Source organism: Anolis carolinensis, chromosome 5 (genome assembly GCF_035594765.1).
Source record: "Anolis carolinensis isolate JA03-04 chromosome 5, rAnoCar3.1.pri, whole genome shotgun sequence".
Lineage (NCBI taxonomy): Eukaryota > Metazoa > Chordata > Lepidosauria > Squamata > Dactyloidae > Anolis > Anolis carolinensis.
The window spans coordinates 59,210,591-60,364,023 of NC_085845.1; the positions used below are offsets into that span (position 1 = coordinate 59,210,591).

General features: G+C 40.2%; 4 protein-coding genes and 3 long non-coding RNA genes across 11 annotated transcripts; 4 read left to right on the forward strand and 3 right to left on the reverse strand.

Annotated features, from left to right (window-relative positions):
- Positions 1–19,182: 19,182 nt before the first annotated feature.
- LOC134299742 (uncharacterized) lies at positions 19,183–20,242 on the forward strand. The gene is made up of 2 exons (XR_010006985.1): positions 19,183–19,659; positions 19,743–20,242. It is a non-coding gene; the product is annotated as an uncharacterized LOC134299742 (long non-coding RNA).
- A 118,227-nt stretch (positions 20,243–138,469) lies between these two features.
- Positions 138,470–892,129, forward strand: galntl6 (polypeptide N-acetylgalactosaminyltransferase like 6). Of its 4 annotated transcripts, XR_010006391.1 has the most exons (14): positions 138,470–138,607; positions 194,915–194,974; positions 390,185–390,293; positions 426,103–426,241; positions 456,659–456,825; positions 709,547–709,732; positions 715,305–715,488; positions 784,481–784,598; positions 796,699–796,806; positions 809,590–809,811; positions 833,114–833,230; positions 857,272–857,421; positions 878,267–891,055; positions 891,103–892,129. XR_010006391.1 is itself a non-coding variant. In XM_016995302.2 (13 exons), the coding sequence occupies exons 1-13, from the start codon at positions 138,470–138,472 to the stop codon at positions 878,435–878,437; spliced, it is 1,869 nt and encodes a 622-aa protein (XP_016850791.1). In that variant the 3' UTR covers positions 878,438–892,129. The 4 variants fall into 4 exon arrangements, 3 of the variants coding, with proteins under 3 accessions (XP_016850791.1, XP_016850793.1, XP_016850792.1); XM_016995302.2 differs by having other exon boundaries at positions 878,267–892,129; XM_016995304.2 differs by lacking the exon at positions 809,590–809,811 and having other exon boundaries at positions 878,267–892,129.
- Positions 892,130–960,822: 68,693 nt separating this feature from the next.
- On the forward strand, positions 960,823–1,040,351 carry galnt7 (polypeptide N-acetylgalactosaminyltransferase 7). Of its 2 annotated transcripts, none has more exons than XM_008107581.3 (12): positions 960,823–961,132; positions 1,007,089–1,007,552; positions 1,017,885–1,018,051; positions 1,020,988–1,021,118; positions 1,021,363–1,021,442; positions 1,023,711–1,023,893; positions 1,026,847–1,026,964; positions 1,028,624–1,028,746; positions 1,030,462–1,030,680; positions 1,035,293–1,035,391; positions 1,037,044–1,037,172; positions 1,037,827–1,040,351. In XM_008107581.3, the coding sequence occupies exons 1-12, from the start codon at positions 961,019–961,021 to the stop codon at positions 1,037,962–1,037,964; spliced, it is 1,965 nt and encodes a 654-aa protein (XP_008105788.1). In that variant the 5' UTR covers positions 960,823–961,018; the 3' UTR covers positions 1,037,965–1,040,351. The 2 variants fall into 2 exon arrangements, with proteins under 2 accessions (XP_008105788.1, XP_003219099.1); XM_003219051.4 differs by lacking the exon at positions 1,023,711–1,023,893 and adding an exon at positions 1,024,045–1,024,227.
- A 4,003-nt stretch (positions 1,040,352–1,044,354) lies between these two features.
- On the reverse strand, positions 1,044,355–1,049,534 carry hmgb2 (high mobility group box 2). Its single transcript, XM_003219050.4, has 5 exons — positions 1,049,367–1,049,534; positions 1,048,982–1,049,164; positions 1,045,911–1,046,050; positions 1,045,575–1,045,749; positions 1,044,355–1,044,865 (listed from the first exon to the last, which is right to left on the reverse strand). The coding sequence occupies exons 2-5, from the start codon at positions 1,049,129–1,049,131 to the stop codon at positions 1,044,701–1,044,703; spliced, it is 630 nt and encodes a 209-aa protein (XP_003219098.1). The 5' UTR covers positions 1,049,132–1,049,164; positions 1,049,367–1,049,534; the 3' UTR covers positions 1,044,355–1,044,700.
- Positions 1,049,535–1,051,919: 2,385 nt separating this feature from the next.
- On the reverse strand, positions 1,051,920–1,066,203 carry LOC134299225 (uncharacterized). Its single transcript, XR_010006392.1, has 3 exons — positions 1,065,078–1,066,203; positions 1,055,570–1,055,679; positions 1,051,920–1,052,739 (listed from the first exon to the last, which is right to left on the reverse strand). It is a non-coding gene; the product is annotated as an uncharacterized LOC134299225 (long non-coding RNA).
- A 131-nt stretch (positions 1,066,204–1,066,334) lies between these two features.
- Positions 1,066,335–1,075,239, forward strand: sap30 (Sin3A associated protein 30). The gene is made up of 4 exons (XM_016992490.2): positions 1,066,335–1,066,901; positions 1,071,000–1,071,122; positions 1,073,331–1,073,429; positions 1,074,956–1,075,239. Exons 1-4 carry the CDS (start codon positions 1,066,500–1,066,502, stop codon positions 1,075,076–1,075,078), a joined length of 747 nt encoding a protein of 248 aa, XP_016847979.1. The 5' UTR covers positions 1,066,335–1,066,499; the 3' UTR covers positions 1,075,079–1,075,239.
- Positions 1,075,240–1,081,302: 6,063 nt separating this feature from the next.
- On the reverse strand, positions 1,081,303–1,087,675 carry scrg1 (stimulator of chondrogenesis 1). Its single transcript, XR_118736.4, has 3 exons — positions 1,087,404–1,087,675; positions 1,083,160–1,083,428; positions 1,081,303–1,081,985 (listed from the first exon to the last, which is right to left on the reverse strand). It is a non-coding gene; the product is annotated as a stimulator of chondrogenesis 1 (long non-coding RNA).
- Between the last annotated feature and the right edge of the window lie 65,758 nt (positions 1,087,676–1,153,433).

Sequence of the window (1,153,433 nt, forward strand, 5' to 3'; positions counted from 1 at the left end):
ATCTCTAAAAACCTCTGTTCATCTTTGGAAAGCGCTGTAGTTTCATCCCTTTCGGAGACTTCAAAGATGGAAGAATACTCTGGTGTTATCCCCTGACAATAGACCGAGATATGACTCAAACAGCTATGCATTAGTGTGGGGCGACTGCCTTGAAGCACGTGCGCTTGACGAGTGCCCACCGACGATGGAGGGTGCATCCTATTTATGCACACTGGGCCTGTAACTGTCCAGCCTAGTGGTAGCAGCTGAGCAATGGGCGCCCCTGGAGGTCCCTTAACTTGGTCGTTCACATAGAACAAGTTCGGACAGTCCGCACCAAGCAGAAGGGCAATGTCCACATCTGGACGGAAAGCAGATAAGGCGTTCTTCAGCCTTCGCAAGTGAGGATGGGCTTCCACGACTTCTCTGGTGACAATCTGCCTTTTGTTCCGGGGAATAGAGGAACACTCAATGAGGTCTGGTAACTCGAACAGTCTCTTCTGGTCACAAGAGGAGACAACAAAGCCGGATGCTATGCGACCCTGCAACTTCTTCTTCCCTACACAGGTGGACATGGTGTAGTCGACCGTCTGGGTTTTTATGTCAAACAGTTGGAAAAACTCTGGAGTCGCCAGGGAGGCGTCACTTTGTGAATCCAAAGCCACGTAAAGTCTCTTTTTAAGCCAAGGTCTTCTGGCTGGATATACATCTGCTAGGCAGATGGGATGGCAGACTCTGAGCTGGTGCGCGTCAGAGCATAGTTTAGTGCAGGCGACCGATGGAGCATCCTCCTGCATCCGTGACGCGGCCTGCGTGTTGGTGGCTTCAGTAGATGACCCTTTTTTGGAAAACGTGTCCCCTTTGGCGTGGGAGACAGCGTCAGAGTTGTGCAATGCTTAAGGCTGTTACACCTTGCGCATTTGACGTCCTCTATGCAATTGGATGCAAAGTGAAGAGTTGCTCCACAGCACCTAAAACATATGCCCAGCTTCTGAACAATCTGTTGTCTTTCTTTATAAGGCTTCTTGCCAAATTCCCGGCAGTTGGCCAAACTGTGAGGCTTTTGGTGAATGGGGCAGAGCACCTCCTTCACCTCTGACTTGGATTCGTTGGCCCTGTGCTGAGTTTCAACAGCCTTAACACTAACCGGTCTTTTGGCCTCTCTGGATGGTTTTTTCTCCACTTTAGGTGCCTTCTCTGGCTGGGTCCCTTGGTATAAGGTGGGGAGGCCCGTCTGCGGATCATTCCTTTCTCTGGCCGCCCTGGTGATGAACTGGACCAAATGAGAAAATGGAGGGTATGCCTGGGAGTGGGCCTCCTTGTAGTTGAAGACCTCCTGTCCCCAGCGTTCTTGCAAAGTGAAGGGCAGCTTGGTCAAGATCTGCCTCTGGGACAGGTGCTGATCGAGGCACCTCAAACCGGGCAGTTCTGGATTCTCCTTGGCCGACTCTAATTCCGTAAGGAGATCGCTGAGGTCCCACAAGAGTTTGAAGTCTTTGAGTTTTAAAGCTGGGAACCTTTGGAGCTTGTCCATAAGAGATGCTTCAATCTCTGTGCTGGCCCCATACCTCTGCTGCAACCTGGCCCAGGCCTTTTCCAGGGCTTTGTCGGGATCGGCTACATGGGCTGCGTAGATCTTCTTAACTTGTGAGGATGAGGCTGGGCCCAACCATGCAGCCAGAAGAGTCAGTTCTTCCTCAGGCAATAACTTTAAGTCTCTGATTGCTCTCTGGAAGGTGGCCTTCCAGAGAAGAAATTCCTCAGGCTTGTCCGAAAACCTTTCGACACCCTTGTCCTTAAGATCTCTTCTGGGGCTTCTGATGATGGAGACAAGCTGGGACTCTGGCATCGAAGGGAACAATTGAGGAGTTTGCTGTTGTGGAGTGGACTCCCACCGTGCACCTTGCGTCAACCTTTGGCCTCTTGGAGGGATGACATCGACCACTGACGAATCGATGGCTCCCTGTGCAGCTGTCTGTAGGGGCCAACTAGCACTCGGCCTTGAGGCCCTGATTGACTGACCTAGGGTTTTAGCAGGAGGCACAGGTAGCTCGAGCAAGGGTGAGCTCCCCGCTATGACGCTCTGCTCTGCAGGAAACTCAAAAGTGACTTTGGGGCCCTGCTCTGGGTAAGGAGAGAAGTCTTCCTGTTCCTCATCCGAAAACTGGCTGTTCATGCTGCCAAGGTGCGCAAACACTTTGGCAGAAGGATCCTGTATTGGTAACTGGCTTACATTTTCTTCTGTGAGTGGCTCAATTAGGGCTTTGGCCAAAGTCTCAGCCCTTACCCTTTTGGCTGCGGCATCCATCTTTATTCTAAGCATCTCTATACGAGCCTGTTCTATTTGCATTTCGCTTTGTCTATGGGCCTGTTCTATTTGCATTTCGCTTTGTCTATGGGCCTGTTCTATTTGCAGTCGTTGCTCTTCTTCTTTAAAGGGAAGGGTGAGATCAGCTGCCTTAGCATCAGCCTCCGCCCCCGCCACTTTACTCTGCAGCTCCAGACGTGCAGCCTCCTTAATGTGCAAGGCAGCTAGGGAAGAGATGGCACTCCCAGCAGCAGAAGACTTGCTAGAGTGGCTGTGTTTAGACGATGCACGCTCCCTTAGATTAGATACCTGGCTAGAGCGGTTGGACTTAAGACTAAGTGCCACAGCAGGTGATTTTAAAAGATTGGTCTCATGGCTGCATAAGGAAGCTAGGATTGCCCTCACCCTATTTTCTTTCTCATTAGTGTCAGCTAAAACACTCACTGTTTCTAACTCTGAATCCTTGGCGTTAATGCGCTCGAGGACCTGGACTATCTTAGACACCAAACCCCTCCAAAGACCGAAGGTCTCTTCAAGGTCTGTCTGTAATATGGATGGCACCCTTGTAATACCCAAGCTCTCTATTCTGCCCATTAATGTTACAATGCGCTCCCATGCCGAACCTAACCTCACATGGAGGAGCTCTTTTTCATCTATTAGATGGGCTAGCATCTTGGCTGAAGGGTGCTTTATCCTTTGGGGCCTTTCATTCCTAATTTCAGCCTCAGAAGGAGATATACCATTTGTATCATCTTGAAATTGCATAGACATTATATATTCTTAATAGCAAGTAAATTTACAACAAAGGCAAATGCAATATACCTGCAAGTAAATTTACAATAAAAGCAAATGCAATATATAATACAATGCACAGCACTTAACCATAGCAATATATATCACTAAGTAACTATACTTTACAAAGATTGTGACCTTTGGCGCCAGACTTTGGTGGGCAAGCTGCAAAATGCCAACTGACAGCAACTTGCCACTTGATACCTCCCTTGCCCGAGTGACGTAAACTGCCAAAATGGCGACTTCGCCAAATTTTCAAGCACCTTGTGCTCTGCGGCTCGAGGCCTGCCGCCGAAGGAGCACCGAGGCTGGCTTTGGAAAGGAGGAGAGAAGAGACGCCTCCTCCCCGCTGTGAAGGGAGGTCACCACCGCAGGACGATGAGACAGGTCACCGCCGCAGGTCGATGAAACAGGTCACCACCGCAGGTCGATGAAACGGGTCACCACCGCAGGACGATGAGGCAGGTCACCACCGCAGGATGATGAGGCAGGTCACCACTGCTGGACGATGAGGCAGGTCACCACCGCCAGGCGACTGTCCCGGCCGAGATCCTAGCCACTGTGAAGACTCAGCCAGAACTTTCTTTCAGAGTTGCCAGGCTTATCTGGGTCCCGGCCTGGTGCTTCTGGACTCACCACCTCCGTGTGAGCCCAAGAACTACTGCTGGAGCTCCGCGGCTCGATGCCTGCCGCCGAAGGAGCTCAGGGTAGATTGCTGGGTTTTGCACAGCTGTGCAATTGCAGAAGCAGCCGCGGGGCTACTCGCACACACGCGAGCTGAAGAGCAGGATACTGCAGAGGCTGAAGGAATGGAGCCCCACTCTCTCACTTGCCTATCGGCCTGGCAGCAAGCTTCACTGCAACAGACCAACAAAAGCAAAGTCTCTATGGCCGTGCAGGCTAGCTCAAGCGGAAAAACCGCTGATCGTCCTCAAAACTGTGCCGTCCGCCAGACAATAAAAAAAACTATAAAGCTGAAACGTGCCGTCCTTTATCTGGGCGAACTGCAAATCCCTATAAGCTGTCCTAAAAATATTGAACGACTGAGTCTGGAAGACTTCAAAAAAAAAAGGATGTTTATTCATACAAGGTTGTAAACCTGGCACAGATCTTAAAGTTACAGAAAATGAAACAAATTTCTATAGGTTTTAGTTACAGAGTTATCCCTGGTTCCAGAAGGCAAAAGTGATTATAAAACCACAATACCCTAATCACGCTGTCTATATTAGAAGGAGAAACTCTTTCCTTCCCTATCTTTACAGCAAAGATTAGTTCTAGAAGTGACGGAATAACCCTGCTCCTCTAACTAGATTTTCTATTCCAGATCAATATAATTCAATACTTATCTAATTTGGATAGGCTTAGATTGGCCTGGTTTTGAGGATGATTTGTCCCAGTTAGCTTTGCACAGCTGCAGCACGTTGAAAGACTATAGCCAAAATGAGGCTCCAAAATGGAGACTAGACCCTGGTAAAAAAGGGCGGTCCTAAGATGTTGTACTCTTTGACCAATCATTGCAAAGAAAACTGCAGCCAGCTCTTGCAGACTCCAAGCCACTTTTCCTGGGCTTTTGCAGCCAGAGGCTGAAACAAAATGTAAGGCAAACCATCGTCCTGGGGGACGGAACAATATTAATAACAAGGAGACTAAAATAAACAACATTTTATATGACCAGATGACACTGTAAACTGGGACTTTGTAACTGCCATGAGGAATCCAAACCATTCAAGGAGTAGACCTGTTCTCCAAATTCAAAAATGAGCTGGTGGGAGATACAAAATAAGACATTGTCTCAGCTCCATTAATGGTTTCAAGCTTTCTCTTCCTCTTACATTAGTTCTTGGTATCCCAGAACATATTGTTAAATGAAAGAGGGGGGTAGGGGGGTGTCCTCTCTGTATTCAACATACTGATGAATATTTAAGACTAGTAATGTCTTATAGCACAACAGTGAGTTAGTTCAAACTAGTTGTCCATGGTGAAGAAAAGAAAGATTAAACTGGGAAAGCGAATTGGACCAAACTCCAAATATTCCAGGTTGTTCCCAACAGGAAACCTGAATTCCACACACTCGATAACACTGTAGTTCTTTATTAAGGAAGACATCTTCTCAAAATGTGGTGCTGTTGGTTATCTGCTGTTAACTGCTTCTCTTGATATGAATAGTTATTTTATTTAATTTTTACTTTTGTTGTAATATTATCTTAGTTACTTAGTTCTGCACTGTTTTGGAAGTGTTTGCTGAAAAGCAGATACATGTATGAGGATTGCAGTATTAGATTTCAGCTGTCTTATACAATGTAAACTTTTGTCATTGCTTTTATAAATTGTTTGAGAATGCCATTCTATCTTCAAGCTTGTTGCATCAATCACAGCATGGAAAAATTACTTTTTTGAATGTCATCTCCAAGAATCCCATAGCAGGCATGGTCAGTGAATAAACTGATTAGGGATTCCAGGGACAGGTGGGTACTAAACATTATTTTTCCATGCTCTGATCTTTATACAGAATGTCATTGTACTTGCCCCTAAATGTCTTTAAATGTATATTTATTTAGCCCAAGTGGAAGTTATTGTTAGCAGATATTACCTATTGGAAATATTCTTACGAGAATTTTTATCAGAATTGGCTGTTATTCTATGTTGAATAGTGTTGCATTTATAGGGTCCAAAGTTTTTTGTTTGGATTGTTATTAGCTAATCACATAATTTCAATGATAACTTGCAGTAGTAACTACCTTTCTACTATTGGATTCCAAATGAAATATAAAAGCTTTTTGTTGCTTTTAGCTGCTGGCAAGTTGACTGAAACATATCAGCCATAATGCGGGTTGAGTATCTTTTATTCAGATTTCTAAAATCTGAAATACTCCAAAATCCAACATTGTCCATATTGGTGGCTGAAAGAGTGACACATTCACTTTCTGATTGTGCAGAAAGCTGGAAGGCATCATTAGATCTAAAATAGATTGAGGATCTTACTGAGTTTTTAGGATGGGACAAGACAAACTGAGGAGATACTTTAAAGTTTTGTTTTCCAAAGTTAAGAATTGCTAACATGTCTCTGCAGATTGGCATTATATTGTTTGTCTAAAAGGGGGATACTTACTCTACTTTTCCTCTCCCTGCCACTGAGCTGATTGAATTTTAACTGCTCTTTCATTTTGAAATCTTTTTGCAGCATCTGAAGTAAGCTGGGGACAAAGGGGGGGAAATGAGAGGCAACACAAAAAATTGGGACATTTTTAAAGCAGCTGAAAAATAGGATGGTAGAGCATTACCTGAGACTGCCAAATAGGGACAGTTAGATGTTCTGATTTTATATATGTGTGTGTGTGTGTGTGTGTGTGTGTGTATATATAGTGAAAAGAGCAAGTTACATTTTTCCCACTCCTCACCTAAACCAAGTACCCACTTCTAGATTTTCAAAAGATTAAGGCTCCAAGTAAATTTCCTTTAGTATTTCTTGATGTATTCTGCATTTATTTGTGATCTGTGTGGAAAAGCAGAAATATTTCAGCATGAATCATGCCTTAATGTACAACCAGCATTACTATCTAATAATATGTCAATCAATGTGGTTAAATCCCCCTCCTCCAAATAGCAGGTTTGATATGAATAAAATAGTGATTCATAGTCCTGAATTGTGGTACAGCACATGCCTCGTCCTACACTAGTGAGTTTGGGAAATATTTGTTAGCTCTAGAGTTTACTATTTATACAGCCAGAGTATCTTCTTTCAACATGGTATTGTAAGAACACGAAGAAGAGAATAATTGCTGCTAAGCTACAACATTTCTCAGCCAGTTACAAAAAACAAGAGTCTGCTTTGGCACAACTAGCATCAGGTTCTTTTAGCAATTCTTCTTAGCCATTCACTGCCTTTTTCCATTGAAAAGTAGAAATGAACAAAGCAAAAGAAAGGAAAGCATACAGGCAAACAATACAGGTAGATTAAATTTCTTCACATTTCCATACATTGCCTAAGTTTTTTTTACACAGAAGAATTTTAATTTTGCACTTTCTGTTGCTTCATCATTATTATTTCTGCTGATTCTAATAACCTAAAGATGTCATGATGAAATCATTTCTTCATCATGGAGCCCAAGCTCTACTCCAATGATGGGAGAGGGATAAGAAGCCCTTGATGTGCCACATTTCAAATTCTCTGAATGTGAATTGTCTGTCTAATAATAATAGCTGAGGCATCAGTTAGAAAAGTAATGCCCCCTCTTCTCTCCTACAACTCAAGTAATGAATATTGTATGAGTGAATGTGGTATGAAATACCCAGATGGAAGAAAGCAGTGCAGGGCTATCAACTAATCTATCAAGCAGCTACAGAGACATACAGAATAATAATAATAATAATAATAATAATAATAATAATAATAATAATAATAATAATTTTATTTCTTACTCGCCTCTCCTTGTAGCTCAGCATAGTCAAAACACACAAATATTGAAAAATTTCTATAAACGCACATGTTAAAATGTAGTTCTATAAAAGATATGTAATAAATGTATTTTTACAAAATACATATTACATACACAGGATAGAGATTAAAATACACAAATTTAAAATTCATGCTTAAAACTGACTGGGTAGGCCTGCTGGAAGAGATAGGTCTTTAGATGGGTTTTAAATTCTGACAGTTCATTTATCTGTCGGAGCTCTTCCGGCACTTCTTTCCACAGTCTTGGGGCAGCCAATGAAAAGGTCTTCTAGGTGACAGTGGCCAGTCAGATTCTGGCAGGCTGGAGCAGATGCCCCTCAGAGGACCTAAGTGTGTGGGGTGGATTGTACGGTAGAAGGCGATCCTGTAGGTAACCTCGACCCAAACCATGTAGGGCTTTAAAGGTCAAAACCAACACTTTGTACTTTGCCCGGAAACTAATTGGCAGCCAGTTGAGTGACTTTAGGATAAGTGTAATATGCTCAAATGAAGCCGATAAACTGCAATTATACTAGGATAAAGGTGAATTCAGTTAAGACATACTGCATGGCGCGGTGTCTGTTCTGTAGTTACATTGCATTTGTACCATGCTTGGATTGTCTACTTTCATGGTTGAGAAAAACCCATCAATGAATCCAATATCACCTTTGTTCAGCCACTGTTTCTTCTGCAATAGGTTCCTTCCACTGCAGTCTTGATATTTCAGAGTGGAGGAAGGTCTCATGAGCACTCTGCAATTGTGCAATTCCATGCATGCACTGGGTAAGGAGAACAAAGGCAAGAAGTGAGGCTGTGTGAAAAACTGATTTTGAGAATTCACACCTCCAAAGCATCAGCATAATACTGTTGCAGTGAGGTGTGAAAGTGATAATTTCTATAATGGCATGTCTCCATTTGTTTAAACAATGCATTTTTCCATGAGACTACAGGTTGGTGTGATACAGTCAGAGATGCTTCATCTCAAGCATGGTAAAACAATCACTGAACAACTATCAAAATAGAATGAGGCCATCAGTATTCAGACACTGGGTTCAAGGAATTCATGTGCCAATACTGAAACTATACCCAACATACTGTTTTGTGGAGTTAGAAATATGGCAAGGCTGAGCAACATGACTTGGTCAACTGATCAGAAGGGGATGCAATGATTAACATAACACAATCAAGCAAATGAATTATATTTAGACAACTAATTTACCTTGCAGAGGTGGAGAAGGAACCAATAGAGACTAGCTGTAATCCTCCTGTGTGGACGAGGGTGCTCACAGAACAAAGCTGAAAGGAATTGCATTCTTATAAAGTTTTGCTCGGGGTTGCTTCTCAGAAACTTTGAAACCTCAACACACAGGTAGTCTTGAGAGGCATTGCTCAGGTAGATTTGGGGGGGGGGGGGCAAATCAGCTGTGCTATGAGCTTGAGAAGCACAGTTCAATAAGCAAAATGCATTTTGCACATTTCCATGCCACACTAAGAAGTAGAACAGGGAGCAGAAGATGGAAAATTAGGTGTACACAAGTACACAAAAAGTAAATGGAAAGAATTACTATTCTATACTAATACTAATAGTATGGATAGATATTTCAGGCAAAACTACAGTCCAGGGGTAGGCTAAATTATTTATTTATTTACAGTGTTTATATTCCACCCTTCTCACCCTGAAGGGGACTTAAAATGAATCACAGAATATACAAGTGTGACAAACATTCAGTGTTGTTTATACATAGACAGACAGACAATTGTATATAGGCTTTCCCATCTTGGCATCTTGGAGGCTTGTGCTCGGTTCCAGCCATGGGGGAGGGGTGCTGTTGTTCCATCTTCCTGCCAAAGAGCTTTGTTCGTAAACTTCCCCCCTTTTGAATCACCAGCATTTTTTTCTGGGTGCCTTAAAATACCTCCCCGCTTTTAAGCAGTACGTATTAATCTAGTCACATTTTGCTTTTGACCCGCTAGGTAGCAGGAAGCTGGGCTAAAGGCTAGGGGCTCACCCTGACCTGGGCTTCAATCTCTAAAATATTGGACCACAACTTTTGTCATTCATGGCCACTGCCTGTGCTGCCTAAGGACCTCATTAGACAGAGGTCCATAAATGGGGACAATGGTGGAATCTTTGAGGCAGGGGAAACTCTCGGGCAGCACCCTGCATTGCCCCTTACCATCCCATGACATTTCTCCCTGGCCCCCACCTTCATCCCGCATTGTCCCCAGTTTAGAATATGAGTAGTCACCAGTTTTCTCAGGGCAGCCACTGAACACACTGAAACGATGGAGCTGGGATGGATCCCCACCAAAAGTAACTCTACATTGTGTGATGGGCTCCATCCTGGCTGCATCTCAGCAGCATCCTAGGACAAGGAAAAAGTATCATCTGATGAAGTCCAAGGATTCATGAAAGTTAAGGCAAAGGTTGCCCCCACCTATTGTAGTCTATGGGTCTCTTTTTTTTTGCACTACAGATGTTCCATTCTTACTGCCGATTCAGAACAGTATTTTTGTCTATGACTCCTATTTACTCCCACTATTTCTGATATTTTGTCATTGATGTTTTATATCTTCAAGTTGACTTGGACTTGTGAGTTTCCTTGTCAAGAACTATTCCAAGTAGGTTTGTTGCTGTCTTCCTTTAAGGCTAAAAGAGTGTGATTTACCAATGCTACTGAGTGAGTATGCATGACTGCATGATGATTAAATCCCTGGTCTCCAAGAATCTTAGTCTAATGCTCAGACAACTATATCACATAGGCAGTCTGATTTTTACCTTCTGAAAAATCCACTTCCAGTGTGAATACAGGGGCTCAATAATATTCCTTTCTGCTCTTCTTAACAAGGTAGAACAGCACACCAAACTTTCCTGGGTACCACTGAGAAGCCACAAACAATTAATGTCTATAGCATGTCCCTATGAAAGAATTATAAATGTTATTGCCACTTTGTTAGCCTTATGCTACAGCTTTTATTTTATGGTTTGGAAGTGGTGTACAAAAAAATTGGAATAAGACCCATGAAACATCTTTTTTTCCAGCATTCTAAAATGTCTTTACTAAAACTGGTTGCTAGTAAATCCATACGGGCACATCGCAAATCATGGATTCTAAATTACTCATGTACGTACATTTCTGTTAACAGTTATTATTTACAGTAACTTTGAATTATGTCTTCTGTGTTCTTTTCCATGCACAATTTGGTTTCTGCGTGATATTCAACACTAATATTGCAGAGTTTGTTTTGCTTTTAATACAGAGAAAATGTCTGGCATGACTTCAGTGTAAGAAATGTATAAATCTCACTAAATAAATTATGTATTTTGAATTAGATAAAACCGTAGAAAATGCAATTATCTACATCGATCACACAATTGCTTGCATTTTAAAAATCCATTAGATAGTTTATTGCAGAAGGGAACATTGCCAAAAAAGCTTATCCCATCTTTTCTTTTACAAGGTAAGTATAGAAATCCACTCATATTTTGCATCTGAAATAGCAGAATTGTGCTCAGCTGTTGTTGCTTTGTTTTTCTGAGAATAACAAAATAATGCTTAAGAAGCCAAGAGTGTGGAAGTCCTTTTCTCTAGAAAACAATGTGTAGTGCCTTCAAGCAAGTTTAAGTATTGCCTTAGACTTATATCTAATGCTAAAGGCTCAGGGGCAGGTTCCCTTTCTCCTCTCTTCCCTTGCTGCCCTGGCATCCCGGCCAACATGACTGAATATGGCCTGTGTCATGGCTGGAAAAGGCAGAGGGTGAGGGGGGAGGACAGAGAAAGGAGCAGTAGCTGAGAATAACAGATTGTAATGCTGTCCAAAAGACTGGGGACTTCTCTATATTAACTTACCTGTCTTTGCTGCTTATGTATCAGCATTGGTCAATTGGCTCCATTTCTAATACGTTGGGTCATGGATAAATAAATAACTAACCTGAATCATATTTGTAGTTCTGACTACATGTTTCATTTGGCCTGAGGAATCAATGGAAACAAAATACAATATAAAACATTGGAATGTGTATAAATGTTGATACATTATTCAATAACTGATGCTATGGATCTACTCTATCTGGAGCTACAATTCAGATTGTTGACGTTCTCAGACACCAGCCATCACACACATTCATACATGGTCCTGGTCTTTTGTCTGGTCTTCCTGGACCATATGGTGCTTATGGTGTATGTCAAAGCTTCTTTTTTTTTTTACTGAGTTTGAGGCTGCAAACCAAAGAAAAACTGCAGGAAGGACTCATTCTTATCAGGTAAGAAATACAACTTCTTTGTTTTTTAATATTTTTATTCTGCTAGAAGAGGCAGCAATAGAAGCTATGTTAGCAGCCTAACCAACATTTGAATCTGAATTTCAGAAGTTATAATTTCTCAATCTTAAAGCTGAAGGATAGGAAACCTCTATCTCAAAGCATTCCTTCACCTTATACTTCTCTGATCTAAAATATCTCTTTAAATGATTAGCAATGAAGTGCCTACATCTGGTAGTTATGTCAGTAGAAAAGCAGATTCTAGATATCATCACTCTGATGATATATATTGCCAGTTAGGATATGCTCGTGGATGTCAGCTATCGCCATATCTTTCTTTCTTTGTAATATTTATATCCTTCTCTTCATCAACTGAACCCAAGACAGGGCGTCTCCACCTAATCCTTTTAAACTCCCTGTGAGGTTGAAGAAAAAGTGGAGAACACAGTGCCATGCAATGAGATTTATGGCGGAGTAGCTCTTCCAGGTTCTCCTATTCAAATCTCTTAACATTACACCATACTGGGTTTCTCTGTATGTAGACACATCTAAAATGACAGTATCAGTACAGAAATGACAAAACAGTCGGTGGCGTACTACATCTGTACTCTATAGATGGATTGGCCATGCCAAAAAATAGAAGTCAATGGAGCTTTTTTTTGACATAGCAGCAAGAAGTTTCATAAGATTCAAGAGATGCTGAGCAAGCTTTCCTGTGGCTTTGGTAGAGCAGAATAAAAAAGAAACAAGCAGAAGTGAATTTGGAAATAAAAAACAAAATAAAATAGGAAGCTATTTTATACCAGGTCAGGTTACTATTGCAGCTAGCTAATGGATTTGTAATGGCTCTCCATCAGCAATATTCCTTCGGATCTACCTGGAGACTCCAGGAATTACTTGCCAAACATGTGTTGCACTACTAAACTTCATCCTTCTTTTACTCACAGTTGTACTTTTTTTGGAGTTTTCAAGTGTAACAGAGCAACAGAATCCAAACAACCTTTTGCCTATCACTTTTTGCATTTTAATTAAAAATGCATAAATGTTTAAAGGACACAACTTACAATTTAAAAATGCATGTTACACCTATCAGAGTTAACCCCAGTTAAATATGCTGACTGGTCTCAGACCATGCTGTAGAGTAATTTTGAATTAAATACATGTTAATAAAATGACTCCTTTATTACTCAAAGTAATCAATGCACTAAATAGAACATTGCTTTTAATGAGAATGTACACACAGGAATACTTAAGTTCAGAACTAATTTGAGAGGCTTCCAAAGGAATATTAAACTAAATTGGGGTCATTCTCCAGATAAAGACATAAACACTGGGCAAGAGATATTGCTTTAAATCTGCTGAATCAACCAGGTTAAAAAAAACCAACTAAATTAGCTCAAGGGACTATGACATGGTATTCAACCTTGCCAGGAAGTTGTTAGCTAGTCTCTCCCAATTTAGTTCAAAGAATGAAGTCAAATCACTTGCATTATCTCTTTAAAAGGCATCCTTTTTCAAGATGTGTATGTGTAAGAGAATATGAAATTATGGGTTCACACAATAATAAATAAAATAACATAACATAAAATGATGTCATCATAAAACCGAAGCAAGGTATGCAAAGAACTGAAAAAAGGTAAGAGTTGTAATTAAGAATAACAGCCCTAGTCCCCAAAATAGGTATTTATTTATTTACATCATTTTTACCCCGCCTTTCTCCCCGGGGGGACTCGATAGGTAGTGGCCTATTTTATACAATTCGTAATAACTGTGGTAATAACTATATGTATGCCTATTCAATACAATAAAAGGTTTGACTTGAAAAATGGAGGATTACATTCAACCAAATTAGCAAGAGGTGCCTGTGCAAAGCATAGTTGCTGTTGACAAGTGAACCATGGCGCCTGTCTTTTATTGAGTTTTGTTCAGTTCAATAATGTATGAAAATGACAACAAGAAATGTATTATACTTATACATATGGATGGGATAGTCATGCATGAACATCCTGGACATGAAAAACTACTTAATCATTTTACCCAGACAATGCCATTGTACATTGTTCTCAAAACAGCTCTAAACACCAGCAGTCGATGCGACTATGGCACTGGGATCCAATGCCACTGGTATCTTCAGAAATGTCATGAATATGCATTTAGGTCCCTACAGCCACCGGACTAATTATCAGCAATTGTCAGAGGTTATGTAGCATGACCATAGTACTTTCTAATCAATTCATAGCAACATCCCGAAGGTTGGGTTAAAAACTATATTGCTGCCTTGTTATTGTTACAATGAAAATATAGTTTCATTTAATCAGAGAATAATCATGACAAATATTTTAGGTTTTATTATCTCTTCCTTTCGCTCTCAGTTGTCTCTGTGTGTTTTGCAGATAGAACAACTAACAGACAACAAAAAGTGCTTGCAGAAAACGATCACAATTCAAGGAAATTCAAGAAAAATCTTTGCACCTATTGCTTTTACTAGGCTTTCACATTTCTACAGCGTTATGCTCCCTGACCTGGAAGGAAGTCCCATTGAATGAAGTTGGAATTGTTTCTGCATAAATATGCAAAGGATTGTTCTGCACATCTCTATTGGATTGAGGCCATATGTTTTAGCAAGCTTGTTGAGCAATTGAGATGTCATTTTAAATCCTCTGCTGCTGTGAATGAAAGAAAATGTAAACACGTCATGGACTAGTCTTCAGAGAGGGATTCTAACCAACTCAATAAGATCATCATTTGCTATGTGGCTCCATAGGGAAATTCTATTGGTTCCATTTTCAAATTCAAAAAATTGTACTAAGTTACATTTTGTATAAATCCAAATGAATATTAAATACCACATTTACCTTTGTAAAAAACAGACCCTGATACTGAAACAATAAGTAATTGCTACTGCCATTATCTTTTGTTATCTTCAGTGTTAAGTCCACATATGTTCTTGTCTGCTGACCAGTTTTTTAATATATTTTTCATAAGATTGTAAGCATTTTCTTTAATTTTATTAATGAAGTTGCATAGTAGAACATACTGTAGAAATCGATTATTTTAATGTAGGGAATTGTTCACTGCACCAAAATCACTTTTCTTGCACTCCTAAAGTTCCTGAAATTGTGTTATACTCACCAGTTTTGACCTATGATTTTCTCCCACTATTCCTTGGATCCTCAGTATTTACATAAACATTTTCCATGTAATAAAATATTGTTTATTTATTTATTTATTTACAGCATTTATATTCCACCCTTCTCAGCCCGAAGGGGACTCAGGGCGGATCACATTACACATATAGGCAAACATTCAATGCCTTTTAACATAGAACAAAGACAAGACAAACATAGGCTCCGTGCGGGCCTCGAACTCATGACCTCCTGGTCAGAGTGATTCATTGCAGCTGGTTGCAACATGACAACACCCACCAAGAAGGTATTTCAGGTGGGAGAGGAGCATAAGGATATATTAGAGCCATTATAACATACTTCTTACTTTGTTGGTTTTGTTATTTTGTTGGGGTTTAAATAAAAGACATCTGACATCTAGATAGTACAGATTGTCATCCACATTTGCAATCAAATAGCAGTTCCTAACTACATGAGATTAGAATAAGCTTGAACAGTTGGGCATTGAAACCACCAGACACTATCATGGTAATAAAGTGACCTTTGTCTTCTCTGTATGTGTTGTTAGGTGAAATGAAACACCTGCCTATGTATCAATGATTTAGAGGGCATCTACACCATGGCTCAATGCTGTGAAATCCTGGGTATTGTAGTTTCATGAGGCACCAGCAACATTTGTCAGAAAATACTAAAGACCTTGTAAAATTACAACTCACATGACTCCATAGCATTGACATGATTTATTTATTTATTTATCTTATTTCTATACTGCTCTTCTCCCCCAGGAGAAGCCAGAGCGGTCTTACACAATGGCAAAATTAAATGCCACATATAATATAAAAAGGAAATAAAACCAAACAATCGTAAAACACAATTAAAAGCTGATATCCAAATCCAAGTAAAACAATAAAAGCTGTGTGACCATTACAACAGGGGCAGTACAATTGAGCCAAAAGTCAGAGCCAGTCCATGTTCAACTTCATATTAATCCAAAGAAACCATCAGACCCTATTAACCTATATCCTAGGATGGGCCAAAAGCTTGGGCCCATATCCAGGTCTTCAGTTGCTTCCTAAAAGACATGAGTGAGGGGGCTTCCCTAATCTCCCTTGACAAGGAGTTCCACAGCTGCAGAGCCACCACTGAAAAAAGCCCTGTCTCTCGTCCCCGTCAACTGCACCTGTGTCAGCGGCAGGACTGAGAGCAGGGCCTCACTCAAACATCTTAATCTGTGGGAAGGTTCATTTTTTATGACGTCTACTTTGGTGCCTAAACTATGTTTAACTATACTATGATCACCATTTTAACTTTTACTATTTTAATGTGTATAATTTTGTACTTTTATCTTGGTGTGTTTTATTCTGTTTATTGTAATTTATTGGGCTTGGCCCCATGTAAGCCGCCCTGAATCCCCTTGGGGAGATGGAGACAGGGTACAAAAATAAAGATATTATTATTATTATTATTATTATTATTATTATTATTATTATTATTATTATTATTGAGCCTTGCCAATTAAAGCAGTGTCAAACTGCATTACTTCTATAGCATACACATGCTCTTATTCTGTCTATAGACCTCATGATCCTGATGATGCTCATGGGGACTCGGGGAAAACTACAGACACAGGATTTGACTCTGGATTTGATTTGTATCCTTCCCGCAACCACTACACATCTACCATCGAGCCTGAGGAAGACTTCTGGAAAACAAAAAACTTGCACACTTTTGTGGCATTTTGTTTAATCCCAGTAAATGGATCATGGGACCATTGAGGCTAAAATGTTTTAAAATTGGATCACATGTGTATTTTTAAATATAAATGGTTTGGAGATTTTCTTATTTCAAGTGGTATTTTAGTTCCATAACTATTTTTAAAAAACAATTTGCTGCTGGTTAGCATGGGGTCATGATGCTTGCTAAGTAGTCAGCAGGGAAGAAATACTGCCTGGAGAAGTTATTTGGATTTTTTTCCAAAAAAGAAAAATGGTACAGAACAGACAAAACAATGGGTTTGGGGAAAATGACAACAGAAAAGATGAAAAAAATGTAAATAAGTTACAACCAGTAGGGGTTTGTCAGTTAAAGCTTTCTAATAGCATCTTGCCCTTTCCTTTTCTTTTTATACCATTTCCCAGTCTTATACATATCACTGCTGGATTCTTGAGTTCTTGCCTAATGACTCTTGTCACCCTGTTGTCTTCATATCTGAGCAGTTTGCTCATTCCAGTTGTGCTGTCCCTTGCCTGATTCACATCCTGTATCGGTTGCGACAACTGGGATTTTAACAGAGGTCCAGAAGAATGACAAAGGACAAAAATGGTAGAATGAAAAATATTATTCATTTATTATATGGTGGTTGATTAAAACTAAGTGTCTCCTCTCTGAAACCCTGAAGAGCACCCTGGGCATAGCTGTCACAATATCTGCCAAGCTCCAGTGATATTACATGCCATAGTAGATAGTAATTTAAAAAATTTCCACAACAAATTGTACAGCTATATGGAATGAATTCCCTTCTCCCTTCATCCCTGGATGCTGCCAAATCATTCTTGCTTGTAATAACTTACCCAGCATACTCCTCAGCTTTTCTTTGAAGAACTAACTTTTGGCTCTGAAGGAACCATACAGGACCTCTCCTTAAATCATCCAAGTGTTTTGGATATGTAATTAAAGAAAAAGAGACGGAGAAAAGAGACTAAATTTGATGAAGTCACTTTATTTTGCATCCTGTTTTCATCTTGCTTTAGAAAGAATCCATAATTCTCTGCAGTAGATGCTTTTTGTAAAGAGGAGAAGACTAGTGGGCAGTAATCAACAACGGCCAGCAGTCCCCATATGCATGTTTTGGATTTGACACCAGGAGGGAAAGGCTAAAGATTGCTTTCGGGCAAAAAAGTTGAACTGGGACAAAACTATTGCTAGTTTTGGGCTGAAAGACAGAATACATTTGCAAGTCTAAGTAAGTCCCATTGAAAACTGCAGGACTTACTTTAACTTATGTTTGCAAAGGATTATACTGTGAGAAAGAGTTCATTGTCTGTGCTTGATAATTTTTTTGCTCATTTAATTGGGATCACAATATATTTTCACTGCACTTTTTAAAGTGCAGTTATTAACCTTTGAAAATAATCTGATATTTCCTTCATAGACTTTACATAGTGGCATTTTAATAGCTTCCTGCTCTGATACATTTGTATAACCATCTGCTGAGTATCATGTCAGTTGTAAACTATAGCAATATATGTTTTCAAATAGCTATACTAATCTTTATACAGAAAACTTGTTCAATCTATCAGCTTCTATATATTTAATTGCTATCTTTTTTCCCTAGCTTAAATGCTTATCTGATAAATACATTGATAAAAAAGTGAAAAATATGAAAACAACATGAGCATTAAAACTCCACTAAGCAGTATTACCAAAAATGGGACTATTTCATAGTTGTGACCCATATTCACATCTGGCTTCTTTCTACTGTTAACTTGCAATTATTTTATTCACTGACTATATCAATCTATACGGTAATTAAGAGGATTTTTTAAAATTCTTGTACAGTCTACAAATCCATATTTCTGTTCAAAGAGCAGGGACACTTCTGGAATTTGTAATAGTATCTCTAACAATCTTCTTATTCATGAGATTGTCTTTTAGACTAGAGCATAAACAGAGCTATGAACCTAGGGTGCAGATATGCAAAACAAGCCAACTATCCATGTTGTCAAATAATGACAACTTGAGGACAAATAAGGGAAGCAGAATATCTCAAAACAGCATTTTTTCCAGGGAAGCATTTGGTGAAGGAGCATCTTGCACTCTCTCCCCTTCTTTCCCTCCCTCTTTTTCTCTGCCTATATACACCAAAGAAATTATCACATTGAATGGGGTCCCAATGAGGGGTGTGGAGAACCCGTTGCCCCATGTTCTGCATCATCCGACTTCTTACCGCTGGCCTCATCCCATGGAGGGAAGCATATGCCACCCAACTTCTCCCCATGGTTGCAAAGGCAACATAGGAAGTCACCTTTGTTAATGCAGTGGAGGTGTACACCGCTTGCTCTCCCCTTTTGCCATGGAGAATCACTGGAAGTATATGTATATCATGTAATGGGCTCCATGGCAAAAGGGGAGAGCAAGCAGTGTACAACGGGCAAATTAGTTCTTATGATGAGGTCACAAGACCCTTAAATCTGTGGGGGATGTATTTCCAGATGGACTGCATGTTATGATTGAGCCTCGTGGCTCTGCTACTGGGAGACGTGGGCGTAAGACTTCTCGAGAGTCAGATACTCTCGAGGAGCGAGAAAGAAAGCGGCTGCGAGATATCTTTGCAGAACCATCTGACGAGGATTCTTTTGAAGGGTTTACTGAGAGAATGGAGGAAGAGATGGTTAGCTCGGAAGAGGATGACATGGAATGGACTCGTGTAAGGGAGGATTTGGGTGCCACTGGCAATGATAGTATGGGAGGCGATTGGGGACCTTCAGGATTAGACCCATGGGCAGGCTGGAGGGATGGGACGGGATCCACAGCTGGGGATGCTGTGGGGCGTAGTCAGAGGTGTTCCAGCTCTGATGAGGAAAGTGATGAGGAAACGCCCGGGCTAAGGAGGGCAGCTGATAGTGATGAGGACTTGTAACTGGCATAAAATGGGGTTTGGGAGCAATAGCAAATTGCGTTGGGCAAGGTAATCTGGACGAACGCTTGGGATCTGTGTGGGAAGTTTCCTGAAGACGGGTGTGATTCGTTTGCTGACTACGTAAGTTATCCTGGACGTTGGGCTCAGACGGCGGGAGGAATTGTGTGGGGTTTGTTTGTGCAACCTCTGCTTAATCTTAATAGCTTTGACCTTCCGTCGTCTTCTTGACGGACGCCATCTGCTTGTACTGGACATACGGACTTCTTGACTACGGCCTCGGATTCTCCTACCTGTGTTAGACCTGGTGAACTACAAACGTCTGCATCTACCTTACGACCTTCGGAACGGATTGGGACCTCGCTGACTGCTTAAGCCCTCGCCTGCTGTGTTGTATCGGGAATCTGCCTGCTGTGTGGAGGAGTAACCTTTAAAGTTACTCAAACATAGCTTTTGGCAGCAGAGAAGTATCTGCTGCCAATTAGTTGCATTCCTTTGAACTCTTTGTTCACCAGCTTCTGTTTTGTTTATTCCCAGGCTGAAGCAAGCTGTTTTGGTTTTGCCCGGATTAAACTCCGGTTTAATCCGGTTTATCTTTTGAACGTTTTTCTGTTCTCTTTTTACTTTTAAGGCCAGTGTTTGCCTAGCCCTTGTCTTTTACGGGCATTTTGAGTTCTGTAATTCCAATAAACTCTGTTATCTTTGACCTTGTGGCGTTCTGTCTTTGACACTGCAGTTACTGAAAACTACTGATAGTTTGGAGTATCATGTATTTATTTATTTATTTATTTATTTGCTTAATTTATACTCTGCCTTTGTCACACCATGGGGGACTCAAGGCGGCTTACTGCTCCGGCAAGATTCAATGCCATTTAAAACATAATAATAAAACATATCCCATCAATTAAAATGATTAAAACAGTTAAACAATAAAGCACGTACAACAGTAAACAGATTAAAAACATAAAGTGTATGTCTTTCAATCCCAGCATACCATAGTGTTATACTGGAGGACCTAGAGTTTCCCAGAAATATGTACTCTCTGGGCATTTGCTAGATCCTTAACTGTGGCTCTGTAATAACTTCTGGAGGGAAGCAAATGCCTTGAGGTGCAGGAAAGTGAAACCATGGATATGTGTTATCAGTGCAGTTGCACATACAAGTGAAACCATGGATATGGTTACTGTATTTGCCAAAAGCTGATAAGAAGCACAAAATGCAATCTTGGTTCCTGAGATCTCAAAAAAAAAAAAAAAAACCTCAAAACAACTTTCATCTCATTCTAAGTTGTAAAATATTTCATGAAGGACATGTAAGTTAATAGAAGTAGTCTTGACGGAAACCTGTTCAGCACGGATCAGCATCTGGCCCTGTTACTTTTATTAGTAGTGGGAATTGCAGATGTATGTCTTAGGGCAAGAAAATGATGCCTGAATGGAGGTATGACTGTTCAAAATGTTGTAAGCCCAAGGCTTCAAATAAAAACAGAGTAAAGCAATAGCAAAGGAGTCCTCTGAGCTTCATAAATGGGCCAAAGGAAGGAATGAGCTACTTTCTTTTCTTTTGTTGACAGCACATGAATTATGCACTGTAGCATAGGGTCACACCTCTAATGACATTGAGCTTTTATAGCCAGGTTGGGTTTTCTTTTTTTTTAAAGAGTGTTTCAGTTAGCTGCATTTCATTTATGTTTGGAGATATATTTTTTATTACCTTCTCTCTTATATATTTAAATTCCTAGGAAGTATTTCTTTTAGATCTGAATCATTCAGTGGTATTTTCTTCCTCTTTAAAACATATCAGATACTGTACACAATACATTTTTTACAGATATATGATGTAAGAAATCTAACTACTAGAGAAAAATCAAGCTTAATATTAATGTTAGCCTTCCAATACATTGAACTACAGTTGTGCGAGCAGGGTGGAGTTGTGCAGGTCAAAGATATGCACTACATAGTGAGGATAACAAGTGTATTTTACATAGCAAAGCAAGTAATACCTCCAGCAAGCAGCATCATTAACAGCTGGATACCGTTAGTAAGTAACACAAAACATTCAATTGATGAAGCTACATGATGATGAAGAAAATTATCAATGGAAAAATATCAGGCCACAACCTTTATTCGTTACAGCTGCAAATGTAGTTCAGAGCCGGTCTTAGGTATTTTTCAAGTGTAGGCGAACAGAATTTTGGCACCCCCCTCCCCAAACCAATCACTGAAAAATAAAAGCGTTGGATAAGCAAAAATGTTGGATAATAAGGAGGGATTAAGGAAAAGCCTATTAAACATCAAATTACATTAAGATTTTACAAATTAAGCACCAAAACATCATGTTTTACAACAAATCAACAGAAAAAGCAGTCTCAACTGCGCCCCTATATGTTTTGCACCTGAAGCGACCGCTTAATTCGCCTCATTGTTGGCTCTGATGTAGTTGGTGCCACATATGGGCCTGAATTCATGAATGAACTAACTTGCTTGTTGGCCAGTTAGCTCTCTGATCCAGCCTGCTCCCTGATCTATATGGAATGCTGGGATGGCAACATGTAGGCATTCCACCGATTGGGCCACTTGTCCCCCACCCCAACACCATGGGGTGACCTAGGAGTGTTTCTCCAAGTATCCGATTCAAGACACCTCTATCACTGCACCACCAGAACTGAATAAATCCCTGTAAGACATATGAAATGCCTGATGGGCATGAATTCTGATTCCTGGATCCAAGACTCATGTCACTGGCTCCTCAAAAGATGTGAACAGATGACTGGAGCTATAAAATTAATAGTGCAACCAGAGCCTGAACATGAAGGTTGTTTGTTTGGGATGACAGATGAAGAGTAATTGACCTCTGCAGCCAGGCTGACCTCTAATATACAGGGGAGGGAACAACCTGAGTGACAACACTCCTTAGGTGTTTCCACTAATGTCATCTACCCCAACACCCAATGGGGAGGGGAGTCTCCAAGAGCCAATTGGCTGTCATTCTTAGTTCACCCGCAAGGGCTGCTGGGAAGGAGCAACATGAGCCACTGCTAGTGCAGCCATCTGCTCAACTGGTAATGTCCATTTTAGTTAAGCTTACTCCTTAATAAATATGTCAGACAATTCAGGCCAAAGCTATCAGAGAAGGGATGTTCTTTCCCCATGTCCATGCCCACCACAAAGCTTCTGCTCTTGGTACATTAACAGTACAATTGCAGTCCTACATGCATCTTCTCAGAAATAGGAACAATTGACTTAAATTGATCATACTGCTGGATAATTTGGAAAAACAGTGTAAACCAAAGTCTACAAGCCTAGAATATTTATTTATTGAGCAATTCTAGTTGTTCAATTTAGATTGTAGTAATTATTTCCAAATATGCATCTATACATATGATTTAATACACATAATATACCTTCCTGCTTTTCTTGCTGATGCATTTATTTATTTATTTCCAACATTTATATCCTGCCCTTCTCACCTGAGGGGACTCAGGGCAGCTTACAACAATGGCAGTAATTCGATGCCTACACAAAATCAAAATTACACAGTACATAAAATCAATTAAAACTCTTAATATACAATTTTTAAAACATATAGTCAGATCCATTGCTTCTTTGTAAAAGTTGCATTACCTGGAACCATACAGGTAAGTAAAAATCTAGAGTAAAGTGAGACTTTGGGCTGTTTGATTAAATCTCATTGCTTTCAGAGTGATTTGAACTCTATAAATTTGTAAAGAGGTAAGGATACCCTGCCTGATTTATTTTGTCATTAGCTTCTGTAGGCAATGCTCCACTTTGGTTGCATGAAGGTGGTGTTAGTTATAAAGCAAATTAACAGGCACCCCCTCATTCCTGAAGATTTAGCACTTTATAAGATTCTGCAGTCTGTTTTCAATCCTGGCCGCCAGCCAAGGAGCTTTACAGTAATATAAAACAGATTACATTTCTATCACCTCTGATAGACTAGGTTGCATACCAGACTGGTGTCTGTGTGAAGATGGCTGGTGATGAATACAACTCCCAGGATGATGTGTGCTGTACCATATGTAAAATGTTCCAAAGATTGTACATGTGCAATGGACTCTTGGTATCTGCTAGGGTTTGGTTCCAGGACCTCCATGGATGCCCAAGTCACATAATATATGATGGTGTAATAAAATGGTGTCCTATATAAAATCAAGGTTTGCTTTTAGGATTTTTTGTTTGTTGGGTGGAGAATATTCTCAAGCCTTGGATGGTGAGATCTGTGGATATAGAATCCATGAATACAAAATGCCAACTGTAAATACAATCATATATTCCTTTGTGGGGTCACCCTTATTATATGATACAATTCCTTTAGTGGCTTGATCACATGTGGGCATACTTAGAAGGACGTATGTACTAGGATGCAGCACATCATGCCCTAACCTGACTGTTAGTCACAATTACAGTAGATTGGTGGATTGATTCAGTCAAGCAAGCACACTCCTGTACTTGCAAGACCTAAGCAAGACACTTGATGACATGGGTTCTTGGAGGCCTCTCATTCATAGAGTCACTATAAGCCAACATCAGTTTGATGGCAAATCAGAACAAAACAACAGACTATTGAATTAATACAATTTATATTGGATTTGACAAACAATTTCCTATTGATTAAACTGATCTACTTTAGTTGAAATTAACGACCAAATTTTGGCTTGTGAACTGTATATATTAGGCTGGTGTGAAAACATCCTTAAGTACCCACAACTGCCATTGCTACCACTACTTTCTCTTGCTCCTCTTTACATTTATTTATCCGGCCTCATTCCCAAAATTGAGACTTCAATACATCTTACAATTTAAAAGAACAATACAGTTAAAACATATAAAAAGTGAATGTTTTCATAGAAGTAAAGTATTCACACTATTAACACAATTCAATCTCCAGTTAAGAGAATAAAATTCCATTAAAAAGATAAAAGGCATCTAATATGGTGGTAGCCAAGCTGATGCCTTCTAGATGTTTTGGATTATAGAACTTTTACTGGCCTTACTCTATAGAAGTTATAATCTCAGAGTTCTTGAAGGTTCCAAGGTTGTTCTTGCCCTAATAGCTAGCCAGGATTAGGAACAAATATTTCACGATACATTCTATGTCAACCCCTGCTTTGAAAATCGACCATAGCTTTGATTCTAAATATAGAGTACATTTCTGTAATGAATGAATGATGTGGAATAACCACAAAAATGAGTTGTTTTTTTTTTAGCTTGCAGCATCTATTTTCCATGGCGCTATTATTTAGGATCCATTATCCAACTTGTTACAGAAAAGAAGAGAATTTTTTATTATTTTTTCAAAAGGAATTGACACATAGACCTGTAAAAGTTAAGGACATGATCTTTCTTTGATAAATAATTTCTGATCACTTTTTATATATTCAAATATAAAAAGGCAAGTGTGGAATTTTTTCTTCATCAGCGCAAATTTATATCAGCTTTAGGACACAAAATGTTATTGCCCTAAAGGTTCTCAACCTGTGGGTCCCAGGTGTTTTGGCCTAGAACTCCTAGAAATCTCACCCAGTTTACCAGCTCTTGGGATTTCTGGGAGGTGAAGGCCAAAACAACTGGGGACTCACAGGCTGAGATCCACTGCCCTAAAGAATGACCACTGTCCAAATTTTATTTTGGAGTCAGAAAGAGGTACTTTCTCAAGCTTACCATTTAATCCATTAAAATTTACATCTGTAAGGAACGTGCTTCCAGGGCCGGTTGTTACTAGGCGGCCGCGGACGCGGCCGCCTCGGGCGCTGGCTGCTAGGGGCGCTGTCGAGGCGTCGACAGCGACCCGTAGCGCCACCGACGCCTCCGGTGTTGGCGCGGGCCCGCGGGGCTTCAATCCCCGCGCCCACGCCAAACCGCGACAAGGACCTAGGCCATTTTGCCCTTAGTAACAAACTAAGGGCAAAAATGGCCTATCTGTGCTGTGCGCATGCGCACAGCCAGCTAAGCCATTTTTGCCCTTAGTTTGTTACTAAGGGCAAAATGGCCTAGGTGTGCTGTGCGCACGCGCACAGCACACCTAGGCCATTCGGGCCTTACTTCCTGGTCGCGGCCGGCGATCACCCGGGCGATCGCCGGCCGCGACCAGGAAGTAAGGCCCGAATGGGCTATCTGCGCTGTGCGCACGGGCACAGCGCAGATAGCCCATTCGGGCCTTACTTCCTGGTCGCGGCCAGCGATCGCCCGGGCGATCGCCGGCCGCGACCAGGAAGTAAGGCCCGAATGGCCTAGGTGTGCTGTGCGCGTGCGCACAGCTCACCTAGGCCATTTTGCCCTTAGTAACAAACTAAGGGCAAAAATGGCCTATCTGTGCTGTGCGCATGCGCACAGCCAGCTAAGCCATTTTTGCCCTTAGTTTGTTACTAAGGGCAAAATGGCCTAGGTGTGCTGTGCGCACGCGCACAGCACACCTAGGCCATTCGGGCCTTACTTCCTGGTCGCGGCCGGCGATCGCCCGGGCGATCGCCGGCCGCGACCAGGAAGTAAGGCCCGAATGGGCTATCTGCGCTGTGCCCGTGCGCACAGCGCAGATAGCCCATTCGGGCCTTACTTCCTGGTCGCGGCCGGCGATCGCCCGGGCGATCGCCGGCCGCGACCAGGAAGTAAGGCCCGAATGGCCTAGGTGTGCTGTGCGCGTGCGCACAGCACACCTAGGCCATTTTGCCCTTAGTAACAAACTAAGGGCAAAAATGGCTTAGCTGGCTGTGCGCATGCGCACAGCACAGATAGGCCATTTTTGCCCTTAGTTTGCGCATGCGCACAGCCAGATAAGCCATTTTTGCCCTTAGTTTGTTACTAAGGGCAAAATGGCCTAGGTGTGCTGTGCGCACTCGCACAGCACACCTAGGCCATTCGGGCCTTACTTCCTGGTCGCGGCCAGGGCACGCTGGGCGGGGGGCGGGGCCAACTCTGGCCCCGCCCCCCGCACTATTCGCCCTGGCCCCGCCTCCCACACAGCGTGGGAGGCGGGGCCAGGGCACGCTGGGCGGGGCCAGGGCGTGGGAGGCGGGGCCGGTGGCGGGGGCGCTTTTTAGCACCCCCGCTTAACATTTAAAAATATCTCCGGCCGGCCCTGCGTGCTTCCTCCTCTAGAAAAAAGCTATAGATATAAAATAGAAACATGAAAGAACAATTTTTCAAGCTTATCTGTTTAGTCCTGATATATCTTTTGATAAGCAAAGAGTGATATTATATGTCCAATATCACAAAGTTAAAGATTTTTCTACAACACCTAAGTATCTTTGAATTTGGATATGTATGGTTTGAGCAGAAATAATATTTTTGACAATATGGTATATTTAACACATCAGCAGAATATAAAGCAACTTACAGGGTACTATTTATAATTATATATTATGCTATTCAAGTTCAGGAACACCATTGCTAGAAGCAGTCAGGGCATTTTTAACATATACTTAAGAAGCATCCATTTGAAATATTCCATCACTCTTTGAGTTACAGCCTAGCCAAGCAGTTCTCCATTGGTGCTGACCTGCCACAGGGTCAGTCACAAGAATAACTAAGAAATATTTGGATATATCCTTTACATCTCCAGACTCAAATGGGTGTGTATCATCAAAATGCAAATATATTCAATTGTATATCTGAATAATAATAATAATAATAATAATAATAATAATAATAATAATAATAATAATATCACTTTATTCTTATATCCCACCCCATCTCCCCAAAGGGACTTGGGGTGGCTCACATGGGGACCAAACCTGTCAATACCCAATAACATATAACCACATAAATACATTTAAATACATATAGACATAAAACCATAGAATAGTACCATGGGATCAAGTTCCTCCTGTCCTTCTATTAGGCTTTCCATTATGGTGAAAAAAGAAGGCTTAATTGAGAGTCATGTAATGGAACAGAAGTAAAACTTTGATATACAAGCAGATTTGCCTTCTCATGTCCTGACATTCTAGCTGCTTGTACTCCAAAATTTGTATTGACAATTTTTTTACATGCATAAAAAAATAAAAAGACAAGAGACTTCTTATACCTCGAGGAACATCATTCTTTGAATATTGAATTTCTCAACCCCTGATAAACCGGGGGTAGCAATCTCAAGCCTGGGTCTCCCCCAGCTAGGCTTCCATTAACTCCCCTCTCCAAATTGCTATGGTATCTTCATGTATTTGCTACCTACAGGTATACTGCATTATATGGCAGTGTGAATCCATATTTGCCATTTCTCAGCACCACAGAGCTAAGGGAAGGCTTATGCCTTAGGAAGGAGCTTTTTTTTAACCTTTTGGGGGCTAAATGAGGGATAGGAAGGGGACTTGGAGTCAATCCAATTCATGCTAAGATTGAATCAGAATGATTAGGTATATGGCAGGGCCATAGCCAGAAAAAAAATGGGGGGGGGGGGTTGAAACTTGTTTTTAGCAAATCATGAAGAGTAGTACCATAGCGCAAAATAATTAGAAATCAGGCTCAAATGATAAACTTTAGAGAACATTCATGGGTATTTGATTAATTGTTTAAAATTCATGAGTAAACTAGTTTTAAAAAAACCTGAAAATTTCAGTGTGTGTGTGTGTGTGGGGGGGAGAGTTGAACCCCTAACCCCCTCATTGGCTATAGCCCTGGTATATGGCCACCCTCCAGCCAAAAAGGTGATGTTTCCCCCACACATGTGGTCACAAAATGTGTCATGAAGCAGCATTTTAGATACCAGTTCATGTCACATTTTGACTTGTGTAGAAGAGTCCATGGTCAGTGTGGATGCATAAAATGGAGTTTAACTGAGTCTACACTGACTACAAACTACACTGACTACACTACAAACTGCATTATATGGCAGTGTAGATGGGGATAGAGATGGGGGGAGGGATTGGTCTCTTAACTCTGTTTACCCAGTTCCAGCCCTGCATTCATGTGGTAGGACTTGGCTTAACTGCTTATGGCAAAGCAAAAAGTACATGTATCCTGTTGTATGCCCAGAGTTCTTTTTCCGATTATACAGGTACACAAGGGATTACATTTTCTCTATTTCTCAGTACTATTTCCATGTACATGTATAAGAAATTTGAAAAGTCATCACAAATGATTGCACATCACTCTGTTTCTTAAATACATAAGCCCGAAACATCTAGTCTGGAGGAAATGGAAGATGGATGGGGTCATATACCCATTTGGGGAGTTAGGGGTGGGAAAAAAACATAAAAGTGAAATTATGCTAGGGATCCTTTTCCAAAAAAAAAAAAGTCATCAACCTACATAGCTTTCCCACAGAAAGAAAACTTATAAAATTGATGTTAGAATTATTTACACAAAATGGGACAAATCCAATTGTTAGTCTTAACTAGAGCTGATTTACTGAACCAGTAACTGAATAATTATGTAGATTTCACTGGTGCAGTAGAGCTACCCTAGCTTGGCCAACTAACTGGATTCAGGCCATGGTTTTCAATGCTAATGATCCAGAATCCATATATAGGCCAGAAAATAGTTTCCAGCATTCCCTAGCTGAATTTATATACTTACAATGGTTCTTATCAAATAATCTTGGTATCAGTCTCACCATAGTTCATTGTGTAAAGCCTCAGTGCCAGGGTGACAGTGCATATCCATTTGAATTAGTAATATAAATATGTGATATAATGGCAGTTTTGGAAATCTGGGTAATCTGTCATGATTAGTATGCAACCTTTTATGATCACCTTCCTGCATGCCTCTCTTGAATCACCCAGGGGGGGATAAGAAGAATAATGTATTAATTATACTGTACAGTGAAGGAATTTAACTGAGTTTGTTGTAAGGTAAAGGATGCAATATGCCTTGTGATAAATTCTCCCACAGTGGAGGTATTATATCAGGTAAAGAGATTAATTCTGTGAAGATTAATGAATCCAAGGGATCCAGAGGTGCTCAGGAATCAATATGGTTATTAGGAGTGTAAGGTATTGCTTTTCATAAAAAATGGAACATTATTCACTAGTACACTGTAGTTACATGCAGACTAGACTCTTGGAATAACAAAAAGACTTTAAGTTGACACGCTAATCAAAGTTGATTTTAAACATTGACACACAAATCATAACAAATAACTTTAAGTGATGGAGCCTTCTAATTTAACTGGCCAATTAAATCAACTAGATAACTATTATCAACATAATATCTAGATCTATATATGTTATGTGGACCAAAGTAATAATAGGTATACAGGGGCTGTGGCGCAGACGGTAGAGCAAGCCATTGCAATTAACTGCAATGGATCACTGACCAGGAAGTCATAAGTTCGAGGCCCGCTCGGAGCTATGCTGTTGTTTGTCTTTGTTAAAAGGCATTGAATGTTTGCCTAATATGTGTAATGTGATCCGCCCTGAGTCCCCTTCGGGGTGAGAAGGGCGGAATATAAATGCTGTAAATAAATAAATAAATAAATACCTAGCAAACAAATTCCTTGTCCCTTATGGGTCACTCTTTCAATGAAGATATATTTCATAGTAGGACATGAAGCTATGAAATAATGGTAGGATCAGAAGCCACCATATATATACATACATATATGCATACTTTTTACTTATTGAGTTCTTTATAAACATGCATAGCTGTTCACAAGATATTTTGTTGTCTATTACTACATCTACATGAGGAAGAAAGCTGAAACCACGAGCTTTTCTACACTGTAGCATGATATGCAGTTTAACACCAAAGCAACTGCTGTGGCTCAATATTATGGACTTCTGGGATTACACTCTTTGGCAGTAAATGCTAAAGACCTTGCAAAACTACAGCTCTCACAATTCCATAGCACTGAGCTATAGCAGTTAAAGTGGTGTCAAACTGATTTTCTGGACCCATCTCAGTCTGGTTTCAGGCCTGAGCACAGTACTGAGATGGCTTTGGTCACCTTGGAAACTGGACAGGGGGAGTGTGACCCTGTTAGTTCTCTTGGATATCTCAGTGGCTTTCGATACAATTGACCATGGTATCCTCCTGGGACGGCTCTTGGGGATGGGCCTTGGGGGCACAGTGCTCCTGTGGCTTCAGTCCTTCCTAGAGGGCCATTTTCAGCTGGTGAAACTGGAAGACACCTGCTCGGACCCCTGGCCATTGACCTGTGGGGTCCCACAAGGTTCCAATCCCGACCAGACAGAAGTCCTCCAGGTCAGTTGTAGGTCTGATTGATTGGGGTATTGGGTGGCAAACTGTCCTTGACAGGGTCGCACTCCCCCTAAAGACACAGGTCTGCAGTTTGGGGGTCCTCCTGGACTCAACGCTGACATTTGATGCCCAAGTGTCAGCAGTGGCTGGGAGAGCCTTCACACAATTAAAACTTGTGCGACAACTGCGACCATATCTCATGAAGTCTGATCTGGACACGGTGGTCCACACCCTAGTTACCTCTATATTGGATTATTGCATTGCACTCTATGTGGGGCTGCCCTTGAAGATGGCCCGGAAATTCCAATTAGTTCAATGTTCAGCAGCCAGACTACTCACTGGAGCAACTTACAGGGAGCGGTCAACCCCCTGTTTAAGAAGCTCCACTGGCTGCTGTACATTTTCCGGGCCCAATTATAAAGCCCTAAATGGTTCAGGACCTGCCTACCTTAGTGACCGTATCTCCTCCTATAAGCCTGCACGATCTCTATGTTCATTAGGGGAGGCCCTCCTCTCGCTTCCACCCCATCACAAGCACAACTGGTGGGGACGAGGGAGAGGGCTTTCTCTGTGTTGGCCTACCGGCTCTGGAACTCGCTCCCCAGGGAGATTAGGCAAGCCCCCACCCTGGTAGCATTTAGGAAGACCCTAAAAACTTGGCTCTTTCAACAGGCTTTTGGAGAATGAACTCCTCAATCCCCATGATAGATCTTATATTTGCAGCCATTTTCTCATTTACTGCACTTTATCTTGTCCTATCAGTTTGTTTATAGTCACAGAGTCCACCCCTCCCAAGTTGCTTTCTCATTGATAGTTGTATTCAATCAACTACCTCGTGTTATAATATTCAGTCATTGCACTTTGCCCAGTTTGTTTTTTACCTCTTTACTTGGGTGCCAAACCCATGTTTTATTATGTTTTAATATGATTATTATTTTATTCTTTTGTTATGTTTTGTTATGTTTAGAGAGTTTAATTTTAATAGCTATGTCTGTATTTTTTTATTTTTTATTTGATTGGCTGTTTTTATTCGGGCTTGGCACCATGTAAGCCGCTCCGAGTCCCTTCAGGGAGATGGAGGCGGGGTATAAAAATAAAGTATTATTTATTTATTTATTTGCAGTATTTATAGCCCGTCCTCCTCACCCTGAAGGGGACTCATAGGCGGCTTACATAACACACATATGGCAAGCATTCAATGCTGTTATACACTTAACAAGGACAGACAACACACAAACAGAAGTAAAGGCATTTCCCAGCTTATTTCTGGCATCTCGGAGGCTGCGCTCGACTCCGGCCATGTGTGTGTGTGGTGGGGGGGGGGGGGTGCTGTCACTCCATCTTCCATGCAGAGGAGATTTTTTGTCATCCTTAGATGTCCTCCTGATCGATGTACTTAAGGACAACTTTTTATTACCTCCCCTCTAAAAGCGGTACCTATTCACATTTCTGCTTTCGATCTTTTAGGTAGGCAGGTGAGCTGGGGTTGACGGTGGGTGCTCACTCCAACCTGGGCTTGAACTTCTGACCTTCTGATTGGCAGGATTTTTTGCAGTTTAGCCTGCTGTGCTAAGCCCAGCTGTTGGGCAGTTGCTTTTTCTTTGCCTTTCAAGTAGAAAGTCTTGCCAGTTGCCAAACTCCACACAAAACTTTGGCGAGGTCCAAGTTTGATTCTGTTAGTCTCAGAGGGAGTTATCCATCAGGAGACTACAATAAATGCAAAGCATCTTAATTCAACTCAAGCATCATCAAAATTCAATGCATATCCCTAGATTATGTATCAAATACCAGAGGTGAATGTAATAATATTCTTGAATGAGATTCTGCTCGTGTGCATGCTTCAATATAACAGACTAAAAGAGAACTTTAGAATCAGCTGGCTCCTCTTCAGGAATACTTGTGAATACCCAGCCTATAATAAACACAGATGGGAAAGTTTGCCTGTCATCAACTTTGTTTTCCATGTCTTCCCTTTTCCATTTGAATTCCCTTCTGGATGTGTGTGCATTTTCAAAGTTTAACTTGAAAAAATATTAAAGGACAGAACAATCAAAGACAGAAAAGTAAATGACAAATGGGATGTAATGCAGTAAGTTCACACAGGATAGAGCATGCAAGATTAATCAGATGACTTTGAAGATAACAGGTTTTGTGACCAGGGGAATTGAAGTTCTCCAACTGCAGTGGGATTTCTGTCATACAGTAATGTACACAACATATACAAAATGATTCCTTCAATCCAAATAGGGAGGTGCAGTATTTATAAAAATAAGGAGGACACACATAGGATTAGGTTGAAAGGCAAATCTTTGCATTAAAAATGAGTAACAAGGTAAAGATACAAGAATGAGTCATGGCATATGTGTTGTTTGATAGTATCTTACTGATGGGTGAGATGGCATTAGAAGGCAGGAACATGTACACCGAAAACATAGGACTGTTAAATATCAGAACTAGAGGACTTTAATCTCATGCAAAATATGTAGAGCAAAAAGAAGATATCATACTTCTTTAAGATACAAAGAGAAAAAGCTGAATGTCAGAACTCAAGACTCAACTTTGCAAACACAAAGAAAAACAAACAACACGTCCTCCCCAACAAAACCTGTTTGGGTTCATGTTTGGTCTGTTGCACAGGGGAGTTAAATTATTTGGCTGCAGGTTCTGTCTCTTATTGTTGTATTTTTAATTTGTGTACTTTCAATTTTGTTTCTTAATTGTTTGATATGATATTGTGAGCTGCCTTGAGCATATTTTTGGAGGAGGAAAGGGGGATTAAATTTACACAGTAGTACGAAACAACAATAAGCAAAACCTTTCTGAATTGAGTAGAGATGGCATGTCTTGTAAAGTATCTTCAAAGGCTAGTCCATAACACATTCCCAAAACTACCATCTGCAAATCTATCCAACTTAGAATGCAGAGGAACAACTGAACAAGGCTGGTGGACAGTTCTCTGTTCAGGGGGGCACAAAGATGGTCAAAATGTCCCTCAAAAGAAACATAACAAAATCAAAATTGGTCAGAAGTCTGGTTAGCAAGAACTGATTTTTATTAATATTAAATAGACAATGGGATGTCATCATCATAGGCAATCAGTCTTGGCTGAGTATATTTGTCGTGGCCATGGATCTGTAAGTCACACTGAGGATCTGGCAAGGGAAATAGGGGCGTACTACCTACTTAAAAGCCTAACAACCACTCCTGGATGTTTCAAGAACATACAATGCAATTCTTTCTTTTTTTGTCCATAAAAATATAGTCTGGAAGGGCAAATGGTTACACATGCAGTTGGAGGGGGAGGCAGCATGCGGTCCAGAGCTATGTTTTTCCCATCCTTAAATAAGAGGAGAAGAATAATGAAAGGAAGCACAAATCAAAACTGCATCTAATGCCCAATGTATATACATAGACATTCAAAGGACTGGATTGTTTTTTCAAAAGTGAAAAAGAAATAGTTCACAATGGGCACCAAATTTTGAGCACATCTCAAATTTATCCATTGTATGAAGTAGAGATCATGATGGTGGCAATGATGATGGTACACACAAACCCTCTCTTTGTAAGCATGTCCTCCTGTTTTAACTCCATGTTAGCAGGAAAAAGTGATTTATGTGGTCAAAATGAAGCAGTACACAAATACACTTATTTAAAACATACTACCCTTGAGATGTTGCTATAGGGAACAGTACTTCACAATGTGCTACAACCCACACAATTTTGTGTCCCTTGTATTATATTATTATTTTACTCCATAGTGATTCCATGGGTGAGTTTGTTTCACTTTTTATATTTTATTTTACTGCAGTCCAGGCTGGCTTTGACATATAGAATGCGATTCCTTTGTATCTGTTCAAAGCAGCTCTGATTTTTGTTATTCTCATATATCTATGGGGAACCAAAATGTTCCTTTCTATTCTTTTCTAGACACAGCTCATCACTCACTTCTCTTTTTCAAATGGCCACACTTTAGCTTTTCCTTATCAAATCTGGGGTCTGAATAATATCCCAAACAATTAAGCACTTAAGAAGCAAAAGCCATACATGTTTACCATAATGGAAAGGTAACACAAGTAATCCTTTGGGGGCTTTTAAACCATTCTGGGAATCAGAATAATTGCCTGCACTTCAAAGAGAGAAGAGAAAAAACACATCAAACAAAAATGGTTAGCTTAATAGAAAACAATATTGTACATTAAAAATACATCTAGAAAAAAATCCAAGTATACTCTTAACGTCATCATTTATTTATTTAATGGATTTAATGTCACCATTCTAATGGCTTAAGACTGCAGTTTCAAACACAGTTCTTAGGGAATAAAGCCCATTGAACATAGTGGGATGCTTACAAGTTGGGATGTACTGCAAAGCAGAATGTGCAAAACAGTTCTCTGGAAAATAAATATTGTGTAAGAGAAAACGATTATTAAATTAGCATAAAATTAATTTTAAAATAAATTTAAGAAATCAAATTTATTATTACAGAGGACTAGTATAGTGAATTGGATTGGATTATGACTCTGGAGACCAGGATTCAAGTCTCATGGGTGACCTGGGCAAGTCGCACTCTCTCAACCTCAGAGGAAGGTTGAACAAATTTTGCCAAGAAACCCCTTTGGTACATTTGCCTTAGGGTCACTGTAAATGGGAAAAGACTTGAAGGCAGGGCCGTAGCCAGAAAAAAAATTCAGGACGGGTTTTGAAAATTTGGGGGGGGGGGGGGTTGAACCCCTAACACCCCCCCCCCCCCCCCGGCTACAGACCTGTCAATATCTGCTTGAGATAGTGCCTGGAGGGACTCTTAATTTTTTTGCATCTCATAGACTTAGCATGGGGTCATGTCTGACTCTGGGAGTTGGTGCTCATCTCCATTTCTAAACCGAGGAGCCGGCGTTTTCCGTAGACACCTCCAAGGTCATGTGGCTGGCATGACTACATGGAGCATCGTTACCTTCTCGCCGGAGTGGTACCTATTGATCTACTCACATTGGCATGTTTTCGAACTGCTAGGTTGGCAGAAGATGGAGCTAACAGCGGGCGCTCACTCCGCTCCCTGGATTTGAACCTGGGACCTTTTGGTCTGCAAGTTCAGCAGCTCAGTGCTTTAACACACTTCGCCACCGGGGCTCCCAACCCATTATGAATAAAGTAAATAAAACTTCCATGAAAGAGGAATCGCAGCCCATTATAAAAAGAAATGAATGAGGTCTTATAAGAAAAGCACCCAAAGTTTAGTAGCAAAAAGGGCAAATTTGTTCCTTTTGCTCCCCCCATATAATTAATTTTGAAAACTCAATTTTGTTCTGTTTCTTTTATGATAATTTTGCAACATTTGCTGAATTTTTATTTTTAAAAGAAAGAATGAATTTAGCAGCCATCTCACTTCAAAGGTAAGCCCTATTGTGTTTGATGGGATTACTTGAAGATTAGTGGCTTTAGGTTGATATTATTACTAATTAAATGAAGAGTGAAATTAAATATATACTTGAAATAGCACACACGGTCTCTTTTAACTCTATCTTCAGGCTTCAAAAATGTCCTGTACTGTCTCCATTTATTCTTCCCCTCTACCTAGGAAACATGATGTGTTAATTGTATAAGTAACACTTCTCCCACATAATTAACCAGTCTTTTATGCCATTTCCATCTTATCCATGCCACAAAGAGGGGTGTGTGTGAATCAATTTACCCTGGCAAGTCTAGCAGCTGATTATAAATGTATAGATATTCTGGAAGAAAAAGTACCTTCAATAGACCTCAACAGAAAAAAGAGGCATTAGAATAATCTTTTGATGCAGAAAATTTAGGTATTCATTCCCATTTCCAGTTCAAAAAAAGAAGGCGTTGATAAAGAAGAAGTTGATAAACAGCAATTGGAAATATGTAATTATAGCTAGTAGAGTAAATTAAAAGTTTATATGTATAATAGTTTTTTAAAATCATTTTTGGAAAAAAAAATACCAATAAGTTAGAGTTTGGAACTTGCATTTATTTTATGTCTCAGAGTAAGGAAAATATATACCATATCTCAAATTAAGAAAAAAAATGAACTATGATTAAAAGGCATTCTATCTGAAGGGAGAATGGATAGGAATGACTTGTTTTCTCTAGAAATAAAATTGCCACATTTTGTTGTTTTGCAGTTTTTTATTTGTAAAAGAAAAGAGGGTGTTATACCCTTCTTGCTTGAACACTGCTAAATCAAGAGAGAAACAAAATGTGTCCATAAGTCAGAATGAGTTTTCAGTTCTATGCAGTACCAAATTAAGTTCTTCAGTCAGAGAGCTATCAAGATACTCCAAAAGGCCCATCACATATGCATGATAAATGGAAGTGGTTATCAAGTGCTAGAGTTGGGTTATTTATTGTTTCTAATACTTATAGCCTGCCATTTGCTCAGAAAACACTCAGTACACCTTAGCAACAAAAATAATAAATATGCAATGAATAGACAAGAAAAATGTCGGCAGTTCTATGACCTGACATTAAGCCCATATTTTAATCACCCTGCATCTAAGGTGAAGAGAGACTCCAATGGTTCTAAATTTGATTACACATTTTGGGGAAAGAATGGTACTAGTACAACCCTTAGGGCAACTTAATTGCCCTGCCTTACCAAATGGTTCTCCATCTACATCATAGGGTGCTTCCAGACAGGCCAAAAATGTGTGCGAAAGTGGGTTTTTAAAACTTGCTTTGGCATGCATTTCTCTCCCCACAAGCCCCCCCAAAACCCGAGCTTTCCTGGGGAGGGTGGCTACATGCCTTCTCGATTACTGTCACGACCCCGGCTACAGAGCACCAATAACCATACGCAGAGGCCAGATTCTAACTAATATCTTTATTAAGGAAATATATAAGGTTAATAAAAACAAATGTAAAAGTTAGTTCAGAAGCGGACCTTTCAGGAAAGGTCAAAATTAGTCCAAAAAAGCAATGTCCAATAAGAAATATTATGGTCCAAAGTTGTAATCCAATAACCGAAACACTCACTTTGCCAGGCAAAGTGAGGGGAGATGACAAGGTCCTTTAGTCCATAAACTTGAGCAAGGCTAGGAAATAACTTGATACTTGAAACAAGGCTTAAAACGTGGAACAAGGTAACTAGGAACAAGAACAAGGTCCGTGGAATAACTTGGTAAAATCCGTGGAACAAGGCAAGGATTGGTCCTGGGAAACAAGGCAAAGTCCGTAGATAAACAAAGGCTGGGAAGCAAGGCGAAGGCTGGATAGCAAGGCAAGGCTTGAGCAGGAGCGAGGCTTGAATCGGAGCGCGCTGTCCAGACACAACTCGCTCCGTAGGCTGACGAATTGACTCCGCGAAGTTACTACGCGGGTAAAACACCTATATAGAGTCTAACTTTCCCACCGAAGCAGTTCTCTGGGAATCAGAAACGAAAGCTAAACTCTGAGACCAGATGTTAAACTCCTTAAAGATTCTCACGAGAAGCAGTCTTAATTGGCTACATTCTTAGCTGCAATCCTCGCACTCCTGCGCGAAGCTGATTCCAAACTTCTCTGTTGTTTACAAAACTCCCGGCGCAAGAACACGGGAGAAGTAGGCTCTGGGCTTGTTTGACATACTTCTGGGAGACAACTTTCTTGCAGGTGCAAGGTTCCCAGATCTGCCTGGGAAAGATCTGGCTGAGAGGAATCCAGTTCAGACTGGGAAGGTAAAAAACCCAAGTTTTCATCTTCATCAGGAATTACAATGTCCTGAGCAGGACTACAAGGCCCATGGGTCATCACACTATCCCCCTCCTCAAGGCCCCTCCCAAACTGGGGCCCTCTCCCCGAGGCGCGAGGTCGCGGCTTGGCGGGATAGGTCTGATGAAAGCGACGGGTTAGCTCAGGAGCATGGACTGTGGAGGCGTCTTCCCAAGAGCGTTCCTCAGGGCCAAAACCCACCCAGTCAATGAGATATTGTAGGCGGCGGCGGTGAAAGCGAGAATCCAAAATGTCCTCAACCTCGAACTCCTCCTCCCCATTCATCAAAACAGGAGGGGGGGCCGGTTGGTCTGTATCAGGACGCACACCATCCGCCGGAAGGAGCAGGGAACGGTGAAACACTGGGTGAATGCGCATTGAACGCGGAAGTTGGAGTTTGAAAGTCACGGGGTTTAATTGCGCCACCACTGGATAGGGGCCAATGAAACGGGCATCTAACTTCCGGCAAGGGCGGTGGGAGGGCAGAAAGCGAGTGGACAGAAAAACCCGATCTCCTACCTTGATTTCGGGGCCCGGCTGGCGGTGTTTGTCAGCGTGGTGTTTGTAGTCCTCCTTGGCTTGGTCCAGTTGCTGGAGCAAAAGTTGTTGCACCGCTGTGAGTTCCTGCAGCCAATCCTCTGCTGCGGGAACTTCTGAAGTTTCAATGACAGGAGGAAAGAAACGTGGATGGAAGCCGTAGTTTGCAAAGAACGGCGTTTCTTTTGTAGAAGCTTGAACTCCATTGTTGTAGGCAAACTCAGACAGTGGTAACAGAGAAGCCCAATTGTCCTGTTGGTAGTTTACATAACAGCGAAGATACTGCTCCAAAGTGGCATTGGTGCGCTCCGTTTGCCCATCTGTTTGGGGATGATGAGCTGAAGATAAGCGAGAGTCTATGCCCAATAGTTTTTGTAGCGCCTTCCAAAAACGAGAGGTGAATTGAGATCCACGGTCTGTGACTAAACTCTTGGGCAATCCATGTAGTCTGAAAACATGTTGAAGGAATAGATCCGCAGTCTCTTTGGCCGTGGGGAGGCCTTCGCAGGGAATGAAATGGGCTAACTTGGTGAAAAGGTCCACCACCACTAAGATCGTGGTGAATCCACAGGAAGGTGGTAGGTCAGTGATGAAATCCGCAGAAATTATTTCCCATGGGCGAGATGGGGTAGGAAGGGGGTGTAAAAGCCCTGAGGGCTTCTCCCTTCTTATCTTGGAGCGCTGGCATACTGGGCAGGTGTTGACATATTTTTCCACATCCTTGCGGATCTTGGGCCACCAAAAATCCCTTAGGATCAGATGCATGGTTTTAAATAGTCCGAAGTGTCCTGCTGGTTTGCAATCATGACACAGACGAAGCGCTTTTTCCCTGCCCGGTCCGGGTGGGATATAAACATGATTTCTATAGCAAAGCAGCCCATCCTTAAGCGAAAAGGGAAAATGCAGACCTTGGCGAAGTTGGTCCTGCGCCCAGGCATCTGCTTGCTGACTAGCCCTGATTTCTTGAGCACAGAGGGGTCCTGGAGTAGAGGAAGTTGAACCAATGGGAATGGATTTGGTGTTCCCCACTGTGAGCGTGGCAAAGTTCCCGGGTTGTAATAGTTGGGATTCAAAGGTCTCCTTGCGTCCTGCAGCGTATTCCGGTTTACGTGACAGGGCGTCTGCTTGCTTGGTCTGGGCTGGGGTCACATAATGAATCTGGAAGTCGAAACGTTCGAAGAATAAAGCCCAACGTTGCTGCCTCTGATTTAGTTTGCGGGCAGTTCTTAGATGTTCTAGATTACGATGATCAGTGTGGACTTCAATGGGAAATTTGGCCCCTTCTAGCCAATGTCTCCAAGTTTCAAAGGCTGCCTTTATGGCCAGTAGTTCTTTTTCCCAAATGGTGTAATTCCTCTCTGGTGTGGTTAGTTGACGAGAGTAAAAGGCACAGGGATGGAGGTGATCTCCCACCGGTTGTAAGAGTACAGCCCCAATTGCCACATCAGAGGCGTCCGCTTGCACAACAAAAGGGGTTCCAGGATTTGGGTGCTGTAGAATTGGCTGGGAGGTGAATAGTTTCTTTAGTTGCTGGAACCCTTTCTCTGCTTGATCAGTCCAGCGGAAAGGCTGCTTTCCACGGATGCAGCTAGTGATGGGGTCGGACCAGCGGGCAAAATCTGGAATGAACTTGCGGTAATAGTTCGCGAACCCCAAGAAACGCTGCACCTCTTTCTTGTTAGTTGGCGCCCGCCATTCCAATACTGCTGAAACCTTGGCTGGATCCATGGAAAGCCCTAGAGGCGAGATGCGGTAACCAAGGAAATCTACCTCTTGTAGATCAAAGGCGCATTTTTCCAGCTTGGCATAAAGTCCATGATCCCGCAGTCGTTGTAACACCATTTTGACGTGGTTCTCATGTTCTGATTGTGATCTAGAAAACACCAAAAAATCGTCCAGGTAGATTATCAAGAACCTGTCTAGATAGTCCTGAAAAATGTCATTGACAAAATGCTGGAACGTTGCGGGAGCTCCGCATAAACCGAAATTCATAACTCGGGACTCGAATAATCCGAATTTGGTCTGGAAGGCGGTCTTCCACTCGTCCCCTTCCCTGATGCGAACTAAGTTGTAAGCCCCCCGAAGATCCAGCTTGGTGTAAACCTTGGCTCCTCGAAGCCGATCCAGTAGATCCGAGATTAAGGGCAGGGGATAGCTGTTCCGCTTGGTGATATTGTTCAATGCTCTGTAGTCCACCACCAAGCGTAGTTCCCCTGACTTCTTCTTCACAAACATCACTGGGGAGGCGGCTGGGGATTGAGAGGGTCTGATGAATCCCTTGCGAAGGTTTGTCTCTATGAATTCCCTGAGAGCTTCTTGCTCTGGTTCAGTCAGGGAGTAGAGATGCCCTCGCGGGATCGGGGCCCCCTCCACCAAGTCAATGGCACAGTCATAAGGTCTATGTGGGGGTAATTTTTCGGCTTCTTTCTCATTGAATACATCCCAATACTCGGAGTACTTCTTTGGCAAGGTGATGATGGGCTCGGTGTCTGTGGCATGGCAGACCTTGGCTACGAGGCAATGGTTTTGGCAGTACGGTGAAGCAAACTGCAGTTCTCTGTTGGACCAGGAGATGTTAGGGTCGTGGAGAGTCAGCCATGGAATTCCCAAAATCACAGGGAAATGGGGAACCTCGGTAACAAAGAAGGAAATCTCTTCCATATGTTCCCTTATCCACATCCTGGTGGGTTCCGACCACTGACTTACGGGGCCCGTCTTGAGGGGGCGGCCGTCTATGGCTTGCACCACACGGGCATTCTTGAAATCATGATATTGTAATCCCAGAGAGTCGGCATACTCTCTATCAATGAAATTGTTGGTAGCTCCAGAGTCTATCATGGCGTGGATCATGACGGGTCCCCTTTTTGCTGACCATAATGTGACCACGAGAAGGAACAGGACCCCGGTTGGCGGCTCTTGAATGGATTTTTTGACCGGGTTGGCGAGCCTCTCTACACCCGGTCGTTGGCTTCCCCCGCCGGCTGTGTGCCAGTCGGCTCAGACGCCTTCGTCTCCGTGGAGGACGCCGCCGCAAGACGGGCGGCAGGCTTCCCTTTGGCTGGGCACTCTCTGGCGACGTGGCCCCCGTTCCCGCAGTACCAACAGAGGTTTAAGCGTTGACGACGGGCCTTCTCGGCGGCATCTAGTCTGGGACGCACATTGCCCAACTGCATCGGCACCTCCTCGCCTCCTCTGGGGTATGGGGTTGGCGGTGGGGGTCTCCACACTGGACGTGGCTGAACGCTGGCGGGAGCGGGGGGTTTTGCCCCGGCTCTACTGCCCTGGCCTCGAACCCACTGTTTCCTGTTGGCAATCATGACTTCAGCCCGTAAACATTGATCAATGAGTGCCTCGAGGGTCTGGGGAGGATCCACCTTGGAGATTTCTTCCAGCATTTCAATGTTGAGACCCTCCCGGAATTGTCCTCTGAGGGCTACATCGTTCCAGCCGGTGTTGTGGGCCAGCACTCGGAACTCGGCTATATACTGAGACATAGGTCTGTCTCCTTGGAAAAGGCGACGGAGTTTGTGACCGGCTGCCTCCAAATTGTCCTCGATTCCCCAAGTCTCCTTGAGGTGGTCCAAGAAGTGTTGCGCTGATCTTAGGTGTGGAGAGGCTTGGTCGAACAGTGCCGTCGCCCAATTGGCCGCTGGCCCGTCTAGAAGACTGTAAACCCACGCCACTTTGATGTCTTCTTGGGGAAACTCGGCATCACGGGCCTCTAGATAAGCTTGACATTGGCGACGGAAAACATGAACCTTAGAAGCTTCTCCAGTAAACTTGGTAGGCAACGCCATGGCCGGGAGGCGGATTCCGCGCTCCCGCAAGCCCTTTATTTCTCCATCCTGGGCGTTGAGTCTGTCGCGGATGCGATCCACTTCGTCCTTGCTGATGGTGTAGCTCAGTGGCTGCCCACCGGGCACGGTTCCGGTAGACATTCTGGCCGAGGTTAATTGGTGCTTAGGGTGGCGGAGTCAAACTGTCACGACCCCGGCTACAGAGCACCAATAACCATACGCAGAGGCCAGATTCTAACTAATATCTTTATTAAGGAAATATATAAGGTTAATAAAAACAAATGTAAAAGTTAGTTCAGAAGCGGACCTTTCAGGAAAGGTCAAAATTAGTCCAAAAAAGCAATGTCCAATAAGAAATATTATGGTCCAAAGTTGTAATCCAATAACCGAAACACTCACTTTGCCAGGCAAAGTGAGGGGAGATGACAAGGTCCTTTAGTCCATAAACTTGAGCAAGGCTAGGAAATAACTTGATACTTGAAACAAGGCTTAAAACGTGGAACAAGGTAACTAGGAACAAGAACAAGGTCCGTGGAATAACTTGGTAAAATCCGTGGAACAAGGCAAGGATTGGTCCTGGGAAACAAGGCAAAGTCCGTAGATAAACAAAGGCTGGGAAGCAAGGCGAAGGCTGGATAGCAAGGCAAGGCTTGAGCAGGAGCGAGGCTTGAATCGGAGCGCGCTGTCCAGACACAACTCGCTCCGTAGGCTGACGAATTGACTCCGCGAAGTTACTACGCTGGTAAAACACCTATATAGAGTCTAACTTTCCCACCGAAGCAGTTCTCTGGGAATCAGAAACGAAAGCTAAACTCTGAGACCAGATGTTAAACTCCTTAAAGATTCTCACGAGAAGCAGTCTTAATTGGCTACATTCTTAGCTGCAATCCTCGCACTCCTGCGCGAAGCTGATTCCAAACTTCTCTGTTGTTTACAAAACTCCCGGCGCAAGAACACGGGAGAAGTAGGCTCTGGGCTTGTTTGACATACTTCTGGGAGACAACTTTCTTGCAGGTGCAAGGTTCCCAGATCTGCCTGGGAAAGATCTGGCTGAGAGGAATCCAGTTCAGACTGGGAAGGTAAAAAACCCAAGTTTTCATCTTCATCAGGAATTACAATGTCCTGAGCAGGACTACAAGGCCCATGGGTCATCACAATTACTACCGGGATGGCATGCGGCCATCCCGAAGCCCCCCAAAAGAACCCCTAAAAAGTAAATGAAACTTCCCCAGCTGCCATTATGGTCCTCCTTGCATTCTCCTGGAATGAGGAAATGACGTGCCAGGAAAAGGGGGAGGAGCCTTCTTGGCCCCCTGTCTCCTGGCACATCATTTATTCATGCCAGGAGGATGTGAGGAGGACCATAATGGGTATGTTTTATTTATTTTTAAGGAAGAAATGGGGGGTTGAGGAAAAGGGTGGGTGCCATCCCGATCCTAGGTTCGGAATGGCAATTGGGGACTCTCAGCTGGGTAGTCTTGGGACTACCCTGGAAGTGAGTCTCTACAGGCCCAATACCCCATTAGACTAGGGCATCTCAGGAAGGCCTGGATTTAATGAGGTATTTAATTAATTAGGAATAATGGAGGTTTTATTCTTACTGGGGGCGTTGCTTGGCTGCCCCCGGTAAAAACCCAAACAGGTCCTGCATTTTGAGTTTGTCTGGATGGGCCCATAGCAAGCTACGTTTTAGTCAATGTGGTAGACTTGAGATATATCTGATATATCTTTGTCTCCAAAGTGTCAATTTCTCTACAGATATAAATCTAAAAGAAGAAAGTGTGTTTTCTGATAAGAAATGTTATAGCTAAATGTTTCTCCTGTCCCATTTAGCATCATTTAGGACACCAGCAGTTTGCTGGATTCATGTATTAATGAATGAAATTCCCACTTTACAAACAGTCCATCAGAGTTGTATCCTTATTCAGTTTTTTAAAACTTTTACATTAATATTTTGATAGATGGTTCCTTGATACCAACAAAATTGAACAGCTGGATTACTTTATGTACCTTGGGCTAGTCTTCTCATCTACATGTTCCCTATCATTGTAGATAAAAAGAAATTAGTCTTTGGAATTTGGAATTACATTTGCTCAGGTTCTCTACTACTAATACTTGATGTGTATAAGCAAAAGTATTTTTCTGAGTCGAAGAATGAAAAAGAGACCAAAATCACATTTTGCATAATATCTTAGGAGTGTTTTCAAATTGTCCAGCCTATGCACTTAGATCTGAATTTGATTATGGCAGTATCAGGGCAAATTCAACTAAGCTGTATAACTACTGGTTAAAGCTGGCATCTGTGAGTGTAAATAAGTTTAAAAAATGTTTACAAGTGCAATTGTTTAACAAGATTGAATTGTCCTTGTCATATAAATTTACAAAGATGTTGTCGAACTATGGCTTCAGTCTGTTGGTTAAGAAATAGTGACATCAGAGTCTGATTTGATATTGCTGCTTTGTTCTTTTATTGGGCTTTAAAGTGGTTAACTAGAGTCAAGTCTCAACTGAGAAGAAAAATCTGTTCTTTGAGATGAGAAGAAATTAATTTGTTGCTTTTACTTGCCTCTAGTTTAAAATGTTGAGCACAAGGATCCACCAATATTTTGGGTTATCTATTCACAGATAGGTACATATGGTGCCAAAGAAACAGAGGATATGACACATCTACTCAACTCCAGTGTACATTCAAACTGTTGGGGGAACTATTTGGTAGGCTTGTGCATTTTGGCTGAACCTCAATCTGGCCTGTTGGTGGTAATAGAGGAACGACTTCACAGGCTCACCTTCCCATCATTTTTAGGGCTATCCAGATGAAAATGGCCACACTTGGAGGACACATCTACCAGAGCTGGCCCGCCAGGTTTCATAAAGTTTGTGTCCCCTGATTTTTAGGAATTTCTTTTCTTTCTAGAAATAAAATCTCCTTTTAAAATTCCCAATGTGCGGATGGAGGTTGGAGTTAGAGAGAGATGATGGGTTCTGTTGACTTTATGGCAAAGCTTCCACAGAAGACCAATTCTTTTATTATTATTAGGTAGCAACAGCCAAATTATTATTATTAAATGAAATTAAGATGGTCATAGAGGAATAAAGAAAAACAGAGAGAACTTGTGCTGAAATTGCAAAGGAAAGAAATTATTAGGTATTGGTGGTAAGTTTAGATACATAATAATACTTTTTTATATACCATTCTATCTCCCCAAAGGTAAATAGGTGGTTAGTTTTTCGGAGAATGAGGCTTTCTTGTTTGCTGGAATTCCTATAATTATTAATAACAATATTTTTAAAGGTACTACGTTCTGAAAGAGAGGATGGATGAGAGATAAGATAAGAAACTAAAAGCTTTAGTAGAGACTTAAAGGTGACTCAAAGTTCAGAGCAACCCTAAAAGAAAAGCACACCCACCCACAAGTCTCCAAACGCCATGCACTCACCCACCCACACTTTCCAACTCTCAGTTCCACTAAATAAAAAATCAAGCAAATAAAGAAAATCAAAAAGATTCAATGCTAGAGACTGAATAGGACTGAAGCACATCTCTCTAGAGCCAGGATACAACTGAGCAACGGAGACACTCATCCCACTAAATAAACACAGCTTATATAAGAAACGTCATGGCTTTCTTCTATTCCGATTTGTCCAACAGGCAGGGCTCACACAGAGAAATCCCATGTGAGCACATGGCAGCTTCTCTGTGCACTGCATGCTCCCAAATAGAACAGAAAGAGCAGCAACTAGCAGTCACGTGGTACAGCTCAGTTGAAGAAAATATGGTGGCAGAGCCTTTGCCATTATGGGCATCTGAAAAAGCTATAGAAGTTGAAGGTAAACGTCCAAAACGAAACCGTGCATAAGTCCACTATCTAAACCCCTTTTAGATGCACATAACAAACTGGCATGTAAAGAAGAAATTCACATTCTTTCTTAGTGGTTCTAACCATTGCATATACCAGAGAGTTGCCCTACTTGCTGCCAAATTAAGGAAAGCAGAAGTGGAAAGAGAGGAAATATTCATTTTACTGGATGGCATATTTCATTTTGGCTCAATGTAATCTTAACATAATGTGACATGGCAATGCTTTTATTGTAAATGTATTGTAATATGTATAATTGTATTGCCTGATCATTTGAAATTGTTTGAAAAGTTCAGCAGACTAATTCAGGTGTGTGCATGGTTTTATATTGCTTTGTTTTTGTTCAGTTTTGTGGCTTTATGGATTAATAATGGCATAGTATGTTTTCATTCCTATGAATTCAGAATTCTTTAAAGGTCACTTGTTTAAAATGCAATAGAATTTATTCCAGAGAGGTTGGGGCTGTCATGTTTTGGCCTTATCATGAGAAGACATGGCTCACCATTAAAAACAATCATGCAATAGGACAAAAGCAAGATTGCATTCCAGAAGGATAAACTCCATCAAGAAAGCCACAGCTCTGATTTTGCATGATCTGAGCAGGACTGTTGATGGTAGAGTGACTTGGAGGTCTCTCATTCATGGGGCCGCCATAAGTCAAAGTTGACTTGAAAACAGTTAACAATTTCACTGCATTTTGCAGTAATCAGATTTCATTTGAGTAATAACAATAAAACATGAATATCAAGGATTCTGAATATCAAAGCCAAACAATGACTCAAAAAGAAGATACATTGTTAGTGAGTGCCAGTTCTGTGGGAATTATTTCCAGGTAAAAGGCATACAGTATTGTAGTCTTAGGACCTCATAACATTAAGCAGTTTAACTGGGGAAAGCAGAGGCATGCATGGGACAGCAGGGCAAATCCGATGGGCAGCAGGGGAAACCATCACCCTGCACCCCATATCTCTCAAATCTCTCGCATTGCCTGCATCACCCCCTTCCACATCCCACTGGAGAAAGTGTCGCTGACCACCAGGTTCCCCCTTACTTTCCCTGGCTTTTCTTATGAGAACATGGGAAGCCTCCTGTGTTCTCAGGGCTCCAAGGATGGAGCAAAGATGGAGCCCCACTGGATGTAGCTCTACATCATCTGATGGGCTCCATCATGGTTCCATCCTGGCTCCATCCTGGAATGGAGCTGAAGATCAATGTGATAAGGTCCTATAGTTCATAGTTGTGGGTGACATTCATATCTGAAGTTTATTTTATCTCTCTCTCTAAACTGCACAGTAAGACAAATTTACTTTATACCATGCACACAAATAGAACAAAACCTGACAATATGTATTCAGATAAATGATGCATGCTAATTATATTGTATGTGGCAATTAATTAAAGAGTACCGTGCATTGACTCGCACAATTTCAGAGTCATTCATTTCCCTGCATCTTCAGACAGTGCCTAGCTGCTCTTGGCATTCAGTGTTTAAGCAATTTATTCAAGCTTTCAATATAGTCTGAAAATGTCGAAGTTAATGAAAGTTCTTGAATAAGTTCCAAACAGCCAGTGCATATAAACAGCAGAATAGCAAAAACAACCCTGCATATATTTGCATGTTTGATTCACAGCATTCATACATAAAAATAGACCTGCAAATGGACAATACAGACTCCAAATAATCTGAATAATAATATTTAGTATTTTAACAGGCTGTCTGGAATAGCATGCCATGTTTTGCAGATCAATCTACTGATGATTGTATAATTTTCTAGGTAGGCATTCTATTTATGTTCCCTTTATGCATTCTGGGTTTTTTTTAATTCCATGATTGAATCATAATGTTTAATCAAAGCAATGGAAAATTTCATTTGTGAAAGATGCGATGGACAATACAAATTAAAACAAGTCATGCTGATAGCATGAGGAACATTTTGCTTTATAATGATATATTCAAAGAAGGAGAGTCAAATACCTTTCACCTTTCTCATATATTCATAGGAGTGCACACAAAGCCTTTCCATTATTCTTCCATTGTTTATACAGGAAATAATGTATGGACGTAGCAGCAGTAGCAGACCAAACTTATAGCAAACAAGTGACTGAAGTCAATGCAGATTCCAAAGCTCAAGTGAAATGGACATCACCAAGGACAATACCTGTCTGCTATAAACATCCTCAAAACTGGAATAAATTAAATAATTAAATACCTGGATGTTCCATTGTGCTTTTGAATTGACAGTTATTTGATAGTCAGCTCCAAATGGGATTAATAACCTTTTCTGCACTTTATTCTGCCCTTACCTTTTGTCACTTGATCATGCACTTTAGTTATCATCCTATTCTGTACTGCTGCTTTAGTCTACCCTCCCATGAAGACGACAGAAACTGTGTCTGTTTGCCAGTTGATATTATCAATTATTGTTATAATATTGCTGTTTTATCCTATTTTGCTGTTCTATCCTATTTTTATACTGTGAATTGTGTTTATGTATTTTTTAATGTTTATTTTTATCTTAATTGTGTTGTTGGGCCTTGCCCCATATAAGCCGCCCTGAGTCCCTGCAGGGAGATGGTGGAGGGATATAAAAATAAAATTATTATCATTCAGTTTAATGTGTACCTGACTAATCTTTTTATCCTTTGACCTAAATTCAGTTACAAGTTCCAACTAGAATAGTCACACTAAATCAATTGATCTTATCAGATTCATATAGGTATAAATCGTACCAATAGTTTTACCTATTAATTGTATTTATTCAAATGTTCACTGTTGGTTCATTAATTTATTGACTGACATTGGATCAGACAAGACTATCAATAGGACTCCAGTCATAGCCCACATAAATGTATCTATAAATCTTTTCTTTATATGAAAAGGGCAGAAATTGTGGCCCTCCATTTGTTGCTGGTAACTCTTGATATTCTTGACTAGCAAACATGAAGAATACTTGGAACTGCTGTCCAAATAACCATAGGGTTGCACATTTGCTATCACTAAAACTTTTATTTTCTTTTAAAGGGCAAAGGTAAAAGTTTCCCCCTGACATTAAGTTTAGTCATGTCTGACTCTGGGAATTGGTGCTCATTTCCATTTCTAAGCCAAAGAACCAATGTTGTCCATAGACACCTCCAAGGTCATGTGGTCAGCATGACTTCATGGAGCACTGTTACCTTCCGACCAGAGTGGTATCTATTGATCTACTCACATTTTTTTTTGTTTTCAAGCTGCTAAATTGGCAGAAGTAGGGGCTAACAGCGGAAGTTTACCCCGCTCCCCGGATTCAAACTGCCAATCTTTCAGTCAGCAAGTTCAGCAGCTCAGAGGTTTAACCCGCTGCACCACTGGGGGCTCCCTTTTCTTTTAAAAGTGATTATAATTATATGTTTATGCCCCACTCTCCCATTGTGTTGATAGTTGTGTACATGGATACATGGAGGTGACAAGAGTGATGGAGGGGGAGGCATGCACGCAGGTTCTGTCCCCTGTCACCCCATCTACCAGCCTCTCCTTTCTTGTTTTTACCTTACAGTTTTGAGCACTTCTTTCTGGTTTGATCCATTCCTTTGGAAAAAGTTATACATTTTCATTTCTATACTCTCATCAGGGGAGCCACCCCACTGAGTTCCAATGATATCTATTAATCATAGTTGCCTTCCTGTGTTAAGAGTTCAAACTCATATTTTTTGCCATCCTTTGAGAATTAGACTATAGATGCCTGAGGTCATTCTCTCCAGCTGCTTTCTTATTTTTCCCAATGAGTTGGTTGGTGTAATATCTCCTGAGTTCCCCCTGTACTGTTGAGGTCATTTTCACCACTATTTGATGTCCTCTCTCCCTCTTGAATACGGTCTTTCCTCGTTTAAATCTCACATTGCTTCTTAGCAACTGCCATATCCACCCATTCTATGACTGCTCTCTGCCATTGGTTTATTGGCATAGAAGGCAAATAATCTGAATCATTGAACCTTTCATAATTGTTGAGGTTCTCTGAGAAATTCTGAAGTCTGATTTTCCAAGAGTATAGCCCATAAAGAATACCTCTTTTTTCAGAATCATTGTTTTATTTGTGAACAAACTGACAGCAGAAGTGGTAGTGTTAATGTACTCACCACATTACATATTTATGTACAGTGCTGGATTGAAGACAAATGAGGGCCTGTGCTAGTTATGTCATGAGGCCCCTTACTTGGGCCTTGAAGGAGGTAGATTCGGTAAGCCTACTCTTCCTGCTGTATGGCACACTACCACAGACTATCAACAATATCATTATGTCTGGAATCGCTCTAAAAGAGAACACCTTCAAATTTAGAAATGCACCACATAAGCAAAATCTGTCATAAAATAATTATTTTTGGCAGGAAGATGGGCCCCTCTGGCCAACAGGGTCCTGAGCTTAAGCACACCTAAGCACAATGGTAAATTATAGCTTATGTAGAATATGTAACTATGGTTTATGTGTCAGCATGATTGCTGGAACTCATTATTATTTGTGCAAAGGGTCCTAACACATTTTCCTCCAATCAGGCATGCTCCTGCATTATACTTTCATTATATGCATTTGTGTAAGGATGATGTGCCATTGAGTTACACCACATTGTCAGTTGTCGCTGCATATTCTTAAAATCAACTTTGTATGGAGCAGACTGAGGATATTTTGAATGACTATGACAATGTAGTTTGCATAAGTCAATATTTATGCAGGCCTGTTCCAATTTAACATCAGTACAACAGTCTGTGTAAAGATTCAAATATGCATTTCTTTGGCCTTGATTGTAAAAACCATTCACAATCAATTCTATATACAAATAGGAACTTCTGTATGCAGCTATAGCATTATGCTTCATTCCTTCATATTAAAATTATTTTATCTCATTTTCCCCATTCTTCAAAATGTGTAAACATTATTTTAATATGAATGCATGCAATAATGAAAGAGAAGATGCATTGCTTTACTGTTTATTCTTCCTTTCCCTACTTATTATTATTATTCAAAAATTATTCAGACTGTTTTGGTGTGGAAAGAAGCATTAAATAACAGTACAAATAGCTTATTTCAATCTATCTCTTTAAAGTTATAGTTGGAGTAACAACTTGAATCTTGTAATGCCATTATAAAGCATAAGCTTCTAAAAAAGGAAAAGGAAAAACAGCAGCTATTTTCATACACAAGATATAACTCAGAATCCTCTTAGCGATTTATACTAGACTAACTCCTGGTATTTTCTTGGGCATTCAATGCAATTCCTGTATTCAAAAGAGATACATTCTAATGATACTTGAAACCATGGATAACAGTGAACCCTATATTTTAGTTATATGCGGGCTGGAAGCATTCCATAGAATAGCACTGGAGGATCTAGAGAGGACCATAAGCATTTATGTGGAAATATTTTTTGTAGTGTAACTGTGGAGATCAAAACTGTGAATAATGGGGTCATATGTATGTCTTTCTCTGGATATTGCAACAGTAAATGAACAATCCAGCATGCTATATGGTGTTCTTTTTCTTTGAAACAGAAGTGCTATAGATGGGTCTGACATTTGCATTCAGTTACTTCATTTGTGAATTCCATCTCTCTTGTCTTTCTATGCCTTTTCAAGAATAATTATAGGATTTGAAGCTCCCCTCCTCTTATTCTGAAATATATCATTAATGGATAAAGGACTACTTTATCTTCTTTTTAATCAAAAACTACATTGCTAGCTGTCAAGGTCGTCATTACCAATTATCCACATGCTACTCTGCTCCCCCGCCCTTTGTAAAACAAATATTTAAAATGTCCAAGCTAATTCTATCCATAGAAATATTAGTAAGGTTCTGCTGACAAGCACATTTCAGAAGAAATGCATTCATAGTAATGAAAGCACAGCTTGCTGGCATTTCAATTAATTTCCTTTAACCATTAAAAAGTCAAGTGAGAGCTACTGGAGTAATAATTAAGAGAAGGTGTTCTGATCTGGAAATTTCTAGTTCTCAAACTGCACTTCAGTCATGATTTTTCTTAGTCTTTTTTCAGCATCAGCATATCAACCTCTCCTTTATGCCTTCTGTGATTGTAGCACTTGGGTATGTTAGATTTAGACTGGGGAAAATGGTTAGATAACTGATTTCATGGTTCCAAACTTATTTCATGAGTTATGTTACTTTTCCAGGTGACAACCTGCAGAGTTCCCCTATCAACATAGGCATCATTTTCATCTTCATATGTATAGCCAGCATTTCAACAGTAAAGGTTTTCAAACTTACTTATGATAAGATAGGTTCAGCACTTACAAATAGTTGATAACTAGGGTTCAACTAGTACAGTGGTTCTCAACCTGTGGGTCCCCAGATGTTTTGGCCTTTAACTCCCAGAAATCCTACTACCTGGTAAATTGGCTGGGATTTCTGAAAGTTGTAGACCAAAACTCTTGGGGATCCACAGGTTGAGAACCTCTGAACTGAAATAAAAGAACTATTGAATTGTGATCTGTTCTTTTACCAAGAAAATAAAATAAAACAAAATAAAACTGCATTACACTGCAGTTGTAACATAATAATGGATTATGTTGTTTTGTTCTAACTTTTAACCTGACATTTGTATTTACAAGGATGAAGGAGGATAAACATCACATGATTCAGCTGCTGATGTGCTGGGCATCTGAAAAACAATCAGATGTCATTTTTTTGTAACCAAAATTAGCTATTTTTGAAAAACAGGAAAGTAAAAAAAACCCTTAAAAATAAATATAGCTAATTTTTTCAGGTGAAGACTCCTGAAAATGTAAGTAATTCCAAGCTTTGGAGTGTACATCTTGGAAGACTAGAATTTTTTGCTGCAGATATACAGTAAACATCAAATCGGTTGCAATCTACAAATATAGGAGCAGAATTGTAACAGGTCAAAATGACCAAAAAGTGCTTGAGCCAATATTAGGCTACCTGAAGCCTATGGAACTTGAAAATTTCTTGGAACCTTTCTGCCTAACTATCCTGAAAACACAAGATCTTGGACATCCCTGGTTAGTACTTGATGAGATGCCAATGAAGCATAGGTTGGACAAAAAACCTGGAAAAGCCACATCTAAATATTCCTCACCTAAGAAAACCCTATGAAATGCTCACCATAAATTAATGGAGCCCCCAGTGGCGCAATGGGTTAAATTCTTGTGCTGGCAGGACTGCTGACCAAAAGGTTGCCGGTTCAAATCCGGGGAGAGCAGGTGAGCTCTGGTCTGGCAGCTCTAGATCCCCACGTGGGGACATGAGAGAAGCCTCCCACAGGATGGTAAAACATCAAAACATCCAGGCATCCCTTGGGCAATGTCCTTGCAGACGAACAATTCTCTCACACCAGAAGTGACTTGCAGTTTCTCAAGTCACTCCTAAATGAAGAAAAAACCCATAAATTAATAGACAATTACAAGGTATACACATACAGACACATCCCACCCTTAGCCTAACCTTGTCCTTGGTCCTTGGGTTGGACAAAGTTTAGATTCGGAGCAAATCAGCTCCTCTCACACTCCATTATTTCTTTGACCATTTTTGCAGTCTTTAAGATCTGACAGCAGAAGATCTTAATCCTATACAGCCAGGGCATTTTTTATTTTTTTTATTTTATAGTGTATATAAAAAATAAAACAGACAGTAAAAAAAAAGAAAAATAAAACATAAAAAATAAAATAAAAAATACAACAGAATACAACAGGGCATTTTTGAATTAGGGCCTTTCTGTTCATCTCAGAGTGCTGTTTCATCATGTTATAAAAAATCAGTTAAGACTTATGTTTTGTATGATGGTCATCATTCCTAATGTTCACCAAGATTCCAGCTAAGTACACCATTTCTATTTATGTTTGGACCTGAAAGTTAAATGCTTGCAGCTCTAGCTAAGAGGATATTTGTTTAAAAATTTGTCACAAAATTGCATGTGTAACTAGGAGCTCATTTATAATAAATGAAACAGAGCCAAATGAAATTACATATAAATAAGGTCCAGTCTCCTGAGCGTTTATGAAACAGGAACTTTTCTTTGCCATACTGTGTAATTGGCATTCAGGACATATTGTGCCTTTCATCCATTGCTGTAAATGTGCTTCAGGGCTAGAGAGGCATTCCTGTAATATAACCATATTACTGGAGGTTATAGTCAGTAGTCAGTACAATGCAGGGATTCAGCACAATATTAAATAGGACTGCATTAAAAAAAAACATGGCAGTGATGTGGATCGGGCTTTTAAGAAACTGTTTGTTTGAAGTATTCATATACTATTTTGTATAATAAATTCTCTCTACTAACTTTAAAATACATATACATTACAATATATGAAGTAATATAAAATGATTTTTTGAAAATTATTTCAAATGCCAAATACTTTAAAATATTCACACAATATGCAAACACATAGTGGGCATAACTGTTACTAATTAGAAAAAGGCCTATGTGAACATATGTAGAATCATAGAATCATAGAGTTGCCCCTGCCAAGAAGCAGGAAATCGTATTCAAAATATCCAAAAATCCCCTGGGCAACGTCCTGGCAGACAGACAATTCTCTCACACCAGAAGCGACTTGCAGTTTCTCAAGTCACTTATGTGTTTGATGTAGAATGAATGCATTTTGATACCACTAACTGCAGTGGTTCAGTGCTATGGAATAATGAGATAGGTTCTTCTGCTTTCTCTGTCAAAGAGTGCTGGTGCCTCTCCTAATAACAAATGTGGGGATTCCAAGCTGTTGAGCCATGGCACTTATAGTGTCAAACTGCATTAATTTTACTGTTTAGATGCACCCTTTGCCAGGTGCTATTAAAATTCTCCAATTTCTCTTCAGGTTCTATTTCTCCCCTTTGTGCTTACTTTTTTTCAGTGATTCAAATTAACTGAAAAGTGCAAAAGTAGTTTGTGCTTGATTAACTCAGAAGAAGGAGAGGAGGAAAAAAGAGGATCTTGTCCTTCCCAGTAGTCTTAGACAAAAACAAACTGCTGCAGTCTCTTCTAAGTTACAACTGTGCAGTAGAAACAATACAGTTTGACACCACTTTCATTGCCATGGCTCAATACTATGGAATCATGACAGTTGAAGTTTCCCGTGACTGCACAGCATTGAGCCATAGTAATTATTTAGTGTTAAAATGCATTAATTAATTCTACAATATAGGCACACCCCTAGGCTCTATGTTCTTCCTCATTGATTTTGACCATGTCTTGATGTTGCTTGGTTGCATGTTCTTTGGTTTTCTTTTCTGAAATGTTGGACCGTATGATTTCTGGACAAGATGATATTCTCTTCCTGTAGTAGACAATCTGACTGGATCAGATCTTCTGCAATACTTAAGATAGTAGGTTACTTTAGCAAGCCCAAATGGCTTATATGCATGACTATACATACCTAAGTTTTTTAACACATGACTACGACTGAGAGAATTGTTCCACTGTTTTCTGGCAGCTGTACCTTGGATTGATTGCCTAACTCTCTCACCCACTTTATGGCATGTCCAATTCTACTTGAGTGTGTGGTCACAGCACAAATGTCAATTGTGTTGTTTACATTGAAACAGTCTATGTTCAATCCAGACATCTCCAGGTAGATCCAGAAAAGAGTCTGGTCCGAAACATGAGAGTCAGCCTGAGAATGAAATACTCAACTAGAAAAACTAATAGAACAATGCAACTTCCTACAATTAGGAATAAAAATATCAAATAATTTCAAAGACATTTGACCTTATCACATAGGGAGCCCCCATTCTGTTTCACCAGCAGGTGTGGCAAAACAGCAGGTGAGGGACTATGTTGCCTCACACAGCAATGCTTTCCCCATCATACAAGGGAAACATCGCTCAACTAGGGCAGAAGCGTGCCTGCTCCATTGGAGCCATCACAATATGAGAAGCATCCTGTGTTGAGGGAAAAGCATCCAGCAACACCTCAGTTGGGGGGCAGAGCCACAGCCAGAAATCACACAAGGCCGTGTGATAGCTGCTATGAGGCTCATCCTTGAAGAAGGCTCTAAGCATCCTAGAACACTTATTTTCATCAACGTGACGACGTCCATTATTTGACTGTATTATTTTACTATGTAAAATTCAGTTCTGTATTCAGTTCCACTTGAATTTGTGTTTGTTTGTGTTTTCATCTTTTTAAAAAGAAAGTAATTACATATTTTTGAACAATTTAGAAACCATACAGATAGCTTGAGCATTTCCCACTTTTGACAAAAATATGAATAAAAGGTGCATTGCACCATTTGAAATGTATGCAGGCGTATATTAATGTGTGAATAATGGCAATTACATAGAAGGAAGCTATTGTAAGTCTTCCATCATTGCTTTTTCTTTTTGAAAAAGCCCATTCACATATGGATAAATAACACATTTTTGGACTGGGCAGGGCAAAATAAGGGTTTACCTGCTTTCTCCTGAATTGATTTGCTTTTACCTGAGGTGTCATTTGGCTGCCTCAGGTAAAAGCCCACTAGGCCCTGCATTTTGGGGCCTGTCTGGATGAGTCCACTGTCAAAATTTCTTCATCACAGTAACTTAAATTGACATTTGAAAATTTAGAATTACAGCTTGGGCCCCCACAGAAAAGGGAAAGGCAAGATAGCCAAAGGAATGCAGACCCAGAAAATAGAAGAGTTTTAAGTGTAATAATTTTCAATGTTTAACTCTCTGTATTGCTAGAAAGTTAGGGATGGAAGGAAAATTTCATTGGTGACAGAATTGTTATTTGGAGGCAATGCATTTTGCTCCCCTACACTATGATGTAGATTAATAACACAGAATGAGGAATGTGTGTTTGAATACTAGCAGGGGAAAAATATGAATAAAAGCTTCTTCATTGTCTTTGTGTATTATTTTGTGGTTAAACAATAAACAATGGTTTCAAGGAATACCAGGGTATGAGGTCTCAGGTATCACAACTGTGTAGGATAACAGCTTTATTTTTCAATTTATTTGTAAAACGCATAATTTTAGCTATGAATAAACTAATGACAGAAGTGTTGCTAAACCTCTTCGCTTTTTGTTTATGTTGCAAATGTTCTAACCGCAATTAAGAAATCTTCTGGGTCTCATTCTGTCTGCTTATCATGCAAAATCATATAGGGAACATAAATAACCCAATTATCAGCATGTTTGTGTGATTAACTATAGACTGTGTGCATTAAAGTGTGAAGAAAAGGATGGGGAGGGTGCAGAGGGATTCAAGTTAATTGTGATTTTAGGATTTTCAAGATAATTAAATAAATGCATTCTACCATTTTACAACTAATATTAGCAATTATATTTTATATTTATAATATCTACAGTGCTTAACTAATTACAGCTTTACCACTAAAGATTCCTGAAAGTGCAGAAAAATCAAAAGGCATATCTAAGAGCCAAAAGGAATGGGATGGTACCTCCACCCTCTCCTCCCAGACCCCCCATTTCCCCCAAAACTGACCTGAGGGGCCTGGCTGCATGCTCAGGCCCCATGGCAAAAGCTCCTGATGTGTCAAAATGATATGTGAGGTTTGGAGCAGGGCTGGGGAATGGTTGGAAGCCCTCCCAGGTTAACCTCTTGATCCAGGAGGGCATGTAGCCACCACCCCAACAAAAGCACAGGGTTTGGGACTGGTGTGAATCCTGTAAGGATTTAGGATTAAATATCTCAGTTCTTCCCAGGATTTGGATCTGTCTGGAAGGGCCCTCAGACCACCACACTACATTGGCTTACTTATGTTCATGCAAGTCTGATGGCATCCAATGTTCAATTAACCTGGTTTTATCCCACATTAGAAAAAATGGGGAATGCTCCAGAGTTTTGGCCAAACTTTGGAGCAGCCCTGCACTCCGGTGTTAGTGTGTCCAGCTGGACCAGCTCTAAATCCTGTGTCCACATTGCTGGCAGCACCACTTTTCTCCAGTGTTCCATGGTGCAAAGAGCTCCTGGCCATTGGCAGGCCCCTTTATGTTGAAATACTCTTTCTTGTCAAGGATGAAAAAAAAAGATGGAAATATTGTGTATATACCAGTTTCTGGCCCAACAAACACTTCTAAACAATTGCATCAGCAGCAGCAATGACAACAACTGTATTTCTTTTCCACCTCTTTCCATGAAATATACATATTACATGTATATGGATCTTTTTGTAAGCTATCACAGCCACTTTGGGATATCAGTAGATGTAGGAAGAAACCTGGAAATTGACTAGACAACACTTTTAAACATTTACTACTACTGCAACAACAACAATTCTTATCCACGTCTTCCCCTGAATCCACCTATTACATTTCATATAGACAGGCAGACAGACAGACAGACAGATGATAGATAGATAGATAGATAGATAGATAGATAGATAGATAGATAGATAGATAGATAGATAGGCTATGTTAGCCATCAGAGCCATTTTTGGATATCAGTAGATATAGGAAGACATCTATAAATTGATAAACTAACAACAAGCAACAACAACAACAACAACAAAAAATGAATAATAAAGACTTTATCCACAGAGCCCTTGATGGCACAGCATGTTAAAGCACTGAGCTGCTGAACTTGCGGAACAAAAGGTCACAAGTTCGAATCCGGGGAGCGGAGTGAGCACTTGCTTTTAGCCCCAGCTTCTGCCAACCTAGCAGTTTGAAAACATGCAAATGTGAGTAGATCAATAAGTACTGCTCCAGAGGGAAGGTACGGCGCTCCATACAGCCATGCCGGCCACATGACCTTGGAGGTATCTGTGGACAATGCCGGCTCTTCAGCTTAGAAATGGAGATGAGCACCAACCCCCAGAATCAGACATGACTGGACATAATGTCAGGAGAAAACCTTTACCTAACTATCAATTTTTTAAAGATCTCTCAGCTAGAAAAACAATAACTGTTATAAGCAGAACTAAATTATTGTACACTCAGCCATGATTATTAACACAATTGTGAGGTTTGGGAAGCTCTGACCCATGCTAAAGTAATAATCCATGTGTAATCCAGGGAAGTCTCCACATCAATGTTTGTTATAGACCTAGTGGTATCATTATGTTCTGTAGTGTTGTTACACAGAGCGTAAGATAAGATTTGTTTAAAGTTAATAATGCAGTGGCATCCACAGCAGAACTGAGCACACCATGTTAATCAGCAAAGATGGATAAAGCATGAGGTAGAGATAATACATACAATTTATAAGCAAGGGGCATGAATCTGCAAGACTAAATCTCACTAAGCAAAGATAATTGGCTGTACCACCTGGGAGTTCGAAAATACATTGCATGATATGCTTCAACTAATTTAAAGTCTTTGAACAACAGGCACATCTGTTTACCTGAACTATATTTTGCTTTGTTTTATGTATTTATAATACAAAATAAGAATTTTCTTTGCCTATCTTGAAACAAAGGAGACAAGAAGAAAAAAATCCCAGGTATTTATGACATTTGGAAAATAGGAGATGGAAGCAGGTAAAAGTAGTCTAAAGAGAAACTGGAGCATTGGTAGTTTACTTAAAAAGTAATGGGGCTTGTAATGTCTCACATGGCATTAAGCCACAGCTAATCACCAGATTCAAAGCAGCATGTTGCTACTTCTAACCAAGAGCTGACCAGAAATTATTATTTTTAATTATTGTGGAAACAGGTGAAATTGCACATCTCGTTCAACATAGAACATTTTAAACCATGGCAGGCCTAGAGGGCAAGAAAGTCAGATATTTCCCAAGACTTACCAATAATGACAATGGAGTTGTCATTATTGGTAAGTCTTGGGAAATATCTGTGCCCATGGTGTATCCAGGTATTAGTATGACAAATATGAACTGCATGTTATTTCAAAAGAACGATGCTAAGATGAGGAATGAAATTTAAAAAGGTATAAAGAAATAGGAGAAACTAAGTTTATCTTCATTGGGAGGAATTTCAGTGATAAAAATGAATATTTTATCCTAAATTATGTTTTTGTGTATTTCAGACAATGCTGGCTTTGACAGATGAATTAGTATGTAAACAATAGTAAAAGGACTCATTCAAGTTTTTCAGTAAAGGAAAAAACAAACAAAAGTGCAATTTAAAGCATTGCACGATATGAAGTCACAAAGAAGGCTGGGATTACCACATTTGAAAATATATTTTGTCTGCTTATTTAGTTAAAAATGAATGGTGCTGAAAAATTAAAAAAAATAATTGGAATCAAAAGAACATGAACTGGGGTTTGGATGTCACAAAATACCATTTTGAGAATTTGGAACAGATAAAATCCAGATGGTGCCAGAAAATGCTCCCATGGATCTCAGTAAAAGAAGCAATAGTCAAAGAGAAATGTATAAAATATCATGAAAATTGGAAAATAGCCAAGGAGAATATATAATTAAAGCAAATCAGTGGTTATTTGCTTTGAATGGTTTTCTTATCTGTAATTATTTGAAAAGTTTAAATTGAATAAAAAAGGATTACTGTTTTGAACAAAATAAAATGGAAACTGAATTGCAACTATATATAAATGTTGAGCATGTGATTGGTATGAGTTATAAATTACTCAAGTATTATTGAAATCTGACATTAAAGAACAAGTGAAAGGTTGTATGATAAAATAGGACAAGAATTTTGGATAAAATAGACAACTGGGACAATAGGGAAAGATGTTGTCAAAAGGGCTGAAATGTATGTTCGGATCTTAAAGATAATTTATATAAAATGTTGTTATATGACACCCAAAATTGTCCAGAATGTATACGGGAATTTCAAAAGTATGTTGAAAAAGTGAACAAGAACAGACTTTCTGTTATTGTGAAAAGACCAAAACGTTCTGGGTGCAAATACATACTTCGATTAGTATATAGTTAAAACTACAACACTTCTTCTGGATCTGATGAATAATTGGAAGAGAACTATAAAAGATTACTTTGGTATATATGAATATGGCAGCAAGAAAACATAGAAAAGTCCAAATTTACCTAATAATGAAGAATGGCTGATATAAGTGAATGAACAAGCAGAAATTGATAAATTATTTGCTTTGATTGGAAAAAAGTTATTAATATTTTTAAAAGACTGGAAGCTCCTGCTAGACTTGTTGAGATATAATGAAAATGAGTCAATAGGTTGCTGTGAGTTTCACCGGTTCTATGGCCATGTTCCTGATGTTTCACCCACATCTATGGAAGGCATCCTCAGAGGTTGCGAGGTCTGTTGGGAACTTGGCAAGTGGGGTTTATATATCTGTGGAATGTTGAGGGTGGGAGAAATAACTCTTGTCTGAGGCAAGTGATTGTGGGTTCTGAACATTAGTAGAAGCTGATTAGCAGATTGGAAGATCTAGTTTAGAGAAGGAGATGTAAGATTATATCACACACATACATATTTATACACAGGTTTTTCTTCTTTCTCTTTTCTCTTTTTCTGCATCTATCCCTTTTCTTTTTTTCTTTTTCTGTTTTTTTAATGTTAATATATATAGAACATATTAATAAAAACCACATTTACTGTGTTCATTTTGGCACTTGCTGTAGTAAAGGGAAGAACGGAAACTTTGTGTCATTTTAGTAATCATTATAGAATTCCAGATGTATCCTGAAAGATTTCCTTCCCCAGGTTCCTTTTTCTGAACCTTTAATTAAAACCTTTTGTCAAGTTGTCAGGCTGTAAGTTGCAATGCTGCATAGCCTTACTTGAAAACAAGTTCCATTTGAATGCATTTCTTGCTAAACAGGCGTAAGGGTAGGTAGCAAAACCATAATTATCACCCAGTTTACTTGGAAATAAAGTATCCTTTAAAAAATGCCACAGTATGCTTGGATGGAGCCAAGTGGCATATGAATAATGTTCAAACATTTAATACTTTAATTTGCACATTTTGTGTAGCAGGAGCAGGGCAACATTTTCATCTGCCTCTTTTCCCAGGGATATTAATTGTATTTTTCCTATCAGCCAGGAAATCTTAACCTGAGGCTGAGATCCTACTGAGAGCCAGAAGAGTGGAAAGTTATACTAGAGGTACTTTCCCAGTCTCCTGGTGTCATTCCCAGTCAGTTGCACCAAGTAGCTGTAATGGTAATGGAAGGGGAGGAATTGTGTCCAAACACCACTGGATTTGCATAAATGTTTTTTATTGTGTCATCAGCAAATTGGAAATCTATTGCAAGTCGCTTCTGGTGCAAGAGAATAAGCCGTTTACAGAGACGTGCCCGGGGGATGCCCACATGTGTTACCATCCGGTGGGAAGCTTCTCTCACATCCTCATTTGCATAATGATATATTAGATAGTTAGTTACATATTCAGGCAAGCTTATAGAAATACAGCTTCTTCCACAACTAGAAGTGTCATCATTATTGTATTGCAATAGGATCCTGGCCTGCATAGCCAGATTGTTAGGCAATGCATTAGGCTTTTGTGCAACAAGAAATGGAAGAAAAACCTGATTTATTAAAAGCAACAATGAGTGCATTTAACTGTAGATTTAATGCAGTTTGATGCCACTTCAATAGTCATGATCCAATGCAATGGAATCTTAGGATTTGTAGTTTGGTGAGGCACCAGCACCCTTTGACAGAGAAAACGGAAGGCCTGGCAAAATTACAAAATTCCCATGATTCCATAGCATTGAAGTATGTCAATTTAATTAAAATTATGTTAAATATTAATTCTACAGTATAGATACACCAAATAATACAATAACACTATGTAACACGATTTTTGTTCCTGGGTTATAAATGTCATTTTCTAATTGGTTCTATCATAAAAAATATGGAAAAGGTTTATTCAGCTGTAAAAACTGTGTTTTTGCAAGACACCCTGCAGCACATTTTACTATAGTTTTTGAATGAATATCTCATAGAATCTCAACCAATTCAACATAGTTTGTGGCAGCCACAAAAACAAAATTTCTGGAGTATTACAACTCCTTTCAAATTAATTACCGCAAATTAAACAGGAATAACGCTTTCAAACCAGGAGCAGAAAATGTGTTACATAGTGTAATATTTAATGCTATTGATTTCTTCAAGCTATGAATCACATTAATTATTGTTTATTTGTTAAATTTGTTTGTTTGTTTAGCAATGCCTATGTGTGGCTAATTCCCCACCCCCATATGTCAATGAACCTTCAGAAGACAACCAATATTGTCTGGAGAGTGATCATTGATTTGTCTGCCACTAGTTGAATACTAGTGTTGGGGAGGAAGTAAAGTAGGATTTGCTCCATTAACTGAGCACCTAAATTAAACTGTAGCATCTTCTGATAGCTTTTGAATCCTAAAGATACAAGAGTGTGCCAACAGGTAAAACCTAATTATATTAATACAGTCATGTTAACATTGTTAACATCATCACAATGTAAAAAGGAGGGATTGTATAGGGAGGGTCTATCAAAATAAATTTCCAAACTGCAATTGAAAATGTTTAATGCAAATGGTTACACTGGCTTTTGATACGAACTCTCCATTTGCCTTTTCTTTGCAAAGAGTATATTGGTTCAGCCCCTGAACCAGTAAGTCGATGATTTACTAAAAGAAAAGGAAATTCAATTTGCAAAAATTTTAATAGATTAATTACACTAATCTATCAGTTAAAACTTGCAACCTCTACAAGGATTAGGCTGTGATCCTTTATAAATTTCCTAGGTAGTAGGATTTGATTAATACACTGAAACTTATTTCTGAGTACACACTATCAAAGCCATTGCTTGAGTTTTGTAGTCTTTTCTATCACTTTGAATATACCATTTTGTTAGCATTTGAGGAACATTGGGTGGCTCATTTGACATTTAATCCTGCAATATTTACTCCTACACTGTGTCAAAGTTGATTTACCTTGATGCTTAGGAAAATACCTGAATATTACTTGCTAAAATTGACCTTTTCCTACGCAATGTGACATTTAGACTTGATACTATGGTAAAACAGACCATGGTTTCAAATATATTACTCATCCTGACCTTTGCTTGTACTCAAATATTGTATTTAGTTTGGCTAAACAACAATGGGGCCTACTGTGCACCTGCACAGCTCTCATCCATTCCAATGGGCCATAAACAAGAGAACTTCCCTGCATACCTTGAATAAGTATTTTGCATTAGTAGGATGACTTGCAATGAAATATCAAAACATTCTAGGGCATTGGTGGTCACATAAAAACACTTTCAAAGGTAATGGTAACTAATCTACACAAATCCACCTTCATTAAATTAAAGGCGATTGCATACCAGCAAATCTGAAACAGATCATGTTTCATCATAGGAAAGATAAGGAGACCTTCCATCTATCTGTGCCACCTACTCAAAACTCCGCTCCCGGCTCAACACTGTAACTGATTTGGATTGTATCAGATAACTTGGATTTTTCAGAAAAGTGTGGAGTAAAAGTTTGACCTTTTAAACTTGGATTTAAATCCCCTAGGTGAAAAAGAACTGTATGAGATTATCACCTTCAAAAACATTATGTGTTATGTCAGCACCAGGTATGAGATGAGTATGATAAGGGCTGGATCTACACTGTCAAACAATGGAGTTTGAATTGTATAATATAGTCAGGATAGACCCATATAATGCTGTTCAATACAGTTTAAATGGCATTATATGGGCATATGCTTTTTTTTTTTTGCACTATAGATCCAGCCATAGACAACCTGGATAGTTTCAAATCCCTGTTCCATATCTACTACTAGTGTGGGAACAACAATCTATACCAGTGGCAGAACCTTCAGAATCTCAGGCATTCTGCTTGTTTACAAAAAGGGAAAGATGGCAACCCAGTATCTAGTGGGAGAGTGAGAAAGAATGCTTTCCTGTCAGTTTCAGCCTTTGGAAAGGGTTTATAATGATTCATGGGAGATTAGTGTCTCAGTCAAGTCAACGTCTTTAATTCATGCTGGTTTCGTTTTCAAGTGCTCCATGCTCCATTTTATCAAGCTGTTACCAAGTTTAAGTTTCTTGCCTGAGAGTTCCTGATGTTTTAGTATCTTGTTTTCATGTGCTTTGCTTCATGGATTTATATGTACTAATGGACCTGGTTTTCTTCTCGAGTTTAAGGATTATCTTGGATGTTGGACTTTTTTTTTTTTACTATTTTATTGCTTTACCTACAAAATTCTACAATAAACTATTTGCTGATTTTACCAAGCTGGTGTAGTGTTATCAAGTCAGAAGTGTTCCTGCTCTGGAGTGTGACAATAGGTGACATGAAGGTACACACACAAATTGACTTTACTGCCAAAGTTTCATGCAAAGCAAAGAAAATGGGAGTGAGAGATAGCCAGCTCAAATGAAAACAAGGGCATTGGCATGTAACTTGTTCTTTTTGTCCGCCTTCAAATTGTTACTGACTTCAGTGACCTTAAGCAGAGACTATCACTTAATTTTCTTAGAATCTAACTTACTGCTTAATAATGTCTGCCTCCACCCTCTTGCAACTGAAAAGATAGTTTAACTGCTCTATAAACTTTTAAAGACTTGAAACAAAGAAACCTCTGCAGTAAAATTAAATGAGATTTTAAAAGAAGAATGCTGAATATTTGTGTCAGTTGATTACTCTATTTTTGTTTTTGTTGGAGTGGAAAATAGGGTCAATATCATTAGAATTACATTGGCCAAAATAAAGTGGAGGCAGCATTTTGTTAAATTTACAACTACACAAATGCCACAGAACATAAATAAGGGATTGAGAAGTTGCAGTATATCAAATTATTCATTCAGCTCTATACAAAGATAACCTAAACATTTTGTATTGGAATTCTGCTGGATCCACTTGTTCTAAAATTGTAGAGCTTCGGGGATGTTATTAAATTCAGAACTCAGTTTACTAGTTTTGCAATGGCATACCTTTTGCAAGGTATATTACATTGGGGGAAATTGGAATCCATCCTACAGTTGGTAGATGTTAAAAAAATGATTTTGCGATTCAAATGATCCACTTTGATTATGCATGAGCAATTTGTGACCTTCCAAATGTTGACAGACTGCAAGCGCCATCATGTCTCACCATTGGACATGTTTGGCTAATAAAGGAATTAAAATCCAACAATGTTTTGGAGTCACATGTTTTCTTCTAGATCATATGATGAATGGAAGTGTCCTCCTGTGTGCTTTTGGCCCAAGTATAGACAAAATATAAGGCTTTTTATTATTCACTGTTGTCAAATATCCATAGGAGAAGCATTTCCCCACAGATATAGGAGTCCTGCTGTACTAGGACCAACTATATTATATCAGTTGAATGTTCCTTTCCAGGGATGTTTCTTTGAATATAGTTTCTGAAGCCTGTGAGTCTGGCTGGTAAAGCAATAATTACTCCACACTTAACCAATAGAAAGAAAACAAATTTGTTAAATTTTACTGTGGACAATTGTTAATAGAATAAGTGGCCTCACCTGAAGTGCTGGTTTTGGACATCACATCTGAAAAATGTATTGACAAAGTAGAATGTGTCTAGACGTTGGTAACCAGAAGATTGGAAAACCAAGTTCCATGGCAAATGGCTTCAGAAGCTAGATGCACTTAGCTTGGAGTTAAAAAGACAGAAGTGATATAATAGTCATATTTATTTTCAAACCAAAATCATGCAGCCTTGAGTGCTGAAGGAAAGGGGGTAACTTTGATGGAATTCTCTGAATAGAGGCCAGTAAAAAATTGGCTTGCCAGCATTGGGCATAAGTAGAGGGTGAAGCCAGAGGCTATTTAAATCTTGGCTGCTCTTGCATGACCTCCTTTGGATTTTGAACAAGGCTAGTATTTATACTGCTCCAAAGGCCACTCAACTGCATCATATGATTCTAAGTGTGGCCTCAACAACACTGTCAGATAAATGCAGTGTAGCTGTCACATTAGTCTTGGGTATCCAAATGACACAGGCTAATGCAATTTAACCCGGGGTGATGTCTTTAATCTGTTTTAGAATTGTGTTAATAAACCTACAAAGATTTGGATCTCTAAGGAAATCTGGATCTTTTTTTTCCTCTGTCAGTGGAGGCTGCATCTAGGATCGCCATGTGCTCAGACAGCCCGATGGGGTGGAATGGCTGTGTCTCCCAAGCCTCCTTTCACCTCATCTCCCCCCACCCCCAAATACAGAGAAAGCCTCCTTACCATTGATGAAGGTTGCTCTCTTCCTGGATTAGGGAAGGGGGTGAGAGGAGGCTTGGGACACTGTGCCCATGCCCGGGGTATAGCAGCCCTGTGGGGTCAACATGTGGCACCAAACTGGTATTTTTAATGCCAATTCACCCTGTATTTTGCAATGGTGTAGTAGTGCCCTGTGTTGGCTTGCATTATATGAGTCTGCACTAACCATACAATGTAGTTTCAAACTAGATTATATGGTGGTGAAGATGGGGGTAATGGGCTCTCCTACATGGAAAGTCGGTTTGAGTGACCATTTTTCAGAATCACTTGATTTGTGGATTTCTACATGGCAGAGGATTGAACTAGGTGACCCTTATAGTCCCTTCAAACTCTATGATTCTTTCAGTCTATGAATCTAGAATGTGAAATGTAATTTTTCAGCAGAAATATTATTTAAAGGAGGGAGGTGAGTGTCTGGCAGGATGGGGTTGACTATTAGCTAACTGCTTATAGGATGATGAGCCTGTTTTTTTTTTTGTTTTTTTTTTATCAGCATGTGAACACAAGCATCTCTGCATGTTTTAGCAGTAGTACTATTCTTACTTCTTTTACCAGTGTTAAGAGGCAGGCTAATTCATATTGACTTACTCATGACCGTTTGCTTTTAACATCAAAGCCAATACATTAAACATAAGCCCTTTAGACACAAATAAAGTGAAAGTGATCTAAATTGAAATGAATGCACTCACAATAGTACTACCCTGAACTATTCTTCTTGAGTGATTAATTAAATAGTCCACTATATTAGAAATATATTTCAACCAAGGAGTCACCTGCCTGTTGAATTAATCAATGTTTAGGTCTTAATTTGGCAAAAACATTTCTAAAATGCTACCTTGCTCTTCTGGTAATGCAGTGTATATGCATCTTTTCCATGTTATTTTCTATACTAGCTATTAAACAAATGCCAATCAGATACTGGCAATAAAGGGAATTTCTGTCTGTTTTTCAATGTTGGAAGATTTCATGGGGCAGTCACAACCTTATAATGTCTTTTCCATTGTGAATTAATGCCTTCTGATTTCACAGAGTTAAAATGAACCTGACAACTATTTTTTTGCTCTCAGCTGCAGCTCAGTCATATATACAATTCAGCTTTCAGAATCTGTTTCTTTTCTTTCTTTCTTTTTGTTACACTTGAGTGTAACCAGGAGATACAGCTCAAAATATTGTGGAACTATCACAATTCTGGACACCCCCAAAAGCTATGCTGAATATAAAAGCATACATGTAAATAATAAGGTGCATGCTTTACAATCGGGAGGCTTCAGAGGCACAAAATTGGAGTCCAGTGACTGTACATAGGCTGTAAGCTTCATTATGCTGACCCCCTGCTTTATACTGAGCACATCGCTGTAGATGATGATTTTCCTTTTGGACTGGAGAGCAATGGTACAGTCCCTATAATGCAGAGATCTGAGTGTAGGATTAGTCTCCAGGAGACAGGGTTTGAATTCCCACACAGCCATAAAGCCCACTGGGTGATCTTGGCAAGTTACACTTTTTCCTAAGTTAGAGGTAGGCAAGGGCAAACCTCTGAATAAATTCTGCCAAGAAAATCCATGGATAGGTTTACCAAAAATCAGAATTGACTTGAAGGCACATAACACCAAGAAAATTGGTAGATTTTAGTTTAACACCTTCTTGGCTTTCAAACAGCACAAGGAAGGCTGTACTGAAGCAGAAGAGTGCGGAAAATCATATACAGGTAGTCCCCAAGTTGCAAACATCCGATTTACAAATGACTCATAGTAAGGTACAGGTGTGACAACAGGAAGTAAGAGAAATCTACCAGTAGGAAGGGAAATTCACTCCTGGAAGAGTTATCATGGCGAAAATGTGTCTTCAGTGAAACATTATCACCGATCCTCATTTCTACAACAACCCAAAATCTCAGCAGTGCTTATTTCTGCAATAGGGTTCAGTGTGAGAAAATGGATAGTATCATTATGCCCTGTTGAAATGTTGGAAGAGTTTACACCCACACCTTTACCAAATTGGATTAGCAACATCATTACAGAAAAGCAGGGAGGGGGTTTCCACTAGCTTTCCCTATTGAAGCACAAATAAAAGTTGTTTGTGTTGTCTTCCAGAAAAGTTGTGACCTTCAACATAATATTTAGGAAAATATGCAGTACTGGATATCCTGTAGGTTGCATAATGGAGTGTGAAGTAAGGATGTCACTACAGGAGGTCATCAATATTCAACAAAGTGGGAAGATAAAGAATATGTGTGAAAAAATCTATCAGAGTTTCAATTTCAGTGGCAGGAAGGAAAAAGAGGGGTTTGACAATACAATTATTTTCTTGGAAGCAGGCAAACAGACACTACAGCATCGCCATATTTTTTGTGGCATAAGTTTTAACATTAGTTTCAAACAAAAGGCGTTCTGCATATCTAAATGACTTATTATTTATTTAAACATCCAGAACTGCCTTATTTTATTTCATCATAGATAAGTCATTAGTAAAACAGCCAAATACATTTTACTCCAGGATAGTGAGTAGATTAAACAATAACAATCACAACAGGAATCTCCACAGGAGAAAAGTAAGGCTTTAAGAAGGGAGAGGTTGAACATATCTAATATATCTCCAAATGATAGATCTCACTACATTTTTCCTTCTAATTTCTGTTTGTAATATATATATATATATATATATATATATATATATATATATATATATATACACATACACACACACACACAGTAGAGTTTCACTTATCCAACTTCCGCTTATCCAACAATCTGGATTATCCAACTCAGTCTGCCTTTAAATAGTCAATGTTTTTGTAGTCAATGTTTTCATTTCATTACAATATTTTGGGGCTAAGCTACATAATGTTACCATGTATAGAATTGCTTTTTGTGTTGATTTGTTGTAAAACATAATGTTTTGGTACTTAATTTGTAAAATCATAACATAATTTGACGTTTGATAGGCTTTTCCTTAATCCCTCCTTATTATCCAATGTTTTTACTTAACCAACATTTTGCTGGCCCGTTTATGTTGGATAAGTGAGATTCTTATATACAGATATATACTCTGTGTGTGTGTGTGTGTGTATGCTCAAAGCTGGACTTCTTAAACCTTTTTCACTTGCAACCCCTTTTCAATTGAGAATGTTTTACATGATCCCAGAAACATAGGAATATAAAACATGTTTAAAAATCAAAGATTTACTGAAATTAATCAGCATTTGCAAGAGTTACTAAACAGGCTGATTTTCCTTTTCGTGGAGTGCATCTGAAGCTTTTTCTACAGAGTCCTCTGTAAACGGTAGGCTTGAGCAGTTAGACTGAATCACAATCTGTTTCTGCTATCCGAATTTCAGTGGACTTGCGAATTTATTTTCACATACTTCCCAAAAATGAGTGGGCCCCTAAAAAGGTGTGTTCGGTCTACAACCAAAAAATGCGTGATATTTTAGGGCTATTGGGATGAAAATGGCCACACTTGGAGGACACATCTATTACTGTTAGTCCACCAAGGTTGGAGTTAAGAGTAGAGACAACGGGTTCTGTTGGCTCAAAGCCACCCTAAAAGAAAAGCACACATAATTATTATTTATTATTCACAGTATTTATATTCCATACTTCTCACCCCGAAGGGGACTCAGGGTGAATTACAATGCACATATACATGGCAAACATTCAATGCCATTATTAAATATACAACATACAGACAGACAATAAAGGCAATTTAACAGCTTCCAGCTTCATGAGGGTATGCTCAATTCTGGCCACAGGGGGAGCTGTCACTTCATCATCCACTATGATACTGAGTCCTTTTTTATGGTAGCACTTCCTCATTGCTCTTCGCACGTAGCTGGCAGTTTTTTTTATGGTGTTGTAAATTAAGTTACAAAAGTTACTTAATTAAGTTAAGCGGTACCTAGATTCTTTACTCACAGATGCAACTGTTTTTGGGTTGCTTAGGTGGGCAGCAAGCTAGGCTATTAACGGTCGGGAGCTTAATCCTGACCTGGGCTTTGAACCAACGACCTCTCAGTCAGTAGTGATTTATTGCTGCTGGCGAGTAACCAGCTGTGCCACTCACTCACCCACCCACCCACCTACCCGTACTTTCCAACTCCCAGTCTCTAAATAAAAAAAATAAAAACATAAATTTAGATTCAATGCACCAAGCCAAAAGCTAAAGCTGTGAATGAGCAGCAAGGTAATCAGACGGAAGCACCTCTCTCTGGAACCAGGATGCAACTGAGCAATGGAGGCATTCGCCCCATTAAATAGACACAGCTTTCATAATACACATCACAGATGTCTTCTATTTTGATTGGCCCAACAGTCAGGGTTCACAGATAAACCCTGTGCGAGCACACAGCAACCTTTCTGTGCACCACATGATCTCGAATTGAGCACAGGTAGCCATGACTGGCAGCCATGTGGTACGTTTCAGTCAGAAAAAACATGGTGGCAGAGCCTTTGTGAGGACAGTCTTAAAAAAGGCCTCTTTGGATTCGACCAACATAAGTAATTACAGACCAATCTCTAACCTTCCTTTTTTGGCCAAGGTCTTGGAGAGGGTGGTCGCTTCTCACCTCCAGGGATTCTTGGAAGATGCTGATCTTCTGGACCATTTGCAGTCTGGTTTCAGACCTGGTTACAGTACCAAGACGGCTTTGGTCGTCTCCAGGGAGCTGGACAGGGGGAGTGTGACCCTGCTGGTTCTCCTGGACATCTCAGCAACTTTCGATACCATCGACCATGGTATCCTTCTGGGGCGGCTCTCCGGGATGGGCCTTGGTGGTACTGCTCTGCAGTGGCTCTAGTCCTTCCTGGAGGGTCGCTCTCAGTTGGTGAAGCTGGGGGACACCTGCTCGGACCCCTGGCCATTGACCTGTGGGGTCCCGCAAGGTTCTATTTTGTCCCCCGTGCTTTTTAAAATCTACATGAAACCGTTGGGTGAGGTCATCCAGAGTTTTGGAGTTCGGTGCCATCTCTACGCGGATGACACCCAACTCTACTACACTTTTCCACCTAAATCCAAGGAAGCCCCTGGGATACTGAACCAGTGTCTGGCCGCTGTGTTGGTCTGGATGAGGGCGAACAAGCTGAGACTTAATCCTGACAAGACAGAGGTCCTCCAGGTCAGTCGTATGTCTGATCGGGGCATAGGGTGGCAACCTGTGCTTGACGGGGTCGCACTCCCCTGAAGGTGCAGGTCCGCAGCTTGGGGGTCCTCCTGGACTTGGCGCTGACACTTGAGGCTCAGGTGTCGGCCCTGGCTGGGAGGGCCTTTGCACAATTAAAACTTGTGCACCAGCTGCGAACGTACTTCGAGAAGACTGATCTGACCAGGGTGGTCCATGCCTTAGTTACCTCTAGACTGGATTATTGCAACACACTCTACGTGGGGCTGCCTTTGATGATGGCCCGGAAATTGCAACTAGTACAACACTCGGCAGCCAGGTTCTTAACTGGAGCAAATTACAGGGTGCGTTCTACTCCCCTGTTCAAGGAGCTCCATTGGCTGTTGTTTATTTTCCAAGCCCAATTCAAGGTGCAGGTCATTACCTACAAAGCCCTAAACGGTTTGGGACCCACCTACCTTCGTGACCGCATTTCCCCCTATGAACCTGCATGATCTCTTTGCTCGTCGGGGAGGCCCTCCTCTCGCTTTCACCACCCTCGCAGTTGCGGTTGGTGGGGACGAGGGAGAGGGCCTTCTCCATCATGGCCCCCCGGCTCTGGAACTAGCTCCCCGGGGAGATCAGGCAGGCCCCTACCCTCCTCTCCTTTCGGAAGAGCCTGAAAACATGGCTTTTCCAGCAGGCCTTTGACAACTGACCTAGCAAGATCGACCTGTTGCCTTTCCAATAATAGTCCCATATTTAAGCCTCTTCCAGCACTTGGAAGGCGATGACAATTTGGATAATCCACCCCTTCCTGATGATTTTGACATAACTAGCACTTTTGGCCCAGGTTTTTCCAGATTTTATTCAAGATTTTATCTTTTGTCCTTGTATGTGATTTTTTATGACTTGTTTTTATTGTTGTTTTGATCTGTTTTATTGCTTTGCTTTTATTGCTGTTGACTGGGCTGGCCCCATGTAAGCTGCCCCGAGTCCCTTTGGGGAGACGAGGCGGGGTATAAAAATAAAATTATTATTATTATTATTATTATTATTATTATTATTATTATTATTATTATTATTATTTGTCATTAAGGGCATCCAAATAAGCCAAACAAGTCAAAGGCAAATGTCCAAAAAAATCTGTGCACAGGCCTAGTAAACAGTGCACATTGTTGCTAACAAATTTCTGTAAATGGGTGATGTTCAGAAACCTTTTCCTATTGCCAAATTTTTCATGACCCAACATTCAACTAAGGAGACCCCATTTGCAGTCAGGACTAACAGCTTAAGAAGTAGCACTCTAGAGCCAATGTTTTCCTCCATATCTAAAGGCTTTGTTGATTGATTGGTTGCTCATTTTTAAATCAAAGAATTATAGCATTGGAAGTGATTTAAAAAGTAATCTAATCCAATCTCCTGGCACAATCCAGAGGTAAAGAATGCCTGAAAAGTGGCCACTCAATCCCTGCTTAGAAAACATCAACAAAGGAGAGCCCCCCATCCAAGATAGTCTTCTGATTCATCCTTTATGCATAACACAAGCAGATGAGGAATGTAGCTTACAGACACAAGCCTTTTAGCCATCGTCGTCGTCGTCATCATCATCATCATCATCATCATCATCATCATCATCGTTATGTGGTGGTGATGTAGACATAGTGGTAGTCTGGTCATACAATACAAGAGTAAACTCAAAAAATAATTTTTAAAAAACCCAAACACTTTTGATGTCAGGCATTTTGGGTAAGGGATATTTAACCTGTATCTTAATAGGCATATAGGAAAAGGGATTGCTGCAAAAGTCTGAATGTTATAGAAGCTTTAGACGAGTTGTCAAAAAAATTCAAACCTAAGTGTGCCTTTCTTTCTCTTCCCCACCCCATTGACATAATCTTTTTTTTTTGGTTTTAGTTAGGAAATGTGAGACTTCAATTATGCCATATGTATGTATTTGTTTCAAATCTACCACCATACAATTTCAGTGGATCTTCCTGCATTCTAAGATTATAAGAGGTGCATGGTTTTATATATCAATACCATGTCTCCACTTAGTTTAGCCTTAGCCTTTTTGCTAAACTAAACTGTTCCAAACATTGCAAGCTCTGAGTTTTAGCTGTCCCTCTTTCATTTCCATTATATCTTTTCTAAGTGCTGTGATCACAACTACATATAGTATATCAAACGTGGTCAGAATATGGAGGTCTATAAGGGCTATGATTTGGGCAGTTTTGTTTCTAATCCCTTTTCTAATTATTTTTATCGTGTCAGAGCGAATTGAGAATACAGTTATAATGTATTTAAAAACCACAAAGTTAAAAACTTGACATTATACTAAAAAATTTTTGACCAGAAGCTGGCCACTTCGAGTGCCTGTGGTGTTGTGGTGGTCCTCCATTGTGCATGTAGTGGGGCTCAGACTGCATTGTAGTAAGTGATCTGTGGTTTGCTCCTCTCCACACTCACATGACATGGGCTTCACTTTATAGCCCCATTTCTTAAGATTAGCTCTGCATCTCGTAGTACCAGATCACAGTCTATTCAGTGCCTTCCAAGTGCCCAGGAGGGAGTTTCTCATCCAATATAAGCCACTATTTGAGGTTCCGTGTTTTACCCTGCAACTTTTGGATTTTCACTTGCTGAGGTGTTCCTGCGAGTATCTTTGTAGATCTTAGAAAGCTACTTCTTGATTTAAGAAGTTGGCACAATAAACATATAACATTAGCCAATCAAGCAACCAAAAACAGTAAATGATTAAAATAATTAAAATCATCATTGAAATCAAAAGCAATCTCAAAACCAAAATCAGGACTATAGTGAGCATATTGAGACTAAAGAGGTTGGGGCTGGGCATGGGCTTGTGCAAAAATAGATTGTAGGGCCAGGGCTGGGGTAAAGTGCTGAGTTCAATCTGGCAGTTAATAGGATCTGGCAGTCATAGATAGGGTCTAATCATATGGAAATGCACATTGGACTAGCCATGTTTTTAGTTCTGTACTTGTAGCAAAGTGCAAGGATAGATGTCTTCACTGTATCTGGCTGTGATCCCCAGGTTGTGCCAGTCAACTTTTGTATGATATTTCTGGAATCCACGTTTTGATTAATAATTAAGAACTGGGCTGGTACATATCTGCTTCACCCCTAAAATGGATCTTGCCCAATTCCTCCACTACCTCACCAAGATATTTATTTATGTGATGACTCATGGGCCTTGTAGTCCTGCTCATGACATTGTGATGCCTGATGAAGAAGAAAACTTGGGTTTTTTACCTTCCCAGTCAGAACTAGATTCTTCCCAGCCAGATCTGGGAACCTTGCACCTGCAAGAGAGTTGTGTTCCTGAAGTATGTCAAACAAACCCTGAACCTACATCCCCTGTGTTTTCTCGCCATGAGTTTTGTAAACAACAGAGAGGTTTGGAAGCGGCCTCGCGCAGGAGTGCTAGAATAGCTGCTAAGAATTTAGCCAATTAAGCCTGCTTTCCATGAGAATCTTTAAGGAGTCAAACATCTGGTCTCAGAGATTAGCTTTCGTTTCTGGTTCCCAGAGAACTGCTCTCGGCGGGAAAGTTAGACTCTATATAGGTGTTTTACCCGCGAAGTAACTTCGCGGAGTCAATTCGTCAGCCTCCGGAGCGAGTTGTGTCTGGACAGCGCGCTCCGTTTCAAGCCTCGTTCCCGTTCAAGCCTTGTCCTTGTTCTCAAGCCTTCGCTCCTGCTTCCCAGCCTTGTTTACCTTCGGATCTTGCCTCGCCTTCCAGGACTAAACCTTGCCTTGTTTCACGGATTTTACCAAGTAATTCCACGGGCCTTGTTCTTGTTCCACGTTACCTTGTATCACGATTCAAGCCTTGTTTTCAAGTATCAAGTTAATTCCTAGCCTTGCTCAAGTTCATGGACTAAAGGACCTTGTCATCTCCCCTCACTTTGCCTGGCAAAGTGAGTGTTTCGGTTATTGGATTACAACTTTGGACCTTAATATCTCATATTGGACATTGTTTTCTTGGACTAATTTTGACCTTTCCTGAAAGGTCTACTCCTGGACTATTTCATACACCTGTTTTTATTAACTTTATATATTCCTTCAATAAAGATATTAGATAGATTCTGGCCTCTGTGTATGGTTATTGGTGCCTTGCAGCCTGGGTCCTGACAATTTATCATGTCAGAAGCAAACTGAAGATACAGTTATCGTGTATTTAAAAACAGAAACTAATTTTTAAAACTTGGCATTATACTGAATGTCTTTTGCCCAGTAGCTGGCCACTTGGAGTGCCTCTAGTGTTGCTATACAAAGGTGTTGCATGTGGCAGACTTCATTGTAATAGTTGATCTGTGGTTTGCTCTTCTCCACACTCCACTTTGTGGCCCCATTTCTTAAAGTTGGCTCTGCATCTCGTGGTGCTAGTCTGTTCAGCGCTTTCCAAGTTGCCCAGTCTTCTGTGTGCCCAGAAGGGAGTCTCTCATTCAGTATCAGCTATGATCTGAGGTTCTGGGTTTTAGCCTGCCACATTTGGACTCTAGCTTGTTGAGGTATTCCTGAGAGTATCTCTGTAGATCTTAGAAAACTATTTCTTGATTTAAGACATTGGTGTGCTGACTGATATCCGAACAGGGGATGGGCTGGAAATGTCAATGCCTTGGTCCTTTCATTATTGACTGCTACTTCCTGGCGGATGACATGTGATTTAATACTGGCCAAACAATATACATTCTCCAGTGGTGCAGGATATAGGCATTCTGTGATAATGTGGCATATCTCATTAAGAGCCACATCCACTCTTTTAATGTGGTGAGATATTTTCCACACTGGGTATGTGTATTCAGCAGCAGAGAAGCAAAGTGAAGCGACTTGCAGCATTCAACCTCGCCAAGCTAAAGACTGCAAATGAAAATGGGTAAGTGAAGCAATGATAATATACAAAACAAAACAAAATTGCACTTGGATCACATGATGTCAATGGTTTTAATTGTGTTTTATTGTAATTTAATGTGTATTTTAAATGACTTTTTTGTAATTCTTTGTAATTGTTTTAAACAGCATTGAATTATTGCCATGTTGTTAAGCTGCCCTGAATCCCCTCCGGGATGAGAAGGGCGGGGTAAAAGTATAGTAAATAAAATAAAATAAAATAAAATAAAATAAAGGACCCCAATTACTTTAAAAAAATCTCTCACCTGGACAGTGAAGACAAAAATAAAAGACCCCCAAAAAGAGAGTGGCTTCTGAAACACCCCTAGCAATGGTTTTATGCCCTGCTAGTACCATTGGCTATACTATTAAATGACCAAAATCTTCTTATCTATTATTCCATGTGTTGGCACAAAGAGCTTAGGAACTCCATTTTGAACAAAAACCGAATAAGTATTCTAATTAGAATATATAGTTAGAAAGGCTAAGCTGTAGTATGATGTCTTCCAAGAATTATATGTCCTTCCACTGGATTGAAACACCCTCATTTCATTTTCTGCTTGTCTACTGTACAAGACTTTAGAAGTAACACCCCCAGCCTGAGAAGTTCAAGGATTTAATTTTGAAAGGAAGGTGGTGGCTACCCAAACACTTGAAGGTGGGAAGATTGTGGAAGCCTCATTAAAATAAATGCCACAGTGCCCTGGCACCTGAGTACCTAGCATAAACATATGTCAATGAAAATTGTTCTCAGGGGTAGGACTTTACAAGATGAGCCCAAGTATATTTCTGAATGTCAGTGTTGTTATTCTATAATCCACATCAGAGAAACGTGTTTTCTCTGCTCCTGTTATTTTAATGCAACTGCATAATGAGACACAATCAAGAGCATAAAACTACATGGCTAGGATCCAGATACACTCATCAAATACAGTGTTTTGAAGGCTCAATGAGCTTCACAGAATGTATAATTCTTATGTCTGTTAGATTCATGCCCTTAGGCGCTCTTTTTTTCTGGCAGTTGCATCTTGTTAGCAAAAAAAAGCTAACCCGCAGCAACAAGAAAGAACTCAGGCACTGCTGCCTAACTGTCCATGAAGTGCAGTTTCCTTCGAATTCTGCCTAACAAGATACATGATTACTAATTTGATTTGTAGAAGAGTAAGACTCTGGCAAATTAAAAGCAGCAAACACTCCCAGCTGATTTACAGCAAGACAGAACAAATTAATTGTTTGTTTTAATGTATGATGTTCAACTCATCCAACATTGCTATGAGCATCTTTTTCATTAGGCTTTCAAAGCATGCCCTGTTAAAAATGCCAGAGGCACGGCAGTGAGCATGCATACATTTTATTACTAAAGACCAAGGTTCAAATCGTAACCACTAAAGAACTTGCTGATGTTCTAAAGACATCACCCAGTGACTTTGAAGTCCACTGATTGCGACTCATTTAGAGGGCTTTTCATTCCACTTCAACTTCTAATGTGCATTTATACCTGGAGAGTTTCTTCCATATAAAGTCTATATTTGGCATTCAAAATGTTCATAATCTAGAAGAATTTGAATTTTATCTTGCTTTAAATGTGTCCTGACAACATTCAGAATTATTATTGGAATTCCCAAATGCTGGGCTGTAAGAAGGCATTACCTTGTTTCAATCATTACTCAGAATGAGGACTGCAGTCAAAAACCAGAAGACTAGAACTTAGAAAGACAGCCATGGAGGAACTAAACAAAATCCTGAAGTGAAAAGATATGTATATTACTTAATATTTAAAAAGAGAAGGCATCAGGAATATAGGAAGACCACATTCCAGAAGGATAGATTTTTTAAAAAGGAAACCACAGCTCTATATCTGGCAGAGCTGAACAGGGCAGTTAAGGATAGGGTGACTTGGAGGCCCTAATTTGTGAAGACACCATAAGTTAAAGTCAATTGGTTGACAGTTAACAACAACACCTAATATGTACTCTCAGCCCTGTCAGAAACTGAGGAGTATTAAGGCCATGCTCATTATTCATGGTCCTGCTTTCTTTCTCTTCTGAAGAACTAGTTAGATTATTGTTTACACCAAAAGAAGCTTTATACACCTTTGTTTTCTGCAAATTATCAATTGATTACATTTCGAAAAAGGCAACACCACTTTCATCATCATCCACAGTCCAAGGCTGCAAATGAACAAAAGGGAATCTATGTGTGTGTGTATAGGCATGTGCGATCCATAAAAATGGTTCTAAATTACTTACAAAACTAGAAGGTGCTAGTGCTTCATTTCTAAAGTGTTTCTAAAGTTTCATAACTAATGGCTAACAAAATTTCATTATTATTTTGTTAATAGCAATTGTGCATACACATTAATACAATAATCACCATGGGCTCCTATCTCCCTCATTTTAAAGCTATTAGGGTGAAACTTGCTACAATAGTAGATCACATTTACCACTGTTAACCTACCAAATTTCAGAATGTTTCACTTGTCCATAGATTTTTGGGGAATGTTCAAAGTTTTTATAAAATCTGTTCTTCATTTGAAAATGTTATTTTCTGTTTCATTGTGTGGTCTTTACTTTGAAAGTAGTGGTTCTACTCCAAAAATGTGCTATAGAGTGATATCCCTTGCACAAAGACAAAGTTTAGACAGTGTAATAATTTTTTGCCATGTTTTTATGACAGAACCAATTAGGAATTGCCATTTATAACCCAGGAATAGAAATCTATCAGACACCATCAAGGGACATCTAATTGAACTCTTCTGGGCAGAAAGACACCATCCAAACTCTCCTGACATCCAAATAATATGCTTCCCCTATTGAGTTGGAGGGGATCCCCCAAGATCCATCCATGTAGGTAATTATTTTTTTCCAGCCCAGCACAAAGATTAGCTTACTTATTAGAGAGAAATCAGTCACAGTCCTCCCTCATTTTTAAAACTATTGGGGTGAAACTTGCTACAATGTTAGAACACATTTACCACTCTTTGCCCATCAAGTTTCATAAAGTTTCACTTATAAATAGATTTTTGGGGAATTTTCAAAATGTTTAAAAATATACAAATTTTAAAAAACTACAATTTTCTATCTAATGACACAAGATAACAGGGGATAATCCACCAACTTTCAGAAATGTTCATACATCTGCTGATTTTAGGGGATTTTTAAAAAAAGTTTGATCTTTCTCCTCTCCTGATTGATCCTTCCTCATTCTGATGCATATTGGGAAATGTAGTTTAGGGAGAACCTTTTGATTTCTTTGGCATATGATAGGGGTCCTTCTGTTCCCAAATTTCAAGGCAACTTGGTGGCCGTTCCACCTCCCCCTCCCTCCTCCATCTGCCCTGATAGTCTGAGAGACATGCTAACAGGTTTTGCTTTGCCTCTCAGCAGGGCTTGAGTGCCCTGTGAATTTTAACTGCCTCACAGGTACTTCCAAAGCAATCAAAACTTAAGAATTGAAGCCATCAAAAGATTCAATTTCTTAATGTTTTCTGTGCACTGCACAGGTGCATCATCATAAGTACGAAACATACAAAATAGATCCTAGTTACAAGATCTGATTTATTTGCACACCTCTAATACACACACACACACACACACACACACAAAACAAACAAATAAAAATTAAGTCTTGATCTTATAACCTTGCTCCAATATTGGGGATATTAAAGGATGCGTAACTTCTCCCTTCATAGATTAACACAAGATCTGAAACATTATCCTGTTGTCTGCACAATTTGTGATTCTTGAATGTAGATCTTAATTCAAAAATGCATATTTTAAGAAGAAGTATATAGAATTCAAATGCAAATTCTGTATCTGCACTGAATTCAGAAATATTCTAAACCACAAAGTTCCTTGTTTTCTGATCTTCTTTTGGAGTGCCCTGGATTGCTTTTGGCATGTCTTGATTAAGTTCCAAGTTTTTGGCCCTAACCCAATCAGCAGATCCAACCGTTGCAGAACATCCCTTGTTTTTCTGCTAAACATGTTAAGCTGGAAGCTAAATATGTTGTTGTTGTGAGTCTTCAAGTCATTTCCAGCTTATGGTGACCCTAAAATGAACTTATCATGAGGTATTGTTGACAATAGTTTATGCAAAGGAAGTTGCCCATGTCTTCCTTTAAGACTTACAAACTTATCAGGTGGGCCAAATTTGATGGCGTAAGCTGGTTCCTCTTCACTTTGGCCACAGAGCCCGCCATCTCCCATCCCACAACGTACATGTATTTCCAGCTGGGCTCCATGGCAAATGTGAAGAGGAACCAGCGTACACTGCCACAGCAGTAACAAAAAAGGCTTCCCATGTTGCATTGGCAACAACGGGGAACACTGGGCGGCTGACACTTCCCACAATGGGATGGGGTAAGAGGTAAGCTAAGCAATGTGCAGCATGGGGTGACAGATTCACCATGCCCCTCAGCAGACCCCAATGGATTCACCACAATCTGTGGAAAATCTGGTGGGTAATGTGATAAGGTCCTGAGAAAGTGTGACTTGCCCAGTATGGCCAAGTGGGGAGCCAAGTGGGGATTTGTGTATGATTTCCCAATTCTCAAACATTATACTCCACTGGTTCTGATAAGTATATGTTACAACCACATTTTTGATGTTACACTTCTTTCTGAATCTACCCTATAGTAATTTTTTCCTGGATACCAGTCTTGCCTTATCAATCTGGGTTTTAAAATTGCCATGTAGTTTAAGAAATGCCTGGTATAAATCCTTATGTTGTAAATCTGTCAAATGAATCTGAACAGATACAATTTTATCATAGGACACAGATGTAGAGAACAGATTATTTGTGGAAATAAATTAAGTAACTGCTAGCAGTCAGTAGAATTCAAGCTAGTCTTTAGATGCCAATATGTTGCTGTTCTACAATATGAGGAAAAATATTGTGTGGACTGATCTAAGGTCAAATTGATGATGGGTAATGAATAATGGAAGTCTTGGAGGAACATCTTAAGCAACACCTTTGTATTTGTCAGTATAACGAAGATGACATCACTATTAGGTAGGAAAAAGGCTTTGGAAGACAAGAGGTGAGGCAGCATTGCTCTATATCAGCTATGAATAACCCTTCTCCTGATCTGATCTGAATATATATGTTCATTCGTGGTGAAGAACATTTGGGTGGCACAATTTGGTGGCTAGTTGTGCTATACTCTTTACTGTTTTATTGCCCAGTTCTATGAAAAATGTTGGTATAAAGGCCCTTAGGAGCCATGTCAACTGTCAGGGTATTGTCTGGGACATTTCCAATGGCTTGTAGATTCCTCAGGAATTTTGTATCTCAGAATATTCGTGCTATATGACCAGACAATGATATCCATATAGCTAGATATACCAACTCTGACAGTTCTGTTGACTGAGATTATGTAATTTTGTGTATTGTATAACTACATAGCCTTCTGCATAACACATATATGGGGGAAAAAACATTGTCTTAAATGTGTAGACAAAATGCTTAATTCCCCCGAGGAAAACAACTTAAGCAATTGCAAAGATCTTGGTGATTTTAAATATGTATTACCCTGCATACAAACCATTCAATTATTGGTTCTGTTGTATGTAATTATTCCTTACAAGCAAGTATATCAGTGATTGGGTTTTCTTTCCTTTTTTCTTTCTTATTAATCACCATGCCTACATGAACAAGAGTCAGGTGGCAAGTGATTATGTAGGATGTGGGAAAAAAAACACCTACACAGAGGTTTACTGAATGCCTGAAAAGAGCTAGAAGACATTTTTCTGTCTTCTTTTACTTTTCTGTGAATGTTGTTTGACCTAACTATGGAAGGCATAAGAGTGCAATCCTATACACATCTACTGTCACTTGTAATTATGTTAGTTATTGCCTTCTAGTCAGAAGCTCTATAACCTATTACTTTTGATGGCAGACAGATTTGTAACATTAAATGTGGGTTTGCTTTTGATTGGTGTGTCTAGACTCTTGACGTCACACTGGCTGAGTCCACACGCCATCCACTACTGAGATAGTTTAATCGAATCACCACATATCACAAACAGAGTTATTTCCCTGGGTGGTCTAACCTTGTCTTAGTGTTATTTGATCACATGCCCTCTGGCAAGACAATGCTTCACACGAATGAGGCTCTTCTAGCACTAGAAACACAGAAAGAGCAGTTCCTTTATGACTAATTTGCTGTTTATATGTTGAAGCATGGCACTTATTTGCTTTGCAATCAATGTGTTTGCAATGACAAATGAAACAACACACTTGCTTTTTGAGTTCAGATCTTGAATACACATTCTACACAGACTAAAAAAACCAATTCATGCTTGTGAAGGTGCAACCTCTTCAATACTGTTTCACCTATATTTTAAGCAATGCATATTTTTAATTCTTTTGAGAAACACAAAAGACTCAAACAGCAATCTTAAGGAAATCTACCTGGGTGTGACTCCAGTCAACTAACTGAAATCTACTCCTCAGAATGGAAGAGATGCATACCTTACAACTGTCTTAATTAGGGATGGGGAATATCAATTTATTCTCATTGGTCCCAGTTTTTAAACTGCTTTTAAAATCTTCCAGTTTTTCTGTCTTCTCTCACTTTCCACCATTGTCATCAACTTACTTTAATTATCCTAAACCATGTTCAAATGGCAAAAGTAGACTACACTCAAATAAGTAAGCAGGAGGGGTTAAGAAGAGAGCTGAGCAAATCTTTGTACTTTTTCATGTATTAAGAAGAGGGCTGAGCAAATCTTTTATCTTTCTGTTTTGACCAAACTGATGTTACTTGGCCAAATGTGTCTAGATTTTCATCAATGAATGTTGGAGAACATGGAAGTGGTTAGGTTTGTACTTCTAGAGACATTTCCCAAAGTCAGCCTTGAAATACAGATAATAATGTTCCAATCAGATAAATGAGAAGATATTTTTCTGACAAGCTGAATATAGAAAGCCTTTGAAATTTCACTTGTGACAAAATAGAAAATACAGAACAGTCTTTCATTACTTTGTAGTTCAACTTTTCTTTTTCTGGATAAGTATAATTTTAACCCATATCCTTGTCATTCCACAAATCTCTATGGACTTTACCCTATTATAATATCTAAATATCTGTTGCTTGGGGGCCCAGTAATTTGATTTGGCTTTTTCTTCTTTCTTGGGGGAATTCCATATATTCTCAATCTATGACATAGGAATACTGAGGCGGGAGGTTAAAGAACCCCAGGAAATACCATATATGGGCAGAGATGGCGACAGCTAGCGACCCGGGTGCATAAACTCACAGAAACATGTGACTTCTGGGAAGTCATGTGTTTCTGAAGAAATGAAAGCTAAAGATAAACAAACAGCGCATGCGTACGCAGGCGCTCTGAATGATTGTGAGCACGGCACAGAAAAAGTGCGGCCGGCCCGCTGGTCAGCACTGATTGGGTCCAAGTCAGGCAGCGTCACAACTCTAAGCCAATGAATTTGCTTGTGGGCGGGCATAACCCGAACCCTGTAGTGTGTATAAATATTTACTCAGCCCGCCACTGGGGGTTCTCCCTGGAAAAGCACTTATTTTGTGCGAGGGGGAACCCCAGTGGCCATTAGCGGAATAAAACTGCTTTCTTGGAATTCCTTCAGTTGTTCGTCTCCAATTCCTCCACTGCGCTCAACAAGGACCGTAGCACAAAGGTTCCGCTACATTTTAACATAGAAAAGAGGAGACATGACAGCAAAGTGGGCTGAGCTAATAAATCTGTTCATGTGCATTGATTTAACCATTTAATTTCTTATTTTTATTGGATAGTGTAAATTATTTTTGCTGCTTACTTAAATTGCTTAAATTCACTTTATTGCACGTTACCCTTAGATTTGTTGATACAGGTTTGGGTATAAATCATTTTGTAAAATAAATAAAAATTATGCAGAGCTGATAGTGTGTGAATTATGCCAGGGATTCCTCCAATCCTTGCCTCTAAAAACAAATGATATTCCTAATCCCAATGTCATTGCTGCTGTATTACACCAGCAACCTTCCAGAAAATTTAGAATTACGTATTTTTTGGAAGAAATACATTTTGATATCAGCTCACCTGTTGTGTTTGGATGTGAGAAGGGCAGAGTCAGTTCCTTGTGTGTTGAAGTTATTAAGAGATTGTTTCAATCTGGAAGATTTTCAGGGAGTTCTTATTAAGAATAAAATGCAACTCAGGCCCTATCATTAGCCAGAGCCTCAGGCAACAGATTTTGGATGTTATAAAAGACCAGCAAATGGGTAATTATTACCATTTTATGTTTATTGTCTGGAAGTGGAAAAGGCATTTAAGAAATATTTGCTTTAGGTAACAGAATAATTTGCTTGGCCAATGACACTTCTACGCTCATTGACTTTGGGATTGGCTGCCTTCCTCAGTCAACAAAATGACTGGATGCAACCCTGATAAAGTGAGATAACTGTAGACATACTTTTGTGGGAAACTTACAAAAAAGGCATAATTCATCTATCTGTAACTCTTCATAGCAAAATTGTATTTTCCGTTATTTAAGAAATTGGGGCAATTTCCCAAACAGCCACAGGCTGCTTCAAATTCTTTATTATTTTTAAAAGACTTTAAAAAGAAAACCAGTCTCAACATGGATAAAATGGAAATCTTCTAATTTTAAGAGCAAGTGTATTAAAGAAATATAAGCTTGCTTTGTAATGGGGTTCAGCCTGCTCTTCATACAATTTTACTTGCTGTTACACATCAGCAAACATTCTTTAATCCTAGAATTCATGCAAAAAGCTAATGTAAATTGCTCTCTGCCAGAGCAAGAGAAAAGTTCTTAAGGTACCATTTTAATGGAAATGACTTCTATCACTGAGAGGGTCTACATTTTTCTCCAAAGCTGCAAGAGTTATATTTCAGATACCCTATAGAGCACATTAATGTAGTGCCACACTGGACCTGTGACTAGAGTACAAAATGTAGATTGTCAATGCAGCCCTAAACTCCTTTTATTCAAGAGCAAACTGAGATTACTTCATACAGTGAGATTAAATTAGAAAGTATAATTGAAAGTTCTCTTTCTTTAAAAAAAAAAGTGATGTGAATTAAGGTTTTTCTTCCTTTGTTTGAATGGATTACAGAGTCAATGAATCACAGAATTCTTGCGCTAGAAGGACCACAAGGGCTATCTAGTCCAACCACATGCTATCCAGGAATAGGTAAAGGTAAAGGTGTTTCCCTGGCGTTAAGTCCAGTCATGACCGACTCTGGGGGTTGGTGCTCATCTCCATTTCTAAGCCGAAGAGCCGGCGCTGTCCGTAGACACCTCCAAGGTCATGTGGCCAGCATGACTGCATGGAGCGCCGTTACCTTCCCGCTGGAGCGGTACCTATTTATATACTCATATTTGCATGTTTTCGAATTGCTAAGTTGGCAGGAGCTGGGGCTAACAGTGGGCGCTCATTCCACTCCCGGGAATTGAACCTGGGACCTTTCGGTCTGCAAGTTCAGCAGCTCAGCACTTTAACACACTGTGCCACCACCAGGGTGGTGTGTTAGTCCATGAATACATAACTACAAAACTCCCAAATAATGCCTATCCAATCCTTGTTTGTAGACCTCCAAAGAAGGGGTGTCCGCTATCCTTCAAACCACATCATCCAGTAAAGAAGTGCTTTGTAATATTTAAGTAGAACCCACTTTCTTCTAATTTTAATCTAACAGTTCATGTGCTAGTCTATGGGGCAGCAGGAAATGAAGTTGTTCCATCTTCTTTATGGCATTTTTCAATCCTCTGTTCTAAATGACACCAATCAAAATATGTAGAACTCAAAAGTATTCCAAACCAACAAATACCAAAACTGTCCACCACAATTGGAAAAATAAAAGCAGAATTTCTTTAAAGCCCATCCTGCCCCCCATATGGTTAATGGCTATTTTGTTTGTTATAGGAAATACTTCATTCAAGAACAGAAGTGTTTACCATTGCAGCCAGTGATACTTTCTTGTTAGGATTTGGTGCATAAAGGCATAGGTAAAATACAATTTATCCCTGGAGTATAATCAACGGATCTTGTGCCAATATCTTTAACAGATGAGAAAGCACAACTAAATTCAAATTTGGAAGCTCATCTTCTGCATATGAATGACTTTTTCTTATGTAAGTATACCTGTTCTGCTTTTCAAGGCAATCAGCTTCATAAAGCAACTTAAAATAGACACAAATTGAAATATTATTTAAGATTATATCATACTGTACCATTAAAAATTAAGATATAAAATGTAAGAAGTATGTTAAGCATTCCCAATAGGGGTCAGTAAAGATAAAACAGAGCTAAGGTTGAAAGAGAAATCAATTCTACCTGCTGACCATAGGATCCTCCCTGGAAGCACATAGTTGCAAACTAATTGTATCAATAGTGCATTCCTAAAAGATAAATCTGCAGAAAAAAATATAGCAGTTAAGGAAATAACAGTGTGCAGTTTTGTTTATGAAGTCTGAAACAGTTATCAGTTGAACCTAGTGTTGCGAACATTTGGTTTGCATTAAACCTATACATTACATTAGGTAGGCATTACCCAGATACAGTGATGTCCATGTTCAATTGCTATGCTGTACAAAGTAAACACCTAGACCAACAAGCTGTAAAATGGCTCAGGCTCAATCAGCTCAGGTTATTAAATAATCCATCCTAAATATCCATAACAAGAAAGGGTTTTACTGTCTGTTAAAATATTCAGTTAAAATGAAAAGAACATTTTCTAGATCTATAAGAAAAGGCTGTCTTTCAGATATCACTAGAAGAACATTAATTACCTTGTTTGACTCAGAATAATAATGAACAACAAAGATATTTCTACAAGCCTGATTACATAGTGATGTTCTGGGACATTTCCCCCTATAGTTCAGAAAACATTCAGTTTACTGTCCAAGTTTATTCTGATGGAAAAGAAAACTTGATTGCCTGTGCAGCTATTCCATCTTATTCTCCCTCAACAGAGTTTCCATGTTAACAATAAAGTTGGCAGAACCAGGTTAAATAAGGCACTATGCAGTTATTCCATCTTTTTCTCTGTCAACAGATTTCCCATACTAAGAATAAAGACAGCAGAAACAGGTTAGGAAAGAACTAAGGATTAGAAGTACAGGGTGGTGACATCTTATGCCCCTTTAAAACCTAGTCAATGGGTCAGATCAGTGGCATTATAAAAGCCTAGTTTGGAACTACTTAAAGAGGTCTTCTGAATTTTTCCAGATCTCAGTGTGTGTGGAATTGTGATTCTGACCTTAGAATGCTGCTTTATTTATGGAGAGTAAGAAGTTTAACGCACACTTCAAGAGCCCAATAACATGAAGCTAAACTGGATTGATATCACTATCAAAACTAAATAGACAAATCCATTGGCTTCCTCATAACACAGTTAATGAATTTCATGGGCTACAATATCACAGTGCATAGATAATACTTGTTACAAACTAAATACTATGTTTGTACTGTTTTAAATAAGACAAAGACTTGTCCCCAGATTGTCTTCAGCCCTATTTGTGCAATTAGTGGAAAAAAATGTTTCAAAACTCAAACAGTGTTACGTTTCTAAAGCATTTCTATAGTATTATTAATTAAAATTTGTTACTATTAAAAGAGGAATGAAATTTTGTTACTTTTTCGCTATAGTAATTGCACAAGTGGAGAAGCTTCAGGGGCTCCTTTCTCCCCCATAGAGAGGAAGATATTGGGGTGAAACTTGTTACAATGGTAGAACACATTTACCACTGTTAGTCCATCATATTTCAGAAAGTTTCACTTATCCATGGAGTATTGGGAACTTTTCAATTTTTTAAAAAAACAACTTTAAAAAAACTACAAGAGCTATCTCCTTGAATTTTCTATATAATGACAGAAGATAACTGTTTCTGCCGAAGTTTCAGAACTTCTACTAATCTAATCTAATTCTACATCTACTAATTTTTGGGATTTTGTAAAGTCTTGACAAAAACTTTTTTAAAAAGCCACAACAGCTATTTCATTGAATGTCTCTCATATGAATCAATAAAACTTCAATTTAGGGATTTCTCCCCAGCCCAGAACAGAGATTTACTTACTAGAAGTATTAGTCAGTCCTCCTCTTTGAAGATTCAACAATTTATTGGATCTCTGGCTGACTGGCTGCTGCTACAGAGTGACAAATCTCTCCCCTATCCTGATTGGGGCTTTCTGATGCTGAACAGAATTCTGGGAAATGTAGTTTAGGTCAGAGCCTTTTTTAATTCTCTAGCTTAGGGCTCTTCACCAACCCAAACTACATTTCCCAGAATTCTGTGCTTTCTCAGTCTCTTTCCCATGGAACTCTGCTTTCTCCCTGCTGCTTCCCCCTCCTAATGGTGAGAGGCCATTAATTCAAAGAGGAATGGCAGCCTTTTTGGCTTTGCTTTGCTTGCTTGCACTGAAAATTAAACTGATTTTGGGAGGCTTCCGAAGTTTACAGAAATCAAACAAAGAAGTATTGGGTAAGTTTTGATTCTTAAGTTTTTGGTGCGGGCCCAGTCCACGTGTCAGATATTGCATCACAAGTACGAATTTAACTAATTTGATCCAACTTATGAGGACTAACATCTATTGTGCACAGTCCTAGTACAGATGTCATCATAGAATGGAAAGAACTTGAAGGATTGTTTTAATCATCATCATCACCACGATATGGGAGAATTCAAAACTGACAGAGTCGTTTATCAGGACCCAGAGGTTTGAGCTCTTTAGATTCTAGTTTTGAATCACCTAAATATTGGGTTAATGTTCCCACATCTTTTTTCCCAGAGAGACTGTTCACCTTCAGTACACAAAGACTAGCATTATATTACTAACATTTACTTGTGCAAGTCATGCACAAGGGGTGAATTATTGTCCCAGACAAAAAAAGATAATTTTAATGATAATGCTGAAAGTGGATTTATATCTCTAGCAGTGCTGTGCATTATGGTACCATTATATGGCGTGCATGGGTGCAAACCACACTAGGTGACACCATCAGAGTGGGTGACACCAAAATGACTGTCTCTATATATATATATTTGGCATTGTTTCAGTGACACATATAATTTTTTTTATTTTAAAAAGATCCCTGTGGTTAGATCTACATATCAGTAAAAAGTACAAGGTGAAAGCTCTATGCTAATTTAATTCTAATGTTCATATGCTCTGATCAGAGCTTTCATTACAATGACACTTTGAATCATGTAGTTTTGTCTCTTTGTGTTACAAGCATGTACTGTTTTTTGGTTGTTACTGGTTTTTACAGTCACTGATTTTGTAAAATTTTCTGGTACTTTCAGCTACAATATGATCCATAGACTTACCAGATTACCAACAGTACATTATGGTTGTGGGTCATGGTTCCACATGGCACATAGCATTTTTATATTTAATATTCTGGTTGTGCTTATACAGAACCCACTAATTGGCATGTATTGCTATTCAGCATAAGAGTTACACAGTGCCAGAATAATGTTTTTCTGTGTACGGGATATTTATGTTAAACTGACGAGTTGATGGGATGAAGACATAGTCAGGTTAAACAAAAGGATCTTCTTTAAGCTAAAAATATCTGTACCAATTGACTTTGCCCAGTGTATATGGGTACAGATGTCCTTTCAATTCTATTATGAGGAACTATCAAAATTAGCAAATCACATAATTTGAGACAGAAATCAGTGACGTTTTAAACTATGTGCAAGATCATTGTTTTCCCACCACTTCTACTTTCCCCCCATAAATATCCGAACAATGCTTTTTTATTGTTGACACTAAGATCTTGAACACCCAGCATGGAAGGATCACTTGAGGGCGTTCTCTTGGTTCCTCTGGAACACTGTTCTTCTGAAACTAGCACAGACAGTGACAACAGATGATGAAAACACTCATAGGTTTAGCATCCATGAAGAAAGTTAGGCAGCTGACAGATTTTATCTTTCTTAATGCATCACCACTGTGAGATTCTGAAAAAAGTGAAGCAGCTAGTATTGTACATAATAATTCTAGTCAAATAAATGAAAGCATTTGGTAAAATGCACACCAAAACACATTTAAAATTTATATGCAGGAAAAACATGTGTACATATTTACATTTTGTTTTTGAAAGCATTTCCGATTCTGTCTATGTTTGAGCTTCTAGAAAGGGGTTAAACATGACAAACTTGAGGACAATAAATTGTGATGAGATTCTGAACTACCCAAACAGTGCAAAACTTAGCAAGGTTTCATAAATAAACTTTTATGGAACTTTTCTCATTTAAAGTGGGAAATCAAATCTTTCTGTGCTGGTGTTCATTGAGATATAAATAGAAAATGGACCAAAAGAAACTAGAAAGTATTGCTTAAAGGACTTTTCTGGGGTGGGGGTATTCTCTAGGGAACAGTCAGAGAGGTGTGGAAAAAAAGAGGAAAAGATTGAGACTTTCACTATCCTGCGACATATACTCCCCAAATACATGATATTTAAGAGGACAGCAATGAAACCACAGACTTATAAAATATTAAACAAAAATATCTGCTTTTGAGACAGAACAGGAAAAAATTGGGATGCATAGAAAGTATACAGGAGGCTTAAAAGGAAACTGAATTCAGGGACTCTGAGAACATTCAATAAATAAAATCCTCTAAGGAAACTGAATTCAAAAAGAGCAAGTCAAAGCTGAACTACTGCATATTCCTCAGAAAGTCACCTCATCTAGCTGTCAGAATAGGAGCAAGGGATCAAAATGGGATTAGACATCTTGAAGGGCCAAACTAGACATTGCAAAGGAAACAAATTACAGTCATGTATTCTGTTATGACATGAACACAGTTCTAAAGAAAGCTGATACATTGATTATATACGAGAGAAGAGAAATTAACCTTTTACCTATTCACCCATTTTTTGAAGTTGCAATGCTTAAAAATGTGTTTCCTTATGTCCTCAAAGCTGTATCTCGAAGACATTTTCTGCAAAAAAAAAAAAATCTGCTGGTACAGGCAGATTAGTTATTTCCTCTCCTATCATTCCTTTCATATGAAAATCCACAGATGCAAGGGGGGGGGGGGGGGGAGAGAGATTGAGATTCCATCATCATTTTCAAATGAAGGCCATATAATTCCTGAAATCAAGTTTAGTTTAGTCCCTTGCCTTGCCTAATATTATATAAAAAACAAATAACACAATGATTTCTGACTTATTTGTCCTTTAGTTTCAAAAGGATGATCCTCTGCATAGCAACGTAATCATTTCATAAGGCTAGGATTCAAGGATATAACCCCATTAGAAATTCAATATGCAAAGGGATTTAAGACCTCATCACCTGGCCTTTAAGTCCCATCCTAGGACGCAGCTGAACAAAAGTGCAATTTTAAAAACATCCATGGCTAAGTCTCTTTTTTAAATTAAATAATCTTTATTACAGTTTTCCATTTAAAACAGAGTATAAAGTAAATCTAAAATCAAGAAGAACATATAAAATCATAGAATGTTTGGAGAGAGAAAAATAAAGTAGCAAGAAGAGAAAGTAGTCGGTGGGAGGGGGGAAGAGGTTGACAGTATGAAAAAAGGGGAAAAAAAAGGGGGGGAGGAAGTTGTGTCCAAGAAGTGTCAAGATAAAAGTGATAGGGAAAAGTGATTGACTTCCGGTAGCGGCACCATGGCGGACGCACACAGGCATTGAGTGCTCTCAATGAACCTCTCGTGTTTCAACCTGAGAAGCTTGAGAGAAAGCTTCCCACCTCGATGGACGTAGGTCGTGGTGGTGCCAAACCCATAGGGACTTAAGCTGGGATAGTCTGAGGTGCCTCTCTTAAGAGGGACACCAAAGCTATCAGCTAACCCGCAGGGTGCAAGGTGAAGCATAGGGCACCCGATGCAAGTCGGGCTTAGAACGCCGGCCGCTATTTTACACTACAAGAAGGAGAGGATATAACAAACAAGAAGCTCTAAGAAGCTCTAAGAACAAAGAGACTTTGGAATGGTCAAACTACTAAGTAAGGAGAATTGAGGAATAAAACAAAGACCCAGGGGGAAAAAAAAAGGTGAAGCCACAGTTATCAACTTACCAAAGCTTAAGGTGGCCACATAAGAGTTGAGTATTCAGAGCATACAGAGTTCGAGGCTGGGTCTGAGTACTGGAGTGCGGAGGGTTAAAACTTCAAGGATACAAAGGGAGAAGGACGGGCTGCAGAGGAGGCGTGGGGACACGGAGGAGGCGAAGCCTGGCAAATTGGAAGGAAACCGAAAGAGAAAGGACAGGAAAGTCGCAAAAGTCAAGGTCGTAAGGCAAGCAGTAAAGCAGGGAGAGAGAAGACAAGGACAACGCAACAGTAAGGGCAACTGAAAGAGCGGAAGACTAGGAGGAGTGCATTCTCCACTCTCTCCCGCTGAAGGAAATTGGAGCTGGAAAGCTAAAAAGATTTATTGAAACTGACCTTGGCCTACAGAAAGGTAATTGGAGAGGGGAAACTTCATCATTAAATCACGGGCACCCGGATTGCAGGACTAAGGAGTGAGTAAATGGATTGTATGGACTTAAAGCAAGAGAGCCTGCTGCAGTGACATAGTGCCCTGAGATTGACTCAGCCTGCGGAGATAGGGAATATTTTGAGATACACATAGAAAGAGATAAAGGTACAAGGAAACGGCTGGGAGACTGCAAATGGGTTTTGGACTAGTGAACTCTCACAACTGTTGTAACGAGGGTGGGATACAAGAGCTGGTTGAGACAAGTGATTTTTTTAAAAAATCTACCTGCTATAAGATATAAGACACAAGGTACATGATATAAGTTTTATGTACGGAACGATTCAACTGTGATAGTTATAATATTCTCTAGGTTACATGTTACATGGACTATTTAAGAGTTGTATAGCCTAAACTGGTATATTACTTATATTACATATTATTTGCTACTCCCTCAAGACATATGAAAATTTGTGTTGTGTAAGATAGTCACTTCATTGTATTGAGTTTCAACAACTTTAGCTATTTAGATTTTCAACAACCCTAAGGATTTAATCTCTTTTAGAGTTATCTGCACCAGGGAAAAGGTCCAGCAGGGGCTGACATGACTAGTGTAAAAATATTCTAGCTTCTGAGGGGACTTAAGTGAATGAAGTGATTACACATCAACTTTGGGGAAGGAGAGGAGACAAAATAAGATAGAGTGATAGAGGCCAAGATGATGGCAACACCAAAAATTAAAATGGACAGAGATAAGGATAAGAAAGCACAAGGAACTCAAGGGAGGAAGGACTCAATAACGGAGGAATTTAGCACGAAAGATATTATGAGGGAGATTTTAAAAATTCAAATAGAGATGCAAAAAATGCAAGAGAAGCAGGACATACAATATAACATAATCAGAAATGAAATGGATGAAATGAAGAGAGATTTAAAGAAGGAGTTGCAGTTGACTATAAAAGAGGAACTTAAATCTGTCTACAATGACATAGAAACAATAAAACAAGGAAACAAGGATTGTGTTAAGGAAAATACGATTTTACAGAAAAAACAAATGGATATGGAAAGAACAATAAACACAATGGAAAAAACAATAGAGACATTAAAACAACAACAAGAAACACTAGAAGCTAAGGAGAAAGAATACCAGCTGAGATTTAGGAATATAGTGGAAGAAGAAAAGGAAAATATCAGAAACATAATTATGGGAATAATATCACAAATAACTAAAAAGATGGAAGAGGAGTTAGAGGGTAACATCGACAGGATATATAGAGTACAAACCAATTATGCTAGAAGACATAATACTCCAAGGGATGTATTGGTATATTTTGATAGAAAAAATCTTAGGGATGAAATTCTAAAAGGAAATGCGAAATCACCAACTTATCATAAGGGTAATAAAATAGCAATACTAAAAGAATACCCTCTGTCAATAATAGAAAGGAGATGTAAGTACTTTTTTCTCACAGACGAATTAAAGAAAAGAAATGTAAGATTTAAATGGGAGAAAAGAGAGGGATTGATGGTTACCTGGGAGGGAATAAGATACTGGTTAACATCAGAATACAAAGCAAAAGCATTTTATGATAAATATATTAAACTGGAAGGAGAAGACCAAGATAAATATGGTAAACATCAGGATACTACAAAAGGCATCGGTACAATGGGAGAGGAAAATTTTGACAAATCTTGGGGTAGACAGATTAAAAGGCTGAGAGAGATATCTCCCAAGGACTATGTAAAGCAAACGGATATAAGTAAGACAAATACGATTGTCGAGAGGGCGATAGAAGTTGAAGAGGAAAATGTCACAGAAAATTAAAATATATTCAAACAATGTTAATGGGCTAAATAGCCCAAATAAAAGAAAAAGATTATGGCACCATTTGCAAAAGGGCCATTATGATATTATTTCTCTGCAGGAAACACATATCATTTATAAACACGTCATACACTTGGAACAGAAAAAATTGGGAAAACTTTATTATGCCTCAGGCTCAGAGAAAAAAAGAGGAGTTGCTTCATATATCAGTGAGAAAATCCCCTCAAAACTGGCATTTAGAGACCAGGAGGGTAGAATGATAGGTATACTTATAGAGTGGGGTGACAAGAAGATCCTACTGTGTAATATATACGCCCCAAACGGGGCAAAAACAAAATTTGTAACGCAACTTAATAGGGAAATTGGACAACAAGACTATGATGACTTAATAATAATGGGTGATTATAATGGGGTTTTAGAGACATCTATGGACAGAACTAAAACAGTAAAAAAGTAAAGACACTATCAGCGAGCGATTTACCAAAAAACTTTAAGATACTAAAGGAGGAACATGGTCTTATTGATATCTGGAGACACTACCACCCAAAAGTCAAAGATTATACCTTTTTTTCTGACCGCCATCAATCATGGTCGAGAATTGATATGGTTTGGGGCACAAGAGATTGTCACGACCCAGGCTGCAGAGCACCAATAACCATACACAGAGGCCCGAATCTATCTAATATCTTTATTGTAGGAATATATAAAGTTAATAAAAACAAGTGTAGAAAATAGTCCAGAATTAGACCTTCCAGGAAAGGTCAAAATTAGTCCAAAAAAGCAATGTCCAATAAGAAATATTAAGGTCCAAAGTTGTAATCCAATAACCGAAACACTCACTTTGCCAAGCAAAGTGAGGGGAGATGACAAGGTCCTTTAGTCCATGAAACTTGAGCGAGGCTAGGAAATAACTTGATACTTGAAACAAGGCTTGAACGTGGAACAAGGTAACTAAGAACAAGAACAAGGTCCGTGGAATAACTTGATAAATCCGTGGAACAAGGCAAGGATTGATCCTGGGAAACAAGGCAAAGTCCGTAGATAAACAAAGGCTGGGAAGCAAGGCGAAGGCTGGATAGCAAGGCAAGGCTTGAGCAGGAGCGAGGCTTGAACCGGAGCGCGCTGTCCAGACACAACTCGCTCCGTAGGCTGACGAATTGACTCCGCGAAGTTACTACGCGGGTAAAACACCTAAATAGAGTCTAGCTTCCCGCCGAAGCAGTTCTCTGGGAATCAGAACCGAAAGCTAACTCTGAGACCAGATGTGAGACTCCCCAAAGATTCTCACGAGAAGCAGTCTTAATTGGCCACATTCTTAGCTGCAATCCTTGCACTCCTGCGCGAAGCTGAATCCAAACTTCTCTGTTGTTTACAAAACTCCCGGCGCAAGAATACGGGAGAAGTAGGCTCTGGGCTTGTTTGACATACTTCTGGGAGACAACTTTCTTGCAGGTGCAAGGTTCCCAGATCTGCCTGGGAAAGATCTGGCAGAGAGGAATCCAGTTCAGACTGGGAAGGTAAAAAACCCAAGTTTTCATCTTCATCAGGAATTACAATGTCCTGAGCAGGACTACAAGGCCCATGGGTCATCACACTATCCCCCTCCTCAAGGCCCCTCCCAAACTGGGGCCCTCTCCCCGAGGCGCGAGGTCGCGGTTTGGTGGGATAGGTCTGATGAAAGCGACGGGTTAGATCAGGAGCATGGACTGTGGAGGCGTCTTCCCAGGAGCGTTCCTCAGGGCCAAAACCCACCCAGTCAATGAGATATTGTAGGCGGCGGCGGTGAAAGCGAGAATCCAAAATGTCCTCAACCTCGAACTCCTCCTCCCCATTCATCAAAACAGGAGGGGGGGCCGGTTGGTCTGTATCAGGACGCACACCATCCGCCGGAAGGAGCAGGGAACGGTGAAACACTGGGTGAATGCGCATTGAACGCGGAAGTTGGAGTTTGAAAGTCACGGGGTTTAATTGCGCCACCACTGGATAGGGGCCAATGAAACGGGCATCTAACTTCCGGCAAGGGCGGTGGGAGGGCAGAAAGCGAGTGGACAGGAAAACCCGATCTCCTACCTTGATTTCGGGGCCCGGCTGGCGATGTTTGTCAGCGTGGCGTTTATAGTCCTCCTTGGCTTGGTCCAGTTGCTGGAGCAAAAGTTGTTGCACCGCTGTGAGTTCCTGCAGCCAATCCTCTGCTGCGGGAACCTCTGAAGTTTCAATGACAGGGGGAAAGAAACGTGGATGGAAGCCGTAGTTTGCAAAGAACGGCGTTTCTTTTGTAGAAGCTTGAACTCCATTGTTGTAGGCAAACTCAGACAGTGGTAACAGAGAAGCCCAATTGTCCTGTTGATAGTTTACATAACAGCGAAGATACTGCTCCAAAGTGGCATTGGTGCGCTCCGTTTGCCCATCTGTTTGGGGATGATGAGCTGAAGATAAGCGAGAGTCTATGCCCAATAGTTTTTGTAGTGCCTTCCAAAAACGAGAGGTGAATTGAGATCCACGGTCTGTGACTAAACTCTTGGGCAATCCATGTAGTCTGAAGACATGTTGAAGAAATAGATCCGCAGTTTCCTTGGCCGTGGGGAGGCCTTCGCAGGGAATGAAATGGGCTAACTTGGTGAATAGGTCCACCACCACTAAGATTGTGGTGAATCCACAGGAAGGTGGTAGGTCAGTGATGAAATCCGCGGAAATTATTTCCCATGGGCGAGATGGGGTAGGAAGGGGGTGTAAAAGCCCTGAGGGCTTCTCCCTTCGTATCTTGGAGCGCTGGCATACTGGGCAGGTGTTGACATATTTTTCCACATCCCTGCGGATCTTGGGCCACCAAAAATCCCTTAGGATCAAATGCATAGTTTTAAATAGTCCGAAGTGTCCTGCTGGTTTGCAGTCATGACACAGACGAAGCGCTTTTTCCCTGCCCGGTCCGGGTGGGATATAGACATGATTTCTATAGCAGAGCAGCCCATCTTTAAGCGAAAAGGGGAAATGCAGACCTTGGCGAAGTTGGTCCTGCGCCCAGGCATCTGCTTGCTGACTAGCCCTGATTTCTTGAGCACAGATGGGTCCTGGAGTAGGGGAAGTTGAACCAATGGGAATGGATTTGGTGTTCCCCACCGTGAGCGTGGCAAAGTTCTCAGGTTGTAGCAGTTGGGATTCAAAGGTCTCCTTGCGTCCTGCAGCGTATTCCGGTTTACGTGACAGGGCGTCTGCTTGCTTGGTTTGGGCTGGGGTCACATAATGGATCTGGAAGTTGAAACGTTCAAAGAATAAAGCCCAACGTTGCTGCCTCTGATTTAGTTTGCGGGCAGTTCTTAGATGTTCTAGATTACGATGATCAGTGTGGACTTCAATGGGAAATTTGGCCCCTTCTAGCCAATGTCTCCAAGTTTCAAAGGCTGCCTTTATGGCCAGTAGTTCTTTTTCCCAAATGGTGTAATTCCTCTCTGGTGTGGTTAGTTGACGAGAATAAAAGGCACAGGGGTGGAGGTGATCTCCCACCGGTTGTAAAAGTACAGCCCCAATTGCCACATCAGAGGCGTCCGCTTGCACCACAAAAGGGGTTCCAGGATTTGGGTGCTGTAGAATTGGCTGGGAGGTGAATAGTTTCTTTAGTTGCTGGAACCCTTTCTCTGCGTGATCAGTCCAGCGGAAAGGCTGCTTTCCACGGATGCAGCTAGTGATGGGGTCGGACCAGCGGGCAAAATCTGGAATGAACTTGCGGTAGTAGTTCGCGAACCCCAAGAAACGCTGCACCTCTTTCTTGTTAGTTGGCGTCCGCCATTCCAATACTGCTGAAACTTTGGCTGGATCCATGGAAAGCCCTAGAGGCGAGATGCGGTAACCAAGGAAATCTACCTCTTGTAGATCAAAAGCGCATTTTTCCAGCTTGGCATAAAGTCCATGATCCCGCAATCGTTGTAACACCATTTTGACGTGGTTCTCATGTTCTGATTGTGATCTGGAAAACACCAAAAAATCGTCCAGGTAGATTATCAAGAACCTGTCTAGATAGTCCTGAAAAATGTCATTGACAAAATGCTGGAACGTTGCGGGGGCTCCGCATAAACCGAAATTCATAACTCGGGACTCAAATAATCCGAATTTGGTCTGGAAGGCGGTCTTCCACTCGTCCCCTTCCCTGATGCGAACTAAGTTGTAAGCCCCCCGAAGATCCAGCTTGGTGTAAACCTTGGCTCCTCGAAGCCGATCCAGTAGATCCGAGATTAAAGGCAGGGGATAGCTGTTCCGCTTGGTGATATTGTTCAATGCTCTGTAGTCCACCACCAAGCGTAGTTCCCCTGACTTCTTCTTCACAAACATCACTGGGGAGGCGGCTGGGGATTGAGAGGGTCTGATGAATCCCTTGCGAAGGTTTGTCTCTAGGAATTCCCTGAGAGCTTCTTGCTCTGGTTCAGTCAGGGAGTAGAGATGCCCTCGCGGGATCGGGGCCCCCTCCACCAAGTCAATGGCACAGTCATAAGGTCTATGTGGGGGTAATTTTTCGGCTTCTTTCTCATTGAATACATCCCAATACTCGGAGTACTTCTTTGGCAAGGTGATGATGGGCTCGGTGTCTGTGGCATGGCATACCTTGGCTACGAGGCAATGGTTTTGGCAGTACGGTGAAGCAAACTGCAGTTCTCTGTTGGACCAGGAGATGTTAGGGTCGTGGAGAGTCAGCCATGGAATTCCCAAAATCACAGGGAAATGGGGGACCTCGGTAACAAAGAAGGAAATCTCTTCCATATGTTCCCTTATCCACATCCTGGTGGGTTCCGACCACTGACTTACGGGGCCCGTCTTGAGGGGACGGCCGTCTATGGCTTGCACCACACGGGCATTCTTGAAATCATGATATTGTAATCCCAGAGAGTCGGCATACTCTCTATCGATGAAATTGTTGGTAGCTCCAGAGTCTATCATGGCGTGGATCATGACGGGTCCCCTTTTTGCTGACCATAATGTGACCACGAGAAGGAACAGGACCCCGGTTGGCGGCTCTTGGATGGATTTTTTGACCGGGTTGGCGAGCCCCTCTACACCCGGTCGTTGGCTTCCCCCGCCGGCTGTGTGCCAGTCGGCTCAGACGCCTTCGTCTCCGTGGAGGACGCCGCCGCAAGACGGGCGGCAGGCTTTCCTTTGGCTGGGCACTCTCTGGCGAAGTGGCCCCCGTTCCCGCAGTACCAGCAGAGGTTTAAGCGTTGACGACGGGCCTTCTCGGCGGCATCTAGTCTGGGACGCACATTGCCCAACTGCATCGGCACCTCCTCGCCTCCTCTGGGGTATGGGGTTGGCGGTGGGGGTCTCCACACCGGACGTGGCTGAACGCTGGCGGGAGCGGGGGGTTTTGCCCCGGCTCTACTGCCCTGGCCTCGAACCCACTGTTTCCTGTTGGCAATCATGACTTCAGCCCGTAAACATTGATCAATGAGTGCCTCGAGGGTCTGGGGAGGATCTACCTTGGAGATTTCTTCCAGCATTTCAATGTTGAGACCCTCCCGGAATTGTCCCCTGAGGGCTACATCGTTCCAGCCGGTGTTGTGGGCCAGCACTCGGAACTCGGCTATATACTGAGACATAGGTCTGTCTCCTTGGAAAAGGCGACGGAGTTTGTGACCGGCTGCCTCCAAATTGTCCTCGATTCCCCAAGTCTCCTTGAGGTGGTCCAAGAAGTGTTGCGCTGATCTTAGGTGTGGAGAGGCTTGGTCGAACAGTGCCGTCGCCCAGCTGGCCGCTGGCCCGTCTAGAAGACTGTAAACCCATGCCACTTTGATGTCTTCTTGGGGAAACTCGGCAGCACGGGCCTCCAGATAAGCTTGACATTGGCGACGGAAGACATGAACCTTAGAAGCTTCTCCAGTAAACTTGGTTGGCAACGCCATGGCCGGAAGACGAACTCCGCGTTCCTTCAAACCCCTTATTTCTCCATCCTGTGCATTGAGCTTATCACGGATTCGGTCCACCTCTTCCTTGTCGATGGTGTAGGTAATCGGCTGGCCGCTCGGCCCAGGTACGGTTCCGGTAGACATTCTGGCCGAGGTTAATTGGTGCTTAGGGTGGCGGAGTCAAACTGTCACGACCCAGGCTGCAGAGCACCAATAACCATACACAGAGGCCCGAATCTATCTAATATCTTTATTGTAGGAATATATAAAGTTAATAAAAACAAGTGTAGAAAATAGTCCAGAATTAGACCTTCCAGGAAAGGTCAAAATTAGTCCAAAAAAGCAATGTCCAATAAGAAATATTAAGGTCCAAAGTTGTAATCCAATAACCGAAACACTCACTTTGCCAAGCAAAGTGAGGGGAGATGACAAGGTCCTTTAGTCCATGAAACTTGAGCGAGGCTAGGAAATAACTTGATACTTGAAACAAGGCTTGAACGTGGAACAAGGTAACTAAGAACAAGAACAAGGTCCGTGGAATAACTTGATAAATCCGTGGAACAAGGCAAGGATTGATCCTGGGAAACAAGGCAAAGTCCGTAGATAAACAAAGGCTGGGAAGCAAGGCGAAGGCTGGATAGCAAGGCAAGGCTTGAGCAGGAGCGAGGCTTGAACCGGAGCGCGCTGTCCAGACACAACTCGCTCCGTAGGCTGACGAATTGACTCCGCGAAGTTACTACGCGGGTAAAACACCTAAATAGAGTCTAGCTTCCCGCCGAAGCAGTTCTCTGGGAATCAGAACCGAAAGCTAACTCTGAGACCAGATGTGAGACTCCCCAAAGATTCTCACGAGAAGCAGTCTTAATTGGCCACATTCTTAGCTGCAATCCTTGCACTCCTGCGCGAAGCTGAATCCAAACTTCTCTGTTGTTTACAAAACTCCCGGCGCAAGAATACGGGAGAAGTAGGCTCTGGGCTTGTTTGACATACTTCTGGGAGACAACTTTCTTGCAGGTGCAAGGTTCCCAGATCTGCCTGGGAAAGATCTGGCAGAGAGGAATCCAGTTCAGACTGGGAAGGTAAAAAACCCAAGTTTTCATCTTCATCAGGAATTACAATGTCCTGAGCAGGACTACAAGGCCCATGGGTCATCACAGAGATATAGTAACAAAGGCGATAAAATCAAAAATACTTCCTAGATTAATTTCAGATCATGCCCCCCTGGAAATAATATTAGAAAATAGGGGTTACAGATCCACAACATTTAGATGGAGACTCAATGATCAACTTATAAAAGGAGAAATTGACCAAAATAAATACAAAAATATTTTGAGGGAATACTTTACTTTAAATTCAGTAGGAGAGCCATCGGTGGACATAATATGGGATGCCAGTAAGGCCTATATGAGAGGTCTTTTTATACAGCACAAATCTATTAAAGATAAGGAAAGGAAAAGTGCAATAAAAAAAATAGAAGAAGGAATAGCAGAACTAGAGGTAAAATTAAAGAAGGATTCTAAGAATAAAAAAGCAGAACTACACTTAAACGTACTCAAAAAACAACTTGACACAACACAGCTGGAGGAAATAGAAAACAAACTTAAATTTATAAAGCAACACCATTTTGAGAATGCTAATAAAATAGGCAGATGGTTAGCTTGGAAGGTGACGAAAAAGAAACAACAACAATATATAAGTAGGATTGAGGAAGAGGGGAAAACATATTCTAAACAAAGTGAGATAGAAAAACAGTTTAACAATTATTATCATCAGCTATACGCTGACGAAAAGATCCCAGAAGAGAAGATAACACATTATTTAGGAAAGCAGAAAATTGAGAAAATTACTGAAGAACAAAGGGAAAGACTGAATAAAAAAAATCACAGGAGAAAAAATATGAGGAGCCATCAAGAATTTATCCCTAGGAAAGGCACCAGGACCTGATGGATTCACGTCCTTATACTATAAAACATTTCTGGAGGAAATAATAGAGCCCCTGACAAATGTAATGAATAGGGCATTGGAAGAGAAGCAAATACCATATTCATGGAAATCAGCAAATATAACAGTAATACCAAAAGAAGGAGCTGATAAAACAAAGGTGAAGAATTATAGACCGATCTCCCTGCTTAATACCGATTATAAGATTTTTACTAACATCTTAGCATCAAGGTTGAAAGAAATTCTTAATGAAAAAATAGGCCAAGAACAAACAGGCTTCCTACCAGGAAGACATATTAAAGACAACATCAGAACAATCCTGAACATAATTGAATATTATGATAAAAATATTCAAAAGGAAGTAGGTCTTTTATTTATAGATGCTGAAAAGGCCTTCGATAGGGTCAACTGGAACTTCATAATTGAAGTCCTAAAGGAAATGGATGTTGGTTACTACTTTTTAAATGCTATCCAAGCAATCTATTCGCACCAATTTGCGAGTATTATAATCAATGGTAATAAAACGGAAGAGTTCAGCATATCTAAAGGGACGAGACAGGGGTGTCCCCTCTCCCCGCTAATCTTTATTTTAGTTCTGGAGATTCTGTTAACAAGAATCAGAAAGAATAATGAATTAAAAGAACTGAAAATTAAAAATTATAGCTACAAACTCTGTGCTTTTGCAGACGATGTGGCATGTATTATAGAAGATCCGGCTAATCATTGGACTAGATGGTGGAAAGAATTAATAACATTTGGGGAGGTAGCAGGACTTAAAATCAATAAAGAAAAAACAAAAATGATAACTAAAAATATTTCAGGGAAGCACAAAGATGAACTAGAAAAACTTACCGGTATAAAAATAGTTAGAAAGATCAAATACCTCGGAATAGAGATTACTGCAAGTAACGCTCAACTACTTAAAAATAACTATGAAAAGAAATGGACAGAGATAAAAGAGAAGATGAAAAGATGGAGTAACTTAAAATTATCTCTTCTAGGTAGAATTGCGGTAGTGAAGATGAATATTCTCCCAGAAGTCCCATATATATTCCAAACAATACCAATATTAAGATCTAGAATGATATTTACAAAATGGGATAAAGATATTAAGAAATTTATTTGGGAAAATAAAAAAGCTCGAATAAAAATTTCAAGCTTAAAAGATGACAGAAAAAGAGGGGGACTGGGATTCCCAGACCTAGAACTATATTATGAGGCGGCAGCATTGACCTGGGTGAGAGACTGGGTCACATTAGAAAAGAAAAGAATCCTAGCATTGGAGGGTGTAGAGTTGAGAAGGGGATGGCATAGTTATTTATGTAAAGACAAGATCAAAATAGAAAAAAACTTCAAAAATCACTTCATAAGGGCCGCGCTAATTAGAATATGGGATAAATATAAATTCCACACCAAAACTCCAATGTGGTTCTCACCTATAGAAGCTAATCACAGAAGAGAATCCTCAACTGATCAATGGCTTACATATAAACAATTATTAACACTCAATAATCAAGAGATAAAGCTAAAAACACATGAAGAGATAAGAAAAGTAGACCCAAATAGTAGCTGGCTTCACTATTGGCAGATTAGGGAAGAATATAAAGAAGATAAGGAGAAAGGATTTGAAACGACAGAAAAATTTTGGGATAAAATTTTGAAAATAAATACTAAATTATTAAGAATACTCTATAAACAACTACTTATTTGGGCTCTCGAGGAAGAACAAATAAAAGAAGTGATGATAAAATGGGCTAGAGCGGTAGGTCATACAATTCATCTTAGCCAATGGGAAGAAATTTGGGGGGGAAAACTGAGGTGGGCATACGCCACAGAAATTAAAGAAAATTGGTACAAGATGTTCCATATGTGGTATTTAACACCAAATAAGCTAGCCAGATACAGTAAAGGGAATATTAATGGAAATTGCTGGAAGTGTGGGAAACACTCAGGCACTTTCCTCCACATGTGGTGGGAGTGCAAGAAAATCAAGAAATTCTGGTATGAAATTTATTAAAAAAATGATAAAAATTGTACAAAAAAAGTTTGAATTCAAGCCAGAATGTTTTTTACTAGGGATTACTGACCCAAAGATAGATAGAAATACAGATAGACTAATATTTTTTCTAACCACAGCAGCAAGAATAACTCTAGCACAGGTCTGGAAAACAAAGGAAGTGCCTAGTATGGAGAATTGGATTAATAAAGTAATGGATGTGATGAATATGGACCTATTGACACAGAGGTTAGCACAAAACAGAAATCCCAAAAACAGCACGGATTGGAGACCCATGAAAGAGTACTTAATAAAAGAAAAAATAAACATTCACATAGAATTGATCTAAGGAAACTTCCTGGGGAAATATTAGGAATAAAAACAACATCAATAACAAATGCTGTTAAACCGTTTCTCTTAAATATAAAAGTAAACTATATGATTATGGCGAAATATAAAGAGGACCAATTCCAGAGCTCTGGAAGTCACAGAGACTTATAGCAACTGAGAAATGATATGTATATATCTACTATTAATTTTTCCTTTTTTTCTTTTTTTTTCTTTTCTTTTCTTCTCCCCTTATCTTCTCTTCTTCTTCTTTGGTTTTTCATACACGTTATGTTGGTATTTGGGTTGTGGTATCTAAAAGATACTTTTTTTATTCTAAAGGGGAAAAAGACTACTGGCTGTATTAAGAAAGATACAAGTTGCTTGTAAAATGCACAATAAAAACAATGTTAAAAAAAAAGATAAAAGTGATAGAAAATAAGAAAGATCTAGATTTTCTTTGGTGATGACTTCCAGGGACTCTTCTAGGAGAGTTTTAGTCCTTTTCCTTGATCCACTGTGAATTCTTGATTTTTTCTTCTCCTGTCTTCTTCTATGTTTCTGGTTCTTTGGTTCACATCTTCATGTTTTTGCTCCTTATTTGGTTTTTAATATATTTCTTACTTTTCTTAACCTATTTTATTCATATTTTTCCTTTGTTTATTTTATATTTTATATTTTTATATCAGTATCTTATAAGTTTTGGAAAATGCATCTTCACATGAACACAAAGTTGAATAATAATAAGTTATTAACATCTGCCATCTGTGGTCCAAAGTTGGAAAAGAAAACCTAAAAGCTTAGATAAACTAAAGCAGTGTTGCATCTCCCTTTATGAAAGATGTACATGTCTGTTTTTTAATTTAGCAAATCACCATTCAAGAATTACAACAACATGCAGGCAAATGTAACATACTGTAATGACATTCTACCAGGGGATAAATATGCACTGATAGAATATTGAATGACAACAGTATAGAAAATAATGTACAATTCTATCTCCATTCTTTATTGGAAGAATGGATGGTGGCCATCATATACTAAAAGGAATGGGGAGCTTTTTATACCCATACAAATAAATGTTCATAATCTGGCTCACAATATGATAGTTGGTGAAATATGTAATTGGAATTTATATTTATATTAAAACATTTCAATTTAAAGAATATTTAGGAAGAGTGTACACTGCTACCATATATACTTTTGCTGGACCAACGGTTTTTTGTTTGAGATTTTGTTTGATATTAGGTAGGGTAGGCACAGGGAGAAAAGTTACCTCCTCTGCCCATACGTTTCTCTCTACAAATGGGGAAGATTGGATAAGATAAAATAATTATAAACAGTCCTTAAGAGCAATACTGCCTCAAATATGGACTGCCTGCAAGAGACTAAGATCGAATAAAAGCATCCTCTGGACCAATGTGATATAATTGTTTGAACCCTGGACTAAGATTCTGTGATACAAGGGTTCAAATTTCTGCTTGACCATGGAAAGCCATTAGATGATCTTGGGCAAATCACATTCCCTTAGCTTCATAGGAAAGCAATAGAAAACCTCCTCTGAGCAAGACCTGGCAAAAAGACACCATGATATTTTAGAGTAGATGTAAATCTAAAATTATTTGAAAGCACACAACAACAACAACAACAACAACAACAACAACAACAACAACAAGCATGATCATCTGCTGGCAGAAATGCTCTTCTGTAGAATGTTTTTTTCTCCTGGATGACTTTAGTGATCTCTCAATAAAATGATCTGTCAAGAGATCTGTTCTGCTGCCTAGGATATACCAACTGAGGGGCAAAAAAGTAGAGAGAGAGGAACTACGTAATGCCAGATCCTAATTCCTCTACCCCAGTGTCACAGCTACGGTATAAACCAAACATTCGGCCAAGGAGTGGGTAGGCCTCGTGAACTTCTTGTACCTTTTGGGCAGGAGGAACTCAGATTCAGTATAGCTTTAACTGCCCTTGTGTCAGCTGGCCTTGTAGTTGTTTTGAATTTTGACCCATTAGATTGGGCTCTAAGAAAGCATTTGGAGGGAGCCTTATAAAAGGCAGTCCCCAAGTTACAAACAAAATAAGTTCTTAAGTCAAATTTGTATGTAAGTCAGAACAGGTACATTTTTAGTGTAGCATATATATATGCTTTAGATAGCATAGGGTAGGGTTAACACCCTTGTGATGTTGTTTTGCTGTGCCCCTGTTCAGAAGACTTCACCTCACATTATGTCCTTGTGATAATTAGATTTTGAAAAAAAATGGCTTGTAGTGGAAACAAGGATTGGTGAAAAAGCTTCAGTGGAGACACCTTTTCCCCATGATAACTCTTTTAGGAGTGAATTTCCCTTCCTAGGGGTAGATTTATCTCACTTGCTGTTTTCCCACTCCTGTTCTTAACTAAGGGTTGTTGTAAGTCTGATGTTTGTAACTCATTTTTCAATTTTCAAAGAAACAATAACACTATGTAACAACATTTGATTGTTTTTTCTGTTTCTGGTTTGAAAGTGTTATTCCTGTTTAATTGTTCAGTATTTACTTTTAAAGTCAACGTTATACTCCAGAAACTTAATTTTTGTGGCTGTCACAGATTATGCAGAATTGGTTGAGACTCAATGAGATTGAAAAATTATAGCAAAATGTACTGCAGGATGTCCCGCAAAAATCAAGTATTGGCAGTTTAATAAACTATCCATGTTTTTATGGCTGAACCAAATAGGAAATGACATTTGTAACCCAGAAACAAAAATCATGTTACATGGTGTAAGTACATCACCAGCTTCTTTGATAACTGGTCAGGGTAAATTGTGGCTTCTATGCCAGTTGGATGGTGAATCTGCTCAGAATTTCAATCTTAATGTTAAATAGATTCTACACCCTGGATTGCACCTTTAAAGTTCAGACTAAAATTGAAACCATATTAATTGCCTCACTTACATGGAAGCCACCAGTTGTTTGGAATATGAATAGTGATGATGTTCATACCTAAGTTATATTTGCACAATAGAAAAAGTGATACATTCTCATTTCCTGTTAATGTTTTTAATATTTGTCCTGCTCATTGACATGGAAGTGCAAAAATGTTAAAAGGAAAAAAATGGACATGCTTTACCATTAATGAGTGAGTGAGACAACTTCTTTTGGTGATTGATGATGAGGAACCTCAGTGTAGACAGCCAACATTTTCTTTTGACCCCTATGGCCTTTTTTTAAATGAAAGAACTGTATCACACAAATCCTCCTACTCACTAAACTTGCTACTGATTCCACATATAGGAGCCAATTTTATCCCACTGCCTGCCTTGAAACATCTGTTGCCAGTGAAATAAAAGACCATACCAGCAGATTTAACTAGCTAGCTACAGAATTGATGGAGCCTGTGAACACAAATGTTTAAATCACTGCTTGTCTGATATCACCTTTAAAGACTTTTAATTATGCATTATGACTTTTAATTTTTTTAAAATCCTGTTGTCTATATTCATTGAATATCTCTTGGCTGTTGGAAGAATTTTTTGGTTAGTTTATGCTTAGATGTATTTTTAAAAATAAAATATCAATTTGATTTATTAATTATTAACTATCTATTTTGGTGTAGAGTTTCATACAAGATTTGTTAAATACTGGTATTCAAGGGGTGTGGACTTCAATTCTTCTTAGCCATTCATCAGGTATTCTGGAAGATGAAGTTCAAAATTGCTGTAGACCAAAGTTGAGAACCACTGACCTAATGGTTGACTATCTAACATTTTGTATTAATTTACTTATGAGTTGTTGTACAATTTGAGCATCCCTTATTCAAAACGCTTGGAACTAGAAGTATTTAGGATTTTGGATCTTTTTTATTTTAGAAAATCTGCATTTACACATATGTATATATGGATGTATTTTGGAGATGGGACTGAAGTCTAAACATGAAATTCATTAGGACCATATACACTTTGTACACATAGCCTAAAATATTTTTTCCACAATATTTTGACTTTTATTTTGCATGAAAATTGGGTAGATATAACTACTCGAATGCAAATATGTCTTTAATTTAGCTACCCATGTGGACGATTTTGGAGTATTTTTTTATTTCGGAAATCTAGGTAAGGGATTCTCAACTTGTGTTATATTACAGAGATGTTACAGATTAATTATTTCATAATGCTGTAAATGTAAACCACCCTGACCATAAAGTATGGTGAAGTAATATTTAAATTGACTGAGATCTTGTCAAGAGTCAGACGCCAGTTAACAAACAAAACAGAGTTTATTCAAAAGATAAGCCAGAAATAACATAAACTCAGAAGGTATCCTTGAAACACTTCACTTATCAGTGTTTCAAGAGTAGTTTGGACAAAAATAACTCAAAAACAAGCCACGCTATTTTCCCACGCTGGCATTCAGTAAAAACTAAAAGATGCTTCAATTCAGCTTTGACTGCTAGAAAATATGCAAAATAAACGAAGGTTTATTTCCAGAAGCTGCAAAGTATAACTGAAAGTGCAAAAGCCTCTTTTCGCTTCAAACCGTTTCTGAAAACAGACAGCCGGCTCTGCGGATTTAAAGGGACAGTTCCCAAAAGAAAAACAGCAAACTGGCTTGAAAACAAACAAACTAGAAGAGCAGAAAACTGCTTCCACGGTGCAGATAAAGCCGAGAGCTTCAAAGGGATGATGAATAGCCATCGTCAGGAGAATCCAAGGTCAGGTCAGGAGGCAGCAGCAAATTCCGAAAGGCAAACCAGTAGTCAGAAGCCGGGAGTAGTCGTCAGTCAGAGGGCGTAGACAGAAGCCAGGTCAAATTCAATCCAAAGTCCAAAGAGGGTGCAGTCATCCAAACCAGGTCCACGATAAGACACAGCGAGAGCCAAGCCAGATGGTATCAGCAGCTAGAAATAGTAATCAGAATGCAGTCCAGGGAAACCCACACAGTCCCATCCCTCTGCTGCAGAGCAGTCCCAGATAACTTATATCCGAATCACAGTCCAAGTCCAGTCTTCATGGAAACACAGAGATCCCAATGGCGCCTCAGCAACACCTTGCCACACGCAAAGTGCAGTGGCCAAACATTCCCATTTGATTCCCCTTCCTCCTGGGTGACCAAACACTCACACCCAAACACCAGGTGTCCCAAATCTACTCAGAGTCTGAACTCCACACAGCTAGAGCTCGTGGATCCGGAGTACCTAGCAATTCGTTGGAGTCCCAATCATCCTGCCCACACTTAGCCCCATGAACACTTAAAGAACCATCCTCCCTTTTCCAAGCATCCCGAGTGGGATCAGCTCCTGCAGAAACCCCAGGTTCAGTAGTATCCATAGGCCCCAAATCCTCAGACATCTCCGGTGGCTGTGCCCATTCAGTGCCCGCTTCCCCAGCCACCACCTGTTCCTCAGCATCCATTTCCCCAAACTCCCCATCTGAATCTCCCTCAGAAGATCCCCCATATAGCTCTCTAAGTCGCTTCCTGTGCAACTCTTCCAGTGAACCCTCATCACGAGGGTTTTTTCTTCCTCTTCAAATCCCATCACCATCAACCATAATCCCCGAAGGCGCAGTCACAACAGATCTTACATTGGGATTGTGTAGTATATATCTACATGTCGAGTTAGATATTGATCATGCTGCATTAACCTTTTGATGAAAAAATGTGGAACCCAGTGCACCAGTGTAGTGTCAGCTCACTACAGCCGCTCCTGAATGAACACACGAGACTCTCTGTGATATCACCAGAAACTTTACTGCAGGAAACATAAACATCAGAAAAGCCAAGAATGGGAGTCTCCGGCCAACCATCCTTTATATACCCTCCCCCTCATTTGAAAAGTCTCTTCCCGCTCAGCAAAACCCCACGCAGATTCCCCGCCAAGTCCAGCAGCCGTTTCTTCTCCGAGTCCTGAGACGCAGGTGTCTTATCAATGTCAGTGACCCTGAAACTCAGAGCCACATCCAGGCTCTAGTAGCAGGGTTCTGACATGGCATCCTCCTCCCCTTCGTCCTGGAAGGAAAAGATTTAACGCAACTATTGTTCTCCGCTGTCCAGAGTTCCTTTATACTTTTTTAACAGGCTGCAATGGAATACCGGGTGTACCTTTCCTAGGTCCTTGGGTAGCCTCAGCTGATAGGTCACTTCGTTTATTCTTTTCGCCACCCTGAATGGCCCTATATAGCGTGGAGCCAATTTCTTAGATGGGAACCCCAATTTCAGGTTTTTTGTGCTCAGCCAAACCAGATCTCCTTCGCCCAATTTGTCCCCCTCTCGGCGCCTACGATCTGCAAAGAGCTTGTACTTCTTTTGTGTTTCCCGCAATGCCTCCACCACGTTCTGCCACCCTTGCTTAATTTTAGCCGGCCATTCCTTGTCGGTCTGGCCCTCTCCTTCCTTCCACTCGGGTAGCCTGGGGAAAGGTGCCACCTCCTGTCCGTATACTATTTCGAATGGGGCACGACCTGTGGCCGAATGTACGGCCCCGTTAAAAGCCATCTCAGCAAACGGTAGAAGGTCCGCCCAATCGTCCTGTCTATAATTGGTGTACATCCTCAAGAATTGGCACAGTGTCTGTTGGGTACGTTCGACCCCCCCGTTGGTCGCGGGATGAAAGGCCGAGCTCAGGTTCCTTTCTGCTCCTAACAGCTGTAAGAATTTTCCCCAAAATTTTGCAGTGAATTGGACTCCCCGGTCGCTAATTATTTTGTCGGGGCACCCATGTAGGCGATATACATGCTTTACATACAAATCCGCGAGCTTTTCAGCCGAGGGGAGTTTTGGCAGGGCCACAAAGTGTGCCTGTTTTGAGAATAGGTCCAATATTGTCCAAATGTATCTGTGGCCTCTGCTGGGGGGTAGTTCGCCTACAAAATCCATTGCCACGCATTCCCATGGCCTCATGGGCTCCACCACCTTCTGCAATAGCCCCTGGGGCTTCCCAGGTGGTGTTTTTCCCTCTGCACATAATTCACACTGCGTGACGTACCCCCTGGCGTCTTTCCTCATTCCGGGCCACCAGCATTGTTTGGCCAACAGTTTAATAGTCCTGGTAGGGCCTAGATGACCTGCACCCTTGTTATCGTGGCATTTCCTTAACATTTCTTGTCTCAAACATTCAGGAATATACAATTTCTTATTAACAAACACCAAATCCCCACACAGTTCTCCCTGTTCTTTGTTCGTTTGTAACCATTCGTCCATTCCATATGCTCGCTTCAACTCTTCCTCCCATATTTCTCCTCCCCCCGTGGAAATGGCAGTACGTTTGTTTTCTTTGGACGCTTGTGCTCGAGTCAGTACTGCCAGGCCCCATTGCTTATCTAGGAAAAGGCTCCCCTCAGATTCCTGAATTCCTCCCCCGTGCTGAGGCATCCGAGAGAGAGCGTCAGCGAGTATGTTGTGTTTCCCCTGGAAGAACTTGAGTCTGAAATCAAAACGGCTGAAATATTGGGCCCATCTAATCTGCTTCGCTGACAGTTTGCGAGGGGATCTCAGATATTGTAAATTTTTATGATCAGACCACACCTCAAACGGTGTTCCACTCTCTTCCAGAAAGTGTCTCCAGCACTCTAGTGCTTTCAGAATCGCTAAGGCTTCCCTCTCCCAAATCGGCCAGTTTTTTTCTGTATCGCTAAACTTTTTCGACAGATAGCCACATGGCTTCAGGTTCCCCCCCCCCTCGTCTTTCTGCAGCAGGACTGCCCCCATATGCCCGGTCTGACGCATCGCAATGTATTACAAAGGTCTTAGACATATCAGGGTGCTGTAGGACAGGCTCCTCAGTAAAACGCTTTTTTAGGGCTTCGAAAGCTTCCTGGCATTCTATTGTCCAGGTCAGTTTGGCCCCAGGGGCCTTCACTTTGGCCGTTTCTCCCCTGCCTTTAGTCTTTAACAAATCCGTTAATGGCAAAGTGAGGCGCACAAAGTCCTTGATAAATGTTCTATAGAAGTTTGCGAACCCCAGGAAGGATTGCAGCTGCTTCCGTGTTCTGGGGGCTTCCCACCCCCTTACGTCTTCCACCTTCGCAGGGTCCATCGCCACTCCCTGGGAGGAAATCCTATACCCCAGAAAGTCTATCTGGTCTTTATTGAACTCGCACTTGGCAAGTTTCGCATACAGCTTCGCTTCCCTCAACTTTTGTAGGACTTCCCTGACTAGTTCTACGTGTTGCTCCTTGGTCCGAGACATTATCAATATATCATCTAAAAAAATAAAAACTCCCTTGTACAATAATGGATGCAACACTTCGTTGATTAATTGCATGAACGCGGCCCCTCCCCCGCATAAACCGAATGGGAGCACACAATAATTGAATAATCCGAAGGCGCAGGAGAAGGCCGTCTTCCACCTGTCCTCTGGGTTGATCTGCAATTTATGGTAAGCCTCAATTAAATCCAATTTAGTGAATATCTGTCCCTCCGATAACTGGGCGATCAAGTCCTTCACTAAGGGTAGAGGGTATTTATTTACAGTACTGATTGCATTCAGGCCTCTGTAGTCAATGCAGAGCCTCAGCGTTTGGTCCTTTTTCTGCCTAAACAACACAGGTGCCCCTAAAGGGGAATTCGAAGGTTCTATGAAACCCCTCGCTAGGTTTTTATCAATGTACTTTCTCAGTTCCTCCTTTTCCCTAGCCGACATCGGGTATATCTTTGCCTTGGGAAGCTCTGCTCCTGGGACTAGCTCTATTTTCACTTCAACTCTCCGCTTCGGTGGGAAATTGTCTGCTTCCTTCTCGTCAAACACGTCCACAAAATCCCGATACTCTGGGGGTAATTTATCTGCCAGTTCTGCTATTCTGATAGAGTCTTCCTCCCCCCTTTTTCCCGGCTCCCTCTCGACTTCCTGGCTCTCTTCTTCCAAACTCATCCCGAAAATCATGCTCTTATCCTCCCAGTTGATTTGCGGGTTGGCCTGCCCCAGCCACGGCATGCCTAGTATAACATTATAGTTGGCTATTTGTGATATCACAAATGACACCTTTCCTTCCCAACTCCCTATCTTACACTTTACATCTTCGGCACTGTGCCTAGCTAACGATCCTGATGCTGTGGATCCGTCCAACTGCGAAAATGCTATTGGGGATTCTAGGCTCGTTCTTTCGCATCCTAATCCCCCGGCTAATTCAGGGGAAATGATGTTCCTGGAACATCCACAATCCACAAACGCTTTGCAGGTTGCTTGTTTGCTGCCATTTTCAAGCTGAATGGGGACCACTATCATAGCTTTGTCCTGACTTACCAACCCCCCCGAATGGTGCCTCTTCGGTGGTTCTTCCTCGGCGCGTTTTCCTGCCACGGCTCTTGGTTTGGGCGGGCCTCCGCCTTCCCCTTTTCTCTGCCAGCACTCGGCAGCCCTGTGGCCCAACCGGCCGCACACGAAGCAGCCACTCCTGCTGGCGCTCACGTTCCCTGTCGGCTCCGCTCTCCTCCCAGCTGGGGCTGATCCCTCCTTCCGTCTCCCCTCTTTCATCTGCGGCCGTTGCTGTAGCCCTCCTCGGTGCCTCCTCGCCTGGGCCAGCGATGTCTCGACGCGCCCCGCCAGCTGAATCCATCCGCGCAGTGTGTCAGGCTCATCACAGTGCACAGCCCAGGAGAGGATCTCCCGCCTGAGCCCCTCTTTGAAGAGTTCCATCTTTGTCACTGCAGACCATTCCGGCACCTTTTCGGCGAGGCATTGGAATTCCTCCGCATACTCAGATACCGACCTCTGCCCCTGGGAGACGGTCTTCAACTTCTCCCTCGCCCGGATCTGCTCCAATGGATCTCGGAAACGGGTCTCCAGGGCCCCCATAAAGCGTCGGACTGACCCCAGACATGGGTCGCACCGCGCGTGCAGCTGAACGTACCAGCTAGCCGCTCCCCTCTTCAACACTGCACCAATGGCCCGGATCCGGCTGGATTCCGTTCTAAAAGTGTGAGCATTGTCCTCCATATAGCCCCTCACCGTGGTAAGGAAAAAATCCAGTTCAGAGGACTCTCCCCCAAACTCGATCCTTAGTTCCTCTCGTCTCGGTAGGGGTCCCTGTGGCGGCAATCCCCAATCCTCCGCCCGTCGCAAGCCCCCTTGCGGACCAGTGGCCCCCGCTGCTGTTTCTCTTGGCCCTGTGCCACGCCCGGCATTCGCCAGGGGCACTAGGGTCTCAGCTGGGAGCGTAGCCGGGATTCTCGGAGGCTTTTCCCCTTCGTCGTCACTCTCCTCCACCCGCGTCAGGCTTGTTTGGGTCTTGGGCCGGGCGCCGGGCTCCTTTCGCATTTCCCTTCCCTTCGGTGCTGGGAGGTCTGCAAAGCCCTGGCTGCTTCCCACGCTCATGTCCCACATTGAGCCAGCCCGAAGTTCCCTTCCTCTCTCTGGCTCCGCCAAAAACGCCAGGCGCTCCATCGCCCTCGACATTACTGCCAGGGTGGTCTCCATCGCCGACATCCTCTCCTCCAGAAACACCATCCTTTGTGGGGCTGGGGAAGGTAAATCTTCCTCTCCTCCGGTGCTGTCTCCCTGCACCACTCCACGCCTCTGGGTTACCCCATTCGGCTGGGCATAAGCGGTGGATGACGCCAGGGCCGCCAGCTGGTGGAACTCAGCGTCCGGCTCGGGAGTGCCCTTCCCGACCTTCCTCCTCCCGCGCTCAAGAGCTCTTCATCCTCCACTTGCATGTTGCACCTCACCGCTACAGCGGGATGGTGTCCGTATTCTTGGCTTAGTGTCAGCTCACTACAGCCGCTCCTGAATGAACACACGAGACTCTCTGTGATATCACCAGAAACTTTACTGCAGGAAACATAAACATCAGAAAAGCCAAGAATGGGAGTCTCCGGCCAACCATCCTTTATATACCCTCCCCCTCATTTGAAAAGTCTCTTCCCGCTCAGCAAAACCCCGCGCAGATTCCCCGCCAAGTCCAGCAGCCGTTTCTTCTCCGAGTCCTGAGACGCAGGTGTCTTATCAATGTCAGTGACCCTGAAACTCAGAGCCACATCCAGGCTCTAGTAGCAGGGTTCTGACACCACCAAACACACAATCAAAGGTGCAACTGAAGGAATACTACTGCCCACCCTGGCAGGGGCAGACATCAACAAAGAATGTACACATTTGGGAGCAGTGACACTGCAGTCACCCTTTTGCAACCATGACCAGAATGTAGACCATACACACCAGAGAAAAATGTGCATGTGTTTCTATGGGGGGACGTATGCATGTGTGAGACGGCAACAAGATTTGTAAAATTTTGAGACATGCATTAGGTGTTTGACGCCTAATACAGTCTTACTTGTGCACCTTGACATGCACACACTGCTCACTACCATAGGAGTTGCTTGTGTACTTGCTTTAGTGAGTGATGGCATCTCCAGATACTAATAATTAGTCCGCTGATGAAGTACAGTACACTCTGCTTTGACCAATGCCCTACCTGTGTTTTTGAAGTACCACTGTGAACTATGGAAATACTTTTTAAACAAACAATATATTTATTTTCCCCTTTACACATAGGGCCTACATAGGCAATAATGAACATGATTTTTTAGCCAGTGCTACCCATGTGCTAGCTACACATAGTTAAAAACATGTTTTTTTTTTAAATAGCTAATAATGGAAAATAAAGAACTGCTGTCTAAAATGTCATGTGTTTCAGGATAATTCCTTTACCTTTAATTAGCTGCAATTTTAAAATTAAGCACCTCTCAACAAGTGCAAGACATGATCAATATCTATATAAAATGTTTAAACAAAACATTTTTTTACTTTTTCTTATTTAAACACTAGATATGCCCTTTGCAAATATAGATCTATATGCAACAGCGCAGGAATTTCATTAAATAGAATTCTCTATTGTTGCTATTGTTGTTGTTTTTTATTTTGAAAAAAAAATCAATTTTAATTAATTATTGTAATATTATTTCAGCTGTAAAATAAATCTGTTTTGGGAATCCAAACATCTTGTGTAATGAAGCTAGAAATTTCACCTGTATATTCTCCTGAAAGAATGACTGCACATTATCAAAAGATTGTTCAGTTCTGTTTTTGAGAAATAAATCTTAAGGAGACACCTTTGGCTCCACCATGAAGTTGGCTTGTGTAACTGCAGCTGAATTTTTCCTCAAATAGTAGGAATCATATTAAGAGTACTGGGAGATTTATCACCCCTGCCATGGATTTTTCCTCCTCCTACATCACTTGTAAAAGTGAGAACTGTGATAGCCACTCAGATATATTCCATTTATGAAAGAGTTATATAGATAAACAGACACTAGAATTAGGAAAAAAATATTAATGTTATTTGAAAGTAAATGTGTTTTTTGGTTTTTAAATACAAAACACCAAATCAGATGCAAACTTTATGAAAACACAATCTTTTGCTGATCCTAATTGAAAACCTAGGTGATATTGTGAAATAAAAATTAACTTTCCAATTGTCATTTGCCCTTTGGCCTTCTCTGATTTTTTTTTTGTTCATTTGTGTGATAATTTGGTTTTTATTGGAGCATATTCTAGATTTCACTAATCACGCCATACTTACCGTTGCAAGTGTTTTTGTAAATATTTAACCAAGGATAATATTCCTTAGTAGATATTCTGTGTTCCAGCAAAAAGTCTTCCTGTGTACTTTCAGTAGACTTGTTTCCTGCATTGATAGTAATTTGTCACAAACATTTATCCTCAATGCATTTCACACTTGGCATCTCTCATCCTGTTTTCTAACAAGACAGATGTAGCTTCACATGTGACATATTCAACTGAATCCCACAACACATTCTAGCATTACATACCTCCCCCTCAGTTTGTGAGAATTCAATATTTTTACTATTTTATATAAAATGCGGAGATGTTATGAAGGTAGAGAAGCTCCTAGACATACTGGATACTTCTACAGGATCACAGAGAGGGGAGGCTAGTTTAACGAAACAGATGGCTTGCTATCAGCACATCAGTGCCCCAACATACATCAATAATTGCTGCTCTTCCATGGAACAGCAAGATTTATTCTCTTATGTCAGACAAAGTAAAATGATGTGGGGTAGGATTTGGTTCCATGGCAGTGCATCTACTTTAGGGAACTTGGAGCAGTTTCAACAATGTGGTGATGCAGATGCCACCAGTAGCCACTAAAGCTAAGAATATTATTGCTGCACAGGTTAAGCTTAGTTCTTCTCCAGTGGGAATGAAACTTTGCTTATTTCACACTAATATCAAGAGTTCTCCCTGCTGGGTAAAAGTCTACAGTAATGACCAAATGGGATACAAAGCTGCTTGTGATATTATATGATCCCCATTTCATGAAGGATTGGTTCCTGAACTTACCATGGAAACAGGAAACCATGGATAATATTGAATCCTGTTAAAATGAATTACAGTGGAGTCTCGCTTATCCAACATAAACGGGCTGGCAGAACATTGGATAAGCAAAAATGTTGGATAATAAGGATGGATAAAGGAAAAGCCTGTTAAATGTCAAATTACATTATGATTTTACGAATTAAGCACCATGTTTTACAACAAATTGACACAAAAAGCAGTTCAATACATGGTAATGTTTTGTAGTACAGTAAAACCCCGCTCGTCTGAGCCCCGCTTGTCCGAGCCTTCGTACAATCTGCTCACTGGCTGGCTAGGTGTGCGTGTTGCTAGGTAGATAGCAAGCTACCTAGCAACACGCACAGGGCACTGGTCCCTTGGGAGGTGCCCCCTGCGTGTTGCTAGGTAGATAGCAAGCTACCTAGCAACACGCACAGGGCACTGGTCCCTTGGGAGGTGCCCCCTGCGTGTTGCTAGGTAGATAGCAAGCTACTTAGCAACACGCAGGGGGCACCTCCCAAGGGGCGAGCGCCCCTTGCATGTTGCTAGGTAGCTTGCTATCCACCTAGCAACATGCACGGCTGGAAACCTCTCCATTTGGCGGGGGCTAGGACCCAGGGGAGCGACACGCTTCCCTGGATCCAAGCTCCCTCTGAACGGAGAGGAGACCTCTCCGTTTGGAGGGTGCTTGGACGCAGGGGAGCAGCACGCTTCCCTGGGTCCAAGCACCCGCCAAACGGAGAGGAAACCTGGCAATCCGAGTGATCCGGGTTGACCGAGCTGAGGTCTGCCCGTTTAACTCAGACTACCGGGGTTCTACTGTAATTACTGTATTTATGAATTTAGCACCAAAGCATCCCAATGTATTGAAAACATTGACTACTAAAAATTGACTACAAATAAAGTAACAACATTGTCAGAAGTTAAATCCATAAAAAGTCAGTCCTTGCTGCCTAGAGAAACAGCTGTGGATACGGGCTGGAGGCAGACTGTGCTGGATAATCCAGAACATTGGATACGCAAAGGTTGGATAAGCGAGACTCTACTTACGTTCACCAGAAGTTACCACAGAATTGTGTTTGAAAATTTTGAACATTACCAAATGGGTATCCATTGTAGGAATTTGCCAGCATGACACCAAAGTCACTTCTAGCAGAAGCATACCATAAAATCACTTGGAGGACCTAAATTCCTATAGAGGACATATTTTGTTGTATGCAGATAGGTGAACCCGCAGGTATGGAAGTTGTAATGTAAGTGAACACAAAATCTGAAACAATAAGTGCCTTAAAAATCCTTTAAAAGTATTAAGTAAAAATCCAATTAAACCATTGCTTTTAAGATATTTGTTTAAAACACATGAAACATATTGCATCCTAAAAGATCAGTGCACTAAGTGAAGATCTTTCTAACCTAACCAGTTAAAGGTTGAAATTCGGTTGAAATATGAAGAAGGCCCACGCCACTCTCAGTCCGAGAGATAGCTTGCATCTATGACCTCACCAGATGATCATAGGAGGGTAATAAGACGAACAAGGTCATATAGGGAGATAAAGACTTTCAGAAACATTCTTTATTTTTCTTTCCAATCTGACTGGGAAACGAAGGCTCTGCACTTCAATCTCACAGGGCACTAGAGCATGGAAGCTCTAGGAATTCTTGGTTGAGACCGATTATCTGGATTCGTCACAGTCTGGCTTCAGGCCTGGTCATGGGACTGAAACGGCTTTGGTCGCCTTGGTGGATGACCTCCGCAGAGAACTAGACAGGGGGAGTAAATCCCTTCTGGTTCTCCTGGACATCTCAGCGGCTTTCGATACCATCGACCATGGTATCCTTCTGGGGCGGTTCTCGGGAATGGGTCTTGGGGGCATTGCTTTGCAGTGGCTCTGCTCCTTCCTGGAGGGTCGTTCCCAGATGGTGAAGCTGGGGGACACCTGCTCGGACCCCTGGCCTTTGACCTGTGGGGTCCCGCAAGGTTCCATTCTCTCCCCCATGCTTTTCAACATCTACATGAAACCGCTGGGAGAGGTCATCCGGGGTTTTGGAGTTCGGTGCCATCTCTACGCAGATGACACTCAACTCTACTACTCTTTTCCACCAAACTCCAAGGAAGCCGCTCAGACCCTAAACCGGTGCCTGGCAGCTGTGTCGAACTGGATGAGGGCTAACAAGTTGAAGCTTAATCCAGACAAGACAGAGGCCCTCCTGGTCAGTCGTGGGACCAATCGGGGTATTGGGTGGCAACCTGTGCTCGACGGGGTTGCACTCTCCCTGAAGGCGCAGGTCCGCAGTCTGGGGGTCCTCCTGGATTCATCTCTGGCGCTTGATGCCCAGGTGTCGGCGGTGGCTGGGAGGGCCTTTGCACATTTAAAACTTGTGCGCCAGCTGCGACCATACCTCGAGAAGTCTGATTTGGCCACGGTGGTCCATGCCTTAGTTACATCCAGACTGGATTACTGCAATGCTCTCTACGTGGGGCTGCCCCTGAAGACGGCCCGGAAACTCCAACTGGTTCAAAGATCGGCAGCCAGATTTCTAACGGGAGCCGGCTATAGGGAGCACACAATGCCCCTATTAAAGCAGCTCCACTGGCTGCCGATAAACTGCCGGGCCCAATTCAAGGTGCAGGTTTTGACCTATAAAGCCCTACACGGCTTGGGCCCTACCTATCTCCGTGATCGCATCTCCTCCTATGAGCCAGTGCGGACCTTGAGATCTTCCGGGGAGGCTCTTCTCGTGCTCCCACCACCGTCTCAAGTGCGGCTGGTGGGGACGAGGGAACGAGCCTTCTCGGCAGTGGCCCCCCGACTCTGGAATGCATTGCCAAAAGAGATCAGGCAATCCCCTACATTATCCAATTTCCGTAAGGAACTGAAGACCTGGTGGTGTCGGCAGGTTTTTGAGTAATTATATTGGACTACCGCCGACTTTGAGCCTGAATATATTGCATTAGATTTCCCTTTATGGTTCCCGTCCCCTTGATCGGGTCATGTAAGTGTGATTTATTGTTATAATTGTATTATTTTACTTTGTTTAATAATGTGTATTATGTTGTTATGTAATGTTTGTGTTGCTTTTATGACTGTAAACCGCCCTGAGTCCCATCCGGGAGATAGGGCGGTATATAAATAAAGTTTTATTATTATTTTATTAAGGAGGCTCTAGTACGCTTCTGCATCAGCAAGAGCTGCTCCAGTTATCACCAAATTGGTGTGGCAGTTACAGAAGCTATCAAGTCAGCAGCAATTACAGATTTGTGGCAGTGAGACCTCCAAAGGACCCTAGTTTTGCCAATCCTATAATGTTGTCCCTGATACAGAGGACAATGTGAACAGGAATTACTCAAATTTTTAGCAAGTTCTTATAGATCAGGGGCCACTGCAATGCAGCAAGTTAAACTGCTAGGCTGCAGAATTTGCTGTTGAAGTTCTGACTGGAAGGTCGGCAGTTTGAATCCACAATATGTGGTGAGCTCCCATTGCTAGCCCCAGCTTCTGCCAACCAAGCAGTTCGAAAACATGCAAATGTTTAAATTTTTATAATTGTGCATGTTTTTTGTCTATTGTTGTGTTTTATATTGCTATTGTTTTTATTGGACTTGGCCCCATGTAAGCCGCCCTGAGTCCCCTTTGGAGAGATAGAGGTGGGGTGTAAAATAAAGTTATTATTATTATTATTATTATTATTATTATTATTATTATTATTATGTGAGTAGATCAATAGGTACCACTTTGTACGGTGCTCCATGCAGTCATGCCGGCCACATGACCTAGGAGGCAGCTACAGCTCTTCAGCTTAGAAATGGAGATGAGTACCACTCCCCAGAGTTAGACTCAAATAGATTTAATATCAAGGGGAAACCTTTACCTTTATAGATCAAACGATTCAAAAAAGGATTCTGCTTCATAGACACTTCTAGGAGACCCACAAGCAATTTTTCTAACCCTCCTTTAAACCCAAAGGCCACCATTGTATTTTATTGCAATGAATGCCCTAACTTATTAGACATTGTGTTCTTCAGCAAGAGATCTGGCAAAATCAGCTTCACGCATGCCCTTATTCTTATATAGGAAGTCCAAAATTCAGTCCTAGTCATAGTATCCAGGAGAGGGAAGTAACTGAACATAAACCAGAATTTTGATTTCCTTCTTTCTCCCACGGTTCTGTTTTTATGAGTATATAGTTATGAATGAGATAAGTGTGTGTGCTTTCAAGCTGTCTATCAGTTTATGGTGAGTCATGCATTTCATAGAGTTTTCTTAGGCAAGGAGTACTCGGAGATGGTTATGCCAATTTGTTCCTCTGAAATATAACCTACAGTACCTGATCTTCATCAGTTATCTCCCATCCAAGTATTAAACAAAGCTGACTCTGTTGTAAAAAAATCTGTGAGCAATCTAAGGAGTGCATATCAAGGATTGTGGGCACATGACTACAAGCAGCTGTCTTTATAATTTTGTAATGATCAATGAATGCTCCATGACAATTTTGAGAGTAAGAAGCTTGTTGAAGTGGAACAAAGTTGATTCAAGAATTCTGGTTTGGGTTCATTGCTTTTCCAAAAGATACCCTCTATAAGTTGCAAGCAATTTAGAAACAGATCAGTTAATGTCATATTTAATTTTAGAATAAGAAACTGTGGCTTCATGTTCTAAAATATAAATTCAGATTAGCCATTAGACAATGATTATATAGCTCCAGTAGTTCTTAATGTTTGTTTTGTCTTATTTAACTATTAAAAGAACTTACATCGCTTTTTTGAAAAAGTCCGTTTTCCAGCATTGTACAATAAAATCACAACATAAAAACAATGCAGAAACTTTTAAGGAAATTTTTCTCTAGATCATTGAAGTTTCCTTGTATGGTGGAACAGAATGAGTTTTTTTGTGGTTTCAGCAAGGGGGAACTTCTTTATACAACATAGTTATATTTCATTGAAAAAGAATCATTCATTATACTTTCATTAATTCAAATGTAGCAGTATAGTCCATTGCTGAGAAGCTCTTACCATCAGGACATTTTTCCTAATGTTTTGGTGGAATATATTTTCCCGTTTTGAATCTATTGCTCCATCTTCAATATGATATCCTATCAATTGTTTAAACATCCTATCATCACATCTCTTACACTTCTTTTCTCTTCTCTTCTCTGAGGTAAACATATCCAACTCCCTAAGCCTCTCTACACAGGGCATGGCTTCCAGACCTTTTACCATCTTGGTTACCCTTCTCTGGATACTTTCCAGCTTGTCAATGTCCTTCTTGAATTGTAGTGCTCAGGACTGCAGTGGACACATCATTACAGGTCAGCTCTGACTAGCACAGAATAGAATTGTACTATTACTTCCCTTGATCTAAGCCTAGAATTGCTTTGATTTTTTAAGCTGCCACCTTTGAAATATTAATTATAGCATACATTCCTTATGGTGAACAGTGCATTGCTATGTTCATTTATTCAGAAGTTAGCTTTACCACAGGTCCTGTAAGCTATCATGCAAGCATCATATCTTCATTGCTAAAATACATCAAGCAGATACCAGGACTTGGACAGAAGAGGTTCTGAATCTGGTTGTCAAAGAATTAGTGTTTTTGAAAATATATTATCTAATTCTTAAGTATATTATCAAGTTTCCATTCAACTAATGGGTCTACAGTGCTTGGAACCAGCAACTAGATTTATCCAGACTGTGGTTTTGAAAGAAAAAACATAGTGGTGGAACAGAATTAAGTATTTTCTTTGCCTTCACTCTAATTAAAGGACATCTACTCACTCACTCACTCATTTAGACATAGGTGCAAAATTGGTTGTACATCTTTATTACACAATTTTATACACGATCTCATCAGATGGGGTAACTTTCAAAGGCATATGCCAGATCCTCTACAGTTTTGCGACGGAGTCTACTGGCTCCCATCCCACGACGTAGAACTACTTCCGGCGGGGCTCGGTTGCAAAACTATAGAGAATCCAGTGTGGCAGCAACATGGAAGGCTTCCTGTGTTCAGTTGGAATCAATTGGGGGGGGGGACCAGGTGGCGGATGATTCCCCTCTCTCGTGGGATGAGGTAGGGGAGAAGCTGCGAGAGGTGGGCCATGGGGTGATGGTTTCCCCCCCATCACCACCACCACCACCACCACAATGTGTAGTGATTCCAGCAGCCCATATGATGAGGTTGAAAGTCTATCTTTGTTTTTAGTTAGACACAATTCTACATTTGCCTTTCCAAACAATACAAACCAAATATTGCAATCTGTATTTATAAATGTAATACTTGACTTGATTTGTGTCTGTGTGTGTGTGTGTGTGTGTGTGCCCATGAATTACCACTTTGAGGAATGAATCCAAAACCTAATCAAAGGCAAATACTCAGTTCCTACTTTTTTGTCATAACCGATAATAACAGATTAAAATTGTTAACATCATTTAAAACTGAATGTGGTCATACTCTTGCTTTGAAATTCTATCAGTCTCACCTTAGGAATGGTTTCTTGCTAAGCATTTTGTTATGTAGCCCAGATGTATAGGAATATCATTTGCAATATCAATGCCCAATGAGATTACCTATTCGGGCAACAGATTTTGGGTGTTGTGAAAGGCAGGAGATTCTTAGGCTTTTTACTTTATTATGCTTATATTTTTACTGGTAAGAAAAGTATTTATGTGAATTTTTGCCTTTGGTCTCTAAATAACTGGTGTAAGATGCAGTGCTTTGGGGGTGACTTCAGCAGTGGAGATTCATTTGCTGCTATGCATCAGACAGCAAAAATTTCTTGTCTAGCCCTGAGTTTCATCCTGTACTATATTGCAGAGGATAAATGAGGCTCAAGAAAATTATTGGAGAGCCTAATAGGATATAGTCAAATGCATAGGTTGTTCTATGAAATCAGGCAGTGGATAATAAAAAAGTAAATCCACAGGGAAGGGTATTTTCTCTGGCATTAATGGACAGGAGGAGAGAGGAATTTGACAATATTCCACATCTCTAGAAAAGCTTCACTTAATTTCAATAAACTGTCGCTGGAGGAGGAGGAATCACTATAGCATGGAGTGATGGCTATTTCCACCAAGTAGCCCATTCAATCGATTTAAAATTTCTTTAAATATGCTAGAGTCTGGATAATGTCCCCTACCCCATGTACTCTGTGGCCAAATGAAATTCCTTGAGAAATGTGTGAGATTTTGTTTGCCTTGCTTTGAATAAAATAAATAGCAGGCATGATGTGATGAGTGTCTAAGACTGCAGCTCAAAGGAAATGGGAATGTATACCTTTCTTCCCCTGTATCAGTGAAGACTGTCCCTGCCACTAGTAATTTTCTTTACACCTCCCCTGCTTTGATTGTGACAGATGGGCTATCATTTTGCCTTGTGCCAAATTTTTGAATAGTTCTAAGTGCTGCTCTAGAGTCAGTAGAGTCACTCTCTACTTTTGCAGATTTTATTATTTGTAGACTTGAATACAATGGAGGGTGTGTGTGGGAGTTTTAAAGGTTATTTTAAGTGTATTTATTATATTTTAATATGTTTTTACCACATTGTACTATTTAATTGTTTTTTAAACTTTGTATTGCACTTTTAAACTTGATTGAAACGTGGGATTGTTAGCTGCCTTGAGTTCCCATGGGAGAAAGGTGTGGTGTAAATAGAATTAATAATAATATTAATAATAGTGTTATCTCCTGGAATCAGTAGTTCCCTCAGTAAAATTCTATGGGCAGCAAAATGGCAGAAATCCGTTCTGTTTTCATTCTGTTTCATTTGAAATTTTGGGTCCCCCCCCCCAGTTCTGTTTTTGAAAAGATTCTTCTCTAAATTAAAATGGAACTCTGGGTTCTGAATCACAAATCTGAATGGCCCCCTCCTAATCTCCCGGAATCTTCCCAAAAACAAAATCCGGGGGGGGGGGGGGGGACCCAAAATCTGAAACGAAAACAGAATGAATTTCTGCCATTTTGCACACCCCTATTTTACAGAGATTGAAAGTCATCAGGAGAATGACTTTCAATCTCTGTAGAAAGTCAATTTACAGGAAGCACCAGGATGTTGTGATATATAAAAAGCAGAGGGGGAAGTTCAATTGACAGTTCAATCATGCAATCTGCAGCTAGAAATTCCCCAGTACTGTCAAGTCCCAATATTTATAGAAAAAAATTATGTCAGGTCATTGGAGTTATATAGTCTTTATATACCACCTTTCTTGTTATTTGTTAAATTTCCTATTTATGAGACTGTGAAATTAAGAATATAACAATTTTCCTCACACCATATCCCAAATCCCCACAATTGATTTTTGTCATCCCGTTCAGAATTCTGAGTCACTGCAGAAAAAGGACACCACTGTGAGTTAGGGGCGGATTCCAGGACTGCTATCTGTCTTCACTGTTGGCAGCAAATGAGCAAGGCTTGAATGCCATATTATTATTGTACTACAGCAACAAGCAGTTGTCTTCTGGAAAGAGATAGAACAGTCACACCACAGCCAGGCATGGGGGCAAGATCTAGATCTATCTGAAAGAAATAAATGGTGGTGGCAGCTCTCTGTTTCTCCTCTCTGTCAAGAGATTTAGGCAAGCAGCTTATGATGATGCATGCTAGGGAAATTTTGGGTTACAAAAAAAAACTAGTTTCCAATATTAGGTCAGTTCATCAAACATCACAAATGGGAGCAGGGAAATTTGTGAGGTCAATTTTCAACAGCAGGGTAAAGCATCCTTTCATCCTACTTTCACCCTACTTCCTTATGCTGCATAACTAAATCTCACTAGTTTTAAAGGTGGAATAAAGCAAAATCACCCTTTCTTCAGGCAAACAATAATTTGGGTGGCTGATGCTTTAAAGCAGGGGTTGATAAAGTACAGTGTAGAAGATAAAGTGCACACCGTCCCTCAAGCATCCAAGTGCCATAGTAAAAGTAGAGTGCCAAAACGGAACAATTGACATTGGCGAGTGGGGGATGGGGAGAGCAACATTTACAGCTGTCTATTACAAACCCCTTGAGTTACATGTCTAAAATTTATCTGGATTAATCTCTTTGTTACAGAGTACTATACAGTATCTTCAAATGATAAGAATTATAGCTTTTCTTCCACTGAAAAACACTGAAAAAAGAAACTTCTAATCTGGACTCCTGAATCTCAGTTCAGAGCATGCTTTAACATTCATAGTGTATAGCTTTTCAGCTATATCAAAGGGAATGAAATTTTATAAGTTTGTTGAAATAATTTAGAAACGTTTAGAAGTGCCTTTACAGGTCTTTTGCACACAAAAAACCCCCCCAAACAAACAAACAAAAAAACAAATCCTGGATGAGACAGTTATTTGGTGTGATCCATGAATTATTCCTATTAAAACATAGCATGTGATAATTATACATTGTATTACTTTGATAGATATATCAGAGTTTTTAAACAATTTCTCAAAAGTTACTGTAAACTGACAGACAACTCATTCAATGTCATTTTGTTTTGGCAACCATTTTCAACAGCAACTATCCATCATCTTGTTTGCTCATCAAAATGATTAAGAAGAGCCTTGTAAAATAACATATAATGATAACCTATATAGAGTTTTCTAAGCTATCTTGCATAGAATAGCAAAATAAGGTTCTTTTGTTGTTGTTGTTGTATTTCATTGGCTTCTGGGAAAGAAAAACAACAAAATATTTTTCATACCTGTCAAATACCCTTTAATTTATAAACATAACTGTATTTGATATCGCATCTGTATTCTAGACCCGTGGCTGAATCTGAAATATGGTAATGCAGCATTTTACTACATACCCATAATGTCTCCAATAATAAATTGATCCTGCATTTTCTTCTTAATGACTTAACAAATACACCAGGATTTGTGAGGAATGTTTCCCTTCACTTGAAAGATGTTATAGACCAACATTGATCAAAATGACTTGCAGTTACTAAACATGCATGCACAGTACTGATTAACAGAATCAAAGGCTCCCTGCATATTGTCTCAGGACCTTAGCATATGCTTAGGTTTTTCCATCTTCACAGGAAAGCTGTCAACATCAGATTTTGCCATGTAGGAGACATGAGGCTATGTTGAAAGGAAGACCATTTCACGTCAATAGCAAAGGACTTTAAAAAAGAAGATATTAATAGAAGTTACTTTTTATTTATATTGAGTATTTTACCTAAGATAATGAAGGTATTGCATTGCCTTTATGTCTAGTAGCCACTGATAGCCTTATCCTCCATGAATTCGGCTAATCCCCTTTTAAGGTATTTGAAGGCTGCATATACATTATAGAATTAATGTCATTGCTAAATACCATAGAATTTGTAGTGTGGAGAAGCACCAGGACTCATTGACAGAAAAGACCGTGTAAAACTACAACTCCCAAGATTTCATAGCATTGAGCCATGACAATTAACACAATATCAAATTGCCTTAAGTCTACCTAGTGGATGAAGAATATGGAAGGGCAGCCTGTGGAAAGTCCCCCATATTGGGCTGGATAGGGTGCTTTCTTAACCTCGTTGTTGAGTCTCCCTTGAAAGGAAGAATGGAAAGGCTCCCAGGGGAAAGAGGAGCCTTGTAAGTTCCCCATTGCCGCCACTGTGCCAAAAAGAACCATTTTTTCCCATTAAGCAGCACACCCTTTTTTGGGAGGCGCTGAAAACGGATATTGGGGACTTCCTGTATCTGGCAAGCAGAAATGGATAGTGATTCACCCAAATGCACAAGCCTAGTACCAACCTAGTTTACTTGAGAAAAGAATTCCACAATTTATACATGTCTAAATTGTAGAATTCTTTATTCTAGCAAACTAAGAATTCCAAAATTGGCTTGTTTACTTGTTCCCATCAGCGGTGCTATACCATAATAGAAACACAAAAAACAGTATCTTCTTCAATTCTAGATCAATCGGCTCCCAAGTGTTGATGGACTATAATTCCATTCATTTCTCAGCACTATCTATGCAAGCTAGAGGTGATGGGAAATGCAGTCCAACAATGTGACTCCTCCTCATACTCTAAGCATTCTGAACCATTTGTATTTTCTGAAGACTGATGCATTATAATATTCAGTTAAGGCACAGCTAAGGCATGTCTAGACTGGCCACGTCTTCCCATTTCAGTAATGGATGCAATTGGTGTCCCAGCCAAATTTAGCCAAAGGCACTTCCGGCTATAACTGTTGAGCAGCTACAGCTAGATGCAATGCCCAGTGAAGAAGCAGTCTCAAAATTGAACTGGATTGTAAACAGTTTGTTTTGTTACTGGTCATTCTGCTATCTTTATACTAAAACTGTGAGAAAAGTAAATGGCAATGAAATATTTTTATTTTTCTGGGAAATATGCTATCTCAACAGCTCGGATTTGTTTCCAGAACCCTTGCAGGATACCAAAATACAGTGGTGCGCAAGTCCCATTATATACAATGGTGCAATAAAATAACACCCTTATATAAAATGGCAAAATCAAGGTTTTAGTTTTGGTTTTTTTTCTTATTTTTTGTATAATATTTTCAAGCCATGGGCAATTAAAGATGTCTACATGAAAAAAATGGAATTCACAAAATTACCTATGCATGGAATCTATTCAAGTGTTCTGCAAGTTAACAGATGAGGAGAGGAGTGTGGTGGTTCCACCCCTGTCAATCATACTTCTCATATGCTCAAGAACCCTGGGAGATTAATGTTCTTAATCTCAGGCACAGCATCCCCACATCTCAGAGACACTTTTCTCCATGAAGAGTGATGATGGAAGTGAATAAGGATAGCTCACTAGCCTCCTCATGCATTTATTTAATTACTTTGCTGAAAAGACTCAGTTCAAAAGGACATCTGCAACCATCACAGAAAATTTTATGGTTCCAAGGAAATCTCATATTTTCAGCAGAATTCAAACAGATCATTTGCATTAAATCATTCCGTTGCTATTTAGTAATAGGAGCTGGAATGTGGAGGAACATGCATGAGTGAGGGGGTTTCTTTCCTACAAACTAACAAGGAGCCTCTACACTGACCTTAACATTTCCAGTATGTGAATAAGGGCAGCCAAAACTTCATTTTTCCTGCATTTACATTTCTGTGAATATTGGTAAGTCTTGGTCATGAATGGAAATAAAATTCCTACCCAACCCTTATTTTGAGGTTTTGCCTTATTTTATCCATGTTCATCTTAGAATAGGAAACTTTAGTTGTGGTCCCAGTTATACCAAAGAGCCTTCATAGAAGGGCAGACCCAAGATAGTAGGTTGCCTGAGGAAAATGTCCTTAGGCAATTTGACACTCAGCACAATAAATACCCTCCCATAATAACAATAATAAGCAATAAAACTAAAAATAAAAATAAATAATTATCTACTCCTTGCCTATGGGCAGGATGCAAGAATAAAGTTGTTGTTGTTGTTGTTGTTGTTGTTGTTGTTGTTGTTGTTGTTGTTGTTGTTGTTGTTGTTGTTGTTGTCTGACACTTCAGATCAGCTGCCTGGGGCAGCCAGCACTGAATTGTAAGGCTAACCTTGTATGAAAGTTTCACAATAATATCCCAAGTTCTCAGACTTTCATGAATCTTTTCTTTCTTACTCAATCAGTCTCTGAAATCCCTCATGTTTCCCACAGACTGATCATTTTTTAAGATGAACTTCAACATAATCCTGAACAAATGAATTTGTCTTTCTCGGGATTTAGCAACACAATACAAGTCTCCCAAATGATGTAGTGATCCAATTACTACCAATAGTAATTGATGTCAAGCATGATACCAGTAGTTAAGGGAAACACCTGGAAAATTCACCAATACAAGGGAGCTCAGGAAAAGCTCATAAGTAATCTTTATTGAGGCAAAGATCTCTTATATGGGTTGTGTTATATGGGATATTTTCAAGAGTCAAAAGCCTAAAGCCATTGTTGTGATAGCTACCAACTCACTGGTGCGATAAGACATCCCCCCCCCCAATCCGTATAGCCTTCTATGCCCCCCATTTGTATAGAGAAGAGGGGATTTTCCCCTCTCACACAGATCTGCTGATAAAAACAGTTGCATCTAGAAAATGGTCTTATTAGACATTGGTTAAAAAAATCTTGAGATTCATGTTGCAATATCCATGCTCATACAAGTTTTAAATTGTTATGCAATTGTCAATGTCCCATGCATTCATAGTGGAGTATTTCCTCCCAGATCTTCTCTGTATGGAAGTGGCATCTATATTATGGTGATCATTATTTCACATTTGGAATATTGTCAAACTATAAAGAGATAGTATGGAGCCCCGGTGGCAAAGTGTGTTAAAGCTGCTGAACTTGCAGACCAAAAGGTCCCAGGTTCAAATCCCGGGAGCAGAGTGAGCGGCCGCTGTTGCTCCAGCTTCTGCCAACCTAGCAGTTCGAAAACATGCCAATGTGAGTAGATCAATAGGTACCGTTCTGGTGGGAAGGTAATGGTGCTCCATGCAGTCATGCCGGCCACATGACCTTCGAGGTGTCTCTTCGGCTTAGAAATGGAGATGAGCACCAACCCTCAGAGTCAGACATGACTGGACTTAACATCACGGGAAACCTTTACCTTACCTATACAGAGATAGTAACATTTGTGGAGCCTCTTTTGTGGAAAGAACAACCAATCCTCGTACTAAGGTCTACAGGACTCCACACAATCTTGGGATCAACATTTGTGATAACCATGATAGAGAAGCATGGACATTTGTGATAAGCAGGACAGAGAAGCATGTACATTTGTGACAACTAAGATAAAGAAGCAGGAACAGCTCTCATGATAGTGAGATGGCCAATCTATTCTGAAAAGCAAAGGTGCTGAAACCATTCAGCTATAGGGTTAATCTGGTCTGATTCAGGCTAAAATAGAGAGTACATACATTGTCTTACTAACATGTCCACTGAGCATGGTTTTTTTTGCCATGATAGGAATGACTTTAGTCTTGGAAAACTTGGAAATATTTTTGCCTGTATCTTACAAATATTATTACAGACACTACCAAAGAGTGTTCATGCTCACCATGGGAACTCCGTTTTCATTAGACTGCCTATGGTGGGTTTAAGAAGATTTCACAGTCTTTCTGGGCAGATGGTTTGGCAGATGTTCTGCTATGACAAAAAGGGGTTTTCCATACAGGAGAATTTTACCCTTTACAAGTAAAAGTAAAACAAGAGTCCTGCCCAATCTGTCCTCTCTGCCATACAGATATAGAAATCTTTGTTAATTTTCTTCTACAAGTAATTTCAGCTGTTTTCTTCCTGTTACAAGAAAGTCTTTGAAAACAGTGCATCATGAAGGCTATCGGTACTAGTTGGGGAGTTATTGTCTACAAACGTTTATACGGGTGCTTCTGCTCCCAGAAGACATAGCTGGTTTGGGGTGAAACTATGATATAAAATGTGTTCAATTTAACATGAACTACCATGGTTCAGTGCTACGGAATTCAGGAAGCTGTAGTTCGACAAGGTCTTTAGCCTTCTCTGTCAAACAGTGCTGGTGCATCCCAAAATGACAATCCCCGGGGCTGCACAACATTAAGCCAGGGCACTTAAAGTGGTATCAAACTGCATCCATTCCACAAGGTAGATGCAACAATGAAGAATTCTGGAAGCTAACATCTACACCACCTGGAGGACCAGAATAATGGAGACACTGCTCCGAAGAGCTCCACACTCAGGGCAAGGTCTCCCCACTTAATTATCTGACACCGCCTAACTTTCCTTTCCCTTCTCTGAAGCTTGCTGTGGGAGAGAAGGGAGGGAGGGAGGGAGGGGTTGTCTTCTAGTTTGTCTCCATTTCACATGGAATCATGGGAGCTGCAGTTTTACATGGTCTTTAGCTTTCTCTCTCCATGAGTACTGGTGCCTCCCCAAAGGACAACTCACAGGATCCTATAGCCTTGAGTCCTGGCCACAGTGCCTGATGACAAGTGCCCCCCCCCCCCTTAAACATGAGACAATATGTATAAAATGTTAATGACCATATAGTAGTTTGAAAACGTAATTGATGTCCCAGTATTGTTACTGTGTGAAACTGAAAATTAAATTGCATTACTATTTTAATATTTTCAAAAAATCATTCTAATTGTGGGTAGGCTCCCTTTGTCTCCTGGTAAACCATGTTTGAGACCCCGTCCTCCACAGTTAAAGTGGAGTCGGATGGTATTACTTACAACAGACATGGGCAAACTTTCTAACTTCGGAGATACATGGCGGGCCAAAGTAGGGTGGGCGGGCCAGGAGGCAGTTCTCCCCAAGTCCCCATGGAAGAAAGCGCAATCAAAGCACTCCCCATAGACAACCTCTGTGGGAAAGTCTCCAGAGAAGGAGACTCCACCACACTATGAGGAAGCCTATGCCACTCTCCAATAGCTCTTACTTTCAGGAAGTTCTTCAGTCGAATCTTTTCAATCAAATATCTTTTCCTGCCATTTGAACCCATTGCTTCCTTGTACCCTGGTTTTTAGAGCAGCAGAAAGTCAGCCCCCCCCCCCCCCAGGGAGGGAGGAAGAGAAGGATGGAAGGGAGGATAGAAGGGAAGGGGACAGAGGGAGGGAAAAGACAAAAGGGAAGGAAGGAAGGAAGGAAGGAAGGAAGGAAGGAAGGAAGGAAGGAAGGAAGGGAGAGGGAAGGGGGAGAAAAGAGGGATGGAAGAACAAAAGGATAGACGGGAAGAAAGGAGGAAGGGAAAAGAGAGGTAAGGAAGGAAAGGAGGATGGGAAGGAGAAAAGAAAGAAAGAAGGAAGGAGGGATAGGATGGTGTGAGAGAGGAGGGCCTAAGAAAGGAGCCCAAGAGGCCACATCCAGCCCTGGGTTTGCCCATACAGGCATGGGCAAACTTTGGCCCGCCAGGTAGTTTGGTCTTCAACTCCCACAGCTGGTAAACTGGCTGGGATTTCTGGGAGTTGCAGTCCAAAACACCTGGAGGGCTGATGTTTGCCCATGGCTGGTATAGATGCCATTGTTGGGGAACCACTGCTCTGAAAAACTCGAGACTCAGGGCACTTGACTCTCCAGTAACTTTCCCCTCCCTCTTCAGAAATAATAATAATAAACAACTTTATTCCTATTTTTGTAAACAGTTTATTATGATACACAACAGAACAACAGATCATAGCAGATATAATCAAGTAACAATAATTTTGATATATACATGCATATCTACATTAGTCAATCAATCAGTTATTTCTGACATTGAATGCATATTAATCTTAGTAACTTAACATAAATCATTTAGTCTTGCTATTTCTACATGTTATCCACTATTTTCAGTCTATACTTGTTTGAATGTTGTGGTGAACTCTTATATTTTAAAAAAACTTAAATAAGAAGAAAGCATATTGTTGTTATTTATTTGTTCAGTTGCTTCCAACTCTTTGTGACTTCATGGACCAGCCCATGCCAGAGCTCCTTGTTGGCCGTCACCACCTCCAGCTCCTTCAAGGTCAAGCCAGTCACGTCAAGGATACCATCCATCCATCTTGCCCTTGGTTGGCCCTTCTTTCTTTTTCCTTCCATTTTCCCCAGCAGCATTCTCTTCTCCAAGCTTTCCTGTTTTCTCATTTATACTGACCACTTAATGCAGTTTGGAAGCTGCTTCTGCTCCTTCTATTTCTATCAGTTTTATACTAATTTATGCAATGCTTTTGATACGAAATAAATAAACAAATCTGCATATCTAAGATGGTTAATGTTTATTCTGGCAATTTTAACTCTGGCCTTGGATTCACCAAGCCCCGCAGGTCACATGATGTGTTCTTCATACAAGTTGAATAGGTCGATGAGATAGAATAAACTTTGGGTTGCTGTGAGATTTTCGGGCTGTATAGCCATGTTCCAGAAGCTTTCTCTCCTGACGTTTCGCCCACATCTGTGGCAGGGATTCTCAGAGGTGCGAGCTATGTTGAAAACTAGGCAAGGGAGGTTTATATATCTGTGAAAGGTCCAGAGTGGGAGAAAGAACTCTTGTCTGTTGGAGGCAGGTGCGGATGTTGTAATTAACCAACTTGATTAGCCTGCCACAGATGTGGCCGAAACATCAGGAGAGAAAGCTTCTGGAACATGGCCATACAGCCCAAAACACTCACAGCAACTCAGTGATTCAGGCAAAGAAAGCCATGGACAATACTGAATAAACTTTATTTCCAGACCACCCTCTCTCCCCAAAGAGACTCAGGTTTATAGACACAATACAAAAAGGTAAACATCCAGTGCCGCATATGAGTACAAACAGGGCTGTAGCCAAGAAAGGGGGGGGGAGGTTAGGGGTTCAACTCTAACCACCCCCCCCCCCGAAATTTTTCAGGTTTTTTAAAACCTCGTTTATTCATGAATTTTAACTGATTAACCAAATCCTCATAAGTGTCCACTGAATTTTATCTCTCTTGAGTGTCCACTGAATCATAGAATCATAGAGTTGGAAGAGATCTCAGGGGCCATCCAGTCCAACCCCCTACCAAGAAGCAGGAAATCGCATTCAAAGCACCCCGACAGATGGCCATCCAGCATCTGCTTAAAAGCCTCCAAAGAAGGAGCCTCCACCACAGTCCGGGGCAGAGAGTTCCACTGCTGAACAGCTCTCATATTTAGGAAGTTCTTCCTAATGTTCAGGTGGAAACTCCTTTCCTGCAGTTTAAAGCCATTGTATCCATGGAGGCTGATTTCGACATTATTTTGCATTATGAAACTATTCTTTATGATTCGCTAAAAAAAAAAAGTTTCAACCCCACCCCCCGAATTATTATTATTATTATTATTATTGTTATTATTATTATTGGCTATGGCCCTGAGTACAAACACATCAAAATAACGGAGCTGGGTGCCTTCATCAAAAGAATGGGCGTCTTCCTGGCAGTCGGGACGCATGGCCCAGGAGCCCAGCATTTCGCGGCGGCCAGCCGGCCGGCCTTGCAGCTCCCAGGTTCGCCTGAAGGCCGCCGAGAGCCGGGCGGGAGGGGCGCCGGGGCGGTTTCTGCCTCGGATCGAAGGAGAGGCTCGGCGGCGGGCGCAGAGGCTTCCCCGTTCCTCCTCTTCTTCCTCCTCCTCCCGTCCATCCATCCCTCCATCCCTCCCTCGCTCCTCCCCGCCCGCCTTGCCCAGCGCCTTGTGGAAGGAGCCAGCTCGAGGCTGCCGCCGCTGCGTTGCCCGCCTGCCATCCGCCTGATCATGAAGGCACCGGAGGCGAGGGAGGTCGGCCGCCCAGGAGCCGCCTGCTCCCGCCCGCCTTCCTGTCCTGCTCTGCTAGACTGGGGCGTCAGGTGAGAAGCCTGGGGAGCGGACCTCGCCTCTCCTTCCCATTGCACCCTAGGCGGGCCAGGGGGGGTGGTAGTGGTGGGGCTGCCACGCTTCCCAGACCCTCCAAAAGGGCGCCTCAAGGTGGGGACTGTGGCGGCGGGCTTTCCTTCTCGGCACCTTCTGCCTCTTTCCGAGGGGCTGGCGGGGTTTTTGGCTCTCATTGGGGAGGGAGACGGACCAACTGTAGCCTCTGGGAGCTCTTCGAGGAAGAGGGATGCCTGGCGGAGGCGAATGAATGACTGACTGCCACTTAAGAGAGAAGGAAGCAGCAGCGGGGCGCGTTTGCTCCCTGGGCTCCCCTCGGGAGGCATTTCCGAGAGGAGGAGAGACAAAAGGCAGGCTCTGCGCGCTGCTCTTCCTTCCCAAACGGCTCCCTTCCCCAAACCAGCTGCTGAGGGATCTGCCGTTTGGCGCGAGCAGACCCCTCCCCTTTCCATTGACGCTCTCTCTCTCTCGCTCTCCATCTCGAGCTTAACTTCTGGTCTTCGCTCTGCAGCCAATCATATCGATCCCGCTGCCTCTCTCTCTCTCTGTCTCTCTCTTTCTCTCGGCTCCTGTCAATGGGGGTGGGCTATCGACCGGGAGGCTCCGAGGCTCCAACTCTCGGCGGCGGCGGGCAGGTGCGTGGCGCCCCTTTGTGAAACATGCCTGTGCCTTGCTTCGGACCCTGACAGGTTACAAACTCCCCCCGTCAAAGGGTGACCAAGCTGGCGGCGCCGCGGAAGTTTCTCTCCTCGACCTGAAGCGGGAGGGAGGCCGGCACAGGCAGCGCTTCCTGCCCGGAGGAGAAGGAAGAGATCCTGCGAGGAGACAGAGCACCCCTGGGCGCTTCCCGGGCGACCCCTGCCCTTGGCCATGAAGAGGAAACAGAAGCGCTTTCTGCAGATGACGTTGTTGTTCGTGGTGACCCTGGTTTTCCTGCCCAACGTCGGACTCTGGTCTCTGTACAGGGAGAAACACCTGGTGAAGTCCACCATGCTGGGAGAGCAGCAGGTAAGCGGGCTAAAGAGAGCCAGCGCAAGAGCCTCCCCGGGTTTACTATTGTGTCTCCGGAGTTGCCCAAGGAACCTGGCTTGAGAACTTGTGGCTTCCAGCCTCTTTCTGTGTGGATGCTGAACTTGCACAAAGGAGGAGGATTGAGGAATTGGTACATGGAGTTGATTAAGGCAGGGAGAAAGTTGCCAGAGGCTAAGCTCTCTTTGAGTCACTATCAGGGTTATAGGAGAGGGCGGTTAAGGGTTCTCCCCTCCCTACATTTTTCAGGTATTTAAAAAACCTGGTTTACTCACGAATTTTAACCAGAGTGTCCACTGAAGCTTATCGATGGAGCCTGATTTCTGTATTATTCTGTGTTATGGGACTACTCTTCATGATTCTCTAAAAAAAGTTTCAACACTCCTGAATTTTTTTTTTTCTGGCTATGGCTCAGGTCACTATCATGGGTTTGAGGCTGGTTTCTCTTTCTTGATCTTGTTGTCTGGAATTCGATTTCCAAAGTTTGGGCATGGGTGTGTCTACGATCTAGGGCAGTAGTTCCCAATCTGTGGTCTGTGGACCACCAGTGGTCCGCAAGAACTGAAATATGGTTGGTGGCCTCACCATTACTACTACGGATAATAACACAACACAACCAAAAAAAAATTTCTTGGTGTCTTCATTTTTTGGTCTGTTCCTGGGGTCATTTGGGGTGTTGATTCAGAAAATTGGATTGGATAGACCACATCAGCTCTAGATTATTAAATATGGTTTTCTATGGGTGAGAAAATGGCAACTTCTGGATAGAATATGTTCCATATCAGAAACTAGAGCTGATGTGGTCTCTTCAATGCACTCAAAATAACCAAACAAAATCTGAAGTTGACCAAAAACTGATTCGTAACCTTTTTGGTACTAATGTTGGAGAGTGGTCCCTGGTCAAAGTGGTCCCTGGTCAAAAAAGGTTAGGAACCACTGGTCTAGGGTATGGCCATGTACCAGAAGTTTTACACATACTCAACTATCATTTGAAAGGAGTAGTGCTGAACAGTTGCATTGAATCACTTCGGTGTGGTATAAATAATATAATCACATGGTGTGTGTACCAAAATAACCACGCTATATTTTTCAGCAAATAAGGATCCAGGCTGGTTTCTAGAGCGCGTTGCGTTGTACACATTGTCTTGTTTCTCAATCTGCCTTAGCCTCAAACCAACCCGAGAAAGTTGCTTGCAATCTGAGAGAGGAATCCTCTGGACGTCCAAAAACACCCACTTCCAAAATTCTCAGATGAATAAGAATTTGATTCTTGGTGCCTTGTAGAAAAACCCAGTACAAACCTCTTTACTTAAACTGCTAGATCTTGTTTTTGTCTCCCTTCAAACTCCCTCTATGTGATATGTACAAGTGTCCGGTTTCTCTTTTTCCTTATTGCAGTGAGCATACCCTATACAGAAAGGCATTTGCATTCATATTATCTGTCTGACTGTTCTATCTGCTTGATGCCATAATGTGCTGTTAAGTATCTCTAGTTTATGGCCTTCTTCGTCATCTGAGATTAACAGCAGTTAATATAACCTATATTTTTTGTCATAATTTTCAACTCGTTAAGTTTATGTATGGCTCGTAAACCAAAATAAGACTTGCATTAAATTAAGTGCCTTTTAGAGAGTTGCTTTAATGCAAAACTTTAAATCATTGCTGCTAATAAATTAGGAAAGGCTGCATTTCCTTTGCAAGTGTTGCTGTGATCCGATGCACAATGGTTCATATAGACTTTAAATGTGCCACACGCACACATAAGGGTGAGGGATATCAAATTATAGAAATATTTTATCTTGCAGCTTGTTTATCACTTGTATCAGTATGTACTAGGCAGCGACATATATCAACTGCTATATTAATATCCTTAATTTCATGGACCATCACTCAAGTATATTATAAGTCTTCCACATATTGAATGTTTGTAAATTAGTTTGGTCAGTAGAAGGCACATTAGCGCATGTCAGATTATTGATTGATATTTTGCCGTTGATGTTCACTGTACACATTTTAATGTGCTAAGGAAAGTTATGAAGTAATCTGAATGTTTTAAAGAGCTTTGGATGTATAAGATGCCATTCTTTTTAAAAGAAGGTGACGGCTTCTTAACTTTGTTCAAAATCTTAAAGGTTTCTACAGCACATTCCCATGCATGCTTACTTGGAAATAAGTTTCAGTATGTTCACTTCAACATAGCTTCTTTATAACTATGCACAGGACTACAGTCCTGCAGTATCATATATAATCATTCTGATAAAGTAGTCAATGTCTTTTGTTGTCTTATAGTATGAAGAACTTCTTAGCAGTCCCAATTTCTGTCTTAAGGGACTTTTGCATGAGAAATGCACTTCTGAATGAATCCACAATGTTTGTTGTCTAGTTCAATGTCTGCCCAGTCTTATGTATGTTTATTCAGAAATGAGGTTTATTGTTATCCATGGGACTTACTTATAGTTAAGTGTATGCAAGATTACAGTCTTAGAGGCATTATTTTAAGTAGAAGAAAGACTGGTGTTACAACCCTATGCAGTTATCTGAAGTAAAATCTCATTAACAACTTGGTGGGGTTTACTACCAAGTAAGTATAAATCCAATGATAGTCTCAGGTGCAGAGCAACTGACACGTGCACCCTAAAAATTCCCTTTTCAAACTCAATGTATGAACAATGAAGGAATAATCTCTAAAGTTCTCAGAGATCACTTGCTGGAACATGTAAGGTGAAATTAGTGCTAATAAGATCTTTAGAACTCACAGTGCTTGGATAACTTTATTCTTGGCTGTGCTTGAGAAGCAATATGACTTAGCCATCAATGAAACAAGACCTTTCACAAAAAATTGGAACTGGGTGTAATACCAGAGTATTGTGTGTTCAGAAAACTAACTTTATTTTCCAATACGTATATAAATGAATTTATTTATTGTGACAAATGGAAGCTGTATGTCTAGGTAATCCTTAGACATGTGCAATGCCGCTTTAAGATATGTATTTTCCCAAGGCAGGTTACTGGTTTTACAGCCAATGACACAAATGAAGGTGCAAAAGCTGGAATTCAACTGATGTGGATTCTTAGACCATTGATATTTATGTGACATCTTTTATATATCTTTTAATTTAAAGAATGTATGCTTTGAAAAGAGGAGCCCTCAGTGGTGCAGTGGGTTAAACTGCTGAGATGCTGAACTTGCCTACCAAAAGGTTGGTGGTTTGAATCTGAGGACCGGGGTGAGTTCCTGCTGTTAGGCCCAGCTTCTGCCAACCTAGCAGTTCGAAAACATGCACATGTGAGTAGATCAATAGGTACCGCTCTCGCAGGAAGGTAACGATGCTCCATGGGCCACATAACTTTGGAGACATCTACGGACAATGCCAGCTCTTTGGCTTAGAAATTGAGATGAGCGCCACCCCCCAGAATTGAACACAACTAGACTTAATGTCAGAGGGAAACCTTTACCTTTACCTTATGCTTTGAAAAGGGCTATCAATATTTTCTGAATCATTTTCCATTTCATATTTTACTTAGTAGTGAAAAGAATTTCAACAGACTCAAATCTGAATGGCCCTAAATATAAGATCTCCTTTTCTCATCCTGATTAAAACTATACTGTAATGCAGAACTCAGGTTTGTAATTCTATGGAAAAACACAGAATGGGGTCTAAAGAAATGGGTTACATTCCAACATTGACTGAACGAAGGATGGATTGTTCCAATAGCCTAAACTGCCCATCATTTCACTATTGGCATTTTTGTACTACTGTCGAAGAACCAGTATTCATTTCTTGCATTATACTTTGGGAGGTTTTATTTACAAGTTACCCAAAACTGACTTTTTTCTAGTTTGTAATGCATCTTAGTAGATGGATGTTTTAAAACTTGACTGCACAAGAAGATGTAGATGTATCAGAGAACTTTAATGATGCAAACTTGCACTTGCATAATTATTCATAGCACTTCTTGCAGCCAGGGGGACTTACGTCTGTGTATACACATATTGGGTTGTGCAATAAAAATTATGAAACGTAAGTGAAGCTTGGTTGTTACATTGTACAGTTGACTTACCTTTTGCATATACATGTTCAGGTTGTTTGTGAGAAGTTCAATACTTTTATTCAGTTATGATGTGTACCAAGTTATAAGAATCCTTTCGAATCAAATGTACAATGGTACCTGGGTAGACTGAACATGGGCATGTCTATGTGAGTTGATCAATACAAGGTTCATTGTGTAGGTTGTATCATCCAGGTAGATTCATGTACTGCTCCCATCTGAAAGAAACTGTAATGGGATCCTATCAAGTTTTCCACCATGTTTAGGTTTACTTATAATGCTTGGTATTTTTTGCTGCATAAAATATATATGAGTAGTGAAAATATAGTGTGTTTCAAAATGATGGACCCAATTTCAAATGGGAACATGTTAATATTACACCAAAAGTTACAAACGGTTTAATGAGTTATCAAGCTGTCAAGTTTTCCTAACCATCTTGAGCTTGAAGCAACAACAAAAAAATATCTGCAGATGGAGAAAATCTCATTATGCCTTATGTTGTGGGGTTGTCATCTTGCTAATGACTGAGGCTAGGGGCTGTTTGTGCACTGAGAGGCATCTAGACACAATCATTTGAAACTCTGTGCCCCACCCTTTCAAATGACAAGGGTTTCATTCTTGGGTGGTTCACAGTTGCAGGGATACAACGATTTCAATTCGGGTCCATCTTTTTGAAACATCATGCAAAATAAATGAAGCATTGACAAGCAAAGGTAACAACAGGTCATGTCAAGATCTATCACAGTTACTGAAAGGTCTATTTTTGAAAGATAATTGGATACAGGAAGCCAACCTTGTAAAGACTTGTTAGGTAGCAATGGTGTGAAGAAATTATTGAAAAAGAATAGTGAAACTAGAAAGAAATTGAATGAATTCTTTGCATCACAGTCTTCACTGTGCAAATTGTTTAGCAGTGTCTTATATCTGAACCAGGTTCAGGAGAACTAAAGCATATAGAAGATATGAACTTGGAAGGCAGCCACCTTAACTCTTAAAAAATGTCAGATACCAGAGACTGCCAAGAAATTACAGACCTAGTTCAATTTCTATCTGGGGTAATTTTGTGGAAATCTGGAAAATAAGCTTCAATGAAGAGGAAATGAATGTGTTTTCTGCAGAAGGAAATTCTGTCACACCAGACTTCCAGAGTTCTTTGGGAACAGAGTTGCTATGTGAAATAAGGGACAGTGCTTCTATCCCTTTAATAGTTGTGCAGAAGAGTGAACATGAGCAGGTGTTGCTTATCATGCAAACAGCACCTGCTGAAATTCTTTCTATTAAAAAAACTATTGAAAAGTCCCCTGTTTCACCTGGAAACTCTATTGGGGAGTATCAACTAACATGAAGATAAGTGTGAATTGCCAAAATGTAGCATTCAGAAAAACTTTGGCAAAATGCCTGATGAAATGGTCCTAAGATATTTTATAGATATTGATAAGACCAGTAGGTAGTTAAGTAAGATATAGACCCTGATTGATTATAGAACAGGGAGCAGAGTATAGAAATACAGTAGAGTCTCACTTATCCAAGCTAAACAGACCGGCAGAAGTTTAGATAAGCGAATAACTTGGATAATAAGGAGGGATTAAGGAAAAGCCTATTAAACATCAAATTAAGTTATGATTTTACAAATTAAGCACCAAAACTTCATGTTATACAACAAATTTGACAGAAAAAGTAGTTCAATACACAATAATGTTATGTTGTAATTACTGTATTTACGAATTTAGCACCAAAATATCACAATATATTGAAAACATTGACTACTAAAATGGCTTGGATTATCGTGAGGCTTGGATTAGTGAGACTCTACTGTAAATGGATAGATCCTGTAGCTGTAAGGAGTAAACAATGATGTCTCACACATGCATGTGTTAGAACTAGAACTTTCTTGAAAAGCTAATGGAATCAGGGGAGATAACTAAGTTTGTAGATAACATCAATACCATCAGGTACTGAAAGTCCAACCAAAACTGCAGTTTACTCGGTAAACAGGCAATAAAAGTGCAAATGAAGTTCAATGTAAGTAAATGTAATGTTGTACACTAGGCAGAACTTCTTAATTTCAGATATATTATTATAGATGTGAGAGTGAATAATGAGCAAAGAGACCTTGGAGCTGTAGTGGATATGCCAACATACTGCAAATGCCAATGCACTGTACAGCAGCCATGAAAAGGCAAATTCCATGTGATTAGAAAAGGGATTAAAGATAACATGGTCAGCATAGTAATGCCCTTATATAAAGCTACAGCACACCTGCATTCAAAATAGTATAAATCAGTATTGTCACCCTATCTTGAAAAGGTGATCATACAGCTGGGAGAAGAGTGACCAAAATGATAATAATGAGCACTTTCCTTGGGAGGAAAGACATAAGCATTTGGGACCTTTGGATTGTAAAAATAGGCAAAAGTGAAGGCAGGTTTTTTTAGGGTTTATAGAGGAGAAGGGGAAATCATTTTTTTCTCTCTCATAACATTGGTATTTAGTATAATCCAGTGAAAAAAGATCTGAACTGGATCAGAGCTAAGACTGATATCCTGTTGTTTGGCATAATTATGCTGTCACTGGCATAGCAGCAGGAACTGAAGTTTTTTGAAAAAGAAAAATGTCATAGATACACATGTGGTTGGGGTAGAGATAGAAAGAGATGAGGCTTTTTTAAATGTCAGGGAACTCTGACAAGAAGGAGCCTGGACGGACAAGCATCTTGCAGCTCAGGACTGATTCTGCACAAAATTGGTACGTGCCAATTGGTTTATCATTTGCATACAAAACAGCATTTCTGTACAAAAATTCCACATGTCAATTTTGCACAGAATAACTCCTGAACTGCAAGTAATCTTTGGAGGCAAAAGAAAATTGCTAAAATGAATCACTGCATCCTCTTAGAATGGACTTAATACAGAATAGCATCTCTAAGCAGGGAAAAGGCAGAGAAAGGGATCTCCATTTGAAGAGAAAGATGCTGATTCTTGTGCAGTCTATTTTTGGAATACAGAGTGCCTGGTTGGGACTTTGAAACTCAAGGTGCTCTGGGGAGACTTCTGGAAAATCCCTCTATCCAGCACAGTTATTGTCTAAGGCAGAATTCTCAGAATGCCTCTAGGTTTGAGTCCATTTTTGAAAACCAGAAGAAAAAAAGCTGCTTCAGATTTGATAGCTTTCTTTTCAGATGGTGATGGAAATGACTCTCCACTGACTGCTTCTATGTCCTGAAAAGGGGAACAATGTTGATGGAACGCACCCTTATATCTATGCAATTCACTAAGAGAATTACATTTATATAATTACACAATGTAGTGCCATGGCATGGGACTTAGATCATTTTAAGCAGGAAACTTAGTGCACCTTTCCCCAAGCTGGTCTTTTGCAGATATGTTTCTGAGAAGATCATTGGGCTGGAAAGGGTTTAAAAATCAATGTGGAAGGACAGGAAAGGAATGGAAAGAAGAGAAGTGGGGTGAGCAGATCGATGGATTGGAAATGGGTTTAATATCTTGCTGGCATTTTTAGAAGGACAGCAGATAGAGAGGGGAAATTGGGAGCAAGAGGAGTGGGAAAGGAGATAATGGACTAGAAAGAGGTTTAGAATGTCACTGGTGTTTTGGAAAGACAGGAGATTATGAAGAGCAGGGCAAAGAAGTCAAGCTATTTAAGCAAAAGCTACAAACCTATTTGATAAAAAGTTGCAGAGAAACCTGAAAATATGAAGGTCTAATTGTTCAACTGTATTGCTGGACTCCTGGCAAAAGACCTACCTTATGGACTTGGCTCTTATCACTGGAAATCCTGTTCTTGCTTGTTAAAAGAAAGAAAGTCAATCAGTCAGACAGAAAGACTACTATTGGGGTAAGCAACATTTAGTGTGTTCATAATTTTTCCATATGTCATATAATCATAAACCTGGAATGGGCCCTATGAGTCATCAGGTACATGCCCCTGCCCATTAGAGGATTTTCAGCTAGAGCATCTCCAGCAAGTAGTTGTCTAGTCTCTTTCTGGAGACAAATAGAGGATGAGACTCCATCACCCTGGTAATTTGTTCCATCAAGACATTGTTTCTAATGTTCCTTCAATAACACCTGAGTTTAAGGCATCAGATGTAAGAAACCACCTTTTCTGGCATTGTTTCTCCTCAACACCCTTTCAATGAAGCTGAGTTAAGGCACACTTTTAAAATACTTATTTCATTGAGTGCCACGCCACCTGAAGAAGAATTAGCCATACTTTAAAAAAAGATAAAAATTACCTCCTCATTTTATCACAGCTTTAGAAATGGCAAGATACCTCTACCCCACATTTGAAGCTTGCTTCATGTGAAGCGCACCATCGGTAGCAGTTTCTTAAGTGTGTAAATGTAAACACTTATTTAAAAAAAGCAAGGCAAGCGATGCAGAGCTGCGATTGGCATTGGGAATTTAGATACCAGTGGATTGGAGCATGACCTGTCTCTCTCAGAAGCCTGCTCACAGCAGAAAAATGGAGGCCCATCTTTGCTAAAAGATACGTCATGGCTTTCATCAGTTATGATTGGCTCAACAGGCAGGGCTCATAGGGCAACCCCGTGTGGGTGCACAGCTGCCTCTTCACACTCCACATGTAGCCAAATGAAATGGAAAATATCTGTGATCAGCAGCCATGTGGTCTGTTGCAGCCAAAAAAAAAAAATGGTGGCAGTGCCTGTGCTAGTTTGGCTGGTTGAAAGACCTGAACCAGCTAGAGCCTGTTTTGAAAAACAGACCTGTGCACAACCCTAGTTAGGATGTGATATTAAACAACAAGTTCAGAGGCAAAATATCTGAAGATGAGAATTTTTCCAGAACTCATAACAAGACTTAAAAATCCTAACAACTCTGAGCTCATTAAAAATGTTGTTTAGCAATAAAGTGGCAATCCAAACTGCAGGATATAATGTTGCAGACTACAAATGAACTTGACTCCTTTTCTCTATAAATCAGTCATTCTTGTTGTGTCATGAAAACACATAAAGAACTTAACTGAGTAAGGTTTAACATCTTTTTTTTTACAACCTTGTAAATTCCAATTGGTGCATTAACATTTTTTTAGTTTACTTTGTCTTATTCCCTCTCACAGTGTTTGTTATTGCAAAAAAAGAGTAAATGTGTTAGCAGAACTTTGCCTGGCAAATTCCCAAGACAGGGATTTTGGGTGTTGAAGAATGCTATTATGAAAAATACTTTATCTTCTCTTGTTTTACAACTTTTTGTGTGTGTGCCTAATCTGGCATTCACTCTTAATAATGGCTAGGTAACCTTGAAAATATTCTTTCCATGCATCACTAATGAGTTTTTACTATATTTATTCCATCTAGCACCTCTGTAGCATACAAAAGATATTTCTCATCATATAAGAGAATATAATTTCACCTGCGGTGCCTTTTATATGCTAACTGTCCCATAGGCAAATGGGTAGTGAGCTGTTTTTATAATTGAGTTTATTGGCTAGAAATGAAACGAAGAAGAAGAGCACGAGTAATGCACAGTTCAGTGTGTGTGTCTACTTAGAGCTTATCTTTTTGGTAGCTTAAATATTATTTTGCTGATCTAGTCATGACTTCACTTTTATTGACTTTATTGCAGATCATTGATTCATACTATTTTCCTTCCTTTTGGTGCTAAAATAGATGTGATGCTAAGCGCATCTTTGACAATCCTGGCTTGGATCCAGGTGAACCTCCTGCAGGTGAGGAAGTTAGATGTGAACTCTTGATCATTTAAACTTTCCCGCTGGTTGAATGGGTCAAATTTTGTGGTATGCCACATGAAAATCCAATCTGGAGGATTGTGAAGATTTCTAAAAATATTTACAAGGTAATGCTAAAGTCTATAGAAGAAAGGGAAATTGGTAAAAATCATGCTTCTCACATTTTCATCGGTGAACAGTAAACCTTTTCTGAATAACTCTATAGCTAGAAGAAACTGGTTTTGGCCCACTGTCCATTTAAAAAAGAAACATCAGTAGTGGGCTCCCCATCCTCCCATAACACATAAAAGGGTATGTTTGTGTTTTCATTCACTCAGTCATCTCCGACTCTTCGTGACCTCATGGACCAGTCCATGCCAGAGCTCCCTGTCGGCCGTCGCCGCCCTCAGTTCCTTCAAGGTCAAGCCAGGCACTTCAAGGATACTATCCATCTCGCCCTTTGTTGGCCTCTCTTCCTTTTTCCTTCAGTGTTCCCCAGCATCATGATCTTTTCCAAGCTTTCCTGTCTTCCCATGATGTGGCCAATATCCTTCCCTCCAGTGAGCAGCCGGGCATTATTTCCTGGAGTATGGACTGGTTGGATCTTCTTGCGGTCCAAGGCACCCTCAGGATTTTCCTCCAGCACCAAAGTTCAAAAACATCTATCTTCCTTCACTCAGCCTTCCTTATGGTCCATAAGGACCTTAAGGAAGGATATGTTTAAAACATTTAAAATGGGGAGCAGTGGGCTGGATTAGGCATGGGGAGCTGAGCCCCTTCCAGTTATTTTCTACAATTGGACCTGAGTCTCCCTGGGAATTATCAAAGGTGTACTAGATGATCAAGTGCAAAGAAATAATGCAATTGCTATTGTGCTAAACTCTCCCAGTAATAATAACAGCTGTATGCAATCCATCCTATACACACTTGTTTGGGAATATGCTGCACTGAAAAAAATGGAGATCATTTTTAATTACACGTTATGGTTATTATTTTTTTAACATCCTTAAATATGAAGACTTTAATGTTTAAAAAATAAGTTGCTTTAAAGTACCTTCAAGGGGCATAGTTAGTAACAGATATCCTCCCATTGTTGGGTCCCTTCGCATTTTAAAAGCAGTTCAAAAGTATTTATGTCATTTCATATTCCTGATAAAATATCACTTTTGGATCATCTGACAGGTGTAGAAAGGAACTCTTGGGTGGTACTGTCCAAATAATTCCTTTCTATCACGTTTTAGAGTGAGTTATTTCCTTGTGAAGAGTTAAAATTCCCCAGTTTGTAAGATACAGTGCTGATGAAAATAAGGTTTTCTTGTTGCTATAATTTAGAAACATATATTTAGTGTTATATGAGTTTGACTCTGTTTCTTTCTTGAGATCTAATCATCTTGCTGACTGTCTTTTCAGGCAAGCCATATTCAGTCACACACACACACACACACACACACGTGTGTGTGTAGGTATGTAGAATGCAAGAATGTGTGCACTCCAATCATGCTCTCTCCATTAGAAACATTTTGTTTCATCTACTGTGATATTGCATAGAGATCTGTAACCACATTCATTTGAATGGCTGCAGTTCTTTTGCAGATTTCAGCTGCTAACACAAGGAGATTGGGAATAGCAGAAGCATATATCCTGGCTCCTTCTATATGCTTACAAAACCATATCATTGGAATGTGGGATTCTGTTCCCCTGCCCACATCCCAATGGTATGGGATGCCTGACTTACACAGCAGCATAGGTCATGATCCCCCAGTTATTTCTTTTGACTCTGGGTACTTTGCTTTGGTGTCATTGGAGTACTGCCAATGATCTTGAATCTGCATGGTTTTCACTAGCTGGTAGCTTCCCCTACCTTGGCCAGAGAGACCTGGATGTTTAACCCTCATTCTAGTTGGATGGTAGAAAGGTATTTATAGGTGCTGCACTGGCCAGGAAGCCAGCTCTCTCCAAGCTTTGTCCTACCCTCCATCCCTATTTCTGGGCTGATTTGTGTTACTATTTATCGCACCTTTGTGGAGGTGGTTAGCATGGTTCATGGATTCAGAAATTGCTGAATGCTGGCTATGTGGCATTGAAATTGTATGACAATTCCACCCAGGGGAATTCAGGGGTGTGTGTCAGGGAGCTGGTCATGCTTGGCCAAAGGTGGGCACATTGGCCACGCTCCCTGGTGCAATGTGATCATACTGGGTCTGCCTAGATGGCACTTCATGGGCCATCCCATGAGATCCGGCATCAAGCTGGATTTGTGAGTTCATAGATCAACATGAGGGCTGGTTGATGCCTGGATCTAGACTAGGCTTGGCCAACCTGTGGCACTCCATGTGTTTTGGAGTTCAGCTTCCACAATTCCTGGTAAGCTGGCTGGGATTTCTGGGCGTTGGAGGCCTAAATACCTGGGGAGCCACAGTTGGCTAGGCTTGATCTAGACCCATGTAGGTGTCAACTCTGTTCACAGCTGTAACCAAATAAAATTGTGGCCTATTTAAGTTCAGTTATGATGTCTGTCTGGACTGTGGCTTATCATATTTGAGGATCTCATGAGTAAACTACATCTTCAAATTTTCTTTCACTTGAAATCTCATTATCTGCTTATCTATGATAAGCTCCCCACCCCCCAAATTCTGTATGTATATGAAGAATTCCTTAGAAATGATAAAAATAATAGTGCTTGCCAAAATAATCCTTAATGTTTAGCTCTCTCAAAGCACCTCCAGGCAACGCTGAAAACCGCATTTTAAAAGTGGGTTTAAAAATCCTGGGACCTAACAGCAGGTTAACACACAGATGAGTCAGTCCTGGGATATGTTCTCCTGCCTTCCTCACAGTCTTCTTTTGAAGCGTATTAAGATGGAGGGTGGACAGGAAACATCCGTTGGAAGTTTTTTTTTTGTTTTTTTTAAATGACTCTGTTATGCACTGGACCATATATGTGCACATGCAAATATCTGAATATAAACACAAGCAGATTTGTATGTGCGCATATGAGATCCAGCACATAATAGAGGGAATTAAAAAAACTTCCATCGGATCTCCCCCTCCCCCCAATTCTCAATTCAACCTCTGTTTAAGATTATAAAGTGTAAAATAAAAAAATTCAAAGAGTACTAATTGCTTTTTACTTGTGCTGATCAACCGTTTTGGGGTTTTAAAAAGTGCACGTGAACTGGAGCAATCTACACGGGGAAGGGAAGGAAACATGTGTTTGTATGACTGCAGGGATAAACAGTGCAAAGGTGCACTTTTTCCAGTTGAATCGGGTTATATGGGCACCTTTTTAACACGTGCTTTTCAGCTGTTAACGCAGTTCCTCCGGATCCCTCCCACACTTCAGCTAAACACCCTGCCCCTTTTTAACCTGGTTACCTACAGGTTTTGCAGCATATGTACAAGGGCCCCCAGTCTTCCTTAAGAACAGTGTTGATGTCAATGTCATGTGCTCTGTTCTAACATCAATACTACACGATATCACTATTTTCTCTTGCAGTGTATAAATAGGATTTGAATAGCTGGGTTTGTATCTTATTAGCTTTGAACTGATTGATTGAAATAGTTGAGAAGGGTTTTGCAACTTTTCCACAATATATGTCATATTCAAGCTACTATAACTATAACCCTGTACATGTGTGTGGATAACTGTATGAAGTGGAACCCCATAACGCTCTGATCTCCCAGTGGAGCACCCTTCTAACAGTGTGTGAAAACACTTATTTTGTCTTTATCCCAGCTAAAGTGGCAATTGGAAGTGGCTTTCCAGGAGTTTTAAAAAAAGGTATATGGAGGTGAGATAGGGGTCTGGATGGTGTGGGACAGGGTTTTGGTGCAGTTTCAGGTGAAAAGTTCTTGAAAATCAAGATGTGGGGCAGGTGAGGAGAGGATTTGTTAGAATACCAGAAAATTTCATAGATTACACTTTCTCCATCCCTGCTAGTCATGCTTGTGTTGTTTTCCCATGTTGTAGATGGACTGGGGCATCAAGAGCATAACAAGTCAATTTCACAAGCTGCTCTCACATATCTGCTATACCAACAATCATGTTACCTTTATAGATTCCTCACTTGATCAGGTTCTAGAACACAACACACTTCATCGTTATGTAACTATATTTGTTTTATTTGCCTCCTTCCTCTTTGCAGTTATTTTCAAAATAGCCATATTGCACAGCTGTTCTAACTCCTACAGGTTTTTAATCCTAGAAAAGCAAAGATAGCACACCCTGTGGGCTCTTTGCTCACATTTTGGAATCAAGATATACCTCAGTGTGAATGAAAGTGGCAAGTTAAATTGTATTTGGATTGTTCTACATCTATACTTAGCAAATACTTAGCAAGATGGAAGGGTCTTCAATTATATCCCCCCAACATTATTTTTTTAAAGCCTATATAAGAGGTAGAAAGATTTTAGCTTAATATAGTAGGATTTTTTAAAGTAATTAACTTTTTAATGAGAAAGGGGAAACTGCTCATTATTTCACCACCACTCCTGTACTCCTTCCAGTTAAGACTCAGCTTGACTACCTCAAGTGCTATTTCTAAGAAGTAGGTGTAGAACTTAGACTTACATGTGTGCAAGCCTCCACAAAGTGTGCATATAAAATGCATGCTCTTCTTTGACTGCATGATATGGAAAATAAACTTTTGGGAAATAAAAACTTGAACACAAATTAGTTTTATTTACTAACAAGAAATTTCTGATGTGTTCGGTTTTGCTAGAGGGAGCCCTCCTGTGGCTAATTTAATATTTTGCTAAATCACAGGGATGTTATCAAACAGAACATCATTTGGAGCATAAAAATGACTGTTGTGCTTTGGTCCTCTTTGTATTTTATTTTTTAACTGGCAGTACTGTGATTCTGCATAATAACTCACCATGTGTGCAATTAAGGGCTAGGAATTCCTACACTCTACTTTCTCCACACCTTACCCTTCATCTGAAAATACAGATGGCCCTTTAGTAAGAAAAGGTGGCAGTGGTGACTCTTGATAGACAAATGTATGACCCATGTTGTAATCCATTAAATGATTCCAATTAAATAGCAAATGGAAGATCAATAAAAAATATTTGTTTCATGTGTTTTAGCCTAAATTAAGCTGCTAGTGTCAGCACTTAGTCTGGATTTGTGTTAATTCCACTGTTTCAGTGGGTTACTCTGGCTGGAAGGAACAGAATTTTCATCTTTGACATATTCTCAGATGTATATATTGTATACACTAACAGACAAGTTCAAATTAAAATGAGACTGTGGACTTTTCATCCATGGCTGCCTTAGAACAAATATGAACACTCCCTTCACATCTAACATTGATAATTTTCTTTTGCGTCTTGGCTTAAATTACATCTAAAAAAAATGCATGCCCAGCAATCAAGTAGCTGCATTTAAGTATACAATATCATTAATATTTCAGTGTAATTACTATAAAACTTTAAAGAATAAGTCCTTGAGAAAAATCTCATGATTCTTTCCACAGCACTGGTGTCTTCTACAACCCCCTTGAATATTTTCTGTATTATATATTTAAAAGCTTTTAACCAGTTTTGTTCCTCTTGGGAGCACCCATAACTTTTTGCTAAAAGACTTGTTGTTAGGCTCTTTAGAAGGGAAACAGTCAATTCTGCTGTAACTGAAGAGAGAAGAGCAAGGAGCAATATACTCTCTACTGGGAACACACAGGCACTATTTTTCAGGATAGAGCAAGACACCCATATCCACAGGGAATATATTCTAAGACACCTCATTTGCCCCAATGGATGCCTGAAACCATGGATAATATTTTCAGACTGTGGTTGACTATTTGAATTTATCTCACTCACTTGCTGCCCCACAAAGGATGGGGAAACTGATCTACTATCAACTTCCGTTTTCTCAGCAGTCACATGTACAGCAAGTGGAGGGCGAAAATCAGCTTCCAGTCAAAGCATAGCGTAATGCAGGGGTCCTCAAACTTTTTAAGCCGAGGGCCTGTCCACAATCCTTCAGACTGTTGAGGGGCCGGATTATCATTTGAAAAAAAAAATACAAACAAATTCCGATGCACACTGCACATGTCTTATTTGTAGTGCAAAAACAACAACAACAACAACAACAATGAAAGAACAATACAATATTTAAAAATAAAAACAATTTTAACCAACATACATTTATCAGGATTTCAATGGGAAGTGTGGTCTTGCTTCTGGCCAATGAGATAGTCAAGTCAATTAGGGTTGTTGTTGTTGTTGTTGTTGTTTGCCTTCAAGTCATTTCAGACTTTGGGCGAGCCTAAGTCTAAAATTTATTTATTATTTATTTATTTACTGCATTTATTTACTACATTTATTTCCCGCCCTTCTCACCCCAAAGGTGGCTCAGAGTGGCTTACAAATTATATGTACATACAATATATTATATTATTAGCATAGCACACTATTAGCATTATATATTACTATATTGAACTATACCACTATACTGTAATATTATTAGTAATATTATATGTAATATAGAATATATAATTAATATTATTATATGGTATTATTAGTGTTATATTGTATTACATTATAATATTATTATCAATATTATATGTATATACAATATATTATATTATAAAACTGAGGGTGGGGGCCAGGTAAATGACCTCGGAGGGCCGCATCCGGCCCCCGGGTCTTAGTTTGGGGACCCCTGGCATAATGCTTCTGTTTTCTTGATAGTGGTGACTGCAAGTAATGGAAACAGTGGAAAGTAAATATGTGAATAAACCCCATGATGTCCTTACCATGCTCTTTAAACCTCTCCAATCTGATTTCTTAAAGAATATTCAAGCAAACTTAATTCATACATGGGAGGAGTAATGTCAACACTATTTCGTCATGCTCCCAATCTGTCCATTTCCTCCCCAATTTAGTGAGCTACGCTGACAATCATTCTGATAATGAGTTATATGTTTTCAGAGTCCCCCATGGAAAGGAAAATACTTGGCCAGTCAGGATTCCTCTCTCTATAAACAACGCTGTATATGCACACCTGCTTTTGGGGAGGGGTGGGGGGCGTGATTAGCCATCAGCCAATTGATGTGATCAGGGTTTGGCCAACTGATATGGAGTGGAACTGATGAGTATAATTTAATGATTTTCTCACATTTTAAGATTAATAGTTGAGAGAGGTTGGTGTACTTTTCTCTTGTAGTATTAACATGAGGAGATAACATTCAGGCACTGTTCTACAAATAGCATGTTCAGTGCCTAGAAATGAAGGGAAAAAGCAAGAGCTCCTGCACTTCTGGGATGTGTGGAGGAAAGCAGGGTACAAATGCTGAAAATTTAAGAAGTAAAGCTGTTTTATACTCACTTGTTAAATTCTGTAAAGTTTAAGAGGCAATATAAATACGATATTTCTAGAAATCATTGCTAGATAAGGACCAAAACTGACCAAATCATTGGCAGCTCTATACATTTGCAGCTTGATGATTTACTGTAGGGACCTGACACAACAATGTCAGAAAGGATACTATTGCATCTTAACACATGGCAAATAATTACAATACTCTTAACTTAGAAATGAATATGTAGGTAACCTTTGACCCTGCAGATGTTATGAACTTCCATAGTCCTCTTGTTGGCCATTCTGGATGGGGCTGGTTGGAAATGTTTTAAATCCTCTGGAGGCCTTATGTGGAAAGCTTTTACAAATTCTAATAAAGATTTCATTAGATTTTTCTCAGACTATACATACATGTTCCTGCACTGTAATTTAGGGAAATAAAGAGATTTGTGCAGTTTCTCGTTTTAATCAAATGTCTTATCATTACAGATGAGCTCAGGTAATCTTCACTGAAAATCTCCTGAACTTTCTTTTATTTAAATTGCCCACCTTTTAATTAAACATTCCTTGAAGTAGGATTTCATTTTTTCTAAAAATTGGACAATTCAAACATAGTCTTGATTTGTTCATAAATTGACAAAATACTGGTATTTTATATATTTCTTATATTTCATGCTTGCTTGTCTCATGATCATTTAGCAAACAAATCAAAATATTGTTTTGAAGTAAGCAGCTATGGTTCCTTTCCCTTTGTTGTCCTTCTATGTGAATATTGCCTCATTATGTCAACTAGGGGTGAGTTATTGTGAAAATGCCACAGGGTTAGAAGAAGATTATACTTTCTGTGAAAGTGACCTTTGGTTAAGAAAGGAGGAGTGGATTTTGTTTAATACTCTTAAGATTTTGTCTGCATCAGCGGTTGCCACATTTGAAATTGTTGTAATGTGTATTAGAAATTCATCAATTAATGTATGGCTGTATTGAATTAAAAATTGTACAAAATGGGTGGATGTCTATGTGAAATAGAAATATGAAGTGTAATCCTGGGTATCTAATGCCTATTGAATTCATTTGAGAATATTAGTTGTTGTACTATTAGTAGGTAAAGGTAAAGTTTCCCCTGACGTTAATTCCAGCCGTGACCTACTCTGGGGGTTGGGGCTCATCTCCATTTCTAAGCCGAAGAGCCGGCGTTGTCCGTAGACACCTCCAAGGTCATGTGGCCGGCATGACTGCATGGAGCGCGGTTACCTTCTTGCCAGAATGGTACCTATTGATCTACTCACATTGGCATGTTTTCGAACTGCTAGGTTGGAAGAAGCTGGAGCTGACAGAGGGCGCTCACTCCGCTCCCCGGATTTGAACCTGGGACCTTTTGGTCTGCAAGTTCAGCAGCTCAGCACTTTAACACACCGAGCCATCAGAGGCTCCACAGTACTATAAGTATTTTTAGTTATTTAATTCACACGTGTGCAATATTTTGAGAATTTTTAAAGGTTTATCTTAAACTACACACACACACCTACAGTTAAAGCAACAATGCTGACTTAAGTATTACTATATCGACACAAAACAAATGCATTTTAGCTGTGAAATTAGAAGGAGCAGATACTACAAGATAGATGTAGTGTAAGCTGTGCAAATTCTTACTTACTGTAATTTAAAGACAGCCAAAGATGTTTTGGTGAGTATGGCTAAAAATCCATATGTTACTATCAGTATTAGACAAATATGATATACACTAAATATGAACAATGTTTTATCTCTAAATCTGTTGCCTTAGCTAAGCTGCTTTGCATGCCTTTTGCTCTGGCTCTGCTATGAACAACATCAGAGCACTTCAGAGGACTCCGTGGAAGTCCTCTGTCTTTGTCAGTGTCTTTTCAGGACTCTCTATTAATCATTATGCTAATGTTCCATTATAGGGCAAATGTCCACTTTTTGAGATAGGGAGCTCTAATTAACTGCTGGTTCTTCACAATAAAAACCACGTTTTGTCACTTTGTTGCTGCCCCCCCCTCCCCACATGTTTATTCATTTTGCCTTGTCTTGGTTGTCTACTTCTATAGGTTTGTATCATATAGCACATTCATTCTGTGATCCCACTCAGATAATATGTTTTCTTTGACTTTTGCTTCCAGATTGATAGATTTAGTTGTATTTCCTTTGCTTTTTGAGATTCTGAGGCAGGTGAATGAAGTCTGGGGTAGTTATGTACTCTATTTTTCCATCCTCTGCTTTAAGACATCTTCTGTTTGAAGACATGTCCAGTCCATAAGTGCGCTTAACCATGGAAAGGACCAACTCTTACCAGAGTGATATGGAGGGGCAAAACACACAAGTGACAGTCTTCCCCTTGCAGGGATGTGGGTTGTAATCACTGTCCTCCTTCCTCCTCAAATCTAAGTTTTCTTCTCCTGAACATGGGAGTCACTATTGCTTTGCTTCAGAACAGCATCTCTATTTGTCTCTTGGCATTGTCCATAAGACATTAACAGTTTGACAATAGACTGAGAACATGCTGTTTCCTTCATATTACACAGTAATAAATAATAAATAGTAAATACTTTATAGACCACCCTCTCTGCCCAAGGGGACTCGGAGTGGTTTACATACAAAAAATACAAACATTCAATGCCATAATAAATTCACATAATTCAAAATGATACAAAATAACATCAGTATATTTATAACTAAAGAGAAAATAGAATTAAAATTGGGATAGTATTATGATTCCACTTTTAACTGCCTTGTCAGAAAGTTATGGTTTCTTGGGTTTTCTGGTTTGATGATGCATTGGAAAAAATTCTTAAGTAATCCCCTCATAGAAAGGGGAAATGTGCATTGAGGCCATGGTGGCCTATGCATTACTTCCAGTACAGTGAAGACCAAAAGAGATGCTGACATCAGTAGATGTCGCTATGATAGTTAAAGCACTCTATAGCTTTTGGCTACAGTCTTCTTCACTATGATAAGATGTACTGTATTTTGGTTTGAATCATAGTAGTCAATTTTAAATTTGCACCTGTGCCCATGACAGCATGTGCATATTTTGTACCAAGATTGTCCTCTTTTTGTATACATTTTGGTGGCAAGTAGGGTAGTTTATGGTTATCTTATTAACTGGGTTTATATTGACTCCAAGAAAGATTTAAAAAACACATGATATGATGCTCTTCAGAAATATGAAAATTGATTCTGTGAGATGCCTAAACAGGAAACCACCTGGGAACCAAATGTAAGCAGTTCTGGGTTGTTCAAAGGAAGAGTGTATAAAAGAGGAAGGATGTGAGTCCAAGACTTTATGTATATTTAAAGTCCAATATGTTAAATCATATTGATGGAGATCTTCCAATGGAATGCAGAAAGGAACTCTAAATGGGCATCAATAAACATAATATTGACACTGACTGATTTTTGTGCTCTGAGGTTATCTTAATCTATATAGTTCCACATTCTCCAAATCATAAATGAAATATCTCATTGATAGGCATAACTTTCCTGACTCCATTTACAGTTTTAAGAAGAGAATATAGAAGCCTCATGTGCAGCACACTGTTGTTGTTGTTGTTGTTGTTGTTTTGGTCTTCATACCACACTCTTCTATTTTATTGCAGCTAGCAAATATTTATTTCATATTTATAATTGATGACTTTTCCATTCTAATAATCATGATTTTAAAATCTCTCTCTCTCTCTTTAAACCATACATGAGTCAATTTAATAGGGAATGTAATAAGAACATTAGGAAGCAGCTAACATGAATTAAGTATTCTTAAATGATCTCCTATATTTACCCTATGCTTGCCTTCTTGCTTTTTCTTAGAGACACATGGTTTACCAATTTCCCTACCAAAGTATTTCTGTTTAAGGTATCATTCATTATTTAGCATACCACAATTTCAGAAAAGGAAACCACCCCATTTTATTAATTGTTGATTGGGTAGCCATTTGCCTGCAGACAATTATAATAGCATTACTTTTGTTTTCAACTCCCAACTTTTTAGATTGCATTTTACAAAGAGTGATGAATACTCATTATCATGGAAGGTGCATGAAGAATCCACATTAATTCCACAATGGAAAGAGTATATTGCTATTTTCCACTTTCTGATAAATGACTGCAATTTAAGTTGGCTTTGATATGTACACAAAATGAATGACAAGCTTGAATGGGTGTTAGTTTGCAGAATGCTTGCAAACCCACTAAAGTGACAATCAAACTGCTCATGAAAGTTTAATATTCTAGCAAACTTGAAACTTAGAAAACCATTAAATAAAATAAAGAATGCACTCTATACAAATAAAAAAGCTGCAAAGTGCACAGAAAAAAATAAAAAAGAGTGAGACTTAGTTAACCAATGCATCTAAAATCTGATATGAAAACCATCATAGTAAGGTATGATCAAAGTTTCATTAACTCATACAGCATATGAAATAAGTTTGTACTGCATAAAAAGTAGAAGTTATTGATAGTGTAAAGGCAGCTCAGAATAAATTCTCACACTTACTGATCTATGAGGATTACATTATCTGAATATGGCTACTGTTCTAGTTTACAGAGGCTAAGGAATTCTGGTTTGCTGCTTCAGTGATCTTTCTACTCTTGAATCCACACATGAACTCAGGCTTACACAAGTAGACCTACACAAGCCCAATGAAACATTTTCATTTCTGTTTTATGAATACAGTATATAAACCTCATTCTTTGTGCTGATTTTAGAAGCAACTTGGAAAAACCATAGTTTCTCATCCAGAATGTTCCTCATCTAGAAATGTGAGAACTCATTGGTTTCATATGTCTTGATTACTCCTCTCAACACTGTGAAGCTCCTTCAACACAGCTGTATAAAATTCACTTTGAATTGGATTATATGGCAGTGTGGACTCAGATAATCCAGTTCAAAGTAGATATTGTGGATTATCGGCCTTGATATTCTGGATTATATGGCTGTGTGGAAGGGGCCTTAGTGTTATAAAACTAGTCTACTTGAGCCTTTTTAGTTAACAAATATGTCTCTTGTAACCAATGTTTTCTGAATAATTTCACGAAAAATCTTTCATCATTTAGGTTTCACATGATGAGCTAAGTAGTTCCCAGTTCCATTTTCATTGTTCCACTTAGCCCCCTTCCACATTGCCCTTATATCTCAGGATCTGATCCCAGATTATCTGTTTATCCCAAACTATCAGGCAATGTAGACTCATATAATCCAGTTCAAAGTGGATAATCTGGTATCAGTTCCTGGGATATAGGGCAGTGTAGATCCAGCCTGAGGCCACTTCCACACAACTGTATAAAATCCCACATTATCTGCTTTGAATTGGATTATATGGCAGTGTGGACATGACCCAAAACGTGTGAGCTCGCGTGCTTTTACTGGAGGTTATTTAAGATTCAATTTAGGGTGAATTTGAGTTTTCTTGTCCATGTAAACTTGCCCCTAGTATACATAATCTAAAACATTGTTATCATTTGATGAAAAGTTTACTTCCACCACATTTCCCTTTTATAGCTGCATGACATCTAGTGATGTAAAACTTGAATTATTTCATATTTAGATAAAGGAATGAATAGTGTAAAAAGTTTTCTCCCTATTGGTTTTCAATCATTTCCCACATTTTGGGACTTTTAAAGTGAAATAATGGTGCAAAAATTTTGTGTGTGTCCCATTTTTGTGTGTGCAGAATATAGTGCTTTATTTTTAAAATGGTGGTTTTTGTTTTCCAAAAAATCATTTTGCACAACTTTTTGTGAACTTTTAAATGAAAGAGTTAGAAAAAATGGGAAAAAATTGTCTGCACCTGAAGTGTAATTGTGTGTCAATACCCTTTCTTGTGAAGGACAAGACATTTTTAGTATTACTTTTATCCTTAATTTTATCTTGCTTCAAGGCCTATGACAGAGTGGCTGTACTAGCAAGGAAGAAGTAGAAATTAATTGTTCTTAATGTCATTGTTCTTTTTTTAAAAAGTAGACTATACTATATATAATTTGCAGATCATAATGAGTCATAATTAAAAACAAGCAATCTCCATTTCACCTTTGGATTTCTATTGTGATTTAACATCATATGCTAATAAATCTTTATGTGAAACCTAGTAGTGGTCATGATGGGAGATTCTGGGAGCTGTAATTTGAAAATAACTTTTCCAGACCTTTTGTTAAACTATATCTTACAATAGATGACACATAGTCATCCAAACAGTTTCAACAAGGTTTCGATGATATCTGTTATAATTGCAAAATAATACCACAAGAGATAGAAGCATTAAATAAACTTCCCTGGATTCTATATTTTTTTAAATTATTATTATTTTATTGAGTTTTATTTTTGATGTATCTGTTCTCAAAATGGCTACTGTCCTATTTTTCAGTCAAGGTAGCCCAAGACATTCTGTTGCCCGTAGTAAAGGACAAATGGCACCTCTTTCTAATTCATTTCTAGAAGCTGATTGGGTTTACTGGAAAGTTTTTTGTGTGTGTCAGGAGTGACTTGAGAAACTGCAAGTCGCTTCTGATGTGAGAGAATTGCCTATCATCAAGGAAGTTGCCCAGGGGATGCCTGGATGTTTTTGATGCTCTATCCATATCTAAACACTAATAACTGAATGGTAGTAGTGGTGATCTGTGTGTGTTTGTGTGTGTGTGCTGGGAGCATAGGGCAAGTTGAATAGCATACATTACACAGGTCTATTCTCTAATCATGAGCATTGACACAGAGTACATAAAGAACAGATGTGCATCTGTCACTCACAGTGTTTACCTTACTCTTCGAAATGGTAAACTGGCCCTGATTTCATTTCTGCATAGGTGTGCCCATAATGACTTTTTCTATGTACCATTTGTGGTTATATTTGGTTCCTACTAATCTTTCAGTTTATATAGAACTTCCCTAACTAAATACTGGAGAGCATTCAAAAGGTACAAATGTTAACATCCACCATATTATCTCGTGGTGAGAGGTTGAAACCTTTGCTTGCACTAAAGATTCAAAGAGCAAGCTGTCCAGAGAGATGAACTCTATTTTTAGAATGTGTGCTTGCTATCGCGGAACCAGTTCTGTCAGCTGAACAAGCCTGTCTGAGCTGCTCTTCTGAATGAAAGGTCACAGTCTATTGGGGTACAGATGATCCTCTGGCCAGTTGTGCAATGCTGCACACTCTCCTCCACCCCCACCCCCCACAGATCTATGACTATGATGGCTTGCATGATATCCAAAAATGAAATGAAAAAGCTGTAATATGATACTGGCTATACAGGTAGTCCCCAAGATACGAACAAGATAAGTTATGTAGGTTTGTTCTTAAGTTGCATTTGTATGTAAGTCAGAACAGGCACATTTTAAGTGTAACTCCAGCTGAATATATGGCTTTGAATAGCATAGGGAAGGGATAACACCCTATGGAGTTTGTTTTGTTGTCTGTGCCTCTGTTCAGAAGACTTTCAGTCCCTATGATAATTGAATTTTGAAAAAAAAAGTGTGGCGGAGGCTCCTTCTTTGGAGGCTTTGGAGGCTGGACGACCATCTGTTGGGGGTGCCTTGAATGTAATTTTCCTACTTCTTGGCAGGGGGTTGGACTAGATGGCCCATGAGGTCTCTTCCAACTCCAAGATTTTATTATTCTAGGAGTGGATTTCCCTTCCTAGGGATAGATTTCTCTCACTTCTTGTTGTCTCATGCCATTCTTAACTATGAGTCATTTGTAAGTTGGATATTTGTAACTTGGGGACTGCCTGTACATGGTTATAGTTAACTGCAGCCCTGAGGCAAAGCACATGCTTGATGTTGATCCTCTTGTTAAATGCAGGACTATTCACTACACAAAATATATCAGCTGCCAAACACAAGCCTGAACATGACATATTGTGAAAAATCATAGATTAACGGATCAGGTCCCTACAGGAATTGGGTCTTCCGTGTACTGTTCAGAGGAAGAAGAGAATGAAAAACGACCAAAAGATTAGTGTTTTTCCTCTTCTGCAAATCTATTAATCCTTTCCAGATGTGATTATAGATCACAATATAGTCTGATTAAGCAAATCAACAAATGAAGCCCTACTTATGTTTGCTTAAAGAAATGTCAGGACATTTAAAGCTATTTTACATTCAGGAGTGTTCGCACAGCTTTTATTTTATTTTCTATAGTAAAGTTTATTGGTTTAGGCACTTATATCCTCCTTCTGGAGATCCATCATACATTGCGAGACATTTTGTTATGTTTCAAAATAACATACCATTATAAGGTACTTTGAAGCACATCCCACTGTTTCAATTCTATTGTAGTATCCCCCATGTGTTATGGAAAACATTACAATATAACAGACAATGTTTCCTGTCTGCCTTAGCTCTTAGTCAGCATGTTTACCCTTTTTACCCTTTCTTTCTGTGACAGCGATCAATATAATTAGTCAGAGAAGCACTCCACGTGGAGGCATGGAGTTCACTTCATAGTGTTACATTCTTGAAAGTTCCTAAACCAGAATACCATATCACTTATTTGTGATTCAATAAGTACCTTTCTGATACACTGGGAGTTTTAGCTCTACCCTGTTCTAACCTGTTCCTTGTTTCTGTGCTATTGCTTGATTGTATTCTAGAAGGTATCAAATTAGTATCGCTGGTAACAGGTTATTTGGATGGCAGCTCATTCTTTTAGCACAGCAGGCAGATATGGTATGTATCTGTTGGTGTACTGTCTAGAAGTGGGCCGTTTCTATCTGTATTATAGACCTTGTTACTCTTTCTAATCTCTATTTTCCTGTGAATTCTGTCCAGGCATTTGTTGTGGAGCATCTTTCTGCTATAAATAAAAACAGATCATAGGACTACGAAGACTTCATCAATGGTGCATTGTAATTTTCATGAGTCAACCTGTTGTTGTTTGCCTTCAAGTTGTTACCTTATCAGGGGTGTTTCTGAGGATGAATTATTTGGAGGGGATTTGACATTGCTGTCATCAATATATATGACACCTATTGAATATGAAACCCAAATTGCAAATTTAGAAAATTGTACCTCTAGAGGACTCCAGGGGATGTAGTTTCTTTTGAATTGCAATTATCTCCTATACCTTAAAAAGACTCTAAGCACAGCAGTAAATCTAAGAAATTGGGAATGATTGGAAAGTCAATTCTCATTTTGTGAAAACAATTTGGTGTGGCCTGTTGGGGTCTGTAAATGAGGTGGTTATGGCTCCTGGATCATCCATGACTGCCCATCTCAGTGTAGTTATTCTTTTTCTTTCCCGTAACACCCTGGGAAAAGCACAGATACTTGCACAACAGACCATCACACGTACCAATAAGATACTGGCATTGATAACAGAATCACAAGAGCATTTTCCTCATTTTGAGGATAGGCTGTACCATTCTCCCACAATTTTTTCAAATCTAATAATGACACATCACCTTAAAAGGATCTGAAGTACAGTAGAGTCTCACTTATCCAACACTCGCTTATCCAACATTCTGGATTATCCAACATTGTAGTCAATGTTTTCAATACATTGTGATAGTTTGGTGCTAAATTCATAAATACAGTAATTACTACATAGCATTACTGCATATTGAACTACTTTTTCTTTCAAATTTGTTGTATAACATAATGTTTTGGTACTTAATTTGTAAAATCATAACCTAATTTGATGTTTAATAGGCTTTTCCTTAATCTCTCCTTATTATCCAACATATTCGCTTATCCAACGTTCTGCCGGCCCATTTACATTGGATAAGTGAGATTCTACTGTATATAGAAATCTGAGTTCTGAACTTGTTGATATGCGGGAAACTAGTAGGGATTTAATCGTTTTTAGGAATCTATTTGGATGAATAGAGATGATTATATAAATGCATTGATGTAATCCTCATGTGCTACTAAAGCTATTAAAGGTTGCTGTCTTGTTTCTCACTCATTCCCTTTAGATCCTCAGTTATTACAATATTTATATTTTTAGAAAACTAGGCTATATGGCCTTATCCATAGCAAACTGGGCACACAGAACACTATAGCAGTGGTTCCCAACCAGTGGTCTGTGGAACACCAGTGGTCCCCATGAACTAAAATATGGTCCGCAGCCTCACCATTAGTACACCATTGCAACAAGAGCAACTGGTCTTGCAAAATGCTTTTATAGTGTTGAGGCAATGGGAATGTTGGGAGGGGAGAAGCTGACAACCCACGAAAGGTGTGACAACAAGCCTCCTGACTGCTGCTTCTCCTCCTCCTCCCTCCACTTGAGCGGAGCAATTCCATGTGGTGCCTGGAAGTGGGGGTGCCTTGGTGTCTTCATTTTTAGGCTGGTTCCTGGGGTTTTGGGGTGCTGATTCAGAAAATTGCATTGGAAAGACCACATCAACTCTAGATTATTAAATATGGTTTTCTGTGGGTGAGCAGATGGTGACTACTGGATGGCATATGTTCTGTATCAGAAACTAGAGCTGATGTGGTATATCCAATGCACTTTTCTGAATCAGCACCCCAAATAACCAAAGCGAATCTAAATTTGACCAAAAACTGATTTGTAGCCTTTTTGGTACTAATGGTGGAGACTGGTCCCTGGTCAAAGTGGTTCCTGGTCAAATGGTCCCTAGTTGGGAACCACTGCACTATAGGAAAGGTTGGCATTTAGTTGAGATAGTGGCAAGATTTGAGTGACTTTGTATTTTAGTCAGCCTAGCCCTTGACTATCAAATATTTAAAAGTATCCATGTTTCTATCTATCTGCAGTACTGTGTTCATATGTGGGGAAGAGAGTAGACTGCACCTGTGAACTGATAAAGCCAGCTATTATTTCTGCTAACTGATTTGTTGCCCCAGTATTTGTTTGACATCACAGATGAAATTGAGTTTCAGTGAACACAATCTAGCAATAGATGCCTATGTAACTAAAGTGGGCAGGAATACAAGAAAACACCCCATTGCCTCTAAATTGAGGTTACTTTTTGGAAGGTCTGCTCATTAGCATGCTGTCTGATATGCTACTCAGAGGTATGCGAGGTGATTACCAGAATACTACTTAGAAGTTCCTGACGGTAACTTGTTGAGATAAAAGCTTATATTTTGTCAGGGAGCTGTACTATATGTAGTTACCAATGCTGAAACAGGCCATTGTATTTTTAAGGTGTTGAAGCTGTTTTTTCAACTTTTTCTGGAAATTAATTTCAGGTGTTAATTACTCAAGTTTCACTTCAGCATTAGAGCCAAGTCTGTTTTTAGCATGCTAGACCTTGATAGTTTATAGGTACAAAAGAATGAGTGAGAAAGGAAATTTAAGGGAAGAAATTCATGTTTTTTTAGTTTTAATCCAAGCAATTATAAAACGTTCTCTGGATTGATTGCCAACACAAAAAAAATTAAATAATACAAAATAATGAAGTGAGATGCATCAATAAAAAGTATTGGATAACATATGGAAACAGCTATAAAATATAAAATTTATTCAAGAAAAAAATGTTGCTGGTGCCAAAAAACGATAACAAGTGCTAAGGTGCCTCGTGCCATAATTGGCACATTACAACAGAGGTCCTTTTTCTGGTAGCAACCCACTTACTGACTTTCAGCTGAGGCACCTGGAAGTGGGCCTCCAATGATGATCTAAGCATCCAGGCCAGGAAAAGATGTTTCTTTTGATCCTATGGCCCCAAGTCACTCAGGGTTTAAACAATGGTAATGACAATTGTAGTAAAAACTAAGTATTGATCATATAGCAATAGTCCTTGTGAAGCTGTAGAAAACTTGGTGATTGAATGGAAACTTTCTCAAAGGTGGTGAAAGATCAGATATATCAATAAATGAGGAAATCATAGTATGGTTCATTATCAACATAGGCATTAATAAGAGTAGAAGCACCAGGGTTATGCTGAATGCTTTGCCATTTGATGTTGAGTTTTTCCCTGGTACCTGGTTAGTGGTTACAGTATGAACGACTGCAGAAATGTATCTTTGTATAAATGTGTGCAATTTTTTCTGATACAGTTAGGATTTCAGTCCAATGTAAGCTTTGAGTTGTACATATAAAAACCACTTTCCTGCAGTGGTTTGCTCTCTGTCCTAAATCCAATTGTTACTTCCAATTAAGGTAGACCTATGAAATCAATAGAACTTATGTAAGTATTGATTTACCAAGTTCTCATTAGTTCAGTGGGATTAACAAATGGATTTAGGACATATTGTGTTAAAACCAGTGGGAAATATGTTTAATGTGCAAGCTATCAGAGACAGAATTACTTGCTATGCTTCAATTTGTATGTCAAAATTACTTCAGTGAAAAGACAGTGCCTAAACAGAGCTACCGAAGAGGTTACACCAAAACAAAAACAAAATAATATTAGTTTCTCGGTCTCAATTCACTTGTCAATGAACGTTTATGTTCTAATAAAGGAGTGTTTTAAATGCTAACTCTTAAGCAGCAGGGGAATTTCTTTTTTAAAAATCATAGATCTGATTAAGATTAAGAATGCTTTCCTGTGCAAAAGAAGGCTACATCTGACACTAGATTCTGATTTTACAGAGCTTGCAAAGTAGGCAATAAAGGAAATTGGCAGCTCTCAACTGGCCCTCGGTTAATATATCCTTCAAAGCTTTTTCTGCTCCAAGCCTTCCAATTTTTCATGGATAAATACCAGGACATATGTGGCCATGCAACAGAAGAGCTGAATCAACACAGCAAAAGTTAATAATGAGGAAGAACAGAAAAACTAAGAGCGACTGCAGCAGTTGCTTTTACCTGAGCCTAAGCCTCTGGTGGCTCAGTGTGTTAAAGCGCTGACCTGCTGAACTTGCAGACTGAAAGGTCCCAGGTTCAAACTTGGGGAAGTGGAGTGAGCGCCCGCTGTTAGCTCCAGCTTCTGCCAACCTAGCAGTTCGAAAACAAGCAAATGTGAGTAGATCAATAAGTACCGTTCCGGTGGGAAGGTAACGGCACTCCATGCAGTCATGCCAGCCACATGACCTTGGAGGTTTCTACGGACAACGCCGGCTCTTCGGCTTAGAAATGGAGATGAGCACCAACCCCCAGAGTCGGACACGACTGGACTTAATGTCAGGGGAAACCTTTACCTTTACCTAACCTCTACTGAGGGCCCTTCCAGGCATGCCTAAATCCTGTGATAGCTCCAGATTAATCTTAGGCATCTGAACGACACCCCAGGTTAATCCAGATCAGCCTAGAGTAAACCTCAATTTCCAGGTTTTCCACAGGTTAAAAAAACACATGAAAAGATCTGGACCTTTCAATAAGGTCTGGATCTTTGCATGTGTTGAGCCTGTGGAGATTGACTCTCAGGACAACCTTCTGAGAGTCAATTCCCACTGCCATCCCAGTTTTTTTTGGGCTTCAGGAGCCCAAAGAACTGGTGTGGCACTGCCACCCTCTCCTGCCAGCCCCCCATTTACCCCCTAAGTGTCTGCAGGCCTTGTGGACTAAGCTTCAGTCATGTTAATGACAATCAGGAGCTTGTAAAGGGGAGGGAGAAATCCCTGCTCCCATCTCGGAAGTGCCTTTCTGGTAAGCTTAGGGATAAAATGGGGGTGGTCGGGGGGTGGGTAAACAGCCTACCTGGTCAAACACTCATAGACTTGGGAGGGCATCTAGCCACCTCCCCTCCCCCCTCCAAAATGTAGGAACCAGAATTCTCAGAATGGTCCTTTCCTGCTTACAGATGTTGTGCAAAGCATAAAGGCAAATGACCTATAATGCTTATGTTATAAAGACTCCTATGATACTTGCAAAACATCTGTTTTTTCCTTCTTGCTTTGGAAGTCTGGAGGTTCCCTCTTGCTTATTTACCCTTCAATGTGCATACATACATAGGGTCATAGAGTTGGAAGAGACCGCATGGGCCATCTAGTTCAACCCCCTGCCATGCAGGAAAAGCACAATCAAAGTTCTCTCAAAAGATGGCCATCCAGTCTCTGTTTAAAAGCCTCCAAAGAAAGAGATTCCACCACATTTCAAGGCAGGGAATTCCACTGTTCAACAGCTCTTACAGTCAGGAAGTTCTTCCTAATGTTCAGGTGGAATCTCCTGAACAAACGCATTTCTAGATGAAAGAACTATGAGAAAAGGCTTCAACAAGATAAAGATGAGTGTGCAACCATTAAAATTTAATACATACAAAATGCTGAGAATATATTTAATTTATCCAAATGTATTTCAAATACAAATATAACAAATTTTCTATATAAGAGCCTGAAGCAGCATGTGGGGGGAGATGTGTTCCCTCTTTCATCTGTGTTATGTTGCTCTCTTATTTGCATTTGTTCATCTTGAAATTACAAGAATTACAGTGATTTGTAATCAGTATTTTACAAAAACAGCATAACTATGTTGCAAAGTTACATTTCAAAAGCAAGACAAGAGTGGATTATAATATAGGGTGTGATAATACTAACTTATAATTGCTTTCTAAGGGTGGTTTTAAAGACTGTTTTTAGCCATTTTAGAAGCCATTTGGCAGGATTTTCTTCTGGTTTCTTGCCATTCTTTTCATAGAATAATAGAATAATAGAGTCCAACTCCTTGTCATGCAGGAAAAGCACAATCCAAGTTCCCCAAAAAAGATGGCCACCTAGCCTCTGTTTAAAAGCTTCCAAGGAGGGAGTTTCCACCACACTCCAAGGCAAAGAGTTCTACTGCTGAACAGCGCTTACAGTCAGGAAGCTCCTCTTAATGTTCAGGTGAAATCTCAATTTCTGTAATTTGAACCCATTGTTCAAAGTCCTAGTTTCCAGGGAAGCAGAAAACAAGCCTACTCCCACCTCATTTTGACATCCTTTCACATATTTATACATGGCTCTCATGTATTCTCTCAAATTTCTCCTCTGCAGACTAAACATACCCAGCTCTTTAAGAAGCTTCTCATAGGGCATGGTCTCCAGACCTTTGATCATTTTTGTCTTCCTCTTCTGGACACTAGACTTGTGCACGGATCCGTTTTACTTTGACCAAACTGGCTTCTTTGGGTCTACCAGGTAGCCATAACAGCAAGGGCCCAGCCGTCACGGTTTCCCATCCATAACGGGACCATGTGGCAGCCAATTGCGTCTTCTCCTCTATCCGGCATCACAGTTACATTCTGACTTCAGTGTATTTTTTGGCTTGTCTTCTGGTTTGGCCTCTTTCTTGAATCTTCTTTTATTTTCCTTTATTTTATTGATTATTTTAATGTAATGGGAATTACAGGGAGTTGAGAACATGTGGGATGGGTGGGTGGTTTGCACGAGCATTTGGGGGCTTGGGAGAGTCACCCTTTTAGCTTCTTTTTCTCCTCCCCTCCTCTCTTTGAAAAAGTAACAAACTACCATTACACACAATATTGTTGAAGATTTTAATTCCTTTCCATTATGCCAGTTTCTCAAACTGTGCTCTGCCAGTTGTCTTGGACTTCAGCTCCCAGAAATCTCAGCCAGTAACCGGCTGTTAGGAATTGTGGGAGTTGAAGTCCAAAACATCTGGAGAAGCACAGTTTGAGAAACTGGCATAATGGAAAGGAATTAAAATCTTCAACACTACCGTGTGTAATGGTAGTTTGTTATTTTTAAAAAGTTACACTTTTGACCTCTAAACACACACTGAATATGCATTTAAAAGGAAAGACACTAGGTTAAGCTGAAGTATTTAACCTCTCAAGTATATTGAAGTAAATTCAATTTTTATTGTACTAATTTGCAGCCTTCATAGTTGTCTGTGGCAAAATGTTACATTGTCTGTTTTTATGTAAGCAATCATTCCTTCCAACTCAAAACAGATGAAGTTGATTATTTTACCCTACTTCTAGCGCTATTATTCCAAGGTAACCTTGTGCATATGACTGAACCATTGAGACACTATTGTGCCATGCAGTAATTATGACTCTTTTGTAAGGATTTAGTACTCCACAAAATAAAGCCAATAGTGTACGTAAGAAACATTTTAAACAAATGATGATTTTATGTTTTAAAAATCTCAAGTTCTCAGGGTTGCAGAAAACTGATGCCTCTTGCTGTTTTCTGATGTAGTTTCTGCAAAAAAAATCACAGAGACCTCTCTGTTTTAGTAAACAAGCAGATAACTAGCTCACGGCCACATAAGTTAACTAGCTTCCCTGTCCCCAGATGAGCATCCGTGAGCATGTATGACACTCACAATTTTGAACAGTTACTTCTGTAGACTATTTTTTTCCATAACTCCATCTTCTTCTTTGGCTGAGGGATTCTGAAAGTTGTCGTCTTGACAAGCTTCCAGTGATGGCACTGTGTTGTCACAATCTCTGATTGGGTGTAGGAGGAAGTATGTATTTGTATATTTCTATAGGCTTGGAGAAGTCTGTATAGGCTTTGAAGGCTATATGTGCAAGAAAACCTTAAATCACCCTGAATTGACTCCTGACTGTCCTCACAATGTTCAAGTATTTCTGATTAGCATTACAGGTTTCCTTGGGTTATTTATTTATTTCGTGTCAAACACATTGTACAACAAATACATTTCAAATAATGGAAATAAAAAGAAGGAAAAAAAAGAAATCACAAGCAACTAAATAGTTTTGGATCAAAAGTGGGCAACAGCAATCGCATTGTCTGTAGCTTTAAACAACTCCTCCTCCATACATGAGGCAGGGCATTGTGGGCAAGCATACATGTGCTGAGTTGTTTGTTCAGCTCCACAGTCACACAAGGTGGAGGATTCCTCCAGGTAGTGCCACCTTGCCAAGTTGTCTTTTGATCTGCCCACTCCACTTCTGAGTCTGTTCAGGGACTTCCAAGTTGCCCATTCTTGGTTTGCCCCTGGAGGAAGACCCTCTTGGGGGGCCATCCAGTTAGAATTGCCAGGTTTAGCTGCCCAGAGAGACACCCTTGCTGCTGCTGGAGGAACATCAAGAGGAGTGGTGGTTCTCATGAAGCCCTTCCTTGATTTGAGTCTGGTGGGAGGAGGGTGATAGTCATGCAGTGGGTGGCTTTCACAATGTTCAATCTTTTTTCTCTCACCGTTAGCAGCAACTTCCCATCGCACGTCAGGAGGGGCAATGCCAGCTAACTTGTAGAGTTTATCAACAGGTGTAGGTTTAAGGCATCCCGTGATGATTCTGCATGTTTCATTCAGTGCTATGTCCACCTGCTTTGCATGGGCAGACTTGTGCCAAACAGGACAGGCATACTCTGCAGTTGAGAAAGACAAGGCCAGGGCTGATGTTCTTATTACTTGTGGGTCTGCACCCCATGCGCTGCCAGTCAGTTTCCGCAGGATGTTATTGCGTGCAGCTACTTTGTGCTTGGTGTTCATGCAGTGTTTCCTATATGTTAGTGTTCGATCTAAGGTGACACCAAGGTATTTAGGATGGAAACAGTGTTCGAGCTCTTGGCCTTCCCAAGTAACTTTCAGTTTTCTGTTGGCTTCGCGGTTACGTAGGTGGAAAGCACATACTTGTGTCTTGGCAGGGTTAGGCTTCAGGTGGTTCTCTTTGTAGTAGCTGGAGAGATCTTTCAAGGCATTGGTGAGTTGCTTTTCAACTGTTTCAAAATCTTTTGCTTGTGTTGTGAGGCCAAGGTCATCAGCATATATAAAGCTCTTTGTGAGTGGTGGTTGTGGCTGATCGTTCGTGAAGATATTAAATAAGGTTGGTGCAAGAACGCTGCCTTGGGGTAAACCATTCTTTTGCCTCCTCCATCTGCTTTTCTGGCCCTGAAACTCCACATAGAAGCTGCGGTTTTCTAAGAGGGTCTGGACAGTTTTTGTAAAGTCAAAGTCCCGGGTGATATGGTAGACTTTATGCAGCATTTTTCTATGTTGCACCGTGTCATAGGCTGCCGTAAGGTCCACAAAGACTGTTCCCGTAATGCATCCTTTCTCATAGCCTTCCTCGATATGTTCAGTCAGATGAAGAATTTGACCTGTACAGTTTTTCCCTGGTCTGAAACCTGCTTGTTGTGCAATAAGCTTGGGTTCGATAACAGGTCCTAGTCGATAACAGGTCCAAAGCTGGGTGAAACCAGCTTTGCTCCTATTCAGGTAAAGTTGGAAAATACTCAAAAGTTTGCTAGAAATTCTAGAGCAGGGGTCCCCAAACTAAGGCCCGGGGGCCGGATGCGGCCCATCGAAGCCATTTATCCGGCCCCCACAGCACAAGGGCAGAAGGGGGTTGGGCTAAATGACCCAAGGGGTCTCTTCTTCTCTTACAACCATCATCATCATCATCATCATCGTCATCATTAACATTGAGGCTGGGTGGCCATCTGTCAGGGGCTTTTGGTGCACAAAGGCAGGAGGGGATTGGACTCAATGGCCCAAATGGTCTCTTCCAGCCCTCTTTTTATTATTATTATTATTATTATTATTATTATTATTATTATTATTATTATTATTATTATTATAATTACTACTATTAACATTGAGGCTGGGTGGCCATCTGTCAGGGGTGCTTTGAATGTGCTTTCGTTGCACAAAGGCAGAAGGGGATTGGATTCAATGGCCCAAAGGGTCTCTTCCAACACTCTTTTTGTTGTTGTTGTTGTTATTATTATTATTGTTTGGTGGCCAACTATAGTCCGGCCCTCCAACGGGCCGAAGGATCGTGAACTGGCCCCCTGTTTAAGAAGATTGGGGACCCCTGCTCTAGAGTATCCTGTGGCTTTTGAGTCATCTGGACTGATGGATTTGGTCTGATTCAGATTGGTACACTGCTCATCCAGGACGCCACCAGCATCATCATCCTTTCACTGTCTTTATCAGTGCAGAGAAAGGGATGGGGGATGGGTAATGCCTGTGTTACCAACACCATTCCAAGCTAGCCACAGAGCTTCATGTGAGTTCCTGCTCATTGTGGATGCCCCATTTTGATATCAACACAGGTATCTATGCAACCAGGAAGAAGGGGAATGTGTGTGTGAGTGTGTGTGTGTGTGTGGGGGGGGAGTTGGCCCTCTTCTTCTTTCTAGCCTTGTGGATGCCTCTGCTGATATCAAAATGGGACACCTACAATAGCCAGGAGCTAGATCAGCTGTCGGAGTATAAAAACCATGTAAAGGCCTATCTTTTCTGCCAGGCCTACCCAGCTAGTCTTTAAGCATGAATTTTAAATGCATGTCTTGTGTTTAATCTCTGTTTTGTGCATTTTAATATGTACAGTATTTTATAAAGATATGCTTTAATATGTAGCTTTTATAGAAATACATTTTAATACGGGGATCTGTAGTATTTTTACAATGTTTATGTGTTTCAATAATTTTGTAACTAGCCTCAAGCCATGAAGAGAAGGGGGTAAGAAATAAATAATTGTTATTGTTGTTGCTGTTGTTGTTATTATTACACTGAGCTCTGTAGTTAGCTGGGAGTGTCAGTGATCACACAGATGAGATGATGGTCTAGTGTGGCTGATGAGTTTTCAGCCATTAGACACCAATGGGTTTGGCAGGGTGGAAGTGGCTGACTTATTTCTGTTTTGTACTGGCTGCAGATTTATCAGCCAATGTAGACTCACCTCCAGAGCATACTTCCTCATTAGTTCTTAGTAGCTATAATTCAAAGATGTAAGGAAGTGGTGTGAGATTCCAGTAGAGAGTGGTGCTAATCTCCAAAGATGTGATAACCTATCAAAAACATGCAGAGGACTTTCTATGGAAACCCTCATATCACCAATAAACTGGGGACTCACATGCACTTAATACAGTTCAAAGCTAGCTTCAAACTTGGTGTCTAGACAATGAACCCACAAAGGTGTGTGAAAGAAATTGCTTAATCCGCATCAGCACTCTGTGGTTTATATAGTAGTAGTAGTCGTCGTCGTTGTCGTCATCGTTGTCGTCGTTATCATCATCATCATCATTTTATTTCTAATCTGCCTCTACTCACAACTTGTGGTTATCCAGGCCTCAGACTGGTTCCAGGATTTCCTATGCAATTATCTGCACAACAAAAATACTTTCTTCAATAAAGGTTAAAAACTGACATAAGTAGATATGTCTTGGGTCTCTTTAGACCATACTAGTATTTCCTAGATTAAAACACGGAGTCATTTGTGAAAATGTCCTGAGACTTGAAATCAGTGGGAATTATTTACAAGTCAATGCATTTATGGTTTGGGTATATTTAACTTTGGAAACTGCAGTTGAGATGGCTTTAGGGGCATGTTACATAGCTGATTTTAAGCTGCACCATTTCACCTTTCCCTTCTTCTGCTAAAATAATGTCTGCCAGCAAACCTAAGGGGAAATTCGTCTTGCGTGCTATTGGCAAAGCAAGACATTTTCAATTTTAAAATAATTTCCCTCCTGCTTAGCAAAAAAGGAAAAAAGAAAGGTGTCCTCAGCATCAGTTGACAGAAAATTGGCATTTTTCATTGGCATTTGTGTGGAAGGAAAAATATTTTTTGCTACCTACAGCTTTTGTAAATCGAAGAGATTATTCACAGTCTTCACTGGAACTTTGAGAAGGCAGTCCAAATGCCCCACTGTCAGTTTGATATCCCACCCACTGACTTCTGTGGACGTATGATCACAGCTGGTGTAAACAGACAGAATCTGTCCACCTTTTTATGTCAGCTTTCAGCAACATCACTATGGCTCTGCTGTTCAGTTACTTATTTTTCCTAATAATGTGTGACAAGCCTTTTAGCCCTCACTCTCATCTTCTCTCTTGCTTATTTTCTCTCTTCTTTTCTCACACTCAGACATACAAAGGTGCATATGTTCTGCAATACCATCCAACCTTTTGCTCAGCATTTCCATTTTGGTCTATAAAATATGCAGCTAAAACAATCCTTTTATCTGTGGCCTGTGCATTGATACCCAACTACTGGGCATCTCTGAGGCCACTCCTTGAACAGATTATCTCCAATTAGGCAAGTATGAGAATTACAGTTTGGTTTATTTCTGATCAGAATCTACTTAAACTCACAAACTCTGATTATGCTAGGCAGCAAAATAGACAGATTTCTCTTTCTCAGATAAGGATTTAATTTTAATTTATTTTATTTTAAATAAAAAGTTATAAAAATGGTGTTCCAGACACATATGTTTTTCCACAGGTACTCCCAAGGGTCAGTCCTCACAGTCCTCTTGGTTTTTCAGACTCCATGGGCCCAAAGAACAGAGAAGGCACCCACTCCCTTCCCCAACCTCCCCAACCAGCTTTAAAAGTTATAAAACATACTGGGCCACCATTTAGCTTCTCCTGCAGGCCTCCTGCCGCATAGAAATGATACGCCAGGAATTGGGGGGGGGGGGGTGAGGAGGAAAATCAGTCTTGGCCCTCCCTCCTCTTGGTGAATCATTTCTATGTGCCAGGAGGCCTCCCAGAGGAGGTTCATGGCAGCCCGGTAAGTTTTTTAAACCTTTAAAGCTAGTTTGGTGGCGTTTTCTGGATATCTGGGTGCCCTCCTGGTAGGTACCGGAAGGGCATCTAGTCACCCCGCAGAGAAAGCCCGGATTTTGGAGCAGGTGTCTAGACCCAAATCTACACCAAAGCAGGTTTTTTTAAAAACTCACTTTGGAGTGGATTTGGGCCCTCTCTGAAAGCGCCCATAGTTTCCAAGCCTGTAACACAAAGGTGATTTCTACTAGTCTTTTATAGTTTACCATTCTTCCCAGTTTTGTGGAGGCAGGAGAAACATTTATATTACTTTGATCTTCTTAGAAAAAGACATGATACAAATTTAATAAGTTATCACAAAGTTTTTCAAACCACTGATAATTTATCTAATTTGTCTAGGAATTGAATACATCTGATCTGGTCATCTAAATGTTGCTGCCTATAGGCACTGTTGCTGTATTTTAGCTTGGTTTTTTTTTTAAATAGTTGTGCTTATTCAGAGAGAGTATTTGAAAACTATGCATATTCAGGCACGTAATCGTTGCTGTTGTTTGACATTGTTCCAGTTTTGAATGTGCATCCTGTAACTTCCTCACATTTTCTCCCCTTCTCGGCACTGCCGGCACACTGCTGACATGGAATCACCTGAAACCCATTAAATGATAAAGGGCTACTTCTGACAGGATGCCATTGGCCTCCATGCCAGCAGTGTGCCAGCAGCACCGAGAAGTAGAGAAAAACATCTATGTGAACAATGTCAAACAACAGCAACAATTACATGACTGAACATACATAGTTTTCAAATACTCTCTCTGAATAAGCTGGGGAGGAAGTGGAAGAAAGCCTTGGGTAGTATGGAACTATCATGGGATGAGATACCCATGACCACCAATGGTAAGGGGACAAAAATTTACGCTGTTCCAAAGTTTCCCCCACTGTCTGCTGGCTGCTTGTCTTCCATGTCGTGAGGTTCCTGGTCTGGCTATAAAGTTAATCCTCCACATTTGAAGATGTAACTTTTGTGGATTTGATTATTTACATATTTGATTAATACATTCTGTGTTTCTCCAGGGTGACTCTTTGATCAGTTTCTGAGAGAACTTGACCATATAATCATTCTGGAGGATATAGCAATTTCTGGAGATAACTTCTCCAGGAATCTTGAGCTCCTTCAGCCATGATTCTATGACAGAAGTGTATTCTTAGGAAAAAAAGAAATAGTGATATTTTATTTGCAATTATTCCACTTCCATGGAGGCCATGTGCACTCAATCACTGTGAAAATCTAGAATCTACTGTATAACTATCTGAAGCAGAAGATGGTGGAAAGCAGTGTTTTGAAACATAGATCTGTGTGAACTGCAGCTTAAACTGCATCCTCCAAATTTGCCTGTAGCCGCCAGGTCTGGTGAAAAGTGCTCTCTCATTGTCAATGCTGAGGAAAGATTCAACCTCCAGTCACATCAGCTTTTTTACATTAGAGGAGGGGGCAATTTTGTTCTTAGCTGGAAGCAAAATGTCTTGGGTCAGCCTTCATGCATATATAACATGAGACATATGCGTCAGGACTGAAATTACGCCTTGATAACTTTAAACAAGATGGTGAGGTGACCATACTGTGAAAGGCAGAACTTTTCTTCATTGAATACATTTCAGATCTGAATCTCAGAAATCTAACAGATAGCTGCCCTTTTGCTAAGGTTTGGGCATAGTGGCTACTCAGAGCCCATTAGAATGCGTGCTTTCAAAATATTACATTGATAGACCGTCTGATGTTCAAAGGTGTCTTTGGAATAACTTCTTGTCACTTCTGAGTTCATAGAAAGCGCACAACTCACTCTGATGGCATTTCAGTAATTGATCTGCGAATTCCAAAAAAAAGAAAAAGAATATAGAGCCTAGCTCTAAAGTAAAACTCAGCCATATGTCAATAGCAGCATTTGTGAATTGAGCCATTACAATTAGGAAGATATAATCCTATTTCTACTGGCTCATGCATGTGTATGTAGAAAACCTTTGGTTCTTCTAAATCAGCCTTTACCACCTGAACTTTCTGCCTGAGACTATTAACTGCCACCATCCCTGAGTGTTCACTATGATTGATGGAAGTTGAAGTCCTAAATAGCTGGAGCTCACCATGTTGGAATAAATGGTCTAATGCAGGCATAGAAGGACCTTCCTATGCTGGCTTCAATGAATGGAATTCCACTCTCCTCATAGCATGTTTCCTCTTCTTCATTTCGAGGAGCACATCTTAATCTTACCCCACTTTAGCAGGATTCTTTGACTCTTTGAATGGCATTTTTGAGGAGTTGTAGGGGATTGGGTCTGACTGTTATGTCTGATTCTGGATACAATCTTAGATGTTGTTTAGGTTTTAGTTTAGAGCAGCAATGTGTTTTAAACCAAGGATCTTCCATCTATTCGCTTACTAGCTGAAACAGTGTCCAACTCCAGTTTGGGGTTGGGTCAGGAATGTTGTGGCCCAGTTGTGTCAGAACAGATCCTCCAGTATCCCCAAATTGGTATGTTGCCAAGAGCTGTTTTCAAGCTACCCATTCGGATGTCTGTTTCAATGAGTTTGAAATAAACACCAAGGTGCAAGGATGGAGCAGTTCTTCTGCATTTGCTTCATCTTTGTTGTAAACACAACTTTTCTTTCTAACTGTAGATAAGCTCAAATTCTGCATGCCTTGAAGGCCCCATGTCACAATTTATTTGCCAGACAAATGTCTGCTTACTTTTATAAATAATTTTATGTAACAAGCTGAGATGGATTCCTGCTACATTTGGACACTTGTCCTTATATGACAACAGTTAGCTGGACTGAAAGATATAACACAGAAAAAAGAGGCTGGGCAGTAAACAAATGTACATATCCCTACTCTACTTTATAAGATGGAAGGATGAACCATTTGTAGCTTTTAGCATCTGGAATAATTATGAGTATTTTAATAACACATAGGAAGCCAACTTACTCAATATTCCTATGTGCCAGCCAACTCTAAAGCAATGATTTGAATACAGTTAAGCTTAACTATTGTTGTGGTATTCCAGTGTATATATGAATTAATGAAAAAGGTGAATTTTGAATCCTGAAATTAGCCTTTCCATCTTCTTCTGATTGCAGATGATTTTCTGTGTTATCACAGCTTCTTCTTATTCTACTGTTTCTAATAGATGTGCTAACTCAAAGAAGTCAAATCTAATTGGGTGTAAGGGAATACAAGAAATGTGACTATTTTACATATGAAATTGAGAACCCAATTGAAAGGCAAAATGACATTAGGTGGAAAAAATGGTTTCTATAAATGGTAGAAATGTAGTCTGGAAAACATACTCAGGCATTCTTGCATTGCTACTTTTGGTATTTTTACTTTTGGTACTTTTTAGCAATTTTAAAATCTGTATTGTTAGAATTCAGACTTTAAACTGGAAGAAACCTCAAAGATCATCCAGTCAAACCCTGTTCTGCCATGCAGGAACATAAGTCAAAGCACTCTTAACAGATGGTCATCCAGGTTTTGTTTAAAAACCTCTAGAGAAGGAGATTCCACCACACTCTGAGACAGCTTATTTCATTGTGGAATGATGCTTACTGTGGGGAATTTTTCGTAATTTTTGGGTGAAATCTCTTTTCCTGCAGTTTGAATCCATTGTTCCATTTTCTCCATGTCATTTATTTATCTATTTACTTTTATCTAGCAGGTATGTGTCTACTTACAACCTGCCTGTATCCTATGAGTTATTCCATACATATCAACTGCAAAGTGTTGGACTCTAAGTCCCAACAGCCCTAGCCAGTGCAACCAGGGGTGAGGAAGAATTCTGTAAATTGGCAGTCTGTTTAGGAGGGTTACTTGATTCTCACCTTGTCTCACCCTGGTTTAAACAACGTCAGAGATGACAATGACCAACCATCCATTAATTGTACTAAAAAAGCTAGATTGAAATAACTGCATAAGTTTTTTGATAACTTTTTACATCAGCTTGCTATTATGCTACAGTCATATTATGGTAGAAAATTGATACATACTGGGTGGAATACCTTCAACATTGCACCTCTCTTCAGTTGCACAATTATGCCAATTGATGATGATGATGCACAATTGCACATGATGCACATTATTTCATTGCCCAGCAATGGGGTCTTTTGTCACTGTCATGTCATTATTTCTTCAAAGTCCATAAAATCAGATTCAAGGTGGTAATTCTAAGGGCCAGATTGCAAATCTAAGTTTTAATAATTTATTTACTGACTGAAGCACCAAGTAATGTCTTGCATATGTGAATGAGCAATTACAGATGGAACAACCAGCAGAGATTTTCATAGGGCATGCTTTGCATGCAGAAACTGATAGTTTCAATCCTTGGCATCTCTTTATTTTTTAAAAAAGCTCCAGTAAGAGCTGATATGAAAGGCTTTAGTCGGAAGCCCTGGAAAACTACTTTCAGTCAGAAAAGACAATACTAGAATAGAGAGGAAAACTGTCTGCTCTGATACAAGGAAGCTTCCAGTGGACAGATTTGTGAAGATTACTGCACAAGCTTCTAAAAGCATATTCTGCCTCTTGGCATATAGGACCCCCTTGATCAACAAAAAATAGTGGAGGTGTTTGGGGGACTAAACCATTAGGATGGGAGTTGTAATTCACTCTGTATCCAGAGTTCTTCGAACCCCACTGATGACTAATCTGGTCCACACTTGGCACACAAAACCCCAATGACCAATGGAAAATAGTGGGAGTTTGATGCGGATTAGCCTGGTATGATGTGAGTTGTAGTCCACCCACATCCTTATACATTTTCTTAATGGGACCATTTGTAAAATCCCCAAACAATGACTTTTTCTGTTAAATAGTGTTGCAAATTACAATATACCTAAACTAGGCATCAGTAGGTACCTAAGCTAATAACTAAATAAATGTGAAATGTTTTGAATGCCCTCTGACATTGGAAAGATATTATTATATCTCTATAAAGTACCTGGCAAAGCTCAGAATATGAAACCAGACAGAAAACTTTGCGTAATGAGTTTTTAGCATGACAGAAGGATCAGAAGTTTATGGGAAAATGGAGGACCAATGGTAACCCCCATCTGAAAATACTGCATATGGGATGTAATTAACCTTTAAAAGCTCGGTGGAAGAGTCTTACCATGAAAAGCAGCATATAATTTTATAAATATGAATATTGTTATTCCTTATATTGCAGAGGATGAGAGGACAAGAGAATGGTTGATCTAAGACTCAGAGCTACTAGTTGCAATGACCAGTTAGTTGGAATGAATTCCTTTTTTCCAGTAAGACTGCTGTGCCTTACAGTTGTATTGTAACAAGTGATAATATCACTTCTTTAGTGATATAATGGTGACTTTTAGTTACTTTCTTATCTATAAGGTTGTGCCACCATTATTGGTTGGAGGATGAAGCTCACATGGTTCAAGGGCCTCATGCTTCTATCTTGTAGTCTTTTTGAGGCTTGAGGTGGACAGAAGAGTGCATTTTGTACAATATTCCAGCAATATTTCTATTTACTTTTGAGGAGTATAACAGTAAAAAGTGTGTGTGTGTGTGTGTGTGTATAAAGTAATTAAAGCAATTTTAGGGACTTGAAAATAACTTTCCAAGCCCTGTTAAATCTATCAAGTGATAGCAGGAAATGAACAAGACCTACAGCACTTCCAGACAGCGCCAAAATGCGGGTTTTAAAACTGGGGTAAAAAATCCTGGTACATAACAATAGGTCCACACACAGACCTGTCACTTATGTGAAATGGTCCCTTGTCATCCTCACATCTTCCTTTGAAGTGCATCAAGACTAAGGGCAGATGAGGGACATCTGGCAGAAGTTTTTTTAAAAAACCAACTCTTTTATGCACTGGACCTCATATGCGCACATGCAAATATCTTAATGTAAACACAAGGAGATTTCTTATCTCTCTTTATCTCAGTTGTTAATTCAAGCTCTATTTAATATTATAAAGTTTAGAAGAAAGAGTTTATGGGCCCTTCTACACTATACTAAAATCCAAAAGTGGGTTAAAATAACCTTCTTCTTCCTAGATTAGAGTCCCTACCCCCTCCCATAATCCTGCCATTTCCCTCTGCAGCTGGCTAGATGCCATCCCAGATCAACCAAAGGTTAATCCAAAATGGCATCCCACCCCCTCCATCCCCCAATTGGGTCCCAAAACATACTGGAGAAACTTGCTGGCAGCACAGGCCTCCTCCTGCATAACATGGCATGTCAGGAGGTATGTGTGTGTGTGGGGGGGGGGGGGGGGAAGGATTTCCTGTGCTGCCAGCAAGACTCTCCTGTAAATGTTGGTGCTTTTCAGAGCCTGAAGAAGTGATATGTCTGTAGGGACTGACCCCTGGGACTGCAGAAGTCTCCACAGCCCAGCATCTAACAACAAACCCGGGCATTTGAGTAAGAGCCAGATTCATTGAGATGTTCATTTGATATGGAGTAAACTGGAAAAATCCAGTTTCCTTCATGTTAATTTGCTTTTACCGGAGGCATCATTTGGAGATATTTAATTTCCACTAGGGCTTCCCTTGAGCTACATGTGTGTACATGGCTCCATGTTTTGAAAGCCCGATCAACTGATTAGCTGTTTTGGGCTTTTAAAAAGTCCACATGTGCTGGAGCAGTCCACATGGGGGAAAGGGAAGGAAAGCATGTGTTTTGCATGACTGCAGGGATATATAGTCATGCAAAGGTGGTCATTTTTCAGGTGGAATCAGGTTTTAAGCACACCTTTTAAATATGTGCTATTGACCCGATACCACCCACACCTTGGCTAAATGTCATTTAGCCAACCATTCCCTTTTAACCTGGTTACTTCCTGGTTTTTAGCCATGTGTAGAAGGGCCCTTAATCTAGGAACTTCCTAATTTGTAGAGTGGTCTCTTAGCTACAATGCTGCAGAATTTTGCAACTAAATAGTGAATTCTATAAAATACTTGATTCAGGAATTTTTTAAAATGAATTTCCTCAACTGACTGACAGATGTGTGGTCCAAAGTCCAAAGCATTATGCTCCTTATATTGTCTGAACAAGCTCATGCAGACAGTTGTATTTTAGTTGGCAGCAAATGTTCTTATTACTGGCTTCCAAGTTGCAAGGGGATTTTTTTTTTTTACTCTTATTGTTCAACACTTTGGCAGAAACAGCCAAGAGGGCTTCATTGTAAGAGAAAGTTGTGACCAATTGCTTTAAAAATAAATGATGCTTACACTGAATCAAGAGAGAAGAAGGTTCATTAAAATGCTCACTGAAGAACCCTCATCATTCTTTTCCCATTGTGTTTGACATTGTCTGAGAGGCGGTTATATATTATGTTTATTTTTAGAGCCTATTGTTCTTTTTAAATCAAGTCTGCGACATGAAAAAAGTATTATTTAGAGATAGAGCTTAATTTAAGAGAGTGAGATACTCCACATTAATCTCCTTTTTAGAAATGTGGCGCTTTTAAAAATCAGAGAGAGAATTTTGGTTTTTTGGATGAGGAACACCTTCGCAAGAATTCCTGTCTAAATTGGGGGGCCCTAGACTAAAAAAAAAAATGCCCCTTCTGCAGCTTTTTATTAAGTGTTTAATGACATTTATGAACCAGAACTAGAGTGTCACTTGCTCTGGTTTTTAATCATAAGCTTTGAAGTACTTAAAAGGGAAAGCACTTTAATTTAATTTCGGGGAGAAGATATTTAATCAGATTGACCTACTCTGCTGTTCCACTTCCTGCACAAAGTTCTGAGAAATCTGACGACTTCTCTTGGAATGTGCTTGAAATAAAAGAACAACATACACCTTTTCAAAGCAACATTCATTAATTAGCATCTTTGAACCTTAACACAAGTAATAGAGAAAAGAACATTCCACATGCTAATTCCTTCTGTAATCTGAGGCAATGTACAAATGCTTTTTTTAATAATCGTGTTTCAAGTTTCACAGATGTAGATGTGTTTCCCTTCTTTTCACAGAAAAATGAGCAGAGGAACTTTGTGTGTATGGGGCAAAAGCCCACCAGCTGTTTAAAGGCATTGCTGTAGAGCAGTACCTTGGGAACATCTAAGCAGATGTTATCTGGAGTATAAAATTGAAGAGTGCTGCACTGAGATGCTCCAATTAGATTCAGAAAGTGACATCTGTTATATCTGTTTGGCTGAATTGTCAGCTTCTATGTGGCAGCTCTCAAGGACTTTTTGTTTTCTTTCTGTGGTGTGCTTCTTATTCACATCCTTCTGAGTTATCTTTTTTCGGTGCATTTTGTGAACAAACAAACATAAGTACTACTGAGACAGCCTGAATCTAAGGAGTTTTGCTGTCTTGAAGATTCCTATAAATAATAATAGTGAGAAATCCAAACAACATATATGCATGTTTTAGAAGATGCTGTTATGTCAAAGAGAATTGGCTGCGATGCTTGGGAAAGAAGCATTGCATGCTAACTCACATTTCATTCAGCACTCTGGCGCTCAATATGCACATGGATTTTCTGCTTTGGTCACTAGCTGTTCTTGGGGATTCTAAAAATGCCGCCCTCTCCCACCATCCAGGAAATTACATTGCTCTCCTTAGCGTCAGTATTTGCTAAGAATTATGACTCTGTGGATCTCTGAGGTCTCCTCAACCCCCACCTGGCCAGGATGCCATATCTATGATAATAAGAGTTGTTTGGTTACTAGGCAACAATCCCCAACCACTTTTGAGCTATATTTCTGGAAATAACAGTAGTGCTGGCAGATTGGATATAGAGACAGAGCATGCCACTTGCAGACGAAGAACAGATGAGATTATACTGGGTAAAAATAGGGAAGTAAAAGTCATGGTTATCCCCAAATATCAAAGGTCATTTGAGTAAGCTTTGCAGCTGGTAGCATTTTGAAGGGCTGCAATCTGACAAGAGATTGCTTATATTCTTCTAGTTTCATATGCGAGAAGGCCCAGCTACTGTGTTATGGGAATCAGTTGCTTTGTGTGAGTATTTGAAGGAATGCAACCTAGCTCTGTTTCTAAAATTCCCCATAAATTCCAAACATCATTTGGAATAAAATTATCTGAAGGTGCCTTCTGGTACCAGCTGCTCCTTACTTGTTGGCACATCTTTAAATACTCTTATCCAGTCTTCCATAACATGGTGCTCCACCAGTTGTATTGGGTTTAAACCTCCCTTCTTTAAACAATGAGTGATGGAACTGTGTTCCAAAACATTTATAATCTTGAGGAAAGCTGCTTCTGTCCAAAAAGCATACCTGTGCTATATGTTTATAACAACCATGGAATCAGAGCCGGCCCTAGGTATTTTTCAAGTGTAGGCGAACAGAATTTTGCCCCCCCCCCCCCAAAACCAATCACTGAAAAATAAAAGCGTTGGATAAGTGAAAATGTTGGATAATAAGAAGGGATTAAGGAAAAGCCTATTAAACATCAAATTACATTAAGATTTTACAAATTAAGCACCAAAACATCATGTTTTACATCAAATCAGCAGAAAAAGTAGTCTCGACTGCGCCCCCATATGTTTTATGCCCCAAGTGACCGCTTAATTCGCCTCATTGTTGGACCAGCTCTGCATGGAACCATCGTAATACACCCTTGGAAGTGTAGACTGATAAGATACTTAAGGTGCATAGAATTATGTGGTTTGACACTACTCGACTGCCATAGCCCTGTGCTATGGTGGCATGAATGATTTCTCACTGCCATAGCATGTTGTGGGTTTACTAAATAGTTTTAAAGCTTTCAGGTATTGTCAACACAATTTTCTTCATTTTGTGGAGGTTTATGAACTCAGTTAGTACTTCCAAACAAGGACAAGATAGAAGGTGGTTGAATCACATTTTATCACAAATGTGTTAACTGATCATGAGTAGCTGCAGCAGATTGCCACCATGTCAAAGTCTTCAAAGTATCTGAAATCCTATTTGGCTTCCCATGGTAAGGACAGTAATATGGGAAAAGCAATGTTTTCAATCTATAGTAGTTCTGATGCATTTGCTGTTCTTTAAAACACTATTCAAAAACTGCAGCTAGTGCAAACTGTGGTGGCACACAGTTGCACACTGCCTTGGACTTGCGTCCATGATAACATGCGTCACCAGTCATGCATTCCCATGTGAAAGTCAAGTTTGTCCTGTGACCTAATGCAAGATGTCGTTTTTTACATTCCTATCCTAACTGGCATGGTTCAGACTGAAAGACTGCTTCTCTCATCAGAGATCCCATTGCATACCTCATATCTGGCTGTTGTGGCCATATATTGCAAAAGTTTATCATAGTCATTTGTATCAGTCAGACCAAGTAGAAAAGTCTCAGGTTTTAACTGAATATTTTCTGCCAAAACTTTCTGGATAACCTTAAGTATTTCTTGGCATGTTTGCTTGTACATCACATATGGTAGAAAGATCCCACTTGCTGTTGACATTTCCAGCAAGTGTTGGAAACTCTTTTACATCTTACAATTTCATCAGATGGGCTTAGTTTTGGTGGCATGCACCAGATCTTCTATAATTTTAAGACGGAGCATGCCGGCTCCCATCAGATGACAACGTTGAACTGTTTCTGGTGGGGCTCCATCATAAAACTATAGAAGATCAGGCTCATACTGCCATGGTGGTGACACAGAAGTGTTACCTTTGAGACAATGGGGGAAAGCTGGGTGGCCAATGCTTCCCCTGTGGGATGTGATGACTGTCGAGTTGTGGGATGTGGGCTGATGAATTCCCCATGCCTCTCACCAGGCACCGCTAGATTTGCCATGCTGCAAGGCAATTCTGGTGGCCCATGCGAAGATGTCCCTAGAAAGCATTCAGGAGTCATATACCATCAATACAACATTTTATTGAAATTTCAAATTATAATATAACAGTTTTTAACCCTTTGGTCCACATTTTCTCTCATTGGTTTTACATGATATTGTGCACAACATTTTGTGCCCACTTTGTCATGCATTTTAACTTGCTTGCCTGCCATTTTCCATTTCAATAACATTGTATACATTTTAGCAATTAAATGTTCATCATTAACACATAATTGTAACTAAATTTGTGATATTTTTTTCAAAACCAAGTAATTGCTTTTCTTGCCTGAATCTTTCCATTAACCGTAAATAAGAAAACCACTGACACCCCTCTGTAATCAATTGTTCTCTTTAATCCTATATTCTTGTACATTTTCTAGAAGATTTTGTTAAGTTAACTATTTCATCTTGCCTTGTGTCTCTTTTCTATAAAATTATTCTTGCACAGATACCCACATTGGCATCTTCCTCTTGTTTTATAAACCTGCTTTGTTTTCCTACCTGTGTGATTTGACTATATTATGTTATTGTTTTAAATAGTATATTGCTTTGAGGTCCCTGCTAGGCAGAAAAGTTATGTATAAATACCTTTAATAAATAAACCATCATGAATACAGTGTTGCCCAAACTTTTTACACAGCCGCAACTTGTCAAGTCAATCAGGTGGCTGCTGACTTTCCAATGAAATCATCCTGTGGCTCTTTCCATGTCAACTGCCATGTCAGATTTGTTGTCTGAGCCAACTATTTTGCTGACTTCAGCTGAGTGAGTTGGTCCTGAGCAAACATTAAGACAAGGCTGTCTTGAATTGCAAGAACCAAATTTTATGAACCCCCCCCCCCCACGTTATCTTGGATACACTCCAAATAATTGTCAGTCTGTGCCTGTTAAACAGTTGTCTCTAAACAGCCAAACTTCAGATATGTTGGACTATACCTCCCATCATTCTGTGCCAAGACATATCTGAAATATTCTAGGTTGGAGAAGGCTGCTATAAAATGTGCTTGGTGGAAAAACTTCTCCCATCCCAACAACTTGCGACTGTCTAGGTTCCTTATGACAACTCTCAGTTCTTTGTTATTATATTGTATTTTGTCAGATTTCTTAGTCTAATCCATTAAGAAAATGTGCTTGTCAAAGCTTCTCATCATAGCTTCAGAAAGAGAGAGAAAGCAGCAAAGAACACAAGCAATAATTATTGTTTCTATAAGAAGAGCTAGCATTTTCTGGATTTGTCTCCTATATTCTGTCAGTAGTACATATCCATAATAGGACAAATTAGGTCCTCATGGAATCTGTGTAATCCTGCTGAAGTAACAGGACTGTACTATTGTAATTCTCTAGAGGAGGATTTGACACACTATAAATAAAAAGTAGCTTAATGGCCTAGCGCAGTTGCGTAAAAAAAAAAAGGCCAACACAAAAACCTTAGCAAAATCAGCAATAAAAATGAGAAATGCTGTTGCCATAAATGGATTATGACGCATAAATGGGCTGCTGTGTCAGGACACCTAATTTACTCAGTGGAATCTAAAGGTTATCCAATAGCCACAAAGAACTGTCCCAAATGTGTTCTCAAGGTTCTCAGATCACTCTGTTGTCCCATAGAATCTCATGCTCTAAAAAGCAGACAAACAAAAATGCCTGAAAGTATGTCTTGCATTCCTGAACTGTATTTAGTGCTAGAAAGGTAAATTTTACAATCTACTATTTCAATGAAACCCTTAGGTTTTGCCTGTTCCCAGCCACCATTTCTAGTTATGACTTCTTAAAGGTCTTTAAGACTGTTATCTCTAAGGACCTCATCAGAGGGGGGAATTTAGCATCTTAGGATGCTTTCACTCTGACTTCTGGGTGGAGCTCCAGGCCAATGTCGTGGGACTTCTGGAAGATGCTTCACCCCAACTGGGGTGAAAGCGTCACCGGACACTTTTCCCACAACATGGGAGGCATCCCTTCTTGTGCTGGTTCAAATTGAGTCAGCATGGGTCCTCTCTGGGAGAGAGGGAGGGCGACACTTCCCCCATGTGATGGGGAAAGCGTCACCGAGAGGAAGGTGTGCGTGGAGTGATAGATTCACCCCGTTGCCCCTCTCCTTTTGCTGCAATGCAATGCTTCACTTGTAATTGTTAATTATATAATTGTTAGAGTGCTGACTTTCAGGTTCTATTCATCACTGAGTGGTCTTAGACCAGACATTTAGTAATTCAGACATTCAATCTTAATCTGACCAATCTGTCATGGGGATGACAAAGAAAAGTAAAACATGTACACTGCTTTGAGATCATTGAGAGAAAAGTGGAATGTAAGCATATCTTCAAGTACTGCCATGGATTTAGACTGACTAACTTAGAACAACGTACACCCAGAAACATCTCCTCTATCTGAGGAACAGTGGTGATATCTTCTTAATTTGGACTCATGAAAAGGACTTACTTAAAACATTCCATCAGAATTTCAGCAACTTCCACCCTACCCTCAAGCAGTCTGGGACTATCAACAAAACAAGCCAACTTTTTGGACACCACCATATAACTATGCAATTGACATCAGAACATCATACTATGTTGCGAATCTACTAAGTGTTACATGTGTTTTCGTGTCTCCAGCTTTCACTCTGAGCACACTACTTCCAAGCCTTTTGATATAATCACATCTGCTCAGACTCACAAGACAGGGATGCCAAATACATGATATAACAATAAGCATTCCTCAAGCTGCAGTAACCGCTATAGGAAGTACAAAATAAAGCCAAAAGGATTTGTATCAATTCATTATTGGTTGGCCTTTGACCCAATTATTTAACAGACTGAAGATAGAAAATTGCAAAATCCCACTAGTGGTCACATACAGATCCCAACTGACACCATTTAGACATATCATCCTCAAAGTACAATTTAGTCTGAACAATAATACTGCCCTCTCAAAGGCTGTTGGTGATAGACCTTTACTTTCCCACAGACAACCTCCTAATCTCAAACACTTGCCTAGTTACACAACATAGATAGGGAGATGGTACAAGATCTTGCCACAAATCAAATGGTAACTCTTCACATGTCCACTTGAGAACTGGACTTAATCACAACATCACAGGACTTAATCATATCATCACCCTCCTTCTCCCGTGAGCCTCTGCTCATGTCTTAATGGGGCACCTGCAATGGTCAGGAGCTTTTCCATGGCTCTGCAGCCAACTGGCTGCAGCAATAGTAACAGGGAGGATAAGGAGACAGTCTAGCCCAGGCATGGGCAAACTTTGGCCCTCCAGGTTTTGGACTCCCAGAAATCCCAGCTAGTTCATTGACTGTTTGGAATTGTGAAAGTTGAAATCTAAAACACCTGAAGGGCCAAAGTTGGACCATGCCTGGTCTAGTCAGCCTGAATTAGCTTCATCCCAGCTGGATCGTGTAAATTCCATCCCCTTGATGCTGTGGGTTGGTCATGGACTGGGTCCAAAACAACTGGCTGGTGTTGTAAAGCCCTCAGTCTACCAAAGTTTATGTTAGTAACTTCTTTTCCCCAGTCTCCAAGATGCTATAAGATCCTTTTTCTTTTCTTTTTTTTACTGATATTCCAGACTAACATGGCTATGTTTTTGGATTCTTTTTCTCAGTTAATATCTGAGCTGCTACACAATCCCTTTGCCTCCTTAAAATGTTTCTTTTTTATGAGTTTTTTCATGCTGCACACAATGTATTGCTGGTTGATAAGGAAACTCTATGCAATTTGCTGAAGCATATTGCTTTGTTTGTTTATTCAAATGGGAATTTCTAAGTCTGTTGTCGTCATGCAATGTTCATCACACAGTCTGGTTTACATCAATTGAAATCCTACAAACCATAGTAGCAACTTTAGATAAAAGTATTATTTTCCTGCCAGGGGAAAGGTTGCTAGAATTTATTTATTTGGATTGCTGTGAGTTTTTCTGGGCTGTATGGCCATGTTCTAAAAGCATTCTCTCCTGACGTTTCACCCACATCTATGACAGGCATCTTCAGAGGTTGAGGGATCTGTTGGAAACTAGTCAAGAGAGGTTTGCAACATTCACACCCACCTCAAGCAGGCAAGAGTTCTTTCTCCCACTCTGGACATTCCACAGATATATAAACCTCACTTGCCTAGTTTCCAACAGATCCCTCAATCTCTGAGGATGCCTGCCATAGACGTGAGTGAAACGTCAAGAGAGAATGCTTCTGTAACTTGGCCATACAGCCTGAGAAACTCACAGCAACCCAAAGATTCCAGCCATGAAAGCCTTCAACAACACATTTATTTATTTATTTGAAATCTTTGTTGACCAGTGGGAAATAATGATTAAAAAAGGAGACATCCAATTGCACATCTTGGGCACAGCCACTGAGAAAATTGCTAGTGCCCACCCTTCAAAGGTATCCAACTTCAGACTGTGGGCTATGGTATTGGAGGAAATGGAAATTTAGATATCCTGACCTTGGGATTCAAATTATGTTTCTTTGATTCTTTCAGCAATCAGTAGGAATGAATGACGACCAGAGAAATACGTAGGTGTCATGGCTGCATGTAGACTGTCACCCATGTTTTGCTTATCCCTTTGTTATGAATGGCTTCATATAAACATAAGGATTGAGTGGGATATATCTACCTGAAATTTGGGAGGGCCTTTTCTAGTCTGACATGGTACTGGGATCAATGGACAAATAACCCAATCTGGTACAAAAATGTTTCATAGGATCCTTACTCTGTCTGTAGTCACAGTGCCTTTCCTTGAAACTAGATAGATAAAGGAGGATGTCTCTCCTCATAACCTACAGAAAAGACTGCAAAGATGACACTCAATAGTAAGGTAACTTGTACCAGTATCTCAAAGACTAGGGAAAAATTTCCAGTTACAAAGACGTACTACACATTTTTGCTCCCCTTTGATTAGACAGTTTAGTAAAATTGCTAAACCATAGTTATAAGTCTATCTCTAGCAAACAGAGAAATCATAGTTATAACATCTTTACAGGGAGGAAATTTATGAATGCACTTCCAAAGATTATTGTACTAATTTAGGGGCAGAAGAACATTTTTCTGGAAAATGTGTTTAGAGAGTGATATAATAATGTGGCATTGAAGGTATTTTTAAAGATACATATTTCTAGGGATCTTTATATATTGGGCAGCTTGAAAAATCTTGTTGATCAGTTCCTTGTCAAGCCATAATACTCACTGTGTGTTTTGTTTAAAAGACATCATAAGGAATATTATCTAAAATTATGAGAAGTATTAAACAAGTGCTTTGAGATGCAGGTTTCCCAAATAATGTCATATGCTAGATCATAAAAATGGTTGTGTGTTACAAACATAGTAAAGTGGTGATCTGTGATGTAAAAGTCATTTTAAAAACAATTTATAGTAAGAAAGTAAAATAGGATTTCTACCTTTTCACTGCTATTTCAATAGTATAAGAGGCAAAGCCCTTCTTTCCCCTAAAATTCATGGGGAACATCTATATGGAAGAGACATAACCTGCAGTTTTTCTTGCTAGAAGAATTGACAATGAAAATTGATGATAGTATTATTAAGGTTCTAAAGTTTCTTTTGCAATGTTATAAGTTTATTACACAAGGAAGACGAGAGGATAAAATGGAATGACTAGAGCTAGTACAGATGCAGAAGTTGTCAATACTATTACTAATACACTTTTTGTGTTTCTTCAAATTGTTTCCAAATTATGGTGATCTTAAGGTGAGCCTATGATAGAATGTTCTTGACAAAAAATTCAGAGTGGGTTTGCCTTTCCCTTCCTCTGAGACAAGAGAAAGTGACTTGCCCCCGGTCATCCAATGGGTTTCCATGGCTGAGAAGGGATTCAAATGCTAGCTTCCAGAGTTGTGTTCCAATATTCAAACCACTATACCACAGTGACTCCTAAAGAAAAACATGAAACTAAATCGGGATATTTTTGGTAGTTTTGGATTTTTGGTAGTTTTGCCACGGAGCCCAACAGTTCCCATCACACCCTGTAGAAGTACTTCCAGAGCGGCTCCATGGCTTAACTGGAAAACAAACAAACACCTGAACCCACTAAAAAATAGCCAGTGGCAAAATATGGGAGGCATCCTGTCTTTCAATACAAATCAACGAGGACAATCAGCTTCTTCACCCCCCCCCCCCCAATGTGATGAAGTAGTGGGGAAACCAGGACAGTGCAGGGCATGGGGCAACAGGTCCCCATGCCCCTGGGGTGGGCTCTACCAGAATTACCGCAATTCTGGCAGCTTGTGTGAGGAGGTCCCAGGAGTGATATATGTGTGTGGTTGTTAATGTTTAGCATCAATATAGCTGATTATCTAGTTTTGCCATTTTCCCTAAAATGATCTACTGCAATCATTAATAATAATATAACAACAACAACAACTTTATTTCTAGACCACCCTCTCTCCCCAAAGGGACTCAAGGCGGTTTACAGACAAAACAAAAATGCAAACATTCAATGCTTCAAATGAGTTCAAACAAATCAAAATAATACAAGATAAAGCACAGTAACAATAGTAAAATCATTCCTTGACCTTGAGTAAATTTTACTTTAAGAAAATTATTTTTATAGACAGACTTAAGCACCTTTTAATAGTTTTATGGATGAAGCAGGTTGAGCATATACAAATAAGGAGCACCCCACATGACGTATCTCTGGAACAGGAATTTTGTAGTAAACCAAACTAATTTCAAAATCATTCTCACATAGGTGACTAGGAAAGCGTAAGCTTATGACAAAATCTGTTCATTTTCCCCCCATAGAAGTACACATAAGCATCTAGGAATAAGCTTTCCATAAATCAGCTCCACACTGTAGTTTTCTTCCTGCCCACCTTACCTGCCACTCCATGAACATCTATAATGGCTAAAACATTATCAGGATCCCACTTTTTTAAAAAATATATATTATTCACACAAGGCAAATTGTTGTGAGAATATGTTCACAATATTATTTTGCAAAAAAAATTCACAAATGAGGTCCAAGCCATTAGGAATTTCTTTTGAAAAGTTCCAGCAAAATGAATGGAAGTGTCACAAGAACAAAAGATATTTTTTCCAGCAGTTTTGACTCATTTGACTCATTTTGACTTTTCAAATGGATTTTACCCACCAGTTTTTGTCTTTCTTTGTAGCATTCCTTCCTTGGTTGTCACAATGGGACTGATATTATAGAAAAACAGCATGTGTTTCAGGTACTTTCTTTCCAGTTATTTCCAACTTTTTCATTTTATGTCTGCCTTGCAAATCATAATTTTCCTTTCTGTTTCATTGTGAATTCTAAGCCCTTCCTTTCACTTTGGCATACATTTTTGCCCTTGTTGTGCACATTTATCTATTTTAATGTACCCTGCATTTTGCTGACCTACTGCAAAGCTTGCTGTGCCAGCTCCCATTGGGCTGCTATGATGGTTAAATGCCATTGTATTGACTTTGATTCATTGTTTATGTCTGGGTCTTATCACCCTTTCCCTCCAAGCAAATATGAGTCAGCAAGCCAGTCCTTTCATTTACCTGTGCCTGTTTCTCTTTGTCTATTTTTCAGTTTCAATGCAAAGGTAATCCACTGTTTCTCTCAGGCTCTTAAGAGCTTGGTGAGGCTGAAGACTGTGTTAATTTCATTTATTCTCTTCTCACACCACATTGCTACAAATCACTACTTGATCTTCCATTCATTTGCTAAAGTATGAGCAAAAAGGAAACAAATTACATTCATATAAATTTAGAGGTTAGAAGCAGAAGAAGGCTAATAATACTTTTGTGTATATTATTTATTATTTTATTCATTTATGAAGAAAATTCTATAGCTATTTCCCTTCAAATTAGCCCCACCAACTTCAGTTCACACAATTTGACAGATATTTGGCAGGCTTTATCTTTCCACAAGTGGGAAGTATGGATCTAAATTTTAACCTATTCCTTGAATGTCAAAAATAAATTATTGTTTTTTATGCTTTTTCAGATGAGCTCTGACTTATAGCAACCCTATCATTGGGGTTGCAAGGGAGATTTATTCAGAGGAAGTTTGCTATTGCTTTCCTCTAAATATGAAGGAGTGTAATGCATGCAAAACTACATCCATTCAGTTCCATGACTGAGCAGGAATTTGATTCCTGATAACTAGTCTAACATGCATAGCACTACACCACATTACAGTACCTTCAAAGAAATTGCTCGCCTAATGTTCGCTATTGCCCAGTTGCCCAAAATACAATAAAAACACAAACAAAATGAGGGTTCAACTTTCATTGGATTAAACTAAAGTGGTGAAGTGAAAGAATCTGCGCAGTCTGGGGGTGATCCTAGACTCATTGTTGAGCCTGGAACCCCAGGTCTCAGTGGTGACTAGGGGAGCCTTTGCACAATTAAAACTTGTGCGCCAGCTGTGCCCATACCTTGAGAAGCCTGACTTGGCCACGGTGATCCACGTTCTTGTTACATCCCATCTAGATTACTGCAATGCATTCTACGTGGGGCTGCCTTTGAAGACGGCTCAGAAGCTTAAATTAGTCCAATGGGAGGCAGCCAGGTTGATAACTGGAGCAACATACAGGGAGCGTACTACTCCTCTGCTATGTCAGCTCCACTGGCTGCCGATCAGCTACCAAGCACAATTCAAAGTGCTGGCTTTAGCCTATAAAGTGCTAAACGGTTCCGCCCCAGCTTACCTGTCCGAACGTGTCTCCCGCTATGACCCATCATGGAATCTAAGATCTTCCTGGGAGGCCCTGCTCTTGGTCCCGCCAGCCTCACAGGTACGGCTGGCTGGGATGAGGGACAGGGCCTTTTCAGTGGTGGCCCCCACCTATGGAACACCCTCCCAAATGAAATTAGACAGGCTCCCTCCCTCCTGTCATTCATTTAGAACTTCTTGGAACAACATCAGCAAGAAATATGTTATATAAAATACAGTTTACTATTCCAAAATTGTGGCAGACAGGAGGAGTCTGGTCTACCCATCATATACTCCAAGGGATGAGAGAGATGGTGCATTTGCAGAATGGCAGATTTGCAGAGAACGCAGTCTGGCCCAGGTGCAGATCTCTTTTCCAGGAGAAGGAAGAAAAGATGGTGATGTATGATGATGAGTAAATGTTTGTATGTGTGTGAATGCTGAGTAAAATGCAAAATTCCTTTTGTTTGTGTACTCAATGTAGCTATAGAATCTGTGTGTGTCTACCTTCTTTCTCTGTATTGTGCTGTGATATACTCTGTCTCAATGTGAATGAAATAATAACCATTTAATGCTTTTTAAATATTTATGACACAGGGCTGCAGACTAATAACTTCTAGAGGACAGTGTGATTCCTACTCCTGAGTTGGAGTATTGAATTAGGGCTGGTGATAGAAAGACAGAAAAGTTGCATAAAGTACTGCAAACATTAAAAAAAAATAGCGGGGACATTCAGGTGTGTGTCCTCATTGAGAAAAATGCTTGACATATTTGGACCTCTACACAAACAAGAATATCAGTGTAGAGGTCCTCACTTTCAACCATACAATCCTGTCAAGTAGTTAGTCCTAGCGAGGTTTGTCAAGAGACTTTGAGATGATTTGTGGAAAAGCTTTGTATGGAATAAAACCTTTTGAGTAAGTTGCTTTACCTCATATGTGTAGCAAGGCAGTCCTTTTTTATTAATAAAGCCACTAGAACACTTAATAGGGCAAAAAGATTGTCAGTAAGCTTCTATTTTAGAAAGACCTTTAATCTGGTTTTGTGCCATTCACATTTCAGTTTGAGAGTGACCTTAAAGTGAATTACTAGTTTTGTGAGCTTGCAAGACTTTGAATTAAGCTGCATTCAAGTGATAACACACTGTTAGCCTATACAATGATATATTGTTGCAAATGATTCTTTTGGTGGTATGTGTCATACATACAGATGTAATTGATTCTCTCTTTGACACCAAGGTTTCTAAAGGAAATAAGTCTTTCTCAGCAGCTTTTCTAGCACTGAGTTACAAACAACAACAGCAACAACAAATGTGCACACTTGTTGCTTCCTTGATAACATGAACAGGAATCTATTTCTAAGACACATGTTCTGGCTGCCAGAACAATAGCAATGTATACAGAATTACCTTGGGTCTTTTTAATCTTTCATTGTAAAGAAAGATCTGGTGCTTTTTGCTTCTTTCTAAGAATCATTTTTCATGTCGATGGAGATGTCTTGATGCTTTCACAGTCAATTCTATAAATCACTTTACTTTTGAGTGAAGTAGAATTGTACCTGCTGCAGTAGATTCCAAATAATTTCAGATGTTTACTTGGCTTCTGAGGGTCTGCTAACATGGTCAAAAATTTGGATCAGGCTAGAGAGATTAGAACAATGTTTAAAATATGAATGCATTGCTATTAGTTGTTACTTCCTTAAATGTATGAAGCCTTAGCATTACTGATAGTTATTATTTTACTTGTAAAATGTTTCAAACACATTATTTCTCATTTTTTACCTCTCTACCACAATAAAATTATTATTATTATAATATTTATTTATATCTCACTTTATTTCTCCTAAAAGGGACTCAAAGCAGCGTAACATAAAAGCATTAGAACACACTTTAAAATTTACAAATATGCGAACGTTAAAATAGAATTAAATATACATGGTATTTAAAAGCCACAGTTAAAAACAATAAAAACATATTCAAAGCATATTCAAAGTTAAAAAACCACAGCACCCCCTGAATTGATCTTAAACACCTTCGTGTTTAAAAGCCTGTCTGAATAAAAAGGTTTTAGCCTGCTGCTGGAAGGACAACAGGGAGGGGGGCATTCTGACTTCCCTGGACAGGGAGTTCCAGAGTCAAGGAGCAGCAACTGAGAAGGCCTGCTCTCTCATTCCCTCCAACTGAGCTGGAGATGGAGGTGGGACTGAGAGATGGGCCTCTTCTGAAGATCTCAGGGCTCTGGTTTGTACAAGGGGTGCGGTCAGCCAAATAGCCTGAACCAGAACCATCTAGGGCTTTAAAGGTCATAACCAGCACTTTGAATTGTGCCTGGAAACAGACTGACAGCCAATGCAGCTGCTGCAACAGGGAGGTTATCTGTTCTCTGTAGCCAACCCAAGTTAGCAACCTGGCTGCAGCTCTTTAAACCAGCTGAGGTTTCTGAGCACTTCAGAGGCAGCCCTAGGTAAAGTGCATTACAGTAATCAAGACGGGATGTAACTAAGGCATGTACCACTATGGTCAGATCTGGCTTCCAAAGGAATGGCCGCAATTGGCACACAAGTTGTAATTGTGCAAAAGGTTTCCTGGCCACTACAGATACCTAGGCCTCCCGGTTCAGTGCCAAGTCCAGGAGACCCCCAAAACGGTGGACCTGTGTATTCAGGGCGATTGTAAGCAATCCAGCACAGGCCTTCTGACTGACCAGGAGTACCTCTGTCTTGTCTGGATTAAGTTTCAATTTGTTTGCTGTCATCCAGTCTATTACTGATAACAGACACTAGTTTAGGATCAGAATGGCTTCCTTGCCATTAGGTGGAAAGGAGTAGTAGAGTTAGGTGTCATCTACATAAAGATGGCACCGTACTCCAAAACTCCAAATGACCTCTCCCAGTGGTTTGAGTGGAGTGGGGGAGGGGGAATTGAGTTTTTTCTTCCTTTAATTGATATAGGGAGCTGCCTCATGCTTGAAAAAACTAGTTGGGTACATTAGTATTATCTACTCTTGCCTAGAAGCAATCAGGGTAGATAATTTACCCTATCACCTGCTGCCTGCACCTTTCCATTGGAATGTTATCTGAAACTTGGGACATCCTTTTTGCAAACAGTTGCTGTTCCCTCTCATCAGAAATCATTTCTGGCACTGAGTTTCAAACAATAAATAAAAAGTCATTGAATTTTGGCATTCATCATTTTAGAAGTTGAGCCAGAGGCTTGACTACACTAACAAACAAAAAAACCATTTCAATTCACCTCAAGCCCATTGCTGGCTGTCTTTGTGATGCATGAAAACTTCCAATGAATATCCTGGGTTTTCTGATCTAAGCTGATTTTGCTCCTCTTTAGGCAAAGTTGGGGGAATACTTTGAAGTTAGCAGAAATTCTGCAGTATCCATGGGCAACTGAATCAGGTTTGCTTTGACCTAATCCACTGTCCCAATGGACACTTTGCCATCAACATTTCTTTGCACTGATCAGCATACGGAAAAGAAATGACCCATCCCTATGTCACTACTTCTGCTTCCTGCCAGCCAAGGAGCTTGCTGTGAGTACCTGGCCATCAGCTGTTATGTCTCCTGTTATGTCAGATAAGGACACTTATGCACTCAGCAAGAAAGGAAGTCAATCTATCACATCTTTGCTGGTTGTGAAGATACCCCATTCTGATATCAGGAGATACAGCTGTGACGGACCTGCACTTGCAGCAAATGCCATGGCCAGCAAGGAATGGTGACCAGTGCTGACACAGAGATAGCCAGATGTCCAGGTAGACCCTTAGACACTGGTGCTGGATTCAGTAAAACCATACTAGCCTCAGGGCTGCTGGGGAGCAGATATACAGTATAGTATATCTTAGTAGCCTGACTAGTGTAGATGTGGCCCAAGGCAGTTCATATTTAAATGCATAACTTTGATGTGGTGCCTAGAAAGACAATTAAAGGTATGCTGAATCAAGGCATATCTCAGTTCTTCCCATTGTAGACTTTCAGTGCCACTTTTTATAGTCTTTTCAAAATGTTCTTAAGAGTAAACCTATTCAAGATTGAAAATTCACCTGAATTCTAGTTGGAAATGGTTCAAGTAAAAGGTTGTTCCTTTACTGAGAAAGATCAAGGAAGGACAACAGGGCAAATCTATCAGAGAAGAGACATAATAGGAAATTTCTGCCCAGAGCAATCATAGGAACTAGATTTTAGAACTATGTCTAAAAAGCGACATGAGTTTTCATGTAAGAGAGCCTTAAACTGAAGTGCTAAACAGTGACAGTGCTTTAATAAGTGACCTGGGATCAGAGTTCTACACTGTAACCTAACATGAAAGTCACCCCAGGTACTGTATGTATTCAAAAGAAAATATTAATGTCAGTGAGTGCAATTGGATGATGACTTTTTATATAATACTGAATTCAACATATGGATGTCAGAAGGCAGTGACTCACACTACACTGGCCAGGACTTTCTCTGCTCTGGTTATGCTTTGTATTGGTAACAATAATGCATTGTACATGGGCAGTCATTGATTCCCATTCTGAAATTTCAGAAGGACCAAACATAACAGACTAGGACAGGATGAACAAAACACAGTACAACAATATTAAAGTAAAGGTTATCTGAGCATAATTCAAGGTGCCTGAAGAGCCAGTGTAGAGGTGGATGGTCATGACCAGAAATAGGACTTTATTGTAATGATGCACTGGCGTTTGAGACAGTCTTAAGATGCAACAGTTGGCCTAAATCCTATCTTAACCCTGAGTAGAGTAGATTAATCAAATCAATGGGATTTACCTTTGTGTTGAATTACCACTCAACAATTGATTTAATGTGCGTAGTCTAGTTGGGACTAACCAATAGCATTGCAGCCAGTGTCTTTTGGTGCCATATGAAAATCTTATCTGTTGTTTCTTGGTCTTAATTCCATTTTATTTCATTATGGCTATGGCTATAATTAAGTTGCTTACATGTCTAAGTGTTTCATTTATCAGGACTGATTTGAATTTACTGTTATTTTGTACAACTCACACACATTGGAACCAGACTGATCTTACAGTTGAACATGTAGTATTGTTGTTCACCTCTTTTTGAATCCATTGTGGGATTCAATCAATCAATCAATCAAGCAAGCAATTTATATTTAAAATCTTGATTGAATTTATAACATCAATGAAAACATGGATATGATGCTGGACTGTAACTCCATCACCCCTAAGCCTGATTCTCAAGTCGATTCTCAAGTCGAGACCGCTCTGGGTCCCCCTGGGGGAGAAGGGCAGTGTATAAAACAAATAAATAAATAGAATCAAGGCAATTTACTTACACATTGATTCTCTGCTCAATCGTTGATTAACTTTGGATCCTACATAAGGGAAAAGGTGAAATACATTCAAACAAACAAATAAATAAATTGGCCAACCAATTGGATTCATGCCCTAATCAGCAAAACCAATGCTGAGGAATTCTTGGAGATAATAGTTGACCAATATTTGGATTGCAACAATTTTGTTCATTCCTAGCCTACACTGTATATACCTGCATGAGAAATAAAATGGATACTGGAGATTTTGTATTTTGCTGCAGTGGTGAAAGATGAGACTTTTCTCATTCTTTGCAATAGTTCTGCACATCTGGAATATCTCTTGAGGAAAACATCTAAAACCTTGGTTGCTTTTTAAAAATCTGTACCCCATTTCTGGGCACAACAATTCAAGAAGGATATTGAAAAGCTGGAACATATCCAGAGAAATGTGACCATAATTGTCAAAGGAAGCCCAGCCATATGAGGAGCAACTTAGGGAGCTGGGTATGTTCAGCTTGGAGAAGAGATGGTTAAGAGAGAACATAATATCCATGTTTAGATATTTGAAAGGATGTCACATTGTGAAGGGGGCAAGCTTGTTTTCTGATGCTCTAGCGACCAGGACACATAGCAATGTATTCAAACTGCAGGGAAAAAGATTCCTTCTAAACTTTGGGAAGAACTTCCTGACTGTAAAAGCTGCCTGACAGTGGAATATGCTGCCTTGGAGTGTGGTGAAATCTCCTTCCCTAGAGGTGGTAAAAATAGAAACTGGATGGCCATCTGTCAGGAGTACTTTGGCTGTATGTTCCTCCTGCACAACAGAGGGTTGGACTGGATGGCCCTTGGGGTCTTTTCCAACTTTATGATTCTATGATTTTTAAAAGGTTTCATAAAACATTTCACTTTGAGTTTAGAGAATGTTATACATATATGTTTTATCAAACATTCACCTGCTGCTGTTATTTTTAACATCACAAGTGTATGCCACATTGTGAGGATAGCTAGCTTAAAAATAATACTACAATTATTATTTATAAATCTGCTTAATAATAGAAAACAAATATAGCCTCATGTTGGTACAAAATGGTTTACTGAAATAAATAAAGCTCAATATGGCCTGATGAAATGTATGCTAAGATTATCTTTTGCTTAAATCATGCCTGATATCAGTAGGATGCTAATGGTTGAAATAGGAGAAAAGGTTATGTGATATTGTCATCCTTCAGTACCTATCCAAACAGAACAAATGAAAAAAGTAAGTTCACTTTCCTGTCCCTATGACATAATGCCAAACTGTTCAGAATTCTTTCATTTTTTTTCCACAGGAAATCATGGAAAGGTTAGTTTAACCCTTATTTTAAAAGAACTCATAATGCTTGGAAGGCTAATGCATTGCACCTCAGAATGGTCTGCTGAGACCCTATAGCTCAGTCTCAGTAGTAAAACTTTGAGCAATCTAATTCACCTTTGTAGTTTCACTTGGTAGACTTTGTGCAGCAATGATTTTCGAGTAAGATAAGAAAAGTGAACTGGATATTAAATGTCTGCGAGGAAAAATATCTGCTGAGAATAGCAGAGCTCTGAGATTCAAGAAATGCTTTTTGTTTAAGGTGGATGTTGACATTCAACATTAGTTGTATTGGACCTATTCTGGCTAAAGAAAAATGAATAATCAGGGGGAAAATGCACCATAAAGGCCTAGCAACAGGCTTAAAAGGTAGATTGAGAAGAGAATTTGAACATCATATGCCATCAAAAAGTAGAAGTCTCACAATCTAGGGTGAACAGAATTCCGCTCCCATTAAAAGCTGGATAAAGCAGCCAAAAGTCCTATTTGCTTCCTGGGAGCTATGGAAGAGAGAAAACTCAGCATTGCTTCTCTCAACACGTACTTTTTAAAATAATTCCATTCCTAATTTGATGTCAATAATGTTGTTCCATCTCATCCCCTCCCCACAGGAAAGATATTCCAACATAGTTTTAAAGCTGCCATGAGGAATGGTTAGTGCATAATTTATAGTTACAATTAAAAAGCATTTTTAACAAAATGTCACAACACAATGACAAGTAAATTAGACTGTGATTTACAGTAAGAGTGCATTGCAACCTGATTTAGTATCACAGTGGAAAAACTGACAAACAGCCTCTGCAGAGGAAGACTGTGGCTTCAGAAAATGATGAATTCATTTCCAAAGCACATACAGAGTATGAAAGGAAACTTTGTATGTGCTGATGGAATGATTATTAATAATTTGGTTTGATAGAGCACCAGGTGAAAGAAATATGCCACATAAAGAAAACAAAGAACTTTAGAAATGTTTGGAGAAGATCAAGCGTGGTTGGTCATGAAGCCACATGTATCTGTTACATCCCGTTTGGATTACCATACACACTGTACACAGAGCTGCTTTTGAACAGTATCTTGTAACTTTACTTGCTAGAGATAGCTGCAGGCAGAATTTTTAATGGAATGTTTACAGGGAACATATAATTTCCTTGATACTATAGCCTCAAAGCTACTGGTATGTCCCCTGAACACCATTCAAACTGCTGTGTATGATGATATATAAAGCTCAATATGTCTTGGGTTGAGGCTGTCTGGCAGACTCTTATCTTTCTATATAGGTCTGTCCAGATCTTGAGAATTTTTCAAACTGAAAGTTTTTCAAGGGAGGGCTTTTAATAGGGTGCTACACTGCACTAAAATGTATTGTTTTTAATCTGCTTTTTATTCTGTTTAATTGTACTTCAAAAATGGTTCTTAATGAAAGTGGTAGTTTTACATTTTAACAGTAATGTTTCACATTTGTATAGTATTTGTCTTAATTTGCAAGTCAGCACAAGTCCCAGTTTTGGGAAGTTGTTTTCTTTACTTATGATCTGTCTCCCCTCTGCCAAGAAGATGAAGAAGACTCAAGTGACAACAACAATTATTAGTCATACTTTTCCTATCAGAAAAAAGTAGCTTGCTTTCCAGTACTGAAAGGTGCCTTTTGTGTGAAACAAAGAAGGTCACATTGATCTTACTGTCCCTTATGTCCAAAAGCTATGATTATGGAGCTGAAAAGGTCAAAATATGAAAAGTGAGAAGTATCAGAGGAAAAGTTGCTAAAACAGATTTGCCAGAAGTATAGAAAATGAAGTGACATTATCTGGAGATCAGGGGCAATATAACTTTTGAAGTTCCAGCAGCGGTATACTAACAAGAAGGAATGAAATATTTTTCTGTGTCAGTTTTACAAAGCATCATCTTCCTTTGCCCTTTTTAAAGAGCTATAAACATATAGCTCACACTGAAAAACTTTGTATCTGTATGGGGCATGTGTATGTGTGTAAGGAAGTGTGCAGCTGGGAATCCATATCTTAAAATAGTCTGCTGTTCATCCCTTTATTTCTTTTTTCTTCCCCTTATGAGTCCTCATGAGATCAGCTATATTAGATTTCTGGCTATTTTTCACACATGTGTCCAAAGCAGATGAAAGAAAGAAACTGAAAACAGTGCTAGGATTGCATTAGAATTGTATCCCTGCCAGTATTAGGAAGTAACTGAGACTCACTTCACAAGGTTAAACCCTTGTTCCTGCAAGACTGCTGACCGACAGTTCAGCAGTTTGAATCTGGAAATCGCGGTTAAGCTCCCTCTGTCACCTCCAGCTCCCCATGTGGGAACATGAGAGAAGCTTCCCACAAGGATAGTAAAACAGCAAACATCCGGGCATCCACTGGGCAACATCCTTTCAGATGGCCAATTCTCTCACACTAGCAACAACTTGCAGTTTTCCAAGTCGCTCCTAATATGAAAGAAAAAAAAAACTTCAAAAGATGTAAAGGTAGGAAACCTTATGCCTTTTCTTCTTCTTCTTCTTCTTCTTCTTCTTCTTCTTCTTCTTCTTCTTCTTCGAAAGAATTTCTCCCTCTGTGACACAATTGTGTGTATATCTCGCCTAAGTAAATTCTATTAAATGCAGTGACAGTTCCTCCTAACTGAGAATCAAGTGACAAACAGTATGACCTCTGTATCATCAAGACTGGTATCTGTGATTTCATTTATTCATTTCTGACAAAATATGACCTCTCTAGGCATTTACTAGGTCCTTCCTTGGGCCAGGCATCCTCCATTTCAATAAGGTTTGCTTTTACAGTAGAGTCTCCCTTATCCAAATTTCGCTCATCCAATATTCTGTACAGTATTATTCAATGCAGTCTGCCTCCTGCCCGGATCCACAGTTATTTCTCTAGGCAAGCAAGGATCATCACAGGTTATTCAAAAATCTTCACAGGACTGAAATTTTTACAGATTTAACTTCCAACAATGTTGTTAGTGTAAGTTGTTTTATGCAATTCTTTCTTTATTTGTAGTCAATTTCTTAGTAGTCAGTGTTGTTGTAGTCTACGTTTTCAATACATTGCGATGTTTTGGTGCTAAATTCATAAATACAGTATTTACTACATAACATTACTGTGTACTGAACTGCTTTTTCTGTTGATTTGTTGTAAAACATTATGTTTTGGTGCTTAATTTGTTAAACAGTTACATAATTTGACGTTTAATAGACTTTTCCTTAATCCCTCCTTGTTATTCAACATTGTTGCTTATCCAATGTTCTGCTGGCCCATTTATGTTGGATAAGCAAGACTCTACTGTATCTGCAATTTTGCATATCCATGCAAAGTCCACGAATGTATCCTCTGCAAATATGGGCCATACTGTATGCTATTGAGAACTACATCTGTCTCTTTCCCCCATTTTTTTTAAAAAAAATTACAAGTATGTATGTTGGGTGGAAAGGGGGGAAATTTTCACATGAGGCTAAGATATTTAAACTTTTTTTTCCATCAAAAATCCCATGTAAAACTCTTTTGAGCACTATATTTCACCTTCCCAAAGCTAATTGTTCTGGGAAGAAGAGATTTCTGTTAGAATCTCAACTGGAAAGAGAGGTTTAATCCTCCTCTCCCTGTGTACAGTGGTCCTAATGCAATTCATTCTCTTTGCTGGAAAAACTTAACAACACCAGGCATCATTCCTAACAATGCAGTAAATAATTTGGGACTCCTTGCATACAAATTTGCTTCCATAGCTTTATGTTTTCATCCTAGAGCACTTGTATGTTTCAGTCCCATCTCCATGCAAATACAGATATTTCAAAATTTTAAAAATCCAAAATATTTCTGGTCCCACATATTTTGGATAAGGGAAACTCAACATGCAGAAAAATTAATTAGAATAGAAACTGTAGTCAAGAAATCAGAAGACTAGGACATGAAAGGGCATCTATGAGAGTGCTAGAAAAGATCCTGAAGTGTCAAGATATTGTTTATTGTACCTTATTTCCATTTTCTATATATGGTTGTGACAGCTAGACAGTAGAAAAATCAATTTCTTTGAAATGTGATTCTGGGGAAGACTTCTGTAGATACTGAGGATTGTTAAAATACAAATAAATGCATATTTAAATATACCAAGCCTGAACTCTCCCCAGAAGCTAGGATTGCTATACTGGGAGTGTCATACTATGGGCATATTGTGGAAAAACATGACTCACTTTAAAAGACAGTAATGCTTGACATGTTATAAGGCAATGGAAAAAGTCATGATTAAGCCTGTTGATGACAGGGTGACTTGGAGGCCTCTTGCTCATAGGGTTGCCATAAGTCGAAGTTGGCTTGATGGCAGTTAACAAGAGAATTTGAAAACTGTAGTTTTTCAAAATGTCCTTGTACCAGGGACTTTTTTTCTTTCCTGCAAGAATCAAATTAACAAAGACTTATATTCCTACTCCAGAGACACAGAAACCACCACGGGCCTCATCCTCTAGTAATCTTCACTGAGATTGCTTTTTGCCTATTTCTGCTACAGAGGGATAAATGACAAGGACAAAAGCCAGACAAGATTGCTGCCCTACAAGCCAAATTGATGAGGTAGGCTACAGAGAAAAGTGGGTGCAGTTCTGCTTGACTTTAGGGGCTAAATGTGAACAGCAGAGACATACATTTAGGCTGGGCATTCTGTACTTCTCTTCTAATGTGTTCGGGTTACACATGGAATGGTGCTTAAGGAAAGCATGCTCTTGATGCAGGGTGAAAATGAAAGTCAAGGGATTAATTCTTCCCTCTTGATCCCCTTCCACATGTTGGTGGTGGATAACTGCTGTGTCCATGTGCATGGTGACTTTTGTATTCATGTCTCTGTTTGATGTAATGCTTTCATTTTCCAGTCTCTCTGAACACAATGGAGTGTAATATAGTAGTTTGAGCATTGGATGATGACTCTGAAGATCAGAGTTCAAATTCCCCATTTGCCATGAAAACCAACTAAATGACTTTGGGCAAGTCACTCTCTCTCTCAACCGCAGAAGAAAGCAAAAGCAACCCTCCTGTGAACAACCCCCCCCCCCATATTAGGATCACAATGAATCAGAAATGACTTGAAGGCATACAATGATAACAAACACAATTATCTCTCTTCTTGAAATGGTCACTCAACACATTGAGGATGAAGAGCATAGCAGTGGAAGAAATTTATGGGCTCTCTACCCTCTTATGTTCATATGTTCTGCACAACATTTTATGTATTTTAATATAAATGAATTTAACTCGCCATTTTGACTTTTTCTGGAGTCAAGAATTGTTTTGTAATACTGCAAGAAATCCAGAAACTAGAGGGCAACAGTTTTACAAACTATGGGATTAGTCCAGGAGATGGGAAGCAACTTTGTTCCCTAAAAAATGGGAAGCAAACAAAGTCCATAAGGGTTCCACTTATAATTCATGTTGTAGGATTTTCTTTTTTTTTTAATTCTCATTATTGACCATATACTCACATATGCACACTATTTCGTATTTTAAAGATACACAGCTATGTATAACCCTGCTTATGTGTAAAGCACACACAATATGAGTTTGTGTATATTTTCTTGGACACAATTATGAATGTATCCTGTGGAACATAACTCACTGTGTGTTTAAGGCTGAAATGGGATTCTGGCTCCCCCTCCCCCTAATTTACAAAGAAGTCACTATTCCTTTTATCCTGCCACCAGACTTTACTCTGAAAACACTTACAGAGTTTGTGCCATTAATCTTCTCTCCCCTCCCATCCCTTGTGAGGAAAATTGGAAAAGCCTCTAAAATCTTTGTGCTTCTCTTCTCCTCAAGGATTCTGATATAATTAACTTGTTATTGCTGCTTCAGCATGAGCTTTGAAATATCAAAACAACACTTTCTTCATGGAATGGCATTTTGGGATTGCTGTCAGTTAAAACACTGGTCCAGGGTAGTGGAGAGCTCCCCCAACTGAGGCATGACACAATTTATTTTCTTGAACATGCCTGAGCTTTGCTAACAGTATGAAGGCCTATTAAGGTAGAGTTGGATAATATCTTTTATTAGGATCACTGGAATGTCATCACAAAGTGGTGGCAGCTTTCAAGTTGTTCAGAAATCTTTCATTAGGCACTCTGGCACAAAAACTGGATAGGAAAAGGAAAAAGCAAACAAACAAGAAGCCACATCATGCCAGGTCAGTTTTTTGACCTTTTAAAAAAAAACTCCAAGCATTTCTGTGCCTCTCTTGCACACCTTTTTGGGGGTAACCTTTTAGTGGTCATAATAGGAAATCTGACTCATTGCTTTTACTCATAGACTACATGGCTACTTTTGAAATGTCTGTTAATGTGGACTATCCAGACTGGGCAAAAAATCCAATTTTCAGTATTCAGTCTGGAACTTTCATTTGTGGTTTGGTTAAGTGAACGAACCCAAAGGGTGCTCACCAATTGGACACAGTCTCCCAGGTGTGGTCTGACCAAGGTGGAGTAGAGGGGTAACATGACTTCCTTGGATGTAGACGCTATACTTCTGTTTATGCAGGCCAAAATCCCATTGGTATTTTTAGCCACTGTATCACATTGTTGGCTCATATTTAGCTTGTTGTCCATGACAACTCCAAGCTCTTTTTCACATGTACTGCTATTGAGCCAGGCATCCCCCATTCTGTATCTTTGAATTTTCTGCCTATGTGGAGTATCTTGCATTTGTCCCTGTTGAACTTCATTTTGTTAGTTTCGGCCCATCTCTCTAATCTGTTAAGATCATTTTGAATTCTGCTCCTGTCTTCTGGAGTATTAGTTATCCTTCCCAGTTTGGTGTTGTCTGCAAACCTGATGATCATGCCTTCTAACCCTTCATCTAAGTCATTAATGAAGATGTTGAACAGAACTGGGCCCAGGATGGAACCCTGTGGCACTCCACTTGTCACTTCTTTCCAGGAAGAAGGTGAGCACCCTTTGGGTTTGTTCACTTAGCCAATTACAGATCCACCTAACTGTAGTTTTGTCTAGCCCACATTTGACTAGTTTGTTTGCCAAAAGGTCATGGGGGACCTTGTCAAAGATCTTACTGAAATCTAGTTACTAGGCTTGCTCAAATAATTCGATTTTCCCGTTACCCGTTATTAATTCGTTATTTTCGTTTGTTTTGAAGCAATATAGAACCTTGGTTGTCCACACGTCTGGATATCGCGGTTTCGAATCGCGAGAGGCCGTTTTTTCTTATTTCTTCGTTTTTTTCGTTAAGAAAAAAAAGCTTTTGCAAATCACCCAAACTCCTTTCCTTTTGCCCCTCAGCCAATGGGAGGCTCAGCCAATGGGAGGGGGCGAGGGGGAAGGAGGCCGAGGAGGAGGAGGAAGACGGAGGGGGGAAATGGCCGCCGCCGCCGCCTTGCCTCAGCTCAGGGCTGGAGAGACCGAGAGGGGCCCGGCGGTGAGGAGGAAGAGGCCCGGGATGCGAGGGGGTGTGGGCCAGGCCCGTCCTCGGCTGCTCCCAGGGGCCCAGATTCGCACCCTCCCTCCCCCCAATACAGGTCTCCAGTCCATACCACGCTACATGAACTTGAATGGATACTGTGGTTGTGTTGTCGAAAGCTTTCATGGCCGGGATCACACTGTTGTGGTATGTATTCCGGGCTCTATGGCCATGTGCCAGAAGCATTCTCTCCTGACGTTTCACCCACATCTGTGGCAGACATAGAGGTTTTGACGTCTGTGCGAAGCTAGGCAAGTGGGGTTTATATATCTGTGGAAGGTCCAGGGTGGGAGAAAGAACTCTTGTCTGTGGGAGGCAAGTGTGAATGTTGCAATTGGTCACCTTGATTAGCATTGAATAGCCTTGCAGCTTCAAAGCCTGGCTGCTTCCTACCTGGGGGAATCCTTTGTTGGGAGGTATTAGCTGGCCCTGATTGTTTCCTGTCTGGAATTCCCATTTTCTGGGTGTTTCTGGGAAGGTAATGGCACTCCATGTAGTCATGCCGGCCACATGACCTTGGAGGTGTCTATGGACAACACTGGCTCTTGGGCTTAGAAATGGAGATGAGCACCAACCCCCAGAGTCAGACATGACTGAACTTAACGTCAAGGGATACCTTTACCTTTACCTACACACACACACACACACACACACACACACACAAGCAGGGACTATATATACACACAATATATATCACACACACACCAATTTAACAAAGTTTCAGCCACAAAAACAAAGTTTCTGAAGTAGAACAATGATTTTCACAGTAAAGACAACCCAATTTAACAGGAAATAAGACTTTCAAACCAGGAACAGATTTCTGCAATTATTAAAAAATGGTTTATTATAAAAGCTATGAAAATTTGCCAAAAATCAGAGGATAAGGGAAACGTTCCACATTTTGGTGAGCTATCAGTGTTAAATGTGTTCTACCACTGTACCAAGTTTGAAGAAGATCACTCAAAAAATGAGGGCGGGAGAGCCCCCTAAGTCCCCCCCCCTTCGGGCTGTTTTTGGGCCACCGCGGATGCGCGTCCGCCATTAACGAATTAATTTAGAAAATAACGAATTTTCGTTAATTTCGAAAAATTTTGGGGGCCAAATTCGTTATTAGCAACAAAAACGAAAAACTGCCCCTTCTAGTTTTGAAACGAGTTTAGAATCAAATTTTTCATGGATCGATCAAGCCTACTAGTTATACTACATCCACAGCGATCCCTGTTTCTACCCAGTTTAGAACTTTATCAAAAAAAGAGATTTGTCTGTTATGACTTGTTTTTGATAAATCTGTGTTGACTATTAGCAATGACTGCATTTGTTTTTAAGTGTTTGCAGACCACATCCTTAATGATTTTTCCAGAATCTTGCCTGGTATCGACGTGAGGCTGACCGGACGGTAATTTTCCCCTTCTTGAAGATAGGGACCACATTTGCCGTCCTCCAGTCTGTGGGACTTCTCCCATTCTCCAAGAACTTTCAAAGATGATTGCCAGTGGTTCTGAAATAATTTAAGGGGGATGTTGACAATCTGGAATGTATCCAGAGGAGGGTGACTAAAATGATCAAGGGTCTAGAGAACAAGCCCTATGAGTAACAGCTTAAAGAGCTGGACATGTTTAGTCTGCAGAAAAGAAGGCTGTAAGGAGACATGATGGCCATGTATAATTATGTAAGGGGAGGTCAGAAGGAGGAGGGAGAAAGCTTATTTTCTGCTGCCCTGGAGACTAGGACGCGGAACAACGGCTTCATATTACAGGAAAGGAGATTCCACCTGAACATTAGGAAGAACTCTCTGCCCCGGAGTGTGGTGGAGACTCCTTCTTTGGAGGCTTTTAAACAGGCTGGATCTGTCGAGGGTGCTTTGAATATGATTTTCCTGCTTCTTGACAGGGCGTTGGACTGGATGGCCCATGAGGTCTCTTCTAACTTTATGATTCTGTTATACTATGATTCACATTCTGTTTGCAGATCTACGGTAGTGAAGCCATTGTTTATTTGCTGGCAATGTACCATGTCAATGGGCATGGATTTATTTTGATTATGGTATTTGTACTTGAAATATTCTTGGGTCAATGGCTTTTAATTTAAAGAACAAGATTGAGAGATGAAAACCTATTTATTGACAATCCCTGAAATTATGCTTAATTACTTTCCTCTTTGACATCTAGATTAATTTCATTTGCCATACAACGTTTACTCAGTTGGCAGGAGGAATATAATCAATCAAAGAAAAGGCCATAGATTAACAATAATTGGATACCACCTGGTTAACATTAAATTCTATTGTGTATGGTTAAAAGTAGTAATGCTTTGCTTTAATTCAGATGCAGACTGTGTTTCGTGATCTTGTTTTAAGTAATGTTTTTATCAATGGAGCCAAGTTCTGTCTCATTAAAAATATCTCTTGTTGCCATTCTTGAAAATCAACACAACAGATTTTGTTTTGAAAATATTTACTACACAAACACAGCAGGAAATTTTCTTATAGCAAATTAGGCAGAGATTTGATTTATAGCTAAGGGGAGGAAGTAAATCAACAGCTCTGCAACTGTCTTGGCAGCAATTTATAGCAAGGAGACATGTATCTACAATTTTAAATTTCAAACTAAGAGGTGAGACTTCAGCAGTTAACACATGTCCCCCAAAGTGTTACATGATTTCAGTGTAAAAAGCAGGATGAGGGCTAACAAACTGAAGCTTAATCCTGACAAGACAGAGATCCTCCTGGTCAGCAGTGCGACTGAACGGGGTATTGGGTGGCAACCTGTGCTTGATGGGGTCGCAGTCCCCCTGAGGACACAGGTCCGCAGTCTGGGCGTCCTCTTGGATTCAGCACTGACACTTGAAGCTCAGGTGTCGGTGGTGGCCAGGAGGGCCTTTGCACAATTAAAACTTGTGTGCCAGCTGCGACCATACCTCGAGAAGCCTGACTTGGCTGCGGTGGTCCATGCCTTGGTTACCTCCAGACTGGTTTACTGCAATGCACTCTACAGGGGGCTGCCTTGAAGACGGCTCGGAAACTTCAAATGGTACAATGTTCAGCGGCCAGACTATTAACTGGAGCCAATTATAGGGAGCAGACAACTCCCCTATTGTAAGAGCTCCACTGGCAGCCAATCAGTTTCTGGTCCCAATTCATGGTGCAGGTGACTACCTATAAAGTCCTAAATGGCTCAGGACCTGCCTATCTTCGTGAACGCATCTTCCCCTATGAACCCACATGGGCTCTAAGATCTACTGGGGAGGCCCTCCTCTCGATCCCACCTCCATCTCAAGCGTGGTTGGTGGGAACAAGAGAGAGGGCCTTCTCGATGGTGGCCCCCAGGCTCTGGATCTCCTCCCAAAGGAGATTAGATTAGCTCCCACCTTGGATTCCTTCCGGAAGAATCTGAAAACATGGATGTTCACAGGTGCCTTGTCATAACTGATAATTGTCCATGCGCTTTACCAAGGCCTTGGCCATTCCATGCACTTTGTTACTGTTAGTCGCTCCCATCCCTAGTCACTGAAGGTTTCCATTTCCCCTTAAAATGGCCCTGGTCCTATGGTGTTAGAATACTGATTGGGATTACTATCTATGTTTTAAGTTATTTTAATTTTTATAATATGTGTTATTATACTGTGATTTTATTGTGCTACTGTTTTTATTGATGTAATACTGTTTTGGACTTGTCCCAGTGCAAGCCGTTCCGGGTCCTTCAGGAGATGGAGCGGGGTATAAAGAAAGTTTTATTATATTATTATTATTATTATTATTATTATTATTATTATTATTATTATTATTATTATTATCCTCTGCCACGTTGGCCCCATGCGTGTTCAGAAAAACCACACTATTTGAAATCAGAAGGGATTTCATAAACCATTAAGTCCAGCTCCCTGCTCAATGTAGGATCTCTAGTTATAGCATCCCAGCAGATAACTGTCCAGTGTATCTTTGAAGATGTCTAGAGAAGGAGATCCTACCAGCCCTCTAAACCAGTGGTTCTCAACCTGTGGATCCCCAGATGTTTTGTCTTTCAACTCCCAGAAATCCTAACAGCTGGTAAACTGGTTGGAATTTCTGGGAGTTGTAGGCCAAACACCTGGGGACCCACAGGTTAAGAACCACTTCTCTAGACTATTAGTTCAATTGTCAAACCACTTTCACTGGCAAAAATTTTCTTCTAATGTTCAGTCAAATCATTAGACTTCATTGTACTCCCTGGGGAGCAGAGAGCAGGTCTGCTTCCATTATTCTGTTGTAGCACTTAAAGTATTTTAAGAATGAAATTATGTCACTCTTCAGTCTTCCCCTCACCAAGCTGAATATGGTCAGTTCCTTCAATCTCCTTCAAGATTTCCTCATATATTTTGCTTTCATACTTTTATTAGCCTTTCTGCCATTCTCTGAACCTGGTCATTGTCCTATATCCTTCTTAAAATGAGTACCAAAATCATTTTCTGGTTCTGAATCCACGTGTTGTCCAAACAATTATGTCCAAACACAAGAGAGATATCAGCAAATGCAGAATTACTCCAAAGATTTTGAAAGGGAGAAAAAAATCCTTAAAGGACAAATCAGAGTATCCAATTATGGACTAGAATCTTACTGGACAGGGAACATGTAATGGGAAACTGGAGAGAGGGATGTGGAATGGGGTACCTAGAAGAAGGCAGGGGTGGTATAATGATTTGTTGGACTAGGACTTGAAGACATAAATGTTCAAATGCCCACTCAGGCATAAACACCCACTGGATGACCTTGAGCAAGTCACAATCTCTCTGAACCTCAGTGGGAGGCAATGGCAACCCTCCCTGAATAAATCCTGCCAAGAAAACCATTTAATAGGTTTGCTTTTGGGTCACTATAAGTAAAAAATGACTTGAAGGCACATGACTACAAAAAGATGTCATCATATTTAGCTGTCTAGATATCTAAAAAAAAGGAACATTCAGGACTATAGCATTATGTTGTTAGTGTCATCAGCATTTTTTATATTAGAAGGTGTCCAAAAAGGTATTTTTAGCCATTGAACTCTATGATTTTATGGAAAGTCTGATTCTTAATTTGAGAATGATTTGGATAACAGTTGAACCAATTGTATGTTTTTATTACCATGTCTATAGCATTTTGTAATACAGTAGAGTCTCACTTATCCAACACTCACTTATCCAACGTTCTGGATTATCCAACACATTTTTATAATTACAACATAACATTACTGAGTATTGAACTACTTTTTCTGTCAAATTTGTTTTATAACATGATGTTTTGGTGCTTAATTTGTAAAATCATAACCTGATTTGATGTTTAATAGGCTTTTCCGTAATCCCTCCTTATTATCCAACATATTCTCTTATCTAATGTTCTGCTGGCCCGTTTATGTTGGATAAGTGAGACTCTACTGTATATGAAATCACATTTGTTTTCTCAGGGTGGAAAAAGATATTGATGAAAGGGATTATCCATTAAAATCAGATCTAATTGCCATTACATTTATGAGTAATACAACATTTTGCCAAATGTCTCTCTGCCTTTGCCAATTGTTTAATAGCCCTTGCATCAGGAATAGGAGAGAAATAACAATATATCAATATCTTATCTTGGTAGAACTGTGCGGAAAATGGTGTGGTATTCTGCTTCCTCTAGAAATATTAGACTAAACATTTTTCTAAAAAGCAAGTTCCATTAATCGGAATGGGCTATGCTTCTTACTTGACATACTTAGAATTGTTCCATAATGCTTGATCTAAAATGCTCCAGTTGTATGTTTATTTGTGAATATGTGTGTGCTTTCTGCCTTACTTGTAAACTACACAATTTATCAAACCCTTCTGGCTCAGCAGAACTTACTTAATGTGACTAGACAAAAACAAACAATCCTCTTGGGGACAAAAATCATAAGCTTTTGTGCAAAGGTTTTTAAAAATAGTAGTCTTAAAACATAAGACATTTTCAAGCAGTACAGTGAAATCCTGAAAACCTACTAAGGATAGGAAAGCTTTTGAAATATTTTCTTTTTTCATGTGAGAATGAAATAAGCAAATATCTGTATCTCTGGTTGAGATAGCTGGGAATCTTAGTGCTAGCTATTCAGCACTATATTCCAGGTATTACTGCAAAACAGAATCCAGGAACACTTCAATTAAGGATCCTGGCTGGGTGTCAGTTTTCTAACTATAAATAGTATTGACTAAACAGTTGAAGATTTTCTAAACTGTGGGAAAGTTTCCATTATTTTTCTCTGATGTTGTCCATTTAGTGTTGGTGGGTTTTTTTTTCTATTTCTGACTATCTTGTTTCATGTTGCCATGAACTCATGCTGGGTATGTATAAAATCTATGACTGCATGTGTTATTTTTTTCAACACCTAGTCTTTTTCAACGCCTTGTCTTTTTGCACCCCTAGTCTTTCTTTCTTAAACAGGAAGGGTCAAAATAATTAGGACAAATAATTAACAATTGTAACAAAATCAGAGTAATTGGGATAAGCAAGAAATGGACAGATGATGTAATAGGAAGAAAAGTTCCTATATATAATAACATAAGGCATATCTACACTGACCACTTACTAAATGTTGGACAGGGAGCTGATCCAGATTTAACCTGCAGGGAAAGGCATTTAACACACCCCTCTCACTCCTCCAAGCAGACCAAGTGGGATCTACTTCTGAAGACACCCAAGCTTCCCCAGCATCAGCAATATCCATGGGCCCCGATTCATCCCCAAGCATCGCCGGTGCCCGTGCCCAGTCCGTGCCCAATTTCTCCGTTAACACCTGTTCCCCAGCATCCATTTCCACCTCAGGATCCCCACATGAATCCTCCTCAGAAGACTCCCCATCAGTCTCCCTTACCCTTTTCCTAAACAAATCCTCCAACGAGCCCTCCTCGCGAGGATTTTTCCTTCCTCTCCTGATCCCACCACTATCATCCACAGTCTCTGAAGGCGCATTCACAACAACCCCACTTTATCTCTACCGAAGAGACTCAAAGCAGCTTAACATAAAGTATTAACATACGATTTAAATATCCAAATATGCAAACATTAAAACAGAATTAAATATAAACAGTATTTAAATATTCACAATTAAAAACAATTAAAACATATCCAAACTTAAAAACCACAACACCCCCTGACCTTCAGTTTTAAAAGCCTGACTGAATAAAAAGGTTTTAACCTGCTGCTGGAAGTACAGCCAGGAAGGGGCCATTCTGGCTTTCCTGGGAATGGAGCTCTGGAGTCGATGGGCTGCCACCAAAAAGGCCTGCTCTCTTGTTCCCACCAACCAAGCTTGAGATGGAGGTGGGACCGAGAGAAGGACCTCTCCTGAAAATCTCAAGGCCCAGGCAAGTTCATACAAGGGGATGCGGTCAACCAACTAGCCTGGACCTGAACTGACTAAGGCTTTAAAGGTCATGACTAGGACTTTGATTTGTGTTCAGAAACTGACTGCAATTAATGCTTGGACTTTGGAGATAATAACTGAAGAATATTGTTTTGCATAGCATATAATAGTCTGGTCAAAATTTTGGAAATTATATCTTCTTGTAGTTTAATATGAGCATCCATTTCTTTTCTGGATCTTTCTAAGTATCTCTTGCCACAATGTGATTTCCACAACTCACAGCACTGTATGGAAATGTAATTTTCTTTTTTATCAGTTCTTCATTTCCCCTGTTTTTCCTCCCCTGGTGGCATGAGGAGTGGGTCTCCTATCTGTCTTCTCTGCACCATTCATTATTTGATATAGTTTTGATCACATTCTCATCTCTCTTCTAAAATAAACAACTACAATCTTTTCAATCTCTCTTTAGGGGCAAATCTGTACTGCTTTTTACTTACACAGAGTGCATCTTAGGGAAATGAAAAGGATTTAAAAAAAAAAAAGAAACTCCATCACATTCATAAAAAGGACTTCAGGCTTTGATTGCTGTATAATTGCTTATTTACAGATTTTCTCACATCAAAGAAGCAGAGATTCAACTCCTTGTCAAATTGTTTTTGGAAAGCAGTAGCACAAAATTAGAAAACTAATAAAAGAAGGTAGGTGTCAGCATTGGGTGGTATTATCTAGAAACCCAGGAAATCCTATTTTTTACACATTCAGGGAAACAACACAGCCAAGATAAACAAGATAGAATCCAGTGGTTTTACAAACCATTTTCTAGAGACTTACATGTTACTTATAAATATTCATTTTCTGCTGGAAAATACTGCATTGGGTTTTACAATACATTTATTAAATGCTTTTTATAAAAATAGTAATAGAAAAGAAAGACAAAATGTAAATGTCAGCAAAAATGTGGAAAATATTGATTATATATGATTTTCAATCTGAAGATCAAAACAGTTCGTTATTTCAAAGATATTCGGGCACACTTATACTCAGAAGTGTATTGAGGAATCCATTGAATTCAGGCAAGCCCCCACTCTTTTAGCCTTTAGGAAAGATTTAAAAACATGGCTCTTCCGGTGTACTTTCGGAGAGTAACTGTTACACACTTTTTTGTTACTCCCCCCATCATCTATCCTCTAGACTGTTTGCTATCTTATGTCTCTGTTCCCCGTGGTTTTATTCTTATCTTTTTCTCACCCCAAGTTTTAACTGAGTGTTCATGCGGCCCGCCCTGTTATATTGCTTTTTTGATTTTGTGTTGTACTGTACATGATTATTTATTGTATTGTTGTAATTGTATTATGATATGCTGTTTTTATATTTGCTATATTGTATTGTCCTGGGCATGGCCCCATGTAAGCCGCCCCGAGTCCCCGTTGGGGAGATGGTGGCGGGGTATAAATAAAGTATTATTATTATTATTATTATTATTATTATTATTATTATTATTATTATTATTGTGCCCATATAAGTTGATATAGGGTTGTACCCAAACGTATTTTCATATTAGACTTCTATGAATGCAGTTGTGGTTGTGCAGCCATACAAGCCTATTCATACAATATTTTGTGTGAAATTTGGCAGAGAAGAAACTTTAATATTGAAGGAAGATAAAATAGGTTTATGATGAGCTTTGAGTTTGCTGTGATGCAATCTTATGCTGATATTTGTTTCAGAAGACATAAACCACAATGAATAGACAACTTACCGCATATGTATATCATGCTTAAATACTTCTAAGAGTTAGGTAAACAGTTGGCCCTTTGTATCCATGGATTCTGCATCCACAAATTCAGCCACCTACTGCTTGGAAATATATTTTTTAATCCCATAAGTAACCTTGATTTTGCCATTTTATATAAAGAGAGGCATTTTATTATGTCAGTGTACATAATGGGATTTGAGCCTTCATGGATTTTGGTATCCACTAAGGGTTCTGGCAAGAACCCCCCCCCCCCCCATGAATACCAACAACCCACTGCATATACAGTTTATGTATATTGTAACAAAATCTTCTCACATTTGCTCTGTTTCCCAAGTTGCCAACCAGTAATGTGTAAATCAGGATTGAAGAACTTTAATGGACTAATTATTGTGTTCTGTAGCCCAGTATAAACAGGATCCCAACAGGGGTCAGTCCACACTTGCTCCTTTCACACCCATCATCAAATGTGGCAAAAAGGCAGAGTGGTTTGCTGTGTGTTTTTCAGGCTGTATGGATATTGTCCTAGTAGCATTCTCTCCTGACATTTTGCCTGCATCTAGTTCTGTTGGAAATGAGTCAGGTGGCATGCATATATCTATATCTATGTCTATGTCTATATCCATATCTATCTGGAATGTGCAAAGTGGGGTCTTCTATGGTTTCTGGGCCGTATGGCTGTATTTTCTTCTGAAATTTCACCTGAATCTGTGGCTGGCATATTCAGAGGATCCAGATCCATACAACTACACAACACCCCAAAAATCAGACCAGTCACCAGTGAAATTATAGAAATATTCTAATCAACACTCTGGTCATAACACTTTGGACCACATGACATTTCTAACTGATGGTAAACTCACAATGAACATGTTACAACAATCCAAACAGGATGTAACTGAGCCAGGAATCATTATAGCTAAATCAGGTACCTCCTAGCCTATTTACCATAATTTAGCACTACCTACAAATAAAGCTTGTGTAATGGAAGTCTAAAGGTAGTATGTACAATGTTGAGAAAATACAAATCATTACTTACATTCTTGCATGCTCCTTATTGTGTCTGCTGTTGTTAGTGATGACATCACTTCAGAGATTTGTCTTCCTGTGGAGTAAAACAAACATTACATAGGGGATACTTGACATGGATTCATGTAGCTTCAGCAAAGTTTTATTACAATGTGGATAAGGAGGATTGTATCTTGCTGTATAAACTGATGGCAAACAGTGACAGTTTAGAGAAACACAGCCTTCCGGTACTAGTAATTTTATCATGACTCTTATGCTAGAGGTTTCATGAAGTCTTGACCTATTGTGAGACTTGCAATAAAACAAACCCCTGTGAATCTTTCTTTAGTGTTTGAGAAAAATCTATTTTCAATATACCTGAATGTTAAGAATCACACTTCTCCTCCAAGAAAACAAACATACAATGGAATTTCATAATGTAATATTTAAATATCAGTCATAAAGTTTAGCATATTCTTGGATTATTCCTCAATGATTTCCTCACTTGTATGTGACATAAAGGCAGAGAAAATAATCAAAACTGCTGGATGTGCAGAATTCATTTTGATGTTCTCATTGTAAGGTGGATAGATGTAATATGAACTTGAAATTTGATTAAAGAGATTGACTACTACCAGAATGTAATATATATATATATATATATATATATATATATATATATATATATATAGAGAGAGAGAGAGAGAGAGAGAGAGAGAGAGAGAGAGATATTTAAAGTGCAGATATAGATTGTCAGAAACTTCTGAATTATGAACAAGTGGCAATGTTAGAAGGTTCTTCCTGTATAATCATGAGTTTTAGTATGACACTGATAATTTAAAACAAGATGGCTAACAGGGCTTTTGGAAGATACAGAACCTGTTATATCCCAGCTACCTTTGGCCCCTGTACCTGACCCTGGGTTTGGCTTTGACCAGGATGAAGAATATGTTGGTATTTCTCCGAGTCAGCAAGACCCAATGAATTTGCAGCTGCCACTTGTTGACGATACACAGCCGGCTCTAATTGAAAGGGAGAGTGTTGTGGATAACTCTACTCCCTTGCCAGATGTCTCTAGCTCACCGGAATCAGTGTCCTTCAACTGGAGAGAGTATTTAAACAAGCAGAGATCTGAGAAACAATCGCTGAGGAGAAGTGCCCGCTTGGCTGAGCGTGGAGACTCTTTCTAGAAGCCTTTCCCTTGGGAAAGATTTAAGTCTACTTTCCTGTTATTTCGCGAACCAAGATTTATTTCCATGATCTCAAGTTCCTGCCTTGCTTCTAAGAACTAGTCTTGAACATTTGGACCCCGTTCGTCTGCCTAGCTTGTTGGTTTGATTCCCCACTCAAAGGCTATCATTAGTTTTGAGTGTGTTTCAGTTTCTGGACTTTGGCCTCTACTACTGGACATATTCCTTGACATTTCTGGACTATCTTATACCTTTTCTTAAAGGGCTATTGCTTGCTCAACTTTCCCACCATTTCATTTTTGGATTACTATTTGCTTTAATAAAGATATTAAAAGATTATTGGTCTCTGTGTTGGATTTCAGTGCTCTCGCTGTCTGGATTGCCACAGAACCACTCAACACTTTCTTTGCCTTGGTCTTCTCTGGAAAAAAAACAGTTCTCAACCTGGAGAAAATGGACCAAATAATGCAATAGGGGGAAGGCAACACAAAATAGAAAAAAGTGCTGCAGGCTATCTAAATGAATTCAAATTTCCAGGAACAGATGACCTTGACCAAGGGGTATTAAAGGGCTAGAAGTAATTTCAGCAATGTGAAGAATGGCCTTGAATATGAGAGGAACATGCCAGATCTGAGGCTGCTCCATGGCATATTATACTCAATTAAACTGCTCGGTGTAGAGAAGGAATGGATTCAAACTACAGGAAAAGAGATACCACCTAAACATTAGGAAGACCTTCACAATGGCTGGGGATATTTGTCAGTGGAATCCACTACCTTCGAGTCTCCTTCTTTAAAAATAAGTTGTTGTGATTATATATTTGTTGTTGTGATTATATATTTCCTACATGACAGAGTTGCACTGTATGCACCTTAGTCTCTTCCAACTCTACTACTACTACTACTACTACTAATAATAATAATAATAATAATAACCCTCACATCATCCGAAAATACATCACACAGTCCTAGACACTTGGGAAGTGTTCGACTTGTGATTTTATGATACAAAATCCAGCATATCTATCTTGTTTGTTGTGTCATAGTAAAATAATAATAATAATAATAATAATAATAAACAACTTTATTTGTAACCTGCCCTATCTCCTCAGGAGGGACTCAGGGCAGTTTCCAGAACAAAAAATGGCAAACATTCAATGCCATATTGCACAAACAAAACAAATCAAACAAAATAAATGACAATAATGCAAGGACGTTGCTCAGGGAATGTCAGACCCCTGGCAGCAGGGCACCAAGAACCATACACGGAGGCCAATCTCTATCTAATATCTTTATTAAGGAAATGTATAAAAGTAATAAAAACAAGTGAAGAATATAGTTCAGAAGCAGACCTTTCAAATGAGGTCAAAAATAGTCCAAAAATGCAATGTCCAATAAATGATATTAGAGTTCAAAGTTTAAACCCAATACCGAAACACACACTATTGCCAAGCAATAGTGTGGGGAAATGCCAGAGTCTTAGAAGTCCAAGGAAGCTTGACAACAAGGCTGGAAATAGTCTTGGTTCTTTAACAAGGTCCGTGACTAGAAACAAGGCAAACAGTGAATCTTGGAACAAGGTCCGTGACTAGAAACAAGGCAAACAGTGAATCTTGGAACAAGGTCCGAGGTTAACAGCAAGGCAAGGCAGTACTTGAATTCTTGATCCGGGAAGCAAGGAACTGGGGTTACGAAGTCCACACACGATCTCACTCCTGAAGCAGCTCTGTTAACTCCGCAAAGATTCTCCCGCGTCAGGCACCTATATTGGGTCTCGCTTTCCCGCCAACAACCTCTTTCCCTAGAGAACGGGAAGCGAAACCCAACTTTGTCCAGATGCAAGACTCCTTAGAATTTCCCAAGGGAAGCAGGTCTAATCAGCCTGCTGTTTGGCTGCAATCCGTAAACTCCTGCGATTCTGTTCCCTGACTCCTCTGTCAGCACAATAGGATTCTCTCCTAGGGAACAGAGGCGAGGGATGTCCAAGGTCTGTTTTACTGAATTCTTGGGTACAAACATCAACATCCGGCAGGTGAAAAGACTCCGGCTCTTGTTGAACCGGCGAAAACCCCATGTTTTCGTCTTCATCAGCCTCGATGGCATTAGGAACAGGACTACAAGGCCCATGAGGCATCACAGGGAATGCCCAATTTTTTATGTTTTTACCATTCTTTTTTTTTTTAATAGTTTTTATTGTTTCCAAATAAAATTTACAGTGAGAATGTGAAAACGCATAAGAACTTTAGAAACAGAAGTGCAATGAGTAGATAGAAAGAAAAAAGAGAGAAAAAGCGGAAGAAAAAAAAACCCCGAAATAATGATAGTAAAAATAAAAAATAAAGAATAAAAAGTAAAACTTGTCACTTCCATCTCTTACACAGATACATTAAATAGATACAATCTTTGATCCATTTGTTTGTTTCTCTGTTCATACTTTCTGATTCTGATTCAGTGTCAGCCTCTACTTTACCTTCAATCATTATTAACAAACTTTCTTTAAGAGTTAAATTAGCACCTTCATTTGCCTCTCAACCAATTTTTTTTATCAAGTCCCAGTTTGTTTGCTTTTTTGGAATTCCATAATTATTTTTTAGTAAGTACGTCAATTTGTCCATATTCATTATTTCCAAAACCTTATTTAGCCAGCAACTCAATTCCGGAATTTCTTTCTTTTTCCAATATCTGGCATATATTATTCTTGCCGCCGTTGTGAGATAATTAAAGAGAATTTCTTTATTTTTATCACTTTTGATATTAAGCATCCCCAGAAGAAAGTGTTTGGGATCCAGTTCTATATTAATTTGCAACATCTTTTGTATTGCTTGGTGAATTTTCTTCCAATAATTTTTCGCCTTTTTGCACGTCCACCAACAGTGGTAAAAAGTTCCCACTTGGTCATTGCATTTCCAGCATTTATTTGAAGTTTTATTATTAAAATTTGATAATTTTTGGGGGGTCAGATACCAGCGGTAAAACATTTTGATCCAATTCTCTTTCAATTCTATTGCATAGGTGAGTTTTAATCTGGAGTTCCAGGCCTTTTCCCATTCCACTAAATATATTGTTTTACCCAGGTTTTGGGCCCATTTAACCATGCTTTCTTTTACTGGGACCGTTTCCGTCTCCCATTCAATTAATTTTGTGTAAATTATGGATATTTGTTTCTTTTCCAATTTCATTACCTTGTCCCAAAAGCTCTCTTTTTCTTCGAATCCTAATATTCTGTCTTTATTATAATATTCTTTTAGTTGCATATATTGGAACCATCCCACATTGCGGAATTTGTTGTTGATCTCTTCTTGGCTTTTTATAATATATATCCCCTTTTCCTTAGTTAAGATATCTTTATATCTGGGCCAAATTTCTCCTCCTATCTCTCTCCTCTGGCATGCTTCTAAAGGGGAGATCCATCTTGGAGTTTTCTGGTATAGTTTACTTTTATACTTTTCCCAAATTTTTAGAAGCGAGGACCGAATGAAGTGGTTACCAAAAAAATTTTCTGTCATTTTTTTCCCATACCACAAATATGCATGCCATCCTGCCCTTAAGTCTGTTCCCTCTAAAGTTGTAATTCTAGTATTTCCCAGTGTGGACCAATCTTTCACCCATACAAGGCCACAAGCGTCATGGTAAAGTCCCAGATGTTTTTACCATTCTTGTGAGAAGTTTCTCACATGTCAGGAGGTTAAAATGTCTCCCTTCCTTCTATGCTTCTATCAAGGAGTAAAACAAATTATATTCTGACAGAACTTACAGGAGTTGTCTGCAAGGACTTCTAAAAGTGCATTTTTTTTGCTTAATTTAATCTTTTGCCTTCAAATGTGTTCATTTTAATTGGTTCAATTCTGTGGATAATTTAATCGTATCTTAACAAGATTTTTATGTTTTGCTTATGCCTTTGCAACTCATTTTAACTGCATAGAATTGTAATTATTGTGAGCTCCCTTGGATTTCAGCATACGAAAATGCATGGGTATAAATGAAATAACAATAACACTTGCCAGTTTTAGATATCAAACCAAAGGCTATTGGAGGACAAACATGAAGCTAAGACAATCCTAGAACAATAATGAAAAGGGATATGAGGGGTATTTGGTCATCTTTGAATAGTATGGCTCTTTGTATCAAGATATAAATTATAACTAGAGTTATAAAGGCATGGTGATTCTACTGAGGGCCACTAGTTGTTTGCAGTGGCATAAAGAGCTCTGCTTTCATTTTTCTGCCAGCATCACTTTAATGAAATTTGAAGTAATTATAAACAAAGTTTGATCCTGTCCATCATATGTTAACTGAAACAAAGCTAGAAACATGCCAAGGCAATTTATTGAAAAAGCTATTTGATTAGATGGACAAAATAGATGAAAGCAGAACTGGCAGTCAGATGCTCCTGAGCATTGTTCATGTTTCTGGCACTGGCTCTTGATGTGGTTATAGAATTAGATTTTTAAATTTCCTTAACTGGCCATACTAAGTGGTGGATTCTAGGGGACATAGTGGGGGAAAATTTCCCACATTCAGTTTCTCCAGAACTACAGTGTGCTGATTATCTAGATAGACTCTCCTTGGCATCAGCTGGAGTTTGGTTCCAGGATCTGCTATACATATCAAAGTTTTTGGATCCTCAATTCCCATTATGTGCAGTAGCATATAAAATTATGTTCTTTATATAAAATGGAAAACAAGGCTTTCTTTTTTGGATTTTTCAAACTATAGTTGCTTGAATCTGGATCTGAATCAAAACAGGTGATGTGTGAATATATATTGCATTTCAAACTGTCTCTCTTTGCTAAACTTTCTTGACACAATAAACAAATGGGGAAGGGATGGGAGGGACATGACTGATTTTTTCACAGTTTGATATTTATGCAGACAAAGTAAATTAAGACATGTGGTACTCTAAATCCTGCTCTGGCTCTAACCATGTATCTAAAGATACATGATGGATAACGGGAAATGGCAAAGACCTTCTTTCAGAAGATTTATTAAATACTCTGAGAGATTGAAAGCCACGCCTGTTGCTATCGAACTTTTTTTGTTTATTTTTTAAAAAAACAAGTCAGTTAAATATTAACATCTTTAGGCTTAATTTTAAAGACTACTTGTTTTGTTTCTGTCTTTTTTGTGTTCATCTTCATACTTCAAGTGGTACTCAAACTGCCTCTGGGTGTGTGTGTTCTTTATCAGAACATAAAATTATTAGAAAGTTAGACTTCTTCATACACTATGCAGATTATGTGGATGATAATTCTAAATAATAATAATAATAATTTTATTCTTATATCCCGCCCCATCTCCCCGGAGGGACTTGGGGCGGCTTACATGGGGCCATGCCCAGACACGACAGCACAAATCAGATAAAACATTAAACCGAGCAGTAAAACTTCAACATGATTAAAAACAGTCATAAAAGTCAATATACACAATAATATTAAAATCCCGATTTGGAATTCCCATTCTAAACAGCAGATCTTCAGATTCTGTTGAATGTAACAAATAAAGATAGATTTTCATAAAATGAACTTACAGTAACATTGTTGGAAGTTAAATCTGTGAAGATTTTTTAAAAAAATCTGTGATCCTTGCTTGCCTAGAGAAACAGCTGTGGATCCAGGTGGGAGGCAGACTGCATTGGATAATACTGAGCATTGGATGAGCAAAGGTTGGATAAGCAAGACTCTACTGTATTTCGTTAAAGTAATTGTGCACATAGAAGTACTTCCAGGGCTGCTTTCTCCATCATTTTCAGAAATCTTGGGGTGAAACTTTCTTCAGTGGTAGAACACATTTAACACTGTTATCCCCCCCCCTTCAAGTTTCAGAATGTTTCACCCATCTATTGATTTTTAAGGAATTGTTTTGGTTTTAATAAAAAAAGGTTTAAAAAACAAACTATAAGAGCTATGTCCTAGAATTTCTCTAAAATTACACAACAAAATGAAGGCATAATTCCCTCCAAGCTTCAGATAGATTAGCACATCTGTTGTTTTGGGGATTTTTAAAAGTTTTTGTCAAGAAAGAAATCTTTTTTAGTTGCTATGGCTGGATGGAGTGGGGCGGGGTGGTGTGATGTGCGGTTGTGGACACTATTGGAGGACATGACACATTTACCACTGCAAGCAAGCCCATCAAGTTTCAGAACATTTGTCAAACTAAATTAGTCTCTGAATGGAACCCAGCTCTTGCCCTTGCCCCCTTCTACTCTGTGTCCTCCTCTGGCATGTTGTGCTTCATTTTAAAGGTTATACCAACTTTGCCTCACTTTGGATCAAGTTGAAGGATACACCTGAGCTTTTTGGAAACTTTAGGTAGTCTGGATAGCAGAATTCAGTTCAGTTGGACCAACCCATTGTCAGGATTGGATACCAGCACTTTCACCCTTTCCCTATGTTAATCGGTGAAGGGATCTAAAGGCAGTGATGGTGGCACAGACACCATCACTGCCCTTAGCTGGTCACAGAGTTGCATCTGAACTCCTGGCCACCATGGGCACCCTGTTCTGATATCGAGTCATCATGTGAAAAGCAAGATATTACACCTCATCCTTCTTGTTGTTTACCGGTCCTTCTGCTGATGACAGAACAGGGTGTCTGTGATGGCCAGAAACTTGGATAGAGCTCTATGGCCAACTGCAAGTTGTGGCAGAGACACAGAGGGTGAGGTGACAGTCTAGCAGGCTGATATGTTCTCAACCTGGATGTATCATGTGGACACCAATGCAGCACTGCAGCAGGTTCAGCCAGGTGCACCTGGCCCTGAATTGAATAGCCCATGTAAATTCACCCTAGGTTAAGCTGATATAAAGTCAGTGAGAACTAGAGTGATACAATGGTTGGAGTCTTCAGAATATGACTGGAGAGAGTGAGGTGTAAAAATTTGCACATGGTGACAAAACTCACAGGTTCACCCTAGATCAATCTACTTCCCTCACAGTAAAGGTGAAAAATATAACTAAAAATTTTCCTCTTCCCATCCAGTGTCATCTTTATATGTCTGTTTCCTCTTATGTTACTAAACTTCCTTGAATGAAATACTGTTTAGTTGGTTGGTTGTTTTTTTGTTTTGTTTTTACATAAATACAGTTACCAACTGAGGACTTATGCAATCATATTCCAAATGACAACAACAGAGTATCTGTCTTACACTTTCGAAAAAAGAGATTGAGAAAGAGGAATCCAATAATGAGAAATTTCTGTATGGATAAGGAATCTGACCAGTAAAATAGACATTATGCAGGTAGCATAAGCACATGAGTGAGAGCCACATAGAGAAGGAACTTCACCTGTTAGGAATGTATTGTTCTCAAAGCCGAATTGAGAAAAGGCAAAAAGCTGTTAGTGCTCTCACAGCATTGTTTGAAATATGCCCTTGTGTCTAAAGAAGTCACAACGAGTCATTTGAAACTAAAGTCAAAATTCTTGGAGGCAAGTTGATAAAGGAGATTGCAAGCAAATTAAGATGTTAAACTTCTGAACAAAATGGAAAACAGTGAAAAGATCATAATAACTGTATAAAAGAATAATCTAAAGACATAATGACAACTGCGGTATCTTTGAGATTTTGGAATATATCATGGATAACATAGAACAAAAATACAGAATAACTGTTGTGACTTAAAATAGTTATACTTTTTGTAATATAGCACAGAGAGCCAATATGATGTGATGTTTTGAGCATTGGACTCCAATATTGGAGACCAAGGTTTGAATACCTGCTATGTGAACCTTGGCAAGTCATACTCTCTCAGCCTCAGTGAGAGACAAGGCCTTCTGAATAAATCTTGCCAAGAAAACCTGTGACAGGTTCATTTAGAGTGGACATACGTTGGAAGAAACCTGGATGCACACAGCAACAACTACATTGCAGAAGATGAATTATTAGGAAAGCTAATGCAATCCACATTATCTTTACTGAGTAGGGGGAGAAATGATTTCTGAAATAAAATTTAAACTTTTCAGAATGGCAGTTTTCTTTTTTTAACTATTTAGAAATCAATGAAAATACACATATGATGGTCAGTACAATCTGCAATCTTGCTTCAGGATATATTGAGAAGAAGCAAACTTAGCAATAAGTCCTGCAGAATTGACAAAAATAAGACTATCTATTAACTAACAGCCCTAAAATATCTGGGAAAGCTATAGTTGCAGATTTTTTTCATGTGTGTGTCAGTGAGGGCTATAGGAGAAGGGCTTGAAAATCTCAATGCTAACATTTTATCACATTTCGCTGTAGCACTAGCCATAGATCCATGCAGTTTCATTTCAATGGCAACATTTCTTTGGGGTTTAGGCAGGACAATGTCATTGCTCAAGGGCTGAACCAGGGACTTTTTGCAAGCAAATGATATGCTCTGTAACTGAGCTATCTTGGTGATGAAGCTCAATGTATCTGGATGAACTGAGTTGCCTTGAGGCTTAGCATAAAGGCCAGTGACCTGCTTGTTTGAAGACATTAATGCTTTTTAAGTGTAGTGGTTTGAATTAATTTTCTGAAAGGCAAATGCCTTGAAAGAGATTGAATGTAGTTCAAGGTTTTCCACATTTCCCCCCCAGAAAATGTTTATGTATTTATGGCAAGTAACAATGATGCCAAGTATGTACTGGGTGTGTATTGTGAGGAGGTAGCCATGACAAGCTAGCCAACAAGAATCCCTAAGCCACAGGTTTAACTATCTGATCATTAACATCTTTCCAGAAATGATTAAAAAAGTGAAACATCTATCCAACTTGTTGTTCTGTTTTTTTAGGGGGGTTAAATTGAGGGTTAGGGGCGACTGCAGTGTAATTTGTGGCCAAAACCATCCAAACAAATCTTGTTACAAGGATGTCAAAATGTTTCTTACATAATGAAAAGAAATTCAATGCCATGAGGTTTTGCCAGGGTTAATGCATAGAAATCAGACTATATGTGCCCCTTCTCTCCATCCTCTGTAACATTTCTGTATGAATTACATAAAACCTGTTCTTTGTCACTTTGAAATTGAATGAAAGAAGGTGGTCCTTGAAATTAGTGAAAGATAAATTATAACCAATGCATTGGTTAAAATTATCTTCAGCTTTTTAATACTGTACCCTTAGGGCCATTGGTAATAAATGGTGTTGGGTCACAATGAGTAATTTTTATTTTAATGTCTACTGTTTTATAGGTATTGAGAAAGAATGAGCTGAAAGATAATAGCACTGTGGTTTTAATAACATTAGCAATATAACCTTCAGGTTTTGAGGAGAGGGGGGGATCCTGAATATTTCAATCTGTATTCATCCCTTCCAAGTAAATGGGTTTTGCATGCAACATCTGTATTAGCTCTTTCACTTCAGTGCAGTATCATTATCAGAAATCTCTGAGCGTAATAAAAATTCATTCCACATTTTGCCTTATCTAATTTTGTTAATTAAATACCACATGTTATATTGAAAAAGGTATGCATTCTCTGCATTGAAAGACTAATGATGCGTCACATTGCATATCTTGTAATCATCAGCAATTTTTCCTTGACCAAATTGTAATGGAGACTATAATTCAGTCCTGAATAATTTAAAGACAGGATTAAAAAAAATATGAGCTGTAACCTGCAGTGCTTCAAATGCCGCCAGAAATGTGTGAGGGTGAGGAGCTGTGCTTTGTCATCAGAAAGATTTTAATATGACACTGAATATTTGAGGGGGGAAAATGTTGATTAGCCATCATTAGATCTGGACCTATTTTATTACATCAAGCGCAAGCATCCTAAGACCAGTGGGACTTATGTGAAAATATTGAGTCCATGGAAATCCTGTATAGGAGTGGCTCTAATTCTAGGCTACATGTTTTCGGTTGCATCTGCTCACCTTAGAGATTCCAGCCTTTATATAGAGATGTTATTAAGCATGTTAAACCAGCTTGGATGGACCTTGCTACAACAAATATGGTTGTGGCATAAGTTATTTATGCACTAAGATGGGGTTTTATAAAGTGCAGTCTGCAGGCCATAGGTTGTTGGGGTTTTCTTTGCAACCTGTGGACTGTCTTCAGCACTGAAATATCTCTAACAATGAAGAGAATAGGGTGAAGAATTATGGCCTACTATGCTAAGAAGTGCTTAGGGTGGCTAGATTTGGTTTTGCAGAGGTATAACCCCAAGATCAAAATAGTGTTATCACACTATCAAACCAGGCAGAAATGACAATTTTGGTTTGTTTACTCGGACTCCTCCATCTCTGATTATACCTATGAGAATTGTTGAACTCGGTTGGATAGTTGGACCTCCACATTTGTAGGTTTGACATTTGAGGATTTTATTATTTGTGGATTTGATTAAAACGTTACAGTACAGTCTCACTTATCCAACATAAATGGGCTGGCAGAATGTTGGATAAGCGAAAATGTTGGATAATAAGGAGGGATTAAGGAAAAGCCTATTAAACGTCAAATTACATTATGATTTTACAAATTAAGTACCAAAATATCATGTTTTACAACAAATCGACAGAAAAAGCAGTTTAATACACAGTAACATTATGTAGTAACCAGGCCTGTAGCGAGGGGGGGGGGGGGTTAGGGGTTCAACCCCCCCCCCCCCCCGAAATTTTTCAAGTTATAAAAAAATTCTCGTTTACTCATGAATTTTAACTGGTTAACCAAATCCCCATGCTAAGTCTATGAGATGCAAAACATTAAGAGTCCCTCCAGGCACTATCTCAAGCAGATATTGACAGGTTTGTAGCAAGGAGGGGTATGTGCTAGGGGTTCAACCCCCCCCCCCCCCCGAAATTTTCAAAACCCCTCCCGAAATTTTTTTCTGGCTACGGCCCTGGTAGTAACTACTGTATTTATGAATTTTGCACCAAAATATCGCAATGTATTGAAAACATTGTCTACAAAAACACTGACTACTAAAAGTCAGACTGCGTTGGATAATCCAGAATGTTGGATAAGAGAAGGTTGGATAAGCAAGACTCTACTGTATTTCTGTTAATCTCTATGTTCTCCTGTACAGAAGTTAACTATAGAATCATGGTGGAGGACCTATAGATTCCCCGAAATTTGTTCTGTTTCTTTGTGCTTCTTCCACTTTTGTAGTGTTTTGTGTCCCTAGCCCCAGTGAATGTAGAGCAGGCAAGGACAAACTTTGGCCCTCCAGGTGTTGTGACTTCAACTTGCATAAATCCCAGCCAGATTACTGACTGTTAGGAATTGTGTTGTCCAAAACTCCTGAAGGGCTGAAGTTTGCTCATTCCCGATGTAGAGGACTAAATAAAATATTACGATTCATGTCTCAAGAAAGAACTAGCTTTTCTGGGTTGTTGTATGTTTTCCGGGTTGTATGGCCATGTTCCAGAAGTATTATCTCCTGATGTTTCACCCACATCTATGGCAGGCATCCTCAGAGGTTATGAACTAGCTTTTCTTTTTATTTAATACCTTTACCATTAATTGAGGGAAACAGTTGAAACCAACTTTCTCTTCTGGCACTTTCCTTATTGCTTATGTTAATAACAAAATTACTGTTGTATAAACGTATGATTGATGCTTCCTTTCATCAATTCTGAATTTTAATTAGAAAGAATTAGTAAATTAGGGAAGTAAGAAAATTTAATAATAATAACGTTGAGTGGGTTGTGTGGGGAGCTCTTTTTCTTAGATTATTGTAACTTGTTTTATTCCCTTTAGCAACTTTTTGACTGTGATTTGGCAATATGAAATTATAAATAACACATCTTAGGTTCACAAAATGTACAAGAAAAGGTATTAGTTTATCTTCAAAATTATCATCATACAGGTTAATGAAACAAGCTCAAGATATCACCTTATAAATACTATTTAAAAGAAAGCCGCAGTAATTTGCAGCCTGAACAACCTCAAGCTATGAATTTCATCAGTTGATTGCCAATTATTGCTCAAATGATTCTTTATTGCCAATTATTCCTTATGATTCTAATTTTCTCAGATTGATGGGCTCTCACAATAAATTTCAGAGGAGTTCTAAAGACTGCTTGGAGCAGATGTTCTCTTTCCAGGATACCGTATTTGTTCCTTCTAAATAATGCTTCCTTTTCTTTCAAGTCTGATTATGGCCTATTTTTAGGGGAAAGGTATTGTAATCTCAAGAGTTTTTCCACTGAGAGTTTTCCAAACATCAACATTTGCTAAGAAACCAGTGATTAAACATTTTCTGATTGATTTCTTGGTTAATAGCCTGTATTCCTGTCTCACACATACTTTGATCTCTTTCAATTAATTGTGCATTTGGTTTGATTTTTGTTACTTTCAACTTGTTCCTGGGAAAGGGCTGAGGATAAACAGGTTTTGTAATCTGATGGAAAAAAAATTCCACTATTGTAATTCTTAGCAACACTTTGATGGCACCAAAACTCTCATTAAATGTCCATTATTCTCACATCATACATGTATAAATGGTGGAAATCCAGTTGGGAATTAAGGTACATTGGCAAGACTAGTATGCCGTTTTTATCCAGTATTCCTGAAATGTTTCATGAAATTATTCTGCACACATGTTTTTGGGAGAGGGGTATGGAATCTGAGTGCTTTTGTACAGAAAATCCATTCTAGATCATGATTTTGGTGCCTGATTGCTCTTTTCTTTGCAAAAACCCCCAACTATCTTACACAAAAAGAACTTTATACAGAAATATGTTGCACATAAAATAGCAATCTTGTATGGTGTCACTTTTTATGTGTGCAAATTTTCATTTTTTTGTTTTTTGTGTGTAATATTCTTGTACGTGTTTTTGTTGCACACAATTATTGGGTTTTTAAAAATAGAAAACGGCAATTTCACACAAAATGGAAGTTGCTTTTTGAAACAAGTTTGTTTTCATTCCACTCCCACCAAACTCCAGAATGCAAAATGATTTGTGAAACACTTCCGGGTGTGTGAACATTAGGCTAGAACTGAATAGTAGAGTAATATTAATTTTCTCTGCAACAAAGAAAAATATGAAAATTACTTATCCTCATTTGTAAGGATGATATAATCAAATATTGGCATATGTGGAGATCTCTGATTATGTGTTCTTTCAATTAAAAATGGTAAGGTTTCTGGACCCACTCTAATAAAATATTGTTAGCTCCTAGTTTTAAAAAACCTACTAAAATCTTACCAATGTACTCTAGAATCTGGTTGCTATCACTGTGTGATCTACTAGGGTCAGCAAATATCCAGAGTTACCATAAAATGGGGTTAAGATTGCCAGTTTGGTGTTGTAGTGGAGCAGTGGTTCTCAACCTGTGGGTCCCCAGATGTTTTGGCTTTCAACTCCCAGAAATTCTAACAACTGGTAAACTGGCTGGGATTTCTGAGAAATGTAGGCCAAAACACCTGGGGATGCACAGGTTGAGAACCACTCTAGTAGAGTGTTCTCTGAAACAGAGCACTCGAGGGTAACACAGAAATAGCAACATCTCTTTATATAGGATTCTTGTAGAACACATGTGTCAAACACAAGTCCTGTGTACCAAAGTCAGCCCACCATGTCAGTTTATGTGACTCCTCCCAGCTGTATTCAAACAAAGCCAAAGATACTTCATTTAAGTTTTTTTTTTAAAAAAGATCAGCATAGAAGAGACTGGGGAGGGAATAAGAAAGAAAGACAGAGCAAGGGAGAAGAAGGGAGGGAAGAGGAACCCACCAGATATGCCCAACATCAACCTTGTCCATTCTAACTGGACAAACAACTGTGATGCCTGAAGAGTCTTAAAATCAATAAGATGATTGCAATATTTCCCTCCTCTTTCAAAAAATGTCTATTAACAATGTTATTTCTGCCCAAAATCAATACAAAGAGGGAAACACTAACCAGAATGCAATGAGGATAGTGTGAGATAAGGTGTCTCAGATTATTGAACAATACATTAATGAGTAGTTATATTTAGTCTTACAATTACAACCATCCCTTTGGAGGCAACCATAATGCTGATGGGGCCCTCAGCAAAATTGAGTTTGACTGCTGTAGAATGTCTTTAAGCTGTGTTCCGGATTATCCACAATATCCATGTTCCAATATGTTGGGCTGTATTGCATGGGGCAAGTGACACCTCAATCCCATTTTGGTGACACCCCCCACCCATAAAGTTGAATAGATTAGATTCTACCACTGCAATTGCTCACCCCAGTCCTAATCCATTTGCTAGATCTTGGGGTTTTTTTTCTCCATTGTTGGTATTGTAGGAGGAAATCTATATATATTAATCAAAATGATTGCCTTGTTCTGAAGGCATCCACTTGGAAGGTCTGATCAATATAAATGTCCCAAATGAGTAGATGTACAAGATAGCAGGAAACTTCTGGTGTCTTGTTTATTCAACGTATTGCCTATTCTCTCCCTATAGGGGAGCCAAGACAGCTCCCCATTTAATAAAGTTAATAAAGAGATGCATCTTTTAAAGGCCTGATTTTACCCCATTGACTTCATAGTGTCAGATTAAAATTTTGCTGGGTTTGCTCAACTGGCAATCTTGTGTTATAATCATAACAAAGAGCATGTGTTGTTGGATGTGAAGGACATAATAAGACTATAGAGAACATATATTGAATAGGTGGGAATGTAGGAATTCAAGCTACTTTGTCATATTCCAACTCAGCTCACTGATTCATGTGACTTCAGGCAAGTCTATGTTCTTCACTTTGTCCTTTTCTGTAATGAGCACTGTAAGACATGTGAAGAAATTTGAATAATTATAAATCAAGGGAATCTCTGATGAAAGGCATTTTACAGAAGTATGATATTCTTGCTTGGCTTCATACTTCAGAAATGAAACAGAGCTCTTTACAGCTTTTGAGTCCCTGTACTCTCATTAAGTCACAGCCGAATACTACTCTTGGGTTTCAGCAATTACTTAAGGAGTTAACATCTCTGATGTGGCAGTAGGCTTGATGCTGCTCATTGTGATCTAGGCAGATTCATTTTCAGTGAGATACCAACTAAAGATGACTTATGTGATAGAATAACATATTTGTTCATGAAGTTTTTTTTAAACCTTGACTTAAGTAAAAGTTTTGTTGAAAACAAAACTAGAAAGCAAATTTTAACTAAAAAGCAGGGCCGGTCCAACAATGAGGCGAATTAAGCGGTCGCTTCGAGCGCAAAACATACGGGGGCGCAGTCGAGATTGCTTTTTCTGTTGATTTCTTGTAAAACATGATGTTTTGGTGCTTAATTTGTAAAATCTTAATGTAATTTGATGTTTAATAGGCTTTTCCTTAATCCCTTCTTATTATCCAACATTTTTGTTTATCCAACGCTTTTATTTTTCAGTGATTGGTTAGGGGGGCGCCAAAATTCTGTTCGCCTATACTTGAAACATACCTAGGGCCAGCTCTGCTAAAAAGCAAAAGCTTTTGGAAATGAAATGTTGTAGAGTTCTATGCTTTGGCAGAAATGATTTCACTATGCATGTGTTTTCAAGTTGCCTATTGACTTCTGATGACCTCATTAATTTCATAGAGTTTTCTTGTGCAAGGAATATTCAGAAGTGGGTTTTGCCATTCTTTCCTCTGAAATATAGCCTACAACACCCGAGATTTGTTGGTGGCCTCCTATCCAAGTTCTAAACAGAGGTGTTCTCACTTGGCTTCCAAGATGTGATGGGATCTGGTGCTACAAAAGCAGCCATAGTAGCTTTTATGACTCTGTCCTATGAAATTGTAAGATTTTTAGTTTTGCGATATATTCTGAATTCATTGCTAGTTAGCTCTACTCTATGCCTCTGAGGCTAGATTTACACTGCCATATAATCCAATTTCTGAATCCAGATTTTGAACTGGATTATATGAGATTACACTACCATATAATCCAGTTCAAAGCAGAAAATCTGGATTCAGAAACTGGATTATATGGCAGCGTAGATGGGGCCTGAGTTATAGTACTGGAGAATTGTGAAAAAAATTATGAGAAAGTGGAAAAGATTACTTTCAGCAGTGCAGGCCATATATGGGTAGTAGGGTCCTTGACAGCATGGCAATAGATTGGCAAATTTGAAAGTTGCTTGACGTGACTGGTAGGGTTGTACATTCGGGGTAAACCCTGACCCGTTTCATGTCCCAGCTTTCAATGGGGCCCCCAATCTGTTTTATGGGAATCTCCTGAAATTGGGAGGGAAGATATCTGTTTTCACTCTATGGTGCTGAAAGATCTATTTTCTATCAGCCCATTATGGGGGCGGGGCTTCCCACCCAGGCTCTTTTTCCTGGCGCATGCTTTAAGGAGGCTTCCTTTTACCTGCTCTTTCTATTCTAGAGTAAGAGGCGCTCAGCTAGCTGCAGGCCCTGGCAAGCACGGGTACTCCTGCATGTCATACGCGCAGTCTCCTTGGAAAGAAAGTGCATGTGTGGCCCAAAGTGCTCGTGTATGCCAGGGCCTGGAGCTGAGCACCTCTTACTCTAAAGTAAGAGGCACTTGGCTGGCTGCAGGCCCTGGCAGGCAGAGGCACTCCTGAATGCTTTTGTGTTGAGCTGATTTCCGAAGCGGAAGGGGCTCTCCTGTTTTATGCTCCCAAAGAAACGAAACACACAAAAGAAACAAATGAAATGGGAGAAATGAATTCTATGCACATGACTAATGGCTGGTGCATGAAAAATTTTCCATGTGCACATTGCTGGCCCAAAAAATTGGGGGAGAGCTCCTACATGGCCAGTAGCATTACAAACCACCATAAGGTTGCTACTGGATGTTCTGCTATTCTACCATGTTTGGTAGCATTTACGTTCCCTCAGGAAAGCCAACATACAGTTGTAGTAGTTTGAGTGTTGGACTAAGGCTCTAAAGAACAGGGCTCAGATCTTCATTTGGTCATGCAAACCTACTGGGTAATCTTGGGCAAATCACATTTTCTGAGCCACGGGGAAGGTAAAGACAACCTGTTTTCAACTAATCTTATCATAGGTTGGCCTTAGGGTCATCATAAATTGGAAATCACTTGAAAGCATACAACAGCCTTCCTCAATTTTGTCTATTTTAAATGGATTGCAGTTCCTGTCATTCTAATTTGCATGGCCATGGGAGGCTGAGGATGATGGCAGCTATAGTCCAAGACATATGACAAACACCAGATGATAAAGTGCTGCAGTGACTGTTCTGTACAAAATTAATATTTACAAAAATATCCACAGAAGCTGCAGTAGTTTATGGACAGAAATACTATTTTGGAAAAGCAAGTCCTGCTGATACATCTGGGGGTAATCCAATACAGAACATATCTATCAATCAAAGACTGCTACTTTAAAGATTTCTTGCTAACTTTTACCAAGCACAGGAAGTTCTGCTTTCATCCAGCCTCTTGTGGGTTTTTTTTTTTGGTAAATATCATTCAAAATAGACTGTACTGAGATGATTTGGAAACGATGCCCTAAACAGATGGAACAGATTTAATAGGGAAGCTTGGGATAGCTATTCAATCTGCATATCACTTTCATAAGTTCTTTTATACATTTTGTTTTGCATGCAAGTTTGTCAATGAGAGCTCACTCAGGAAATATATTCATTTTGAGTTATCATGCCAGTGAATTCCCTTATGCCTCTTCAAGATTTCTTCCTTCAATTTCTAGGAGTCTTTTGATGAGTCTTGTCTATTCTTTTCTTTTTAAATATCTTTTTTAAAAAAAATCTATTTAAGAAATCTTGAAAAACTTATGTGCTGAAAGAAATAATAATGCCTCTCATAAGCACTTTCAATCCTAGCATCTGTTGACAGTTAAATTAATGTGGATTCAAAATTAAGACAGTATAAATCCCCTTAACTTTAATTATTGACTGAGAATTGTAAGAAAAGATCAATTGTAAAAAGTCAGATAAAGGACAATAGGATTTGATTGTGATTGTGCATTTATTATTATTATTATTATTATTATTATTATTATTATTATTATTATCATTTATTAATATTTTTGTGTTCCTGCCCCTCTTTGGTATATGGTGGGATATAGACAATGAAAATAAATAAATCAAAAAAAGCACATGCATATTTAAACAATTCAAAATCCACAATTGGAATTCTGTGCACATGTATGGGAAATAAGCCTAGTTGAATACAGTAAAGATTACTTCCAAAATTCAATATTATTTGTACCATCATTTTTCTCCATATTGTATTTCAATACAATTAAAAATCTAAAAATATACAAACATTAAAACAGAATTAAATATTCACAGTTAAAATCCATAAAAGCATAATCAAAGCTAAAAACCCAGAACCCCGATGTGATATGCATAATATTGCATTGTAACTTTATTAACATCCTAATAATTTCTCTTAAGACTTCCAAAAATCAGTACTGTACGCTGCCCTGAGTCCCTTCGGGTGAGAAGGGCGGGATATAAATGTTGGAAATAAATAAATAAATAAACAAATACTTCCTACTCCATGGGTTATATCTGGCAGCAGGCATGTAGCCGGGGGGGGGGGGCTTGAGGGGCTTCAGCCCCCCCCTCAAAATTCTCAGGGTGGTCCGCGAGAAGGCCTTACATTTATTATTTAAACTGTTATGTTTATTCATATCATGATCTGATCCCCATGCTCAATATATCCCATATGCATGGGGGTATTGGGATAACGATACGAAAGGTTTGCTAGGCTAGACCCTCTCCTGCTCAGACTCAGCCCTCTCCGAACCAAAATCCCAGCCCTCCTGAAACAAAATCCTGGCTATGGGCCTCTCTGGCAGCATCCATGGTTTGGATATATATGTTTATCTGGATAAATCGATGAATATTAGCTATGTGTGGCTCCCCAAAACCTCCCCAAAATTCCATGGATAAGTGAATTGTTCAGAAACTTGATGGGCTAACAGTGATAAATGGGTTCTACCGTTATAGCAAGTTTCACCCCAATAGCTGTAAAAACTTGAGCAATTACTATAACAAAAAAGTAACAAAATTTTCACAACTTTAGAAACACTTTGGAAACAAAATGCCAGCACCCCCTTGTAAAGGACTAAGAACGACTAAGGCTCTTTCAGGTAGGGGGGAATCTTTTTTATCTCACCACTGCCACCAATTTGTAAAGAATTTATAACGACTGCCACCAATTTGCAATGATGCAACCACCAAAGACGCAGGGAGGAGATCTTTTACTTTTTCTTCTTCTTCTTCTTCACTTTAGATGGTAGCGTAACTTGGTTTAGAATATATACGACAGAGGCTTGGATGTTGAAAGAACAATAACAAGTTTATTCAGGCACAGAGCTTAGTGGTTTCAATGTAGTTTCTCACTTAGAGGTACACTTTCTTCAACAGTTGCAACAATAACATATGATGAATCCATTTTCAAAAGACTTTCTCCTTTCCTTGAGCAGTTTAAACCTTTTCCTCTTCCTTCAACTGATGCTATTAGAACACTTGTTATCTAACTGGAATTTCTTCCTTTTTCCACTCAGATTCTACCCAAAACCCAAACAAGTCACTTGACTTGCTTAATATGACACAACTAGATATCTGAACTTCCCTGGTTTCCCTAACCTGGAACCAGTCTCTTCCCTGTGACTCTCAGATCACAGACTGAGTTACTTTTCGAATTCTGTTCTATCTTCTGCTAAACGGCAGTTGGCTATGCCTACTTCTCCATGGCAACCAGCTTCAGAATGCTGAGATGGCTACCCCCTTCATGCAATAACTATAATACTTACCCTTGCAAAACAAATACACACAATTTAACATATCACATGTAAATAAAAATCCATACTTCAGTACACCCCCTAATTTTGTAATGAGTTGTGAAATATTTTTTTTCATTGATCACACAGTCCTACTATTAAGCATGAGTGAGCAGCCATTGAGGCTTGGGCTTTTCCAAATCCAGCAGGGCTGACAGCTTTTTACCACTGTTACCACCAATCTGCTGCCACTGAGAACCTGCTGGTGAAAATTCTGCTGAGGAACAGCTCCCAAAAAGAGTGGCAACAGAAACACTAGGGGACGTGTGATGTAACAGAAGCCTCACAAATTATAGGGGTACACATTGCCCCTGCTGTTGAAAATCGTGACATCCACAAAAGACTGTTAACAACATATTATAATTTTCCATTTAAGTGAAAGTGGCCTTTAGGAGCTGCCACCTGCCCAACTTGTTGGCTGGAAGTGGTGGCCAGTGTCATGTATCTCTCAAAGGGAGAAACTTGTGCCATAAAACTCCCATGTTGTTATTGCTGAGACCCTGTGAACTTGAAGCAAGAAGGGCGTTAATCAACAGAATTGGCAAGGGTTTGCATGTTCTCTTTCTTTTTTTTGGAGGATGAAAGGTTGATGGACCTATTGTAATGGAGGGTGCGATACATAGTCTTCCACACTTGAAGGTCTTTTTGAAGGGTAAAGCAGGAGACTTTCTTTTGTAACTATGAAACTATGAAACATCCCCACATGTATAGGAAAGCTTGGCACAACCATTACTAATCTTCTATATTTACATGTGAATGTTAACTCCTGTACATTATTGGTATATTTCACATTCATCTTTATTTTTCTTTTTTACTCTCTGCATGCTTGTCATGTCATAATACACTTTCAGTGTTTTCGTAGAGCTAAAAATAATTGTCCATGTTCTCCTACTCCAGAATAGAGTTCATTTTGATATCTCAATAGGTTAGCCAGACATGACTAACAATGAAAGTAGCTGTTTTATCCAATCACAATTATGTTTTTCCTCTCAAATGAATATGAAATACAGTTCTCACTTATCATTCATCTCACAGTGGAAAAAATAATTGAGCCTAAAATAATTTTTCTTCTCTGAATGCAGCTGAAATATTTAATGTGATTGGGTTGTATTTCTTTCAAAAAATCAATCATATATTATTATTTCACCATCTCTACTTGCTTCTAAATAACCCATTGTGCAGCAGAATAATTTACAGTTCCAGTGGATAAGCATTTAGTATTATCATTAAAGACAACATTGATCGCTTTCAGCAGCTGAAGGTAGAATAGGATTTGCATAAGCTCTATTGTTGCGTATTGCAAAGTATGTGTTGTTCATATGAGTGAAAGAGATAATGTTATTGGTTTTTACTACCACAGTTCTCTTCCTTTGCTCACTTTCTCATGCCCAGTTCCGATGTGTGGAGAAACCACCCATTACTCAATATAGTTAATGAGGAGTTTGCAGTAAACCTAAACAGGCTGAAAATTACAGCTCTGGTAATTTTCAAGAATATAATCATACAAGCCACATATTAAGGAAGATCATTAAAAAAAAATATTTCCCACAAGTGCTTCTTCATTGTTTAAAAGTGCTGAACTGCCCCCTGTCCAAAACACCATATATCTGGAAGTATAGGAAATATCAAGTGAACGTAACATAACGTCAGTATTCATTGGCAGTAGACAACGGAAGAGAATTTTAATCTGAATAAACATTTATTGTTTTTCCCTGACTATACATTTCCCTCTTTGATGCATGTCTTTTAGATGGTCAATCCAAGATATTTTGCAATCTGGGGTAAAGGAACAAATACCACTTCTACCAACCCAACCCAAGGTGTTTTTTGTTTTGTTTTGTTTTGTTTTGTTTTTTGCTGTTATGTGACTTCAGGTTATTTCTGATTTATGTTGACTCTAAAGTATTGAGAACAGGCCTCATCTTTTTCATTAGAAGAAGCAGACATCTCAGTTTGAATAGACTTCCTGTATAAAGAGTAGCCATATTTCAATGTATTTCTCTCACACTGTTTTCTTTGTCCATATCATCCCAAAGTTGTTGTGCATTTCTAAAGTTGCAAATTGCAGTTTCAGGTACAACTAGAAATTGTACAGAGTGATTTTGGGGTAAAGGAAAAAACTATGGGAATGAAAGGGGTTAAAACTCCATGCTAGATTCCTAATAGCAGGGTCTAACTGCTGTTTTTCCTATAAAGAAAAGACACAGTCAGTTCAACAATTGCCATTAGCAAAGCACTTGCAGAGATAATATTTATTTATTTAACATCTCAATTTTCACCCAGTATCAAGCCCAAAACAGATTACAAAAATTTAAAACAAAGTTCAGCTAAAATCCTTCTTTTACCAACATTTTAAAACAATTGAACAAGCAATCCTATTTATTAAAAGATACATACTTAAAACAATTTGGCACATATTTTTAACATAATTAAAAGATAAAAGCACAGCATACCACACTGCAAACAGTCTTCTACTACCAGATTTAAGACTCAAAGCCCTGTCTAAATGAAAAGGTATTTGCCTGGCAGAGGAAAGAGAGAAGAGAGGGCAGCCAACAAAAGAGAGAAGGGCTTTCACAGCCTTTGGGGCAGCTACTGAGAAGGCTCTCATGTGTGCCCTCACTAAATAGGAATGTGATTATGAAATACTTTCCTTGAAGGTCTTAACATTTGGTTGGGCTCATGTAATGCAGCTTTGAAGCAGAAATGTGTAGCTTTTCAGTTCATATCAGTTGCAGCCAAGCTGCCCACTGCAGAACATTCTACAATAGCTAAAAAGAGAGCTTCAAGGTCTTATGAACATCTGAAGAGAATAACAGGTTATTTTGTCATTATCATAATCATCACTGGTGTCATCTTTATTGTCACCTGTGCTGTCCTCAAGATTGATTAAATGATTAAAATATACAATATGATCCTCATGTCCTCTCTAGGAATCTGCTCTCTTACAAAGTGACTTGCTTTGTTGATAATATGACTCCTGTCAAAAATCAGTAATTAATCTCTGAAATTTTGTAAGCTGTCTCAAGTTTTCAAAGAAAGAATATAAATTAAATTGGTGATCAATAACATAAACATAACAGCAAGTATGGATTAGGAAGGGAACAGCAAAGGGCAAAGTTGTATCCATAGTTGCATACCACTGTGGTATCCATAGTTGCATACCACCCCCTAGGTTGTTTTTGTTTTCCTTGACTCCTTCAGATTCTCTTGACTGCTGTTGCTCCATTACCTCATAATACTTGACATTACCTGTTTACCAAAATTATAAGCATTTTTGGCTACTCCCGGGGTTTGGGGTGCATGCATAAGTGATATTCCTTATGAGCACTAGAACATCTCAGGGCAGAAAATTGCCTCCTGGGCCAATTACAGCTGCCCACCCCTATTTGAATAGCAAAAGCCGGATATATTCCACTTTTCTCCAAATCCTTCTGATGTTTATCATTTTGTATTATGTCCCAAAAAGCCATTGCTTTTCAAAGAAGAAAATAAGCACTTCAGGAAGTGACTTTTGGAAAATAATGTTTTAATGATGTCTTGCTGATGACATGATCAATACATAGCTCTCTTTTCGGGTAGCATACAGTATCCATCTGTTTTATGAATCCATTGACTTTTCTTGTGCAGTTTTGCTTCCAGAAGACACATGAATCATCTTCTCAAAAGCTTGTTTAATACCACACATCAAGGGCTCTGTAAAGGAGACTTTCAGCCTCACTATTTGAAATATCTCTGAGGAAAGCATAGTTGTGAAATTAGGATAAGGAACAAATGGGTACAATAGATTATATGTAAGCTAGGAAGATTTCAGATTACCAGTAGATACACATCCTTTGTTTCATGCACAACATTATTAAAAATATTGTTTATGTAATTTACTTCAGGTTATGTGTATAAAGTGTATATGAAACATAAATGACTTTTGTGTTTAGACATGGGTCCCTTTTGAAGATAAAGATACGCCAATATGCAAGAATTCTAAAATCCAAACAAAAAAAACTCTAAAACATTGAACATTTCTGCTGCAAGCATTTTGGATAGGGATGATCAACCTGTACATGGAAATAGCTTTCTGCTTTAGAAACAAGCAAGGGAAAAAGTATTTTGAGCTTCTGAAGTCCTGATGGATAAAATGCAGACTTTGTTAGAAGAAACCGCCATCATTCCTCCTCATTGGCTATGTTGGCTTGAGTCGATGGCAGTTGTAGTTTACCTCCCACCCACCCCCATTCCAAAGGAACAAACGTTATCTTGTCATAGTTACTCACTACCTAAAGGGAAATGTATTATGCAAATCTGTGTAGAAAGTATAGCACCTAATAACCTTCAGTTGAATTGCTGAAAACTGGTTCAATACGTATCTGCTATTCCAGCAGTCATGCAAGTAATGCTTATATTTTCTCCTGGGAATGAGGAACTGCTCCAGGAAATGTCTCTCCTAATTTCCTTCAGTTGAAGTAAACCAAATGTCATGCAATTGATTGCAATTTCCCTTTAAGAAGAAAAAGCATTTTGTTTGTTTCATTTGTACTTTTTTAGTCTGTAAATCTGTACATCTTCGTATAAAAGAGGAAGTTGATAAACTACACACATATATACATACATTTATCCTTTGCTTTGGAAATCATGATTCCACAAATACCACTTCTAAGTACTTGTCCATATGGGAAAATAATAATATGAGAAATGTTCAATGGGGGGAACAAAAAGCTTGGAGATCAAATTTGACTTAAGAAGATCTGTTTTTTTTTTTAAAGTTTAGATCCTGCCTATCCAGTGAAAATAATGCTCAAGAGAGTTAGAATGAATATAAATAAAGGTAAAGGTTTCCCCTGATGTTAAGTCCAGTCATGTCTGACTCTAAGGGTTGATGCTCATCTCCATTTCTAAGCCGAAGAGCTGGCGTTGTCCGTGGACACCTCCAAGGTCATGTGGCCGGCATGGCTGCATGGAGCGCTGTTAATATAATATAATATAATATAATATAATAAAATATAATATAATATGCAATCAAAATACAGGATAATAATATTTGAAAAATAAACATACATTGGAAAAATAAACAAATAGCATGCACTTTTTAGCATCTGTTTTAGTCACAAGTCAATTAAAAATCCAAATAGTTTGATGATTAATTTTAAACTTCTACTTTGTGTTTAATTTTTGTTTTGTGTATTTTAATATGTATTTTATGGAAATATGTTTTAATATGTGGATTTTATGTAGTGTTCTTAAATGATTATGTGTTTTGATTATGCATTTTAGCAATGTTGTAACTCACTGCTAGCCATGAGGAGAAGTGGATAAGAAATAAAATTACTATTTATTATTATTATTATTATTATTATTATTATTATTATTATTATTACTAAATGGGAGCACAAATGAAAAACAATTGCAGTGATAATGCTCTGCAAGCATTCATTTGTTCTGATCTTTATGAAATAAAGATCTTGAATTTACAGTAGGGTGAGAAAAGATAATAAGAAATCTGCTTGTGTGTACATTTGGATAATGATATCTGTATCTGCACATATGAGGTTCAGCATATTTTAGAGAGACTTTTTTTTTTTAAAAAAAGTAAACTTCCACTGAATTTCCCCCGTCCGTTTGCTGCCACCAATTAATATTAAATATTTCTTTGCTGCCACCAAAATATCATATATGCCACCGCTCACCAGACCCAGCACACAGAGGGACCCAAAAATGGAGGGAAACTCTGTCTTATGGAGCAATGGTTAATAAGCAGACAGGCCACCTCTTTATTATGATGATCAGGAAAACACACAAAGACTTGGGGTGAAATAAAACAGAAATTGTGATGTTTATTTGCACTTGAATAAAAAGGTTGTGTAATGGTTACAATAAAACAACAGGCTTTGCTTTAACAGAGAATGGTTGTTTAATTTGAGTTCCTTAAAAATATGTTCCCTCAGAAAGGAATATAAACAGGCTTTTTAAACCTTTGAGTCCTCTCTTCCAGAGGCTCTTAACACAAGCACTCTAACCCTTAGAGGATCACTACAATTCTTAGCACTTCTCCCTCAAGGCTAATTTAACTTTTCCCTCAAAGAGGTTTCTCATTAACAGTTCCTAAATACTTCCTTCCTTCCACTTAAAACTCCACTCCCTCACTCTTCAAAACTCCAATTCCTAACTGACTAACTCTCTGGCTGAATAGCTCTTACTCCCTCTCTGGCTTCGCCTATCTCCTGTTGCTAAGTAACTCACTCCAATTCCATCAACCAATCAGACTGCACTCCCATAAGTGGAGCTGCTTGCTCTCTTCCCCTTGCCTGGCTTAGCTTTTCCAAGCAAGGCCTTGTTCTGCCTTTACGCACCAACCCTGCAAGGTAGGCCAATCCGTTACAGTCATCGTTAAAACTGAACCATATCCAGATGTTTTGTACTTCTATTGCCATTCACATATATAACCAACTCATTCATGGCTATAGAGGTCTTTTCTAATGCCCTTTAGTCCATGCATCTGACCAAGTAGACGTAAGTCTGCAAAAGCTCATGCTACCAACTTCTTTCTCTCGATTAGTCTCAAAGAAACTAAGATCTCATTGCATCCTGATTTTCCAGAATAATACTGTTTATGACTTGGAATTCTTAGCAGAAGTTATTAAGTAGCAACAGGATAGCTATCGTCATTTCAAATATTTGAAAATGTATCATAATGGAACAAAATTACTCATAGCCTCAGAGAACCCTATGATAGGGTCACTGTAGGGCCAGTATAACAACTTGAAGGCAAAAAATAAAAACAAACTCTAGTGAAGCGATGAACAAGGTGTGGCTTGTAAGCTGCATGACCCACACCTTCCCAGACCTAATAGCTGGGAAGAGATCCAGAAGAGACTGGACTTTCTGCATAAGGGATAGTAGGGTTAGGTTAAAAGAAAATACTGGTAAAATGCCATTTGGTAATTTAGAGTTCTTGCTGTAGTTATATTGTTGTTGTTATTATTATTAAATTTCTATTCAGCTTTGTTTCTCTAAAAAAGAGATCAAAAGCAACTAACACTAAAATAATACAATATATAATTTAAAATCTAAAAATATACAAACAGTAAAATAGGATTGAACACTGAAACTATAATTTCAATGCTTTCAATAAGCAATTAAAACCATTAAAACCATTAAAATATATTCACATACCTATTCTGCACCACCAGTCTCAATTTTGGAATCAGAGCCAATCACTCTGTCTCATAGGGTTGTTAGGAGGGTAAGTAGAGAGAAGAACCACATACGCTGCCTTGCAGTCATTAAAAGAATGGTAGAATACAAATAAATTAAAAATTGTAAAGAAATTGTACCTCTACTTTAGTAGTATAGAAAAGTTAGAAGTATCCTTTTTATTTTCCTATCTATCTGTTAAAAGAAGAAATACCTTGCTCCAATTAGATACTGTGAACTGGACCAATACCACATATTCCTATTTGTGGAGTTTGTTTCCAAAAGGTACATATCTAAAAAAATTGAAAAATGAGTTTTAAGTGGCTGGCTAGGAATATATATATATATATATATATATATATATATATATATATATATATAATGTACAGATCAAAACTATCAAAATGTATCAAATCATATTGGTACAGGCCTTGGAGAATTGCATTTTATAGCAAAATAACATATCCTCAGCACTTTTTTTATTCCTATTAAATTTGTTCAGGAGGATTTGGTACCTTTTGGAAACAAGCACCACATTTAGAGAGAAACAAATGCTTGCAGCAATTGAAACAAGTAGTTTTAAAACTATAACTCTCCAAATCCCTCCCGAGAATGGCCAGTGAATATTGATGGAGAATTCTGAAAGTTGCAGAGAGGCAATTTCCATCTTTCTTTCTTTTTTTGCTCTCTGGTTTATTTAACAATTCAGTGAAGAATGGGGAGAAGTTTTCGAAGGCTTTCATGACTGGAATCACAGGGTTGTTGTGCATTTTCTGGGCTGTATGGCTATGTACCAGAAGCATTCTCTCCTGACATTTGACTCACATCTGTGGCAGGCATCCTCAGAGGTTGTGAGATACCTCACAACCTCTGAGGATGCCTGCCACAGATCATAGAATCATAGAATAGTAGAGTTGGAAGAGACCTCATGGGGCATCTAGTCCAACCCCCTGCTAAGAAGCAGGAAATCGCATGTGGGTGAAAGGTCAGGAGAGAATGCTTCTGGAACATGGCCATACAGCCTGGAAAATGCCCAACAACCCAATGGGGAGAAGAACATTTGAGGAAACATCCAAACTGTGTAAAGGAGATTGGAGATTCTGCAGATCTCTTCCAAGGACACAACTGTCTGGTTTTTTTTTTATCATGTCAGAAGTGACTTGAAAGTCACTTCTGGTGTGAGAAAAGTAGCCGTCTACAGAGATGTTGCCCAGGGGACATCCAGATGTGTTGCCCTCCTGGAAGGTTTCTCTCATGACCCTGCAAGCTAGAGCTGACAGACAGGAGCTAACCCCATCTCGCAGATTCGAAGTGGTAACCTTCAAGTCAGCAACCTAACCTTCAGGTCAGTAGTCCTGCCAGTAAAAGGGTTTAACTCATTGTGCCACCATGGCTCCTTACCTGTCTGGTGACTGATGAGTAAGAGGAGGAGGCAGATTTGATAGAAAAAGTGCTGGTGATGTCAAATAGAAATACGTTTTGAGTTAATAGTTGAGAGTCTGTTCAAAAGGGGTGGATAAGCCTCTTCAGGTGAATAGTTTCTGTGATGTTCTTTGACGGTTACAAAGAAGCAAGTGATTTGCACTTGCTCTGATCTCATTTCAGGCATCAGGTGAGGAACAAGAACATGTCAAGGTAACCTGCTTAATTGCAAGATGTGGAGACACTTCACACATCTTACACTTGAATTCGTCGCTTCCGTACATCACCATTGTGGGTCATTTGGATGCCTCTTTTCCATGGTAAGCCATGCAGTTCAGAGCAGTTCACAATATCAGAAGAGTTAGCATAATAAAATATGGCATCTGAAGGCAATTCCTGAACAATTATAATACAGCAACATTTTCAATAATCACCCAAGTTATACATCACACTGCAAGGAGAGTGAAAGGAATCATAGAATCATAGAATCATAGAATAGTAGAGTTGGAAGAGACCTCATGGGCCATCCAGTCCAACCCCCTGCCAAGAAGCAGGAAATCGCATTCAAAGCACCCCCGACAGATGGCCATCCAGCCTCTGCTTAAAAGCCTCCAAGGAAGGAGCCTCCACCACAGCCCGGGGGAGAGAGTTCCACTGTCGAACAGCCCTCACAGTGAGGAAGTTCTTCCTGATGTTCAGGTGGAATCTCCTTTCCTGTAGTTTGAAGCCATTGTTCCGTGTCCTAGTCTGCAGGGCAGCAGAAAACAAGCCTGCTCCCTCCTCCCTATGACTTCCCTTCACGTATTTGTACATGGCTATCATGTCTCCTCTCAGCCTTCTCTTCTGCAGGCTAAACATGCCCAGCTCTTTAAGCCGCTCCTCATAGGGCTTGTTCTCCAGACCCTTAATCATTTTAGTCGCCCTCCTCTGGACGCTTTCCAGCTTGTCAACATCTCCCTTCAACTGTGGTGCCCAAAATTGGACACAGTATTCGAGTTGTGGTCTGACCAAGGCAGAATAGAGGGGGAGCAGGACTTCCCTGGATCTAGACGCTATTCCCCTATTGATGCAGGCCAGAATCCCGTTGGCTTTTTTAGCTGCTGCATCACATTGTTGGCTCATGTTTAACTTGTTGTCCACGAGGACTCCAAGGTCTTTTTCGCACACACTGCTGTCAAGCCAGGCGTCCCCCATTCTGTATCTTTGATTTCCATTTTTTCTGCCGAAATGAAGTATCTTGCATTTGTCCCTGTTGAACTTCATTTTGTTAGTTTCGGCCCATCTCTCTAGTTTGTCAAGATCATTTTGAATTCTGCTCCTGTCTTCTGGAGTGTTAGCTATCCCTCCCAGTTTTGTGTCGTCTGCAAACTTGATGATCGTGCCTTCTAACCCTTCGTCTAAGTCGTTAATAAAGATGTTGAACAGAACCGGGCCCAGGACGGAGCCCTGCGGCACTCCACTTGTCACTTCTTTCCATGATGAAGATGACGCATTGGTGAGCACCCTTTGGGTTCGTTCGCTTAGCCAATTGCAGATCCACCTAACCGTAGTTTTGTCTAGCCCACATTTTACTAGTTTATTTGCCAGAAGGTTGTGGGGGACTTTGTCGAAGGCCTTACTGAAATCCAGGTAGGCTACATCCACAGCATTCCCTGTATCGACCCAACTCGTAACTCTATCGAAAAAAGAGATCAGATTAGTCTGGCATGACTTGTTTTTGGTAAATCCGTGTTGACTATTAGCAATGACCGCATTTGTTTCTAAGTGTTCGCAGACCACTTCCTTGATGATCTTTTCCAGAATCTTGCCTGGTATCGATGTGAGGCTGACCGGACGGTAATTGTTTGGGTCGTTCTTTTTTCCCTTCTTGAAGATAGGGACCACATTCGCCCTCCTCCAATCTGCTGGGACTTCTCCCGTTCTCCAAGAACTCTCGAAGATAATTGCTAGTGGTTCTGAAATAACTTCCGCTAATTCCTTCAATACTCTTGGATGTAGCTGATCTGGCCCTGGGGACTTGAATTCGTTTAGAGAGGCCAGGTGTTCCTGGACAACTTGTTTCCCTATTTGGGGTTGGAGTTCCCCCAATCCTTCGCCCATTCCATGTTGCTGAGGTTGAAGATGGCTTTCTTTTTGTGAGAAGACCGAGGCAAAGAAGGCATTGAGCAGTTCTGCCTTTTCCCTGTCCCCTGTCGCCATCACCCCATCTTCTCCTTGCAGAGGCCCTATCGCCTCCTTTTTCTTCCTTTTTCTACCAACGTAAGCAAAAAAGCCTTTTTTGTTGTTTTTTATGTCCCTGGCAAGCCTGAGCTCATTTTGTGCTTTAGCCTTGCGAACCTTTTCCCTACAGGTGTTGGCTATACGTTTGAATTCTTCTTTGGTGATTTCTCCCCTTTTCCACTTCTTGTGCATGTCACTTTTGAGCTTTAGCTCAGTTAGAAGTTCTTTGGACATCCATTCTGGCTTCTTTGCACTTGTCTTATTTTTCTTCTTTGTTGGCACTGTTTGCATTTGCGCCTTGAGTATTTCACTTTTGAAAAACTCCCATCCATCCTTAACTCCCTTGTTTTTTAATATCGGCGTCCATGGAATGCCGCTCAGTAATTCCTTCATTTTTTGGAAGTCAGCTCTCTTAAAGTCGAGAATGCGTGTTTGACTTGTCTTAGTTTCAGCATTCCTTTGTATTGCAAACTCCAGGAGCACATGGTCACTTGCCCCTAAGGATCCAACCACTTCAACTGTATTGATCAGGTCTTCAACATTTGTTAAGATTAGATCAAGAGTTGCTGATCCTCTTGTTGCCTCTTCTACCTTCTGGACCATAAAGTTGTCTGCAAGGCAAGTGAGGAATTTGTTGGACTTTGTACTCTTGGATGAGTTTGTTTTCCAGCAGATATCGGAATAATTGAAATCGCCCATGACTACTATATCTCTTCTTTGTGCCTGTTTGGTCAGCTGTTGACAGAAGGCTTCATCAAGTCCTTCATCCTGACTCGGAGGTCTGTAGTAGACACCCACAACAAGATCTTTTTGAGTCCCGGTTCCCTTGATTCTTATCCAGATGCTTTCTAGCTGGTTTCCCAGATTACAGTCTTGCATTTCTTCTGCAACGTAACTGTTTTTGACATATAAAGCTACTCCCCCTCCTCTCCTTTTTGTTCTATTTCTGTGAAAGAGGTTATAGCCCTCAATGGCTACATTCCAGTGATGGGAGTCATCCCACCAGGTTTCAGTGATGCCTATGACATCGTATGTGTGGTGCTGTGCTAAGAGTTGGAGTTCGTCTTGCTTATTTCCCATGCTCTGAGCGTTGGTGTAAAGACATGTAAGCCCCTGTGACCTCCCCTTGAGCTGTTTATTTGGGATTATTGTGCTCTCCGTACTTGGTCCTTGCTGTGTTTGTGCAACCCTCCGTTTAGCCTTTTGGCGGTTCCCTGTGGTTGTGGGTAATACAGTGTTCGCCAGGCTGTTGTTCCCCTCCCCCAGTGGATCTAGTTTAAAGTGCGCCTGATGAGGTTTGTGAGTCTGTGTGCAAAAAGATGTTTTCCTGCTTGTGTGAGATGCACCCCATCACTTGCCAATAGGCCATCCTCCTGGAAGAGTAGACCATGGTCAAGGAAGCCAAAATGCTCCTCTTGGCACCATTTTCTGAGCCAGTTATTGACCTGTACTATTTTTCCGGCCCTTGTAGAGCCGTGTCCTACAACGGGGAGGAGGGATGAAAAGATCACATGTACATTATACAGTTTTAGCTTTGTTCCCAGAGCTCGAAAATCATTTGTGATCTTTTGAAAAGTATGCCTAGCGGTGTCATTGGTACCTACATGAATCAACATAAGGTGGGGAGGGTGATGGGGCTTTAGGAGCCTGCTGAGCCTCTGAGTGATATGGTGTATTTTTGCCCCCGGGAGGCAGCATGTTTCTCGAGCCATCCCATCCGGTCTGGAAATGATGGCTTCCGTTCCTCTAAGGAGGGAGTCACCTACTACCAAGACCTGTTTCCTTTGAGGATTGACCGGGTCCCTTTTGTGCAAGACAGTGTGTATGTCCCCTGAAGAGTGTTCCTGTTGAAGTGAATCATGCAGGTGTAAAGTGTTGTCCTCCTCCTCAACATCCCCAGTGCATTCATCAATGACAATCCATTGAGATACATCCGAGAGCCCATTACTCTCCCAAGGATGTTCCTGTTGCTCCTGGTCTACGATTGGGGATGGAGCATTTGCATGATTACATAAGTGTGAATGTGGTGATGCACTGTCCCCGTCCGGGCTATCCCCTGCGCATTGATCAAGGGTGGCCCACTGAGTGGTATCTAAGAAACTGTGGTCCTCCACAAGATGTGTTTCCTGATTGTATGTTAATGGTGTTAGAATTTCAAATCTGTTGTGTAAATGCAGCTGAGCAGAGGAGTTCTGCGGAGGCTGCCTGGTCCTGTGTCTCCTTCTATGGGTGACCTCCTTCCAAGCCTGAGGGTTGTCTACCTGTGAGTTGATCTCCCCATAAGGTTCCTGATCATGTTCATGGTGGTGTTGGTGTGATGCAGGCTGCAGATCTACAGCAGTGTGTTGTGCAGTGTCCAAGAAGAGCTCGAGTGCCTGAATGTCCTTAAGGGTCTTAATACGGTGCTCGAGCTGTTGGATCCTCTGCTCCATCAGAGTCATCTGTTTGCATTTGGAGCAGATGTAGTTGACTAGTTTTTGTGTGAAAAAGCAGAACATGCCACAGCTGGTGCATGTGGTGGCAAGTATTTGGCAACACAATTTACATACATATCTTCATTTTTAAGTGTCAGGTCACCCTTTCTTTGGTTAGGGAATTGTTTGACTGTACAACTGAGTTTATTTTAATTGGATTATTGTTATCTGTTCTATACTATTGAGATGTCTTTCTGCCTAAGCTATATCTTTACAGGATGTAACATTTGCATCTTTGTTTTGAAGGACATATGCAGATTAAATATAAGGTACAAATCCCTTTTTTAAAACAAAAATGATAGTGGCTAGAGGACCTCACATTTTTATTTTCCCTTAAACTAGTTGAAACATAAAGAAAGAAAGAAAATATGTTCCAAGTCTACAGTTCAGGCAGAAGTACTCTGTGTAACCTCTGTCACAAGGGCTTTTAGAGAGGTTTGATCAACTCCGACACTGCAGGAGCCTTCAATTTTAACCTGTAATGAAGAACATATATAGTAATTTCTTAGTGCCGGTTGCTGCGCTACTGAAAATAAATTTGTAATGCAAGTTTAAAAACATGCTGTAGTGTGTTCAACAGTAGCTAAGCTCTGAAAGAAACACCTTCAGTGTGCTTTTTGATTGGATAGATGCAGTTAAGTATGATGTCCCTATAGACTGCATGATAGGCATGTTTTGCAAAATTCCAGTCCACACGGATTTTTAACCAAAATCCTGACATCCTTTGCAATCAGTTCTATAAGGTGTTGAATTATATCCACAAGGATTTCTTCCTCCTGTAGAAGAACTCCTACTGTTGAAGCAAGTGATTTTTTCCAATGTATTGTATGTTGTCTCTATATATGCACATTATATGTCTTCAAAATGTTGCAAAACACCATTTGAGATAGATATCAGGGTAGGGTGAAAGGAAAGATGAGAAGGGTGGCTAGATTTTGCACATGGATTTTTTAAATTATAAATACAACATTTATTTTATTTATTTACTTTGTTTTATACCCTCTCCTCTCTCCTTCATTCACTTTAATGTTATGGCAAATTTATTCTCTAAGGACACTTTCAAACAATTATACCTCCATGATTCTACTCTAACTGCCATAGCAACATATTATGGAATCCTAGAATATGCAGTTTAGGGGAGATTATATAGGATTTCTAGACAGATTGCTGCCATTCCTCCCTTAAGCACAAAGCCAAGGATACCACAGAAGGTGTGGTGATATTGGTGTTGTCTTCAATGGGATTGTTGATTAGTAAAATTTTAAGGAAAAAGGGGGATTGGTAATTTTACTAAATTTTATATCATTTACTAAATACTTTTGAAATGTGTCCTTTTCACATAGAACAAAGTACTGTATAGACTCAGTTTTGGGACCTAAATTATGGATTCCAGTATCACCTGTAGATGAGGATCATTCTGCAGAGAAGGAAAAGCACCACCTCAGCATACCAACTGCCCCTCGTTGCTGTCGCCATTTCTTCCCTTGGGCAGATAAATTATAGGGGAACTCTTCTAGGTTCTCCAAGACAAAGTAAGATGTTGCCTTGCACAATTACTCACAGCAGGGGATAGTTCCTTTTTTGGTAAGAGTTAAGGTACAGTTTAGGAGTCAGTTGTGTTCTTTACCTATCACTACATCCATATTACACCAAAAGTTTGATATACTTTTCGAACACATGGCAGAAATATAAAAATCTTAATTTCTCCAAGTATATGGGATAAGTAATAGCAGTTACTATTAAAAAGGTTAACCTGAACGTATCTTTGCTTATTGATATTTTTCTCCTCTTTTTCTCCACCTTCTAGAAACTAGAAATTGAAATATATTTCTTTGGCACAATGTATTCACTTAAACTTTGTGTGCTGTTTGATCTGATATTGTTGGGGGTCATCACCACTGTTGGCCCACATGAATTGATTTTGTTTTCATCCCCATGAAAGCTTTCTGAAGTAGGGAAAATACTCAAGGAAGAACTACATACTGAGGTTTTTCAAAGACAATGAAAGCTCTTAAAAGAAAAAAGACAATAAAATAGTTTCTTGGTGGATAATTGTGTTAGTTTATTGCAGCAGGAAAATAAAATGACCATGGTATCCTTCTAGGGCAACTCTTGGGAATGGGTCTTGAGGGCATTGCGTTGCAGTGGCTCTGCTCCTTTCAGATGGTGAAGCTGGGGTATACTTGCTTGGACCCCTGGCCTTTGACCTGTGGGGCCCCACAAGGTTCCATCTTATCCCCCATGCTTTTTAATATCTACATGAAACTGCTGGGCAAGGTTACGCAGATGACACCCAACTCTACTACTCTTTTCCACCTAATTCCAAGGAAGCTGCCCAGACCCTAAAGCAGTGACTGGCAGTGACTGGCAGCTGTGATGGACTGGACGAGGGCTAACAAGTTGAAGCTTACAAATTTCCGCTACCTTGGCAGCCACCTCTCCACAAAAGTCAATATTGACACTGAAATATAACACCGCTTGAGCTCTGTGAGTGCAGCATTTTTCCGAATGAAGCAGAGAGTGTTTGATGATCGGGACATCCATAGAGATACCAAGGTGCTTTTTTATAAAGCCATTGTCCTCCCAACCCTGCTATATGCCTGCAAAACGTGGACCGTCTACAGACGTCACATTCAACTCCTAGAGCGTTTCCATCAGCGTTGCCTCAGAAAAATCCTGCAAATCTCTTGGGAAGATAGGTGGATAAATGTCAGCGTGCTTGAGGAAGCAAAGACTACCAGCATTGAGTCTCCTACGCCATCAACTCCACCGGACTGGCCACGTTGTCCAAATGCCTGATCACTATCTCCCAAAGCAGATACTCTACTCCAAACTCAAGAACGGGAAATGGAATGTTGGAAAAGAGATTTAAAGGACGTCCTTATTCATTCTGACAATAGAGGTCCTTCTGAACGCGATAAGGAATAACAAAGAACTAAAAGGCCTCCAAACAAAGAAATATAGTTACAAAACGCGGGCATACGCAGACGACTTGGTATGTCTAATCGAAGACCCAATTGACAAATTCGAAAAATGGTGGAAGGTAATTCAGAACTTCGGAGAAGTAGCAGGACTGAAAATAAACAGAGGGAAAACTAAAATATTAACAAAGAACATGTCACACACAAAAAAAGACAAACTGCAAAGGGTCACAGGCATAGAAGTTGTCAAGAAAATCAAATACCTAGGGATAGAACTAACCGGAAGCAACGCTCAACTATATAAAAACAACTATGAGAGGAAGTGGAGGGAGATAAAAGAAAAAATGAAGAAATGGAGATTCCTCCAGCTCTCACTTCTTGGGAAGATAGCAATAGTGAAGATGAAGATACTACCTGATGTAAACTTTCTATTCCAAAATTTACCAATTCTAAGAACAAAAAAGACTATAGCAGAATGGCATAGGGACATACAGAAATTTATTTGGGAGGGCAAAAAAGCCAGAATAGGGTTTAAACAGCTAAAGGATCATGTGAAGAGAGGGGGGATGGGCTTACCTGACCTTCAACTATATTATGACGCAGCTGCCTTGACCTGGGTTAAAGACTGGACCACCCTAACTAAAAGGAAAACACTAGCATTAGAAGGTCAGGATTTAAGGAAAGGGTGGCACAGCTATCTGTGCAGAGAGAAATCCAGCAAAGAAAGAAATTTCAGAAACCATTTTTTAAGAGCAGCACTCATAGGAACCTGGGACAAGTACAAAAGAAGATTCTATAAAAAGATACCAATGTGGTGCTCCCCTCTCGAAGCAGAACATATGAGAGAAATGCCAAGGGAGACATGGTTGACATATAGGCAAATATTAAAAGTAGAGAATCAGGATGTTTGTCTTAAGTCATATGAAGAGATTAAGGGAATGGACCCCACAATGACTTGGCTAAACTATTGGCAAATAAAGGGAATCTTCCAAGAGGATAAGAGATTAGGTTTCGAACTAAAGGAAACATGTTGGGATAGACTACAAAAAATAGAAATTAAAACAACAAAAATATTATACCAACAATTATTAGCTTGGGACACAGAAGATGTGCAGGTAAAAACGGTAATGACTAAATGGGCTAGAGAGATAGGACGTACGATTATGTTTTCAGAGTGGGAGGAGATATGGAGGAAGAATCAAAAACTTATATATGCAACTGAACTGAGGGAGAATTGGTTCAAGGTTTTTTACAGATGGTACCTTACCCCGGAGAGGCTCGCGAAGTTCAGTAAAGGTAAAGGAGATGGGAAATGTTGGAAATGTCAGAAACATAACGGAGACTTTATGCATATGTGGTGGGGATGCAGAAAAATAAAAAAGTATTGGCAGGAAATAAAAAGAGAAATGGAGAAAATACTGCAAATCAAATTACATACAAAACCAGAATATTTCTTACTGGGTATGGTGGATTTTCAAATGAACTCCAATATGGAAAAACTTTTTGTATATATGGTAACAGCCGCCAGGATATGTATTGCCAAAGTATGGAAAACGCAAGAAATACCCTCAACAGAACAGTGGTTGCTGAAGTTAATTGACATCAAAAATATGGACTTATTGACACAAAAAGTATCACAGAACATTTCGCCAAAACACCGGACCGACTGGAGCAAACTTAGACAATACCTAGCAAGAAGCAACGTAGAACTTCTGTGACTTTTGTTTTCAGGAATTCCTAGACTTCTGTGATAAACGGTAGCTTGCTGCAATATATTCAACATCCATAGGAGGATGCATCAAGCAATGTAGAGGAGCTGGAAGTGGACAGGGTATTGGGTCTGTTTTTGTTTCCGTTTCTTTGTTTTTGTTTCGGTTTTTTTCTATTTCTGTGATCATCTGTTTTCTTTTTTTTTTCAATTTTGTGTACATGTTAAACTCATAAATAAAATATTTAAAAAAAAAGAAAAGAAAAGAGATTTAAAGATGGGCTTAAAGCCAACCTTAAAAACTGTGACATAGACACTGAGAACTGGGAAGCCCTGGCCCTTGAGCGCTCTAATTGGAGGTCAGCTGTGAACAGCAGTGCTATGGAGTTTGAAGAGGCACAAATGGAGGGCTTAAAGGAGAAACGTGCCAAGAGGAAGGAGCTTCAAGCCAACCCTGACCGGGACTGCCTTCCACCTGGAAACCGATGTCCTCACTGCAGGAGAACATGCAGATCAAGAATAGGTCTCTTCAGCCATCTAAGAACCCACCCTCAAGACCCCACGACTGGAAGACCATCATCCTCGAACTATGTAAGTAAAGAACTAAGTAAGTAAAGTAAGGTAGAAAGAGGGAGAAAATAGGAAAACCAGAGGAAAATAGCATACCGTGATGATAGGTATCATTAAACAATGACCATTCACAGGACAGATATGATAGTTACCCAGATACCCTGATGCTAAGTGAATAATACCCCTATAAGCCAGATTTCTGGTAGGGGCATCTGCATACATAATGTCTGGATTCCATTTTTCTAGCACTGTGAAGCTTAGTATTCCTTTCCTCCCTCTGAAGCACAGACAACCTACACCCTATAATAAAGCCAAAATGCATGACTATTCAGCACTTTGCAGAAACAGGCAGACTTGGGAGAAGTACAGATGCTCAAAAAGTACTGCCAGAAGTCTTAACACTGCTGTGATCAATTTGTGTCTGTCTATAGGGGTGTAGCAGACACTCCTCCAAGCCTGTCTACTTTTTGCGAAGCATAAAATGGCCATGCAGAGCACCTTTAGCAGTTTTTCAGCAAGTCAGAGGGAACATAGTGTCGGTCTGCATGTGGCTATTTACACTACAATGGGGGATGTAGGACTGAGGCCAATCTTTTATTAAAGCACCTCTAGCAAAAGCTGTAGTAGGTGGAATCAAAACACTTGATTTAAAAAAAATTAGATATTTTAAAAAATTATTTCCCCATGAATGCACTGGACAGCTTGGCAATTCATTTTCATATTGTGCAATATCCCTATGAAATACCTTTGCTCAAGACAGCCACTTTAGGGACCTCTTCATACTGGCTGCCAGAATCACCTCATATTGTGGCGTGACCGTCTAGCTTCCCCTCCCATCCATTGCTCCAGGCAAAACAGGAAATATCCTGTGTTGTTGCCACAGTAGAATTCTCCACTTCACCACACTTTTAAGTGTGGAGCCTCACCGAAAGTAATAGTACATTGTCTAATGGAAGTCAGTGGGCTCTGTGCTTAAAGGGGTGGCAAAATGGAGCATGTTGCTGATTCTTCCCCCGTCTGATGAGGTCATAGGGTCAGCTACTGTTTTCTTTGATACTGAAATGTTATACCACCATTTTTGAATGTTGCTACTTCTGATCTAAGATATATGCCAATATATTATTTTTAGAGAACAGGAAGGAATAACTGTGGTCCACTAGATATTGTTGGATCTCAAGCCCCATTAATCTTATTAGGAACTGTGATAGTACAGCCATGGAAGATGCAGGGACAAAGTTTTCATCTGGATGTGTTGTCAGAACTAATCCTTGTTTCATACCTCAGTTAATTTGGTGGACTGTCCTTAAACTGTTACAGGCCTAATACCCAAGAAAGGGAAGAGTTATTATTTCAGCTGGGTTTGTTATATGTTTGAGCATTTTGGCTGGGAAATACTGTTATTAGTGATCTCTGTCTGTCCCATTTCAAACCACTCTGGGTGTGTTGATTTGACTTTGTACATACATAAAAAGCAAAGCAAAACAGTAACAAACCTCCTGGAATAGAGTCCACTGTGCAAACAATGCTAGACAACCAAAATTACTAGTTTGGAATAACAAAACTGTAAACGATCAATTGTTTTAAGTTGCATATCAATGAAATGTCCAAAAGAAACACTGTATAGACACACACTGGGTTGCTTTCATCATTGCACATGACTACAGAACTGCCTCAGACTACGATTTTTGGATGGCATGATTTTAATATTGTCTGTAATGTTTTAAAATTTTAATATGTATTAATTTTTAATTCAATCTATTTTAAGCTTAATTTTGTATGTCTTAAGGCATTGAATAATTGCCACATGTAAGCTATCTTGAGTCCCCGTCGGGGTAGAGAAAGGCGGGGTATAGAGTAAATAATAATCAAATAATAATAATCATAGTGTTTTCTGTTGATAGGAATGTAAGAAAAAAATTGCTTAACCCTCTCTTAGCCCAAAACTGGATAATCACAAGCTCACAAATAAAAGATGGCTGTTACATATCTTGTGTCTTAGTCATTTACTATGTGACCTGTACTGTTTCTCGTATGAAAGTATCTTTTTGATATCATGCTCAGCAGTTGTTGGTCTTCTTTTAGAGATGACTAAAACTTTTTCATTCTCTATGCACCTTACTTTTTTCTATTATATTTCTTCATCACAGTTCCATGTAAAAATGCATGTAAAAATGCACCAAGTATAATTTGCATGCATTTTCTTAGTATACAGATTTTCTAAACAACTATTCTGAATTTTAAAATTTTATGTTTTCCCCAATATACACTTTTTGTATGTAGATATTTTTTAAATATTCATATTCAGTGGGCACTTTGAAAAAGTATAGAACTGAACAGCAACATTTTTCTTGATAGAAACCTGAAAGATGATCAATTCAGGATTGTAGGTTTAATTAAAAGGTGTAGGTTAAATGTATATTTAAAATGAAATATTTTTTTTACTTTCTCTACCATATCATTAGCTTCTCTGTTCTCTCTGTCTCTCTTTGCCTGTCCTTCTGTTTAAAACTTAAGGCTTCACTATTGTCATACTTCTGCCCTGATTTAGGAGAGTCTTACATTGAGCTGACCTAAAGTAACTGCCAATCGCTTTTGTTTAATGTCTCCAACATTTCATTATAGGATCTTGCTCTAAAAGGTCCTTTGAGCACAAAAATATTTTTCTTTGCTTTGCAAAGAACGTGCTGTTAGAAAGGTTATTGGGCAATATTTTTCTGTGCTGTATGCATGGAATTTTTGAAGAATATTCACATTGCCCACACTATTCAGGAAGCAACTATAAATCAGACTCATTATTAGTAGGTCCTGTCAAGTAGGCCCTAGTGCAGAAAGTGCCTTAAGGAAGGGATTGTCAGCCTGACTGGAGTGATCTACAACCTCCACACTTGTTTTGCTGATGAAATTATAGTCAGAACGATTGAGTAAAATCATTGCTATGGCAGGACTGCATTCCTGTTTCAGATTGCTGACAATTGGAATGTATTCACCCACTGCATTTTCACTGGATTTTGTGTAGTTGTCAAACTGAAACTGGTAATGGATTGGCTTAATGAAATCAATTTTTCACATTTCCCTCTATTAATGGATGGCAGGAGGGTAGTGGGAGGGAGAATACCAGAAAATGTAAAGCAATTACTTAAGAGTTCATCAGTTCTCCAGCAATATCATTGGTTATCCACAGTTTCAATTTTTTTTAATTTGACTAAGTTATTTCAAAGATATATATTACAACGTGTAACCACAATTTTTAGTGTGTCTGTATGGAAAGAACACACAAAATATTGGAAAACTGATCAAACCCATTCCTTCTTTTGATATTGTGAAATCATGACAAGAGGAATTCTTGATTAAAATTAATCTTCATAGTTTCCGTTTTGTTTTGTTTTTTGTTTTTTTTACAAAATCTGCATGTGATTGTTTTGCACAGAAAATAGATTTTTCTGCATAATGAGTAATATTTTTGAATGGTAATATATTCTGCACATAAAATACTGCAATTGGGGACATTCAATTCAAACTTCACACTGCATTCAGTTGCAGAGGGGGGGAACTTGTTTCTTGTGCAGAAAAAAAGCTGTTTTTCTGTGCAAAATGACCACATGCAATTTTTGCAGAGAATAACTCCCAAATTTCAGAAGGAAGAAAATTGCTTCCCACAAAAAGAAGAATTACATCTCTTGTATGGCTGTTGTACTGTTACATGGGAGTACTCGCCATTGTAACAGGTGAGGTGTGCTTGTGAAATGACTGGGATCCAGTGCTATTAGTGCCAACAAATAAACTTCAATGAAATAACCCATTGCACATATGGAAAAGTATTAATTTTTATATTGAAATTACATGTTTAGCATTATATTAGCTGTTTCTGTCAGGACTGTTATATGCTCTTCCGTGGTTGCCATATTGGAAGAAAGAATATCATATACATAAATTCATAGATCCTTTCCAAATGGTTTGGTATTTATAGGTAGGGATAACTGACTAACAGTACACCCTAAAGCCAGTATGGCAGAATGTTTGAAGTTTTGGATTAGGGAAAAGAGGATATACATTAGGAAGAACTTCCTGATAGTAAGAGCTATTTGGCAGAGGAATATACTGCTTTGGAGCATGGTGGAATCTCCTTCTCTGGAAGTTTTTAAGCAGAGGTTGGATGGCTATCTGTCTGCACTGCTTTGATTGTGTGTTCCTGGATAGCAGGCAGTTAGAATGGATTGTCCTTGTGGTCTCTTCCAACTCTATGATTCTATGAATCTTAAGTTCTAGTTCGTACTAATATATAACACTAGTAACCTTGGATGAGTCGTTCTTTCTTAACCTGACCTATTTCACAGGATTAGATGGTTGAAACTGCCTTGAGGTCCTTTTGAGAAAGACAGGATGTAAATAAAATGTTTTGCATAATACACAAATATAACCCATTTCTGTACAAATATATGTCCCTTTTGAGCACAGATTATTTTCCACATTTACTTAGGTATAGGATCGCCAACTTCCCCCTAAAAAGGTTAGGAATTACTACTAGAATTGTCTACTGAATCAGTTTTGAATAGTTAAGCAAAACCATTTATTCAGTGAGTTAGGACTATCAATAAGATTTGGGGTTCAGATTCCTATCATCTTGATAGAAAGCAAAACACTTCTGTCTCTTACTCCCTATTTGGAATGGGTCTCCTCTGGATCAATGATTGCCATGGCAGATCAGTATACTAGAAAATGTCTACAGAAATATAACAATGGCAATTAGAAAAATTGTTCAAAAGAATGAGCAACATGAAGAGAATGAGGAAAAGAAGATGAATGTGTGTGATAGGGTTAGGTTGCATTTTTGTGGCAGCAGAAATAGTACTAGATAAAACTGAAAACAAATCACTTGCTGGCTATAATACTGAACTCCAAGTGAAAGGGAATAAAAAGATCTAAAGGCATATAACTACTATCTTTGTCAAATGTGCTGGTTTTGTCAGTGTATAATGGAAGTAGGAGAAGGAAGAATTATCTCCCCAAAAAAATCCTCTAAGTCACTTGAAATAGGAAGACATATTTACAGTAATAACCAGGCAGCATAAAAAAGAGGAAACAGATGCTACATTCATAATCTGCTTCAGGGAGGCTAAAAAGCTCTAGAGTATGAGTAGTAATCCATTGGTAGTTCTTAAAAAGGCTCTAAATGTATTACTACAGCCCATCTCTCCATAACTGTTTACATTTCCACTTGTGCTATCAAGCTTTGCTAGAATTTACCTGGGTGATCCTGTGAGATGCATTTCACTTTGATAAATGGCAGCAAGCTTATCTAAAATTCTCCTGAATACCTGAGCGGAATGCCAACAGGTGCATCACTTTCATGGTCTGATGTTCCAATATGGATATTCTGGATCACAGCTTCTACAAAAGAGAGAGTTGCTTCACTGCTCTCTTCTAGCCTCTTCCACTTAACAAAAGAATACCTGTCTCCAAAGAGGAAAGAGTGGTTTTTATTTTTATTTTTGGTGATACAGTGCAAAAACATTTCAAATATAAAGAGCTCAGTATCTTTGATTTACCTTTCTAAGAGAAGCCAAGTGTATACAATTCAGATGCACATGTTCATTTTTAAAAGAAATATGGATTGTAACAGACTTATTAAACACTAGGAAACATTAGGAATAATCCATCTATCCCTAGAAATAACACATGGATACAAAAGAAAACAAGTTGACTAATACAACTGCTATGCTATCATGCAATGGCCGGGATATTATTGGCTATGTCAATAATACAACTATGCCAATAGAGACAATGGTCTGGAAAAGAAAAGCAGTAAAGTATGACAGGAAGGTGAAGGAGAGGGGAAGGTTCTGTGCTGTCTGTTGCTTGGATTCCTTGGCTTTCAGAAAGCCCACATAGTTAAGGTTGTATATAGAAGTGGTGGTTCCTTGTCCTGTAATGGCTTGGATCAGCACAAGTGGTGGCCTAAGACAGTCTGTCCATACTGGAACTCTCTTAGTTCCAGGTATCTCCCTATCCATCAAGAAGATAGATATTTGAGAAGCAGCATGGAAGTGACAGGATTTTTTTCATCACCTCCACCACTGTCTCCTCCCTGTGCTAGCTTAAAGTTGTATAACAAATCCTGTCCCCAAAAATAGATTTGAAAAGGGGGAGGAATTAAGATCCAACAGAAGAAGGAGCATCTTTCAGCTGGATTTGCAGGGTATGTAACCTTCAGAACCTGTAGAATTGCTGGTGGCATTAAGAGAATGAGAGCATGAAATTTCAAAATTGGACTCAGGTTTTTTTTGGGTTTTTTTTACAAAAGCCATTTATGAAACCCAGGTTGCAAATCCAATTGAAGGGAGTTTTTCTATTCATATTAATTTTAATTTCTTGAATTTCTAAAAAACAAAAAACAAAACCTAACTTTTCATTAGGATAAACTGAAGTGAAGTGATTATGAGGGCTGGACATGAGGAAAAAAGCAATGAAGGCCATTCAGCTAAATAGTTGAAAGCAGAATGTGAAATGGAATGAAATATACATCCTAGTAATTGAATTAATTGCCAGCAGATGTCCTGTGTCATATAGTCTGACAGCTTTCAAAAATTGTTATAAGTGTTATGACTTGCGGGGGGACGTTTTTGTTAAAAAATGATTCATGAAATTCAAATGATCTAATCAAGTATTAGATTACTTTGCTGACACTCATCAATGTATTTTGCATGCAATTTACTCTTAATATCTGTTTCTAGGTTCTAAAAGCCGAAGTGTCTTATGACACATTGCCTATGGACAGATCTATTGTGGTGTGAGAGTTTACTAAGATAGCAGTCAGCTTCATCTGATAATTTGTCACTTAACATAAAATGCACAGATGGCCAGTCCATGACCTATTGTTTGTGTCCCTGGCATCATCAGCATTTTCTTGGTTTTCTGTTTCATCCTTATTATCCTTTTTGCTGCACCACCAGTTAGAACTTACTTTGTAAACTCATAGTTTGAAGAGACCACAAGAAACATCCACTCTAGCCCTCTGCCATGAAGGAACACACGAAGTACTAATGGCAGGTGGCAATTCAACCTGTGTTTAAATACCTCCAGAGAAGGGGATTCCACCAAGAGACCATATTCTATTGTCAAACAGCTTCCTAGAATAAGTGGTCGGCAATCATGATAGAAAAAGCAGTCTTGCTTGGAATCACCTGCTATTAGCCATGTGTGCTTCCTATTGCAGCTTTCTTTGATCCTGCATTCTCCAGTTCACCTTTTCTTCAGTCATGCCATCCCTAACTGAAGGAGTCCTTCTTGAGACTTTCAACTTTATGAGGGTAGTGGGTAGGGCGCAGGAAGGGAGAGAAAACAAACAGTGTTCCATAAATGTGATTCATGCTTATAATAGTAGTATCTGAGTGAGAGACAAAAGAGAGAGAAAGATTGTGATGATGTATCAAGAGAAAGAGAGATGGAGAGAAGCAGGTTAGATAACAGACGTTTCCACCTGCTTTCGGTACTAATCCCATCCATTTTTGTTCTTCCACATCCACTTTTGGCTTTGGCTGTACCCAATATCAACTTGCCCCCCCCCCCATTGTTAATGTTGTCAAAGTCCAGATTGTCCCAAGCAAATGTACCTTTGAAAATCAAAAAGCTTGGTCATCCCTTAAGTTCTTCCAGTTTCCACTTCTGCTTGTTGCAAAGGAAACATTGATTTAACTGCTCTGTAGAAGACAATGTACTAAAGTATCCAGGACTTGTCAAAATGGCATTTCATGTTATGTTCCCATGTCCTTTTGAGCTATAATGAAGAGATATACCTGATACATGCAGTTCCTGAGATATGCGCCTGTTGCCAAAACCCCAGTGAGTCCTGACATCTGCCAAGGCAGAGCAGCAGAAATGACTGTTGAATCTTTTTATCCATCATTTCTTTGAAGACAATCAAGGCACAAAGAAACATGAAGAAAAGCCTAGCACTTTTAAAAGAAAATAGTGTGGCTTTTCTATTCTATCATAATTCAAAATGGGTTGTTACTGATTTATTAATAGCTGTTGGCAACATGGTTGGTCATCTTCATTGATCTCACAATGTTTTAGGTGTACAGGACTAACAGTTTCAGGCAATCTCTTAGGCATTATAGCAGGTGATCATTTATGGCAGTTTTCCTTCCATGTGAATATGTTTTGAAAGAATAGAATAGCTTTATTGTCATTGTGCTATTCCACAATGAAATTAAATACCTTCTCCAGCACACAGCACAAAACAACACACCCACCCCTCCATACTCCAACCACCACCACACAGCCCCCAATGCTACATCAATGCGAAACCATGGAGTTCAGCATAGCCACAACTCTCTGATAAAAGCTATCTCCTTAACAGTTACACCCAGGAACTTAAAACTGACCACCTGCTCCACTTGGTCTCCATTTATGACCAAAGGCTGAATTTCTGATCTGTTCTTTCTTTCTGATCTGTTCCTTGGTCCTCTTGATGTTAAGTAGTTCCCATATAATGTATCATCACAGTTTTCTTTTAAAGTTGTCATTAAAGTTACTATCCTTGAAAGCAATAATGTATATATTCTATTTACCTTTACCTAAAAAGAACCCATTTTTAAAAAAATGCTGCCAGAGGTCAGCATATTCTCATGTAGCAGAAGTTGATCCAAGAGTATCTGTTGATCTTAGACAGGTGATGAACATCATTATGCAAGACACACAGAACTGCATTTGACTAGACATTTGACAGCCTGATCCCATCTTCAGAATGTTTCTTTGGTTGCCACAAAGAGAGGCCAAGGCTTATTCAGGAAGGCAGTTTATCTGTTTAATGAAGGATAAATTGTATGTATTGTTTTGAACACATTTTCTCCGGATTGGGTTTGCACTGTTTTTTTAATCCTTATATTCTTCTTTGCTGTGTCCAGATGCAAATGGAGACACTGGCTGTCAGATCAGCAAAATATTTAAGGCATTGAAAGCTACAAAGATGGCAGTAGGGGGCTGCATGTGCAAACCCCAACTGTAGGACAGAGCTTCAGATCCATTACCATAAAAACTAAATAAAATACAGTTTACGAACCAAAATTATGAGGACCGTAAAATGATCATAGAGACTGCATGTGACCCATGGCTGCTTTTTAGTTAATTCCAGTTCAATGTTCAGAATGTCTTTACATACCTCCATGAAGACCTTTGTATATTCAGTAATTCCAGAGTTCCCAACCACAAGGAGGCTTCTGAGAGTATTCAGGCAATTATGTTATTGAACGTCCCTTCTGACATTTGAGCTGAGTTGGTTGAGGTTAAGTTTCCAGGGTGTGTCTGTGTGTCAAAGATGAGGCTATGTAGTACTATTCCATCTCCCACACATATTTATTTTATAACTCCAAAGGGAATTTCATGTTTGCATTCTCATATTTTAAATTAATTGTGCATGTTCAAACAAATCTGGCTTGCCGCCCACACCCTACTTAAATTCAGATGCCTTTTAGACTCTCTGTCATATGAGGAGAATCTCATTAGTATTAGAAATAATTTATTCTGAAAGGGTAATAAAGAGAATTGAAAAGCAAATGTACTGTATAAGCCCTTGCAAAGGATGACACAACAATATTGGCAAAATCCGTAAATCTGTAAATGGATCTGATTTATATGCTGTAGTAAAGTCAATCCCACTTTCTGTTAAACACGTAGGGGTGATTTTAAAGTGGGATGAGAAGTAGGGAAGACAACTATCACAGGTTGGGTATTGTGTTGACCTGCTTGGAAATGTTTACATTGCAGATCATAATTTTAGCTTTGGGCTAAAACTCAAACTCAATAGATAAAAGCAATAGAACATGGGAGAATCCAGTAATCCTACAATTCCAACTGAGACCATCAGATGTTGCTAAACTGCAGCTGTCTTCATGTACCACTGCTGGCTATTGTATACCATTGGCTTGAACTATAGTGACTGATTATTTTCATCCTAGTGAGAAAGGGAATCTGTTATGGGTTTTTCTTCAAACTTATCCAAAGTGCTGTACTGATTTTGCACTACAAACTGGATGAGGTTCTCTACCCACCTTATTTGGAAGCCATCAACCGTTAACAAGTAGGGATGTGATTCTTCGCTAATTCCATTCTTAAGAAAGCAGTCAATCATTTTAACAGTGTTTTCTTATTGCAAGAAACCATTTGCATTTCAGAATTTATTCTGCACAAAATTTGTGCTTTTTTGTGCAGAATGTGCAGGGTACATTTTACGTGCACCCCACCCCCTTAAAATAGTGAAATTAAAAGTAATAATATTCAGTTTCTGCATTTTCTGTGCAGAAAATGTTCTACTCTGACATATTCTGTACAGAAAATGCTATTTTTTTCACAACTTCCACCCCTATATTTTCATAAAATAATCCCAAACAATAAAAGATTCTCGTCAGTCATGACTTCTCCTTGTCAAGGTTTTCTGATACTTGAAAAACATGTTTTGTTTTTTGTTTTTAAAAACACACACTTTTTTATTATTATCCTTACCATTGGGTTATGCATATGGAGAACCAACAATTGCTCCATCTGGGTTCTACCCCATGGAGTGCTGGGTATTTTAAGAGTGATTTTTAAAAACTGTAATCTGAGACTATTTTTGTAAACAGGGATATAAAATTAGGTTGAATAAGCTGAAAATATAATCAGTGGTGAAATTAATACATTGTCTCTCCATGGTGGCAAGTCTAGTAAACTTATAATGACAGAACCATTTTGCAGTGGCATGTATTAATAAGGTGGAACCTTTGCAAAATCTTGGAAATTAAACAAAGAGGAAAGCCATTTTATACAGTAATTGCCTTATAATGAGGCATTACAATAATTCCCTAAATATAAAGACATCAGTGTTTTTCTATCAATGCTTCATTGGTCCTGGAGCTTCTGTTCTTGCCAGAACAAAAGTCCTGCTCTCTGTTTCTCTTCCCAGTTTCCATTTTTCTAAAATAAAATATGTTTGCTTTATATTCTGTAGCTACTGGTGTCCATAAACTTGAGTTCAGGATATGGTGCCAAAAGCTCTCTCAACCAGAGGGTTGTTGAATGTGTGCCATACACAGCTATTAGTGATTGCTAGCCTGCCAGCACAGCTAAAACAGTACATTCATCTCCCTACACCTCATTTGTGTCTCTTATTAATGCTGACATCTGTTCAAGTCTTAATTACCACATTACCAAAACGAGTCCCTTGTCAAATCTAACCAAATATAGGATATCTGAACAACAAAGGTGCCAAAGGCTCTATAAAGTAATACAATGATAACAGATTAACAGAATAAATGTGCTGAGGGAAGTAGGGAAGAAGTTCCTAGGTTCAAAACGTATATGTATACTGCCTACTGTCTGGGCATTCGATTATCCATTCATTTTATTGTATTATAATGAAACTTTCTGGTGGTAGCATTGGATACTGACATGTGAGATCAATCATTTAAATCAGACGCAGTGATTCTCACACTTTGGTTCTTCGTATTTTTGGACTTCAGCCCTCACAAACCCAGCCAATATGGCCCAGGGTAAGAAAATCCTATGATCTCAATCCAAAACTCCTCTAGAGCAATACTTCTCAAGCGGTGAGGGCTGGTGGTCCATCCCCCCACCCTCACATGCCAGGGATTGGTGCCATGTTTATGTTCATTAGCTGCAATTGTTTCTTTCCTGGGTACTCACCACCAGCTGCTAGTGGTTTGTGGATTAACACTGGGACACTGATCAACACTTCAAGACCACCTTTCCCACTCTCGGTGCTGTCCAAATGTGTTGGAATTGATGACAGCTGTACTCAAAAGCAGCCAGAGGACATAAAGTTGGGCAAGGATGTTCTAGAGGAGGGCTTCTGAAACTTTTCCACACAAGATCATTTTATGCCTGAAGAATGTTTATGTAACCTCATGCATATAAGTATATAAGATAGGTATAAAAAATCAAACATTTACTTATCAACCAGAATTTCCAAGGCTTGCTAAACAGCCTGATTTTCTTTTCATCTTCTTCAGAGTCCCCTGTAAACACTGCATGATAGATTCATGTAAATGTCTAAAACAGTCATTAGGTGACTTTCAAAACAAAATTGGGGTTGGGACCCACAGTTTAAGAAGCAATGTTCTATAGAATAAAACCAGGGTTGCTCTTCTAGGCAAGGTGAGGTACTTTCTTTAGGTGATGCAAGAATAGCAATGAATTAGTTGTTGGCTGGGTTGTTGCCTTTTTTGTTCCTCCTGAAATCTAAGGTTGGCTTCAGAGAATCGTAGACTCATAGTGCTGGAAAAAGACCACAAGAGTCCAGTCCAGCACCCTGCCATGCAGGAATAGACAATCAAAGCACTTCTAACAGATGGCCATCCAGCCTTTGCATAAAAAGCCAACTCCAAGGCAGTGACACAATTTGGATTTTCCACTTCAGGCACTAATCTTGGCAGGACATATTCACCGTTGTTATAGTTATTATTTTTTAATATGTTTATTGAATTTTTCTTTTGTACAGATAAAATCACTATAACTCTAAAGGATAAACAGGTGCATGGGAAGAAAAAGAAAAGAAGGGGGTATCACATAAGAAAGTATAGAGATGGGGTAAAGTAGAAAAAAGTTAACTGAAATGCTTAGGATAAGTGGGGGAAGGGGAGGGGCAAGAGTGGGGACAGGAAGGGAGGGTCTACTAAGGGATCTATATTGAAGCTTCCAATCTTCTTCCTTGTGTCTGTATTTATTTTACAGTTGTTGTTATTAATTAATTAATTAATTTCTATCCTGCTTTTCTCCCAGAGTGGGATTCAAAGCATACAACATAACAAAAGACGGATTACATAACATAAAATACAGTCATAAACCCCAACATATGTGAAATTAGTAATTTGTCACATTAAAAAGTGTACATCCATGGCTCCCATAATACAAACAACATAAAAAGCATAATTTAACGTTCTAATTATAATAGATAACCAGTACATGACTTATTTCCTGTGGGTTTTTTTTAAATACATCTTTAGGATATACCCTTTATCAATAGTCAAACAATTAGTTTCATATTCATTAAGTGGTTCCCTGAATAATTTTAATCCGAAATCATACACATTTGTATTTGAACTCCCACTATGAAAGAGACTAGTATACTCATTGAGTGAATGGGATTTACATGAGTGTAGATAATAATAATAATAATAATAATAATAATAATAATAATAATAATAATAATAAAACTTTATTTCTAGACCGTCCTCTCTCCCCAGAGGGACTCAGGATGGTTAACATACATATAAATAGCAAACATTCAATGCCACAACTACATCACTTAATATCAAAAGTATAAAAAAGACGACAACATACTCATTATAATAAAAATTCCAAATTAGAAAAAACAATAAATTTAAACATGATACTCAGTAAAAACATATAGTTTTAGTGTTCATCAATTGATTTAGGACCAATTTAGTAATTGGTTGCTTCTGATCTAACAGAGTTTAGGGTGAATATAACCCTCTCACAAGCAAAGTATTCTTTATTTCATTTATATCCTACTGTAATCCTATACAGCATCAGAAACAAGGGTACTTGGGAGTATGTGTTCCTATTCTCCCCATTGACCATTAGCTGGGGCATCTCCTGAATCGGGCCAGTGTGTTTGTTCAAAATGGTATCATAAATCATGCAAACTTGTATTAATTTCTTGTTTTCAGCATATATTTAGCTTTCAACCCTGTGAGAATATTCAGTCCAGCGAAGCTTTTTATTAAGATCACATCGTTATTTCACCACCAAAGCTTTTTCTCACCTCCATGGGACATCACAACATGTCTATTATTAAAACCAGGCTGTGCTATCCACCTTGTTTCTTATGAAATGGTAATGTAAGTCAGCAGTACTACAGATAGCTGAAGGCTTGTGCACGTAACACAAAGGAGTTTTTGGGCCATGATTTACGATGAGTTATTACCAAGCACTTTGGCCAGTGGGTTACTAGCTTTGAATCTGCTCATCTCCTACTCTTTTTACATTTCAGCACTTTGTCAAAAGTTGAGGTTCTATTTTTGTTTTTACAATGTGTGGATGACACTCAGCAATTTTAGGTGCTTTCAGAGAGATATCTGAAAATGTAGCACTCACTTTCCTTTCGCAAATCCCAATGTCAGCATGTACTTTGGTCTTCAATGCTTCCTTTACTGCATATGAAACTATTTGGGGGGTTTTGCTTCCAGAATGGCAATTGTGCACTGACAGACAATGTAAAAAAAAATATGCAGCCTAAATTATCCTATTCTTTTTGTGAGTTATTCCTTTGGATTTACCTGAGTTCAGCTTTTAACATGAGATGTTAATTAATGTGTAACTAGTGTCACTAATGGCCTTGGCCATTTAGATCAAGGGAGGGCAATTTCTAGACATCCAGATACCACAAGTGCCCTTTTGCTCTTATACCTTCTGCAACACACACACACACACATTCTAATTTTCTTTTTTGAACTATCAATCTTGGCTTGAAACAATCCTGCAGAAAGCTTGAAACATGCAAAATTATCAATGAACTCTGGCTCCACTGCTGGCAAATTATAGTGGACCCTGGTATCCATGGGCATTTGGTTCCATACCAAAATCAATGGATGCTCAAGTCCCACTATATACAATGGCATAGTAAAATGGCATCTCATATATAAAGTGGCAAAAATCAAAGTTTGCATTTGGGATTAAAAAAAAAAGTCTTCAAAACCACCACTCCAATTCATGGGTGGTGGTTAAATCTATGGATATGAAGAAACGATGAATACATTTATATTTTAAAAAGATGATTGCAAGAAGGCTATTGCCTTAAAGCAGGATAAAATCTCTAAAAATTAAAACACCAATGTGATCTTGTGGTCCATAAAATAAAACACTGAATTGAGTAATGCCTTTTATTAAAATCACTGTACAACAATGTAATTTTTGTAACATTTTAGTAGTCTTAATAAAAAATAATTTGTTTTCACCAGAAGAGATGGAAATGTCCTGAACTTCATCCTAGAGCATATATCAAAGAATGCCCATTTTGCTATCCTCATTGATATATTTAGCAGATGTTGCATGGTATATAGATGGGGTGGGAATGCATAAAATCATAATGGCATCATTAAAATGCAATGTTCCATAGGAGAGGAAGATATAGACAAGGCATGAGCTACTGTGGAAGGCTAAAGGGCTGCATTAGCACTGTAAGAGGTTTTAGAGGTGGGCAGGTGAATTGTCCCAAAGTGCTTTAATGAGTTCATTTTCTAAACAGTGTCAATTCTGAGCCTAATTTGGCCCAGGAGTGTCACATTAAGAAATGCAAGGGGCACTCATGGAAAAAAGAAAAACATAAGAAGTGAAATACTCACCTATGATTTTTTGTTGAAGTTCAGTAAACCTTGTGAGTCTCCCAAAGATTTCCCCCTAACATTAAGTCTTGTAGTGTCCATCTCTGGGAATTGGTGCTCATCTACATTTCTAAGCCGAAGAGCCAGTGTTATCCGTAGACACCTCCTAGGTCATGTGGCCAGCATGACTGCATGTCTTTACCTTCTTGCAGAAGTGGTATCTATTTATCTACTCACATTTGCATGTTTTCAAACTGCTAGGTTGGCAGAAGCTGAGGCTAATAGCGGGAGCTCACTCCACTCCCCGTATTCAAGCCACCAACCTTTCATTCAGCAAGTTCAGCAGCTCAGAGATTTAATCTACTGCACCACCGGGGGCTTCTAAATCTCCCAAAGTCAGCTTCATTTTCAGCATAAGTAAAGTGCACCAGTGAAGCCAAAAAGACAATTTCTCTTTAAATTAAGGAGAGCCAGGTTGCCTGTCACCATTGTGGGGGAGGGGGCAGTGAGCTGGGAGGGAGACTGAGAAAGATGCATTAAGGCTTGAAAGCTGGCAGCCCCTTTCTTCTGATGTGAACAGAATTCTGTAAAGAGGATTGATAGTAATTCTGTGCTGGACTGGAAGAAAAAATACCTAAGTTGATTTCCTATGTTATGTTATGTGTCATATAGAGACATTCAAGGGGACAGCTGTTGTGGCTTTTCAAAGTTATTGTCAAAACTTTAAAAAAAAATCCCCAAAACCAGTAGATGTGCTAATCTTTCTGAAGCTTGGGGGGAATGATGCCCTGGTTATATTGTGTCATTGTAGACAAAATCAAGGAGATGGTTCTTGTAGTTTGTAAAAATAATGTTGTTTGTAAAAAAAAAAATCTTTTACATTTCCCCAAAATCATTGGATGAGTGAAATATTCAGAAACTTGAGGGGTGACATTCGTAAATGTGTTCTACAACTATAGCAAGTTTCATCCCAATAGCTCTAGCAGTGAGGGAGAAAGGAGCCCCTGAATTTTCCCCATTAGCAAAATTAATTAATGAAAAAGTAATGAAAATTTTGTTACTTCATTATACAGTAGAATCTCACTTATCCAAGCTAAATGGGCCGGCAGAAGCTTGGATAAGCGAATATCTTGGATAATAAGGAGGGATTAAGGAAAAGCCTATCAAACATCAAATTAGGTTATGATTTTACAAATTAAGCACCAAAACATCATGTTTTACAACAAATTTGACAGAAAAAAACAGTTCAATACGCAGTAATGTTATGTTGTAATTATTTATTTATGAATTTAGCACCAAAATATCATGATATATTGAAAACATTGACTACAGAAATGGCTTGGATAATCCAGAAACTTGGATAAGCAAGGCTTAGATAAGTGAGACTCTACTGTAGTTACGATATGGACCTCTTACAATATTTTAGAAACACTTCAGAAATTATTTCCTGGTGCCCCTAATTTAGTCATTAGTACTGAAACATTTTTTTCATTGATCGTATAGGCCTAACTCCTAATGAATCATGTTGATGTCTCAGGTTTTGGCCTTAATAAGCTAGGGCCTGGGGGTCCTTCTACATCAATGGTTCTCAACCTGTGGGTTCCTAGATGTTTTGGTCTTCAACTCCCAGAAATCCTAACAGCTGGTAAACTGGCTGGGATTTCTGGGAGTTGTAGGCCAAAACACTTGGGGACCCACAGGTTGAGAACCACTGTTCTACATGGATGCTGGATTCAGCCCACATGGCATCTCTGCAGGGACTGCCTCAGCCACCTTGGAGACAGAAGGGAATACCTACTGCCCAGTCACATCTAATATCATTCCATGGCACTGGGCAGCCACTTGAATACCCTCCCCTGGTTGCCATGTAGCAGCAGTTCCCAGACATGGCATCTCCCATCTTCCACCACTCTGCCTGCCATCAGAGAGAAAGCTAGTATGCAGAGGGAGAGAGGAATGCTGGGAAGAAGATAAGTACCATGTTGCAATTGGGGTCCAATGCAACATAGGGAGGAGAGACGTACAGGAAACTTCCATCCTGTGTCCCCAGGCTGCCTAAACTCAGGAAATGCAAGATGGTAGTCAGGACATTTGTGGCCAATTCTAGTTGGGAATCAGCTCCACTATCCGGACTGCCCCTAAGTCAGGAGAAATCCCAAATCCAGGGGCATAATTCATACTTGTCCTAAATTAGATTAACCCAGGACAAAGCCATGGTAAAGTGGCCTTGCCCTGAGTTAATCCAGATCAGCCCTGTGCAGTGTTTATTCATTTATATACTGGCCTTAGTGGTTCTTGTAGAAATACTCGTGATCAGAGATACTCCTGATCTGGCTGACTTACAAATGAGCTATTTCACCAGAGAAACTACTATAAGTTGAATATCTCTTATCCTAAAGGTTTGAGATCAGAAGTATTTGTCAGCGGGGTTGATGGGTAGCAGAGTGAAATCCCAAAAATTCACCATCCCGGTCTGCCTCCTTCTCTCCAGACTGTTTCCCCGTGTGGAAAAACAGCACTGGACAAACTCACTCCAGCAGACGAAGTCCAACTGTTGATTAAACTTTATTTACATGATCTATATACAAATAGAGCAAATCAGTCCTTTCCTCCATGAGTGCTTGCCGAAAGCACCCATGCACACACACGCTGCTCATTGCTCATCGCTGTTCTCCGCTCGACACAGGAAACTCCTCTGCATTCCACAGGAACCAAGATAGTACGTCCCGGTCAAAACACACTTGACCCCATTGGTCCTGTGATACATCAATCATAGCAGACTCTCATTAACTCCATAATTGCTGAATCCAGATTGATTTTAACATTTCACAATACACAATACCCTGACAGTATTTTGATTTCAGATTTTGGAACACTTGTATTTGCATCTATGTAAATAATGAGTTATCTTGGAGATAGAATCCAAGACTAAACACAAAATTCACTTTTGCTTCATAAACAACAAATACACTTTCCTAAAGGCGATTTTGTACACTATTTTAAATAATTTTGTGCATGAAACAAAGTTTGTGTACATTGTACCATCAGAAAGCAAAAAAAAAGTCACTATCTCAGCCAGCCATGTAGATTTGGGAATTCTGGGTGTTCAACTTATAGTGCTTTGCTTAACTGTGCTCACAGAGGGTCTAAAGCTGCCCCCACCCCACCACAGGAGTTGTCAAATAGACTAAAAATCCATGAGGTCATTTAGATGATTTGCCCAACTTCAGTTATGAATGAAGTATCTTCTATGACTTCAACAAAATGAAAAGACTCCATTAAATGAAGTTCGTTTTCCCAAAGCATCCAGCATACTTATTTTGATAAATGAAGGCATTTGTAATAAATGTGATATGTTTGTGGATAATTCTGAAGAGAAACAGAGTGATAAATGTGACAGATAAATTGCATGTGATGAATAATTTGGCTAGCTGGAATAATAAATTGAATACAGATTCATAAAAGTGAGGTAATAATGGATTCAGCACGGTTGTAACTATAAGGGACTTATGCTAAATTCAGTTTCTAAAAGGAAATCCTTTGTGATTTAATTGTACTGATGTATTCCCTCTCCCTAATCAAATGGGAAGCATATTAAAAGAATAAAGCTGCAAAACAGATTCTCTCAAATCTATGACAGATATCTACTACTACATCTTTTTCATCTGAAAGCAACTTTAGGAGAATTACAATTAGGCAAAATGTGCATGATGTGCAGAGCTATAAGGCTCATGTAATATCCATGTACAGTGATACCTTGAGTTAACAATTTAATTTGTTCTGTGACTGAGCCCTTAACTCAAATCACTCTTATCTCAAATTGAATTTTCCCATTGATATACATTGAAATGCTGTTAATCCTTTCCATCCCCCATTTTTGTTATATGTTTTAAAATAAGAAAATGTACTTTATAAATAATAAATAATGTATAAATGCATATTCACATGGAACAATAAAAATCAACCTCAAAATGCCAGAAGCATAAAGTTGTGTTAAGGAAGCACATTTGAAGCAAACAACATGTGTGTTAGTCAGTGTAATAGCAAAGCGAAACCTGCAGATGGAAAAATAAAAAAGAAAGATCAACTTTAAAATGAGGGAAGCACAATGTTGTTGCAAGGAAACACAAAGCACAAAGTGAAGAGGCAGAGGCATCATTTTCTTCATATTGTACTCATTCCGGCCTCCCACCCTCCCTTGTTTTCTCTCCCTCTCCCTCTTCATGAAGCCAAACATACCAGGGATTTAAAAAAAAAAACCCACAAAATCAACTAACCCAAAGTTGGGTTGCTGTGAGTTTTCTGGGCTGTATGACCATGCTCCGAAAGCATTATCTCCAAATGTTCCTCAAAGCGTACAAGAGCAAAAAAGATAATCTCTCAAAGTAGACAAGAGCATAAGGCAAGGGGTTTGAAGGCTTGGAGGCATGAAGCACGAAACATGGAGGCTGCTCCCTTGAAGCTCTAAAGCCCTGCACTCTCATGCTAGTGCTCCTGCTGGCACTAGCTCTTAACTTAAAACATTGTTTGTATGTCAAAGTGAATCTCAGGCTGAGCAACATCTCTTAACTCAAAATGTGTTTAAGTTGAGATGCTCTTAAGTCAAGGTTTCACTGTATATCCACTCTTTCCCAATCCATACCTGCTCGCATTAATGAAACAAGCTCTGTCCTGGTGTGGACTGAGATAAGCCTGTTCAGCCGTAGACTTAATTTGAACTCCTTGCATATCCTTAGCAGCAAATTTGGGTTGTTATGACAGGAAAGTTAATTATTATCAATTTAATTAATTCTGAATTATATTGTTACTGCCAGAGCATAACAGAGACATATTTAAGATATTTTTTAAAAACTTCATATGGTAAAGCAGCTTAGCTTGCTGTAGGTACCATGTAGAATCCTTGAGACATATGAGGGACATTTGTTACTGTGTTGGAAACAGCAGAATATTTTCATTCAGCTGTAGAAAGTTTATGAAGTTAAAAAGATAAAAGGGAAACTTCACTCCGCTACTCTCAGGGCTCCTCTTTATTGCTTCTGGTACCAATGGACGGGGTATGCTTTGGGGGCAATACAAATGGGTGGAGATATTAATGACCATGAGAACATTTGTCTTGGAAGATCAACTTTTGAGTTTTTCCCTCTTGTAGTTGTGTGCCTTCAAGTCATTTCTAATTTCTGGTGGCCCTAAGGTGATTCTATCGTGAAGCTTTCTTGGCAAGGTTTGCTTTTGCCTTCTCTGAGGCTGGTCTCCAAAACCATTGTCCAGCACTAAATGAAACAATTATTAGTCACATCTCACACCATGTATTTATCTTCCACATAGAAATACTATATGTGGGTGTGGGTGTCAATTTAGATATAGTGTTTGGGGGGGCGGGGCTCATTTCCAGAGATTGGGGATGTTACTTTTGGGATTATAAAACCCATAACACACCAGAATGTCCAGGCCCATTGTGGCTGGAATATTCTGAAAGTTATAAAAAGTAACTGCCTAAGGCTTTTCTAATTTCTCCAAATTAGATAGTCTACAAATAAGATTGGCATCTGAAGGAAGAGTATTTTTTTTAAGAATGAAGACATTAAGAAAAATAGTAATGCTCCTTTTCAAAGCCTGATTGCCCATGTATTTAAAAACATTTTGTTTTCACTGCCCTATTAAATATCAGCTAGATTTCAGATGCAGAGTATTGTTTTGAGAAAAAATGTTTCTTCAAAATATTCTTAGAAGTCTAAGAGCTAGACACAGAGAGACCATATTGTAGCTGCAGAGGAAGGCAGACAGCAAAAAGCAAGTACTTTTGTTTCTTTTCGATAAATAACTGCAACACTTTTATTGGTTCAAACTGTCAACAGAACCGTTAAATTGTCTTGGGTGCAACAGGGAGCTTCAGCTCGATTTTTGTGAAGCTGTGACTAATCAGGAATTATGAGAAAATATTTATCTCCTTTAAACAAGACGTTGTGGTTGCAACTTTAGCTTTTCTGGTTAGAGCTATTTAGATAAGATGCTACTAGCTGGAAAAGCAATTCTCATTACAATTCATATAGCAGATGACTATCTAATGGAAAGCTATGAAAGAACTGGCAATTAAGTTTCTGCTGCTTCAATTTCGCATGCTGGATATGGGAATAATCCCTAAGTACTAACTTCAGCTATGCTTTATAAAAGAACCAACTTTCAAATAGTAGCCTTTTCCTTGCCTGAGCACTTTTTGGCTTTATTTTCAGCCTGTAATAGAATACACCTTTGGATTATTTATGTTTAAAACTTTAGAGAGATGATGTGTTTATTCAAATGAACAGAAGAACCTCCAGCTGGCACTGCTGAGATTCATTTACCCATCTTGTGCCCTCCAGATGTTTTGAACTGGAGCTTGCACAGCCCCTTGCTATTGGCCACATTGGCTGAAGCTGATGAGAGTATAGTTGTATGTAGTAGCCACCTAGAACTTGGCACTCAAGAGTGCTTTTTCTCATCACCATAATCAGCAGCAATGTAATTAATTTCACTTGAAACACACTGTGAATATCTACATTTCTCTCCACATTGATTCACAAGGTGGAATACTTTTCCATTCAAAATTAATAGATAGCACAAAAAAGTGTTTGGGCTAGGCTTACATATGCAAGGAATGCTTCAATAGAGATGGACCCAGTTATTGAGTCTTCCACCCACAACCTCAAGTGGGTAAGTAGGAATAGTTTTGTTACCTTATCTGTCTTTTCAGCCAATTAGAGGCAGGTCTACTTCAAACATTGAACAACATGTGACAGAGGGTACATCTATACTGCAGAATTCATGCAGCTTGATACCATTTAACTTCCATGGCTCAATGCTATGATATCCTGGGAGTTTTACATAATCTTTAGCCTTTTCTGTCAAAGAGTTCTCACCAAACTACCAATCCCAGGATTCCATAACAAGAAGCCATGACAGCTAAGTGGTGTCAAACTGCATTAATTATACAGTGTGTAGATATACACCAAGTCATTTTATGTCCATAAATATTTGCACACTGTAGAAAAAAGAATTAAATCCACTCATAATTATAGTAACAGATTTTATAGCCCTGATATGCCCAAGGGATCTATTTAAAAAACAATCTTTTGATAAGTGTACAGCTAATGTGTGATCTTCTTTAAAGGCTTCCTCTAGATTGTGAGGCAAAGATGGTTCAAAATAGGAAGAACTATTTCACACTTTTCAGAACCAGTGTGGTACAGTGATTTAGGTGTAAACACCTACTTTACCATGAAAAACCATTTTGGGCAAGTCATACTCTCTCAGACTCAGAGGAAGACATACCTCTAAAGCAAAGGTAAAAAGGTAAAGGTTTCCCCTGACGTTAAGTCCAGTTGTGACCGACTCTGGGGGTTGGTGCTCATCTCCATTTCTAAGCCGAAGAACCGGTGTTGTCCATAGACATCTCCAGAGTCATCTGGCCGCCGGAGCGGTACCTATTGATCTACTCACATTGGCATGTTTTCGAATTGCTAGGTTGGCAGGACCTGGAGCTAACAGCGGCCGCTCACGCCACTCCCGGGGTTTGAACCTGGGACGTTTCGGTCTCCATGAGCCGGAGACTAAAAGGTCCCAGGTTCAAACTGCGGGAGCAGCGGGAGCGGCCGCTGTTAGCTTTAACACACTTCGCCACCGGGGCAAACCTCTTCTGAATAAATCTTATCAAGAAAACCCCATGATAGGTTTACCTTAGAGTCACTACGAGTTGAAAACACTCAACACAAGCATTACACATTTATGTTTCCAATGGCATTAAGCCAGTACATCTAATTACCTCTCTGTCTCAGCTATTTAAAGGTCCCTCTCTAAACTACAAACTACAAAATTCTGCAGGAGGCAGCAACCAGATTTAAAGTGGATAGATGCTCTAGTGCAGATATGGGCAAACTGTGGCCTGACAGCAAGGCAAAGCAGGCAGGGAAGGCAGGCAGCAGAGTGACTGATGGAAGGGAAGGGAAAGGGGTGTGGAAGAGCAGTCCATGAAGGGAGTAAGCACTGCCACCACTACAAAACATGCCTTTGCTCTCCTCCCCCTCCCTCCCCTCCTGCCTTCTGCCTCCTGCCTCACGCTCTCTCACCACCACACATCTACAACTCCCAAGATTCCATAGCCTTGAGCCAGGGCAGTTAAAGTGGAGGTCAAACACATGAATTATGCCCCCCCAACCCCCCCCCCCCCCCACAGAACATAACAGCCACCCAGCCCATACCCTCCTCCCTCCCGGCCTGGTCAGTATGTCAAATTTTAAAATGCAATGCAACCCCAATGTGAAAAAGTTTTCCCATGCCTGCCCTAGTGTGATGAGCCCCCAAATTAGTAGTTAAGTAACAAGAAAATATGTCAGATACTAGCAAAGAAACGGAGGTACTTTTTCAATCTTTGAAGCTGAAGCAGCAAATCAGAGGAACAGTAAAATTTTATTGTTCTGTTCATGTGTGTGTGTGTGTGTGTGTGTGTGTGAGCGAGAGAGAGAAAGGGGATTTAATATATGATTTCTTTCCTGCAATAAAACCAGAATAGGGCAAATTATATCCTTGCAATAGAAACAAACATGTTTTCAAATGCATATGAGATTTAATAGCATATTAATATTTTCTTTTATCATTGTGGTAGGATATTGCTTTACTGACAATTGTAAACTGCTTTGGAAGGGTAATTTTTCCTGCAAGATGATTGTAAACTCCATTAAACGAGCAAAGGAGGATCTTAGGAGTTTTCATGGGATCTCCAATTAAGAAATGCAACCTCTTATGTGCAAGATTTCTTTTTTAAAAAACCTCAAATGTTTCCTAATCCTTCATATGCTTAAACAAAGTCAACACTTTAATTTGTCATTATTAGTTTGATAACTGTTGGAAGGAAATTGGTGAATCCTGTAATTGTTTCTATACTGTTTTCGTTCTATTTTAAAATAGTGGCATATGATCAAACACTGGTTGTGGCACTGTCTGTAGATGTTTGCCAACAGCTGGCAGCAGCATCCTTTCATTCTGCACCACTGACTTCTCTAGACATAAGAATTCCATTTCCTTTATGGAGTTCCCTAGGGAACATTATTTCTAAAGCAGACTTTAGAAGAGAATACACACACAGGATGCTTTCATTTGAGGCTAAAGTAATTGTCTATCAACCACAGTGTTGCATATGTTTAAGCTCTCTTGTACTCTTTTTCTGATTCCATTGACTGGGGCAAAGGTTAGCAATGTGGATATTTTTAAAAAACGAGAAAATACATTATAAAATAATGACTGTAGAATATATTACCATATATACTTATGTACAGGTTGGCCTTGGAAATAAGTCAATGGCAGATTTGGAGGCTGAAATTATGGATATTTATACGACCCATGGATAAGTCAAGGGAAGGGGAAAGCACCAATGCCGCCTCAAGGGACAGCCAACCCTGCCTACCAACCACCACTATTTCCCTGTCCAGGCATTCAGAAAGGCCAGAAGTGGTGCCATGAGGGAGAAATGCTTCTTTTAGACCAGCTATGCTCTTGCCTTGTGCTTCTATATACAGAGAAAAAGATGAGTTTTTAATAAGGTACAGTACTCACATTTACCCATGGATAAATTGAGTCACTTATGGATTTATTTTTAATTAGAATTTCTAGACTTTTATATGAGCATATAACGTATATTAGTGTGATGGGAACATGGACAGAAGAAAGCATGTAAATTAAGAACAAGCTGACCATCTCAACACCTCTGGCTGTTGCTGGCGAACCAAAAATGGAATGTCAGTGGACAACCAAATAAATTTAAATATGGGCTTAAAGCTAACCTATAAATGTAGAATAAACTCTGAAAACTAGGATTCTCTGACACTCGAGTGTTCTAATTGGAAATCAGCTACTACCAACAATGTCATGCATTTTGAGAAGGCACAGAGAGTGTGACAGGGAGAAATGTATTTTAAAGCTGTTTTGCTCTATTCATAATCTTTCATTTTTATTATTACTGTTCAGTTTGCTTATATTGTGAACCATCATGGAAATATTTCAAAGGCAGAGTGTAGTCAAATAATAGAAATAATATGAACAATAAATAAATTATTTACCAAAGATGGCCTCGATTTTATGGTTTTGTCTCATTTATGTTTTGTTGCATGAGTCAAAAAGGGAAGGCAGACATGGTTACTTGCAATATTTTTGTTTTATGTGCATACCTGCATAGCAAACCACTTAATCACCATTTATTTGATACAGTAGAAAAGAAATCAGCAGGCATTGAAGAGGAAACTTATAATGTAATTTTTAAGGCCCTTGATGGTGTTTCAGAATTTCTTTGACACTTATTATATGTTCAGAGATGATATTGTTGAGACAGTATATAGTTGCCTTTTAAGAATAATTCATGTGTCAGGTTAATGCACACTTTACACCTCAACAAAAAGCAAAACAAAAAAACCACCAAAATGTCAAATCATACTCCCAGGAGCTTTGGGTATCAGCAGAATATGCTATATAAGGAAGAGTTGCTTGCCTGTAACCATGTTTCTTCGAGTGGTCATCTATGAAATTCACACATATGCCTGCACAGTAGCTCAGAATCTTCTAGAAAGCTTTTAAAGTTCTGGCTATATCCCTGCCCACCTTGCACAGGAGGCATATAGGTTGTTGGAGGGGCTGTAGCCTCAGTTCTTTTGCTGCCAAGCAGCAGCCAAAGAACTGAGGAATGACAATAGTGGGGAGGATGGGTGGGGATGTGCGAATTTCACAGATGACTACTTGAAGAAACATGGTTATAAGCAAGCAACCCTTTCTTCTTCTTCGTGGTCTCTGAGAAATCACACCATATGATAGACTAGCTAGCTACTTACCACAGTAGGCAGGTTTCATGCCATTGAGGAAAAAAGAATTTCTTTGCCAAACATTGTATCCTTCTGTGAAGTTGTGTCAACCTTGTAGTAAGTGACAAAAGTTAGTGGAGTCGACCATATGACCGCCTGGCAGACATCCTGCAATGGGACACCACTCATGAAAGCAGTTGAGATAGCCACAGCCCTGGTGGAATGGACTTTGATTTGCTGAGGCAGAAACAATACAAGAGGATAGTCATTGCAGAGAAACAGAAAGGTCACTAGTGTCCTACCTATATTTCAGGAAGAGTCTAGGTTGCCTGAGTTTCACCATCCTATGAACATAAAAGTTAAGAGCCTGCCTCACATCTAAGAGATGGAGAGAGCATTCCAGATGTGTGGTGGGATTTTGAAAAAAGGCTGATAGTGTTATATCTGAGAATATGAAACTGAGACACCACTTTGGGCAGGGAAGCAATATCAGTACACAGTACTACTTTGTCTTTATGGAACTGAAGGTATGGTGTGTCTGCTTGTAGAGCATACAACTCACTGACCCTTCTAGCTGAAGTAATTTCCACCAAAAAAGGCTGTCTTCCAAGACATGTAGGACATATCCACTGATGCCATTGAAGGGGCATGGGAGAAGCCCTTTGTTGCTGTGGCAATGGCAGTAGCTGTGCCAGGGGTGGAGCTGTGTCAGCCTGCCCTTTAGAGGCGGCATTTTCCTTGTCCGCTTCCCTTGCTTTAAGTTCTTTGTGCACCCAGCAAGGGAAGCCTGGGAAGATTTTGCTCTTTTGGGCTTTAGGGATCATGTCCCAGCCCTTTAGTTCTCTGGAGACGGGCAAGCTGCTGGAGGTAAGGCCCCCACTGAAGTGGTTACCAGGGACAGTGGCTCTGACACCATGCATTTCCTCAGGGGAGGGAGGTGGGAGCAGGGCTTCTTCACAGAGCAATGCTTTTAAGTGTTGCTCACTATTCAGGATGTAGCAAATAGGGCAGTAGAAGAAGCAACAGTCCAGGGTTTGTTCACAAGAGAGCAATATCCAAGTTATAGGGATAAGCCAAAAGAGTAGTCAAAAACAATCCACTTTCAAATACTTTTAAGCTAGTTAGTTGTAAAATAGATTCCTTAGCTGCTGTTATGGCAGCTGTTGAAAAGAACTGAGGCTACAGCCCCTCCCATGGCCTATATGCTTCCTGTGGAGGGTGGGTGGGGCTATAGCCAGGACTTAAAAGTTTTTCTAAAATATTCTGAGCTACTGCGCAAGTCCAGGTAGTACCATATGTGTGATTTCACAGAAACCTTGAAGAAGAAATATAATTTTGTTCCCCAATCCTCTTGTTTTGGCCAAAGGAAAAAAAATCTTTAAAAACAGGAAATATCCAGGGTAAGGGGTATTGGCAGGGTCATAATGGTTCATGAGAAATGTAAGGCTGCCTTCGGGGTCAAACATAGCCCCTGGAACCATTTTTGCCCTATTTTCCAAAAGCCAGTAAACAACAATTGAAGTTTTGCTTTTTGTTGTTATGTGACTTTGCTTTTTGTTCTTCCTATTTTATTAACTGTGGTGGGTTTTTTGAGAATGAAAGTGAGATCATCATAAATATGAAATAAAATGAAATCTTTTAGGAACAAACTGAAATCCCACTCCTGTAGCAGTACAATTCTAAATGCATCTACTCAGGGCACTACCAGACAGCTTCAAAATGCACATTTTAAAACTGAGGGGGAAAATTCTGGAACCAGACAGCAGGTCTACACACAGACCTGTCAGTCCCGGGAAATGCTCCCCTTACATCCTCACTTCTTCCTTTGAAGTGGATCAAAATGGAGGGTGGACATGGGAAATCTGGCAGAAGTTTTTTTAAAAAAATCTCCATAATGCACTGGACCTCATATGCGCCTATGCAAATATCTTAATGTACACAGAAGCAGACTTCAGATATCTCTCTTTACCAAATCGTTAATTCAAGCTCTGTTTAATATGATCAAAATAAAGGAATGGTTGCAGAGACTTCTAATGACTCTCACATTCTGCTTCCCTTTAATCACCTGTGTGTCCATGACTCCATTTTTTGAAAGCCTGATCAGCTGTTTTGAACTTTTAAAGCATGCACATGCACTGGAGCAGTCCACACAGGGAGAAGGCAAGAAAAACATGTGTTTTGCAAGACTGCAGGGATACACAAACCTTTTGGGGGTGGAATTGGGTTTTAAGCACATCTTTTAAACATGTGGTTTTCAGCTGTTAACCCAATTCCACCTACACTTTACTAAAACCCTTTATTCCAATTACTTCCAGGTTTTTAGCCATGTGTAAAAGAGCCCTCTGACATTACCTTCATTGACATCTCCCAAGTAATTTGGGAGAGAATTCCAATTTAAAGCCTCTTTAACTATGCATCAAGCATCTTCCAAGTTTTTCAAATGTACGACTATTCTGTGATAATCAAAACACTGACATCAAGTTTCCCTAGCCATGGTTTTCTGTTTTCTTTTTCCGCTTTCTTCTCTCTCACTCTCTCTCTCTGTCTCTCTCTCTCTGTCTCTCTCTCTCTCCCTGTGTAGTATGTATGATGTTAGCAAAACAAACACAAGCAGAAAAAAACACACACACCAAACAACAACATACAAGCACTCTCATCCACAGTAATTGGGATCCAAGGGGAAATAGCAACTTGTTTAAGTTGCCCTAGTCAATGTGCGCATCACTAAATTCCTCCCACTAAGGAATTTGTGTTGACAGATTTCTTTCCTTAGATTTAAATCTTGCCACCCTTCTGGTTCAAAGTTATTTATTGCTGTATGTCTGCTCATAGATCTTGTACCTAATTATAGCTAGCTATTAAGATTAATGGTCTCCAAGAGCTGGCAGTGTTTGCCAAGTTTACCTTTTTGTTTTGCTTGCCTGATATGTTTGCAGAAACTAGACAGTAGTTTACAGGATTTCTCCTCTCTATAAACAAGAATGATTGATCAGCAGTAAGGATAACAACACAGCTTCACTTTGGATTAACCTCAGGGTAAAAGTGCATCAAATTGATACAGGTGCAAGAACCTGAAAATGTATTAGTCAATGACAGCCACTTTTCTATAGGGATTTTTGTTAACCTTTCAACACCCTGATTTAATAAGTGTTCTGCATTTCTCTGGAGAGTCATGCTTCCTCTTCAGATCAGGAACTGTGGTGTCCCGTTTTCTTACACTAGTGTATTTCCATTCCATAATCCTTTTAATTTGTAACATAAATTAAATACAATAAATGATTACACTAAGTGTAATGCAAGGAGACAGACAGAAGCCATTAGGCAGGGACAAGGAAACATTGTTGACGGCATCAAACAGTAGCTGTAATGCCTACTGATGGTGCTGGTGGTGCTCAGTAAAAACCGAGTGTAGACATCATTTTTCTGTTCCCCATCTAGAATTTCCCTAAAGCCTTCCTTAACCTGGAACTGAAAGAGAAGATCCAAATTACTCTTACCAAATATAAGGACTGAACATTTGCTGAAGATACCCTCTTTCCATCATGCATTGATTTGAAATTTTCTCTTCCTCTACTTGATCCTTGCCAGAAATCTATTTGCTTCATTCCTTCAGTAGCTGCTTCTGTTTTGGTCCCTTCTCTTCTCCCATTCTTCCTTGTTGTAGGAATGTAGCACAAGGGTTCTGCATGGGCCTCAAACCTTGGAAGACGCTCGACCTCATCACACAGAGTAATTTTCACATCCTAGCATGCTGTCAGAATGCTTCCTCCATGGAGCCCACTGGACACCATCAGAAGACCTAAGGAAACTTCTGGCAGGGCTCCACAGAGGAAGCATCCTGGCAGGATTCTAGGATGCTTCCATGATAATATGGGAGGCTTGCTGTGTACCATAGGGAAGAATGGGGGGAAGTTGGGTGGCAACATTTCCCCCTGTAGGATGGGGTAAGGGGTGCAGTGGGAAATGTGGGGCACAACAGTCCCCCTACACACACACACACTACCCCATGGATCCAGACCTCAATGTGATGAGGTTCTTAAGGTGCATCTACATGCTATATCAGTTGTGCTATGGAATTCTGGGAGTTGTAGTTTGCTGAGATACCAGCACTCTTTGGCAGCATTGAGCCATGGCAGTTACAGTGGCATTGATTGTCCTAATTCTACAATGTGAAATTAGTCTCAGTCCCAATCCATCCTCTGAAACTAGGCTTTTATGGTCAATGAAAAAAAGCTTTCTATCTAGAGCAGAGGTTCTCAACCTGTGGGTCCCAGATGTTTTGGCCTTCAATTCCCAGTAATCCTAACAGCTGGTATACTGGCTGGGATTTCTGGGAGTTGGACAAGTGCTTGTAAAGGTAATATGCTACATCACTAATTGAAGACTTTTTCTTATAGTAAGTATAACACAGATCTTTTTCATATATTATGTGTTGAATAACAAACAGTTGCATCTGTAGTAAAAAATATTTCAGTGGTAATAGTAGGAAAGAACCCTTCACTATTGTGCTGGACTAGCCGAGAGTTTTAGTAGCATTCATCCTTAATTTGATCTTCTCTAAAAGTCTACCAACATACCTGAAAGCATAATCTATATACTAAACTCTGAGAGATAGCACTATCTCTTGCTATCTCTCCATCATTATCTATCAAAATTGTCCAATCTAGGATGGATCAGACCATATTTCTGTGTTCTGTTCACTAGTAGCTAACTCCGCTATAGTAGTTTGTAGATGCCTATAGAAATCATACAAACAGCACCAACCTTCCACAAGCACTAGTGTCTTTCATCTTTTGTTCCCAGGAACAGAGTGCTCTTGGAGCAGAACCACAGGTTGAGTACCCTTTATCTGAAATTCCAAAATCCAAAACCTAAAACCTTTGGAGCCACAACAGGCTTGTATCTGTACTGTATATGTGAGACTGCAGAAAGACATGGCTGGAGAAAGATGGGCTGGATCTGTGAAATGATGTGAATCTTTGCCACTGAACACCACCTAATGCTTTGAAGGTGGAAACCATCAGCTGGCAATCCTGCCCCCAACACCCACCCCACTGCTTCTGACAAATACTAGGATAGGAAAGACAGTGACTGGGATCCAGCAGTGGAGAGAGGAGAAGGGACTGTTTTCTGACATAGCCAAGGCTGGGGATTATTGCCAGCAGCCACCAGTGCTACATTCTCTTCTAGTCTTCACTTTACTTGGGAGGTGGTAGTGGAGACTGCAGCCATCACTTGTGCAAAGTGTGGTGAACAGTTCTTATCCCAATCCCTTCAGATAAGGGATGCTCAACTTGTATGTTATGTTATGTTTGAAATGTGTATTTTTAATTCATAATGTATTTTAATAGTTTTAACTGTTTTATGTGCTGTTTTATATTGGTTTGTATGGGCACCTAATTGTTGCCACTGTTGTAAGCCACCCTGAGTCCCTTCGGGTGAGAAGGGCAGGATATAAATGTGATAAATAAATAAATAAATATGTAGCCATTGTGACTATTAGCCATGTGAGAAATTTGAATCTGAGCTATGATATAGTATGAGGATTCTGTTAAGCAGTTCTTTCTGTACACTGATGGAAAATACTACCCACCTTGCATCAGTGTTAGAGAAAGACTTATCTACATTGGCCACTTTTTTGTGGTCATTAATACTCTGAACTGACTCCACTCTTTGCCCAACGCATATTGAGGCAAAGTCCACGAGGTCTAGCTGGGGCAAAACTGATTTGGCTACTCTGGACTGTCACCTTCCCTTCCCTGTTGTTGTCACTGCTGCTGGGTGGCTGCAGAACTTCAGATGATTTCCTGGCTATTGCAGGCAGGGCACTTCATGTTGGCATCAGCAGAGGTGCCCATCTGACCAAGAAGAAGGAGGGGTGCTTCCCTCCTTCTTCCTAGGTATACAAACACAGCTATTGTGTTAATTCCTTCACAATAACATCCTCAATCAAAATATCTTTTTTAGGAAACCGGAAAAAAAATCTGTAGAACTAATCACACAACTCCAGCATCACATATGGCTTAGACTTTAGTTACCCTCTAAAGAGAAAAAGGTATCAGGGGTTTGCCCTACCTTTACTGGACAAAAGGAACAGTGAATGTAATGAGCTTGATTCAAAACCCAGCAATTTAAAATGTAGTGCTGTCCTCATTAGACTGCTACACAGAGCTTTTCCTATGCCTATGACATATGTAAGAGTTTTGCGTAGAAAGCTAATGAAAGTTAAGGACCTGAATTTTGAAGTATTGCATTTCAGGAATGAAGTAATCCTTGCTAAATGGATAGATTTAATTTATCTCACTGAACCCAGATTTCAAACAATCAGATAGCATTCTTTTCTGTGAAGTTGGAATCCTTCCGTTTTAGTGAATGTGAGATATAAGCTTTCTGAAGACTAAATGGCAAGATCAAGACAGAAGCCTGAAACCCAAGGATTCTGCCTTGATATTCCATGAGCATGCTTTCATGATGTTGATTACTTTCAGGGGCACTTTGTGTTTGTAAAGTGTTTTGACATTTAGGTTTTACAACAATGCTGTTAAAGAAAATTACTTTGTTTCCATACATTGGCCATTCTTGAATAGATGTGTGGTGTATACTTTATGTGTAATCATTGTTAGTGAAATGTGATTGTCCTGGGGGAAAAGATGTGAGAAGAACCACTTGTGCTGCTGATTCTTTCATGTTAAAAACTGTAGAGGATACAGACTCTCGGTGGTGGTGATTTGAATGGCACACCAGAGATAGTTACTTTAGGAAAACTGAGAATAAAGGTTTCACCATCAAAAGTGATCCTGCTTTTATTTAAACTGTTTGAAAAGCAATTGTAGCATTCTCTGAAACAGCTCCCAATCCTTCAGCGATTGATTTTTATTAGCATCTCAGTTTCTGCTTCCAACTGAAGTTTAATGCATCCTCTAGCCTTTGAAGCTTATATTTGCTTTTGAGGTTACCTTTTCAACCGATGCCTTGGTTTATGTCTAGGAGAAATATGCCTTGCAGGGTCCTCCCCTCCCCCATTTTAAGATTTCTATCGTGGTGTTTCTTTTTGTTAACTCTAAAGTACCTTGCATGATTTATTTGAATTGCAGTTCCTATATACCACCCCCCCCCCATGAACCTGGAAATGTAGTATGGGTATTTAATGAGATGAACATCCAAAAATAACACATGACCTTGAAACTTCCCTGTGCTCTATGAATAGTATACCTGACAGACCACTGTTTGTGACATTTGTTATAACGTTGTGTCTGAGCTCCTGCTGACTTTTCAAAATGAATTATTAAAATATACTGATCTGTGATACCAATCACTTTACTATGTTAGGTCAGAAATCACTTCATTCATACGTAGTTATAGGGTTACTTTTCGAAATTGGTATTTGTCAGAAATCTGTAATAGTATGTGTACCTTTCTGTCACGTGCTGGGAAAAATACAATATTCTGTCAAAATAATCTAGTTGCTAAATATTAAAATTAGAAAATGTTGGCAGTTGCCTCAGCTGAGCTATGTAATGTTATAAAATATTTCATTGGATTTACTTTATATACCCAGAACCACCATTATAGGCATAGATGAGGATTACAATCTCAAAAAGATTATCTATTAATAAAGAAACAAATACTGTACCTAGTTGCCTCTTTATCCTAATTAGATCCTTACTGCTTAAAGAATTTGACACTCCACCAGAAAACCATAATTAAAGCATTAATGTTGTACTTACACACATGACTGCATGGAAGTAAGCTCCGCTGAAGACAGCAAGACTTACTTGTAAGGAAGCATGCATAGAATTGTGTTGCATAGAGTATTTTGGTCTAAAACATAGCAACTGTGGCAAATGGCTTTTTAAAAACTCCTGATCTTTTTCAGGAGGGAAATGGATTCTTGCACAAAACAAGCAGTTGCTATATAACATACTATTAGGATAATTATTATAATAATATTTCTTATAACATAGTGAAAACACATAATTGTACACATTCTATAAAATACACATATTAAAACATATTTTGATAAAATACACATTAAAATGCAAGTTTAAAATTCATAAATAAAACTGACTGGGTACGCCTGCTGGAAGAGATAAGTCCTCAGATGAGTTGAAAATTCTGACAATTCTCAAGTGATGTCATGGAGTAGACCAGGACGAAACTTCCTGCTGGGACAGTATTTTGGGGGTGGGAGAAACACAAATGCTTTGACTTTAAATGTATGTTTTAACATTAGAATCAAGTCTCCATGACACATATCTAGGTGTGTCGGATTTTTTTATAATGAAATAAAGGAAAATGAGCAAGGGATAAATAATCCAGAATGGTCATAAGAGGAATGGTATTACATGATGGCATCTATGGATACATCTACACTACCACATAATGCAGTGTAGAGGCACATTAGCTTGTGTGTATCCACACAATGCACACAGATTAATGTGATTTAATTCAGTATAAACTGCTTAATATAACTACACCCTAGGTTAAGAAACACCAGGGAAGGTCCAAATCCTTCTCCAGTATTCAGCTCTGCCCCCATTTTGGGACAGTGGGGACAGACATCCCGGATCCTGATGCAGGGCTCCTTGGGCTCAGGAAGCCAGGGAGCAAGCCATAGCTGAGCTCAGGGTGGTGAGGTGGCAGTCCCTTTCTTCAGTGAGTAAAGCAGCTTGGGAGAAGGAGGTGTAGCTTACTCCTCCCAAGCAGCTTTGCTTGCTTAATGATGACAAAATCAAATGCCTTTTCTGAGCTTCTCAGACTCTTTTTGCTAATGGGTGCAGATTGGTCTTTGGTCTTTTTACAGACATTACAATCCAGAAATTGCTGACAATCTTTTAAATTTATACCTTCAGCAAATTCCTGCATTTTATATAATACTTGAAAACTTGGGTGTCTCAAAGCTCTATGTAACTCGTGTATACACCCTTGATGAATAGGTGTGTTTTTGCTAATCATATTAATCTCACTTTATTAATAATAATATTATTTATTAATCTCCAGTCTAAGCTTGCATGAGGTTCCAACAAACAAGACAAACTGGCTCCCTCTTATGCATCAGCCAGCTGTCCTGGGTAATTTCCCACCAGGTGCCTCTGATAAACCTAGGCTAAGCTGAATTCTTGCCTTAAGACCAGAGATCAGCCTGATAACATCCTTCAGGCTCTCTCTGGCCTTGCTCCAGTAAAGATTTATAGTAATAGGATTCAACCAAAACATTCCAACACCATATCACCTCAAGCACATCGGAAGTGGCAGGGCTAGATAATGTCAATGACCTCTCTACTTTACCTGAGTGGGATGCAGTCTCTAGTGGAGAGGTAAAGTCTTTAATTGCATCCTTGAAACCTAAGAAAGCACCTGGAGAAGATATGCTGCCTCCAGAACTTTTCAAGGAAAACCCTGAATGGTGGAGCCCCTTCCTTGCAAGCCTGTTTACCAGCATAAACAGCTCAGGACAAATGCCAGGTGGGTGGAAAATGAGCATTATAGTTCCAATCTACAAGAAAGGTGGTAGAAACGACCCACAAAACTACCGCCCAATCAACTTACTTAATATCACCTCAAAGCTATACGCGCAACATTTGCTACAGAAACTGACAGAATGGCTACAAGAAAGACAAATTGGACATGAAGAACAGGCTGGTTTCCGTAATGGATACAGCACTATAGACCAATGCTTTACTCTAAACCATATCATAAGGAAATACACAAAGCAAAACAACAGCCATGTATTTGCTGCTTTCATTGACCTGTCTGCTGCTTTCGACTCCATTAACAGAAACAGATTATGGGGAAAGTTACAAAACTCTGATATAGATCGCAGACTGCTGAGACTGATCCAGGAACTATACACCAACACAGAAATGAGAGTCAGGGTTGGCAGAAATGGGTCGCTGACAGAAGCCTTCTCTACAACAAGCGGAGTAAAACAGGGATGTTTATTGGCTCCCACCCTTTTCAACATCTATGTGAACGATTTAGTGCCATGTTTAGCCAAAATTGACTCACCCTCACCAACAATCAGGAACAGAAAGATTTTTGTCCTGATGTATGCAGATGATGTAGTGCTCTTATCCCTTTCTCGCCTGGGTCTCAAAAATCTTCTAAAGGCTTTTAGTAAATACTGCCAAGAAGAATATCTATCGATAAACTACTCCAAGACCAAGGTGATGGTTTTTGGAAGACACTGTCCCAGGTACAAATGGACTTTAGGCCAACATGACATAGAGCAAACCCACTTATTTAAATATTTGGGAATTGTTTTCAGTGAATCCCTCTCCTGGAAACACCACAGGGACGCAGTGAAGCTGAAAGCCGAGAAAACAATAGGAGCCCTAATGAAATTCTTCTATACACAAGGCGGCCAGCTAATTGAACCCGCCCAAAAAATTTTCAGCAATCAAGTGCTGGCACAAATTCTCTATGGTGCAGAAATTTGGGGCTTAGATACCAACATTTGTAAAACCCTGGAGATTTTGCAGAACAAGTTCTTACGTAAACTTTATTCTCTTCCATCTGGAACGCCTGCAGCTCTGCTGTGCACTGAATCTGGTTGGCCAACAGTAAAAGCAAAAGTAGATTGTGCCCAGTTAAGATACCTCAAGCGAATTGCTACTCTCCATAACGACCGTCTCCCAGCATTGTGCTTTGAGGAAATGAGGATTTGGCAACACAAGAAATTTGGCCTAGAAAACCTCCTACTCAACTACAATCTTCCTGAATTGAATTCTGCCCTGAACATGAATAAGAGGCAACTAAGAGACTGGCTATTTTGGATTGATTCAAGAAGGACTTTGCAATCAACCAGGAATTCAAAATTCTCCCCGTGGTTCCCTTTTTTAAAAACTGAACATTTCAGAGCCAGATATCTGATTAAGCTCAAGCCACCATCCTTAAGAATTGCCTTTACTGAGCTGCGATTCCAAGTAATGCCTACTGCAGTGTTAGATGGTCGCTATCATAATGTGCCATGGGAAAATAGACTATGTATCTGTGGCCAAAGTCAGGTAGAAGACATTGTGCATTACATGTTAGTTTGTCCATTGTATAGTGCCCCAAGAGAAAGACACCTGGAACCCCTGCTGACTCATGGTAAAGGGAATTGCTTAGCAGAAACTATGCATTTTCTGCTGAGTGACACAAACAACTATGTAACTCACAAAGTAGCCCTGTTTGCTCTATCTGCAAAAAAGATCTGAAAGATAGAATTAGATAAAATTGCCATCAACTGCCGAGGAGTCTCAAAGGATTAAGTGGACTCACAATATGCATCTATACTCTTTCGCAATTTTTTTTAAAAAATTTACTGTTAAATGGCATTGTTTTAACTCCTTACAGGAGCACGATTATGGCTTCTGCTCAGTATCATTGGGAGTCTATTGCTCCGAGGGTACTATTGTGTGCATGCGTTGCTTTTTGTCATGGCCTTGGGCCCTTACAATTTTGATTGACCTCAATACACAAAAGTCTTCCATGAAAATGTTTCCTCTACAATACCCTTTCCTTGAAACTTAGGCTGGTTCTACACTGCCATATAATGCATTTCAATGCAGTTAAAACTGTATTATATAACAGTGTAGATACAGACTCAGAATGACTAGAGTTCCTGTGGAAAACTATGTCTACCTTTGCAGCAAAAGCATGTCTTGTGAATACTAGTTTCCATAAGTCACTATCAGGTGGGTTGACTGATGCAAATTTGTCTGGCATAATAATCTGTTTGGCTGATGTTTGTTGGGATAGATATCTCGACTCTGCATGCATGCCAGTTGATGTTCATAGTCATATTACAAGAGCACGCTTTCCTTCAAGAGTAAGTATCTTACCCTGGTAGAAGTTGAGATATAAGTAAAAATGTGGAATTCATATTCTGCTTTTGTCTTATGAGCCTTTAGCCTAGTCTTGCATTGTTTCAGTGTTCTTAGTCAATGAATTAAAATGTAACAATGTCTAGGGTACCTTCTGTGAAAAAAATAAATTCCTGATTTCATTTAAAGGTCTGGATCAGGTCATCAAAGATGGGAAGCAAACCATGTATTTTTGTTTGTTTTTTGAGGATGTGGTTAGTTGTGAGTCAGTCTACTTTAAATGAAAAGTATTATAAGGAAGGAAATGAGGAGACTTTCGTTCACCTATGGATAGCAAGGAGGCAAATAATCATATGGAAAGATGCAATAGCAGGAATAGGCAAACTTGGGCCCTCCAAGTGTTTTGGACTTCAACTCCCACAATTCCTAACACCCTGTTAGGAACTGTGGGAGTTGAAGTCCAAAATACCTGGAAGGCTGAAGTTTGCCCATGCCTGTACTATAGGGAATCCTGGTCAGGCGCGTGTCTACTCTCTAGAATTAGGGCAGTTTGACACCACTTTAACTGCCATGGCTCAATGTTATGGAATCATAGGAGTAAGACACCAAGGACCTTATCATATTGGGATATACTATAAAATATAGTGTTCAGATACATATAACTCAAAATTCAGTTTTCTAAATTTGTTTTCAAAAATGTAATTAAGTTAAATTACGTTTCTCCTCTAACAAGAGAGATTCTACTTTCCTTTTTAGTTACTTTTATGGTTATAGAAACATGATCTCACCAAATGGAGGTGAATAATATACACTTTTGAAGAGTGAACTGGCTTCTGTAATGTGTAACACATAATCACTCTAACAGCAGCCAAGAGAGGAAGGACAAGTGCTTGTAAAAGTAATATGCTACATCACTAATTGAAGACATTTTTTCTTATAGAATTAGTATTACATTTCTGGGTGGGAGAAGTAAGTAGCAAGTAACTGTATTACTTGTTAAGAACATATTACAGTAGTTACTCTTGGAAGGGAATAGAAAAGATGGTTACTTCTTGCTTTACAGACAAGATGACGAGATAGTTGTTTTTTTTTGTTTCTAAGGTCACAGTTAATCTATTAGGGTTTAAATATGGGTCTTGTGCTATAGATCAAGGCAGGGTTCTGCTGTTTATTTCCATTTGTAACCACAGTCAGAGTGAAATGAAGTGCAATTAGCTGTCAGTCACACTTCCAGGAGAAGCCTAGGGCAACATGTTGCTTAGCCCCTCTGGGAAGAACCTCTGTGACACCCTAAATAAATTGAGACTGGAATTTATAACAAGTAAAACGAATTTGGGTGGTGCATGGAGTAAAGCAATCATTACTGTTTTTATATAAGAGGGATGAGAACTGAAAAGCAATCTGATGCTAAAAATAATATACTCTCTCTTGCTATCTGTTGATAGTTTTAATTTTATTTTATTTGTTTAGGTAAAACACTTTGACTCTAAGTTCTAGCTACCTGTTATTGGTTAATAGAAAAAAGTTAATCTTGTTTGGGAAATTGCATTGATTTGTATTAAGAGACATTTAACATACTGGTTGTTAACACTAGCCAATGCCATAAGCTCTTTTTATTAGAAATGCAAATGTAGAACAATACAGTTGAGCACTCTCAAAAGATGAAGATGTGAATTTGTCCATAGAAACAAATCTTAATAGAAACATTTACTACAAGGCGACAAGGAGCACTCCTTTCATTTTTTATGAGTTCTCTTTTCCTGCTTTCAGGACACTTACATTTGCCACAGAACAGTGTTTGGATATTCATGTGTTCTCAAGATTTCCTTGACAGTTGTCAACTAGAGAAATAACCATCAGAGTGAAACTAGACCTACATTTCCAGCATATAGTCATCCATATACAGAAGCACTGTGACAATACTGCCTTCATCTGCCTGTTTTGGCTTTCATGACATTCATTTTAATACTCTTTTGGCTCTATTGGACTCTTAGTGTTCTCTGTGTGTTCCATCACATGCCATGTTAATGTTTTACAAATACAGTAGTTCTTGCTCATTATAGCAGAGGCATTCCACAACTGTGCATAGGGAGAAAAAGGTTTTTGTTTGTTTTTTACAAACTGCAGGCAGCAGCATTTAACGATTTGATTTTGTCCTTCCCCTCACTCCACTAATTTTCTAATAAAAAATCCATTAACTGAACGTTCAGACACAATTTCAGGTAAGCTGGTAAATTGACGAGTTTTGAACATGCCCATTTTAAGGGATATAACTTTTATTTCTTTGTGATCAGATGAAACTCCCATCGGATTACTAATAATATATTTTAAATATATGGAAAAAACATTCTAAATACTAATATTAATCTTATTTACCAAGTTACAGACCTTATGTAGGACACTAAACTACTCTGGAGCCATTTTTCACTTTCATGTAGCCTTAGTGGGCTCTACCATACTACCCAAATGAAACCATAATAATAAGATATCATGTCATTATTTGGAGGTATTTATTTTTGTATGTTTTGGATTGTGAAGGAGGTAGTGAGAGCAAAAGTGTAGTTATATGGAGATTTTTAGTGGCTTTGAAAATTATGGAGTGTAAAAATCATGTTGTTTCTCAAATATGGGTGTTTGGGATGTCTGGGAGCTTAATGAGACCTGTTCCTGGCTTCTGCTATTTTCAGCAGTCTATGCTAGTCCTGAAAAATTAAAAATTGGACATTAAAATTTCTTTTTAAATTGTCCCATGTTGCTGGAGGTATTGGCCATACCCCCCAATTTTACTCGGTTCTGTCCTGTGACTAGTTGGTGGGAATGTATGTTGCTGGCAAATACATTTCACCAAAATATTTGGAAGAAGGTCTAGATGGTAAGAGTAATTCAACCATGAAATACACTGCCTTGGGCTAGCAAACACATCTTGGGAGTCTTTAAACAGAAGTTGCTTTAGACATCTAAAGCTATATATGAGCTATGTATGATCCAAACCTGAATAAAAAATTTGAGGGCCAAACTGCCCATGTATTAAAGTCATTATCAAATTATCTCCTCTAGATGATTCCATTATCCAAGGAAAAGAAAAGGTTGACCAAGGAAGGAGACTTCTTACTGCTGGCACCCTCTTCATGCTAGTTTTCCAGGAGTTATTTATTTATTTCCAACCAGGGCCGGCCCCACTCATGCGGCAGCTGACGCCGCCGCCTCGGGCGCAGGCCCGGGGGGGCGCCGTCAGGCTGGGCGGGAGGCGGGGCACCGCCCTGACGGTGCCCCGCCTCCCGCCCAGTGCGCCCTGGCCCGTCTGGCCTGCTAGAAAAGGCCAGACGGGCGAGCGGGAGTAGCGTGGGAGGCGGGGCCAGCTCTGACGCCGCTCCCCCCCCGCCCAGCGTGCCTTGGCCCTGCCTCCCACGTTGCGTGGGAGGCAGGGCCAAGGCACGCTGGGCGGGGGGGGAGCGGCGTCAGAGCTGGCCCCGCCTCCCACGTTACCCCCGCTCGCCCGTCTGGCCTTGTGTAGCAGGCCAGACTCAGCGGAGGTTCCTCCAGGCCGCAATCGCGGCCTGGAGAAACCTCCGCTGAGTCTGGCCTGCTACACAAGGCCAGACGGGCGAGCGGGGGTAACGTGGGAGGCGGGGCCAGCTCTGACGCCGCCCCCCCCGCCCAGCGTGCCCTGGCCCCGCCTCCCACGTTGCGTGGGAGGCAGGGCCAAGGCACGCTGGGCGGGGGGGGGGAGCGGCGTCAGAGCTGGCCCCGCCTCCCACGTTACCCCCGCTCGCCCGTCTGGCCTTTTGTAGCAGGCCAGACTCAGCGGAGGTTCCTCCAGGCCGCAATCGCGGCCTGGAGAAACCTCCGCTGAGTCTGGCCTGCTACAAAAGGCCAGACGGGCGAGCGGGGGTAGCGTGGGAGGCGGGGCCAACTCTGGCCCCGCCCCCCCGCCCAGCGTGCCCTGGCCCCGCCTCCCACGTTGCGTGGGAGGCAGGGCCAAGGCACGCTGGGCGGGGGGGGGAGCGGCGTCAGAGCTGGCCCCGCCTCCCACGTTACCCCCGCTCGCCCGTCTGGCCTTTTGTAGCAGGCCAGACTCAGCGGAGGTTCCTCCAGGCCGCAATCGCGGCCTGGAGAAACCTCCGCTGAGTCTGGCCTGCTACAAAAGGCCAGACGGGCGAGCGGGGGTAGCGTGGGAGGCGGGGCCAACTCTGGCCCCGCCCCCCCGCCCAGCGTGCCCTGGCCCCGCCTCCCACGCTGCGTGGGAGGCGGGGCCAGGGCACGGGGGGCGGGGCCAACTCTGGCCCCGCCCCCTCACTATTCGCCCTGGCCCCGCCTCCCACGCAGCGTGGGAGGCGGGGCCAGGGCACGCTGGGCGGGGCCAGGGCGCCGGTGGCGGGGGCGCTTTTCAGCACCCCCGCTTTACATCAAAAAATATCTCCGGCCGGCCCTGTTTCCAACATTTATATCCCGCCCTTCTCACCCAAAGGGACTCAAAGCGGCTTACACAAATGGCAAAAATTTGATGCCGACACATGGTTAAAATCATAACAGTATATAAAATCCATTAAAAAACAATACAATATAAAAATATAATGCATATGGTTAAATCTGTTCATCCACGATCCTCATGCTTTAGCCATAAATCAGTCCAGGTCGTCTTTGTCGTTTATTTGTTAAAGACCTGAGCACATAGCCATGTTTTTAGGGCTCTTCTAAAGCTCAAAAGGGTTGGGGCTTATCGTATATCTCTGTAGAGGGTATATCTCAGGGAAAAATGTGTTCTTGCATGCTGTTAACATTTATTAAACTATATCTTAGTTTTATAAACTAATCTAAAAGTATCATTGGAGAGAGAAATATAAATCTTGGTAACAAATAACTAATTATCATAAGCAGAGATAAATGCTAGAAATAAGCTTTAAGTCTTTATACTATAAGCACAATATAAATTCCATTCCATGCTATTTGAGAAATCCATAATCTGGGTAAACATTTAAAATTAGCACATGGGTTGTAGTTCTTCTGCACCTTCAAGATAATTTTGACTAATGGGTACATGATCATAGGCTTTTTAGCAAGATTTTTTCAGAGAAGATTTGTCCTTGCCGTCCTATCACACTGATAAAATGTACCTTGCCCAAGGCTACCCAGTATGTTTCCAGGGCTGAGCAGGGATTTCAGCACTTGTCTCCAGAGCCCTACACTGAAAAACCACATTGCACTGGCCTTTAAAATGTTGGCAAGTGCAAAAAAAACTTCCATAACACAGAAAAACTCTTTTTTACATGAGATATCTCCAAAGATTTTGCCATAATTTTCCCAAGGACGAAACCCATTTCATTCTAGCTGTGCAGACTGTTTGAACATACTCCCAGTTCTAACATTAAAAATACAATTGCTTTGTAAACCATTCTTTTCTGAATTTTTGTTTAAGTTTCTGAAAGGTTCACCTCTCCAATGAACTTTCCAAAGACCTTTCAAATAGGCTGTCAGGGTATGTTTAAACAACGATCTATCGTGGAATTTTACTCTTTCATTCTCACATTTCTTTCATTGGCATCTTGCCCTTTATAGCTATTCCTTTTTGTTAGAATATTGTTCCTGGACCTCACCTTGTCTTTCCTGCTGATCTTCCATTTTAACTTGTTCAGACTATCTCACTTCTTAAAAAATTCTACTTACATCTCACTTTGCACCTGCACTTGCCCTTCTGAGTTAGGTTTGCTAAAAATCCATCAAAGGAGCCAATGAAGGTTTACCTCTGAAGACCCAAACTTTGAGTACTACTCATAACCTGCTTTCTGAGAGTACAGCAAAGGAATGTAGTGCATTGCTAAGACCCAAAGGACAGCACTCATTATTTTTCTAACAAGAGAGCCCTTTGAGACTGACATTCAGCATGTTATCTGTTGGTACTGCAGTAGTTCTAATATTCTCTGTTGCAATACTGCTATTGCAACTTATTGAGATGCATCACACTCCTTTTCAGTCAGGAGGGAGAAAGTAAAAGGTGGATAGGTAACACACTTAACATCAATACAGGCACCCTGAGTAAGAAGGAAAACACAAATCCACTGAATCAATGAAAATTTGGTAGGCCAACTACATTGCAGTATCTGCTGATGCAGAGATTCTAAGGTAGTTGTTAGTGAGAATGTCCACTGATTCAGTAGTTCTGCAGCATATAACCTTATATTTCTGCCCTGTGTAGTTCATCAGATGGCAACTAGAAATTGCTGTTTCATGTCTTTTTAGGGTTGCTTGGTTGGATATTGGACAAGTTTTTTGCAAACTGATTGAGAAGCAGGATGATTTACATAACATTCCATTAAGCTAGGTAAAAGTATCTGTCTTCATTTTCAACACAGTTAGTGTCTCCAACACAGCTCTTGCTTGCCCGACAGAGAGTGGAAGAAGGTGGGTTAGATCAGAGCTTGGCACTTTTCTGTTACCTTACCAGCCAGAGTCTATGCCATCTCCATGTTTACACAGAAGAAAACTCCATTGAACCCTTTTTAATCTTGTTATCGCAGATTCTAATGCTGTAGTCTGAGGGGAGGAGGCATGGGGGTGGTGGACTCAAATTTCTAAAAGCAAAATGTGCTTCTAGAATCATTGTGACAATCTCCATGCTGTTCCCTATAAATCACAGTCAGTTTGGGAACTAATGTTTCCAATATATAATTCAGGGGGTTATCATACAAGGTAGCTAAATCAGAATAATAGTGCCTTTGTTTTGAGTTTATCAGATGGCATTGTCCCTATTCTATTATTCTCCAGTGGGAATCTGTTCAGAAAGCATTTATTTTTATTAATCAAAACAGTTGTTAGTGACTTCCTTTTCTCACTTCTGTTGTACTACAATTTCCTGTTCAAAAATTCAGTTGTGCTTTCTTGCCAATTTTGGGTGGCCAATGGTTCTGGGTGTGGAAATATCAGTCACCCTTAATATGGTGACAATGCAATTTCCTTTCAACTGGCAAAGTAATAGTGATACACGTTTCAGGTTTTTATTATTATTGCTCTTCCCAAACTGGGGCCTGTCAAACAAGCCAAAACTTTGCTAACTGCTCCCTCGCCCCATACACTTACCTACTTTTCCAGCTCTGTTCTGGAATCTCTTGATGTAGTGTTATAATGCCATGGCAATGTCTGTCTGTCTGTCTGTCTGTCTCTCTTTCTCACACACACACACACAGCTGGAAATGTAATAGGAAAAGCCAAGAGTCTTATAGTTTAAAAATAATTTATTTCATTAACACTCTGTCACTTTTTTACTGTCTCTTCCTTCAGATATACCAAGCACTGGCATGGGGATAGAACAAGCACATAGATCAGTAGCTGCTGACTTTACTTTGCAACCAATTAATTATGTCAGAGAAAGCTGATCTACCTCAACCAGGAAGCTCCCACCTCACAAAGTAAAAAAAATCTCCCTTTAGAGCTAATATGTATATTGTGGGGGATCTGTGTATGTGCCAAACTAGAAATAAGGATAAGGATGATTCGTAAACAAGATAGTAGGTGAGCAGTTCCAAATGCTGTGTGCAATAAGCTTTTCATGCAAATTAATCCCAGAATGGCTCCTTGGTGTGTAAAGGAAAGAGAGCAATCCCAATTGAATAGTGTTTTTGGAAACACTACTTTTGTAGCTGAAAATCAGCCTTGTGCAATAAAGCCAGCAATGAAATAATTTCAGTTAGTAATGAATTATTCATAGAATCATAGAATCATAGAATAGTAGAGTTCGAAGAGACCTCATGGGCCATCCAGTCCAACCCCCCGCTAAGAAGCAAGAAATCGCATTCAAAGCACCCCCGACAGATGGCCATCCAGCCTCTGCTTAAAAGCCTCCAAAGAAGGAGCCTCCACCACAGTCCGGGGCAGAGAGTTCCACTGTCGAACAGCCCTCACAGTGAGGAAGTTCTTCCTGATGTTCAGGTGGAATCTCCTTTCCTGTAGTTTGAAGCCATTGTTCCTCGTTCTAGTCTCCAGGGCAGCAGAAAACAAGCTTGCTCCCTCCTCCCTATGACTTCACCTCACATATTTGTACATGGCTATCATGTCTCCTCTCAGCCTTCTCTTTTGCAGGCTAAACATGCCCAGCTCTTTAAGCCGCTCCTCATAGGGCTTGTTCTCCAGACCCTTAATCATTTTAGTCGCCCTCCTCTGGACGCTTTCCAGCTTGTCAACATCTCCCTTCAACTGTGGTGCCCAAAATTGGACACAGTATTCCAGGTGTGGTCTGGCCAAGGCAGAATAGAGGGGGAGCATGACTTCCCTGGATCTAAATGTTATACCCCTATTGATGCAGGCCAGGATCCCGTTGGCTTTTTTAGCTGCTGCATCACATTGTTGGCTCATGTTTAACTTGTTGTCCACGAGGACTCCAACTCTTTTTCGCACACACTGCTGTCAAGCCAGGGGTCCCCCATTTTGTATCTTTGCATTCCATTTTTTCTGCCAAAGTGAAGTATCTTGCATTTGTCCCTGTTGAATTTCATTTTGTTAGTTTCGGCCCATCTCTCTAGTCTGTCAAGATCGTTTTGAATTCTGCTCCTGTCTTCTGGAGTGTTAGCTATCCCTCCCAGTTTGGTGTCGTCTGCAATTTGAAATAGTTAATTTTACTGAATTAATTTTCAGACCTAATGTTCCAAACTCTTTCTCTCAAGATTCTTGTTTAAGGGTCAAAATCTGGAGAAGACACGATTAATTTTCAACTCTGCTTATATGTTAGCTCAAAAATACATGTTTCATCTGATGTTTATTATTTCTTATGCATAAGCTTGTTTTTATTATTAAGATTTATTACACTGTACTCTGTTTTTGATGTCTCCTTTTACTTTAATTTTTAAGAACCTTAAACACATCATTGTAGCACTAATTACTATTTCTTGTTCAGTGAACTTGTATTCAAGCAAATGTGTGTTTCTGAACAAAGTTGCTATCTGGATGATTTTTTCAGTTGAAATTCCAATTCACGTGTTTTGGGGAGAATGTTCTCATTAGATGGGCAATGATCAGCTAGGTACTTAGAGAACCTTCATCAAACTTAACAGGTGGGTTCCAAGTTATATTTTTTTATACAGAATTTTGTTTAAAAATAAATTCAAATGAACAGATTCAGACTAAATAATGAGAAAGGGGGTGGTACAATAAGATAAATTCATCCAAATGACTTTTTTCTTATGAAAAATAAATGAAGGTCCCCCATGTCATTAGCTTGCATATTGGCAATCAATAAATCATTTATCATAGTAACAGATGTATGAGGTGTTTAGCGTTGTGTGTTATAAGTTATCAAGCTGAGTTCCTTTTTTGCCAATGGCAGTTTCTGACCTTTTTTTATGAAGTCTTATTACTGCTGAGATTGTTAATGTCATATGGATACAAGAATACAAATTGGGAGATGAGGCAATTTCATTGTGCGTGTTGTAATTGTCCATATAGATCATGGAGACAGTGGGGGGGGGGTTAAAAAATCTGAAAGGTTAAAAGGCCTAAGGGCAGTCAAAACTGTAGGGCAAAATATACAAATTATTTTGAGTATGAATTCAAAAGATCTGCTTCCTGGCTTAAATGTTGAATTTAACAGAAGCAGTATGACATATTATTAGAAGTTGTGATGGCTGATCTGAAAACATAATTTGAAAAAAGCTAGATAGAAATGCTAAACTTGATTATGATCTAAATTGAAAAGTTTTCACCCAAACAGTTAATATGAGATAGAAAAGAAAAGAATACCTACTGAGAAGCCACATCAAAGAATTATCATAGTCCTTTGCATTTGATTCAAAAGATGAAAAAGACTGCATATATTTAAAAATGCTGTGATTTTGAACAGTGAACACATTCTAAATGAATATGACCTATATTTTATTGCACTGTGTTCCTGTTCAAGAAGAAGGTTTTGGTTTGAATACTGGAGTAAGAATCCAGGAGATCCAAAATCCAAATCCAGTCTTCACCATAGAACACCATAGTGGCAAGTCCTACTACATTACCTTCAAAGGAAGACAGTGGCAAAGCTCTTCTCATAAATCTTGCAAGAAAAACCTTATGATAGTGTTACCATAGATTGAAGGCAAATATCAACAAGTACTTGCATTCAGACAAGGAAAAGGGTACTCTGAATACAGAGTAAGGTGAAACAGAGTGATGATAAGGTAACCTGGATGGGCCCTCATCACATAGAGCACGGATGAGCAAAATCTTTTTTGTGTAGAGCTGTGGTTCTCAACCTGTGGGTCCCTAGATGTTTTGGTCTTCAACTCCCAGACATCTTAACAGCTGGTAAACTGGCTGGGATTTCTGGGAGTTGTATGCCAAAACATCTAGGAACCCACAGGTTGAGAATCACTGGTCTAGAGAACATGTTTATTTGTTTATTTTCTATCCCACATCCCATCACTTCTAGAAACTATCGGTATGGGATTTATATATCTTTACAAGATTTCTAGCACTTTCAAAAGGTTTCCAGGACCACAATTAGCTGCTAATAATATGTGTGCGTGTGTGTGTGTGTGTGTGTGTGTGAAAGGGAAAAGGGTTTGTTTTGGTGATGGTATCTGTCAAGAGTCAGACGCCAGTTAACAAACAAAACAGAGTTTATTCCGAAGATAAGCCAAAAATAACATAAACACAGAAAGTAACCTTGAAACACTTCACTTATCAGTGTTTCAAAAGTAGTTTGGACAAAAAATAACTCAAAAACAAGCCATGCTATTTTCCCATGCTGGCATTCAATAAAAACTAAAAGACGCTTCAATTCAGCCTTGGAGAACAAATAAAGTTGACTGCAAGAAAATATGCAAAATAAACGAAGGCTTAAAACCTTCCAGAAACTGCAGAGTATAACTGAAAGTGCAAAAGCCTCTTTTGGCTTCAAACCATTTCTGAAAACAGACAGCCGGCTCTGCGGATTTAAAGGGACAGTTCCCAAAAGAAAAACAGCAAACTGGCTTGAAAACAAACAAACTAGAAGAGCAGTAAACTGCTTCCACGGTGCAGATAAAGCCGAAAGCTTCAAAGGGATGATGAATAGCCGTCGTCAGGAGAATCCAAGGTCAGGCCAGGAGGCAGCAGCAAATTCCAAAAGGCAAACCAGTAGTCAGAAGCCGGGAGTAGTCGTCAGTCAGAGGGCGTAGACAGAAGCCAGGTCAAATTCAATCCAAAGTCCGAAGAGGGTGCAGTCATCCAAACCAGGTCCATGATAAGACACAGCGAGAGCCAAGCCAGATGGTATCAGCAGATCCGAATCACAGTCCAAGTCCAGTCTTCACGGAGACACAGAGATCCCAATGGCGCCTCAGCAACACCTTACCACACGCAAAGTGCAGTGGCCAAACATTCCCATTTTATTCCCCTTCCTCCTGGGTGACCAAACACTCACACCCAAACACCAGGTGTCCCAAATCTACTCAGAGTCTGAACTCCACACAGCTAGAGCTCGTGGATCTGGAGTACCTAGCAATTCATCGGAGTCCCAATCATCCTGCCCACACTTAGCCCCATGAACACTTAAAGAACCATCCTCCCTTCTCCAAGCATCCCAAGTGGGATCAGCTCCTGCAGAAACCCCAGGTTCAGTAGTATCCATAGGCCCCAAATCCCCAGACATCTCCGGTGGCGGTGCCCATTCAGTGCCCACTTCCCCAGCCACCACCTGTTCCTCAGCACCCATTTCCCCAAACTCCCCATCTGAATCTTCCTCAGAAGATCCCCCATATAGCTTTCTAAGTCGCTTCCTGCGCAACTCCTCCAGCGAACCCTCATCACGAGGGTTTTTTCTTCCTCTTCGAATCCCATCACCATCAACCATAATCCCCGAAGGCGCAGTCACAACAGTATCCAAATATGGGTGGTGTGATCCTTGGGGACCTAGCAACAGATTCAAGGAGTTACATGTAGACTGACATAATACTGCCTTAACAATTTTCCATGTGTTCATGATTGGCTGAAAAATGGGTGGAGTATTAGTCATGAATGATCAATAGTACTCCAAGCTGCCATAAGGTTGCTATTAGCTACTCTGGAATGTTTGGCAGGATTTACCCACCTTCAGAAAAGCCAGTGTAGTATAATAAGTGCTGGACTATGATTCTGTAGAACATGGCTCCAATCACCACTCAACCATAAAAACCCACTTGGGCAAGTCATGCCAAAGAATCTTGAACAAAAACAAAATCCTTCTGAAAAAAATTTGCCAAGAAAGTCCCAGTATGGGTTTTTTTTAGGATCACCATAAGTCAGAAATGACTTGAAAACAAACAAAAACAAATGAAATGTACTCTCTGTCAGCTTTTGAGGGCTCTACAGGTCTTCTAAAGATTGGAACTGGGTGAGAAAGTATATCCAATGAGGGTGAAATGTGGCAAAACAATCAGTAGTACCCTCAAGGCTTGTCATGGTTAGATATCTGTTATCTTGAGCTAAAATATTTTGCCAAATTACTAAACATTTAAGGTAGATGGGGGTGTGGTGTGGGGGAAGGGTAGATGGTTATCCTGAGGGCAAGGAGCTGTCAAACTATTATATCCATGTATTCATTAAAAAATTTCATTTGTATACTACCTTTTACTTAAGGCGATTCACAAAAAGAATAAATTAGACACTCACAATAAGATTTTAAAGACACTTAAAAGCATGTTAAAGGAGTATAAAATCAATTAAAAGCACACAAAAGTTAAAAATAAAGCATGGCCCTCATAAGAAGCCTCTCTGGGAGCAATTATGCATTAAAAACCTGCTTAAAAATATTGTTGCCTGCTGGCAAAAAGAGAACAAGGATGGGAGCAGCCAAGGCTCCTAAAGAAAGGAATTGTAGAGTTAGAAAATAGTTACAGATTATTCACTATGTTAGCAGAAGGATAGAGTATAAATGCTCTAAACAAGTAAACACAGAAGAGTGGTCCACCAAGGTCTTGGGGAGGGACCTACTGTCACCAAAATATTTCTCAGCACTACCATTCACTAAATGATCTTTGTACTTTTTGCATTCTACCATATAAACCCGTGTATTCGTTGAGGGTTTTTTTTTTTTTTTTACAAAAACCAACCCAAAAAAACCCCAGATTCGCTTTTCTATGGATCAGTATAAGCTAGGTGGGGAAATAGCGGTGACTCTTTGGTGCTTCCCCATTCTGCAAGGAAAATAGAGAGGGCTGGTCCTTCTTTTATGCATAGGAAACCACATTGTCTGAACTTTTTCCTACACAGAATAAGTCTGAAAATTGTTTTTGACAGCTGCATTTTTCACTGACTTTTTAATAGCAAGAAATAAATTGTTACATTTACTTGTTGATTCCTTAGAAAAGAAAATTAATAAATATTATATCCCTATTTGAGATCAGTAAGCTAATGTAAGAAACACAAGTCAGGTTATATGAGTTAAATCACTCTATTCTTTTCCTGTAAGGATGTAATTCTTGGATTGATGTTTGTTTATTCTATTTGTGATTTCTGAAAGCAGGATCTCACAACTACTCCCTACATGCTGAGAATTATGTAAAATACCCAGCCTATATTTAGAAGGAAATTGCAACTCTGCATGACTTTATCAGAAATACATCAGATCTTCAGATCAGAGCCCACAATATTTAAAGCTTTGGTTATGCAGTGAATTAAGACCTTTAATCAAGGTCTGTTTTGCAACTCTTCAGCTGGAGCTCCTAAGAAGGAAGCAAATGTTTCCTATACATCATTATGCTGAGCTTGACATCTAAAAGAAGTTGCTATCAGGGCAGCCACTTTAATTGACTGACCCAGCAGTTGCCACTCTCCACTTGCCACATTCCCTGCAGCTCTCTACTGATGCTCTAAGGAAGCTTCATTGAAGCGGCTGCACTTGAATTTAATTTTTCCCCATTCAACTTTCCTCTCTTTTTTTGTGCTACTTTAAATAGACAACTCTGTGGTCTTGTCTTGGCACAGAAATATTCTCCAGAAGTATATTAACAACTGCAGTTGCCCGGAGCACTCATTAAACTTGAAATACAGTAAACATTTATTATATGAGAAATAGCAGAGCGTGTACCATTGGCCGAACAACAAATGTGTCAAAATGATACATTAGTTGGATTTTGCCTGGACGTTTTTCTTGTTGGTTTGTTTATTCATTTGTCTGTTTGTTTTAGCTTGGCTTTGGCTTTGCTGTCCTGTAGGTGAGAGGGTAGTTTCTTGAAAAAGAATACATCTGAAAAAGTAACTTATGGAGCAAATTATTTCTCAAGCAATCTATAGATCTGATAAAAAACTGATCTTCTGAAAAATTCTCATGTATTGATTTTTCAGGGCGGGGGAACAATTGCATTATCAGCAGAAAGATCTTGTAAAGTGCTGACGGAGGAAAAAGTCTAAAGTGCAAGAACCATGAGAAGAAGATAGTTAACCATCTTCAGTCCTATTGAGTAATATAATACACTTTAAAAAAAGTCAATTCATTTGCTGTCTTTGTCATTTTGGTCTTTATAATTTAGAACCTTTCCAGAATTTACATGGTAAATATCTGTACAAAGATTATGTGGCTCATTGAAGCAGTGTATTTGTCAAATTCAAGAATATATATATATATATATATATATATATATATATATATATATATGTATGTATGTATTATTTGCTCTGATTAATAATATCTTTATATGATAGAATGCAAATTAATTTCTTACTTCTTTCCCCCGATGCTTTTAAACTGTAGATGTCAAGGACTGGACCTTGGACCCTGTTTAAATAGAGCAAAGGTCTGTCTTGTCCAGCATCTTGTCTCCTATAATGACCAGTTTAAAAGCTTTTTCTTGCTTTTGTTCCCCAACAACTAGTGTTACTCTCATTTTGTAAGTGGTACACACAACTAACATTGGGGCATGACAAGACACTGTCTACCATGGAGAGGTGTTTCTTCACGAACTACATTTTTCTAAATAGGTTCACCTGTCTAACCATATATTCTAAGCATATCAGCTAAACAACACGTGCTTTCCCAATTTAGAGTCAACCATTTAGATAAACAGTTCCATGTTACATCTTATATATGTTGTGTTTAAAATCTGAGCACAAATCTTCCTTGTCCTGAATCGAAAGGCTAATATGCTTGATTTACTTACTACATTATAGGGTGTAAAGCTTTAAGAACCCATAACTTGTCAACCCTGCTGTAAATAATCCTTTTTATGCTCTTGACTATTTGTAATGTAAAGCCAGAAGAGAGGGTTTGATTTATACTCTTATTACAACCTAGACAGTTAGTTGTTAAACTATTTGCTTGACCAAAAGATTCAAATCAGATGGCACCCATTTTTCTCTGTCTGAATAAAAACTTCTTAAACTTTTGATTTAAATGTTTTATCTTTTCAGAACAAGGCAGGGCCTGAGCAGAAGACATATTAAAGTATTCCTTGCAGTAAAGGCTCTGCTTCAGACTGTGGGAGGCTTTGTTTTGTTGTGAAAACAAAGACAATTTACTCTTATGGCTTGAGTTTCAAATCTACAATATCGCTAAGGCAGAGACTGATCTGCTTGCTTCTTTTATGCCAGATATAATGAATTAATAAACTTAACTGAAACTGCATAACACATTAATTGTATAAGAATATACAAACTGCATTTCCCTCCACTTTCTCCCCATCCATCTGATGAAGTCCTTAGTGAAGCTCAGGATACATCTACACTGTAGAATGAATGCAGTTTGACACCACTTTAATTGAAGTTATGAGAATTTTAAAAAGTCTTTAGCCTTTTCTGCCAAAAAGTTCCTCATCAAATTAGAAGCCGATTTCTGGTTTGTAAGATATTTTGAATGTTTGGAAAAAGAGCTCTAGAGCTATTTGCATGGAATAGACCTGATACAGTTCAAATATTTTGCACACCTTTTCCCCATTAGTCAAAACACGTTCCCAGGATTTCATAAGACGCACAACAGTTAAAGTGGTATTGAACCATTATAGTTGTGTAGGGCAGATATGTCCCAGGCACTAGCTGTTAATGGAAATGATGTTCCTTTCTTTTCTTATGGTCTTTATATTTAGAATAAACAGCCCTTCAATGAGATTACCCCTTCAAAAAAAGTACTGTCTTCTGTAAAGTAGGACATATGATAATCCTACGAGTCAACCACCACCATCCATCCATTCATAATCAGGTAAACATTTGGCAGTCAAAGTATTCCACAAGTGTGTGATGTCGAATGTCTCCAAAGATCTCATTAGTATTTCATCTAGGAGGGTTAGTCTTTCTAAGCAATAAGGTACTTGCTCTTTTTTAAAAAAGAAATGGCACAAGAAACTTTGTAGCAAACAACAAATTGGCTAGATTTCAAGGGTGGAGGGTTCCTAGTAGGGTAAAGATGTTTGGATCCTTAGTGGCTGTTAACACATCTTCTGAACCCCTTTTGAAGAAAAGAGAGCCTGAGGGCAGCTGAGAATGACAGTTTATTATAAGCACAAAAGTAGCATGTAATAAATGTGATGTGAAGAAAATTAATGCCATTTCTAAGTTTGAGTCTGATTCACTTTTGTCCCAGCTATGGTAGCTAAAACAAATAAGAAGGAACTGAGACATTCGAAGGGTGATATGATCTGATTACATCAGGGGGCTTTGGGGTAAACTTCTCTAGTGATGAGTTGCACCCCCTCTATTCATCATACTATTTTCCCCTGGACTGATATGGAGAGAAAGCTTTTTATTCAGAGTGGCTTTTAAAGAAGAAGATTTTTAAGATCCGTTCAAGGGGTGCTGTAGTTTTTAATTCAGGGGGTGCTTTAGATGGGATTGGGGGGAATGTGAGTTTTAAATGCCATTTTGGTATATCTACTGTATTTTAATTTTGTTTTTACCACACTGCTACTATTTAGTTGCTTTTTAATTGCCTTTTAACTTTTGCATTATGGAGCCGCAATGGCGCAATGGGTTAAACCCTTGTGCCAGCTGAATTGCTGAACTGTAGATCTGGTTTGAATCCGCAAGACGGTGTGAGTTCCCATCTGTCAGTCCCAGCTTCCCATGTGGAGACATGAGAGAAACCTCCCACAGGATGGTAACACATCTGGGTGTCCCCTGGGCAATGTCTTTATAGACGGCTAATTCTCTCACACGAGAAGCGACTTGCAGTATTATCAATTTGCTTCTGACACAATTTTAAAAACTTTTGTATTGCATATTTTAAACTTGCCCTAGTGTGGAGTATTAGCCGCTTTGAGTTCCCATGGGAAGAAAGGTGGGGTATAAATAAAGCTAGGGAGAAATGTGGGATATAAATAAAGATGGCAATAATAATAATAATAATAATAATAATAATAATAATAATAATAATAATAATAACCTGGCCTATTTTGAACAAATCAGTCATACCAACATATTCCACTTCTTCAAACAAGCCTGCCAAAACCCTATTTATTTCCCAACATCCTCATACCTATTTTCTTTCCAACAGCTTCCACTTGTCCTCTCCACTTTCCTTCCACACTCATCAAGTTAACTTGTGGCTCCTAAAGTAGCTTTGACAATAGTGAAAAGTGAAGAAATCTTGTATTCTGCCCCCCATCCTCACATAGGGGCACATTTGATGTGACTATTTATTTATTTACTGTATTTATACCCCACCCTTCTCACCCTGAAGGGGACTCAGTATGGCTTATAAAAGATAGGAGCATTATTCCAAACTAATTTCAGAAGTTTTAAGAGTTACATTTCCGAGATATCTTGGTTCCCCATTTCATGGTCTGAGGAAAATCATTGTTGCACAAGGAGAGAGGACCTTCTTTCTTCCAGCTATAGTCCTGATGACCAGATTGCTGATATGTACTCAACCAGTAGTGTATAGCACATGGATGACACTCTTTGAGGAGAGGTTGGGGAGAAAATGCATAAAGGAGGAATGCCAAGTAACTACCAGAATATAATGGAAAAGAAAGTCAACACTACATTCTCTTTGGTTAGAAAAATGTTCAAAGGAGAGGGCAATAATGGCAGTAGGCTCGGGGAAATGGAACTACATTTTGTCAGAGCATGGGAAATTCCTTTAAAAAGTAATTTCCTATCATTTCTGAATTCTTGTGATCCCAAGGCATACGTATTATGGGGATTTCTTGGTAAGATTTATTCAGAGCTTGCCTTTGCTTTCCTTTTAGGCTGAAAAAGTGTGACTTGCTCAAGGTCACCCAATCATTTTTCACAGTCGAGTGGGAATTTGAACCGCGTTCTCCAGGGACACATCCAGTGATCAAACCACGACTCTTGTTTAGCTTGATTACTGACAAAAGGAATGAATTACACAGAACTCATATTTTTGTAATTAGTTAGTTCTATGCCCTCAAGGGCAGGTTTTTGCTAGATCAAGGAGAAGGAACAGATAATGAAGAGTGAATGCTTTCTTACTGAGAAAGTAACAGATTCAGAAAGTGTGGAAGATGGGGATTGGAAGATAGCAAGTTGAGATGAGTTTGGAAGAGAGATAGCAATAGGGATGCTAGACACATGGTTAGCAAGTTATTTAGCTCTTAGCTTAGCTGCTTCCCTGGATAATTCTACTGGCACTTCCAATTATTCCTTTTTTATGTTGCAGTATTGATTTGACTTCAGTCAAATGCTCTTTGCCATCTACTCTGTATTTAAAGCAATGACTTAGTGAACTAGAACTGGCTACTGGCAATTAACTTCCTTTCTCCTTTACTGATACAACTTTGGACAGTTACAAGCTTGTTCTTTCTTTGTTCCAGTATTGTATATTATCCCTGACTAATATCTTGTCTAATTTCAAGTAGGAACCATACATTCCTAGAAGGACACTCATATGTCCTAAAGTAGATAATAAAATCTAACTGCAAATGACTACACTACACACACACACACAAGGGACCCTTTGTACATAGTTCTATATAAAAGGCATAACACAGCTTTTGGAGTTTGAGGAATTTGCTGAAATCAAAGCTATAGATTTTGAAAAGGAAAGTTGATCTGGTGATGTGAAATTACTTTTTTTATTTCAAAATGTGGTTTGCTATCTGTTAAGATATGCACCAGTGAAATAAATAAATTAATAAAGAGGCTGTCTTTAGTAAGCAATAAGCACCAATACATGACATATTGACAATCAACAACAGCTGGCTCTTGTTGGTTTGACAGATATCAATGTCAAATATTTCATTTCATAGGCCAGCTATTTCCAAATGCTGGCACCTCATTGCCTGAACCAGTTCATGCTACTCTGTTTTTCTCAAGCAATATACAAGAGAGAGGAGAACTCTTCTTGTGAACCAAGTTGAACATTCAATGTAGTGGCAGTACTTTGCCCAGCTGTACAATCATTGGAATAACTAATAGCAAATCTGAGCCTACATATATTCCTATGTAGACAGCTACAGAATCTTGGCACAGATGGCAGAATTGACCCACCTTGCAGAAAATAAAATCCAGCAGGGTTTGGAGACGGTATAGATAACGACAAAGCAGAGTCTGACTGAATCAAAATAAAACTTCATTGTTTGTGAAACTTCAGTGATGAACAGTCAATAAGCTCAAAGTGATTCTTTGAAGATTATTCTTTATTAATGAATTATCTCATGCTGAATACCAAGTTTTACTCATGCTGTATCACACAGAATGAGGAATGTGCTGAAGCCACTTCCCTTAATCCATTTGGTCAATTACCCAGATCAATAGCACAAACCAACATTTGCCCAGGCTGATGCCCTCCAGATATTTTGGATTAAACTTCCCAGATGATCTGATAATTGGATATACTGATGGCAGTTAAAGTCCAAAACATGGGAAATGAGGTCATGGGCCACGAGTGGCAAGGGGCATGAATCTTTCTAAGGATCTTGTCTTCTTCATCATAGGCATCAGAGAGATACCTATAGGAACACAGAAAAGGTACAATAAAACACCCTACTCAAGTTCCCTACAACTTATTTGCACCTCGAAAATGCTGTGCAACAGTATAGTTACTGCATTGTTCAAAACTATTTTTTAAAGTTTATTTGGAATGTATATTTTAAATGGGAAGTTTTACTTGTTTTAGTGTTCCCAGCTTTTCTTTTTCTCATTTTGAACTTTATCATATGGGCATTTTCTGTTTCATTGTTAGAAGTTATGCATATTGCCTGAACTGTTATGGGACAGATCTACATTTAATGGGTTTTCACCATCTCTAGTACTTTCTAGAAAAGTCATCCTTATGCTAAGCAAGACAACATTGACATATATACTGATGCTAACCATTCCTGCTGGTAGATCAGGATAATGAGCAAACACATGATTCCTTGAAGTATGCAAATAATCCCACGTGCCCAAAGTGAATCTGTCATACAGTATTGCTCTAGCAGTAGCTTCCCCCTGTGTGACTCTTGAAAGTCAGGGAATATGGTTGATGTGACATGGCAAGGTCTTTCTGCTGTTTGAAGGAAAAAGATTAAAAAATCACACTGAGTTACCTCCCTTTCCCACAAGTACTTTAAGCATGCCTGAAGTCATTCTTTGGATCTTAAATCCATTATTATTAGCTACTTTGGTTAGAAATGTCAATTCATGTTGCAGATGCCATTGAAATACTGGCATTTGAGATCCATTTAAAAGTTAAGGGGTAAAACCGTCCATGAGGAATCCAATAGAGCTTCCAGGTTTCTTTTTCTCAAAAACAATCATTTTTATTATTTCCAGTTCTCAAGCTACTTTAACTGATTAACAGGGCCGGTCGGAGATAAATTTAAATATTAAGCGGGGGCGCTGAAAAGCGCCCCCCGCCGGCCCCGCCTCCTGCGCCCTGGCCCCGCCTCCCAACCAGCGTGCCCTGGCCCCGCCTCCCGCGCTGCGTGGGAGGCGGGGCCAGGGCACGCTGGGTGGAAGGCGGGGCCAGGGTTGGCCCCGCCTCCCATGCTATTCGCCCTGGCCCCGCCTCCCACGCAGCGTGGGAGGTGCGGCCAGGGTTGGAAAGAGGGAGGCTTCGCCGCCCGGGGAGGGGAGGAGGGATCGCCTCCTCCCCTCCCCGGGCGGCGAAAGAAGCAGGCTTCGCCGCCCGGGGAGGGAAGGAGGGATCGCCTCCTCCCCTCCCCGGGCGGCGAAAGAAGCAGGCTTCGCCGCCCGGGGAGGGAAGGAGGCGATCCCTCCTCCCCTCCCCGGGCGGCGAAAGAGGGAGCCACAAGGCCAGGGCGCACTGGTCGGGCGGCGGGGCACCGTCAGAGCGGTGCCCCGCCTCCCTCCCAGCCTGACGGCGCCCCCCGGGACCTGCGCCCGAGGCGGCGGCGTCACTGGCCTTTATGGTGGGGCCGGCCCTGCTGATTAACCAAATGTTTCTTCCCATCTCTTTTCTCTCTGTGGTACATGCTGACTCATCTAGTTGTATTTCAAAAAGTGTGATGTGGGATGGGGCGATAATCTGAAAGCACGGGTGGTCAGTTGTTGACCACCTCAACTGAAATTACTGAAGCAGATGCTGCTCACTACCTCCTATTTGAACTCTGCTCATACTTTATTGTTCTCTGTTGCTTGCTCCCTTTTGTCTTATCTCAAATGTGGGGAGGGAATTATCCTTAGGAGGGTGGGGGCCTTTTAATTCTATAACTTTGGGAAAGGCTCAGTGAACCTCTTTGTAATCTGGGGAAATATAGTGTTCTACTCTAAATACACTCAATTTTGTTTGGATTTGGAAATTGAGTAGGTTTGGACCTGGTTATTATTCGGATAGAGAATACCAAAGTCTTCAGGTAGGGTGAGGAAACAACCTTGCCTAAGACCAAGAGGAACTACTGTCAGAGTTAATAATACCAAGCTAAAAGTCCCAGTAGTCTGACTGCATCAAAGCCCATAGGATACAAGAGACAGTGATCTAGATTAAAACCATTGCTGACAGTTGGGAATAAAATAGGATGGGAAACTGTGATGGTTCCCAACACAACTTGTTTTTCAATTGTAAACATGGGAGTAAAGTGTGATAAGAAGTAGAAGCTGTGGACACGATTGCTGGCCCATGTTCAGAGTTCCCTTTTTTCAGGACATTTCTGCCTCTTTCACCTTGGAAAGTGTGATGAGCTCTGTGCCTCTCCATGCTTGAAAAGAGGTTGAAGTGTCCTCTTGGGGGAAATTTCTCAATGTGATGAAATTGACTGCTGGAGTTCCCTCCTTTCAGGACACTTCTGCCTCTTTTTGACCACAGAGAGCTATGCATGACAGTCAGAAGTAGATTAACTCATGTGATGAGCTCAGAGCCTCTCCATGCTTGAATAGAGGCCGAAGTGTCCTACAGCTGGGAATTTCTCAATGGGATAAGGTGGACAGTTACATTGTAGTTCTTCTACTGATATGCAAATTACTGCCTACCTGTTACTGTCCCATTGTTCTATGTGAGGTTTCAACATTCCCAGTGAACCAAGTGTGATACAGAAAGCACTGAAAAATAGTTATGCAACCTTTAAGAATATGCAGAACAGTTAAACTTGGGGAACTTCTGTTTTGCAATTGTGAACTGAATAGATAATCAGTGATGAACAGAGCAATGCATTTGCATGCATAAGGGGACTTAACAGTGCATAAAAGATCAGCATGTTGTAAACTACTGATTCACAGAACTTGTCTGAATGCTAGTGGGGAAATAGGCATAGAGCAGAATTTTCTTTAGTAAGGAGGTCAGGATCTTTTGCTATTAAGTAGGGGTACAACTACACTGAGAATTAATGCAGTTTGGCACTTTAATTATCATGGCTCACTGCTGTGAAATCTTGGGAATTGTAGTTTTGCAAGGTCTTTAGCCTTGTCTGCCAATAGCGTTGGTACCTCATCAAACTCCAGTTCCCAGGAGTCCATAACATTGAATTATGGCAGTTTAAGTGGTGTGAAATGACAATTCAATAGTGTACATGCACCATACTCTCTTTGGAGCCTGGAAAAGTTATCTTTTTGTACTAAATTTCCCAAAATGGAATTGCTAGTCCTAATGGGAGCAGACCTGAAATTTATATATAGATTGTGTGACCATTTTCCTCTGGGCCACAATCCTCCGGCTATCCTGGCTAATAGCTAAGTTGCACATGTTGTCACTTCACAATAAGGCATTGTATTAGAGGTCGCGGTCATAGAGATGTCTAAGCATGCTAACTGAATCCAGTCCAAAACTGTGTGACAGGAATTGAAAGTGTTATATTCAAGGTGTCTGCATGATCCCACCACCCTTTATATATTTTTTCGCAGGGACCAGATAAAGATAGTGTGTGAGGGCACGTGTGGGTAATGTGTAGTGTGTATATTAGAAAGAAAATATCATGCCTTCAATAATGCCATGAGACTAGGATGACTAGCTGTATATTTTCCTACTGCCTGTTTTGTGTGTGTGTCTTTCACGCACATACAGAATGCATACTGGAGAATTTATACCTTGTGTCCTGGACTCTATTGTGTCTAGAATATATGGCCATTTCATATCCAAGATTCCAGTGGCAGAGATCAAATGACTTTGCTTGTTCCATCCTTCAGTGAATTCTGACTTGAAAGCAGGCTGAGAAATAATGATCTTCTTTTGGGCTTGTTTCAACCTGTGACTGTGTCCCTATCATCTCACACACTCTGTATTCTTACTGGCATCATCAGCATGATGAACAAGCAGCAGATGGACTAGATGATGTATGTAAATCTATTTGGCTATAAAAGATAAAAACAAAGAGATTTCAACTACATAGTGAAGTGCATGCCTTGCATAGAAAAAGGCCTCACTTCCACCTCTCAGCATTTCTGAATTTAAAAAATTCAGGGATGAGTCTGAAGAAAATCAATGCCTGAAAGAAAGGAGGGCTATTTCCAATCTCTGCTGGGACACATGATGCTTGTTTTCATTCATTATAAATCAGGTTCATATGACAGTATGTTTGCAGTGTGTAGTGAACTGGTCTGTACTTGATGTGAAAATGGAGCTTTACCTCCAGGCTTCCATTTTTAATGTCACACTTTAATATTGGCCTAAGGCTCTCCCATATTTATTATTTATATCCAAGAACATCTCCCTCTATATTGTGAGGAAGAGTTATCTAGTTGTATCTCTGTGTCAGGGTCAGTTCTACCATCAGATAGAGGAAAGCAGCTGCCTAAGGTGTCAAATGTTGGATGATATGAAATTGTTAGCTATTTAATTTAGAATGACTTTTTATGATATTTTATTTTACTTCAGGGCAAGAAAAACACTAGAGATCCTTTGCCTCAGGAACCAGAATAGCTGGCCACTATACCTCTTGACGCTGGGGGTATGGGGCATAATTTACTGTTATGCCTCAGGCAGCAAACTGTATTGAGTTGGACTTGGCATTTACTAGTTGTTGTGCATATTTTAAGATTAATGCTAATTTTAGGCAAATCTTTCTGGGAAAGTATACAGTGATGGTGTGAAAGATATACAGGCTCTATATTGGTCACATAGCAATGGTACTTAGTAGCTTCTTTGGAGCCCTTCCAGACAGGGCCCAAAATGTAGGACCTGTCAGACTCTTACCGGAGGCATCCAAACAACACCTCTAGTCAAAGAGAATTAATTTGGTACAATGCAGGCAAACCCTGCTTTGTCCCAAATTAACTAGATATCCCATCCCATTAGACCTGGGCCTCCCTGAAAGGCCCAGGTCCAATGGGGTATTGGGGTTGTGGGGACAGACTCTCAGGTACTCCCGGGGTCAGTCCCCACAGCTCTTTCAGTTCTTTGGGTTCCATGTGCCTGGAAAACTGAGAGGGCACCCACCCCACTCCCTTCCCTGATCTCCCCCCCCCCCACCCCCAAAGTGGAAAAACTTACCAGGCCACCATTATGCTCCTCCAGAAGTCCTCCTGGCATGTGGAAATGACATACCAGGAGGCGGGGGGGGGGGCAAGGAGCAAAATTGCTCCTTGCTCCCCCCCCCCCCAATCTCCTGGCGCATACAAATGATGTTCAATTTTTTCACTTTTTTGATTTTTGGGAGGAGGGTCTTTAGAGTGGCCCCATGCCATTATGGTAGCTACCCTGATGGCATGGGGACACCCTCCCCCAGAAAGCCTGGGTTGTGGTGGGAGGTGTGAGTACAGTAATGCAAGAGAAAACAGGTTACTTTAACCCATTTTTGCCAACATTAAATTGCTGTCTGTAAGTGGAACAGCAAGTCCATTCTGAGTTTAAACTGAACCCTAAAGGAGCTATCCAAAGTGCTGAACTGGGGGGGGGTATGTTTCTGCAGCTTGGATGGCTCTTTTAAAGTTGGGACACAAAATGAAAAGCATCTTTCACATCCTAATGGCATGGAAACCACAAGTCACTATTACATAGCTGGTTTCCACTCCCTTCATATTACAAAATCCTATCACTACAATGCCCCTATTTGGATTTCAACTGAGCTCTGTTTGTGTTCATAAATCCAAATGCAACACATTTAAGCCCTTTCCAAAAATAAATCAATGAAGGCACAGGGGAGGGTAATGGGAACATAATGTCCAATTTTAGACTATGTATATGCACCAATGGTTTGGTGAAAATTCCCCCTTTTTGTATGAGATATTCTAAATGTTATAGTTCAAAAAGTCACTTCTTCAGGAGGTGTACCTTCTGTTCAGGTGTGCACATGTTCTAATTAACATTATTCTAATTTAACATAGATCAGGAACAAGCATGCTGCACTGATTTTGTACCCCTAGTTTGTGCATTCTATGCATATTTTGTTTCTGGTTGGATGATTGGATACTTATTCCTCTCAGTTATATTGCATTATCATTTAATGTTTTTATTGTGTACACCTTGTTGTACTGTGTTGCAAATGTGAATGTTTTATGGATGCTTTGGTGAGATACATAGTTGGATGAAATCAGGCTTAAACATTCTTAAAACTGATAAGCAAATGCATATTCAAACTGGACTTCTAAAAGCAATTGTCCTTAGACAGGGAAGGATTGTTTATAATTAGAATGTCAAATCTGTTTATTTTATGGATAAGAAAAGGGAGAATGGAAGCAAATATTCAAGGCTAAATAACAAAGCTACTTCAGGTATTAGTTGCTAAGAGATGTCAGCACAATTTTTAAAAGGGAACTGTGTATCACTGCCAACCCTGAACCCCTTTAGATTAAGTGGAAGACCCTATCCTATTTGCAAAAGAAGAATCAGCTGCCAGTCTAGGAAGATTTTGTACGGCAAAAGTGAAAGGGAACTATCATGCTTTTTGCCTTAAGGAGCAGAATGTTTTGTAGCAGCTCTGACAAGACCTTGGGCAGCAGCAGGATACACACATTGTTAAACAGCACTGTGCAACGATATCCTACCACTTCATCACACGGGCAAACTTACTTGTTGCTCCATTGTAGGATGCTTTCAGCACAGTTTGGGATTGGAGCCTTGAGTCCTCCTCGGGGTACAGAAAGGTGGGATATAAATATGGTAAATATTATACTTCCTGTGGCGCTCCATCCCCAAACTTTGTTAAAAGTGTCCTACGACAGAGTAATGAGAACACAGGACTCATACCTTGCCATGCTGTCCACACTGCACCAAGCCATAAGCTTGCTCTGGAGATTCAAGCAACCTCCAGAGCACCCCCTTTCTTAATGTGGAACTAAACTGGGTTAACCCAGTTTGCCCTGGGTTAACCAGCAGAAATGGCAGAGCAGAAGTGGTAATAGCCAGAACTGATTGCACAGTGAGTGTGGATTACTAGGCCCATGCAGGCAAGGTCCTAGTATAGGACTTAGCAGATATACAGATTAGCATATTCCTATGCCTTCCATCTCAAATAAAATGTGTCCCAAATAGGAAAGATCTGTCTTGAATGCCATTCTCTATTTTTATAATAATGCAACCAAACCACTTTGAACATGTACTCTTTGGTCTAGTTTTTTTGAAGCAAAGCAGGATCAGGTTTGTTTAGTACTTGGATAAGATGCCATCAGAGATTACATGGTATCTCCAGATAGGACTAGAAACAAATATTTCCTGAAACCTAACAGAGTTGATAATTTTGAGTTAAATGGACCAATGACTCAGTATAAGGCAGTGTCAGATGTTCTTGTGTTCCTCATTCAAATATCCAGCAGTATCATTCCCCCCGCCCCCCCCCCCCCCCCCCCCCCCGGTGTGCCCTATATTAAATCCTCCTACATTTCTGCATCTTTTTTGTTGATTGGGGTTTTTGCTTTTTAAAGAAAGTCATGGCTTGCCTATTATTTTTGCTTTCTTCTCAGTTGCTGTGAGGCTACTATTCTGTAAATAATAGAATAAAATAAGCCATTCCTGCCTTTTGCATCAAAGGTAAAGCTGTTAATCTCTTTCTTCACCCTTTTTAGCAAAGGAAGATTTAGTGAGGCCAAACAGAAAAAGCAATAATTTGTTAACCCTTCGACCTGAGTGTATTCATTAGCATCAGTGAAACTACGCATATATATATAATCTACACACATGCCACACTGGAAAATGAGGTAAAGATGAAAAAAGAGGGTGAGCAGTAGTTGCCTTTATTTGTTAGGGTATGTTTCCTGAAATACATTGCGCAGAGAACATGTAATCTCAAAATGCAATTTCAGGAACATGTTTCAGCTGTAATTTATGGTTTAAGATAAACAATGTCTTTGTGTATTTTATTAATGCCACCTTTATTTATTAAGGCTATAAATCCATACACATTTATGAGTTTCTTTGAAAGTAACAGAATTTTTAAAGGGAATGATTGTTTTGTTAACAAAATACTACAGAAACAGGCAGCTCAAAAAGTAGTAAGGGAGTTACTCTATCACCTATTTAACCCTCAAAGCATTCTTCATCTCATATAATAAAATGAGATAGTGTGATAGGGTCACCATAACTCCAAAATGACTGGAAGGCAAACAACAACAACAACAACAACAAGTGAAGCACTGGCCACATGTTTTCCCCACAGCTCTCTCTTATCCTCAACACCTCCATACTTCTTGGAGCACCTTTTTTCATCTCCCTCCACCCAAGAGGTCTTCCAGGAGTGAGAGAAAAAGAGAAAGAGAGGAAGACCAAAAAGTAATATGTACTATCTTCTACACAGATTAGAATCTGCTGACCTGGTTGTCAAATCAATTCATACATGGAAAATATTCTTGCCCCAGTCCTGCAAGAATGTGCAGGCATAGCCAGCTTTCTCTACATATTTAAGTCAAATGTGAGTTTAGAGGCTCATCTGTAGAGCATATTCTGATTATTTAGAGAGAAATGCCTATGAGCTTTTCCAGCTTATTTTATGAACAATTGAGAAAAGATGAGTGACAGGGATCTTAAATAGAATGTTACTAGGTTTGGCTTAGCTACCCAGTGGCTGAAAAAACTATTTCACAAAATGGGTTTCGATAGGGTAGCTATTATCTATGCTTAAATTAATGCCAACTTGATTATTTATATATTTATTGACTTGCTTTTCCTTCCTTCATCCCCATCAAAAGAAATAATAGTGTCTGTAAAAAGCATGATTATTTATACCAATGGAACTTGTAATGACTACCAATTAAGTGCACAGAGAGGTATGAAAGCATTGAAAGGGGCATGGAAATGATTATTTTATGTGGAATAAACAACTGATTATCCCAGAGCTCAAAGCCTGGGTCACCATAACAGTGAGGAATCTCATAGCAAAAACACTGCCTGGTCGAAGTGGGTGGGTGTTTTCTTCATTTCTTAGATGTAGAGTATTTTTATACAAGATTACCAGCTTTTCTGCAAGAACATAGGAACCCACTCACCCACATTTTTTGGCCTATTGTGAGAGCTGTGGGTAAGTAACTTAGAATGGCTTGAGTTCCAGAAGTAATTCTACACAGTATCCACCTTTTCAAATTACTCAGTATAATCCCGTCTTTGGAACACATCTTTGCCCTTTTTCCATTTCAAGTGTAAGTGGTGACTTAATGGCTTATAGTGTGCTCTTTTGTAATTTGTGCCCCCCACTTGAATATCTTTTGGTCGGTGGCCTAAATAGAGTCCCAAAGCCACACAGTGCTCCTTGGTGGCAATTAGTATTTTTAAGCTAATGAATCTGACCAACTGCCCTTAAATACTGTTTACATTAATGCAGCAGTTCTCCAACTGTGCTCCGGGGAGCCCTTGGGGCTCTGTGAGAGATGCTCAGGGGCTCTGCGAGTGCTCCACCTCCTCTGGTATTTCTGCTATTATTATTATTATTATTATTATTATTATTATTATTATTGTCATCATCATCATCATCATTACTACTACTACAACGGCTGAATGGCCATCTATTGGGGGTGTTTGATTGTGTTTTTCCTCCATAGCAGAAGGGTTCGACTGGATGGCCCCAGGGGTCTTCCACTGAAATATTGTTAAGCTTATGTTGGTTAAAATTGTTCTTAATTTCAAATATTATTTTTATTATTATTACTTTGAACTGTGTGAATTAGTTCACACAAATACTCTCCATCTATCTGCCACTGGCCCGGCCCATGCCTGATATATATACATTATATGTAATATAATATATAAATATTTCTTGGGGCTCCATGAGAAACTTTTGCTTCAAAAAGGGCTTCTTGGCTGAAAAAGTTTGAGAACCGCTGCTTTAATGCATAACACTATAGGAAAACTGTCTGAACTTACACAAAAATGTAAAATCTAAAGTATATGAAAAATGTACTGGTTTGTGTTGCCTTGTAATTTTTTATATGTCAAATTATTTTAGTTCTGTAATATGATTTTTAGTGGTTTTGACAGGGCTGCTTTTGTCAGTCTTGACAATTAGCAATGTAATGGAGCTGTCTACCATGTCTCAAATGGTGCTCTAACAATCTGTCGCATTAATATAATATTTAGACAAGATTTCTGTAAAGAGAATTCTAAGGTGTATTGGATTTTTTTTCTCTCTTGAGTGCTTTTGAAGGCTACCAAAAAGAAAGAAAGAAAGAAAATGCTAAAAAAAATGTCAGAATTCTACTTCTCTGTTTCAGAATATCAATGCTAAGCCTCGTAGGGGTCTTGAGCTTTTCTGCTAACTGTTAGCATTTCGACTGCAGATTAAGTAGGCATCAAGGTCAGCTGATTACAGTTCTTTTTGTTATGATGAAAGCTACTGCATTTCTATATTAATCATAGCAATTATCACCAGTCTTGCATATCCACAGATATCCATGGATTCTACCATTCAGAGCTTAATATATATATATTTCTGGAAAACAAGCCAAAAAGTAAAGCTTATTTTTGCCACATTATATAAGGGGCACCATTTTACTATGGCAATGTAAAAGAAATGGGACTTGAGCAGTCACAGATGTTGATGTTAATACGGGGTCCTGGAAACAGTGCATACCAAGGGCCCACTACAATTTGAAATTCCATTTTCTTGAAGACCATGACAATCTCTAATATCGCCAGTAATCCTTCCACCTGTGCTGGTAATTATCATTCATGAAGACTGAAATAAGTCATCTGATGCCATCATTTTTGTTGTTGGGTCTCTTCATACTTAAATAGACTGGTTCTCAGGTGAAACATACAAAGTCTACTTAAAGATCCATATTAAAAGCCTTAGCTTCCTTCAAGTGGCATAATCTTTGAGAAACCAGTTCACTTCTACACTATTGTGTAGGATTTTGTGGGTGATGTTTACATTACCACATGACAATTTTACTCATGTGTATGCTTTTCTGCTTTCTCGGTGATAAGTGGCTTCTTTAATATTATCAATCTGTACGCCTGAGTGCTCAGATTGTGAGTAGATGTTTTGTGCATTAACACTCACATCTTCACAATAATCTTGAGTATTGAGTCTGTGTACAATTTTTGGACAACTTTTAGCAATGTAGGTCAAAAGGCACATGATTGTCTCTGAATGAGTAGAAAAACAAATGTTATAACAAGCCAAAGGGCATCCTATGCTTAATCTTGGATTGTTTCTCTAGAATCTAGATAATATAGACTCTACATTCTCTGAAAATGGCCAAAGTGTTTTCTAGTGACATCATTAGAACAGTGATTTTTCTGACAGTGCATCAGTAGGAGTTTTCCATAAAAACATGTCAATTTTTAAAAAGCATGTTCTAGGTTGCAGTCCTCAATTATGGAGTAAGTGGTACTGATATAGAAATATCTTCAGGAAACATATGCCTTTTACTGAATTGTAAAATACCTACTTATTTAATTAATTTTAAAATACCGACTTATCTCTAAGATACATCTACGTATGATAAATCCGTTCTGAATATGCAGCTTGGCTTTCAGTAATCAATACCCATCTGTTAAAGTAGGCTGAAACTATGAATGGTTATGCTAGGTTTCTTTTGGTCTGATTAGAGTTTGCTATTATATTCCATGTATCCAAGCAACATTTGGGAACATACCTCCCCTATATGGGTCATACTGTATACACTTCCTAAATAAATACATAAATGCAGACCATTATGATTGCTTTTCCAAGTACATCTACAACTTCATTTCCCAAAGGATTCACTTCATAATTCTGAAGTTCACACACTTCAAGAGTATTGTTGATAGGTGTAGACAATGAATTAACAAAGTGTCAAGCAGAAATGTGTGGGGCTAGCTTTGTCCCTTCAATGACATCAATGATGCATACACCAGGTATTTTTTTCTTGTCCCATTTATAATCAGCTGTGGCTTACATTGGGTGTTTTCATTGGGGAAAGTAGCCATGGCAGAACAAGGTCGCTGTCTCCAAGGTAAAGCTTTACAAGCTGAAAACTCTCCAAACGTAGACCAATGATATCACTAAGGGCCCTTCCAGACAGGCCCTATATCCCAAGATCTGATCCCAGGTTTTCTGCTTTAAACTGGATTATATTAGTCCCCACTGCCAGATAATCTGGGATAAAAACAAAACCTGGGATCAGATTCTTGGATATAGGGCATGTCTGGAAGGGCCCTGAGTGCCTATAGGTATGACCAATATACCTGGTAGTGTTAAGGAATAAGGGTTTGAATATCTGTTTCCATATTATGTATTTAAATGAGATGTCTGGGGTATGTTGGCCTTTTGTCAAGAAAAAAGGCATCTTTCAGTCTTCAATTTTAGTTCTTAGGAACCAGTTTTATTTTGATTTGCTGCTATAGCAAATGTTTAATTTTAAAAAAACCTCATCACACATGGGCATAACTTTCATACTTTGTTTAGAGTTCCCCTAAAATTTAGTGTGTGCACCAAAGTATCAATTGTATGCATAACTTACATCAAAATAATAGCACATCCCAGGTACCTCATTTGCCAAAAGAAAAAGGATATAAACACGCATATGAAAACATTTGCATAAACATATTGTCAATTATTTTATCATCCTGATGTTGAAATTGCTATTCATGGGCTAAATCAGCATGAAAATAAGAAAGTTCTAAACAATTAAAAATAACTGAAAGATCTTAGTTTGTTCTTTGAATGGGTTTCTCAGTTTGTTCTTTGAGTAGGTTTTGCAATGCATTTCCTCATATGCTTTCGGTGAGATACTATTTTATAGCTTTAAATCAATATTTAAAGCCTATATCCTTTTTTTGAAGACTATTAGTATTATGGCAGAAAACTCTGCCCACGGTGAAAATAATTGGTGCAGCAGTGCAGAAACAGACAAGGATACTTATGATAACATATGACTACACTCAGGAAATATATTAGATACTCAAATAGTATGCAAGAAAAAATAGTCTTACGAGTTGTTTGACTGGAGGGGAAGGAGATGCGGTCTTTGCATCTGGATGGCAAAAGAAATACCAGTTAGCTAGAGAAGTTGTAGAAATGCATCTGTATTAAACTGTTACAATAAAAGTGATTAAGATCCTTACAGCACGTTAAGTGTCTAACAAATTTATTGTGGAATCTTCAGGTGAATGAATGCTCTAGCTTCATGCCTTAATAGATGTGCAAATGCCAAAACATTCTTTTTTATTTAGAGAGCAGTCTTAGACTCCCTAATGGAGTGCTCCATCATTGGAGCCAGGAGGATAGAAAGAGAGCTTTCTGGAATGTCAGCTTTTAGAACATTTTTGGAGAAAAAACATTTAGCAAGCAATTTGAGGGTATTCATTCAGATCAGCCCTTGCCTAAATACAGTCTTCTCCAGGATGGGCTCATGGTATGGAAATGGTGGGATATGGACTCTGCTCTCTCAGCTTTAGAAAAGATGGTGGCAAACATCGATTGAATAAATCTTGATAAGAAAATGCTATTATATCTGCAATATTAGTAATAGTATTTAAGTGATCTGGAATAAGAGAATATATGTCCAATTAATTAAGTAGTTAATCAGTGGTTTAAAATATACCTTCTATAGACTTTAGTGGGGAAATTGATTACGAGATTGTTAGGAACTGAATAGACCTTTACTGGGCAGGGGCAAGTTAAAAAGGGGGGAAAGGAAATGTACACATACTTATAAGCATTTATTCTAATTAATCATTTAACACAGGAACTTCATATTACACTCAACAATAATCAAGAAATAAAGTTATTTGATTGTGGAAAGATATAAGTATCCAAAAGGAGAATATACTCCCTCAATAAAATAAGAAGATTAAATTAAGCAAATAGATAGACAAATAGGAACTCAGAAACAATTAGAGTTCTCTAATCAACCGGGTGAAGAAGCCCAAGTACTACATTTAATCCTCACACCAGAATAAAATAAAGAAGATGTCAATGCAGAAACTCAAGACAGATGAAAAAAAAATGACCGGAAGAAAGGGGTCCCTCTCTGAGGAGGTAAATTTAAAAGACGTGATGAAGGAACTTCAAAAAATCTCGGAAAATCAAAGAACTCTCTAAGAACAGATGATAGATATGAGGAAAGAATTATCAGAAGAATTCATAGAAGTGAAGAGAGAAATAAAAGATCTACAAAAAGAAATGAAAGAAGTAAAAGAAGATAAACAAAAATTGGAAAAGAAACAAGACAAGTTTCAAGCCAAATTGGAAAGATTAGAAGTAAAGAATAACAAACTGGAGGAAAGACAAGAAAAACTGGAGAGGAAAGAACTAGAATTCCAAGTAAGAGTAAGAAACATCGTGGAAGAGCCAAAAGAAAATCTGAAGCAAATAACGACCCAAATTTTAGCTGACCTACTACAGATACAGGATGAAGTAATGGAGGATTGTATTGAGAAAGTGTATAGAGTAACCACAAATTACTCAAGAAAAAACAAGGTGGCGAGAGACGTAGTCGTACAGTTTGAAAGGAGGAAAACAAGAGAAGAAGTGTTAAGAACCAGTAACAAAAATACTATCCGCTATAAAAGTCAGAAAGTAACGATACTGAAAGAACACCCGCCTAGCACAGTGCAAAAACGCAAGAAGTATCTATTCCTCACAGAAGAATTAAAAAAACAACATATTAGATTTAGATGGGAATGGATAGAAGGTCTGATGGCAACGTATAATCAGGAAAGAGTTTGGATAACTTCAGAAGAGAAGGCTAAGGAATTCTATAAGAATCTAATGAAGAAAGAAAATGGACCGACCCCACCGGACCCAAACTCGGAGAGATTAAGAAAAAAACCCAGAATCACCTCACCAGACAATACCCTCTACGCAACGACCCCACAAACATCAAACCTAATTTGCCTAGAAGAAGAAGAAGCAGAAGAAGAAGAAGAAGAAGAAGAAGAAACCACCCAGCACTAAATTATGGAAATAAAATGGCACTCAAATAACGTTAATGGTCTGAATTCATCTAATAAAAGAAATAGTCTATTCAAACATTTGAAAAAATCGAGATTTGATTTAATAGCACTCCAGGAAACCCATATCTGCCATAGACACACTGCATATTTAAGTCAGACAAACCTAGGGAAAGAATTTATATCATCCGCTCCGGAAAAAAAAGGGGGGTGGTCTTATATATAAATCAAAAATTAAATCCAGAACTAGTATTTAAAGATGATGATGGAAGGATGGTAGGAGCAAAAATTAAAGTGGGCAACCAGACAACATTAATCTGCAACATCTATGCGCCTAATGGGTCAAAAACAGCCTTCTTAGGAAAAATTTAAAAACAAAATAATAGAGCATGAATTCGATGAATTGATGATCTTGGGTGATTTCAATGGGGTTTTAAATCCAGAATGGGACAAAAAAGGGAATTTAAGCAAAAAAAAACAAGGATACGCAATTAGGCAAACTCCCAAGAAATTTTATTAAGGCACTGCAAGATTGGGAACTTAAGGATGCCTGGAGGGCGCACCACGAAGGAGAGAAGGATTTTACATACTTCTCGAATAGACATAATTCATGGTCTAGAATAGACATGGCCTGGATGACCCCTTCATTAATTTTGAAAGTATCCAAAATAAAAATTACTCCTAGGTACATCTCGGACCATTGTCCATTAGAATTCACTATAAATAAAACAATTAGAAACCCAAATTGGAGATTAAACGGAAATCTAATAAAATCAGAGGAAGATATCAAAAAGAATAAAAAAATTTTGAAGGAATATTTTGATCTGAACAATACGGAAGAAATATCAATCCAAACAATTTGGGACGCAAGTAAGGCGGTCATGCGAGGCCACTTTATTCAACAAAATGCCCAAAAAAATAAAATGAAAAACAGAGTTATCAACAATATATAGGAGGCAATCAAAATAAAGGAAAAAAATTAAAATTAGAGCCAAACAACATCAAAGTTAAACAAGATTTGGAAATTTTGAGGAAACAAAAAGGTTATATAGAACTGGAAGAGACAGAGAAAAAATTAAGGTTTATTAAACAGCAACAGTTTCAAAATGCCAATAAGCCAGGCAAATGGCTAGCCTGGAAAATTAGGAAGAAAAAACAAGCACATGTTATTACTGAAATCACCACAGGAGGAGTTAGCTATATGACAGAACAGAGCATACTGACTCAATTTAAAAATTTTTACAGCAAGCTGTACTCGAAAGACCAAATAGACAAAGAAAAAATATCCCAATTTATCAGTAAGCAAAAACTGGCAAAAATATCAGAGACACAAAGGGAGCTTTTAAATAAAGAAATAACAGAGAAGGAAATTAAAGCTGCAATAAACAAGATAGATGGGAATAAAGCCCCGGGACCGGACGGATTAAGTGGCATCTATTATAAGGTCTTTGCGGAAGAAATAACTCCATATCTCAAAAAAAATATGAATGGTATTTTAGAAAACCAAAAAATCCCAGATTCGTGGAAATACGCATTAATAACTATGATCCCAAAAGAAAGTCAAGATCTTAAAAGTGTAAAAAATTATAGACCAATATCTTTATTAAACTCAGACTACAAAATCTTCACGAATATATTAGCGGAGAGACTGAAAGGTTTTCTGAAAGAGTGGATAAAAGAGGAGCAGACGGGCTTTCTACCAAAGAGACAAATGAAGGACAATGTGAGAGAAATTATAAATATAATTGAATATTATGAATTTACAAGAAAAGAGGAATTGGCTTTACTTACTATTGACATGGAAAAAGCATTTGATAATTTAAATTGGGATTTCTTCAAATTATTAATACAAGAATTAGATATGGGGTACAAATTTACAAACGCAATTAACCAAATCTACGACAAACAAGAGGCAAAAATAAAAATAAACTCATTAGAATCGAAAAGTTTTAGAATATGTAAAGGAACCAGACAAGGTTGCCCATTGTCCCCTCTGCTCTTTATCTTCTCATTGGAAATTCTATTAAATAACATCAGAGAAGACCCCAAATTAAAAGGTGCCAAAATTAAAAAATATAATTATAAAGTCAGGGCCTATGCGGATGATCTCATTTGTATAATTGAAGATCCAATCAAGACAATTCAAAATTGGCTATTTAAAATAAGAGAATTTGGAGAAGTTTCGGGTTTAAATTTAAATATAGATAAGACCATGATCTTGCCAAAAAAAATGACAAAAAAAGGCAAGAAGAACTAACAGAAATCTCAGGGATACAGATCAGGAAAAAAATAAAATATTTAGGTATAATGTTAACGGCCAGAAACTTTCAATTATTAGAGAATAATTATGACCCTATATGGAGAGATATAAAAAAGGACTTAGAAAAATGGAAGTATTTAAATTTATCATTATTAGGAAGAATTTCAGTAATAAAAATGTCTATTCTGCCCAAGATGTTATTTTTATTTCAGAACATCCCTATCGTTAGAAACTCACAAAAATTTAAAAATTGGAATAAAGATACAGTAGAGTCCCGGTTATCCAACATAAACGGGCGGGCCCAATGTTGGATAACTGAAATTGACGGATAATACGGAGGCCCTATGCATGGAGGGAGGCAGGCTCAGAAGGAAGCTTTAATGGAAAATTTCTTCTCCCCCCCCCCCCCCAGCGCCTTCCTTGTTTACCTTACAGGAGCTCAAAGGCTCCCACCAGCTGTTTCTAGGGGCGGGCAGCGAGGCGGGCTCCGTGTGGAAAAGGGCCCGGAGCCGCCATGCGCATGGCTGCCTCTGACGCGGCGTCTGTCTCCCCCTCCGCCTCCTCCTTCGCATCTTCCTGGGGAGGAAGAGGGAGAAAAAAGATCTTTTCTCAAACTCCCTGCCGAGGGAAAGAAAAGCTCTCCTCCCCCTCCTCCCCCTCTTCTCTTGAGCTCTCTCAAGCAGCCGAAGGGAGAGAGAGAGCTCAAGAGAAGAGGAGGAGGAGAGCTTTTCTTTCCCTTGGCAGGAAGGGAGCTCGAGAGAAGAGCTTTTCTCTCCCTCGGCAGGGAGTTTGAGAAAAGATCTTTTTTCTCCCTCTTCCTCCCCAGGAAGATGCGAAGGAGGAGGCGGAGGGGGAGACAGACGCCGCGTCAGAGGCAGCCATGCGCATGGCGGCTCCGGGCCCTTTTCCACACGGAGCCCGCCTCGCTGCCCGCCCCTAGAAAACAGCTGGTGGGAGCCTTTGAGCTCCTGTAAGGTAAACAAGGAAGGCGCCGGGGGGGGGGGGGGGGAGAAGAAATTTTCCATTAAAGCTTCCTTCTGAGCCTGCCTCTCTTCAGGCACCTTCCTGTGGCTTCAGTTTCAAAGGTTTCTCAAATGGCGCCTTTCAAGTTTGGCCCTCCCCTCTGCACCCTCCTCCATGCATGGGTGCAAAAGTTCCTTCCCTCCTTGCCACGCTCCCCCCCCCCCCGGCAGTGCGTCGGATAATACGGTGTGTCGGATAAACGGAAGTCGGATAACCGGGACTCTACTGTATTAGCAAATTCATATGGATGGGCAAAAAACCTAGAATAAAAAGAAGTTACATGATAGATGAAAAAAAAGAGGAGGACTAGGGCTACCAGATCTCCAAATATATCATGACACATGTGGCCTTATATGGGTGAAGGATTGGGCTACATTGGAGAACACTAAAATCATAACACTGGAAGGTATAGATCTACGGGCGGGTTGGCATGCATACTTATGGTATGAAAAAAAAACAACGGAAAAAAAATTGGCAACCATTTTATCCGATCCTCACTCATAAAAATCTGGGACAAATATAGGAAGAAATTTTATTGGAAAACACCTAGATGGATCTCCCCATTAGAAGCATGTCAGAGAAGAGAAACAGGTGGAGAAATATGGCCCAGATACAAAGACATCTTAGTGAAAGAAAATGGAAAACATAGTCTACAAAGTCAGGAAGAAATAAATCGCAAATTCCCTAATGTTGGATGGTTCCAATACATGCAATTGAAAGAATATTATAATAAAGACAAAATTCTAGGATTTGAAGAGAGAGATAGTTTCTGGGATAAGGTAATGAAATTGGGAAAAAAACAAATATCCATAATTTATACAAAACTAATAGAATGGGAGACGGAGGAAGTAGCAATAAAAGAAAACATGACTAAATGGGCTAAAAATTTAGGGGAAAAATTTATTTAGAAGAATGGGAAAAGGCCTGGAACTCCAGACTAAAAACAACTTATGCCATAGAATTGAAAGAAAATTGGATTAAAATGTTCTATCGCTGGTATTTGACCCCTCAAAAATTATCAAACTATTATAAAAAAAACTTCAAACAAATGTTGGAAATGCGGTGACCAGGTGGGGACATTTTTCCACTGTTGGACATGCAAAAAGGCGAAGAAATATTGGAAGGAAATCCATCAAAAAATACAAGAGATGTTGCAAATTAAGGTAGAGCTGGACCCAAAGTATTTTCTATTGGGTATGCTCAATATAGAAAAAGATAAAAATAAAGAAACTTTGTTTAATTACCTCACCACGGCGGCTAGAATAATATATGCCAAAGATTGGAAAAAGAAAGAAACTCCTGAGCTAAGTAGTTGGTTAAACAAAGTGTTGGAAATTATGAATATGGACAAGCTGACGTATTTACTAAAAAATAATAATGGCATACCAAAAAGGCAAACGGATTGGGGCTTGATAAAGAAGTACTTAAGAGAAAAACAAATAACGATGCTAATTTAGATAAACAATTATTAGAAATAGATCAAATGTAAGAGGATACAAAATATCTGTGTAAGCGATGGAAGTCAATTTTTATTTTTATTTATTTATTTATTTATTTATTTTTATTATTCGCACTATTTGGTTTATTTGTATATGTGTTTTGTTTTTTGTTTTTTGTTTTTTTTTTTGATCGGTTGTTTTCCGCGGGTTCTTCTGGTTGGACTTTCTCTTTTCTCTTTTTCTATTTATCCATGCACACACCCCCCCCCCTTCTTACCTCCCCTCTCTGTTTCCACTACTCAGCTGTTAATTTTATCTGAAATTCTAATAAAAATTTATTTAAAAAAAAAAGAAAATGCTATTATACTTTCATCATAAGTGAGTGATGACTTGAAGAAATATAACAATAGTAACTCAGGGTTTGGGTTTTAAGTAAAACAGTAATCAGAATGCATAGGCTTATTTGGCACTTTTGATGGATGGCTGTTTACATTTTTCACATTGTTCTAGAATAGGCATCTTCAAACTGTGTCTCCCCAGCTGTTTGGGCCTCCGGCTCCCAGAATTCCTGACCATTGGACAAGTTGGCTAGGGCTTCTAGAAATTGGAGGCCCAAATAGCTGGAGGGCCACAGTTTGAGGATTTCTGCTCTAGAATGATGCTATACCAAATGAATTGTATTTATTTATTTATTTATTTACTTACTTACTTACTTCACTTGTATACTGCTTTTCTCACCCTGGATGGGGGGACTCTAAATGGTTTCCAAACATATTATGACAAAAATTCAATACTACACAACAGTAATAAAATACAACTATTGATTGAATCATAAATATGCAATAACATTAAAACATTTATTTATTTATTTATTTATTTATTTATTTATTTATATTCCACTTTTCTCCCATGGGTGGGACTCAAAGTGGTGAACAAATGGCTAAAAAACATAAATTACATGATCATGATTACAACATCATCCCCCCAACCAAAACAAATAAACAATAAGCAAAAACATATTGTAAAGAGTCCTGTTTGAGTGCCAGTAATAGGTTAACAGAAATGATTGAAAAAGCCTGGCACAACCATGAGATAAAACATATAAGATATGGTCAGAACATGGGGATATTTTGGGAGGCTGCAGGAAAGTACTTGGAGACCTCTGAAGAGTGCAGTTAATCTCTCCAGTCTTCGGGAGATTAGAATGAAAAGCAGCAGGGAGAGAATTCTTATGAAGTATCAAAGCAGGGTGAGCAATGGTACCCCACCATATATATGTCTTCTCAGGTCTAGTCTAATCACTCAGCAGCTGGAGAGGGCAATGAAATAATGACATGGCACATGAAGTGTCTGAATCCTCAATCAAGAATCACTTTGTAAGGAGACCTGTGTTGCCTATAGGTTGAGACATAGAGTTTAAAACATATTAATGTAAACATTAAAATCACATAATCCAAAAATCAAAGTCCAGGGCCATTCCAATAACAATCCAATATTTTGGTGCAATTAAAATGGAAACCTTTTGCCGATATCACCAAATAAGTCTGGAGCCATAGTCGGAATGGAAACAGAAATGCCACTGAGTCCTTCAAGGTTTTTGGGCCTTTGGAAGGTGTTTAAAGATTCTCATGCAAAGCTGAATAATAGAAGATGCACAGAATATAAATTATATGACACAGTGAGTCTGAATAAAATGATACCAAAAATCTGATCATGACAATTTATCCGTGCTCTCCATGAATGGGGGCAGAATGGATTGAGTGAGGCCTTTCGTTCAGAACATGATGATACGGACCACATGGGACAAGCAATGTCTGATTCAATATATTTCCCAATCCTGCCACTGATTTTGGCAGCCATTATTTTTCATCAATATAGAGCTTGGAAATTTGCTGCTACAGTTCAGTAAATCGCTACTGGGAAACAACAAATTTATCCATAGTAGGTCAGTGTCACTTTTTCTACTGGCTGCTTCCCCAGAAATGCCCAGGCTACTTTACATAGAGGAATGCATTCAGAGCTTAACCAACTGTTAGACCTAAATGAAATTTCAAGCAAGTCATACACCATTAATCTGAGAATTCAGGAGCATTAATGAACACATAGCTCTAGCTAGTGCTTGACCGTAACTGAGGAGTATATCTCACTGCCATCAGTTTTAGGATATACCAGCTGTTTTTCTGCCCACTTCATCTGCTGTCTCAGTTCCTGGCTCTCCCTTTGGAAGACAGATTTCAAGAAAATATGTTGAAATCTGGAAACTGTTTGCACATACATTCATCACTTGATGACTACTTGCAATTATGATTAGGCCATCATACTTAGAAATTTTCACTTCCAGGTTTACAGTCTAACCTCAACCAGCATTTTAATGGCATGATAGCTGGCATATTTTTGGTTAGTTTTCAAGAATAATCATGCATATTGTGATAAGTTCACAATATGTAAAAATAAATGGAAGAGATATTAACTACAAAATTCTACACATATTATCTACTTTGTGGTTCAAACTGATATGGCATTAAGGGTTGTGCAATAGTGATTAGAATGTGGAAGAATGGGTGCTTTGTTTTGTAATGTGTACATATATGTGATTGGGAATGGCATTTAATTTCATTGTACAATGACAATAAAGTTATTCTATTCTATTTGTAAATCCCAGTGAGGTTTAGCTGCAGGTAAGTTATGCTAAGGCTTTCTTTTTTTTCTTCACTTGAAATATTTATTGAAAGTGTGTGAATTCCATAAAGGTGAGTAAAACATTTTTGTAAAAAATTCAGTAACATTTCTTGAAGACTTGGGTCTTACATCAATCATTAAAATAAAAACAATAGAAAAACAAGAAATGCCCAAACACACAGGTGAGAGGAAAAAAGGCTTCTTTAAAAAAATCTTACATATGTAGACATCATTGGCCTTTGCAAATATAATACACAGCCTATCCAAATAGATGTGGATTGCTCCACAATGTCTTTCTCCCTAGTACAGGCAATAAAACAGGAGAGCCAGTAGATTGTGTATTGGATATTGTGTAGCCAGTAGATTGTGTATTGGATATTGTGTAGTGTGATTTAATTATAGCAGTCTACTGCCAGTGGCATGTCATGTATTTCCCTTCCAATACCATATCTTTCAAAAACATCTGTTAAAAGATCAATCTTAATGGTGCCCTGATAATAAACATAATGTACATTTGATCATTTGTTCACATATTAGTCAAGTCAAACTTTAAAATAAAATTTCAAAATTCTAACTTAGCTCAAGAATTTAAATTCTGCTTCTACAAATTGAATAATGCCCACTAATAATGGGTGGTGAGGAAAGAAAAGGATTCTAGTAATTATATTGGACTACCGCCGACTTCTGAGCCTGAATATATTACATAAGATTTCCCTTTATGGTTCCCGTCCCCTTGATCTGGTCATGTAAGTGTGATTTATTGTTATAATTGTATTATTTTACTTTGTTTAATAATGTGTATTATGTTGTTATGTAATGTTTGTGTTGCTTTTATGACTGTAAACCGCCCTGAGTCCCATCCAGGAGATAGGGCGGTATATAAATAAAGTTTTATTATTATTATTATTATAGTGGCAATGCATGCTAGTTGTGCTTGGTTTTTAGAACTATTGCAGATAGCTGAAGGTAACAGTGTGTTTGAAAAGGGAACACACTATATAGATAAACTATTTTTAGGATATGACTTCCTAATATATATGTAAATTGGATTCCACCAAGCCAACACTTTGATGTTAATAGTAAATCATGTAGGGGTGGGTAGCTGAGTTTGTAAGACACCCCCAAGATTGGAAATGGCATGCCTCTGCATACCAATTGGTGGCACGCTGCACACTGGTGTATGTGGGGGGGTGCTGTTTCGCTGCTTGTGGGCTTCCTGCAGGCAACTGAGAAACATAATGCTAATGCTGATCTAACTGGGCCCATGGTGTAACTGAAAATGACGCCTCTTACATTGTTGTGAAATGTAAATTCAGACATTGTAGAGATGTTGGACAGCAGGGCTGCCCACTTTGTTGGTTTTGTTGTCTTCTTTTACATCTTAGAACAGAATATGAAGTGAAAAAGCTAGACATTTTGCTGATTTTCACCTTTTCTTTCTTTTAAACAAAGTGAAGCTTAGTAAAGGCCAGCAATAGCAAGTACTGCTGCTGTCTTCTAATATATATTATGCACACTATGGCTGTATATCCCATGTACATACATTAAGCTGTCCAGAAGATGAACTTAGATTCAGAAAAGCATGCTTTTCAAGTGCAAGTGGAGCTCAGCATGCTGGAGATACGAGCCACAGCACCATCAAATGCATAATTTGTTACCAGCTCTTCCTTCTGATCTGATGTTGTATTTGTTATATTTATTTGTGTTTCACCTTTAACCCAAAACTGGGACTCAATGAAATGTACTTTAAAAAGAACAAAACCAATAAATATATTTTTAAAGTGAACATTAATCAGAATAGTTTGCTAAGATCTTCTACCTACTTGGGTAACATATTTAGTTTTTTAAAAGTGATACTTCTTGGGAGAAGAATGAATTCAGTTTTAGGAAAGGCCTCAAATCCATTTTAGTTTCTATTAGCATTCTGCACATTCATTTATTTCAGTGTTTACTCAAGATGTGTTTGGTCAAGATGTAGTCACTTTCATAAAATAACTTGAAAAAATACAGGATAATGAAGAACTGAGCATCAGTCACTTCAAATACTAGTGATGGCCTAGAGAAGCAGGCATTTTCAAGTTTCCTACCCCAATTACAATATTTGGAACATCCTTCATGGCTTCTTTCCTCTGATTGCCCCAAGGAAATAGCACAGTCTGCAGAGTCAGGTCATGGAATGTGATCAAAATCAAGAGTAAGAGTCCTGTAATATATTAAGATCTGATGTGAATAATCTCTTTCTCTTAACATAGTCTGGAACAATATAGTTCAGAGGTGTAGATGTGAGATGTGTCATGCTGACCACATCTGACTAAAGTGATTTTGTAGCACCTTAGGACCTCATCACATATAGTTTGAGAAGCCAGGGGACAGTAGGTGAAACCATGGGGCAGTGTAAGGCTTTGTCCCCTTACTGTTGATGGTCGTGGAATCCTATCCCATGACATTTACTTGCTGTCCCCAGCTTCTTCTATGAGATGCCAGCAATACACCTGACTTCTCTAGGCTCTGCTTTTCAGTGCTATCAGCATGCTTCTGGCATGGAGCCCAACAGAGTCCTGCCGGAGCCTTGCATCATTTGATCAGCTCCAGAGGACTTCATGCTGCCAGTATGCCACCAGTGCTAAGAAGTGCAGAGAAGATGCTTCTGGATCTCAATGTGATGAGTTCCTAGAGACCAACCAAAAGAAAGAAGTTGGCTTTTGCAGACTTATCCCTATCCACCTCATATCTGCTGCAAGCAGTCCAGATGATGTATGTTATCCAGTTCTCAGCTGAAGTGTTCTTTCCAACATTTAATTAATCAGAAGTGGAATCACTCATTGCTCTGGAGCAGTGGTTCTCAACCTGTGGGTCCCCAGGTGTTTTGGCCTTCAACTCCCATAAATCTTAACAGATGGTAAACTGGCTGGGATTTCTGGGAGTTGTAGGCCAAAACACCTAGGGACCCACAGGTTGAAAATCACTGCTCTGGAGTGTCAGGACCCATGTTTCCCGGGCCTTCACATTGGCGCCGGGAATCAGGCCCCTGACATTCCCGCACATTCCTGGACTGATAAGCAGGCCGGGGCCGGCCTTGAGACACCAACGGACAAAGGGGGTTTTTGGCGGGCACTATGCGCGGGAATTGCATGTTTGAATGTGGGAGGAGGGTATATAAAGGGACCCGAGGGCATCACCCAGCACTCTTGGCTTCTTATGTGTCAGTTATCCTTCAGTAAACGTTCACCTTGTTTACGCACCGGTCTCGCGTCTTCATTCTCGAGCGGCTGGAGTGAGCTGACACTGGAGCATCCTGAATAGATCCCCAGTGTTTTTGACATGTGGACAGCTGGATCAAGTTGGATCTGGGACAATCCCAATGTCCATATATCAAAAAGACCTACTTCTGTTTTATCATCCAGAAGCAACTCCAACAATGTTGCTTTTGGGGATGACATAAGCAGTGCCGACCCTATGTATTTTTCAAGTGTAAGCAAACAGTATTTTGGTGCCCCCTCCCCCCAAACCTACACTGAAAAATAAAAGGTAGAAGGTAGAGGTGAATAGAATAGATACCTTACAAACCAGAAGTTTATTTACATCATTATGTTCATATAGTTACATTACATAGAATTAATGCAAATTAACTTGCATTTTAGAATGCAAATATTTTATTAAACTTAGCAACAGTTTTAAGTTTTTATTGTTATTTTTGGTCTACAAATACTACATAAAGGTTTCCTAGTCATGCTGTCTCTTCAGAAGATTTTTCAGACTTCAGGTTTCCTAATAACAGAGAACTCAATCCCATGCTTGTTGAGTCTGTCAATCAGTGGGAATGTTGCAATTAGCCACCTTGATTAGCATTGAATGGCCTTTCAGCTGCAAAGTCAATCAGGGAGGGTCTTTGCATAGAGGTCTGTGGTAAATGAGGCAAGTGGAAATGTCAGAAATGAGGCAAGTCTTGTCTGTTGGAGGCAAGTGGGAATGTTGCCATTGGCCAGATTGATTAGCACTGAAAAGCCTTGCAACTTCAATGGCTGGCTGCTTTATGCCTGGGGGAATCACAGGGTTGTTGTATGTTTTTCGGGCTGTATGGCCATGTTCCAGGAGTATTCTCTCCTGACGTTTCACCCACATCTATGGCAAGCATCTTCCAAGGCTATACCAATCATTTAAAGCCTGTCGTCACTGGGAGTCACTCCTAGGTGCACAAAAATAGGTCAATGCCAGCGCACGCTTGCATTTCTCATAGGGAAAGACACACACACACAACAAAAGGAGGAGGCAAGGCAACCTGGTGTACTCCCATAGAAACTTATGGCAGCGGTGCACACACTCCAATAGAAGCCTATGGGAGAAGCAAAGAAACCTGGTCTACTCCCATATAACCTAATGGGAGAAGCAAAGCACCCTGGTCTACCAATGCAACCCTATGAGAGAGGCACACTGGTATACTTCAATAATATTGATGGTGGTTACCAGGAAGATAGGGCACTAGTGATCATACATCTGGTCTTCTTTCTGGACTACAAAATGGCTTTGAGCCACTTCCTGACTGGTACATGTGGACCTTCCAAGAATGTATTCAGGGCAGTTCCCGATTATTTTACCGGGTGTAGACAAAACCTAAGTCTGTCTACTTAAATGCACCCTACTGAAGGCTCTCTTTTAATCCCTGTTGTACTGTGAATATCATTATAATATTCATAAACTGATATAACTGCATAAAGTGATCTTACATAGATTCCATTAATCCATTATCACACAGACACACAGATGTATACAGGATTTTTTTAAATTAAAAAAAAAACACATGATGTTGAATATGTTCATTAATTTGAAGAATGATTTTGGGTATGATTAACATATTTCTGGGCAGCTGGTACGTATTTTTCTCCAGAGTCAAACACAGAAATATGAGAATGACGACAAAAAAGCAGTGTAAATTTATGTTAGCAGATAAATATATTTTATATCTCTCAAAGACTAAAAGTTTAAAAAGTTGCTATCAAATGTCCAAGTCATATAAAAAATTATGGCTAGATTCCACCCTAACCCTCCATTTAAAAAATTATCATGTAGAAAGTTGTCGTTTTTCATGTGAAAATATCTCAAAACATAAATCAATAAGGTTGGGTTGCTGACCTGAAGGCTGCCAGGTTCGAATCCCACACAGGGAGATCGCGGATGAGCTCCCTCTATCAGCTCCAGCTCCATGCGGGGACATAAGAGAAGCCTCCCACAGGATGGTAAAACATCAAAAACATTCCGGGTGTCCCCTGGGCAATGTCCTTGCAGATGGCCAATTCTCTCACTCCAGAAGCAACTCCGGTTGCTCCTGACACGAAAAAAAAGGTAAGATTGCCATATGAAAATTCAACTCTACCATGACACCTGTGAATTGGCATGAATTCTAATAGCTCAGTCCAATGCATGTCTGTTCAAAATAAAATTATTCTGAGAATCTTTTAGCTGGAATCACTTCAAGTAAGTTTATTTAGGAATGCAATTTTTTTCATTTTAAATCATCCCAGTGTGAATTGCCTGTCATTAGACTTCAGAAAATAAAAGGGACAGGGTTCTTTAAAAAAAAAAGTCCTGTAAACATATAGAGATTAGAGGCTATGAGATATCAGTCAAAAAGACCAAGCTGCAGCAATGTAGCTAGATAGAACAGAAAGGAATAAATTACTCACTTCCAAATAGTGCTAAGTAAGTAATTCTTAAATCAATATGATACAACAGTAATTGATTTCCCTTCTGTCTTAAACTACCCACCCTGCCTGACTTGTAGTCTAGTCTTAGTTCAACATTGTCCCCGGTATAATGCGGTTTGGATTTATGTCTTAAATCTTGCTCCCATCACAATTTCCTTGGATTTATAAGTGCACCACAAAACAGTGTACTATTATACCTTTGTGTTATAGGTCTGATCCTGTGGGTTTCAGCATGAACAGATGCATAAGATCTAAGGTTACAGGATTCATATCAGGTTGTGCTTCTCATTTTTTGCTTTAGAAGTAAAACTTGTATGCCATCTACTGGTCCACAATACTTAACATATAAAATGTATATGTTAGAGTTTCTCTAGCCTTGTGCCTAAAATATAAATTTTATAATGAAGAGCATTGCCACTCATGCCGTTTGATACTTATGATGTTTGTTGTATTCCCTTCCCTCCTTAAAAGAGAAATTTGGAAGTCAAAATTGATCAATGCTTTGATGGGTTGGGAAACAATAGATAGATGGTTGGATAGATAAATAGAAATTCACAAATAGCTATGTTTTACAGAGCAAAAACGCTGAGGCTTCAGGACATTACAATGCTTTGCAGTAGATTCTAGTTCTAATTACCAGGGACATATTTTGTTCTCACATAAACCTACTTATTTTGCAATTCCTGAGCAATCATTTAAAGCAAAATGCAGCTATCCTTTTGTCTTCACACTTCACCAAATTTTATGATATGGTCTGTGAACAGAAAATACATAGGAAATTGAGCACAAAATATGTACAGTTATGAAAATGGCATACAAAGTGGATTTTGATGGGTAAAATTGCTAAAAAAAAAGCTCCAAGTAATAAATAAAATTATATGAAAATTGAATAGTATTAGGGGCAAAAGTATATGAATGACTGGGTCTAGATGGGTATGCATTTTCATGTGGATCTATTTAAGATGTCAAGAAATGCAAAAATTGGATCAAATTAATTTAAAAGGTAAAAAAATAAAAGAAATAGAAATTGACAGGTTTGTCAGTCGTCCCTATTGGCTATATGTTAGTGTTGTGCTTTCGTATGGAATTGCTGTTTGCTTTGTGTAGTTTCATTCGTGAGGTCTCATGTTTGTATTTGGTTGCCGCTAACAAAAATGGTGGCGCAGTGTGTTAAAGCGCTGAGCTGCTAAACTTGCAGACCGAAAGGTCCCAGATTCAAATCCAGGGAACGGAATGAGCCTCCGCTGTTAGCCCCAGCTCCTGTCAACCTAGCAGTTCGAAAACATGCCAATGTGAGTAGATCAATAGGTACCGTTCCAGCGGGAAGTGCTCCATGCAGTCATGATGGCCACATGACCTTGGAGGTGTCTACGGACAACGCCTGCTCTTCGGCTTAGAAATGGAGATGAGCACCAACCCCCAGAGTCGGTCACAACTGGACTTAACATCAGGGGAAAACCTTTACCTTTTAACAAAAATGGGCCGCCTATACAACATGAATTTTCGTCTGGCTAATGAAAAACATGAACATTTTTGTGCCATTGGTGGCAATGGGAGGGCTTCTGAGGTTCATCCCCCCCCCTCAGTTTTTGGGCTAAAAGGGTGAAAATCTCCGCACACGGAGGGCATTTCGATCCCTTTTAGCCCACAAACTTTTAAAATGTTTGGATTTTCCCCAGAGTAGTATTGTCATTAATAGTAATATTATTTTTAACACCCATTTCCACACACATCAGATGTAATGTGGAGGCATTCCCCTCTTCCAGGCTCAGTGTTAGATTCCCAGAATAGCTAGCTAGCATTCTATATATATATATATATATATATATATATATATATATATATATATACATACATACACACACACACACACACACACACACACACACACACACACACACACACATATATAAATATTATTATATTAACACCCATTTCCACACACATCAGATGTAATGTGTAGGCTTGGCTTTCCTCTCCCAGGCTCAGTGTTAGATACCCAGAGTAGCTAGCTAGCATTTTATATCTATCTATCTATCTATCTATCTATCTATCTATCTATCTATAAATTATTATTATTAACACCCACTGGTATACATCGGCTGTAATGGGAAAGCTGCCAGTATCTGCTTATTGTTACGGGGCAGAAACGAAAGGAAAATGAAAGCAAGCACAATGACTGTGCAGCTTTCATTTTCGTGTCGCCTCTTGTTTCCTATGAAAATGTCATCATTTTGTGTAGATGAATGGTTGAAACAAAATGATAGCCCGAAGGAAACGAAGGGAAAAAAATTGCACACATCTCTACTATATGTAGCATTAGTATCATTTTTCATGAGGGGTAGTTTCAGTGTCATATTTGGGTTAATGCTTAGCCCTTGCCTACAAATACATATTTTGCTTTCCAATGCATGTATTACATAAGTGTCCGATCGCTGAAATAAAGCTAAAGTTGCTGAATAAATATGGGAAGAAGGTCACCAGGGCATGAAAAAGGATAAAACTGTATCTGCCATCCTAGTGATAGCTCTAAAGAAACTAAGGTCTTCCCTCTATTTTTCCCAAATATGTTGGGCAATAGACCTCTTCAAAGATTACATAAATGTTAACCTACAAATCTACCATTAATATAGATATAGTGATCATGTGTTGCATTGCTTTTTGCCATGCTGTCACCAACATTCATACTGCATGAATACAAAAATATTAGGATGCAAGTTATGTGATGAAATTAAATAGGGGGAAACAGAGTTTTAAATCTTCATTGTTTTGATCTGATTTCCACAAGCCCTCTGCCAACTAATCTTAATTATAGAACTGGGGGAAAATGCCAGGTACTCATGCAGCACTAATGTGAGCTTAATATCCAGATTGCCCGAAAAAATAAAATAGATTTTGAAAAAGGGTTTTAAATATAATAATAGCATATGAATCTTAATTTATATCTACAGTACAGGTTTGAATCTGCACTAATATTCATCCAACTACTAGATGTATAGATCGGTTTCCAAATCCCTGTAATGAAGCTTGGGCTGAGCTCATAGGACAAAGCACTGGTTTTCCCTACTCAATAGGATCTACAACTGACTGGCAGCAACTTTTTAGGATTTCAGGTGGGGACCTTTCACATCCTTTAGTAGAGATGCCCAAGATCATATGTTATTTCTCTGTCCCCCACTGGCATTACAATGTAGGCCTATTTCTGTATTGTGTGCTAAGTGTTGGAGATAAAATATATTGGAAAGATTTTCACTGAACGTGTGTGTATAATGAAAGAGAAAAAAGATGTGCTGGTGGCAATAAGAATTAGGAATATGAGCTGCACCTCTCAAATTTGTGGCTGAAGATAACCCTATGAAATTCATAAGGTCATCTTAAATTGGCAGATCACTTAAAGTTTGACATTTACACACAAAACACATACATGTTGCCACCAGCCATCCACCCAGGCACAAGGGCACAGACTTCAGGGGAATTAATAGAACATAAGCCAGTGATAAAAGAACTGGTAATGAAAGTGATTGTTTCAGTCTGTCTTTGAGGACAGATTAGGTTAGTGCACAGCGTATTACAGAATGGCATGGAGCAGAATATGTTGGTGCCTTACTCTAATACAAATGCTGTTAGGAAGCTGATTGTGCTTAGGACATTGCTCTAGGGAAGTATGCTCATTAGGGTTGTGCAAATAGACAGCTTCAGACAGGATTCCATCTTAACTCCCATGCTTTTCACTATCTATAGGAAACCAGTGAGTGTGGGGTCAATACGAATTGTGGGATTGTATGCCATCAGTATATTGATGACACTCGACTATTTCTCCTTATTTTTGTGTATTGACTGGGACTGCGAAGATGCTGGATCAGTGCCTAGATGTTGAAATGATTTGAAGTTGAGCCCTGATAAGAATAAGATTTCATGGACCATTGGTTCTTGAGTCTGGAAATTGCATAATTGCATGGAAATAGGCTGCCACTATGGGCTTATACTCCCTTGTACGTCTCCCATTACAGGAGGCCTGATTGGACTTCCTGGCTCAAAGTTCCTGGTCCATCAACAACAGTCTTTTTTTTACAGCAATAATATAGCCTTGGCAGTTTATTTACTAGGAGTTTCTTAGTTAGACTACTGCGATATGCTTGTGTGGGGCTGCCTTTGAAGATGACAAGGAAGCTTTCAATTATATTAAATGGAGCAGCAACAGTGCCGATCAAAACATCGTCCAGAAACCATGTAACATTAATTTTTAAGCAATGCACTGAAAGCCAATACATTTCCTGAATGAATTCAAGCTGTTACTGATAGCCTTTAAAGACATAAACAGCTTGGGATCCTGGTATTTGAAGCAACACCTCTTTCTATACACACCTGTTTGAGAATCAAAGCCTTCTGGGGGTGCCATTCTTTGTGTCCCACCAGACAGGCAATACGCTGTGAAAGGAATATGGGAGGAGATGTTCTCAACTTTGACATCCCAAGTGTAGGATGCTCTTTTCTTCAAGCTTTGACTCATGACAACACTGGCTTCTTTTCAATGCTAAACTAAAACATTATCTTTATAAAAGCCTTTGACATCTGTCACTTGCTTTAAATCATGTTATTGTTTAATTTGACTACAGACCAACTTACCTTTTAACTTCTATTGTTTTTAAAAATATTTTAATTCTGTGACTTACCATCCTAAGATCCTGATACAGGGCAGGCTATTAATAGTTTAGCCAATATGGTGTAGTAGTTAGGGTGTTGGCCTAGGACTCCCAAAAGATCAGCCATAAAAACTGCCTTGGGCAAATCACTCTCGGTCAACTTCAGAGGGAGGCAATGATTATCTTTATTTACTCTAAAAATGCCAAAAACACCGCATGATAGGTTAGCTTTACAGTCACCATCAGATAGAAACTACTTAAAGGTACACAATAACAACATAAATATTTCAATAAGCAATCAATTAATCAGTCAATGAGGCATACACAATTGTAATGTTTAGGATATGTACACAAGAGACAAGTAATCCTCATGTAGTGCAGACAAACAGTTAACAACAGATAGCTCTGCCACATTTTTGCACAACTTTGTGATCTATTACAACTCAAGCATGAATGCCACTTCAACATTGACAATACTATCTCTTTAAATGAAAATGGGACATCTTGCTTCTGTCAGTATACATAAGTTTTAACCAATAAAAGTTCATGCTTAAAAATAAAAATAGTGTACCATGCATTTCTACTAATTTATTTAAGGTTTCCCCCTGACATTAAGTGTAGTCGTGTCCGACTCTGGGGGTTGGTCTCATCTCCATTTCTAAGCTGAAGAGCCAGCGTTGTCTGTAAACACCTCCAAGATCATGTGGCCGGCATGACTGCATGGAGCACTGTTACCTTCCTGCCAAAGTGGTACCTATTGATCTACTCACATTTGCACATTTTAGAACTGCTAGGTTGGCAGAAACTGGGGCTAATAGCGGGAGCTCACCCGCTCCCCGGATTCAAACTGCCGACCTTTGGTCAGCACGTTCAGCAGCAAGTTAACTTGCTGTGCCACTGGAGGTTCCTAATTCATAAATATTTGTTATTTTTTCTCCATGGTTAGAATAATAAATGAGCCCGACTAGTTCTGAGAAGGAATGAATTAACTTATGACCAAATTAGTTGTGATACAAGAAACCGGTAGGCACAATTTTTTAAAGGAGTTGAGATAGCTTCAGGAGTCTCTGAAGTTTGAGGGTGTTTAAAATAAGGGCTTTTTATACTAACAATTAGAAGACACTGTTTCACCTCTTTCTCCTTGGATTTTCTGAGGTAAGGAAAAATCTGGAAGAAATAATGGAAGAACAAGGGGACGTTATCTGTTGTGAGCAATATTACGCAAACCATCTTCAGTTCAGTAGATGAGGTCAGGCAACAATGTAAGAAAAGTCTTGTATAAAACTACTTTTAATATTCCCCTTCATTCTATTTTCCCGATTTAAAATAAAACATTCTCTCCATTGAGTATATAAATCCAAAACAGGAAGGCAGGTATGTGTGAACGCTTTGAAAAACTCAATCTCACTTTCCTATCAATATATTTTAAAGACACTTCACAAAAGCTTGTAAGTCTTCTACCAAAGCTGCCAAAGCTATACTTATTTTGTAAAGATGGCAATAGTAAAATGCAACTGATCAACACTTACACTGTTTTTCATGGTTCCTTTTAAAGTATTTTGCGATTTCATAGCCAGTCTGCTCTGAACATATTTCAGTGCCCATTCATAAACTGCAGAAATCATTTATCTTTCTGGCTTCTTGAGATTTGAATAGTCAGGTATTTTTGTTTAAATCAAGTGATCACTCAGAAATATGATACTTCATATTTCAGGTAAGAATAGGTTATTCTGTGTGATAGTTGCAGCCAGGAGAGCCATAGAAAATATGGATCGTAAAATTCCAGTCTATGGATATATGTTCATTATGTTTTACAAACTATATGGACAGTGGTTAAAACAAAGCCCTAAATTAGCATCAAATGCACCAATCATTTCATGCAGCAGAAATTTGGAAAATAAGTAAAAGTATTTGTAGTGAACTAGATCATTGTGATACTCCCTCACCCATATTCAGGACACTTGTAAGTTTGCTTTCAAAAAGAGGATGTTCATATGTAAAAAATCACCTCATTTTGTGAGTATCAAGATGCAAAAAGCATATTGTTTCCTCTCAATTGGCTTTGTTATGTTGCCAGGCGGATAAATCTGTCTAGTTATACGGCTTTATGGTGTTATCACATTCACATTGTGGGATTACCATTTCTAATAAGATGTGCTGGGATGAAGATATAGAAAGATCTGCCAGCAAACAGCATTCAGCAGTTGTGTACAAGGGAGAGATGAACAGGCTGCTAAAGAGTGCAGGTGCCTCACAAACTACAAATCCTAGGATTCCCTAACATCGAGCCCTGGCGAGTAAACTATGTAAACTAATGTTTAACTAGGATTTGCATGGGTTTGCCAAATAGTGCACCACCTGACAGATGGATACACTCAACACCTTAGATTCTCAGGGATAGATGAGTGAGTTAAAACCTGTAGTAACAAATGCCATCTGCAATAAGATGGGAAAGTGTTTCACTCACTTTAGAACAACATAGAATTTTACGTAAGAGGTAAATCAACTAATGTTATGCCTCCCACTCAAACTATGATTCAATGACAACAATTTTTTCAATCCCATCTATGGCCCCATGTCTCAAGAAATGAGATATCTCAAGTTGTGCTAAGGTGCTAATTTATGTCCAGAGATGACTATTAGAAATAATTGCTATAGGATAAACATGATATAGCCCACAGTAGTGGGGGAAACTGCAGCCAGATGGTGTATCTCCTTTTGGACTTTGTGACATGAACTTGTTTTCCCTGTACAGCAGGGGTCCTAAACTTTTAAAGCAGTTCATGTTCCCTCAGACTGTTGAAGGGGGCAGAAGCGGGGAACACACTGTAATTTGAAAAAAAGTCAACAAATTCCTGTGCACACTGCAATATCTTATTTGTATGGCAAAAAATGAAAAATACAATACAATACTTACTGGGTTGTTGTGAGTTTTCCGGGTTGTGTGACCATGTTCCAGAAGCATTCTCTCCTGACATTTCACCCTCATCTATGGCAGGCATCCTCAGAGGTTGTGAGATATGCCTGCCATAGATGTGGGTGAAACATCAGGAAATAATGCTTCTGGAACATGGCCACACAGTCCGGAAAACCCACAACAACCCAGTGATTCTGGCCATGAAAGCCTTCAACAACACAATACAATATTGAAAATGAAGAAGTGGTCTGCAAACACTTAGAAACAAATGTGGTCATTGCTAATAGTCAACACGGATTTACCAAAAACAAATCATGCCAGACTAATCTGATCTCTTTTTTTGATAAAGTTACAAGCTGGGTAAATGCGAGGAACGCTGTGGATGTAGCGTATCTGGATTTCAGTAAGACCTTCAACAAAAACATGACCTTCTGGCAAACAAGTTAGTCAAATGTGGGCTAGGCAAAACTACGGTTAGGTGGATCTGTAATTGGTTAAGCGAACGAACCCAAAGGGTGCTCACCAATGTGTCATCTTCATCTTGGAAAGAAGTGACAAGTGGAGTGCCGCAGGGCTCTGTCCTGGGCCCGGTTCTGTTCAACATCTTTATTAATGACTTAGACGAAGGGTTAGAAGGCACGATCATCAAGTTTGCAGATGACACCAAACTGGGAGGGATAGCTTACACTCCAGAAGACAGGATCAGAATTCAAAACGATCTTAACAAATTAGAGAGATGGGCCGAAACTAACAAAATGAAGTTCAACAGGGACAAATGCAAGATACTTCACTTCGGCAGAAAAAATGGAATGCAAAGATACAGAATGGGGGACGCCTGGCTCGACAGCAGTATGTGTGAAAAAGATCTTGGAGTCCTTGTGGACGACAAGTTAAACATGAGCCTACAATGTGATGCGGCAGCAAAAAAAGCCAACAGGGTTCTGGCCTGCATAAATAGGGGTATAGCATCTAGATCCAGGGAAGTCATGCTCCCCCTCTATTCTGCTTTGGTCAGGCCACACCGGGAATATTGTGTCCAATTCTGGGCACCACAGTTGAAGGGAAATGCTGACAAGCTGGAAAGCGTCCAGAGGAGGGCAACTAAAATGATCAAGGGTCTGGAGAACAAACCCTATGAGGAGCGGCTTAAAGAGCTTGGTATGTTTAGCCTGCAGAAGAGAAGGCTGAGAGGAGACATGATAGCATATACAAATATGTGAGGGGAAGTCATAGGGAGGAGGGATCGAGCTTGTTTTCTGCTGCCCTGCAGACTAGGACACGGAACAACGGCTTCAAACTACAGGAAAGGAGATTCCACCTGAACATCAGGAAGAACTTCCTCACTGTGAGAGCTGTTTGGCAGTGGAACACTCTGCCCCGGACTGTGGTGGAGGCTCCTTCTTTGGAGACTTTTAAGCAGAGCCTGGATGGCCATCTGTCGGGGGTGCTTTGAATGAGATTTTCCTGCTTTTTGCAGGGGATTGGACTGGATGGCCCGTGTGGTCTCTTCCAACTCTACGATTCTATGATTCTATGAAGAACAATTTTAACCCACATAAACGTACCAATATTTCAGTAGGAAGTGTGGGCCTGCTTTTGACTGATGAAATAGTCAAATTAATTAGGATTGTTGTTGTTGTTTATGCCTTCAAGTCGTTTCAGACTTAGGGTGACCATAAATCTAAAGTTTAGGATGAGGGGCATATAAATGACCTTGGAGGGCCTCATCTAACCCGCAGGCTTTAGTTTGGGGACCCCTGCTCTACAGTCATCAATAGCAGATATATAATGGATTGGGCCCCTTTGATATTGTAGCTCTCTTAATTAGCACAATTATGCCAATTCGCTAAGCCATGATCTTCTAATTTACTTTCCCATACCTTGTAAGCATGTTTTTCCTGACTTCCACTGTTCCATTATTTTTATTTTTAGTACAATTCCAATATTTATATACAAAATAGGCAAATATAGCTATAAAATGTAAAAGAGAAAAAATTGCGAACTTGGGAATAGAGGGGGAAAGAGGGGAGGGGGAGAATGCTGCACCCTGATGTCACTTTATTGCTGGCATAGAATTGGAAGGGACCCATTACACCATGGTAGCTGCATGGGAATAGGGAATAGTGAAGGACTGGAAGCTTCTGGCAGGTTTTATTGGGAGGAGGCAGAGTGGCATCATATAATAGAGACTGTCCTGCTGTAATGCCAATTTATATACCTCATGCAATAAAGTCCTTAGTCCAAGTGATAACTGTTGACAAGTGTCATCGAGGCTGCTGCTTCATCTTCTTCAGAGCTTGGAAATAACTCATTAGAAATAACATGTTATGTCAATTCATTGAGGTGTTGAATAATGAGAAGAAACAGCTTTATGTTTTCCTTTTAACTTAATGAGGCCTAAACTTAATTTGGCATAACAGTTTTGACTCATTATTCTTCAGTGATTGTTGAGAAGTACCGATTTAGAGCTTGGGATGTCTTTGTAGGGAAAGGAGCTCTAGTTTTCAAAAAATGATAATTAGCACAATGATTAATCAAAAAATTCTGTTCCTAACAGGTACATTGAATCAATTCACGCAAATACACAGACCAATTGGAAGACAATTCTTCATAGAGAAGAATATAAAGCTTTCTATTCATTTGCCAAACAATGCTCACTGCCATTGTCTAGTCACTTGCTGTCTACATCTTCCTCTTCAAGATCCCATAATCTAATAATGTTTTAAAATCTCTTTACGCTCTATGATGTTAGAAGCTGGATATCCACCTTTCTATCTACTTCTGTTCCCAACAAATATCTTTAATCAGGTCTAATGATTCAATACAAATCTTCTAATACGCATTTGCACCAACAATGTATAGTTCAAGTAGAGAGAAGAACTTTATGGCAGACTGGTATGATACAAGCCATCAATTACAATAAGAACAGGGATGTGATGGTCTTGTGGAGCCAGTGCCATCTTGGCCTGATGAGCCATGGAGATTCCAACTTTGCAATGCAGCAGATTTGGGAGAGTGTTTGTGGCTTCCTCCAGAACATTTCTGTTTCAGACTGGCTCCAAATTTACAGGCATGGTCTGTGTCTTAGTGAGAGTAGCAGCAATAGGGTTAATGAGTGTTTCGCTGACTTAAAATCTCCTCATGTCTAATCTACCTATCCAAACCTTACATAAAAAAGGTAAAGGTTTCCCCTGACGTTAAGTCCAGTCATGTCTGACTCTGGGGGTTGGTGCTCATCTCCATTTCTAAGCCGAAGAGCCGGCGTTGTCCGTAGACACCTCCAAGGTCATGTGGCCAGCATGACTGCATGGAGCGCCGTTACCTTCCCGCCGGAGCGGTACCTATTGATCTACTCACATTGGCATGTTTTCGAACTGCTAGGTTGGCATAAGCTGGAGCTAACAGCGGCCGCTCCCGCCACTCCCGAGGTTTGAACCTGGGACCTTTCAGTCTGCAAGTTCAGCAGCTCAGTGCTTTAACACACTTCGCCAACGGAGCTCCTTAAACCTTACATAGACGGATATATTTAAGAATCATTCCACTCTTTGTCTCCTTTTTGCTTTTTATTTGCTCCAAAAGTAGAATTAACATAGTCCTATTTCTGTTCTAGCTCAGCTTAACTTGGCATGCTTAAAGAGTTTCCTATCTTTAATGGAGTTGCTATAACTAAAGTTTATGGTGTCAATGCTAATTAATCATAATAACTAGCCACTGCACACACACAGTCTCTACTAAATGGGTACTTTTATTTGAATTGTGGAACACAACTGCTATTTATTTCATTAAATTGCACTGAGCAAAGATAGACTTAGCATCTTTAGACTTTTCAGGTTTTTGTCTTCTTACAACCACATCAGATGGTATACTTTGCCCGTTATATGCCGCTAGTTCTCTCCTTTTGAGATGGAGCCTATTACATGATGTATGTGTACTTCCAGCCAGGCTTTGTCTGGAAAGGGGAGAGCAAGTGGCATATGATGCCACTGCAGCAACACAGGAGGCTTCCTGTGTTGCCTTCAGGACAATGGGGGGAAGCTCAGTGACAGATACTTCCCCCCATGGAATGGGGGCAGAGGTAAGTCAGGTGTGGGGCATGGAGTGATGGGTTCTCCACGCTCCCTGCCTGGACCCCATGGATTTGCCACGATGTGTGCAGAATCCTGAAGATAATGTAATGATGTCCTTAGTCTGAGGGGTCTTTGGAAGGCACAGAGTCAGAACTAACGTTACAGAATTCAGAGGTGGCCTGTCCTTTATCTTTAGTGCAATTTCCATTTTGACACTGTTTGAGATCAGATGCTTAGATAAAATGATATTTTTCCTGTCTTTTCTAATCAGCTGCCATATCTGTTCTGTTGTTGTTTTTTATAATATGATGGACTCTATCGAGTGTGCAGATTTTAATTGTGTCACAGCAGGGGATATGAGTGATAATGGAATAAACTTTTAAAATGTAAATTGCCAGGGAAAAATGGTGATGAGGCAAGCAACCGAGTAAACAGGAGTAGGATGAACAGTTCTTTTAAGCAATAACATTAGAATGTACTAATTGTCTAGGTATGCACACACATTTCGTTTTTTGAAATTGGATTCATGCTGTTGCAAAAGACGTTTTTGATCTCCTTCTCTTCTATTTGATTTTTAATTGTGATAATGGATTGACCCAGAATTTTCTTTATAATTACGACTGATAGCGATGCCTGAGTCCGCTTCAGCATTACAAACTTTCAAAAGTTTTGTTAAAGGAATTGGCCTACAAATTAACTTTATAATATCCACCATTTTTCTGTAAATATGAAACATTGTAATAGTTTCAGTTCTCATTTTTCAGTTAAAAAAACTGAAATGCATAGTCTGTCTCAAGACATTTCCCACTGTAACCTGTAAGTTACCCTCAGTACTCATGTATAAGTCTAGAAATTTTAGTTAAAAAATCAACCAAGAAAACCTGGGTCAGCTTATTCATATGTCAATGGGAGCATTATACCATAATTCTTATCTTCGCTGAGTAGAGTATTAACAAGCAAGAGCTTAGCCACGCCCATGAAAATCTAAATTAAGTTCTCTACTTTCTCTGCCATGGCGCTGCTTCCAACCTTTCTGAATGCCTGGGAAGGCATGGTCGGTTATTACATGAGTTGGCATTGATGCTTTTCCCTTCCCTGCAACCGTCCCTGTCAAATCAGGACAGTTGCAGTGTGTGTGGAGTAGTGAAACCTGATGGTGAGGAAGCAGAAATGTAAGCTGTAATATGGATAAGTTGTATGTGATATACCAGCCTGTTATGGAGCTGATGAGCTGTACCAACTGATTGATAGCTTATGGAATTACACCCAAAGACTACACTGAGCATGGTTGTGGAGGTCCATGATGAAGCTGTTTTGCTGTCACTATCTGTCAGGAATGGGGAAATCCGAGAATTCCAGAAGTGTCTCCTCACAGTCTTCTGAGGGCTGATCTTATTCATGCATTCCTTCAACACCTCAACACCCATCAAAACAACATTTTCAACTTTTGAAAGCCCACACCTATCTTTGTCTATGTGTCTGGTGATTTACCACATTCTCTCCCACCCCCAAGATATGTTGTGGATTTCTAAAAGATTTATGCTGACTGCTAGATTTTAAAAATGTCCCCCAGACAAAATTCCCCCCTCAGGCTCTGTAGAGACAGTGATGATCTGTTTAAGATAATTAGAAATAATTTAGAACTCTGGGTTATGCAGGAATAATGTGGGACTACATGAATAGGTCCAGTACTCTAAGCATGACTCTTCTCAGGACATTCTCTCATAATCTCCATTTGCAAGGGGCTATGAGTGACTATCCAAATGGAAGATGATGCTGTACCTAGCATACAAAACTATACTTGCACAAAATGCATATACTGAGCAATATTACATCCCAAAGAGCTTATATTGGGAGAAATGGGTACGAACATTCATATCAATATTGTGAAAAAAGATCCAAATTAGCAGAGAAATGAGATTAAGAAAATTTCAGATTGGGGGAGAAATGAGAAACAGAGAACAATTAAATTGTTCAGATTCATACATCCATGCTTAGAAGCAACTTGCAAAGGGCTGCTAATCAGTTTAAAAAAGGAAGAAAATTCTAGGAAATTCTAATCACATCTTACCTGCCACACATCTCATTGGTTACTACACTCATTTTGTTGGGCTTGCTAACAGAACTAGCCCAAAACAATTTGCTGCCCAAGATGGAAATCTTGATGCCTCATCTCCAATGTCATATAGAGACCTGACAGCTAAATCTGCTTTTAGTTCAGGTGACAGGACAATGCATTCCATTGCACCAAAGCAGAGTAAGCAAGCTATGGGTAAGCATACACTCAGGGCCGTAGCCAGAAAAAAATTTCGGGAGGGGTTTTGAAAATTTCGGGGGCGGGGGGGTTTAACCCCTAGCATACACCCTTCCCCGCTACAAACCTGTCAATATCTGCTTGAGATAGTGCCTGGAGGGACTCTTAATGTTTTGTATCTCATAGACTTAGCATGGGGATTTGGTTAACCAGTTAAAATTCATGAGAAAACCAGGTTTTTTTTAATAACCTGAAAAATTTCGGGGGGGGGGGGTTGAACCCCTAACCCCCCCCCTCCCCCCGGCTACAGGCCTGCATACACTCTTTCTTCCAATGGATGAGAATGGTCAAATGATTCAGGAGAGATGGCTTTCGGCTAAGAGAGAAAGAAAGCAACTGAAATGAAGGCCAAATTTGAATATGCGTATCTCTGTATAGGCTTTTACAGCAAAACTTCATAGGAAACTGTGGATTGTAGCCTAGACTGCATTTATCCCCCCCAAACTTTGTTAATGCAGTGTACATCACACTAAGGAGTAACAACATATGGTATTGCCAAACAACCAAAATAAATGGATAGTGGGAGCTTGCAATATTTATGAAGTCCGTTATCACTCTTTGGTTCTCCTTCGAAGAGAAGTGCCAAAGAGCCACTGCCATTGTGGTTATTTTCCCACCTAGACATCTAAAAAGGCCAGATGTGGCACCATGGTGGAGAGAACAGAGAGAGCCAGAGCTCTTTAAAGCTTTTTCTAAGACAGACTCTCACGTAGATCTTATTTTCAACTCAGAGAAGGGGGTCATTCATCTTTGATAAGAATTAAGTGCAGTACTTTCATTGACCCATGGATACATTGAGTTAGGTTTCTGGGATTGATTTTTCGACTTATACATGAAATTAAAAGTATAGAATGCATGGACCAAAAGGTTTCATATTGATTCATTCATTAGGCAATCCCTCATTGTCAGAGTATGATGTAGTGTCTAGCGGTGGGTATGTAGATGACTGTAGAGCCCTATTCTTGACCCGCATGTTATTCCTCAGTGAGGACATCAGTTTCCAGGTGGAAGGTTGTCCTGGTCAGGGTTGGCTTGATGCACCTTCCTCTTGGCACATTTCTCCCTTTCGCCCTCAATTCACGCGTCTTAAAATTCCACAGCACTGCTGGTCACAGCTCACCTCCAGCTAGTGCTCAAGGGCTATATTGTCATTTGGTGTTACTATCTTTAATCACTTCTTACTGGACAATATATATTTTTTAAAAACAGGTTTGCTTCTTATTGCTGAAGCAAACCATATTTCTTCATATGTGACAGTAGGTGTATGTCCTTTACAAACACTACAGAGAGCAGTATCTCTTTCTGTAATGCCAGACTGCCATTTATGGTGTTTGTTCTCAGGAACATTAATTTAATTGACCACTTTATGGCCTTTCCTGTATTATGTTTTGCCTTGTAAATGATTCATGTCAACTCCAGACCTGGATGAACAATGACGTTTCACCAGAAACAGATTGAAAAACCGCTCTAGGCCATTCCCAGCTAACTCAGGTACATTGATGGAAATCTGGCGATTGCAGGAAATTTGACCTCCATCTGTTGGCCAAATTTCATTCACCTCAGGCTTTAGCTCTCTAGGGAAATGTTTTACAAATAACAAGAACAGATGGGCCCTTATGTACAATACTCTGGAGTATTCTGGGTTATTCAACTGGCCCATAAACTGCAACCTTTTCCTTACAGAATATTTATATTCACTGTAGCCATTATTACTTGTATGCATTTTAAGAAACAGTTGAATTTATAGTCTCACTCATCATATTCTACCCACAAGTCAGGTTTGAAACTGTAAGTGCTGGGGACTATTTATTTTATTTATTTATTTACAGTATTTATATTCCGCCCTTCTCACCCCGAAGGGGACTCAGGGCGAATTACAATGAACACATATATGGCAAACATTCAATGCCAATAGACAAACAACATTCAGTTTTAGACAGACACAGAAGCATTTTTTTTAACATCTTTCCAGCTTCACGATTTCCGGCCACAGGGGGAGCTGTTGCTTCACCGTCCATTGATGGCTGTTCTTCCTCTTCTTTTCCTCGTGAGCAGTTTTATGGTGTTGTAGATTAGTTAAATTAGCCTCCCGCATAAAGCGTCCCTAAATTTTCCCTACTTGACAGATGCAACTGTCTTTCGGGGCTGCTAGGTCAACAGCAAGCCGGGGCTATTTTTTTTTTTATGGTCGGAGGCTTAACCCGACCCGGGCTTCGAACTCATGACCTCTCGGTCAGTAGTGATTTATAGCAGCTGGTTACTAGCCAGCTGCGCCACAGCCTGGCCCCGGACCCCGGACTACTGTGGTGACTGCATGTAAAAATGAGAATTTAAGCACCTTTGGGGCTAACAGAAAGAATAAAGTTGGTAGCATAAGCTTTCCTACACTATGTGCCCTTCCACACAGCCATATAACCCAGAATATCAAGGCAGAATAACCCACAATATCTTTTTTTGAACTGGGTTTCTGAGTCCACACTGCCATGTTCAAAGCAGATATTGTGGGATTTTATTCAGCTGTGTGGAAGGGGCCTAAGACAACTTCCTCAGATTTAGAATGCAGCTACACTGTGGAATTAATGCAGTTAGATACTACTTTAAATGCCATAACCCATTGCTATATAATCATGGAAGTACTCGTAGCTCATTGCAAGCTTTCTGACCTAGGAGTCTCATCTTCCAGCACTATCTCTTGTTTAATTCTCGACTGTCTCATCATAGGAGTTTCAAAGTAAATGTCTTCAAGAATAATTAGCCATTGTCTTCTTCTGTGCAATCCTAGAAGTGTTAGCTAGTGTTTAAAGGTAAAGGTTTTCCCCTGACATTAAGTCTAGTCGAGTTTGATTCTGGGGGTTGGTGCGCATCTCAATTTCTAAGCTGAAGAACCAGTGTTGTCATGTGGCCGGCATGACTTCATGGAGCAGTGTTACCTTCCCGCTGAAGCGGTACCTATTGATCTACTCACATTTGCATGTTTTCGAACTACTAGGTTGGCAGAAGCTGGGGCTAACAGTGGGAGCTCACCCCCGCTCCCCAGATTTGAACTGAAAACCTTTTGGTCAGCAAGTTCAGCAGCTCAGTGGTTTAATCCAGTGCACCACTTGGGGCTCTATAGCTAGTGTTAGCTCAGTGTCAAATCTTTGTCCCTGAGAAGTCCTCCATCCATGTTACCCTCCACAGTGACTTCTGCCCAGTGTCTGTTGGGCACATTTAGTGTTGCCTAACGGACATGGGAGACTATTACAGCAGTACTGAGACCATTACAATATTCTCTTGCCTCAAAAAGGTGTATAATCCCACCACTTCAAAATGGTATGTCATGGTGGGATATCATGAGATAGATGGAAATAATATTTAACAATATTCAGTCCACTGAACAAAATGGAATTTCATGCCTATCAAGAAATCCTGTTGAGCAGAATGAGAACCTTTGGAGCTTTCTGCAAGAAAAGAGTCATGTATGGCTTTTGTCGTTGTAAAAAAAAAGAAAAAAAATACTACATAGAGATATCCTTTTTGATTCAGTAAACTTGCTTTCTTTGAAGAAAGTGCCATTTTCAGTCCAAAACCTTTCACATGGGTTTGTAGTTTCTTCATGCTGAATAAGTCCCAAACTCTGAATAGCCGTTGGAAACTGCACAATTCACCAAAGACCTTTATGCAGGAAAGGACCTTCTTTCAACATTGTTGCAAAGGCTATGAGACGTTGCACTCATTATGTCTAAATTTAATTTATCAGGTTAGGCTATTAGCAAAGATAAGATAATAGCTGTTTTTATGTCATAATTAATTGCAACATCATGGATCCTTATGCTGCCTCAAAGGGAAGCCAGAACTAGCTGAGTAAATCACTGTTGATCTGATGGTTTGCTAATTTCCTCTGTATGAAATATGTCATGAATTGTCTATTTAAAATGGTTGCTCTCAACCTCTGGCTAACTAAACTTGCCACTTTAGTAGCATGTGTTATTACCAGGCTTTTGCAGTGATTTGGTGTGGTATTGGTTTTAGGACCAGTTGGCTGTGTGCCTGCAGTCACCTTTTATTTTTGAAGACCTTCCCCAATCTTCAGAAGTGATTCCATACATAATAAAACAAATCTCTGGCACCCAGAGGTCACAAATGGTTGGAAAGTTGTCTCTACTTATCAGTGAAAATGAAATGAAAGAAAAGCTGAAATGTTGTCCTCTGACACATATGCTAAATGAGAACTGTTTGTCAATTACTGACTAATGCATCACCCCATGATTACTTCACATTTATCATCATGAACAGAAATGCAACTTCCTTCGATATCACATTACACTGTGAAAGCATAACATTGGTTCTTACTGTATTACCCATTGAAGTAATTTAGAATTCACCTTTAGGTAAACTTCCAGGTGGGTTTGGGGTTTCCATAGATACATTACTACAGATTATTTAGTCCAGATTATAAATATTTTCATATGCTCATATGCTAGCTGCACTTTACACCTAGATCAGGAATGGACAAACTAAGGCCCAGGGGCCTGATGCAATCCCCCTGGGCGCTTACCCCAGGCCCTCCTTATTTTGCTTGTCCTCTTGGCATAAGAACAACTGGATCCTTATACCAAAAAGACAAAGGAGGGAAGGAGGCATGCAGCAGCTGAGAGTCCCCTGGAGCACCCTCAGCCAATGTGTGTCTCGCCCTCCTCCGGGCATAAGGACGTTGTGAGCGGCCCTATTCTTATGCCAGGAGGATGGCTCAAGGAAGGCACATGGTGGCAGAGAACCCTCCAGAGCACTCTCATCCACTACCTGTCTCACCTTCCTCCTGGCATAGTGCCAAGAGGACAGCCCAAGGATTGGGGGAGAAGGATTGATGCAGTTGCTGCGTGTCTTGCCTTTCTCCCAGCTTAAGGATGGGAGAAACAGCCCTGTCCTTATGCCAGGAGAACAAACTGAGGATGACCACTGCTTCCTGACCCTCCCCACCCAGCGTGTGCCTAGCCCTCCTCCCTCCTGGCCTGGCCTGCAATGCGTCCCCAAGGCAAAAAGGTTTTCCCATGCCTAATCCTATCTTTGACCCTTTTTCCCTGGAATAATTTGTGAATGGCAAAAATTGACCAGCCTCTGCCAGAAAGTTAATGGAACAGATTGGTCTTTCCCTGTCACTCTCTGGATCTTAAAAGAGAAACGGCAATATTTGGAGATCATTGTTAATGTTGCGCCCTTTATGACACAAGGTTTTAACTAGGAGCCCTTCCACACAGCCATATAACACAGAATATCAAGGCAGATAATCCACAACATCTGCTTTGAACCAGATTACCTTAGTCCACACTGCCATATAATCCAGTTCAATGTTGATTTAATGCAGCTGTATGTCTATATGTCGTATGTCTGAAGGCATTGAATGTTTGCCATGTATATGTGCATTGTAATCCGCCCTGAGTTCCTTTCGAGGTGAGAAGGGCGAAATATAAATAGTGTAAATAAATTAATAAAGGGACTAAGATCTCTCTATATTGTACAAGGCAACAAATATGCAATGATGTTGATGGGGTATCCTCAACAATAGGTTTCTTTGGTATATTTGCTTGAAAATAACTGCTGAACATTCATAGAATTTGAGTCCCCATGTTTTCAACCAGGAGACTCAAATGTCTTTTGATGTTAGGTTATTTTTTAGCAAATATATCAGTGGTTCTCAGCCTTTGGGCCTCCAGGTGTTTTGGATTTCAACTCCCAGAAATCCCAGCCAGTTTACCAGCTGTTAGGAACTGTAGAAGCTGAAGTCCAAAACACCTGGAGGCTCAAAGGTTGGGAACCACTGAAATATACCCAAGAAGCTTATAGCTGAGGATTTCCCCATCCAATCAGCACTTTTCTCACACCAGCAAACTCTTTTTTATTTAAATATATTCTGCTTTACGGAGATGTAAATCTAATTTATGTAAGCCCAACCTACCAAATTTACTTTAAAAGAACAGTTTTGGTCTGTAGAACCAATGTTGTTTTCCAAAGGAATCAACTAGGTGGAGAACTCAACTTCTGTTTTTGTTTCTTGAACCGACATTGCAAATCAAGCAGATAACTCAAGTGGTAATATCAAAAACTTAGCAAGAATATAAAATCTGCATGTTGGAGCTAATGGACATTTCAGTTAATATGTACTTTTCAGTGGATGACAAAATATCAGTGTATGTTGCCTACCAAAGGTACACAAGAAAGGACACACTTGAAAAAGCAATTAGTAGATGTAGATAAGATAAGGAAGACCTTCATGCCTTTATAGTAACTGAAAGTCCACTGATAATTACCTTTTCTACTCCATACATTCCACCTTTCCATGTGTCTTGAGTGTTCTGTCAAGTGTTGTAGGTTAAGCTGTGACATCTCTGTCATTGGGAATAAACAGTGAAGGAAACTACTTGCTCCAAAAAGAACATTATGGCATGGGCCAAGACAACCTGCCATCCTTCTCTGTGCAAATATCAGCACTCTGAAAACATTTTAATCAACCCTTCTTTTCACACACAAAGTAAAGTCAACTGGTTGCCTTCAATGTAGCAAAACAGACTGCTACCTTCAATTTTGAATTTTATGTGTGTGTCAGGAGCAACTTGAGAAACTGCAAGTCACTTCTAGTGTGAGAGAATTGGCTGTCTGCAAGGACATTGCCCAGGGCATGCTGGGATGTTTTGATGTTTTTACCATCCTTGTGGGGGGCATCTCTCATGTCCCCCCATGGAGCTGGAGCTGATAGAGGGAGCTCATCTGCACTCTACCCGGGTTGGATTTGAACCGGCAACCTTCAGGTCAGCAACCCAACCTTCAAGTCATCAGTCCTGCAGGCACATGGGTTGAGCCCACTGTGCCACTGCAGTGATTTGAAATAAAATCACATGAAATGCTATTTTTATGGGATAAGAATATTTCTGAGTATATGGTGAGATTTAAGACTGATAATGCTGTCCATTAATATAAATCTTCTGGGGCATGGCCAAAGTGTCATCTTACATGTTGAAGAGTGAAAAATGTTCATATCCTATGAGCAGGAGAGATGTGAATCTTCATAATAATCAATAATAACAAATATGATCCTACAGTCCTCACTTAATACTCACCCAACACTTCAAGACCTCACAATCACTTTCTGTTTTATGGATAGATACAGCTTTATATGAGAGAAGAGCAAGACATTAAAAAATGTATCCATCCCAACCTACATCTAAACCATGTAGTTGCTAATTTCAGGTATTATATGAGAAAAGAGCAAGTTACCCAAGACATGAAAATGTCTATCCATCCCAACCTACATCTAACCCATGTAGTTGCTAATTTCAGGTATTATATCCAAGTGGCATGAAAACTACAACCCCATAAAAGTGGCAATCATGCCATAATTAGTCCTACTGATGGATCCTAGGTGAAAGTCCCTGGCTAATGAATGAAAGGACAGCCCAATGTTCGAATATTGCCCTTATAAACCTTTCTGGCACAAAGGTGCCATTTTACCTCCCCTTTTGATTTTCCGTACTATATAATGTTCCACACACTTAGTTGAAAACAGATTTAAGAAGTGATTCAGAATACGTATTTACAATATATAAATGTGATCCCTAATACCTTTGTGAAAGTAGCTTTCATGACATTCCTCACTGCCCTGAAATGGCACATACATTTTCATTCTATTACTTCCTTTATTTCACATTTGAACTGCTTGTGGGAATGTGAGTTTGATGTATCATCCACTACTTTAATCACAGTTGTATTGCAGTCTTACCCTTTTCTCAGATCGGGCTTTATGGCAATTTTGTGGCAATGCCTTTTATTAGCTTCTCTCATGCACTCATTCCCTCCAGCATGTGCTAACTCACATCAGTCTGATGCTTTATTTTAATATCTTTTAAACCTGAGACCTCATTTATGTTTAATATCTCCTAATGAAAAAAACTGTCTGCTTTCTGAGTTATGACAGTTTAATCTTCTTGTTCCTCAGAAGCAAGACATTTTAAAAAGTTCAGCTTGATGAATTTAGGGGCTAATAATATTAAACTTCAGCATTTTTAAGTGGCTACCAGGTAAAACGACAGCATTTGGAAAACATCTATTATGCAGGAGATCTCTGGAAAGCAGTTTTTCATTGCAGAAAATACTGGGAATGCATGATCTTCTTTACAACTTGTATTTTATGGGATGCAAGTTCAATGGCAGTCTTTGGTTTAGTAGGCCACAACGTCAGGTGCATGAATACTGAATTGCAGGGCTGTAGCTACTGCTGGGCAGAGGCCATTGCTCCTGTAAATAAGGCTTCTGTCCCTCCAAATTACATTTTTCTTCACTCCTCAAACTGCAGCAATTTAAAATTTCAAGTGAAAATTTAGAAATAAGATTTCATCATTCAAAGAAACAGAGCAGGCAGAATTACCAAGAGAATGCAAACATAACTAATGTAAAAGTTCTAGATGTGAATACATTTCAGTCCTCACTCCGAAGGAAACCTTCACTGGAGGAGATAAGTCTTTTTAAGACAAGCTGTGTCCTCATTTTACCCACCCTTCATAACTATACCCCTGTTGAGTAGCATCATCAGCATCAACTGAAGACACTTCACCCCCTGAGGAAGAGAAGTGAATAACATTCTTAGTACCTACACATATCAAAGTGCATACTGCCCAAAAGTAGCATGCCATTTTGACACGTGAAGCAAAAAAAATCCCATAAACATCTCTTCCATGCATGACATTAATGATACAGTCAATTAAACAAATGATTAGATGACATCTCAAATTTAGTGGTCAACTATGCCTGATGCTATGGCCAGTCAAGAACACACCTGTCATTACCCAGAATCCTGTTCTGAGAGTGCCTTGGACTTCAAGAAGACCAAACCAGTCCATACTCCAAGAAATAATGCCCGACTGCTCATTGGAGGGAAGAATATTAGAGGCAAAGATGAAGTACTTTGGCCACATCATGAGAAGACAGGAAAGCTTGGAGAAGATAATGATGCTGGGGAAAATGGAAGGAAAAAGGAAGAGAGGCCGACCAAGGACAAGATGGATGGATGGTATCCTTGAAGTGACTGGCTTGACCTTGAAGGAGCTGGGCGTGGCAACAGCTGACAGGGAGCTCTGGCGTGGGCTGGTCCATGATATCATGAAGAGTCAGAAGTGACTGAACGAATAAATAAAAAATGTAATATCCATGCTTGGTTTAAAGTTTTAGAAGCAGAGTTGTACATGTGCAGATGTTAGCTATGCAAATGGGTATTCAATTAAACGTTCAGTTGTACAGTGCTGCTTTTCAACAGAAGAGTCACAGAATACACAAAAAAAACTTCATTCTGTTCACTCAGCCCTTCTGAAAGATCTGTCATACATTTCCTATCCTTGTCATAAATTTACCTGCATGGCATTCCTTTGTACCTTGCATGAAATGAATATTATGAACATTTAAGAAAGCCATCCTCAAAGAAGTTCAGTCAGTAGTTTAAAGATGTGTTTCCTCAACATATACTAGGAAACAAGAACACATATTTACAAATGTTCTCTGAATGCTAGAAGAAAGTGCTTGCTTGCAGAGGACTCTGGCCATACTATTAGAAAACCATCCCAATTATTTACTTACTTATTAAATGTCTTTCCTCCCTCTCAAGTGTGAGAAGGAAATAAGCAACAATTTACATAACTTCCCTTCCTTTTTAGCCTTTTTGCAGTAGATGTACTCCAAATATAGTCACAATTATAGAACCTGAAATCCCATTCAGTTTAATGCATTTACTCTTAGTATGATTCAATATGAAATCATCTATATAAAGTCATATTTGGTATGGCTTCCTGGCATACCAAACCTGATACAAAGCACTGCTATGTAAAGAATGTTGTATTGTAATCTGTGGAGTGTATTGGTGCATTTTGAACTAGCAAAGTACAGGCAGTCCCCAAATTACAGGCAAGATAGATTCTGAAGGTTTGTTCATAAGGTAAATGTTTATGTAAGTCGGAACAGGTAGATTTTTTACCAGCCACACAAATACATGTGGCTGGAGATTTGTGGGTGTGTGGCTGGAGCTACACTTTAAAAATGTACCTGTTCTGACTTACACACACACTATATAAGTTTTGCTGTTTATACCCCTGTTCAGAAGATTTCACCTCTGTTCCTATGATAATTGGATTTTGAAAAAAAATGACTTTTTGTGGACACAAGGATTGATGATAAAGCTTCAGTAGAGATACCATTGTCCCATGATAAGTCTTACAGGAGTGAATTTCCCTTCCTTGGCATAGATGTCTCTCACTTCCTGTTGTCTCACCCCCATTCTTAACTATGAGTTGTACATAAGTTGGATGTCTGCAGCTTGGGGACTGCCTGTATATTATTGTAATAGTAGCTGACCACTCATCCATTTGCTTCTCCTTGCATGGCTGCTATAATGGGAATGCAAATAGCAATATTTCAGTAGGACCACATTTTCTCAAAAAGTTCCAAATAATTGCTTTTTACATCCTGTTCAGAGTTATATCTTCCAAACCACGTATCTGCCATATTGGCACACAGGCACATTGCAATCTTTAGGAGATCAAACCATTTTAGAAGATACTCACTTCTAAAAAACGATATTCACTTTCAAAGCTTTGTGCTGATACGGGAAAGTGAAGGTTGGGCTGCAAGGCAAGGTTGTTTCACTTCATAAAAATCAATGAGTGTCTGGCTAACCTACTACTTCCATCAGACTGGCAAGAGGTAGCTTTTATTATTGGAGTGTGGTGGATGTTAGAAACATTAAAGGCTTAGCAGGTTCATCAGGCCATGACTGCAGCAATGGATCACTCTTCTTCATTAAACACTAATTCCTCACCAGGTTTGATTTAAAGATTTGTGGATTGCCAGATTATTACAAAGCTTGAGGCTCATTTAGAAGTGAAAAGCATGAACTAGGAGCCCATTGAGTTGGAACAGTTCAGGAAATGGGAGCAGGTGAAGTGAAGGTTCAGGAGTAAATGTGATATATGCTTGCATAGCATTTTATGCCCCTGCCCCACCTAACATTTTGTAACATTTTTGTGAAATAAATCCACATCGCTTTACTGCTAAGCTTGTTTTCTCTATGTAATTCAGAAGTAATTCAGCTGCCCTTGATATTTCTCCTTGCATTGCAATAGGGTTGTGGTGGTGCCTTCAAATCATGTCCAACTTATGGCAACCGTAAGATGAACCTGTCACAGGGTTTTCTGGAGCTGAGAATGTGTGATAAAGGACCTCTTCACACAGTTTAAAATTTGGCAACGATGACAGGGTTTTTGGCTTCAGCCACAGAGCCTGACAGCTCCCATCACTCTCCAGAGAAGTACTTCTTGGACAACTCCTTGGCTGAACTGCTACAAACACCCTGCTACCACTAGAAAATTGGGTCGACTGGAGGCTCCCTGTCTTTCCATTAGGAAAGATGGGTCAAGCTGGCTCAAGAAGGCTTCCCCCCATGTGATGAAGCATGGGGTGACAGCCCAGAGGGGGCACCACGATCTGCCACAATACACAATCATTCCAGCAGTGCATGTGAAGAAGTTCCAGCTCAACTTCATTCAGTGGGTTTTCAAGTCCAAGCAGATAATTAAACTCTGGTTTCCAGAATTGTAGCCAAACCACTAGACAATGCTGCCTAGAGGAATCTGATCTGTTTAACTTTTGACAATATTGAAATTTTTAAGACCTAGCTTTTCCCTGTTTTGTTTCTGCATCACTTTGTTTTTTAAACATCTGCATATAGATCTGTATGCATTTCTTTATGTATTTCTCTGTGCATTCTTGTTAACAATTTGAATTCATATCCCACTTTTCTCCTGACATGGGACCCTAAGAAATTTACTTGTTGGATGAGGTGAGGCATCAGTTCCTAAAAGAAATGGCATTGAGTGAGCTAGCATTATAAGTAGGAATCATTACACACACAATGCAGTGAGCAAAACTTTGGAATGTCAAGATTTGGCAGAGGCTGTCAAATATAAAGTTTGTAAAATGTTTATTATGAATGAGAAACTTGACTCTCTCTATCAAGGAAGGTGGTACAGTGTGAAAGAGGCTGTGATCCTATACATTCTATTTAACTGGAAAACATCCTCATTGAGTTTGGTGTATATTGTTGCCCAGAGAAAGATATGGAATTGTTGGTGGGATTCTGTTATCATGTCCTTTTGTAGCTCAAGTAATATGGAACAACTCTTATGTTATGATTTTTTATATATCAGCAACATTTATTAAACATCAATCTCTAAAATGGAAGTCTGTTAGACAATGGACATTGTAATCTGCTGAAGAAGCTGAGGCCAAATTCACTAAGTTTGAAAACAAGGCATAAAAGTCTGATGACTACTCATTCTTGGCAAGAAATCATTTCACTTTCTTTCATTGCCTTTGTTTCAAGTACTAGACACACATAATACACTACTGCCCAGTAATCCTTTCTTGTCTAGTGCAGATTTTGCAGAATGAAAAGAGACACTTAACAGGAAAAATATATTCAATTTATTCTGCAATACTTTCCAATCAAGTACGAAAGTATACTTATGGAATGAATAATGTACAATTATTTTTAACATTTATTTTTAACCAGACATATGTTTATTTTTTTATTTCTTCCATTCAAATCCAAAACCTGCACTGACTTCTGCAGCAGCCAATGCTTGAATTGTAGAGTCACACAAGAGTATGTTCATGTATAGATTTCCATTTGAATCTAACCAGATCTGTACAATCAATTTTTCTGACAGGATCAGTCAGAAGAACTCTAAGATGGGTGTAGAAGTAACTGACAGTGCCCATGTGATCATGTACATGAACGCATGAAGATAGAAGAACAGAATTGCAGCTGGAACGTCAAAGGCCCACCTAAATGGAAATTTCAGCTTTAACACATGTTTGATATTCCCTCTAGGGCAAATGACAATGGAGTGTGTGTATCACTAGTAAAAGGTCACAGGAATATGTTCAAACAACCATACCTAGATATTTTGGCCTTTATCTTGATCTCACTCCATTGTTCCACAGGTGGTCTCATCCTGATAGTGCTTCCATCCCAATGATATCTCTCTCTTCCTCCTTAGATACATTAGGTTACTGGACAGGCTGAAGGACAGATAATAGGCACACAGATAATAGGGTAACAATTCTTGCTTCAGATTACACATTGAAGTAACTCTTTTGGAATGACAGCAGTTTCAAAGGCAATGTGAAATATAACTTGCAGTGTTTGTGGATTTCTTCTTCCCTCAGCATATATCAAAGGGGACTAGAGCTCAGCAATTTCTTGATGTAATTTCACACAGTAACAAAGCTCCGTTCAAAAAACAAAAGCAAGGTTCAGAAATCCCCCTTGGCCAGTAGCTACTGTAGTGTAACAAGAAGATACAGTGCTGCTCTTCAGTGCATGTAGGTTGCCTTTGATCCAGGCAAAAAGAAGCCAAAGCATAAAACAGGGATGGCACTTTACAAATCTAGTATCCTCATGTTGAGTGAGATGGTATACAGGGGTCTACTTCAATTTGTTTGAAGACTCCACATGACTGGAAACTCTACTTTACCTGGTCTCCCATTCTTGATAATGGACCTAGTCACATTCAAATAAATGTGTGTAGAAGTCCCAGCAGACTTCTACGACTGCACTGTGGGAAAGACCAACACATATAGCTTCATCGTTGTAATATATTGTCATATTTTCCTTTCAAACATACAGTTTACATTGGGCTTTATAATCTTCTTTTGGTCTATAGACTGTACACACACAATAAATTTGATTTCAAATACAGTAGAACCCCGGTAGTCCGAGTTAAACAGGCGGACCTGAGCTCGGTCAACCCGGATCACTCGGATTACCAGGCTTCCTCTCCGTGGGGATGCAGGCTGGATCAGGAGGCGCTGCAAGCACCTCCTGATCCAGCCTGCGCCTCAACCGCGGGGAGGCCTCTCCGTGGGGACGCAGGCTGGATCGGGAGGCACTGCAAGCACCTCCTGATCCAGCCTACGCCCCAACCACAGGGAGGCCTCTCTGTGGGGACGCAGGCTGGATCGGGAGGCGCTGCAAGCACCTCTCGATCCAGCCTGCGCCCCAACCGCAAGGAGGCCTCTCCGTGGGGATGCAGGCTGGATCGGGAGGCGCTGCAAGCCCAACAGAGAGGCCGCCCGCCCGCCTGTGCCTCAACTCCTTTGTCATGCCTTCGTCAAGGAGCCAGCCGTACGTGTTGCTAGGTAGATAGCAAGCTACCTAGCAACACGCAGGGGGCACCTCCCAAGGGGCGAGCACCCCGTGCGTGTTGCTAGGTAGCTTGCTATCTACCTAGCAACACACACGCCAGTGAGCAGGTGAACGGGGGAGGGCCTTTGCGACCCTCCCCGTTCACCTGCTTGGATTGCACGGAGGCTCAGACGAGCGGGGCTCGGACGAGTGGGGTTTTACTGTATATATAAATATACTTGCGTATCTAGATATAGTAATTCCAGTTAAAACCATGGTTAAAGGGTTCATGCCCAGCGAGCATACCTTAAAGCAGATAATCCAGGACAGTAGAAAAGTATTTCTACTGATGAACCACATCTTAAAATCTCTATAATATTCAGATAGGATTCTTTACATAGTATTGTATATGTATCATAACAGGAAATAATAACAAGTTATTTAATATTTATTACCATTTGGATTTGGATTTCTAACATAGACATCTCAAAATAAACACAGACTCTATTATTATTACATTTTGAAATACAATAATAGGATAGGAGTGCAATAAGAAAGTTAAGTAATTTTTTGGAAAACGATTGAAGAACGTAAGAGTAAACAAATTTAAACAAACCAGCAAACAAAAAACACTCATTCTCTCAGTTCTCCAGTGCCTTTGTTTTACAATATCTTTCATTTGTAATTTTAAAAAGAGTTTTGCGAAGGGGAAATTATGCATTTCTATAAACAGGAATGACAGCTCGTTGCTCTAAGCACCATCCATTGGAACGCCCCTCTTCACCATGCCAAGCACTGAAATGGGATGGAGACGGTCACAGACCCCATCACATGTCCTTTTGAAACAAAACAACAAGTCCTTCATGTTATATTTGCTAATTTCATGATTTCTCCCCATGATCACTGATTAGCACAAATTAACTATAAAGCTATAGTTCTGTGACTTGGGGGGGGGGGGGTGTGACAGTAGCGACAACTGGAGGTATGGCTGTGTTGCCTGAAATGAGGGAGGGGGGAATTGTCCATCTGAAGAGGTTTCTTGTCACAGACCCTTTCCCAAAAGATTATGCAAACGGGGGCATGAAGGGGTGGTTGCCTTCAAGTTACATTTTGATACATATATTAGAAACAGTTTGTACACTTCATCTAAGGAATTAATACAGTTTGCGGTTTATAAAAGATACAAGATATACAAAATCATGAAACTGATACATATTATTAAAAAGCTTTAGGTTTGATAGAGTATATAGGGTGCAGCTGCTGCTACGTTCATTCCAGAACCTCTAAAAATTTGGACTTTCGCAACTACAGACTTCCAGAAAAGGTTTTTAATAAAAAGAAAAAATCTTGCTTGTAATCTCTGGATGAACTATACATCTTTCGAGGGGGGTGTCATGGCTCGAAACCATTGATATATAGGTATGCACATATATGTCACATAAATTTCAAAGTATTCAAAGGGGAGAAAGGAAAGTACTGCATAATTGTCACAACTATTGGAAATATATCAAAGCATCTTTATCTGAATGAGTATGTTTGCTTTTCACAGCTTTACTAATATGGTAAATAAATGATCTATAGCATGTAGCATGTATAATGAAAACTATGCTCCCTAATAATGGTTTTAAGCATTAGTCGATTTTGATTTGTCTATACAGTACTTTTAAGCATTTGGTTATAAAATCAAATGTACCATTTGATAGAATTAATAATTACTATTGGGGCTATGACTTTTTTGCATTTTATGGTGCCACAACAATTAGAAGTGCAATAATTATTTGATTAGTGTTTGATAGGAATGAAAAAAGACATTATTTTATATCATATTGCTGAAAGCATTTAATATAACAACAGCCAAGGAGCATTAACAGGATGCCGCTAAATCCTGGCACAGTGTGGTATCCATGATATGAATATGAAGCATAGATGTCACTGATTAGCATAATATCAAAAATTAAAGCATGTTAAATCTTTTAGATGTCATATTACAAATCAAATTTTGTCCCCTTTTAATTGACTGGGTTAATTATTTCTACAAATGAAAATGCCAAAGCAATATTTACACACTAAGACAAATGAGGTTTATTTAAAAAAAACTTACAAAAAAAAAACAAAGGGAAGAAAGAAATTTTTATCTAACCTTATTGTCTAACATCAACCACCTTGTTGTATCCTTAAGATGTGTAGCCTATCAATATTTTTCATTCCCTTTACCTAATTTAGCTGTGTATGTGGGAAAAACAAACCACTTCACCTTAAAGTCAATGGTCTGTTTGGATATAATATAGTTTCATGATGCAAGCATGAGCCACACACACACACTTCAAATTACATTCTGTGGATTGTGATTCCAGAAAAGCTCCTGCTGTAATAAATGTGATGATGAATAATAATTTCACACCTTTTACATTGTTTTTGTGTAACAGATTAACACAGATGCCTCTTTGAAACATAATATCCCAACCTGAGAGACAAACTGTTTTTCAGGAAAAGAGCTTTTAATTGAGTCAGGAATTCCTCACTCTTTTGCTGTCTATACTAAATTGAGAAAGAGGTTACATTTAAAAGCAATGCTTAATATTGGAATAGGAAAATCAAATTTCAAGTTTCAAAGTGTGGAAATGATAATAATATTAATTAAACTATTTTGCCACTCTGAAATATGAAGTAAGGCTGATGCCCATTTGTTTCACGGAGCGAAATAGATTGCTAATAAACCTCCAAGCTCTCATATTCATATTGTATATTTGTTTGCATGCAATATTAAATCTCGAGAATGTATTTTACTATACCACTAATCCATAATGATGGTAACATAAAACATCACTATGATGTGAAAAGTCAAATTTTAGATGCTAGAAAGAGCTACAAAATATAATTTCTCACTTTGCACCTTCTGTTGTTTGTATATCTATGTACTATGACAGTGAGGTTCCAGCAGACTTCAGTATAACTTCATCTTGTTAGATGTGATCCTTGAATTTAAATGTAAGCGCACATGGTATTTCAGTTTTTAAACAATAATGTAATTTTTAAGTGAACATCAACCACCTCCTTGGTTTTTTTGTGTCTTCTGTTGCAAAGAAAAGATTTATAGCAAAAACTTACATAAATGTTTTTCGTCGTTGTTTTTCTAAAAGACTCTCCATGCTACATTATCAAATTTAGCTGAAGAAGCTTCTTTGAAATGTGTATCTTCATGGAGCGAAATTAAAACAAATTAATTACAGTACTCAATGAAACACAGCTGTTACTACACTTCATCACTCAAAGGTCATCGCTGAAGAAGCCATGTTTTGCCTCTCTGAGGAATCTAATAATAATCCGCAAGTGAGTCTCTTTGATAATCGTGTACCTTTTTGGCTCATCATATTTCTCTGTAATGGAACCAGATGTTAAATCTTCTGCAAAAGAGATGGATCTTCTGAAATCTATGCCATACTTTATTAGACTGCCATCCCATAGGCTTTGCAGGTTAATGTAGAAATCAAATGGTGAGACAGACGTTGCATGTAATGCTGCTGGGTTGGTAATCCCTCCTGGCCCATACTACTTAAAAACGTGCTGGTTGCAGATGTCTACCAGGTGTAACAAATGACTGGAGGATATGCTAGTCTACGATTTTTGGAGAACTATTTAAAATCAAGGTATTTGCATGCACAACAGTTTTGCATTGTTCTAAGAACTGTAACAGCCAACAACTCTGTCTTCCCAAGTTGTGCTCAAATGACAAAGTTGACTTTTTAAAAGATGAAAACGAAGGACTTAAATATAGTTCTATACATTGTTTGCACACACATTTCTGTATATTTTATTTACATTTTATTTAAGACCTATGTGTCTGAAATATTTATTGCCTTATGTTACCATGAGGGCTCATATTAGCTGTACCACTGGTTCTTTGTCATTTTTTTTTAAAGTGAGGAGGCAAAGGCAGAATGGAAAAGAAGAAGAAAGTTGAAGAGGCTGGTTCACATGATCTCATACCTAACCCAGCCTCACATATGAAAGTTAGCTGCTCTCAAGAATGGATAGATGAACCAATTGCTAAATGCAATTAAATAAATAAGTGATGTTCCCCTGTATGCCTCTAAGAAGGGTTCAGGCTGTCCTTGCATGTACAAATGATTTTTTTTAAAGTATTTATCATGTCAGAAGTGAATTAAGGGTACATTTATAATATATTTTATAATACAATCAATGTTAAAAAAAAAACTTTGACCAGAAGCTGGCCACTTGGAGTGCCTCTGGTGTCACTATAAGAAGGTTCTCCATTGTGCATGTGGCAGGGCTCAGGCTGCATTGTAGTTAGTGGTCTGTGGTTTGCTCTTCTCCACACTCGCATGTCATGGACTCTACTTTGTAGCCCCATTTTGAAGGTTAGCTCTGCACCAGGTGCTCAAATGAAGTTCTGCAAACAGCTCAGAATGGTGGTGGCGGCAAGATAGGGGAGATGACAGCCCAGAAGACTGATGCAGTCTGAGATTGTCTGAACATTGGACAGCAGCCCTAGATTCAGCATATACACGCTGGATCTGGGATTACTCAGAGCCAGATTTGCCTGTGGCTAATCTGCCCAGCGAAGATGAGTCATTACAATAGAATTCTAATAGTTAATTTATTTACTCAAGGTAGAATCCTTTTTGGCTAAACAAGGATGTGATTTCTTTAAGGAGAAAAGTGGATAAAGAAAAAAATTGCATGTGATGTTGTAGGTTTACATATTGTGTTACATATTGTTAGACACAATTAAAACCTTATTATTTCCAAAATGACAAAATTAGTCATTCCTATCTTGAACCATATTCCTTTTAATGGTACTAAAGCAAAATCTATGTAGCCTTAATCCAATCTATTATAAAGATTTAGAGTGGAGAAATAAATATCCCTATATATAAATTGTTACAGAAGACAAAACAACAACCTAGAGGGCATTCATAATATACTGAAATCAGTTTTACCAGTTGAAAATGTATAAGAAATGTTGGTTCTGATGTAAATTACATTAGCTGTATTTTTTTCTTTTCATGAATATGATGTATAGATTTTAGATTTTTCCCCCCTTATTATGTTCATTCTGTTTATATATTAACACATGTATTAAAATACTTTATAGATCTAAACAGAGGGCTAATGATACAATGCAAATGAAAAAAGGAAATGCTTAATTTTAATCACATGCAAATAACCATATGCTAAACATAATTGGGCAATGTGTGTACATGATTTCTGCAGATTCCATAGTCTGTTATTTCAGTGCAGTGCAGAGTGCACTTGAATTTGCATATATTTACACATTTGGGATAATTTAGTCTGCTTCCACAAGCTAGCTTTTTAAGAGATTGACATTTTTGGCAGGGTCAAAAAAGAGAATGTCAGAGAGGCTGAATAGCAACTGCGAGCACAAAGATCAAAGCTGTGTAAGGTGGCATTGCCCATTCCTGGTTGCGTACAGACAGATACTGCCTGCGTTCTTCAAAGCTATGCTTTGGTATGACAGCTAGAAACAGTAAAATCAAAGCTGGGACTTTGTATGTGACATATTGTATAGTCTCAAAAGCAAATGAGATAAATATAAAACTGTAAAAAGGGAAAACTGGTTGAATATGTCATTTACTGTTGTTATTTATTAAAAATCTAAGATGTGTTTTTCAGCCAGACTCAGTATGATTTAGAGCAATATACCGAGCTGAAACAACTAAAAGAAAAGTTATGTGTATGATCATAAAATGCAACAGCCCAGATAATATATCTGAAAATATGAATGACAATTAAGCAGGACAACATGATTTATTAAAGGACACATTAATTTTTTTAATGAATATTAGGCAGAGATGTGTGCATTATTTGTTCCTTTTGTTTCATTTGTGTTTCCATTTTGTACCGTCCATTTGGATGGCATTAAACGGAAAGGCTCCCCCGAAACAAAAACTAACTCGAAACAAAAGGTAGGCGGGAGTCAGTATCAGCTCCAAGCCTGTTTTTGGATTGATGAGCTGCAGGCCCTGTGAAGCCTAGGTGCGTAGGCCCAAAGTTGCACCTGTAGGCCCAAAGCCCCCAGGCCTACGGGTGCAGGCTTGGGCCTATGCACCCAGTCCTCACAGGGCCTGCAACTGATTGCCAAGTAAGGAGCACTCCTTACTCAGCAATCGGCTGGGCCTCGCTGGGCCTGCTGCAGCCAATTGCCAAGTAAGGAGTGCTCCTTATTCGGCACTCGGCTGCAGCAGGCCCAGTGAGGCTCAAGTGCACTGCATAGGCCCTAAGCCTGCACCCATAGGCCCAGTTGCTTTGGACCAAAACAGAACAGATCTTTCAGCCTGGAAGACAAAACAAAACAAATGTCTGACCCCCGATTTCAGGAGGTCAGACGAAAATGGACCAAAAGCCGTGACACGAAACGGGACAAGGTAAGTCCCGAATGCACACCACTAATATTAGACTGCTTTCCTGGCCTTCATAAGCATCTAGGTAAAGGTAAAGGTTTCCCCTGATGTTAAGTCCAGTCATGTCTGACTCTGGGGGTTGGTGCTCATCTCCATTTCTAAGCCGAAGAGCCGGCGTTGTCCGTAGACCCCTCCAAGGTCATGTGGCTGGCATGACTGCATGGAGCGCCGTTACCTTCCCGCCGGAGTGGTACCTATTGATCTACTCACATTGTCATGTTTTCAAACTGCTAGGTTGGCAGAAGCTGGAGCAACAGCGGGCGCTCACTCCGCTCCCGGGATTTGAACCTGGGACCTTTCGGTCTGCAAGTTCAGCAGCTAAGTTCTTTAACACACTTAGTCACCGGGGCTCCTAAGCATCTAGTAGTCACAAATATAGCACCTTGATAGGCCTACTTTCTATGATTTTCCCACTTCTTTTTTAAGTTCTGTGAAATCTTCTTCAGTGGTTCAGGTGGAAAGATGGAACTATTGTACACTCAATAGGTAAGAATGTCAGATTCCATAGGTAGAAAAAGAGCCCACTGCTTCAGTCTCCCTTCCTCTTGTGTCAATGCTGCATTTGTTGTGTGAAAATAACTACAGTAATACCCTCCAATTCCCCAAATGTATTAAACTAAAGTTCCCAACATTACCAGGAGTCTGAGGATGGTAAGAATTGCAATTCTACATATTTTAACAGCCCCAGATTGAACTACAACTGGATTCTTTCTAGCCACGCTTTCAGATAGTTCAGGATTATTCCAATCTTTCTCTCAATTTCTTCTCAACCCAACAGTTAAACTTTTCAGTTCTGGATGATACTAATTTTGGGCATATGCATTAATCCCCATCCCCTAGTATGGGCTGAACAAGTACACTCTCAAATATTCCATAGCCAACTGTCCTTTTGATAATACTTTTAAAAAACTCAAAATGTCCCTTTGCATCTAAAGGGAGAAAAGAGGAGGGAATTCTATGTTGATGCACTTTTTGGGATCTCAAAGGATGGAGGGCGGGCGGGGGGGAGGTATTTTGAGTGGAGTTCAAAAATTGGGAGGCCGGAACTGTGGGTACTTAAAAACAACCCATATACCTTACTTTCCTGATTTTGCCCTAGCTGTAATATGTCCTTTTTGAAAATGAGTACCACTGTATGCAATGTTTGAATGTTGTCATGCCAGGCATTTGTATAATGCCACTAATAACTTGGTGTTCTATTTACAGCCACTTCCCTGCTGCTCATACTTGACCAGAGAAAACTAGACTATACAAAAAACTTTGCAGCAAACTGAAAATAGAGTTTGTTGTGCACTGGCTGAAAAGTAATTTCGCAACTTAAAAAAAGAGGAGCTCTTTGGTGTGGGTTTGCTAATCTTCTTTGGCATATAAGGTTGTGGATACCACAGAAAAAATGATTTCAAGAGATAATAGTATATATGACAAGATACAGAGAAGGGCATGCACAAGATATGGCTGGTAGAGAATACTGAGCTTGTTAATCACAGGTTGTTCAAATCTGGATTAAATCTATTGCTGCTTCTACTTGCTTGACAGTAAACACTTCGCTTGAGATCACATTCTGGAATAGTTCTGCCATTGCTAATGGTAGCTGAAATATTTTTGACAGTACTTAACATCTATCTTCCAGTAACTGAATGATAGTCCCTTTTATTGCGGCATGAAAATAAAATTGCCAAAATCATGCTAGGATTTCACAAATGTATACTGGCAAATAACTGCGATATATTCAGTGTAATTCACTCAGCTTTCACTGGCTGTATTCTTCCCAAGATGTGGACTTATTTATTGTTCCAAGAGTTGTTTGCTAGGTTTTTTAAAATTATTATTTGGTTAAGAAAGTTAATATATTTTTTACTCAGATGCAGTTTGTGAAACAGACACAAGGAACATTTTCAGTTTTATCACCTTTGTCAAATTACATTTGTTTGAAAATCTTTCAAACAAAGCATCTGTGAAAATTTGAAAAAAAAACAGCTTTTGCTGACAAACCAGGTAAATGAAAAACCAGAAAACAATAGTGGAATGAAATAAGGGCAATTTTATTAATAAGTTACCTTTGTACTGTTTCTTGTAAAAAGCAAATCAATTTTGGAGTGGCAATTTGATATGGGAGTGGCTGAAGCAGTCAATCACCCCTGACTCTAGCCTACATCCTTCCCTGGGTGAAACACAAAAGCTCCTAACAGCAATCCCTGATGGTGGTTCACAGGTCCAGCTAGTATACTGGAAGGATAACCAAAAGGTGTAAATCCTTGAAGCCACTTTTACTTCTAACTAGGGCAGGGATCTCAAAACCAGCCCCAAGAACAGGAGATTAATCCCAACCCCCAGATTGCTTGATTTCCAGGAGAAGTTCAAAATTCCCATCCAACACACAAAGTGCTAGTAGGTGCAACACCAAATCATAGTTCCACCCAATACCTGCCACAAATCGAGGAACAGTGTCTACTGTGCAGAGCCGGCCCTAGGTATTTTTCAAGTGTAGGCGAACAGAATTTTGGCGCCCCCCCCCCAAACCAATCACTGAAAAATAAAAGCGTTGGATAAGCGAAAATGTTGGATAATAAGGAAGTATAAAGGAAAAGCCTATAAAACATCAAATTACATTATTATTTTAAAAATTAAGCACCAAAACATCATGTTTTACAACAAATCAATAGAAAAAGCAGTTCAATACATGGTAATGTTATGTAGGAATTACTATATTTGCAAATTTAGCACTAAACATTGAACAGGGATATAGGGCAGTGTGGACTTAGATAACCCAGATAGCCCTCAGTATTAAAAAAAAAAACTCTAAAATCAGGACAATAAATAAAGAACAACACTCTGAAAACAGAAGAAATCCAGACAGTAAACAATCAGGGACAGCTAACTCCTCCCAAAAAAAAGATTCTCCCAGGCAAGAAGAAGCCAGGCCTTGAAGCCACAGGGCCATTAAATGCTAATCAAGGTGATTAATTACAACATTCACACCTGCTTCAAAGAAAAGTTCTTTCTCCCACCCTGGACCTTCTACAGATATATAAACCCCACATACCTAGCTTCCAAGTTCCTACAGACCTCACAATCTCTGAAGGCCCCAAATGTGGGCTTGCATGGTGCAAAGGTGGGTCTGCGCCGGCCGGAAGGCCCAGCACGGTCGCTGGAAGGCCCGAAAGAGAAGGAGGTGGAGAGTGCTGCCCTCCTCCCAGGACGATGGTGCCCCCGGGACGATGGCGCCACAGGCAAATGCCTATTTTGCCTTATGGTTGGACCGCCTCTGCTACTGTGTTCCCTATTCTCCACCATAACCAAATAGGAAAAATTTAGGGCATGTTGCAAATCCTCAGTAAAAAGCTGTAGACCAATCTCTGCTGTAGAACTCCATCGGGCTGCAATAATTTGGGACGTGTGTAGGTAATCTCAGAGTGCGCAATGTAAAACCCCAGTCTGTTAGCCAAAGCATTTCTTATTTCATTATTGACTCTCTTTTGAGCCATGTCTAGGCGGTGTACATCACCCTCCCTGGGCCATTGCTACCTAGAAATGATAGCCACTAACTTTGTGTAGGAACATTTTTCCTGAATTTTTCCCATATCTCTGACTGCCTGGATAATAAGTGCTTTCCAGTGAGAAGACCCAGGCCATTGCCTCCAAGATACACAAGCAAAATATGAGTAGGTGGGCCACAGTACTCCCTAAACTGTAGGGGCAACAAGCCATTCCATCGCAAGCCTCCGGCCAAGCCATTCGACAGTGGCATTGCCACTTAAACTGACTGTTCAACACAGGAATGTGGGAGAGGAGTAGAAGATGCAGGGCTAGAGGATGTGACTAATTTGATGATGATTTGCATTTGTGTATTTGATACATGATTTGAAATAATTACTTTGTAAAGATGATAAGTGGTTGTGTGTTTGCTGTGTGTGTTTGTACTTATTATGACTTCTTAGGACTGATTTTTTACACAATATCAAATAGAAATTGTTACTGAGGTGAGATGTTTTTTCAACCATAGAAATAGTGCTTTGGTAACTGGATTTCTCTAATGGAAGTTCCCCTGCCCTAAGGCATCAGCAAGTCGAGGAAACTATTTTTCTAAAATGCTTTAAAATAATCTTGTTAAGCCATAGAACAACATCAAAAGGAAAGGCCTCCTAGATGCTCAGCTGCTGACAAGGGAATTTTTTTGCTAAGGAACTGCAGATAGCTTCACATTTTTACACCCCTTAATTTAGAATCCCTTGCTCACCTCATGGAACATGGCTCAGAGGTTTTGGGAAAATCCTGAAAATTGGCTTCAGGGCCCCTGAATAAGAAAAGAGTCTCCTACTGTCTGCACATGACAAAGATTTCATTACATCTAATTCCCTAGAGGTCACTAATGTTCATTTCCCCAAACAGGTCTCATTAGAAGAAGGATTATGTTTGAATTCTGTTCCTTAGTAATGACTTCCTAGGTCATTATACTTAATTCCTATATAACATTAGAAACTGAAGATAAAACTCCAAGAGTCACAGATTTTCCCCACCTTACTGTACTCCTTGTAGTGAATGAGGAAAAAAATAAAATCCCTGCACAGCTCTGCATATTATGGCTTTTCTGTGAATATTTGAAAGGACTTATATAAAGAATTAATAAGAAAATGACCATCAATATGAGAGGCAGGACAGGAGGGAAGTAGGTGTAAAGATACTCAAGAGATTTGATCCTTGCTCATTTCAACAAGAGCTGAGCTGACCCATATTTCTGAGTTGAATGGCTGTAGTCCATCCACATTTTAATGGAAGTTGCCATGTAGAATATTTTTAAATTCACAATTGATTTTATTTATTAACTATGTTCCATCAATGAGCTCACAACAATGTATGTACCCTATCTTCATAACAACCCTGAAAGGGAGATCAGGATGAAACAAAGTAACTGGGTTAAGGTCAATTATTACTCTAGTAATGAGTCTCATAGTTTGGAAGGGCCTCAAACTATGCATCCCAAATATCAGTCCAATACTGCAAAAATAGAACAGGACAAACACAGGAGTAAACATATGCAAAAGTGACATAATCTGGAAACAAATTCAGTTGCCCATATCCATATCTTTCAGCAGTCTTTATTTGAGAATGTTCTACCATTTCTTCAGCTGCCTTTAAAAAAATTCTCCCTCCACTTACCCTCTTTGTTCTCATCTTCAATGGCTGCAAGTTGTGTTAAAAAGAGTTTGTACACAACTAATTTAGCAGAACAGAGAGGATAGGAAGGTATGGAATCTTGCCTTTTCCAAAAAAGGTTCAGGCAAAAGCAAACTGCTGCAATGTTTCCTGATGTAAATTCTTCCTTATTAATAACATTTGCCATTTTCGACCTCATTACATTAATGAGGTTGTGTGGGGTGATCCACCAGCCTCCATGGTGAATCGGTGGGGCAGCTGGCAATCCCGGAGCCCTGCACCCCACCTCATCTGCACTGGTGCATCCCCATCATATGTCGGGAAGTGTTGCCATGTAGCTGCCTCCCCCCTCCCATGCTAGTCCCATTATTCCCAACAGAACACAGAAATTTCTTGCGTTCCGGGCAGAGTGTGATAGGATGCTTGCACCCCAGTTCATCGACAGAGCCCCACTGGAAGTCAGAGTTTGGTGTTGGGCTCTGTGGATCAACTGGGGCACAAGCGTCCTATGACACTTGCATCCCCCCATGTGATGAAGTCTTTTGACCACAATTTGATATTGCTTGATTATATGTGTCGCAGTTTTCATCTGTGCAATGCTGGACGGTATGCAAATCTTGGCTTGTGGGGGATTGTATTGAATAGGAGTTGAGGAAGACAGCATCATCCTTCTCTAGTATCTCAAACTACAAAACTGAGGGTTCAACTGGCATGGCAGCTCCTGTATCCACAAAGTGATACTTTCCTGGATTTCACATGTACAGTAGAATCTCACTTATCCAACACTCGCTTATCCAACATTCTGGATTATCCAACACATTTTTGTAGTCAATGTTTTCAATACATTGTGATATTTTGGTGCTAAATTCGTAAATACAGTAATTACTACATAGCATTACTGTGTATTGAACTACTTTTTCTGTCAAATTTGTTGTCGAACATTATATTTTAGTGCTTAATTTGTAAAATCATAACTTAATTTGATGTGTAATAGGCTTTTCCTTAATCCCTCCTTATTATCCAACATATTCGCTTATCCAACGTTCTGCTGGCCCGTTTATGTTGGATAAGTGAGACTCTACTGTATATGCAAAATTGCATAAAATAGCAAACTCTATTGAAATGAAGACCTTCTGGCTCAAGAACACCATAGCAGTGCCCCTGAGGACCTAGGAAATGCCTACAGTGAATGTATTTTGTTGAACATGGACAAATGAAACCACAGATACCAGTCCTATAAATACACTGTTTGCACTGTATTATAATGACATACTGTGAAAGCATCGCTGATCCCATGATGTTCCAGTATGGCTTAATTAACCTGATCAAGTATCATACCTGGTGTGTTATGCTCAGATGTCACACTCAGATAGAAGGGACTGATTTTCAGGTGCCCCACCTTGTAAAAAATCATGATACCAGCAACCAATGTCATGTATTTTCATTGAATAGCCTATAATTTTAACTTCTCATTCCTGTCAGAATAAAGGAAATATATTTAGGAGAGGGGTATCTCTGCTTCTAAACGAAAGTTTCCATTCAATGTTCAAATCAAGCTTTGCTTTTTATTAATATCAGACAGCTGAAAACTGTTATATTATCCAGGGAAATTTGAAATACTTTAGGGAATTTGCTGAGTAGTTAAACTAAAGTTTCCTACCATCATAGAAAAAAGAAACTATTTCTAGTGATCAAGGGGATGCAAATAAGCATGACTGACAGGGCTAAAGCTTACTAGTACAACATCGGTCTATTAAATGTACAGCTTAAGCAGTGAAAAAATATCAGAGAATAAATGCAGCTGTGCTCTTTTCCCTTTGGTCTATATTTAATAGACCAAAGTTATGTATATTTAATAACTAGCTTGCTATTTCTAGTCATGGTCTCAAAAGATGGGCAAGGGACCTCCAACAAGCAACAATGATTGTCAATTAAAATGGAAGAGGAAAGTTGGAATTCTGTTAAATCATTTGCTGTTCTTTTAAAATATGTGTCTTATTTTCTCTCTGCACAATATGCAGTTTTTGAAAAGAGACATTATTTTCCATTTTGGAACATCCTTAGGAATGCATCATCATTTCTCATTTTGTAATTCTAATTGCCTTATTACCATATAGAACCAGTATATATTTCCCACGTAGATCCCTAAAACATTTAAAATATATGAACACACTAGGGGTGCATCTACACTGAAAAATTAATGCAGTTTAACATCAGTTTAACTACCATGACGCAGTTCTATGGCATCCTGAGATTTGTAATTCAGTAAGGCACCAGTGGAACCCCGGTGGCGAAGTGTGTTAAAGCACTGAGCTGCTGAACTTCCAGACCGAAAGGTCACAGGTTCAAATCCCGGGCGTGAGCGCCCACTGTTAGCTCCAGCTTCTGCCAACCTAGCAGTTCGAAAACATGCCAATGTGAGTAGATCAATAGGTCAATAGGAAAGGTACTGGTGCTCCATGCAGTCATGCCGGCCACATGACCTTGGAGGAGTCTACAGACAACGATGGCTCTTTGGCTTAGAAATGGAGATGAAAACCAACCCCCAGAGTCAGACATGACTGGACTTAATGTCAGGGGAAACCTTTACCTTTACCTTTACCTAAGGCACCAGCACTTTGGCAGAGAAGGCTGAAGACCTTATAAAACTACAACTTGCATGAATCCATAGCATTGAACAATGAGACTTAACTGTATTAATTCTACAGCATAGATGTACCCTTGTGTTTCACAACAGGAAATCTGATTCTACTTTTAGATGTTGAGTCAGCAATTTCCCTGTTTTTCAAATAACCTAAAATTACCTGTAAATGTATGCGGAAGGCCAGGTAAAATGTAATTAACAGTTTCTGCTATACTTCATTAATTCTACAGTGTAATCTCCTATAACAGACACATTGACACTGACAACTTTCAATAAGAAGAGTATAACCTTCAAATAGTATGATACTAAAATGTATTTTCATATGACTGATACTACTAGGTACATGTAGTTTGAACTATCTGGTACTTATTCTACAATGACTGCAGAAGTAATGCATTATATTTTATATGTGTAGTCTTGTGCAAATATAAATATGCAGACATGCATGTTTGCAGGTGCTGATATCTTGCATTGATTCACAATGCATCACAACTATCACCTAGAACAGTGTTTCTCAACCTTCCTAATGCTGCGACCCCTTAATACAGTCCCTCATGTTGTGGTGACCCCCAATTTTGCTACTGTTATGAATCATAATGTAAATAATTATCTGATATGCAGGATGTATTTTCATTCACTGGAACAAATTTGGGACAAATACCCAATACGCCCAAATTTGTATACTGGTGGGGTTGGGGGGAATGATTTTGTCATTTGGAAGTTGTCGTTGCTGGGATTTATAGTTCACCTACAATCAAAGAACATTCTGAACTCCACCAACAATGGAACTGAACCAAACTTGGCACACATAACTCCCATTGCCAACAGAAAATACTGGAAGGGTTTAGTGAGTTTTGGAGTTGTAGTTCACCTACCCCCTGAGAGCACTGTGGACTCAAACAGTGACAGATCTGGACCCACAAACACTCAATATGCACAAATGTGAACACTGGTAGAGTTTGGGAAAAACAGACCTTGACATTTGGGAATTGTAGTTGCTGGGATTTATAGTTCACTTTCAATCAAAGAGCCCCTTGAACCTCACCAATGATAGAATTGGGCCAGACATTCCACGTAGAACCCCCATGACCAACAGAAAATACTGGAGGGATTTGAGGGGAATTGATAGTTATTTAGTGGACATGTAGTTCACCTAAATCCAGAGAGTACTGTGAACATAAACAGTGATGGAACTGTACCAAATTTGACACAAATACCTGATACGCCAAAATTTGAATACTGGTGGGGTTGGTGTGTGTGTGTGTGTGTGGGGGGGGGGGGTGATTTTGTCATTTGGGAGTTGTAGTTGCTGGGATTTATAGTTAACCTACAATCAAAGACCACTCTGAACTCAGCCTACAATGGATCTGCACTGTCTTTTTGCAAAAAGGAAGAGAAGGACAGGTAGAAAGATCTTCAGCCTTCTCTGCCAAAGGGATTCCTAAGACCATCAGAAATATGTATTTTCTGATGGTCTTTGGCGACCCCTCTGACAACCTCTCATGACCCCCCCCCCAGGGGTCCTGACCCCCAAGTTGAGAAACACTGATTTAGAGTTATTCTGTTGATCTGCTGGTGCAACTGTGTTGTCTTTCCTGAGCGTTTAACTTCCAAATCATTACAAATTTGGATTAGTCTTTGATCTGTATTAGCTATTAGGGTGCCATCTTTAGTGTATATCATTCTGTTGTACAAATAGTGCATACATACATATGCACAGATAGATACATACAGACAGACGCATGGTGCATACATACATACGGTCTGTATGTTACAAATTTTTGAAAATGCAGATTGCAATGCTAAGTGCAGAAATAAAATGCCTTTCTTTTTTAGGGAACCAAAATGTCTTACAATACTAATGAAAATCCTAAATAGCAGATCATAAGAAATAAGCAGGAATAAGGGCAGATTTACTAACTGGTTGAAGGCAGGTGGTGAAGGAGCCCAAAGGATGTTTACTCGAAAGATGTTTCCACATTCACAGGGCTATCATTAGCATGAATGGGAATATAACCTTGCATATTCATGAGCACTGCGTGAACATTGCAGTGCATACAGGAAGCCTGATTAGTGCCTGCTTCTGTCTATGAATGAATTTAAGTTTGATGAGAAAAGGTGAGCATTAAGTGCCATTTTTCTTTTTTAAAGTCTGTAATTATTCTGTTTGATTGTTTGTTTGTCTCTGCAGACATTCCCGATGGGGTTTGGAGATGGACAGCTGTATCCCTGGACAGATGGGTTGAGAAGAAAGGACTGGCATGATTACGAAAGTATTCAGAAAGATGCCATGCGTTCAGGTGGGCTGCTTAGAGAAAATCAGCATTTTTCTTTGTCCTTTGCACCTTGGGATATTTTGTTATTATACCTGGCTAAACAATATCTTTTTCAAGCCCTTTGAAAGACATTCTGTGTCTCATACTATGCTGGTACTTAAAAATAGATTCAAATTAGAGAATTAAGATCAGGACTTGCCATTGCCTGAGCTGCTGCCACATCTCTCAGAGGAAAATAATCCTGTTCCAATTTCATTTTTAATAGTTGAGGTTTTGTCACTTACATCCTGTGGATTCTCTTGTATCCCACTTCCAATATCTTAGTATACTGCATGCTTCTCTGCCCGTTTCGTTCACAAAGATTTATGAAACTACTTTAAGAGAGGGAGTGACTGACCCAGAGGGATGGAAAGAATATATTGCCATATACAAAAATGGTCAAAAATGGTTTCTCGAGTATTAAGAAACACAGATTAATAGAATCTAGGGTGGATGAGAATGTTCACAGTACACTTATTCTGTGCCAATTCTGCACAACTTTTGTTCAGAAAACAACATTTTGTTTGAGACTTTTCTGCACATGTTGTTCTCTGTGCACATGTTGTTGTCTGCAAAAAAAGTTGTGTAACTGTTTCAAAGAATATGTTCAATAGTAAAAAATGATTTTTTTTTCAGTTGGAAGAAAATTGCTACTATTACTCAATGCTTCCTTTAAGAATTAAATTAGCAAAGAATTGCATTAGTATTGCTCCAAGGTAGTGGTGAAGTACCTAGAATCCTTTAGTTTGTTCCTCTTAACATTAACTCTAAAGCTACCTAGCAAGGAATTCCAAACTACAAGGTAGAGCCATGACCAATAAAGTTATATTGAACTGATATCTACATAATTCAGATATACCATTAGGTTCAGATTCCCACTCAACCATTCATTGGCCACCTTGATTCAGTCTCCGTCTTTCACATTTTGGCTACACCTGTACTGTAAGATAAATGCAATTTGACCACATTTTATTGTCATAGTTTAATGCTATGAAATACTAGGTTTGTCATTGTTGAGATACCAGCACCCTTTGGCAGAGAAGGTTAAAGTTCTTGTAAAACTTACAACTCCCATGATTCCATAGCAATGGACAATGACAGTAAACATTACTTTTACATTGCAGATGACTCCAAGATTATCACATGAGGTTCCTGTGTGGACAATAGGGCACCACCCTGAGATATTTGAAGTGGGATAAAAGGGAATAGAGAATAAAAGAAGACAGTACAAAGAGGTGGGAAGTTCTTTCTAATCCCCCACATACACACACACTTACGCTGCTGTAATAAAACTTCAGCTGTTGAATAGTACTGCTTTACTTTCTTCCCAGAGATGTGGCAGGTTGCTGCAAATCTCAGGATTGTATAGGATGTAGTCATGGCAGGGAAAATGTCGTAAGGGCAAGGGCAAATCCCCCCCCCCCCGCCCCACACTGACCAGAAGAAAGAGTGTCACACATAAAGTTGGGATAACCAAAGGCTACAACTTCTTTATTGGTTACAACTGAAAACAGGGTTGGCAGCCAAAAATGGATCCTGAATCAAGGTATTGGACGGCCCACTACTGACCGATGCACAAAGATGATGGGGACGCATTGCAGCTTCCCATTCTATCTGCCCTGGAACGCCTGCACTACTGCACTCCCTAGCAGCCACGTGACAGACCTCCTCCCCTCCCCACCCCACCCAAAAGCTCACATACTAGATCCAGGGCTCATGCCAATCGCCCTCAAGATGTGACAAAAATACAAGAAAGAAACAACTACACATAATAGCAACAACTGGGTAATTTATCAAAGCGCTATATTTGTTATGTGTGTAGACACACCTTGTATTCTGTGTCTTTCCTCAGTCAAATATACAATTGCTAACTATTGATGGTCAACAACAAGGCCTTATTTTCTCTTGTAGGTATTTATTTTAAAAATGAACATAATACTGGACAGCCCTTGAAATAGCAGACAATTTCAAAAGCAGGTTTGCTCTCTGGAAAGCTGGACATATGGCCATCCTATCTGTTTCTTGGTGAAGTTTTCCAAATGGCTGCAAAAAGCACAGGCTTCCATAAAATATCTCTCAAATTGGGATCTTGTTACAGCTGCTTGCTACATAAATTAACCATAGCATACTAGCTCAGGTTCATGTTTAGCATAGTATAACTGAATAAAACCTCAGAAAAGCATAATGAACTCCAGGCCAGAGCTGGCACTTTTCCTTTCTCAAGCTGAGTTCGGCTTCATCATAGTTGACATACGGAGAACATAAAAAAATATGATCAGTACCAACTGCTGGTGAGACATAGAAAAGAAGCTGCCAGCTAATTGCTCTGACACCTTTCCTGCTGTTTGAAGTGTGAAGGGCAAATAGCACTAAATAGAATGTGTAAATTTTAGTAACACCAGTGGAAAGTGAAGCATTTTTCAGAATTGCATTAACCTAAACAATGACAGTACATTTCCATTTTCTAAGAGTCAAGCAGGATCAATGTGATCTAGAGGAGATAGGGTGCTTTTACACTGTAGAATTAATGCAGTTTGACACCACTTAAACTTCTTTGGCTCCAATGCTAAGAAATCCTGGGCTCTGTAGTTTGGTGGAGCATTAGCAGTCTTTGACAAAGAAGGCTAAAGACCCTGTAAAATTATAACTTTCATAATTCCATAGCATGGAGCCATGGCAGTTAAAATGGTGTCAAAATTGCATTAATTATACAGTATAATGCACCTAGAGTGACAGATAAGGTTGGAGACAACTCAGATTTAATTCCCCACTTGTCCCTAAATCTCATTGAAATGCAGTGAGATGAGGAGGGTGATAGTTATTATTTTTTTACCTTGTTTAGTGTTATCGATCTAGACTGTAACTCTGATATTTAAATGGTTTTTGGCAGCCAGTCAACTATGTGCCATTGATTATTTTCACTTGTATCCAATGTTGGTCTATATTAGCAAATATTAATATAGGGGAAATATTTAAACACTCACAAAATATCATAGAATACTTTCACAACATCAGAAATTGTGCCTTAGCAATAATAAATGTTCCAGTTTCCAACTCAGTATTACTTTATACCAAGGTTGTCAAATTCATTTTCAACAAGGGCCATATCAGCCACATCAACTGAGGGCCACATCAGCCTTCAAAGGGTTGTAATTCTAAGAATGTATAAATGTAACTATGTTCTCCTGGCACTGAAAGCCTCACGGGCCACATGAAATGATATGGTGGGCCAAAGCTGGCCTGCAGTTCTATTTTTCACATGGGTGCATTAGACCTTTCTTACTATCAGACGTACGTAATAATCTAAAGCAGGGGTCTCAAACTTTTTCAGTGGCAGAGCCCTGAAAATAGTTTCTCATGGAGCCCCAAGAAATGTTCATACATTGTATTATATATAATGTATATATAAAATGTATATATATCAGACATGAGCAAACTTTTGGATGCATTGTGTTTTAAAATTTTACAAACATGGGCTGGACCAGTGGCAGATGGATGGAGAGTGTTTGTGTAAACTAATTGAAAAAAATGAACAAATTCTTTTGCACACTGCACATATCTTGTTTGTAGTGAAAAGGGGGGGGGGGGTAAGAACAATACAATATTTAAAATGAAGAACGATTTTAACCAATGTAAACTTAACAGCATTTCAATGGAAGACCCCAGGGGCCATCCAGTCCAACCCCCTTGTGCCATGCAGGAAAAGTACAATCAAAGCACCCTAAACATTCAGGCTTTGTAATAATAATAATAATAATAATAATAATAATAATAATAATAATAATAATAATAATAATAATAATAATAATAGCAGCAACCACAGAGGCCAACTAGTCCAGCCACCTTCTGCCATGTAGGAAAAGAACAATCAAAGCACCCCCGAGCGGTGATAGAGGAATAGGGTTTTGGAATCAAGAAAAGTGAGAGGAAAAGGCTTTTGGTGGCAGGGGGGGGGAGAGGAAGGCACAGGAAAAAGGAAAGAAAGCTTGGAGTGGAGGAGGAGGGAGCCACGGTACCCTCAATGTGCTTCGCAGAGCCCCTAGGGCTCCACAGAGCACACTTTGAGAATCAGATATAAGTGCCAAGTTTCTTATCTAGGTCTGGATAAACTGTTCAGCTGACAGATTTATAGCTTAGTAAATTTCATTATAGTGAGGATGGTGATGTGTGTCCTTCTTTGTGGCAGTATCATGTTTTAGCTAAGATTCCATTGCCATTATCTCTGAGAGCCCTTCACTAGTGCTATTGCTTAGTAGCTGCTTGGCATATTTAGTCCTCAACGAAAGCCTGACATGTGATACCCTACCAGAAACATTGCTACCATCAGGATAACCTCTTGGTTCACAGTTGCATGAAGATCCACCATTGTGGAAAAATACTGCCATTGGTGGATCTACCTCAACTTTTAATGAGAGGCCTAAATAGGAATTCTTTCTCAGGAATTTCACAGAATACATAACAAACTTGTTTTATATCTTTTAGCGAGAACCCATTGTGGATCGCTTTTTGTCTTTGTTTTTCTTCATTACCTTTCACATATTTACATCTTAAATTCTTGATTATTTAACCTTTAACATTTTCAGTTTATTTTCAGTTTAGGGTGCATCTATGCTGTAGAATTCAAGAAGTTTAACATCACTTCAACTGTCATGGTTCAATGCTATGAAATCCTGGGTGTTGTAGTTTGGTGAGGCACCAGTATTCTGGTAGAGAAGATCAAAGATATTGTAAAACTATGACTCCCAGAACTCTATAGCATTGATCCGTGGCATTTAAAGTTATGGAAAACTGCATTAATTCTATAGTGTAACTGAACCCTTAGTGTTTCACATAGGAAATCCAATTCTACTTTTAGAAGCTAAGTTAGCAATTTCTCTGTGTTTCAAATAAACTAAAATTACCTATAAAATGTTTAAGGAAGGACAAATAAAATGTAATTAAAAGTTGCTGTTATGACAAGAGTTAAAAGATTACTTTGTAAGTTCAAGTTCATTTTTATGAACCCAGAATACAAGTTGTATGATCAGCTGCATCTATATTTTCCAACATCTTTTTTGTTATTTCATCATTTTATAACCAGTCATTTGTTGCAGTACACAGAAGTCAATCATTTTAGTGCAGCTGGAGCATCACAGCTTCATTCTAATGAGAAATCAGTATTAACCTAAAAATAATCCCTCGTTATATCCCCTAAGGTATGAAATTAATAAGAGGAATTACATCTCTTGATTAGGAACTTGTTTAATATACTTTCTGTTCTTTTTTCGAACAAGCAAAATCATGTCACGCTGACAACCTCTGCTCCAGTGCAGTTCTTAGGAATCACATTTTTTTAATGCAAAGGTCAATTAAGAATACTCAGTCAATATTCAGAGAAGAAAATGTCATTCATAACTTTAATATGCAGATGTGATTCCCTTTGATGCCCTTGTAAACAGTTGAGACCTTGTAAAATTCTCTGGAAATACAACCATTGACTTTCACTTAGTCATTCTGACTGTGGCTGTAAGCTATTGTGATCTACTGTTTTGTTTTGATATTGTGTTGTCACCAATGTTTATATATTTGACTTGTATTTTATTTGTTATAGCACTAATATGTACTGTTTTGTAAGCTGCCTCGAGTCCTTCTAGGAGATGGTCGTGGAATATTAAAAAGTTTTATTATTGCTATTATTTATTTACTGTACAGCCGGGGACAACTGCACCTAAGCACCATCTATAGTCCTTTGAACTATAGGATCACTAAGGCCCCTTCTACACTGCCATATAAAATCCAAATTATCTGCTTTTAATTGGATTATATGGCAGTATGAAGGGGCCCTAACCCTACGATGTGTGACATTTCTCACCATGTCAAATTAGATATATGCTGTTGTTACCTGAACATACTAGTAGATGCACATTGGTTACCTATTACAAATTACCATTTGAAACAAGTTCAAATAAAGTTTTTTTTTCAAATGTTGCTATTCGATTTCCAAAAATAAATGATACTGGCAACAAACTTTCTCAAACTCTTTTTTTTCTTATTAGTTTATTTTTGAAATATTTTCAAGCCATGGATGACTTCACCCATGGATACAGAATCTATAGCTGCAGAGGGCCAATTGTATCTATTGAATTTGGGAAGTTGGAATAGCTGAGAATTTCATTTGCTTCATTTCCAATAAGGACTTCCCAAACTCTTTATCATTTTTCATATAAGTAGAAAGCACTTGAGGTCAAATGAGGGGAAATCAAACATGGGAGAAAGGGAAGTTGACAGTTTTTCCTATTCCCTTAGTATTGGACAATGAACATCTAATGTGCTAGCTTGTCACAAGACATAAATACATAATTTTTCCTGTAACTTCAAGAGAATTTTGCCTGTATGCTTACCTCTGTTGTAGGCAATGTATACTTGTTAATGTCATCTCCATGCATACATAACAACTGTGCAAGAATGTCCAAAATAGCTGTGGGTGCTTCTTGCACAGAAAAATATTCAGAAAGGTGAAAGTTCTAATTACTCAATAATTATTTTTGCAAGAGTTTCTTGATTATATTTTTTTAGTTTGTTTTCAAATATTTTGAAATATTCTTTCCATTTCTACTCAGCCTACTGTGACCTGATTGGAATGTTGTGTTTCCCCCCTTTATTTATTTTGGTATCTTTAGGTTTTCTCTAAACCTTGGATTTTATCCTCAAAACCTTTTGATAGAAATATAAATTTCACTTACTTTGTTCTTAAACACACACCTGAATAAAAAATGTAGTAGTTGATCACTTTTTCATGAATTGGGACATTATTTTAATCAAGAATGTCAGAATTTCTATATTTATATTCTTCCTTAAACAACCAATAGATACTTCTTGGAACCCCTGGGAAAAGTTGCTTGGAGTTTTGGGATTTAGTGTCACTAGTATGCTGATGCAACCAATTCTATCATTCCTTTCCATACAACTCAAATGAAATTGTTTCTGGACTAAACCAATATCTGCGGTTAATAATGGACTGAATGGGAACGAGCACATGGTCAGATTACACCTCATCGCGATTACTGTAATACATTCTACAGAGAACTACAGCAGGTCCAAAATGTGGCCAGTCTGTTGACTAGAACAGATTTCAGGGACTATATGATTTCCATATTGAAGCAGTTTCGCTGTTGATTCTTTTTAAAAAGAAAACTTTTGCAGAATACGATTGTTTTAAATTATTTTAAATAGCTCTGGAGAAGATGGAGCATACATTTATAAATAAATGTAAGAAGGACAGATTCCTCTGAGTGCAACGAATTCTTTATCCTTAGCTTACATGACATGAGCAATGTGATTTCTTTAGTTTTTCATTTTTAATTCAGAGTTTGGAAAGAGTGGCACAGCCCTCAGTCATTTGAGTAATACTAGTCTATAGACAATAGTAAAATGAAGCAGTTTCACTTGAAGGCTTACAAAGATATCATTCAGTTTCCAAATTAAGACAGCTCAGGTTTGATTATAAGTCTTCTTTGTCAAGTCTATTTGGCACTGGCAGCTTTTGTGTCCCCACCATTCTGTATTTCACAGACTAATGAATAGAAAAGTGATTGAATCTGACAAAGTTGCATTATATTATAGTACGTTCTGTCCAGTATTCCATTTCTTCCATTAGCTATTCTCTGTGGACAAAAATTATATGCTTCATTTTGTGCAATAATGAAAATATTCAAGAGGAAACTTTCTGGAATCATTTAGAAGCACATTGTGCCTGTCTGCTTTTTTTAGAGCATGCTGTTTAAGACAGGTCTCAGAAAGAAATGTGTTTTTTCAATTTGTCCTAACTTGGATTGAATGAAATCTTAGTGAAATCTTCTCAAAATCACTCACAAGGCTCCACTTACTAAGATAAATTAAAGGCTTCATTTTCTCTAAGGACAAATGTAAGAATATTACATTAGTTGGTGATTTTGTCCATATACAAGGAAGACAAATTGTTGCAGTTCTCCCTCATAATTCCACAAAGGAGCACTTTTTATTCATATGTGATGTAAAAAAAAGCAAAAACCTACATGTCTAAAATTTACATGTTAACCTCCCAAAATGTAAAGGTACATTATGTAATATTAATAAATTAGTTTTGAGGCTCATTGTGGATAAAGAACACGATAGTAAATATAGATTACAGTGGACCTCCCTATCCATGTCCAGAACAGCTGTTTCAACCACCCATGGATTGTAGTGCCCTATACTTAAAGAGGTGAGGGTGTGAATGACATGCACTAAAACATCTATGCACACATCGCCATTTAATAATATGGGATATAACCCTCTCTTGGTTTTTGTGGGTTTTTGTTTTGCATTCTCAGAAGGTAGTGGAATTGAACCTTGATGATCTGGAGGCCCTATTTTTACTTCTTTGATACGTAACAGCAACAAGAATTTTGTTTGTTCAAACTACAATAAAAGCCTTTAATTTGATCTACTACCGATCAAATTCCTGATCACTAGTCCTTCCCAACTAGAGATCTTGACTAGGCTCCCTTTAGTCTGCCTTGACTAAAGATTTTGGTCAGGCCTGTCTCCTCAGCCCTTCTTGACTGAAAAAGCCTCCAGACAAGCACTCTTTGGCTTCTTTTTAAAACTCCCACTTTTTCCTTTTCTTGGCTCCGCCCACTTCTCCCTCTGGTGAGCTAGCCAGCTCCGTCTCCTTGGTAACAGCACTAGTGTGGATTGAAACAAGATGGCTTCTGTTTCAGCTACTGTGTCAACTAAACACAAATACATACTCTAACAGTTAAAATTAAACACAATAACTATGACTTCTCCACAGGGCTATTGATAAAATAAATAAAGCTCCTGGTCCAGATGGGTTTTTAGCCAAGTATTACAACTAATATAAAGAAGAATTGACTCCAATCCTGCAGAAAGATGAGATCCCATACCCTTGGGCAGAGGTGAATATACAGTTGTTATCATCTCAAAACAGGATAGAGATGCGGAACAAGTGAAGAACTATAATCCAATCTCATTACTAAATACTAATAAACTTATTTGCAGAGATTTTACAAACAGATTAAAAAGAATTTTGGTTAAAATCTATACACATAATAAAAGTGAAAGTGATAAATGTGTATCACATCCTGAATCAATCTGTCAACCTTTTGCTTGTGAAACTTGGTGGTTGCTGTCACAGGATGTCCAACTCTTTATTTGTCACGCAAGTCAGATGTTCCCACCTCAACATCTTTAAACTTACTCACCCAACAACGCACAGTACTCACATCAACACAATCACCATAAACAGCTTGCATTCTGGGACGTTGTATGTATTCCGGGCTGTATGGCCCTGTTCCAGAAGTATTCTCTCCTGACGTTTCGCCCACATCTATGGCAGGCATCCTCAGAGGTTGTGAGGCATGGAGAAACTAGGCAAGGAAGGTTAATATATATCTGTGGGAAGTCCAGGGTGTGAGAAGAGTTCTTTGTCATTTGGAATGTTGCGCGAATATTGTAGTTACTCACTCTAATTAGCATTGGAAAGGTTCGTCACACCCTGGACTTCCCACAGATATATATTAACCTTACTTGCCTAGTTATGTGGGAAAGGGCAAAGTCTCTTTTCTTCTTTTTCTTTCTTTTTCTTCTGGAATGCAAATTATTTTGATTTCATATTAGATTATTAGTGCAATAAACAAATAACCATATTTACTAGGCTTGATCGATCCATGAAAAATTTGATTCTAAACTCGTTTCAATACTAGAGGGGGCAGTTTTTTCGTTTTTGTTGCTAATAACGAATTTGGCCCCCAAAATTTTTCGAAATTAATGAAAATTCGTTATTTTCTAAATTAATTCGTTAATGGCGGACGCGCATGCGCGGTGGCCCAAAAACAGCCCGAAGGGGGGGGGACTTAGGGGGCTCTCCCGCCCTCATTTTTTGAGTGATCTTCTTCAAACTTGGTACAGTGGTAGAACACATTTAACACTGATAGCTCACCAAAATGTGGAACGTTTCCCTTATCCTCTGATTTTTGGCAAATTTTCATAGCTTTTATAATAAACCTTTTTTTAATAATTGCAGTAATCTGTTCCTGGTTTGAAAGTCTTATTTCCTGTTAAATTGGGTTGTCTTTACTGTGAAAGTCATTGTTCTACTTCAGAAACTTTGTTTTTGTGGCTGAAACTTTGTTAAATTGGTGTGTGTGTGATATATATTGTGTATATATATATATATAGTCCCTGCTTGTGTGTGTGTGTGTGTGTGTGTGTAGGTAAAGGTAAAGGTATCCCTTGACGTTAAGTTCAGTCATGTCTGACTCTGGGGGTTGGTGCTCATCTCCATTTCTAAGCCCAAGAGCCAGTGTTGTCCATAGACACCTCCAAGGTCATGTGGCCGGCATGACTACATGGAGTGCCATTACCTTCCCAGAAACACCCAGAAAATGGGAATTCCAGACAGGAAACAATCAGGGCCAGCTAATACCTCCCAACAAAGGATTCCCCCAGGTAGGAAGCAGCCAGGCTTTGAAGCTGCAAGGCTATTCAATGCTAATCAAGGTGACCAATTGCAACATTCACACTTGCCTCCCACAGACAAGAGTTCTTTCTCCCACCCTGGACCTTCCACAGATATATAAACCCCACTTGCCTAGCTTCGCATAGACGTCAAAACCTCTATGTCTGCCACAGATGTGGGTGAAACGTCAGGAGAGAATGCTTCTGGCACATGGCCATAGAGCCCGGAATACATACCACAACAGTGTGATCCCGGCCATGAAAGCTTTCGACAACACAACCACAGTATCCATTCAAGTTCATGTAGCGTAGTATGGAATGGAGACCTGTATTGGGGGGAGGGAGGGTGCGAATCTGGGCCCCTGGGAGCAGCCGAGGACGGGCCTGGCCCACACCCCCTCGCATCCCGGGCCTCTTCCTTCCTCTTCCTTTTGTTATTTAAACTATATATTGTGAAATTATGGTGTGTTTTTTTTCATGCGTGTTCTGTGTTCAAGATAGGGAGACCAAAGAGGAAAAGCAAGGGAGGGACGGAGGCCCCAACACTTCCGGCTCCCATGCGAACTCCCCCTTGTGTGCCTTGGAGGGTGGAGCATGCGCACTGGCTCTCCCTTTCTCTATGGCTCTTTTCAGGTCGCTTGGGAACCCGAAGTGCCTCCTCCCTTTGCCTTTGTGTCCAAGAAGGAGAGAAGGACGTTGCAAGGTTTGCATTGAGGGTGTTTCTCTGGTGGGTTTGGCTTGGAAGGGGGCTCATTAAGGCCCAATTAATTAATGCACTGAGCTGAGGCGAGGCGGCGGCGGCGGCGGCCATTTCCCCCCTCCGTCTTCCTCCTCCTCCTCGGCCTCCTTCCCCCTCGCCCCCTCCCATTGGCTGAGCCTCCCATTGGCTGAGGGGCAAAAGGAAAGGAGTTTGGGTGCTTTGCAAAAGCTTTTTTTTCTTTTCGAAAAAAACGAAGAAATAAGAAAAAACGGCCTCTCGCGATTCGAAACTGCGATATCCAGACGTGTGGACAACCAAGGTTCGATATTACTTCAAAACAATCGAAAAAAACGAATCAATAACGGTAAACGGGGAAAACGAATTATTTGAGCAAGCCTAATATTTACTAATGATAGGTGAGTACCACTAGGCTTTATTTGGAATGGAAATACTGAAAAGAAGCAGATTTGGCTAATTCTATTAAGATATGGCTGGTAACAGTTAATTTGTGGTATTTCTGATGACACCTTCCCTGATTCCACATGAGCTTAATATCAAGGCCTCCTCTTCCCCATAACTTGATTATTGGCTGTGGCAGCAACAGGAGTGGCCTCTTTTTGTAGTTTCATTAGGCATTGGAAGCATTCTGGACACACAGACCCCTGGGGTCTTGACATGTGCAGTGTTTCTGCCGCCTAATGAAAGCCCCAGCAGCAACCTGTCTCATTAATTTTACTGATGTGAAATCATTACATTGGAAATGGTGGTATACTACTGCTATATTTTAGCCCAAGATATTTATATCCTTTTTCAAGTAGTTATTTTTTTAAAAGCAGTATGACTCCTGTGTACAGTGAAGGGTTCTTTACCAAGTATTTCCCTGTACATCAAGTTCTCTGTGTTCAGAGATGTGGTCACATTAGTAATGGCTGCTATATTTTACTGAGTATAATGACTTGTCCATCTAGCCCATACTGTCAAATCTGATTACCAGCAGCTCCTTGGGAATTAAAGCAGGACTTTGCCATAGTCCTTCTGGTGGCCTCCCACCAAAGTTATATCAAAACCTAAGCCTGCTTAGCTTTCAAAATTAGATCACACATGTTCAGGGTGGTATGGTGATTTTCAACAGCATTCTCTCCTCCTTTTCCTCTTTGTCTTTATATGTACATGTATGTTGCAGTATTGGGTGAGCAGTTGAAAGAGGTTAGAGACACATCAACTGTTGAGGGGATCCTGAACATTTCCATCTCCCCCATTCTCCATACTTTTATTTCATCCCAAATTATCAATAGTGTCCTCAAGCTTCTGGGGATGTGACCAAATATTTTCAAATGGGACATGACAATACATGGTCCAGTGGGGCTTTATGCAGTATTTCATAAACATTCTCACACAGGACATGACAGGAAACCAAATTAGGTGACCCTGAGCAAGGTCATCCTCAGACAGAAAAGCACTCTCTGAATAAATCTTGCCAAAATACTCCCTGTGTGCAGGTTTTTAGAGTCACCATAACTTGAAGGCACACAAGAACAACTCATGTTTCATAGGAATTAAGTGACAAAGGCATGAATGAGAGACAGCTATCAGACCAAGTGCAGATAAGACAAAATAATAATAAAGATAACAACAACAACAACAACAACAACAACAACAACAACAACAAAAAACTTTATTTATATACTGCTCTATCTCCCTGAAGGGACTTGGGGCGGTTTCCATGGTGCAAAACATCATACAAAACTTAACACAACAATGATACATCAATTTCAGTTAAAACAAGAGTCACGATCAGCTTCTTCGATCAAGGGAACGGGAATCATTAGTCAGGGCAATGCTGGCATAATCCATTTTTAGAGATACATAAAAACTTGTACACGTACCTTAGGGCCAGGAGATGGAAAGTCTGATTTGGGTAATGAGACTAAGGGAGGGAAGACTTTTAAAACTCCAACGCCATCCAGAGGAAGAAGAAGGCAGAGGAACTGACTTTAAAATCATTCTGTCTCCTGCTGCAGGCCTACTGCCCTCCTCGCTTTCCCTCAGCATTAGCTACTGAACTGAGAGTCGGTCTTACTGAGGTCCACTCATTATTTATATATTGCTGCTATAACAACCTTTAAATGCTGTTATAACAACTATTATGCAATGTGAAGCTTGGTTCCCCTGACTAGTTTACTAAGTTTATCATCTCTAATTGGTCCTGCCTTGGCACCTTATAATACCACATTGCACCATATTGAATTAGTTCACCATCATAATCCCCACTGCCTGCCTTGCACTTTAGTTAGCTCAGACCCCTATACCTATGCTGCTCATGCACCCTCTGCACTTTACAACTGCATTTGCATTTTGTATTGTTAGAGGGGGGTGGGGGAGGCTGGATGGTTATGGGGACTGCAGGGTGGGGGGAGGGAATGGGTGTGAAAGGATGCCAATCTATAACAGAAAACTAGTAAACCAAATAACATTGTTTGGACCAGGGGAAGAGAAAGGGAGAGGACAGCGTGATAGGAGAGGAGGGTGTTCTGATGGGAGGGGAGCCCCTATAGAGGTGGTGTCTGGGAGGGGGAGAGACCAAATCATTTAATTCAGCCTAGGGTTTTTGGTAGGACATTAATAGTTCCAAAACGGTCTCCTGACATAGCTAATCTGGGTAGCCAGGATGGTGGTCCCTCCAGGTTAAAGGTGGTGCTGTTTAATGCCAGGTCAGTGAACGGGAAGACATCTTTCATCCAAGATCTCATCTTGGATGAGCACGTAGACCTGGCATGTATTACGGAGACCAGGCATGTATTATGGAGACCTGGTTGGACGAGTTGGGAGGAGTTAATCTCACCCAGCTCTGCCCGCCTAGTTACTCCATACAGCACCAGCCGAGATCTGGAGGGAGGGGAGGTGGGGTAGCGGTGGTCTATAAGGATTCCATCCCCCTGACCAGGTGCCCCGTCCCGCAGTCGACCATGTTTGAATGTGTCCACCTGAGGGTGGGAGACCGGGACAGATTAGGGATTCTGTTAGTGTACTGACCACCCCACTGCACTACAGTCTCCCTGCCTGAGCTAGCTGAGGTGGTCTCGGGCCTGGCGTTGGAGTCCCAGCAGCTCATAGTGCTGGGGGACTTCAATGTCCATGCTGAGACCAGCCTCTCAGGTGTGGCTCAGGACTTCATGGCCACCATGGCAACCATGGAGCTGTCCCAATTAGTAACAGGCCCCACCTACAGTGCGGGACACACAATGGACTTGGTCTTCTATCAGGGATGGGAGAAAGGTGGTGGTGTGGAGGAGCTCACCATCGCTCCGTTGCCATGGACCGACCATCACCTGATCAGGTTTAGACTTACTGCGCCCCCCAGCCTCTGCAGGGGTGGTGGACCTATTAAAATGGTCCGCCCCAGGAGACATGGATCCAGAAGGATTCCTGACGGCTCTTGGGGGATTTCCCGCCTCCTCGGCAGGTGATCCTGTTGATGCTGTGGTCTCTCTCTGGAATGGAGAGATGACTAAGGCAATAGACACGATCGCTCCAGAGCGTCCCCTCTCGAGTAACCGAGCTAAACCAGCTCCTTGGTTGGCAACGATGAAGGGAAAGAAGAAGGAACTAGAGGGCGTGTGGCAATCAGAATATAACGAGTCAGACCGAACACGGCTAAGCTCCTACCTTAGGGCATATGCCGCAGCAATCAAAGCTGCAAGGAGAGTCCACCTTGCGGCCATCCGGCGGTGCTGTTCTGTGTCATCAGAGGGTTGTTAACTCCCACCAGTCAAGGTGGGAGCCCTGATAACTCGGCAGCCCGCTGTGAAGCATTTGCTCGGTTCTTTGCGGACAAAGTCGCTCTGATCTGCTTCGACTTTGACACCATATTAACGGCAGTCTCTGAGGATGTAACGAGTGCACCTGCTTGTCCAGTTTTGTTGGATTCATTTCAATTGGTTGAGCTTGAGGATGTGGACAAGATCCTTGGAGAGGTGAGACCGACCACATGCATCCTGGACCCCTGCCCATCCTGGCTGCTGAGAGAAGCCAGAGGGGGTTTGGCCGAGTGGGTGAAGGTGGTGGTAAATGCCTCCCTTCGGGAGGGCAAGTTTCCAGTGAGCCTAAAAATGGCTGTGATCAAGCCGCTGTTGAAAAAGCCATCATTGGATACCTCTCAATTCGGAAACTTTCGGCCTATTTCCAATCTCCCCTACTTGGGCAAGGTCTTGGAACATGTGGTTGCCTCGCAGCTCCAATGATTCTTGGTTGACACTGATTTTCTGGATCCGGCAGTCTGACTTTAGGCCGGGGCATGGTACCGAGACAGCCTTGGTCACCTTAGTCGATGATCTTCGCCGGGAACTAGACAGGGGGAGTGCTGGTTCTGCTGAATCTCTCAGCGGCCTTCGATACCGTCGATCACGGTATCCTTCTGGGATGCCTCACGGGAATGGGACTTGGAGGTACTGTTCTGCAGTGGCTCCACTCATTCCTGGAGGGTCAGTCCCAGATGGTGTCATTGGGGGATGCCTGCTCGGCCCCAGAACCATTGACCTGTGTGGTCCCGCAGGGCTCTGTATTGTCTTCCATGTTTTTTAACATCTACATGAAGCCGCTGGGAGAGATTATCCGGAGTTTCGGGGTGAGGTGCCATCTGTATGCAGATGATGTCCAGCTCTGTCACTCCTTCCCACCTGTCACTAAGGAGGCTGTTCAGGTCCTGAATCGGTGCTTGGCCGCTGTGTCGGACTGGATGAGGGCCAACAAATGGAAATTGAATCCAGACAAGACAGAGGTCCTCCTGGTCAGTCGGAAGGCCGAACAGGGTATAGGGTTACAGCCTGTGCTGGATGGGGTCACACTCCCCTGAAGGTGCAGGTGCGCAGTCTGGGGGTGATCCTAGACTCATAGTTGAGCTTGGGACCCCAGGTCTCAGGCTAGGGGAGCCTTCACACAATTAAAACTTGTGTGCCAGCTGCGACTGTACCTTGGGAAGCCAAACTTGGCCACGGTGGTCCACGCTCTTGTTACATCCCATTTAGACTACTGCAATGCACTCTACGTGGGGCTGCCTTTGAAGACTGTTCGGGAGCTTCAATTAGTCCAACAGGAGGCTGCCAGGTTAATAACTGGAGTGGTGTACAGGGAGCGTACCACTCCTCTGTTACACCAGCTCCACTGGCTGCCGATTAGCTACCGAGCACAATTCAAGGTGCTGGCTTTAGCCTATGAAGCTCTAAACGGTTCCGGCCCAGCTTATCTGTCCAAACGTGTCTCCCGCTACGACCCACCTCGAAGCTTAATATTGTCAGGTGAGGCCCTGCTCGCGGTCCCGTCAGCCTCACAGGTGCAGCTGGCGGGGACGAGAGACAGGGCCTTTTCAGTAGTGGCTCCCCGACTATGGAACACCCTCCCCAGGCAGGCTCCCTCCCTCCTGTCTTTCCGAAAGAGAACAAAAATGTGGTTATGGGACCAGGCATTTGAGCATGAGTAGCAGCAAAAATGAGATATGAATATATGACCTACTGACATATCCCACTTGGACATGGAAAGTGTCTTAAATGTATATTTAAATTTATAATTATGTATATTTTAATGTATATTCTTTATTTTATTGTAATTTTTAATCTCAATGGATTTTATGTGTGTGTATGTATGTGTGTGTGTGTATGTGTGTGTGTGTGTGTATATATATATATAGTAAGCCACCCTGAGTCCCCTGATGGGTGAGAAGGGCGGGGTAGAAGTGATGTAAAATAAATAAATAATCTTGGTCAAAAACCTGCCAAAACCACCAGTTTCAGCCCAATTAGGATACTGAAGAGGTGGGGATGGGTGAATTTCATATTCTGGCTTTTTACATAAATAGTCTCATTGTGCTGGTTATATATTTGCCAAATAAGGAGCAGGGAGAATTTAGGAAACTATAGACCTTGAAAACTAAGCATAATAATGCAATTTCATATGTATATGTAGTGTTCCATGAAGCCATTGTCTTTTTCATACCTCAGCTAATAGATTTGAATTTGTGAAGATAGTCCACTTCAGGGGTTTCTAATCTTCCTTTGTAATTTTCTTCTTCATAGACTGCAACCTGTAAATCACATACTGTGTTTCCAGGAAGGTTGAAATGTTCCACAACTAGTTTTTGAGTACTGCCATTTCTAACATCAGATTTGGCCATTAACTCTTTTGTGTAGAGTCTGTCCTGTTTGTCCAATGTAAAGGGGCAATGCTGGCATAGGACTGCATATGTCATACTGGAGGAAGAGCAAGTAAATGCACCTCTGATATCATTAGTGATGCCATTTTGGAGAAAAACTGGCTTCATGGTGCACAATATATATTAATGCAACAGTCTTTACTATTGCACATATAATAGAAATAAGTTTCTCATAGAGATTCTGAACCTTGGGAAACTGACTTTTGGTAAGCAGACTTTTGCTTTAATACATCACTCCTGTGAAAATCTGGAAAATTTCATATTACCTTATCAGCCCTTTGAAAATTTAGGGCAAGGGTCATGATTTTCATCTTTCCAGATCCTATTACATTCTATCCCCCCCCCCCCACACACACACACACACAACTATACAAATATGCTTTATGTCTGAGGCCTTAATACTAAGTTAGTGAAATTTGGCTGGACTGCAATCTGTTTTTGGTATCCAAATTTCAGTGGGCACCTAGATCCATTTTCAGGAGCCTCCCTAAATTGGCTAATGGGGGGAAAAAAGCCATTTTCAGCTTGGTAGCTGAAAGATCCGGGAATATTCAGCCCATTGACAGCAAGGCTCCCCTTTCTGTCATTTTTAAGGCACCAGACTTAAGAAACCACCCTTTCTAGGATCCTTTCCTCTTATATCCTTCAATGACACCTACCTCTTCACACAGGGCTAAATTCGATGGCATGCACCGGCTCCATCCTCCTTCACCCGCCGAGCTGGCCAGCTCCCATCATGCCTTCCAAGCCCCATTTTTTCCTTCCAAGCCCCGTGTTCAAACATTTCTAAGGACTGCTTTCCTCCCAAGCCCCAGTGTTAAAACACTTCTATGGGCTGCTTTCCTTCCAAGTCCTGTCATTAAAATATGTCTATGGGCTGCTTTCCTTCCAAGCCCCTGTGTTAAAACACTTCTATGGGCTGCTTTTCCATCCCCAGCCTTGGTGTTAAGACACTTTGGTGGGTTGCTTTCCTTCCTATCCCTTGTGTTAAAATGGGCTGCTTTCCTTCCGAGCCCCAAGGGAAGGAAGCCTGACTTCCTTGAGCCCCCATGGGGTGAACTCAATTCTGCCCCAGCTCACATTGAAGGCTATAAGTGTTATAACACCTATATCCTTCAATGAGAGCTGGGGAAGAATTGAATTCACCCCATGGGGACTCAAGGGAGTCAGGCTTATTTCCCTTCAGTAAATCACCCCCATATTTAAACAAACATCCTTCCAAATGCCCTTTCAAAGCCCATAAATGAAATTTCCAAAGGAAAAATTTGGAATTGAGTCCAAAAGCAAGATCTTTAGAGCAACGATAACACTGAGATAGAACACCGAGCTAGCTAGCACATGAACAGCTTTCTTCTTCTGATTGGCTCAGGCAGACAGCAGGCAAACAGGCAAACTTGTGCGTGCGGCTGCCTCCCTCCCCGCACTCCATGTGTAACCAAAGTAAAGTGAAACCAGCCATTTTCGGCAGCCACGTGATCTGTTGCGACTGGAAAAATGTGGTGGTGAAGCCCATGCCGTTATGGCTGTCCAAAAGAGCTAAAACAGCTGAAGCCTATTTTGAAAAATTGATCTGTGCACAATCCTACTTAATTCTATTTTATACAGGATCCCAGTAAGTAGGATTATATTCATGAAAGCTCATGGGACAATGAAAAGTAGTTAGTCTTAATGTGCTGCCATATATTTTTTTTATCTCCCCTTCTCATTTTTATGTCGACTCCATTCATTTCCTAAGGTTTTCTAGTTTATCCAATTCCTTCCTCTGTGATATAGCCCATAACACCCGGGATTCGTTGGCAGACTCCCATTCAGGGATGGGCATAATGGCTTATGGAACTTTCTGTCTCATCTGTCAAAATAACTTGATTGCCTTTGGGTACTTTACATTGACTTGATGTGAAATTGGATGCCACTGCTATTTTGCCTCAAGCTTCAAACTGGCTTCATCATTCAAAGCATTGTGGATATTTATCTTCCATATACATAGATTCAATGGTATTATCTAGCAAGAACTGTAAAATCTGGGAAGACCGTGAATAAAATATGTGTAGCTTCTGCTGCAAGCTAGTATTACAATATGAAAAGTATTAAGCTTGCCAGTATTCCTGAAGCCAAACTCCAATGGGCAGGTGACACTTCTTTAAATGGCAACATCTGTTGCTCAGAGGCAAGACTGATGTTTACCCAATCAGCTATGCAGCCAAGTAAGTGTTCCAACATCAATAGGAAATCCATTTTAAAATATCTGATCTCCCAAGGCAGATTGCAACCAGCCACCTGCAAACACTAGGTTTCTTCACTTACCAGAGTGCCGTCCCTAACTCTTCATTCGCTATCCTCTCGTAACCTAAAAAGGAGATATGCATATATTTTCTTGTGTGTGTGTGTGTGTGTGTGATTTTCAGAGGAATAAGCCCAGTGTCAGACAATACAGAGAAAATACAGAACTATGTATTGCCAGGTTTTTTCTTTCACGTTTAGAAGGTGGGATTTCAGCAGGCAAAGCTTTTCAGTCCTGGCACAGCTACGTTATTTTTTATGGTCAGTATAAAGGGTTTTTTTTTTTGGTTTTTTTGTTTTTGTTTTTGTTTTGTTTTTTGCTTTTCATCCTTTCTTAGAAGATAGGGCAACATTTTCCTCCAATTCAAATTTCAAAAAAAAAACCCAATGAAAACAAACACTTCCTTGGTTTTTAGAATAACACAGCCCAGCAAAAGGATCATAAAACTGTGCAAAATATATGCTGGTTTTACAGGGATTTGGCATTCTGAATCCAAACATGACCTCAGATTTGCTCCATCATGTATAGCTTTTTTACAACTTGCTATGATATTTTCATGTTGTAATAGGCAACTCAATGAGATTAGTATTGAATTTATAATGTAATTTTTAAAAGAGGTCTGCATAATATGAAATTTTAATTGCAGTTTTAAAAAGTCAGAATCAAAAATGCATTTAAAACAGCTAAAACGTTGAAACAAGATTTTCATCCCAGGCCTTAGAGGCATCTTGGCTAATTGAGAGTGGCTGCTTAACAATATGATATATTGTTCCTTAAGAATGAGATTTACAGTGTGCCCACACTGTGGAAATATTGCAGGTTGACACCACTTTAACTGCCATGGCTCCATCTTGCAAAATCCTGGGATTTGTAGTTTGGTGAGGTACCAGCACTCATTGGCAGAGAAGACTAAAGACACTGCAAAACTACAGATCTCAGAATTCTATAGAATGGAAGTATGGCACTTAACATAGTGTCAAACTGCAGTGTGAATAGACTTTATAGATAAAGCCATTTTCCTTCCTGAGGCCCAGGATCGCATGATACCCATTCATCACCTACGTAAGAAGAAACTCACCTTGACTGACAACTGAAACTTATCTCAGAGCACTTCCAGACAGCACCAAAATGTAGGTTTTAGAAGAGGGGCAAAAAAATCTAGACCTCAGAGTAGGTCCCCTCATAGACGTGCCAGTCTTCCCCCGCTGTCTTCACTGGCCTCTCTTCTGTGTCACAGGGTAAAATAGAGTGTAGACAGGGGACATCAACTGGAAGTTTGTTTTTTTAAAAAAAGTATACAATTATGCACTGATCCATAAGTGTTCATATGTGCATATCCTAATAGAATGAATACAAGCATATACAGATCAGTGTATAATTGTATACTTTTTTGCTGGATTTTTCCTTCCTCTAATTATTCATTAAAGCTCTGCTTACAGCTTTACAGTGTTTACAGTGTTAATTAAAGAGTTTCAGAGAGTTCTAATGGCTCTCTGTTCAGGCTTCCTTTCAATCAGCTGTGTGTCCGTTTGACAGCCCAGTTAGCTGATCGACTGTTTTGGGCTTTCTAAAAGGGATGGGCATCAGCTGGAGCAGTCTCCACAGGAGAGAGGAAAGGAGAACACATCTTTTCTGGCATGCAGGGTTACACAGACGTGCAAAGACCCGCATCTTTCAGCCAGAAATGGGATAAAAGGGGACCTTTTTATCCCATGGCTTCCCTCCTTTGTAGCAAATCAGTGCATGTTTTCTGCTGACATAATCTAGCCACCCCCCATATTGAAATGGGAACTCCCACTTCTTAGGCACTGTGTGGATGGGGCCTTAGTGTATGTAGTGGAGCAGTATTGTCCATCACACTTAAAAACTGCAAGGTAGATTAAGATGTGCAGATGAGCCTGTGTAAGCACCCAGAACATTTCTCCAATGTTTTACTGCTGCCCTCTGCTACATCTTCTTGGATATTCTGATTGAAGTCGGCCCATCCCTTTGTCTTAACATAGAAGTAGCCCTATACTCAATGTTTAAAAAATAATGTGAAGTATAAAATTTTGGATGCAGACAGCATCAGAGTCCCATGAAGCCCCACATTTACCAAAAGAAGATACATTTAAAAAGATCCAAGTAACTGTGGCGACTGTAACCTTTGGTTGCCACTCAGGCTGCAATTATTCTCCTGGAATGGTTTCTGTTATACCCTGTTTCTGAACCTTTGCTTTCATCTTTTCTAGATGGGGTTTAAAACACTCATTAATTACTGAAGACATTCTGCTATTTTAAGATGTACCATTCCTAGATTGCTACTGTGTTATGTTTGTGTTTTTAAACACTACCAACCAATCCCTTTACTGTCAAGCTGAATTCCATCACATTATCTGGGGATGTACTGGATTCCTTTTATCTATGCAGGTCAGCCAGTGATTGAATCCAACTGCAAGTGCTTTTTAATGTTGAGATAGGTTGTGCTTTTTCACAAGCTGGCTTGTTTGCTGTTTACAAGGCTTGGCTCTGGGAAAAAACCTATTGCCAACCTGTTCTTATGTTAAATGTGGAAAAGGCATTCTAGCAGTTGTGGCATTTGGTGATAAGTAGCTGGGCTAAATAGAAGATGTACTGTGCGCATCCCCCAGCTACAAAGCTGTGATTAGTTTCAGTTGGCTGCGGAGAACAGAGCCTCTTTGGTATGGCGATAGTGCTGTGACTTATACCAGAGTGTATACGGTTCCTTATCTCCCATCACACACTCTTTGGCATGGCAAACACACTGGACAAACGTAGACTGCAAGCCTTGATTTCCTTTCCAATCTAACACTGCAACATGTGCATATTCGGGACTAGATTAAGCCTTTCTTGTTCTGAAAGACATCCTTGTACTTCCATTGTAGCAGCTGAAGAGTGATGTTCCAAGTATGGATTTGTTTGCTTATGGAGCAGGAAAAGCAAAGATTCATGAATGCAGTCTTTGGCAACTTTGCATTTCTGTCCTGAGTGTGATGACCCATGGGCCTTGTAGTCCTGCTCAGGACATTGTAATCCCTGATGAAGAAGAAAACTTGGGTTTTTTACCTTCCCAGTCAGAACTGGAATCTTCTCAGCCAGATCTTTCCCAGGCAGATCTGGGAACCTTGCACCTGCAAGAAAGTTGTGTCCCAGAAGTATGTCAAACAAACCCAGAGCCCACATCTCCCGTGTTCTTGCGCCGTGAGTTTTGTAAACAACAGAGGGGTTTGGAAGCAGCTTCGCGCAGGAGTGCTAGAATTGCAGCTAAGAATGTAGCCAATTAAGACTGCTTTCCGTGAGAATCTTTAGGGAGTCAAACATCTGGTCCCAGAGTTTAGCTTTCGTTTCTGGTTCCCAGAGAACTGCTTCGGCGAGAAAGTTAGACTCTATATAGGTGTTTTACCCGCGTAGTAACTTCGCGGAGTCAATTCGTCAGCCTCCGGAGCGAGTTGTGTCTGGACAGCGCGCTCCGTTTCAAGCCTCGTTCCTGCTCAAGCCTTGCCCTGCTTTCCAGCCTTCGCTCCAGTTTCCAGCCTTTGTTTACCTACGGACCTTGCTTGTTTTCCAGGACTATGCCTTGCCTTGTATCACGGATTTTACCAAGTTATTCCACGGACCTTGTTCTTGTTCCTTGTTACCTTGTTCCACGTTTTAAGCCTTGCTTCAAGTATCAAGTTATTTCCTAGCCTTGCTCAAGTTTATGGACTGGGGGACCTTGTCATCTCCCCTCACTTTGCCTGGCAAAGTGAGTGTTTCGGTTATTGGATTACAACTTTGGAACATAATATTTCATATTGGACATTGCTTTTTTGGACTAATTTTGACCTTTCCTGAAAGGTCTGCTTCTGAACTAACTTTTACATTTATTTTTATTAATCTTATATATTTCCTTAATAAAGATATTAGATAGAATCTGGCCTCTGCGTATGGTTATTGGTGCTCTGTAGCCTGGGTCGTGACAGTTTGACTCCGCCACCCTAAGCACCAATTAACCTCGGCCAGAATGTCTACCGGAACCGTACCTGGGCCGAGCGGCCAGCCGATTACCTACACCATCGACAAGGATGAGGTGGATCGAATCCGTGATAAGCTCAATGCCCAGGATGGAGAAATAAAAGGTTTGAAGGAACGCGGAATCCGTCTACCGGCCATGGCGTTGCCAACCAAGTTTACTGGAGAAGCTTCTAAGGTTCATGTTTTCCGTCGCCAATGCCAAGCTTATCTAGAGGCCCGTGCTGCCGAATTTCCCCAAGAAGACATCAAGGTGGCATGGGTTTACAGTCTTCTAGACGGGCCAGCGGCCAACTGGGCGACGGCACTGTTCGACCAAGCCTCTCCACACCTAAGATCCGCGCAACGCTTCTTGGACCACCTTAAAGAGACTTGGGGAATCGAGGACAATTTGGAGGCAGCCGGTCACAAACTCCGTCGCCTCTTCCAAGGAGACAGACCCATGTCTCAGTACATAGCCGAGTTCCGAGTGCTGGCCCACAACACCGGCTGGAATGATGTAGCCCTCAGAGGACAATTCCGGGAGGGTCTCAACATCGAAATGCTGGAGGAAATCTCCAAGGTGGATCCTCCCCAGACCCTCGAAGCACTCATTGATCAATGTTTACGGGCTGAAGTCATGATTGCCAACAGGAAACAGTGGGTTCGAGGCCAGAGCGGTAGAGCTGGGGCAAAACCCCCCGCTCCCGCCAGCGTTCAGCCACGTCCAGTGTGGAGACCCCCACCACCAACCCCATACCCCAGAGGAAGCGAGGAGGTGCCGATGCAGTTGGGCAACGTGCGTCCCAGATTAGATGCCGCCGAGAAGGCTCGTCGTCAACGCTTAAACCTCTGTTGGTACTGCGGGAACGGGGGCCACTTCGCCAGAGAGTGCCCAGCCAAAGGGAAGCCCGCCGCCCGTCTTGCGGCGGCGTCCTCCACGGAGACGAAGGCGTCTGAGCCGGCTGGCACACAGCCGGCGGGGGAAGCCAACGACCGGGCGTAGAGAGGCTCGCCAACCCGGTCAAAAAACCCGTTCAAGAGCCGCCAACCGGGGTCCTGTTCCTTCTCGTGGTCACCTTATGGTCAGCAAAAAGGGGACCCGTCATGATCCACGCCATGATAGACTCCGGAGCCACCAACAATTTCATTGATAGAGAGTATGCCGACTCTCTGGGATTACAATATCATGATTTCAAGAATGCCCGTGTGGTGCAAGCCATAGACGGCCGCCCCCTCAAGACGGGCCCCGTAAGTCAGTGGTCGGAACCCACCAGGATGTGGATAAGGGAACATATGGAAGAGATTTCCTTCTTTGTTACCGAGGTTCCCCATTTCCCTGTGATTTTGGGAATTCCATGGCTGACTCTCCACGACCCAAGCATCTCCTGGTCCAACAGAGAACTGCAGTTTGCTTCACAGTACTGCCAAAACCATTGCCTTGTAGCCAAGGTCTGCCATGCCACAGACACCGAGCCCATCATCACCCTGCCCAAGAAGTACTCCGAGTATTGGGATGTATTCAATGAAAAAGAAGCCGAGAAATTACCCCCACATAGACCTTATGACTGTGCCATTGACCTGGTGGAGGGGGCCCCGATCCCGCGAGGGCACCTATACTCCCTGACTGAACCAGAGCAAGAAGCTCTCAGGGAATTCATAGAGACAAACCTTCGTAAGGGATTCATTAGACCCTCTCAATCCCCAGCCGCCTCCCCAGTGATGTTTGTGAAGAAGAAGTCAGGGGAACTACGCTTGGTGGTGGACTATAGAGCATTGAACAATATCACCAAGCGGAACAGCTATCCCCTGCCCTTAATCTCGGATCTACTGGATCGGCTTCGAGGAGCCAAGGTTTACACCAAGCTGGATCTTCGGGGGGCTTACAACTTAGTTCGCATCAGAGAAGGGGACGAGTGGAAGACCGCCTTCCAGACCAAATTCGGATTATTCGAGTCCCGAGTTATGAATTATGGATTATGCGGAGCTCCCGCAACGTTCCAGCATTTTGTCAATGACATTTTTCAGGACTATCTAGATAGGTTCTTGATAATCTACCTGGACGATTTTTTGGTGTTTTCTAGATCACAATCAGAACATGAGAACCACGTCAAAATGGTGTTACAACGATTGCGGGATCATGGACTTTATGCCAAGTTGGAAAAATGCGCTTTTGATCTACAAGAGGTAGATTTCCTTGGTTACCGTATCTCGCCTCTAGGGCTCTCCATGGATCCAGCCAAGGTTTCAGCAGTATTGGAATGGCGGGCGCCAACTAACAAGAAAGAGGTGCAGCGTTTCTTGGGGTTCGCGAACTATTACCGCAAGTTCATTCCAGATTTTGCCCGCTGGTCTGACCCAATCACTAGCTGCATCCGTGGAAAACAGCCCTTCCGCTGGACTGATCAAGCAGAGAAAGGGTTCCAGCAACTAAAGAAATTATTCACGTCCCAGCCAATTCTACAGCACCCAGATCCTGGAACCCCTTTTGTTGTGCAAGCGGACGCCTCTGATGTGGCAATTGGGGCTGTACTCTTACAACCGGTGGGAGACCACCTTCATCCCTGTGCCTTTTACTCCCGTCAACTAACCACACCAGAGAGAAATTACACCATTTGGGAAAAGGAACTACTGGCCATAAAGGCAGCCTTTGAAACTTGGAGACATTGGCTAGAAGGGGCCAAATTTCCCATTGAAGTCCACACTGATCATCGAAATCTAGAACATCTAAGAACTGCCCGCAAACTAAATCAGAGGCAGCAACGTTGGGCTTTGTTCTTTGAACGTTTTAACTTCCAGATTCATTATGTGACCCCAGCCCAAACCAAGCAAGCAGACGCCCTGTCACGTAAACCGGAATACGCTGCAGGACGCAAGGAGACCTTTGAATCCCAATTACTACAACCCGAGAACTTTGCCACGCTCACAGTGGGGAACACCAAATCCACTCCCATTGGTTCAACTTCCTCTACTCCAGGACCCATCTGTGCTCAAGAAATCAGGGCTAGTCAGCAAGCAGATGCCTGGGCGCAGGACCAACTTCGTCAAGGTCTGCATTTTCCCTTTTCGCTTAAAGATGGACTGCTATGCTATAGAAATCATGTTTATATCCCACCCGGACCGGGCAGGGAGAAAGCGCTTCGTCTGTGTCATGACTGCAAACCAGCAGGGCATTTCGGACTATTTAAAACCATGCATCTGATCCTAAGGGATTTTTGGTGGCCCAAGATCCGCAAAGATGTGGAAAAATATGTCAACACCTGCCCAGTATGCCAGCGCTCCAAGATAAGAAGGGAGAAGCCCTCAGGGCTTCTGCATCCCCTTCCTACCCCATCTCGGCCATGGGAAATAATTTCTGCGGATTTCATCACTGACCTACCACCTTCCTGTGGATTCACCACGATCCTAGTGGTGGTGGACCTTTTCACCAAGTTAGCCCATTTCATTCCCTGTGAAGGTCTTCCCACGGCCAAAGAGACTGCAGATCTATTCCTTCAACATGTTTTCAGACTACATGGATTGCCCAAGAGTTTAGTCACAGACCGTGGATCTCAATTCACCTCTCGTTTTTGGAAGGCACTACAAAAACTATTGGGCATAGACTCTCGCTTATCTTCAGCTCATCATCCCCAAACAGATGGGCAAACGGAGCGCACCAATGCCACTTTGGAGCAGTATCTTCGCTGTTATGTAAACTACCAACAGGACAATTGGGCTTCTCTGTTACCACTGTCAGAGTTTGCCTATAACAATGGAGTTCAAGCTTCTACAAAAGAAACGCCGTTCTTTGCAAACTACGGCTTCCATCCACGTTTCTTTCCCCCTGTCATTGAAACTTCAGAAGTTCCCGCAGCAGAGGATTGGCTGCAGGAACTCACAGCGGTACAACAACTTTTGCTCCAGCAACTAGACCAAGCCAAGGAGGACTATAAACGCCACGCTGACAAACATCGCCAGCCGGGCCCCGAAATCAAGGTAGGAGATCGGGTTTTTCTGTCCACTCGCTTTCTGCCCTCCCACCGCCCTTGCCGGAAGTTAGATGCCCGTTTCATTGGCCCCTATCCAGTGGTGGCGCAATTAAACCCCGTGACTTTCAAACTCCAACTTCCGCGTTCAATGCGCATCCACCCAGTGTTTCACCGTTCCCTGCTCCTTCCGGCGGATGGTGTGCGTCCTGATACAGACCAACCGGCCCCCCCTCCTGTTTTGATGAATGGGGAGGAGGAGTTCGAGGTTGAGGACATTTTGGATTCTCGCTTTCACCGCCGCCGCCTACAATATCTCATTGACTGGGTGGGTTTTGGCCCTGAGGAACGCTCTTGGGAAGACGCCTCCACAGTCCATGCTCCTGATCTAACCCGTCGCTTTCATCAGACCTATCCCGCCAAGCCGCGACCTCGCGCCTCGGGGAGAGGGCCCCAGTTTGGGAGGGGCCTTGAGGAGGGGGATAGTGTGATGACCCATGGGCCTTGTAGTCCTGCTCAGGACATTGTAATCCCTGATGAAGAAGAAAACTTGGGTTTTTTACCTTCCCAGTCAGAACTGGAATCTTCTCAGCCAGATCTTTCCCAGGCAGATCTGGGAACCTTGCACCTGCAAGAAAGTTGTGTCCCAGAAGTATGTCAAACAAACCCAGAGCCCACATCTCCCGTGTTCTTGCGCCGTGAGTTTTGTAAACAACAGAGGGGTTTGGAAGCAGCTTCGCGCAGGAGTGCTAGAATTGCAGCTAAGAATGTAGCCAATTAAGACTGCTTTCCGTGAGAATCTTTAGGGAGTCAAACATCTGGTCCCAGAGTTTAGCTTTCGTTTCTGGTTCCCAGAGAACTGCTTCGGCGAGAAAGTTAGACTCTATATAGGTGTTTTACCCACGTAGTAACTTCGCGGAGTCAATTCGTCAGCCTCCGGAGCGAGTTGTGTCTGGACAGCGCGCTCCGTTTCAAGCCTCGTTCCTGCTCAAGCCTTGCCCTGCTTTCCAGCCTTCGCTCCAGTTTCCAGCCTTTGTTTACCTACGGACCTTGCTTGTTTTCCAGGACTATGCCTTGCCTTGTATCACGGATTTTACCAAGTTATTCCACGGACCTTGTTCTTGTTCCTTGTTACCTTGTTCCACGTTTTAAGCCTTGCTTCAAGTATCAAGTTATTTCCTAGCCTTGCTCAAGTTTATGGACTGGGGGACCTTGTCATCTCCCCTCACTTTGCCTGGCAAAGTGAGTGTTTCGGTTATTGGATTACAACTTTGGAACATAATATTTCATATTGGACATTGCTTTTTTGGACTAATTTTGACCTTTCCTGAAAGGTCTGCTTCTGAACTAACTTTTACATTTATTTTTATTAATCTTATATATTTCCTTAATAAAGATATTAGATAGAATCTGGCCTCTGCGTATGGTTATTGGTGCTCTGTAGCCTGGGTCGTGACACTGAGTGAGAAATAAAGCACTGGCATACATGAACATTTTTAGATTGCATGTTCAGTGCATGAGTTATAATAATAATAATAATAATTTTATTCTTATATCCCGCCCCATCTCCCCGGAGGGACTCGGGGCGGCTAACATGGGGCCATGCCCAGACACGACAGCACAAATCAGATAAAACATTAAACCGAGCAGTAAAACTTCAACATGATTAAAAACAGTCATAAAAGTCAATATACACAATAATATTAAAATCCCGATTTGGGTCAAAAGATCCAGGCCAAGGTGCAAAGCAATATCAAGTTATCAGGGAGGGATAATTATACAGCAGGTGTAATACTTAAAGTGCTGAATGAATCCTAAAAACAATCCAGAGGGTCTACTGCTTAATAGGTAAATAACATGATCCCACAAGGATCAGTCAACGAAGGCCTTCTGGAATAGCCAAGTTTTCAGGCTCTTCCTGAAAGAAAGTAGGGTAGGGGCCTGCCTAATCTCCCTGGGGAGCGAGTTCCACAGCCGGGGGGCCACGGCGGAGAAGGCCCTCTCCCTCGTCCCCACCAACCGCAACTGCGAAGTTGGTGGAAGCGAGAGGAGGGCCTCCCCCGACGAGCGAAGAGGTCGTGCGGGTTCATAGGGGGAAATGCGGTCTCGAAGGTAGGTGGGTCCCAAACCGTTTAGGGCTTTGTAGGTGATAACCTGCACCTTGAATTGGGCTCAGAAAATAAATGGCAGCCAGTGGAGCTCTTTAAACAGCGGCGTTGAGCGCGCCCTGTAATCTGCCCCAGTTAGAAACCTGGCTGCCGATCGTTCCACACATGAGTTCCACACATCCAGCCAGATGGATGCCAAAAAATAAGTGGGAGATTTCAAGATTGTAGACTCTATTTGGGGTTTGAATTTATTTTTATTAGAACATGAAATCCATCAACTGGAACCTGATGCAGAAGACATAGAATTAAAGCATACTGAATCCGGGGTATTGCTTTCAGCTTCTATGGAAATAAGCTCATAGTTCTACATACAAATTCTTACCACATGCAGCATTTGTTACTTTTCAGCAGTGTATCTGTTTTGAATGGGGCTATTTTTGTTACTGCTGCTGATAAACCATGGGATTCAGAAATCCATGGAAATAGCCTTTAAATAGACCTTTATCTTTTGTAAATAGCTGTGCTACAGTGCATGAGACCACCACTATAATTTATCTGTAACGATAGATAGTCCAGAATTGGTTTTTTAATCAATAGGTGATTTCTTCATTCCCCCACCTTTAAATGAGTGGGTTAACACATTTTCCCACCTAATTTGATTTTTGTTTATTACTATAGTATGCAATGCAAAAAGAAAATATTGAAAATGCCGTTCCAAAAATTATGGCCATGGTTCAGCCAAAGGAAAACATATGTAAATTTTATTGATTCCAGTGGTGAAGTATTAATTTGTGTTTATTTCTTTACTGAATCAATGGAAGTTAGAAGTGCTTGCTACTGATTGGATAGTACCCAATGAACTGTAATATTTGTTTATGAAATTGTCAGTTTTCATGTACATCTTTTACTACCTCAAAAGAAACCTGTCTTTGGATTTTGGGTATGTGCACATTTATTCTAAAATCGCAGAAGTGATTAGGTCTGCTCTGAAAAAGGTCCTATTAAGTTTAAAGCTACACACAAAAAGTGAGACTTTTTGAAATAACAAATTGTACCATTCTTTCCTTATCTTCTCTTTTTGGTTTCAAGTGAATGCAATTACTTTTGCATATTCATAAAAGTTCTGTATACATTTATTGCTCTGCAGGGTTCTATTTTGAGTCGATTTACTTTATAATTAGCATGCCTGCTATTGTTACTGCTCTGATTGATAGATCAACATGTTTATGCTATTATGTATCTACAACAGCTTGGGAGAATAATGCTCCTTTTCTAATTTCACTAATCTTTTTACTCTATTTCTACGCATTTCCTCTTTTCAAGATGTTTCCTTTATTGATAGGCATTGCTGTTTTTTAGATCCTTCCACTGAACATGCATCATGAAGGAAGGGCTATAGCTCCTTGTTAGAATTTGCCATACTAAAAGTCCGAGGTCTAAACCTTGATATCTTTAGCCAGAGCTCTGGAAATTAAGTGCCAGCAAGTGAAGATGGTAAGTGGATAAATGAGCAGTCTAATTCAGTAGATGGCACCTTTTATTATCTATAACACCTGGAAAACGCAGAATGCAATCCTATGCATAACAGAAATTAAACTCATTGGAGCAAGGGAGGCTTTACCTTGTACATACATTATAAACCAGTCCCCAGCAATATAGTTGGACACTACTTCATCTGCCATGATTTTACAAGGTCTTCTGTGTCAAAGTGTGCTCGTACCTCACCAAATTACAAATGCCATGGTTCCATTGCATTGCGACATGGCAGATAATGTGGTGTCAAACTGTATTCATTCTACAATGTAGCTGTACACTTAGTCACAAAAAGATCAAAGTATTGCTAGATGTCTCTTCTTCTCTTCACCCACCTCCACACCCAGACACAACTTGTAGCTATTGTGTAGTGACCTTGATGCTGTAGAAAAGTCAAATCTGTATTTTTGAGAATTTATGGAAGTGCAAAATTGGTATTGGGGGCATCATGAAGTGAATACTGACTTTTCATTTTAGAAAAGCATGTTTCTCACTTCTAAGATGGTAATAATACAGTGGTTCCCAACTTGTGGGTCCCCAGGTGTTTTGGCCTACAACTCTCAGAAATCCCAGCTAGTTTGCCAGCTGTTAGGATTTCTGGGAGTTGAAGGCCAAAACATCTGGAGACCTACAGGTTGAGACTGTAATAATAGGACTGAATGCATGCAGACAAAGCCAAAAGGTGGCTATTTAAGGTAGAGGTCCCAATACATCAGATAAGACAAGAATGATGCTCTTTTTGATTTTCAAATATGTCGGCCTACGGTTTTCATCAGCCCCACACATCATGATTAGGGATTATAATACCATCATAATGTTGTATAATTATTATCCTACCCTTTGATTGTCATAATGGGAAAGGCTGTTCACATACTAGATATTAACATTTCTCTAATTTCAATGATTCTACAATCATTTCCATGTATCATTCCTCCAATATAAGCCTCTCTGAGGTCAACAGTACTGCCAACAGACTGCGGTCATTGCTAATAGTCAACACGGATTTACCAAAAACAAGTCATGCCAGACTAATCTGATCTCTTTTTTCGATAGAGTTACGAGGTGGGTCGATACAGGGAATGCTGTGGATGTAGCGTACCTGGATTTCAGTAAGGCCTTCGACAAAGTCCCCCACGACCTTCTGGCAAACAAACTAGTAAAATGTGGGCTAGACAAAACTACGGTTAGGTGGATCTGTAATTGGCTAAGCGAACGAACCCAAAGGGTACTCACCAATGCGTCGTCTTCATCATGGAAAGAAATGACAAGTGGAGTGCCGCAGGGCTCCGTCCTGGGCCCGGTTCTGTTCAACATCTTTATTAACGACTTAGACAAAGGGTTAGAAGGCACGATCATCAAGTTTGCAGACGACACAAAACTGGGAGGGATAGCTAACACTCCAGAAGACAGGAGCAGAATTCAAAACGATCTTGACAGACTAGAGAGATGGGCCAAAACTAACAAAATGAAGTTCAACAGGGACAAATGCAAGATACTTCACTTCGGCAGAAAAAATGGAAATCAAAGATACAGAATGGGGGACGCCTGGCTTGACAGCAGTGTGTGCGAAAAAGACCTTGGAGTCCTCGTGGACAACAAGTTAAACATGAGCCAACAATGTGATGCGGCTGCTAAAAAAGCCAATGGGATTCTGGCCTGCATCAATAGGGGAATAGCGTCTAGATCCAGGGAAGTTATGCTCCCCCTCTATTCTGCCTTGGTCAGACCACACCTGGAATACTGTGTCCAATTTTGGGCACCACAGTTGAAGGGAGATGTTGACAAGCTGGAAAGCGTCCAGAGGAGGGCGACTAAAATGATTAAGGGTCTGGAGAACAAGCCCTATGAGGAGCGGCTTAAAGAGCTGGGCATGTTTAGCCTGCAGAAGAGAAGGCTGAGAGGAGACATGATAGCCATGTACAATATGTGAAGGGAAGTCATAGGGAAGAGGGAGCAAGCTTGTTTTCTGCTGCCCTGCAGACTAGGACACGGAACAATGGCTTCAAACTACAGGAAAGGAGATTCCACCTGAACATCAGGAAGAACTTCCTCACTGTGAGAGCTGTTCGACAGTGGAACTCTCTCCCCGGGGCTGTGGTGGAGGCTCCTTCCTTGGAGGCTTTTAAGCAGAGGCTGGATGGCCATCTGTCGGGGGTGCTTTGAATGCGATTTCCTGCTTCTTAGCAGGGGGTTGGACTAGATGGCCCATGTGGTCTCTTCCAACTCTACTATTCTATGATTCTATGATTCTAATAATTACAATGAAGTGTTGTGTGGTTTCCAGGCTGTATGGTCATGTTCTAGCAGCATTTTCTCCTGATGTTTCACCTGCATTTGTGGCTGGCATCTTCAGAGGAAGATGCCAGCCACAAATACAAGAAGAAAATGCTGATAGAACATGGCCATACAACTCGGAAACCACACTATACCCCAGTGATTCCAGCAGTGAAAGCCTTGTACAATATATAGTTATGTAACCTATTCCTTGTTTAAAGTGCCCCCACTCTGGCTGTAATCTTGTTCAAAGCACCACAAGGGTTTCATTTTCTTACAGTTCTTTTCTTCTCCCCACCCCCCGCCTCCATTGTTACCCAAAATAAAAAAAAAATCAGCCTTGGAAAGACTCATATGTGGGCAAAACAATCATGACTAAAAAGAGAAAGCAACAGCTGTAGGGATGACAATAAGGAGGAGATGTTTACAAAGAGACAACTTTTGAGAAGTGTGTGGGACTGTATTCATCGTCACCTTCTGCCTCTTCAAAATGTTGCGCATTTTAAAAAGAGATTTCTACCAAAAATGTCCATAAAAGCCAAAGTCTTTTCCTGCTGTTATTGGGAAAGCAGAAACACTTGAGATAACTCTCTAATGGTGCTTTAAAGTGTTTAAAATCTATTTCGAATAATCAGAAATTGTATATTTTGCAGTTTATATATTCAGGTATTTCAAGTATTGTTACTTCCCTCTTCAGCTAGCTAACTGTAAAAAAAACTTTCTCTGCCCTTAGGCTTACAGTCTCAAAGATATATGGGAAACTGATGCCAAATTTATTCATCTCATGCCATTGATTCTGTTGGCCAGGGCTAGTGGGCTCTCCGTCTGGAGAGCCATAGCTTTCTTTCAGTATTCTAAAACAGTATAGTCCAACCTTTAGTTACCCGAGGGCCAATCAAACTTTAGTATAGGAATGTAAGGGCCAGAGACATTCCAGAAAGAAAACATTTCTTAAAAACTTAAAGCAGTAAAAAGGGCATTTTTTTCAAAATGTGAAATTAAAATATTTTTCCAGTAAGAAGGGCAAGGGCCAACAAAAATAATAGGTGGGCCACATGCGGACCATGGGCCGCAGTTTGGACCTCACTGTTCTAAAAGATATGACACAAGAGGAAAGTATAGCAAAAGAAAAGGTGAGGTGTAAACTCTGGAATCACTTGATAAAGTTGCTATGCTCTTACAAGTACCAGCTTGAATGGAAACAGTTCAGGATCATGTGCAGTGTCCTCATGCATAGCACAAGCTCTTCCATTCAGACTATTCAGAATCGTCTGTCTCCTTCTTAGGAGAACAATAAAACTAGTTTGAATAAATTTGCTCTATGTTTTTTTTTCTCTCTTTTGCTCACTGGCTTATTATATCTAGAAGGAAGAGCACCTTAAATCACTGCTGTATACTGTAATGTCAACTTCCTGTGTTTTTAATGATGTCTGCTTTAATCTAGCTATATTTTAATTGTATAATCTTGTTTTATGTTTTGGGTTTTGTGCATTTTAAATTTGTTGTAAGCTGCTTTGAGTCTAATCTGGGGGAGGTGGGATAGAAATGAAAATAATGATGATATTATGCTAAATGTTAGATTTGGTCTTCGAAGTGCACTTCAGCTAAAAGAGTGGAAGATCACAGAAGTTTGTTTAAGTTAAAAGGTGTCCGAGGCAAAACCACATGTCTGTGACCTTGATGTACTAGCCAGGGCCATAGCCAGAAAAATATTTTGGGGGGAGGGGTGAAACTTTTTTTAGCTTATCATGAAGAGTAGTTCCATAACACAAAATAATTTAGAAATCAGGCTCCATCAATAAACTTCTGTGGACACTCATGGGGATTTGTCCACTGAAACCAGTTAAAATTCATGAGTAAACCGGTTAAAAAAAAACCTGAAAATTTTCAAGGGGGGGTTGAACCCCTACCCCCCCCCCCCCCCCCTTTGGCTACAGCGCTGGTAATAGTTCCTGACTCCAGTTGGTACTATCAGTTTGCTACATTCCATCTCTGTTAATCTACACAAAACCAATAGGCATAGGAGAGAATGTCAAAAGAGAAGGGATGAGAGAACCAACTGTATGATTAAATTAGCTCTCCTGTTTCCCCAATTCCCCATGTCATCATCAACAACAACTGACATGATTTTATAGTTTAAATTTGAATTATAGTATAATTATTCACCATAGCACCACCACATTCTGATTTACAGAACAAATTGCTTACTATTTCTGGACTTTTACATTCACTAATAATATCCTTTTCATACCATTCCAGGGAAAGGTGAACAAGGAAAGCCATATCCGCTCACAGAAGAAGACAATGATGATTCTGCTTATCGGGAAAATGGGTTCAATATTTTTGTGAGCAACAATATAGCCTTGGAGCGATCATTGCCAGATATCCGCCATCCTAAGTAGGTATTTTACATCTGCTTCATTTTGTCATTACATACTTTCTTGTGGAAATGTATTGTGATTTATCAGATTATAAAAAATAGATTAAATGTTTAAAAGGATGTAATGCTCACTTTCACTTCCATTGATTTAGAGTGAGAAACAAAAGGAAGTTGTGAGCACCCATATAGAAATGGTTTAGTTTTCCAGTCTTAGAGGATGTGATATTTCTCTGGCAGATCTCAGTAGCAGGAGGCAAGGACACAAGGCCAGGTACCTTTTTCCAAACTTTGTTGCATGATTGCAAGATAGTGACTAAATTGATAAATACAGTATAAGACCTAGAATAATTAGATGTATATCTACTTTGGTGGTAGAGATATAAGTTTCCTACCATCAAGATCCTCCACCAAGAAAATGATCAGTTGGCACAAGATCTTTTGCATTTTGAGGAGTGATCTGAAAAAAGGTTTTTATAGAAAAGGTAGATTTTAAGCAAAATAGCAACAAAACAAAATGAACCCACATATTTTTCATAGGATTTTTTCTGTAATTTTTTTATCTTCTAATACTCTGTTATCGGTTCTCCATCTTTTAGCTAATCTATAATTTTTTATAATTTGTATTATAATGCTAATTAGTGCGTGGTCAGAGGTTTGTGGAATTTTTTTTCACAAAAAGTCGAGAAATATGAAAAATGATTGAAAAGTACTCATAAACCTTTATTCTCAACAAGTAGGGAGTATAGTTTTTAAATTATGCACTCCTGCATCAAAAATAAAGCAAGCAAAAATACCCATCTTCGTTTTTAATGGTTTTATTCCAGCTATTGTTCTGTTTGTATTAACATTATGTATAAAATGTTATGCACTGTTGTGTTTTATCTGATACAATTATTAATAGAATAGGAGTTGCAAAAATTGTGTGATATTATTTATTTGTTTGTTTAAAGTGACATTTATTTGACAGATAAGACTGGAGAAAAGGGAGGCAGGCAGGCAGGTAGGCAGTTAGCACAGAATGTTAACTCTGACGTTGGTCAGTCCAATGGCTTTAGAAGTCAAAAAGTTATTTTAAAAAAACAGTCATGTTGACTGCTTGATTAACTTGCATCATGTCTCAAGAACTATTTTACTCAGATTGCCTCAGAGCATTCAATGTCAAGGTTATCCTGTTAGGCAAGGTTTAATGTCTAGCAAAGCAATTGTGAGATGATTTTTACAAGAAAAGAAAATGTCAGAGATAGCTGCCCTTCCAAGAAATATGTTTACATTTAAAAAAGAGATCATTGACACACTCTAGCAGAACCATGTATTAACCATGGCCATACATAGGATCTAGGTCTGCTAACATGAGTTCATCAAGCCTTGAGTTTACACTCTCTTTTTCCTTTCAACTGATGATGCCTAAGGCATCTTGCAGAAATTATTGTAACCAGGTATTTGACTGTTTGGACAAAAAATGTCTCATTGTGATTTTATCTCCCAAACAAGTGCCCACAGACTTCCAGTTCTGAGTGTATATGTATGAAATTAGGTGCTCATAACAGGGATGGTGATTCTGTTGCACAAATGTCTGACTACTCAATAGTTTGAACATAAATGCTAAGGCTTTCTTGTTTGTGCTTGTGTTTATAAATAAACTTGAAAAAGTTTGTTTTTAAATTCGAAACCAACATGCTCAAATCCATTGATTTTATCTAATAGCACATGCCAAGCACAAATTGGATATTAAAGGAGGCAATTGACATTGCTGCCTTATATTTCAGTGTTAAAAAGGATACTAAAAAATTGATCATAACATATTAGAGCTGTGCACCGTTCCATTTTTTAAAATGGGCTCTGGATGATTAGGCAGTTAAGGGCATCGGATCACCTGTAATGACATGGGTGATTGAAAAGGCTGCTTGTGGTTTCTTTCAGTTACACGTTGAACACAGAGTGATAGCCATGTGCACACATGGGTTTTCCTATGAGCCCTGCTGCCTGAACCAAACACAAGAAGAAAGCCACTCTCGTGTCTTTTAACCAAGCTCACCTATAAATACCAGGGCTAGCGCCTCCATTTTCCTGTGGTGTCCTGGCTGTTGAGAGAGAGCTATCCTGTGCTAACTAGCTGTGTTGGTTGTATCTCTCAGTGCCGTCGCTGCTTTGAATTGCTTTTTTGCCTCAAATTTAATCAAATCTAATTAAAGTTTCTTAGTCTAATACCTTTCAGTCCTTCTTTAAAAAAATATTCTGCTATGAAAATGAGAGTGGGCATGCGTTTGGGGAGGGGTTGTGAAAGGGCATTTTTGTGGGGTGTTTGTTTATATATTGGGGTGGTTTAGTGAAGGGAGGGCATCAACTGATTCCCTTGAGTCCTCATGGGGAAAATTCAATTTCTCCCCAGACCTAACTTCTTGCTTCTGTACTCTGTCCTGCATCTTCCTCTCCCCCCCCCCCCATTTTTTTTTAATTTTTTACAAAAAAAAACCTTTACTTCTTGTTCACCTCTTTAACTGACTCTTTTTCCCCCTCCTCTGCCCTACTTTTTGGCTCGTGTGTGTACTCCTGCTCCAGTTCACCTACCTTGTATACATGTGTGTGTCCCTGACTTGTGTACTCCTGCACCAGTCTAGCAGCCTTCCTCCCCCAAAACAAATCTTTATAAAAATTGTAAGTTATTTGTTGTTCACCTCTTTGATTCTAGTATTTTTCCTGTGGCTTCCCTGTGTGTGCACTCCTTTTCTCAGACAAGAAGCCTGAGCCTATTCCCCAAAATATTATATATATATATATATATATATATATATATATATATATACACACACACACACACACACACACACACACACACACGCACACACACTAGCTGTGCCCGGCCACGCATTGCTGTGGTGTTGTCTGGTGGTGTTGGTGAGAATTTGTTGAGGTAGTGGTGGTATTGAAAGTGGTGAGGATAGGGGGGGGGTCTATGTCCCTGTGTAGTATTGTATAGTATTTATATGTTGTCCATGTGTTGTGAATGCATGAATTGTGTCCTGCTGGATAGTAGAAAGGGTTGGGCTGGATGGCCCTTAGGGGTCTCTCTAAACTCTATGCTTCTATTATTATTATCACCTTCATCATCATTATTATGTAGAGGCTGGATGGCTATCTGTCAGGAGTGTTTGGATTGTGTCCTCCTGCATGGTAGAAGGAAGTTGATCTGGATGATCCTTAGGGGTCACTACAAACCTTAGGATTGCATGATGTTGTTGTTATTATTATTATTATTATTAGTAGTAGTAGTAGTAGTAGTAGTGAGAGGCTGGCTGGCCATCTGTTGGGAGTGCTTGGATTGTATCGTCCAATGGCAGAGTTGGGTTGGACTGGATGGCCTTTAGGGGTCTCTCCTAACTGTCTGATTCTATGATTCGATTTGTATTATTACTGTGCAGATCTTGGATGGCCATCTGTCAGGAGTGCTTGGTTTGTGTCATTCTGCATGGTAGAAGGAAGTTGAACTGGATGATCCTTAGGGGTGTCTCCTAACCTTATGACTGTATGATCATCTTATTATTATTATTATTATTATTATTATTATTATTATTATTATTATTATTATTGAGAGGCTGGGTGGCCATCTGTTGGGCGTGCTTGGATTGTGTCCTCCATGGCAGAATTGAGTTGGACTGGATTACCACAGTAATTATTTCATATTACAGTAGAATCTCACTTATCCAACATTCGCTTATCCAGTGTTCTGGATTATCCAACACAGTCTGCCTTTTAGTAGTCAATGTTTTTGTGGTCAATGTTTTAAATTCATTCTGATATTTTGGTGCTAAATTTGTAAATACAGTAATTACAACATAGCATTACTGAGCATTGAACTACTTTTTCTGTCAAATTTGTTGTCGAACATTATATTTTAGTGCTTAATTTGTAAAATCATAACTTATTCTCTATGTTGATAACTCAGTGCAGCATATATTTGCTTATCTACTTTTTATGGTGAGGTAGGTTAAATGGTGTTCATCTCATTTTTAAAGAAACATATTAAAAATTATTTCAAGAAAGGCAAAGCATGCCCTTGGAAAGCCCTGTATTAATCTCTATAACCCAGGGTTCATTTGCATATGATTAATGCAAAGAACTGACGCTCCTTTATCTAATCTATTTGTTTAAAATATTTTGTTTATGCCTTTTGGCTGGCGAAATTATCCTCAGGTCACCTGAAATTATCTGTAGCAATTCCCACTGGCTAAGAATGTTTCCAGTTAGATGGGATTTTAATACATAATTACAGAGCATTAAAGTTACATTCAGTTGCATTGTTGGCATGATAAATATGCACTACACAACAGCTTGTGCTCCAAAAGGCTATCCTGTTTTTTACTGGTGTTGAAAACACTGCCAGTGGAAACAATGCAGAAAATCATTAGGGATAAAATGAGGCTGAACTGCCACTTTTCCCTGTTGTGTTTGTCAATATATCTGCTACTAATTTGTTTTTCACCCACTGCTAGCCAGATGGGCCATGACATTTCTCAGGATATCCCTAGAAGCAGGTCATTGTCAACAGTGCCTTATTAGGAACATCAGCACTATAGTGGTTCAGCAATTTCTTTGTAAACACCTTCCCAGCGTTAAAACTATTTGGCACCTACCCCGTTTTGCCATGACTTGCCAAGAGCATATATAGTACCCATGATGGTCCTAAATACATTGGGCAACACTTTCATAGAATAAATATAACAGTTCACAGGCATATTCTGCAAGCATTATAGCTTTATTTTGTGCAACTAGAATGGCTGTGCTAAAGATAAGTGGTCTACTTATGGGTGGTTCTTATTGCAGACATCACCCTTGACCACCACGGATCATCTGCATTCACAAATTCTTCAAACATACATTGTTTGTATCAACAACAGTCTTCCTTTTTTCAGGGTCATGATAGTTACTTCTGGGTACTTCAAGAAGGACAGTACATAGTGAGGATTCTAAGTCTTTCATAGCTTGTAGTCCATTTGTACAGCTCAACATCTCCATATTAAACATCCACAGGGCTGTTTTATACCTGTACCCAGTTTAGCCTTACAAACTCCCTCTGAACAAATAGTGCCAAGAAAACCCCGGGTTGTCATAAGGTAGAAACGGCTTGAACACACAGGCCAGCAACATAATAATATTATAGCAGTTGTGCTCTTTTTCTGGAGGTTAGTGCTCTATAAATTCTCCCCTCCTCTTTGTACATTTTTGGAGATTTTTTTAAAAAAAAATATAGATATTTGATTAAAAAGTGTTATCTACAAACTGTTAAAATGTCATATTTAAAACATTTCATTTGTAATTTTGGGTCAGAATTTAAAACTGACCCAGGAAACAGCATCATTCCAAATCTTCTGGCTTAATAGGTTAGTCAGGCAATCTATCAGCATTTTTAACTTCCTTTTTGATACAAATGTATTCAGTAATGTTTGCGCCTGCTGATAGCTCGGAAGCTTTAAGCCATTCTCTCGTGGTTGAAAATTATTTTCCCCCCTCTCTCCCCACCTTCCAGCTAATTTTACAGACCTGTCAAATGGTCATGGAAATTACCAGTTATCACTGTTTTATCGAGTTCAGCTGACAAGGCTAGATTGGAATAGAAATGCAGTGCGACTGAAGCTGGCTGCTGTAAATTGAATACTTTGACACACAGAGACAATTACTATGTAAATCTTTGCTTGAAAATGTTTTAGGCTGGTATTTTTCTGTTGCATGCTTGTCACTAGTTTGATGTCAGGTAGGTATTGTAGTCCCCTTGATAAAGAAAGGAAAAAGGTCACTTTTAAAAAAAAATCCATGAGGAATGGATGTGCTGACAAAAACTGAATGAAAAATTGAAACTTGTACTTTTTTATGACTTTGTGTGGCATGCTCTATTGTAAGAATTCTTCCTTTTAAAAAGCAAAAACTGGTGCTCTGTGCATGTGTGACTGCTTTTATCATTTTTCAGTTTCTGCATTATTACTGTTTTTGTCTTTTTCTCACTTCCTAAATGTTTTGTGGAAACCCTTCACAGCATTTTCCTTTTCTAATGATATTATCATCAGGGAAGGCAGTTTACAGGCCTATGGATAGGTCTGGAAGGCATAAAACCTGGTAGCATGCCAGGGTTCTGCCACTGCTCTCCCGTAATGTGCATAAAATATTATTGCTATAACTGTGGGGTCAAACAAATTGCAGCTTTTATGAATTGGCTTTTTCTATAAACTGACTGAAATGGTGCCAACATTCCCCTCCATTTCTCATAATTGAAAAAGCTCAGGCTGTGCTCCTACAGACATTTCAACAAAGGGGCATCGAAGGTTGTCATTTTGAAAATGTACATCAGTGTATCATGGCAGTTTACTCTGTAGTTGCCTTTTGTAATTATTAAATTTCTATTTAAACTTATATTTTAGAGACAAGCCAATTCTCCTTCTTTTAATAATAATATTTTACACTGTGGGAAAATGTGGGATACCAGAATCTACCTCTGAAATCAGCAAACACAGCTAGTTTTAAATAAATCCATAGTAGCTATTTTAAGTGACTTCTTGCAGTCCTTAGTATTTAAATTGCTTTCAAGAGATCTTATCATAAAAGGGCAATTTTCCAGAATACAGGAAAGGGATCTTTGAGGATTATGGTGCTCTGGTGTCAGAATAACATCATTCAGAATGCAGGATTAGCTAATTAATTGTAACTAGTTGCCTTTTGCAAGCAACTATTCATTTTTAGTTAATTCCTATATGTAGAACCTACATTACACTACATTTATAATTAACAAAAGATAACTTTTATAGTGTAACTATAACATTAGTGGCTATATATGGTTTGGCTATATACTCAATAAATGGAGGAGGAAAAATCACATGATTTAAGTATTGAATTATGCTGTACCTAACAATTTGTCACGAAATTTGAGCTATTTACAAAAGGATGGAGGATAGTGTACTTGGGCCTTCTAGGTAATGTCCTGTAGCAGTCACATTACTGTACAGGGTGTTTCAAAATTATAGACCCAGTAAACAGTCTGTTTCTTTAAATGGTGGTACTAATAACAAATGTTTTTTGGCATTGGAGGATTAATGCCAAAGTGCCCTTGAAATGCTTGGTACACCACAATTGAGTCTTGCTGAAGTGTGAAACACAAAACACATTATGCTGCGAGGTCACCAGGGTGAAAATGACTGAGGCCATGGAGCTGTTTCTGCATTGCGAGAGTCATGTAGTGGTAATCATTCAAACTCTATGTCCCACCCTTTCTAGTGGTAAGAGTTTCATTAATGGGTGTTTTGTGGTTGCAATGATATCGCGATTTTAAATTGGGTCAATGCATTTTGTTAAACAAAAAGGGAGTTACAGTACAATCCCCATATCCATGGGACTGGTAACTGGAGTTTCATTTACATGCATTTGCCAGGCATTTTCTACATTCTCTGGGAAATTCTATACTAGTTTGCTTCAGCTCATCAAAGTTTCCAATTTAAGAAAATGATTAAAACTGACAAACCATATTAAGATCAGGACTGTATTTGAATAATTCAAGTCTGGTAGTCCAGGATATTGAGATTGGAATAGACAATCTTTAAACCAGTCCACACTCCAGGAAATAATGCCCGACTGCTCACTGGAGGGAATGATATTAGAAGCAAAGATGAAGTACTTTGGCCACCTAATGAGAAGACAGGAAAGCTTGGAGAAGATAATAATGCTGGGGAAAATGGAAGGAAAAGGAAGAGGGGCCAACCAAGTGCAAGATGGATGGATGGTATCCTTGAAGTCACTGGCTTGACCTTGAAGGGGTGGTGATAGCTGACAATGAGCTCTGGCGTGGACTGGGCCATGAGGTCACGAAGAGTCGGAAGTGACTGAATGAATAAGCAACATTTATTATAAGTATTTGTTGATATATTCATTCATATTCATGCATACATATTCCCTTCAGTGAAAATCAAAGACATAACATTGTCTGGGCACTTCACTTAGTTATATTCCATAACATTATTATTGTATGACATTTCACATAAGACATCTTATATGAAGCCATATAGCCACCACATCATATACATCAGGACATTCACAAGGCAACTCAATTCTTTTAATATACTACCAAAGCGGACAAGAGCATGAGACATGGAAGCAAAGAGGCTGCTCGCTTGAAGCACTAAAGCCCTGTACTATCTCGCTAGCATTCCCTTTGGCTCTAGCTCTTAACTTAAAATGTGGCTCATATATCAAAGCAAAACCAAGGCTGAGCGATGGCTTTTAACTCAAAATGCTCTTAAGTTGGGACATTCTTCAGTCGAGGTTCCACTCCATGCTAATTAATGGCCTCATGACATTGCTCTAACATAGCTCTTTTATTCTCTCCTATTCCCCACTCTTGTTCATAAATCTAAGTATATCTTACACTTTTAGTTTACACTCCAATACACATGGTCAGGTATCTCTAATGTACTAACCTACAGGAAGACCTGAAGTTAATCCTTCTGGTTTTTATTTACATTTTTTAAAGGAATATCTGGCATTCTTCTCAGACTTGAAATCGAAACAAATATTTTATTTTGTTGTTATTATTGTTACTCCACTTTTTTCTCAGGATTGAGACCAAAAGTGACTCTTATGTTACAAGATCAAAAATCAACAGACACTGTCATGAACATAGGCTCTATATTCTACCATTTATAGGTTTTACCAGGTTATTTGCCCTTATTTACATTTTAATGGTTTGGGCTCAGGGAAGGTTTTGCCAACTTAAATCTAACTGGCCTGTAACAGAGGGATGCAAAAACATGAGCCAGACTTAAAAAAATAACTGTTCTAGAATTGGACATTGGACTTGTGTAACCTGTGGCACATGGGCCGCATGCAGCTTGGAATGTGGCCCAACACAAAATTGTAAATTTACTTAAAACATTATGAGATTTGGGTGTGTGTGTGTGTGTGTGTAACTCGACTATGTGGTTCATGGGTCCAAACTTTGTAGACAACAATGAAATAGAATAGAACAAGTATGTTACGTTCACAAATATTGGAGTATTATCTTTAATTTGCATTAAAATTGCAAAATGTTCAACCATAAGACCTGCTCAACAATTTTAAAAGTCTCTCTGCATACAGCGGTGGATAATTAAGATTATTAGTGAGTAGATTTTTTGCTTGTCTGTAGTGGCAGAAATCATGAAAATTATGTACAATACTAGCTCTTTTTTTTTCTTTTTTCTTTTTTTTTTTTGCTCACCATTCTTTTTCCAATGTGCTCCAGGGGAACCAAAAGATTGAACACCCCTGGAATACAGAGTGAATATAGTGTCAAATCCCCAAAACAAACAAACAAAACTTAAAACATGTATTTATTAAACAAAAGCCAAAAAAGTCAAGAAAATGCCCACTCCAAGCCTCCTTATCTATGGCTTTGCCACCTCAGTCTACTGACTTTCTTTTCCTGGTCCATTAGCTTTCACTTGATTGCAGGAAATTGCAGCTGATTGAGAGCCTAGCTGCAATTCCTTCTGTTTAGTATCTTTTAGGTAATGGGAGAACTGGTACCAGTAGTTTATGATTGCCTCTGATTGTATCTTATTTTATTGCTAAGATACATTTTGGAAAAAGACTGTTGTCATTCATTGAAGGAAGGAAAAGAAGCACCTTTACAATACCATAAAGCAGTGGAAGTAGCGCAGATGAATTTGCTGCCATCTAATGTATAGTGTATATATGAACATTCATTTCAGAAAGCCAAGGAAGGCCAAGTGTTGTGGTCTACAAATAGTAGTACAATAGTGCATGCAGAGTTCTGAGTGTTTTGTAATGTTTGTCTAGGAACAGATAAGAATTCTTGCTCAAATGATTTGGTTTATTGGGATCCATCTATATGAGCCACATATGTCAATGCTGACCCAAAATGGGTAATCAAGATCAGTACCATTAAAGTTTACATAGCTGGCAGTTGGCTACCCTACATACTAAACTGTCACAGCAACTGAACAGAGTACAGATGGCCTAGCAGCACTGAACCCAACACCCTATCTTCTTCTGCTCATCCTCTGCTTGGTGCACAACTTAGTGGTCATTGCTTGTCACATCCACTGATGCTGGACAGAGTGAGGGAGTGATAAGAGAAAGGGGAAGAGAGAAATGAGGAATTGGTCTCTCTTTTCTCCCTCCCTTGTTGGATCACGTCATTGCTCCAGCTAGTATCAATTATTGCAATGATTAATGACCACTAGTAGTTTTATCCCCAGTGGTCACCATTAAGCTGAGTTCAAGAGGGAGTAGGTAAGTGCCATCCCATGTCACCAGGCTACCCAAATATGGAGATTGTGGGATGGCCACGAGACCAGCCACAGCCACTTCTGAGTAGAAAAATACCTAACTGTTCATATGAAAGTGTGGGATTTGGCGTGTGTAGATGGACCCTTGGAGAACTTAGGGATATTCTCGGAAATAGGAAGGAAAAAAATATTGTAATGGTCAAGGTAAAAAGAAACAAGAAAGATACTTCTGAAATGTTTAGATTCCAATGAGGAGAATCCTTTTAAAGTCCTTTTCTCATATCCCTCCAGTTTTCAAACAGACAGCCCGGTGTCATGCAGTGATTGCAATACTGTGAAGAAAGTACCTTAGAAGGCTTCTTGTTGTTTGATTCCTTTTCTCTCAGTGTAACACAGAGTGGGAGAGAGAGAAAAATTGTCTAGGAGCTGGAATGCTAATGAAGGCTGCTTCCAATTCAATATTGCACAAGATGGGACGGGGGAAAGGCAATCAAGGAGTCTTCCCCCCTAGTCTCTTGAGGTCTCGTGGATACCCACCACCTGGAGAGTTTCTTCCCCCTATGAGAGCTTTGTGAAAACTGCATACATTTGAAACATAAATGAGTAAGGAAGACATTGACAGAATAATTTGTTCTTCTTTGTAATTCTGTTAATGCCCTGGTTAGGTCTTTTGTAATGATAAAACATAAAACGTATTCATTGAGTTTTGGATTTTAAGAATGGACCATTTAGGAAACGCATAAGATAACTACAACTCTCATCATCATCTGTTATTGTTTCAACCACACCAGAATTCAGTGTTGGCCATGTTGAGTCTGTATGCCAAGTTTGGTCCACATTCATTGTTGGTTGGGTTCACAGTGCTCTCTGGAATTAGGACTCAGGACTCTGAACAAATACAATATAGATAAATATGTACAAAATGTGTTTTAAAGACATAATGAAGTTACCTAAAATATTCCAGACATTCACTAGAAAAATAAAAGATTAAAAAATTATTAAATTTTCCAGTACATGTGGAGTTTTTTTATTTAAAACCACTTAGTTCCATAAAACCTATCAGAGTAAAAAAAAATATATTCCTGCTAATGGAAAAACTGCAAGGACTGGACTAGTCTGGCCTGATTAGATAGGGAATTGAGTCAGGAGCAGCCATTCAAAAGACTACTGCACTATGAGACATATATATGAGGATGGCAGGGCAAGGGGGAAGACATCTTCCAGAGACTGCAGAGCAAGGCAGTCTGAGAAAATGGTACTTCAGGTAGCTTTGTTGGCAGAAAATAAAAATCATGGATACATCTGTATGCTAATCTGTTTTAGTGAAACTAAACATTCCATTTTGACAATTGCTATCATCTCACCCCTGCCCTGTAGTATAAGAATAGAGTTACATGTGCCTTTTAACCAGTTCAAGCAACTAGATTGTATGTATGTATTTATTTATTTACAGCATTTATATTCCACTCTTCTCACCCCGAAGGGGACTCAGGGCGGATCACAGAACACATATACGGCAAACATTCAATGCCGATTATAACAATGGCAAGACAGACAACAGATAGAGGTCTTTAGGCTTTTTCCCATCTTTCGGCATCTTTTAGAGGCTGTGTTTGGTTCCGGCCACCGGGGGTGCTGTTGCTTAATTTCCTTGCCAACAAGCTTCCTTTGTTCGTAAACTTCCTCTTTTTCTGATCTAAATGGCGGCCTAAATAAATATCTCCCTGCTTTTTAATGCAGTATTTATCTACTCACATTTGTTTTCAAACTGCTAGGTTGACAGAAGCTGGGCTAACGGTCATGAGCTCACTCTGACCTGGGCTTTGAACTTTCAACCTTCTGGTTGGTAGATTTATGGTGGTGATTAACCTGCTGTGCTTAAGCCCGGCCCTTTTTAAGCTAGTTGAAGTCTCTTAACACATCTCAAAGACAATCTTTTGTATAGTGCATGCATCCAAACATGCCATAGTGAAGGCATGTTATTGTGGCCATATATCTACAGAAATGTGTGCAGTTACCATACTAGTTTTTTGTAAACACAGAAGATGCCTGAGACAATAATACTTTCAGCTTTCTAAATATGTAGACATTGTGGGTGCATAATCCTTTAACTGCTTGGCCAAACACTATTTTTAAATCACACCTTAAACAGTAGTCTGCTTATCTATTGAGCATACGCAAAGAATTTAAAGGTCCAGTGGAAATCTTTTCAGTTGTATTACACTTGGCAATGCCCATATCAAATGACCTCCCTCATTCGCTTTGGAAACTTGAGGTGCTCAATAGCCCTAAAAATTTCTCATTTCTTGCTTGAGGTAGAATTATCTCCCTTATGGGGAAAATATTAATCATATGTTTATTGTACTGGAAGCAATAACAACCACTACAGCAAAGGAAAAGTTATGAATTTCATGCTAACCTGATCTGTTGAAGTCACACATAGTAGCTTCCCCAAATTTTCACCTGTAAAGCTGAAATATATTAAATTGGTTTATACCCGAAGGTCCACATAGGGGTTGTTGTTCTAATTCAGGAGTTAAATTAAAACAAATGTGGGCTTAATACAGTTGTAATTTTGAAGGACAATCTCTAGTGAAGAGTATTAAAAAGGATGCAAGAATCCAGGCTATACACATACACACAGAACATTAATTCTTCCATGGGTCCCCATCCAAGTCCAAACCATCTCCAAATTTTTAAAATAATAAGATAAAAAGCTTACAATAGTATATCCTTGTGAGGATTATTTTCCCCACTTCCCAAACAAGCATCTACTGTAAATATTGCAGATAACCTTAGAAAGAAATACAAAGAAAGTTGGCAGATTATGTTAACATCATGTTAATATCTTGGTGCATTTTATGGGGCCCTGTTTACTTAAACCATAGATGAAAGGAGGAAAGGAAAGGGAGAAATCACAACAGTGCACTGCACACTGCAAGTTGTTGTCTGTTATTTTAGTTCAGAAAACAGATTGCTGAAGGAATGAAGGATATGATAGTGTGATATAAAATTATAGACAGTGTATAGAAAGAGGTTTTTTCTGTCATTTTGTCAATACTAAAACCTGTGGTTATCCTGGATATAGATTGTGAAGAAACCCAGAACATACCATCTTGAATACATCACATACTTAAAACTATGGAATTAGCAACCATAAAGTGTGGTGACAGCCATTCATTTAGATTCCAGGATAATGAAATATTCACTTAGATATCAAGATAAAAAATGCAATTATCATTGCACTGGATAGGAATAGATGTCTCAACACACATGAATGTCTCAGAAAATAAAATTGTCAACAACCACATACCCTGTTTCCCCGAAAATAAGCCAGGGTCTTATATTAATTTTTGCTCCCAAAGATGCACTAGGTCTTATTTTCAGGGGATGTCTTATTTTTCCATGAAGAAGAGCTCACATTTATTGTTGAACAACAAAATGAACATTTATTATATACTGTAAAGTAGTTGTCATCACAAACCAGCATAACCAGACAAACTATGAATCCTATCAAGAATTTCTTGTTACTACCATTATTTACATGTACAACAATCTATGGTACCTCTTGCAATTTAGGTTTCACAAGGTTTCCACACTGATTTCTCTCTATTCTAGTTTCAATGTAGTAGTCATGAATGATGAATAATATAATATACTATAATAATAATATGATAATATAATAATAATATAATGATATACAATATATTAATGAGATTATATAATATAGGATATACAGTAGAGTCTCACTAATCCAAGCCTCGCTTATCCAAGCCTCTGGATAATCCAAGCCATTTTTGTAGTCAATGTTTCCAATATATCGTGATATTTTGGTGCTAAATTCATAAATACAGTAATTACAACATGACATTACTGCGTATTGAACTACTTTTTCTGTCAAATTTGTTGTATAACATGAAGTTTTGGTGCTTAATTTGTAAAATCATAACCTAATTTGATGTTTAATAGGCTTTTCCTTGATCAGTCCTTATAATCCAAGATATTCGCTTATCCAAGCTTCTGCCGGCCCGTTTAGCTTGGATTAGTGAGACTCTACTGTAATAATAACAGAAAATGATAATAATATGGTATTAATAGGATAATATAATAATGGGATATAATAATAGTAACAGAATATGATAATAATAATATGGCAATAGAATAATAGTATAAAATAATCAGTTTCATGGCATAGGATAGGAAGATGAGAGGAGAATCCCAATGCGTCCTGTACCTTTAAGGAGCAAAAGCAGCAGGACGAAAGCCCTTTTCCTTCCCTCCCTCCCACCCTCCCTTGCCCTGGCTCCAGGAGCCAATCAGAAGCCTCTGGGAAGCAAGGCAGCATGGCCAGGAGGGAGACGGAAGGAAGGAAGAAACGGCAGCGCAGCAGCAGCCACGGAAGGTTCTTCAAGCCTCGGCTGGGGGGGCAGGCAAGGCAAGGCAAGGCAGGGAGGGAGGGAGGCACAGAAAGCAAGCACTTTCCCTCCCTCCCTCCGGTGTATGAATGAGTGCTGCTTCTGCCCTGCAGCCATGCTTCCCAATGGAACTCTGCTGCAGCCTTAGTTGCTAGGTCTTACTTTCAGGGGAGGCCTTATATTTGGCAATCCCCCCAAACCCCTGCTAGGTCTTATTCTTTGGGGAGGTCTTATTTTCGGGGAAACACGGTAGTGGATTGTTCGCCTATATGTATGAGCAGAAAATTATCATTGTTGTCGACAGTATTAACAGCAAAAAAGCAGGTGGGGATTGCACAAAAATGTACATTTTGTGAATAAAGTTTTTTCAGCAGAAGTGTTGTGTAATCATGTATTTTCTCTTCATTTTTGTACACAAAGACACGCACAGACCTTTGTGACATTCCCAAATTAAAAACACAAACATTGAGCACACACACATAAAGTCTCACTGCCTTGCCCAATAGGGAGAAAATTTTCACAATTTTCTCATGTGAGAATGAAAAAAGCAAACTAGCTTTAATTACTTCCAGACTAACTGAAAAGTTAAAGTAAATCACCTTGGGAACTGATGTAAAAAGTATCTGGTCATACTGGGAGATGAATTAAAATGTGTGGATCTCCAAAATAAAATAAAAAAGGATAGGAACAAAATCCGGAACTTTCTGATGAGGGTGTGCCCTGAGTCTGGCATTGGTTGCTATTTATAATGTCTTCCTACTTCTTCCAGAATCAGAAAAGGGGGGATTTCTCTGAATAGCTGGTGCTGAACAGTAACAGCAAGAGAGAACAATTGCCTTCAGGTCCCATTTGTGATTTTCCTGGAAACATGTCAACTGCTGTTGGAACCTGAATCTGGGTTACATGAAACGTTACGCTGAACTTTTTACCTTTGGATCCCAGTCCAGAACTCCATATACTCAGCAGCAACCAAGTTCCATGGTTGGTTGGATTTTGTAAGTCAATTGTTTGGTGGAATGTGAAAAAACACCATGAATGAAACCAATGTGATGTAGAAGGTTGAATCTTATTGTTAGTCCTAAATAAGATTGGCTTCTTGAATCACATGCATGTTGACTCACCATTGAGCAATTGATTCTACTTGAATTGAAACAACAGGTTGCAGGTTGGCATGTTGTGATAAGACTGATGAAATCCAGATTGAATTTTGCATTAAACTATGAAACTCTCTGGACCTTGGATGATTTACCAATATTCAGTCCAGCATACATCCCAAGATTGTCATTAAGATATCAAACGATGGGGGACACTTCAAAGAGCCCCTTGGATCAAAGGCAGGGTAGTAACACATAGTAGTCTAAACCAGCTTGCTGTCCAAGAAAACTGTGGTTGCGGTTTAGAATATGAATGGATATCTATATCATGTGATTTTTTTTTTCGTGTCAGGAGCGACTTGAGAAACTGCAAGTTGCTTCTGGAGTGAGAGAATTGGCCGTCTGCAAGGATGTTGCCCAGGGGACGCCCGGATGTATTGATGTTTTACCATCCTTGTGGGAGGCTTCTCTCATGTCCCCGCATGGAGCTGGAGCTGATAGAGGGAGCTCATCCGCGCTCTCCCCGGGTGGGATTCGAACCTGGCAGCTTGCAGATCAGCAGCCCAACCTTCAAGTCACAAGGCTTTAACCCACTACTCCACCAGGGGCTCCAGATACGGATAAGTGGAACAACCAATCCTTTATTACAGTTCATAGATCAAACAAGTTCAAAGTAATAACATGTAAGATAAATTAAGGTATGTGTCTCTGCCCACTTGCAGATGGCACAAATGTGAAGAGTTGTGCTGCAATGAAAACTACTGTAGGTGCCAACTGAAATTAAAATAACATTATGCATATTATTCCCTTAATTAGGATACTTGCAAACTCATTTTAATATGAATCAATGCATTTGGAGCCTTGAAATGATTTTCTTAACTCTTCCGGAATACATCTAAATTGTTTTTTACTTCAGAGCAAAGTCATCTTAAATTCATAAAATTTATGAGCTGCCAGTTACTTTGACATCTTTTGACTGATATGTTGTGCTCTGTGGAATGAAAGATCATAACTGACAATTTCTCACAAGGTTCTTTGCTAATAATATTGTGTCTTCTCTTCCTTAGCAAATAGCTCTTATTATTTGTATATTATTAGTTTTCGGCTTGAGACCTGCATGTCTTGTGTGGGTTTTTTTAAAGTCACTGCCTTGGTTTGGCAATAGTCTTCTTTATTGCAGAGTTAAAACCAGCAACAATCTTTCTAGTTGCAAATATTAGCCAATATAATATTAACTAGTACCACATACCCTCTGATATGTCACATAAGAAAACTGCCAAGCAACATCAGAGGCAAAAGCATTTACAGTAGAGTCTCACTTATCCAACATAAACGGGCCGGCAGAACATTGGATAAGTGAAAATGTTGGATAATAAGGAGGGATTAAGGAAAAGTCTATTAAACATAAAATTACATTATGATTTTACAAATTAAGCACCAAAACATCAGGTTTCACAACAACTTGACAGAAAAGCATGTCAATACATGGTAAAGTTATGTAGTAATTACTGTATTTATGTATTTAGCACCAAAATATTGCAACATTGACTACAAAAACATTGACTACTAAAAGGCAGACTGCATTGGATAATACAGAATGTTGGATAAGTGAAGGTAGGATAAGCGAGACTCTACTGTAATTAGAAAGAATTCACAAGTAGGAGAAGTTGCAACAGTGTGCTATTGCTTGATCATACAGAAAAGGACATGATTCTGCCATTTCCTTTCCTCTCCCCTCCACTTAAGTACAAGCTACTTTTGCACTTGATGCAGCTTTGCAGCTTGGGAGTGATCCTGGACTCATTGCTGAGCTTGGAACCCCAGGTTTCAGCCATGGCCAGGGAAGCTTTTGCAAAATTAAATCTTGTGCATCAGTTGCGCCCGTACCTTGTGAAATCTGACATGGCCACAGTGGTCCATGCTCTTGTTACATCCCAAATAGATTACTGCAATGCGCTCTACCTTTGAAGGCTGTTCAGAAACTCCAAATGATCCAAAGGGCGGCAGCCAGATTTCTCACCAGAGTGGCATACAGGGAGCATACAACTCCCCTGCTACGTCAGCTACTGAGCACAATTCAAAGTGCTGGCTTTAGTCTATAAAAGCTCTAAACAGTTCTGGCCCAATTTACCTGTCTGAATGGATCTCCCTCTATGAACCATCTCAGAGTTTAAGATCATCTGGGGAGGCCCTGCTCTCGATCCCGCCTCCTTCACAGGTGCGATTAGCAGGGATGAGGGACAGGGCCTTCTCAGTGGTGACTGCCCAGCAGTGGAACACCCTTCCCAGGGATATTAGATCAGCCACCTCACTCCTGACCTTCCATAAGAAAGTGAAAATGTGGCATTTTGATCAAGTCTTTTGAGATCCTGTGCAACAGCTAGATATGGAATATTGTGCAATGACTTTTGGAACAGCCCGTATTACGATTGTGGATATCGTGGTTAATAATGTTGGTATGTTTTAAATGTTTTTAAATGTTTTAATGTGTTTTATAATGCTATTAGAAATGTTTATTTTAATTGTTCATTGTGTTAAGGCATTGAATAATTTCCTATGTGTAAAGCCATCTTGAGTCCCCTCCAGGGTTGAGAAAGGCGGGGTAGAAATGTTGTAAATAAATAAATAAATTACGATATAATTTTTATACTGTGAGGATGGATAGGTATGGGGCAATTTTCCATCCCTAAATCCCACCACCAAGCCAACACATGACCAATGTTTAATCTGAAAATCAAAACTACAAAGTCACTTCCAGTTTTGACTTCTGAATTTGTAGTGGTACTGTGTGCTTTCTCTCTGTGACTGGATGTTGGAAGGCTGTTTTAGGATAAATTACCTTGAGACTTCTTTGGGACATTTTTTTCACTTAAAGACATTTGAGGAATTAGAATTGGGGAGTGGAGCCTTTACCTGCTGATTGAAGAATTGTAAGGAAGCTAACATTTCTAGCCCTAGATCAATCAGTAGAATACTTCATCTTATCCTTTCATGAAGGTACTAGAAATGAAAAAAGGGTATCAAGACACCAACCCCCTCCCCCAACCTCCTTTTAAAAATAAAAGAATGTACCTGGCCTCCATTCTCATGGTGCTGGAGCTCTCCTGGCACGGGTGGGTGGGGGGGGGGCAGGAGTGATTTTCTTCCTCCCCCTTTCCCCTGGCACATCATTCCTATACACCAGGAGGGCCCTGGCACCATGCAAATGGAGGCCAGGTCAATTCTTTTATTATTAAAAGCATTTTTGGGGGAGGGATTGGGGGAGTGATTTTAGGTATCCAGGTGTTCTCCTGGAAAGATCTGGCCTCAGAAAGCACACACTTTCTAAGGTGTGTGTATTTTAGGACCCGGGAACATTAGCATTTTTAAAACACCAATGTTCCCAGATTAAAGGGCTGTCTGGAAGTGCACTGACTGCTTCAATGGCCCCCACATTTGCCCACCTTACAGTGTAGGCTACAAAAAGCATACAGTTAATATACAATTATCTAAGAGTAGCCTTTGTTTTCTGCCACAAATATTTCAGTATGAGCTCCCTTGTGTCCTTATCAATAATCAGAAATCTTTCCCAGGCTGCAGGTATCTCTTGGTTTTTCCTCTCCACTCAGGATGATCAGTGATATAAATCAAGAAAAGGAGTTCTGGAAAATGTAATCCTTGGACCTAGGATTCCCATAGTACTATTTAATATTAATGTTTAGTTTAATGCTACAAATAGATTGATACATAAAAACTCATGGTGCATGTGCTTGTAAGAATTTTTCAGAAAAGAGTGATTATTATATTAATCAGTTAGTTTCATTGGAGCAGCCATTTTGCCAGTGTAGAAGTTGCCTTGAATTCTTTTCCAGTCTCTCAAATTTTTAAAGAAATTGGAACTGATCCAGGCATTTAGTCTAAACATGATCAGTGTAAAGGCATGGGAAAAATACATTAGGAAATATTCAGATGTCTTTTTGAACTTGACTACTCTAATAAATAAGTTATCTGCACTGTGGAGAGGCTTCTAGGGACCTCATCACATTGAGGTCACCTATTCGGGTGATAGCAGGAGATTTGTCACAAATTGTGGCGAATCTGGTGGAGGCAGGGGGAACCTGTCACCCCACGCTTCACATTGTTCACATCTTCCCTCACATCATCCCACGGGGATGCGTCACTTGTTGTCACAACTGCCTCCTGCGATACCTGAACCTCACTTCAGGCATGGAGCCCCTCCAAAAGTAGATTGAGGTCATGTGATGGGTCTGGTGGACTCTGAAGAGAGGTCCAAGTGCCGTAGGATGGGCTGATGAGGTCCGTGGTGTGTTCAGTAGTATGTTTTCCAGAATCCCCCTTTCAGACCACAGTGCTCAACACCAAACTATCAAAAATGGAAAAGGTGACACTACCATGCTTGGGATGTTGAGAAGGGGCAACTACATGCATCTTTGGCCCTATGTTGAGAGTGAACAAACTAAGTATGACTTATGTTCTTGATTCATTGAACAAGATAATAGTATTGAAGAGCTGGACCATGTAATGGAGATGGAAGACAACTCTTGAAATAGACCTTTTCTCATCAATGCAATTTACTTTCTGAAGTTCTTGATGCCTGAACCCAGCTTGTGGTGTCCTTAGTTCTCCTAAACTGCTATTTAGACCTACATAAAGAATTAGTAGTCTTTGTGCCGTCCGCCGGACAATAAAAAGCTATAAAACTGAAACGTGCTGTCCTTTATCCGGGCGAACTGCAAATCCCTATAAGCTGTCCTATAGATATTGAACGACTGAGTCTGGATAACTTCAAAAAAGAATGTTTATTCATACAAGGTTGTAAACCTGGCACAGATCTTAAAGTTGCAGAAAATGAAACAAATTTCTATAGGTTTTAGTCACAGAATTATCCCTGGTTCCAGAAGGCAAAGGTGATTATAAAACCACTATACCCTAATCACGCTGCCTATATTAGAAGGAGAAACTCTTTCCTTCCCTATCTTTACAGCAAAGATTAGTTCTAGAAGCGACAGAATAACCCTGCTCCTCCAACTAGATTTCTTATTCCAGATCAATATAATTCAATACTTATCTAATTTGGATAGGCTTAGATTGGCCTGGTTTTGAGGATGATTTGTCCCAGTTAGCCTTGCACAGCTCCAGCACGTTGGAAGACTATAGCCAGAATGAAGCTCCAAAATGGAGACTAGACCCTGGTAAAAAGGGCGGTCCTAAGATGTTGCATTCTTTGACCAATCACTGCAAAGAAAACTGCAGCCAGCTCTTGCAGATTCCAAGCCACTTTTCCTAGGCTATTGCAGCCAGAGGCTCAAACAAAATGTAAAGGAGGGAAAACAAACAAACGACCAATAGGTAAGGCAAACCATCGTCCTGGGGGACGGAACACTCCCCGCTAAATTCCCAGGATGTGGGAATTTACCAATCAAAAACATACAAACACCTTTGTATACACAACAATACAAACACTAGAACTTTAAACATCTCCAATAAGCAACACGAGGTCACTAATTGGTCTGTCCAAAATGGACACTTTGCCTCTGTTGCAAGTCTTTAATTGAACTTTCCTGACCTTACCGTCCGGGCAAGGAAAGGTCTTTAATACAATGCCCATGGGCCATGCATGGCGGGGCAAGTCTTTGTCCTTTAACAACACAACGTTGTTAACCTCAATGTTGTCCTGTGGGCTTTGCCAGATTCTTCTAGCTTGAAGCTGGCTTAAGTACTCAGCTTTCCACCTTTTCCAAAAGTGGTTGGCCAAGGACTGCACCTGTTTCCACAGGGCACGGTGAGTTCCGTCCGGAACTGGCAACATGACGTCCTTCCATCCTGGCACCTTTTGTGTCAAAATAAGTGCAGGAGTCAGTGGTTGTAAGTTCTCAGGGTCACTGGTAAGGGGAACCAGCGGCCGGTTGTTGATAATTGCGGTAACTTCCGCCATAAGTGTCACCAAAACATCATGCGTCAATGACCTATGACTCAAAAACATGGCATTAAGGATTTTGCGACTAATACCAATCATCCTCTCCCAAACACCACCCATATGGGAGGCGTGAGGAACATTGAAAGTCCACATAATTTGTTCAGTATTCGTAAAGTTCTGAACCTTTGGGTCTCTCCCAAACCTAGACACACAATTGAGTTCTTTGGTCGCACCTACAAAATTGGTGCCACAGTCCGACCGAATTGACTTAATTGGCCCTCTGAGGGCTATGAACCTTTTTAATGCGTTTAAAAATGATGAAGTGTCCATCCCTTCTATGACTTCTATATGGACAGCTCGTATTACTAAACAAGTAAACAAAACTGCCCACCTCTTGTTATTTACAACACCACCCCTGGTTTTCCTAGTGACAACCTCCCAAGGACCAAACACATCGATTCCCACATGGGAAAAGGGTGGGTCTGTCAAAGTCCTATCCTGAGGTAGTTCTGCCATCAACTGACTTTGACAGTTTCGCCTAAGGCGCCTGCATTTAACACATTTGAAAATACAACTGTTGACCAACCTTTTGGCATTAACTACCCACAGACCTTCATTTCTAAGGGCTGCCTCAGTTAGAGTTCTACCCTGATGATGGATCCTTTCATGGTGATGCCGAACGAGCAGCAATGCAGTGTGACTATTAGGGGGTATGATGATGGGGTTTTTTATGCACGCCTTGAGTTTAGCTTTGGCTAACCTTCCTCCAACTCTCAAAATACCCTCCTTGTCTAGAAATGGGTTTAACTCATTTAGAAGACTTTGATTAGGGATGTTGAGCCCTTGCTCTAGCCTAGCTATTTCCTGCTTGAAAGCAGATCTCTGTACTGACTTGAATATGACGCTCTTAGCCTTTATCATATCCTGGACCTGTAAAGGCTCACTATCTTTGCAAGCTAAACGATGTATAAGCCTAGCAACTGCTCTAAGAAGACTGTGCCACTCCGAAAAACGTTCAAAACGGTGTGGTTCCAGGCAAGATCTTTGGCCCATCTTGATTTCTGTGGTCATCTTGCAAACTTTCACCTCTGCAATTCGTGAGACTTGAGCATTCATAATGTCCGAAAACCTTTGCTCATCTTTCGAGAGCGCTGTGGCTTCGTCTCTCTCAGAGACTTTGAAGATGGAGGAATACTCTGGAGTTATTGCTTGGCAGTAGACTGAGATGTGACTTAGGCAACTGCGCACAAGTGTAGGACGTCCACCTTTAAGCACCTGTGCTTGATTGGAGTCCAACGACGATGGTGGGTGCATCTTGTTTATGCACACTGGGCCTGTAACTGTCCAGCCTAGTGGTAGCAGCTGAGCAATGGGCGCCCCTGGAGGTCCCTTAACTTGGTCGTTCACATAGAACAAGTTCGGACAGTCCGCACCAAGCAGAAGGGCAATGTCCACATCTGGACGGAAAGCAGGTAAGGCGTTCTTCAGCCTTCGCAAGTGTGGATGAGCCTCCACAACTTCTCTAGTTACAATCTGTTTTTTGTTCCGAGGGATGGAGGAACACTCAATCAGGTCTGGCAACTTGAACTGCCTCTTCTGGTCGCAAGAGGAGACAACAAAGCCAGATGCTATGCGACCCTGCAACTTCTTTTTTCCTGCACACGTAGTCATAGTGTAGTCAACCATCTTGGTTTTAAGGTCAAACATGCGGAAGAACTCTGGAGTAGCCAGGGAGGCGTCGCTCTGTGAATCCAGGGCCACATAGAGTCTCTTTCTAAGCCAAGGGCTCTTGGCTGGATATACATCCGCTAGGCAGATAGGATGACAAACTCTGTACTGGTGCGAGTCAGAACACAGCTCTGTACAGGCGACTGCTGAAACCTCCACCTGCATCTCTGGTACGACTGGCTTGTCGGTGTCTTCGACTGCTGACTTTTCTTTTGGTGAAACGTTCCCTTTGGGGTGGGAGATGACACTGGAGTTGTGCATTGCGGTGCAATGCTTGAGGCTGTTGCATTTCTCACACTTGACGTTTTCTTTGCAGTTGGACGCAAAGTGTGGAGTTGCTCCACAGCATCTAAAGCAGATTCCCTGCTTTTGAACTAGCTGTTGCCTTTCTTTGTATGACTTTCTACTAAACTCCTTGCAGTTGGCCAAGCTGTGAGGCTTTTGGTGGATAGGGCAAAGCAACTCTTTTACCTCCGACCTGGGTTCATCAGTCTTGTGTTGAGTTTCGACTGCCTTTACGCTGACAGGTCTATTGGCCTCTCTAGGTGGTTTCTTGTCCACTTCAGATGCCTTCCCTGGATGGGTCCCTTGGTATAAGGTGGGGAGGCCCGTCTGCGGATCATTCCTTTCTCTGGCCGCCCTGGTGATGAACTGGACCAAATGAGAAAATGGAGGGTATGCCTGGGAGTGGGCCTCCTTGTAGTTGAAGACCTCCTGTCCCCAGCGTTCTTGCAAAGTGAAGGGCAGCTTGGTCAAGATCTGCCTCTGGGACAGGTGCTGATCGAGGCACTTCAAACCGGGCAGTTCTGGATTCTCCTTGGCCGACTCTAATTCCGTAAGGAGATCGCTGAGGTCCCACAAGAGTTTGAAGTCTTTGAGTTTCAAAGCTGGGAACCTTTGGAGCTTGTCCATAAGAGATGCTTCAATCTCTGTGCTGGCCCCATACCTCTGCTGCAACCTGGCCCAGGCCTTTTCCAGGGCTTTGTCGGGATCGGCTACGTGGGCTGCGTAGATCTTCTTAACTTGTGAGGATGAGGCTGGGCCCAACCATGCAGCCAGAAGAGTCAGTTCTTCCTCAGGCAATAACTTTAAGTCTCTGATTGCTCTCTGGAAGGTGGCCTTCCAGAGAAGAAATTCCTCAGGCTTGTCCGAAAACTTTTCGACACCCTTGTCCTTAAGATCTCTTCTGGGGCTTCTGATGATGGAGACAAGCTGGGACTCTGGCGTCGAAGGGAACAATTGAGGAGTTTGCTGTTGTGGAGTGGACTCCCACCGTGCACCTTGCGTCAACCTTTGGCCTCTTGGAGGGATGACATCGACCACTGACGAATCGGTGGCTCCCTGTGCAGCTGTCTGTAAGGGCCAACTAGCACTTGGCCTTGAGGCCCTGATTGACTGACCTAGGGATTTAGCAGGAGGCACAGGTAGCTCGGGCAAGGGTGAGCTCCCCGCTATGACGCTCTGCTCTGCAGGAAACTCAAAAGTGACTTTGGGGCCCTGCTCTGGGTAAGGAGAGAAGTCTTCCTGTTCCTCATCCGAAAACTGGCTGTTTAAGCTATTAAGATGCACAAGCACCTTGGAAGAAGGGTCCTGCTTCGGCAACTGACTTACATTTTCTTCTGTGAGTGGCTCAATTAGGGCCTTGGCCAAAGTCTCAGCCCTTACCTTTTTGGCAGTAGCATCCATCCTTATTCTAAGCATTTCTATTTCACCTTGCCTTTGGGCCTGTTCTATTTGCATTTCGCTTTGTCTACGGGCCTGTTCTATTTGCAGTCGTTGCTCTTCTTCTTTAAAGGGAAGGGTGAGATCAGCTGCCTTAGCATCAGCCTCCGCCCCCGCTACCTTGCTCTTTAGCTCTAGACGTGCAGCCTCCTTAATGTGCAAGGCAGCTAGGGAAGAGATGGCACTCCCAGCAGCAGAAGACTTGCTAGAGTGGCTATGTTTAGATGATGCACACTCCCTTAGCTTAGATACCTGGCTAGAGCGGTTGGACTTAAGACTAAGTGCCACAGCAGGTGATTTTAAAAGATTGGTCTCATGGCTGCATAAGGAAGACTGATTTCCTTTTGGCTCAGACCTTAGATTAACAGATGGAGAACTAAATTCCAAGGCATCTAGAATTGCCCTCACCTTATTTTCTTTCTCATTAGTGTCAGCTAAGACACTCACTATTTCTAACTCTGAATCCTTGGCGTTAATGCGCTCGAGGACCTGGACTATCTTAGACACCAAACCCCTCCAAACACCGAAGGTCTCTTCAAGGTCTGTCTGTAATATGGATGGCACCCTTGTAATACCCAAGCTCTCAATTCTGTCCATTAATGTTACAATTCGCTCCCATGCCGAACCTAACCTCACATGGAGGAGCTCCTTTTCATCTATTAGATGGGCTAGCATCTTGGCTGAAGGGTGCTTTATCCTTTGGGGCCTTTCATTCCTACTTTCAGCCTCAGAAGGAGGTATACCATCTGTATCATCTTGAAATTGCATAGACATTATGTATTCTTAATAGCAAGTAAATTTACAACAAAAGCAAATACAACATACCAGCAAGTAAATTTACAATAAAAGCAAATGCAATATATAATACAATGCACAACACTTAACCATAGCAATATATATCACTAAGTAACTATACTTTACAAAGATTGTGACCTTTGGCGCCAGATTTTAGTGGGCAAGCTGCAAAATGCCAACTGACAGCAACTTGCCACTTGATACCTCCCTTGCCCGAGTGACGTAAACTGCCAAAATGGCGACTTCGCCAAATTTTCAAGCACCTCGTGCTCTGCGGCTCGAGGCCTGCCGCCGAAGGAGCACCGAGGCTGGCTTTGGAAAGGAGGAGAGAAAAGACGCCTCCTCCCCGCTGTGAAGGGAGGTCACCACCGCAGGTCGATGAAACAGGTCACCACCGCAAGACGATGAAGCAGGTCACCACCGCAGGACGATGAGGCAGGTCACCACCGCAGGACGATGAGGCAGGTCACCACCGCAGGACGATGAGGCAGGTCACCACCGCCAGGCGATGAGGCAGGTCACCACCGCAGGACGATGAAGCAGGTCACCACCGCAGGACGATGAGGCAGGTCACCACCGCAGGATGATGAGACAGGTCACCGCCGCAGGTCAATGAAGCAGGTCACCACTGCAGGACGATGAGGCAGGTCACCACCGCCGGACAATGAGGCAGGTCACCACCGCAGGACGATGAAGCAGGTCACCACCGCAGGACGATGAGGCAGGTCACCACCGCCGGACCATGAGGCAGGTCGAAGCCGGCCGAGTGCTCCGGCCGAACTCGCAGCAGCGTTGCCAGGCCTGTCCAGGTTCTAGCCTGGTTCTGGTGGGCTTCACGCCTCAGAGCCAGCCAAAGAACTGTCGCTGGTGCTCCGCGGCTCGAGGTCTACCGCCGAGGGAGCCCTGGACGTTGCTGGGAACTGCACAGCCTGTGCAAACCCAGAAAGCCACTGGGCCACGTGTGCACACGCGAGCCAAATAGCAAGGAAATAGAGCCCCACTATTTGACTCCTTCAGGTCTGAGAGCGGGCTCCACTGCCTCAGACGCTGGTAGAGTCTTTAGGTATGCAGACTGAGCTCAGGCGGAAAAGCCGCGGCCTATACTAAACTTCCTAAACTATAAAAAACTATAAGCCGTGCAAGCTAGCTCAAGCGGAAAAACCGCTGATCTACCTCAAAACTGTGCCGTCCGCCGGACAATAAAAAGCTATAAAACTGAAACGTGCTGTCCTTTATCCGGGCGAACTGCAAATCCCTATAAGCTGTCCTATAGATATTGAACGACTGAGTCTGGATAACTTCAAAAAAGAATGTTTATTCATACAAGGTTGTAAACCTGGCACAGATCTTAAAGTTGCAGAAAATGAAACAAATTTCTATAGGTTTTAGTCACAGAATTATCCCTGGTTCCAGAAGGCAAAGGTGATTATAAAACCACTATACCCTAATCACGCTGCCTATATTAGAAGGAGAAACTCTTTCCTTCCCTATCTTTACAGCAAAGATTAGTTCTAGAAGCGACAGAATAACCCTGCTCCTCCAACTAGATTTCTTATTCCAGATCAATATAATTCAATACTTATCTAATTTGGATAGGCTTAGATTGGCCTGGTTTTGAGGATGATTTGTCCCAGTTAGCCTTGCACAGCTCCAGCACGTTGGAAGACTATAGCCAGAATGAAGCTCCAAAATGGAGACTAGACCCTGGTAAAAAGGGCGGTCCTAAGATGTTGCATTCTTTGACCAATCACTGCAAAGAAAACTGCAGCCAGCTCTTGCAGATTCCAAGCCACTTTTCCTAGGCTATTGCAGCCAGAGGCTCAAACAAAATGTAAAGGAGGGAAAACAAACAAACGACCAATAGGTAAGGCAAACCATCGTCCTGGGGGACGGAACAGTCTTGCTCACTAAAAGTATAGGAGTTGAAGACATTTCTTGTGCCTATTGGACTTTAGGATCTTGACAGACTGATCCATGTTTCACAGTATATTACAAATAAAGAATGTTCAATTGACATTCATTACATTGTTTCAAAGTTGTTTCGCTACTGAAGTCTTTGTATGAAATTCTTTTTAATGATGAAGTGTGAAATTGTGTAGTTGGCATTATACAAATGTAGTAGATGACTCATTAAGAAGTTCATGAAATACCGTTATGTCTTTCCATTTACATTTCAATGTTCACTTGCACTTATCAGTCAGTGGAAGCTATTTTTTTCCCTCCAGAGGCATATTTGCAGTTACTCTTTTCATTTAATGGTACTGATTATTCTGAGCATTTAGTTGCATTCAAGTGGGTATATTGATAGAGTCACATTAGTACTGTTGTGAATGGGAATGAAATGCATTTTTGGAAGATTTCAACTATAGATTTGGTATTGACTAAGAGTACTTCCATACAAAGCTAAACCTGTGCCAAAATGGGTTAAAGTAACCCAATTCGGCATGGAATCTAGTCCCCACCCCCTCCCATAGCCCTGGGATTTCCCTCCCAGGGTGGCTACATGCTATCCCAATTGAAATCAGGATAGCTTGAAGCCACCCCAAAGCCCCCAATTTACTCCCTAAAATGTACTGAAAAGGGTCCCTGGCTGTCATGGAGCCTCTCCTCGTGCTCTCATGGTATGAGAAAATGACACCTGAGGAGATGGGAGGGTTGATGAGGAAAATGGCTCCATTCCCCTCCCCGTCTCCTCATGCATTATTTTCTTGCACCACGAGGACACAGAAGAGGCTCCATTGCAGCCAAGGACCTTTTCAGTAAGGTTTAGGGGGTAAATCGGGGCCCTGGGGGCAGGGGGTGGGTGCCCTTCTGCACCTTTGGTCTCCAGGGGCTCAAAGGTGCGGAATGGCTGTGGAGATTGATTCCCAGGAAATGTGTGGCACATCCCGAGAGTCATTCCTCACATGCCCAATACCTCATTAGATTTTTCCCTAAGATTCAGATCTAATGAGGTATTTAATTAGTGTGTAGTGAACTTGCAAAAACCCGGTTTACTCCCCATTAATTCACTTTTATTGGAAGCATCGTTTGGATGCCTCCAGTAAAAACGAGACAGATCTTGAGTTAACGGTCTGCCTGAATGAGACCTTAGAAAGACTGATGCTGCTACGCCCTGTTCAGGTTATGGATCTTTCTCTTTTTGATCAATAGTGTTGAATGAGATTAATCAAATAGCACACTCTGTACTCAAAATGACAGAACTCACATCCCAGTAGATCTATTAATTGTCATTTCTGATTCCATGCAATAGCCTAATGGATATGGGCAGTTACTCTCAGGTCCTCGTCATGTGAATGTAAACATTTTGATCTGGTAGTAGTTCAGTGCTGGTGTAGCTCTTATAATGTCCATAATTTCTGTAGCATATTTCTGTTCTTAGATGATTTTTGAGGTCTTACCTTCCATTTAAACTAGACTCTAGCGTTGGCCCAAATGTGTAGTAATTGCAGTGGTTAGCCCAAGTACAACAATAATTGTATGGAAAAAGATATTTTACCACCTTAGAAAATGCCAGAATAAGCTTTTGTAGACTTACAGTCTTATCACATGGGGCAGAAGTGCCCTATAATGCTTTTGCCCCATTTCACCCATGAAGCATCACATCACTCATCATATGACGTAGGGTGATGTCCGGTGGGGTTCTGTGAGTGTACTGGGAAAATAGCATGGTGGCATGCTGCCGCCTACAACACAGAAGCCATCCTGTGTTCCATTAGGAACAACGAGGCTTTGGCGAAGTGGCAACACCTTCCCATGTGGGATGGAAAAGCGTCAGCTGGCAGCCAGGGCACTGGGATTGCCCCATTGCTGTCCCGATGCCACTCAGGTTCAGCCTGGAGACTGGCAAATCATGACACTGAACTGCATCAGTGTAATGAGGTCCTAAGTCTACTTCATCAGATACATGGATTAAAGTGCCCAAGAAGAGAATTTATAGGCAGACTGTGCATGTGTGTGAATAGCCATAGAAATGCAAAACTTGTGGATATGGTGATGACATGACATGTTCAGTATCAGTAATAGTTGTTTGGGGAGGGGGAGACAAAGAGAGGAGAAAAGATGTAGACTTAAGCCAAGATAGGTAGTTAACTATATGAATGATGAAGGTAGGTATTGAAATGAGTGAGGTGCTGGCTAGAAACCAAAAAGGAGCTAGCCAACAGAGCCCCCATGAGGCTGGGTGTTAACTAGTGTTATGAAAACAATAACAGCAGTAGCAAAACAAAATAGTCATGATGATAATAATGATACCATCTGATCATATTTTGTGTTTTGTAGACTTATACTTTAAATTTTATATCTGGTTTGAAATGAAATGCAGCCTGTAAAGACAGATTGAGAAACATATTCTTAGCAATACATTATAAGCTAAAGTAGGCATGCTTATTTGATAAACAAAATTAATTTACGTGGGTAAATATTGGAAAGGCAATGAACCTGTTTTGATCTGTTATATTCTTATACATTTCTTTTTTTCCTTTTCCTTTCCTCAGCTGTAAGCACAAGGTATATTTGGAGAAGCTTCCAAACACGAGTATAATTATCCCATTTCATAATGAAGGCTGGACTTCACTCTTGCGGACCATACACAGCATTATCAACAGGACTCCAAACAGCCTGATAGCAGAAATCATTCTTGTGGATGACTTTAGTGACAGAGGTAAGGTAAATGGAATAAATATGTTTAATGGATGCAGATTGTAGTTCTTATATAAGTTATGATAAAATTGATTATCTCCTTTGCCTTTGCCTATTGAGAAAACATTCATATCTCCCTATTTTAAAAATTGTATGTTCAATGCAGTATTTGTTTTCATCCAAAGTCTGATACATTTTATACCAAGGGCAAAGGAAGGTTCAGAAGTCTCCTATGTCCTTCCCTAAAATAGCATGGCTGATTTGGTATATTGTATCTGCAGTTCTCTAGATAACTAATGCTGAAAACATCTTTTTTGCTCAGTGTTATTCTTCTGAGTAAAAACCTATTAACTTTGACCTTTGGGGGAAGCTGTTTATCAGATTTACCACTTTGTGTTTTATTGCATGAGACAGCTTGATTTAACTGTAATGCCAAACAACATAGTAATGCATTAGAATGGCAAAATTATAATTTATTCTTTGGGGAATGGGAAATAAAATGTGTTTTTAAATGTGAATTGTTTCATAGTTGCAGTGGGCAAAATGAAGTCCTCTAGATGTTGTTGGACTGTAATCCCAGCATTCCTTTCCATTAAGTAGCTGGCTAGGGCTGGTGGAGAAAAACCAAACAATATTTGGAAGACTGCAATTTCCCTACCTCTCAGAGGGAAAATTGGATACCAGTGAGTCTGCTCTAAGTCTGATTGGATCCCACCTATTCAGAGTGTTGTAGTCTGAGAGTCTGAGTTCTCAGAAGATGAGGAAGGGCCGCTGAGAGAGATGATTTGGAATCTCCTGACAGTTCCCAGGAGAATGGTGAAGGCCAGATCTGTTCCCATGGGAGCCTGCCAGAAGTGCATACTGAGGGAAATGTGAGAGACGAATGTTTGTCAAAGTCAGAGAGATTGGAGCTAAAACAACAAGACCTGAAATTAAGAACTTGCTTCTCCAAGCGACTTACAGATAAGCAGGAAAGCAGGTGCAGAAGAAATGATCTCATGGTAGGGATTTTGGCTTTTTAAAAGTGGTACATGTTGGTATACCCTTTGTGAGAGCAACACTGCATTTAGGTGAAGAGCTCTCCGTGTCATGAGCCTTGTAATTCATTTAACCAAATTTTCAAGCTGTTCCCGCATCCTAATCTTGTGAGGCATAGTTCTGCCTGCCTTGGATTTATGTACTTTGTCTTTGAATATCTCAGTGGAATTTTTTTAGAGACTTTCTGTGAATAGATTTTTGGATTCTGGCTCTTATGAATATAACCTTTTGAACTTTGATTCTCTTTTTATATTTGCTTGCTTTTCATATATCCAGCTTTTATTATACTCTGCTTTTAATAAACTTTTACATTGGATTATCTGGATAGTGTGTGGTTTGTGGTGAAAAGAGGCTTTAGGGCCATAGAGCAACACAGATATATTTCCATCTACTCAGAGCTTAATTTTATGCTTAACGGGACAATCCTGTGTACATTGAACAAAACATAGTACTTGTTTTTAAGCAGACTGACTGGATACATTGCTATAGTAGAGGTGCAAAATTTTAGCTTGGAACTCAAACTTTCACTTAAACATTAATCCCATTGGCTAAATTTGAGCGAGCATGTCTCAGTTTATTCTACCTATGTTGTTAAACTAAAATAGTAAAGATTAGTTCAGTGACTTACATTGCGAGTTTCTTATGTGTTGTTTCTCGATACATAGATAATACACGTGCTTAAAATGGCAAGTTAAGTTGGCAATGATCAGTACACTTTCTAGGGATAATCCTTTGAAGACATTGGAGTTATTTCTGAGTATACATGCTATTCCATCAAATCCACTTCTATTTCAAAGTTAGCACTTCCTGGATGCATTAGCTCTTGTATTGTATACTTAGGATAAATACTGATGAACAATGTGGGCATGGAACATAAATCTTAAGAATTTCACTTTCATTTTCTGATGCTAAAGCTGAGTTCTATTGCATGTGTCTCTTGATTGTCTCATTTGCATACACCATGCAGAATGGATTTTGTTGACCTGTCTGATTTTATATATAACTTAAATAGTATAAAAGAATAAAGAAGATGGTGTGTCTTTGAAAAATCCTGTGTGATAACCAAAGATAATGGAGGAGATTAAATACATATGGAACAGAACTATGTAACTGATGTCAATTATTTTTTCCAAAGAAAAAGGATTATATGAATTGCTATATATGTGACATATTAAAGGTCTAATTTTAAAAAAACTTCACTGAGCCTTGAAAACTACAAGAAGCATCCAGCCTAGCATTCCAGTGGTTCCCAACCTTTGGTCCTCCAGTTGTTTTGGACATCAACTCCCCTTTTGGACATCAACTCCCTATAATTTACCTGCTTATAGGAATTATGGGAGCTGAAGTCCAAAACTCCCGGAGGACCAAAGGCTGGGAACCACTGCTATAGACATTGTATTTTCTGTATTACTGGATTTTTCTAGTGGGCAACATTCAGGATGGCTACATGATGAGAAGACAGAAAAGCTTGGAGAAGATAATGATGCTGGGGAAAATGGAAAGAAAAAGGAAGAGGGGTCAATCAAGAGCAAGATGGATAGATGGTATCCTTGAAATGGCTGACTTGACCTTGAAGGAGCTGGGGGTGGCGACAGCTCTGGCGTGGGCTGGTCCATGAGGTCATGAAGGGTCAGAAGTGACTGAACAAATAAACAACATCATCATTCAGGAATAGACTCTTCAAATGATATGCAGCTTTTTCTCCTGAAGTCTAGTCAGTACAGCAATCAAAATTAGTCATATCTCCCTAATTTCATGTGCTAAAATGTGTTCCTGTAGCATGGGGAAATGAAAAGAAATCTCAGGCTTAAGTTGTATTGGTAATCCCAGCTAGAGCACACCTATTGAATGATGAGTCAATCCCTGTATAAATCTTACTGCCTCTGTTGGAACTTAAAATGTGATTTGGGACTTAATCTTAATTTTGTGGAGTTTTCACCCAGTCCCACTTTTATGCTGTTACCATCCTTTATTTATTTCAGACAGTGAAACCTTCAGTCATCCTACATGGAAATACAGATTCACACCATATTAATCAATTTAAGAAGAAAGAAGGTTATGTGCATATAGTTTATATCTCCAAAATATACCTCAAGCCTCACATATTTGTGAAAGCAAGATATGTTTCACAGTGGATTTCTGGAGGTCCGAAATGGAACATTTAGGAGAGAATCTAAAGACTGCTGTATTTATTTTCTATTTTTTTCTGTGGCAACATGTGTCATTGTGACTAGTCTGTGTGCTTCCTATACAAAGAGGAAAGCTTGTTATGCCTTGTTAAATATAAGTAGGAGGAAAAACCTCTCAGGTAATTGTGTAAAAATTACACAGCTTTCTAACATCAAAGAGATAACATTTCCAGCAATGTTTTGGGATCTTTTATTCTTAAAGGAAAGAACCTGGTAACCTTTACAGCATTCATTATCCTTAAATATGTTCTCAGTGTGATTAAAGAGTTTATCACTGCTATTGCAAAAAGTTTTCTGCAGAAGTCCACTGAGAAGAAATTGCCAAAAGACAAGCAAACTTGTCAGAAATGCAATTATTGAGCCAGGTGGTAAATGCTTAGCATCTTGAAAAGGCTGTAAAATAGATGAAGGGAATGGTTGTGCATTTCCTACTTTATATTCTTATCTAATACTAACATTGAGGCACATATAAAGGTCTTGCTATGACAGACAAGAAAAATGATTCAGTACATAGCATACCGCTGAGCATTCTGCCAAATGACTTCAGAAAAGTTATTTTGTATGCCTTGATTTTATACACGTTTTTTTAGTCCTGAAAATCTTTAGATTGTTCATGCATAACTAGCAATAAAGTCTGGCATTTAGATAATAGAAAACTGGAAGGACAAGCACACTTTTAAATCTTGATAGGACACAAATGAGGGAGCTGGTTCTGAGAAGGTGCAAGAAAGGAATGAAAAACTAAGCAACAGTTTAGAATATTTGGCTATCTAACATCTAACAACATTTTACTATCTAAAAGTAAAATTTATGTCAGTGCCTGGATAAGACTTATACTATCACCAACAATGATAGTATCAGTCTTATCCGGGTACTAACACAATTTTTACTTGAAGGATGTTGGATAGCCAAATATTCTAAACTGTTGCTTCATTTTCCATTCCTTTCTTGCACCTTCTCAGAACCAGCTCTCTCATTTGGCGCAGTGGGTTAAACCCTTGTGCTGGCAGGACTGATGACTTGAAGGTTGGGTTGCTGACCTGAAGGTTGCCAGTTCAAATCCAACCTGAGGAGAACGTGGATGAGCACCCTCTATCAGCTCCAGCTCCATGTGGGGACATGAGAGAAGCCTCCCACAAGGATGGTAAAAACATCAAAACATTCCAGGCGTCCCCTGGGTAACGTCCTTGCAGACAGCCAATTCTCTCACACCACAAGTGACTTGCAGTTTCTCAAGACGTTCCTGACACACAAAAAAACCTCATATGCTTGATAAGATAAACTTGGATTTACGTTGGAATGACAGTTGATACATACTTAATTCTCAGATGTGACAATGGAACATTTCAAGTGTTTTTTGCTCAGATGGATGAGATTCTAAAAAGTTTGTCTGTTTTTTTAAATGAGTCTTTAGAATTGAAGGCTTTCCTAATGAACATTTTTTGGAAGATGGTTGAACATAGTTTCTCATTATAATATTGGTTTTGAGTAAAATACATTTTGAACAAATAATAATAAAAACTCAACATGCTAGTCTTTTCACTTTCAAGCAGCAGGGGAGAATCTCTTGGCAATCTACAAGTTTTCACACACACACACAATGTGCCCAGACTTGCTTTCTCTATGAGCATAAGAACATTTGCAAATATTGGACAGCACCCTGCTAGTGATGTTCACATACATAAGTTGTGATATGCCTGCAGACTCTTTCTATTAGCCATTGTGTGTGGCTGTATCCAACTGACAGTGACAGACATGGAGATCCATCCATATGCTGAATGCATATTGATGTGTATCAAATGGAGTGTATATGATCTACAGTGAGCTTCTATTCATTTTGTAATGTGACTTGAGGCCCTATAATTGAGCATGCAAAAGCCCACTGACGTTGTACTGGACAGGTCGAGCATAGACATTGCAAAATGTGTGCCGAATGTAACTTCATTGGCAGTTATTTGTTGCAACCCAAGGCAGCGGCAAGCACCCGGAAACCAGACAGGAGCCAATATAACATACAAGCCGTTTATTGAAGCAGAATATATACACACACACACACACACACATACACATTTAAGGTGGAAAGTCAGAGTAAGAAATAGTCCATAATATATAGTCTATTGCAATTCAAAAAGTGTTTATCAATGTCCAATTTGTAATCCACAAGTGAAGCTCAATAGCTTCCTTTAGAAATCAAAGTTTGTCCATGAAGCAATAGCGGAAACAAAGCACTGCAAATCCGCTTGAAAAGTCCTGCAGCAAAGTCAAAGAAGCAAGGTAAACAAAGCGAAGTCAATCTCAATTCAGGAACAAGGAAGTCGGGGTAACAAGGCAAGGTCTACTCGGGAGTTGCAGCTCGGCACGGCTCTCCTGGAACTGGAAACTCGGCACGGATTCAGAAGACAAGGCAAGGAGCTGGAAACTGGAACCTCTTGCGAGGAAAAGCAAAGTTGACACCGCAACAAGAATACAGTGAGGGGCACTTTTAAGGAATCTCAAGCTTGTAAGACTAAGGAGTACAGGACCCCCAAAAAGTTAGGTATCTGACTTGTGAGCTAATCTTCGAGACCTTCTCACTCCCTCTTTCTTGCTTCTATCTCTAGTAACAAATTTCTTCCAATTAAACATCTCATCTTTACCCAGGTCAACACCATCTGGTGTGGGCAATGATGAAGAGACTTCGGAATGTCTGCCAATTAGTGGTTCTTCTGAAATCACCATCTCAGGCATTTGCAAGGTCATGGGGCCTCGGCTTGAAGCAGAAGTGTCTGCAAAATCCTTATCCTCATCTGTTTCCAACTCCATCCCCTTGATGGAATACAGGCCATGCTGGCTGACCTACAACATTATTTATGTTACACTGTGGCAGTGTAGAGCCCTAGCCAATCTTTATATCCTTAGAATACACATGTAGCTGTTGTCCTGTACATAAAACAATAAAATACAAGCCCCATCTACACTGCCAAATAATTCAATCTTACAATGCTATTTAACTGCATTATATGGCAGTATTGAATTGACTCACGTTGGATCTGCACTGCCAAATAAAGTAGTTTGAACTGCATTATATGGTCAGTGTCAAGTTTACACTGCAGTTCAAACTGACCATATAATATACTGCTGTATTTGGCAGTGTTGATCTAGCCTCATATAATTCAGTTCAATGCAGTTAAACTTCATATTATCAACTTTCATTAAATGGCTGTGAAGATGGGACCACAGTCAACTCTTCACATTTTTGTGTTTTGCTTTTGTATCTTTCATTTTTCACAGATTTTAATCTGGCCTTTCTAGGTATCTCTGCATCCACTAGAGTGACTCCATGGCCAATATTTGCCAGAAGTTGACCACAGAGTTCCACCATAGAAACCTAGAGATTTGCAAGGGAGGGCCTAATAATGTATAGAGCTAAGGCAAAAGAGGTGCTTTTTTTTTTTTTGCTCACAAACTCTATTTTTCTTATACTTTCTTCCCTTCTCTTCATTTCCTCCTCCTATTTCTCTGTCCCTCCCTCCCGTTTCCCTTTCTCCCTCACCCAGCCCTGTTTGGCATTCCAAAACACTATGAAGTCTAATTGACATAAGACAGACCTTCTAGTGTAATTGGTTTAGCTTGCTTTTAGAGGGATTAATCTGTTCTGTGGTGGTCACAAAAATAGTCAGAAACACAGCCTTTGATGATATGCTAATAATGACCTTTGCAAGTCAGCCTTTTGTTCTTTCCTTAATGTCTGCGTTAGCCCTGCCAATCCTGTCAACAGTTAACAGTGGAGGCCTACTGCAAACCTTGAAATCCCCATTTGTCAAGCAGCTGTGGCTTTCAGTGCCTCAAGTTGTCTGCAGTGGTTTTTCTACTAAAATATGTTGTTAATTCAATGAAAAGGAATTAATACTTAATGACACACACTGCAAAATTATTTACAGGATCATCAATCCTTTATTTTTACAATGTCATCCTAAGCCATTCATTTGCATATACCTTTCTGCAGGAGACTCACAAATAAAAACGTTCATGACTAAATAAACTTCTATGATTCCCTTATATGTCCAGCATGTGAACTAGACAGGTATAAGGTTGTCAGATTTCAGGGACTGATCCTGAGTTTCCATAGATCATATCCAAGCAAGAGATGAGGGTGAAATTTTCCTTTGTTGATGAACTTAAGACATCACATTGAGGTCCCTGATGCAGGGGACAGCAGGGGGGTTGGGGCAGAGGGGCAAATCGGTCATCTGGCACCCCACATCACCCACACTACCCACTTGCCCATCAAATGCTCCTGCTTTGTCCCAGTGATTTTCAACATGAACATGGATAGTCTCCCATGTTTTCCCCTCCTACCATGCTTCACTGATGCAGCTGGCATGGAGCCCTGCTTGAATTAGATGTGCATCATGTAATGAGATCTGGCAGGCTCCATACCTTCTGTATTGGTGAAGGACAGGGAATTAAGATTTTTATCTTAATTTCCAAACAAGATAAAAACAGTTCCTCTGTGTGTTGTGTTTGAATTTCAAATTATGGACAACTGTGGTTTGTACCTAATGGATAATACTTAATCACAGTAAAGTAGTAAGAGTTGTTCAGCTGTGGAATATGCCGATTTGAAGTGTGGTGGAGTCCACTTCTTTGAAGGTTTTTAAACAGATGCTGAAGGACCATCTGCTGCAAGTGCCTTGCTTATGTATTCCTGCATAGCAAGGGGGTTGAACTGCATGATCCTTGTGACCTCTTCCAACTCTATGATTCTGTGAAATCACAGAAAATGTCATTAGGTTTCAGGTTTTGGGTTGGGACTGTATTCAGAACTGTCAGACCTAGACATGCACATGCCAAAATCCCAAATACCCGGAAATATTTGAGCACATTTTCATATTGCATTACTGGACTGCTTTCTATGAGAAACATTGTACCAATGAAAACTGGATCACACGTAATGGCCGAACAATATCAAAGTATGATCAAGATGGCAAAAGTTATTAATGAGGAAGAATGCACAAGCAAGAGGAGACTGTGGCTGAGTTGACAGGAAAAAAACAAGGCTGCACTGCTTTCTCTTCTCTCTTACTGGCTGAGTTAGTGAAGTGCAAAGTACTTTTGCATTTTGAACTGAGTCTGCAGCAATTAAAGTAAGTGAATTACAAAGTGGGAAGGACAAAATGGGCAAGAGGGAGCTGGGGTATTTTAAAAGCAGTGAGACAATAGCGAATCAACTGGGACTGTCCCTACCAAATTGGAACAGTTGGAAGGTATGAGAGTATGTGCTTTTGTTACACTTTATGAGTTCCTTATGGAGTATGTATGGCTCTGCTAGATAAAGAACCTTTTATCTTTCTACCTCATCACATTGAGAGAGAAAAGCATGGGTTTCCTCAGCAGTCCCATGTTGTGTTCTGCCTCCCCAACACTCACACTCACACATGGAAACTTAAGAGCTCACAATACATTCATCTTACATTCATCACAAGGTCATTATTACTTTTCTGTTTTTAATAAGGAGAAACAAAAATATCAAAAAAACCAAGAGATTCATTGCCCTGCCCAAAGCTTCTTATATTAAAGGAGACTGACAGCAGTTTAAAACCATTGCTTTCTACAGGATCCTATGGTTCTGCATCAAAGCCCATAGGATGCAGGAGACAGTAATTCAGGTTAAAACCATTGCTTTCCATTGGATCCTATGGTTCTGCATCAAAGCCCATAGGATACAAAAGGCAGTGATCCAGGTTAAAGCCATTGCTGACAGTTGGGTAATGAAACAGGACAGGGCAATTGTAAACATGGGAGTAAAGTGTGATAAGAGGCAGGAGGTATGAACATGATTGTTGGCCCGTGTTTCGAGTTCCCTCCTTTCAGAACATTTCTGCCTATTTTCAACCCTGAAACATGTGATAAGCTCTTTGCCTCTCCATGATTGAAGAGAGGCTGAAGTGTCTTTCATGACACTTCTGCCTCTTTTCAACCATGGAGGGCTATGCATGACAGCCAGAAGTAGTTTAACTCATGTGATGAGCTAAGTGCCTCTCCATGTTTGAACAGAGGCTGAAGTGTCATACGACTGGGAAATTTCTCAATGGGATAAGCCATTTTATTCTAAAAGTGGATCCATTTTCCACAATATGTAGAGTAACAATGTGGAAGAGATCTCTTTTAGAAGTGCCCACATGCTCCTCCCTTTGTCTGTGGAGTATGTTGCCTAGAGCAGCAAATACATTAATATTTTTAAGCCCCAGTACAAGGTTTTGTACTCCAGGGCTTTATACAATCTGTTAACATGATTTAATATTGTTAAATATTTCTCAAAGACTAGCATTATTGTTTTTAAAGTCTGAAATTAATAGCGTCTTATTCTTTGTTTTGACAGTGTTTATTTCATCTTTATCCCCACAGGGCTGTTGCCATTGAATATGTTGTTATGTTTTTATGCTTCTGTTTCATGCTACCCTTCTATTTTATTGTATTGCTTGCAGGGTTTTATTTTTATTTTTGGTGTTCTGTTTATCTCCATATTGCCTTGTAGACTAAGTGGATACACAACTTAAAATGTAAAGAACTAAACAAATATGTAGCCAAATACTATTCATGCCCAAGAGGAAAGTCTCAGCAGTAGTTTCTAGGGGGATAATCCTAAGGGAGACGGAGCCAAAAATAATGCAACAGAACAGAGCATAGAATGCTAACTAGCTAGGGAAAAGGATGACAGTGAGTTGTTTTTGTTCTTATTAACTGCCCTCAATTTGACTTTGACTTATGGCAATCTCATGAATGGAAAACCCTATCACCCACAGCCCTGCCAAGGCCTTTTACTCAGGAGCATAGCTTCCTTGACTGAATCTTTCCCTCTGTAATGATATGTTCCTCATTTTCAACTGTCTTCTAACTTACCAAGCATTATTATCTTTTTTTAATGAGATGCCTTTACATGCTGTGCCAAAGTCGATAGTCTCAGTTTATCCACTTTGGCTTCTAGAGAGAGTTTTGCTCTAGAACCCATTGATTTGTCTTTTAAGCAGTCCATGGTATCTTTAGAATCCTTCTCCAGAACCATATTCCAAAGGAGTTGATTTTTTCCCTAATCAGCTTTCTTTGCTGTCCAGTTTTTACAATCCTACATAAAAACTGGAAATAGAATGATGTGGAAAATCCTAACAATCCTATATCTTTACACTTCAGAATCAAAGCTTCCTTTCCAAATCCTAGTGTCCCTCTAATTTCTTGACTACAGTTCCCTTTCTGGTTAATTTCGGAGTCAAGGTATGGAAAATCTTGAACTATTTCAATGTCTCACTATCTATTCTGAAGTTATGTAAATTAATTGTGTTTATATATTTTTTTCTTCATGTTTAGCTGTAAAGCTTTGGACTTTTTCTTGTCTTTCTTCTGTAATCATTCCAAGTTGTTACTATTTTCAGCTAGTATTATGGTGTCACCTGCATATTTAATTTGTTACTGTTGTTCTCTCCAGTTTTTATGCTTCCTTCATCCGAGACCAATTCTGCTTTATATATATTATGTTAAGTGTACAGGTTAAACAAAGTAGGATAAAATGCAACCTCAGCTGAACCCCTTGGAATTGGAAACCATTGCTAGTTCATGAAAAGCAAGCAAAACCCAAAACCAAGAAAAGCCCACAATAAAAACATACATTACTAAAATGTCTCTTGTAACTTTCCATCATACAAAGCAGACATAAAGCACCCATTCCCATTGTAAGAACTGAGGAATCAAAAGCCAGGAATTATAATGATAAGGACTTGTCAAGAGGTTATGGCCATTCTTTCAACAAGCATAGTCAAAGGCAGTCATAGTCATAACCAGGGCCGTAGCCAGAAAAAATTTTCGGGGGGGGAGGGGGGTTTGAAAATTTCGGGGGGGGGGGTTGAACCCCTGGCACCCCCCACCCCCGCTACAAACCTGTCAATATCTGCTTGAGATAGTGCCTGGAGGGACTCTTAATGTTTTGCGTCTCATAGATTTAGCATGGGGATTTGGTTAACCAGTTAAAATTCATGAGTAAACCAGGTTTTTTTTATAACCTGAAAAATTTCAGGGGGGGTTGAACCCCTAATCCCCCCCCCTCGCTACAAGCCTGGTCATAACACTATTTGGTCCATTCAAAGGGCAAGGCAAAATAATAGTCACAGTGCTTCATTCCAAGAGTCAATTAGCATGAAGCTCACCAGAGATCCAATCCACATAGTCCAAGGTTCAAAGTACATGGTTTCCAAGATCTCTGGCTGAAGCTCTCCATACAACAATTACTGCCAGCACCAAGCTACTGCCAGCATCTTTTATTTATGCTGCCAGCAGCAAGACTTTACAGCCTTCCTCTGTGTTAATCTACTGGACCTTCACAACTGTATGGAATCTAGCCTCAGCTGAAGCCAGGCAGGGAGAGTTAATTCCTGCTCATCAGTCTGATCCTGTTCTGGCTCAGGCACTTCTACATCAGAAGGGCCCAGCTCCTACTGAGCACTACTAGGGTCCACATCCTCAGCCTGCTTAGGTAACTGCTCAGCCATGGTTCTGAGTTCATCTGCTGGAGGGAAGCCCTCTTCCTCCTCATCCAGGACCTGAGCCCTGAAAGGACTGGTGGATCAGTACAATTGCATTATTGGAAACAAGTGTAATTGCAAAAGTGCTCTCAACATTATTTGTATCAACAATAATATGACTGTCATCATCATAAGCTATCACTCGCAGCCAAGTATTATTGTCTTCCAAGTGTAGGGTCTTGGCGGTGGGTCCGTATGTAACTGTAGAGGCCTATTCTTGATCCACATGTTCTTTTGCAGTGAGGACATCGGTTTCCAAATGGAAATATGACTGTAGTGGAATAGTGATTTATGCAATAAGGTCAGGGTAGAGGGGTCTGGAACTTTCTGATATAGAAATCTGATTCTGAGGGTGTAAATGAGAATCTCACTACTAGGAATAGGTTTTAATCATAGGCCCACTTACCAGACTACAGTGGCATTTATTTTTGAATAAACCTCAATAGTATTGTCAAACACAGGTTAAAAAAAGAATTGTGTTTATTGCTTCTGTTTTGAGTAATTGTCTGTGCTCTGTCTCTTGTAGCTGTCCACAATTTATATCCAGAGAAAACATGTTCTGTTGGGCTTGTTTCTGGCATCTCTTTACTTATGGTCTTTGTTGAAACAATGTTTACCCTCAAGCTAGGCAGAAATCCTGAGAGCATCTTGTAGCATTCATGAAATGATTTGCTAGGTTCCTCTTAACAACAGAGAAAAATGCAGAGGCTGGAAAAGTGGGAGGAGGGGGGGAAAGAAAGGATGTGTTAATAGGACTTTGATAAGACCTGCCACTTCTATTGGCTTTTTTGTAGCTATTCAATTTCACTTAATATCTGAAATTGTTTGCCTTTTGACATGACAGACATGGTTAGGAATAAAGCTGTATCTAAGTAAAGTAGTATCCGTTCTTTCCTGTCGTGTTCAACATTGAAGGTACAAAATAATAAGGAGGCTGAAGGAAAAACACCAGTTCCCATTGGTCCAAATCCATCAGACTCCACACCATTGGGATCTCCCCTCCCTCTATTTTTTCTTATTCTTCTTGGCATTATTTAATGAACCGAGCAGTAGCAATTTCATTTCATTTCTCAAGGCTTTGCTGGCTGGCAAGAACGGTTAACTCCATTGGGAAGAGGGAGAGTTCCATACGAGATGAAAAAGTGATGTAGCAAAGTGACAATCATTTCTAAAAGATTTGTGGCCGGCCTTATGTTTGAATTATATTCATCACTTGTACAGAAATGTTTTGGCATGTAGTGATACAGTTTCATATCACTTGCACAGCATCTCACATAGATAACTATAATACTCATATTTTGACCATCTTTGTTGTTTACTTTCTTTTCTTCCTAAGCACTTATTTCCTTGAGTAGTGAACATCTGGTTGTCATGCAGTTGAAATGCAGGTATTGTATGTGCAGATGTTGCTTCTGTACATGCCCTATGCAAAGTTGCACCAATTTCAAATTCTTCCCATCACATATCCAATAATATGAACACATTTAAAATGTGTTTTGTTTGTTTATTTTCTATTTGTTGTCTCATTCATTTCATAGTTGTTTCTGCTAAATTTATTTTTCAGTTTTCATTAATTTTCACATGGAAGACCCAGCCTTTTTCTGTTGATTATGATTATAACTCTGGAGGGTTTTTTAAAATCCAAATAAAGTGACATTTTCAACACTTTTACCACTCCTGCAGGCATTTGATCCAGCAAGTTGCAGACAGATCCCCACTGAATTAGTAACTTTTTAAAAAAGTATCATCCTTTATAATTCTTGGTGATTCATGCTAAAGATTGGATAGTTTCCAAGTCTTATCATTTTCAAACACTCCTAGGGCCGTTCCTCACAGTCACATAACTCAAGGCATGTAATCCACATTATCTGCTTTGAACTGGTTATTCGAATCTACACTGCCATATAATCCCAGTTAAAGCTGGATTTTATTCAGCTGTGTGGAAGGAGTCCTAGTTTCTCTTCCATCAAATATCAAAGGACTGTAAATGCAATGTTGTAAATGCAATATGTAAGAACAAGCAAATCTTTGGAGTTTGTGTAATACACTTCCATTTGCACTTATTGGTCAGTCATGTGAAACATCTAAAGCAAATATATTCTTGAACTCTGCAAGGAAGGCCATACTTTGTATTTCTTTATTTTTTTTCTTGACTCTTGCTTTAGAAGAATAATATCTAAAATAGTTTGATGCCATTTACCCCATTACTTGCGCCTAGTTAAGAGAAGAAAATGCCACCATATTTCTATTGTAATCAAATGAAGGTCATATTCACACCTTTATTTCCCCACCTTTACTGCATGCAAATAGAATTTTAATACTTATCCAAGCTCAACAACAAAGAATTTATGTATGTATTTGTCAGTGGAAAGTTAATGGGAACGCTAATAGTATAGGACACCCTATTTACACTCCTGTTCATATAACATTGTGATTATCATTTTGACAAGACTCTGGTGAAGAAAAGAGACTTTGATATTTTTAGAGTTTTGTTATAAAGTCCATATCCAAAACCTTCTTTACATACTAAATGTCCTGTCCCATTATCATTATTGTAACTGAGAGGGACAATACAGAAAGCTTTTGAATATTGATGCAATTTAGCTGGTCTTTTGTCCTCTGTTCATTGTGCTGAAGATTTTTTTGTGTGTGGGTCTGCTTTTAAGATAATTTTAGAATAGTAGAATTGCACACACAAAAAATACAATTTTCTAGCATTGCCAGAGTTCCTTTGGAGTTAAAAAAGTGAAAGAGCCAGAGAGCGATTGGGCTAGAAGAGAGTAGATTGCCAGTGAAGGGAAAGGAAAAGATATGTGAGTAACAATATGTGGCATAATTCAACTTTCCCAGTATATACTATTGTTAGGAAGTCTGCCCATATACAAATGAATATTCTTTGTTGTCACTACAATCAGTTCCTCAACATATAAGGCTGATCCACATGTCTACAGTATTTTTTAGTCTTTATTTTAGGAATGGAGTCCAATTTTGTTGATGCCCAAGTGTTCATGCCCCCCTTTCTAATTTATTGTGGTTTAAACAAAGAAGGTGCTCATTGCACACTTTCTTAAGAAGAAAGGTTACACTCTTTGATATGTCCAGAAAGTGGCATCTGCTTATGTGAACCTTTTTCACTGGTAAGCATTGGGTATGATAAGATCTTTCATAATGGCCCATTCCCAGAACTTGGAAACAACTATTTAATTGACTCTAAAAATTAACAACCCATTCAATTTTTTTCTGCCTGATTGCCAAACTAACTGATTAATACAGAAGCTAATATTTGGCTTTGACAAGTGAACTGCATGGTAAAAATTACTCAGCTCTAAGTCCACTGTATTAAATAAACAAAGTATGTGTTTTACATGGACCCTTCCATTTAACTTTTCTTGATAGGGGAATAGAAGTCCCAGCAGATTGGAGGAGGGCAAATGTGGCCCCTATCTTCAAGAACAGGAAAAAGGGCGGCCCAAACAATTACTGTCTGGTCAGCCTCATGTTGATATCAAGCAATATTTTGGAAAAGTTCATTAAGGAGGTGGTCTGCAAACACTTAGAAAAGAATGTAGTCATCGCTAATAATCAACATGGATTTATCAAAAACAGGTCATGCCAGACTAATCTGCAACATACCCCATTTAGGCAGAAAAAATGAAATGCAAAGATACAGAATAGGGGATGCCTGGCTCGATAGGAGTACACGTGGAGTCCTGATGGACTACAAATTAAACATGAGCCAACAACGTGATGTGGCGGCAAAAAAAGCCAATGGGATTTTGACCTGCATCAATAGGAGTATAGTGTCTAGATCCAGGGAAGTCATGCTACCCCTCCATTCTGCCTTGGTCAGACCACACTTGGAATAATGTGTCCAATTCTGGGCACCGCAATTGAAGGGAGATGTTGACAAGCTGGAATGTGTCCAGAGGAGGGTGACTAAAATGATCAAGTGTCTGGAGAACAAGCCCTATGAGGAGTGGCTTAAAGAGCTGAGTATGTTTAGACCGCAGGAGAAAAGACTAAGAGGAGACATGATGGCCATATATAAATATGTGAGGGGAAGTCATAGGGAGGAGGGAGTAAGCTTGTTTTCTGCTGCCTTGGAGACTAGGACATGGAACAATGGCTTCAAATTACAGGAAAGGAGATTCCACCTGAACATTAGGAAGAGCTTCCTAACTGTGAGAACTGTTAAGCAGTGGAACTCTCAGCCCTGGAGTGTAGTGGAGGCTCCTTCTTTGGAAGCTTTTATGCAAAGGCTGGATGGCCATCTGTCAGAGATGCTTTGAATGCAATTTTCCTGCTTCTTGGCAGGAGCTTGGATTGGATGGCCCACAAGGTCTCTTCCAATTCTATGATTCTATGATTGTAGAAAATATTCTTCCAGTATACCTTTTCTGCATATTCTTAGAGGCATTCCAATAATTTCTGATTAAGAACCCTCTCCCCTGATTCATAGATCAATATTTTTGGTGAATCTATGTGATTTGGTTGAAATTAGTACATCTTTCCTTACTAATTTTTAATATCAATCCTATTTAACTTTTAATAAACAAGGAAAAAATAAAAGTATATATAAATGAGTGACTTCTTATCTATAAATTTGCTACCTTACAAAATATGATGGACTTCTTCACTCAAGCAGAACTTTATTTATTGTGATAGTTTTTAAAGAAGTAGCTATGTCAATAACTTGAAGCATATCAGAAATGGAGAAACAAAAAATGTGGCAGAAACTTTAAGATGAATTGGTTTTAATTTTAGCATGACCTTTTGTTGATATAAACCCACATCTTCATTATCAGTACTGCATTTGTGGAAGTTCACGCTAAATTAAAAAGATAAGTGCTCCCACATTTCTTGTTTTTCTTCCCTCCCTTCCTCCTTTTTTATAGGATTTGTTGTTTATCAGTCAGCTGAAAGGAAGAAAAATAGCATTTTCCCTTAAATAAAAATATATAATTTTGCCTAGCTTTTCACATGACCCATTCATATATCTATTTTGTCATGTTTTTACATCTGTAATTGCTTTTTTAAAAGCATGAACATTCATTCTATTCCCCCCCCCCAGAAAATACACATTTGAAACCTTTTCTCCTTGCAAAAATATGTAGTTTAAATGCATCAGTCCATAAAAACTAAGAGACCATTATGCACAAATCAATCCATGTGTTAGTCTGGAAAGTGTGACTCAGGTTGGATTACTTTGGAAAAGAACACTGGATGAATTTGTCAACCATATTCAGTGAATGCCTATGTTTAGATCTGATCTAAACAGCCTAGCTAACACTCAGTGCATTGAAACAAAGAGGCAGTGTTATGGCATTGAACAGTACAAATATATTTCCTTCCTCCGCAAGAGTATCATGTGTGTTATTCTAGATTACTATATCTTCCATGGTGAAAAAAGATGTGATGAAGAGATGCTCAGAACCAGCACATTTGACATCTCGGAGAACACAATTATGGAATGTAATTATATTCTGCTAAAATCAGTGATTCTCTGTTTTTCTGATGACTGGAATTTGATTGTGCCTCAAGTATCTTAAAAAAGAAATATTATACTTTTAAAATCTGTTACTAGAAAGGAATCCAATAGGCTTGCTCAAATAATTCGATTTTCCCGTTACCCGTTATTAATTCGTTATTTTCGTTTGTTTTGAAGCAATATAGAACCTTGGTTGTCCACACGTCTGGATATCGCGGTTTCGAATCGCGAGAGGCCGTTTTTTCTTATTTCTTCGTTTTTTTCGTTAAGAAAAAAAAGCTTTTGCAAATCACCCAAACTCCTTTCCTTTTGCCCCTCAGCCAATGGGAGGCTCAGCCAATGGGAGGGGGCGAGGGGGAAGGAGGCCGAGGAGGAGGAGGAAGACGGAGGGGGGAAATGGCCGCCGCCGCCGCCTCGCCTCAGCTCAGGCCTAGAGAGACCGAGAGGGGCCCGGCGGTGAGGAGGAAGAGGCCCGGGATGCGAGGGGGTGTGGGCCAGGCCCGTCCTCGGCTGCTCCCAGGGGCCCAGATTCGCACCCTCCCTCCCCCCAATACAGGTCTCCAGTCCATACCACGCTACATGAACTTGAATGGATACTGTGGTTGTGTTGTTGAAAGCTTTCATGGCCGGGATCACACTGTTGTGGTATGTATTCCGGGCTCTATGGCCATGTGCCAGAAGCATTCTCTCCTGACGTTTCACCCACATCTGTGGCAGACATAGAGGTTTTGACGTCTGTGCGAAGCTAGGCAAGTGGGGTTTATATATCTGTGGAAGGTCCAGGGTGGGAGAAAGAACTCTTGTCTGTGGGAGGCAAGTGTGAATGTTGCAATTGGTCACCTTGATTAGCATTTAATAGCCTTGCAGCTTCAAAGCCTGGCTGCTTCCTACCTGGGGGAATCCTTTGTTGGGAGGTATTAGCTGGCCCTGATTGTTTCCTGTCTGGAATTCCCATTTTCTGGGTGTTTCTGGGAAGGTAATGGCACTCCATGTAGTCATGCCGGCCACATGACCTTGGAGGTGTCTATGGACAACACTGGCTCTTGGGCTTAGAAATGGAGATGAGCACCAACCCCCAGAGTCAGACATGACTGAACTTAACGTCAAGGGATACCTTTACCTTTACCTACACACACACACACACACACACACACACACACACACACACAAAAGCAGGGACTATATATATATATATATATATACACAATATATATCACACACACACCAATTTAACAAAGTTTCAGCCACAAAAACAAAGTTTCTGAAGTAGAACAATGACTTTCACAGTAAAGACAACCCAATTTAACAGGAAATAAGACTTTCAAACCAGGAACAGATTTCTGCAATTATTAAAAAATGGTTTATTATAAAAGCTATGAAAATTTGCCAAAAATCAGAGGATAAGGGAAACGTTCCACATTTTGGTGAGCTATCAGTGTTAAATGTGTTCTACCACTGTACCAAGTTTGAAGAAGATCACTCAAAAAATGAGGGCGGGAGAGCCCCCTAAGTCCCCCCCCCCTTCGGGCTGTTTTTGGGCCACCGCGCATGCACGTCCGCCATTAACGAATTAATTTAGAAAATAACGAATTTTCGTTAATTTCGAAAAATTTTGGGGGCCAAATTCGTTATTAGCAACAAAAACGAAAAACTGCCCCCTCTAGTTTTGAAACGAGTTTAGAATCAAATTTTTCATGGATCGATCAAGCCTAGAATCCAATTCAGCTAGTCCCATTTCTTCACATTTAACACATGACTCTTGTCTTGAAACTTCCTCTTAATTTCATTGCTTTCTCTACATTTAAAGATCATGTATAAAGTCTATTAGATTGAATGTGCTTGTCCTAGTAATAAAATAATTATGTTGGCAGGAAAATCCATGAAGAAATTGCTTGCATCTTATATAGAACATCTAATTAATTTTAAAAGTACCTGATTGAGTTTGAGAGATCTCCATTGGAGGAGGAAAATCAATCCTATGATGTTTAAATGCTGCCTTAAGGAGGTAAAATAACTTACTTCAGAAGCAAGCTTTGCTTAAGTATTATAAAAAAATAAACTTAATACCATTTTGTTATGTGATAATACAACCAGCTTGTCCAATACTATTATTCTACCTTTGCGATTACTATTCATTCAGATTATTGGTCTTTATTATACTATGTTGGATTCCCTCTTCTGTGTGATTCCTTAAATGAAATGTTGCTTTTAATTATTGACCACAACCATCAAGCCCATGTATATCTGCATGAGATACTTTAGGGGAGAGTGTGTATGGACAAAGAAAGGATATTTCAACCATTGTTAGTTAAATAAATATTTGTCCTTATTTTGTGAAAGAAGTTGATGGCAATCTTGCCTTAAAGAAATTCTAGGGTGCTTCCAAACAGCAATTTAATGCAGGTGAAAATGGGGTAAAATAACCAATTTTTTTTAAAAAAAATAACCAATTTTTTTTGCATTGCTGTCCCCACGCCTGCCCCTCAAGAATTTCCAGTAAATTCCGGGCAGGCATGGGGCCACCCAACCCTACCCCCAAGCCTTTAAAATAATTAAAAACTCATGGTGCATAGAACTGACATGCCAGAAAGCGGGGGGGGGGGGGGGGGGAGGCAATCAAGAGTGATTTGGGCTCCCCACCTCCTGGCCCATCATTTCTATGGGCCAGGAGGCCTGCCAGATAATCCTAATAGCATCCGGTAGGTTTTTACTTATTTTTAGGGCTTGGTGGGGAGGGTGCAGTGACCTCCTTGGTTCTCTGGGCTTTTTGAAGCCCAAAGAATCAAGATGGGCTGTGGGGTCTGTCCCCGGGACTGCAGAAGCAGTCCTGTGGGTCAGCCCCCACAGGGCCCATACCCCATTAGACCCGGGCCTTTCAGGAAGGCCCAGACCTAATAGGGTATCAAATTAATTTGGGACAAAGCAGGGTTTTCCTGTTTTGTGCCAAATTAATTCTCTTTTACCTGAGGCATCATTTTGGGCCCTGTCTGGAAGATCCCTAGATGTCACGAGTTGACTGTGGGACATTAAGAAGATATGCTTCCTCTCCTCTTTTTGTTTATGTGCATGTGTACGTGTGTGTGTGTGTGTGTGTGTGGCAACTCATCCTGAAGATCTCATTGTAAATAGTTTAATGCATTGGTTCATAGTCACACTGTAATGCTACCAGCAACTTCGTGGCATCACTACCAAGGGGACTGTCATCTGCATTATCAGTGCATCAAGCTCTTCCCAGGCCCTTTTTACACTGCCATATAACCTGGACTTTATACGTAGTGTAGAAAGGGGACCAGTGTTAATTATGGTTCACACTGATGCCCTGTCCTCAACTAACAGTCACCTCCAACTCACTACAATTGTCAAACCCCATTGCACTTTACCAAGCTTTTTTATATTACTAAGAACCTTTCTACTTCCACAAAGGAACTATTCTAGGAGGTGCAGTTACAGGACAGGAATCTTAGACTCTTCTGTGCGTAGTTGCCATAACATTTCCAAGACAATTTAGTATCCTTTGTCTGAGAACGCTTGGGCTGTTGAACGTTATTAGTTGTTATTCTGTGTTTTCAAGTAATTTCCTACTTGGGGTGACCCTATGTTGAAACTACCACGTCCTTGTCAATTTTTTCAATATGGGTCGCTTTTGCCTTACTCTGAGACATTCACTCATTCAAAGGGGAATTCAGTCACGTACAGTAATGTTCCAATATAACAAAAGTGGGGGGGGGGGAGTACAAAAGGAGAAAAAAATATAACCACACTAATCATACATTTTTATAAAAGCTAATCAAATATTCAAATAAATCAGGTGGTAATGTTCATGCATATTATACTTCTTTCTAATGCTGCAGGCATCGTTAGATTTTCTATCCATTGTATTACAGGTGAAGAAAAATTATATTTCCAGTAATGAGTTATCAATCTTTCAGCCATCAAGAGCATACAAAAAATCCACTCCCGCCAGCTACTTTCCAAGAAAAAGATAAATAATTCAAAAGAACATGGGCATCCCTGAATAACAAGGAACTTTCCAAAAGGAAATTTACTCATGCAATTATTTCCTCTCATAATGTAGGTATTATGATTACTCCAAAACATATGCATTAAGAAAGCATGAACAGCAATACTTCTCTTACAATTGCTGATTTAGAAACGTCTTTCTTGAATATACCTTTTAATGATCAACACAGCCAAAAAGAACAATTTGTACTGCATGAAATGTAGTCAGAGATCTACACACTATTATAGATATTGAAACTAATGGCCATTGATCAGTCAGAATTATATATGTCTGTTCTTTCTGTAAAGTTTGCATGCCATATTTATTTATAGATTACATAAACACACACACACACACACATATAATGTTTGAATACTTACAAACTTAGTTGATATCAAATAATGTCTCTATTAAGGAAACCTCAAGGATGTGGAATCGCAGCAACTATTTTTTGGTGAGGCACCAGCAGTCTTGGCCAGAGAAGGCTAAAGACCTTGTAAAACACAGCTTCCATGATTCCATAACATTTAATCAGGGCATACTGCAATGCAAATATACAGGAATGCTATCTGCAGAACATGAATTCTTACTACCTCATCACACGGGCTGATTTGCCTATTGTATGCTGCTTCCCCTCCACTTTCAGTATGGAACCCATTAGATGATGCACAGGCACTGCCACCTGGGCTCCATGCTGAAAGAGGAGAGAAAGCAGCAAACACCTCCACGGTAGCAACATGGGAGATAAGACAAGTCGCATGGTGCAAGGCATGGAGTGATAACTTCTCCACCCACACACACACACTGGGAGGTGATGGATTCACCACAATGTGCAGTGAATCCACGGGCCTTTGTGATGAGGTCCTTAATTGGATACAGCATGATTCCATCTTGATCATTCAAAAATGGAGGTTTCTACATCTCAGCTGTTCAGTTCATCAGTCTATAAATTTGAGAAGTGAGGTACTGAAGAGAGTGGGATGGAAAAAGGAGCATTGGTAAAAGATGAGATTTTAAGCTAGGACAGGAATGAGTGAGCAGAAAGGGGGTGAAAGGAACATTGGTATAACATCTATATCAGTGGTTCTCAACATGTGGGTCCCCAGATGTTTTTGCCTTCAACTCCCAGAAATCCTAACAGCTGGTAAACTAGCTTGGATTTCTGGAAGTTGTATGCCAAAGCACCTGGGGACCCACAGGGTGAGAATCACTGATCTATATGCTGTAGCAGTTCTCTAATTTATTGGGTGCTTTCCATTTTTAGAGGGAGAGCTGCAGAGACTGCCATAAATGTTTTTCAATGGTAAGAGTCACCATTTGTGCTTATGATTAAAATGCATTCAGTAAATTTTGTGGCAAATTAAATAAATACTATAGCTACTAGTAACACTTGTAGCTATAGTACAACCCTCCCCCCCCCCCCCATAAGACCTGTTATTTTTAAAGTACGATTTTCTATAACACAAAAAATCTGTGTTACAGAAAATCGTTCTCTAAAAATAACAGGAATGCAGCTATCATGTTATAGCAGAAATTACTGCAGTTTAAACGTGAAATGGGAAAAGATAATCCAAAGTATCTGATTTAAGGTAACAATCTCATTGTCTGCCCATAACAATAAGTTTTACTAATTTTCAAATTGGCATGTTCCATAAAGGCAATTTAGCATAGTGCAAGGGACAAATTGCAATTGATGGGACAATATTTGCCACACAATCTTGACTGTTGAAATTGTTGGCAAACCGCTGCCATTTTTTTAAAAAAAAATGAAATGAAAACCAGGAACTGTTCATTTGAACTGAGGATGCTTCCAGACAGCACGAAATCGCAGGTTTTAGTCAGGGGCAAAAAATCCCAGACTTGAAAAATGGTCCACATACAGACCTTTTGGTCCTGGCATTTCTGCCTCCCTTGTCCACATTTGTTGCTTTGTCCTGGGATTTTGCAGCCTCCAAGATGGCCGCCGCAAGGCAACTGCTGGAAATTTCAGCAGTTTAAAAAATAAAACGTAAGATGCGAACATACAAATTGTTATATAAGTTCCATATCTGGGTTATAGAGCCTGCGTGGCCATCTGTACAGACAAGTTTGGCTGTGTACTTGTGCCTGGGAACTACAGGGTGCTGTTCCTGGGTTATACATGTCTGTTCCTGATTGCTGTTATTGTTAAAAGATGTACAACGTTGACTACATGGTGACAGCTTTGTCCTGACAAGAAAAACATTACCATCGACATGTTTAATGAAGTTTCTGACACACAAACAAACTTTATGGAGTAGGACCATTCAAAGGCAGTACTATGCAATCAAACAGGAACACATACTTTCAAGCCAGGAACAGAACTTAGTGATAATTACCACTTTTTAGAGACTGCCTTTCCATCTGTGCTGACAGGTTTTGTGGTGTACTTGTGGCATTGAAAAACAAGGTGATGTTCCTGGGTTATACATGTCTGTTCCTCATTGCATTTATCTTAAAACATGGGGAAATGGCAAAACCTTTGTTTGTGTATCACAAACTTCATTAAATGTATGGAGGACTTTGGGAGAGACAGAGCAAAAAGTAAACATGAAATTAATGTCAGTTGCCTAAAAGTATAAGAGGGACCAGAAATTAAGTGGAGTATAATTTTAATTAAGTGTAATTTTATAACACACTTATAGTTCCAACAACAAATCCTACCGCATATGGCTTCAATTACAAAAAAGTTTGTAAGACAGTGATTTAAACAATATTTTATCCCAGACTGCTTTGTTCTTCATAGAGTCATATGTATGTTTATTGATTATGAGATTTAAAAGCGGGCATTTAGATGCTCAAGGAAGATGAGAATATATGAAGCAATCCAACTTTAAAATTAGAAAATATTTTCTTTTCCTTATCAGTGTCCAGTGTGCCTTTATAAGAGCCATGTATCTCTAGTATTTATACCTGCATGACAGTTAATTTCCTGACACGTTGAAAAGAAATATGAGTTTTCTTTGTCCTTGTCTGGTAAAATTGTGTGTGGGTTTTTTTTGGGGGGGGGGGGGGAGTGGGGGGTCACCTGAGATAACCATTAGCTTTATTTTTCTTCTACATATTCCTTTCTCTTTTCATACATATTGTGTTCTCTTTCCTCAATTTTGGATAAGGTGGATTTAAAATGTATTTCTCAATGAAATATAGATAGGAAAGTTAGTGGAAAAGTGCCACTATAGTGAGTTGTATTAATTATTTTTACTTTGAAAAATAGCTGTTACATTAATTGTCAGCTAATATTTAAATTTACATTTACGTTTCATCACTATGCCTAAAATTTTACCAGAATGAAGGTGAAAATTCCCAAGTATAGTTTTCTTTCTCCCTCATCTCTCCTTGTTGTGAACTTGGGAAAGGGAGAGACAATTGCTTGGGTTTTACAAAAATTATATAGCTCAACTACATACATACCAACAGGAAGCAATGAGGTTTTGAGAATACACACACAGAGGAAGGTTTCAGGAAACAAAGACCTGTGTTAATAAACATAAATTGAAAGATAGGTTGCCCATAAATAACATCCGTAGCAGCAGCACTAAGATTTACATATAATTGATATGTTTAAAAGACTACAACCAAGAAAGACAACCCCACACATAATGCATTGCAGAAGTCTAATCAGATGTAACTAAGACATGTGTCATTGAGGCCAAGTCAGATGTCCCAAGGAATGGACACAGTGAGCACATTAGCTCCAGGGTCGGGGTCCATGAATACCCTCAAGTTGTGAACCTGCATCTTTAAGGTAAATGAAATCTTATCAAGCCTAAGCTAAATCCCTATTCCCTAGTCTGCCTTTCAACTGATCAGATTCTTGTCTGTTTTAAGCTTCAGTTTGTTTATCCTCATCTAGTACATTACAGCTACCAAGCACTGGTTTGGCACAGAAACAAATTCCTTGGAATTAGATGAAAAGGAGTGGTAGGGCTGGGTATCATCAACATATTGGTGACACTTATTCCCAAAATCTTCTCCTAGTGGCTTCATATACATACTAGGCTTGAGCGATCCATGAAAAAAATGTTTCTAAACTCGCTTCAAAAGTAGGGGGCGCTGGCACTTTGTTTCTGAAACTACTTCCGAAATTTGGCCCAAAACAGTTTCAAAACTTAAGAATATTTGGAATATTCAAAAATAATTCGTTAATGGCGGACGTGCATGCGCAGTGGCCAAAAACAGCAGGGGGGGACTTTACAGGACTCTCCCGCCCTCATTTTTTGAGCTGTCATCTTCAAACTTGGTACAGTGGTAGAACACAGTTAACACTGCTAGCTCACAAAAATTCAGACCATTCCCCCTATCCTCTGATTTTTGGAAAATTTTCATAGCTTTTATAATAAAACCATTTTTAATAATTGCAGAAATCTGTTCCTGGTTTGCAAGTCTTATTTCCATTTTCATTAGGTTGTCTTTACTTTGAAAGTCATTGTTCTACTACAGAAACCTTGTTTTTGTGGCTGAAACTTTGTTAAATTGGTGGACAGTGTCCCAGGAAACCATATAGCACCATGTCCCTTGTGCAAAGACAAAGTTCAGATTATATGCAGTGGGGACATATATTATCCTTATTTTCCTCCTCCCCCTCCTCCTCTTCTTCCTCCTCCTCCTTCTTTGCAAAGCTTTGAAGAACTTTTGTGCAAAAGAGGGAGAGAGAAAGGGAAGCCAAGGGAAACGTCTTCTCCTTTTCCCCCTCCTCCTCCTTCCTTCCTCCCTTATCCCAGATTATATGCAGTGGGTGCTCATATAATCCAGTTTAAATCAGATAATCTGGAATCAGATCCTGGGATATAAGGCAGTGTAGTTTTTCAACACTTTGTTCCAGGATTTGATCCCAGATTATATGCAGTGGGGACATATATTATCCTTATTTTCCTCCTCCCCCCCCCCTCCTCCTCTTCTTCCTCTTCCTCCTTCTTTCGGAGGAGGTTTGCAAAGCTTTGGAGAACTTTTGTGCAAAAGAGGGAGAGAGAAAGGGAAGCCAAGGGAAACGTCTTCTCCTTTTCCCCTCCTCTTCCTTCCTCCCTCCCTTATCCCAGATTATATGTAGTGGGTGCTCATATAATCCAGTTTAAATCAGATAATCTGGAATCAGATCCTGGGATATAAGGCAGTGTAGATCTTCAACACTCTATACCAAGATCTGATCCCAGATTATCTGCTTTGAACTGGATTATATGTCCACACTGCCGGATAATCTGGGGTAAAATAATCTAGGAGTGGATTTCTTCCAATGGGGCTTAGCCTGCTTCTAACCAGGAGGGGAGGGAACTCACTCTGGACTGGGCCTTATGTCACATACACACAAATATAGAGCAAAATTTAAAAGGAAAAAAAAACCATAGATTTAAAATGCAAACTTTTCTCTTCCCAGAATAAGACTATTAATATTATATATATATACGAGGGTTATCCAGAAAGTTCATTACGTTTTGAAATTAAAAATAAACAAATTATAGAAGAAAACATTTACCATATTCAGTTGAAAGCCAGACCCAAGGAAGGTTTTTTGGGACAGGAAAGGTGTGCTTCTTGCAAAACCTTAGAAGAGTGCCTTCCTTGCAAGCATTTTCAAAACGAAAGAGCGATCCAGGAAGATTGTGGGGAAAGCTGAGCGCAGCACATGCGCAGCTGAGGGAAGGGAAGCCAGCCGGGTTCAGGACGCAAGCCAGGCAGGAATGTTTGGTGGGGGGGAGGATTTCCAAACACTTTTATCGCTATGATAACTGCCTAGATTTCAATTGGGACTATGGTGAGAACTGGTATTTGGGTCTGGCTTTCAACTGAATATGGTAAATGTTTTCTCCCATACTTTGTTTATTTTTAATTCCAAAACGTAATGAACTTTCTGGATAGCCCTTGCTTTCCTTGCCCATTTCCAATTTTCTTCTTCCCTTGAAGTCACCAACCTGGGTGGAGAGTTCTAGTTTGGGGTTTTGCCAGCACAAAACTGGATTGAAGTGATCTGGATCGTGAATTGGGATGGATCTCCCCTCCTTTTCCCCCTTTCCTCACTTAAAGCTTCTGGCAAAAGCAGGAGGGAAGGCTGCGAAGGGGAAGAGCGGAGATCCTGCAATGTGACTCCCTCCTCTTGCAACCCGGTTTAAGCAACCACTCCAGGACAGGGAAAGGGGAAAGGGATTTCTCTCTTGCAACCCTGTTTAAGAGGCCCATAGAAAGCAACCACGGGGAGAGACAAAAAGACTCCCTCCCTTCTGCAATTGGCCACAGGGAGGCAAGGCAAGCCCAGGCTAGTCTGCACCTCCCTCAAACCAAGTTTGGGTGATTTGAAAATGCACTTGCTTTGCTTCCGACAAACATCCGACTCCATTAGAAAAATAGGCTATTGTGGTTCGATATCGCGGGATACAAGACTGGATAACCCGCTTCAAAAGTTGCTTCAAAAGCTACAAAACAAACAAATTAGATACGACATATGTAGGAATCGAATTTTTTGCCCAACCCTAATATATACATGTGGGACAAAACAGAGCCCTGTGCGGCCACACATGCCAACACTCAAGCAGTTGAACTGGAGTTCCCCAACACCATCTTCTGGATTCACCTTTCTAGAAAGGAACAGAGACACTGCAAAACCATTTCTCTATGTCCCACCCCAGAAGGATATCATGGTTGGTGGTATCAAATGCTGCTGAGAGGTCCAACAGAATCAACAGGGACACATTCCCCTTATCTAGTTTCTGGCATAAGTTATCCACCAAGGCAACCAAATCAGTCTCTGTCCTTTAACTAAGCCTGAAGGCAGAAATGAGTCCAGCTAATTAGTCTCATAGAGTACCCCATGGAGTTCTGAAGAATTTAGGTCACTACATTCTTCAGTACTTTACCCAAAATTGAGGTATTGGACATAAAAGTTATATTATGTATGTGTGTTCTATCTAGATCCTTTTAAGTAGTTTTTGTCAAAATGACAGACTTCACAAACTTCTAATACAATGTTTATAACTTTCTGAAGAGTGTGCATCTCCTTGTGCCCCTCAAATCTGCTCTGGAACTTTAGAAAATTCTACAAAAAATGAGAGAGCTGTTGCTGGGTGTTGCAAGAGGAAGTGAAAATGTACCACACAAACTCACAAAATGCCCTAATTCCCACAAGTGTATTGAGAAGAACTCTACTCAGGACGATGCCACTTGTGAAGGCAGAAACTGGATTCTATCCAATATCTCTTCCTCACTTTCATTGGATGCAAAGCTGCCACATTGCTTCAAACCTAATACTTTGCAATATTCAGTACACATTAAATCCTTTGATTTCACCACCTTAACAAATCAAAGCTTATCACAACTTCACAGGGTAGTATTTATTGCTCAGTTCTAATGCAGAACTGGCCAAATGTAGGTTATTTTAAACTTTCATGAATATTGCAAGCGTGTTAATCGGCAGTGGGACAGGAATTAGCATAGCTAATAATGATGGCATGCATATCTACATCTTCTGTTGCATTAGAGTAAAAAAAAAAGTAGAGGGGTAATTAAAATACTTACGTTGAGCCACAGTAAATCAAAGAAATACAACACCAATCATTTCTATATGTGTGATGCAGAAGCATCCAGAATATATTTTAAAGATCCCTTCCTTTTGTGGCTGTTTTCCTGCATTGCTTCAAGGGACTAGTAGTTGTCAAGAAGAATTGGAACCGAGTGATTGATGGGCAAGGTAAAGACTCAGTGATGTAATCTTCATCCCAGAAGGCACCATGTGCCTTGGTATACTTGGCTGTTTTACAAGGGAAGGCTTAAAGGAGATTGATGATATATGAAGTAGAAAGAGCTCCAAGAATTAACCAAGAGAATATAGTATTCATCTAGGCAGTTTCCTTTATAAAGTGAGCCAAAAATCTATAGCTGTGATGATAATGAAATCCAGACAACCTTAGGGCAGGGCATAATTGAGCGATTTATTGCATGGGAGAAAACAAGGAATGAAATTATTGTAGTTTTCATTTTATAACCCACGGGGTTTTTTCCTTTCATCTATTGCAGAAGGAACACAAATTTGAAATTGACTGTGCCAAGATTACCCTCTTTTCCTTTTGTCTCTCCATCAATACTTGTGGTAATAGTTTTGATGGCTTCTGTGAAATAGTTCTGGCAGTGCAATATCAATCCTATGAGAGGTATCTGCTCACATAAAAAGTCTTTTGTGTTGTTGATTTGCTTCCAAATGCATAGGTCCACCTGCAGAAAATAATATGCTACAACATGCTATTTTTTGCACAAAAGTAATTCATGCAAATTTTGCTGAGAATAAATCCCAAACTGAATAGTTATCAAAATGAGTTTATTGCAGTGGGAAGAAAATTGCTAAATTTTTTTGTTGATTTCCTCAAGTTAGCAAAGAATTGCAAGCCTAGTGCACATTTGTGAAACCACTATTGTTTCAAAACTACTTTTTATAACTACTTTTTCATTTGGTCTATTTCTAAATTACATGAAATTAAAATGGAGTACATATTCAAGAAATGCATATACAGTGGAGTCTCACTTATCCAACATAAACGGGCTGGCAGAATGTTGGATAAGCGAATATGTTGGATAATAAGGAGGCATTAGGAAAAGCCTATGAAACATCAAATTAGGTTATGATTTTACAAATGAAGCACCAAAACATCATGTTAGACAATAAATTTGGCAGAAAAAGTAGTTCTATACGCAGTAATGCTATGTAGTAATTACTGTATTTATGAATTTAGCACGAAAATATCACGATATATTAAAAACATTGACTCCAAAAATGCGTTGGATAATCCAGAATGTTGGATAAGTGAGTGTTGGATAAGTGAGACTCTACTGTACTTATGGGCCACAAGATATTTTTCTTTGAAACTATTTTTTATACTGTGAAGTAGGATTGTGCATTTTGACTGAACCTCAATCGGTTTCTGCTGGCCAAATTCCGGGAGACCTGCAGATCCATTTTTGTGCTCTTTCTGAAAATGGGCAGGTTGCCAAATAGCTGTTTTTGGTCTGCAGCCAAAAGATCCAGGGAGATCTGGCCCATTAGCAGGAATGGGGAACTTATGAGACTCCCCTTTCTATTTTTGGAATCCTTTCCTTTCTTCCTTTCAATGGAGCCTGGGTTTGAAGAACAGGATTAAGGAAGCACCTCTCTAGGGACCCTTTCCTATCCTCCTTTCAAGGGAGTCTGTTTTCGAAGAACTGGGTTAAGAAAGCATCCTTCCTGGGATCCTTTCCTATCTTCAAGGGAATCTTGGTTGGTTTGAAGAATGGGGCTAAGGAAATTCTTCCTGGGATCCTTTCCTATCTTTCTTTCAAGGGAGTCTGGATTTGAAGAACAAGGTTAAGGAAGCATCCTTCCTGGAAACCTTTCTGATCTTCCTTTCAAGGGAGTTTGGGTTTGAAGAATGGGGTTAAAGAAGAACCCCTCCTGGGAGCCTTTCCTATCTTCCTTTCAAGGCCGTCTGAGTTTGAAGAACTGGGTTAAGGAAGCATCCTTCCTGGGACCCTTTCCTTAGACACAGCTTGAGTTAGAAACGTCACTGCAGTGTTCTATTCTGATTCACCCAACAGGCAGGACTCACAGGGAAAACCCGTGTGAGCAGCAGCAGCTTCTCTGTGCTGCGTGATGCTGAATAGGGGAATAGGAGCCATCATCAGCTGCCATGTGGTCCCATAACGGATGAAAAAACTTCTTGAGCCTTTATCATTATCAACATCCAGTCGTAACAACTGAGCCCTTACCATTGCAGCCATCCAGCCAAGCTGGATTGGCCAAAGGGAACAGTCCACTCCGAATCCGTGTACAAACCTACTGTGAAGCTCTTTTAGTCATGTTGATCTTTCTTGCCCTCATAATGGACAAGTCATGAAAGGTACCAGTCTGATTCTTCAACATTAACTGCATTAAGAAGTCTTGTTATGAAAGGCTGACAATGTAAGAAAGAAAGAGCTAGCATTTGCGGTGATACTTCAACATTACCATTGTTCAATAAATTTTAGGAAAACATTATGTAGGGTTTTTTTTAGTTTAAGATAAGTGGGACTGATGGCTACCTAAATCTAGAGCTTGTTAAAGTTACCTTTTAAAAATTTTAATCCATCTCTTGCTTATGACTATAATAGAGAAAAAACTGTAATGGACCCAGTGAACTTATGGAATTACATAAGGATTGATTTTGCATCCCATTACTGATTCAGTGGTTTTGCTTAATAATAGGAGTGGACTTGGATGATCCACAGATCAAAAGTCAATTGGCCACACTGAGTAGGTGATTATGGGAGTCTTCTTCAACAGCCATTGATAATGTCTTCAAAAAGGAACCTGTTCAGGATCATATAGCACCTCTTCCAGGAATACCCAAATTTCCCACTTTTTCTGGGAATGTAAATGTGTTTATCTCAGAAAAACACATTTATATTGGTGGAACTGCATCTTTGAATCAAAGCAATAGCATATTACACTGTCAAAATAATACTTTAAAAAAGAAAATGATATAAAGGTTGCATATTGTGCCATGACTCATGATGGGTTTACCCTTAAAGCAAATTGTTCATGGTTCAAAGAGAGATAGATAAAAGCTAGCCAAGTTAGGGGAGCATAGCAGGCATTGTTTTCTACCCTAGTAAGACATTCTGAATGCAAATAGAGACACACAGTGCCAAGGGGGAGGGTGTCACAGTGACTTGGAAGTGAGCTAAACCCTGCTATTTTATAGAGAAAAGCAACAAATAAAACTTATGTATGTTGTTGTCAATTGATTGACTTCCTACAAGGAGAAAAGAGCCAAAGGAAAGTAGGTGACAATGGTGAAATGTAAAGCTCTACCTCTTTGCATTCATTGCACTATTTCCCTGAACTTGGTACCTGAAAATAAAGGCAGGAAGGGTGAAAGGATTTTGAGAAAGGAGTCAACCATAGCAGTAACCTCTTTCCTTTTCATTTTAATCACCATATAGGTCACCATCATTCCAATATTGTTGTTTTTTTTAAAAAAAAAACCATACCTTTTAAAAGTACTTTTTGATGGATTTTAATATGTATTGTTATTGTAACATTTCAAAAACAACAAATTGCTGTTGTTCTCTGCCAATATCTCAAGAGAAGCAAGTAAAATACTACTACTACTACTACTACTACTACTACTACTACTAATAATAATAATAATAATAATAATAATAATAATAATAATAATAATTTCCTTGTAGGGAAAACAGGATGGTGGGCATTTCTCTAAAATTGTGTTTCCCAAATTGTGCTCTTCCAGGTATTTTGGACTTCAGCTCCCAGAATTCCCAGCCAGCTTACCAGATGTTTGGAATTGTGGGAATGGAAGTCCAAAACATCTGGAAGAGCACAGTTTGAGAAACTCTGTTCTAAGATTTAGCAAATACAGAAATCTAACACAGTGGTTCTCAACCTGGGGTCCCCAGATGTTTTTGGCCTTCATCTCCGAGAAATCCTAACAGTGGCTGGGATTTCTGGGAGTTGTAAGCCAAAACATCTGGGGATCCCAGGCTGAGAACCACTGATCTAACAGGTGTTATATGTATACTCATATATAAATCTTGAAATTTTGGATCAAAAATCTGGACTAATGTATCTATGGGTCAACCTTAACTCTTATCAAAAAATGAACAATTCTCTTCTCGGAATAGAGCTGTGAAAGTCAAGAGCTTAATAAATCCTGGGATAAATTAAAAATCACTGGCCTCATCTACTCTTTTTGCTGCGACACTGTTTCTGGCCTTTTTGAATACTTGGGTGGAAAATGGTGATGGTAGTGGCACTCTTTGGCACTTCCCCATAAAAAAGTGCCAAAAAAGTTGAAATGGTCAGTGCTTTTTTAGGTTTAGGGGTCGAACAAGCTTTTTACTTTTTGCCACTCTACTCAGACAAGGGCATGATTCTCTTTATTTTTTTTAAAAAAAAACAAGAGTTCATACTGTGCCTTAACTTTTATCAAAAATGAGCCCTTCTAAGTTTAAAAAGGCCCTTTTGAATATCCGGACAGCAAAATGCCAATACTAGCAGCCAAGGGTAGCTGGCCCTGAGTGGTACTTTTCCCTCTCTATAGCTTGACCCATAACTTACCCATGAGCCATATAAAAATCTATACTTTTGGCACCAATGCATGCTAACAATTTATATATAGGTTGACTTATACAGTAAGTGCTTAATATAGAAAAAAGATTGAATTGCCAAACTCTTGTGATTATCTGCAGTATTTGCACCTTGATTAAAAACAATGTAATATATGTTTCAGTTTAATGTGTTGTATTGAAGATTTATTTATTTATTTATTCACATCATTTATATACCGCCTTCCTCCCCTAGGAGACCCAAAGCAGTTTACAACATACTATACAAACAATAGACATAGTGTTAAAAATGGTCAAACCCATAGCATTTAAAACATCCCAAGTAAAAAACAGATTAAAACATCGTAAGTAAAACAGTTAAAATAACAGAATCTGAAGCGTCTTTTCCATGTTTGTTGAGCACAGCTAAGGAATTGCTGATCCTTGAACTTAATAGATTAAACATTTAGGAAATATGGTATTGGCTACCATACGGTAAGACTGCTGAAAGTGGTGGTCCACGGATCAGTGCTGGTCTCTGAGCCATCTTCTGCTGATCCTCAGGGGGGGTGGGATCAAGTATAGTGAAGAGGCAGACACTAATGCCTGGCACAAAATTGTAGATTCATATTCAGATGATTCTTTTTCAAACGAATCTGTCACTCTATCCATCTCTTTTATATAGTTCTGTATATTGTTTCCATCATCTTTTTATTTCTCTTTCTCATGTAATGGTTATAACGTATCCCCATACTTGGTTTAAATTTCCTGTTGTTTTCTCAGATCTTATAGAAAAGGTGTCTTATTCTTTTTTTGTTGCTATCTTTATTTCTCTGCATTGATTGCTATAGTATTTTTCCTTATCCAAGTCAGTGAACATTTGCATTCAAGGTTCTGACTCTATTTCTGCCCTTAATAATACACTTATTGATATAACATTAACTAATGGAGATTGGAATTATATATCTTTTTAGAACATTGAATATTTGCTTTTTTTTCCTAACAAAAGGATTGAAAAGGGCCACTGCTGACTTTCATATAGTAGTTTACTTAATGTAAGCAGATTTTGAATTAAACATAATCTGATAATGAAGCTGAGCTTTTAAAAATAAGGAAAAGTGATAGTGTAGAAGAAAACAACTGTAACTTTCAGAATGTTCCCTTGAGGAATGACCATAACTCAGCAGTACATGTTTTGCATACAGAGGTATATTGAACTATAAATCTTATCTTTCCCAGCCAGGCTGAAAGCTGATGTAAAATCAAGCTAGATGACCCGATAGTTCAACTTGATATGAAGCAGTTTCTTATGCTTCTTTTATACTACTGCTTTTATATAGTGGCACCTTTGCAAGCGACTTCAATGAACTGTATGCTGCTTAATAAAGTTTCATAAACGAGTCATGATTTCTTTAATTTAATGACATGTGTCTTTCAACATCATGTATACTGTTCATCTCAAGCACTATGATTATGTGTATTAGGTATGAATCATAATTTAGCTTTATTAGATTTTCCACACAAAAAGCAAATTTGACATGTGCGTAAAAGGGCAGCATCTCAGCTTCCCACTCAGCCACACAATCCAATTATAATACACTCCATTGTAAGCAGAGAGAGTATTTGATTCATTGGATTGACTCAGATTATCTGTTACTGACTCGAGTATTCTGAACCTAGTTGATAAGATTGTGCACTTCAGAAATCACATCTTGAATAGATAGTGCCTTTGCTTTACAAGCAATAGTCTAAAGACTCGGTTGTACATCTGATTGTAACATAATATGACCAGGACAGCTGAAAAATCTCAGTGGAGATGTTCTTCGCTCAGTCACAAGATGAATATGCTTGGATTCTTGTTCTGCATTCCAAATGTCTCTACTATGACTCTTCAGCACTTGAAACAATTTTGCTTCCTGTGTCTTTGAGCCCAATAGAATGGCTCTCTGTTTTAGCATTGAGGCAAAAGTAAGCTGTTTGCAGAACAACAACAACAACAACAACAACAACAACAACAACAACATATTAAGAGCATAAGATTGTTCTGTCTGCTCTCTTCCACATTGTATCTAAATCATGTTTAATCTCAGTACCTTACAGATGCTAGTGGGTTAAGTTGCTAATTTTTGTCCGACAGTCACAGAGTTACTGATGCTTAAGACCATTGATTTCCAGGGGCTTAAGTGCCACTTGACTTTGTGCAGAATTGCAGCCTTTGTCAGTAAGCAGCATGATCCTATTACATTTCCATTTCTGTTCCCCATGGCCCTCTAAATTCTGCTTTCTTTCACTCTCCCCAAGACCTCCTTTGACTTTCTGGACCCTGAATGATGGCTTGATCCATGATAAACCCTGCAAAAAAGGGACTGTACAGTCTTTTTTTTTCAATAATAGATGCAAAGTGGTCTCTTGGTGCTGATAAATTGTCAGGCCTTTTAATTGGTTCTTTTAGAGCTCTCACTAGCATGGCAGAGTTTGAGTATATGTGTGGAAGGGTCAGGCGTGACTTATAGGTTATGCACAAACTTGCAAGACATGAATAAGGGAATCATATGCATTTAAACACTTGGAAAATACAAAAGAAAATATAAGGTGTTTTTACCACCTATAGATGGTGACATCATTCTCTGAGCATATAAAACAAATCAGGTTCTTGAGTGTCATTTTTTTTAAGTTTCCCTCTCACATAAAATGAGCAGCAATAACTATCTCTGGGGCCCCTTCCACACAGCTGGATAAAGTCCCTCTTTATATGGCAATGTGGACTCAGATAACCCAGTCCAAAGCAGATATTGTGGGATATTCTGCCTTGGTATTCTGGGCTATATGGCTGTGTCGAAGGGCCCTAAGACTGCCTAATGCCTATACCTAAAATTGGAGTAGTTTTTTTTCCCTTGGGGCCCATCTTCACTGCCAGATAATGCAGTTTGCATGACACATAAGCTTGGGGCATCCAAATGTCACAGCCAGGATAATGCGGAGTAACCCAGGGTAAACATTTAATGCAGTTTACATTTGGGTTATAAAAATTTGGGGGCCATGGAGACAGAAACCTGGGATTGCTATCATGATCCCAGCTGTCTCCACAGTCATCTCGTGCTCCCCAGACTCATGCAGCCCAGGGAGATGGGATGGCAGCACCACCTTCCCCTTTCTGCCCCCACCCCCACCCCAGTTTAACTCCCAAAATAAAGGCACAGCTTCCCTACTGCTCCTGAAGCTTCCCTGTAGCTCCATTGTGCTCAGTGATTATGTGACTGAGTTTTGGAGAGGGAAGCACCCCTCTCCTCTCTCCTCCAGAGTTGGAATCCCTGCTTAGCCAAGGAAGTCCTTCTAATGGTGAGGAAATCCTGCAGAATGCCTACTTTATTTTCTGCTGGATATCAGTATTGAGCTTTCAACAACCCTTACTTGCTCCCAATCTCTGCACAGCCATGTCAGTGAATCAGTGGATGAGCTCATTTGTGAGTTGAATTTTAATAGTACCATGATGGGGACAATCCTTGGGATCTCGCAGGGGTCCTACATAGTTTTTCAGCATGAGTCAGCTACTACAGCATATTCAGCAACTATCTTTGACTACTCAATATGCTTCTCATGATTGCTACATTGCCATGATGGGAAATGTAAAAGGTTAAGTTAAGGGGTGGAAAGATTTTCTTCAAAGACTTCCCACAGCAGCGAGAAAATTGATTAAATTATTTCTCTGCTACAGGAATGAATAATATAAGTAAGCATATTATTTGTATCAAGTCATATGGTGGGGGTTTTAATAAAAATTTCGTGGGTTTTATAGTTTATCAATTCATTGTTTGTTTATTCATGGCTGTGCAGCTGGAATAGTTTTGAACATTCATAATATTTGATAGAACAGGTAGAAATTGCAGATTGGTTTTATACCACTTCCATCCTTCCAGGATTAAACATTTCATCAGTACTGGCATAACACTTGAAATCTTCACACACATGCCTGCAAAAAGATTGTAGAATTTATGTTAATGTAGCATGAGATTGTGGCATCTTTTGTTAATGCCCACCTGATAATGAAGCTAGGTTCATATTCTCATTAGGGCAAAGGATGAATTAATTAATCTGTTTCTGGTCAGTTTGGCATTTAGTTTGTTTAAAGGCCATTCCATTCCATTTTGATGACCCCATTACATTTTCAAATCTCTAATCTTGGAGAAAACCAATTTTATTTTGCATAATGAAACTGACACTTTTCCTTAATTCTATACATTTTTCTTTAAGATGTGAACTAGCTCATAGTTAGTTTTTGTTAAACCACTGTGTTTTAGTCCATACTAAATCCTACACCTCTAAAATTAGATAATGCCAATTGCTTCCTTCAAGATATCTGTAGTTTGGAATTCCAAACAAATTGTTTATTTAGCCTCTTTTCCCTGCCCCCCACCATGACACCATTTCTTAGTATATTAAACTATTCTGCCACCTAGCTTTAAACTTCGTATTTTCTCATCTGATAAAAATCTAGTTATTTTCTTGGAGAACAGACTTTCCCAAACTGTCACCTATTATATTGCTGCTTACCTTTGATTTCTACCCTGCACTCAAAATGTACTTTACCTTCAATGTATTTTTGAAGAAAAAAGAAATAAATAAAAAAATAGGGCCTTTTAAAATAAACATACTCACATAGAAGACTGACTTCATGCCAAGTAGTATGTAGTGTGCATTTAAACTGGCAGATAACAGTATTTCACATAAAGTATTTTCAAGCAGACTAGTATTACCCCTGTTTAATGTGCATAAAATAAATGTTGTTACTTTTTAGGGTGCTTTCCCATCTCTTGAAACACGATGGTACCACGGGGGGAATCAGGAAGAAAAAGGAGTTTACAATTTATAGTTTGGATATTAGATTTGCTAGGCTGCCTAGAAAATATCTACTTTAAATGTTATTTTCTTTACATTTACATCTCTTATGTATCAGATTCCAATTGCATAAGGAGATGACTTAGGCCATTATAACTATAAAATAGAGGAGAAGATGGATGGATGGATGGCATTTGCATTTATAGGTGAGGTGGGAGAGAAGGAAAATTAATGGAGTGATGGAGCATGCCTTGCATATGGTGGAAAGAGATGATGACTAGATAACAGATAAATGAAGCATGCTTTTGGGAGCATAGGTGTATGTGTATGAAAACAAAATAAATAGATAATTTGACTAAATAAGAAGCAAAAAGGAAAGTGGTTGAAAGAGAGTGTACAAATTGCACCATTATTGGCATTACCCATCCTTAACTACTATTTTAAAAGGACCTTGCAATCAGCAAGTATTCCCACCTCTATGGAATTTTGATGCATCTTTTAGTTTTGCTGAGTAGAACTATGTATAAGTGAACCTTCCTTTCTTCCCTTCCTCCCTCCATCCCCCCTCCTCCTCATCTTCCTTCTTTTTGATTTGTTTATAGCCATTAACAGCTATTTAACAGGTGTCAGTGGTGGCCAGGAGTGCCTTTGCACAACTAAAACTTGTGTGCCCGTTGTGCCCATACCTTGAGATGCCAGATCTGGCCATGGTAGTTCATGCCTTGGTTACTTCTCATTTGGACTACTGCAACACTCTCCAAGTGGGCTGCCTTTGAAGATAGTTTGGAAGCTGCAACAAGTTCAAAGATCAACAGCCAGGTTACTTACTGGAGTGCTGTATCATGAGAGGATGACTCCTATGCTGCGGCAGCTGCACAGGCTGCCAATCTGCTTCTGGGCTAAATACAAAGTGCTGGTCATTACCTATAAAACCCTATATGGTTTAGGCCCAGACTGTTTACAGAACAGTATTTCTGTATTTCTGTATAGAAACTGGCTCTCAATCTCACCCCGTCTCAAGCTGGTGGGAACAAGAGAGGGGGCCTTCTCCATGGTCACTCCCCACGTCTGAAACTCCCTCCCAAAAGAACTAAAAACTGCCCCCTCTCTTCTTGCCTTTAAAAAGATGCTAAAATCCCACCAATACACTCTGGCACATGAAGAAGAGGAAGTCTTACATGTCTCAACACACCCCTGCATAGATATGTTAAATCTTGTCTAGATAGTGGAATTGATTTTAGCTTGTTGGCTGTCGGACACCATTCAATTTTTCTATAAGGTTTTAGCTGTCAATTTTAGATGTTTTACCCTGTGATAAATTATGTCTGTTTGAGTTATATTAAGTTTTTATCTTTGGTTAATTTTGTTTGTCACTCAGTTTAAAATTAGGCTGCTTATACGGCTTGATGTGTTCTGTTATGATGTTATTTGTTCATATGTCTTTTTTCTTTTTGGCACTGAATGTTTGCCATATATGTTGGAAACCACACTGAGTCCCTTTGGGGAAATAGGGTAGTCTATAAATAAATTATTATTATTATTGTTATTATTGTTATTATTGTTATTATTATAACTTTTTGTTAATAATCAGTTCTCAATTCCTGGATCCATCCAATCTATCCAACGATATATCCTGGAATCCTGTTCGTGACATATGTATGTCGCTAACAGGACATTTTGGTATACATTCAATTATGCAGGAAGTAATTCATTACCTCCTCACACATTCAAAATTCCTTATCCAAGCAGCCGGCAAACCCTGAGGGCATTGTCACAGCTTCCTGGATTATGCCACCACACAACTGATAAATGTTTATGGTAGCACCCTTGAAGCCAATTACTGGGGAGGAAGCGAAGCATAGACCTTGCATTACATTCCATACACTTTGATATAGGATCACAGCCATAACAAAGGGTACCAAGTGAGGGCCCATCCAGACAGGTCCATATCCTGGGACCTGTCTGGGTTTCTACCAAAGGTGTCCAAACGACGCCTCCAGTAAAAATGAATTGATTTGGAATAAACCAATTTATTCAGAATTAATTTGATAGCCCATTAGATCTGGGCCTTCCTGAAAGACCCGGGATTCATGGGCTATTGGGCCTATGGGGACTCACTTCCATGTAGTCCTAGGACTACCTGGGGTGAGTCCCCATTGTAATCTTAAACCTTTTGGGCTCTTGCAGCCCAAAGGTCCAGGATGGCTCCCAATTTACCTTTAAAAATTAAGGAAAACTTACCTGGCCACCATAGCTTTCCTCCTTGTGCCAGAAGATGGGAGAATGAGGGGGAATTCCTCCCCCCCCCCCAGTCTCCTGCCATGTCATTTCCTTGTGCCAGGAGTGTGAGAGGCGAAAAGTTATGGCAGCCATATTTTTATTTTTAAAGATAAATTCTGGGGCTTTGGGGTGGCTGCATGTAGCTATCCCTGGTTTTTTAGGGGGAAGTGATGATGGAAATCTGTGTCAAAAGCTGTTTTTTTAAACCCACTTTGCCACAGATTTTGGCACTGTCTGGAAGTGCCCTGGACTTGCTATGTTAGGTAGTTCCCAGTGGTGTCATCTTTTGTAATAATTGTAATAATAGAAGTAAAGCCACATGCAGGTCAGCCTTCAGTTTAACCTTTTTCTCTCACACACCATTCTCTTTCCTGAGAGAAAGCAAATTATGGGGAAGGTCATATCTAATCCCAAACCTATGCCTCTTTGATTTTACATGCTTGAGTTCAGGGCAAAGATTCTAAATTACACAGAACATTTTACATCTCTTTTTTAATTGGCATTTTGTAAAAAATATGACCACGATGAAGCTCATAGGGCAATTTAAATCATATATTCACTGTTTTAATTATAATTCTTTTATTTAAACACTAAAGGCTACAACTGGCTGACAATTCAGTGTGGCAATAGTAAGTAATGCAGCCAATTGCAAACAGCAGTCTAATTTGTTGATTTCAAGTGAGGTGTAATTATATTGCTTCATTTGCTGAGCAAATCATATGAGAGTTTTTCTAAATCAGACTGATTATGTAATGAAGAACTAATTACAAACAGCAGTGCTCTTGCTGTAAATGTATTGTAACAGCTAATGCCAGGTTGGCTCCAGTGTTACAATGTCTCATTACTGCATTAACAAAGGCAACAATGGAACACTGCCCAGTGCCAGGTTGCCATCCGCATGCTTGTGAGATGGTAGCACTTATTACATTTTCAAACATTTCATTGCCAGGGGGAAATGTGTATTTGATTTTAGTGCTTTTTTCTTGTCTGAAAAATGTATTAACATTTTTTTAAAAGCGGTGCAATAATGTGAAGCAAACAGGCCTGACAAACTCTCTTGTTGGTCTTCAGTGACTATTTACATATCAGGCTTATTTTGGGATGTATAATTTGTCAGAAAGCTGCTTCAAATATTTAGGTTTGAAACATTTTACCTTCCATGGAAAACCTATTGTCATTTTACCTTCCATAGGAAATCTCTTTCTTCTTTGCCAATTTCCTTTTATTTTTTTCTAAGTGACTTTGGGCCTGTTTTTCATAATTGCTTTGGCATGGTGTATATTCAGAAGTCTGTTCTTGTTGCAGCCTTAGCTGATGCTTGTAAAGCACCATTGTTTTTAGTAGCATGCAAGAAATTCAGTCCTGTTTACTGCAGTGAAGACAAGCAGGATGCTTAGCTTTCTGCTTGTCAGTTTTGGATAAACTTGTCAAATTATGTGTTCTCTGTTTGTCAGTTTCCAATGCTATAACTCACCATTCTTTTCATTTTCTACATCTGTTTGTGAGTCTGAAAAAATCACCCAAGCATTACTTCATGATTTTCTTTTAATGTAGCTATTTCTGTGTGATCTCCCCATTTTTTCAAGTGTTTTCATCTTAACGTCATTTCACACACTTAGATTCATAGAATAGTAGAGTTGGAAGAGACCTCATGGGCCATCCAGTCCAACCCCCTGCCAAGAAGCAGGAAATCGCATTCAAAGCACCCCCTAAGGTGAATGTTCTACTTGTTTTTAGTTTGGATAATTCTTTCAAACATGCAGAAAGATATTTCAGTGTGCTTATTATATAAATTAGAACTGATATTCTGGTTTACTAAGGATATTCAAATTTTCTGGCTATGTTTCTGAATACCAATTACTGAGGAATATATCAGGAAGAGTGTCACTATTTTCTTGTCCTACTAAGGTGTTTCCTATAGATATCTGACTGGTTACTATTCAAAAAGAATACTAAAATGGAAAGATCTGTGGTCTCATAAAGTAGATCCCTTCTTTAGTTGTCATATAAGGTTAAAAAAATAATGAAACATTTTGGTCTATTTTATTAATTACATATATATTGTCCTTTCAATTTGTTTATTCACTAATGTTATCTTTGAGGGATTGAAAATGATGTCATAAATTATTGGAATATTGGAAGCAACGTCAAATGTCTGTGTTACCTAGAATAGGCCCATGAAAATCAGGGAACATAAAATGGTTGTTGCTAATAAATTTCACTCTGTTCTAAATAGGCATAGCATTTAGTTTATTTACCAGACTTGAGCCCGAATCAGTTTGAACAAAATGATTTGTAGTATTTGGTGGTTTGTCTCATATAATCTCCAAAAACAGAATGGGAAGGAGGGAGATGCAAAGTATAGCAAAATGGATTAAGAGAGCCTGATTTTATCAGTTACTGGAGAGGATAGAGTTAAGTTTGCAATATACCTGAAGCAAGTGCTGCTCCTGGAGAAGATGGGATTATTGCAGCATCTTTTTCTCCCTCCCTGTGATGTCTCATGGGCCATGTAGTCCCGTTCCTAGTACTATTGTGGCAGACGAAGAGGAAAACTTGGGTTTCCCACCGATTCAGCCAGAATCGGAGCCCCTGCACCTGCAGGATGTTTGCCCTCAAGAAGTCAGCCAAACAAGCCTTGGGCAGAATTCTCCCCCGTACTCTCGTAGGGATAATATTAATCGAGATAGAGGCGCTAGGGAGGCGAATCGCCGAAGCGCCAGGATCGCTGCCAGACAATTAGCTGATTAAGCCTGCTTCCCTTGGGAAATCTTAAGGAGTCATGCATCTGGACACAGTTTGGGTTTCACTTCTTGTTCCCCAGGGAAAGTGTTCCTTGGCGGGAAAACAAGATCCTATATAGCTGTTTTACGCAAGGAGATCCTTGCGGAGTCAATTCGTCAACTTGTGGAGTGAGATCGTGTGTGGACTACGCTACTCCAGTCCCTTGTTTCCAGGACCAAGTTCCAAGCCTTGTTTCACGGACCTTGTTCTAGTATCAAGCTTTCCTTGTTTCCACGGACCTCGCCTCGGACCTTGTTCTTGCTTCTTGCTTCTTGTTGCCACGTATCAAGTCTTGTTTGCCAAGAATCCGGTTTGTTTCCAGCCTTGTTGTCAAGCTCCATTGGACTAAAGGACCTTGTCATTTCCCCACACTTGCTTGGCAAGTGTGTGTTTCGGTTATTGGATTATAACTTTGGACTCTAATATCTCATATTGGACATTGTTTTTCTGGACTATATTTGACCTTTCCTGAAAGGTCTACTTCTGAACTATATTTTCCACTTGTTTTTATTGACTTTATATATTCCTTTAATAAAGATATTAGATAGATTCTGGTCTCTGCGCATGGTTATTGGTGCTCTGCAGCCTGGGTCCTGACACTCCCCCAGCAGCAGCAGTGTCCATACATTTCTTTTTGGAAAGTTTCCTAGGCTCCTCCTCTAGAGACGGCCCTGCTAGGAACTTGCATCCCAACAGCACTTGCATGGGGCAGGCATTGAAAAGTCTCTGAATTCCTCTCAAAGCATGATGGGAATTGAAGTTTTTCTCTCTTTTTCTCAGCCAATAATAGGCCTGGTTGTGTCCATGTTCTGATGGACTGAGAAGGGACACAACCAGTGACTACAATTCCCAGAACCCTCTCTTGCAGTTATCAAAACTTGAAACCATTCTAAAAAATCAGTAGATTGATGAATTGTTCTGAAACTTGGCAGACCTGCAGTTGTAAATAGGGTCTGAAACTGATGTAGATTTCATGCAAATTGGCCTTAAAATGACTGAAGACTGTGCCTTTAAAGTTTTCCATTGTAGCCAATAGGCTAAATCTTTGCTGAATGAAAATAGCAACACTTTTCCCGATTTGAGTAACTTCCCGGTAAATAGAATGAGGGGTTAGCCGACAATGGACCCTGAAATTGCACGCCTTTTGTCCAAATTGTACACTTCTATTATTTACTGTAACAATTTTTGGTTTCATCTTTCACTTTTCAGAATGTTCTTATTTCTGCATGAGTAAGAACACATCCCTTCTCTGTTTCTGTACAGAGACTTCTTACCAGGTCCTTTCATTCTTATTTCAGTATTTCTCCATCTGTCTGTCTAGTTTAAACTACCAGAACTTCTAGCAGAAACTATGCCACGTCTTTAAACAAGATCAAGTACACTATCAGTGTCTTATTAAGTGTTTGATAAGAATAGGGCTGTCATTGGAGGGTGTCTGGTCTGGAAAAACAACAGTAATGTAGGCAGAATCTCTGCCAACTTCCAATATATTAGGGGTGAGAAACAGGATATCCTGAATATAGCTTGACCTCTCAGAATGCAAGGGTTATACACTAGTTTAGCTGATTTTTAAGTAATAACACATAAGTATGTTTTGAATGGTAGATCAGTGTCTGTGACAATGTCTGTTAAGCATCTCTCAAATAACTATTTTTGATTCAAGGGGGAAAAAGTGGATTGAATTTTTTCCCCTTTTCTAAAGTCCATTAGAAAGTGTTTCAGGAATGTGAGTGGAATGATGTTTGCTTTTGCTTACATAACTCTGACTTACTGAATCTTTACAATGTAAAAGAGGAGAGGATGAGCTCTTTCTGTTTTGTAAATTTCTTGCTTTTTGAACAAGCTAAGCACATCTGTTCATAATCACCCAAAAGGTTACTTTGAAAAATGTCACATCTCTTATCAGAATGTCCCCCATCACATTTAATTCATTGTCTTTGTCCTTCAAAATGGTCCTAAAATGCTCTTTAAGTGACTTGTAAAAGTTACTAGAAAGCATTATTCATTATAAACACACCATAAGAAAATATTGCAATTCCTATTTGTCACATTATCTTTGAAGTCTACCTTGTGTGAAGTCCTAATGTGTGTATGTGCCTTCGAGATGCCTCTTAATTTATGGCAACCCCATTGATTTCATAGGATTTTCTTAGGCAAGAGGTGGTTTAGCCTCTGAAATATCCTCATTACCAAACACCCATTCATTACAAATGAGTAGATTACTGCTAACTTCCTATTTTCATGTTGTTATCATGAGACTTTCACAATGACAAGCTATCTAATCAATAGTATTTCAGTGCAATCTAGAACAGGACTTCTTAAAACTCTGGACCCCTTTTGGTTCAAGAAGGTTTTATGTTACTATTTTGGGTCAGGACCTACAACTTAAGAAGCAGTGATCTATATAATATGTTCAGACAGCACCATTATAGTAGTTTGCTAAACCCAGATTCCATCCTGGGATTCATAGTTTGGTGTGATACTCAGAATTCTCTACTTGGGAGTTCTAAACCTCTTTTTGAACAACAGCTCTACAACTGCTTGGCAGACAAAATTGTAGATTTGTTAACATTTATTTATTTATTAAAAAACAGAACAATGTAAAATTAAGTCATGGTAGTTACAATGGTATCAAACTGCTGTAAATGGATTGTGCAATCTGGAAGCTTGTCACAACCCTGCTCAGCATCTCTCAATATAAACAGCCACTCACTATTCTCATCATCCCCAAGCCAGTGCATATTCAATAGTCCATTCCAAAGGTCCTCACCAAAACATCCAAGACTATGCATAATCCAATGTCCCAAACCAAAGTCCAACACACGATAAGACACATGAAGTCATCCAATATTGTTCCAAGCTGTAGAAGGTTCCAAACATTGCTCCCAGCAAAGAGCACATCCAAATTGCCAATCTTTATGCTCCATAACACAAGTGCTCTCACCTGTTGGCCCCTATTTGTGCCAGCCAGGCGGATCTACACAGCTTGAGACCTCAGTTGCAATCTTTCTGGGATACTTAGCTCTGCCTCATTACTGTCCCGATCCTGAGTTAACTCAGGACTCCCACTTTAACCCTAACTCTAATTACAACTTTTCAGCTTTTTACCCAATTATTTCTATAAGATTCCCAAAAATTCCTAAAACATGTAGGAATAATCATGTTTTGGTAGATTACATAGCCACCCATTCTTAGAATAAATTGTTTCTCTCTGTGTAAGCAAACATTCACACACACCTTAAAGGTGGCAAGTATAATTGAAATTATAACCAACTCTTTCAATGGACATTGAGACTGCAGTGCTACCTAGACACAAGAGCACCCTTCCTGTGTAATTTCTTCCATGTTTCTTTCTAAATGGAATCTCTAATTGCCCACATTACCAATTCCAGTATTCATGAAATAGCATACACTTTTTCTATTAGTTCCTTTAACAAAACTGTTCTCATTGAATACTGAAATGCCTTTGTTAAATAGATTGCTTTCTTAAATAATAAGTACATGTTTGCAAAATCTGTATCTACAATATTCCTTATTTTAGCATATTGGACAATGAGGGAAATTTTCTCCTGCTATTTTAATGGTCATACTAAAAACGATAATCACACTTGTACAGAAGTATGATTATATATAGGTCAGAGTATATGCTGCTGCTGCTCAGTTGTTTAGTCGTCAGGGCCGGTCGGAGATAAATTTAAATATTAAGCGGGGGCGCTGAAAAGCGCCCCCCGCCAGCCCCGCCTCCTGCGCCCTGGCCCCGCCTCCCAACCAGCGTGCCCTGGCCCCGCCTCCCGCGCTGCGTGGGAGGCGGGGCCAGGGCACGCTGGGTGGAAGGCGGGGCCAGGCCTCCCATGCTATTCGCCCTGGCCCCGCCTCCCACGCAGAAAGAAGCCGGCTTCTTTCGCCGCCCGGGGAGGGGAGGAGAGATCCCCTCCTCCCCTCCCCGGGCGGCGAAAGAAGCCGGCTTCGCCGCCCGGGGAGGGAAGGAGGGGATCTCTCCAACCCTTCCCGGGCGGCGAAAGAAGCCGGCTTCGCCGCCCGGGGAGGGAAGGAGGGGATCTCTCCTCCCCTCCCCGGGCGGCGAAAGAAGCCGCCTTCGCCGCCCGGGGAGGGAAGGAGGGGATCTCTCCTCCCCTCCCCGGGCGGCGAAAGAAGCCGGCTTCGCCGCCCGGGGAGGGAAGGAGGGGATTTCTCCTCCCCTCCCCGGGCGGCGAAAGAAGCCGGCTTCGCCGCCCGGGGAGGGAAGGAGGGGATCTCTCCTCCCCTTCCAGGGCGGCGAAAGAAGCCGGCTTCGCCGCCCGGGGAGGGAAGGAGGGGATCTCTCCAACCCTTCCCGGGCGGCGAAAGAAGCCGGCTTCGCCGCCCGGGGAAGGAAGGAGGGGATCTCTCCTCCCCTTCCCGGGCGGCGAAAGAAGCCGGCTTCGCCGCCCGGGGAGGGAAGGAGGGGATCTCTCCAACCCTTCCCGGGCGGCGAAAGAAGCCGGCTTCGCCGCCCGGGGAGGGAAGGAGGGGATCTCTCCTCCCCTCCCCGGGCGGCGAAAGAAGCCGCCTTCGCCGCCCGGGGAGGGAAGGAGGGGATCTCTCCTCCCCTCCCCGGGCGGCGAAAGAAGCCGGCTTCGCCGCCCGGGGAGGGAAGGAGGGGATCTCTCCAACCCTTCCCGGGCGGCGAAAGAAGCCGGCTTCGCCGCCCGGGGAGGGAAGGAGGGGATCTCTCCTCCCCTCCCCGGGCGGCGAAAGAAGCCAGCTTCGCCGCCCGGGGAGGGAAGGAGGGGATCTCTCCTCCCCTCCCCGGGCGGCGAAAGAAGCAGGCTTCGCCACCCTGGGAGGGAAGGAGGGGATCCCTCTTCCCCTTCCCGGGCGGCGAAAGAGGGAGCCACAAGGCCAGGGCGCACTGGTCGGGTGGCGGGGCACCATCAGAGCGGTGCCCCGCCTCCCTCCCAGCCTGACAGCGCCCCCCGGGACCTGCGCCCGGTGCGGCGGTGTCACGTGGCCTCTATGGTGGGGCCGGCCCTGTTAGTCGTCTCCGACTCTTCGTGACCTCATGGACCAGTCCACGCCAGAGCTCCCTGTCGGCTGTCACCGCCCCCAGTTCCTTCAAGGTCAAGCCAGTCTCTTCAAGGATACCGTCCATCCATCTTGCCCTTGGTTGGCCTCTCTTCCTTTTTCCTTCCATTTTCCCCAGCATTGTGATCTTTTCCAAAGTATATAGATCACTTTATACTCATAACAAATGGCTCATTCCATAACAAATTTGAAGAAGCTATATAATCATTGCTGAATTAAAGAAATTATATTGTAGAAGCAAGCTTATAGAGGTCTGGAAGAGCTGATGTGGTATACTGGTTTGAGTGATGGACTAGGACTTGTGGAGATTACAATTCAAAGCCACTCAAGGCCCATCCAGATGGGCCCATATCGCAGGACCTGTCTGGGTTATGAATTAATTTGGAACAAATCAGGGTTAATTAAATATCTGGTAAGATCTGGGTCTTACCAGGTGTGGGCCCTGTGCGGATTGGACTCTGGAGCCCAAAAGACCAAGAGAAGAGTCACCCTCTCCCCCCAAATCCAATATTTCTCCCTAAAAATGAAGTAAAATCTACCTAGCTGTCAGAAATTTCCTCCTGGTACTCTCCTGGCATGAGGAAATGACACATAAAGAGAGGGGGGCGAGGAGGGATTCCTCCCCCCCCCTCGGTCTCTTGGCAAATCATTTCCTCGTGCCAGGAAGAACGGTGGCCATGTAGGTTTTATTTAATTTTAAAGGGATAAATTGGGGGTCTTCAGGGTGTCTGCATGCCATCCTAATTTTAATCAGGATGGTATGTAGCTACCCCCCACCCCGGAAAGGCCGGGTTTTTGTGTGGAAATGGGGATGAGAACCTGCACCAAAGAGGGTTTTTAAAACCCGCTTTGGTGTGAATTTTGGAGCTGTCTGGAAACTCCCTCAGTGGTAGAAACTGAATGGGTGACCTTGGGAAAGTTACACTCTCTCAGCCTCAGAGGAGGGCAATTACAAACCTCATCTGATAAAGACGTGTAAAGAAAATCCCATTATAGGCTCACCTTAGGGCCTGGAAGGTACTAAGCAACAACAAAAGGTCTGGACATAATTTATTCTAAATATATTCCCAACCGATATCCCCTTTGGTCTACTCTCAGAAGCTTTACATATAAGAAACATTAGCTCTGTGATATAAATAATTCATTTCTGATAATGTTATTTTTTCTATGGCTTGAACAGAAATTTGCCCATTTATAATTCCAATTGTCTTACACTGGAAAAATGAACCTGCGTGAAAAACCATGAGGTCATATGAGCAAGCGTTCACTTCTTGTTATCAAGAATATGGTGTTGTCCCATGAATAGGGCACAACCCCAATTACATATCAGTGTTGGTACTGCATCACGTTTAACCTTGTAGAAAACAGACTTTGGCATTGTTGCTCAGAGTGGCCTGAAAAAGAAAGATTATACATAATAATAATTACACAGAAATATTATTAAAATTCCTGGCACATCCATGTCAAATAAGGTTATAGCACGGCACATAGGTGAGCAGAAGTATTATATTAAACAGAGATTACAAGGACAAACTAAACAAGTGTGGTTCATCTTGAAAATTGGTATCTTACAGTAATTTCACTCAGCAGGTATACCTTAGTTTGCAACATTCTACTAGTGAGGCCTCTTTTTTAGAAATACTTTTTACACTTCTGTGCTTTTTACCAACCCCATTTTTCCCACTTGTGCTCTAGCTGGAAGTTTTGGTTGGCTTGTTTGTTTGCATTGGTTATCATCCTCATGGGCAATAGCTTGTGGCCAAGTATGATTATCTTCCAGAGTTAGAATCTTGGTGGTGGATCCAAAAAAATGACCGTAGAGATCTATTCTGAATCCACAGGGTCTTTCACATTGAGGACATAGATTTCCAGATGGAAGTCAGTCACGGCAAGGGTTTGCTTGATGTGTCTTCTTCTTAGCATTTTTTCTTTTCTCCCTGTATTTGTTTTTCTTTATTGCATTGATATTGGCATTGGTTTTAGGAGGATGGTGTAAGACTAGCAAAACACATGTTCAGAGTGTCTGGATTCACATCTATCTAATCCTAATAGAGCTATCTGGATCTACCAAAAACAGGCAAGTGTAATAGCAACTGCTTGCAGAATCCCTTACTGAACCTGTGTGCACAGCAAAACAGAGGGAAAGGGGGAAAGCAGATAAGCCTACCTTAGAATGTTAAAAAGAATAGTTGAACCACCAAAGTGGAGGTAATAAGAAAATTGGGGCCACTGTGAAAGAAAAAGCCATCTGTAGGTGCATTTTGGAAAAAAGCCTACAAGTCATCTCTAGAAGATTCAAGATGTTTTTCTTTACTTAGGAATGGCTTCCTTGACATCTGAATTTTATAGTTTTGAAAGCTTGCTGAAACATGTTGAGCTGCTTTGTGTGTGGTGTTATTCCATATTATTTCTACCTCTAATACCATATTTTCTATCACTACCCAAGAACATATCTACTTGATTACCTGAGATATACTTGTACTTTCAGCCCACTAACTGCCATGGCTGCATCCTGTGGAATCCTAAATTGTAGTTTGGGGAGGCACTAGAACTCTCTGGGAGAGAATTTTAAATGCCACACAAAGCTACAGATCTCAGAATTTTATAGCATGGCAGTTAAAGAAGAATAAAAATGCTATAATTGTATAGTGTGAAAAGGCTACTCCCCCCATACTGCCTTGGTTTCCTTTTCCTTTTGAGTGTTTACAAAAATGCAAGGAAACTGAGTGCTTTACCATTTGTGGTGTTGTGAGAATTTGTTGTGTCTCCATACAAGTATTTCATTTTCTTGGGTTTGGATTGTGTAAGAAAGACAAATCTTTGAATTAGTGCTTTATTGCTCACTTCCCAGGCAAAATCTCTTACTTCAACAAAGATGAGTGACATTGGAGGCTTGTAGTTCCTGTAGCTACAAGCAAGTATATTTGTAAAAGAAAGGAAAAGAAAGAGTGCCATTCTCAGAAAGACAAAAAAAAACCCTCTTGTAGAAATGCAGCAAGATGTGAAAATTGAAGATGCAGAAGCACTGTAAAAGATATGTCTAAAGGGCAACTAGTAGATGTTTTAAATTACATAAATGTTTTAAAAATGAGAATAAAAGTTCTGCACAAATGAGAAGGTACATACAGGGTGTACCACCAAAAAATTCTGACATTCAGAGATATCAATTCAGGTAGAGGTCATGCTCCTTCTTGGCTATAAGGAATAGCTTGTGCAATTCAACCAAAAGGCATGCTGCTTTGGGGCCCGCTTTTGGCTAAACTCTCATTTTGTTTACCAGGAAGTTACTAGAATTGGGAGGAGTGTTGCCATTTTTATTCGACAAAGATTCGGCCCATTGGCTACAATGGGAATTTTTAAAGACTCAATACTCAGTCATTTTAAGGCTTATCAGTTTTAGACTCCATTTACACCTGCAGACTTGTCATGTTTCAGAACAATTCACCATTCTAATGATTTTTCAGAATTCTTTTAAGTTTTTACCATAACATTTTTTTAAATATGACAAACCACAAGAGAGGGTTCTGGGAATTGTAGTAGCTGGTTGTGTCCATTCTCAGCCAATCAGAGCATGGACACAGTTTGGCCTTTTATTGGATGAGAAACAGAGAGAGAGACCCATCATGCTCCGAGAAAAACTCAGAGACTTTTCAATGCCTGCCCCATGTAAATGCTGGTGGGAAAGCAAGTTCCCAGCAGGGCCCTCTCTGGAGGAGGAGCCTAGGGATCTTTTCCGCTGCTAGGGAAGGAGAAAGGATGCTGTAGAATTTTCTCCAGGAGCCCCGTATCAAGTATCATGCAGACTTATCTCTATCCTCTCCAGTAGCCATTAAATCCAGTTCTCTTAAGCCATTTTGCATAGCTTTTCTATTCCCCCCTCCCCATTCTTTTTTCTGGGGAATTACACGAAACCAACCACCAAATATTACAAATCACTTTTGGTCAAACTGATCTGGGCACAAGCCTAATAAGAGAACATACAGAAAGGGGCCCTGCAAAAAGGGGCAATAAAACATGGGAAATAAAAAATTCAAATTGATTGTAGCAGCAGGAAAGTAGCTTGCATTGTGATACAGGTAAACAATTCCCTGTGTTAGGCTGAGAGGGTGTCTATGAATGAGCAATATTTGAAAAAGCACTTTCTCCCTTTGTGCTGTCCTTCCATGACAGGATATACTCTTTTTATTTTGACAGGCTTGTCATACAGTTTTTAAAGAGTGGGTTAGAAGGTGCTATATTGTTTAAAACTGTATTTTTATTTTTATTGAATTTTATACTTTTAACTAGAGATTTGAAGTGTTTTAATGTTTAAAAAGGTAAACATTAAGTCCAGTCATGTCTGACTCTGGGGGTTGGTGCTCATCTCCATTTCTAAGCCGAAGAGCCGGCATTGTCCGTAGACACCTCCAAGGTCATGTGGCCGACATGACTGCATGGAGCACTGTTAATGTTATGACTTGTTTAATCCTATAGTTTACTAGTTGTATTTTTAACCGTATCACTATTTTAAATTGTAAGCTGTTTTGAGCCCCAATTTTAGGAGAAAGGTAGGATAAACATCAACATCATCACCATCACCATCATCATTATATACTGTCTCTGGCTAAACAAATGATTGCATTTTAAGATTGTGATCATATTAACTGCCTGTATCAACTTAATTTTAAAAGTCAGTTTCTAAACCTAACTTTCCTTAATGCGTGTAATCATAATAGTTTTTAATCTGGTGATACTCCACTGGGCAACCTTAGGCAAGTCACACTCTCTCTACCTCAAAGGTATGCAAAAAGAAACCCCTTTTGAACAAATATTGCCAAAAAACTCTGTGATGAGTTCACATCAGGGTCACCATGAGTTAGATACCTTGGAGGCACACAACAGAAATAGTAATTTTGGCATCAAAACAGAAGATGAAATGCTGGGTGCTGCCCCCCTCCATTTTTACTGCTGTAGATTTTATTGAATGCAGTTTTAATTGATGAGTTTTGACATTTCCATTGCAGCTTCTTTTTCACCTTATGTATATGGTACTATTATCCACCTTGAGCATTGGCTTTTCATGGAAAAATAAGACATAAATCTAATAAATGCAGAGAGTTTAAGGTAATTCAGGTTATCATCTGAAGAGCTTAAGAGTTGTAAAACCTTTGACTTAGCGCTGATTCAAATTCCAGGGTTCCTTTGATTTGAAGTGGAAGGGTACTGGAGCAGAAAAAGCAAGAGGAAATGTGAGTACGTGAGACAAAGTGGTAAGAAAGCAAATATGGGAAATCGCTTACTGTTTACATGACCTAGAGGCTCAAGTCATGAGTCCTGACTTCCAGTGTTTCTGGTTTTCTGCAGCATAGTTATGTCTGTAAGAACTTTAACCCTTTTCTTAAAACAAAAAGGATTTTTTCTTTTATTTCTTTATTAAAGAAATACATTCAGAAAGAAATGTCTGTATTGTATGTTTCTAGTACAGATTCATTTGAGGATTTGAACTTTTTTAGTTTGAGTTCTTTAAATAGGATTAATATATAATTTAGCTCACTATAATCTAGATTATAGAATCAGTGATTGCTGGTGGTATCCATGTCAATTGGACACAGAAGCCACTACAGGCTTAATTCATTGTATCAAGGGAGCTCTGTGATGTGTTGAACAGTATTCTTAAATACTCCCAGGACCTTGGAGAGCTCCTTGAATCATAGCCAGAAGCCACCACTTACTTCATTACACTTTTGTGGGGTTACTGGTGAAGGACTCAGTTCACAAAAGGACTCAATCCACAAAATCCACAAAATTTAACAATGCAAATGGCAAGGGCCAGCTATACTTTTTCTTACGGATATGTTTTTTTATGGAAAGATATAGGAAATGTTGCCAGACTTAGTTTAGGCATTGGAGGACATTGTGCAGTTTTAGAGTGATGTATCAGTTCTGTATCTCAGATCATTAGAAACTGCCTAAATCTTAATTTCAGCCCTCTGGTTTCAATGTTTATGACTATATCTCTTGTAAACTTTACTAAATCAATGCCTTAATTTCAACTATTTGATTTTCACACTTTCTGGTTTAATTTCAATCATTTGATTTCCCCAATTATGATTACATCTAGTTTGAACTTTCCTAAATCAATACCTTATGCTAGGCATGCAGCTGGGAAAAGAAGAAAAAATAAATAAGAGAACATTGTGATTATAGCCATTTGTAGAAGTTTTGTAAATGTAGCATTTTATTTAGAAGTGTATTCATAATTCTATATATCAAAACTTTCACAAATACTCTGCAGTCAGCAGTTAGTATTCTTTCTTCTGCACCCATTTAAATAGAGAAGAAAATACAGCATATGGGTTGGAAGTAGTCCACCAAGTTTTCCATGCTAGAAAGAATAATTGATTATAGTTTCCGCAAGAAATATAATGGTTTGGTTTTTTGGCCCAAAAACTGTAGAATATCATCTAAAGTAAAAAGAGAGCTTGAACAACAAACCCCCTTTTATTTCTTGAAATAATTTTATTTGGTCATTACAATCGTATTTTTTTCTAAGACTTTCATATGGACAATAGCTAATATGGGAAAAGTAAGTGTTATGATTGAGCCTCATGGCTCTGTTACTGACAGACGTGGGCGTAAGACTCCTCGAGAGTCAGATACTCTCGAGGAGCGAGAGAGAAAAAGACTGCGAGACATATTTGCAGCACCATCTGACGAAGAATCTTTCGAAGGGTTTACGGAGAGAATGGAGGAGGGGCTGGTTAGCTCAGAGGAGGATGAGATGGATTGGACTCGGGTAAGGGAGGAATTGGGTGCCACTGGCCATGATGGGACAGAAGATGAATGGGGACCTTCAGGATTAGACCCATGGCTTAGCTGGAGGGATGGGACGGGATCCACAGCTGGAGATGCTGTTGGGCGTAGTCAGAGGTGTTCCAGCTCTGACGAGGAAAGTGATGAGGAAACGCCCGGGTTAAGGAGGACAGCTGACAGTGATGAAGATTTGTAACTGGCATAAAATGGGGCTTGGGAGCAATTGCAAATTGCGTCGGGCAAGGTAATCTGGGCAAACGCTTGGGATCCGTGTGTGTGTGGGACGCTTCCCTGAAGACTTGTGTGCTTTCCTGTGCTGAGACGTAAGTTGATTGGAATCCAAGGTCAGACGGCGGGAGGGATTGTGTGGGCATTTGTTTGTGCAAACCTGTGCTTACTCTTATTAGCTTGACCTTCCGTCGTCTTTCTGACGGACGCCATCTCCTGCTTTGAGAACCCGGACTGAACTGACCACGGCTTGTCTTCCCCCCTTCTTGGACTTGGAAAAACTACAAACGTCTGCTTCTGGCTTTGATCTACGGAACGGAACTGGTCTACTCTACTTCTGCAATCCTTGGCTGAATTGCTCGTGTTGGAGATCCTGTCTACTGTGTGTGTGTGGGAGCGACGCAAGTTACTCTAAGCACAGTGCTGGCAGCAGAGAGGAATCTGCTGCCAATTAGTTGCATTCTTTGTATCTTTTGTTCCTTGGCTTTCGTTCTGTTAATACCTAGGCTGAAGCAAGCAGTTTGTTTTTACCCGGATTAAACTCCGGTTTAATCCGGTTTATCTTTTGAACATTTACTTTTGTCCCTTTTTGCTTCTAAAGGCAAAAACTGCCTGGCCCTTGTGTTTTTACGGGCATTTTTGAGTTCTGTAATCTAATAAACTCTGTTACTTTGAATCTTGTGGCGTTCTGTCCTTGACAGTAGGACTTTGAGTTGGAAAAAAAGAACCAAAGATGTTGTGAGCTGTTCATTCCTCCCATTGGCCATTTTTATGAATAATAAGTATTCTCATTAGTAATAGTCTATTAATGCACAAAGAAAGATAAACATGGCACAAACAGGGCTTTTTTGGTGGTGGCTCCGCAGCTATGGAACTCCTTGCCAAGGGAGATTAGGAAAGCCCCTCCACTCATGTCTTTCAGGAATCAGCTGAAGACCTGGCTGTGGGAACAAGCTTTTGGCCCATCTTAAGGTATGAGTTGATTTGACCTGATGAATTCTGTGAATTATTATTAAGTCGAACATGGATTGGCTCTGACTTTGGATCAAAACTTCTCCTGTTGTAATAGTCACATGGTTTTAATTGTTTTAATTTGATTTGGATGCCAGCTTTTATTTGTGTTTTATGTTTGGTTTTTACTACATGTTGTACTATATGTGGCATTTAATTCTGCCATTGTGTAAGAACGCTCTGGGTTCCCCTGGGGGAGAAGAGCGGTAGATAAACTGAATAAATAAACAAACATGGCTGTAAAACAAGTTATAAAAGACAGAGAGCTTTATCATACACTCAAACATTTCACTGATTACACCTAGTCCTTCCTTCCTCCTGCTCATTAAAAACTATTACATTTGGAACTCAGTTTGCAGCAACCTACATAAGCTGAGGACAAACGAGGAATTGGGAGGAAGTGCAATAAACCAGGACATTTTAAAAGCTGCTACGAAGTCAGAGGATTGGTTGGGACTGTCCTTGCCTGTTCAGGACTGTTAGTATAAACATTTACAAGAGGAATGAATTGAGAGAGATTAAATCATTTTCCTCTTGGTGAGGCCAAAGGGGCATGAATTTTATCTACTCACAATTACTTATGTGCAATGAAGGTGTTTATCAGATTATTTTCATGTTCCTGGCTGCTGGTCAAAAAGAAACAACCATGCGGAGTGGGCCCTTGGTATCAATTGAGATTTGGTTCCAAAAGCCCCACATTCTTAAGTTCATGAAATTTCAAGTCCCATTATATACAGTGGCAAAGTAAAATGGTATCTTTTATAACAGCGGTTCTCAACCTGTGGGTCCCCAGATGTTTTGACCTTCAACTCCTAGAAATCCTAACAGCTGGTAAACTGGCTGGGATTTCTGGGAGTTGTAGGCCAAAACACCTGGGGACACCACTGCTTTATACCAAATGGCAAAACTGAAGTTTGTCTTTTGAATTTTTCAATTGAATATTTTCAAGTTGTAGATGGTTCACTCTATAGATGCAGATTGACTATATAGTGTATATGGAGAATGAAAAGGATTCAGTTATTCCATATCAAGGTGGGATACAGTGCAAAACAATAAATAATAAAGAATGTCAAGTCTCATGAGTATTTAGTGGGTCCTAGTGGTCATGTATGGCTAAAAATATGGGAAGGCACTTCCATGAAGAACTTTTTGCCTTTAAGCATCAAAAACTTCTTTGGTGAGTTCTGCATGAAATATTTCTTTCTTCATAATTTAAAGTCTCAACATTCGTCCAGAGCTTAGTAGATTAAAAGATAAAAGTTTCTTAAATCTTACCTATGTTTCACTTGCTTAAACTCCACTTCCTACAACTTAAATGTATTCCCATTAAACTGAATTTATGCTAATAGTGTCCTGATTAAACAACTGTTATTGCCATTTGCTATCATTAGCTAAATCAGTTTCCTGGGAGTTGTTTCAGTAACATATCTGTTCCCATGCAGTATATCCTAATTAAAGAGTATTTTGTAATAGTATTACACAGCATTTATGAGCACAAATCTCAGTGTCTTTACTTATTCAGAACAGCAGGCTCCTGCCCAAGAAAGTTAGCAGATCACTGGCACAAAAACTGCATGACAACATTTTACAGATAACTTAGTTGCCATTTAAACAAAAGCACGATTGTCTTGTGTGTATGCACCATCAGTTGCATGTTGATTTTTGAATTTCATGGGATATTCATACATGGGTTTTCCAGTTTTTCCTCTTTCCAATGGTGTTTGTTGGAGGTATTCCATTGAACTACTTACCACACCGGCCCTGCTTTGCTTAGCTTCCAAGATGAAATGGGATCTGATATCCTTCATGTATATAAAATAACAAATACAAGAATTCCTGCATTTCATTGAAAGATCACTGTTGTACATGTATGTGCCTTTAAGTTATCTGTCAATTTATGGCAGTGGTTCTCAACCTGTGGGTTCCCAGATGTTTTGGCCTTCAACTCCCCAAAATCCTAACAGCTGGTAAACTGGTTGGGATTTCTGGGAGTTGTAGGCCAAAACACCTTGGGGTCCACAGGTTGAGAACCACTGATTTATGGTGACCTCATTAGTGTCACATATTTTATTAAGCAAGGAATTCTCAAGAGATGATAGTATTGGTTGGCTATCTCCCATCTAAGTACTAAACAGGACTGACCCTGCTTAGCTTCCAGTATCTGAAAATGGAATACAAGAATTTTATTTTAAAAACATTTTCCCCAAATGAGGTACAAAACACAAGACTGAAGAAACCAGTCTATTATTCTCAATCATTCAAAAAGTGCAGATGCTGGTTCTACAGTGGTATTCAAGAAAGTGCAAAAGCCAGCCAATAGTTAAGTTCACATATAAATATTGAGCTGCCATCAGGATTCTAAAAAACCTAAATTCCTCAAACATCACTTGGTTACCAACTTGAGTTAATATGTAGAAATCCCCTGTAACTTAATGGACAACTACGATCAGCCAGTCTGCTTTCTAATCATATACATGAATTACTGAGTCATAAAAGGCAATCTCTGAATTACTATTGGCATACATGAGCTGAAAGACAGTTGTAATCTGATGACAGTACTATGAACCAGTGCAGAGTTCTATATGTATTCTTACTGAGCCAATCATGTATCACACTTAGGAACAGCTTTAAAATGCAAAGAAACGTTCATCTTGCATAATTTTAGGGTCTGGCTCCATGTCTCCAGTTTTTGCAGATCTTCCCCAGGCAGGATTCAAGTTTTAGTGGACTTTGCTCCAGGCAATAAAAAATGAATTGTGTATAAATCCTCAACACAGTTAGTAAAGTAGCAGGTTACTACTGTTTACAAGACTTCATTGATTTGTTGGCACAACTTACAATGATTCTCCTGGGGTTCTATGTATTTACCTGGTTAGCTTCCTCCTTCTTTCCCATCTTGGGAATGTCCTGTGTTCTGCTATTCAATCGCCTTCTGAATAGCAGCAAGGAGGCCAGCTGAAATATTATTATCCAGTCTTCCGAAGTAAATAGGAAGAAACCACCTTTGTTTCCTTGATTAGGGAACACATCCTTTAGTTAAGATTCATGTATTTTCTTTCAGTGTATGCATGTGTTTGTGTAGGAATGATAAGCTAGGAGCAACTGAGGTTGTTACTTATTGCATAATGACAGCAGTGTGGACTGTTCCTTGGTTTCAGTTTTGATCTGGAAACTGGCAACACTGTCCAGGGATCTTTTCCTAATAAATTGAGTAGTTTGAAAATAGAAATAAATAAATAAATGATAAAAAACAACCAAATAAACATGAAACATGTGTGAGATTTAAGTATTAAGATATATTAGGGAAATAGTAATTCTGTTGGTATACACCAGACCCTGGTATCACTGGGGTTTGGTTCCAGAATCTCCATGGCTTCTAAAATCTGTAGATGTTCAAGACCTATTATATACAATGGCGTAGTAAATTATGTCTGTTATATAAAATTTCAGAATCTGGGTTTATTTGGGGGGAAGAGAGGGTATAGTTGAATCCATGAATGCAGAATCCATGGAAACAGAGGTCTGATTCATCCTGCAGTTTGTCGCAACAAATTGTTGGGGTTGTTTGTTCAGTAACAGATCAACCCCCACTTCAGCAGAAGCACTCCCCCTCCGGTAAGGAGTAGACAAGCACAATATGAACCTTTAGTAGAAAGAGGGTTGTTGTATGTCTTTCGGGCTGTGTGGTATGGATACCTCTGAGGATGCCTGCCATAGATGTGGGTGAAACGTCAGGAGAGAATGCTTCTGGAACATGGCCACACAGCCCAAAAGACATACAACAACCCTGTGATCCCAGCCATGAAAGCCTTCGACAACACTTTAGTAGAAAACTTTATACAACACCATTTAAATATATCTATCCAATGTTCTTGACTCTTTTCTACAAATTTAACAAAGTTTCAGCCACAAAAACAAAGTTTCTGGCATAGAACAATGACTTTCAATGTAAAGACCACCCAATCAAACAGAAAATAACACTTTCAGACCAGGACCAGATTTCCTTATTCAGCCAAAAATTCGCCAAAAATCTATGAATAAGTCAAACGTTCTGAAATTTGGTGAGCTAACAATGGTAAATTTGTTCTACCACTGTAGCAAGTTTCATCAGGATAGCTAAAAATGAGGGAGAGAGAAGCTTCTCAAGTTTCCCTATTGACCGTAATGTTTTCCTTAATGTGCATACATGACCGCCATTAACGAAGTACTTCCGAAGATTCAGAAGTTTCGGTAAGCTTCAAACTTTTTGCCTTCAAATTTCAGAAGTGACTTTAGAAATGAAGCACCAGTGCCCCCTACTTTTGAACAGAGTTTAGAACCATATATAGATATAGATTGTGGATCACACAAGCCTACTATCTATGGTTGTGGCAGAGTGGTCACTTGCCATCATTACCAAAATAATCTCTCTCTCTCTCTGTGGAGATGTATAAATAATATGTGTGATACTGTAGGCGTTCCACTGCTTCAGAGAGCCAATCCATTCTGACACTGTGAGTAAACATCGCTTTTTTTTTTCTTAATGCTATTTGAAGTTTACCTGCCAGAAAAACAGTGAATGGTTAAGACGCAGAGTGAAAGGAAACACCTGTTCCTAACTACAAGGCAAGATGTAAGAGTCACCTTGGAAAAGAAATGTAGCATCCATTTAATTTGCTTTGACTGTCCTACATGCCTATGGGAAAAAGAGGGAAGATTAGGTATCGAGGCAATGGTTTTAAACTCTTCGCCATCAAATTATGAGTCTGTCATAAAGTTTTTTTCTGTTTTTACAAATTACTTTTAGAACACAAGCTAAATACAGAACAGAGTATACAAACTCTATCTTAACAGTTTATGTCATATGCTTACTTACTATCTTGGTTATATTGCACCTAATGACTTATATCTAAGCAGTTCTATCATGGAAATGTAATCAGTCGTTCTGAGAAAATAAGAAAATTGTGTTATATTCTCAAATATCCAAAATGGAACATGTTTAGGATAACAAAAAGGATTATTAAAGTGGGTTAATTAAAATCTCACTTGCTTAAATTTGTGCAGAGTTAAAGTACAAAAATCTGATTAGGGTTCTTTGGTATTTTAGGATGAAAAACAGAAATGCAATAGCAGTTCTTGCATGATTAAATATTATTAGGTAATGGAATGGCCCTCTGAATATTCATGGCATGAATGGAAGAACTAAGGACTTCGATTTAGCATTTCTGAATATGAATACTTGGACAACACGGTTGAACTGAGGCTATGGCAGCTCTATTTGCTGGAGTGACAAGTTTTATGTAAACTTCGTGAAATCTGTTTTGTTTACCTTCCGGAATCAAATGTGTAAGGAATATAAGTGCATTTCAGCTGGTGGAGTTCCAATGGAGAAGATACTTTGGGACAGTGGTTCTCAACCTGTGGGTCCTCAGATGTTTTGGTCTTCAATTACCAGAAATCCTAACAGCTGGTAAACTGGCTGAGATTTCTGGGAGCTGTAGACCAAAACACCTGGGGACCCACAGATTGAGAACCACTGGTTTAGGAAGTGCATCCAGAAACTGGAGTACTTCCTAGAGTAAGACCTCATTTGATAGTTGATGTTAGGTCTTTCCAACATGCTGACCTTCAGAGTTTATGAGTGAATAGCTTATCTTATAAATGAACATTTTCCTTCAAAAGCTCCTGCAGTAACAACTTACTTCATGTCTTTGTCATTTTCCCTACAACTTAAACACCATTTCAGACTCCATTGACCCTGACACTACATCTGTGACATGATTCTTGAATTATTACTTAAATAATGATCTCTCTCAATTTAAGTAAGTAATTTCCACAAGGTTAAAAGGTTTTTTTGAGTATAACTAAAAAGATGATGCTAAGTTATATTTTATAAAACATCCAGTTGGAATAGATCTTCAAAGGTTAGTTATTTGATGGTAGTCATCAACAACGAGATTTCTTCCTGGATTTTGAACTTTTTAAAAGTCAAATGTCAGTATCCTTCATGGGGCATAAATCTTGGTGAATTTGATAGCACCATGAAATCTGTAGTTCAAAGTTACAACATTTTAGGTACACTAAAACAAATCCCTTGGGTACGGTGGAACAATAATCAAATCCATGGGGTTTCTTTTTAAGCACTCCTTTGTTTATATTAAGGCACTTTTTGTTCCCAATGTAATGCTAAACGAGCATTAATAAATACAATGTAAAATCATATAATAAATCCAACCTAATTCTCCCTTACACTTCATATTTATTAAATCTAAACTAAACATTGACTTTATAGTTGCTGATGCCTGGAATTATTTTAAAAAAGAGATTGAGAGATAATAGATGAAGAGAAGACAATATTTTTCCTGAAATTTACACTTGCTTCATGAGCATTCTGATTAAAAAAATCTTTTGTCAAATTTAAAATAATAAATAATGGGAAAAACTTCCTCAAATAAGAAATAAAAATTGTGTTATAACTCTAAGAAAACACTGATATTGTATTGTATTGTCGAAGGCTTTCATGGCTGGAATCAATGCAGTGTCTTTCATGTTTCTTGCTTTGTGTTTGGACGCTGTGTTCTACAGACCTGCTAAGAAAATCCAACAAATGCTATGTTCAGCAAAGGACAAGAGGGATCATCTCACCTCTGCAGGAGTCTACCTTATACCATGCAGCTGTGGACAAGTCTACATAGGGACCACCAAACGCAGCATTGCTCAAACATGAATCAAGGGGTAAAGGATAGTGGTCCCAACAACACCCAGTCAACACTGGATATATACAATAGTACCCATTCAACCTAGGGCATTCCCACCCAAGTTCCCAGGCAACCTCAAATGTAGACTCCTTTCCCATCCCTCAAGTCCCAGAACTTGTCAAGACTGCTTCAGAATCCCAACCTTCACCAAAAGAGTGCTAAAGTATATACCTAAGTCTTAAATTGCCCGTGAACTGACAAATGACAGCCTATTTACAGACACCACATTCACCCAATCGTTGAAGTCTCTGAAATGCACTATAGAATAGGTAAAGAAATATATATATCAAAGGAAGAAAATTCCTATCCAGCTACAAAGTTACCAGAAGACTTACACTGCACTAAGAGGTGGAGGGTGAGCTGTGCTCCAACAATTCAAAGAGGCATGTGAGGGATCAACCATGGTTTAAGTAGCCTATGACCCCACCCCATCATGTGATTTATTCTGGTTCCTTGTACCACTCACAAAGCCTTTTATCAATTTATTAATTTTGACTGTGTGAGACAGGGAGGGTTTTTTCTTATTCAAAGGGGACAAGGGAGGGCTGGGCATTGGGAGACAGTACTGGGCCTACAAAGGGCAACTAGCGATGTAGCATCTGAGTCTAGTATTCAGTCTTAGGATATAACATGGCAACTTCAACATCTTTCACAACCAAACAAACTGGAATTTGAAGTTTCAGACTTGTTGCTGACTAGAGGTAGATGGACTTCAAGGAGAGTGGTCCAGAAATCTCTGGCTCAAATACTACTCAAGAGTTCCAGCAGACTTATGGATCTGGACAGACTCCTGAGGTCTCTTGAGGATCTTCCTGCCATGGAGTCTGATGATCCTTTTCAATGCCTTGGTTGATTGCTATAATAGTGAGATGACCAGGGCGATAGACATGATCGCCCCCGAACATCCCCTCTCATTACACAGAGTTACTCCAGCTCCCTGGTTCTCTGAGGAACTGTCAGTGATGAAGCATTCAAGAAGGAGACTAGAGTGTTGCTGGCAGAAAACTTGTGGTGTCTCCAATGGAGCACGGACTAGAGCTGCAATTAAGGCCTACTCCATGGCTTTGCGGGCAGTAAGGAAGGCTTTCTCGACAGCCTGCATAGCGTCTGCAACTAATAGATCATCAGAGTTGTTTCAGGTTGTCAGGAAGCTCCTCCACCCTCCCGGGGGGGGGGGGAAGACCCCCGAGAACTCAGCAACTCGGTGTAGTGAGTTCATGCACCATGTTGCAGACAAAGTCACTCAGATACGCTTCGAGTTGGATGCTAGCCTTAATGCAATGCCAGATGAGGTAACTGAGGCACCCGTCTGTCCGATTTTGTGGGTTTCGTTTCAGCTTGTGCAACCTGATGACATGGACAAGATCCTTGAAACAGTGAGAGCTACCACTTGCGTTCTTGACCCTTGCCTTCTTAGCTAATTAAACTGGCCAGAGGAGGATTAGCAGAATGGTTTGAGAGTATAACAAATGCCTCGTTGGATCAAGGGAAATTTCCATCATGCCTTAAACAGGCAATAATAAGACAAATATTGAAGAAGGCCTCCCTTGATTCCACCATATTAAAAAACTACATATCAATTTTTAACTTCCCTTTTTTAGGCAAGGTCCTGGAGTGGGTGGTTGCTTCTCAGTTCCAGGGATTCTTGGATGACACCATTTTCTAGACCAGTCGCAGTCTGGTTTCAGACCTGGGTACAGTACGAAGACGGCTTAGGTCACCTTGGTGGATGACCTCCGCAGAGAACTGGACAAGGGGAGTGTGACTCTGCTGGTTCTCTTGGACATCTCAGCAGCTTTCGATACCATCAATCATGGTATCCTTCTGGGTCGGCTCTCTGGGATGGGCCTTGGGGGCACAGCTTTGCTGTTGCTCCGGTCCTTCCTGGAGGGCCATTCCCAGTTCATAAAGCTGGGGGACAACTGCTCAGATCCCTGGCCATTGTGGGGTTCCACAAGGTTCCATTATGTCCCCCATGCTCTTTAACATCCACATGAAACTGCTTGGAGAGGTCATCTGGAGTTTTGGAATTTGGTGCCATCTCTACTACTCTTTTCCACTGAAATCAAAGGAAGCCCCTTGGATACTGGACCAGTGTCTGGCCGCTGTGATGGGTTGGATGAGGGCGAACAAGCTGAAGTTTAATCCTTACAAGACAGAGGTCCTCCAGGTCAGTCGCACGTCAGATTGGGGTATAGGGTGGCAACCTGTGCTCGATTGGTTTGCACTCTCCCTGAAGACACAGGTCCGCAGTCTGGGGGTCCTCCTGGATTCAGCACTGATGCTTGATGCACAGGTGTCAGCAGTGACTGGGAGGGCCTATGCACCACTCAAACTTGTGCTCCAGCTGCGACCATACCTTGTGAAGTCTGATCTGGCCATGGTGGTCCATGTCTTAGTTACCTCTAGATTGGACTATTGCAATGCACTCTATGTGGGGCTGCCCTTGAAGATGGCCCAGAAACTTCAATTGGTCCAGCGATCGGCAGCCAGACTACTAACTGGAGTGAATTACAGGGAGCAGTCAGCCCCCCTGTTTAAGGAACTCCATTGGCTGCCATTCATCTTCCAGTCCCAATTCAAAGTGCAGGTTATCACCTACAAAGCCCTGAATGGTTTGGCCCCTGCCTACCTTCGTGATCGCATTTTCCACTATGAAACTTGGCAATCTCTTCAATCTTCAGAGGAGCCCCTTATCTCGCTCCTGCCTCCATCCTAAGTGTGGTTTGTCGAGATGAGGGAGATGGCCTCCTCTGTGGTGGCCCCTCGGCTCTGGAACTCGCTCCCCAGGGAGATAAGGCAAGCACCCACCCTGTCAACCTTTAGAAAAAGTTTAAAAGATTGGCTTTTCCAGTGTGCTTTTGAAGAATTAATAATTAATCTCCATGACAGGTCCCATCTCAGTGTCAATTATTTATCTGATGCATTTTGTTTCGCCCCTTCAGTTGAGAATAACTTCATTGTTTACCGCACCCCAAGCCTTTCACTAAATGCAGCACTTTATCTATCTACCTCACCCATTGGGTTTATAATTTTCACTCCTCGGACTTTGGCCCAGTTCGCTCTTGTTTAATTCGTGTTCTATTTTTATACTATATTTTATTATATTATTGTTATTGTTATTATTTAACTATTTTACCATGTTACTGTGTATATTGTGTTTTTACTTTGTTGCATTTTTATTTGGTGGTGATGTGTGTCATATATGTATTTTATTTTGTTTTATTGTAATTGCCTGGCCCTGGCCCCATGTTAGCCGCCCTGAGTCCCTTCGGGGAGATGGAGGTGGGGTACAAAAATAAAGTTGTTGTTGTTGTTGTTGTTGTTGGTTATTATTATTATTAGACCATGGGGGCCATGATAGCAACGACTTTCACTGCACTTGTCTGGGTATCCAGTCTTGCTGTTTGGACTTGTGCTACACATAAGGCTATTTAATATAATGCAATCTGGTTATAAATGCATTTATCCAGAGGAAAAAAATCATTGATTGTAGTGGAACCGATTTATTTTATTTACTACGTTTATAGGTTGCTTTATAGAAAAGTTTCATAGAAAATTTCTCTAGGCATTTAAAGTGTTCTTTAAATGCCTAGGTAAAGGTTTTTCCTTGACATTAAGTCTAGTCAAGTCCAACTCTGGGGGTTGGTGCTCATCTCCATTTCTAAGCCAAAGAGACGGCATTGATTGTAGATGCCTCCAAAGTCATGTGGCTGGCATGACTGCATGGAGTGCCATTACCTCCCGCTGAAGTGGTACCTACCTATTGATCTACTCATATTTGCATGTTTTCGAACGGCTAGATTGGCAGAAGCTGAGGCTAGCAATGGGAGCTCATCCTGTGCTGTGGATTCGAACTGCAGACCTTCTGGTCAGTAAGTTATGCAGCTTAGCGGTTTAACCCCATCTTTAAATGCCTATGTAGGTTTTTTTAAAATAAAATCCTAAATCTGCTTAGCATTGCAGCTATATTTTGTTTTCTGGGTGACTTTTAAAAAAAAAATCTATGATTTGATTATGCATATTAATATATATTGAACCAGAATAATGTATTTTTTGTCTTTTATATCATATTTTTCTCTAATTTTATACCATCAGACATAAAGAAGAAAGGAAAACAATTTTAAACAATCTTATTAAGAAAGTCTCTATAGTATCAACACTTAGTTATGGCTCATTACTTGGCTGTCATGCAGGTTCATTGCTTTCACTTCTTTTCCACTTGTAAAAATAACGTTAAATTAGGATAATACACTGTACTTTCCCTTAGATGGTAAAATATACAATAAGTATTTCAAGCTTCAAAAGCAAGCCATGGTCAGCTTCAAAGAGAGGGATGTAGCTTCAAAGTCTGTTGCATTAGCATCTAACAAGCAGAGCTCTTAACTTGTAATTTCAATTTGGTGGCTTATCACATTTTGGCAGGATTCTAGCAAGGATTTTTAGAGAGCTGCTTCAGGCAGGTTCTTTATGGTGCATTGCTTAAGTGTGTATCGTTTAGGATCTGATGGCTTCAATTGCAGGGAAATCATTGGATTCAAAATCAGTAGCATAACCAATTTATCAGAAGTGAATAGATAAAAGCTTTTACCAGTCTGCACTTTGGATAATGGACAACATTTATCTGACTGCCTTTTTGGTAGCAAAGATGCTTACCAAAGAGATGGTGTGTAGCATTAAACAGAGGACAATCTGAATTAGAGATTTCCATGGTATGGCTTCAGTCTTCATGTAGGATATATTGGGAAAGGTCAGGATTCCTGACTTATTGCAGGATGGACTCAAGCCATTTTAATATTTGACACAGAATGGCAAACCACAGGTGTCCATCCTTCTCATTAGTACTAAAATACAGTAGTAAAAAAGGAAACAACCATTTGATGTCATTTCATGAGATCCAAAATCAGTGATAACTGGTGGCTCCATCGTCACTGAGATGATGAATCTAAGTCTGAACTTTCAAGGCAATATCAAAAGATATTACTCTGTTTTAGGGATAGGTTCACACCTTGAGTACTTCCTTTAAGGTTCAAAATAATCGGCTCTGAAATGATAGCTAGCAGCTACCACTCCCAAAAATCTGTTGCCTGAGACAACTTTTTCACTCTGCCTAAAATTATTGGAACTAGTGGATTGATATAACTTGACTAATCAGAGCTGGGCTGTAAATTAGGGCCATAGCTACATTTTGAAGGGCTGAGGTTATGTATACATATACAAGTATTAGCAGAGAAGGATAGAGCTACAAAATCTCCTTAACAGTTCTTCAACACGCCTTTCACCCATGTCCAAGGATTTTAACATGGTGGCTAGAGAGCATGGTGGGGAGAAGGATAAAGTACTTTGAATAGATAATAACTAGCAGCTTTAACAAAGCTTTTCAAAAGCATTCTCTTAGAATAATAGAATCATAGACTTGGAAGAGATCTCGTGGGCCATCCAGTCCAACTCCCTGGCGAGAAGCAGGAAAATTGCATTCAAAGCACCTCTGACAGAAGTAGTCGTGTAGATTATATTGGTCTACAGATTGTAGTCTTGTAGACCAATAACTACAATACAGACAGAAAGTCATCTATTTTCTTTTCACAAAAGAAAATCTTAGGCTCCTTCTACACCGTCATATAAAATCCCGATTACCTGCTTTGAACTGGATTATGTGGCAGTGTAGACTCATATAATTTAGTTCAAAGTAGATAATACGCATTATTTGCTTTGGTAATCGGGATTATATAGCAGGCTAGAAGAGGCCTAGTTTGAGCGATTCCATCATTGGTCTCCCAGATCATACTGATTTGTCCATCCTTTAAAGAGTCTCAGATGGCCAGATTGAGGAAGGCTTTAATTGAGATCTAAAGAGTAGACAATTCTGGGTTACATTGACCATTTATCTCGTTTACTTTCTGTGGTGAAGGCCATTATGATATCTCTTACGCCTCCCCTTTTTGCATGGTGAAAGGTTCTGTGAACTCTTTCAATTTGAGTTTGCACTATTTCCATGTTTAAACCTTGAAGCCATAGTATTATTTCCACTTGTTTAAACTCCTTAAAGCAAACAGAGACTTAACATATAAAGGGAAAAAAATAATTCCAAAACACGACCTGTCTCCGGAATCTCTGAAGATAAAAGCTCTTTTAAAAACTTATGCAGACAGATTGACTGCTCACGGGATAAAGTTTTCCTGGGTGTTACCAATGGCTATTCTGGTTTACAAAGACAAGGAAAAATATACTGCAAGAACACCAGAACAAGCTCACTCAATGCTGGATAAATTGGGCCTTCTGCTGACATCAGAAACAAAAGACTCTACAGAGAAAAAAGGAGAAGAAAGTGAGTCAGAGGAAGGTGACGAAGATGAAGATTAGTGGATTAACAAGACCATTAAAATGAACAAGGACTACAACATCATAATAAGTAGGGACTCTACCTTAGAATCTCTGTGGAAGATGGATGCAGGATTGAAGGGACATTATGTTTAAGCTTATGTACAACAAAACTAATATGTATGGGGGGAGAGGGTTGAAAGCAGGCATATAATGGGCAAAAACAGTGAAGTAACTGTATGGCCTGGAATAGTAATAACAAAGAACGAATAGGAGAGGGAACAGGGGGCGCAGTGCCGCAAGAAATCTCAAATGAAAGGAAAGATTCATTTCCTTAAAATAACATTTGAGAAGGGGGGAGGGGTAACCACAGTAATAAGGGAAGGGAACATTGCAGATGAGGAGCCACAAATATACATAGATAATGGGTGACAAGTTAAAAATGTGTTTTTAAAATACAAACGGGTTGGCTTCAGATCTCAAGTGGTCAAGAATAATACAACTAGCAAAGAAATCGTATTGCAATGTGCTTTGTTTACAGGAAACCCACAAACATCAGAAAGATAACAAACAATTAATAAATATTCCAGGTTGGAGCGTGATAGCTGAAGCGAGAGGTACGAATAAAGCTAGAGGGGTAGCGATTATAATGAAAAATTCATTGAAACTGGAAATATTAGAAACAATAATAGATAAGGAAGGGAGGTACATAGTACTAATATGCAAAATAAATGGCAAGAAATATACAATAGGAAATGTATATGGCCCAAATAAAGGACAAAAGAAATATTTTAGAAAGTGGTTTAGGAAAGTACAGGAAATTTATCAAGGGGAGCTAATAATTGGAGGGGATTTTAATATGGACCTTAGAAAAAACAAAGACCTTGTAAAAAAATGGAAAATGGAGGACATATTTGAAGCAAATCTCATAAACCAAAAGCCAACATACTTCTCACAAAGTCATAAATCTTTTTCGTGGATAGATTATATATTAATAAAAAATACTAATAGGTCTAGAATTTTAAATATGGAAACACAACCGATCTGGATTTCAGATCATGCACCTATTATAGTGGAGTTAAAGATAGAGGAGCCTGATGAAACGGAGACAATAAAAACTTGGAGATATAAAAAATTTATAATTAAGACAGAAAAACTTAAGAATGAACTATCAGAAGAAATAAAAAATTACTTCAAAGAGAATAGGGGTTCAGCAAGTACAGAAACAGTCTGGGACACAGCAAAAGCAGTAATTAGGGGTTACTGTATAGCAAAAGAAGTGGCAGTAAAGAAACAGCAAGATAGAGAAAGGGAAAGGGTGTTTAGAGAAATAGAGGAAACACAAAAATTACTACAAAATAAATACCAAGTGCAGGTGAAAGCAAAGTTGGAAAATTTAAAGAAACAGTTAGAAGAAATTGATAATTGGGATTTATGGAAAAAAGATATATTTATTAAAAATAATTTCCAAAGACAAAATACGAATACAACAAAAAAATTGGCTAACTATTTGAAGAACATGAAAGAGAAAGGAAGAGTCATTCAGTTAAAAAATAAATATAATAAAAAAGTAAACTCGACCAAGGAAATAAGGGAGGCATTTGTAGACTTCTATCAGGAATTATATAAAAAACAAATACATGGAGAATTTGACGAAAAAATACAGAAAATAATAGAGAAGACAATAGGAAACTAGGAATAGAAATATTGTATCAAGAAATAGAACAGGTTATCGACACACTGAAAAATAGAAAATCTCCGGGAGGGGATGGATACACTGCAGAATTTTACAAAGAAATGAAAGAAATAATAATTCCAGAATTGAAGATTCTATTTAATGACATAACGAAGGGAGGGAAAATCCCTGACACATGGAGAGAATCAGAGATAATAACAGTAAGAAAAAGTGGGAAAGATCCAGAAGATCCCAATTCATACAGACCCATTAGCCTCCTAAATCAGGATTATAAAATATTCATGAAAATATTAGTAAATAGAATAGAAGAGATTATATCCAAAATAGTAAAGGAAGATCAATATGGTTTTATAAAAGGCAGGAATATTGCACACCCTATAAGAAATGTATTAAACATCCTTAATCATAACAAAAAAAGAAAGTTTGCACTATTAAAGTTAGACATTTATAAAGCCTTTGATTCACTAAACCACAAATATCTGTTACAACTAATGGGTAATTACAGATTTGACATTTCATTTATTAAAATAGTAAAAGAGTTATATAGTAATTCAAGAGCAAGAATAAGAGTAAATGAAGGCTTAGCAAAATATTTCAAAACAGAAAGAGGTGTAAAACAAGGTTGTCCTCTGTCTCCGCTCCTATTTGCATTAGCAATGGAACCTCTAGCAGATAGAATAAGAAACAACAGCAGGATAAAGGGATATCAAATTAGGAACGAAGAGGTGAAGATAAATCTTTATGCGGACGATATTTTACTAATAATGGAAAACCCAGCAGAAGCTATTCATGAAATACAAATAATATTAAAAGATTTTGAAAGGTATTCAGGATTGAAAGTGAATATGAGCAAATCAGAAATGATGATATACAATATGGGGAAAAAGGAGCAGAAGGAGCTGCAGACAAAAATGGGAGACATAAAAATAATAAGAAATAAAATAAAATATTTAGGTATAACCATTACAAAAGAAATAACTAAGTTAAAAGCAGCCAATTATGGGGCAATATGGAAAAAAATCCAGGAAAAATTAAAAGCCTGGGGAGATAAACAATTAAGTATCCCACGAAAAATATTAGCACTAAAAATGTGCATAATACCCAAATTACTTTACCTGTTCCAAACCCTATCAATAAAAATAGACTATAGACAAATAAAAGAATGGGATAATACCTTGAGAGAATGGATATATGGAAAAAAGAGAAACAGAATAATGAAAAAGATTCAATATACCCCAAGAAGATTACTTGGATGGGGATTTCCAAACCTACAAAACTATTATGAGGCCTTCCAACTAAGATCTTTACTAGAAATAAGTTTAAAGGGAGAAGATAAATGGATAAAAGTAGAGAACGAAATAAATGAAGGGCGGGGAAAATATGGGCTATATACTAGAGATATTAAAGAAATAAAAGAAAAACTAACAGGTCCAAGAAAGATTGAGTTTGAATGTTGGCAAAAATGGCAAAAAACTATGGGCAAATAAAATTTCTGGAAAGACCCCAATTAAGAGCATGGGACTCCCTGAAAGGTTGGTAAATACCTTAGAAGAAAAAGGATTAAGGAGGGTAAAAGATATGTGGAAACAAGATGGAGGGATAATTAACTGGCTAGACCTTTTGGAAAAAGGGGGGAAAGAATATTGGTTAAAATTAAGAGGGATCTGGGAAAAAGTAAAAAAAGAGGGTGCACAGCCCACTGAAGAACTGAAGGTAGATAAATTGCTAAATGCAAGAGAAAAAACAAGTAAAGGAACAGTGGCAAAAATATACAATTTAATGGTAGAAGATAAGGAATTTATGATCCGAGCAATACGTAACAAATGGAATGGGGTTAAAATATTAAGTACACAAGAAGTAGACGAAATAATTAGGAACATAAATAAAATAAAAACAGAAAAATATAATGAATTAGAAAAAAAGATGGTATTAAGATGGTATAGAACTCCTGAACAACTGTCTTATATGATAAAAGGGAAGAATTCAAAGTGCTGGCATTGTAATAAAGAAAAGGGCACTTATTCACATATGTGGTGGGAGTGTTCTGAATTAAAAAAATTTGGCTAATGATACAAGGGAAAATCCAGGACTTATTACAGATAACAATACAAATTAATAATGATTTGTTACTTTGGGGAGTGCTGGATCATCCAAGTATAAAAACTGAGTGCCAAGAGTTATTGAAAGTAACAATAAGAGCAGCACATGCTGTGATTGCTAGAGGTTGGAGAGACAAATCGAAATGGACGTTAAATAATTGGAATGATTATTTGTATGATCAAGTGTTGTTAGATATTACAGGAATTATGACTAACCAAGTAACAAGAATGAATAAACAAAAGGACATTACAAACAGATGGAAAGACTACTTCAACTGGGCGAAAAATGGAGGAGCCAATGATTACATTAAAGAAAAAATACAAAGACTTTACCTGTGGCTGGATCTGCAAGATTAATATAAACATACTGTGGTTGAGGAGGGAGGGTGTGGGTGGTAGGGAGGGAAAAAATATTGGAAAAAAGGGAAGTAGTGTTGTTATGAATTATGAATTATGAATGTAAAACCCAATAAAAATGTTTTTTTTAAAAAAAACATTGACCATTTATCTGACAGTGGTCAACATCAAAGTACATATAAAAATATCTTATAAGGAATATGCATAAAGATTTTGCTTAGGAAATGTGAAGGAATCTTAGCATCCATCATCTGATAGTGTTTAAAAGGATTAAGCAAGCTCCCTCAGTGGAATCCAGCAACCCTAGGCAGGACTTGCCATCAGGCAAAGTGAGGTAGCATATTCTGATGGTCATAAATTGATATTTTTACTTTGAACTTGTTTTGTGCATAATAATTGTATTGTTATTATGAGCAAGAATGGGATAAATGCCTTAGACATTTTAGGCCTCTGTTGCAAAAAAAAAATTAGCTTTCTGGCTCTATGTTTCACTTACCTTGGTTATACAGGGTGTTTGAAAAAGAACTCCCTAGTTTTAAGTATAAATACATTAAAACTAGGGAGTTCTTTTTCAAACACCCTGTATATTATTTTCTGTACCTCCTCTTAGACTGGCTCTGGCCCTAAAGCAATCATTTTGGTTTTTTATAATTCAAACTACAGATAAATAAAACAGAAATTGAGATTGGGTCAACCGGTGAAGTGGGATTACATATTCAAAAATCAAAATCCACTTCTGTTTCTGATTCATGACTGAGGATTATTGATGCAAAAAACATCTTGCCAGAGGTCATGTGAAAATTGCTGTGAATTGAATAGTCCTTGATGGGAATAGTCTCTGGAAATGTTTATAATCTTATGTATTGAATAACATGGTTGATTTGTCTTTATATTGCTTGAATACTTGGCAAAGAGGCACCATATAGAGGAAGATTTTCAATAATGCACTGGACAAACACCAGTTTTTATTCATCCTGTGATTGTCATCTTGTTGCCCATTAAAAGAGTTATCGTATGAAACTATCCATTTGAATGCACCTTGTACAGCAAATCAGGGAACAGTGGTATTTGGATTTTACCCAGATGAAGATACATGTTACTATGCCGCTAGTTTCATCCAGTCCACTCCATCACTTTGAAACTCAAAATCTCAGAAAGTGCATGATAAGCATGATTGGCCATAAGTGCTAAACTTTAAGCTGCTGCCATCTGCTACCAGAAGGTAATGGGGAAATTACAATAACTTCAAGTGAGTAATCAAGCATGGCTAGCTACATTTTCCCTTGATTCATTTTATATCCGTCACTATTTTATTTATTTTTTACACGTTGGTGCCCAAATTGCAGTGCTAGGAAGGCAAAATTATAAAACTTGATGATATGCTGTTGAAAGATGGGGGTGGGATGTGCTCAGAAAGTGTACTTTCTCTGTGTGTAACCCCTTTATTCTGCTTTTAGTTTTCTTGATTTCATAACTGTTGGACAATAAATTATACCCAGTTTCTATACCCATTTCAATCACAGAAGAACAAGGAGGCATGATTTAGAAAGAGTGTCTTCGATTTTGCACTTGCAGCTGATTGTTGAAATGAATAATAATCTTTACCTGCTAAACTGCCTGATTGGAACTAATGCCACAGATTGTGTTTGATATTCATTGCAGGTGCAATTAAATTGTAACTCAAAATACAAGGGACAGGAGTGTAAGCTCTTTTAAATAGTTGTTAAAGTACACTTACTTGGGTACACAGTGGCATTATGTGACAGAAGGCTTACATTGCTATATCTTTCCTCCTCATTATTTTGCTTCTTTTACAATGCCATTTTTTTCAGCAAAACCTTCTATAACCTGTGGCTTTTCAAATATTTTGGATTATAGCCTCTCATAACATGGCCAGTGGTGATGGAACCTGGAAGGTGATGACCAAAACATATGCAGGACAGTAGTTTGGTGGATGCTGAGCTAACATTTATCATTCTCTAAAACTTCAGTAAGAGTTTATCTATGTGCTTGTCTCCACAGGCATTAAAATTCAGATTCACCCTAACTTGGCTCCTGGCTGTGCCGACAATGTTTCTCTACTTCTAGCAAGTATCTCAGATTAAACCAGGCTGATCTGGTTTAGCTCTATGTTAGTATGTTCCTGAGTTTGTTTCAGAATATCTTCATAGCTTTGGGGCAGTGTGGACAGCAAGATCATGTTCAATTCAAACCAGCCCACATGGAGCACTAATGTCATCCCCTTTTTCCTGCACTCAGCAGCACAGAAAAGGGGGGATGGATCATGCCCATGCCATTGTCATGGCCGCTCCCAGCTGGCCAAACAGGTCTTTGTGAGCCCATGCTGACATTAAGTGCCTGGATACCTGGAAGTGGGTGGGGAAATTGGCTCTCCTCCTTCTTTTTGGTCACTCAGGCACCTCTGTTGATGTCAACATTAGGTGTTTGTAATGGCCAGGAGCTTACACAGAATTGGGAGTGGCAACGACAATATAGATAGTGAGTTGATGGTCAAGTGGGGCTGCTGTGATCTCAGCCTGCCTGGACCATGTAATCTCCAACCCGCTATTGCAACAGATTCAGGAGGATGCATGTGGCTGCCTCTGGAGTCAATTCAGAGCCTTTCTGCTACCGGCCAGTTTAGACTTGTCCCATATGAGAGATAGCCAATTTCAAATCATGGCAGATGTTAAAATGAGGAGATGTGACCACATGTAGTCAGGCTTTATTTCAGCTGAATCTGATGTCCATATGATTGTACTATCATATTTGGTAGCAGAGTGCATTGAAGTCAAACTTATTTATTTGATCAGAGGCACTAATCATTATGACTGTATAATATCTTCGAATGCCACAACCGTGGCAGAATGCTATTTGTGTCATAAACTTTAAGACTTCCTATCTATATAGCTACTCTGAAAACAGGATGACCAAGGCTGTTCTTTAGTCTGACCCATGAAATTTTTTCTAATGACTGACTGACTTTTAAGCTAATGTGTAACTAATGCAGTATACTAAAACTAATTAATTAGTTAGTACAGTAGAGTCTCGCTTATCCAACATAAACGGGCCGGCAGAACGTTGGATAAGCGAATATGTTGGATAATAAGGAGAAACTAAGGAAAAGCCTATTAAACATCAAATTAGGTTATGATTTTACAAATTAAGCACCAAAACATCATGTTATACAACAGATTTGACAGGAAAAGTAGTCCCATGTGCAGTAATGCTGTGTAGTAATTACTGTATTTACGAATTTAGCACCAAAATATCACGATGTATAGAAAACATTGACTACAAAAATGCGTTGGATAATCCAGAATGTTGGATAAGCGAGTGTTGGATAAGTGAGACTCTACTGTATAATGTAATAGTCCTAACTCATTTTTCCTTAAATGAGTTCAATGTGATAGATGTAATTCTACTTCTCTTTTATCTTCAAAACAGTCCTGAAAGTAGCTATTGAAAATTTAACCTAAAGGTTTCTTGACTGGAGCGACTATTTGCATCTGAGGCATTCTGACTATTGCCCCACCCTGACTATTTTGTTATATTTAAATTATTATTACTGGTTGTGAAGTAGCATGCACAACTTTTGAACAAACTGCACAGTCAAGAGTTTTAAAGTTGAATTATTACAATATAGCCTAAATCCAGACCATTCCATTTTATCATTCTTTTCTTATGTCTATAAGGATTTTCTTAGCCAAAGTAATTTTACTTCAGTTTGACTCGAGCAGTTATATACAATCTAATTATTCCATTGACAAAGGAACACACTCACTATTTATAAAGCACCCTGATTCTAAATGCTATTAATGCTCATGGAAATAATTCCTGTATTTTCAAATTGAAGTCATGAACTACTAGAATAAGCCATAACAATTTACCAGTTCAAATAATAGATAACAGCTTCTGATGACTCTGCACACAATAAGTATCATGGTAATTATGGAAAGGGTAGACATTTCTATTTCTTCCTAATTATTAACTTACAGTTAGCAACTACTGAGTGTGCACAAAATGTAATAGAATTTTGACTATCTTGATTATTCACAGTAAAAAAATAGGATTCAGTTACTCATGTACATTAACAATATGGTCATATGAAATGCTGGGAAGTAATACACAAATGAACAACTGAAGGAGGAGATTTCAGCCTTTACTACATAGTACTGATTTTCTATGTAGCAGAACAACAAAAGACATCCTGTTGAAAAATTAACATTATAGTTTGAGGAATAAATACCTTGAGAATAAAGTAACAGCAAAGCAAGGGATATGTTTTAGCCTAACCCTCATCATAACTACCACCAGCATCTGCTCCTACAACCAAAGGTAGACACTTGTATTTTATGTAAGTTCCATGAGTTGCTTTTCCATTCAGAAGAATGAATCCAAGCCAGTCTTCAGATGCTCATTGCTGCATTTAAGATATTAGACTCCTAACAACAGCACTGTTTCAACTGAAGCGTTTTCAAGGTGCTGCAGATCAGGCTGGTGGGAAATGATATCTGCAGCACACAAATAGTCATGGGGCATATCAAGAACACACAACTGGGAGAAATAAATCACTGTGTTTTGTTTGATTTGAGTTGCTTTGGCCAGTTTGGAGGCAAAAAAACCTTCAAAAAATCAGCAGGGAAAATATGTTGTTTAAGAAAAGTAATAAAATACAGAATTGGGGGCTTCAGAAGCTGTCTGTAGTCTAAGGGCTATGCGTTCTCCATCGTAACCTAGTCTCACTGGAGCAGAACTGTTTCTGAATTCATGGGGATGATGATATTCAAAGCACAAAGAAACCCATTTGATCATCGAGTCAAAAGGACTAGGCATCATATCCTTAATATGTGCTAGAAAAATTGAACAGTTATTGTTGATACAATAACAATATTATAACTTTTGCTGGAAAAAAGTCAGCACAGGGATAAGGAAGACAATGCTCTAATATAATCATGCTGCAAATCTTTTAGTTAAGCAGCATGTTTTCTTTCTTATTGCAATTTGATTGGATTTTGAAAATAGTTTCAAAATAATTTGTCATATAACTCTTTTCCTGTCCTTTCTGGATACATGGCTGATCCTTGTAGGCAGTCCAATGTAAACAGGGCCTATCTTCTTTTGCCGTGAGCCTGTGGTCAAAATAGATTCCCTCTTGTACAATATCCTGACTCATCGCAAAAGGTTTCTAATCAGACTCAGTCAAGGTCCTGGATAAACATATTTTATCCTTGGGAAACATTTGCCATAACTATGGTCTAACCATATATAGAGACACACGAAACACAGGCTTTAGTTCTGAGAAGGTTTGGCATATGAATGCTCTGCTTCTCATGTGTGAAATTGATGGGTCTTTGCTGGCTCTGGCTAACCATGCCCTTTGCAGAACAGCTGAGCACATGCTTGCAGAGCTAGACCTGTGTGCATTTCCTGTCATCCATCCATGTCACCCTATTTATGTTTTTTTTTTTTTTTTTGTGCTGTGAGTTTCTGTTCATTCACACAGACTGCTTCCAGCAGGCTTTTACCCATCTATACTTTGTATGTATATCTCTGGCCACACAAGTTTGCCTAAGTATTTATTATACAGGGTGTCCATAAAATCTCTGTACCATTTAAAAGGTAAAGAGACTTTTTGGACACCTGGTATTTTATTCTGCAGTTCCATTTGACACTGAAAGATCTGGGATCTCCCTAGAAACACTGCTTGAATATGATAAGGACTTGAAAGAGATGAAGAGAATTCTTACAATTTATACTGAATGGCACAAACTTTTACAGTTGTTTGAACTACTGCTCTAGCGAACTCCTATGTGTCACAAGACTTCTCATGCTGAGTCGGTTAATAAGACAAGCACAAAAGAGAAATGACTGTATTACTCAGTATAAGTTGAGTATTCTTTATCCAAAATGCTTAATACCAGAAGGATTTTGGATTTCTTTTTAAGATTTTTGAACATCTGCATTTGCAGGTAATGAGTTATCCTGGGGCTCATCTACACTGACCACATAGGTTGATTTGGAATTGTTTTGGCAGAAACTGGTTTCATTGTGTGCAACTGTCTGGATTGACATGTTTGGAACAGGCTTGAGGCCAGAAAGATGATTACATGACTACAGAAGCTGGCCTCTTAACTAGTTCCATAATTACAGCCATTGAATGTGAGAGTTATCCCCCCCCCCCGGCCATTTCCCTGCCACCGAGATGTGCAGCAGTGCTCCAGAGGCATGTGAGGCAGGAAAAAGGGGGTGACAGTTAGCAGTGGAGGTATCAGTTACCTATCCCAGGTTGTCAATTGTACCTCTGCTGTCCAGCTATGTCATTGGGGCATTTTTGGTAGCTCCTGTCCCCTTATTATGAATTTGCAAAGTGCTGCAGCACTGACAGGTATCTGCAATGTACTTCACATTCTGCAGAGCCCATTTTGTCGTGCAATGTGGGTTACATTTGAAGTTTGCTGAAATGCATTAAGGGGATTATTTTGGACTTTCCCCCAACTTTGCTCGATGCACTTTAAAGGCCGGAATTCATCTTATAGCACACTTTGGCAATGTGCATTTTGCAGCTGCCCCAGGTTGTAGCTAGCTGTCTTCTATCAGCTAGCTTCCAACTGGGTTATATAGTTCATGTAAATGTGCCCTTAGAGATGAGTTCCAAGTGTAAACATACAATCCAGTTTTGTTTCATATACACCTTAGATGCATATTCCGAAGGTAATTTAATGCAACATTTTAAATGACTTTGAACCATCAGAAAACAAAGGTGTCACCATCCCAGTCACCTATGTGGATAATTTAGCAGTTTTGGGTATTTATATCATAAAAAGTATTGATCCAATACATAGTGATCCTGACTCAAATGTCTTTAAAAAAATCTTTCGGTTTGAGAGTTATTCTGTGCAAAATTTGTGCGTTTTTAAACAAAGAAAATATTATATTCTGCCCATGGGGGGTTTTTTGGGGGGTTTTGTAGAAACATTTTTGGCTTTTGTGTGTGAGAGTATAGTTGGTGTGCAAGTGTGTGTGTATAATGGTCTACTCAAAAAATGCAGTTTTCTGTGCAAAAATGCTATGAGCGAATTACATACAAAATAAGTCTCTAACTGAATAGTTTCAAAAACTACACAATATTATCTATCCTTCTCTCTCTAGCTCCCCTTGTGGCCTTCGCCCGGATAATGGAACAGTATCGAATCTAGACTCGAGGGAAAGTGAGTGCTTCCATTGTCACTCTGCTACTGAATCTCCTTGTGAGTTTGAATCTAGATTCAGTAGCAGAGTGACAATGGAAGCACTCACTTTCCCTCGAGTGAGTCTGCTTGGGATGTTGGCATAGAAAGAACAAGGGGTACTGAGCAGAAGAGAAAGATTAGCTGTTTAGGCAAGAAATAAAAAACATAACATTCTTTTGCCTAAAAGCTATGCAGTTGTGGGCCTTTACACTTCTTTATCCCATAGGCAAGAGTGAAGTCTTACATTCATTTGCATCTTTTTGGTACGTTTGTCTTGAATCAGATACGGAGTCATTTTACATATATGTGGAAAAAATAAATGATTATATCATCTGTGTGTGTGTGTGTGTGCATGCATGCGTGCATATGCATCTGTGACCATCAACCATAGCCAACACCCTAGAGCTAAAAATGCGATGCTTCCCAATTTTTGGAGATTTGTGGCAACATATAGGTCTTTTTCTCTTCATTTTCTGTTTCATAAGGTATATTCCTGCCAGCAAGGATGCATATGAAGTGTCATGTGCCTGTTTAAACCACTGAAGACTGAAGGGTATGTTTGGGGTCTAATGTTGAATTCTGTTCTTTTCCCTGAAGTGAAATTCATTCATGAAACTTCCTAACGTGAAGTAGTCTAGCATGAACTAAAATGCCAGGCATTTTACCCCAGAACTATAAATGCTACCTCAGCCTCACAAGGGATTCTTTCCTAAGAGCTACTCATATTAACAAGCTATTGCAAATACTATCCTATAGGTCAACTGACATACCATAAATGGCATTTCAGAAGGGTCAGGGATTTATTTTTAGAATGCAATACTAGTTGTACCAGTTTCCAAAATGTTGTCTTTCCAAAATGGCAATAAACTCAGTAACTATGGAGCATACATCTTTAGAGAAATGTTATAGTTGTAACTAGATCATTTTGACATTTGAAGCTTGAATATGTGTGGGCATGTCCCCTTTTTAAATCCATTTTAAATGAATAGGTCTTTTGCTTTCAAACAAATTGTACCCTATAAGTGTCTGATTATCTGTATATCTGTTTACTTTCAGAGAGACTTCCTCTGATTGAATATGACACAGTTACATTATTCATGTGTAGATATCTTAAATGTTTTTATGTAGTAGTATTCCTTAGCTTCAGATAGATAATTATGAATTTATTTCACAACAACAGAACTCTTTGTCTTGAGGAAAGAGTTGACAACATCAAGCCACTGAGAAGAAAATTGTTTTTCTGAATTTTGAGTTAGAGAGGTTATTTTATATGACTTTGTAGATTTGTTACTATTCCTAAATTGTTTTCAGGAAAACAGGCAGTAGATGTAATTTCAGGGACTTTATCTCATGAAGCCACTATTCCACAGCAGTCACTTGATCACCGGTCTCGGCGATGAGCAGCCTTGCTATTGTCTGTCTCTTTAATCACTCAACTGCATCAAATATTATCTGATCCATACTCTCACATTCATACTTCTTTTAAAACCCATAACTCCAACCTACACACATTCACATGAGGAAGAGCCAGACCAGCTTCAATTCTAGTTTGTCTCCTTTGTACTATAATATTCCAAGTAGAAATGCATAGGATTCTCCTGAAGCATTTGTTGCTATGAAGTGTTAGAGGACAGGTTTGGGGTGTCTCTCCCACCATTCCCATTGAAGTAGTGTTTGGTTATCCTGATCTTTGAGCAGGTGGAAGTCAATGGTAGCTCTTTTCAGCATCCACTCCCTTTGTGTAAGAGACAGCAGAAATTGTGTTTCTTAAAATCTAATTACAAAGATTTATCAAGGAAGAATAAATGGCAATCAGTTGGTTATCCCAATACCAATATCAGTTCCTGCTCAAGGCCTAATCAGCATAAAAATAAGTTAGAATCCATTTTTTTATTTCTCATCTCTTTTTTTAGAAACTAAAAGTCTAGCCTCATGCAGAGCTTTTTGTATGCCAAGTAAGTTATCACATCTAATCAACAGAGTTCCTATCATCTCCTATAATTTTATAGGATTTCTTTCAATCAGCAACCAACACTAAGAGCTGTACTCATTAGTACCACTAGGGTTGTATTATCAGGGTCTTCATTAGTTAAGGGACTCAGTACTAGAAGTGAAAAGGTGTAGTTTTCTTCATCTTCTTCCACAATCACTTCCTGAATGTTTCTCTTCACATCAATACTTTGTGTATTTCTTGTGTGATTGAATAAAAAGGAGCATGGGTTACGGCTGTTAATCTGACTGAAGTTTCCAAAATGAGCTCATACATGAAGATTTTATGTTCCTGTCTATTGTACTTTCTGTTTTACTTATTATTCATATATTTAATTTCTAGGCCACCCTACCTAGGTTACACTCATGCAGAAAGGGCTTCTATTTTTGGAGCCATGGCTCTGGCTTCTATTTCTCCTTCAAATGGGCTCTTCTTTTGCTTGTTATGTGTTTTCAAATCAAAGAGAGAAGCCAAAAAGCCACAGCATTTCTGACAAATGCTCTGAGGTCTGTTAACCTATAATAGCTTTAAAAGGTTCCAAGAGCAGATAAACACAATTTCATAAAGTAATGCACATCACTAGATGCGGAAGGACCTGTCAGCAATTTCTGTCCAGAATGTCCTTAGTCTGAAAGTGATTCTGGGTTTTCTGATGTGAAGACCCTACAACTAATGAATGCTACAGAGTCACAGTTCAAGAGTTGGTAATGGGTTCTTTTTAGATAATTAAAAAGATATCAGCAAAACTGAATATGAGAATCACAAATTGTTCTCTGTGACAGGCTATTTGAAGCAGTTTCCATCAGGCAGAAAACAAAAAGTAGACTCTAATGGCAATTTAATTTTAAAAATAGGCTGTATTAAGTAGAAAAATATGCTTCATTTGATTTGCCAAACAAATATAATAAGTTATTTTGCACCCTGCTCAATTAGAATTGAGTTGAAAAGTTGAAAAATTCCAGATGAAGTCATTTTATAATATGTCAACCATGTAGTTCTTACTTTTAAGTGTACAGGCAGTCCAAAAAAGTAAAATTTTAAAGGCTTGGCCGCTCCTGAATGTGATACTACTTTAAATAGCAGTTAGTATATTGTTACATTTCTTTGCTACCAGTTGTAGGCTATCTGAGCATTTCAAACATCATCACTATCATGGACTCATGGCTGAATATGATTGTCTTCCAGAGGCAGAGTCTTGGCCAGGGGTCCTGTAATTAGGGCCTGTAGGCTGGATGTGGCCCTTCAAGGTCATTTACCTAGCACTGCCCTAAACTTTAGACTTGGGGCCCAATTTTAAATTTCTTTTGTTGTTCACCGATATTCTGTTTTCTGTTCTTAAGTGGGAAATAAAGTAACTGCTTTGGGACACAGTGATCAGGCATTTGAACAATATGGCCAGTTCAGCAAAAGTTGATGGTGGTGAATCATAGCTTCAATGCTGGTGGTCTTTGATTAATCCAGAGTCTTAATGTTTGTCCACTTGACTTCCCAAGAGATTTGCAGGATTTTTCAAAGTCAATGCTGATTAATCTTTCCAGAAGTGTAGACTGACCTTTGTAGATGGTCCCTGTTTTGCAGGCATATAATAGAGTTGGAAGGACAATAGCTTTATAAACAAGTATATTGGTATCTCTATGAATGTCCCCATCCTCAAGCACTCTATGCTTGATTTGAAAAAAATGCTACACTAGCAGAGCTCAGACAATGCTGTTTTTTAACATCAAGTCAGGGGGTGCTGTTGTTTTTAACTTGGAATATGTTTTAATGGATTTTAACAGTGATTTTTAAAAAATACTGTTTATATTTAATTCTCTTTTAATGATTGCATATTTGTATATTTTAAATTGTATGCTAATGCTTTTATAGTAAGTTGCTTTGAGTCTCCTTTGGGGGAGTTAAAGCGAGGTATAAATAAATATAATAATAATAATTTTATTTCAGTGTTGATGTCAACTTTTGTGGAGAGGTGACTGCCATGTTGCCAGAAATTGTCAACATTTTTTAGTACAGTGTTCCCTCACTACTTCACGGTTCACTTTTCGCGGATTCACTGTTAAGCAGTTTTTTTAAAAACTCTAAAAGGCTATTATAAATCATAAAAAACTAAATTTACAGCCCAAGGAAGGGAGGAAGGAGAAGCCAAAGGGAGAGAAAAGGAGCTCAAGCGGCAACAGGAGGAGAAGGAGGCGATTTATCAACACATGATTGGTTGATAAAGGCTTAAAATACTGTATAATGACTAAAATAATGTATAAATATTAAAATAAATATAGTGTCCCTACTTCACAAATTTTCACTTATTGCGAGTAGTCCTGGAACCTAACCCCTGCGATAAGTGAGGGAACACTGTATTACACCATTCAGTTGTATTGCTGGCTTTGCAGAGAGATTGGTTTGTGCCTGCTGGGTTCATGAAACTTTTTCAATGTTAAGTGAAAGGCCAAGCTTTTCATATGTTTCTGCAAAAGGTGTTCACATTCTGGCACATAACTGGTTGTCAACAGAAAGCACAAAAGCATTGTTACATATTTCCTGTATTGAACTGAATCAGATCTTGACATTCAGGAATCCACTTTTCTGGCATATTCCTACAGTTAGATCTTTGTTCAAATTGCTGAGAAGATAGTTGTTGTTAATATGAAGTCATGAGGACATTAAATGTCAGAACTAGATATAACAAATATAGCCATCATACCAACTTATTCTTCTATTCGCAAACATGCAATTATGGGAAAGCCCAATTGTGCATTTCTGTATGAGTCCCATTCGGGGTTGAGAAGGGCGGTATATAAATACAATAAATAAATAAAATAAATACTAATTTGGATAATGGGAAAATGCATAACATGGGATAGGATAGGTGAAGAGAGACAGAATTATAGAAAGAACAAGTGCCAAGTACTAAAACACTTGCTTTTTGTACTGAAGTTACTCGGTTTCTAGCTTGTGTAGTTCTAAGGATCATGTAATTCCTGTGAGAAAGACTTCTTCCTGAGATTCTGCAAGCATGCAATAGTTAAATAGATGGACAGATAGTCTGCTTTAGTATCAGGAGACTTTTTGTAATATTGCTACAAACCTTCTGTGACTGATCTCCTTCCATGATGGTCCTGCTATTTCCCCTGCCATTCTTTCCCCTCTAAATCCCTTTCCCCCTAAATGTACCAGTTGATGTGGTATTTTGTGGGCTCATTGTGATGACTTGAGTCTTTCTCAAGCTTGATAGAGACAGTCAGAGATGGCCTTAACTTCTAATAAGATAAAAAATGATTGCATGTGGCAGGGATCCTTTGACTTCAGCAAAAGGGTGACATAACTCTTCCCATACTAAGTACAATCTGCTGAGTCTAGTAAATGTAAATGATAATTTTATGAAGTCCTTAGAAGTATACAAAATGCCTTAATGACTAATAATTGGAATGCGAGAATAATGCTTCAGTGCATTGTGTCATCTTTAGTTCACAAGGTCATTACGTAAGTAGTTTTATAGATTTTTCAAGATTAAAGGTAGAGAAAAGAACATGATGCTTAATGTGGGTCATAACATTTCTTCCATTCAAAGTGCACCCTCCAATTTATCATCATATAATAACTGCAATTATGATATTATAAAATTCCATTAACAGGAGGAAAGATATTTTATTCCACAACCTGACATAGTTTTTTTAGTGAATGATGAAATTCAATTTCTGTACTAAAGCATTATCAAGAATTTCAATAATATTAACTAATTATACCACTTTAATCAACAAAATTGTGTTCCAATAGAAAATTCTGACTATTAATGGTCAATTCCACTAGTACAATCAGGCCTGAATTGAACGATCTCTTCCTGAAAAAAATTGAAACAATTTAGTAGCTGACATGGTTATATGTCAGCTCACCACAGCCGCTCCTGAATGAACACACAAGACTCTCTGTGATATCACCAGAAACTTTTACTGTAGGAAACATGAACATCAGAAAAGCCAAGAATGGGAGACTCCGGCCAACCCTCCTTTATATACCCTCCCCCTCATTTGAACAGTCTCTTCCCGCTCAGTAAAACCCCGCGCAAATTCCCCGCCAAGTCCAGCAGCCGTTTCTTCTCCAAGTCCTGAGCCGCAGGTGTCTTATCAATGTCAGTGACCCTGAAACTCAGAGCCACATCCAGGCTCTAGTAGCAGGGTTCTGACATGGCGTCCTCCTCCCCTTCATCCTGGAAGGAAAAGATTAAACACAACTATTGTTCTCCGCCGTCCAGAGTTCCTTTATACTTTTTTAACAGGCTGCAATGGAATACCGGGTGTACCTTTCCTAGGTCCTTGGGTAGCCTCAGCTCATAGGTCACTTCGTTTATTCTTTTTGCTACCCTGAATGGTCCTATATAGCGTGGAGCCAATTTCTTGGATGGGAATCCCAATTTTAGGTTTTTTGTGCTCAGCCAAACCAGATCTCCTTCGCCCAATTTGTCCCCCTCTCGGCGCCTACGATCCGCAAAGAGCTTGTACTTCTTTTGTGTTTCCCGCAATGCCTCTACCACGGTTTGCCACCCTTGCTTGATTTTGGCCGGCCATTCCTCGTCGGTCTGGCCCTCCCCTTCCTTCCACTCGGGTAGCCTGGGGAAAGGTGCCACCTCCTGTCCGTATACTATTTCGAATGGGGCACGACCTGTGGCCGAATGTACGGCCCCGTTAAAAGCCATCTCAGCAAACGGTAGAAGGTCCGCCCAATCATCCTGTCTATAATTGGTGTACATCCTTAAGAATTGGCACAGTGTCTGTTGGGTACGTTCGACCCCCCCGTTGGTCGCGGGATGAAAGGCCGAGCTCAGGTTCCTTTCTGCTCCTAACAGCTGTAAGAATTTTCCCCAAAATTTTGCAGTAAATTGGACTCCCCGGTCGCTAATTATTTTGTCGGGACACCCATGTAGGCGATATACATGCTTCACATACAAATCAGCAAGTTTTTCAGCTGAGGGGAGTTTTGGCAGGGCCACAAAGTGTGCCTGTTTTGAGAATAGGTCCAATATTGTCCAAATGTATCTGTGGCCTCTGCTGGGGGGTAGTTCGCCTACAAAATCCATGGCCACGCATTCCCATGGCCTCATGGGCTCCACCACCTTCTGCAATAGCCCCTGGGGCTTCCCCGGTGGTGTTTTTCCCTCTGCACATAATTCACACTGCGTGACGTACCCCCTGGCGTCTTTCCTCATTCCGGGCCACCAGCATTGTTTGGCCAACAGTTTAATAGTCCTGGTGGGGCCTAGATGACCCGCACCTTTGTTATCATGGTACTTCCTTAACATTTCTCGTCTTAAACATTCAGGGATATACAATTTCTTATTTACAAACACCAAATCCCCACACAATTCTCCCTTTTCTTTGTTAGTTTGTAACCATTTGTCCATTCCATACGCTCGCTTCAACTCTTCCTCCCATATTTCTCCTCCCCCCGTGGAAATGGCAGTACGTTTGTTTTCTTTGGCCGCTTGTGCTCGAGTTAGTACTGCCAGGCCCCACTGCTTATCTAGGAACAGGCTCCCTTCAGATTCCTGAATTCCTCCCCCGTGCTGAGGCATCCGAGAGAGAGCGTCAGCGAGTATGTTATGTTTCCCCTGGAAGAATCTGAGTCTGAAATCAAAACGGCTGAAATATTGGGCCCATCTAATTTGCTTCGCCGATAGTTTACGAGGGGATCTTAGATACTGTAAATTTCTATGATCAGTCCACACCTCAAACGGTGTTCCACTTCCTTCCAGAAAGTGTCTCCAGCACTCTAGTGCTTTTAGAATAGCTAAGGCTTCTCTCTCCCAAATTGGCCAGTTTTTTTCTGTATCGCTAAACTTTTTTGACAGATAGCCACATGGCTTCAGGTTCCCCCCCTCGTCTTTCTGTAGCAGAACTGCCCCATATGCCCGGTCTGACGCATCGCAATGTAATACAAAGGCTTTAGACATATCAGGGTGCTGTAGGACAGGCTCCTCAGTAAAACGCTTTTTAAGGGCTTCGAAAGCTTCCTGGCATTCTATTGTCCAGGTCAGTTTGGCCCCTGGGGCCTTCACTTTGGCTGTTTCTCCCCTGCCTTTAGTCTTTAACAAATCCGTTAATGGCAAAGTGAGGCGCGCAAAGTCCTTGATAAATGTTCTATAGAAGTTTGCGAACCCTAGGAAGGATTGCAGCTGCTTCCGTGTTTTGGGGGCTTCCCACCCCCTCACGTCTTCTACCTTCGCAGGGTCCATCGCCACTCCCTGGGAGGAAATCCTATACCCCAGAAAGTCTATCTGGTCTTTATTGAACTCGCACTTGGCAAGCTTCGCATACAGTTTTGCTTCTCTCAACTTTTGCAGGACTCCCCTGACTAGTTCTATGTGTTGCTCCTTAGTCCGAGATATTATCAATATGTCATCTAAAAAAACAAAGACTCCCTTGTACAACAATGGATGCAACACTTCGTTGATTAATTGCATGAACGCGGCCCCTCCGCCGCACAAACCGAAGGGGAGCACACGATAATTGAATAATCCGAATGCACAGGAGAAGGCCGTCTTCCACCTGTCCTCTGGTTTGATCTGCAATTTATGGTACGCTTCAATTAAGTCCAATTTAGTGAATATCTGTCCCTCCGATAACTGGGCGATCAAGTCCTTCACCAAGGGTAGGGGGTATTTATTTACAGAACTGATTGCATTCAGGCCCCTGTAGTCAATGCAGAGCCTCAGCGTTTGGTCCTTTTTCCGCCTGAACAACACAGGCGCCCCTAAAGGGGAATTTGAAGGCTCTATGAAACCCCTCGCTAGGTTTTTATCAATGTATTTTCTCAGTTCCTCCTTTTCCCTAGCCGACATTGGGTATATTTTTGCCTTGGGAAGCTCTGCTCCTGGGACTAGCTCTATCTTCACTTCAACTCTCCGCTTCGGTGGGAAACTGTCTGCTTCCTTCTCATCAAATACGTCCACAAAATCCCGATACTCTGGGGGTAATTTATCTGCCAGTTCTGCTATCCTGATAGAGTCTTCCTCCCCCCTTTTCCCCGGCTCCCTCTCCACTTCCTGGCTCCCTTCTTCCAACTTCATCCTGAAGATCATGCTCTTATCCTCCCAGTTGATTTGCGGGTTGGCCTGCCCCAGCCATGGCATGCCTAGTATAACATTATAGCTGGCTATTTGTGATATCACAAATGACACCTTTCCTTCCCAACTCCCTATCTTACACTTTACATCTTCGGCACTGTACTTAGCTAATGATCCCGATGCTGTGGATCCGTCCAACTGCGAAAAAGCTATTGGGGATTCTAGGTTCGTTCTTTCGCATCCCAATCCCTCGGCTAATTCAGGGGAGATGATGTTCCTGGAACATCCACAATCCACAAATGCTTTGCAGGTTGCTTGTTTGCTGCCATTTTCAAGCTGAATGGGGACCACTATCATGGCTTTGTCCTGACTTACCAACCCCCCCGAGTGGTGCCTCATCGGTGGTTCTTCCTCGGCGCGTTTCCCTGCCACGGCTCTTGGTTTGGGCGGGCCTCCGCCTTCCCCTTTTCTCTGCCAGCACTCGGCAGCCCTGTGGCCCAAACGGCCGCACACGAAGCAGCCCCTCCTGCTGGTGCTCACGTTCCCTGTCGGCTCCGTTCTCCTCCCGGCTGGGGTTGATCCCTCCTTCCGGCTCCCCTCTTTCATCTGCGGCCGCTGCTGTAGCCCTCCTCGGTGCCTCCTCGCCTGGGCCAGCGATGTCTCGACGCGCCCCGCCAGCTGAATCCATCCGCGCAGTGTGTCAGGCTCATCACGATGCACCGCCCAGGAGAGGATCTCCCGCCTGAGCCCCTCTTTGAAGAGTTCTATCTTTGTCACTGCAGACCATTCCGGCACCTTTTCAGCGAGGCATTGGAACTCCTCCGCATACTCAGATACCGATCTCTGCCCCTGGGAGACGGTCTTCAACTTCTCCCTCGCCCGGATCTGTTCCAGTGGATCTCGGAAACGGGTCTCCAGGGCCCCCATAAAGCGTCGGAGTGACCCCAGACATGGGTCGCGCCGCGCGTGCAGCTGAACGTACCAGCTGGCCGCTCCCCTCTTCAACACTGCACCAATGGCCCGTATCCGGCTGGATTCCGTTCTAAAAGTGTGAGCATTGTCCTCCATATAGCCCCTCACCGTGGTCAGGAAAAAATCCAGTTCAGAGGACTCTCCCCCAAACTCGATCCTTAGTTCCTCTCGTCTTGGTAGGGGTCCCTGTGGTGGCAATCCCCAATTCTCCGCCCGTCGCAAGCCCCCTTGCGGACCAGTGGGCCCCGCTGCTGCTTCTCTTGGCCCTGTGCCACGCCCGGCATTCGCCAGGGGCACCAGGGTCTCAGTTGGGAGCGTAGCCGGGATTCTCGGAGGCTTTTCCCCTTCGTCGTCACTCTCCTCCACCCGCGTCAGGCTTGTTTGGATCTTGGGCCGGGCACCGGGCTCCTTTCGCATTTCCCTTCCCTTCGGTGCTGGGAGGTCTGCAAAGCCCTGGCTGCTTCCCATGCTCACGTCCCACATTGAGCTAGCCCGAAGTTCCCTTCCTCTCTCTGGCTCCGCCAAAACCGCCAGGCGCTCCATCGCCCTCGACATCACTGCCAGGGTGGTCTCCATCGCCGACATCCTCTCCTCCAGAAACACCATCCTTTGTGGGCCTGGGGAAGGTGAACCTTCCTCTCCTCCGGTGCTGTCTCCCCGCACCACTCCACGCCTCTGGGTTACCCCATTTGGCTGGGCATAAGCGGTGGATGACGCCAGGGCCGCCAGCTGGTGGAACTCAGCGTCCGGCTCGGGAGTGGCCCTTTCCGACCTTCCTCCTCCTGCGCCCAAGAGCTCTTCATCCTCCACTTGCATGTTACACCTCACCGCTACAGCGGGATGGTGTCCTTATTCTTGGCTTAGTGTCAGCTCACCACAGCCGCTCCTGAATGAACACACAAGACTCTCTGTGATATCACCAGAAACTTTTACTGTAGGAAACATGAACATCAGAAAAGCCAAGAATGGGAGACTCCGGCCAACCCTCCTTTATATACCCTCCCCCTCATTTGAACAGTCTCTTCCCGCTCAGTAAAACCCCGCGCAAATTCCCCGCCAAGTCCAGCAGCCGTTTCTTCTCCAAGTCCTGAGCCGCAGGTGTCTTATCAATGTCAGTGACCCTGAAACTCAGAGCCACATCCAGGCTCTAGTAGCAGGGTTCTGACAGTTATATGTGATTATCAAGCACAGCTTGTAGAAGAAGCGAAATGAAATTTATCTAAAACCACAATTTCTCTTGTATTTTGGCTCAGATCTGAATAGGGAAAAGGTTTTGACTGAGGCATGAGGTTTTTCACCCCACAACAATAAAAAAAACTATTACTAAATAATATGTATCAACTGTCCCAAAAGTTCAATGCATCAAATGAGATTTTAGGACTCTTTTGCATATGCAACTCAGTAATATTGCAACACTGAGCTATTAATTACTTAATCTCTAACTTTCTTCTTGGAGAAAGAAACAATTTTCTTCCATCTGTGAGAAAGTCTTCAAAACCCATGCAATGTTTGAAGCACATCTGCAAGTGAAATCCATTTTGCACAAAACTCACACATAGTTGTTTTGCCCAGAAGACAGAAAACTTTCTACCTAGAAAACTTTCTACATCGAAATATAAACTTTTGGGTAGAAGAAATGCTTCACTGCACAAAAATAGCGGTTTTGTGATAGTCAGCCATGTGAATTATCAAAATTGGTAATCGTAACAATTTTCTACACAGGAAACAATTTTTTATGTATTCTTTATTCTATATTATATTCTATATGTTATAGAATGCTGTTTCATGCATGTGAAATGTTGTTTTGTACACAAACCAACCACAATTAATTTTGTGCAGAATAAGTCCCAAAATGTGACGTTTATTGTGAGTTTGGGATTCATCTTGTCAGATGTTTAGCATTTTGGTGTATTTTTCAAATGTTTGCATGCATTCTCACCATATGTACCTTAAATGCAACATCAAAGCTCTAAATTAAAAAAAAGAGATGCAAATCCATTTCAGAAATGCCATTATTAAGATATTTGTTTTTGAGACCATCCTAAATACATATTTTTTTTATTTACAATATTTATAACCCCCCTTCTTACCCTGAAGGGGACTCCAAGCAGCTTACAAGTAGGCAACAATTCTGTGCCACAAAACAAACCCATAAATAGAAAAATATATACATTAAAATTTGTATAATCATTACCTAATTTGATGTTTAATCGGCTTTTCCTGAATCCCTTCTTATTATCCAACATATTCACTTATCCAACATTCTGCCGGCCTGTTTATATTGGATAAGTGAGACTCTACTGTATATTTATAATCTTATATTATCTGCTTAGAACTGGATTATATGAGGCCCCTTCTACACAGCTGTATAAAATGCACACTGAAGTGAATTATCTGGCAGTGTGGACTCAAGATAATCCAGTTCCAAGCAGATAATATAAGATTATAAATGGGTAATATAGCTGTGTGGAAGGGCCTTGAGTCTACACTGCCATATAATCCAGTTAAAATCAGATAATCTGTATCTTATAGGCAGTATGGAAGAGGCCTGAGGCCTAACTGTGCCTGTCCTCTGGGCTGAGTAGGTTGCTAGGAGACCAAGTGGGCAGAGTTTAGCCTTGTAACTGGCAGCAATTGGATAAAAAACCATTATTCCTCTCCCTCTAATTAGGACTTTATTTTTCTTTTCTTTTTGTTGTATGAACGTAGAGGCATGGATGAGGGGTTGTGTTGCCAAGTTTAGTGTTTCTGGGATGTGTAGTTTTGTTGTTTTGTCCTAGACCAATTTTTTTAATCCTTTTATATATATAGATTCATTAGTCAACCCTTAAGTTTGAACCTTCTTTTAATATGGGCTATGTTTATCACTAGGCATGCAACTAAGCTTCAGAAAACATGAAGGACTTGTGTAGTATCGTAGCTCAATGCAATTACAGTGGTGGAAAGTAATTTAGGGTCTCTCCTGGGTGTTTCCCTAAACACTGTCTTTCTATTTCTCCTTGTAGCTAATGGTATCTGTTTTATTTTGGTTGCAACTGCACTCTTCTTCTGGATTCACCAGAGCCTTGTTAGTCTTTGTAGCTGTTTAACTGAAGTCAAAGGAAAAGATCAATTAGCATTTAGACCATGGTAATGCTGTAGATTTTTAATTAGATAGAAAAGCATGTTGTGTAATTAAAACCCTTATCTGTGTCTATCTTGTTATACTGTTGTTTTCAGTGTATTTTTTAAAACCAGTCATGGTAAAAACTGAGACAGAAATTAAATCCTGTAGGTATTTTGTTGAATACAATGTATGTGACTATGAATTGAGTTTTCTCTTACTTGAAAATATCTTGATATCTAGTCTGCATAGGGACCATCTCATCCTTTAGCTGTGTTGCTGTTTTGGGGAGCTTTATTAACTAAGGTAAGATAAAATATCAAAACCTGCAGTGAATAACAATAATAATAAATTTTATTTCTACCCCACCACCATCTTCCCGAAGGGACTCGGGGCGGCCAACAAAATACAATAAAGTCCCACATATAGATAATACATAAATCTGAAATGATAAAAACCACAGAATTACAACCACACACATACATACTTGCAATGTAAAACATTAAAATTCATAAAATGCAGTCATAGCTGTGGATAAAAACAAGTTGTTTCAATTAACATAACCCAGTGCCGACGTGATGCCCACAGTAAGTTCTCGGACTAATCCTTAAAAACCTATGTAAGATCAAAGGCTTGCTTAAAGAGCCATGTTTTTAAGACAGAAACCAAATTATGCTTATAGCTCTTGATATTGTAGGAATGTAATATACTAACTCAGAGTGCATTGGAACTTCTTTAGAATCTCTTTGGGAGAGCATAATAAATTACTTCAGGAACAGCAGGCCTGCACAACTTGGCAGCAGTAAGGGGCCATAATTAAATAAGTTAAAATTCTTCCGGCCACAGATAGCATTTTAGGGCCTCACTCAGGGTTTGCAAGAGAGTACCTTTCCCTCAGCAGCAAAACAGATTAGCCTCAGTTTCCCTGTTCACCTCAGCATGGTGCCAAATTTATTTATTTATTTATTTACAGTATTTATATTCCGCCCTTCTCAACCCAAAGAGGGGCGGATTACAATTGGTAGGGTGTTAGGAATTGTGGACGTTGAAGTCCAAAACACCTGGAGGGCCAAAGTTTGCACATGCTTGCTCTACAGCACATTAACTTCAAATGCCCTTTTTTCTTGGATGAGTTACTGGTATTGCTGAGACCAGTATTTCTCAAACTCTGCTTCTCAGATATTTTCGACTTCAGCTTCCACAATTCCTAAAAACTGGTAAGCTGTCTGGGATTTCTGGGAGCTGAAGTCCAAAACACCTGGAGGACCACAATTTGAAAAACATTGTCTTAGATCAACAATTCCTGAGTTGCATTTTAGAATGGAAGTAGGATGAAGTGGGCATGCCTTTATTACCCCCCTCCCCTCCAAGGTAGTGTGGTTCATAGCTAAGAAATTTGCTATGTTAGCTGCATAATTCTTTCATAAATTCTTTCTGGACTTATTGTGAGTTTTAGCAAAACAGGAATTTTACACTGAATGCCAGAATATCCCTGCCCTCTCAGTTACTCAGTTTTGTAGCTTCAAGGATGCCTGGAGCAAAAGACACAGCCCAGTACAAGGAGGCATTTTGCTTGCACATTAAAAACTATTTTGATTCTCCCTCTCCCATCTTTTCTTTGCTGTTAAAAGTTCAGCAATGCTAAGGGTTTCTTCCTCCTTTTCCTTCTGAGTGTGTCCTTCTGAGATAGTATTTACAAAAACAAATACAGGTTGCACATCCCCTATCCAGAATTCAAAAATCCAAAATACTCCAAAATCCATAAATTGTTCATAAGGGTGGCTGAGTTAGTGACATCTTTGCTTTCTGCTCATCAAAGTATACAAATGTTATTTTATGCACAAAACCCTTAAAAATATTGCATACAATTACCTCCAGGCTATATGTAAGTTGAAATGTAAATGAATTTCACATTTATTTTGAGTCCTACTTGTAATATTTCATTACAAGTAAGCAAATATTCCAAAATGCAAAGAAATCTGAAATCTAAAAACATTTTTGGTCCCAAACATTTATTCCACTCTTAAACTGTATGCAAATTGTCTTCAAAAAGGTCTTGAAGTTATATTAAAAAGGGGTTGAACTGGAGTAGCATTCTAAAATGTGTGTTATGGAACCTAGTTCCATTTTATCATTATACTGAGTAGTATATACAGTAGAGTCTCGCTTATCCAACATTCTGGATTATCCAACACATTTTTGTAGTCAATGTTTTCAATACATCATGATATTTTGGTGCTAAATTCATAAATACAGTAATTACTAGAGAGCATTACTGCATATTGAACTACTTTTTCTGTCAAATTTGTTGTATGATATGATGTTTTGATGCTTAATTTGTAAAATCATAACCTAATTTGATGCTTAATAGGCTTTTCCTTAATCTCTCCTTATTATCCAACATATTCGCTTATCCAACGTTCTGGTGGCCCGTTTACATTGGATAAGCCAACAATGTCTTGCAGAAGCTGAACAATGAACTGCCCTCTGAATTGGCCGGACAATCTTTGGATACTTCCTGCAACTCTCAACATCTTTTACGAACAAACAAGGTTGCAGTGGAAGTTTCAGACTCATTATTGAACAGAGGCAGGTGGACTTCTAAGCGAGCGGTCCAGATATCTCTTTCACAAATTTTATCTATAAGCTGGTCGGAAGTGAACATCAAGACTATCGACTGGCTTTATAGAGATTACCAATCCTGGAACCGTTCCTTGTGTCTTATCATTGGCTTGGAAGATAAAATATTAAGGGAAAAATTATTTTTGTGTGGGCCCAAACTGCAGCAGTGGGGCATCACTCTTAGGAGGGTTCTAGTAGACCCTCTGATTCGCCCCTTGGACATCGGGCTGAGCATTGATATTCAAGATTCCCCAATTCTAAGTCATGCTTGTCCTACCTCCCAGTCCCACAACAAGACCCCACTCTTGTTTAGTCAACTTCCCATTTATGATGATGCCAAATCAACTGACTCCTCTCTCCCATCAGTGGAGAGAAGCTCCTTTTCTAAACAAACAAGCACTTTTGGAGGCTTTCCTTTCCAGGACAGCTGACTAGTCCCGGCAATTGGCAACTCCACCCAGTTCTTCCATCAGGGGGAAGAGGGCTTTCACGGAGGTGGCCCCATTGAGGTGATATGGGGGAGGAGACAGTACGGTCACTATCAACCCAGGGAGAAGCGCAACAGAGTTTTTGCGACCCTGGAGAGGTTTAGGCGTGGTAGTCTTCAGGACAGACCCCCCCAACCTTAAGGTCCTGCTTTTGAACGCCAGATCCGTCAATGGTAAAACAGTTGTCTGGCATGCATGCAACAGCGGATCTGGCATGCATCACCGAGACGTGGCTGGATGAGCTGGGAGGTGTGAATCTTACCCAGCTGTGTCCTCCAGGTTTCGGGGTGCATCAACAGGCCAGGGTTGGGGGGCGGGGAGGAGGAGTTGCGGTGATCTTTCGGCAGTCCATCGCCCTGATCAGATGCGCCGTTCCGCAATCCCCGAGGTTCGAGTGTGTTTTCCTGAAGGTGGGAGCCCGAGACAGCATGGGGATTCTGTTGGTGTACCGTCCACCCCGCGACCCAGCAGTCTCTCTGTCTGAGCTAGCATAAGTGGTCTCCAATGCGGCCCTTGTCTCCCAACAACTGATAGTTTTGGGAGACTTTAACATTCATGCCGAGACCACATTGACAGGTGAAGCTCAGGATTTCATGGTTGCCATGACAACCATGGGGTTGTCTCAAGTTATACCTGGGCCCACTCATCAGGCAGGACACACCTTGGACCTTGTTTTTATTGTGGACAGTGGGGCAGTCAGAGTGGAAGAGCAAAACATTCTTCCATTGTCATGGTCTGACCATCTGATCTGTTTAAGTATCACCGTGCCTTCTAACCTCCGCAGGGGTGGTGGACCCATTAAGATGGTCTTCCCCAGGAGACTGATGGATCCAGATGGACTTCTGAGGTCTCTTGGGGATCTTCCTGTCCTGGAGACTGGCGATCCTGTCGATGTCCTGGCCGATCGCTATAACAGTGAGCTATCAAGGGCATTGGACACGATCGCTCCCGAACGTCCCCTCTCACTGCGTAGAATCGCGTCGACTCCTTGGTTCACCGAGGAGCTGGCTGTGATGAAACGTTGGAGGAGGGGACTAGAGTGCATCTGGAGGAAATCTCGAGACGTGTCCGACCAAGCACAGGCTAAAGCCGCTATTAAGGCTTACTCCGTGGCTCTGCGAGCAGCCAGGAAAGTTTTCACGACTGCCCGCATAGCGTCTGCAGCCAAGAGGCCATTGGAGTTGTTCCGAGTTGTTGGGGAGCTCCTGCGGCCTCCTGAGGCCCAGGGGTTTCCTGATGACTTGGCAACTCGGTGCAGCGATTTCGCGCACCATTTTGCAGGCAAAGTTGCTCAGATACGCCGTGAGTTGGACTCCAGCTTAACTGTGGTCCCAGCGGAGGTAACCGAGGTACCTGTCTGTGCGATCTTATGGGATTCTTTCCAGCTTGTCCTTCCTGATGACGTGGAGGGGATTCTTGGGTCTGTGAGGGCGACCACCTGCGCTCTGGATCCTTGTCCTTCTTGGCTGGTGAAGCTGGCCAAAGATGGGTTGTTGGATTGGTTTGTGGCTATTATAAATGCCTCCCTGGTTCAGGGGTCAGTTCCATCCTGCTTTAAGCAGGCGGTTAGTAAAACCATTATTAAAAAAACCTCATTAGACCCATCTGTATGTAACAACTACAGGCCGATCTCCAACCTCCCATTTCTGGGCAAGGTTCTGGAGCGGGTGGTTGCTACGCAGCTCCAGGAGTTCCTCGATGACACTGATTTTCTGGACCGCTCGCAGTCTGGTTTCAGGCCTGGACACAGCACCGAGACGGCTTTGGTCGCCCTGGTGGATGACCTCCGCAGGGAGCTGGACAGGGGGAGTGTGACCCTGCTGGTTCTCTTGGACATCTCAGCGGCTTTCGATACCATCGACCATGGTATCCTTCTGGGGAGGCTCGCCGGGATGGGACTCGGTGGCACAGTTCTGCTGTGGCTTCGGTCCTTCCTGGAGGGCCGTTCCCAGATGGTGAAGCTGAGGGAAACCTGCTCGGACCCCTGGCCATTGACCTGTGGGGTCCCGCAAGGGTCTATTCTATCCCCCATGCTATTTAACATCTACATGAAACCGCTGGGAGAGGTCATCCGGAGTTTTGGAGGGTGTTGCCATCTCTACGCAGATGACACACAAATCCACTACTCGTTCCCATCTGACTCCAAGGAAGCCCCTCGGATGCTGAACCAGTGCCTGGCCGCTGTGGCGGACTGGATGAGTAGGAACAAGCTGAGGATCAATCCTGACAAGACAGAGGCCCTCCTGGTCAGTTGCTCGTCGGATCGGGGTATTGGGTGGCAACCTGTGCTGGATGGGGTTGCACTCCCTCTGAAGTCACAGGTCCGCAGTTTGGGGGTCCTCCTGGATTCAGCGCTGACGCTTGAGGCTCAGGTGTCGGCGGTGGCCGGGAGGGCTTTTGCACAACTCAAACTTGTGCGCCAACTGCGACCATACCTCGTGAAGTCTGACTTGACCACGGTGGTGCATGCCTTAGTTACCTCTCGACTGGACTACTGTAATGCGCTCTACGTGGGGCTTCCCTTGAAGACGGCTCGGAAATTACAACTGGTCCAACGCTCGGCTGCCAGATTAATAACCGGGGCGAATTACAGGGAGAGATCTACTCCCCTGTTTAAGGAGCTCCACTGGCTACCGTTCATTTTCCGATCCCAATTCAAGGTGCAGACCATCATATATAAAGCCCTAAACGGTTTGGGACCCACCTACCTTCGTGACCGTATCTCCTTCCATAAACCTGCCCGATCTCTGCGATCGTCAGGGGAGGCCCTCTTGTCGCCACTGCCTTTATCCCAGACCCGCCTTGTAGGAACAAGGGAGAGGGCCTTTTCTGCTGTGGCCCCCCGTTTGTGGAACTCATTGCCCATTGAAATCAGGCAAGCCTCCACTCTTTCAGACTTTAGGAAAGATCTAAAAACATGGCTCTTCCGATGTGCTTTCAGAGAGTAACTGTTACACGCTTTTTGTTACGCCCCCCATTTTATCCTCTAGACTGTCTGCTATCTTTTCCCTAGTTCCCTGTGGTTTTATTCTTATCCTTTTCTCACCCCGAATTTTAACTGAGTATTCATGCGGCCCGCCCTGTTATATTGCTTTTTGGATTTTGTTTGTACTGTATATGATCCTTTATTGTATTATTGTAATTGTATTATGATATGTTGTTTTTATTTTGTTATATTGTATTTTTCCCGGGCATGGCCCCATGTAAGCCAGCCCGAGTCCCCATTGGGGAGATGGTGGCGGGATATAAATAAAGTTTTATTTATTATTATTATTATTATTATTATTATTATTATTATTATTATTATTAAGCGAGACTCTACTGTATTGTCAAACATCAAATTAGTAAAACTAAAACAATTATACTACTAAACCCAGCAATACAGCATTCCCTGGTGTTTTCTGGAAGGGGGTCCCTGGCTTTTGAAATCACATATCACTGGATATTTTCATAATGACATTTTCCCCAGACATTAAGTCTAGTCGTTTCCGACTGTGGGAGTTGGTGCTCATCTCCATTTCTAAGCCAAAGTGACTGTGTTGTCTGTAGACACCTCCAAGGTCATGGGGCAGCATGACTGCATGGAGTACCATTACCTTCCTGCCGGAGCGGTACCTATTGATCTAGTCACATTTCCATGTTTTCAAACTGTTAGGTTGGCAGAAGCTGGGGCTAACAGCGGGAGCTCACCCTGCTCCTTAGATTCAAACTCCAGACCTCTTGGTCAGAAAGTGCAGCAGCTCAGCGGTTTAATCTGCTGTGCCACCGGGGGCACCTGTAATATTTAATGTAGACCATTAAAACAATTTAAAAGGTAAGATTGAAAAGACGTGTCTTACTAAAAAGTAAACTATGCAAAGACCATATAGAACTCTGAAGGGAAAGCATTCATTGTTTGAAAGAGAAAATAATGCAATCATAGAATCATAGAGTTGGAAGAAACCTCAAAGGCCACCCAGATCAACCCATGTCAGCCATGCAGGAATATCTAATCAAAGCACTTCTCAAGGATGGCCACCCCAGCCTCTGCTTTAAAATCTCCATAGAAGGAGACTCCACCACACTCTGAGGTAGCATATTCCACAGTTGAATAGTTCTTACCAACAGGACATTCTTCCTAATATTCAGATGTAATCTCTTTCCCTGTGGTTTCAATCTGTTGTTCCATGTCTTAGAAGAAAACAAGCTTGTTCCCTCCTCAATATTTAAAATGGTTATCATGTCACCTTCTATCCACAAAAGAAAGCTATTTCACACATGGCCAACAAATAGGCTCCCATAAGATATACATAACCATATAGATTCATAAAGTAAATGACACATTAGTTGGTTCTTTCCTAAACCACTTAAGGATTTTAAGGTTAAAGATCAGTTAAAGGTCAGGGTAGTTTTTGTGTTGTCCCTATATGACGAACACCTTCAAAGCTTTTCCCACAAGCAATGAGGAAGCAGTCTAGTGTTACTATACAGAGATTTTACACTGCCAAGTTTACTTGGAACAGTGACCTTTTAACAGAATAGGTGAGACCCCGGCTAGTCAAGTCACTCTTTCAAAGAAACCCCACAGCTGCTTCACTCACTTGCAGCAAGTGAAATAGTTTTAAGTTGGAAATTCGGCCTTATAATCTCCAGTTGGCACTGGCCCACAGGAGACTCAGCTGAAACTATGCTTTAAAGATGGCTTTGAAATGATTTGCATTCAGTTAGTGGCATGACTCCAATATACAGAAAAAGTTAAAACAGCAAATATTAATAAAGATATTGGCCAGCACACATTCATGGGGAATTACACCATGCAAGTCAAAGTAGCGTATTGAGACCTTTTCATTGTCTAAATTTGCTACAGACTCTGCATGCTGATGCATCAAATGAAGACATGCATTCAGTCGTTGGTTGTAAAAATAGCCCAAGAAGGTGGGAGATGATTATTCAAGATCTACCATTCTTGTATTGCAGTCTAAAATAAGCATACAGGGTTGTCATGTTGAATACAAAACAGGGCTACTTTTCTTATATAGTGAACAAATCCATGATATGTAGTGCAGTATTGAGGGAGAAAGTGTTGCATATTTCTATCCAGGGGAACTTCATTCTCTGAGATCTATTAAGTCAGTGGTTCTCAAACTGTGGGATGTGATCTATGGATTATTTTCCTTTATCTCTGCTGCTGCCCTATGCCAAGAACACCACAATGCCAATAATGTTGTTGTTGTTGTTGTTGTTGTTGTTGTTGTTGTTGTTGTCTATTTATTCAGTCACTTCTGACTCTTCGTGACCTCATGGACCAGCCCATGCCAGAACTCCCTGTCAGCCGTGGCCACCCCCAGGTCCTTCAAGGTCAAACCAATGACTTCAAGGATACCATCCATCTATCTTGACCTTGCTTGGCCCCTCTTCCCTTTTCCTTCCATTTTCCTTACCATCATTCTCTTCTCCAAGCTTTCCTGTCTTCACATTATGTGGCCAAAGTATTTCATCTTTGCCTCTAATATCCTTCCCTCCTGTGAGCAGTCGGGCATTATTTCCTGGAGTATGGACTGGTTTGATCTTCTTGCGGTCCAAGGCACTCTCAGAATATTCCTCCAACACCACAGTTCAAGAGCATCTATCTTCCTTCACTCAGCCTTCCTTAAAATCCTACTCTCGCATCTGTAGGTTACTATAGGGAATACCATTGCTTTAACTATGCGGACCTTTGTTGCCAGTGTGATGTCAATGAGATGTGGTCAAATATTTGGTTGCTGAGACTAAATCAAATTGGCAGAGTGTCTGGTGCTGGCTGTTTTTTTAGTTCCTGACTCACTCACTTACTTTTGTAGGACCAGGGAAAGGGATGAGACAGTGGCGTGAGAGGAGGGAGGGTAATGCATTCCCTTGCTCACTCGCCCATTCACTTTTGCACTTGGGTGAGAGGGAAGAAGAGCATAGGACAGGCCAGCAGGAGAAGGGGGTGCACATATCCCCATGCTCAGGTGGAAGGGAGAGAGATGAACAGGGGAGCAAGAGAAAGGGGTTTTCCTTTCTCCTCTCGCTCCCTCATTCTATCCCCTTCCTCCTCTTCTACCCAAGTGAGTGACTGAGTGAAATGCATACACAACTAAGCTATTGAGATATTTTCACATGGATCCTATACTCCTCTTCACTGTTAGAGGATAAAATGTACAACATTGTGGGTGCTGGTGAAGGGAGCATGACAACCACATTAATATGTAAAGGGGATCATGATGTAAAACATTTGAGAACTATTGTATTAAGTATGCATGAGCCCGGTTCCTGTTCAGCCTGGCAAATGTTTTACAATATGAGGCAAATACTACCTGATTGTTTCCTCGACACAGCGCTATTCATCAGTGAATTAAATAAATCGTCATCAAATAAATTAATCAATTGAGTTACTAAATAAATCAAAACCTTTCATCTATATTTACTTCCTAGTCCTAACTCACATAGACCCATTGAATCAATGGGACTGACTTATTATTCTGCAACTGAGTTTATTGCTTCCGCTCTAATTGGGACTAGAAACTTTATTTCTTGGAATTTAAACATTTTGTCTACAGATCTTCAAGTAAACATTTGTTTTATACATCCACTTCCAATACTAAGTTGCAATACACATAAGCCTGTTGAACAGTTGTTGACTTATATTGCTTATTTATGTGTGATATTCATATACCATGATTATTTTAAGAAACACAGCATAGTGAATGTAGTTCTTCCCATCCTCTTTGTCCTCACAATAATCTTGTAGATTAGATGCACCCAAAATATAATGATTGATCTAGCATCTTGGTAGAATAGAGATTTGAGCTTCTGCTCTCTCAGTTCTTCTTACTGCAACATCCTGTTTGGTACAGCATATTGGTTATTGTATTCATTTTCAAGGACATTGTGACATATGCAGAATATATTCCAATATTGGATCAAATGGTGCAAACCATGTATGTGCCTACAGAGTTGCTCATGCACATCACATTTAAAATGCTTTTGTCTTCCACAGTATGTAAAGCAGCTCTAATATATACTGTCTGCTAAACGCTATTAGGAGTGAAGGAGTCCTACTGTGAGAACAACTGCAAACTATGAATGCCAATTGTGTGCTAACGAAAGTGATGGCAGTAAAACTTCCTCTTTACTGTTGAATGAATATGACAAGGAGACATTTGTCTTTACCTTCTAGGCAGTGAACAACTTGGGTACCAAAACAGGAATAAACTGTTTCATTTAACTAACATGTTGATAGAAATACCAATGTATATGTATAAATATGAATATTTCCCTCTCAATGGTACAGATTTAATACAAATATTTGGACAATAGCAATTTTCCGTCTATATTTTAAAACAAACAGTTATAGAGGTGAACTTAATTTTCTATGATAATCTTTGACCTGTGATTCTTTATCTTCTTTTTAGAAATAGTGTCAGAAAAACATGAGGTCCTAAATTATTTAGAACCATTCATCCTGGTTTCAAGCTGATTTTGGGAATGAACATGTCTTGGTCACAAGTCATGGATGAACTAGGCCAGAAGATAAGATGCTGGTACTGAGTCCTTCTTAATTCTCAGAGGACTTTGATTAGGAATGGTGCCATTCAAGACTACCTGATAAGGGTGGGAACTCAAGTCCAATTTCAAAAGGCCATGATAGTGGTAGATTGTGTCTGAAGAAGAGATAATCCTTTGGGGCTTATCTCAAGTAGACTGGTCACTTATACTATTAAAAAGACATAGATATAGGCACATTCTGAATTAATTTCTGTCACTTAAATAGAAATGCAATACCTTTCACCTCAGAGGAGACTATTATTTCCAAATGACCTAGGTTTCTGGGAAGTCTAAGGACTTCATCAGATGGCCCTTTGTAAAGTGGGGACAGTGGAGGAAATTGTGGGACAACATAGGGAACCCATCTGGCTGTGTTTACCATCAAGTCTGCCTTCCCACAATGTTTTCCCTTTGTTCCCTGCTTCCTCTTCGGCTCCTCTGCCTTTTTGGGATGAGGAGTCGGGTCTACACCCAACTCCTCTGGGCTCCACAGCCACAATGCTGCTGAAATGCTGCCAACAAAGAGCCCCACAGAACCCAGCCAGAATTAGCACTGTAACATGTGATGGGCTCTGGGGGACTCTATGCGGCAGTGCAGAGAAGCAGGGAGAAGATGCTTCCCTGCCTTCATCTGATGAGGTTGGCAGTTGGTGGGCAATTTCAGAACTATCTTCTTCAGAACTATATTATCTAGGTTCAATTTCAGAACCTAGACATAAATTAGATATCCCTTGGGATGGAGGACAGTTTGAAATAAAAGACCCCTTTTCTGTCCACCCCTTTTCACGTTCTAATGGATTTTCCACCCCAAAGGGATAAACATTTTGATGTGTAGTGAGCCTCCATAGTTCCTAGAGTGAGAGGTGCAGGACATGGTGAAAATAGAAAAACCATGAATTAAAAAACATGTTTTTTTTTAACCTAATAGGACATCTGTCTGAGAATCTCTGTTCTTTCCAATGCAACTCTATATAATGCAGGAGGACCTAGATATACCTATGGGGAAATATCGATCAAATGGTGAATAATTAAATCCACCAAAAGTTAAGCCTGCAAGTGTGGAGGGCCAACTCTAGTTGGAAATATCTTCTATAAGAATATATGAATTCCCCCAATCCCTCCAACTTGTGGTGAGTACGGCTTCATAAGATATTTTAAAATTACTCTGAACCCTTGAGTCTTTAAACCTGAATTGAATTGGATAACTCATAACATATAAGATGCCTTCAGAGACCACTCTGTCATCTGACAGCACTTCACAGAAAAACCTGTTGTCTGTAAAGTAGGGCACTTGGACAACTTTACTCAGAGCAGAAGGCCAACGTGGTCCACTACAACTAAATCAGATACCAAAATTAATCTTTCTTCTTCAAGAATTGAAAGCAGTTATCTTGGTAGCTTGACTTTACATCAGAATCACATTTTGAATTAACAGGAGGGAAGACGCAATGGAGTATACCGAAGTGGTGATGAGTAGAATGTGAAATGCTCAATTTTCCTGCATCTCAAACCAAGAAGGCCCTGGGAGGGAAAAAGAAAGGCAAAAGGAAAATTAATGCAAGATGCAGTGTGCATATCACATTAGATTGTGAGAGGCATTTTGAAAAGTATCATTTTCCATGTCAGGAGTGACTTGAGAAACTGCAAGTTGCTTCTGGTGTGAGAGAACTGATCGTCTGCAAGGACATTGCCCAGGGGACGCCTGGATGTTTGATGTTTTACCATCCTATGGGAGGCTTCTCTTATGTCCCCACCTGGGGAGCTAGAGCTGACAGAAGGGAGCTCACCCCACTCCCCAAATTCGAACCACTGACCTTTTGGTCTGCAGTCCTGCCAGCACAAGGGTTTAACTCATTGAGCCACTGGGGGCTCCAAAAAAAGTACCAATGATTTTCCATTTCCTCTAGTCAACATGTTTTTTTTTTGGTTTTTTTTTTTTACAGTTCCAACCACTACTAGTGTTGTTTCTGGAGACTGATGAATCCTGCAGGGGATTGTGAGAACAGAACATTGGCCGTAGTAGCCCCATAGCTTGCTCGTCTTTGATTTATACCATATTGGTGTTATTTAAAGCAGTTGTAATTTTTCTCATTGCTTCTGTCAGTATTAGACCATATTCTTGTAGATGGCCTTCTTCGTTTTTTTATTATTCAACAATAATTAAAATATATAGTTTTGTTATTGTAAAAGCAGTTTGAATTCTATAAATAACCTACGTACAATCCAAAACACATCCAAATTGGAAGATCATAATAATTACAAGAACATTTAAAACAGTTCAGTTATATTGTATCACCTTCCATAGTACCCATGCTTTTATCTCACACATCCAACAAAATATATCCTCTTAGTCTCTAGGAATTAGCTAGATTCTCCAGTGTGACTCTATGGTAACTTCCAATAGAAGTTGTTCATTTGAGTAGAGTTTTCTGTTTCCAGTATAAGTTCAGGAATGTACCACCCCCCCCCCCCCCCCATCCCTCCACAGATACAGTAGATCATACTGTACCTCAAAAGGAGCTATATTGCTGTTGTGATGTTGTGCCTAAGCAATTGCAAAAGGAAAAATTAACTACAAGTAATTTATTGTAATTAACAAGTTACACCTGAATTCAAGTCTTGAATTGGCATTGCATAGCTCTCTACTATTTTTTTCTCATAACAAGAGTAAGATAGATCTGGCACTACAAAGAATGGAGTACTAATTCCTCTTTGCTCTTCTATGTGGCTAATGAAACTAAGTGTTAATATCGGTCTTAATTAGTAATGTGCTGATGTTTTACACTTCTTGTCTGCTCTTCACTTGATGAAAATGATTCCTGTAAGTAATTACAGTAATGGGACTATTGGAAAAAAGGAAGCACCATCAAAGGAGCATTAATGAGAACCCATTGATTGCAAAAGCTAATTGAATATGTAACTATACCATTGTAAAACTTGTTGATTATTGCAAAATGATTTTTAATAGGTACCGGAGTAAGGATTATTGATGAGAGGTTAAGTGTAGGGGCACTGGACCCATTTGTAAGATAACAAAAGAGTTCTGCCTTCAATCAAAAACTATTTTCCTCCCTCTCTCTTTCCCCTTTTGGCCTGCAATGTCTCTGTGGTCTATTCTCTGGCATTCGGCATAGCTCTTGGAGAATGTAATTTTCTCTGGGGCACTAGATAGCATGCAAGGATACCTCAAACTGAGTGCCATGTTCTCTAGACTGTCATTAGATCAATGAATGAAAAGAGAAGGAAGCTGGAAGGTGACAATGGTGAGGGCTGTAGCAAGCTTCAGAGTGTGGGTACTACATGTAGAATCCAACCAAGTTGGAGAGGAATGGCATTGAAGTGAGAAATGACACAGAAAATGATACATTTCATATGGCAGAGTAGATTTTTTTAAATTGGGTCAGGGCACTATTTTGAGCTAGGTAATGATGAACTGCTGTAGGACCATGAATGAGAGGCTTTCACAAAATGATACCTCCCAACTATCTCTGGAGAAAAAGGCATGTGGAGTATCTAATATGTGACCCCGGCTTCCATGGATGAAAGCTGTAGCTTGCTAACAGCCATCTTTCTGTTATCATAATAGCACATGTTTCGTATAGCTTGGTTCATACTGAGTCTTCCTCATGAGATCTTATATGGTGGAGGGATGGCAGAAATAAAATTAGCCACCAATATGTGAATCCTAGCTCAAGCCCCACTTCACCCACAAGGTGATTTGTCAAAGGAAACTGCTGTAGAGAGGCTGGAGTGATAATTTGCTATTTCCACTCGTTGCTTATGGCACAGTGTAAGTTAGTTACACAACAGTGGTGTATTCTTTTCTGTGGGTGATCAGTTGGAAATTTCTTGGGTATTGCAATCCTTTCATTTGTGCAGTAGGCTTCAGGTGATTTGCATACTTTATTATCTGACAGTTTTATTGTCATCTAATATTTGTTTCCATATTGCTGGAATCTTTCCTTCTACAATGGTACAAGGACAACTAATTGCTTGCATACATTTGCAAGACAGCCCATGTTGCTAATGTTTTCTTTAAGCTCTATACTTTGCCAGTGCTGTCAATTTTTTCAAAACTGTTTTTTGCTCAGTTTTCTCTTAGCATGTTACTAAAAGGATATCAAATGAATATGGTGGATCTTGTCTCAAATTTGTATTCAAATCAGCTCATATCTGTACTCCTGTAGCTGCATAAATCTCCTCTAAATGGTTGCATTGGTTGTATCCTTTCATGAATGAAAAGCAGGCAAGCAAACTGCTAAACAACGAAATGGTCATAATAATATATAACAAAAATTGGGTGGTAGAAAATAAAAATAAAATTTTAGGGAGCTTATAAAGGACCTTTTTGAATATTTTGTTAACTTGTAAATATGTTCCTCAATATCTGAATCAATGTAATGATAACAAAAAATGTTTTCCCATCCACATAGAGCACTAATAGTCTATGACTGAAGTCTTTGCCCACCATTGGCTTAGACCAGAGGCCATATAGGTGATCACTTCAACGGCTTAGAAATGATAAAGATAATTCCAAAGTTAGTTAGCTTACACTGAAATGGTTGGTTTCAAAATAAATAGGACGATTTTGCTAACTTTAAAGATAAATTTAGAATTTAAAAAAAGCTCCATTAAATAAATAAATATACTGGGAGTATAGTCTTCTGCAAGTCTAATCAGAAATCCCATTTACTCTTTAATAATGTGCTGAAAATCCAATAACACAAATGAAAGAAGTTGTTAGAGTACACCATTTCTTGGGTTGATCTACCTCCCTCCCCCCCCCCCCCTTCTCGGTCTAATCATTGCTTTTCCACAGCCTTCCTTGTGTAAACTAAAATCAATAACAGTTTTCTCTTAAGGCATGGGTGGGCAAAGTATAGCCCATGGGCTATAATTAATTTCAAGCTTGCATATATGCTTGTTATTGGATAATATGAGAGATCGTAGTGGATCTTGCAAGCAAAACATGATATGCTAGGCAGAAGTTTGAACAGTTCACCAGCCTACCCTCCAATCCGCATAATATCTAGCAGAGAGAAAAATGTCTATAAAAGTAGTTTTACTCACAAATTCTTGTTCATTATATCTTCTTGAGGAAGGTAAGAAAAAATATTACATGGTATTAGGAGAGTTGCAGCATTTCATATTGAGAGATCTTCTATCACGCCTACTTCATGGAAGACAAGCAGTGAGGGAGAGATCTGAAATTAAATCAAGCCCCAAAGAACAAAGGAAAGGCTACATGACACAGAAAGAGAACTGGTGTGAAGAAACATACAAATATGACAGGCCTAAACTTCTAGATAGTAGCATGCAATCTAATTACCACAGAGAATAGGCATGCAACAGTTGCAAACACCAACACAGATCATTATGATGTCCCTGTTTTTTCGAGAAAGCTCTGTTCATGCAAACTTATGCCCATGGAAGTTTGACCACACAATTATTTACATCAATGATCCTTTCTAAAGAATGAGGTACCTTTTTTCCTTATCAGAGACCTTGGCACATTCATCATTTTTATTTATTTATTTATTTATTTATTTATTTATTTATTTACTTACTTACTTACTTACTGCATTTTTACCTGCTCTATCTCAACCCCGGAGGGGTCTCAGAGCAGCTTCAAGACTGACAATATTGAAAATATTGAATTTTCAAGACTGACAATATTGAAAACATACAAATACAAATTACAATACATATTAGAATCATAAAAAGTTATAAAAACAATACATATACTGTTAAACATTGCTCATAGACCCAAAATCTCGGTCTAGAAGCTCTTATAAATTGCATTTCATTCCATTCTTTTCATAGCTGCCTGTTGATCCTGTGCTACTCCCCAAACACTTGATCCCATAGCCAGGTTTTAACTTTTTTTCTAAAAGATAGGAAAGAGGGTACCAATCTGATTTCGCGAGGGAGGAAGTTCCACAACTGAGGGGCCACCATCTCATCCGCACCAATTGCATCAGCGAAGGGGGTGGGACCAAGAGCAGGGCTTCTCCAGAGCATGTTAATGTCTGGACTGGTTCATAGAGAAAGATATGTTCGGACAGGTAAGCTGGACTAGAACCGTTTAGGGCTTTATAGGCTAAAGACAGTACTGTGTTCGGTAGCAAATTAACTGCCAGTGGAGCTGACACAGCGGGGGTTTGTATGCTGCTCCAGTGAGCAATCTGATTGCCATCCATTGGACTACTTGAAGCTTCCAAACAGTCTTCAAAGTTGGCATGTAGAGCATTGCAGTAGTTTATTCAAGATTATCCTTTCTAAACTTCTTTCTTCCATTTCTTTGAGGCTTCCTTACAAATCCCTGTCCCCCATTTATTGCAGAATAATTTGTCAACATAATGACTCAAGCCCACATATTCCCATCAAAAAGCAAAGTTTAGATGCTAGAGAAACATTGTTTGCTTACCGCGTATGGGAATACATGTTCCTAGGGAATAAGCAGCTAGGGGATACAATGATTAAAATGTTGAACTTGAACATTCGCTGTATGGCCTTGGGCAAGTGACTCTCTCTTAACCTAACGTACTTTATAGGGTTGTTCTGATAGTAAAAAGGTAGGCACCAACATAATTTTCTCTTCAGAACAAAAATCTGACAATTATATTATGTGAATTGTAAGGTCCCCTCCTTTTCTAAAAAGAAAAAAAAGTCTCCCTAAAGACCATACACAAATCAATGAAGAAATCACTTATTTCCAGCAACTTTGGCCCTAATATTTGAAGAATACCTCAAACATCTCAGTACCTGAAATGTCTCTTCAAATATAACAGTCTTGGGCACTCAAAGATGAAAAATGGAATGCATATGCCACACCACCAAATATTGTATGAAGTATGTTGAATAAGATTGAATGTGATTCCTCATGCCAAGCCAAATAATGCAATCTACTGATCTCTGGATATATGCCCTCAACTAAGCAGTCGGTTCTTATTAGTCCTAGGGAAGGGAAATTCCTTCTGTATTGTAAATCAAAATGGAAACTGTTGTATGATCACCATAGGCAATATGGGGATTTTAACTGACTTCCTCTGTAGCAGTACATTTTAACTTTTCTGAGTCAAAAGAAAGTAACTTTTGGAGTTTAATAAACTTTAAATTTCATTGCATTTTCTCTCTGTCCCCACCTGACCATGAATTGAAATGGCTTCTGGCTGCATTGAAATCCCTTTAGAACAACCGAACTACAACTGAAACAACATCTGATACAAAATGAAAGCCTGTGACTCTAACATCATCACCTTTAATATTTTTAAACATGTTTTGCTTGATTAAGAGCCATTGAGGTTCTGAAAGTATGTGTGATTTTTTTGTGCATTTTGGTTTGCCAATAAAGGTATTGCTCTTTTGTGGACAGTGAATGGGATGGCTACCAGCATGCTTGATCTTTTGCACATGGACACATGAGTCTCCAAAATGTATATGATAAATGATCTCACATTCACTAATGTGGCAATGTAGAAATGTCCTGAGTTTCCATAGTGATCAGCCATAGGATATGTGATCCGAATGTCCAGGACCAACTTCTGGTTAAACCAGGATATAGGGCAATGTAGAAAAGTCCTTTCCTATTGGTAATGCAGCCATTTCCTATTGGTAATGCAGGGTAAATCTCCTTCCTTCTCCTTGATTCCATTGGTACCTTTACTGATATCAGCAATGGAGCCAGGTAACAGCTGGAAGCTCCCCAGAGCTCTGCACCAGATGCCACAGCAACGTAGACAACAATCCAGGTAAGGGTGACTGTCCAGTAGAGTCAAAGTGGGTTTCGTCCAACTAGATTATTAGGACTCTGCTTGGAAGCAAAGTGTCTAAAAAGATTCATGGAATCTGGGGCCAGTCTAGATCAGCTCTGGATTTCTGTAACCATGTAGGTGACCCCTAATGTGATAATGAAGCACAGATTTGATAATGTACATGCCCATTAAACCACTAAACTTTCAGTTAACATATGAAATAATGTGCTTCTTCTGAAATTGCTATAGTTGGCAATGCCTTGTGTAAAAAGAAAGTGGTAGAATCAGATCTATGATGGGACATGAGGGCATTCTGCTGGTGGTGCAGAAATGTCATTCAGTATGTCTCAGGGCTTGTTTTGGAACACATAGCTATCATTTCTTTATTCGTACGTGTAGACTCCGTCCATTTTGCACTGAAGCACAATGTGCGAAAATGCACCTTTTGACCCAGAAAATAATGATTACATCTCAAAGGAGAGAATTTTCCATTGATCGGCATAGAAGATAATGGGTATCATACAACATAGGGTCAAATGACAAAAGTACAGAAACAAGGCCCCAAATTTGGCCACACAAAGAAACCACATAAGGCAGTGATAACTACAAGGTCACCATCTATTTCTGACTACTGAGGTACAGATCTTACAAAAAGAAATAAAACCGCATTCACTCTAACTCAGCATGCTTGCTGCCAATGTTGGCTTTACCTTATGTATTAATCTGGAATCTTCAGAGTGTTCAGCAAATGAACAGAAAAATCAGATTTAAGTCTACCGAGTTATTTAGTGTGTTTGTGTGTGTGTGTGTGGGGGGGGGGGTATTTAAGTGTTTTGGGGCACTATAGTCCAGCAAGATCCTTGGGTACAATACAATTATAAAGAATAGCTGTTGATGTAAGGCATGTTCTTTAATTTATGCATGCAGCTAAGTGCTTTAATAAATCAGGCCTTGAGAGCAAATATTTACAGATCCTTTACTGTAAAAGGAAAGTGTCCTTTGTGTGCATGAATTATACCCACACCTGCAATGTTCAACTTGCTTACAACAGTGCTTATTTAGGAACCACAGAAACACCTGAATAGCTTGTGACTAATGTGTCTCGAATTTGTGCTTGGAGTGTTCTTAAATGAATTCTTAAATAATGAAGCAATTATCACATTTGTGCACCATGTGTGGTTGATGTGTTAGTCCACATAAGTTGTAGAGTGCTGACTGCATGTAAGAACAGATTTTAGCAGAAAGGTGTAAAAAATGTGATGAGAGAAACAAGGTGTTGATACTGTTGTAGGTTTCAGCACATGTAGCCTGCAAAGGAGGTCGGACCGTACTCCTGTAATATTTAAAGGTTTAGCAGGCACGGTGCAGTACTAGTATCTGCAGGCTCATTGTTGAAAACAATCCATAGGAGATCTGTCTCAAGTTTATGGTTAAATGAATAATATATAAAGCTTATGATTTCCTACTGAGATTTCCCAGTTCCACTCAGAAAGAAATAAGCATTTCAGAAGTTGGACTCAGGGCAGGAATGGGAGACTTAAAAGCTGCAACTCTGTATTTATTAGGCTTGATCGATCCATGAAAAATTTGATTCTAAACTCGTTTCAAAACTAGAGGGGGCAGTTTTTCGTTTTTGTTGCTAATAACGAATTTGGGCCCCAAAATTTTTCGAAATTAACGAAAATTCGTTATTTTCGAAATTAATTCGTTAATGGCGGACGCGCATGCGCGGTGGCCCAAAAACAGCCCGAAGGGGGGGGACTTAGGGGGCTCTCCCGCCCTCATTTTTTGAGTGATCTTCTTCAAACTTGGTACAGTGGTAGAACACATTTAACACCGATAGCTCACCAAAATGTGGAACGTTTCCCTTATCCTCTGATTTTTGGCAAATTTTCATAGCTTTTATAATAAACCATTTTTTAATAATTGCAGAAATCTGTTCCTGGTTTGAAAGTCTTATTTCCTGTTAAATTGGGTTGTCTTTACTGTGAAAGTCATTGCTCTACTTCAGAAACTTTGTTTTTGTGGCTGAAACTTTGTTAAATTGGTGTAGTCCCTGCATATGTGTGTGTGTAAAGGTATCCCTTGACGTTAAGTTCAGTCATGTCTGACTCTGGGGGTTGTGCTCACCTCCATTTCTAAGCCCAAGAGCCAGTGTTGTCCATAGACACCTCCAAGGTCATGTGGCCGGCATGACTACATGGAGTGCCATTACCTTCCCGCCAGAGCGGTACCTATTCATCTACTCACATTGGCATGTTTTCAAGCTGCTAGGTTGGCAGAAGCTGGAGCTAACAGCGGGCGCTCACTCTGCTCCCGGGATTTGAACCTGGGACTTTTCGGTCTGCAAGTTCAGCAGCTCAATGCTTTAACACACTTCGCCATTGGGGCTCATACACATACAATGTGGAGAATATGTGGAAAGGCTACAGACTTGCGGGCCAAGAACCTCCACAAAGGGTGACGGCGCATTCCACAAGAGCCGTAGCGGCATCCCAAGCCTTTCTCAAAGGTGTCCCCCTTGAGGATATTTGTAGGCCGGCGACGTGGTCATCATCATTCACCTTCGCCTCACACTACAAACTTGACATCATGACGCGGCGTTTGGGAGAGCGGTTCTCTTCTCGTGCGTGGCATGACCCGCCACCTCCGGTGAGTAGCTTGCTAATCCCCCATATGTGCGATTTCCACAGAAGCACCATGAAGGAGAAAATGCGGTTGCTTAGTACGCTAGATAAAGGAGTAAAAATAACATACACAATAGATATATGAAACTCCCTTCCCAGTTGGGTCAAGCAAAAGCAAACTGCTGCAAACTGCAGCCTCTTCTAGAATATGTGTCCTTCTTCCTGGTTAACCTTTAATCGTTTTAATCAAGTTCAGGTGAATCTTGGCGACTTTTCGAATGTGAAACATGGTATGGAATGAACTTTTGCCTTGGCTGCCTTCCAGATCAGGCTTATAACCAGCCTATTATGGGCCACAAATTAAAGAAAATTCAATCCCATTTAAGCACAACATGAACAGTTTTGATGCAAAAACCATAAACTCTGTTTATTAAACTCTACGATCCAAACTTTAGAACAACTTGCAAACAATTGAAGGTTAGACCACAGTAATAATAACCAATTCTATTCCTTTCCAAAATATACACATAAAATAGTATCTTTCTTTCCAATAGCATATAAACTTTTCCTTTGTTTACAAAACAAAATTCTAGACAGTAGCCATTTAGAAGATATTTCTATATTTTCCCTGCAAAGGATAGGGCTGCATCCCTCTGGAGACACACATGATAACCCGGACATGATATAAGGCACTTATATACGTAAAATAAACATGATGTCATTGCATATATAAAAGAAGCATGATATTAGGCAATTATAGTTGCAAATAATATAATTAAATATGTAAAAATTATACATCCATACATAAAAGAAACATGTAAAGTAACTGCATATATAAAACACAATATAAAATATGATATAAGGCAATTACAGATGTAAAAGGAACGTATGTAAAAAACATATGTAAATATTTTACATATGTAAAAAACATGATTATATGTATAAAAAAGCATGATACAAGGTGTCAGGATCTAGGCTGCTGGGCACCAATAACCATACACTGAGGCCAGATTCTATCTAATATCTTTATTAAAGGAATATATAAAGTCAATAAAAACAAGTGTAGAATAAAGTTCAGAAGCAGACCTTTCAAATGAGGCCAAATCTAGTCCAGTAGATTATTGTCCAATATGAAATATTAGAGTCCAAAGATTATAATCCAATAACCGCAACACACGCTTTGCCAAGCAAAGCGTGGGGAAAACAGCAAAAGTCTTGAATCCAATGAAGCTTGACACAAGGCTGAAAGTAACTTGGAACGTGGCTGGAGCTGTGGCTAAAGGCAAAGCAACTTGAAGCATGGAACAAGATCCGTGGTAAATCCGTGAGACGAGGACAAGGCTTGGAACTAGATTCAGGAGGCAAGGAACAGGATTCGAAGTCCACACACACGACCTCTCTCCAGGAGCTGACGAATTGACTCCGCAAGGAATCCTTCGCGCAATTTCCCTATATTGGGTCTCGTTTCCCCAAACAACAATCACTTTCCCTAGAGAACAGGGAGCGAAGGAAACCAGCTTGCAGGTGCAAGACTCCCCGTATTTTCTCAGGGGAAATACTTCTAATCAGTGGCATATTTGGCAGCAAGGCGAGCACTCCTTCTAAATTTCTCTCTCGATCCTCTATCAGTCGTGTAGGCCTGTTTTCTCCCATAAGGGGGAGAGTTTCCACCAAGGTCAGGTTTAATTGGTTCTTGGACTAGAACTTCAGGCAGCTGGCAAGGCTCTGACTCCGACCGGAAATCTGGGGAAAACTCCATATTTTCCTCCTCATCTGCCACAATACTGTCAGGAATAGGACTGCAGGGCCCATGAGTCATCACACTAGGCAACTGACACATCTAAAAGAAACACAATATAATTAACCTAGGTACAACAAATGTGAAAGAAGGCAACAATATACATAAAAAAACATTTCTGGACTCACAAATGTAGTCTAAGAGAATTGGACTTCCATTCTCCAAACCTGAAACAAAGTGGGAGGAAATCTAAAGAGTGTTAATGATGCTCAAAATCAAATGTTGTTCTTTTCCAAAGTCAAACTAAAACTAAGAATAAATGCTTCGGTCTTCTCCTGATCTTCTTATCTCCTCACCTTGCGTCCAGCCGAGTTGCGTCCGCACTTGCGATACAGCGACGTCTTCCCTTGGCTCAGTGGGCAGTATTTTAAAGTATGGGCCTTTTCGCCCATGGCACCGCAGAGCGGACAGGTGTATTTGCGCAAGATGGGGCACTCCACGGTGCCGTCCATCCCCTTCAGCCGGTGGGACGAATAGACCTGCTTGGATTCCCCGTTGTGTTTGCAGAAATTGCAAATCTCCTTGTTTTGGGAAGCCTGGCCATTGGCACTACCTTTGGAGCTCTTGCTGCTGGAACCGCTTCCATTAACCCATTGTGATGCTGTTTCAAAGTTGTCCTCGTTGAGGACTAGCTGCATGTCGTAGTCCATTGTGTCCCAACTCTGAGATGGAACCAGGACCTTCTTGCGTTCCGCGATGATCTCCGTAACCACTTTCGCAAGGCTCAGATAGTCCTTCCATCTGTCAAACTCCCTGAACATGGAAGGGGCATAATGTGGCACGTGCATGGCTGATCCGGAGAGCATGGTGCCAATTCTACCCTGGTGTGGACACACACTGAATGCCACATATTGGAGGCGGAGTCTTTGTTTTATATATAAGGGGAGGGGTTCAAAACCTTTCACATTGGACCCTCCCATCTATTTTTACCCTCCTTTGCCCTAGATTTAACCCACACATGTCTAGACATCACAGGTTTTCAAGGAAGAGTTGGGTTTTTCCAATTTTTTCACTTCGGAGGTAATGCCAGAGTTTGTCCCTTGAGGCAGTGGTTCTCGACTTGTGGGTCCCCAGATGTTTTGGCCTTCAACTCCCAGAAATCCTAACAGCTGGTAAACTGGCTGGGATTTCTGGGACTTGTAGGTCAAAACACCTGGAGATCCACAGGTTGAGAACCACTGCCTTAAGGGAACGTTAGCAGTTGTGGTTCTGTTTGTCCATCCAAGAATGAGTTGCATTTCTGCCTTGGATGAAATAGCAACATTGCACATCCAACGTTTGCCAAAGTCCTGAAGGACGGATCCAGTAATGATGAAGCCTGCAAGAGTGTTATATTGCTTTTGCATGGCAGAATAGCATTGGACTGGATGGTCTCTTCTAGCTTTATGATTCTATGATGTTTGGCGCCATGATTCTATGATTCTATCATTTTAGGATTCTAGGACTTTTGGGATGATTCTGTGACTTGGTTCTTTGAGTCTATGACTTTAGGGACCATGTTTCTATTATTCCATGACTTCTGTGACCATATTTCTATGACTTTTGAGACCATTCATGGGCCATCTGGCTAGTATTCCGGGACGGTAAATGATATATCGGTTACAGCATCAGATATTTCTGGATACAGTAGAGTCTCACTTATCCAACATAAACGGGCCAGCAGAACGTTGGATAAGCAAATATGTTGGATGATAAGGAGACATTAAGGAAAAGCCTATTGAACATCAAATTAGGTTATTTTACAAATTAAGCACCAAAACATCATGTTTAACAGCAAATTTGACAGAAAAGGTAGTTCAATATGCAGTAATATTACGTAGTAATTACTGTATTTACAAATTAACCCCCAAATATCATGATGTATTGAAAACATTGACTACAAAAATGCGTTGGATAATCCAGAACATTGGATAAGCGAGTGTTGGATAAGTGAGACTCTACTGTATATTGTTTTTGCATGGCAGAATGGCGTTGGACTGGATGGTCTCTTCTAGCTTTATGATTCTATGATGTTTGGTGCCATGTTTCTATGATTCTATCATTTTGTTGTCGAGCAATTTAGAACAGTATTGGATACCTGTAACTGTTTCTTTGAGTGGTGTTCTGTGGAAACACAACCCGCCCATCCTCCCCGCTGATTTCATGAAAAGAAAAGAAAAGAAAGAAAAAGCCACATCCGGCAAGGCCCACACACTGAAATACTAGGCCGGCCACCGTTGGCCGGCACGCTTCCCTGACAGGAAGAAAGAGGGGCCGCCGCCCCAAAGAAGGCTTCTGTGCAAGATTGCACAAAGGGGTAAAAAACGACAGCCGCGAGAGAAGAGAGAGGCGGTGCATCGTGGGAAACACGTCGACCACGTAGGCCGACAAGGCCCACACGTTGAAATACTAGGCCGGCCACCGTTGGCCGGCACGCTTCCCTGTGAGGAAGAAAGAGGGGCCGCTGCCCCAAAGGAGGCTTCTGTGCAAAATCGCATAAAGGGGTAAAGAACGACAGCCGTGAAAGAAGAGGAAAGGGAAGCGGTGCATAGTGGGAAACATGTCCACCACGTAGGCCAAAAAGGCCCACACTTTAAAATACTGCCACCGTTGGCCGGCACGCTTCCCTGTGAGGAAGAAAGAGGGGCCGCCGCCCCAAAGGAGGCTTCTGTGCAAAATCGCACAAAGGGGTAAAGAACGACAGCCGGCGAGAGAAGAGAGATGCGGTGCATCGTGGGAAACTCGACCACGTAGGCCGAGAGGCAGCAAAAAGAAAAGAAAAGAAAAGAAAAGAAAAGAAAGAAAAAAGCCACAGGCGACAAGGCCCATACATTAAGCCGGGCCGGCCACCGTTGGCCGGCACGCTTCCCAGACAGGAAGTAAGAGGGGCCGCCGCCCCAAAGGAGGCTTCTGTGCAAGATTGCACAAAGGGGTAAAGAACGACAGCCGCGAGAGAAGAGAGAGGCGGTGCATCGGGGGAAACACGTCGACCACGTAGGCCGACAAGGCCCATACTTTGAAATACTAGGCCGGCCACCGTTGGCCGGCACGCTTCCCAGACAGGAAGTAAGAGGGGCCGCCGCCCCAAAGGAGGCTTCAGTGCAAACTCGCTCAAAGGGCTAAAGAACGACAGCCGCGAGAGAAGAGGAAAGGGAAGCGGTGAGTAGTGGGAAACACGTCGACCACGTAGGCCGAGAGGCAGCAAAAACAAAAGAAAAGAAATAAAAAGCCACAGGCGACAAGGCCCATACTTTAAGCCGGGCCGGCCACAGTTTGCCGGCACGCATCCCCGGGAGAGAGAAAAAAACAGAGGACACCGCCCCAAAGGAGGCTTCTGTGCAAAATCGCATAAAGGGCTAAAGAACGACAGCCGGCGAGAGAAGAGAGATGTGGTGCATCGGGGGAAACTCGGCCACGTAGGCCGAGAGGCAGCAAAGACCAAAGAAAAGACAGAAAAAGCCACGGCCGAAAAGGCCCACACTTTAAAATACTAGGCCGGCCACCGTTGGCCGGCACGCTTCCCAGACAGGAAGAAAGAGGGGCCGCCGCCCCAAAGGAGGCTTCGGTGCAAACTCGCATAAAGGGGTAAAGAACGACAGCCGGCGAGAGAAGAGAGATGCGGTGCATCGGGGGAAACTCGGCCACGTAGGCCGAGAGGAAGCAAAGACCAAAGAAAAGACAGAAGAAGCCACGGCCGAAAAAACCCACACTTTAAAATACTAGGCCGGCCACCGTTGGCCGGCACGCTTCCCAGACAGGAAGAAAGAGGGGCCGCCGCCCCAAAGGAGGCTTCGGTGCAAACTCGCATAAAGGGGTAAAGAACGACAGCCGGCGAGAGAAGAGAGATGCGGTGCATCGGGGGAAACTCGGCCACGTAGGCCGAGAGGCAGCAAAGACCAAAGAAAAGACAGAAGAAGCCACGGCCGAAAAGGCCCACACTTTAAAATACTAGGCCGGCCACCGTTGGCCGGCACGCTTCCCAGACAGGAAGAAAGAGGGGCCGCCGCCCCAAAGGAGGCTTCGGTGCAAACTCGCATAAAGGGGTAAAGAACGACAGCCGGCGAGAGAAGAGAGATGCGGTGCATCGGGGGAAACTCGGCCACGTAGGCCGAGAGGCAGCAAAGACCAAAGAAAAGACAGAAGAAGCCACGGCCAAAAAGGCCCACACCCTGAAATACTAGGCCGGCCACAGTGGGCCGGCACGCTTCCCAGAGACAGAGAGAGAAGAAAAAAACCAGGAAATGTGGGCCCAAGCCCCTCAGACCCGGGGGGCCGGCCACCGTTGGCCGGCCCCACGCCCACACACCACAACCCACGGGGAAGGGCATGCTTTCTTAACATCTGCTTTCGAAATGTGGGCCCAAGCCCCTCAGACCCGGGGGGCCGGCCACCGTTGGCCGGCACCACGCCCACACCGCTGAACCCACAGGGGGAAGGGCATGCTTTCTTAACGTCTGCTTTCGAAATGTGGGCCCAAGCCCCTCAGACCCGGGGGGCCGGCCACCGTTGGCCGGCACCACGCCCACACTGCTGAACCCACAGGGGGAAGGGCATGCTTTCTTTACGTCTGCTTTCGAAATGTGGGCCCAAGCCCCTCAGACCTGGGGGGCCGGTCACCGTTGGCCGGCACCACGCCCACACCGCTGAACCCACAGGGGGAAGGGCATGCTTTCTTAACGTCTGCTTTCGAAATGTGTGCCCAAGCCCCTCAGACCCAGGGGGCCGGCCACCGTCGGCCGGCACCACGCCCACACCGCTGAACCCACAGGGGGAAGGGCATGCTTTCTTAACGTCTGCTTTCGAAATGTGGGCCCAAGCCCCTCAGACCCGGGGGGCCGGCCACCGTTGGCCGGCACCACGCCCACACCGCTGAACCCACAGGGGGAAGGGCATGCTTTCTTTACGTCTGCTTTCGAAATGTGGGACCACTCCCCTTAGACCAGGGCGGCCAGCCACTGTTGGCCGGCCCCACGCCCACCCCCCACAACCCATGACACAAAGATACACTCCATAACAGCAAACCGTCAAGCCTCTGGAAAAATCTAGCCATTTCTGTAGTCAATGATTCCATTATATTGTGATATTTTGCAGCCAAATTCATAAAGTAAGCAATAGCAACATATCATTACAGCATATAGAACGACTTCTTATGTCTCCTTGGTTGTATAACATGAATTTATGGTGCTTTATTAGGAAAATCATAACCTCATATGATGTGTTATATGCTTTTCTTCAACAAGTCCAATCCAAGAAATTTCCTTATTTCAGCTCAGGTAGGCCCGTTCAGCTTTGATCAGTGAGACTCTTCTGTGTTCATGTTGGGTCAATAAGACATAAGATAAAACTGAAGTCACAGTCAGCATACAGCATTACCAGCTTAAAAAACAGTGGTGTAAAAACACGGCTCTAGTCCGAGGACTGAAGAGGAGGTAGTTTGACAGTTAAAAAACAATACAGTGCGAAATACTATTGGCCTGGCAACCAATTCTTAAATAGGCTACAAACGACCACACAGACCTCTAAGGCTTTTTGGAAGAGGAAGGTTTTAAGGCTCTGATGTTAGGTTCATGTTTCCATGGAGTTGCACTTCAGGGAAGACTAGTGTGTTTTTCAGGGGTTATTAAAGTTCTCCTGCAGATGAGCTGGATAGAGGGAAATGACTTCTGTTGGTATACAGTTAAAGTAAACTTGAGGAAGTACAATTATGAAAGATATTGTGTGTAATGGAGTAGAAATGAATTCAAAGTAGAAACAAAGCACAAATGTTGATTCCAAAGGAAACATGAAGACATAATTAAGTAATTGTTTTTAATAGCAAAAGAGTTTCTGAGTGGATTGATTCTCTACTTCTTACTCTGCGTAAGATTATCATCACATGCTGTCGACTACACCCGCTCAAGGCAATGGTACAGTAAAAGAAGACAATTTTGAGAAGTGGTAAAGGCCAAGGTGTCCCACTTCTTTCAGTGATTCCGCGTGCGCGGCCAGAGGGCAAGGGGAACCAAAGGCGGCCGTTCTGCGGCCACAACGTTGAGTACACTGCCTTTCAAGGTGAATGGGACACTGTCCCACAGTCTGTGATCACTCCACCCTCGTTATTACCAACAGACCAGCAAGAAACAGTTCCCACGAGACGGAACTTGCGCCCACTCCTCGAAAGCAGCCGCAAAGGCACACGCCCTGACGGGCAAACGTCACCATCCGCGTGCGCGGCCAGAGGGCAAGGGGAACCAAAGGCAGCCGTTCCGCAGCAACAGCGTCAATCACAGCCTTTCAGGGTGATGGGAGACTGTCCCACTGTCTTTGATCATTCCACCCTCTTCTATTGTTTTACCAACAGGCCAGCAAAAAACAGTTCCCACTCGGCGAAACGTTCCGCCAACACCTCGAAAGCAGCCGCAAAGGCACACGCCCTGACGGGCAATCGGCACCATCCGCGTGCGCGGCCAGTGGGCAAGGGGAACCAAAGGCGGCCGTTCCGCAGCAACAGCGTCAATAACAGCCTTTCAGGGTGATGGGAGACTGTCCCACTGTCTTTGATCGTTTCACCCTCTTCTATCGTTTTACCAAAAGGCCAGCAAAAGGCAGTTCCCACTTGGCGTAACCTGCGCCCACACATCGAAAGCAGCCGCAAAGGCACACGCCCTGAAGGGGGAACGGCATATACCTCTGTACAGTTAGAGCCTGGCGTCACGTAGTCCGAGAGGCAGCAAAAAGAAAAGAAAAGTAAGGAAAAAAAACAAAGGGCAGCAAAGACCCCACCCTGAGCCGGCCACAGTTGGCCGGCATGCATCCCTGAGAGTTCGGCCCGGCCCTCCCACAAAGTTTTTTGTTTTTGCGACCTTAGCCTCTACCCACACCAACACCCCACCACCCAAGGGGAAGGGCGTGTACCTCTTCTATCGTTTTACCAACAAGCCAGCAAAAGGCAATTCCCACTCGGCGTAACCTGCGCCCACACATCGAAAGCAGCCGCAAAGGCACACGCCCTGAAGGGGGAACGGCATATACCTCTGTACAGTTAGAGTCTGGCGTCACGTAGTCCGAGAGGCAGCAAAAAGAAAAGAAAAGTAAGAAAAAAAAACAAAGGGCAGCAAAGACCCCACCCTGAGCCGGCCACAGTTGGCCGGCATGCATCCCTGAGAGTTCGGCCCGGCCCTCCCACAAAGTTTTTTGTTTTTGCGACCTTAGCCTCTACCCACACCAACACCCCACCACCCAAGGGGAAGGGCGTGTACCTCTTCTATCGTTTTACCAACAAGCCAGCAAAAGGCAATTCCCACTCGGCGTAACCTGCGCCCACACATCGAAAGCAGCCGCAAAGGCACACGCCCTGAAGGGGGAACGGCATATACCTCTGTACAGTTAGAGTCTGGCGTCACGTAGTCCGAGAGGCAGCAAAAAGAAAAGAAAAGTAAGAAAAAAAAACAAAGGGCAGCAAAGACCCCACCCTGAGCCGGCCACAGTTGGCCGGCATGCATCCCTGAGAGTTCGGCCCGGCCCTCCCACAAAGTTTTTTGTTTTTGCGACCTTAGCCTCTACCCACACCAACACCCCACCACCCAAGGGGAAGGGCGTGTACCTCTTCTATCGTTTTACCAACAAGCCAGCAAAAGGCTATTCCCACTCGGCGTAACCTGCGCCCACACATCGAAAGCAGCCGCAAGGCACACGTCCTGAAGGGGGAACGGCACCCTCTGCGTGCCAGGTCAAAGGGGGAGGGGACCCAAAAGCGGCCGTTCAACGACCACAGCGTAGACCACGGCATATAAAGGAGAAGGGACACTAGACAACCATTTGGAGAAATGCTGGCAAAGGCGGAGGTGTCCCACTGTCTTTGATGATTCCCCCCTCCGAGTTATAAAGGCACCCTCCGCGTAAGCGGGCAGAGGGCTAGGGGACCCAAAGGCGGCCATCCCATGGCCACTGCGGCGACCACACCCGCTCAAGCCGATGGGACAGTGAAAGATGAAAATTTAGAGAAGTTCTGGCCAAGGTCGAGGTGTAGTAATCCCAGCGGATAAAGACATCCTCAAAGGTTCAGATGGACAGATACCTCTGTAAAGTGAGAGTCTGGCGTATTCCTACACCTAAAATGATTATCTGAAGTATCCACATCAAATATAACAGTGCTCTTTCTGTACAGGAACTGCAAGGATCTGGAGAAGACCTAACAGTCATGGCTCATGATGGAAATATTTTTTGCCCCCCCCCCCAAAAAAAAAGGGAATTGAATGAAATCCGAACAGAACACAAAGAGGAAGCATTTCCTACCTTGGCTTTTATGGACTAATTTTCCACAGAATATCCTTCTACCTATACAGAGTCAGTATTACAGGAGAGAAAACGTTTTGTAACTTCCGAATACAGAGATGGGCCAAAAGTATATTAAGTTCAACAGGGACAAATGAAAGATACTTCTCTCTGCGATGGCTGTTCGGCAGTGGAACTGTCTCCCCCGGACTGTGTTGGAGGCCCCTTCTTTTGAAGCTTTTAAGCATAGGCTCGATGGCCATCTGTCGGGGATGCTTTGAATGAAACTTCCTGCGTCTGTCTTGGGGGAGAACTCGATGGCCCATGAGTTCTATTCCAACTCTACTTTTCTATGATTCCATGATTCAATGATTCGGGAAACGGCCCCTTGAGATGGATGAACCCAAAAACGACAGTGGGCAACGTTGAGTGATGAAAAAGAGGAGAAAGGAAGGGAAAAGAGAGAGGAAAGCATTGTAGGATAGAGGAGAGAGTTGTTGGACAGAGTCCAAAGGGGCCACCCCCCCGCCCGGCCGCCCAAAAAATTGGCCAAACTTACTCTGAAGCAGAGTTGCTTAAAGGAGGAGAACTGTTGCTCTAGGAGCAGTCAGTCTCAAAATCCAAATCTGGGAAATTCAACACAGGAAAGTTGGCCTTCAGGAAAACAAGTTTCTCAACTGTTTGAGGGTCCAGCAAGCTGCGGTGGGGCGTGACTACATCTCCCGCTAGGCTGAAGACCCTTTCGCTCTGGACGCTGGTGGGAGGACAGCTGAGGAACTGGCGGGCTACGTGCGACAGATCCGGCCACATGTGTTCACGTGAAGCCCAATAGGACAATGGATCACAAGAAATTATCTCAGGAGGCTCCTCAAAGTATCTGTTGACCGAGCATTCGGCCGAGTCTACCTTTTGAGCAGAAGCCAGCAAAGAGGATTCTTCAGAGCAGGCAAGTATGGCCACCGTCTCTGCAAAGAAAACGTTTCCTGTTCGCGGCTGGAGATCCGTATCCCTACGGCAACCCCCTACCGGCTCCCCGGGACTTTCAGTCTCGCCACTAGCGCTAGTGCTGGGGGTGACAGGCATTTCTGGAAGAGGGGCCGCTGTGCCCGTTTCCTCCACCCTGGCAGCAAAGACCTCCCTCACAAGGTCAACAAGTTGGGCCTTCCACACGGTAAAGTCTTTTGGGCAGACGTTGTACTTTAGCCGTGGATCACACAAGGCCGCCAGCATATGGACCTTGCTGGAAAGAAGTGGCTCTAGGCGTTTCCGTACAGCAAAGGACAACCTCCTCACCACCTCCTGGACCGGCGGTGTCAGCGGTCCAGCCAGGGAGTCCAGTGTTCGACCGGCCCCAAGCCTTTCTAGGTGCCTCCTTAGCCTCAAGACCATGGGCACTGCCTGGCTCAGAAGGGCTTTTGATTCCGAAAGTGTCTCAGTGGCATGTTTGAATGGCTTTAGTACGTCTACTAGCTGGGAGATGGTGTCCCACTCTTGCTTAGTTGGAACAAGCTTGCTAACAGGCGCAACCAAAGTGAGGGAGATGCCGTGTACCGCCTTCTGCTGCTCGACCATGCGTTCGAGCATTTTTAAGGTTGAATTCCACCGAGTCGAGACGTCCTGGAGCAGCTTGTGCTGCGGGAGGCCTTCAAGGCTCTGCCTGTCTCTCAGCTGCCGGGCTGCCTTGATGCTCCGGTGGAAGTACCCCGCGATCTTTCTACAGCGCTCGATCAGCAGGGAGATGTTTGTGTTGCTGGCCGACTGCTGTTCCTGGCTCTTTAAACCTTCCTTGACGGTATTGTGAAGCAAGTGGGCCATGCAGGACACATTCTGAAACCCGGCACTTTCAACCGCTTTGATCATATTTTTACCAGCGTCCGTCACCATAAAGCCCCTCCTCATTTCTTCCGGCCTACACTGCATCCATTCCCCCATCATGTTTTCCAGATAGTTGCAGATGGTCTCTGCCTTGTGATCACGATCAACTACCTCCAATGCGAGGAGTGCCCAACGATGGGATGTATCCATAGTGCCTTCCTTCTCCCACCAATGTGCCGTGAGAGAGAGGTAGGAGTGGCCTCCTCCCAAGCTTGACCAAATATCAGAGGTAAAATGGATGTGTCCTCCCATGGCGGTACGCAACATCTGGATAATGCGTTCCTTACAGCCCTCGTACAAGCCGGGGATTACTTTTCTGGAAAAGGTGTGACGGGAGGGGATTTTGTAGCGGGGGCACAGTCGTTTCATAAGGCGTACGAAGCCTTCTTGTTCTACCAGGCGGAAGGGATGGTGATCTAGGGCAATCATCTCTCCCACAGTTTGGGTTATCTGCTGGGGTGTGAGTAATGTTTCCCCCGTTTTCTTTCTGGGTAATGGAATGGCCCAATCCTCCAAGGTGGACTGTGTCCGCCTTCCACCATCTTCACCAGGAGAACTTTGCGTGCTAAGGCTGCCACTGGAAGGGCTTGCAGTTCCCCCTCCTAGCGAAATGGAGGGATGGTGTCGCTTCATGTGAGAGCTCAACCCCGAGGTCGCAAGATGTCTCTTGTCTCTGCCTCTGCTGATATTTGCCCCACAGTGTCTACAAACTGCCAAAGTAGCACTCTGAGAGTGGACATGGAAATGGTCCCAAATAAATGACCTTGGCCTCCCCACAGCCACTGTGGCGACGCCCTCAGAGATGGGAGTCGTGGGCACCCTTTCAGCAGCATGAGAAAGTCTACGGTTTGATGGTAGTACCTCCTCTACCTCCTCCTCACTGTCAGTAGCGGGTGGAGGGGTGGGGTTATCTATATCCTCACTATCCACCACCTGTAGTTCCATGACGGCAACACCTGTATGTTCCATTGATTGTCCAGTTGTCTCAGCTCCATACGACAACCGGCTCCGGGTGGATGCCTGTGAACTTTCTGCATTCGAACAGCCAGCTTCTTCATCAAGTCCACCCACTCCCATAGTTCGGCGTTCCAGACGGATGGGACCCACCTTAACTTTTTTGGCCCCCCACAGTGTCCTGGCTGTGGCTTGACCACTAGCAGGACTTGCTCCCCCAGACCCGCGTACAGCTGAGCGCTTCATGACAAGGGGAGTGTTTTCAGGTAACAGAAGGGATGATGGTAAGGTGTTGTGTTACTGGTGGGAAATATTTGTTGAATCTTGATTGGCAACGTGTTATATTCTGGCCAATTAACTGTCGCAAAAGCGCAGTCTATAACATTTAGTTAGTTTTATTTGTTTACAAGGGGATACCTGTACTTTCCAGTTCTACAGGGAAGTATGGGATATGCAACTCTTACCCAAACTTGGCTTAGGATTATCAGGAAGCGTCCCCGGCTGAGACACAAGCAGCCCCGCTTGTGTTTGAGAGCGGTGAAGGGACAAAGGCACCCCCTTCTTTCCCCAAAAGGAGTTGTATTTTGTACAGGGAAGTATGGGATATGCAACTCTTTCCCAAACTTGGCTTAGGATTATCAGGAAGCGTCCCCGGCTGAGACACAAGCAGCCCCGCTTGTGTTTGAGAGCGGTGAAGGGACAAAGGCACCCCCCCCTTCTTTCCCCAAAAGGAGTTGTATTTTGTACAGGGAAGTATGGGATATGCAACTCTTTCCCAAACTTGGCTTAGGATTATCAGGAAGCGTCCCCGGCTGAGACACAAGCAGCCCCGCTTGTGTTTGAGAGCGGTGAAGGGACAAAGGCACCCCCCCTTCTTTCCCCAAAAGGAGTTGTATTTTGTACAGGGAAGTATGGGATATGCAACTCTTTCCCAAACTTGGCTTAGGATTATCAGGAAGCGTCCCCGGCTGAGACACAAGCAGCCCCGCTGGTGTTTGAGAGCGGTGAAGGGACAAAGGCACCCCCCCTTCTTTCCCCAAAAGGAGTTGTATTTTGTACAGGGAAGTATGGGATATGCAACTCTTTCCCAAACTTGGCTTAGGATTATCAGAAAGCGTCCCTGGCTGAGACACAAGCAGCCCCGCTTGTGTTTGAGAGCGGTGAAGGGACAAAGGCACCCCCTCTTCTTTCCCCAAAAGGAGTTGTATTTTGTACAGGGAAGTATGGGATATGCAACTCTTTCCCAAACTTGGCTTAGGATTATCAGGAAGCGTCCCTGGCTCGGATCCCTTGTTTCCAAAAACACTTTTGCGTGGAAAAAAGAAAGGAGAAAGCCCACCCCGCCCGCAAGAGGAAAAATGGCACAGCAGAAAAATTGCTGCGCCAGGAAAAAAACACCCACAGGACAGCCCTTTGCAAAAACAAAAGAAAAAGAAAGACCCAACTAACACACACCACCCAAACTCAGCCAGCCACCCCACCTTTTCTCCCGGTCTTCACACAGCCATGCTGTGACGCAGCAATCTTTCCTGCCTGCCAGTGCCTGCACCAAAATCTCCCTTCCACCCTCTCCAAAATTCCCAGTGCGACTGAGCCACGAGGCGTGTGCACGCTGTTTTCATTCAGGACGTCCTACCAGCCCCTCCCCCTGGTTAAACGTGCTCTCTGATTGGCTACAAGGTGCAAACAACACGCTAGATTGCCCCAGTGGACTTAAACAAGTTTGGATGATTTGCCAAAGCATTTTTTAAAAACGAAAAAAAAGGCGCCATAACGGAAAACGGCCAATCGCGGTTCGAAACCGCGATATCCAGGCGTGTGGACAACCAAGGTTCAATATTGCTTCAAAACAAACGAAAATAACGAATCAATAACGGTAAACGGGGAAAACGAATTATTTGAGCAAGCCTAGTATTTATCATAGATTACATATATTTGTAGAATATCTAGAAAATGCGAACTCTAGCATATTGGCTAAATCTTTGTATATTTGACTCATCTCTCACCAATAAATCTAAAGGCAAAATAAACCCAGGAACATGTGAAAGCAGCACCTATGTGTGGAAGGAAATACAATATAGGAAATGACTGATAAATCATGTGTGAAATATCACATTTAACTGTGCATTCTGTGCATTCCGTAGCTCTACTGGAAAACAGTGTCCATTGCTAATTTCCATATGCAATGGAAAATCACTGAACTGATTTTTTCCTCTAAAGAAAGAATGAGAATCAAGATATTCAGATATTATTGGAATGCTTCTCCCATCATTCATCATAAATGATTATGCTAGTTGAGGCTACTCTGAAAACATTAAACAGGAAATAACACTTTCAAACCAATAACAGGAAAAAATACAAATTTTGTTACATAGTGTTATCAGAATATAACCAATCTTTTATCAGAAAATGGAAGGACCAGTCCCTACCTCCATCAATCTGAATAGAGAAATAGTATCACACAGTTTTAAAAGGAAAAGGCCAAATAATGCCATACTTGACCAATGGCCTGATTTGTCAGGGATAATCCCAATTTATCTTCTGTCATTGCAGTTTTTCAGGGGTTTTGCAATGTCCCAGTTTCTCTTACAACTTGGCTCTTTGTCCTCAGCCTACTCAATTCAAAGTAAACTGTGTTGAAAGTACAAAAATATTTTGTATTTAGAATGAATCTAAATGAGTTTTTTTAAAGAAACATAATTTCCCCCAAAACTGGCAGTCGGAGGCTTCACGAGACGCAACAATTTCTAGTAAAAATATTGATCTTTAACTCATTAAATTAGCTGTGAAGTTCACAAAGTCAGGAATACTCTGGAGTATAGGAAATTCCTTAGCATCATTGGGGCTTGCAGCCATGTATACAGCTGGATTGGGTTTCATTTGGCCTGATTCATTGTCTACATACACAGCACTGTCATCACCCTTCCCTTACACTGATTAATTGCTATGATCATCTTTATAATAATAATATAATATTATTAGACTTGTATACCACTACTCCCAGTTTGGCTCAGAGCGGTTTACAGAAATAAATTGAAATAATACACTTAGCTTTAAAATAACAATAAAAACAATAAAAACAACAATAAAAACAACAATAAAAACAGACATAGCCCCTGGTTTTTCACCCACCGAAAGCTTTTCGGAAGAGCAAGATTTTGCAGGCTTTCCGAAAGGCAAGTAGGTCTCGGATAGTTGGAGTTTCAACTGGCAAGGCATTCCATAAATGAGGGGCTACAATCGAGAAGGCTCTTTGCCTAGTAGAAGACAAATGATAAGTTCATATGTTATGTCACCATTGCTACTGGTTTGTTGGCCAAGGAGCTCCCTGCTGAACTTGGCTGTAGCAGTTGCATGTGCTGAAGTCAGAATGGGGTACCCAACCTTGTGGAGAAGCCCTTATCATGACCTGAATAAATGTGACCACATTGACTAGGCTCTCACAGGATGTTCCTTGGCCAATGGTGGCATGAGGATAGTGGTGACATGAGGCAGTGGTGATTTGAGGATAAGGGGACAAGCCAGTGGGGTTAGTGCAGGACCAGGCCAACTAGATGATCTGGATACCATAGTGGCATCACATCAGATTCAGTGCAGTGCATGTGGCTATGGCTGCCATCATGGTAGATTTGATTCTAGTCTGGAGCATAATTTGGAAGCCAGTAGACACTGATGTAGTTAGCTCAGTGAGGTGAGGCAAAGAGAAGATGGAATCTTGTTCTTCCCAGTAGAGTCAGGAAAAATTAAGTTGCTTCAGTCTCTCCTAATATGTGTCATCCTTCATTAATAACTTCTACCATCTTGAACTATACTCTGATAGTGCTTGGATGCATGTGTCTTGGTTTTCATCTGTGAAGTGTTGGGAGACATGTAGTGAAGCACATGGAGCTGTGTTTATATAGTAGTAGTATTCAAAGTGGCAACATAACCCCTTGTTACTATACCTGCACTCCTCTATGCTGTCCACCAAAAATGGAATTGACAATAACTGAGTTTGGTATTTTTTATCTATGAGAGTTTAGAAATAATAAGTTGGAAGCAGCATTGTTACTTGTAACTACTTCCATTTGGAAGTAAGAAAGGTGGAACAAAGTTACTCTTCAAAAGCTATTTTTCTAATTCAACCAATACAAAATCAGTTTATAGTTACACTTTCAGAAGTTACTTTCAAGGGCACTTTAATGGTTATTTTAATAGGAAGTTTTATGCCATCTTCTTATAATCTAAGGACCTAAGTATGGCTGGGAACCTCAAGATTGGACTTCTGCAATGTATTTTACATTGGGCTACCTCTGTACCAAGTTTGGAGAATCCAATTAGTTTGAAACATGACAGCCAAACTAGTTATAGGAATATCTAGGAGAGCATATTACACCCATACTAAAGTCACTCCTCTGGTTGCCAATTAGTTTCCAGGCAAAGGACAAAGTGTTGATTTAGACCTTGAAAGCCATACATGATTTGATTCCAAATTACCTACAGAATTGCCTTATCCCATACAATCCGCCCACACACTTCTTCTGTAGGGCATCTTCTCCAGCCTGCCAGAACCTGACTGGCATCCATCACCCAGAGTACCTTTTCATCAGCTACCCCAAGATTAACCTGCCAGCTAAATCAGCTGTCAGGATTCAATTAAAACCTGTCTCTTCTGGCAGGCCTATCCACTCCATTTTGTGATATGTAACCTGCATGTTATCGGTGAATTTTAATCTGCACTTTACCTATGTATATTCTTTATGTGTAGTATCTCAGATCAGGAACCCCTCTGACCTTAGAAACTAGAAATCCACTTGGAAGCAAGACTGTCATGAAAATCCAATGTTTACCACACTGAGGTAAAAAGCCCTCCCTTGACTCTTATGAAGCCTTTCTGTCTCATGCAATGAAAAGAACTTTCCCACCAGATACAGATTTATTTTCCCCTTTTCCCAGAGATGAGCTGACCTTCGACGGACCTGTGAACTCTCCCTTTGTTTATAAAAGTCTTGTCTCCTATCTTTAAGCTCATTAAATTTTGCACCTAACAAATGATCCTCAGAAGACCAATTCTCAGAAAATGACTGCTGAGGTCCTCTCTCAGGAATTTGACCTTGAGCCTCCTCACTCTATTCGAGAGAAACCTCAGGCTTCTTGGAGCCAGGCCTACCAGGCCTGTCAGGAAAACCATCATTCCCATTGTCATCAGGCACAGACCCAGAAAACCCAACATCCCCATTGACATCAAACACTATCACAGGCTGAAGTACAACATTATGTTTGTTTTTATAGTGTTTTGTTTTATCTTGCTGTGTTAACCATGTTGTATCCCAACTTGAGTCACAAAAGAAGAGGGGAGATAATAAATTGTTGTTGTTGTTGTTGTTGTTGTTGTTGTTGTTGTTGTTGATTATGATGATGGGGGGCTAATCCCCAAAAGAAGTAACAAAAAGTCAGGGAAAAGAAGCAAACACTGGAATATGTCACATAATGAGATAACTTTTTCCATCATGATAATGAGTAATGGGGGAATAGGTTGCTTTTTAAGTTTTGTAATCAACCCCAGTTAGTATATTGTTGAGAAATCACAAAGGAATCCCAGATACCATAGGCTATACTTTATGGGAACGAACTGGCCAAACCACCTCTGAGTATTCCTTGACTAAGAAAACCCTGTGCAGAGCAAGAATTGAAACAATCTGTTTCTGAAATATGACTTAGTTCTAGTTCTTGTCTTGCAAAAAAGAAAGAAACATAAAATAGAAATTCATGTTTAAATGTTTCAAAATAACTGTTATATTGAAAAGGCTGGGACAGGAGGTACCCTTTCAGAAAATAAAATGCTTTGGGCCAGCAGTGCCATTCGGAGTATATAAAACCCTGCCTTACATGTTTCCATTTCCTTTCCTGCTTACTGTTTCTCAACCCAAACACAAAGTGCTTTCTAATTGGAAATAAATGCCCCTAATGGAGACCTTAGGAACTCGTTGTTTTCTAAAAGGGACATTTTATTGAACAGAAATGCCTTCCCCACCCCCTTCCTAGCTCAGAGCACTTTGACAGTTAAATGTGAATTCATCCGTTGGAATACTTTGGGTCCATTAGCTGGAAAACACTATTCATGAGAAATAAAGCAGAAAGGCAAGAGGTGTTTGGTTGAGTGCCAATTACAGATTGCTTTTTCAAGAAGTGTGTCTGTGGTAGAGGAACTGGCCTGGTTAGCTTTAGTCTTTCCTTTAGCTGATTCATGCTTTGATTCAGAGATGGAAGGATTTGTTTGGGAGTTTGTGCATTGGCATAACAATTAGCTGTAGGGATGCACTTCTTCATATAGAAATAACATTGTTTGGATTAACCACAGCATCTCACTTCTGGGAGGGCGGTCCATTGGTTTTGTTCATCCAAGGGCATGTGGTATATTGGAACCATATTCTGATCTGCACTGAATGAAAAAAAATGCAAGATACATGAAATCAGAAAAAGTTTGTATTATGTATTTAAATTTGACATGTGTGAGTGAGCTTATGTATGGATTGTTCACTAAGAACCTCATCTTAATGGTAAGGCATGGAGGCAGTCGTCTAACCTTGGATTGCTTCGCCGGCAATCCCAGGGGGGGAAGTGAGATGCGCACGTAGTGTACGTGGCTTGCTCTCATTGAGCTGGCAACATGGGAAGCCCCCGTGTTGCCTGGGTGGTGGAGAGAATCTGCATGTAGTACATGCACACCTCACTTCCCTCCATGGCATCACTGACCAACTGGTGAAGCAACGCGACCGAGACATGGCCTCCATGCCTCACCATTAAGAAGAGTGCTGCCACCCGCCAGCTGTGCAATGAGGTCCTTTGGCCCCTTTCTACACTGTCATATATAATCCAGATTGTCTACTTTGAACTGGATTATATGGCAGTGTAGACTCATATAATTGAGTTCAAATCAGATGGTGTGGATAATCTGATTTGATCATCTGGATTATATGGCAGTGTAGAAGGAGATTTAGATGTTATGCGGATGGAGAACAGCATTAGATTACTTTCAAAACAAATAGGACAAACAATGAATTCAAAGCATGCACAGATGTGTTGAATTTCCACCAGCTTGAATCAAATACTAAGGAGCAAGGCAGACTTTTAATCATTCATACTTTCAAGGGACTACCAGACATCTCAGGGAAGCTGGCGATAAAGAGGAACAATTTTATGGGTTGTGAACATAGCAGCAGTGTCACAGATGCATTCAGCCGTGTTGGATCCATCCCCTCCCCATTCTTTACTTCTTTCCCTTGAAAGATTTAGTGCCATATGCAGAGTTCAGGATGAAGGAGCAAGGGGAGTTGAGGTTGGTTACCACAGCGAAAGGGAATTGTTTTATATTCCTGACTAAAGCAAAACTCTTATTATCCCTGTTGGGAAAAACCCTGGATGCCAGAGATATTTTCCTTCACTGTAGAATTATCAGCAGGTTTTAATTACATTTTCATTTTATGTTTCTAGATCAATTTGCAGGCTGTGGCCTTTGGGATAGCTTTGTATGCCAGCATTGTGTCTTGAGTGCCACGGAAGTGTGTATTGAAATAGTCGATTCTCCATTCCAAAGGTCATAGCAATAGGAAAAACTTTATTTCTTTTTTTTTTGAAGAAAGCAAAATGTTGAAATATGTGTTACAATAACAAATGCAGGTTTGATATCCTACTTCTGCTCATAAAAATTGGCATCTATATATCTTTTAAAATGCGACAAGTTTATGTTCCTGCAGTTTATGACACAATTCCAAAAAGAATCAGTTTATTTAAAGAAGAGATCTGGCTACATGTTGTCTCCCCAAGACTTCTTTGTTACTCTATAACATCTCTAAGAACTCCAGTTCACCTTTTAATCAACCTTGGTTTGGTTTAACATTTTAATAAATCTTTTCCAGATCAGGCATGGACTTTCAGCTAATTTTGATTTTGAATTTTATTTTTTGTGGCCCTGATAGGATTTTTAGAGTTGAAATTTTTCCACAAAGTGGGCAAATTGCCCATTCCTAATTTTGTATTTGTTCTGTGCATAAGGTTGGTAAGAATAAATAAATAATTTGCTCTGGGACTCCTTTTCTTATTGCAGTTTTCTGAAATTTGTCAGTATTGTTTTGCTTACTTACTGCTTTTACATATCAAATTTCATAGTAAAATGGGTCTCCTTATGGAGAGAAAAAGCAGAGTATAAATAAACATAATAATAATGATAATAATAATAATTAGAATCATATTATGTTTATCCAAAAATAATCAGCTAACTTTATCATATAGTGACTATATACATAAAAAAGACCCTATTTAAGAAATCAAACATGCACAATAAACTTGTGGAATTACAGCTCATAGACCCAGAATTATTTTAAGGAGTCAGGGACAAAAAATGGCAAGCAAGTTGTTGTCAGTTTTGACACTTAAAGATACGTTTTGCACAAAACAATGAAAAAAAAGACACTATATTAAAATTTTTATCACCATCCCTGTCACCACTGCAATCATCACTGAGCTGAAGTTGTCAATTATCTGAGAAAATTTAAAGCAACAGTGAAATAAAGATCACATCATGCATTTTCCATTGGTAACCCCTTGGTGGCTCAGTTTTGGATAGATCATGTCAGAGTGGCTCACCTGAACCTAGTTTTTGAGGGACATGGGCCTTCCCCACCTCCCTTTGGACGTCAATTCCAGGGTCAAGGATGAGAAGCTCATTGGCAAACTGTGGGGTGTAACAGAATGTCAAAAACAGGGTCTCCAAGGCCCTTGGAGAACTCCCTGGAGACTTTAAACAAATGGTTACATCAGCCTTCCTACCCCTGGTGGTGCAATGGGTTAAACCCCCGTACCAGCAGGACTGCTTACCGATAGGTTGATGGTTTGAATCTAGGAAGAATGGGTGGGTTCCCTTTGTTAGCTCCAGCCCCCCATTCAGGGACATGAGAGAAGCCTCCCATAAGGATGGTAAAACATCAAACATCTGGGTGTTCTTGCAGATGGACAATTCTCTCACACTAGAAGTGACTTGCAGTTTCTCAAGTTTCTCCTGACACAAAAAAGCCTTCTTGTGAGTATCCTACTGGGGCAATCCAAATTCTCCTACTGCCTAAGGCAGAAGAGAAGTATGAGTGGATTCTCAATCGAGGTGAAGAGCTGTGGCTGCAGCTGGTTCTTTGTCAGCAGTCCCCACCAGCAATCCCTATCTATTTGCAGTGAAGTGCTTGTAGCAGAGGTAGAGAACATGGCAGTGAAGGCAAGGGTGGAGACAACAGTAGCAACAACAAAACCAGTAGCAACTTCTGGATTTTGAGTCATGCATAACAGTGCGTCTCCCCACTGAGTCTGGCTCTGCTGACCAAAGGATTCAGATTACTGTCAGTGTGCACATCTGACCACAGGCAACAATGCAGAAACTTTAACTATTGTTATCAATTCCTCCTTGGAATGACAAGTCATTCCCAAATCTGGCAAAATGTGTATGTTAGTTGTAGGTCTCCACCTAGTGCAAAGGGCTGTGCCAGGCAAAGGTTGGGGGTACCAAACTTGCCCCACTGTGTGGAAGTTTAGAACTACAGTCTCCCATCATGTCTGGTATTGTTCCCATAATTTGTGAGTACTGGAAATTCTGTTTGAGATTGACAGGAACTAAGTTCAAAAAAATCTACAAGGAGCAATAGGGAAGGTTTCTTTTAGCAATATCATGACTGAAGAGAGATAAATGACCAAATTATAAATAAAGGCTTTAGCTCAGAAACTTGTCCTACAACTTTTGCCAGGTGACTATATGTACAACCTCTGGTTTCTTAGACAGGAGGATGTGTGTTTTAATGGGGGAACTTGTGTCATTCTTCTGCTTGTGGATAAGAGCATTTGGGCTCTGTTATGATTGACTCACTTCAGTGGTTTTAGGGTGAAAAATCAACATCAGTTTTCAAAGCCTTCTGAAGATGGTCCTCAGTTTCAAAATTGGATTGAGTTGTTGCAATATGTGAGCAATCTTGTATTTCAACATAGATTGCTCTTGCCTTGTATCCATGCTAGTCCATTTCCCTCATAGCACTACAGTGTTCCCTCACTACTTCGTGGTTCACTTTTCGCAGATTCGCTGTTTCGCAGTTTTTCAATAAACTCTAAAAGACTATTATAAATCACAAAAAATTACAATTTGCAGCCAAAGAAAGGAGAAGCCAAAGAGAGAGAAAAGGAGCCCAAGCGGCAACGGGAGGAGAGGAGGCGATTTATGAACACATGATTGGTTGATAAAGACTTAAAATAGTGTATAACTACTAAAATAATGTAAAAATGTTAAAATAAATATAGTGTCCCTACTTCGCGGATTTTCACTTATTGCGGGTGGTCCTGGAACCTAACCTAACCCCAGTGATGAGGGAACACTGTATTCTGTTTCAAGCCACTAGCCAATGTGAATTTTGCATCTGAAATACAAATGTGGGACATGTATAAGCATTCCTCATGAAAATGGGCTTCGGAAAAAGCTTTCTAGCAGATTCTCAAAGCTAGTTGTCTATAAATCCCTAAATATAGCCAGTGCCACAATATAACCAGAAAAGTGCTGCAACGATGTTCTGAAAGACTTTCTTGCGAATTCACAATTGCTTTATAAGGCAAGCACCTCGTCTTGCATTTTGCAGAGCCCTTGACAGATCTGTTTTGGAAATTACTCTTAATAACAAAGTTGGATCCTCTATTGATTCATGTGTGTTCTTTTTCAAAATTAATGTAGCTAGATGCCAATCTACAAGCAACTCTGTGTTATTTACTGCATTGTTTCTTTCTAAAAATGTGATGGATGACATTAGATAGAATTCCAGTGGAAACCATTGTAGCATGCTAGCACTCTTAATTAGAACAGTAGAGTCATTGTGATGGAAAGGCTGCTATTATTTGCAACCACCACACATTTTTCCTTTAGATGATCATGCCACTACTCAATTCAAGAGTGTAATATGCTCCCTCAAGAGAAAAAAATAGGAACATGGCTTTCTTTTTCATTCCCTTCTTTTATACTGTGCCATTTTAATGCTTTTCTTAATAGTGACATCTTTACGTGACAGAAGGATGCTTCTGAAGCTGGAGTATTTTAAATAGTTGGCAAATTCTCTCTAAATTTAGAATTTGGAAGGAAACCTTTGAGCACAAACAGACTGTTGGCAGATTTTACACATCCGTAACAGCTGTTATAATTTTCTATAATTTTTATGCCACATCATAAAGAAAAGGTCATAACTCTGATCTCCTAATGCAGTGGGCATATTCTTTCTTTTTCTGCCGTGGACTGCCAATTAAAAAGAATGAGTAATGAAGGAGTGTACTCTTTGGTGCAGTCAATTCTCAGAACCATTCGTTTCCTTTTATCTTTCAGTCCAATTCCAGGAATGTGCGAGATGAGAATAAGACTCACCATGTCATTTCAGGATAATATCATGCAATTTTAGCATTATAAAGAAATCTATCTTTTTATTCTTGCTTCATAGAGGCAGAATATATCTGATATGGGAAAGTTCCATTTCTTTCTCTTGTGAGAGTTTTATCTCTTTGAGATGTGACCTTGTATAATTGAATATATTTCAAATATAAAGAGAAATGTGGTTGGTGCAGACAATGGAATTCTTTATTTTATGTTAAATGGTTCTGAAGTGAAATTATATGGAGCAGCCAATGTAATGTGTGGAAAGGGAGTGATGGATGCTATTCATTGTTTCCACTAGAATTCATTCTAGTTGATGTTCTTTAGCACAATCAGATGAGGAAGCAATTATGCTGCATGCTGTATTATTGGGATTTCAGAATAGTCCTTAATTGTCTTAACTTCAAAAAGGAAAGACCCAACAGGAATTAAAACAGACCCTAATTGCTTATTACTTTATGCTTTAAAAATAATATGGATCCCAGAGCCACAAACACAGTCTAGAGTTTTTATCCAACAATACAAAGGCAGCTGTGGATGGTAATGGTAATATGACAACTGTAAAGCCTTCTTGCCTCCCTTAGTCAAGCAATAATAAATGAAATGTGAAAGAAATCTTCCAGCCATTTCCATCACAATCCTTATTCCTCCCTTAAACTCATTTCTTCTAAGTGATAAATAAATGCAGCCACGATTTCCAAGGAATCTATATCACATCCCAGTAGACTTGTCTGATTATAGTAGATACAGTTCAGCTAAGCTCTTTTAATTAAGTTGTGCGAGAGGAGGGCATGGCTGTGTTTTCATGTGCCAGAAATGCAATACTTGAGTGAAATATTGGGCCCTTTATCACTAAATAGTCTAAGTGTGGAAAAAAGTTGCACAAGATAGGTTTTGATAAGTAGTGTCAATGATAGAAAAGACCCTGAGATGGAACATAAAAAGTAATACAAATGCCCTTCTCCAGCTATCTCAGAAAATAATAATAAAAAAGAACTTTTAACTTTTTCACCTGTACTTTATCTACTGAGCATGGTTCCCTACATTCTTTCAACTTGGAGTTTTATCCTTAACAGATTTATATTATTACATAGAATGAGCCTCAGCTCTTTGTCATTTCATTGTTCTTGGAAGGCAAGCACATTGGTTCCAGATTTATAAGTACTCTTTTTGCCTCAAATTACAGTTTTGGCACGAAATACCATCACTGTGTGAAATACGAGTTCACAGATCTGTTCTCTCTTAGTCATGGTGCTCGCATTTATAATTTAATCTCCAGATCTATTATTTCGTTATGCTGTCACCTTGTAAGTAATACAGCAGTGTTGCAAGATTCAAGAATAGCTTTTTATTCATTTCATTGAAACCGCCAGAAGTGCAAGATCCTGGTTTCCATGTATCATTCAGTAAATACAAAAGAGTATGTTCCCAGAATCCAATAAGAAAAAGAGGAGGGCAAGAAGAACCTGCTTGTGTATTATGGCTAGGATCTGATGACTAAGGACCTCATCACATTGATGAGGGGAGCTGAAGGATTCACCAGCCTCTGTGGCAAATCCATGAGGCAGCAGGTCAATCTCATTGCCTTGTGCCCCACATCACCCGCAGCAATGCTTCCCCATCACATGTGGGGAAGCATCGCTACACTGCTCCCCACTGCACTGGCCCAGTTGCTGCCTTCAGAACACAGGAAGCTGCCGTGTTGTGTGCAGAGTGTCCTAGGATGCTTGCGGCACAGTTCATCTAAAGAGCCCCACCGGAAGTGAATGTGTGTTGTGTGATGGGCTGCGTAGGGCTCTGTAAATAATGTGTGCTGCAAGTGTCCTAGGATGCTTGCAAAGACCTGTGTAATGAAGTCCTAAATTTCTTGTACTGCTTCAGACAAGGACAACCCCCTCCAAAACCTCACTCCTCCAAAGAGCTATGGGAAGTTAGTGAGACTTCTGAACCTCCAAGGAATGCATGGAATGGGAGAGGATAAAGAAAGACAGTTTCTTTGCACTGGTGGCTGGACAGCATCATACTGGATGCAAAATTAAATTGCTCAGCCAACACAGTCACAAGCAGTTACATAACAAATGTAATGGCTAAATACAATATGACCCTCTTTTCCATGAGGATATGTTTCAAGACACACACACACACACACACATTCCCATAGATATCTGAGACTGTGGATAGTAGTAAACCCTATATTTTGGCTATACTAAGGCCAGAAATATTCCATGCAATCACAAAGGAAGACCTAGGGCCAACAAACACTTTCTGGGAGAGAGTTGGAGCAAGAGTAAGTGAAATGGTGAATTTTTAATCTGTGGATATTAGAGTTGTACTATAAATTATGACAAAATTGCCAATTCCTTATTTTCCTCTATGTGCTTGATAGGCACTCTGCACTGGTAGAATATCTTACCCACAAATATGTACATTTGTTTGTGCATTTCGGCTGAATCTTGAGTCGTTTCTGCATTCCTGAAAGAAAGACAAGACAGGCATTTTGTCCTACAACTCCCAAAAATCCCAACCAGTTTACCAGCTGTTAGGATTTATGGGAGTTGAAGGCCAAAATATCTGGGGACCCACAGGTTGAGAACCATTGCTGTAGCCAATCCAATGGATCAGGAATTCCAATAAAATCCAAATATATATATAAGGAAGTGTTCAGTTGATAATAGATCAGTTCGCTCAAATAAGAAATTTGTAGTTACCTAACCTTGCTCAAACTTTTTGATTTAGGTCTGTGCATGATACATTAGCTCTTATTTCATTTGTTTGGATTGTCATTCCTGTGCAAATTATGAAGCCCTCTTCATAGCATCCACCAGTTCTGACTAAAGTGAGAGTTTATTGTCCAGTGAGTATGCATTATGTATGTATGTCTGCTTTTGACAGCTCAGGCTCTGGGCAGAGGTTCTATTCTGTAGCCACAGGCTTTTCCTATCCCAACTGCTCTGAATTAAAGTCCCCAGATTTCACAGGGTGAGTTATGACAGTTGAGAAAGATCTGCACTGGAATATGCCATTGCTTATGTATGTTGCTTTTCAGAACTTGCTTCTCTTGATTCACTAGAATTTCTAATTATAAGAGCTTTTTTCCCATTCATGCAATTCTTGTCTGATTATACTGGTGTAAAGAAAGGGAGAAAGAGGAAGTGTAGCCTTATCTCCTTTCGTATTGTATATCTTATCTATGACAAAACAGAACCAATATTTACTTTAGTGCAATTGATTCCCACTACTAATCATCCAATACATTGCCCCCCCCCCCGCACACACACGCACACACACACACACACACATAGTAAAGATTTATTTCTAAGTACAGAAAAAAATTAAAAAGAAATATGTCGGGGCTCTCAGTTGGGAAATTGTACAGTACTCTTTTTCTTCTTCAAGCTAGGATCACATCTCAGTTGATTCTAAAATGATATAATTAGATTATGGTTTAGTAGGCTATTTAAAGTACAGATTGTCATGGAGTATATGCAAATGCATAATATGAATTCCTATTCAACACTACACAAAAGATTGCTGATTGAAGCTTATTAAGTTCAATCAATGACATTTAATGCTCTGTCTGTTTCATAGAGGAATTAATTTCTACAGCCAAGGAAGACATCACAAGCAGAGAAATCTTTCCAAGATTTTTATCCCAGCAAAGTACAACTGTTTTTGGCAGCAGTAACTTCACACCCTAAGAGGCCAATAACACACACCAGTACTCTAAGAGGCCAGTTCCAAGACATATACAGTATGCCAATGTTTTCCCATCAATAGTTCTCTCTTCAGCAATTTCTTCAGTAATGTTCAGTTATAATATCTCTGTAATACTTTTTAAAAGTATATTACCCCAAAGTGGGTGGTAACATTTAGAATGTCTTAACTGTGTTTAAAGATCTGTCTTGGCAACTAGTTCTAGCTAGTTATGGGTAGTTTCCTATTTATTAGAGCAAATGGGGAATAGACCATGAGCATAAGATCTCAGACAACCCACTTTTGCCTGTCATTTTGCTTGATAAGAAGTCAATGGGGTGGCATTGACTTGAAGCTTCTTCCTTAATCAGTCTCTGAAGTGTTAACTATTCAGCTGTATTGCATTATTTTTCCTATTAAAGATATATGGAACTCTTAATAGGCTTGACATTTCTGACCCATAAGAAAGTAATAGCAAAAGGGGCAAGAGGTGGTAAAAAGGAAAGATGAAAAGCTCCATCTTATGACTTTAATGGAACTATTAGTGATATTCTGCCCCTGTGAATATGCTGATGCTTAGGCTGGGTAAAGTGCCATTTGAAAGAGTTGTGCTCTAGTAAAGGTAAAGGTTTTCTTCTGACATGAAGTCTAGTCGTGTCCGACTCTGGGGGTTGGTGCTCATCTCCATTGCTAAGCCAAAGAGCCGGCGTTGTCCATAGACACCTCCAAGGTCATGTGGCCAGCCGTTACCTTAACACCAGAGCAGTCCCTATTGATCTACTCACATTTGCTTGTTTTCAAACTGCTAGGTTGGCAGAAGCTGGGGCTAACAGCGGGAGCTCATCCCACTCACCGAATTTGAACCACCAACCTTTCTGTCAGCAAGTTCAGCAGCTCAGTGGTTTAGCCTGCTGTGCCACTGTGGGATCCTGTGCTCTAGTAAGATAAAGGTAAAGGTTTCCCCTGACGTTAAGTCCAGTCATGTCCAACTCTGGGGGTTGGTGCTTATCTTCATTTCTAAGCCGAAGAGCTGGCATTGTCCGTAGACACCTCCAAGGTCATGTGGCCGGCATGACTGCATGGGACACCGTTACCTTCCCGCCAGAGCAGTACCTATTGATCTACTCACATTTGCAGGTTTTCGAACTGCTAGGTTGGCAGAAGCTGGAGCTAACAGCAGGCACTCACTCCGCTCCCCGGGTGTGAACCTGGGACCTTTCGGTCTGCAAGTTCAGCATCTCAGCACTTTAACGCACTGAGCCACCAGAGGCTCTAGTAGCTACAATATATTCTAGTGAGGAAGAAGAACAAAAGAAGAACAAAGGGCCATAAGCACAAGGAAGGTTGTCCTAAGAACCAACTCCTCTTTATTTTATTATATTTTATTTTGGCAGCACATGTTTAGGGGTGTTCTTAGTTATTGGTGAGAGAATAAAATTCACTGCTGCTCAAAAAAGCTTCTAAAAATGAGAATTTCTTAAGTGTTTTAAAATGCCACAAATCTCTGTTTTCATTATATCACATCTGAGAATGCCTGCCATAGATGCAGGTGAAACATCAGGAAAGAATGCTTCTGGAACATGACCATATAGTCTGGAAAACTCACAGCAACCCACTTTCTGTTTTCATTGTTGTTGCAGCAGAGTAATGCTGTCTTGCAAGGAAGTTGGGAGGCAGTTTTTAATTTCTAAATACAGAAATGCATGGAATGGGAAGGGGAAATTCTCTGCCATCTCTTGTGCAAGACACTGTGTTATACAACAAAGAGGAAGAATAAATAGAAATAACACTGTTCTTACTCAGTGGAAATTAGTCAGGAGGGACCAAGAATGATCTCAGAGACACTTTTGTAATAAGAAAATAGTTTCCAAGCCAGTTATTGAGTCTATCATAGATGAGGGACTAGACTGCCAGCAGCAGAAGTGATAGAATGTTGCTTGTATATTCTAGTACTACTACTTCTATTTAATGCCCATATATTTCATAAAAGCTAGACAGTCCATAGATACATTGAAATGAACTGAATAAAACAAGAGATTGCAATCAACCCTTTCTGCTAAATAGGTTTGCATAACTCACTGTATCTCCAAGCGCTGTGCATATGTTCACCCTCCTTCTTGGTCCCTTAAAAAGGACCATAATGATTTGGCTCTTTTCAAAATATTTTGCATTAAAATTAACTTATTTTCCAAACATTTACACTGAGGTTCCAGGGTCAACTGCGGTGTGCAGCTCAAACTATACAGCGGCAATAATCACTTCAAAATGTGTGAACGTGAAGTAAATGTGTACACCTTTGCTTATTTCATTCTCATACACAAGGGGAGAGAATTTAAACTTTTATTCCCCACTGAACAAGATTTCAAGAAGTCCTTTGCCTTTAAAAACATTTTTTCTACTTTCCAGGACTTATTATATAATTATTGCACAAAAAATTAGTCTTTGCATTCCCATAACTGCAGAAAATACAGTTGGCCCTCCACATTTACAGGTTTATTTTTTGCAGATTTGATATTTTGTAGATTTCTGCCAACCTAGAGATTCTATGACTAATGTCTGCTGGAGTTATGCTATAGGACTAGAGATTCCTAGTGCATATACTTTTCTAGGCATTTATATTTTCTCCAGTACAATTCTTTGGTTTAGTTCCAGAAGAAGATGACGGTTGAGATCAGGTTAAAAAAAAATGTGGGTTTTTAAATTATATTTTCCATTTTCAAGAGGGTCTCATTAGCTTTTAATTCCTGTGACAGTGGAGGGCGTACTGTGGGAATACTATTGTGAAAAAGATAGTATTCTGAAACATTAGATTTTCAGCGCAGTGGAATCATTTTTATACCTGCTTCATCAAAACCTATGTCACTGTGTCCTCTAATTATGCTTTAAATCTGATACATACTGTATATATGAAATGATTGAAAGTGCCTGGCTTCAAACAGATTGGAATTAATTTGTTACTCCAAAGCTTTCAAGCAAAGCTATGCTACTGTCTCAGCTGGACACATGAATAAAAAATCTTCCCATTTTTTTACATGAGAGAACAACTCTCTAGGATTCCAAGATCCTTCAGTACAATTATGTGGTCACCTTTGGCCAGATTTTGACCATTCGGTCATGCTGGAGGTTCTACAAATGCACAGAGAATATGCTCTCTCTCTATAAATCTGAATGAAGCCACAATCTCCAGACACCCATTTCCATTGTATACATCTTAATCCTTTGATGGAAGGACATGACACCCCAAACCCCATACATATGTGAGGGGGTTTCCACAGCAGACAGAAGTCCCCTTTCTCCCTCTATCTTACATCAACTGCAAATAAATATACTGGTTAAAAAGGTTTGCCACCTAGTGACTGAATATATGATAGGTTTCAGACATACTTGCCACAGTAATATTATGTACAATTATGAATGCATCTTTCCTCAATTTTTTCTTAAATGCATCTTCCCTGCAATCCTTTAGTATTCATGAAGAGTTCCAGGTGTCTCGGTTTCTTTGTCTTGGAATGATGGCTTTGATAGATAGGCGTTTCTTTCATTATTATAGATAGATTTTCAATATTTTGCTTTTGCTGATAAAGGGTATTGACTAGAAGGCTCTAACTTCATTGCATGGCTAAGATGTAAAAGGTTAATCTGACCAGATGCTCTCTTCTGCTGTACTGCAAATGTTGATACCTTGCTGAATACAGCTGGCTGGGAATATATTTGTCAGTTTGTTTTTCACTTAAGATAATCCTTGAGGATTTGTGTGACTGGCTGACATTTGGCAGCCGCTTCGGTGACCTTATAATTACACAAGAAATCCTTTGGTGTTCCATTAATGCTCATAGGACAGAGCTCAAGTGGTCTATGAATTGCTTTACTCACTTAAGCAGAAATGTATGCATGCAAAATAATCACTCAGGGTCACTTCATATATAATATTTTATTTCTGCCAAGAAAACAATTTTCCTACATTTGCCTTGCAAGAAGAGAATTAATGTGCATTTATGAACACTTTTTTGTTTTCACATATAAAACATTCAAGAAAGCAACATCTAGCATGTAGGACTTTTGAAAGCTGCAATACAGCTTATCTTGAGGTGATAACATGAAAGCAAAACAGTAACATAGTTGTATAATTTCTCGGTGATGCCATGGGATTCATTTTTTTGAACAATGGTTCAATCCTTACAGGCCAAAATAGCCAAAGGCCAGTTGATACAAAGCTAGCTGAAGCTGTGCTGAATCCAAATCTCCTTTCAGCCTAGGAAATTGGGGCATTTCTTAGAACTAACCTGACCTGCTGGAAGGTCTTGACCAACAGAGCAGATCAGCTGACAGATTGTTCTCTGAATATATGGAAATCAGCCATCAGACGATGGCTCTGTCAACAGGAGAGCAGTTGTACCACCAAAAGGCCTTACGACTAATCCTAAATCTCTATCTCTGAAGCATTGCTGAGTCAAGATTGACTTGATTATACTATGCAACAAAATTTGAAAAAAATTATGTTCCTGGTTTAAAAGTGTTCTTCTTGTTTCATTGTGTGGTAGTTACTTTAAAAGTAGTTGTTATACTCCAGAAACTTCATTTTTGTGCCTACCAAAAACTATGTTGAATTGGTGGAGGCTCGGTGAAATATCCATTGAAAAACTATAGCAAAATGTGCTGCAGCATGTCCATCAAAAACAAAGTTTTTGCAATTTAATAAACTTTGTCCATGTTTTTTTATGATAGAGTCAATTAGGAAATGAGATGTATAACCCAGGAACAAAGGTTGTGTTACATAGGTTTATTTAACGATTCAGGTTCAGATTATTTCATTTGCAAAGAACAAATCTAGGCTGACAGAATACATAGCCCCCCCTTCCCCTGACCAACCTAATATGGCAGGAAGAGTCCCAATTAATCCTGTGTTTTTCTCCTGTTTAAAAATGCCCCAGTTTCTATCTCCTCCATCTTTCCTGTCATTGTCCTTAGCTTTTTTCAATTGCTGCAAATTGCATTCAAAGTCAAAAGTAGTTTCCACTTGGATTACTTGGGGAAAAGAAACAAAAGAAGTGGGTAAAATCTTGCCCTTACCTTTAGGCTCAGGAAAAGCAAGTGGCTGCAGCCTATCCTAATTATTACTTTACTTATTAATAACTTTTTAAATCTCAGTTGGAAACTATATAGAACATACTGGAGAATAGAAAGAAAAGAAACATGGTACCAAATGCATCCTTGTCTTAGATGTGCTTCATTGACTTAAGGTGTTACATGGATATTGTGGCTTATTTGTAAGAGTGAGTTCGCTGGTTTTTTATAAGGCCCCTGATCATTCATAAAAAGCCAATGTGTATATGCTTTCTGTATATACATCAGCAGTGGGTCTGGGGATCAATCTGCTCATAGAGACAGCCAGAAGTAACAGAATTACCACCCCAAGATGGAAATAGCTGGAAGTTAAAAAGCCAGGATGATATGGTATTAAATGGCACAGACAGGATCAGAAAGCTACTCGCCTGTATCCATTTAACAGCAGTGTTGTTTATACTGTTAAAAAAGACCAAGTCAAGAGATGGGCATTAATTTGGTATAGCTGTCTCTTGGGGTATATGGATGTTTTTGTCTTGCTTTTCACTCTGGAAGAGAGTAAGCTGAGGAACCTTTTGCTTGGTTCTTTCACAAAGACACCACATTAAGCAAAGTGAGAACTGGGGAAGTTAAGTGGTTTGAGGACTGAATTAGGTCTCCAGGAGACAGAGCCAGCCCTAGGTATTTTTCAAGTGTAGGTGAACAGAATTTTGCCCCCCCCCCAACCAATCACTGAAAAATAAAAGTGTTGGATAAGCGAAAATGTTGGATAATAAGGAGGGATTAAGGAAAAGCCTATTAAACATCAAATTACATTACGATTTTACAAATTAAGCACCAAAGCATCATGTTTTACAACAAATCAACAGAAAAAAGCAGTTCAATACATGGTAATGTTATGTAGGAATTACTATATTTGGGAATTTAGCTCCAAACATTGAACAGGGATATAGGGCAGTGTGGACTTAGATAACCCAGATAGCCCCCGGTATTAAAAAAACAAACTCTAAAATCAGGACAATAAATAAAGAACAACACTCTGAAAACAGGAGAAATGCAGAGAGTAAACGATCAGGGAGAGCTAACACCTCCCAAAAAAAGATTCTCCCAGGCAAGAAGAAGCCAGGCCTTAAAACCACAAGGCCATTAAATGCTAATCAAGGTGATTAATAGAGTTCTTTCTCCCACCCTGGACCTTCTACAGATATATAAACCCCACTTACCTCACAATCTCTGAAGGCCCCGAAGGTGAGCCCAGCGAGGGCACCGGGAGGCCCAGCGTGGGCACCAGGCTCCGGTGAGCACTGGGCCGCCCAGTGAGTGCTGGGCCGCCTGGTGCTCGCCGGAACGCTGGGCGGAAGGGGAAGGCCTCGCCAGGAAGGCCTCGCCAGGAAAGCCTCACCAGGAAAGCCTTGCCAGGAAGGCATGTGGTGGCTTCTCTGCCCTGCAAAGCCCTGAACGCCTTCCTGGTAAGAAGGAAGCCGTTTGGGGCTTTGCGGAACAGAGAAGCACCACTTCTCTGCTCCCTAAAGCAGCGACCTCGGCTCCTTCCTTGCGGAGGGAGGCGCAGTGGCGGAGGCAGGCTGCAGGAGACAGGAGTTGCCGTGATGGCGCCCCCAACAAGATGGCGCCACAGGCAACTGCCTAGTTGGCCTGGTGGTTGAACTGCCTCTGCCAGGAGACCAGGGTTCAAATCCCCACGTGGCCATAGAAACCTACAGAAGACCTTAATCCCACCCTCTCAGCCATAGAGGAAGGAAATAGAAAACCTCTTCTGAATCAATCTTACAGAGAGAGATCCATGATATGATAATTGCAAGTAGCAAACAAGATGAAGGCACACAACAACATTAATATCAATATATCCAGCTCTTGTGAGTAGGGAGCGATATTGCCAGTAAAAATTATGAAATTAGTAGTGTGACCGAGATGTCATTTTTCCTTTTGTTCTATACACTGGCTTCCCTCCCTGTTTCACTGTCTTTCCTTGATGCCCTCCTGTTTCTTATCCTCCATATCTTTTAGTATTTGTGGAAATGTGTACTGGAGTAGAAACACTAAACAGTGAGAAAACGAAGGCCTTTGCCAAGTTGCAGACCTTAGATGGTAGCTGAGTGACAGCAGCAACTGGTAAAGTTGTCATCTCTATGCAGACAGAGAGAGGCTCACTGTTTTGATATGCTTTTAGAAAATCTGAATCAACTCTTTCTTGGGAAAACACTTTGTAATCTTCTGAGACTAATTTGTTTTTCATACAAAAAAGCCATCTGGGAGTGCCAGCATAGTGTACTGGTATGATATTGAATTACAACTCTGGACACCAGGGATCTATTCCCTGTTTGGCCATAGAAAGTCACTTGGTGACCTTTGGTGAGTCACACATTGGGCCCTTGCAGACATGCCCTAAAAGCAAGACCTGACTTGCTTATACCGTAGGCGTCCAAACAATACCTCCTGTAAAAGTGAATGAATGTGGAGTAAACCGGTTTCCCTGGTTTATTCCATGTTATTTAAATACTTCATGAGATCTGGATCTTAAGGAAAAATCCAGTTCTAATGAAGTATTGGACCTGTGGGGACTGACTACCAAGACTGCTTCCATAGTCCTGTTGGTCAGTCCCCACAGCCATCCCACTTATTTCAGCTTTGAAAAGCCTGGAGGAGTGAGATGACTCCCACCCCTCCCTCCAAGTCCAGAATTTAGCCCCTAAAACTTACTGAAAAGGGTCCCTGGCAGCCATGAAACCTCTCCTTGCATTGTCCTTATTGGAGGAAATGATGCATGAGGAGACGGGGGGGGGGGGGGGTGTCTTCAACTCAGGACAATGTGAAGAGAGGCTTCGTCAGGGACTCTTTTCACTATGTTTTAGATGCTAAATTTGGTGCTTAGGGAAGGTCTGGGGTTTGACTTGCGGAGTGGGGACTAGAACCCGCACCAAAGCAAATTACTTTAACCCATTTTGGCATGGATTTTAGGTATGTCTGGAAGCACCCACTTTCTTCCCCAGAAGACCACATGGTAGAATTGCCTTAGCATTGCCATGCATTAAAAGCAATTCAAAGGCATACAATAACATCATCATCAACACCACCACAATGCCATCAAGAGTTGTCTGGGGTTTGGTGGAGGTGATTTCAAAGGAAAGGAAAGAACTTCCTACATTCACCATCCCCAAAGGGTTTACTAAGATTAATTTGGATCAAGGAATCAATACATCTGTCAGATATTTACTAATGGTATGGGGGGGGAGTTGAACGCCCCCCTCTACTTTTATTATTGTAGGATTATAAATGTATTTAGTTCAGATCACAAATATCTACTTGGACACATCAGCTGACAAAAAGTAGATCCCGGACAAAACAAATCTACACTCACAAACACATACAGGGAGAGAGAGCTCTAGTATGCCCTCAGAAATTCTGGGGAGCTGAGAAATATTGCAGAGGATAGTTTCAAGCAGTTAGAAAACATTGAAAAGGGTAGGAGGGAGATGGAGGGAAAAGAGATTATGTTGTTGCGGACTGAAAAATGCAGTGTGGGGAATTTATTAATGGAGGATCTTGCATCAGCAGATGCGCCCAATTGGATTGTGGCCATTTCTATTTTTGCTCTAAACTGGATAATTTTATATGCTATTGAATCAGCATCTTCTAATAGGACTGTATGATAATCCCTTCAAAGATTTATTGGAGGTCTATACAAATCAAGTCTCAGATTCCCAGAGAAATCCCAGGCATTCATGCAATATTTTATGCCAATGGCTAGTCAGAGATTGTGAATGAATGTGACATTGATTTCTCAATAAACAGTAGCAAAAAAAATTCTAGCCTCTGTGCAGAGAGTTCTCAGGAGTTCTGTCACCTCTGTCTGTATAAAACAAATGATGTCTGGCTTCTTGCAATTTTGTCATCTTTTTTCTCCTATCATAAATGGACGAGTGATTCTTTCCATAATTTAATTGTAGCTAATCACCTATTAGTTGCAGTAGGAAGATTTTAATGTTGTCATGGGTCATAAACCTGCTTTTTCTGAAACATACAAGTCTGACTTATTTCTCCTAAATTATTTGCGTTTCTTGGCTGCTTAATGACTTGTGTCTTAACTAATTGGTTTGAGAGTCACACAGAGAATGCTAAGAAATATATATATTTACCAAAGTGCCTTTTAAAAAATCCTTCAACCCTGTGTGAATTTTAGTTCTATTCTCTTTTTTCTGTTCAGTTTGTCTTTTTTCCTATTCTACCTTATAATGTTTCCATCTTGTAATGGTCTGGGAGAGTTAAATGTGTCTAAGGCTGAATGCAAGTCCCTCTGAATTCAGTTACATGTCCCATACACAGCTTCATAAAGAATCCTTGAGGACTTGAAAGTTCACCATTTGAATTATAATTAATCTATCCTGTAACTCATTATTGCTCAACCCTGTAATTGGTTTGCTCATGGAATACATGGATGACTTTTTTAAAAACCCCTTTACATTATTAATATATTACTTTATGGGTTTAAAAAACTTTTAAAATATGTAAAAAATATATACATGATTAAGTTGATAGATAACGTACTCTTATTAAAATCACTTTACATTTTGGGTTTTCTACAGATTTTGAAAACATCAGAGTTGCAGAATTATGTCTCGGAGGTGGTGGGGTGAGAACTTTTGAAACAAAAGTATGGTTCTTTTGTGTGTCTGTGCCTTGAAGTTCTAAGGGCCCTAGAATCATAGAATCATAGAGTTGGAAGAGACCTCATGGGCTATCCAATCCAACCCCCTGCCAAGAAGCAGGAAAATTGCATTCAAAGCACTATTAATTCTATAAGGATTTCTTAGGCAAAGAGTACTTAAAGGAAGTTTTGTCATCTTCTTCCTCTGAAATATAGCCTATAGTAACTGGTATTCATTGAAACTTCTAATCCAAATAATAACCAGAGCTGATCCTGCTTAGCATCCAAGACCAGGTGGGGTCTGATGCCTTTAGGATATTTTGTTGTGATAGTGGGGAACGTAAAACAAAAGTGTCATGTGATCTTCTGAGGCTGGAAATATGTGACTAACCCATGGTCATCCAATGGGTTTCCATAGTTGAGGGGAGGAATCAAACCCTGGTCTCCAGAGTCATAGCCCAGCACTCAAACCACAATCCTACCCTCTAGAGAACATTAATTAGACTACTACAGTCAAATTAATGAGCTCAAGAATTTGTCTTGATACATGGGTCTAAAATGTTCTATTTATTGCAAAAGACCCATACTAAAAAAAACTAACTCTGGATGTAATCAACATATATGACAATATAAAAAACCATGAGTTATCACATCATACATTTTTCTTCCAGATATGTAGATTTCTAATTGGCTCTAGCAACTTTGGAAACAATGAAATCCAATTAAAAATAGAAGCATGTTTTCAGTTGTTCATAGGTTGACCTGAGGTCATTTTGAAAAGTCAGAGAAGGAAAAAAAATATGTTTAATCGTTAGGGTTTAAATTTGAACTACGGTAACAAAATGCATTGTTGTCAAAGTATTAAAAATCAATAGGTGAAAAACCTTCTTGAGGTATAGAGTTGCTTCTTTCCTTGTGATTAGACAGCAATTACTATCATGCTGTGTTAAATTGTAGAACCTAATATGGATTTTCATGGTAAAATGTTAAAATAATGAAATGGAGAAGTCGACATGACATTGGCAAGATGTCCTGTTTCTTCTTTGGCAGTTACAAAAGTAACTCAACAAAATATAAAACTTTAATAACTGATAATCCTTTACTTATGCAAAAATGAAGCAGCTTGCATTTCAATTTTCATCTTGGTATTCAAAATGTAGCACTCCACTAATGAGTCCCTTGTTCTTTAATATCACAATCTATTTGTTATTCTCTCTGATAATGCTAATATTCCCCCGTGCTTAACTGTGCATCATTAAACTTTATTTTCCCCCATTAGACTATCCTATACATCAGCCCTCTACAGTTTTAAAAGATTAAATGTAGTTCTGTTCTTCCAATACTCAACACTTGTATGTAGTAATTAAACACATCTCCGCTGCTAATCTGGACAGGTAATTAATAATAATGTTTAGGGATAAGGAACATTAAGTCTTGTCTGTTGTATCCAGAAGAAGAATAACAAAGGGGAAGGATATTTGGGAAACAAGGAGTTGGATGGTGTCAGCCATCTGCTTCTTAAAAGTTCTTCCTTCCAGTTCATATCTCCCATCTTTTCTTGGTGTTGTGTTGGTTCACATCAAGTTTATAAAGGGATAGATTCTCCCTTCAACTCATTTGTAAGCTGAATATTTATGTGGAAGAGTTATTGAACCAGTAGGAACAAAATGTATCCAAGTGCAGCACCTTAATCCAGTGCTAAAATGCTAACTCTGGAGTGACAGTTTCAAGGTATCTGCTCTGCTTTCTCTTCTTGTAATACCTTCTTTTTCAAACAAATGTGGATTGAGCAGCCCTAAATATAGAAGATAGTTTCAAATAGAGTTCTGTCTTCTGACAACCTTTTCAACAGAGAACTACCCTCTGTAAAGATGGGCATATGTTCACAATATGGGGATCACACAAGACTCAGAAATGCAGCAATTTGGAAGGAGCTCAGTTACTGGGTTGCGAATTTTTCAGCAAGTGAGAAGGTCTGTCTGCTGATTCGTATTCATAGTCCATCTGGTGCCTTGGTCGAATTCCAGGAGTTGTTCAGGTAATATTTTGACTTTGGTATTTTAGCAATTAAATTTTGTAGCAGTGCCGTTTGGGTTAAAATATTACCCAAATAATTCCTGGAATTTGACTAAGGCACCAAATGGAATACAAGTACGAATCAGCAGAAAGATTAAAAGGCTATCTAAAAATTTCTTTATTTCTTCTCATAACACAATAACGATGACCTCGGATATTCTTATTGATACTTACATCGGCATTTTGGCAAAAATAAAAGCTGAAATCATTGAAATATGTGAAACAAGAAGAAGAGAAAATCTAGTCACTGAATGGAAAAATAGAGACCAAGTTTTTCTTGGGAAGACCTATGACAATCAATCAAGGAAAGGAAGAGTAAGCTTCATTGAGAAAAAAATTGTTGACCAAAATAAAAGTTGTAACCTCATTTCACCTTGGGTAGGCATACTGATCCTGAGGTTAGAAACACATCACAGTCTGAAAATAATCCAGATCCATGTGCCTGCAACAAAAACAAGCAAAATAAATTTGTCTCTGCTTTGCACTATCCCTTTGTAACTGTAATCGTTGAGTTATAGTTAGTGTTCCTGTCTCCTCCACATTCCTTTCAGAGTCAATCCCTGGCAGATTCTCATGAGAACCACTTTCTGTTTCCTAACAACTGCTCTAACTCAAATATTCCCATCATCAGGAGAAACTCTTTTGTTTTCCCCCACAGAAGTAACAGGCTCAGAAGTAAAAACCTCAGACTCTACCAAAAAGTCCCCCTCCTCATCCACAGAACCTTCATAGGCCTCAACACCCAGTCTGCCAGTGTCCTAGTCCAATGCTCAAGCTACTAAACCACACTGGCTGTCTATGCCACAGTAACTTATCATAAAGCAATAGACTTACCATCAGCTACTGAAACAATTATCCTTTTCATCTGCTGGATCAGAAGCAAAACAAACAAGCTAGGACACAAATAACATTCCTACTGTTGCAGAACTTGGAAAGCGACTTTTCAGAAGAATGAGCATAATGATTTGCTAAAGCCAACCAGAACTGAGAGTGTTAGGATACTGTTCTGGTTCATTTTTATTGGGATCAGAAAGGTCAAAGAACTGGGTGACAAGCACCAGGCATGTGTCTTTGGGGAAAGAGTACCATAACTCTTTGGGGAAAGAGTACCTTTCGCTGTCCCATTTTAAAAGGAGAAGGATTTGAATGATTGTCTAAGTACAAGTCAGTCCTCTATATACAAGGGCTATCCACAAAGTAGGTTACGTTTTGGATTTTAAAAAGGACAAAGTATAGGAGAAATCATTTACCATATGCAGCTGAAAGACACATCCCAAAACTACAATCTCATGTAATCCCCATTGAAATGTTGGCACGTCTCATATAGATAAATGAGTTTGAAAAGTACTGCTCCAGTAAATTCCCCGTTTGTGTCCTCAGCCCTTCCCCCTTCTCCCTTCCTGCAGCGTAGCCAAAACACCGCGCTGCCAGCCATGCCCTCATTGTTGGAAACGGAGAAGAAAGGCGGCAAATTTAATGGGGCAGACCTTTTCAAACTCATTTCTCTATATGAGACATGCCTACATTTCAATGGGGATTACATGAGATTGTAGTTTTGGGATGTGTCTTTCAGCTGCATATGGTAAATGATTTCTCCTATACTTTGTCCTTTTTAAAATCCAAAACATAACCTATTTTGTGGATAGCCCTCGTATATGGCTTCCATTATTCATGACTTGAAAATCTGCCCCCCTCCCAAAAGAAATTCCCAAAAGCAAACTTTGGTTTTGTTGTTTCACACAGGGATTACTGTTTTCCTATACTATGAAATATATCCATAGGGGTCCTGGAACCAAATCCCCATTATATTCAAACAGGAGTGTATTACATGGGAGAGGAATTGGTAGCAAAGTTATTAGTTATTAGTAGTATCTATTGTAATTTATGGACCCATTGCCAAGACTCTACTTCTAGAAGACAATTATACTTGGCCATGAGACATTGCCAATGATGATGATGATGATGATGAGTAGCTAAGTTAATTAACACAAAATATTGAATGGTTGTTTCTTTATATCTTTTGGGGAATTTTATTTTTTTTAAACTAAAAAAAAAAACAAATTTGTCTTCTGGCTGAAGACGAATCAACTTTATTTCCAGAAGATCCTGCTTTATCCCCTATAAGTTTATTTTCCTTTCCTAGCAAATGCCATTTCAGACAAAGCTTCCTCTTCTTGTTCCTTATGTTTCTGAGACATTAATTAGGGTTATAATTAGGCTGAAAATGTTTATACAGCTAGATTATGTGTCAAATTTCTTCAGCTAAAGAAATGACTCTTTACATAGCCAATTCATCAAGCATCAATAAAAAAGAACAATTAAAATTTGAATTCCCATGCTAATGTGGCCTTTCCCTTATTGTGCATGAATACACATTCATCACACTCATAAACCTTGTTGTTGACAGTCTACCATTGAATAACCAAGACACCAAAATGTTCTTATTGTTTCATGAGTCAGCATGATCAAGATTAATGCATCCTTCAGAAAAATTCAAAAAGGTCAGAAGCACCTCACTTTTTAGTTGTCAGCAGCAGCAGAAGCAGCAAAAAAAAATCCTATCTCTGTGATGCCCAATATAAACATTGGCTTTGGAGCAAATTAAGTCTCACTCTTGTCATTTTCTGTCATCACCGTTTTTCGGAAATGATGTACTGAAAGCTGGAAGCCATGTTACTAACTTGGCCAAATCTCAAATACTGAAGTAAATCAGGTCAGTTTGGATCAATTTGTTGCAGCTCCTGTTCAGCTTTGCCCACTAATGTGAAATCTGGAAGAAGAGTTTTACCAGGTCTCTTATGCGAGGGATCATGAGTTGATGTCACTGAATGTATTTAGTCTATTCTCACCTGCACCTCTGCATTCACTTTCTGTATTTAGTTGTTATAGAATGAGCTGTGGTGATGATTGTCAGGAAAAAAAGTTAGTTCTGTCACAAAAGAAGTGGTGTCACTACTTAATAGGTTACCATTACCATAGTTTCTACTTCAATATTGGATTTGTTTCCAGGACTCCTTTGTGGATACCAAATTCCATGGATGCTCAAGTTCCAATACATGAAATGGCATAGTCAAATTTTATCCTTCATGTAAAATGGCAAAATCAGAATTGCTTTTTGAGTTTTTGCATGGGAAGCAGGGAATATTTTCAAGCCGTGGATGGTTGAATCCATGGATACAGGATAAAAGGTTATGGACTGTACAGCTTTCCTCTCAGATTCATGTTTACTGCATGAGCTCTTTGTTCACATCCTTCCCGATGTCTGATGTATGTTATAGATTTGTACAAATATCTACTAACCCATAACACTTAAGAAAAAACCATGAACACCTACTCCATTATAGCCTCTCAGCCTAACCTGCTTCATGGGAATATTACAAGGAGAAAAATGGAGTGGGTGAGAAAAGTAATGTAGAACATTTTTAGCTCCAGGAGATAAATGGAATGAAATTAGTTGAGAAAGATACAACTGGAAAATGTATGATTGTCATAAAGAAAAAGATACATAATTGTCATAAAGGTAGAAATCTGTGTGTCTGAAAGGGAGTGAGAGAGATTGTTGGTTGAATGAATAAAAGCAGTTTTTAGCCCACCCTGTGCACTGCAACAACCATGAATGTTTCATGCACTCCTCCTGTCAAGGAGGGGACATGAGTTCAGATGTGTATTGCTCTCTGCTGTGCCCTTTTGCTGGTCACTTCATGACTTTATCTTGGGTCCTGATAAAAAGTAGTCACTTGTCAGTGATTTAAAAAAAAATCTGATGGAGTAATATTGCTGCAAACATTTACTAAATAAATAGAGTGGTATTGCAGAGCTAGACCTCTGAGCATCAGGACCTTTTGATGTGAAAAGATGATCATAGAATGTCTCTTACTCCCAATGTGCATTAAAAATGCCCCCATCCTGCAGCCCTTTTTACCAAAAGCTTCCATGAAAATGCAGGCTGGAACTGCCATATAATGCTGGATAAGTGCATTGATACCCAAGTTTAAACCGATTACCTCATCAGATGGGCCACATTTGGTGGTGTACGCCAGTTCCTCTTCAGCCAGTCAGCTCCCATCCCATGACACACATCTACTTCTGTCAGGGCTCCATGGCAAAACTGAAGAGGAATCGCTGTAAGCCACTGCTGTGGGAGACTTCCTGTATTGCATTAGGATCAATGAGTGGGGGAAAACTGGACAGCGGAAGCCAGTGGGATGCCACTGGGCACCATCAGATTCGCCATACTCTGTGGCAATTCTGACAGCAAATGTGATGGGGTTCAGATGAAAGAAATAATGATATAAGGCTGGGGCATGACTTGGTAGGATTCATGATGTAACACTGCCTTCCCTAAACTGACCCTCCTCCAGTTGGTTGTCAAATTGAGTAAAATAAATAAATAAATAAATAAATAATTGTACTCCAAAAGAGGACCAGGTTGGGAAAGAATGATCTCAAAATTTCCTCCTTCTCCGTGGTAATTTATGTTATTATTTTATTTCATTTCCCCTTTTTAAAACCATTATTTCTGTCAGAGTGACTCTAAGTGCCATGTATGACTGCTCTGTGGAAATAAACAACAGTTGAGGGATCTAATTATGTGAGCAGCAGACTGCCAGAGAGAGTTAGTTGTGGAAAACACACAGCAGCAGCTTCTGTAAGTGGCAGAGGCTAGAAAGGCAGGAGCAACTGCTTTGGAGACTTCCACTTCATCATCGGCACATAAACTTCTCCAAAATCATGTTATTCATCTACTGTCCCTAAAAGAGCAATTACTTGTCTGCACTGGAGATGACTTGTAATTGGCTTTTCATTTGATAAGTTCAAATGCCTTTAACTCTAGCCAGTATTTTGAGGGAGTATATTTTGAGTCTGTTAATAATTATTAGAAATAATTTATTCTTGTTAGAAATCTCCTATGTTCTCAATACTTGTATACTATGGTATAATGTCCCCCCCCCCCCCCAAAAAAGTCTTTGGACCCCTTCAGACATGCCACTGGAATCACCGCAGTTCATGACAATTCTGGCAGTACACATCTATGGGTGTGGGAACCTGTCACCTCACACCCAGAACCGTCCCAGCTTCCCTCCTACCTTATAACATGGAGGGAATCAACTGCCAGCTGGCTTGTCCCATTGAGGGAAATGCAACTGCAGGAACCCTCCCATGTTGCTGCCACTGGCTTTTTTCGGCTGGCAACTTTGGTTCCACAGGAGTTTTGTCATGGAGCCACCCCAGAAGTATTTCTCTGGTGTGTGATAGGAGCCAGCAGGCTCTGTGGCAAAGCTGCTATGAAACCAGAGTTGCCACTGAAATTTGCCCCATGTGAAGAGGTCCCTAGTTTTGATTTTAAGTATAACTCAACATAGAATCCTAGTGATGGAAGAGAAGAGAAGGTCTATCCCTTCTGCCAGTGAGAAATAAACAATCAAAGCACCCCAAACACATGTCCACCCAGCTTCTGCTTTAAAACCCCCAGAGAAGGAGAGTTCTCCATCTTCCACTGCCAAACAGCTCTTAACATTAGTAAGTTCTTCCTAATTTTTAGGTGGAATCTCTCTTCTTGCAGCTTGAATCCATTGCTCTGTATCATAGTCTCAGAAAGCAAGTCTGCTTCCTCTTCCTTATGATATTTTTTTCAAATATCAAAACATGGTTATCATGTCCCCATTCAGACCTCCCAGCTCTCTCAGCCGTTCCTCATAGGGCTCAGCTTCCAAACTTTTGATCGTTTTGCTTGTGCTTCAATGGACATGTTCCAGCTTGTCAACATCCTTCTTGAATTGTGATGCCCAGAACTGGACACAGATCTGACCAAAGCAGAATAGAGGGGGACTATGACTTCCCTCAATCTAGACATAATACTATTGATGGAACCTAGAATCTTTTTGGCATTACTAGCTGCCACATCTGTTATGTTCTCAGGAAAGCTGTAGGGTTTGGGAGAAAGAAAGAAAAAATAGGGTTGCATTTGTACTGTAGAATGAATTATTATTATTATTATTATTATTATTATTATTATTATTATTATTATTATTATTATGTTTTGGTGCGCTTTTGAGTGAGGAGGTCCACCAGCCATGCATCTTGTTTACAAACTCATACTGCACTTTATCATCGCTCCTCATTTTATAGGTGTTGGTGTTTTAATGCGATCATTTCGTTGTCCTACCCCCGCCCAATCCTATCCTATCCACGGACCTTACTCAGAGTTTTACACTACTCACTCTCAGTATATGTAGCAACTGATGTGTAGGTTTTAAGTAATTGCTATGTTATGTTGTTTTATAATTATGTTATTATTGTGTTTTTAAATCAAGGATTATATGTTAACTTACATTGTGATAGGGTTGTTCACATGTAAGCCACCCCGAGTCCCTTCGGGGAGACTGAGGTGGGGTAGAAGAATAAAGTTGTTGTTGTTGTTGTTGTTGTTGTTGTTGTTGTTATGTGACACCACTTTAACTCTCAATACTATGGAATCATGGGAGTTGTAGTTTTACAAGGTCTTCAGCTTTCTCTGCCAAGTAGTATTGGTACCTTACCAAACTACAACCTGCATTATTTTACAGCATTGATCCATGGCAATTAAAGTGGTGTTAAGTCTACAGTGTAGATGCACCCTGGGGCAATTAAAGAGCTACTGGAACAGTGAATCCATGGACAAATGATCAAAACTGTCCCTGCAAAATTGGGATCGTTGGAGGGATTGTTCTAATAATAACATATTGCATGACATCCAAAATCTATTATGTGAATTGGCCGCCTCAGCCCACCTAATGGCTCTGGTTGCAGTACTCAGAACTGCTGATGCTTAAAGTTAAGACAAAGCTACTGGAAATACAAAAACTGATTACTCTTTTAATAAACTATGAAATAATAAACGCAGAAGCTAGGAGAGGGAGAAAAAGAGAGAGAGGAAGCAGCAATTTATTTTATATCAATTCTGTCAGCAAACTGTGAGCTGTCAGGACTTGTATTTCTGATCTACAAATATTCTGGGAATTTAATAGATGGTTGTTTCAGAAGCAGCTCTGCTCCTTCTGTTTTCTCTTTCTTTTTCTACATTTCCAAATTAATTGATAGTGCAGCCTCAACAAGGCAGAACCTGTCTGCTTTCTTTTATGTGTGCCATGCATCACTGCGTTCAGTATTGTGTATGAACTTCATAGATTGGACCAAAGCTGCTATTTCTTTTATGTGTCAGAATAGTTCTGCTATTTTCAAGCAGAAGTAAGTTCTGTAGTTTATCATTCTCATAGCTGAGATGTCATTTCTGAACATTGGCTGTAGGTAAGTAAACATTTTAAATATTAATGTTGTGTTTGGTATGGATGAAAACTTTTAAAACATTTCCCTCGTTGTTTAATCTTTCCCTGTGGAACTAGAAAGCAAATTAGCTGTAAAGTTTATCTGACATTTGCGACTTGCTAAACTGAAGTGAGCCTTAAGAATGCTATCTTTTAAAAAGGAAAAAGATTGAGCATTGGGTCCGGAAACTAGTAGAAAACTTGGGACTTCTTGCCAACTTATTGCACAATGTTAAATCCTTTTTGCAGTATTTCCATCCAGAATGGTGCTGTATCATGCTTTTAGATGTTAACACCAACACCATTGTAGTTTCCATCCCCTAAATATTTCAGGTTTTTTGCATTTAGTTAGTACTGGATTTGGAGGTCTATTGAAATTATTGTAAACAGAGCTCTAGTCCTAAAGGATCCAATTCCAAATAATGTCAATTGGTTCCTACTTTTAAGTACATGTCTTTGACTGAACTGTTTATCAGTTATGGTACACATATTCTCTTAGTACATGTTCAAAAATCCTCCAACTGGAATAAGGGAAGCTTTGGGTCATCCCCTTCTTTCACTGTTAGAATCATCTCCTATTAGTTAGGACAAGAGGCTAGAAGGTTAAAAGAAACTCACTATACAAACCCTATGACATTTTCACTTGAAGAAGACTAACCAGAATTGTAGCATGATGCTGTGTGCATCCCATTGCTGGTTTTTCGCCTCCCTGCAATAAACCTGTCCCCTGCTATTGATAGAAGAAGCTAACATTAGCCACAGATTGCACCATGTTGGGCTGTTTGGCTTCTAGGAGCATGCTGGTGCTGATATAAGGTCAGAAGGTAGGATTGTCTTTTTTCTCACCCCTCCCCCCAGATTTCATTCATATATATATATATGATTGGGAAATTATAATATTATTTAAAAATATGTAGCAGTGAAACTGCCGTGGGGAGGGGGGATTACAAAGCAAAGCCATAGGACCATGGTTCATCAAATCAGCTCAGTTATGTGAATGCAGAGAAGAGAAATAGCAAAGATGATCATCATGGCATATTGCCGCTATTGCTAGTCAGTCACACAACAGCCATGGGATAGTGGCTTCATCTGATAAAGTCCCTCTTCTAATAAATTGTGATCATTAATTTTTCACAAAATTCATTATGTTAGTAAATGCATTATTCATTATTGTTTATTATCCTTTGTTAAAAAGTCTGAAAGAATCAGGAAAAAATGAGGTGGCTTTCTCAAAAGTGCCTGCCAAAAATATTTTGTGATAAGTAAACAACAGCATATAAATCATTATTATCAATATTATACAATAATATGTTATTTTGTTATGCTTTCATTACTTCCCCATAGTTACACATTACAATTAATGTGATAAGTTATAACACGTTAAAACAGTACTCATGATTTCTTAAAGGAACTGAGATGATATGCATAAGTCTCAGACTAGGGTCTGAAGCTGGCTTTTCCAATTTGGTGCACTCAAGGTGTATTGGGTTACCATACTAATTAGTGGTAGAAAACATTGCCAATTTCATGCTGACTGGAGAAGAAAACAAATTAGGGAAGGTCAGTGGTCGGGTGTATTGCCATCTTCTGAAACCTAAGCAAGTTGAGCAATTCTTGAATGACAAACCACCTTGGAACTTCAGCGATAGTTCCTAAAGTTTGGAGGTCAATAACGATTAGGAATAAATGTGATAAATAGCATTACAATAATCAGCACAACACTTTAATAGATAGGCCTAAATTCCCTAAAGATATGAAGTTCTGTCTGATCTTGGATGCTAAGCAGGCTCAACTCTGGCTAGCATTTGGATGGTAGACTGCCAGTGAATACCAAGTGCTGTAGGCTATATTTCAAAGGATGGAGGTGGAAAAACCTTTTCTGAGTAATCGTTGCCATTAAACTCAGTGGATAGCCATATGGTGACAGTCAACATGCACACAGTTAACCATATGAAGAAATGTGACAAAATGAGTATTCTTTCACATCTATCATAGTGAGAAGTTACCCATCTGTGGCTCTACAATATTTGGTTCAAAGTAATTTTACTTTACAGTCTACCACAATAATAACTCACAAGTAATTAGGATGTGGTTTGTGGAAAGAAAGCTTATTAATAAGATAGAAGATTCCTCTATTTAAAAGTTTGCATAATGATCCTTTTTATATCCTTTTGTTTAAAAGGGGGGGAAAGCTATGAAAGATTATCTGCAATTAACTCAGCTAGAGAATTTCATAATTTCAGCTTATGCTCTAATTAAGCTTTGTTAGTTCATTAATGATTTGATGCTCATTAGGAAAAAGACGGTTTGAAAACTTTAGCAGAGTTGAAAGCAGCACACAGCTGTAATATCAAGTCAGGAGTTTGTGTGTGTTTGTGTGTGTATAAGTGTTTTGCCTTTTCTTTAATAAGTATATCTTTCTCTTTGGTCTTAAATGAAATTTTCAAAATAAATTGCTAGCATAACTTTATTGGTTAGTAATACTAATGTGTATATTACCGCTATACACATTTCTGCACATGATTAATGTCTTACATATCCTATTAGTATGTTTTCCCATGGGCTTTACTGAGGAATCTAATGGATGTACTACCATGGGACATTAATTGGCCATGACATGGTTTCTGTTCACTATTCTGTTGTCTTTTTTGTAACTTGATTACTTTCCATTTGTTTCTAGAAACTGCTTTATATTAAATTACACTCACATGCACTGGAATACAATTCTCTAATTAAAATACTTGTTATTTTTGCACTCGGGTTAATGCAGATTGTTAATCTTGTTGTATCATACTAAGTCTTCAAGGGTTGCTTCTGGAATCGGCAATGACTACACACGCTTTTATCCTGCTTGAATAATAACTAGCTACATTCTTTCTGTAACATATTGTGAGATTAAAGGACTATGATAAACTAATAAGACCATAACAATTACACAATCTAATTAACATTTCAGTCCTAAACCTATTTCATTGGTGCTGAAGCCCACCAACCAAACAATGAAGCTCGATGAATCAGCTAAATTTCTGATAAATTTCAAACAACTCTGGATTCTCATCCACCTCCACCCTTCTCCCAGGGCCCATGGGCACCTCTCAGCATGAGACAAGTGCAAACGCTGGAAACTATCACATAGCTCTGTGGCTATTTGGCAATGACAACAGTAACACAGGCCCCATCCATCCCATTTTTCCTGCACTGATGAGCACTGGGAATGGAGTGTAGTGTCAGTGGCCCCAGTGCCATCTAAATGCATGGACAATCTTGGCCAGTTATCAAAGGCCCCCACAAGTATAGGGGCCCCATACCAATCTATGCACAGGCCATAATTTAACACTAATTTTCCAAGCTCCTTCCTCAACACTCCTCCTCCCGCTAACACTGTAGGAGAAAAATTACAGCTTGTAGTGGAAAGTTGGTATATCTGCATTTGTGAGATAAATTTTATCATTTTTATTGCTTGCAATGTTATGGAAGCAGAATATTGTAATGGATTCATGAGAGACAATTGACAGCTGGGGACAGAAATTGCTGACATTTCAATTAGGAAGCATACCTTCCATTGTTTGTGTTCCTAGAATTCTATTTTTGTTGTAGAATTTGTTTGTTGAGTTAGAGGAAATGGAAGAGAGTGAAATGAGAAAAAGGAAACTAGACTTTTTATGTGTTATTAAAATCTGTAAATAACCCTTTGAGGAGAAATGAAACATGATGTTTTGAGTGGAGGGCAGAAAAGGAGACAATCTGCAGAGAAGAAAGACAAAGTTTGCACTGATTTGTTGGAGGTACCAATAAACATAAGCTTATTTTATCAATAATTTACATTTTTTTTTCTTGTGAATGGTGTAGGCAGGGTCCAGTGTACTGCTTTGCCCAGGGGCCCATAATGCCCAGGGCCCATTAAGACAGCCCAGAGCAACCCATGTAGACAACAAACTGGTCCATTGTTGTAATTCAGTCCATGATTATGTCTGATGTCATGGGGATGATGGCTTTTCTGGGCATGACATTTTCAGTCCTGTAAATGAGATTTCAAGTCCTGAAAATGAGTGTTGTGTTTCTCCTGTAGTTACTGAAGTCCACAGTCCTGAAGGGGACCCTGAGCAGCTTTTCTCTAGGGAATTGAGTTTTGAAGATGAATTGTCAGGTGCAAAGGTTAATGAGCCAGGAGATAGGAGACAGAACCTTCATAAACCTCGGACGAGTTCTCAAGCATGCTGAAGGTTATTGCATTTGTCAGCGAAAATACCCTTATCTGGTTGCAGAGGTAAACAAATGATTACTTGATGGTCTATGAGACAACAAGTTTTATATAAGACAGGGAAAGATTTTAGATCAGCCTGGGCAATGTTAGAGTTTGTAGAACATTTTGAATCAAGCCTTTGTCAAGGAAATTTCTAGTTTCATGTTTCAAGTTAGCCAAGCTCTTGTTTTCCAAGTTTAAAGAATTACTCTGAAGTTCTGTGTTTTGGATTTCATGCTGCCTTGTTTATCTTTGGAATTTGTATTATAGCTTTGTACCTTGGAGTTAATGGACTATTTCACATCTTTGGACTACACTGTTTTTACCATTTTTATTGCTTTGCGTTTATATATTCATCAATAGACTGCTTGCTGATTTATTGGACTGGTGTGGTGGTTGAGTACTGTGGTGTTCCTGCTCTGGGATACAACATCCTCATTGGATATGGGACTTCTGTCCATACTCTACCCAAACTGCATGGTTGCTTCAGAGTTTAGACCAAACTCCAAAGTCTCCCCTAATGGCCTATCCAGACAAAACACAGGACCTATCTCAGTTTTACTGGGGGCATCCAAATGATGCCTCTGGTAAAAGCGAATTAATGTGGAGTAAACCGAGGTTTCCTTGATTTATTCTGTATTAATTAAATACCTCACTAGATCAGGTCTTCCTGAAAGGCTTGGGCCTGTGAGGACTGGCTGCCAGGATTGCTTCCGCAATCCCTGGGGTGAGTCTCCACAGTCATCTTGCTTCTTCAGCCTTTAAAGAGCCCAGAGGAGCAGGATGGCACCCAACTCCTCTCCCCAAGTCCCAAATTTAGCCCCTAAAACTTACTGAAAAGGGTCCCTGGCAGCCATGAAATCTCTCCTCACATCATCCTGAGCGTAATAAATGACATGTGAGAAACTGGAGGGGTGTAAGGGGATTTTTCTCCTCTCCCATCTCCCCGGGCATCATTTTCCTCAAGGTGACACAAGGAGAGACTTCATGGCTGCCAGGGATTTTTCCAGTAAGTTTTAGGCACTAAATTGTGGGCTTCAGGGTGGCTTCATGCTATCCAATTTCAATCGGGATAGCATGTAGCCACCCTAGGAGGGAAATCCCAGGATTGTGGGAGGGGAGGGGGACTAGAACCCAAACCAAAGCAGGGTTCTTTAACCCATTTTGTCATGGGTTTTAAGTATTCCTGGAAGGGCCCTGACTTTCCTTAATGTGGGTTTAAACTAGATTAACCTGATAAGGATAAAAAAAAATCCCTGAACATCATTAACACAGCCAAGGAATACTTCAGTATGACTGCAGGCTTTGTTTCCTCCAAGCTATGACATAAGGTACTCACTGGAACCAGTAGGTGAGGGGAATATTTGCTTAGCCACTTTAGAGCAAGAAATTCAAGATTTATGAGAATAAATCCCATTGAATAAGAATCTGAAGGGATTTTTTTAATAATCCTCATTGTGTGCAATGTGCAAAGTATGTAAGGTAACACACTATAATACACCTCAGTGATTGTCTGTATCCTGTGTTAATTCAGTTACTTTAATTCAGAGCAGCTTTGCATCAATTGGGCTGTAAGTAAAGATGTCAACCATGTCATTTTCTTCCTGATATAATGCATTTACACACTGTTAATCATCTCTTGCAAAACATCCAACAGTTTTTAAATGTCATCTACCTTTCATAATTCTGTGATTCAAAATGTGACTTCTGGTTTCTAGATTTGTGATGTTTTTTTTCCCTTTGAAAACAAAAAGGATTGTCTATTTGCTTCTAAATGCAGCTCAAGTTTACAGAATAGTGCATTGACTTGAACAATGTTCCTCTTTCCGTAACCATGCAATCACTTACATGGTTGGCATATCTGTGAGAAGCTACTGTAAAAATGCAGGCATGGGATGTTTTTGAACTGTCTTGCCTACTCAACTCAATGCACCAAAGGTTTGCATTAGTCACACAATTTAGATCCTTTGTATTACTAGGTGTTTTTCTAGCAGATAACTTCCCACTCATCTTCCAGCTGAATGACTGATGAGTTCTTGAAATATATAAAGTACTGAATGTGAAAGAAATCTAAGCTTCCTTTGTTTGCCAATTACACTGAAGTTCAACTTGAACTACTGTATTATTTAACTACTGATCTGGGATCCATGCATATTGTTTCACTCTTTTCCATACTGTAAATATTAAACAGTAATATAGTTTTTTTAAAAAAAAAATCATATCATATAAATACTGAGTCCTTCTTGATTTGAAAAGTACTTAAGTGTGTTTATGTGTGGTAGTTGGAAATTCTTCAGCAGCTATTGGAAATGTAAAAGGGTTGAACATACACTAGATGTCAGACTATAACTCCTTGGTCATACTAACTGGGGTTGATGGAAGTTGGACTTCAATAACACTAAAACAGCTGCAGGTTTACTTGTTTTTGAGTCACAGTACAGAGGTTTAAGTGCACTTAACACTGGAAACTTTTTTTTAACAAAAAAATCAGCCATATGGGACCCCAATCCAGACTGGGGCTAGAGTGTGCAGGAAGCGCCTTGAAACTTCCTCCTTGTGCTATTACTATAAATCTCTCTCAGGACAATGTACAGTAAACAACGGTTTCAAGAAAAAATACCACTATAGAGATAACTTTATATTGCAAAACAATGAGGAAAAGAAAAAGTTCTCGTAATTATAAGAACTGAGCAAATAGTATAAGAATCCACAGTTAAAACTTGCGCGCCAAGTGTGCACATTCCTTGAGAAGCTGGATCTGGCCACAGTGGTACATGCCTTAAGTATATCTCATTGTGATTTCTGTAATGTGCTCTACATGGGGCTGCCTCTGAAGAATGTTTGGCAATTTTAGCTGGTCCAAACAGCTGCAGCCAGGTTGCTCACTGGGGCTGGCTGCAGGGAATAGACAACCCCCTGTTGAAGCAGCACTACTGGCTGCCAGTCTGATACTGGGCACAATTCAAAGTGCTGGTTATGACCTTTAAAGCCCTATACAGTTCAGGTCCAGGCTGTTTGGCTTGCCTCATCCCTTTGTACAAACCTGCCTGGACCCTGAAATCTTCAGGAGAGGTCCTTCTCTCAGTCCCAGCTCCATCTCAAGCTTGGTTGGTGGGAACAAGAAAGCAGGCCTTCTCAGTGGCTGGTCCTTTACTCTGAAACTCCCTGCCCAGGGTACCCAGAATTCCCCCCCCCCCTCCTTGCTGTCCTTCCTGCAGCAGGCTAAAAACTTTGTATTCAGGCAGGCTTTTAAAGATGAATGTGTTTGAGATCTGGTCCGGGGGTGCTGTGGTTTTGTGTGTTTTAATATTTGTACATTTGCATTTTTTAAGTTGTATGGTAATGCTTTTAATTGTGAGCCACTTTGAGTCTTCGTATGGAGTGAAAAAGTGGGATATAAATAAACATAATAACGATAATGATAATGATAATCCAACAGCGGGAGAGAGAAAACATATGTAGGTAGCTGGAGGGAATGTCCATGGATGATTAATCTATATTAACTTACAAATCATGGAAGATAAACAGGATGAACTTGTACTCTAAACATAGCAAAGCAAATGTGATATAATAGGCATCATTTAAATCTTGTTGGGGCATTTCATGTTTAGAATGTAGTGACATAGGGTTATAACCTATTTAAGAGAAAAAGACCAAAATGTATTTCTGCATGGTAAAGATTTATTAGAAGCATTGAACATTTATTGCAAGAGAGCAGTGGTTCTCAAATTGTGCTCCGTGAAGCCCTTAGGGCTCCGTGAGAGCTGCTCAGAGGCTCCGTGGTCACCCCACCTCCTTCCCAGTCACTTCCCTTCTGCCACATGAAACAATCCTTAAAGCAAAGGCTGGATGCTGCTGCTGCTGCTGCTGCTGCTGTTGTTGTTGTTGTTACAAAGGCTGGATGTTCATCTGTTGGCGGGTGCTTTGACTGTGTTTTTCCTGCATGTGTTTCTGTTTCTGTTGTTGTTGTTGTTGTTGTTGTTGTTGTTGCTGTTGTTACAAAGTTGGGTGGTCATCCGTTGGGGATGCTTTGATTGTACTTTTCCTGCATGGCAGAAGGGGATTGGACTGGATGGCCCTGGGTGTCTTCCACTGAAATACTGTTAGGTTTATGTTGGTTAAAATTGTTTTTCTTTTTAAATATTGTATTTTTGTTTATTTTTGCACTTTGTGATTTAATTCAGACAGTGAATTAGTTCAGACAGCATGGGCCCGGCCAATACTGGTGGGGGTGGAGAGATGGGGGTGTTGTTTTCTGGTGTGTGCATGGGAAGCCATGTAATTTCATTGTGCAATAACATGATGACAAATAAAGCTATTATATTTTATTTGATATATATATATATATATATGAGAGCCTCCGGTGGCTCAGTGTGTAAAAGCGCTGAGCTGCTGAACTTGTGGACCAAAAGATCCCAGGTTCAAATCCGGGGAGCGGAGTGAGCGCCCGCTGTTGCTCCAGCTTCTGCCAACCTAGCAGTTCAAAAACATGCCAATGTGAGTAGATCAATAGGTACCGCTCCAGCGAGAAGGTATCGGTGCTCCATGCAGTCATGCTGGCCACATGACCTTGGAGGTGCCTACAGACAATGCCGGCTCTTCGGCTTAGAAATGGAGATGAGCACCAACCCCCAGAGTCAGACATGACTGGACTTAACGTCAGGGAAAACCTTTACCATATATATGTATGTATACACACACACACACAATATATATATAATCTATTATATAATATATAAACATTTATTGGAGCTCCATGAGAAACTTTTACTTCAGAAAGGGCTCCACTGCTGAAAATTTTTGAGAACCCCTAAAATAGATATTAGCTTTATCAACCACCACTTAATCTATCCTACCAACTCCTGATGTAAGTAGCAAATAGCCATGTGTATTAGGAGGAGTCTCTCTCACAAACAGAAGGCTTGGGTGCTTAATAAAATAATAGAGGACCAGAAAAAGAGATCTTTTCTGATTACAGGATTTGGGCCTGAATGGCCAAGAAAAAGTGTAGGTGCATGGGGACAAGTTACAAGCAACCATAATTTATGGCATTGCAAAGAAGAATTCCCGATCACAAGGCACAGGAATGCCTTATCTGTTTTCTTGGATTTTTGAACGTTGAGTCAACATGAAATAGTCTTAACTCTGGTCTTATTCCAGCAGGGATTTTTTTTTTTAATCGTTGGATATACCATCATTGTGAGTGGTTGTAAAAATGTAGACAATTTAAGAAAGAGCTGAAGAGATCTGAGAAGTATTCCTTAACATGCTAACAATTTTGTGATGAAAAAATAAAAATATGTCTTTTATTACAATCACTTTAGGCAATATGCTGTATATTATTTTGCATACAGGTGAGCATTATTGCTCAGTCAGTTGGGAATATGTATGTCAAGTTATTTGGTTGTTAAAATAATGAGCCTGCAGTTACCAGATGGGCTGCAGCTCAAAGTAGGCTATGGAAAGCAGTGTCAGCACAGGGACCTAATACTGTAGGTGATGCAGATCAATTTGTTCTGTCCTTGACTTCCTTCTTCTATTAGAATTCTGAAAGATCATTAGCTGCCTCTGGATATATTTGATTAATGGGGTTTTCTAAAACAAAAGATGTGAGGTCAAGCGTGAGCAGAAATTATGAACAACATATGTGATCCCAGGAGATTTTCTACTTTCTAAATTACAAATGTGTGCAAGTTAGTTTCTTTGATTTTAAAAGGCAGAACAAAATTTCGCTTCAGTGGTGAGGTGTTTCACCACTGAGTTTGCATAGATGGCACATTTCGGGCTTTAGTGTATAGAAGAGTTCGGGAATGCTGTCTATATCGGGAAAAATATTTTAGCTGCACATCATCATCATACAGACAGTCCCCGAGTTAAAAACATCAGACATACAAATGCCTCATAGTTAAGAATAGGGGTGAAACAACAGGAAGTGAGAGAAATATATCCCTCGGAAAGAAGAGAAATTCACTCCTGGAAGAGTTATCATGGGAAAAGGTTGTCTCCACTGAAGCTTTGTCACCAATTCTTGTCCACAACAAGCCAAATTTTTCAAAATCTAATTGTTATAGGGAAGAAAAGTGAGGTGAAATCTTCTGAACAGGGTCACAGACAGCAAAACAAACACCACAGGGGTGTTAACCCTTCATAATTTAATGGGTTTTGTATTTTTATAGTCATGTCAATACATTTGTTATATGTTGTTGTTGTTGTTGTTGTTTGTGTGTGTGTGTGGCTGGTGTTACATTTAAAAATGTAACTGTTTCGACTTACCTACAAATTTAACATAAAAACAAACCTACAGAACTTATCTTGTTCATTAATTGGGGGTTGCTTCTATAGATTAAATTCTAAAACTAGTCTAAACTCATGTATAAAAAAAACTTCATTAGTAAGTCAATGGCAGTTTAGGGGAGTAAAATTCTGAATTTGTATATGGCCCATGGATAAATTGAGGAGCATTCCATGGAGAGTAACTGTTATACACTTCTTTTGTTACTCCCCCCAACATCTATCCTCTAGACTGTTTTTCTATCTTATGTCCCTGTTCCCCATGGTTCTTATTCTTATCTCTTTCTCACCCCATGTTTTAACTGAGTGTTCATGTGGCCCGCCCTGTTATATTGCTTTTTTGATTTTGTGTTGTACTGTACATGATTATTTATTGTATTGTTTAATTGTATTATGATATGTTGTTTTTATATTTTGCTATATTGTATTGTCCTGGGCATGGCCCCATGTAAGCCGCCCCGAGTCCCCGTTGGGGAGATGGTGGCGGGGTATAAATAAAGTATTATTATTATTATTATTATTATTATTATTATTATTATTATTATTATTATTATGGAGAGGGGAAATGCAAGTGCTGCCTCAGTGGGCTAGTGACCCCTGGCTATCACTGCCATTCTCCTGCCCAGATATTCAAAAAGGACTTTTGTCACTCTACTCAGAGAAAAAGATTGTTTCTCTTGTGATAAAGGATAAGGCACTGTATTAACAGCTCTGCATCTGTATGCTTGTCCGCAATGACATGCCTTATGTACAGAGGAAGAATTGTTTGAGTTTACAGACAATGCGGTCGCTGTTGCCCATTTTTGGTCAAAAGATATTTAGCCGCTCATGCTCCTTCTATTTTTATCAGTTTTATATTAATTTATTCAATGCTTTTGATAAGAAATAAACTGTTTTAAAAATGAATAATCCCTTTCTCTGAATAGTCAATCCCAAGAGAACCTAAAAGAGGCATTTTACTCTCTTGGTAGTGCTTTGAGGGGATCACCAAAGAGACATCGCTGCTGTTATTTTCCCACACAAGCAGTAGCCACACTAGGGTTGGTGTCACCCCATCATGGAAACATGGTGTCCTGTGGGCCTCCTCTAGTGCCACAATTTTGTGGCCAGCCCTTCTGGGCTGCTCAAAGTAGTTTACTTAAGGTTATGCAAAAGGAAGATCACTCTATTTCACACCTTTGCCCTAGCCACCTCCTGTCTCACTGTTTACTGCTACTGTGGTCACTGCCAGTGTTTCCTCCTTGGCTTCCAAGGCCCCATGCTTGTGCTCCTGTTTTGGCTCCTTCTCCTGCTCTAGTCACAGTACCGTTGGTGCATTCATCTCCTCTGGCTCCCAGGTGTCAGAATGTCCAGATCAGGACATTGGCAGCTGAGAAGCCAGAAGAGAAGAATGTACCAACAGTACTGTGACTTGCCAGAGAAAGAGCTGGAACAGTTTTCTTTGAAGAAAACTAATATTAAACCAATGTAAGCAATCTTTAAAGAAACACGAAACAACCATTTAAAAAGAGTGAGGTGTAAAGACAGATTGAACTTTGATTTGTTAATAAAAAAAACTCTTGCCATTGCTTATTTTAACTTTACCTAGAAACATTTTGGGAACAGGTTAAGCAACTATTACACAAGAGAGGTATTTTTAATAGTTGGGGTTTGCTATGAGGCTCATTCCTTTGTTTTCTTTCCCACAAACAACAGCACAATCGTAGACAAAAGAACATGGCCATACAGCCCGAAAAACTCACAGCAACCCAATGATTCCGGCCATAAAAGCCTTCGACAATACGACAAAGTAAAAGTTTACAAATAAAAGCTAAAATCCTTTAAGAGCCTCTCAGTTAAAAGTTACAGGAAATTAAAGGGACCAAAGGGGACAGCAAGTTCAACTGTGCTACACTTTTTATTCAGTTGCAGATTTTCCTTTTTTCTTGTTGAAATAAAATGTGACGTCAGTAATTTTCATCCATTTTTTTTTACCACTTAACCTGTACGTGAATGCCAAATCACAGCCTGAGGGTTAGTATCAGGGTTACTCTGTGGTGTTAATTATAAAATTTATCCTTCCCCAAAGCACTGCATTTATCTTCTCTTCTGCACAGTCCTGTGGTTTTCTTCTTCTATATAATTAATCACAATTTATGGAGGGCAGTCGTACTGTAAAACTACAGCTTTTGAAAACAGACAATATTGCTTGGAGTGTAAAAAACAAAAATACAGATGTGTTCACTGATATGGAAGAACATTTGTATACAAACAATAAATGTGGAGCATATCAGCTTATTCTTTTATGATCAGACAACTGGTGCATGTCCCTGGTCACCAGGAATAGGTGGGCTTTTTTTTCATCAGCATTTGCCAAAAATTATTTGTGAAACAAAAAGAATTAATTTCTCCCCTCCTTAAGCATTAGTGAGAATTTTGTTTCACTTTTTTCTTGATTAGAATTTACCAATATCCACAATTTTGAATGTGTGGAAAAGCAAAACTGATAGATTTGCCACACTCCCCGTCACTTTTATCTGGTTTCTCGTAACAATGGGAGCAGCCACTAATTTATCCAGAAACTGGTAGGAAGCAAAAGATAGTGTTGCATCTAAAGCAGGATTCAGAAATAATAACCAACTCTAGCTTCAATTTTTGACTTATTAGGAGAATGTCAATCTAGGAATCCCAGTTTACTGGGATTTACTGGAACAGAATACTAAGTATTTGTTTTTGTTTGTTTGTTTTTTTAAAAAGTTTTACTGTTCCCATTGGCAGGAGGAGGCAAGTTGGACACCACTTACCAGCATGTTGTTGGTGAATGACAAGCCAGAATTTTCCCCGTTCCAATCCATTATTGTGATATACAGTGTGTTTCCTTCTGTGGTAATGGGTCACTAAGGAGAATGATCCATAATATAGATAAAATATCTAGCCGTAACTCACAAGAGGGCCTGGACTGGCCCAACATGATAGCTCCTGAAATGAGTTTATGATATGAGGAGACCAGATCTCAGCCTTTTGATGCTGAAATTACTTCTTTCAAAGATGTTCACCTTAAAGCACTTGTAGGAGTGAATGTGTACAACTCACAGATGTGCAAGTCATTGTGCATTTTCAATTATAGTTCAAGAATGTACCAAATATTTATTTGCACATATGATTCTCACCAATGTGGATTGGGCCACAAGGCATAGCTCCACCATCATCTCCTTAGGTCGAAATGGACATTGGTCCACAGAAGGCTCCCAATTGGCTCTGTGTTCACATTCAATGTTGAAATTTCTTGCTGTGAAAACCAGTCATTGAATACGTCTCTTCATCTTTATACTTGGAATTCTCTGTTTCCACATACATTTTGCTTGGTTGTGCCAGTGTTCCACAGGAACTTGATCATTGATTTTAGCATCTTTTTCTGTGTTAGTTCAATTGACAAACATTTATGATAATAAAGCATACAGTCCCTTAACATAATCACATCATATAATGATAGAGGGTGAGAAAAAGAAGGATACTCATCTCCATACCCTTTTATTAACCAAATGCAAGCTATATCCATGCCCCAGCAGAGGATTAAATGCTGTTTCTGCATGCATACAGAGGTTTCACTGATGTCCTGTTCAAACATTTCTTTTAGTTTTCTTTTTCTTTAATGAAATGGCAAGTGATTTCCCAGTCTGAAACTACTGGCATTTATTTCTTCAAAGACTCATCATGCTGATAACAACAGCTCCTCTTCCTGGATGCATTCAGAGTCAAATTGTGAAAAAGAAGTGTATTTCTAGAGTTCAAGCTGTGATTATGTACTATCATTTTAAAAAAAGAAAGATTGAACACCCTAAGTAACTATAACAATTTTGTAAGTTCAGAACAAAGATGAAGTCTTTTCCAAAGCAAATAGAAATTGCTTTTAGCAAGAGGCCTAGTTTATACAATTTAATAAGCACAATGTTGTTATCCGCGTTTTTCACATGACTGATTTAAGTTTTTTGAATATTTTTTTAATCAGACCATGGGCAAACTGGGACCAATGTCAATAGTGTGAACAGGACCTTAACATTTTATTTTCTTCCTGGTTCTCTCCAATGTAAGGTCTTGTAATGAGAGGAAAGTTCTCAACAGTGGTCACTATTGCCAACTTAGTGGTAACAAATGTGTTGGCATAAATGGCATAAATACTTCTGTTGATGGGCACCATTTCTGTACAGAAGAAAAACCAAGCTGGGCGGGGGTGCAGGGGGGGACCACATGTATGTGACCGCTCTTGAGGAAGAGGCGGAAACTAATCACTTGTTAAGTAATTATTTGATAGTGGAAACTTCAGTAGCCCAGTGTTTTGCCTTTCATTCGTTTTTGCTAGGGATGCTTTAATGATGTTTAAAACATTGGTCTCGACTTTCTTGCATTGATTGTGTAACCAGTACTGAATATTAGAAATCAATGCTATTCCCTATGTGTCTGTTTGTATGGAGGAAGGGAAAGAGATAAGTCGAAGCATCTCAAATGGAATTAGCTTTATTATGCAGGGTGAAGATTGTCCTGAATCAAAGCATTTGTTGTGTATATATCCCACCTTTCCTCCTAGAAACTCAAGGCAGAATATACAGTTCTTCTCCACCTACTTTTATGTCTTTAACCTTATTAGCTAGGCTCAGATTGAGACAAGGGAAACCTTGCTTCTACAAGCCATCCACCCCCCCCCCCCCCCAATAGCACCTTGGTTTTCAGGATTCTCCAAGGTAGGTATGTAATTTGTTTTTGAAGGAAGGAGCAAGTAAGTTTAGCAGTTTTCTTCCTGTTGGGAGAAAGTATTGGAATAGTGCACAATTGTCAAGAGCTTTTCATTACAGTTCAAAATGTATTCTCCCCCAAATCCACATGTGGTATTTTGGTGCAGAAAACAGCATTATCTATACAAAAAAAATCAAAGATTCTCATCTGTCTCACATTCTTCTTGTCAGGGAACCCTGGCACTCATAAATGTTTTTCCATATTTTTTAAATATTTGTAAATATTATTTTCTTCCCTGTTCTAAAGCTAGACGTTCATGACACAGGTGGTTCTGAACCTGACATATCCTGTTTGAATCAATATTGCCGCCACTGATGCTTTTCTACTTGCATGAGCAGGGAGGTTATAGAACTGCTCATAGAACCGCTCATTCTCCAATAAGAGCATGATCAAAAATTAATCCTTGATATGCTTTTATCATGTGTCAACAAAAGGCTTAGAATGGCTTTGAAGGAGAGTCCAAAGGCTGCATTTCATGGTGATTTTCAAAACATCATAGACAAAGTGATCAAAGCCAGGAAGCTTTCTGTATTTTTAATAATTGTGTAATTGGTACTATTTTATCAGGTGCTGTTTTTTGGCATTTGTCTCTCTAGAATAAGGAGACATATATGCTCTTGTAATGACATGTAGTTTCCACACAACCTTTTCAACTAGGCATGGTCTATCATTCACTGAATTTTATTCATTCAAGGTCGTGTTTTAGCATTCAGTTTCTATTCTAGTTTCCAGTTCCTTTCCGCATTCTGGGAAGTGTCCCATGCTGAGCATCTTCGTCATTAGCTTTTCTTCCAGAATGCATAATCTTCCCTTTTTTGATAATGGCAAGGTTTTTATATTTATCTTTTGCTTTAGACTGTATGTATTGCTGTGTGTGAGGAAGACAGCTATTTTCTCTGTAAAAACTGCTTTTGCATTTCAACCTCAGTCTCAAATGTACAAGGAACTCTGTTAGCAGCATCATATCTTTTCCTGCCATCCCTTTCCCTCAGTATGTGTTCTTTTATGCTGCTTTGCCCCTTTAAAGAAAGTCTGACAATTTGCATGGCATCTTGCAAAATAAACTTTGGTTTCCATTATCTCAATAATGCATCAGTATTGTTGTCTGGTACAGTCTTACCTCACTGCAATTGGCACGTAGTGGTTTGCTAATCAGAACTGGAAATCACCTTTTCACAACTGAAAACAGCAAGGGTAGAAAAATATATTGGAGGTCAGGGTGCTTTTGCCAAAATGACTCATTTACATCTCCCAAGACCTATTGAAAGACAATGTTATCTTGAGTCAGAAATTTGCACATTTGAAGACTTACAATGTGTACAGACACAATTGTGCACAGAATTTTAAAATATGAGTAACTAAACACGGATAGAATTGAATAATGTGTGCATGAGAAAAATGCATGAACACACCCATACAATAAGGAAGTACCAATGGAAACTATGCAATTTCTGTGCAAGAAGGAAAGACTTAAAGTTTCACAACATGATGAAAATAGACTGAAACAGATATGTAGGAGGGATTCAAAGAAATTAACCTAAAATGGGTCTGAGAGTCTTTCACATTCCTAGAGGATAGGAACCCAGGTAAGCTTGTAGTCTTAAGGGCTTCCATTTTCCTCACACTCTGTTGATCGCTGTTTCTTCTTTTCAGGATTGATAGTAAGAGATGAGTCAAAAACTAAGGATTATTGTGGTTTAATGCTTTTCTTTGTCAATTATTTTCATTGTGTGTCTCTAGTGATTCTGTTCTGTTATGTTTTAGCTTATAAATTACTGCAACTTGGAGTGGATAAAGGCAAAAGATTGATATGATCTGAAGAGAAACCAGAGTATAAAGATGAAAGTCACAATGCAGTACTTGCATCCTTTTTAGTCTTGTATGTGGAGGTGATAATAGAACATCAAAAAACAAAATAAATACAAGTTATTTCCTCGAGGTGCGTTGGACAAAAAGATGCTGACTGTTCAAAACTAAAGTCTTTTGTTTGTTTGTTGTTTGTTGGAAAATATTTCCCACAAGGCAAAATCTGACATTCAAGTCTTTGCTTGAAAGAATCAGAGAGATCACGGCACAATAATCCTGACAACAAATGAGAAGGGGTGCAGAGCTGTTTCAGATTTAAAGCTCGGGGTCTACAAAGTTCTCACAAACCAAGTGATTTAATTAGGGGAAGTGTGAATGCATTGGGAAGAAGAACTCAAACTGTGCATTGTTGCCCATTGTCCAGGAAACCTTAGTCTTATTCAGTGAAAACAGTTATGTTCAGTCATTTTCCTTTGAAGTGTTCTTCGTGATGCCAGGAGAGCCACTCCTGTATTGGTTCTAATGATTGCTACTTTCTGCGTAAAACGTAGATTGGTACGAAAAAGATTTGAAGATTTTTTCCCCTTTTGTCCTTGATGTTTTCACCTCTACAATCTTTAATTATATAAAAGAATGTACTAAAGTCAGGAGATTTTGAGTGGGAATGGTTTTAAGTGTCCTACTGGTATCCAGAAGTACAGCATACAGGAAGCCTATGTGATATAACAACAATTCTTTATTGATTAGTCATATTGATTTTGACCATATCAAAACATGTAAAACATACAATACGTACACACTTACGCATACATACAGAGGCTTCTCGGCCTTTTGGCTAAGATCAAGTGTAGTATCTATGTGATATACACTTTCTGCATACTGGGAAAATGTCTGCCTTTAATAAAAAATAATATATTGTCTTGAGCCATGGTAACATTTGACACACATAAAGATTCTATAGTAACAGTAAAGTACAGATCCTATATCTGTAAGACCGCTATTTGTGTTTTCATTTAGCTATGTCTGACAAAATATGTCCTCTTTTGACATTTCTAGGTCCCGAAGCATGGCTCTATAGTATTTGTAAACCAAAAGTGCTAAACTTAAATAGGGTCAACTATCATTCATGATATCACATAACCATGTGAAGTTTGGGAACGTATCCCCAGGACAGGGTGGTTACTGTATTATCTCACCCCTGCCCCATCCAGAAAGGAAAATCTAGTCAGTTTTAGCTTATTTTAGCTTCATGGTCTCCTTCTCAATCCCACCCAGGTATAATTAATACAAATGCTCTGCTATATTGGCAGGTTAAACATGATTATTCTTCTTTCAGTGAGGTAGATGTAGTTACTTGGTTTTACTTCACATCTGGAGATAAAATTCTGATCAAAGTAAAGAAACACATCCAATTGTCAGTATCCTGGTCTTAAGAATGAAATCCAGCCAAACACCAAATTTATTTATTTATTTATTTGCAGTATTTATATTCCACCCTTCTTACCCCGAAGGGGACTCAGGACGGATCACATTGTTCACATATAAGGCAAACATTCAGTGCCATATAACATAGAACAGAGACAGAAACAGATGCAGAGGCAGTTTAAACCTTCTCCAGCTTCCAGCTTCCTGTGAGTATGCTTGATTCCGGCCACAGGGGGAGCAGCTGCTTCATCATCCACTACGACGGCAACTTCTTTATTCCAACGGCGGCTGGATGTTTTTTATGGTGTCATAAATCAGCCTCCCCACATATAAGTGGTACCTAAATTTCCTACTTGATAGATGCAACTATCTTTCAGGTTGCTTAGGTCAATAACGAGCAGGGGCTTTATTTTATTTTTAATTGTCAGGTGCTCACCCCAACATGGGCTGGCCTCGAACTCATGACCTCTTGGTCAGAGTGATTTATTGCAGCTGGCTGTTAACCAGCCTGCGCCACAGCCTGAATTGTTCCCAATGACAACGTGAAAGCTGTCATTGGGAACAATTCTACATCAACTTGGTACAGCCGAAAACTCTGTAACACTTTCCTCTCCCATGAATACATAGATAACCTGTGTGCCATCAAGATATTTCTCATTTAGTGCATTTCTGCAGTCAAAAGAACAAAGATGGTATTCTTTAGATAGCTTGGAGATCCAAGAGTATTACCTCTTCTTTGTGCTGTCAGCAGCAGGAATGTAATTGGACTCTGACTGGCTGATTCATCCCCTGCCCCGAGTACTACTCAATAGTCATGGCAAAAGTAGCAACCATTGCAAGAGTGGAAGGTGCTATTTCAAGAATGTAGCTGAAATCTAATACTAAGGAAAATTTGCCAAATTTCGCTTCATTGGCTGACAGTATCATGTCAGCAGAATTAGCAGGATTTACTGTAAAATTAAGCCACTTTTGATGCTGTGAGACTTGCTTCCAAGGGATAGCATTTAGGATTGAGCTACCAAGCTGATTACTCATGCCTCAGTCTAAAATAGCTGTGATTGTGCCAGCCTTGCAATTAATTCTAGCAATACTCAATCTTTGTAGACATGGGAGGAGACAATAATTCTGTTCTGATCATTAGGCAATTATTTCACACCTTGAAGTATGAGATTTGATTACCCTTATTATACTAGCTAGCACAGTTAGATGATATTACACAATGTCACATAATTATCCTGCTGGGTTGAGTGTTTTTTAAAGCAAAAGATCCAACTGCAGCCATTGTCTGCCTGATCTCTCGCAACAATCACTAGGCTCCTCCTGGGCTAATGCTAGGGTTTGTTCTTCCAATAGTCAACTGCAAGTTTCATAAAGGTATGGTACATATTGCTGGAGATGTCACTCTCTAGGTGTGTGATTCTCGGTGCATTTCTTCATGTTTGAATATTGAATTAGTAGGTTTCCAGAACTAGGACAATGAGACTCAACAGTGTTTTGCTTTCATTTAAAAGAAAGGAAGAATGGCCACTGAAGCTGTGGCTCCTGTTGTGAAAGCAGTTCAGAAAACAATTCCCTGTGTTCTTTATATTTCACTTTGTACTGACTACTTGGTGAGCTGAGCGGTGTTAAAACAAACTAGTTGCAGGCCAAGTATTCCTGAGAAAGTGCCCAGATTCTTCTTCAACTGAAATCAAGATCTTATAGGAGAAGAATTCCTCACTTTCTCTTCCAGTCTCCACAAGTTGTTTGGTTACCTATAGCTTCTGATTTTGTACTTAAGAGGACTGGCAAATAGTGCACTGGGGGAAATGAAATAGGAACTCACAACTCTGTTTTTACTCACACTTGGGAAAGATTAAAATCCATGGCTGAGTGAGAAATTCTTGGTGTTGTACTCTCCAAAAAGTTAGTTTTCTGACCTCTGCTACCACCAATTTCTCCCAAGGAAGGATGAGGAAAATCAAAATATGTGGAGAGGGTAGAAAGCCCTGGTGAAGTTGAGAATTATTTTGGGATTTATTTGAGAAATAATTCTGAACCTGTCTACTTTTCCTCCAGATCAATGGTTCTCAACCTGTGGGTCTCCAGGTGTTTTGGCCTACAACTTCCAGAAATCCCAGCCAGTTTACCAGCTGTTAGGATTTCTGGGAGCTGAAAGCTAAAACATCTGGGGACCCACAAGTTGAGAACTATTGCTCCAGATGAACCTGGATCATATTTTAGCAGGCTTTCTAAAGTTAAAGCTGGAGAAGACTCTTGTAATTTTAATGATTATATAGAAGCAGGAATTTTATTATGTGTTGTTTGTAATGCAGCTAAGTAAAGAGCAACGCTTGCTAAAAGTCCTACTTTCACACACCAATACAGAAGCCCCCTCCAGTTTGCAGTCTGGCAAACCTATATTCAAGATAATCCAAGGTGAGTTAGAGAAAGACCACCAAGCTCTAAATTGTAGGGTGCAGATGTGCAATTACATCCATGTCTTGTTGAGCTGGCTCAATGAATAATAGTTCCTCTCACTGATGTGGTAAACTTGTGATTGGGCTCTATCTGCAGTTGAGGGTTCATAGGGTAGAATGCTGCTCCTTTCAAAAACAAAAGTTCTCCTTTACACGATTATATCAGTTTCATACCTTTAATGGACATGGCTATGTCCTAAGAAATCTTGAAAACCTAGGTCAAGAGAATTGGCTAAAGCTCTAGAAGAGAATTCTAAATAATTCACCAAACTACGAATACAGAACTCCTTATGATGGAGCTACAACTGAAATGGTATATGGCTGATATAACAGTGTATTACAGATACATTATAGTCTAATTTGTGCATTGAGTAATCTACCATATGCAAGTAGGGCTGCCCATCTGTACTCTCTCCTTTCCCTTACTATTGGTTTGCTTGTGTGGAGAAGGACAGCCTAGTGACAATACACATTTCTATAGAGAGGGACAAGGTCAATGTATGTACATGTGTATGTGTGTGTGTGTCCATCCACTTGTTTGCATAAGAGAACTTTCAGTCATGAGTTCCCTCACTTGCTGTCTGAAGTGACATCTCTCTGAGAGATTTTTGTAGAATTGTTTCTCAGTGTCTAACAGATTATATGCTTCAGTGTCGGCTCACTACAGCCGCTCCTGAATGAATACACGAGACTCGCTGTGTTGTCACCAGAAACTTTACTGCAGGAAACATCGACACGAAAAAGCCAAGAATGGGAGGCGCCGTCCAGCATTCCTTTATATACCCTTCCCCCTCATTTGAAGATACATTTCCCGCCCAACAAAACCCCTCGAAGTTTCCCCACCAAGTCCAGTAGCCATTTCTTCTCAGGATCCCGGAATGCAGGTGTCTTATCGGTTCACAATGTCAGTGACCCTGAAACTCAGCACCCTATCCAGGCTCTAGTAGCAGGGTTCTGACACTTTAGAATGTCAATTTAGCTTCATAAAGATTTCTACTGTTCACAGGGAGAATATGTCAAGATATATGTCATGGAATAAATCCTTAGGTTTCAAGGGCTGCTGGAGAAAAAGCTCTATCATCATGATACTTAAAATGGAATCTTCACATACAGAAGCAGGGTATCACTGATTAGCATTTATTCTATGAATAAATGTCTGTAAAAGTTTTTTTTAACATAATACCAGTAGCCTCCTGAATTTCAGAGTTCCCTGGTTGTCTGTTTTAAGAGATAGTCTAGCATAATGAATATGGATATGCATCACAATTATTATTTTCAATCGGATATTTATTTATTTATTATTTATTTCTATCATTTCTATCCACCCTTCTCACCCGAAGGGACTCAGGGCGGCTCACAGTCTGGCAAAATTCAATGCCAATATACAATACAAAAAGATAAGCAATTAAAACAATTAGATAATTTAACAAAGTACAATAAATAGATTTAAAACAATACAATATAAAATACTTGAGGTATATGAGGTGGAGTCTTCCTTCAGATCCTCAAAATTCTATTGTAACCATCTTCCTAATTCAAGGGGAAGAAGCTGGAGGCAGCTGAGCCATTAACAAGATGTTAAACAAGGAAAAGACCTCTACATTTTCTTAATTTGCCATAATCTTGTTCCATGCTGCCTTGTAGTCCTCCTCCACATTGGATCCATAAAGCATATGTGTTTTGGGCTGCCTGGCTTCTAGACTATCCATGTAGCCAAAATGTTTATACGTACATCACTAAAGAATCATGCATTCTGATTGTGGGGAAGCTATTACCACAACACTGACAAGTTAACTGGATGGATGGACGGTAGTAGGGAAGACAAACAGGAAGGAGACATCTACTAAGGCAGTGGTTCTTAACCTGTGGGTCCCCAGGTGTTTTGGCCTACAATTCCCAGAAATCCCAGACAGTTTACTGGGAACCCACAGGTTGAGAACCACTGTACTAAGGAAACATAGAGTGATGCACTGATCAATCACAGATGCAGAAGATCATTGGAGCGGAGTTAACTTTTACAATAATGTGTTTGTGTTTCTTTCTGGGTTCACTAAGTGGCCCTTTTTCTGACTAAAATGGTTGAATTGCCTTTCCTGGAAGCCTCCAAGAGCAACAATTAAAATTGTAACCCTAATGTGCCCCCTCCCCAAGTACACACGTGCAATTTGGGTTTTTCTTTAAAAACAAAATCGGACTGTGAGCAATCTGTTCCTGAATGCCTGGGAAGTCAGTCAGAACTAACAGTCAGATGCACCAGCAGTTTCATATAATGTTAGTTATGTCCATATACTATTCTAGCCATTACCCTGACATTTAAACAAATCATAAATTTTTTCTTTCTTTTTTGTGAAAGAATTTACTTGACAAGTAAATCCTTCAAAAAGCAAATGTGGAATGTTGTGGAATGTAACCTTCTAGGAAAAATGTTCCCCACAGTACAGAATAAATCATAAAATTAATTGTACAGTGCAGAAATCTTTAATATTGTCACACCAGAAAGCTCCTGTCTCCCAGCATATGTTCATATAGATTTGACAAGAAATATTATTTATAGAATGTCCAAGTCTGTCAGCTCCAGAAGTGTGTTATAGTGTTTTGTTTAGAACATGGATGGCATAAACATAGCCTTCAAAACAGTTGAAATCCTTCTTGTTTAATTTAATTGTTGAACTACATGATGTTTTAGAAATAAAATCTGAAATTAGAGCTGTGTTTTATGAAACATAAACCCTCACCTTCATAGATATAGGACTGTTCTGTTTTAGCAATAATAAATGAATTATGCTACAAAGATGAAAACTTTCTCTTTTTTAAAAACGGGTTTTAAAGGGAATAGAAAAAAAAGTTTTATTAAAAAGGTCAAGGGTGTGTAAATAGAGAAGGATTTATGTCTCTTTCTTTAGAGCAAATGAAAGCTATTTATTGGAGGCTGGTGACTCCAATATTCGTGAGAATGTCAATTTGTTCCAGGTTTTAGTCTGAATTTTTAAAAAGCTGAATCTATTTTAGGAAGAAGATGCAGCACCTTGACTAAAAGCTAGATTAAAACACGGAGTAGAACCTGTTGATCTCCTAATACTAGACCCACTGTTCTCCATTGACTAAAACTACAGAACATCTAAGCACAATAAATGGCTGTCTTGGCTTGGTGGGGTGGTATGGCTCTTAAAGATGTAGTCAAAAATAACTTTCCCAAGCTATGAAAATGGGTCTAATCTAGTTACTAGTGACATGACAAAACAAAGTATTTTACAAAATGTCTGCAACTGTGTCTAGACTCTTTTCCATTAAAGAAGTAATCTCCTTGGTGAATTTCCAAAGGAATAGAGCAATGGTTTTGAACCTGGGGTCCGCAGATGTTTTGGCTTTCAGCTCCCAGAAATCCTAACAGCTGGTAAACTGGCTGTAAGCCAAAAAATATCGGGGAACCCCAAGTTGAGAACCACTGGAATAGAGACTATTTTTGATCAGTTCTGAAAACTTCCTGCTGTCATTTTGTCATCACAACCCAATGGTTTTCTTTACAATTAGACACTGTTTTCTCTTTTTTGCCCTGTACAAAATAACAATAAGACCCTCTGTTCTATAAAGCTGGTGGCATCATCTGCATCTTCATATATCTCACTGACCATGGTGAGAGTGACAAGAATCTAGCAGATTGAAGAAGATCCCATAAGACTGAGACCTCACTCCATAAGGAAAATGCATTACAGCCATTCAGGGGAGGTTAACCTTCTAGGCACTTCCTTTGGAACCCGTTGAGACCCTTTAAGAAACCTGGAACAGACAATTTGCATCCCACCTGGCTATTCTAAAGACATGGATTTTCTGTTTTTAATTTTCCCTGCCCATCCCCTTTTCTTTCTATGTGTTATCCTTTGAATTGCAAGCCTGAAATCTAACTGTCATTGATCTCAAAGCTGTTCCTGGAGCCTTTCCTGTTGAAAAGTGAAGTACAATGGTTTTAGTGAGTCAGTTAATCAATAACACTACATAACACATTTTTGTTCCTGTGTTATAAATTTCATTTCCTAATTGGCTCTTTCATAAAAACATGGAAAAGTTTATTAAACTGCAAAAACTTTGTTGTGGTCTGCACATTGAAAGGTTAAAATTTGCATATTTTCATTAAGGAAAATTTCAAAGTGACTCAATTGAAGGAAATAATAGTATTACCTTCAGTCACAAAAATGAAGTTTCTGGAGTATAACAACTACAGTAGAGTCTCACTTATCCAACATAAACGGGCCAGCAGAACGTTGGATAAGCGAATATGTTGGATAATAAGGAGGGATGAAGGAAAAGCCTATTAAAAATCAAATTAGATTATGATTTTACAAATTAAGCACCAAAGCATCATGCTATACAACAAATTTGAAAGAAAAAGTAGTTCAATATGCAGTAATGTTATGTTGTAATTACGGTATTTACGAATTTAGCACCAAAATATCACGATACATTGAAAATATTGACTACAAAAATGCGCTGGATAATCCAGAACGTTGGATAAGCGAGTGTTGGATAAGTGAGACTCTACTGTACTTCCAAGTAAGTACTGCACAATTATATAGGAAATAGCACTTTCAAACCAGAAACACATTTGTTTTCAAATTTTTCTACATAGTGTAATAGGTGAACTTTTCATCTGATCTTTACATTTCTACATTAGTGACCTCATAAGAAAGCCCAGGCAAAGTGTCTCGCTTCACTGGGCTTCTGTGAAGAAAGAGAGAGCATTAGGGCAATTCTGTTGCCCTGCATGCAACTCCCTCTCCACAACACTTTCCCTATCACATAGGGAAAGAATCATCCTTCTGGGGAGGCCCCGTGCTGGCTTCAATGGAGCCAGCACAACACAGGAAGCCCCTCATGTTGCGTTGAAAGCATCTGGCAATGCTTTCACACTGGTTGGAGGTGGGGCCTACACCAGAAGTCACACAACATCTTATGATGTCCTGCAGAGGCCTTGGTCCTCCAGACGGGTGAAACCATCCTAGGACATTGATTTCACCTTGTTTGATAAGGCAAAGGACACTACTATTTACAACAATTCCACTCTTCACAGTTGAGAGAGTGATTGTTGCTAGCTTGGGAGCAACCATTGAGAACTGCTCAGAAAGGACTGGTGAAACTTTAGGGTTTGATGCAATGCAGTGCACATGCAGTTGGAAAGGCCTTCAAAATAGCCCCAAATGTATATGGGGGGGGGGGGGGGGGGTAATAATTTTAGGGCATTGAGAAGAGCAAAAATGGTAGGTGTGGCTTCCCAATTCCTAGAAGTCATCCACCCCTTTTGTAATGGATGGGACAATTTCAAATTGAGTTTCCTCCTTTTAACCTTTCTAATGCATATTGCTTCCCCCTCAACTTTGTATGCTGGTAGGTTGTTGCTGAAAGTGACAAAAACTGTCAGTGATTATAGCCAGTAATTATGCTGATGTCAGAAGATGATCCATCATGGTAGATTTTGTATCTGGTGCAGATAATTAATCATAAGGTCACAGTGCAGCTGCAACAATTTGGCAGCAAAGAAGTACATGTTCCTGAGGACAAGACCAAGCTGGAGCAAAAGATATAATGAGGTTATTTCTGACAGTTCTATTTCAGATCCTTTCTAGGTATGACATTCTTCTCAAAGGCTTTGAAATTATGGAAAAATTAGTCCTAACAAGAATAGGTTCTGTGCTCTGAGCCTGAAAGAATTGTGTCAACTTTTCTTTCAATTCTTTTCATTTACGCATACACAGATACCATAGACTAACAGAAATACATGTCAGTGTTTGCAGCACTGCAATATACTTGTATTTTTAAAACAAATCAGTGGTTGAGGAAGGCAAGAGCTAGCCTGATTGTAAGATTTTGCTCAGAAAAGGCAATTCTGCTATTTGTAGCCAGCAAGAAACAATCCAAAGTGATCTCAGTGTTCAGTCATAGGCAATCTCACCAAGGTCAAATACAATTGGCATTTTTCTGCAACACTGGTTGCACAGTTGAACACTAAAGGAGACATGTGCCAACACCATCAAAGAGGACTTTGGTTCTGTTAGAGTTGGCATTTCTAGGAGCATGCATTCTTGGGGTATAGCTACTTACCGACACAGTCAATGTCCTTGTTTGCTGAGATGTTGAATTTGGAATTGATATTGCTAAATTTCAAGGACAAGGAATGGGGTTCAACTTTATGGATAGACTGCATCAGCTATTTCTTTTGTCTTTTCTCCATAAAGAAGCAACTTGTGGATTGATGCTTTCACATAGCAAATATATTTTGCTATCAATATATTTTGCTGCCAAGATGGCACTCCCTCCATTTTTCTGTACAGAAGGACATTGGACTGGCAGGTGAACCTTCTTTCCATACTGGCAACAGAAATTCCTATTCCAGCATTTGAGGGCAACAGAAGATTCAAGGCAGACAGGACACTTAGCTCTGTTGTCCAACAACTGGTCACCACTTTCCGGAATCTACACCTTTTAGATCAATGATTCTCAACTTGTGGGTTAGAAATCCCAGCTGTTAGGATTTCTGGAAGTTGAAGGCCAAAACATCTGGGGATCCACAGGTTGAGAACCATTGTTTTAGATCTAAAACTCCCAGTCACCAGTCTTGCTGGGGAATTTGGCAAACTTTGAAATAACTCTGGAAAGTTTAAGGAAAGAGGAAGAATGTTTACAAGCTGTGTGTGGAAGCGATTGCATATAGAATAAAAACCACTTTTACATTTGAAAGAGTTCTATACAGTGTTCCTTCACTTATCACAGGGGTTGTGTTCCAGGACCACCCAAAATAAGTGAAAATCCATGAAGTAGGGACACTACATTTATTTTAATATTTATACCTTATATTTAGTAGTTAGGCGGCCTTTCTCTCCTTTACAAGCCCGTTTTGCACTGTAGTTGTTTTAGTTTAATGAGGCAGGCAGCAATTTGGCAGAGAAGGCTGTAAACCTGCAACTCCCAGGCCAGTGAAGCCTTCCCGGAAGTGGGGGCGGGGCAAGAGCACATGTGCGAAAGGCAGGCACCGCCGTGGCCTAGTCCTCCATGAGTTGCTTTATGTTGTTTAATTGGTTAATTTGATAGATAGGTACCACTTTTGATTGGATAGCATTAAGGTCCAAGGCATTCTGAGAATGCCTTGGACCACAAAAAACCCCGCAAAACAGTGAGGGAGTGAAAAGTGAACCACAAAGTAGTGAGAGAACACTGTAGTTGCTAAATAGTAAAAGTCACTTGTCAGATACTAGCGCATAATCTTCAAAAACCTTAATTAGAGATCATCTAATGTTTCAAAGAGCCTAGGAAAACTTCAAAGTAGCATTAGGGACAGTTGGAGCAGGTAGTACTTTTAATAAAAATAAAATTTTATTTCCAAACAGCGAGGAAGTTCTACAAATTAGCTTCAAAATGTCTTCTCTCCCTCTTGACTTTTTTAAAAAATTCACACTGTTTTGTAATATCTGTATCTTTTAGTCTGCTTTTGAAATTGTCTTGACTCTTTGTGGAGCTGCAGGAGTAAAAGAGGGCACTTCTTGAAGGGTACTTGTCTGCCCTTCATCTAGTCATGGTGAAAAGGGTTATTACGAGACTTGTTGCTGAACCTGAACTGCTATGATGATGGGCAATGAAACAGCAAGCTGGCAGCTGCATTAAGAAAGTAAAAGACCCTGACCTGCTGAATCTGAATTAATTGGAATTGGTCTATTGTAGTCCATCAGACATAGTGACATTAATTAAGTCTGGAGGTTAAAAATGCAAGAATCAGCACAAAGCCCTGTTTGTAAATTATAGATAACATCCAGAGCACAAAATCTATTCTGAAGCTGATAAACAGCTGTTCTCCCATTTTAGGATGAAATTCATAATGCAGGAAGCAATGGAGAAAAGAAGGGAAGACTGACACATCAAGCTACTACCAGAGCATGTAGTTGCATCAAAGTAGGCGAAGTCTAAGCCAGATGATGAACACAAAGATCATAAACATTCATATGATAATATCCCACAGTGCCAGAGCAAAGCATTATTGTTTAATAGCATACAGCCTATTTAAAAGATGAAGGAGTCTCTTTCTCAGAACATTTCTTTGGATTTGCTGAATTGCCAGACCACCCTCTTGCGTTAATAGAGATCAAAGTCTGAATTCTCTGGAAAACTTAAAAGAAGAGCTAAAGTTTCCTGGAATATTTCTACATAACTTTCAGATATGAAAGAGATAAGAAGCTGTACAAAGAAAAGCAATTCTGTGGTGTATTTATATACCACCTTTTACTGTGCGAAATTATTTGCAATCTAATCTAAATTAGACCAGACATGAAGGATTGTCTACATAACAACCTATCTTGCAAGGTTATTTTAATTTTCCAGGTATGCACTGCTTTATTCCACTTTCTCACAGGGCCTCATTAAATGGACAATATTGTCTGGCCTATGCTGCTTTCACCCCTCTTCAGGCACAAAGCCAATCGGCTTCCTTTCCATGATGTTGATCTACTTCCGGTGGGGCTCCGTGCTTGAAGGGGGGGGGGATCGGTGTTGGATGGGGTAAGTGGCAAGGCGGGGTGTGGGGCGATGGGTTCCCCACACCAAGCCTTGCCATATTTGCCATGATCCATGGTGAACCCAATAGTTAATGTGATGAGGTCCACAGTCTCAGCAGCATGCCACCAAATTTTATCAAATCTTTTCAAAGACAGCATGCTATATTAGTGAAATGGTATACATTTACCAGTGTTTAGAAATTTGTGCTGCAGCTAATGGAACTTACTTTAGATGTATATGCAAGGATTGTATCATAGAGTTTTTTCTATATATTTCACAAGTTTATCCGGTTGTTTTCAGAAGAAACAAAACAGTACAGCAAACTACATATTATTCATCCCCACTTGTCAGGACAAAATAACCATATATTAACATTCTTATTTGGTTTCATTTAATTACACAGCCCAACAAAAAAAATCATAATGTCTTGATTTTTAGGCCTGTTCCTGTGGTTATTTGGGGCATTAAATTATAATAAATAATAATAAATAATAATAAATAAATAATAAGAACTGTATTTATATTCCACCCTAACTCCCCGAGGGGACTCAGGGCGGATTCCAACAAAAATAAAGGCAAACATTCATTGACAAGACCATACATTCAAATACCAATACAAATACAGAAACAACTCAACTAAGTCCCAAAATGAACCAACATCTACATTCAAATTAAAACATACAGCCTCAAATTAAATAGTAACATAGCCTATCAAGTAACTTAACTCAAAATAAACACATCAACATAGAGAACAATTTACAGAAACACCAAAGGTTCATTTGATATAAAATTAATAGAGTAATTATGTAGCCGATGATACCAACAAGCCAACAGCGTCTGCAAGCCAGAGTAACAGTAGTATTTCATATCTCTCCATTTGCTAATGTGCAGAAATGGGTTTTTATAGTCTTTTGGAGGAAAGAAGGGAGGGAGCCATTTTTATTTCTTTAGGGAGGGAGTTCGAAAGGTGGGAGGGCCATAACAGAGAAATCCCTTTCTCTCGTTCCCACCAGTCGTACTTGAGACGGGGGGGGGGGGGGTGGGGGTGGAACCAAGAGCAGGACCTCCTCTGCGGACTGCAGTGTCTGAGTTGGGCTATACGAGGAGATGCGGTTTGTCAAATAGCCTGGGCTCAAACTGTTTAGAGCATGTCTAACATTTGAGGCATCAAAATATGTGTTGGCCAATGTTATCACCTACAACACACCATCACTAAATTGTTGTACACAGTGCTTTACAGAGTACCCAAAACAAATCTAAGCAGTTTCTTAAAATCATAGAGTTGGAAGAGACTCCAAGGATCATACAGTTCAACCCCCCAAGTATGAAAGAACACACTGACTCCTTGTTCCCAATGTGTTTACAATGTAAAAGAAGGAGTTGGGAACAACTGCAGAAAGGACAGACAAGGGAGGAAAATGTTGTCAAACATATGCTAACTCATCAGACGAGGGGAATTTAGTGTCTTAGGACACTTTCACTCCATCTAATGGATGGAGCCTCATGCTGGCCATCACATAACATCATGTGACTTCCATAGAGGCCCCACCCCCAACCAGGGTAAAAGCATCTCCAGAAACTTTCCCTACAACACAGGTGGCTTCCAGTGTTGTGCTAGCTCCAATGGAAGCCGCATGGGGTGATGCCAGGAGGGCGATGCTTCCCTCATGTGATGAGGAAAGCATTGCTGAGAGGGAGTTGCCTGCAGGGCAACAGATTCACCCCTCTGCCCCTCTCCTTTCTCTGTGACGTCAGGCCAAGCTAGACACTTTGCTTGGTGTTTGTGATGAAGCCCATCCCTCTATACGAGGCAGCAATAGATTTGACCATCCACAGCTTGAAATATTTTTTAAATGCCAAAGCCAAATCTTGATTTTACCATTTTATATAAAAGGCACCATTTTACTACACCATTGCATATAATGGGACTTGAGAATCTACGTATTTTAGTAATCATGCAGGGTGACGGTGAGAAGAAGATGAACTAGAACAAAACCTCAGCAGATACTAAGAGCCCTGTTTTGTTTCAGTTGATAATAAGGATTAATGTGTATTGCTAATGAGATGCAGAATGTTGAGGAAAAAATGAACATACATACCTAGACATTATGTACTTTACATTTGAATTACAGGCTGATTTAAGTAAAAACCCATTAAAACCTCATCTTCCAATAATGCCAAGGAATGCTGTGCATAAACCATGCATCTCTTCTGATAAACACAACTCTTTCATTTAAAATGAGACAGCCCAAAAGGCAAAATGTGTGAGGCTATTTATAATTTTAAGTAGTCTCTAAGTACTGAAGTGTGTACCTTGTGACCCAGAAGTTAGTTTAATTAGCCTCAGCTTAGAGGTTCATTTTAAACTAAAATTATGCCATGGTCTGATGCTTTTAAATTAAACTTTAACTACTTATCCAAGGAAGTGTGTTTTATTTTTTGCAATGACTCTGAAATCAAATAATTAATGGAAGACTCCCTGGGACCACAATGAAGTGGGATGGGTGCAGGAGGAACAAAGAGACAAGTATCATCCTGGAGAGTATAATCACAGCTCTCTGTGTGTTCTTATGGAAACTTCATTAACTGAGTGCAAATGAGATCATTATTTCCATGCTTGTATCAGATTTTCCAGTGCTATTCTGTAGCAAAAGGTATATTATCTTGCCTCAATTCACTTTGTGATTTGTGAAAGCTGCCAGTAAATATTTAGCCATTGTATGGACATGGTGAAAGAGCAAGAAAGAAAATATGCAGCTGCTCTCCTAAATTTAAAGAGACATCCGTAATCTTGTACATTTTTCCCCATCTAACCTAAATCACTCAGCAGTAAAAGTTAGTGAAGCCAATTGTACATTGAGCGCAGGCATCTCAAATGAACCAAGAATTGATTGCTTTCTGTTGGCTAAGTTCCCTGCCCTGAAATCCTTTGAAAACATGGAATATGAGCTCATGTCTCCATCATAGCTCCTTCACTGTTCACTTTGTCCCTTCCTCCTTTGCAATGGGCAAAAAAGTTGTTCACTGCTAGATTTCAAGGTCTTTCCTAGATATTAAGACCTAAAGCAAGGATTAGCAAACTGCATCTAGGTGTTGCTGAATCTGCAACCCCAAGAACTTCTCACCTTTGGAGATGCTGGTTGGATGTGACATTTTAGCAACATTTGGAGGGCTGCACTTCTAAAGTATGCAAGGGTTGCAGTTACAAATTGATAACTTAATGCAGGCATGAGCAAACTAAGACCCAGGGGCCAGTTGCTACCTCCTGGGTGCTTATCTCAGGCCTGGGAAGAATGCCTCGAACAAGGCATGCAGTGGTTGAGAGCCCTCCAGAGAACTCTCAGCTACCATGTGTCTTGCCCTCGTCCTTATACCAGGAGGATGGATTAAGGAAGGCTGTGGTGGCTGAGAGCACTCCAGAGCACTCTCAGTAACTGCCTGTCTCACCCTCCTCCCAGCATAATGCCAAAAGTACAGCCGGATGATCAGGTGGAGGAGGATGGAGAGGAGGATTGGGGGGGAGGATCGAGATATTCACCGTGTGTCCCACCCTCCAGCAAAAGGATGGGGTGAGCAGCTGGGAGGCCAACCTGAGGATGATCTGGCCCTGCCTTGCTCCCTCCTGGTTCCACCCTCTCCTAGGCCCTCCCTACCCAGTGTTTGCCTGGCCTCCCTCCCTCCTGCCCCAAGGCAAAAATGTTTGTCCATGGCTAATTTAATGTCTTAACAGACAGTAGTTTTATATTTCACCGCCTTGATTTGTATAGTTCAACTAGGCTTTTCCTAATCTATGAGTGATGATACAAGTATTCGATTTAACCTTGGGAACCAGGGCCAGAGATTGTGTGATGTCTAGGGCTCTTCAGGTCTCTCATAGAGTTTTTATAAGTAAATGTTAAGTTGGCAGTAAATAAAAACAACAAAACCATATGTAAAGGAACAGAGAGAAAAATTGTAAACACTTTGTAAAATGCCTGGGTTTTTTGAAAAAAATATTTTTTATGTAGTGATAAAAATAATAAGATTATATTTTAAGATGCTTCAAATCCTGCCAAGCCACCTTGAAATTTAAAAGTCAGTAACAAGAGTAAGAAAACAAAATGGACAATATATCTTGATTCAATCATAAAACAAGACCAATCTGTCATTTGGTCCAAAATTAAGAAAAGAACAGGTTATTCCAAAAGTGTACATGTCACTTCGTAACTTTCTAATATTCTCTCCCTTCTGCTGTCTATTGGTACTAAAGCGGGCTATTGTAGAGTAGAGCACTAAAGTGGGCTTTTAGGCAGTGAATTTGCAACCAGAGTTTCTATATTTACATGCTTGATGTTTCTGTGGTTTCTGTTCTGTTCCTGTTTCTATGTGAAGTATAACACAATCAAAACACCTATGGACCTTTTCCCTCAGGTCATCCCTGAATCAAAAGCTTCCTGTTGACACTAGCATGTCAACAGATGTGGAGGAACCTAGATAGAACCAACCACCCACCCATTCTGCATTTGCTTCTTACAGGAATGAAATATATTGAAATTTTAAACCCAGTAAAAACATTGTGAACAAAGGTCATTCAGTAAAGACCTGAATTTCAGGGGGAAAAGGCTATACAAAGCATACCAAAATAGTTCTGGCCTTCAAAATCTTACAGAAGACATATATTGGATGTAATTAAGTAAGTGTGTGTGTGATTTTCAAATAAATTATAAACTACATTAATACATGCTGTTTTATGTTGTGCTATGCATACAGTTAGGAAGTGCTAGACAGGCATCAGACATTTCTCTGATAGACTTCTTGAGCTTTTAATCCTGCAGATTCTCCTTCAGGCTGTAGAAACTATTTCATGGAGTGGGGGAACTAAGATAACCGTTTTTCTCTCTGCTAAACCAATTGCCAAAACACCAGAAAATATAACATTTCTTTCCTTTCCTCAAGGCTGTATGAACTTGAGGACAACACTGATCTGTGATGTTCACAGTTTCATAAATATTAAAAGTCCTCAATTTCCTCTCTTTCTATCTCATCTGTATGTTTTCAAACCTGTAAACAGAGCCATGAGCACACTCAGCATGAGTTCTTACTCAAATGCATCCCTTAGCTTGGAGCTGCAAAGAAAGACACAGAGAGAAGGGAGAGATAAAGAAACAATGCTGATAATCAAACTTGGGATTATATTTTGGGGAAGATGTAACTTGGTTCTCTCAGAAGATGAACACATGGCTTGCTTGGACATCCATTTTGGATATGAATGTATATATTTTCAGAAAAGGGGACTGAACACACACACACACACACATATACTCTACTCTGCCTTCTTTCGTGTCATCAGAATTTGTGCACAGGACATATATATTTGAATGTGCATAGCACCTGCTTGTGCAACCTGATAGGGAAGAATTTTGTTTGATTCACATCTTTATGCAAACCAATTTAATCCATGCATCCTGAATTTATAGTGAAGTTAAAACATCATTATCCTTTGAATTGCACAGTTCTGTTAATTTTACTATGCAGTTTTGGAATCAAAATTTTGCATGCTAAAAAGTCATCCATGCTGAATGTAAATTGCATACAATACTATATGCTAGGGTTGTGCATGGGTTCATTTTGGATGTTTGCTTTTGGCTTGTTCATATGCCCATAACAGCAAGGGATTTGCTGCCATGTTTTTTAAACTGAAACAGATCACGTCGCCATCAGTCGCAGCTACCTCTGTTCTTCTATTCGGGATCACGTGGCGCATGGAGAGGTTTCTGCATGCTCACACAGGGTTTCCCTGTGAGCCCTGTCTGTTGGGCCAATCAGAACAGAAGAAAGCTGTGATGTGTCTTACGCAAGCTGTGTCTATTTAATGGGATGAGCGCCTCCATTGCTCAGTTGCCCAATTTTAGTTTTGGATTTTCCTGGATTTTCCTAGATTATTTTCTTGATTTTTATTTAGGGACTGGGAGTTGGAAAGTATAGGTGGGGGAGGGGGTGCACAGCATTAGAGGACTTGTGGGTGGGTGTGAGCCGCTCTGAGTCCCCTCGGGGAGAAGGGCGGGGTATAAATGCATGTAATAAATGGGTGTGCTTTTCTTTTAGGGTGACTCTGAGCTTTGAGTCACCCTTTAGCCTAAAGCCTTTAGCTTCTCTTCTCTCTCCTCCCTCCTCTCTTTCAGAAAGTACTTTTAAAAGATTATTGTTATTAATAAGAATTGCATCAAACAGCAAAGCCTCATTCTCAGAAAATCCTACCTACCTAAACCTACCACCAATACCTAATAATTACTTTCCTTTGCAATCTCATCACAAGTTCTCTCTGTTATTTTATTATATTTCTCTCTGTGCTCTCTGCCTTCTTTATTTCATTTGATATTTGGCTGCATCCAGCCACAGTCAACCACCCCAGTCCCCATATTCTCCAGTTACCAGCTGCCTGTATGCCTGACCCTTTTTTTTGTGTGTGTCAGAAGCGACTTGAGGTCATTCTTCTCCCCTTCTCCCTGAGCACCCCCATTGCCCTTTTTGGAGGCTGCTACCATCTTGCCTTTCTGAATCAGTGAAGTTGATAACCTGCTCTGAACTGCTAAAACTTAAAATAATATAATATGCTCCAAAACATTGGGTTTTTTTCCAAACATGGCAAGATTTCCCACAATATACTTTGATTTTTTTTCCAGCGGATTATACAGGAGTGTTTTTCCAACAAGGGCTGCTTGCTTGCTTGTGGATGATGGGCTGCTGGCCTCTTCCTGTATGTTGTGAAAACAAAATGCGAAAGCTTTGGAAGAAATTGCTGTTGTTTTTTAATTAGTAAAGAAAGTGTAATAGTGGGCTATGTGATGTGGAAGTGCATCTTTGACATTTGGCAGAAAGGAATGGTGCCCTGCTGCTGCTCCTGGAGTTGTTACAGGGTGGGGCCAGTGGGGATACCTTTTTGGGAATTTTTAAAGGAGAAATTCCTAAAAATCAGGGGATGACCCAAACATTATGAAACTTGATGGGCTAACAGTGGTAGATGTATCCTCCAAGTGTTGCCATTTTCATCCCAATGACCTTAAAAATGATGGTAGGGGAGCCCATGAAGCCCACCTATTGCTGCCAATGGGCCGGATCTTGTCACATTTTTCTGCTGCGGAGCAAAAACAGCTTTTCAGATGTCCACCTGTAAACCTTATGATATGCATTTCTGGAATCTGTACATATTTCAATGAGATTGCTTACAAAAATAGACATACTTCTTCATAAATCACCAAAAATATATTATAAATATCTCTTACATGTGCTGTAACCTATTTCTATTTAGGTTATAGTAATTCTCTCCTAAATTTGTCTACACATATCATTCAGCTCAAATATAAAGGAAATATGTGTCCTCTTTTGTTTTGTTTTTTTCTTTTGATGATGCATTGCATCTTTTTTTGGAGGGGAGGTGCAATATAGATTTACTTTTCCAGCTTAGAAAAAGATCTGCTGCAGAGATCCCTAGAGAGAGCAATGCTGAGATATTTAGCTCAAATAGTATTGCATGTATTTCCTGGAAATGAGAGGAACAAATATGCTTTTGTCTTGTGAGTTGTCTTTGAAACCATTTGCATTCTGTTCGTGTATTTATTAATAAAGCAAATCTCATAAAAAATTGATTTTGCGAGATACCTAGAGAAAGCAATATTCAGTCAAAAAATATTTGATCTATGTCTGTTTTTAGGGGTTGGAGGAGCAATCTTGCATCTGTCTTGCAAGCTGTCTTTGAGTCCACTTGCACTCTGTTAATATGTTTGTAAATAAAGCAAGTATGAACAAAAAGTTACATTACTTCTCTAGTTCATACCCATTAAAAATGAAATCAAGTAGCATTATGTCCTGAAGTTGCTTCAGAGAAGGTAAAATCTATTATCTTATGACATGGAAAGGAATAGAATGGTTAATTTTTTGCTTGAAGGCTTGGATTTTTATTGTACTAATTATTATAGCTTAAATTCAAAATGTCCTTTTTGGGTACCGAAGGCACTAGGTATATCCATTCCAATTTCTCATTTTAGGAAATACAAAGCCAAAGCCCCTGGGTAGGCAAAGCTGGTTATGTGAATCTTTGGATATGACATTTTTTCTGTATATATACCTCCAGGGACAGCTTGGCATTTTGAAGTAGGTTTTACTCGTGAGCAAAAACTTCTATAAATCTGTTCACATGGGTTTGGAGGCACATGGGTTAGGTTGTGCCTTGGTCTTTGACAGTGTGGCATATAACATATCTTGCAACATTTCACAGATAAAAACAAGGACACATGTGGTCAATCATCATCAGATTGTGATCAAAGTCACCAAAGGTATCAACAAGGTAGAAGACATAAGCTATGAGAGACTGCAGAAGTTTACTTTTGCCTGAGTCTACAGGGACATCAAGAACATAGGGGTCAAAATGTAATATCTTTCATGAGAAAGGTTGCAGTCTTATTAAAATGTTACTAGGGGTAATAGCTAATAGCATGTTCTAGAGAACAGTTGAAATGCATGGCATGATGATTTCACAATTGGAAAGAAGCTATTAGCTGGTCTATGTTCTTCCTAAATACTAAATTGAATATATTGATTTCAGTTCACTTAGCCTTGTATTTCTCTGTAGAATTATCATGCTTTCGGCATTCATTCCACAATGGTGAACACATTTCATTCTTACTGGAGAGCCCATAGGATTTTTTTTTGACATCTCATTCAGTGTATAGAAAAGAGACAGCCCTTCCAACCTTTACATCAGTTATAATAATAGAAACCCACCACTCTATAAGGGACAACATTCTAAGCCTCAAGTAAGGGATATCTTTAAACTGCCCAAGACTATGTTATTTTAATACCACTGTCTTGGGCAGTTTAAATGATATTTTTTAAGATTTTTCAGAATGATATTTTCAGAAAGTAAGCTAAAGGGTTACAGTATAAATTAAGAAACCATGGAGAAATGACAGCAATATGCTTTAAGTCCATTCTTTAATCTTTCCTCAACCTTTACTTGTAAGCTAAAGAAAATCCTGCTGTGGGGAAAAAAGCCCTCTAAGCATTACGGTACTGCTAAAACCCAGCCTGTTTCAGACTTTCCACTTTGAAAAAATAAGGTTGTATTTGGAGATACTGCCTAGAGAGGTTGAGCCTTGCCTCAGATTTGTGCTTTGATTTTAGAAAAAGATAATCTCATGTTATATTGTACAAACCAAGTGAGTCTCCTCAAACTAACATACTGCTTCCCCCTCTCCCCCGTCCTCTTCAGCCAAAAGAAGAATATTTGTGCAAGAGTGCTATTCTACTGTCACAATTAAACTAGCTAGTCATACTATAATGTCACATGTACCGAGAATGACTTCACTGATTCTGTTTTTAGAGAATTTGATATAAATGGAAATAGGTGTTATCTGTCTGCAAATAGGGTTGTGATCCTGTACTCCTTTGAAGGTAATATGCTATAGAAACAGTATTATTGTAAGATGACATAAGAAACATAAGGACCAGACTGTGGCAAAGCTGGTTAGTAGCCAGCTGCAATAAATAATTACTGACTGAGAGGTCATGAGTTCGAAGCCATCTCGGGTCAGCGTGAGCTCCCGACCATTAAGTAGTCTAACATGCTGTTGGCCTATGCAGCCCGAAAGACAGTTGCATCTGTTGAGTAGGAAATTTAGATACCACTTTATGCATGGAGGCTAATTTAACTAATTTACGACACCATAAAAACCTTCCAGCAGCGTACGGACAAATGAGGAAGTACTCCATCAAGGACTCAGTGTTATAAGTGGATGGTGAAGCAGCAGCTCCCCCTGTAGCCGGAATCGAGCATACCCTCATGAAGCCGGAAGCTTGGAATGTTAAATTGCTCTGTGTTTGTCAATATATGTCGTATGTCTAATGGCATTGAATATTTGCCATGTATATGTACATTGTGATCTGCCCTGAGTCCTCTTTGGGGTGAGAAGGGCAGAATATAAATACTGTAGATAAACAAACAAACAAACATTTTGGAGTAACAGGATCAAAATAGGTTAGCCAAGAGGCTCCACTGTCCTATTTACATTTAACTAGACCACATTTCAAAACACAGCTTTATAGCCTAACAGCACATCAACCACAAGTGTTCAAGATAAGCTTGAATGCTTGTCACAAGCTGCACCATGATTGAGAGACTACAGCAGCTGTAATTTCCAGGCATCCCAATCTGCAGCACCTTGAAAACCCTTCATATGGAGCACTGACAGGTTGAAAAGAGGATGCTTGGTTACATTTGGTTATTAATTACTGTAATGTGAATTGTAGCCATTCACAAGAAATTAGAAGACTTGGACTTGGAAGGGCAACTGTGAGCAGACCTTGAAGTCTAAAGAAATATAATTGAATTGTCCATGTCATTATATCTCCAATTTCTATGTATAATTGTGTAATATGAACTGTGAAAAAGCTAATAAAAAGAACAACAATGCATTTGAAATGTGGTACTGTGAAAGCATTCTACAGCTACCACGGACTGCTAAAAAGACAAACTATTGGATACTAGGGCAAATCAAGCCTGAGCTCTCCCTAGAAGCCAAGATGACTAAACTGAGACTGCCACACTTTGGCTGTATCAGAAAAGACAATAATGCTTGGTAAGGCAGAAGGCAGTAGGAAATTAAGAAGGCCGCATTATGGATGGATAGACTCAGCCAAAGAAGCCATGTCCCTCAGTCTGCAATACTCTCTCAATCATAGGGTTGTCATAAGTAAACCTTGATAGCAGTTAACAACAATGAATGGTTTAAAAAAAAACTACTGAGAGAAGTTGCTTTTGCATACATCCAAGTTTTACTCCCAACTGTAATGCTTCCATTAAATAAATGGGGATTTGGTCCATTCATACTGGAAACTAGCAGTTGGATGTAATCCTTTATCTGATCCAGAAGAGATTTTCTTATACATACACACATATATATTCTGGAGTATTTTGGTCAATTACTGCTGAAAACAGAACTTTAGGCTAGACAGAATAATTGAATCAAAGAGTTGGAAGATCACAAGGTTCAAGGCTGATGTGTGATGTGGGTTACAAATAAAAATACAATACACTCCTCTATGTCCACAGGTGATGAAATGATGTAGTATGGCATGCTATGCTATATTATACTGTATGATGAAGTGGTGTGTCACATAGATCACAACAAGCTTCCCATGTCGGAGAAGATAACTGGGCATACATATTTATGCATACAAACCTTACACAGCAATTCTTCACACTTTATTCTTTAAACAATTCATATAAATAGAATTAAGGTTCACCGTGTTTGCTGCAGTGTCCAATGAAAATGGCTAGATTGGTTTTCACCCAGTTGGGAGGATGTGTTTGGGATGGTTTGATTTAAAATATATCAGGTATGTGGTGTGGGATAGATCCTAATTATTTTATCAATTTTCCATCAAATTTGGATAATATGTCTGGGGTTATTGGGCTTAAAATTTGGTTATCTGGTATACAAATATACAGTTTGGATAGGACATTCTAATTATATATTTTTTGGCATTCACCAAATGTAGATAGTGTATTTGGGGTGGTCTGGCAAATACTCAAAATTCACATTGCATGGTGCTTGGAAGCATTCTTTCTCTCAAGGATACTCTCTCAAGTGTAAATGAAATTAATGCTTAACATGAGGAACATTTAAGCACCCAGAGCTAAGCATTCATCCTCCAGAACAATTGAAACTGAATAGTCATTAATGATGGTCAATGATTCTTCCAAGCAATGCTGAATTGAACAGCCAGAGCACAATAAACATGTGTTGTTCATGTTCAGGGTTACAAGCTGTGGTGGTGAATTCTACCTCAAATGAATGTTCTGAAGGTTTAGGCAGATTTATGGAGGACTGGACTTATTACTATTATTCAATATGATGTTTAAATTGAGGTCTCATGTTAAGTAAAAGTGTGTGACGGAATGCACTGACCTTCATGGTATCCTTACAATATTCAGGAACAGAACCTGGAAATGTTACCTTTTAGTCTACAAATCCCCAAATTCAACAGTCAGGTATTCTGAGAGTTGTAATTTAAAAGGTAACTTTTCTAAGCTCTGTTCTGGAACTATATGAATGGCAGTGCTGTAGGCTATATTTCAGATGAAGAAACTGGCAAAATCACCTCTGAGTATTCCTTACCAACAAAAACACTAGGAAATTAACAGTCAACAGGTGTCTTGAAGACATACACACACACTATTAGGGATAAAAGTCCCTGCCAAACATTTCCCTTTTCTCATCATCAAAATGAATAATATATCTTAAAATTCATTTTCAGTAGATTTTTCCCTCATTGAAAAAGTTGCTAACTGCCACAAAATGTTTTGCCTTGCAGGACAGCAAAAGAGCCACTGCTTACAAAAAACATTTTAGAATGACTTTATTTTCCCCTATTTTAGCCAGATAAACATGAAAAAAATGTGCAAAAAACGTGTACTGTAGCAAAATGTATTTCCACAAATAAATCATGAAAAACATGAAACACACAAAAATTCTTGTAATCTGACCTAGTGGAGAGAAAACTTTTGAAAATGTTCATTCCTCGGTGTGAAAAGGATGTAAGCAATGATGTCCCTCTTTAATCCTAAGCAGATACTGTATACTCCCTATATTCACAAGGGCCATATTCTCAGATTTTCCATGAATACATGAACCCACAGATAATAGTGCACTTCATTACGTTCATTGAGATGAACACGGAGGTACTGAGAAGAGGATGTAGCAGACAGCTTGTACAAGAAACCCTAATAAGTGAATAAATGTAACCATGAATAAATGAAAACTCGTCAGTTGTGCAAATATAGGGGTTGACTGCATCTTCAAATGCTATCAGAATGTGGACCTCATCTGATGGAGGTCCATAAGCCAGGGGGCAGTGGTGGAATCTGTGGGGCAGTGGTGAAATCCATGGGGCAGCAGGGGAAACTGTGGGGCAGCACACCACTTCATCCCCTTAACATCACACAATGTTTTCTGGCTGTCCCAGCTTCCTCCCATGCTATTCCTGGCTTAATGAATGAGAACATGGGTAGTCAACCATGTACCTAGGGCTGCCTCTGACCACACTGCCAAGATGGAGTTGGGATGGAGCCCCGCCAAAAGTAGCCCTCCGTCATGTGATGGGCTCTGGCAGGCTCCATCTTGGCTGCATCTCGACAGTGTCCTAGAACGGGGGAAAGACCCTGTGTGATGAAATTGTAGAAGACTATTAGGTAGGGCACCTTGATATGGGGACAATATTGCAAAAGCACTTCCATGCTCCTCAACTGTTGTCAATTACAGCATGGAAAACCCAGATGGACAAATTACAAATTTATTTCTTGATTTTTGTCTTACTTAGTTTCTTTATGCCACAAGTTGTCTTTACACTTTGTAGATTTTTGTCATCATGTGCTTTGCTGAATAAAACTATTGCGTATTGCTACAAAATGTAAACAAATCGCTACCTATATATTAAAGTGCAACTGTCAATGGCTGCACTGTGAAAGTGCCTTTCTAGCTAAAGTAAAATGTCAGCATGCTTCCCTGTGGAGGTCATGTTAATAGTGTTAAGATTTCAGAATCCCCTGCTGGGGAAATGCCATCCTTTTAGCATTTTCTGCATTTATCAGAATTTCTGAGATTTCTGCAAAGTACTGCAATGCACGTTTATTTTTAACTTTTATCATCTTTGTACATGTTCCAGACTGATAAAGCCAGCTCTGGAATGTTAAATACAGTAGCTGGATGTAAAAGGTTAAACAGTATATTGGAGAAGTTACTTGTGGAAACAAAGTTTTTAAAGTAATTTTGATTATGAAGAATTTTAGAAGCTTATAAAAGTATGCTTGTGGGAATATGGTTCATTATACAAAGGACATTAATGTTTTACAAAAAAAGAGATACTTTCATACTCTTTTTGGAAGAAGAACTGTGGATTTTCCTGAAAAGGAAGCATGAGCTAGAAGATCCTATGAAATCTATTAGATGCTGACTGTTGGAATGATGAGCTCCAGTACAGTTGTTTAACAGCATGCCAAACTAATGGGAGACAAAGGGAGAACATTACATTGCCTTTGGGGCTCAGTGCCAGATCAATGTATCACAGCAAGACCACAACACCATTATTGAAATACAATTGAGAACAAAGACATAATCACTGAATGCTATCATGTATCAGCCAAGGATTACATGTTCTATCTATAGAACCATGGTTGTTCTGTTTTTATGGGTTTCCAAATAAAGATAGTAGCATAATTGGAACCAGAATAAGTTGATTCTTTGTTCAGTTGCTTCAGCTGTAGACTGATATCAGAATCTACCAACATGTTGCCTCTTGATTCTGAGATTTGTTGCCGAATATGTAACACTTGTAAGCTCTGGAGAAGGAGGTGATATTGTCCTTGTGCAAAATAGATAAACCAGTTTTCATATATCATATTAAAATGTATATGACATTCAATTTCTGACAGCTCATCCTAAAGAAAGAATAATAACTGATACGAATAATGTTTTTGTTGTTTTAACCAATAGTTTACAATGTTGTACTGACTATCATAAGTGTACATTTGTATGAGAAAGTAGTGGTAAAAACCTCAACACTTCAATTAGTAAGAACAATACTTTAGCAGGGGTAGGGTGGGATATTTTACTCTCCATGTTGCCTTTCTCCAAATACCAATATAACTTTGATCAGAGCATGACCTAAAGGGATCTTTTGGTTTATTCTGTTTGCCTTCTGTATGAACAGCTAGACTCATCTCTTTTTAGCAAACAGCAATTTCTGCTCAAATACATTTTGATTAAAGTAAAGTTAACTCTGAGAATAGAAACGTAACAAAAACTCTGGTTTTCACATCTTTCTGTTGGACAAAACCTCTCAAACAGATTCAGAGGTCATAGAGACCTTCCAATCAAGTGTAGAACCATTGTAGGTGATGTAGTGAACCCTGGGATCACAGAATCAAGCCCCAGGGCCTTTTGATTAGCAGAAACTTTATTTTCTTCCACGCTCCTTACACTCCCATGTTTCCCTGAGATTAGCTGCATTCCCCACTATACATAGCAAAAGAATTCTTTTTCCCAACTACAATGAATTGTTATTCTAGAGCAGTGGTTCTCAACCTGGGGTCCCCAGATGTTTTTGTTCTTCGGCTCCCAGAAATCCTAACAGCTGGCAAACTGGCTCGTATTTCTGGGAATTGTAGGCCAACAACAGCTGGGGACCCCAGATTGATAATCACTGTCCTAGAGCATGAGTCTTCAAACTTTTTAAGCAGAGGGCCAATTCATGGTCCCTCAGACTGTTGGGGAGGGGCATACTATAGTTTGAAAGAAAGATATTTTATGTGCACTGCACGTATTTTATTTGTAAAATTAAAGAACAATACAATATTTAAAATAAAAAACAATTTTAACCAACATAAACATACCAGTATTTCACTGGGAAGTGTTGGTCTGCTTTTAAATGATGAGATAGTCAAGTTAATTAGGATTGCTGCTGCTGTTGTTGTTGTTGTTGTGTGCTGTTAAGTCGTTTCAGACTTAGAGTGTCCCTAAGTCTAAAGTTTAGGGTGAGAGTTGGGAAAATGATCTTATCTGACTTGCAGGCTTTTGGGGACCTCTGTTCTAGAGTTTTCCCGTTCTTTGTAAAGAAAAGTATTTCGGGGTTGTTTCATTTTAAAGAGGCAAATGCCGCTTACCTTTACAAAAGACTGAAATAAAACTATTTTTGAGAATTCTTGGAAAATAGGAAAAGTCCCAGAAGAATGGAGAAGGCAAATGCTGTCCCTACCTTCAAGAAGGGAGAAAAAGAGGCCCCAACAATTAACATCCATTCAACCTGCCATCAATACCAGGAAAGATCCTGGAGCAGATCATTAAGGAAGCAGTCTGCAATCACTTAGAAAAGAATGCTATGATTACTAAAAGTTAACATGGATTTCTCCAAAACAAGTCATGCCAGACTAATCTTGTCTCTTTTTTCAGTAGAGTTGCAAGCTTGGTAGATGCAGGAAATGCTGTGAATGTAGCATAACTTGATTTCAGTAAGTCCTTCCATAAAGTCCCCCATGACCTTCTTGCAAGCATATTAGTCAAATGTGGGCTAGGCAATGCTACTATTAGGTGGATCTGTGATTGATTCAGTGACTGAACAAAGAGTGCTCACCAATGGCTTCACTTCATTCTGGAAAGAACCGAGTGTCACAAGGTTTGGTCCTGGGCCCATTACTGTTCAACATCTTTATTAGTGACATCTTAAATGAAGATTTAGAGGGCATGCTTATCAAGTCTGCAAATGACACTAAATTAGAAAGGATAGCTAATACTCCAGAGGACAGGATCAAAATTCAAAATGACCTTAACAGATTAGACAACCAGGCCAAAACTAACAAAATGAATTTCAGCAAGGGCAAATGTAAGATACTACACTTAGGCAGAAAAAAATGAAATACAAAGATATGGAATGGGTGACGCTTGGCTTGACAATAATCCATGTGAAAAAGATCTTGGAATCTTCATGGACAACAACTTGAACATGAGCCAACAGTGTGATGCAGCAACTAAAAATGCCAATGGGATTTTGGGCTGCATCAAAAGGAATATAGTGTCTAGATCAAGGCAAGTCATGGTACTTCTCTTGATTAGACCTCATTTGAAATATTGTGTCCAGTTCTGGACTCCACAGTTTAAAAGAGATATTGAAAAGCTAGAAGGTGTCCAGAGGAGGGCAACTAAAATGATCAAAGGTATGGAGACCATGAGAAGCATCTTAAAGAGCTAGGTATGTTGAGCCTGCAGAAGAGAAGGCTGAAAGAAAACATGATAGCCATGTATACATATGTGAAAGGATGTCATAAGGAAGAGGGAGCAGGCTTGTTTTCTGCTGCCCTGAAAACTAGTACTCGGAATAATGGTTTCAAATTACAGCAAAGGATGTTCTACCTGAACATTAGGAAAAATTTCCTGACTGTAAAAGCTGTTCAGCAGTGGAACTCTCTGCTTCAGAGTGTGGTGGAAGCTCCTTCCTTGGAAGCTTTTAAACAGATGCTGGATGACCATTTGTCAGAGCTGCTTTGATTGTGCTATTCCTACATTACAGGAGGTTGGTCTATATGTCCCATGTGTTCTCTTCCAACTCTATTATTCTATGATTCTATTATTCAAACTGGCATGGGAGTATATGACAATGTCATATGCTATCAATTCCTACTTAAAATAACATCAAAGGACAACCTAAAGACATGGCCGAGGAATATAAATCCAAATCCATGTTTTTTTGAGTGCTTCCCTCAAATTCTGGTGAGGCATCTTGCAAGTTCTTCTACCTAAAGGGCAGACGGGGGGAGGAGAGAGCCCAAAGCTTTATTTCCTTCTGTACTTAAATGGACTCTATTTTGATCAAGTCTGTGGCTCCCCTGTCTGCAATCAATAAAGCTTGAAACAGCTTTTGAAAAGTTAATGCATGTCAGGTCAGATGTAAATCCATGTGAGTTTGAGATAGCTTACTCAGAGGTAAGTGAATTTATTGCAGTAAGACATAATACAGACATACCCCTCCCTCACGCCAATCTGTCTTTTGTTGTGTCATCTGAGGGATTTTTCTGTCTCTATTATGATGCTATGGCTGTGTGTTTTCTTTAATGATGTTCATAACAAAACACTGCATTACACACACACACATACATATGAGAGTACAGCCTAATTCTGGCTGGATTTCAGAAACCAAACCAACATGAGACTTGCTTTTGATGCTCTTGATTCTTTTCCTGAAAATGTGATATCAAGTGGCAGGGTTCTCAAATCAGACATGAAACCTCTCCATTTCAATGAGTTCTCTCAAAGCCCAACTGAGAATAAAATTATGGCATCACCCAAAGCTTTGAGAGACTCATACATCTGAGGATACTATTTCCTAATCAAAATGTCTTCACTTTCAAAGTGCCCTCTCAATATTAATAGAGGTCAAGAAGCTGCTACATAATTTCAAGGGCACATATTTGTCTTTTCATACTACTTAGAAAGCATATATGTACTTCATAGTAGTTATTACTCTTCTGTGGGATTCCAGTCATCTTTCCTACTTCAACTAACCATTTAGTTCAGATTGTATTACAGGGATAGAATTTGAATATTTCTGTTGCTAAAAAATGAGCCAGATGTCTGCATAACACCATAAAAGATAGTGATGGTATGATGGACAGACAGAAGCTCGTATTTGCTGTGATAGGTGTAGAAATCAATTGTCCAAACAACAATCCGTTGTACAGAGTCTCGGTTATCCAATCTTTACTTATCCAATGTTCTGGATTATCCAATGCAGTCTGCCTTGTGCCCGGATCCACAGCTGTTTCTCTAGGCAGCAAAAACTAAACTTTTTATGGATCTAACTTCCGATTATGTTGTTATTGTAAGTTCATTTTATGCAATTCTATCTTTATTTGTAGTCAATTTGTTAATAGCCAATGTTTTTGTAGTCAATGTTTTCAATACATTGTGATGTTTAGGTGCTACATTCGTAAATACAGTAATTACTACATAACGTTACTGTGTATTGAATAGCTTTTTCTGTCAGTTTGTTGTAAAACATGATGTTTTGGTGCTTAATTTGTAAAATCATAATGTAATTTGACATTTAATAGGCGTTTCCTTAATCCCTCCTTGTTATCCAACATTTTCGCTTATCCAATGTTCTGCCGGCCGATTTATGTTGGATAAGCAAGACTCTACTGTAGTTACAGTGGCTGAAAATCTGCTCGAGGGTTTGAGTTTTCAAAGGAGCTATCCAAGGTGCTGGAATTATATGTAGATTTAATGCTACCTATAATATCACCATCTCACTGATATGGAAGGCACTGGACATCATTACCCTCATATTATAGGATTTATCTGAATATACATATAGAATTCATTCTGAGAAGACCTGTCTTTCACTGATTTCAGATATGCAAATGCCTTCAATCAATGATTAGACTATTGTGATCTCTTAATTCAAAATAAGCCACCATGAGTGCAGTAATTTCCTTCTTACGCCCCTCCTACAGTGACATTTAATCCAGATTATCTAATCAGATAATCCACATTATCTTCTTCAAAGTGGATTATATAAGTCTACACTGCCACATAATCAAGTTCAAAACAGATAATCTGGATTTTATATGGCAGAATAGAAGGGACCTGAATAGATGTGAATAGGATTAAATCATGTTTGTCTTCATTGATGAAATTAGATACACTTTATACTCAGGAGTAAGCAGAGTTAGATTTGGATGTATAGGATATACTTCTGTAATTAGTCATTGAATGATTTATGCAGTTTTCCATAAATCAGCCTATGTCAGCCTATGTCATCCTATCAATGTTATGTTATCTTTTACAAAGATTATTATATTTTATATCCCGCTTTTAACTCCTGATTGAAATGCAAAGATTTGTTTGCTTACTTGTTTATGTATTTATTAAAAGAAGACCACACTTCATTAATTAAAAGTGGCACTTAAGGCACTAAAGGCAACTTGCAAACAGACCTGGAAAACAATTATTTTTAAGGGCTGCCATTCCCAGATTGTTCCCAACACCTTGACCAATGAGGAGTGGGAGTGTTCTGTAAGGGTAGTCCACAAAACTAATGTTTTCAATCTTTCACTTCTAAGGAATGTTATGATGTTTTGTTCCTCCTGGTATCTCCAGTGGTAGCCACCGAGCCTCTGCTGGGAGGAAAAAAAGCTGTTCGTTCCAGCCCTATTTTTCTTGCTGCTTCTTCCTTCCTTCCACTCCTATTGTTGCCACTGCTTTAGCTTACCACACCTACTCTACATGCCTTAAAATATATGCTAGCTGTAACTAGGGCATCATTTCACAAACCAAAAGCTCCACATAAACACATGCTGGTCATTTCATTAAGCCAGCAGTTCTTTCCTGAGAAATTCCCCAAACTCACACACTCTGGAACATCCTTTATAGTAAGATTATAATATCTCTCTGCACAGTTCCCTTCCAACATCAAGTGAAGTCTGGTTTGTTTCAACAGGCTTTGGAGAACTATTCATGGGAGAAAGGCATTCAACAATGTCACTGGGTGGATGTAGGAGTAGTAGTTCACCTACATCCAGAGAGCACTGTGAATCCAAAGAAAGATGGATCTGGACCAAACTTGGCATGCATATCCGATATGCCCATATATGAATACTGGTGGATTTTTTTGGGGGGGGGATTGCTTTTGACATTTGGATGTTGTAAGTACTGGGATTTAAAGTTCACCTGCAATCAAAGAGCACTTTGAATACCACCAAAGATGGACCTGAACCTACCATGGCACACAAAACCCCCATGACCAACAAAAATAATGGAGGGTTTTGGGAGGAATTCACCTTGATTTGGGGGATTTATGGTTCACCTAGATCCATCTCAAATGATGATATACCCAAATTTGAATGCTGAAAGGGTTTGAGAAGGATTGACCTTGATTTTTGGAGTTGTAGTTCACCTACAACAAGAGAAACTGTGAACCCCATTGATGATGGACCTGAATCAAACTTGGCACACAGAACCACCATGACCAAGTGAAAATACTGGAGAGGTTTGGGGGGGGGGATAAATAACTTTATTTATATTTTGCCCTATCTCCCTGAAGGAGAACTGACCTTCATTTCTGGAAGTTGTAGTTCACTTACATCCAGAGCCACTGTGGCCACTACCGATGATGAATCTGGACCAAACGGCACATAGAACCCCCCATGACAAACTGAACTTATTGGAGGGATTTGAGGAGACTGATCCAATGGTGGGAGCTGTAGTTTATCCAGAGATCACACTGAACCCCACCAATGATGCATCTAGCGCAAACTTGCCCAACATGACAAACTTTAATTATGGTGCGGTTTCAGGGGGTTAACCTGGCATGATGTGAGTTGTAGTTCACCCACAACCTTATGCATTTTGTAAAATTTTAAAAATGACTTATTCAAATAACTCAGGCAATGCCAAGTACCCAAGCTAGTAGTTTAATAAAATTTAACTTTCATATGTTTTAATGATGCAAGCTTTTATCTTTATCTGTTTCAATTTTTCTAAGCTCCCTTGCTTCTTGTGGCTGAGGAAAAGATGAAGAGACAGCCTTACTTGGCCTCTTTGTGTAGTAGCTCCATGTATTTCTAATATGAGCTCTTCCCTTCTTCCTTATAATGATCTTTAATGTATATACTGTCAGGTTACCATTAGAGTGAATGGCAAGATGTTTGCATATGGCTAGTCATTATGAAGGATTTCATGTTCATGTACAAGGGTGATAAAGTTTTCTTGAAATCCCATTCAGAGTCCCATCATTAAATTTATATTAGTGTTTTGGGCTTTATTTGGGAAACAAAGGAGCTTTGGCTGCCCCTCTTTTTCATCAAATGCCTATATAAAAGCATATCTCTGATTATATGATGCACAGTTATCTCACAGATCCAGTGCCATCTGTCAAACATAAAGCATAAATGTATTCTGGCCCCTGTCTTGTTTAATTTATAAGTCAATAATATTGTTCATTTCTTATCATTCCCTATCTTTCATGCTCCAAAGAAAGCTACATCTCTGCTCTATTGTGGGCATCAATGTAGTAATTTGATCACAGACAAAAGCAAAAATTGAGGTGATTATTGGAACATTTTCTGCACAACATGAAAACGAACTGCTCACAATGAACTATGAGAAAACTAAGGAAATGAGTTTATTTCTTCAGATGTTATAAACCTCAAAAATGGTACCAGCAATATCTGGGAATAGTACATATGAGAATAAGGGCAACATTATGTGACAGGGGAAAAAATTGTGAGAAGATTGTTTGCTTTTTTCAGTCAAAGGGGCATAACTTTATATACTATTTGAAGGTTTTTAAGCTAAGCTCATAGCCCAGATATTTATTTTTTGGTATACAACATTTGGTTGAGAAAAATATAAAATGATTAGAAACAGCCTAAATTCCTTAGGGAAAAATCAGTCCTATGTTGTGTTCCAAATGCTGCTGTGTAGCTTGAAGCTGGCATTAAGTCTGTTTACCTATAGGCTTGGCTGAAAACATGAATTGATGGTTGAAGTTGTATTTATCCCCAATAGGTTTCCTTGCCCTTGTTCGTTCATATTCACACAACAGTACATAGTTGAAAGTTGTTAGTCTGAGGTTAAACATAGCTGGTTTTTCACTTCAGCAGCTACCATAGTTAGAGATGATCTAAGCCAAAGAAGTACTTAAACCATGTAAGCTTTGCTGAAATACTGGGCCTTACTTTTGAGTAAACATTCACAAGATTGCAGAGACTTAGAACTATTTGTGAGAAAAGGTTGATAGGATGACTGTTTTCCTTTTTCCTGCTTTGTTGATGTGTGCCTTCAAATAGTTTCTGATTTATAGGTACCCTATGGTAACCCTATCATGCCTTTAATAACAAGATGGGGTTGGGGACTAAGGCCTTTTTCTGACGCTTGGAGAGTATGGCTTGCTCAAGATGACCTTGTGTGTTTTCATGACTAAGTGAGAATTTGAACCCTAGTCTTCAGAGTCCTGATCCAACAAACAAACCACTACATCACACTGACTCTTACAATGGCTATACCTGTTTTTGCCAAACAGTGAAAACACAAGATACATTGTATTAAATAACTGCAGTTGACCAAAGCTCATAATCTGACTACCTTGCTCCAAAGAGGATGGGAAAATAAATGAAATATATGAACTTGAATATATAGGAAAGTCAATAAGCACATTTAATATATAAAGCAAAAGGGAAAATGTGTTAAATCCTATTAACTAAATGAAACAATGCCTATGACATCTCTCAACACATAGTGTCCCCTATGATGAAGATATGTTACAAGACACTGGGACACATATAATCCTATCAAAATAAAATGCAAACAGTGTAAATCTAACAAGATGGCAGTGTAGAGCAGAGCTTCTTGGCAGATAAAAATGCCAATGGGAATTTGGCCTGCATAAATAGGAGTCTAGTGGGAAGTCATGCTACCACTCTATTCTGTCTTCGTCAGACCACACCTGGAATACAGTGCCCAATTCTGGGCACTGCAATTGAAGGGAGATGTTGAGAAGCTGGAATGTGTCCAGAGGAGGGCAACTAGAATGATCAAGGGTCTGGAGAACAAGTCCTATGAGGAGCAGCTTAAAGAGCTGGGCATGTTTAGCCTGCAGAAGAGAAGGCTGAGAAAAGACATGATGGACATGTATAAGTATGTGAGGGGAAGTCATAGGGAGGAAGGAGCAAGATTGTTTTTTGCTGCCCTGGAGACAACGACTTCAAACTACAGGAAAGGAGATTCCACCTGAACATTAGGAAGAACTTCCTAACTATGAGAGCTATTCAGCAATGGAACTCTCTGCCTTGGAGTGTGGTGGAGGCTCCTTCTTTGGAGGCTTTTAAGCAGAGGCTGGATGGCCATCTGTCAGGGGTGCTTTTGAATCCTGTTTCTTGGCAGGGGGTTGGACTGGATGGCCCATGAGGTCTCTTCCAACTCTATGACTCTATGATTCTTAAACACTGTAGGGGATCAGCAATTAGGAACTATATGGATTGAAGCTAAATTTAGGCTCACTGGGTGGATACAATTCTTTCTTTCTTTCCTGGAAACTCACTAGTGCCTGGCAGCCTGCTGCTCAGGGGCTGACCATTTTGGGTAACGCTTGTGTAGGAAATGCCTTGGTGCAAAATCTAGTATTTATATTTGCTACTGAACAAGGAAAGAAGAAAATTTGTATTTGAATTCCTTCTTAATATAAAGCCTCTATATCATTTGGAACTTTATAGCACCCCTTTGATTCTGCCTTGATGGTGCTGTTAGGAATTTATTCCAGCTAAAGATTGCTTCTCTGGTGATTGATCAAACTGACTCTGTGACTATGAAACCGAAATTATGTTGTCAGAAAGCCTTGTGTATAGCACAGTATTTTTCTTCTAATAATAAGCACAACAAAGTCATTTGGAGGATTTTCTGAAAGGACGGTAAACTCTCCTTTACTGGAAAGTGCTGAAGCTGGATGGCCACCTCTTTACTTTGGATTCCTGCTCAGGCAAGGGTTGGAATAGATGAGCCTTGAGCTCCCTTGCAGTTCTATAATCCTGTGACTCAAAGCTGAGTGATCAGAACGCACCAAAATACAGGAAAACACTATTGCACTGTCAAGGATAACTGAGTCACAATGCTGTAGTAAGTCTCTTTTCTTCAGGTTTTTCCTTAGCACAGAAACCAAAACAGCTGTTACAAGCTCCCCTGTCCCATCCTCCAGGGGTAAGCCAATAACTGAAACAACTTTAAAGAGGAAAACAGATGTTTCCTTTGCCCAATGAGAGCAGGACATTCTACCTCCAGTTATCTGGATTCTCCAATGAGGCCATCATAACAGCTGCCATAATGCTGGAGGGCACATAGAATAGAAAGCAAATTCTCCTAACCGTTGTTGTTCAGTCATCCTTCAATATGAAGACTCTGACAAGCACAATGGGCACACAGAAGTTATCTCCATGTGTTCAGAGCAATTTATTCTCTAATAAATATGCATGGAATACACTGTACACATCCTTTAGAGCTCCTGAAAGAACTTGACTGCAGTGTGTGTGTACATGCGCGTGTGCATGTGCATGTGCATGCATGCATTTCTTCAAGTCACATGTAGGTAATGGTAACCTTTTGAATTTCATAGGGTTTTCTTAGGCAAGAAGAACTCAAAAAAAGTTTTCCAGTTAGAAGTTTCTGTTTAATGTGAGGGATGTGACATCTCCTGTATGATTTTTATCAACTTTGCCTGATAAACAAGCAAGAGGAACTTCAAAAGTGCAATGTATGTGGACAAAGTGTGGTTCTGGGACTGCATGTAGATTTTTTTCCCAAATTCCTTGAATTACCTTTTTCTGTTAGAAAGGGACAGTTTTCCTTTCTGAGAAGTTTCCAGGAGTAATAATTCATATTTTAAATAAGTTGTAGGTGGCCTCTATAATAACATAAAGAGCCAGGTCCATTCACGCTATACAGTGTGATTCTATTTTCACAGTCATAGCAGCATCCTATGGAGTTCTGCGAATTGTAGTTTGATCTAAAGCACTAGAGGAGTTTTGTGGCAGAGTATTTTAAATGTCCATCCCTACCTGCATATCCTAGGATTCCATAGGAGAGAACTGTAGCAGTTAATGTAGAATTATAACATGGCAACTGTGTAGCATGAAAGAGACTTGGATTTTCAAAACCAAAGACGACTTCTGGATACATCAGGTTTGGACTGGTTTGGGGGGGGGGGGGCGTTCCCATAAGGCAGGGCAGCATCTATGTAACAGAGTACTGTGGTTTTTACTGATCAAAATTTTCAAATTTTAGCTAAATTTCCAATATCATTCATTCTATGCATATTTATTGAAAAAATGAGAATTTCAGTAATGCGTTAGGAGCACACTATTTTGCATTCTTATAGTGGGTTGTTCAGCTTATCTTGTCCCTTATATACATTTTTTTTTGAAGTTAGGGGTCTCCTTTAAAACGCTCATAACATTTTAATGTTTTATTGCTATTATCCATGTAACAGCATAAAGAGAAAATGTGTGTCTCCATTATATATTTGCAGTTGTTATGTAAAAGAGACGATGCTCTTTTCACAAGCCAAGTCTGTTTGCAATTCTTCCAGTTGAGAATATTTGGTTTGGTGTGATAACAAAACTGGAGCTGAAATCTACAGTCAGTCCTACGAAGTGTCAAGGATTTAATCATTCAAGAGGTGTGGATGAGCTAATGGAACTGCAGTCCCTTGTGGGTTATGTTAATAATAAAGAAGTCTGAGAGATACAAGATGAATTTTCAGGTCATAGAACTGAGATTCGCAGGTTAGATAGTGAACAGTTGTGTGTAAACGTTGCAGGTGAATGTTGCCTTTAGGGAGAAGCTAGTGTTGGACAGCAATTGTACGTATTATGTGTGTCTACTGGAACAAATAAGCTAAATCAGTGGGTGGGTGATACAGTCAGCCTATTCTTGCAGCTCCTTTTCACACTGATTGACAAGTTTAGACATTGTGTTGGAAGAGTGGGAAGTAGGAGCTGCCAACTCTCTCATGGGCTTGATTAAATCACAGATAATATTTAAAGGAAGTGAATCATTACAAGGAAGGGGAGACACATTATTGTAAGGCTTTCTTACAATAGGCATTATTTGTTTATTGAGGTCCCCTGTCTGTGAAAACAATTGAATCCAGTGCTAGGAGTCATCTCATCCTGCCAGGTAATGGCATCCTTCAATGGCAAAAGAAATGGGTAGGACACTTTGCTAAGCCTGCCCCCATTATTTAGGAAGGCAACCACATTGCCACTGCTACACAAATTCTCACACACACTGCATTTGCTGGCAAGGCTGCCTTTGAGAACTGATCTCCTCCATATCCCTATAGTGCCAATCTTGCATATGCTTAACACTCACCCACAGCATTATAGTTCTTGGAGCTGTCATACAAATGCAGGAAACTGAGGGATGGGTTTATCTGTCTATTTATTAGAACTAATTATCATCTCATTCTTTCTCAACTGGGGTCCAAAGTGACTCGCACGAAGTGAGGAATGAGGCCCCCTCCACACAGTTGTATAAATCCATATTGAACTGGATTATATGGCAGTGTGGACTCAGATAACCCAGTTCAAAACAGATATTGTAGATTATCTGCCTTGATATAAGTGGGAGATTATCTGATTGCCACATGCACAATGGAGGACCTTCTTATAGCAACACCAGAGGCACTCCAAGTGGCCAGCTATTGGTCAAAGGACATTGAGTATAATGCCAAGTTTTTAACTTTGTTTATGTTTTTAAACACATTACAACTGTACCCTTGGTTCACTTCTGACATGATAAAGGAATAATCTGATTGCTTCTTGGTATTGTTTATTCATTCATTTCATTTCATTTGTGTGTGATCCAAAGGGAAGCAAGGAAGCTTAGTGCAGGAGACATCAGGAATCCATATTGATCCATAAGTTTCCTGGGGAATACCATTTTAATCAGTTTACTAGTACTGAAGAGGCTCTGCTTCCCAGTGAATTTAAACTCCACAAGACAGTGATCAGTCCATGACAGTGGTACTATAGTTCCTCTATACTCAGATTATCGTAATCCTATAGAACAGAAAACTGAATCCAGAGTGTGTCCTTCAGCATGAATGACATCAAATTACTCGGGACAGATACATGGTTGTCATGGAAGATATGAAGTCCTGAGCTGCTCCTAATAGAGCAGTCTCCATGTGGATGTTGAAGTTGGGGGGATTCCAACCAGAATGATGCTATTTCACAAGAATCTGGTTTGAGTGCAAGTTTTTGAAGGTGTATGGCAAAAATAGAATAGGGTTACTCTTGATGTACTGTCCAAATCTGCCGCTTAGAAGTCTCTTTTCCTGACTTGGCCGAATTTATCCTGGGGCTCTTCCAGATAGGCCCTATATCCCAGGATCAAATCCCAGGTTTTCTGTTTATCCCAGATTATCTGGCAGTAGGGACTCATATAACCCAGAAAATCTTGGATCAAACCAGCTTCTTGTTAAATAGCATCATTCTGGTAGCCTCCCCATACTATTGACAGTCTCTACCCATTATCATTTGGCACTTGAAGTTGATCCCTCACTTTGTCTAATGGTGTAACCAGACAGGACATTAATAGAGCACTTTTTGTCAGAACAGTTACTTCAGAGCATTGGGGAAAGGCTGTAAACATGAGTACAAATGGTTCTGCCAATTCATAGCTGCTTGTATGGTGTTTGCACGAGAGCCACTCCCAGTGCAAACTAACCCATTATCTTGATGGGAGCACACAGTCACACACACCATGTGGTCCCTTGGAACATTGGAACCTGGTCTCTGTACTGGTCATGGACCGTAATAAAGTCTTGATTGATTGATTGATTGGAGCCTGATCGGAAAATCTCTAGTTTTGAAATGAGCTGACAAGCACTTTGCTTTTGTAAGTGCAGATGTTATTATTTGAGGGTGAGAGGTCCATTCGGTTGTTTTATTGATTTCCAGAGCACCATCTTTTCTTCCACTATGAAATTCAAGATAGGATGCAAAAAGTTCGGAAGTGGTCTTCCATCAAGAAGTTGATCAAATTCAGACCTGCTATGATCCTGCCAGGATTCTGCCATTATTTGAATATATCACTGGGAAAATGTACTTTTCAGCCAATGTAACAGCCACTTTTGCTGGTACGAAAACAGTCCCCAAAGGTTTCTGGGACATTTTTACAGCAGTTGCATCTAACACTTCAGCAAAATTCCAGGTAAAGGTGGCTGTTGTCAGCACTCTAGCAGTTGCTAATCCATCAGGATGTGCTGGCTTCCTGGGTTGGCATAAAAAAACAAAATGTGATTCATTGGAGTGATTACTTGGGTGAAGTAGAGAAATTAGGTGGGAGAACAGTAAACAAAATAAGAAAAATAAGAAAAATAAAAAAAACCAAATACAATACACAAATAGTGCATACTCCTCCAGGGTTGCAATAAGATTTGAAGAACAAAATTTAAGCTATATCTAGTGAAGAATTAAAAGGTTGTATATCACACAGAACACATCAATTAGGGTGGATCAGGATTCTTCTTAAACATGAAAAGTGTGAAATATGCAGCCCAGCTGTCAGTCTCCTTCTACCCTTTCCCAGCTCATGATTAATTCCCAGTGTTTCTTACTTCTGAACAAGCTGTATTTTACTGTATTAGCTGATGAAAAGGAAGCTAATAAAATGTGAGGCTAATCAAAAGAGGGTGTTGCAAACTGGTACATCTGCAGTCTTCAAAATGCTTTCGGTGAAATATTTAGAAGACTATCAGAGATATGAAGCTAGTTAAAGGCTGATGAGGCCATTCACTTTAATGAGGTTTTGTCACAGCTGGTTCAGAGATGATGTCTTCTCTGTTTTGGAATAGCTGCCATTCTCAGCAACTCTACCAATAAAAGTGTCTCTCAGAACAGATTCTGAAATGAAGAAAAGACTACCATGTTATGTCTTTTTTCTTTCCCCCAGCAAGCTTACATTCATCACTTAAATGAGACTGAATAATTTCTTGCAAGAATATATATTCCAATTTAGCCTATATGTTTTCAGGATAGTTTTGATAATTCTCAATAGCACACGTAGAATTTAGTAACAAACTTAAGGTGGATGTATGTACATTTACTTATTTTGAAAGTTATTGTTGTTGCAATGCTTTCTAACCTATTTTAAAAGAGAGGTTGTCTTCTTTTCCAAGTGAAAATATATCATTTCAGATTACTGGCTCTCCATGCGAGCAAAGTTCCCAAATAAGTATGAAGCAAATCCCTGGTAGACCGCTGTCTGATAAAACCAAGTGCCTCATTGTTCCAAGGCTGCGGAGCTTTGTAAAAACAGGGTAGTATCAGGACTGATGGAGAGATGAAATATGGTCCTCCTTACATTGTTATATTCAATGTTTGCTATATACCATTGGAAGCTAGAAAGTCTCGGTCCAGGGTTATTCCCCAACAAGCAGTTTTGAAAACTAAAAAGCTGAACACTCAAAGAGAACCAAAATAGAACAGTTGCTTTGTGTAGCCTCCAGCTGCCCCAAATGCGCTAAGCTTCTTCAAAACCAATTGTGCAACTGCGCTCCTGTGTGAAGAATTTGATTTTACCAAGAGTAAAATTTATCCAGGCTGCAGAGCCTTAACTGAAATGAATGTACTAAGTGGGCATGAGTTTTGTGATGATTCTGTTTCTCAGCCACAAATAGAATTCAAAAATAAAGCCACATTAATCTGGAATATCAATATGGAAAGAAATCTTGTATCACCTTAGGAATTAACTCAGATGCTGAAGTTAGTAGCATAAGCTTTTGTAGACCAAACCTGCTTCCTCAGATGCAACTGGGCTGAAAGCATCTCTATGATATTTCACTGTGGATGCATGAAAGATATGAATGAAAGATATACCTCTTTCCCCTCTTCCCCACTTGTTGTCATTTCTTGTATCTACTTATATTTTTGTTATTGTCAACATTGTGGAATTATTGATTAATTGTGCAGAAATTCTTTTGATTAGACTGTTAGATTTACTAAAGCAGCAGGGCTGAAGAGTGAATTCATGCTGGAGATTTTTGTGCTTCTATCTATTATATTTTGCTGTTGTTTTATTTATTGTAACATCCTTCCTGGAATAGGTTACACGTGTACAAAAAGGGGCTTCTGCTCATGGAACTTTTCCATTACACCAAACTACTCAATATAGCCCTGTTCATCAATGTATATTGTTCTTTAATGTGGCTCATCAGTGTCTCCCTTAAATAAACTACTGTGTTTAATGCTTACCATTGTTAGCTAGATAAGCTTGCCATTGAGGTGTGCATTAGATTCGCATCATATAGTAATCATATGACCTCATACTACCTGTTGGATCCCATCCCATGATGTAGATCTACTTTTGGTGGGGCTCTGCAGCAAAAGTGAATACAGACCCTTGTACATTGCCACCATGGCAACAACTGGAGGAAGTCAGACGGTGGATGCTTCCGCTGTGGTAAGGGGCTAGTCAGGCAATGCAGGACATGAGATGATGGGTTCCCCATGCCCCATGTTTGATTTGCCACAATGTGTGGGGGATCCAACACTTAATGTTATGAGGTCCTTAGTGCTGAACCAAAGCAAAAGGAGAAACTGCTTCAGGAGCTGCACTGGGAGCTCCTCTTTGGGGGACATCGTCTCTAATTAAATGGCCAGGGCTCAATGCTATGCAATCCTGGGATTTGTAGTTTGGTGAGGCACCAGAATTCTTTGGTACAGACAGCTCAAAACCTTGTCAAATCACAGCGCTCAGGATTCCATAGCATTTAACCAAAGCAATTAAAGTGGATTAATTCTACAGCATAGATGCACCTTGAAGTTTTATTTTCCATTGCTGGAAGCTCTGGTGTTCCAATGCTTTTAAAAGAATGAATTCTAAGCAGGCAGCAGATACTTTTTTTGGTTTCAGGGTTTTCAAAATTGAGGTGCTCATTAGAATCGATGATGCATTAGAGTCAAGTAAATAGGAGTATTTAATTTTCATTTCCTCAAGATCGGTATGAAAATTACAGCCTAGTTTAGAAAAGGTAATGGGAAAGATTTCAAATATCAAAGTGATATTTAGTTTTTCTATCATGTCACAGTAACTATTCTTAGGTGCAACTGCATCTTCATTGTGACCATTGAAAGCAGTTTAATTTTCCACAGTTCTAATTTCTTTGTTCTCTTATCCTATATTACTTTGACACTGAAACATTTTGTTGCAATTCCTTTTGCTCCAGTTCTAAAGGTAATGCAGCCAGCATTAAAATAGCCATAAAACTATAATTTCCATGGTTGATAATAGTATTTAGACCCAGATCTTTGCACCATCTGTTCCTTTTCTTATTGAACAATGAAAAACAAGATTTGATGTGGATAAAATTGCAGCAGAAGGATTTATGAATATTTTCCATTCAGAAATGGCATCAGGTACACCGATATACAATTTTTATTGGAACCAGATTCTACATTTTATTAAATAGCCTGATTTGACTTAGTGTAAAGATCTGGAGATCCACTCAGCCTAGGTTCATGGAGTAACCTGGGGGAAAAAAAGCAAAAGCATTGATAGAACAACTTATAAATTTATTGATGGCAAAAAATGGAAAAAAGATGAAGTAACAGAAATAAAATAATGGATGTTTTCTAATGTCCCTTCAACTGAACACTGATAAAGCTTTATACACTTCTGGCCGTCATGGCCTGTCCAGGTCATGATCAGTTCCAGTAGGCCTCTACAGTTCTCCAATAATACCTTCCTATAATTTACAGTCGGACCCAGGAGATATGTGGCCAGGCAACATCATAGCCTGGTCAAGATGGTAAAACACCTTAAAGCAAAACAAATATGTGTGTGATTATACATTAGTAAAAATAGTAATAGCAGATGAATACAAATCTACACTACTCACCAATCCTCCACAAACACAACCTACTACAACCTACAACCTACTACAAAAGACTCAAAGGTTGTTACAAATCAAAGTCAAGTTCCCAAAATGTGAAGATACAAATATAAAAATACAAAAATATGAGATACAAATCAAGCAGCTCAATCCAAGACACAAAAACATATTCGTAGGACATTCTGTTAAAGTAATGAAGAGAGATAATTGCTCTCCCACCAGTGAAATAATGAGACAACACAACTTAAGAGCATGAAAATGAACTTGAACATTAACTTGAACTTGAATTTGAAATTAAACTTGAATTTGGTGTGTAATAAAACAAGACAGTGGCCATCAAAGACCAACTCATCCTCAAACAACGATGAGACATCATGGTTCCCAGATGCAACCCAATGTCATTTCCAAGGACTCTTCAGGGATATGGGTGAAGAATTAGGTGACAGGGTGGGGAGTGTACTTATGCTGACACCACCCAAAACAAGTCCCAACCAGGACTACTTTTCTCTCCCTTCACTGGAAGGGAGCAAAGCCCTTCTTTGCCCTTATGCTGAGGGCAGGAAAGGAATTTTGTCTGGTTCCTGAAAAGGGCATATATGCATGATAGAAAGGAAACTCTATCATGCTCATCTTCATCTGTAAATCTGTACATGCTTTGGACTGTGTGGTGATGTGGAAATCTTGAATTAGAAGCTTTGGAAGTTTTAATCCTAGTATGCCATACTTATACAAATTTGGATTCTCATCGGTAATTGTGATAAAAACAAAGCAATGAAACAAACTGACTGTGGAGAATGGCCTGCTGCTGATTGTTTCTTTGACCCAAACCAACATAAAGCAGTTAACTGATGCAAAAGAAACAGAAGCATTTCATTAAAAGACTTTATACAAAGGGGCTCTTTTTACAGATAAATCATATTCATGGTTTGTATCCATGCAAAACTAAATTTTGGTAGGGCATAGAGGTGTTTTCATTACAAAATCATCCCACTTAATCCAATCCTTTTACTTCATTCACAAAATGCAGACCCCATCTGCACTGCCATATCCAGTTTCTGAATGCAGATTAACTGCATTGAATAAGATTATATGGCAATGTAGGCTCATTTAATCCAGTTCAATGCAGCTCAATCTGCATTATACACTGACCAATATAATCCAGTTCAAACTATATTATTTGGTAATGTCCATGGGATCTGCGGCCCCATCTACACTGCCAGATAAAATCTAGATGATCTGCTTTGAACTGGATTATATTAGTCTACACTGCCATATACACCAGTTCAACCCAGATTATCAGGATTTTATCTGGCAGTATAAATGGATGTGGCCTGAGAGTAATCTATATAGAAGATTATCTAAATTCAATTGCTAGATCTGACTAGAGTAGACCCATTGAATCAGTAGGTGGACTTGCCATTCAGTAATTAATTCAATAGGTTAAATTTAGATAGAGCTAGTATTTAGAATTCTAGGAGCTGTAGTTTTACAAGGACTTTATGCTTCTCTGCCAAATAGTTCTGATGCCTCACCAAACTACAAATCCCTGGATTTCATAGCATTGAGCCATTACAGACAGTTGAAGCAGCTCAGTGCTATGGAATCCTGCATCAAACTGCATTAAATCTACAGTGTAGATGTACCAGGGGATTGAAGTATATTACATGTGGTTTCAGGCAGAGTGAAGCTTCCAAAATCCGAGTGAGTTTGCTTTCACAAAGTCATAAATATGTATTTTTTGCTATGGTTGACATATTATTGTCAGGAATAATGTGAAAATGTTACGATTAATTATGTCATTTGGATGCCATTTAAATTGGTGTTAACAGTGATCAGATAATGAGTGTATGACATTTACTGAGCATTTTTCCCTATCAAAGAAAATCATGTTTTCCCGCTTTCTTATTGGTTATACAATTGTTTCATTAATTTTACAGGCAGAGATAACTTGGAAAAGAGCTACCTATATAATGGATAGGTCAGTTTAGGACATGGTGATGAGAAATAATTTATGAGCTGGTTTATGCTGTATAATTCTTCTCAGTAAAAACACCTCTGGGAACAGCCATATATCCTATTTGTTAACATTTTCTTATTCTGTATTCTTGCTTGTTACCATATATTAGCCCTGAGGTGCAAGATAGATGACCTGCAGCCCACATAGAAACCCTGAAGCACTTTTCTGACACGGTATCCAAGTGGAAATATCAAAATCAAAAAGTGTTAAGAGTATGTCCCTTTTCACCCTTCCTGCACTTTGTAGTCCTACTGGCACTTGAAGAAATAGTTTTCGTGTAGCTATTTGTACATTTAATCTTGAGCTCGAAACCAATGGATTGGAGCAGAATAAACTGGACTGGACTGCATTGCAGTGGCAAAGAGGCTGAACTAAAATCAGAAAATTCTTGGTTTGAATATTATCTCTATTAAGAGCCCATTCACCACATAATTAGAGTGCTATGACTCCACTATATTATTATTATTATTATTATTATTATTATTATTATTATTATTATTATTATTATTACCCTCTTCTTAGGTCTTGGGCCAGGTTACAATATTGCTAAAACACACATTCATCTAAAAACCTTCTTTAAAATACACATAGTAATTTTTTTTCCATAGAATACATATTAAAAAACACAAAACAAAGATTAATCATAAGATGAAAGTTTAAAATTCATTATTAAAATTGTCTGGATAGGCCTTTTGGAAGAGATAGGTCTTCACTTGTGTCTTAAATTGTGACAGCTTTACCAGCAGGTCATTCCACAGTCTTGGGGCGGCCATTGAAAAGGTCCTCTGGGTGGTGGTTGCCAGTCGGATTCTGGCAGGCTGGAGCAGATGCCTAAGTGTGTGGGGTGGATTGTACAGAAGAAGGTGATCTTGTAGGTAATCTGGACCCAAACCATGTAGGGCTTTAAAGGTAAAAACTAACACTCACTGGAGTCACTTTAGGATAGGTGTTATATATTCACTGCTGGATGTTCCTGTAACCAATCTGGCTTCTGTATTTTGAACCAGCTGAAGTTTCTGAGCTTGGTACATAGGCAGCTCAATGTAAAGTGCATTGCAGAAGACTAACCTTGAGGTTACCAGCACATGCACTACCATCTCAAGGTCCTCCACATCTAGGAAGAGATATAGCTGGTGGATCAAATGAATTACCATGGATTTTTGGGATTAGAAGAGGGGTTTTTTGTGTGGGGGGGGGTGTTTAGTATTCCCAGCCATAACATTCAATGCTTCACCAAACTACAAACCCCATAGGAAGTGGAATAACAGCACTATAATTATGTACTGTGAATGGCCCCGTGAGCCTTAGAAAAATAGATCGGTCTAATTTCTCCACTACCCTGACGTATCTCAGGGTAAAGGATTACAGTTTATAGTTCGTGTGTGAACATGATTGATAGATAGATAGATAGATAGATAGATAGATAGATAGATAGATAGATAGACAGACAGAATACATACACAAGAAGCAAAATGTAGCTGTGTGATGCATGGGCACAGGAAAAAATAGGATTCAGAAATAAATATTACATTTTGGGGTTTTTTCTGAAATTCTTCATCAGACATTAATCATACAAAAATTAAGGGATAAGAAAATAAGTCTTGATGGACTGGCTACTCTTCATAGATTTTTGTGACCATTCTCTCTGCAGGCAAAACACATTACAAGGCAAAGACTGAATATTTAGAGATGAAGAATGTTGGACCATCTATACAGATTGGTTTCTTTCTGGGGTTTTTTCTTCATCCCCTAATTTTTCTGTCATCACACCTGATGAACAGTCCTATAAGAATGTGAAAGCTCACCTTGCTTGTGACATTTTCATGATCTGATAAAGGCATTACTCAACCCCGAACTAAATAATGCATGGGAATCACTTTGAAATGTTCAAAGAGCTATGCAGATGTTACACTGGAATTCTTGGAACTGAATATTGTGCTGTTCATCAAGAAGAAAAGAAAAAAGGGAACACACAATCCATCTGAAGCAAAACACTTTAAAGTCTTATTTTTAAAAAATCATGAGAAGATCAACATTATTATGCTGACTATGACCTGGATTTACACAACCACTCCATAACATTAGAACATACCCACCCTTTCACTAAAACGTTTTCCCTGTTCTTTTGCACTATTTCATAAATTCATCCAGTTATCAAAATACTGATTTTGCTGGAACCTAAGTGGTTACATGATTAGATCTCTGTAATCCACTGAGGCTGTCCTCAAAATTGTTGGAAGCTTCAGTTAGTGCTGGATGTAGCATCTAGACTGTTCTCAGGTGTGTGCTTTAAAGCAGCGATTCTTGTCCTCTTAGCTCAGTGGTTATCAACCTGTGGGTCTCCAGATGTTTTGGCCTTCAACTCACAAAAACCTTAACAGATGGTAAACTTCTGGGAGTTGTAGGCCAAAACACCTGGGCACCCACAGGTTGAGAACCACTGCCTTAGCTCTTTGGCATTATCATCATCACCACCACCACCACCACCACCACCACCATCATCATCCAGATATTTCAGACTTTTAACTCCCAGAAGGTCCACTTAGTATAGAATCATACATTGATCAAATAACGCACTTTCAAACCAGTTTGAAACTGCATTATACAACAGTGTAGATGGGGCTATGGCCAATATTAGAGGCTTCTGGCAGCTTGTCTGAAACATCTGGGGATCCAAAATTGAGACCACCCATCTGCGTTGGCTTCGAGTCTGCTTCTTAGTTCAGTGCTGCTTTGGACTTCCAAAACCTGAACCAGGTCAAGATTTTTGAAGGACTAACTCTTCTCATATGTGCTTGCCTAGAATATGAAGTACTCTGCAGAATATCTCATATCTCATGTGTCCAAAGAGGCTAGATTTTTTAGTACCGTTGCAGCACCTTTTGCTTAAGCTACAAATAGGCAAGGAAGATTACAATGTTTTGTACAATCTTTGATCCTTAAAATACGGGGAATTTTTACTTAGTGTTTTAGGTGTGTAACAAGGAATAAAGTCTAAAGGCAGGTTTACAGTTTATGACTAAAAAAATAATGGCAGTGAAGGCAGTGAGATAGTTCACCTCCTGATATGCAGGAAAACACAGTCAAAGTACCCCCAACAATGGCCATCCGGCCTCTGTTTAAAAGCCTCCAAGGGTGGAGCTTCCACCACACTCAGAGGCAGAGAGTTCCATTGTTGAACAACTCTTATGGTCAGGAAGTTTTTCCTAATGTTCAGGTGAAATCTCCTTTCTTGTAATTTGGATCCATTGTTCCGAGTCTATGGCCCCTTCTACACTGCCATATACAATCCAGATTATCTGCTTTGAACTGGATTATTTTGCAGTGTAGACTCATATAATGTAGTTCAAATCATAGAATGAGGATTATCTAATTTGATAATCTGGATTATATGGCAATGTAAAAGGGTCCCTAGTCTCCAGGGCCATGGAAAACAAGCCTGCTCCCTCTTCCTTATGGCATCATTTCACATACTTATAGATGGCTATCATGTCTCCTCTCAACCTTCTCTTCTGCAGGCTAAACAAACCCTGTTCTTTAAGATGCTCCTCATAGGGCATGGTCTCCAGACTTTTGATTATTTCAGTCACCCTCCTCTGGACACCTTCCAGCTTGTCAATAACCCTCCTGAACTGTGGTGCCCAGAATTAGATGCAGTATTCCAGGTGAGGCCTGACCAAAGCAGAATAGAAGGGCACCACTGCTTCTCTTGATCTAGACACTATACTTCTTCTGATGCACTCCAAAATCCCATTGGCTTTTTTAGTTGGAGCATCACATTGTTGGCTCAGGTTCAACTTGTTGACTACTAAGACTCTGAGATTATTTTCACATGTACTGTTGTCAAGCGAAGCATCACCCATTCTGTATCTTAGCATTTCATTTCCTCTGCCCAAGTGTGATATCCTACATTTGTCCTTGTTAAAAACCATTTTGTTAGTTTTGGCTCAGCTCTCTAATCTGTTATGGTCATTTTGAATTGGCTGAGTCATTAATCAGAATGGAGTCTGCAGTCAGTAAATCAGAAGACTAGGTCTGGGAAGGGCAATTTTTAAGGAATTAGATAAGACCCTGAAATGTAAAGTAACTTCACCGAATACAAGTAAGGATTGTCCATGCAATCGTATTTGCCATTTCTATGTACGTATGACTGTGAAAGCAGGACAGTGAAGAAAACTTATAGGAAGAAAAATAAGTCATGGAGAAGTATCTTCCATGGACTGCTTTAAAAAATCAAATAAATGGTCCTAGAGCAAATCAAGCCTGAACTCCCCCTAGAAGCCAAGATGACTACGCCAAGATGAGTAAACAAAGACTGTTGTACTTTGGATATCTCATGAGAATGCATGAAGATAATAACACTTGGTAAGATAGATTTCAATAGAAAAAGTGAAAGACCTCAGTCCAGATTGGTAGACCCAGTTAAGGAAACCATGACTCTGAATCTACAGGACCTGAACATGGCTTTTGATTTCAGAGTTTCTCATTTATGGAATCGCCATACATCCAAGTTGATTTTATTATTAACAACAACAGCAACTTTTAGAATCTGCAAATGCTCTTTTAGTTTGTTTGTAGACAGTGTTTTTACTAATTTACAATTTATGTGAGTTTGTAGTGTGCACAATTTCAGAAACCTTGGTGACATGATAGGTGATAAACAATGAAACTATATAAAATAACCACAGAAATCTTTCATGACCATTCTTTAAAACTATTTAAAAGACATCACTCCATTATATATGTTGTATGAGGCATAAGATTTTGAATAAGTTTTCTGGCCCTTCACATGTTTTTGCATTTCTCTTTTTTGAAAAATTACACATTATTTACTCCGAACAGTTGTCAGCTGATTCCTGTGAATGGAATGTGATAAAAGAACAATTAGGGGGAGAATTAGAGGACACAGTCTGATTTTCTTTTCTAAATAAATGTGTATCTGGTTCTACTAACAATAATTCAAAAACAGAATCCTGCAGTCAGCAAGGCCAATGGGAGTTGCAATTCAAATAATAGATTTACAAGGTCTGTTAAATAGTTACACATCAGCCAATTGATAAATTGTAATATTGTCATGATTAGATCAGAATGCTTCCTTCCCATAAAAATGTTCTTTGTTGTATACTTATTTATTGTGTGTTTTATATTTTTAAAAACTTCCTACTTTTAATCTTTGTGCTAGCCACTCGGAACTTTTTAGAACTATCCTAAATACATATATGCATAAATCAGGATGCAAAATCTATTCTGATAGATATTCTACTGTGGAAGAAAAATTACATTGGAACTGACTCATAGCTTTCATCTTCTTCCTGAACTCCTGAGAATTTGCACTTAGATATGGATTTTGTATTCTAAACTCTTTTTTTGCAGTCTGCTTCCAGACACTTAACAGCAATTTGATTCACTCTGGAGTTGAAATACCTTCTCAACATTTCTCTTTTCTTTGGAGTAAAGTTTGTGGAAAGCTTTTATATAACATGGGAAAGTGATGCAGGCTCTTTCTGCAGAAAGTTTGTAATTTATATAAAAGGAGAAGCAAACCTATCCTGATTTATAAAGTGGATTGTTTATCTGGCCCAAGGAAACCTCTTCTGTCTATATCTCCAATTTGTGATTGAAGTTTTTCCAGAGCTTGAAAACTTACCTCTCATCCCATGAAACTGGGGGGGGGGGGGGGGGGGTTAAGCATCATATGACCATGTTGTTTAGTCCTGTGACATTAAAAAGCAAATCATTTCATTTATCAGTAACCATCACATGGTGTTATTTCTTACTTTTTCTCTCAAAATGATCTGTTTTTCAGATTTATCACATGAGTGAGTGCAGGCAGACCTCTTTCCTCCCCATGGGCTCTTTTGCTTTCCCTCTCAATAGGTATTTTATGGATTGGTAACTCTAATTTTTAAAGGGAAAAGGGCAGGGAAAAGTGCAATTTCAAAAGGTTAGAATCAAGCAAAAGCAAAGTAGTAATCTCCTGAAGTAGTGCAATTTTTACTGAATACATTTAATTTAAATGCAAGGATCAGGCAGCTGGATTTTGGGAGATTACTTGAGTATCACTGCTTTGTAGGACACTACCCATAGGAGCACCCATTCTCCCACATCACCAAATCAATCCCACCCCACATGTTTTTTGCCATTATCTCCTGTTTCATTACGATTCCTGAGCTCAAAAGATGATTTCTGCCCATCTTCTCCTCTCACACTTTCATCACACTTTGAAAACACTTCCCTAATGAAAGTCTCCTTGCATCATGTGATGGGCTCCATTGTACTTTGTTTCCTTAATGTTTTTGAAGTGTTTAGAAATTTGGGGGGGGGGGGGGTGTATGGGATACTCATTAGATGCTTTTTCTTGCTATGCTTTTTCTTGCTATTTGTTACTGTTACTCATTGCACTGTGCTTTACTTTTCCATTAGTTTTCACCTCTCTTTTTGATATATAGAAAAATAACAGGGCAGCCTAAGATTTGGGGGGGGGGGAACACACATCACAAAATGGACCCCAAAGTATTTTTGCCTCCAAAACATAATGAGAAAAGGCAACAAGTAAATGTTGTTCATTAGATACAACTCTCCTTTACAACTAGAAAAGGAATTTTACCAACCAGCCCCCTTTTGACCATCAACTTAGCACTGAAATCAGGCTTGGCTTGAATTGGGGCTGCTGACTTCTCTGCCAATGCTTAACTTTCAACTCTGTTTCTCCTGGAATTTAATGGGGACTTTGGTTTTTGGTTTTGTTTTATTTTCAGATGTTATTTTATTTTTATTTATTTATTTATTTTGTGGTGACTTTTAATTTTCTCGCTGGCTCATGCTTATCACTGATGACTGGAGTTAGCGAAATATACTATTTAATTGATGAGTCTCCACAATAATTGTAATTGGTTTTAAATGTATTTAATGCTTAATATTTATTTATATCTCATTTCTGGATGTTATTATGATTTGTGTGATTTTGGTCTTGTATTTCATGTTAAATGTGCTTTGATTTGTTTTGCATCATATTTATACACTGTGTATTTGCAATGTGGCACTGAAGTGGCCAAATTGTAAGCTGTGCTGAGTCCCCTTTGGAGTGACAAGAGCAGGATAGAAATATAGTAAATAAATAAATAAATAAATAAATAAAAGGAGGGTTGTTACCAGAGTCGGTTCAACCACCAGGCCAACTAGGTAGTTGCCTGTGGTGCCTTCTTGTTGGGGGCGCCATCGAGGCAACTCCTGTCTCCTGCGGCCTGCCTCCGCAAGGTATTGAACTGCTTTTTCTGTTGATTTGTTGTAAAACATGATGTTTTAGTGCTTAATTTGTAAAATCTTAATGCAATTTGATGTTTAATAGGCTTTTACTTAATCCCTCATTATCAAACATTTTAGCTTATCCAACGCTTTTATTTTTCAGTGATTGGTTTGGGGAGGGCACCAAAATTCTGTTTGCCTACACTTGAAAAATACCTAGGGCCGGCTCTGGTTGTTACTTTCTTGTTATCTTGCAATAGCACTGTGCTACAAATACCAGCATTACTTTGGTCCTACTTTCTGTTTTTCGTGTCATCTATTTTTGGCATTCAGTCTCCTCTCCACACTGGAATCAAGCCAGGAGAAATTCCCAAGCCTCGAATAAATTTTCCAAAGTCATCACAATATGCAGCATTATAAAGATATATTTCTGTTTGGTTCATTTCTTCTGAAAACAGATAAAATCTTGATAGATGATACCAAGCCTATGCAATTTAATATTTGTTAGGAATCCCCCCTCCCCATTTATTTATTTAAATATTTCTGGACTGCCTTTTGAGACAAAACTTTCAAATGGAGGACTCTATAAAATAATATTAAAATATAATACCACATTTTATTTAAAGAAAATATCCAATAATTTACAGACCAGTGACATACCATTATAAGCAGTTTAAAATACAATTTTTAAATGTCTGGCCAGCAGAACCATAAACTCTGTGAAATAATAAAACCTGAATTATTTGTATTCTCCATCTAGTAATAATAATAACAACAACAACAACAACAACAACAACAACACTTTATTTATATTTTGCCCTATCTCCCCAAGGGGACTCAGGGCAGATCACAGTACACATACACAGCAAACATTCAATGCCGTTTTGGAAAAACAGGATAGGACAGACAGAAAGGAGATATGTTGTGTGCCTTGGAGCTTCGGTGCCTTGGAGGTTGTATTCGGATTCAGCTACAGAGGGTGATGTTGCTCCATTCTCTATGACAAAGAGCCATCAGGACTTCCACCTTCATTTTGGTTACTGGCATTTCATTCCTTTTATGGTGTCGTAAAATACCTCCCCCGCTGATTAGCAGTATCTAATTTCTCTAATTACAGCTCTAAGCTGTTTTCAAACTGCTTAGGTAAACAGTAAGCTGGGCTTGACAGTCAGATGCTCACCCCGATCGGGCTTCGAACTGGACACCTTTTGGTTGGTAGATCTTATTACTGCTCGTGATTTACCAACTGTGCTAGAGCCCAGCCCTAAAACTTGTGCTGGTGAGTCCATACAGAGAGCTTCTAGATTGGAGTTCTCCAATGTGGTCCCCTATTTAAAATGGGGGGGGGGCTTTTTTTACAGACAGGGTCTTTGAAATTGTTCTTTGAGCATGGCCAAGTTTATATTAGTAAAAGGAGTCTGTAAGATCACCTCATTTCAAACTATTTAAGACTCAGACCAGTATGACTCACCAAGTCATAGACTTCCTAAATGCTTGAAAAATGTCCTTCTTTCACTTTTGTTTCAGTGCAGATGTGCAGAAAATAAACAAGGGGTGAATCTACATGGTATAATTAATGCAGTTTGGCTCCATTTTAACTGTCATGGCTCAATGCTATGAAATTGTGGTGATTGTAGTTTAGCGAGGCACTAACACTCTCTGGCAGAGAAGGCTAAACATCTTGTAAAATCACACCTTCCGGGATTCCACAGTACTGACCCTTGGCTGTGCCGTCCGCCGGACAATAAAAAACTATAAAACTGAAACGTGCTGTCCTTTATCCGGGCGAACTGCAAATCCCTATAAGCTGTCCTATAGATATTGAACGACTGAGTCTGGATAACTTCAAAAAAGGATGTTTATTCATACAAGGTTGTAAACCTGGCACAGATCTTAAAGTTGCAGAAAATGAAACAAATTTCCATAGGTTTTAGTTGCAGAATTATCCCTGGTTCCAGAAGGCAAAAGTGATTATAAAACCACTATACCCTAATCACGCTGCCTATATTAGAAGGAGAAACTCTTTCCTTCCCTATCTTTACAGCAAAGATTAGTTCTAGAAGCGATGGAATAACTTTGCTCCTCTAACTAGATTTCCTATTCCAGATCAATATAATTCAATACTTATCTAATTTGGATAGGCTTAGATTGGCCTGGTTTTGAGGATGATTTGTCCCAGTTAGCCTTGCACAGCTCCAGCACGTTGGAAGACTATAGCCAGAATGAAACTCTAAAATGGAGACTAGACCCTGGTAAAAAGGGCGGTCCTAAGATGTTGCACTCTTTGACCAATCACTGCAAAGAAAACTGCAGCCAGCTCTTGCAGATTCCAAGCCACTTTTCCTAGGCTTTTGCAGCCAGAGGCTCAAACAAAATGTAAAGGAGGGAAAGCAAACAAACGACCAATAGGTAAGGCAAACCATCGTCCTGGGGGACGGAACACTCCCCGCTAAATTCCCAGGATGTGGGAATTTACCAATCAAAAACATACAAACACCTTTGTATACACAACAATACAAACACTAGAACTTTAAACATCTCCAATAAGCAACACGAGGTCACTAATTGGTCTGTCCAAAATGGACACTTTGCCTCTGTTGCAAGTCTTTAATTGAACTTTCCTGACCTTACCATCCGGGCAAGGAAAGGTCTTTAATACAATGCCCATGGGCCATGCATGGCGGGGCAAGTCTTTGTCCTTTAACAACACAACGTTGTTAACCTCAATGTTGTCCTGTGGGCTTTGCCAGATTCTTCTAGCTTGAAGCTGGCTTAAGTATTCGGCCTTCCACCTCTTCCTGAAGTGGTTGGCTAAGGTCTGCACATGCAAAATTGGTGCCACAGTCCGATCGAATTGACTTAATTGGCCCTCTGAGGGCTATGAACCTTTTCAATGCATTTAAAAATGATGAAGTGTCCATTCCCTCTACATCCTCAATATAGACAGTTCGTTTTGACAAACAAGTAAACAAAACCGCCCATCTTTTATTATTTACAACACCACCCCTGGTTTTTCTGGTAACAATTTCCCAAGGACCAAACACATCGATTCCCACATGGGAAAAGGGTGGGTCTGTCAAAGTCCTATCCTGAGGTAGTTCTGCCATCAACTGACTTTGACAGTTTCGTCTGAGTCGCCGACATTTGACACATTTGAAAATACAACTGTTGACCAACCTTTTGGCATTAACTACCCACAGACCTTCATTTCTAAGGGCTGCCTCAGTTAGAGTTCTACCCTGATGATGGATTTTCTCATGGTAGTGACGAACCAACAACAAAACAATATGGCTATTGGGGGGTACAATGATGGGGTTCTTTGTACACACTTTGAGTTTAGCCTTAGCTAACCTCCCTCCCACTCTTAAAATGCCCTCCTTGTCTAGAAATGGGTTTAACTCACGCAAGAAACTCCGGCTGGGGGTGTCAAGCCCTTGTTCTAACCTGGCTATTTCTAGACTAAACTCATGCCTCTGAACTGACCTGAATATTACTCCCTTAGCCTTCAACATGTCCTGAACTTGCAAAGGCTGACTATCTTTGCAGACTAAACGATGTATAAGCCTAGCAACTGCTCTAAGAAGACTGTGCCATTCCGAAAAACGTTCAAAATGGTGTCGTTCCAGACAAGATCTTTGGCCCATCTTGATTTCTGTGGTTGTCTTGCAAACTTTCACCTCTGCACTTTGTGAGACTTGAGCATTCATAATGTCCGAAAACCTTTGCTCATCTTTCGAGAGCGCTGTGGCTTCGTCTCTCTTAGAGACTTTGAAGATGGAGGAATACTCTGGAGTTATTGCTTGGCAGTAGACTGAGATGTGACTTAGGCAACTGCGCACAAGTGTAGGACGTCCACCTTTAAGCACCTGTGCTTGCTTGGAGTCCAACGACGATGGTGGGTGCATCTTGTTTATGCACACTGGGCCTATGACTGTCCAGCCTAATGGCAATTGTTGCGCGATAGGTGCACCTGGAGGTCCTTTAACTTGGTCGTTCACACAGAACAAGCTCGGGCAGTCCGAGCCAAGCAAAAGGGCAATGTCCACATCTGGCCGAAAGGCTGGTATAGCATTCTTTAACCGTCGCAAATGTGGATGAGCCTCCACAACTTCTCTAGTTACAATTTGTTTTTTGTTCCGAGGGATGGAGGAACACTCAATCAGGTCTGGCAACCTGAACTGTCTCTTCTGGTCGCAAGAGGAGACAACAAAGCCAGATGCTATGCGACCCTGCAACTTCTTTTTTCCTGCACATGTAGTCATGGTGTAATCGACCATCTTGGTTTTAAGGTCAAACATGCGGAAGAACTCTGGAGTAGCCAGGGAGGCGTCGCTCTGTGAATCCAGGGCCACATAGAGTCTCTTTCTAAGCCAAGGGCTTCTGGCTGGATATACATCTGCTAGGCAGATGGGATGGCAGACTCTGAACTGGTGCACGTCAGAGCATAGTTCAGTACAGGCGACCGATGGAGCATCCTCCTGCATCCGTGACGCGGCCTGCATGTTGGTGGCTTCAGTAGATGACCCTTCTTTGGAAGACGTGTCCCCTTTGGCGCGGGAGACAGCGTCAGAGTTGTGCATCGCGGTGCAATGCTTAAGGCTGTTACACCTTGCGCATTTGACGTCCTCTTTGCAGTTGGATGCAAAGTGAAGAGTTGCTCCACAGCACCTAAAACATATGCCCAGCTTCTGTACAATCTGTTGTCTTTCTTTATAAGGCTTCTTGCCAAATTCCCGGCAGTTGGCCAAACTGTGAGGCTTTTGGTGAATGGGGCAGAGCACCTCCTTCACCTCTGACTTGGATTCGTTGGCCCTGTGCTGAGTTTCAACAGCCTTAACACTAACCGGTCTTTTGGCCTCTCTAGGTGGTTTCTTGTCCACTTCAGGTGCCTTCTCTGGCTGGGTTCCTTGGTATAAGGTGGGGAGGCCCGTCTGTGGATCATTCCTTTCTCTGGCCGCCCTGGTGATGAACTGGACCAAATGAGAAAATGGAGGGTATGCCTGGGAGTGGGCCTCCTTGTAGTTGAAGACCTCCTGTCCCCAGCGTTCTTGCAAAGTGAAGGGCAGCTTGGTCAAGATCTGCCTCTGGGACAGGTGCTGATCGAGGCACTTCAAACCGGGCAGTTCTGGATTCTCCTTGGCCGACTCTAATTCCGTAAGTAGATCGCTGAGGTCCCACAAGAGTTTGAAGTCTTTGAGTTTTAAAGCTGGGAACCTTTGGAGCTTGTCCATAAGAGATGCTTCAATCTCTGTGCTGGCCCCATACCTCTGCTGCAACCTGGCCCAGGCCTTTTCCAGGGCTTTGTCGGGATCGGCTACGTGGGCTGCGTAGATCTTCTTAACTTGTGAGGATGAGGCTGGGCCCAACCATGCAGCCAGAAGAGTCAGTTCTTCCTCAGGCAATAACTTTAAGTCTCTGATTGCTCTCTGGAAGGTGGCCTTCCAGAGAAGAAATTCCTCAGGCTTGTCCGAAAACTTTTCGACACCCTTGTCCTTAAGATCTCTTCTGGGACTTCTGATGATGGAGACAAGCTGGGACTCCGGCGTCGAAGGGAACAATTGAGGAGTTTGCTGTTGTGGAGTGGACTCCCACCGTGTACCTTGCGTCAACCTTTGGCCTCTTGGAGGGATGACATCGACCACTGACGAATCGATGGTTCCCTGTGCAGCTGTCTGTAGGGGCCAACTAGCGCTCGGCCTTGAGGCCCTGATTGACTGACCTAGGGTTTTAGCAGGAGGCACAGGTAGCTCGAGCAAGGGTGAGCTCCCCGCTATGACGCTCTGCTCTGCAGGAAACTCAAAAGTGACTTTGGGGCCCTGCTCTGGGTAAGGAGAGAAGTCTCCCTGTTCCTCATTCGAAAACTGGCTGTACATGCTGCCAAGGTGCGCAAACACTTTGGCAGAAGGGTCCTGTATTGGTAACTGGCTTACATTTTCTTCTGTGAGTGGCTCAATTAGGGCCTTGGCCAAAGTCTCAGCCCTTACCCTTTTGGCTGCGGCATCCATCTTTATTCTAAGCATCTCTATACGAGCCTGTTCTATTTGCATTTCGCTTTGTCTACGGGCCTGTTCTATTTGCATTTCGCTTTGTCTTTGGGCCTGTTCTATTTGCAGTCGTTGCTCTTCTTCTTTAAAGGGAAGGGTGAGATCAGCTGCCTTAGCATCAGCCTCCGCCCCCGCTACCTTGCTCTTTAGCTCCAGACGTGCAGCCTCCTTAATGTGCAAGGCAGCTAGGGAAGAGATGGCACTCCCAGCAGCAGAAGACTTGCTAGAGTGGCTGTGTTTAGACGATGCACGCTCCCTTAGTTTAGATACCTGGCTAGAGCGGTTGGACTTAAGACTAAGTGCCACAGCAGGTGATTTTAAAAGATTGGTCTCATGGCTGCATAAGGAAGCTAGGATTGCCCTCACCCTATTTTCTTTCTCATTAGTGTCAGCTAAAACACTCCCTATTTCTAACTCTGAATCCTTGGCGTTAATGCGCTCGAGGACCTGGACTATCTTAGACACTAAACCCCTCCAAAGACCGAAGGCTTCTTCGAGGTCTGTCTGTAATATGGCTGGCACCCTTGTGATACCCAAGCTCTCTATTCTGTCCATTAATGTTGTGATGCGCTCCCATGCCGAACCTAACCTCACATGGAGGAGCTCCTTTTCGTCTATTAGATGGGCTAGCATTTTGGCTGAAGGGTGCTTTATCCTTTGGGGCCTTTCATTCCTACTTTCAGCCTCAGAAGGAGGTACGCCATCTGTATCATCTTGAAATTGCATAGACATTATGTATTCTTAATAGCAAGTAAATTTACAACAAAGGCAAATGCAATATACCTGCAAGTAAATTTACAATAAAAGCAAATTCAATATATAATACAATTCACAGCACTTAACCATAGCAATATATATCACTAAGTAACTATACTTTACAAAGATTGTGACCTTTGGCGCCAGACTTTGGTGGGCAAGCTGCAAAATGTCAACTGACAGCAACTTGCCACTTGATACCTCCCTTGCCCGAGTGACGTAAACTGCCAAAATGGCGACTTCGCCAAATTTTCAAGCACCTCGTGCTCTGCGGCTCGAGGCCTGCCGCCGAAGGAGCACCGAGGCTGGCTTTGGAAAGGAGGAGAGAAGAGACGCCTCCTCCCCGCTGTGAAGGGAGGTCACCACCGCAGGTCGATGAGGCAGGTCACCACCGCAGGACGATGAGGCAGGTCACCACCGCAGGACGATGAGGCAGGTCACCACCGCAGGACGATGAGGCAGGTCACCACCGCAGGACGATGAGGCAGGTCACCGCCGCAGGTCAATGAGGCAGGTCACCACCGCAGGACGATGAGGCAGGTCACCACCGCAGGACGATGAGGCAGGTCACCACCGCAGGACGATGAGGCAGGTCACCGCCGCAGGTCAATGAGGCAGGTCACCACCGCAGGACGATGAGGCAGGTCACCACCGCAGGACGATGAGGCAGGTCACCACCGCCGGACCATGAGGCAGGTCACCACCGCAGGACGATGAGGCAGGTCACCACCGCCGGACCATGAGGCAGGTCGAAGCCGGCCGAGTGCTCCGGCCGAACTCGCAGCAGCGTTGCCAGGCCTGTCCAGGTTCTAGCCTGGTTCTGGTGGGCTTCACGCCTCAGAGCCAGCCAAAGAACTGTCGCTGGTGCTCCGCGGCTCGAGGTCTACCGCCGAGGGAGCCCTGGACGTTGCTGGGAACTGCACAGCCTGTGCAAACCCAGAAAGCCACTGGGCCACGTGCGCACACGCGAGCCAAATAGCAAGGAAATAGAGCCCCACTATTTGACTCCTTCAGGTCTGAGAGCGGGCTCCACTGCCTCAGACGCTGGTAGAGTCTTTAGGTATGCAGACTGAGCTCAGGCGGAAAAGCCGCGGCCTATACTAAACTTCCTAAACTATAAAAAACTATAGGCTGTGCAAGCTAGCTGAAGCGGAAAAACCGCTGATCGACCTCAAAACTGTGCCGTCCGCCGGACAATAAAAAACTATAAAACTGAAACGTGCTGTCCTTTATCCGGGCGAACTGCAAATCCCTATAAGCTGTCCTATAGATATTGAACGACTGAGTCTGGATAACTTCAAAAAAGGATGTTTATTCATACAAGGTTGTAAACCTGGCACAGATCTTAAAGTTGCAGAAAATGAAACAAATTTCCATAGGTTTTAGTTGCAGAATTATCCCTGGTTCCAGAAGGCAAAAGTGATTATAAAACCACTATACCCTAATCACGCTGCCTATATTAGAAGGAGAAACTCTTTCCTTCCCTATCTTTACAGCAAAGATTAGTTCTAGAAGCGATGGAATAACTTTGCTCCTCTAACTAGATTTCCTATTCCAGATCAATATAATTCAATACTTATCTAATTTGGATAGGCTTAGATTGGCCTGGTTTTGAGGATGATTTGTCCCAGTTAGCCTTGCACAGCTCCAGCACGTTGGAAGACTATAGCCAGAATGAAACTCTAAAATGGAGACTAGACCCTGGTAAAAAGGGCGGTCCTAAGATGTTGCACTCTTTGACCAATCACTGCAAAGAAAACTGCAGCCAGCTCTTGCAGATTCCAAGCCACTTTTCCTAGGCTTTTGCAGCCAGAGGCTCAAACAAAATGTAAAGGAGGGAAAGCAAACAAACGACCAATAGGTAAGGCAAACCATCGTCCTGGGGGACGGAACATTGGCATTAAAAGTAGTGTCAAGCTGCATGATTTCTACAGTGTAGATGCACCCAGGTTGAGTTAAGTTGTTGTTGTTTTTTCAAAAAGTAATTTCTTGTATAATTCATTATAGAATTCCCTTCTCCCCTCCTCCTCCAACAGTTAATTATCTTTGTTGTTACAGGAAAGTTTTGTGACTTACTTACACTGATCTTTGATTTTCTGTTCTGTAAAAAAATGTGTATATATAGGATTGATAAACAAGTGGCATAAAATTCAAATTGAGCTTTAAAAGTGAGGTTTCAACTAACACTGAAACTAAAAAACATTACATATAATCCAAAATTGCTGCTGTTCCTACTTATTACTGTACATGATTTTTGCAGTGTAACTTTTTAACTTCCTCAATACCAAAAATAGTAATTAGTTACTACTACTATTAGTTCCTACTATTAGTTGCTTCAGTTTTCAAAGAGATAGTTAGGTTAGTCTGTTTCTGTAGAAAAGGAGATGAGGCAGAAAAGGGGAGATGGAAAAAGGAATCGAGCAACATAATTTAGACTTAGTTTGCTACTTCAGATGAACTGGTAGAGTGCATTAAAGCTATGGGTGTTGTCTGTAGGTCATTATATCACAAATCTGACTGCAGGTAACTATTGGTTCAGCAGTTGTTTAGAGAGTGTAGTGTCCTTAAGACCAAGGAAATGAAGCAAAAAATGCTTTGGAACTTACGCTAAACAATTGCCACTCCCATGGCAATTACTGAAAGATGGGCTGGTTGGTCAAACAATGGTAGATGGTGGCTTTCATGTAAGGAAGTGAATCTATTCAGGGCTTTTATTGCCACCCAACCCCTGAAATGAAGAGGCAATACAATATAAGTGGGTTAACTATGGGCAACTTTTATTAATGTTACCTAATTAAATTTTGTAACTTTGTAACTTGCAGGTGATTCTAAAGTGTAATGAACTTGGTGTGGGTACAGCTGAGTTAGTGACCCTTTCGGCCTACACCTTGGCTTCTTTGGGTGAAAACATCTGGGTCCCTGGTTGGAATAACCCAGAGCGACCATTAAGGGAAACATGCCAGAGAATTCTGCCCCAAGGATTTATTGCCATTCCTATGCCATTTTCATTTGCCCTCACCTCCTTTATTTACACCGTAGACGAGGTTTCCCATTCCTGGCCAGGGAGGAAGAGTGAAAGCCCCCCGAGGTCTCCCATCTCCTGCTGCATGGTGGCCAATGCGGAAGGAAGAAGAAGAGGCCCAGGGAAGGAAAACAGGCAGAGGAGGGAGGAAAGGAGAAGGCTCCTGAGGCTTCCTTCCTCCTGCTTCAACAAGGCCTGGGGAAGAGAAAGGTGAACCCCCTACCACCAAAAGCAGCCCCCCCCCCTTTGCCAGACCTCCTAGGAAGACATCCTCCCTCTTCGCCAGTCAACTGTGGAATAGAGAAGAGGGGCAGGATGCTGGCTGTAGCTCAACCCCTCCCAGAAAGTAGTTCCATCTGAGACTACTTTCTGTCAGCCTCTTTTGCGGGGGAAGAGGCATAACACTTCCCACCTCCAGCTGCACGGGGAGGAAAGTTAATTCCATACACTGAAAGATCTATCCTAGGTGCTGATGTTTGTGGGTACAGCATTTGAATTGCTCCTTTAAAGTATGGAGTAAAACCATGAGTAGACTCATAACATCTTTGACATAGAAACCACTGACAACCTTTGCTTTACTATAACTCTATGTATGTAAGCTTTAACGTTTCTTGTACATTTCCTTTCTAGCATTGAACATTAAATCTTTCATTTGAGTACAGAATGCTAAAAAATAATAATACCTGCAGTTCAGTAGTGTCATTCTATGGGCACAAGTAATGCTCACAAAGAAGGGATATTGGCCAGATTTCTCTTTCATGTTGAGACACCTTGTTGAGAAATCAATAACTGCTGCAAGACTTTTCATCTCCAGTAAGACAATTGTGGCTGCAAGGTTTTTTTGTTTTTATTTTGAGTCTCCTGGGAGGGTATGGGCTTTTTTCCTCCTAGTCAAGGTCTTTGTAATTTGGGGGAGAAAGCCTGTATGCAAGGTGAGATTCCTTTCCCTTTGCTAAGCAAAGCATATACACACAGCAGGCACAGAAGGATGGGCTGAATGATCCAAAAGATGAAAAGTTCTCTGCTTTTCAGAAGTCCTCACAACAAGGAAAGATCGGACATAGTTTGTGTATAAATTGTTCACATCCTTTACACCAAAAAATATCCACAAATGCAAACTTTCTCTTTGAAAACTTGCACAAAACTCTTGACATCTTGCCCACTAAGGAGAGAAAAGGTAGTTCATTCTTTTATGCAGAAGCAAGATTTCCAGAGTATGTACAAGAGAGAACTCCAATACAGCTTCCAGTTTAGAAGTCAGTTTGACAAAGCAGCATGCCTAAGAACCACAAAAGGAATGTGTTGTCGGTGGCACAAATACGGAGGGATGAAGGAACTCTGTTAGCAAGTTGTTTTCCTCTGCTACACTTATGATGCATTTTGCTTAAGCATCCATTTTGGCTTGACCTCAACAATTCACCAATCTCAATGCAACCAGATATATAATATAAAATAATAATAATAAATCTTTATTTATACCCCGCCACCATCTCCCCGTGGGGACTCGGGGAGGCTCACAATGTTACAAAAGTAACAGCGCAAATACATTAATACACAGTTTAAAACACAAGAAGATGATATATATATATATTAACTCTTGTTATTGTTACTAATAGCTGGTGTTGTTTTCAGCCTGGAGTTGGAAGTCTGATGAGTTTCAGTTCCTTGGAAGGTCACACCTTATTTATGTTTGAGTCTCCTGGGAGGGTCTCCTGAGAGCCATGCGTGAGTTAGGGCCTTTTACCCTAGCACTTAAGACCTAGCTTTTTACTAGAGCTTTTGATCTATATTAATTTTATCAATGTTTGTATGTATGTATTTTTATCCTTTACAATTTTATCTTGTAAATCGCCTAGAGCATCTTGGATGGAGGGCGATTAATAAGTAATTAAATGATGATGATGATGTTTGCTCTTCCCTGTCATTCTTGATCTACTTTTTTCATGATATCGTATTCATTTCTCGTGTCAGAAGCGAAATTGAGAATACAGTTATAATGTGTTTTTAAAAACACAAAGTTAAAACTTGACATTATACTAGATCTCCTTTGACCAGAAGCTGGCCACTTGGAGTGCTTCTGGTGCCACTGTGAGAAGGTTCTCCATTGTGCATGTGGCAGGGCTCAGGCTGCATTGCAGTAAGTGGTCTGTGGTTTGCTCTTCTCCACACTCACATATTGTGGATTCCACTTTGCAGCCCCATTTCTTAAGATTAGCTCTGCATATTGTGGTCCCAGAGCGCAGTCTGTTTGACGCTTTCTAAGTGGCCCAGTCTTCTGTGTGCCCAGGAGGGAGTTTCTCATCTCGTATCAGCAACTGATTGAGGTTCTGGGTTTTAACCTGCCACTTTTGGACTCTCGCTGGGTGAGGTGTTCCTGCGCATATCTCTGTAGAACTTAGAAAGCTGTTTCTTGATTTAAGGCATTGACATGCTGGCTGATATCCGAACAGAGGATGGGCTGGAGATGTCAATGCCTTGGTCCTTTCATTACAGGCTGCTACTTCCTGGCAGATGTCAGGTAGTGCAGTACATGACACCCCCTAAGCAGTATAATTTATCCAGTGATGTAGGGTGTAGACATCCTGTGATAATGCAGCATGCCTAATTAAGAGCCACATCCACTGTTCTAATGTGGTGAAATGTATTCCACACTGGGCATGCGTATTCAGCAGCAGAGTAGCAAAGCGCAAATGCAGAGGCCATCACAGTATCTGGTTGTGATTCCCAGGTTGTGCCAGTCAGCTTTTGTATGGTATTATTACTAGTACCCACTTTTTACTTGATGTTCAAGTGGTGCTTCTTTTAAGTCAGAGCACGGTCCAGAGTAACTCCCAGGTATTTTGGTGTGCTGCAATGCTCCAGTGGGATTCCTTCCCAGGTAATCCTCAGAGCTCAAGATGCTTGTCTGTTCTTAAGATGAAAATCACATGTCTGCATTTTAGATGGATTAGGAATCATATGCTTTTCCCTGTATTAAGAGCAGTAGTAAGAGCACCCAACGTTTTTAAGGGCTTCTGTTCAACCATTTCAAAGCCCCCTGCTTGAACGGTGATGGCATGGTCATCAGCATAGATTAAACTCTCTGTCGCTTTTGGCAATAGCTGGTCATTTGTGTAAATGTTAAACATTGATGGAGCAACCATGCTCCCCTGAGGCAGGCCATTCTTTTGCCATCAGCTTATCTGACCCTGGAACTCAACAAAAGAGCTCCTGTTTTGAGGCAGATTTCCTATGAAGCAAGTGAGGTGGTAGTCCTTTGTGATATTATAATTTTTTCTCAGGAGAAGGCAATGATTCAAAGTATCATATGCTTCTGACAGGTCTATGAAGACAACTCTTGTAATCTGCTTCCTTTCAAAGCCTTCTTCTATGTGCTGAGTCAGGTTCAAAACTTGTGATGTGCAGCTTTTTTTCTTTTCTGAAATCAGCTTGCAGTGGAATCATATATGGGTCTATTTTCCCCATAATTCTATGCAGGATAAGTTTCTCCAGAACTTTGTAAAGATGGCACAACAAGGAGATTAGTCTATAGCTTTTTGATCATTACGATCTTTGTCTGGATTTAAAATGGCTATGACTTTTGCTTTCCTTCAGATTTTGGGGATCTGACAGAATGCAATGCAATTGTTCATCAGTTTCAGCGGCCAGCACTCACCAACCCACTAATTCAGATATATGGTTAGATAGAGGACATTTCAGACATGATTGCTATTTTCTTTTGGTTTTTGTTTTAGACCCCTGGGCCTTTTGTAGAAGTCAGAAATTCAGTTTGTGCCACTCTTGTCATCTCTTCATGCTGCATTTTCCTTTGGCCATACAACTGGTCAATGGGCATAGGACTATCTGTGATGGGTGAAAAACTGGCAACTCTTTAAAAATGAGCAAGAAGGTTGGCAGTCTTGATGTAAGTGCATCTAGACTGAATAAAGCATCTGAAGATTCTGCTTGGGCAGCGTACGTAAATATCCGGAAGGAGGAGTAATCCCTGCCTCTGTGCTATTTTTTCACTGTAAATTCTTTCCGGCTTTAAATGAAGATTAAGATAACCACACACAAAAATTACAGTGGGAAATTTGTTTATAGGCTATCAGTAGAGAGGCCATAATGCTGTCCTTTATCATTGCTTGTCATACAATTGACAACCTATAAAACTCCTGCTCCTGCATAACTCTTTATTTGTCACTTTCGGTGCCAACCCATAGCTTGGCAGATGCCTGGCATGCATCAGCCACATGATTTATTACTTTATTTAATAAACAATGTGATGAAAAGAATGAGATATTTTCATTTTAAAATTGAAATTAAGAATCATCTCTCTGTTTTTCACTTGACAAGGGCTCTACATTCATCTGTTTTTCAAGATGCACCATTTATTGAAAAGGGAAAGTAATGATAATTAAATACTGCCTGATTCCTGCCCCCACTTTCCAGCCTGCAATGAAATTTATGCAATAACCTGGCATACAAATGAAACCATCCTAGAAGAATATTGTATTGTCATGTCAGGCTTTCCTGAATAGATTCCACTGATAATGAATAGTCTGGGATGTATTATCTTCCAGCTATCACATGGCTCCCTCTTGACATGGAGGTTGCAGCTTTATTGGAACACTAACATTTGGTGGTTTAGGGTGTATGCCTCTTGATGATGGCTAAGGACATTTTCATGCAACCACTTAACAAGATGGAACAACAAGCTGGCTGGAACAGTGATTTTTTTCTGCCCAGAAAAAAATGGCAATTATAAATTTGTGAGATGTGTTTAGCAGAGGAATGTCAGACTCTCTAACCAAAAAGAAAGTGCATAAACAGAGACGCAAAGCTAATCAAACTGCAATTCACAAAAATATCTGAAGACATGATGGTGCCATCCTAGGATATTTCAGTCGTTGAGATAAAGTAGAAGCTCAACCCTCTCTAACCCACTACCAGTCATGATGTGAACTACCCAAGTCTCATCCTTTTATGTTGAGACCTAAGGAAGACAATCCCACCAGCTCCTCTTTTCCTCCTCTTCTTGACAGTAAAAAATTAGGAAAGTTTACGTGAAACATTGGAATTTCATTCATATGTTAATCCTCCCCAGATGTTATTCCTCCTGGTTTCTTCAACATAGAAAAAGAACAGCAAAGGCACTTAGTGTCTCTCCCTTCTGTTTTGGTTTCCTCTTGTGGAAAAGAAGAAAAGAGGTTGTTAGCAAGAACCCTTGAAAACTTCTTTTTGGATCAAAAAACTCCATATAAACAGGCCCCTCTCCTCTTCAAACATGGTGTTTTCCATATTAAAAAAGCAGAGAGGACTAGAATAAAGGCTAAGTATGGCCTAAATACCTAAAGGCACTAGAACCTGTCTGATGTTATAAGCTAAGCAAGGTCATCATTGGTGAGTTCTTAAATGAGAGACTACCAATGGATACACAGGTTCTGTAGGCTAAAGTTCAGAGGAAGGAACTAGCAAAATGACCTCTGAGTATTTCTTGTCTAAGAAAACCCTATGAAATCAATAGGGTCACCATAACTCAACAGGCAACTTGAAGGCACATACACACACAAAGCTAGGAGCTATCTTGCTCCCATGTTCAAGAAACTTGATGGATAATATTTGATTAGAGTTTATGTTAATTCAATCTGTTAGTTCATTAGATTGAGAGAAATTGCTCCTCTTCAGAAGTTCTAGATTAAGGGTAAGACATTCTGAATCCTGTGGAGTGCTTCTATACATAGTAGAGTCATTTGGATGTGAAAATTTATAGAAAGAAAATACAAGTAGGAGGCAGAGAATAACTATACAGGCTTACAATTGAATAGCTGCCAGTATATGCATGTTGACTGATTGCTACATATGAATAACATGAGCTCAGGGTACCTTACAGCATTTTCCTGAACAGCAAATCTGTTACTGTCCCCCAAGGGCTTATAGATTTGTTGTTGCTGCTGCTGTTGCATTAGAGAATGCAGTGACAAAAAAGGTATTAGTCTGACATGAATAAATGTCTCACATGACATATTGAAATAATTTCCTTCCATTTTGTATAAATGCCCCTAGCATTTATGTTAAGATGGAAAACTATTGGATCAGACTTGGTTTTGTGCATTTGTTCCTTTGCTGCCTGCCTTTTGCCCTGCTGTGATTTTTAAGATTAACACAATGCACCCTGTTAAGTGTACGATTGTTGTACTAAGTTTGAACAAGGGGCATGGTGAGAGATATTCTTGTGACTGACTCCTATATTGGCATAGCCTTCCATAGAAGGGGCAAATTAGACTTGACATCAAAGACATGATTGAGGCTTACATTCTAGGTCTTTGTTCACTAAATTGCAACTGAAAGAAAGGACCAATTGAAACTCAAATCATAGTTTGGGAAGATCATGAGCTGAGTATCAATTACAGTAAGATATCTGTATTGATGGGGGATATATTCCTAGCCTGACTAAAATTACCTGAAACTGCAAATCCAACTGAATGTCATTAAATTAGGTTAATTATGGTCCCAGTATACAAAGTTGTATTCGAAGATCCTATCTAGGAATTTCTTAAGCCCTCCAATGAAACTTTATAATAACTTTCAAGGAAAGCATACCATAGAACCTCCTAGAGGACCAAGCAAATTAATAGAGAGATCATTTTTCCCTAGGTAGGTAAGTAAAACTGCAGATATGAGTTCCATTGTTATTTGGGTCTTGCTTATTTATCAAACAAAACCATACAATAGAGGCCAGTGACAAAAATCACATTATCACACTGGGGCTTTAACGTGGGCACCCCCATTATTCTAGTGCATGCAGAATTCTGTGCAATGTAGTTTAGGGTGGAGCCTTTTGAATACTCTGCTACAGAGGCCCTTGCTTCCCAAACTACATTTCCAGAATTCTGCATGTGCCAGAAGAATGGTGCTGCCCACATTAAAGCCCCAGTGTGATAAGGGGGTTAGTCTGGTCTTTGGTCTTAAATATTAATGGGTGAGCAGTAGTATTGTGCTTTTATATGGAATTGCTGTTCATTTTGTGTAGTTTCATTCATTTTGTTTCATTTTTGTATTTGTTCCTGCTAACAAAAATGGGGCGCCTATATGAACAGAATTTTTGTCTGGCTTACAAAAAATGAAAATTTTCGGACCATTGACTGCAATGGGAGGACTTCCAAGGCTCATCCCTCCCCCCTCCCCCCCCCCCCGGCTTGGTTTTTGGGCTAGAGGGGTGAAAATCACCACACACTGAGGGTTTTCGACCCCTTTTAGCCCACCAACTTTTAAAATGTTTGGGTCTTCCCCAGAGTACTATTGTTATTAATATTATTATTATTGTTAACACCCATTGGCACACATCAGCTGTCATGCGGAAGCAGCCCTCTCTCAGATTCAGCTTAGGGTATCAGAGTAACTAACATTATTTATATTAATATTATTATTAACACCCATTGGTACACATCAGCTGTAATGGGAAAGCAGCCCTCTGTCAGCACCTGCCTATTGTTACGGGGCCAAAACGAAAGGAAAATGAAAGCAAGCATGATGACTGTGCAGCTTTCATTTTCGTGTCACCTCTCGCTTCCTACAAAAATGTCATCATTCCTTTTGTGTAGACAAATGGTCAAAACAAAATGATAGCACGAAGGAAATGAAGGGAACATTTTCGTGCACATCTCTAGTGAACAGGTGAATTGTTGTTTTTAGGCAAACACTTAGAGCCAAACTATATTGTCTGGGTGCTCATGTTTATGAAAATAGCAGCCATGAGAAAATCAGAGCAGCATTCAGACCATGAGGGATAAGATAGGGGAGTTTTAACTCTCTCTCTCTACCATGCTTCTGACAAAAGTTCCTCTTTAGTTTCATGGGAAGTCCATTTTGGTACCAAAAGGAGACTTCATTGAATTGCAAATTCTTTATATTTATATACGTTTTATTGTTTAACCCATCGGCTGTATCAAAACAATTAACAAATATATTTAACACACACACATAGAGCATACAATCCACAATACAATCAAAGTTAAAATAATCAAGCTGTTAACAAGATCAAGATCCTGATCCAGATCAAATATCTGCATCGCCCCTACAATTTATCCCAATCAACTCCAAATATGCAGTTCTCAACAGAGTTGCTTTAAATAGAAAAAGGGCCATTTTGTATGTTATTTTAGCATTCTGGCCTGCCAATAAAAATGTAGTTTTTATATAAGGATCCCAGTGTGTCTTTTGTATAATGTATAGTCCGAGGTATTGGTTTCTTTCTTTCTTTTCCAATTTACAGCTAAACAGTACATGTGTGATATCTGCCGCTCCACAAATACAAAATCGTTCATTATATGGGACTTGGTTAAACCTTCCATGTCTGACCAATGTGTCCACCTGTTCAAATCTAGTTCTGGTAATAATAATAATAATAATAATAATAATAATAATAATAATAATAATAATAAAACTTTATTTATATTAAAACTTTATTTATATACCGCCCTATCTCCCGGATGGGACTCAGGGCGGTTTACAGTCATAAAAGCAAACACAAACATTACATAACAACATAATACACATTATTAAACAAAGCAAAATAATACAATTATAACAATAAATCACACTTACATGACCAGATCAAGGGGACGGGAACCATAAAACCAATATATTAAAATGTATCATTTTAGGCTAGGGAAATCTTGTGCAATATATTCAGGCCCAGAAATCGGCGGTAGTCCAATGTAATTACTCAAAAACCTGCCAACACCACCAGGTCTTCAGTTCCTTACGGAAATTGGATAATGTAGGGGATTGCCTGATCTCTTTTGGCAATGCATTCCAGAGCCGGGGGGCCCCTGCCGAGAAGGCTTGTTCCCTCGTCCCCACCAGCCGCACTTGAGACGGTGGTGGGAGCGCGAGAAGAGCCTCCCCGGAAGATCTCAAGGTCCGCACTGGCTCATAGGAGGAGATGCGATCACGGAGATAGGTAGGACCCGAGCCGTATAGGACTTTATAGGTCAAAACCTGCTCCTTGAATTGGGCCCGGTAAATGCCCTCCTGAGGTGTTAGGCATTTCTGTCTTTAGATATTGGGCCGTTTCAAAAGTATATTTTAAATGACTTAGCCATTTAAGTGAGCCAGCTTTGCTGAGGGTGGCAATATCTTTCTGAAGAAATGCAAATAGAATTTCAAGAAGAATGGGTTTTGTCAGAATCAAGGCAGAACAAGAAAATTAAAAAATATATATTTCAGTCAATGACCAGCATAAAAAAAATCAGACAGCAAAGGATAAGGACAAGAAAGAGTTAAAATTCCCTTTCCCCATCCTCTTGAGGCTGCTATTTATATGACCCCGAATGGGCATGTAAACTATATTCATGCAATTAACTTCAGGGCTAGTTTGACCCTTAGTGACTGGGAATACTTGAAATTTTTTGCACACACTCGGGTTTGATCAGGCAAAGTGCTTCATCAAAGGCAGTGTGATATTTTTCTTGCTGCCAATGCACTCAGTGAAGTTGTTTTAGCAAAGGGCAGAACTGGAGGCAGCAATAGAAGTCTGTTGTTTATGCTGCATTACAATGGGAGAAATGCTCTCAAAGGCACTCTCTTCTGATGCAAACACATACAGATCGAATAAGAAAAAAATAGATTCTTTTTATTAGCAAAGCCTTACCTACTGTTCATTTGCTGCAAAGTGATGTCCAGTTGCTGAGGTTGATCTAAAGCTGATTCTCTCTTGCTGCCCTTCGGTTATGCTGACTTCACAGTTCATTGGTTTTTTTTAAAAAAATCTATGCATCTTTTTGCATCATTAATAGGACTAGGAAGCCTGCTCAGAAAGGGCATCATTTAGAAAACCATATGTCAGAACATTCATCTGGCTGGTAACTGGAGGGTCGATGAAAATCCTGCAGTGATTTTGATTGTGATGACGGATGGAAATTTGCCAATTACAAATGTGCTAAGAAAAGGTCTAAAATGTCAGTGGCTTCCTTTGTGTGTTTAGACTAAGAACATTTGCAATTTATGAAGCATCTCAGAAATGGGTGGTAAGATAATGAGAAACTGTAAATGAACAAGACAGTTTTGAAGGTTACGCAGTGGCATATATGTGATGTATAGTATTATCTGTTCTCAGGTCAGCTCTTATGTACCCATGTCCTCCTGTGTGTCTTTACAGAACACTTGAAAGAGAAGCTGGAGGAATATATGGCCCGTTTTGTCAAAGTGAGAATTGTGCGCACCAAGAAGCGAGAAGGGCTCATTCGCACCAGACTCCTTGGAGCCTCGATAGCTAAAGGTGAAGTCCTGACCTTCCTGGATTCCCATTGTGAAGTCAATGTGAACTGGCTGCCTCCATTACTTAGTAAGTAACTCTGAGTCGTTGAAGTTTTGGGATGATGCACATACGACATGCTGTCACAAAATCATTTACAGTGCAAAATATGGTTCCCAAATATTTTTATCTGGGAAGACTTTGAAATATCATTTTGTCTTTCATTACAACTTATCATTATGCCTATGTATCTTTGCCTACCAGCAAAGAGAAATCAGGGAAGGGATGAGCCTATTCTTTACTGAAGGGTTTTCTAGAGGATGGGAGCAACCACCGAGAAGGTCTTTTCTCATGTCCTCACCATGTGAGCCTTTGATGGTGGTGGGACTGAGAGAAAGCTTTTTGTGCAACTGAAAATAAAACTTGCAAGAGGGAGCATACAAGGACTTATGCCAAAGAAATATATTTAAGACTGACCTGTGAACCATTTGGGTTGCATTCAGCACTAGTCGCTTGAGATATCTTGTAGTGCATCTTGAAATATTTTGGCATATTTGGTCATATATTATACCACTTATAGTATAGAATAGACTCTCCGTTAACTGGAACTCCAGCAACTAAAAAAAATACTGCATTTGCAATTCCATTTTTATAATGGAATAAAACTGTGTTACATTACATCTCTCTTTATATGCTTTTAATATAAAGCATTAATAGGGCATGGAAAGGGGGTGTGGCTTAGAGGGATGGGAGTGGCTCCTGCTCAAGAGGGCGTGGCTGATTCTCTCTCCTAGTCCAAGAGGCAGTGCTGCGAGGGGAGGTGGGTGGGGCCACAAATGGGTGGCCAGGACTGGGATGGGCGGTGTTACGAGCTCTGGGGCAGGGCTGAGCTTCTATCCCTGTCCTGTGGCGCCTTCCAGGACACATGAGGCGGGGCTAGAGGAGGGGGTGGGGCCTCTTCCCAAATGCCTGACAGGGCTGAACCTCTATACCCCGCCCCCGTGTTCGAACAAGCACCTCAGGGGAGGTATACAGAGGCTTAGCCCTGTCTCATGCTCTTTGGAAGAGGCCCCGCCCCCATCCCAGCCCCGCCCTTTAGTCCTAAAAGGCCTCTCAGGAGAGGTATAGAGGCTCAGCCCTGTCTCGGACTCTTGGAAGGAGGCCTTGACCCCTTCTCTAGCTCCGCCCTCTGTGTCCCAACAAGAGCCTCAGGAGAGGTATAGATTCTCAGCCCTGTCTTGGGCTCTTGGGAAGAAGCCACACCCACTCCTCTAGCTCCACCCCGTGTCCTAACAGGCACCTCAGGTGCTCAGCCCTGCCTCTGGCACTTGGAAAGAGGCCCTGCCCCTCCTCTGGCCCTGCCCCCGTGTCCTAATAGGTGCCATCACCGCCCCCCTGGATCGCTCCAGTGCCCACCAGGGGGCGGTAGCGCCCACTTTGGGAATCACTGATCTAGCTTCTACCAATCCCCATGGGTGCCAGTTAACTGAGAGTCTACTATAATTGGCTTATATGTTTAAGGGGAATTTAGAAAATATAAATAATTCCCCAATTAATTTAGTTACTAGCTCACAATCCAAACCATGAGGCATAGGATGAACCACAATTTAAAAGCACAATATGATCAGGAAGGCATCAATGCACAGTTGGATTCTTCTCATATATGTGTCAGGTGAAGTTAACAACTTGGCACTTTTTTCAATGATTTTTTTTTATCTTGAAGGAAGACCTCTTTAAAAAAAATTACCTGTAAAAAATTGTACAAAAGCCCCATGCTCCTGCATAGTACCCAGCTTTCTGTACAAAAACAATGGATTTTGTGTGAATACATAAATTTTGGTCAAATAAAATTTTGCAATCAGTCCACCAAATGTAAAAAAAAAAAACTTTTGCTGTTCTTCACAATTCATTAAAAATGTGGTGTCTGATGCATTGCAACACTATAGTTAAGAATGGAAAAATCTGAAATTGTTTTTGAAACATTTGTATTATTGACTGCTGTGCTGAATTCCAGTTTCAAGCAACAAAACTTGATTAGTTACAGAACAGAATCTAGTGAGGCAGAATCTGTCCACACACCTTATGAGGCTCCATTGTTTCCAAGAGTCATCACCAGCACTCCAAAATAGAGAATGGTCAACATTCTGTAAGTGGTCAGATTATCGATACTTATGTGTGTGTTCTAGAAAGAGAGCCAAACCTGGCAAAAATAGGTTCTTCTTCTCCCCATGTTCTTGACTTAAGGATTTCAAACATTATACACATGCACAGGATATATTGTCATATTCCAAAAAGGTGTTTCAACATGTGGGCAAAGATTCCACATCAGGGCAATATAGAGTAAATCTCCATATGCAGAGTTAGGCATTGATTGTGTTAGATAACTATTATTGAATTTTAATATTGCAAAGCCACAATGCACAACTCAGTGGACATCTGCATCTGCAACAGTATTACATGTATAACTTGCAGTCTTGAACTGAAAGTGAAAGTTCCACATCACACGAAAATAGGCAACCATTCTCATATGGGATGTCTTTTGTAGTACATACAAAAGACATCAACCGGAATCCAGCTGTGATTTTTGAAAGGAAGATGTGTCCTCTCCAGCAGTGAGAACCTAATTGGTCAACACAAAGGGAAAAGATGGAGAGTAAGAAAGATAACAGCAACAAACAAAGACTAAGCCTTAAGAAAGATTAATATGAGATACATATTTGCCACATTTGTGCAGTAATGGAATAAAGGAAGGTCAGTGAGAAAACAGAAAAAAAGAATACTAATATCATGGGTGGGAAAGTTTTGGCTCTCCAGATGTGTTGGACTGCACTTCCCATTAGACCTAACAAGTATAGCCAACGATGCTTACAATTCCTGCATGATTCCTATCTTTTGTGCTTCCAAAATCAGAGAAGATAGGCACACTGGACTGATGACATGGGATCTTTTCTTCTTTCTATAATTTTGTCGGAATTTCTTCATTTTCTGCTTCTCAAAAAAACCTGAAGACACAGCCCGGGGTTGTGGCGCAGACGGGAGAGCAATGAGTCACTGACCAGGAGGTCATAAGTTCGAGGCCCGCTCGGAGCTATGTTGTTTGTCTTTGTCCTGTGTTAAAAAGGCATTGAATGTTTGCCTAATATGTGTAATGTGATCCGCCCTGAGTCCCCTTCGGGGTGAGAAGGGCGGAATATAAATGATGTAAAATAAAATAAAAAAATACTCAACAAACAATCCAGCTATAAAACTAATATGAAATTTCCAGGTTAAAGAAAAGGAAATAATTCACAATTCCTGTATTCACGGGAAATACATTCCAGGACTTTGTATGGATAAGATGCCCTGTTGAACGAATGGCTTCTAGCGGAAGAACATAACAAATTTACCTTGGATAATCTAGGAAATGCTTAAAGATACGTTGTCATACATGGGTAAATGAACCACAGGTACCGGTCCCACAGATATGAGACCGCACTGTATGCACAAATACCCATAATCTGATCAGTCACATCCTTGATTTTCCATTCCAGAGTTCTAGAGTGAGGTATGGAACAACTGCTGTTTTACCATTTAAGAACGATAGCAAGGGACTTATTTTTTGTAAAGAATGAACTTTACATATCATTAGAATGTAAATGTAAATTAAACTTCCTTTTTTGTCATCTATGGTATTTAATTAAAACTGGCATTACACTTAAACAACTATTTCACACATTGCACAGAACAAGCCCAATGAATAAATTCAACTTTTCAGCCCCAAACAGAGACTGATCATGGAAATATTGATTTGGAAGGGGCCAATGAGGTCAACTAATTGAATCTTCACCTAGGCAAGAAAACCACAACAAATGGCCACACTTCTTCTCTTTCAGTACTGCAAATGAAGGAGAGTTCAGGAAGTTCATTCCACTCTCAAACCAACATCACCATCAGAAGGTTCTTCCTTGGATAGGACTCACACTGAATCAATCAAATTCATGTAACTAACTATTCAACATTTTATTCATGGGCTTACTCAGGTTGTGACTAGCAGTTGGATTTAACCCTACGGCATACATATTTATTCAGAATAAAGATGTTTTTCATTCACTGGGGCTTTTTATCAAGTGAGAATGCACAATGTAAAATGGGCCAGCCAATTGGCTCCCTGATGGGTGATCCTGCCTAATAAATGGGTTTCAGCAATGATGTATTTGTCTCATTCAAACATTGGTATTGTTTTTTGAGTGCCATGCTGACCCAGAAGTCAAACTCTCCAATGGAATTTATTTCCAGGTAAGACTTGGAATCTTACACATGCACCAAAAGTACCAAAATCAATGGACAGATCAATCCTGGGTCCATTTAAGAGACAGTGCTGAAGTCCCTCCCCACACAATTATCACACTTTATTTATTTTATTTATTCATTTACAGTATTTATATTCCGCCCCTCTCACCCCAAAGGGGACTCAGGGCGGATCACATTACACATATAAGGCAAACATTCAGTGCCTTGACATAGAACAAAGACAAAGACAAACGCAGGTTCCGAGCTGGCCTCGAACTCATGACCTCTTGGTCAGAGTGATTGGTCTCAGCTGGCTGCAGCTGGCTGCTCACCAGCTTGCGCCACAGCCCGCCATGTTAACTGCCATGCCTCCATCTATGAAATCTTGGAATTTGCTGAGGCACTATATTTATTTATTTATTTATTTACAGTATTTATATTCCGCCCTTCTCACCCCGAAGGGGACTCAGGGCGGATCACATTATACACACATAGGGAAACATTCAATGCCCATTGTCTGAGAAGTATGCCCCATCCCCCGGCAGATATATACTTCTAATGCCAGAATTCCATAGAATCTTGCCGTGGCATTTAAAGTGCCATTGATGAGTGGTAATTGTTGTTGTGTGAAAGGGTCCATGGCCCATAGTGTTCTCTTATATTTGGATTAGGCTGGAGGTATTTACCAGATTTTATACAACCCTGAACAATGGCATGCAGTTCTTGACAGTGAAATGACTCAAATTACATATTAGAAATAAATTAAAAGAATATAGACATGTAAGTGAGCAATTTGGCAGAAATATGCACATATGTTTTTAGAATTTTATTTTGAAGCATTAGGGAAGGCAGGCGGAAGAATGAGCATATTAATATAGGAAGTCATCAGTATGGATAATATGTGAAAAAGACATAGACTAAAAATTGATAGGTTCATGCCTTTAACTGCTCTTAGAACAGAAGAGCAAAAAGGGTGGTATTTTCTCAACATGTTCTTGCTGTATACACCCAACACTACTATGAATGTTTCTTTTTATTATTATTATTTTATTTGCTAGATGGTTCCTGAGGTGACAGATCAGGGTCAGCTTAGAGCAGCAAAGTGACAGCGATACAGATGACTTGACTTGTGCCAGTCTCTCTGAATGTGTCTCTCTTTGAGAAACTATAATTGCTTCTAATCAGTGACCAAATGCATTGGGACTATTACAGATAGAAGCCTGATGCAGATTTGAAAACTGAAATGGTTTTAGGGCCATAGGGAACAGTCTAGCTAATCTTCCCAGTGAAAAAGAAAAAGAAAGAAGATGCCTGAAGGGATTCACTTTGTGGTAATGTGATAGAGAGCTTGACTAGACCTGTCGTTTTTATATTTTCTGCTTTCATCTTTCAGACCAGATTGCGTTAAACCATAAAACCATTGTGTGCCCCATGATCGATGTCATTGACCACAATCACTTTGGGTATGAGGCGCAAGCGGGGGATGCCATGCGTGGAGCCTTTGACTGGGAGATGTACTACAAAAGAATACCAATTCCTCCAGAGCTCCAGAGGACTGATCCCAGTGACCCCTTTGAGTAAGTAACAGTAATGTTAAGCATTGCAATGAGACTTCAGCAGCAGCAGCAGCCAGGAAAATGAGGGCTGCAGAAATTGGGTCAGGTTTTCTGGACAAATTAATCTCAAATTAAAAATGGCAGACAAAGCTAGCAACAGACAGGGTAGCAACCATGTCCCGGTGTAGAATCTCCAAAGCTAGTGAATGCATCTATAGAATATTACAACAGTGGTCTTTTGGAGAGGACAATCTAGCCAATAATAGACTTGTGTGCCTTGCAGTTAGCAGGAGGAAGATCTTGTTAGAGAATGGGGAATAAATGTATCTGCGCTGACTCTCTTTGCTATTCTACAGAGCCTCCTTTGAAGATGCATTAGTGTATTATTTCTTTGCTAGAGATTGATAAAACAGATGAATCAGAAGTGAGCTGGCTTTCAGCTAGAAAAGGCCCAATGTATGATTGATAGTGTTGCTACTGTATATATCTTGCAATAATTTAAACACAGGGGTATAAAGCTGAGCAGTATCCAGCTGACTTGTGAATAATCTCACATAAGCCAGCATCTTATCCATGGTATTGCATGGATCAGATAATTCACAATAACTATCTCCCTAGTCTTCACAAAGTTGAGTCCATTTTTATTTTATTGTACTTTTGCCTGTCATGCAAAGAGGAAATTCATCCTTGTCAGCTAACAAAGTGAGAAGAGGAGGCATCAAGGAAGATCTAGAATTACGGCTAGCTGTCAAAGCCACAGCAAAATTAAGTGGAAGTGCTAGTATTCAAAAGATAATTTAATTATATTTACATACATGAGGCTAAAACAGTCAACGTTTAATAGGCTTAAATATGTACACCAGATCATTATTGATCTATAATTATACATTGTTGTAGCTTTTATTGTTTTTATGAAAGTTCAGACTGCCAACCATCCTAGATTCTTCCCATGTATATATAATCACCGTTGTCACTATGATCAAACAAAGGTGGTATGCGCTTACTGCAATTGAATCCCCTTTGATAACAGATTTGCATTTATTGTAAGAACCATGCTGAGGTTCACAGTATATGTTAAGGGCTTTGTATATTCTCAGTAATTAGCATATTTTCTCTCTTCACAATGTATAGATGTGTGCCTCTTGCACTCATGTTTATTTTCCACAGACCAATCACAAAACAAAGTATACTGGAATGCAAGATACAAAACTGAAAGAAAGCATGTACTAAGAATATCAGATATTTTTCACCACTTAGAGGAGCAGTGACTCCAAATATATACTTAGGGGGTTATGAGGAAAAGACAAATAGTGTGGTGTGTGATCAGCACACTATTGGTACTGAATTTCAAATCCCTGCAGGTGTTAAATAGCATGCATAACAGAATTCAGAGGAGCTTCACAGCTCAGCAGCCAAGAAGCTGAACAAAGGTCCCCTAGAACCATGTTCTGAGCTCATTGCTCCAGGAAGAAACAGGTATTTCACCACTTGGAGTAGTGTTTCTAAATAAGTGCTTAATGTAGTAACTAGTTTGGTCCTCAGGAAGTGGGGTTGTGCCGTCGCACCTGGGGCTATAACTCTTAGCAAAAGAGGCATGTGACATCTTTCCCCAGGGGATTGCTTCTTGCCCTCCTTTAGGGAAACTGGAACTCCCAAGGACCAAAACACTGTAGATAACTCAAAAACTGGTTTTATTGCTCACAAAAGGTTATCCCAATAAGCTGGAAGTTTCAAAGGGGTGAAGGAAAATATTACAGTCTTTGGTTGTCTTAAGTCCAAGGAGCTCTGTAGCTGAGAAGCTTTTCCAGGTCCCTCTTTCTCAATGGCTGTGAATGCCGGAGCAATCCTCAACCTCAGTCCAAATGGCCTATGTTTGAAGACACAGTCTTCCTCTGGTGCCAAATAACTGATTTGAAGGCGCTTGAGACTCCTCAACGTCATTCAGGCTGGCCCTGAACATGAAGCATAAGTCTCAAGGGTAAGAACCTCAGAATTGGTGCTGAGAGGTAACTTAATCAAGCGCTTTTAGAGCCAGGTCTCTCTATCTCACGTCCATCTGGTAGAAAGCTTGATGGTGGAATGAAAAAAGGAAACACTGTCCTACTCCAAGAAAAGGCGGAGCCAAACAATTGAGCTGAGAAAGCAATATAACTGGTGCAAACAACATTGATTGACAGCTATAAATAACCAATCAGTCCAACTACATTTACAGGGTAAAGGCAAAATCAGGCATGATACAATTCAAATCTTGCAACTTACAGTTCGACATATAGATGGTGCCACTCACACCATCACAGGGGGCTGGAAATCTCTAGCCCACAGCACATATTCCAGACCTGTATATACTGATGTATAAATTAGCCTCATGTATAAATTGAGGGCAGGTTTGATGCTCAAAATTATGGGTTCTCATATAATCTGGGGATAAGTCAAGCGTCCTTCCATGAAGAGGGCTGCCCTATCCTGGCCGCCATTACCATTTTCCCACCCTGGCATTTACAAAGGTCAGAGGTGGTGCCACAGTGGATGGAAGCAGTGCTTCTTTTACCTTATCCTAGGACAGACTAAGGACATCATCACATGGAGCTGCTTAAGCCAAGGGACAGTGGGAGAATCCATCTGGCAACAGGGCAAATCTGCCAGGCAGTAAAGGAAACTGGTGTTATTACCTACTGTTCTGCCTCCATGCTTAATTAAATGAACTGGAAGGACTCATAGCACGAAGGACAGATTGGAGACTGTAGTTGTGAAACAAAATATTTTATTAATAGACAAAATTGATCTCTTTTCCTCTTGATGCCACTATGAAGTCTCTTGTGAGGAAAGAAATCTTTGAGTCTATGCAGTTCTGGATAGATATTGCCACAGAGTATAAAGTCTTGTTATGACTGGATTCTTTGTATCTTTGAGATGACTTCAATGCAGTGTTGTTGACATGGCTTTCTCTATTGCTGTAGTCTATGGCTTTTTAATCTAATTTGAATACAGTTCCAACGTGACGTGAATTTCTGTGATCCTTTTACTTCCTACACTTCCTTCCAGTGCCTCACCAACTGACAAATTCTAACTGACAAAAATAACTGCCATTTCAGGCTGGCAGGAGCCAAGGCTAAGCTCCGCCCCTTTGGAACCTTAAAGAGACAGGACAGCAGGTAATGTTTTGCCTGCTCGTGGCATGACACTCCCCACCTAAAACTTATTAATAAGTTTTACTCCCTTATTAATAACAAATAACTAACACAAAATATCAACTAATCTAAAACAAACTATAACTGTTCTAACTTGTAGATTCATCATCCCTTTGACTTCCTCTAGTGTTTCATCCTTCAGCTTTCCTACAGTCTCTGCAGATTGATCTGGATGAAATGGCGGGATGAAGTATGTGGTTGGCCTTTCAAAGTCCAACACTTCGATGACCTTGCGATCCTCCTTCATGTGGACTAAATCCTCTTCGGTCAAAGCTTACCTTTAATTCTGGAACATGGAAGGCAAACCTGTCCTCTGCGACGCTGCAACACCCGTTCAGGCCTCCCTGGACTGATACAAACTCTTGTCTCAACTCCAACACCTTTGCTCTCTGCTGGGCACTCTTTCGAAAGCTCCGCTCATCCTGGCACTGCTGCTTCACTCCATTTAGCTGTTGCTGCAGTTTGGTTACAACTGCTGCTATCTTCTTTAGCTTCTCCTCAGAATATGAAGGCTTTATTTGAAGATCAGCAACCTGCTGTTCTTTGACCAATAGCCTTTTACTAGATAATTGTTTCTGCTCTTTTAGCTGACCATGAGCTTCTTCAAGTTGATACTTTGTCTCCGAAGGTTTTTGAAGTTCTTGCTCATATACAGCAACTTCTCGGGGTTCTTTGGCAAGTTCAGCTCTTAATCGATTGGTGGTAGCCTGTGAGGTCATATATTCTGCTTGCAAATGATTACACATATCTGAGACATCAGAGTGGAAGTTTGTATGACTCACTATCATTTGTGATAATGCAGGATCACTTCCAGTGTTCTTGTGGCCATCTATATTATGCTCACTGTCCTTTTGAAGTTGTACTTGGCTATAATTTAGACAATTAATACTCTCTTTGTGATCAGCCATCCATTCTTCTTTGGTAACCTTTGCTGGTAGGGCGAAAATGTCGACACCAACATTGGTGGGTGGTTGCACTATTGGAGATATCATTGCAGCATCTATAGCTTGCTGTACAGACACTTGAGCTTCCGGGTGGTCAAAAGGTATATCTGATTTTGCCCTCTGAGTTGAGGAATTGGTTTGAAGTGCAGTCTGCGATGTGGACATATCTTCAATTTCATCTTCTTTTATGACAGACTTTGAAGCACTAGGCTGCTCTGAACTTCTATTATCAGTATGATTGTTTTCTTCATATTCGATAATATATGACTTGCCTGCTGGTTCTGGGGCGCTAACACTGTTTGCATGTGAGAGGAAACCTACAAGAAGTTCCTTCTGTTGATTATTTTCTTTGGACAAAACTATTAGGTTGTCATGATCTGTAGTCCTAACTACTGAAGATTCTAAACTCTCGGTGTTTTGGAAACGTATTTGGATGTGATTCAAACAATCTAACATCTGTGTAGGACGTCCATTTGGCATGAAGCCTGTGCAAAAGGTTCGAGCATGAGAAGGCAACCTTTTGCGGTTTAAACATACTGGACCTAGGATAGTCCAGCCTATCTCTAGTTCTTGAGCTATTGGTGCTCCTGGTCGACCTTTTATTTGCTTTTTAACTGAAAACAAGTCTGGACAGTCTATACCAATAAGCAAAAGAATCTTTGCGCCAGGGTCGAACCTTGGTAACTTATGTGCCATGGATCTTAGGTGTGCATGACTCATAGCTATTTCTCTCGTAGGAATTTGTCTTTCATCTTTAGGTATATTTTGACATTCTACGAACGCTGGTAACCTAAATTGTTTCATGCCATCAATAGTTTGGAGGACGAATCCAGATGCTACTCTCCCCACCATGACCTGATCTCCACCACAAGTAGTCATAACGTATTCTACCTCTTTTGATTGAATTTGAAAGATGTTAAAGAATTCAGGTGTTGCTAGGGAGGTGTCACTTTGAGAATCTAAGGCAACGTACATGCGTTTAACTTGATCTGGAGAGTTTTCAGGGTAGACATCTACCAAGCAAATAGGATGACATGTTCGTTCTTTTCCTGCTTCTCCACACAAAGCTGTGCAAGTTGATGTTGCTATCTTAATCTCCTTAGGTTGTGGTGTTTCCACAAGAATACATTCTGACTTTTCAGAGTTCTTTTCTTTCTGATGAGGTGTTGTTTCGCGATGTAGTGCAGAGCAGTGTTTTTCACTAAAGCATTCTTGACATTTCACTTTTCTCCTGCACTCCTTGGCTATGTGGTTTCTAAAAGTACCACATTTAAAACAAAGTCTTTGATCTCTGGCAAAGGTTAAACGCTCTTCATAAGGTTTGCTCCTGAATTCTTTGCAGTTATTCAGATCATGTGCTATTTGGTGTACTGGACATATTACTCCTGCTGATGTCTTTGTGTGATGTTCAACTGATTTGACCTTGGTTTCAGTTTTTCTAACTGTGACTTGTGGTTTGCTTTTGGTTTCTATGAAATGTTTCTTATCCTTTTTATTACTTTGATATAAAAGAGGAAACCCCGTTTGCAAATCATTCTTCTCTCTAGCTGATCTTAAGAGAAACTTCACTAAATGTGTAAATGGTGGGTATTTCCGTTGATGAGTTTCTTTATAAGAGAAAACTTCCCGGCCCCATACCTCCTTCAGTGAGAAAGGCAGTTTATCAATAATCTCTTGTTGTGTTAAATATTGATCTAAACATGCAAGCCCTGGTAAATCTGGATTTCCCTTAGCTGCTTCCAATTCTTCAAGCAAATCTGCATAATCCCATAATTTCTCATATTCCCCTTTTGTAAATGCAGGAAACGATTTAAGCTTTTGCAGAAGCAACGTTTCTATCTGTGCAGATGATCCATAACGTTCATTGAGACGGTCCCACACTCGATTTAAAGCTGCATGTGGGTTATTTATGTTTGCTGCATAAATTCTCTTCACCTGTATGGAAGAAGCAGGTCCCAACCAGGCGATCAATAAATTTAACTCTTCCTCTACAGGCAATTTTAGTTGCTTGAGAGCTGACTGAAATGTATTCTTCCACAACATATAATCCTCTGGCTTATCAGAGAATTTCTGAATGCCTCTGTCTGCTAAGTCCCTTCTTGGGTTTCTGTAGGAGGTGTAATTTAAAATATCAAGTGGGACTGAGGACTGTTGCAAAGTTGGTTCAGAGTTAGTTTGGATCTGGGGGTTTTCTGGAACCCAACTAGCTGCTTTGGGATTGAGACTGAATGCAGTTGTTGGCATTGTGTAGTTTGACTGTATTGAGTCCTGTGTGTCTACTGGAAAACTGTGCTCTAACTTGGTTTGAGATATATCATGCAATGGAACTGCTGCTTGACTTGCTACTTCTGCATACGGCAAATAATGTTCTTTGGGTGCAGAAACCTCTATAATTTCTGGTTGTGATACAAAAGAATTATTTGCTACTGCACTTTCTCTTGTTAGCACAGGAGGGGCTGCAATATTGATAATTTGGGTATTTAAATAAGAATCCACTTTTGTGACAGGATCTTCTGTTGTAACATCTGGAGGGAATGTATTTCCTAAGAGACCTTGCTCTAGGACTGAGGCCTTTACTTGTAACACCTCAGCCTTTGCAACCTGTGCTAACGTTGCTAGAGCAGCTTCTGTTTTAACTTGACGGGCCTTATTTTCTGCATCCATACCTGCTTGCTTGGCAGCGGCTGCTGCCTGCTCGGCGGCAGCTGCGGCTTCCATTTCTGCCTTCTTGGCAGCGGCTGCGGCTTCCATTTCTGCCTTCTTGGCAGCGGCCAAGGCATCCAGTTCTGCCTTCTCTGCAACAATTTGCTGTCTTTTCTTAAGAAACTCTATTTGTTTTACTGCGGCAGCTGCCTCGGCCCTAGCCTTTATGACCAGACTAAGGGATTGGCCAGAAGAACCACTATGAACAGAAGTCCCTCTTGTTCTTTCTGTTCTATGGGATGTGTGAGATGATCTTGATTTGCCTGCTAATGTACACACAGACCTGTTTGACTTTGTATCTGTGTCTTTACTAAACATGTGTTGCACTTGTTCTTCATCAACAGTTTCCATAAGGGAGGCAGGGTCTTCTTCTGCCTGACCTTCTGATATTTTGTTAGATAAATCATTCATGATGGTATCAAATTCTAGTTCCCTTCTCTCTCTCTCTGACAACATTTCTTCCTTATTACTTAAAGATTCTGATGTTTTCATATGTTCAAGCAAAGAGATTATATTATCTGAATATGTTATCCACTCACAGTATTGATGTTGTAATCTTTCCTTACAATCTAATATTTCTTTCTGCTGCCTAAAGCGATGGCTTGCTTGACTCATATCTAAAATTCTCTGCCATGACTTCTGATATTTAGGTTTCAAGGAATCTAGTTTATCTTGCCAGAAGGACAACATTTTTGAGGTAGGTTTAGATATTCTGCTCTTTTGTGAGGAAGAAGCAGACATCTTTAAGTCTTCTGAAGTTTGTGTCACTTTATATTAGACTGAATTGCTTTTGGACAGAAAGGACTGAATAGCCTATTCTCCGTTACTTTGGAATGTAGGTCTTTTATTCTCCTGTTGCTGTCCGTTACTAATAGTCCCTTAAATAAAGTGATCACTAACTTTTAAGATTCTCAGTCCTTTTACTGAGACTTAAAGCTTTTTAGACTTAAAAATAACTATTGTGGTCCTGAAAGCCACATTTTCCTCCGAAAGGGCTTCCCTCAGGTTCCTTCAAAATGGCGCTGCCCTCTATGACTGCACTCTCTCTACAGTCAAGATGGCTGCTTAACTCCTTCTTCTTCTGAGGTAGTTTTCACTTCTCCTCAGGAAGGTCAAAAGAAAGAAATCAACTGCTACTTGGGAAGCTTAAAGAAAATAAATTCACTTTTACTGGGGAAGCTCAAAGGAAAATAAATTCACTTTTATTCAGGAAGCTTGAAGGAAAGAAATTCACTTTTACTTGGGAAGGTCAAAGGAAAGAAATTCACTTTTACTTGGGAAGGTCAAAGGAAAGAAATTCACTTTTACTTGGGAAGGTCAAAGGAAAGAAATTCACTTTTACTTGGGAAGGTCAAAGGAAAGAAATTCACTTTTACTGGGGAAGCTCAAAGGAAAGAAATTCACTGTTCTGCCTCCATGCTTAATTAAATGAACTGGAAGGACTCATAGCACGAAGGACAGATTGGAGACTGTAGTTGTGAAACAAAATATTTTATTAATAGACAAAATTGATCTCTTTTCCTCTTGATGCCACTATGAAGTCTCTTGTGAGGAAAGAAATCTTTGAGTCTATGCAGTTCTGGATAGATATTGCCACAGAGTATAAAGTCTTGTTATGACTGGATTCTTTGTATCTTTGAGATGACTTCAATGCAGTGTTGTTGACATGGCTTTCTCTATTGCTGTAGTCTATGGCTTTTTAATCTAATTTGAATACAGTTCCAACGTGACGTGAATTTCTGTGATCCTTTTACTTCCTACACTTCCTTCCAGTGCCTCACCAACTGACAAATTCTAACTGACAAAAATAACTGCCATTTCAGGCTGGCAGGAGCCAAGGCTAAGCTCCGCCCCTTTGGAACCTTAAAGAGACAGGACAGCAGGTAATGTTTTGCCTGCTCGTGGCATGACACCTACATTGCTCCCTTCCCCATCACATGGGGGAAACTGTCACTGTCCGGCGTCCCCCCACACTGTCCCCAGCTTAGGTAATGCGAACACAGGTAGCTACCCATGTACTCATGGATCCATCCTACGACACTGCCAGATGGAGCCAGGACAAAGCCCTGCTTGAATAGCCCTGTGTTATGTGATGGCCTCCATTGGGCTCCATCTTGTCTCTATCCTGAAAGCATTGTAGGATGGGGTGAAAGCCCCATGTGATGAGGGTGTCAGTTCTTCCCTTTCACTACTCTATTCAGACAAGGATAAGTTGAGCCAGTTTTTAAAAAATTGTTTTTTTCCCCCTAGACTTACATATAAGTATATAGGATACATTGTCCACAAAGGAAAGAAAAAAGAAACTTAAAACAGATAACAATCTGTTCATTCTTTATTTTAAAGAACCCAAGAACAGTTAGTGCCTCTTCAGATGGCTCCAATAGTCAGTGAAACCTATGAGCTTCCATAAAATTGAATACACACAATTGCATGACCTCTAAACAGCACCTTCATGGCATGTTTATTTGATTTCTGAAAGGTCATAGAGTGGAATGGAACTTCAAGGGTCATCCAGGTCAACCAATAAAGTGAGACTATTTTCTAAACTTTATGGTACCTAAAATTATGAAGAGATAGTGTGGCCTTTAAGGGCTTTCCAAGTTGTTTCCTTTGTGCAACTAACTTGCAGGTTTTGCATATCAAACACATGAACACATGCTCAATCCACTCACGTTGTCATTTCTTGTCCTTTTTTTTTGTTCAGACAATTTAAACAGATAACATGAAAGTGAACAAACACAGCATACCCTTCAACTGCTTTGATTTGGCAATGGCAAGCCTGATTAATCCCCTGTTGTCCCACTTTTTCAGCTGTTTTTAAAGTGTTCCAGTTTCACTTTCATCCATGGTGCAAACTGAATTCAAAAAGTAGTTTGTCCTCAATTAACTAGAGGATGTAGAAGACTGAAATTTTCCCTTCCCAGTATATTCATGCAAAGCACAGTGCTGCAGCCTCTTTTCCCTTGAATGTTCTCTCATAATAACTTTTGGGTCCTTTCAAGCAGGCCTATATTCCAGGATTTGATCCCAGATCTTCTGCTTTAAACTGGATTATATGAGTCCCCACTTCCAGATAATCTGGGATAAACAGAAAACCTGGGATCAGATCCTGGGATATAGGGCCTGTCTGGAAGGGCCCTTTGCCATCTTGACCACACTCAGGTGTTGGCTTAGCTATATGCATCCCATATTTTATCTGTGAAATGTTGTACTGTATACAGTAGTCTGAGATCCAGTTGATAAGAGACAGTAGACTGACTAAAATAGCAAATGCGCCCCCCCCCCCCAAAAAAGGCTTTTGATCTGGTGCAAAGACATCAATGTGTTGCTGTTAGTTGCACCCTACTGGGAAGCATGGATTCAAAGAATGTTTCTTAAAGCATGCATTTTGACTGCCTCTTTTAAGAGCTATTAGTCCCATCCCCTCCTAGATTTTCAGTCAGACATAAATCTATCCTCGGAACAGCCCAGGATTGGGCAATTGCATTGTCCATACAGCCTGGGACCACTTCTGTCTCACTTGGCTGTCACTTCTTCCATGACCATATGAGCTTTTGGCCATCTTAATTGCCTCTACCAATGTGGAAATGGGGCACGTACACAACCAGGAAGAAGGATGGGCTGAAACTTACAAAATGAACTTCAATAGGGACAAATGCAAGATACTCCACTTAGGCAGAAAAAATGAAATGCAATGATACAGAATGGGGGACGCCTGGCTCGATAGCAGTATGTGTGAAAAAGATCTTGGAGTCCTTGTGGACAACAAGTTAAACATGAGCCAACAATGCAATGTGGTGGCAAAAAAAACCCAATGGGATTTTGGCCTGCATAAATGGGAGTCTATTGTCTAGATCCAGGGAAGTCATGCTACCCCTCTATTTTGCCTTGGTCAGACCACACCTGGAATCACACTATGTCCAATTCTGGGCACCACAATTGAAGGGAGGTGTTGAAAACTGGAATGTGTCCAGAGGAGGGCAACTAAAATGATCAAGGGTCTGGAGAACAGGCCCTATGAGGAACACTGAAAGAGCTGGGCATGTTTAGCCATGTTTAGCAGAAGAGAAGGCTGAGAGGGGACATGATAGCCATGTATACATATCTGAGGGAAGGTCATAGGAAGGAGGGAGCAAGCTTGTTTTCTGCAGCCCTGGAGACTAGGATGCAGCACAACAGCTTCAAACTACAGGAAAGGAGATTCCACCTGAACATTAGGAAGAACTTCCTAACTATGAGAGCTGTTCAGCAGTGGAACTCTTTGTCCCAGAGTGTGGTGGAGGCTCCTTCTTTGGTGGCTTTTAAGCAAAGGCTGGATGGCAATCTGTCGGGGGGGGGTGTGCTTTGAATGGGATTTTCCTGATTCTTGGCAGAGAGTTGGATTGGATGGCCCATGAGGTCTCTTCCAATTCTATGATTCTAAGAGTAATATTTCATCTTTTTGCTGATTGCATGGATGCCTCATCCTGACATCAGCAAAGACCGTACAATAGCAAGGAGGTTGGCCAGTTAAGACTGCTGATAGTGATACATGCACAATCCAGCACAGGTGATCAGCACAGGAGGAGAAAGATGGCGGCAGTGTCTTCTGGACAGCAGATCAGGTCAAGTTGACCCAGTCTCACTTTCTTATCATCCATTCTTCCTAACATTTTGGAGGATTTTTTTTCAAAATTTTCAATCCATTGTTCTTTGTTATGTCTGGAGCAGCAGAGAGCATGCTCCATCTTCAATATGACATCTTGTCAAATACTTAAACATGGTTTTGATGTCATCTCTTAACCTTCTCATCTCCAGCTTCCTAAGCTTCTATTTTAGGGCATAGTTTCTAGACCTTTTCCCATTTTGATCTCCTGACTTCATTCTTTTTCCTGGTTTCTCCACCCAAATTAATCATCAATAGCCAACATGGGAAATAATCAAGAATACTGGTGCACTTTGTTTGTGTGTACACCGCAGTGTTGTAACAGCTGGGTAACATTTAACTTCCATGGTACCATCTTCTGAAATCCTGCAATTCCTAGTTTGGTAAAGCCAATTGGCTTTTCTGCTAGAGAGCTGTAGCTAAGAGGAGTAGAGAAGAGCAGGAATTCCTAGAAACTCAGCAAACTGCAAATCTAAGCATTCTGTAGGTTCAAGTCACAAAAAATCGTTATAATTCTGTACTGTAAATGTACACTGTGTCTATGTCTTAATATCAGATATATGATTATGTAGACAGATGAAAAAATATGTTCCATCTAGAATGTACATCCACTTTTGAACCAAATGCAGGGCATATTTAATTGTGAAGTGCTAGAATAGAAGCAGCCATTTGTATATTTTAAGCTCAGGTCATCTTTACCTAATAATGGGGAGGGCAAAGGTCTAAGTCGTCAATGGCATGAAACAGTGAAGACCTAATACTACCAGATAGATAGACACCAGACAACAAATTGATAAATTGGTGAGGGTGAGATTGTAGGTCTCATTCTTGTTTCCTTTCTTTTCTATGAACATTTTTGGGTGGGATATCAAGATAATGGCAACCCAATCCTAAAGACTTTTCAAGACCTTTCTGCATGCTGGATTATTCCTACCCCTGTAGCTTGGCATCATATCAGAACATTTCAGTCCTTTTCTAATATTTAATCCTAGATTTGGGGAGTGGCAAATTTTTCAGTTGCATTGCAGTATGTAGAATTACATAGCTTGGAAAGAAAGGCTTCCACTGGCAGCCATGGGAGCTGTTTCTATTGCCTCTCACAGTGCTAATGTTCCAGTAGGATTTTGTCAGGTTTAAAGTCAGAGGGAGTTAAACATTCCTTTTCTATGTGTTGATGATCTGATTAAACATCCACAGAGAGTTTTACCTGGGAATAAATTTAAAATTCTAATGTGGCTGCAAGTTACACAGTTAAAATAGCACATTCCTTGACTCAGGGACTTAGCCCCTTCACCTTTGGATCTGCTTCGATTTAGGTGCTATCTTGTATGCTGCTCACTGACCAAAAATGAACCCTGACTGATGCTGAGATCTGACTATAGGTTGAACCTTCTAATGCAAACAAACTATCTTACCCTGTCTTTATTAGCCACATAAAACAGAAGTAATTAGCTAGCAGAAAGCTAATGTCACACTTTGGTGTTTTCTTTGATTGTACGATAAAGACTGCCTTTGGTTTTCTTTGATTAAATCTCCTTTGGTTAATAAGTTTCCTGTGTATTAGATTCTGGAATTTCAAAGGATTGTTCCTACATTTTAATGAACGTTTCCAAGATGAGTAGGGAGGGGAGGGGAGGGGAGGGGAGAGTGATACCCCAAGAGGGGGAAAGTAGACGCTGTCTAACTTCTATTTTAAAAAAATATTTATAATGAAAGTATTAAAAATAAATTAAGAGCTTGAACCTGAATTCAACCAGCAGTAGGCAACCTGCTGTTACTTTGAGAATGAGAAAGCAAATATAGATACCATATCTCATATTTTAAGGAGGAAAGGCACATGGAAGATTGCAAATTATACACAAAAATACAGTGTGACTTATTTCTGAGTAAATACGCTGTACAACACCCATATCCAAGAGGGATATTTTTCTGGACTTACCATGGAAACGTAAAACCACAGTTAATAGGAAGCCCTACTGAAACAAATCACTTCCAGTAGAAGCAAAAAATAGGATGATGCCAGGGACTACAAAATACTTAAAGAAAACATCTTTTTTTCAGAAGTGGATATGTGAAACAGTGGGTCCTGTGGATACATGATGTGCATAGAATTTGTATGCAGAATTGTGCTATGCATTTCCCATTAACATACTTGGGCCCTTGATATTTGGATGTGGGTTATTTCTGTGACTAAGAACAGTGTTGCCATGTCTTTTTCTGAGTGTCAAATCTGATAGGGAGAGGGCTTAATTCTAGCATCATATCTGAAAGGTAGGAGCCCCCAGTGGCACAGTGGGTTAAACCACTGAGCTGCTGAACTTGCTGACCGAAAGGCTGGGGAGTGGGGTGAGCTCCTGCTCTTAGCCCCAGCTTCTGCCAACCTAGCAGTTTGAAAACATGTCAATGTGAGTAGATCAATAGGTACAGCTCCAGCGGGAAAGTAACGGTGCTCCATGCAGTCATGCCTGCCACATGACCTTGGAGGCATCTACGGACAACACTGGCTCCTTGGCTTAGAAATGGAGATGAGCACCAACCCCCAGAGTCAGACATGACTGGACTTAATGTCAGGGGAAAACCTTTACTTTTACCTTATCTGAAAGGTATTATTCAGTAGCCAGAAATACAGTTGGCTCTCCATTTTTGTGAGGTTGGCAAGGCAGCTTCCCCACCAGCCTGCACAAGTGGAAAAACTGTAAATATCTCCAGGGTGAAAGGGGTACCGTAACTGTTGACGGGGGGGGGGGGCTACCTGCCAAGAGTCCAGGGGATCCCCTTGCCTGGCTGCCTGTCTCTCTACCTGCGCACTCACTCTCCTTGCCTTTCTCTTCCTATTGTTGCATATGTCTGTTTTGTCTGGACAAAATGAGGCGCCTTCTTTCCCATCTCCCTGATTGCTAAGTGTCTTCCTGGTGCCCAGGGGTAGGAAGGCAGCCAGCAAGCAAGCACATAGGGGAAGAAAAAAGGGGAGTCCCTGTTTCCTTCCATCCTTCCTCCCCCTATGCAGTTGATGACTGCCTTTCCCATGACTGGGCACCCATTTTCTCTGTGCCTTTCTATGTCCTCTCAAACTTGCTGCCTCTGCTGTTGCCCTATGCTATTCTTCATAGAGATTTAAAAGCCTCATGATTCAATTGTGATCTTCCTCAGTCTCACAGGGCTTTCATTCCCTATTAAAATGGCATAGAGCAACAGCAGATAATAGGAAAATAATCAATTCACAAAAGAGAAACCTGCAAAAATGGAGGGCTAGCTGTACTTTTGTGCCATGTTTTCTTGAGTGGTAGATCTCCTTCATAGGAGCCATTGAGGAAATACATTTCTGAGCATGTGATACATTCTGGAAAGGGGGGAAGTGCTTTTGACATCGTGTGTTTGTGCTGAAAGGTGTGCAAATTAAATCATGTACAAACACAAATCATGCATAAGCATGATTCATAAACAAAATATCTACATGTGAAAAATACATTTGGATTGCTGTGTAAGGGATAGCCAGTTTATAGAGAATGGAAAAGACTTTTGAGAGCAAAATCAGAGAACCACGAGGAGCACAAGCATTGTAAATCTGCACATCCCTGGCAATTAACAATCCTCTTGTTCAGGTCTTCTGAGAAGGCAAGCCTCAAAAATACCCCCTGAGGGGGAGGAAGGAATTACCATGTAAATGGGCATTTTCTCCATCAGTTTTACTTGGATCCTACTCTTTCTGCTTCTTCAACTATAAAATTCCAAAAGAATTCTACCAAGTGGAGAAGCCCTGCGGGAGGGACATCTATCCACCCATCCGATTCTTTCATCTTCATTCAAAGAAGAAGGGGAGGTAGGAAGCAGGATGTAGCTTTGAGCAGACTGTGAAGAGGTCATATTCAGATCCACAAAATATACACCCCATCTACCTAGTATCTATCCCTTTCTCTTCTAGAAGCCTAATTTAGCTGGATAACCATATTTGCCATGATGGAAGATTTTCCTCATACCTCTCTTGTTGATGTGTGGGTTTGTTAGAGGCTAATTTTAATTTACATTATTCCTGGTAGGAAGCCTATAGATTCAAGCCCTCTACATGTTGTTTAACTCTGATTCTAATTAGCTCCAGTCAGTATGTTGTGTTCTGTGGTGGTCAGAAATTTGGAAAGTCACAAATACTCCTCCCTGGATCTAGCACCTGCACTGCATCTTATAACACAATCTTATATAGGCTTACTTGGACATAAGTTCTATTGTGTCAAAAAAAATGTACTTAATAATAATAATAATAATAATAATAATAATAATAATAATAATAATAATAACAACAACAACAGCAGCAGCAGCAGCAACAACAGCAACAACAACAACAACTTTATTTTTGTACCCTGCCTCCATCTCCCTGAAGGGACTCGGGGCAGCTAACATGGGGTCAAGCCCAGATAATTACAAAAAAACAAAATAAAATTCATACATAGTACACTTCATCAACAGATAAAAATACATTGAGATTAATTAATATCTATTATATTATAGTATAATTACAAACTGGTACAGACATTGAACGTTCAGGACTGAGCAAAATATCCAGTTTTTGTCTCTTCCTGTCCCTATCACCCCTTCACTTATTATTATGCTAACCCCTCAACATGAAGAACTCTAAAGCTTTGAGACATTTTAGTTGTTCCTAGAAAAAAATACTACCCCATTGTGGGTCAAACCTGATAAATCCTTGATATTGGCATGAGAATAGTGTTAGTTACGTTTTATTTCAGAATAACTATGTCCAGCAGTGCCTGCGTTACTGCAAAAAAGAAGGTCACATTGTCAACTTCTGATGTGACAGGCATCAGAATAGAGGCAACAATCAGAGTCTGGTCACTCAAAAAATATAAAGAAACTTCACACAGACACTATTTTTTGTCTGCCCGACTATTACCGTAGTGGACACAAGCTGAGAAAATTGTACAAGTACATCTTGCCTCTAACATGGACAATCAGAGCTATTTTCTAGATAAAACTTTGCTGTGACAGTTTTAGACAGCTTGCTGGACACTACAGGTACCCAAGCAGGTAATATTTGGATTTAAAGTACCTCTTTTTACCATCATCTTGTTTGGCAGCTAATGATCAGTGCTAGTAGCAGTTTTCTGCTGGACACTCTATTGCCATGCCAGAGTGCATGGCAGCAAAGTATTCGAACACCTCTTACTCATAGCAATACAAATTCTTACTTAGTATTGCACTTACAATCCACATTGCTGTTACCATTTCAGATTGCTTCCTGATTACATAGAAAACAAGAGCCCAGCTGTAGAGATTGCTCTCCCTGCTTCCTTTTTCTTTTTGTTACAAACTGTGCAAGACAAATAGTTTTAGGTACACTCTTCACCGCCCTGAGCAATCTGTCAATGGTTTTGACTCTTTGCATATTACTTAACTCGCTACTTCATACCTTGTGTAGTCCATGTAAGACAAAAGAAGATTTTGCTTAGCATTTGTTACTCGAATCATGTCTTGTTTTGTTCCAGAAGGAAAATATTCTGCTTTAGGAATGGAACAATTATTAGGAAATATTTTGGAATGACCCAAAAAAAGATTTAGCAAGTAAAAAATCTGGAAAAAAAATCCTAGAGTAGCAAAAATTCTTATAGTTCAAGACATGTTTAGTATAAAAAAATAAAAAACATTTCTGCAGAAAATATGTATTGCTATAACATTCCATGGCTTTAAAAAGACAGGAAATAGCCTTTTCTGTGCAAGAATTCTTCACAAACTGATTGATTGATTGATTGATAATGCTGTTTGCAGTGCAGGGAATTTGCTTTGGGGCTAAAATGTTATTTTCTTCATACAAAAAAAAAGTTCAGTAAATATGTTTTCTTCCCAGAAAATACCATTTTCTGCACTTAACACATATGGAGTTTTTTGCACAAAAGAAGACTTTGATAGCATTTTTATGCTTTTCTCACAATGAGAAGGAAAATGGTATGATTATGATTGTTGCCCACAAGAAAACATTTGAGAAGTGTTGCATGCCTATACTGCTTCCAGCTCTAGGTGGAAACTAAATGGAAAGTTTGGAAAAGTTGACCATGCTGTCTGGGGCTTTCTTGGTGTTGTGGTCCTGAAAGAAGGAGCCACGGTGGTGCAATGGGTTAAACCCTTGTCCTGGCTGAACTGCTGATCTGAAGGTTGGTGGTTCAAATCTGCCAGACAGGGTGAGCTCCCATCTGTCAGCCCTAGCTTCATATGCGTGGACACGAGAGAAGCCTCCCAGCATGAGGATAACACATCTGGGCATCCCCTGGACAAGGTCCTTGCACACGGCCGATTCTCTCGCACCAGAAGCTACTTGCAGTATTTTAGCTTCTGGTACAATTTTTAAAAGTCTTGAAAACAAATTTTTGGCTTATAGAAATGAAGGCTAATTATGTTTGGAGTTGTGTATGGCTCAGCATAGCATAGTAGCTCCATATGCAGGCTTATACTAAGGTAAGCCATTTCTTAAACTTACCCGTAGCCTCTGAAGACCTTACCCAATGACCATACTGGGAGGATCAGAGAGCTGGCAGGGCTAGAGAAATATCTGGCTGTGTTTCAACAGCCACATGTAAAATGATTGCATCAGTCTAACACCAAAAGAGTTCTACTGACTGAGAGTCAATTATATTCACTCAGATCCCACCCTAAGAAATCTTGCTTGCTTGTTTTTATATCATATCGTCTTCTTGCTGCTCCTTTTATAAACAATTTTGCAAGTGTGAGAAAGGAAATACAATACCATGTCTTGGTGATTTTTTAAGCAAGTTTATGATCACTTTTGGAAAACTATGCAATACTTCACAGAGCACATTATTTTGATATATCTTTTTGTATGCTGCAATATCAGTCTCTCAGTATGGATGCTTACAAACAAATGTCTCCTCAACTGTTGATCAAAAGACTTTATACGGTTATTCTATTATTCACTCCTTAAAGAATTTTTACTGGTAAGGAAAAAGATGGAAGAAGTGGCAGAAAGGTATAAATGTATTAGAGTCAACAGCGGACAATTCTGTAGTTTTATCTGAAAACAGTACAATTTTCTGCAAATCGTACTGTTTCGTGTATTTAATAAAGTGTATGTTAAGTTGTGCAGTGGGTTAAACTGCTGAGCTGCTGAACTTGTTGACCAAAAGGTCAGTGGTTCGAATCCAGGAAGTGGAGTCCCAGCTTCTGCCAACCTAGCAGTTCAAAAACATGCAAGTGTGAGTAGATCAATAGGTACTGCTCCAGCGGGAAGATAATGGCACTCCATGCAGTCATGCCGATCACATGACTTTGGAAGTGTCTACAGACAACACCAGCTCTTTGACATAGAAATGGAGATGAACACCGACCCCCAGAGTCGGACACAACTAAATGTCAGGGGAAAACCTTTACCTTTACTTATGTTACTTAAGTTAAGATCTTGGCATATTTGGTTTGCAGATCTTCAATATTTTTCAGTTGTTTCTTCTACTTTTTCTTACCTTTAGGAACAGATTAAAAACTCAGACCAGGAGTAATTAGAGACCTTTGCCTGGAAGTCTAATATCTATTCCCCAAATTTTATTAAATCCTATTAAAGAGGCAGAAGAATTGCATAGCACCAGGAAGCACCATATAGTGTTTCAGTTTCCGGCATATAACAGATTTCTTGTTGATGCTTTTAGTGTTACTAAAAGTGGCAGTCAATGGACCAGTGCTGGTTGCTGAATCAGCAGCAGCTGGTCCCTGAAGAAAGAAACAATTGTAACCAATGTGTAGAAATTAGGTACCAATTTCTGGAACAAAAGTGGGATCAGGGGAGTGCCAGTCCCCCTCATCAGATAACTGGCAATTTGTAACTTAGGTTGTACACCCTAGATTCATCTATCAGGCAGTAATCATCACTGAAGTCACTGGAACTTAATTCCTGAGTAGATAGGCACAAGATTGCACTGTCAGGCAAATAGGAGATCTTGCTGTTTTGGAGAGTTTAGAAATTGCATCAGTGTTATATGATATGTGAAATAATATATGTACATATACATATGTCAAACCATTTAAATGTATCCTAAGTAACAAGGAAATGTGCATTCAGAAGCAAAGGTTTTCAAAACTCTAGTCATGGTAGCATGCCCTTTGGATAAAAGGTTGATGAGATGAGCGAGTCACTCAAGCGTCTCCGTTCTTTGTTTCTGCTCTCCATGGTTCCACAGCTTTGCTTTCCCCCTTTTCCAAGTAAAAAGAAATTGCTTCTTTCCAAAACTGTCAACTTCCTGCTTCATTCCATTAACTTCAAAGGATATTTGGGGATGCAATTGGTATTGCATCAGGTCAGCACATGCACTCCAGTGGCCAATTTTGTGCATATCAAAGTAGTAAACAGGCACCTTAGTTCTTCAGTGTCTCTCCTGAAAAGCATGGGGTCTATTTGGCCAACAGTAGGTCATATGCCTTCATTAGGCACTGAAGTTACTGATAGCCATGCATTCCACATTCAATCTTGTGTCGGTGACATGCACCCACATAAATTTCTTTATCCACAAAAAAGGTTCTATTTTTTTTAGTTATTTCACAAATAGATGTGTATCCATTGTGCAATGAGGTTTGATTCCAGGCTCCATTATATACAATCAGGAGTAAAATGGTGTTCCTTAAATAAAACAAAAAAAATCAAGGTTTTCCTTTGGGATTTTAAAAAAATATTTTCAATCTGTTTGAATCCATTGATGGTTGAATCTGTAGATGTGGAATATCTATGGATACGGAGGACTTTGTGTGTGTGTGTAATTGTAGGCAAGTTGTTTGAAATCAACCATAAACAAATTGGAGAAGAATATCCTGATCCATTGCTTTGCAGTCCACTTCAGGAATACAGATTGGTATAATTTCAGGTACAAATCCATTGAGAATTTCACCCTCTTCTATGAGGTTGGCATAATGCCTATGCCGTCACACCCAGGCACCTTTTAAAACTTTAGGATGTGCTTCTTCCTTTGCCCAGGGCCTTACTTAGAAGCTCTGGAAATCCCAGTAACCAAAGGCACTTCAAGTAGAACAATGAAACAAAATTTTATTTTCACAAAGTCCTTGGCAGACTTGGCACACGTAGTTAAGGTTGCAAATAAAAACAGTCAACTTAGAAAACCTTGCAGATGTTCCTTTCTTGCTTTTCCCCTTTAGTTGCTGGGTTAACTTCCACCAAAGGCGATGTCAGAACCCTGGCAGCAGAGCACCAATAACCTTACACAGAGGCCAGTCTCTATCTAATATCTTTATTAAAGAAATATATAAAATCAATAAAAACAAGTGAAGAATATAGTTCAGAAGCAGACCTTTCAAATGAGGTCAAATATAGTCCAAAAATGTATAGTCCAATAAATGATATTAGAGTTCAAAGTTTTAATCCACTTGACCGAAACACACACTTTGCCAAGCAATAGTGTGGGGAAATAACAGAGTCTTAGAGTCCAATGAAGCTTGACAACAAGGCTGGAAATAAACTTGATTCTTGGCTAGATCCGTGACTGGAGACAAGGCAAACATGAAGCATGAAACAGAGTCCGTGGTAAAACCGTGAGACAGGGCAAGGCTTGAAGCTTGATCCGGGAAGCAAGGAACTGGGATTACGAAGTCCACACACGATCTCTCTCCTCAAGCTGATCAATTGACTCCGCAAAGAATCCCTCGCGCCAAACACCTATATTGGGTCTCGTTTTCCCGCCAACAGAACTCTTTCCCTAGAGAACGAGAAGCGAAACCCAACTCTGTCCAGATGCATGACTCCTTAGAATTTCCCAAGGGAAGCAGACCTAATCAGCCATTTGTTTGGCAGCGATTCTTAGACTTCTCCGATTAGCTTCCCTGACTCCCCTTTCTCTAGAATAAATTTCCTTCCTGGGAAACCGAGGGGAGTTCTGCCCAAGGCCTGTTTGGCTGAATTCTTGTGGGCAAACATCAACATCCTGCAGGTGAAGAGACTCCAGTTCTTGTTGAACCGGCGAAAACCCCATGTTTTCATCTTCATCTGCCACAATAGTACTAGGAACAGGACTACAAGGCCCATGAGTCATCACAGGCGAAGAGATCCTGAGATCCCCTTTACCCTAGCCCTGAGCTGTTATTAAAAAGGTCTATAACTATCTAAGCTCAAAGCTAGTTTTTGAGGCAAAGTTGGTAGGGCTTCTTCCAGTGGCAAAGAAATCCAGAGATGTTCTCTGCCCCAGAGCCAAAGTTATTAGAAAGAACAGGTCTTTCCCCTATCTATGCTCGGCACTGGTTTTAAAGGCAGGTCAGTACTTACGATGGCCTTTACAGAGTTGGCCTGGCTTGGCCACACATGCACATCTAAGTTGTTTCTTCTTCAGTCTAGAAGGCAGAAAAGGTTTCTCAAAATGGAGCCTTCTTTCCCCAGGAAAAGGGGCGGTCTCCAGAACAAACTGATACATTTGCAGGCTGCAAGCAGCAAAGACTTTGCTGAGCTGGCTACAAACTCTGCTAATAGCCTAACTATCAGACTGCTGCAGAATCTGCAGCAACCTTGGAGCAAATGCAAACAGGTGCTATTTTCTACAGCTATGGAAAAATGCAAACCAAACCTCTGGGAGACGGAACAATGCCACCACATTGTTTTGCATTGTGTTACCCTGATGTAGGAACTCAGTCCCTTTGTTTTAGACTCCAACTCCCATCATATTCAAGCAGCCTGATAGTAGAAACTATAACACAAAGCATATGGAAGATACAGGATTGGAAATACTAGCTTAATAGTAACATAACAGCCTCCAACAATCTGATGTTCTACAGTTGTTTTGGACTTTGAGTTCTACTATTCATGACAATGACTCTCCTTCCTGGGTATGATGGGGTTTATAGTTTCCAGACAAAGTTCGGACTAGTTGATTAGCTATATAGATTAGGCTAGCTGTCCCATTGGGTTTGAGAACCATGCTGTCAGAGAGTTCACCATGTGCAGACCAAGATCAATATTACAAAAATATGCCTCATATGAAATTTGGCTCTCTTCATGCAATAATGATATATTTCTAAAATTGGGATTCCTCAATGACCAGAAAGACCTTCTCAGTTGTAGAAGCCTGAGGCAATTACCTTGAGACAAACACAATTTCTGCAGAATTGCAACATAAATAAAATTATCCAGGGAAGGATAAGTTACCTGTTGCCCCAGGCAAACCACTTGAAGTCATCAATAAAATATGGGTTTAAGTGGTATGGCTTTCAAAACATGTGAAGGTGTATCTGAAAAAATCCAGATGGAAAAAATAGATTTTTCTAAAACTGCTCAGGAAAACAAAAGTTAAATCTAGCTCTGTCAAGGATCTACGTCCCCATATTATCTAAATACTGTATATAGGGTTAAAATAACCATATGTCCAAAGTTTGCATGATTTCTCAACTTTTGGTTTCTTTAAATTGAAATCTAATATAGAATAACTTTATCAACGTACCTGAAAGGACATTTTCCCATCGGTATATCATGTAGTCACCTGTACTCTCTGAAAAGCTTTCAGGAGAGTCATGGCTTCTCCCTGTATACTGCTGGAACAGGAGGAAGTTGGCTAAAGTCATGTTTGGATGTTATGATGAGCTCCGAAATCACCTATCCCCTCTGCTCAGGACCTGGAAACATTACTTTTTGGGACCATGCTGCTGCAGAACTATGGAAATCACAGTAAAAAAATATTTTTTCAGACTTTGTCTTATTCCCTCAGCAGTTTCCCTTGTCCATCCCATGCTGCTCAGAATAGAATAATGAGACCATGGGCAATCATTTTAGATAAATGGAGTGTGAAGAAGGGTGAAGAAGGGTCCATGAAATGTTCTTCTAGGAAATTCCAGATGTTAACTGAGCATTTAAGCCACTAGAATAGATTCTCAATTTCAGAGCACTTTAGTACATCTTTAAAGAAGAGACTACAGTCCTGTTCACATACAGTTCAGCAACTCACACAGTACAGCATAAGAAATGGCCATTAAAACTCACCACTGAGTAGCACTGGATGATAGCTTTGTTTTCTCCTGCTACTGCTGGAAAAACATGTTGACGACTGACCTTTGCATTATGCCGGAAATGCAGTGAAAAATATAAGCCATACAAGCAAATGATAGATAATTGTGTGTGCAAAGCAAACAGTACTTTGAGTAATTTTATCCAGACCAGAAGAGTCTCCTAGAAAAAGAGAGCTTGGAATAGCCATTTTATGAATTATAGTATCCAGAATCCCCTCTGGTAGTACAGTAGAGTCTCACTTATCCAAGCCTCACTTATCCAAGTTTCTGGATTATTCAAGTCATTTTTGTAGTCAATGTTTTCAATATATCGTGATATTTTGGTGCTAAATTCGTAAATACAGTAATTACAACATAACATTACTGCTTATTGAACTGCTTTTTCTGTCAAATTTGTTGTAAAACATGAAGTTTTGATGCTTAATTTGTAAAATCATAACCTAATTTGATGTTTAATAGGCTTTTCCTTAATCCCTCCTTATTATCCAAGATATTCACTTATCCAAGCTTCTGCCGGCCCGTTTAGCTTGGATAAGTGAAACTCTACTGTATCATCATTGACCTGAATGGCAGGAAGATTTTGGGAGTTATGTCCTAAAAAGAACTTTTCCAAACTATGGGTTTACTTCTTCAATGATTTAGTAAAGTCATGGAAAGAGCCTCATCATACAAGCAAGAGAGATTCTGCAAGTTGTGCTCTCTGCCGCAACAACAGTCAAAATCCTCCATAGTATTGCACCAAAGGAAGCAGAAGGTAAAGGGACACTGGTGTAGCAGCCATGGGAAAATATGCTGCTTGGTTTCTTTTGTTTTCTTTTTTCCTGTGCACTCTTTGAGAAAGTGCAACTGTGCATCAGCATAATACCCCTGCAGGACTCAAGCCCTAAATTCAACATAAGATGAGAGCTGGTCTTGAATATCCCCTGTTGAGAGAAGAGATAATCAATTTATCAAAGCAGAAAGCAAACAGCAGAGCTTCTGACTGAAAATTAGGAAACTGAGGGTGAAATTGTCACTTCTGCGTGCAATACAAAAATGCAATCTTCACAAAAGTGAGCATTTCTGGAACTGTGGGTACCAGTTGTGCCATTTAAAGCAAAAAATACACATTGGAAGTTATATTAGCCAATACATAGGGATTGTAGGAGTTAAATTTGTTAATAATTTGAGTATGTTCAGACGAGGCTTTTATGACGCCCCCTGCTTCATTCACTAAATTGTGTAAGTACATCACAGTGTCTTCCTCCATTTGTTGACCCACATCTTCTTCTGTCTTTGTTCACTACTGAAGAAATCCTTAAGGAGAACAGACAAAGCATAATGAAACAAAGATTAAGAACATATAAAAGAGTACAACAAACTTTTAAATATTATTTGCAATGAAACTAACTTTGATTAACTGTCCTTTTTGTCTTCCTGTCTGGTTCTTTTCCTCCTATATTTCTAAAAATACACTATTTCTTGTGAATTACAGCAGAACCTGTCTTAGCTATAACAAAAGCAGGACTTGTCTTAGCAAATGAACAAAAACTTGTAGATCAGCACTTTTGGGGTGTCTCGTTGTCTCAGTTTTGTGTGGATGTGTGTGTTCAAATGCTTTTCTTCGGTTTGAAGCTATTGTTTGCTTTTAATTACCCATTGGCTCAATTAGCCACCCATGGAGTAGATAGGTAATGAGAGGAAAAGCTCATCCCCTACACTTGTGTTTTCTGTTCTTGCCTGTATGCAGCAAAAAGATTAGCTGATTCTGCAGAATTGCCTGATTTTTGTTTGTGTGTGTTTGAGTTAAGTGTTATGTTTCCCTTGAGTATATGCACAAGGCCATGCTTTGATTTAAAAAGGCAGGAGGCAGGGAGAATGCTCCAGAAATCCAGACAATGATGCTATGGATTATATCTAAGCAACAGGACAAAACTAATAGAAATATATGAAACTGGCAGAAGGCGAACATGTTAAATCATATGTGAAGGGATATCTTCAGTTATTAAGAGAAGCCAGTTATAATTTGGGGGCATTGCTGCTGTTTCCTTCCACATTATTTGTACAGAGATCTCCAGCCCATCTGCCTCTCCGCTTTCCTTGCTCAGCTGGCTGGCCAAGGCTGAAATGGAGCTACTCACACCCAGATTCAGCTCTGCAGCTGCGATTCTCTCCTGGCTGCATCCCTATTTTGCTGAAAGGGAGAGAGGCAAACTCAGGGACTATGGGCTGCTCCTCAAATCATTCCCTGTCTCTCAATATCATCTTCTTTCTTTCTTTCCTTCCTTCTTTCTTTCTTTCTTTTGTTCTTTTGTTCTTTTGTTCTTTCATTCTCGGTGATTTGAATACATAGTGTTACCAAAACATCTGGAAAATTTTCTTTTTTATATGATCATTCCCCTAATCCTCTAGATAACATCTGCAGCACTCCATAAACCTTGCCAAGCTCCGAGGCCCCATCCACAAAGGCCTCCAAACCCAGAAGAAAGTGAAATAAGAGGGAATGGAAGGTGGCTAGAAAATGCAGATCAAAAATGTATGCTTGATAGCAGGACCTCATGAAAAACATATGATATAAAGGTTTGCATAAAACCTTTGTGTTATGAGGCCCACAAAAAAAGGCACTGATACAGAGTATGTGTGTGGGATATATACACATGCGCTGCTTTGTGTGTATCCCAGCACTCCCCAAAACATGAATCTGTTGCACCCCAAGACTGGGATACACCTCTGTACTTAATACACAATCCAGTCCAAGGTAAAATAGCAAAGCAGTTTATTAAAGAATATAGATAAAAAGCAAATCTGCAAAATAGTATAAAAATCAATGTCCAAAAAACAGGAATAATCCTCAGAGTTCAGAGTACATGATATGCATCAAAAACTAGGAATACAAAAACAGGATACATTCTTGGCTAATAAGCAGCTTGACCATCGTACTTTCTCATGAGAAGCTCTATGTTGATGGAACATCAATCTCTTATCTAACTGCCTCTCATTAGCCCAGCCACCTGGACTTGCATTTTCCTCCTCTGAGTTCAGTTCTGTCTCTGGCCTTGTATCTCTAGGGAACAGCCTTTCTGGAATGTGATCTTCCTCGGATAGAGAGCTCTTGTTCTCAGGGCTTAAAATCCCCTGAGTCTCCTGCTGGTTTGCAGGCCCAGAATCCCCATTTTATCATCAGGCTGCCTAACAGGCCCAGACTCCCCAGTGAGTTCAGATACAGGCACAATCAAAGGCTAGACTAAAACTGAGACTTCCTTGTGGTACACTGGGGTAGACTGCTCCAGCACTTATTCTCATTTTAGATCCCCAAACAGATGGTTGGAGATGTAAACAGATGGACCCATGAACACACAGGTGTCTAAATGGAAGCAGGAGAGGAAAGCAGTTTCCATGAGAATTATCTCCAACCATTCCTTTGTTCTCATATTTCTGAAAGGAAATAGAGCTTGAATTTATACAGTGTGCACCAGCATGTCAGGCAAGTGACCCCAAAGGGAAATGGGGTTCAAGAGGGGGAAAAGTAAAGCCATGAGACGAGCAAGGAGATACAATGACAGGAAATCTGCTTGTCATATCCACATTAGAACATTTGTGCTCAGAAGTACAGTACAGTCTCACTTATCCAAGCTAAACGGGCTGGCAGAATGTTGGATAAGCGAATATCTTGGATAATAAAGAGGGATTAAGGAAAAGCCTATTAAACATCAAATTAGATTATGATTTTACAAATTAAGCTCCAAAACATCATGTTTTACAACAAATTTGACAGAAAAAGCAGTTAAATGTGCAGTAATGCTATGTTGTTATTACTGTATTTACGAATTTAGCAGCAAAATATCACAATATATTGAAAACATTGAATACAAAAATGGCTTGGATAATCCAGAAACTTGGATAAGTGAGACTCTGCTGTATTGGCAAAATGCTTATGAGGTGCAGTGCATGTCAGAATGTCATTGTGGAAAAAAAGTTAAAAGAAAACTTTCTGTGGATGTTCTGTACCTTTTGTGGTTCCCTTCAATCCACATTAACCAGACCTTTCTGGACTCCGTGAGACCATTTCCCAGGATTAATGGTTCCATTTGAGGACTCTCCTTGAAGTCCTGAGATTTTTTATCCCACTTTCTAACTCTGAGGCCCTTTCTACACTGCCATACAAAAACCAGATTATCTGCAATGAACGGGATTATATGGCAGTGTAGACTCGTATAATCCAGTTCAAAGCAGATAATGTAGCTAATCAAATCATATACCCCCAAGGAATTCTGTCTGCTCTGGAATATTGATACTTCTGGTTGATGTTTTATTTTATATTTATATAATTTATTTGATAGGCTATGTCTTATTTTAATGTAGTTGTTAAGATACAATCTTGTTTTTATGTGCTGGGTCATTATTCTTTACTATTATATGTGTATTGTTGTTGTATTCAGGCATTTAATGCTTGAATTTTTGTGATCGGAATCCACCCTGAGTCCCTTCAGGGAGATAGGGTGGAATGTAAATAAAGTTATTTATTTATTTATTGTGAGATCACTGAATGTGGTCAACACATGTCTAAAAGCCAATACAACATTCAACAATTTTAATGTATTAATTTACCTTTTGTCACTTTGAGTCACAACAACTTGTAATGAGGACGTATGACCTTCTGACAGATTATTCAGGCATGATTTACAGGCTTAAATGGTAGACAAGACCACTTTGCTTACCTAATATTGGCTCTTAGGAAACAAGAATCTCCAGACAATTACCACCCAGAAACAGTTGAATGAGAAATTATTTGGCTTATACCCCCACCTACTGGTGAAAAATATGATATAATGTAGCTAATTTTTTGGAAATAGTTTGAAACACTGGAAAAATACATTTGTTTTTGTGTGTATATATTAGGTTAAAATACAGTTAAAGTATAATAAATAGAATTAAAATGCATTTTAAAGAATACATATTTTATAATATTTTTAAATGGTCTAAAATCATGGACCACTATTTAGCTATGTAAACACCTTAATTACTAAATATATCTCCTAGCCCAAACTCCCACATCCTGATTTACCAGGCAGGACTCTGTTCTGTGACCAATCTCTGGTCAGAACCTGGATCTCTGACTGTCAGAAGCAGGGTGCTTCCAGACAGAAATTTAATGTGGACAAAAATGTGTTAAAGTAACCTGTTTTCATCCACACTGTTGTCCCCACACCTCCCTGCAAAACCTGGACTTATTTATTTCCAACATTTCTATCCCGCCCTTCTCACCCGAAGGGACTCAGGGTGGCTTACAACAATGGCAGTAATTCAAGATCAAAATTACACAGTACATAAAATCAATTAAAAATGTTAAATACAATATAAATTTTTTTTAAAAAAATTAAACAAATAGTCAGATCCATTCATCCACAAAAACTACATGCTTTAGCCATAAAACAGTCTGTGTCATCTTTGCCATTATTCATTAAAAGCCTGAACACATAACCATGTTTTTAGGGCTCTTCTGAAGCCCAAAAGTGTTGGAGCTTGTCGAATATCTCTGGGGAGGGCGTTCCACAGCCACGGAGCCACCACCGAGAAGGCCTGTCCCTCGTTCCCACAAGCCACAATTGTGACTTTTCTGAACAGTTGTCCCCATGCCACCATGGTAAGTACAGCAATGGCATAGAACCATCCAAAAAAAAACAAACCCAAAATACCCTTAAAATAAGAATAAGCTTACTGGGCCACCATGATGCCTTTCTGGAGGACTCCTGGCATATAGCAATGACATGCCAGAAGTCGGGGGGGGGGGGGAGAGGAGTGATTTGCTCCTCAGTTCTCCAGGTTCAAGGGACCTGAAGAACCAAGATAGGCTGTGGAAACTGACCCCATTAGAAGGCCCAGATCTAATGGGGTATACAAATTAATTCAGTACAAAGCAGGGTTTACACGCTTTGTCCCGAATTAATCCTCTTTTACCGAAGGCGTCATTTGGATGCCTCCAGTAAAAGTCTGACAAGGCCCGTATTTTGGGCCCTGTCTGGAAGGGCCCACAGAATCTATTTGGAGAATAAGCTGTTACTCAATCAACAAAGAAACAGGCTCCTGGCATTTAAAGTGGCTGATGCCCAGTAAATGAGAACTGGAAGATTTCACAGGACCCACATATTCCCTAAACTAGTGGCTATGTAGATCATTATTATGAACCATCACAAAAGCATAACTCTCGGTTAATCATTTATAACTATCTTGGTGAACTCTGGCCATGTTTATCAAATGTCAAGAAACCTTAATGACAAGAATGAATAGTTTCTGATTACTTTCTTTCTGTGGTAAGAAAATTGCGAAAATTACATACTCCTTCATTCAAGAACAAAATTACAGTAGTAAAGAATTACATCCTGGCATTATTGTCAAGTGAATGGCTAACAAAGATATTTGGAAGGTAAGAATATTAATGGCTGTAGGTCATGATGGCTTTATATCACTGTCAAAAGTGTTACAAGCTTGACTTTGAATACCAGCTGATGGAGAAAATAAACAGGAGACAACTACTATATCAGTCATTAAATCTGTGCACTAGCTGCAGTGAGCGAGCCCATATGCTGAACTGAAGGTGCCAATACCATTCTCCACTGCTCAAGACCCAAATGCTCATTTTCCTGTACTAATCTACCATGAACATAACATCAGTTGACATACACAATTTTTGGTGTCAACTGAAAATACTCTTTTGTTTTAGTATGGCCCACACAATTATATATTTATACTCTTGTAGCGAGCAACCACTGAAATTAGACCATGGTTTCTTCCATTCTTTGTCCTTTGAATACCAGGGTGGTTTTAAAGATGATTTCATAAACTTTGAGAAACAAGCATTCTATTTATGGTTCTTTCTACTGTATCTCTTCAGACATTTGTAATCTAGGATTTCAAGTATTTTTAGTTTGCCATTTTAAATATTTGTAATGATATGAGTGGCAAGGTTGTTTGTAAGGTTATAAGAGTTACAGTCCCACAAAGAATCTCTCAAAGCTCTGTTGCGTAGTTTTAAAAGTAATGTTGCATGAAACATCTTGGTAATTATCACTATGGGCAAGTTGGTTTGCTATTGCTAAAAAAAATGAAAGCCTATTCTTAATGAGGTTCATACCTAAAGACACTATTTAGTAAATAATGAGATATGGGTATGAAAGGGCTGTCTCAAATAGGCCAAGGTGCTTCTTTCCTTGATACTAATGCATGTAAAAATCAGTACGATTTTTACATGGCTTCAGGAGGATTTGGGTTACACCAACAGCTGCCACTTCCTTTTCCCAATATATCTAATTATACCTAAATTAATATATTCTTATCTAGTTGTTTTTGAATTATTGAAATTGTCAACAGGGTTGAAGAAATTACATTTCAACTATACTTCAAGGCAATGTGGTATCAGTCTGAAGGGGCATAAGGGTGATCAGGGTTTGCATCTCAATGGGCACAGCCATACATGTGTATACCTGTACATCCATAGGACAGTTCAAAGTAACACCAATCATGCATCACTTGGAAAGCATAGCCAATACACATGACAGTATCTTAAGAAGGGGTGCTCACCTTAGACAACTGCTCTATGTGTTTGGTATCCATGGCTGCAAAGCAACTGAAAAGGATTTGGCTGTCCATTAAAGAATGTTTGGCCATAAGTTTCTTGATGCTATCTAGAAGGAAACATGATCACTATAAACCTGATATTTCATTCCACAACACATATGAACTTGGTCATATAATTACCTTAGCCATTATCTGAGAAACAGTAAATTGAATAATGCATCTTCTTTTATTTTGATTTCTGTTTAACAAACATAACTTATTCCTCACATAACTTAACAACAGTTTGTAGGTAGAAATTGATTTCTTTTTACAAGTCACCTGAATCAGATACATTCAGCATGGATCAGTGATAGCAACTTAGTTTAGGGAAATACCTGTAGGAATATGTGTCATTTACTCTCTTTGTATCCCTTTGTAGGAATCCACGTATCTATTTGCTACTCAGTATGTGTGCAGTCTAGAAAGGTATTAAAATCAGTAGGATTTTTACAAAACTTCAGGAGGATTTCAGTTATATCAGTAAGTAGGTTGCCATTTACATTTCCAAAAAATGAAACCTAAAAATAATATATTCTTACCTAGTTGTTTCTGAATTATTGACTGTCATTAGGGTTGGAGGAACTGCATTACAGTTGACATTCCACTTCGACACATAGGACTACATGAGAGATTCCAGGAATTCATCTGAAATTTCTCAAGTCGCTTCTGACATGGAAAAAAAATCTGAAATTCTGAATCCAGAGATATATTAAGTTCTGCCCAACCACATTTTAATCTTCTCTATCCACCACAATAACCTACTCCCCATGCAACAAAACCATTTAGTCGTTAATGTACAGTAAAGAGCAATTTAAAAAGACACAGATTGAACTTTCACTTTTAAAGTAACTAACTGGATGCCACCCATTCATTTTCTTTGATTTTTAGAATCAAGAATTTTGATTTCAATCTGCCTTGAGTTAATGTTGACTTCAGAGATTTAAGACTTAATTTCTGTTAAAATTTATGGCTGGACAGTGCCCTTTAACTTACTGCTGGGGAAGTGGGGGTAAGGAGAAAGAAAAAATAAGGATTATATTTTTAGAACATGTATTTTATACCTATTTCACATTAATATTGTACAGTTATTTGAAGAAAGAATTACAGCAATTCATCTTGCTGAAGGCTCTAAGGCGGTGGAAACTTTAACACATTACACTGATGGCTCAGTGCAGATATTATCTTGCCAACTGGTAATGTGCTAAGGAGAATACTATTAGATGAGAATGGTTCTGATAATGAAACATGCCATGGGTCTCTTGCTCTCTTTGTACATTTCTAGTTTGCGTAAGTCAAGTGGTGTTAACCAGAAGGTCATGATCTGTTCCTTTGCTTGCAGGAGTTCTTCTCTATTTGCCCAAGTCAGCATTTACAAGGAAATTAGCACAAAACTGGCCAAACTAGAACATATGTTTGAGTTGATGATGCAGAACATCAGCATTATCATTCAGAGGTAGGATAAGGATCCAATCATGCTGGCTGATTTTAGCTCTAGCATAAAAGACTGTATTAACCAAGTTGCAGAGATTTCCAAGTACCTCACCAATCTATAAATCCCAGGATTCTACAGCATGGAGTGTTAACAGCAAAAATGGTATGAAGTTAATATAGTCACACCTTTCCACTTCTGCATAGGAAAACTTTGATGAATGACAAAATAAGACATAGCATTAAAATAATTACATGACTAGATCTTTCATATTTGGCTTGTTTTTGTTAGTGGAGGGTGCCTTTTGTTTGGAATCACAGCATGCAGGGAGATACACCTTATTTGCGTTCATTGTCCCAACCCAGATTCACTCCCTCCTTTTATACTTCAGGAGCCCTCAGTGGCACAGTGGATTAAACCACTGAGCTGCTGAAATTGCTGACCAAAAGGTCAGCAGTTTACATCCGGGGAGCAGAGTGAGCTCCCGCTATTAGCCCCAGCTTCTGCCAACCTAGCAGTTCGAAAACATGCAAATGTGAGTAGATCAATAGCTTCTGCTCTGGCAGGAAGATAACGGCACTCCATGCAGTCATGCCAGCCACATGACCTTGGAGACGTATATGGACAATGCCGGCTCTTTGTCATAAAAATGGAAATGAGAACCAACCTCCAGAGTCGAACACAACTAGACTTAATGTCAGGGGAAAACCTTTACCTTTACCTGTTATACTCCACTGACAATGAAGTTACCATACACTCTATTAATAATTCAAAATGTAGTCACAATAACTTCTCTGCTCTGGGACAGAGTATGAAATAGTTGCCAACATGTGCCCTTTGTTTTTCTACTTTCAATACCCCCAGTTTTAAAATGGTGTACTACCACTAGTTCTTTTAAAAGAATATATATATATATATATATATATATATATATATATATATATATGGTTGATTTGTAGCTAGAGAAGTTTTTTTTAAAAAATTGTTATGGCAATCTTTTTTTATTTAAAGAAATTGATTGTGTTTTAGTTTGATCTTTTGTGCCACTTTCACTTAGCAGTAGTCAATCCAGGCTTGTTACAAATGTAAAATGTATGACTGCCCTGAGATTCTGAGAAGAAGAGCTTTGTCTGAATCACTGCACTGGCTCTGTAACTGTGTTAACAAGGTGTGGAATGGGATGTCCAGACCCTGAATACTACTTCAGACTTTCTTGGCACAGATCCACTCCATTACCGATTCACTCTTTTAAAATTCTGGCTCACAGCACAAGATATGCAGTCAGTCAAGGGGAAAAAGTGTCCTCCAGGGAGTCTTCTGGCAATTTTAAGGAAATCGTTATTCTGTTTTTAAGGCTCTGGACTTGTGTTGCATTTCTTCCTGTGATTTCAAAGAGAACTACTTGTGAGGGAAGGTCTTTGGTTTATTAACTCTGTCCATAGGCCTATCTTCCTTTCAGTTTGACCTATCAGGAAAAGTCAGGAAAGGTCGTTCAAGGTGGCTTTCTTCAGTACCCCGACAGAAACAGAACACAGGCACAGCACGCAAATAAGGTGTATCTCCCTGCATGCTGTGATTCCAAACAAAAGGCACCCTCCACTAACAAATATTCACCTAAATATTCACCTAAAACATAAAAGGAAAGTAGCTTAGAGCAACGTTACTGTGGACCGATGCCAGTCTTTGAGGCATTTGTTGCTCATGGCAAGTTTCCAGGAAGGAAATAAACAACTACAGCCAATATGCACAAATTTGATGCCAATTCTTTGGCAGAAAAAGAAACTTTGCTAGTCCACCACATTAGATAGCTTTGGACACTAAGAAGATTAAGCTGTACTACATGGGCCTAGCCGTTCAACATTTAAGATGAGAATGACATCAAGGAGTTCAATGTGACCCAACTATAATAATGATTATTTCCTTGTCCTCTTTATATTACATAAAGAGACAAAAAAACATCTTTTCTGCAAAATGGTTATTACAACTTCTTATCCTGCTCAGTATTTTCATTTTCAAAACAACTCTATCTTATGGTTATGTTCTGCATCTCCAGAAACCTTGAACTTGAACTTTGAAATCAAATGTAGGACTTTTTTTCGTGTCAGGAGCAACCAGAGTTGCTTTTGGAGGGAGAGAATTGGCTGTCTGCAAGGACGTTGCCCAGGGGACGCCCAGATGTTTGGATGTTTTACCATCCTTGTGGGAGGCTTCTCTCATGTCCCCGCATGGAGCTGGAGCTGATAGAGGGAGCTCATCCGCACTCTCCCCGGGTGGGATTCGAACCTGGCAGCTTTCAGGTCAGCAACCCAACCTTCAAGTCACAAGGCTTTTACCCCCTAGGCCATTGGAGGCTCCAATGTAGGACTTTTGGTTAACCTTTAGTTAGGCTGGGATCCTAGAATAATGGATATGAAAGCAAAGGCTATTGAACTGAAAATGACTAACTTCTAAATGTGTGTGTGTATATTCTATGTGTGTTTCCAAAATTTGTTGTTTATTCACTCAGTCATTTCCGACTCTTCGTGACTTCGTGGACCAGTCCACACCAGAGCTCGCTGTGGGTCGTTGCTGCCCCCAGTTCCTTCAAGGTCAAGCCAGTCACTTCAAGGATGCCGTCCCATTCATCTTGCCCTTGGTCGGACTCTCTTCCTTTTTCCTTCCATTTTCCCCAGCATCATGACCTTTTCCAAGCTTTCCTGTCTTCTCATGATGTGGCCAAAATACTTCATTTTTTCCTCTAATATCCTTCCCTCCAGTGAGCAGCTGGGCATTATTTCCTGGACTATGGACTGGTTGGATCTTCTTGCAGTCCAAAGCACTCTCAGGATTTTCCTCCAGCACCAAAGTTCAAAAACACCTATTTTGCTTCGCTCAGCCTTTCTTGTGGTCCATAAGGAAGGTTTCCAAAATACCTGGGCAAAAACTGTTGCCTACTTGTGATGGACAAATTTAAAACTTTCTATAAAAATGTAGGGTGGTGATGCACGTAGTTTGAAGAAATTATTTCATTGAGAGAAAATTGCAAAGATTTATGGGCCCTGATCCATTCATGACCCAGGCCAACAACAGCTTGAGGATGAGTCAACTGGAGATATAAACATCACATAAAGGTATTAAGCAGGATGAAGCAACAATATATATGGTGAAGGCAACATTATATCATGTCCCTTCGGCTGATCAAAATAATCCTTCATTATAGCTGCTGTTCATTGGGATCCCCACAATGAATTAGGGACCTCTTTTGTGGTGGTGGTTGGGGCGTTGTGGGATGGTTATGTTGTTTTGTGGTGTGTGCTGGGAAAGGCTTTTAGTTTTGTTGTGCAATAGTGCAATTAAAATAAAGATATTATATTCTCTTCACATGGGCTGTTTTGGTTTTTTTTTGTGGCGGGGTGTGTGTGGCAATTTTGCCACAAAGCCTGCTGGCTCCCATCACACCTTGGAGAAATACTTCTGGGGTGGCTCCACGGCAAAACTGGCAAAAAAAACCCTGCCTCTGCTGAACAATTGCCAGTTGCGGAAGACAGGAAGTTTCATGTCTTTCCATAAGGAAAAATGGGTTTAGCCGACTTATGGAGGCTTCCCCCACCCCCACCCCCCATGTGATGAGGTAAGAAGGAAGCTAGAACAGTGCGGGGGCAAAAGTTTCCCATGCACCTTGAGTGGGTGCTGCCAGGATCCCTGCAATTTGCAATGATACTCGGTGATTCTGGCAGCGTATGTGAAGAGGCCATAGATGCTGTCCAAATGTAATGGTTTCCTGGATCGGAGAATGACTGGTTCAGTACCTCATGATAACCAACGAATTGGATGATTTTTAAATATATTTTATCCATTTTAATATCTTTTATCCATATCCTAAACAAAAAAAATTCCTAAGCATTTTAAAACAAAATAATTGTTATGTCTCTAAGTAGACTTTATGCAATCTACTAATGGTACTACAGCTGCTGCTGCTGCTGCTGCTGCTACTACTACTACTATTTATTTGCCTGCATGATAAACTAATAAATTAAATGCCTAGTTATTGTGTTATGCATCCCTTAAGCATATACAATGAATGTGAAAGCTAATTATCATTCCTTGCCAACTCTTCAAGAAAATTCAGGCCTCTATCACAACTCCCTGGCCCCTTCTACACTGCGATATAATCCAGATTATCAAAGCAGGCAATCCACATTTTCTGCTTTGAACTGGATTATATGAGTCTACACTGCCATAGAATCCAGTTCAAAGCAAATAATCTAGATATTATATGGCAGTGTAGAAGGGCCCTCAGAATGCAAGATCTTAGATACGGTGAATCCACAGAGAAGCAAAGTATCCATATGTCTCATTTGGAATTTAATCAAAAGCCCCAATATTTGACAGCAATAACAGAAATTATGCCCCCCAGGAAGAAAATTCAATTGGACCTTAAATCCAATGAAAAGTACAAAGGATTGCAAAACAGAAAAAAATCATCAATGTTGATTAAACAACTATATGAGTTTTATATTGAAAGTTCTTTGGAGTTTAATGGATTTGGTTGTGATCCTGTCTGATCCACATTGTATGCCCCTTGAACAATATTGTGGAAAGGTGAAACATCAGAGAGAAAAACTAGCTGCTCTGGAGATTCTGTGGCTGCGTGACTCCCACCACCAGCAGGAATGAGCAGCAGAGCTTGGAGCGACAGCTCTTCATATCCTTCACCCAGCATGGTAACTTTCCTTGCCAGAAACCTTCACAGTCTCTGATAAGCAGGTTGATCTAGCCATTTTGTACTCCATGCATAATCTTCTAATGAGATACTTCCAGAATCAGGCTAGCTGCATTATTTTTTTCATAAGGAAAGCTCGCAACCCACAAATTAGTCTTGGATCCTTTTTCACAATGTGTGTTCCTGGATTCTTAGATCCCTGAGCATTGTGTATAGGTTCTTTCACACCCCTATTCTGGTCGTTAACAACTTGTGAAGTTAAAATGACATCTTTGTAACAGCTTTGTAATGAGGTTTTCCTTCCAAATATGTCATAAACCTGAACTTCCACAATGAGGTACTGTTAATATGTCCCATCATTATACTGATGATGCCAAGATCAGGCTAAAACAAATACACAAGTGATACTGCAGCAAGACTGATGCACAATAACACAAAATACAAAGAAATTGAACAAAATGACCAAGCCAGTGGGTACATGCAATCTATGCTTTGAAGCTGTTAAATTGTTCCCTATGTTATAAATTAGGCTCCAATACATGAGCTTGTTTCCTCCTTTTTTTCTTTTTCTTTTTCTTTTTTTTGAGGAAATCTGAGTGGAATTTAATCAAAGATACCAAAGCTTCTTTTCTTGGCAAGAAGAGTATTATCTTCAAGTCCAAAAGAAATCTGTCTTTTAAATTTACAGTAAGCCTTTACTCACTGCATTTCCATTTTACAGGCAACAAAATTGCTCACAAGTGATAAAACAATGAAGTTTATTTTTTCTCTCAAAATCCAAAACCTAATAAACTTGTTAATTAAAAGGCAGAAAAAAGCATAAACAGCAAACAAACATCACCAGTAAACAATTTAAACTAAATAAGCCATTGGTGGGCAATCGTGGAAGGAGAGACAGAGGCATATTTTGTCCCAGTACTCCCCTAGAAGGCGGCATGGCAGGCATTATAGGAAAGGTCAGCACAGCATTTCTGTTTTTTTTAAAAAAAAAATTAAAAAACCAATATGTTTCAAAGTCATGTGAGGGTCTAGAGCAGTGGTTCTCAACTTGTGGGTCTCCAGATGTTTCAGTCCTCAACTCCCAGAAATCCCAACAGCTGGCAAACAGGCTGGGATTTCTGGAAGTTGTAGGCCAAATACCTGGGAACCCACAGGTTGAGAACTACTGGTCTAGAAACTATGCCCTAAAATAGAGGCTTAGGAAGCTGGAGATGAGAAGGTTAAGAAATGACATGAAAGCCATGTTTAAGTATTTGATAAGATACCATATTGAAGATGGAACACACTTTCTGCTGCTCCAGACATCATAATAATAATAATAATAATAATAATAATAACAACAACTATTTTTATACTCCACCTCTATCTCCCCAAAGGGGACTTACATGGGGCCAAGCCCGAATAAAAACAATAGCAATATAAAACACAACAATAGACAAGAGACATGCACAATTATAAAAAAATTAAACATTAGCCAATAAAAACAAATGACAAGAACTAATAAAAACATGGATTAAAATGGAAAGGTTGTAAAAGTAGACTGGGTGAGGTGCACCAAATAAATATTGTAAACACGAGGTGACTGATAAAGTGCTGCAAATTCTTGGAAGTGCAAATTGGGATGGGAATAGACCCTGTGTCTATATCAAGTTGGCAAAGGTAAAAAGTGCAAACCGGTATAAGAATGGTCACAGATACAGGATTGTTATGGGGATGAGCAATCTTTATCCAAAGGCCTGAGTGAAGAGCCAGGTTTTCAAGCTCTTCCTGAATGCTACCAGGGTGGGGGCTTGCCTGATTTCCCTGGGGAGCGAGTTCCAGAGCTGGGGGGGGGGGGCACCACGGAGAAGGCATAGATTGAAACTTTTGAAAAAAAGAGATTCCTCCAAAATGCTAGGAAGAATGGATGATAAGAGCTTCAGGAAAGTGGGACTGGGCCAACTTGACCTGATCTGCTGTCCAGAGGGTACTGCCGCCATCTCTCTCTTCCTATGCTGATGAGGAGTTAGATCAGTGGTTCTCAACCTGGGGTCCCCAGGAGTTTTTGGCCTTCAACTCTCAGAAATCCTAACATCTGACTGGGATTTCTGGGAGTTGTAGGCGCAAACACCTGGGGACCCACAAGTTGGGAACCACTGATTAAGAGGCATGCTGGAGCACAAACCTCTCCATTTTGCAACTTTTGTAAGAAATGACTCCTAAAAATGAGAGGTTAGCGTCTTTGGGAATTCCAGACTTGGGGATCATAGGCCACAGTTCTCATCCTGATATAGACCAAACACAAATACGCAGATACATCGCAAGCACACTATTACATTCTCTGGATTTAACCTGACAACTAAAGGAAAAAATCACCTTTCTAATTTTTCTGATGAGTAGAAAATTCTAAAAAAAAAAAAAATAGACCGACTGTGGACCTCAAATGACTGAGATATTCTAGGTCCCCTCTTACAGATACTGGATGATTTGCAGGTTTGAATGTGAAAAGGTCATTCTTCAAATATTCAGGCCGGTCAGATCCTCCTATCTGACTTTTCAATTTGGGATGCCCAAGCAAAGAATATTCAAGGTGCTGCAGATCAGGACAGTGGGAAATACCATTTGCATTGCTCTCCCAGTTGCAAGCTACCATACAGTATTTCATTGCATAATAGACACATTCCCCCACCAATTATTATTGTTATTTTATTTTTATACCCCGCCACCATCTCCCCAAAGGGACTCGGGATGGCTTACATGCGGGACCAAGCCCAGAGCATACAACAAAATTAACCAGCTAAAACACAGTTAAAAACATAATAAATAATATAACATATAACAGTCTAATTAAAACAATTAAAAACAGCAGGGTATAAAAACATTGTAAAAGTGTGTCAAACCAACCTCAGCAACCAGTAACCAGGAATATGGTGGATGTGATCAGACTAGAGAGGGCTGAGTATGGACATGTGCAAAAAAGCAGACTATAGGACCAGGGCTGGGGGTAAAGTGCTGAGTACAGCTTTATCAGTAAATTACGGCTGGATATTCATGAACAGGGACTAACCATTTATGAAAAAAGGGTGTGTGACTATTACATGAGGAAAATAAAGTTTTTCTTGGTTCCGAAATATAATTTTTCAATAAAGATGTTGAAATCAATGTATGGGGCTTCAGTCAGCTACTGGCCAAGTGAAGGCACGTAACTCAAAGGGGATTTAGACAAGTGAAGTTTCACTAGCCCACGCATTTGCTCCCTTTCCAGCTACAGGACTTCAGCTATCTTAGTGAAGTGCTGAAGCCGTGTAGCTGGATTTTTTTTCACCATGTAATAGCCGCACCCACCTTTTTCATCCAATAAGGGGATAAAAAATGTGGCATTTATACAATGAAATTAGTTATATCTGGTACAGTCAAGTGGAGAGACCTCTCAGAGTCCACCTGCAACTGCTTGTTTCAATGTGCCTGTGGTAAAAAAAATCATTACAGACAGTATTTCCTAATACCTTGGAAAACACTTCAATTGGAGAGTTGACAAACTGCAAAGGTGAAATTTGGTGGGTCACATTTTGTCATTAACAACCATATCCCCAGCAGTTCTGAGATTGTAATTCCAAAAAAGGATGTCAGCCCTAGTTTAGGTCTTTGAAAATAAAAACCTTCATTGTTCCTGGAAACAGCCAGTGTAAAAAATCTGATAGCACAGGATGAAATTAGTGAACTACCATCAACAGAAAATGTTTAACTGTTACAAAGTAATAAGAGGTGGAAGCACTCTGAAGCAGACAAGGTGAATAAATTTTAGAAACCTTGATTTGCAAATCTCGTAAGACAAACATTGAAAAAAATTCAAGAGCCGTTTGTGAGATTATATCATAAAGCACAATTATCTTGAGGTGACTCTTTCCCTTCAGAAATGGATTAGCTCTTGAAGCTCACATACAGAGTTAAAAACTATAAGTTGTTCACTGCAGAGCTTTAAAGTACTTTAACAGAGACAGCGAATTCTTAAATGGCTTTAAAGGGACACTTTCAGATGGCAAGGCATCTTGAGACTAAACAAACAAAGGTGCCTTACAGCAATATTGCAATATAAAACCAGGAAGATGCTAGGATAAACCTGGCTTCTTCTTTTCCTTTCAAAACTGAAATCGCCGCGAGTTATTTGCAAGGCATCCAGGGTTGACGCTTTGTATTTTTGAAGTTATGTTCCTGCATTGCTAATGGAGTTCTATGAAGTCTTTATGCATTCTTTGGAGGGGAGAGCTTTACCTCTACAAATCTGTGCCCCTAAATGACCACTTTTACTCTTTTACTCATAGTAATGCATGAATGAATAAATTTTTACAGAACAGTGAGATTCCAGATTAACTTTTCCTCTGACAGTACTGTGGTGAACTTTCCTGCCTGTGGTAGAAGATTCATGTAGATTTCTGGGTAGTGGTGGTGTTGAATTTAATTAAAGGGACTGGCTGCAACTGGAATTGACAGATTTCAAATAATTGCACATCTGTCTTTTAATCTCCTACCTCAAAAGTTTCCATAATATAGCAATGTCATATAATACCAGAAAATAGATGAATAAATATGATTGCTAGGTGGAACCAGGCTATTCCTAATTTGCCCTAAGAACATAAGAAGAGGGCCTATCTACATGGGACATATATCCTGAATCAGACCAGAAGTCACTCCTGGGCATCCAGATTATGCCCAGGAACCTTTAGCCCGTAACCCAGGTTAAACCCATTAGCCTGATTTTACCCCATGTTAACAGAAGTTGGGGAACTTGGGGAAGCTCCAGAGCATCCTTGCACTTTGAGGTGGTGTAAACAACTGGGCCAGTTCTAATTCAAACCAATATTAAAACTGGCCTAGTTCCAGAGAGAGTCTGACTATTGCCAGGTGCTTTTGCAATACTAGCAAAGGTGCCCACATGTCCTTTCCCCAGTCCTTTCTCCAAGTCGTGTGAGTGCCTTTGCTGACATTGGCAAAGGCACCTTGCAATGGCCAGGGCCTCTCCAGAGTCCTGCAGCCATTGTTGCAGTGAAAAACAACAACAACAGTAAAGCTGGCTCTCCAGAGGGTCTGGACCAAATTTGTCCAGGCTGGATGGTTGGGACACCATCCTGTCACCCCAATGCAGGGGTCCCCAAACTAAGGCCCGGGGGCCGGATGTGGCCCTCCAAGGTCATTTACCTGGCCCCCGCCCTCAGTTTTATAATATATTTTATATCATTTTTAATAATGTAATATATTGTATATACATATAATATTCATAATAATATTATAATGTTATACAATATAATACTAATAATAATACCATATAATAATATTAATTATATGTTATATATTACATATAATATTACAGTATAGTGGTATAGTTCAGTATAGTAATATATAATGCTAATATTGTGCTATGCTAATAATATAATATATTGTATGTATATACAGCTGCTCTGAGTCCCCTTCGGGGTGAGAAGGGCGGGATATAAATGTAATAAATAAATGTAGTAAATGAATAAATAAATAATTTTAGACTTAGGCTCGCCCAAAGTCTGAAATGACTTGAAGGCACACAACAACAATCCTAATTAACTTGACTATCTCATTGGCCAGAAACAGGCCTACACTTCTGATAGGTTTATGTTGGTTACAATTGTTTTCATTTTTAAATACTGTATTGTTCTTTCATTGTTGTTCTTTTGTACTACAAATAAGACATGTGCAGTGTGCATAGGAATTTGTTCGGGTTTTTTTCAAAATTAGAATTTGGCCCGTCCACAGTCTGAAGGATTGTGTATCGGCCCTCTGCTTTAAAAGTTTGAGGACCCCTGCCCCAATGGGACAGAAGCAGACAATGTAGAGAATTGCCACGCTGAACCCCATATTTTGTGGCCCATGTAGATGAGTCATGAGAAATACAGTATCCTTTGTCTTTAGCGGCTAAGCAGACATGCACTGAAAGTCCACAGTCATAACATTATTTTGCCTTCTCTCCCATGTTATCCAGCAACTGCTTTTTTAAGTGTGTGAAGTGTGGTTCTTAGCACTCAGATTAATTTCTTGGACCTTTTATTTAGAAAAAATAGAAGACAGTGTTAATTCTGTGGATCAAAGACAAAGTACCCCCCCCCCACACACACACACACACATCAATGTTTGCCCTTGTTTCTTCTGTTCCCATCTTGGAATTCACTTGAAGGTTAAAATATACCAATGGTGCAAGACAACAGCAATGAGCTGAATGCACCTGGAGTGTCCTCATAGATTGAAAATGCTAGCAATATTTTGCTAGGAGCCAATATGATTTGCCAACTAATTCAACTCTGTTGTACTAAAACAACCTTTAGATGTCCATTTAAAATTATGACCATCTGTGTAGAGTTCAACCCCATTGAGATAGGGAGGTAAAATGAGTTTTGAGGTGTTGGGGATATCAAATGTTCCCTGAAGGGGTTGATATTTCTATCATGATTAATTCACACCAGAATTCTATGTATTTGACAAAGGACCTTATCATATTAGCCAGCAAATTGAGGGGCAATGGGGCAAATCTGTCACCCCATGTGTTGTTCCCTCACAGTGACACTTCCTCCATCACACGGGGAAGTGTTGACGAAGCCGCACAGATGCGTGCTGATTCAATTGGAGCGAGCACAACACAGGAAGCCTCCCGTGCTGCAAGAGAAGCATGTACAATGCTCCCATTCCGGTTGTGGGCGGGGACTTCGCAGGATGTCAAGTGGCGTCATGTGATGGGCAATGTGCCCATTTGTCACAGGACTGGCAAGCACCCTAAGATGCTAAAATAGCCCATTGTGATGAGTTCATAAGAAGCTACCTTTTATCTCTCTCAATAAAAAGCAGGCTTTAGTGATTTGTTAAGCTATTTAACATGACCAAAGAACATGATTTAAAATATATATTTTGTGTGAATGGAGCTTTCAGAAATCACTAAAAACAGTTTATTGAAAGTATATTTCTCCAAGGCGGAGACAATCTAGCACAGCAATTAGATCTTCTGAATTGTAGCCTCCTTACCAAGCTGGCTTTTCTGTGAAAGCTTTTATTTTCTTTCACAAAGTATTACTGAAATACAAGAACTGAAATACAGCCTAAAGTGCCAAATAAAATATTGTGAGGATAATTTTAGCACATGTAAGAGATGTGTGAATTTCAGGACATTGCTAGTTTACTTATGGCTTTTTCAAAATGGATTTATTTATTTATAATGTTGTATTAGGCATTGTGGTGCTTATGATGTTTTAATTTAGAAAAGTCCCAACCAGAATAGACCCACTGAAATAATTGCTGGATTCAAATGTATGTGGAAATATCTGAATGCTGAAAGGAAGACACTAAAAGGGGAAATGGGGCCACATGTGAATGTATGACGCACTGTGTTTCCCTACTTATTTTACATTATCTGAAATGAAACAAACTTCTGAATAGCATACAGTTACCACTAATCTTTTTAATTTTACACTAGCTGATTGGGCCTTCATGAATGTCAAACTTGGGTTGAATGCCTCTTCAGGCAGTATAAGCACACAAGAAGAGCTATTCTAGATTCAAGTGAAGGCTGGCCTAATTGAGTTTTTTGTGCTTACAGTGACCAGTCAGATGCATATGGGAAAACCAAAGTAAGCAAAGTGCAATAACAACCCCCTTTTTGTGTTTCCATGAGCCTCTGGTACTGGAAGTATCAAAGGTGTAGTTTATATGTAAAGTGCAAGGATGTTGTTCTCCGCAGTCAAACTTTCATGTGTAGTCACTCATGACAATTATCTGGCTAAGATTCACTTTGTAAACACATCATAATGACCTGTGTAAACTGGATGTGGCTTACCACTCATTTCAAAGGAAATTGTAGGTGGTTAGCCATTTGCTGTAAGCAAACTGCCTGCTACATGGAAGAATGTCCACATGGCTTAATTTGAAGCAAACATTCTGCGTTGCCATGAATTATACATTTGCTTTACCACTTGCAGATGGCAAGTGGAAGCTGATATGATAAATCATCTTGCATTCTATAAGAGGTCCTTGCCTGTTTAAGCTTTAATGAATTCTTGACTTTGCAGCTGGTATCAAAATGTGAACCAGAATTTCTGCCAATAATCCTAGGTATATAACTCATTTTATCATCTTCTGTTCCCATTTAACACTGATATTCTCTTCCTTGTCCACAGCTCACATATTCTCTTTTAAAACTCATCCCATAGAATCAGAGAACTGTACAAATCCCTAGCTAAGGCATCTCACTCACAGATGTCTATGTAATCTTTCTTTTAAAATCTTCAGTAAACGAAGGTCCACCGTTTCTCTGACAATGTATTCCACATCAGTATCTTAGAATATATTCCTAATACTAATCAAAATCTCCTTTCTTGTAATTCAAATCCATTGCTTCAGGTCCTAGACTATGGAGCCGTGTTTATCAAACTGAGCTCCTCCAGGTGTTTTGGTCTTCAGCTCCCAGAAATCACAGCAAGCTTACCAGCTATTAGGAATTATGGGAGCTGAAGTCCAAAATATGTGGAGGAGCACAGTTTGAGAACAACACAAATAAGCTTGCTCCATGTTCCACATGACAGGCTTTCAAATATGAACATGGTTACATAGAAGAAAAGACTAATGACTTTCAGTTTTCTCTTCTACAGGTTAAACAGATACAGTGCCCTCAACAGTTACACATAGGATTTGTTGTTTTTTATCATTTGGCTCACATAAGTCTGGACACTTTCCAACTTTTTATATCCTTCCTAAATCGTGATACTTACAATGGATGCAATAATCTCAGTGCTGTGCAGTGCTCAGAACTGTGAATCCTAGAACTAGAACCAGTCCTGCAGTCCTGCTAGGTGGAACATCAACCAGAAAGGTTCCATATGTGACCCAGTAGAAAGAATCTGAACTGATTTTGAAAACAATAAAATTGCTCAAACTCGGAAGGTGTTTGAGTGAATTTCTGGAGTCAACTTTTGGAGCCTTAGCTTAACACTTCAACCATTCTATCATGTTCTGTCTCATGTTCTCACCTTCCGCATATGGAGATTACTTCTCACCATTGCCCACAACCTGGCACGAGTCACAGCTTCCAAGTTTGAGCAATTTTATTGTTTTCAAAGTCAGTTCAGATTCTTGCTACTGGGTCACATATGGAACCTTTTTGGTTGATGTTCCAGAGCCACAGGGTACCTGGTTCCTGCATTATTAATTCTTGTGACTTCATAGAAAAACAGTAGGCCTGTTGTTTCTGCTTATCACTTTTCTTTTCTTTCGCAACAGGCTGTCTAGTAGTTTTTAAATCCTACCTGACGTTTATATAGAAGATGGTTCCGGATAAGCTTTCACTGTTTCCTTTTTATCCTTTCCATGTTCTTTTGGAAAACATGGGCACATTTACTAGAACTTTATCCCTGGGTATTCTCATCTGATCTTTAAAATTGAACCTAAACTAGAGGAGTCTTCTGAATCCCCATGGTTCAATGCTTGCTAATCTAGCCAGTACAGCAGGATGTTGAAACCAAGCCTCAAGATGAATTTCTTGACAGATGCAGAGGCAAAAAGGGAGGCTGTTTCATTTCAGATTTCAACACAGGGAGCTCTTGACTGCACAGAGTTGTCACCTTGGGAAATGTGATTCTTTGTGCCACTCCCAGAATAATAAGATGAGAAGGGTATCCAAAGGGTATTGGTGCCGACAGGGTGATGTACAAGGGAAGAAAAATCACTAAAACAGAGCACGCTATGTCAGATTTGCTTGTAGTTGTCTCTTTCCTGGGAATAGAAGAGACAGAGACAGAATGCTGACTTCTGCAAAGCTCGTTTTTCTCCAGGGGAATGCACTCCATCTTGTTCTTTGTATTACTCATTGCTAACTCACCAGATCTTCCTACTAATAAAGGTCTTGCACTTCCAAGTATGCTGTATTCATAAAAGATGGAAAGGCCTTGTCAAGAATTTACTTTAACTGACCTCCGAAGACAATTTACTTTTGCCCATATTGGTTTTCTGTCTCTGATGAAAGACTGAGCACAGGAAGACAACAGTATGTGTAGAGTACCTTAATCTCATGCAGAGGTATTCACATTTTCTGTTTACATTCTGATTTTCTCCATTCATTATTTTAATGATAGTAATCATGTCTGCATTTTCAGTAGAGCATGGGTCTTTCTGCAAATGATATTGCTCATACAAATGAAATTAAAGTAATCTGTACTGCATTCCTTTGGCATATTTAGGCAAACTCTCAGAAAGCTTTTTTCCTAGAGAACTGCCCACAACAAGATGCTGACTATAGTATGTTAGCAGCTACTTTGGGAACAAGTAAACAAGGAGTGCTAACATGTATTTTAAGAGTCAGCATGGTGTTGTAGTTTATTGGACTACGGCTCTAGAGAACAGAATTAAAAACTGTCCACATGGAAACAGGCAGTTGCAACAAAAATCTCATCACTGGGCTTCTCTCCAGAGTTGCTACTCAGTATGGAGCACAATCAAACTAAAGCACTCATCAAACAACGTATCTCAGACACAGAGCGCCAATTGAATCTAGCCCTCATCCCAACCTTTATTGTCATTGAAGCCAGCAGCTTTCTCGCCTCCTCTATGGCATACTTAAAAAATCTAGAGATTCCCAATCATGGGAAGGCCTGTCACGCCCTTCCATCAGCTGTCCTTGAGGGCCGATACCAGATGATCCCCTACCCAGAGGGACTCTGCCCCCATGACTTGGGTCAAATAGAAACAACAGAGCATGTGCTCCTCCTGTGCCTGTCCCACAGGGACATTCGATCCAGACTCATCGTGCCTTTGCTATATAATTGCTCAGGCCATTCAGGACAATTTTACACCACCCTTCTGCTCTCAGATATCAACCTAGTTATAACCTAAAATGCTGCCAAGTTTTGTGTAGCAGCACTTAAAATCCACCAGGTGATGACTGGATCCAAAAATTAACAATCTAATTATCAGCTAACTGAAATTTAAATCAGTTCTTCCCACCCCAATCCTCTAGACTTGTGTCCTGAGTTATCCTACCCCTCCATCAATCTCCCTCTGTCTCCATCCCTTTTTAGTCCCTTCCCTTCTCTAAATAGTTTTTGTGCTTTAGCCTTCAACATACATTTGTTTTTTAGCCTTTTAGATTTTAATGTACAACGCTTTTATGAGACTGTACCCCACTCTCCTTATGCTGGTCTATGACCGTAATAAAGATTTTTAAAAAATTTAAAACCCATTTGGTCATAGAAATCCAGTGGGTGACCTTGGGCAAGTCAGATGCTTTCAGCCTCAGTCAAATGAAGGCAAAGGATAGATTGTCCTGAACAAATCTTGTCAAGAGTTCCTCATGATAGGGTTGCCTTAGGGTCTCCATACGTTAGGCACACAGCAACAATAAAATGTATTTCCTGACTAAGATCTAAATACTCAAAATGTTTTGGTCTATTGAGTGTTGCTGCTACAGAATGGGTTTATGATGCCACCTTCCACTATTTATCTTTTATCGTTTAGTAATTTCTATTTCCAACAGTTTTTAAAATATATTTTGACAATAATTTTTATTTTATTTTTATATTTACTTTTTCACATTTTCTTTTTTGTCTCTTTGACACCTTTGTGTTCCAAGTGCTAATTTTATAAACTTCCTATGGTTAATGGACAGTGGCATAATGTTAAATATAGAAGGGCAAGGGTGCATCATGACAGCTCCCTCAGGTAATTCCCTAAGAGTAGCATGCAACAATAAACAACAAATATCATATCTAAGAGCATGAAGATTGCAAAAAAGCAGTGGACATACTGTATTTTTTGTGTCTCTGAATTTAGAGAAAGCTTGAGATCCCTGGTCAGATCTAGTTTTACAGAGTCATATAATATGACCCCTATATCTACGTTACTGATATCCATGGGTTCATTTATCCACAGTGAACAAAATACATCATCTCTAGGCATTTTCTGAATCCTCCAGCATGACTATATGATATTCTTGGGCCAGAAAATCCTCATTTGAATAAAATTTGCTATTATCCATAGTTTTGCATATCCACAAAAGGTCCAGAAGTGTATCCTTCATGGATATAGGGGTTGTCCTGCATATTGAGCCTCTCTTGTAATGCAAATCAGTATAGTCAGTGATTGGACATAACATGGAAAGATTAACATTACTGCCTGATTTTGACTTAAGTAGTCTCATCTAGAGTAGTCCCACTGAATCAATTGCCTGAATGGTGATCAACACATAGGGAAATTTGAATGGTTCAATGGCCCTGCTCTGAATAGATGAACAATTAGATTCAGGCTATTATGTTTGGGGAGGGGACTGAATCATGAAAGTGAAAGACTTCACATTTTGCTTTTAACAAATGAAGCCCTTACTTACTGAATTTTGTCACGCAATAGCAACTTTTAACCCATTTCTTAGTTCTGATTGCTGAGCAGAAGTTGGACATAAGGAGCTATTTGAAGCCTTTGTTTCATTTTGCATTTAAATGAGCTCTGATTTGTCGCCCTGGAAGGTTTTGCATGGGAAAGGAGTTCTAGTGTGTAGATTATAAGTGTAAAACTGGAGCTCTTGTCCACAAACTGTTGGTGACTTCTTTAAATGTAATAATGAAAAGAATGAAAGATTTTTATGTTGCCACTACCAATTCCATTAATGATTAATGAAAGAAATTTTAAGCAAACAACCCCATGTCCTAGAACAGTGGTTCTCAACCTGGGGTCCCCAAATGTTTTTCGCCTTCAACTTCCAGAAATCCTAACAGCTGGTACCCTGTTTCCCCGAAAATAAGACATCCCCAAAAAATAAGACCTAGCAGTGGTTTTGCTGAATTGCTAAATATAAGGCCTCCCCCGAAAGTAAGACCTAGCAAAGTTTTTGTTTGAAAGCATGCTCGGCGCCCACCAAACAAAACACCAGAGCATGCAGGATTGGTAAATGTACATACAAATTGTACATGGAAATAATGGTAATAACCAGAAATTCTTGACAGGAGTCACAGTTTGTCTGGTTTGGTTATGTTGCTTTGTGATGAAAACTACTGTACAGTATATAATGTTTATTTTTTTGTTCAACAATAAATGTGAATTCTTCTTCATGGAAAAATAAGACATCCCCTGAAAATAAGACCTAGCACATCTTTGGGAGCAAAAAATAATATAAGACACTGTCTTATTTTCGGGGAAACACGGTAAGCTGGTTGAGATTTCTGGGAGTTGTAGGCCAAAAACATCTGGGGACCCCAGGTTGAGAACCACTGTCCCAGAATATTTACAGCAGTGGCTCTCAACCTGTGGATCCCCAGATAGTTTGGCCTTCAACTCCCAAAAAAATTAATAGCTGGCTGGGACCTCTGGGAGTTGTAGGCCCAAACACCTGGGGACCCACAGGTTGAGAATCACTGGTCTATAGCTATGAGAGAACCAGTGTGGTATAGATCCGTGTTCATGTCTTCCAATTTACAAAAAGGCTATAGTTCCCGTTACTGAGGAGCCACCAAGTCACTCCCTCACAGGACATCGCAGGTTACAGCGAGCACATCCCAGTGTTCCTTTTTGACTACATACTACCTCTCCCTTAATACTTTCCTACTCTTTCCTATGACAGAGGAAGAGAGGAACTGATCATCAACTGTACATACTGAAGAGGTTTGGGGAGAATTCACCATGATTTATAGGAGTTGTAGGGACTAGGGTGTATAGTTCATCTGCAATTTCAGAGCACTCTGAACCCCACCAATGATGGACCTGGAACTAATTTGGCACACAGACCCAACATGGCCAAGTGTGCATACTGGTGGGGTTTTGGGGGTGATTGACCTTGCCATCCAGCAGTTATAGTTCACCTGTATTCAGAAAACACTGAACCCAGCAAGTGATGGATCTGGACGAAACTTGACACACAGACCCAACATGGCCAACTGTGAATTCTAGCAGGCTTTGCGGTTGATTGACCTTGACTGTGGCACCTGAGAGTTATACTTCACCTGTATTCAGAGAACACTGAATACAGCAAGTGACAGATCTGGACCAAACTTGGTACATTGACCCAAAATGGCCAACAGTGAATACTGGTGGAGTTTTGGGAGAGTTGACCCCAGGTTTTGGGGGATGGTAGTCAGAGGCGGTTCAACCACCAGGCCAACTAGGAAGTTGCCTGTGGTGCCATCTTGTTGGGGGTGCCATCAAGGCAATTCCTGTCTCCTGCGGCCTGCCTCCGCTGCCACACCTCCCTCCGCAAGGAAGGAGCTGAGGTCTCCGCCTCACCAGGAAGGCCTCGCCAGGAAGGCGTTCGGCGGTTTGGGGAGCATCTGCTCCCCAAAGCCCCGAATGCCTTCCTGGCGAGAACGAATGTCTGGATTTTTCCTGTTTTCAGAGTGTTGTTCTTTATTTATTGTCCTCATTTTAGAGTGTTTTTAATACACTCTATCTGGGTTATCTAAGTCCACACTGCCCTATATCCCTGTTCAATGTTTGGTGCTAAATTCGCAAATATAGTAATTCCTACATAACATTACCATTTATTGAACTGCTTTTTCTGTTGATTTGTTGTAAAACATGAGGTTTTGGTGCTTAATTTGTAAAATCTTGGAAATATTTCAGTATCTCAAAATCCAGATGCTTTTAGAGCTATTCCCATGCCAGGCGTAACAGTGTATATCCTCAGCCATTGTTCCTTTCTTGTTCTCATTTGCTCACTCTTAAAACACATGCTATTAGTAAAGCTCATTTCCATATAGTACCATAGGCAACCCAAATGAGCCTCTGTAAGTGTGGAGAGTGTTGACTTTCATTTCATTTTTATTATGAAATCGAGACTCTTTTTAATTTTTGATTTACTGGGAATGGCAAAACAATCTCTCTTTTGTGAGGGTAATAAAACAAAAAAAGGTTCATTTGTTTGGGTGTCTAGAGTACTGCCTGCCCATCTTCACTCCACCATAATATGAAAAGCTGATGTTGCTTGGGACTATAAAGAGCTCACCCTCATCAGCTTCCAGTTCCTTCATCCTTTGCCAAAAAGTGGATTCCAGTGTGTGTGTTTTTTCCTTGTCAGTTCCATTTTTTAAAAAACTGCTTTCACAGCTTTTACAAGAAAATGTCATTGTCCCTATGGTGCAAAGGAGGAAGAATCTAATTTCATTATAGTTAAGTGCCTGCCTCTCCATTACCTTCCATAAGAGTGTAACAAGGTGTATTATGGAGCGTTAATAAAATAGGAAGGATGAAAGTAGGAGTGCATTTCAGGAAGCCAAATTACTTTGGGCCACCTAGTTGGCGCCTCATTTCACCCTGGCTGCTGCCTTTCCCACAATCTAATTACAGCATTTTCTGAGACTTGTTACCCAACGTTAACTGGCTGGCCTGCTTTTGTGCAGCTGTGACATGAAGCAGCATGAGCTTTGGTCTTCTCCCCTGCTGACACGTAATTGCTTTCGACGGCCATATTCATCTCTAGGGACTTCGAAGTAAATGAAACAAGAACATTTATCTTTTATTTCCATGGGCTTCCACCGCACTCCCAGTACAGACTGGGGCAAGAAAGAGTGTGAGAGTGACCTTTGTAAGGCCCTAGTTGTATTTCTGATCAAAGTGACAATATTCACCCACCTTTTCCTGCACTGTGGCAGATCGCAGGCCATATTGTTAACTGTGTGTCTCATCCACTTAACAAAATGTGAGACCCTTGTCAACTTTAATCAGAATATCTGTGCACCGGTTCAAAAGAGGCTGGACGAAAGGCCAATTGACTCTAGCGGAGAATATCTTCCATACAACTACATTTTATAAGGATCCCTCTGACCAAAAAGGCAAAAAAGTGTGGGCTGCTCTAGCTCTGTATTTTCTTTAGTTGAGTAAGTTTGGAGGGTTGGGCAACGGGCCTTTACATAGTGGGCACCAGTATGGCAGGCAAATGACCCCAAAGAGAAAAAAGTAAAGTCAGCAGAAGGGTGAGTAGAGATAATGCCAAGAAATCTGCTTATGTACACATTAGAATATCCACATCAGCACTTGTGAGGTCCAGTTCAACCAGAGCATCAATAAGAAAAAGGAAAAGTAAACTTCTGGAAGATGTCCCATACATCCATTTTGTGGTTTTGTAAAATTCACCACAACAGTATGTATGTATAATTAAGGGTTGTATGATATTTTTCCCATCGGCTCAGACAGAAAATTATCATACTACTAGTAGAAAATCACACTTTTTAGTGGGATAGAACTAGATTTCTCTAGAAAACCAGCATCGCTTGTAAAATACTGGACTAGATTTTCTTCCTTGATATTTTAACATTCCAAAGTTGTTTCCTTCACCTGTTGTCTGAAGTGATAAAGATCACTGGACTCTAGGGAAGTTTCCTATGTGACAACAGAAGGGCATAGGCTTTCGTAATATTTTGTCACTTGGAGGTTGAGGTGGGGGTGCTAATAGCATTGAACAAGCACAGCTTTGTTATGTGTGGAAGCGGGGATTACCTTTATGATAACTGCAGCCTACATTTGAGAACCACTTCATTCAAAAACTGAATTTGCAAAGTCTACATCTTCATCACTTCGTCCTTGTGATGACAGGTAAGGATAGAAAAACTGTCCTTATTCATTCAATGTGGCTATTTTTAGTTTTGCCTAGGGGGTACCTCACCTATTACAGTTTTCTCCCTCTGTACAACAACTTAGGTTTTGCAAACATCTATTGTCAAAATGATATCAAAATGGCCCAAGAGCTATCAAAGTATCATATTTACTCTATCAGGTCAATAGTGGGCTCACACTTAATAATTCTTGGTTCTGTTTGTTTGGATGTGTAATATGCATCAGGACTATCAGATGTCCTATTTTAAAAAGGCATACCTGTTGATTTTGGAGCTTCCCAGTACCCTAGTTTTAGAGTCCTCCTTAAAAGAAGAAACACCCTATTTATATGTTGATGCAAAACACCTCTTGTCAAATCTCCATTGTGTTTATTTCAAAATTGGTCTTAAATTCTATCACCAGATTTATGGAGGAATTAGAGAAGGACTTGCCTTCAAAAATAGAGAGAAAAGAGGAAGGGGGAATCCTGAAAGCCTTCACCTTTTACCATGTTGTGTTTAATTAATTAATTCATAACTCCTTACTTATGCAGAATTTAGAAATAAGAACTTGGTTCATGGACAAAAGGATCCAGTCTGGAAATGTTAAATTAAGAAAAATATTTGGTGTTAGAATTATGTTTACACCACATTCTTATTGGAGAAGGAGAAGGTGTCTATGTATTGATCTATTTGGGGGTAACCGTTTTGAGTGAAGCGTTTCAGCCTGTTGGATAATTTCTCATGAAATTGTAATGAAGCACAATGAACCAAAGCAAAATAAAATCTCTCAGCTAGGCAGATAGTCATTCGATCTATTCACTTCCACTTTACAGTGGGGGTTAGATATTGCTGTAATTTAATACTAATTCTCCTGTCTGAAGCACAGTTTCATTATTTCTCCCTCATCAGTTCATTTTCTTTATAAAAAAAAAACAGTTGATGGGAATTACAGACCTAGGAGTATCTTTTTCTAAGCTTTGCAATAGAAGCAGGGGCGGTTCAACTGCAAGGCAAATTAGGCACTTGCCGAAGGCGCCATCCTCTATGGGGCACAGTTGAGGCTGGAGGATGTCACCTTCAGCAACCATCGAGGCACCTCCACCCAGGCGTGGCCTTCCTGCCTCCGCGGCCTGGCCTGGCCTCCAACCATGCCACCCTGTTGCCCCTTTAAGGACAGGGAAGTGATCCTGGCCTGCACCTGAGGGCTGTCTCCTCCCCGCCAAAGACACCTTCCCAAGGAGGCTGCACGGCGCATGCACAGTGGTCAGAGAGGGCACCCCGCCCATCTCATCCATCCGCCAGAGGCGGTCCAAACAGCAAGATGGGCGGGGCACTCTCTCTGACCACTGCGCATGCACCATGTGGCCGCTTGGCCCTGCTCCATATCCTCGAAGAATATGGGGCAGGGCCAAGTGGCTGCATGGTGCAAGCAGCTTCCCATCTCACTGTTCCCTCGGCAGGTCCGGCACCAGTTTACGGCTCAGTCCCACCTCCTGCCTCGGAATGGGTTGCCAGAGGCCCCGGCAGGTAAGAGGCCTTCCTGCCTCCACGGCCATGGCCTGTTCTGGCCTTCGCCCTTGAGGCCTGGTCTCCGGGGTGCCTGGCCATGTTCCAGAAGCATTCTCTCCTGACGTTTCACCCACATCTATGGCAGGCATCCTCAGAGGTTCTGAGGTCTGTTGGAAGCTAGGTAAGTGGAGTTTATATATCTGTGGAAATTCCAGGATGGGAGAAAGAGCTCTTGTCTGTTTGAAGCTAGTGTGAATGTTGCAGTTGGCCAGCTTGATTAGCATTTAATGGCCTTGCGGATTCAAAGCCTGGCTGCTTCCTCCCTGGGGGCATCCTTGGTTGGGAGGTGTTAGCTGGCCCTGATTGTTTCCTGTCTGGATTTCCCTTGTTTACTGAGTGTTGTTCTTTATTTAGGCTTTTCCTTAATCTCTCCTTATTATCCAACATTTTCGCTTATCCAACGCTTTTATTTTTCAGTAATTGGTTTGGGGGGGGGCGCCAAAATTCTGTTCACTTACACTTGAAAATTACCTAGGGCCGGCTCTGAGTAGAAGGCGAGGGGAAGGCTGTTCTACAACTATGGTGGATCATCTGGCCTGAAGATTGCTGACCTTCTTTGATTTCGGAAGTGGAATCTTAAGGCTCTCACTGTAAGATGAAAAAAAAACATTTTGAGACTCTCTTGTTAGACAAAATATTAGCTGGTTGCTGGTTTCTCAATTTGAAATATAAAGTCTTCACTGGCTGCTTTAATTTGGCATTTCATTATAATGCTAGCTTGATATTTCACTATGCCCAACAGCAATATACAGAAAGGATGCTAGTAATTGTGTCAAGTCCCTTCTTTTTGCCTCCTCCTGGGTTATGGAAGTCTTTCCTACAATGTAACTAATTGGAATTATAGGACAGAGCTAGACGCAGACATTTCCCCCATGCTTCTGAAGTATGACAGAAACACAGTATGTGGATGCAATATTTTATATCATTTTTAATTCTATCCTTCCTCCAAGCAATACAGCATTGCACACATACTTCTTTCTCTCCTGCTGTTTTATTTTCAAACATTAGCTTACAAACATTAATAGAGCTTCAAGACTGAGTCAGGATCTGAACTTATATCCTGAATCACTCCTTCTCCTTAACACTCTGTGCACCGTGTCATACAGTCTAACTATCTTGCAAGCATCCATGAAGATACACTCTCTCACCTTTATTGAAGGTAGTCACCCAGTGTTGCAGGTAGCATTCCTTCCTTATGGATGCTGGGCAGCTTAGGTGATCTGATGATAGGAAGCAGGTAGAAGCAATGACTTAGGAGTGGATCTTACTGAATATGAAACGCTACTAAAAAGTCGCAGTGTTATTTCTTCATATTGCCTGTTTTCTATGAAGACTTTCATTGTGATAACAATAACAATAATAATAACTTTATTTTTCTATCCCGCCTCCAACTCCCCGCAGGGACTCAGGGCAGCTAACATGGGGCCAAACCCAAAGAACAAATATTGAGCAAGCTAAAATATATAAAAAAACAGCATCTTCAAACAGATAAAAACATTAAAACCAAGGTAATACAATATAATAATAAAAACATAAAAGGACCACAGTTTAGTAACAAAGTAAATAAAATGGGAGGGCAGTCTAGGCAAAAGTGCAAAGATATGTATTGTAATGCCATTTGGGAGTGTAAATGGACAAAGTGCCAAAAATTCTCTAAAAGAATTGGAGTGAGGTAGGAGTCCATGTTACTTCCAACAGAGAGAAGAGTAAAGTGCGATATAGTGATTTTGTTTAAGTGGGATTTTGGTCGTGGGGACTAATTATTCAAAGGCGTATTGGAAGAGACAGGTTTTTAACTCCTTTTTAAAAGCTGACAGGGTGGGTGCTTGCCTAATCTCCCTGGGAAGGGAGTTCCAAATCCGGGGGGCCACTACAGAGAATGCCATCACCCTTGTCCCAACAAGCCAAGCTTGTGATGGAGGTGGAAGCGAGAAAAGGACTTATCCAGATGATCAAAGAGATTGTGCAGGTTCATAGGGGGAAACATGGTCGCAAAGGTAGATGAGTCCCGAACCGTTCAGGGCTTTGTAGGTAAGAACCTGGACCTTGAATTGGGACCGTGAAATGATTGGCATCCAATGGAGCTCCTTAAACGGGGGGGGGGGGGGGGGGGTACCGCTCCCTATAATGTAAACCACTTAAAAGATGTTTGTGTCTGAATATTTCATGCTTTCATTTCCTGTCTCTCTTCCATTCTTCTCTTATAGCCTTATTTTTCCTGACACATCCATTATAATAATAGGCATGAACTACTTAGCCTGTCAAACCTATGTATTTCACTTTTCTGTAGATTCCCAGGAGTATCACATATATTTGAACTGACTCTCGTAGTTAAAATTTTGTCACCCCAAAATATATGTGCATATGTTTAGAGAATGAACCAGGAACCTTCTTAAAAGGATAATACTGTAATTCTAAGGCAAACTGTTTTTCTCTCTATAAACATCTCTAAAACTGGGGTACATCATGGAATCACAGTTGCATACACACATATTGTGCTTTTTCTTTTGACGGTATTGAAATTAGGTGTGTCTTATAACCAATGGCATCTTAAAACCAAAGAAATGCTGTAATTGCTTCTAGCTATTCTTATGCTTCCCCTATATAGAGATGCTTAGTTTCTAAGTTATTCAACAAAGAGTACAAGGTCATATAGAAAGATGTTACTGAGAGAAGTCACTGATCCTCTCCTTTAACCTCACCATGTTTTCATCATGTAAATACACTTGTGGAAAGTGGTTTTACAAATAGTTTAATTGTTTATATGTTTTAGGAGGGCAACATAGACATTATAAAATTGAGAGAGGGGAAACCAAATAGAACAGAGATCTGAAATTTATACCTCCCGTATGGATGATAATGTATAAATAATTACATCTGCCTTCAAGATGCTTATTGACTTATGGCAACTCCGTGAATTTCATAGGGTTTTCTTAGGCAAGGAATACTCAGAGTGGTTTGCCATGTCTTTCTTCTGATTATATAGGCTACAGCACCTGGTTTTCATTGACAGTCTACTATCCGAGTAATAACCAGGGCTGACCTTATTTAACTTCTAAGATAAGGCAGCATTTGATGCCTTTAAGGGTTTTTAGTATAAACTAGCTGTGCCCGGCCACGCATTGCTGTGACTTAGTCTGGTGGTGTTGGTCAGTCTACATTAGGTTGTATTTATGCTGTGACCTCCACCTTCTTTATACTCACATTAGTAGTAGTATTTGAAGTCTGTTACCTTGTTCAATTTTTGTGTTGATTGATAATTGCTTGAGATCCCTATTGTCTTTGGTTTGTTATTAGTTGTAATGTCTGATTCTGCTGAGTGCGGTTTATATTTTTATTGTGGTACAATAGTCTTTCTTTTGTTTTGCCTGTGTAGGTGTTTATTATTATTGTTGTTGTAGTGGTCATGAAGGTTGGATAAGTTGGATGCTACTGTATTGTTTTTTGGAGGCCCAGTGTAGCACTGACTGGCCTCTCAGCCTCAGTGCCTGGCTGTTTCTTGCCTGTGATGGTGTTGATTCTTATTGTTGTTGTTGTCATTGTTATTATTGTAATTGTTTTTTTGGAGGCCAAGTGTGAATGTAGGGATTGGGGAGGTGGATGAGTTGCGTTGTCAAATGTTGTATTTGTTATAGTCACAATGCGTTGTTGTGAGTTTTGTGGGTCCGGATTTTGTGGTGTGGTTATGTTGTTACAACTGAGAGGCAAGGCTTTTGTGTTGTGTTGCCAAGTTTTGTATTTCTGGGGCATTTAGTTGTGTTGTTATAGTCACGATGCACTGTTGTGAGTTTTGTGGGTCCGGATTGTGGTTTTGTGGTGTGGTTGTGTTGTTACAATCGGGAGGGAATGTTTTGTGTTGTGTTGCCAAGTTTCGTATTTCTGGGGCGTTTAGTTGTGTTGTTATAGTCATGATGTGTTGTTGTGAGTTTTGTGGGTCCAGTGTTGTTTTGTGGTGTGGTTGTATTGTTACAACTGGGAGGCAAAGCTTTTGCGTTGTTTTGCCAAGTTTCATCTTCCTGGGGCGTTTAGTTGTGTTGTTATAGTCATGATGCGTTGTTGTGAGTTTTGTGGGTCCAGATTGTGGTTTTGTGTTGTGGTTGTGTTCTTACAACTGGGAGGCAAGGCTTTTGTGTTGTGTTGTCAAATTTTGTATTTCTGGGGCATTTAGTTGTGTTATAGTCACGATGCGTTGTTGTGAGTTTTGTGGGTCCGGATTGTGGTTTTGTGGTGTAGTTGTGTTGTTACAACCGGGAGAAAAGGCTTTTGTGTTGTGTTGTCAAGTTTTGTATTTCTGGGGCATTTAGTTGTGTACCAAGTTTCGTATTTCTGGGGCGTTTAGTTGTGTTGTTATAGTCACGATGCATTGTTGTGAGTTTTGTGGGTCTGGATTGTGGTTTTGTGGTGTGGTTGTGTTGTTACAACTGGGAGGCAAGGCTTTTGCGTTGTGTTGTCAAGTTTTATATTTCTGGGGCGTTTAGTTGTGTGCCAAGTTTCGTATTTCTGGGGCGTTTAGTTGTGTTGTTATAGTCACAATGCGTTGTTGTGAGTTTTGTGGGTCCGGATTGTGGTTTTGTGGTGTGGTTGTGTTGTTACAACCTGGAGGGAACTTTTGCGTTGTGTTGCCAAGTTTCGTATTTCTTGGGCGTATAGTTGTGTTGTTATAGTCACGATGCGTTGTTGTGAGTTTTGTGGGTCCTGTGTGATTTTGTGGTGTGGTTGTGTTGTTACAACTGGGGGGCAAGGCTTTTGCATTGTGTTGCCAAGTTTTGTATTTCTGGGGCGTTTAGTTGTGTTGTTATAGTCACGATGCGTTGTTGTGAGTTTTGTGGGTCCTGTGTGATTTTGTGGTGTGGTTGTGTTGTTACAACTGGGGGGCAAGGCTTTTGCATTGTGTTGCCAAGTTTTGTATTTCTGGGGCGTTTAGTTGTGTTGTTATAGTCACGATGCGTTGTTGTGAGTTTTGTGGGTCCTGTGTGATTTTGTGGTGTGGTTGTGTTGTTACAACTGGGGGGCAAGGCTTTTGCATTGTGTTGCCAAGTTTTGTATTTCTGGGGCGTTTAGTTGTGTTGTTATCGCATGATGCGTTGTTGTGAGTTTTGTGGGTCTGGATTGTGGTTTTGTGGTGTGGTTGTGTTGTTGTAACCTGGAGGCAAGCCTTTTGCATTGTGTTGCCAAATTTCGTATTTCTGGGATGTTTAGTTTTGTTGTTATAGTCACTGCGCAAACAACTTTATCATTTTATATATATAGACTAGCTGTGCCCAGCCACGCGTTGCTGTGGCTTAGTCTGGTGGTGTTGGTCAGTCTACATTAGGTTGTATTTATGCTGTGACCTCCACCTTTCTTTATACTCACATTAGTACAGTAGAGTCTCACTTATCCAAGCTAAACAGGCCAGCAGAAGGTTGGATAAGCGAATATCTTGGATAATAAGGAGGGATTAAGGAGAAGCCTATTAAACATCAAATTAGGTTATGGTTTTACAAATTAAGCACCAAAACATCATGTTAGACAACAAATTTGACAGAAAAAGTAGTTCAGTATGCAGGAATGTTATGTTGTAATTACTGTATTTACAAATTTAGCATCAAAATATCACGATATATTGAAAACATTGACTACAAAAATGGCTTGGATAATGCAGAAGCTTGGATAAGCGAGGCTTGGATAAGGGAGACTCTACTGTAGTAGTATTTGAAGTCTGTTACCTTCTTCAGTTTTTGTGTTGATTGATAATTGCTTGAGATCCCTGTTGTCTTTGGTTTGTTGTTAATTGTAATGTCTGATTCTGCTGAGTGCGGTTTATATTTTTATTGTGGTACAATATTCTTTTTTTTGTTTTGCCTGTGTAGGTGTTTATTATTGTTGTTGTTGTAGTGGTCATGAAGGTTGGATAAGTTAAATGCTACTGTATTGTTTTTTGGAGGCCCACTGTAGCACTGACTGGCTTCTCAGCCTCAGTGCCTGGCTGTTTCTTGCCTGTGATGGTGTTGATTCTTATTGTTGTTGTTGTTGTTGTTGTCATTGTTATTATTGTAATTGTTTTTTTGGAGGCCAAGTGTGAATGTAGGGATTGCGGAGGTGGATGAGTTGTGTTGTCAAATTTTGTATTTTTTATAGTCACAATGCGTTGTTGTGAGTTTTGTGAGTCCGGATTGTGGTTTTGTGGTGTGGTTGTGTTGTTACAACTGAGAGGCAAGGCTTTTGTGTTGTGTTGCCAAATTTTTTATTTGTGGGGCGTTTAGTTGTGTGCCAGGTTTTGTATTTCTGGGGCGTTTAGTTGTGTTGTTATAGTCACGATGTATTGTTGTGAGTTTTGTGGGTCCGGATTGTGGTTTTGTGGTGTGGTTGTGTTGTTACAATCGGGAGGCAAGGCTTTTGCGTTTTGTGTTCAAATTTTGTATTTCTGGGGCGTTTAGTTGTGTTATAGTCACGATGCGTTGTTGGGAGTTTTGTGGGTCCGGATTGTGGTTTTGTGGTGTAGTTGTGTTGTTACAACCGGGAGAAAAGGCTTTTGTGTTGTGTTGTCAAGTTTTGTATTTCTGGGGCGTTTAGTTGTGTGCCAAGTTTCGTATTTCTGGGGCGTTTAGTTGTGTTGTTATAGTCACGATGCATTGTTGTGAGTTTTGTGGATCCGGATTGTGGTTTTGTGGTGTAGTTGTGTTGTTACAACCGGGAGAAAAGGCTTTTGTGTTGTGTTGTCAAGTTTTATATTTCTGGGGCGTTTAGTTGTGTGCCAAGTTTCGTATCTCTAGGACGTTTAGTTGTGTTGTTATAGTCACGATGCATTGTTGTGAGTTTTGTGGGTCCGGATTGTGGTTTTGTGGTGTGGTTGTGTTGTTACAACCAGGAGGCAAGGCTTTTGCATTGTGTTGTTAAGTTTTATATTTCTGGTGCGTTTAGTTGTGTGCCAAGTTTCGTATTTCTGGGGCGTTTAGTTGTGTTGTTATAGTCACGATGCGTTGTTGTGAGTTTTATGGATCCGGATTGTGGTTTTGTGGTGTGGTTGTGTTGTTACAACCTGGAGGGAAGGCTTTTGCGTTGTGTTGCCAAGTTTCGTATTTCTGGGGCGTTTAGTTGTGTTGTTATAGTCACGATGCGTTGTTGTGAGTTTTGTGGGTCCTGTGTGGTTTTGTGGTGTGGTTGTGTTGTTACAACTGGGAGGCAAGGCTTTTGCATTGTGTTGCCAAGTTTTGTATTTCTGGGGCGTTTAGTTGTGTTGTTATCGCATGATGCGTTGTTGTGAGTTTTGTGGGTCTGGATTGTGGTTTTGTGGTGTTGTGTTGTTGTGTTGTTGTAACCTGGAGGCAAGCCTTTTGCATTGTGTTGCCAAATTTCGTATTTCTGGGATGTTTAGTTTTGTTGTTATAGTCACTGCGCAAACAACTTTATCATTTTATATATAGACTAGCTGTGCCCGGCCACGCATTGCTGTGGCTTAGTCTGGTGGTGTTGGTCAGTCTACATTAGGTTGTATTGATGCTGTGACCTCCACCTTTCTTTATACTCACATTAGTAGTAGTATTTGAAGTCTGTTACCTTCTTCAATTTTTGTGTTGATTGATAATTGCTTGAGATCCCTGTTGTCTTTGGTTTGTTGTTAATTGTAATGTCTGATTCTGCTGAGTGCGGTTTATATTTTTATTGTGGTACAATAGTCTTTTTTTTTTTTGCCTGTGTAGGTGTTTATTATTATTGTTGTTGTAGTGATTATGAAGGTTGGATAAGTTAGATGCTACTGTATTGTTTTTTGGAGGCCCAGTTTAGCACTGACTGGCCTCTCATCCTCAGTGCCAGGCTGTTTCTTGCCTGTGATGGTGTTGATTCTTATTGTTGTTGTTGTTGTCATTGTTATTATTGTAATTGTTTTTTTGGAGGCCAAGTGTGAATGTAGGGATTGGGGAGGTGGATGAGTTGTGTTGTCAAATGTTGTATTTGTTATAGTCACAATGCGTTGTTGTGAGTTTTGTGGGTCTGGATTGTGGTTTTGTGGTGTGGTTGTGTTGTTACAACTGAGAAGCAAGGCTTTTGTGTTGTGTTGCAAAGTTTTGTATTTCTGGGTCGTTTAGTTGTGTGCCAAGTTTTGTATTTCTGGGGCGTTTAGTTGTGTTGTTATAGTCACGATGCATTGTTGTGAGTTTTGTGGGTCCGGATTGTGGTTTGGTGGTGTGGTTGTGTTGTTACAATCGGGAGGGAATGCTTTTGTGTTGTGTTGCCAAGTTTCGTATTTCTGGGGCGTTTAGTTGTGTTGTTATAGTCATGATGTGTTGTTGTGAGTTTTGTGGGTCCGGTGTGGTTTTGTGGTGTGGTTGTGTTGTTACAACCGGGAGGCAAGGCTTTTGCATTGTTTTGTCAAGTTTTGTATTTCTGGGGCGTTTAGTTGTGTTGTTATAGTCATGATGCCTTGTTGTGAGTTTTGTGGGTCCGGATTGTGGTTTTGTGTTGTGGTTGTGTTCTTACAACTGGGAGGCAAGGCTTTTGCATTGTGTTGTCAAATTTTGTATTTCTGGGGCGTTTTGTTGTGTTATAGTCACGATGCGTTGTTGTGAGTTTTGTGGGTCCGGATTGTGGTTTTGTTGTGTAGTTGTGTTGTTACAATCGGGAGAAAAGGCTTTTTTGTTGTGTTGTCAAGTTTTGTATTTCTGGGACGTTTAGTTGTGTGCCAAGTTTCGTATTTCTGGGGCGTTTAGTTGTGTTGTTATAGTCACAATGCATTGTTGTGAGTTTTGTGAGTCCGGATTGTGGTTTTGTGGTGTGGTTGTGTTGTTACAACCGGGAGGCAAGGTTTTTGCGTTGTGTTGTCAAGTTTTATATTTCTGGGGCGTTTAGTTGTGTGCCAAGTTTCGTATTTCTGGGACGTTTAGTTGTGTTCTTATAGTTACGATGCGTTGTTGTGAGTTTTGTGGGTCCTTGTGGTTTTGTGGTGTGGTTGTGTTGTTACAACCGGGAGGCAAGGCTTTTGCATTGTTTTGTCAAGTTTTGTATTTCTGGGGCGTTTAGTTGTGTGCCAAGTTTCGTATTTCTGGGACGTTTAGTTGTGTTGTTATAGTCATGATGCATTGTTGTGAGTTTTGTGGGTCCGGATTGTGGTTTTGTGGTGTGGTTGTGTTGTTACAAATGGGAGGCAAGGCTTTTGCATTGTTTTGCCAAGTTTTGTATTTCTGGGGTGTTTAGTTGTGTGCCAAGTTTCGTATTTCTGGGGCGTTTAGTTGTGTTGTTATAGTCACGATGCATTGTTGTGAGTTTTGTGGGTCCGGATTGTGGTTTTGTGGTGTGGTTGTGTTGTTACAACCTGGAGGGAAGGCTTTTGCGTTGTGTTGTCAAGTTTCGTATTTCTGGGGCGTTTAGTTGTGTTGTTATAGTCATGATGCGTTGTTGTGAGTTTTGTGGGTCCTGTGTGGTTTTGTGGTGTGATTGTGTTGTTACAACTGGGAGGCAAGGCTTTTGCATTGTGTTGCCAAGTTTTGTATTTCTGGGGCGTTTAGTTGTGTTGTTATCGCATGATGCGTTGTTGTGAGTTTTGTGGGTCTGGATTGTGGTTTTGTGGTGTGGTTGTGTTGTTGTAACCTGGAGGCAAGCCTTTTGCATTGTGTTGCCAAATTTCGTATTTCTAGGATGTTTAGTTTTGTTGTTATAGTCACTGCGCAAACAACTTTATCATTTTATATATATAGATTAATTGGAAACACAGTACCTCTCACTAAATAAGAGGGATTGTTGACATGGCAGGCATCTTCAAGGCTCTTGCTCTCCTTTCTTATGTTTCAAGTTTAAAATGGATTTGCACTGAACACCAACCCTTCAAATGGAAGACTACAATCAATAAAGAAGGACAGCTTGTTATTCAAATGTATCTGAATCCATCTGATCTAACTCTGAGTGGCTTTCCAGGGTCTTAACCCAGGGACTTTCATTGCAAAAATAAGTGTTGTAGCACTAACATGTGGCATATTCCCAGAATGTAGTTTTTGGAAATACTACAAATACTTTGCAAGGTTCTGCTTTGGATGTATATTCCTAAAACTATAATGTAAAAGCAGTAATTATGGTCTCTTCCTATACCATTCCTTAATATTTTATTTTATTTCCCATTAATTCAAAGGCATTTGTGTTCTCTGTGGTCATAAAAGGTTTGGATTTTGTTTTCATTCAACAATTTTGAAAATAACATGTTTCAAATATTTATTCTATTTCACCATAGAATGTCCATGGGGACATATCCAGTCAATATTTACATCAAATTAAGTCATGCTGATTTCAGCAGAAAATGCACTCTGACAAGTGCATTGGAACGAGTCTTATATTAGCCACATTATTTAAATTACAGGAGCCTCCGGTGGCACAATGAGTTAAATCCTTGTGCCAGCAGGACTGCTGACTGAAAGCTTGGTGATGGTTTGAATCCAGGGAGCAGGGTGAGCACCCATCTGTCAGCTCATGCGAGGACATGAGAGAAGCCTCCCACAGGATGGTAAAACATCTGGGCACCTGAGCAACATCCTTGCAGATGGCCAATTCTACCACACCAGAAGTGACTTGCAGTTTCTCAAGTTTCTTCTGACACGGAAAAAAAAATTACAAAGCAATAAATGTTAATATACCTGGCTATGGTCCCCATCCCCTTGATCAAGGTTGCTGTAAGTGTTATTTATTGCTTATTTAATTGTATAGTTTTATCTGTTTTAATAATATGTTTATTATACTGTTATGTAATGCACTTGTTGTTCTTATGATTGGAAACCGCCCTGAGTCCCTTCTGGGTGATAGGGCAGTATATAAATAAAGTTTATTATTATTATTATTATTATTATTATTATTATTATTATTATTATTAATAATAATAATAATTAAAAATGACCTTTTCTCTTACAAACATCTATAGCCAACTATGTAACATCTTATGGATTTAGCCACCATATAATAAGATAGTAATCCAAAGGCACTTGATATGGTACATTGTTCTTCACCATTAAAACAATCTAGGACGTTGAACACAAATTTTAAAAACCAAGCTTACAAAAGTATTGGTAATAGTTGTGCTAGATACAGCTGTTCTTATTGTATCTTTTTCATCAAAACTTTGTGCAAGATGGAAAATGTCAAGGCATACCTGGGAGTAATATATACGCATATACAGTGCACTACACATATTCCTTATACAAAATGTGCTTTAAGAAAAGCCAGTTTATAGACTTTAACATTTTAGAATGAAGTGTGTTTTTCTTATCCCAAGACTGATATTTCATGCATCTCTCCTCCCCTCTCATTGTGTGTGTGTAGATATATATAGATATATAGATACGCGCACACACACACAAAATGACAGTTTTGAGAGAAGAAAAAATAACTGTCACAAATGATAGTTTTTGCTCTTCTGTACAAATAGTTGACAGCTCCCCTATTTGTAGTAAATGTACTGAACATTTGCAGACTGTTCCTTTCAAATATGAGCATTTCATTCTAAAAGTTTAACACCTATACATAAGTGTATTTTAAAGAACACTTTAAAATATCTACATTACAGATTGCATGAAGAAAGACACAAGGCAAGAGGGCTGGAGGATGAAAGCTATTTAAAGCTAAAGGTGGGCAATACCTTCTTTGAGGAACAGAAAGTAATAATGTAAAGCAATTGCAGCTTCAGTAGCCATGTGTCTTTATTTATTTTCTCTGTGTTGATATTTATTCAAACAGGTTGTCACAACAAGCATATCATTTACATATATGTAGAATTTGTTCTTGTTTTTCTGAAACCCAATATAAATACTTTAAATCTTTTTACATTCATGCTGGTAAAATTTTGACCACAATTCTACTTCAGGAGATGTAGCTACAAAACACAGGAATGATTTTCTTCACCTATCCTGCCATAACCCACTTTTTCTCAGCTGCACCCTCCCCCCCCCCCCCCAAAAAAAAAAACCAATATTGCTGGTTGGTGAAGGAGAGGAGCAGCAGGCTAGAATGCAGCTATTTATCTGTAGCTGGATGTTGCGCAAAAGTTACCAACAAAGACCTCCTTGGGTCCCTACAAATGCTGTCATTCATCTGAGTCTAGCTAGAATACAATACATAGAACTAAAATATAAAATAATACATAGAAGAAAATAAAATTATGGGAATATTGTGGTATGCTGTTTTTCCCCAACTGAATGACCACCCTACCCATATTTACTTGTATCTAATACACCTCCGGTGGCTCAGTGTGTTAAAGTGCTGAGCTGCTGAACTTGCAGACCGAAAGGTCCCAGGTTCAAACCCGGGGAATGGAGTGAGCACCTGCTGTTAGCTCCAGCTTCTGCCAACCTAGCAGTTCGAAAACATGCAAATGTGAGTAGATCAATAGGTACCGCTCTGGCGGGAAGGTAACAGCATTCCATGCAGTCATGCCGGCCACATGACCTTGGAGGTGTCTATGGACAACGCCAGCTCTTTGGCTTAGAAATGGAGATGAGCAACAACCCCCAGAGTTAGACACAACTGGACTTAACGTCAGGGGAAACCTTTACCTTTTTAATACATCATTGAATCTACTGTGCACCTCAATTTTCCAAACCCTGAAACCAAAAAAACGTATTTACTAACACATGTAATGTGTAGCAGCAAAAGGTGTACTCTTTGTAATATGGCCATTACATTTGGTACCTGCTTAGAATTTCTTATTTTAAAACAAAAGGGTTAGAGCACCAAAGCTTTCAGCAATGGAAAAGAAAACCTTGGGGTGCATTTATGCCAAGCATGGGCAAACTTTTTTGAAAGGGGGCTGCATGCCAGGCCAGGCCTGGGTGGAAGACAAGGGCTTGTCAAGTGGTTGTGCAAGGATCTCGCAAGAGCCCTGCCTAGCCCTGTGTCCCTCAGGCACTCCTCTTCATGGGAGGAATCGGCAGGCCACCATGTCCTCCCTCAAAGAGGAGGACTTGATACGTGGCTGCACAAAAGCTTTTGGGGGAGCTCTGCGCAGCCACGTGTGACTGAGAGAACTGGGGCCGGGACTGGGACATGTGGCTGGGATCGGGGCTGAGGCCAAAGCGTGATTCATGAGAGGAATCACCAGGCTGCCATGTCCTCTGGCAAAGAGGACTTGATATGTAGCTTCACAAATCTCTTGGAAGAGCTCTGTGCAGCTGCATGTGACTGAGTGGACTGGGGTCAAACCTGGGACATGTGGCTGGGTTTGGGGCTGGGGCCAAAGCATGATTCACTGATCACGCTTTGCTGCTGAGCCTGGGCAACCTATCGGTTTACAGAAATGCTTGGGCAGAAATATATCCTTTCAAAATGACTGTGCCTGGGTAAAGGAATCTAATAAAATATCAGTCAATTTACTTATTAATAGGAAGGTCTTCCAATACCTGGGAAAGTTAATGAAGATAAATATCTGTTTAGGTTGCATTGATAATGTGAGAGACTCCCAATAGTCACTATTTCTGTGTTCCAGTTTTGCCTGAATATATGTGATGCATTATTTCTTGTGTGCAATCTGTTTATATTTGTATAAACATTGCATTATATTTCCCAGATGAAATATGCATTTCCTACATTTTATGCTAATGAAGCTTTCTCATAATACAAAGAGCTGTCACAATGTTTGGGTCCATCAAAGCAAAGTGCTGATCTTTTCAGGTTGCCATTCCATGATAGCTATTTACTGTTATTATTGTTTTATGGTTTTACCCAGATCTCCTGTTATGGCTGGAGGCTTATTCGCTGTTAACAGAAAGTGGTTTTGGGATCTCGGTGGCTATGATCCAGGTTTAGAAATCTGGGGAGGGGAGCAGTATGAAATTTCCTTCAAGGTAAGCCATCAAAATAATTTTTCATGGTAAATGCTGTTTTTTATATGGAGTAAGGAAAGCATAATAGATTCCCAATTTCTTACACTTACATTAATATAGAATACAATTATAAGTGTTATTCCATTGATTTCTCAGTCCCACCCTAAAGCAGCTGCAAGAAATCCTGGAACCAATTTGAGATCTGGATGGTGATTTAACAAACCACAGGGCACTGATGCGCATTACGGCTTTTTTTGCATGCTTTCATGGAAGTTCATTGTGAAACTAATATGGTTTAAGGCTAGTTTTGGACTGTATTAACTGGTCAGTGTAGATGGAGCCTTAGTCCTTTCATTATTATTGTCTTTTCTGATTAAATTGCCATGTCCTTGTTTCCCGTATGGCACAATTAGGCAACCACAAACTATAGGTTCATGCTGTCCTCTTGGTTGTTTTTATGACCCTTGTCACCAAACAAAATCATCCCCTTATAATGCCCCCTTTAAAACATGCAAATAATGCAAAAAACTGTGTGCCATGTTTATATAGAGATCTAATCCTAGAGGCCTTTGGGAGCACATTTATCCTTTTAAAAAAAATCAGCAAGGTGAGCAAAACTACTTTTAAGTATTTCTTGTCTAAGAGAAGCCGATGAAAACCATAGAGTTGCCATATGTTTACAAACAATTTGAAGGTACATACACACATGAATGAATTGGGAGGGAAATGGCACTGCCTGGAGGCTTCTGGAAGTGTAAAAAACAAAAACAAACTCTGAACTGTGGATACAGCTGTTCTATAGTTGGTGCAGTCTACTGGCCCTCTATTAGAGGTGTAAATAATATTTTTAAAAATAAATCCTGGCAATGTCAAGAAGAATTTGAGATGGGTGAAATTCTTCACAGTTTGAGGCTTTTTCTGTGTGGGAAACACACCTTCATTTCTTCCACAGAAAATGCCTCTTTTCCTTTTTTTTTTCAGTATAAGTCTCAAACTGTGAAGAACATTCAAAAATTGCCAATGTTCCTATGATTCCCTTGCAGGAAAGAAGGATATAGTAAAATTGTTCATTCTTGTCTGAAAGAATGAAATCTGCAATGATTGATATCCTTGCTTGGTGTACAAGAGTACTCGTATTATGCTATCAAATTCTCTCTCTTTGGTGGGTGGAAGGTCTTGACAGAAATATTTTCCCACAGCCTCTTCTCAGTAACTTTTATATATCTACTAGCTTGGGTACCCAGCAGTGCCTGGGTTATTTCAAAAGGGCCTTGTTTGTTTTTGCATGTTAGGTAATATCAGTTTGGTCATATATTACGCTATTTCTTAGAGGAAAAACTCAGTCTTTGCTTTTTTTTAATGAATGCTCCCATTAGAAAATACATAAGGATGTGGGTGAACTGCAACTCCCAAAAGTCTTAAGTCAACGCTCCCAAACACCCCCAGTATTCACAGTGGGTCATCTTGGGCCTGTATGCATAGGTATTTTGCCTTAGTAGGCAAAATAAATGTTGCCCCCCCCGCGCCACGGGAGGCGTGGCCGCACGATGTAAGAGGCATGGCCATGCGACACGGGAGGCATGGCCAGACTTGGCCCTGCCTCCTGTGCCACTCGTCCTGGCCTCGCCTCCCGCGTCGCACGTCCACACATCCCGCATCGCGTCACACATCCATCCATCCCACGTCACATGGCCACGCCTCCTGGCGGGGCAAGGGTGCATGGGCCGCGACGGGAAGGCCCAGCCAGCCTGGCTGGGCCTTTCCACCATGGCCTGGATGGATTTTCCCGCTGCGGCCTGGCTGAGCCTGGCTGCGGTGGGAAGGCCCATCCAGACTGGCTGGGCCAGGCCGCACGGCGTGGGAGGCGGGGCCAGACCTGGCCTCGCCTCCCACACTGCACGCCCTGGCCCTGCCTCCCACACCGCGCACCCTGGCCCCGCCTCCCATGCCGCGCACCCTGGCCTCGCCTCCCACACCGAGCGCCCTGGCCCCACCTGCGCGGGAGGCAGGGCCAGGGCACGTGGGTCACAGCCTGGCAGGGCCTTCTCCTTCGGGCCTGGATGGGCCTTCCCGCCATGGTGGGAAGGTCCAGGCCCAAAGGAGAAGAAGGCAGGGGGTGGCGCCATCCTCCCTGGGGCTCGACTGCACCCCCGGGACCATGGTGCCACAGGCAAATGCCTCCCTCCCTGGGCGGTTGGACCGCCTCTGCCTGTATGCCAAATTTAACCCAGATCCGTCATCTGCTGGGTTAAGTGTTCTCTGGATAGGGGTGAACAATCCAGTGATCACCTCGGAACCGTGCCAGTATTCATAGTTAGGCATGTTGGGTCTGTGTGGCAAGTTTGGTCCAGATCTGCCATTTGCTGGGTTCACTGTTTTCTGAATATAGGTGAACTGTAACTCACAGATGCCAAGTTCAATCACCCCCAAACACCACCAGTAGACAAAGTTTGCCGTGTTGGGTCTGTGTGCCAAGTTTGGTCCAGATCCGTGATTGGTAGGGTTCAGAGGGCTCACAGAATACAGGTGAACTATAACTCCTAGAGATAAAAGTCAGTCATCTCCAAAGTCCACCAATATTCCCAGTTGACCATGTTGAATTTGTATGTCAAGTTTAATCCAGATCCCTAACAGTATGCAAAGTTGACCATGTTGGGTCTGTGTGCCAAGTTAGTTACAGGCCCATCATTGGTGGGGTTCAGAATGTTCTTAGATAACTCCTGTAAATCATGGTGAATTATCCCCAATCCTCTCCAGTATGTTCAGTTGCTGATCAATTCCTCTGTTTTCTGTGTGCCATAGGAATGGGTAGGAAAGGGTTAAGGGAGAGGCAGTGGGCAGGGCCATGCAAATGAAGAGAGAAAGGAACACTGGGATGTGCTCACTGTAATCTGCAATATCCTTGGAGGGAGGGAGTTGGTGGCTCCACAGCACTGGGAACTATAGTCTATTTGAGGAGGTTGGAGGCTGTCTGTGTGAGTGGACACCTGTGCCACATGCACACATACAGATTTTATCTTTTATTATGTGTATAGATATGCATTTTATTTTTGGTTAAGCAGCTTCCTTATGGAATCCTTCTCTTTGTGATACTTTTAAGTCGACATGCAAAAGCATTCATTATTGCACACATTCTAAAAATTCTTCAAGTTCTTCTTGATGAACCTCTCACCTAACCTTCCCTGCAAGAGGATCTCTTTTTACAACAGTCCATTTTTGTTATCTAAATCTCAGGTTCACACATAGCTCCAAGATTTCCGTAGTCTGATTTAATCCTCTATGATGCCTACTCAGTGCATTAATGCTGAATAAATTGAGTCTGTCACTCATTGACATATTGCAAACCTAGTTACTTTCTTTAAGCATCAAAGGGACATAACATGAGTCCTCCTTTACTAATGCATACACATGCCAAAGAAATGCACCGAAGGAATTGCGCAGAAGGTGCCAGGGGACGTCTGTACTCTCAACTGCCAACATGTATTTGAGAGTGTTTTCAATGGAATCACAGTGACCCTGCCTGAACTGAACTGGTGTCATGTAACTTTGAATCAATTCCATATGAAAAGAAAAACATATCTGAGAGACAAAAGAAGGCCACAAGCTAAATGGATGGACAGTTTGTGTAGAGCACATCAGTTTGCACTCTGTATTGTGAACAGTGTTCCCTAAGATAAATGAATCCTGCCTCTTGCAACCTACTATTCTGATGGGAGACCTAAAGATTGTATTATCCCATTTCCTATGTCCCAGTTATTTGTCATTGGAAGGAATATAATTGCATGGCAGTCCATTCCTTTCTGTGTAGAAACCATGGTAACCATACTTGAAGCTCAAATACTCAATTGTCCCATCCTGTTTTGTTCTAGTGACAGATTCTTTGGACAGGGTTGTTTTCAGCCATGTCCCCTCCTTCATCTCATTACTGTCAGTTGACCTAAGGGTCCTTGTCCATTCCCATGAATACATTTTTGAAATTGTTTTCAACAGCATTTTCTATCATTTGCCTAGAAGAAATAACAATTCTCTTTCTCACACACGCACATATACCCAGTCTCTCAGACACAGAGGGAATTCAGCAGAAAAACATAGTTTTCTTTGGAATATAATTGAGGCAAAGTGATGAGGTGTGGAGGTGAGATAGTTATGTATACATAAGAGAAGTTATGAACAGATGTATGGGTGAAGAGAGTAGTCACTAGGATATAGCCTGCAGATTTCTGCTCTTATATAATCTAAGTTGAAATATTTATCAGTGAGTCAGTGTGGTATAGTGGTTTGAGGATTGGACTACAACTTTGGTGATCAGGATTTGATTCCCTACACAACCATGAAAACCCATTGGGTGTCCTTGAACTAATCACACACTCTTAGACCTGGAAAAAGGCATGGTAGATTTAACATAGGGTTCAAAATTACTCAAAGACACACAACAACAGCACAAGACTTAGCACTTTTATTACACTTACTTTATGAGACTGACCACCTCATCACACGAGGTGAATTTAGCATCCTAGCATGCTGCCAGGATGCATCTTCCTCGAAGCCCCATGCCAGCCATCATATAATGTACGACAGCTTCTGGCAGGGCTCCGTGGAGGAAGTGTTCTGGCAGTGTGGCAGGATGCTTCCCTTGGAACATGGAAGGCCAGCGCAGGGGCGAAGCCGTGCAGTGACGCTTCCCCACTTAGGATGGGGAAACGTCAGATGTGGGTGAGGTGGGGTGCCAGGATTACCTTGCTGTCATGCTGATTCACCAGGGAGGGTGGTGAATCACCCTGCAGGACCTCATCCATTTGATTAGGTCCTGAGAGCCCATCTATACAAGCCAAATGAGGTGGAGCAGGAATGAAAGGACTTGATGGCATCCACATGGAGCTGATTCACACTCACATCGGAAAAAACCATATAACACAACCTTGTCCTGTATTAACTAGAATTGGGGAATACCCAGAACTTCCCCAAAGCTCCGTAGCACCCCTACTCTTTGCAACCCTTTGCCATAGTATACCCAGCCATTTCAATTTCCATGGGTTTGGGCATCCCAAGGACATGGGATGGCACTTCCTATCAGTGTTCTGTCACCATTGTAGCACTCTCTCCTTTCCCTCTTCGCCTCTCCAAGTAGCTCTGGAACTTTGGCAAGCATCAACACTAGTGACAAGAGATGACTACGAACAATTTTGTACTCTGTGGTTGCCATTCCAATGGTGACAGGACAATGACAGTAAGGATGGCGCATTGCCAGTGCCAACATTTATCACCAACGCTGGCGTGAAATTGCTCCCAGTGATCGCTTGGCACCAGTGTGGCTATATGGACTCCCTCCCAGTACTGAGGTGGCAGGGTACCTGGCCATGCACACACTCTTCCACCACTTCTGCAGCTTGGAATCCATCTGTGCAGACTCCCCCTGGGTAAGTTGCCCATGTAGATGTGCCCTGAGCAGGAGTGCTTGATACCTTACAGCATCTACTAAGAACTCAGCATGTTTTCATAAGTTCTAGCAACTACCACAAACTCCCTATTGTTAAGAGCCACTAATTAATACTTGTTTCTCCATAGTATCACAAGGTCAGATTGCTCTGGACCATGGTGGGAATTCAAAATCACTTCATAGGTGTCCTTGAGAGTTTCTGCTGCCAAGGGATGAAATTAATATGACAATGTCTAGCTTGTAGCATTCTCTATGCTTATACTTGAAGGTATTTATTCATATATTCATTTTATACTTGTAAGTTGGGAAATATAATTATTTCCAGATAGCAGATGGAAGGCTGTGGGCCAGTGGCTTGTCTGCACACAGCAGGGAAGGATTTAACAAATTGCCATATTACTTGAGAACAAGGCACTACCACCAATAAAACAATTGCACAAGTTTAACATTCTGCTGCATCTCAAGTTTATCAAGACAATTTCTAAACATACAACACAAAAATAGCATATCATTAAAAGATTTAAAATCATAATATATTTGGGGGGAAACAGAATTCAAGCTTTTCCCCGACTTAAATTAACCTTGAGGCAAGGCCATGTTAAGATCAGCCCTGTCTGGTGATCCAAACCTACACCAATCTAAGTGGTCAGTGTAGATGTGCCCTTGGTGACATTAGGCAGGTCACACTATTTCAGTCTTGGGTAAATTGCAAATGTCCCCTAAATAAATTATGTCAAGAAAAGTATGTGATAGGATTACTATAAGTCAAGCTGCCATTTTCTCAGATTAAAAATAGGCTTCTAGACCAGGCTGTGGCCTTCTAGTCCCCCAAGTTCCAACAAAGTCTACCTCATGTGTATGCTTTTATTCTTGCATCACAAAGGCAGCCAGAAGTCATGCATATAGGTTACAGGACTAGCGTCTGTTCCCAATAATCATGAATGTCAGGCAGCAGCCATGCAAATTGGGGTCTTCAAGGATACAGCAACTTTTCTTGTACATGTGCCAAAGTGCACTCTTTCTCCTTATCAGTCCTTCCCCAGCACTTCTATTTAGTTCAAGCCAATTATAAAGGCAATGAAATGTCAGCATATATTTTCATTACCATAATACAAACAAGTGCATAAAAATGCTAATTCTGCATCCCACCAATTTAGGATTTTAAGAAAGCCAAGCACAATTGCTGTACAAATAATAACAAAGTAGTGTATGTGGTTTCAAAGTATGTACAGTGGAAGCAGTTGGCTCAAACAGATATATCATCTTATTGCCACAGGAGGTACACTTTCAATGAAATATTGCCTTTGTTGATGGCAAGCCAATGAAAGCAGCATGCATTAATTCAAAGGAGCATGGAGATAGTGCAAATCAGCACAGAGCAGAGGCCACATCCAAGTGCTTGGTGAAAGCTGATTCATAAGGGAATAATCTCTATTACCATATGTAAGCATTCAAAGCTACAGCAATCCAAAAACAAAGGGTTGTCTAACCCTCGTAGATATTGTAATAATAAAAGCGTTTTGCTAGCACACAGAGAACATGCATTGGAAATAATCAATCAAAAAATAATCTATTTGTTAATTATTAGATAAAATGCTTGGGAACTCAACTTTAAAAAATGATGGCTAACATACCATTGAGCAGTTATGAATGTGTAAGCTGAATGTATGCATCTGTAGCTGTTCATTACTCGTGTTCACAATCATGTTGGTGTCGCTGTGACCCTAAATGTCCCCCCCCACACACACACACACACACACACAAACTATTTTAACAGCCAGCAGTAACAGAGATCTGTTCTGTTGGTGATCTGGGTGCTATAGGCTACCGTTCCTAGATCCCTCCTGCCAGTGATCTGGTACAACAATTAGAATCAGGACTACTGTTGCAAACAAGCTTGCCAGGTGTACCGGATTTTAAGGAACAGTTCCTTATATCAGGAAAATGTTGAGTGTCCTGACGGATCACTGGCCGAGATGTCCTGAGGCCTCAGCCAATGAGTGCCCCAATCCCTTTCGCCAACAGAACAGACCTCCCTCTCTCAAAGCAGATGCTGGCTATTAAGGTGGGTTTGCAGAATCAGGTCAGGAGATGATACATAGTTCCCATTCATAGCTACAACTATGAGGCAGGATGTGGGCAAATATTTTAATAAAAATGCTACATATCCACAATTAGTACCATATTTAGGACAAAAGAGGCCCTATGCTAGTTAAGTTATGAGGCCCCTCACTTGGGCCCTGAAAGTGGAATGTCAGGTAGACCTACACTGCTTGCTTTGTTGCACACTCCCATAGAATATCAACTCTATCATTATGTCTGGAACTGCTCCAGAACTTAACACCTTTAAATTTAGAACTGCACCACATAAGCAAAATCCATCATAAAAAAATTGGCAGGAAAATGCCCCCCCCCCCTCCGGCCAATGGAGCCCTGTGCTTAAGCACACCTATGCACAATGGTCAATCTGGCAATGCCCACAAGCTTTTTTTGAGCAAGAATGACTGTTTCGCATCTCTAATGTTTGTTACTGGCCACATTGAGTAAACTTATTTTTTTAAAATAATAATAATATAAATTATTTATTTATTTATTTACTATATTTATACCCCACTCTTCTCAACCCCGAAGGGGACTCAGAACGGCTTACAAATTATGGCGAAATTCAATGCCGCATTATACAACAAATAATAAATATAACATATCAAACTATAAAACAATTAAAACAAATGCAATAAAACAGATGAAAACATAGTTTTAAAGGAGCAGATATTCCATCAGGGGAGGAATGAGACACAAAACTGGGGTCGCGGTGGCAGCGTTCACTTGAAAGGGCCCAGGTGAATCAAGGACCAAATTAGATCAGAACTGTTGTGATGAAATCTGCTAGTGTTAACCAGACTTTCAGCACTTTTAAAATTGCTGCACATAGAGGCATCCAGTTCTTCCACAGGCCTATAATGGCCACAACTCCATACTTTCTGATGTAAACATCTATTGAATGTCAAAGAGTATGCAGGGAGGATTCGACCATGCACTTGCCCAGATGGTAGCCATCACTTCCCTAGACTTCCGCATAAATATGCTGGTGGAACTAATTAAGTAGGATCTTGGCTGTTTGGTTTAACAAATTAATTCACAAAGTATTTATTTCTATAATATTTTTTTGGAATTTACCTAACAGTGAGACATTAGTGAAGTACAGCTGGCCTCCACATTGGCAGGTTTGAAATTTTCAGATTTGATTATTAACAGATTGTATTAAAATGTTATATCTAGGAATCTCTAGGTCCTATAGGACAATTCTTCTGGAAGACCTAGAAATTCCTAGAGAGGTGTTCTCTAAGGTTAAAATGGGAACATTTTTTTTAATTCATGGTTTTTCACTTTTGTTGGAGTCTTGTTCCCCTAACCCAGTGAATTTGGAGGGCTGATTATAATTTCCTGTTAATATGTTAGTACTACCACTAACATTTCCAAACTTTGGACATCTGGGATAAAAGTGAGCACCCCCCCCCCCACACACACACACACACAAACATGAGCCAACTCTGCCCATGTTCACAGAAAGAGAGATTCTAAGCCTCTTTCACTAAATGCTCTTAAAATCATGCAAGGGATTGTGAACCCTTCACTCAATCACAGGATGAATACTCCCATATACTTGCTATGATTTTTCTTGGTTTTGTGTTTAGTGAAGAATAAATCTTTGGCACAATTACCTAGGAAAATATTTTTTCTAAGCTGCGTTTAAGAAAATATATTTTGTTGTTGTTCATGTTGGCTGTTGATTCATTGCTTTAAATAAGACATTTCAGTTTTACAGCTAGCTCATTTAGACCTTCTGAAATATCTGCTGTGCAATTCAAGTCAGTAACTCCACAGGTCAGAATTACCTCTAGGTCTGTTAGCTTTCATGGGGAGTTGGAGTTATACCTGGTTAATTCTCTGTTTTGATGTTGTGCTCAGTCCAGATGATATTAAAAACATATTTTTAAGAAGCTCAGATCTTTGAAAAGAAAACAGAAAAGAGATGTCTGTAATCATAAGGAATATAATAAACCAACAAAAACAGCTGTCGAACACCCTTCTGGCTAGTCTGAGATTCATTTCAATTATTCCAAAAAGACACCCAAGGTGAGCACTGCAGTATGTTTTCTGTTTTATATCTAGCACATCTGTGCCAAATGTTATTTCCTCTAAATAGTATTCAACACATTATTTCCAGCAGGCTTCTCAATTCTTATCGGGCTTTTCTCCTTCACTTGATATGAGAGAGAATTCCAGTTGAAGTTACCATTATTACTTATTAGTTATAGTTATTCCTATTCTTATGGCAGGTTTGTTCACAATGCTGAGCTTTGGTTCTAATTCTTATTTTAAGATCAGAGATTTGCCAGAATGTCTCAGTGATATAGCAAGTAAGTAAACTTTTATTACGGTCAATGACCAGCTCATATCAAGGGAATCTAGTCCCATGCATCCATATGAAACCCGAGTGGTTATATACTTCAAACTTCAATATTAATAAAAACCATTATAAAATTGAATCATTGACAAAATTTAAAATCTAGGCTAAAGACCACATGCCAGTACTATTAAGACCCATATACTGAATAAGACAATGTCTAAATTACTTGTGGACATGGACCCTAAGTAACTAATCGAATACTTTTATTTTGTGTTGCTATGTAAAAGATTAAAGCACTGCATCCAAAAGCTGTGGCTTGACTTGCGTACATACGAATTAAGATTATCGGTATTTTTAACATGCCTTGCTACAGTTATAACAATAGACACAATAAAATTGGTTAACTTCTTGATCTACACTTGAGAATTTCATTGTACTGAAATTTCAAGAGAATTTGAATAAGCATTCCCAATGAAAACTGCATGGTATTGTATGATATTAGCTATGAAATATCCAAACGGGTATGTATTCTGTCCAGACATCTCAGCCAAAAATACAAGATGAAAAAATAGTAAAATTAAGTGCAGATCATTTTGTAAAAAAAAACCTATATATTTCTTATAGTGTGGGGTGCTTCCTGGTTCTAATGATGTCTAATGTACGTGACAGAATAATTTTCATTTTCCTGACATCATGGTTTATGAAAGAAAGAAGGAAAAGAAGAAGGAAACAGTACAAGGGTTTTTATCAAGTTTGTTAAACTAAGGCCCAAAAAAGTACCGCAATGCAAAAATCAATAGATTTGTTAAGACATATTTTTGAGCTACCCATACTTTAGTTTGTAAAAGGGAAAACTATACACAGCAAGTAACTGGAATTAAAAGAATTATTTACAAGAGAGCAAGTGACTTTGTTAGTTTGGTTATGTTTGAAATCTACTGCAAAAAATGTGACTCAGGAGGAATTCATCATGCCATCCTAACATATGAGGGTTAACTCACCAGGAAGGTTATGGAGACAAAAATGGGAGAGTTCTACACCTGCCCTTCTTGATTCTTTGCAGAAGGGGGGCATAATCTAAATGTGATAAATATCTCCCACTAGTATGGTATGAAGGCACATAATGAAGTTCTGCTAAAGATTTATTTGGCAAGTAGGTGTGAAGTAGTCTAAGGAAATAATCATGTGATAGATGATAGCTAGCTTGTTGTTATTTATTCATTCAGTCGCTTCCGACCCTTCGTGATCTCATGGAACAGCCCACGCCAGAGCTCCCTATCAGCCATCACCACCCCCAGCTCCTTCAAGGTCAAGCCAGTCACTTCAAGGATACCATCCATCCATCTTGCCCATGGTCGGCTCCTCTTCCTTTTTCCTTCCATTTTCCCCAGCATCATTATCTTCTCTAAGCTTTCCTATCTTCTCATTATGTGGCCAAAGTACTTCATCTTTAGCTAGGAGAGAGAGAGGGGGGGGGAGAGAGAGAGAAGGAGGGAGGGAGGGTGAACCTTTGGTCAGTGTGCTAAATTGATAAACAGGAAACAGCACAGGAAACATATCAGATTTAGTCCCATAGATGAATGCCAAATTTATACTTTGTGAATCTTAATTTATGCAAATGGAAGTATCCAATAAACAAGTTGTGGCCTTGATTATCCCAACATCTTGTGTTCGGCTGTTACTTTGAGTGGGTGCGGGAGGTGGGAGGTCGCCATTGCCCATGCAAAGCAATTCATGGAACTCAAGCAATTTTTTTTTATTTAAAACAAGTTGAACATCCCTTTTTGGGGATTCCACAATCTGCTTCTGGCATCTGTGCTGGGGTGTCCTAATTCTGAGCAGTCAATCGGCCTCTTGATTGACTGAAATGTCCTATGATGGACACGGGGCTCCATATGAGATAGATACATGACCAGACAAAGGGGTACTCCTAATATATTGAGACCCCATACTTTGGGAAGTGTTCAAGCCCCATAAGAATCAGAGCCGATTTGGGGTAGTCATGTTGTATCTGGCTCTTTCTGGCTTTTGAAATTCTTAGTGCAAATCTCTGCTACTGTTGTTTTTTAAATTGCTTTCAGAAGACATTTTTGCACACAAACGACCCTCCTCTTCCACAGACACAGTCACTACTGGAAGAATAGGGAATGAATAATTTGGAATTTTCACAGCATTGTTTTCTTGTCAGCTATTGACTTCTTGTGAATACTGCCACACTTTCAATTCTGTTAACATTCACTATCCTCTCTTTACTTTTTTGACTTCTGTCTCAGGTCTGGATGTGTGGAGGTGGTATGTTTGATGTTCCATGTTCAAGAGTTGGACACATCTACAGAAAATATGTTCCTTACAAAGTCCCATCTGGAACTAGCCTAGCAAGAGTAAGTAACTTAGTATTTATTTTATGTAATTCTTCAGTTGTAAGGACTGATGGCATATATCAATTGCTTCGTTCAGAAGTAAAATTTTGTGTAAAGAAAAAAAATCACAATATAGGATTCAAACATAGGAGTCCAACCCTTGCTTTGAATGATCAAAATCTGAGTGCAGGGACACTTTTGTTTCATCCTCTCTCACACAATAATTAATAGAAATCTTCCTGGCCACTGTAGTCATCATGTATCAGCACATCCACTGGTGCTTGAATTGTGGTAAGAAACTACCCCCTTTTCTCCTGGTTTTAATCAAACCAAGCTGCTCCTAAAGCAGTGTTTCTCAACCTGGGGACGGGAACTCCTGAGGGGTCATGAGGGGGTGTCAGAGGGGCGGCCAAAGACCATCAGAAATCACATATTAATTCACAGTGCTTTCCGGAGGTAAGTTAACTACATCTCCCCTAAATCGCTGTAAATTCCTCCCAGGTCCCTCCAGTATTTTCTGTTGGTCATGCGGGTTCTGTGTGGGAAGTTTGTTCCAATTCTATCATTGCTGAGGTTCAAGGGGATATTTGATTGCAGGTGAACTATAAATCCCAGCAACTACAACTCCCAAATGCCAAGGTCTATTTTCCCCAAACTCCACCAGTTTTCACATTTGGGCATATTGAGTATTCGTGCCAGGTTTGGTCCATATCCATCATTGTTTGAGTCCACAGTGCTATCTGGATGTAAGTGAACTACAACTCCAAAACTCAAGGTCAATGCCCACCAAACCCTTTCAGTATTTTCTGTTGGTCATGGGAGTTCTGTGTGCCAAGTTTGGTTCAGTTCCATCATTAATTATAGGTGAACTATAAATCCCAGCAACTGCAACTCCCAAATGGCAAAATCAATCCCCCTCAATCCCACCAGTATTCAAATTTGGGTGTATCAGATATTTGTGCCAAATTTGGTCCAGTGAATGAAAATACATTCTGCATATCAGATATTTACATTACGATTCATAACAGTAGCAAAATGACAGTTATGAAGTAGCAATGGAAATAATGTTATGGTTGGGGATCACCACGACATGAGGAGCTGTATTAAGGGGTCATGGCATTAGAAAGGTTGAGAACCACAGTCCTAAAGCCTTGTAAAAAAAAAGCCTTGTATCTTCCTGGGACAGCTCTCCGGGATGGGCCTTGGGGGTACTGCTTTGCAGTGGCTCCAGTCCTTCCTGGAGAGCCGTTCCCAGTTGGTGAAGCTGGGGGACACCTGCTCGGACCCCTGGCCATTGACCTGTGGGGTCCCGCAAGGTTCCATTCTGTCCCCCATGCTTTTTAACATCTACATGAAACCGCTGGGAGAGGTCATCCGAAGTTTTGAAGTTCAGTGCCATCTCTACGCAGATGACACCCAACTCTACTACTCTTTTCCGCCAAACTCCAAGGAAGCCCCTCGGATACTGGACCAGTGCTTGGCAGCTGTGATGGGCTGGATGAGGGTGAATAAGCTGAAGCTTAATCCTGACAAGACAGAGGTCCTCCAGGTCAGTCGTACGTCTGATCGGGGTATTGGGTGGCACCTTGTGCTTGACAGGGTCGCACTCCCCCTGGAGGTGCAAGTCCGCAGCTTGGTGGTCCTCCTGGACTCAGCACTGACGCTTGATGCTCAGGTGTCGGCAGTGGCCAGGAGGGCCTTTGCACAATTAAAACTTGTGCGCCAGCTGTGACCATACCTCGTGAAGTCTGATCTGGCCATGGTGGTCCACGCCTTAGTTACCTCTAGATTGGACTGTTGCAATGCACTGTACATGGGGCTGCCCTTGAAGATGGCCCAGAAACTTCAACTAGTCCAACGCTCGGCAGCCTTGCTTCTAACTGGAGCCCGATACAGGGAGCGGTCAACTCTCCTGTTTAAGGAGCTCCATTGGCTGCCTTTCACTTTCCGGACCCAATTCAAGGTTCAGGTGATCACCTATAAAGCCCTGAACGGTTTGGGACCTTCCTACCTTTGTGATCGCCTCTCCCCCTATGAACCTGCACGGTCTCTTCGTTTGTCGGTGTGATGCCTCATGGGCCTTGTAGTCCTGCTCCCAGTGCCATCGTGGCCAATGAAGACGAAAACATGGGGTTTTCGCCGGTTCAGCAAGAGCCGGAATCTTTCCAGATGCCTGATGTTGATGTTTTTGCCCAAGAACCCATTAAAACAGACCTTGAGCAGCTCTCACCCCCTTTTGCTAGGAGACAGTCCTATACTGCAGACAGGGGAGTGAAAGAACAGGTTCACAGGAGTTTGAGAATTGCAGCTAAACAAGACACTGATTAGCCATGTTTCCCCTGGGAAAATCTAGGGAGTCTCACATCTGGAGAAAGCTGGGTTTCGTTTCCTGTTCTCTAGGGAAAGAGAACGCTGGACACCTGCTTGGCAGGAAAACGGGGCCCAGATATAGGTGCCTGGCACGGTAGGTTCCGTGCGAAGTCAACAGAGCAGCTTCAGGAGTGATTTTGTGTTTCCAGCCTTGTGTGGACTTCACAAAGTCCGCAAATCCAGTTTCCTTGCCTTGCCTATCCAAGTATTCAAGAATTGCCTTGCCTCGTTCCTAGCCACGGACCTTGTTCCTAGAATCAAGTTTTGCTTCCAGCCTTGTTGTAGATTTACCTTGGACCTTGAAAGACCCTGGACAATTCCCCACACTATTGCTTGGCAATAGTGTGTGTTTCGGTTTATTGGATTTTATCTTTGGACTCTAATATCATTTATTGGACAAAATATTTCTGGACTATATTTGACCTCATTTGATAGGTCTGCTTCTGGACTATATTTTCTACTTGTTTTTATTATTCTTATATATTTCCTTAATAAAGATATTAGATAGTTATTGGCCTCTGTGTTCAGTTCTTGGTGCTCCGTTGCCCTGGCGTGACAGTCGGGGGAGGCCCTCCTCTCGCTTCCACCTCTGTCACAAGCGCGGTTGGTGGGGACGAGGGAGAGGGCCTTCTCAGTGATGGCCCCCCGGCTCTGGAACTCGCTCCCCAGGGAGATCAGGCAAGCCCCCACCCTGATGGCATTTTGGAAGAGCCTAAAAACCTGGCTCTTCACTCAGGCCTTTGGTTAAAGTCCGCCCATCCCCATAATAATTCCTTGATCTCTTTGCGCTGTATATTGTTATTGTTTTTATTTGATATTTCTGTGAGCCATCCTGAGTCCCCTTCGGGGAAGATGGAGGTGGGATATAAATAAACCAAATAAATAATAAAATAAATAAAAGTTGCAGCTAAGGGACTATTACAAAAAGCAGGGAGATCAAGTCTGTCTGCCTTCCAAGCACTGGACTGGGTGTTTTGTTATTGATTTACAATCCTAGTTTTGAAATAAAAGTGTATAACAGTGGAGACTCCACTGGGAAATAGTAATGTTAAATAGAGGCAAAATGGTAAACTGGAAGTTGCAGTACTGGCAGTTAAGGTAGAATGTTGCACTATACATATGTAGGGCCTCAGGAAAGGCAATCCATGCTATCTTAGCCAAAAAATTTAATGTGCTCCAGAAACTCTGTAAGGTTCAAGGGCCATTGGCTTTGAGGGCCACATTATTCCCATCCTGGTCTGCCTCTTTGTAGTGACAGTATTGTACCTGCAAATCTATCTCTTGCTCGAAAAACCTTGGTAGCAGTTGCTATTATTTGCAGAAGGCACAATAAATCAACCTGAACCACTATTTTGTTCTGACGGCCTGTTTGGTTTCAATTCAAGAGGCTAAAATTCAACTGCTTGTCTGCTCAGTATCCCCATGCTCCATTTCCCAAGCCAATTGACAAACAAAAGAGGATGTGTTAACATGAACCAATCTCACAAGGCCGTTTTATCAAATCAATGAAATGCACGCTTAGTAACTGATGCATTTTCAAGCACTCATGTCCAAAGCAGGGGGGTGCAATGATTTGTGTATAGATGTGGGGAAAGGTACCTTTATTATTATTTGGTCTTTAAATGCTGCTGGCTGATGCTTGACTTCGACAGCCATCACTCAACTGCCACACAACCAACAGAATGGCAATGAGTGCATCTCGAGATAGGAGACCTCTTGAAAGAAACACCTTTCTGAAATAATAAAGTGTTTTGTTGATCCCATTCTGACATTCTACTGAATACTTTATTCATGACTGTTTCAGAAAAATTGACTATATTCTCGTTTAGAACCTGCCTAGTGAAGGTGTAGGCAATCTACACAGTGTGGGTCCTTCAATGCTACTTAAGGTCCTGTGGGTTTCTTTTCCTAAAATTGTCAATAATTAGAAAGTACTTCCAGAGTATTTATTGGAGGAGGGGGAAATACCCTAGGTCTGAAGCAGGTCTTGAAAGGGATCTTTCAGTGTTTCACACTCCTAGTCTAACAGTTAAAAGAGTTAGAGTTAAAAGAGCTCAAAGACACAACCATGTTCATCTGGATAATTGAGCAAAGGGATATTGTAGCATCCTTGTGACTAAGAAAAAGAAGTTTGTAGATAAGATTACATAGACCGAGTCTACTTTATTAGGTTCCTGCTTCTTGCATAGACTTAAGTCTATCCTACAAACTTCTTTCTCTCAGTCTCAAAGGGCTACAATATCCCTTTGAGTTCCAAAAAATGTATGCAGACTGTGAGTAAATTCTGTGTCCATAGAATCATACAATCATAGGGTAGGAAGAGACCACAAGAGCCATCCAGTGCAGCCCCCTGCCATGCAGGAACACAAAATCAAACCACCCCCAATAGATGCCCAACTTCATGCCAGTTCATGTATCTAGCAGATTGAGACAGGTGCATGAATTGGCAACATTGGGTTGCGTGTAGATTTGCCAGGTCAAGCTTATCCCAGACACTGAAGACTAGGGATGGACTTTTGTGATGTTACGGGGACCAGGCCCTAGTGATGTCCTCAAACCACAAATTGTCCTAATTTGCAGGGATATCTGAAAGACCACCTGCTCCCATATGAGTCTGCCTGGGGTTTGAGTTCTTCATCGGAAGCCTCATTGCATGTCCCAACACCATATGAAGTAAGATAAACTCTGCAATACTTACTGAACAAAAAAACTATGTTGGTGGGTAGATCTTTCAAGTTTTCCAGTCCACCTTGACCGGAACCTCCAAGAAAGTTAGACTGGTCCTATCACATACGCTTATAGCAGGCAAGATAGTGCTAGCCTCCATGACATTCAATGCTTGAAATGGTTGCTTTAACTTTTAAAACAGGATTCTAGAATTGTTTTTAGTCAGAGGATTTAAATGTATTTTAATATATTTTTTTGTCTATTGTTCTAATTATTTTTATGTTTGTCACCCTTATGGATACTTATGGATTGGGGGAAGTGATACAGAAATACTTAAATAAATCAATAAAATTAAGTATTTCTTCTCTCCAACAAAAAGTGGAAATGGGTTTGTTAATGCAATTGATTTGGAATAGTGTGTGATGCTATGAATGAAGGGTTTTCATAGTTGCCTCTGTAAGTTGAATTGAGATGATTTAGTTGGCATGCTTTCCCACTGGCTAAGCACAAGTTTTACAGCCAAGTTTGTTTCCCAAGTTCCTTGAGTCCTACTATAGAGTTATATTTGTTGACAGCAAGTCCCCTGTGATAAATTAGGGGAAAATGCCCCCTAGTGACATTTTTGTGTATATATACACACAGTTGCTTAAACAGTGTATGCAATCCTATACCCTGCCCTCATTTTCCAGATGTGACATAAACAGTTTGCCATATAAAGAGTTTGTAATCAAGCAATTGACATCTCTTGTAAATGATCTGAGAGGTTGCATTGTGATGGCTCTAGCTATGCTATGTTCTTCAATTTACTAAAAGACGTAAATTATTCTTAAACAGCTGCATGTTCTTTATAACATCTATTGTTCTTGCAGTTGTCATCAAACTGTTCTCCCCATCATTCTTGACCCATGATTAGGAGTGAAGTTGCATTTCCAGCAACACCTGTAAGGCAGCATAGTCTTCAGTTCATATTCAAAGGCTTCCTAATGTTGCAGTTGTATACGAACACACCCAAGAATAAGACCCATTAGATTCAAATGAACTGACTTCTGAACTGAGCTGCATACAATTTGTAGTCAATACTTTGCAGCCACTTCTAATGCAATCAGATTATGCTTGTTTGCAACACTGCTGTTAGTTCCCAGCCCCTCCGCTGCTTCTGTTTTGCCACCCTAACGCCAATGTTTGGACCCCTACTTTCTTACATTGTGTACAGCACACATACTATTGTTCCATGATTGTGTCTATAATGCACTTTTAGTCTTTTCCTATTGCCTTCCACCTTATCAAGCATTATCATCTTTTCCAAGGAGTCATACTATTCATGGTATTTTCAAAATATAATCCTCTCAGTTTTGTTATTTGGGCATCTAGGGAGAATTCAGGCTTTATTTGTTTTCAGACTAATTTATTAGTCTTTTTGGCAGTGCTTGGTGTCTGTAGAATGCTCTTCCAGCAGTACATTTCAAATGAAGTAATTCTGTTCCTGTCAGCTTTCTTAAATATCCACTATGCATGTAAACAGCATGAATACTATAGGTTCATAAATAGCTGTGAAGCAAGGTAGAACATGTGGTGCTAAGAGTGTGTTCAGTTCAGCCAAAACTGCCAGCAAGGCCTCACGGCATTCTCTGCATTGTAATTATCAGAGACAGATGTGTGGGTTAGATGCCATGCATCATCGCTAGCTTTTACCCCATTGGCTTTCTATGCCCTTTCTTTTCAAATCCAATGGCTTAGAAATTTCTCAGAAGAATCCAGTTGTATTGTTTCCCATGAAATAGTAACAAAAGGCAACCTGATGAGAGGCATAAGTCATTTAGAAAGAAGTATTCTCAGGATATCATTTCTTAAAGTGTTCTAATTGCAACCGCACAATGCCTGCTGGCATTAATGTTTTGTTTTCTGTTGTGAAGACAAAGCAGGTGGTAACCTATCTTGCTGTGCCAGCTGAAATGTGCTCCATTTGTTCTGTACCTCGCTTTCTTTGTATTTGGATACGTCTTATTGGTTTTGAGACATCTCGCTTTGTTTGCTTGGAGCAAAGCAAATTAATAATATTTGGGAGAGCTGTTTCTAAATGAACTTAGGAAGCAAATCACAATGGGAGAGACTATTCCAAGCAGAAACATTATCTCATGCCACAGATTATGAAATCTGCATTGTTCATTGTCATACTGCACAATGTGTCTCTCAGTGCTCTGTGACTGATACTCCGTTAAAGAAGTAACATTACCAAGGGTACATTTGGCATTTTTGAAGGGTGATGGTATGAGATATTCCCTGCTGCAATATCCTTACAGCAGATAATTTCACCTGGAATCTGACATGGGAAAAACAGTTCTATGAAGTTTAACTGTTAAGAGGAAAACAAGGTTGAAAACAACAACACTGCTGCAGTTTAGCAGCTTTTTTATCAGAACTTGAGAGTGTTCCTTCAGATTAGACCATCTGGGTAAATTGCACAGTAATGTCTTACCTCAGAGAATGGGTGAAAAGATGCATTGCTGAATAGTATTGAACTTGAACATGTTCCAGCATATTGAGAGCTAGTATGACAGTGCAAGGGCGTGGAGACAGGTCTTGGCTTAGCCCTTGCCTTAATATACCTTGTACAAAAGTAAGAGCCCGGTGTGGTAAAACATGATGGTATGTTTATTTATGTATTTATTTGTTTGAAAAGGTCATTCGGAGTTTGTTCATACTTGCTCACCTTATGATATAACTAATATAGTATACTAAGTAAGGGAGTATACGGGTAACTAAGGTATATTGAGATCTATCATGACAGTGCAAGGGCGTGGAGACAGGTCTTGGCATAACCTTTGCCTTAATACACCTTGTACAAAACTAAGAGCCCAATGTGATAAAACATGATGGTACATTTATTTATGTACCTTACTAAGATTAATTTAACTTATTCCTGAATAAGTACATATAAGATTGCATGCTAAGTATATCACGATTTTTTTCAAAAGCGAAAGTCTCTCTGCTAGATGTTAACCAATAATCTGAAGTTTCTGCCTCACTCCTTTTTCTCTCTGGGTTGCCATATTGCCATTGTTTAAATCTTGGCAGACAGACAAAGGTTTGTAAAAGTTACAAATCTTTGGACTAAAACTGCCAGAAATCTCAAACCAGCATGATTAAAAAAAAACCCAGTCCAAGACACAACTGGGTTGAAGAACAGTGAATGTTCACGTAACTGTATTACAAAACAATAATACCTGTGCTTTTCCATCATTGAAGAGGGCAAAAGGGAGAGAGTCCAAGATTAAGCCTGGTTTTAGTTTTATCTTTAACTGGCTGTAAATGTGCGAACCAAATCTCAAGGTCTTCTGCTTTTAAAGAGTCCCTCTATCTCTGAGGACTTCTCCCACTTCGAAGGAACTGTGGAACATTTTCAAACTGGTATTGAAGAAAGTACTTTCATTGTAAAGATGATTTTATGGGAAATCCTAGAACCAATCTGAGGCCCGGATGCTAATTAAACAAAATACACTGATGTACATTAAGTGCTATCCTTCACTTGCTTTTATAGATGTCTGCATTAAATGGTTATTGTAGATAGGGCCTTAGAACCTCATCAGATGTTCTTCAGTTTTCATGCGCTTAGGAAACAGAGCCCCACAGGAGTCCCACAGATGCCATCACATGGCTTAAGGGCACCTCCAGTGGTATTCCATGGCACTCCATTTCCTAAGCGCATGGAAACAGAGCCTGAAGACCATCTTCAGGAGTTGGCTGTTACCTGACTCCAAGCAGCAGAATGAGGAAGAAAGTGGGGAAAAATTGTGATAAGCACATGGGATGGCTGGCCATCCCAAATGACGAGAGGGAAAGGAGTAAGACGGTTCCATCCGTTTTCCCCCTAGCCATCTGATGAGGTCCTTAGTTACAATGCCATGTTTCATGTGTCTGTATCTCACTTGTCTATTTATTAAAATATTTATGGTATGCCCTATATCAGGCCAGCTTACAAATAGCACTAAAACAAATTAAACAGGTTAACAAGAATAAGTCAATAAAACATATTAAACAATAAGCTAAAGGCAGATTTTTTTTAAAAACTTGCTAAATTATAAATCACTGTCTTGGGTTGAATACTAAAGCCTGAAGGCTTGGCAAGCCACCATATTTTAACTTGGCACCTAATTGACAAGAGTGTTTGTGTCATTTGGGCCCCCAGTGCCACAGTATTCCACAGTTGGGGTGCCATGGCTAAGAAGACCCTCACGACAGGGAAAAAGTCCTCTCACAACAGATCTTAATTCTCAGTCAGGCACAATGGTGATATAGTAGAGACAAACAGACATAGACATTTTCTTTTATTATTATAGGAGGTGCCAATTATGCAGTGGCAGATTGCTGAACAGTTAAACCTGCATGGAACAATAGTGTTGCATTCAAAAATTCAATGTTTCTAACAGGTTTTAAATTAACTTCACATCTAAATACCAGGTAATAGAAAGCAATAAATTAGATGTTCAGTTTTGTTACATTTTCTTATAGAGGCTATAGAGCAAACTGAACCCGTTTATTGTAAATGTATTATTATTAGAAAAACATTCTTTTATATAGTTGTTAAAGAATCAAATGGTAGAGGAAAGACTGAGCATTTCAAGACCTTGTTTAGACAGGGAACGGCTGTGAATAAAGCTTGGAAAGCTGGTTACAGATACAATTTGTACTTTGTAGTCCACCCCAAGTCCCTCTTGGGAGATGGTGGCGAGATATAAATAAAGTTGTTGTTGTTGTTGTTTCTGTTTCTGTTTCTGTTGTTGTTACTACCACTACTACTAATATACTATTCTGCCGTTCTCCCAAAATTGGGACTCAAGGTACAGGCCAAGAAGTGAGAAGGTAAGAGAGTAATATGACAAAGGAGAGAGAAATCATATAAAAGATAAGAGAGAGGGGGAATTGTATGCCCATTTTGTCCAGTATTATGTGCACACAATGGGTGCTTATGGTCCCACCATTAAGACCTAAGTATAACTTCATCCTCCAGTTCAAAATCTCCAGTAACTGGTATTCAGAAACCAGCTGATATTAGAGGTAATATATAGGCATCATAAATAGATAGGGTTTGGATTATAAATTGGACTATATAAACTAACAAAGCAGCCAGAGTGAGGCAGGCAAGGCTGACCCACTGTGAGAGATGGTGGCTCCAATTTCAGTGAGATGGTGAAGCCAGTCTGGGTCTTAGTTTGAACTTGAAATGCTAAACACTATCTTCAAACAGGTGCAATACATTGGAAAGATCCTTTGAAACAAGAGAATGTTAAATGCAGCCCCCAGGCAGCAGGTGAATCCTAGAATTCTAGGGTCCTTTCACACAAGCCCAAAACCCAGGGGTTTTACTGGAGTAGCCTGAGGCATCCAAATGATGCCCCAGACTAATCCAGTTTTTCAAACTACAGAAGCCCACCCTCTCCTTCCTGCCCCCCAAATATGACATCTTCCGTTTTGATCACAGTAGACTGTTACCTTCAAGACTGTAGTTTCAGAAACTTTTCATGGCTACATCAGAGTATTCTCCAGTAGAACATTTCTTTAAATAAACTAGTACCATGTGTTATAACTTTCTGAATCTCCTTGACTGTAATTTCAAGGTGGGGAAAACAAGAAACTGCCTGAATGTATGCTTGTTTAATATATTGTATGTTTAAAACATATTCTCTATTTTCACACATAGTGAGAAACTTGGATTTTCTGCTGTGAGAATAAATGGTAGCGAACCTTGGAACTTACACTATCCTCTGTTCTTTCATGTGCTGCGAAAGAATACTTTATCTGCCATGTTAAATTAAGTACCTTTTCCCATTGCATTCACACCCAAGGAACTATGGTTTAACTATGGTTAATGGGTGGGAAGCAATAGTTTTAAATCTTGGATTGTTTTCAAACCACAGTTTACATGAGCCACAACTCTAAGGAACGGTGATTTGTTTAAAATGCAAGCTATAATCTATCAGTTGTCCCCTTTGGCTTGCAAAAGGAGAGATATCAAATAATATCCGTGCCCCACCTTACTGTGCAGTGTTGTCCTTGTAGCAGGAAAAATAGTTTCTTCCTGTACAAATCTGGCTTTTAGCTCATCTTTAAGTGTTGTTTTACTGTAGTAGTTTATTCATTGTTTTCAAAGTCTTGAATACACAGCCTTTTTTTAGACAGATGGGTGGATGGACAAATCTCATTTGCAGACCAACTCAGTTATGGGAGCATTATAGTTGTTTGATTACTTCTATATTTCCCAACAAATTTAATTAATCCATGGCATTTTTATTGCTAGCAAAAATCTGAAAATGTGGTCATGCAGACGTGAAATGGATTCAAAATGATTTGGCTTCTTTTAGATTAGCTAGAATGCTGCAATTTGCTATATACAGTTCACGAAACCTTGATTAAAGAAAAGCTTTTTGGAGGAACACTTTATATCAAAGAGTCAGAATTCACAGCATGGAGTGTATCCCTATTATGTGTTGTTTTCCATCACAGAGAAAGCAAAGCTTTCTGTTAAGATTGACTCTCTCTGTCTCCTAGCAAATGCAGGTGCTGATTGCCAAAGGCTATCTGAGAAACAAAGGGGAGGTATCAGCATGCCCATGAGGACCCAAAGTTTTGCAGAAGGATTGAGAAATACGAACACTACAGGGGTGAAAACTCCAAAAGAACCACATTAGTATTCACCACGCTCACCAGTCACAGAAAGCTGAATGTCTAAATGGTGATGGTAGTGGAAAATACAGGAAAGTAGGAATAGAGTGGAATGGGAGTACCCTGGAAGACAACTTGGTTGGCTTGAAGCCTGAACTTCCACATTGTAATCATTAATTGACAATAGGATAGAACCCCAACCCCCAAAAAATAACCCGAGCAAAGCAAATCATACCCAAAGCCAACCAAGTTAGGAACATGAGGCAGAATATTCCCAGTAGGAGACAGAACTACAAGAAAATAAGTTCCCAACAATGTGTCCTCTAATATCTACTGCTTGAGAAAGCTACCTATTATAACTGGTCCTGACTAATAGTGTGTTGAGGGAGAGGAAGGACAAATATTTATCTCCAAAGGTTGATTTAGAAAATTGGGTGTCCTTTCCCACTACACAATCAAAACACTTCAATACCACATTGATTGCCATGGTTGCATCCCTGAGGTTTGTAGCTTTGTGAGGCAATAGAGCTTTCAGGCAGAAAATTCTTTGTTCCCCTTCCTAAATTGCATTCCATAGGATTCCATAGCATGTTGCCATGGCAGTTAAAGTAGAATCATAATTCTGAGTGTAAAAGACCCCGTGAGTATATGGAACTCGGAAGGGGAAATGCCCTGGGACCTGAGCTTATTTCTTGTTGCCTCTACAAAATTAATCTCAAAATTTCAAAATGGCTCTGCATTAAAATACTGTTGGGAAACTAAATAAGGCAATTGAGTAAAAAGTGCAAGAGATATTTGCAGCAAGGTTCCACTGAAATAATTAAACAAGTCTTTACTGTATCTAGTTAATTGAATCCCGTTCAGTAATTGCAATGAGCTGTTTTGTTTTGCTTTGCTTTGTTGTTAAAGGAGGAATGAAGCCATCCGTCTGATTTTTATCAGGCCCTTAATAGCATTTAAATGTGAAAGGCTTCCATTTGCTTAATGTACAACCAGCCAAAGCTGGATAAGGGAATGAGGTATTGTAATGGTGTGTATGTATATCAGTAGTAACAACCAGCCTTGAGCTTGAAGAGAGATGACTGACTCTTGCTTTCTGCTGCTCAGAACCTGAAGCGTGTGGCTGAAACGTGGATGGATGAGTTCGCAGAGTACGTTTACCAGAGGCGGCCGGAGTACAGGCATCTCTCCACCGGTGATCTTTCAGCCCAGAAGGAGCTTCGCAAGCACCTTAAGTGCAAGGACTTCAAGTGGTTCATGGCTGCAGTGGCTTGGGATGTCCCCAAATATTTCCCTCCGGTGGAGCCCCTACCTGCTTCCTGGGGAGAGGTGAGGAATATGCGCAAACTCACAGCCATGTTTAACAGCATAGTCCATTTTTACGACCTGAGAGAAGTCTGGTGCAGTATTTTGTTTCCTTCTGAAATGCTGCTGTTGTGACATAGCTTGCACAAATATATCCTAGCCACCATGGACAGGGAGGTCTTGCGTCAGTCATAGCAGTCAGAATTACCAGATATGTACAGCCAGCACTCAACATTAGCTGGGGTTAGGGGCACAGGACCCCAGTGAACTTTTTTTTCATGTCAGGAGTGACTTGAGAAACTGCAAGTCGCTTTTGGTGTAAGAGAATTGGCCGTCTGCAAGGACGTTGCCCAGGGTCTGCCTGGATGTTTTGATGTTTTATCACCCTGTGGGAGCCTTCTCTCATGTCCTTGCATGGGGAGCTAGAGCTGACAGAGGGAGCTAACCCCGCTCCCCAGATTCGAACCACTGACCTTTCAGTCAGCAATCCTGCCAGCATAATGGCAGTGAAAATGAAAAACCACAAATACATAAATTGCTTAGTCCTCTCTCTAAGAATTTCTAGGTTCTCCAGCATGACTATGGTCAACGTCTACTGGAAGCTTAACGTAGAATCACATTAGAGGACCTAGAGATTCCTAGAGGTGTATTGCTATTTCAGTTTTCCTGCATGACTGGAGGAAGCTGACCATAGGATCATACGAGGACTTAGAGTTTCCTAGAAAGAACATTTTGATCAAATCCAAGAATAATCAAATCTGCAAAGTCCAAACCATAAATGTCAAGGGACAAGTGTAGTTGTCCAAATGAGGAACAACTGATAAGGTATAATTATCTATTATTATGAACAATCTGATATTGCACCATATAAACACAGACCAAGCCCTAGTGCTTGTGTGATAGATTACTGGTAACAAAGAGTGACAGCAAGGGGTTAAGAAAAAAAGCTCTGTTTGCTACACAGCTTGCCTTGTATCCTATAACCTAAGGCCCCTTCCACACAGCTGCCTAAAATCTATACTGAACTGGATTATATGGCAGCATGGACTCAGATAATCCAGTTCAAAGCAGATATTGTGAGATTTTCTGCCTTGATATTCTGGGCTATATGGCTGTGTGGAAGGGTCCTAAGGTAATGGTTTAAGGGAAATGATGTTGTACCAATATTGAAGTAAGATTAAGCTCCCAGTCCACTTGGCTTTGATTCTTCAGTGGAATGCTATGTTTCATTTTGTTTATTGTGCAGCAAAATCATTCAAACTCACTTACATCCAACCCTTTCACATATACTTATTTGTTTAAGTCTGGTTTTGTGGCATTCGTACAGAAATTTGAAAGTACTGTTATGTTAAAATGGAAACTTGGCTTCCTAAACAACATCTTCAACATCCCGCTTTTTTATATTTATGTAAAAAAATTGTTTAATACACACATTCCAACTGGACTTTACAATATCTGGCCCTCTTTGGCTAGGTTTCTGATATCTCCTTTGGGTGATTTCCTATCAAGGCTTCAGACAATAACTAGAACGATCGGTATTTGACTCAATGGGGTGGCAATGCCTTTTAAATGAACATTTTTAGTTTGTGAACATGGAATCAGTTTGTACATGTATATCCCTCTGTCTTTTATCCATATGGTCGCTCCTGAATGCCCTAAAAATGGTGCAGAATTTGGTGGCACTTTCAGGAGGCTACGTTCCTGCATTGGGTAGCTACAGAAATCAAAGAATTGCTTTCTGATTATAAGTCCCTACCTCCATCAGACAACTTCAAGAAAGCTCATGATCTGTGGCACATAAAATAGAAACTTGCATCTTCCATGCTATCAGGGGAATTTGGGGAGATGAGGCCAAAAAGGGTTTGTTTTTTTCTGAGCTGTGTTTCCTAGTTACATTTCCATTACATTTTTCTTACAATGAGCTCAATGCAGCACCATGGCTCTCTTCCCTGCACCATCACAAGAACCCTATAAGGTAGGTCAGGCAAAGAGAAAGTAACTGACCCCCAGGTCATTTAATGAGTTTCATGACTCAGTGGAAACCTGAACCTGAATCTCACAAGTCCCTGTCCAACACTCTCATCATGAAACCATAATGCAGTAATTCCCAACTGTTGATCCTCCAGATGTTTTGGACTTCAACTCCCAGAAATTCCAGTTATTTTATCTTCTGTTAGGAATTGTGGTTGCTGAAGTCCAAAACACCTGGAGGACCAAAAGTTGAGAACCACTGCCATAATGGCAGTGCTGTATATGAACTTCAGTTGGGGGGGGAAGGTAGGAAAATTGAGTGAAACAACATTAAGTTCTTAAAAAAACATGTTCTAATACAAATATTTGGGTATGTTTACTAATGTCCCTTTTAATTTACTTCTTTGTTTATTCTTTAAATCTGTTTTGTTTCTAATTGACTAAAGGGAGAAAAACAAACAATATTTTCATGCATATTTTCCCATGCATTTTATCACTCAAATAGTTGTACTGACTTTATGCACTTATAATTGGTTAAAATTAGCAGCTTATTCCCATAATCCCCCATCCACCATGACAGTTGTAGACTTATAGTACTTTTCCCAAGCCCTAAACAGAGTTGAAACTTGAACAATGGAACTACAAAGGTGGAAGTATTTTCATAGACTTTAAAGTTTTGTTTGCACACAACCTATATTTCGTCCAGTGCCTGCATTATTTTTGCCTCTCAATTTTAAATTATTTTGACTCTGCAGATCCATAGATGCTCTAGTAAGAAACTGGAGACAGAAATGAACTATCCATCTGTCCTTCTCTCAAAGATGCTCAGTGGCCGTGCCCCTCAGGGGTCTGCTTCATGCCCAAATGGGTTTTCAGGGAACATTGTCTCAATTTCCACTGGAAACGATATGCATTGCCCAGGCTGTGGCCGCTTAAATCTGGGTAGTAATTCAGTATTTGAGTCATAAATCCACAAACTGTCTATGAATGTTGCCTTTCTTCTTGCAAAATCCTCAGCGGTACAAATGAAAGATTGATTGCCAATTCATGTACTTGCAAAGGCTAAAGTGACTTTTGAAAATGGCCAAATTTACCCCTAAGGCAATTTGCTATTTTCTTCCAGCTGTGCAATGCTGGAAGGATATGTAATCCATCTGGTCCTCTGTTTTGCCTTTTTCAGCACTTGAAGCAAATGCTCTATGGCACATGAATTGTAGGTGGATGTGATCTGAAAGAAACTAAGTTCTTACTAAATAAATTGCATTGATTTTACATATGTCAAAGTAGGAATACAGGCAGTATAAGCCTGTGCTATTGTTTTGCGATTCTATGAAGTAATAATTCAAAATGTAGAAAATCTCTGAATTTATATGCTTTTATTGTTTTAACCTGGATTATTTTAATATTAATGTTGTTTAATACTGTTTTAATTTTTGTTTATTTCTATATTTTAGGTTGTAATAAAATTCTTTTAGTTGTAAATCGCTTTGAGTCTCCATATGGAGAGAAAAAGAAGAATATAAATAAACACAATAATAATAATAATAATAATAATAATAATAATAATAATAATAATAATAATAATAATTTAGGCTAAAAATTAAGTACATCTATGCATGAATGCAGCTGGCCTACATGAAGATGCCATGTGCAGATTGGTATGTAGCCAAAGGCACTTGAAGAATTTAGTTTTGGAAAATAATGACATGGCAAAGAAAGCTCCAACCCACAGTCTGGACATGTTAATTTTTCTACTAAAACTTGCACATCCTCCAGCCAACATGTTCAATGGGAATTCTAATTTTTAAAAATCCCCAAATTCTGATCTGTATTTCTTGACCAGTACATAAATGAATCATATATTATCCTTCAGATTTTGCACCACTCAAAATTTAGGGAGGACCATCTTGTCACAAAAATATATTAAATGCAATAAGAATTCATTGTTTTGAAATAATATATAATCAGAAATATGCATTGCAAGATAAAACACATTCATTAAAATGCATTTAAAAGCACACTGGGGTAGTTTCTTTCTGTCCCATCTGTCTTTCATTGTTTCTTTTAATGTAATGGATAAATAAATGAACCTTAATAGAAGTAACCTAGGCCAGAAATTGTCAGTTCCTATGCAGACTTCTCCATTCTGGGCATCAGAATGGACTTCCTAGACTTCTCTCTTTCTACAAGTGGGTTCTGTCCACGCTGGAGAGTAAAGTCGTGGTGATTAGATAAAAAGGAATATTGAAAAAATAGAAGTCCACATTATATTGGGCCAAATAAAACACTGAGAATACATTATGCTAGCTTTTCAGAGAAGAAATGTAATAATGGTAGGTCACAGAGCTTCATCCTTCTGGAGATCCTAAAGCTAATTTTTGATGGTGGTGAAATGAGGTTTTAATGCAACTAAAGACCATTGCCAGGAGGTGTTTGGGATATCAGAGCAAGGCAGGACAGTTACCAGGAGGTGTTTAGAACATTACAGCCAGGCAAGACAGTCAACGTTTTCTCTACTTTAGGAGCAATGGCAGTTCATTTGAGGCGTAGTCCATAAATCTCTGTCCTGTATGAGGTAGAGCAGAGAATCACTCTTGCTTCCCTAGGTTTATTCCAGGTTAAATTGCATTAGCCTGGTGCATTTGGACACCCCAAGCTAATGTGATTCCTATGCCACATTATGGGGCAGTGTAGATGGGCCCTTTTATTCTCCCCATCAAATTTCACATCTTTCAGAATTGCAGAACCTCCTGTTTTTTCAGGTTCTAGTCCTACTGTTTTTGCTTATTCTCTTCCTGTTTATGGATTCCTCCTTTTTATAAACTGCACAAAGGAATATATGTTTGTGTGTGTGAAAAAGAAAAAGAGAGTTCAGAAGTATTGTTGGGAAACAGTTGACTTAAAATACGTACATCTTACTGCTAGGTATTCAACCTACAGAATGTGGCACCCAAAACATGTACTTCTTTCTTTATATCTCACTTATTACAGCTAAGCCTCTTAAAGCGACTTAGGTACTGCTTTAAATTTAAATGCAGAGAGAGAGCAGCAATGTTCCTTCTTTTGTATTTTGCATCCTTAGAAATTGTTGCCAATTTTCTCCTAATGCCACATAGACCTTTGTTATGTGAAGGTCATTCTGTAAAATTGTAGGGCTTGGAAGCCTTTTATGATGCTGGATTGCACCTCAATGACCCTGACAGAGTCAAGTCATCAACTTTGATTGTCAAGAATCCGGCATTCTTTGAACAGATTATTTAACTGAACAGCATTTCTGACTTGATTTGCCATCTATCCCAAACACCATAGATTGCTTTATTTAAGAAGATTCAACTACATCTAGTGTATGTCATTCTTAAATGCTTCAAAGCTACCATGTGCTATTTTTTTCTCTCTCCTTAATAGCATGTTAGATGAGTTTTAGTAACTCTTATTAGGATGGAAAATGCACATGGATTTGTCACTTTGATTGACCAATTCACCATTGAAATTCATCATATTGAAACTAGGGTTTCATCAGGGCCGGCCGGAGATATTTTTTGATGTAAAGCGGGGGTGCTGAAAAGCGCCCCCGCCACCGGCGCCCTGGCCCCGCCCAGCGTGCCCTGGCCCCGCCTCCCACGCTGCGTGGGAGGCGGGGCCAGGGCGAATAGTGAGGGGGCGGGGCCAGAGTTGGCCCCGCCCCCCGTGCCCTGGCCCCGCCTCCCACGCAGCGTGGGAGGCGGGGCCAGGGCACGCTGGGCGGGGGGGCGGGGCCAGAGCTGGCCCCGCCTCCCACGCTACCCCCGCTCGCCCGTCTGGCCTTTTGTAGCAGGCCAGACTCAGCGGAGGTTTCTCCAGGCCGCGATTGCGGCCTGGAGGAACCTCCGCTGAGTCTGGCCTGCTACAAAAGGCCAGACGGGCGAGCGGGGGTAACGTGGGAGGCGGGTCCAGCTCTGACGCCGCTCCCCCCCCCCCCCCGCCCAGCGTGCCTTGGCCCTGCCTCCCACGCAACGTGGGAGGCGGGGCCAGGGCACGCTGGGCGGGGGGGCGGCGTCAGAGCTGGCCCCGCCTCCCACGTTACCCCCGCTCGCCCGTCTGGCCTTGTGTAGCAGGCCAGACTCAGCGGAGGTTTCTCCAGGCCGCGATTGCGGCCTGGAGGAACCTCCGCTGAGTCTGGCCTGCTACACAAGGCCAGACGGGCGAGCGGGGGTAACGTGGGAGGCGGGGCCAGCTCTGACGCCGCTCCCCCCCCCCGCCCAGCGTGCCTTGGCCCTGCCTCCCACGCAACGTGGGAGGCGGGGCCAGGGCACGCTGGGCGGGGGGGCGGCGTCAGAGCTGGCCCCGCCTCCCACGCTACTCCCGCTCGCCCGTCTGGCCTTTTCTAGCAGGCCAGACGGGCCAGGGCGTACTGGGCGGGAGGCGGGGCACCGTCAGGGCGGTGCCCCGCCTCCCGCCCAGCCTGACGGCGCCCCCCCGGGCCTGCGCCCGAGGCGGCGGCGTCAGCTGCCGCATGAGTGGGGCCGGCCCTGGGTTTCATTTTATTACAGCTAGCCATCTGGGATTTTAGATTCTGGAATTATTAATCATTTTTATATATTATCTATTTTGCAAGGGATTCAAAATAGAGTTAAGTTGCCATCCTAAATTTTTCCCGTTCTTATAATTATCCCCGATTGTTTTCTAAGTCTTAAAAGATTTGAAGCAGGGTCTTCTGGACCCATGCCCAACACCATCTTCACTATTGGTAAGTTCCTTCTATTTTGAAAGTGAAAAATCTAGTAGCATTAGCCATGCATGGACAAATTTATTTTTTTTCCCAGTGATCCATACTATAATACAAAAGATTTTGAAAGAACTCTTCATTTCAATTAAAATGATTTAGTATGGTCAGAGTTTGGAGAAGAACTCCTCTGGCCATTGAGGAAGCTCTACCCACCTCCCAAATAGTTGTAATGTTTCTGAGTTGTGGGAAGAGAACTTCAAAACCCAGACCTTTTGGAGATGCAGCACATTGCACAGTACTTTAGACCTTTTTTGGCTCAAAGACCCACTAAAATCCTAAGAGATCACCCTTATATCTTGTTATATTGAAGATACAATTCACTTGGCTTCTGATTAGACAATTTACATCACTCGTTACTCTCATTACCATTTAATATCAATCTCCCAGGGAGCGGTGGGTTGTCCAATATTTTCCAGAATTTGGTTAGGTTACAATACAGGATAAAAACTGGAATTAAGATGCTTACCCCCATTATCAAATAAAATCAGAGAATAACTAGTTTTAGGAATAGTGTCAGTCTAAAGTGCATTAGTTCATAAATTGAAAGAATTCTTATTTTTCCACCAGCTAAATAGGGATTTGAGAGACACTGCTGGTTCTTTCAGCTTATGAAGTTGTAGAATGGTTCAATTGCCGTGAGAAAAGATGGGGCCTGGAAGGGATGGTGAAGTCCTTGGCACAACGGATGTTGGGGGTAAAGAGGGACCCAGATCAGAGTTTAAATAATCAGGGTAACCACCAGTTTTCTATAAAAGCTTCAGACCAACCCAACACAAATACAGGAAGTAGAGCTCCTTCTCCTTCCCATTCCTTCCCATGGAGTAAGTGGGAAATCCCTTGCAACTCCAAGGATTTCTGGATGAAACAGATGATCTGGATCCATTTCAGCTGGTTTCAGGCCCGGCCATGGAATGGAAACAGCTTTGGTCGCCTTGGTAGATGATACGTAGAGAACTTGACAGGGGGAGTATGTCCCTCTTGGTTCTCTTGGACCTCCCAGCGACCTTCGATACCATCGACCATAGTATCCTTCTGTGTCGCCTGACTGGGATTGGATTTGGAGGCACTGTTTTGCAGTGGCTTTTGTCCTTCCTGAAAGTCATACCCAGATGGTGATGTTGGGGGACGGCGCCACCATCGCAAATGCAGTTGTCGGCGACGAGAGAGAGGGCCTTCTCGGTGGCCGCGTCAACTCTTTGGAATTCCCCAAGGAGGTTAAAACAGCCCCTTCCTGTTCATACAAGCTTTTGATGAAGACACTTAGATGTAATGACAGGAAGGCTAACTCTTACTGAGTCATACTAATGTTTATCATCTGTCTTATTGAGTTGCCTGCAATAACTGTATTGCATAAATGTTTTTAAATATGTTTATTTATTTCTTCCTGTAAATTTGTTTTTATAGGTACTGTAACTGTTTTACATATATATATATATGTGTGTGTGTGTGTGTGTGTGTGTGTGTGTGTGTGTGTATTGTTGTATATTGTCTTTTATATAATGTTGTAAGCTGCTTTGGGTACTGTTTAGGGAGAAAAGCAGATATAAATAAAGATTATTATTATTAATAATAATAATAATAATAATAATAATAATAATAATAATAATAATAATAATATTAAGGTAAGAAGAGATATGAGGAGCCATCTAAGACATCAAGTTGTCCCTGTACCTTCATCTCTGTCTTTTGGTTGTTGAGTTTTAAAAAAAATGCTTTCATTTTTGCCTCTTAAGTGGCTTCAAATCTCTCATTCCATTTTCCATTTCTCCTCTCCTGTCTCAATTATGTCTCAACTCCACTATAAATATTTCTTTCACCACCCTTTTTCACTGCTGCTTATTTCGTGACTCGAGCTTTTCCCATTTTGCATGAAATAATCTTTCTGAAGTGCAGACTAAAAGTCATCTTCAATTGCAAGTCCCTTTCTTATTTTTTTTTCCAGTAAGCATACGTGCGCCTTCCAGTTGAGCTACTTCTCCCTAGATTCCAACTCCTCAGAGCTTTTAGTTAACAGGATATAAGCCATCTACTTACTGGTCAATGTAATTTTCCCTGGTGGAAATAATTCTGTGACAAAATTACCATATATACTCATGTATACATCGAGGACAGGTTTATGGGTAAAATTATAGCTTTTGATTTGACTTGCAATAAGAATTAGGGCACATTGACCCTTGACTAAGTTGACTCAGATTTTTGCATTGATTTTTTGACTGAAATTTCTAGACTTATACATGAGTATATAGGGGAAATTTTCTAAAGTAACATGTTGAATGGAGTTGGTGTTATTTTTTGACAGTTACTTATTAGTTGCTTTTCAATGCTTCTTTGAAAAGCATTTTGAGTGGAATTTTTCGACTTTTTTGCCATTGTCCTTCTAGGTTTCTTCTTCCTAAAGTAATGATAATATTAAAAAGTTGTTTAACATTAAATGGCATTGCTTTTTTAAATGTTCCTTTTTAAACTGCCCTGTGTTGGAGCAAATTTAAGGAAGAAAATTGGTGGGGTCAGTAGCATTATAGCTCATCCCTCTATGCAATGTCCCTAGTTTATATTGAGAGCTTGCACACTTTGTTGTTGCTGTGTGCCTTCAAGTCATTGCTGATGTATAGTGACCCTAAGGTGAACCTAGTACGTGATTTTCTTGGCAAGATTTGTTCAGAGGCAGGTTGCCCTTGCTTTCATATGAGTAAATTGGAGCAAGTTATAACAAGACTCTGCCATCTGTGTCACAAACATTAAAATACTTTTTGCTGCAAGGTTGCAAGTTCATGAGACCTAAAAGCAGTGCGAAGAGTTCAGTATTTAAAACTTATAAACACATTCATCCGTGTTTCTGTCTAATCAAATTGAAACCTTTCACAGTTGCTACCACTGATCTCCTGACAGTTCTATTTTTCTTTCACAGCAAGATCTTTTTCATTTTAATTTAAAGCAAATTTACTTAATTAGGATGGTAGCTAGGGTGTCACATTGCTTTTTTGAAAATACATGAAAGAGCATAAGGTTCGCACTGTGTGATTAGCTGGCTGATGTTGTGGATCATTATTTTTAAATGCATATTACTGATTTATATTTATTACATTTAATTCTGCCCCCTACTTAAAGGGGTAGGAGAAAAGGTTTAAAATAATGAAGGTACTTAAGAACGCAGGCTGAAGTTTTCAGAAATGCTCAAATTGTTTTGAGGAATGTGTATGCCCCTTGCTGCTAAAGAAAAACCAAAGACTGTGAGCTGCCCTAGGGAACTCAATTAGGAAGAAGTAACATCTAGGTAACGTGTCTGGCGTTGCTTGAGCTGATGCTGATAACTTCACTTACCTGGATTCATGGGAGCAAGGGAAGCACTGATAGTCTCGAAAAGACTTAAATTTTGTTTTTTGCACTTGATAATGAACAAAACAAATTTATCTAAAGAGCCACAAAATGTTTGCAGTGTTTAGGTAAAGGTAAAGGTTTTCCCCTGACATTAAGTCTAATCATGTCCAACTCTGGGGGTTGGTGCTCATCTCCATTTCTAAGCCAAAGAGCCAGCATTGTCTGTAGACACCTCCAAGGTCATGTGGCCTGCAGGACTGCATGCAGCGCCGTTACCTTCCTGCCAGAGCAGTACCTATTGATCTACTCACATTTGCATGTTTTCGAACTGCTAGGTTGGCAGGAGCTGGGGCTAACAGTGGGCGCTCATTCTGCTCCCAGGATTTGAACCTGGGACCTTTTGGTCCGCAAGTTCAGCAGCTCAGCATTTTAACACACTGTGCCACCAGGGGACCCGTAGGGTTTACATAACAATAAATATCAAATTTGAGCCAAAAATATTTATATATGTTTTACCACCTCATCACATGGACCACAAGACACGTAGTGGTCCATCTGTATTTCGTATGCAATTGTACCTTTTAGATAGTCCTTCATCAATTATCAAGTTAGGTTCTTCCCATAATATGTGCTTTTTTCTTGCCTCTTTCCCCCATTGCTCTCTGCCTTCCTCCCCATTGCACATGTCTTTTTGGCAGAGAAGGCTTGCGACTAAAGAACAAAAGGATCGGAGGCTGTTACATCTTCAGCCAGGAAATAAAAAGTGCCTCCAGTTCCTTCTTGGGGCCCTTTTACACAGCCATATAACTCAGAATATCAAGGCAGATAATCCACAATATCTGCTTTGAACTGGGTTATCTGACTCCACGCTGCCATATAATCCAGCTCAATGCAGATAATGTGGGATTTTATACAGCTGTGTGGAAGGGGGCTTAGTGTGTTTGGCTTTGATATTAATAATGATAATCTTCACCTGAAGTATAAAAGCCAAAGTAAACACTTTCAAAGATGGCCCATCCAAGGCTTGGCTTTCCCTCACAAGAGACTGCTGCTCTCAGAAGGACCGCCTCTCCACCATGAGCCAAAATGGGATGAGAATGTGATGGTTCCCTTCACACGTGCTTTCCAGCTGGTACTATGGCTGTAGTGCACAGTTGGATCTCTGAACACAATTGCTTCTTTGCCACAATTGCTTTCCAGTTCAATGATGGGGGAGAGAAATGACAACTAGAAGTACAGGTACGTCCTGTGATGGCATCTGTGCCTCACCATTGTTGAACTGGAGCAAAAGTGTCCTATGATCAGGAAAATTGTCCATCTGATTAAGTCCCTAGAGCAGTGGTTCTCAATCGGTGGTTCCCCAGATGTTTTGGCCAACACCCAGAAATCCTAACAGCAGGTAAACTTGCTGGGATTTCTGGGAGTTGTAGGCCAAAAGACCGGGGTACTCACAAGTTGAGAACCACTGCCCTAGAATAATAATACAAGTTGAGAATCCCTTATCCAGAATTCTGAAATCCAAAATACTTCAAAATCTTCTGTTGTTCACATGAGTGGCTGAGATAATGACACCTTTGCTTTCTGATCGTTCAGTATACACAGAATTTGTTTCATGGACAAATTTATTTTAAATGTTCTGTATAAAATTACTTTTGGGCTATGTGAATAAGATATTATGAAACATATATGTTTAGACTTGGATCCCATCTGCAAGTTTTCAAATTATGTACATACAATGTTCCCTCACTACTTCGCGGTTTGCTTTTCGTGGACTCGGTGTTTTGCGGTTTTTTAATAAGCACTAAAATAATATTATAAATCATAAAGAATTATGATTTACAGTGGCGGTGGTCTCAGTCGGGTGTGGGCAGCAGGGTGGAGAAGGAGCCCAAACGGCAGCGGGAGGAGAAGGAGGCAGTGCCATGTTCCCCTGCCTCTTTCTTCTCTTTTTCCCTTCCTTCTTTCCTCCCTCCCTCTTTCTACTTCTTTCCTAAGGAGAAGCCTAGCATCCCTACCTCACAGATATTCACTTATCGCAGGTGGTCCTGAAACATAACCCCCGCGATAAGTGAGGGAACACTGCATATGCAAATTCAATTTTTTTCTAAACTCTGAGAAAATCAGAAATCCCAAACAATTTTAGCCCCAAGCAATTCAGATAAGGGATACTCAATCTGTGATATTAAAAATAGAACTCTGAAGTACAGTATTGGTTTTGGAGGTTCTCAAAGTAATTAATGGATCAGATCCAAAACTTGACTGTAGTCTTTATCTCATTCAATAACTTGTCAAATTTGATTACTCTTTTCAAGCATATGGTTTTGATAGCTTAACAGAGAGAGAAGCAGATGGGTGAACAAATGAAAATGCTTCCTTGGTATAGGGGGAGGGGGAGAGAGACTGAAGCTTGGATGAACAATGTATACTTTGTACCAGAAGCAATACACCAATGCAACCTATCCATTGGTCTTGGGATGGCCATGTATTTTACTCTACAAAGGGCACCCTTTAAAAGTAGAGTTAATTGGCTACCGTAATTTCTCCAGAGCTTTGCCATGCTTCCTGCTATCTTCACTGTCATAATTATTTGTTACACCTAGAAGGCATCAATATGTAAACACACACTAAGCAAGAGATAGTATATAAACACAGTATCTGATATAAGACAAGAGCTGAAAATAGGTCCTCAGTACTGCCAAGTCTATTTTGTAGCTCATTTATTTACGGAAAATTTTATATCCTGCCATATATGCAAATATCTCAATTCAAAGATAAGTATCAAAGTCCCAAATTACTTTGTTTCAAGCCTAGTCATAACTATGTGACCAGTCCAATTTCCTGGGATTTTTTTTAGAGCAGGCATGGACAAACTTCGTCCCTCCAGGTGTTTTGGACTTCAACTCTCACAATTCCTAACAGCCTACTGGCTGTTAGGAATGGTAGAAGTTGAAGTCCAAACACCTGGAGGGGCGAAGTTTGCCCATGCCTGTTAAAGAGTATGTGATTTGCCCAAGGTTATCCACGGGGTTTTCATGGTTTAGTAGGGATTCAAACCCTGTTCCCAAGTCTGAGATCCCATCTACACTGCCATATAATGCACTTTATAGCTACTGTATTGAAGCTGCATTATATGCCTCACTTTTGTTAACAGTGAGATTTTTAAAAAAAAAAATTGTTTCTACTTCTTAACGCTGGCTGACAATCACAGGGCAAAGGGACATACCATTCTACTCAGTTACAGATCCATATTCTATCATCTGTTCTCCAGCCTGCCAACGCAATTTCCCAAGGTGCAGACATATGTATGTTGTGAACATGCTTTTATTTTCTTGCTTTTTCTAAGGTGCTATCACAACTTGTACTGTTTCAACTTTTGTGCTAGGTTTGGAAAGCTGTCAAATGACTTTTTTTTTTGCCTTGGTACAATAGAATTTCAGAATTTTATAGTATGATTTTTATAGTCCGATAGTTCACCATTTCATAAGCCCAAGAACCCCGTGTGCATGTGATTGCAGCATCAACTCAAGACCAGCTGTTTTTGCCACAGGCACCATTTGTAAAAATCTTCTCTTCCAAGAACAGCTTCTGGGCCTCAGATATGACTCCTCTGCCAGTTGTAGGGATAATTAAGCAATTGGTCGCTGCTCGCCTTAAGGCTGATGTTTCTCTTTTCATAAAACAAGGTGTTGTACAATATTTGCTAAGGGCCAGATTCCATGCCTATTTAAAATTTCTCCATGGGGTGATTGTTGTACAGATTGCTATCACATGGCAGGGGTGAAATTGCTTCACTCACTTAACTGCTTTAGCTGCTTCAAATGAAGAACTCTCAATGTTATAAAACAGACTCCATGCCAATGGCAGCTCTGAAAGTCTCAAGTCATATTTATTAGGAATGGCTGAGAAATATATTCCCATGCAAACCTGTCATATTTGCACATCTTGACAATCTTGACAATCTGGGACACACTTAAACCTTGAAATTCTTTCTTACCTGAATTTTTTACAGCAGCATGTTTAAAAAATAAAATATGGCATAAAAAAGATGAAAAAAAATTAAAATAACTTTTGAAAACAGAATGTGTCAGTCCTGTTTCCAGACAGAACTAAATTCCAGAAGGGATGCTGTAAAATTTGAAATTGAAAACAGGTAATTATAAAAATTATCAGACATTTCAGCTTCCACCTTTCTCAGTGTTGTCCACTGGAGAAAGAGATGAAACACTGTCTCATGACAGTTATAAAAATTCGGAGGATAGTGCTGGAAGCAAGCCTGGGATTGGCCTCTAATTTAAGGCTGTATGGCTTAAAGATGTCAAGTCTGAAAATCAGGAAGGTTTCTCTTTTCTCAAATATGATTGGGTCGGGGATGGGGGGAGGTCCCCACTGAAAATTCTGCGCTCTATGTGGAGTTGCCTTTGAAAACTGTTCAGAAGCTTGAAATAGTCCAATGGGCAGAGGCCAGATTGCTTACCAGAGCAGGGTACAGGGAGCATACAAGCCCCCTGTTATGTCAGCTCCGCTGGCTGCCAGTCTACTACTAAGTTTTAGGGCTTTCGCCTATAAAGCCCTAAAATGTTCTGGGCCAACTTACCTGTCTGAACGTATCACCCTCTATGAACCATCTCGGAGTTTAGGATCATCTGGAGAGGCCCTGCTCTCGGTCCCGCCTTCCTCACAGGCGCGATTGGCAAGGACGAGAGACAGGGCCTTCTCGGTTATGGCCCCTCAGCTGTGGAATTCCCTCCCCAGGGATATTAAATTAACCCCCTCCCTCTTAACCATCCATAAGAGAGTAAAAACATGGCTTTGTGACTAAGCTTTTGGAGAACTTGGGCAATTGACATATATGGATTGATGTGCAATGACTTTTGGAATGGCCCGGTTTACACTTGTGGATTACGTGATTAACTGTGAATGTGTTTTTTAAATGTTTTAATTCTTTTAATGTATTTTATAATTCTCTTGAAATACTGACTTGAACTGTACACTGTTTTTAAGGCATTGAATAGTTGCCTATATGTGAGCTGCCTTGAGTCTCCTCCGGGGTTGAGAAAGGCGGGGCAGAAATGTTGTAAATAAATAAATAAAAGCCATGTTGGAAAGATTGTGGTCTGCACAATTAAACTGTTTAGCAATGAATTAGTTAGATAGTGATAGTTGACTTCTGGTTGTGGGTGTATGCTCGGTATATATAAGAGAGAGTTTACATTTGAAATAGGGCATACATTTTGAAAAATGAGCACATTTTGAAAATTGCTTGAAAAATATAGCATATACATACATTGTGTCTAGTGTAGAGTGTTACAGAAATAGAATAGACTATATTTAAGAGTAGAAAAAAACAACATGAGTAAAGTGAAACGGAAGTCAATAGGTTCACCCATGCCTGATATTCACACATATCTGCTTGGCCCTTGGGCAAACATACTGGACAAATGGGGACCATTTTGCATTGCATGGCATGATGAATTCAACACAAATTGGTCCCTCTGCTCCCATCAGAACCATTTGTATCAATGCATCAATAGTCACTAATATCATGACTCACCATGTCTTTATTCCATTTGCTGTCAGGAGAGACTTCAGGACATGGTTTTCAGAATCTAATGCACCTAGATTTGAATCATTCAAGCTTGGTTGACAATGGCATTTGAAGACCAAAGATGATGCTCAAGATTTCAATCTAGATCAATGATGGGGGACTTTAACTCTCCAGATGTTTTCAGTCCCACTTGACATGTGCAATGGCAAGGAGTGATGGAGGTTGTAGTCATAAACATCTGGGCAGCCCAAAGTTTCCTATTGTATAGAGCAGTGGTGCATAAACAGTGGTCCTTCAAGTGTTTTACACATCAGGTCCCAGAATTCCTGACCACTGGACAAGCTGGCTAGGACTTCTGGGAGTTGGAGTCCCAAACACCTGGATGACCAAAGGTTATGAATTGCTGGTTTAAAGCTACCAGATAAGACATACATTGCTGAAGTTTGGCCAGATGACTCTTGGGTCACTTTCAGTTAGATAATTCTATAAAACAGAGTAGAGGGTAAGCAGAACCAAGCAATGTATATGTTGGAAGAGGGAATGGAGGAAGACTGACAAGACTAGCAAAACAATACACACTGTTCCCAAAGAAGTTACACCACCCCATTCAAGACAGAAAGATGCTCTGTGCCAGCTAACCTCTATATTGTAACAGTATTTGTAAGCCTCATTCCCAGTTCTTACAGCCTGACAGCCACATGTATGGTAAGCAGTCATGTATGCTAGCACCGTCAAGGATGCTAAAAAAATCTTACAATTCCTCCTTAATAGCCTCTGCTAGATCGCACCCAGCTCAAGTATTCAAAATCGTTCGGGCTTTGACCAGTCCGGCTCCCTTAGTCCAAAACCTAGCAACCACGGCTCTTACAGCAGAGGCATTCCAGAAGTTTTTCACTGATAAAATCACCGTGCTTCGGCAGGAACTGCCCCCTACAGTTGATACCTTGAGTGAGCTTGAGACTTTGTGGCCGCTTAGTGGGCCTATCTTTGACCGATTTACTCCGCTTGACAAGGAAGATGTCACTAGAATCCTAGCTGTTGCAAAACCAACCACCTGTTCCCTTGATCCGTGTCCCTCCTGGCTGGTGAAGAGCTGCCTGGAAGGTCTACTCCAGGGGTCCCCAAACTAAAGCCCGGGGGCCGGATGCGGCCCTCCAAGGCCATTTACCTGGCCCCCGCCCTCGGTTTTAGACTTAGGCATACACAAAGTCTGAAATGACCTGAAGGCACACAACAATCCTACTTGACTATCTCATTGGCCAGAAGCAGGCCCACACTTCCCACTGAAATCCTGATAAGTTTACAGTATGTTGGTTAAAAAAAAATTATTTTTAAATATTGTATTGTTCTTTCATTTACTAATATTGTAAATGAAATATTGTAAATTAATAATATGGTAATAATATTATATATTATGTACACATATAATATTGATAATAATATTATAATGTAATACGATATAATATTTATTTATTTATTTATTACAGTATTTCTACCCCACCCTTCTCACCCAATAGCGGACTCAGGGCAGCTAATAATAATAATACAATATAATAATATTGTATAATATAATAATATCAATTATATATTAAATATTAAATGTAATATTACTAATAATATTATGATATAATGGTATAGTGCAATATAGTAATATATAATGCTAATATCTTTTGCACTACAAATAAGACATGAGCAGTGTGCATAGGAATTTGTATTTTTTTTTCAAATGATAATTCAGCCCCTCAACAATCTGAGGGCCATGTATCGGCCCTCCACTTAAAAAGTTTGAGGACCCCTGGTCTACTCGATCCGTTGAGTAATAGAATCAATGGCTCTCTTGAACAGGGGGTCTTCCCGGACAACCTAAAAGAGGCAAGGGTTCGTCCCTTGCTAAAGAAGCCTAGCTTGGATCCCATGACCCTTGCTGTCTCCAACCTGTATCATCCTGTCTCCAACCTCCCATTCTTGGGTAAGATGATAGAGCGGGCTGTACTGGGACAATTGCAACAATTTCTGGATGATACAGCCGGCCTGGACCCTTTCCAGTCAGGCTTCCGCCCTGGCCATGGGACGGAGACAGTCCTGGTTGCCATTACAGATGAACTTCGTCGCCAGTCTGACAGCGGCAAATCAGTGCTACTCGTACTTCTCGACCTTACAGCAGCGTTTGACACCGTTGACTATGATCTAATGATTCACCGTCTCGCCATGTCCAGAGTTCGCGGTCAGGCCATGAATTGGTTCAACTCATTTCTGCGAAACCGGAGCCAATGCGTGGAGTATATGGATCAAGTCTCTGACAAGTCTCTGGCAAGTACAGAGAGCACAATAATCCCAAATAAACAGTTCGAGAGGAGGTCACAGGGGCTTACATGTCTTTACACTAATGCTCAGAGCATGGGAAATAAGCAAGACGAACTCCAACTCCTAGCACAGCACCACACATACGATGTCATAGGCATCACTGAAACCTGGTGGGATGACTCCCATCACTGGAATTTAACCATTGAGGGCTATAACCTCTTTCACAGAAATAGAACAAAGGGGAGAGGAGGGGGAGTAGCTTTATATGTCAAAAACAGTTACGTTGCAGAAGAAATGCAAGACTGTAATCCGGGAAACCAGCTTGAAAGCATCTGGATAAGAATCAAGGGAACCGGGACTCAAAAAGATCTTGTCGTGGGTGTCTACTACAGACATCCGAGTCAGGATGAAGGACTTGATGAAGCCTTCTGTCAACAGCTGACCAAACAGGCACAAAGAAGAGATATAGTAGTCATGGGCGATTTCAATTATCCCGATATCTGCTGGAAAACAAACTCAGCCAAGAGTACAAAGTCCAACAAATTCCTCACTTGCCTTGCAGATAATTTTATGGTCCAGAAGGTAGAAGAGGCAACAAGGGGATCAGCAACTCTTGATCTAATCTTAACAAATGTGGAAGACCTGATCAATACAGTTGAAGTGGTTGGATCCTTAGGGGCAAGTGACCATGTGCTCCTGCAGTTTGCAATACAAAGGAATGCTGAAACTAAGACAAGTCAAACACGCTTTCTGGACTTTAAGAGAGCTGACTTCCAAAAAATGAAGGAATTACTGAGCGGCATTCCATGGACGTCGATATTAAAAAACAAGGGAGTTAAGGATGGATGGGAGTTTTTCAAAAGTGAAATACTCACGGCGCAAATGCAAACAGTGCCAACAAAGAAGAAAAATAAGACAAGTGCAAAGAAGCCAGAATGGATGTCCAAAGAACTTCTAACTGAGCTAAAGCTCAAAAGTGACATGCACAAGAAGTGGAAAAGGGGAGAAATCACCAAAGAAGAATTCAAACGTATAGCCAACACCTGTAGGGAAAAGGTTCGCAAGGCTAAAGCGCAAAATGAGCTCAGGCTTGCCAGGGACATAAAAAACAACAAAAAAGGCTTTTTTGCTTACGTTGGTAGAAAAAGGAAGAAAAAGGAGGCGATAGGGCCATTGCAAGGAGAAGATGGGGTGATGGCGACAGGGGACAGGGAAAAGGCAGAACTGCTCAATACCTTCTTTGCCTCGGTCTTCTCAGAAAAAGAAAGCCATCTTCAACCTCAGCAACACAGAATGGACGAAGGATTGGGGGAAATCCAACCCCAAATAGGGAGACACGTTGTCCAGGAACACCTGGCCTCTCTAAACGAATTCAAGTCCCCAGGGCCAGATCAGCTACACCCAAGAGTACTGAAGGAACTAGCGGAAGTTATTTCAGAACCACTGGCAATTATCTTCGAGAGTTCTTGGAGAACGGGAGAAGTCCCAGCAGATTGGAGGAGGGCGAATGTGGTCCCTATCTTCAAGAAGGGAAAAAAGAACGACCCAAACAATTACCGTCCGGTCAGCCTCACATCAATACCAGGCAAAATTCTGGAAAAGATCATTAAGAAAGTGGTCTGCGAACACTTAGAAACAAATGCGGTCATTGCTAATAGTCAACACGGATTTACCAAAAACAAGTCATGCCAGACTAATCTGATCTCTTTTTTCGATAGAGTTACGAGTTGGGTCGATACAGGGAATGCTGTGGATGTAGCGTACCTGGATTTCAGTAAGGCCTTCGACAAAGTCCCCCACGACCTTCTGGCAAACAAAGTAGTAAAATGTGGGCTAGACAAAACTACGGTTAGGTGGATCTGTAATTGGCTAAGCGAACGAACCCAAAGGGTGCTCACCAATGCGTCGTCTTCATCATGGAAAGAAGTGACAAGTGGAGTGCCGCAGAGCTCCGTCCTGGGCCCGGTTCTGTTCAACATCTTTATTAACGACTTAGATGAAGGGTTAGAAGGCACGATCATCAAGTTTGCAGACGACACAAAACTGGGAGGGATAGCTAACACTCCAGAAGACAGGAGCAGAATTCAAAACGATCTTGACAGACTAGAGAGATGGGCCAAAACTAACAAAATGAAGTTCAACAGGGACAAATGCAAGATACTTCACTTCGGCAGAAAAAATGGAAATCAAAGATACAGAATGCGGGACGCCTGGCTTGACAGCAGTGTGTGCGAAAAAGACCTTGGAGTCCTCGTGGACAACAAGTTAAACATGAGCCAACAATGTGATGCGGCTGCTAAAAAAGCCAATGGGATTCTGGCCTGCATCAATAGGGGAATAGCGTCTAGATCCAGGGAAGTTATGCTCCCCCTCTATTCTGCCTTGGTCAGACCACACCTGGAATACTGTGTCCAATTCTGGGCACCACAGTTGAAGGGAGATGTTGACAAACTGGAAAGCGTCCAGAGGAGGGCGACTAAAATGATTAAGGGTCTGGAGAACAAGCCCTATGAGGAGCGGCTTAAAGAGCTGGGCATGTTTAGCCTGCAGAAGAGAAGGCTGAGAGGAGACATGATAGCCATGTACAAATACGTGAAGGGAAGTCATAGGGAAGAGGGAGCAAGCTTGTTTTCTGCTGCCCTGCAGACTAGGACACGGAACAATGGCTTCAAACTACAGGAAAGGAGATTCCACTTGAACATCAGGAAGAACTTCCTCACTGTGAGAGCTGTTCGACAGTGAAACTCTCTCCCCGGGGCCGTGGTGGAGGCTCCTTCCTTGGAGGCTTTTAAGCAGAGGCTGGATGGCCATCTGTTGGGGGTGCTTTGAATGCAATTTCCTGCTTCTTAGCAGGGGGGTGGACTAGATGGCCCATGTGGTCTCTTCCAACTCTACTATTCTATGATTCTATGATTCTATGATTCTATGACAGATCTCCCCTCCTATGTGGGGTACCCCAAGGTGCAATTCTCTCCCCTCTTCTCTTCAACATCCACGTTAGACCCCTTGCTAGTTTGGTTCGGAGTTTCAGCCTAGACTGCTATCAATATGTGGACGACACCCAACTCCTTCTACGCTTGGAGCCTGGAGCAACGTCAATACCAGACAATTTCACCTTATGTCTGGAGGCTCTGTTGAACTGGCTACGTGCTAGTAGACTGAAGGTGAACCCGGCAAAGACCGAGATTCTCTGGCATGGCCGCTCAACTGGTCTGACCCATTTGCTACCCACCTTCGATGGTGCTGCCCTATCTCTTTCGCCTACCATTAAGAGCCTGGGTGTCGTTTTAGATTCGCAGCTGACAATGGAAGCTCAGGTTGCTGCTGCCAGCAAACAGGCCTTTTTCCACCTACGACAAGCGAGGCAACTGGCACCCTATCTATCTGATGAGGCTCTGGCAACAGTCATCCATGCCACGGTCACGTCTAGGCTGGACTATTGCAATGCCCTATATGTTGGCCTTCCGATGTCCACGACCCGAAAGCTCTGTATTGTTCAGAATGCGGCGGCCAGGCTACTCACAAGAACACTCATGAAATGCCACATAACACCAGTGCTGCAGCATCTGCATTGGCTTCCAACTGATTACCGTGGTCTATATAAAATGCTAGTTCTGACCTTTAAAACTCTTTACGGCCAGGGCCCATCGTACCTTAGGGACTGTCTCTCCTTCTTCCATCATCGGAGGTCACAACGACCATCCCAACGAGACTTACTTTATGTACCAGGTCCTAGAGAAGTGCACTTGGAAAGGACCAGACGCAGAACTTTTTCTCTTTCTGCCCCTGGCTTATGGAATGCCTTGCCGCCCTATATGAGAGCCATGCGTGAGTTAGGGCCTTTTACCCTAGCACTCAAGACCTGGGTAAAGACTAGAGCTTTTAATCTATGTTAATTTTATTAATATTTGTATGTGTGTATTTTTATCCTTTACAATTTTATCTTGTAAATCGCCTAGAGCATCATGGATGGAGGGCGATTTATAAGTAATTAAATGATGATGATGATGATGATGATGTAGAAGGGTCACAAGGTAAAAGATACATAACTTCTAATTAGTGCAGATGATTATTTACACATAGACGTTCCCTGTTCTCTCTGGATTTAGCCGCTATTCTCTCAATAGCTGGAAGGAAAAGTGATGACATTGTTGTGAGCTATTTTTCCTATAAATAAAAGCTTGTGCAGTGGATTGTTGAATGGGTATTTAACTGGTTGCTCAGATCGTCAACAGAAGGCTTGAGAACACCAACAACTGCAGAGGTCCACTTGATGGACATTCCAGAGAAGGAGAAGGACTTATACTTAATAATGTACTGCTGGAACTTAGTTGTAAGGCAGTGTGTGCTGCCTTCCTGTAAAAGCTCTGCCAATCTCTCCTCACCTCTCAGCAGCCCTTTTTAAAGCTCTGACAGGTCTAAGTCCAGAACGATCTTCATTACAAATCTTCTAACTGCTCTAAACCTATCCTCATGTTGAGTGCCAGCATTTGAACAAATCTGCAGGTTCTTTTAGTATCAACAGGAATATGTGCAGAGCCTCAGTTTATGAACAAACCTGTCCTGTGGTAAAATCACAAAGGAATAACTGTTGGTTCCTGGAAAGTTTTACAGACAACTGAACTTTGCTCTCCCAGGCGTTACTGCTCTACTTACCCATTGAGTAGATAATGCTTCCTGAAATTCTTTCTAGATGACCTCAGCTTTGGCACTAGTAGAACTAGTGCAAAATGATTTTTAACACACTACCCTTAAAGAAAGCACAGTTTAACATCTAGAATTGTTTATTTTTTATCTTTAAGAAAAATTCATAGCTGGAAAATTGTATTTAATTTTTAATGTATAGCTTAGAATTCTAGAATCCTAGAGTTCAAATCCTTTGGTTGATCCAGGATGGCATCTAGCCACCCCTCATTTTGCACCCAAAACTTACCTGAGAGACCTGCCGACAGTGCAGGCCCGTCCGGAGAGTTTTTCTTTCCCCCCCCACCCCCCCACCCCCACACACACACCTCCTGACACATCATTTCCAAGCATCAAGAGGACTCAGGCCCCTCAGGTAAGCTTTGGGCATGAAATGGGGAGCTGGAAGAGAATGGGTGCATACCATCCCATTCCTTCAGGTTCCAGGAGCCCAAAGTACCAGGATGACAGTGAGGATTGACCCACAGAATTGCAGAATGAGGTCCCAGAAGTCAATCCCCACAGACAGGATTAAAAAAGAAGTCATTTCCAAACTTTGTTAAAACACTTTCTAAAAATAAATAAATGGGCATGTATTGTATAAGTATTCAAGAGATCTAAAGAGCATAAACGTTAAGCCACAACATCTATAGGTCTGCATAACACTTTGCTTCTTTCTTTCAGCAACACCAACATTTCCCAGTCTATATAGTGGTACATAATATTGGTCATTTTTACAGATTCGAAATGTGGCAGCCAATCTCTGCGTGGACAGTAAACATGGAGGCACAGGCACCGAACTCAGGCTCGATATATGCGTGAAGGATGGCTCTGAAAGGACATGGTCACATGAGCAGGTATTTTTGCCATTTTTTTCTGAATATTCTAAACAGTATTCACTAATGAATGCCCAAATATGTACTTTATTTTGTATTGAATTATAAGGAATCCATTCACACTATTCACGCTGGATCTACACTGCCATATAGTCCAGATTATCAAACATGACAATCTAGATTCTCTGCTTTTAACTTGATTATATGAGTCTACACTGCCACGAACCACTTCATCACACCGGGCTTTCTTAACGTCCTAGAACACTTCCCCTCCAGTCCATGCTGCCTTTGACACGACGTCGCTGGACTTCCGACAGAAGCCCCATCCACAACTAGAGTAGAAGTGTCGTAGGAAACTTCCCTCCAAACATGGGAGCCTGCCTGTGTTGTGCTAGCCCCAATAGAGATGGCACAGATCCATGTTGCTTTAGCAATGCTTCCCCTGTGTGATGGGGAAAGTGTTGCCATGACAAAATGATGTGCGGGGCAAGAGAGTCACCCGTCATCCTTGTCAGTTTACCATGGATGCTGGCAAAATGGCATAGGGGGCTCTCTCATGTGATGAAGTCCAAAGTCCAGTTCAAAGCAGAAAATCTGGATTTTGTATGATCGTGTAGATGGGACCTTAGTTAAAGCATTCAGAGTCCATTTTAACTGTCAGGGTTCCAACCTATGAAATCCTGGTCTGAGCTGTTTAGGGAAGAGTATTTAGGATTCTCAGCCAGAGAACTCTGGTGCCTCGTTTTTATGTCTTCAAGTCTTTCTAGTTTACAGTAACCCTTGAGCAGGGTCACTCAGTGATTTTTCATGGCTGAGAAGGGATTCCACCCTTGGTCTCAAGAGTCACTGTCCAACATTCAAACCACTGCACTATCCTGGCTCTCTCATGATTAACCAAACCATTGCAGTCAAAGTGGAACCATGGCACTATAATTCTGAGATGTCAGAAGAGCTCCAAGGAAACAGAAAACAACTATACAACCTTTCAAACTTAGCTACATAAAAGAACTTGGGAATTTATTTTTTTTGAAACACAGCTCCTAACTGTAGAAAAGTTTTGTGAGCTAAAATAAAATTTCTCATTTCCAGTGGTCTTATAGCTACAAGTTGAGCATCCCTTATCCAGAATTCCAAAATACTCCATAATTCGAAAGTATCCATGTGGATAGCTGAGAGAGTGACACCTTTGTTTTCTGATGGTTCAGAGTACACAATTGTATAAATTTACCTTCAGGCTATGTGCAGAAGGTGTATATGAAACATAAATGAATTTCATGTTTATATGTGGGTCTCATCTCCAAACTATCTCATTATGTATGTATATGCAGATACAGATATTCCAAAATCCCAAACACTTCTGGTCCTAACTGTTTCAGATAAGGGGTACTCAATGTATACCATCACCTGGCTTCATAGATAAGTTAACTCTGGACCTCATCATATTGAGGTTCAAAAAGCACCAATAGTGAGGGATTTCACTAGGCAGCTTGGTGAATCCAGTGGGAAGTGGGGGAAACCATCACCCTGCACCCCGGATCTCCTACATCAGCGCTTTTCCCATCCCACAGGGGAAAGTGTTGTCACCCAGCTTTCCTCAGCGCTAACCCTGTTCTTATCAATTAGAACGTAGTAGTCCTCCTATGTTCTCCGTTCAGCGTCCTAGGATGCTTTCAGGACACTGGGGGGGGTCAGAGCCTTGCGCAAAATAGCCCTGTGTTATATCTATCTCTGTCTGGCTCCATCCTCCCATCCTCCCAGGATCTTGAAAGCATCCGAGGACACTGAAAAGATCAATGTAATGAGGTCCTTTTGTCTAGATGAAAACTCCTCCTTTTGTTGCTCAAAGGTTTGATTTGGGTGTGAATAAACGATTAAATGATTCAGAAAGCCAAGTGTTGCATGAAGCAGCCCTTAATCACCTGCAAGCTAAGATGCTTTTTAGATTTAATTAACGGACTTGCTAAAAGTGTGTTTTACAGTAAAAATATGTTATAAATAAAATAGTAATGTTGAACAGAGGCAAAACAGTGAGCTGCCATAGATGGCTCATCCCCTTTTAATGACAGCCAAACCTGGAAGAAATTAGACATTTGACAAATTCCTTCCTTTTCTGTTTCATACCAATGAAAAAGCACTGATCCCAAGTGGAAAGGGCCTGCTAGGCACAGTCAGGCTTTTGCTGGGTATCATGAAAAGGCAGGAAATCACTCATTATTCACTTGTATATTTTAAATGATGGTGATTATATTTTTATTGCTCAGGATGAAGCAATATGCCATCATGTGTCTCCATTTCATGCAACACCATTTTCTGCTTCATGTACCAAAATCATTTGCCTTGATTTGGACATCTTGCCCTTTGACTTGAACGGATAAAGGGCACAGTTTGCTCTTTTCATTTCAAGCACTAACATGACTTGGCCATTGCAATTATAGGCTGAATTGTGGTACATCTGTCTTGTTACAACCAAATACCAGTCAGTGGGATTTTGATGGGAATTGTAATCCAACACACCTAGAGTGTAGCAGATTGGGGGAAGTTATTCTAAAGGAGTAGCACTGTGAATATATTTCACTAGGACCAGATGAAATATAATGGAGTACTAAACAAGCTTTCCTGTTCTCCGGATATTCTAAATATTCAAAACTGGGAGGATAATGAAAAAAATATTTTATGAGAAATGGTGTATGACCTTCAAAAATACACTTGAACCATCTTTTGCTGTCTACACCTTAATGTGTTTCTGCCAGATATCTCTAACTTGAAAAAAACAGGAAAACACCCAGGATTGTATACTATTTTATGAAACGTTTGTTAATTTGATAAAGGATGCTTCTTACTTTAAAAAAATATTTCTGCTGCTGCTGCTTCTATTTATAATTGCTGTTTCATGGGTTTTCCTGGTGGATCAGTGTGCATAACATTGTCTACCTGTAATCTCTATTTGAAATCTGTATTTCCTCAAAGCACCAGCAGAGAGCAGCACTAGACAAGCAGAGTTCCATTTCAGACTGCAAGCAAGATAGAACAGCTAATGAATGTTTAACTGAGATTTTCAAACTCTAAAGCCACTATAGATATTAGATATAGCTTATCAAAGATTATAGCAAGCTGGGGAATGGAGGGGGGAACTGCTGAATAATCATATCACAATCAAAATTAATACGAATTTGATCATCCAGAAATATATTATTAGCTGGGTTAAAGGAAACAATTAGGCCATACAATTAAAAGGCAATGCAAAATACAACAAGAAATTAGAAAGTAAAACCTGCAAACAGGGGAAGACTAGGGGTGTGCAAAATATTGTTTTGATGTACCGTATTGGGAGGATTTGAGCAATCCATCAGCTGAATCCCCAGAAACGAGGCCGGGGGTGGGGGGGCAGCCAGTGGCCAGAAATAATTGAGCACATGGTGGCTGACCTTCAGCTGTATCTGGTTGCATTAAGGAACACCAGAATATGGTCAAAATAACAAAAGTTACTAATTAAGGAAAATACACACATTAGGAGAAACTGCAGTTGTTTGCTTTTGCCAGAGTGTTCTGGGATGAGCAAAATTCCTCACTTCTTCTCCTTTTCCCTATGTTGAATGAAATTCATGTAAACTACTGTTGCAGCTTGAACTTATTCTGTGGCATTGGAAGTCAGTCAAAATACAGTGGGAGGAAGAGAGAGAAACTAAGACATTTTAAAAGCATTTGGAAAAGTGTAAAAACAGAGAACTATTCAGGACTGTGGCTGTCAGATCAGGACAGTGGAAGGGTATGCAACTGTTTATCAGTAAAGGCAGATAACATGTTTAAAAGCTTGGTGAATCATGTGGTGTTTCCTTACTGAGAAAAGAATGAAGACTTTGTGCTGGAGTACATTTCTAGTAAAAGAGTCCATAAATATGTTGCCCTGAAAAGATGGGCCACATTATGCCATAATAAATTGTCCTTAGTTTATCTGACTCTCAGTTCCAATGGAATTTTTAAATATCAAACCATAGTTATGTTTGAAAACAGACTAAAAAACAAAGAAACTGAGAAATGGAATAGAGCATGGTTCTCCTGGAGCAGAAGTGGGGCATTGTGATTAGCAAAATGGACAAGCTTGAATGTGGCTCCTCCACTTAGCCTCATCCTCGCCATAATGGTCTTGCAGACTGAATGCCACAAGGTGTTTGCCAATGAACCAGGTCCTCAAACTTTTTAAGCAGAGACTTTAGTTTGAAAAAAATACAAACAAATTCCTATGCACACTGCACATGTCTTATTTGTAGTGCAAAAAAGCCCGAAAGAACAATGCAATATTTAAAAATAAGAACAATTTTAATCAACATAAACCTATCAGGATTTCAATGGGAAGTATGGGCCTGCTTCTGGCCAACAAGATTGCCAAGTTAACTAGGATTGTTGTGTGCCTTCAAGTCATTTCAGACTTAGGGCAAACCTAAGTCTAAAACTGAAGGCAGGGGTCAGATAAATGACCTTGGAGGGCCGCACTCTGCCCACAGTATGGGGACCCCTGCACTAGGACACAGATCACTGGCCTGGACCAGAGTGGGAACCACCTGAAATTTCTCAGTCAGAAACGGGATGTAGTATTTATCAAGAACCTCCTGGTCAATGTGCAATCTATCTAAGGGAAAGTGGTGCAGTGGTCAATTGAAAGGGGATAGGCTATGGATGATGCCAGGAAGTGTTTAAAGCAGTTCTATGGAGCTTGGAATAAGCTGGTTGGCTGGCTGGAAGATGCAGAAAACCATTTGGATTCTGACCTAGACATTTCAAACAATCCTGACAACATCAAACTGCAGTTCTCTAAGTACAAGGAGTTCCAAAAGACTCTGGATGGGAAACAGTCACAATCCAAACAGGATGAGCTCTTGAAAGAAAACGCTCAGCTCCCAAATAACAGCCAAAGCCTGGAGCATCTCCTTGGGGAAGTCCATGACAGATAGGACACTGTCTGTGTCAAATCTGTGGAAAAGCAGCACAAACTGAAAGAGGCCTTCTTCTCTAGATAGGCCCTGGTCAACTGACTGTACAAGGTGAAGCTACAATTGGCTGTAGACCAGCCTGTCCATGGTGACTTGGATTTGGTCATGAACTTAATTGATGCCCACAATATCTTCCAGAATGAACTCGACAAATGGACTGGCACTATCCAGATTTTGAAGTACTCTGGGCGGTAGTTCATTAAGAACAACCATGATGATAATACATGGGTGAAAGTGCAGCTCCAGGAGCTGAGCAACCACTGGGACACTGTCTGTAAGATTTCCATCTTGAAGCAAATCTGCCTGGAGCAAGCCTTTAAGCAGGCTTCCGGGGAACTTTGCCAGATGACGCAGAAGCCTTGCAATCACTCATTGATATGCACAAGGATTTCATGAGGACAGTTGAGGAGAAAAAATCAGGAAAGACTGTGGCTGTGGGGATGGGAGAGGTCAATTTATCTGTGTACCACCCCGACTACATCACCACCATACAGCACTGGATCATCATAATCTGGGCTTGGTTTAAAGAAGTCCTTGCATGGGCAAAGCAGCTCCCGCAGTGGCTTGTCAAAGCTGGTGGCCAATGCTCAGCTGCTGGAGCAGCCACTGATGTGTATTCACTGGGCTATGTGCTAATTTAGTGGGACTAAGACTCCATGCTACAGAATATTGACCAGGTCAAAGCCCTCACTGCAGATCCCCAGTTGTTTATGGAAGAAATGACTCAAAAACAGCCGGACGTGAATCATGCCACAAAAAAAGACCACCAGCCACCCAATCAGTTGAGCCAGGAGCCAGGGCAGCAGCCACTAGGATAGCAACACTTTGGACCTCAGAATTGAGACCAGTCCACCTACTCTGACACATCTGAGAGTAGCACCACTGGAGGGCAGGGAGGCCCCTGGCGGGAGTGTTGAAACTACTCTCTCCAAGATACCAACCAAATAGAAAAAGGTGCCTTCTGCCATCACTGCTATGGCTGCCAGCCCCCAAGAAGCCTATGCCAGGAGATAACATGGCTCCTACCAAGCAAAGCCCATAATAAGAGAACCCAGCTATCAAACACTATATGGGGAAATATGTGTATGTGTGTTTAAAGTCATCTAGCTGCCATATTTTATCCTGTTCATTTCTTTTATAATGTCCTTTCCATGTCTTTGTTCTGTGTATTTAAATATATGTATTTTATAGAAATTGTTTTAATATGTATCTATATATATAAAAGAGTGATGGCATCACGGCGACTCACAAAACAACAAAAGTACAGGCCCCCCAACCTCGAAATTTGACAACACAACCCATCATCCACGCCTCAAGGTTGATACAACAAAAAGAAAAGAAAAATAAAGTCCTAATTAGAGGGAGAGCAATAATTTTTTTTATCCAATTGCTACCAGTTTAGAGGGCTAATCTCTGCTCACTTCGTCTCCTAGCAACCAAGGGACAGCCAGGGTTCAGTTAGGGGACAGGCAGATTTAGGCCTTACTTAGGCTTCTTCCACAGATTATCTAATTTTCACTGGATTATATGGCAGTGTAGACTCAAGGCCCTTCCACACAGCTATATAACCCATTTATAATCTTATATTATCTGCTTTGCACTGGATTATCTTGACTCCACACTACCATATCATCCACTTCAGTGTGCATTTTATATAGCTGTGAAGAAGGGGCCTCATATAATCCAGTTCTAAGCAGATAATATAAGATTATCAATATGCAGTAGAGTCTCACTTATCCAACATAAACAGGCCGGCAGGATAAGTGAATATGTTGGATAATAAGAAGGGATTCAGGAAAAGCCAATTAAACATCAAATTAGGTAATCGTTATACAAATTAAGCACCAAAACATCATATTATACAACAAATTTGACAGAAAAAGTAGTTCCATGCACAGTAATGCTATGTAGTAATTACAGTAGAGTCTCACTTATCCAACACTCGCTTATCCAACGTTCTGGATTATCCAACGCATTTTTGTAGTCAATGCTTTCAATATATTGTGATATTTTGGTGCTAAATTCATAAATACAGTAATTTCTACATAGAATTACTGTGTACTGAACTACTTTTTCTGCCAAATTTGTTGTTTAACATGATGTTTTGGTGCTTAATTTGTAAAATCATAACTTAATTTGATGTTTAATAGGCTTATCCTTAATCCCTCCTTATTATCCAACATATTTGCTTATCCAATGTTCGGCCGGCCCGTTTATGTTGGATAAGTGAGACTCTACTGTACTGTATTTACAAATTTACCACTAAAATATCACAATGAATACAAAAACATTGATTATGAAAAGGCAGACTGCGTTGGATAATCCAGAACATTGTATAAGCAAATGTTGGATAAGTGAGATCCTACTTTAATATGAAATAATTATGGGATAGAATAATGCAGAACAATATAATCTCTAAAACCAGGACAGTAAATAAACGGGAATTCCACACAGGAAACAATCAGGGCCAGCTAACACCTCCCAACAAAGTATTCCCATCATCAAAGTCTGGCAAATCCTCTGTTTTCTCAGGGCCACAGACAGTAGAAGCACATAAAATATCGCAAACAACACCACTCTGAAAACAAGGGAATTCCAGACAGGAAACAATCAGGGCCAGCTAACACCTCCCAACAAAAAAAATCACTCAGGGAGGAAAAAGCCAGGCTTTAAAGCTGCAAGGCCATTACATCCTAATCATTTTTCCTAATTGCAGCATTCATACTTGCCTCCAACAGACAAAAAACCAATCAGAAATATTATATATTCACAATCTTTAGGAAATAATATCCCCTGATGGCGCAGCGTGTTAAAGCGCTGAGCTGCTGAACTTCTGGACCGAAAGGCCGCAGGTTTGAATTGGGGGAGTGGAGAGAGCCCCCACTGTTAGCCCCAGCTTCTGCCAACCCAGAGGTTCAAAAACATGCAAATGTGAGTGCATCAATAGGTACTGCTCTGGTGGGAAGGTAACGCCGCTCCATGCAGTCATCCCATATGACCTTGGAGGAGTCTACGGACAACGCCGGCTTTTCGGCTTAGAAATGGAGATGAGCACCAACCCCCAGAGTCAGACATGACTGAACTTAACGTCAGGGGAAAACATTTACCCTTTACCTTAACTACCACCAATTCCTCAATACTTTATTTCCCATGCCACCATACTTCGCCACAGCAACGCGTGGCCGGGCACAGCTAGTATTTTATATAATGTTTTATGATTATGCGTTTTTAGCTATCTTGTGCCCAACCTCAAGCAATGTGAAGAGGCGAGTAAGAAATAAAATTATTGTTGTTGTTATTGTTATTATTAAACTGTGGATCCTGACCCCAAATGGGATCTTCTTAGCTCAGTGTTGGGGTCCCAAAAATTGGCAACAGTAAAAAATTTCTGAATTTATTTATTTATTATTTAAACTTATATGCCGCTACTCCCCTAGGGCTCGGGGCGGCTTACAAGAAAGGCTAAAATCTAACAATTTTAAAAAAACCTTTAAAATATCTTTTAAAAAATCTTAAAAACACTCCCCCAGGGCTCGGAGTGGCTTACAAAAACAGCTAAAATCTAAGCAATTTAAAAACAGCAATAGCGGAGATCAAAAGCCTGCCAAAACAGGTGTGTCTTACATGCCCTGCGGAAGACTGATAAGTCCCGCAGGGCACGAACTTCAGGCGGCAGAGTGTTCCAGAGTGATGGCGCCACTGATGTAAAAGCGCTGCGTCTAGTTGCTGTTAGGCACAAGGTCTTAAAACTGGGAAATTCCAATAGATCTTGGTCCTCCGAACGGAGGGATCTCTGGGGTTGGTAGGGGGTGAGGCGGTCCCTCAGGTACATTGGCCCTAGACCATGTAAGGCCTTAAAGGTAAGCACCATCACTTTGAAAGTGATCCGGTGCTCAATTGGTAACCAGTGCAGCTGTAGTAGGATTGGTGTTATATGACATCTCATCGGGACTCCCGCAAGAAGTCGAGCAGCTGCATTTTGTACCAACTTGAGCTTCCGGATCACTGACAAAGGAAGGCCAATGTAGAGGGCGTTACAGTAGTCCAGTCTTGAGATGACCGTGGCCTGGATCACTGTAGCTAGGTCGTCCCTTGACAGATAAGGGGCCAGCCGTCTAACCTGCCGCAGGTGAAAGAAGGCGGTTCTACTAATGGCGGAGACCTGGGCTTCCATCGTCAGCAGAGGGTCCAAAAGGACTCCCAGACTCTTTACCATTGATGACGGGCATAGCGCCTCGCCATCCAGGGTAGGCAACTGGATATCCCCACTGCCCGGTCGACCCAGCCATAAGATCTCTGTCTGCTGGATTCACCCTCAACCTGCTGAATGTCACCTAATTGCTATTTTTGACATTTGCACAAATCTGTGGACCCTGCAGGAGATGCTTCAGGTCTACTTCATAAAAAGGAAAATCAGCCTGTTTAACAAGTCTTGCAAATGCTGATTTGTTATCAGAAAATGTTTGCTTTTTGTACTTTTTTTTTAGCCAGGTCCATATAAAATGTATTAGGTTGTGTGGGAAAGCCCTGTTCTAGGCAATGTAACCTGCCCTCCATAAAGTAGCCTATGACCCTCAGATGCATTGGAAGGTGCTTTCAATTACATTCACTTGCCAATCCAGTCCATTTCTACAGTATCATTAGGAGGGAGTACTTTGTCCTTTGCCTGAAACAGCAAAATGGCTTAGATGGCTCTTCAAAGTCATCTAACTTAAGAGTTCAAACTACATGAAGTTTGATCCTTTTATTAATATCCTGCGTTTAGGTGTAGGAAGTAGTTCTACAATGGAAAAGAGAAAAACTGGTATTCTCCATTCAACTGAACCTCATCCTACTGAGATGAACTTAAGAATAGGTGTATTATTATTATTTTTGTTGCATCTTGGATACCAGTGCCCCAGCATATTCTGGGGATTCATGCCCTTCTACAGCCAAATGGTGTCCTGACAAGCCCTTTGATGGGATTCATCATGGCTCCAGTCAGTGGGGCATTCTTAAGCTATCTGCCATCCCCAAAGCACAGCTGGCAGCCCTATGTAGATATATATATATTTGTCTTCAGTGGCAAAGAAAAAAGTGTGCAAGAACTGAGCAGGAAAGACTTTAATGCTGTCTTCAGGCTCATATGCTGCTGGTTTTTCCTGCTGCAGACATGATAAACAACCCCAGCAGGTTCTGTGGAGCTGATGTCTCTGCTGCCAATAATAATTTCTTTTTAAAAATGAAACAATAACCCCAGCATTCACAAAGTGAGGTTTGGTTGGCTCAAGATAAAATTAAGCCTGTCTTTCACAGCACGATGGAGCAACAGAAAAAAAGACATGTTATTCAGGCAAACGCTGTACATACAGAGCAGTGCTTTGCCAGAGGAAGCCTTTCTAGAGAAAGAGGAAGAGGGAGTTTTGTTAACATGGTTCTTAAGAGCAATGGAAGCAATTGCTACAGATTGGGTACAAAGGTTGTTTGCTGATACTGCAAATTGAGAGCTAGGAAAATGTGGCTTCCTGCCAAGAGAAGCACTATCTTTAATCCATACAACACATGAGTCATGCCATGCCTGCACATTTGGTGTGCTATACATTAACTATCTGCTGTAAAGTTATAATCGAACTTGACTGACAAGGATGTAATGGGGAATTAAGGAGGACAGGCCATTGCCATGATAGTCCCCAGTCATGGCCCAAAGTTAAATCCAGAAATGTAGGCAGCTGTATTGATCTGTACCAACAAACCAGTCCTAGCTTTCATCCCCATCAGGAATAGGCTTTCGAAGGCAGATAGGTCTTGGTTGCCAATTCAAAACAAAGACACCAGATTCATAAAAATTGAGTTAGAAGGGACTAAAAGAATGATCTGGGAACTCATACAAGGAAATTTCATCATCCGCGGAGCCCCACATCACCCATTAGACGACGAAGGCTCACTTCCGATGGGACTCAGTGGCTCAAAAGCATCCTACAACACTGCGGTAGCAACACCGGAGACTTCCCGTATTCCATTAGGACAGTGGTTCTCAACCTGTGGGTCCCCAGATGGTTTGGACTTCAGCTCCCAGAAATCCTAGCAGCTGGTAAATTGGCTGGGATTTCTGGGCGTTGTAGGCCAAAACACCTGGGGACCCACAGGTTGAGAACCAATGCATTAGGAATAACAGGGCTAGTGCAGGGGGAAGCCACATGGCAACGCAGAGTGCAGGATGCCTGGGTTGCTCCACTGCCTCAACAATTTGCCACAGAGGCTGGAGAATCAGAACATGTGATGAGTCCAACTCCCTACCATGCAGGAATATACAAAAACATGTAATCAAAGCAACATTAGAGTGTGATCAAGCTGGAAAAAAGGTATATTAATATGAAAGAACAGACAAGCTATGACCCGGTGCTCCCCTAAAACCTTCTAATTGCTAAAAGGTGTTGGGGAATCTGAGCTGTTAGGCTTAAAATCAACCCTCAGTTAAGGTAATTCCACCAAAATATAGCAGAGTACCAGGAGTAAACTCCATAGCCAGCAGAAGCTTACGTGTGGTGAGGAGGAATCACTTCTTAATCATTAGGATAGCTTAGGATTACAGAGTCAAACTTTAGGTTCAAAAGACTTATAAAAGTAAAAAAGAAATACATTCTTGATAGAAAAGGCCTGGAGCTAACTATCTTTCTAAATCTCATCTTCTAGAGAAGGTAAAGGTTTAAAAAAAGTCCATGTAGCTATATTTTACCTACAGAGAGGCAAAATGCATCCTCACAGGAAGAAAGAAAAAGAAGAAGTAACATGGTGGAGACCACATAGCCTTCCCAGGGCAGAATTCCCCTCACAGAATTCCATTTCTACATCATCAAAAGGAGTAGGAGACAATGAAAACAAAGACAAGGCCCTTTAGGAAACATGCATAGGGATGTGGAGAAAGGAATCCCTGAGCTTGGCCCTGTCTCTAGTATAGCTACTCATTGAGGACTGGAAACTTGATGACATAAAGACTTGTGTAGTCCAGGGATGAAACCCAACAAAAGGGATACAATCCAGATGAGCAAAAGAGGTTGTTATTTGGAAAGGGGATGATGCTCTTTGATATAAATCAATTCAGCGTCAGCATGCCTCTACCATTTTCCTTTTCATCCTGAGTTTTGGGATGCATCCTAGTCAAAAGTCTGATCAAGTGGAGTGCTGTCATCCCTCCCTCCAAAAAAAACTCCTCTGTGATCACTCAAACGGCCCCAAGAAAGGCTCTAACGAACTGTGATGGAGTCTGTAGCTACAGACAGAGGGTATATTAAGTGAGTTTTATAGCTGCGGTTTGGAGAGGGAAGTGACAAAAGAGAGAAATTAAACTGACAATTCATAGCCTGGAGAGGTCCCAGCTCAATTTAGAGGAGAAGGCTGAGTGAATCTCAGCAATGAGCTGCACCTTCTGAATCAAGGAATATGCAGTTTACACGTGGGCAGCTCAAAAGGAAATAGCAGAGGGGGAGCAATTGCCAGCCTGCATGTGTATGTGCCAATTTATGGTGACCCCATGAATTTTTCATAGGGTTTTCTTAGGCATGGAATGCTTAAGAGGTGGTTCTTCAATTCCTTCCTCTGAAATATAGCCTATAGCACCTGGTATTCATTGGCTGTCTCCTGCTCTTAGCCCATAGTATCCCCCCCTTTTTTATATATATATATATCCTGCAATGTGTTAGAGAATGCTGAATTGCTAAATAGCTGTCATGTTTTTATATTTTTTTTTCATTGTACATGTCTCCACATTCCATTTAAAGAGGGGGAAAGAAATTGTGCAGGTTAGCGTTTTTCAGTGATCCTGAACAAAAGTGAGTTTTGTGTGTGTGTCGTGTCCTTAATTTCCATGCAAGTAGACACTATAAAACACACACCAAGGAGCAGTTTCCTTTAAAAACTCTTAACAATGGCTAGATATAGGTGCTATAATGCTCATGAATGAGTCTTAAGTAAGTTGTGAGTAAAATATATTATTTATTTCAATGGAGCTACACCAGGAAGACACAAGACTGGGTTTAGCCTAACGTGATCACCACCAACACATATATTATTATGAGTATCACAACTACAGTCTGAGTCATCCTTTGGACAGGATCTTGTTGGCAACATACACAGGCATAGCTTGTGCTATGCATATCTATTGAGGTTTTTGGAACAATGCAAAATAGTTGTATCTAGTTGATGGTGCATGGATTTCCATGTATGGAACAGTTACACCAGTGGTTCCCAACCTATGGTCCATGGACCACCAGTGGTCCCCAAGAACTACAATATGGTCCACAGCCTCACCATTACTACAGCATTGCAACGAGAGCGACTGGTCTTGGAAAACCCTTGTATAGTGCTGAGTCAATAGGATGTCAGGAAGGGAGAGGCTGACTACCCACGAAAGGCATGACAACAAGCCTCCTGACAGCTGCTTCTCCTCCTACCCCCCCCCCAAGTGGAGCCATTCCATGTGGCACATGGAAGCAGGGCACCTTGGTATCTTTGTTTTTAGGCCTATTCCTGGGGTTATTTGGGGTGCTGATTCAGAAAATTGCATTGAATAGATCACATCAGCTCAAAATTATTAAATGTGGGCAAACAGATGGTAACTATTGGTTGGCATATGTTCTATATCACAAACTAGAGCTGATGTGGTCTATCCAATGCAATTTTCTGAATCAGCACCCCAAATAACCAAACTGAATCTAAAGTTGATCAAAAACTGATTCATAACCCTTTTGATACTAATGTTGGTTCCTAGTCAAGTGATCCCTGGTCAAGAAAAGGTTGGGAACCACTGTGTTACACATATGTCTGCACTTTCACATCAAGGGAGCAACATTCAAATATGCATTCTGCATAGAATTGCATGCCATTATGCATGACAACCCTGCACTTTGCCCTCATACCAGTGGATATTACACTATTCTAATCTTGCCCAGCCAAGCATCAAAATGGAGACGGTCTTTCTGCTTGTTGGAGCTGGATTATCTGCTCTGGGTTTCAGTCCAGACTGTAAAGGAGCAGTTCTGAACCCTTCTCCTGCCATAAATTCAATATTTTGGACAGCTCCATTAAAGTATAGACTAAAATCTGCAGCGGATTAACCACTTTCTGGCATAAAAACCACTAACTGTCACTGCTGTCTGGTTTCTTTATTCCTGCTAAGAGCCAACCCTTCCATTAAACAGAGAGGAGCATCTGATTCAAGCAGAAGGGGCTGGTGGGTGTGGAGCAAAAGAGGTGCTGGAAGACAGTACTCTTTGGGCTTATCTGGGCATTTCAGCCTGGTGTAAGCCTCAGATCCAGAGCCACTGTTTATAAGGCTGAGGAATTCAGCCACTCCTCTGGGAGAGGTACACATTACCTCCTCCATGTTGTTGTCACCACTGCTCTTCCTAAGTAGTCACAGAGTTTCATGAGAGCTCCTGACCATCATGGAAGCCTCTGCTGACATCAGAACAGGATGCCCATGTAACTAGCATGGAGAAGGGAGTAGATTTACCTACCTGACTTTGGATATGGATTACACAGGTAGAGAAGAATGTCACTTAGTCAATCTCACCTCTCACTTCAGTGAGAAAAGCCTATTTTGTATATTTTATTAAATGTATTGAATACATGAGCACATAAGTAAAGGTAAAGGTTTCCCCTGGTGTTAAGTCTAGTCATATCTGACTCTGGGGGTTGGTGCTCATCTCCATTTCTAAGCCGAAGAGCCGGCATTGTCCGTAGACACCTCCAAGGTCATGTGGCCGGCATGACTGCATGGAGCGCCGTTACCTTCCCGCCGGAGCAGTATCTATTGATCTACTCACATTGGCATGTTTTCGAACTGCTAGGTTGGCAGGAGCTGGAGCTAACACGCCGCTCACGCCACTCCCGGGGTTTGAACCTGGGACCTTTCGGTCTCCAGCTCAGTGCTTTAATGCACTTCACCACCGGGGCAACCACATGAGCACATACATAACTGATAATATAGGAAACAGCTACCAACACCACACAACAAAGCAAGACACAAACAAGAAAAATCAGAAAAAAGAGATAAATATTGCTAACACAAACCCAACCTCCTTCCACCTTGATACAGAAAATACTAGAAAGCAAATCCACCTGTATGCACCCTTAACCCATCTCTACCTCTACAGCTATATATATATTTATATCTATTTCTCTCTCAACTTAAAAAGTTGACTTCTCATTTGTCCAAAAACTAATATATAGTTTTTCCCCCCTTTAGTTGTTTTTTTCATACCTTGTTAGAAATTACAACCTTCTTTAAGCCTCCTCTAGTAATTTGTCTGTAATCCTGTTGTTTACTTATTGTCTGTATATTCTGGTATATTCTTTCTTTCCTTGCTCTATGTTTTTCCCGAGAATCCTCAAAGGAAACAGGTCTTGGTAGTAGGTGACTCCCTCCTTAGAGGAACGGAAGCCATCATTTCCAGACCGGATGGGATGGCTCGAGAAACATGCTGCCTCCCAGGGGCAAAAATACACCATATCACTCAGAGGCTCAGCAGGCTCCTAAAGCCCCATCACCCTCCCCACCTTATGTTGATTCATGTAGGTACCAATGACACCGCTAGGCATACTTTTCAAAAGATCACAAATGATTTTCGAGCTCTGGGAACAAAGCTAAAACTGTATAATGTACATGTGATCTTTTCATCCCTCCTCCCTGTTGTAGGACACGGCTCTACAAGGGCCGGAAAAATAGTACAGGTCAATAACTGGCTCAGAAAATGGTGTCAAGAGGAGCATTTTGGCTTCCTTGACCATGGTCTACTCTTCCAAGAGGATGGACTACTGGCAAGCGATGGGGTGCATCTCACACAAGTAGGAAAACATCTTTTTGCACACAGACTCACAAACCTCATCAGGCGCACTTTAAACTAGATCCACTGGGGGAGGGGAACAACAGCCTGGCGAACACTATATTACCCACGACCACAGGGAACCGCCGAAAGGCTAAACGGAGGGCTGCACAAACACAGCAAGGACCAAGTACAGAGAGCACAATAATCCCAAATAAACAGTTCGAGGGGAGGTCACAGGGGCTTACATGTCTTTACACTAATGCTCAGAGCATGGGAAATAAGCAAGACAAACTCCAACTCCTAGCACAGCACCACACATACGATGTCATAGGCATCGCTGAAACCTGGTGGGATGACTCCCATCACTGGAATTTAACCATTGAGGGCTATAACCTCTTTCACAGAAATAAAACAAAGGGGAGAGGAGGGGGAGTAGCTTTATATGTCAAAAACAGTTATGTTGCAGAAGAAATGCAAGACTGTAATCCGGGAAACCAGCTTGAAAGCATCTGGATAAGAATCAAGGGAACCGGGACTCAAAAAGATCTTGTCGTGGGTGTCTACTACAGACCTCCGAGTCAGGATGAAGGACTTGATGAAGCCTTCTGTCAACAGCTGACCAAACAGGCACAAAGAAGAGATATAGTAGTCATGGGCGATTTCAATTATCCCGATATCTGCTGGAAAACAAACTCAGCCAAGAGTACAAAGTCCAACAAATTCCTCACTTGCCTTGCAGATAATTTTATGGTCCAGAAGGTAGAAGAGGCAACAAGGGGATCAGCAACTCTTGATCTAATCTTAACAAATGTGGAAGACCTGATCAACACAGTTGAAGTGGTTGGATCCTTAGGGGCAAGTGACCATGTGCTCCTGCAGTTTGCAATACAAAGGAATGCTGAAACTAAGACAAGTCAAACACGCATTCTGGACTTTAAGAGAGCTGACTTCCAAAAAATGAAGGAATTACTGAGCGGCATTCCATGGACGCCGATATTAAAAAACAAGGGAGTTAAGGATGGATGGGAGTTTTTCAAAAGTGAAATACTCAAGGCGCAAATGCAAACAGTGCCAACAAAGAAGAAAAATAAGACAAGTGCAAAGAAGCCAGAATGGATGTCCAAAGAACTTCTAACTGAGCTAAAGCTCAAAAGTGACATGCACAAGAAGTGGAAAAGGGGAGAAATCACCAAAGAAGAATTCAAACGTATAGCCAACACCTGTAGGGAAAAGGTTCGCAAGGCTAAAGCGCAAAATGAGCTCAGGCTTGCCAGGGACATAAAAAACAACAAAAAAGGCTTTTTTGCTTACGTTGGTAGAAAAAGGAAGAAAAAGGAGGCGATAGGGCCATTGCAAGGAGAAGATGGGGTGATGGCGACAGGGGACAGGGAAAAGGCAGAACTACTTAATGCCTTCTTTGCCTCGGTCTTCTCAGAAAAAGAAAGCCATCTTCAACCTCAGCAACATGGAATGGACGAAGGATTGGGGGAAATCCAATCCCAAATAGGGAAACAAGTTGTCCAGGAACACTTGGCCTCTCTAAACGAATTCAAGTCCCCAGGGCCAGATCAGCTACACCCAAGAGTACTGAAGGAACTAGCGGAAGTTATTTCAGAACCACTGGCAATTATCTTCGAGAGTTCTTGGAGAACGGGAGAAGTCCCAGCAGATTGGAGGAGGGCGAATGTGGTCCCTATCTTCAAGAAGGGAAAAAAGAACGACCCAAACAATTACCGTCCGGTCAGCCTCACATCAATACCAGGCAAAATTCTGGAAAAGATCATTAAGGAAGTGGTCTGCAAACACTTAGAAACAAATGCGGTCATTGCTAATAGTCAACACGGATTTACCAAAAACAAGTCATGCCAGACTAATCTGATCTCTTTTTTCGATAGAGTTACGAGTTGGGTCGATACAGGGAATGCTGTGGATGTAGCGTACCTGGATTTCAGTAAGGCCCTCGACAAAGTCCCCCACGACCTTCTGGCAAACAAACTAGTAAAATGTGGGCTAGACAAAACTACGGCTAGGTGGATCTGTAATTGGCTAAGCGAACGAACCCAAAGGGTGCTCACCAATGCGTCGTCTTCATCGTGGAAAGAAGTGACAAGTGGAGTGCCGCAGGGCTCCGTCCTGGGCCCGGTTCTGTTCAACATCTTTATTAACGACTTAGACGAAGGGTTAGAAGGCACGATCATCAAGTTTGCAGACGACACAAAACTGGGAGGGATAGCTAACACTCCAGAAGACAGGAGCAGAATTCAAAACAATCTTGACAGATTAAAGAGATGGGCCAAAACTAACAAAATGAAGTTCAACAGGGACAAATGCAAGATACTTCACTTCGGCAGAAAAAATGGAAATCAAAGATACAGAATGGGGGACGCCTGGCTTGACAGCAGTGTGTGCGAAAAAGACCTTGGAGTCCTCGTGGACAACAAGTTAAACATGAGCCAACAATGTGATGCGGCTGCAAAAAAAGCCAATGGGATTCTGGCCTGCATCAATAGGGGAATAGCGTCTAGATCCAGGGAAGTTATGCTCCCCCTCTATTCTGCCTTGGTCAGACCACACCTGGAATACTGTGTCCAATTTTGGGCACCACAGTTGAAGGGAGATGTTGACAAGCTGGAAAGCGTCCAGAGGAGGGCGACTAAAATGATTAAGGGTCTGGAGAACAAGCCCTATGAGGAGCGGCTTAAAGAGCTGGGCATGTTTAGCCTGCAGAAGAGAAGGCTGAGAGGAGACATGATAGCCATGTACAAATATGTGAAGGGAAGTCATAGGGAAGAGGGAGCAAGCTTGTTTTCTGCTGCCCTGCAGACTAGGACACGGAACAATGGCTTCAAACTACAGGAAAGGAGATTCCACCTGAACATCAGGAAGAACTTCCTCACTGTGAGAGCTGTTCGACAGTGGAACTCTCTCCCCGGGGCCGTGGTGGAGGCTCCTTCCTTGGAGGCTTTTAAGCAGAGGCTGGATGGCCATCTGTCGGGGATGCTTTGAATGCGATTTCCTGCTTCTTAGCAGGGGGTTGGACTAGATGGCCCATGTGGTCTCTTCCAACTCTACTATTCTATGAAGTGTGGGAGGCGCTGCAGACCACATAATCCACTCTGAGACAAGCACAGAGCACAGGCTTCTTTAGACTTTGGGACTGTTCAGATTGCAGACTTGCAAACACTTGCTTGCTGTTTATTGTGAGAGAGATGTTATGACCGGATGGCACAGAAACTATCTCAAACATATTTATAACTGACTGATACATTGTGTGTGCCTGTGTATGCTGAACACATGAAGGTCATGAGTAAATTAAGTATGTTATTTTTACCAAAGTCTACTTTTTTGTCTCTTGAGTGCATACTATAAAACATGTTGTTTCATGGGAGAATAGATATATATTTTGAGCACTGAAAAATGCTTCTGAAGAACTGCTATTTTTATGCACTGGCATATTCTCTGTTTTCTTAACAGATCAGAGAAAACAGGTTGTTCAGACTAACAACTAAAGCCAATTGCCTTGTATATTTACATTTGGTTGTATACCACTTGAGAAGATTCTACTCAAACGGGTTTTTGGCTCTTCTCTAACAGGTTATGAATGCCATTTTCTAAAATATTATGATCTCTAAAGGTTCATGCCTTTCTAAAACCTTACATTCTTATTTGCATTTATTCTTAATTTCTGCACTTCCATATTTTAAAAAGAAAGATAAAATCACAAACATGTTTCTTATTGTCCCATATTTCTTAAATTTAGCCAAAGTCAATTTTGCTTGAAAATCTGCTGACATCATCTCCTCTTCTCTTAGTATCAAATAAAATGTAAGCAGCTCTTATTCTTGTGCAAACTGTTCATTAGGATTTTCTTTCAATAGCTGAGTTACCTCAATCTCTGCAGTTTCTGCTAACCTGCTAATCCATTTATCCTCTGATGAGAGAAAAATCTCTCGAGCCAGCCCTCCTTGGGATATAATGTCTAGCACTGGCTATCAGAGTGTGACAAAGTTGGAGGGTTTGGGGATTACAGCTCACAAAACCACACAGTCAGTATAGCCAGTGACCATGTCAGCTTGGTGTTTCTGTGAGTTGTTGTCCAAATAAGATTTTTTCCCCCAAGCTCTGATGACTATCGCATCATTCTTCACATTTACTTCATACACATTTTCATTACAATCTGAAGTAATAGTTCTGGTCTTGTAACCCTTGTTGTCACATTCCAGAATGAAATGAGGACCTGATAAATGGGTTTATCAGACCAACAACAGCCCTTTTTACCTGCATGCTTTCCTTGCTCCTTTCCTTGACTCCTTCCCTGTGCAGCGGTTGAAGAGAAGATAATCATATTTTGTTACTCTCAATTCCCTTTGACATCCAGGACACTGCATTTAAAGTGTACTTATAAAACAGGATATATTCTAGGAAGTGGAACGTGAGGGAAATAATATGCAGGCACAGGGTTCATTTTCAGTTTGAACAGTGTTGTTGTTCAGGTGGCAAACCTTTGTCTGTACTATTTGAGACTCCAGGTGCAGCCTTATGGTTGGGAATGAATCTACACTCCTTGCTTATAGTAGTTTCGTGTCATTTTTCATTTACTTTATTTGGTGAAGAGCAACACTCGAAAATGTATCCATTTATTTTATTTTATTTTATTTTATTTTTATTTAAATTTCTACCCCACCCTTGGAGATACCAAGTCACCTTGTCTGTCTCCTGAGAAATCTGTATAAAGACCAAGTGGCCACAGTAAGAACAGATCACGGAACAACAGACTGGTTCAAGATTGGGAAAGGAGTACGGCAGGGCTGCATACTTTCACCCTATTTATTCAATTTGTACACAAAACACATCGTGCGACGTGCGGGGCTTGACGATTCCAAGGCCGGAGTTAAAGTTGCTGGAAGAAACATTAACAACCTTAGGTATGCAGATGATACCACTCTGATGGCCGAAAGTGAGGAAGAGCTGAGGAGCCTTATCACCAAGGTGATAGAAGAAAGTGCAAAAGCTGGGTTGCAGTTAAACATCAAGAAAACCAAGATCATGGCAACTACACCTATTGATAACTGGAAAATAGAAGGAGAAAACGTGGAGGCAGTGACAGACTTTATATTTCTAGGTCCGAATATCACTGCAGATGCAGACTGTAGCCAGGAAATCTGAAGACGTTTGCTTCTTTGGAGGAGAGCAATAGCCAACCTTGATAAAATAGTGAAGGGCAGAGACATCACACTGACAACAAAGGTCTGCATAGTCAAAGCAATGGTATTCCCCATAGTAACCTATATTTAGATTGCTTCTCTATAGCAGTGGTTCTCAATCTGTAGGCCGTGAGAACGAAAATTTGGTCTGCAAACCTCCTTCCTCTTTATTTGTTTATTTTATTAATTTTATTTCCACTCCTTTCCTCAGAGCTGACAATTGCATTGGATAGACCACATCAGTTCTAGATTATTCAATATGGTTTTCTGTGGCAACTACTGGATAGCATCTATTCTGTATCTGAAACTAGAGCTGATGTGGTTTATTCAATAGAATTTTCTGAATCAGCACCCCAAATAAAGTTGACCAGAAACCAATTCATAACCCTTTTGGTACTAATGTTGGAGAGTGGGCCCTGGTCAAAGTGTGCTCTGGTCAAAAAAAAGTTGGGAACCACTACTCTATAGCAAAAAAGTGATGAGTTGAGTGCTGCAGGGTTCCGTCCTGGTTCTGTTCAACATCTTTATTAACAGCTTAGATGAAGGGTTAGAAGATACGATCATCAAGTTTGCAGATGACACCAAACTGGGAGGGATAGCTAACACTCCAGAAGACAGGAGCAGAATTCAAAACGATCTTAACAGACTAGAGAGATGGACCGAAACTAACAAAATGAAGTTCAACAGGGACAAATGCAAGATACTTCACTTCGGCAGAAAAAATGGAATGCAAAAATACAGAATGGGGGACGCCTGGCTTGACAGCAGTATGTGTGAAAAAGATTTTGGAGTCCTCGTGGACAACAAGTTAAACATGAGCCAACAATGTGATACGGCTGCTAAAAAAAACCAACGGGATTCTGGCCTGCATAAATAGGGATATAGCATCTAGATCCAGGGAAGTCATGCTCCCCCTCTATTCTGCCTTGGTCAGACCACACCTGGAATACTGTGTCCAATTCTGGGCACCGCAATTGAAGGGAGATGTTGACAAGCTGGAAAGCGTCCAGAGGAGGGCAACTAAAATGATCAAGGGTCTGGAGAACAAGCCCTATGACGAGTGGCTTAAAGAACTGGGCATGTTTAGCCTGCAGAAGAGAAGGCTGAGATGAGACATGATGGCCATGTATAAATTTGTGAAGGGAAGTCATAGGGAGGAGGGAGCAAGCATGTTTTCTGCTGCCCTGCAGACTAGGACGCGGAACAATGGCTTCAAACTACAGGAAAGGAGATTCCACCTGAACATCAGGAAGAACTTCCTTACTGTGAGAGCTGTTCAGCAGTGGACCTCTCTGCCCCGGAGTGTGGTGGAGGCTCCTTCTTTGGAGGCTTTCAAGCGGAGGCTGGACGGCCATCTGTCGGGGGTGCTTTGAATGTGATTTCCTGCTTCTTGGCAGGGGGTTGGACTGGATGGCCCATGAGATCTCTTCCAACTCTACTATTCTATGATTCTATAATTTTATGAAAAAAAAGTAAATATAAGAATCTCTTTCCTGCTGAAAATAAGCATGGTTGCAAGTCTATATCACAGTCTATGTTCCAGGATTTTACACACATTTAGCTACATAGCAGAGATGCTACAGAATCTTCCTAGTGAATTATGAAGATGTCTACCAGGGCACCAGCAATATGTGCATTGGCTCTTTCTAGCCAAATGACCTAATGTACATCACACTCTACTAATGCACATCAGCATTTGTCTAGACACCAAGAGCATATAGATCCAGCTGTGCAATGCACACCTCAGTGACTCCTCTACATACTAATGTTACAACATGCTGAATATGGATATAGTAAAACTGCTCAGTTTTATTTCATGCAGATATAAGTCTACTTATGTTTGCAATAAATGCTGAATTCCCATACTGAATTCCAGCCCATATCCTTTAGATTAAGTATGCATTCATGAACAATGACATTTGTTTTATTTTAATATGGAGAATATGTTCTGTACAGTATAACACCCGTATCTGTGGAGATACATTCCTGAACCTTAGCATAGAAAGGGGAAGCCACAGATAATAGTGAACCATATTGAAATAAACAACTTATGATTGAAGTTACTATAAAATTATCCTGGAAGACCCAGAAGATTCCTAGGAATTTACTAGGTCCTCCAGGGTGATGTTATAGACCTCATCATAAAGATCCATGGATTCACCCTGCATTGGAGCAAATTAATTGGCTCCCAGCAGAGAGACATGGAGAACCTGTTGCTCCACGCCCCGCATCGTTCATCTTACGGTGCCACCCATCCCATGGGCAGGAAGCGTTGACACCCAGCGTCCCCCCATTTCTGGGAAAGTAACACAGGGATGCTCCTGTGTTGCTGCCGTGGTGGTGTGTGCCACTTCATCTCCCTTTTCAGCACGGAGCCCAGCTGAAAGTGTCTGTGGGTCATGGAAAAGGCTCCATGCTGAAAATGGAGGGGACGCAGCATATGACAGGCAAATCGGCCTGTGTGATGAGGTAGTCAGGTAATTTCTATCAGAAGCATATCATAGAATTGCCTGGAAGACCTGGACAATTCCTATAGATGACATATTTTGTCACATATGAGTAGGTGAAACCATATATATTGTCCCACATGTATGGGGTTCATCCTATATTGTGGATAGTTGAGCAAGTATTTTTGCCATGCTCGGAAGTAGCTTAGGCCTGACATAGATTTATTTATCAAATTGTTCTGGTAAGCACTCGTTTTCTACCACTTTCAGTGCCCTTATAATTTCCCTCATTTCACCCATTATGATGACAGCTTTTTTATTAGTTCTGCGGTGTGGTATGTTATTTCTAATTTCTTGGAATAAGAATTTCCATCGTGTATTTTATAAAAATGTTTGGGGTCTCTTTTCAGTTATTTGGAGCCTTTGCCCAAACCTGACCAATATTTCTTCTAGGTATTCTAATCTTCTGTTAATTGTTACACTGAAGCCCAACGATTTTGGTTCAATGGTTCATTGGAATTTACTTAAAGGTGAAGCCAGATGGAATGATTTTCTATTGTTGTGAGTCTTGTCTAAAGGCCATGTTATATTGCTGTTTTGCTTAACTGTTTTCTTTAGCTCTTCACTTTTGGTTGGAGGGAAGACATTCGGCCAGGAGAACCTCTTCACACCAGAAAATTCTGCTTTGATGCTGTGTCGCATAGTAGCCCTGTCACACTTTATGACTGCCATGGTATGAAGGGCAATCAGCACTGGAGCTATAGGAAGGTTGGTATTATTTGTAGTTGTCTAATTATATTTAATTATAACTTTTTTGGTGACTCACTGAAGAGACGTATGTGTTAGTTCTGTCAAAATGTGTTCATTTTTACATCATATGGCTGAGTTGAAACACACAGAGACAGACCCAGTCTGAAACGTGACCCTGCACAGACCTCTCTTTTTTCAGCACAATGTATTGCCATCTTGGAGGGTTGCCGTTATTTGGGTCAGAGTTTAATTTAATGTGAATTTCATTCAGCACCAATTGAGGAACCTATCTTCGGAAGGATGCTTTTGTTGTTCTGGTACTTCAAGACACGTGAGTCCTTTAACAAAGCCAGCCCTGAGAAAAATATATTTTCATTCCATGTGACAGGCATAAAAACAGCTCACAGGGAACTGATAATTCTAATATAATATTTCTGTATTTTAAGGATTGCAATTGGCAGATATGCAAAATGTTGCCAAGATTAGCCTTGTGTCTAATGAAACCAAACAGTTTATAATTTAAGGGTCACTGGGCCAAGATGCCAACTGCATTTCAAGCCATTTTATGTAGCGCTAAAAATGGGTGAGCTGTGACGGAATCTGTGCATGACCTTTACTTGTTCACATTTGCTAGTTACTATAACAATGCTTTGGAAAGGTATGATTGATTGCAAGTGCAGTGGGCACAAGCAAGAGCCCTTGATTAACCTTCCCATTGCAAGCTTCAATGGAGCCGGAGTAAATATACCTTACGTCTTTGAAATGCTGAAGCTCCATATTTATGTATCCATCACCATAACAGAGCAGACATTTCTTGACAGCCACTATTTTCCCCATGACTGAATGGCTGTAATCCTATGGACATTTGCTTTGTGGGTAAGCCCCATTTCTATTATTGGTGGCAAGAATAGTCCTAGCATGGGGAAGGAAATACACTGTGGAAGTCCCTATATACTCTTGAATAAGCCTAGAAATTTAAATAAAAAAATCAACCCAAAAAGCCAGGGTTAGTTTATCCATGGATCAATTATCCTTTTCTTAAAAAGGGAACTATCCCTTCACTAAGTAGAGTGGCAAAATGCAAGAACTCAGTCCATCCTGGTAAAACCTAAAAGAAACAGTGGCCCCCACCACTCAACTCTCTCTACCATAGCATTAATTTGGGCCTTTTTGAAACTTGGAAGAGGAAATGTTAACATCAGTGCCTTCTCCTCCATGGAATAACCCTTGACTTATTAAGGGTCATAACAAAATCCATAATTTTGGCCTCAAACCCTACCCTCAATTTATACATGAAAACGACTTATACGTGAGTATACAGTATATGGTAGATCTTCTCCTATGGTAAAGGAGAATTTGGTACCTTGCATTACATGAAAAATTAACAGTTGTCTGTAAAACTTTTAGAGGCAAAACTAGGACAGACCTATTGATTGGGACATTCATTGTTTTTGTAAACCATGATTTTGATGTCCCAACTTCACTCAGTTCTAGCATAAATACTGGAAAGATTTGTTATAGCAGCCTTGGTACTTTTTATTTTGGAAATTTAAAATTAAAATTTAAAAGAGTCAAGGGAGGGAAGAAATTATGGAAAATTGATTCGGGTTGGAATAAACCTTCTCTTGTCTTATAATCTTGTATTTATGTTTGTATTTTATTTATTTCGTTTGTTTAATGCAATCTAATACAAAATACCGAGGAGAGCAAATGTTATTGATATGCTATGAAACATATTTTGAGATATACTCCCACCTCCCACCCATCTATACCAGTATTTATCACTTCCCTATGCATAACCTCCAGGGACAGTTCCAATTAATCCTCTGTCATGCCACTGTTTGAGCTTTTTTTGAAATTTTTCCAATTTCTCTCTCCTACTATTACTATCCTCCTTTGCCCTTCAGGCAATTTTTGAGTTCAATATGCAAAAACAGTTTACACTAAGGGAGGAGAAGAGAAGAGGAAGCAGAATGTTGCCTTTCTTCAGCAACATTCAGAAAACAGCAGCCTCTCCAAGCTTGTGCGTTCTTGTTTATCAATAAGTTTTCTCTCTTAACCACACTTTGATGTTGCTTGGCCACAAATTTCCAAGTTTTCATTTGTGAAATGTTGCAGGGCATGCTAGTGCCCTTTGCCATCCTCACTGATGCCCAGATACTGTTTTGTTGCAGAATACAGAAAGCCTGTGCCACCCTTCCTAAACTCTCACCCAGATTCATGATAGCAGTGTCAACCATGGTTTGTTTTACTCCTCTGAGATGTGGCTTTCAGCCTGCATTAAATTCTTTTAATACCTAGCTTCTGTACCAGCAGTGGGACTGGACAGTGCTTGAAGCAAAGAGACCTCACAGTGCCATCTTAATAAGGCTTTTCTAGAGGTTCTTCCCTGCCAGCAGGACTTTCTAATTTGAGATGATTCACCAAAGCATTCCGCAGCACAGAGAAGGATTCGTGTCAGATCTACACAGTTCAGATGGTTTGACAGTCATTCTTTCCTTCTTTCCAGGGAACTGTGAACACTAGATAGATGTATAATTGGGGTGGGAGGGAAGAAGCCAAGGCCCCTCCTGAAGAGAGTTCCTCAGCTCCTCTATCTACTAATTACAAATTTGGAAGAATTCTTGGGGGGGAGCAGGTAAAAAGATAAAAAAAGGAAAACAGCTATTCTGTTGGTTGGAAGAAACGCAATAAGCAATTTGGTGGGATAAAAGGAATCTGTCCACCTGGGGAGCCTGGAGAAAGGTATAGATTCAGCTTAGAATGAGAAATGCATCAGAGAGAAGAAAAATAGCAGGAGGGAAATCTGTTGGGATTTCTGTTATCTGAAACTGGATGGGAAAACCTTGAGGCTTTTATCAGACTTTCAACCTTATTCTATTCTCATTTCCCCCGTTTCCTTACCATCTTCGTACACATTCACACAGAGGCTATCCCATGACACTCAGCCACATCCAATGGCTGTGCATGGAAATCCATTTCACTAGCGTGCAAAGATGGACATTTTCAAGAGTCAGGTGTTTCCCAACTCCTGATTGAAGACAGCAGCAGGAAGCGGAGGATCAAAAAGTCATAGAATTCTATGATCCTCCACCTCCCACTGTTGTCTTCAATCAAGAGGAAAGTCAGAAGAGGAAAGGGAAACATTGTGGGATAGCTGGACATCCCCAAAGACAGACCTTGCAGGGATAGGTCAGGTCCCTATTCTTTAGGATGCTTTCCCCCGCTTTCCTCCACTTCCCTCCTACCCATGGGATAAAGTCCTATGTGCATTCATTAATATATTCTGTGAGTGTTTAGCTCATTAATGTAATGATGATAATGATAATGATAATCATTTTATTCTTGTATCCTGCCCCATCTCCCCGAAGGGACTCAGGGCAGTTCACATGGGGACCAAGCCCAATAAGACACAATAAAATACATCAACTTGGGTACATTTAACTTATGTAAAAGCAAAACATCCAATAAAATCAATTAAAAGCAGCTCAACAAGGCTTTACTATCTACATTGCAACCAGATGTAGATCAGATGTCCCTGGTGAATTCATCCAAGTTCAGCTGCCAGGTTAGTAAGTCAACTAGAAAAGGTGCCTAGATCCTCAACACACACACACACATACATACATAAATACATACATACATACTGGTAGAGTTCCTCTGTAACCAGTGGAGAGAGATCCAGTGATGCTGAATAAGGTATTGATTTGGTACTGCTCCAATCACACAGTTTTGCTCAGACACTAAAGTCAATGTATTTCTTTGCTTATCCAAGCTGTTGGCAAGAAGCTTGATGAGTTGAAAAACTTCATTGGTACCCAACGTACCAGCTGTGTGTAAGATGGAGAGAGGAGTGAAAACACAATTCTCGTGCTGTCCTCTGATTTTTGGCTCATCACATTTTTAATTTAGAATTCACACTGGGAGATCAGAGTGAAATGACAACCATGCAGTGGCATCCGCCAATAAATAAAGCTTCCTTCTGTCTGCCAATATATTTTTTTCTGTTTGTGAAGCTGCGACAGCACATGAAAGTTTTCATTCCAAGTTCAAAAAAATCTGTATTTCTAACTAAGAAATTCTTCAAAAATTGTTTTTGCAAAGGAAGTGCTGACAGAAGGAGAGCTATGTAACCCTAATCGGATAACAATCAATCCTCCATGATGAAATCATTAGGCAAACAATTACAGCTAACAATAAATTGTTCAGACACAAATCCATATCCATTGTAAAAACAGTGTCTAAATTAGATTCTTTGCTTTTAGTCTAAACTTCCTGTTCATCTCACACACACACACACCTCTCAGCCCATTTATAAAACATGTCCATGGCTTTTGTTGCTGTGGGTGAGTCATAAGAAGGCTTCAGTTAGATCGAGAGCTCTGGTACACTATGAGGGATACCATGGAAGACTGAAGCTGCAAAGCAGTGGCTTCTCAAGACCAAGTAATACAAGTGCAAATAAACTGAGATATGAGTTGGAAATGTGTGTAAGATGTGTATTTCACCAATATTTACACACAACACACTTCAGCTGTGAGCATACAGAAAGACCAGAAGCTGTAGGATGCTGTCCCTCACCTCTAGGTTTACATGTGAATAGCAGTGAATGTCTAAGATGGGGTGTAGATAGCTAACCTTAGAAAGGTAAAGATAAAGATTTCCCCTGACGTTAAGTCCAGTCATGTCTGACTTTGGGGGTTGGTGCTCATCTCCTTTTCTAAGCCGAAGAGCCAGCATTGTCCATAGACACCTCCAAGGTCATGTGGCCAGCATGACTGCATGGAACGCTGGAACAGTACCTATTGATCTACTCACATTGGCATGTTTTCGAAGTGCTAGGTTGGCAGAAGCTGGAGCAACAGTGGGCGCTCACTCCGCTCCCGGGGTTTGAACCTGGGACCTTTTGGTCTGCAAGTTCAGCAGCTCAGTGCTTTAACACACTTCGCCACTGGGGCTCCTTAGAAAACAGATTGGCTATCTGTAGCAATTTGCCATTGTAAAAGATTCTATATTGCTCAAATAAGCCATAAGGTTGTAAACTGTGGATCCACATACCTAGATTTTATTGACTGAGACATTTATCCATTTCATTTTAACCCTGTCTTGCCTTTAAAAGGCTTATAAATGTGCTTCTTTCATCCAGTCATGAACTCTGATTGACCAATTTCCCAGCTGTACACAAATACATGTTCAGCTGCAGTCCAAAAAGCTCTGATGACTAAAAAAAAAAATCACCATTCCCATAAATTGATCCTTCTTATTTGGTCTTGTGATTAATCAACTGTAATGTGCCTATTCAATCCAAATTTGGGTTTCCAGTTTGGGATTGTCCCAGGCCATGAGATATTTGACCCCAAACCTAAGGCATAATAGGTGATGCCATTAAACATCGTGCATTAAGTCCCAACCACAATTGCTTACAGCTTGTTATTCAAACAAACCCACGAAGCAAGAACACATTTTCCTGATTAGAAATCTAATCAGAAATCTGTCTTCCTTCTTGCCAGGTCAAAACTGGTGTGTGGGGAATGTAATTCCCTCTCACATAGGGCCCTTCCGACAGGGCCCAAAATGCCTTCGGACTTTTACATGAGGCATCCAAACAATGCCTCAGGTAAAAGAGGATTAATTTGTGACAAAGCAGGAAAACCCTGCTTTGTCCCAAATTAATTATATACCCCATTAGACCCATGTCTTCCTGAAAGGCCCGGGTCTAATGGGGCATGAGCTCTGTGGGGACAGACTCCCGGGTAGTCCCAGGGGTCAGTCCTCACAAGCATCTCGCTTCTTCAGGCTTCCAAACGCCAGGAAGTGAGGAGGGTGCCCAAAAATTGCTTCCCCCCCCCCACACACACACACACCTTCTGGTGTGTTATTTCTATGTGTCAGAAGGCCTGCCGGAGAGGCCTCATGGCTGCTCAGAAAGTTTTCTCTTTATTTTAAGGGCTTTTGGGAGGCTCAGTGGCCCCGTGCCCTCCTGGAAGTTACTGGGAGGTCGTGGGGACTTAAACCTGCTTCAAAGTAGGTTTAACCCACTCCAAAAAAGGTTTAAGCCATGTCTGGAAGTGCTCTTAGACAGAGTAAGGAATATTTTCTACTTGCCAGGAGCTGAATGCACCAGACCTGGAGAATTTGTGTCCTCAGTTTGCATCTAGAGATGACTCACAAAAACTGGAAACTCAGGGCTAGACCCTAATACACTAAGACCTCCTGCAGCCTATGTATCCTGTAGATAACTGCTCTTCCAAATCCCACACTATGACTTCTCTTGCTGAGAGTAACTGCACATTGGTGGAACAACGGAGTACTAGGTGGAAGTCATAACCATACAACACAGTGAAGAGAAGACAGGGGATGCTGCTCACAGACATTTGCTTACACAGTCAATTGACGTCACATCTTAGGAAAGTCACACTTTTGGGCTACAACTCAAAGAATCCCCCCCCCTGCCTCAATCAGCATGACACCTGACTGGGAATGGTAGTCTAAAACATAGCTTCCCCAAGCCCTAGATGATTTTTTTTAACAAATCGTTGTATCTCTCTTGCTTTTCCTGTATCGCCTCCTCCTCTCCCCTTTCACTCTTCTTATTTGAAAAGACAGTCCTGCTTTATGAAACACCAAAGGGTTCCTTTATTTTCCTCATGCCCAGCAAATCCTATGAAGGTTTCAAAGCATGAAAAGCAGAACTGTCAGTTCTCCCTTTTCTCGAAGCTGTCAGATGCCGACCCCTCTGTCAGATCACCAGGTCGATGCAAGAATGATCCAAGTCCAATGACAGTAAGGCATACATCAAGAACTAGTAGATAAAAATAAGAGTGTAGTAGACCTAAATACCCAAAAGACACCAGATCCTGTCAGATCTTGGAAGCTAAGAAGCATCAACCCTGGTTAATGTTTAAATGGGAGACCACCAACAAACACTAGGTGCTATTGGCTATATTTCAGATGACGAAACTGGCAAAACTACCTCTGAGCATTTGTTGCCTAAGAAAACTCTTATTAAATCAATGGGGTCACCATAAGTTCACACAAGCAACTTGAAGGCACATGCACACATAAAGCTATAGATGTCATGCAGGATAAATCATTCAAAGAGCTAAAGCTAGAACAAAGTAATAGTAGAACCACAGCATGTATTTAAGGAAGGAGGCAGGACAAGGGAAAAAAGCAAAAGTGTTTTAGTTGTGTATTCCTGAATGGCAGGAGATTGGGTTAGATGACCCTTCCTGCTCTAAAATCCCATGATTCCAAAATAGAGACAAGCAAGACAGATTTATCATAAAAGGGATTTGACTGGATGACCCCTGGGGTCTTCCACTGAAATGCTGTTAAGTTTATGTAGGCCAAAAAGATTACCCATGCCTGATATATATATATATATATATATATAAAGGTAAAAGTTTTCCCCTGACGTTATACATTATATATAATACTAGCTGTGCCCGGCCACACATTGCTTGTTGAGGTAGTGGTGGTATTGAATGTCTGTTGTAAGGTTGTCTTTATGTTTAGTATGCATTTGGTTGTTTGTGTACTGTGAAAGTGGTGTATGATAATCTTCTTCTTCTTCTTCTTATTATTATTATTATTATTATTATTATTATTATTATTATTATTGAGAGGCTGGCTGGCCATCTGTTGGGAGTGCTTGGATTGTATCGTCCAATGGCAGAGTTGGGTTGGACTGGATGGCCTTTAGGGGTCTCTCCTAACTGTCTGATTCTATGATTCGATTTGTATTATTATTGTGCAGATCTTGGATGGCCATCTGTCAGGAGTGCTTGGTTTGTGTCGTCCTGCATGGTAGAAGGAAGTTGAACTGGATGATCCTTAGGGGTGTCTCCTAACCTTATGATTGTATGATATTATTATTATTATTATTATTATTATTATTATTATTATTATTATTATTATTATTGAGAGGCTGGCTGGCCATCTGTTGGGCATGCTTGGATTGTGTATCTATATATAAAAAAGGATTAAAAAAATTGGCCTAGGACAAAACAACAAAACTACACATCCCAGAAATACTAAAGTTGGTGCTCATCTCCATTTCTAAGCCAAAGAGCCAGCGTTGTCCATAGACACTTCCAAGGTCACGTGGCTGACATGACTGCATGGAGCGCCGTTACCTTCCTGCCAGAGCGGAACCTATTGATCTACTCACATTTGTATGTTTTTGAACTGCTAGGTTGGCAGAAGCTAGAGCTAACAGTGGGCGTTCACTCCGCTCCCCGGATTCGAACCTGCAATCTTTCGGTCTGCAAATTCAGTAGCTCAGCGCTTTAACACACTGCGCCACCGGGGGCTCCATACACATTATAGATAATAAATAACATAATATATAAACATTTCTTGGGACACCACAAGAAACTTTTGCTTCACAAAGGACTCAGTGGCTGAAAATTTTTGAGATTCCCCTGCTCTGGTGTGATGAGGTCCTTGGTCTACAATACTATAGTAGCAAATGTTGAAGTTCAGACATTGATCATGATAGTCCCACAAGTATGGCCTGAAGAAGAGTTCTAAGTTGTCAGCAGTTATGTTGGTGTGTATCCACAAATCAGTCCTAAATCAGTCAACACAGCCCATCTCCAGTTTCAGCTCAGCATCCACTGCTAGCAAAAGGTAAAAGCAAGTCGAAATTATCCCTTTCATCAATGATCACTCATGGTGTTTGTTTGTAGAAATGTCAGTCAGTTGTTTTGTGAAGGGAAACAGTCCCCTGTCACTGCCAATGGCTGCTACCTACTAAGCGGGGACTGGGATACTTTCATGACCACTATGTATTTCCCAAAGCATCTATTACATAGGGATCATGGCTATGAACTATAGTTGCACATTTGTAATTGCCTTAATGAAATTGTTGTTACTATCAGGGACTATAATTCCCACTGCTCACCAGCCAGTATGACCTTGGCCCATATTGTTTGGAGGATCCTGGGAGTTAGCGCCCAAAAAAAATAATCTCCCAAGCTGTGTGTAGATAACCCGGAGGTTGCAAGCAGGTAACATGCATACAAGGTTCTAACAGTGAACAAATATTCTAGGTGCATATTACTTCTATTGTAAACCCAAGGGAATGGGTTGTAATGATGCACTCTTGAAAGCCACCCTTAATTCTTGTTAAAGAAAAATATAATTCCCACTTTGGAAAATAATTTATGTTGCCATCTACAGTTCAGAGCCACATACTAACTTTATGTTGATTTCAGCCTGATACTTCCTTTGGCGTTGCTTTTTTATTTGCCATGTAACTCACACTGTGCAGTGCTATGATAAAGATTAAGCATCCAAGCAATCTTTTTTTCCAGCACTAGGCCCACGAATATATCACATCAAAGGGAGCTCAGGAAATGTGTGAGTTATATCCAACTTTTTATACCTGAGACACAGAAAACTAATCATGCTTTAAGTCCTCTTGAAATTAAGTTATTTGGGGGCTCATTGATTTCAACTTACAGGAGCAGTGACTGAATATTTATATATTTTATATAATAAATAAAATTCCTTCTCAAGTGACAAGCTCTTATTGCCTACATTTGTCAGCCTTGGAGACATTTCTGCCAAATATATGGATCATTTGAGGATCACGGTATTCATATGATATTTGAATAAATTTGTAATAGCCTACCGATCTCCTCTACTAAACATCCTACAGTCTCTGTAAGTGACTAAAAATGTACCATCAGAATGAGATACTTTGCAAAATGTAGTTCTGTGGAATTGATGAGGCCTCAAGTAGTAGATAGTGGTGGATAACGGTAGCAGTTTTGTTCCTACTGAACTTTTTGAAGATTCAGTTTTGTTCCTCTCCTTCCCAAGCTAGAGTGCTACATGAGAATTGGTGAAGGACACTATCCCAATGTAGTAAATGTAATCCGATACTTCAGCAGGCATCTATGTACTGGGTCATTATTTTAACTAATATAAGCCGTTATGAGTCCCCTTCGTGGGAGATAAAGCGGGGTATACATATGATGGGGCCCCTGGTGGTGGCACAGTGTGTTAAAGCGCTGAGCTGCTGAACTTGCAGACCAAAAGGTCCCAGGTTCAAATCCCAGGAGCGGAATGAGCGTCCGCTGTTAGCCCCAGCTCCTGCCAACCTAGCAGTTCAAAAACATGCAAATGTGAGTAGATCAATAGGTACCGCACCAGTGGGAAGGTAACGGCGCTCCATGCAGTCATGCCGGCCACATGACCTTGGAGGTGTCTGGACAACGCCAGCTCTTCGGCTTAGAAATGGAGATGAGCACCAACCCCCAGAGTCGGTCACGACTGGACTTAACGTCAGGGGAAAACCTTTACCTTTACTATACATATGATGATGATGATGATGATGATGATGATGTAATTCTCTTGATTTAGTTTACAGCACCAGACTTGTGCATTCATGTTGAAATCTATGCATCTTCCAGTCAAAACTGTGTTCTCAGCAGTGACAGCTCTGAAAAGCTACTAAGTGACTAAGACAGATCTAAATTCAATCTAGATTCATTCCCCTCAGTACTCCCAATGTTTTCAAAGTTTACCAAGCCAAATACTATTAGGAAGTGGGTTGTTGTGGGTTTTCCAGGCGGTATGGCCATGTTCCAGAAGCATTCTCTCCTGATGTTTCGCCCACATCTATGACAGGCATCTTCAGAGGTTGAGGGGTCTGTTAGAAAGTAAGTGAGGTCTATATATCTGTGGAGTGTCCAGGGTGGGGAAAAGAATTCTTGTCTGCTTGAAGTACTTGTGAATGTTTCAATTTGCCACCTTGATTAGCATTTTAACGGCCCGCAGTTTCAAGGCCTGGCTGATAGCTGCCTGGGGAAATCCTTTGTTGGGAGGTGTTAGCTGGCCCTGATTGATTCATGCCTGGAATTCCCCTGATTTTTTAGTCTTGCTTTTTATTTACTGTTCTGATTTTAGAGTTTTTTTTAATACTGGTAGCCAGATTTTGTTCATTTTCATGGTTTCCTCCTTTCTGTTGAAATTGTCCACATGCTTGTGGATTTCCATGGCTTCTCTGTGTAGTCTGACATGGTGGTTGTTGGAGTGGTCTAGCATTTCTGTGTTCTCAAATAATATGCTGTGTCCAGGTTGGTCCATCAGGTTCTCTGCTATGCCTGACTCTGGTTGAAAGAGTCTGCAGTGCCTTTCATGATCCTTGATTCGTGTTTGGGCAATGCTGTGTTTAGTGGTCCCTATGTAGACTTGTCCACAGCTGCATGGTATACAGTAGACTCCTGCAGAGGTGAGAGGATCCCTCTTGTCCTTTGCTGAATGTAGCATTTGTTGGATTTTCCTTTTGGGTCTGTAGATTGTTTGTGTTTTGTGTTTCTTCATCGGCTTCCCTATACCATCAGTGGTTCCCTTGAGAGGAGAATGCTTCTGGAACATGACCATACAGCCCGGAAAACTCACAACAACCCAGTGATTCCGGCCATGAAGACCTTTGACAACACTATTAGGAAGACTATGAAGGAGATAGTTTGGGGGGGGAAATAACTATGTAATGCTCATCAATTTTAAATGTGCCTCCAAGCTGTCAACCAACCTATAGTGACCCCATGAATTTCATAGGGTTTTCTCAGACAACGATTGCTAAGAAGTTGTTTTGTCAGTTCCATCTTCTGAAGTATAGCCTACAGTACCTGATATTCCTTGATGGTCTGTTAGTGAAGTACCAACCAGACCTGATTTAAGCGTTTAGCATCAAATAAGCTATTTATTTAATAAAATAGCTAGCTATTTAGGTCCTTTTAAATATACCTTAACACATTCCTTTTTAGTAAATCTAGTTATTTTTTAGAATTTGCAGAAATACCCCCTTAAGAGAGATGGGTAATTTATGCCTATACTTCTTTATAATTGCATTTTAATTACACAGGTTGTTTAGTTGTTGGTCTTGTTCTTGTTAACAATTAATGTCATTATATCCTTGTTACTATTCCACCCTCAGAGATGCCTCATAGCTACTGTAATGTCTGGAATACCACTGGTATCTTAAACATATCTAAATTATTGCATAGTTTTGCCAAATGCCATTATTTTAGGGTTGGAGACTCAGATTTATATATGCAATGCCATTGTGAAGTAAGCAGTGCATTCAGTTCTGCCTTCCGTTCTCAGTCAGCTGTGCATTCGGCTATGCAGTGTTGCCATTCAACACAAGAGCTATTTATCATAATCAATGCATAACTGTGAAAGTTTCTGCAACACAACTCCAATGTCAGATCACTAACAATATGTTATTTTCAGTCCCTGGAACTGATCCAAGAATAGTCACTGAGAAAGCAGCCTGGGGTTGTAACTCATGAATCTGGGAGTTCGTACAGTTTCCCATCTACAAAATATAACGGAGTGATCCTTGACAAATTGTTTATTTCCAGAATAATTTCTTTTTTTAGATAATATAATTTTTATGGTGCAATGCTTTGGATGCACAGTTGTGAAAGAGACTTGGAACCTCATTCCACGGAAGGGGAGAAAGTGTGTCATCCTGTAGTGTTCAGTATGCAAGCCATCTTGAAAAGAGATGGGAGGCAAAACATCCCCATCACATGTGATGTGTTCCTTCCTGATTTCAAAAACTGAATGCACTTTCGACCTCATCAGACATGCAGTGCGTGTCTCCTCTCAATCCGTGAGATGTTTTCCCAACAAGTTGGAAATTGCAGACGTGAAGATGGGCCACACTCCACACTTTTCATGTTAGTATGAAAACATGTACATGTCACTCTGAGCCCTTGGTGGCACAGCAGATTAAACCGCTGAGCTGCTGAAATTGCTGAACGAAAGGTCAGCAGTTCGAATCCAGGGATCAGGGTGAACTCTCGCTGTTAGCCCCAGCTTCAGCCAACCTAGCAGTTTGAAAACATGCGGGAAAGTAACAGTGCTCCATGCAGTCATGCCGGCCACATGACCTTGGAGGCATTTATGGACAACGCTGGCTCTTCAGCTTAGAAATGGAGATGAGCACCCACCCCCAGAGTCGGACATGACTAGACTTAATGTCAGGGGAAAACCTTTACCTTTACCTTAATGAAAACCAAATGGAGTACAATGGATGAGGACAGATTGCACATCCCACAGGAAAGAAACTGCTTCTGATGCACCCAGAAAAGCTAATTTCAACAATCTTCAAAAACAACGGAAACCAGATAGTTGTCTGGCGGAAACCCATGGATTTCTTAGAAAACAGAATGTTTGTCATGTGATGAGACATACACAGTCCCATGGGGAAAATGCTTAAAAACACACATTCAAAGACTGTCTCATGATGTTCAATAGCTCAAAAATTCCACTCAGCGAACTTTGTGCCACTCCTAGGAGAATAATAAATGGAGAACATACCTGGAATCAAGCAGAGCCCCCCAGACTGTTTTTGTAGCCCTTGGCTTCACTCTCCCAACTCCCCAAACTACCACTTTTCAAGCAAATGTCTCTTCCTAGGAGCCAGTAAGAGTGGCAATTCAACTTCTGAATAGGTTGCAAGGTACTCTACCGCAAAGCACACACTTTTTAACATTAAGCTGTTATAGGCTATATTTCAGAGGAAGGAACTGGCAAAACCACCTCTGAACATTCTTTGTCTCAGAAAACACTATTCATGGGGTTGTCATAAGTCAGCAGGTAATTTGAAGACACACACAAAACACCACAGCATCCGAGACAGGAAATTGTCTCCCAAACCACCCACATTTGCTAAACCCTGGCCAAAATTAAAACAATCTAGACACAGTAGGTTGTTTAGTTGTAATCCCATCAGGCACTGCGTTCGCATATCTTCCTTTCTTGGAATAAACAGGTAGCATGGAGCAACACGTGGTGAATCACATCTTTAGCTTCCTTATGAAGATTCTCACTATGAGTTTCTAATTGTGTGTTTTATCATGTGAACATTTGATCTTCTTGAGACTATACCAAGACTACCACTCATTTCACAGAAATGACTGCAGCTGTAAGGTGACCATAGACTCATAGAGTTGGAAGGGACCTCATGGGCCATCCAGTCCAACCCCCTGCCAAGAAGCCGGAAATCGCATTCAAGGCAGCCCATTCATTTCTCCTACATTTACACTCCCATGCAGCTACTGTACATAACGTTCTACACATATTTTAGGAACTAAGGGCTACACAATGCCTGATAATTCACAATGGAATTTGTTAATGGACTCCACTGAGAAGGATTGTGTTTGAGGAAGTCTTTGTGAAATTTGATGCTAAAATCTGTTAGTCAAACAAATCTAATGATGCATGGATAAAACAAACCTTGCATTTGGTTACACTGATTATATTAAAAAAAACTTCTGATTTCAACCAAGTTATTTTGAAATAAATTAATGAAGTTCCGTTTCTTCCATTTGACTTTTCCTGGGCACTAGACTTGTGCAGTCTGGGTAAACTGCAATTCGTTTTGGTGTCCCAGATTTCAGTGGAGGATCCTGATCCATTTCTAGGGAAGCTCCCAAATTCGGGAGGACAGAAATCCATTTTCAATCAGGAAAGCTGAAATATTTGTTTTCTATCCAGCCCATTATGGGGAGGGGGGACTCCCCAGGCTCTTCTTCCTGTCATTTTAGGCATTGTGTGTCCTTATATCCTTCATAAAGACCTGGATTAAAAGCATCAGAGTTAAGATACCACTCTTTCTGCAATCCTTTCCCTTCTGTCTGTAGGGGAGACCAGGTTTAATGCTTAGTTAAAGCTGTTTCTACTCTATAGGAGACAGGCACTGTAGGTGCGCATGGCGCTCTCTCCCAGCTTCACGTAGCTTTCCAAGGGATTTTAAGGAGGCTTGAATTCCCACTTCCCAGGGAAGGAAGAGCGATTGGCATGGAGCTATTCTACTCTGGGCTTCCTTTAAAAAGCCCCCTTTTCTCTTGATTTGCAGGCCCTGGAATGATGCCTTCCCTGCCCCCGCCCCCTCACGCTTTTCCTTGGCTGCCTCCCTCCCACACACCACTTGTAACCAAAGGCAGCCGGTTTTCGACAGCCATTGTTGTGTTGCGGCCAGGAAAAAAAACATAGAGGCTGAGTCCTTGCTGTTATGGCCAACAGAACAAGCCGGACCAAACGGATTAGTAGAAGGGAACCAACCACTATAAATTCATGCACAAGCCTTGGCACTTGAACACCTCTTGTTCTCTGCCAAGGAAATCTAGGGACAGTATTTTAATCAGGTCAAATCAAGCAGTTGTGCATTTTTTGAAGAACATGCAGCTAATTTCACTCAGCTAACAATATTACTATGCACATGGTGGGAGAAGCCAACAAATATTAGGGTTCCAGGATATATACAATTTATTTTACTTTTGGCCTAGGATAAAATGCATCTCCCAGTATTCCTCACTACTGAATAGGGGTTTCAGTTTAAGAACATCTGCAGAGCTGCACTGTTCCTACCATTAGACTAAGATGACAGAAATTATCATAAAAAGGGTGAACCATGGAGTGACATGACAAAGGCAGAAATCATCTTTAGGTAATTCCACCCTTTTGTTTATAGAGAAGTCCTTGCTCAGTTAAAGCTTTCCTCGCAAACTGTGCTAGCCTACGGTGCTCAGATACACAATGTTGTTGTTGTTGTTGTTGTTGTTGTTGTTGTTGTTGTTCTTGTTGTTCTTGTTGTTGTTGTGTGTCTTCAAGTTATTTCTGACTTATGGCAGCCCTGAGGTGACCCCATCACTGGCTTTTATTGACAAGATTTGTTTGATGTCTGTGTGTGTGTGTGTGTGGGTGGGTGGGGGGGGGGGTTGCTATCTCCTGAAGCTGACAGAATGGGATTTGTCCAAGATTATCCAATAGGTTTTCATGGCCTCATTTCCCATGTTCTTTGTCCAGCACCCAAACCTCTAAAAATGCTGGTCTCTATACAACAGTACATATCCTTTTGAAACCAATGCTGCGGTTCATGTTAAAGTACATTTATTTCCACGAGCTAGGCTCAAGCAATTTAGGTTCAGCAAAGATTGAAGTGTGAGGAACATAAGTGACAGAGAAAATTCATGAATGTTAATCCATGAATTAATTTGTTATTATTAACTGGGTGTTAATGGAATTATAATATTAACTGATAGCATTACTTCTTAATAACACATTCACTACAAATACATTAGTAATACACTAGTTCATTAAAAACAATTAACAAAATACACCCCCCCCCCCCCCCCCCGAAAATAATGAATTTAAGCAACATTACTCAAGTCACCGGCATTTAACATTTTGATGATGTAAAGTCATTTATTGGGTTTGTGTTAGTGAGACACAGAAGTGTAACCTCCTATTACAGTTGTGTATGAGTGTTTGGGTTATTATGGAAAAAGAATGACCACCACCCCTGACTCCTGAGAATTCTGTGTACATCCAACAGCTATACAAGATGTCAAATTTGAAGTTGTAAATGGAAGTGGAAGGAAAGCCCAAGTGGAAGTGGACCAGCAGAATTAATTGGGGGTTTTTTTCTCTTTAATTTTTGTGGATATAAACCATATGCATTAATCAGTGGCATTAAGGCATCAGCTATGAAGCGTATTTGCACAGTTGTGGGAGTGGGATAGAAAGTACAGTAGAGTCTCACTTATCCAACATAAATGGGCCAGCAAAACGTTGGATAAGCGAATATGTTGGATAATAAGGAGTTATTAAGGAAAAGCCTATTAAACATCAAACTAGGTTATGATTTTACAAATTAAGCACCAAAACATCATGTTATACAACAAATTTGACAGAAAAAGTAGTTCAATATGCAGTAATGCTAAGTAGTAATTACTTTATTTACGAATTTAGCACCAAAATATCACGATGTATTGAAAACATTGACTACAAAAATGTGTTGGATAATCCAGAACGTTGGATAGGTGAGTGTTGGATAAGTGAGACTCTACTGTAATAGCATCCAAAAGATGAAAATCATGACGCAAACCCTAACGTTTCAAATAGCTGTGTAAGGTGATACAGGTCTTTCAGATCTTTACTGTAGTGTTGATATATGAATGCAATACATCTGCTTACCAAAAGACAGTTTCTAAGAGTTCAAAGCTCTCTCCGAGAAGCTTCATTTTGTTATATGCACAGGAGCATGGACTCTTGTATTAAATATGTAGTCCACCATACAGCCATTGTTTTCATTTATACCTTAGTTAATGGATTGGAATTTTTGAATATAATTCAATCCTGCAGTTTCTTTCTCTCAGGTTCCTTTGTAATTTCCTTTTTCAAGGAATGGCATGTTACTTTCTTTTTGTAGACAGAGCATATGATTTTAGAAGGGCACCCTTTCCCATATAAAGGACTGACAGGTAGGTTTGGTGAATGGTAATGAGATAAGGTTCCTTTCCCTTCTTTGAGGCCATTGCTTTAAATATAGCTAAGGTCAATAGCCAATGAAAGTACAGTATGTGTGAAAAAGATCTTGGAGTCCTCGTGGACAACAAATTAAACATGAGTCAACAATGAGATGCGGGGGCTAAAAAAGCCAATGGGATTTTGGCCTGCACAAATAGGAGTATAGTGTCTAGATCCAGCGAAGTCATGCTTCCCCTCTATTCTGCCTTGGTCAGGCCACACCTGGAATCACACTGTGTCCAATTCTGGGCACCGCAATTGAAGGGAGATGTTGACAAGCTGGAATGTGTCCAGAGGAGGGCAACTAAAATGATCAAGGGCCTGGAGAACACGTCCTATGAGCAGTGGCTAAAAGAGCTGGTCATGTTTAGCCTGCAGAAGAGAAGACTGAGAGGAGACATGATGGCCATGTATAAATATGTGAGGGGAAGTCATAGGGAGGAGGGAGCAAGATTGTTTTCTGCTGCCCTGGAGACTAGGACGCGGAACAATGGCTTCAAACTACAGAAAATGATATTCCACCTGAACATTAGGAAGAACTTCCTAACTATGAGAGCTGTTCAGCAGTGGAACTCTCTGCTCCGGAGTGTGGTGGAGATTCCTTCCTTGGAGGCTTTCAAGCAGAGGCAGAGGTGGCCCTAGGTAATTTCACCTTGTAGGCGAACCTAGTAGCTGTGCCCCCCCCCGAAATTGCCCCCCCCAAGGCCCTGCACATATCTTCGGCAGCAGCGGGGACCATCAGCTCCCTCCTCGCCGAATGCGGAAGGCCTCAACTGACCTCGCGAGAGCAAGGAGGGAACTGATGGTCCCCGCTGCTGCCGCTGTTGCAGGGGCGCCTCAACGGCGCCCCCAGGGACAATGTGCCACAAGCGAGCGCTTCCATTGGCCTCTATGTTGGGCCGGCTCTGAGCAGAGGCTGGATGGACATCTATGGGGTGCTTTGAATGTGGCTTTCCTGCTTCTTGGTAGGGGGTTGAACTGGATGGCCCACAAGGTCTCTTCCAAATCTATGATTCTATGACTCTCAGAGCCCCACAGTCTGCACTTGGAATATGCATACAGCTAGAGATTCTGGATGTTGTATACAGTAGTTCAAAAGGTGATTGTTGCAGGCTCTGGGCCAAATTGTCATTTTCATTAGCTTTCCAAATGAAAGATGTCTTACTGTGCTGAAAGAATTCAAAGTCAACAGAAAGCTGTTGTACTTTCTTGGTCTTCTGAAGCACTTCATTCTTGGCCTTGAAGGCATGTAATGGCAAATGGGATGCTAATATGAGAAGTGACTGAATATATTGTAGTTCTATTGCAAAGTGAAAACAGATATTATCTGAGAGTGTTTCCACGTTACCACATTGTTTGTTTCTTTTTTTTCCTTCTTCTGGACCATACGATGTTTGAAGTTCAAAACAATCTGCATAATTTTCCATGCATACTAGTTTTCTTGAAATTTTGCTAACAGTCCCTCAGACCACATTTGGAAACTCGGAGCGCCTGTTAAAAGCAGCCTTATATTATATCAGAACAGTGGTTCATCAGGTGCAGTGTCATATATCGCTAACTATATATGTAACATATATGGTGAATGTGTAATCCTTCAGACATTGTTGGGCTGCAATTCCCATCATCCCTTGCCAGCACAGACAATGGCGAGGGAGGCTAGGTGTTGCATTCCAACAAAGTCTGTGTGACTACAAATCACCTATCATAATCCATACTGACTAGTAGCAGTTCTCAAAGCTTTAGAAGAGACACATTTTTGTTACTGTCTAGAAACATCAGCATTTAATCTGAGAATTTTGTATATGAAGTATGTGTGATGTTCCCTTTCTCTACTGGTTTGTTTAATTATTTAAACAATCATTTGCCACAAATATTGTGAAAAAGGAATATAACCTACCCAACCCAGAAAAATCAATAATGCTTCTAAATGGATTGCTCCTGGCAAACAATTCAAAATGTATTGTACACCTATAACAGTTTTGCTCATTGGAATGCTGTTGCTATCACTTTTTTTTACTAAGGAAGGCTAGGAGCCGCGATGACGCAATGAGTTAAACCCTTGTGCCAGCTGAACTACTGACCTGAAGGTTGGGTTGCTGACCTGAAGGTTGGTGGTTCGAATCCGCAAGACAGGGTGAGCTCTCTTCTGTCAGCTCTAGCTTGCAGGGACATGAGAGAAGCCTCCTGGATGTCCCCTGGGCAACGTCTCTCCAGTTTTCTTACACCAGAAATGACTTGTAGTATGTTCTCAAGTTGCTTCTGACATGATAAAAAAGCTAAGGAAGGAAGAAGAATCTTTCTGGAAACACAAAAAGGATAACATCTGGACCTCCTGCACATTTCTATGAAGGAGACATTTCAAACCCTGAAAAATTTACCATTTATGGCTACATTTTCCCAAAATGTTATAGCCATACAGCATTTGGCCGCTTCCCACATGGTACAACACAGCCGGGGGTTTATGGGAGCTGTAGTCCAAAAGATACTGAAGTAGTATTATTAAACAATAAATGCCTTGTCAGAAACACCAAGAGAGGCGATGCCCTAATGCAGTGGTTCTCAACCTTCCTAATGACGCGACCCCTAAATACAGTTCCTCATGTTGTGGTGACCCCCAGCCATAAAATTACTTTTGTTTCTACTTCACAACTGTAATTTTGTCACTGTTATGAATTGTAATGTAAATATCTGATATGCAGGATATATTTTCATTCACTGGACCAAATTTGGCACAAATACCGGATATGCCCAAATTTGAATACTGGTGGGGTTGTGGGAGGGAATGATTTTGTCATTTGGGAGTTGTAGTTGCTCGAATTTATAGTTCACCTACAATCAAAGAGCATTCTGAACTCCATCAATGATGGAACTGACCCAAATTTAGCACAAAGAACTTCCATGACCAACAGAAAATACTGGAAGGGTTTGATGGGCATTGACCTATATCCAGAGAGCACTGTGGACTCAAACAATGATGGATATGGACCAAATTTGGCACAATGTATCCAAATTTGAACACTGATAGAGTTTGGGGAAAATAAATCTTGACATTTGGGAGTTGTAGTTGCTGGGATTTAAAGTTCACCTACAGTCAAAAAGTCCCTTGAACCCCACCAACAATAAAATTGGGTCAAACTTCCCACACAGAACCCCCATGACCAACAGAAAATATTGGCCTTTTGCAACTCCTCTGACACCCCCTTCGCGACCCCCACCCAGGGGTCCCGACCCCCAGGTTGAGAAATGCTGCCCTAATGGTAATGCTGGCTGAATGAGATCTTCACTCCTTGCCTTTTATGTCACTGTCTGTATTCTTCAGTGTTATTAGATTTGCTTATTCCAGACAGCCACTGGATATCCAATGGGAGCAGTCCCACTCTTCACATCGTTTTAAGTTTTTCAGTGCTGGACAGAAGCTTAATGATGAGTGACTTGGGTTGTGTTACTCTGTGCTGTGGAACACACTGTCATTTTAATCCATGGGCATTTGCCTCTTAATGCTTTTTTGTTCTCATTCCCACAGGACAAAACTTTGTTCCATCCGGTGAGCAGCAGCTGCATCGATTGCAACCCGGCAGAGAAGAAGATTTTCATGAACAGATGTGATCCTTTATCTGAAACTCAACAGTGGATTTTTGAGCATATTAATATGACTGTTTTAGAAAAAATTAACAGCAAGAAAAACAGCTCTTAGGGAGAAGAAAATCGACTGTTCTGTACAGATTGCAACCAACATTTTGGCCAGCTTCTGGGTCAAAAAAGAGTCAGAATTTTCCTAAAGCCAGGAAATCTGTTCTGAAGATTAAGTAAATGCCAAGGAAGAAGCCAAATGGGCTGTCATTGCGGATGGACCATATCTGAAGAACTTGGCTAAGAACCTCGCCAGCTGCTGCTGAGGCCTTCAAGCTGACAATTTCCCTTGCTGGTCAAGGGAAAATTTTATTTAAAAAAGTAAAAAAAGAAATGTTTCCAAACACTCTGTGTTAATAAAGTTAAACAAAGTTTTAGAGTTTCTCAGGTCAAACCCTGCTATAGTGAGTAGCTGCTATGAATAGTTGCTGTTACTTATGGGGGATATATGGAGTGCATGAGCGCTATTGGAATCATCGTCCGCCACAGGTATAGAACTAGCAACATTTATGGGATGCCGTTGCAATCCCAGAATTGTGAAGAAGAGGTATGTTCTAGTGCCATTTCATTCCCTTCATGGAAGTTAGGTTCAGGACAGTTCTTTGAATAAGAGGTCACAACAGATCATGTTAAGAAACCTCCCTACTACATTCCTGTCACTGATCAAATGGGAATGGTTGGGGTGGGGGGGACGTAAGAGTTATTTTAGAGTTACATTTTGAATGAAGCATGAAAATGACTATAAGGCATCACACTAGCATTTTTCTTCTGCAGTTGAAGAAACAATAATTTCCATCAAAGTGATTAAATAAAATGTCCATTCCATGTTGAAGCACTACCGAACAACCATCTATAGTCATTCATATCTATCCAACCATCCTTGGAGGAATGAGCCAAACAAATGACTCAATGGCGACATCCTTATTCATCAGTAACAAGGGAATATGTTACTTATAAAAGCAGCACAATGCAAGATTTGCAGAAAGGATTTCCTCTCGGAAGTCTACGTTTCTTTCCTGGCACCTTTTATTAAAAGACTTATAAGTAGATTTAGATCAATACATTCAGCAAAAAAAGAGATATAATGAGTCTGACAAGATGGGCTTATGGCCAACAAAGGAAGGGTCTAGTGCTCTGACTTAAAGGATGCGGGCACTATCAACATTAACAAGGAGCTGCAGGGATTATAACAAAAGGCAAAATATGCAACAACAGTTCAGGAGTTTCTACGACATTAGCTGGGCATTCTGTAGAGTAGAAACTGAAATTGTAAGCCCCTGCTGAAAGTTTCAATCGCATTATAAAGGCCAAAAAAAGGGTTAGCATATAACTGTCTTCAACTTTTCTGTATTCGGGGTTGTGCACACCCTAACTGCACATTACCAGTCTTTTCCAATGTTTGTTTAAAGGTGATTCTTTCCCCAAACCAGTCTATTTTCCAGAACCAAGTTTTGTAGTCAGCAGAATCCCATGGTACATTTTTTGCTGGACCTATATCATAGTAAGCTGTTGGTGAGGAAGCATGATGCTTAAATACTCTCTGATATCAGTGCAAAGTTAGACCAGGAGATAGAAGAAATGAAACCTAAGCTTTTGGGTTGATGCTCATTTTTTTCCCTATTCAGGGAATATTTTATGTTTGTACAAATTCATATCTACAATCTTAATAATGAAGAATTATTATATCAGATCATTTCTGGTTGTGTTGTCTGACACTGTCTTCAAAACATGGGTGAGTTTGTTGTGCAGACAAGCATTTAGATCTGCAAACTGAATTGATACAGAACAGTTACGCCATGTGATATTTGTTTTCTGTGACTGCATGTTTTGTTTAAGCATGTTAATGAAGATTTGGATATATACTTGTAGATGTGGTAGGAAATAGAAAGTATGGATCATAACACAGTAAAATACATATCTGAAACTGGCTTTGCAGTCAGGTGAAATGCAAAGGTGGACGAGCGCAATGGTACCATTATCAAACCAGTTTTGAGTAGTTCCAGTTCAAGATGGAATCTTACTGTCATGGTAGTTCTTAAATCAGAATAGCCTTCATAATTTAAATGCTGGTATAGAATTATTTGAAGATCTCTTTTTCTGCCTTGGCAGAGATGAATAAGCAGTCAACTATTCTAAAATTAAATCCATACATCAATCAATTGTACTTGAATTCCAAAGTTGAGCAAACCAAGGGATCATATATTGCATTTGACTGATACGTGAAATGCCATTTTCACTTTTCAATATGTCATGTAACAAATTAATTCTGAACATCTGTTTATACTTCTTACTTTTTTAATGTAGTTGGATAAAATTAGTTTTATATTTGTTTCTTGGCCATGTACTGTAGGGATGACTGTACCTACCTATAGAGCAGTAGTGTTATTGTTCTATAACCCGATCAAATTTTGCATGCAGTGTAGGATATGAATTCCCAGGTTGCAAAGATTGGTATAAGACAGAGCTATATGTGCCAAGTGGCCTGCCTTAAACTAGTGTGCTGCCCTCAGTGATGCTCAAAATCATTGTCCAATCATCAGTGTTGAAGTAAAATTCAACTGTTGATCCAGTGAACTTCTGTACATAGAACTGTATTGTGATGGGTGTCATTTTGTCCTAAGCCTCAGACAGCAAAAATATCTTGGATCAGTTCTGATCATCACTCAACAGAACATTGCAGGATGGTCACGTGATAGCGATGACATCCAGGCATGTGTTCTAGAATATAAACATCTTCTGTGTTCTTCTCTGAGTTGGATGCACTATTTCACCATGAAAATGTTTGATTTCAAATCACCAATGAGATGAGTCAGGCTGCTGTTCAATACAAATGATACTTACAGCAAGTCCAATGGCAGCTAAGTAGTTTTACTGGGTGCAAAATGGATAAACCAAACCTGCGACTTGCATAGCAGTGGCATTGAATTGAGATTTTGTGCAGAATTTTAAAATGGTAAGCCTTCTTGGTGGTGGCTCCCCCGTCTCTGGAACACCCTCCCCAGGGAAATTAGGCAATAGTACCAGTTTTTAAGAGCTGGTACTCTTGTAGAAGCATCTTAGAAAGATACTCTTCTTTAAACAAGGTTTTTAACAGGAATACTAACAGCACTTTTAGAGGTCTGGGATATGAATCACAGCATCTCCAGCAGTGGTTCTCAACCTGCGGGTCCCCAGATGTTTTGGTCTTCAACTCCCAGGAATCCTAACAGCTTGTAAACTGACTGGGATTTCTGGGTGTTGTAGGCCAAAACACTTGGTGACCCACAAATTGAGAACCACTGATCAACAGTCTACTATGAAGGGAATGAGTAGATCTTCAAATTGCATACTACATAAAGAGCTGGTAGCAGGGAAATGTTGAAGGGTATAATTATTGAGAAAAGTCAAAATATTAAGATTATGTCATTCTAATGCTTAGTAAATTGCTAGATAACAATCAGAGTAAGAAACTAAATGTGTATTAGCCTTCAAAATTCTTTGACATTTCCTTTAAACCAGATGTGGCAGCACAGGTTGAAAGACAGAGCCACAGCTGTTTCTAAAGATCCCTTATGTCAATGTCAATAGAAGCATTCTGCCAAAATGTACTGGTAAATAAATAAAATAAATAAATAACTTTATATATATTCCAACCTATCTCCCTGAAGGGATTTCAGGGCAAATTCCAATCACAAAAAGGCAAGCATTCAATGCCTGAATACAACAACCAATGCAAACATAATAGCAAACAATAATAACCCAACATATAAAATCAAAATTATAACTTAACTAAAAATTTTTTTTAAAAAACACATATACATATAAACATAAAATAAAACATCAAGCAGAAATATCAATATCCCAGAGCCCATAGATGTCATCAAAAAAGGACATCTTTCATCCTTATTTCTACTGGCACCATCAACAAAATACACCTTTCTTCCTCATTTCTTCTTCTGGAAGACAGTCTTTTCAGGGCACTCTTGAAGTTGCTGGCACCACAGAGAATTGTTCTATGCACATTGAGAGCTGAATTTCAATGACAGCTGCTTTTGAAGTAGCAGGAACCTTAGATCAGTAGTTCTCAATCTGTGGGTCCCCAGATGTTTTGGCCTTCAATTCCCAGAAAACCTAACAGCTGGTAAACTGGCAGGGATTTCTGGGAGTTGTAGGCCAAAACACCTGGGGATCCGCAGGTTGAGAACCACTGCCTTAGGAGAAGTGTAGCTCCTGGTGATTAGGGGTTAGGAATAAATGCCATCTCTAGCTCACTCCCAGAAGGCATCCAACACTGCTAAAAAATAAATTGAGGATTTTACTTCTGTTGTTTGCTGAGCAGACCCACATTGTCCAATGTCCTGTCCCCTCCTCAACAGTTCTCAAACCCCAGAAGGGATTCTTCTTGCTGCTTACTGATGGGATGGAAAGAAAGGTGGAGGCAATTCAAATGCTAAAAGAATTTCAGCTGATTTCAGCTCAGGAGAAGACACCTGAGAGTGCACTCACAAATGGAGTGCAACCTTCTTTTCCTTCCTCTCTTAGCCCAGAGCAGCAGTATCATCTAAATCAGTGTGGCCCAACCTTTAGTTACCTGAGGGCCAATCAAACTTTAGTATAGGAATGTGAGGCTCCAATATGGCCGTTATATGACCGTTTCTTGAAAACGTAAAGTGGTAAGAAGGGTAAACAAATTTTTTCCAAATATTAGCTTAAAACATTTTTCCAGTAAGAAGGACAAGGGCCAACAAAAATGAATTGGTGTGTCACATGCGTCCTGTAGGCCATGGGTTGGACCACACTGATCTAAATAATCAACACCCCATCCAACCTGTAGACTACAATAGTTATAGTGTTTGGGGGGTGGGATCAATTTCAAAAGACTGCTGAATAACTCACTCACCTTGTCTAGAAAGAGACATGTGCATACATAAGGATGTCACTAAGAAGAAGCCACTTGCTGGCAGATACCCACCACTGCTTTAAACTTGCATTTTCCTTTTTGCACATGCCAGCCACAGTCCAATGCAGTGTTTGTCATGCTTAGGATTACTGAGGTCAAGGGACTTTAGCAAGCCTAATGTGATATACAGTACCTTCTGTTATGAGAATTGTTTAAAATATCTAATGAGCTTTTTAAATCTGTAATGTTTTCTAAAATATTATGTTTCTCATTTTATTGGTTTTTTATGTGGACTGAGGTGGATCAATAATTTTTTTCTTATCAGTGCCTCATACTTGTCCCAAGATACCATCCAGGTTGAAAGACTAAAACTATGCCTTTACTGAACTCAGAGCCACTTAAGAAACTGAGGTTTCCTTTCACTGTCTTGCAATAAAATGCTTCCAAGTTAAACAATATTAGCAGCTCTTTAATCTGTGCCAATGACTGACGCAGCAAGGTAGTAATCTTGCTACACAGGTCATGGCATTGTAACAAGCATCCCATTCTTATCTCATCAGAAAAGCTGGCATGTGTTTCAAGACAATCCTTTTAGGACAACTTATTGAGTGTCATGCTTGGATGAACAGTTCGTATGCTGGTGTGCAATGTACAAATGGAATGATCTAAGTCTCTGCAATGAGAGTTTATGTTGAAGAATTGTTATTAGTGTTTTAAAAATAGCTTCTCTTCAAATAGATAGATACTGATAAGATTTCCATTGATTTCTTTGACAAGCTGACACTTTAACAATAGTTGTATATGAGTTCAGCAAAATGAATATGGGTGTAACTTCTCTATTAGACAGTGGACAGGTATCCCTTTGTAATAAACACCAACTGGCTTGTGCTATACTTAACGGGAAGGTATACCACCAGCAAGTGAAGGTCAATAAATAAGAAAAAGTATACATACCTGTTTAGCAGCAGTAGCCAGCTTAGTGAGGTTGTTTTTGGGATAGACAAGATGATAAAATTTCACATGACAGTATTTGAAATTCTTCCCTTGTCCACTTAGCTGAAAATATGCACATCTATAGTATATATTCATATGGAAATAAATAGAAAATTCATTTTAACGACAGTCAGGATGGGAACTGAACTACAAGTATTTTGTTTGCTATGGTTGCATGCTATCATTATACGGTTCTTGGACATGGATGCCAATGTAGACCTAGCTAGGGAAAATAGCAAAGTAAATCTTGCTTGGGGAACAGATGCCTAAGTATGCTTTTCACATCTGTTTCTAGAAAGAGCACAACACTTAGATCATATATGAAAGCTTTTACCCCCTTCGAAAAAGGATTGTAAATATTCCAAATGGGCCTCCTCCTGGCCTCAGGCTCAAACATTGAATCACATCTTATAATAGCACAGTCTGGTCACAGTGTGGTAAAAAAAAAAGCAGCTTTAAGATGTTACGTACTTTGGCTTAACCCAGTGGAAAAACGGAGTGCAAAAAATGTTAGGTAGCTTAAAGATGCTGCTGATAGAAATTATAAATACTGACATCGGTTTGCCAAGAACGTGATAATTACTGATATATAAAGTATCTAGTGTGTACTATGCATTATTTCTGTAGAAATCTTGCTGGAAAGAATATTGTGGTTGATCCAAATGTGCCCTTCTGGAAAAAGAATAGAATCTAATTAGTATAGTGTTGTTGTTATTGTTGTAAGCCTTTGAATCATTTCTGACTTAAGGGAACCTTATCAGAGGGTTTACTTGGCATGATTTATTCCTTTGCTTTTTCCTTCCTCTGAGGTGTAGGGAGTCTGTTTTGCCCAAGGTTATGCCGTTGAACAAATGGAATTTACAAAGATATAGATGTACCATTAATTCAACCGGTTCACTCTATTTGGGACTAAAAACCAGATTTAGGCTAGTGTGTTCCACTCATGGAAAGTCTGTCATTAAATCTTTGTTATAGGGTCGCATGAGAAAAGTAAACTAAAATCCAAAGACTTGTGCTGAAACGTGGTTGACCTGAAGAAGCATAAGACCTGCTATAGAACAGAATCTGCTTATTAAATCAGTATACTATTGATATGAAAATTCAAACAAAAGCCAATGAAAATATAGAACAATACTAGCTCTGTTTTTCCCACACTCATGATGTACCCAAGTATTACTCATAACTGTAATCCTAAGATCATTAAGTGTTTCCAAATCACACTGATATATATCCATAAGATGGGCCAAAACTAACTAAATGAAGTTCAGCAGGGACAAATGCAAGATACCCCACGTAGGCAGAAAAAAATTAAATGCAAAGATACAGAATGGGGGATGCCTGGCTTGACAGCAGTACGTGTGAAATAGATCTTGGAGTCCTCGTGGACAAGTTAAACATGAGCCAACAATGTGGTGCGGCAGCTAAAAAAGCCAATGGGGTTTTGGGCTGCATAAATAGGAGTCTAGTGTCTAGATCCAGGGACGTCATGCTTCCCCTCTATTCTGCCTTGGTTAGACTACACCTGGAACACTGTGTCCCATTAAAGGCAGTGTTCTTATTTCTTAGTGGATGTATATAGAATTGTGATATTATGTACATAGATTGGGAAAGAAAAAGAACTGCACAAGTCACAAACAAAATATTTGGTTCCCTTCAGGGGATTTTCTCTTGAACCTAAATTGCTTTAACCCAAATTGCTTTTGATTTTCCATTGAATTTTAAAAGAGGTTTTTCATGCAGCACAGAATTCTGCTGTTCAAAAAACTCCTGCATATGATTTGTTGGGTCTAGGCCATGAAATCTGTTTTTCTAGATTACTGAATTCTTTGTGAGAGAAATTGTAAACGGAGCATTTAACAAGAACAGCAAAGCATATGGGACCAGAAACAAACCAAAGACATCTCGGGTGCTTCCAACCTTCCATATTTGTTAGTCAAATGTCTGGAGGAAGTAAGATCTCCAGGTACTGGGGGCTTCCATCTTCTCTTTGTTAATAGTGCAAGTTAGAAGAGTATTTTCAAATATTTGACAACATTTCTATCTGTGGGTATGGTAAGTCAGAAGTTCCCCTTTCTTCTTGGTCTTTTTTGGTGTCCATTGGATCATTCAGGTGTCGGACCCTAAAGCAGAGATGAGGAATGAATAATCCATCAGAAATGTTTGGACTACAATTCCCTGCAATGCTTTCCAGCAAAGTCAATGATGAAGAACGATGGGAGTTGTAGACTAATAATATCTGGAGAACCACATATCATATTCCCTAGCACTGCTCTGAAAGCAAGAAATGACTGTAATGTAGCCTAATACAAATCTAAAGATTTGGTGAAAAGAGTAATAGGCAGCATTTCAAAGGAGCAATAGTAATAAGAGTGTGGCTTCAAATCAAAATTATTCTTTTACAGTTTTTTATAGCTGTGCTAATAAATTGTTTGGATCTCAAAGTTCTAATCTGTAAGATAGATAAAAATTGTTAGACTAAGGTAACTTATGGAACGAACTCCATTGCCCCAGTCATATTTATCACCAAACTCTGTTTAAGTGTTACTTGAATGGACCAAGGGTTTGTGATCTTCCCCCCTCTCCTAGCATGGACTGAGGAAGGAGACTGGAAGCTTTTATTTCTGGTGTTACTTTACATTCTTTTTCATTATGGCTAAACACAAGCCTGTGATAAAAAAAGTTTTCTCAATATTGTATCTGGGTTCAATGTACATATTTGGGGTACAGTGTTTGCTTACTTATCGCGGGGGTTAGGTTCCAGGACCACCTGCAATAAGTGAAAATCCACAAAGTAGGAATGCTATATTTATTTTAATATTTATACATTATTTTAGTATTTATACACTATTTTAAGTCTTTATCAACCAATCGTGTGTTGATAAATCACCTCCTTCTCCTGTTACCACTTGGGCTCCTTTTCTTTCCCTTCGGCTTCTCCTTCCTCCCTTCCTTAGGCTGTAAATTGAAATTTTTTATGATTTATAATATTCTTTTAGAGTTTATTGAAAAACCGAGAAACAGCGAATCCACGAAAAGTGAACCGCAAAGTAGTGAGGAAACACTGGACTAAAATTGGAAAAAAAAAGCTGTATCTCACACGCTCTTTGACAAATGTCATTACAAATTTCAGTGCTAATTTCATACAATCACATCTAACAATATAAAAATGTCAAAGCAAGTTGTGAAAAAAGTACATGATGGAGCAAATTTGAGGTCTTTTTTGGATTTAGAACACCAACTTTGTTTAAACTGGCATACCTTTTTTTGAACGTTTTAATGACTCCAATTTTTCAGGCTAAAGTTATGATTTATTCAACAAGCCAACATGTGTTTATTAAGTTCAGATGCAATCTAACCTTGATTCTCCATTCAGTCCAGTAGATCTGTCTCAAGATTCAGATAGGAATTTAGGAATTCAACAAAAAGATTTAGTTAGGTAGTTTACCCCTACTGTTATACAATGAACCCCAGTGCATCTCTCAAAATGGAAATGGTATTGCTGCCATTTGAAACCTGAGTTCAAGGCAGAAAGTGCTTCCCAGTGTGACAGATCATTTGTGTTGAAAAGGCTTTGTGTTGGGATGGTTCTAATGATAGCCCCTTCTACACTGCCATATAAAATCCAGACTCATATAATCCAGTTCAAAGCAGATAATGGTTCAAAGCAGGACTGATGACTTGAAGGTTGGGTTGCTGACCTGAAGGTTACTGGTTCAAATCCAACCCAGGGAGAGCACGGATGAGCTCCCTCTATCAGCTCCAGCTCCATTCGGATACATGAGAGAAGTCTCCCAAGTATGGTAAAAACATCAAAAACATCAGGGGGTCCTCTGGGCAACATCCTTGCAGATGGTCAAATCTCTCACACCAAAAGTGAATTGCACTTTCTCAAATCGCTCCTGACATGGAAAAAAAAAAAACCCTGTTTTGATCATCCAGATTATATGGCAGTGTAAAAGAGGCCTGTGTGGTTTGGGAAGTGAGGATTCATATAGCTGAAATCACTGGAATCATGTAGGAAGCTACTGAATGTGAAAAGCTTTCTGCTTGAAGGTATCACAGGGTTTTGTTATTTTCACAAGTGGCAAATTTGTTTGAACAGGACAGAGGAGAATCTGCGGAAGAAGTGATTAGGGTGCAGTTAGTGTCATAGAAAAGGAGGCCATAAATGAACTAGCCCAGGAGTCCAAACTTGTAAAAGTTACTTTTGGGTGATTAATTCACCAGAATGCCCCAGCCGCAAAAAAAGTTATCTGTATACTCATGTATAAATCTCGAATCATATACAATCATAAAACCAACCCCAAAGAATTGGGTTGACTCATCCACAAATCAATATGAGTTGGAGGGAACCATTCTTTTCTTTGAGTAGAATGGGGAAAGACAAGAACTTAGTCCATCCTAGGAGAACCTAAAAGAAGTTCTGACTCCCTCTACTCTCTCAGCTGTGGTACCACTTCTGCCTTTTTTAATGCCTTGGTGAAATTGCAGTGCCAATTAAGGGAGGTGGTATTGGTGCTTTCCCTTCTCCGTGGAGTGACCCTCAACTTACAGGTGGGCCAGTTCAAAATCTATAATTTTGGCCCAAACCCTGCCCTTGACTTATATATGAGATCAATACATGAATTTATATGGCAACTTTCTCAAATTCTGCCAAGGCTGTAAGTGATGTGCCTGGGAAAGAGCTGCTCATCCACTCTAGCATGCCTAGTGTTCTTAAAAGTAAAATGTGTGTTCTTGTTTTTTTTTAAATTATTTTAAAGAAATCTGATTTTTCTTCTCCCCCAGTGAGTGGAAATACGATATATTTTTGAATCTCTGGTTTCTCAAATGGGTTTGATAAAAATAAATATTCAGTTTTATTAAATATAATCATTTTTCTGAAAAAATACAATTCAAAAATAAATTCTATTCTACTAGACGCAGAGCAAGTGTCAACAGAAACTGGGTCTTGGGATGTTTCCTTCTATTCTATTATGTCTGTACCAATGATAGCTAGAAGTTAACAGAGGCAAGAGAATTAAGAGGGATGTTTCTATTTGCTCTTGAAAAATAAAAACATGTACACCCAGCTTCAATCATCTCTGATCTAGACTGAAATGTTTATTAAATGTGGGTGGGTTGTGATTATAACTTGCTAAATGACATGAGAGGAGAAGGTGCCAAAGTGGTAGGAGCTTATGAATCAGAGAGGATATAAAAAGAGTAAATTCCCTTGAATTTAACTACTTGAAGCTTGAATATGTTATAGAAAGTTTCAGTGATTAGGCCATTAATAGAGAAATTCGAGGAGCCCTTGACTTCCAACACATTCCTTTTAGAAAGGAAAAAATATATACTGTCACCATCACTATAATGCAATTTTCTTACTATGGCATGAGAAATTAAGCCCAGGTTGATATCTCATTTTGTTCTCCATACGAATTGTAGGACACAGGTGAAAATTTTTGTTAACATGCAGGGCTTTTTTGGTCTAACAGTTCCTAAATTCCAGTAACTAGGAAGTCCTAGAGCTCACATAAGATGAAGGATATAAAATCTTTTCTATGCCATGATTTTAAATGGTGGAGTAAAATATTATTAGACATCTGTTTTAATAACCCATTCCACATGGGCAAGCATCCATATGCATGTAAGGGCTCACCACCACTAAGAACTTCCATGCTTTAGCATGCCAATGTAAGCTGTCATCCTTTTTAGATTGATGGTTGCTGGGTAGCATATAAAAATTTCAGATGTTGGATCATGACTCATGTATTGCTTTTAGTCTCTGCACAGTGCTGCTCATAGTACAACACCATTTGAACTCACCCAAACATACACCAAACATGCTCAATTTCTAATCATAAGTGGAATATATATGGCCATATGTGATTTACAGAAGATGTACAGGTTTTGCTCCTAATATACTAGGGGTTGAAAGCTGCTGATGTTCATGAGTCAGTGATATGACATGAAATGAGTAATGTGGGAAGTATTCCCTTCTGAAAAAAATAGTGGCTCTTGTGTCAGATAAGGGTAGCCTTAGCTAAAAGCCTGCCATAACAACTACACAGTCCACACTTGTCTCCATCAGCTGTGACAATGCACGGGTAAACCCAAGGAATGGATTCCAAATGTATATCCTGTCTCCCCAAAATAGTAATTGTACGTATGTATCAGGAGTATCAAAGGTCAAAGCCCAGGTGAGGCAGTGAAACAAAATATTATACTAGAAATCTAATGCTGGAAAATTTCATTTATAGACCTGTAACTGGAGACTACATCAGACGGGGTACTTTTCGGTGGCATACACTTGATCTTCTATAGTTTTTCGATGGATCCCGCCAGCTCCCATCCCACAATGTAAAACTACCTTCAGCAGGGCTCTCTCACAATACTATAGATGATCCGCCATATGCCACCATCATGGCAACACAGGAGGCTTCTCATGTTGTATTGGACTCAAGGGGGGGGGAGCTGTGTGGTGGACACTTTACCCCCATGAGATGAGGTAGAGGGAAGCCGGGCAACGCAAGGCATGGGGCGACAGGTTCTCCAAGCACAGGTTCTTCTGGGCACAGCCATATTCTTCATGATGCATGGCAGTTCCAGCAGCCCATATGATGAGGCTGTAAATCTCTGAGTAACACCTAAGAAAAAAGTAAACAGGATCTGTTACCAACGTGCCTGGGTCACGGAAATAAATCTTGTCAAAAAATGTGATCAGAACATTTTAAAGCTGATGTACATGTATTTAAGTCAATGTAGTACTGAAAGAGGTAAGATGTGTATATCTGTAGCAGACTTTATATATACACATGGTTCTATGTCAAATCCATGAAGAACTGGCCCTCAAGAAAGATCTTGAGGGCTAGTTCTTCAGAAGACCTATGACTCTTTGTCAGTTTCAGTAAGCGTCTCCCCAGTACAAGACACATCAATTGTCTAGTACAGAGATTCTTAAACTGTGCTCCTCCAGATGTTTTGGACTTCAGGTCCCACAATTCCTAATAGCTGGTAAGCTGTCTGGGATTTCTGGGAGCTGAAGTCCAAAACACCTGGAGGAGCACAGTTTGAGAAACACTGGTCTAGTGAAAGAAGCTTTATGTGTAAAGAGCAAGGGGAAAGCACAATTGTGTGTATGTGTATGTCCTACTGAGTTCAAGGAAACTGACCCTTTGGTAAGATTGTATGAGATTGCAGTTTAATAGTACAATTCTATGTATGGAAAAGTTATGCTTTTGGATAACAATTCCAAGAGCACCCCAGCAAGCATACCCAAAAGTAACTGTTCCAAACCCTGGCTTCCTGGTATTCAATGGAACTTATTCCAAGAAAGTGTGCATGGGATTGTAATCACAGTTAGTTTCTAACCAAATTTCTTTATTGGTTTCCCCAGATTATTGTCCCAGTTGCTCTTTAGGAAAACAAATTGGCCCATTTTTTGAAAATCAGAATCAATCATGTAAACTTTTATTACAATAATCTATTCTGTACCATTTTGTGATACGTGAAATGTTATTTTTCGAAGCTATGTGTGTGCTAAAAGGCATATGAATATTTTATGTCCTGTTACAGAGGTCCTGTAATGCAAAACATGAAAACGAGCCCAACTGTGGGTGGCTGGTGAGCAGGCTTAGATGCAGTGCAAATAATGGATGTAGAAACTCTGATCAGTGGTGAAAACATGCCTCAAAATAACATTTTAATGACAAGCTTAAGGGGTTAGCCAAAAGCACATGCCTGTATTGAATTCTACTAAACATCCTGAAATATGGAATAAAAATTCTGTCCCTGGTTTTCTTGTTTTTTCTTTGAATGTACTAAGATGGGAGGGATGGATAAATGTTTAAAATAGTTTACAAAATTTCATTTGAATTAATAAATACCTCTCCAAAATCAGACTACTTATTCATTTCTGTGTGTGTGTGTGTGTGTTATTTCCAGAATAGTAATGACAGTTTTTGTCTAGCCATAAGTTAGTCACTAAGTATATTCAGATCTCTCCATAACAAAGTTCCATCCTAAGGAAAAGAAAAATTACCTTTCAGAATACGGATTTGTTTATTTAAGCAGTTATTAATACTGGTTTTACTAATTTAGTAATGTCTTATATGGCTCAAGGTAAAAAAAAAACAGCAGCACAGTAGCATTTTCCTACCAGAAACACAATGGGAAAGTGTCCCCAAACTATTTCACATAAGATCTACTTACTTACTTAAGTAAGTAAGTAAGTAAGTAAGACATCAGAATGTGACCAACTATATTGACTATATTTCAGCAATCTGGTTTCTGATAAAATTTCCTTCTTTCTTCCATGACCTTCTTAGATGATTGTGCTAGGCCTTCAGATGTTCTAGTATTATGTTCTCACTTCTGTCTTCTCAGATGTATCTACTCAGCAGCGCACTTATCATTCTTCTTGTTGGGAAGCCCAAATGAACAAGATCACTCCCTCTGCCTGACAAATGTCACTGCCTGATCAAAAGCCTATTGCTGGGCTAAGAATTCCCTTGGAGGCATTTTATGATTCGACACCCAACCATACAGTCAGCTCAGCATGTCCAGGACTTGATATATATGGGAAAAATAAAATAACTGTGAAAATCAATGTTACTGTAAAAGGGTGACTTTCTTCTGTGATTGCTATGGATATTTTCATTATCACTTTTCCTGTTCCATATATCATTTGTCTTTTGTGTGCTCTTGGGAGTCATAAACCACTTTGTAACCTCCAAATGTTTGACCTTTCTGCAGAAAAGCTGTACCATGCTGGGGGCTGAAATTCCCTGTGGGTGTCAAAATGAATGTCTCAAAAAATTACAGACACATACAACTGATGATCCATATAATAGAAAACATGCATGCAGACTAATGGATATCACATCAACTTATTGCAAAAGAATAAAGCTTGTTAATTTGCTCCCCCTGCACATAGAGTTATCAGGCATTCACTGCTTTATTTCTTACACAAATTCACACAGTAGGATAAACCTACTGTTAGTCTTATCTACACTAGATCCACTACAATGAAGGGCTCTTGGTCATTATAACCAAGCTAAGTTCCATTGATTTGGATTCATCCATTAGTGAGAGTCAACATGGTCTAGAGGAGTGGGGTAGCATGACTAACATTACATTAGTGCTGAACTTTGACTCTGGAGACCATGCTTTGAATTCCTACTTGGCCATAAAAACCCATTGGATTACCTTGGGCAAGTCACATTCTCTCAGCCTCAGAAGAAGTCAAAGACAAACCACTCTCTGCACAAATCTTGCCAAAACAAATCCCATGACACCTAAGTGCTGTCATAGGTCAAAACTGACTCGAAGGCACACAACAACAATGCATGATCAACATTGGATTTAGTTCATTTGTTTGTATCCCGATCTTTAGTTAATTAGTTACAACCTGAAAATCTCTCCAAAAAGATATTAGTGGTAAATAAACATATCAGGGCAACATAATAACACATCTGTAAAACAAAAAGCACAATGAACTCCATATCCAAATCTGCAGGGGGAAAAGGACGAACCAAACAATTACCGTCCGGTCAGCCTCACATCGATACCATGCCTATCCAATATTTTTTTCCTCAGAGTGAGTAGGAGATTGACATATCCATTGGTTGTGCCATTCTTCAACTCAGAATAGAAAGCTAACATAGGTGCTAGTTCCCAAACTAACTACTGCGCTATGCTTGTGATCAGCAATGGAAAAGAAAGTTGATGAGCTCACATTTCACTATAAAAATAGCCATTGTGCATCTCCCAAGACTGGGAACATGACAAAGTACATCTTTACCTCGGAATTATTTATTTACTTACTTTATTTTTATCCCACCTCTCGATACAGGGATTTGTGTATGACACATTTCTGAGTCTTCTGATGCAGTCTGGTAAAGAAGAAATACTTACCTAAAATGTGTGCATTTTGAAGACATGCTTCATTGTTTTTTAATCAATGGCAAAAATATATAATTAGGGAAATATGTATAAAAATATACACAGAGGGGAAGTCATGAACCTCAATAATGTAATGGGGATAGGACAAGAATTCCGGTGAGATTCCAACAAAATGTGTGGAAAACACAAGTAGGTTGTCAAAACCCAACTGTAACAGACTAGCAATTTAACACAACTGGTACAACAGCGAACTAGTGAAACAAGCATCAAGGGAAGCCAATGCTGTATACAGAAATACCTTCTTGGCCCAGAGCTACCTTCTTCCTCCTCCATTCTATTTTGTTCTGGAGCAGGAGAACTGTCCAGTAACTGGGACCAGTCCTACCATTAGGTGTTGGTCTTGTGTGCATTCATTTCCAACTTATAGCAACTTTAAGGTGAATCTATCATAGAGTCTTCTGAGTGTTTGTGACTTGCTCATGGTCACCCCGAGGGCTTCCATGGCCAAGTGGGGAATCAAACCCTGATCTCCAGAACTGTAGTCCCAACACTCAAACAAGTACACCACATGGCTCTAGTGCAGTGGTTCTCAACCTGTAGGTCCCCAGGTGTGTTTTGGCCTACAACTCCAGTTTACCAGCTGTTGGGATTTCTGGGAGTTGAAGGCCAAAACATCTGGGAACCTACAAGATGAGAACCACTGCTCTAGTGTTTGATAGAGCTAAGCAAGTGTATCAAGCAGCCTCCTCTTATTGCTGGACTTCCTAACTTTTCTCTTCTCTCACACAACCTATTCTGGGTTCCCTAATTTATCCTGATGCCTTACTTGTATTGAGGTAAGATTGTCTTGCAAACCAACTAGCTTTCAGGCATAAAGAAGGAATGTGTACTATCTTGTTCTTCTCCCCAGGCAGCAAAATCTTCAATCAATCCTCCCAGTAACATTTTTCATTTTTGACTTTAGCTACAGATTTGAGAGGCAAATTTGCCATTGTTTTAGTCAGGGCTTGTTTACAGCTGCATTTCCTCTCCTGAAGCCTCAATTAAGCAAGCATTGGTTATCTATACCTTTAAAAATGGTAGGCAGCTAGAAGCTCCCATTAAAATAACACATTGATGTTTTTTCCAGGCAGCTTGTAATCCAACGCTGACTAAAAATATCAGCAAGTCATGAAGGATAACTATCAAGTTGACAGCCATTGTAATCACTCCAATTACTCAATTGTCTGAGCCTAATTCGTTATACACAGTTCAGTGGTTCTTGCCTTGGTGAATACTGAACTAGTTGAAACAAAGACAAATTCCAAAACAAACCAGCACAAAAATATACACTGGATCCCAGAGGAAACTCATGGACTCTGAGCATTTGGCTTTCCTTCACAAATGGCAGTGCAGTTCATAATAAGTTCCATTAAAAAACAGTTCTCCATCAATTTTAAGATAAATAACAGAGTCTTAAGCAGACTATATTAAGTTTATGAAAGACACTTTTTGTCCTGTGCTATTTGGAATTCATAGCCTGCAGAAATTTATCAGGCAATAGGCAAAGCATTTCTAGGTAGAAAACTCTCGTCTAATTAATTACCTGAGTAAGGAAAGCAACTTTCTAGAGAAGGTCTCAGGAAACCTTATCAAAGTCAGATTTGGAAAGGAAAGGGAGGCAAATTTGAAACCTAGCACATTCTCAGGTGAATAGTCTGATAATATATTCTAAAGCTCATGTTTTAATTATATTAATAAATAAAATATTATTTCATTCCACTTCTTCTCCAAGGAGCTCTAGATGGTGGACATGGTTCCCCCTCCCTTCTACACATATTGCTGTTTTCAAACCAACCCTGAAACAGAGGCACTGGTTCAAGTTTCATTATTTTACAGAGCTTCAGCTTTGGGTCTTCCTAGTGCAAATCATACTAGTGTAGTATAATTCTATGGAAGATAGTTCCACTAAATTCAGGAGACTTAAAATGGCAATTCTATACTCTTATTGATATAACTCACTGGCTCTTACTTGGGCTTCTTTACATAATACTGCAATGTGGAATCTAGAGATCTGCCGATCTTAGTAGCTCCTTCAGGTTTTGCTCAGTGAATTGTCCTAAGACATAAATAAATAGTCATACTTAGATTACACTCAACTGGATGAATGAGAATTAAAATACTTGCTTGTTTGTATATCCCCTCTTTCTGCTGGCACGGGACCCAAGACAATTTATATCAAATTAAAAAGCATCTTGATAAGGTAAGTTGTATAGATTTCAATTAGTCTTATCTAACTCTGTGTTTCCCCTAGCAACAAAAGGAACACACAAAAGATATTGCTGGATAATGAGACTCATAAGAATCGGCTACTGGGTCAAGAATACTACCCAAAAGAAAGGAAATAGCATGCCCTTACCTCTAGACAACACTGTCATCAATACATTGGGACCAATGGGGATGGAAAGAATATTCAAAAATATTTATCTCAAAATTGATTTCTGGAGTGCAAGGAAACTCTGGCAAAATAAGCAAAGGAACAAGACAAGGATGCCCGTTGTCCCCACTGTTATTCATTTTCTCATTGGAGATCTTATTAAACAATATTAGAGAAGACCCCAACTTAAAAGGTGTAAAAATAAGAAGGTATAATTATAAATTAAGGGCCTTTGCGGATGATCTCATCTGTGTAATAGAAGACCCAATAAATACAATTCACCTTTGGCTCTCCAAAATAAGAGAATTCGGAGATAATTCGGGCTTAAGGATAAATATGGACAAGACCGCATTACTATCAAAAAACATGATGGAAAAAAGACAAAAGGAGCTAATGAGAATCTCTGGAATTCAGATCAGGAAAAAAATAAAATATCTAGGAATAACATTAATGGCAAAAAATTCACAATTATTAGAAAATAACTATGATCACAAATGGAAAGAAATACAAAAGGATTTAGAAAGATGGAAGTATGCAAAACTATCGTTATTAGGAAGGATTTCAGCAATAAAAATGACTATCTTGCCCAAACTACTATTTTTATTCCAAAACATACCGATTATCAGAAACACCCAAAAATTTAAAAACTGGAATAAAGAAATAAGCAAATTCATTTGGATGGGGGAAAAACCGAGAATTAAAAGAATTTACCTAATAGATGAAAAGAAGAGAGGAGGTCTGGGTCTTCCAGACCTCCAACTTTACCATGATGCAAGTGGCCTAAATTGGGTGAAAGATTGGTCCACATTGGGAAACGCAAAAATTTTAGCATTAGAAGGAATAGACTTAAGGGCGGGATGGCATGCATACCTGTGGTATGATCGAAAATTAACAGAAAAAAATTTTGGCAACCATTTTATTAGATCATCGCTGATAAAAATATGGGAAAAGTACAAAAGGAAACTATATTTGAAAACCCCAAAATGGATTTCCCCATTAGAAGCAGGCCAGAGGAGAGAAACGGGAGGGGATATCTGGTCGAGATATAAGGATATATTAACTAAGGAAAGCGGGACATACAACATGAAAAGCCAAGAAGAGATTAACCAGAAATTCAGTAATGTAGGATGGTACCAATATAGACAACTAAAAGAATACTATAATAAAGACAAAAAATTGGGCTTCGAAGAAACAGAAGGATTTTGGGACAGAGTGATGAAATTAGAAAGAAAACAAATATCTAAAATATACGCAAAATTAATTGAATGGGAGACAGAAACGGTACCAGTAAAAGATAGTATGGTCGAATGGGCCAAAAACCTGGGCAAAAAAATTTATTTAGAAGAGTGGGAAAAGGCCTGGAACTCCCGATTAAAAATAACATATGCAACAGAATTGAAAGAAAATTGGATTAAAATGTTTTACCGTTGGTATTTGACCCCCCCAAAAAATATCAAAATATTATAAAAAAACTTCAAACAAATGTTGGAAATGTGAAGATCAATTAGGAACATTCTTCCATTGTTGGTGGACTTGCAAAAAAGCAAAGAAATACTGGAAAGAGATCCACCAGGCAATACAAAAGATGTTGCAAATTAAAATAGACTTAGACCCAAAATATTTTCTCCTGGGAATGCTTAACATTGAAAATAATAAAAATAAAGAAATGCTTTTCAATTACCTCACTACAGCGGCCAGAATTATATATGCCAAATATTGGAAAAAGAAAGAAATTCCGGAACTAGATTGTTGGTTAATTAAGATCATGGAAATAATGAATATGGACAAACTAACATACTTACTAAAAAGCAATTACAGTATTCCAAAAAAGCAAACAAATTGGGAACCGGTGAAAAAGTATTTGTTAGAAATGCAGATGAAGGTACTAATATAACTTGTATTACTCAAATAATTTATATAAAAGACTCGTATATTAATAGAAAGAATCACGAAGATGTGGTCACCAAACAGAAAGAAAGAAGGAAAAAGAAAGGGAAAAGAGGTATTATACAAATTTCTTAAAGTAGCTGTGTAAGAGATGGAAGTCACTCCGTTGAATTTTATTACAACACTTGTTCTTGTTTTGTGTTTTTGTTTATATGTTCTACTATATGCTCCTACTATATACATATGTATATTTTTTTCTCTTTTTTATTTTTTTCTCTCTCTTTTCTTCTTCTCCTCTCTTCCCTCCTTTATTGCATTTCCTTCCCCTTCGTCCTTAAAACTTATTGTTCACACACTGTCACTGTAACTCTTTTATTTGCAAAATCAATAAAAACTCATTTTAAAAAAAGAAACTCTGGCAAGGACAATAAGGTGAGAGTATTTCATTTGGGACTTAATTTAGATGCCTTTAAGTCTATGGTGACTCTAAGGCAGTGGTTCTCAACCTGGTGTCCCCAGGTGTTTTTGGCCTAAAACTCCCAGAAATCCCAGCCAGTTTACCAGTTGTTAGGATTTCTGGGAGTTGAAGGTCAAAAACATCTGGAGACCCCAGGTTGAGAACCACTGCTCTAAGGTGACCCTATCATGGGATTTTATTGGAAAATTGGTTCAGAAGGCATTTGCCATTGCTCTTCTCAAGTATGACTTGCCCAAAGATCGCCCTGTGGGTTTTCATGGTTAAATTAAGTTTGTTTACCATATTAGCTTTTTGGTTCAGAAAGGTTGTTTTCTGCACAGAAAATGCAGCTTCCTGTGCAACAAACAAATGTTTTTTGAACAGTAAGTCTTGAGCAGCAAATAGTCTTTGCTAGGCAGTTTTTATAACTTTCTCATAGCAAAGGGGGAAACAGTAAAGTCATATCTCATAAACTGACATTTACAAAAATGCACATCCCAAGGGACCAATGCAAGTTGAATGAGTTGGAGAAGCAGCAACAGACCTAAATGTGGGTTGGACTTGCTGGTTTTGTTGGACTTGGCAGAGTGCTGGGAATTATAAAGAAACAACCTGGGAGTAGAATTCCTACCCTCTTCTTAACTGAATTAGTTTTATCAGGTTTTTTGAATTCATGTTAGAACAGTAAATATATACTTTAATCTTGATACTTTTTTCTTACACCGGAACTCACAGTTGTAACATTTCTATTATCAGTTAATGCTAGCTCAATTATTATTGTAATCATTGTGCTTAGTGGTAGGTAGAATAGCACACTCTGCAAAACATGCCAATTATTGGGCATTGTTACATAATGCACTATACATATAGGATGTGCAACTGCAATGGTAAATACTGGACGTACAACCGCAATAGGCAATGCAAATCTGTGTCTGCTGGTATCGGCAGAATACATCCATTATGAAATAGTAACATTTTGACCCCACAGCTGTCCCTAAAAGAATTCTAGCCACTGCCAAGCCATAGCTCAGCTGGCTATGCTGGCTGCAGGACTCTATGCACTCTAGGTTTGTCTAAGGGCCATGTACACAACACCTAAAACGCCGAAATTACTGGGTTAAAAGGAGGGGTGGCTACATGGGCCGGGCTGTGGCGCAGGCTGTTGAGCAACCAGCTGCAGCCAGCTGCAATGAATCACTCTGACCAGAAGGTCATGAGTTCGAGGCCAACTTGGAGCCCCGTGTTTGTCTTGTCTTTGTTCTATGTTAAGGCATTGAATGTTTGCCTTATATGTGTAATGTGATCCGCCCTGAGTCCCCATCGGGGTGAGAAGGGCAGAATATAAATACTGTAAATAAATAAATAAATGATGCTAATGGTAAATCCGCACTGATTCTCTGTAACAGACAAAAACACGGGGTAAAAGGGACCCCTTTTATTCCAATTCTGGCCAAAAAAAAATGTGCATATTCACATCACTGTATAACCCTGCACTCGCTTTTAAAAAGCCTGAAACAGCTGATCAGCTGATTGAGCTGTGAAATGGACACACAGCTAACTTAAAGGAAGCATGAATTGAGAGCAATTAGAACTCTCTGAAACACTTTATTTTAAACTTTATAATATTAAACAGAACTTGAATTAAAAAATAGGGGAAGAGAGAACTCCAGCAGAAGTTTTTAAAAAAACACTCCATTATGTGCTGAACCTCATATGTGCACATGCAAATCTGCTTATATTTATATTAATATGTGAGCATATATGGTCTAGCACATACATTTTTGTGCTATCTGGAAGTGCCCTAACTTATGGGTGTTGAGGGTCAGCATTTAACAGTGATAATGTCAAGTTTTTAAAGTTCAATTTATAAAAATAATATCAACAAAACATTCAGAGAAAGGTTGAGAGTAAATCTGTAATAGCTGGCTTAATGTGAATAAAAAGGAAAAGTGCCTAAATAGTTAATCAAAAGACCAATGGGTTAAAAAACATGGAAGCCATCATAAAAATTATTAAATGTCGGGGCATCTTTGTGATCAGAGCATTATCAAAGCTACTCATCTGCTTTTTCAATATATTCCCATGATTACCACTGATTGGGGCTGAAATTGGAAAAGATTCATTCCTCAGAATGAAGTTTATTGAGTCTCTTGATGATTGCCCCAGTGATTGCCAGGCAGAGGGAGTTATATTGGTAGGAATGGCAAGCGACAGTTCAAAAAGCGAGGCAGCTGCTATCTTAGATAAAGTTAATTCTGGTCTGAATGCCAAGCCAGTAGTTTCAGTCATAGCTGGTTTGACTGCTTCTCCAAGCAGGATAATGAGTCATGCTGGGACAATCATGGTTGTTGGAAAAGGTCAGGCTAAAGAGAAAATAACAGTTCTTTAAAGTGCTGGAGTAGCCATCAGGATGACTCTTACTCACCTGGAAAGTGTCAGGTACAATGAGTTACAGCAGAGGAAAACACTTCCAAATAACAAGAACAGGCAACCCAGCCCCAAAATATGGCAATACAGCAATTACTCTTGAAATTAATATCACAACAGTACTTTTTGAGGCACCAAATCCTATCTGATCTTGGAAGCTGAGCAGGAGCTGTCCTGGTTAGTACCTGGATGGGAGATTGCCAATGAATGCTAAATGCTGTGGGCTACATTTCTGTTGAAGTATCTGGCAAAACCACCTCAAAGTATTCCTTGCCTAAGAAATCCCTATGAAATTCATGGTATTGCCATAAGTCATCAGGTATCTTGAAGGCATATAAACACACACACACACACACACACATACACATGCACACACCTTTTTATTGCAAAAGTAACAAATTACCACTTGCCTGAATATCACTGGTAAATTCATATATAATATCACCAATATGTTTTGGCTGAGAATACTGTCTTATCTATTCAGTGTCCTGTTTCTGAATAATAAGAATGTGGTAAGATGTCAAATGATGGCATTAGAAGTGACACAAAAATTTGGTTCAAGATTTAAATGTCAAATAGGCATACTGTTAGGTCAGTCATATTTTTCTATCCTATCCAGTCCAGGCCCCAAAATACATTTGTTACCTTTCAAAATGAGGCATGCCTATAAGAAGCGTGGAATGAGCCAAATCAAACATTTCATGGTTTTTTTCCTAATCTGAGAAGTCTTGTATTCTCTATCATTGCTGTGCCACCCTCCCCAATTCTAACATTAGGCAGATAGAGGCAGTTGTTTCAAATGGTAAGAGATGGCCACAAGATGTTGGAGCAAACAGCTATGTTCCATGTCCCACACATAAGCTTATATACTGTCTCCGGACGGAGTAGATGTTCTCCCATCATATCATCAAACAAAGTGTCAGCTGCCAGAGTAATTGCTGTTGGTATGCCATATAGGAGATCACTTCATCTTGCTCTTCACCACAACAACAAAATGTCAAAAAAACAAGGAGATAGAAAGAAGCCCTGTATTCCAGGAGTGTGAGGCAATAGTAATGGAGAGAAGAAATGATAGAGAGGCACCACCTCTCCTTTGCTTCTCATCTCCATTGTTGCCACATCATACTTCTTGTTTCTTAGTTATTTCCACCTCCAGTGGGGGTGGGGGGAGAGAGAGAGTCCAGATCCCAGATTTGGAGTCTTGGTTTTCCAGCTGCTTTGAGTTGGGGAGCCAGAACCGGCCAGCAAGGAAACCACTCTCCAAGCAAATGGAGAACCTCAAAACTTACCTTCCCCACAGCCCAAATCAACAGCAACAAACCACATAGCTCTAGCTTTTTCAGCGGCAGTCTTCAATCCTCTCCCTTCCCCCCACCGCCCAAAAAACAACAACACTAAGGTGATGGCAGGCAGCCTGGAGAGTAACAGCAACAACTGGAAGGCAATAGAACAGCAGCATCAGATGTAGGGTTGAAGAGGCTTTTCAAGGTTTGCCCAGGACAACTGGCTTCACTCCCACTCTCTCTGAGTGCTTCCAGACAAGCCAGAAATCTGAGCCAAAGCAGGTTTTTAAAACCCACTTTGGCACTGAATTGAGTCCTCACTAACACCAAAAAAAAAAAAAAGGCTTTTCCTGGGGGTGGTATCTACATGCCACCCCAATAACAATTGGGATGGCATGCAGCCACCCCGAAGCCCTCCAAAATAACCCCTAAAAATAAAGAACACTTACCTGGCTGCCATTGCTCCTCGCCTCCCCCTCTCCGGTCTCCTGGCAGAACAACATAATGACAGCCAGATAATCTTTCTTTACAGTTTTTGGGATTATTTGGGGGCTTGGAGAGAGAGTGAGTGCCATCCCACATATTTGGGCTGTAGGAGCCCAAAAGGTGCAAGATGACAATGGGGACTCACCCCCAGGTAGTCCCAGGACTACCCAGTAGTGAGTCCTCACAGGCTCAAAACCCCTTTAGATCTGGGCCTTTCAGGATCTAACAGGGTATCTAATTAATTTGAAACAAACCAGGGAAAACCTAGTTTGTTCTGAATTAATTCGTTTTACCAGAGATGTTGTAAAACCGAGAGTGGTCCCGGTTTTGGACCTGCCTGGATGGACCCTCAAAATTGGTGAAATACAATATTTTGAAAGACAGCTAGGGCCACAATTCTCTCTGGAGTTTCAGACAATCGCTGGGATAGAAGTGGCCATTTGAAAATGTTTATAAACAATTATAATCATTGTGAATGTCCTATATAATGGCATGTTATATCCTTTGGGGGGAAATGAACTGTTTATTATACAGCTTAAACAGCTTAAACAAAAAACACTTTCAGTGTCTTTAGTAGAAGGAAAGATAATACTTGTTGTCACCACCTGCAAAACTTGATAGAAGATTCTAAAGGTAACGGCTGCAAAGGCAGCCTCTATTCACAGAACTACCAAACACACCTTTGCTTACTGAGCTCTTATCACGGAAGTACCAACAGGAACTAGAGCTCACTCCCTTTTTCTGGGCACTTTATGTTGCAACAGGTAACTATTAGATATAGGCAGGCAATAAACTATTCAAGTGCTGAAGAAAGAATTATAGGCTGTATATAAGCCTCCCAGGATTTGGAGAAATGTCCAGGACAAGGATAGAAATCTCCCCCTTGTGTTGACATTCAATCCTATCTTAGGGACCGACCACCAATATGAATTGCTGCTGCTTCAGCAATTCACAAATCATTACAAGATACAGACATGCTTTACAATAGCCTGGGGCTGGGGTTGGATATTGGCAGAATTAGAACCAGGAAAGGCCATATACATTGGATTTGAGGGTTGCATCAGTAAACCATGTGAAATTTACAGATCATGATTCATTTAGATGGATTTAAAGGGTGGGTTAAACAAATTATTGGTCATGCACACCCTCCATGCTTTGGTGCAGTGTACCAACAGAGAACAAAAGGTTTTTGTCTTCAAGATCTACTTGTAAGCTTCCTGCATGGATGGCTCAAATGTTTTTTCAGGCAGATCTAACAAATAGGACACCCTTCATCCCCAACCTTTGCACTAGTCTACAGACAGAACATGGCTTGACAGACAGAATATGGCATAGGTAAACATACTCCACTCTACCTGAGGTCAGCAATGTGCAGAAAAGTAGCTGAAGAGACTCAAGAAAATGTCGCAGAAGTTGCTGCCATCATCCCATTGCTCAGTCTAAATATGCCCTAGGGCCCTTCCACACAGCCTTATAACCCAGAATATCAAGGCAGAAAATCCCACGATATCTGCTTTGAACTGAATTTTCTGAGTCCACACTGCCAAATATTACAGTTAAAAGCAAAAAATGTGGAATTTTATTCAACTGTGTGGAAGGCACACAACAACACCACCAACAACAGCCAATTAAAGCAAAATGTCTTGTGTCAGACTCAATATTCCAGCAGGTACAAAGAAATCTGACAGATGAGAAAAGAGCAACCAAAATGATCAAGAACCTTGGATGATTCCTCTGTGAGGAAAGGTTACATAATGTACTAGGACTGTTCAGGTAAAGAAAAGGGAAAGGCAAGCAAGCAAAATTATTATAGAGAGAGATAATATTACTCATAATATGAAGAAAGGGGACAAAGAAAATATATTCTCTGTCTCTTGAAACACGGGTTCTAACATCTAGTCTGTATGAGAGACTCAGGCCTCTTCCACACAGTTGTATAAAATTCACATTGACCTGGATTATGTGACAATGTGGACTCAAATCACCCAGTTCAGCAGATACTGTGGATTAACATTACATCTGACCTAGACATATGAAGTCTCTTCCACACAGCTGTATAAAATCCACATTGAACAGTGTGCACTCACATAACCCAGTTCATTATCTGCCTTGATATTCTGGGTTATAAGGCTCGGTTGAAAGGCTCTCAGAAGAAAGTGAAGCTGTAACTTGTCACAGAGGTAGTAATTAAAACACTGTCCTGTTTTGTCTTTCAATAACAACCTTAAAACAATGTGGTAAGTAAATGAAAACTGCTTTACTTCAGCAAAACATAAAGAACAGCACACTCAGTGGTATAATGCAAAAGAAAGCAAGGAAGTCTTAGGACAAACACAATTCTTAAGTCTCTGATAAATTCCCAAATCAAGTAGCAGTCTTACTTCAGACAAAGAAACTGCAATAAATTCTTAGGAGCAGATGTAGACTCAAAGCAATCCCAGATGCAGACTCAAAGCAGGCACAAGGGGAGCAAAGGCATTAGAGTCAGATTGTTACCAGCAAGACCTGGCTGCACCTGCTTCTGCTTTATAGTCCTGAGTTCCCTCACAGCTGCTAGGGCAGTTCCCAATTACTCAGCTGCATTTCTGGCAGCTATTCTAGCTGAACAATGTCTCTGCTCTGTTTCCTTTCGCCTCTCCTGGAATGAGGGTACTTACAAAGTCTCCTCCTCAGATTCCAACTCACCCTCAGATTCAGGAACCTTGAGCTATGGTGGAATTGCATTCAGGATCTACTTGTGGGCTTCCTAGAGAAATCTGGGTCACTACCATGTGAACAGATTGTGGACTCCGGATGATTTCATATTGATTCTACAAGGGTGTCCTTACGTGGTGGATTCTCCTTTTTTGCAGATCTTTAGAGGACATTGGATTGGATGGCCAGTGTTTGGGAATGCTGTAGTTGTTTATTTCTGCATGACAAGGCATTGGAATAGATGGCCCTTGCAGTCCCTTCTAGTTCTCTGATTCTGGCACCCTATGATTCTATGTTCTCATGTGGTTTAGATGCTGAGAATACAGCAATGAAATGGTGTTGACTCCTAATTAAAACAGAGTAAACAGAGTTGTGCCAGGATCCCATCAAAAAGAGCAACAGTGTGTCTCAGTTTTAAAAAAAAATCTTAAGAGGCATTTTAGAAATATCACCAAGTTGCCATTGTTGCTTGAGAAGAAAAGATCACAAGGACAGCAAATTCAGAGATGAAAGCTAGTATGAAAAGGACAATAATAGGATAAGGCCACAACAGTTCCTCACCAGTGTTTTAATTTCTGTCTCTTTCATTCCAGTGTCCTTTGTGTCCTTTGGATGAAGCACATTTTCAGGACATCATCAAAAAGGTGACTGTGTTGCCGCTGTTGTTCCATGATTATCTTCTCTTTTCTTGTCACAGTCTTTAATCATGAAATGGCTGATGAACCAGCAGTCAGTTCAGGGAGGAGACATTCCACTTGCACAGCTTGTGGGCACATTGAATTGAAAATGTGTGCCAGGTAGCATTTTCAAGAGCAATTCTTGTAGTTCCTGGCCTGATAAGAGATAATGTGCACAAAACCCTGAATATGTAAAAGGTATTTTGCTAATGCAATAGCAGCAATAATGAGAAGTCCAAATTGTATTTTTTTTAACTGAGGTAGAGCGATAACTGTCTTACACACCCCACTTAAGTCAATGTCAGTTGCAAAGTCAATTGTCAAATAAACTCCAGTATCTTAAGATTCAGATGCTACTGCATAAGACAAAGAAACTTTGATGATATGCGATGCTGGCTATGCATACTCAATCTGGATGTTAATTCTAATATCCAGATCTGATCCAGCAAGCATCGGATTCCACATGTACTATCTTATCTACAGCAATCCAGTAAAACCTGTCTTGATACAGCACTGCCTACCACAATATAGAAATGCTTTCTATACTTTAGATCAACAATCTTTACACAACTTCATAAGGTAAATTTATGTTATTTCCCCATATTACAGAGATGAAAGGGCCAGCTTCTGGAAAGAGAATGAGAGTGTGGCATGCAGGCCCAGAAAGCGCCCGTGCCTGCCAGGGCCTACAGCCAACCGAGCCCCTCTTACTCTAGAGTAAGGGGCACTCAGCTGCAGGCCCTGGCAGGCATTGGCGCTCCTGTATGCCACACATGCACTCTCCTTGGGAAGAAAGTCTGTGTTGCACGCAGGCAGGCCCAGAGCACCCACACCTGCCAGGGCCTGCAGCTGAGCACCTCTTACTCTAGAGTAAGAGGGGCTCGGTTGACTGTAGGCTCTGGCAGGTGCTGGCACTCCTGCACACCACACACACACTCTTATTGGAAAGAGAGTGCTTCTTACTCTATGATGAAGAAAAGCAGATTAGGAGCCAGGAGCCAGGAGCCACTCCTGCTTGCTTTCGTGTTGAGCTGATTACCGTAGTGGGAGGAGCTTTCCTGTCTCATGCTCCCAAAGAAACAAAAGACACGAAGAAAATGAAGGAAACTGAAGAAACAAATTCCGCTCAAACCATCATAGTCAAGTCAGCTGCATCCTCAAAAAGCCTTTGGTTATATTTTATACATAGTTGGAATTTTTAAAATTTTATATAGAAATTTAAACTGGCCAGCAATATGAGCTAATTAAAATTAATTAAGTTAACCAAAAGAGGACAATTTAATTAAATTTAGCTGCTTAACACAATGGACTTAAATTCAAATTAAACCATTAATTTAATTGCAGAATTACACTATCCGTTATTAATTTGTCAAAATGAGAGACTGTCCTGAAGAGTCAACACATTTTGCATTTCCCGGGCCGCTTATCGGAAGTCTAATCCTCTTAAAAGATCCGCCTCTACCTTTGTTTTGTTTTTTCTTTTTCTTCGTCCTCGCCCCTCATGGTTGGGGAATTACAATATTTAGGTCACTAAGGTCAACCCATTGCAAATCAAATGGGTATAGGAATGTTTGTTTTATTTTTTTAATGAAAAGTGATTTTATATATATGTTGACAATTAAGTTTTAAACCAAGATATGATGAGGGCAGCCTGGAAGTGAAGTGTTTTCTTTACTCTCAGATGGCCTTTTTTCAAAGCATTGACCACCAGACACAGACACCTCATGTGTTCCAGGAAACTGATTTTGAAGTTCTTATCTCTGGTACTATTGATGGGATCCATATGGGAAGCAGAATGCTTAAAAACCACAGTGAGATGATATTATAACTACCAGAGAAAAGGAAAGCGGGGGGGGGGGGGGGGGTAGGTCTAGTGGGATGGATGAGAAATTGGCTTTTCAAAGATTCATGCAGGTTAGAATAAAATCAATGAATGTTTACCTCTGTTGTGTTAACGGTTTTGGCACAAACTTTAATGCAAACTTAAATGTCAACTTAACACCAGCTTTAAAAAGCTTTATCCCCCTTTTTAACAGAAATCTAAATGATTTACGTGTTGTCAAAGGCTTTAATGGCTGGAATCACTGGGCTGCTGTGAGTTTTCTGGGCTGTATGGTTATGTCAGACTACACAGAGAAGCCAGTGAGATCCACAAACATGTGGACAATTTCAATAGAAAGGATGAAACCATGAAAATGAACAAAATCTGGCTACTGGTATTTTAAAAATTCCAGAATCAGGACAGTAAATAAAGATCAACACTAAAAAAAAAACCAGGAGAATTCCAAACAAGAAACAGACAGGGCAAGCTAACATCTCCCAAGAAAGCATTCTCCCAGGCACAAAGCAGCCAGGCTTTGAAGCTGCAAGGCCATTCAATGCTAATCAAGGTGGCCAATTGCAACATTCACACTTGCCTGAGACAGACAAGACTTCTTTCTCCCACCCTGGACATCATTTCACAGATATATAAACCCCACTTGCCTAGTTTCCAACAGACCTCACAACCTCTGAGGATGCCTGCCATAGATGTGGGTGAAGCGTCAGAAGAGAATGCTTCTAGAACATGGCCATACTGTGAGCCCAGAAAATTCACAGCAACCCAATAAATGATTTAATTTTTTAGTTTATTAATTATTAGAAAAATACTTTAAATCTATTCTATTAATTTTCCTTTGTCTCAAACTTGCACATAGGCTATTAAAATGGATAATTTTTTAGTCAGCTGTATACAAATTGTTACCACTATTTTAAGGATTTCATTGCACATAGATTGCACACCAATGTGATACCGTTTGTCAGTCTGCCACCTTCTTGCAATGAAACTATCACCCATTTGGAAGTGCAACTTTGCACAGTATTGGCCTCACAAAGGCACCTGTCACCATTACAGTAAGTTTTCGCTATCCTGTGTTTTGGGATCAGCACAAGATAGCAGCAAGCACGCCGTAATGTATTTTAAATTACCGAGACCAACTATGTAGCTGAAGCCAATATTGAAATCGGGTGGAAGTATATAAGAATAGCATTAAATATAGCCTTAAGGAGGCTTCGACCAACAAGACATTTTAAAAAAATTATTCATTATCTGTTTATTTCATAAACTGTATTACGAAGGAGATCTCACTTTTGGGTCCAAGTCTCTCCCAATACTCTATTTTGAAAAAGATTACAACTTTTTGGTCTGATAGCATCTTACATTCGAAATAAACCTCTCTCTTATGCCTAACTGAGAAGTAAATTTAGAATGTAAGAGGCTGTCTTTTTTCTGTTATGCCTAACAGAGAGGCATGTCTTAGGTAAAGGTAAAGGTTTTCCCCTGACATTAAGTCCAGTCGTGTCCGACTCTGGGGGTTGGTGCTCATCTCCATTTCTAAGCCAAAGAGCCGCCATTGTCCGTAGACACCTCCAAGGTCATGTGGCCAGCATGACTGCATGGAGCACTGTTACCTTCCCACTGGAGCAGTACTTATTGATCTACTCACATTTGCATGTTTTCGAACTGCTAGGTTGGCAGAAGCTGGGGCTAACAGCAGGTGCTCACTCCATTCCCCAGATTCAAACCTGCGACCTTATGGTCCGCAAGTTCAGCAGCTCAGCGCTTTAACATGCTGTGCCACCAGGGGCCCTTGAGCCATGTCTTATAAAATAACAAATCTTCAGAGATACATGTACAGGAGAGCAATTCTGAGAAATTTGGGCTGCAAAAGCATTAGAAATGCAAATTATAAATGGTTTCCTTGTATGAGATTTTTTTTCATATCCTCACTTTTAAAACAGAAGCTGAAAGATCACAACCATTTGGGCCTCCTATTTTCAAATGAGTAGAAACGTAATCCATCTCCAAGCACAAGTCTATCAACATATCACAGACTTCCAGGTGGCTCCTCAAGTCCTGCTGTTGTCCATGTTAACAAAGCATCAGTGTCAATGAACCATTTCTATTTGGATGACAAATGAGATCACGTCACACTGTGCTGTGTTCGCTGAGGATGGATGTTTTAAAGCAAACAGATGAGAAATGAAGCTCTGTTGCTTGTCAATCAATTTTTAACAATGTGAAAGTGTGTACTACTCGTCTTAAGCCAGATGTCATCCAGAATCCATAATGCTGGGTCACTACTGCTGTCTGTCAACCTGTACACAAGAAGCAAGTCGAAGAGTTTCCACCAAAGGATAAATGAAAAGAAAATCTGGCAGCACTGTAGTGTTGGCACGTACATTCGTCGAGACTTCTAAATGACAACTGTGGCTCAAACTTGAAAGTTGTATAACAGGAACAAGAAATCATTTTTCTGTACAGAACTGCAAGTAGGTTACCTGGAAGCAACTACATGCCAACAGGTTGGCAACTACGAGCCCTCTTCCACCTCTTCTTTCATCTTTCTCTGCCATCCCCTGTTGTTATATTTCACTTTTCACTTGCATTCCTTTTATTGCCTCCATCTCTTTTACTAGGGATCCTTTCACACTGCACAATGATAGCACTATGATTCCACTTTAACTAGCATGATTCCACACTATGGAATCCTAGGAACGATATACTTGCATTGAAGGTATATCCCATCTTTCTCTCAAGATGGTATTCAAGGTGGCATTATATCAATTTTTAAAATAAGGTAAAGGTAAAGATTTGCCAGCCAGATCTCAAGATAGCACCTAGCTGTTGCTGGGCACCTTTACTGACATCAGAAAAGATGCTCACATGGCCAAGGAGAAGGAAAGAGGAGTGTGCTTCTTTTTCTCTCTGGTAATGTAAACATCTTTGTTGATGTCTCCATAGCTTTTTGGCCAGCTACCATGGCAAGACAGAGAGCATGTCACTGATCCATCCCTTTTTGTTTGAGCCACAGAGCACATAGAAAAGGGGTGGTAGCACTGGATTGTATGGACAGTGGTCTGGTTCAGATCAGAACCGGTCCAGTTGTTCACACTTGCTCCAAAGTTTGGAACTTCTTCATCGTTTTTCAAAGCTCCAGATAATTCCCTGACTTTTCATAATGCAGGGTAAAACCATGTTAACCAGTTTTACCTACATTATGAACAAAAAGTCACTGGATGTCATCTGGATATCGAAATTTGACTTATGGTTGAACTTGGCATTTGGTGCCGGAGTAGACAATCCTGAGGTCTAGATTCAACTCAGTGTCTAATGGAACAGGAAAGCATTACTCTTCCAATCAGCACACCATACTACTAGCCTTGAAAAAGTTTTAATTATTTTTCCTTCCTTTTAGAGACCATAACCTTTTGGGAAACCAGAATCTCTATAACCTTTGGGAGAATAATGGTATTCACAACCATTTGACAATCATAGTAAATGTAAAGGTTTTCCCCTGACATTAAGTCTAGTCGTGTCTGACTCTGGGCGTTGGTGCTCGTCTCCCTTTCTAAGCCAAAGAGCCGGTGTTGTCCGTAGACACCTCCAAGATCATGTGGCCAGCATGATTGCATGGAGCACCGTTACCTTCCCGCAGAAGCGGTACCTATTGATCTAGTCACATTTCCATGTTTTCAAACTGCTAGTTTGGCAGAGGTTGGGGCTAACAGCAGGAGCTCACTCAGCTCCCCAGATCTTTCAGTCAGCAAGTTCAGCAGTTCAGCGGTTTAACCCACTGCGCCATTGGGGGCTCCTTCAAAAATAAGCTAATTCATTAATCTAAATTTTTTAATTTTAAAAAATTAAATACTTCTATTTCAACATTTGAAGCATAATAGGATATCTTAACTCACCTTCTATTCCCAGATCTATATCCCCAACCCTTCCATTACTTACAAAGCATTTTTAAAAAGGACTAACAATTCTGTTACTATAATTAATAGAGTAACAGAATTAATCTACAAAAGTTTTTTAAAAGAATTAACAATTTCATTTTCAAAATATTAATTCCCCCTCTCAATTTGCAGTTTTGGTAATTCACAGATTTGATTAAAATGTTCCGTCTATCACCTCCAGTTTGATTTATGGCCAACATCCTCTAGTCATTTTGAAGGACCTAGAGATTTCTAGAGAAAATGCCTCTCTCCAAATCCTTCTGTGATCATTTTCCAGTAGATATCGATCATAGAGTCATGCTGGAAGACATCAAAATTCCTGCAGTAGTTCTCAACCTGTGGGTCCCCAAGTGTTTTGGCCTGCAACTCCCAGAAATCCCAGCCTGTTTACCAGCTGAATGGGGCCCCTGGTAGCGTACCAGGTTAAAGCGCTGAGCTGCTGAACTTGCTGACCAAAAGGTCAGCAGTTTGAATCTGAGAGTGGAGTGAGCTCTTGCTGTTAGCTCCAGCTTCTGCCAACTTAGCAGTTCAAAAACATGCAAATGTGAGTAGATCAATAGGTCTACTCTCCACTCCACTCCAGCGGGATGGTAACGGCTCTTCAGGCATTCATGCCAGCCACATGACCTTGGGGGTGTCTAAGGACAACTCAGGCTCTAAAAAATGTAGATGAGCACCAACCGCCAGAGTCAGACACAACTAGATTTAATGTCATGGGAAAATCTTTACCTTTACTTACCTGCTGCTAGGATTTCTGGGAGCTGGAAGTCAAAACATCTGGGGACCCACAGGTCGAGAAGCACTGCAATAGAGCTATTCTTTCGAGGGGGGGAAGGGGAAGATAGTATTTTCTTTGTTTTTGATTTTTTGCTTTCACCGGTGATCCTATGCCCCTAAACTTAGAGCCTGTGGAAGCTGACTGTATTAAAAGTGGTAAAATTAATAAAACATGTAAAGCATAATTTCCAGAGTGTCCTATAAAATAGTCAAAAAGATATTCCTTTCTCCTCTTTATGTGGGATTGGTACTTCTTATTTTACTCCCAAGGGCAAATGTTCCTCTGCCTTGAAGGGCTTGGGTTAGCATCTGCTTTCTGCAAATGCTATTGCCTCTAAATGGACGATGACATTCAACATGGAGAAATAGCAAACTGTCAGGCCAAAATATTTCAATTCCCTAAAGGAGTTCACTATTTTCTGTGGAGACAATGCCGTAGTTTCAATCGGCATCCTTTTTCTTTGGAAATCTACTGCTCTTGATGTAAATCCATACGGCAGTAAACTACACCAGAGTTAATAAAGACCACTCAAGTGCTGGATCACCAGCTGGAAGAATTAAACAACGACAGAATAATGATCTTGGGTGTTACCAACCAACTGGTCTGTCAGGCTGAAACAAATATGCCCACAATAATTCAGAGAGAGAGAAAAATGAGCAAACTGTACAGAAAATCTACAATATGACTTTTCCTAACGAAAAAAGTACGTACACGGCTAAAATATGAAGCATAAAATGTACTGATTCCTCCATCCTACCCTAATTTTTTTCCAGGCCAGTAGTCCATAAGAAAAATGCAGGCCTTTCCTAGACAGAAGTGCTGCTTGTGTAAAGATACCCTGCGTGACGGGGCAGCGGGTTGAATGTCAGATCTACCACCACTGAAATTTACAATCTATTTCTGTTACTTTCTTGACATAGAGATCTTTTAGACAGCAGAGCTAGCAATCTCTTTTGCCTACATAAATGGATAGACAGATAGGTAGCAAGACAAGACCCTTTTAAAATTGTGATCCAGATAAATGATATAGATAGATGATAGATAGATAGATGATAGATAGATAGATAGATAGATAGATAGATAGATAGATAGATAGATAGATAGATAGATGCCATTTACACCAGACAGGCTTGAGGAGCTTCAGCCCCCCCCCCCCCCCCCGAAATTCTCAGGGTGGTCCGCGAGAAGGCCTTACAATTATTATTTAAACTGTTATGTTTATTCATATCATGATCTGATCACCATGCTCAATATATCCCATATGCATGGGGGTATTGGGATAACGATACAAAAGGTTTGCTAGGGTAGATCCTCTCTCACCCAAACTCAGCCCCCCCCCCCAAAAGAAAAACACCAAAATCCCAGCCCCTCACTAATTAAAATCCTGGCTACGGGCCTGACACCAGAGGATGCAACTTTGGGGATCCTGTAATTTTCATGCATTGAACATGCAGCCCAGCACCAGCATGATCCAACATACTTCAAGTGACATTCCATTACTTTTGTTCTCCAATTTTGACTCATATTTGGGAGATGTTGGGGTAGAAGACATAGAATCACATTTGTGCAGTTTGAGGTGCTTTGGACCATTAAAAATAGGATTATGGGGTTTCGGGAAGCACAAAGGTGAAGATTAAGAGTCATGTGCACAGATAGTATTTTCCTCACTTCAACCAATTTTCGCTGATCTGCAGCAGCTCTTCACAATTCAGAAAACTTTTTGTTGTAGTTGCGCCAAGGGGCAGTTCTGGTACTACTGGTAAAATTGCTAGTAGGAGGAAAAGGGATAATGTTGAGCAGGTGTTTGATGAGGAACAGCAAGTAAAGCGGATTCGGGAAATACTTATGGCTCCTACTGATGAGGAGACATTTGAAGGCTTCTCTAGTGAGGAGGACTCAATGGAGGAAGATGATGTGTTAACAGAAAGTAGAGGAACTAAGAGGTCAACTCGAGAGCAAGAGTCAGATGAGGAAAGGGAAAGAAAGAAGATTCGTGATATACTTACTGCTCCCATGGAAGATGAAACGTTTGAAGGTTTTTCTGGGGATGATGGGTCTGAGAATGTAAGTTAAAAGTGGAATTGAAAGTGAAGGTCCCTTGCAGAAGGCAAGGTGTCGTTTTTGGGACATTGCTTTGTCGCTGCCGGTTTTCCTTGGGTCCTGGCTGTATAGCTTCGTGTTCTGAATCCGGATTGATTCCTGACTTGGCGTTTCTGGCTTGGCGTTCCTGGCTCCTGAATCCAGTTTGGCTCCTGATGACAGCATTCGTTCCTGCTTTGGCATCCCTGGCTTGGCGTTTCTGGTTTGGCTCCTGACGACAGTGTTCGTTCCTGCTTTGGCGTTCCTGGCTTGGCGTTCCTGGCTCCTGAATCCAGTTTGGCTCCTGATGACAGCATTTTGCTCCTGGCTTGGTGATTCCAACTTGGCGTTTCTGGTTTGGCGTTTCTGGCTTCCACTGGCTCCTGAATCCGGTCTGCTTCCTGACGACGAGAGTGTTTGCTCCTGGCTTGGCGTTTTTGGCACCTTTTGGCTTTTGAACTTGTCTTGGCTTTTGACAACGGTATCGTTTGCACTCATTATTTAAGAGCATTTGGCACTTCTCTGACTCTCTGTGCCACAGCATAGCGTGGCGCTTGTTTCAGTGAACATTTTGGTTACATTTGAACCGGATTATCAAACTAGATAATCCAGGTTATCTTTCTGTTCCTGTTTTGTGCCTTTTCTTGAAGCAAAGATGTTTACTTTTGGTGGAAACACTGAAGTTAAGTGTTTCTGAGTTCAATTTATCATTTAATAAACATTTGCTAACTTTACTTATTGTGTGTGGCTCTTTAAGAGGAGTCTGTATCGTGACACTTTTCTAGAAAAAAATTAAATATCAGAGATAGAATCTGGCACATTATTTATTTAGTTATTTATTTACCACATTTATATCCCGCCCTCCTCACCCCGAAGGGGACTCAGAGCGGCCTTACAGTAGGCAACAATTCGATGCCGCACACATACAAATAAACAAGTATATTAAAATCCAAACAGTTTAAAACATCAAACATTAAAACCAATGATGAAAACCACACAGTCCAAAATCATAATCCAGAGCCATTCCATTCATCATTACACTATTTCGTATTCACTTATTGCACTGACCAAAGACTTGGTCCTATAGCTATGTTTTTTTTTCCTGAAGGTCAGGAGGGATCGAGTTGATCTAATTTCACTGGGGAGGGAGTCACAAAGATAAGGAGCCACCACTGAAAAAGCCCTGTCTCTCGTCCCCACCAACCACATCTGTGAAGGAGCTGGGAACGAGAGCATAGCCTCCCCAGATGATCTGAGCCTCTGAGGTGGCTCATAGAAAGAGATACGTTCGGACAAGTAAGCTGGGCCAGAACCGTTTTGGGCTTTATAGGCTAAAGCCAGCACTTTGAATTGTGCTTGGTAGCAGACTGCAGCCAGTGGAGCTGACGTAACGGGTGGGGTGGGGGGTTGTATGCTCTCTGTATGCTGCTCTGGTGAGCAGTCTATGGACTTAACAGGTGGATGGACAGACAGGGATAGATAACTGTCCCAAGACACTCTGCTGCGAGAGGCAGAACACAAAATGGCATACATGCATATATGTACACAACCGCAAGTCAAAGCACATAGTACCCAAAGTAAAGCAACTTATTTCGGAAGATCAGGCAGAAGCCATATGCTCCTCTTCCCACCCTCAACAGTAAAATCACAACGTGTGTATGCATGACTTTAATTTGCCAGTTGCTTCATAGTGACCCCTTTTTAAGGCAAAAGAATAGCCAGAGGTGGTTTTGTGAGTTCCTTCCTCTGAAATCTAGCCATCATCACCCTGTCTTCATTGACAATGGCAACATCAATATTTTGGATGAGGGATATTCAACCTGTATTCCACATTCAATCTCTCGCCTGTAATATAGCTATGAACAATCAGTAGTAACACTAGGCATCCTAAATTACACCGGATGAAAAGTCTTTATACTCTAAAAGGAAAATTGTGTCTGTGATTGTGTCTGAAAGACCACAATCTCGACCACACATTTTCCCAACAAACATTATTATGTCAAAAACGGTTCTGTTGTGTCTCTGCTTAATGAGAAGCAATTGCAAAGTAACAGATTTCTGGGGGAAAGTTTTTAACTGGAGCAAATCTTCAAAGCAATGGATGGGAGAAGCACATGAAAACGGTATTATTTGAAAAGCTGCTTAGCCTTCCAAAGTCAACACACCAAAGAACAGCCAGAAACATGATTTCAAAGAGCGACAGGCACTTTTAACAATTAGTTAATTTTTGTAAAGAGGAAAGAAGGATTTGTAAGGATTTGAAGGGAAAGAATTACAGAAGGTTTATACGTTAAGGAGGAGATAATTGAAAGAGACTGAAAGTCTATCATAGGAAATGGCTGGGGATTCAGCAATCTGATATCCTAGTTGCAATCCTGTGCTAATTTCCAGTGGAATTGAAGCAGCATTGGCTGTAGGGGGTTAGGATTTTGTACAAACATCTGCTGCCAGCAGAGCTCTCTTCAGCCAGCTGATCTCAGAGATCTGTTGAGAAAGCGATCTGCCAGCAGAACTTTTCTGCTGGCTACAAGGTTTCCTTTCCAGATCTCAAGACATGGCTCTTCTTTTCCAGTCCTCAAGGCAAGGAGGAAGAATCTCAGCACAAGAGTAGTACAGTAGAGTCCCGCTTATCCAACGTAAACGGGCCGGCAGAATGTTGGATAAGCGAATATGTTGGATAATAAGGAGAGATTAAGAAAATGCCTATTAAATATCAAATTAGGTTATGATTTTACAAATTAAGCACCAAAACATCATGTTATACAACAAATTTGACAGAAAAAGTAGTTCATTACACATTAATGCTATGTAGTAATTACTGTATTTACAAATTTAGCACCAAAATGTCATGATATATTGAAAACATTGACTACAAAAATGCGTTGGATAATCCAGAACGTTGGATAAGTGAGTGTTGGATAAGTGAGACTCTACTGTACATTGAAAGTGTGTGTATGTGTATTCTGTGTTTGTTAGATTTTAAAGTTGTATGACATGCTTTATACAACTGTGATCAATGCTTATTGTGCCATTTCCAGGGACTACCTCGTATAATATCATCATTGTATCATCCCCTGGTCCCACACTCCTTGTGACATTGCAAGGGGTCACCCCCAGGACTTAAGTTTGAGCCCCAAAGTTTCAGGGTCTGCGACAGCCCTTACTTGGCACCCCTAAGTGATTCAGATACCTAGGATTAAAAAAGATCCCCTAAAAAAAGTCAACTGTTCTCCAGATCCAGGGTACAGCCATAACGCTACCACAAGTTCAGATAGTTCTGCTAGCTACGAGTAAGGACTACCTAATAACATGGCGGAGCCCCCAGTGGTGCAGAAGATTAAACCACTGAGCTGCTGAACTTGCTGACCAAAAGGTCGGTGTTCAAATCCGGGAAGCGTGGTGAGCTCCCGTTGTTAGCCCCAGCTTCTGCCAACCTAGCAGTTTGAAAACATGCAAATGTGAGTAGATCAATAGATACCACTCCAGTGGGAAGGTAATGGTGCTCCATTAGTCATGTGGGCCACATGACCTTGGAGGTGTCAACAGACAACACCAGCTCTTCAGCTTAGAAATGGAGATGAGCACCAACCCCCAGAGTCGGACACGACTGGACTTAATGCCAGGGGAAAACCTTTACCTTTACCTAATACCATGGAACTTACAATGTGTAAATAGCTACTGGCTTGCACTTCGGGTTAGTCTGAAAGAAGCAATAAAGCATATAAAAGAATGGATGTTTCACTGATTACTATAGCCAAGGTGATATGGTGCTTAGAGTATTGGACAAGGACCAAGAAGACCCAGAATCAAATCCCTATTCAGCCATGGGACTTACCTTGGGCCAGCTAGTAACATTCAGTCTATTATAAGGAAAAGCCTACAACATAGGGGGAATTAGGTACTCCATCTTGAATTCACCTTCAAAAATATGGTTATAATGTATTAAATAGAAATCTATAATGCAGTTTGAAGATGCGACTGCTTCTAGGAACATACGCTACCAAGCTTAGGAAGGGGAGACATGTTTGAAGTTTCTACAATTATGCAGTGTTTGGCAAATGTTGATAGGAAAAACTTTTCCCTGCTCCTCTAATTGTAGAACACTATCTTCATAATAAAATTGAGAGTTTAGAGGTTCAACACCAATAAAATAAAATACTGGTACTTCTTCGCACACAGCTAAAGGGCAGTCTAGTCCTGTACATCAAAGCATTTGACTGAAATGTGAAATTCAATGCCCAAAGATCACCACTGTCCACCAACTTAAATCGCTTTGAAAAAAGATAATACATATTAATCAAGGATAAAGTTATTAATGCCTAGTAGGCTACTAGTTATGATGTCTGTATATTATGAGCAGTTAAGCATGTAAATGAGAGTGTTGCAGAAGACCCAAGCACAGCAACATGAAGGCAGTCAGGAGTCACACAGACATCACTTCGGCATATTTTGAACACCTTGAATGTGTTTCTGTGTAAAATCCAGTTGGTGCCACAAATGAAGTAACCAGGTTATGCTCACAGATTGCAATATGCAGTCAGATGTCAAGATTTAGCAAGATGAAATCCTGAATGTATCTATAAGTTGATAATGTCAGAAAAAGGATATTTTCTATTGAATGGCTTCATTAACAAACAAAACTGCAGGATTTGGGTTTTAGAAAATCTCTGGGAATTCACCAAAGGGAACTTGAGTGTACTGTCCGGTGTGAGGTGATGTTGGAAGAAGTAATTGGACTTTTTTTTCCCTGAAGACCATGTTAAGAAGCCCGACAATGTTACAGAAGATGAATATCAATGTTACAGGCATCCGAAAATGTCTTCCTCCCATCAAGATAAACATGGCGTGTGGTTATAACAGGACAGAGTGACAGCTCACACAGCAAGGGCCACAATCCAAGTGCTCAGGCACATTATTGAGGGAAGAATAATTTCCCAAGGCTGCGGGACAACCTGGACATCACTTTCTCCTTATTTCTTCCTATGGGGCTATCTCAAAGAAAAAGTTTATGTTAACAAACTCAGGCATTGCAACAGCTGAAGAACAATATTCAGGCCGAAAGGAGAGAACTGGAACCAGAAGCACTAAGAGATGTCATGGAAGACATCTTAAGAAGGGCATGTTTGTGCAAAGCAGAAAATGGACGCAATTTATGAGATTTTTTGCACGTAATGTAAATGTTTTTCCTATACATACTGTATATGATGCTATGGTATGGTAAATTAAAACAAAAAATAAAGGACTTATCAAATATGGAAATTCCTTTATACCACCCTATACCGCTTTCATAGAATGCAAGTTTCAAGTTTTATTCAATGCTTAGACCATAAGTATTTCACATATATGGAAAAATAAATACATGAAAATCAGATTATTAAATACAATACAAAATACACAATTAAAATCTTATATAAATCATTAAAATGTTACATATATCAATGGCGAAATATGCCCTTAAAATACTACATAAGGTCCTGCATGGACTAGAACTTGCATAATTAAAAAACAGGTAAAACCAAGTAAATACAACATTATTAAAACTTAAGCAGGGAACACCTTGGATATAAACAGCCACTATTAGTTAAATATATCTCCACACAGTTGACTGCAATATCAAAAATTAGTCTTGCCCAGATTTTCTGGGCAAAGCCACCTTGTGGCAGGTGCTGCCAAAGCCACCTTGTGAGTAACCACAGGGTTAGTGTCAGCCAAAAGGTGGAAAATCTTTTCTGACACAGTATTGGTTTGAAGGAGATAAAGAATAGGCCCCAGGATTTTAGTTCTTGGCTCAGAATACAGAGGGCAGGAAAACAAATAGTGAGGCAAATCCTCAATTTCCAGGGCCCTGCACACACTAAACAAAGAGCCAGAGGGGTGCCAGTGTATCTACCATAAATCATCGCTATGGACATACTTTGAAAACAGTACTTTGAAGTACTGTTAAGGCTTGCCTAAGTTTTGGACATGTGAGCCTTGCCAAGTAGATAGCTCTATCATGGTCAAGTTTGTACAGTCTGAACCAGTGGGAACATTTGAAGTTATTAATAGTCTGCCTATCCTGGTGAACACTGTGATTAAAAATATATTCATGAAGCTTCTCCCTTGAGTTCAAGATAGAGACCTTATCAGACAGAGTGGGATGAAATTCAAGCAGCTTCTGACATCTTGTATTCCAGACTTTGCATTTTGCTAGCTGTTCAAAACATCCCTTGAGGAGAACCCTAACTGAGGAATCTTTTACACTTCTCCAATAATTAAATAGGGTGAAGTGAACACGTGATCTAATGGAAGGGAGACCAACCTCTGCCCGGACCAAGACTGCCGGGGTGCCTGGTGGGAGTCTCAATAGTTTCTTAAGAAATGTATTCTGGAAGGCTTCCAGTTTCACTGTCTGAGACTCATCCTATCCTCAGACAGAGCACCATACAAAATCTGGCTATAACTTTACTCTGGAATATTTTAAAGGCAAGGACAACAAGATGACCCTCCGTATTTTTCATAGAATGGAACTGTCACTTTTCTTGAGCTGAACAAAGCAGACAAAATGCAATGATATTAAACCCATTAAGTAATGGGATTTACATAAGTGTTAATACATTCAACTCCTCTTCAGTCACTAAGTCCAGTTTAGGAGAAGTCAGATAGGGAATTTACTCATATATTTCTGCACATTTAGGTTACTATTTAATTAAGAGCATATTTATCCCACTTATTAACCAAAAATATTCTCAAGAGTGGCTTCCAAAAATCAATAGTAAGAGAATCCTTTCCTTTAAGCTTACAGGACACACCTATTCTTAATGTTTTGACCTTCTACAAGGAAAATAATCCACGGTTGGAAATGCCATTATGAGGATACACTTGGAGGAGGCCTAAGAGCACTTTAGGAGAAGTCATGGAACAGCCCTGCTTCTCTTTTAATTCTACCATTCTGGAGCCTGATGAAATAGCGGCCACTAACTGAAGCTACATGGCAGCTGGAGGGAATCCAACTGAACATAAAAATGATTTAACTGTTTTTACAAAATACATAGAACTTACACATTCGGCAAAAATGTACAGCTGCTAGAAAGAAATGGCTGCTTGCCACATTTGCCTCTACCAACGCAATTTGAGAATACCATAAGAGTCTCCATAAGCTGAACTTGACTTGAGGCACTTAACAACTAACAACAGTTCTTCCTTGTGGTACTATTGATTGAATTTAAAATGTGTGTTCTTGGTTCTGATTTTGAATTCAACCAGCAAAAAGATTTTGACTTACAACTGGAAAATAGTCCAATTTGATCATCAATCAAGTTGGACTATTTTCCAGTTGTAAGTCAAAATCTTTTTGCTGGTTGAATTCAAAATCAGAACCAAGAACACACATTTTAAATTCAATTAATAGTACCACAAGGAAGAACTGTTGTTAGTTGTTAGGTGCCTCAAGTCAAGTTCAGCTTATGGAGACTCTATTCTAGAGCTTTCTTCATACAGTTTATTCAGTTTATTATTGCATTTCTCCAAGGGTGAAAGAGTACAACTTGCCCAACGTCAGCTAGTTGGTCTCCATGACTGATAGGGGCTGTGAGCCTTGGTCTTTCAGAATCCTAATATAAAACTCAAACTATAATATTCTCCCAGGTCCCTAAAACTATTGAATCAGTGAGATTTACACAAGTATTCATTTGCCATTCATTAATTGATTCAATGGGTCTACCTTAGCTGAGAGTAGCAATTGGATTTAGGGCCTCTTAATTAGGTATAAAGAAGCATTTTTAAATATTAATTTTCTGCAGCAAGGTTGTTCTTGTTTTTTCTTTTACATAGTGCTTCTGGCACTTGACACTTCAAGAAATGCAGCTGTGAAATCTGGATAGTTCTAATCGCATCTCCTGTCTCTAAACAACACATCATTGGGGGAGAAACACAAGTAGCCTGTAAAACAATCTGCATCCAATTTACATTTCTAATATTTTACCATTCCAAAAGCTAACGGCTGAAGCTATTTAAAGAGCTCATTCTGACAACTGACTTGTTTAACATGCAACAAAAACCTTTGATTAAAATAACTCCTGAGATTTCCCTGACATATTTCAAAGCACGAGGTGATACGGAAAAATAAAAATCTTACATGGCACAAAAATGTTTGGGTAGTTGTTATTTTGATAGGCAATAGATAGACAACTGATAGATTAAAATAGACTTTTTAAAAAAGTTTCTTTTTCTTATTACAGGAAAATATGGTGCACTGTAAAATACTCTCACAAAGCAGTGATCAAAGAAATGTCATGAAGCAATAAAATTGTCTGAAGGAAAGGATTAACTAATGTCTCCGTCTTTTCTGCACAATGTTCTGAGAGCCCTGATAACCCTGGTGACAAAACCTATAGTTCTCATGCACAGTTGACAGTTAAAGCAAACTGGCTAATGATAAAACCATTGGTTATTAACTACCAAGCTTAGAAGCACAAATGTGATCTCAACAGTCCATGGCACGAGGACAGACATCCTTAATATTTGACTTCTCAGCACTTCTTCAAGATTTGGAACAGTCCAAAGATGGCAGCTAGTTGAGAATATTTTTTATGTATACACTTATAATTATGTATATCCTGCCCTCTTCTAAAAAGCTTGAAGCACTGTACAAGGCTCTCACAGCCCCTTTTTGTCTTCACAACAACAACCCCGTGAGATAGATCAAGGCTGAGAGAAACAACTGGTCCAATGTCACTCAGTAGAGGTTGAATTGAATTTGAACCTGGAATCTCATTCTTGTCTGACATTTGGTGGCATTGATTTTACTGGAAATTGATTTAAAAGTTTAGTCTATCACAATACTTGTCCATGGCCCAGATATTACACTCTCTTCCCTCTCTACTACTTATAAAACTTGAGTTGTGTCAGGACACAAATCTCAATCATTCTACTTCTATGTGTTCTACCAGAGCATTCACATATCTAGCTCCATGAAATTATTCCATGGTGCATCTGTTCCCATAGTCATTTGTGTGTCTTTTCTGTACCTTCAGAAAAATCAGTTGCAGATATAAATAATGCACACACAAACACGTATGTATTGAATTATTTCTAACTCATCCTTTATCTCACTGAATGTTGGCATGTTTTAATGCAATTTCCAAACAGGTTAACATAGAGGCATGAACATAAAGGCAGAGTTTAGTGAGGAAAGCTAAGGTGTGTCACAAAGACCCCAGAACCTGGGCAAATATACAAATCTGCTATAGTTGAGTTCAGTACAGGTATCAGTTGGATCCCTAATGGGAAGGGGGATCTTTCATAACTCATTTGTCACAATCAAGAAGGATCTCTTTCTAGTCTCCAAATAATTATATTCCCAGCAAATATATTGGGAATCATATGCTCAGGCAGGTATGTACAATGGCCCCATGACTAAAGTCCCACAATATTTAGAGTTGTAAATATCATCACTAACAACTCGAATTCAGACTGGAGTTCAAGGAACCTCACTCTAGTTTCCCTGTTGAGCCATTTACATCTCATTATTATACTGCTCTGATTCCACTTTAACATCATCCTATGGAATTCTGGGTAGTATCTTGGTGAGACACTAGAAGTCTCTTACTGAAATTCTAAATACCCCCCTTCCTAAAATGCAAATCCCAGGATTCTATGGGATGTTGCCATTTCATTTAAAAAGGAGTGTTGCACTACAATTGTGCTGTGTGAATAGGCCCGGTGGTGCTTCACGGAGCAATCTAGTTACCACATTCTGCATCTGTACCTCCTGTGTAATTTTCAAAGGCAGGCCCGCATATAACATCTTAGGATAATCCAGAAACAATATTTCATAATGCATACTTTCCTGTGGCTGGGTTATCTCTAGCAAGGAACAGTTCTGTTTCTTCTTCAAAGAGAAGAAAGGCACATAGATTTCTGAGCTACTTCCACATTTTTAACAAATTCTAGCCTTTCCTGCTTGGAATTGCATATACAAGTCTTTACTCTGCTTTAATGAAGGCAATGTGGGCTTATTCCTGTTGCTTCCCAAGAAGATAACACAAACACATTCCCTGGTCTAGAATTAGATTGATTTTTCAGTACTAAGCTTTTGTTTATCAATGCAAAAATGGCAGTTCTCACTGATGTGTAACTGACAGTATAATTTGATTGCCTACCTAAACTGAATACAATGGGGCTGGTAAAAAATTATAAAATCAAAGCTATCCAAGCATTTAGTCTATATAACAAATTGGGAAGAAGTGGGGCTATGTTATTTTGTGTATTGTGGGGTGTGTGCATGCATGTGTACACAAGATAGCATTCTCACTAATTAGGTGCATTAAAACTGTTGGAAATAGCAACTTCCCAAGCCCTTCACTATTCATTTGTTAATTTATATATATTTGCTAACCTGTATTTTATGTGTATGTGTATGTTGATTTGCCAGTTTGACTGTACCTCTTTGATGTGGGAGGGGTTATATACATGTGATTTTAATGAGCATGTTCAGACTCATGACTCCATTTTGTATTCAGTGTCTGCTTAACACCTCAGTGGAGGTGGATGTGTTTCTGCTTTATACCTCAGTGGAGGTGGATATATGTTTGCATCAGACCTCAGTGGAGTTGGATGCATGTTGCTGTTTGGACTTTAGTAGAAAAGTATGACTTGTGGATTTCAGTGAGTACAACTATACCTAAAGACTAAAGTCGGGGGTGCTTTGAATGAGATTTCCTGCTTCCTGGCAGGGAGTTGGACTGGATGGCCTATGAGGTCTCTTCCAACTCTACTATTCTATGATTCTATGACCCTGTGTACTCAACACAGAGAGAACTACATCCTATCTATAACTGAATTTAAATAAGAAATGTGCCTGTACGGTGAATTAATACAAGATATTTGTGAGTAAACAAGGTATGTTATTTTACAAAGAAGACTGATTTTTTAATATATCTCTGAGTGCATATTTTAAACTAAGAGGTTTCAAGGGAGTGTATAGATTTTGGGCAATTACAATTGCAATGGCAATTTCAACTTCAAAGAAACAATGATCCTGTGCTAACCAAATACAATTTTCTAGTGTCATGTCTTTGTCCTTGGCAGTTCAAAGACATGGTTCTTCAGTTTAACAGCTGAGTTATCTGTGTGCCATTACATGAATGCTTATGAATATTACTTGTTCAGAGGGTTGACTTTTAACAAGGTCATGCTTTTCTTGACTCGTGGTTTTTAAAAGGTGGTCTCCACATGTTCACGGAGATTCACATTTGTCAAATGGATATGACATCTTTTTTTTTCTTTTTCAATAAGGTAATGATTTCCATTTATTTCTAAAGGAATATGTGCCAGAGACTGGGTGCAGTTATTTCCAATAAAGACTGCAAAGCTATGTATACCTTCCTAGAAGTAAGACCCAAAGTATTCCATGACACATAAGAAAATGTGGGAAATGCATGCAACTTCAGATGGACCACAAAAGCAAGTCTCCCTCTTCAAGAATTGTCACCAGCTACAGCACTCCACTTTCTGAAACCAAAACTGACCTAAACTTCTGTTTTTCAAAGGTACCTGCTGAGTGCACATCTTGTTTTAAAAGTGAATTATGCTTGTGGCAGACGTACATTAATTTAAGGAGGAAACTATCGGGGGGGGGGGGTCCCAGAGGCACAAAAAGGGGCAGGAGATGCAATGCAGCCTTTAGGAGATCACCTTGAAAGTCAACAGGACAGGTGAAACTACTCAGAGTTTTAGCTTGAATTGAAAGTAGCTATCTATGGTGCTGAACCTATCCACCAGACTCCTTTAAAGTTTGAACCAAAACATGGTTTCACTACCCTTACTGTTATCAGCATTACCAGCCTCTGCTTCAGGCTACATATTGTCACACCATTCCTTTATACTGCATTATTCAGTTTGAAATTCGCTCCAGCAAGTCTTATGAGGATAGCTGATTGTTGATGCTGTCTATTGCATTTGCATTTTAAGAGCATCATTTACATGACTTTTTGATCTGCACTAATGGTGGCATTACTGACTCCTGTACCTTGCCCTTTGCTTTGTGATTGGTTCATTTAATTTTTTAAAAATGGTATAATAGCACCACAAAGGCAGGGGAAAAAACAGAATTCAGAAAATAGAGTTGATGGAACATTAAAAATACTAGAAAAGACATTTTTCCCCACCCGAGTATCAGAAGTGAACTGTGACTTCTCTGTTAGAGATTTCCATGGGAAATCGTGAGGCAGGGATAACACAGCCACATCCATACCATTCCCACTATTGGATCATCCACAGAAGAAGATCTACAGTTTTTGTCCTGCAGATCTTCAATGGGCTTTAAAGACCTCAGAGTCAGTGAAAGTGAAACTCTTTGTTTTTAATACTAATGGTATTTAATACTGTTTTAATATTTGTATATTTTAAATTGTAATGCTTTTAATGTTAACCTCTTTGAATCTCCTTATGGAGAGAGAAAGCAGGATATAAATAAATATACTACTACTGATACTACTACTACTACTACTACTACTACTAATAATAATAATAATAATAATGTGCTATGAGACATACACGACCAAACTGTTTACTGAATTGCTGCAAGAATGAGGGTCATTAACTGTCCTGTTTTGCTCCAGAAACAGCCTTACAATATGAGCTAAGGTAACCAAAAAGCTTTACTTCAGCAAAATAACAACAACAACAACAACAACAACAACAACAATGCAAACAACAGTAAAGGAAACATGGTAAAGTTCAAAGTTCAAAAGCAACGCAAGGTCTTACAGCAGATGTGAAACAAAACTCTTTGGCACAAGACTTCACAGCAAACAGGAGCAAGAGTCTTTGGCAAAAAGGCTTACAGTATACAGAAACAAGAGTCTGTGGCAAGAAGTCTTTTGTAAAGCCAATGCTGTAGCTGTCGCATGGAGACCAGAACACAAACACACCAAGTAGGTCGGTTGCTGCTTGTACTGACTACTGGCTTTGCTGCTAATTTATAGCCCTGAGCTACCAGCACAGATGTTCCTAGGGCAAGGTCTAATTGCTCAGAATTTTAAATATTATTCTAGCTGACCTTCTCCTTTCTTCTTTTGCCTTTCACTGTTAAAAAAAATGTAGGGACCGATAGTATGTCTTTCTCATCTTCTCCTTCCTCAACACTTGGCCCCAAATCCCCAAGTGCTACCTCTTCAGCCTCCTGTTCTACCTCCTCCTCAGAAGCAGAAGAGTAGTCCACAACATTAATGGATTATTTCCAATGCAAATGCAAACACATTTTCAATGACCCTGCAATGCAATAATAACTGAAGAACAATGACACTGAGCCATAAGGCTGAGCTAAAAATAGGACTAATGCATTACTATAACAGTAAAACAGCATGGCATGATAATGCCCTTAAAGTAGATATGCATAGGATTGTGAAATAAAACTTTACTCTTATATTGTACAGAGCTCCCTAGGAAAAATTCTGATTATGACAACACTGACAGCAGGAATACAAAGTAATGAGTTCCACCTAGTTGCTTTTTACAGATCCCAAACTGTCCACAACTTTATCAATGTTGTCCCCAAAACACACAGACACATATTTCTTCTGATACCATGGTGTGGCATTACTACATACTGTTGACACAAATTGAGTCAATTTGCCCATTATAAAAAAGCAAGGGTATAATTTCTTCTGCATGAGCATTTATGTTAGATATGATGTGATATTTATTACAATGTGGTGTTATTATATTCTTTTCATTCTTTGCAACCACCTTTGCCTTAGCATTAAGCTTAGAAAGATATAAATAACTCAAAAACATTTCTGACTGCTGTTCTGGACACATTACAACTTCCCTCCCTATAATGAGAAGGCATTGTCCAACTTTGCTCCGGTATTAATCTAAGCAGAGTTTTAAAGTACTATGTTACATGTAATGTAGTACTAGTTACCTATAATGCAACGTAACCTCTAATTTCTCAGTCATGGCATTGTACTTTTTCGTGTCAGGAGCGACTTGAGAAACTGCAAGTCGCTTTTAATGTGAGAGAATTTGCCGTCTGCAAGGACGTTGCCCAGGGGACGCTTGGATGTTTTGATGTTTTACCATCCGTGTGGAAGGCTTCTCTCATTTCCCCGCATGGGGAGCTGTAGCTGATAGAGGGAGCTCATCCGCACTCTCCTCAGATTCAAACTGCCAATCTTCAGGTCAGCAACCCCACCTTCAAGTTAGCAGTCCTGCCAGCACAAGGGTTTTAGCCCATTGCGCCACGGGTAGCAATGTACTGATGTTGTGTTTCAAAAGTAAAGCAATGAGTGGGAGTGACATTATTTTATTGGTGTAAGAAGTAACATTTTCCAGCTACTTTTAAAAAATATACTGTATAATTAAAAGCCATTCTGACAGTGATCTTTCAACATTTGTGGCATTGCCTTTCAGCCCTAAACAGTTGGGGGTTTTCCCAAATGAAAGAACAACATAAAGTTACAGAAATACAATGAGCCATGCAATAAATAATGCAACGAGTCACTCTTCAAATACTACAATGAGCAATGACAACAAATTACTTCCTACAAAGGATAATTAGTAACAAGAATGGTCTTTTAAAAAAATAAACTTTCTAGCTGTCATCTGGAATAAAAGTCAGAATTATCCAAAAACTGCTTCATATCCACACTGAGTCTAGGGTAATTTGGGACACACATTCTGCTACAAGATGTTATCACTTCACTTTAGTTGAGTGGACAGTCCCCTGCCCATATATATATGTGTGTGTGTGTGTGTGTGTGTGTGTGTGGTAAAGGTAAAGGTTTTCCCCTGATGTTAAGTCCAGTCGTGACTGACTCTGGAGGTTGGTGCTCATCTCCATTTCTAAGCCGAAGAACCGGTGTTGTCCGTAGACACCTCCAAGGTCATGTGGCCGGCATGACTGCATGGAGCGCCGTTACCTTCCCACCGGAGCAGTACCTATTGATCTACTCACATTTGCATGTTTTCGAACTGCTAGGTTCGCAGGAGCTGGGGCTAACAGCGGGCGCTCATTCCGCTCCCAGGATTTGAACCTGGCACCTTCTGGTCCACAAGTTCAGCAGCTCAGCGCTTTAACACACTGTGCCACCAGGGGCCTCTATATATATATCTTTCATCCAGCTTGCGGCAGGGAAGGTTGGAAATAGACATACGGGAACAGGCTGGGAAAGTCCAGGACGTTACTGAAACTGAATGTGAGGGCAGAGGTCTAAAACCTGTCTCCATTCTGTCCTTCCTGCACTTTGGAGTTCATTAAATCACAATCCATACATTTCATTCTGTGCTCAATAACATTTTCTTTCAAAGCAATTCCTATTTACAAAGAATTATAAATAAAAGACCTGGGTACATTATCTGGAGAGGTTTATGATAGCCTCCATCTTCTCTGAAAAGCAAGTTTTAGCTGTACCATTTTTGGTCTTCAGATTCTAGTTCAAAGGGAGCCTTGATTTAGTAAAGTGCTTGCCCATTTGCCATAAGGTGTTTTCATCAAGGAGACTGCCAAGGAATGGATTTCAGAGAAATAAATACGACCCTGAATTGCGTTTAAAAGGTGAACAGGGAGCTTTTATATGGCTTTACTTAGATAGAAGAAATAAGAGAGATGGAAGAAACTAAGAAAGAAGTTTTAAACAATGCTCAATAAGACCAAGTGACATTGCTTCATACTCAGAACTTTATCACACCAGCCTGTTGCCTCACAGCAATTGCATTGCTTAAGCAAATGGAAAAATTACAATATTGAAACTATCATTATTACACTTGTCCGCAATCACACTATGGTGCTACTGTGGTGATGCACTATCACGTAATCATTTTTCCACACAGCCTCACTCTCGCTGGCTTCCTACCTGTGGGTACCCTAAAATAAAAATAAAAAAGTAAATAACCTAGATAGTAAAATTGACTGAGTTTGTAAATTTACCATTTGCTAACTAAGTCAGACATAAGGCCAAAGAAAGTTTCATACTCTTTTCGTATTTTTAAGGAAACCATTTCACACCGGTATTTGTTGATTAAGAGCCTTACAGGTAATCAATCTACAACATTGGGTCCAAATATTTTGATACTCTTACAAAGCAAAAAAAATTATGCTTCCCAACACACAGGATTCTGTTCTCAAAATCAATAGCCTTCTGTATCAGCCAGATTATTCTTTCACCTGAAATCTCACAAGTATTTATCTCTGTCTCCTGCAGTAAAAATATAAACGCAATAAATTAGACAACTTTTGTGACATCCAAGATCTGTTGCCTGGGGCAGTTGCTTCACTGTGCCTAATGGAAGGGCTCCAGCCCTCTCAGTCTATTCAGATCCACAAGCAATACATTTCAGTATCCCATTTAGGGAACAGAACAACTTGGCACTGGGATGCCATTTGTTCTTTGTAACCCAGGCATGAAGGGATGGTGTTGTAGAAATTAGCTATGGCATCAGTGCCTTTGTAAGAGGCAAGCAATACGAAGTGTTATGCACCACAGGAAAGCAGAGCTCAGTGCAATATAATGCATACTTGTGCATAATGAAGAGTTCATCTGTTGTCCTTTCTTAGAGATGATTATGACACTACACTTACAATGAAGAATGTATGCCATAGCTCCCACCATTGCCCCGCACTAGACATCAGTGGGATGTACTATGAAGTAAATAGATTGGTGACTTGGTGCCAGTATCAGAAATTAAGTGCTTTCACAGAAGGAAATATCATTGATTGATGTCAGCTTTTTAGGAACAACAAAATGGATTCCAACACTGAAGTACAAAGCACGTTTATTTGAAAGTATGCTCCTTTCCACATCAACCAAACTTTCCTCCAATTTTATTTAGCATGCCAGTATAAAGCAGGAAAAGGTCATGTTGACAGAACTTAGAACATAGCCTGAGTATATGTTTGGCTGGAATCTCATAAATGGAATGTTCTGTCTAGATGGAAAAAATGATTACAAATTATTGTGATGACAGGAAAACAGGGGTGTGTATTACTGACTCATACAAAAATATGGCACATAAGTTAAAAAATATGAACATAGTTATTTTATTTTGTGTCCAAAGCATTGCATAAATAAGTATAAAACTGATAAAATAGAGGGAGCACAAGCAACTAAATAATTTTAGACCAAAAACGGGCAACAGCAACTGCATTGTCTGTAGCTTTCAACAATTCTTCCTCTGTGGATGAGGCAGGGCATTGTGGGCAAGCATACAGATGTGGAATTGTTTTTTCTGCTCCACAGTCTTACAAGGTGGAAGATTCTTCTAGGTAGTGTCATTTTGCCAGTTTGTCTTTTGATCTGCCCACTACTTCTGAGCCTGTTCAGGGACTTCCAAGTTGCTCATTTTTGGTTTGACCCTGGAGGCAGACGCTCGTGGGGGACCAGCCATTTGGGATTTCCTGATTTAGCTGCCCAGAGGGATACTCTTGCTGTTGCTGGAGGAACATTTAGAAGAGTGGTGGTTCTCATGAAGCTTTTCCTTGATTTGAATCTACTGAGAGGAGGCTGATAGTCATGCAGTGGGTGGCTTTCAGTGTTCAACCTTATTTCTTCCCAGTTAGCAGCAACTTTCTGTCAGACATTAAGGTGGGCAATGCCTGCTACCTTATAGAGCTTATCAATGGGTGTAGATCTGAGATACCCTGTGACTATTCTGCATATTTCGTTCAGTGCTATATTCACCTGCTTCACATGGACAGACTTGTGCCAAACAGGGCTGGCATACTCAGCGGTTGAGTAAAACAAGGCCAGGGCTGATATTCTTATTAATTTTGGGTCTGCACCCCATGCACTGCCAGTATGTTTCCGCAGAATATTATTGTATACAGCTACTTAGTGCTTGGTGTTCATACAGTGTTTCCTAAATATTCAATCTAAGGTGACACCAAGATATTTAGACTGAAAAGTTACGAGTTGGGTCGATACAGGGAATGCTGTGGATGTAGCCTACCTGGATTTCAGTAAGGCCTTCGACAAAGTCCCCCACGACCTTCTGGCAAATAAACTAGTAAAATGTGGGCTAGACAAAACTACGGTTAGGTAGATCTGCAATTGGCTAAGCGAACGAACCCAAAGGGTGCTCACCAATGCGTCATCTTCATCATGGAAAGAAGTGACAAGTGGAGTGCCGCAGGGCTCCGTCCTGGGCCCGGTTCTGTTCAACATCTTTATTAACGACTTAGACGAAGGGTTAGAAGGCACGATCATCAAGTTTGCAGACAACACAAAACTGGGAGGGATAGCTAACACTCCAGAAAACAGGAGCAGAATTCTAAACGATCTTGACAGACTAGAGAGATGGGCCGAAACTAACAAAATGAAGTTCAACAGGGACAAATGCAAGATACTTCACTTTGGCAGAAAAAATGGAAATCAAAGATACAGAATGGGGGATGCCTGGCTTGACAGCAGTGTGTGCGAAAAAGACCTTGGAGTCCTCGTGGACAACAAGTTAAACTTGAGCCAACAATGTGATGCAGCAGCTAAAAAAGCCAATGGGATTCTGGCCTGCATCAATAGGGGAATAGCGTCTAGATCCAGGGAAGTCATGCTCCCCCTCTATTCTGCCTTGGTCAGACCACACCTGGAATACTGTGTCCAATTCTGGGCACCACAGTTGAAGGGAGATGTTGACAAGCTGGAAAGCGTCCAGAGGAGGGCGACTAAAATGATTAATGATCTGGAGAACAAGCCCTATGAGGAGCGGCTTAAAGAGCTTGGCATGTTTAGCCTGCAGAAGAGAAGGCTGAGAGGAGACATGATAGCCATATACAAATACGTGAAGGGAAGTCATAGGGAGGAGGGAGCAAGCTTGTTTTCTGCTGCCCTGCAGACTAGGACGCGGAACAATGGCTTCAAACTACAGGAAAGGAGATTCCACCTGAACATTAGGAAGAACTTCCTCACTGTGAGGGCTGTTCGACAGTGGAACTCTCTCCCCCGGGCTGTGGTGGAGGCTCCTTCCTTGGAGACTTTTAAGCAGAGGCTGGATGGCCATCTGTCGGGGGTGCTTTGAATGCGATTTCCTGCTTCTTGGCAGGGGGTTGGACTGGATTGCCCATGAGGTCTCTTCCAACTCTACTATTCTATGATTCTATGATTCTATGAAAACATCCATGAACATAGTAAAAGAGGGAGATGTGGTCATGGCATTTAAAAGCATGCAGCTTCGATTGGTAAATCCTACTGCCATTCACCTGAGATTTATTTTCAAAGAAACACTCATACAAATGTGCAAATACAGGGCTAACATCAATGGCCTTCAGATGAAGGTTATATTCTTGATGTCTGTCTAAAATGAGTTACCAAATGCCACAGAATACTATTCAAGGACCAAAATACTGTTTCTTAAAAGGATGATATTAAGAGTCAGTGCTGAATTAGACACCAAAAGATGACAGGGGGTGAAGTGAGGACTGAAAAACTTAAAAAATTCAGAACATTTCTTTCTCTCCTTATCTTACTGCTACCATCCCATATGTTCTATCAACAGTACAATACTATGAAGAAAAGCACATCAAATGATTGACAGGCTGCTGTCTACAAAAATGCAAGAGTGAAAAAATACATATTGCTATTCATATACAGTAAAAACAGGGTGAGCTAGACATGATGTAGCAAGAGGCTAATAAAGAAAGAGAGAAAACATGCACCATAAAAGCATTTAGCAGGCTAGACTTTGTGACAAAAGTGCTAGCATAGATAAAAAAAATCCCATGATATCTGCAGAATTGACAGAGAGAGGGGGGAAAGAGATGCAGTGAGCAAGCGTCAAGAGATATCATGAAGCAAGTGAAGTATCATAATGGCTAATTTTGGCAGGCACAGGAAATCAAAAAATAGCTACAGTACAAAATCAGAGCATGTCTCTGTGGTAGTTTTTAATGGGAACTGGAAGTGTACTAAGCATTCACCTGAGACTCACAGTCTACATATTTCATTGCAGGATCCAGGACATGATCAACTGAGGCCACATGCTGTAAGAGCGGCTTCAGGAAAGCTTTCATCACATCTCATTCTCTGAATTTCAGAAGGCCTTCACATGATGTCGTGCTCCATTTGTGAACCTCGTTTGGATTTTTTTCTGCAGTGTTTCCTATTCTTCAGCATTAACAGTACAAGTTGTTCCATCTCAGTCTTTATTCTCTCTCTTTGTATAAAGGATAATGGATTGCCTCCAGGTTTTGGTACTTGAAATAGACTGAAAAAAGCAGGCTTTCCCACATCTTACTTCACCTTGCAACTCCTTTAGCCTGCTGAAAATGCCACCTCGAAGACAGGGGGACTGTACCAAAATATAGATAACTATAGTATTGGAAGGAGATCCCTGAAAATTAGATAAAGACTCTAGCTGGAAGCCCACAAATCCCATCTCGCACAATGAGAAAGAATGTCATGGGAACAGGGAAGTCTTTTTGTGCCAGCACGGTATCATGCATATTCTGGATGAAACCCAGAATATCCACTTAGGTTAATCTTTTTTCTTTCTAGTTTATGTCAACTTCCTTCAACTTGCTTTTATTTCTTGTGCAATCACACACCAAAAAATATTCCACATTTTCAGCATCTACTGCCACCATTCAATGCTCTTATAACAGTTGTAGTTGTTGTTTATTTGTTCAGTCGCTTCCAACTCTTTGTGACCTCATGGACCAGCCCACGCCAGAGTCCCCTGTCGGCTGTCGCCACCCCCAGCTCCTTCAGAGTCAAGCCAGTCACTTCAAGGATATCATCTATCCATCTTGCCCTTGGTCAGCCCCTCTTCCTTTTTCCTTCCATTTTCCCCAGCATCATTCTCTTCTCCAAGCTTTCCCGTCTTCTCATTATGTGACCAAAGTACTTGTCCTACCCCAGCCACCTTTGGCTTCTGAACCTGATCCAGAAATGAACTATGACCAGGAGGAAGCTTATTCTGACTTTTTACCTAGTCCACAGAGCTCTTTCCAATTACAGCTGCTGGCTGTTGATAGCTTGGATGATTCCTTAATTGGGAAAGAAAGTGAAAATATTACTTCCATGGTGGAACCAGATATTCTTAGTTCCCCAGAGAATGTGTCCTTCAACAGAAGGGAGTTTCTGCATCGCCAGAGATCTGAGAAACAAGAACTCTGCCGGAGTAACCGCTTGGCATCTCGAGGAGATAATGGATAGAAGGTTTTCCCTTGGGAACCTTTAGGGAGTTTGGTTTTCCTTGTTTGTGATCAGATCTGAGTTCCATAAAAGTGCTTTGCACCGTGGACAATTCGCGGTGTCAACGTTGCTATTTCCTGAGAAAGGTTCACCGACTTCAGCTCCTGTTTCTTCCAAGCCAAGTTTCCAGATCCTGGTCACCAAGCCGAGCCGCAACTCCCGAGTAGACCCGGATTAAGCCTACTCCCTTGCCTAGCTTCTGAACCAAGTTTTGCCTCCGTTTCATCATGTTCCTGCCTGGATATCAAAGACTTCCTAGTGACTTTGGATCTTGCTATTTCAGTCTTGCTTCTTTTTTTTCCCCCGCTCAAGAACTTTCCAACAGTTTTGAGCGTGTTTTCATTTCTGGACTTTGAACATTAATATTGGACATTTTCCTTCAATTCTTTGGACTAATTCATACCTTTTCATAAAGGACTATTATCTGCTCAACCTTTCCACCTATTAATTCCTGGATTTATAATTGTTTTAATAAAGATATTATATGTTTATTGGTCTCTGTCTGGTTTTCAGTGCTCACGCTGCCCTGGGGCGCAACAGTACTTCATCTTTGCCTCTAATATTCTTCCCTCCAGTGAGCAGCTGGCCATTATTTCCTGGAGTTATGGACTGGTTGGATCTTCTTGTGGTCCAAGGCACTCTCAGAATTTTCATCCAACACCACAGTTCAACAGTATAGATAGAAAAATGATAAACTTGCAAGTTGTGTCCAAGTCGAGAAGACCTGCTTGATAGATTGTGGAAGAGTCAAAAACATGGATAGGCAATAAAATCAGGTTGGTTTACTGAATTAGTCAACTGTTGATTTCTATAACAATGTCTGGCTGGAATTAGTCTACTGATGATTTCTATAACTATGTCTAATTGACCGTAGAATTAGCTCGACATCACTTTAACTGCCATGGCTCCATGTTATGGAATCCTTGGGATTTTTAGTTTGGTGAAGCATCAGTATTATTTGGCAGAGAAAGCCAAAGACCTCATAAAGCTACAACTCCCATGATACCATAGTATTGTGCCATGGCAGTCAAAAACGTGTCAAACTGCTTTAATTCTACAGTGCATATACACTTTAAAACATATGAAAATATAGAGTGGAGGAAGTGAAAAGTACAAACTACTGCTACAAAGTTAAAACCAAATCAAACATATTCTGAGGGTAGATCAAAATTTTAGACCGAAAAATGCATCCTTACATGAGCTTCTTCCCAGTTTTTCCTGCCCTGCTATCCTTCCAAATTGGGAGGACAAGTAATGCAGAAAAGAATCCCATCGTTTTCTCTGATCAGTGATTTCAGGATAGCAGCACATAAAGTAATTTCCACTAGGTCAGGGGCTTCGGGAAGAGAAGGGGCTTTATGAAAGGGCATCTTCTAAGCCACAGACTGGACTGGAACTATCTATAGGTCAGAGTAGACCTATAAGCTGGTTATGACCCTCCTGGACACAGAAAAAAGTGGTCTTGTTCAGTAATCTGTTCCAAACACATAAAGCATTCAATCTATTTCTGCAGAAGACGCTAAGAGATGCTCACTCTTCCTGGCATAGGAGAGTTGTACCACAGCTTGGAAAAGTTGGGAAAGTTACTTAAGATGACAAATTCCAGAGTACCCCAGTCAAAATAGCTACTGAAAGTAACATTTCCAAGCTCTAGAGCACTTCTTTCAACCAAAGTCAATGGAACTTCCAAAGAGTGCAGATGCCCTGTGTGTACGATGGGCTGCCCACCAAACCTTGGATGAGGAAGTGCACCTGTCAATCATTTATGACACATTCCCCCTTTACTTTTTTTTTCTTGTCTTTCTTTTCCGAAAGGAAAGCTGGAAAAATTATGATTCATTAGTTGTTCATATTTAGTTGCTATGGTGCCAAATGCAAGGCTAAACCCCGGAGAGTCTACATGTACATAACAGCCTAGGGCAATGTGCACAAAAGGGAACACAACCTAATTGATGCACACTAAGGGAAGCCTCTCTTATTAAAAGATCATTTCTATCATACACTTCCTCTACAAGGAAATCTTTTTGTGCATCACTACTTTTCCTCGATGTAAAATGAGGACAGAAACATTTTACCATCCACTCCTGAGACTGAAATTCATTAATACTTGCAGAACGATTTGAGCTCCACAAACGGAAGGTGGTATTGAAGTGCAAATTATAATATTATCTTAACAAAAAGATGCCATCATTAGAATCAATGGAAGTCAAAATGAAACTAGAGGAAATTTTCCATTCATTTATTTGCATACTGGAATGAACATAATCCCCATGTCAAAACAGGAGAAACAATAATAAACAATGAAGGGGAAAACACACTAATTGGGAGAAAAGAAGAATACCAAATTCAGCAACTTAAAAAAAACAGACGTCTGTATCTTTTCATCTTAATCATGTTATTTAAAATGAATAAAATCCAAGGAAGGCAATTATGCCAGTGTCATGATGTTGTATTTGCTAGGAACATTTGACAAGAAAAGAAAAGAATTGTGTTATTTTAGTTCCAGAATTGGATCGATATCGGAGATGGATCTTGTCTTAAACATTCTGGCTATTACACCATAAGTCTGGCTTTTGACAAACCTGCCAACAACTCATTCTGTGGCAAAATGTTAACTACTGTCATGTTTACACTAAAAAGCACTAAGTAATCTCGTGATACCTATAGTTTCACATGATACCTATAATTTCACATTCACTTTTGTCCCCAGACTGCAGCAGTTCCAATTTTTTGTTAACTCATTCTTGCCAAGCTAGCTCCTTTAAATTCACTTGTCTGTGTAGAACTAACTAAAGCTTTGAGTGTAAGAGACATGCTATTCTTAAGTCTATAAATCTTATGGCTTATGATGCCCACAAGCAAAACAATGCATGAAAGCCTCTTGAGTCTAATTTAATTGAACCAAACAACTGACAATACTGGCAGAATAGCAAAGCAAATTAAATTGATTGAAACTTAAGCAAGAGGGCGAATTTAAGAAATTCCTAGGTTGGATCATGAAAAAAATTGAGAAGAAGATAGAGAAGAAGAAAAATAATGTTTTTGCAGATCTCCTACTCCAGCTCCCCATCCCACCCCCCACCCCATATATTGCTATGGTTCTTTGGTTTGGGAAAGGGAATAACATGGCTTAATGTGAGAAGACAGTTTTAGTTGTTGCTTTTCCAGGCCCAAACCCCTCAAGCTGCTAATTAGAATACAAAACAAACATGCGGCCATGTTGAGTCAGACCAGAAAGACTTTCCAAACAAAGATCATATGCAAAAGGAGGTATAGAGAAATCCGTGTCACACAGCAGAGACTAAGCAAAAATATAGGACCTGCCGACACATGCCAAAAAAACCAAAGCTCACCACAAATAGAAAAATGATTATCTTCATGATACATAGCTAGGTTAGGTAAAGGTTTTCCCCTGACAATAAGTCCAGTCGTGTCCGACTCTGGGGGTTGGAGTTCATCTTCATTTCTTAGCCGAAGAGCTGGCATTGTCTGTAGGCATCTCCAAGGTCATGTGGCCGGCATGACTGCATGGAGTGCCATTACCTTCCCGCCAGAGTGGTACCCATTGATCTACTCACATTTGCATGTTTTCAAACTTCTAGGTTGGCAGAAGCTGCGGCTAACAGCGGGAACTCACCCCACTCCCCATTTGGTCAGCAAGTTCAGCAGCTCAGCAGTTGAATCCGCTGCGCCATCAGGGGCTCCAAACATAGCTACTTCCAGAGAAAACCTCTGGGTTTTTAACTTTAAACCATCTTTGCTCCACTTCAGACAAAGTTGAGAAACAGCCCAGAGTTACATTGGTTGAGGTGCTCACATGATCATCCAGTATTTCCTCTTCTTCCCGGTCACTCCGGCACCTCTGCCAATTGTGACTCAGGAACAAGAGCCAGATCCACCCCACCTCATTTCCACAACAAATACATTTTTATCCCAAGTGAACGTCACGTAGGCACAACATGCAGGCACACAATGAAATAAATTCTCATCTGCTTTATTATTCTCTTCATCACTTCCAGAGCGTCTAACAGGTATTGTAGTCAGAGTAAACTTGAGAAAGTGGATATAGACAGATTTCTATCTGAGAGCCTTATCACACACAGCAGGGAAATGACAATTGCCTCTAGATAATAGCACTTTCTGTTCGAGCTTACTGCATAATGTCATTGTTCTACTGTTGTTTCCATCCCATGGGAGACTGTTGTTCTTTTAACTAATACAAAAAAATCAACTTCTGCCACACTATGATTTCCTGAGCAAAAGTTCAATTGCATTGTTACACCGAATCTGAATGTTCAGTCGCCATATCCTTTGGATAGGAGACCCTTTCCAGAGTTTCAAAATAGTACAATGGCATGGCATCTTAACCTCTCTCTCTCTCTCTCTCTCTCTCTCTCTCTCTCTCTCTCTCTCTCTCTCTCTCTCTCTCTCTCTCTCTCTCTCTCTCTCACACACACACACACACACACACATGCTGTTGTAGTTTCAAGAGAAGCACAAAAGAGAGAATAGGAGTTCTTGGCTTTGACTTTCCACTTCTCTTCTTTCATGTAGAGATAATATCTGAGCTTCCAAACCACCATGACTGCAAGACATGGGAAAGAAGGAGGGGAAGTGTGGGAGACACCTCCAAGGAAGGCCCCCAATTGACTTTTGGTTGGTAAAGTGCTCAAGTGGAAGGACACCCATTTGTGTTCTCTCTTTGGTGCTTAATGTGCACAAAAAGATCCCACCAGTCCATCCTCCAGGAAATAATGCCCAACTGCTCACTGGAGGGAAGGATATTAGAGGCATCATGAGAAGACAGGAAAGCTTGGAAAAGATCATGAGGCTGGGGAAAATGGGAGGAAAAAGGAAGAGGGGCCGATCAAGGGTAAGATGGATGGATGGTATCCTTGAAGTGATTGGCTTGACCTTGAAGAAGCTGGGGGTGGCAACGGCTGACAGGGAGCTCTGGCATGGGCTGGTCCATGAGGTCACAAAGAGTTGGAAGCAACTGAACAAATAAACAACAAAAGACAAATCTGCACACCAGGAATAGCATAATACTCATTTTTAACAACTGTCCTTGAATAGGGGCCTTGCAAAATATAGGGATATCCATGTTGAGTTTTGACTAGTGATGCTCAAGCTTGCAGGAGAAAAGGAAGAATAAGGAATGCCCTTAAACAGCATGAGACCACAAACCCAAATACCTACTTTTTCTTAAAGAAACTAGCCAACAAAGCAGTCCTAGCAATTTTCACCTCCACCAGGAGTGATGGATTAACCAAGTCTGCTTTGCTCAAGGAAGAGAATATACAAAAACACAAAGCATGCTACAACCTTTTCTTCCAAATGATCTGCAAAGAGAACAAAGCTTGCATTGACAGCATGCTCTATGACGGCACTGTTGAATTGTTCTTATGGTTTAGTAAATGTTCTTTCTCTTGTTAATGCTAATTTGAAGTGTGAGCAGTGGGTTCTTGTCCTTCTGTGTTTGAGACTGTCATCCCTGTTCATGCCAACAACCTTCTACATATTTAAAATGTGTGAGCATATCCTTGTTTCTTAATATTATTTTCTCTGTGTGGTTAAATGTGCCCACTCAGCCTGTGTTCATAGGGTTTGCCTTGTAAAATACTTCAATATCTTTGCAACTATCCTGAGATGCCCAGAACTAAAAATAGGAAGCTAAATGAGGTCACACCAGCACTGAGTAGTTCTGTACAATATTTTTTGGAGTTCTGGAAACAATATTCCTGTAGAATCCATCTCAAATGTGCCATAGTGTCACATTTACACTAAAGTCTAGTTCAGTGCTGGCTAAACAGAGAAGCCTGAATCCCTGCTACAGATACCACCTCTAAATCCTCTGCAGGAAAGTAGCATGAATGACTTAAGAGATCAGTAATAGGATGCTTTACCCCTCTGTTACAGTAGGTCAACAGTTCAGCAACAGTGTTGACTACTAATTACAAGACCATCTGACAACACAAAAGCACACGATTAGGACCAAGGTATCTTTCCAGATGGGAGTCTTGTAGCACTTACAGTCAAAAAGAGACTATTAAATCTTTTATTTTTGCTTTACAAATATTATTTCTGGGGAAAAAATTCAAGGAAAAAAGAACAGAAATGTTGTAAATGTAAGATAACAATATTTAAGCTCCCCCCGCCCCCCAAAAGCACACCAATTGTATTATAAAAATCCCATCTAAAAATGCACTGGATCTGGCAGGTTTTCACAGTTCTGTCAACAGAAAAAGCATGTGGTTTATTTGTTTTTGCACCAAGCTACCTTTACATTTATACACATAAATCAATTCAGCATAGTTGGACATTATTTGTGCCAAACCTATCCTGAACAGGTTTCTGTTCAATACCTCATATGATCCCTTGAGTCAATAAGTTTGCTAGCACCAGTTAGGCAAATATAACCAGATTTTAAAATGGCACGAGTTGATACAGAGATGTGAAAAAGCAACAGGGTGTATTGTTAGCTGATTTAAGCTGGATTGGTTTAGCTCCCAAATAACATGCTCTGAATGGAGTAGACATAAGGCCTTCCTGGTTTGCAAGGGCTGAAAGAGGAAACAATTTCTTATGACTTAGTTTAAATAAAGGTATTGTTCTTAAGTCTCTGTATTTTGATCTGGACTCAAAATTAATACATTTATTCTTTTGCTTTCCCATATACACAACCAGCAAGCAGAGATGTCATTAATGATTGTAAATGAATTTGGGGGGGAAAGAATAATTTGTCATGCAAGATAGCTTGGAATAGTCATTTACAGTCTTTTAATAATCCTGTTAAATTTTATGGGATAGTCAGAGATGATTGAAGACAAATGTGCCATGAATTGTAATTATGGGCTCATCTACATGGGCTCTGTTGCCAACACTTGTCATGAAGTTGCTCTTGGCTATCTTCATAATATTCAGGGACATCCAGTTCTCATTGCAGGAAAATCCAATTTGATCCCGCATTAAGGAAAACTTGGGGAATACACCAAAGTTTTGGAACAATTTCTTCCTATAGAGATGTTTAATGTATTGTTGAAGGCTTACATGGTTCGAATCACTGCATCTGTGGCTGGAATCATGCCAGCCACATATGCAGGTGAAATGTCAGAAGAGAATGCTGCTAGAACACGGCCACACAGCATGGAAACCACACAACATTTCACACTGAGGTTTTTCTAGAGCAGTTTGGGCACAGTGGACCAGTTCCAATGGGCCGCTGCCACCACACCCTTTTCTCCACACTCATGAGCACAGGAAAAAGGGAATGGATTGGTTGTGTGGATGCATCTGCTCATGTCAGTTCAGAGTGCTGTAGCCATCTAGTAACTTTAATCACAAAAGGGACAGTAAGATGGTCCACTGGACAGATGTGGTCTAGTCCCAGCTGAACTCTGACCCACCACAATTTGGCTGCCTCTGGGGGCAGCGCGAAGCATTACTGCTCTGGATTGCCCATGGATTAAGCTGCCTGTGTAGATAAACACTAAGAGTTTGAACATCTAGCAAAGACTAGACAAAGATTCCAGTGCTACAGCCACTAGTCCCAGAGCAGTGACAGTAAGAATAATGGTATTGTCATCCGGACAGAGGCCACAAGGGGATGCTAGAGAGCGAAGGATAGTTCATTTTATGGGGTAGAAGGATGAAAAAAAAAATCCTGTTTTTCCCCCCACCCATGTCCCCGTCATGGAAACAACCCTAGTTTATGAAATGGGAAGTGAGGAGGGAAATCAGCGTAAATGGGGGAAATGGTTTTCCTTCTTCAGCTCTTTCTCTCTCTAGCTCCCCCTTGTAGCCTCCGTAGAGATGATGGACCAATATCTAATAATGTAATCATACTTTTTATATTTATTTTTTATTAATATAAGAGTTCACCATAACTTTCTAACAACAGCACACTAAGTATTACAGACCATACATACACACGAAACCCTATCCCACACAAAATAAAATCTCTTCCCCACACCTGTGAACCCTTCACCATGACTTCCAACACTGAAGCACTATGAAGCCTTTAAACTAATTTATCTATTCTTGTTCATAGCCTAATCCTAAATTCCTAATGGTGCTTCTCTATGTCACTGACTTTCCACTCAGATATTCCATAGCCAATTTCCACTTTTCCAAAAAGTCCTCATTACTTTTGTTCCTCCTATTATTAGTTTGTTTGGCCGTTAGCATATATTCCCGCATTCTTTCCCTCCAGTCCTTTTTAGTTAAAATTTTTCCCCTTTCCAGTCTTTTGGCTATGGTTAATCTTGCCACAGGAAAACTATATTGGTATATTTCTTGGTCCTTTTTATTATTATTTTTCTCTATGTAAACCTAATAGACATAACCCCAGGCTTTTAAAAATCTTATTATGTAGCATTTTCTTTGTCTCCTTAGTTACCTTATCCCAAAATGCCTGTATGGTCTCACAGGTTCATCACATATGGAAGGAGATCCCTTTCTGTTTCCTGCACCTCCAGCAAATACCTTGTTGTGATTTATCTATTTTTGCCAGTGTTGCTGGGGTTATATAGCAGCTATAAAACATTTTATATGGATTCTCCCTAACTGATCCAGATGGCATAAATTTGAATCCTTTATTCCATAGGTATTCCCAGTTATCCAATTCTATTGGTCTACCTAGGTCCTTGGCCCAGGATATCATTACTGTCTTGACTCTGTTGTCCTCCATGTTGTAGTTTAATGTGTCTTTGTATAATCTAGAGATTAACCCTTTGTTTCCCTTTTCCCATATTCTTTCCAATTCTGAATAATGTAATAATACTTTTGAAGGGGTTGTAATTGCCTTTCTCTGAGGCTGAGAGTGTGCAACCTACGGTAAGGTCATTGAATGGAAAACCCATTGGGTGATCTTGGGAAAGTCGGTCTCTCAGTCCCAAAGGAAGGCCATGGCAGACTCCCCCTAAAACAAAACTTGCCGAGAAAAATCGATGATAGAATCTTAAAAGTCACCGTAAGTTGGAATGACTTGAAGGCACATGACAATGAAAAAATCAAATAACATTTCTAATTAAACATGTAATTCCCCATATTGTACCCAGTGTAAGGTTGTTCTGCTATTTCATGGACATTATGAGAACAAAATATTATGGCAGCTTCCAGTCACTCACTGGGACAACCCAGGCTGATTGGGGTGCTTCAGTCTGCTGTTGCCACTGGAGTAGCTTGCTGGAATGGGAAGAACTGGTCCACATTGGTCCTCTCAAATCTAGAACCAAGCCTGGGATATGGTGTTCTTATGCTATCTTATGAAGCTCTAATCTCTGCCTGTAAGTGCAGGTAAGGAGTAAGTGTAAGGAGGTAGATCATTTATGTATGTAGAAACAGAATTCAGCAAGTCCTTTCTGGAATTAGCCTCTCAGCAACAGATGCAGAAGCATCTTTGAACTGAGCAGGTGCTATTTTATTTCTAGTTTTCAAAGAAGCAGCCATGCTAGTCTCCTTCAGCATAAAAGGGAAAAAGGGAGGGGGGCAGCAAAAATGAAGGAATGTAACAACATCCTTAAGAGAGTTTTTTTTAAAAAAAATAGAGTGGGTTTTGTGTATATAAACCTACTTCTTCAGTTAAAATACAGTGGTATACAGGTCTCTGGATATAAAGCATATTTACATAGTTGCTGAAGAGGAATGAAATGTAATAAGATCTAGAAAGACGCAAATGATTATCCTTGCCCTACATTTCAAAGGGCTGGTTAAGGTGATAGGAGTTTTTCAGATCTTTACAGTAATCACTTTGTAATAATGCGAGAAAGCAATAGAACTACTTACCAAAAGTAAACACCCTTCACTTAAAAGGTTCTTTTTGGTACATGTGAAGTAGTGTGATCTCTTTTATTAATACATGAGTGTCTTTTTATATATACAGTAGAGTCTCCCTTATCCAACATAAACAGGCCGGCAGAACGTTGGATAAATGAGAATGTTGGATAATAAGGAGGGATTAAGGAAAAGCCTATTAAAAATCAAAATACATTATGATTTTACAAATTAGGCACCAAAACATCATATTTTAGAACAAATCAACAGAAAAAGCAGTTAAATACATGGTAACGTTATGTAGTAATTACTGTATTTATGAATTTAGCACCAAAACATCACAATGTATTGAAAACATTTAGTACAAAAACATTAACTACTAAAAAAAATTGACTACTGTACAAATAAAGATAGAATTGCATAAAATAAACTTACAGTAATAACATTGTTGGAAGTTAAATCCATAAAAAGTTCAAGCCTGTGAAGATTTTAAAACCTCTTTGACCTTTGCCTGCCTAGAGAAACAGCTGTGGATCCAGGTGGGAGGCAGACTGCGTTGGATAATAAAGAATGTTGGATGAGCGAAGGTTGGATAGGCGAGACTCTACTGTATAAAGAAATTGAATTCAATACAGTTTTCTGTCTAATACACCATTACAATTCCCTTGTTCAATCCCAGGGAGGTTGAAATGTCCTATAACTAGTTCTTGGCATTGATACACTGGATGTTCAATTCATGTTGAGCAGAGACTGTCCAATGTAGACTGTATAGGGCATTGTTTAGCATAGGATAGCATATATCATATTGGAAGAAGAATAAATTAATGCATCTTCCAGAATGGATATGAGGACAGAGTTGGCATCTGGGTTTGTGGCAGGGTCTTGTCCCTGTTTTTAACATCTATAGTATGTATCCTGTAGTATACATAATACTGGCATTGTGTAAGATTTGGAGGCTGTCCATTGCCTAATAAAGGCATGTCTTCCAGATCTTGTGAAAGGGCTTTGTTATTTTCCAAAACTGATTGTAGCTTGTTGATGATGTGTTTGAGTGGTCTCAGCTGGGGACTGCAGGTGACCACTAGGGATGCTCAATCTTCTTCTGTTGTTCTCTCCTGCAATCGATTGTTCCTGGGAACTAATCTTGCTTTGTTGATTTATTTCTTCACCTCCTTAGGTGGATATTATAGTCTGAGAAACGCCTGCTGCAAATCCAGAAAGAGGATTCTGCCAATGATAGGGATTGGGGGGGGGGGGGGTGAGTTTCAGGAATTAACAGGGAACAATAGGAAACTTAGTGGGAAAGTACCATTATATCAGACTTATGCTGAGAAGCGTTTTAAAACTTTACATTACTTATATTTCATTGAAAAAGCACAATTCGTTATACTTACATTAATTCAAATGTAGCATTTAATATTATTTACAGGAGTGACTTCAGAAACCTCAAGTCGCTTCTGGTGTGAGAGAATTGGCCGTCTGCAAGGATATTGCCCAGGGGATGCCCAGATGTTCTGATGTTTTACTATCCTTTTGGGAGGTATGTCCCCACATGGAACTGGAGCTGATGGAGGGAGCTCATTCACGCTCTCCCTGGGTTGGATTTGAACCTGCAACCTTCAGGTCAGCAACCCAACCTTGAAGTCAGCAGTCCTGCCGGTACAAGGATTTAACTCACTGCACCACTGGCGGCTCCTTACATCATAGTAAGACTTCGGTATCCAAACTGGGGTTTGGTTCCAGGGCCCTCATGGATACCAAAAGAACTTGGTTTCAAATTATCTTCTGACATATGCTTGGCAAGTGGAATCATGAATTGTTGGTGTTCACAGTGCATTTTCCCAAGATATTCAATTCTATATCCTTTTTGTTTTTTCCTGCTTCATCATTGTTTTCTTACATGACAGTTCTGTGGCCACTGAGCATGCTGTGTAAAATTAATCCCCATTCCCACATTCCTTCCTAAAGTTTTGTTTACACATCTGGCTATCTCCAGGTACTGTACTCCCCAATTTGCCACTATATTTATTTTTTAAGCAGCCAGTACCTACATGAAGATGGGCATACAGAGAATTATGAAAATATCCAGTTGTTGTTGTTGTTGATTCATTCAGTCGCTTCCAACTTTTCGTGACCTCATGGACCAGCCCACACCAGAGCTCCCTGTCAGCTGTCACCACTCCCAGCTCCTTCAAGGTCAAGCCAGTCACTTCAAGGATATCATCCATCCATCTTGCCCTTGGTTGGCCTCTCTTCCTTTTTCCTTCCATTTTCACCAGCATCATTATCTTTTCCAAGCTTTCCTGTCTTCTAATTTTGTGGCCAAAGTACTTCATCTTTGCCTCTACTTCGGTGTTCCTCTTGTCCACAGTCGTAGATCTGGTGGCCATCTGTTGTGAAGTGGCCCATTCCAGTCCATTTCAGTTCACTGACCCCCAGAATGTCTATCTTTATTCTTTACATCTTAACAATAACCACGTCCAATTTGATCTTACATTCCAGGTTCTTATAGTGTGTTCATCTTTAGAACATCAGCTTCATCTTTCACCTCCAGCACCATCGTCATCACATCTCAGGCTTGTTGAACTTATCCTCTGTTCCTCCCCAGTAACATTTTGAGCATCTTCCGACTTGAGAGTCCCATCTTCCTGTGGTATGTTGACATATCTCTGGTTGTACTGATCCATTTCGTTTTCATGGCAAGTCTACTGGGGTGGGTTTCCATTACCTTCCCCAGGGATAGTATTTGTCTAACCTCTCTGCCATGACCTTCCCGTCTTGGCTGTCCCTTCACGGTTTTGCTCATGGCATCATTGAGGTGCCCAAGCTCCAGCACTGCAACAAAGTAATGATCCTTTGCAGGATAGGGTGTTATGTGATTTCAAAAACTAGGGAACTCCCTTCCAGAAAACACCAGGGAATGCACCTAGAGCCAAGTGGCAAAAACATAAACAATGTGGGTGAAGAAAAATGTTGACTGTGGTTTATGAACCCCCAAGAAATACAATCCATTTAAGAAGCAAGATGAATGCTTATCACAAATCCTATCAGTAAAAAATGCAGGCGGCAAAAATTGCCACTTGCCAGTGGCATGCTGATAAATTTGGTGGCATGAGCTACAAACATAGAAGCTCTTCAAATGTGGGCATTCCCTTGGAACAATGAAAAACCCCTTCTTTCTGTGATCCATTTTGCCTAGTTTTTCCAGCATTTCAGCATTTGTCATTCAGGTTTGTTTCCTGATGGAGAGATGCTGCTGCAGCAAACAAGGAACTAGCACGTAAGGAAGAATGGATTTTAGTTTAGCTTTTCACTAAATGCTTGAATTCCCAGCTATGTGATTTCCATATAGCAAAAACACTTGCCACATCATCCCTAATGTATTCAGTAGATTAACAATGTTTGCGTATCTGTTATCCCCACATCAGAAAACCAACACTAAAAAGCCATGCCAGCAACAAGCTCTGGGCTAAAACCCAAAGAAAATTATGATCTCTAATTTACCAGCATCTTCATGCTCAGCAAATGCTATGACGATAACTTTGTTGTTTTTATTTTGTCAAGGTGGCTTCAATTTATGACAACTCTATGAAGTAGAGACCTTCAAGAGCTCTAGTCATCAGCAATTCCGCTTAAGTCAAATGAACTCTGGGCCTTGTCTTCCTTTATTGAATTGATCTATCTTTAATGTGGTTGTTTTCTACTGCCTTTCACTGTATTGAGCATGATTTCCAGTATATCATGTCATTACATGATGTGTCCAAGCTTTGACAGCCTTGGTTTAGTCATTTTGATGTTCAATGAGAGCTAATGTTGATTTGTTCTGAGATCCATTTACTAGTCTTTTTAGCAACCAATTGTATCTGAAAGCTGCCCTCCAGCACCACAGGTAATATGCAATAACAGAGAATAGAACAGAAATGCTTTCCTAGGGAAAAAAATTTTTAGCATGTAATATAACTCTGAAGTATAAAACACTAGAACCAAGGGTATAATACTGCACAAAACTCACTGGGGTTTTTATTAATACATTAACATTTCAAAGGCAATGCCATACTGAGATACATATACCACTGATATGGATTACCAAGCACTATTACATAGTATGAGGAAACTATAGTAAAAATAATTTGGGTCATGTGAGTTCATTTTGAAGGAACCTCCAATGGTGCAGCGGGTTAAACCACTGAGCTGCTGAATTTGCTGACTGAAAGGTCAGCGGTTTGAATCCAAGGAGTGGGGTGAGCTCCTGCTGTTAGCTCCAGCTTATGCCAACCTAGCAGTTCGAAAATGTGAGTAGATCAATAGGTACTACTCTGGTGGGAAGGTAACGGCACTCCATGCAGTCATGCCGGCCACGTGACCTTAGAGGTGTCTACAGACAAAGCCGGCTCTTCAGCTTAGAAATGGATATGAGCACCAACCCCCAGAGTCGGACACGACTAGACTTAATGTCAAGGGAAAACCTTTACCTTTTACTGTAGTGCAATATATGACAGTGTATATTTAATAGAATCGGTCATGACTAGACTTAATATCAGGGGAAAACCTTTATCTTTACTATATTTAATTAGGAGCAAGTCCAAGGGTGTTTATTAGGGTTCATCTCTAAAACATGCACTTAAAACTACGCCTTAGTGAAATGTTGTCCTCAGATCAAACCTGCAAAGTTGTACATTTTTGATCTCTATGTCTAAATCAAAAATGGGAAATATTTGAATTATTATTATTATTATTATTCATTCAGAAAGAGAGTTAAAACCTGGCTTTGGGAGCAAGCCTTTGAGAAGTAGATGTGCAATAAGTTTACTTGAAATCGTGCAATTGACTCTGCATCAGCCTTAGACCTTGCTTTTTGGATTCTGTGTCTTAACATTGGCTTGTATTTAAATATGTTTTTATGTATGCTTATTTTAATTTTGATGTAACTTTCTCATGTTTTATGCTGTAGGCACTATGCAGTGTCATTTGTAAGCTGCCTTGAGTCCCCCCAGGGGTTGAGAAAGGCGGGATATAAATATAAATAAATAATAATTTGAACTTTTAGATATTTTGGATTTTATCTTCTAGAACCTCAACCACCCCTGCAAAAGTAAGGGATTGTGGGAACTGTAGTCCAAAATGTCCAGAAAGCTATTTGCCATTACTGTTCGAATAGATACATATCAAGAAATGCTTTCTGCCTCTTTACATGCTCAATGAACTCCTATAAAGCTATCTCAAGATGTTTACACTCTGCAGAACTTTGCAGTCACTGGAGCTTACAATGGAGGGATGTGTAGCAATCTGTGCTGACAAAAGAAATGCCACACATTGCAGGCACAGCTCTACCAGATGTTCAAGCAAATTAAGATTTGCTTTCCAGGTGTGTCAAGCTGAACATGTTATCAATATTGAATATGTGTTAAATTTATTTTCATGGAACATGTTGTTCTGCATACAATGCTTTCTCTATTTTTAAAATAAAGTATTACCTAAGAAGAAATGTTCATGAATGTAAAATACAGTAGATTTCTGCAAGGAGCACAGATTTAAAAGGCAGCATATAATCTATCCCTATAATGAGCTAAATATATGACTCTAAAGAGGCAGAAAGAACAGCACAGTTTAATAATAAGCCGGCATAGTTACATATCTGAAAATAGATATATTTGCAATACTGCCTACCAGTCACTGTGTTAAAAGTACTGAAAGTAAAACCAGGTTAATTTGGAATAGACAAAAAATTATTTAATAATTAGACCGGTAGTTTAATTTTGTTGTGAACAGAGCTTGCTTAGATCTCTAGTGACTGACTCACCACAGTGGGAGTTGTAGTTTACCCTACAGCCAGAGAGCACACTGAACCTCACCAATTATGCATTCAGAGCAAACTTGCCCAACATAACAAACATTAAGTATGAATGGAGTTTCTCGGGGTTAACCTGGCATGTTGTCAGTTGTAGTTAATCCACAACCTTATGCATTTTGTACAATTAAAAAATTGCTTACTGACGGGTCTATGGACCATAATAAAACTGTATCCTTGTAGTAACCTGGGTAATGCCAGGTACCCAAATAAAAGGAGATGGGAGGAATAGGTAGAACACCTGATCCATCATAGAAGGAAATGGAAGGATTGTATTAAATGAAGGATGCCACGGCACAGAACAATCAGCACAAACGCGAATCAGTCCTATAATCCAATAAAATTGTGACCCTGGAACCAGGTGGGAGGAGTGTAAGATCTATTGAGGAGTTAATTCAGACCAAGTCAATCACAGGATATCCAGCAAGATGGCATTCGAGTGGTTGTCACCTGGTCCAGAAATTGTTTGGCAAGTCAGTAATCTGGATAAGCAAAGCCAGCAAGAAATAAAACAGACTCGTAAATCGTAGTCAGTCCAAGGTCAGGGAAACACAACTGCCTGAAAAGTACTGCTACTTGTCAAAAAGGAGGGTTGAAAGCAACAAAGCTGTCAGCAAGAAGCTGGGAGATTTACAGGCAGGTAATTAGACACCAAGTCCCTAAGTATGCCACCATCTTTTATTTAACAACCTCTGGGGAGAGCAATCTCTCTTGGTCAATGGGTTTTCGCTGTCTGGTGCCTCCTTCTGGGGAACAGGCCTCCCCTCTACCTCAACTTGCAGATCTCTGGATTCGGAAAGATCATGGTTATCAGGAGATGCAAGTTCCTGGTTATCTGTGTATTCATATCTGTCTGAATTGTCCAACTCTTATGGGTGAAGCAGTGCACTCCTGATACAATAAATTGACTGCTCCATTAGTCACATTTACCTGAACATAATCACTAGGATGCTGCCAATGTATGCATATATCATGGCATAGGCCCCACTTCTTAGGGGTGATCCCTCGTTGTCCTAGTATGATGGCCCTCCAAGTGTAGTGTGATGACGGTGGGTACATAGGAGACTGTGGAGTCTATTCTTTACCTGCATGTTCTTCCAAAGTGAGGGCATCCGTTTCCAGGCAGAAGGTGGTCCCAGTCAGGGTTGGCTTGATGCACCTTCCTCTTGGCACGTTTCTCTCTTTCACCCTCCATTCATGCCTCTTTGAATTCCATAGCACTGCCGGTCACAGCTGACCTCCAGTTAGAGTGCTTAAGGGCCAGGGCATCCCAATTCTCAGTGTCTGTGCCACAGCTTTTGAGATTAGCTTTAAGACCATCTTTAAATCTCTTTTCCTGTCCATCAACATTCCGTTTTCCGTTCTTAAGTTAGGAGTATAGTAACTGCTTTGGGAGATGATGATCAGGCATTTGAATAATGTGGCCAGTCCAGCGGAGTTGATGGCGTAGGAGCATCACTTCAATGCTGGTGGTCTTTGCTTCATCCAGCGCGCTGACATTTGTCCGCCTGTCTTCCCAAGAGATTTGCAGGATTTTTCTGAGGCAATGCTGGTGGAATTGTTCCAGGAGTTGAGTGTGACATCTGTAGACTGTCCAAGCATATAACAGGGTTGGGAGGACAATGGTTTTATAAACAAGCACCATGGTGTCCCTACAGATGTCCTGATCCTCAAACACTCTGCTTCATTCAGAAGAATGCCGCACTCACAGAGCTCAGTATTTCAGTGTCAATGTTGACTTTTGTGGAGAGGTGGCTGCCAAGGTAGCGGAAATTATTAACATTTTCTAATGTTACACCATTAAGCTGTATTTCTGGCATTGCAGAGGGATTGGTTGGTGCCTGCTGGAAGAGCACTTTGGTTTTCTCGATGTTCAGTGAGAGGCCGAGCCTCTCATCTGCTTCTACAAAGGTGTTTAGAGTGGCTTGTAGGTCTTCTTCTGAATGCGCAGACAACGTTATCATCAGCATATTGGAATTCTATAGCAGATGTTGTGACCTTAGTTTTGGCTTTTAATCTGCTGAGGTTAAATAGCTTGCCATCTATCCGACAGATGATTTACACACCGGTGGGAAGATTCCCATCAACAAGATAATGTATCATAGTGATGAAGATGGAAAATAAGGTTGGGGCAATAACACATCCCTGTTTGAGTCCACCTTAAATGGATCACTTTTCATAGGCCCCACACCTATGGTTTAACAAAAACCAGCTCTGCAATTAAGTTGAGGAATTAGCCAACATAGGCAACAGATATCAATTGATATGTGATGACCACTTCAGTATTATCTAAGCTAGCCTGCTACCTTCAGCTGTAGTGGAGGATCACATTGAGATAAGATATATCTGTCCAGCTTTTCTGCAAATAATCTTGTCCTTCACCTGAGAAACAAATGTTTTGGGCCTGCCTATGGCCTCATGACACATATAATGTAAAGCTAATACAATCTTTCGTGTTACTAAAGACCCAGCTCCTTGTAATAAATATATATAAACCCAAAATAATTTGATTGCCAGTGGAATAAACCCTTCTAAATGGCTCATGGCTATCAGACTGAGAACTTCTTCCGGAAGCAACTACCATAGCTATGTACACACAATCAGAAAGAGAGGGTTAGAGGCAGGTGGTCATCTGTCACAATAACAGTAAACTGTGCTATTTGTGACTGCTTCTTATGGATCCCCAGGGTGACATTTGTATTTCTGATCCCAGTGCTTGAAATCTGGCCTGCTGACACTAAAAACACTGAGACCAGGTGAGGTTTCTTCCACCTGCCATCAATAACACATATTTCTTGGCTTGGATTTATCCACATAGTAGAAAGATAGGCAACACAGAAGGGCCCTTAATTCCCATGACAGAGTCTATTATAATCTGATGGCTTCCAGACTAGCACTGGTAGTAAAATCCAATGGTTCTTTGGCTACTTGTGATTCTATACAGTCTGACATGAGGAACTGCTATGGTTTTCCTACAACTGTTCTAAGAACTGGCACCATATTTGTGCCTGTTTCTATCTTTTTTGGAAACTCACCACAAACCAACAGCCTGCAAACTAAGGCATTTCACGGACCACCAGTTTTGAGTTGCTTCTTTCAGAGTGTTCAAAAGTTTCTTTGGGGTGATTGCGTTTTTTGCTATAGCAACTCTATCTCTGTGGCACCACAGGAAGTTGAGCAGGCTGTGGAAAAAGAAGGAATGACTGTTAATAACATTTATCTTTCTTTGAAGCAGCGTCCCTTGATTACCCTACTCCACCCACTTCACTAGAAACAGCCATTGGTTTTCTATACAAATTGGACATCACTTATCCAAAATGATTGGGCTCTGAACTAATTTTCATAATAGTCTAATGTTTTGAATGTTATTTACAAAGTGCATTTTCTTATTTTAAAACATACAACAAAAAATGGGGGTTCGAAACAGATTGATAGCATTTCAATGGGAAATTAGCTTTGAGAAAGGAGCGATCTGAGATAAGAGCAGTCATGGAACAAATTAAACTCTTAACTCAAGGTATCACGCTACGTACATATTATCTTGGAGATGCCACCGAAGTCTAGACACAAAATTCATTTATGTCTCATAAGTATTTTATACACATTACTTGATGGTAATTTTATAATCAGTATTTTAATACTTTTGTGCATGAAATATAGTTCACATACATCGCACCATCAGAAACTGTTATTATCTCTGCAGCTCCTGTGGACAATTTTTGAGTAGTCTACATACTCAAGTGTAAATCTAGAAATGTAAGCCAACCCCCCCCCCCCCCAAAAAAAAAAAAGCCTGGGTTGACTTATCCATGGGTCAATGTGAGTACTATATCCTAACCTTTATAAATAAAGTAACAATCCCTTTCTCTGAGTACTGTGGCAAAATCCAAAACCCTAGTTTGTCCTGGGGGAACCCAAAATAAGCATTGGACTCCTCTAATCTTTCAGTGGTGGTGACAGGGCACATTTCTGCCCAGCATTTCTGTAAATCAGTAGGTTGCTTAGTATCAAAGCTTGATCAGTGAATGCTCAAGACATGATTAGATGCTTCCAGGGTGTGTGACCCCATCATGAGACTTGGAGATACCCAAAAGACAATTGTGTTACCAAATGAGAATGGAAAGTCTGTACACATGCCAACTATATAACCCATTGTAACTAAAAAGACTCTGGACATCTGAGGCCCCTTCCACACAGCCATATAACCCAGAATATCAGTGCAGAAAATCCTACAATATCTGCTTTGAACTGGAATACATGGCAGTGTGGGCTCAGATAATCCAGTTCAAAGTAGATATTGTGGGATTTTCTGACTTGTTATTATGGGTTATATGGCTATGTGGAAGGGCCCTAAGACTGAAAGAGTTATCCTACTCTAGAGCCTAGCTGAAAATAAAATTCTGCTTTTTTCCACTCCAGAAGACTTGGCGTCATCTTTGAACCACTCAAACCACTACATTTTAACCACTTATCTCTTTTTTTCTGAATACCTGGATGGAGAAATGGCGGTAGTGGCTGGCCTTGAGGTGGCATTGGTGAAATGACTTATCATATCAGTATCCATAATTTTGGTCCCTAAAACCTGCCCTTACATGAAATTGACTTTCATGTGAGTTTACATGGTAACATTTCTGACTGGGAGAGAGCTACCAATCTACTCTGGCAATGTGATGAGATCCAAAAGATAGATGTCCATAACTTTGGCTCCAAGAAGTTTGTTCAAGAAGTTGACTTATACATGAGTACAGTAGAGTCTCACTTATCCAAGCTAAACAGGCCGGCAGAAGCTTGGATAAGTGAATATCTTGGATAATAAGGAGAGATTAAGGAAAAGCCTATTAAACATCAAATTAGGTTTTGATTTTACAAATTAAGCGCCAAAACATGTTATACAACAAATTTGACAGAAAAAGTAGTTCAATAGGCAGTAATGTTATGTTGTAATTACTCTATTTACGAATTTAGCACCAAAATATCATGATATATTGAAAACATTGACTACAAAAATGGTTTGGATAATCCAGAAGCTTGGATAAGCGAGGCTTGGATAAGTGAGACTCTACTGTATTTCCCCTGTATCAGAATTCTTGAAAATGGATCTAATTAACCCAAGCTAATGTCATCCAAGGGAGGATTACCTGTGAAGGAATCCCACTGGAGCATTGCAGTACACCAAAGTAATTTACCAAAACTTTACCAAAGTAAAGTTACCCTGGACTGTGCTCTGACTTACAAGAAGCACTGATTGACTAACAAGCAAAAAGTGGGCACTAGAAATAATATCATATGAAAGCTGATTGGCACAATCTGGGGATCACAACCAGACACCATGAGGATATCTGCCCTTACGCTTTGCTACTCTGCTACTGAATATGCATGCCCAGTGTGGAATACCTCTCACCCTGTTAAAACAATAGATTTGGCTCTTAATGAGACATGCCAAAGTTTGCCCATGCCTGGTTTACATAACTTTCCTTGACTGGGAGACCTACAATCTACTCTGGCATGTGATCAGATCCAATAGATAACTCTGGCTGCAAAACCTGCTCTCAATTTGTACAAGTGGTTGACTTTGTTGTTGTTTATTCGTTCAGTTGCTTCCAACTCGTGACCTGATGCACCAGCCCACACCAGAACTCCCTGTTGGCCGTGGCCACCCCCAGCTCCTTCAAGGTTAAGCCAGTCACTTCAAGGATACCATCCATCCATCTTGCCCTTGGTCAGCCCCTCTTCCTTTTTTCTTCCATTTTCCCCAGCATCAATATCTTCTCTGAGATTTCCTGTCTTCTCATTATGTGGCCAAAGTAGAGTTCCAGTTATTTGATATAAACGGACGGGCCGAATGTCAGATAACCAAAACTGTTGGATAATAGGGAGGTCCTATTATCCCTCCCAGCAAGCACCCAGCTTGAAGAGGCCCGCTGCTGCCTAGAAAAACAGATGTTTTTCTAGGCAGCAATGCATAGGGGGCCTCTCCATGCTGGATGCTTGGCCGAGAGGGAGAAGACTTTTCCCTCACGGCAAGCACCCGGCTTGGAGAGGCCTGCTGCACGTTGCTGCCTAGCAAAACAGAAATGCGCAGCAGGCCTCTCCAAGCACTGGGCATCTCCTGGGGTGGGGGGGGGGGGGGTGAGACACCGGCACATCGGATAATACGGTGTGTCAGATAAGCGGAAGTGGGATAACCGGAACTCTACTGTACTTCATCTTTGCCTCTAATATGCTTCCCTCTAGTAAGCAGTCAGGCTTTATTTCCTGGAGTATGGACTGGTTGGACCTTCGTTGCCTGTGTGATGTCTCTACTCTTCACTATTTTATCGAGGTTGGTCATTGCTCTCCTCCCAAGAAGTAAATGTCTTCTGATTTCCTAGCTGCAGTCTGTGTCTGTAGTAATCTTTGCGCCTAGAAATACAGTCTGTCACTGCCTCCACGTTTTCTCCCTCTATTGGCCAGTTATCAATCAGTCTGGCTGGTATAATCTTGGTTTTTTATGCTTAACTATAACCCAACTTTTGCATTTTCTTCTTTCACCTTGATAATAACACTTCTCAGCTCCTCCTCGCTTTCAGCCATCAAAGTGGTATCATCTGCATATCTGAGGTTGTTAATGTTTCTTCCAGCAATTTTAACTCCAGCCTTGGATTCATCAAGCCCTGCATGTTGAATGATGTGTTCTGCATACAAGTTGAATAGGTAGAGAGTATACAGCCCTGCCATACTCCTTTCCCAATCTTGAACCAGTCTGTTGTTCCGTGGTCAGTTCTGACAGTAGCTACTTGGTCGTTATACAGATTCCTCAGGAGACAGACAAGGTGACTTGGTATCTCCATACCACCAAGAACTTGCCACAATTTATTATGATCCACACAGTCAAAGGCTTTAGAATAGTGAATAAAACAGAAATAGATGTTTTTCTGAAACTCCCTGCCTTTGTCCATTATCCAGCAGATATTGGCAATTTGGTCTCTCATTCCTCTGCTTTTTCAAAACCCAGCTTGTACATCTGACAACTCTCGCTCCATGTATACTTTGCAGGATCTTGAGCATTACTTTACTGGCATGTGAAATAAATGCCACTGTAGGAAAGCTTGAGCATTCTTTAGCATTTCTTTTTTAGTATGGGGATATAAAATGATTTTTTCCAATCTGATGGCTATTCTTGTGTTTTACATATTTGCTGGCATATGGCATGCATCAACATGACAGTATCATCTTTCAAGATTTTAAACAACTCAGCTGGGATCCCATCATCTCCTGCTGCCTTGTTATTAGTAATGCTTCTTAATGCCCATTCAACTTCACTTCTCAGGATGTCTGGTTCTAATTCACTCTCTACACTATCAAAGCTATCCTCTATATTATTATCCTTCCTATACAGATCTGTATAGTCTCACCACCTTCTCTCGTCTCTTTTTTTGGTAGATCCTCCACTGAATGCCTAGTTTCTTTTTTTAAAAAAATTTACCCCCAAAGGGAATTTTTATTAATCATTATTATTTTATAATACATAATCATAATCTCGCCACCTTTGCTTGATTCCTTCAGCTTTTGTTAAGTCCCTGTCATCATTGTTTTTGATCATGACCATTTTTTTTCCTGAAATTTACGTCCAATGTTTCTAATTTTCTGGAAGAGGTCTCTTGTCATTCTTATTCTATTGTCTTCTTCCACTTCCATGCATTGCTTGTTTAAAAATAGTTCCTTATCTCTTCTGGCTAACCTCTGGAATTGTGCATTTAATTGGGCACAACTCTGCCTATCGCTGTTTCCTTTCGCCTTCCTTCTTTCTTGGGCTACTTCCAGTGCCTCAGCAGACAACCATCTTGCCTTCTTGGTTTCTTCTTTGGGATGTACTTTGTTGCCGCCTCCTGAACAATGTTGTGCACTTTTGTCCACCATTGTTATGGCACTCTATTTATTAAATCTAGTCCCTGAAATCTATTCTTCACCTCCACTGCATATTCACTTGGAATATTTGTGAGATCATATCTAACTGGTCTGTGTATTTTCCCCAATCTCTTTAGTCAACCTAGCAGTTCGAAAACATGCAAATGTGAGTAGATCAGGCGGGAAGGTAACAGCGCTCCATGTAGTCATGCTGACCACATGACCTTGGAGGGGTCTATGGACAACGCTGGCTCTTCGGCTTAGAAATGGAGATGCGCACCCACCCCCAGAGGGACAGACTAAACTTAATGTCAGGGGAAAACCTTTACCTTTGACCCTAATCTCATCCAAGCTATGCTTAAAGCTCTAATGCACTGCCTGCCTGATTCTAACTGGCACTATCTTGACCACATTTTTGTCTCAGGTACGATTTCCTTCCAGCCAAGACATGGCCGGTCAGAAAACCCTTCTGATCCTTTTTCCCACCTCGTCCAAGCTATCGAAGCAGCAGCAGCCACTCTTTTATTATTTGCACAGCTGGGGCGAGGTTGACTTTTTGCAAATCCACCTCCGGATGAAGACGTGTCAAAAGGTGTGTGGGAGGGATAGGGGGAAAGGAAGAGAAAAAAAAGATAGGGAAGATTTTTTTTAAAAAGAGGCAGCTTAAGCCTGGTCTTTTGCAAGGCACCTTTGGCAGGGCTGTAAATCAGCCACGTGGAGACTTTTGTGTGTGTGTGTGTGTGTGTGCTGTGCTCCTGGCGGCGACTTCCTGCTTCGTTGGAGCAATAAGAAAGGAGAGAGAGAGAGAAAAGAGGAAAGAAAGCTGAGGGGAAATCATATATTATTTTTGAAAGGGAAGGGGAAAAAAGTTTGCATTTTTGGTTTCAATTTTCAGGCAGAGCAAGGAGCAGCTAAGGAAGGCAGAGAGGAGGGGAGGAGGAAGAGGAGGAGAAGAAGCAGAAGTGAAGCTGCTGCTGTGGAGGGAGGGAGGGAGAGAGAGAGAGAGAGAGAGAGAGAGAGAGAGCGGGGCTTGGCGCCAGAGAGAGAGAGAGAGAGAGAGAGAGGAGGAGGAGGCTGGAAGAGGAGGGAAGGCAGTAGCCCCAGCAGCAGCAGCAGCAGGGAGGGAGAGAGGGAGGGGAAAGCAGCCGCCGCTGCTGCTTCTGCTGCCGCCTCGGGTCTCCTTCCTCGGCCGCTGCGCAGGAGGAGAAGCCTTGGCGAGGGAAGCAGGCAGGAGGAGGAGGAGGAAGATGCGGCTGAAGCTGGGCTTCCTCCTGCGCGCCGTGCTGCTCCTGGGCTCCTTCCTGGGGCTGCTCCTGCTCTGGTCCTCGCTCTCGCCCCGCGCCGAGGAGCCCAGCCCCCGGGTGAGTCAAGGAGGGGAAGGTGGCGTGTGCGCCTTTCTGCACGCAGCGCGCCTCGCTCGCCCGCCCGGCGTCTCCCCTTTCTCTCTGTGTGTCTCTCTCTTGTGTCTCCCTCCCCGGGCTCCTCGCTCCTCTTCCAAAAGGGGGCGCCTCTCCGCGGTGGCTCTTCCTCCTGCGGCCGCGGCCTGTGGCGCTGAGAAGGCCCAGGAAGCGGCTTCGGAGGCTCCGGCTGCCTGCCTCCCTGCCTTCCCCGCCGGCTTCCTTCCGTGACTCTGACCCCATTGGGCCGAGCTGGGACCATGTTTTTCGCCCCTCCCCTTATCCGCTATAGAGAATCCTAGAGTTACAAGAGACCCAGTCCCAGGGCCAACCCCATTCTGCCATGCAAGAATCATTACACAATCAAAGCCCTCCCGACAGATGGCCATGCAGCGCCTCAGCTTCAAAACCTTCACCTTCCCAGGAATCCCACTGCCCACCTTCATCCCACTGTCCAGATTCCATGGCAGTTACAAGTGGTGTCAAACTCCATTCTGCCATTCAGGAACATATCACAATCAAAGCCTTCCCAACAGATAGCCACGCAGCGCCTCAGCTTCAAAGCTTCTCAGGAATCCTTTTACTGCCCTGGCTCAGTGCTATGCGAGTTGTAGTTTGACCAAACTACAGCTCCCCAGATTCCATCGCATTGAGCCAGGGCAGTTGCAAAGTGGTGCCAAACTGCATTCATTTTACCCCATTCTGCCATGCAGGAACATAACACAATCAAAGCCCACCCGACAGATGACCATGCAGCCCCTCAACTTCAAAACCCCCACCCTCTTCGCAGAAGTCATATTCGACTGCTCACTTTCACAGCCCCAGATCAAAAAGAGCACCAGGTTCATAACACATGCAGGATCAGAACTCAATCAAAGCCCTCCTGACAGATGACCATGCAGCCCCTCAGCTTCAAAACCCCCACCCTCTTCCCAAGAGTCATATTCCACTGCCCACTTTCACTGCCCCGGATTGAAAAGAACACCAAGTTCATAACACATGTAGGATCATAACTCAATCAAAGCCCTCCCGACAGATGGTCATGCAGCCCCTCAGCTTCAAAACCTTCCCCCTCCCAGGAACCCTATCCCGCTGCCCATCTTCCGGGCCCAGATTCCATCATATGGAGCCATGGCAGTTACAAGTGGTGTCAAACCTCATTCCGCCATGCAGGAACATAACACAATCAAAGCCCCCCCCCCCCCCCCAGATGGCCATGCAGTCCCTCAGCTTCAAAACCTCCACCCTCTTCCTAGGAATCATTTTCCACTGCCCACTTTCACTGCCCTGGCTCGATGCTATGCAAGTTGTCATTCAACCAGACTACAACTCCCAGATTCCATTGCTCCAAGGAATCATATTCCAATGAAAGGCGGAATGGGGTTTGACTCCACTTGTAACTGCCATGGCTCAGTGCGATGGAATCTGGGAGTTCTAGTTTGGTTGGTCTTTCACTACTCTGACTCAATGCTATGTGAGTTGACCAAACTACAACTCCAGATTCCATAGCATTGAGTTGTGGCAGTTACAAGTGGTGTCAAGCCCCATTCTGCCGTGCAGGAACATAACACAATCAAAGCCTTCCTGACAGATTTCCCCCAAGCAGGAAGCAGCCAGACTTTGAAGCTGCAAGGCTATTCAGTGTTGATGAAGCTGGCCAGTTGTAATATTCACACTTACCTCAGGCCTCTTCCACACAGCTGTATAAAATCCCACATTATCTGCTTTAAACTGGGATATATGACAGTGTGGACTTAGATGAGCCAGTTCTGAGCAGATATTGTGGGGTTTTCACTGTAGCTCGGTTTTACTGGCAAACCAGAGGTTAAGCCAGGCATGGGCAAATACCTGATTTGCAGTACTTTCACCCACCTCCAGATACTACTGCTAAACCCATCAGCTGTGCATCTGCACCAACTTCTAATGGGTCCATTCATAACATCCATAAACAAGCAATGCATTTTTCAAATAACCTGGGCATTGCTGGGTACCCAAGCTAATAGACTGTTAGGAGTTGTGAGAGTTGAAGTCCCAAACACCTGGAGGACCAAAGTTTGCCTGGCTTAAGCCATTCCGTACATACATTATAATAATGAAATGGGGACACAATATTAAAAAGTTTTTGTGTGTATATATGATTTATTGTTTATTTTGCAGACTTGGAGATTTCTCCTTACATTTGCACAACACACATACACACGTTGCAGTAACGTGTTGCAGTAACGTGTCACAGCATTGTTTGGAAAGCTTTGCTTTCTGTTGTCTTTTCAAGGCATCTTTTTATTGATTCCCCCTTGCAGTGCCTGTTGGGATTGTTCCTGAGGGGGCAGTGTCTTCATATAAGGCAGGGAGGGTTTTTGGAGATGCACATTTAGCATCTCTGATCCCCTGATCCTTCACAATTGACCACACAAGTGTCTGAGATTTTGAAGTTCCTCACGGTTCCATGAACGCAAGCTTTGTTTTATGCACAAAATTGTTTTAAAATATTGTGTGTCAGATTACCTTCAGGCTATGTATATAAGGTGTACATGAAACATAAATGAACTTTGTTTTTAGACATGAGTCCCTACTCCAAGATAATATTGTGCAAAGATCTAACTAAATGAGTAATCCAAAATCCAACACTTTCCTCTTTTTCAAACATTTTGGATATTTTGGATGTGTATATTCTCTTCCCAGAAAGGGAAGTTTTAGTTATCTGTGAGGCCCATATACACAAGTTGAATATCCCTTTTTGTAATGATTTGGACCAGAAGTGTTATGGGTTTGGATTTTTTTGGGTTTTGGCATATCTATATCTACAGTAGAGTCTCACTTATCCAAGCCTCACTTATCCAAGTTTCTGGATTATCCAAGCCATTTTTGTAGTCAATGTTTTCAATATATCGTGATATTTTGGTGCTAAATTCATAAATACAGTAATTACAACATAACATTATTGCGTATTGAACTACTTTTTCTGTCAAATTTGTTGTATAACATGATGTTTTGATGCTTAATTGGTAAAATCATAGCCTAATTTGATGTTTAATAGGCTTTTTCTTAATCCCTCCTTATTACCCAAGATATTCGCTTATCCAAGCTTCTGCCAGCCCGTTTAGCTTGGATAAGTGAGACTCTACTGTACCTATATATGCGTAATGAGATATGTTGGTGATGGGATCCAAGTCTAAATACTACATTTGTTTATGTTGTATGCACCTTATACACATAGCCTGAAAGTAGTTTTATACAATATTCTTAATAATGTTGTGCATGAAATAAAGTTTGCATTCACTGATTTATAAGAAAGCAAATATGTCCCTATAACAGCCACCAATGTGGACAATTTTGTAATTTTTTGTGTATTTTTGGAATTCCAGGTAAGTGATGCTCGAACTGTGTTGATACAAAATATTTGGCTAGCCTAGGTCTGCATTTCTCACAAATACACGTTAGAAGTTCACTTTATCAGTCGAGTGTTATACTTTTAACTACTATGATGTGAAGTTTAATTTAAATGTAACACTAAGCAAGAAAATAAGAAAATAAATTATCTGGGGATTTGTACTGATGTCTTTTTCAAACCAGGGCACCTTGCCATAGCATACCGAATATTTGCTGCTCAGCAGGTGTTCCAGGCATTGTATACTTTCAGTCCAGTGTTGCACTTTTCTTCAGAAATTAGCCTGACTCCATTCAGTAGAACCTATTTGCACAAAGACAAAAAGTGTACCTAGGAATGCAGCTTAGGGCCTGCTTTAAAGAGAATTTAGGGAGTGTACCAAAGAGCTGCCCCAAGTCCCTCTTTCTTAATGTCACGTTTAATTTGGGCATGATTAAAACAGGTTTATAATTAATAACCTGCGGTATGAATTCTGTGATGATAACAGATCTTTGTTAGACTTGCTATTGCTTCTTTTTAGGCTGTACTTCTGCACAAATATAAATTCAACAGATAACACTTCTTACTAAGCAAGAAAGCTTTGGTATTACTTCTTTGTGTTGGATTGTTGTTAAAGGAACAAGGATGTGGTCATCAAAATAGGTAGCTAATAACGTAAAGCCAGGAAATGTTATAATTCCCCTTATGCCATAAGTCAATGATATAGCTGAAAAAACAGGGTTCCTCACTGTTGAATAAATAGGGTTGAAAACTGTTGAATCAGAAGGTACACACCTCTTGCATTTCCTTATGTGGATATCTGGTCATTATCTGGATTTGGCCTTCTTCACACTTGTTCCTAGACAGCAATGTGTGTGTTTTGTTTTTAAACTTAATGGTAAAGCTCTGGATCAAGCACATGCAGTCAATGTAATTAACGGAGCATTTAACTGTTAATGATATACACCCTTAACATGCCTCCGATTAGCCTCAGGGTTGTTTTTGGTAAAAGATCCAACACCTCTAGAAGTCTATGGATATGGTTTTTTTATATTTATATCTATCTATCTATCTATCTATCTATCTCTAACCAGCATCCATTTCTTTTGTCTGGAGTTTTTTTTTCCAATTGACCCCTTGCTAATGAAATAAATTCTGCAGAAATTGAATGGGATTTAAAGAGTGCTTTAAATCTTGGTTTTAAATTAGTCTAATTTCTCAAGGACTCAAACTAGAGGGGAAATGCACAAGATGTTCATTCCTGAGGAGCATGTAAAATGGTGTTCTAAGCCAAAATATACTCAAGGAAATTGAATAAATTATGCAAGCTTAATAAATAAGCACATTACCTGTGAGAAGGGAGGCACTCCTTCCAGATTAACTACAACTTTCTCTGCCAGATGAGCTAGAATGCTTTGACTCTCTTTTGTGAAGCATTTCATTTTTAGTAAACGGGATGTTCTTGAAATACCAGGAGTGTCAAGTTTCTTTCCATCAACTGAATATTTCAGCTGCCCTGGACAGTCAAAACAGTAATATTAGAAGTGCAAATTTTAATTATCATGAGGCAATTTATTTTAATTTTGCACAAAAAAATTAGCTTGATAATGGTGAGATTTGAACAAAAAATCTTATAATAATAATTTTGTTTGTCATTTGGTTTGTTGCCACTACAAGCATATTGGGTGCATTTTTAGGCTTTCAGCAATAATAATAATAATAACAACAACAACAACTTTATGTTTGTATTCTGTCTCCATCTCCCTGAAAGGACTCGGGGCGGCTCACATGGGGACAAGCCCAACAACAACATAATTAGATCTGTGATGACTGCAATGAAGTCTTTTTTAAATATCTAAGATTTTCAAATCTTGCTATTCCAATAACTTTATATTTTTCTAGGCCACATTGATATGAACCATGGCTTACAGGTCCTTCATTTATGGTTCTTTCTTGTAGAAAGGTTAAAAGAAGGAGCATTAAATACCGGATATTTTACTACTGGCTTTTACATGCTTACCTATTCATGTGAATGTTTCTAGATGTGAACTGTTTTGATCCTTCCTAAATGGATTGTGTCCCCTAGAAGACACCATCAGATAAAAAATGTGAGGAGTCAGTTAAGACATCTTTACATGATGTTGGAGAGAAAGGAAAGTATCCCTGTGTGTATAGCTGGAGTACATGTATATTGGTGTTTCAAGTAGGAGACTGTATAGTCTGCCAGGCAGCTGGCTCTAGGTTTTCTGACAATCTCTCCCATCAGTTGGTACCCGATCCTTTTTCCTGGAGAGGCCAGAGATTGAACATAAGATCTTCCGTGCACAAACCATGTGCTCCTCCACGAGTTATAACTTCTGTCTTAGAACTGAAGACATATTCACTATTGTTGAAGCTTGTTTTGTGGTAAGGAGAGAGTGCTGAAATTTTGGAAACAAATAAGGATTTGACTTGAGGTTTGCACTTTGTTTAAGCATAGTAGCAGATTAGATTAATCATGGTTAAAATCTCAAGCAATCCAGAATATTATAAAACTATACCATGATTTTTCGGGGAGAAAACTTTAACGTCTTTGGAGAAATGTTAATTATTGTTGATTTTAACTGCAATCCCAAATGATAATGTTTAGCTAAGCAAAGTCTTGAGCTGTAGGCTGTTGATGAATATCATCATTCACTAGTACCACACTTTTCCTAAAATAATTATTTAACAGTGCACTGACTACTTTTGAGGCAGGATGCCATGGAATTAGTTTACAAAATCATTCAGTGATAAAATAACATCTTGCCAACATGTTGTATGTATCATACGGGCAGAGAACAACTATATACTTGGGGGAAAATATCTGCTGATATGATATGAGAAATGGGAAGCCAGAGTAAATCTGAAGCAGGGCCATATATCACAGGTTTTTGACACCTGTATGCCTTGTGAAATCCAGGATAGCTGAGAGTCTTGATTGCAGAATTTCCTCTAAAATTTGTATTGTTGGCGACTTGTGAAAACAGCATTCTGACAGACCAGGCTAAGGAAACAAATTGAACAACTATGTGAACTTTTATGGAGAATAGCTGTAGTTTAGAAAGTATATTAAACTCAGACGATCTAAGGTAAACTATTTCATTTTTCTGACTGGTTGTTGTTGGGGCTGCTTTCAGAAAGTAAGGTCTTTTTTGCAGGGATGTTGTGATGACAAGCAAGCAAATTAACATTAAGTAATAACATGAATACTTAATAGCGCCCCCCCCCCCCCGTGGCACAGCAGATTAAACCGCTGAGCTGCTGAACTTCCTGACCGAAAAGCTGGTGGTTTGAATCTGGGGGGTGGAGTGAGCTCCCGCTGTTAGCCCCAGCTTCTGCCAACCTAGCAGTTTGAAAACATGCAAAATGTAAGTAGATCAATAGGTACCGCTTCTGCAGGAAGGTAATGGTGTTCCATGCAGTCATGCTGGCCACATGACCTAGAAGGTTTCTATAGACAACGCCGGCTCTTTAGCTTAGAAATGGAGATAAGCACCAACCCCCAGCGTTGGACATGAGTTGACTTAACATCAGGGAAAACCTTTACCTTTACTATTAACATGAAGTATTTTGAGCATTAAGGAACATGCTATTATCAATAATTATGTGAGGGCTGTTGCAACAGAGAGGGCCTTGGCAGAAGCATGTTTGGTGCATAAATTTATGCACCAAACATGCTTGAATGATCTATGTATATGTGGAGCAGTGATTTGTTCATATAAATGCATAACTTTTCCACTTAACATATGATGTCCTCCATATGTATGGTATTACAGTAGCCACCATCCTTAGGTAGCACAGCCAGTAGTAGCCGCCTTAGCTAAAGATTTCCAACCTGCTGTATTTAGAAAACATTGGAGAAGGGCTGATCTATACCAATGGTATTTGGTGGATTAAAGTCTACAGTGCAGAAAGCGTTTTTGAAGCTTGGTATGACTGATGAGGCTGGCTTCCTGCAGAAAAGATGTTTAACTGAATTGATGTTATTTTTTTCCCTTTAATGGTGTGTTTTTGAATTGTATTGTATTTTCAATGTTTTCATTTATTTTATGTGTTTGTACCATTTTACTGTTCTATTTAGAAAGGGATATAAGTAAAGAAATAGTGCTCAGGGCAAGACTAAACTAAGGATTTATCGGATTCCTTTTCCTACTGGGAATGTTTGTGTGGAAGTGATACGGAGGTCCCTTTGCCTCCCTGCTGATTTCTTGGACTGATCCCCATTGGCTTTCAAGGAATTGAAATAGGGCAAAAGGTCAACATACCTCCCTTGCACTGGCGGTTTTTGAAAAGTAAAAGAATGTGAAGAGTTCCAAGCACAAAATAGCCACTTGGCATCTTGTTTTGCCTTCATGTGTTTGGCTGCGGCCAGCAAGAATTACTTCCCAGGGATCAGTGTGTCTTCCTGGGGAACAGTATACCATGAAATTAGTTTACAAGTTGATTTGATTTTTCCTTTCCGCTGTTGATTTGCCACCAAATACCTATCATAGATAACAGTGAGCAGGCAACTAATCAGAATATTTTATTTACAAGTCTGGGATAAGGTGCGTTGGAGGTGTGAGAGACTGTGCATATATACAATTTGTTGTAAAGGTGAAAAATAAGGTTTTTGTACTTTCATGAGCTTTTTCTGCTCTGTAATTACATGCAATATTTGAGATGTTCTCTGCAAAAGTGATATGTCAGCTAAAAAAGGAGCTGTGAGGGTGGTAAACATTGAGGATAACATCGATGATGAAGCCCAGAAAATGGTTGCAAAGTAGGTCTTTTCAACTTCAGCATCAAAGCTGGAATGCCAGGCAAAATCAAGAGGCTTACTGACGCGTTGTCTCCTTGAATGCACACTTCTAGCTTCATTCAAGCAGCAAAAAGCCATCTTCAGGTCATTTGTAAAAAGCCTCGTGACAACTATTCTCAACTGAGAAGATATTTTAAACCACCTGTAATGACAGGTTTGATATGGGGAACAACTCCTATGTGTCTTTCCCCACAAGATAACCTTGTCACCTCAATAATTGCCTAGCCAAATCGGAAAACGGCATTTTCTTGTTAGAGAAGGTATAGCATGGAATTATTGACTCTAAATTTACACATTTAATTATGTACATAAACACAAGTTTGGGTATTCCAAAATTTATTTTAAAAATCTAAAATATTTTCCCTCCCAAACATTTCAGATAATTTACATTTTTTATAATGTACAGTTTGTCAAGTTTCCAGTATGAAATAATTGTAGGTGTCCAGAAATCCTAGTTCTTTGCATGGTATAAGATGAGACTTGAATTTTGTATCATCTGCCTTTGAAAGTTTCAAAATCATATCTTTGATGGAGTGGGAAATATTCCAGTCATGTGTTTATCTGAACTCTCCAAAATGTGATGTCACATGGGAATTGAAGATTGATGTTCTTAGAAGTCAGTCCCCAAAGTACACAGTGGGGACTTAGTTCTGCATAAATATGAACAGGTTCAAGCTGCATGTTCCCTCTCCTCAGATTTGTATAGGACTACTTCTGGGAATTTCATTATTTACAACTGGATATTTCCTAACATATTAAACATTAAGAAAGTAATTTTGGATGGTATCATCTTGAGTTGAATTTTAGATTTCTTTTTATCAGCTGCTACATGTGACTTAATGAAAGAAGTCATACTTAATTTTACAAATCCTTTAGCGACTTTTGCGTACTTTAATTTAGAGTTCAATTTCTGCTATGAGTAGCTATAAAGCCTTTCATTGTCTTCATAGATATAAAAATGTGAGTTTATATAGCACTGTTGAAAAAAAAAACAACCCATCAGACAACCTGTGGGTTTTTTTAACCTATCAAATGTATTGGGGGCATATTTACTAGCATGTTCCAGTATATTTCTTCTTTAAAGAAAACAGTTTGCTGCTCCACAATTAACAATGCTTCTGTGGACTATCACTTTGTTTAATAATGAACTTGGCAAGTGAATATCAGCAGGTTTGTAATCAAAGCCACTGAAAAGTACAAGTGAGATGTTGGCATGCTTAAAGTTTACTAGGTAAATGGGAAGAAAAGCACAAGGGATGAGATATCGGGAGAGCAGTGCTCAGTAGAAAGTTGAGAAAGCCTATATATTCATGTATATGTCTAGAATTTTTAGTAAAAAAAAAAAAACAACCCAGAAAACCTGGGTCAATTTATTTCCGAGTCATTTTTTTATTGTGTCAGAAGCAACTTGAGAACATACTGCAAGTCGCTTCTGGTTTGAGAGAATTGTCCGTCTACAGAGACATTGCCCAGGGGACGTTGGAATGTGTTAGCTGAGAGGCTTCTCTCATGTCCCCGCAATCTAGAGTTGACAGATGGGGGCTCACCCTGTCTTGTGGATTCAAACTGGCAACCTTCAGATCAACAACCCAACCTTCAGGTCAGCAGTTCAGCTGACACAAGGGTTTAACCCATTGCGCCACCGCTGCTCGTAATGTGAGTCAGTGTGAGTACTGTATCTTAACCCTTATCAAAAAAGGAGCCATCCGCTTCTCTGAATAGAATGGAAAAAAGGCGGAAGTTTACTCTATCCTAGGAGAACCTAAAAGATGCCCTTACTTACTTTACTTTCTCTGTTATGGGACCACTTCTGGCCCTTTTTGAATGCCTGGGTGGTAAAATGGCAATAATGGTTAGGGGCAGCTGGTCCCCTAGCATTTTCCATTGCCCATGGAATGACCCTCGACTCACCCATGAGTCATATCAATATCCATAATTTTGGCCTACAGACCTACCTTTGACTTATACATGAGTATGTACAGTAAGTTTTAAATCGAGATAAAGGAAGGGAAAGTAATGATATATACCACTGGTGTTACCTGCATTTTTTATTTCATTTGGAAAATTCAGCAATCATATAACAACAACAACAACAACACTTTATTCATATTCTGCCCTTCTCTCCGAAGGGACTCAGCCGATTACAGCATATAAACAGATACAGACAAACATTCAGTGCCTTGTTACAATGAGACACAAATACACAGGCAAAGGCAAAGGCTTCTCCTTTCATTTCCAGCTCTGGAGGCGGTGCTCATCTCTGGCTCTGGGGAGGTGCTTTTCTCTGTTTCCAAGCTGAGGAGTCTGCGTTGTCCGTAGACCCCTCCTGGTTTTGTGACTAGCAAGACTGCTTGGAGTGTTTTTTTGTTTTTTCCCGCTGAAGCAGTACCTATTTATCTACTCACATTTGCATGTTTTTGAACTACTAGGTTGGTAGGAGCTAGGGCCAACAGCGGGAGCTCACCCCATCCCGTGTATTCGAAATGCCAATCTTCAGGTCAGCAATTCAGCAGCACAAGGGTTTAATCCATTGCTCCACGGCGACCCCATCAATTAATCCATGGCGCCACCCACCCTTCAATTAATCCAGAAATTAATTTAATGAGCCAGTTTGAAATAAATTTACTTACTGTCAAACAAGGGCTGCTTTATTGAAGCAAAGTTTGCAAAAATAGTGGCAATGTCAACAACACGGACAAGGTAAGTTATCCAAGTTTAGAGCGAGCTGGAGAAGAGGATCAAGGCAGCGCTGATTGCAAAACGAGAGTGCAGCTGGTAGAGGAAATACTCGAACTCAATTGTCAATACTGCTGTCAATGCCAAAAAACAGAAACCTAGATGTCATTTGTGGAAAATACAATCAGCAGTGTCGCTTCCTGGTACTACAGCAGAGGCCACAACTGGCTAATTGACACATCGTTAAACTAGAACTCTGAACAGAAACATTTCACACTGCAACCATTTTTTAAAACAGACTGATTGTGTCATACTTGTTTAGATGTTTTAAAAAGCAGTTCAATTACTATTTTGAGTGTTAACACCTTTCACTGATTAAATAAACTAAAGTTCTATATTTTTGCATCTTTATTATTATTGTAATTAAAAAACTTAGAACTTTGAATAATGCTCGCATCATACTTGACCCACAAATGCATCACCCATTTGCACATTTGACTGTTGATCTAATGCACAGTGATAAAACTAGGCTGAGAAGGTAAGGGGAATGGACAAAGACAGTGCATTCTGAGTAGTTAATAACATATGGAAAGATAAGGTGTTCTTCAGTAATAATATTTAGGATTAACATGAAGTACTACTTTTCATGAAGTAGAAGGAATTAGGCTTTTTAAAAAAAATTATTAAGGATTTGCAGTAAAATAGATAAAATATTTGACAAAAAAGGGAGGATAAGAAAGTGGGGAGTGGTAAGAGGGGGAGAAAAAAAAATTGGGAGGAAGGGAAAAGGGATAATGGGTGGGGAAGTTGGTTGACTTCCAGTCTCTTTCATCGGAGTGTTGAGTTTTTATTTAAAGTTTCCTCTTCTTTATTCCGTACCGCCCCCTTGTTTTGTTTAGTTAATTCTCTTTCATGTTTCTTCATAGTTAGATTAATATATTGATTCTTTCTTGTTTCATGTATTCTTTTACTGGTGTCCAGTCTTCTGTATTTTTTGGGATTCCCTGATTATTTTTAAGTTGTTGTGTTAGGGTGTCCGTATTCATGATATCCAATGGAATTTCTTTTGATTTTTTGCATACGCTATTCTTACTGCTGATACCAAATAAGAGAATAATATAACTTTACTTATCTCCAAACCAAGATCTGTCATTCCTAGAAGGAAGTATTCTGGCTTCATTTGTATTTTTAACTTTAGTATTTTTTAAATTTTTTCATGAATAATTGTTCGCTGTTTTGCATGACCACCACATGCAAATTAGGCTTAATCTACGGTAGCACTTCCCTAAATTCTGCAGTATTTTGTTTCCTAGTGAATGTTCATCACAACTCTGTGAGATAGGATAATATTGCTGTGATGTTGTGACCAGTCATACCAACCAAAGAGAGACTTCCCTGAGACCATCCAGTGTGTCTGTGGCTGAAATCACATTTGACTTAGGTCAAACTTAATTGCATTGGTAAAACAGTGCCTTGTATCTAATTTGCAGAATCTTTGGTTTGAGTCATTTCTTTTCTAAAAGTTGATGTCTGCACTGTCTATCTAGACTGACATCATTAATGTGCCAGAACAGGCTCGGCTGGTTCTACCTTAGTGGGATCCTTGAAACCTTATTTTGAACTTGGTGAAAAGAAAGAGACCGGCCTGTCATTTTGCATTAAGAGAAGTTATATCTTAATCCACTGAGGCTGTGACTCACCAGCGATCAGCAAGAATACTCTAATGCTTTACCCTCATACTATCGTGGCCTTGCATGCTGAGCTATTGTGCAAGGCATGAGTCGCATGCATCATGTGTTCACCTGAGATCAGTACTCCTTATATACATTAAATTATTGATATGATAAGTTTTATTTATCATAGGCTTTCTTTGGCTCAGTGCAATTTATGAGTGTGAAGTCTCACTCTATCTATACACATAATAAAAGTGAAAATATATATGTGTGCACCATGAACATGTACAAGAGCCTTGCCAATGTCCTCCACAAACATGGTAATGCCCATCACCCAAATGAAGGCTTTAACACGGGGACAATTTCATTCTAGATTTTATATATTTCCTCCACCACAGACATCCCAGTGTTTCTTAGGCCCTTTCCACACAGCTGAAAATAATCCCCATTATCTGCTTTGAACTGGGATGTATGGCATTGTGGACTCAGAAAACCCAGTTCAAAGCAGATATTGTGGGATTTTTTTGCCTTGACATTCTGGATTATATGGCATTGTGGAAGGGCCCTTACTCTCTCCATTGGTGTGGAATTTGCATGACCCGGCCCACTGCCTCTCCCTTAACCCTTTCCTATTCTTTTCTATGGCACAGAGCAAACAAGGAATTGATCAGTAACTGAACATACTAGAGAGGTTTGGGGAGAATTCACCATGATTTATAGGAGTTGTGGGTCCTGGGATGTATAGTTCACCTGCAATCCAAGAGCACTCTGAACTCCACCAATGATGGACCTGAAACTAACTTGGCACACAGAACTCCCATGACCAACAAAAAATACTGGAGGTCTTTGGAGGGATTTATAGGAGTTTTATTTCACCTACATCCAAAGCACACTATGAACCCAAACAATGATGGATCTGGATTAAACTTGACATGCATACCGATATGCCCAAATTGAATACTGGTGGGTTTTGAGGTGAGTTGGCCTGGACATACTGGGATATATAGTTCACCTGCAATCGATGAGCACTCTGAACTCCAGCAAAGATGGAGTTGGACCAAACTTGGCACACAGAGCCTCCATGACCAGCAAAACAGTACTGGAGGTCTGGGGAAAATTCACCTTGATTTGGAGGAGTTGTAGTTCACCTACATCCAGAGAGCACTGTGAACCCAAACACCGATGGATCTGGACCAAACTGAGCAAACATACCTGATATGATAAAATTGGATTACTGGGGGGGGGGGGTAACTGACCCTTTCTGGGAGTTGCAGTTCACCATAACCAGAGAAACTGTGAACTCCATCGATGATTAATCTTGTCCACACTTGGCAGAACCCCTATGACTAACTCAACCTACTAGAGGAGTTTGAGGGAACTGACTGACCATAGTAGGAGTTGTAATTTCCCCTACAGCCAGAGAGCACACGAAACCCCACTGATGATCTAGAACAAACTTGCCCAACATAACAAACTTTAAGTACTGATGGAGTTTTTCGGGGTTAACCTGGCATAATATGAGTTGTAGTTCACCCATAACCGTATGAATTTTGTACAGTTGAAAATTAGAGTTTTTCAAATAACCCGGACAACACCAGGTACCTAAAATAGTTTAAAATATAGGTAACATTCTTTTAAATGACATTGGTAGCATCTGAGAAGGAGGAATAATTCTTTTCACGTGATGCTAAGAAAGGTTAGAGAATCCACAGGCACCTGGCTGTTCTTTTGAGGTTGCTGCCAAGTGTCCATTTATTACACAAAATACTTTTAAAATGTCAGAGTTTAGAATGATGAAATTCTCCAGAGAAAGCTTTTTGCTTGCTTTAGTAAGGTTTGTTTAGAAGGCTGTGTTTCTCATTCAGTAAAGATGTCTGATTCAACTTAAAAATGAGTTTAGATATCTATAGAAATATCCTTTAAAGAACAGTTGAACGTCAGATAAGGCAGGAAGTATTATTCAATCTCCCTGCAATGAAAGTTATGAAGAGAAAAATGTGATTTTTTTTAAAATGTGGGCATTAGTCTTTCAGTACAGGTGCTGAACACCTTCCGTAGTGCCTCCTTATGTTTCAGCCATGTCTGACTTTGTACGTACTGCAATTTGATGTTGTATATGACCTTGGGCTCTTAATACCAGACATAAGAGGATTCAATTCTGTTCTGGAAATCCAGGCCTTTTGTGTAAATGAGAGGTGCTTAACAATATTTTTGTTAGAGCCAAACAATTTGGTTCACTGTATAAAAGCAAAACTGTGAGGATTTGAGGCTGCAATCTTAAATGAATTTACTAGAGAATAAGCTATGATGAACACAGACTTAATTCTGGCTAGGATTTTGTAATTAGCAGTCTTTTATATGCAATTAGAGTAATGTGCATCTGCAGGGAATACCTTCAGAAGCTTCAAGAAGAGAAGGTGGATGCTAAAAAACAGTGGTTCTCAACCTTTTTTTGACCAGGGCCACTTGACTGGGGCCCACTTTGACCAGGGACAATTTTCCAACATTAGTACCAAAAGGGTTACGAATCAGTTTTTGGTCAACTTTAGATTTGGTTTGGTTATTTGGGGTGCTGATTCAGAAAATTCCATTGGATAGACCACATCAGCTCTAGTTTCTGATACAGAACATATGCCATCCAGCAATCACCATCTGCTCACCCGCAGAAAACCATATTTAATAATCTAGAACTGATGTGATCTATCCAATGCAATGGTCAGCTTTGCAGAAAGGAGCAGAAATTAATTCAACAAATAAATAAATTGGAAGGAGGTTTGCGGACTGGATTTTTGTTCTCATGCCCCACTGCTGGGCTGTGGCCCATAGATTAAGAACCACTGTGATAGTGGAAATGTAATAATTGTAGGAAATGTTGACTTTACTCTTACTATCTATTCTGAAATCTTTCTTTGAAGTATAATATTAACTTTTAGTATAAATCATAAATACCTTTTCTGTATGCAGCCGCATGGCAGTGATAGGTGTGCAACAAGTTATGGCTTGATTGTCCCTTTTACACAAGTTTTTTCCTTCTCTCCTTTCCTCGCCCAACATCCAAATCATGCTGTGGCAGAAAGTTCTCTCTGTGACGTGGATCAATTGATTTGAAGTCCATGAAAGTTACTCTTAAACATCACCGTGACTTTAGTGAAGGCAAATGTGATATAATCCCCTCTAGGTTTTCAGGGCTACAGCTCTCAAATACTCAATTTTACTCAATACTCAATAGCCAATTTTAAAGAGGTGTATGTTCCTTCAAGCCACCTATTTATTTCATATGGTTTTCTTGGACAAGGAATACTCAAGAGGTGGCTTTGCCAGTTCCTTGTATGTGTTGATGGTTATCAGTACAATGCAGACTAACTCCAGTTCTGCTTAGCTTTCAAGATCAGATTGGATCTAGTTCAGTGGTTCTCAACCTGTGGGTCCCCAGATGTTTTGGCCTTCAACTCCCAGAAATCCTAACAGCTGGTAAACTGGCTGGGATTTCTGGGAGTTGTAGGCCAAAACACCTGGAGACCCACAGGTTGAGAACCACTGCTTTGGAGTTTTTAGTTATGTTTTGAGATGTGTACTTCAACACACATGGGGGAAGAAAATTAACTACCCTTCCTTTAGAAGGTCTACTCAACCTGTGGCCCTCCAGGTGTTTTGGACTTTATATCCCAGAATTCCTGACTATTGGACAAGCTAGCTAGGGCTTCTGGGAGTTGGAGTCCCAAATACCTAGAGGGCCACAGGTTGGGCAAGCCTGCCTTAGAGCAAAGTTGGGTAACTGTAGCCCTCCTGATGATGTTGCACAGTAGTCCCATCTTCACTTCTCAATGGTTATGTTGACTGGATCTGCTGGAGACACAGTCCAACAACATCTTTAGGTTCAGAGTTATCCATTCCTACTTTAGAGGCCTATCTTGTTACATATGTGGAATCTTATTTGTGGATTAATCAAATAATGTTAATATATCATGGGATGGATTAATAGTTAAAATAATAGTACTTGTCATTCTTTTTAGTAATCGTGTCCCAAATCATATCTTCAACTGCTACGTATTTCTTACTTTGAATAGCTATGCTCTGGATTGTAATGTAATTTCATTTGAGTGGCCCTGCCTCTGGATGTGTGAATATTGACACAGGACAACATGAGATTAAGAGTGAGCAATATAGTCCTTTATAGAGCATACTAGGCCAATTTGCATAGACATTACCTCTCAAATATCACTTTGATTTTACATGTGATACTATATCAGAACAACATACCCCAAAGCTCACATGTTTCTAGTGTGCAAGGACTCATTTGCATGGAATAACAGTCATACAGCATATTCCCATGTATTATTTTCAAATTGTGCATAAATTAACTGAGTGAAGCATACATACACACAGCAGCACATTGCTATAAAAACAAATATTTGTCTTGGCAAGCCTTACTTTTTCCTGGGTTTTGTCTATTGTGCTTTCCAGCTTGGGGCTCTAAACATATGTTGACTGGACCATGCTGAATGAAAGCATCTGTGGAGGAATTCCGGTAAGGAAAAGCTGCTTCCTAGGGAAAGCAGAAATGCTGCTTTTATTGATTCTGCCCTTAGTGAATAGCAGAGAAGGTTTGCCATTGGAAAGAATATATTTTAGGTCATAAGGTATATTTCTGAATACTGCCATTCTTCCTTTGCTGTCATCAAGGGCTACAGAGCAAAGATGGAGTGCAAGTGGATATTCAGTTGTTGTTGGATTGTAACTCCCACAATCTTCCACCATTATTATTCTTGATGGGAATTGCCGTTCAACAAACAGCAACATGGTGGGTCGTGTTCCACCCAGTTTGTCCTGTAGATTATTATTTATTTACTACCTAATCATGAAATGCAGATTAAAAACATATTGATTAAGAACGTAACAATCACAAACACTCCCACAACAAAATATATAACCATAACACAGACAGTTAGAAATCCTTAAAACACACATAGCAAACATGTCGAATATCTTTGTTGTTCTTAGCTACTGTCAAGTTGACTTCAGCTTGTAGCAACCCAATGAATGAAATACCTCCAAGTCACCCTTATCATTAACAGCCCTACTCAATTCTTGCAGACTGAGAGTTGTGGCTTCCTTGAGTCTACCAATCTGTAATGCTGTCTTCCTCTTTTCCTACTGTCTTCTACTAAGCAGCATGGCCATTTCTAAAGAGTCTAGTCATCTTGACTTTTAGGGAGAGTTCAGGGTTAATTTGCTCTGGGATCCATTTACTTCTTTAGCTTGCATAGAACTCTTCTCCAGCATAACATTTCAAATGAGTTGATTTTCTTTCTATCAGCTTTCTTCATTATCCATCTTACACAACTATACATAAAAATGGGAAACGATGATATGGACAACGCTAACTTGATATATCTTCACACATCAGGGTCTTGTGTAGTTCTTCCACAGATACCCTTTCAAATCCTAATTGTATCCTAATTTATTGACTGCATTCCCCATTCTGATTAATGATAAACCCCAGATACTGAAAATCTTGAAATATTTCAATGTCTTCATTGTCTGCTTTAAAGTTACGTAAGACATCTGTGGTCATTGTTTTTTTTGTTTTTGTTTTTTTTTCCTTAATGCTCAACCGAAAACCTTCCTTTGCAATTTCTTCCTTGAGTTTCTTCAGTAATCCTTCCAAATCTTTGCTATTTTCTGCTAGTTGTATTGTGTCATCTGCATATTTTAAATTGTTGGTGTTATTTCACCAATTTAATCCTGTTTTACACATGATATGTTCAGCATATAGGTTAAACCAACAGGGTGATAAATTGCAGCTTGGCCTGGCTCCCACATCAGTCTGAAACCATTTCAGTATCTTGTCCTTATACTAGCTTATTGTCCTGAATACAGGTTACCCGTTAGGATAGTCAAATGTTGTGGCCATTTCTTTAAGAGCAATCTATAGTTTTTCATGATCTATACAATCAAAACCTTTGCTATAATCTATAAAGCAGAAGTGGATTTTGTTTTGAAATTCTTTTGCACGCTCCATTATCCAATATATATTTGCGTTATGATCCTTAGTGCTTCTTCCTTTCGCAAACCAGTATGGATATCTGGCATTTCTAACTCCACATGTGATAAAAGTCTTTTTGAGCACCACTTTGCTTCAATGGGAAATTAATTCAGTGGTCCTGTGGTTATGGCAATTGCTAGTGTTCTCTTTCTTGGTGTATGGAATGTATATTGAAATAGGCAATATACCTACTGAAAAAAATCATCTGCCTGTGCTATGGAAAACAGAAAACTTGTAAGCATCAGTGTGTGAGACTTGAAATGGAAGGTGCTTTTGTATTTCAATCAGCTATGTGTCTGTTGACAGCAGGGCTGAGAAAAGAGTATCTTCAAAGGGATAGATCTTCAAACTGAGTCACATGGAAAATAATATGGCCCCAAGTTGTATAGATCTTTGTACGTCATGACCTACCAATTTAACAGACCAGTAGCCGGTGAAGCTGTGCTAACAAGATAATCACATACTCCCTGTAATTGGTCTCAGTCAGTAATCTGGCCATAGCATTCTAGATCAGATAGATTTTTAAAAGACTTCTCAAATGCAGCTTTATATGGAATATACAGCAGTGATTCAAACAGGGAATAATTTTAGCATGCATGATATTATTATGGTACAGCATGAATGTAAGAAAAAGGACTTGTGATGTGAGTACTTGGTATATGCTGGGATTTGACTCAAGGATAACTGGTGGATACCAACATTTGTGAATGCTGACATCTCATTATACACAGGAGTGTAGTTAAATATTGCTCCTTATATAAAATGGCAAAATCAAGGAAATGTTTATTGAATATTTTCAATCCATTGATGACTGAATCCATGAATGCAGAATCCATGAACACGGAGAACTGAATGTGGTCTAGTTTTGAAGTTCTTGTGTATATTTAAAGAAAACAGTACACAAAATGCAATGGTGAAAATAATCTGGAGAAATGCATTTGCCTGAGAAAATTCTGTATAAAGGTTTGTGCTAAATTAGAAGAAATCTCTTTGAAAATATGTGCAGATGGAGACTTTCTATTTAAAAAATCTAAAACTGAACTGACAGCAATTGTTAAGAATGAACGTAAGACCGAGAAACTGAGAAACTATTTGTGTATTCTGAATTGAAACAGAATGTATGTGAGAAGGAAGACTTTGTTAGCCTTGTCTCCTTCCATCTCCATTTCTTTCTACCTTTACATATGGAGGATGATAGTCTAAAGAGGAAGGTTTTTGCTATCTGTGGACTGCCGTCAACATGATTTGGAACCCTTATTTGTCCTTTAACTTGTTTAAGAATAGCAAATTCTTAGCCACTCATTTATCTGTTACAATGCATAAATCGGAGGTACAATAAAGTGAAGTCTTTTTCGTGAGAAAATACTGTGTGTTCCCTCTGCAGATCTACAGACCGTGACCGAGAACTAGGAGTAGAGTTCTCAGTGTATTCTATCCTCCCGCTTTAGCTTTTCATGGGGTCACATAAAATAGAGTAATGAAGTCTATATCTATTTTAGTTTCCACTACTGCTCATAGTGTGGCATTTAATAATTCCTTTTCCCCTAGTCCTACTGAGCCATCAAGTGTGGAGCTTTCAGAACATTTTTTTAGTTAAGTGAAAGATAAGTAGCAGTGTGATGTAGTATTTGTACTTTTCTCCCATAAACATGGGTGATGATCCATAGATAGGTATTTTTCAGAGTAATTAATCCTCATGCTAACTTTTCTTTTCTCATTGTTTAGCATCAAGTTGCTTGCAAACACTAAAACACCAACTGCTTCTGTCCCTGGAGAAGGTGACATATGTCTTACATTAATATGTAATATGCTCTGTGTAGGGCATTTTTTGCAGAGTTCTCATATATAGTACCACTTTAGTCAGATTGTTAGTTGGGGCTGGCTACAGAGAGCATTCAACTCTTTTGATACAAATACCCCACTGGCTACCATTCTGTTTTTGGGCACAATTTCAAGCGTTGGCTATGACCTTTAAAATCATATATATGGTTAATGTTTGACAGACTATATATTTCTATACAAACCTGTTCAGACCTCTGAAATAGTCAAGAGATACCCTTCTTTCAGTCCTATCACTTTCACATGCATGCCTGGTGAAACTCCCTTTCTAGGCAGGCTACATTGGCCTCTTTGCTGTTCTTCTGTCAGTGGGCAATATTGAACTGTTGCATTTTTTAGCTGCATTGCATTTGCTTCAGTGCATCATAACTCCCAGTTAAGACATATAGATAACAACAACAGCATTATCCTCCAATAGTGATGAATTAAATCATGAAAATCCAGAGTAGGATATAATAATAATAATAATAATAATAATAATAACAACAACAACAACAACAACTTTATTTTTATACCCCGCCCCATCTCCCCGAAGGGACTCGGGGCGGCTTACATGGCGCCTTACCCGATTCAACAATATAATAACAATAACAAAACAATAACACAATTATCCCAACAATAAAAACATCAGTTTGCTTTTGCATGGTTAAGATAATTTTAGTTTAGAGTGTGTCCTTCCATGGGATGGAAAACCTTTAGCAAGGAGCATGTAAGATAAGAATGCGGACAGGCTAAATGTTAAAGGATTTTATCATTTGTTTTACGCTTATTTTGAAATTATTTGGATAAGGTCCCAGGACCTTGCCAAACCATCCTTACTAAAGTTGTGTGGTTCAGAGTCTCACTCTGGTCACTGTGTGATAGGAAACTCCTAATAACTCTATTGGGATGGGTAACAGATGTCTGTCTATCAGCTTTACCCAACTTGGCTAGGAGCCTTTTAATTCTGACCATATCTACTGGTCTCGGTTACTGGTATCAGTTGCTGTAATGTTTTTAATGGTGGTTTACATGTTTATATGTGGTTATGGGTGTTGTATTTTAATTTTAGTTCCACTGGATTTGGTCACCATGTAAGCCGCCCCGAGTTCCTTCAGGGAGATGAGGTGAGATATAAGAATAAGGTTGTTATTACAATACAGTATCATTATTAGGAGTAATAGACTGTAAAAGCTATTATCCTAAACATCTGAAAAACCAAATGCACCCTGCCTGTACCTTGCCCTGAAACATAACATACATAACATCATTTTAAATCAGTGTAACTATTATTAAACATAAACACATGAAGAAAACAAACGGGTTGGAGAGGGTCTTGTAGACCATGTGAAACTAGTAATAGAATCAATGGGTTGGAGAGGGTCTTATAGACCATCTACCATAGGCATGGGCAAACATAGGACCTAAAAGTGTTTTGGACTTCAACTCCCACAATTCCTAACAGTCTACCAGCTATTAGGAATTGTGGGAGTTGAAGTCCAAAACACCTGGAGGGCCAAAGTTTGCAAATGTCTGATCTAGCACAATGCCTTGGTTAGTGCAGGAAACCAAAGCAGGAATATCCACAACAGATGGCTGTCTAGTCTCGGCTTAAGGATTCATTAACCCCCGAAGTAAGAAAGTGTATTTTTAAAACATAATTGTTTGGATGACTACTATAAATACATCCCTGAAATACAATTTGGGCACTTTGCATTATTCATAAAGAGCTATTCTCTGTTGTTATCTCATGCCCTACTGTTCTTTTTCATCCCCTTTTCAAGGTTATTTGTAGAAATCAGGCTTGTACTGTGACTGGAACTGTAAACAATGCCTAGCATGTATGCGTAGTCTTTATATCACATCACATTTCAGGTGCTTGATGCTATTGCTAACTCACCATCCTTTTCAGCTATCGAGAAAAGAACGTTGGCAGTTGCCTGTGATATTTAAAATGAGTGGCTTGCAATTTTACGCCTAAGGTGTCAGTATACCACTCTGCTGTAAAATCCACATGAATTAATTCATTGAAGGATAAGCCTTTTTGGACGTGTTCAACTTGGAAATTTGGCACAACTTGCTTCAGTCTTGTGATGACAAATGGATTGTTATGGGTGGCATTCCTTAAAGATGTGTTCTATTGAAACATCACATGGAACAAAATACTACTGGCAGAAAAGCTTAAGATGCAGGTTCTAGCAGCTGTCTTGGGAACTGGGCTGGAAAAATACAACAAAGGTAATGTCAGGACTATCTTTTGGATGGATGAAAGACAAAATCATAGGCTTTTCAGGGCAAGAGACAGGCAGGCAATGGATGATTTGAGTAATAAATCTTCCTTCCAGGCAGATATGAAATAGCGGTAATGATATGTTTGTCATTGGGCCTATCAAGGCTTTATCAAGGCTTCAAAAACTACAAAATCCTGATGAAGTAGTAAGCAGTAGGAGCTGGCCCCATTTTGGTGAATGGGACAAAACAGAGGTAACCCCAGATTATGTTTCAATTCCAGGGAGCCACATAAACTAGAGCAAGGGTCCTCAAACTTTTTAAGTGGAGGGCCAATTCACGGTCCTTCAGACTGTTGGGGGGGGGGGGGGGCAGACTATGAAGAAATAGTCCAAAATTAGGATTGTTGTTGTATGTCTTCAAGTCGTTTCAGACATAGGTCAACCCTAAGTCTAAAGTTTAGGACAGGGGCCAGGTAAATGACCTTTGAGGGCCACATCCAGCCCACGGGCCTTGGTTTGGGGACCCCTGCATTAGATTATGTGCACACAGACCCCCAAAATATTAAAATCTGTATCTTCCTGGAGAATCATATTGTTAGCACATGTGTGTATGTATGTCTGAGTACACAGACACTGTTGACAAATGAATTTCTAACAGCAGCAGCAAAAACTACTGACTCATTATAGATACTATAACTACCAATGTGTGTTGGCATAAAGGACTCTGTTCTTCAGCATAAGCGTTTTTTATTAAGTGATATGTTTCACAGGAGAGGGCATTGTTCAGCATCTGAAAATCGTGTCCATCTGTTACAAAACAGATAAACTTCCCCCCTTAACTGGCCTTTTTCAAACTGTCAGGAGCATTATCCTTTGTTTAGTTTCCCACTGAAAACGTGTTCTATCTTGCTAGACTGAGTTCATTAGGCACTTCTCAGCCACTGTGATGTCCAAAATGTATATGAATCAGTTGCAGGAAAACCAGATGAGAAAATTCCAGCAACTGCCCACCGGACTGGTGAATTGTAATTTATCAGGTCCTCTGAGAGTGAGTGTATAGTTCAGTGAAATATTAAAATATTTCTGTCTTGAGTCCCGGTCCAGATTGCTAAAGGGATTGCAATGAAGTTAATGTGGCTAACTTACCCAAAATAAAAATAAATTTAGGATGATTTAATTTATTCATAGAAATTGAAATCTGAGAATGGAAGGAAGAGTAATTTGGGCTTTCAAGTATGAAAAAGATGCCCGTATTTATGTTTCATGGTATATATGAAAATTTGTCTTCCCCATATGAGTAGGTTCCCTTGTAAGCTTGGGTTGTGGATCTTTCCATTTTTAGTTTTTAAAAGAAAAGGAAAATAAACTATGTGGTTATTCAGAGGGAGGTTTTTTATTTTTTAAGGATCAATATTCTTAGTCTGTGTCCTTGTTTACAAGAAGAAAATGTACCGTATCAAAAGGGAAGGAGGGTGGCAACTAAGAAATAATTTAACAGCCCTTCTGCTAGGAAAAAACGTTATTGGTAGATATGACAGTTGGATACCATTATGGGTTTTTTTTCCTCCCAGGTTTCCTCTCAAACTTCCCTCACTCCAAGATGGAGTAGTGGAGTAGTGAATATGTTTTTGAAGCTCTTTAGGACTGTCCCTTTTGCAACGGTTTTACAAGAAACTACAGCTGCAGTTCACAGCATATAGAGGAGACATCAAAGGTAGAAAGGGGTGTGTGGAGAACAGTATGAGCAGAAAAGCAAAAGATGAGAGGAAAGAGGATGTTGTGATCTTTAAGCACAGTCGCCTCTTTCAAAGTAAGTCCTATTCCACATTGTCAGGCTTTCCTTCTGAGTAAACACATCTAAGTTATGGTGAAGCTTTCCTCTTTCCCTATGAATGCAGACAGCAGCCTCCTTTCTATTGTCAATAAAGGCAGTCCCTGTTACAAAGAAGATAGGTTTGTAGGTTTGTTCTGAAGTTGGATTTTTATGTAAGTTGGAACAGTTAGAGTTTTTAAGTGTACCTCCAGGCAAATATATATATAATAGCTATGAATAGCAAAGGTTAACACCTCTGTGACGTTTGTTTTGATGTCTGTGCCCCTGTTCACAAGATTTCACCTCACTTTCTATCCCTGTGATAATTGGATTTTGAAAAATGTGGTTGTTGCAGAAACAAGTATGGGTGCTAAAGCTTTAGTTGAAACACCTTTTCCCCATGATAACTCTTTCAGAAGTGAATTTCCCTTCCCAGGAGTAAATTTCTCCCATTTCCTGTTGTCTCACCCCTATTGTTAATACGCTAGAGTCTCACTTATCCAACATAAACGGGCTGGCAGAATGTTGGATAAGCGAAAATGTTGGATAATAAGGAGGGATTAAGGAAAAGCCTATTAAACATCAAATTACAGTATGATTTTACAAATTTAGAACCAAAACATCATGTTTTACAACAAATTGATAGAAAAGGCAGTTCAATACACGGTAGCGTTATGTAGTAATTACTGTATTTATGACTTTAGCACCAAAACATTGCAATATATTGAAAATATATTGACTACTAAAAGGCAGACTGCGTTAGATAATATAGAACTTTGGATAAGCGAACGCTAGATAAGTGAAACTCTACTGTATATAAATTAATATTAAATCTTTATTTTTACCCTGCCACCATCTCTCTGAAGGGACTTGGGGCGGCATACAGAAACACTCCAAGTGCTACATATAGACAACAATACACAAGTATAAATACAATCAAAGTACAATCAACAGCGCATAAAAATCTCACTAATAAAATAGTAAAAGTATAAAATAGTAAAATTCCTAAAACACAGTAGAACTCACTTAAATGTGAATCATTTGTAAGTTAGATGTTTGTAACTCAGGAACTGTCTGTACACCTTTTGAAATTTCCTCCTGTTGTTGGTAGCTGAGCAGGGCAAAGAAAGCTTTTTGTTGGAGGTGCCACATATTTTCTGGTAATATCATTAGTACCACAAGTCTTTGGGGTCAGAAATCCCCCTCCCAAACTTAATTTTCTTGCCCATTCATTGTGTGTCAGCTGGTGGCTTCCTTGTCAGTGATCAGTATATCCACTTTGACTTTTAGTCTGAACTTCAGAGATGCCGTGAAAAGTACTGAACCCGATCTACTGCCTTGGGTAGCATCTTCAATGTTTGTTTTTTTCCGTGTCAGGAGCGACATGAGAAACTGGAAGTTGCTTCTGGTGTGAGAATTGGCTGTCTGCAAGGATGTTGCCCAGGGGGCACCCGGATGTTTGATGTTTTACCATCCTTGTGGGAGGCCTCTCTCAAGTTCCCGCATGGGGAGCTGGATCTGACAGACGGAGCTCACCCGCTGTCCCCAGATTTGAACCGCCGACCTGTCAATCTAGCAGTCCTGCTGGCACAGGAGTTTGATCCATTATGCCACTGGGGGCTTTAGATGGAAAGCTGGAACAAATTCATTGAAGTGACTATCTGCCACTGCTATGAGAATTACATGGTTTTAATAATTGGTTTTAAGATTGAGATGTTTTTAACTTTTTGGTTTTAATGTATATGTTTGTTTTATTGTATGTATGTATATGTGGCATCGAATTGTGTCTTTCTGTAAGCTGCTCTGACTATCTCCTGGGTGAGAAAGGCAGGGTATAAATACAGTAAACAAACAAACAGAAATACAGTAAACAAACAAACAAATAAAATTAGTTGGTGAAGACTCAATATTTTAATATTGAGAGGGCAGTGCCCTCTTTGTACATATCAGGCATAAAACACCCCTGGAAAAGAATAATGATTTAGGCAGAAATCTTGGAATATATTCACAAGGGAGCAAGCCTCATTGAACACAGCAGGACTTACTTTGAGTAAATGTCCATAGGATTCTATTGTTAGACACCTCTGAAAGATCAATAGGTATATTCTATTAGAGAACTCATTACTTGCAAGCGATGTGAGAGTTTACAGTTGGCTTGCCAGCAAAGAGGTCTCCCAGGGTTTGTGTAAAAACACATACACAGCTTGTAAACAACAAAGGAAATTTTGAACATTTAACCACCACTCGTACCACAAGCAAACAGAAATGTGCAGGTTTTATAAACAGAAACTGTAACTTAATTGGTGAAGGTGATGTTTGAGGCAAAAGGAGTGCAGAAGAAATGAATGTACATTTCTTTTAAAAGATTGTAAAAAACATTAATACTGTTTTGTCCATACATTTTTATGAAAATGGTTAATGCAATTTTGTGAAGCAGCTGTAGTCAGCTTTTTAAAAATTTCTGTCCTTAGTAATATGTCAAACAAAAAAAAAATCCATGTCCGATAATGATAAGTAGAACTTACAAGCAACTTCAGCTGAAAATGCAGCATATCAAATTAGGCATCACATCCCCTATTCTTTTATGCATAATGTAAATACAGCAATCTGCTTAAAGCACTACCGTATATACTCGAGTATAAGCCGACTCGAATGTAAGCCGAGGCACCTAATTTTACCCCAAAACCTGGGAAAACTTATTGACTCAAGTATAAGACGAGGGTGGGAAATGCAGTAGCTATGGGTCAAATTCAAAAATAAAAATAGATATTAATAAAATTGTATTATTTGAGGCATCAGTAGGTTAAATGTTTTTGAATATTTATATAAAACTGTAATTTAAGATAATAAGACTTTAATAAAATAAGACTGTCCAACTCTGAATACCTATATACTCAAGTATAAGCCGACCTGAATAGAAGCCAGCCAGGACCCTCACTCAAGTATAAGCTGAGTGGAGCTTTTTCAGCCCTAAAAAAGGGCTGAAAAACTAAGCTTATACTCGAGTATATACAGTATTTGTCTTCCCAATCCACACTAACTTCCCTGTTTCTTGCCCAGTGGCACGGCATGGTCAAGTAGAGCAAAGCTACACTTGCAGAGGCATACCACATCAGTTCAGGAACTTAGAGGTGAAAATTTACAACTTGGCAACTGTTCAATACATCGTGTTTTTATTTCAGGATGTTATACTGCAGCTATTTCACATTTGCTAATGTCTAATGATTTATTACTGCTATAATAATTTCCATGCCCTCCAGTTTGCCACTGGATAGGCATGAATTCTTTGGCAGCTGAGAGAAATACATATACTCCCCTGACAACTTCTTCCAAATCGCCATTGATCCTGGTAGTTCATGAATCCAGGCAGTGAAGGGATTGTTGTCTCTTGTCTCATTCATTCATAACACTATGTAACACAATTTTTGTTCCTGGGTTATAAATGTCATTTCCTAATTGGTTCTATCATAAAAACATGGGAAGGGTTTATTAAACTGCAACAATTTTGTGGCACCACAAAAATGGAAGTTTCTGGAGCATAACAAAGTAAGTACCTCACAATAAAACAGGAATAACTATGTTGCTGAAGGCTTTCATGGCTGGAATCACTAGGTTGCTGTGAGCTTTCTGGGCTGTAAGGCCATGTTCCAGAAGCATTCTCTCCTGATGTTTCACCCACATCTATGGCAGGCATCCTCAGAGGTTGTGAGGTTTTAAGGAATAATACTTTCAAACCAGGAACAGTATTTTTTTCAAGTTTTGTTACATAGTGTAATTTGTTTGGTACATTTGGATTGGTTCTGTAAACAACCAGCTTCATCTTTGATGGTTGCTTTGGATACTATGGATGGGTCGTAGTTTTTTCGCATGGTCGAAGATGAATGAATTTCACCTTCTCCATTTTGACGCAAAAGCTGTTCAAGCTGTAGGTTATAGGTTATTTAGCTATATACAGTAGAGTCTCACTTATCCAACAGAAACGGGCTGGCAGAACATTGGATAAGCGAAAATGTTGGATAATAAGGAGGGATTAATGAAAAGCCTATTAAACATCAAATCACGTTATGATTTTACAAATTAAGCACCAAAACATCATGTTTTACAACAAACTGACAGAAAAAGTAGTTCAATATACAGTAAAATTATGTAGCAATTACTGTATTTATGAAATTAGCACCAAAACATCGCAATGTATTGTAAACATTGACTACAAAAACGTTGACTACTAAAAATTGAGTACAAATAAAGATAGAATTGCATAAAATGAACTTATAGTAACAACACTGTCAGAAGTTAAATCCATAAAAAGTTCAGTCTTTGCTGCCTAAAGAGCTGTGTATCTGGGCAGGAGGCAGGCTGCACTGGATAATCCAGAACATTGGATAAGCGAAGGTTGGATAAGCGAGACTACTGTAGCTATAGGTGTGGGTAGTTGAAATAAACATTGGATAGATCTCTGTAGGTTTTCAAATATTTCACATGACTCTCATAGCTTTGTAGTTCTTGTCCTTTCTCAGTAGTTTAAAGGGAGTCAAGTTATCCTGATGTGCAACTATCATAGCAATGAAAGGATGTAGTAGCAGTCATCCAAACTGAGTTTACACCTCTTATTATCTAGTCTACTGTTTTTTTTGTTTCTCCCTGCTCTAACATGAGCTGTGATCATTTCACTTGCAGAATTATAATACTAGTACGTTTATATGTTTTGAAATAACTACTGTGAATTTTGTCACAGTAGTCATTGAATGTAGGATGTGCACTCGCATCCTACCATCTATCTCTTCTTGTGCAGAATTCAGTATGCAGATTTCTTTCCACTTGTCTTGGATGACCTTGAAAAAAGCTGCCTTGGTGGTTGCTGAAAGTATTTAATCTTTCAGCATCATCATGTCCCTTAGGCATCCTGTTGGACTAATAAGTTGATGAGTTCCGACTTGTTTGATGGCATGGATAGATATTTTTTTAACTGAATAGGCTGGTTCAGTATTTTTCAACACTGCAGAAGCATCTTTCGACTTCTTGTCTTTTTAAAGATTTTTAGGTTCTGCCAACAGTTTCCAAAGTTTTCCATTTCCATTTGCAACTAGTCAAGGAAAGGTTTCCCAGAAGGTGAGCCAAAGCATTTCACATACACAATTGTCACCTTTGAGCAACAAGTATCATTCACCCAATGGGGATTTAGTCAGCTTAATTTACCAAACTTAGGTGTTGTTTTTCTGTGATTCTTTTCAGACATCTTGTCATAGACTAAGTACATCATGGAAACTAAACATGCTATTTCTTCGGTTTCAAGAGCTCTAAAAGAAACCTTGCTCGCACCTCTGTGTGCTGTTAAAGTCTCTGAGAAGTCAAATCTGACTGGTCGCTCCTTTTATGATAATATATTATTTGTAACAGATATGTACATTATGTTTCCTTTTTTCTAATCTAGAAAGCTTTCCTTTCTTCATACATTGTCTTAAAACTGTTCATGCTATCATGTTTTTGGTTCAGTTTGATAAAAGACTTCATTTTTGGACACGGAGGTATACAGGCAGAGGTTTTTCTTTATTTACAGCTGTTTACCCAATCCATACACAAAAATGTCTCTGTTATTTTTCTTTTTATTCTATCCAACAACTATATAACAATTTGCTGGGATTTGAGGGTTCTAAAGGAATTAATCGCAGGTGCAAGGAATAATTTAAAGCTCAGCTGATGGATATGGGTCATCCTGTTAGGAATCTTAAAACCACCATTTCAGTATATTTTTCTTGTTGGAGGATTCTTATCATTCAGCTGCCATCATGGAAACATAAATATTGGTACCCAGTCCAGGACATCTTAGATTGTTAGGGTCCACTGCATATTAGTCTCCAGTGCTCTAGAGATTATCTGATTCATTCTGACATTAATTCATTCACACTTAGATATCTGAAGACTCAAGGACAGAACAGGTGTCCCTGAGTCTGCGCCATGGATTCTTTTTTTCTTATAGGCCAACTTTTTTATATCAAAAGATTATTTCAGTTGTACTGACAGAATAGGTAATTTGCATCATTATTGGTCTGTGTGGCTTATTACATGTAGGTAAAACTTACAGATCTGTCCAAACACGTATAGCTCACTGTTCAAAATTAAGAAAACATATTGTGAATCCTTCTTAGGATTGTTCATGTGGACTTAATGAGCTTGTATTTTTAGTGATTGATAGGTAAAGGTTTTCCCCTGACATTAAGTCCAGTCGTGTCCGACTCTGGGGGTTGGTGCTCATTTCTAAGCTGAAGAGCCGGCGTTGTCCATAGACACCTCCAAGGTCATGTGGCTGGCATGATTGCATGGAGTGCTGATATATTTCCGCCGGAGCGGTACCTATTGATCTACTCCCATTTGCATGTTTTCAAACTACCCTGTTTCCCCGAAAATAAGACAGTGTCTTATATTAATTTTTGCTCCCAAAGATGTGCTAGGTCTTATTTTCAGGGGATGTCTTATTTTTTCATGAAGAAGAATTCACATTTATTGTTGAACAAAAAAAAATGAACATCACAAGCCAACATAACCAGACAAACTGTGAATCCTATCAAGAATGTCTTGTTACTGCTACTATTTCTATTAAAATCACATAAAGAGCAATTAGAGTGCATCAATAATATAAACATAATAAGATAAACAGATTAAGAAAAATAACTACAGTTCATGAGGTATCATATCAAGACATCTATTGCACTCCAGTCCATAACATGATATTCCTGTCATTCCTGATTAATTTTCAAGATTAGAATACCCTTCCATAAAAGAGGGAAAAGGCAGCTCAGATTGTGATGTGCATTACAAGTGACAGGTGATCTTCCAGTGTACAAAAATATTGATGTACTTGCCAAATTTCAGAACCAGAAAATGTGATTCACATGAAGAAAAATGTAATTAATTGTTTTATTTTAGAAGAGGGATCTGTAACTGCCAGAGATCCAAGGAATGGATATCCCCATACTGGATCTTAGAAGCTTACATTCCCTTCCCATGTCATCTGTCTTTATCCCAAAATGTTTTTTTTTACTCAAAGGGCTCCTTGTGGCATCTAAGTGGAGTGAAGAACAATTTCAGGGTTTTTGTTTGTTTAGTTTTAAAGCCAAGAGCATCTGGGATCTGCACTGACAGCCTCAAAGGCCCAGTTGGATGGAACAGAAAGAGGATGGAGGGCCACAGGAAACAGCTTGTGGGGTTTGCACATTGCCCATCTCACACATACACTTAGCATTCAGGTGGATGGTCAGAGCACTCTTTTAAGGTCAATGGAAAGTGGGTTTTGCACTACAAGTCCCATCAGGCCTTAGCTATGGAATGGTGGGAGTTGCAGGCCAGCAATGTCTACAGCAGAATGCATGCAAAGAATGGCGTCCTCTGGGTCAAGATGAGCTACATATGGAGCGAATGCTTTTTCTTTCTTCCTAAAGCCATGACGCCTCCTTCCTCATTTGTCTCCCTTCCAAAAAGTAGAAATACAGTAGAGTCTCACTTATCCAACATAAATGGGCTGGCAGAATGTTGGATAAGTGAATATGTTGGATAATAAGGAGGGATTAAGGAAAAGCCTATTAAACATCAAATTAGGTTATGATTTTACAAATTAAGCGCCAAAACATCATGTTATACAATGAATTTGACAGAAAAAGTAGTTCAATATGGAGTAATGCTATGTAGTAATTACTGTATTTATGAATTTAGCCCCAAAATATCATGATGTATTGAAAACATTGACTACAAAAATGCATTGGATAATCCAGAATGTTGGATAAGCGAGTGTTGGATAAGTGAGACTCTACTGTAATAATAATAGACCTTTCTTGAAAAATGTCCCTGGTTCTCATACACTACCTGGCACACACCCAGGGAGGAAGAAGGTAGGAAAGGTAGCCACGTGGAAAGTGAGGAAGCTGGAAAGTGAGAAGGCAGGAAGAGTGCGTGCCTCTCCCTTCTTCCATAGCGGCAGCTGCGGAAGGGAAAGGGAAAGGCAGGAGAAAAGGATCTCATTCGCACAGCTCTTCTATCGCTTTTTCTTTCCTCTTCTTCAGCAAATGTCGACCAAAGGGGGAAGGGACAAGAGCAAGCAGCCCCTTCTCCTTTGCATTCACACAGCACTGGCCAGGAAGGCTAAGGAGAAGCTTTTTCTCCCACCTTTTCCTTCCCCCTCTTCAGCAAGTGCCGACCAAAGGGGGAAGCAACGGAAGGGAGAGGGGAAAGCGTGAGCAGCACTTTCTTATTTGCACAGCACCAGCTGAGGAAGGAGAAGGGAGCCGCGGCAGCGGCACCAGCGGCTCCCTCCCCTTACTTTTGGGGGAGGTCTTATATTCGGCAAGTCTCCCAAACCTGTACTAGGTCTTATTTTATGGGGATGTCTTATTTTCGGGGAAACACGGTAGTAGGTTGGCAGAAGCTGGAGCTAACAGCGGTTGCTCACTCCGCTCCCCGGATTGGAACTGCCAACCTTTTGGTCTGCAAGTTCAGCAGCTAAGCGCTTTAGCACGCTGCACCAACACTTCGAGTCAATACAGTAGCTGTATAGATCCTCAAACTAAAGATTGTGGCTCCCAAAGGATTAAATATGTCTTTGGATCTGACTTGTTTGCTGTAAGGTCTCACACCTGAAAATAGTTTTAAGATCTATCTAAGCTTTACAGTTTGAGTCCTTCCTAGTGTGTGAATTTACCGCTGAGAGCTAGTTACCAGCATGTGTGTGTGTGTGTGTGTGTGTGATTGACTATATGGTTTTTCCCAATTGATTTTTTTAAAGGTTACAAGCCTTTTCAGATTCTATCCATTTGTAAGCATTCGTGCTCTCCTTTTTATTGTGTCTTTTACTGAATTGTATTTAATACTCCAGGTTTTTTAGCCCGTCTCTGAGTTAGTCTGTAGCAGCCTTAGCTAATGCTAAGAAAGACCGTTGGATAGAGCTGCTTGAGAACCTTGACATGTCCAAGAGTAGCCGAAAAGCCTGGCAACTGCTGAGACGCCTGGATAGTTATCCTGTGGTCAACCATGGACACGCAAACGTGACACCAGACCAGATAGCTCACCAGCTAATTCAGAATGGGAAAACCAACTGCAGCAAAATAAAGATGAAAATCAACAGGGTGCCAGAACTTGAAACCCACCAGTTGTCTTCTCCTCTAAACCTGAAAGAACTCAGAGAAGCCATCAAGCGATGTAAGACTGGTAAAGCACCTGGCCTAGATGACCTGATGATGGAGCAAATCAAACACTTGGGCCCCAAAGCTGAAAACTGGCTTTTGAAATTTTACAATCAATGCTTGGCACACAAACAGATTCCCAGAGCATGGAGGAAAACTAAGATCATTGCCATTTTAAAACCTGGTGAAGATGCCTCCAATGCCAGGAACTACCGACCAATCTCCCTCTTATGTCATCTATATAAAGTCTATGAGAGGATGCTATTAAATCGACTAGGACCTGTTATCGAACTTAAGCTTATTGCACAATAAGCAGGTTTCAGACCAGGGAAAAACTGTACAGGTCAAATTCTTCATCTGACTGAGCATATCGAGGAAGGCTATGAGAAAGGCTGCATTACGGGAACAGTTTTTGTGGACCTTACGGCAGCCTATGACACGGTGCAACATAGAAAAATGCTGCATAAAGTCTACCATATCACCCGGGACTTTGACTTTACAAAAACTGTCCAGACCCTCCTGGAAAACCGCAGCTTCTATGTGGAGTTTCAGGGCAGGAAAAGTAGATGGAGGAGGCAAAAGAATGGTTTACCCCAAGGAAGCGTTCTTGCACCGACCTTATTTAATATCTTCACCAATGACCAGCCACAACCACCACTCACAAAGAGCTTTATATATGCTGATGACCTTGGCCTTACAACACAAGCAAAAGATTTTGAAACAGTTGAAAACCAGCTCACTAATGCCTTGAAAGATCTCTCCAGCTACTACAAAGAGAACCACCTGAAGCCTAACCCTGCCAAGACATAAGTGTGTGCTTTCCACCTACGTAACCGTGAAGCCAACAGGAAACTGAAAGTTACTTGGGAAGGCCAAGAGCTCGAACACTGTTTCCATCCTAAATATCTTGGTGTCACCTTAGATCGAACATTAACATATAGGAAACACTGCATGAACACCAAGCACAAAGTAGCTGCACGCAACAACATCCTGCGGAAACTGACTGGCAGCTCATGGGGTGCAGACTCACAAGTAATAAGAACATCAGCCCTGGCCTTGTCTTTCTCAACTGCTGAGTACGCCTGTCCTGTCTGGCAAAAGTCTGCCCATGCGAAGCAGGTGGACATAGCACTGAATGAAACATGCAGAATCATCACAGGATGCCTTAAACCTACACCTGTTGATAAACTCTACAAGTTAGCTGGCATTGCCCCTCCTGATGTGCGACGGGAAGTTGCTGCTAACGGTGAGAGAAATAAGGTCGAACATTGTGAAAGCCACCCACTGCATGACTATCAGCCTCCTCCCACCAGACTCAAATCAAGGAAGGGCTTCATGAGAACCACCACTCCTCTTGATGTTCCTCCAGCAGCAGCAAGGGTGTCCCTCTGGGCAGCTAAACCTGGCAATTCTAACTGGATGCCCCCCCCCCCCATGAGGGTCTTTCTCCAGGGGCAAACCAAGAATGGGCAACTTGGAAGTCCCTGAACAGACTCAGAAGTGGAGTGGGCAGATCTAAAGACAACTTGGCAAGGTGGCACTACCTGGAGGAATCCTCCACCTTGTGTGACTGTGGAGCAGAACAAACAACTCCACCTATGTATGCTTGCCCACAATGTCCTGCCTCATGCACGGAGGAGGAGTTGTTTAAAGCTACGGACAATGCGGTTGCTTTTGCCCGTTTTTGGTCTAAAACTATTTAGTTGCTTGTAATTTCCTTTTTTCCCCCATCATTTTAAAATGTATTTGTTATGCAATGCTTTTGACACGAAATAAATAAATAAGTCTGTAGCATTTCTGTCTGAGCCCCCTTGTTCATTCTGGCTTGTGGTAGCCTGAGTTTGTCCTGTAATTTGCGGGTGTCTGCCATTATGCCCTATACAGGCAGTCCCCAAATTATGAACAAGATAGGTTCAGTAGGCTTGTTCTTAAGTTGAATTTTTATGTAAGTGGGATCAGGTGCATTTTATGTGTAACTCTAGCCAGTATGTGTGTGTATAGCTTTTGATAGAATAGGGAAGGGTTAACACTCCTGTGATTTTGCAGTCTGTGCCCCTGTTCGGACTGTGATCATTGGATTTTGAAAAATGTGGCTTGTTGTGAAAGCTTCAGTGGAAACACCTTTTCCTCATGAAAACTCTTTCAGGGGTGAATTTCCCTTCCTAGGGCCCCATTTGTAACTATGAGTCGTTTGTAAGTCAGATGTTTTTAACTGCCTGTATTTGCAAACATTTTTGAACAGATTTTTATGTTTGTCAACTTATTTTTTTTCTACTTGTTTGTATGTGTTACTGCATTTTTGAATACTCACAAGAAAAAAATCATCAAAATAGCATCAACATTGAAGATTTTCCAAAACAGCATCATATCTTTTAAAATCCTGTTCATTCCACCTACATCCTTGTTAAATCTGCAACTGGTTATTCCAGCCTTGATCATAGTACTGTTTGTTCCTGTTAGTGTAACGTTTTGCAGCATTTTGTTACACATTGAATATATTTTGGCATTGTCTGCATGCTTCATTTTTATATCAGCATATAATTGAATATTCCTTCACTGTTTTCTATGGCACTGCATTTAGATTTTGCAGTTACACAGTTTACTTCGTAAATTTGTTGTATATCTGTGCCTTTTGTTGACTGGGTGTTCATTGAACAGCCTGTAATAGTATGGAAATAGCAAGCATGCTTTAGTCTGTCATAAGCAGGGGAAGGAAAATGTATTAAGGCAAGTATCCAGGATTATCTTGTATCATTGTTTTTTTTTATGACCACCTGGTTTCTGCTCGATCTTCATGGTCAGTAGCAACATAAGATGCTTTAAAAATTTTATTAACTGTATTATATTCATAAACATGTAACTTATAATATAGGAACCATCTAACAAAACCACAAAGCACAGCAAGACATAAGTTGGAAAAAAAATAAAAAGTGTGCTATCTAACACAAACCTCACTTGTACTACTTTACAAAAACCACCACTTCTAAGCAAATCCTGATCTATACTGACCCTTAATCTGTTGGAAATGGCAACCTCTCAAGCCTCTCACTGTTTATTTGTTAATGTATATATTAGCTAACCTGTATTCTATGTGTATGTTGATTTGCCAGTGTGTACCTCTTTGCTGTGGGAGGGGTTATAGATATATGATTGTACTGAGCATTTGCAGACTCAGGACTCCATTTGTATTCAGTCTATCTCAGTGGAGATAGATGCATGTATATGTTTGGACTTCAGTAGAGAAGCATGTATGTGTTTGGTCTTCAATGAAAGCAGGTATATATGTCCAGACCTCAGTGAAGGTGGATGCATGTTGCTGTTTAGAGACTTCAATAGAGAAGTATGTTTATGGATTTCAGTGAGTACAACTATACTTAAAGACTATGGACTATTGATTAAGAATTATACCCTGTGTACTCAATACAGGGAGAAACCTACATCCTATCTGTAACTGAACTTCAATGCCTGTGTGGTGAATTAATGCAAGAAGTTTATGAGTAAACAAGATACGTTATTTTTTAAAGAAGATTTTGTTTTTATCTCTGAGTGCATATTTTAACTAAGAGGTTTAAAGGGAGCGTACATCTTTTGGGCAACTACAACTGCAGAGATAATCTTTAAAACTGCTAACCAAATATATTTTTGTAGTGGCATGTCTTTACCCTTGGCAGTTTAAAGACATAGTTCTTCAGTTTAACAGCGAAGTTACCTATGTTCCATTACAGTAATGCTTGTTCAAAGACTTGACTTCTAACAAGGTCCTGCTTTCCTTGACTAGTGGTTTTCAAAAGGTGGTCTCCACATGTTCACTGAGATTCACATTTGCCAAATGCCCAGAGACTGGGTGTAATTATTTTCCAATAGGTTATGCAATATAATCTACCTTCAACTCTGTCTATATATATCTATATCTATTCCCCACCTTAAAAAGTTGGCTTCCCATTTGTCAGCAAAAGAGCATGTAATTTTGCCCTTTAATTATTCCTTTCATACCTTATACTGCTATTTTAAATTCATAATTTCTACACTTTCTAATTTAAACAAGGAAAAGCACTTTCCTTAAAATCTCATCTCTTTCTTAAATTTAATCAAAAGTCAATTATTCTTCAGAAACCTGCTGACATAACCTCCTCTTCTCTTAGTATGAAATAGAATGTAAAATGGATTCCATTCTTCTGTAAACTCTTCATTAGAGGTTTCTTTCAATTGCTGAGTTAACTTGTCAATCTTCACAGTTTCTACTAACTTGTGAATCCATTCATCATCAGACAAGATCATCAATATTTACCAATATTTAGCATAGAGTCCCTTTGCTGCTATCACTATGGGATTCTTCCACAAAGGGCAAAACACTGTTTGGTTCTACTTCTGCAATATAAGTTACTGAGGATGCCTGCCTCTTACCAACCTTGTAATTTGGTGATATAAGCGTTTGCCGTGGAAATGGTTGGCTCACACCCCTTTCAGGATTTACGATGTCGTAAGCTAGGCTTAAAACCGTATAAACTTTACTGATCAAATTTGTGATTATGGCACTAATGCCATGAATATAAATGTTCCCTAAAACACACCATAAAAGCCAGGCAACTGCATCAACCAAAGCAGTTTGTGGTATGGAAAAGCGAGTAGTTGCAACAGGACTCCACAGAAGTCATGCTGCTGCTTGTTTCCATTGCCTTTGACAAAAACGGCACCATCATTGACTTTGTGTGATGTCCCTTTATCGCTGTGTCCTCCAATTAATCTGTCCTGGGACAAGGTAAATAAATATATATACACATTGGAAGATGATGCACTAGCACAACAAATGGATAGTTCTTTTCAATAAAATTAAATTTACCTATTTCCTATATAGTGTATAACCTTCATATGTGCAGGATTAGTTCCTGTGCTTTCATTTATATCTACATTTGACGAGATATGGCATTTTCTCCATCCACTGGCACAACTGTGGTATTTTTGAGCTGGAAGTCTTTCATTTCAATAGGTTTGCTGTTATCCATGAAGTCCGGGAACTTATCTCCTGCAGATACAGCAATCATACTATAGTGGATATAATCATATAAGCAGTGGATATTTTCAAATATGTCTGTAGCATCCTAAAATTAATTTCTTAATGTATTGTTTAATTTGGTGGTTCCCAACCTTTTTGTTGACCAGGAACTACTTTGACCAGGGACCACTCTCCAACATTAGTAACAAAAGGGTTATAAATCAGTTTTTGGTCAACTTTAGATTTGGCTTGGTTATTTGGGATGCTGATTCAGAAAATTGCATTGGATAGACCACACAAGTTGTAGTTTCTTCTAATACAGAACATATACCATCCAGTAGTCGCCATCTGCTCACCCACAGAAAACCAGAACAGGTGTGATCTATCCAATTTTCTGAATCAACACCCCCAAATAACCCCAAGAACAGGCCTAAAAACGAAGACACCAAGCCCCACCCCCCCACCCCCCGCTTCCAGGCCCAACATGGAACGGCTCTGCTCAGGGGGAGAGAAGAGGAGGAGAAGCAGTAATCAGGAGACTTGATGTTGCTTTTTTCGTGGGTAGTCAGCCTCTCCACTCCCAACATCCCTACTGCTCAGCTCTATAAGAGGGTTTTGCGAGACCAGTAGGTTTTGTTGCAACAGTGTAGTAACGGTGAGGCCGCAAACTGTATTTTAATTCTTGGGGATCACTGGTAGTCCATGGACCACAGGGTGGGAACCACTGGTTTATTTGGAAAGGTGAAAGCATAAACTGCGTATACCGTGTTTCCCCAAAAATAAGACAGTGTCTTATATTAATTTTTGCTCCCAAAGATGCTCTAGGTCTTATTTTCAGGGGATGTCTTATTTTTCCATGAAGAAGAATTCACATTTATTGTTGAACACAAAAATAAACATTTATTATATACTGTCATCACAAACCAGCATAACCAGACAAACTGAATCCTATCAAGAATTTCTTGTTACAGTACTACCAATATTTCCATGTACAACACTTCATGGTACATACATTTACCAATCCTGCATACTCTCGTGTTCTGTCTGGCGGGCATGCTTCCAAAAAAAAACTTTGCTAGGTCTTACTTTAGGGGGAGGCCTTATATTTAGCAATTCAGCAAAACCTCTACTAGGTCTTATTTTCTGCTGATGTCTTATTTTAGGGGAAACAGGGTAGCTAATAACAGCTGTAAGCTTTCCATTGGATGCATTAAACCATATAAAAATAAGGAGAAATTGGCTTTTTCCGTGATATATGACTTGTGTCTTAAAAGGTGTAATGAAAATTACCTTTTTTATGCAGTTTTAAATTTTAAAATTTGACACTTTGTTCGTTCACAAGACTGGAATCAGAAAAGTTAGAATATGGCTTTAACCATCTTGATGACATGCAAAACCGTAAGCCATCAATCAGAGTTGAGCTACGAAGTGAACATACAATTTCCAAAAAACTCATAATGAAGTTTTGGAATCTTACATGTTGGTGACTTGTAAACCTTTACCTCTTGGACTGCCAACCCACTTGCACTTTAATTGTTCAATAGCCTCCTGGGTTTCTAATATAACTCCAGTGTAACCGATAATCTGCCAGTCGTATAATCAACGTATCAGTAAAATCATCTTTATAATCTGACTCAAATTTCCCATGCTTGTGCTTATGCAGCTAGTTTAGACCACACCAAAAGAAGGCTTTGGTAAATTTGGTACTAATGTATATTGCAGGGACCTATTTGTAAACAAATAATGCTCAAGGCAATCTGATAATAATTTCTTCTACGTAGTGATGTTTCCTATCATGTTATGTGTCCCATATACACAAAACTTTTCAGATACATACATACTTCTTTTGTTATATCATTCTGTATTGGATTGTAGAGATTTTGCTTACTTTAATTACTAAGATGTGTGCTCTGTTTCTCTGTGAAACAGCAGCTACTCTTATGAAGAAACTAAACCACTGAGATTTATAATCATTTTTTGTTTTCCCCAGTTTGCTTCTCAACACTCAGAGCTCTGAGAAGCACTTTGCTTAGCCAAGATAAGAGTTCAAATGTACTACATGATGACAATTTTTCTTTCAATAATATGCAAGAGTTCAGAGCTTTTATGTTTGGGTTTCTCACTTGAGCAGTCATGGCAATCATCATATGCCTACAAATCCAAGCAGTCAAGTGTGATTTATGATTTATTGTTCTTGCTGACAAGCATATGAATGTTAATGTAAAATTATCCCAGTAAATATTTTTGCTCAACATGATACTGGATTCTGTGAGTAAGACTTGAAAGGTTTTACTCATACAGTTTTTTTGTTTAAAAAAGATGAACTTTCAGATCAAAAATACAAAAGACTTTTTATGATCAGTGTCGTGTGTAGATTGTCTTTTTATTTCTAAACTATTCCATCTCTGATCTGTTCATCAGCGAATATGATTTCCAATGAAATCTTGAGAACAACAGTCAAGTAGTGTATGTGAGGAAAAATACTGATCATGCCATCTTTTATGTGAGCTTGTCTACACAGCTTGATTTTGTCATTTTGCATTTAAGACGTCATTTTATTCTTACTTGAATTAATGTTAGCCAACTTAAATTATATATTTAAAATGTAGTCCTCATTTCTCGTGAAATAAACTCAAAGCATCTGACATATAAAATATAACATTCTTAAGAACTGCATCCACTAAAGACTTAATGCTACTACTTGTGTTACCTCTGTAGCTTTTGTACTCTGGGCTGATTCTTTTCTGAGTCGATTGATAGTGATCATATTGTTATACAGACACTCCCCAAGTTACAAACATCCAAGGTGCAGGTGAGGCAACAGGAAGTGAGAGAAATCTCCTAGGAAGGGGATTTCACTCCTGGAAGAGTTATCATGGGGAAAAGGTGCATCCACAAAAGCTTTATCTCCAATCTTTGTTTCCACAACAAGTCAAATTTTTCAAAATTCAATTATCACAGGGACAGACAGTGAGATGAAATCTTTTGAAGAGGGGCATAAACAACAAAACAAAACCCCACAGTGGTTTTAACCCTTCCCTGTGCTATCCAAATATATATTGGAGGTATGCAAAATGCCAAAAATCCACTTTGTATTTATGACCCCCCCCCCCAGGTTTTGTTTCTAAAGTGTTTTGTAAAATTTTGTTTCTACTCGTAATACGAAGTTCCAAAAATGTTATTTTTTATTTGCCCGTTTCTGCCAATGGAGCCACTTCCCGGGCTGGCCAATTGTACTAGACTAGAATTCCTCTTCTCACTTGACCCCAAAATGTATGTTTGTCTGTTGTTTGTATTAATATTGGCTCTACATCAACTAAACAGCAGCAGCAACCCCTGGCTACTTGGGATTGTAGAAAATAAAGCACACACTGCACTTTGCAGAATTGAATTATACTTTTAAAACCAACAGAAAGGAAAGCAAGAAGGCTAGATTAGAATTAAAATAGAATTAAAATAGACTAGAAAATAAAGAAAGCAGTTTGTACAGAAAGATCTAGCTCCTAGCTTCTGCGATACCCTTGATCTCGCAGCTCTTTCCCAGCTCACTCACACAATGGCAAGTGATGCATTTTTAAAAAATGCCAGGAGTGCCTCCTCCCTTCCCGTCTTCTTCAGTCCTGATAGGCTGAGGACAGCATGTCACATACTAGTTTGGCTGCACCCAGAAAAGATTTTTTGCACTGAAAAAGAAGCTGACTCACTGTGACTTACGAAAAGTAACGAACTTCTTATGAAAAATCCGTAAATGGCTGTTTTAATTAGTTTGTGTTGGGCGGGGGCGCTGCCCTGGCTTCGTAAAGTAGATCCTACATATGGATTTTTTGAAACACTTACAACCAGCATCCAAATTTTTGCCCAGCCCTAATATTTATTTGGCTGGAGTTACACCTAAAAATGTAACTGTTCCGACTTACATACAAATTTAACTGAAGAACAAGCCTACAGAACCTTTCTTGTTTATAACTTGGGCACTGCCTGTATTACAGTTTGAGCTGTCAGATTTGTGGTGAGGAAGATATAACTCTCCAAATTATATTGGACTTCTATCATCCCAAGCCAGTAAATTTGCAGGATTTTTTTTACATGTCAGGAGCAACTTGAGAAACTGCAAGTTGCTTCTGGTGTAAGAGAATTGGCCATCTGCAAGGACATTGCCCAGGGGACGCCCAGATGTTTGATGTTTTACCATCCTTGTGGGAAGCTTCTCTCATGTCCCCGCATGGGGAGCTGGAGCTGATAGAGCGAGCTCATCAGCGCTCTCCCCAGATTCGAACCCACAACCTTCAGGTCAGCAGTCCTGCTGGCACAAGGGTTTAACCCATTGCGCCACCATTGGCTCAGTTTGCAGGATGATTCAAATAATTATATACCTGTCTCAAATCCTTGTTTGACCCAACTATCTCATATACTTTAAGCATTGTCGAAATAGTATGTATATATAATAAAAATGTGACCAGTTTACATGCCTGCAGTACATCCATACCATATCAGCTGTATGTTTCTTGTGTTTGATTTTGTTTGTTTGTTTGATTTGGTGTTTTTCACTGGGCAACATAGCTTAAGAACTGGGCACCAATAGTGTTCACAAATATGTGGTATCGAGAGGGAAAGGCTGGCTTATGTGCATGTTGAGTATTTTCATCTATTTGCACATGAGAATTTATAGAGATCATTCTGGCAATTCAGATTAATAGCTTCGGGACTGTTTCCCTTCTAGAATTGTGATTCCGTATCCTCATGTGACATCGCTGTAAGTTTTTTGTAAACAGTAGAGATATCTCCCTTACTGATGCTGAATTAGCCTCTCTTGAACCAAAGCTGCAGTTTCATTTAATCAGTTGTTTATCAGGTTGTGCCTTGTGTGTTGTTTTTCATTTTCAGGGGATGTTCTGGCTTGTTTAGAAGTGTGATATTTCTGTAGCCTTGCAACAAGAAGGAAATTAGATTTTCCATTGTTGTCTACAGAGGTTCAGAATAATTACTTAGACTTTGTTTCATTATAGAACCATCAGCTTATGTTTTAAAGTAGCACAGACTTTTTTCAGGAATGTAATTAGGAGCTCTAGCATGTTGACCATAATGAACAATGTGTTTTCAAACTATAGTTTAAAAAATTAAACTGACAATTTTAAACTTTAACCACATCTTTTTTAAAGAAAGCTGTCTTGGAACATGTGTAAAGACAAAGTGAGGGTATACATTAAATTATTTTATTTGTTCTTGGATCCTGTATAAATGGTCTTGTTTTAATCGTATGAAATGTTGTTAAACTTTGAGGAAGGGGGATAGATTATATTAATAATTTTAATGGATTCTGCAGTCTGTGCATTTTATAAGAACTATTTTCTGGAATTATTCTTTAAGCGATATATTTTAGGACTTCTTAAGGCATCTGATGTAGTGGACTGTAGGTTACCATATTTGTGTCCTCACCAAAATTGTCACTTTTTTATTTCCTTGCTATCAACTAGTGGTTCCCAGCCTGTGGTCCGTAACCCACCAGTGATCCCCAAGAACTGAAATATGGTCCGTGGTCTTACTGTTACTACACCGTTGCAACAAGACTGACTAGTCTTGTGAAACCATCTTACAGTGCCGAGGCAATGGGGATGTCAAGAGGCTGACTACCCACAAAAGGCACAACATCAAGCCTCCTGACTGCTGCTTTTCCTCTTCCTCCCTCCTCCTGAACACAGTCATTACATGTGACACCAGGAAGCGAGGGCGCGCCTTGGTGTCTTCATTTTTAGGCCTATTCCTGGAGTTGTTTGGGGTGCTGATTCAGAAAATTACATTGGATAGATTATATCAGCTCTAGATTATTAAATATGGTTTTCTGTGGGCGAGCAGATGGAGACTACTGGATGGCATATGTTCTGTATCAGAAACTAAAGCTGATGTGGTCTATCCAATGCAATTTTCTGAATCAGCACCCCAAATAACCAAACTGAATGTAAAGCTGACCAACAATTGATTTGTAACCTTTTTGGTACTAATGTTGGAGAGTGGTCCCTGGTTTTTTTAAAAAAAGGTTGGGAACCACTGCTATAAAACAACAACTAATGGCTCATGGACTGGCATAGGTCCACAGACTACCACTTTGAGTAACACTGCAGTGAAAAGTCATTTGTATTGCATGCAAGGGCGATTCACCCGTTAGGCCAACTAGGCAGCTGCCAAAGGTGCCATGCTCTGGGGGGTGCAGTTGAGGCGCCTCCAAGTTGAGCAGCTTCTTGGTTTTTTTTTCTTTTTTCCCCTCCGCTGGGAGGGGACACGCCCTCTCATGCATGCGTGCATGCATGCGCATGCACCCCCACCTCCTCCTCCCAGACTCGCTGCCAGAGGCAGGCATGCAAGGAGGGAGGCGTGCCCCGAGGGACAACAAGAGAGGCCTTCACCGGCATGGACAGTGGCAAGGTAGGGATGCCGCTGGCGCGAGGAGGGGGCGGGGGCGGCTGGGAGTGGGCAGTGCCAGGCCCCTAGGCCCTCGTGCCGCGGTGTCCCTACCTTGTCTGTGCCGGTGAAGGTCTCTCTTGTTGTCCCTTGGGGCGCGCCTCCCTCCTCGCCTGCCTGCCTCCGGCAGCGAGTCTGGGAGGAGGAGGCGGGGGTGCGTGCGCATGCATGCACACATGCGCGCACATGGAAGTGCATGCCCACTCTCAGCCGGCCCCTCCTCCTCCTCGCGCCGCGGCTTCCCTACCTTGCCATTGGCTGCACCAGGCTCCATAGGAGGAGGGGGGGCAGGCGGGGGGGGGCAGGGCCGGCGGGGGGGGGCAAAATTCTGTTCGCCTACACATGAAAATTACCTAGGGCCGGCCCTGATTGTAAGTGTATACTTCATCACTACCTAACAGAGTTATTTTAGTCACATGATCTTTGTCCAAACAATGTACTTTGTTTCATTATGAAGAGAACAAGGTGCCAATGCAAAGAAATGAGAAGGGAAACAGTAGAGTCCTTTACAGAGGTTTCCATTTAGTTGTTTAAATATTAACTCCAGGTACTTTTACCTGCAAAGAGCATCCAACACTGCAAAATCTAACAAGATGCCCCACAGACAAGTGCTGTCTCTGTACAACCCTAGTTTTTAATGCATGTAATTGAAAATTCTTTAATACTTTTTTTTAAAGTGCTGTCTCTGTTATTGCACTTTCATAATGGCATGCCTTTCCCTTAGAAGTGCATATGTGTGTTTGTGTGTGTATCTCTGTGAAACATTTGAATTACTGTTGGAATGAGAAACTGAAGCTGGGTCTTCAACTCTGCAGATAATTTTGTTCTATGGTTTTATTTGTCCCTCTTGTGTAGGATGACAGGGAAGCCAGAAATCTCAAGCCAAACAATGGAGACCATGGCCTCGTTCCTGGAAATGACAAATTTAAACCTGTGTTACCTTGGCCTCATGTTGAAGGTGTGGAGGTAGACTTGGAGGCAATTCGAAGAAGGAATAAAGCCAAAAATGAAGGGAATCCTCTTGCTGGCGGCAGTAATGATCAACAAAACATCATGGAGCGACAGTATCTTACATTTAAGCCACAGACTCTTGTCTACCGTGATCCTGTATTACGTCCTGGAATTCTTGGTAATTTTGAACCCAAAGAACCTGAACCTCATGGAGTTGTCAATGGCCCTGGTGAGGAAGCCAAGCCATATGTTTTAGGAGCAGAGTATAAAGAATCTGTTCAAGCCAGCATTAAAGAGTTTGGGTTTAACATGGTAGCAAGTGATATGATCTCGCTAGATCGAAGCATTAATGACATACGTCAAGAAGAGTAAGTATCTGAAATGCCTATTTTTACGGTCCTTTTAACATGATGGGTTTCTTTGATTTTTGTGCTTAAAATGACTCAGGTGGGGTTGTTATGATAAGACTATTTCCTTGTTGACTTATGCATAAGGTTTTATCTGGTCTTTAATGTTGTATGCTTTCTTTGCTATGATTCATTTCTGTAACAAACAAAACCTTGTGATCATTTATGTCTCCATTTTTCCAGATTTTATTGTAATAATTACTTCCCTTTAGTATCATATTCAAGTAGTCATCCATTCAATTATCATCCAACATCCACTTTTAACTCGAAGAAATATGTTGATATAATTGGTATTTCTTGATGCGCAATCATATAAAGCTCCAAGAAAAATACTGGTATTCCCAGGAGAATGTTACTGACAGTGGTATTTAAAATTCATGTGACTTGCAGTATTATATTCACAGTGATTGTTAGTGCTTATTTCTCTCAATACAAAAGCAAAGGCATAAGCTATCCCCAGTCTGGTTCTTCCATTGTTTTAGAAGAGTTGTAAGCACGTACTTAACCCTTTTAATGAAATCAGTGGAGAAAGCATGGCTTGAGTATGGCACACTTTCACACATTTAATATGTTGTTAAATATTATAAATAGTATACCAAGCATGAAAACAGTGAGCAATAAATAATTTATTTAAAGTCACATTTGATTTGAAATCAATCAATCAATTTATTAATGCTCCAACCAATGGTCATATACATTTACAGAAACAACATCAAACATCTATACAAAACACTGTAAAATCCAACAGTTAAAGGTAAGGTGCAAGCAGAATAAAACAATGCAAAATATACATTGTGGGTGTTTTGAAATTACAGTATTTTTCTCTATTAGATGCGATACGAGTTGGCCTGCCATGGAAAAGTTTATGTAACTCTTTCTATGTAACTTGCTGTTTGAAATATAACCTTTTTTCTCTCCCATGAGGCATAGTGCCAGGATCTAACTGTACTATCGGGACAGTCATACCTTTGGCTACTATAACTCAACTGTTTGTCTGAGGAATATTTTCCACAATGTGATCTGTGAACAAAATCAGGCAGTTGCTACCCTTCGGGTTATTTTTCTTCTGTGAATTTACTGTCTGCTGCAGAGTGTTTTTTTACGCTGAATTCACTCTGAAAGAATAGTACAATGGTTCCTTTTAAGACTTAAGCAAAACATTTCCTTCGCAGTTTTGTGGCAACTGCCAAATGTAACTCTGCTGGGAAGTAGTTTTTTGTTCAGTGCATTTTTTCCCCAAGTACAAACTATCAGGTTTTCTTCTGTCTCTTGCCATTAATAATTTAAGAATTCTGGGCTCTGGGCTTCTCTTCCAAATAACTGGATAAAGTAAAAGATATGTAGGCTGGTACTCAGAGGTCTCTTTCTATAGATGGAGTGGCTCTATCCATATTGAGGCGGCTTTAAATCCTGAATTCCCCTTTTTCTTCTTTCTTACTACTGTAATCCCCTATAAGGGAAAGGGAAAGGTTTTCCCAACATTAAGTCTAGTCGTGTCCAATTCTGAGGGTTGGTTCTCATCTCCATTTTTAAGCCGAAGAGTCGGTGTTGTCTGTAGACACCTCCAAAGTCATGTGGCCAGCTTGACTGCATGGAGCTCTGTTACCTTCCCACCAAAACAGTACCTATTGATCTACTCACATTTGCATGTTTTCGAACTGCTAGGTTGGCAGAAACTAGAGCTTGCAGTGGGAGCTCACCCTGCTCCCCACATTTGAACCACCAACCTTATACATTCTATAATCCCCTATACCTTCTGAAAATCAGCTCTGGAAGCGAGGTTGGTGGGGACAAGGGAGAGGGCCTTCTTGATAGTGGCCCTCCGGCTCTGGAATGCTCTCCCCAAGGAAATAAGACAAGTGCCCACTTTGTTAACTTTCAAGAAAGAGCTAAAATGTTGGCTATTTAAGCAAGCCTTTGAGAATGGCTGGACTGCATTGGAAACCATCAGACAGGAATGGCTGGTTAAATTGTGATATATACTTAGACTGTTTTTATCGGACTATTAGTTTAAATTGCTCTGTCGTTGTGAATTTTAACTTCTAGATTGTTTTTACAGGACAAATAGTTTTTAAACTGCTATTTATTAATACTTATGGTATTTTAAATTGCACTAAATGATAATTGGTTATTGTTAGCCCCGGTGGAGCAGTGGGTTAAACCGCTAAGCTGCTGAACTTGCGGATTGAAAGGTCAGCACTTTAAATCGAGGGAGTGAGTTCCCACTGTTAGCCCCAACTTCTGCCAACCTAGCAGTTTGGAAACATGCAAATGTGAGTAGAACAATAGGTACTGCTTCAGCGAGAAGGTAACAATGGTCCATGCAGTCATGCCAGCCACATGACCTTGGAGGTGTCTACGGACGATGCCAGCTCTTTGGCTTAGAAATGGAGATGAGCACCAACCCCCAGAATCAGACACAACTAGACTTAATGTCAGGGGAAAACCTTTACCTTAGACACTCAGTCGATAGGTGATGTAGAAACCGGAGTCTTTTAAACTACACAATTGAAGTGCTATGATTCCACTTACTGCCACGGCTGTATTGTGTAAAATCATGGGATATGTAGTTTTGGGAGGTACTAGTGTGCTCTGATTGACAATTCTGAATACTTCTCCCAAACTGCAAAATCCAGAATTCTGTAGCCTGGAATAATGATGGCCATTGAAATGGAATCACACGGCTGTAATTTGAGCATGAAAAAACCCCAATTGGACACAGAATTGTACATATTCCTGTCATCAGGGAAGATTGAATCCAGCTCTTTCAATGTATTCTTTTTATCTCCTTCTCTATCTCTTCTCTTGTCTTTTAGGTTGTAAACCTGAGGGCAGGGATTTTCTTAAGCACTGATTTTTGAAAGCCTCTTTAAGAGCATGTCTTGATTGAACCCTCGGTTTAAGAAGAAAACCCCTTCAAATCAAAATAAATTGTTCTGACTAGTCTGTTATTGCCTGCTCTAACTGGGAGTAACTATTCAAGGTGTCGGGCAGAAATCTTTTGTAGTCCTGCAGTCAAAGTTGTTTTGAAACAGAAGATGTTAGAATTGAACCTAATCCCAGGGGAATAGCTGTTGTACTTACTGTACCAAAAGCAGCAGTGCATTTGGCCTTACTTTGTCAAATTGATTAAGCTTTCTGTGGATTAGAGTCCAGTTCATCAGATGAATTGCAATCTTGAAATTGATGGACGGATATCCAAATGGTGCAGGTGGGTAGAGATTCAAAAATTCAGAGAACAGTGACCACTCAATAGAAACAAAATAATTGGCTAACTATTAACAGAACAGTGTTGATGGTCAAACAAATGGCAATTTTATCAAGGAATTCTCCAGTCCAATTTAGAATGGCTGGTTTAATCTTTAAGAGCAGAATGTCCTGTGAAGTGGGAAAATCACCTTCTTATTTCTACTAGTTGCATGCCTATTCTTTTAAATGAAGGCTGGATTATTTTGTCATGTTGAGTAGATAGTTGGCTTGTGCATTTCGGCTATCAATCAGTTTCTGCCTGCTGGATACTAGTAGACCCCCATATCAATTTTTGTGCGCCTCCTGAAAACAGGCGCACAGCCGGATGGAGTTTTCAGACCGCAGCCGACAAATATGGCTAGATCTGGGCAATTGGGGGGGGGGGCCTCCCCAGGCTCCCCAGGCTGGGCTTCCTTTAAAAAGCCCTTTTTTCTCTTGATTTGCACTGCATGCTGTGCTTGCCCTTTTCCCCCTCATGCCTTTCTGCTTTGAGTTTAATGCTTCCTTAAAGCTGTTTCTACTTTCTACTCTAGAGGAGAGGTAACTAAATACACTGGAGCCAGGGCAACTGTGATGCCGAATAGGGGAGGAGGAGCCATGATTGGCTGCCACATGGTCCCGTTATGGACGGGAAAATGTGACTTCTGAGCCCTTGACGTTACGGCCACCCGGTAGAGCCGAAGAAGCCGGTTTGGCCAAAGTAAAACGGCTAAAATGGATCCGTGCACAAGTCTAGTAGATAGCATTACTGGCAGATAATAGTAGAAATCACAGTGCCCTTTCGTTGTGCCTGAACCTATATGTAAAGCAAATGTGTTATGACAAAACATTGTCCTGCTTCCATCATTAAAATAATTACTGCTCCCAGGATGGGTACTTCAGTGATGCAGAGGATAAAGTTCAGGTGTCTGGTGTAATCACTTTTGGCAGTGTGTGTAAAATTGCCATCTTCTGTCTTGCTTGTGTCACATAAGGTTTGATTGGTTTAGAAGAAACCTCATAGATCAGTGGCAGAGTTCATAATTTGTGTGCAGAGTCTCAGATGCAATTCTGAACAGATTTGGGAAAAGTTCAGATTCAGCTGCTGGAGAGCTAGCACCTTCCAGTGTAGGTTATACTAAGTTATATAGATCAAATTCCTATGTTTCTCTGGGTGTTTATAAACATGTCACGAACAACTCAAAACTGCTTGGTTGGGTGCACTTTTTAGGGAAGTGTAACTGCTGGCAAAGAGCAGAGACTGTACTGTTTTGCTAATAGCATTTTTAAAATGCTTGCTAAACTAGACCTGACTACAATGTATTCTGTTCTTGGTATGGGGAAGAGAGTAAAAGGAAGCTTTATTTCAGTATCACTTAATGTGATCTATGTAACAAACTAGGAGAAGTGTGTTAGTTCATGTGTCACACGTGAAAAGATAAGGAGAGGGTAAAACAGTTCAGGTGCCAGATGGAGACAGGAATATCTGATAACGTGTTTCTCCAACAGCTATAGTTAGAGCTAAAGTGCTGCAGAGTAAGAGCCAATGCTCGGTGGAATAGCAGTGCGAAATATTTTGCACAAGGTGGCAGTATGAATCAAGCTTTCAAGAGAATTCCATTGTGAAATGAAACTTATATTAAAAATACTTCCTTGTTTATATCAAGAAACACAGTGGTGGAACTTCAGTTATTCTTAATTGATAATGGATAGAAGACATATCATAACCTGCCTCATAACATTAGTTACCTTGTTGATTCCAGTGTGAAATTCATGTCTTGAGGAAATAAGTAATAATGAACAACATCAGCTTGCTCAGAGGTTGTAGATAAATTTTACTCCAGAGTATATCTAATGTCTATTACAGGTATAAGGATAAACCTGTAATGGATAAAGTATACTATAAATCTTTCCAAACACATTAGTGTGTTGACTGTAATTTTTTTATCATGTCAGAGGCAACTTAAGAACATACTGCAAGTCACTTGTGGTGTGAGAGAATTGGTCGTCTACAGAGATGTTGCCCAGGGCACACCCAGATGTATCACCATCCTGCTGGGTGGCTTCTCTCATGTCCCAAGCTAGAGCTGACAGACGGGAACTCGCCCCATCTCGTGGAATCAAACCTTGAGGTCATCAACCCAATCTTTAGGTCAGTAGACCAGCTGGCACAAGGGTTTAACCCACTGTGCCACCGTAGCTCTCTATGTGTAGGTGTGTCACAGAATGCAACGAGAAACCTCTGAGTCTATGTGAAATAAGCAATAAGCAATAAAACATGAGTGAAAGATTTTCTTGAGCTACATTGTGTCCCCATACATGTCAGTATCACACTTTATGTATGTGTCCATCTTTCTTATAAAGAATTGGTTTCGCTTTCAGCTTGCTAGGAGGACTCAATTACTGTGTCACAAAGTGATGCATGTCTAAAAAGTGGTATGCTATGTGTGTGTAGGTAGATATAATGAAATGAAATGCTTAGTTAGTTTTTTTGTAATTGAGACATCCACTGGATGTCACTGTTCTCCTAAGTACTAGCTTTTCAGGTTTATCTAGTTAGATTTCAGTTGCTTGGGAACCAGTTGTGGGTGGGCAAGTCATAGCAATGTTTTTTGTTTTTTATATATGTGTGTGTGTGTGTGTATGTGTTTGTTTATAAGTTGGTTAAGTTAGATATCCTCCCCGAATCATGACTTGAGGGAGAAATAAGTCAGGGAGTGCTACCCTCCGGCAGTGACGAGAAATCGTGCTAGATGCCTGTGGTTTCTTCAACTTATTGTTGTGAACTCTAAACCTGGCCACATAATGAATTTAGACTTTCACAGCATGTTTATTGTTACTATAGCTACAAGCCCTTTTGAAGGCTAGGCACATAATGTACATATGAGTTTCTACCTAACTACAGGCAGTCCCGGAGTTACAAACATCTGACTCAGTTAAATCAGGGATAAAGCAACAGGAAGTGGGAGAAATCTACCCCCAGGAAGGAAAATTCACTCTTGAAAGAGTTATCATGGGGATAGTAAGGTAAAGGTTTTCCCCTTGACATTAAGTCTAGTCATGTCCGACTCTGGGGATTGGTGCTTATCTCCATTTCTAAGCCGAAGGGCTGGCACTGTCCATAGACACCTCCAAGGTCATGTGGCCAGCATGACTGCATGGAGCACCATTACCTTCCCACCGGAGCAGTACCTATTGATCTACTCACATTTGCATGTTTTTGAACTGCTACCCTGTTTCCTCTAAAATAAGATATCCTCAGAAAATAAGACCTAGTAGAGGTTTTGCTGAATTGCTAAATATACTTACTTACTTAGGCGATCTCTCGTAGGTCGAGGATGATGGTCTTCCAGTCATGGGGTCTTGAAGGTGGATTCTTAGGTGGCTGAAGAGACCTATTCTTGATCTGCATGTTCTCCCACAGTGAGGACATCAGTTTCCAGGTTGAAGGCGGTCCCGGTCAGGGTTGGCTTGACGGGCCTTCCTCTTGACATGTTTCTCCCTTAAGCCCTCCATTCATGCCTCTTCAAACTCTGCAGCACTGCTGGTCACAGCTGACCTTCGCAGTTCTCAGTGTCTATGCCACAGTTTTTAAGGTTGGCTTTAAGCCCATCTTTAAATCTCTTTTCCTGCCCACCAACATTCCGTTTCCTGTTCTTGAGTTCGGAGTAGAGTAGCTGCTTTGGGAGACGGTGATCGGACATTCGGACAACGTGGCCAGTCCAGCGGATGGCGTAGGAGCATTGCTTCAATGCTGGTGGTCTTTGCTTCTTCCAGCACACTGACATTTGTCCGCCTGTCTTCCCAAGAGATTTGCAGGATTTTTCTGAGGAGGAGTTGAGTGTGATGTCTGTAGACTGTCCACATTTCGCAGGCGTAGAGCAGGGTTGGGAGGACAGTGGCTTTGTAAACAAGCACCTTGGTATCTCTACGGATGTCCCGGTCATCAAACACTGTCTGCTTCATGTGGAAAAATTCTGCACTCGCAGAGCTCAGGCGGTGTTGTATTTCAGTGTCAATGTTGACTTTTGTGGAGAGGTGGCTGCCAAGGTAGCGGAAATGGTTAACATTTTCTAATGTTACACCATTAGGCTGTATTCCTGGCATTGCAGAGGGATTAGCTGGTGCCTGTTGGAAGAGCACTTTGGTTTTCTCGATGTTCAGTGAGAGGCCGAGCTTCTCGTATGCTTCTGCAAAGGTGTTTAGAGTGGCTTGTAGGTTTTCTTCTGAGTGTGCACAGACTACGTTGTCATCGGCATATTGGAGTTCTATAATAGATGTTGTGGTGACCTTGGTTTTGGCTTTCAGTCTGCTGAGGTTAAACACCTAGCAAAGTTTTTGTTTGGAAGCATGCCCGCTGAACAGAACACTAGAGCATGCAGGATCAGTAAATGTACGTACCATAAAGTGTTGTACATGGAAATATTGGTAGTAACAAGAAATTCTTGATAGGATTCACAGTTTGTCTGGTTATGCTGGTTTATGATGACAACTACTGTACAGTATATAATAAATGTTCATTTTTTTTGTTCAACAATAAATGTGAATTCTTCATGGAAAAATAAGACATCCCCTGAAAATAAGACCTAGAGCATCTTTGGGAGCAAAAATTAATATAAGACACTGTCTTATTTTCAGGGAAACATGGTAGGTTAGCAGAAGCTAGGGCTAACAGTGCGAGCTCCCCTTCCTGCCCGAATTCGAACCGCTGACCTTTCGATCAGCAAGCTCAACAGCTCAGTGGTTTAACCTGCTGCACCACTGGGATAATGTGTCTCAGCTGAAGCTTTATCCTTGTTTCTACAACAAACCATTTTTTTTTTCGAAATCCAGTTATCACAGGAACAGAAAATGAGGTGTATAACTCAAAGTGCTGATTTTATCCTTCAAAACCATAAATGTCCCAGGAATATGGTATTGTGCCAGTCTCTATTATCCCTGCTGCCTTTCACATGCGTTGGACTAGAAGTCCCATCAGTCCCAGATAACATTGCTAGTAGGCATCCAGCAATGTGGAGATTTTAGATTGTTTATTTTTAAAGGCTTTATTAAATTCATTTATCTTTTCAAGCAACTATTCCAGTAGTTCATTACCATTATCATTCCAATTTAAAAGTTTATCTTTCCTCAGAAATAATTCAGATATTTTCTTTTTGAAGATAAAAAAAATCAATGTTGCAGCATGGGGTACAGTACAAACCAGTACTTAAACCCTATGACATATCTGCATTACTATTTTATGAAACTACATTTCTATAACTATAAAAATGATACCACAATCTAATGTGGTTATACCTTTGCTATTAGAAGAAGAAGGAGCAAATTGCAAGTAATTTATTATCTGGAATGAATTACAGCTGAACTACGTGTGGGCATGATGGGAGTTGGAGTCCAGAACACCTGGAGATTAATGGGTGGTGACAAAGTCTCCATTCATTAAGACATACTTCATTGCTAAGGAGATATCCTAATAATGGTTCTGTGCTTTTAGAAAGTGCCCTGCCTAGATTTGCTTGGCTGGTTGCGAGACTCTTTAGCACCAAATAAGGACTTTTTTTCTTTTATGCTTCTTAGTGGATCACAAAATAATAAAATGAATGACTGTTACAAAAGAGAGACAAATACTAATTCAAAAGAAAGATACAATGCTGATGAGAAAGTACGTTTTTCGGTTGTCTGATTTTTCTATGATAGCCCTATTTTGAAATATCTAACGTAAAAATACATAGAGATTGCAGAAAAGAAAGTTCTGCTGATATTGCTGGATGACTAAGGGCCCTTTCCAGACAGGCCCTGTATCTCAGGATCTGATCCCAGGTTTTCTATTTATCCCAGATTATCTGGCAGTGCGAACTCATATAATCCAGTTTAAAGCAGAAAACCTAGAATCGGATCCTGGGATAAAGGAACTGCTCTCTCTTATGTGTTCTGCTCTCTCTTATGGCTTTTCAAAAATAGAACTCAAATGTAGAGGAACTCTGTTGCTTAAGCTTGGTTTTCATTCCTTACTCCCAGTCATTGCTGTTCAGTCATTTTTATCAGTATAGGCACCATAATGCATTTTATGTGGCGGTGCCCTTTAACGATGACTCAGAGGCTTCAATTAGGATAGCTTTAAGTGTTTTGTTTACATTTGTCTAGCATTGAAAGCACTGCTTTAGTTCAGGGATTCTTAAACTTTCCCACTTGTGGCTGCTTTTGACCTGATATATTTTTTACATAACCCCAGGTATATAACTAGATAAAATAGGTATAAAATCAATTGCAATAGGTATAAAAACAATTGCTGATCACAAACCAGCTTTTGTAAGGCTTGCTAAACAGACTGATTTTCCTTTTTATGAAGTACACCTAAAACATCTTTTGCAAAGTCTACTGTAAGCACTGCAAAACAGATTTATGTAAATGTCTAAAACGGCCTCTAGGTGACACTCAGAAAACTTTTACTGTTGCCAAATTTTTCACGACTCCAACATTATTTATTTATTTATTTATTTATTGCAAGTATTTATATCCCGCCTTTCTCACCCTTTCTCAGGGCAGCCTTACAATTAGCAATCATTAGATACTGTACAACAAAGTACATAGCATATAAAAAACAATTACAGTTAAAACAAATAACATTAATTAAAATATCCATATAAATATACATTCAGAAGCGCATTCCAAGTCATAATCCAGGTCTCTCTGTTATTCGTCATAAATTCAGTTTTTCAGTTTAGTCTGAAAAGGAACTTATGGTAATAAGCACCCAGATTCCTTTATGCAACTGAAATATTTACCCAAATTTCTACAGTGTATCTCATTCTCTCACCCTCCCTCCCTTTCTCTTTATTTTTGCAACCCAAAACAAGTTTGCTAAACAGTGGCTCCTACTCTCAGGTTCTCAAACATTGTTGACTTCAAAGAATCCATGACTTTTGACCATACTGGCTTAGGATTCCAGGACCTGGGGACAAAAACCACTTAAAATTAGTCTAATACCTATTTTTCCCCCTGTGGAAACCTGCATTTCAATACAGGTGTACTGAATATATTGAAATGTAACACAATTATTTCTTTCAGGTGCAAGTACTGGCACTACGATGAGAATCTACTCACTTCCAGTGTTGTCATTGTCTTCCATAATGAAGGATGGTCTACTCTCATGAGGACGGTTCACAGTGTTATTAAACGAACTCCAAGGAAGTATCTGGCAGAAATTGTTTTGATAGATGATTTTAGTAATAAAGGTAAATGCATTTAATATCAGTACTGTGCTAACATTTTCCAGGAAAGTTGAACCAACAAGAAAAATATTCTGCTGATGTGCAGTTGTTTATACTCTTTACTATATGCCAGCTTGCAGTTTTAAGAGTATTAGTCCATTAATCTTTGATGGAGGAGTTTGTAGAATGCTTTTTATTATATATTGGATAATTATGGGTTTGCATAAATTTGTTTTGGGTTTTTTGAACGCATAGGTGAATTAATGCAGTTTGCTCAAGCCGCAGAGATAGTTTGAACTTTGCACATTTCCTGTGTAATTTTTTTCCTGGTAAGATGCTCAAGTAATCACCCTCCTAAAAGAAGTATAAATGCTTTCAAATTTGGCAGATGCCTATCTTTTAGTTCTTTTAAATTGGGATGGGAATTATGTGGCTCACAAGCTGTATGTGACCCTCATTGTTTTCACTGTGGCTCCCTTGATCTCTTCAACCATCTTCCTATGTCGACATCATCATCATCACCCCAGAAGGGAAATTCATGCACATAGAATTCTCCAGAGAAAAACATTATTTTACAGTAACCTTGGATCTCTCTTGAGAGTACATACTCAAAATAGCCTTTTCCAATCCATTTGGGTCAGTTCCACTTTTGAGTCAGTGGAGAAGATACAGTTGATGAGAGTTGATAGGATTTGAAAATGAGTCAAGAGTATCCCACAAGCTTTCCTTATCTATTGCTCCTGCTTTAGAAGAAGGTTTTAAAGCCAAACTAATTTCTCAGATCTTGAATGAAGGATGATACTGTTCAGAAGTAATAGAAGGATTTGACTCAACAGTTTTATATCTGTACATTTTGGAATGTTAGTGATGTCCCCCTTTAAAAAGCATGCATAGTTGTTATCACGTTACAATGGTAAAATTTCAGTGGACTTCATCAGATAGCCTTGAATTATTATTGCTATCCATATGCAGATACTTCTCCTTATAGTATAGTGAAATTTCCCAACACTACAACTAAAGGTGTAATCCATACTTTATTTCATAGTTCAGGACTATATAGTTGTCTTGTGCATTTGTATAGAATTAACTGCCTGTTTCTATTTGTACAATTTGTATGGCCCTATTTCCATCGGTTATGGAAACAGATGCCAATGCAAATGGGCTTTTCCATCCAAGGTCTGAAAAAAACAAAGCGCCAGGGCCTGCCAACCAGGGCCTACATCTGAGCGGGCCTGGCACTTGTCCATAGGCCCTGCAAGTCGGGCCTACAAACATCAAGCGATCAACGGCTCATAGGCCCAACTCAAAGGCCTACAGCTGAGCGCTCAACACTCATAGGCCTGGCAGGCAGGGCCTACAGTTGAACGCCAAGCACTCAATTCTCATATGCCTTGCGAGCTGGGCCTACGAGCTTCGAGCGCCCAACGCATGGCTGTAGGCCCTGCCAGACAGGACCCACAGCCAAGCGCCAAAAATCAGATGACCAAACAGCTACCTCCCCCCCCCCCCCCCCAATTTCATTGCTTTTTCGTTCCAGAGGGGGTTGTAACGTCCCGTGCCATCCAAATGGATGGCACGGTACAAAACCAGGAAAGAAACAGATGAAACAGGATTCAGGCCCAACTCTACGATACAGTCAGTGGATGAGCATGTGCAAATGGTGCCCTTGAATTAGAATATCGAGTAGGACTTGCCTTCCTGTTGGATATCGAGATGAGACATTAGCTTTCATTATGAGTGTTGCTAACAGAGTTGTAGACCTTTGGTCCTCTGAGTGTTTTGTATTTCAGCTTCCAGAATACCTGAGCATTGGACTAGCTAGCCAGGACTTCTGGGAGCTGAAGACCAAAATACCTGGGGGGAAAATAAATAATTCCAAAAGTGCTAGTTATATGCAAAATTGTATGTGAATCTAGGAAAGTAATAGCACCCAAAATGAGCAGATACATAAGGAGCAACATAAGTCAGAGATGTTACATAGAAACTATATGGAACAGATATGCCAGCTATTGCCCCTTATACAGACACACATTGCATTTTAAGAGCATGCTACTATCCTGTTTATCTCCACTGCTTTTCTGTTCAGAACAGAATATAACAGAGGTGTATGTGAGCATCTCAGATTCTTCATCCAGTTTGTGCACAGTTAGCCAATGACATAATGCTGAGAAATTGCTAATCCCTAGCAGTCTTTCCTTGCCACATTTGCTTGTGATAGTCATAAATATTGATGAAGAGCCATAGGTGTTTTCTTGGAGACATTTCTGCATCTTCTTTGCATCTACACCTGCCTTCCAGTTGAGACATTATTAAGATTTATTGTGGGGCCTGAACATTACATCTCCTGCACCATTGCTTGAACTTTGTTGCCTTATAAGTGTTCACATTTTATTATATGAGTTAAAAATCTTGATTTTACTTTTATTTTATTTTATATTTTGGCATGTCAAAGAGCAGTGATTTGTCCCATTCCTGCAGTCCGTCCAGGCTTTCTTACAGCAGAAAAGTGAACAGAGAAAAGATGGGGCACTTGATACATCAGGACACTCTCCGCATGGTTTCAGCACATGAGTAAATTGCTGGAAAAGTACTTCAAAGCTTGTGCCTTTGTATTGCCAAGAGGGTCAGATGCAATTAGGAGACCTGTGTCTTTTTTTATAGAGTCAAACAGCCTTTTCTTGAGTCTGGCCTTTCCACCACTATAAAGGCACATGTCTTTTCTACTTCCCTGTGTACTTTTTAATAATCTAAGTAATGTTGATAGCAATTCGGAATTGAGCTTACCATCAACAAATATACCCATTAGTGATGATTTAATATTCTTATCTTCTGGGAATCTAGATATTTAATTAAGTACATGCAGTTTGTTTTCAGTTTTTTAAAAAAAATAGTTTGTGTTGTAAGCTCCAAGCTAAATATTTTATAACATATATGGAAACTTCTTTTTTATTATTTGATAGCACACTTAAAAGAGAGACTAGAGGAGTATATTAAGCAGTGGAATGGCCTTGTAAAGATTTTTCGAAATGAAAGGAGAGAAGGTTTAATTCAAGCTAGAAGCATTGGAGCCCAGAAGGCTAAACTTGGACAGGTAGAACACTGTTTGCTAAATAAAACCCTCCTTTCTCTACAATCTACATTTTGCTTTTAACAACCTTTTAACCACTTTATTATTTTAACTGTAGTTCTTAATTGCAATATTGCATATAGTGTTTTAAAGATAGTTGTTAAAGCGATGTCAACTTAAAATACAAAAACACACAAGTAAATCAGTATGTATTTTGTGCAAGGAAATCTCAACTGAGTTGAAATCTCCTTTCCTCTTTATTTTAAAGGTTTTAATTTACCTTGATGCCCACTGTGAGGTGGCAGTAAACTGGTATGCACCACTAATAGCTCCTATCTCTAAAGACAGGTAATAAATTCTGCTTATTTCCATATTTCAGAAAGTATTTAAAATAGCCTTATATTTTCTTGCTCACTCAGGACAAGTAACAGTGGTTTCTGGGTGAGTAACTTTCTAGCTCTTTCTCCAAATGCCCAAATAGTTGTCTGCTGGTTGGTTGATATAATCTTGTTTTTATATGCAAGGCTATTCTGGGGTGTGTGGGAGTGATAATTGCATCAATAATTCCGGATTTGCCAAGATTGGGTATTTGTAATACTACAATTTCTAGTGTTTTAGCAAACAGATAAACTAGAAAGGAAGCAGTCTTGGAATAATATACATTTGGGATCCTATAATATGGCATTAATGTGATACAGGTTTCCATTTGGTCAAACCCCAATATACAAGGGATATCTGGAAAGTAAGCTTACAAGATTTGTTTAAAATTCAAAGAATGAATGTACAGTAGAGTCGCACTTATCCAACATTTGCTTATCCAATGTTCTAGATTATCCAATGCAGTCTGCCTTTTAGTACTCATTGTTTTTATAGTCAATGCTTTCAATACATTGTGCTATTTTGGTGCTAAATTCGTAAATACAGTAATGACTACATAGAATTACTGCGTATTGAACTACTTTTTCTGTCAGATTTGTTGTATAACATGATGTTTTGGTGCTTAATTTGTAAAATCATAACCTTATTTGATGTTTAATAGGCTTTTCCTTAATCCCTTATTATCCAACATATTTGCTTATCCAACATTCTGCTGGCCCATTTATGTTGGATAAGTGAGACTCTACTGTATTTTAATAAAACTTACATGGATTATAGCATAGGTATTACATTATTTTTCCACATAATCACCATGCAGTTCAGTACATGTTGTCATCTGTGGGATGAGTTTTTTGATGCCTCTGTCTAGAAGTCTCCTGCCGCCTTTTTCAGCCAGTTCTCTTTGAGTAAATTTCAGACCCCGTCTACAGGAGTTGGTGGTGGTGGAAGAGGAGGAGGAAGCAGCAGCAACAGAGCCGGAGATGGGAGCAGAGGCGAGGCCAAGGCTGCCTCTTGGCTGGAGGGGCTCCCCAAGCTGCTGAGCCATGGCTGAGCGCACCCGGCCCAACATGCTGCTGCTGGAGCGAGGAGGAGGAAAGCGACAGGGAGGAAGAGGAACATGCTGCCACCTCCTCCTCTTTCCTCCTCCTCCAGCATGTTCATCTTCTTCCTCTCCATCACCTTCCTCTTCTTCCATCTCGCGCTGGTGGCAGCATGTTGGGCCAGGTGCGCTTGGCCATGGCGCAGCTTGTTGGGTTCGGCAGCTCGGGGAGCCCCTCCAGGCAAATGGCATCCTCGGCTCTACCACCGCCTTGGCCCCTTCCTCCTCGTCACCCTCTTCCACTGCTGCCAGCTCCTGCAGATGAGATCTGGCAGTTCCTCGAAGTGAACTGGCTGAAAAAGGCGGCAGGAGACTTCTAGACACAGGCATCAAAAAACTCGCCCCACGAATGACAACATGCATTGAACTGCATGGTGATTATGTGGAAAAATAATGTAATACCTATGCTATAATCCATGTAAGTTTTATTAAAATATATTCATTCTTCTTATTTTTTAAAAAAAATCTTGTAACCTTACTTTCCGGTTATCCCTTGTAGTTAAAATGGTGTGAAATCATAGACACCTATCTCTTCAAAACTGTGTTCTAAAAGTGCAAACCATAAACGTGGTTGAATTAGAAAGCATGATGTTGGAACTGACTCTTTTTTTTCCCTTTTCATCTTTCTGTGCCCTGTAAATAATAAAAATAATAGTATGGTAAAAGAGCTTATTTGGCTTTCTACCTTCCAGCAGAAAAACACCAAGCCAGTTTTCAAATGCATATATTAAGTATATCCAAAGATAGTTCATTTACTGTCTAGCTTTAAATCGGACCTATTTTTATATGTACATGTTTTAGCCAACCTAGTCTCACAAAATGGCAGTCCCTTTGAGTACAGCAGTGTTTTCCTAACAAAAAACATATTGCTTCTATCGTTCCCCTTGAAAATATGTCTCCTAAAACTATGAATGAAGAGGTAGACTAGTGTACCGATGTTCTGCTTTTAGTGTGATTGTATTCTTATATTACTTTAAATTCATCCTGCTCATTCATAACCTCCTCCCCACTTCCTTCTAAAAGAATAGCAATGTTTTGTATGCTTGCTCTAATTACATTGGAATAAAGTTTAAACGGTAGGCAATTATATTGGATTAGACAGCTTAACCTTGTCTCTTCCCCTTCCATAAATGTTTCAGAACTACATGCACTGTGCCTCTAATAGATTACATTGATGGGAATGACTATTCCATTGAACCACAGCAAGGTGGGGATGAAGATGGTTTTGCCAGAGGGGCCTGGGATTGGAGCTTGCTGTGGAAGCGTATTCCATTAAGCCACAAGGAAAAGGCAAACAGAAACTATAAAACTGAGCCATATCGGTAAAGAACGCTGTTTCATTCTATTGATCTTTGTAGCTCATGCTTATCTAAATCCTGTCATTTTCCCCCTTTCTTTTCCATGAACCATGATTCGTTTAAATGTGCCATGTACCTGCTCTCATCCTCACTGCCACCACCCATAATCCTGCAGAACCACATGCACTGTTCCGCTTATAGATGTCATAGATGGCAACACTTATAACATTGTCCCCCAAGGGGGGGGTGACGACGATGGGTATGCTAGAGGAGCATGGGATTGGAGTATGCTGTGGAAGAGGGTGCCCTTGACCAAACGTGAGAAGGAAATGAGAAAGACAAAAACTGAGCCGTATCGGTAATCACTAAACCACTTACACGTTTCTCCTTTTCCTAAGGGATGTGCTAAACTATTAAATATACTTGCATGAACTCTTCAGATCTTTAAAACAATGCTAACCAAAGCAGCTACTCTGTCAGGAGCATCCCTCTTTTCACTAACTCACAGTCAGGCTCTTCTAATGGTAGTCTTACTAACTCCCTTTGCACTACTCTGTAATGTACTTTGCATACTCAGTTCTCTAAGCAAAATACAGGATAGTTCTTAATTGGATTGTTTCACAAAAACATGTGATCTGCCATTGGACCTTCGGGCTTTTTAGAAATGGCTTAGCATGCTTGTTATGAATAGCACACTGTTAGGAATAGCAAACGTTTCTCTTGTTCGAGTGCATGCATACTGCTCATGGTTTTTTTTTTTCTTTCACTGTGTCAGGAGCGACTTGAGAAACTTCAAGTCGCTTCTGGTATGAGAGAATTGGCCGTCTGCAAGGACGTTGCCTAGGGGATGCCCGGATGTTTTACCATCCTGTGTGAGGCTTCTCTCATGTCCCCGCATGGGAAGTTGGAGCTGACAGACAGGAGCTCACTCTGTAGTCCTGCATCACAAGGGTTTAAGCCATTGCACCACCAGAAGCTCCTACTACACATATTAACCAGAGATGGTCAGGCTGGCCCTTTGTGAAAACACAGCTACTATTGGCATATGTGGTTTTATATAGCCACGAATCTACACATTTAAAGACCCAATGTATTGAATGGGACAAGACAAAAGCCAAGAGGTTCCTGTGATTTCTATCTTTCCTTAAAATCACTCTGAACCCGTAAGGTCAAGGTAGTGTCCCTGTTTGGGCTACTGGAAAGACCTAGTTAATAGAAGTGTAATATTTGAGTCAGAGAGTTGGCCAGAGCTCCATCTAATCCAGGCATGGGCAAACTAAGGCCCAGGGGCCGAATGTGGCTCCCTGGGCGCTTACCTCAGGCCCTCATTTTCCCTGCCCACTTGGCATATGGATGTGGTGGCCCGCCACATCCTTATGCAGAAAAGATGGGGGAGGAAGGCATGAAGCATCTGAGAGCCTATGGAATGCACTCAGCCGCCGCGTGTCTCGCCCTCCTCCCAGCATAGGGACAGTGTGAGAGGCCCTGTCCTTATTCCGGGAGGACGGCTCGAGGAAAGCACATAGCATTTGAGAGTCCTCTGGATCACTCTCAGACATCACCTGTCTCGCCCTCCTCCTGGCATATGGCCAAGAGGACAGCCCGAAGATCGGGGGAGGATTATTGGGGAGGTGCAATTGCCTCATGTCCCGATTTGGGAGGAAAGCAGAATAGAAATTAATAATAATAACAACAATAATAATGTCTTGTTTTCTTTCCAGCATAAGGATGGGGTGAGCAGCCCTGACCTTATGCCAGGAGGACAACCTGAGGATGACCTGCCCCCTCCTGACCTTGCCCTCTCTCAGGCCCTCCCAGGCCTGTCCCACCCAGGGTGTGCTTGGCCACCTGTCTTCCGGCCCAACCGGGTCTGCAATGCGGCCTCAAAGAAAAAAAAAATGCCCATGCCTGATCTAACCTGATATGAAATCATGCATCAGGAAAAAAAATGCTGCTTTTTTATGCATGCTAAAGTAAGCTAACAAATAAAAGTGTCATTTATGGATATTTCCAGGAAGGAAACGTAAGGTTAATGAGTCTGCATACTTCATTTAGTTTGGTAAAACGACTCAAAAATTCCTTTGATTCTGTAGTCCTGCCTTCATCAAATAATGACCAAACTTGATTTTCGCCCTAAATAAACCAATCACTTAAAATTTAAACATACATTTGCCTAGAAAGACTGAGTTTTTCCCTAATATTGCTACTCTCCTTCCTTAAACTCATGAGGCTGTGGTTCTGCTTTAATTCCGCTCAGATTTACTAATTTTGCAACTAGATTTACTCTCATTTCAAAGTTCCTTTCCTTGCTAGTAAAGTAAACTATATTTTCTTCCTCTTTGGTTACCTCCGTGCTATTTTTAAAAATAAGGCTGCTTTTTATTTTGCTCTCACTGTATGATGTCTTAGCTATATTTCCAAAAGAAATTCTGAAGCTTTATTTTTCAAATTTATGGTGGTTCTTTCACATATTCCAGTATTCAAATAAGTTATTGAAATAGAAATAGATTGAAGGCGGAAACTTGGGCATTTGAGCATTCTAGTTAATTTAGCCATAGACTGCCATTTTTGTTTTTGCAATAAATAGTTTATATAGTAGGTATGGTTTTGCCACAACTGTGCAGAATCGAGACATGTTCTGTGACTTCTGCAATTGAAAGCAAAACTGGTGGAAGTTCAGCACTTGATTCCACTGTTCCCCCTTTGAACTGCAGCCTCTGGAGTTACTTTTGCTTTAAATAACCATTGGGGGAGAAAATTATATAAACTATTGGTTACATCTTAATTGAAATCTGGCTTTCCCAAACTCTTAATCGTTACAGTTTGCAAACAGAATTTGAAGCACTTGCTTCAGACTTCTTAACCACCATAAAAGCTTTATAATTTCTATGTGCCTGAGAATTACCAGCTGCTTCTTCAAGTTTAAAAGCTTTCCCTTGTGGCATACAAATTAGTCTTGATTCGCTCTGTCTCCTAGATCGCCTGCGATGGCTGGTGGATTATTTGCCATTGAGCGTGACTTCTTTTTTGAACTGGGCCTCTATGATCCAGGTCTACAGATTTGGGGTGGTGAAAACTTTGAAATATCTTACAAGGTAAACAACAAAGCCAAACAAGTCGGTAATTACCATTCTCTCCATGTAAATACATAAGTGCTTTTCAGCTCAGTTCTTAAGCTCCTAGATTGGTCCAGGATCTTCAGTGTCATCCTTTTTTTAGTTATTTGGCTGCTAGTTTGTGCTGGGCATATAGCTGTCTCGCATGATATTCTTGCTCTCTATTGCACTGTAAGAAATACGTCAAATCTTAGATATGTGATCTTTCTATAAACTGTTCCAGAATACTATCAGTACCCATTCGACTTAGCAAAATGTTTTTAATCGTTAGGAGTGAATGTCTTTTAATAAGAAATATCTGATACTCATAGACTGCATCTCATCTCACTGTAGCTCAAGAGATTCAGTTAATCCCATTCTAATAAATTTATAAATTACAGTTAAAATTCCTCAGATGGTTAATTTTTTTTTGTGTCAGGAGAGACTTGAGAAACTGCAAGTCGCTTCTGGTGTAAGAGAATTGGCCGTCTGCAAGGACGTTGCCCAGGGGACGCTTGGATGTTTTGATGTTTTTATCATCCTTGTGGGAGGCTTCTCTCATGTCCCCGCATGGAGCTGAAGCTGATACAGGGAGCTCATCCGCGCTCTCACCAGGTGGGATTCGAACCTGGCAGCTTTCAGAACAGCAACCCAACCTTCAAGTCACAAGGCTTTAATCCACTACGCCATTGGGGGCTCCAATTGTTAAAATGAACAACTATTTAATATTTCTAAAAAGAAGGGTGCTCTCAGTGGCTCAAAGGGTTAAACTGCTGAGCTGCTGAACTTGCTGACTGAAAGGTTGGTGGTTCAAATTCAGGGAGCTGAGTAACCTCCAGCTGTTAGCCCCAGCTTCTGTCAGCCTAGCAGTTCGAAAGCATTCAAATGTGAGTAGATGAATAGGTACTGCTTTGGCAGGAAGGTAATGCTGCTCCATGCAGTCATGCCGGCCACATAACCTAGGGGGTGTCTACAGACAACGCCGGCTCTTCGACTTAGAAATGGAGATGAGCAGCAACCCCCAGAGTCGGACACGGCTAGACTTAAACGTCAGGGGAAACCTTTACTTTTACCTAGGTAAAAGTAATGCATGTGTATATAGATGTGTGTGAGAGAGAGCGCTTGTATTTAGGCTGCCCTGGGATTGATCACAGGCTTGTCCATCACAGGATTTTATGCTAGAATGCCAAGAAATGTGACACAGTGGATTTACAACTAAACTTAATGTCAAGGGGAAACCTTTACCTTTACTTACTAAAAAGAAGGATAAGATTTTTTTACTTGATCTTGTAGAGCTTTGATTTTATTATAAGAATATGACGTTGCGTGAATTTCTAATATTACCTTACAGACATGACTTCAGAAATTGGCTGAAACCCATTTCTGAAATGATTTACTCTTGTCTGTTCTTTAACATTAGGTGCGAATTATAATTATTGGACAGTTGAAATATAAAGGACACGAGGCATTTTACTGTAGGACAGCATTTTGGATTTGACATCCTGACAGTGACCCTGGAAGTCTTGAAGTGTAATTACAGCTTACCCTGACATGTAATGTGTCCTGTCTGAAGGAGCGATTTTCTGACATTGTAAATGAAATTGTGATTACCATGCTTTTACCTGTTCATTATAATTGAGGTCTTATTTCAACTTTTAGATTTGGCAGTGCGGAGGAAAGCTGTTGTTTACCCCCTGTTCTCGCGTTGGGCACATTTATCGTCTCCAGGGATGGCAAGGGAATCCACCTCCAGCATATGTTGGGTCATCTCCTACGCTAAAGGTGAATCTTGTGTCTTTAAAAGACTTTGAGCATTTAATTGATAAATTACACATTATATGCTATTTCCGATACAAATATGTATGTGTCTGCAGCAGAGCACGAAAGTAACACATTTCAAGGAATAGCAAGTTAGTTTGAAGAGATAATGGGGGATTATAATACAATATATTGTATATACAGTGTTCCCTCACTTATCGCGGGGGTTACGTTCCAGGACCACCCTCAATAAGTGAAAATCCGTGAAGTAGGGTAGGGACACTATATTTTTTCTATGGGAGGAGAGCAAACCACAGACCACTTACTACATTGCAGTCTGTAATTATTTTAGCAGTTACAATACAGTGTTCCCTCACTACTTTGCGGTTCACTTTTCGCGGATTTGCTATTTCACGGTTTTTCAATAAACTCTAAAAGACTATTATAAATCATAAAAATTACAATTTACAGTCTAAGGAAGGGCAGAAAGAGAAGCCAAAGGGGGAGAAAACAAGCCCAATCAGCAACAGGAGGAGGAGGAGGCAATTTATCTACACTCGATTGGTTGATAAAGACTTAAAATAGTGTATAACTACTAAAATAATGTATAAATATTAAAATAAATACAGCGTCCCTATTTCGCGGATTTTCACTTATTGCGGGTGGTCCTGGAACCTAACCCCAGCAATAAGTGAGGGAACACTGTATACAGTACACCTGCAGAGAAGAAGAATGGAAGCTAAATAACCCTTTTTTTATTTCCAACCCTTCCCTACCCTCCCCCCAATCCCTTTATTTCTTCCTTTCCCGCCCCTTCCAAAACCCTTTGCAACCTCAAAAACCCACAAAACAGTGAAACTACCACGATAAATGGTTACATTAATAGTTATTGAAAACCCACAAAACAGCGAGGGAGCAAAAAGTGAACTGCGAAGTAGCAAGGGAACACTGTACATATAATATTGATAATAATATTATAATGTACTACACTATAATACAAATAATAATACAATATATTAATTATTATATATTATATAATACATGTAATATTACTAATAATATTACAGTATAGTGGTATAGTACAATATAGTAATATATAATGCTAATATTGTGCTATGTTAATAATATAATATATTGTATGTGCATATAACTTGTAAGCCGCTCTGAGTCCCCTTCGGGGTGAGAAAGGCGGGATATAAATATAGTAAATAAATAATAAACAAATTACAGTTGTTATTTTGTAAGATTAGTGGCACCATAAATCCAACATTAGTCTCCGTGGTTTATTTTTAAATGATTGATAACAGTTAAAATGTAATGCATTAATAACACAGCCTGACCAATAAAAGGTTTTTTTCTTGGTGTCTTTGTTTTTAGGCCTTTTCTGGGGTTATTTGGGATGCTGATTCAAAAAATTGCATCAGATAGAACGCATCAGCTCTAGTTTCTTAGATATGGCTATCATGATTTTTATGGGCGAGCAGTTGGTAACTAATATATGGCATATGTTCTGTATCTCATTTTTCCTGAGGGTATTTTATTTTTGAAAACACGTATTTTTAATAATATCTTGTTGAATTAAAGATAATGCATTATAAATATTGACAATTTTCCTTTAAAAAATGCCAACCTAAAGTGGATGTTTGAGGACACTAGCATAAAGTTCAAATAAGGTGTTTATTTTCCTTGTTTATAACATGCATTCATTAAGACTGTGCCATTCCCCCACTTCCCAACAGAATTATGTCCGAGTTGTGGAGGTCTGGTGGGATGAATACAAAGATTACTTCTATGCTAGCAGGCCTGAAACAAAAGCCCTAGCCTACGGCGATATCACTGACCTGAAGAAGTTTCGGGAAGATCACAGATGCAAAAGTTTCAAGTGGTTTATGGAGGAAATAGCTTACGATATCACGTCTCATTATCCTTTGCCACCCAAAAATGTGGAATGGGGAGAGGTAGGAGTAATTTTTTGGCAGGTCTATGGGCATGTGTCTATATGTATATGTGTCTATCTATCTATCTAAAGTCAAAGTTTGTATGTTTGTTTGTGCCAGAAAGGCTATTGCTAAGTCAGTGGTTTTCAATCCGTGAGACCCCAGGTGTTTTGGCCTACATCTTCCAGAAATCCCAGCCAGTTTATCAGATGTTAGGGGTGAGCTCCTGCTGTTAGCCCCAGCTTCTGCCAACGTAGCAGTTTGAAAACATGGAAATGTGAGTAGATCTATAGGTACCGCTCTGGCGGGAAGGTAATGGCGCTCCATGCAGTCATGCCGGCCACATGACCTTGGAGGTGTCTACGGACAATGCTGACACTTCGGGTTAGAAATGGAGATGAGCACCAACCCCCAGAGTCGGACATGGCTAGACTTAACGTCAGGGGAAACCTTTACTTTTACCTAGGTAAAAGTAATGCATGTGCATATAGATGTGTGTGTGAGAGAGCGCTTGTATTTAGGCTGCCCTGGGATTGATCACAGGCTTGTCCATCACAGGATTTTATGCTAGAATGCCAAGAAATGCGACACAGTGGATTTATGCTGGGAAAGAATCACTAGACCAAAGTCAATATTTGTTAAGCTTAGGATGTATCCAGAGAGATTAAAAAGATGAGACAGTTCCTGTTCTTTCCAACTTTATGTTGGCTATCCATCCATACATGTTTTGTTTATGCCAGAATATTTTTCTGTCAGTATGATCGTTCGGGTTGTTTTATTTTAACCCTATATAAATTTGGAAAGAGCAGTAACAAAAGCGGGGACTTTCCGACCTGTCTGGATGCGCCTTTAGTCTGCATTCCTACTTCTGAGACTTCCAGGCCTTTTGAACACAACCATCAACACTTCAAAAACAGCAGCCTGAAACACTGCAAGTTTTCATACTGGAGTTGGCAAACCATCTAGCATTATATCTATGTGTAATTAATGTACTTAGAATTTCAGATCTACCAGGATCTTGCCAGTAGCAAAAAAAGTGCTATCGTTTCCTGCATTAGCCTCACATAGGTTTGGAACTAATTGCTTGGATTACAATCAAATGCTAGTTTTGACTGGTGCTCAGTTGTGCGAATAGACACACATCCACATATGCACAGCAGAAAGCTATAAGAATGCGAGTTCCCACATGTCCCTTGGTTGTGTGTTTTGAGTCTATTCTTCCTAAACCTGAAGCAGAAAGCACATCACATGAACTAATGAACTTCTACAGAGCTCACTATGCAAACTGCTTGTTTAGGAAAGCTTTTGAAGACAGAAAACATTGCTGCCATTTCCATTGCTCATATTACTGGCTGCACATAAAAGGATGTGGTGTTGCAAATCTCTTTTATTTTTCCAGCTCACCAGCTTGGAAGTTGTTGAAATAGTTGTCCTGCCTGTCATCGTAGACTTGCAGTCCTACAGGCCTTAGAATCTGTGTGGTATTCAGTACTGTGTATGGCATCATTATTCATGGCAAGACCCCCTGAATAGATTAATATACTGAGTTGCATTAAATCAAAACAGAGGGAAACGGACCAACACACAGCGCTGTAAGAAGGATGACAGCTGGGGCAAAGAATGTGTTTAGGAAAAGGATGAACCATACATACAGTAATTAAAAGGAAACAAGGCTTTCATGGCCGGAATCACTGGGTTGCTGTGAGTTTTCCGGGCTGTATGGCCGTGTTCCAGAAGCATTCCTTCATGATATTTCACTCACATATATGGCAGGCATCCTCAGAAGTTGTGAGGTCTGTTGGAAGCTAGGCAAGTGGGGTTTATATATCTGTGGAATGTCCAAAGTGGAAGAAAAAACTATTGTCTGTTTCAGACAAGTGTGAATGTTGCAATTGGCCAACTTGATTAGCATCAAATAGCTTTGCAGCTTCAAAGCCTGGCTGCTTCCTGTCTGAGGGAATCCTTTGTTGAAAGGTGCTAACTGGTCCTGATTGTTTCTTGTCCAGAATTCCCCTGTCTTCTGGGTGTTGTTCTTCATTTACTGTCCTGATTTTAGAGTTTTTTAATACTGACAGTCAGATTTTGTTCATTTTCATGATTTCCTCCTTTCTGTTAAAATTGTCCTCATGCTTATGGATTTCAGTGGCTTCTCTGTGTAGTCTGACATGATAGTTGTTAGAGTGCTCCTACTCATCCGCAAACCCAATCAACGATTGGGCCCCACAGTTTACAGAAAACCTACACACACAGATAGATATCTATATAAAAACGCCAACCATCACCCAAGTAAAAAAGAAGCACAATTAAAGCCCTGGGAGACCATGCAAAAAGAGTCTGCAAACCTCACTTCCTCCAAGATGAGAACCACCTAAACTGGGCTCTGCAAGCCAATGGATACTCCACCACAGACATGAGAAGAGCTGCAAGTCCAAGAACAAGCCACGCGAGATCCACCCTTAAGGAAAGTGTTCTTACCCTACATCAAGGGAAGAAACACAACATACAGACTATCTACAGACCCACTAAGAAAATCCAACAAATGCTACATTCAGCAAAGGACAAGAGGATCCTCTCATTTCTGTAGGAGTCTACCGTATACCATGCAGCTGTGGACAAGTCTCCATAAGGACCACCAAACGCAGCATTGCCCAAACACCAATCAAGGACATATGAAAGGCACTGCAGACTAATTCAAACAGAGAAGTCCGCCATAGCCGAGCACTTGATGAACCAACCTGGAAACACAATATTTGAGAACACAGAAATGCTGGACCACTCTTAACAGCCACCATGTCAGACCACACAGAGCAGCCATTGAAATCCACAAACATATCGACAAGTTCAACAGAAAGGAGGAAACCATGAAAACGAACAAAATCTGGCTACCAGTATTTTTTTAAAAAACTCTGAAATCAAGACAGTAAATAAAGAACAACACTCAGAAGACAGGGGAATTCTGGACAAGAAACAACCAGGGCCAGTTAGCACCTCTCAACAAAGGATTCCCCCAGACAGGAAGCAGCCAGGCTTTGAACAGCAAGGCTATTCAATGCTAATCAAGCCGGCTAATTGCAACATTCACACTTGCCTCAGAAAAACAAGAGTTATTTCTCCCACCTTGGACATTCCACAGATATATAAACCCCACTAGCCTAGTTTCCAACAGACCTCACAACCTCTGAGGATGCCTGCCATGGATGTGGGAGAAATGTCAGGAGAGAATGCTTCTGGAACATGGCCATACAGCCGAGAAAACTCACAGCAACCCAAAATCAAGGATTTTTTTTTAATTTTGTTCCAACGTTTTCAAGCTGTGGATAGTCAAATCCATGGATATAGAATCCATGGATACAGTGAGCTGATGTATCTGCACTTCTGTATGTTAATAATTGTACTGGCAATGCCTTACAAAGACAGAAATTGCCATTTGTATAATCCCAACCAATGCTTAATATACATTTCTCAGGATCCTGAAGATATACCTTCTTATTTCTGGGGATGCTGTACTTGTTATTTTTCCGACTGTGGTCGCTATGGTGTAACTAAGGAAGAAGCAAGCCAACCAAAGTCTGCAGTTAATATACTCAGTCCTGATGGAATGAAATTTGAATGACACAGTGATAGGAATGAGATTAGGAGCTGTTCTTGATGTTGACAGTGGAAGAGATCAATAAGAGTTTAAAAAGCATACACAGCATTAAATGCTGATGTGTTTGGTTAAGGAATTGGAACCAGAAGTGAATATAGTGAGGACAATATGCTCAAGTGCATATATAACTAGCAGCAAAACAAAAATATTGAAATATTGAGATTTTGAAACACAGTAGAGGCTGCAAAATATGTTGTGCAATCCACTGGTACATAAAATTGGGAACAAACATTTACCAAATGTACACAATGAATCACATTAAAGAGAAGTAAGCCAAAAGAGTGGTCCTTTTTAATGTGGGTGTGCTTTTTCAATGAATGTACAAAAAGCCTGGAAGGAGATGACTCACTTGGAATAATGAATTCATTTCTTTTGCTTTCTAGATACAGGATAGTACTTTAGACTGTGCTGTAAATACTTTCTATATAAAAAATGTCTCAATGAAATCCATCCTGTTGCAGCATGTCTAAAATAATCTCTCTTTCAACCTTACATGATTTTGCGTTTCTCTCTTTCCTGGCTCTCCCATGTGGCTTGATATGCACAGATGCTTGATTTGTGAGTTATGATAGTCTGTAGCAAAGATTATTAGGCCTGTTTCACATCGTTGTGAAAAGTGGATTTTAGTATACAAATATTAATCTATTTAATATTTCCTTATCTTTTAAATTAATATGCAAGTGATCTGTGAACACAGGGCTGTTTTCTCTCTGTGTGAGTCTTGTATACTTCTACTAAACATTCCTTGAGATTACAATGTGGGTGACCATGATGTGCTTTTAATATAGCTGGAAGTTGGATTTTTGTCTTGCATCTTTGAATAATCCTTGACATTTGGTATATCTCTGTATGGGTCCAGTTTAGGGACCTGTTCATTGATTCAGAAACCTGAATATGTCATTTTCTCAGAATACCGTACTTCCTCCTTTTTGATTATGTATTCTGAACTATGTAGCTACAATATAAACTATAAATGTGTTTCAGATCAGAGGCTTTGAAACTTCGTACTGCATAGACAGTATGGGCCATACCAATGGGGGCTTTGTGGAACTCGGTCCATGCCACAGAATGGGAGGAAATCAAGTAAGTAATCCCAAAGTAAGGTGTTTTGAATTAGAACCAATGCCAAAATAATATTTCCCTGGAATTTTTGTAATATTGGAAAGAATGTTAAATTGGTTGAACCACAATCTCTCTCAGAGCATTGGGAGCTGAGGTTTTCCAACCTTTCACACTAATTCTGTAATTTTATAATTTCAGTCTTATTTCTAAACATGAGTTGTCTTGAAATGTTTCTAGAAATGAAATACTCTATATTCTTAAGTATAAATCAATCTCAGGGATAAGTCAAGGGCAGGTTTTGGAGCTGCGGTGGTGCAATAGGTTAAACCCTTGTGCTGCTTAACTGCTGACCTGAAAGTTTGAATCCGTGAGGTGGGGTGAGCTCCTATCCGTCAGCTCCTGCTAACCTAGCAATTCGAAAACATGCAAATGTGAGTAGATAAATAGTTACCACTTCAGTGGGATAAGGCAAAGAGAGGCTCCAAGCAATCTTGCCAGCCACACAATCAGGAAATGACAACGCAGGCTCCTTGGCTTGAAAATGGAGAAAAAACCCAGAATCAGAAATGAGCACTGCCTCCAGAAGCCAGAAATGAAAGGAGAAGCCTCTGCCTTTGTTTGTGTTTGTGTGTCTCATTGTATATGGTTGTAAGGCATTGAATGTTTGCCTGTGTATGTAAATGCTGTAATCTGCTCTTGAGTCCCCTAGGGAAGAAAGGCGGAATATGAATAAAGTTTGTTGTTGTTGTTGTTGTTGTTGTTATTAGGCCCAGAATTACAGAAATTGCTCTGACTCATGGACAAGTCAAGGGCAAAATCTTGTGTTCCAAAATGTAAAGGACGAAGGAAAACAATGCTAACTTATAATGGTTCATGTTCACCCTAAGGCTGGGTTGGATGAGAAAGGAACTAAATTGTGGCTGTGCAATGTGTAGGAGGCTTGCTTTGGAATGTTCACATGCGCCTATGGCATGTGAGCAAAAAGGCCCAGCTTAGGGGAGAAGGAATGAAGGAGCCAGGGTTGGCGAAAAGGCCATAGAGACCACCTCGGCTCTCTGCAAGTAAGGGACTTAAAAAGTACTGTCCAAAAAGGGACTTCTGCACATGGAATTCAACAACTCTGCTTCCCAGAGCATCCCTTTTGCGGAAATCCCTATCACCTTTTGGGTAGTGCTTCTTGATCCTCCATTTTTGGTGCCCTCTATATGTTTGAATTTCATCTCCAATCAGTTCTGGTCAGTGTGGCCTAGAGGTGGGATATACATAGGATGGATGGACGGACAGACAAAATGGTCAAGGGTACGGGGAACATATGGCGGCCACTTTAATAGAATGTAATTACTAATGAACTTTTAATGTGTGGTCCTATCAATATTTTATCATATTGGCTATCCTCGTGTTTCAGCATGGACTTTGGTTATTACTGAAATGTTCTGCCTTTGTGTTTTAATACTTTTGGCGTACACCTTCTCCAAATCTAATAACATGAGCAGTTCAACATTAAATAGCTGTCAAAGAATGCTACTTAAAATTCTTAAAGCAAAAAGCCAATAGACTCAAAATAATGTGGCAGCAAGAAATGTTTTCATGCATAGACATTGCTAGTTTTGCCATTGTTGATATAAAATACCATGTTTCCTGTGTTTGATTTTTTTTTTTTTTTTTGCATTTAGCTGTTCAGAATCAATGAAGCTAACCAACTGATGCAATATGACCAGTGCTTGACTAAAGGACCTGATGGAACCAAAGTTGTGATTACACACTGCAATCTCAATGAATACAAAGAGTGGCAGTACTTCAAGGTAACTCACAAGTGTCCAGTAGTTCAGATTAGAAATCCGGGCAAACCTTGATGTTGACTCCAACATGTAACATCAAGACAGGGTTGAATTTTAACATATGTTAAAAAGCAATGGTTCTTAATCTTTTTGGGTCACTTTCTCCATGAAAGCTCCCTCCAAAGAAACACGTACACAAAATTTAAGATGCAGCTTATTTTATTGAATTGGAAATTGATTACGTTTATATAGATGAGTGTGGAATTAAAAAGTTACAGTTAATATTTTGAAATATTATTTTTAAGCACCATAACTTGAAAAATCTGAAATAACAGAAAGGAAATTTAAAGGTGGAAATCATTTCACCACCCAGTTTGTGGACTTTGCTCATTCATACGGGAATCATATCACTTTTCTCTTCCAAAAGGACCTGAGTTCAAATAGAAGTGTGCCTTCTTTGCTCCTTTGTGTTTTGCAGTATTCAGCTTCTTTTGAATTTTTTTGTGATTGGAGTCAGGATGAATGAGTGCAATTGAGTGCAATTTTCTGAATTAGCGCCCCAAATTACCCCGGGAACAGCCTAAAAACCAAGACACCAAAGAATTTTCTTTGTTGGACTGTGTAATAGAGTTTGCTGTTAAGATGTAATTATGGGGGGTTTTTGTTTCTTTTTTCCAGAATTTACATAGATTTACTCACATCCCTTCAGGAAAATGTTTGGACCGTTCCGAGGTTCTGCACCAAGTATTTCTTTCAGAGTGTGACTCCAATAAAGCAACACAAAGCTGGGAAATGAACAATATCCTCAGTGTGTAGACAAAATAACCTACTGAGAAAATCAATTTGTCTAAGGACTGAAGATAGCCTGAACACTGCTGCAAAACTTTGTACAGCTGAAGCCTGGAACCTCCTGATCGGGATGAAGGACATAGGTGGACTGTGATAGATTTATCATCTGCAGTTAATGTTTACAAAAACTGCTCTTACCTTAAAACTTTAATAGATGTTTACATCTCTTCTTTGTTTGTTTGTTTTAGGATGTTCTTTTATTTAAAAAATTAGTTGATAGTATAATGTGCTTTTGACTTTGTTTCTGTTTTATTGAAACAAAGCTAAAAGCTCCGGCTTGGATCCAAACCAGTGTGAGGTTGCTTCCACTTGTACAAGAGGGTATTTTCTGCTCCCGGTTTTGGTGGCAGCCCCGCCGCCCGCCCCCCAAAGCCCCTCCGACGGAGCTTTTGGGCCGACTGTTTCAGTGGAGTAAAGGGCTGGGAATTGGCAACTTTCCGCCTGTGTGTAAGTGCCTTCCACTTGTGCACAAGCAGGGGGATTGGATCCAAGCCTTTGTTGCTGTTTTTTGGGATTACACTCAGGGGTCTGCAGGCAGTTCTTTTTTCTTCAATGCTCACACTTGAAAAAAAGGTTAGAGTAACCAGACTTTGCTATATAACATGAACTTATCAACCTGTTGTACGTTGTTTTGATTTTTACATCTTACCAAGCACTGCCACAGGTTTTTTAGCCAAGGTGGCCTTCTTTTCAGTCATGCTGCTTTTTTGGAAGGTGAATTTTTCAACGTATTCAGTGCCTCCTTAATTTTTCCTTCTTAGTTCACTTGAAAAGTGTTTGTCATAATATGAGTCTGTCGAGGTGTCTCCTTTGGATCATAATGATTTAGTAACACCCTCGTTATGTTAGGAAAAAATTGCCAACATAACTATTGTACTCCTTATTCCATATCAATAAATAACTAAGAGGCACATGTGACACCAGGAATGCTTTGTAAGGGCCAACATAGCAGTGGGATCTTTAAAAAGAAGGATCTAGTTCGTATACTGGGTAGCACTTAAATCCATGAACCACTTGTGAAATATAGCATTAAAGTGGCTAAAGTTTGGGAGTTTTTTTTGCATTATCAAACAACCTGAAATTTAGCACTGATACATTCAGTGGAAGTGAGGACTGTATATTATCACTCAACAGCAAAAAGCTTCCCTGCTGTATCATGCCTTACCAAACCTGGACATGTTGAAGCTCAGTGTCTATATCTGCACAATGCAGAGAGTAAAAGTGATCCAGTTTACTTTTTATTGAGAAAAATAATTTGGTTGAAAATGAAATAACTTTCAAAACTTAAAAAAATCATTTTACCATCCCTCAGCATTCAATGATTTATTGCCAATTAGATAGATTTGTGTATAGATTAGAAAGGAGCTGAAGGGTAAAATATTTAAATGTTTATTCTGTGCATAATTGACTTCAGATGCCCTCCTTTCTTCCAGATAATTAAGGGGATATTTGAACCTTAGAATTTTTCTTGATACTTTCATTTTTTGTTATCCCAGTTATAGAACTGTGCCATAACATGAAGAGAAAATCAACTTATTAAAACTATTCAAAAACTGTAACTAGAAAACTTTTTGTTTAATTTTATGCTATTGGGTACACCGACTCAAGTTGGATTTAAAATAAGCATTAGTTCAAAATTAAATTTTAGGTAATCAGAATGAAATTGCAAATGTACCTTAGTTTCAGTGTTGAACTCTTTGATCATTTTATCAGCTTGTAAAACGGGGTAACAGAAGAATCACATTTTGTTCCATAGAAGACCAGATATCTTGTCTGACACCATCTTTTTTAAGCCTCCTTTCAAAGTTGTGAATAATTCAGAATAGAAGAGGAAAAACTGGAAAAAAGGATACTAAAGGTATAGGGCACATTTATTGTTTTTGTGTACAAAACTGATTTACTTTTATGTGTGACAGATATTAATTTAATCACATTACTATGCATAGATGAAAGAGATTGCACATAGATTGTGCTGGTGTGTATGCGTGAAGCGGATGTTGCGTGCAATTCCATTAAAATCCAATACTGTGTGTGAATATGGATCTGTAATTTTACACTTCAAATCTTACAAGAGAACAGAAGCTGTTACTCCTAATGACTTTTCCTACTGTAACCTGCTTTTGAAAAAGTAGATCCCATATCCTTGCTTTGTAAGTTGATCACTATGCATTTCTACACATTTTATAAATTTGATTTATGCAGATTTTGATACACTGTATGTTTCTGTAAAGATTGTAAAAAAAATCCTCAAAGGTTTTACGAGGGATAAATCGGGAATCTTATGTATATCTTAATTCTGGATTGCTTGTTTTTTTAGGTGAGGCAAATAAATTTTAAAAAGTGGGTTTATTATATTTTTGCACTGAAAGCTGTGTTTTTCTTGGTAGTGTACATCTTTATACATATACGATTTCTAAAAGGATTCTATTTTACTTTTTTCATGCCCATGTTAAGTATTGGGAGAGTATTCTGTAGTTCAGATGTAGAGAAAATGCCGGGCGTGGATGATCCTACAGAATACCCCACATCGTTTTTTTCAATTGGATGGGTGAAAAAGGTCCACACACATATACACCATTGTGTGCTTCTACCTTGCTAACAAATTCCAAGCTACAAAAAATGTTCAATTTCTGATCTATTAAGGCTTAGAAGAGAAGGCATGATACTGAAGCTAAGCCAGCCTTTGTAAATCCTTGCATGCTGTTACTGGTTAAAAGAAACCAGTAACAAATAAACTCCCACATGTTAGTCTTATCAATACAGGACAATTACAGTAGTTTGGCACAACTTCAAACGCTATGAGAAAAGCCTGTAAGATCACTGGAGCTTGTGGTTTAATAAGGTTTTAATTCACTGAAGAGCTCTAATGTGTATCACACCGAGCTACAAACCCTAGGATTCCATGGGATTGAGAAATGGCTTTTAAAGTTGTATCAAACGAATCTAATAATGCAGTGTGAATAGTCAGTGCTCATCCACAGCTTGGAGAGAACTGATATTCCAAAGGCATATAAAAGTCTCAACTTTTAGCTTTAGTATGTTCGGGTACAAGATCAAACTTATGTCAAAAGCGAATTGAAGTCGCTTCTGGTGTGAGAGAATTGGCTGTCTTACAGAGATGTTGCCCAGGGGACGCCTGGATGTGATGCCATCCTGTTAGGAAGCTTCTCTCATGTCCCTGCATGGAAAGCTAGGGCTGACAGATGGGAGCTCACCCCATCTCAGATTCAAACCAGCAGCCTTTAGGTCAGCAGTTCAACAGTTTAACCAATACGCTACCACGGCCCATAACATAGAAATAAGTGTTTCTGACACTGCTACCCAAATAGTGCACCAAGGCTTCCTGTCACAGAAAAAGTTCTTTGAGAGGGTTATTTCCAACGCCATCCTTTTTTAATATATAAAGTCTCAAGATCCTGTTGGAAACAGGATTAGCCTTGGTTACTGCTTCAAAGGGAGACCCCCCAACGGGAACAAAGGTAAAAGGTAAAGGTTTCCCGACGCTGGGGGGTTGGTGCTCATCTCCATTTCTAAGCCGAAGAGCCGCTGTTGTCCGTAGACACCTCCAAAGTCATGTGGCCAGCATGACTGCATGGAGCGCCGTTACCTTCCCACCGGAGCGGTACCTATTGATCTCACATTTGCATGTTTTCAAACGGCTAGGTTGGCAGGAGCTGGGGCTAACATAGGGCGCTCATTCCACTCCCGGGATTTAACCTGGCACCTTTTGGTCCGCAAGTTCAGCAGCTCAGCACTTTAACACACTGTACTAAAACCACCTGAGTATTCCTTGCCTAAGAAAACCCTTGCCTAAAGGCATATATAAACACAAAACATGAAAATCCCATCCGCCACAAGTATTTAAGTACAACCTGTCCTGCAATTATTTCCTCTAAAAATTTATATTAACCCATTCCTTCTAAGTGATTGTGGTGACAGGCTAATAGGAAGAACATTTAGGACAACTGAATTATTGTGGTTCAATTATCTAATTTTTATTTAAAACTTTTTAGCATATCTCATCCATTTGTTGGCATTTAGGATGTGCACTCTTCTGAAATTTAAAGTAGGAAAGTATTGAAAGAGACTTTCAACACAGAATCAGATACACTTCTCCACCTGTTTCCTAAAACTGAACCAAGGGAACATTTTATGCAAAAACTGAATTATTCAACAAACCTTTACTAAATGAGGCAACAAAACGATAAAACCATTAATGGCATTGTATACCCCACCTGAAACAGTAAGAGTGCAAACATGCTATCACACATATTCCTGAGATGAATCACTGTTCAAACAGTGCATTAGATATATCAATTTTCTCTTAGACTTGCCAGTTTACAAGGAAATTTGTTTTTTGTAGTTATACCTCTTAAAGATGCCATTTTGTGAATAGGCAACTATGCCCCCGCCATTTTGCAACAGTGCAGTTGGATTGGACCTTTCATTTGATCGGCTCCATTTGCAGGTTTTACTTTGGAGAATTTATTTGCTGTACTGCCAACAGTTTGCCTTCACTCCTCCACCTTCCTATAAAAGTTTCATCCAAACTTAAAATTTCATCCTCCCATTGCTTCCTTCCCCTTTCCATCAAAACCTTATCGAGTTCAAATCCCCAAGTTTCCCTGCTCTACTCTGCTGTCCATTATCTCACAAGCTGCAGCCTGAAATTAAAGCTCACCCTTGGGGATCTACCTTTTTAAGAAGGGCTTTAAATTCAGGCCAATGCCTCCAAGGAATGACCAGCCAGGCTTTTGATAGGAAAGGAACTTTTATATTTGGGGAGGGTTCTAGTTACTTGGGAGTTATTTTGCTTTCACATTGGTTCTGCATCCCTTGAATGTAAAGCACCGATTGTATTGTCAATAGTTTTTGAAGTAAATTATTTTTGGTAGCAAAAACACCAGCATCAAGAGATTCACAGGACTGCTGTATCATCCAGCAGCTTTTGCCATAATCTACAGCGTTTTCTTTACTCATTCCCCAATTTCCTTGGGATAGTATTAGCTTCTACATAAATGCATTTCTCCCAGTATTTAATTGTCATAAAAATCATAAAACCTTTTTCTTTCCTGCCCCATTAAGTTAGAGCAGGATAGCTCTCTACATGGTGGGACTCCCTTATAATAAAGGTAGTTAACTTGTGAATATTTTGGTCATTCACCTTTAGTTTTGGAAACTCACTACAGATTTCCCGCCTTCATCACTCAATTAGCCCCTAAATTTATTTATTTTTGGGGGGGGGGGGGGGCACAAGAACAAGTTGAATCCAGTAGGAGACACAGAAATGTGTTGCTATTTCCAACAGGCATTATGTAAGTATGTACAATTCTTGAAGGAATTATTCCACTTGTTAGTTTGCCCTATACAATCATTTCCTTGAAAACCTGAGTTTTATCTTCAGTTATAACAGATACTGCAGGGACACTACTGTAAAAGCCATATTAGGATAATTTAAAATACTTGGAAGTTACAAATATGAACCAGGGAAGATCTAAAAAAACCGAGGTCAACAGAGTAGTAATCCCCAAACTAAATGGGAATCACTTTTACGTTTGGACCCGAGTATCATCAATGGATAAAAAGTATGCATAGTCGTGGCGCAAACTTACCTCAGATGGCTTTGGCACTTAATACTAACACTAAAATGGCAATAAAAACAAAATCGCACACAAACAAGAGCATGGTCAATGTTTAGTCTTTAAAAATAGAAGTAAAAACTCTGCATAACTCCAATGGTACTGGTGCTGATCCAGTTATGTCAGGTTTTCTACATGGCAACACTGTGGAGACTAGGGGAAGTGCCCAGGAAGAATCACAAGGTTGCTCAAACAAAGGCAGCTTACAAAGGACGTACTCAACATTCTTTAAAGCATTTGTAGTATTGAAAGGCTTAATACAGTCAACCACAAAATTGCCTGAGTAAGAAAGTACACACTACCTGGGTAATAATGTGGCTATGCTACATCATGGCCTAACTCTAACATCTAGCTTTCCAAGGCAAACTAAACATCTTCCCATTCACCCCAGCAAAGTTCAGTGTTGTATTGCAATAAATCAATGACTTTCTAAACAGATGCCACCTCAAGAAAATGTTTCTCCCAGACTTGCACAAGATGCTTCATTAGGAAAGCCCCAATTCCTTATAAATTGTTATTAAGAAACAAACAGAGATATTGAAGAACACTCAAAATTATGTATATGAAAATTGAAAAAGTAGATTGCAGCAAATCTCTTAAGATGTGGCAATATAATCTTTCAAATTATTAACAACTTTAACGATGCAGGTTTGGTTTATACTAGAATACTCAACTTGGCTGTTTCAGTCCTGAGTAAATTAACTGCAGTGTAACAAGATTAATGTACATCATTTTATTACAAAATTGTTAAAAAAAAGTAATACAATGCAATAGTATGCAAGACAAGGTTGACTATTTAACTACCAATGCTTTACTTCGCTCCAAATCAAGCAGTCACTGAATTTCCAAAGAACCATTAAATATGCCAGAACATTTGCCAATATCAGCTTTGAAATCTAACAGTAGTGGCCATTTGCTACTACTTACATTAGAATACAGATCTCCCTACAGATAATCATATTACCTATACACAATTCTGTACAGTTTTTTTTAACTGAAGCTAACAATGAGCTGCACTCGACTTCACATTCTTAGCAAAATCATGGACTTTTGAGCACAAATCTTTACTCTTCATCCTCCTCCTCCTCTTCTTCCTCCTCCTCCTCGTCCTCTTCCTCCTCATCATCATCATCCTCCTCAGGTTCTGCTTTCTTCTTAGAGCCTGTTGGCCTACCAGGACCCTTCTTCCCTGCATCACTCTTATCCTTGGCACGATACGCTGCAATATCCTGCAGGAGCAACAAAAACATGTGGACTTACAAGCTTAATTTTAACCATCTTTACAAATAGCAAACTGATATCCCCAAACTTGCTGTACAAAATCTTCTGCATTATAAGCCTTTTTTCTCCCTGCACCATGTGGTTATTAACTCGTGCTTTCCTTCTCCAGGTACTGTAGAACATAAAAGCTGGGAACTCAACTGCAGTAGCACTTCATTATAAGAGCTTTGCTTCGTCCATAACACATTTTTACTCTTTTTTTTCCTCCAAGAAATGTCAGCAGTCTCTAGGTGTCTCGTAATAAAGACAAATCCGTAATTATTTTTCTGGGACATGGTTGTATCGAAATGAACAACGGATCTGCCATCTATCATAACATGCAAGACAAAGGATGAGCTCTTAAATGCTATAAAGCAAACTAACACAGGTTGAGTTTTGTTGTCCATAATTGTTTAGAATACCTGTATTTGAATACAGATACCAAATGAAAAATCTTGGGAAATGGGAAATACAAAATTCATTTGTTTCATATACACCTCATACACAGGGCCTGAAGACAAATTTAATAATCGTGTACATGAAACAAAGTACGCATACACAGAAGAATCAGAAACCAAAGGTGTCACTACCTCAGCCACACACAGAGACAACTTTGGATATTATATTTCAGAATTCCAGATAACTGTAACTGAAAAACAAGGATTGCTTTTATGTTACCTTGTCATATTTCTCCTTCAGTTTTAATGCCTTCTGCTCAAAGGGTAGTTTATCTTTCGCTGTCTGCAAAGACCACATTTCACCTAATTTTTTTGCTGTATCCCCAATAGACAAGCCTGGATGATCACTTTTTATCTTTGGACGATGTTCAGAACAAAACAAGAAGAAAGCAGATCTAGAAAGAAGAAAAAAGGTGTCATAGCCAATGTCAACCTCCAGGACACACAAGCACTAACAAATGTTTTCACTGATTGGGATAATAAAATGTTCAGAATAAGTGGTCCAGTGAAAAATTACAAAAAAATTGCTAAACACAATTGAAGATAATGGACTTACGGTGGTCTTTTGGGAGCATTTGGGTCCTTTCTCTTCTTCACTCCTTTGGGAGGAATATAGTTCTTCATCTCTCTATCATATCGAGCTTTGTCACCTTTTGCCATGTCTTCAAACTTGCCCTTTTCCTTTGCAGACATTGTCTATGGAAAGGGGAAAATGAGAAATCTCACATTTAAAGTGGACAGCAAACCATTAAGTATTTTGAGTTTCTGAAGGGCAATTTTCCCTCTAGGTTATATTGCAAACCAGCCTTGTTATACAAGATGCAACTAGAATTGGGGAGTCCAGTCACCTTCAATTAATCCTTCTATCCCACTAATGTACTTATTAAAAATAGTACTTTGTTAGTTGTTGGTGTTGATTTTAGGGCCCCTGAACCAGATGGTGACTAAAACAGCAGCAACTTCCTCCTAACAGTAACCGCAATGACTTGAATGTCAAGGAACTGTTTCACAACTGTTTACCATCAAACTCAAAGAATACTGACTAGCTATTAGATCAGGTTCAGACAACATAATCCTTTGCTACATATATCTAAGATTATTTTTGTCCCAAACTTCCTTAGAATTAAGTCTTTTGTGAAGGAGTATCGGCAAAACACTCCAAATACAGCTTTTTTTTAGGCTGTTGGAGGATGAAGTAAATACCTTATGTGATTGAAAATTGGTAATGTAATATGCTTGGGGGATTAGACAAGAGTAATGAAAATTTGCATCAACATTTTTTGTAGTAAGTTATTTCCATATATTTTACTTGTGGAAGCACTAAGTTGCAAATTCCCAATTGGAGGATCACCCAATTTCTAACACAATGGACTGCTTTGCTTTGCCAGTCTTGAGAGAAATGACCTGTCGCAAGACCAGTTCTCAAAACAAATCCTTATATTTAGCTTTCATTCACAGCAAATTATACATGCTCATTCAGAAGTTCCCAAATAATCTAATGTAGGACTGAAACTCTCAAAAAATATTTTGTAGCAGCTAAAAAAAGAGAAAGGAATTGTAACATACTTTCTCACTCATATAATGCAGTTTTAACTGCATTATAGGAGTCCATACTCTGAGCCATTCAAAATTGCATTATATGGCAGTGTAGATAGGGGCCTTGGTTACTTTCAAAGGTGCTCCAAGACCCCTTTGGACACAAATGTTCCCCAAGCAATACTTGAGGAAGCTGCCCAAACCAATGTGCAACAAGTATCCAGATTCAACTATCCTTGGCATAATATAGCACCACATAATAGTTGTATATTTTATATTACACATGTTACTGTTAATATTGCAGTAAAGTGGTACAGTAGAATATGGTAATGTATTTTTTATCTGTTTCATGAGCAATTTGAGAAACTCCAAGTCGATTCTGGTGTGAGAACTGGCTGTCTGCAAGGACATTGCCCAGGGGACGCCCAAATGGTTAACGTTTCACCATCCTGTGGGAGGTTTCTCTCATGTCCCTCAAAGTAATACATAATACTAACATTGTGCTATGCTAATAATGTAACATATTTTATATATACTTGATTATTTGATTATTCATATTATGTTTCTATTTTGATGTTAATTTATCTTTTATCAATAAGTTTATGGTTATTGTTTTGTATTATCTGGCATTACTTTTCAGATGTTTGTATTTGCATAGGGCATTGAATATTTGCTGTTTGGAATTGTGGGAGTTGAAGTCCAAAACACCAGGAGGGCCAAAGTTTGCCCATGCCTGCAGTACTGTAATAATATATACTAATAACACAATATATAATATTGTAACATTGTAATACTAAGATATTAACATAATTACTAATATATAGAAATACTGTGTTATTGTATATTTGAAGCTGTAGTGTTTTCTTGTGAGCCGCTTTCAGTCTCAGTATGGAGTGATAAAGCAAGATATAAATAAATCAGTCTCCAATGAATAGCATGGGGGGTTTCATTCCATACTGTGACCAAACTTTTAAAATTGTATCTCCTTCCCTCCCTTTTTGATAAAATATATAATACTAAAACAGTATAAGTTGTAATGATTTTTTATTGTGAGCCACTTTTGAGCCTCTGCATGGGATAGAAATCAATTTCCCAACGAATTGGGGGGGGGGGGGGTTGCATTCCAGAACTGTGAATAAACTTTTAAAATTGTATGTCCTCCCCTCCCTTTTGATACACTGTTTCATTATTGTATATTTTAAGACTTTTTAAAGTGTGAGCGGCTTTTGAGTCTCCACATGGAGTGATAAAAGTGCGATAGAAATAGTAGACTCGCTTATCCAACCTACTGTATTATCCAACACAGTTTGCCTTTTAGTAGTCAATGTTTTCAATATATTTTGATGTTTTGATACTAAATTCATACAGTAATTACTACATAATGTCACCATGTATTGAACTGCTTTTTCTGTCAATTTGTTGTAAAACATGTTTCAGTGCCTAATTTGTAAAATCGTAACATAGCTTGGTGTTTAATAGGTTTTTCCTTAATCCCTCCTTATTGTCCAACATTTTCGCTTATTCGACGTTCTGCTGGCCCGTTTAGGTTGGATAAGTGAAGCTCTACTGTAAATCAATCTTCCAACGAATAGTAGAGAGGGTTGCATTCCAGAACTGTTTGTTTAGTCGTTCAGTCGCTTCCAACTCTTCGCGACCTCATGGACCAGCCCACGCCATAGCTCCCTGTCGGCCGTGGCCAGAACTGTTTTAAATTTTATCTCTCCTTCCCTCCCCCCCCCCCTTTTTTTCCGCCTTTTAAAAAATAAGAGCGTAAAAGGTAAAAAGAAATGAGCTTCGGACTTTCTCTCAAAAGGCGGCAATAAAGGCTTGGAAAAACACTGCCCTTCCCTTCCCGCCTTTTAAGCCCTCGGGCGGAGACTTGCAGAAACTGGAAGGAAAGCAAGGAGAGAGCGAGCGCGCGAGGATTGGAAAGGGGGCGGGCTTTCGGGAGGGCGCGAGGCGAGGCTTTCAGAGGAGCGCGAGGGGAGGGGGCGGGGCTTGCGGGGAAAGCGCGAGGCGGAGGGCGGGGCTTGCGGGGAGGAAAGCGCGAGGCGAGGGCCGTTGGGGCCTTCTCTTTTTTTCTCTCTTTACCCGCCATCGCTCGGAGCACTTCTTGGAGAACTCGGCGAAGTTGACCGAGGAGTCTGGGTGCTTCTTCTTGTGCTCTTCGCGGCACGTCTGGACGAAATAAGCGTACGAGGACATCTTGCCCCGAGGCTTGTTGGGGTCGCCTTTGCCCATGGCGCCGGAGCCCAACGGTCCCTCAAGTGAGGGCTGTAAAAAACAAAATGGGGAAGGGGAGAAATTAAAAATGGGGGAGGGGAAATATTTCCCGCCCGAATTATTTCCCTACAGCCGCCTGCTTCTCTTCTGACTCCGAATTCATTTTAGTCGCCCTCCACGAATAAAAACACAAATAAACCGCCACCCCTCAGCGTAACAGCCCTCGCAGCCGCGCTTTACGGCCTCCACTTGCCTTGGTCGCAGTGACGGGAGTAAACCAAGAGCCGTTCGCGAGGACCTCCGCCTGCCTTCTCCTCAGCCCAACGAGTCGCTCCCAACGCACTCAGCAGCCTCTTGTTTTCCACAGCCCTACGCGCCACAGCAACTTGACCCTCCAAGCTTTCTACTCCAAGACCCGCCTCTACAGCCCTGAGGTTGGCTGCCGGCTGGATTTGAACCTCTCCAAGCCACGCCCGCTTCCTTTCCCGAGTCTCCGATTGGTGCATCGCTTTCCTGACGTCACCGATACCGCTAGCTAAGCTAGGTCGAGAAAGGGGCGGGGTGAAGGATACAGGGGTGGGCTGGTTTGCGCTTCATACCCGTTGAAACCGGTTAGGGAGTGAGCGAGGGGAGAGTGCGATTCAGAGCCCGCCTCCGATTGAAAAAAAATAGCCCCCAAAAGGCGCCTGCTATTGGCCGAGGGGAAAATCCCGAGCTGCTATTGGCCAGTGGCAGGCGAACTAGCGTGGTTTAAAAATACAAAGGGGGAGGGGGGAGGAGGTGAGGGAGAAAAACAAGAAAGAGTTCTGAAGGAGGAGAGTTTAAAAAAAAAGATGCGGGAGGCGACACTTGGTTGCGTTTGGGGGCAGAAGGTGGCGAAGGAAAGCGGGGGGGGGGGGGCTTTCCTGCGTCTTCCTCACTTTGGTTGTAAAATGGAGGAGCTCTGCAGGCTCAAGTTGTTGTATAACTTTCTTCCCCAGTCCTTTTAAAAGAGCAAGCCTCTTGTTGTTCTTCACGGATTTTGTAATACACACACATAGGCATAAGACTGCCTTGGAAACCGTACTTAGGAGTGTGTATACACACAGGCAGGGTTTGCAAGGTAACCTTATGCCTGTGTGTACAATGTGTGTACATATACACACACCATGGGAATTGGGGCAGTTTGGTAAGACGCCAGCACTCTTGAGCAGAGACGGCTAAAGCCCTTACAAAGCACTGAGAATTCAAAGTGGTGTCAAACTGCGTTAATTCCTTTGTGTAGTCGCTCCTCGAGTCTCAAAACGCTTCCCCGTGTTTCCTCAAAAGGAAGCCCCATACAATGACGCCTCACAAAGAAGGAGCCTTGAAGCTTTCAAAGCTATTCTTGTATTATTATTTAGCCTTGGGCCTTTGGGGGAGGAGTTTTCTCTCGACTTCCTTCCTCCTTCGTGAGGTTGGAAAACAACCGACGAAACGCTTGGCTGCCATCGGGAAAGTGCTTTTCCGCCCACCACGAAGGCTGTGGAAGGCACTAGGGCCGAGGGACACTCAGCCTCAGAGGCAGGCCACGGCAGCCTTCGCGTCGCCATAAAGGCACACCAACAACAACAGCAGCTCATATTGAGCCTCTGCCTCTTCTTAGCGGGAGGCTGCGTTGCGCGGGATTTTCCTCAGGGCCCTGGCCACCTGTTGCTGCCTCTCTGGCTGTTTTTCCCCCCTCCTTCGTTTCTCCAGCTGTCGCCTGCGTTCAAAAGCTTGTTCCTGAAAGCTGGCTCCATTATTGATTCCCCAACAAGCTTCCTCTTTCCTGACTTTGGCCGCCAAAGTCCTCCAAGTGAAGAAAGTGGAAGGGAGAAGAAGCATCCCACAGAACTGGTTCCCAAGGAGAAGAAATAGATAAGAATGCAAATATTAGTCTTGCTAGCCTTCTAATGGAGGGGCTAGCTCAGATATGGGCAGGCTTCAGCCCTCCATGTGTTTTGGACTCCCAACTCCCACCATTCCTAACAGCCTCAGGCCACTTCCTTTTCCCCCTCAGCCCCTTAAACTGGAATACTCAAGTCCCTACTGCCAGATAATCTGGGATCAGATCCTGGGATAGTGTGGAAGGGCCCAAAGACTTCTGTTCCACTTCTCCATCGCACCAATCGTTTAGTCACCAATGCACCAAGCTTCTGAGGAGCACCTTTACCCCCAGCTTCTCTGTACAGTACTTACAGAGAGTGTACCTTATACAGTCTGAGTGTAGGCTACCCAGAGAAATCTGTTAAACCATTTGGTTTGAAATCTTAGATGCCTCTTCTTCACAGGAAATACATATCCTGGCAATGGATCATGTGGATTTTGCACTAACAGCTTTCACTTACAGTCATCAGAAACAGTCTTGTTCATATAAAGTCCAATAACAGCTTATTCTCTTAGCTCTTGTTCCATAGTTTCTTTGGCAGGTCTTCCACTATGGTCGCTTCCACTATGTTGGCTGTTGCTTCTATTGCAATGTAAATTGTAGAAAGTTGGTAATGATCATGTGAATAATCAAAATTTGGTTGAAATAGTGTGTGTAGTTCTGGGGTGGCTCACATTTTTGCTTCTCATATACTTGGCAAGTAAACCAGGTTTTGTTTTTGTTTATCTGAAATTTTTCGGAGGTGGTTTGAACCCCTAAACCACCTCCTTGGCTACGGGCTTGTCCATACACCTCTCCCAGCTGCTGTGAAAATACAGCAAGGCCTGCTAATGGAGGGCTAGCTAGGCCAACTATATTTGTACGTATTGGTTATCCTTGTTTCTAGCTTTCATGGGAAAGATTGGAAGAGACCCCCAAGGGCCGTCAAGACCAAACAAGGCATTTATTTGTACCAGTTGGGGTTCACTAGAGGCAAATAGTCTGCCACAAAACAATTCTGACAACCACGAACAATGGTAGCAAGCCACTTATACCTATGGCAATTAAGATTTAAGCATTATCACCAGAGATCAAAAGGAACATAAGATGTGCAGCTGTGGTATTATTTGTGGGAGTACCACCTGTGGGAGAAAAGCGGGATATAAATTAACAACAACAACAACAATATATGTTATCACAGGCAGGAGGGGAACATCAACTTCCTCATTGGTTCATGTATATGTCCAACCATGGCTCTCTCTCAAAAAAGATAAAATTACAGCTGTCCTGGCTGTCTCCCTTTCAGGGGCTTGCTATCAGAGAGCTTTTGCATTTCCAAATTTCATAGCTGCAGTGCCACTGAACAAAAGTCTACGTTTTGCAAAGTGCTGAAGAATTATGTCCATTATAAAAATGATATAAAATAATACAAATATTGCCCTTACATTTCAAATTCTCCAAAGACGACTCTACCACAGTCCGAGGCAGCGTAATCCACTATCGAACTGTATTTTACCATCAGGAAGTTCTTCCTGATGATTTCTGTGGAATTTCTTTTCCTGCCATTTGAATCCCATTGTTCCATTGTGTCCTAGTCTCCGGAGCAGCAGGAAATAAACCAGCCTCCTTTCCAATGTGGCATCCTTTCTGATATTTAGACATTTAGTCTCATCTCAGCCTTTCTTCTCCAAACTATAAGCTGGCTGCTCATCGTTGGCTTCCTTTGGTCATCCCTCTCTGAGCTTAGAGCAGCATTGATCTAGGAGGCAATGACAACACAACATTTACATACATTTGCAGTTTTTACTTGTACAGATTACATTATTCATATCGTCAAGGAGCCTCTGAATGTATGGTCAGCTTCTTTCAGTTATACAGGAAGACAAGGAATTCTTAGGTCCTCTTCAATACTATTCTATGGACAATTTCTAGTGGAAGTTGACCATCAAGTAATACTGGAAGACAGGAATTCCTAGAGAGATGGTTTTTCACTTTCATGGTGGCCCTGTGCCCCTAACCCCTGTGATTTTAAAATGGTGCATTTCAAATGAAGGTTGTGGTCGCAATACACGACTAGTAAATTGTGGGGACTCTGGAGACACAAGTTGGAATCTTTGCCCAGCCATAGAAACTCACTGGGTGATCAGTGGGCAAGTCACATTCTCTCAACCACAGGGAAAGGTAAAGGCAAACCTCTCTGAACAAATCTTGCCAAGAAACTTCCATCATAGTATTGCCATAAATAAAAAGTGACTTGAACACAGGAAGGACAAGCAGTCTGGCCAGTTGATGACCTAAGACATTTCTGTAACTGATTCACAGCAGCATAAATTGTGTATTTACTGTAACACAAACAGATATCACTCCTGGAATCGTGTGCTGTGCTTATTGGGGGATGTCAGGGTTCTTTAGATTTTGGGATATGGATTTATAGTTTAATTGTTAATACACAAATAGCTCGTATTGTGCCGGTTAGGTTGTTTTTAATTGTGCTTAAATTTGATTAATAAGCACAGGATACCATGATATGTGTCAATTCACATAATGGAAAATTAAATTCATGATTAGTACAGAAAATCCTGTAATACCAATGTGAATTACATTTTCTAATAACTGAATTAACATCTCTTAAGGAAGAATGTGTAGGATTGTAGCTGTAGAAGTTTGCAGCAAATGAAAATAGCAGAATAAAACAAGTCCCATTAGATCAGACCCCAGACCCATAATCTAGTCTAGTTGTCTGCTCCCAGTAGTTGCCAGCCAAATGTTCCTAGAAAGCATGAATGGAACAACTTTGTCTCCTTAACTTCAAGAAATTCCTATTCATATGGATTCTGCCTTAATCCTAACAGTTCCATTTAGTTTTTGTGGCTAATGTTTGTCAAAAGGCCACTAAATTTGTCTAATTCCATTTTAAAGCCATCTAAGGATGCATCTACAGAATGAATTTACTTTGACACCACTTTAACTGCCGTGGCGCAGTACTATGGAATCCTGGGTTTTGTTGTTTGGTTAGAGACCAGCAGAGAAGGCTCAGTAAATACCTTGTAAAACTACAAATCCCAGTATTCCATAGCATTAAACCATGGCAGTTAAAGTGGTGCCATACTTCATTGATTCGACAGTGTAGGTGAACCCTTAGTCTATGGCCATAATCTTATTGTTTGGCTGCAAATTCCATATATCAATTGAGAGTTATTGTCATCAGTTTAATTATTAGCAGAATTATCAAGACCTAGCTACACTTAACATTTTATATCAGTTTAGCATTTTATTGCTCTTTTCCTGACCACATTAATGGTCTTGTTTGTTAGATAAACATGCTTCTGTTTCCCCCCATTTTGATGTTGTGTGCATGCATTTTGAAAACACATACACACTTCGCAAAAGACAGTGAAACTCACTGCAACCCAATGAAAGGATGTTTTACCACTTTAGCCAAAGTCTGTACTGGTGAACAAAGTGCTACCTGCCATTCAAGAGTTTGTACAAGCATATTAAAATAATTATGAATGCATAATACTAAATTAACACAACAGTTTTTGTTAAAACATTTGTTAGTTAACATGAACAACCTCTGCATAAAGGAAATGTACAGTACTGTGTACCTAAGAGTAAGCCCAAGTGACTGCAGTGTGATTTCTGAATAAACTTATATTAAATGGCTTCAAATAACCTTGCCTGAGTAGACCCACTGAATCAATGCAATCTAAGTGTTGATTTACCAAGCTCTCTTTAATTAGTAAGTCTATTTGAGTGGAGACTTGCAATGGTATTTAAGCTTTTGTGTTTACTGTATCAATTTGTAATTTGGTTCCAGCTGAAGAGGGTTTTCCTTAGCGTTAAAGAAATTCTAATAATATTTTTTTAAAAAACAGGTACATGCAGCATATCTGCGCTGATAATGGGATCATATTTTGTTTTCTCTAATAACAAAGAAGACTTAAGATTTCCTGTGCCCATGTTCTTCTCTGCTAAATATCAAAAGCAGTATGTAATAGAGCTTTTCACTGGGAGTTCCAGTCATTTTACAGGTTATATAGAAACTAGCTGTGCCCGGCCACGCGTTGCTGTGGCGAAATAAAGTGGTATGGGAAATAAAGTATTGAATTGGTGGTAGTTAAAGTAAAGGGTAAAGGTTTTCTCCTGACATTAAGTCCAGTTGTGTCCGACTGCACACTGAAGTGGATTATATGGCAGTGTGGAGTCAGGATAATCCAGTTCAAAGCAGATAATATAAGATTATAAATGGGTTATATAGCTTTGTGGAAGGGCCTTGAGTCTACTCTGCCATATAATCCAGTTCAAAGCAGATAATCTGTATTTTATAGGCAGTGGGGAATAGGCCTAAGCGAGGCCTAACTCTGCCTGTCCCCTGGGCTGAGTGGGTTGCTAGGAGACCAAGTGGGCAGAGCTTAGCCTTTTAACTGGCAGCAATTGGATGAAAACAATTATTCATCTCCCTCTAATTAGGACTTTCTTTTTCTTTTCTTTTTGTTGTATGAACGTAGAGGCATGGATGAGGGGTTGTGCTGCCAAGTTTAGTGTTTCTGGGATGTGTAGTTTTGTTGTTTTGTCCTAGGGTTTACCTTTTATTCTTGGTATGGATATTAAGCCCAACTGTTTCTGAATGGAAAGGGTTTCATTCTTCTTTCATAATACTTCTTTCCCTGCATAGTTGGAAGTCATAACTGAAAACCTGAAATAAAAGAAAAAGACATTAAACTATTCAGGAAGTAAATCTATATTTTGTAATACAAACTGCTAACATGTACCTTTAAGAGTAATAGAAGACTCAAGGTATGTGGAATGTTTAATTACTACTTAAGTTTTCTTTGTTGTTACATAATGTTCCTGTGGGAAAAAAAAACCTAGATCAACCAAAGATCTCTAACCACAGGCAGGTTGATAATGAAAGACACACATTTCCATGTATTTTAATCCCAAGATGTTTATAGCATTAAAAAAATAAACACCGGGATCTTGAATTGGATGGAAATGATAGCAAAACAAAAAGAAAATTACAATTTCAAAGTTGTTTAATGTTCCAGTAAAATCTGTGATAGCTGGACTGAGCACCAAAGCTTCCAAGTTGTCTTTTTTTACACAGCTCATTACAGAGAAATAGAAATAAAAATAACGTTTCTGATCTCAGACATTTGTTGTACAGGTTCATACAAAACTGGGAAGACGGAAGGAAAGGATAAAAATGAATACAAGTAAATACAGTTACACATACTTAAGTTTCATTTCAGTTGGAAAGGGAGGAGCAAGCCCTTAAAGATTTTATCATGCGCATCTGAATTTTATCTTGGTTCTAAACATGGCCATTTGGAAAATTGTGGTTTCCAGCAATGAAATCCGCTTCCAAATTAGTTTATTTTTGAAGGCTTATTTCTGAAATTGTCAGAACTCTCTCTCCTCACACACACACACATGTTGTGTTTGGGATATATAGACAGTTTGGCTGTATAAACAATTTGAAATCGTTGGGAGTTCTAGGCTTCAAAATACTAACATTAATCAGCACACTTGATCTATAGGAACAAGATGTCTTATATTGCTCAAAAACCATTGGAACTATTATGATATTAAACCACACGCATCCAATTAATAACTGTAATCTCCAGAAAGCATGTTCTCCAGAGCCATTTCTGACATGACCATATCACAGGATTTTCTTGGCAAGATTTATCCAGAAGTTTGCCATTCCTTTTCTTTGAAGCTGAGAGAGAGTGACTTGCCTAATGTCACCCAGTGGTTTTCATGGCTGAGTGTGTATTTGAACCCTATACTGGATCCTTAGTTCTTTTCAGGACCAGTACGAATTGTGGTTTGATATTATAGAATCACAGAATAAGAGTTGGAGGAGACCAGGAAAAACAATCAAAGCACCCCCGACAGATGGACATTCAGCTTTTGTTTAAAAGCCTCAAAGAAAGGAGCTTCCACCATACTGTGAGACAGTGAATTTCACTGTTTAATAGCTCTCTCATTCAGGAAGTTCTTCCTTATGTTCAGGTAGAATCTCCTTTCGCATAGTAATTCCTGTATTTTCAAGGGAACATCTCTGGTTCTGAAAGGCATTCAGGAGTAATTATGTTCCTCATAATTGCTTTATACCTTGAACTTGAACCACTTAACAGTACAGATGGGACTTTCGCTTTCTAAACCACTCTTGGCAAAAATTCATTGATCCAGACATTGTTGTCTTGTGGAACCGTTTAATCTTGTTTGGCTTGGAGGAAAGGTGTGCTGACTTGCCTGCCTATCTATTTCCATTCAAACATCAAAGCAGGGAGGATTCACACACAGCCAGGCCTGGAGTAGTGACAGAGGAAAGTTCAAGGGCAAGAGCGGGAAGACTGTTAGAAGAAAAATCAGCTCACGAATAGGCTGTATGTCACATTCAAATTAAAACAAGGAGGCAGGTGTTATTAATTAAAATATTTACCCCCACTTTTTAGCTCCTGGAGCATTATTAGCATGATAATCCCCCACCTCAGACTTGGGATCTGAATTTAAGATAAACTAGAAGTAAAGTAGGAGCCGCCCCCCGCCCCCCGGGTGGCACAGCAGATGAAGCTGCTGAACTTGCTGACCAAAAGGTTGACGGTTCAAATTCGGTGAGCGGGGTGAGCTCCCGCTGTTAGCCCCAGCTTCTGCCAACCTAGTAGTTTGAAAACATGCAAATGTAAGTAGATCAATAGGTACCACTCTGGCGGGAAGGTAACAGTGCTCCATGCAGTCATGTCAGCCACATGACCTTGGAGTTGTCCACGGACAATGCCGGCTCTTCATCTTAGAAATGGAAATGAGCACCACCCCCCAGAGTCGGACATGACTAGACTTAATGTCAGGGGGAAACATTTATCTTTACTGGGAGTAACGTTAGGGAGAATATAAGTTTTTTTTAAGCATTTATATTTTGTCTTAATATATTAGTTTATAACCCATTCTTCTGACTGGGAATAGCTGCAGACCTTTCCAAGGGTGTATCTACACTGCAGAATTAATACAGTTTGAAAACTCTTTAATTGCTGTGGTTCAATGCTATGAAATCCTTGGGATGGTAGTTTAGTGAGGCACAGACACTCTTTGGTAAAAAAAAAAAAAAAAGGCTAAAGCTCTCTTTTAGGAATCTCTCAGGTTGGGTTATCCCATGATCTTTTGGGCTTAAAGAGCTGGCTAGCAACTTCCGACTGCTCTCCTGTTCTAGGGGGACCTGGGGGGGGAGATGTCTGGGGAGATGACTGGGGTCAGGGGGCAGCCATTGAGGTGGTGTGGGGAGGGGGAAGGCGCGGTCGAAACCATCAGCCCAGGGAGAAGCGCAGGGTCCTTGTGACCCTGAGGAAAGATAGGTCAGGTAGCCTCCATGACAGACTCCCCGGGTTCAAGGTCTTGCTGTTAAATGCCAGGTCTGTAAATGGTAAAACAGCGATAATACAGGATTTGATCCTGGGGAAAAAGGCAGACCTGGCCTGCATTACAGAAACCTGGCTGGATGAGCTGGGGGGAGTTAATCTTACCCAGCTCTGTCCACCAGGCTATGGAGTGCACCAGCAAGCCAGACCTGGGGGGTGGGGAGGTGGTAGTCTATCAGGAATCCATCCTCCTGACCAGATGCCCCGTTCCTCAATCAACCGGGTTTGAGTGTGTCCACCTGAGGGTGGGGAGCTGGGACAGTTTGGGGATTCTGTTTGTGTACCGTCCACCCCGAGACACAGCAGTCTCCCTGCCTGACCTTGCTGAGGTGGTGTCTGGCCTGGTGTTGGTCTCTCAGCGACTTGTTGTCCTGGGAGATTTCAACATCCACGCGGATGCCACCTTATCTGGCGCAGCTCAGGACTTCATGGTTGCCATGACGACCATGGGACTGTCCCAAGTGATATCTGGTCCCATTCATCAGGCTGGACACACTTTAGACCTAGTATTTGTGACGAATGGGGGAGATGTTGGTGTGGAAGATCAAAACATCCTTCCATTGTCATGGACCGACCATCATCTGGTCAGTGTTAGACTTACCGTCACCCAAAACCTCCGCAGGGGTGGCGGACCGATTAAGATGGTCCACCCCAGGAGACTTATGGATCCAGATGGATTCCTGATGTCTCTTGGGGAACTTCCTGTCATGTTGGCTGACGATCCTGTTGAGACCCTGGTTGATCTCTATAACACCGAGATGGCCAGGGCTCTTGACTCGATCGCCCCCGAACGTCCCCTCGCGCTCCGCAGAGCCAGGTCGGCTCCTTGGTTCACCGAGGAGCTGGCTTTGATGAAGCGGGTGAGGCGGGGACTAGAGTGCAAGTGGCGGAAGACTCGGAGCATCACCGACCAAACACAGGCTAGAGCCTCCATTAAGGCCTACTCTGTGGCGTTGCAGGCAGCCAGAAAAACTTTCTCGACTGCCCGCATCGCATCTGCAACAAATAGACCAGCAGAGTTGTTCCGGGTTGTCCGGGAGCTCCTTCAACCTCATGAGGTGGAGGAGCCCCTTGACAACTCGGTCACTTGATGCAGCGAGTTCGCGCATCATTTTGCAGATAAAGTTGCTCGATTACGCTCCGACTTGGACGCCAGCTTTGATACAGTGCCTGATGAGGTACCTAGAGCATCTGTCGATTCCATCTTGATGGATTCGTTTCAACCTGTTCGGCCTGATGACGTGGACAAGATCCTTGGAGCAATGAGACCAACCTTGTCCTACCTGGCTTATAAAGCTTGCCGGGAGGGGGGGGGGGGGTGGTCGATTGGTTTTTGAGGATTATCAATGCCTCATTGGAACAAGGGCAATTTCCATCTAGCCTGAAACAGGCAACTATTAGACCAATTCTAAAAAAGGCATCCCTTGATTCCTCTATTCTATCAAACTATCAACCAATTTCAAACCTCCCATTCTTAGGCAAGGTTCTTGAGTGAGTGGTGGCCTCTCAACTCCAGGGATTCTTGGATGACACCGATTATCTTGACCCATTGCAGTCTGGTTTCAGGCCTGGTCATGGCACTGAGACGGCTTTGGTCGCCTTGGTGGATGACCTCCGTAGAGAGCTGGACAGGGGGAGTGTGTCCCTGTTGGTTCTCTTAGACATCTCAGCGGCTTTCGATACCATCGACCATGGTATCCTTCTGGGACGGCTCTCCGGGATGGGCCTTGGGGGTACTGCTCTCCAGTGGCTCCAGTCCTTCCTGGAGGGCCGATCCCAGATGGTGAAGCTGGGGGGACACTTGCTCGGACCCCTGGCCTTTGACCTGTGGGGTTCCGCAAGGTTCCATTCTGTCCCCCATGCTTTTTAATATCTACATGAAACCACTGGGCGAGGTCATCCGGGGTTTTGGAGTTCGGTGCCATCTCTACGCAGATGACACTCAACTCTACTACTCTTTTCCACCTACCTCCAAGGAAGCCCCTCGGATCCTAGACCAGTGCCTGGCCGCTGTAATGGGTTGGATGAGGGCCAACAAGCTGAAACTTAATCCTGACAAGACAGAGGTCCTCCAGGTCAGTCGTGCGACTGATCGGGGTATAGGGTGGCTACCTGTCCGCAGTCTGGGGGTCCGCAGTCTGGGGGTCCTCCTGAACTCATCGTTGTCACTTGATGCTCAGGTGTCGGCGGTGGCTGGGAGGGCCTTTGCACAGCTAAAGCTAGTGCGCCAACTGCGACCGTACCTCGAGAAGTCTGACTTGACCATGGTGGTCCATGCTCTGGTTACCTCAAGGATGGATTACTGTAATGCACTCTACGTGGGGCTGCCCTTGAAGACGGTCCGGAAACTGCAGTTGGTACAACGGTCGGCAGCTAGGTTACTAACTGGAGCTGCTTACAGGGAGCGGTCAACCCCCCTGTTCAAGCAGCTCCACTGGCTGCCGATAATATTCCGGGCCCAATTCAAGGTACAGGTTATTACCTATAAAGCTCTAAACGGTTCGGGACCTGCCTATCTTCGTGACCGTGTCGTCCCCTATGAACCCACCCGATCGCTGAGATCCTCCGGGGAGGCCCTCCTCTCACTTCCACCCTCCTCACAACTGCGTTTGGTAGGGACGAGAGAGAGGGCCTTCTCGGCCGTGGCTCCCCGACTCTGGAACTCCCTCCCCAGGGAGATTAGGTTGGCTCCCTCTCTACCTTCCTTCAGGAAGCAACTGAAGACTTGGATGTTTTGGCAGGCCTTCGGAGATAGTCATTAATTAATCAGCCCCAGTGGGTTTTTAATAATTTATCCTGTTTTTATTACGGTCTTACCATTTATGTGTTTTAAATGAAATTTTTATCTTGTATTGTTGTTTATATTGATATATTGTATTATTGTTTTATCTTTTTATATTGTGATTGTATTGTGTTGCTTATATTTTGTTCTTAAGTTGTTTGGGCCACTGCCCCATGTAAGCCGCCCCGAGTCCCCGTGGGGAGATGGTGGTGGGATATAAATAAAGTTTTATTTATTTATTTATTATCTTGAAAAACTACAACTTCCATGAGAAAGATCTCTCTTGTATCTTTTTCAAATGTACCCAGGAAGATGCTGGGGTTAAGAGAGACCCATCTCCAAGGGTCTTGATATTTATGTTCTTTCAGATAGTCTAAACCTAAGTATTATTTTTTTTACTGAGAGTGGGTCAAATGAACCCTAAAAATTCAAAACTGTACAATTTACATAATCAACACCCTTAAACAAGGGTGCCTTGGCCTGAGTTTGTCTTCTGTTTCCTTTACAGGACAACAAACTGCTTAAGAAAGTTCAAAACAAGAAGTAAAAAAAATCCAAAATAGAGAATATAATTTTGAAATGCCTAGTGTGTGGCTTTTCTGGCCTTAGATATTATTTTTCCCACATCTAGAGAAAGTCTATTTTTAACACAGAAATTGCATGCACTTGACATTTGCTAAGTATTTGTGTCCCCGTTCCCTTTTTTCTTCCAAGCATGTTGCTTTCGCCCGGACGCTTTTCAATGTCTCCAAGCAACTGTCTCTGTAAACAATGTTTCTTCTAGGCTGGATAGTGCATAGAAAACGTCTTTCAGTTAAAGCATTGCTTTAAATAATAGGAAGGGCACCTTCTGAATGACAGTTTTATCACTTTTCATGTGAAATGCAACAAAAGTGTTAGATCTCAAACTGGCTAACAACTGAGTCCCAATCACAGACTTATAGAAATCGTACATTAAAAATCCATTTTCTAAAGAGAGGCTTCCTGCGTTCTTTGCTGTCATATTTTTACTTGCTGGGAGATAAAGGCAGCTACTGAAAGAAAACATTGCATAAATTTTCAGCTCCTTCTGACCCATCAAGACATAGCGAGCATCTCTACACTGTAGAATTAATGAAGCTTGTCACCACTTTAACCGACGTGACTTCCAAAAATATGGCATTTCTATACATTTTCTAGGTGCTCCATCACAACTCTATAGTATTATTGGGCCAGTTCTTAATTTCAATAGACTTCACTATTATCCACAGTGTTGCATATCCACACAAATTCCAGGAATGTATTCCCTGTGGATACAGGGATCATACTATAATACAGTTCTATCTGCACAATCTCCCCTGACAGTAGGACAGAGACAATGCATGTTGTTAGACTGCCAGGTCCATATGGGAGCAGACCAATTTTTTTAAAATGGTTTTAAGCTGTTTGAGACCAATACTTAGTACATAAAATCCAGAGACAAATGATAAACCTGAGAGCCCTTCCACACAGCCATATAACCCAGAATATCAAGGCAGAAAATCCCACAATATCTGCTTTGAATTGGGTTACCGTGTATATATTCCAGTTCAAAGCAGATAATGTGGAATTTTATTCAGACTGTGTGGAAGGGGCCTGAGGCCCCTTCTACGCTGCACTATATCCCAGGATCCAATCCCACATTATCTGTGTTAAACCGGATTATATTAGTCTCCACTGCTAAATAATCTGGGATAAGAAGATAATCTGGAATCAGATCCTGGGGTATAGGGGCAGTGTGGAAAGGGCCTTAGTTGATGGATCAAGATCAGAGTTAAATGGAAAGAGTGTTGATTAGCATGTACAGGGGTGGGAATATTTTGAATGAGCAAAAGAGAAGAGAAAATACACTCCCATATTCATTTGTAAGTTACTTTTTTTCAAAAATTGAGGTGCAAATTAAGAACTAAAAGTCTTTTCTCTATACATAGCAATGATTATCTGGCAGGTAAGCTTCAAGAATAGTCACAGTAGTATATGATGTGATTCCTAATGTCTCCAGCTGATGATAATCATAAGTAGAAGGCCACTGAAAATAGAAGTTAGGCTGCTGGCATTAATAGTATTTGAAAGAAAATATAGCTGGAGGGAATTTTAAGTACAGCATCATATATAAAAGATGTGAACATTAACTATACTGTAGGACTGACAGACATAACTGCATTAGCACAAATGCAAAAATGGTCAGTTTTCCAATTAACTTTGAGGTAATGCACACTTGTTATAAACAGGAAGTGGTTCTATACATATTAAAGTCTGTGATTGTTAAACTTAAAGTGATACACCTCATGTTCTGGTTTTCTCTTTGACTGTATTGAAAGCAAATAAATTACTCATGTGTAAATTTCCTGCTTTTAACTGTATTTTTGTTGGGCGCCAAGACTATTAAATTGCACACATTTTCTCTTGAATAAGCTTGTTTACTTCCAAGTAAACATGCAGAGTGTCAAACTGCAAATATTACAGTGCGTTACTGAATAGGGTGATTCATTTAAGGCCAACCAAATGAGTCCAATATGCAAGCTTTCAAGAGTACTAGCCAGGACAGATGCTGCAAAAAGATGAGAAGAGGGAGTAATATTGTTACAACATGAACGTGTACATTACTCCTTGATCTAGGTTCAGTAGTTCCATTCAGTCATTCTATTAACAAATGGAATTTATATTAATGTTAGTTTACAATTCAGCAACTGATTCAAAAGTATACTTTAGCTAGGAATTGTATTTGGGGGGTGTTTATAGTACTAAAACAGTGCTGATTATGCTATCAGGTGTAGGGAATCAGTAATTTCCTCTCAATTTGGCTATAGTTCTTTTCCCTTTCCTGTAAATTCCTAAGTATTAGCAGCTGATGGATAATGAACTACACTGGTTAAACGATCATTACTTCGGGATCATTACTTCGGGGACTACTGACATAAAGCATTCCAGGGCCCAGAAGCCTTCATTATACAGCTTCTGTTAAAGGCATAGAAGCAATGCCAGAAAGACTAATTGCTACCAGAGAAGGTAGAACCTCTGTTCAAGACCGAAAATATCGCAAGGAGATGAGACTATTATGAGCATAATTTGTTATTGCATGCCCCCTTCTCTTTTTTGTTCTGAAACATTTGTGAAGCGCCAAAGTAGTTACAATACATTTTCCAGGGCTTTCTCCTCCCTCTGAATATTCTTCAAATTACAATAAATGTTAGTTTTTAAAAATAAAATATATTTAATTATGCACATATATATTTAAAATGTACCACCAGTCTATGATTTGTGTTGTTGTTTTAATGGGAGCCCTGGTGGCGAAGTGCATTAAAGCGCCGAGCTGCTGAACTTGCAGACCGAAAGGTCCCAGGTTCAAATCCTGGGAGCGGCTTGAGTGTCTGCTGTTAGCTCCAGCTCCTGCCAACCTAGCAGTTTGAAAACATGCAAATGTGAGTAGATCAATAGGTACCGCTCCGGCGGGAAGGTAACGGCGCTCCATGCAGTCATGCCGGCCACATGACCTTGGAGGTGTCTACATTCTTCAGCTTAGAAATGGAGATGAGCACCAACCCCCAGAGTCGGTCACGACTGGACTTAACGTCAGGGGAAAACCTTTACCTTTTAATGGGCTAAACTTGCCATAAGTAAATAAAGGTCTTTCCACACAGCCATATGACCCAAAATATCAAGGCAGAAAATCCCACAATATGTGCTTTGTTATGAGTCCACACTGCCAGTTCAAAGCAGAAAATGTGGGATTTTATTCAGCTGTGTCAGAAGCAACTTCTGGTGTGAGAGAAGTGGCTATCTACAGAGACGTTGCCTAGGGGACACCCAAATATGTTACTGGGAGGCTCCTTTCTTGTCCCCGCAAGCTAGAACTGACAGATTGGAGCTCACCCCATCTCGTGGATTCGAAATGACAATCTTCAGGTCAGCAACTCAACCTTGTGGGTAAAATGTCAGGAGCGAAAGCTTCTGGAACATGGTCATACAGCCTGGAAAACTCACAGCAACAGACTTCTTCCATCTTTCTCAAGGAGCTTCTTGGTTCCTGCTGTTTCCTTGGGCTAATGAAGAAATCTCAAGGTTTCCAGGAATATATATGTATTTAATTCTTGAACTCTTGACAGGACAGAGGAAAGGCGCGTTTTAGGGCTGTCACTCCCAGGCCCTTAGGTAGGTAAAGGTTTTCCCCTGACATTAAGTTTAGTCGTATCCAACAAGACTCAGCCAGCTGGGCCAATGGAGAGTATGGGAATTGTCTGCCAAACTTTGAAAAGGACAAAAGGATCCTCAACCCTTTGCTGAGTTTCCAATGAGAAGTCTACTCAGAGAAGAAATGGGATTTCACCTTAGGGCCCTTCCAGACAGGCCCTGTATCCCAGGATCTGATCCCAGGTTTTGTTTATCCTAGATTATCTGGCAGTGCCGACTCGTATAATAATCCAGTTTAAAGCACAAAACAGAAGAACTCCCACACACAAGACTTGACTTTGTTCCCTGTTCCCCAAACGCTGCAGGCAGAACTTCCAAAGAGAAAAGATCCTTTTCTGGACTGTCACTCCCAACCAGTCCAAAGAAAAGCTTAGGATTGCTAAGGAATGCTGTGGACTATACTGCAGAGCAAGGGGCTGGAAAAAAACCCCTTTGGGGGGGATTCCTCATTGAGAAAACCTTCACAAATAGCTGCCTGCAAATGGCAGGCTTTTGCACAGCAATGGGAAAGTAGCCTTTTCCAACTTCAAAATCCAGAAACGGCTGCATGAAGAGGAGGAGGGTCTGAAGCCACACGTCACAAGGCATGACTTTGATGGCACCCGAGCGAAGCTTTCAAATCAGTGAGAGAAAGGGGAAACGAGTCACGTGTCCTTCGCAAGCCTCTCCCACTCCCGGGCCAGTAAAAAAAAAAAAAAAAAGGCCGGCCTGCTTTGTAAACACACCCTCCTCACAGTGGCGGTAGGCGGCAAGCGGCGGAGTTCCTTTTATTTTCCTAGTCGCAAAGCGGTGCATTCTGGGGTCGGTAGTTCGAAGGAGTTGAATCCTTTCAGGCACAGAGGAGACAGGGACTACATTTCCCATGAGCGCATAGCGGGAATTCGAAAGGGGAGGGGGAAAGAGGAGGAGGAGGAGAAGAAAAACAGAGCCAGCTCTACCGGGGCAGAGTGTGTGGTGACTGCGATGGGGAGAGCGCTGGAAAGTGAGGCAGGAGTTGCCCGCCTGTTGGGGTGGTTTTGAACCCAAGGCGGCGGGCCTGGCCTTGGAGGAGCCTGACAAAAGGAGGACGGAGCAGGACAACACAAACGCCTTTCCCCTCATTGAATGACTTTACTGTCGAAGCACAGCGCGGCGATGAATGGCTTCGGGCCCGACGACGTGGCCCGAGGAGGGGGAGGGCCAGGAGAAGCCCCGCTCCCCGCCCTGGTGGCTAATGCCGGGGAAGCCCTCCCTCCTCCTCCGCCTCCTCCTCCTCCGTTGCCCCTTCCACCGCCGCCGCCTCCTCCGCCCGGGCTGGGCATGGCCTCCTCCTCGGTGGCCTCCTCCTCTCCATCAGCCTCCTCGGGGGCCATTCCGGCCGCCGCCTCAGGCCCCGGGGCGGGCCAGGTATGCTGCCTGCGGGAGGAAGGCGAGCGGTGCGGGCGGGCGGCGGGCAACGCCAGCTTCAGCAAGCGCATCCAGAAGAGCATCTCCCAGAAGAAGGTCAAGATCGAGCTGGACAAGAGCGTGAGTCTGGTCTCTCCAAAGGGAAAGGGCAAAGGGGGGGGGGGGGGGGTGCGCGCGCGCGGCTCCAAAGTGAGTGTTGTGTTGTGCGCGCGTGCCCGCTCTCCTTGCGGCGCCTTCGTTCCCCTTGCTCTCCTTCCTTCCACTTTGGCTCTTTCTCCTTGAAGTTTGCATTGCCAGTCGCCTGCCTTGTTCCCTTTCCCACTTCGATTGGCCTCGTTTTCCTTACGTCCGCGTTGTTGTTGTTGTGTTGCAACCTGCCTTGCTTGCTTTGTGCCCGCTTAGACGTTTTGCCATGTTTTCGTTCCACTTCGCGTTGTTTTCCCCCCTTGCTTCGCCTTTAACCGCACCTGGACTGGATTATATGACGGTTCAGTTCCCTCCAGACAGGCTCTTCCAGCTAGCACCTCCCAACAAAGGATTCTGGCAGCTGCTTACTGCGTGGGGGAATCCCTTGTTGGGAGTTGTTAGCTGGCCCTGATTGATTCATGTCTGGATCAAGGAACATGAAAGGCACTGCAGACTAACTCAACCAGAGAAGTCATTCATAGTAAAGCACTTGATGAACCAACCTGGACACAGCATATTATCTGAGAACACAGAAATGCTGGACCAACAGCCACTATGTCAGACTACACAGAGAAGCCATTGAAACTCTAAAATCAGGGCAGTAAATAAAGAACAATACTCAGAAAACGGGAATCCAGACATGAAACAATCAGGGCCAACTAGCACCTCCCAACAGAGGATTCCCCCAAGCAGGAATCAGCCAGGTCTTAAAGCTGCAAGGCCGTTCAGTGTTAATCAAGGTGATTAATTTCAACATTCACACTTGCCTCCAACAAACAATAGTTCTTTCTCCCACTCTGGACCTTCCACAGATATATAAAGTCGCCTTGCCTAGTTTCCAACAGACCTGACAACCTCAGAGGATACCTGCCATAGATGTGGGCGAAATGTTACAGCCAGAAAATTCACAGCAACGCAATGATTCCTGTCAGATAATCTGGGATAAAGAGCCTAGAATCAGTTTCTTGTCTGGAAGAGCCCTCTGTCTCCCTTCTACACTGCCATATAAAATCCAGATTATCTGAACTGGATTATATGAGTCCATGCTGACATATGATCCAGTTCAAAGCAGATCATCTGGATTTTATATGGCAGCGTAGAAAGGGGGCCTTACTCTCCAAGTTTTCATTGCCTTCTTGCACTTATTGCCTTTCTCTGCTTACTTTAGTCCTATTTGCACTGCTCAATAACATAGGTGGAAACTGCATTTAATCCCACCTGCATTGCCCAATAACCCAATTGGAAACTGCATTTATGTACAGTCAGTGTAGACTTCTAGAACACAGCATTATATGAGTCAACACTGACTCTATTAATGCAGTTTCCAGCTACACTATTTGGCAGCGTAGATGGGGCCATTGTCTCCTTCTCTGTGCAGTATATACACTGCCTTGCATTCTTCCTTCCATTGCCTTGTTTCTCCTTGAAGTTTATGTTGCCTCCTTCTCCTTGCAGTTTGCTGCCTGCCTTTGCGGCTCTTTTCTCCTTGCAGAAAAAGTGTGCAGAGACGGCTTGTTCCCTTTCTCTCTGTTCCTTGCTTCCCGCCCTCCTCCTTCATGTCTGCACTCTTTTTTCTGCTCTGATCACAGGGATGGAAGAGAAATGCAGACAGTAACACAACAAAAGCCATCCCACCACAATGGAGGAAGGAGAGAGAGAGAGAGACATTTCCCTTTTTCCAGACCTGATGTGTTTTTGATCCCTTTCTTTATTGCAGTGACTTTTGCCTGTCCCTTTCCCTCCACAGTCTCCTTCCATTTCATTCTCAGTGCATTCCTTGTTGGGGAAACTGAGATGCATCAAAGAAGTGGGGAGTTTGGGAGATAGGATCCCCCAAAGCTTGGGGTCAGTATCATTCCGCATCTCCATGGATCGGCTAGAAGGAGGGCTTTCTTTTTCTTGGACTGTTTTGTCTGACGCTGCAAAAAAAAAAAACCTGTTCTTTGTGATCTTCTCTCCCTCCCTGGTGGCCTTGCTACTTTGATGTTATTTCGCGTTTCTTGCCCTCATAGGCTGCCTCCACCTTTTATAATTGAGGCACCCTGATGCCTTGATTTTTACCTGCCCTGGCTCAATGTAATGGAGTTGTAATTTTGCAAGGTCTGCAGCCTTCTCTGCCAAAGGATTCTCGCCATAGATTCCACAAAGCATGAAAGTGGTGTCAAAACTATATTCATTCTACGGTGTTGTTTTGTTTGAAAACCAGATTGAGGGTCTCCTCATTTCCTTCTGCAGACTGTGTTATACATACATCACACACATATATTTGGTTTTCATGGCATGCTTCTGTTTTCCTGCTCCGCCTCGTGCTACTGCTGTTGCTGCAGTGTTTGCACGTCCCACCCGCATCGTCTCTTTTCTCCCCCCTTTTGGCAGCCATCAAGCCCTTCCATCACTTCATTTAAGCCCTGCCACTAAAAGCCAGGCCTCCCCGGCTTCCACTGGTGGTTCTTCACATTTTTATACATATATAAAGCAGAGAAACACTCCGAAATGCAACAGACACGTTCCCAGAGTCAGGGCACGTGAACCTGCGGAGTGCCCGCCTGCTTGGCTTATGCTTATGCATAGCCTTTATGCGGAAGGAAAGGCTGGTGTTTCAATACTTTGTGCTTGCAACGCCGGAACAAAACAAGTCTTGTGCTTGCCTGGCTTTGGAAGCGTGCACGGAGGGTTCATTTGGAGAGGTTTTGGGATCATTGGCCCACATTTGCACACCGGTGGGATTAGGTTCATTAGGCTGTGTCAATATTGTTGATTTAATGCAGTTTGACACCCCTGTTACTCCCCTAGCTCGATGCTATGGGATCCTGGGACTTTAGGTTGGTGCGGCACCAGCACTCTTTGGGAGAGAAGGTTATAGTACTTTGTAAAACTACAATTCCCAGGATTCCATAGCCTTGAATCTTGGCCGGTCAAGTGGTGTCAATTAATGCAGTCTCAGACCTTTATTGCTGTACAGAAATCCTGGAACTAGTTTGAGGTCTGGATGGTGATGACACAAACCACAGAACACTGATGCACATTATGGGCTTTCTTTCGCATGCTTTCATGGGAGTTTGTTGTCTGTCCACGGCAGTCTGTCCATAGCTCTGTGCAATGGAAGCATGGGAGGTGTAGTTTTACAAGGTCTGTATATTTCTCTGCCAGTAGGCTGTTTGGAATTGTGGGAGTTGTAGTCCAAAACACCCAGAGGGGCGAAGTTTGCCCATGCCTGTTCTACAGTGTAGATATACCCTTAGTAATGCTTGCTCTCTCAGCATTCTACATTATATGGTGGTAGATTTAGGGCACATCTTTTGCATCCCATTTCCTGCATTTTTACTCTTACGTTTGGCAGAGTCCAGTTCAATCTTGTCCTTTAGCAAATGGGTTTTGGATTAGAGTCTTGACGCACTGCTCTAAATACATGTTCTCCAGTAATCCCTGTTGGATGCAGTAGAAACAAGCAGAGATCGTTAGGTTTCTCCTCTTAATGTGTTCTGCCTGGAACTTGCTTATTCCTTTTCTAGTTACAATGCCACTTTTGTATATGCATGTATTAAATTACCTCCACATCCATGAATCCTTGTCAGAAGGGAACTGCTGCTCACAGCGTCATCTTAGTGGGTCATTAGATACTGGATTTTTAATCCAAACAGACGTAATAGTCTGAGAAGTGGGAAATGCTGCCTTTGACCTTTAGCATGTTAAATCATATTATAGAAGTGGCAAAGTTACTGAGCTTTGAGATAATTGAAGCCTTGGGTGAGGGGAAGGCTTGATTTATATTACTCCAGTATTTTGCTATCTGCCTCGCATGTTTACCTTGGGATCAGATAACCACTTCCTGAATAATGGTGGCTGCATTGCCTAACCATTCAACAGATATTCTCTTGACAAGTTGGGATGTAATCAAATGTGTTTGTGACTAATGTCAGTCGGTTTTCTTGATGTCTGTACATTGTTGATTATCTTTTGTAATAGCATGTAAATCATAACACCCAAACATGTTGCAGTGTTGCTCATTGTCAACCTGTTTTAAACCCCTAGGCAAGGCATCTTTATATTTGTGATTTCCACAAAAACTTGATTCAGAGTGTCAGGAACAGAAGAAAGAGAAAAGGTAGCGACGATGATGGTGATTCACCGGTACAAGACATTGACACTCCAGAGGTAAGTTGATCATTCATCTCTGCATAAACATACTTCTTATACAGTAATTGAGTGAAAATATTTTATACAAATCTAGATAAAGGGGACATTAATTATTATTGGATCTCACATAGGACTGTGATGCCTAAATCTCATTGTTAGTCTTAACTAGAGTAGGCTTATAAATCAATGGGATTTGCCTATATGTTAATTCACTATTCTACAATTGAATGAATCTGGAGCAACCAACAGGATGCCAACCCATGTTTGTTATGTCAGGGAGTTTACATGATTTCAATTATAGTTAAGCTTTGTTTGTTTGGCTTAGATGTATAGCAGTCATATCAAAGAGAGACCTTCCGAGACCTCATGTTATTATTAACAGCTCTGTTCAGGTCTTGCAAATTCAGAGCAGTCACTTCCTTTATTGAGCCAGATTATCTGTCTTACGGCCTTCCTCTTTTCTCATAGACTTTGACTTTATCAGTCTTTTTTCCCCTTATGAATAATGGGTTTTCATGATGCATCCAAGTTCAAATATTTTAGTTTCTAGTGGGTGATCAGGTTTGGTTTGCTCTTGAATCCATTTATTTGACTTTAGGTATGATATTAATAGGAGTACTTTGAAATATGAAGGTGTAATGAACTTTGCTTATGGGAATAAGCGATTTCCATTATATGAGAGATTCACAGTAATAGGAAGCATTTGCTGAAGAATTGTATATACGCAGTCCCTGAGTTATAAACATCCGACTTACAAATGACTTATAGTTCCAAACAAGGTTGAGACAACAGGAAATGAGAAAAATCTACTCCTCTGAAGGGAAATTCACTCCTGTAAGAGTTATCATGGGGAAAAGATGTCTCCATTGAAGTTTTATCACCAATTCTTGTTTCCACAACAAGCCAAAATTTTCAAAATTCAATTATCACAGGGACATAAAGTGAGGTAAAATCTTCTGAACCTGGGCACAGACAGCAAAACAAAACCACAGGGAAATTAACCCATCCTAGTGTGATCCATGCTAATATTTACTTCGGATGGAGTTATACTTTTTTTAAAATTACCTGTTCTGACTTACATGCAAATTCAACTTGAGAACACGCATGCCCAGTGTGGAATTCATCTCACCACAGTAAAACAGTGGATGTGGCTCTTAATGAGACATGCCTCATTATCACAGGATGTCTACGCCCTATACCACTGGAGAAATTATACTGTTTAGCCAGCATTGCATCACCTGGCATCCACCGGGAAGTAGCAGCCAGCAATGAAAAGACCAAGGCAGTGACATCTCCAGCCCATCTCATGTTCGAATATCAGACAGCAAACCAATCCCTTAAATTTAGAAATAGTTTTCTAAGACCTACAGAGATACTTTCAGGAACACTTCAGCAAGCGAGAGTCCAAAAGTGGCAGGCTAAAACCCGGAACCTCAAGCCATGGCTGATACTGAATGAGAGACTCCCTCCTGGGCACACAGAAGACTGGGCAACTTGGAAGGTGCTGAAGAGACTGCGCTCTGTCACCACAAGATGCAGAGCCAGCCTTAAGAAATGGGATCACAAAGTGGAATCCACAACATGCGAGTGTGGAGAAGAGCAAATCACACAGATCACCTATTATAATGCAGTCTGAGCCCTGCCACATGCACCTCTCATAGCAACACCAAAGGCACCCCAAGTGGCCAGCTACTGGTCAAAGGACATTTAGTATAATGGTAAATTTTTAACTTTGTGTTTTCAAATACATTACAACTGTACCCTCGGTTCGCTTCTGATACAATAAGTAAATAACTTGAGAACAAATCTACAAAACCTATCATATTCGTAACTTGGGAAGTGCTGGTACTTGGGATTGTTAAAATGTTTCTGTACAGACTTTTACAGCTCTTCATATAGTGTCTTCTTCCACTACCATTCAAATGATATGACTCATTTAGATATGAAACATAGACTGACTATTGGTTCATCTGTGCCTGTATTGTATATTCTGATAGTCCTTCACAAAGGTTTGAAGCAGGCTTTTCACAGCTTTTGTCAGTTGAAGGATTTCAGCTAAAGTTTGTGGGGCTGAAACTAGAACTATATCTATGTAAAACATACAATGGTGCTGTAATAAAAACTCATCGCAATATGACAAGAGGGGAAATCACAGAAAGTTTCAGATAACATCTGCCTAATACAGTAATATGTAGGCTGTGTTTAAAACTGTTATTTTCTTTCCAGGTTGATCTGTTTCAGTTGCAAGTAAACACACTAAGAAGATACAAAAGGCACTTCAAGTTACAGACGAGACCAGGACTTAACAAAGCACAGCTTGTTGAAGTATGTGTTTTTCTATTACGTTTCTTTCAGTAAAAGAAAAAGTGCTATACTGTATTCTGTAACCTCCTTATAGTGCAGATGATTATAATTTGGAGTGCAAAAATGCTAGGCAGAAAGAAGCCTTCAGAGAATATGCCCAGATTCGGGGAATGAACAAAAGAAAGACAGATGATAGGCAATGTCATTGCAGATGAGGAACACAGACAAGTAATGCTACCTTCACATAATGGGGCTTGATCTGTGTTTAACCATCCAGGAGAAAGTTTTGGAGAGATAGTGGAAAATGAATGAAAAATGTCAGCTTGGTTTATTGAAATCATGGAAAATCAAATCCAGTGTTAGGAATTAAGACTTTAGGAAGTGGCAGGTATCAAAATACTGGTGTCAACATTTGCAATCTATTTATCTGGGTATCCTACCTTAGATCCATGGTTCTCAACCTGTGGGTCCCCAGGTGTTTTGGCCTACAACTCCCAGAAATTCCAGCCAGTTTACCAGCTGTTAGGATTCCTGGGAGTAGAAGGCCAAAACATCTGGGGACCCACAGGTTGAGAACCACTGCCTTAGATAGTATAAGTTACAATAAATCCAGGTAGATGAGATAGAGATAAGGAAATTTACATGGCGATAATGAGGAAAGTGCATTAAAATTGGGGGTTTCCCATCTAAATTTTATTTTTCAGTTATTCCAGTGAAATTGGGAAGCTTTAAGATACGGGAAATTATATCCCCCACGTAATAGAGAAAAGGGTGATCATCAGGTGCTGTGCAAGGTCTGTTTTTGAGTGACAGCAAATGTAAGGGAACTATTTGCTATTTTCGAAGTCAGTCCCATCTAGCACCCCAACAAAAAAAGATTGCCATTTTACATTTAGTTTTAAAAACTCTTGGGGTAATCCTTTTTTTTACTTGTGTCAACTTAATGGTAAAACTTTACCAACAAATTATAATTAAGGAAGTATACATAATTCCAAATATATTCTTTTGAGTGTAGATGTGTCTGCCTTCAAGTCGTTGACCCACTGAATTTCTTAGGGTTTTCATAGGAGAGGAATGCTCAGAGAGGTGGTTTGTCAATCCATTCATCCAAAATATAGTTTACAAAGCCTGGTATTTCTTGGCAGTCTCCCATCCTAGTATTAACCACAGCCAACCCTACTTAGCTTCAAAGATCAAATGCTGTGAACTAAAAAATTGGAGTGAGAAGGGGCTCGCCTCTTATTTTTTGTAGTTTTTTATATAACCACATTTTCCAGATTTTTTGTTCTTTAACAAACTTCATGAAGGAATAATTGTAGATATACAAAACATGTAAAGTCACTTGTATGGTGAGTGTTCATGCATATACATATTTTACAAACGTCTCTTTCTTGGCAGGAAAATGTTTCCCCATTTCTTAGAGACTGGAGAACATCCTGTATTCTTAGGAGCCAAGGCTAAAGTACAAGTGCTAAGCAGCTTTTTCCTTCCTTTCTCTCTCTGCATAATAACAATTGATGTTCATGAAAACTCAACTTTTCTTGCAGATAATTGGATGTCATTTTCGGACTATTCCAGTGAATGAAAAGGACACCCTAACCTATTTCATCTATTCTGTGAAGAATGACAAGAACAAATCTGATCTAAAATTGGATAGTGGTGTTCACTAAATAAGCAAACCGGAGACTTGCAAACTTAAAGACTGTTTCGGAATGGCTGGACTGTAGCTGGTATTCATATGGAGAATTCTGATGTTATTTTCTTGGGGGAAATACTGATCAAAATGAGATTTCCATGGTAAAAATATTTTAAATAAATACTGTTGATGTTCCTGCGCCTGCATGTGTGTAATGTCTGGCACATACTTGTGAGGCTGTGAAAGTTTAGCCTCTTTTTCAGTTTATGAAAATCAGTGGAAATATCTCTTGTTTCTTCTCAGGTTTGGTAAATCTGTGGAGGTGGAGAGATAGGTGGCATCACAGACATCTTATGTAATTGAACTAACTAGTACTTGAAAATAGGAGTGACTTTCAAGAGCCTTCTCCACGGCAGAGATCTTAATATAAATCCTTCGTGCCCTTGTTGGTTCCTTTGACCTATTATGCTGTGACATAGATAAGAGAGCTTTCCTAGAGACTGGCTTGATGCCTGAATTGACAAACAGTTCCTGATGATAGGTTGGCAAACCGAACTGCAAATAGTTCATCTGTCTACCAAAGCTACTTCACCAAAGCTACTTCACCAAAGCGGGGGGGGGGGGGGGGGGGGGGGAGGGGGAGTTGTATAAGTTTCAAGCAAACAGAAAATGAAACCAAATAGCCACGTCTTGCCTATTTATATAAGCTAGTATTTGAGTTCTGAATCCCTTAGTGTAGCCACAGCTTGGTATAATTTGAATAAGCCTTAATATTAACTTATGAGGTTCTCTTTTTCCCCCTGATAACAACTACAGTGGCTTGTGGCTGCCACAGTTATATCTAGGCTCATAATTTATTGTATGGTACCTCTGGTACTGGAATAAAGATGCTGATTCTGTACTATTCCTACATCAGTATCTTTGAAAGTTCTGTGTAGCTATTGAGGTGTTCCCACTAGGAAAATAAGCTGCCCTAAGTACTTACCCTTTTGTTCTTTGTTAGTAAAAGAAAAAGAAACATTCCTGTTCCCCTGATGATGCCAAAATGACTTTGCTTGCAGTTTACAACTAGCTATCATGAGGTCCTGTGACTTTTTTTTAGCACTCCAAGTAGACTACCAGCAGCGAAGATCCAACATCATGGTACACATTCACCAACTACCAGTTATAGTTGGACTGAAGCTTGATATACTGTAGATAGTAATTAAAAGGGTTTGGCATTCTAGGACTTCATAGAAAGGAATGCATCTAGAGGTGGGGCTACATTAACGTAACAGCATTGTATATGCTGTGTTACACTTCTTATTTCTTGGCTTGAGATCTTAGTATGGAGGATGCCCATGTCTTGTCTTTAATGCCATCATCTCACCAAGTAGATTTGTACACTCGCTGGTTTCTCAAAATGATGCTTTCCAATCTTCTGTATTTACATTTATGTTGAAATTTTGTCATTCTAGTGTAGATAAGATACAGCTAGTAACTGGTAAATGCCATGCTTTGAATAATAGCTGAGAGTTAGTTTTGAATTTGAAAGTAAATATTGGACAGTCCTATGTATGTTTGTTTGGATACACATTCCACTTCCAAATGGTCTTATTCTAAGGGACATAAACATAGGATTATATCCTTAGGATGGTGCCTAAGGTTGCTTCAAGTTGCTTCTTACTGTGATTTTGCCAGTTCCTCCCTCAGCAATATAACTGACAGTGCCTGGTATTCATTATTGGTCTTCATCCAAATATTAAAATTGGATCTTGACCCTGCTTAGCTTCCAAGATCAGAACAGATATACTGCTCCTAAGGTATTTAGGCTTTGGATTATACTCATTTACTTTAGGAGTAAGACTCACTAAATTCAGTGGCACTTCCTTTCTTAGTTGATAGGTATGCTTAGTTGAGGTTTTGCATTGTTGTCTTCTTAACAGAAGATTGAGAATAGAAATAACTCATAATTTATTTATTTTATTTTTTTTCCGTGTCAGGAGAGACTTAAGAAACTTCAAGTCTCTTCTGATATACCATGTGCCGGACTCTTCATATTGCTGGATTACAACTCACACCAATCCTTCCAGCAAAAGCCACTGATGAGATGTTCTGGGTGTTGCAGTCCAACATTTTGAGAGATGTTTGATCCCAGTCCCTTCCATACACACTGAACTTGTCAGTAGAACCTACTGAATTCCATGAAATTTGCTTTGGGATAAATATGCATAGAATTATAATTGATTGTTGAAGGCAACTGCTCTTAACTGCATATACCAGGAAATGAATACAACTCTGGTGGGATACTGTGTGACTTGTAGATCACCTTGGACTCACCAAATTCTGGTCCTATTTAAGAAGGTGCTCCTGTCCAGAAAACCCAACTATAGGTAATCCTTTAAATACAACCTGTTTTTTTATTGTGAATTGTATAAACCTCAACAAATGTTTCTGTAATAATTCCTTGATTCATTTACAAAAGCAAGATAACAAAAAAGATTTAGAAGGACGTTCTTTATGTGTAAATCTTAGAGACTAAATGGTGACTTGCACTGAAGACCTTTACAAAGAGGTACTGCTAACAACAACACAAGGAGGAAACATTGATATGATAATGTAGAAAGCAACTTTTTAGTTGACAGAAACATCAGCTGAATTTAAGGCAATATAGATGGGAAATTTTAAAGAACCTCCAGCTACAGTGAAAATAAAAGAGCTTTATATGGTTCCTTTTACCACGTGATACAATTTCTCAGTAATATTCACACTAGCATTCTAGTATAAGTTGGCATTGATTCCATGTTAACATGAAATACGTGCTAGTCTGAACTTGTAGTATTATGATACAGTGGTACAGAGCAGCAAGACTCTATTTTATTGACAGAAACATTCTTTCTAGATGTAATACTGCTCTGTTCATCACTAGGGAGTCCTTGCTAAGCAAGAGAGACAAATTGAAAAAATAGCTAAGGGCCCTTCCAGACAGGCCCTGTATCCCAGGATCTGATTCTAGGTTTTGTGCTTTAAGCTGGATCACATGAGTCTGTACTGCTAGATAATCTGAGATAAACAAAACTTGGGATCAGATCCTGGGATATAGGGCCTGTCTGGAAGGGCCCTAAGGTGAAATCCCATTTCTTTGAGTAGACTTCTCATTGGAAACTCAGGGTTGGGGATCCTTTGTCCTTTGGCAGACAATTCCCATACTCCCCATTGGCCCTGCTGGCTGAGTCTTGTTAGACTTGAGACCCAAAGATTTCCTTTCCATATTGCAAGTGATATGCCTTCTGCATCAGCTGCAGGCAGTTCATACCTTTTGCTTAAATTGGGGTGGTTTTCTAATGTTTCTGTTTCACATTTTGTGGTAGGTAAAACTACCCCCAGTGCTCTGATAGTGCAGCAGGTTAAACCGCTTAGCTGCTGAACTTGCTGACCAAAAGGTCGGTGTTCGAATCTGGGGAGTGGGGTGAGCTCCCGCTGTTAGCCCTAGTTTCTGTCAACCTCGCAGTTTGAAAATATGCAAATGTGAGTAGATCAATAGGTACCACTCCAGCAGGAAGGTAAAGGCACTCCATGCAGTAATGCTGGCCACATGACCTAGGAGGCGTCTACAGACAACGCTGGCACTTCAGCTTAGAAATTGAGATGAGCACCAACCCCCAGAGTCGGACATGACTAGACTTAATGTCAGGGGGAAACCTTTACCTTTACTAAACCTTATTTCTTGATCTTATCATAGCAAGAAGAGTAATCATTTGTTCTACACATGCTTTTTTAGTACTATATATGAAAACTGTTAATGCATTTCTGTCCATTTCCACCCCAAGTTCCTTCGGACTGAAAATGCCAATTTCTTCAGCTTGCCTTCACATGAGAATTACTAAACCCATTGTAGATTAAAAATTAAGGCTGGTGTTAGTGAGCTGTGAACCGCTTAAGAGCGTTATAAGTACTGCAGCCCAGTTCAACAGATGTAATAAGCGGACTACATGTCTCCTTAGAAAGAGGTACTGCTGCATTAATTCCCAAGTAGGTGTGGATAGAATTGTATCCCTAAGATTAGTTGAAGATAATTGGATTGTCCATTTTGTATTCAATATACTTGCATGTCAGTAATTTGCCCTTAGTCATATTGGATAATCAGCACAAGTGAAATTAAATATGTAAGCAGTGAAGAAAGGACAAATTATTTCACATCTCTTTTGTGTGTTATCATGCAAGAAGAAAATATATAGCAACAAGTAACTTGAGAGATCTAATGGTCAGGAATTGTGGTCATAATTGTAAAACCACCTAGAAGACATTAGGCTTTTTAAAAACAGTCCTGTTTATACTATCTGATGGCGTGGACTAATAGGATTATTTCCCCAAGTGTGTTAGGAAATGTCACCATATTTGTGTCTATTGACTACAACTGTTTCTTTGTTGGAATTCCAATGCAGGCCAGAAGCCAATAGCTCGTTGGCTGGCACCACCACTTTGAATAGTGCTGACTTAATAGTGCCTTCAAAAAGGAATCATGTAAGTTATCCCTCTTAATGCTCATTTTACATTTGTTTTCAGTTCTTTTAGGTTTCATAGTTTCAAAAATCAGTGGAAGAATGTTTTAAATTTACTGTTGGCTGATGCATGTTTGCATTTTTATTGGCAAATTTTCACCGTCATATAGAAAGATTTGTGCGTATAGGTCCTTCTAGAGTTGAATAGAATTTCTTCTCTTTTTGTTCCATAGTAGGAAAGGGAATTTCTGACAAGCCAAAAGAATGCACATGTTGTGTTTACGAACTCAGATACTTCTGTGAGTATCTTAGCTTGTAGTGTATGTTTAGACTGTCTGGAAGAAGGCATTCTACAAGAAGTCATGAGAGTTGAAAGGGCCGACTGTGTGCTAGGTTGCCAATGTATGTAGCTGAGTATTGATGCCTGTTTTCATAGAAAATAAAAAAAATAACATGCAAAATTTTCCCTTCTGAAGTTAAGAATGACACTTGACTTTCATCCTCCCAACATCTCAAAATCTTCCTCTACTTCATTTTTCCTTCAGGATATTACAAGCCTATAATTAGCCACCCTAACATGTATTTACTCAAAACTGCCTCATTGTAATAAAACTATGCCACCCAGAACAATGCATCTCTTAACTGCCTGATGTGGTGCACTAGCAAGTTATTTTTCTCGCTGAGTCAGGGACTGGTGACATATTTCTGCCCATTGGTTACAACAGTTTGTTTCTTTCCTAGAAACTCACGGCAGCCGTGCCATTAAAAGGCTTACTGATTGGAACTGGTCCATGAACTTTGAGTATCCTAAATACTCATGTGTAAGTAGATTTTTTAAGTAAAATAATCAACCCCACAAAACTAAGTTGATGTATCCACAGGTCAGTTTGAGTACTGTAACATTAACCACACCATTCCCTGAGTAGAGTGGTGAAAGGCAAGAGTATAGTCCATCCCAGGAGAACCAAAAAGAAGCACCAATCTTCTTTACTTTCCGATGTTGCATCATTTCTGGCCTTTTTGAATAACTAGGAAGGCAAATGGTGGCTGTGACCAGCGATGGCTGGACCCCTGATGCGAAATTGGTGCTTTTTGTCTCTGCGGAATGGCCCTTGATTTATCCTTGAGTCATATTAAAATCCATAATTTTGGCCCCAAAACCTGACCTTGACATATACATGAACATATATGGTAGTACTGGTCTGCAATTTTACATCAGTGCACAGTTAGGCATGCTGAAGTCCATTGATTCCAGTGGATTTAGGTATGTCTAACTAAATTGGGTTGTTGTGTGTTTTCCGGGCTGTATGGCCATGTTCCAGAAGTATTTTCTCCTGACGTTTTGCCCACATTTATGGCAGGCATCCTCAGAGGTTGTGAGGTATATACTTCACAACCTCTGAGGATGCCTGCCATAGATGTGGGTGAAACATCAGGAGAAAATACTTCTGGAACATGGCCATACAGCCCGGAAAACACACAATAACCCTGTGATTCCAGCTATGAAAGCCTTCAACAACACATCTAACTAAATTCATGCTAATAAGTCAGCATGACTTATCTTGGTATCTCAGGATTTTTAAAATTAGCTTAGGAAGACATGAACTCCACCAAGAGGAAGTTATTCCAATTTTTAGATATTCCCAGTTCTACCTGTCATCACAGCTCAGCCCATTCAATAGTGTCTTCCTCTACCATTGGAGGAGGAATATAAGGCAGCCTTGGGATAAACAGGCAGGGGAATTGTAGTTTCACGTATTGAAATCTGAATCCAAGCCATAGTAATTCAGTTTATTGGCTAAGAATTAAAGCTTTTGTGTTAACAATTATATCTTGCTTTAACAGTTAAACATGGATTCTGGTGGTGGGTTACAGGTGGCTAAGCAACATCAGTAAAGCAATTATATAGCTAAAACCAGTGTTGATACATTGAACGCATCTCCACTGTAGAGTCAATGTAGTTTGACACCACTTTAATTGCCATGGCGAAATGTTATGGAATCATGAAAATTGTAGTTTTACAAAGAGTGTTGGTGCCCCACTGAAACAGGTTGCACATGATTCCATAGTGCCGAGCCATAGTGCCGAGCAGCAAAAGTTATGTCAAATACTACATTGTGAATACATCCATTGAAATCAGTGTGCCATAAGCTAGTTGTGATTAACAAGCACAATTATTTTAGCTGTATCAATAACACCAAGCGTATTTACTTTGGCATAAACATAGTTAGTATTGATCTGTTAGTCCTGGTTAGAGAAAACTATGGCAGTTGCATAGAAATAATGTCCATATGAAACTTCTCTTTCACAAGAAGTATTCCATGATATAAAAAGTATAGAGTTTGATCCAGTCTTCGGCATCTGAGTCTGATATTTATCTTCCTTTCTCAAATCTGATGTATTCTTCAGGGGCTGTTACAAGGAATCACAAATGAAATCTTTGGTCCAAAAAAGATATCCCTGAAAGAAATTGGCAGAATTGAAATTCAGAACGGCTGTATAGAAGATGGCATCTTACAATTGAAAAAATATAGTATTATTGGCCATAGTGACTGACAATAACGATTAAGAAAAAAAGATTAAATAAAATGAAATGCATGATACTGAAGAGTACTTTCCAGTTTTATTCATATAATATTAAGTAGGATCTAGCCCAGGCATGGGCAAACTTTGGCCTTCCGGGTGTTTTGAACTTCAACTCCCACAATTCCTAACAGCCTACCAGCTGTTAGGAATTATGGGAGTTGTAGTCCAAAACATCCAGAGGGACGAAGTTTGCCCATGCCTGGTCTAGACACTTGTTTTTTCATTTTCAGCCTTCCTCTGTTATTCCACTGCATTGCTTATCAGCAAAGATAATAATAATTTCAAAAGGGAAAGACTTAATTTGTGTAAACAAGTGTGGTACATCCCCTTAATTCACAGGGGGGTACATTCCTGGCCTTTGTGTAGATACATAAAACCATAATTCAGAGTAAATCCTATTGAAATGAAGGACTTCAACTTGTTGTCCATGAGGACTTCAAGATCCCTTTCACACGTACTGCTGTCAAGCCAGGCATCCCCCATTCTGTATATTTGCATTTCATTTTTTCTGCCTAAGTGGAGTATCTTGCATTTGTCCCTGTTGAACTTTGTTTTGTTAGTTCTGGCCCATCTCTAGTTCATTAAGATCTTTTGAATTCTGCTCCTGTCTTCTGGAGTGTTGGCTATCCCTCCCAATTTGGTGTCCTCTGCAGACTTGATGATCATGCCTTTTAGCCCTTCACCTAAGTCATTAATAAAGATGTTGAACAGAACTGGCCCCAGGACGGAACCCTGCAGCACTCCACTCGTCACTTCTTTCCACGATGAAGAGGAAACATTGGTGAGCACCCTTTGGTTTTCTTTACTTAACCAATTACAGATCCACCTAACCGTAGTTTTGCCCACATTTGACTAGTTTGTTTGCCAGAAGGTCACAGGGAACCTTATCGAAGACCTTACTGAAATCCAGATATGCTACATCCACGGTGTTCCCTACATCTACCCAGCTGGTAACTCTGGAAAAAAGAGATCAGAAGGGTAGCAGCTATCTGTCTGGAAACACCCTTTCTGCAAAGGCAATGAAGACAGAATAGAAAAATCTCCTTACTTTGGACAGCAGAGTAGTTCATTAAAGTTGCAGTAACAGACCATCTCGCAGCCTTTCCCTTCCCAAAAGTGATCTTGAAGATGACCATCAATTGGCCGGAGACTGGCTACTCCTGCTGGGATGTTGTGACAGTTGTGATCTTTTAATATTTTCCTGTAACAGGAAAGCCGGACTGAAGGTGTCGCATTAGTCCCAAGTACCAGGCTCAGAAAGAGAAGAGGAGAGAGCATCTTCATCTTTGTAATCATTGCAATATTTTAGCAATAGGGCTGGCATGGAAAGAGAAATTAGTTAAGTGACTACATGAAATCCATCTACATACTTTTTGAATCTATTTCTTTATCACTTATTTTGCTCAATGTCTCTTTGTGTCGTTTGCTCCATGAAAGAGGCGTATTATAAGTGCAAGAAATAGCAATTCCAAAATTGGATTAAATGATGTTACACTAGATTAAAATCAGAGTCTAGTGAGGTTAGGTCAACGGGTTAAATTGAGGAAACAATTGCAGCAAGCTGCAACCAGGAAAAGGTTCTGCAGCTGGAATGAAAAAAACAATGGAACTGGAAGATGTGTTTCTTGTTAAGCTATAAATCACTTCTTGAGCACTGTCCAAATACTGGTTCTGCTACAAATTTTCACATTTGTTAAAGGCAAAAAGTAGGTAACAAAACCTCAATGGCTCCCCATTAGAGCTCCAGAAGCCATTCGGGGGGAAATTAGACTGCATGAAATCTTATGAACCTGCCACCTTTCCCCTAGTTCCATCTTTCTTGGGTTTCTGTCATTTTTGGCCCCCGTTCCTTCCAATAATGAATCTGGATCAAATCTGGTTTACCAATCCTATTGTCTCCTTGAAGAACAACGGACGATTTAAGGTATCGTTCTTCCTGAAATAGAGTGGCTAATGGCACTCCAAAATAGATTATTTTGGAACAAGAGGCAAGAAAAACTAATCTGCATTAACTGATATGCCTATCCCCAGCAGGGATACTCCTGCAACATCAAATGGTATCATTGCTAACTGACTTGGCCATATTGCCTTGAGGTGATTTGGGTTGAAGTCCACTTTATTTTGAGGGTGCTGGTTAGAATAAAACTTCACTAGTTATTTTTAGAAGCTATCCACCAAGAAATACTCGTTTCTCATTTATGCAGAAAATAACTCTTAAAATTTTCAGTGAAAGAGCAGAGCTGAACATAGTAAAAGCACACTCTGCACAATAATCTGGATTCAGGCTCTTTTTCAAACTACATGATTATAGTCCTTTAATCCCACTTTAACCTCCACAGTTGCATCCTATAGAATCATGGGGGTTGTGGTTTGGTGGGACACTAAAGCTCTGTGACTAAGAAGTCTAAATATTCTTCCCTGAACTACAAATACCACAATTCTATCGGATGGATAAAGTATAATCAAAGTATCAGATGCGACCTGAGAACATACTGCAAGTTGCTTCTGGTGTGAGAGAATTGGCTATCTACAGAGACATTGCCCAAAGGATGACCGGATGTGTTACTATCCTGCTGGGATGCTTTTCTCATGTCCCCACAAGCTTGAGCTGACAGACAGGAGCTCATCCTGTCTCGAAGATTCAAACAGGCAACCTTCGGGTCAGCAACCCAACCTTTAGGTCTGCAGTCTTGCTGGCACAAGGGGCTAACGCATTGCACCACCACGGCAATCAAAGTGCTATTATTGTGATGTGAAACAGACCTCAGTCTGGATCACTGCAACTTAAGTTAGCCATGTGGGTTTACAAGTATCAACGTAGATATTGAAATCTTATATGAGACAAATAGATCTTAGGCTGCATCTATTACTACAGTCTGATCCCATACTACTCCTGTGCCATAGCTCTTTAATCTGGAATCATAGGAGTTGTAGCTTCACAAGATCTTTAGCCTTCTTTGACAAAGAATGGTGGTGCATCACCATACCATTGAGCCATGACAATTAAAGTGGTGCCAAACTTCATTATTGTAATTCTACAATGTAGGATAAATACACTCTTAGTTCCTTTTCAGGGAGTTGCGGTGGCACATTAGGCTAAACCCTTGTGTCGGCTGAACTGCTGACCTGAAGGTTGGGTTGCTGACCTGAAGGTTGGCGGTTCGAATCTATGAGACGGAGTGAGCTCCCATCTTCAGCTCTAGTTTGCGGGGACATGAGAGAAGCTTCCCAGCAGGATGGTAACACATCTGGGCATCTCCTGGGCAATGTCTCTGTAGACGGCCAATTCCCTCACACCAGAAGCGACTTGCAGGATGCTCTCAAGCTGCTTCTGACATGATTTTAAAAAGTTCATTTTCAAGACTATAGCATCCCAAAATATTTTGGTATGATGGCACATCGTTGTTGGGAGACCACATTCTTTATTGTGATTTTTTGAAGGGGGACTAAGGCAAAAAAAAAAAAAAAGAGGAATGACAACTGATTAGTATGATTCTCACACATTGAATCTGTGAGGCTTACTCCATTAAGCCTGTGGGACTAGATGTTTCTATTTTGAAGTACAATTCATATCCTCAGTTTTCACTTAGATGTGTCAGGCAAACCAATTGACATGCTCTTCTAGCACTATCTCCTATAGGTAAAGGTAAAGTTTTTCCCCACCATTAAGTCTAGTCATGTCTGACTCTGGGGGTTGGTGCTCATCTCCATTTCTAAGCCAAAGAGCTGGCGTTGTCTGTAAATGCCTCCAAGGTCATGTGGCCACCAAGACAGCAAGGAGCACTGTTACCTTCCCGCCGGAGTGGTACCTATTGAGCTACTCACATTTGCATGTTTTCTAACTGCTAGGTTGGCAGAAGCTGGGGCTAACAGAGGGAGTTCACACTGCCCCCTGGATTGGAACCACCGACCTTTCGGTCAGCAAGTTCAGCAGCTCAATGGTTTAACCCATTGCACCACCGGGGACTCTGATAACTTTCACCAAATTAGATTTCAGCTTTGTAAACAATGTAGGAGTACTGAAAGGATTTTGAGGGCTGCTTGATATTTCTCAAGTCAACAAATGTCACATTTTCAGATTCCTTAAAAGTAATTGGAATATCTTGCACTGCGTGTTTTATTACGGGTTTTTATTTCTAGTGCAGTGTAGAGGTCTCACCACAATTCTGACACTTCTATGATTAAATCAGGTGGGCAGCACAGCCCCATATGGGTATATATAATGGAGTATATCTCATTATGGAACCCCTAGTGGTGCAGCGTATTAAACCGCTGAGCTGTTGAACTTGCTGACCGAAAGGTCGGTGGTTCCAATCCAGGGGGCAGTGTGAACTCCCTCTGTTAGCCCCAGCTTCTGCCAACCTAGCAGTTAGAAAACATGCAAATGTGAGTAGCTCAATAGGTACCGCTCCGGCGGGAAGGTAACAGCACTCCATGCAGTCATGCTGGCCATGTGACTTTGGAGGCGTCTATGGACAATGCTTGCTCTTTGGATTAGAAATAGAGATGAGCACCAACCCTCAGAGTCAGACACAACTAGACTTAATGTCAGGGGAAAACCTTTACCTTTACCTATATCTCATTATACTTGTTAGAGTCGGATACAACTTGACTCAATGTCGGGAAAGCCTTTATCTTTACGTATATATCTTTATATGTATTTGGATCTGTAATGCTGTTCTGATGAATATGTTCAGCAATAAATAAATTCACAGAAATCAAATATCTGAAAACAAAATGTATCAGCTCCCCTTTAGTTCCACCAAGACAAGCCAGTACATTATGTGTAATGGCAAGGACAGAGGCTAATCCACTAAGGACGGGATTGTATGAATTGACTCTTTGTGAAGGCTGTGAATACTTCGATTCTTTACAGGAGCTAGGATTTAAAAGAAAAATTAAACCCTGTTGAATTTCTTCAAAGAAACTAGAATATATACATGCATTCACACACACATGTTCTTTAATTCCTTTTCGTCATGCCCATCCTTTGTTCTATAATTTTCAGTGCAGCTTTGTAGAGTAGCAGCCGACACTTACTCTATTTCTTCTCTTTTTTAAAAATGGAGGAAAATTATTATTTCTCTTTGCTCTTTTATCAAAGTTGTCGAGCAAATTATTTTTTGCTTATCTTTCTCTTTCCCCTGTGAAGCATAAGACACCACCAGGAACTCTGAGTGATTTCTGCTGGCCTCATCTAGCACCTGGCTTCGGTTTTTGCGCTCATATCTAGTTGGGAGAGAACGAATTAATTAAAATAGCTTTCTGGGGCAGGGCAGAAAAGAGACGTACCTTATTTTCTTGCTTCTCCTTTCTCACTTCCTTGGCAGTTGTGTCTCTTCAAATGCTCAAGCGAGCAGAGATTTGGGATAAAGAGAGATGCGGGAAGGGAGGGCTAAGAGGCTGTCATGGAGAAATGCTCTTTTGTTTGCCTTGACTCTCAGAGGCAGACTGTCTCCTCTGTCTCGCCAGGGGCTAGGGAGAGGAACTGCAAGAAAATACCTTTTCATTTGACATACTGAAGTGACTAGAGTGAAATGAAGAATTCCTTTCCCAGCGGAAAGAAAACAGCCTCTAAATTTCAAGCAAAATCAAGAGGAAAACCATGTTGCAACGTGCTTAGGTAAAGGTTTTCCCCTGACATTAAGTCTAGTTGTGTCCGACTCTGGGGGTTGGTGCTCATCTCCATTTCTAAGCTGAAAAGCTGACATCCGTAGACACCTCCAGGGTCATGTGACCGGCATGACTGCATGGAGTGCTGTTATCTTCTCACCGGAGCAGTACCTATTGATCTCACATTTGCATGTTTTCGAACTGTGGTTAAATGCTGAGCTGCTGAATGTGCTGACTGAAAAGTCAGCGATTCGAATCCAGGGAGCGGGGTGAGCTCCCACTGTTAGCCCCAACCTAGCAGTTCAAAAACATGCAAATGTAAGTAGATCAATAGGTACCGCTCTGGTGGGAAGGTAATGACACTCCATGCAGTCATGCCCGCCACATGACCTTGGAGATTAGTTACGCAACATGATAACTAATGAATAAATCTTTGTATACATGGGTGGTGAAGAGAGGGCATTGGGAGTCCACTTGAACAGATAGGTTAGGGTTGTGAGTTTCAGTTTTAGAAAGTTTACACTGGGAGAGGGAATTTGTAGGTCTCCAGATGTCCCGCTGCAGACCCAAGCATTGTTCACCATTAATCTTAGGATTCAAGAAGCTTTGGACCAACAGCACTTGGAAAGTTCAACATAACAAAAATGTTCCTCTAAATCAGTGGTTTCCAACCTTTGGTCCTCCAGGTATTTTGGACTTCAGCTTCCACAATTTCTAACAGTTGGTAAGCTGACTGGGATTTCTGGGAGCTGAAGTACAAAAACACCTGGAGGACCAAAGGTTGGGAACCACTGCTCTAAATGACATGGCGTACTGTCGGTATAGCCACGAAAATGGTTATTTCAAGGCACAAGTTGCGCATCTCTTAGCTGGAATTCTGAAAATTGTCCAGAATTGTCCATGTAGGTAGCTAAAATAGTGACATCTTTACTTTTTTGGTGGTTCAATATACACAAACCTTGCTTTAGAATTATTAAAAATATTGTGCATAAAATCATCGCCAGACTATGTGTATACGGTGCATATGAACAAATGAATTTTATGTTGACCATTTCCAAGATAGCTAATGTACAGACAGTTCCCGAGTTACAAACATCTGATTTACAAATGAATCATACTTAAGAATAAAGGTGAGAACCCAAGAATTGAGAGAAATCTACTCCTCGGAAGGGAAATTCATTCTTGAAAGAGTGATCATAGGGAAAAAGTGTCTCAGAGTAGCGGCCTGTAATGAAAGGACCAAAGCATTGACATCTCTGGCCCATGCTCTGTTCGGAAATCAGCCAGCATGCCAATGTTGTAAATCAAGAAACAGCTTCCTAAGGTCCACAGAAACACCACAGCAAGTGAGAGTCCAAAAGTGGCAGGCTAAAACCGGAACCTCAATCCATGGCTGATACCAGATGAGAAACTCCCTCCCGGGTACACAAAAGACTGGGCAACTTGGAAGGCACTGAACAGACTTTGCTCCGGGACTAAGAGATGCAGAGCCATTCTTAAGACATGGGGCCATAAAGTGGAGTCCATGACATGTGAGTGTGGAGAAGAGCAAACCACAGATCACTTACTACAATGCAGTCTGAGCCCTGCCACATGCACAATGGAGGACCTTCCCACGGTGACACCAGAGGCCAAGTTTTTAACTTTGTTTGTGTTTTTAAATACATTATAACTGTATCCTCAATTAGCTTCTGACACAATAAATAAATAACTCAAGCTTTATCACCAATCCTTGTTTCCACAACAAGCTAATTTTTTCAAAATCCATTTATTACAGCAACAGAAAGTGAAGTGAAATCTGAACAGGAGCACAGGCAGCAAGACAAACACCACAGGAATGTTAACTCTTCCCTATGTTATCCAAAGCTTAGATTGATAGATGATAGATAGAGCTGGCATTACACTAAAAACATACCTTTCCGATTTACATACAAATTCAACTTCAGAACAAACATCCAGAACCTATATTGTTCGCAACTTGGGGACTGCCTGTATATGCAAATATTTCAAAATATGGAACATTTCTAGTCCCAAGTGTTCTGGATAAGGCATACTGGACCTGTGGCGTATTCTGAGAACTTTGTCAGGTCCGGAATTAAACTGGCAGCCTTAGAAATAGTCAGAAAACTGGAACAGGTTTTGGTCTGCAGCCACCACCCATCATTACAAGTTTGGAGATTTTGCGAATATCCAGCATCTCTTGAGTATGTGCTTGTGAGCTCATATAAGGATGCTGTTATATGTTACGCTGTTGTAATAGCCAACAGTTTAATGAACCCGGGGCACACTGCTGGGAAAGGCTAGGGTTTATTTGGTTAAGATTAGCAATGCTGCCCACTGTGTCCTCAAATTCTTACATAGTAGCTGGGGATTTGGGGGAGAATGCATTTTCCCAACGTCAGTACACTGTTCTAAGGTGACATAAGGTGGAAGTATAATGCCAGTTAAGAGTTTGGATTTGGATGAGCAAACCAGACTCATTGGTTTTCCCTATGAGCTGCTCCTGGTGAAGATGATTTCGTTGATGTGCACTGAGACAGCTGCCTTGTTATCATCGCTTCCATTATGAGTGTGTGTATGTATATCTATAAATCCCTTCAGGTCACCTATTGAGTTATGATTATCCCATGAATGTCATAGGGTTTTGTTAGGCAAGGAATACTAAGATGTGATTTTATCTGTATCTTCCTTTGAAATATAACCCATAGAATCTGGTATTAACTGGCCATTTCCCATTCAAGTACTAACCATAGCTAACTGCTTAACTTCCAAGATCAAACAAGCTCTGCTGTATTAGTTCCACTTCAAAATTTTCCATCATACTTACAGTGTGCAGCATTTTTTTCCTGTCCATGGCTATGGTACACAACCATTACAGAGACAGTAAACACTGGGAGAACCTACAGAACAGCAATTTTAATAAAAAAAAAAACATCTACATGATATGTAATAATGAAAAACTTCAGGAAGAACTGCCTGAGACTAATATTTCCAGTGAAAAGAAATTATAATGGGAATATTGACACCTCCATCCTGGCACTGTCATAATAAAGAAATGTCATCAAGTTATGAGGATTTGGGGGTATTTTTTGACTGAAGCAAAAGGTTGTTTTTTCATAAACTTGTGCACACTGTAAAATTATTATGAAATGCAGACTAAACCAAAGACTTATAGATTTCAGTATACTGGACTTCCACCTATTTCAAATTTAGTGATGTTAAAGTCTTGACTTAGGTCCCTTCCACACAGCTGAATAAAATTCCACATTATCTGCTTTGAACTGGAATATATGGCAGTGTGGACTCAGATAACCCAGTTCAAAGCAGATATTTTGGGATTTTCTGCCTTGATATTCTGAGTTATATGGCTGTGTGGAAGGACCCACAGAGTCTATGGTAGGGCTATTTTGCAATTCTAGAATATTTGTCCGTAGCCTCTTTATGTCACCATTACTTAATCAGAAAAATGTGTGAAAGCTCTCATATCATGGTCATAGGAGGTATGGATCTCATACTACTGGTCTTTTCATTTTTGTGTAATGGCCCAAATTTTTCAAGAGAGTGGTTGCTTTGCAAATGGGATTGATTGGAAATTCTAGCATATTCTTCAGATAACACATAAAATTTCCACTTGTCTGGAACTTCTTGAAGATCAAATTCTAATGCCCAGTTAGCCATTTGTATTTGATGGTTTGTACATTTTGAAAAAAGGTGGGTGGAAACTGAGGTGGATTACAGATAGTTAAAAGGTCTTGTTCAGGGTGTGTGGATTCTTTAGAGACACAGTAGTCAATGCAAACTATACTGGAAATAATATAATAACTTTACCTACAATTCTGAGTCAAATCTGGATTTCCTCGAATCTCAATCCATCTTTCTGGAGATTCCCAACTTTTGCACAGGTTTTTTTTTCATTCTGAAATGTTGACATACAGTAGAGTCTCGCTTATCCAATGTAAACGGGCCGGCAGAACGTTGGATAAGCGAATATGTTGGATAATAAGGAGAGATTAAGGAAAAGCCTATTAAACATCAAATTAGGTTATTATTTTACAAATTAAGCACCAAAACATCACATTATACAACAAGCTTGCTCCCTCCTCCCTATGACTTCCCCTCACATATTTATACATGGCCCTCATGTCTCCTCTCACCATTCTCTTCTGCAGGCTAAACATGCCAAGTTCTTTAGGCCGCTCCTCATAGGGCTTGTTCTCCGGACCCTTTATCATTTTAGTCACCCTCTGGACACCTTCCAGCATGTCAACATCTCCCTTAAATTGCAGTGCCCAGAATTGGACACAGTGTGATTCCAGGTGTGGTCTGGCCAAGGCAGAATAGAGGGTTAGCATGATTTCCCTGTATCTAGACACTAGACTCCTATTTATACAGGGCAAAATCCAATTGGCATTTTTAGCTGTTGCATCACATTGTTGGCTCATGTTTAACTTGTTTCCCACGAAGACTCCAAGATCTTTTTCACAGGTACTGCTGTCTAGCCAGGCGTCCCCCATTCTGTATCTTTGCATTTCATTTTTTTCTGCCTAAGTGGAGTATCTTGCATTTGTCCCTGTTGAACTTCATTTTGTTAATTTCAGCACATATCTCTAATCTGTTAAGATCGTTTTGAATTCTGCTCCTGTCTCCTGTCTATCCCTCCAAATTTGGTGTCATCTGCAAACTTGATGATCATGCCTTCTAACCCTTCATCTAAATCATTAATAAAGATGTTGAACAGAATCGGGCCCAAGGAGGAGCCCTTCCCCCTGTTTTCCTGTAATTCCCCCCACCCATGTCTCTCATCATTGAAACAACCATCGTTTTTTTTGATATGGTGGGGGTGGGGGGGGGAACCATCAAAAAATGGGGAAAATGTTTTCCTCCTTCACCTCCCCTCCCCCATAAAATGGACTATCCTTCTCTGTCTAGGTCCCCTTTTGGATTCTGCCCGGATAATGGAACAGTACCATTTATTGTTATAGAATTAAATAACAATTACAAATAAGCTGACTTGCTATCTGAAAAATACACAATGTTAAAAGTTTCAAGGTAAAAGGGTAAAGGTTTTCCCCTGATGTTAAGTCCAGTCGTGACCGACTCTGGGGGTTGGTGCTCATCTCCATTTCCAAGCCAAAGAGCCGGCGTTGTCCGCAGACATCTCCAAGGTCATGTGGCCAGCATGACTGCATGGAGCGCCGTTTCAAACTACATAATAAATATTCATTGGATGTGAGATAACTATAAAGAAGACACAGTTATGTACTTCATGTATGCAAAGTTTAAAACAGATATTTTAAACAACCCTGTATGTTCTTCATTACTTACATTTTTAATGGTGCTACATTTCTTGAATATATCAACAGACCCTGTAGACGTATAGAAAAGTATTATTTCCTTACAATCAGTGTCAAAACATGATTTATGGAATTTACAATGCCAAGATCCCTATAAACTCACAGATGAGATTGGAGAACAGTTTCAGAATGGTACGTTTGTTAGATGGCCTGAGCATGGGACTAAAAAGGTAAGACATAGACGTGCCTGAAGAATAATACCCAGCATTGTCAACAATATTGTAAAACATCCTGGAGTGCTGTTACGTCATGTGCTAAACAACTTTGGAGTTGTAAAAATCCCTAAGGCGAGTCCTGATTTGTACTCATCTTTGACTATGTGTTAGTCTCATTGTGGCGCAGTTAGAAAACTGTTAATGTAAGGTTGTCTGGCTCCACCTCGTGGTACGAGAGAACATAGATTTGGGGGCCGTTGTTTTTCCACACAAGCCCCATGACTAATTATATTGCTGTGTAAAATTCAGCCGAGCTAGAACAGACAAAATATTTGTGCCAACAGAAACAGAAGAATGCCATTTGCTACTGGGGTTTATTAACACATTTTAAAAACAATAATTTTATTAAGCCTAGCTGCAAAGAAGGCATTGCCAACTAGATTTTGAAACTACCACTAAGCAGCCAGCACCGGCCTGCCATGAAGCAGGCTGCAGCATTCCACTTCAGGCAGCACTTTGAAGCTGGCAGGGAAAGACTTCAAGCTTGTGTACTACTGCAAACGCTCTTTAAATGTTGGCCCTCAATACCCAGCTAGAGATCTGTGCTCCCTTTCGGACTCCAAAATGTCTTAGTCTAAAACTTTCCTATCTAAGAAAAAGAATGTGTGATTGCTTTGATGCTTTGAACTGCGTTTCCTACCAAAGCATTGTTAGTCATTAAGGCTGATGGAAGTTGTAGTCCAGCATGTGGAAGTACACTACTTTTCCCTCTCAGATTACTGTAAAGTCTTTGGGCAAGTTATTGTTTTGTAGACACAGTATTTCACTTTTTATCTCAGCTGCAATTGATTGTTTCACAATTGCACACAATGTTTATGTTAAGTACTTGAAAATATTTGTGCCTTCTATATATTTCTATCAACTTATTGTTTACTCTTAGCAAAAAACCCCCCACCAAAAACAGAAGTCCAAACTTTTCCATTAAGCTTCAAGATAGGGGAAAAACCTTCTACATGCTACATGGTTTCATTGACCATTTAAGGGTCATTTTGTCATAGGGATCTTGCCGATTTCCCCTTGTCCATCACTTTGTTAGAGGAGGCAGCCTTTTAAAGAATTGCATCCAATTTTGATGCATTGTTTATCAACTACTTATCACAAATCATCAACATAGGCTAGAAAGGTGTGCTAGAATTCACGCCTTGTTTTAATCATGTGGCCACATGAAGAAGGCTCTGAGCTTTGCCTGATCGTTATTGTTAGTTTCGCCTAGAGTCTGAAGCCTCACACGTGATCTCTCACAGCTCTTCCCAGGAGTGGGGCTCCCTCACCCTTTACAAGCTTTTCTATGGAAAGGAGGGGTTCCTTCCTCTGAAATATTGCCTCCTCCTGCACCTGGGACTCTTGTGTAGTCTCCCATCCAAGTTCAAACCAGGACAGACTCAGCCTAGCATCCAAGATCAGGATGAGGAAAATACCTAAGGTGATGGAAGAAGCAGAGAATCTTCAAAGAGGGAGGCACTGATCGGTGGGAAAAAAAGATATAGATGACCTCTCATCAGTTTCTGTCTATCTTTTTGGAAGGGTGGTGATTTTTGTTTTCTTAAAAGTACATTTTAATCCATTATTTGTTTTTTATAAAAAGTATATTTTTCTTATTTAAAAACACGTAACAAAATTGATGTGGTTTTTAGGGGGCCGGAACGGATTAATAGCATTTCAATGGGAAATTTTGCTTTGAGATAAGAGTGATTTGATTGAAGAGAGCTTGTTCACAAAACGAAATAAACTCTTAAGTCAAGGTATCATTGTACAGTGTTTTTGGGTGAAGGGAAGTAGTTATGAGAGTCAATGAAGTGGTATTACAGCAGGGCCCTTTTAACACACTAAAAGGCCAGGGATAGCATGTTACTTTGACACTCATTTCCTGGGATCAATATGATATAGATAAAGGTAAAGGTTTTCCCCTGACATTAAGTCAAGGGTTGGTGCTCATCTCGATTTCTAAGCGGAAGAGCCAGTGTTGTCCATAGACACCTCCAAGGTCATATGGCCAGCATGACTGCACAGAGCACTGTTACTCTCCCACCAAAGCAGTACTTATTGATCTACTCACATTTGCATGTTTTCGGGCTGCTAGGTTGGCAGAAGCTGGAGCTTACAACGGGAGCTCACTCTGCTCCCTGGATTTGAACCGCCGATCTTTTGGTCAGCAAGTTCAGCAGCTCAGCGGTTTAATCCACTGCACCTCTGGGGGCTCCAATATGATGTAGTGTTAAGAAAAGACCCAGTTTCAAAGCCATAAAATTAACTGGAGGACTGTGGGTCAATTACAATCTTTTAGTCAATTCTAGCTCTTGGAGTTGTTGTTAGGTGTAAAAGAGAGATAAGAACAACCATATGTGCTTCCTTGATATTTTTGAAAAAAAGTTGAGACACAACTGTAATTAAACATTTCTGGTCTCTAAGAGATGCATTAGCTAGCTAGTACACATGTATTAGATCCTCAGTAAGTAGAGGATGGACTGCAAATCTCATTTCTTAGCACCTGGACAAAATTATATTGCATCCTACTTAAGCTGAAGCAAATATGATTTTCGAAAGCTGTAGTGTTGGAAAAGAAGATGTAATGGTCCTTGTGGAAGAGACTATAATGGCCTCTCCAGTCCAGATACAGGTTATGTAGGAATACACAGTCAAAACACTCCCGACATATGGTTTCATTGACCATTAATGAGCACGAAGAAATAAAAGTCCATTTACATTATCTGTAGGTACATTACCTTTTTGACAAGCATATCCAGCTTGAAGAAAATAGCTGAATGCATTTACTGCTGATCCCCATACTACGTATCTTACATTTTGGGTATAGTCATGTTGTAGCAGTGGGGTATGTGTGTAGTATATAAGGAGAGGGTTTGGAACGCTGCTTATTTAGCCATTATGTGTTTGGAAGAGAACTCCAATCTATGCAACAGCCATAAAAGTAAATTTCAATGATGCAAACCATTAGCAGGTTGCCAGCCAATAGCATCAGCAGAGAAAATGTAATATCATACTTTAGTTGACAACAATGTTGTTGTTGTTTATTCATTCAGTCGCTTCTGACTCTTCATGATGTCATGGACCAGCCCACGCAGTCTCAGAATTTTCCTTCAACACCAGAGTTCAAAAGTGTCTATCTTCCTTTGCTCGGCCTTCCTCAAGGTCCAGCTCTCGCATCCATAGGTTACTACAGGGAATACCATTGCTTTAACTATGCGGATCTTCATTGTAACAATGTACACAAGGGTAATTTTACTTTTTGATCCCTTCTAAAGTGGTCTTTGGAAAGTTCAGGATGGTACTTTCCAGCTATGTACAAATCTTCCACTACAATCGCTGACTGCAGGTGTTTGGATTTATAATCCACAGATATCTAAAAATGCCAGGTTGGCAAAAGCTGTATTAAAGCATAACCCAATAACATGTACAATTACGTTTTGCCATTATCTCTTTTTCCAACTTCACCCCACTCTGACAACTTGTCTGCTGCTCAACAAAGACCACAAATTAAGCTAGAACAGCAGAAAATATGAGGAAAATTCCTATCCAAGTACTTTTATACTGCCCTTTAAAATGTTTAAAGGTAACTAGAAAAGTCTTGTTTACATCAACTTGGTAAAGTTGTTCCAGCTTGTTTTATTAGTTTGAACATTTTATTTCACTATCATCACTACCCGCAAATTATTGTTTATCTGTATTACTTCGATCAAGCTCTGAACAGGATAAAACGAGACTACAGCTTAGATTAACCACGTAGGACACTTTTAAATGTTGTACAGTTATAGAGTTATGCTTCCACTTTAAATGACATGGCTCCATCTTATGAAATTTGGGTCACTGATGAATTTCATAAGATACTGGAATTATAGAGGAATTGCTGTTCCAGGAGGGAGGGGGAAATGGGGGGGGGGAAGGGTATGGGTAATGGGAGATACACATCTAAGAAATGTATAAAGGGACATATAAGGCATATAAGTTATTTTTGGAATAATGTATATCGAGATAAGACTTGTATGGCAAAGGTTTTTTTAAAATTAAATATATGTATCAATAAAAAGGGGGAAAGTGGAATTATATTGCTATAATTGAATAGTATGAACGGGCCCTAAAATAAGGGACAGATTTGTGCTAAATCTGTGTTGTTGTCATTCAGTTTCGCAACCAGCAGAGGTCACAAATGAACTCTTCAAATACCACTATCATTGACCTCAAATTAAAAGTATTCGCTTGAAAGAACCATTGATTTTAATGCCATAGTAACCAGACCTGGAAATTACCGCAGTATAGCCCCTTATAATCATGTATTCTTTTCTTGGGTTGCTGTGAGTTTTCCAGGCTGTATGGTCATGTTCCAGAAGCATTCTCTCCTGACTTTTCACCCACATCTATAGCAGGCATCCTCCGAGGTTGTGAAGTCTGTTGGAAACTAGGCAAGTGGGGTTTATATATCTGTGGAAAAAAGTCCAGGGTGGGAGAAAGAACTCTTGTCTACTTGAGGCAAGTGTGAATGTTGCAATTGATCGCCTCAATGAGCATTGAAAAGCCTTGCAGGTTCAAAGCCTGGCTGCTTCCTGCCTGGGAGAATCCTTTGTTGGGAGGTGTTAGCTGGCCCTGGTTGTTTCTTGTTTGGAATTCCCCTGGTTGTTTTTAGTGTTGTTCTTTATTTACTGTCCTAATTTAAGAGGTTTTTTTAATACTGGTAACCAGATTTTGTTCATTTCATGGTTCTCTCCTTTCTGCTGAAATTGTCAACGTATTTGCTTTTCTTCCATTTGGAGAAAAAGGATTTATCTGTACCACTAGTGTTTAATTCTGTGTAGCCCTCATTTTCTATACAGGAAGGTGCGCTACATGACATTACAGGTGATAAGGATTCCTCACTCTCCCCCCTCCCGTTCGATTTATTAGAGAGTGGTTACCTAACAGCCTTCAAAACGGTTATCAACACCACATCAGTACATAGTTTATGCCCTTTATTTATTTCAAGAGTAAAAAATTATGGAGGACAACATAGAATCATAGAGTTGGAAGAGACCTCACGGGCCATCCAGTCCAACCCCCTGCCAAGAAGCAGCAAAATCACATTCAAAGCACCCCCCGACAGATGACCATCCAGCCTCTACTAAAAAGCCTCCAAAAAAGGAGCCTCCACCACACTCTGGGGCAGAGAGTTCCACTGCTAAACAGCTCTCACAGTGAGGAAGTTCTTCCTAATGTTCAGGTAGAATCTCCTTTCCTGTACTTTGAAGCCATTGTTCTGCATCCTAGTCTCCAGGACAGCAGAAAACAAGCTTGCTCCCTCCTCCCTTTGAGTTCCCCTCACATATTTATACATGGCCCTCATGTCTCCTCTCACCCTTCTCTTCTGCAGGCTAAACATGTCCAGCTCTTTAAGCCGCTCCTCATAGGGCTTGTTCTCCAGACCCTTAATCATTTTAGTCACCCTCCTCTGGACACATTCCAGCATGTCAACATCTCCCTTAAGTTGTGGTGCCCAGAACTGGACAAGACAGAATAAAGGGGTAGTACGACTTCCCTGGATCTAGACACTATACTATTTATGCAGGCCAAAATCCCATTGGTGATTTTTGCTGCCACATCTCATTGTTGGCTCATCCTTACTTGGTGTCCAACTACAGTAACATAGCCGGGTGCTTCTCCACCACCATCATTGCTCAACTCTCCATGGGCCATGTAGCAGGTAAGAAATGACTTTTGAGGACAGTTTGGTTATTACACAAAGTCAATACTGAAGTCCACCATCTGTGACACCTCCCCCCGCACACAAATGATGTCTAAGTTGGACTTATGCCTATATAAGTAACTAATATGATGCAAGTTGGTAATCAAAGGAGCAGTCTACAAGTATTTGGGGAGATGATTCCAAGCAAATTGGGTAAAAAAGGAAACCAGACTAAGGAGCTACAAAGCTATATAGTTTCAAGAGGCACAGAATCATTACAAGAGTATAACTGATCACTGAAATAAATTTCATGGAAGATGATGGAATGGGTTTGTGTGTGTGTGTGTGTGTGTGTGAAGTGCTATGTTGCAGAAGCTGGTATTAGCCCTTCTTCTACCCACCCACCCCTTTTAGCCATGGATTTCATACACCACAACATTATGGCTAGTGTTAGAATAAAAAGAAAATCTGACTGCACATGCCATTGACAACTTCCCTGGCACAAATTTAACTGAAGATTTGGCTACCAATATGTGAATTACGTTTCATTGGGAATAGTAAAGCAGATGACATAATCCCAAAGGCATCAGACAATTAAGGGTTTTGGCATTAATAAGGCAGCAGTAAAAGGAGCTACAGTCATCCCTCCACATGGCTGCATGGTGGCACCCCCCGTTTCCATGTTAATGTCACTCTGTGCTTTTTCAGGCTCAACGTGGCCACTGTATAATAAGCTGCAGTTGGTTCCAAACTCAGAACTGGATGTATTAAAAGCTACTAAAACATGATGTGCCTTTCAGACTGTCTGTGTCACAACCACCTCCCTCCCCTTTTTCCTGGAACCTGTCCCTGATGCAGAGCAAGCTATTGTGACAGCTTGTAACTTTTTAAACAACTAACTGTGGGTCACATAAAAGAGATAATTTCACTTGCTTGACATCTCCCTGAAGACAGATTATTAAAGACAGATTAAGAGGCTGCTGCTAGCATTTGTTTTAGTACCAGTGTTGTCTATTCTCTCGGAGCTGGATTCTGTTGCAGGGCATTTCTGCCAAGCTTTAATTAGCAGCTGATTTCCAAGGCATCTTAAAATTTAATCAGATTATATATAGCTCCTATTGAATTTAGGGGATATAGATGTCTGCTTCCTTGACAGTTCTGTTGGATCTCTGCCTGCTTCTATTTATAGAGAATACTTATGTGGACCTGCGTTTTTTTCCTTTGGTTGTATTCTTTTCAGCTAATACAGTAGAGCACCCTGGAGCTATTTCTCGTACTCAGATCTGCTAAATTATTCTCTGTTCTGGCATTGCAAAGAGTTTAGAAAAGTAATTTTTTGAAATTTTGGCTACCTGGGGGATTGTGGGAGTTGTAGTCCAAAATTAGCTTTCTTAAACTGTGAGCTGATCTCTTGTGTTAATATCTGCTTATCCTATCCCCAAACTCTACATGCCTGTCTACAGCTAATAGCAGATGTCTAAGGCTAAATCTACATCTTACTTTTCTATCCTGTTTGGAACTATGATATTCCTATGGTTTTGAAGTGAAATGACTTCTTTTCAATACTTCAGGCTTTAATATGACTTTTTCCTTTTTTTTTCGTGTCAGGAGCAACCGGAGTTGCTTCTGGAGTGAGAGAATTGGCTGTCTACAAGGACGTTGTCCAGGGGACGCCCAGATGTTTTGATGTTTTACCATCCTTGTGGGAGGTTTCTCTCATGTCCCCACATGGAGCTGGAGCTGATAGAGGGAGCTCATCCGCGCTCTCCCTGGGTGGGATTCGAACCTGGCAGCCTTCAGGTCAGCAACCCAACCTTTAAGTCACAAGGCTTTTATCCCCTAGGCCACTGGAGGCTCCACTTTTTCCTTTAAAAGCCCTGTTTATTCTGCATTTTATTTGGGGGGGGGGACAGCTGTTTTATGAATATGTCCTGCACCTCAAATCAGGATCAGGGTAGAATTGTGGAGTGAGAAGATTGGAGGCTAGGGCTATATAATCAGGAATATATCAGACCCCATTAAACCCAGGCTTATCAGGGCAAAAACTGAAATGCTAGTATTGCCCAATTTACAATGGCTGCTTCCTACTGTGAAGATCAGTTGGAACATTGAGGGGAGAGGATCATAGATGCCGATCTCTGGTGCCTGGACAGGAGAAAGGGAAAGCCTGGGTAGCAACAAAGCTCTAGGACTACATGGCCACAATTATGATTCTATATGTGTGAGAGAAAGAGTGATAAATTAGCAAGTTAGATCTATATCCCCATGATGTCTGTCTGATCTCGTACTGCTGCTGCCATCCTGCCTGATTTTCCCAGATCAGCTAGGATCTGTTGCCTTTAGAACAGTAGTTTCCAACCTGTGGTCCATGGACCACCAGTGGTTCCCAAGAACTAAAATATGGTCCACGGCCTCACTGTTACTATACAGTTGCACTGAGAGTGACTGGTCTCACAAAGCCCTCTTATAGTGCGGAGTCAATGGGGATGTCAGGAGAGGAGAGCTGACTACCTATGAAAGGCACGACAACAAGGCTCCTGATTGCTGCTTCTCCTCCTCCTCTCTCCCCCTGAGCAGAGCCGTTCCATGTGGCACCTGGAAGCAGGGGCGTCTTGGTGTCTTTGTTTTTAGGCCTGTTCCTGGAGTTATTTGGAGTGCTGATTCAGAAAATTGCATTGGATAGACCACATCAGATCTAGATTACTAAATATGGTTTTCTGTGTGGCATATGTTCTGTATCACAAACTAGAGCTGATGTGGTCTATCCAATGCAGATTTCTGAATCAGCACCCCAATTAACTAAACCTAATCTAAAGTTGACCAAAAACTGATTTGTAACCCTTTTGGTACTGATGTTGGAGAGTGGTCCCTGGTGAAAGTGGTCCCTGGTCAAAGTGGTCCCTGGTCAAGTGGTCCCTGGTCAAGTGGTCCCTGGTCAAAAAAAGGTTGGGAACCATTGCTTTAGAATATAGAGCAGGGCTGCACAACTTGGTAGTATTAACTTGGTACGAAATTAAATAGGCTTAACCTTTTGGGGCCGGAGTTAGGATAGGTTTTAGCACCTCAATTTCCAAGTAATTGTATGATTAATCATTAATTAGTATTGCTGTCATGGTGTGCCTTCAAGTTGTTTCCAACTTAGGGCAACCCTAAAGCAACCCTATCACTGGGCTCCAGATCTAGGATCTGCCTTCTCTCTCTCTCTCTCTCTGTGCTGGTATCACAGGCCCTTCAACAGGCTTCCCTCTTTTTCCTTCTCTTTCTGTCGGCATAGCAGCAATGTAATTGGAGACGAAAGGAGGAAGCCCTGTGTGCCAGTAGCAATGGACAGTTGCTGTCCCCTTCTGCTCCTGGTATACAGGCCTTCCTCCTTTTTTTCCAGAGTGAGAAACTAGATGCAGATCCAGAGGCCAGGAGCTCCAGTTGGTTTCCCCCTCTCTCTTATGCTTTCTGGAGGCACAGTCGCAAAAGAATGGGGAGATGGAAGGAAACCCTGTGTGTTAGAAGCAGAGAGTGGCAGCAGCACTTTGCCTATGCTGTTTTGTCCCTCTGTAGTCTGCACCAATTCCATGTATGGGCTGCATTTGGCCCTGAGGCCACATGTTGTGCCTGCTGATGTAGAGGATGCAGAGATGCCACAGTACCTCTCATTGCTTTGGAGCAATGAACACTTTGGATGCATTTACATGAGGCATGGGCAAACTTCAGCCCTCCAGGTGTTTTGGACTTCAACCCCCCACAATTCCTAACAGCTGGTAAACTGGCTGAGTTTTCTGGGAGTTGAACACCTCACGGGCTGAAGTTTGCCCATATCTGATCTACACTGTAGAATGAATGGAATTTGACACCACTTTAACTGCCGTGGCTTAATGCTATGGAATCTTGAGAGTTGTAGTTTTATGAAGTCTTTAGCCTTCTCTGCCGGAGAGTCCTGGTGCTTCACCAAAGTACAAATCCCATTATTTCGTACCATTGACTGATCGTAATTAAAATAACATCAAACTGCATTCATTCTACAGTATAGATGCATCTCTAGTTTTTTCCATGTTATTTCTAGCCTGATGGTTCTTCAAAAATGAGATAGTGTTTCATAGAGAAATGAAAACACAAATCACATCAGTGGTGCATCAGTGATATCAGCTGATCAGTTGCACTTAGTAATGACCCAGTTTATAGCAGTAAATATACAAGAGATAAGAAGTGTAAGAGTCATGTAAATAATTTCATAGGAGTCTCTGCAGAGGAAGGAAAGAATTAGGTCAGGGTGAGTACACAAAACAACAGATGCAGAAAAGAACAGGCAAATGAAATGGTTAGAACACAAGACAGGGTCATATAACAGAGCAGAGATCTATCGGGTCATCAGTTGGAGCAAAGGTAGCCAGAAGGGAAGCGAGTGGAGTGTGCCAAGGTCAGATTGCTAGGATATCAATCAAGCAGGAAGCCAGGGAAGATTGAGAGCATCGTACAGCATGGTCAAAAGTAAGATGAGAATAGTAGTCCACAACTACACCTATAATTGTGGCTCGAATAGCTCCCCTGTAGCATAGCAGTGGTTTGTATTTGGGAAACAAGTTCAATACCATTTTATACAACAATGGTTCCCAACCTTTGGACTTCAGCTCCCACAGTTTCTAATAGCTGGTAAGCTGGCTGAGATTTCTGGGAGTTGAAGTCACTTGAGGCCCAAAGGTTGAGAACCACTGTTATACAATTATAGCATTATGATTCCACTTTAACTGTTGTGACTATGTCCCATAGGATCTTAGGATTGATAGTTTGGGAAGACACTAGAGCTTCTGACAGAAAATTTTAAGTATCCCTTTCTAAACTGCCAATCCCAGGATCCTACAGGATTTTACCATGAAAATTGGTGGAATCAAAGTTGAATAATTATATAGCATTTTTTCCCATGTCTGGAGCAACTTGAGAAACCGCAAGTCTCTTCTGGTGTGAGAGAATTGGCCATCTGCAAGGACGTTGCCCAAGGGACGCCCAGATGTTTGATGTTTTACCATACTGTGGGAGGTTTCTCTCATGTTCCTGCATGGGGAGCTGGAGCTGACAGACAAGAACTCACCCTGCTCCCCAAATTTGAACCGCCGACCTTTCGGTCAGCAGTCCTACCAGCACAAGGGTTTAACACAATGCGCCACTGGGGGCTCCATTATTATATAGCATGTAACTGGATGATGTATATCTTATTTCTTTTCTATTTCATTCAACAGAATACTGATCACTGTACTCTTGACTGTCTTTCGGTCTCTTCACTGTACAGGTTAACACAGAACTAGAATGGGAGTAGACATTCCTCCTAGAAATTATAATTCATTTTTTGGGGCATTCTTGCCCAAAATGATAGAATGAGAATGAAGATTTTAATTTCAGAATGTTCTAAAATAATTAGAGAGGTATCTACTCTCTGTTTTGTCAGATCATTGTGTGTGCGCGCTGGGAAGATAGGGATGGTGGTGAAATCCCTCCCCACTGGAAAGAAATGGACTGGCAAGCCACATCCCCACTCCTCCCATCTTCTTCTCCACCGTTCCCCCTTTCATGATTGAGAGGCCTAATGGAACCGGGCTTGATTTTGAACTTCATTTTGTTGTGATAGGTGCTCTAATGGGGGAATGCATTTGATCAAGAACACCTCTCATTTACGAGTGGGTATATTTTTCCTGACCAACCCCTTCATAGCTAGAGGATCTATTAAAAAGGAAGCCAAGGAGGCCTTTGACCATAAGTCCTTTCACAGCATGTTTGTCCTACTGTGATTGCCATTGTTGATTCCGGTTGGCCATAAATCATCTTTCAGTTCATTATTCACTTTTTTTCTGGACTGAACTCTCCATACCACCCACTCTGTGTCGGGTTGGGCCCCACTTGCTTTTACCTATTGTTCTGTACTGTTCTTAAGCCAGCTCTGTTAACAGCAGAACTCTACCGCCAGCAGGGAGGGTGAGGAAATGGCTCCCTTAAGAGCCATTTATCATGGCTATAAATGTACTACATTTTACTAGGAGGCCATCAAAGGTCACTAACAAGTGGAAACAAACCAATCATTCCCTGGATTCTGGACTGCTGCATCACGTTCAATGTATAGACATGCACGCACACACAAAGGTTTGTGCTCAACAGAGAACAGGATCCTGCAGAAGAAAGCTGGGTATTTTAACTACCTGGTTTGTTCCTTTAATACATTTGTATTTCTTCTTTGCTAAGAAACTTGGTAGCTTGAATTCTGACTTTATAAAATATTCATGGAGTTACTATATTTTCTTCTGTGCTTTCTGGCCATGATTTTTTTTGTTGCCTTTGCGTCCTTTCAAGTCAACTCCAACGTACAGGTTTTCTTGGCAACATTTATTCAAAGGACATTTATCACTGCCTTCCTCTAAGGCTGAGAGAGTGTGACTTGCCCATTAAGAGGTTTCTATTGCTGACCAAGAGTTTGAACCCTTGTCTCTAGAATCATACTTAGAGTCCTGCACTAGACACCCACCGTATACGTTGTACTTGCAGTCAGGTTTTAAAGTAATTGCTGCGTTTTATGTGTTTTATGCTGTTGTATTTTATTTGGTTTTAATTCATGTACTGTGTTTTGTTGGGCTCGTCCCCGTGTGAGCCGCCCCGAGTCCCTTCGGGGAGATGGTGGCGGGATATAACAATAAAGTTATTATTATTATTATTATTATTATTATTATTATTATTATTATTATTATTATTATTCTCCAACACTCAAACTACTACACCACACTGGTTCTGTTATAGGTTTTATTATTTATCAAATTATTAAAACTTTATCCTCTTTTCCTCCAAAGGAGTGCAAAGCTTTTTCTCACTTTATCCTTGCAAGAATTCTGTGAAGTATGTTAGACAGAGAGTGGATGGAAGAGAGGAAGAGAAGTAGGGAGGGAGTGTGACAGGCCCAACATTACATAGCGACTTGTATGGTTTAATGGGGACTAAAACTACAATAATTCAAATCCAAATCCAGCCTCTTAACTTCTGAACTTATCTCGGGAAGCAGGCCCGTAGCCAGAAAAAGAATTCGGGAGGTGTTGAAACTTTTTTTCCGAGATGACTTTTGAAGTCAGTGTCTCCTGATCTGGCATGAGATCACAACAAGGCCCTGACATTGCCACCATTGTAAGCTCAACACAAATAGCCCACTTATATACAAATTAGAAAATAAGTTCAGCAAATCATTTGACTGTTAAACTTATTATACTGTTAAAATTCACAGTAATCACAAACAATATTGTTATTGTATGGGTTTTGTACAATCACTCTGAAATAATATCGATGCCGTGTGTTCTTATGCCGAGTTGAACATGAATCATCCAACCACAATCGGATTCGGCCTTACTCCAGGCCTTCTTCTGATGGTCTGAAATTGTTATATACATTAACATTTGCTACAAATATATCCATTGAACATCTTATACTAAAACTGGGTGCAGTTATTTTCAATAGGTTATAGAATTTCCAATAAGTTATGGAATTTCCAATAGGGTCCAGTTTCTCCAATAGGACTCAGTTTCTCTAAGATTTGTATGTACTTGAGATATGCATTAGACATTTCAAAAACTAAATAAGCTGAGAGTTTTAGTCCTGCAAGTATAGTGACCCAGTGCATGTAAACCGTTTACATAAAATATTTTTATGGTTATATCGAATGATGGATCTTTTGAAATAAAAAATAAATAAATTTCTTCTGAAACTCAGCTGGAATGGGCAATCAATTTGGTGCCACTCTCTCTTTTGGTGTCACCCAATGTCATCTGCACTCCCCACAGCCCACTAGTGATGTCACTGCTTGTCCTCCAGAAGAAACAAACAACAAGGATAGAAGCTGGTGCATCAGTACAAGGGTAGATGGACAGCTCCTTAGTCAATCAGTATCTGAAGAAACAATGGGAGAGGGACCTGCATCTGAAAACCTACAACTGCCATTGTGGACCCAGGATAAGGCATTTTCTCCTTGGTTCACTATGGTTAAGGAATTATAGTACAGTATATGATGCTGGAGATTAGGGTCAAGTCCCCACTTGGTCAGGGAAACCCGTTGCATGACTTTGGGTGAGTCACACACTCTCACTTCTAAAAAACCCACAACAGGCTTTGATTTATTATAAATCAGAAATAACTTGAAGGCACACAACAAGGCCACTTCTAGGATGCTGGCCAATATTAGCAAAGACTGAACTTGGAGTTTGAAATGAGAATGTTTTACTGGAGTTAAATGCATATTTGGGGGCGACTGAGAGACAAAGAGAATGAGAATATACAAAGAAATCTGTAATGTCTAGCTGAGAGAAAGAATACTGTAGTTCCTCAATTCTAAGACACTTTTTTCCTTTATAAACATCTCTAAAAATGGGGTGCATCTTAGAATTGCAAATGTATCTTATGTACTGTATTTTTGTTGGTGGTGGCAGTACTGAAATTATGGTGTGTTGTACAATTGATGGCATCTTAGAATCAATGAAATATGGTAATAATAAATAGAGTTTCAGGAGGAAGTGAAGTCAGGCCTAGAATACTAGTCTATAATAAGGAAGCAACACCGTAGAGCAGTGGTTTTCAACCTGTGGCTCCCCAGATGTTTTGGCCTTCAACTCCCAGAAATCCTAACAGCTGGTAAACTGGCTAGAATTCCTGGGAGTTGTAGGCTAAAAACACCTGGGGACCCACAGGTTGAGAACCATTGTCGTAGAGGAAATAAAGTTTGAATAAAGCTGTATGTATACTCTAATTATATTGCTCTTTATTGTCCCCTGTTTGCACACCTTCATTTGTACAAGCATGAGCATCCTTCCCTTCCATCAAACAAACACAGCACGTGAAACAGTTTTTTAAAATTAAATTGTTTCTAGAACTCTAGTTTAAAAGTAGCAGACACATTCCATCTTTTTTGAGGAAAAAATACTTTATCCTCTGTGCTGAGAGTAATGGTTCTGCAGGCAGTTGTGCCACATTTTATTCATATTTCATCATTTCTGTACAGAGGAGCAACTAGTGCCTCTATTTACTAAAAGGCTTTTCACATCAATTTGTTCAGCAGCTGTATCTGGTTTTTTCCCCCCGTATCAGGAGCGACTTGAGAAACTGCAAGTCGCTTCTGGTGTAAGAGGATTGGCTGTCCGCTCTGATATTTTGATGTTTTTACCATCCTTGTGGGAGGCTTCTCTCATGTCCCTGCATAGAGACATGTCCCCGGGTAGGATTCAAACTGGCAATCTTCAGGTCAGTAACCCAAGCTTCAAGTCATCGGTCCTGCTGGCACAAGGGTTTAACCCACTGCGCCACTAGGGGCTCCTATCTGTTTGATAAGTTGTAACCTTTGGTCTTTTTTGCCAGCTCCTCCATTCATGTAATATTGGACAAGCCCAGACCATAATTGAAGTCTCAAAAGTTTAGAACATGAGTTCAGGATATATAGTGAATTAGCAGCAGATATGTAATCCATGTTCAAAGACATGATAGCGACACCTCAGAACGTAATGCTGTAAAGTTAGAACACATTTGGTGGAAAGAAGGGGATCCATGTGATAAATGATGGTTCATCCCTTGAGAATTTTTTTAAAGGGCTTGATATAATGCTACTTGAGAGAGCTGCTATAAAAAAGAAATATATAACATCTATCTTCACCCTATTGTTCGCCCAGATATGGGACTCAGCATGAGTGAGACCTTCATGCTAGGTGGATGGAGAAGACAAAGGACTGGCCTCCAAGTTCCTGGGCCACCTGAGCCTGGGGAATTCAAGATGGCAGTCAGAACAGTTGCAGCCAGTTCAGGTTAGGAACCAGCCCAATTGTCCTAACTGTCTATAAGACGGCAGAGTCTCTGAATCCTGGGACAGGATCTGGGCTTTCTCCTGACTTTTGATAATTATGGGCAAAGCTGCATTAGGGTTGCTTTGCACCTCATTACCATGGATCAGCTCCAATTGGTGTGTAGCTAGTAGCCACCACAGAGCTGATCCATTTCTACACTGACCTAAATGGTCAGTCTAGATGTGCCCCAAGTCTTCTTCTGATTTGTTAACTGCAGTTTCCACTCTGATTAATGATAGAACCAAGGAATGGAAAAGCTTGACTGAGTTCTGTGTCTTAATAATAATAATAGTAATAATAATAATAACTTTATTTTTGTACCCGACCTTCCTCTCCCTGAAGGAACTTGGGGCAGTTTACATGGGGACAAGCCTGATCAACATAATTAAAATAACACACTGAGATACATAAAACAATATCATAAAACAGAATAAAAACAACATTATAACAGAGTATAAGGCAGCCATTAACCCAACAACTAATGAACCTGAGATACTAATCAATTTATGGGCGTGGGTGTGCGGACTGGTGCAAATCAATTTTGAGGATAGAACTGATAGATAAGGTGTGTAAGTCGGAAGGCAATTAGGAATGGAGGGCAATGTAACATGGAGCATAGTATCTTTGGGTAGAGAACAGTAGTAAAGTGCCAGGCTGAGATTTTATGTCCTAATTGGGGCCAAGTTATTCAGGGGATTGTCTAGTCAAAAGCACAGCAGAACTTCCTCATCTTTAGATCTTTACGGAAGATGGACAGGGTGGGTGCTAGCCTAATCTCCCTGGGGAAGGAATTCCAGAGCCGGGGGCACCACCGAGAAGGCCCTCTCTCCCATCCCCACCAGCCGTGCCTGCAACAAGGATGGGAGCGAGAGAAGAGTCTCCTCAGAAGGTCTTAGAGATCACGCAGGTTCATAGGGTAAGATGCGGTCACAAAGATAGGCAGGTCCCGAACCATTCAAGGCTTTATAGGTGATAACCTGCACTTTGAATTGGGACCGGAAACTTATCGGCAGCCAGTGGAGCTGTTTGAACAGGAGGGTTTTAGACCACTTCATTGTCTAAAACCTAAAAGCTTACAAATCCCTGGTGTGGCTGCATGTTATTACAACTCCTTTTCATAAGAACAATTAAGGATGCAGTCTTGTATCAATCACCACTAGTTGCTGGGAGCAAGCCCCACTGAACTCAACTAGGTTGAATATAGATTGCATCAATATAGTACAACTTCTAATAGTGCAGGATCAGATACAAATGGCTTAGTATGAAATATATAAAGATGTTGAAAGGCTGTGAGTATTTCGTGGGGTTTTAAAGTCAGCTTCATCTTGGCAACTGGCAACAGAGAGGAAGGGCATTAAAGCAAGACTACGATCAGTAAAGCTTTAGAAAACATACAAAATGCTTGATGAAAACATTTTTTTAAAACTCACAAAGACCTTTCCATTTCAATATTATAGCAGGGTTTACATACGATTTATTTTATTTGCATTTATAAATGCATAGAAATGCCATTCATGTCCTAGACACATTAATTCTCTCCCCCCAACACTCCTGCAACTGTCTTAATTGGAATAAAGTATGTTGCTCCTGATTTATGAACTTCAGGAGTGCCAGGCATCATTTTAAATGTACACAGCTGCTCAGCACTAGTTTAACTTGGCAGATAGTATTAAACCATTGAATTGTGTCATTTATTTGTGTATGCATACAATGCATTCCTTGTGCAGGTTCTTCAGCAATGTGTGCACTGTAGTTTCAGAAATGTGGTCTAAAACAAGCTCAGAAGCATGACTCATGGCCTGGGTGATTGTTTCCAAAAGGAATGTTGAAGATGAAGAACCAGATGCCTTGATGAAGTCCCTGAACTCAAGTTATCAATATGGGGAACTGGAATAGTCCAGAAAAGACCTCAAACAGCTTTCTTGAATTGATGTCCTTCAAATGTGTTGGAATGCAACTCCCATCATCCTTGGGCCACTTGTAACATATTGATGATGGGAGTCATAATAGCCAAGATTCAATAGACACACCATATCTTGGGAAAGGCTCATCTAAATGACAAAAAAATGATACAAATTTGGAATCAGCCTCAGTTATGTTAACCTGATATCTGCACTGATTGGAGAAGCTGTGTGCAGAAAACTTAGCGTCATATATATACACACTAACTTGGGGACCCAGCAGTGCCTGGGTCATTTGAGAATGGTATTATTTGTTTTTCAATGTTATGTATTGTGTTTGGGTGAACTACAATTCCCAAAATCGTGGCTCAATCCTCTCCAAACCCTACCAGTATGAAAAGTTGGCCATTTTGGGCCTGTGTACCATGCGTGGTCCAGATCTGTTGTTGGCTGGTCATGGCCTGGCTACAGTGCTCTCTGGATGGGGGTGAATGACTACAACTCCCAGAGACACTGACTGAACATTGCCTGGTGTGAATACTGACAGATGTCCCAAAACATCTGTCAATATTCACAGCAGGCAATGTTCAGTCAGTGTGCCAAGTTTGGTCCAGATCCGTCATTGGCTGGGTTCAGTGGTGTTTGGATGGAGGTGAACTACAACTCCCAAAATAAAGGTCCCTTCCCGCAAACACCTGCAGTATGTTCAGTTGGTCATGAGGCTTCTCTGTGCGAAATGTGGCCCCGGTACATTGTCGGTGGGGGTCACTGTTTCTCTGGATGCAGGTAAACTATAACTCCTTTCCCCCAAACTTGTCCAATATGTTGTATTGGTTATGGGGACTCTGTGTGTCAAGTTTGGTCCTGGTCCATCCTCGATGGAGTTCAAAGTGCTCATTCATTACAGGTAAACTATAAATCCCAGTACATACTACTCTGAAATGTCCAGGCCAATTCCCCTCCAAACTCACCAGTATTCAAATCATGGTAAGTTTGGTCCAGACCCACCATTGTTTGGGTTCATAGCATTCTGGGTGTAGGTGAACTACAACTCCTCTAAATTCTCCAGTAGGAGTCACAGTGCTCTGACTTGATGCGGGGTGAACTACAACTTCCACCATGTGGCGTCAATTCCCCAAACTCCTCCAGTAAGTTTAGTTGCAGCTCAGTTCTGCTGTGTTTGTTATGCAGACAGATTAGAAAGGAAAGGGCAGTAAGGCGGGGGTATGCAAATTCCACTGCAATGGAGAACGCTGGGATGCCTGCCTGTGGTGGAAGGGTAGTAGGCGGGGTCATGCAAATTTCACAGCAATGGAGAACCCTGGGATGCCTGCCTGTGGTGGAAGAAAAAGCAAAATCTAGGATGAAATGGTCCCCAAATGAAAGCATTCCTTGGGTGGTGGGCTGTGGTGTTTGGGAAGGACATTGGCAGGGGTTGGGCTACATGTTCATGGCACTCGGTGTAACCGCAATGTCAGTACAAAGGAGTGACTTGCTGGCTTAACAGCCCTGGGAACTATAGCCTGTTTGTGGAGGCCAGAGGCTGTCTGTGTGAGTGGACACCTGTGCTACATACACACATAAGGGTTTTCACTTTTATTATGGATTTAGATTAGATTTAGATTAGATTTAGATTAGATTTAGATTAGATTTAGATTAGATTTAGATTAGATTTAGATTAGATTTAGATTAGATTAGATTTAGATTAGATAAGTCTTTTGGGCACAGAAGCAATAGAAGTGTAATTCAAATATTTGCCTGGTACACAAAGGCCACAAACCTCTTGGAGCACTGGTCAAGAAGATTTGTAATCTCTACTTTAGTAACACCTAAACCCTCTGTCCAGTAGAGATGTGTACAATTTTTTTCCCTTCATTTCCTTCGTGCTATCGTTTTGTTTTGACTGTTTGTCTACACAAAACTAATGATGACATTTTCGTAGGAAACGAGAGGTGACATGAAAATGAAAGCCGCACAGTCATCGTGCTTGCTTTCATTTTCCTTTCATTTCGGTCCCATAACAATAAGCAGGTATTGACAGAGGGCTGCTTTCCCATTACAGCTGATGTGTACCAATGGGCATTAATAATAATATTAATATTAATAACAATAGTTATTCTGGGACCCTAAGTTGAGTCTGAGAGAGGGCTGCTTCCTATTGACAGCTGATGTTAATAATAATATTATTAATAGCAATAGTACTCTGGGGAAGACCCAAACGTTTTAAAAGTTGGTGGACTAAAAGGGGTTGAAACACCCTCTGTGTGTGGCGATTTTCACCCCTCTAGCCCAAAACCCAAGCCGGGGGGGGGGGGGGAAGAGCCTCAGAAATCCTCCCATTGTAGCCAATGGTCCAAAAATTTTCATTTTCTCGTAAGCCAGATGAAAATTCTGTTCGTATACACGCCCCATTTTCATTAGCGGGAACAGATACAAAAATGAGACAAAACGAATGAAACTACACAAAAAGAACAGTAATTCCAAATAAAAGCACAACACTACTGTCCAGTTAGCTTCTTATTACTGGCTCATGCAAGGGAGGGTAGAGGAACCTGTCAGTTGTACATCCAACAGCAAAAAGCCAGAGTAATCAGTAGTGCAGATATCACTTGGAGGATGATGTTTGTCACCTTCTGGGAGGCACAACTACACTTGGATACTAACTTCTGGATGAAGTCTACAGTCTTGTCAGCTATAGAACTTTAATCAGATACTGCCAGGGTATCTCTGCTTCCCAGCCACTGTGCTACGTTTGTTTGCTGGCACAGGTATTCTGTTTATCCAAAATTTTCTGGCAGTGCAGACTCATATAATCCAGTTTAAAGCAGAAGACTTGGAATCAGATCCTGGGATATAAGGCCTGTCTGGAAGGGCCCTGGGAGACTGTCTTATGCAGAGGATAGAAGATAAGTCCAGTAGAAGTGTGTTCACGAAGCACCACACGCATGATGCAGGATTGTGATTATTCTGACTTGGCAGTGTTGGACTTAGTGTATTAAACTCCATGAATCCAATGCCCAAATGTTCCACCCTCTTCTTCCATTTCTCTCTGGGCTGCAAACCAACACTTCTTTATTAGATCTGAACTGTAAAACTTTGGTTACCAAGACTGAAACAAGCCAGATTTAAAAAACAGCTTCAAACAATGGTGTCAGATCCCGGCAAATGGTCAATTATTTATTTTTATTATTATATTTTTACTACTGGAGATGGAAAGGGATGTTTTTGGAATGATCCCTCCCATTTGCCAAAACAACTTGGCTAGATTTGAGAACTCTGTCTCATGAATTGGGTAGGCGCGATGCCATTTACTCCTTTGCTTCACACAGCAAAATATCTTGAGATGGCTCTGGAGGCAAGATTCTAGAATGGGTTTGGTGCACCCCAAAATGTAAACTATCTTGAGGTGCAAAGGAAGGGGAACCCTTGAAGGAAGAGGTTACATATAGTTAAAATAAGAAAACATCTCCCCAAAGACATACGCAGCTGCATGTAATGTGTAGCTTGGCCTTTCGAGAGCCTTGCAGGTGGATTTAAAGACTGATTGATAGACATCGCCTCCTGATGATCCGAGCAGAATGTCTGCAGCAGATGATTGCAACTGCAGGCCTTCTCTAAGGCTGAATTTATACCTCAATGTTGGCAGCAATACTCACTTTCGCTATTACTTTTCCCTTCTCCAAATAGATCTCAGCTGTCTGACATTGCACTTAGCCCTGAGCCAAAAAAAGACAAGCAGAGTCACAAAGACTGTGTAAATAGCACTCCAAAAAAGGCAGAATCAACAAGGAACAAAATACATGCAGCGATCAAACTGATTAAACATGAAAAAATAGAATTAAATCCAATTTTAAAAGGGGATAGATACAAAGAGTAACTGAACTAAAGCCAATGTATCCTGTAAAAACATCATATTCTAAATCGAAAAGACCTACAGAAAATCTAATGTATTTCACATGTGTTACTAAAAACACTCTCTCCTGTTGAGTGTATATGTTTGGGTATGTGAAAGATTAAGATGCAGTTTTAAGAGAACTCATAACAATTTTTGAAATACACTTATGACGATAAGGAAGGTGAATTTTTCATTTATTCTCCTTTCAACATTATTTTGTTTTTATATCGCATGTAAGGAGAGGCATTGTGTTTGAAACACACTGTGAGTTGTCCATCCACATTTTCCCTGAAAACTTGTACATGTTCAAAAATTGTTGAAGATTTCCACCCACATACCTTTCCTATACAGGGACCTTGTGCATATGTTTTTCACCATTTCCCTGTGCTACTCATGAAACTCATTGACAAGATACTTGAAAAGGTTCACCTGCTCATCCTTTCCCCAAGTTTCTATTTCTGCTGCAGTTTCATAGGAGTATGCTTGTGCGTATGCATGTGTTTTTTAAAAAATGTTTTAAACAGGACTGTAGTGGATTTCAACGTGCCTATGTTCATCATCACAATTCACATAGGTAAAGGTAAAAGTTTCCCCCGACATTAAGTCTAGTTGTGTCCGACTCTGTGGGTTGGTGCTCATCTCCATTTCTAAGCTGAAGAGCCGGCGTTGTCCGCAGACACCTCCAAGGTCATGTGGTCGGCATGACTGCATGGAACGTTGTGTTAGGGATTCCTCTTCTTCAGAAGAGGAAGGGGAGCAGGAAAGTGTTCATGAATCAGAGGGGCAGTTGGAATCTGAGGAGGTGATTTTGCAAGTACCCATATTTCAGGAAAGGCGAAAGGAAACAGAGCAGAGATGTCGTTCAGCTAGAATAGCTTCCAGAAATGCAGCTGAGTAATTGGGAACCACACTAGCAGCTATGGGGGAACTTAGGGCTATAATTCAGAAGCAGGTGTAGTCAGATTTTGCTGGTAACAAACTGACTCTAATGCCTAAGCCTTCACTCCCCTTGTGCCTTCTTCGAGTCTGCATCTGGGAAACTGCTCCTAAGGATTTATTGCTGTTTCTTTGTCTGAAGTAAGACTGCTGCTTGGTTTGTGAATTTATCAGAGACTTAAGAACTGTGTTTGCTCTAAGACTACTTTGCTTTCTTTTGTATTATACCACTAAGTGTGCTGTTCTTTATGTTTTGCTAAAGTAAAGCAGTTTTCATTTACTTACCACATTTTTTAAGGCTGTTCTTGAAAGACAAAACAGGACATGCCATTACCTTTCTGCTGGAGCAGTACCTATTAATCTACTCACATTTGCATGTTTTCGAACTGCTAGATTGGCAGAAGCTGGAGCTGACAGCAGGAGCTCACCCTGCTCCCTGGATTTGATACCTACTCTTTATTAAATGGATGTGTATTGACTAGTGATGAATTTGAGGGGGGGATTGAGAACTGCAGCTGTAGGACATTTCTTGGAATGAGAATGGGATCAGGGATATCTGGTGTGAATTTCTCAGTTAATCTTGATTCTGTTTATGGTTCCAGTATCACCTTCTGACCACCTAAGCCACCAACTCATAATGATGGTGAAAACCAGACAGGAGCGCTGTTACCTTACCGCCGGAGCGATACCTATTGGTCTACTCACATTTGCACGTTTTCGAACTGCTAGGTTGGCAGACGCTGGGGCTAACAGCGGAAGCTCACTCCATTTCCCAGATTTGAACCACTGACCTTCTGGTCAGCAAGTTCTGCAGCTTAGTGGTTTAACCCACCGCACCATCATAGCCAGGCCTTAAAAAAGCTAAAGTTTCAGGTGACTATGCTAATCTACATCTACAAATAAAATAAAAAGTGATATATTTCATCTCAAACAACAGTAGGTATTTTGTGAAGCTAATGATCCTTCATTTAAGAACCCATCTACACTGGTCATTAAATGCAGTTTGAAGCTAATTTCAAATTGCAATGACCACAAGCAACAAATATCCACAAAAGGATGCAAAAGAAACCCGTTAATGTACATCAATGCACTGTGGTTTGTGTAATCACCATCCGGGCCTCAAACTGGTTCCAAGATTTCTTATGTAATCATCTGCAGAATGAAAGCACTTTCTGCAATACTGTTTTGAAACGGCATTAAATTGTCTGCACAGATTAGGTCCAAGACCAATCTAATCCAAAATTATTTGCATTACAACCGGTGACAGAGGGAGACAGACGGAACAGAGATATTTAGGCTGGAAGAGTACATGATATCATGTAGGTCAAGCACTCCAGCCAGATTTGACTCCACTACAGCACTGTTATTTAAAAGGACAGGCATATGAACATTCATTGATACACATTGTAATATTTTAATAAATGAAGGAAGTGACATTAATAGCCGTAAGAAATGCATGCTTTAAAGCATTGATACTGGCCATTCAAACTGTGAACCTAGCAGTTCGTAAACATGCAAATGTGAGTAGATCAATAGGTACCGCTCCGGAGGGAAGGTAACGGCACTCCATGCAGTCATGCCGGCAACATGAGCTTGGAGGTGTCTACAGATAACAGCGGCTCTTCGGCTTAGAAATGGAGATGAGCACCAATCCGCAGAGTTGGACACAACTAGACTTATGTCAGAGGAAAACCTTTACCTTACCTTTACCTACTGTTCCATTATCAGGGCAGAGGTCACTAGGAGGCGCTAGAGAGAGAAGAATAGTCAATTTTATGGGGGTGGAGCTGGGGGGTTGGAGGAGGAAAACAATTCCCCCTTGTTTTCCTGTTATTCCCCACGCCCATGTCCCCCTTGTGGAAACAACCCTAGCTTATGATATAGAAAGGGGGGAGGAGCATAACCAGTGAAAACGGGGGAAATGGGTTTCCTCGCTCAACTTCCCCCCCATAAAATGGACTATCCTTCTCTCTCTAGTGCCTCATAATGGCCTCCACCCAGATAATGTTTTATGATGTAGTTTTGAGGGGGTTTGGGAACCCCAAAAATGGCTTTGGTAGCTTCAGGTACCCCACTATGTATACTTTTCTGGGACTAGGGATCTCTTCATATTTCCCTCCTTTCTGTACCATTTTGTCAGCAGTTGTGCAGGATGCCTCACATCACCCCACACACCCTCCTTCCTTCCCCCATCACACAGAGGCAATAGGACAAGGTGCATTGGTGCCCTGTTCCTGTTCCCATCACTTGGGGAAAATGGCTGAAAAACATTTACCGAGGCATCATGGCCGAGGAAGCGTCTTGTGATGCTTCCTTAGCACTTCAAGGATAAATGAGGTGGGTCCTGCTGAATCCCAAAGGGTTGCAAGGGGCCAAAATGCCCCAGTGTGATGAGGTGGTATGTCTCATTGAACCTAGTGGGTCATGTATCTGTTACAATTAGAAATCCACATTTGTGAATTTGGCTTGCAGTGTTGTTGTTTTGGACTTGATTTAAATGTTCTCTTTAGGAACCACTAGTTCCTCCAGTACAGCATCTGCCATAGGTTGATCCTAGAGTCATGCTGGAGGACCTAGAGTTTCCTAGAAAGAACACCTCTCTAGGAATTTCTTGGTCCTCTAGTACGATGCGGTAAAAGTTGACTATAGAGTTATGGTGGAGAAGCTAGATATTCCTAGAAAGGTGTCTCTCATGTAAAATAATAGCAATTGTATTATTTGCGTTTTTGTGGGGGTCCGTACCACAAACCACAGAAAATGTGGAGAGCTGACTGTAGACATGAAAAGAAATGGAGGCAGAAAGAGCCTGAGCAGGTAAAGCAACCCACCACCCCATCCTGCTCTCTGCCTCTGCTACCCACATACAAGTTCTTTACGGGCTGATGTGCTTTATATGTTCTCATCTATATGTCCTGGTTGCCATAGTAATTGATTTTGTTTTGTTTTATAAGCGAGAGGTAGATAGTAGACATGTGCGTGATCAAAATCTGCTTTTACTTAACTTGACAAGGAGAAAAAGGTGCAGCCTTTAATGTCTACAGCAGATGTTCCTGGATGCATCATGTTGGTCGACATATTCATTTATTATTCAAGATTCCTGTAGCTGAATTTTGACAACCTTTAACCTTAAGATTTTATTCAGCACTTTCCAAAAGTTACTCCTCTTCCATGACAGCATCTTCCTGATCAACTATATTTATTTATTGGAATGCAGTGCTTTCATGGAAATGTTGAAAATGACAGATTCCAGCTGTGTTCATCTGCTGTAGCAAATCCACACAAAGAGTCTTGTGACACCTTAAAGATGAACGGATTTAGCATGACATCAATTGGGATTAAAGCTTGCTCCAAGCCATGAAAGCATGTACAATGATAAATCAGAATGTGTCCTGAAGTGTCACAACACTCTTCTAGGGACATTTTCAGAAATGCAGTCAGATTGCTGTGTTTGAATTCCCACTTACTCAAAAAATTCCCAAGGAGATTTTGGAGCAGTCATTCTCTCTTTACATTTTTAATTAGAAATGCAAACAATCTTACAGAGATCTATCTTTTATATTCCTTGTGTGAAGTAGGAATTAGAATTATGTAATCCCTTTCTCCCAGTTTGCATCAGAATCCAATTCAGTTATTTGGATCGAGTCTCATTTGGATTCAGCTAATTTTAAACCTGGCCTAAAACCATTTAACTAAGAGTGCTGTTCTTCCTATCAAGAAACCATAATGGTTTTATTTTTGGTTTTTGGTTTTCATAGATTTCTGTGCAATTTGGAGCTGCGATCGACCCTAAAAAGAAGATCAACCTTGGCAAACCAAAGACAGTTTCAGAGATTTTTGTAACAGGCACTTATGGCAAAAAGCAAAAAACTACATTTTTCTCCTCCATAGAAAAGCTAAATTATTAAATTGGTAATATTTCTCTAGTCTATGTGATCTTTATTTAGAGGACTTTTAAAGAGAAAAATAGGATTTCAGCCCTGATGAAGGGTAACATCTTACTTGCCATATTTTTTGTGATTTATCCGTTCAGTTGCCTCCAACTCTTCATGACCTCATGGATCAGCCCACACCAGAGCTCCCAGTTGGCCATGGCCACCCTCAGCTCCTTCAAGGTCACTTCAAGGATACCATCCATCCATCTTGCCCTTGGTTGCCCCCTCTTCCTTTTTCCTTCCATTTTCCCCAGCATCATTCTCATCTCCAAGCTTTCCTGTCTCCTCATTATGTGGCCAAAGTACTCCATCTTTGCTTCCAATATCCTTCCCTCCAATGAGCAGTTGGGAATATACTATAATGTAAAGAATATATGATGCTTTACATACAATCTAATGTACTGTGGTGCAAGCAAAGCATCTAGATATTTACATGTTCATGTATCTCACTGTGTCTGTATATCTATGACTGTGCATAATTAATATATTAAGAAATTACCAAACAGTCTGCTCACTTTCCCTTATCAAGGCTCTTATAAAGATTCCAAGGCTTAGAATGTCTGAGTGTCGATGTTAGCTTTGTCTGTCTGGTTTTCACCATCATTAGTGTCTTAGGTAGTCAGAAAATGATACTGGGATCATAAACAGAATCCAGATTAATTGAGAAATGGACACTGGATATCCGTGATTCCATTCTGATTCCAAGAAATGTTCCACAGCTGTAGTTCTCAATTTTCCCCCTCAAATTCAACACTAGTCAATATACATACATTTATCAAAGAGTAAGTGTTGAATCCAGGGAGTGGTGTGAGCTTCCGCTGTTAGCGCCAGCTCCTCCTAACCTAGTAGTTCGAAAACATGCAAATTTGAGTAGATTAATAGGTACTGGCAGGAAGGTAATGGTGTTCCACGCAGTCATGCTGGCCACATGACCTTGGATGCATCTATGGACAATGCCGGCTTAGAAATGGAGATGAGCACCAACCCTCAGAGTCAGACATGACTAGACTTAATGTCAAGGGGAAACCTTTACCTTTACCTTTAGGTGTCATATTGCTGTTAACCAATACAAAATATTTAGGCTGCCATTCCATGGTCCATGAAAACTCCTTAGGATCACATTTTGTGTGACTTGAAGGCACACAAAAATAGCTTGATCAAGTGCATGCAAAAATAATATTTATATCTATATTAACTATAAGAATATATGATCTATCATATTGTAGAGTAAATGGCATACCATGTTCCGCTGCTGAGCTATTATATGTAGCTGTCATTCCTTTTCAAGACACAAAAAAGTTGCACAGTGCAATGAAACTATTTAACAACTAGTATCCTCCTATCACGTCTAACACAGAACAGATCTCAGGCTGTGGGCTTTTTGGATGCCAACTTTATAGGGTGGTAATTATCTTCTGGCAGTCAGCTCGTTGGAAATGACACTTTTGCTTGCCAGGCTTTCTGTATCCTCAAAAGCGTATAACAAAAAATCAGGTTTGAGTGATTTAGTCATCCATTGCGCTGTTAATTTCCAAAATAGATTTCCAACTCAACTGACACTGTGCTGTGGTGTCATTATCCATAATTTGTGTGTCATGCTCCGTTTTTGAATCACACTGATCCGTTAGGGGAAATCTGTATGTAAAAGCCAGACATTTACACTGCATTCTTTTTGTTGAGTTGGAAAACACACATAGAGACTAGATGTGCAGATGTTTCTGGTGCATCTCTGGTGCCAAGCAGCAAGTACAATTGGTATCTTCTTTTTATATGTGAAAGGAAAGGTACCTCCATTTGTCTTGCAGTTGCAAAAATACTTCACCTGCTTTCTTGGGCTACAACATAGGTAACAAGCAAGCCTCAGACCGTGTGGCCAAATCCCAGTGTCTTGAGATCCCAAAGCCTTCAGGTTGTGCCATTCCCTTATTTGCTTTGAACTGGAATATATGGCAGTGTGGCCTTATATATCCCAGTTCCAAACAGATATTGTGGGATTTTCTGCCTTGATATTCTGGATTATATGACTGTGTGGAAGGGCCCTATCATTTGATGGCTTTCCAGCATTTATATTGGGATCACTGCCTATTTCAAATATCTCCCTTATAGCTTATTTACCAGCATTGAGATTTCAACTAAAATATAAGTGTATTGGGGAAGTTTATAAGTAGGCGGGGGATTCCGTCAGTCCCCAAATTTGAGTATTGTGATAACTGAAGACTTCAGTTGAGTCTGAAGAAAGCATATTGAGCGTTTCCAGTCTTTCGACCATTGTTTTGTTTTCCTTCTTAGCTGGCAGATATTTGTTAGGCTGGGTGGATACTCTCTGTAGCTTGAAACCACTCTATTTGAATGGATATTGTTTGTAGCTTGAAACAGCTCTTTGCTGAGCTGTTGATTTATTTAATAAAGCTGTTGATTTTATTTCTCCCAACTGTTTTGAGAACAGCTTTTTACTTTACTTTCTAAAATTGTAGGTTCCCTCATTAGTTAGTGTCTCCATATGGTACATTTGGATCCATATGGTATATTTCCAAATGCATGTTTGTTGTTTTATGAGCACGTTAGAGGAGATCCTTGTAAAGCATTTTACCTATTCTGCTGCAGAACAGTTCTATGTATACTTACTTAGAAGTAAGTCCCAGTGTGTCCAGTATATGACTTCAGCCCTAAAACTGTAATGTGCAGAAAGCACCCTTTACATATACCCCTCCCCCTCCAAACCCCCTCTCTTTTGCTTGTGAAAAGCTTTATGATCAAGGGCTTGAAACTATTGAGACTTTAATGGAATCCATCCAGCTGAGAAGTTTTTGACATTTTTCAATGGCTACAAAGAGTCATAAGCTTGGTTTAGTTTGGATGGTAAAGGCAGTTTATGACTGCTTTGTCTTGCCAGAACAAAGAGGAAAAGTGAGAACACTGGGTCATTTAATGAGCCATAATTGGTGCAGAGGGTCTTTTTTTTATTTATCCAAAGCCACAGCATGAAAGTATTATTCGGCATTTTAGGGGAGTTCTTTCTAAAAGCTTGCTGTAACAGATCGGCTAGAATATTCTGTTGTTGCAAGACTTGAGTGTTGTTAGTTTAATATTAATATGGAATTTTGATTGCCAACTTGCCATTTCCCACCTGCTCCGTACCCTAAAAAATTACCTGCCATTTGATGGGTGGGTCCCAATTAGCCAAATAAGCTAAGTTGAACTGGAAGTTGTTGAGGGGGTAATTGGGATCTCCTAATTGGAAAAACATGGAAGTTCTTTTTTTCCTTTACTGAGTCATCATTTGATGGGAACATAAAGGTTTTCAGAAACCATGTTGTATGGACATGTTTGTAGAATGATGTCACTACATTAGCAGAAGGTGCAGGCTTATATAAAAACGGCACATTAATGTCAGGGGAAACCTTTACATTTACTAAACTTACTTACTTAGGTGATCCTTCGTTGTCTGAGTATGATGGCCTTCTAAGTTCTTGGAAGATGCCTGTGTGAGAGTTTTTTAATGTGTGGAGGTTAGTTCACTACCGATCAACACAGTTTTCACAGAGTGAGGGTCCCAACTAATGGCGTGGTTTACATGACGACGGTGGCTTCTCAGTCTGTTGCAACCTTCTTCCGCCTTCACTGTCATTGTAACATGTACCATATTATCTTCCACCTGATCCGTCATTGAGGTCGGATCATGCTCTGTCTTGAACCTCCCCTGCAGCCCCTCCTGGGAGTGCATGACTCCAGTGGTTACGCCTGCAGGTTCATTGAAACATGAAAGCCCCCTCACCACTGTGATGGAATGAAAAAAAATCGAAGTGTGTAGTCAATATTTGATCAGCCCACACACTGCCTTTGCCAGAGAAAGAAAATATGTGTGCCATGCAAGTAAACAATAAAGAACAAGTAGTTTATTCTTCTTAAATCCAGAACAACGTATGTACAATATGATCAGTTGCACCAACTCACATAATATCATGAAAGATCTAAAATAGTCTTTCCTTTGTTCATGTGGATAAATCCCTCCAGCAGTTTATTTATTTATTTATTTATTTATTTATTTATTTATTTACAGTATTTATATTCCGCCCTTCTCACCCCGAAGGGGACTCAGGGCGGATTACAATGAACACATATATGGCAAACATTCAGTGCCAACAGACAAACAACATGCATTAGACAGACTCAGAGGCATTTTTAACATTTTTCCAGCTTCACGATTCCGGCCACAGGGGGAGCTGTTGCTTCACCGTCCAGTAGTGGCTGTACTTCCGCATTCCTTTCCTCGTGTTTTGCTGGCAGTTTTATGGTGTTGTAAATTAGCCTCCCGCATAAAGCATCCCTAAATTTCCCTAATTGACAGGTGCAACTGCCTTTCGGGGCTGCATAGGTCAACAGCAAGCCGGGGCTATTAATGGTCGGAGGCTTAACCCGACCTGGGCTTCGAACTCATGACCTCTCAGTCAGTAGTGATTTATAGCAGCTGGTTACTAGCCAGCTGTGCCACAGCTTCATGAAGCAAGAGCACATTTTAAAATGTATCTCTCTCTCTGCTTCTTTCTTCAAACTCTCTCTGCATAGCTGAAGCCCAAATGAAAATGCAACAGTATTTTTAAAAAATCCCAGGCTTAGCCAGCTCTTCAGACATGGCTCAACCAAGCAGCTTCATGCATCTTATTTTGTAGTTCACACACACATACACACACACACACACACACACATTAGCTGATTTCTTACATGTCATAATAACCGCTACAAGGTGACAATCCATCGAGGGGGTGGGCACTCTTATAAAGAAAGAAGGTCGCTGTCCTTCAATTTGCTATATCAGGTAGCAAATATTTTAACCATCAATTCTTTACTAATGAATCCAGGATGAATAGCAACCCCCTCAGAATTTAGAATGGTCATGAAGGTAGATCATTTGCTTAAATAAATTTTTTTGCAAGGAACCCAAAGCCTGCTTTATTTATTTATTTATTTATTTATTTATTTATTTATAGTATTTATATTCAGCCCTTCTCAACCCAAAGGGGACTCAGGGTGGATCACAATGTACATATACATAGAAAACATTCAATGCCATTAGACAAACGACATATATAGACAACCACATATAGACAGACACAGAGGCAATTTAACATTCCAGCTCCCAGCTTCATGAGGGTATGCTCGATTACGGCCACAGGGGGAACTGCTGCTTCATCATCCACTGTAATACTGAGTCCTTGACAGAGTACTTCCTCATCTTCCACACACTGCTGGAGATTTTATGGCAGGGGTCCTCAAACTTTTTAAGTGGAGGGCCGGTTCATGGCCCTCAGACTGTTAAGGGGCCGAATTATCATTTGGAAAAAAAAAAAGAACAAATTCCTATGCACAGTGCACATGTCTTATTTGTTGTGCAAAAACAACAACAACAACAATGAAAGAACAATACAATATATATATATATATTTAAAAATTAACCAACATAACCCTATCAGGATTTCCAAGACAAGTGTGGGCCTGCTTCTGACCAATGAGATAGTCAAAATAATTAGGATTGTTGTTGTTGTTGTGTTGGGCAAGCCTAAGTCTAAAACTGAGGGCGGGGGCCAGGTAAATGACCTTGGAGGGCCGCATCTGGCCCCCGGGCCTTAGTTTGGGGACCCCTGTTTTATGGCATCGTAAATTAGTTAAATTAGCCCCCCCCCCCCACATAAGCGGTACCTAAATTCCTACTTGACAGATGCAACTGTCAAGGCTGGTCTGTGGCGCAGGCTGGTTAACAGCCAGCTGCAACAAATCACTCTGACCAAGAGGTCATGAGTTCGAGGCCAGCCCATGCCTGCGTCTCTCTCTCTGTTCTATGTTATGGCATTGAATGTTTGCCTTATATGTGTGCAATGTGATCCGCCTTGAGTCCCCTTCGGGGTGAGAAAGGCGGAATATAAATACTGTAAATAAATAAATAAATAAACTGTCTTTCGGCTGCATTGGTCAACAGCAAGCTAGATTATTAATGGTCAGGAGCTTACCCTGACCTGGGCTGGCTTCGAACTCATGACCTCTCGGTCAGTAGTGATTTATTGCAGCTGGCTACTAACCAGCTGCACCACAGTTGGCTTATCCATCATCGTTTGGCTTACACAACAGTTTTACAAAGTATAGAGACTATATTAAGCCTTAGATCAGGCATGTTCAAAGTCCAGCCCGGGAGTCAATTGCGGCCCCTTGTGATGACTCATGGGCCTTGTAGTCCTGTTCCTAGTACTATGGTGGCAGACGAAGAGGAAAACATGGGATTTCCGCCGTTTCAACCAGAGCCGGAGCCTCTCCACCTGGAGGATGTTTGCCCTCAAGAAGTTAGCCAAACAGGCCTTGGGCAGAATTCCCCCCCGTTTTCCCGGAGGGACAATTATAATAGAGATAGAGGAGTCAGAGAGGCTAATCGCCGGAGCCTGAGAATCGCTGCCAAACAACTAGCTGATTAGGTCTGCTTCCCTTGGGAAATTCTAAGGAGTCATGCATCTGGACAGAGTTGGGTTTCGCTTCTCGTTCTCTAGGGAAAGTGTTCTGTTGGCGGGAAAACGAGACCCTATATAGGGGTTTTGCCGCAAGGGGAACCTTGCGGAGTCAATTGATCAGCTTGAGGAGAGAGATCGTGTGTGGACTTCGTAACCCCAGTTCCTTGCTTCCCGGACCAAGTTCCAAGCCTGCCTTGTTTCGCGTTTTGCCACAGACCTTGCTTCATGCTTCATGCTTCATGTTTGCCTCGTTCCAAGTCTTTGATCTAGCCAAGAATCAAGTTTATTTTCCAGCCTTGTTGTCAAGCTACATTGGACTTTAAAGATTCTGTCATTTCCCCACACTATTGCTTGGCAAAGTGTGTGTTTCGGTCAAGTGGATTAAAACTTTGAACTCTAATATCTTATATTGGACAATACATTTATGGACTATAATTGACCTCATCTGAAAGGTCTGCTTCTGAACTATATTCTTCACTTGTTTTTATTGACTTTATATATTTCTTTAATAAAGATATTAGATAGATTCTGGCCTCTGTGTAAGGTTATTGGTGCTCTGCAGCCTGGGTCCTGACACCCCTTTTCAAATTTCCACAGGCCCTCTCCCTCCAGGCCTCCCTCCCTCCCTCTCTTGCGTCTTTCCTTCCTCCCTTCAATGACTTCCTTCGTTCCTCCCTAACTTTCATTACTTCCTTCCTCTCCTCCCAAGGAGCCTGCCCCAAAAAGGCAGGCTCCTTGGGAGGAGAGAAAGAGAGATGGTGGCCTGTTGCGTCTCTTCACCCCTATTAAGTGTCGCCTTCTCCTCAGGTGGCTCCAGCCTCGGGCATCCTGTCCCAGTAGCCCCTTGTCTCTTTGTGTCCTCCGCTGCAACTTTGCAAAGGAGTGCTTGTCCCTCTGCCTTCACTGCTTCTGCCACAATGAAAGCCCTCCCAACAGATGGCCATGCCGTATATCATATGACATAGCCTCACTTCCAGCAGGAATCTATGGGCCTACTGGAGTGTCAGCATTGTAGGACACTGCACTGCCAACATGGGAGCCTCCCCCATGTTCCATTAGCGCAGGGGGAAGCCGCATGGTGATGCTTCCCCACATGTGATGGGAAAGCATCAGCTGGTGGCGAGGCAGGTCACCGGAATTGCCCCACTGCCGCCCCCCCCAATTCGCCATGTAGGCTTGTGAATCAGAACACTGACCTCATCAATGTGTGACACATGATCAATAGATGTGGGAGAAGGAAGACCACAAAGAAAGAGTGAGGGAGAGAAGTTTGGGATATTTCAAGAAAGAGTTTGGATGCAAACCTGGGAATATGTAGGCAAGATCAAATTTTAAAAAACTGGAAACTTGTGATACTTCTGGAGAATTTTGTTGTCAATTTTGGATGAGTTCTTCCTTACTATGCTTATTTGTGGTGGATAGTAGCTCAAAGACATAGGTTTTGCATGAGAAAGGTTAGGTTAGACTTGAAACGTATCTAAAACTTTGAGAGATACTGCCAATCAATATCTACAGTATTCAACTAGATACAGCTCTTGCGATCTAGTATGTTGGCTTTCTACAGCCTTACTTGGAAATATATCCCATTGCATTGAGTCTTGTACATCAATGGTCTCTATAAGCAAATGAAAATTATCTCTTGGTCTCTTTTCCTACTGAAGAATCTTCAAAATAATGACTGGATGAACTGATCTTCCCAATTCTCTGCTAATGAAACATGTAACCTCTGCAACAGAGCCCTGTTACCCTGCCTGCCACTTAAAAGATCTCCTCTAAAATGTTCACTACCGCATTCCAAAATTGACAGAGGCAGAGCATATTCTTTTCCAACTCACTTCATAACATATTAGGTCTCCTTAAATGCTTCCCAGATGTGTTATAGTGTCCAAAAAGATACATGAAATTTTATGAGTTTATCTACTATACATGCACAACATGTGCTAAAGGCTATCTATCCCTCTCTTTAAAAGAAAATCAAGTAGCTTTCTGAGAGTTTGTGCTGGTCTTTTTCACTTTCGTAGAAGTGAGGTGAGTACTAAGCTTGGTTTCTGCTTTATGGAAGTTAGTCTGAGCAAATGACTTCTATAGCAGAGCTCTCCAAACTACTTGCTGACTTATGGCGATCCCATTAATTTCAATGGGTTTTCTTAGATCCCATCTACACTGCTGTGTAATGTAGTTTGAACCTGCATTATATAGTCAGCGTAGGCTCATGCAGTTAAACTGCATTATATAAGCCTACAGTGGTTCCCAAACTTATTTGGCCTACTGTCCCCTTTCTGGAAAAAATATTACTCAGTGCCCTGGAAATTATTTTTAAATTTTTTTAATAGCAATTAAGCAGAAAGATATATGTACCTGTGGCCATCACCGCTCCCCTGGATTACTGCAGCACCCACCAGGGGGCGGTAGCGCCCACTTTGGGAATCACACACTGACCATATATTGCAGTTTCAAACTACATTATATGGCAGTGTAGATGGGGCCATGGGCAAGGGATATTCAGTGGTGGTTTGCCATTGCCCTGTATGAAATATAGCTAACATTACCAGGTATTCCTTGCTGGCCTCTCAGCCAAGTAATACACGCTCCTGACCATGCTTAGCTTTCAAAATCAGATGGGATCTGATGCACTGGATGTGTTTAAGACAAATACCTGTTATGGAAAAATATCTGATCTATGTCAATTTGAAATCTCCATTGTCATTAAGAAAATATATTGCACATTACATAAAATCATATTAAAGTGTGGCTTAAAAAAATCTTAGTAATGAAGACAAATTAATGTCTGGTTGGAGGCTAGGTAGAAATGACGGCAGTTTGAGAGTAAGGATTGTGCTTGGCTTTGAGGCACATGCTGAGAATCATCATCATCATCATCATCATCATCATCATCATCATCATCATCTTTATTTATATTCCACTTTATATCCCCGGAAGGAGTCTGATTACAGTACATATATAAGGAAAACATTCAATGCCTTTTGCACAACGAACAATGACATACAATACACAGATAAGGTAAAGGCCTTCCCCTTTTCATCTCTGGTGTCTGGAGGCAATGCTCAACTCCAGCAATGGGGAAATGATCGTGTTCCATTTTCCATGCCGAGGAGCCTGCTGTCCATAGACATCTCTGATCTTTTTGCTGGCATGTCTGTATGTCTGCATTAGGCGTTACTTCCCGCCATGGCAGTACCTATTGATCTACTTGCATTGCATGCTTTTGAACTGCTAGGTAGACAGAAGCTAGGGCTGACAGTCGGGAGCTCACCCAACTTGTGGCTTCAAACTGCTAACTCTCCAGCTACCACAGCCCCAATATATTGATTTGATGTTATGTAGAATGTTGTCAGAAAAAAGCAAGTTTTTTAGTATTTTATTACCTTTTTCTTTTTTTCTTTTTTTTTCCTTTTCAATAATTTGTTTTCTTTCTTTTTCCCCCCTGTAATTTCCTCTCTTTGTTGGATATTGTTTTTTTTTTCCTCTTTCTATCTTTTCATTTATGTGTGTCACTATTTTGGTAATTGTCGAATTCAATAAAATTGATTAAAAAAGAAAAAAGCTAGTTATGGCTATGACTTTCAGTCATTTAAAATAATAATTTATCTGAATTTACATATTCTTCATATTTAAAATGAGAAGATCTTGAGATTTAAAACAATTGAGAAATCATAACTGACCTATTTATCCAGACGCATTCAGGGCTCTGGGTACTTCATTTTAACAGTCTGAGTTTGAAGATACTACAAAACTAATTCTGGAGTTGCCACTCTTAAACCTTATAGCTAAAACCATGTGATAGGATCCTCTTAAGGTCCACCATAGTCCTGAAATGACTTGAAGGCACACAACAACACAATAACCAAAACCAAAACCATGTTAACAAGAAAATCAACCTAATTTAAAAATGTGTATTCTGTGCCACGAAGATTTTCTCTGGAATTTACACCAAACAAAACAAATACCTGTTTCAACAGGGAAACAACCACAGTATATACCTGTACCGTAGTCTCGCCTCTTCCTGGTGGCAGGTCCATCCATTCTTTGACAAGATCCCTTTAATCTCTAGAATGTGGTTTTAATTCCATTTGCATATACACCAGTAATCTCACTCCAAGTGCTGCTCCTGTTCTTCGTCAAATGTTGATATGTTGGGCTGAAACACAGGAAGTTTCACTTTTCTAATGTCTAGAGATTTGGGCTTCCCTTAATCTTTCTGAGGATGCTCTCTCCCTTTCAGTTTGAACTGCGGAGAGCATAGCTTTTCATGCTTTCTCTGATTTTCCCAATCTACCCTCAGAACTGAAAACATTACATGTTCAAGCTGCTTTTTCTCAGCAGTGTCAGTCTGAGTTTTGAAGATGCTGCTTGAAAAATAGCATTAAATTGCACCAAACAAACTTTAGCTGTAAAAATTTGAGGCTGGCCGTTTGTAAAAAGAAGATATTTTACACAATCCTGTGCATATTTACTCAGAGATTCCACCTGAACCTTCGGAAGAATTTCCTAACTGTAAGAGATTTTCAACAGTGGAAGTGGTGGAAGCTCCTTCTTTGGAGGCTTTTAAACAGAGGCTATATAGCTATCTGTCGGGGTACTTTGTGTTTTTCCTGCATGGCAGGGGGTTGGACTGGATGAACCATGTGGTCTCTTCCAACTCTAAGATTCTAGAAGTAAATCTCACGGTATTAAATTAATAGTTATTGCCAGGTCTTTTTTTATGTGTCAGGAGCAATTTGAGAAACTGCAAGTCACTTCTGCTGTGAGAGAATTGGCTGTCCTCGCATGGGAAGCTGGAGTTGACAGACGGGAGCTCACCTCGCTCCCAGAATTCGAACCACCGACCTTTCGGTCAGCAGTCCTGCCGGCACAAGGGTTTAACCCATTGTGCCACTGGGGGCTTGATTGCCAGGTATGTGTGAATAGCATTGCAAAACCTGCAATGATTGCATGTTTGTTTCATGGTGAGCCATAAATGTAGGAATCTAGAAAACTGATTGTGATTGCTTTGAGGATTTTTTTTTGTGGCTTGGTGGACTGTTCTCCACTAACTCTTGTTTTTCAAACTAAAAAAAAAGTTTCATATTGCATTGTACAGTATTGTATTGAACGGGTATATGTATTTTTTTAATTGTTAAGTACCTTGAATAAATCTTAAGTCAAGAAAAGACTGATGAAAATATGATGAAAGAAAGGATGGGTGGACAATAACACTCTAAAAGAAATTAAAGGAGGACCAATGATCTCATCCATGGAGTGCTGGAAAAAATGGCAAGGTAAATTACCAATAAATAAAGTAGATATACTCCCAATAGAGTTTTTAAACAACAAAAAGGAACAGATATTTGGTAAAGTGATAACAAACTTTAAACAAAATGGAATGAAATTGATAAAAGACCTATTAAACCCAGATGGGACCACTAACGATTGGGAAATGATAAAATACATTTGTGGTCAAAGTAACTGGGTTCTTTGGAATGGACTGAAACAAAGGATTGTGAATTGGACGAAAAAGGAAGGTCCAGAAACAGATTTTGACCAAATTTTAAAATGGAAATTAGAAAAGGAGAAAGGTCTGATGGGTTTTATATATAAGAAATTAATTGAAAAACAATATAAATTGAAGCAAACATTGGCCAAAATATGGGAAAAGGACTTGAATATTAATGACTCTGACATTGAATACTGGATCAATTCAATTTAAAAAAAATCAAGCAGATAAGGATTAGAGAAACCCAAAGGAAAATACTGACTAAATGGTACAGAACCCCAATCCAATTAGCTTATATAACTAAAACAATCACAAAATTGTGTTGGCACAGATGCAGAAAAATTGGCTCATATATTCATATGTGGTGGGAATGTGATAAAGTACAAAAAATTTATAACAAGGTAAAGAAGGAAATTGAAGATTTAACAGGACATAAATTGATTTTGAAAAATAAAGAATTCTTCATCCAGAAATTAGACAAGAACAAAAACACTAAGGACTGGGGGGAAATTATAAAATACATGATAGTTGCCGCTCAAGCAACAGTTGCCTTGGGTTGGAAAGAGCAAACAAAGTGGGAAGTTAAAAAATGGTATGAATACCTAGCTGATTTTATGCTTCAGGATTACATCCTTGAAGGAGAACTAAATATATATCAGGCCGAATCAAAAAGAACTGCGATCTGAAATGAGAAAGATTGGTAGATAAAGTTAAAGGACAAAGTAAATATAAAGAATTGAATCATTCTCTATTTATGATTGAGCAATTAAAATAATATCTGAATGAAAGAAAGTACTGTTTCTAGAGGGTGGGGGGAGGGGTGAAAAACCAATTGACGTAAGTGGGAGATAAAGGCGGAATTAGCAAGTGTAATGTTACTGAGAACATATAATTTGATATGTATAGTGAAATGGTGATGGATTTTGTTATTATTCTACCGATGTTTACAATAAAAACTTTTTTTAAAAAAAAGAAAGAAAATCATATGTCCTTTTGGCAACAGATAAAACTTTTGGTTTTGTGGTCTCTTCTATTGGCCTTCTTGCTTTCCCACTAAAAAAAGAAGGACAGTGATTTCAAACAGTTGACTATGGGTTTACAGTTGGCTCTTCAAATCCATAGATTCGGTATCTATGGATTTATTCATGACTTGAAATATTTTTTTAATTCCAAAAAGCAAAGCTTAATTTAGATGATGTATACAACCCTCTGAAGACACAGGTTCTCATCTTGGGAGTTCTCCTCGATTCATTACTGAGCCTGGAACCCCAGATTTCGGCAGTGGCTAAGGGAGCTTTTCGCACAATTGAAACTTGTGCGCCAGCTGTGCCCGTACCTTGAGAAGCCAGACTTGGCCATGGTGGTCCACACTCTTGTTACATCTCAAATAGACTACTGCAATGCACTCTACAAGGGGCTGCCTTTGAAGACTGTTTGGAAACTTCAAGTGGTCCAACGGACGGCAGCCAGACTGCTCACCGGAGCGACGTACAAGGAACATACAATCCCCCTCCTGCGTCAGCTCCACTGGCTGCCAGTCTGCTATTGAGCACAATTCAAAGTGCTGGCCTTATCCTATAAAGCCCTAACAGGTTCTGGCCCAGTTTACCTGACCGAATGTATCTCCTCCTATGAGCTAGATAGAGAACTAAGATCTGCTAGGGAGGCCTTGCTCTCGATCCCATCCCCTTCACAAGCACAACTGGTGGGGACGAGAGACAGGGCCTTCTCGGTGGTGGCCCCTCAGCTGTGGAACTCCCTCCCCAGTGACACCAGACTGGTCCCTTCCTTCCTGGTCTTCAGGAAAAAGTTAAAGACTTGGCTTTGGATACAGACGTTTGGGGATTAGTGTAATTTGGAATCCGACTTGAATGTAGCAGCACAAATAACTAGTATGGAACTAGGCACTATGCTTTTTAATCTGTATATGTTTTAACTGATTTATTGCTAGAGTTGTTGTATTTGTTTATCTGTATATGTTATGCGGCACTGAATTTTGCCAATAATTGTAAGCCGCTCTGAGTCCCCTTTGGGGTGAGAAAAGTGGGGTAGAAATATAGCAAACAAACAAACAAATTGACACATTTTATTACATCATTTGTATATCATGGAACTTGAGTATCCATGGATTTTGGTACCCAAGGGTGCTGTGAAATCAAATCCCAGAGGATATCAAGGTTTTTGCTTTGCATATCCACAGACAAAAAGCCCTCAAACTTCTCACATGACAGGGGTTTTAATTTCAAAATATGAATTGCCCCACGCAGTGAGAAGAGCCTTAAATCCCTTTTCTAACAACATGACCTTCACAGATATTCCACAGTCTCTCCCTGAGCTGCTCCAAAGGATCTTCTTGAGGTTTTCTTTCATTGGTAGTCCATTTTCAGACTGCTTTCTTCTCATTTCCTCTCCCACATAAGTACTTCTGAAGTGTAATTATTGTATCTCCATTCAACTGTCAGAGGTGAATGTGACACTCCCCGATGGTGCCTGGATTTCACCAGAAACAGCAAACAAAACCCTCTAAATCCATATGTAGAATGCTATATTTTACGTACTTCAGCAACTGTATGAATACAAGTGACTTTAAAAGCTTCCCAACATATGTTCTTCATCTTCAACATCTAGCAGAATGCAATGCTGTGTAAGTTGTGAACCTCAGATGTCATGGTGAACCACATCATGGCATTTGTGTCACATTATCCAATGCCTTTACTATATTTCTCCTCCCGCTTGTCTTCTTGGAACACAAACCTCTTTTCTTTCTGGCATACATTATGTTACTCTGTACATTACGTGAATGTCATTATGGACAATAACTGCATGCTATACTCATTTATTTGAAATTTTATATCATCTTTAAAATTGATTCCTTCTCAAAAGAATTGACCAAACAAATCTGTTAAGACCTGCTGTGGGACCAAGCCTTTGAGGCATTCCAATAATGGCAGCAATAGGACGGCTGACTTGAGATTATTTTAAATAATGGTTTTAATGTGAAGATAATTGATTTTAGTGTTTATGTATATGTATGGTTTATGTTCTGGCATAAACCATACATATTATGTTCTTCAACTGTCCAATTTTGGGCACCACAGTTGAAGGGAGATGTTGACAAGCTGGAAAGCGTCCAGAGGAGGGCGACTAAAATGATTAAGGGTCTGGAGAACAAGCCCTATGAGGAGCGGCTTAAAGAGCTGGGCATGTTTAGCCTGCAGAAGAGAAGGCTGAGAGGAGACATGATAGCCATGTACAAATACGTGAAGGGAAGTCATAGGGAAGAGGGAGCAAGCTTGTTTTCTGCTGCCCTGCAGACTAGGACACGGAACAATGGCTTCAAACTACAGGAAAGGAGATTCCACTTGAACATCAGGAAGAACTTCCTCACTGTGAGGGCTGTTCGACAGTGGAACTCTCTCCCCGGGGCCGTGGTGGACGCTCCTTCCTTGGAGGCTTTTAAGCAGAGGCTGGATGGCCATCTGTCGGGGGTGCTTTGAATGCGATTTCCTGCTTCTTAGCAGGGGGTTGGACTAGATGGCCCATGTGGTCTCTTCCAACTCTACTATTCTATGATTCTATGATTCTATGATTCTATGAATGTTTGCCATATATATGTTGTGCTTCGCCCTGAGTTCCCCTCGGGGTGAGAAGGGCAGAATATAAATGTTTTAAATAAATAAATAAATAAAATTGTGACTGAATTACAGTATTCTCATTATGCTTTTACAGTAAGATTCTTGGATGATGGTGTCAATTGACCCCATTCAATTAAACAACTTTCAGCTAGTTTCCAGTCTTCCCTTTTTGGGCAAAGTCTTGGAACATGTGGTAGTCTCACAACCCCAGGAGTTCTCAGAAGAAACTGATTATCTGGATCCGTTGTAATCTGAATTTAGGGTGGGCTATCGAACTGAAACAGACTTGGTATCCTTAGTGGATGAACTACGGAGGGAACTTGACAGGGGAGTGTGTCCCTCTTGGTTCTCTTGGACCTCTCAGTGGCCTTCAATACTGTAGATCACGTTATCCTTCTGGGAGATCTCATAGGTATTTTGCAGTGGCTCTGATCCTTCCTGGAGGACCGCTCCCAGAAGATGTTGTTGAGGGACACCTGTTCAACCCCACAGCCATTGTCTTGTAGGGTCCCACAGGGTTCAGTACTATCTCCCATGTTGTTTAACATCTACATGAAGCCACTGGGAGAGATCATCCAGAGTTCTGGAGTTCGATGAAATCAGTACACAGATGATGTCCAACTCTATTACTCCTTTCCACCTGCCACTAAGAAGGCTTTTCAGGTCCTGAACCAGTGCTTGGCAGCGCTGATGGTCTGGATGAGGGTGAACAAATTGACATTGAATCCAGACAAGACAGAGGTACTCCTGGTCAGTTGCAAAGTCAAACAGGGTATAAAGTTGCAGCCTATGCTGGACGGGATTACACTCCTCTTGAAAACACAGGTTCGCAGCTTGAGAGATCTCCTGGACTCATTGCTGAGCTCAGAACCCTAGGTTTCAGCAGTGGCCAGGCGATGCTTTTAATTAATAATTATATGTTATTGATTTAGATATATTATGTACTGCTTTTATATAAATGTTTAGCATAGAATTTTTGCCATTTATTTTGTACATCACTTTGGGTCCCTCCAGGGGTGAGAAAAGTGGTATAGAAATGTAAACAATAAATAACATAAATAAATTTTAAATGTTATTTTTATCTGAGTTGAGCTAGTGGACAGCTGGAGAAGTGGATTTTTCTTTGAAGCGGTCTGGTTGTAGGACAGGGTTTGGAAATGTAACTTCCCAGGACTAAAATAATGAAGAGCAACTAGAAGAGAGTTGTTGTTGTCAACCATGTGTGTACAAGTATGTGACACTCGGTACACATGTGTTGCACTATACCAGTAAATGGTACAGATAAAGAAAGGTATACCTCAGTTAATAAAGTCAATGTGTTCCTGGGAATTGCTTCTTTTAAAGAAAATGTGATACCTGAGGGAGAAATAATGTGAAAGATTAAGACTATGTCCCTATATCACAAAAATGAGCACTTCAACCAAGGTTTTTATTCAAACCCAACTGTACTGTTATATTGTTCCTTCTACAGTGGCTTCCGACATACTTTTATCCACCCAATTCTACAAAGCATTCCTGGAAGAACTGGTGAGTTTTACATATACTATTTGCTGGCAGACCAGAATCTGCTCAGGAGAGGGGCGTGATTGGAAAGGAATGGGTTTTGATATCTTAACTCTGGCTAATACAATTGTGCCAGTCAGGTAAACAAAAGGTGCTCAAGGTGTTGGCAATCCCAATGGGAACTCCTAAGTGACGGTCTGATCTGGTAACAAAGATGAGGAAATGTTCCCAGGAATAAATCAGAACATAGCAAGGAAAAACAGGAAGAATCCCATTGTATGTTCCATGTGCCTTCCTGGAACCTTGTAGGGGGATTGTGTTAACTAATGTGTTGCCATCTCTTGAGGTCTGAGATGTATATGGTGACTGACTATGCAGCATTCCAGGGAAGTTTAACGAAAATAACTCTCAAACTAGGAATGAAGTCCATGAGGGCTCTCTAATTCATCTCTATGGAGCCAAGGTGTATGGGGTTTATCATTTTGGGGTTCAGTTTTCGACAACACCAATCCCTATGCTGCTAAAAAAATAACACCTTCCAGTTAGCCAGAAGAAGAAGACAGGGAGAGTTGAGAAGGCATAAAAAAACTTTGTTTAAAAGTTGCTTTGGCATGGGTTTTGTTAAATAAGGTTTCTGCTGGATCCATGAGTCCCACCAAGTGGATTCTTTCTTCCATTAATGGAAATGTTGGAACTAAGAAACCTGTTTGGAGTTCTTTCTTTCTCTTGCCTCTGAACAAAAGCTTAATGGTGTGTTTATGGCCTCAAGCTAAGCTGCTTGTGAAAGAGGAAAAAGCTGGAGAACTCTAAGAAACACTTCTTTTAAAAAATTGTTGGCCAGTGGGGCCTTTAGAGCTTCTCATCTGTGTTCCACATTGTGCCTCGTGCACCCTTTGATGTTCCTCCCAACCCCCTACCCTCACCTTCACATGCAAAAGCATTAAAACTGATCTTCTTTTCAGAGAGGTGATTTTTACAAACTCCCACTGTTTTCAATTGGAATATGACTGATCCTGACCACATAATATACCAGAAAGTTGAAAACATCCACGGTGTACAGTTCTACACATTTATTACAGCAGAAGTCCTCTTGTGTAGGAGCCCCCGGTGACGCAGTGGGTTAAACCTCTGAGCTGCTGAACTTGCTGACTGAAAGGTCAGTGGTTTGAATCTGGGGAGTGGGGTGAGCTCTCACTGTTAGCCCCAGCTTCTGTCAACCTAGCAGTTCAAAAACATGCAAATGTGAGTAGATCAATAGGTACTGCTCCAGCGGGAAGGTAACAGCATTCCATGCAGTCATGCCAGCCACATGACCTTGGAGGTGTCTACAGACAATGTCAGCTCTTCGGCTTAGAAGTGGAGATCAACACCAACCCGCAGAGTTGGACACGATTTGACTTAATGTCAGGGGAAAACTTTACCTTTACCTACTAAGCCCCTTTGTGTTCAGTGGATCTTGTGCCCTTGGAACTGTGTTATAACCTCAGTAATCTTCAAATTTCTGTATTCTCCCCAATTTGTTCCCCTCTGAACTGACTATTCACTCCACCCCTCCCCATTATTACATGTATAAATATCTCTAGGTCAGGAAAACACAACATATATATGATAATGTTAACTTGGGTCCACAAGCACTTATGTCATAGCAAATTGGTTCATTTTTAAGGTAGCCCAAAATGTTGTTTGAACTTTTAAAACGTGTTTATGGTTTCCTGCTCATTTACTTTCTGTAAAATACTATTGCAAGCTTCCAAAAGCTACAGACAGGAGGGGCCCTTGTTTATCTCATAAGTCATGGGATATTCCCATGCTGAAAGAAGAAGCCAGATACTCTGTCATCCATCCCTATTTCAGAGGTAACTCCTCCAAAACGTGGACGCTGAAGCTTCATTCTTACATTAATCAGAGCATATCTCTAAGCCACTGCTGCCTTGAACATACCAAGCATAAATGACTATTTATCAACATTAGCATTTTACTGGTGGAAGCAGCAGCAGGCGTGGTTTGCCAAGAAAAATAGCACTTTGCCCATCAAAACTGGTAGTAGTGTTAATTCTCTTATTTTTGAACTGCAAAAATGTATAACTTGTTTATATCTCATACTATAAAATGGATATATGAAAATTAAAACAATTTAAAATAAACAGAATATTTTAATATTAACAAGTTAAAAACAAGCTTTAAAGACTAACCAGTTTAGAACCACGTGCAGAAACATTTTGAAGAAAATCAGGCCCAGAAATGGATCAGCTTGAACTGCCCTGCCAACTTGGAGGCAATGGTCTTGCCTTTCTTAAATCTTGTCTTTTAAGCTATTGCTACGGCTATTGATTATTCTAATAATTATTATAATTTTTAAAATTCTCAATCTGTTTTCAGTTGTGTTTGTTAGTTGCCTTGAATGCTATTTTTAATGGGAAAAGAAGAATAGAAGTGTAACATGTATTTATGTTGGCCTGAATAGGAACATTAGTCCAAGCTAGAGCAAACCCACTGAATCATTTATTGGGTGGTAAGTCAATATTTATATGCTTTTCTTTGAACTAACAATTGGATTTAGGCCATCGTTTTGAAAAGGAGAACTATCTCAAAAGAAAAAGAAGAGATGTGTGTTTGTTTCATGTTTATGGATAAAGTGAAATATAAAAACAATGCATGTGTAAATAACACAGGCTGGGCTAAGCACAACGGGCTAAATTGCCAGCTGCAGAAAAATCCTGCTGATTGAAAGGTTGGCAGTTCGATCCCGGGTCAGGGTGAGCACCCGCTGTTAGCCCCAGCTCCCTGCCCACCTAGCAGATCAAAAGTAGAAATGTGAGTAGATACATAGGTACTGCTTTTAGCGGGGAGGCAATAAAAGCACCCTTAAGGACATCAATAGGGAGGATGTCTGAGGACAACAAAGCTCCTCGGCATGGAAAATGGAGTGCCAGAAACCCCTCATGGCCAGAGTTGAGCACAGTTTCCAAGATGCCAGAAATAAGATGAGAAATGGCTTTACCTCTGTCTGTACATTGTCTGTTCTTGTTAATTGTATAACTAAATTGAATGCTTGATGTATGTATGTTCTATAATCCGCCCTGAGTCCCCTTGGGGAGATAGAGCAGGATATAAATAAAGTATATTATTATTATTATTATTATTATTATTATTATTATTATTATTATTATTATTAGAGCCCTTTCCTTTGAATAGTCACTCTGGTTCTTTAGGGAATCCATAGCTTAAAGGTAAAGGTAAAGGTTTCCACTTGACATTAAGTCTAGTTGTTGTTGTCCGTAGATGCCTCCAAGGTCATGTGACCGGCATGACTGCATGGAGCGTCATTACCTTCCCACCAGAGCGGTACCTATTGATCTACTCACATTCGCATGTTTCTGAACTGCTAGGTTGGCAGAAGCTGGGGCTAATAGTGGGAGCTCACCCCACTCCTTGGCTGCAAACTGCCAACCTTTCAATCAGCAAGTTCATCAGCTCAGAGGTTTAACCCACTACACCACTGGGGCTCCATTCTTAGCTTAGCTCTGCAGTTAAATCAGATATGAAATTTGCAATGTGAACTTCTATTGTTTTGGACTGGCTGTTGTAAAGGTATGAACAGCTTGTTCTTGTTGCTTCCTGTCCTTAATTGATCTGACTGTCCTGTCTCTTCATTCAAGATGCAACATCCAAGGGTTTCTTCAACAGCTTGTACATTCCTGGTTAGTTCACAGGGTTCCACAGATTCCATCAATGCAGCTTATGTGCCGATATTATCTACACAATTCTTTCCTTCCTCATTACCAAGAAGCTTGGTACATATTCATCACACTTGTGGATGGATAAATAACAAAACTAGATTTGAACACATCTACAGAACACGAAGCCTACAGTCTGGTTTTAGGGAACATAGCAGAAAACAATGCGAGTCTACTATTATTGCTAATGGCTATGGTAATATTTATTCAAAATCAATCAAATGCTGTTCCTGGGCAAATGTGAATAGTGTGATTGAACAGAGGTGAGGTTAACCCTTTTTACGTGTTGCTCTTGAATCCAAGGCTATGTTTATATCCCGCCATGGGGAATACAGGGTTATTAGAAAGCACTGTTACAACAGCTCTATGATCTGGATTAGCCTGAAAGAGCATATGGTTTGCAAATGAGCAAATGTACATAAAGCTTTGAGAGGCACCAAGTATCTCGTAAGCAAAGGATAATAGCCAAAGATTTAGGGGAATGTGTGTGATGAAATCGTATTTTTTCTTTTAGAAATAATTGCAGCACTCAGTTATAATCTGACACCTAAATTAGATAGAAGGAAGCCACATTTATTGCAGATTCAAGAGACCTAAACAATGGAACAAAGCTGTGTGTGTGTGTGTTTTCCCTAAGAAGCCAAGCTCTTACCATGTACCCATGTTGTCAGGGTGCTGAGTGCTGGAGAGCTGTGATCGCATGTTTGAATTGAGCCAGATGAGGAACAGAAAGAGGATGGGAAGCCATGAAGTCTGGGAGAGGCAAATTATTTACATAGATTTTCTTAAAAGAGGGGGGGGGACCCTGCCTAATTTATGATGTGCTTTTCCCAGCTGAAGCTGCCACCAGCTCCTCCTCCTTATCCATAGGATGAAAGTCAGAAGCATTCGTTCACATTGGGAATGTATGTAGGCACACAACAGGAGTCTGTTTTGCCATATGTTTCACAGAAAGGCAGAAGCCTGGCAAAGACTTCAAGGTGATACACAAGTTTCTTTACATCCAGGAAAGGATATTTGTTTTCTGGTTTTACAAAATAAGGATTAAGGTGAGCAAAAGATGGTCTCCTGATGCCATTGAGGTGCAGTTCTTATCACCCCTCACCATTGACTCTGCCCCCTTCCAAACAGCTGTATAAAATACACATGGAACTGGGTTATATGGCAGTGTAGGCTCCAATAATCCAGTTCAAAGCAGATATTGTGTGTTATCTGCCTTGATATTCTGGGTTATATGGCTGTGTGGAAGGGCCCTATGACTTCATAGTTCAACAGCAGTTCGACATAATCTAGGACACCATACATTCACATATGTTTCATGCAATCTTTTTCTACTTTCTCTTTAATTTGTTGGGTGTCATTCATGGACTACACATGTCTCCAGCCCCCAATGAGTAGCTAGACTAGAAAATAGGATTAGAATGAGAGATTCCTTTCCCCATGTTCCTCTGCATGTTATCCTTGTCCCAGAAGGGCTTATGTTTCTTCTCTTCCTTCTTGACCACTATCTGTTCCCCCTTTGTTGATGTAGCAGGGTGATCTCTTGAGGGATAAAGTAACTTCCTCTCTAAAGGTTTTTGGATTGCCCCTAGGCTCTGGCCATGTGGTCAGCCTCCATTGCTTCCTTCTTCTGCCTTTGTCTCCTCCAGTGAGGACGCATCTTGCCATTCTCCAGGAAAGATGTAGCTGCATGGAATTTTTTAATTGATATTTTATTTTTTATCCTCCTTAGAATACGAGATTTAGAAAGTTAGTTAGCTCCAAGAACTTTCCTATCCAGAATGTATTTCTTTTACTTCAATAAATACTTTTGAACTCATATTTGGGCTCAGCAATCCTGTGCCATCCTAAGGAACAAAAGTTTATTGCAGCTCACCACATGTAAGTTTCTGCTGTTTATGAAGTATGTTTCTAGCACTCTGCTATATTTTTGGTGGAATCACCCCAAGAGAGGATGATTCCTAACAAAATTAAACCTCACACATTGCTCATTGCAAGGTTTGTTTTGTTTTGTTTCAGCTTTGCTATACTGGGGGCTGTCCTTGTGTCCCCTTGTGGGACAAAACACAAAGTACATCACAGGTTGTTTTTCTTTTATCAGAAGGATTCATCAACCAGAACTTCTTTCCTAGGGTCCTTCCACACAGCCATATAACCCAGAATGTCAAGGCAGAATAACCCACAATATCTGCTTTGAACAGGAATTTCTGAGTCCACACTGCCATATATCCCAGTTCAAAGCAGATAATGTGGGATTTTATTCAGCTTCATGGTTCAAGAAAAGGAGTCTTTTGCAATTACTTCTTATTTTTGGAAGGCTACAAGTACCATATATAACACATGTATAAGTCATGTGCTGGTTTGGGGGCCAAAATTATGGATGTTAATATGACCTGTGGAAAAGTGAAAAATTATTCCACAGAGCAAGAAAAATACTTGTGCTACCTCACGCAGCCAGCTGTCTCTGACATCTGGTAAAATAACAAAAGTAAGAGCTAAGTTAGATCCTTTGAATCTCTTTGTCATCTCTTTTTCTCTGTGTAATGTTTCATTATTTATTGCAAATTCAAAATTAGCATGATACAGCCAGACACTACTACCGCCATTCACATTTTAACTAGAACAGGGTTACAGTAAATGAGTTTGCAAGTGACCCAATGTGCTGAGTCAAATGTGAGTTTCCATCTAGAGTTGTAGTCCAGCGCTCAATTACATTATTCTATCAGATCCATAGGATTTGCTGAAGTGGTTCAGTAGCTAATTCAAAGTCTATTCAAACAAAGACTAAGTAATTGGATTTAGACTGGAGTGGACAACTGCATAGGTTCAGAAAATGCCTTCTTCTGTGCTGGATGCCACCTTTCTCAAAATAGAAATGACATTTTAGTTTGTCTCAGCACTGAAATTACCCTATGACACAAATCAAATGTGCACCCGAATGTTAGTAATTTAGCCAAAAAAGGTGAGCATCAAGATTTGAGTAAATAGGGTCACTCTTTCAAGCTGTGAAAAGCTGGCATCTACTAAGAAGCTGTTGGACAGTGGAAGATGTTGTCTGGGAGTGTGGTGGAATCTCCTCTGGGATTTTTACACAGAGGCTGAACGGCCATCTGTCAGGGTTGCTTTGATTATGTGTTCCTGCATGGCTGCATGGGGTTGGATTGGATTTTTTATCATGTCAGGAGTGACTTGAGAACATACTACAAGTCACTTTTGGTGTGAGATAATTGGCCATCTACAGAGATTCGAACCGGCAACCTTCAGGTCAGCAACCCAGCCTTCAAGTCAGCAGTTCAGCCAGCAGAAGGCTTTAACCTTGGTTGGATTGGATGGCCATTGGGGATTCATAGAATCATAGAATCATCGAGTTGGAAGAGACCTCATGGGCCATCCAGTCCAAACCCCTGCCAAGAAGCAGGAAAATCGTGTTTAAAGCACCCTCGACAGATGGCCATCCAGCCTCTGTTTAAAAGCCTCCAAAGAAGGAGCTTCCACCACAGTCCAGGGGGAGAGAGTTCCACTGCCGAACAGCCCTCACAGTCAGGAAGTTCTTCCTAATGTTCAGGTGGAATCTCCTTTCCTGTAGTTTGAAGCCATTGTTCCGCATCCTAATCTGCAGGGCAGCAGAAAGCAAGCTTGCTCCCTCCTCCCTATGACATCCCCTCACATATTTATACATGGCTATCATGTCTCCTCTCAGCCTTCTCTTCTGCAGGCTAAACATGCCCAGCTCTTTAAGCCACTCCTCATAGGGCTTGTTTTCCAGACCCCTGATCATTTTAGTCGCCCTCTTCTGGACACATTCCAGCTTGTCAACATCTCACTTAAATCGCATAGTATTCCAGGTGTGGTCTGACCAAAGCGGAATAGAGGGGGAGCATGACTTCCCTGGATCTAGACACTATACTCCTATTGATGCAGGCCAAAATCCCATTGGCTTTTTTAGCTGCCGTATGACATTGATGATTCATGTTTAATTTGTCAATGAGGACTCCAAGATATTTTTCACACGTACTTCTGTCGAACCAGGCATCCCCCATTCTGTATGTTTTAATTTCATTTTTTTTCTGCGTAAGTGGAGTATCTTGCATTTGTCCCTGTTGAACTTCAGTTTGTTAGTTTCGGCCCATCTCTCTAATTTGTTAAGATTGTTTCGGATTCTGTTCCTGTCTTCTGGAGTATTGGCTATCCCTCCCAATTTGGTGTGGTCTGCAAACTTGATCATGCCTTCTAACCATCTAAGTCATTAATAAAGATGTTGAACAGAACTGGCACTCCACTTGTGACTTTTTTCCAGACTGAAGAAGACGCATTGGTGAGCACCCTTTAGGTTCATTCACTTATCCAATTGCAGATCCACCTAACCATCGTTTTGCCAAGCCCACATTTGACTAGTTTGTTTGCCAGAAGATCAAGGGGGAATCTTGTTGAAGGCCTTACTGAAATCCAGATACACTACATCCACAGTCACAACGTTCCCTGCATGACCCAACTTGTAACTCTATGAAAAAAAGAGATCAAATTAGTCTGGCATGACTTGTTTTTGATAAATCCATGTTGACTATTAGCGATGACCACACTTCCTTGACCAGAGTGTGATTGTTTGGGTCATTCTTTTTTCCCTTCTTGAAGATAGGGACCACATTTGCTCTCCTCCAATCTGCTGGGACTTCTTCCTTTCTCCAAGAACTCCCAAAGATGATTGCCAGTGGTTCTGAAACAACTTCCGCTAGTTCCTTCAATACTCTTGGATGTAGTTGATCAGGCCCTGGGGACTTGAATTTGTTTAGAGTGGCCAGGTATTCCTGGATGACTTGTATCTCTATTTGCAGTTGGATTTCAGCTAATCCTTCATCCATTCCATGATGCTGAGTTGAGGGTGGATTTCGTTTTTTGCGAGAAGACTGAGGCAAAGAAGGCATTAAGTAGTTCTGCCTTTTCCCTATCCCTTGTCATCATCACCCATATTCTCTTCGCAGATGCCCTATCGCCTCCTTGATCCTCTCACTGTATAATTCCATTATTCGGATGAATGTCCACAGATATCTCTTGTGAAGAAAGTGAGTTGGATTCCCTTCCTATTACCAGCGAGGGCATTCTTTCGCTCCTTCTGGTCCATCGGGGGCATTCAATTCTCCTTCCCTCTCTTTCTCCCCCGCAAAAATCTCTCTGCTGGTATTTGGAGCGACGCTCATTTCCATTGGGAGGATCTGTCAACAGCTTCTGGAAGCAGCGGATTCGTCTTCATTAGGGCGCCGGCAGTGATCTGTCATTCTGGGAAGGAGAAGCCCTTTGGTTGGGGATGATGGGGCGGGAGGTTATTTGCGGGCCAAAAGGAGGCTGGGAAAGGGAGCGAGGGAGATGTCGGGGTCGAGCCACTACAGGATGTCTCACAGGTTTCCCCAAAAGTTCAACACATTTGGGGAAACCCCTTCTTTGCAGCACTCGTGGCCGATTCGTTTCTGTGCGGCTTGTTTCTCAAAGTCCAAAGTTGGCCAAGGGCAGCCGCGCCGTTAACACCTCCGCCGAACCTTTCCCACTCGTGACGTTATCCGGCGGGCCAATCCGAAGTGATTATGGCGCGATTGCCCTCCAAATCGCTCTCCGGAGAGCCCCTGCGTGGCTTTGGAGCGGGCAACCTCTGGCAGGATGCAGCCCGGCTCTTCGCCAGAGGGTAATAAGGCTTTCGCTGTTTGCAAACCTCCCCGCTTTGCCTCCAAATACCGGCAGGTGGCGCTAGAGTACAACACCCCTCCGCCCCTATTAATCAGAGCGAGGGAGCCGGGTGCAGCCTCAAACCAGATCCAACAATAACAGTTCCTCCTCAATCTAACGCTCTAACTACTACCCCCTGCTATCAAATCCATAGTGGGTAAACCTCTGATCCATATCTCCTCAAATCGGGATTAAGAATTGGATTTGGCTGAGGGTGACCAATGTATTCGTTCAGAAAGTGGCAAGTATTGTCCCTGCGGGCTGTAATTTCTTTTCTCAAAACTGAAATGAAATGGGTTGCTGTGATTTTTCCAGGCTGTATGGCCATGTTCCAGAAACATTCCCTCCTGACGTTTCGCCCACATCTATGGCAGGCATCCTCAGAAGTTATGAGGTCTGTTGGAAACTAGGCAAGTGGGGTTTATATATACAGTAGAGTCTCACTTATCTAACATAAACGGGCCAGCAGAATGTTGGATAAGCAAATATGTTGGATAATAAGGAGGGATTAAGGAAAAGCCTATTAAACATCAAATTAGGTTATGATTTTACAAATTAAGCACCAAAACATCATGTTATGCAACAAATTTGACAGAAAAATTAGTTCAATACACAGTAATGCTATGTAGTAATTACTGTATTTACAAATTTAGCACCAAAATATCATGATGTATTGAAAACATTGACTACAAAAATGCGTTGGATAATCCAGAACGTTGGATAAGCGAGTGTTGGATAAGTGAGACTCTACTGTATGTGGAAATGTGCAGGGTGAGAGAAAGAACTCTTGTCGGCTGGAGGAAAGTGTGAATGGTGCAATTAACTACCTTGATTGGCATTGAAAAGCCTTGCAGCTTCAAAACCTGGCTGCTTCCTGCCTGGGGGAATCCTTTGTTGGGAGGTGTCAACTGGCCCTGATAGTTTCCTGTCGGGAATTCCCCTGTCTTCCGAGTGTTGTTCTTTATTGACTATCTAACTCAGCCCGGAAAACTCACAGCAACCCAGTGATTCCAGCCACGAAAGTCATCCACAACACAGAAATGAAATGACCATTTCCAGCATAGGCAGTGCCCAAGGTTCTGCAGGTTGGTTCTTAAATTGAATTTATATGTTAGTCGCAACAAGTACATTTTAACTGTAACTCCAGCCCCCCCCCCCCCCCCACACACACACAGAGTTGGAAAACTAAGCAAGTAGGGTTTATATATCTGTGGAATGTCCAGGGTGGGATAAAAAACTCCTTATCTGCCCGAGGCATGCATTAATGTTGTAATTGACCATCTTGATTATCACTCAATGGCCTTTCAGCTTCAAAACCTGGCTGCTTCCTGCCTGGGGGTATCCTTTGTTGGGAGGTGTTAGCTGGCCCTAGTTGTTTCATACCTGGAATTCCTGGGTTTTTTAAAGTGTTGTTCTTTGTTTACTGTCCTGATTTTAGAGTTTTCTTTTTTTTAAAATACTGGTAGCCAGGTTTTGTTCATTTTCATGGTTTCCTCCTTTCTGTCGAAATGGTCTACATGCTTGTGGATTTCCGTGGCTTCTCTGTGTAGTCTGACATGGTGGTTGTTAGGATGGTCCAGCATTTCTACGTTATCCCAGGCAAAATTAAATTAAATCCTAACAACAAAAGACCTTTGATTTAGGCCAGGGCAAAAAGGCACACATGTACCAAGCTGAATTTCAGTGTCTAATAGTCAGTAACAAGCTAGTTTGAGAGTCTGAAAAGATTTGCAATGAAGGCTTCAGAACAGAGAGAAGCAAAACCAGAAGGAGGAGAAAGAAGAGGGGAGGAATGAGGAGGAAGAGGAGGAAGAGGAGGAAAAAGAGGAAGAAGGGAGGGCGAGAGGGAGGGAAGAGGAACTATCATCATCATCACCCTCGTCATCCAGACTTGGGCTGAGACTGGGCTCCTCTGGGAAAGGAAATCGGCTACTCTTCCTGTGATGATAATAACAAGCGCTCTGGGAGCAACTTCAAACTGATGAAATGCCGGGATGAAATCGCCACAGATAGGATCGCAGCAGCACAATGACAGGAAGTGACAGCATTTGGGGGCCATGCCGCCTTGTCCCGTGGATATCTCACCGATTCTTACATTCTTGGATGGGATTCCGAGGGAACAAAACAACAGTCTGCCATTTTTGGCAGGCGGGGAGGGGGATTTTCAGAGCACACTAACAGCAACAACAATCGTGTGTGTCACCTGGTTTTCCTAGTTCCTTCCTCCGGAATGTGATATTCTTTGAAGGTCTCCCATCCAAGTACAGATCAGGGTCTGACCCTGCTTAGCAGACATTATTTTTGTTGCTTTTAGAATATTTAAGATACTTGACAACAACAACAACAACAACACCATGATGGGTTGCTCTGCGTTTTCCGGGCTGTGTGGACATGTTCCAGAAGCATTCTCTCCTGACGTTTTGCCCACATCTATGGCAGTCACCCTCAGAGATTACGCAGTATTGGAAACTCGGCAAGTGGGGTTTATATATCTGTGGAATGTTCAGGGTGGGAGAAAAAACACTTGTCGGCCAGAGGCAAGTGTGAATGTTGCAAGTGGCCAGCTTAATTAGCACGGAATAGCCTGGCAGCTTCAAAGCCTGGCTGTTTTCTGACTGGGGGAATCCTTTGTTGCCATAGCAGGTCACTTGATGAACCAACCTGAACACAGCATATTATTTGAGAACACTGAAATGCTGGACCACTCTAACAACCACCATGTCAGACTAAACAGAGAAGCCACTGAAATCCACAAGCATGTGGACAATTTCAACAGAATGGAGGAAACCATGAAAATGAACAAAATCTGGCTTCCAGTATTTAAAAAACCTTCTAAAATCTGGATAGCAAACAAAGCACAATACTCAGAAGACAGAGAAATTCCAGACATGAAACCATCAGGGCCAGTTAACACCTCCCAATAAAGCATTCCCCCCAAGGCAGGAATCAGCCAGGCTTTGAAGCTGCAAGGCTTTTCAATCCTAATCAAGGTGATTAATTGCAACATTCACACTTACCTCCAACAGACAAGAGTTCTTTCTCCCACCCTGGACCTTCCACAGAGATATAAACCTCCCTTGCCTGGGTTCCAATATACCTCACAACCGCTGAGGATGTTTGCCATAGATGTGGGCGAAACGTCAGGAGAGAATGCTTCTGGAATATTGCCATACAGCCCGGAAAACTCATAGCAACCCAGTGATTCCAACTAGGAAAGCCTTCGACAACACATTTTGTTTGCTTCATTTGCTGGATGCTAATTCTTTAAAGCTGTGGAAGGAAAATCTTGTTCAATTCGTTGCTCTATTGAAAGGTTTTCTCTCAATGTTTACAATAATGTTCTCCTTTGGACCAGTTCTTTGTAAATCCCATTCAGTTACCGGTAATTCGATTCCAGATTAAGAAAAGGCTAAAGACATTGTAAAACTACAACTCCCATGATTCCATAACATTGAGCTATGACAGTTAATGTGCTGTTGAACTGCATTAAGATAGAAAACAGCAATTTAAGCATTTTCTCCTTGTTGAGTGAAAAAAGGGCTACAAATAAAAATAATGAAGGCTTTCATGGCCGGAACCACTGGGTTGTTGCGCACTTTCCGGGCTATATGGCCATATTCCAGAAGCATCCTCTCCTGACGTTTCGCCCACATCTGTGGCAGGCATCCTCAGAGCTTGTGATCCTCGGAGAATGCTTCTGGGATATAGCCATTCAATCCGAAAAATGCACAACAACCCAAAAATAATAAAGATAAGAATAAAGATAAGAATAACAATAATTCGTTACTTTTAATTCACATCTATTTTGAAGGATTTATTCCCAACCAAATGAGTGAAATAGGCACTTTAGTTTCGAATGGAAATCGCTTTTTTAAACAGAGAGATTAATACTTGATTGCTACGGGCTTCTCCCAATCTGAATTTGGTTACAGTTCAGAATGACAGCAATCTGAATACAACACTTTAATGATGTCCTCTCTTAAAAGATAGTTTCCCCCTAAAATAAACCATAGCATCAGATAAACCAGAGCATCAATCGATTAACACCGCCATAATAATGAAACTGCATTATAATGATCAGTGTAGACTCATATAATGCAATTTTGCTGTATTGAGCTGTATTATATGAATCTACACTGACCACAGAATGCAGCTCAATGCAGTCAATCTGCATTATGAAACTCCATTATATAGATCCGGTCTTTGGCTGCCATGTAATGTCGTTTGAACTGCAAAATAGTGTAGATCCAGCCATAATCTCACACTAGAAGGACTGAATGCACACATAAACGTCACACAATGTAAGAGGGATAAGTTAATCAGTTGGAAAGTCTATCAAACTCAAATGGATATGAGAAATTCGCTGCGGAAACAAAGCTCACTAAATTCTTCTGGATTTCTAAAATAACCCTTCTTCCCCAACATATCTTGCGAGACATCTCTAGGTATCTGCACTGTAGAATTAATGCAGTTCGGCACCAGTGTAACTGCTGAATGCTGTGGAATGATGGGAGTAACTCGTCGTTTGGTGAGACACCAGCATCCTTTGGCAGAGAAGGTTAAAGACTTGGTAAAACTACAGCTCCCAGGATACTTAAGCATTCAGCCATGGCAGTGAAAGTGGTGTCAAACTCCATTCATTCTACAATTCTAGAAAAAGGAGGGATTAGCCTTGAGCTCTTTTTTTTTCGTGTCAGGAGCAACCTGGGTTGCTTCTGGAGTGAGAGAATTGGCCGTCTGCAAGGACGTTGCCCAGGGAACGCCCAGATGTTTTTGATGTTTTACCATCCTTGTGGGAGGCTTCTCTCATGTCCCTGCATGGAGCTGGAGCTGATAGAGGGAGCTCATCCGATTCGAACTTGGCAGCCTTCAGGTCAGCAACCCAACCTTCAAGTCACAAGGCTTTTATCCCCTAGGCCACCGGAGGTTCCACAGCCTTGGGCGGACTTCCTAGTTTTGGATCTCAGGGCCCTTCCACACAGCCATATAACCCGGAATATCAAGGCAGGAAATCGCACAATATCTGCTTTGAACTGGATGGTGGCCCTTTCACACAGCCCTATATCAGGGCAGACAATCTCACATTATCAAGGCAGAAAATATCAATATTATGGCAGAAAATCACACATTATGAGTGTGGACGAAGATAACCCAGTTCAAATAACAAATTGTGGGATTTTCTGCCGGATATTCTGGGATATAGGGTTGTGTGGAAGGGCCCCAAGTCCACACTACCATATATTCCAGTTCAAAGCAGATATTGTGGGATTTCCTGCCTTGATATTCTGGGTGATAGGGGGCTTTTCCACACAGCCCTATAACCCAGAATATCAAGACAGAAAATTCCACAGTATCTGCTTTGAACTGAGTCCACACTGCCATATATTCCAGTTCAAAGCAGATAATGTAGGATTTTATTCATCTGTGTGGAAGGGGCCATGGCTGTGTGGAAGAGCCTATATCCCAGGATCTGATCCCTGGTTATCTGCTTCGAAATGGATTATATGAGTTCACATTGCCAGATAATCTGGGATCAGATCCTGGGATTTAGGGCACTGTGCATCCAGCCTATATTGAAAAATGAATGCCATTTGACACCACTTTAACTGTCATGATCCACTGCTATGGAATCCTGGGATTTGTAATTTCACAAGCTCTTTGAACCAAAGAGTGCTGGTGCCTCACCAAACTACAACTGCCAGTATTCCGTAGCCTTGGGACTCCGTTGAAACTGTCATCTATCTAATGCAGCTTCAGAATGCAGTGGAGTATATGAGATCTCCACAGGATGCAGTACAATTGCATTCTGAATGTGTAGCTCAAGCAGAGCCCAAATGCATTCATGCTAACAGTGGTTCCCGACCTTTGGGTCTCCAGGTGTTTTGGACTTCAACTCCCACAGTTCCTAACAGCTGGTAAACTGACTGGGATTTCTGGGAGTTGTAGGGCAAAACTCCTAGGGACCCACAGATTGAGAACCACTACTATAAGGTGTACTGTATCTGTATTCTAGGATCCACCGAATCCTTTGGGAGCCTACTTCCTAGTAAACAGAGGGAAGGGTGGCAGACACTTACCTTCCCTGGTGTCCTCTATGTCCAGGGGGTGATGTGGTTCCTGCTTGTCTGTTGTGAAAACCATTCTGGGGTTTGATTCCGCTTAGACCGAACCGAATCGCCCGGATTTGCCCCTTCCCCACCAACCTTTTTGCCTTGTTGTAGGGCCCTCCTCGTCCTCCTCGCATGAGGTTTAAGGCGCAAGGCGAGCTAAGCCGAGGATGGGAGTGAAACGTCTTTTCCAACAGAGAGGAGTGAGCTGATTTTAGGGAGGCTTTTCTTTCCCATCCTTCTCTCCTGGAGAAAAAAAGGCTTTTGGGTTGGCTGGGAAACTCCATCAGCCCCACAGCAGCGCCGGAGTCTGGGGTCTGTCACTGTTGACAGCAACCTGGATTGGAAGGAGCCACCCAAAGAAAGGCAGCATGGGCTTTGGGACACCCCCCTCCCCACAGCCCCCTCCTTCCTTTTCCTAATAGAGGTGGGGGTTGCTCACAGAGCCTGGCTGGGAAAGGCTCAAAAATGTACACACAAGGAAACCAAGGCCATTCATTTCTCCCTCTAACAACCTCCAAAGCCTCACACTATTTGTTGATATATATTTGTTGACCAATATGATTTGCCAGTTTGACTGTACCTCTTTGGTGTAGAAGAGGTTATAGACTTGTGATTGTACTGAGCATGTTCAGACTCAGGACTCCATTTTGAAGTCAGGCAGGCTCCCTCCCTCCTATCCTTCTGTAGGAAGGTTAAAACTTGGTTGTGGAGCCAGGCTTTCGAATAAGAATCAGTAGCATTAATTACTATTATGTACGCTGAAACTCAATTGACAGACCCAGTCTTTTAAACTTGAACACACCTATCTGTATTTTATAATGCATTTTATGTAAGTTAATTTTTAACTAATTTATAGTGTATTGTACAGGTTTTATATGTGTGTTTTATTGTAAGCCGCCCTGAGTCCCCTGTTGGGTGAGAAGGGCGGGATATAAATGTTGTAATAAATAAATAATAAAATAAATTTTGTATTTAGTTTTTGCATTAGACCTCAGTGGAGGTGGGTGCAGGTTGTGCAGGACCACAGCCAGAAAAAAATGGGGGGGGGGGTTGAATTTTTTAAAGCGAATCATGAAGAGTAGTTCCATAATGCAAAATAATTTCGAAATCAGGCTCCATCAAATACACTTCAGTGGACACTCATGGGGATTTGGTTAATCAGTTAAAATTCATGAGTAAACCAGGTTTTTTTAAACCTGAAAATGTTCAGGGGGGCGGGGTGGCTGACCTGAAGGTTGCCGGTTTGAATCCAACCCGGGAGAGCACGGATGAGCTTCC

Bases quoted from the DNA above. Each gene is read 5' to 3' on its own strand.
- galntl6 (XM_016995302.2), top strand. From the start codon at position 138,470: ATGAAGAGGAAACAGAAGCGCTTTCTGCAGATGACGTTGTTGTTCGTG. The intron at 426,242-456,658 runs GTAGGTATTTTA...TCCTTTCCTCAG, and splicing joins CCAGATATCCGCCATCCTAA to CTGTAAGCACAAGGTATATT. The intron at 796,807-809,589 runs GTAAGTAACTTA...TCTGCTGCTCAG, and splicing joins CTGGAACTAGCCTAGCAAGA to AACCTGAAGCGTGTGGCTGA.
- galnt7 (XM_008107581.3), top strand. From the start codon at position 961,019: ATGCGGCTGAAGCTGGGCTTCCTCCTGCGCGCCGTGCTGCTCCTGGGC. The intron at 1,030,681-1,035,292 runs GTAGGAGTAATT...AATGTGTTTCAG, and splicing joins AAAATGTGGAATGGGGAGAG to ATCAGAGGCTTTGAAACTTC. The intron at 1,037,173-1,037,826 runs GTAACTCACAAG...TCTTTTTTCCAG, and splicing joins AAGAGTGGCAGTACTTCAAG to AATTTACATAGATTTACTCA.
- sap30 (XM_016992490.2), top strand. From the start codon at position 1,066,500: ATGACTTTACTGTCGAAGCACAGCGCGGCGATGAATGGCTTCGGGCCC. The intron at 1,066,902-1,070,999 runs GTGAGTCTGGTC...TTAAACCCCTAG, and splicing joins AGATCGAGCTGGACAAGAGC to GCAAGGCATCTTTATATTTG. The intron at 1,071,123-1,073,330 runs GTAAGTTGATCA...TTTTCTTTCCAG, and splicing joins AAGACATTGACACTCCAGAG to GTTGATCTGTTTCAGTTGCA.
- hmgb2 (XM_003219050.4), bottom strand. From the start codon at position 1,049,131: ATGGGCAAAGGCGACCCCAACAAGCCTCGGGGCAAGATGTCCTCGTAC. The intron at 1,046,051-1,048,981 runs GTAAAGAGAGAA...CCCTTTCCATAG, and splicing joins AGTGCTCCGAGCGATGGCGG to ACAATGTCTGCAAAGGAAAA. The intron at 1,044,866-1,045,574 runs GTAACATAAAAG...TTGCTCCTGCAG, and splicing joins TGAAGGAGAAATATGACAAG to GATATTGCAGCGTATCGTGC.